Source organism: Capra hircus, chromosome 9 (assembly GCF_001704415.2).
Source record: "Capra hircus breed San Clemente chromosome 9, ASM170441v1, whole genome shotgun sequence".
Lineage (NCBI taxonomy): Eukaryota > Metazoa > Chordata > Mammalia > Artiodactyla > Bovidae > Capra > Capra hircus.
The window spans coordinates 78,284,408-79,437,840 of NC_030816.1; the positions used below are offsets into that span (position 1 = coordinate 78,284,408).

General features: G+C 41.9%; 6 protein-coding genes and 5 pseudogenes across 12 annotated transcripts; 6 read left to right on the top strand and 5 right to left on the bottom strand.

Moving 5' to 3' along the window:
* On the bottom strand, positions 120,614-225,632 carry CNKSR3 (CNKSR family member 3). The gene is made up of 13 exons (XM_018053391.1): positions 225,455-225,632; positions 162,877-163,040; positions 153,695-153,897; positions 153,147-153,234; positions 147,213-147,254; positions 143,678-143,797; positions 141,928-141,987; positions 135,231-135,299; positions 134,826-134,972; positions 128,236-128,360; positions 125,438-125,643; positions 124,877-124,966; positions 120,614-122,163 (listed from the first exon to the last, which is right to left on the bottom strand). Exons 1-13 carry the CDS (start codon positions 225,504-225,506, stop codon positions 121,865-121,867), a joined length of 1,665 nt encoding a protein of 554 aa, XP_017908880.1. The 5' UTR covers positions 225,507-225,632; the 3' UTR covers positions 120,614-121,864.
* Positions 233,564-233,914, top strand: LOC102190880 (annotated as a pseudogene).
* LOC102191140 lies at positions 247,657-277,233 on the bottom strand (annotated as a pseudogene).
* Positions 337,885-338,710, bottom strand: LOC102176328 (annotated as a pseudogene). The gene has a single exon (XR_001296120.2). The product of XR_001296120.2 is annotated as a 40S ribosomal protein S6 pseudogene (transcript).
* On the top strand, positions 364,016-373,578 carry LOC102191430 (annotated as a pseudogene).
* On the top strand, positions 379,100-407,336 carry LOC102191705 (annotated as a pseudogene).
* SCAF8 (SR-related CTD associated factor 8) lies at positions 419,873-638,782 on the top strand. 5 transcript variants are annotated; one of them, XR_001918557.1, is made up of 23 exons: positions 420,205-420,436; positions 461,702-461,785; positions 467,444-467,488; positions 471,103-471,264; positions 472,493-472,646; positions 473,528-473,658; positions 476,498-476,674; positions 478,249-478,328; positions 479,955-480,072; positions 486,928-487,059; positions 487,321-487,433; positions 488,836-489,029; positions 491,118-491,218; positions 493,947-494,060; positions 495,712-495,868; positions 497,729-497,862; positions 499,657-499,801; positions 501,765-501,833; positions 504,914-505,132; positions 506,345-507,803; positions 613,417-613,498; positions 631,873-632,065; positions 635,483-638,782. XR_001918557.1 is itself a non-coding variant. In XM_018053397.1 (21 exons), exons 1-21 carry the CDS (start codon positions 419,873-419,875, stop codon positions 507,787-507,789), a joined length of 4,038 nt encoding a protein of 1,345 aa, XP_017908886.1. In that variant the 3' UTR covers positions 507,790-508,454. The 5 variants fall into 5 exon arrangements, 4 of the variants coding, with proteins under 4 accessions (XP_017908886.1, XP_017908883.1, XP_017908884.1 ...); XM_018053397.1 differs by lacking the exons at positions 613,417-613,498; positions 631,873-632,065; positions 635,483-638,782 and adding an exon at positions 419,873-420,005 and having other exon boundaries at positions 420,306-420,436; positions 506,345-508,454; XM_018053394.1 differs by lacking the exons at positions 613,417-613,498; positions 631,873-632,065; positions 635,483-638,782 and adding an exon at positions 570,948-572,073.
* On the top strand, positions 640,370-886,189 carry TIAM2 (T-cell lymphoma invasion and metastasis 2). 2 transcript variants are annotated; one of them, XM_018053392.1, is made up of 30 exons: positions 640,370-640,533; positions 735,414-735,507; positions 763,346-763,456; positions 764,762-765,907; positions 771,484-771,919; positions 774,987-775,159; positions 776,160-776,384; positions 789,959-790,144; positions 791,184-791,330; positions 800,646-800,717; positions 809,751-809,912; positions 811,336-811,440; positions 811,643-811,721; positions 814,383-814,475; positions 815,038-815,301; positions 836,017-836,120; positions 864,138-864,317; positions 866,822-866,890; positions 867,822-867,947; positions 868,978-869,086; positions 872,934-873,113; positions 875,010-875,128; positions 876,075-876,183; positions 876,777-876,835; positions 877,398-877,503; positions 878,439-878,526; positions 878,885-879,039; positions 880,275-881,891; positions 882,251-882,367; positions 885,809-886,189. In XM_018053392.1, the coding sequence occupies exons 4-28, from the start codon at positions 764,768-764,770 to the stop codon at positions 880,868-880,870; spliced, it is 5,082 nt and encodes a 1,693-aa protein (XP_017908881.1). In that variant the 5' UTR covers positions 640,370-640,533; positions 735,414-735,507; positions 763,346-763,456; positions 764,762-764,767; the 3' UTR covers positions 880,871-881,891; positions 882,251-882,367; positions 885,809-886,189. The 2 variants fall into 2 exon arrangements, with proteins under 2 accessions (XP_017908881.1, XP_017908882.1); XM_018053393.1 differs by lacking the exons at positions 640,370-640,533; positions 735,414-735,507; positions 763,346-763,456; ... (11 more) ...; positions 815,038-815,301; positions 836,017-836,120 and adding an exon at positions 839,861-840,154.
* TFB1M (transcription factor B1, mitochondrial) lies at positions 879,739-941,504 on the bottom strand. Its single transcript, XM_005684933.3, has 7 exons — positions 941,313-941,504; positions 938,012-938,163; positions 922,615-922,723; positions 921,195-921,346; positions 912,976-913,095; positions 884,644-884,771; positions 879,739-881,710 (listed from the first exon to the last, which is right to left on the bottom strand). Exons 1-7 carry the CDS (start codon positions 941,443-941,445, stop codon positions 881,500-881,502), a joined length of 1,005 nt encoding a protein of 334 aa, XP_005684990.2. The 5' UTR covers positions 941,446-941,504; the 3' UTR covers positions 879,739-881,499.
* Positions 897,276-899,991, top strand: CLDN20 (claudin 20). Its single transcript, XM_018053398.1, has one exon. It carries the CDS (start codon positions 897,857-897,859, stop codon positions 898,514-898,516), a length of 660 nt encoding a protein of 219 aa, XP_017908887.1. The 5' UTR covers positions 897,276-897,856; the 3' UTR covers positions 898,517-899,991.
* NOX3 (NADPH oxidase 3) lies at positions 1,008,035-1,073,916 on the bottom strand. Its single transcript, XM_018053535.1, has 13 exons — positions 1,073,869-1,073,916; positions 1,073,140-1,073,235; positions 1,072,913-1,073,023; positions 1,071,816-1,071,900; positions 1,062,718-1,062,863; positions 1,060,053-1,060,234; positions 1,054,607-1,054,730; positions 1,049,079-1,049,171; positions 1,046,485-1,046,738; positions 1,039,719-1,039,881; positions 1,024,877-1,025,023; positions 1,019,697-1,019,821; positions 1,008,035-1,008,161 (listed from the first exon to the last, which is right to left on the bottom strand). Exons 1-13 carry the CDS (start codon positions 1,073,914-1,073,916, stop codon positions 1,008,035-1,008,037), a joined length of 1,701 nt encoding a protein of 566 aa, XP_017909024.1.

Genomic DNA, 1,153,433 nt, shown 5'->3' on the forward strand with positions numbered 1-1,153,433 from the left:
AACTACCCAATCAGAAGAGAAAAGATAGAAAAATGAAAAAAAAAAAAGAAAGCAACATATGAGACCTATGAGATAATATAAAGCATGCCAATCTACACATAATAAGGGTACCAGAAGGAAAAAAATAAAAGAGAAAAGGGGATCAAAAATGTATTTGAGGAAATTACAGCTGAAAACTTCCCAGACCTAAAGAAGGAAACATATCCAGATACAGGGAGAAAAGAAAAGAAAAGTCAGAAAGAGGAAGTAAAAAGGCAATCTCTTTGAAAATCATGTCAAAAAAATAAAATACCTTGAAATAAACCTGATCAAGGAGATGAAAGAGTTATACACTGAGAACTATAAAACATTGATAAAGGAAACTAAAGCCAATTCAAAGAAATGGAAAGATACCCCATGCTCTTGGATTGGAAGTATTAATATTATTAAAAATGACCATACTACCCAAAGCAATCACAGATTCAATGCAATCCCTATAAATAACCCATGACATTTTTCACATAATTAAACAATCCTAAAATTTATATGGAACCACAAAATACACAGAATTGCCAAAGCAATCCTGAAGAAAAAGAACAAGAAACAAGACTCTCCCAGACTTCAGACAATACTATAAAACTACACTAATCAAAGTAGCATGGCAATGACATGAAAGCAGACATATGGGTCAATGAAACAGAACAAAGAGTCTAGAAACAGACCCACAGACCTATGATTGATTCATCTTTGACAAGGGAAGCAAGAATATACAATGGAGAAAAGACAGTCTCTTCTTCAGCAGGGGTTGTTGGGACAGCATAACAGCTGCATGTAAATCAATAAAGTCAGAACACTCCCTCACACCATACACAAGAATGAACTCAAAATGGATTAAAGACTTAAATGTAAGAAACTGTAAAGCTCTTAGAGGAAAAGATAGGCAGTACACACTTTGCCATAAATCACAATGAGATCCTCTTTGATCCACCTCCTAGAGGAATGGAAATAAAAACAAAAATAAACAAATGGGACCTAATTAAACTTAAAAGCTTCTGCAAAGGAAACTATAAACAGGATTAAAAGACAACCCTCAGAATGGGAGGATATAATTGCAAATGAAACAACCGACAAAAGATTAACCTCCGTAATATATAAACAGCTCATACAGTTCAATGTCAGGAAAACAAAAAGCCCAATTACAAAAATGGACAGAAAATCTAAACAGACATTTCTCCAAAGAAGACATACAATAAACACATGAAAAGATGCTCAGCACCACTAATTATTAGAGAAATGCAAATCAAATTACAATGACGTACCACTTCACACAAGTCAAAATTGCCATCATCAAAAAATCTACAAACAATAAATGCTGGAGAGGATATAGATAAAAGGGAACCCTCCTACACTGTTGGTGGGAATGTAAACTGATACAGCCACTAAAACAACTAGGAAAAAATCTACCATATGACCCAGCAACCCCACTACTGGGCACATACTTGGAAAAAAACAGTTCTGAAAGACACATGTACCCCAGTGTTCATTGCAGCACTATGTACAACAGCTAGGACATGGAAGCAATCTAGACGTCCAGAGACAGATGAATGGATAGAGAATATGTAGTACATATTTATAGCGGCATATTACTTAGCCATTTAAAAAAAAACAAATTTGAGTCAGTTCTAGTGAGGTGGATGAACCTAGAGCCTGTTACACAGAATGAAGTAAGCCAGAATTTTAAAACAGATATCATATCTTAATGCATGTATATGGAATCCAGAAAAATGGTATTGATGAATCTATCTGCAGGGAAGGAATGATGATGCACATGTAGGGAATGGACTTGTGGACACAGTTGGGGAGGGAGAGAGTGGGATGAATGGAGAACGTAGCACCAACAAATATGCTATCGTGTGTAAAATGGATAGTTGTTGAGAAGTTGCTATATAACAGGGATCCCAGTCTGGTGCTCTGTGATGACTTAGAAGGATGGAATGGGGGAGGGGAGGGTAGCTCAAGAGGGAAGGGATAGATGTATAATTATGGCTGATTTGTATTGTCATATGGCAGAAATCAACACAACACTGTAAAAATTAAAAAATAAAAAAGATTTAAATACAAGACATGACACGATAAAACTCCTAGAAGAGAACATAGAAGGAACGTTCTCTGTCATAAATTGCAGCAATGTCTTCTCAAGTCAGTCTCCCAAAACAAAAGAAAAAAATTTTAAAAAAACAAATGGGCCTAATCAAACTTAAAAGTTTTTGCACAGCAAAGGAAATCATAAACAAAACAAAAAGACAACCTATGGAATGGGAGAAAATGTTTGCAAATGCTAGAACTGACAAGGGATTAATTTCCAAAATATGCGAACAGCTCATACAGCTCAACATAAAAAAAAAAAAAAAAAAAAGGAAGAAGAACCAACCCAACCAAAAACTGGGCAGAAGACCTATTCATACATAGACATCTCTTCTAAGAAGACATACAAATTGCCAGCAGGCACATGAAAAGACATTTAACATTGCTAATTATTAGAGAAATGCAAATCAAAACTACAATGCTGTATCACCTCACACCAGTCAGAATAACTGTCATCAAAAATTCTACAAATAGAGGATGTGGAGAAAAGGGAACCCTCCTACACTTTTGGTGAGAATGTAAATTGGTGCAGCCACTGTGGAGAATAGTACGGAGATTTCTTAAAAAACTAAAAATAGTTACCATATGATACAGCAATCCCACTCCTGCCTCTATATCCAGAAAAGATGAAAGCTCTAACTTGAAAAGATACATGCACCCTACAGTAGCCAGACAAGAAAGCAAGCTAAGTGCCCACTGACATGTGAGTGAATAAAGAAATTGTGATATGTATACAATGGAATATTATTCAGCAATACAAAAGAATGAAATCATGCCATTTGCAGTAACATATACGAACCTAGAGATTATCATACTAAGTGAAATAAGTCAAACAGAGAATGACAAATATCATATTATTTCAGTTACACATAAAATCTTTTAAAATGATATAAATGAACTTATTTACAAAACAGAAACAGACTCACAGATAGACAGAAAACAAAACTATGATTACCAAAGGGAAAAGAGGAGGGATAATTAAGAGCTTCATATTAATAGATACACACTACAGTATACAAAATGCCAGGCTGGATGAAGAACAAACGAAATGCAGGACTGGATGAAGCACAAGCTGGAATCCAGATTGCCGGGAGAAATTAACAATAACCTCAGATATGCAGATGACACCACCCTTTTGGCAGAAAGTAAAGAAGAACTAAAGAGTCTCTTAATGAAAGTGAAAGAGGAGAGTTAAAATTTTGACTTAAAACTCAACATTCAAAAAATGAAGATGCCAAATGGCATCTGGTCCCATCATTTCATGGCAAATAGATGGGAAAACAATGGAAACAGTGACAGACTTTATTTTGGGGGGCTCCAAAATCACTGCAGATGGTGATTGCAGCCATGAAATCCAAAGACACTTGGTCCTTGGAAGAAAAGTTATGACCAACCTAGACAGCTTATTAAAAAGCAGAGACATTACTTTGCCAACGAAGGTCTGTCTAGTCAAAGCAGTGGTTTTTCCAGTAGTCATGTATGGATGTGAGAGTTGGACTATAAAGAAAGCTGAGTGCCGAAGAATTGATGCTTTGAACTGTGGTGTTGGAGAAGACTTTTGAGAGCCCCTTGGACTGCAAGGAGATCAAACTAGTCAGTCCTAAAGGAAATCAGTCCTGTATATTCATTGGAAGGACTGATGCTGAAGCTGAAACTCCAATCCTTTGGCAACCTGATGCAAAGAACTGACTTACTGGAAAAGACTCTGATGCTGGGAATGATTAAAGGCAGGAGGAGAAGGGGACAACAGAGGATGAGACCATTGGATGGCATCACCAACTCGATGGACATGAGTTTGAGCCAGCTCTGATAGTTGGTTGATGGACAGGGAGGTCTGGCATGCTGAAGTCCATAGGGTGGCAAAGAGTCAGACACGAATGAGAGACTGAACTTATACAAGACAGATAAATAACAAAGTTCTACTGTAGAGAACAGGGCACTATATTCAATACTTTATAATAACCTATAATGGAAAATAATCTGAAAAACTATATAAAATATATATATACATATACATTTGTATTCATGTACATATTATACATATTCCCTTGTGGCTCAGCTGGTAAAGAATCTGCCTGCACTGCAGGAGACCTGGGTTCGATCCCTGGGTTGGGAAGATCCCCTGGAGAAGGGAAAGGCTACCCACTCCAGTATTCTGGCCTAGAGAATTCCATGGACTGTATAGTCCATGGGGTCACAAAGAGTCGGACACAACTAAGCGACTTTCATTTCACTCACATATTATATAAAACTGAATCACTTTGTTGTACACCAGAAACTAACACAATGTCACCTATGCTTCGATAAAAATATTAAAAATTTTATAAAACAAAATAATTATCAAACTAATCAGATAACAAGTTTAGGAAAATTCAAAACATAAAAATACAAATGACAAACATTGGCTACCTAATGCAAAGAGCCAACTCATTGAAAAGACTCTGAGGCTGGGAAAGATTGAGAAGGAGAAGGAAGCAGCAGAGGATGAGATGGTTAGATAGCATCACTGACTTACTGGACATGAATTCAACAAATTCCAGGAGATAGTGGAGGACAGAGGAGCCTGATGTGCTGCAGTCCATGGGGTCGCAGAGTCAGACACGACTTAGTGACTAACCAACCACAGTATTCAGTCTCATTAGTAATGAAGTAAGCTCAAAGTAAAACAACAGCCTAACTCCATGTTTAATCTTCATGACTGGCATACACAAAAAAAATGTTAGAAGCCAAGTTTGGTGGAGGGTGTTGAAAGGAAAACTTGTTGTTGGGATGCCCAATTATTATAGCCTTGCTGGAGGACAATTGTTGATGTTGATGACAATGGTGACATTCACAATGACTGCTGACATTTGCTGAATCTTTACTATCTGCCATCAACTATGGGCTTCCCGGGTGGCATGAGTGGTAAAGAACCCACCTGCCAATGCAGGAGACACAGGAGACTCAGGTTCAATCCTTGGTGTGAGAAGATCCTCTGGAGGAGGGCATGGCAACCCACTCCAGTATTTGTGCTTGAAGAATCCCATGGACAGAGGAACCTGATGGGCTACAGTCCATTGGGTCGCAAGAGTCAGACACGACTGAAGCAACTGAGCACCATACCAAACATAAGAAAGTTTACAATATATTCTTAATGAAACAGTAGGGAAAGTGTGTGCAGTGGAACTTCATTCACTTTTTATTGTAAAAATATAGGTTTATATGATACAACTCACACATCAGTGCCTTGGAGGGAAAAGTCTGAAGAAATCTACAGCAAAATATGTATAGTGGGACTTTCCTGGTAGCCCAGTGGTTATGAATCAATGCCTCAAACATGTGTCTACCCATTGCAGAACCTTGATGCATGCTCTTCAGCAGTCAGGTCAATTCTCACTTAGTCAAGGAAGCTTTCCACTATATTTATTAGAGATCAGTATCTTTTCGTATGTTCTCATAGCCCCTTAACTTTTATTCACAGAAGGTCTCATAATTGTATAGAATTCTTAATTTTGCAATTACTTTGCTAACATCTGACTCCTACTATAGTAACTTACCTGAGGGCAGAAGGCATTCTGTCTTACCTTGTCTATCTGTTTATTGCTCTGTACCCCATCTTTGTATACTGGTTGATTAAATAGACATTTGTTGAGTAAATGAATTTGAAATACAGAAAATAAAAGCTCTGAACTACAGATGAGTTTCCATAAAGAAAACCTATGAATTTCAATTTTTTATTTCATTTAGTGGAATAGTACTGTCATGAATAGCCCATGAGAAACCCCCTTCCCAATCTGCAGAAGGTGGAAATGAGACTGTGTGATGTCAAACCTCCCCGAGTTAGAGAGCAAATGGGCAGAAATAATATGCAAACACTGGTGCAAGGAGGCATAGGTGAGGGGACGTGCCTTTACGGAGGCTACGTGAATGTTCACTTAAGCAGTTCATGCAGTGGCTTTGGAGTTTGGGTACTATATTTCCTGAGGTGGTCGACATATGTGAAATCTAAAATGTCACCAAAATGATTCAGAGTGCGGCAGAAGAATCGTCAGAACAACCTAAGCTTAATCTAGTTTCTCCTCTTCCATACAAAGCACACAGCCATACTTTAGAAGAATTAGGAAGTGGGATGATATTTATGAAGACTCATGGAAATACACTTGCTTATGGTCTGGACAAAAAGAACCAGCTCAGCTAACGATGTTACAGGGTACATGGTATCTCTAAAAATTAGGTAGCACCAAGATTCGATAAAAATACTTATAACGCACACAATAAAATTAGCTTGTGGAAAATAATAATAATGCTGGCAAAAGTGCTTTGGAAGTAATACTTTTTCCATAGTCCCAACTTTTCTGAGAATATTAGTTTAAGGAAGGTGCCTATGAGTGAAAGAGTTAAAGGAAGAAGTGTTAAGTTCTCTGATGTTTTGATAAAGAATTTTTGTATAATTCCCAGGAATTAAAAACATATAAGAGCCTAACAAGATATAACAAATAATATTTATAAATCAAGTTTCCAATTCTTTGCTTTCAACAAAATTGAAGAAAAATCTATTTTAAGTCTATTAATCATTAAAGTAGTTGTGATATTTGGCATATTCTTGGAAGAAGTTCAAAAAGTACTCCATTCCCACCTATTTATTTATATGAAAAATAGTTTTAAGTGCTCACATACATAAAAAACAATAATAGGATTAAAACTGGTTCTGAACTCTAATACTAGAAATAAATAATACTCATGGGTATTGTTACATACCCAACAGTTTGGCCACCTGATGTGAAGAGCCGACTCATTAGAAAAGACCCTGATTCTGGGAAAGATTGAAGGCAGGAGGGGAAGGGGATGACAGAGGATGAGATGGTTAGATGGCATCACTGACTCAATGGACATGAGTTTAAGCAAATTGTGGGAGATGGTAATGGATGGGGAAGCCTGGCGTGCTGCAGTTCATGGAGTTGCACAGAATCGGACACGACTGAGAGACTGAACAACAAAATTAGGAAGAAAATCTCATCTGTGTCATTAAACACTGCATTTTCAATAAAAACATTTACCTCTTGTATTAATCATCATTTGTCAAGATGTGCAACATATTTATAATTTTTGTTAAGTTACAAACCAATAATAATTATAATGGCTCACTCCAAATGAAATCATTTATGGTTTAAAGGATTATGCCACTTCGAAATTTTTTAGTAAATTTCATTTTAAATATATGCAATATATTGTTGAAATGTATTACAGGATTATTAATAAGTTTTAAGCATAAAAATATTTTATAATTGTACAAAAATCCATGGAGTACTGGAATAAAAATATGAGTTCTGGGGGGAAAAAGTGCTATGTAAAATCTAAAACTCCAAAGATTACTTTAAAAAAATAAACATACCAAATTTCTGTTTATATTTAATGTTATATTTAAAGGGAATATAACATTTTTCAGGCTTTCCCGGTGGCAAGAGCCATAGGAGACGTGGGTTTGATTCCGGGTCAGGAAGATCTCCTGGAGGTGGATGTGGCAGCCCACTCCCATATGCCTGCTTGGAAAATCCCATGGACAGAGGAGTCTGGCGGGCAATAGTGCATAGCATTGCAAAGAGTCAGACATGATTGACGTGACTTAGCATGCACATATAACCTTTCTTCACTATCAAGATTCATAATATGCCACAAATTACATCTTTTGCAACTATTTAAATGTATGATAAAAACTCTGGGTGACAACTTAAAATTTGAGGAAGTATGTAGGGTTTCCACATTATTTTATAGATATACAACCAAAAAAAAAAATGTTTTAAAATCACTGCATGCACATAGTTTAGGGCCAAACAGATCTCACTCCACCACTTAAATGTGGAAACTTAAAAAAAAAAATCACCTAATTTCTCTAAATAGTAAGTGCTTCATCCATTAAACAGAAATGACAATAACCAGCTGATAGGATTTTGTTAGAATTAAGTGAAATATCATATGGGAGACACGCAGATGCTCAACAAGAGGTAGCAATTACCTAGAATGGGTGCAATTACCCAGAAATAGCTTTATTATAGAAAACTATTCTTCCTAATGGAGCTAGCACACAACTAAAGGGTTTGAACAAGTTAGATAACAGGTTTCATCAAATAAAATAGCTTTCCCACTTCAAGGTTGAATAAACTCCCTAACCTACTCTCCTAGAGACATTTTTGGTATCTTATTTCAGAGTTTAAGGAAATAGTTTTCTTAGTCATATCTGAGACAATTACCTTCTTTAAAGAACAATTCCTTAACACAATACCACATGCTGCTGCTCCTGCTGCTAAGTCGCTTCAGTCGTGTCCGACTCTGTGCGACCCCTAGACGGCAACCCACCAGGCTCCCCCATCCCTGGGATTCTGCAGGCAAGAACACTGGAGAACACAATGCGTGAAAGTGAAAAGTGAAAGTGAAGTCACTCAGTCATGTCCAACTCAGCAACCCCATGGACTGCAGCCCGCCAGTCTCCTCCGTCCATGAGACTTCCCAGGCAAGAGTTACTGGAGTGGGTTGCCATTGCCTTCTCCCAATACCACATGACACTTAGCAAAAACACTAAGGTCATTACTATTTTTTAAGTCAATGAGATGAAATCAAATAAAATATTTGTATTTCTGATAAGTCCTGTAATTGAAAAGTAGAAATATATTTCATTACAATTCCAAAGATGAGATTGTTCCTAAATTTATTACTGGTTTTCTGGACTGAATGTTTGTGTCCCTGCAAAATTCATATGTTGACATCCAATTCCAAGCATGATAGTATTTGGAGGTGAGGACTTTGGAAGGTAATTAGGTCATGATGCAGTATGAGGGAGCCCTCATAAATGAAATTAGTGCCCTCATAAGAAGGGACCAGACTCACTCTCTCCCCATGTGTAGCTACAAGAAGAATCAGCAGTCTGCAGCCCAGAAGAGAGATCGTACCTGAACCTGACCAGGCTGACATCATGTTCTTGGACTTCCAGCCTCCAGAACTGTGAGAAGTGAATTTCTGTTGATAAGCCCCCTTGTTTACAATATTTTGTTACAGCAGCCCAAGCTAACTAAGATGCTGGTGAAGAATCATTCCTTTTTGTTTTATCCTAATAAACTTCATTCTAGCAATTTATTTTAGAAACTTTTTGGTAAACTAGTTAAGTAGAAATACGTATTCTGGTCCCATATCATTTTAAAACCAGAAAATAAATTAAGACTATCAATACACAACAAATGCACTATTGATAAAGCAGACAGTTGATAATTAGAATTTTTAACTTAAAAAAATTTCACTAAGGCAGTTATAGTTTCCATTGATCCAAAAGTAACTGTCTTAATTGTAATCTTTGGGATGATGTAGTAAAACAAGTACCATGCCTACCCTTTTAAAGAAGACAGATTATTATGATCTCAAGATAGTTTTCCGTTTGAAAGAAACTATGGGCTAGACTTATTCTCTTTCTCATGGAGCCTTAAGTGAAAACAACGTAATGAACAAAAAGTTTAAAAGCCAACAGATTCATTCACAACAGGCTTATCCTTTAAAATTAGTGTTAGTGTTCAACAAGACACTCTCAGAACAGTAAATGGATTTATAGACAATCCAAGAGCATAGGCAAACAATGTGCATTATTCTTAATCCAAAAACTAGAGCTCTTCGGAAGGAGAAAATGCTGGTCATCCTAAAGGCAGAACTCTCAATCACCAAAAAGCATGGAAAATGTGTGACAACGAAGTACACACTTAACCAGCAGCGACGCCAGCCTGTAAGCATCTTCTGTTAAGTGACTGTCCATCACAGCAACACCATGTGAGCAGCAGAGAAAACGCATCTTTGCTCAGATAAAAAAGTGAAGGACATGAAACAATCCACTGGCTTTGCTCCTTAGCAGGACGTCTCTTATTAAGGCAGAGTAGGAGAGAAGGGAGCAAAATTCAAGATACCCCCCTTCACCGCCGCCCCCCGGGAGCATGCATGCAGGGATGTATTGGGTGGGCTCGTCTGTGGTTATTATTTTGTCCGGGAAATTTACAAAAGGGAAAAATTTATTCAAATTATTGTAAACTTTTTCCTTTTAGCTCTATTGTCATTCTGTCCCAATCCATCTCTCTACAAGTTTTAAAAGTCTTATTCTTCTTCTTTTATTTATTTTCTCTTTTTTGTCTTTAACTCTTCCACTTATTTCACCGCATTTCTTTTCTGTGGTCTCTCCACTTTGAGGATAATCCGACAGATGGTTTTAAGACTCGCAGCTTTTTTTAAACAGAAACTATAATTAAAATTACTTTATTTTCAACACCACTGAAATGCTGTGATCCATCGTCTGGGGAGATTGGCAGCCCTCATCTTTTCTTCTCCCTCCTGCCTTCCTACATAAGCTTCCAGCCCTGACAATCACAATTTAGACATAAAAATCCACAAATTCAAGATGGAAAAGCCCTTCTTTCAGCCAATAATGTTAATCTCTATCCCCAAACAATCATTTTTACCATAGTAACAGGCAGGTGGAAAACTGTAAGCGATGACCAACAATCCCTCTTCTACCTCTTGGAGGAACCTGCACCAATTCAGAGGGCTGGTGGCCGCCCCTACATAGCGAGGCGCGAAGCTCCCTTACATCTTTGACCTCAGACATATAGGTCCTTTTGCAGCTTCCAGAACCCGAAAGATTCACAGATTATGATCTGCAACCCAGCATGCCCTAGGGCTCTGGCAAGAGACTGGAGCCCTGCCAATTTCCCTCCCAGTGTAGCCAGCACTGCCCACGTGTGCCCTGCACTCATTGCTCCCAAGAAGCACTTTCCCTTTAGCAGCTAGTGTGGTCAACCAGATGCCCAGAGGCCAGTGGGACTCATACCTAAGGGATCAATTCTATTCCTGGGATTATCTTAAATTCCACGATGCCAGCCCAGATTAACCCCACCAGCCCTCCAGAACTGAGCTAGCACACTGATTTTCGGCTCTTCAAATTATGTATAAAAGCAGGGGCCCTGCAAAATAACTTTCACCCCCCCCTCAACATACACATGCACAAAAACACACATCACAGTAGCAACTTCGTGCACCACTGCAGATAAAGCCTCCAAAGTACCTGCCTCCTCTCCTGCACCAGTGACAGATGGAAGGAACTTCTAGGAGTCAGTCATTCTAGCATTCAGACTAGCTGTGTGCAGAGGGTGGATTTATAAGATTTCTGATGGAAACCCAAAGAACCTCCTCAAAGGTCTGTGTAGCCCCAGTATGCTCCATCAGGTAAGAACAGGGCTTCCAGGCCTATGACAAGGCCACAGGAACCACTGGTAGCCCTTCTCGCAAAGGATCAGTTATTAGGTCCTCTACGGGGTGTCCCAAAGTACATACACCCTGTTTGTCCACAGTGGCTGCTCCTAGTAACAACACCTGATCCCTAAATTCACTTCACTCCAGCCTGTATGGGGCGAGAGTAGGTGCTGTGTGCTAAGATGGGCCAGACAAGAATGACAAATGATCACCCTTCCCTTTCTACAATCAGCAGCTCTAAATTTCTCCACGTGACTTGCAGGCATATTTTCTCTCTCTGGAAGAAGGTACGTGTTTCTGACTGTAGTATCCAGACTGTGTTTACACTGCTCTGAAGCAGCCTGTCACCTTAATTAAGCTTTACCCAACAACCCTCTTTCCACAAAAGTAAGTAAGTATAACTCCTTTGAACCCTCTTTCCACAGAAGTAAGTAAGTATAACTCCATTGAACCCTCTTTCCACAAAAGTAAGTAAGTATAACTCCATGCAGCAGGGCCCTCTTCTATGGAACCATTGCAGGCTAGAAAGAAGCTAGAAAAACTGTTACAAAACCTTCCTGCTGCTTGCACCCATTGCTCTGGAGTTGAACAAAAATTCCTCTTTTGTTTGGCTGATTCTTTCTTGGGAAATACTGCTTTGATGGGACTTAGGATTTTGCAAAATAGTGCATGAGGCCCCATCCAAACATAGAGGTCGTGACCATAAGGAGCTAACCTGCTGTGCATAAACACAGGAAAGGCTGCCTTAACCAAGGGGCTTCCACGGTGGCACTAGTGGTAAGGAACCCACCTGCCAATGCAGGAGGAGGTGGTAAGAGATGCAGGTTCGATCCCTGGGTCAGAAAGATGCCCTGGATGAGGAAATGGCACCTTACTCCAGTATTCTTGCCTGGGAAACCCCATGCACAGAGGATCCTGGTGGGTTCGTGGGGTCATAAAGAGTCGAACACAGCTGAGCACATGAGCACAGGTACAGCCTTTATCAAAAAAAAAAAAAAAAAAAAAGGTGACTTCTCTTAGATACAGTGACACTCGGCAAGATTCTCAAAAATTCTTTGCAGTCTTCACATCAACTCAGTAAAGTAACAATACCTACACTTTCATAAATAAAGAAACTGATATACAGAGCACGTAAACCAGCTACTTCACATGGCTAGTAAGTCATAAAGTCAAAATTTGAATTCAAGTCTTCAGACTCCCAGCTCGGGGTCCTTTGGATATTAGCAGTGCTGCCTCTTCTAATAAACTTTGCCTTTTCAACTTCTCCTTAACAGCATGCTTAACTTTCCTGCAAACAGTAAATCTCATCACATTCTTAGAGAATAAATTGAGTGCCATAATTCTTGTAGACACTCCAGGCCAGGCATACAGTAGGCACCTAATAAATATCTGTTGACTTATTCTGACCCTCCCTCTACTTTAGGACAAGTTAGAGTAAATTTAAACAATTTACCAAATTTGAACAATTCAGAGAAGCTGTATGTGACTCACCACAATTGACATCTTTTACTCAAAGGGCTGACCTTCCCAGGTGGCTCAGTGGTAAAGAATCTGCCTGCCAATGCAGGAGACGTAAGAGACATGGGTTCAATCCTGGGGTTGCGAAGATCCTCTGAAGAAGGAAATGGCAACCCACTCCAGTATTCTTGCCTGGAGAATCCCATGGACAGAGGAGCCTGGCGGGCTACAGTCTATGGGGTTGCAAAGAGTCAGATATGACTGAGCAACTAAGCATGCACTCAAAGAGCTACAGATCAGCTGCCACGGGGTGATTTTGAAGGATCTGATCAGAAGGAATATAGTACCTAGAAAGAGACATCAGAGACTCAAACGCAGTTTGTGTTCGGATTAAGCACCCTTGCCAAGACTTCATTCATAAATAACGTAGGGCTCACTTCCTGGCTGCACTCCTAAATATCTGTATCAGTCTCTCAACAACCTTGATGCAAGTACCTGATTTTTGTGTCTGCTGACAAATTCTTGGTTAATGTCTCCAAAATTTTTAAAGAAGTATTAGAGGTCTTGCCAAGATGTATATCTATTTACTATTTAAGAAGAGCTGTTAAATTATTAAACCCATTCTCGTGTGTGTGTGTGTGTGTGTGTGTGTGTGTGTGTGTGTGTGTGCGCGCGCGCATGCGTGCTCAGTCGCTCAGTCATGTCTCTTTGTGATCCCATGGACTGTTGCCCAACAGGCTCCTCTGTCCATGGGATTTCCGAGGCAAGCATACTGGAGTGGGTGGCCATTTCTTCCTCCAGAGGATTTTCCCTACCAGGACCAGGATTGAACCCGAATCTCCTGTGTCTCCTGCACTGCAGGCAGATTCTTTACCTGCTGAGCCAAAAGCCCCCAAATTGTAACATATGTTGACACAATCCATGTACTGTTGCCTTCAGAACTAGATTAGCTATCTCTGGAATCATAATATATATGCAAAGAGACACCTAGTGGACAAATATATATGTACACTATTGAGCTTGAGACCAGAGACAAACTCAAAGATCATTCTGACTCTCTAATTTAACATGCTTTAGACTTCAATTGAGCAGTTTTTTAAACTACTGGAATCATAAAGCTGGATATCTAAGTTTTACAAAACATTTTATGTTCATTTCTACAGGAAATTTTTGCTCTTTTTTTTGTGTGTGTGTTTTTCTTAAATTAGACTATCATTGACATAAAGTCCTGAGAAATAACACAAAAATGAGAGTAGAATGTAATTGACCAGCCACTTGTATTTCTCTGAACACATGTGTGCTTATTTTTGGTTTCCACCTCTTCACAGACCTTATGTATGAGATTTTCCATTGCCTTTGGGTTGTTTTATTCTTGCTTTTAATTAAGAAAAGCTTTTTTTTTTTTCCAGCCAGTTTCCTGTGGTCTGCCCAGCTTCCTGCGGCCTGCCCGCTCTCTTCATTTCATACTCCCTTCTCACCCACACCTCACCTACACAGTTTTATACCCATCTTCTCACATTCAACTTATACATGCACCTGCCACCCTCCCACTGCCCTAGATAATTTTAACCTCAAAAGTAAAAGTCTTGTCATCACAAGAAAGCAAGGAATTGTTTACCTATTCCTGACACCATTTTACTGAAATTTGGTTATGTCCAATGTTTGGAAATGTTTTATTAATTAAATAGATAAGTCAAATTTAAATCTGTATGAATGCATGGACTCCAACTTGTAGAATTTTAGCTCTGAAAAAGAAACACTTGTTCTTGAGGAAACCAGACAACATTTACAAAGTCCACTCACTCTGAGACAGCAGTACCAGGAAAAGCCAAGTCATGTGGAGTCCCAGGAGAACAAAGTGCCAGGAGAAGCAAGAACACAGATGTGTGGTTGAAAAAGTGGTCTTGGAAGTGGGTCCTCCTGTCCTAACCACCCCAGCTGAAGCCACATGAAACAGATGAACAGCCAAGCCAAGCAAGTTCAGTTCAGCTCAGTCATTCAGTCGTGTCTGACTCTTTGCAACCCCGTAGACGGCAGCATGCCAGGCTTCCCAAGCCAAGCCAAGCCAAGCCCTTCCCAAATTCTGTCATGGGCAAACCAATGAGGTCCTCCATCATTTTCAATAAGCTCTTTCCTCCACAGCATATTTGATAGCAAAATCTTGAACCTTTTCTTGGATATTAGGACTATACTAACGATTCTCAACATTGTGTCAGAGGTGCTCATTTTAAAATAGTAAGAATTACAACAATTAAAAAATAAGAAATTAAGATCGTCTATGTTCAGTAAATATGATTTTACATGTTGTTGTGGAACAACAATGATTTTACACGTGGAAAAGAATCAACACAAATTATTTAAACTAAAAGTGGATGTAGAAGGCTTGCTAGATACCAGCCCAGTACATAAAAACTATTAACTTTCTACATTCCAGCAACAAAAAGCATGAAAATAAAATTTGTAAGAAGATATGCATATAGCAACATCATTAAATCCCAAATCTGTTGGAATGAATCTAACAAAAGACGGGTAATACTTCTATGAGGAAATCTATCAAACACTATTGGAAGAAATTTAAGAACATCTAAAGAAATGGAAGGCTAGGTCACATTCATTAATTAGAGGACTCAATTGCAAAGATGACTACAGTTAGTGCTTTTTCGTTGCTGTTAGTTTTATTATCTTACAGCCATAGGATATTATTTTACCTTTTATTTTAAAATTTTTGTTGTTTTGTCTTTCATTTTAGATCTATAATCTACTTGCAATTGAATTTTGATTCTGGTTAGTTTTATTTTTCAGATTAACAACTAACTGTCTCAGCATCATTTATTGAAAATACTGTCATTTCATTGTCTAATCATAAAGGAGAAACTTGGTAAGTTGGAACCCTAAAATTAAGAATTTACATTTTCCTAAAGACAACATTACGGACAGTAAAAGCAAGAAAATGAATGAGAAAAGATATGTGCAGTATATATAACCTATACAAGGCTATATACCAAAATGCATAAAGAACTCCTATAAATCAGTCAGAAACACAGAAAACCCCAAAAGAAAAATGAAAAAAGTCTTAGGCATTTCACAAAGGAGGATATCAATTAGTAAATATATGTATGAGAAGGTGCTAAGCCTCATTAACAATCAGTGAATGAAAGGCAAACCTGCAAAGAAACATCATTAAACATCCATCAAAATCATGAAATTTTAGAAGACTGACAATAGCAAGTACACTGTAAAGCCAATGAAAACAATCAAACACTGCTGCTGGAAGTGTGAATTAAGACAACCATTTTGGAAAACTGGCAAAATCTGCTAAAGCTAACCAGTACAGCCTATGACCCATCAATTTTATTCTTAAGTATACGTGCATCAGATATGCATGTACACAAAAGTTGAAAACATATATAAGAAGGTTTCTAGCAACTTTATTAATAATAGCAAAATGTTTTAAAAAATCCAAATGTCTACCAACAGGAAACTGGATAAATAAATTGTGGATTGGTCACACATGGAATACTACTTAGCAATAAAAAGGAGGAAACTCATCTCACAGTCTTATAATGGGAGAAAGAAATCAGATATCAAAGAAGATAAATGGCATGATTCTTTTTATTCAAAATAATAAAATTGGCAAAACTAGACCTCAGTGTTTAGCAAAGTACACTTGGGTCACAAAATTATACAGAAATGCAAGGAAGCAAGGATCACAAATGGCAGGAAAATGGTTACCTTTAAAAGAAAGCAGGGATTATTTATTAGAAGGGGCACAAAAGGTGTCCTGGGGTCCCAAGAGTATCCTTTCTTGACTCAAGTAGTGGTTACAAGAATTTTTTCTGTGTGATAAATCAAGCTATTCAAATTAGTTTTGCGCACTCTTCTCTATTAATGTTATATTTAATATGTTTTATTTCAAAATAAATGTAAGAATTAGCAATATGTTATCTAAAAAGGATATGAAATGTTAAATTAAAAGATAGATACCCAGGCAAACATAAACTAAAAGAAAGCTGTGATGACAATTTTAATATCTGAAAATATAAAATTCATGATAAATATATACTTTTATAACAAAAACTAAGACTGGAAAATATAACCAACATAAACAGATAAATACATTGTCTTAAGAAACCACAACTCAGAACTTGAAAGAGAAATATATAACTTAACAATTATATATATGTTATAGGTAACACAAATAAAATGTCATAGTTTAGTAACATTAAACTATATCAATAGCTTAAGCAGACAATAAATAAACAGAAAGGTAGATGATACAAATTAGCAAATTTATATACACAAAACTCTATACTTGAGAAACAAAGGATAAAAGCTCATTTTCAGAATACACAGTATTTGTCAATAATTGATAAAAGTACTATAATACAAAGAAGTCGATAAATTTCACAAAGTCAATTTAACAGACTATGTTCTCTGACTGCAATGCATTAATTATAGAAATTAATAGTGAAAACTTTAGCCCCTAGTGGCTCAGATGGTAAAGAATCTGCCTGCAATGTGGGAGACCCGGGTTCAATCCCTGGGTTGAGAAGATTCCTGGAGTAGGAAACGGCAACCCACTCCAGTATTCTTGCCTGGAGAACTCCCTGGACTGAGGAGCCTGGCAGGCTATAGTCCATGGGGTAGCAAAGAGTCAGACACGACTGAGTGACTAACGCCACTAATAATGAAAACATAGCTTTAAAAAGTCTGTATGTCTGGAAACTAAATCTTGCATTACTTAAAGAAAAAACTGGATAATCAACAAGGACTTGTGTATAGCACAGGGAACTCCACTCAGTATTCTACGATACAATAACTGATATGGGAAAAGAATCTGAAAAAGAATGGATATGTGTATATGTATATAACTAAACCACTTTGCTGTATACCTGAAAGTAACACAACACTGCAAATCAACTATACCCCAATATAAAGATAAAAATTAAACTTTAAAAATATTTAAAAATTTTAATGGATTAAAAAGAAAATGGGAAATAATTAGAATTTATCACCACCAAAAACACTACATATCAAAAGTTTTAGGAAACACAACTAAAGCATTTTTCAAAGGAAAATTTATACCTTAAATTCATTTATCAAACCACAAGAGGAATAAAAACAGATTAAGAGCTTAACAAAGAAACTAGAAAAATAGCAAAATAACAAACCCAAGGAGGAGAGAGCAAAAATAAAGGCAGAAATCAATAAAATAGAAAAATATAGAGAAGATTAATAAAACACAAAGCTAATTCTTTAAACAAAAATTAGTAGAGTAGAAATTCAACAAGACTGATAAGAGGGAAAAATTAGATGCAAATAAAAGCTTCTGAGTTATAGCTCTTAACCTACCAATTATTCAGCCCAAAATTGTTAACATCAAAAAATATCATTCAAATGCAGAAAAATAGTTAAGAAAAAAATCTAATATAGAAATATTACCCAATTATCCATCTTGGAATCTGCTCTCCTGAAAGAAAATAAAATATTCTTTGCCAAAGTCTAACATTTTTCCATACATTGATCAGTGGGAGTAAAAATATAATTGAAAATGAAATAAATTATTCATAAAATCAGAGAAAATTATTTTCCCTATAATTTTTTGAGGCAAAATTGCCTAACATTTAAAAACTAATTATATCATATATAATTCAAAATCAAGCAAATTGGATAATTACCATCTGGTTTCAGATCTGCTGCTTTCTTCCACCTATTAATCTCAGGGCCTTTAAATACAGGCCCCCATTTCTCAAATCCTTCACTAGAAGGATCTTTTATTGACTATTTACTAATTTTTGTCTGACCGGCATCTTTTACTTCAAGAAATTGCCTCTTTCCCTTCGGTGTGGCTCTGTTAATCATATGGCTCCACATTCCCACTCAGGAGCAAGTATATGGCTTAGGTTTGCCATTCATTCCGCAAATAGGTACTGGCTGATCATATGCCAGGCAGTCTAACAGACTGAAGACACAGTATTGAACACAACGGATAAAACCTCCTGCCCTCAAGGGATCTACAAACGTGGGAGCAGACAAACAAGATAAGTAAGTAAAACAAATGGTATATCAGGTGGAGATGAACAGGGAAAAATAAAATAGTACAGAGTATCATAGAAGGTTGTGATTTTTAAATAGATGGGTAGAAATGGACTCACTAAATAGCTGACGTTTGGGTAAAGACTTGAAAGACGTCAAGGAACAGCCAATGGCTACTCAAGGGTGAAGCAGCCCAGGTTTAGGGAACAGTCAATGCAGTGGCCCCAGGTTGGGATTGGGTGTGTGTCTGGCCTGTTGAGGCATAACAAGGAGTCCAACAGTGTAGGCTGAGTAAGGAATGGAAAGAGAGCACAGCAGATGAGGTCAGAGGGGTCATGGGAGGTCACAGCATGCAGGTCTTGGTGGTTTTTTTTTTTTTTTTTTTGCATTAGGAATTATCATTTTTACTTTAAATTTAAAATGAAATTTGAATTGAGACTTATGTAAATTATATAAATTACATAAATCTAGTAGGTGTGAGAGCTGGGTCTGAACTAAGGTCATATATAGTGACAAAGACCAACTGATTCTCCTTTGTTAGCATCACTGATAGAAATTGATCTCTTTTCCATTCTCATTACTTCAAAGTGTAGTTCAGCCCATCATCACCTGGCCTGGACCACTTTAGTTGATTCCCCCTATCTTGATTCCTATGTTTCCATTTCATCTTCAATCCTGCTACAGATAAACCTTTCTAAGATCTGACCATGTTACTTATCAATTAAAAGCCCTTCCAAGGCCTCTCATCAGCACTATGACAGGGTACAAATCTGTCCATGTGGCCCTCTGTGATCTGCATCCCTCATCTCTCTTGAATCATCTTTTAGATCTTGGTGGTCTTTCGAGTGATGGTTGAAGATTCTAGCTTTCCTTGAAATGAAACAGGCAGGTTTTGCAGGGTTTTGATCTGACAAACACATTAGCAGCTCCGGCTCTAACACTGAGAGAGACTGAAGGGAGGGAGAATATAAACTGAGGAACTAGTTAAAAGTTGCCTGAGGTCATCCCAAGAAGATGCGAGAATGTCTTGAGCCCAAGCAGAAGCAGTAGAGGTGGTAAGAAGTAGATGGACCAAAATACTTAACTTTTTTGACACAATGACCCATTCAGAAAGGAGTACTAACTCAGGCTACTGAGGAAATTCTTCCGGGAGTATTAGGATAAGATTTGTCCTTTTATTCCTGGGATTTTAGTCATAACACCACACAAGCCTGGAGTTAACAGTGGCCATCTTGGTTACCTGGTAGAGAGACTAGAAAATGAAACCAAACCAGTGGGGAGCAGAACACAAAGAGGGGAAAACAATCTTCCACTGCCGCAAAATGCTGAATCAGATATGTTCCCAAAGATGCGCACTTGAATCTTGTTGTTTAGTTGCTAAGCTGTGTCTGACTCTTTGCAACCCTATGGGCTGCAGACCGTCAGGCTCCCCTGGCCACGGGCTTTCCCAGGCAGGAATACTGGAGTGGGCCGCATTTCCTTCACCAGGGGATCGTTCCAACCCAGGAATGAAACCTGCGTCTCCAGCACCAGCAGGCAGATTCTTTACCACTGAGCCACCAGGGACATGTCTTATGAAATTTCAGAATTCCTAAGAGATACAGAAAATTCTTAAAGTTTATAGACAAGATTAAAAGGTATTATCTACACAGAAACAAAATAAGAATGACATCAGTTTTCTCATATGCAACATGGGATGTCAAAGATACTGGAGCTTTGCCTTGAAAGTTCGAAACAAAAATAAAGTTTCTCCATAAAATTCAATACCTAGTCAAACACACAATCAATCATGAGGTCAAAATACCTTTTCAGACATGTTTATTCCCCATGTACACTATATAAAAGTATTGCCTGGTAAAATACTCTAATAAAGCGAAAAGGAGAAAACCATGATATTAAGATTCAGGGAAAGCTGAATAATGGGAAAAAATTATGAAAGACAACCTATCAAAACTATTCTTAGTTTCAAATTCCTTGCTTGATATCCCATGAATTGATTTTGCAATCAAACCTCTGTGTTTAGAGTTACATTTAATTTCAAGTAATGGTTTTGTTTAGAAGAAATAATAGATATTATTAATAAAACAAATAGAGCCTATAGACATCTAAACATTCGAGGGCCATTTTTTCCCATTGTCTATTTTATCTGCTGCTGCTGCTAAGTTGCTTCAGTCATGTCCGACTCTGTGCGACCCCACAGACGGCAGCCCACCAGGCTCCCGCATCCCTGGGATTCTCCAGGCAAGAACACTGGAGCGGGTTGCCATTTCCTTCTCCAATGTATGAAAGTGAAAAGTGAAAGTGAAGTCGTGTCCGACTCTTAGCGACCCCATGGACTGCAGCCTACCAGGCTCCTCCGTCCATGGGATTTTCCAGGCAAAAGTACTGGAGTGGGGTGCCATCACCTTCTCTGGTCCATTATATCTATATCATCCCTAATTCCTTGTCAGTGATATTTGCTCTATTTTCCCCAACCTAAAGTCAGCAAGTAAAAAAACATGAAATTAATTTTAAAAGATTAAAATTGCTCACCAAAGGAAAGCATATTAAAATATAAAGAATTAGAGAGGTGACAGAATTAGAAAGTTGTTTCATATATGTGCCAAGTACAAGGATTTCCAGCAAAATTCATCAAAGAAGAAATGACTGGTGCTCACTGTAACTGGTTTTCCTCTCCTCTCTGCCCCCCGAAGAAGACTTCCAGCCCCATGTGGTGAGCAGTGGCCATATGCCTAGTTCTGGCCAATAGTGGAGGTGATGTGCAACACCTCCCGTCTGGAGACGAGTGTGAGTCCTCCACGTGCTCTCTCCTGCTGTCACAGCAAGCCCTGAGGCCACCTGCTGCCATGGTGATGCCACAAGGGGTAGAGCTTCATCAGCTTACATGCCTGAGTGACTGTGTGGAGTAGGGGAGCCCTCCCCTTCTCATGCCAACTAGTATTGAATATATAGTGTAAATAAGAAATTAAAGTTTCTTGTGTAAAGCCACTGAGCCTTCAGAGTTAATCTGCTACCATGGCACAGCCTAGCATGGCCTGATAAGGGTTATTTTGCCTTTCTAACCATTAACAAAAGACTTTTCTAATTTACTTAAGTTAGGTGTAAATTTTTCTCTTGTAAAGTAAACTGACATATACCCAAGGTAGTTAATCCCTTTTTTGAACACGTTAGTAGAAGGTGTTTGATTAGCAAAGACATTGACATTTCTACTGAGGACCATAAACTCAGAGAAAAATGTCTGAAATAAGAACTGTTTTGCTTCCTGAGTAAGCTTATTTCTCTCCTCCCCCTTTTCCTCACTCTCTACAAACAATAAATGCAGAATGTTTTCTGGGAAAATGGTCCATTAATTTGTGCAAGTAACCTCAAAAGATTTCAAAATATTCAGCGAATACCTATCAGTTTTAGAATTAGATTCTGTCCTTAGAAAGCTACATTCATATTTTGAACCAAAATTTAAGAAAGCACAAATATCATTAACAAGTTAAAATAACAGCCCCAATGTTAACCTGCCACCTCAATAATTTGAAGAGGTTGCAGATTCTGTTTCAAAGAATATGTAAGTAATTCCTCAGCTAGCCACTCTCTCTTTGAAATTTAGTCCCTACCCTTGTTCACACTGGTATGCATGCATGCACGCTATGTTGCTTCAGTTGTGCCCAACTCTTTGTGACCATATGGACTGTAACCCTCCAGGTTCCTCTGTCCATGGGATTCTCCAAGCAAGAATACTGGAGTGGATTGCCATGCCCTCCTCCCTCCAGGGTCAAAATGGTATATTTTGCGCAAAAGAATTACAAGTCTTCAAGAAGAAAGAAACATATGTGGTAACTACTCCTTCACTGCCAGAACAGATTTTAACATAGAGTCTATTTTAAAATAAGTCAAGAAATCCTTGGAGTCTAAGTTGTTTTTCCATTAGAAGTCTGAGACTTGGCCCTACATATTTCTGTTCTGGAAAAACTCTATTGACATTCTGAATCACCTGGAAACATAAATTAACATTGAGTAGGTCTTAGAACATAATATTCATAGGCACAGCAAAAAAAAAAAAAGAACAAGAAAAAATACATCTGTGTTCAAAATATATTCACACAAAACTTCGCAATATTCACTGCCCAGTAGGAATACGTCAAAATAATTAGAAAAGCATTCGGTACTTAAAAACTCTGAAGACTACTGGTGGGAAAGTAAAATGACAACAATTGCTGTGGAAAACAATACAGAGGTGCCTTAAGAAATTAAAAATAGGATTACCATACAATTCATCAATTTGACTTCTGAGTATGTAGTCACAAGAATTGAAAGCAGAAGCTCAAAGAAATATTTGTACCTCCATGTTTATAATAGCATTATCCACAATAGCTCAAAATATGGACGCAACCGATAAACAGATGAATGGATAAGCAAAATACACACAGTGGAATATTATTTGGTCTTAAATAGGAAGGAAATTCTGCAAAATGCTACAACATAAATGAGCCCTGAGGACGTTACGTTATGAGAAATAAACCAGTTACAAAAAGACAAACACTGTATGATTCCACTTATATGAAATATTTAGAGTAATCAAAACCATGAGATAGGAAGTATAACGCTTGTTATACTGGTGGGAGGCGCTGGTGGGAGGAGGAAAGGGGAGAGTTATTGTTTAATGGGCAGAAAGTTTCAGCTCGACAAGATGAAAAGGGCTCTGAGAAATGGTGGTAATTTATATGTGGGCATCTAGTTTCTTATAAAATAGATTCTTCACATAATTATCGTTATATGGTATTTGATAGTTATGGTACGTTCCTGACCACTAAAGGGATCAAACAAGATAATTCCATAAATAAACTATTTTGCTAAACAGCTCTCTTACTGAAAAGTAATCACTATCAAGAATCCATTTTCAGGTCCTCAAGAAAATCCAGAGGACCAAATACAACTGGTTATCTATTAATTCTATTAGCTTCTCTCTGCATTAATCCTACCATGGGAATAAATATACCTAGGCTATTACAACTTGGTTCACAAATTAGAATAACAAAGTAGAGTACAGGCTGTTCAAGTCACAGATATCACTAAGAGAAAGAATTAGTTCTGAAAAGTTCTCAATTACATACCAAAAAGCTATGAGGGTCCTTGTTCCAGTTCCGTTGCTTCAGATCTGTACAAGAAAAAGTCAAGAAAGTGGTCATCAGATTTCTGCCAGGACAACTGCATGGGAGGAGGTCAACGTCCTACCACATCAACCCCAAGAAAAGGCAATAAAATAGCAACTTTCTAACCGTAATGACAACAACCATAACTTCGTTTTCTATGTCTGTGAGATTATTTCTGGTTTGTAAGTAAGTTTATTTGTATCATATTTTATATTTTATATTCCACATACAAGTAATATCATATGATATTTGCCTTCCTCTGTCTGACTTCACTTAATATGACAATATGTAGTCCATCACTACAGTAAAAAGTCCTCCATTTTCATATCAAACACAACCAGACATCCTTTTTGCCTCTTCCACAGGCTGCACTGCACTTTGCTCACACTTCGTGGCTTAAATTTCTAGTTTTGTTATTTTAAACTGCAAGGTAATGTGATGTTATGTTTTATCTAAATATTTTCCAAGTACAATGATTTGAAATTATAACAGCTCACCAGAAGCAATGTAAAAGTTGATGAATGTTAGCGGTACTGAATGCCAAGTCACCGGCTTCTGTTCATGTTTGTATTTGGTGCACCTAGCAGTAAGCCAGCCATCTTTCTCCCCACAACAAGACTTCATGTCACTTCCTTCTGCTTTTCAAAGCAGTGAAAACAGCGCTGTTTCACTGCCGTGGTAATCAGCATTTGTACAAGAACTTCTTAGAATTGATATATTAAATCAGTTGTAAAAAAATTTTTTTTTTACTCTTGGACCTCACAATCCTAGTATTGTTTGGTTGAAGGCCAACTCAAGAAAAGTTGGGGTATCAGTGCATGTAACTTGCTCAGAGCCAGGAGGATGGATCTCTAGGCAGACATTCCAGCCGGAAACAGCACAAACCGGTTTTCCCATCAAGAGCACTCATGGGCGTAAAAGCCAGACAAGTTTTATAGTAATACTGAAATTTAAAAAGTAATACCACCCATGTCTAGGTAAATGTGACTGCAGATGCTTATCTGGGTGATATTTGGACTCAGATGTACTGACGAAATCATTTTGAGTTTAGGAAGATCTTAAAGAAATTGGGTGCTATTTTCCACTGGTTAAAACCACTTCACCACCTCCAGAAAGCCTCACACTGAGAGGACAGATTAAGATCCATTTACTCTTCCACCCAGGCACAATTTCTCTGACACTCAATGCTTTGAATATCTCATTTCAAAAGAAAAGAGTAATTTCAAATGCCTGAATAATGAGTGCGATATTTCACCCTTATCCAGTGCTCAGTGTCATAAGGAAGCAGAGACAGAATCCTGAAAATACCCAAAGAAGGAACAAAATTCTCCTTTCAACTTCCACAGAATGCTGCAATGGTAACATCATTTTCTTTCTGAGTTGGCATATCATGCACCCCCTCCAAGAAAAATCTATATCTTAGCCTTAGGAAAAGCATTATTCTTATCCTTCATTTGAATTCATTATGTAGGTCAAATACAGTAAAGAAAGCTGCATTTGAAGACCATGCCTTGAATATATAAATTGCAGCCAGACAGAAAGAGTGGATGAAAAATGTTTCAGCAGTGAAGTCTTTAATAAAATATGTACCATCCATTTTCCCCCCACCAATTCTCAACAGACTCCCATTGTCTTCAAACAACAATAAGAGAAGCTGTCTGCAGTTAATTTAATCATTGTCATTTCCTAAGAAATAAGGACTGATGTCTATTGAAAATTATTCCAATTATGTCTTTGAAAATGAGTTCAAACTGTTCAAATGACTGCTTTCAATACTATATTAACCTCCACCAAATGTTATTAGTTATTCTTACAATCTTCTTAGAGAAAAAAGAAAATGACATTAGTGCCTAACTTTTTTATTCAGTAAAAATTCAAACTGGAGATTTCACAATCATTTTAAAAATTTTGCTCAAATCTGGTCTACTTTAGGATTAATCTAACCCTTTTCGACAACATCCCAAGAAGTAATTTCTCTGATTAAAAACAAAAACATGGCCAAAATCCATTTTATTGTACCAAATAAAATCAATGCTCTGCAATCACTTGAAAATAAGTAGAAGATAAGCAGAGAGAAGGCATTTCACAAAAAGAACGAAACAATAATGAAAATCACAGTGTCCATGTGTGCTGAGTCTCTTCAGTCGTGTCTGACTCTTTGCAACCCTATAGGCTGTAGCCAGTCAGGCTCCTCTGTCCATGGATTCTCCAGGCAAGATTACTAGAGTGGGTTGCCATGCCCTCCTCCAGGGGATCTTCCCGACCCAGGGATCAAACCCACACCTCTTACATCTCCTGCATAGGCAGGCAGGTTCTTTACCACTAGCACCACCTGGGAAGCCTCCCCATGGACTGCAGCCCACCAGGCTCCTCTGTCCATGGGACCGTCCAGGCAAGAGTACCAGAGTGGGTTGCCATTGCCTTCTCCGGAAAATCTTAATAGCCAAAGTCTATTAAGCCCTGATTGTTATTTCATTTTTGTTTATGCTAGGTGCTATACATGCATTCATCACGTAGTTTTCACAACAACTCTGTAAAGCTGATGCTGTTTTTATTCCCATTGTACCGATGAAGACGAATGTCTTGAGATGTGCAGCTCTGGCCTGGCTGGCGTCCACTACTCTGTGGACAGTTGCCACCCCAACGCTCATAGGTGGCTCCCTGTGCTACCCCGAACCCCTAACAAACCCCCTACATGTCTGTTTTTAATCAGTACTTTGATGAGGGCTCTCCATACAGGCACACATTTTCAGTTGACTGTATTTCTCTCTCCAGAACCCAGATACCCTGGAAGAGGGATTGTGTGGGGAGGTGTAGAGAACAGGGAGGATCCAGGTCAGTGACCTCTGCATCCACAACCCAACCTCCTCTCACGAGGCCAAACTTCCCTCATCTCAGCTTTTTCCAGGTAGCCAGGGCTCTCTCTCCCTAAAGCTCCATCACACTCCTTAGAAATGCCCATGAGTACAGATTCATTTGTGTCCACTTCCTGCACCTAGAAAAACTCGCCTTCTCTTCCTCTCCCTGACCAAAGTATGTATTCCATATAAAATGCTGGCTTGCGAATATCAGCCTCAGTGGTTTAGAGTGAAGACAAAGGAACGTTAAAGTAGGAGAGGCTGTAGGCCCCCTCTAGCCCAGCTGCTTTTGGAAGCTTTCTCTCCATCACTCGAGTCTGCCATGTCTAAACCAAAACTGCAGATAAGTTCAGCCCCTCTTTCCCAGGGCTCTTGGACCCCATGCACTGCACCTGGACATGCCTCTGAGTCCTTTCTGAAGCTGCCCAGCTGTTCACCAGATGCTCTCTGCCAGCCAGGAGTGACCCTACTATGACATGCACACGTACATTAGCGGTTGGTTGGTTGCAGCATAACTTTGCCAATTGTGTTGGCCAACTCTCATCCTGACGGGGTTCAAGAGACTGTGTTCCATGAAGGAAGTAAAGTTCATGACTTTCAGACTTTTCTGGGCTTTGATATGCTGTGAACTCTGGGTACACTTGATGAGAAAGAAAAGAAAGGGGAAGAGAGCGATTTGGACAGTGAGTTATTGTAGGTCTTGGACCAGCCAGAAGGCAGCAGGGGGCCAGGCATGAGAGGTCAGGGAAAGAAGCTGCCACAGAAGAGGATCTGAAGACAGACAAACATACAAGACAGAAGTCACTTCTCAGCTTTACCATTCCCTATTCTGCTCCTCCCAGAGGCTGAAATTACACCTTTTACCTGTGTGCACCCTCCCTTAAGTTCCAACATGCATGCTAAGTTGCTTCAGTCGGGTTTGACTCTATATGACACTATGGACTGTAGCCCACCAGGTTCCTCTGTCCATGGGATTCTCCAGGCAAGAATGCTAGAGTAGATGGTCATGCCCTTCTCCAGGGGATCTTCCCAACCCAGGGATTGAACCACGTCTCTTACGTCTCCTGCATTGGCAGGCGGGGTCTTTACCACTAACGCCAAAGTTCCAACACACACCCTAGAAACTCACATGAGCACAAATTCACTCATGTCAACTTCCTGACCTAGGAAGACTCCTCTTCTGTGCCTCTCTCTGAACACAGTGGGTATTCTGCATTAAATGCTGGTTCATGAATGTCAGCATCAGTGGTTTACAGGCAAGAAGGAACATTAAAGTAGGAGAGGCTATCGGGACCTTCCCACCTACACCCTCCCCCACTCACCTCCTGATGGTGGGACGGAGGGTGGATGAACGAGATGCAAATGCCAAATGCAGGTTATACAAGAAGCTTTCCCCTTCTCTTTCCTGTTGGTCTAAAGTCACTACATTTCTAATTGCTTGGCCCTGCTTGCAAGAGTAAGCTCCTGATTCACCACCCCTACCAACAGCATGGACTTCCCCAGTGGCTCAGCCTAAAGAATCCACCTGCAATGGTGGGTGGGGAAGATCCCCTGGAGGAGGGCATGACAACCCACTCCAGCATTCTCGCCTGGAGAATCCCATGGACAGAGAAACCTGGTGGGCTACAGTTCATAGGGTCACACAGAGTCAGATGCGACTGAAATGACTGAGCATGCATGCCCACACCAAGAGCATGGGCTTCCCAGGTGGCGCAGTGGTGAAGAACCCACCTGCCAATGCAGTAGATGAGGATTCCATCCCTGGTCGGGAAGATCCCTGGAGAAAGAAGTGGAAACCCACTCTAGTATTCTGCCTGGGAAATCCCATGGACAGAGGAGCCTGGTGGGCTACAGTCTACAGGGTAGCAAAAGAGTCGGACCACAACCTAGTGACTAAACAACAGCAACAACAACCACGAGCAAATTTTTAAACCTGAAGTTCATGGGCAAGTCCGACATGATGCCTATTATTGCGTGTTCAAAGGAACAAAGTATCTTCAGGACCTTTGTCCACCATGTCCTTGTTCCAAGGTGGCTCTGCCCATAAGCACAGCATCAATTCCACTTTTTATGTTTTTGATAGTAAAACATATATATTCGCATAGTTTTAAATCTAAAATGCAAAAGAAAAACATTAACAAAAGAAAACAAAAATCATCCATGAGCCCAACTCCAGAGATAACCCGCTCTTTACTTGTTGTGTTTTCCTGCTTCATTTTCTTCTATTTATTCGGAAAATTTGGAATGTAACCAGGGATATTCTATACATACAGCTTTGTGTCTACAAAGCCTCAACTCAGAGCTCTGTGCAAATGGGGATTAGAGCTAATATTTGAGCTACTTGACAAGTCACATTTAGATCCTTTAATCACAGCAGAGGCCCTGACATTCCACTAACTTTATCAGGCATGTATGAGATTTTGGACAGCACCCTAATGAGCCGTAATGCTCTGAAGAGCATTCTTTTCTTATCTTGGTTTTTGAGCAGGAGGTCCTAGGGTGCAGAACAATGTAAAAGTCCACATGGACATTTTCAACATTTGAAACCAGCACATAAAGCACAGAAGTGCTTTTGAGAACAAGACCAATAACTTACAAGGTTCAATGATTGGTGCCATATCAACTGTTCATTGTTTAACATTTCTGTGTTCTTTGAGGGGGAAAGCTACATAATGACAGAAAGCAAAGATTGTTTCTCTCAAAATTCACTGAAAAACATCAGATTCAGGATCAACTGGTTCTAGAGAACTATGGAAAATATAGAAAAACTTTCTTAGAAAAAACATTGGGGATATATTAGAAAACATACTATGATGATATTTCACATACACACCACTTTGATTTAACAATTTCTTAAACTGTCCCCAAAATGTCTTTTTAGAATTGGTTTGTAAAGACCATCTTAATAACAAACTAAATTTAGGCCAACAGCTTAACTGTAACTTCCCAAACATTTCATGAGTTATTATAATCAATTATATCATCTCCAATCAAGAGAACATTTTAATTCATTCATACAAGAAACTGACTGCACTCAGTTAATTCAACTGAAAACAAAAAAAAAATGATGCAAGCCCAAAGAAAGCAAAGGAAATGGAGAGCAACCTTTCTGTAAAGAGTGAAGAATATCTCTTCTCCTTTCAATAGAAAATGAGTAATTCCTATTAAGGTTATCAGCATCATCAGGAGGAGAAAAATTTTCCTCATCTTTCTTGTCTTGGCTGTCTTGAGCCTGAACACTCTAAGGACACTTACTAGAAGGTTCTATGGAGGTGTTACAAAAATGGCCACAGCCATATATATTGGCAGCCCTTGGAGTAGGCGGAGAGTTGTTCACTGTTTAGTTTAGAATCGTGTCTGACTCTTTGTGACCCTATGGACTGTAGCTTGCCAGGTCCATGGGATTTCTCAGGCAAGAATACTGGAGCAGGTAGCCATTTCCTTCTCCAGAGGATCTTCCTGACCCAGAGACTGAACCTGCATTTCATGCATTGCAGGGCGGATTCTTTACCACTGAGCCGCCTGGGAGAGAGGAGAGCAAAAAACTCCCACGAGGTTGAGCTGCGACTTACGAGTTCAGAGAGCAGGCATACAGAGAGGGATATACTTGTTTTGTTGTTGCTGGAATATATATGTTGCTTGCACTCTCTTTGTAAAATTAGGTTACCGCCAGCTGTTCAATGTGGTAATAACTTCCAGTAATACTCTGTTTTCCACTGGCCAACTCACCTGGCACAGTCATAGGATGGCTCAGGACCAGAGATCATATCATAGCGTAAATAGGTCTCTCTGCGTCTCTCTGTGTCTGTGACAAGTGAAGGGAAACAGGGTTTCAAATAAACCTGAAGCAAGTTTGGGGAAAATCCTTCCAAATTTTAAAGCTCACGGTCGAATGAAACAGGAGAGAGAAACCCTAAAATTTGACGTTATCAGCAATAAGCTGTGAAGCCCAAAGAAGGTTTTTTGAACAATCAGTAAAAATGAAAACAATTCCAATCAGCTTATGCCAGACAGACTGGATTATCTTTCTATGCTATCTAGAGAAAAATGACTCTAAGATCACTATCGTGTGACGAGGCCACCAAAGAACAGGCACCTAAACATGTAGGGGCAAAGTATTTCAGAGATCTGTCAGGCGGTTAGTTTTTAAATGATCTTAATTTTCTGACTAATGTGCTGTTTCTGGTATTTTGTCAGCTTTTTAAAATGTGAAATTTATTGTCATTTCTAACATGTTTTTTCAATACCGAGTTTCTTAGAACTTTTTTTTTTGTAAGTCTGCATTATATTTGCACCTAGTTTAACTCCAATTTCTCACATTACAGCCTGGTCTCAGTTGAGCAATGGTAATGATAGGGGGGAAGGGGTTGAAGAGGGAGTTGAGGATTATGTCTATGTTTGGGTCGTCCTCTCCTGGGACCACGAAATGGTGGTAGCCAGAGATTTTTGACGTTCTCCAAGGAACATGAGAATCTTGAGCACAAGACTTGGGTCTGTGTGAGCCAGACATCCCTCCAACCTTGAAATATTAGCATTGTATTTTGTTAAGTGTGCCTGCAGCTTTCCTGTTCTCCAAGTTATTGAAGCATTTGTTTAATCTGCAGCATAGAATAACTGCATTCCCATGCTTGCCAAGAGCATTAAATCCAACTGGCTGGTTCTCAATCCATGTCAAATGCTCAGTTACAGTAAACAATATTTATATAATATGTCTAAAGGCCTATCTATTACTCTATATTGCAGAGTTATTTACTCTTAGAGTGCTGAGACTTCAGGAGGTCTGTGATTCCCTGAAATTGTATACAGAATTTAATGTGTGTCTGCATTTACAGCTTTCATCACAGTCTCAAATTGGTCTATGACACATGAAAGCTAATAATCACTAATCTACATTTCAAGTGCCACCAAGGAGGTGATACTAAAAATAAAAATTAAAAAAATAACAATACTTCATACCTTCAAAATGTTTTCAAAAAATTTATACTAGAAAGTTTAAAATCCATTACTAAAGTAAGCTGGGCCAGTAGAAACATGTCATTGGTTTACATGAGAAATTATAAAAGATACCCCAATAAAACAAAGGAAGTTTTCAAATGTACTGTTAATTTCATTCCCCAGTGTATCGTTGCTATGAACTGAATCATGGACCCCTGCCCCCAAATTCAGATGTTGAAGTCTAACCTCCAGTGTGAAGGTTATTTGGAGATGGGCCTTTCAGAGCTCATAAGGATGAAAACCTCATGATGGGATTAGCGCCCTTAGAAAAGAAAGTAAAAGAGAGCAATCACTCTCTTTCTGCCCTGTGAGGACACATCAAGAAGGTGGCCGTCTGCAAGCCAGGAAGAGAGCCTGCACTGGAGCCTAGCCAAGCTGTCACCTTGACATGGAACTTGTGAGCCTTCAGAACTGTGAGGAATACGTGTCTGTCATTTAAGCCACCAGGTCTAGGGTATTTTGCTATAGCAGCTCAAGCTACGACAGTGAGTATGAGGCAAAGCTTACAGAAGAATTGTTCTCTAGTGTTAGTAGAAAGAGAGCTGGGCATCTCAGGAGATGTGATCATGAATCTATAGCTAATTGCTTCCTACCCTTTACATTGAAGGTTAAACTTAGAATCAAATTTGCCACAGTACTCTCATAAAGGTCTAGAACCTTCCCACATACACTTTGTATATTAACTTTACTTCAAGACACCATTTACATTTCATACCAATATTTTCCTTTTGCTCATCCACCAACTTGCCATTTTATTGTAGTTTGCTGTATGAATCTCTTCAAGTTGCCTCAAATGGTTTCAAAAACAAGTCAGATTATAAGCAAGAATATAAATGAGGGCTTCCCTGATGATCCAGTGACTAAGAATCCACCTGGCAATGCAGAGGACACAGGCTAGATCAGGGAAGAATCCTTCCTGGTCAGGGAGGTTTCACATGCTGTGGGGCAACTGAGCCTGTGTGCCACAACTACTGAGCCTGCACACTCTAGGGCCCAAAAGCCACAACTACTGAGCCTGCACACTCTAGGGCCTGTGCTCTGCAACAAGAGAAACCTCCACAATAAGAAGCCCATGTAAGACAATTAGAGAGTAAACCCCTCACTCGCTGCAACTAGAGAAAGCCCTCATGCACCAACAAAGATCCAGCAGAGCCAAAAATAAATCAATAAGATTAAAAATAAAATGAATCAAAAAAAGAATATAATTGAATAAATTAATGACATTTCCATTTTAAAATTAAAAATATAAATATTCATAACTGCTTTGGAAATTATATGCAAACATTTCTTTGAAGAAACTATCTCAACGATGCTCATAATTCCATGAGAATGATTTTCCTCTTCTAAGAGCCTTTAGTTTGAGGCTCATGGACCGTCCAAGGGTCCTGTGAACAGAACTCTGGGATTCTATATACTCAAACGGGGAAAACATACCTTCAGTTTCACTGAATTCTAACTGAAATTTAACAGTTCCTTCAAATATATACACTGACAACAAACCACAGAAGTATTATCCGTGTCTGTGATTTTGTTTCCCATAGAAACCACAGGTGTTCTTGTCTCCAGCTGGGTTATTGCAGCTCTCTCCAAATATCACTTATGCTCCTCACCACCATTCAAATGTCACCAAACTTGCTGCTGGATTGTTATTTAATGCATTAATATAGAAGCACACATATTACTATATCACACATTTTTATTATTATATTTTTACATATCTGGTTTCTTTGTAATCCTTTGCATTTTGTTTTATGCATTTAAAACCATTATTCTGAATAAGGGTCCGTGTGTGAAGTGTGAAAGTCACTCAGTTGTGTCTGACTCTTTGCAACTCCATGGACTGTAGCCTGCCAGGCTCCTCTGTCCATGGAATCTTCCAGGCCAGAATACTGGAGTGAGTAGCCCTTCCCTTCTCCAGGGGATCTTTCCAACCCAGGGATAGAACCCAGGTCTCCCACATTGCAGGAGGATTCTTTACCATCTGAGCCACTGGGGAAGCCCAAAATACTTTACCACTGTGCCACCCAGAATATCCTAGAATATCCATAGGCTTCTTCCAATTGCCAAGAGTGTCCAGGGCATAGAAGAAGTCAAAACTCTGATACACACAAATTGTTTAGGCAGCATTTTACAAAGTGTTTGCAAATATTTTACTGAGAGCTACACTATGCCTAGGAAATAGTGGTTTCTCTTAACTGGAGAACTAAAGCATCTTCTTTTAAATAAAAAGGAATATTAGAAGCTGCACAAGTCTCATAGACACCTTGACATTAAAGGTCACCATCAGCCCTGACCTAATAAAGCCATTTCTTAAGGCTGTACTTTTAACTTCTGAAAAGACATTCAACAACTTTGTGAAACTTTGGGTCAGCATTTCTCTGACAGAAAGAGAAAAAAAACTGACATTTAAAACATCTCTTAAGAACCAGTACTGTGTGAAGACTCATTATACACTTTGCAAATTATATAAGCCCCTCCCTTTAATTTTTTTTTCCTTGTGAGTCAGCCTTCTTTTGAATTTTCATCAGATACTTTGGTACTTTTAGCACAACTAGAGTAGGACAAGAATAAGGAACTAAAACAAAAGGCTGTCGATACGATTACTCAATACACACTTGAAAATTAGTTACTGCTGTGACATTGTATGAGTGTGTTGGCGGGAATAGTATACATGTGGTGACACCACTCCACGAAGGCCATGGCCAAGGGGCTTTGTTCCTACTTTCCAGTTTCTTTGGTGGAAGATCAGGAGAGGGACTAAATACTGACTGGGGATATTTACTCTCACCCCCCGTGGACAGAGGAGCCTGGTGGATTGCTGTCCATGGGATCGCACAGACTTGGACACAACTAAAGCCACTTAGCATGCGTGCATGCACTGGAGAAGGAAATGGCAACCCACTCCAGTGTTCTTGCCTGGAGAACCCCAGGGACAGAGGAGCCTGGTGGGCTGCCATCTATGGGGTCGTACAGAGTCGGACACGACTGAAGCAACTTAACAGCAGCAGCAGCAGCCACTACTCCACGTGGTAACTACAGCGAGAAGCAGAAATTGAGGCAGCATGGTGTGTCCCTGCCAAGGTGGAGTTTATCCTCTCAGTCTCTTTCTCTCTCTTTCAGGCCAACAGGAGGTTATTAGCACTGGGCCACCTGCCCCTATGCCAGCAAAAGTTGTAGCTGGAAATCATAGTTCATAGTTAAATGATAAGGCACCAGCTCTGCTCAGTATACATTACTTTGCATAACTAGTAAGTTTTCAGATGGCTGATTTCTTACCTTTTAAGCAATGGCACTCTTTTTATGTTAGTTATTTTACACAACTGAATATATATTGTGAATGCACTATATACCTCTTATGTACTTAGAAAAGTAGCCTGTAGTTTAATCTTCTATTAATGACTCTGGGTTAACATTAGAAATATCCACTTTCTTTAGTCCTGAGAAAGAAGAATGGAGCTGGAGGAATCAACCTTTCTGACTTCAGATGATACTACAAAGCTACAGTCATCAACACAGTATGGTACTAGACAAAAACAGAAATATAGACCAATGGAACAAGATAGAAAGCCCAGAGATAAACCCATGCACCTATGGGTACCTTATTTTTGACAAAGGAGGCAAGAATATATGATGAGGCAAAAACAGCACTTCAATAAGTGGTGCTGAGGAAACTGGACAGCTACATGTAAACTAATGAAATTATAACACTTCCTTAATGCCATACACTCATTATCGATTAAAGACCTAAATGTAAGACCAGAAACTATAAAACTCTTAGAGGAAAACATAGGCAGAACACTCAATGATATAAACCAAAGCAAGATCCTCTATGACCCAGTTCCTAGAGTAATGGAAATAAAAACAAAAATAAGCAAGTGGGACCTAATTAAACTTAAAAGCTTTTGCACAGCAAAAGAAACTACAGACAAGGTGAAAAAACAACCCTCAGAATGGGAGAAAATAATAGCAAAGAAAACAACTGACAAAGAATTAAATTGCAAAATATACTAGCCATTCATACAACTCAATATCAGAAAAACAAACAACCCAGTCAAAAAGTGGGAAAAAGACCTAAACAAGCATTTCTCCAAAGAAGACATACATATGGCGAACAAACATGAAAAGATGCTCAATGTCGCTCATTATTGGAGAAATGCAAATGAAAACAACAATGAGACACCACCTCACACCAATCACAATGGCCATCATCAAAAAGTCTACAAACAATAAATGCTGGAGAAGGTGTGGAGAAAAGGGAACCCTTTTGCACTGCTGGCGGCAATGTAAATTGATACAGCTACTATAGAAGATAGTATGGAGATTCCTTAAAAAACTAGGAATAAAACCACCATATGACCCAATAATCCCACTACTAGGCATATATCCTGAGGAAGCCAAAATTTAAAAAGACAAATGTACCCCAGTGTTCATTGCAGCACTATTTACAATAGCTAGAACATGGAAGCAGCCTAGACGTCCATCAGCAGAGGAATGGATAAAGACGTTGTGGTACGTATATACAATGGAATGCTGCTCAGCCAATAGTCAGTTCTAAAGAGGTGGATGAACCTAGAGCCTATTATCCAGAGTGCAGTAAGTCAGAAAGAGAAAGATAAATATCATATACTAATGCATGTATATGGAATCTAGAAAGATGGCACTGATTAATTTATTTACAGGGCAGCAATGGAGAAACAGACATGAGGACAGACTTATGAACATGGGCAGAAGGGAGGAAAGGGTGAGGTGTATGGAGAGAGTGATATGGAAACTTACATTACCGTATGTAAAACAGATGGCCAATGGGAATTTGCTGTATGACTCAGGAACTCAAACAGGGGCTCTGTATCAACCTAGAGAGGTGGGATGGGGAAGGAGACGGGAGGGAAGTTCAAGAGGGAGGGGACATATATACACCTATGGCTGATTTGGGTTGATGTTTAACAGAAAATAACAAAATTCTGTTAAACAATATGCGTCAATTAAAAAATAAACTAAAATTTTAAAAAAATCTGCTTTCTTGCATGGGCATAGTACAAGGTGTGAATTAACAATGCCACCTGCCCTGTCAGTAAACAAAGGATGCTACAGCCATCAAGCCATCACATTGCTGCCTCCCCTACAGGGAGCTCTGAGGGAACTCAGCATGGAAACAGGATGCCTGAAGCTGCCCCCAGTGGTGCACCCTGAAGACATATGGGATGAAAAAGCACAGGATACTGGCCCTAGATAGCTGAGGTGCACATCAAAGGAATATTTCAGTGATCCCAGACTCCAGCATCTCCCCATACATAGAAAAGCACTAAATTCATTAACTTGAGATACCTGGTTTTCTTTCATTAACAGTAATCTTTTGATGCCCCGATTACCTAGTCTTTGTTGTAAAAAACTCCTATATATCCTGGCTCCCCCTTTGCCTCTTAGGAGCAGTCCCTCAGAGTGATCTGAGAGTCTTGTCCCTTGGGCTTGAAGTCCTCAGAATGTCCACTGAATCAAACATAATTCTCAATTTTTAGGGGGTTCATTTTTTTTTTCAGTCAACAAAGGGTAATTCCTAGGATGCTGAGGGTCTTTGACCATAATCTGAATTGATGCTTAGATCTCTGAACTCTTACAGCTGCTTTTTATATATTTTTGTCTAATTCTTTGATGTCTAACATTATTTCTCCCTGTTTTCAATAGTACTAATGAAAAATTTCTCCTATGTTCCAATAGATTTGGAAAGCAGATATGCAATAAGAAAAAAATTGAGGGCTTCAGGTCATTTTGAATGGAATAAAAACTATAGTGCACGGGATTTATTTGTTGTTTATGATATCTATTTGAGTATTCACAGTTTCACTGATTTGCTGATTTCTGCTGTATGCTGGACGTATGAGTTTTTGGTATAGATAATTTCCAAATAAATGAGATTCACCTACATTTGGTTTTCAGTGTCAAACATTCAGAAAGGCCACCTTGCGCTCATAGGTATATCTATATACCAGCTCAAAGAAATGCTTATTACAGCTTTTGGATGATGGCAAGCCTCTGTCATTGAGTTAAAAAAAAATCTCCTGCATCTAGTAACTGAAATATTTCCAGACCTTGACTGCACAAACTGTGGGTCCTGCTGTCAGAAATCTCTGAGTCACACACGTATTTTCACAGAGGCAGCAAAACTCCGTTTTCCCACTTCCTCTTTCACCCATGCTTAATTTGTCTCATTTAGTTGTAACCACACCATGTGGTAGAAGGACTGTGGACACACACTGAAATCCTGCTTCTGCTTCCAACTAGCTGTGTGGGACTTTGGGGAAACCATTGTTCTTACCAAGTCTCAATTTCTGCATTTCTTAAGTGATTATAATTTAGGACCTGGGGCATTTGTGAAGACAAAGGGACACAATTCCCATGAATTTGCCCGGTTGGTCTCAGGCACTTAGCTGATGCTTAATAATGGTTTCCTCTCTTTTCCCACGTTCCTTTCTGATTCTATTTGTTGACTCTGCAATATGCAACTATATAGATCGCCTTCAAAACACACGGTTATCATCTGGAGTCAGCGTTGATCGACAGCCCAAGAGCTTTAGCCATTCTGCATAAGTCCCCATAAGGTTTAGAACGCAGCTGTATAGCAGTACTGTCACATTGCCTTAGGAGCATATACAAGTCCATATCCAAGTCTGTCAGCCCTTAGCCCAGGCTTTTCTTGATGAAAGGGTTTGCACTGTATTTATCTTTTCCTTCCCAACTCTCAGCCCATCACCTAGGACTTTGTGTGTGCTAAGTTGCTTCAGACGTGTCCGACTCTTGGCGACCCTGTGAACCACAGCCCACCAGGCTTCTCTGTCGATGGGATTCTCCAGGCAAGAATACTGGAGTGGGTTGCCGTGCCCTCCTCCAAGGGATCTTCCCAACCTAGGAATCAAACTTACATCTCTTACGTCTACCTCCATTGGCAGGCAGGTTCACCACTAACATCGCTGGGAGCAAACACTGAAAAAAATTTTTTTAAAAATGAAGAACCATTTTGATATCTTTAATGAGGTACTTGTTACATCAGGGCTTCCTGGCAGAGTAAGTCATTGGAACAGAAGCCAGAAATCCTGGAAAACAAGAGGCCAGGATGATCAGCTCCAGAGACAGCCACCTACCGATGGCTCTCTGCTGACCTCCTAGTACCACAAATGGCTGTAACATTAACCTGGGAACTCTCCCACCTATCTTCTAATTGGAAAAGGAAAAAAAAAATCCTCATTTGCATTTCTAGACAGAGTCAGTCTGTCTATGCCTAAAATAGTCATTTAAGTCATGAGAAAATTAACGAGAAGGCTGGTACTTCCTGGCTGTCTACTCAGCCCTTTCCATCTCAACACTGATCCAGACAGGTGTCTTTCTTAGGAGAAAAAACCAGTTGCCCCTCAAGAGCCTGGTTCACCACCCTTTCTTCTCATTTTCTTGGGCTCCCTTGTCCTTCACTTACTACACCTGCTCCTTAGTAATTTCTACCATACACTCTTCACCAAGCATTTTTCCATCTCCACAACCATCACCGGGCCCATCTATCTTTATTCTTCTCCCTATATTTCTACCTTCTTCCTCTTTCTGCATCTATCCATCTTACACATACATATTAGAATGAGCTTTCACAAAAATTACATCTCACTAATTTTAAAAGAAATTAATAATAGTTCTCTATCACTAGCTTTTCCTTTCAACCAGTGAAACTACCCTCAACTTCCTTCTTCTCCGGTTCTACCCACTTGGGTATCTGATTCTAAGAAGCTCTCCATGACAGTCAAATTAACCTCATCAGTGCTTGTTTTCTCATTATTTAATAATGCTTCAGTATACATGGTGACTTTTATCTAGAATCCCCTTCCATGCCTTCTCATCCAAACTCATTTCCTTAAATTCCTTAAAAATGTAACATTTTAGAGTTTAAAGAAAAGACCTTGGGTTAGAGCTCAACAGTGCAATGCAATCCCCTTATTTCTTTGCAGTCAAGAAACCAAGACCCAGAGATGATCTGTGACATCCTTCTGCAGAAAGGTCTCAGCATCCACACCCTCACACTACAGCTGCTCTCAGGAAAGCAGGTACATGGCAACGAAGAGGCAGAGCGATGAACACTCAGGAACACCTCCCAGTTCCAATTCTCAGCCCTGACCCTCACAATGAAAACATTTTATGAAGGACAAATCTGAAACTCAGGAAGGGCAAACATTGGGTTGGCCAAAAAGTTCATCTGAGTTTTCCAAAAAATGTTATGGGAAACCCCAAACTAACTTTTTGGCCAACCCAATAACTTATTTGCTCAAAGTCATGGAGAGAGTCAATGCCAGACTCAGTTCTCAGACCTCAGTGTGTTTACCCCCAAATCTCACTTTATTTCTCTCTCTCCTTGCTCCCTCCACCTGTACACACTATATACAACCCACATTTGTGTTTCTTCCCCTCTGTGTATGATCCATCATAGGGGTGGTTCTATTAGTTTACTAAGGATGACACAATAGAATACCACAGACGGGGAGGCTTCAGCTACAAAAGTTTATTTTCTCAGGGTTGTTGAGGCTGAAGTGTAAGATCAAGATGTCACAGTTAGTTTAGGATTGACATTAACATTCCCACTTCAACTTAATTACCTCTTGAATGGCCCTATCTCTAAATACGGTCATATTCTGAGGCTCTAGGGGTTAGGTCTATAACATATGAATTTGGAGAGAACACAATTCTGTTCATAACAGGAGTCTAGAACTGTACCTTCTATTTCTGTTATCCTTAATCTCACTCCCCCACCAAGTAATCTTTTTCACCAAATTATGATAAGAATAACACAAATTAGTATTTAATAAGGTTTAGACTCTTTTGCAGATCTAAATTTATTTATTTATTTTTTTTTTGAAGGTGAGACACAATGAGTAATTTTACTTTAATAGACTTGTCACAGGTATCATAGCAAAGATTTCAGCATTAATTCTTCCTGCCTAGTTTCAAGATTTCACAATACTTTCCCCAATGTTGTTACACTAATTTCTATGTTTTGATATATCATTTTGTGTTTTTCATTTTTTTTTTAATTTTTAATTTTTTTTAAATTTTAAAATCTTTAATTCTTACATGCGTTCCCAAACATGAACCCCCCTCCCGCAGATCTAAATTTAAAGTGAGAAGAACCTAGAAAAGTATTCACCATGTCTTTATTGTTATCTACATCCTTCCTTTTGCTTCAAACACTCATTAAAAACAGTGAGTAATAATTAATGTCTTCTAACAGCATTAAGCCCATCCAATCCCAAAGAAAGGCAATGCCAAAAAATGCTCAAACTACCACACAATTGCACTCATCTCACACGCTAGTAAAGTAAGGCTCGAAATTCTCCAAGCCAGGCTTCAGCAGTACGTGAACCGTGAACTTCCAGATGTTCAAGCTGGTTTTAGAAAAGGCAGAGGAACCAGAGATCAAATTGCCAACATCTGCTGGATCATTGAAAAAGCAAAAGAGTTCCAGAAAAACATCTGTTTCTGCTTTATTGACTATGCCAAAGCCTTTGACTGTGTGGATCACAATAAACTGTGGAAAATTCTGAAAGAGATGGGAATACCAGACCACCTGACCTGCCTCTTGAGAAACCTATATGCAGGTCAGGAAGCAACAGTTAGAACTGGACATGGAACAACAGACTGGTTCCAAATAGGAACAGGAGTACGTCAAGGCTGTATATTGTCACCCTGATTATTTAATTTTTATGCAGAGTACATCATGAGAAACGCTGGGCTGGAAGAAGCAAGATTGCCGGAAGAAATATCAATCACCTCAGATATGCACATGACACCACCCTTATGGCAGAAGGTGAAGAGGAACTAAAAAGCCTCTTGATGAAAGTGAAAGAGGAGAGTGAAAAAGTTGGCTTAAAGCTCAACATTCAGAAAATGAAGATCATGGCATCTGGTCCCATTACTTCATGGGAAATAGATGGGGAAACAGTGAAAACAGTGTCAGACTTTATTTTTTGGGGCTCCAAAATCACTGCAGATGGTGACTGCAGCCATGAAATTAAGAAGCTTACTCCTTGGAAGGAAAGTTATGACCAACCTAGATAGCATATTCAAAAGCAGAGACATTACTTTGCTAACAAAGGTCCATCTAGCCAAGGCTATGGTTTTTCCAGTGGTCATGTATGGATGTGAGAGTTGGACTGTGAAGAAAGCTGAGCACTGAAGAATTGATGCTTTTGGACTATGGTGTTGGAGAAGACTCTTGAGAGTCCCTTGGACTGCAAGGAGATCCAACCAGTCCATTCTGAAGGAGATCAGTCCTGGGATTTCTTTGGAAGGAATGATGCTAAACCTGAAACTCCAGTACTTTGACCACCTCATGCAAAGAGTTGACTCATTGGAAAAGACCCTGATGCTGGGAGAGATTGGGGGCAGGAGGAGAAGGGGACAACAGAGGATGAGATGGCCGGATGGCATCACCAACTCAATGGACGTGAGTCTGACTGAACTTCGGGAGTTGGTGATGGACAGGGAGGCCTGGCGTGCTGCGATTCATGGGGTTGCAAAGAGTCGGACATGACTGAGCGACTGAACTGAACTGAACTGATGCGCTAAGTACTACACTCATAGTACATACACTCATCACATACAGAGTTACTCTTCCCAACTTGCCCCTCTCACATGCACCCACTGACAAATATTACAACCAGCAAATAAAGAGTTGCTCATAAGAATCCTACTGTTGAAAAGAAGAAAGGCACAGAGTTTCTTTGAAAACTGCTACTTAACTGTAAAAAGTTCTCTAGAAGGTTCAGCAATTCTTACGGGGAGAGGGAGAAAAGTAAGACAGTGAACTGAGGAAAGAAATAAGAACAGGATGAGAAGGGGCCAAAATCTATGATGCACATTCTTATATTCCTGTCTAAAATATTTTAACAAGGACTTCAAATTTTTAATTTTACCACTTAATTCATCTTTTTTACCAAACCTATTCAGAAGTCAGCATTCCTTCCCAAAGCAGTTTTTACATACAACAAAGAATAAAGTATACTTCATATTAACTTCAGACCTCCTCAAAAAGACATTAGTGAAAGAACTATAAATATACTAGCCCCTACTGCAATACAATGGAACAGTAATATGCACTTATAATTTCCATAAAGCAGCAATACTTCTGAAGGTTCTAATTTGTTGCTAGTTTTATAAGATAAGAATATTTTTCAACTTAAGATCAGTTACAATATTTGTAACTTAGGAACATGGGGCAGTCCATTAAAAAAGAGTTATAGTCTTCACAGTTCCCATTTCTAAAGAGTAAACAAGAACAATTATTTTAAAAAAAAAAAAAAACAAGGAACTCCTTAACAAGTATGACAAGTCATCTTAGATGAGGAAAGTTCTGCAATGGGACATATGGGGAAGAAGGTTAATGTATGCTAAAACATTACTGTCTCTTCCAAATAATATGATTTCCCCAAAAAAAGAAAACTTAACTTTTATTAAACCTTATGTATCTAGTGCTAGCTCCCTTCCATTTCCCCAAAATGTCTCTCAGATGGAGCTCTTCCCTGAACTCTCTGCGTTAAACTACTCAGGCCTCCAAATACCTCACAAATTTGTATTTATTTTGTATGATTGACATTAACGTCTGCTCTACAGAAACCAGTATGGAGGTCCCTCAGAAAACTGGAAATAGAACTACCATATGAACCAGCAATTCCACTCTGGGTATTTATCCAAAAGAAATGAAAACACTAACTTGAAAAATACCTGTACCCCCATGTTCACTGCAGTGTTATTTACAATAGCCAAGACATGGAAACAACCTTCATGTCTACTGATGGATGAACGGATAAAGAAAACGTGGTCTACATCAGTGTCCAAGGGGAACTGGTTCCAGGACCAGCCAATGGAGGATACCAAAATCCCCAGATGTTCAAGTCTCCTAGTTAACTCTCTGTATATTTGGGGGGGCTCCAAAATCACTGCTGATGGTGACTGCAGCCATGAAATTAAAAGACACTTACTCCTTGGAAGGAAAATTATGACCAACCTAGATAGCATATTCAAAAGCAGAGACATTACTTTGCCAACAAAGGTCCGTCTAGTCAAGGCTATGGTTTTCCCAGTAGTCATGTATGGATGTGAGAGTTGGGCTGTGAAGAAAGCTGAGTGCCAAAGAATTGATGCTTTTTAACTGTGGTGTTGGAGAAGACTCTTGAGAGTCCCTTGAACTGCATGGAGATCCAACCAGTCCATCCTAAAGGAGATCAGTCCTGGGTGTTCATTGGAAGGACTGAAGTTGAAGCTGAAACTCCAGTACTTTGGGTACCTCATGTGAAGAGTTGACTCATTTGAAAATACCCTGACACCGGGAAAGATTGAAAGTGGAAGGAGAAGGGGATGACAGAGGATGAGATGGCTGGATGGCATTACCGACTCAATAGACATAAGTTTGGGTAAACTCTGGGAGTTGGTGATGGACAGGGAGGCCTGGCGGTTCATGGGGTTGCAAAGAGTCGGACACAACTGAGCAACTGAACTGAACTGAACTGAACTGAACTGATACACCTCTCAGGTTCAGGTTGGTTCATGAACCAACCTTGGATCATGTAGTATTCCATGTACTTATGGGAAAAAATCTGCATATAAGTGGACTTGCGCAGTTAAACCCATGTTGTTTAAGGGTCAACTGTGTGTGTGTGTACACTCACACAATGGAATATTACTTGGCCATAAAAAAGAAAATTCTGCCATTTATGACAGCATGGATGGACTTAAAGGGTATTTTGCCAAGTGAAATAAGTTAGAGAAAGAAAAACATTACATGTTCTCACTTACATGTGGAATAGTAAAAGAAACTCTTAAAACAAAAAAACCCACAGATACAGAGAACATATTGGTGGTTGCCAGAGGTGAGGGAAGGAAGGGGAAGGGGGCAGCGAAGGCAGTGCTAGTGGGAAGAGGGGGGAATGGGTGAAGGTAACCAACAGGTACAAACCTCCATTTGTAACAAAGTGGGATGTACTCATGTGATAGAACAGGGAGCAGCAAACGGAAATGAACTATTACCGATACATAAAACAGCAAAAATTAATCCAGGCATCACATACTGTGATGAACAAAAGGAGCCAGATTCCTAATGTCATTCGATGCCATTGACAAGAAGTTCTGGAACAGACAAAAGTAATCTACAGGGAAAGAAATCAGAGCCATGGTTGTCGTTGTCTCTGGGGAGAGGAGAGGATGAGGGATTGATTGTCATGGGGCACAAGGGAAATACTCCTTATCTTGGTAACAGTGTAGGTTACGTGAAAACATGCATCTGTTAAAACTCACAGAACTCTAATCCTTCTGGGCTGCACATTTCACTAGGCGGGGATGATACTTCCATCAAATAACCTAAAGCTCAGGAGATAATTAGACAATATTATTTTGATGAAATGAAAATTAAACCTGAAAACAAATAAAGTAATAAAATGGGGCAAATTCAGGGACTTTCCTGCTGGTCCAGTAGTTAAGACTTTCCTTTTCAATGAAGCGGGTTCAGGTTCAATTCCTGGTCAGGGAGCTAGTAATATCCCACAAGCCTCACAGCCAAGTAAAGTAACCAATACATAAAACAGAAACAAGATAGTAACAAATTCAACAAAGACTTTAAAATGGTCCACATCCAAAAAAAATCCTTAGGGCTTCCCTGGTGGTTCAGTGGTAAAAATCCGCCTGCCAGTGCAAGAGACACAGGTTCAATCCCTGATCCAGAAGGATCCCACATGCCACAACTACTGAGCCTGTGCTCCAGAGTGGGAACCACAACTACTGAGGCCGTGTGCCGCAACTCCTGAAGCCCACAACTACTGAGGCCGTGTGCCGCAACTCCTGAAGCCCGTGTGCTCGATCACCTGTGCTCCACCACAACACGAGGTCACTGCAGTGAGAAGCCTGAACACCGCAACGAGAGAAGTAGCCCCTGCTCACTGCAACAAGAGAAGGTCCGAGCAGCAATGAAGACCCAGCACAGTCAAAAACAAAAATACGTAAAATTTTATTTTTTCATCTTAAGAAAATAAATAAACAAAATTGGGCAAATTCATTTCACTCTTCCACTCAAGGAGTGTAAACTCAAGATTGTGGATGCAATGGAAGCTTCAATTCTGTTTTGATTTCTACTTTTCCATACAACATGCTTCTGAAATCAGTAATTACCTTCCCCTGCCCCATTCTGGCCCATGAACTAAAGCCAGCTTCATCATCCAGAACCTACAGAAACATGGAGACCTGTCCCAACAGAGCTACTAGCTGTGTTAGCAGAACTCTCTGTCTGCAACAAAGTGCCTTCCAGGAAGACTGTCAGGGATAAGGCTGAATGTATGATTTTTGCCTTATACAATGACTTTAGAAACTAACAGAGGATAAGCTAAAAGTCCATAGTAATTTTTCCTATGTGAGTTGGTAAGTAATATACTCTAGATTCAAGTACATAACTGAATTCCAATCATATGATTCTTAGCACTCTGGTTATAATTAAATGTACTTGCCTATAGTTGAAGTATTTTAAAATTCTCCCTAATCCTTTCTCTTCCCTCCCCCTCCCCCCAAAACATGAACTATTTATAAAGCTTTCTGTCTCTTCATTTGGTTTTACTTATCTGGACTCCTAAGCCGTGCATGGTAAATTTCAGACCTATAATTTGTGGCTTCCTGCTTCCAAGACTTCTCCAGAGTCATTCTCATGTGACTGTTTTCCAGTTAAATATTTACACATATACACGGGGTACACAGGCAGTGCATATTTGACATGATTTAACAGCATCTACATCTGTTTCTCATCATAACATGAATGGAAAATGTGCCTGCTAAGCATTTTAAAAATACATTTGTGCAAAACATTGTTTCTAATCTCATCTTGAGACATTTCTTCATAAAGAAAATAGAAATAAGATGGCCTGTTTCTGATTCCTTAATTCCGTTCCTCTGGCTTCAGGGTCCTCTCTTGCTACCAATCATTACTTCCCAAGCTTAATCAAAGTATGCATCATGTCTTTTTTTTTTATCTGTGAGCGAGAAACACAAAATTAAGTTGAGATATGCAGGCAAAAAAGTTAAGAAGCCCCCCAAACAACAACTGGCTTCAGTGCTAACCCCAAGATGAGCAAGACTTCATCTGAATAAAGCCGCTGATTATTCAAACATGTCTGAAGCCTGTTTCATGTTCCCAATACACAACTTCAAGCATGAGTTTTCCAAATTTAAAAAAAAAAAAAAGGCGAGAGAAAATTCTTGGCTTTCAAGAGGTAATCATTCCTAGGTCCCCCAATTTTCAAATCACAACACAAACATGTCTTCTAATTCTTCCCTGCTTTATTTTTAAAAGTCAAACATATTTTAAGTTCATACACTTTTCCAGAAATACAAGGCACAGTTAAATCATGAGAGCATACTCTTTAGAACACTAAGTTAGAATAAATTGATCCTATCTGATTATCATCCTATTGTTTTGGGTTTTAACCCAGAAATATTTCTCACTTTCATTCATGTATTATCATAAGCAATAACAAAGCAAGATAATAAAGAATGAAAACAAAAACTCTAGAGTGCACTATGAATCCTGGAAGCAAACCTCAGTTCATACGTAGTCAAGAAGCGAAAATAAAAAGAATAAATGTTTTCAGAGATTTGGGACTTATATTTCCAAATTGCGCCCAACTAAAGATCTTGACTTTTTTTTTCTTTTCTTTTTCATGATTATCTTTTGGCCATTTAATAGCTCATTTCACTCTGGAAAGAAAGTGATTGAATTAAAAAAAGGAGATTTTTTAAAAAGAGAGAGATGAGACTGAAATGAGTATAATTGACCTCAACAGCCCTGAGGAAAAGCTTTATTTTCAAGAAGCCTGGAACATTCAGCTTAATAAAGCTTTTGGTGCATCTGAGAATTTAAATAATCCTTAATATTCTTAATTCCTGTCACACTGATTTAAAAGTGTAACAGTAGACATACTATTTTTACACATTCTGTTAAGAAATAATATGAAAAGTTGCTCAAACCCAGAAATGACACTATATACTCAGAGAAGCATGTCTTGGGATATATTTCCTCAAACAAACAAATATACATATTTATATATTACATGTTAATAAAATAATACATGTAAAACACATATATGTACATGTTGGCTTTGGTTTGGCATTCCGACACTTTAACTATCTATGCTTTAGAAGAAGGTAAAGAATTACAATATGTGAATAACTAAAACCTACAGACGATCCAGTATTCTTGCCTGGAGAATCCCATGGATAGAGGAACCTGGCAGGCTATAGTCTATGGGGTCGCAAGAGTCAGACACAACTGAGCAACTAAGCACACAGATGATCCAACTTTTTTATCCATGAACTTTCATTACATACTAGATAAATATTTCAGGAAAAAAGATACTGCATACATTTAATTGTTTTTAACTTTTGGAGAATTAAAACATGATGAGGATCAAAATGACCAAAAAAGCCTTTTAAAACCTTCCAGGAAGCAAAAAAGGGAATATTTCCCAATTCTTTTAAAGAAGGCAGCTGAACTCCGATATGAAAAACTAACAGAGACATTATAAGAAAAGAAAATTGTAGACCAGTACCCCTCATGAACACAGATGTAAAAAATTCTCAATGAAATACTGGCAAGTTGAATTCAGTTACATATAGAAAGTATATCATGACTGTTGGAAGTTTATCCCAGGCTTAACAATTGAAAAGCAATCAATATATATCACCATATAAACAGAATAATAGGAGAAAATCTCACGATCATTTCAATAGATGCAGAAAGTGTATATACCAAAAACTCAGGCTCACATTGTGAAAAGATCAGGAACAAGGTGAGGGTAGAAACACTCTCACCACTTCTATTCACCATTGTACTCAAGAAGCTACCCAGTGCAATGGGGCAAGAAAAAATTTTAAACAAATTCTACAGAATAGAAGGGAAAAAGAAAAACTCTTCATTTGCAGATGGCATGAATATTTTGAAAGGAAATCCTATGAAATTAAAACAAACAAAAAGCTCTTAGAACTAACTGAATTATCAAAAGGTGGGATAGGAGGTAAATATAAAGTATAAATTTTGTATCTATGTTCTAACAATAAAAACTGGAAATGGAAATAAATTATAAACTAATGCCATTTATAATAGCATCAAAAAATATAAAATGGGGGAGGAGATTTGTTCAGGATGACAGAGTAGAAGGACGTGCACTCAAAATAGGGATAAATCTAACAAAAGATGTGAAAGACTTAACAATAAAATGCAAAATATATTGTGAGAATTAAAGATCTAAAGAACTGGAAAGATACACCTTATCCAAGAGTCAGAAAAGTCAATATTGTTAAGATGTTAATTCTCTTTGAACTGATCTATCAATTCAGATCATACCCAATCAAAATTCCAGCAGAATTTTTTAACTGATAAACTGACTCTATTATTTTTATTAAATGCAAAGGAGCTGAAAAAGACAAAACAACTTTATAACAATAACAACGAGTTACACAACTAATTCTGGATTCATCATAAACCTAAGGTAATCAAGACAGTATAGTCTGACATGAAGCGTGGCAAATAGATCAATGGAAAAAAGCAGAATGTCCAAAAATAAATCTACAAATATATGGTCAATTGATTTTTGATAAAACTGCATAAGCAGCTCAACAGAAAAAGCATAATCTTTTCAACAAATGGTGATGGAACAATTGAATATCTAGGTGCAAAAACGGAAAAGGCAATGGCACCCCACTCCAGTACTCTTGCCTGGAAAATCCCATGGACAGAGGAGCCTGGAAGGCTGCAGTCCATGGGGTCGCTGAGGGTTGGACACAACTGAGCGACTTCACTTCCACGTTTCACTTTCATGCATTGGAGAAGGAAATGGCAACCCACTCCAGTGTTCTTGCCTGGAGAATCCCAGGGACAGGGGAGCCTGGTGGGCTGCCGTCTATGGGGTCGCACAGAGTCGGACATGACTGAAGTGACTTAGCAGTAGCAGCAGCAGGTGCAAAAAAGAAAAAAAAACATTTTTGATTCGTATCTTTCTCTGTATACAAAATTGACTCAAAGTGAATCATACACCTAAAGGTAAAACCTGAAAGTATAAAATTTGTAGAGGAAAAGATAGGAGCTTTTATTAAAATAACTTCTATTTCATGAAAGACATTTTTAAGGGAAAAAATGACAAACTATATGTGATGAAATGTTCATATTCAGAACATTTAAAGACATCTCAAAACTCAAGAAAACAATCCAATTTAAAAAATGGGCAAAAGATGTGAACAGAAGCCACACAAAAGAAGACAGAGGTCAACTAAGCATTTGAAAAGATGTTCAGTGTTGTTACTCATTAGGGAAATGAAAATCAAAAACACAGTGTTACCCCTACATACCTAATAGAACGGCTAAATTTAAAAATATTGGTCTCACGAGGCCTTGATGTAGAAATGGAGCAAACAGAACTCTCATACATTACTGGTGGGAATAAAAAATGGTCCAATCACTTTGGAAAACCAGTAGTTTCTTAAAAAGTTAAACATATACCAACTACAACCCAGCCATTCTACTCCTGGATACTTATGCAAGAGAAATGAAAGTATATGTATGTTCAAAGATATGTACACAAATGTATATAGCGGCTTTATTTGAAATAGACAAACACTGGAAACAACCTAAATATACATCAATAAGTAAATGGGTAAATAAAATTGTGGTATACCCATTCAATGAAATATTGAAAGTGAAAACTGAAAGTGTTGGTTGCCCAGTTGTGTCTGACTCTTTGCAGCTTCATGGACTGTAGCCCACCAGGCTCCTCTGTCCATAGGAATCTCCGGTCAAGAATACTTGAGTGGGTAGCCATTCCCTTCTCCAGGGGATCTTCCTGACCAGGGTTAAACCCAGGTCTCCTGATTTGCAGGCAGATTCTTTACCACCTGAGCCACCAGGGAAGGTCACAATGGAATATTGAACCATTGTAAAAATAAATAAAACTGAATATCAATACATGGTAATAAGAGCAATGTCTCAAAATAATTATGATGAGCGAAAAATAAGACAAAAAAGATAAAATTCTAGAAAATGCAAAATAATCTATAATATAAAGCAGATCAGTGGTTACCTGAGGATGTGGAAAATAAAGAAGGGCTGGTGAGAGGGATTATATTTCCTTGATTGTGATGATAGTTTCATTGGTGTAGAAGGTTTCATAGGTTTCATTGGTATATGTTAAAACTTATCAAACTGTACACTTTTAATTGTGCCATTTATTAAACATCAATCACACCTCAGTAAAGGGCTTCCCAGGTAGAATAGTGGTAAGAATCTGAAGATCCCCTGGAGAAGGAAATAGCAACCCACTCCAGTATGCTTGCCTGGAGAATCCCATAGACAGAGGGGCTTGGCAGGCTACAGTCCAGAGGGCCTCCAGGAGTCAGACACGACTGAGCAACTGAGCACAACACAGCACACGTACCTCACCAAAGCTGGTTTTTCTCCCTAACATCCGAGTATGAAATTAGTGTCCATGAATTTAAGAAACGAAAAGAAGGCCAGTGTAGCTGGGAACATAATGAATGAGAGGGAATTAAAAGGCAAAATCAGAGGTAAGCGGGGCCAGACCACATGTGTCTTTATAGGCTCAGTCAGTTGTGTGAAATACATTCAAATGGAGGATTATAAACAGAGCAGTAACATGATCTCATTTATATGAAATGCTCCTTGAGCCTTTTCCAAGATATAATATAGTTGGAATCATATAGCATGTAATCTCAGATTAGCTTTTTTCACTTAGTAAAATTCACTTAAGAATCCTCAATGTCTTTTCATGGCTTGATAGCTCATTTCTTTTCAGCATCAAATAATATTCCATTATCTGGATGAACCATAGTTTATGCATCCATTCCCCTGTTAAAGACATCTTAGTTGATTCCAAGTTTTGACAACTGTGAATAAAGTTGCTATAAACACATATTCAGGTTTTTGTATGGATATAAGTTTTCAACTCCTTCGGGTAAAATCCAAGGAGTGCAACTGAAGGATAATATGGTAAGAATATTTTAGTTTAGAAAGAAACTGACAAACTGACTTCCAAAAATGGCTGTACATATTTTGTATTCTCATCAGCAATGTATGAGAATTCCTATTGCTCCACATCCTCACAGGTATTTGGTGTTGGCAGTGTTTTGGGATTTTGACTATTCAGACGGATGTGTAGATGTATCTCCTTGTTTTTATTTGCATTTCCCTAACAAGATAAGATGTTGAGTTTCTTCATACACATTTGTCATCTTTATCTTTGGTAAGGTATATGTTCAGATATTTTGCTAATTTTTTAATCACATTGTTTGTTTTCTACTTGTTGAATTTTAAGAATATCTTTGTATATTTGGGGTAGCAGTACTTTATAAGATATGCCTTTTGCAAATATTTTCCCCGAGTCAATGGCTTGTGTTATTCTCTGACAATGACTATATTTTAATGTAACTCATTTGATACTGATTATGTCTTCAGTCCACTAAATCTAGCTAGGTGTATATAGAAAAATGAATAAGATAAAAATCAAAATATTACCAGAAACACAAAATAACAAAATATGCTAAGATGTACAGTTTTCTAAGAAATAGTTTCTATTCATATATATACTGAAGAAAGATCAGAAATCCAGTGAGACTCTTGGGAAATCAGTGCAATTTGTAAGTCAGACTTTTCAGGTAATTGTAGACATCCCCAGAATCATGGAGCACAAAGTAACAGAAAGATAAAAAGCATGGATACGGAATTATACAATACTGTTTGATATTTTGTTCCCTGCAATCATCCTATTTGGCATTTAAAAATTACAAAAAATTTTCCTAATGTCTTCCTAATTACGATTGTTTTATTTTCTTTGGGAAAATGCAGGAAATCAGTTTAAATAAACATCTTTGTTAATTCTTATTTATGTAGCTGAAATTGTTAAAAAAAAGAAATAAACATTTCTAGTCTTAGATATGGTCAATAATGTCAAAATCTTGCTTATCAAGTCATCTTCCTCACTGTTCACCATATACTTTTATATGTTGGGTATTTTCCATAATAAAAATGTTAATTTTTTTTTAAATAAATGTTTGGGACTTCCCTGGTGACTCAGATGGTAAAGAATCTACCTACAATGCAGGAGACCTGGGTTTGATCCCTGGGTCATGAAGATCCCTGTAGAAAAGAATGACTACCCAGTCCAGTATTCTTGCCTGGAGAATTCCATGGACTGGGAGCCTGGAGGGCTAAAGTCCATGGGGTCACAAAGTCCATACGCTAAAATTTACCAATATGGCTTAGTCAACTGACTAGCTGTGTGGAAAACATCTTTAAAAGCTGTTTCACCAATGTAACTTTCAGGTAAATAAAAATTTGAATGCATAAAATAAAATAACAGAACTATTAAAAGTAGGTATAGGAGAATTTCTTCCCTTCTGGAGATGAGAAAGCTTTTCTAAACAATACATAAAACCCAGATTCCAAAAAGATTAGTGAATGTGATGACATAAAAGTTTTTTCTGCACAGAAAAAAATAACATGCAAAGTCAAAAGACAAATGATCAACTGGGAAAAATATTTCAACACATATGACAATGAGCTCATTCTCTTAATGTAAAAAGACCTCTTACAAATCAGTTATAAAAGACCATTAAACCAATAGAACAATTAAAAAAGAACTCAAAGGCGGTTCATAGAAAACAAACACAAAAGCTTTGCAACAAATGAAAAGACAGTCAACCTCAATCATAAGGAAACAAAAAGCAAAATGGAAATGTTATATGAATGCTGTTACTGGAAAGCAATTCTTAAAATATACGTCATTAAGAGTATTTAAGAGAAAAAAATTTAAGATGTAGCATGATCTATATAGTACACCTCTACCCGTGTTAAATAACTAAATATGTATCTATATGCATATCTATATATACACATATATGCATTATGCTTAAATACATTCCATATGTATTGAAATATATCCATATGTTCTACATGCATAGAATATTCTAGAACATTGTATAAACTGGTGACAGTGGTTGCTTTTATAGTGGAAGCCTGGAAATCCAGCGTGAGTGGTAAATATAACTTTCCATCCTGTGTGCTTTATATAAAGTCTAAATTTCTAAATGGATGTCTGTATTACCTTTTCAATGAAAAATAACTAGTTGATTTTAAAAAGCTAAATTAATACATTCAACAGATATTTCTTTGTGTCAGTCACTGTTCAAATGCTAAGAATATAGGTGATGGAAAAGCAACATAAATCTCTGTCCCCAACTCTAAGATGCTCCCGAGGGGAGAACCATAAAAGTCTCTAATGAATTCTGTTCAGTCGTTATATTTTGACAGCAACTTAACAAATGTTTTCTTTGGATATGTGCCCTTCTCATTGTAAGGGAATATACTGAGTCTTACATACAATAGTAACTATAGAAACGCATTCCATGGAACTGACATAATTGTCATCATCATAATTTGGATAGGCTTTGTCAAGTTAGAAGCAGCAAGAAGAGATACATGATTCATACCTCCATATGTATTTATACCACTTTAGAACTTCATCGTGGAGAAGGAAATGGCAACCCACTCCAGTATTCTTGCCTGGAGAATCCCAGGGACAGAGGAGCCACCTATGGGGTGCCGTCTATGGGGCTGCACAGAGTAGGACACAACTGAAGCGAGGAAAACTTCATTGTCCTTGCAGCAAAACATTTCTAACCTCTATGCCTTTGCTTTACAATTTACCTATTGAGAGTTTAGAAGCCTCTCACTCCCTTATTGCTTATTATTCATTATTTTAAAATTCAAACCTATACTATGTCACGAAGATTCAGGACTAAAAGCATCCCAAAGACTTTTACTGTCATTTATACACATAAAATTTTCACCAGTGGCCTAAGTTTTCATTTCCATTGCATCCCTATGTCTTTTTCTCTAGATATAGAACAACTATGCCAACAAAATGTAAAATTATAACTGTTAAGAATTTGCTTCGCTTATTAAAAATGTATATTTTAGTTAAAGGATGGAGTAAGCTAAAGACCAATATTCTAAAATATAGTGGATGAGCACAAGGCTTGCACAGTGTTTGGTCATAAAGGGATTTCTTGGCCAATAAACTGGAAAAAGCTGCTTATTAAGTTTCCCCACAATTAAAAAATTTCCCCATGTTGGAGATTAACAGCACCTGTTAGCATATTAGTCCCCTAAAAAAATTCTTCAAGGAAGAAGTGTGCTTAACTCTGAGCCTCTGTTTCTTTCTTCCTTCTCTATGCTAATTAATAGATTTCTTGCCATCAGAGAAAATTATCATCTGTGCTCAAAGCAGGACATGTTTCCATTTTTAATCTTTGCTTTCCTCTCAGCAAACTCTAGGGTACTTCCTGGCCCTACTCTGAAAGTCATGTTGTCATATTTCTTATTAGCTCACAGCTAACTTCCAGCTTCTATTGGTAAGAATTACAGCATAACATACCTCTGTCACAAGGAGCTCACTCTTGGTCCCCTAGTAAGAAGAAAGTGAAGACTGAACATGTGTGTGCTTAAAACAACTGAAATTCAATACTACCTACCAGATTATTTCCTTATAAGGATAATCCTCTCTGAGAGAAGACAGCAATAACCAATAACAACAAATGCAATATCCATTTTCTTTAAGCATGAAACAAAAGAGATCCAGTTCAAACCACTTCCTCAAAACAAAATAGGATGGGAAACAACCTTCCTGTTAACAGAATACCAATGGGACTTTAAAATTACAGCCTCTCTTTCAGCTAACACTCTGCCCAAGAAAGTTTTATTGGATTAAATGTTAAAATGAATCCAAGAATTTTCTCTTACAAGTATGTTCAGACATGGATCCAAGCCTTCCAAAGTTCTGTTAGCTCTGGACTTGTATTGTCACGCCTTGCTTTCAAAGCTTCCTGGACCAAAACAGTCTACCAGCTAAAGGTGAACCTTAATAAAAGAATTCTTTGTTTCCATTTTTTTTTTAAAGGTGATGTTGTCACCAAGAAAATCCTGCTACAATTTCCTTAACTCACATGCAGGACAAACATGCGCTTTCCCAGGTGGTGCTAGTGGTAAAGAACCTGCCTCAAGTGCAGGAGACATAAGAGAAGTTGGTTTGATCCTTGGGTCGGGAAGATCCCCTGGAGGAGAAAATGGCAAGCCACTCCACTTGGAGAAGCCCATGGAGGGCTGCAGTCCATAGAGTGGCAAAGAGTCGGGCATGACTGAAGCGACTTAGCAAGCACACAGGATATACACGACTGAAAAATCAGGGACCGTGACATTTTCATACTTTATGAGACAGACATTTGACCTAACATTTGATAACTTTTTATGAGGCAAATTCACCTTCTGGTGAAAGCCTGTGAGTGACAAATATTTATCTGGGAATCTAAGCTTATCAAGAAGCTAAAACTGGTCATTTTGTTTAAGAGTGTGCTTAAGAATTTTTGATTTAAAAAAACACCTTGAAAACTTTGAGGAGATTTCTCTCCTTTGGCAAACAGAACTGGAGACTCAAGTATTTTGTCTCCAGTTCTGCTTGAATTGCCACGTCTTCTCTGCCAGCTGGGTGCCCTCCCCCAGCCCCATCTGTGCAGCTTGCTAAATCGCTGGGGAAACCACCAGGCACAAAGTCAGCGCAAATACCCTCCAAGCCCAAAAGAAGCTGTCACTTAATGAGAGAGCCTGAGGAGAGAAAGGGAGATTGGGTAGGGGCTCTGTTAAAAAAAAAAAAAAAAAAAGCTCATTACAAGGTAAAGAAAAATTATCAGTAAAGATCTGTGTAATCAGGAGGTTTCCCCCAAAACATTACAACATCTCCATGTTCAGCTGATCTTGAAGCAGGTCTGGTGGGGGGTACCCTGGAGGGGATCATGGTTGGAGAGAGTTGAAAGCAATTTCTTCTAATGAAAAAGCCAGCATTAGCTGCTGCCTTGTGGAAATACAGGCTTGTCTCTCATCCAAAGTGCCCAAACCCAGATCGACTTCCTTTTCTGACGGCCTTTGAAGCGTTACTGAAACTCAAGTCATGGGTTGACTCCTCAAATGAGCCAGTTTGTTTAGATGTCTTATCAGTCACAGACTCAACCTTAGTGCCTTGTACAGGCACAGCCTTGACAGAGATGAGTCAAGAGAGAGGAAGGATGAAATGAAGGAAATCTACCATCTTCACACACACAGGACAATACTGCATTATACTGAAAAACATTTTAAATCAGAAAAAAAGCTGAATGAATCTTCAAGAATAAATGCTGCAGTCTTTGTTGCCGGGCAGTTGACATTTAGAGGGTCTGGACTAAGTGTTTATCAGCTTGAAGCTGTGGGACAGATGAGCCAAGCGGTTTGGCAACCAAAATTAGCTCCCAGTCGGAACCGGCTAATTCACACAATGGCATTGTAACTCATAACGACTGAAAGACTTCTTTTCCAAGAATGTGTTCATGTTAACCCAGATTTAACAGTGGAGAGTCTGGGAGTCAGGAAATCTAGGCAGTGAACTGAGCGTTACCTCTAACGAGCTGCTCACACTTGAGAAATCACAAAAGCTCTTTGGACCTCCGTTCCCTATCCATTAAGTGATAAATGGAGAATAAATGGAGTCCATGGTCCCTCTGAGCCAAAATAGGTTTGATGTCTGATTCTGTGCAGTAGGCACTGAGGTCAGGCCTCCAACACAGGTGGGGAGAGGCCTTCTGAAACATCCAGTATAAGCTAAGAATACTTGCTCAGTGGGATGACCCAGGCTAGGACACAGTGAGGAGCAGAAGATAATTAAGCTTGAATTCAAACTTTACCTAGATGATAAATCAGTAGAGACAACTGACTGATCAAAGGCAATAGGATGCTCCAGAGGCAGAAACCTCCTACAAGAAGCAGTAGACCAGATTAGAGCCTCAGTTCAGTTACTCACTAGTAAAATGACCTTGGACAAGTCACTTCACCATTCTGAGCCTCAGTTTCCTCCATGGGTCCATTACTATCTGCCCTGCACACAGACAGCACAAAATCGATCTAGGAAAATGTGCACAAGCACCCTTGGGTGATTGTAAAGACATCATAGCTCAGAGGCTCCACATGAATAGGCCTTTAGGATTTAGAAGGAGGTCTCCTTCGGAAAAAATCAAACGAAAACAAACAAAAGGGTAGAAGAACACTTTTTGAGTAAACAGCTTCCAACTTTCCCACTTATAAAATATGGACACTGAAATGTCAATAGGTGAAACTTCAGTGACTCAGACAGTAAAGAATCTGCCTGCAATGCAGGAGACTCAGGTTTGAGCCTGGGGTTGAGAAGATCCCCTGGAGATGGGAATGTGTCTACCCACTCCAGTACTCTTGCCTGGAGAATTCCATGGACAGAGGAGTCTGGTGGGCTATAGTCCATGGGGTCACAAAGAAGTCAGACAGAACTGAGTGACAATCTCACTTTCACTTCACTTCACTTTCTCTAGCCTCTCCAAGAGAACAGGGAGCAGACTGTTCATTGGAAATGACGGCATGATAAAAAGATTGCTAAGCCCAGGTCTTTGTCATACTTACTCAAAGCCCCAGACCACGCAAAACATTCAAGGAAGCAAAAAAGTCAGAGAATCTCTGCTTTACACCAGGAAGCAGGACACATGCTGAGAGGCAAGGCAATCAATAGAGTTCAGCAGAGGGATTAGTCCAGTATGCCCAGCTAATCCTGAAAAAGAGGCCCAGAAACCTGGGAGTAAGGGTAAAGAAAAAAGAATAGGGCACAGCCAAGATTTCCTGGGGGGGTACTGATTGGGTGAACAGGTTGAAGAAAAGAAGACAGTATTTCTTGCATGAATAACTAGGAAGAGAAGTATTAGACAACAAAGCTACCTTGACCTAGAAAATATTAATACAAGTGTGATTCGACAAAGCAAAATTAACCCCTAAATGAGGGGGGAAGAGAGCTTAATGATTTTTAAAAATTATACCCAACCAAGTTTATTTGTTTTGATCAACTGTCCATGAACTCTCAAAAGAATATAAGAACAGCCAGAGAATATTGAGCATTCAATTCTAAACACATGTAAAAGAAATATGATTTTTAAATGTCAGAGTACAGTTGTATCTCTTTTTTTTCAAATGCACACACATATAAAGAAAAAGGACAAAGTACTGAAATTTTTGCACCAAAATGTTAACTATGTTTAGTTCAATATGGTAGGAAAATGGGAAATATTTATCTTTTCCTCCTTTATTTGCATTTTGACAATCAAGATGCATTATATGTATGCTAAAAAAAAAGTATTTTTAAAAGCAAGCAGTAAATAGCATGATAATTAATAATATAAATTTAGCAGGAGGTTGAATGCAAAGTATTTGCCTAAAGAAATCTTTTTAATACTCTCCTTTTATCTAATTTGGTATTTACAAATCTTTTTTCTCAAGAACTTCTTCTGGTCTTAAATAGAAACCATGAAAGGAGACTATTTAAACACACCTCAAAATCCTGCCTGCCTAACTTTTAATGTCTATTTTGTTCCCCTTTTCAATCTGAATGAGGCTTTGTCCCAAGCCTCCTCAGCTGTGATCTGGAAATGTCTTTAGAAATGAGATATTCCACAGCACTTGGGCAAATCGGTGACAAGCACTCCTGACATTATATTCTTCACCCAAACAAGCATCCTCTGGCCTAAATGGAGTTAGATGACATATACTCCCAGCCCGGGGATGAGAGAAGAGGGCAAGAAGCACAAATCAGCCTTATCTAAAAATAAGAAATCTCGTGGCACCCTTTTCCCTCTTCCCCCAAGGCAGCCATATGTTAAATTCTGGTGCCAGAATCAAAGGTTGGGCTTTGTTGGGGTTGAGCTCCTGACTACACTACTTTCCGCTTGACATTGAGCCAAGTTCTTAACCTCTCTGAACCTGTTTCTTCATCAGCTGAGGGGAAGATAGCACTTTCCAGAGTGATTTGATTGAGAAAATTAGACAATGATTATACTGCCTTTAACACCTTCCCTGGGAGGCAGCAAGTACACGTTAACTCTTAGTGATAACAGTAGAGCCAACTACACGTGACACCCAGCTGGGAATGTGGAAACGTGCAGCCTGCGTGAGAAGCTACAGCTGGAAACAAGGAGCCCTCACGAACCCTATTTTCTGGCTTCACTTGAAAGCTCACCTCAGTGGCGCTCACTGCCCAGGAAGTTCTAAACACTGTAGAGGAGACCTCACTGGCCAGGGGCTTCCATCCATCGGCAAAAGGCCCAGGTCCGTGGTAAGAAACATGAGGCTGTGGGAGCAGACGGCAGTGCTCAGTATCTGAACTCCATCCAGGACTGAGAAGAGAATCTTGCTAACCCACACCCAACATAGATCACAGAGGAGTAAGTGTTCAATGCAAAGTGGAAACGACCCCACGTCTAGGACTCTGCTGCTCCCAGGAACACCAAACTGAAAAGCAAGTCCCTTCCGAAGGAATAGCCAAGCCTTGCTTGCTCTGCTCACTTACTCCGCTAAGTGGTCTGGGGTCTCTCTCCTCTTGATGGCTTCTCAGGACAGGATAGCTGGGGGTCTAATGTTCTTGTCAAGGAAACTGATCTGTATATCACTCTGGAATGCAGATGAGCATCCACAAAATAAATTGTGCTCTAGTGCCTACCTCCAACCCTGCTCGACAATTCCCTCTAAGTCCCTGTTGCCTACGCAAAACGGCTCCAGTTGGTTAATCAAGTTGAAAATTCAAGTCCAGGGAGCTCAGCGGCTTGTGTTTCAGGGTGAAATGCAGCTCGAGCTGGAAAATCCTGGCCAAGTTTCACCAAGAGAGTTCAAGTTCAGAGCTTTCTCTTTGACAGAATGGCTGTAGCTGACTCTAACCAGGAAAAGGTAATAGTTAATTCACATGATATAAGGGAACTTAAAAGGTGATCATGTCTGTTCTCTTGCAATAAAACCCCTGGAAAACATGAGATATCCAAAAGGCTCTTGGTGAATGTTAAATATTCAAACATGGCCTTTTCATCATATTATATGATTAGTATTTACATTCACGAGTGAGAACAATTCTTTGCCTATTTTATCAGGATCATAAGAGAGGCTTGGAGTCATGGTTCAACAAGGAATCAGCAAATAAGGCCTTTGGCATAATTTGCCTTAGGCTTTTAATAGGTAGAAAGAACAAAGTTGTTATAACTGACCTGTACTTCAAGTGAATTAATAAAATGTTCCTGCCACAACCATTAGTTTGTTGAACTTGCAGAAGTTTCAAGAAGTTGATGAGGTAACATGCAGTCATCAGACCAGAAAAACTAGTGCAAACATCCCCCATATGGTTTTATACTCTGAGTTACCCAAACAGAATAATCATAAACAAGTAGCTTTGTAACCGTAAAAAACATGGTTTTCATATTCCCAGTCATTTTCTCAGTTTTTTAAAAGAATTAAAGGTTTCCTCCTTAAAACATGACTTACTATAAGTATAGCCAAGTGTCTTCTGGGTGAGAAGTGACACCTTACACTGAATTATATTCTGTGGGAGTGGATAATATTAAATTGAGACTCCTGGGAAGAATTTTGAGTCAGCTCCATTTCTTTCCTTTTTTTGAGAGGTCTTGTATTTTCCTATTTTAGATATGTTTGGTATCAATATAAAAATTTGTCTATAAATGGTTAAATGTTCTATTCCTATGTAATATTAGAGATTAGTACACCAAACACCTAAGGAAGTATTTCCTTTCTTGAAAGTCAGGGAAAAAAAGAAATTCTAATTTGTTCAATGTGAAAGAATCTAACCAGTCACAGATTTCCACTGAGCATTTTGAAAGAAATTACCTAAAATTAATAACAAGTCTAAAGAAAGTTGATTATTAATAAATTAGGAGGAACAAAAAGATATTTCTAGTTTTGAATAGATTAAATGAACTAGCCAACCTACAGTAATGTTTTCCTGCTATAAGAATGTTGTTCTGCTAGGGATAATTATGGTAATCGGGATTAGGGTAATCTAAACTGGACTGACTGAAAAGAGGAAGTAAGAGATTCTTAAGTTGCAGAAAAACCCAAGAATATACTTAAAATCCTGGCTATTTATGCTGCCATTAAAACAGCTATGCAGATACCAAACTAATTTTATGTATCAAAGGGATCAACAATCATAGGTGAAACAACGAAAATGACCCAACATCGATGACTTGGGAAGTCTCTGTTAGCTATATGCTTAGATTGAAGTCTTGAGTTTTTATGTTTGGACCAAAACAGTATGCCATCGCATCATTTTTCAGTTCAGAATATTTGAACTTTTCTTTCGCTGTACAGCTTGAGGAAGTAAACAGCCTCTCAAATGGACACTCATGTTCCATATCTAGTAGATGACCACAGTAGTGTGATATTCTGGAATCCCCAACTAGACTCAACTCATGAAAGGAGGCTCTTTCACAGATTTCACAATAGCCTAATTTCCATTTTGTTAATGTGTCCCATTGTTCAGTGTCTGTATTCATTCCCATTCAATGATGAAGTGGATCTACTGTTTGAGGCCCAGTGCCACCGGTTAGAGTCAGAGAAATGAGTCAGGCTGGATTTGGTCCCTAGAAGCACTTGCCAGCAATTAGATGAGTTTAATGACTCTTACTCCTTACTGCCTTTAGTTTCCTAGGGCTGTAGTCACAAAAGACCACAAGCTGAGTGGCTTAAAACAATAGAAACTTACTCTCTCGTAAGCCTGGAGACCAGATGTCTGAAATCAAGGTGTCATCAGGACCACGCTCACCATAAAACCCACAGGGGAGAATTCCTCCTCACCTTCCCTGAGGCATCTGGAAGGCTGGCCATTCCTTGGCGACCACTGGCTTGCAGGTACATCACTCGGATCTCTGTCTCCCTCATCACATGGCTTTCTCCCTGGCTACCTCCGGCTTCACAAGGCTTTCTTCTTATAAGGACATCAGTCTTCTTGGATCAGAGCTCCTTTCATTATGACTTTAACTTAATCACATCCACAACTCCTCCTTTCCAAATATGACCACACTCTGAGGTACCGGAGGTTAGAACTTTAGCAGGTTTTTTCCCTTGGGGGAAGAGGCACAGTTTAACTCATAAACTCCCTACTACCTTTCATCCAATCCTCTTTCGCCTGTAAAACTCTTATATACCAACTGAGTCTCTACATGATAAGATAATAAAATCTGAGCCAAGACAGAAGGCCCCTTTGGTTTATAATGTTTTCACCTTCTTCAAAGCATTTCCACTTAATTGTATTTGGTCCACACAACAAAACAAACTGGATAGGTATTTTTTCCTGCCTGATATTCTTATCAGGTTTTATGGATGAGAAAACTGAAGTATAGAGAAGTTAAAGGCCTTGCTTGGTAGTATACAACCTTTATACTACCACAGGCAGAATACTCAGGCCTCCTAACCTCTTCATCTGTGCTGTTCCCACTAATAAACAGGGCCATAGTGATGTAATATCATCACTATGGGTGCACTGACACTCAATAAAGAAACTGGATTTTTCAAATTAAATAGGACATTGTTACAAAAGAGCAACAGGAGGGACCCTTGTGATGGTCAAGGGTTATGTCTCTTGACGAAGGTCACAGACTATCCAAGGATGGTTCTGAAAGTCATGAAGCCCACTGGCTCTCCAGACTCCTTTGGTTCCATTTGGTTGAGAAGTACTCCCTACATAATCCTTTCAGTTCAGTTCAGTTCAGTTCAGTCGCTCAGTTGTGTCCAGCTCTTTGTGACCCCATGAACCGCAGCACACCAGGCCTCCCTGTCCATCACCAACTCCTGGAGTTCACCCAAACCCATGTCCATTGAATCAGTGATGCCATCCAACCATCTCATCCTCTGTCGTCCCCTTCTCCTCCTGCCCCCAATCCCTCCCAGCATCAGGGTCTTTTCCAGTGAGTCAACTCTTCGCATGAGGTGGCCAAGGTACTGGAGTTTCAGCTTCAGCATCAGTCCTTCCAATGAACACCCAGACTGATCTCCTTTAGGATGGACTGGTTGGATCTCCTTGCTGTCCAAGGGACTCTCAAGAGTCTTCTCCAACACCACAGTTCATAAGCATCAATTCTTTGGCCCTCAGCTTTCTTCACAGTCCAACTCTCACATCCATACATGACCACTGGAAAAACCACAGCCTTGCCTAGATGGACCTTTGTTGGCAAAGTAATCCTTTAGGTCAGCCTAATGGCAACCCACTGCAGTATTCTTGCCTGGAGAATCCCGTGGACAGAGGAGCCTGGTGGGTTATGGTCCATAGGGTTGCAAGAGTCAGGCATGACTCAGCAACTAAACACCACCACCAAGAAGTAGCTACATTGACAACCACATACATGCAGTCAGGTCAGGACACAGGGAGTGCTCCCACCAAAAAGAAAAATTCCTTTCCAGTAACTCTTCAACCAAGAAATAGAAAGGAATGTCAGTTAAGGAGATTTCAAAGTAGGAAGTGAATCTGTTCATATTCCCCCTTGGTCTCCCAATTCTTGGCCTCAGTGCACTATCTTATATAAGAAAATATTGAATGCAAATGAAATCAATGCAATGTCATGTACACTGGTAGTTAGGCCACAGGCTCAGAAATGCACAGAGATCTGGGCTTGAATCCTGTCTCTGTACCTGCCTAGCCGAGTGCTTTTGAAGTGAAGTCAAGTGAAGTCGCTCAGTCGTGTCCGACTCTTTGCGGCCCCATGGGCCGTAGCCTACCAGGCTCCTCTGTCCATGGTGCTTTTAGGGTATTGTAACTCTTGAAGCTTCAACTTCACGGACATAACAGCAGTGCTATCAGTATTTCCCAGGACTGTTTTGAAAAGAGATTGCTTTGACAATTGTTCATGTGAAAATAAATGTGTTGATTACAGTGCCTTGTTCAACAATATCTTTGGTTTGTATTCAGTGCTCCACACATGAACATTCAGTAAATGCTACGGACCATCTGTTCCAAAGTCGACCATGTTGCTACTTCTAGTTCAATTTGTATTGCGTACTGACTGGGTTACCTGGTTTTTACAACTAGACAGAAGGTTCACTGTCTGTTTGGTTTAATTCTTTCATCCCTAATCTAAATTTCAGTTTTCACCGAAGAATTGGTCATTTTTTATTCAGAATTTTTTTAAGAGCTCTTCCATACTCTAGCAATTTGGGGATGAATTTAAACTTGTTAACTTTTCACCTTTCAATGCCTTCTATTTCAACTCCCATGTCGGTTTAAGAAACCTGTTTTTTGCTCACATTTGTTCATTTTTTGGCCTCTTTGTCTGCCAGTAATCTCTCACTTGATCATTTCTAACACAAGGACAGGGGACTTGTTCCAGTGCCTATAAGCCAAAATAAATGATTTTGGTTAAGTCTCTGATAAGGGCCTCCTCCACAGTGACCAGTCAGTACTGAGTGGGATGGCCAAGACCCTAAGAAGAAATATTTGCTACTCTACAAAAATATTTTTCTGATCTCTCCCCAGGTATACCAAGATGAAAAAGACAAGTCAATATTCCCTTAAAAACTAGTTACTCTTATGACAGCAGATATAAACTTAATTTAGAACTATCCAACTGACAGTTGAACTTGCTAGAATGTCACCCAATACAGCTTCAGAGGCAGTTATAAATCATCTAGAGAAAATAGCCTTTTTTCATGTGTTTCTAGGAACCAAGTAGGCTAGTCAGCCCCAGAGGGGATCTGGTTCACTACTCTCACTTTAGAGCTGTCACACAATTCTGCACCAGACTTAATCTCAAAGGGGATTCCCCATGAAGATTAAATAATCTAAATCACGTCATTTCAACTGCAAGGAACCACAAAGTTTAGCACACTATAACTAAAAACTACTTAGTGGAAAATTAAGAGTTAAAATTATGTTGATTTTTTTAACTTTTATTTTGTTTTAACATTTATTTTGTTTTCAGATTATTAGGGTAGTCTCAATATGCTTCACTAATGAAAAATTTGAAAAAAAAAATAGAAAAGCTTGAAGACAAATAAAACTATCATCAGCTATAAACCAAACTGGTGGTGGTGGTGTAGTCACTAAGTATGTCTGACTCTTGTGACCCCATGGACTGTAGCCTGCCAGGCTTCTCTGACCATGGGATTCCCCAGGCAAGAATACTGGAGTGGGTTGCCATTTCCTTCTCCAGGCGATCTTCCTGACCCAAGAATCGAACCTGGGTCTAGTACATTGCAGGCAAGTTCTTTACTGACTGAGCTATGAGGGAAGCCCATAAACCAAATTAATTATATGTTAATGTATTAACATATGTACCTCAGTCTTGTTTCTCTGCAGTGTTTTACTTAGCTGAAAGTTGTTTCTTCTTTTTATTAATTTAATCTTAGTATATCACAATATTTCATAAACATCATTATATTGATGGTCTTTTTAATAACACTATCATGTATTTTAACAATCTTGAAAACTAGGCATATAACATTTATTTTTAACCAATAATTCATGAATCATGCTTATTTTGTGAAATTTAGAAAATAGCAAAAAATAAAGAAAAGATAAATTGGTGATTAACTTTGTAAGTGTGACCATAAAGAGTTTTAAAAACTGAAGAAAATATGTTGGCAACTGCCATTTGGTAAAGATCTTTGAGATGGCAGGCACCATGTCACTGCATTTCTGATCCTTACATGACAGCAGAAAAAGCTCATTTTATTATAATCATCACTTTGAAGGTTCAGAGGTCATAGAGCTAGTTAAGTGGTGGATACAGACTTTGAACAGATGTGTCTAATCCCCAAACTGTTTCCTGACTACATCACACTAACCCCCATCATCACCTCCACTTCACAACTCCTTCCACCACCACCTCCATCACCACCACTATCATCTCTACCGTCACATCTATGGATCTTTACCATCACCTTCACCAACACCTCTCTCCATTATCACCACTTTCAACACTATCTCCATCATCAGCTCTATCATGTCCTCCACCATCCCTCCACCACCACCTCCAGCATCTCCACCACCTCCAGTCTCCACCACCACCTCCAGGATGTTCACCACCACCTCCAGGATGTTCACCACCACCTCCAGGATATTCACCACCACCTCCAGGATCTCCACCACCTCCAGTCTCCACCACCACCTCCAGGATCTCCACCACCCCCTCCAGGATGTTCACCACCACCTCCAGGATGTTCACCACCACCTCCAGGATGTTCACCACCACCTCCAGGATCTCCACCACCAACTCCAGTCTCCACCACCTCCAGTCTCCACCACCACCTCCAGTCTCCACCACCACCTCCAGGATCTCCATCACCACCTCCAGGATCTCCACCACCACCTCCAGTCTCCACCACCACCTCCAGTCTCCACCACCACCTCCAGTCTCCACCACCACCTCCAGAATCTCCACCACCACCTCCAGTCTCCACCACCACCTCCAGGATCTCCACCACCACCTCCAGTCTCCACCACCTCCAGTCTCCACCACCACCTCCAAGATCTCCACCACCACCTCCAGTCTCCACCACCACCTCCAGGATCTCCACCACCACCTCCAGTCTCCACCACCACCTCCAGGATCTCCACCACCACCTCCAGGATCTCCACCACCACCTCCAGTCTCCACCACCACCTCCAGGATCTCCATCACCACCTCCAGTCTCCACCACCACCTCCAGTCTCCACCACCACCTCCAGGATCTCCACCACCACCTCCAGTCTCCACCACCACCTCCAGGATCTCCACCACCACCTCCAGTCTCCACCACCACCTCCAGGATCTCCACCACCACCTCCAGTCTCCACCACCACCTCCAGGATCTCCACCACCACCTCCAGTCTCCACCACCACCTCCAGGATCTCCACCACCACCTCCAGGGTCTCCACCACCACCTCCAGTCTCCACCACCACCTCCAGGATCTCCATCACCACCTCCAGTCTCCACCACCACCTCCAGGATCTCCACCACCACCTCCAGTCTCCACCACCACCTCCAGTCTCCACCACCACCTCCAGGATCTCCACCACCACCTCCAGAATCTCCACCACCTCCAGCATCTCCACCACCTCCAGCATCTCCATTTTCAGCACACATTTCCATCATCAGCTCCACCACTAACCATCAGCTCCACCACCACCTCCGCATCACCTTCATCATCACCGCTCTACCACTACCTCGACCATCATCTCTACCAGCAGCTCAGACTCTACGTCACCATCACCTTCACCACCACCACTTCCATCCCCCCTACACCTCCACACAGGCCACCATAATGCTACTCTTAAGGTTCCTTATCATCTCTTTTCTATATACCCTTTCTTCTCTTCCCACCTTCATATGCTCCTCTCCTGCTTCACTGTGACCTTTTCCAACCTAGACTTCCTTATGTGCCTGAGTCATAGAGACAAGGCAAACACTGCCAGACCACACTCATTTTATGAACAATCCCATTCATTCATTGAACAAACACTGACTGAGAGCTTAGTATGGGACAGGCACTGTTCTGAGCACTGAAGAGTCCAGTAATTCTTCCATTTGTAGGATTTTCTTCAATTTCAAAGAGCTTATAGAATTTTCTTCACTCTCACACACCATTTACCCCATTAAACTTGCTTGAGTTCCCAACTCATTCTGCCTGGCCTCCACAGCAGATGGAAAGCAGAAGTGAACTGCTCAAAAAGGATACGCGAGTAAAAAGGAAAGTCTCAGGCAATAGTCATGAAGTAACTTTTTATCACTTATTGCCACAGCAAGCCACCACAGGAAAGAACTTCCTATTTCCATACTGCTTAATGCAACTCGCCTATAAGAGTTCACACATGGACTGTCTTCAGAGAAGACACTTGAGAAATAAAGAGAGGAGAGGGACGTTTGAAAATAAAGAATAAGTATACCAACAACTATACAAACTGAAGTCCTTTTTCTTCTCACTTGCATGATGTGTGCAGAAGGAAACCTATGTTCTTTCTGTTTCTATTTCCAAGTCAAATTTTAATTAGCTGTAGAGGAATCCGAGTCTGTGTATGACTATACGACGCCTAAGAACACACAGGCCCCTACATACTAATAAATTCCACTACTACAGTCAGTAATGCCTTAGTGACTTAAAATCCTGTCTCTTACAATTAAGTTTCTTTCACATATTCACAAGCAAAGAAAACCAAATGTTCCAGACGTCCTGGGTAAAAACCTCTGAACCAACATTACCTAAGTTCCCATTTCATACAGAGATATCTTATCAAGCCTGTCTTTTTATCTAAAAGTAAAATCCCCTCCAGCAGTCTGCATACAAAGGAGGATTCTCTACAAAGAACACACCTTCTCAAAAGAGGCTGGCCCCAGAGTGTTTTCCCAGATGAATTCCTCAGGACACACACACTTGAGGAACTGAGTTTTTCTAAATCAAACCCATGGTCTGCAGTCCCAGCAGTTATCAATACAACATCTACTATAGAAATAGAAGAAAGGAGAGTTCACGGCTCTCTCCTTCAAAACTCTAACAGTGTCTGTAGCACTGGACTTCCCAACAGCAAGTTTATGAAGAGCTGAGCAAACATGATATCCCAAGAGCCACATCTTACTCACAGCTCACTATTTTAAAGAGAGTGCCAGAATATCCATTGCTTCACCATCTTGAGATGCCAAGCAATGACTTTATACATCAGCCAAGGAGTGGTTTTACTTACATGCAATAAAAAGAGAGCAAATCCAAGCACCAGCTCTTTATCCCTGATTTCAGAAAATGCATAATACCCTGAGGTCAAGGTTGAGGATTCCTCCATATGCAGCCACAGTTCGGGCAGCTCCACAAGACGACCATTAGAAGCTGGCCAGAGAATAGAGCTCTTTCAAAAGAAGAGGAAGTGTCATCTCTACTTCCCCAATCTCATTGTTCTTCCTTCTTATTGTTAATAAGCCTTCCTTGATTCCAAAACACACGACACAATTCATGTAAATTAGTTACGTCCCCTCTGTCAGACTCCATTGATCACTAAACACTATTCAGTATGTTCATTTCCAGGACACTCGTGGGAAACAGTACATTGCTTTGCATTCTCATTTTGGAGGCAAAGATGTTTATTTGCAGGCGAGGGTGGGGTGGGGTGGGGTGAGGTCATTTGCAGAGCTGTTCCTGGTGGGTTTAGTTGAAATCCACTTTTTTATCATCAGCCTCTTTTAGGCTCAATGTTATTTTGCATTTCCCTTCTTTCTCACCTCCTAGTGTTCGGATTACTCCTAAATAGATGACACAGAAAAATGTGCAAAAAGTATCTTATGTTAAAAATAAGTCAGCCTGCCTTTCTCCTGCAGCATAATTAATAGATTCTCTAACTTTAAAACTTTTATTTCACATGCTCGAAAAGGAAAATGACAGGGGAAAATTAGGGAGACCGGAACTCACCATCAATAGATGCCTGCCCTCCAACTTCTCTTTTTCAATACCAGCCTCTTGTCTCCTTAAACCTTCTTGAGGAAAGAACATAATGTCACTGTACTTATGGTCCACTTTCAACGAAAAGGAATCAAGTCATTTGAAACAGGCTCATGACCATGCAGTTTCCCAAACTGTGGTCACTAAATCCTTAGCACATATATTGGTTATCTATCGCTGTGTAACGGACGACCCCAGCACTTAGAGGCTGAAAACAAGACACCTATTACGTCTTAGTTTCTGAGTGCCAGGAATCTGGACCCAGCTTAGCTGGAGTCTCCACAAGGTTACAGCCAAGGAGTCAGCAGAGACTGTAATCATCTCAAGGAAAAGAAATGCCTCCAAACTCACCCACGTGATTGTTGGTACAATTCAGTTTCTCAAGGGCAATAGGATTGATGACCTCGATTCAGTGCCAGCTGTTACCCCGTGGGTCTCCCTTCAGTCGGTTCAGGACATGGCTGGCCTCATCAGAGCAAATAAGTGAGAGTGAAGGAGGATGAGAATGAGGAGTCCAGCTCCTCTTAAATCCCCATGTGTCACCTTTCAGACCTGATCACAGGCAATTATGAAGGCTCTCCCTGGAAGGCTTCACAGGGATACTGCCTTCCCCACACCAGACTTGGTGACAGCAGGACCCCACAGCATCCTGAGGGGAGTGGTGGTCAAGGTCCCAGGCTCCCTGTCAGTCCTGCTCTGCGGCATATTTACATTCCAGAGTCATTTTACCTGAGGCCTGGGGGCAGGGTTCTCTTCTGGGGCCTCTGCTAGAGGCCTCCTTATGAAGGGAGGTAGGGAAATCCCCATTACTCAGTTAGGGCCAGTCTATTCCTGGCCCTCCTCCCACATACCTACATGCACCTCAGGGGCCATAAAACTGCCAAGTCTTTTCTTTGGGGATGGCAAACGGATGGGGAAACAATGGAAAGAGTGACAGACTTTATTTTCTTGGGCTCCAAGATCACTGTGGACAGTGACTCCAGCCATGAAATTAAAAGACACTTGCTCCTTGGAAGGAAAGCTATGACAAACCAAGACAGCATATTAAAAAGCAGAGACATTACTTTGCCAACAAAAGTCCATCTAGTCCAGGCTATGGTTTTTCCAGTGGTCATGTATGGATGTGAGAGTTAGACTATAAAGAAAGCTGAACACTGAAGAACTGAAGCTTTTGAACTGTGGTGTTGGAGAAGACTCTTGAGAGTCCCTCGGACTGCAAAGAAATCAAACTAGGTGATCCTAAAGGAAATCAGTCCTGAATATTCATTGGAAGGGCTGATGCTGAAGCTGAAGTTCCAATACTTTGGCCACCTGATGCAAAGAACTGACTCATTGGAAAAGAACCTGATGCTGGGAAAGATTGAAGCAGAGAGGAGAAGGGGACAACAGAGGATGAGATGATTGGATGGCCTCACCGACTCAGTAGACATGCGTTGAACAAACTCCTGGAAATGGTGAAGGACAGGGAAGCCTGGCGTGCTGCAGTCAATGGGGTTGCAAAGAATCGGACACAACTGAGCAAGTGAACCACAGCACATCAGTCCCAACCCTCCACCATGCTCCTTCCTAAACCTTCCTCCAGTTGTAGACTCGCCTGTGCCTTCACAGCGAGTGACATTTCCTTTGTGGCTTGTTACTCCAACCTGTGACAACTCAGCTCTCCCTTGCCCAGCTCAAATGGACCTCCTGACAGAAAGTGACTGTGAGCAAGACAGAAGTCACAATCTTTTGTAAGCTTTTCTCAGAAGTGATATCCTAATACTTTGTCACATTCTGCTTGTTAGAAGCTAAATTCTTGGTCCAATCTACACTCTAGGGGACAGAGCTCTATAAAGCATGCATTCCAGGAGGTGGGGCTCATACAGGTTTATTTAGATATAGTATACAAAAATTGTATCCAAACTGAAGTTGTTCCTGTCCATCCAAATACTAACAAAAGGGAAGACTCACCTAAAGATATAATCCTCGGTATAGTCTTACCAATAAGGGAAAATCTGAGACTTTCATCCAGGCCGTAAATCAACCTGCAGCCCACTCCAGTCATTACCAAGATTACACTGCTCCGACCTGGACACCTAATGATCTCCATCATTCCATCTCCAAGAAACAAAGTACCACATAAGAAAATCCTAAATGACACTATAAAACTAGCCTAGAATCTGGATGGTGGCTGAAGCAATTTCAGTAAAAAAAAAAAAAACAAACAAACTTTTTACCTAACCACAGGCATGAGAAAACCTCAACACAAGCCCAGAGTTGGACCTTTCTGTAAGTTTCTACAGGTTTATATCATCACCTTAATCATCTGTCCCATTAGCATCAGAACTCCCTGACACCTGGCCCTTCTCCTCTTAAGGGTCAATGAATCTGCTCCTTCCAAGGATGACAGGCAGAGTTTTATTGCATGGAGCCCCCACCAACCCCACCAGACACAAAAGCAGGTCACTCCTTCCATCTTCCTTTGTGAACATGAACTACTTAGACCAGGACAAGCAGAGGGTCCGTTTCCTAGTCCACAGCCACTGGGGATGAGGACAGAAGGGTCGTTCTGGGAGAAGTAAATAATTCTAAGACCTAAATTGACTTTGGATCTTCCTAATGTGAAGAGGTGTTGACAACAGCTGACAGAGACCAGTGTCACTGGATTTGCAGTTTAACTGTCAGTATATTAAGGGCAACATTCTCAAAAGCAGAGTGGAAATCCTCTGTAAGCCATGGTTTGTGTCTCTGTGTTTTCAGAAGTTATTTAATTTATAGATTAAACATAGTCTGCATTCCAACACTCTCCCATACCTCTCCATCCAATGTCAATAAAAACTGCATTAAAAGTAAATAAGTTTTGAAGGAACGAAGAAAGAGAATATATAACCAAGTTACTACTTCATTCAAAGCTTTGCCTTAGAGGAATAAATGAGGTTTGAAAACTAGTTCAGTTTCTCGTTTCAGACATCCTTTCATGTCTTTATATTAATTTCATGAGATGATAAAAATTAAATCAAATCTGTGGAGGAGTGACAGGATTACAAGAAGATGCTGTACATTTTGACCAGGGATACAATGAAAGTTCTCCTGGTGGCTTCTTGCTTTAGAAACATCTGTTTCTAGGCAGTTCTGCCTCATCTTTTCCCTGTGCTGAGTTGTCCTCTAGTGCTCTGCATCAGGCAATAGCAGTGCCAAAGTAACAGATGATATAAAAAGTACTTTGTGACATCAGTAGCAGGACCTGTTTCTCATCAGGCTTTAAATGCCATCTTCAAAGACATCCTCAAAGTGCATGTAATTTACAACTGTGGGACCAAGATTGAAGCCACTTAAATCCTCCAAGCATAATCACCTGATTTATAGAAGTGGAATCCTCCTCTAGTCCTTCCAATTCAAGATAGGCTTATCACAGATTTCTTTTTTTTTTCTTTTTTTTGCCCCTTTCCCTCCTTCCCAAGACTCCTATAAATAATAGGCAAAGTAGAAAAAACATATAAGCCCATAATACTACTTCTGCAGAAGCAGAAATGGAGGAAGAGCATTAGAGCTTGAGAGATCTCAACAAATTTCTGGAAGATAGGATGACAGAGGAGGGGAAAGAGATGAAAGAGGGCAGGGGAGTCACAGAACTCCATCAGTGAATAGGACACCATGGTGGAGAAACGGGCCATCTGTGATGCAGAATGCCTGAGAGAATCAAAACTAAAAAAGCCAAGAGAAGGTGGAACATCTAAGTAAGCAAAGAGGATGAAAGTTGGAAGATTTCATTGAAAATCTCTAAGAACCTAGTCTTCTCCCATACCTTACTGCCAAATACCTCTATCGGCCCAGCCTTTACACGTTAAGCACACACAATCCTCCAGGCAGCATTTCACCCTACCCTGAGCAATATCATGAGGGATTCTTCTTTAAAAAAATTTAAAATTATACAGAGAATATAGACAATTATGTGCATATGGGTGCTTCAGAGGGAAAACACCACATTCTGGAATGACAGTGTCACTCAGGACATGCTGAGGCATAACATATCTCCTTTATGGGTAGATAAGAAACAAAGTGAACAAGAAGGGGAAATGATCTTCTGATAGGTATTCTTACAGATATTTATGAAGATGGTATATCCATTAAAAAATAACAGGCTGTTAAGAGAGATAAATAATCTGAAAACAAGAAAGAACCCTTCAGTTCAATTCAGTTCAGTAGCTCAGTCGTGTTCGACTCTTTGCGACCCCATCAATTGCAGCACGCCAGGCCTCCCTATCCATCACCAACTCCCAGAGTTTACCCAAACTCATGTCCATCGAGTCGGTGATGCCATCCAGCCATCTCATCCTCTGTCGTCTCCTTCTTCTCCTGCCCCCAATCCCTCCCAGCATCAGAGTTTTTTCCAATGAGTCAACTCTTCGCATGAGGTAGCCAAAGTATTGGAGTTTCAGCTTTAGCATCAGTCCTTCCAAAGAAATCCCAGGGCTGATCTCCTTTAGAATGGACTGGTTGGATTTCCTTGCAGTCCAAGGGACTCACAAGAGTCTTCTCCAACACCACAATTCAAAAGCATCAATTCTTCAGCACTTAGCTTTCTTCACAGACCAACTCTCACATCCATACATGACTACTGGAAAAACCATAGCCTTGACTAGATGGACCTTTGTTGGCAAAGTGTCTCTGCTTTTGAATATGCTATCTAGGTTGGTCATAACTTTCCTTCCAAGGAGTAAGCGTCTTTTAATTTCATGGCTGCAATCACCATCTGCAGTGATTTTGGAGCACAAAAAAATAAAGTCTGACACTGTTTCCACTCTTTCCCCATCTATTTCCCATGAAGTGATGGGACCAGATGCCATGATCTTAGTTTTCTAAATGTTGAGTTTTAAGCCAACTTTTTCCCTCTCCTCTTTCACTTTCATCAAGAGGCTTTTTAGTTCCTCTTCACTTTCTGCCATAAGGGTGGTGTTATCTGCATATCTGAGGTGATTGATATTTCTCCCAGCAATCTATTATAAATATGACTGCAAAATAAAGATTTTAATGAAAGGCTTGGATGATAATTCAAGTAAATCTTTCAAGAAATGTTACTCAATGACTTCATCAAAGAAATAGCATGAAAGATTTCCCTTAAGTGAAGTTCAAGAGTATTTGGATTAAAAAGCCTCATTGAGGGCCCAGGAGAAAGAGTTTCAACTCACAGTCAAATTCCCAAGCATCAAAGAAAAGAGAGAAAATCTTAAAATCTCCCAAATAGAAAAAAACAAGTCACTTCCACAGAAACTAGAAACAGAAGGGTTCCAGACTTCTCTGGAAGTAGAACTGAGGGTTAGAAGGCAAATGAGTAAAAACTCTGAAGTTCTGCAGGATCTTAATTTTACACTATTTTCATTCATTCATACAATCAGCAAACATCTTGGTGCACCATTCCAAGGGTTACAGCAGGGATTGAACGATAGGAGAACCCTGCCCTCAGGAGCCTTCCAATCAGGAAGGTTCTCTACGCAAAATAAGCCACATCCAGCCTGGATGGAAGGGGAGTTTGGGGGAGAATGGAGACATGTATATGTATGGCTGACTCCATTTGCTGCCCACCCAAAATGATCACAACATTGTTAATTGGCTATACTCCAACACAAAATAAAAAGTTAAAGTTAAAAAAATAAGCCACATCTAATGTGTTAGGTAGTAACAAGTGCTAAAAAGGAAAAAGAAAAAGCAGGTTAAGAAATTTTTAAAAAGGAAAAAAAAAGCAGAGACATTACTTTACCGACAAAGATCCATCTAGTCAAAGCTATAGTTCTTTCAGTAGTCATGTATGGATGTGAGAGTTGGACCATAAAGAAAGCTGAGGACTGAAGAATTGATGCTTTTGAACTGTGGTGTTGGAGAAGACTCTTGAGAGTCCCTTGGACTGCAAGGAGATCCAACCAGTCCATTCTGAAGGAGATCAGTCCCGGGTGTCCATTGGACGGACTGATGTTGAGGCTGAAACTCCAATACTTTGGCCACCTGATGCGAAAGCCAACTCATTGGAGAAGACCCTGATGATGGAAAGATTGAAGGGAGGAGGAGAAGGGGACGACAGAGGATGAGCTGGCTGGATGGCATCACTGACTCAATGAACATGAGTTTGAGCAAGCTCTGGGAGTTGGTGATGGACAGGGAAGCCTGGCGTGCTGCAGTCCATGGGATAGCAAAGAGTCGGACATGACTGAGTGACTGAACTAAACTGAAGAAATACATAGAATACAGGGAGAGAATCAGGCTAAAAATTAGATGAGGTGTCCAGGGAAAGACTCACAAAGAAGATGACCTCTGGGTAAAGATCTGAAAGAAGTGGAGAAAACCAGGAGACATCTGAGGAAAGAGAATGACTGGAAGAGGGAAGGACAGATGCAGAAGTCCAGAGACCCTGAAGCCTGCGTGATGATGGGCGAGAGGAACAGCAAGGAGGTGAGTTTGACCACAGTAGGGGAAAGTGAAGGAAGGCCATACAGAATTATGGTTTGGTCGCATGGAGTCACAGTGAGAACTTGGCTTCTGACTCTGACCACCTAAACCAGCAATCAGCAAGCTTTGTCTGTAAAGAGTTAAACAGTAAGTATTTAAGTAATAAATGGTCACAGATCACTATTCACCTCTGCTGCAGCCTAAAGACAGCCATAGACCATATATCAATGAATGAACAAGACCGTGCTACAATAAAACTTTATTTATGGTCACCAGAATTTGGATTGCATATCATTTTCATGTGTTACAAAATATTCTTCTTTTGATTTGTTTTTCATTCATTTAAGAATGTCAAACACTATCCTAACTTCTGAGCTGTACAAAAGCCAGACAGCAGCTATGTTTGGCCCATGGGCAGAAGCTTGTTGATCCTGAACTTAGCTATCAATTAAGCATGAAGGCAGAATGTGCCTATTTTCAGACCCAGAAAAGGTGACTCAGAAAGATGACCTCCCGCAATCCTTTCCTAGGAAGTTCTTTGGTGAGGTAGCCTGGCAAATGGGGGAAGTAAACCAGACAATGAAGAGGTAGAATCCAGGAAAGAGAAGACCAAGCTTAGCAATGGAGTGAAAAGAAGTGATGAAGTGGCTGATGTCGACAGCAGTGCAGCAGACTGAGGCATGGGCAAAACGTCTTCAAAAGCAAACTTTCTGGGAGAAAAAAATGGAATCACAGATTGTGGTGCTATCTTTAAAAATATGGAGTAAGCTAAATTGAAAATACAAATTGAAAAAGTAATTAGAATACATCAAAAATAAAAACAGTGAAAGAACTAAATATTGATTACTCTATATAATTTGGCTGTAAAGTAAGCAATACTTATATAGTTATGACAATGCAATACTCACAACAGGTTTCCAACACTGAGAATAAAGGTATGGAGAAAACATAAAATTAGGAAAGACAGTAAAGTAAGCCTTGATAATATAAAAGTTAAAACATACTAGGCTATACAAAACAACAGCCACTAACTGTTGAAATATAATTTCAGTTAACTAAGATGAAATGAAATTTAAAACTCCAGTTCCTCAGTCACACTAGCTGCATTTCAAGTGCTCAAGATGACTTGCCAGTTGCTATCACGCTGGACAGCACAGGTATGGAACATCTCCCCTAATGCAGAAAGATCTACTGGAGAATTTGGGAAGTGGCAGGAGAGCTTTGAGGTGCTAACTATGTAAGGAGTCACGAGATGCTACATAGGCATCTTTACAAAGTGTAAGCATATTGTTTAAAAAGGTCACCCAAGCTACAGCAGAAACTAACACAATATTATAAAACAATAAAAAAAAGGGGGGGGAGTGGGTGAACCTAGAGCCTATTATACAGAGTAAAGGAAGTCACAAAGAGAAAACCAAATATTGTATATTAATGCATATATATGGAATCTAGAAACATGGTACTGATGAATCTGTTTGCAGGCAGCAGTGGAGATGCAGACACAGAGAATGGACTTATGGACGAGTGTGGGGGAGGAAGAAGAGGGTAAGATGAATGGAAAGGGTATCGTGGAAGCTTATACACTACCATATGTAAAACAGATAGCCAGTGGAAATTTGCTATATGACTCAGGGAACTCAAACTGGCCTCTGTAACAACCTACAGGGGTAGGAAAGAGTAGGAGGTGGGAGGGAGGCTCAAGAGGGAGGGGACACATATACACCTACTGCTAATTCATGTTGATGTGTAGCAGAAAGCAAACCAATATTGTAAAACAATTAGCCTTTAATTAAAAATAAATATATTTTTTAAATGCATCTAAAACACACACCAAAAAAAGGAACGGGGGGATGTCACCCAAGTAACCAACACTAAAGCACTAAAAATGGAGATTGTATTGTCATGGGATGAGGAAGGTGTTCTCGAGTGAGCCAAACCCTCACCTCTTGTCCTCTGAGGTCTAAAGGTAACATCTGAAATTGACAGCAACAACAACAAAAAGACCATGAACACGGTGTAAAGAAATCACAAGAAGGATTAAAAACAGAAGAGCTAAGTGGGAAGCCTGTTATCAGGTTGGAGTGGAGAGGGCTGAAACAGAGGGCAAGTGCTTGTCCCTTAGCTCCCCTTGACTGATCACTCAGCCAGACCTAGCTACCATCCTTCAAGGTTCAGCCCACGAGTCATTTCCTCAGGGAAGCATTCCTCATCCTTCAGACTGAGCTATTCCCTCTTCATTGCTCTCACAGCATTTTGTACAAAATCTCGAATTATGTTTTATAATGTTTATAAGCACCCATGACATGTGTCTTCTCAAGTTCTGGTCCTTAGAAAGGTCCCCATTCTAGTTTAACGCTCACCCTTTCAAAATTCTCAATAATCCTCAGACAAGGGTTCCCCTGCTCTCACTTTGAACTAGGACCTGAAAACTATGCAGCTGCCCTGTTTGGAAGTTTTCTTCCTAACTGGACTGTCAGCTCTTTGAAAGCAGGATGGATTATTGTTTTTTAAATTTGTATCCCCATAAACTAGCATAAGGCCCTCAGTAAATCACCATTCTCGTAACTGATATTTATGCATATTTTACTTGTGAGGGCTATAATTCTAAACTCTAAGATCCAAGAACATAATCTATCTTTCAGGAAAGCTATGATTTGTAATATGCCAGGGGTCACCCTAACACCATCCATAAAACATCTTTGACTCTTTCTTGGGTGGTTGAAATGCCATAATTACAGTTTTATTTCTGTCTTTTTAAAACGTTTCCTTCTCTTCACTGTCAATCCCTCTGGGAGGGCAGCCTTTAAGCTCCACTAGTGAACCTGAACCAATATGAATTTGTTAGATCCTTTCAGTTCAGACAGAAACAATCCTATTCCAAAAGCAGGCAAATCATTTCAAGATCACATTTTGAACACAACCCTCAGCTGTGTTACTGATTTAGGACCATGTTGGTAAAACATATATACAAATAACTCAACTTTCTGAACCTCAGCCACTGCATATCAGTGAAGTGAAAATGTCAGTGTGATACATGAAAATACATCATTATTCAAGATTCAAAACAAAAAAAATACATCCATCCAAAACATATGACATCATCTCTAATTTCTGTCTGACCTGAAATATTTTTTCAACCTTTTCCACTAATCAATATAATAACCCTTAATTTATTTATTATTTATTACTACTATATACTATTCAAGGCACTTCCCTAGTGGCTCGGACGGTAAAGCATCTGCCTGCAATGTGGGAGACTTGGGTTTGATCCCTGGGTCGGGAAGATCCCCTGGAGAAGGAAATGGCAACCCACTCCAGTACTCTTGCCTGGAAAATTCCATGGACAGAGGAGCCTTGTAGGCTCCAGTCCATGGGGTCACAAAGAGTCGGACACGACTGAGCAACTTCACTCACTCACTCATATACTATTCAAGATTGAAGACAGAAGGAGAAGGGGGCAGCAGAGGATAACATGGTTAGATAGCATCTCTGACTCAACGGAGATGTATTTGAGAAAACTCCAGGAGATGGTGGAGGACAGGGGAGCCTGGTGTGCGGCAGTCCATGGGGTCGCAAAGAGTAAGGCACAACTTAGAGAATGAACCACAGCAGTGAACAGTGTCTGACTCTTTGTGACCCTAGCCCACGAGGCTCCTCTGTCCATGGAATTCTCCAGGCAGGAATACTGGAGTGTGCTGCCGTTTCCTTCTCCAAGGGATCGTCCCAACCCGGGGATGGAACCCAAGTCTGCAGTGTCTCCCGCATTGCTACGTGGATTCTTTACCACTGGGCCACCTGGGAAGCCCAGTTTATGAGCAGATATTCATAGAGATGAATAGTATATTTTTACCTGAGTCTAGAAACCATGTATTTTTGGCATGTCTTTAATGTACATTAAAGTATCATTACTTTCAAATGTATCCTATATATCTCCTTTGTTTAGAAGCTTATAAAGAATAAGTTACCATTTCAAAAAATCACAATAGCACTGGAAGGCCTGATTATGGAATCAGTCTTTTGTACACTTGTATTAGTAGCTATCAGGTTACACTGATTGACATACGTATGAGGATACAATGAGTTAGGTATTCTTCAAAAGCCAAATATCCTTTCAAATATCAACAATACTCAGTTGAATATCTTACTTAAATAAAAACTCACTCCTTATAAATCGGAGTAAAGTTCTGACTATTTCATTTGTTTTCCTAATGTGATCATGTCTGAGCATTCATATATTAAAATATAAATTATTTTATTATAAACTACTTTTATTTCCTCCTTATATCTCACCAAGGACATTAAGAGTTAACAGAGAGCTTATTGTGTGCCATACGTATTTTAAGAGCTGTACATATGACTCACTTGTGATTCTCACAATAACCCCTTGAGATGGGTATTCTTACCCCCATCTCATAGAGGGAAACCTAAGGCACAGAGAGGTCAGGTAACTTGCCCAAGGTCCCATGGCAGACACTGGATTTGAACCCAGGCAAGCTGGCTCTAGGCCTCCTGCCATTAGTCAAATTACTGTACTGCATTGTATTGTTTGCTTAAGTTTAAAGGTAAATAAGGATTTCCTGGTGGCTCAGATGGTAAAGAATCTGCCTACAATGCAGGTGACCTGGGTTTGATCCCTAGGTCGGGAAGATCCCCTGGAGAAGGGAATGGCAACCCACTCCAGTATTCTTGCCCGGAGAATTCCATGCACAGAGGAGCCTGGCGGGCTACAGTCCATGGAGTCACAAAGAGTCGAACACAACTGAGCGACTAACACACACAGGATTTTATTTTTAAGCTTATAAGTAAGCTGTATCATTTATGAATCTCATTACAAGCTAGTAAAGAGGACATTTCCACATATCTTATCAAGAAAAGAAAAGCATTGAGCTGGGTAAGGAGGAGAATCAGTGGCACAGTTAATTGAAGCTGATGAGAAAGAAAAGTAACAAATAAAAGCGGAAGGACAGCTGTAACTGGGCACAGCTCACCTGCCAAGCCAAGGGGTGCGGGATAAGTTGTACAGAAGGATCCTAGCCTCCCTGAATAAAAAGCATCCTGAATATAATGTAATTTCTTAATATTCTATTATTTTTCTCTGCAGTAATCTTCTCCTTGTTAAAATAAGGAAGATTTTGAAAGGCATGGATTTTTTTAACTATAAACCCCTATGTACAATGCCTGGTATCTGATGATCAAGTAATGTTGGTTGAATTACTTATGTTTTCCAGTATTAATGACTGAATGTAAAAGCTCGGTGCTTGGCCTCTCTCTCTCTTTCTCTCCCTTCCAATCTGCAGTCTCTTGCTTAATAGGAAAATCAACAGCTCCAACCTGATTTCTTTGGAGTCTTCCTCCTAACCAGCAAAGATCCCCATATCAGACTCACCTAATGGGTTGTTTTATCAGCTTTCAGAAACCCCTATGCTTTTATAAATTAAAAGTTTAAAATAAGCATTCCCTGTTTCAGTGAATGAATTGGTAAATGGGGCAATTTTAGCCTTTTAGCAAGCTGCTGACAAATCCCATGGAGTCTGCAATGCTGTTGGTTGAGAACCTTATAAACCATCTTTGAATCAAGCAGTAATCAATAAGAAGACCATGCCCAGGTGAGGCACAACATCTCAGCCACACTTACCTTACTCAGTTGTGAGGACAGGACAAAGCCAACATTCTGTAGGTGAGGCCAGGGCCCACCCAACGAACACGGTAGCTGGTTAGAAGAAGCAGGCCTTTGACAAGTGAGGTCGTATCTCTCAGCCACAAATGCTTCTCCCTAAGGACTCTGTCTAACACTTCTGAGCACTCTTGACCCATCTCCTACATGTCCAGCCATGATTGTGGCTCAGAGACTCAGCACCAATGGATCTTCCATGCATGAGTACCATCCATCAGCAGACAGTCTGGAGCCTGCAAGGATGGATGGTGGTGGAGGCAGGGTAAGAGACGCTCACAAAGTAGATGATCAAAGAACTGGACATACAAGCAATGGGGCAGGTGCTGGAAATATTTTTAAACATATCTATGGCAAGATTTCTAGTATACATTGTTTGTTGAATTTTCAAGATGTTACTAGCAACTAGGGACAGTATAGAATGAAGACAGAAGTGTTGAAGAACAAAGTTTCGTCTAGACGTAGGACTTCCTGATAGTTTCTCCAAAACCCACAAGTCCAAAAATTCATGATACAGTAAATTGAAGTACTTCTATGATAATAATTCACTATGCACTATAAATTCCTAGAAGCCAAGGCCAGTCTCTTCTTCAATGACATATCTCAAAATGCTCAGCACGTAGCAGACACTCCATAAATATTTGTTGAAAAAATGAAGGAAAGAGGGATGAAGGAAAGAAACAATGTAAGTGGATGCATCAGTTTCCCATTGCTCTTTTTAAATTTTTTTCATCTGTTCAATTTTTAAAGTCTTCATTGAATTTATTACACTATTGCTTCTGTTTTATGTTTTGGTTTTTTTGACCCTGAGGAATGTTGCAGCCCCATGGACTGTAGCCCACCAGGCTCCTCTGCCCATGGAATTTTCCAGGCAAGAATACAGGAGTGGTTTGCCATTTCCTACTGCAGGGGATCTTCCAGACTCAGGGATTGAACCTGTGTCTCTTGCATCTCCTGCATTGGCCGGAGGATTCTTTACCACTAACACCACCAACATTTCATGCAAAGATGGGCTTGATAAAGGACAGAAATGGTATGGACCTAACAGAAGCAGAAGATATTAAGAAGAGGTGGCAAGAATACATGGAAGAACTGTACAAAAAAGATATTCATGACCCAGATAATCATGATGATGTGATCACTAATCTAGAGCCAGACATCTTGGAATGTGAAGTCAAGTGGGCCTTAGAAAGCATCACTACAAACAAAGCTAGTGGAGGTGATGGAATTCCAGTTGAGTTGTTTCAAATCCTGAAAGATGATGCTGTGAAAGTGCTGCACTCAATATGCCAGCAAATTTGGAAAACTCAGCAGTTGCCACAGGACTGGAAAAGGTCAGTTTTCATTCCAATCCCAAAGAAAGGCAATGCCAAAGAATGCTCAAACTACCGTACAATTGCACTCATCTCACATGCTAGTAAAGTAATGCTCAAAATTCTCCAAGCCAGGCTTCAGCAATACGTGAACCGTGAACTTCCTGATGTTCAAGCTGGTTTTAGAAAAGGCAGAGGAACCAGAGATCAAATTGCCAACATCTGCTGGATCATCGAAAAAGTAAGAGAGTTCCAGAAAAACATCTATTTCTGCTTTATTGACTGTGCCAAAGCCTTTGACTGCGTGGATCACAAGAAACTGTGGAAAATTCTTCAAGAGATGGGAATACCAGACCACCTAACCTGTCTCTTGAGAAATCTGCATGCAGGTCAGGAAGCAACAGTTAGAACTGGACATGGAACAATAGACTGGTTCCAAATAGGAAAAGGAGTACGTCAAGGCTGTATATTGTCACCCTGCTTCTTTAACTTATATGCAGAGTACATCATGAGAAACGCTGGACTGGGAGAAGCACAAGCTGGAATCAAGATTGCTGGGAGAAACATCAATCACCTCAGCTATGCAGATGACACCATCCTATGGCAGAAAGTGAAGAGGAGCTAAAAAGCCTCTTGATGAAAGTGAAAGAGGAGAGTGAAAAAGTTGGCTTAAAGCTCAACATTCAGAAAACGAAGATCATGGCATCCGGTCCCATCACTTCATGGGAAATAGATGGGGAAACAGTAAAAACAGTGTCAGACTTCATTTTTGGGGGCTCCAAAATCACTGCAGATGGTGACTGCAGCCATGAAATTAAAAGACACTTACTCCTGGGAAGAAAAGTTATGACCAACCTAGATAGCATATTCAAAAGCAGAGACATTACTTTGCCAACAAAGGTCCATCTAGCCAAGGCTATGGTTTTTCCAGTGGTCATGTATGGATGTGAGAGTTGGACTGTGAAGAAGGCTGAGCACCAAAGAATTGATGCTTTTGAACTGTGGTGTTGGAGAAGACTCTTGAGAGTCCCTTGGACTGCAAGGAGATCCAACCAGTCCATTCTGAAGATCAGCCCTGGGATTTCTTTGGAAGGAATGATGCTAAAGCTGAAACTCCAGTACTTTGGCCACCTCATGTGAAGAGCTGACTCATTGGAAAAGACTCTGATGCTGGGAGGGATTGGGGGCAGGAGGAGAAGGGGACGACAGAGGATGAGATGGCTGGACGGCATCACGGACTCGATAGACGTGAGTCTGAGTGAACTCCAGGAGATGGTGATGGACAGGGAGGCCTGGTGTGCTGCGATTCATGGGGTCTCAAAGAGTCAGACATGACTGAGCGACTGAACTAAACTGAACACCACCTGGGAAGCCCCTTTTAAAGTCTTTATTGAATTTATTGCAATACTACTGATTTATGTTCTGGTTTTTTGGCCCCAAGACATGTGGGATCTTACTTCCCTAACCTTCCCTAATCGACCCCACACCCCCTGCATTAGAAAGTGAAGTCTTAACCACTGGACCACCAGGGAAGTCCCTCCCATTGCTTTTGTAACAAATCACCAGAAACTCAGGGACTTAAAGCATCACAGCCCTGTTACTGCCCTACAGCTGTGAAGGACAGAAGTTCCGGACAGTCTGTCAGGGCTGGACTCCTTCTGGAGGCTCTAAGGAGAGCCACTTCTTTGTTTTTTACACCTCTAAAGGCTGCCTTCACTTTTGGCCCACTGCTCCCATATCACTCCAACCTCCGCTTCTGTTGCCAAATCACCTCTTGCTCTGACCTTTCAACCTCCCTCTTGTAAGGACCCTGTGATTGCACCAGGCCCACTTGGATTATCCAAAATAATCTTGAATAGTAGCGGTGAAAGTGGACACCCTTGTCTTGTTCCTGACTTTAGGGGAAATGCTTTCAATTTTTCACCATTGAGGATAATGTTTGCTGTGGGTTTGTCATATATAGCTTTTATTATGTTGAGGTATGTTCCTTCTATTCCTGCTTTCTGGAGAGTTTTTATCATAAATGGATGTTGAATTTTGTCAAAGGCCTTCTCTGCATCTATTGAGATAATCATATGGTTTTTATTTTTCAATTTGTTACTGTGGTGTATTACATTGATTGATTTGCGGATATTGAAGAATCCTTGCATCCCTGGGATAAAGCCCGCTTGGTCATGGTGTATGATCTTTTTAATGTGTTGTTGGATTCTGATTGCTAGAATTTTGTTGAGGATTTTTGCATCTATGTTCATCAGTGATATTGGCCTGTAGTTTTCTTTTTTTGTGACATCTTTGTCAGGTTTTGGTATTAGGGTGATGGTGGCCTCATAGAATGAGTTTGGAAGTTTACCTTCCTCTGCAATTTTCTGGAAGAGTTTGAGGAGGATAGGTGTTAGCTCTTCTCGAAATTTTTGGTAGAATTCAGCTGTGAAGCCGTCTGGACAGCAATCAGAGCAGAAAAAGAAATAAAAGGAATCCAAATTGGAAAAGAAGAAGTAAAACTCTCACTGTTTGCAGATGACATGATCCTCTACATGGAAAACCCTAAAGACTCCACCAGAAAATTACTAGAGCTAATCAATGAATATAGTAAAGTTGCAGGATATAAAATCAACACACAGAAATCCCTTGCATTCCTATACACAAATAATGAGAAAGTAGAAAAAGAAATTAAGGAAACAATTCCATTCACCATTGCAACAAAAAGAATAAAACACTTAGGAATATATCTACCTGAAGAAACTAAAGACCTATATATAGAAAACTATAAAACACTGATGAAAGAAATCAAAGAGGACACTAATAGATGGAGAAATATACCATGTTCATGGATCGGAAGAATCAATATAGTGAAAATGAGTATACTACCCAAAGCAATTTACAAATTCAATGCAATCCCTATCAAGCTACCAGCCATATTTTTCACAGAACTAGAACAAATAATTTCAAGATTTGTATGGAAATACAAAAAACCTCGACTAGCCAAAGCAATCTTGAGAAAGAAGAATGGAACTGGAGGAATCAACTTGCCTGACTTCAGGCTCTACTACAAAGCCACAGTCATCAAGACAGTATGGTACTGGCACAAAGACAGACATATAGATCAATGGAACAAAATAGAAAGCCCAGAGATAAATCCACACACATATGGACACCTTATCTTTGACAAAGGAGGCAAGAATATACAATGGAGTAAAGACAATCTCTTTAACAAGTGGTGCTGGGAAAACTGGTCAACCACTTGTAAAAGAATGAAACTAGATCACTTTCTAACACCGCACACAAAAATAAACTCAAAATGGATTAAAGATCTAAATGTAAGATCAGAAACTATAAAACTCCTAGAGGAGAACATAGGCAAAACACTCTCCAACATAAATCATAGCAGGATCCTCTATGATCCACCTCCCAGAATTCTGGAAATTAAAGCAAAAATAAACAAATGGGATCTAATTAAAATTAAAAGCTTCTGCACAACAAAGGAAAATATAAGCAAGGTGAAAAGACAGCCTTCTGAATGGGAGAAAATAATAGCAAATGAAGCAACTGATAAACAACTAATCTCAAAAATATACAAGCAACTTATGCAGCTCAATTCCAGAAAAATAAACGACCCAATCAAAAAATGGGCCAAAGAACTAAATAGACATTTCTCCAAAGAAGACATACGGATGGCTAACAAACACATGAAAAGATGCTCAACCTCACTCATTATTAGAGAAATGCAAATCAAAACCACAATGAGGTACCACTTCACACCAGTCAGAATGGCTGCGATCCAAATATCTGCAAGCAATAAATGCTGGAGAGGGTGTGGAGAAAAGGGAACCCTCCTACACTGTTGGTGGGAATGCAAACTAGTACAGCCACTATGGAGAACAGTGTGGAGATTCCTTAAAAAATTGCAAATAGAACTACCTTATGACCCAGCAATCCCACTGCTGGGCATACACACCGAGGAAACCAGAATTGAAAGAGACACGTGTACCCCAATGTTCATCGCAGCACTGTTTATAAAAGCCAGGACATGGAAACAACCTAGATGTCCATCAGCAGATGAATGGATAAGAAAGCTGTGGTACATATACACAATGGAGTATTACTCAGCCGTTAAAAAGAATTCATTTGAATCAGTTCTGATGAGATGGATGAAACTGGAGAGGGAAGTAAGCCAGAAAGAAAAACACCAATACAGTATACTAACACATATATATGGAATTTAGGAAGATGGCAATGACGACCCTGTATGCAAGACAGGAAAAAAGACACAGATGTGTATAACGGAATTTTGGACTCAGAGGGAGAGGGAGAGGGTGGGATGATTTGGGAGAATGGCATTCTAACATGTATACTATCATGTAAGAATTGAATCGCCAGTCCATGTCTGACGCAGGATACAGCATGCTTGGGGCTGCTGCATGGGGATGACCCAGAGAGATGTTATGGGGAGGGAGGTGGGAGGGGGGTTCATGTTTGGGAATGCGTGTAAGAATTAAAGATTTTAAAATTTAAAAATTAAATAAATAAATAAAAATAAAAATTTTAAAAAAATAATAATAATCTTGCCATCTCAAGATCCTTAACTTAATGATGTCTGCAATGTCCCTTTGCCAGGTGAAATAACATATTCATAGACTGCTTCCCAGGTATGCTAGTGGTAAAGAACCCGCCTGCTAATGCAGGAGACATAAAATGATATGTTCACTGATCCCTGGGTCAGGGAGATCTCCTCCCTGGAGCAGGGAATGGCAACCCACTCCAGTAGTCTTGCCTGGAGAATCCCACGAACCTCTAGAGAAGCCTGGAGGGCTACAGTTCATAGTGTCTCAAAGAGTTGGAGCAACTTAGCACACACAAGGATTAGAACATGGACATCACTGGGTGGCTCAGACAGTAAAGAATCCGCAGTTTCAACTCCTGAGTCAGAAAGGAAATGGCGACTGACTCCAGTATTTTCCAGCCTGGGAAATCCCATGGACAGAGGAGCCTGGCAGGCCACACTCCATGGGGTTGCAGAGTCGGATACCACTTAGCGACTAAACAACAACGACAACAAGCCAAAGTGAGAGAGACATTAGATTTTGTTTTCCAGATCCCTATCTATCTTCAGAAGTAAAACACCAAATTTCTCATTTTAACCTGCTTCCAACTCTGCCAACCACCTCATTCCACGTGCAACTCTCGTCCTCGGCAGACCTGTGATACCTTTCCAACCAACCCTCTCACCTCCAATGGGTCTCACCAAGTCATCCTCCCTGATTCGAGTAACCCCTTAAAGACACACATCTGTCCCTCCCCAGAAGTTGCATATAACACCAAAGAAATATTTGCTGAAATAGTTGTTGAACATAACTGGTGATAATACATACTGATTTGAAAAAAAAAAAATTCTTTGTAACCAGATCCTATCATCAAGAATCTGCCACTTCTTTATTATTTTGATTATTTTAATTGGATTTCACATGTTTTGTTCTGTAAGGAAGCCTGTTACTGGTCTATTAGTTCGTATGTAATTCACATGAGTGGATACTGCATATTTATAACATTAGATTTCCACAATCCAGATGAATCACAGGAGTCTGTGATCAACTCCTCAGGCAGGTCTGATCACTGCCACCATGTGGCAAATGCTGTCATTGAGTCAGCAAGCCAGACACTGTAGCCTCTCCTTCTTCCCATTAAGCCTTTGAAGCATAAGGAAGGCTTTGAAATATGTCTGACTTTCATTGGTCCAATGATGAGATGAGACTTAAAACATCAATTTGTGGGATTTTTATATCACAGCAGGAAAAAAGAAGTAAAAATTCTTGTGAGTGTCACCATAGAAATCAGTTTTTTCCTTCTATTTTCCACATTCAACCTTGCAAAACACAGTAATACCTTGTTTTCTTGATATTAAAGGGAATATGACAAACTAGAAGCTTATTTTCAAGATAACTCAAGATAATTCAACACAAATTTTGTGTCTTCAAGAATTATTTTGACAATTTAACCATCTATAATGTTCTAATTTCACTGTCATAGAAGTTAGAATAACATGATGTGTCTGTTTCCCTTGGTGCAGCCATGAAAAGCCAGTCACTGCCTTGAGGGCTGGCTCCTGCTATTATTGTTCAGTTGCCCAGTCGCATCCGACTCTTTGTGATCTCATGGACTTCAGCATGTCAGGCTCCTCTCCCAGAGTTTGCTTCACCATCTCCCAGAATTTGCTCAAATTCATGTCCAGTGAGTCAGTGATGCCATCCATCTCATCCTCTGTCACCCCCTTATCCTGCCCTCAATCTTTCCCAGCATCAGGATCTTTTCCAGTGAGTCAGCTCTTTGAATCAAGTGGCCAAAATATTGCAGGTTCAGCTTCAGCAACAGTCCTTCTGATGAATATTCAGGGTCGATTTCCCTTAGGATTGACTGGTTGGATTTCCTTGCAGTCCAAAGGACTCTCAAGAGTCTTCTCCAGCACCACAGATCAAAAGTGTCAGCGCTTTGGGGCTCAGCCTTTTTTATGACCCAACTCTCACATCCATACATGACTACTGGAAAAACCGTAGCTTTGACTATATGGATTTTGTTGGCAGAGTGATGTCTCTGCTTTTTAATATACTGTCTAGGTTTGTTGTAGCTTTCCTTCCAAGAGGTAAGTATCTTTTAATTTCATACCTGTAACATTGTAAATTCACCAACATCCAGGATCAGGCCCATCCTTATGACAAAGAAACTCCACTTTGTGCTTGCCTTGGGGTTTTCCTGGACACAAGGATGCTGACTCACCTTAACCAGTTCAGTTCAGTTCAGTCGCTCAGTCATGTCCGACTCTTTGCGACCTCATGAATCGCAGCACGCCAGGCCTCCCTGTCTATCACCAACTCCCGGAGTTCACTCAGACTCACGTCCATCGAGTCTGTGATGCATGTAGCCATCTCATCCTCTGTTGCCCCCTTCTCCTCCTGCCCCCAAACCCTCCCAGCTTCAGAGTCTTTTCCAATGAGTCAACTCTTCGCATGAGGTGGCCAAAGTACTGGAGTTTCAGCTTTAGCATCTTAACCAAGTCACACACAAAAATGTGAAATCAGATTTATGCACTTGTTTGAGAAAAGAAATGCAACACATGACTTTAACCTAATTTTTCTTTTCTGTACCTGTAACAGGGGTTGGGGTTCAGGGTAGGAGGAAAGAAGAGGGGGACACATAGATGCCCCTATTAATTCAACTTTCAAATTATGTCATTGCATATTTGTCAATTTCTTCTTATATATCCAGTAAATGTTGTATAATATGTTTCAGGTTCATGTACTTGAGCTGACATAGGCTTTTGAGTATTAAGTCTTCCTTGTAGACTGTATCTTTCATCTAAAATGACATTCTGTCTTACCCAATGCTTTTGCCTTGAAATTTATCTTATCTGAAATTAGTATCATCATTTCCCATTTTGGGGGTCTTTCTGTTTTCTAATCTTTGCCCACCTTTTTTTTCTTTTCCTGCACCTCTAAGTAATTTCATTTTTGGTGTTCTTTGTTGTTCATAGGATATTGCCTGATACTTTGTAGAAACATACTTTAAGACTTTATGTCTGCTTCTATTTCTCAAAACTGCTGTATGTACTCTTCTGTCAGCTTGTTTTATGCTTTATGCTCCTTTGTGTTTCATTAATGGTCCAGAGCCCAGGGCTAGAGCATGTGACTAGGCCTAAGCCAATCAGAGACTTCTTGCGATCTGAGCAGGTCCAATCAGCCAGCTTCCAGCATTTGCATAGGAGTTCTTGGAAAGAGAATCTCTTTCATGCTGAACTTAAGTTTGTCAAGGTGTGAGATTACAGTCACTATGGCCACCTTGCTGGAACGAGAACGGACCCAACACAATAGAAAAATAGTTAAAAGGTAGAAAGAAATAAGTGCCAGAGGTTTTGTTCAAACACTCAAATTCAGTTATACTTGAGGAAAACTCTACCTCTAGGTTCTTCCTTCAACAGAATTTTCCTGCAAAGACAGAAATGTTTCATGATTTACAGTGTCCAGGATGGCAGCCACTAAGCTCACTGTGACTGTCCCACACCAGGAACTGAGATCCTACAGACCGCAAGACCAAAAGTAACAAAGAAAAAGAAGCATCTTGACTACATTCACAGAATTAGTGGCAATGTCAAACTAGTGGCCAGGTGTCCTAGAGTCTATTATTGCAGTCTGAATATGTGAGCTGGGAGAGAAGGTGAAAGTTAGTCACTCAGTGGTGTCCGACTCTTTGTGACCCCATGGACTACATGTAGCCCGCCAGGCTCCTCTGTCCACGGATTCTCCAGGAAAGAATACTGGAGTGGGTGGCCATTCCCTTCTCCAGGGGATCATCACAACTCAGGGATTGAACTCTGGTCTCCTGCACTGCAGATTCTTTACCCATCTGAGTCACCAAGAACTTTGCAAGCTGAGATATGCAGTCATTAATTAACAAGGCAGCACTGAGGAACTAAAAATTAAGATTCTGTATTTGATCTGTGGACTTCTGACTTTTCTCTTCTGTTTCTTCCTTGGTTGTGGCCATTGGCATCAATCTAAACAACAGTCTTTGGAGGGAAATTATCTCTAATTATGACAAATATAAACAAATTGGTCTTATTATGTTTTCACCTATAAAGCTGATGTGCCAACTGTTTTTTAAGATATGGTTAGGAATCCTGTTTAGAAAACTTTAAACGATTCTGATTCCTACTTCAGATCAAATATTTCTTCTGACATTAAAAATTACAGAATGGAAAATATGATTCTTGAAAAGAAGAGTTCTGGAATAGCCCCTCTAAGCTACTTAGAAGTATCTGATGCAAAGAACTGCTAATACGTGCATACAGATGGGCCTAGTATCAGAATCACAACATGGTTCATTTTCCTTTTTGCACAGGCACTGTTCATTATTTTTTGTCTTTGCCTTTCTCTTGTTTGGGTCTATTTAGAGATTTTTTTTTAATATTTATAATAATATTGTGGTATATTTAGATTATAATTCTTGGTAAAATGCCATCTCTCAATTATGTTTGAAACACAGCTATTAATTCAGGGAATTTCAGGAAATTTCTGAAGCCCAAAATATTCACTTACAACTTCTCAATCATTATGCTGTTACTGCCTTCCCTCCCTTTCTCTCTCTGCTCTGTCGTGTCTGACTCTCTGTGACCCTTTGGATTGCAGTCCACCAGGCCCCTCTGTCCATGGGATTCTCCAGGCAAGAATACTGGAGTGGGTTGCCACGCCCTCCTCCAGAGGATTTTCCCTACCCAGGGATTGAACTGGTGTCTTCTGTGTCTCCTGCACTGTAGGCAGATTCTTTACCACAATATGTTCTGAACACGTTCTTCACAGCCAGGAAATCTAGGTAGCCACAAACACTGAAACAAGATAAAACATAGCTGTCTTTTTTTTTTTTTAACGTGGCATTTCTGATTTAAATTTCTGCAGACCCAAGTAAAGCGGAGGAGATTTTCACATGTTGATTATAACTGGGGGAAAAAATTGAACGTCAGAGCCAAACCAGTTAGATATAGGGCTCACGCTATGACAGCCAGAGAGCAGAGAAGCATGAGAAACCCCAGAGACTGGATATTGAAAAGACTATTCTCCCCTACAAGTTGGGCAAAAAAAACCACCCAGGGCTTAACATCATTCAACTCTCAAGTCAGCGATTTTCTACAATGAAAACTTCCATAGAAAAGTTTCACTGTTTATAATCAGCATCCTAGCTGTGGGGCAGATCTAACCTTGTTTTCCTACAGAGCCGACTGTGGCTCTAAGCTCTGCTGGAGACAGAGGTGGCAGCTCACTCCAGTATTCTTGCCTGGAGAATCCCATGGACAGAGGAGCCCAGCGGGCTGTAATCCATAGGCTGCAAAGAGTTGGACATTGCTGAAGTGACTTAGCACGCAAGCACACTAAGCTCTGCATTTCAAGGAGAAAAGAATTCCAGGGCATCTTCCTGTAGGCTCACTGTTCTCAGCCTTGCATGACCCCCCGGGCTGTGCTGCTCTGATATCCTTCCAGACAGCAAGCAGGGACAGAGAAGGAACCAAACGCGTGACTAAGCTCACAAAACACACCCCAAGCACCACTGAGCCAAAGACAGAATTCCAGTTCCCATCAAAGGCTGCGCAAGCCCCCCGGATCTGAGCAGCCAACACCAGACGGCCCTCCTGCAGGGTGGTCCAAGCATCTCTCTCTCTGAAATCTGCACGTTTCGCTCCTGACGGGAATTTACAGAAAAACCGTCACAGGCACTGGGAGAAAGAAAACAAAGCCAGAAAATACTGGCTCTGTTTGAAAAACTGAGTCCAAACTAAGATTATAACTATAAGGCTGTGACTGGCAGCAAAGTGCATCTAAGAGTAAGTTAACATGAAGTTGAAGGTGGAATTCAGGGTCACATCTGTAACAGACACCTCAGTTTTTAAAATTATAAGCATGGGAAAAAATGCTCCTGGGATCATTTGCGACCCAGAGAAAGAAGCTTGAGGAGAAACGGGCCTATGGCCATACAGCCCTGAATGCGCTGGATCACGTCTGACCCCAGAAGTTAAGCAGGGTAGGCCCTGGTTAGTATTTGGATGGAAGGAGAAATGGTGTCAGAGATTAATTTATCAGCAGTGACAGCATTTTGTAAATAAACTTAAAATTTTATATTAAGATGATAACATGTGCTTGGGTGCTAAGTCGCTTCTGTTGTGTCCACTCTTTGTGACCCTGTAGACTGTAGCCCGCCAGACACCTGGGGGGTGTCCATGGGGATTCTCCAGGCAAGAATACTGGAGTGGGTTGCCATGTCCTCATCCAGGGGATCTTCCCGATCCAGGGGATCGAACCTGTGTCTCCTGCACTACGGGTGGATTCTTTACCACTGAGGCACCGGGGAAGCCCCAAGGTGATAATATAGGTGGTTTTATTGTATTAATATGATTTTTCTTATCAAAAAGTAAGAAATAAAACACTTCCAGATAAAGCAATCTTATATATACATGAAAGTATATAATGCAACAATTCCAATATGCCTAAACTTCTGTTACTATGTTTTAATTAGATGACACCAGACGTGCAATGCTGCTGCTGCTGCTGCTAAGTGGCTTCAGTCGTGTCCAACTCTGTGCGACCCAATAGATGGCAGACCACCAAGCTCCCCTGTCCCTGGGATTCTCCAAGCAAGAACACTGGAGTGGGTTGCGATTTCCTTCTCCAATGCATGAAAATGAAAAGTGAAAGTGAAGTCGTCCCATCGTGTCCAACTCTTCTCGACCCCATAGACTGCAGCCCATCAGGCCCCTCCATCCGTGGGATTTTCCAGGCAAGAGTACTGGAGTGGGGTGCCATCGCCTTCTCCAAGAGTGCAAATGGCAGGTACCGAAGTGTATTAACTATGGGCAACTGCATAAACTTCACTGCTAGGCTTTCAGTCCCCTAATCACTACATAACTAGCAGGCACACACCAAGACCAGTGATCTGACTTCTACCACAGTCTATCAGTGAGGGTCACTGTGCATCTGTTATTCAGGTCACACAGAACCAGCAAAGTGTGTACCAAAATGGACAGTGAAATGTGCAAACGTTAAAGTGCAGCAAAGAAATAAGAAGGAATAAGGCTGGAAGTCAATTTCCAAGCAAATGCAGAGTTAAAGAAGAAAGAGTCAATCATAGGAAGATGGATGTGGCCTTGGTTCCTGAGACTCCAGACATGCAGCAAGAAGATTAAGGAAGATGAACTTAGTCACGTAAGGACACAGTTGAGACACAAAACAGGGAAGCAAAGTGATGTAGGCAGAAAACACTGGCAATTGAAAGAACTCTGAGAGCTATTCCTCATTAAAACACAAAGGATAAAATGTTGAGAGCTGATTCAAATTTTAAAAGGAGTATAACAATTCTTTAAGACAGAGAAAAGATCCAAAGAAGGTAAGATGTACAAACTATCCTTGACATAACTTTTACAAAGAAATAGAATATTTTCATTCTCAATCTTTCTAACACTTGAAATTACTGGGTACTAAATATACATACATACATATATATATATATATATATGTATACATACATCCTTTTTACAATTTTTTTCATTTCCCTATAGTCCCAGGGAAGCCACAGGACTTCCCTGGTGGCCCAGACGATAAAGAATCTGTCTACAGTGCAGGAGACCCAGGTTCAATCCCTGGGTTGGGAAGATCCCCTGGAGAAGGGAATGGCAACCCACTCCAGTATCCTTGCCTGGAGAATCCCATGCACAGAGGAACCTGGCGGGCTACAGTCCACGAGGTCCCAAAGAGTCGGACATGATTGAGCAACCGAACGACAACAACAATATATTCATAACTGACAGAAAGGGAGCATTTGATGTTCGGACAAGCAAATTTAAGAGTTCACAGAAGAATTATATCTTTGCCCCTTGATTATTAAGATCACTTTGCAAGGAGTCGGTCTGCAAGATCATACCTATGGTCCTGCACAAAGCAAGAACTGTCTACCCTATTTTAAATGGGAAAGTAAATTGCTCTTTTTGCCCAAGGCATTTATACATATGCTCTTGATGAGAATTCGAAAGAAATATCACCTCCTGCCTACCTTGCGTTGCCACATGTTCTCCCCAAAAAGAAAAAAATGAATGGTCAGCATCATCATCCTTCCTCCAGATCAACAAACACACTGTTAGAGTGAAAACTCAATGCCCTTTTTCAGGGATCATCATCCTCCTGTTCAGTTGCTCAGTCGTGTCCAACTCCTTGCGACCCCATGAACTGCAGCATGCCAGGCCTCCCTGTCCATCAACAACTCCCAGAGTTCACCCAAACTCATGTCCATTAAGTCGGTGATGCCATCCAGCCATTTCATCCTCTGTCATCCCCTTCTCCTCCTGTCCCCAATCCCTCCCAGCATCAGAGTCTTTTCCAGTGAGTCAACTCTTTGCATGAGGTGGACAAAGTATTGGAGTTTCAGCTCCAGCATTAGTCCTTCCAAAGAATATCCAGGACTGATCTCCTTTAGAATGGACTGGTTGGATCTCCTTGCAGTCCAAGGGACTCTGAAGAGTCTTCTCCAACACCACAGTTCAAAAGCATCAATTCCTCTGTGCTCAGCTTTCTTCACAGTCCAACTCTCACATCCATACAAGACCACAGGAAAAACCATAGCCTTGACTAGATGGACCTTTGTCAGCAAAGTAATGTCTCTGATTTTCAATATGCTATCTAGGTTGGTCATAACTTTCCTTCCAAGGAGTAAGCATCTTTTAATTTCATGGCTGCAGTCACCATCTGCAGTGATTTTGGAGCCCCAAAAAATAAAGTCTGATACTGTTTCCACTGTTTCCCCATCTATTTCCCATGAAGTGATGGGACCAGATGCCATGATCTTAGTTTTCTAAATGTTGAGTTTTAAGCCAACTTTTCCACTCTCCTCTTTCACTCTCTTGAAGAAGCTCTTTAGGTCTTCTTCACTTTCTACTATAAGGGTGGTGTCATCTGCATATCTGAGGTTACTGATATTTCTCCCAGCAATCTTGATTCTAGCTTGAGCTTCATCCAATCTGGCATTTCGTATAATGTACTCTGCATATAAGTTAAATAAGCAGGATGACAATAGGCAGCCTTGACACACTCCTTTCCCAATTTGGAACCAGTGTCCAGTTCTTTTTTTTTTTTCAGTTTATTCTTTTTTTAATATAAATTTATTTAATTGGAGGCTAATTACTTTACAATATTGTATTGGTTTTGCCATACATCAACATGAATCTGCCACAGGTGTACACGTGTTCCCCATCCTGAGCCCCCCTCCCACCGCCCTCCCCATACCATCCCTCTGGGTCATCCCAGTGCACCAGCCCCGAGCATCCTGTATCATGCATCAAACCTGGACTGGCATTTCATTTCACACATGATATATTATACATGTTCAATGCCATTCTCCCAAATCATGCCACCCTCACCCTCTCCCAAAGAGTCCATAAGACTGTTCTCTACATCTGTGTCTCTTTTGCTGTCTCACATACAGGGTTATCATTACCATCTTTCTAAATTCCATATATATGCACTAGCATACTGTATTGGTGTTTTTCTTTCTGGCTTACTTCACTCTGTATAATAGGCTCCAGTTTCATCCACCTCATTAGAACTGATTCAAATGTATTCTTTTTAATGGCTGAGTAATACTCCATTGTGTATATGTACCACAGCTTTCTTATCCATTCGTCTGCTGATGGACATCTAGGTTGCTTCCACGTCCTGTCTATTATAAACAGTGCTGTGATGAACATTGGGGTACACGTGTCTCTTTCAATTCTGGTTTCCTCGGTGTGTATGCCCAGCAGTGGGATTGCTGGGTCATATGGCAGTTCTATTTCCAGTTTTTTAAGGAATCTCCACACTGTTCTCCATAGTGGCTGTGCTAGTTTGCATTCCCACCAACAGTGTAAGAGGGTTCCCTTTTCTCCACACCCTCTCCAGCATTTACTGCTTATAGACTGAATAGCAGCCATTCTGACTGGCATGAAATGGTACCTCATTGTGGATTTGATTTGCATTTTTCTGATAATGAGTGATGTTGAACATCTTTTCATGTGTTTGTTAGCCATCTGTATGTCTTCTTTGGAGAAATGTCTCTTTAGTTCTTTGGCCCATTTTTTGATTGGGTCGTTTATTTTTCTGGAATTGAGCTGCAGAAGTTGCTTGTATATTTTTGAGATTAGTTCTTTGTCAGTTGTTTCATTTGCTATTATTTTCTCCCATTCTAAATGTTGTCTTTTGACCTTGCTTTTAGTTTCCTTTGTTGTGCAGAACTTTTAATTTTAATTAGGTCCCATTTGTTTATTTTTGCTTTTATTTACAATATTCTGGGAGGTGGGTCATAGAGGATCCTTCTGTGGTTTATGTCGGAGAGTGTTTTGCCTATGTTCTCCTCTAGGAGTTTTATAGTTTCTGGTCTTATGTTTAGATCTTTAATCCATTTTGAGTTTATTTTTGTGTATGGTGTTAGAAAGTGTTCTAGTTTCATTCTTTTACAAGTGGTTGACCAGTTTTCCCAGCACCACTTGTTAAAGAGATTGTCTTTTCTCCACTGTATATTCTTGCCTCCTTTGTCAAAGATAAGGTGTCCATAGGTGCGTGGATTTATCTCTGGGCTTTCTATTTTGTTCCATTGATCTATATTTCTGTCTTTGTGCCAGTACCATACTGTTTGGATGACTGTGGCTTTGTAGTAGAGCCTGAAGTCGGGCGGGTTGATTCCTCTGATTCCATTCTTCTTTCTCAAGATTGCTTTGGCTATTCAAGATTTTTTGTACTTCCATACAAGTTGTGGAATTATTTGTTCTAGCTCTGTGAAAAACACCATTAGTAGCTTGATAGGGATTGCACTGAATCTATAGATTGCTTTGAGTAGTATACTCATTTTCACTATATTGATTCTTCCAATCCATGAACACGGTATACTTCTCAACTACTGATTTCTTTCACCGTGGTGTTTTATAGTTTTCTATATATAGGTCTTTAGTTTCTTTAGGTAGATATATCCCTAAGTATTTTATTCTTTTCATTGCAATGGTGAATGGAATTGTTTCCTTAATTTCTCTATTTTCTCATTATTAGTTTATAGGAATGCAAGGGATTTCTATGTATTGGTTTTATATCCTGCTACTTTACTATATTCATTTATTAGCTCTAGTAATTTTCTGGTGGAGTCTTTAGGGTTTTCTAGGTAGAGGATCATGTCATCTGCAAACAGTGAGAGTTTTACTTCTTATTTTCCAATTTGGATTCCTTTTCTTTTTCTGCTCCAATTGCTGTGGCCAAAACTTCCAAAACTATCTTGAATAGTAGTGGTGAGAGTGGGCACCCTTGTCTTGTTCCTGACTTTAGGGGAAATGCTTTCAATTTTTCACCATTGAGGATAATGTTCACTGTGGGTTTGTCATATATAGCTTTTATTATGTTGAGGTATGTTCCTTCTATTCCTGCTTTCTGGAGGGTTTTTATCATAAATGGATGTTGAATTTTGTCAAAGGCTTTCTCTGCATCTATTGAGATAATCATATGGCTTTTATTTTTCAATTTGTTAATGTGGTGTATTACATTGATTGATTTGCGGATATTGAAGAATCCTTGCATCGCTGGGATAAAGCCCACTTGGTCATGATGTATGAGCTTTTTAATGTGTTGTTGAATTCTGATTGCTAGAATTTTGTTGAGGATTTTTGCATCAATGTTCATCAGTGATATTGGCCTGTAGTTTTCTTTTTTTGTGGCATCTTTGTCAGGTTTTGGTATTACGGTGATAGTGGCCTCATAGAATGAGTTTGGAAGTTTACCTTCCTCTGCAATTTTCTGGAAGAATTTGAGTAGGATAGGTGTGAGCTCTTCTCTAGATTTTTGGTAGAATTCAGCTGTGAAGCCGTCTGGACCTGGGCTTTTGTTTGCTGGAAGGTTTCTGATTACAGTTTCAATATCTGTGCTTGTGATGGGTCTGTTAAGATTTTCTATTTCTTCCTGGTTCAGTTTTGGAAAGTTGTACTTTTCTAAGAATTTGTCCATTTCTTCCACGTTGTCCATTTTATTGGCATATAATTGCTGCAGTAGTCTCTTATGATCCTTTGTATTTCTGTGTTGTCTGTTGTGATCTCTACATTTTCATTTCTAATTTTATTGATTTGATATTTCTTCCTTTGTTTCTTGATGAGTCTGGCTAATGGTTTGTAAACTTTATTTATCCTCTCAAAGAACCATCTTTTGGCTTTGTTGATTTTTGCTATTGTCTCTTTTGTTTCTTTTGCATTTATTTCTGCTCTAATTTTTTGAGAATTTTTTCCTTCTACTAATCCTGGGGTTCTTCATTTCTTCCTTTTCTAGTTGCTTTAGGTGTAGAGTTGCTGCTGCTGCTGCTGCTGCTGCTGCTAAGTCGCTTCAGTCGTGTAGGTTATTTATTTGACTTTTTTCTTGTTTCTTGAGGTATGCCTGTATTGCTATGAACCTTCCCCTTAACACTGCTTTTACAGTGTCCCACAGGTTTGGGGTTGTTGTGTTTTCATTTTCATTCATTTCTATGCATATTTTTATTTCTTTTTTGATTTTTTCTGTGATTTGTTGCTTATTCAGCATCATGTTGTTCAGCCTCCATATGTTGGAATTTTTAATAGTTTTTCTCCTGTAATTGAGATCTAATCTTACTGCATTGTGGTCAGAAAAGATGCTTGGAATGATTTCATTTTTTTTGAATTTACCAAGGCTCGATTTATGGCCCAGGATGTGATCTATCCTGGAGAATGTTCCGTGTGTGCTTGAGAAAAAGGTGAAATTCATTGTTTTGGGGTGAAATGTCCTATAGATATCAATTAGGTCTAACTGGTCTATTGTATCATTTCCATGTCCAGTTCTAACTGTTGCTTCTTGGCCTGCAACACAGGTTTCTCAGGAGGCAGGTCAAGTGATCTGGTACTCCCATCTCTTTAAGAATTTTCCACAGTCTGTTGTGATCCACACAGTCAAAGGCTTTGGCATAGTAAATAATGCAGAAGTAGATGTTTTTCTGGAACTTTCTTGCTTTTTCAATGATCCAACGGATGTTGGCAATTTGATCTCAGGTTCCTCTGCCTTTTCTAAATCTTGCTTTAACATCTGGAAGTTCTCAGTTCATGTACTGCTGAAGCCTGGCTTGGAGAATTTTGAGCATTACTTTACTAGCAGGTGAGATGAGTGCAACTGTGTGGTAGTTTGAGCACTCTTTGCAATTGCCTTTCTTTGGAATCGGAATGACAACTGACCTTTTCCAGTCCTGTGGTTCTTGTTTGTGGGGACAGGTAAGGGAGGCATTTTATTTGGTTAAAAATGCTACACATATACATGTGCAAACTCTAGGTAACTAATGATGTAAATGCAAACACAATCCATGCTGCAATTTAAAAGCTAGACTATCACAATATCCTTGAAGCTACCTGTGTGTTCTTACTTGATCCTCTCTCCTTTCTTTCCTTCAGGCTTCTGCAAAAGAGGGTGTGTGTTTGCATTTGCTAAGAGCTGAGTGATGACTTGGGGCCACCTTTGCCTCCTCAGTGTCCTACGGGGTGAGAGTCTGTGTTATACAGACAAGGCTTAGGCTCCACATGTCAGGACTGATGTAAGAATTTGCCCTCAGGAACACTTCCCTGTCCATTCTCCTCACTCTGAGCTCATGCATCCTTACAAATATTCCAGAGCCTTATAAAATATCTTCACAGTGATGAACGCAAGATTTATTTGTCGTGTAGCAAGAGGGTTCTTCGTAGTAGCTAGGAGCCCAAACTGTTACGAGTGGAAGTCTGTGGTTTCATAATTCTAGCCTCTGGTCTTGCAATGGCATCTCCCTTCCTGGCTATATTCTAAGGAAGGATTACAACAAATCCTATTTCAAATGCTACTACCCCTTAAGAGCGTTATTATCTATGACAGTTTCGAATAGTTGGTAGTAGTTACCAGAAATTCTGTCTTGAGGGAGTTTGGATTGTTTTTTCCAAGCCCCTCAGGAATGCATGTTCAATTTCTACTGTGAGTAGGCATGCAGTGAGTGACAGCCCACCAAGAATTTAGCCCTGACAGCCTCAGTTCCGACCTCTGCATTTTTCAGATGAATGTATGTTGGTTGGTATTTCACTCTTCAAGGATAGTTTTTGATTACCTAAATCTACCTTCAGAGCCCAAGTTACTAATGAGATTGTAAGAATTTAAAAACCAAATGTCTTCTCTCCCTGTGCTGTGCTTAGTTGCTGCTCTGTCATGTCCAACTCTTTGTGACCCCGTGGACTGTAGCATGCCAGGTTCCTCTGTCCATGGGGATTCTCCAGGCAAGAATACTGGAGTGAGTTGCTGTGCCCTCCTCTAGAGGATCCCAACTCAGGGATCGAACCTAGGTTTTCCACATTGCAGGTGGATTCTTTACCATCTGAGCCACCAGGGAAGCCCAAGAATACTGAAGTGTACTAAGGTGGGTAGGCTATCCCTTCTCTGGGGGATCTTACCAACCCAGGAATTGAAGCGGGGTCTCCTGCATTGCAGATGGAGTCTTTACTAGCTGAGCTACCAGGGAAGTCCCTTCTCTCCCTACCCCATTTCTTATCTCATCCTTCACTCATTCAAGCCCTGCTGTATCTCATGCACTGCTTACAAAGCAGGCTTCTCAAACTCAAGAGCCTTGCATTCCCTTGATTTTTAAAATCCTAGTAAAAATTATGCAGTGAAGAAACACTTTTTATCTGAACTTGTGCCTCATCTCAGGTTCTATTCTCATTTTTCTTAATGACTAACTCTAATTCCTAGCTAATAATCATCACTTGGTATCTGTTATCCATTGCTGTAGAACAAATCCCCTAAAATCTAACAGTTTGGAAAAGCCATAAACATTTATTTTCTCATCCCGATTATATTAGTCAGAAGTCTGGGGATGAGCAGTTGAGGGACTCCAGATCTCATGTGGGGTTACCGTCACAGTGTCAGCTGGGGCTGCGGTCATCTGAAGACTTGGCTGGCCAGAGGATCCACCTCCTAACTAGCCCACTCGTATGGCTGGTGAGTCAGTGCTGAGAGCTGCTGGGAACCTGGGTTTCTCAGCACGTGGTCCTCTCTGTAACAGGACTGCTTGAGTATCCTGGCAGCTGGCTTCCCCCAGGTTGAGTGGTCCAAGAGAGAAGGTGGAAGCCTCCGCATCTCCAGTGACCTACCTCAAAAACCACATGCTGTCCTTTCCACTATATCACTATTGCTATCACACATCCTCTCTTTTCAGGGTGGGAGGAAATTACACATGAGGTTCAACACTTGGTGATGGAGATCACTGGAGGTCTCCCTTAGGCTGCCTACCAAGCCTGGCAAATATGTTTCCTATGAAAGGGATTTAAAACCAAAGACCCACAAAACCTGAAGCTTGCTAATTTGTAAACGACTCCAGTATGCTGTGTAAAGAGCAGAAAGAAAGCTGTTACATTTTCTGTGCAAAAGATGATGACTTTACATTTTTGCAAAAAACCTCATAGCTTTGGGGCTTATCTTATCACCTACATCTTTCTGAGATTCCAGAAATGAAATTACATTTAATGACTAAGGACTGAGGAGCAGCCAAGTTGACAGAAACAATAGGATCATGGCAAAAAAGTTGTTATTGGAAGGTTCCAAAGTATGTCTCTTGAGAGTTTTGGTGGGTTAGTTATTTTTCCACAGAATAATAAGTTCCATTCAATGGGGGAAAAAAATAGTCTTGCCCTTCTACTTCTGACAGTACCGTAATTGTGGAATCATGGCTGACTCCATTTCTTTGTCTCGTTTCGCTTTCAGGAATTCTTGATAGGCTAGCACCTGCAGGGCTTTTGGAATTTCCTTGCCATCTTCTAAGAAGGTGGGATGTCCTAAACCTAATTATAAAACAATGTTAGCCTTGTCACTGCTTGATTAGCAAGCCAGAAATCTGCCAAAGTTCAACAAAGCAGTGGTTATAAAATATTTACATAAAACTTCAATTGCCAAACCCATAAAGAAGCAGTGGATCTTTCCACAAGGCACATCAACATTACTAATATCTTCTGAGCCCCTCCTCCTCCTCCTGAAAAATCAAATTCAAGAGATGTGTATGAAGCTACCACCAGAATGTGCCAGACAATTTTCTAGAATTCCAGGAGATAATAAGAAAGTTAAGACTTGCCTGCCCTTCAGGAGCCAACACATCACAGCTCAGTGTGGGAAATTCCTTTGACCTCGTGATGTGTTTTCAGATGTCCCCTCCCTTATAAACTTGTAAGAAGACATAAAATCTGGTGATGTGGGAATTCAAGGACCCCTCTGCCTTACTCTTGTATTCTATGCACCATCCCCCAACCATGCCCCTCACTTTTCCTGGGAATAGCACATCTGCAGAGGGCTGGCTCTAGGAATATTTTTCCCTCCAAATTTCAGATGTTTGGAATCTAATTTTGTTTAAATCTTCCCCAAATCTGCTCAACATCTATTGTGAGCCTGTCTGGGCATTACTTTCAGATTTTAGACTTTTCATCTTGCCAGTGTTGTGGTTTTATGATATAACAGCATCCAGAAGCAAGTCTCAGCCCCTGGTGATTTATACAGGAAGGTAAGTCCAGGGCTCCCCCATAGTCCTGTCTGCAAGGAACACTGTCCAAGTGACAGAGAATAACAACCTTCCAGGGAAAGGAGAGTATGAGTGGCAGGAACAATGTCTTTCCAAATAGACTCTTTAGGTGGCTCAGTGGTAAAGAATCTGCCTGCCAATGCAGGAGACGCAGGAGACACAGGTTCGATCCCTGGGTTGGGAAGACCCTTTGGAGGATGAAAAGTCAAATAAACTCTTCTGGGTACATACATCCCAGGAACTTTCTTCTTTTCTTGAGGAAGGAAAACAATCCTACCCCATCCAAACTAAAGACTCACTCAAATGCTTAATCTTGTTTATTTGCATCTACTTCCTTCCATTTATCTAGCTCTCAGAATTCTTTGAAAAGAAAAATACACAATGCAAAAGCAGCTAAGTTTATGGAACAGAGCTCTGTGTCTTTTCCATCTTGCAATATCTAAATTTCTTAAAAACAACATCTTCCTTCTTTGAAATATAATTGACATATACCCTTATATTAGTTTCAGGTGTATAACGTGAATCAGTATTTGTATGTATTTTGAAATCATCACCACAGTAAGTGTAGTTAACACTCATCACCAACATAAATACAATACTTTTTTTCTCGAGAACTTTTTTGGGGGCTCCAGAATTTCCTTGGTGGCTCAGATGGTAAAGTATCTGCCCGCAACGCGGGAGACCAGGGTTCACTCACTGGTTCAGGAAGATTCCCTGGAGAAGAAAATGGCGACCCACTCCTGTATTCTTGCTTAGAAAATCCCATGGATGGAGAAGCCTAGTAGGCTACAGTCCATGAGGTCACAAAGAGTCTAACATGACAGAGTGACTTCACTCTCTCTCTCAAGAACTTTTAAGATCTACATTCTTAGCAACTTTTAAATATGCAGTATAAGATTACTAACTATAGCTGTCATTAATCCCAAGACTTATTTATTTTATAACTGGAAACTTGTGCCTTTTGATTCCCTTCACCCATTTTGCTCACCCCCAACTCTCCACTTCTGGGAACCACTGAATCTGTTCTCTACATTTATCATCTTGAGTTGTTTTTTGTTTTTTGATTTGTGTTTTTTTAAGATTCTACATATAAGTGAGATCATATGGTATTTGCCAAATATACCTTGCTGCATTGCAGACTAGCAATCCCCAAACCTTCCATTTAAAACTAATTTTAAAGTACTTATCGTCACAGTTGTTAAGTCACTCAGTCATGTCCACTCTTTGTGGCCCCATGGACTGCAGCAAGCCAGGCTTCCCTGTCCATCACCATCTCCTGGAGCTTGCTCAAACTCATGTCCATCAAGTCGATGATGCCATCCAACCATCTCATCTTTAGACGCTTCCATCTTGCCTTTAATCTTTCCCAGTACCAGGGTCACAAAGATTCATATGAAATTATCAGCATCCCGCCCTCCTGTGTCCCTCCTCCCTAACAAAGAGCACATGTTTCAGACATCATCCTTCCACCTGTTTGTCCCCAGGATCAAACATGGTAACAACCATCCCCCAAAGCCCAAAGGCAAGTTTCCCCTGGGGAGTGCTTCCCTTTTGAAATTGGACTAAGTCACTAAAACCTAAAATTTTAAAGGGGAAAAAAAAGTCTCCTAACAAATATGGCAATTATCAAAACATGGAGAGTAAGGTACTTCTTGAATGATTAAAAATGTGTTTAGCCCTGTAGAACTGCCCTGTGAGTGTGTCGGATGCTTTCTGCCTGTTCCTTCAATTCTACCCTGCGCTCCTTTGAAACTCCCACCAATGCCAAGTGCCAAGGAAGCTGCTCTCCACAGACCACTCCATCACTAGGGCTCTTCAGCCCTCTGGCTTCAGTTTGGGTCCTGCCAATCAGGGGGAACTGACAGGAGAGAAAGGTCAGGATTCATATTCTTCTCTCTCTCTCTCTCTCTCTCTCTCTCTCCATCCACCTCCTCTGCACTGGCAGAGATCTTCTACCAAAGGTCATGACTCCTGGTGGGTATCCCCTACTCCAGCTGCCACATTCTCCCTGGGTTCTGGGGACCTCCCCCTCCCCTAACCCTCCATCCTCTTGCTGAGTCTGGGATGCTTCACCACCCCTTCTGGAATCTCTGCATCTATTGGCATTTCTGTAAATAACCCGTTCGTGAAACTCTCACCCATGACCCTTTCAAGGGTGCCATCTGTTTCCTGCATTGACCATGACCAGCACTGGGCATCAGTGACTTTTTTAGCCTTCGTATCAATACATCAAGCGGTCCACTCTCTTCCAAAGGAGAGTAAGTTAGAAAAGAGTAAGTCAACCACAGGGTGCACAACTTTACATAACTCATGGAATAACGAAGGCATTGCTGCAAAGAAAATTAAAGAAAGCTGTCTCACTGTGTACATTATTAATCAAGGCAGTAGGAAAGGAATGTTAAGAAAAGTAGGAATGTTTGCCATGTTCCGGGTCTGTGATAACCATGGATTGTTGCCTGTTGAAGGCACGTGAGTAATTCACAACAGACTTGAACATGCACATGCAACAATTCTTCCATTTTTAATGAAACATAAGAACCTGGCAAGCAGTGGAAATTAGAAACATATGTATTCAATTACTTTATTAAGCCTTATTTAATGAGAAATATTTTCTATAATCAAATGTACATTCTTTTTTTAACATTGGGTGGGGGGTTCAGGAGAGAATGGATAAACGTATATGTATGGCTGAGTCCCTTTGCTGTTCACCAGAAACTACCATAACATTGTCAACTGGCTACATCCCAATAATAAAAAATTTAAACTTTGGGAAACAATAAAATAATAAAATTAAATGAAAAAGAAGAAATAATAGCTCATGAATAAAACTGGTCAGAGACATAATAGTTGAATTTTTACCGGATATTTGACCCCTTTTGTCCCCCAAATAGATTTAAATTAGCTTTTTAAAATAACCAACTCATTTCCTGGATGTAAGGAAGAGTAAGGGATTCTCAGAATTGAAAAGCAGCTGCTATTCTCTTTCAAAGAAAAACACACATACTCAGAAACACAGGATTGAATTAAGCATCATTTAGCCTTTGATTCTTTGTACATCATCATTACCATCATTGGTACATGCTTGTCCTTTTACTCTTAAATTTTTACTTTAAAAATAATAAAATGAATACCTACAGACCCACTATCCTAACCAAGTACTAGAATATGACTGATGAGTCACAAAATCCAACCCAGCTGGGCTTCTGGAGTCCCCTGTCCAGGGCCAGTCAGGGCAGGGCGTCTCCTTCATCATTGACCATGGTCAACCTGGCCAACCTCCTGCATATCCAGCTATTCTTTCCCTTTGTGGACTCAGGTGAAAGGCTACGCTGCATGGCATGGGTGCTGGCATTTTGAGCAGTCACTAAAGAGAAGTAGGTGACACAACAAAAAAGTACACGGACTTCCCACAGGCTGTCCTGACCCAGAAGATAAATCCTCCCTTCAGCCTCCCACTTTGGAGATTCCAGATGAGCCTCACTGAGTGGAACACAGTTGCCTGGAGACCCGCCCTGTGTCGTCTGGGGTAATCTGAGAAGTGACTGCGGGTATCTCTTTGTGTTTTAGTCTGCTCAGGATGCCTTAACAAAGTCCCACAGACTGGGCAACTTACGCAGCAGGAATTTATTGTCTCACAGTTCTGGAGCCCAGGAGTCTGAGATCAGGGTGTCAGTAGGGTTGTTTTCTTACTGAGGTCTCACCCCTTGGCTTGTAGACGGCCGCCTTCTCCCTATGTCTTCACATGGTCCTTTCTCTGTGCACATACATGTCTGTGTCCAAATTCCCTCATAAGGACACAACACTGATGGACTCAAGTAGGGTCCATCCTACTTGGACCCTAACTGAGTAAGACCTCATTATTTCTTTGAAGATCTGACCCCCAAATCTAGTTCTGTTCTAAGATACTGGGGTTAGGACTTCAATACATGAATTTGTGAGGGGAGACACAATTCAGCCCATAACACTGTGTTGCTTCACATCTTCTGCCTCCCTTCCTTTTCTTCTCACTCCAGTTGCCCTGAGCTTTAACTTGCAAATAAAACATCAATACTTTCATCCTTGACTCCAGAGAGAGCTGTTAATACAAGAATGCATTACGTACATCTGCCTATGGGTTCCTTCATTTCCTATGCTCTTGCCATCCCACAAGAGATAATCAACAGCCTGAACTGAGTATTTTCATCCCCTCTCCTTTCTCTCTTCACTTATATGTTATGTCTAAATAATATTTTCTTTGGGGTTGCCTGTCTTAGAATATGGTAAGGAGTGTTAGACACTATATGCTGCATTCTGGTACTTTTTCCACTCAACATTACACTGATACAATTCATCTCTTTGATGTGAACGGCTATCATTCATTCATTTTCACTGGCTGCAGACTGTTCCATTTTAAGAATAAGCCACAGTATAAACGTTTTTTGCCGATGGACATCAGCTCGTGGTTCTGTAAACAAAGGCAGGTGGCCAAGCAACCACAAACAGGCCTTTTAGAGACCACGTGCTGAGGACCCTCAGGAAAAGCAGCAGAAGGAATGCGGGTCCTGCTGTCAGTTTCATGGAGAGCAGCACACGGAGGCCTGACAGAGCCCACCCTCGGTCTCAGGAAAAGAGTCCTTAGACCTGTGGGCTTTCAAGCTTCATCTTTAAGGAAGCAGCAGGCCCTCCCCTGGCGTGATCCGGGTGCAGGATTGCAGCTGAGCTGCAGAGTTGCTCCCTTACCATCAGGGGTCAGGAAACAACCCACCCTTCATTCCCCTGGTAGACCCAGGTAAGTAGGTTCAAAGCCTTGCACATGATCAGATTTTACTGCCCTAAATGACAGGTCATAGTTAGCTTCTATGGAGCTCTGCAGGAGCCCACCTCCTTTCCTGGGATAAGAGCTTATAAGGAATCAGTCTTTGACCTGTTAGTATTTATGTCTCCTGCGTGCACGTTTAGTCACTCAGTCATGTCTCTTTTGCAATCCAACTTCATGGACTGTAGGCTCTCTGTCCATGAGATTCTCCAGATAAGAACACTGGAGTGGGTTGCCAATCCCTCCTCCAGGGATATTCCCAACCCAGGGATCAAACTCAAGTCTCTGGAGTTTCCTGCATTGGCAAGTGGATTCTTAACCACTGAGCCACCTGGGAAGTCCATTTATATCTCAGGTAGTTACTATTTTGTTCTCCAGCATATATTCCCAGGAGTGAAACTGCTAGATCAGACAGTATGAACATTCACTGCTAATTCAACCTCATACCAGCAATGATCCTCTGAGTACATCCACAGATCCCCCTAGTATTTCTCAGTTACTTAATTTCTGATAATCAGTTAGATATGGAAGACTATCTCCCTGTGGTTTTGATTTAGACTTCCCTGATGACTAATGAATAGCTTTTCATGTGCATATGGATGATTTGTGGGGTTTTGTATAAAATGATTTTTGCTCATTTTTATAAAGCTGACACTCCAGTACTTTGGCCACCTCATGCGAAGAGTTGACTCATTGGAAAAGACTCTGATGCTGGGAGGGATTAGGGGCAGGAGGAGAAGGGGACGACAGAGGATGAGATAGCTGGATGGCATCAATGACTCGATGGACGTGAGTTTGAGTGAACTCCGGGAGATGGTGATGGACAGGGAGGCCTGGCATGCTGCAATTGATGGGGTCGCAAAGAGTCGGACATGACTGAGTGACTGAACTGAACTGAACCAATTTGTAAGGATATTTATATACTCTAGACTAATCTTTAAGATTTGCTATTATCCCTCAATTTTTTATTTATTTTTGGCCAAGTTCTGTGGCATGTGGAATCTTAGTCCCTTAACCAGGGATCAAATCTGTAGCCCCTGCTTTGGAAGCACAGAGTCTTAACCACTGGACCTCCAGGGAAATCTCAGTGTTGTCTTCTATAGTTGGCCTTTTTATTATCTTATATAAGAAATCCTTCCCTATCTCAATGTCATAAAAATATATAAACCTAAAAATGATGTGTGGACCAAAGAATAAATAATAACAGAAATTTTAAATTAATTGGAATTCAATGATAATGAAAACATTACACACTAAATCTTGCAAAATGTAGCAAAAGTAATGCTTCAAAGGAAATTTATAGCCTTGAGTGTTAACATTAGACAAGAAAAATCATATATTAATGAATTAAGTATCCAACTTAGGAAACATGGCAGAGAGCATTGGTTCTCACCAATATCCCTTTCTGAACCTCCCTTGTAGTAAGGTGGCCACGACTGTCATTTCTAGGCCAACACAGTTAACTACTCAGTTTCACTTTCTCATGTCTCATTCCCCAGTCTACCAGATGGATGATGCCAGGGAAAGCTTGAAGCCCCAAGTTGGAAAAACCAGAGACAGAAGTGTGGCCTGAGTCCCTGAGCCACTGGTTGGAGCGGGGCCATGGTAGAGTGTTTTCCATCCTGGAACACCCACCGTGGACTTTGCATGTGAGAAAATGTAAACTCTTCGTGTCTTAAGTCAGTGAGATATTGGGGGTATTATGGTATGAATCTAAAACAAGAAATTAAAAAAAAAAAACAAACAGCAAAACCCAAAGGAAATGGAAGGAGAAAATAAAAAAGCAAATAGCAATGAAATGGAAAATAAAGAATCAGCAGACTCAGCAGAGGGACAACTGTTCTTTCCTGAGCCTTAGAAAAGCCATCAGGTAATTGATTGCCCAACCCTGGCCTTGGACCCCTTGTCAACATGTTTCCATCTCTCCACATTATTCAAAAGAACACACTGAGAGCCGACATATATGAAACATATATGTCTGACATATATGAATGGACCAGAGTACTTGTTTCTTGTTCTTCCAACTGGCAAATAAATGTGTTACGTTTTCTCAATGTGGGAAGAAAGTTGAGGTGGATTGAGCAGACAGAACAAATCCAAGGAACAGGGGTGGCCAGGGTTTGAACTGCATCAAGAAAACACAAAGGAAAAATAGCAGAAAAAGAGGCCAAAAGTAGAGAGTGAAGGTGAGAAAAAGAGCAAGAAGAAGAAAGGCAAGCCGAGCAGGAAGCAGGGTTTCCAGGGACACTCAGGGTAAGGGCTCCCCAGGCAAGGAGAAGAGACACAGAGTAGGTTGTCATTTGAATGCACAAAGTATTTGCCACTGCCAAGAAGAGGATCCAATCCCACTTCCCATGTAATAACCATAGTCCACATTTTCAGCTAATTTAACAAGAGCACTTTTGATCAAAGTGAAGAAAAGAAAAGTGAAAGTGAAAGTCTCTCAGTTGTGTCTGACTCTTTGCGACCCCGTGGATAGTTCACGGAATTCTCCAGGCCAGAATCTTCCCAATTCAAAGTACATAGCTGTATTCATTGGCACAAGCAGCCCTCCAGTGGCCTAGGAATCAGCACCATCACTAATTTTGATCTGGGAAGGAGTTTATTTAATCATCTGATACTTCTTCCTTTGTAACTTTATTGTTGATCTTTGAGCTACATCCTAGTGGAATGTCCCCTGCTACTTGTCATCCACTTGGAGAGTCAGATTGCGGAGGGGAGCAGATTTTCTGCTTGCCTTCATACCTCAACAGAGTAGATTTCCACAGGCTCAGGTGAGTCCCGTGTAGCCTCAAGCAGAGGACATCATTTTAAAGCTAGGCTTTCAGGTCTGAAGACGGTATGGACAGCATTTGCTGGTTGTCTCTAAAACACAGCAACAATATTCTCAGGAATTCTATCACTGAATCTCTTAGTATGAACTTCTGGACAGAATTTCACTGTCTCATCAACAGCTTTAATACTTACTACACTTGATTTTCTCAGGTCAAACTACTCTCCTTTGACCAAACCTCACACAACTGAAATTGTCCTCCATCTTGCCTGAATTTCTAAGAAGGTCCTTTTGTCCCAACTCTCCACTACTAATTTTCCTATGGTTAATTTGAAACTGCCTATACGATTCTTAAATGAGTCCTCTATAGACTTCTGCAAGGGCTTACATTCTCAGCAGTTACTGTAATCCTGTAAGCAAAGGAGCTATTGTTGACAGCCTAGGTTTATTCTTCCTATAAATATGGTGACGTTCTGACACCTGGTATAATGTTTTCCTTTGGAATGAGAGCTTATGTCATGAAATTCTATATGTAGTAGTATGCAAAAAAAATCTTAATATAAAATTTTTTCTCTCCTAAAACCTTAATATTTTTTTAAATTTTTTCCCAACTGTACAGTCATTAATTTTACCATCTAGTTACTTCAATAATATTGACTCTACCTATCATGTGAGTTAAAGAGACCCTGCTTTAGAAAGGTTCATAATCCAAGCTAGAGAGCCAAACATTTAACAGGAAGAGTCAATGCTACAGAAAAACAGCAGAGACCAGTGAATTCTGTCCAGAGCAAGTTCAAGGAAGGCTTCATAGCAATGACCTTGGGAGTCACCTTGGGGGCTGGACCTAGAAGGACGAGTCCATCCTCAGGATGAAAACCCAGAAGTAAGTGCTAAGTCAGGGGTTTCAGGAATAGCATTAACTAAAATTAACTAGCTGTTAACTAACACACAAACAAAAGCTTACACCCTGATCAAAGACTTCCCCGGTGGCTCAGATGGTAAAGCATCTGCCTACAAAGTGGGAGACCTGGGTTCGATCCCTGGGTTGGCTTCCTGGAGAAGGAAATGGCAATCCACTCCAATATTCTTGCCTGGAAAATCCCATGGACGGAGGAACCTGGTAGGCTACAGTCCATGTGGTCGCAAAGAGTTGGACACGACTGAGTAACATTTACTTACTTACTTAGTTACTTACTTACTTAAAGAGTATCATTCAATTAACATCCATGAATGCCCTCTGGGTTCAATAGTGGGGTCAATGACATTCCTTCCTTGAAGAGAAATCTGAAAAAAAGCAATAGCACTTTCAAGTAAAATACAGTATTCTAAACAAGATTGGCTTAAATATTTTTCCATTTATTAAACTGTCACAAGAGCTAAAAAGAGAAGTAACTATTGAAAGGTCTGGGTTAATTTCTTTTCTTCTCCAAAAATCAGGTTCCAGGGTTTTTGTTCTGTTTTGTGTGCTTTTTTCTTTGTGTGTTAATTGCTCATCTGAGCTAAATACCCATGGCCAACCCTTGCTATCCTTGGCATTGCCATGAGCATTATAATATAAAAATGTCAGTTTAGTCATTCACCCATAATAGTCTCCCTTCTTCCTAGGAATTAGATTATTTCCTAGGAAATAAACAGATGAGTAAAGTCAAATTTGAGGGTCATCTTTGGATGTTCAGGGTAATGGGGATGAGAGATCCACAGAGGCAGACAGTTATTACAAAATGTAACTGTAACACAGGACACAGAACAGAATTGAGTTTTGCTAGAAAGTAAGCATGGTAGGCTGCAGTCCATGGGGTTGCTAAGAGTCGGACGCGACTGAGCGACTTCACTTTCACTTTTCACTTTCATGCACTGGAGAAGGAAATGGCAACACAGTCCAGTGTTCTTGCCTGGAGAATCCCAGGGATGGGGGAGCCTGGTGGGCTGCCATCTCTGGGGTCGCACAGAGTCGGACAGGACTGAAGCAACTTAGCAGCAAAAAGAAGAAACAAACATGATCTCTGATCTTGGGGCATCTGTAATCTACTAGATCGAATCAAACTGACTGCTGGCTCTGTAGGTTTTTATTCTAACATGGCCAAATATTCACGATTCATATGATTCTGCTTAACAGATGAGTGAGACAAACACAAGGACAGGCAGGAATGGAGCTGTTATGTCTGTATTAGCTGAACATCTCTTGATCTGTGTGCTCACTGATACATTCCATGTGTCCAGATGGTTGAAAGACAAAATGCAAAAAAAAAAAAAAAAAGAAAAGAAAGTCAAGCCTAACAACCATTTTCTAGTTCCCCTTGACCCTCTCAAGGAATCTCCTTCCCTATGTCTCCCTGGACCTATCAGTGCATTAGTTGGGAGTAGCACGTGAGAACAATCCTTTTCACCTCCTACAGAGGCAACACAATCTCTTAGTTTCATATGTATGAAGGAGTCCTTTTTCATGAGACTTTCCAACACAGAAACCATCCCACATGATTCCCTTTTTTTTCTAATTATATGAAACACAGAAATAAATTTAGGGTGCCACTTCAAACCAGGGATGGGAGGCAAAAGTCATTCAGTCAACTAGGAGATGGGGAAACGCTCAGATTTCCTTTATTTTATACATTATTCTGTTGAAGAAAGTTGGCGGGGTGCGGTTAAAGAGAAAATATGCTGATAAATCAAGCCAATATTAAAATAATACTCTATTATTTAGAGTGCATCCAATCATAAACTTTTATCACTTTTTAGTTTTGACTCATCCAAAACTTCTGAATAATTGAGATCTGTAACAGTAAAAGCCACATTTCCAGGCTGTAGACTATACAGCAGCCTTCTAATAGTGTGGCCACAGTATAATTTTGCTGGTTATGGACAAAAGCCTATTGACCAGCTCTGAATGCCTTATTTACTAGAGGTTAGGATAGAGCAAGGAGCTTCCCAGGTGGTTCAGTGGTAAAGATTCCACCTACCAATGCAGGAGACAGGTTCAATCCCTGGGTCTGGAAGATCCTCTGGAGAAGGAAAAGGCATCCCACTCCAGAATTCTTGAATGGAAAATTCCATGGACAGAGGAGCCTGGTGGGCTACAGTCCATAGTGTCGAAAAGAGTCAGACATAACTGAGGATGCATGCAAGATGGAGCAAACACTGCTACTTGTGTTCCAACAAGAGTTGACATCTCCTAAGTGCTGGGTGCTGGAGGATCCTACAGGCCTTGCAAACACTATCTCATTTAATTCCCGTAAGCCTATGAATGAGATTCTATTTTTATCCCCACTTCACAGATAACTGAGGAGCAGAGAGATAAGCAACTTGTTTCATGTCGCAGAGCTTGTAAATGCTACAGTGAGACAGCTGGATTATCTAACTTCAAAAGCTGAACCCTCAACTGCTTCTAACTACTAGATGCCAGCTTCCAAAGGTCAGCGACTTCTAAATTAACACTTATCCCTGAAATTCCTCCATTCTTACCCTGGCATTACCTCAGCTGGAAGGACACAGAAGTGTAGATGAGTAAGAAAACAGAACCCCACACTCACAAAATTAAAATGGACAATTTCTCACTTCAGACAAAATATTACTTTCTATTAAAAGTTCATTTTTAAAGTCCTTCCTGTTTTCTTAAGATAAATCAAAATGTTCACACAGAGATATGTCGAAATGTTGAAGGATCACCCTCAAATCCAGTCTTCGTCATCCAAAAAATAAAGTTAAATGGAAAATCCCTTTCAGTGGGTCTAGACAATGAAGGAACAAGGGAAAAACACGATTTTTTTTCCTCTGATGTTTTCTCTCCTTTTAATCATTCCTTTGCAAACATCTGAGGATTTACAATGCTCCTGGCAAGAGGAGAGAAAATGATGAGACTATCAATATCCCTGGATTCGAGGGGGTGATGGAGCCCTTCTTCTTTTTAAAACACCTTTGAGGTTGATTTCTTAATTTTCTCCTACAGTTTCAGTTTCACAACTTTTCAGAGAAATAAGAAGCTTGGGAAAGGAGAGCATGTATAATATTCAGCTGCAAGCATGACATGAAGACCTCAGGTTGGGAATTGCCTTTCTCTGCACAGTGACTCCAGGGCCGTCGGATCCAGGAAAGAGTGAGGATTAACATCCTCTTCTTCAGCTGTTTCCTCACATGTTTTAACCCCTGTGGGCTGTTGGAAACTGGCATCCCATGAACAGTAAATGTTTGACCTAGAAGATGTGCTTCATAAACACTGCCATAGCATTTTACCACACACTGAGGAATGACCAGGTTACATCCAGAATCTAGACCTTAAAAGCCCAACCCCAGGTGTATTTCTAAGTAAGGGGAGCCCCACGAAATACTGTCTATGATAGCCTGTTGACAGAGTGACATTATTTTGTTGCTTATAGACAACACTTACCACTTCTCTTTCCAAAATCAATGGGTCATAGGACACTGTTTCAGGACTTTTGTAGTAGGAAAAAATTCTCTTAGAAGAAACAAGAAAAAATTCTCTCTCTCTTTCTCTGTCTCTGTCTCTCTCTCTCTCACACATACACACACACACACACACACACACACACACACACACACACACATAAAGGGTTTGGGACAGGCCTCAAGTTCTTAAAACTAGAGAAATACATGACCCTCCAGTAAATTCAAATTTGATGTAATCACTTTTTCCTTTACTTCTGTTTGCCAAACCTCAGTCACACAGCAAAACACTTCTAGCAACAATTCTGGCCAAAAATTAATAAAATCCCTAAGTCAAAACTTAGCATTTGAGACATTTCCAGAGAATTATAATTTTTACAGTAAGATTAATAATTTTTTTTCTAATCTCAAATTCTATAGTTTATAAAATCTACTTTATGAGTCCCTTTGTGAAATAAGTCTCTAAGTTGAGTCTGACTCTTGCAACCCCACAGACTGTAGCCCGCCAGAGTCCTCTGTTGATGGGATTCTCCAGGCAAGAAGCCTGGAGTGGCTTGCCATTTCCTTCTCCAGGGGATCTTCACCCAGGAATCGAACCCAAGTCTCCTGCATTGCAGGCAGATTCTTTACCAACTGAGCTATGAGGGAAGCCCTATGAGTCCCTTTAGGTATCAGTAAACTTGCATTAAGGTCCTCCTGGGCTTGATTCATCACGCAAGGTCTTCCACATATGTGAAAAAACATCAGAAACCAGCTTTGTATGATCTTTACCGTCCGAGCCATCAGGGAAGCCCTGCTTTGCGTACTCTTTAAGCCAGTTTTTCATCAGCAGATTTTTAAATACTCACCTTCCGGGTGATTAGCACGAACATATCTTTTTAAATAACACAAGCAGGAGGGCCTTGGGTCCTGCAGGATACCAGCCGGCATCACTGTGCAGAAACTTAAGTGCCGCAAAGCAGAAGCTGAAGGAGTTGGACTTCCCTGAACTGGGAGGTCAGGGATCACAACCTCCAAGAGCTGCGTGTGTTGCGAAGGTGTCGCCGCAGCTGCGAGAGAACTACAGGCTCCAAGCCGCGGGGAGGGACGGGGCGCGAGCTTTGCAGGGCACCTGCGCAATCCTCGGGCGCCTGACGCGTTTTGCGTGCTTTTTGCGTGCTTCTGCTGCCGGCTTCGTGCCCGCGCGAGTCGCGGGAACAGTGCGATGTCCTCACGGCCTCGACCCTCTGCCCTGCCCAGCGTGCTCCTCACGCTGCGCGTGGCATAAGCACCTCCAGGCCGCCGTGGCATTCCTGGAGCAGGGCCACGTGTGCGTGGGCCGCCACGTGGCCACCGACCCTTGTCACGCGCAGCCTGGGGGGACTTCACCTCCCCTGGGCTGTCTCGTGTGACACTTGCTGGAGTATAATGACGACCTCGATCCCGAAGCTTAGAGGGTCTTCCCTCTCCAGGCCTACATGTTATGGAGAAGCCAAGCTCCGAAGCCTAAGATTCTGTGACGGCGCTCTCCCCGAAAAATGAGGTATCTGCCAGTGGTCGGGTCTGAAGAACTTGGCTCCTCAACTATAGATCACACACAGAGCCAAAGGGTATGCCCCTTTCCCACGAAATTTTCTTAGCCTTTGGCGATTGGCAATTAAATGACTGCCTTAAGAGACAATGGGAAGCGGTTTTGTACTGCACTGGGGAATTGTTAACATTCTTACAGCAGAAACACTGAAGTGTGAAAGTGAGGACTTTGGAGGTGGTGGCGGGGAGGGCATAAGCAGCCCCCTAGTTTTCATTTCCTTGTAGCAGGACAGTTTGGTTTAATTTACTTAACTCGACTTCTTGCTCTTGTTCATGATTAAGCTGTGTACAGACGCTGGAGTTTGGTCTCAAGTTTTCATAGACTGGGTGAGATTTTAGTGTTCAGAGTTCTTTCTTTTGTTTAAAGGAATGCTCTCCTAATGCTAGTAAATGGCCTAACTGCCTTTTTAGTGGAAAACACACACACACAAGCAGGGGAACTACAAAGGAGAATGAAATCAAATGTCAGTGAAAGTGAAAGTTGCTCAGTCCTGTCCAACTCTTTGGAACCCCATGGACTATACAGTCCATGGAATTCTCCAGGCCAGAATACTGGAGTGAATAGCCTTTCTGTTCTCCAGGGGATCTTCCCAACCCAAGGATCGAACCCATGTCTCTTGCATTGCAGGGAGATTCTTTACCATCAGGGAAGCCCTCAGATGTCATTGGCCAAACCCATACCAAGAGGAGGTTTTTCCTTTTCAAGGTGCCCACCTTCGGTATAACCTCCAAGGAAGAATTGGGCAGAAGTCTCATCCCACAGCAAATCATGCAGCGATTCTATTCATAAGGGTGGAAGCAAAATGTGATCAACGTCTGGTGGCTCAGACAGTAAAGAATCTGCCTGCAATGCAAGAGACCTGGGTTCAATCCCTGGTCGGGAAGCTCCCCTGTAGAAGGAATTGGCTACCCACTCCAATATTCTTGCCCAGAGAATTCCATGGACAGAGGAGTTTGGCGGGCTACAGTCCATGGGGTCACAGAGTCAGACACAACTGAGTGACTTAACACTGTCTGCAAGTACTAACCACATATTCAACAGGTGGAAACAGCCTCATTAGGCCTGCATGGCCATTCCATTTATGCCTGTGGTGGCAAAAAAGCAATATGCTCAAGTGTCAGAGATTTACTTATAACAGCTCTTTAGTGAAGTCGCTCAGTCGTGTCCGACTCTTTGCGACCACATGGACTGTAGCCTACCAGGCTCCTCTGTCCATGGGATTTTCCAGGCAATAGTCCTGGAGTGGATTGCCATTTCCTTCTCCAGGGGATCTTCCCAACCCAGGGATTGAACCCAGGTCTCCGCATTGTAGACAGACGCTTTACCATCTGAGCCACCAGGGAAGTCTTTACCAGCTCTTTAGGGGGATGAAAAAAGGTAAGTATAAATACCTCTAAGAGTTCTCCGAAATAAACTGAAACGTGGGAATACTGATGGTCTGCAGGCCAGGAGGCAACTGCTTTACTTTCAGGGAGGAAAAACAAAATGATAATAACCCCCACAAAACAGATACTTTCAGTTTGGCAGAGAGAGACGTAGAGATAGAAAGTCCCCATAGGACTTCAGGGAACAGTCTGGGAAACACCAGTCTAGTATAGCTACTTGAGTTGGTCACTGAAAATTCACTTGAGGATGATCATTTGATCATAAAGGGCATTCAGTCCACAGCAAAGGCGCTGACCTCCAGCTAAGACCTCCACAGCCATTGAACTCATAACTCAGGAGATCTAAAGCTCCCCTAAAGCTGAGGAGTGAGAGGAAGAGTTGTCCCCTGCCCCTACTGTCTGCGCTTAAGGCCAGCCAAGCCAACACAAAGGCAGGGCCTAGCGCTCCCCCTTTTCCATAGTCCTCCTAGTCACCCGTTCCCTGATTACCAGACCACCCCACCCCCACTCTGCCCTTACACTGTATTGTCAAGCACCCAGTGAATCACACCTTCCAAGCCTCTTCTATTTCCCTCCATTTGCCAAACCCCGTAACCCCCATGAAACAACTATATCTTCACTGCAGTTCCTTTGGGGGTTGGTTGACACCAAAACAGCCTGACTGAATTCATTCACACAAATATGCAAGTGGTTGCCGGTTCCCTGAAGCTCACCAACTCCCTCAATCGCACAGAGGCATTTTAAAAGGAAGGTGTTTCTAACTCCAAGGAATCTCTGATTTCAGGCAGTTCAGCAAAGTAGACAATTCAAGACAAATACCAGCTTTGTCCAGGGGTACAGCTCAGAAAAGTCCCCAAATGTAAACTTCACACATGCCCCTCAATGACCCCATTTCTAATCCATAAAATTCTAAAATTGCTTCAGAGGGTTTATTTTTTTCTTTTTTAACAATAATGCCCACGGTGGCAACAGCCATGGTGGTCACTGGTAAACCTGAAAACATCTTGAACACTTTGTCATTAGCTTCCTGTAGGACACAAAACAGAAATATACCAATTACATGTGACTAAGAGTAAGAAAAATATACAACTATATTTAAAACACTTAAATTAACAAGATAGTACTTTTCCATTCTAACAAAGTATCATACATTCAGTTTAAACATGAGTTAATACACAGACACACTTTTCCAAAATACCATATGCTAGTTGAAAATGAGTGACCGTGAGATTTTTCCAAGAGGTTTCTAATTAGCAAAATGTGTACAGTTTTGAAGAACTGTCCATTCTTTTCTGGAAGATAGTCACTGACCAGGTTAAAATGCAAACTGATGTCTCTCTCATAAACCTAAGTATGCTTGCTTCATTTTTCTGAATGAGACTTTGGCTGTCAGCAAGTCTTATAGCTTCTTTTCCCTTGAAGACAATAATATACATCATCAACAATGACACCCCTTACAAATAACCATAAACTTTGTGTGTAGTAAGCCCTATCTAAATGTTTTCACGTGTTTCTGTATTAACTGACCTACACTGATTGTTATGCAAACGGCGTTAAACAAGTGTAACAGGCCTACATTTATACCTCTGCTTTGAAAGAGCATCAGATGCTGCCCACGTGTTATTTCAAGGTCAAGGCTGCTACATGTACACATGTGGTATATATAGCTTGAAAAATCAAAACAAAACTTTTCTCCACTGGCTTTTTCAGGTGAAGAGGTTGCACCAAAACCCAACTCATCTGTGTGACAGCGGCCACCAATTGTAATCCCACCCTCAAAACGAACAATGGCCCAGTTCTCTGTAATGATCATACCATTCCTGGCCAAGGCTCTGCTTTAGAGAGTGTGTCTCTGTGTTCTAACTCTTAAGGAAGCAAAAGAAAAAAAAATGGGGGGCAGGGGGCAGACTCTCCCCATTTCTCTCCTTTGGCCGCCACAAGTCAGCATCTGATCTAAGATTCTCTGGATTTATTCCCATCCAATGACTTCAAAATTCCAAGAAGTGCAATATACAACTTGGCAAAAAAAAAAAAAAAAAGAAACCCATGAAATTGCAAAAGATCGCTACATAATACTGTGGATGAAAATCAGAACAAGATTGCCAACCGAAAACAAGGCACTTGGTAGCAGGAGTCCAGGAGGCCCCAGGGAGCGTGGGGTTCAGTGAGTCAAGAGTTTCAGGCGAGTCAACCAGCTGACCAACAGGGACGGTTCTGGAGACGAGGACTTGGCGGCTGAGGAGCCGGCTTTCTTTTTGGTCCCTTCTTCCGGGAACGGAATCGTGGCGCTGCTGTGGAGATCCGAACTGATGTAGCACCTGCTGCCTCGGATGTAGTCTGCGCCTCGGACCAGCTGCCTCTCGGTTGCTGGCCTTGAGAAGCGGTACGTGGGCGAGGAGCTTTCTTCGAGGATGGGAGGGATACGCTCGTTACTGAAATACCGGCAGAGGGCATCCTCACCTGTTATCGGATAAAGCCCACAAGCAGTCCATTAAAATACCCATCATCCACACACCCGCTGCTCAGACTTGCCCTGCTCCTGAGACACCTCACCCTGCCTTCCACTCAAGGATGGGCTACCAGGTCCCCCAGGTGGCTGGGCCCACCCCGCAGGGCTTTGAGAAAGCAGAAATGGAAGACATCCACACTTCAGGCTGCTTTTCTGAGAGGTAACACGGGGGCAAGAGAAGAATCAGTAAGCCTGCCCTTTTTAATCAGTGTAGGATTTTCATAATTGCACTTGGGATCAGAAAACAAAGAAAATCTTGTAATGCTATCACTCCTTCCACATCTGTGCTTATTCAATACCTGAACCCTGGAGCACCGGCCCTTGGAACCACAGTTCTTACTCAGGAGCATCCCTCAGGGATATTCAGGAAGGTGGGGTGCCTTTGCTTGTCACCCTGACTGCAGGGCAGGCACTCTCCACTTTTAATGGGTGGGATTCAAAGATTCTACTGCTCTGCAAGGCTTGGGACATTTCTGGAGAAGAAAGAATGATCCTACCCTAAAAGTCAGCCCCCCTGGGATGGGGAGCAGGGTGGGGGAGGTAAGAATCAAACAGAATCGTAAAATTCAGGGCACCCTGGCAGCATGCAGCCTTCTTTTCATCAAAAAGTTCCACTTCTAAAAATGTACGCAGATTGGGACTTCGCTGGTTAAGACTGTGCTCGTCCACTGCAGGGGTCACAGGTTCAATCCCTGGTTAGGGAACTAAGATCCCACATGCTGTGAGCTTCAGCCAAAAAAAAAAAAAGCATAGGAAGGTCTATGTACAAGGTGTTTCTTGAAGCATTATTAACAATTGAGAGGAAAAAAACAGAAATAACCTAAATGTCCAACCATAGCAGACTGAATAAATGGTTCAGATGGTAGAGAATCTGCCTGCAATGCAGGAGACACAAGTTCAATCCCTGGGTCAGGAAGATCCCCTAGAGAGGGAATTGGTAACCCACTCCAGTATTCTTGCCTGGGAAATCCCATGGACAGAGGAGACTGGTGGGCTACAGTCCATGGAGTCATAGAAGAGTTGCACAGGACTTTGCAAATAAACCACCACCATTGCCATAGGACAGATTACTAATGCAACTATTACAAAAAATGCACGTGTTCCTCTTCCATAGTATTTCTGAACATATTTTGCATAGTTTTCCTAAGTGTATAATATGTAAATATAGGAACAATTAGAAGATATACAAAACACGCAGAGTGATTATTTCTAGGCTGGGGAAGCAGACTACAGATAAGTTTTCTCATATTTTCTATTTGTTTTGCTTTTGTAATCAAAGGGGGGAAACGTTACTTTTCAAAAGCGCCCATAGGAGTCTATTCATATGAAATCCGTTAAGTAGGTAAATCAAGAGACAGAGAGTAGATTTTTGGTTGCCAGGAGCTGAAGGAGGTGGGAATGAGGAATGACTGCTTACAGAGTCTTCTTGTTGAGGTAACAGAATATTCTGGAATTAGTACAACTCTATGAATATACTGAAACCCACTGAATTGTACATTTTAACAGGATGAGCTTTATGGTATGTGAGTTGTTTCTCCAAAAAAAAGGTCATGTTTTGTTTTGTTTTCCTGAAGTATCCATTATTTTATGCAGATAACTTTCCTTCTAAAATGATAACACCAGGAAAATGTGGAAGGTGGGACAGAGGTCAGGTATCTTTCCATTTTCCTAACCTCACACTCCCCACCCCTACACCCCGTATCTCAAATATTAAAAGACTACATCTGGGGCTTCAAAGGCTAAAAAAGACTGGCAACAAGGCTGTGGACATTTCAGATCTAAACAAAGGACTGCCCTGCCCCCTGCTGTCTGCTCCACAGATTTTTCACATCAGCTAAGGGTGTCTTAGACCTTAGATGGCATCTTCTCCCTTTTTCCAATTTAGTATCATCCAGGTAATTCAGCTACTTAGGTGACAAACTTTACCAAGTCCTAGGGAAATGTCAGGGGTTGAGCACTTCAGCAGTTGAGGCACCAGAATTTATTTCTTCTTCCTTTTACTGTCTCAGGCCTACCTGCTGTCTATCTTTTCAACAGCTCTTTGTTCCAGCACTGCAAAATCAATGTTAGGATGTCCTGACAATCAAATGTAATCTGGGTCAGCATTTCCGTTAAGAGAAGCGTCATCATCAGTAACTTGAAATAGAGGGTAAATTAAACACAAGTTTCTTTTCCAATAGTAATTATTCTCTAATATAAGGACGGGGAAGAAAAAAAGCTATGCCTGTCCATCAAAAATAAGACAGACTCCAATAATGAAAAGCTAAAAATTGAGGATGGGATTGTTTAATGAATAAGGTATTTCTACTTGTTTAGAAATTGGACCATTGATGTCTACAGCCAGTGTAAAGCACACGAAACTAGTTAGGAGACTTACAAGCACTAACGAGGATTCACCGACTCAATGGCCAGGAGTTTGAGCAAACTCCCGGAGACCGTGAAGGACAGGGAAGCCTGGCATGCTGCCGTTCGTGGGGTTGCACAGAGTCAGACATAACTGAGCGGCTAAACGACAAAGACACAGGTAGAATCTTAGAGGCCTTCAGCAGCCCTGATGTTGTAGATGAGAAGATGACTTTTGTGGTCACTGAGCACACTTAGGAAGAGGCCCGAGATGAAGGCCTGGGCTTTACGTTTGGTGCTTTTCCATTTGCTTAAACTTACTTTTCCTCCCATGACCTCGAGGTCTAGCAAAAGGGTCCACGATGCCCATCCAGCTTGCATCCGCAGGCATCGACAGAGGCCGGGGCTTGCCTTCAGAGGAAGGGGAAGAAAAAGGAGAAGTTGAGAGTTTCTGGACTTCAGAGAACACTTTATTTAGAACTAGACCATCCCACACCCCAATACCACACTCACTGCAGCGTAAGCAAAACCTAGTTTAAAATAAGGAAAAAGTGTTTTAAAGCGGTGGCTTTCCTCAGCACGCCATGAGGACAGAGGTGTGCTGAGCTTGAGTCTGTGGGTTCCTGGAGCAAAGCAACTGCAAGTTGAAATGCAGGCACTGAAAGTTAAAACCGTAACATGATCTCACCCCACTGGGCTTGGATGCCAGGCCGTGTGATGACTCAACCAGCCTTGGCTTTGGAGAGATGAATAAAGGTCTCATACTTAGAATTTCATTGAGGTTTATGTTTTCCTCAGATTACCCTTCAAGCCTGCCAAATTCATCCAGCAGTTCCAAATAAGGAAGGGGGAGGGGAAGAGAACAAACACCCAGCTGCGTACCATAAGATGGCGTTTTCTCTCTCATTTTTGCGGGCAGAATATTGGTTTCCACGGAATAGCCAGGCAGCTGATCAGAATCCGCGATGGTGAATCTCCGTCTCCGGCTTTCCTGGTCCAGGAAGGAATTGGGAGACTCGGAACCCTTAGGACCAGGCTGTGGCTGTTTACATTTACTGAATCCATAAACAGAACCCCCATTCTCTTCCCTGCAGGATGGAAGGCAATAATTAAGTTGCTTACGAAGATCCTCTCAAACAAAAGAATTATAAGAGGCATCCTAATGCCAGCACACGGAAGACAACTTATATTCTCCTTTCCTTCTGGACGAAAGAGCAATACTTTTTCAAGCACAGCTGCTTCTCAAATACATAGAGATCCTATTAAATAAAAGTAAATATCATGATCCTACTAAATAAGGGGAAATGGGACTTTTTCATATATATAGTTTAAAGGATACAAATATACCTTTGAAAAGCTAGCTTTGGTTTCCCTGTACACCTATCCTATAGTAGAACTGAATCTCCTATTTACTACAGACACCACAAGTAAAGATATGACCAAACCTTTTTTCTCACGCCAAGATTAGTATCTTTGCCAAGATCAAGCAAAGAAGACACTTGAAGTATAATGGCAGTTGTTAGATTTGAAAATTATGTCAAAAAATACAAAGGGGCCTTTATAGTGACCGATGGAAACTGTCTATTTTCTGAACTAAGTACAGAAAATCAGCAAAAGTTGGACCACCGCCTGCAACTTAATTCTTTCTGAATGCCAGCTTATACTAAGACTTATAAAATTAACTTTAGTTGAGTCCAAGTTACCAGCTGGTTAACTTTTTGCATTTAGTAAATTCCATTAGGGGATCATTGCAAAATGACTATATAAATACAGAGTCTACTAAGTCCAAATAGTCTAAAGATCAGCCTGGCCTACTGGTATTGCCAAGGAGTCCGCTACCTGTACCTCCCCCGCCCCCCCCCACTGCCACCACGAATCTGTCTCCTTTTATACTCTTAAACCTGGATACAGCTTCCCCATTTGCAACGTTTTCCACACTCACCACTTGTTCTCTGCGACCATCTGCATGTTTCATTCCTAATAAAATATGCTTTTTAACGGTGTCTCTCGGTATGTATGTGTCCCCATATGTCTTCTCCCAAATACATTAAGAGCCCAGTTCCCTTTTGCCTTTACTATGTGCGTACTCTTCTTCTTGCCATGGCTCTTGTGATCCCCCCACTGAGACTCAGGCAAGAATATTCAGGATTAGGGGTGTCGGGGTGATCCTCCCTACAGTTTCTGATAGAATAGCCCACATGCTGGTCATCAGTGAAACCCTCTGCTCCCCACAGGCAGAAGCAACAAACAGCTCCTTACAGTTTTAAACACACTTAAAATCCCACAACCACAGGAACTCTGGTCTGTGGATACGGGGAAGAGTCTTCTCCTCCAACCGGAATGCCCTGATCACTGAGGTCACTGCTGCACCTGCTGTAATAAGTTTTGGGCAAACCAAGACTCAAGGAAGAGGAAAACGATGTTACTTCTTTTTTGTGCCCAGGAAAGAAACACAGTGGATGCAAAGAGTTCAGCTTAAAACAAAAAACAAATTAAAAACTCCAGTATAAAGTGAAACATCACTACAGGTTCAGTCCAAACTTTTATCTTATGAAATATTATAGCATGATTATGTATTTCTCAATTTATTCTTGAACAGTTGACTAAGACACTGGCAGTTCTCTAGGGGCAAGAACTACATCTGTTTTGCATAAGATGGTAAATCAGGCCCAATTCTCAGGAAATATATGTTGAATAAATGAGCCAGATTCTCTAGTTTTACTAGCATATGTAAATATGTCAGATGGTATAAATAAGCCTGTATTTCATACCTCAATCACCCCCTATATAACATCTAGCGTGACCATCCTCACTTCACCATAAACATTTAAAATAGCCATTAAGAAAGCAATGATCTTTAAGAATTCATAACAAATATATACACATAAACATATATGGACGCACAAATACAGCCCATTCACACCTGTTTTCACATTTTTTAACTCCTATGAAGAACACATATCTCTCTCAACAAGATAAAACTAACTTTGATCTCACAGAAATATTTATTATCTTCCTCCCCAGAGATAAGTTTACCATGTAGTTAATGAAACTTCAGCTTCGGGGAACCCCAGAACAGCCCATTCTGTTACCCAGTGAAGAATGAAAATGACATGACCCCAAAGCACATGCTTTAAGGAGCACCCTCCTCCCCATCAAACTGTCTGGCTTCAAGGTCCATAAAACTGGATCTATCCCTACACTTCCCCTTTAAGAATTATACTTCCTTCCCCCAGTTTTTCTGAGATATAATTGACATATAATGTCGTATTCATTTCAGATGTGCAACATAATGATTTATGTATATATTACAAAATGATCACCACAATAAGCTTAGATAACATCCATCAGCCCACACACTGACTAATTCCTTCTTTCTCCTGACGAGAACTTTTAAGATCTAGTCCCTTTGCAACTTTGAAAATACACAACATGGTATCATTAACAACAGTCACCATGCTGTTGACCCCAACAGTCCATTCCCAGGACTCAGCCTGTTAACTGGAAGTCTATACTTTTCTGAACCCTTCACCCATTCCTGACCCCCACACTCAGGTCGATGCTTTCTGATAGTGGATTCGAGCCTCAGCCTCCTCTTGAGATGCTCCTGGTCTTCCCACCACCAGCAGCATCTCCAGGCCCAGGAGACGAGCACACCACGAAAATGGGCACAGACTTACCGGGGCGAGTAGGGAACACTTGGTGGGGGAGGAATGTAAAGGTCCAGGATGGCTGGCTTCTCCTTCTTCAGTGAGGCATCCATCGTGCTGTCTGGGGACTGGGTGGTCGTGGTGGGAGGCGAGGTCTGAAAGGGAGCAAGTGTAAAAGCGTGGAGGTGAACTCAGAGATCGTTCTCCGCAAAACCAACCCCAGCCTCTGGGTAAACAGGGTCCTGGGTCATTTGCACGTTTGCAGCTACTAGCAACATTCAACATATATTCTTCTTTGAGACACTCACAATATCTTTGTTTTTTAATATGGTTGATTTACAATGTTGTCTCACTTTCAGGTGTACAACAAAGTGATTCAGTTATACACATGCATATATATGTAACTGAATATATTTCTTTTCAGATGCTTTTCCACTGCAGGCTATTACAAGATATTGAATATCACTCCCTGTGCTACACAGTAGGTCCTTGTTGGTTATTTTATGTATATTAGTGTATATATGTTTAATCCCAAATTACTAATTTACCCCTCCTGCCCTTCCCCCTTTGGTGACCATAAATTCATTGTCTGCCTGTGAGTTTACGCTCTGTAAGTAAGTTCATTTGTATCATTTTTCAGACTCCAGATTTAAGTGATATCGTATGATATGTGTCTGACTTACTTCACTTCGTATGATAATCCCTAGGTCCATCCATGTTGCTGCAGATGACATTAGTTTATCTTTTCTATGACTAATATTCCACGGTATGTATAAACCATTTACCAAGAGTTTTGAAAGGCTAGATGCATTGTGAGAATCAGAGGCCTGGGAGTCAGGTGACCAGGAGGTTAGAATTCTAGCTCTGAGCAAAGCACCTAAACTCCCAATCCTCAGCTTCCTCCTCTGAAAAGCAGTCATATTGACAGTACCTCTCACGTAGGACTGCGGAGAGGACAGAATGAGTTAGTTCACACTAATCACTGACAGGGCTTCCCTGGTGGCTCAGAGGTTAAAGCGTCTGCCTCCAACGCGGGAGACTCGGGTTCGATCCCTGGGTCGGGAAGATCCCCTGGAGAAGGAAATGGTAACCCACTCCAGTATTCTTGCCTGGAGAATCCCATGGACAGAGAAGCCTGGTAGGCTACAATCCATGGGGTCGCAAAGAGTCGGACACAACTGAGTGACTTCACTTTCTTTCTTTCACTTTCTAATCACTAACAACACTACCACTGACTAGGAGTGTGGCCTCGGAACTCAGACTCTCTGGGTGCAATCCTGGTTATACCTCTGATTCGCTGTGTGTCTCCAGGCAAATCACTCAACTTCTCTGTGCCTTATCTACAGAATGGGAATAAATGGGAACAAGCATAAAACTCCCATGGACAGAGGAGACTGGCAGGCTACAGTCCACAGGGTCACAAAGAGTCGGACATGACTCAGCGACTGAGTGTGCACACACGCGTACACACACACACACATACACACACGGTAGCAACAAAGGGCAGCTGTGTGAATTAAGTGTGGTAATACATGTAACAGGCTTTAGCAAAGGCTCATCACACAATAAGTACACAACCTTATGCTGTTTGAGTATTCACAAGCTAAGTTTTTAAATTTAAAATTCACACGGCTTCATTTTAATCGTGTTATTGGTCTCAGGGGACCTATTTTTTTAAAATCTTGTGAGGCCTTCAATCCTATCTCTCCTATAGTCTAACAGCGACGATCAGCCCTTTCTGGTTGGTAAAAGAACAGTGAGAAGGACATGGCAACCCACTCCAAAATTTTTGCCTGGGAAATCCATGGACAGAGGAGACTGCTGAGCTACAGTCCATGAAGTTGCAAAGAGTCAGACATGACTTAGCAACTAAACAATAACAAAAGGAACAACAGCAAGGAAATCTGAATCAAGGCACGAAGATATCTGGGGAAGGCCAGGGGGAAGCACCATGTGAGGACTGTGCTAGGCCCTGGGGAGACAGGGAGAGACACCGAAGCCCTGTCTGGCCCAGGTGATGATTGCTGGAGACCCTCCTGGAAGTGAGAGTGTGAAATGGAGTCTGGGGCTTGGCAGGATGGGAGTAGCGGTGCTCACAGAGCGACAGCCCCATTTGGGGGAGGACGATGAGGCTCAGGGAAACAGACTCCCCAAGCATATATACGTCAGTGCCTAAGACACAGCCTGTGAGCTCTCTGCACCAAGGAATGGATCCACATCTCAGCCTGACCATCTTGGACAACGTCTGAAGACACGAGGCCCGGGATCCAGGCTCTCTACAAACAGAAGCAGAAGGAAACTGGGGCATTTCCCCAGAGCAGGTATTTCCCTAAACTCCAACACTGATCGTTACTTCTAAACCAATAACCTTCGTTTACCAGGGTGGTGGCCTAAAAACAGAGCAATGAATATCTTTCTAGTAACAACATTAATGATACAGACAAGAACTAGAGATGCTCCCTCCCAGCAGAGGTGGGCACCCAGGCATACAGACCCCTGAAGAACAACACAGGGGGCAAAGCCCAGGATGGGGGCTGAGAAAGTGTACGGAGTACTGGTCTACCAGAGTTCTTGTTCTGAGAAAATCCTGGACTCAGCGCCAGGATACTAAGCTATAAAACGGCCTCTGAATTTTGTTTTTGGCTGCATCAAGTCTTAGCCGAGGCACAAGGGATCTTTGCTGCAGTGTGCGGGCTTCTCTCTAATTGTGTTCACGGACACACAGGCTCCAGAGGGTGTGGGTTCTGTAGTATGTGACACATAGGCTCTTGAGTTGGGAGAAGGAAATGGCAACCCACTCCAGTATTCTTGCCTGGAGAATCCTGTGGACAGAGGAGCCTGGTAGGCTGCCGTCTATGGGGTCGCACAGAGTTGGACACAACTGAAGCGACTTAGCAGCAGAAGCAGCAGGCTCTTGAGTTGGGGGCTTGGTTTTCCCATGGCATGTGGGATCTAAGTTCCCCAACCAGGGATCAAACCTAGGTCCCCTGCATTGGAAGGCAGATTCTCAGCCCCTGGACCACCAGGAAGTCCGCAGCCTCCGCATTTTGATGGCTGTTCTCTAGCTGGGTTGGAAGTGAAGCTACATGTTTCATTCCTCACCTTCATCTCTCCCCCCAAACTGCACAGTGAGTGGAACTTGACAGGAAGGTAGACAAAGGAAAAAGGAAGCATGTCCCTTTTTAAGTGAATTTCCAGAGGTCAAGGAACTAACTCTAGCCGATACTTAGAAATAATGTTTGCTTTCCTTCTTAACACATCCACCTGATTTTTCCTCTGTCATTTCAAACTCTGATGATCAGAGGACCTGCCATCTCTGCCTCCTAGATGGTTCTTTTCTGACTGTATGATTTCTGTCACTGGTATCACCACGCAAGGTGACTGCCACATTTCATATCTGCTTCTCGCTTTCCCTGCCTGCCTAGCCCTAACCCAAAGACTTTTCTAAAGGTCACTATGAATAATTAGAATTGAGATTTAGAAATACTAACTACTTGTCTGCGGTCTCACAGCTAAGATGAGGCAGAGATTGGATTTGAAGGCAAGGAGTTCAGTTCTGGACCCCCATCCTCTGTTTTGTGAGTCCTCTTGATACTTCTTCCAAAAGATCTCTTGAGTTAGTGTTTCACAGAATCGCCCCTATCCCAGCCTCACCCAGAATCCAAGTGGTTCAATGGTAAAGAGCCTCCTGCCAGTGCAGGAGATGAAAGTTCGATTCCTGGGTCAGGAAGAAACCTGGAGAAGGAAATTGCAACACCCTCCAGTATTCTTGCTTGGGAAATCCATGGACAGAGGAGCCTGGTGGGCTACAGTCCATGGGGGTCACAAAAGAGTCAGACATGACTTAGCAACTAAAAATCAAAAACAACAACAGACATGTAACACCTCCCACCTGCTGTTTCAAGTTCAGATAGTGTCATGGGCTAAACTGTGTCCCCTGAACCGCTAGTAGCTCAGAATGTGACTGTACTTGAAGTCTTTAAAGATATGTTTAATTTAAAATAAGGTCACATGAGTGGGCCCTAATCCAGTCTGACTGGTATCCCTGTAAGAAGAAGTGATTAGGACACAGACATACAGAGCAAGCTCCAATACTCTGGCCCCTTAATGTGAAGAGCCAACTCATTGGAAATGATCCTGATACTGGGAAAGACTGAGGGCAGGAGGAGAAGGGGGCAACAGAGGATGAGCTGGTGGGATGGCATCATCAACCCAATGAACATGAGTTTGAGCCAACTCTGGGAGATAGTAAAGGACACGGAAGCCTGGAGTGCTGCAGTCCGTGGGGTCACAAAGAGGCAGGCACAACTTAGCGACTGAACGATAGCAACATACAGAGCAAAGGCCACATGAAGACACGAGGAGAAGAGGGCCACCTGCAAGCCAAGGAAAGAGACGTCACAAGAAGCCAACCTTGCTCTCAGATCGCCAGCCCCCAGACTTCTGAAGGAATACACTTTCATTTCAGTGACCCCGTAGCTGATACTTTGTTATGGCGGCCGTAGCAAACCAACCCAGACATTGGTGTAAAAACCAACTATCAACCTGTTGACATTACCTGTGGGATGAGGTCCGTGCTCCCTAGCCTAGAGCTCTGTACCCACCTGTCCAGCCCAGCCCACTGGTCCAGCTTTCTCTCCCACCCTCTGCCCGAGAGTCTGGATAACTTATTCATGCCAGAGAGCTGTGATGTTCACCCAGAGCCCCTCTGGTTAGCCAGTGAACCCAGCTGCTGCGAGTATCTATTGCTAAAAGCTCACAGTCACCCTCTGCTCCATAGAATTGCCCTCAGCCGACAGCAGACACCCCTGAGTACAGCGGCCAGAGCCTGTGTTGTGTGGTTACACCTGGGTAACAGCCCAAGACTAGACTCTACCTGAGACATCACCTTGCGGGCTTCCCCTCCTTCTTCTGCCTCCCTCCCTCCCTGCCAAGTTTTACGGGAAGTACATGGCCTAAATCATTTCACAAGAACGTCTGCCACACTCTCTGCCTCCAGGAAATCCTATCTGGGCACCACCTGCCCTGATGGCTGTGCATCCTCCCTTGGTGGCTGTGTGAACAGCGTTCATCTTCTCCAAGAGCCTCCCATCTGCCTACGAAATCCCACCGAGTTTTCCAGGCTCCCACCTCCTCGGGAAGAGGCGCTTTCGCTCACCTGTCCATGCCTACTGCCCCTTCCTCAGAACCCAACATTCACCCCCCTGCACCAAGGAGCTGGCAGAGCTGGCTGGCGGGAAGCCCTCCATCAACTGTAGATGGTAAAGTAAGACCTCTTCTGTAAGTAACACATTCTGAGAATTCCAGAAGTATTGACAGAGGGTGCCCTGTATACTGAGTGATGCAAACAACGACAGGGAAGGCTGGCGTGCTGCAGTCCATGGGGTCGCCAAGAGTCGGACACGACTGCGCAACTGAACTGAACCTAAGCAAACAGAAGCTGCTGGAGTGTGACTGATACGTTCCCTTTTTATTTAAGTGGCTTTAATTATGTGCCCCTCCTGGCTCCACTGTCCACATCCTGTTCTTTATTTTTATGGGTCCCCCGCCCCCCTAAGGTACACATGCAGACAGATTTCCAGCCCTCTGTGCATCATGAAACATCCATTGATAGCGTGAGGTACTACCATTTCTTCCATTTGAAGATGGACAGTAAAATCACAGAGAGTTACACATAAGTGGTAATCTCAATCTTATAAAAGAATTTTAAAGTGTGCTGCTTTTCTTTCATGGTTTAGAAATTAAACACAAAGAACCGATGATATAAGGAGAGGGTTGGTGGGGTGCATGTCCACCCCAAGTGTAAGCAGTAAGGAGTGCATTGTCTGTAGAGAATTGAAATAATAAAACTAAAAGCCAGTCTGCTTTTTATTATCATCCAGGACTACTAAATCTAAACAAAGGAGTGACAGTCCCTGCCTGGTGGGTTGGTCTCACAGTCCCTACCCCCGTCTTGATAAACCGCTGTTGAGGACTCTACCCCAGGCGGTCTGTCTCAGATCAGCGTTCAGACTGGATTCCCTTATGGGAGTGTGTGTTTGAAACGAGAGAAGAGAAGGGCCGGAAGGAACCGTCTGCAGAGATGACAGACACTCGCTGCAAGTGGCTACCCAGCACCTGAAATGTGGCCGGTGAGACAGAGGAACTGAAGCTTTCATTTTAACTATTGAAACAGTCACAGGTGGCTAGTGGCTGCCACGTAAGTCAGCGCAAATCCAGCAAGTCTGTTCTCATGGAAGTAGGATTATTGGATGGGCTTCCCAGGTGGCGCAGTGGTAAAGAATCTACCTGCCAACGCAGGAGATGAGAGTTCGGTCCCTCGGTCGGGAAGATCCCCTGGAGGAGAAAATGGCAATCTGCTCCAGCATTCCTGCCTGGGAAATCCAACTGACAGAGAAGACTGGCTGGTTACAGTCTATGGAGTCGCAAAGAGCTGGACACGACTGAGCGACTGAGCACCTGAACATACGGGATTACAGAATAATTATCCGTACACAGATAATCCATACACTCCCGAAACCAATCAAACTGTAAACTTTTTTTTTTTTTTTAGACAACTCAGATATTATGCACTGTTCCTGCACCAATGTCAAAGAAAGGCTTTCAACCAATAACAGTACCTGCACCAGGGGCGGCCTCCACCGTAGGTTTTTCAGGGGGGCAGGAGTGAAGTTGAAGGAACTCGTGGGGCGCTTCTTAAGCAGTAACACAACTCCAGTAGGATTCTCTCTCAACTTTCTCACCAGATTTTTTAGCTGCCATCCCACCTTCAAAGAAAGACAATGTGGAGAGGGGACTTACTCATGAATAATGAAAACTCAAGCCTATTTGAGTTCAAGGAATTCAAATTTCCTTGAATTCATCTAAAGGAAATCAGCTACGAGCAAATAGGCAGATACAAATCTGTTCATTCTAGCACTGCTTAATTGCTGGATATAAACTGCAAATTTTTAAAATGCAAGCAAAATGGTTTAGAAGTTCTAGAAGGGGAAGATGAAGTCTGAAGCTTCAACGAACAAACTCACCACAGTTTGCTGATTAACCTGAATGACTTCATCACCAGCATGAATCTTCTGAGATCTGTCTGCAGGAGACTGTTAGAGACAGAGAGAGACCTGTGTTATTTTTTAAGCCTCTTATTTCTTTCTGCTTCTATTTCATCTCCCTTCTTTCTTCTATACAAAACAAGCAATGGGAATACAATTTTCTCAAAAGCGGTTACACAGTGTGCTTCAGTTTCCTGAAACTGCACAGCCTGTAGAACTTGGCATGTGAATACACGTGTTATCTCCAGTGGTTTGTTACAACAGATAATCTGTCAGTAGGAATAGCCAAGGTTCATCTAACCTACCATGAAGAGTGGGACGCGCTGTCCACATAACAGGCTGATCAAAGCCACTGATTCATCTAAAAAGTACCTTCCCTGTATTCCTGTCAAAATTAATCTTGTAAAAGCTGACCAACTGCTTAACATGTAAAGACGGTCACTGTAACTCTGTCATATAATTGCTTTTTATGTGATTATTAAAACTAAATCTTTCTTTTACTCAAACTTGTTTTACATGTTATCATCACATTGCTAAAATAGAAAGATAGTGAAAACAGAAGATATTTAGAGAAAATTAAAATTTTTTTTTGTCTTCAGGTTGAATTCTAAATGTATGCGTTTTCACAGAATCAAAACAAAGTCCAGACTTTGCATGCTTCAAATAATAGTTTGCTACAAATTTGCAAATATCTGTATAGATATATATATATCCACATATGTGTGTACAGGCAGATAAATAGATGTAATCTATTTGTCAAATATTTTCTCATGGTTCCTTGTTCATTTAATCAAATTGTAACTCAATGTTTAAGGTATTTCATATGATTTTAAAATATGTTTAAAAAATTCTGCCAACAAACTTTACAGATATCATTAGGCATATTTTATGGAGTTTTGAGGAAATTGACATTCAGTGGTAAATAACAGTTATGGACACACAGTAAGTGAAAGATGCAGAATATAACTTTATACTTATTAGGTGGTTTTTAACATGAAAGTAATACCTTAAAAATTTTCCCCTGATAAATTGTAACTATATGTTGAAGTATTATTTCATCTTAAAGGGAACCTGTGCCATAATTTCTTCTCAACTTCTTTTCTCTCATTAATACATTTTACAGACTAAACATTTTGACAAAGAATTTGAAAAGTATTTTAGGATAAGTGTACTATCTAATCCTACCTAGAAGTATAGGTTTATTATCATTATTTAATTGCAAAAACAATAAATTCATGGAATAAAATAAAACAGAATTACACACAAAAAAGATACTTCATATGATCAAAAGAGAAGGAAAGGATGATACTTTGATTTCAAATTCTAATCAACTGTTATCGAAGCCAGAATGTTTTATTTTGTGACTTATATAACTGAATCTTCAAGCAATTTACAACCATCCTTTATAAATAGCACCTTCAAACACAGCGATGGGGGGAGCAACTAAACTCAACACACCCTTGCTGAACTTTCTCACTCAGCTGTTGTGATAGGCTCAACAAGAAATGAGCAAGGAAAAAAAAAAAAGTGAGTGAGTAGCATTAAACTGTAGAAACAGTCTCTTGGATTCACCTAGGCCAACACAAGGCACAGGTAACTTTACCAGCTACTTTTGAAAACATTTAACTTGCCACCATAACTACCAGCTGAGCCTCACCTGCGAGGCCAGCATCGTGGGTACCACAGGGAGACGATCTGTCTCCAATCCCCTGCTCCTGAGGCACTTCTTAAACAAACAAATGCATCAATGCTCCTTTCTTGCCCCTGGTGTCAGATGCTGAAACCATGGTTACAGGTCAACTTTCGCAAGTCTGATCATAATCAGTCCAGTCCCAGTTGCCTGAGGATTCATCTAAGGTAAGCTTCACTTTCTAAAAGATAGCCTTGAAGCCAGAAAGTCCCTGTTTACAGATAAGCAATCTTGAAAAAAAAAAAAATAAGTCCCAGCGTCCTGAACTGACTTCCATTCCTAAAGATCTTCACATATTCATTTCTCCAATGTCCTACCAAGTGATTAAGCGTTGTGCTTGGCAGAACACTGGTAAAGAGAGAGCCTGATACCAAAATTCTTCCAAGGGCAGTCACTCTTGATGATTTTCACCATGTGCTGGACACTGAAAAATGATGCTTGATCTGGCCTGCTGCAGAAGAGTGATGCCCTGGAGGAGAATGCATCTGTTCTTCAGAGGCTCATCTCTTTCCCAGCTCATGTCAGGGGTGGGGAAGAGGAGTAGGGCTAAGATCCCATCAAGACTTCTGTGAAGGTCTTGTGCAACATCAAAAAAAGAAGACAGACAATCACCAGATCCTGTTTGTCTGATCTTGGAATGATCCTCACTTCTCAGGTAACCTCAAAAAAAAAAAAGGACTAAAGGCCTGAGATGACCTGCTGCCATTACATCAACCTGAGTCCAAGACAGAGGAGTGTGGAGACAATTCACATGAGAAAGAAGTTGGTGAATTCTGTCCACTCTAACCCTCCAACACTAGGCTTTTATAAAAACATTCTGACTCTAAAGTCATAGCAACCCTCACTGATAGACAGAAAGCTGTCCTGGAGCTGGCATTTTCTACTGGCATTTCAGTGTAAAATATCCAGCACTAAGTATAAAATATTCAGATCAAGTCCTTGAGAAGTGGGCTCTTACCTAACTCCCCACTGTCATCGACAAGAATTACAGATTATGTACCGTATTCCAGATGATGAACGTAAGGTGACTGCAAGAATGATGGACATTTTCCAGCAGATTACCAGATGGAATAAGACCAGTTCCCCTTCTTTGATCTTGAACAAGAAGGAAACCATTTCTCTCTAGGATGACTTAGGTACCAGGAGCAGGTAAATCCTGAATCTCTCACCCAGTCCTGGAGGCACTAGGAGCAGGTAAATCCTAAATCTCTCACCCAGTCCTAAGAGTCTGGTAGGAATTCTACAGAATGTATCAGTAGACATTTGATTTGATTCAAAGCCAGTTTTCTTTAGCTTACAGTGCGTGGGGGGAAAGCAGGCCAGGGATGAGGTAGACAGTGAAAGGAAGTAACATTTTAGTATTCTATATGTTTATCCAAGACTGAAATTGGTTCAAAGACCTGATTGAGTCTGGAACTGCATAGGTCTGCACTGTTAATGCAATCACCAAATTACTAGATGCAAAACTTCAACTGTTTAAAAGCTAAAATAGGACTTTCCTGGTGGCGCATTGAATAAAAATCTGCCTGCCAATACAAGGGATATGGGTTCGATTCTTGGTCCAGGAAGATTCCACAACTAAGCCCGAGTGCTGTAACTACTGAAGCCGGCATGCCTAGAGCCCCACTCTGCAACGAAGGAAGCCACCAAAATGAGAAGCTGGAGCAGCCAGCGAAGAGCAGCCCTGCTCACCACAACTAGAGAAAGCCCGTGCAAAGCAACAAAGACCCAGTGTGGCCAAAAATAATATAAATAAATGTAAAAACTGAAATGACATTCACCATCCCTCTGAATCTATCTAGCTTCAGAACAATGTACTGAGTGGTACATGAGTATATTCATGTCATGGTTCAGCTAAATACACAAAGTCTCTGACAAGGATAAGGGAGGAACATTTGTTGTGATTTTCTTTTTTTTTTTTTTTCCGCACCGTCCCCAGCCTAAAAGGAGAGGATCCTGTGTCATTTTTGCCTCTCAGGTGCCATGGTATAAAAATTCCCAGTGGTCTGAGTTCTCTCACTGTAACTCAGCAAACAATGCTTAAAGACACTACCAGCTTCCACTCATTTGTCTGCCAGAACCACACATCTTACTTGTAATCCACTGAATGCCTTAGGCAGTGTCACTTTCTTTCTTATTATAAAAATCAAATGTGTCACAAACCCTCATCAAAGATCACACCATTTTATTTTATCAACAGACCTAGCAGCTGAAGCTCAAACTTCGACACATATTTCCACCAGATCAGAAAAGTATTTCCCTGGTGGCTCAGTGGTAAAGAATCCACCTGCCAGTGGAGGAAACCCAGGTTCGATCCCTAGGTCAGGAAGATCCCCTGGAGAAGGAAACGGCAACCCACTCCAATATTCTTGCCTGGAGAATACCATGGACAGAGGAGCCTCAGTTTAGTTCAGTTCAGTCGCTCAGTCATGTCCGACTCTTTCTGTCCCCATGAATCGAAGCACACCAGACCTCCCTGTCCATCACCAACTCCCAGAGTTCACCCAGACTCACGTCCATCGAGTCAGTGATGCCATACAGCCATCTCATCCTCCATCATCGCCCCCTCCTCCTGCCCCCAATCCCTCCCAGCATCAGAGTCTTTTCCAATGAGTCAACTCTTCGCATGAGGTGCCCAAAGTACTGGAGTTTCAGCTTTAGCATCATTCCTTCCAAAGAAATCCCAGGGTTGATTTCCTTCAGAATGGACTAGTTGGATCTCCTTGCAGTCCAAGGGACTCTCAAGAGTCTTCTCCAACACCACAGTTCAAAAGCATCAATTCTTCGGCACTCAGCCTTCTTCACAGTCCAACTCTCACATCCATACGTGACTACTGGAAAAACCATAGCCTTGACTAGATGGACCTTTGTTGGCAAAGTAACATCTCTGCTTTTGAATATGCTGTCTAGGTTGGTCATAACTTTTCTTCCAAGGAGTAAGTGTCTTTTAATTTCATGGCTGCAGTCACCATCTGCAGTGATTCTGGAGTCCAAAAAATAAAGTCTGACACTGTTTCCAGTTTCCCCGTCTATTTCCCATGAAGTGATGGGACCAGATGCCATGATCTTCATTTTCTGAATGTTGAGCTTTAAGCTAACTTTTTCACTCTCCACTTTCACTTTCATCAAGTTCCTCTTCACTTTCTGCCATAAGGGTGGTGTTATCTGCATATCTGAGGTGATTGATATTTCTTCCGGCAATCTTGATTCCAGCTTGTGATTCTTCCAGTCCAGCGTTTCTCATGATGTACTCTGCATAGAAGTTAAAGAAGCAGGGTGACAATATACAGCCTTGATGTACTCCTTTTCCTATTTGGAACCAGTCTGTTGTTCCATGTCCAGTTCTAACTGTTGCTTCCTGGCCTGCATACAGATTTCTCAAGAGGCAGGTCAGGTGGTCTGGTATTCCCATCTCTCTCAGAATTTTCCACAGTTTATTGTGATCCACACAGTCAAAGGCTTTGGCATAGTCAATAAAGCAGAAATAGATGTTTTTCTAGAACTCTCTTGCTTTTTCCATGATCCAGTAGATGTTGGCAATTTGATCTCTGGTTCCTCTGCCTTTTCTAAATCCAGCTTGAACATCAGGAAGTTCACGGTTCACGCACTGCTGAAGCCTGGCTTGGAGAATTTTGAGCATTCCTTTACTAGCATGTGAGATGAGTGCAATTGTACGGTAGTTTGAGCATTCTTTGGCATTGCCTTTCTTTGGGATTGGAATGAAAAACTGACCTTTTCCAGTCCTGTGGCCACTGCTGAGTTTTCCAAATTTGCTGGCATATTGAGTGCAGCACTTTCACAGCATCATCTTTCAGGATTTGAAATAGCTCAATAGGAATTCTATCACCTCCACTAGCTTTGTTCATAGTGATGCTTTCCAAGGCCCACTTGACTTCACATTCCAGGATGTCTGGCTCTAGGTGAGTGATCACACCATTGTGATTATCTGGGTCATGAAGATCTTTTTGTACAGTTCTTCTGTGTATTCTTGCCACCTCTTCTTAATATCTTCTGCTTCTGTTAGGTCCATACCATTTCTGTCCTTTATCGAGCCCATCTTTGCATGAAACATTCCCTTGGTATGAGGGCTACAATCCATGGGGTCGCAAAGAGTCCAACATGACTCAGTGAGTAAAACAACAACAACGAAGATAAGTAGTCATCAAGTTTCTTGTGTCTTGAATTACATCCTCTTGTCTTATTTGATTAAATAGCAATTAATTCCATAGACACATGCTACTTTTACACAGATGCAGAGAATTTTTTCAGACATTTCAAGCTCTGTATCAATGTCATTCAAAAGCTAGCCATATTGTAGGTTGCATAAAGAAAGCATTCAATTAGCTCTACTTTTCACAAATTCAAAATGTTTTAGAGACTAAGGAAAAACCTTTTATGTAGCAGAATTTTCTAAAGGATGATAACAGAGTACAAGTTCCTCACAACAGAAATGGCCCTGCTTTTTCTATTCAAATGATTAAGGGGGAAAAAACCACAAATTTTAGTATCATGCAAATATGAACTACAGCTCTATAAAAAGAAACTTTATCATGCAAAAACCCAAAAATAGTCGCTCTGGTGACACATATAAATTCCACTTTTTTAAAAAAACACTATATTTAACACATATGGTCACCAATTCCAGCTCTTATAAGAGTGATTCTCAACAACAAAGAGATCACTGCTTTTGTGTTTATGGGTTAACACTTCCAAGAGCGCAAAAAAAAAAAAAAAAAAAAAAAACATAGGATGGCTGTGCAAGCTGGGCAAGGTGTGTGAATGAGAGCAATAAAGGACAATTTAAATAATACATTGATGACAGCTGGTGATGAGCAGCACACTAGCAACAGAAATAAACAAAACAGGCACCCACACTCCCTTACAGATAATAGAACAGCATACACATATTTAAATGAAAAGAATAGGGACACTGTCAAATCTGCTTGAAGGTACAATAGCTTTTACATTAAATGGATATGCACTTACATTTTCTGTGGTTCCCGTAATCACGTGCAATCCATCATAGGTTGATTTGATGTACATACCCTAGAGTGAGTCACAAACATATTAACTCATTACTCCAACATTTAGAGACAGAGCTGCAAGTGAGACTTAGACTTAACAAAAGATTAAAGGCAGTCATTTCTGAACACCCCTCATTCTTCAGCCTTCTGAAACACTGTAAAACAAGATCCAAAGAGCGGTGAAGGGGAACTAACCAAATACTAGTGAAAGAAATCAGAAACAAGATCTCTTTGATATTATAATTTGTGTACCAGGCACACAGAATTTTGCTCTATGTCTGAGGACTGAGAAGGAATGTTCTCAGACCTGCTGAATGAATGAGGCAGTTCAAACAAGGCCGGTCCTCTCCCGACCATCTCTCTGTGTAGTGACACAATATATTCACTTAATTTGGTCTCAGTAGTCACTGCACTGATGACTTATTCAAGCCACGAACAACCAAACCAGGATGTAAGAGCAGAGACTGCTCAGGAACACAATATAAGAAATAAATTAGAAACAGGCATTCCTGCATTTTAAGGGAGGCATAAATATTAATGCACTCCATCCTCAAATGCCCAATGGGCAAACTCAGAGGTGAATGCATAGCCTGGAAGAAGTATCTCTGCAGTTTGAGGCACTATGTATTATTTTTAAAAAAATGTTTATTAAACTTTTATAAGATGGGGAAAGAGCAAAAGGTAGAGAGAGCAAAGAGTAGTTGATCACCCTGGTACCAATGCTGTAATAGCACAGAACCTCCTCAGTAGTCATTTTGACCGTGAACTTGCCCTGCTCAGCGATCTACAAGCCTCTGGGGATGAGTATCTCATCCACACTAACACCTTCACGTTTCTGCCCAGCCTCTCTGTTCCTGCTACTTTCACTATCAGAGTAATCAGCTTCTCCCTCTACATGGTATTCCTCTTCAGAAGGCTTTGCTTGGATAACTTCACCATTTGGAACAGCAACTCCATTTCTGCCCACTTTTGCCTGGAGAATCCCAGGGACGGGGGAGCCTGGTGGGCTGCCGTCTATGGGGTCGCACAGAGTTGGACACGACTGAAGCGACAACAGCAGCAGCAGCAGCAGCAGCGGGCACTTCTCCACTTCAATACGTGAATAAGCCCACCTCCAGCAAGTCTTACATGTTTACTTCAGTATAAGCCATCATTTACTTTGAATTGGAGCAGGCTCTATGCACATTTCTCCTTACCAAGAATGCGGACCTAGGTGCTGATCTAGGTATCTGCCTATAGGTACTCTCGGGGCCTGTTATTACAGAGCTCATACATTACGTCTAAAATATTTCTGAACTTTTTTAAAAGCATCATTTCTCTCAACCTGTCTCTTCTCACATAAAGCCTAAGTGCTAACAGAGACTTCACGGCAGATGTGGTTTTCTACCCAGAGACCATCTTTCCTTTGTGGAAATGTGCTCTATCTCCTTGTATTGCTAAGACCTAAAAATAAAACTGTTAAGACAATTCCTCAAGATATGAGTTTACAGTTTTAAAACTGTATTTATTTTTATACTTTGAAGACGCTTTAATATAAAACATATCAACAGTTCAAGACAGCAAATTCTTAACTACATAATGGAAATCAGTCTAATTCTACTATTCAGAATTCTAGTGAAAGCAATATGGAATTATTGTTTTTAAAAAAAACAGCAACTTTAATAAAACGATGATGCTATCCAAAAATAAACAAATGCTGTTAGAAGCCTTACCAAACCTTCCCCAGGTTTAATGTTTGGTAGGTGAACTTCTTCCAGACATGCACACTGGCTCATTACAGGATCCGTGGTAGATCGGATGGTCTTGTCGCAGATGCCATTTAAAACCTTGACCTAGAGTTGGAGAGGCGAATAGAGAAGGTCAATCATTAACTCGGACTGAATTTTTTTTTTTTTTAAATGCACTTCACTGATCATCCTTAGCTCTGGTCAAAACATTGTGATAAAACCACCCAGTGAACACATAGCACGTGGCTTCCATATTTGCAACGTGTAGAAGAGTGCCATTATTCCAGCTTTGCTTTAAAAGTGCAGCTTTTAGATTAACTTATTTACAGCCACTGAAATGCACAGGCTGGGCGGAAACCCCCTTTCAGCAACTAAAGAGAACCATGTATTCCCAGCCATCTCTGTGGTTTTTTAAGAATGGCTCACATTCTCTGCATACCAAATACTGACAACATAAAAAAATAATCATTTTGTCCTGCACCTTTTTTGAAAAATGCATTTCATATTTTCAAATAGTTTTAGGGACTTCCCTGGTGGATCACTGGTTAAGACTCTGCGCTTCCAATGCGGGGGATGTGGGTTCAATCCCTAGTCGGGAACTAAGATCCCACATGTCACTGGAGTGGTACAGCCAAAATATTAAGTAAGTAAATAAATAAAATTAAAGCTGTTTTCATTTTAGAGAAAAAATAACAGAAATTACAGAGTTCCATCTATTTTCTTTTCCATCTCAACAGTTTCTAATACACCTATATTATTATAATGGTTAATAAGATACTATTAACGTGAGGACTTCCCTGGTGGCTCAGACGGTAAAGCGTCTTGCTTACAATGCAGAAGACCTGGGTTCGATCCCTCGGTTGGGAAGATCCCCTGGAGAAGGAAATGGCACCCCACTCCAGTACTCTTGCCTGGAAAATCCCATGGACAGAGGAGCATGGTAGGCTACAGTCCATGGGGTTGCAAAGAGTCAGACACGACTTCACTTTCACTTTCACTTTCACTAACATCTTGCATTAGTATGGTACATTTGTTACAACTGATCAACCAATAGTGACACATTATTGTTAACTAAGTTCCATAGTTTACATTAGAATTCACTCTTTAGGGTGTACAGTTCTACAGGTTTTGATAAGTGCACAATCTCGTGTATTCCCCATCACAGTGTCATACAGAATAGCTTCACTACCCTAAAACTTCCCTCAGTTCCACCCACCTGTCCGTCCCTCCTCCCCCACTATGAACCCCTAGCAATCACTGATCTTTTTATTTTCTCCATAGTTTTGCTTTTTCCAAAGTCTCATATGGTTAGAATCAGACAGTATATAGATTTTGGATTTTCAGATTGGCTTCTTTCACTTGGTCATATGCATTTAAGGGCCCTCCATATCTTTCCATGGCTTGAGAGCTCATTTCTTTTTATTGCTGAATAATATTCCATTGTCTGGATGTACCCCGTAGTTTATCCAGTCACATACTGAAGGACACCTTGGCTACTTCCTAGTTTGGGCAGTTATGATTAAAGTGGCTAGAATATCCCATGCAGCTTTTGGTGAATATAAGTTTCTTTCATTTGGGTAAACACCTAGGCTGATAACTGCTGGTTTGTAGGGTAACAGTATGTTTAGTTTTGTAAGGAAAAAAAAAAAACTGCTACAATGTCTTCCAGTGTGGCTGCACCACTTTGCATTCCCACCAGCAATGAACAAGAGTTCCTCCTGCTCTACATTTGGTTTCATCACGTGGTAGAGTTTAGTTATCCTATTAAATGTGTAGTGGTACCTCATTGTTATTTTAATTTGAAATTCCTTAATGGAATGTGATGCTGAATATCTTTTCATATACTTACCTGCCAACTGTATATCTTTTATCATGAGGTGTTTGTTCAGATCTTTCACCTGCTTTTTAATTAGGTTGTTTGCTTTCTTATTATTGAGTTTTGAAGAGTTCTTTGTGCATTTTGAATATAAGTTCTTTATCTGATGTGCGTTCTGAGAACAACTTCTCCCAGTCTGTGCCTTGTCTTTTCATTGATGGAGCAAAGATATTAATTTTAATGCAGTCTACCTTACCCATTTTTCTCTCCCAGATCACACTTTTTTATTTTTTCACTCCTGAGTTTCTCAGTGGACTCAAACATCCAGATGTGCTCTCTAGCTGGGATTGGCTCCATCCTTCATTATTAAAAAGAGTCAACAAGTTGATCAATCCACAATCCAAGGCATCCTTTTTTTCCTTCTTTCAAGCAGACTATTCTAATCTTCTTATTTGTTTTTACTTATTTATTCATTCATTTATATTTCGGTTGTGCCGGGTCTTTGTTGCTGCATGAGCTGGACCTTTCTCTAGTTGCAGTGAGAGGGGGCTGCTCTCCAGTTGCATTGCGAAGGCTTCTAACTGTAGTGATTTCTCTGTTGCAGAGCACGGGCTCTGGGGTATGCAGGCTTCAGTATCTAGAGCGCATGGGCTCAGTAGTTTGTGTCTGGACTCTAGAGCACAGGCTCAGTAGTGTGGTATGTGGGCTTACTTGCTCCGTGGCATGTGGGATCTTCTCGGATAAGTGATAGATCCCAAGTCCTCTGTGTTGGCAAGCAGATTCTTATCCACTGCACCACCAGGGAAGCCCATGGATCACACTTTTCACGTCATATCTAAAAACTCATCGTCAAACCCAAGGTCAGCAAGATTTTCTCCTGTTATTTCTAGGCATTTTATAGTTTTGCATTTTACCTTTAGGTCTGTGAGCTTTACCGTGACGACTCACATTCTCTGAACACCAAACACTGACCAGATAAAATTACTGTAGAGACATGAGGATCCCTATTAAGTGGTCTCCGTGTAGAAACCATAGTGGCTACATGTGGTTATTTCTCCCAATCCCAGATTAATCTAACCTTTCAAAATTAAACAACCAAAGAAATCAGGATTTTCTAAAGAGTGGTTTTTTTCTTCTGAGGGGGAAGAATCCAAGAAGTGACACTTTTTGCATGCCTCCAGTGTGTTTAACCTCCCTATTTATGGAAAATATATTTATAGCGGTTTCATTGCTAAATTCCTCAACATCAGTAGGAGGAAGGCCTTATCAAAAGAGCACAGGCTGGCTTATGTCAAAAGGAGGAAGTGATGATGAATAGTTACAAAATGCTTTTTAAACAGTCACAGTACATCCCCCTTCCATAATAAGATTTTTGCCAAGATTTTTTTAAATTAAAAAAAAAGTGAAATTTGCACATTAGTTTAACCCTGAGAGCTGAGAGTTAGCTATCTAAATATAATTATACCTTGAAGAAGTGTTGAGGGGAGCAAAGCAGAGACCCCAATATACCCAATATAGTTGGTCTTGTTGTTAAATAACTTGTATTCTTGCCTTTCTACCTAAATTAAGAGATTCACATCCCAAAAGCCAGTATTTCAAAGCATATCCTGAAATACCTAGCCACAACACATATACTTTAATTAACATGATTCCCACTGTTTTGGGAAAAAGAATTTTACAGTAACTTTTAGAAGGTATACTTACTACAGCCAAAACTTTATCCTCCATTTCTGCTACAAGGCAATCCTAAAGGAAGAAAGAATAAAATTAAAGCTGTAAGAGATAAAAAAAACTTTCAGATACAATTGGCTTAGCTGGCTAGCTATTTCCTGGGACCCAAGGAGGTCCCTGACACACACACACCCGACCCTGCAGCCTGCAGTCCTGAACTTCAGGCAACAGAAGACTTCGAAACGAGGGCAGACATTAGATTCCTCCTAAGACTCTACTATCTCCAGATCCAGGATGCTAATCATCCAAGGAACCCATCTGACCAACTATTTAATCAGAAAGCCTATAGAAATCACCTGAACTAAACTCTACCCACTGTCCAGACTGTACAGAGAGTAGGAAGCCAGAAATCAGAGTCCAGGAACGTTGATAATGGTTCTCAAACCTGACCCTAGGCTGAGTTAGCACTGGGCCAACAAGCCGGGAGTCTTTAGCTCCGGGCCTGCCCATAAGAATAGCTTTCAAATAAGGGTTTGAGTAAACTTAGCCACAAAGTTTATTTTAAGCACCACTGAGATTAAATCAGATATTTTAGTCCTTAACGGATGAAAGGGGTTCAACAAAACGCTCATTAACACGCTGCCAAAAAAGTGGTCTTGAAGTATGCTATTGATGACATTAAATAATGGGCCGGAATGCAAAGCATTGTTTACCCAGCTCAAGAACAAAAGACTCAGAACCCTATGAACCCAGTTAGCTGATTATAGGAATCACCATTGTCCCGACTGAAAGCAGCCAAAGTGAAACTGACAATGTGAAACTCTCAGCTAACCTTCTAGAACAGTATCTACAGCAGAAGAGTTCACGCTGCACAGCACTGTGCATGCCGGAGAAGAGGGAGGCCAGCGAGATTCCTGAGAGCCCACCTGGCACCACCGCCTGCCAGTGCGCGAGACGTGAGAGATGGCGGTTCGCTCCCTAGGCCCGGACGATCCCCTGGAGAAGGAAATGGCAAGCCACTCCAGTATTCTTGCCCCATGGACAGAGGAGCCTGGCACGTTACAGTCCATGGCGTTGCAAAGAGTCAGACATGACTGAAGCAGTTCAGCACCCAGCATGCACTAAGTATAATCCCAAACTGGGGCACCCTAAGGAAAATTCAAAGTATTTCATGTACAGGAAGGACAATCATCAACTCTGTTGGAATGATCAAAGATTTTTGCTTCAGTCAAAATGTCATTTTAGGTCATTTTTTTCTGCCACTGGGAATAGGGGTTAAAATGTATGGCATTCTACCCTATGATTTTATAATCAGATTTCAGTGCTTTCTGAAAAAATTTTTAAATTTTCTCTACTAGGTAAAAATGTGGGAAATAATGGTCACTCTACTGCTCCCAAAATTTACACTGACTCTCAGGCAAAGAGCAGCCTGGTGAGAAAATACTTAAAAAAAGAAATTTAGGAGTATATTTTTGCACATGTGAGTCTAATGTAAATTCAAACTCCAGGAGCAACTTCTGTAAAATATGAGTGATGACAGCCCAAAAATGTGCTTTTCATCCTCCATCTTGTACATGAAACTGAACCATTAAATACCATGACGACCCCTCCCCTAATTCAAACCAGCTGAAGGACAGAAATATTAAGTAAATGGCAACTTGAGCAAAACAGAATATTTATAAGGTCTTGTTCCAGAAATAACACTAATGGTTTGTGTCTATGATTTTTCATCTTGTATATGTGTGTGCACAGACGTGTCTTGACTCTCTGCGCCTCTGCTGACTGTAGCCCACCAGGCTCCTCTGTCCCTGGGATTCTCCAGGCAAGAACACTGGAGTGGGTTGCCGTGCCCACCTTGAGGGGATCTTCCCGACCCAGGGATCAAACCCGCAAGTCTTACATCTCCTGCGTTGGCAGGTGGGTTCTTTACCACTAGCACCACCTGGGTAGCCCAGCATTACAAATCCCCAAATAACAGGAGGACTGTCATCCTGGTGAGGCAGAGAGCTCCTCTCCATACACCGGGGCCCAGATGTCAAGGTGCATGTGTGACCTCGTGGTTCCTCACATTTGATTCTTTGATGGATCCAAGGAGCCACTAAGAAAGAAAACGGGCTTCTGTGGTGATGGAGCCAAGTTGGGTGAGGGGTGCTCCTGCCTCCCCGAACCATCCAAGGCAGCGTGTGAAAGGGCACGCTTTTTACCTTCCGCCCTCGTGGACGTGGGTTCCCACACCCATTCCTACCGGGAGGAAGCAGCTGCAGGCCTGACTTCATGCTGTTTGGCATGAAGGCAACGGAATGGAAAAAAGAAGCGTTGGAACCAAGTCAGGCCCTCGGGACTCCGACAGCAGGGCTGAGGTCTGTCATATCCCTTGGTCATGTGGATGAGCCGAGCCCCAGTCAAGGACAGCATCCGCTCCCCTCCCTCCTTATTCTCCCTTCTTACTGACTGAGGTGCCTTGGAAGATGGGTTTAACCTCTCCACACCTGAGCCTCCTCCTCTGCAAAGCCAGGAGGATAACAGCTACCTCAGAGAACTGTTGAGGATTAAATGTGATAACACACGTCAAGCAGGTAGTCCACAGCTGAGACCCAACCAATAAATGGCCCCATAAATGGTCCCCTGGCTCTCTCTTCTCTGGGGATGGTCCTCTCTCCTTCTCTGTTTCCTGGGCTCTCTAGGACTTCCCTGGTGGCTCAGACAGTAAAGCATCTGCCTACAATGTGGGAGACCCAGATTCAATCCCTGGGTTGGGAAGATCTCCTGGAGAAGGAAATGGCAACCCACTCCAGTATTCTTGCCTGGAAAATCCCATGGATGGAGGAGCCTGATGGGCTACAGTCCATGGGGTAGCAGAGAGTCAGACATGATTGAGCAACTTCACTTTCTAGGGCTCATTCCCCCCATTTCATTCTACACTGGGACCCAGCGACTGTCACTGCCATTTTGTCCCTTGCCAGCACAACACGTGTTCACGTCCTCGCAAAGAGGAGAGAATGAAGACAGAGGTCAGAAGGCCTTCTCACCACAGGAGGCTTCCCCTGAAATACAGCGTGGAAACTGGATGGAAGGTCTATCCATGGACTCAGGTGGGGCGGCTGGGGACTCCAGCCCAAGCAGGCTTAAAAGAAGTGTGCAATAGAACTGAATCACTTTGCTACACACGTAAAACTAACATGCATAAATCAACTGCACTTCAATTAAAAAAAGAAAAGAAAAAAATTAATGAATACACACACACAAAAGAAGTGTGCCGTTTCCTTGCAGGGGAAAAAAAACAACAACTCTCTAGCCTTCCAATCAGGAAAGACACACACTGTCATCAGAGGGAAGGATGCAGAGAAAGTTACACGAATGAGGACAGGAAAGGGGCAGCAAGCGGAACAGAGAAACAAGAAAAGGGACAAACAAATGGCTCTCTTCACAGACAGGAACACCGAAATAAAGACTGCAGGAGAACGTGTTCCTTGTCACTAGAAATAATAGAGACCCAGCTTTTACTCCTTCAATTCCCCAGGAAAAAAAAAAAAAAAAGGCAATAAATGGAAAAGGCAGGCTTCTTCCTAAAAAGTCAAAAGATTCTCTGCCAAGAAGTTCTGAGTAAAACTGCACGTCCCCCAGTTGTGAGAGGGTGTGAAATCCCTGGCAAGGTGAGCCTTGCAGCTGCCATGACACCTCCCATGGAAAAAGACAGTCCACACATCCTTTAACTGTGCACGCAAATTTTACCGCTTGCCAAAGCACCTATGTGCTCTAATCTCTACAGAAAACACATGTTCCTCATGAGCTAAACATGCCTTTTCAACCCAAGTTCATAAAATGGCATTCCCATATATATTTTATACATTTCCAGTCTTCATCTGTAGCAATTGTTCAAATTTCAATAAGCTAGAAAATACCAGAAATACTAACATATGTGTTAACTTTGTCTCCTTCTTAAGCCAACAAGTTTAGTTCCAGAAAACTGGTACCAGAAAAGACTTTTACGTTTCCTACTATAGGTTATTATTTCTTAAGTAGGCACTGTGCTTTTCATATATCTTCTTTAATCTTCATAATCTTTTTGAGATAGGTTTACTATGTTTTAAATATTTTATATTTCTCTTCTAGATCCATTCTTACATGAATAAATAAACGTGATCACATACATGCTTTTTTGTAAATGACAAAATGTTTTCTTTTCTTTAGCTTGACTCATACATTCTCTCCCCACTTTTCTCCTTGCCAAAGTAATCTCAACTTTTCTTCCAAATTTCCCACTGTATTTAGATATTTCTTTGTATATAGGTTTTCAGATGTATATGTGTATTACAAATACATTTTAAAACATGTCTTCATATTACACTTTCTTCCTCCTTTTTTCTTATTCCACAATAAATTGTAGAAATTGAAGCAAATCATCTGGTAAGGTAATTGTTAGTATTTCCAATTAACAGATGGGAAAATTGAGGCTCATAAGTTTTGAGTGAATTGTCCAAAGTCCCAGAGCTAATTAATGGTAGAAGTAGAATTTGAACCCGCAGCTGTCTATCTCTGAAGCATATGCTCAATGAGTACCAATGGGAAAACAAAATAAACACAAAAACAATACCTCTTGTGTCCCTTAAGTCTGGGTTAAATTTTTCGTGATAAGAAGTAAATTCTCATCAGCTTATTTGTCAAAAGCATTATCTCATTCATTTCAACACACATTTAGAAAGCACCAATAATCATGGACCAGGCGTCACATGGCCCCAGTAAACAAGGGCAAACGCGATGAGTGGGTACCTTTCTGAACAGGATCTGTACCCCTGGGCATCTTCCACCAGAAATGCCAGAACTTGATGGCTACATAATGAATACAGCATGACTGGTATCAGACTTTTTGTCAAAATTACTTAATACACCATAAAGAAAGATGCTGAGTTTCTCAGCATCTCCGTATTGCTCTGGGCACTTTTCTAAAAACATAGCCTCAAAAGCATATGATGAAGTCACACATGCCTCAAGTTCAAGGGCCGCTCAGAACTGGACCTAAAACAACAGCCAAACTTCACTCTTCATGTTCCAGGAACAGACAGAAAGCATATGGCTTTTCAGAACTGCATCTATTTTATGGCATGGTTAGAACTGAAGAAAGGATGTTCTTTACTCTGCCAAATCAGCAGTGGGAACAAACGTGCACTCTCAGAATACTTGAACCAAGTGGGACATGGAAAAAGAACAAGCTCTTCCTTACATTTTTATGGCTTCAACTCAATTTAAGAATAATTTCACAAGAGTCTGCTACGTGCCAGTTAATATCTTCCTGGCCTTCACTAGGATTTGAAAGTCTGGCCAATGAGTGGTGCATGAAACTGGCATGTCACTTCCAAACCAGAACATCTGTCAGTGTGAAAATCATCCAGGTTCTCTGTCCCTCTGCCTTGGGGAAAAACAACATGAGATTCTGTCAGCCTACATCCTGAAGTGAGGAGAGCTGAAGCAGATCTCCCAGCTGATCCATCTACACGTAGATAATCCAGGAATAAGTTGCTGAGGTTTGAGGGATGTTTGTTACTGCATCATCACTGAGCTCATCCTGACTGGTAAATCCAACTTCCACAGGTCAAAACGAAAAGAAAATTAAGAAGCAGATACAATAACACACTCAGAACAAAGATTATGGTGAAATGTTGTTACTCCAAAATTTCTATTTTAAAAAAATGTAGTGTTCTAACATTTTAGAGAAAGCACAGGATTATTAGGTCAACTATTTTGAAACAGAAGAAGGCAATCTTTGATGTAAAGGCCACTAGTCATTCTTCACAGAAACTATCTGTATAACACATCTAATTTAAAGTCTTTCATCTCTCCCTAGCTCTGATGGGGGGGTGGGGGAGAAGAAGAAGAGAAAGACAGACTGGTACTTCATACCTGAATGTAAATCCTTTGAAGAAAAGGGAAAAGGAAAAAACTTTTAGAAAACAACAGTGATGCACTGACCTTCTGGACTGTAGTGGTCAGGTCCAAGCAAAGCTGAATAATTTTATTCTTCGTCACTGAGAAGTCAGTGATCCCTGTAAATGGAGCCCTAGAAAGCAATAAAAATTCTCTTTAAAAAAATTGTGAAGACGCTGAAGCCACCAGGATCCCACATTGTGTATTAACAAGCACAATATGCAACAAGCCAGTTTAAATTGTTATGTAAGTTTCTTCCTAAGTAACACACAAAATAGGAATCTGAATAGCAAAGAGACAGAGAAGTTCTAGATTAAAACACAACCAAAAATGAGCCAAGGGAATGAACATCCCTTCAAAAGTCAACTAATAGCCTTCATGTAACCAGATAATCAGTAATGTTTAACCTCAGTAAAGCTCAAGTCTTCTCTAAGCTGAGGTTAATCTGTTCCTGCTATTCTCTAGAACCTTCTCTAGAACTTCCAAAGGGACCCTAAAATGGACCACTGACTCCAAACTCCTGAGGCAAAGTACAGACTTCTATGTGTCTCAGACCTCCTTTCATAGGACAGTAAAGCACACCTATCACTTACCTGTCTAGCCAAGCTAACAAGGCCTTGGCAGCACCTATGAGCTCCACTACAGAAGTCAGGAACTCATTGGGGGGCTTGTGGGAGGTGTTCCCATCATAAGCTGGACTTTTCCTCCTGCTGCTTATGTAATTCTGTAAATTATGGGAAGACGCTCGCAGTTTCAAAACCAAGTTCTTCATATTGTCAGTTTCAAGGCCATAATTCTGGAAAACAAAATCAAACGGAAAAATTCAAAACCATCAACAATGTCCAAACTCTCATAACAACTCAAAACCCACTGAGTCACTTGAACAACTCCTATCTCAGCCACAAAACCCTGCGTGATTTACCCACAGTGTTGATCTCACCCACATGAGCCACACCAGCCTTCCCTCCATTCCTTCCATAGCCTACTCTTGCCTCAGGAACTTTATTCTTGATAGTTTTGCTTCCCAAAATGCTTCTCCCACAAATTTTGGCATAGACAGCTTTCTTATCACTTTCATCTTGTGTGTTCAGTTGCTTAGTCATATCCGACTGTTTGTAACCCCATGGACTGACTGTAGCCCACCAGGCTCCTCTATCCATGGGATTCCCAGGCAAGAATACCGGAGTGAATTGTCATTTCCTTCTCCAGGGAATCTTCCAGACCCAGGGATCAAACCTACATCTCCCAAGCATCTCCTGTACTGCTGGCAGATTCTTAACCACTGAGCCACCAGGGAAAGCCATTTACATCCTAATTAGCCCAAATATGCCCTCCTCTTCAAAGCTTCCAGGACCATCTAGAGCAGGTTCTCAACCTGGACCCTACTGACGTTTAAAATCTGATAATTCTCTATTTGGTGGACTAAGGTGGGATTCCTATAGCCGTAGAATGTTTAGCTGGCCTCCACCTGTTAAAATCAGTAGTATCCCTTCCCCAGCTGTGACAAACAAAAATGTCTGCAGACATTGCCGAGTTTCTCCTGAGGTCACTCTCTAGCCCATCACCTCTCCGTCATCTCTGGACCACCTTGCTCACTGTCTTCCTCACTCGGATGCATGGTCCACCAGAGCTCAGCTCTGCATACATTCCTCGGCATTGCACTTCCAGGACAGCAGACGTAAAGCAGTCATTGAGTAGATAAATTTCCATCAAATGGAACTCACGCAGAAACATAGCAGCACTGTCTAAAGAGCAGTTCACCTGAAAGGTCATTTCTGTCCCGTGAGCTTCTAATCTCTGCTCCCTCTGAGCAATGTTCAACCTACGTGGGTGCTTTTAAAAGATTCATTGCCTATGACAATATTGCCCTAGACTACTCCTTTCCCTGCAAGGAGATCAAACCAGTCCACCCTCAAGGAAATCAACCCTGACTATTCATTGGAAGGACTGTCGCTGAAGCTGAAGCTCCAATACTTTGGCCACATGATGCAAAGAGCTGACTCAGTGGAATGTGATGCTGGTAAAGACTGAAGGCAAAAGGAGAAGGGCACAGCAGAGGATGAGATGGTTGGCTAGCCTCACCAACTCAATGGACATGAATCTGAGCAAACTCCTGGAGACAGTGATGGACAGGAAAGCCTGGCATGCTGTAGTCCATGGAGTCACAAAGAGCCAGATAAGACTGAGTGACTGAACAACTCCCTTCCAGATAAAGAACAAATCCCAAGAAACAACATGAAATTTGAGACAACCTTAGAGGGGAGAGATGAATTTCAGTATTCCATGTACATGTCCTAAATTGGTGTTTCATCACTTTTTAACAAAAATAAATAAATAAATAATCTCTGAGGTATATTAAACTATGTCAATAGCATCCCAAAGCAAGAATGTGGTACCATGTAAAATTTGGTCATAATATATGGCCAACACTATTGAACATGTTATGCCAGAAACTGGGCCAAGTGCTTGGCAAACATTATCACAGGCAAACAGCTTATCAGGGTGGAAGCGGTATTATCTATATTCTGCAGGTAAGCAGACTGTGGCACAGGGACGTTAAATAAATTCTCTGAAGTTACACAGCTAATCCGTGGAGGCAGTAGGATCTAACCAAGGCGATCTGCACCAAGGGTACAAGCTTTGGATCCCAAAGCCATATAACCCCCCTTCCATACCCCCTGTCCAAGAAAGGGCAAAGTGATGAGACAGAAAACAGGATGGATACGGAACAAGGAAAAAGAAGAGTGGCCAGTCACCCTGGATCCAGCCCAAACTTAACCCCTCTGACTTCTATCCTGACCCGCTCCATCCCTGTGATGTGTTAGAAGCTTCCTTGACAGGCTTCAGCCACCTGGAACCTCACCCTTCTGGAAGGCCAGCAGACTTTCTTTGGATCTGATTGCTGCTTTTGTCCCGCCTGCATCTAGCCTGTCTTTTAGCCCCTCCTCTGTTACCGCCTTCTCCTCTGTTACAGCCTTCTCCTGTTACAGCCTTCATTTCTTTTTTTTTCCGCTTTTTTATTTTTTAAATTATGAAAGCATGATAACATTTACAGGAGACTTGGAAAACACAGAACAAAGTTACATATGCTGCTAAGTCGCTTCAGTCGTGTCCGACTCTGTGCGACCCCATAGACGGCAGCCCACCAGGCTCCCCTGTCCCTGGGATTCTCCAGGCAAGAACACTGGAGTGGGTTGCCATGTCCTTCTCCAATGCATGAAAGTGAAAAGCGGAAGTGAAGTCGCTCAGTTGTGTCCGACCGTCAGCGACCCCATGGACTGCAGCCTTCCAGGCTCCTCCGTCCATGGGATTTTCCAGGCAAGAGTACTGGAGTGGGGTGCCATTGCCTTCTCCGAAAGTTACATATAGTTCCTCTATATATTATGATTATATTTTAAGTGGTAAAATAAGATGTTTTTAGTTGGAGTTTCAATTTCAAACTCTCAAAAATTATTAGAATTAATATACAGAAAAGTAGAAGGATATAGTAGACCTGAAAAGCACCATGAACCAATTCAACATAATTAAGACTCACACAATTTTCACACAAGAGTAGGATACAAATTCCATTCTAGTTACCATAGACTATACACTAGGAGACAGACACTGGAACATATCCAGGGACATTAAATAAGGTATAAAATTTTCATGGTCTAAAGGTATTGAAATTATAGTCTTTTTCTCTTACAGCCCCCATTTCTAATGTCTCAGGGAGGGGTGAGCAATGTCCCCAAGTCAAGATACATAAAGTATAACTATACCAGGGAGTCTGTGAGAACTTTTTCTTTTGGAAAGATGAACAATGGTAAATAGTAACAATAACAACAAAAGACAATACCCTGAATGAAAACATTTCTAACTTTAAGTAGATTTTACGTGATGTTTACATTTATGTGGCATCTTAACTCTTAGTAAAATTTTTTTAAAAAATTAAATTTAGATAGAGGGAATTCCCTGGTGGTCCAGTAATGAGGACTCCATGCTCCCACTATGGGAGAAAGCAATGGCACCCCACTCCAGTACTCTTGCCTGGAAAATCTGGACGGAGGAGCCTGGAAGGCTGCAGTCCATGGGGTCGCTGACGGTCGGACACAACTGAGCGACTTCACTTTCACTTTTCACTTTCATGCATTGGAGAAGGAAATGGCAACCCACTCCAGTGTTCTTGCTTGGAGAATCCCAGGGACAGGGGAGCCTGGTGGGCTGCCGTCTATGGGGTCGCACAGAGTCGGACATGACTGAAGTGACTTAGCAGCAGCACCAGCTCCCACTATAGGGAGCATGGGCTCAATCCCTGGCCAGGGAACTAAGATAAGATTCTGCATGCCACACAGCGCAGCCAAAAAAAATAAAAGAATTTAGACAGAAAAATTTAAGAACAAATATAAAGACAAGAACTCTTCAGCTGCATTAACTGAAAACTCGTTGCAAGTTTTTACAAAAATCCAAATTTCATAACAAAAATAAGTCTTCTGTATCAATAGGAACATTCCCTCTAAACCTTACATTCATCCATTCTTTTTTTCAACTGTCATTTTTCCAGAAACCAAACCATGGCATTGTCCTTTAACAGAGAAGATGGAAATAAAAAGATGGATTTTCACCATGGCTTTTGAAATTCAGAAAATCAGAGACTCACAATTGAATGGATAAATAGCCACCTGACGCAGCCTGTTTGAAGGACTTGAGACTATGATTAAGAGGAACTGTTCCCTTACTCAGTTAATGACTCAGCCTGCCAACTTACGGCAGAAGTTCTGAACTAAGAGCAGGAAGCCTGGCTTTCTGCGGCCAGTGTCACCATGGATAACTTGGAACTTTTATTACTGTACAGCATTTATTTCTTTAATTCAAAGAGGATTAAATGCACTTTAGTGTTACAGGAAATTTTAAACCTCAATCTTCTATAAAGCAACCACTCTTAACATTAAAATAAAGGAGGTATGTAGCTTGCTAACCGGTTCTTTTCATTTCCACTGAGATGAAATTTTTTTTTCATTTCCCACAAATCATGGGACTAGAAGGATGAACAGATGTAGCTATGACAGATTATAATTCTATTTTTAAGGTACTTTAGAGGTTTTAATAGGCTTTATTAAGGTATACTTTATGATCCATAATATTTACTAATCTTAAATGTACAACACAGTCACTTTTAAGAAATGTATGTTGTCACATAAGCGCCATCCCAATGACAATCATAGAACACTTGCATCACCCCCAAACATCCTTCACACCACTTCACAGTCACTTTCCCTAACCCCTCGTCCCCAACAACTTCTGATATTCTTCCTGTCACTATAGTTCTGCTTTTTTTTACATAGATTATGATTTTAAGAAGCAGCAAAGAAAGGAACAAGGAAATGGCTACCCACTCCAGTGTTCTTGCCTGGAGAATCCCAGGGAAGGCAGAGCCTGGTGGGCTGCAGTCTATGGGGTCGCACAGAGTTGGACACGACTGAAGCGACTTAGCAGTAGCAAAGAAGAAACAAGGGAAGAAAGGAAAATCCCTTTCCCTTCCACTCCATTCCACAATAAGAAAACAAGAAACTGATTATATTAGTTCCAAAGAACTACTGTAGAAACATAACCAGGAAAGGATTATTGACTTAAGTGCCCCACAATGAAAGAGAGTAAATGAATAATTTCCCAGACCAGATTTGATCATTTTCACTAACCTTTCCCTAACGTTTGTCTCCTTCAGAAACTGCTTAATTGAAGATAAGGTATCGAGAAGGTACAAACTAAGAAATGAAATGAATCTCCAAAAATTTAGGCATGTACTAAAAACTTTCCACCAAGATCCCACTTCAGTAGAAGTTAGCCATCAGGGGTCATTACACGGTCTGGCCAGAGAAACAATAGGTGAGACGGGGGGAAAGAGGCAGTCCACTCTTCTGGTGTCATTAATTGCACTCATTTTAGCTAAGGACAAATCTTACACATTTTCTCCACTGCTTTCTTTTCCCATTCATAAGCAAGACCAAAAACGGCCAGCAAAGATTCCTCTTCTTGAGTGATTTCTCCCACAAAAAGGATAATGTTTGGTGGGGGGTGGGCAGTAATTCTCTGGTGGCCCAGTGGTTAAGAATCCTCTTTGCAATGCAGGGGACGTGGGTTCAATCCCTGGTTGGGGAACTAGCCTCCCACATGTCTCAGAGCAATTAATTAAGCCCACTCGCCACAACTAGAGCCCACACACCCCAGTGAAAGATCCCACATGACACGAGAATCCTGCATGCCGCAACCAAGACCCCATGCACCAAATGAATACATATTGAAACTTTAAAAGATTGTTTTAAATTGTTTTGCTGAATGGTAAATGATGAATAATGGGTCATCTCTGGGGTGCCCAAGTGCACAGAAGCCCCCTGGGCAGGTAGACACACCACAGGTATTTCGTTTTAAGCACATATGTAGATGGCATCACTTGATACGTGTATGAATTCCAGCTCTGTTCACTTTCCTCAGCCTACTCCAGCCTTAAAAATACATCTGTCCCTCTCTTGGTCTTCAGGAAACTAGGGTCTCGTTGATCTGGCAGAGAAAATGGGTTTTACAGTTATATTAGAACCTTCTTACTCTCCACCCAACCCTAGAGACGAATGCTGTCCAACAGAACCTTCTGCAATGATGAAAATGTTCTCTGGCTGTACTGTCCAAATATGGTAGCCACTGGCCACAAATACCTACTGAGCACTTGGAATGTAGCTGTGCAACTGAGCAACTGAATTTTACTCTTTCGTTTTAATTCATTTTCACTTAAACGGTCACATGTAGCAGCTCCTGGAAAAAAGCCGTTCTACAGCCTGTCCCAGGCACCCCCTGCCCCAGATGGAGAAAAACTGGATTCTGAACTCAGTTCTGAGAAGTGGGCTTGGTTCTGCCTCAGAAAACAAGTCTCTCTCCTAAGCCACTCAAGCCAGCCAAGGCCAGTGTTCACAAAAGGGAGTTCTCCTTGTTCTGTATCCAGAATCAGAACCAGTGGCCCATCTGCTCGTTCGTTTGGGGATCTTAATAGCGGTTCCTTACTTAGGTTCCTATAAATTCTATCTGCCCTTTTCTTTCCAAAACTTTCCAGTGTTTTTGTTTTTTCCTCCCTCTCTTGCTTCTAATTCTACTCATTTCCTGTCCATCATAAAATCAACATCCACTAAACTGTTTACATAGAAATATCTCTCATAATAATACCAGGGACAATTGCAAATACATATTAACTGTCCCGGGGATGGACTATTCGAGGCAAAGAAGTTATTTAAATATACACTTATTAAATATACACTTGTTTAGACATACAAAGATCTATATGGTGTAAATGGATTAAACATGGTATTAATATAATAAACAGATGTATTATAACAATACTTTAAAAGGAGATTATAGCCAGGCTAAAGATATTTTACTGAATGCTCGAAAACCATCCCCTACTCAAAAAAGGCACATTCATTTAAGACCCTTCCATGACCCTCCTGTCAAATGCATTCACTGGCACTCTGCTACACGAAACATGCCCAGAAAGAGTTTGAGGTCAAAACTTTGTCTACAAAGGAAATTAGAAGGAAATTGTAGGAGATAAAACACAGCTTTAGGTTCTGGCATTTCTCCAGCTTTGTTCACTTTAGTCTAATATTTTAAGAGGTAGAGAAGGGAGGGGAAGCAGAGAGGCAGCTGTTATGCTAATTATCCTGCTTGACGTCCACAACCTGCCTGCAGTCCATCCTGCCTCCTCCCCTTCCATCTTGTGAATTTCAAAGTAATTTACCTGCCCTCCCAGCCCTACTGCAAAGCCAAAGAGATGATCTGAAACAGCAGAAAAAGACCAAAAAGCAATGTTCCCAGAAAGCGCAACACGAGTAAACTCAAACATGTCTTACTGTATGAAACACCTAAGTTTTAATCATAAACAGGACTAGGATATCTTCTGGGCAGCACAAAACACTTACGTGTTAATACACAGCTAAATGCTGGTTCTGCTGCCTTACTCTGCGGAGCAAGGGAGGAAGTCTCCCCAACCCCGAACCCCTGCCCCCATCCCTTTGACCTCTCTTTGCCCAGATACACATGATCCTGTGTGACGGGCAGCTGTGTCTAAAAGCTCGCACCAGGCTCTAGAGAAGCAGACTGGCATGCTGGTAGGGAGAGGGGCACCCTGATCGAGCTGCTCAATGCTGTCCTGGAGCCTTGGCCGCTTCCAGAACCAAGCCAGAAGGCCATGTAGCAGCTGGACCCATCCAGGAAGAAACAGGCTACTTTCCCTGGGGACTGAAGTCAAAGACAATCTCCCTGCTACTCCTGACGCAGCCCCACGCATGAAGCCCCAAAAGTGTGAGGACCACAGGGGGGTCCACCTTGGGGTGGATTGACGGATGCTGGACGGGTCACCGGCTAAAGGAGGGAGGCTGGGGCCCATCTCCTACTGAGGCTCCAAACGGGAAAGTGATCACCCCTGTCCCATATGCCCTCAGCAAAAATCCCCTCACTCTGCTGCTACAGAGTGTAGGCTTTCACATCTAGGGGAGTGTCACTGCACAAATGGGGAAAACAGACACCGCCGTCTCCCTGGAGGTCACAGAGCCAAGAGCGTGCAGCAGAGCCTGGATTAAAATGCAAAACCCTGCCTCCCAGGCCAGCACTCACACCACTTGGCCACAGCGTGTCCCTGGTGGCAGCTCATTCATCAACCACAGTTTCCCCCGTTACTTTTCTAAACAAGTGTAGGGCATCTCAGAGCAGAAGACAAGGCTCTGCCCATTTTAAGAAGAACACGCACAATGCAGCAAGTGTTATGTAATCAACGGGACGCAGACCGCCAATGGCAAGCAATCGGCAGCACATTTTTTCCCACCATTCTCAGTGATGTAATTGTATATGCCCTTGGCTCAGGTTCACAGCAGAGCAGTCTGAATGCTGCCGACTTTGTCCAAAGCAAGACAGTTAAGGAAATGGCATCCTTTGCATGGCACCACAATTGACGTGGATCCCACCCTATGCCAACCAGTTTATAAACACGATGCCCTTGGAGGTGGTGTTAGCCCACACCTAAAAGAGCTATCAATACTCCCCACATCACAAATGCAATGAAGAGTCAGAACCTGGCTGGATTTAACTCACTCAGGTTCAAGCCAGAACTCAGTCAACTGCGAAATGTAGCTAAATTCACATTTTTTTTTCCCCATCCAGCTGCCATTTCATAGGCTGAATATTTCAAGCACCAGCATCAGTTATTAAACTATCAAAAAAACCTGTAAAATATAAAAATGATTTTTATGTAACAAAAACAAACCAAAAAAATCAAAACCCATTTGTCATTTCAATAGAGAAGATGACATGTTCATTCAGGGCCATCTTCATCTTTTTATCCTTTATAAAAGATAGGAAAATAAAATGAATACAGAATTTTTTTCCATAAAAGGAAAGCTTTTTCTGTAAAGGCCAAGAGAGCAAATATTTTCAGCTTTAAGGGGCTACACAGTCCCTGAAACAACTACCCAACTCTGCCACAGTAACATAAAAGTAGTCACAGATAACACTTAAATAAAACTTTATTTACAAAAATAGACAGCAGGCCAAATTGAAGGTGCAGGCTATTGTTTACCAGCTCTTCCTAGAAAATTATTTCTTTTCTTCCCTTCTGATATTATCTTCAGCTCATGCTCTACTTCAGTGGATCATTAAGAAAATGATGACAAGCAAGATAGCAAAACCAAGGAGATTTAAAAGGTGAGATTCTTAAAAAACCATCGTTGCAGTACAGATCACCTTTTCCTGAACTAACCAGTGCACAGAGAAGGTCGACAGCCTCCAGCACAAGTTCCTGGTGTCCAATGCGTGTGACACCCAGCTCCTCAAGATCCTGGTGGGAAATCTGTAGCAGCTGCTCTCCGTTAATCTTCTCTCGTTCAAACTTGTGGACATACTGCTGCAGGCAATCATCTAACCCTACCAAGAAAGCAAAAGAGTCCATTATTGTCATTTTGTTCCCTTACTTCAAAAAATGCCCACATTTAAATCAACCTCAGGAATCACCAAGTATGCTCCGCTATTTGATGCTCCACACAATCAAGTGTGTTCTCATCTTCTTAAACAAGTTTTAAATCTAAATTTTAAATTTAAATCACAACTTAAATTTTCAGATGGATCCCACAGTTTTGACAGTTATCTTTCCATTTCCTTTCAGCTAGAAGAATAAACACTAACCCCTGGTGGTTTGAAATGCTAGTTATCTGTGCTACACATACATTCGTCTGTTGGCTAAGCAGTCTTTCTCTGGAACATCAGCCCTCTCCCAGCCCATGTGATTCCAGTGGACATGCCAATGAAGATGCTCTGCCACAGTGACTGCCACAAGTGATATCTCTGCCCCACTATTTTGAAAGTTTTGAAAGTGGCAAAAACTTTCACCATTTGCCTCCTGATAAGATGTAGAAAGAGAAACAGTCCCTAATAACCATTTGGGACTATTGGATACCTGAAGGAGAAACTAAGACAAAATTAATTTCATGGTAACAAGTTACTATGGTAACTAGTAGTAACTAGTAACTAGTTCCTATGGTAACTAGTCAGAACTAACCCACCCTCCCTGAAGAGACATCTGTCTAACAGAGGGGTTCTGTCACACAGCAGTGAGGTTGTGGCCAACTATATAAACCCACCTCCACTGTGATGGCCTCAAGCCACAGGTGGCCTCCATCACATGTGAGTCAAGCAGGCAGTGGAGGCCACACCAGCCAGCAGGTATGGAGGGTAACCATCCAGGGTACCCAGGGCAGTCTGCAAGGGGGCAGAGTCTATCTGCAGGGCACAACAGTGATAGTCCTAGAGACAAGGAGAGCCTCCTTACAACTCTATTCCCATTTCATAGATGACTAAATCAAGGCTCACAGAAATTCTGTACCTTGTCCACAGTTACATAGCTGGTGCAATGCCAAGAGAACAATTTCGTTGGCCATTTTCTTCAGCCCAATATAGAAGAAAAGGGCACAAATTCAAATCAAGATTTGTTGACTCAAGCCCCGATCCTTTTGCATTCTACCCAAAAAACATGGGACTATAAAAATTCCTCTCCAAGCATGCTCCTAAATAAGGAGTAAGGTCTAATCACAGCTATTAAAACAGAAGCCTGGAAACCTAGGGGTCCTGAGAAGGTACTTCACATTTCATTGACCCCCAAAACTGGGGGAGTATGAATAAAAGACTAATCACTGTGAGTTTTACCCTAAATGACTTAGCCAGTTTTAAGCCAGATTGATTCAATAACTTACACCCTCCCCTCCTTCAGAATGTTCTCTTTCCTTGCCTGCTCTTAAGCTTTAAAAGGAATTTTTGGTCTAATTTGTCATAAATGTTTAGGACAATTATATTAAACATTTAAACCCTGTTACAGCTGAATCAATCTTCCCAAGATACATATGTTGAAGTTCTAATCAGCAATACCTCAGAACATTACTGAACTTGGAGGTAATGTTTTTAAAGAGTTCATTAAGTCAAATGAAAAGTTATGACCAACCTAGATAGCATATTGAAAAGCAGAGACATTACTTTGCCAACAAAGGTCCGTCTAGTCCAGGCTATGGTTTTTCCACTGGTCATGTGTGGATGTGAGAGTTGGACTGTGAAGAAAAGCTGAGCACCGAAGAATTGATGCTTTTGAAGTGTGGTGTTGGAGAAGACTCTCGCGAGTCCCTTGGACTGCAAGGAGATCCAACCAGTCCATTCTAAAGGAGATCAGCCCTGGGTGTTCTTTGGAAGGAATGATGGTAAAGCTGAAGCTCCAATACTTTGGCCACCTCATGCAAAGAGTTGACTCACTGGAAAAGACTCTGATGCTGGGAGGGATTGGGGGCAGGAGAAGGGGATGACCAAGGATGAGATGGCTGGATGGCATCACCAACTCAATGGACATGAGTTTGAGTGAACTCTGGGAGTTGGTGATGGACAGGGAGGCCTGGCGTGCTGCGATTCATGGAGTCACAGAGTCAGACACGACTGAGCGACTAAACTGAACTGAACTGAAGTCAAACGAGGTCATATGGGTGAGCCCACACCCAATATGAAGGAGGAAATAGAAACTGACTCCAGTATTCTTGCCTGGAAAGTCCCATGAACATAGGAGCCTGGTGGGCTACAGTTCATGAGGTCACAAAGAGTCGGACACAACTGAGCGACTAAGCACAAAAACCCAGTATGACTGGTGTTCTTATGAAAAAAGGAGACAAACACACCCAGAAAAGAGCACGTGAAGACATATAGGGGAAGGTCTCTACAAGCCAGGAAGAGAGGCCTCAGAAGAAACCATCTCTGCGAATACTATGATCTCAGACTTCTGGCCTCCAGAATTTGGAGAAATTAAATTCCTGTTGTTTCAGCCACCCAGTCTGCGGGGCTTTGTTATGACAGCTCTAACAAACCAACACAAACCTACTGATACTTTACTTCATGTTCATCCACACGTGATAAACTTTTTCCTAAAATAAACAAGGCCCAATGACCAACAGAATTACAATTCACATTTACCGTGCCAAGCAAGTTCTTTGCTCAAAATATGAGAATAAGACCAGCTCACATTATTTCTCACGTGCAGAATAAACTAGTCCATTACACTTAAAGTGAAGGACCACATGCACCATAGGTGTTCATAAAACTCTATCCTTTAATAATAAGTAGAAATAAAGATGAGGTCGGATTTCCCTTTTAACTGTGAAAAGTTTCACTGAAGAAACAAGATTTCAGAAACAGCTTCAGAGCATTAAGGAAATATTTTGGACACAAAGAAGGCTGATATGGAAGATGTAAAGACGTTTCTGGATAGGACGAGAGAGAAGTGAAGAAAACAGCAGAACATTTGCCTGCAAAAGGTCTAGAATCTCCTTGAGGATTCAGAGGACTATAAATGATTTGACCTCAACTAATCAAAAGATCCTCAAGATGTAGTAGAATTACCAAGTAGAAACACCATGTGGTTACCTGCCCAAATACAGAATCTAGAGCGACTTAAAGACTCCCCACTGTGGAAGCAATCTAAATGCCCATCAAAAGACAAATGGATAAAGATGTGATACACACACACACAATGGAATATTCAGTTCAGTCACTCAGTCGTGCCCAACTCTTTGCGACCCCATGAATCGCAGCACGCCAGGCCTCCCTGTCCATCACCATCTCCCAGAGTTTACTCAGACTCACGTCCATCGAGTCAGTGATGCCATCCTGCCATCTCATCCTCAGTCGTCGCCTTCTCCCCCTGCCCCCAATCCCTACCAGCATCAGAGTCTTTTCCAATGAGTCAGCTCTTCGCATGAGGTGGCCAAAGTACTGGAGTTTAAGCTTTACCATCATTCCTTCCAAAGAACACCCAGGACTGATCTCCTTTAGAATGGACTGGTTGGATCTCCTTGCAGTCCAAAGGACTCTCAAGAGTCTTCTCCAACACCACAGTTCAAAAGCATCAGTTCTTCGGTGCTCAGCTTTTCTTCACAGTACCACTCTCACATCCATACATGACCACTGGAAAAACCATAGCTTTGACTAGACGAACCTTTGTTGGCAAAGTAATGTCTCTGCTTTTCAATATGCTATCTAGGTTGGTCATAACTTTCCTTCCAAGGAGTAAGCGTCTTTTAATTTCATGGCTGCAATCACCATCTGCAGTGATTTTGGAGCCCCAAAAAATAAAGTCTGACACTGTTTCCACTCTTTCCCCTTACTCGGCCATAAAAAAGAATGAAATAATGTCATCTGCAGCAACATACATGAACCTAGAGATACTAAGTGAAGTAAGTCAGAGAAAAGCAAATAAATTATATCACTTTTATGTAGAATTTTTTTAAAAAGGTACGATGAACTTTGAAAGAGACTCATGAAAACAAAGTTACAGTTACCAAAGGGGAAGGGATAAATTAAGAATTTGGGATTAATAGACACAGTACTATAAATAAATAACCAAGAAAGACTTACTGTATAGCACAGGGAACTATATTCAACATCTTATAATAACCTACAATGGAAAAGACTCTGGATAGGAATAGAAATATACGTATATATATGTATAACTGAATCACTTTCCTGCACACTCGAGACTAACACACCATTGTAAATCAACTATACCTCAATAAAAAACTTTAAAAATAAAAAGGCTTTCCCCTCAAGGGACACATATATTGAATATGCTATGTTTTAAATAGTATTGTCTCCAGTTTTATTATTCCAGTACATCATGGCCTATTGTTCAGTTATCCTATTGTTTAGAATACAATTAAACATTCACAAACAGCCAAATCAAACTATTATGCAGTCCCACAAAGCAGGGAAAAATCCCCAATTTAAAATGAACCGGTTTTAGAATTTGTAATACACCTTGCACTTTAACTTATTTGGCAAATGTATCTATTTACCAGTTCTTTGCTTCAAGGAACTTACAGAAAGTCTAGCAGGGCTGAGAGAAAGACATAATGACACAAAATTAGATTAAAGACATTTCATTTATACAAATTAAATTAAACACACAATTCAATGTGAAAAGAACCACGAAGGAAAAGGATAGGGTTCCCACAGAATGGAAGCCACAGGGAGAGACACCCAGACACCCCCTTATCCTTAAACCTGCAAATAATCCTACACTCTCAAAGAAATCCCAAAGGCAAAAAGGAAAAAAAACAAACATCTCATGATTTTTAAAAATACTATTCTCTGATTTATATCAGAAAAGCTGAGAGGGCAGCGGTTAAGAGCCTGAGTCCAATCACAGTCCACTTCCTGCTAACTGGGTACCTGAAGCAAGTTTCCCAGTTGGCTCACTTGTAAAACAGAGATAATAACACTACCTACCACCCAACTTTATCCTTCTGGAATAACTGTTCTTTGTCACCCCGTTTTGTCAAGGTCTGTTGGCCTTAATTTTAAAGCTGGTTGATACAAGTGGTTTAGGTACAACAGTCCGAGTTTCAGCAATAACACCATGTTTGTTTGAAACACAGGGTGTACTGAGTTTTAGCTCAGTTAAAGGACTGAGGAATACTTTTTGCTTTATCAGACAAGCCCTTGACCCACTGGCCTTTCTTAATGAGTCAAAAGAACAACCAGCATCTCTAGAAGGAGAAAAGGAGGTGATTCTGTTGCTGACCACCGTGTTTGGTCTCCCTAACCAATAGAAATTGATAAGAGATCAGACAAGAAATTCAGGAAAGGCTTTATTGGGGCCCCTGTTGCAGCAAGGGGAGCAAAAACAGGTAACACATCCCCTTGCTCCCTCCCCGAGGCAGGCAAGCTGGTTCCTTACATGGAGGGAGGGTAGAGGCGGGTCCAGGGGAGGCTTGGAGGGGAGGCTTAGGCGGTTTGCCCACCACTTTGGTGCTGCTGTGTGCTGGAGGCAAGTGCAATACCCGTTTTGCTCCCAGCTCTTCCGAAGTGGCAGTTGGGAGTTTTTGTCTTTTTGTATCTTATTGTCCATAACTTGCCCCAATTGGGCACGCACATGGTTATTTTTGTCCCTTCTAGTTTCTTTGTATTTTGTTGCTCCAGGAGATGTTTATCCAAGCACTGCAGCAAAGGGTCCCTGGTCCCAGCCTGTCTCAGCCCCAGGGACAGCCTGAGACAAAAGGGCACAGCCAGCCTTTGCACCTGCCGAGGCCCCTGATGGAAGCACAGTTCCTCCCTCTTAACATGAAAGAAGCCAGTTTCCTCCCAAGCCATTCTCTTTCTCCCCTATCAGAATATCCCGGATCCACTTTGAGGAGAGAAACTACAGCCATGACTTCCCTTTTTTGGCTCAAGATCCTCTGTCTTCCCCTACTGATCTGAAAAGGGCGAAAAGCAGAATGAACTGCATGCTGAAGGTAACACAAGCAGAAGCTAACTCTTACAAGGGGCGAACTGAGGCTTTTAATCTAATCATGACCAAATCTCAGAGAAATATAGTATCACATCTCATGTTAATGAATAATCACACATTAAACAGGTATCTGCTTTGTGATTTTTTTAAAAAAAATATTTCTTACCCTTTGGGAAATGTCTATTTCTTATATTGGGGCTTCCCAGGTGGTGCTAGTGGTAAAGAATCCACCTGCCAATGCGGGAGACGAGGGTTCCATCCCCGAGTCAGGAAGACCCCTGGAGGATGGCATGAGATTTCTAGCTTGGAGAAGCCCCATGGACAGAGGAGCCTGATGGGTTACAGTCCATAGGGTCACAAAGAATTGGATACGACTGAAGCAACTCAGCACATTTCTTATATTGAAGGCAAAAGGAGAAGGAGCCAGCAAAGGATGAGGTGGTTAGACAGCATCATTGACTCAATGGACATGAATCCGAGCAAACTCCAGGAGATAGTGGAGGACGGAGGGGCTGGCGTGATGCAGTGCATGTGGTCCCAGAGAGTCAGGAACAACTTAGCAACTGAACAATAAATTTCTTATATTAGGTTTCATAATATGCACGCTAGTCCAGCAGAATGTGTACATTGCTTATAGTTAAGTGTCCATGTATTGTTGATGTGTGCCCTGGGAAAGCACCATCAAAAATCTGAAATACAAGGGCTTTCCAGGAGGGCCAGTGGTGCTTTCACTGCAGGGGGCACAGGCCAGTTCCTGGCTGGGGAACCTAAGACCCCGCATGCTATCCATTGCGATGAAAAAGAAAAAACAAAGTCTGAAAGCCACAGATCTCTACAATGATGCCTCCCAAATTCTTTTAACTAATCTAAAACTCAACACAATTCAAACCTGAACTCCTCATCTTTCTCATCAAGCCTGCTTCTCCCCCACTTTCTTCATTTCGGTCAATGACTCCAAGACGTACAGAGTTGTCCAAGCTAGAAAGTGGGAGCCACCCTCCTCCTCCTCCTCCAGATTCTTCATCCCCAAGACTTCCAGTCTTCAGGCCTTTGAGTTCTCTCCATCTCAATGTTGAGTGCCCCTCCACTAGAGCCCCTCCATCTTATCTTATTGTCACAGCTGCCTGGGTTTCTACACTCATCTAGAAACTGGTTGCCACATGCAGTCCCTTCTTCCCCTTAGTTCAGCCTCCACAATCCCACCTGAGCGAAAATCATCCTCTGCTTAACAGACCCAAATCCGTGAGCTTAGCAGGGCATTGCAAGACTTTCAGGAACTGACCTCTTCCAAACACCTCTACAGTCCCACTTTTCTATAACATTCCTCCTTCTGCTGATGATGGAGAAAACACCCTGAGTTTCTCTGAAAGGAACAAAGGTGTAACTTAGATACTGGCAAATACAACTGATGGGCCAAATCCAGCCCACTGCCCAGTTTGGGAGGTCAAGTTTCATGGGAACACAGCCACACTCTTTTGTTTACATATTGTCTCTGGCTGCTTTCGAGAGACAATAACAGAACTGAGTAGTTGAGACAGAGACCAAATGCCTCCAAGGCCTAAAATATTTACTATCTGGCCCTTGACAGAAAAGGTGCGCCAAGCCTTGGTATAACCAACAGCAGCAGCAAGTAGTTCAGAGGGATGATAAATCTGCCACCTGGAAAAACAGACGAGACTGGGAACGGGGTGACTCTGATTCTTCTCTTTTTGTATTTTTAGAAGAATCACTTGATATAATTACACCGAATTAAAAAGCAGGAAAAAAAAATGTTATCTCCTTTCCTCTCACCCCAAAAAAGTCCTGAACATGTTTTAGGAGACACTTTACAATTTTTTTAATGATTTTATTTTGACTTATTTATCTGGCTGCACCAGATCTTAGCTGTGGCACAGAGAATCTTCAGTCTTCACCGCAGCGTGTGGGCTCTAGCTCCCTGACCTAGAGATCAGGAACCCTTGCATTGGGAGCGTGAAGTATTTACCACTGGACCACCAGGGAAGTCCAGACCTCTTACAATTTCTATCCCCTTTATATACAACAAAATTCACCCCTTTTCAGTTTACAAGTCAATGAATTTGACAAATACATACAGCCATGTAATGACACCTCAGTCATGATGTGAACATTTCTATCACACCAAACAGTTACCTTGGGCCCTTTTGCTGGGTCAGTTCTTTCTCCATGGCCCCTGGTCACGAATGTCTTGCTTTCTAATGAAGGGAACCTGATTTCTCAGCCTGGCTTTGGTCCCTGTCCGCCGTGCACAACACTAGCAAAATCACTTATTTCCAGTTCTTGGGCCCCTCATGCGAACTAACAGACTTCCAGTAAGACTGACACCTCCACATACTTTTTACTCGCTTCTTTGATTTTCTCATTCACCCTACCAGGCCTCTGGTTAAATATAATTTGAAGAAAGAGGACCAGAACTAAACATAATGGCTGAAAAGAACTCTCAGGGGTGGGAGGGAGGTTCAAGTAGGAGGGGATATATGTATACACACGGCTGTTTCACCATGTTGCACAGCAGAAACTAATACAGCATTGTAAACCAGTTATCCAATTAAAAATAAACTAAAAAAATAATAAATTTTTTAAGAGCTCTCTCAGTACTTTTCAGATCTGAAAGTCTACACTTCTCCACTTAGTACTGATACCTGTACTCACAGTTGCAGAGTATAAAGAAGGAAATAAATTGCTCAGAAACCGAAATCCCAAACCTCCTTAGAGCCAAAGACAATCATCAAAATGAATAAATGAGAAAAACTCCATCAGGGTTTCTGCCCTCATTAGAGCTGTGAGTATACGAAGTCATGCCCAAGGCTGCCAGCGCCTTGAAAGCAGAAGCTGCTTGAAATCCAAACACATCCAAAGATGCAGCCACAGGGATACCAGCAGCTCAACTGCGAACCAACAAAGCCTCTTCACTATGTTCATGGGATGGAGCAGCTTATTTTGAGGAGGAGGGACACTCTGCTAACTATCTAGGGTGGGGAGGAGGGAGGCGGGTACCAAGCTGAAAAAAATAGAAATACTCAAGACAAAACAAAAATCTGTGCTTTTCTGTTTACAATAGCTAGAGCATGGAAGCAACCTAGATGTCCATCGGTAGACAAATGGATAAGAAAGTTGTGGTACATATACACAATGGAATATTACTCAGCTATTAAAAAGAACGCATTTGAGTCAGTTCTAATGAGGTGGATGAAGCAGAGCCTTTTTTACAGAGTGAAGTAAGTCAGTAAGAAAAACACCAATACAGTACATTAATGCATATATATGGAATTTAGAAAGATGGTAATGATGACCCTATATGCAAGACAGCAAAAGAGACACAGATGTAAAGAACAGACTTTTGGACTCTGTTGGGACTCTTTTGGACTTCTCTGTGGAAGAAGGCGAGGGTGGGATGGTTTGAGAGAATAGCATTGAAACATGTATATTACCATATGTGAAATAGATGACCAGTCCAAGTTCAATGCATGAAATAGGACACTCAAAGCCAGTGCACTGGGACAACCCAGAGGGATGGGATGGGGAAGGAGGTGGGAGGAGGGGTTCGGGATGGGGGACACATGTACACCCATAGCTGATTCATGTTGATGTACGGCAAAAACCACCACAATACTGTAAAGTAATTAGCCTCCAATTAAAATAAATTAATTTTTTTCAAGTCTGTGCTTTTAAACATTTAGGAAAGGCTGGTCCACACATCATGGAAGAGCTGCAAAAGAATGTAGCTTTGATGTCTTATGGAGAAGCAACCAAAATAAGTACTTTGTTTCTAAAGCAAACTAAATTTTCTTGCTAGTAACCAACCTCTTCTAAGACTTACATCACTCTGAGGACATCAGAAGATGGAACCAAATAGCCAGCCAACTCCTTGGGTTTTACTATATACATGGAGGATTTATGACTAAAACAAAACTTGGAAATAACAAATATATCCATGCCAGGATAATTTAAGAAAGTGAACATAGGAGTTCCAGGATTCAAGTTACCCAGAAAACAGCAGTCAGATGAGCTGCCTTCATTTGAGGTTTATGAACCAGGAAGGAATGCAACTCAACTGAAGATTTTCACCAGGAAACTCTGGCTTCCAAGATGCAGGTCTGGCAACTCCTCCCCTGCCCCCACCCCTACCCAGACGCTGCACAACTTCTGATGCTGTGAAAGGGCAGCCTGCTATGCCCCCAGCATCCTGAGTCCAGCCTCAAAGGGGAGACCAGAGTGGGGATAGGGGAAAGGACAGAAATTACGGTTGTCTGAAACCATAGTTTGGGGAAGATATTTATACTGCTCTAAATCACTGAAAAAGCACTGACATGCGAATCAGAATTAACCAAAGAACTGATGGTCTACAGGGATGATGAAAATTCAGAATATAATAACAGTTCTGATGGCTCACCATTGTATTCCCCTTCCCTTGCCCCCAACCCCCAAAAGTATGATAAACTTGAAAGATAACACCGAGAGCAGGAAAGAAATTCAACAGTGATGTAGATGTCTGCAACTGCGTATGTACGTACACATACAAATAACCATTGTTATTAAACAAAGACAGCAAGGCAAGTTTTCAGATGCTAAAAACAAAAACAAAATTGTGAAGATGAACACAAAGCAAGCCACAATACTCTGGGGTAAAAGAAACGTGAACTTTCCAAGGCTGGTGTTGTAATTCAGTAACCAAACCACTGTATCCAATTCTGGAACCGTGGACCAAGAGGGGAGGGAGGGGGGGCAACACGTGAAAGAGGAGAAAAGAATTTACTGTCCTTTGCCCAGTAAATTATACTCTCCACCACCCCCAGCACAGTTTATTTTTCCAAAACTATAAATTAGATTTGGTCTAAAAACCAAACATTGGCTAAAAACTATTGTCACTGGCATGCTTACCCTGAACCCAGGGAAGAGTTAACCGGTTTCCTGGACACACAGCAAGTTTAAGTTCATGGTATTACAGACGAGCCACTCAAGAGTGTGGACCAGGTGGTGGCCACAGTAGCAACCTGGAAGCTTCACTCATCGCTTGAGTGTCAATACCACCCAGGAGCAAGTTCTACCTTGAGGAGATGAACACACAACACAATCACCTCCAGTTTGCCTGAGTCCATTGAGATTTCCATGGAAAAACTACAGTCTGTCCAACCCTCTGGGCTTCCCAGGTGGTGCAGTGGTAACGTAATCTGCCTGCCAATGCAGGAGACACAGGAGATACGGGTTCGATCCCTGGTTCAGGAAGATCCCCTGGAGGAGGAAATGGCAACTCACTCCAGGATTCTTGCCTGGAGAGTCCCATGGATAGAGGAGCCTGGTGGGCTACAGTCCACACGGCCGCAAAGAATTGGACACGACTGAGCAACTGAGCACATGTACACACACACTCACACACACACCTGAGCCATGTGAAAGGACAGTACTGAAGCCTGTATGAGACTGGAAGACCTAAAGGTTTTGTTACCCTCCAGAGTTCTTGGCCTCCTTCAACAGAAATTGATCAAAGGCCAGGCAAGGCTTTATCGGGCCCCCTGCTGCAGCAGGGGGAGTGAGAACAAGCAGCAGGGTGAGGATAGGGGTGTGTCCAGGCGTCGGCTGGAAGGATGACAGGTGGCTTGACCACCCCTTAGGTGGTGTTGAGGGCAGGGGGCAGGTGCAGTATCTGCTTTTGTTCCTGACCGCTACTTTCACTCTGGGCTCTTCAAAAGGGGCAGTTGGGTTTCTTGGTCTCTTTGTATCTTCTCGTCCATAATTTGGCCCAGTTGCTCAAGCATGTAGTTATTTTTAGTCCCATACAGTTTCTTTGTATTTTGTTGCTGGAGGAGAGGTGTGTCCAGATGCAAACACTGCAGCAAGGGGTCCCAGGTCCCAGCCTGTCTCAGTTTGATGCAAGAAGCTGACAATAACAGCAGCTGATGAAAGGGATGTTTACATACAAGGAGAGTGGAGAAAGCCCCGCACAGCTGCGAAGTTGGTGACAGATGCCTAGGACAATGGAGCAGGTTTGTCAGGCAGCATCAATCTTTTTTAAATTTTTTTAATAACAGCTTTATTGTGAACTATGATGTACAGAACCTACAATTCACCTACAATTCGCCTATATAGAGTGTACAGTTCAATGAGTTCAGGTATATTCTGCAACCATAACCACAACCAAATTTACATTTTCAATCCTACCCCCCCAAAAAAACCCTATGGACCCCTAAAGTAGTCACTTCCCATTTCACCACCCCAACCCCACCAGTAAGCCAAATGAACCTACTTTCTGTCTCTCTGGGTCTGCCTGGCTATTTCACATAGTGGAGTCTAGATATTGCACATAAACTGGGTCATATATGTTTTTTGGTGCCTGACACCTTTCACGTAGACTAACGTTCCCAAGACTCATTAAAACCTTCTCAACACATGCTACTCCCTTGCTCCAAGTCCTGCTGGCTCCTATGGCACCTGGGATAAAATCCGTGGCCAGCGAAGTCCAGACTGGTCTGTGTGGGTCCTGCTTGCCTCTCCAACTTCATGTCCTGCCGCATCTTCCCCAGACCACCATGCTCGACACGGAGGATATCTGGTCCTTTCTACCTCAACACCTGTCCCCGTGATGCTCCTTGAACCTGGAATGCTGATTCCTCCTCATCCCTCATCTCAGCTCAGATATCACATTACAGGGAGACCCCAGGAGGGAAAGGAGCCCCATCACCACTGTTCGTCACTGTATGCCCTGTCTGCTTCCTCCTAGGACTTAGAGAGCCTGTGAGCATCCCTTTGTTCATTAGTCTGCATTTGTCTCTCTCTAAAACATGGGGCCTGGGCATGTCTCTGTTGATGACCCACCTCAGATACTGGCTGGATAAGAGAGAAAAAATAAAAGAAATCCTGGCTGAGGTTGAAGACCCCAACTCCAAAGGGGTGAATGGTGAAGGCTGTAGGACCCCACCTCCCTCCATCTGCCATACTCCTCTGAGGGACCCCGTCTGGCCCTCATCTCCTCATCTTTCTTTCTGGAACCCCCTCAGACCAGAGCTGTGGACATTCCTGATATTCCTGATGGGAAAACCCATACAGAAGGTCCTGGCCCTTGCAGCTGTGGTGTGGCAGAAGAAGACTCTTCTGGGTTCTTTCACACAAAATCCCCACAAGTTTTCCATAATGATGGCTTGAGAAAATGTCCACTCTGGTTTCCTGAAGGATTAAAGCGACACTTTCTCCTCATTCTCCAGGAAAATCCCAATTTTTACTACTCTCTGGTAAAACACGAAATGTCCCACGTCCTGTGCTACTGGGTGGCACTGATCTCATAAGTCGTCAACTTGCAAAGTCACTTTTATGTCGTGCCAAGTGAAGAGCATGCAGGCCTGTGGCTCCAAGTCTTGGGAGCTGGGGGACCTCAAGTAGACCGTGTCACCCATCCCTCAACATGCAAAGGCAGGGGCTGGAAAGCTGGCCCTATTTCTAAAAGCACCGCATTTCTACGATTCTCTAGTCTTTTGTTTTTGTCTTCAGTGCGCGGCTTACAGGATCTTAGCTCCCCAACCTGGGATCAAACCCAAGCCCACAGCAGTGTAAACGCCGAGTTCTAACCACTGAACTGCCTGAGAATCCCCATACAATTCTACAATCTTGGGGCTTTCCTGGTGGCTCAGACAGTGAGGAATCTGCCTGCAGTGCAGGCGACCCACGTTTGATCCCTGGGTCAGGAAGATCCCCTGGAGAAGGTAATGGCAACCCATTCCAGTATTCTTGCCTGGAGAATCCATGGACAGAGGAGCCCATCAGGCTAAACTACATGCAGTCCCATGGATCTTAGGTCACCAGCTTCTTCTTCCCATCCTCAAATTAGTAAAACACCACCATCATCCAACCCCCTGTTAAAAGAAAGGGCAAGGGCTCAAATACCAAAGCTAGTCAGTCAGTTTGATCACTCAGTCATGTCTAACTCTTCGTGACCCCATGGACTGCAGCACACCAGGCCTCCCTGTCCCTCACCAGCTCCTGAAGTTCACCCAAACCCATGTCCATTGAATCGGTGATGCCATCCAACCATCTCATCCTCTGTCGTCCCCTTCTCCTCCTGCCCTCAATCTTTCCCAGCATCAGGGTCTTTTCAAAGGAGTCAGCTCTTCACATCAGGTGGCCAAAGTATTGGAGTTTCAGCTTCAACATCAGTCCTTCCAATGAACATTCAGGACTGATCTCCTTTAGGATGGACTGGTTGGATCTCCTTGCAGTCCAAGGGACTCTGAAGAGTCTTCTCCAACAAAACAGCTCAAAAGCATCAATTCTTCGGCACTCAGCTTTCTTCATAGTCCAACTCTCACATCCATACATGACTACAGCTCCCATCCAAAGGACAGGTAGTTAGCACTATTAATACACAGTAACTAACATGGGGAAAACTTTTTAATACCTTATAAGATCATATGGGCTTCCCTGATAGCTCAGTTGGTAAAGAATCCACCTGCAATCCAGGAGACCCCAGTTCGATTCCTGGGTTGGGAAGATCCCCTGGAGAAGGGAATGGCAACCCACTCCAGTATTCTTGCCTAGAGAATTCCATGGACTGTATGTATAGTCCATGGGGTCGCAAAGAGTCAGATATAACTGAGCAACCTTCACTTTCACAAGATCATAAGGACCAGAATGAAGGCGGAATTGTAAAGTGTATACTCCTTGCTTTTGTATTGTATATAATTTAAGGACTGGCCCTGTGCTGGCTCAGTGAGGACTCATTCAGGACGCAGTATAACCCACCTCCCTGGATCCACTCCCTGCTCATGAAGCCGGGCCAGCGGCGCCCACTCTGTTGATGTCTCATTTCCTAACAACACTCTAATAAGACACAGGTGAGACAAATTGTACTTTTATCCTAAGAAATTTTAAGTCTTTCCTGTTGGGAGCCAGCGTGAGGAACTCTGCCCACGGCAAAGGTCATGAGGAAGGAAGCTTGGCATACGAAAAGGCGTGATCAAGCCTCAGGAAACCCTCTGTTCCCGAGCATCTACCAGAGTACTTTACGGGGAGCTCTCCCCCATAACCATTTCTCTCAGAGAAGGAGTTAACTTGCAGCTCCAGTTAATAAAAATTCCTGGGCGTGATAAGAGTGTTTCAACTTACGGACTCTGGAGGTTCTCTGGCCTGCCTGATCAGGCTCGTCCGGCCACATGTGATTGTTTACAGCCTCCCAACTGTGAGAGGCATGGGATGTTTTAAAACTTTCTAAAAACAGACTCTTTTGAGAAGTTAGAAAATCATTAGTATAGTATTAGCCGGATGATTAGGAATTATATTGGTGAAGGGTTTTTTTCATTTATCCTGCCAATAATTACTGCTGATTCCCTGCCCGGGGTGTGACAAGGATGTCTCAGGTCAAACCTCTCTGCTGACAGACTAGCTTGTGTGACAGCCTCTCAGCCATAAACAGCACAGAGAGTTTGGAGTATTAGCATAGGGCTTTTTTCACTGATGAGTCAATGATTGCCATCAGGTCTCCATATCCTTAGGCACCTGGGAATATATTAATCAATGTATTTGGAATATAGAAAAGGAGATATACTAGTTTTTTGATGTTAGCAATACTAGACTTTTTGAGTTAATGAAGCTTCTCTTTTGTAATAGATCACTGTACTTTGTTATAAATCACTATAAATCACTGTGTCCTTGCTATGCAAAAATGTAACTTTATCACTATAGATCTTAAGGGGAACTTTGGTGAAGGGTTTACATTTGTTGAGCCAATATTTGCTGCTAAATCTCCATATTCCTGCCCTTTTAATGAATATAACTAGCATATAGGAGAAATAAGTATTAACCTTTAAGATTAATCATGTTAAACCTTAGGTTAAGTAAATTCCTTTCTTGATTGTAACTCACTACACCCTCACCCTATAGGAATGCAACTTTATTTGGAGGGTGGCGCCTGATTTAAGAAAAAATCACCTCTGGAAAAATAAGTTTTCTGGTTAACTGACCTGTATCAGAAAGAGCCATAAAATGTCAGCAGACCTCATGGCTAAAAGATAATGAAACTCATAAGACCTTTGTATAATTTTATATGAAGCACCTGATTGTGACAAGGGTCAGGTCTGCTGACCCCCGCGTGACTCTGTATTCATCCCTATGTATAACAAAAAGGTATATAAACAAACCTGAAAAATAAAGAAATCGGATCAGTTTCTGGAAAGACTGATTCCCCCGTGTCGTTTCTTTCTCGCTCCCCGTTTTCCTGGCTGAATTCCCATCTGAAATGTGGGTACTCACCAAGCCTGCTAATTCTGCCTGGGCTTCTGAGATCGGACCGGGGAGGCCTCAGTGCCTCCTCTCCTTTGGGAAAATGGAAAGATGCCTGTGGCCTACGTAGATGGTGATTGGGATTCCATGTAAACCAGTTATTCAGCCTCTTTTCTCCACTAATTCTCCTACTACACTACCTGTTTCTAATCTCCCTCTATATCTGTAATTAAATAAGTTTTTTCCAGGACGCCGACTCCGTCCCCACCTTCGAATTCCCTGGATCCACTGGGGCTGGACCCCGGTACTTTCCTAGCTCTCCCATTTTTTAAAGTGACTCTGGAAACCAGCCTTTTAGGCCAGTGATGACTGTAAGAGGATAGCAATACACCAATAAAAACAACTGCCTTTAAAGAATTAAATATCTGTAGGATTCACCAAACTCTCTCAACACCTATATTTCCCAGATAACTTTTCAAAACCTTGAACTTAAGAAAAGGCAAGCTATCTCTTTCTGAGATCAAATAAAAATAGAGAAGATCAGGCAGTATACTTCAAGTTTTCTGCATGCCATTAGCATCCCAGTAAAAGACAAAGGCAAAGAAAGTAAATACAACAAAAACAAAGAGGAAGGGAGAGAAGGGGAAAATGAGAAGTAGCTGTCAGTGCAGGGCAACACTTAACTGTATATCCTAAGGGCGACAGAGAAAAAAAAAGATATGCACCCCAGTGTTCATAGCAGCACCGTTTACAACAGCCAAGACATAGAAATAACCTAAATGTCCATCAACAGAGGACGGGTAAGGAAATACGGTATACATATACAACGGAATATTACTCAGCCATAAAAAAGAACAAAATAATGCCTTTTGCAGCAGCATGGATGGATGTAGAGACTGTCATACTAAGTGAAGTAAATCAGAGAGAGCAACACAAATATCATATGATATCGCTTACATGTGGACTCTAAAAAGTGATACAGAGCACCGGGTGGAGCCCCCTGTGCTCTACAGCACTTGCCATTAGCCATTTATTCTACATGTGATAACGTGTCTGTTCAGCGCTACTCTCCCCTTCCCCTGCTGTGTCCAAAGTCCGCTGTCTATGTCTGTTGTCTCTATTCCAGCCCCTGCAAGAAGGTTCTCAGCACCGCTTTTCTAGATTCCATCGTGACAATCTAGAGCAGTGGGATGGGGTGAGGGGGTGGGGAGAAGGTTCAAGAGAAGGGGACATACATATACTTATGGCTAATTCACACTGTTGTACAGCAAAAGCCAACACAATATGGTAAAGCAATTATTCTCCAATTAAAAATACTTTTTTTAAAAAGTGATACAAATGAACTGATTTACAAAACAGAAATAGACTCATGGACATAAAAATCAAATTTACGGTTACTAAGGGGGAGAGGTGGGTGGGGAGGGATAAATTAGTTCAGGATTAACGGATACACACAACTATGTATTAAACAGATAAACAGCAAGGACCTACTGTATAGCATAAGGAACTATATTCAGTATCTTTCAATAACCAATAATGGAAAGGAATTTGAAAAAGAACAGAAATATATTGACATATGTATAACCGAATCACTTCTCTGCACACCTGAAACTAATGTAACACTGTAAATTGACTATACTCCAATTTAAAAAACCAGCCAAGTAAACCACAGGGACGGGGAGAGGGGGGAGCCTGTGTATGTTACGCTTTCTAAGCAGAGAATGGCTTAGTTCACTGGGCTCCTGTGTGGACTTGCATCTACCATGGAATCAAAAACAAAGAGAAGCACCTGCCCTCCAGAAGCATGTGCAAGCACGAGCAAAGATGGTGCAAAACCTAGGGAATGGCACAAAAGTGCAGGGCTCTACCGCAGCCTGGGATCCAGGCTCTGCTCTCGGGGCAAGACTGGAGAACTCCCAGGAAGAAACCCTAGTGGGGGGAGAAGAGGAAGAGGGAGAAAGATGTGCTGAGCTGTTGCCTTGCACTTGTATTTTCTTACACCACCAAGAAAATGTAGGGGTGCTGCTCCATGAACAAGAGTTAACTGCAAAGAGAACAAGCAGGACAGGGAGGCAAGCAGGCAGGCTCAGTAAGTTCCCTCCATGCAAACGAGCTCCACTGCAAGAGCACATTCGTAAGCCCAACAGAGTTAGCCAAGGAATCCATCTTAACACAATCATGTCTATACAGTACCGCACTGTAACAGGTTTATAATAATTTTCACCTAAATAATACATAAAGAAAAACCAACCAGAAAAAAATAAAGAAGACATTTCTAATCTTACAGACCAGCACAACAGCTGGCATATAGGGGCTGGCATCGAGTGAACAGGCAAGAAGAGTTACTGCCTGGAGGAGAGACAGGAGGCGGGAGATGGTAGCACGAAGGATCATCAGCGACGGAGAACAAGCTGCATTTCACTCATGCCTGACACTGATGGCACAGCTTCTGGTTCCTCGCTGGATTCAGTTCTATCTACCCCTTGAAAACACGATCAGGTGATGACTGGGTAGCCCTGTACTCTATCCAGTCATCGTCGTCATTGTTGTAGTGTACAATAAAGTACACAAAAGCACAACCACCTGCAGAGGGTGTACACATGACAGTGATTGCCAGACACGTGACCTAACTTACATGATTGAACTTGCAAACGCACGTTCTCATCTTTGACAGTTTGCAACTTGAAGGTGCATATATAGGGGTCTTGGGCTTTCCTGGTGGCTCAGACGGTAAAGACTCCACCTGCAATGTGGGAGACCTAGATTCGATCCCTGGGTTGGGAAGATCTCCTGGAGGAAGGCATGGCAACCCACTCCAGTATTCAATATTCTTGCCTGGAGAATCCCCATGGACAAACGTACCTGGCAGGCTACAGTCCATGGGGTCGCAAAGAGTCAAACACAGCTGGGAAATTAAGTGCACACACACACACACATACACACACACTTAGGGGACGTACTATACTGGAAAGTAAAGAGAGAGCTGAGGCTTTGAGAAAGAGGAACTGTGGATTCGATGGCTTCTCTGTTTCCACTGAGGGCCCCAAAAAGCCTTGACAATCATCATGGAGACCAGACCTTAAAGACAACAATGGCTACTGAAATCTTTTTCAGGGGACCCTCCTGCCTCATCCTCCCCACATCCCACCACACCACCACCACCCGCTGCCCGGAAGCTCACAGTATTTGACTCCAATCACCTCTATCCTTTCATCAGCCTGTTTCTTATTTTAGAAAAGCATGGTACTACCAACAAAACACGGGCTTCCCTGGTGGCTTAGACGGTAAAGAATCTGCCTGCAATACAAGAGACTCAGGTTTGATGCCTGGGTTGGGAAGATACCCTGGAGAAGGGAATGGCACCCCACTCCAGTATTCCTGCCTGGAGAATTTCATGAACAGAGGCACTTCGTGGGCTGAGATCACAAAGAGTGATCTAACACACATACGCACCAACAAAACACAAGCTTTCTGCTCGTAAGTCCTGAAACAGTGACATTTCCCTCAGAACAATGAGTTCATTCTATCTGAGCCAACTTCGATCTATTCATTTAGCATCAACTATTCACTGCCTGGGGCTTCCCTGGTGGCTCAGATGGTAAAGAATCTCCCTGAAATGAGGGAGACCTGGGTTCAATCCCTGGGTTGGGAAGATCCCCTGGAGGAGGGCATAGCAACCCACTCCAGTATTCTTGCTTGGAGAATCCCCATGGACAGAGGAGCCTGGAGGGCCACATTTCATGGGGTTGCAAAGAGTTGGGCACAGTTGAGCGACTAAGCACAGCATAGCACATTCACTAGCACCCATGTGTGGAGGGTTTGCAAATGCCTGCAGCGTGCAACGGTTTCAGGGGTGGGGGTAGTCTCATGAAATATATGGTCAACAGGTGGTCCTGATGAGGGCCAGCAACTGGAGACACCACCTTCTTCCACAGTCGTCATGACAACTGTTCAGTCACCCAAGCAAAAACCACGGGTCAGATTCCTAAGAGGGAACCGCTTCAGATGATTTCGTAAAAGGCTTATGCCTGATGGGAAAAATCACACCTCCAGATTATCTTTCTATTGAAAACATATTTAATTTGAAATTGATTTTTATAATTGTTTATTATTTATTCACTTATACTATATAGCATACCATGTGTGTATATCTATAGCTACACATGTAGATACATACACATAAGTGACACTATATATACAGATATACACACATACACATACATATGTGTGCCTGCTCAGTCACTTCAGCCGTGTGTGACTCTCTACGAGTCTGTATGTATATGTATACTTCTGTCATTTTCTACTTTTTTTGCAATATAGATATATACACAGTATATCTGGCAGTATAGATTTATCCAGAAGACCAGAACAGTGGTCTGTCTCAGAACAGTGGCCTAAGTCTCAGAATTTGGTTCCTAGAAGAGCACAGGAAACGCTAAGGGTCTGCACTACACCGGATGTTCTATAGTCTTCTGCCAGATCTTTACCCAGCTGAATTTCTCGGGTCCTTCTGGTCTCAACTTGATGTCACCTCTCAGAGAGGTCCTCCCTGACCACCTAATCTTTAAAAGTCCAGAGACATGTCCCAGTCACTTCTGTCTTACCATCTTATTTTCTTCTGAAGACATCACTCTGAAAGTGCCTGCTTTACTAGCAAATGGCCTCCTGTCAGGCTCCTCTCTCTAAACCATCTAAAGCCTAAGAGTTGGAGTCCTTATCTGTCTTATCACCTGCATGACTCCACCTCCGAGAACATTTTTGCTCCTACAAGGCACTCAGTAACTGTCAAATGAATGAAGAATGCATGGATCCACATGCTCCAAACAAAACATGAGGAAAGAACGGAGAGACAAAACACAGCAGGCATAGAGTCAGACAACCTGGCTTATAATCCAGCTTGACTCTGCTCTGCGGCCAGGGCCAATCATTTACCTTTTAGACTTCAGTTTCCTTAGCTTTGAACTAATACAACAAGAAGTATTGAGCTTGAGAGTACTTTGTAAATCATGAATTATTCTATCATTGTTATGAAAGACATCTTGAGTGAATATCTGTAGTGGCACCAATGAAAAGGTTCATGAGAATACATCTGTAAATGAGTTAATCTAGCAAAAGAGAACTTTTCTCATCTTCTGAATTAATCATATTGTAATTAAAAAATTTTAAGTGTAAATTTCAGTGATATTTAGTCTGTTCAAAAGGCTGTGTGGCCACCATCTAATCTGAGAACATTTCCATCACCCAGAAAGGAAATCCCATACACACTGACAACCACTCTCCAGCCCCCCACCCAGATCCTGCAGTCACTAATCTATACCCCACCTCTATGGATGTGCCTCTTCTGGACAGTTCTTATAAACAGAACCCTACAAGATGTAGCCTTCTGTGTCTGGTTTATTTCACATAGCACGTTTCCAAGGTTCATGCATGTTGCAGCATGCATCAATTCTTCATCCCTTTTTATGGTTGAATAATAACCCACAGTATGGATATACTATATATTATCTTTAATTGATTCAGCAGCTGATGGACAAATGGTTGTTTCTCCTTTTTGGCCATAATGAATAATGCTGTCGTGGGCAGTCATGCACAGGTGTCTACCTGAGCATATGCTTTCAAATCTCTTGAGTATATACCTAGGAGTGGAATTACTGAGTCATACCATGACTCTATATTTTAACTTTTTGAGAAACTGCCAAAATATGTCCCAAAGGAATTGCACCATTTTTCATTCTTACTCTGAATTTATGAGGGTTTTGGTTTCTCCATATCTTCACCAACACTTACTATTATCCATCTTGTTTTAGAGTCATACTGGTCAGTGGGATGTAATATTTTATTGTGTTATCAGACTTTAACATCCAAATTATTAATGGGTCCTCCAAAATAGAATACAAATGCCAGATAGCAGGAAAAAGACTAGATGATACCAAGGCAATGTTCCCTAACTTCAGTCATTCAAGAACCACCTTAATGATTTTGTCAACCCTGGATGCCATTTCTACTATTACATACTTCATTTTTTAAAAGTCAGTTCACTTTTCACTTCATTTTTTAAAAAGTCTGTAAATCACTACTATAAATTAGTATCACTTGCCACAAGCAGAAAGTATCAGAAACATTATAATGAAAACAAAAAGCAAAGTTAGCTAGCTATTAATCTCCGAGGGCTTGCTTCTTCATGTTAAAAGAGAACTTGCAAGGAATGGGTGTTGAAGAAAGGCTAGCTTACAAAGACAGTTCCCTTGACCTGTCAAACTCTAAAATCATCTCTAAGACCATCATGGGCTCCTCACTTTGAAAAAGTCTACTGCAACTTTTCAGGATATACCTTTCCTGAAAGAGGTCAGGAAATGAGTCCCATCACGACGATTAGATTGGAAGGGTGTTAAAGGACTGCTCCCTAACAGCTGTCATATTTCGGTAGCCTGTTACACTTGGTTGAGGGGTGTCCCTTCTCTGTGTTAACAAACTTCGTTCAAATTTCCAATAAGTTGGCCCATACTCCAGCTGCAAGCACCTGGCCCTCCAAGCTCCAACAAAAACAACTTTCCAAGCAAATAGACGTAATGCGAATTAGAACTAAAGAGCATCTGCCCCTGGGCAGACAAGTCCAGACAGCGCGACCAGTAATGTGACAAAGTGCCTGGAAGAGCCTGACTGACGGCGCTGGCCCCGACTGCAATGAAAACACAACGCCTGATTGTGCTCAGGTACACTCAACCTCCCTCTCCAGGCCCGACACGTGCACTATTTATGCACAAGTGAGATAAAAACAGTCAGTGACAGCATATTCAGGCACCTCCAGGTTTGAAACCTAATTATCGTCCGTCATCATCCAAGCTTCCCAGAACACTAAATTGCATCTTACTTTAAGAGGAAAAGAAGGAGCAGTCCATCTGAAGGTTTCCTTTGCCTCTTTGGGTACTCCAATCCACCCCTCAGATCTCAGTTCAAACATCTCTTCCAGTGGGAATATTTTCTTGGCCCTCAATACTGAATCCCCTTAGCACGCATCTCCCAGCACCTTCGCTTGCCCCTCATGGCACATCTCGCTTTATCATTTAGTATTTGCATGCTGGTGTCTGTCTCCCCAGCAGGACGAGCTCCAGGAGGACAGGAAGCAGGTTGGTTTTGTCCATCATTATTCCCACAACAGTTCAGCCAGTTCTTGGCACAAAGGAGGTGTTCAAGGATTATTTGTTCAATGAATGAGTTCAAACAATGTCAAAATTTTGTTATATAATATAAGGCTTGCCTATGTTTACAAATAGAAGGGGGAAAAGTAGAAGCAGTGATAGATTTTATTTTCTTCGGCTCCCAAATCACTGCAGACAGTGAATGCGGCCATGAAATTAAGACACTTGCTCCTTGGAAGGAAAGTTAGGACAAACTTTGACAGTGTATTAAAAACCAGAAACATCACTCTGCTGACAAAGGCACATAAAGTGAAAGTTGTGGTTTTTCCATTAGTCATGTATGGATATAAGCGTTGGACTATAAAGAAAGCTGAGCACCAAAGAATTGATACTTTTGAACTGTGGTGCTGGTGAAGACTCTTGAGAATCCCTTGGACTGCAAGGAGATCCAACCAGTCAATCCTAAAGGAAATAAGTCCTGAACATTCATTAGAAAGACTGATGATGAAGCTGAAGTTCCAATACTTTGGCCAACTGATGCGGAGAGTTGACTTACTGGAAAAGACACTGATGCTGGGAAAGACTAAAGGCAAAAGGATAAGAGGGTGGCAGAGGATGAGATGGTTAGATGGCATCACTGACTCAATGGACATGAGTTTGAGCAAACTCTAGGAGATCCCGACTGACAGGGAAGCCTGGTGGGCTGTAGTCCATGGGGTTGCAAAGAGTTGGACACAACTTAGTGACTGAAAAACAACAATGTTTGCAATGACCATCAAAACTATGTTTCAAAAAGACCAAAGGGCACAGGACAGATGTTCTTCAACTTCCTAGCATTTCCTGCTACTGGACTGCAATCGAGTTCTTTCCATGCAATAGAAGCCTCTCTTTCTTTCACATAACTTCCAAACAACGAAATTAGGACTGGAGTCTATCAGTGAGCCTTTCTGGGGACCTGTTGGTCAGTGGTGGAGGAGCTGGCAACCAGGGAGGGAAAAAAAGGCACAAAAACTAAAATTTACAGAATGTTTACAATGCGTCACATACTCTTTCTTTAATCTAAAAAAAAAATAATTCTTTTTATCACACGAGACAACTGAGACTACTGAGACTTGTAAAATGTAGCAACTTGCTCAGTCACACAGCTAATCAAAGGTCAAAAAGAAGCAAGCGTGTGGTTCTCTGTGAGCTGAAGAAGTTACGTGAGTGCCAGATAGGTGATGCAAGCTGTGAGCGTGCTCAGTCGCTCAGTTGTATCTGACTCTTTGAGACCCCATGGACTGTAGCACACTGGACTCTTCTGTCCACGGGATTTTCCAGGCAAGAATACTGGAGTGAGTTGCTATTTCCTCCAGGGGATCTTCCCGACCCAAGGACCGAACCCACGTCTTCTGTATCTCCTGCATGGGCAGGCAGATTCTTGACCACTGCACCACCTGGGAAGCCCAACGCAGGTTGGAAAAGGCCTTAAACAACAGACAAAAATGAGCTGAAAGAGGCAGAGGAGGGCATTATAATACAACTGCTTATAAGAGCTAATAGATATGGACCTTTGCCATGTGCCAGGCACAGAACTAAAGTATCCGGCACACATTACTTCACTGGTTCATCATATCAGCTTTATGCACTGGCATTACTATTATTCCCCTTTTGTGGAGTACAACTGTGGCTTCAGCGAAGTGACCTGACCAAGGTGAGACAGTGGGTAAAATGTCTGAGAGCTGAATCCGGTTGTACGAGTTCATGTCAGAGCACTAACCCCTTCCTGAACCTCCTACCATGATACTGAGAGAGAACGGTGTGAACTAGGGCCCAGAGGAGGAAGGAGGAAGTTATGCAGGCAGTGCCTTCAGTGGTGTCTACTATTTGTCAGGACACAGCATGGAGCATAGCGAGCAAAGATGAATCGCATGGATCCTGCTCCGTAGGAGTTTATATGGAAGGAAGACAGTGAAGATAGGCAGGTCTTCAAAGTGTAGGGTCTGGAGCCAAGTTGCCTGGGTTCAAACACTGACTAAGTTGTGCAAAGTTGAGGCTGAAATAAAGAAAATGGTCTAAGTCCTTAACACATACCTGGCTCACAAGCAGCATAAACCAGTGTGAGCTATTATTACTCTAAGAGCTAATGAAAAGCAAAATTAGATGGAAAAGGTATGGCCACAACAAAGGACTGTGGAAGGACGGAGGTGTTCAGTGGACTCCAAAGGATGCAAGCTGGACAGACTGACCAAAGTAGAAAGCTTCTGAGGAATCCATTCGTGACCCGATGTGAGCCCAGCGCAGAAGAGAAAGACATTAGCTTCGCTATCAATGTCATATGAAGGGGCTTCCCTGGTAGTCCAGTGGCTAAGATTCCATGCTCCCAATGCAGGGGGGCTGGGTTATATCCCTAGGTGGGGGGCCTAGATCCCACATGCTGCAATTTAAAAAGTTCACAAGCTGCAACTAAGACCCAATGGAGCCGAATAAATAAATATTTTTTGAAAAGAAGAAGAAATGTCACATGAAAGGCAAAAAATTAACCAAAGATGACAGCAAGGGTTTGAGCTGGGTTAACTTGTAAGAACTCAAACTCTAAGGAGAAGGGGATGACAGAGGGCAAGATGGTTGGCTGGCATCACCAACTCAATGGACATGAGCTTGAGCAAACTCTGGGAGATTGTGAAAGACAGGGAAGCCTGGCGTGCTACCATCCATGAGGTCACAAAGAGTTGACTATGACTGAGCGACTGAACAAGCAGATTAAAAAAAGAAAATAAATCCCAGCCACAGAAAAGGCAAATGGGAAAGATCTGATATGAGAGAGGAGACGTTTAGAAGATGATGTAATGCATTTTGTTCCACTCCGACTGAGTTGATTGCACCTACAAGGGAGTCAGCAAGTGGGCACAGCCTGTAGGCATCAGGAAGCCACAGTGCAGGGCCCCGAGGAAGGGCTAGCCCAAGGAAACGACCAATGACTAAGCACATACTGTGTTTCTGTGGTGCACGGTCAAATATAAGGCTCGTACTCTTCTGAAGAGTCCACAGATCAATCTTACTATCTCCCTTCCTCTTGCAGGGAGGCTGATATTACAGGGATGAAGAAAACTGCTGAAGGGGACACAGCTGGAGAGTGGTAGAACTGGTCTTGGGACCAGTTCATCCAACTCCAGAACCCATTGTCTTTCCACTGGGAGGCTCAAAGAGAGAAGCCTTCTTCTTGAGCAGAACAAAGTCATGACATACACCTGGCCCTTCGGCACCCTTCCCCTCCCCATCCTAGCCCTCTCCTCCTCTGGGCCAGCCCTCCCGCTCCTGTGACTCAGCAATAGCACTCAAATCATCAAGATCCAGCAGTAACCCTCCCGGGAGAACGGATACATGTATATGTGTACCTTCGCTGACCACCTCAAATTATCACAAGGTTGTAATCAGCAACGTTCAGTCGCTAAGTCGTGTCCGACTCTTTGTGACCCCATGAACTGCAGCACGCCAGGCCTCCCTGTCTTTCACTATCTCCTGGAGTTTTCTATACTTCCATATAAAATAAAAAGTAAAACAAAAAAACCCTCACACTCCATGTAGGTTTCATGAACCACTCCCCATGCAACGTGGACATGATCACCTCCCTCTGACTCCCGTGGCCCTCGCTGTTAACGCCACCCTCCAGGCACGTGCAGACAAGCTTTAATTAGGTGTGCTGACCTGGCCACTATGCACCACCCTGCTAATGGACATGGCCGACTGGCTGCCAAGTCTTATTCAGGGCTCTTCCTTCCCCTAGGCTCCATCTGAGTTGTCTTGTCAAGCTTCTGGAGACACGTCTCCTGTTCAGCCCTGGTCTTTCTAGGGGTACACCACACTGCTGCGTCCCCTCTCAACGTCCAAGCGCTGCAGTTGTTTCTTCTCCACTACTTGCTCTTCCAAACTAGGATTTAAATCTCTAGGAAGAAGGCACTTCCTGTGTTGTTGTGTTGTTCACAGAGCCTTCTGTATGGTAGATGCCCAGAAAGTTATCAGAGATGATGACAACCTTTAGTACAGAAGCGCTTTCAGTGACCTCATCTCACACACCTTCGACCTAAAGGAAGCAATGGGTTCTCTGGACAAACACTATAAGAGGCTTGGGGATTTTTCTTTCCCTTTGCAAACCCAGTGTCAATACAGTGGAAGAGATAATATTATAATCTTTTTTTTTTTTCAGATACAGATTATTTGTTAGGAAAACTTGAAAAGCAAAAAATGAGTCCTCTTTCTTTGACATGTTAAAGCTATGATAAGATCAGGACTTCCCTGGCTGTCCAGTGGTTAAAACTCTGCGTTTTCAAAGCAGGGGGCACAGGTTCAATCCCTGGTCCGGGAACTAAGATTCCACATGCCTTGTGGCATGGCCAAAAAAATAAAAATAAATGAATAAAATAAAATAGATAGGCAACAAGGATTTAGTGTATATCAAAGCTATATTTTTTTTAAGGATATGAGAAAGTCTGTGCAATAAAATCCACTCACTGACCTTCACTCACAGGTCTTCTCAGATGTAGCCCCACCCACAGCCTATTTACTCTCATTTTACAAAGCAAATAAGCTATCTTGTTTCCCAGGCTTCAAGAGGAAGGTTGAATTAATTCAAGAAAGGCACACTTGGGTATGCTGCTGGGAGCACCCACTACCTAAAATCCAAGGACAGTAACTTTGAAAACCTGGCATTCTGGTGTCATTTGTCAGGACAGTCACAAGTGGCCAATACATTGTTGTTGTTCAGTCACTAAGACATGTCTGACTCTTTGCAACCCCATGGACTGTGGTATGCCAGGCCTTTCTGTCCCTCACTATCTCCCAGAGTTTGCCCAAGTTCATGTCCATCAAGTCGGTGATGCCATCCATCTCATCCTCTGTCGTCCCCTTCTCCTCCTGCCTTCAATCTTTCCCAGCAGCAGGGTCTTTTCCAATGAGTCAGTTCTTCACATCAGGTGGCCAAAGTATTAGAGCTTCAGTTCCAGCATCAGTCCTTCCAATGAATATTGAGCCAATCAATTTACCATTACAGAAATCATGTGCCTCAATCATTGTGCAAAACTTTTTTTCCCAAGAAAGGAGAGTTGAATACACTCTGCTTATGAACACAAGAAAGTAAGTAATTTTAGGAAAATTTTCATCCAAAGTTGAAGAAAAAAATAGAAAATATCCAGGTCTTAAAGTGATGAAGTTCTGTTACCAGGAAAAGGTATATATGGGGAACTGTTCAGTCAAGTCCAGTCAACAGGATGATACATCATATTAATGCTCTCAGAAGAACTGCAGAATGTCCTCTTTCTTATCTTGTTTTCTGACTTTCCAGACAATCTAACTGCAAGACACAAATAGCTATGAGGTCAGCTGTCTTGAAACTATTAAACCTATTTTTACATAAAGAATCCATTTCATATTAAAGCATTCAAGGCATTTCAAAGAAAGATAATTCATTAAGATTTCTCAAATCTATCATGGAAGTATAAATAAATGAAATAAATGATCATCGTATTCTGACATCAATCTATGTTTATTTTTATTTATTTATTTGGCTGCCCCAGGGTCTTAGTTGTGGCATGCATGATCTAGTTCCCTCACCAGGGATCAAACCTGGGCCCCTGCATTGGAAGCCGGAAGTCTTAGTCACTGGACCACCAGGGAAGCCCTCAAACCTATTTTTTTATAAAGAATTCATTTCATATCAAAGCATTCAATGCATTTCAAAGAAAGATAATTCATTGAAGTATCAATAAAGAAAGAAAGTGATTACCATACTACTGTGATTATTATATTATTGTGATTAAAGTGATTATCATTATCATATTATGACATCAGGACATCTATTGGAATGTTCAGGCAGCTACTGGGTTGTAAAGGAGGGAAAAAAAAATTCTTGGAGCTTCTCTGTAACGTTTAGTAAAGTTTCAAAACATCTGCTACAGAATGAGATCAATACTGTGGGTGTTAAGTCGCTTCAGTTGTGTCCAACTCTTTGTGACCCCAGGGACTGTAGCCTGCCAGGCTCCTCTGTCCATGGGTTCTCCAGGCAAGAATACTGGAGTGGGTTGCCATTTCCTCCTTCAGAGGATCTTCCCGACTCAGGGATCGAACCCACGTCTCTTAAGTTTCCTGCACTGGCAGGCGAGTTCTTTCCCACTAGCACCACCAATTGATAATTAACCAGGGCAGCAAAGCTGGGCCCCATCCAAAGTAGCTGGGGAGCAGGATCACGGCTTCCTTCCCTTGCCCTCCGTATGTAACAAGGCGCTTCCTTCCTCACCTGTCATCAGCTGGACGTGACATTCACACTGCTCTTCCCAACATCCCGGTCACTCATGTGACCCCACCCCACTCCTAGTCAGCATCTTCAATGGTTCTCCAGCACTCAGAGGATGAAGTCCAAACTCTGTATCATCACTGGTGTTGGCACTGGGGACACAGCCATCCACACAGGAGGAAGGCCCTGCTCTCCTGGGGTCTCCATTCAAACAATGGGGCACAGGCAACAAACGCACCAGCCTATGACAGGTCAGGGTTAAGAGCTGGGAAGAAGGCAGGGAAAGGAAATCAGAACGGTGCTAATCAGAGAAGGCCTCTCACGTGAGGGGAGCAAAGTCCAGAAGGCAACTGCACGACCCTGTGACCTACAAAGGCCGCTGGAAGTAAGCCCCCAGGCTTCCTGACCAGGCCCCTCCCCCGCCTGCTGCCTCCTGCATCCAGCAGCTCAGGCCTCCCAGAGCTGGGGTTCCTTCTCCTAACACACCCTGCTGCTTCATACGTTCACGCCTTCACATTTGCTCTCCTTCTGCCTGCAATGCCTCCCACACTCCTATCTGATCTGGCAAATTCTTCCCAATCTTCTGAGATTCACCTGAAGCTTCCCTTCCTTTATGAGGTCGTCTCTGGACACCAGCCACCCACCACCTCCCACCCCAGTAGAGATCATCACTCCTAACTTCCTGCCATCTGGACGAAGTATTCTGACTCATGCCTCTGACTCCTGAGTAAAAGGGGCTTCCCTGATGGCTCAGATGGTAAAGAATCCACCTGCAACTCAGGAGGCGTGGGTTCAATCCCGGGGTGGGGAAGATCCCCTGGAGAAGGGAATGGCAACCCGCTCCAATATTCTTGCCTGAAGAATCCCACAGACAGAGGAGCCTGGCGGGCTACAGTCCATGGGGTTGCAAGAGTCAGATGCAAACTTAGCAACGAAACTGCCACCACCACCACTTAAAGGGCAAAATGACACTCATCCTTACACTCCCAGCACCCGGCCCTTCGAAAGCAGTACCTTAGGGACTCAGTGAATGAATGAATGAAATGTATGTCCTCCTTTTACACTGTCATCTTTCAAAAGGTCTGCCTGTGAGCAAAGCATAAACCCACCAATACCGTCTTTGTAAAACTGACTTATTTTTTCCCCTGAAAGCTGCATGCTTTAAAAGTCTTTGGGGGGTTTTCCTCCCATAAAATGATTTTGACACCTCGCCATGCATCATGGCACATGAAGCAGTTATAAATCTGCAGTTGGAAAAACAGTCGGTTGTGAAGGAAGCGCCCCTATTTGCCAAGACACTTTACAAGGATTGCTAACGATGCAATGAGAATGTGGTGTTGGACCCAATGAAAGCAGCTAATCCTTTCTTTCATAGCCTGGAATCCCTTCCCAGAAAACCTTCTTTTTCAGGAGGATCAAAACACACTCTTTTTCTGATTTTTTCTCTTTGTACAACTCAACTCTGGACCTGTAACAACTCAGCCTACACCTTCCCCATCCTCATGGTACCCAAGCAGTTGAAGGAGAAGGAAAAAAAAAAAAAAAAAAACAGGAGAGACCAAGACACAAGATACATGGGTCTTGATAAAGAAGACAGATTTTAGGGTAAAAAAACTTCTTCCATCAGTGCAGATTTCTCTACCACTATTTTAGCTTCCACTTTGTTTTCAGGGTTGGGCACATCAGAGTTTTAGAAAGCAGGGCCTCCTGTTTTGGGGTAAGGATGCTGGATCCAAAGCCAGATCGCACGAAGACCAGCCTAAGCCCCACTGCCAGCTGTCCCGCTCAAGCCCAGACTGGAATTCTGAAACTGAAGACCCTTTAAAAATAACAATGGAAAACAACTCAGCGGCACTATCCCAACTCAAGCACAGAAGAAAGAGGGAGGAGAAATCGTTTCCATATTTCACATAAACACAGATCTTCCTGTGGCCGCGAGGAATGCATGAGTCAAACCAGGGCTGACAGTGATCACCACACAAATCGAGCCCCCTGCGGAAGATTCATAGGAAGATGTGCAATTCAGAGCTGTGACGGCTTTGTGCAACAGTCGTGTTCACATATTGCAAAATGGCTTTTTAAATAACCAAGTGTCTTTTTTCTGTGGAATTCTATCATCTTTGGTCTAGAGGAAGCACCTGGAAGAAACAAATGTAAAATCTGTGCCAAAGTCATAATTTGAGATTGTGTGCTTGCAACTTACTGTAACTCTATATGGTAGGCTCCCCCAGCCCCCACATGCCTTCACACTGTGGTTAAAATTAGTTCTTCCCTTGAACAGACCTGGGGTTTACTGCACTGCAGTGGTCAGGCTGGGGGAGGGACAGAGGGAGACAGATGGCGGGATGGCTGCAACTCCAGGAGGGTGATTTTTAAAGAAGCGAACTTTCGTTTTGTTGACTGTAAATCACAGAGAGTTATCCCTGATGAATGAGAACCAAGCACCAGAATGTCCAGGGCCGGGGCCATCTCATTTAAGGACAGGGGAGTATGAAAGACAAAGAAAGAAATCACAAGTTCCATTTCTGGATCTTTCTGTATTCGGTAACATGAGCTGGGCACTCACTCCCAGGGTCTGATTAATCCTCAGAAGAACCCTATGATGTATTATTATCTTTCTTTCTTCTCTCTCTTTTTGTAATTGGAGGAAAGTTGCTTTACAATGTTGTGTTGGTTTCTGCCATACTAGAAATTAGTCACAGTCATAATTATACATATAATCAGTTATAAATATATACATATATCTCCTCTCCCTTTTGAGCCTCCTCCGCTCCCCCATCCCACCCCTCTAGGTCATCACAGAGCAACCAAGATGTCCATCGGCAGGTGAATGGATAGAGAAGAGTGGTACATATATGCAATGGAACGTTGCAGGCATGCATGCTCAGTTGCTGCAGTCGTGTCCAGCTCTTTGGGACCCTATGGACCATAGCCTGCCAGGCTCCTCTGTCCATGGGGTTCTCCAGGCAAGAATGCTGGAGTGGGTTGCCATGCCCTCCTCCAGAGGAATCTTCCCGACCCAGGGATCGAAACTGCATCTCCTGCGGCTCCTGCATTGCAAGCAGATTCTTTACTGCTGAGCCACCACGGAAACCCCACAATGGAATGCTACTCAGCCACAAAAAGGAATGAATCTGAGGCAGTTGTAGTGAGGTGGATGAACCTAGAGCCTCTACTACAGAGGGAAGTAAGTCAGAAAGAGAAAAACAAATATATATTGAATGCATATATAAGGAATCTAGAAAAATGGTACTGATGAACCTAGTGTCAGGGAAGCAATGGAGATGCAGATGAAGAGAATGGACTTATTATCCCCATTAAAAAATATATGTATTTATTTATTTAATTTTTGCTGCATCAGATGTTAGTTGTGGTATGCGGGCTCCTCTCTGGTTGAGGCTCCCAGGCTCAGTAGCTTAGTCATTCCGAGACATGTGGGATCCTAGCTCCCTGACCAGGGATCGAACCTGTGTCCCTGGCAGTGGAAGGTGGATTTTTAACCACTGCACCACCAGGAAGTCCTATTAGCCCCACTGGCAGATGAGGAAGCACGCTCTGAAGGGCTCCATGTGTAAGGTTAGCCCCCCAGGAAGCACTGGAGTGGGAACTCCACACAGGGTTTTCTGTTCCGCCCAACGCTGGCTCTGCCTTCTCCCTCCCTCCCTGCGGTGTGACCTCCCCGGGCAAGCACTGCCCTCAAGTGTGGGAGGATCACAAAAGCAGGATGGATCCAGGCAAACAGAGCTGTCTCCCTGATTGGTCCTTCATGTGATCAAACTGGCTGATGCTTCATTAAGCAAAGGAAGGCAATGGGTGACAAAGAACAACACGCGAGCCTGTCCCTCTCATCCACTGTGACATGACACCACAGAGCTGCAAAGCGCAATTTCACAGCTGACGGAATACCATGCTCCTAACCTCTTTATCTCCCACCAACCCCAATTTCCTTGAAAGCCAGAGTAAAAAGCACTGCACATGTGCCGTTACAGCTAGAAATTAGGATCTCTTTATAAAGCCACCACATGGCCCCACATGGTCAAGAAATGTGAAGGCCACTGCAGTGCTTATTTGATAATAGCTAATTCCAGTAAAAGATAAAGTCCATCTCTCCTCTAGAATGTCCCCTTTAAGGCAGCAACTGGCCACATGAAATATGAGCGACTGGTGCATCAAGAAAACAGATGAGGAAAACCGGCACCCACTGCCATGTGTCCTCTGTAATACATCAGCGTCTTGGACTTTGTGATTTTACACGTGCCCATGTTGTTATTTTTACAAGAGGCCTGATGACCATGTTCTGGTCACTTTCAAAGCACTGAAGAAAAAGAATGACAGCAGGTGGCTGGCAAATTGTCAAGCCGAGAAGGCGTCTTCCCCCTTTGTCTAAACAACATGCACAGAGGTCATAACGACAGCATTCCAACAGCTCCTGGGACAACTGCTGCTGTACTTTGGGGAACAGCCACAAATGCCCACAGTCTGTTTGGGTTTGGCAAGCTTAAATGAACAATTTTAGCAAGAGGTCATCAACTGCTTCCCATGATGTCAGCAGCCCATGAATGTATCACAACAATGACTGGTCCCATTTCCCCTTCCAAAGGTTTCCCTCTCATCATTTCTGGGTCCCAGTTCGCTGGGTTATAATTCAAAGTTCCCTTGTCCCTTGGGTCAACTTCTCTTAAATAAGCTCTGCAAAATTATGAAGCACACTTTGAGGAAAGAGTCAAGTCCCACATTCTCTTGATGAAGTCAGACATCTCAAAGACTGTGTATCAGCCGTCTCTCACTTCAATATGATTCTGGCAAGAAAAGACTAACTGTGTGCTTGAAACCAAGCTGGTGTCACAGTAATAAACTCTCACAGCAAGAGATCAGTTCTCCCGTCAGGCTGACCCAAGATATTTTGCCAGGTGCCAGCCCGTCTGCCATAAAACATCCTGAATCCTGGTTAGGCATCAACACATAAGCCACCACAACCTCCTGTTCCTAAGAGACACCCAGATCTCTATACCACCATTCCCAAATCCCTGACAAAGTTAATTGAGTTTGACTGTATAAAAAAATTACTTCTAAAATGGATTATCTAAATAGAATGACAGACCTTTAAGACAGTATGAAATGTGAAAAAAAAAATATGGATCAGATTCAAACTATGGATCAGATTCAAACTACAAGTAAATCCATTTATATAAATGAAAATAATTATACATGAACCTGTATAAACATGTATGTAAACATCTAGGAAGGATTCTAGAAGGTGCTCACACTCAACTCTGACAAAGGAAAAGCGTTTCGCACAAAGGTGGAAATTAGATATACTTTTTAATTATCTAGTGTGTGAGCTCAGTCGCCCAGTCGAGTCCGACTCTTTGCAAATCCCGGCACTGTAGCCCGCCAGGCTCCTCTGTCCAAGGGATTTCCCAGGCAAGAATACTGGAGTGGGTAGCCATTCCCTTCTCCAGGGGATCTTCCCAACCCGGGGGTGGAACCCAGGTCTCCTGCATTGCAGATGGATCCTTTACCATCTGAGCCACCAGAGAAACCCTAATCATCGAGTTAGCTTGTGTAAATTTTTTTGCAAGGAAACATTTCTGTGTTATTGGATGAATAAAAATAAAAGCTGCAAGCAACAGAAAGACAATGGGGGGAGGGGGGTAAATGGACGAAAACAAGCCACATTCCACAGCACCCACTGTTTAATCAGAGAGGACTTTGCATGAATATTCTCGTGATGACCACGCTGCTCCATGAGGTTGCATTTCTGGCTGCCACGTTAGGAGCAGCTGTTTCCTATCATTCGTTATCTGTTTCCTCCAAAGCCATGAAAACTGAAAGGCAATGGTATCTGGTTCCAGAAGCTGAACATGTAAACCTGCACCCACACCTTCACCCAACGGCATCCTGGAGGAAGGGCAGGAAGGCTCCGGACAGAACCTGCTGCCTTTCTGAGTCCAAAGCCAAGCACTATTCCTGAACCTTCTTCCCTGATGACACCGGAGCCACAGAGCCCCCAGGGACCTGGCAGTCCACACTCGTCACCGCCTCTCCCGGTCACAATCTCCCGGTCACACCAATCGTCCTATTCAAAGACACTTCATGTTCTTTAGCCCAAAAGGAAACTGAGAGTCACTGATGAACTTTCCATATCTCTCTCCATTCTGAAACAGACTGGAGGAAGTGAACAATGTGAGTACCACCTAGAGACATCTGCAGGCAGCCGTGATCCCGCCCCCCAGTTCATCCTCCAGCGCCGCCAATGGACTGCTGTTTAGTTTCCCAAAATCTTCACCTAGAAGACTCCATCCTCAACCTCCATCTGGCCGGCAAACTCCCCTTTATCTTTAAAAACCTTCACTAACAACTGTCCCCTAAACACACACGCGCACACACACACACAATGCATTCTCTGCTCCTCTATACAGCTTCTGGACCTGTAAATACGTCCATCACTGAATGTACTGCCCCATATGGTATAATAATCAGTATTGCCACCTCCCTGCTAGATGGAAAGCTCCTCCCCACTGGACCCCCCATAAGTCCACACTCAGTCTGCATCACAGATGGTTAATCAGGCTCACTGCCCTCGACTGCAATACAGACGGGCAAGTGATGTTCCACACCACTGCTGGTGGGTGGCACCTACAAGGCTATCAGTTTTATAGGATTTGTGGGTAGAGGGCAATTAGGGTAAAGTTTCGGAAATACTATAATCAGAAACATCCAGAACTGGGAATCCGGAGAATTCCCTTTCTAGTCTAGGTCCTGCCATTACATCTTAGCCATGGGACTCTCTGGCCACAGTTTCTTTAGCTTTAAAATGAAATAACTTATTTATTTAAAAGAACATGTATTTGGACTGCATGACCTATGGTTATTGCCAACCCTCAAGATTAGACAGCAGTGGGGGAAAAAAAAAAAAAAACATGAAAATCAGATTGCTAGAACCACGGTAGTATATGTACATGCTGGTGGCTCAGAAGTTAAAGTGTCTGCCTCCAATGCAGGAGACCTGGGTTCGATCCCTGGGTCAGGAAGATCCCCTGGAGAAGGAAATGGTAACCCACTCCAGTATTCTTGCCTGGAGAATCCCATGGATGGAGAAGCCTGGTAGGCTACATACAGTCCATGGGGTCACAAAGAGTCGGACACGACTGAGCGACTTCACTATTAACTAAGTCACTTCAGTTGGGTCCAGCTCTTTGTGATTCTATGGACTGTAGCCCTCCAGCCTCCTCTGTTCATGGGATTTCCCAGGCAAAAATACTGGAGTGGGTTGCCATGCCCTCCTCCAGGGGATCTTCCTGACGCAGGGATCGAACCTGCATCTTCTGTGACTCCAGCACAGCAGGCGGATTCTTTACCGCTGAGCCAGCAGGGAAGCCCACTGGAACCATAACCCTAGGGGAAAAAAATACCCTTTTCTTTATACTCCCAGCTTTCCTGGTGGCTCAGGAGTAAAAAATCCACCTGCCAATGCAGGAGACGCAGGAGATGTGAGTTCAATCCCTGGGTTGGAAAGATACCCTAGAGAAGGAAATGGCAACCCACTCCAGTATTCTTGGACAGAGGAGAAATTCCATGGACAGAAGAGCCTCAAGAGCTACAGTCCGTGGGGTCGAAAAATCAGACATGACTGAGCGACTGAACACACACGTTTTCAAGGGGGAAAGGGCCTGATACAGATTTATCTGGTTTTAAGAGAACTTGTCTCCATTCATCACTGCTGAAACCCTGTTCTGGAAGCAGGTACACATGGAGTAAAATAAAAAACACCCCCTCCACTCAAAGATGCCTTACAGAAAGTACTCTACCCCCTCCACTCAAAGATGCCTTACAGAAAGTACTCTACCCATAGACAGGCAAGGCAGGTCAATGCCAAGCTTTCTCTTTAGCCCCCCTGTGCCTTCCTAAGAAATATCAGGGAAGTGTCTTGCCTCCAGGTCTGCCCCAGGATGGCTCACCTCACTCCAAGTACCTACCTGCAGAGATGCCTCTTTGAGATCCATGGGGACCATTCTTTCTCCCTCTGCATGGGGTAACCCTAAAAATCCTTTGAAAAGTTTGCCACTTTCTGTGGTTCTCAAACTGAGGGAATCAACCCTGGGGACTAAAGAACCCAAATAATCACCATGCTGACAGCTATTCCCACAGTGCTTACAGGAGCACGTCTTACGAAATAACTCCTTGGCTCCCAAGAAGAAACCGGGCTGGTTTCCTTAATTGGGGCTTGGCGAGACGGAGCACCTTCCATGTGGGGCTAATGGACGGTAGTTGATGACACAGACGATTAGTCAGTGGAATACACACTCCAGCAGGGACACACCCAGGGATTACTATCACACCCACCGGTTATCAAATGCCACGGCAGAGCAGGAAATGGAGTAAGTCGTGGACTTTAATTGTGATAAAACAGAAAATACAAACTGAAAGGGCCTATTGCCGGCGACAGCCTTTCTTCTGACTTTTGTGAATGTATCCTACAGATTGCTATTGGAAGCTCTTAAGCCTCCCAACCCACCGTTAATGGAATAACTAGGGAGAAAGATTCAGAAATCGCCCTATCTTAAAGTTTCAGAGGCAGAACTGGCATCTCCCATTTTCGGTGCCCCCTGATATCAACACACTCCCCAAAGGGTGTGTGGGCCAGTCTCTCTTCACCATTCTCCTCTCTGAGTTGCAATTTACCATTTGTTAAATGCTAAGTCGCTTCAGTCGTGTCCGACTCTTTGTGACCCCCTGCACTGCAGCCCGCCAGGCTCCTCTGTCCGTGGAATTCTTCAGTCAAGAACACTGGAGTGGGTTGCCATTTCCTCCTCCAGAGGATCTTCCCAATCCAGGGATTGAACCTGAGTTTCCTCTGGCTCCTGCATTGCAGGCAGATTCTTTATCACTGAGCCACGGGGAAATTCTCTCAGAAATGTGAATAATGTTTTCTCCAGGATATCCCTGTCATGTATGTAACAAAACAAGGGCTAGAGTTTTTTAAAGCACTGACTATATGCATATAGTTTATTTTATCATTTATTGTGGGAAATACTTTACCAGCATTATCTCACTGAATCCTCAACATAAACCCTAAGAGTTTACTAACAGTGTGATCCCAAATTTAAAAATAAGTTAGTTGAAGGACCTCTCAGGCGGTCAGTGTGATCCCAAATTTAAAAATAAGTTAGTTGAAGGACCTCTCAGGTGGTCAGTGTGATCCCAAATTTAAAAATAAGTTAGTTGAAGGACCTCTCAGGCGGTCTTAGCGGTGAAGATTCTGAGCTCCCAACGCAGGGGACGTGGGTTCAATGCTTGGTCTGGGAACTAAGATTCCACATGCCACGTGGTGTGACCATGAAAACTAAAACAAACTAAAAACTTTAAAAAAATAAAAATAAGCTAGTTGATTACACTAGGCAGAGAAACTGGTGCACATCACACATCTAGTAAGTGACTGGTAGAGAGAGGATCCAGACGTAAGCAGCCCTCCCTGGTCTTAACCGCTATGTACTACTGGAGCAGCCACAAGTGTTTTTAGGATGAGAAATGGCCCGAACACAAACACACAAATTTAGACAATCATAACAGACAGAAAAGAGGGAGGCTATGAATGGATACACGAATACATTTTCTCTCCAGGCAAACTCCTTAAAACAGTTATTCCTCTACCACAGGCAATTAACTACAGAGTAAACACATTCCATCGACAGCCATGATTTTTAAACGCTGACTCCAACTTTGCTAGGTTTTACCTTCTCCCCCATCAAGTGCTGACCAAAGAGGTTTATTGCACAGGCAGGCCCTCATTTGAGTAGAAAAAACACCATGCCTGACCACCTCAAGTGCAAATGTTAATCCTGTCATGGGGCTTTGGAATGAAACTGTGTTGTTATTTTTTAAAAGAGAAAAAGAATATTAACTGCATGTAACCAAGAAAAAAAAAAAAAACTCTACATCTCACTGCAACAATGTCACTTTCATTATACTTTTGGATCTATAAAAAGCAAACAAAACCAACAATTATAATAACAAGATCTATGAATGAAGTCTGCTTTTACAAGAAAAATAGCCTAGCAACGTTTTTATAACATTATAGTTATCACCTATCCCTTCTCCATGGGATCTTCCCAGTGGAAGATCAAACCAGGAATCAAACTGAGGTCTCCTGCACTGCAGATTTTTTTACCAACTGAGCTATCAGGGAAGCATAGTTATCAGCAAGGATGATAATTACCTTCATGGTGATGGTTTAGTTGCTAAGTCATGTCCAACTCTTTGCCACCCAATGGAGCCCACCAGGCTCCTCTGTCCATGGGATTTCCCAGGCAAGAATACTGGAGTGGATTGCCATTTCCTTCTCCAGAGGATCTTCCAGACCCAGGGGTTGAACTCACATCTCCTGCACTTCAGGCAGATTCTTTATGGCTGAGCCACCTGGGAAGCCCAATTACCTTCCTTAACCCATAAAACTGTTTTTAGATATTCTGATGACAATTATGTCATTACAAAAGATTGATTTCACTGCATTTACCACTTCCAGGAAGTCTACCACAGCTACTTTTAATAAGACAGTTTTTTCTTAGTTCCTTTGCATTCTCCCTGAATTTCTATGGCTGCGTCTAGGCATTTGTACTTTTCTTTTGTCATTAGTTAGTCATAAGGTCATACTTTTCTCCTTGATTCATTATAACATGATTTTAGAAGCTGGAATTTCTATAGCAGAACTGGAACATTACATACTATCTTAAGGTAACTAGTTTCAAAACAGAAAATAGGAAAAAGGCATCAATATACACGCTACCTTAATAAAATACTTTAATTTTTATTTTATATTGAAGTGTAAGGGATTAACAATGTTTTGTTAGTTTCGGGTATTTAACAAAGTGATTCAGTTATGCATATACAAGTATCTGTTCATTTTCAAATTCTTTTCCCATTTAGGTTATTACAAAATATTGAGCAGAGTTCCAGTGCTATACAGTAGCTAATAAAATACTTTTGCAATATCCATTCTAAGGCTTTTTTTTTTAAAGATGAAGGAGAAACAGGAACACCTTCAGTGATGCAAAAAGAACTGATATTACAGAACTTCCAACTGTTAAAACATACAGAGAACGATGTAAAATTGATTACAGTAAAAGCTATAAAGATCTTCCAAGAGATCCCATACTCAGAAATCACAGGGAAGCAGGCAGGGGGGATAGAAGCAGAAAAACTGGCTGGGATTTTCAAGTGGTAACTATTAAAACTAAAATTTTACCTTGTTAAATTATTTTTAAAACCACATTCCCTGAATGATCACTGTGGACTGTTGAAGATGGAAGCTTTCCCAGAACTGGGTATATGTTTAACCCTGGGAATGATGTGGCCACGTCCACCACCCAGAACAATGCAGAGCAGGAGGAAGGGCAGCCACGCCCTGCAGAGGTGGGTCCCCATTTGTTGTTTTTCATCCTACCATAATCAAGTCCCATTAGTTTTAAGTATAATCTGCGTGTCCTTCCAGAGTTCAGGACCTCAGAAATGAATACCCAGGCAGCCACTTCTGGTAGAGCCAGTGTGATTCATCTGGGCTTGCATCTGAAATGTTCGTAGTATGTACTGTTAAGATTTCAGTGATCAACTGCATCAAACTAAAACTGGAATCAGGAGTAGGGGACAGTATTTCTTACATGCTCCAGCATACTTTTGGGTTGGAGGGATGGGGAGACTTTCAAACCCTTGGATATTTATGACCACTTCTTTTTTTCAAGGTTTTCCTAAAAAGAAAAAAACTTTTTACTTCATATTGGACTATAATCGAAAAACTGTGTAATAGTTTCAGGTGTGTGTGTGCATGCTAAGTCACTTAAGTCGTATCCGACTCTTTCCAACCCCATGGACTGTAGCCAGCCAGGCTCCTCTGTCCATGGGATTCTCCAGGCAAGAATATTGGAGCGGGTTGCCATGCCCTCCTCCAGGGGATCCTCCTGACCCAGGGACTGAACCCACGTCTCTTGCATCTTGTGCACTGGCAGGCAGGTTTTTTACTACTAGTGCCGCCTGGGAAGCCCCAAGTTTCAGGTGCACAGCACAGCAAGTCATCCATACATACACAAGTATCCATTTTCCCCCAAACTCCCCTCCCATCCAGGCAGTCACATTATGACCACTTCTAGAGCGTAAATTCCTACAAATAACTCCGCTATTGCTTTAGCTCACCCACTAGAGTGAAAACTCTGAGTCACATAAAGACTGCATTATACTCAGAGCTAGGACGGATCATTAATCATTAATCAGCCACGGGCAGCAGACTGCAGGTGATAACACACTGAACACCCACAGCTCAAGGTGTGACCTCCAGGCCACACCCCCTTAGCCTCACTTCCTCCAGCTCCCTGGCCCCCTCCTCCTCCTCAGACGCCTTTCCCCGCCAATCCTCACCACCTCCTCCCCTCTCCCATTGCCTAGCAGCCCAACTCCTATCTCGTTTTTTCAATCAAGTCAATGTTTTAATAACTTCTTTTTTTTTAACGAAGAGTTATGTTCCCTTGTGCTATAAAAGTCTGGTCAATTTCACATTTACAGATCAAAGGAAATAAATACCCAGGAAGTCAAGTTAATTTTTGCACAAAGGCTTTAACCGCTATTTCTCCTTGAGATTCAAGGGTTTCCCGTACATTTCGTGTGTGCTCAGTCATGTCCAACTCTTTGCGACCCCACAGACTGCAGCACGCCAGGCTTCCCTGTCCTTCCATCATCTCCCAGAACTGACTCAAACTCATGTCCATTGAGTCAGTGATGCCACCCAACCATCTCATCCTCTGTCATCCCCTTCTCCTGCCTTCAATCTTTCCCAGTATCAGGTCTTTTCCAATGAGTTGGCTCTTCGCATCAGGTGGCCAGAGGATTGGAGCTTCAGCTTCAGCACCAGTCCTTCCAAAGAATATTCAGGATTGATTTTCCTTTAGGATTGACTGGTTTGATCCCCGTGCAATCCAAGGGACTCTCAAGAGTCTTCTCCAACAGCACAGTTTGAAAGCATCAGTTCTCTGGCACTCAGCTTTCTTTATGGTCCAACTCTTATATCCATACTTGACTACTGGAAAAAAACCATAGCTTTGACTAGACAGACCTTTGTTGGCAAAGTAACCTCTCTGCTCTCTAATATGCTGTCTAGGTTTGCCATAGCTATTCTTCAAGGAGCAAGAATCATTTAATTTCATGGCTGCAGTCACCATCTGCAGTGATTTGGACCCCAAGAAAATAAATTCTGTCACAGTTTCCATTGTTTCCCCATCTACTTGACACACTTCTTCCCAAAGGAAAGCCACTCCAAGACATAAAGTCCTCCGTTGAGTTCCACCTGCTAAGAAGCATAAACAGGTCCCTGGGGACGCAGCCCACTCCACAAACATCACTCCTCCAGGCTCATCTCTCTCCACAGCACTTCTGGACAGACCCAGCACAATCAAGTTCTTTCAGTTGCAAGTAAATGCCATGTCTCTCTGGTCACCCAGTTTTCTCCCAAACCTCTCTTTCCCCTCCTTTCTTTCCCCTTCTCCCTCCTCTAGGCCTGGCTACCTTCTGCTCACCCTACAGGTCTGGACTTGGATGTGGCTTCCTCCAAGAGCCCTCCATGCTGTGCCCGTTCAAACACTCGATTACTCCTCTGCACTCCTAGGATGCCCTGGAGCTGAAGTGCCTATGGGCTTGCCTGTAAACTCCACTCAACAGAAGATGCCAAAGACACAGGGACCCCATCACTGCACCTACTAGAGACAGGATAGGTGCTTGATGAATGTTTGATGATTTACATTTAAAGTTGACTGGTTTATCTCTATTTGCACCAGTTTTCCTGCTAACAAATGGCTTCCACCTCTGGGCTGTAATAAACATCATTTATACATGATTTCAGGACTTCCCTGGTGGCTCAGACAGTAAAGCATCTGCCTACAACACGGGAGACTCGGGTTCAATCCCTGGTTCAGGAAGATCTCCTGGAGGAGGAATTGGCAACCCACTCCAGTACTGTTGCTTGAAATATCCCATGGATGGAGGAGCCTGTTTGGCTGCAGTCCATAGGGTCGCAAAGAGTCGGACACGACTGAGTGACTTCACTTTCACTTTCATACATGATTTCACTGCATTCAAAACATTTCATATAAATATTATATGAAGGTGAGTATCAGCAACAAGGGATTCTTCCGAGGTTTGGGGTCCATCCATAATAAACATTTTCTACCTAAGTGGGTAAACTATGGAATAACACAAAACCCACATATATATATATATATATATATATATGGAAAAACATGGAGCAGAGAGGGATTCCCAGGAGGTACAGTGGTAAAGAATGCACCTCCCAGTGCAGGTGATGCAAGAGACACAGGTTCCATCCCCAGGGAGGAGATCCCCTGGAGGAGAAAATGGCTACCCACTCCAGTCTTCTTGTCTGGAAAATTCCATAGACAGAGAAGCCTGGCAGGCTACAGTCCATGGGGCCACAAAAAAGTCGGACACGACTGAACACGCACGCATGAAGCAGAGAGAGAGTTTCTGTGGAATAACTCTTCTCTATAGAAGCCACTGGTCCACAGTCATTCAGTGAATGAATAGCTTTGTTAGTATTAAAAGTTAAGAGACTCCATAATCTACGGTGTTCTGTTACCCAGTTCAGGGAGGGCGAAACACGTCTTAATTCATCACATATCTAGTTACCAAGCAGTCGTCTATTCCAAAAGATTGTTACAGATTTTAAACGATTAAAATGCATTCAGCCCTTAAGTCATACTGAGACTAAAACAGTGCTGCATTCATTCGGGAAGTTGCTTTAACACTACGTGGTCTCTCGGGACATCAGTGTCTCTTCTCCTGTTTGCTCTTGAGTTTATTCAGACTTTTGCATCCATCAACCCACCAAAACTGTCAAGTTCACCAATATCTTCCACACACTAAATACTCTGGTCAATTTTCAGTCTCCCCTTATTGGCCCACCAGCAGTACTGGGCCCAGCTGATCGCTCTTTCCTGTACATCATCCCTCCACACACACACAAATGTCCTTCTATTTACCAGCAGCGACTTGCTGGTTGCTCAACTCCTCCAGACTTGTAAAGGTGGGGATACCCCAGATTTCTTCTCTTCTCTTGTCTCCCTCTGTCCACTCACTGGGTGATAACATCCAGCCTCAGAGATTTTAACACCACATCATATACCCCTGCTGCTGCTGCTAAGTCACTTCAGTCATGTCCGACTCTGTGCGACCCCATAGACCCCACCAGGCTCCTCTGTCCCTGGGATTCTCCAGGCAAGAACACTGGAGTGGGTTGTCATTTCCTTCTCCGACATTCAACGTATACCCCAGGGGCCACCAAATGTCTTTCTAGTCCCAAGCTCCCCCACTAATGCACACACTCATCCAACCACTGGCTTCATTCAGCAAACCAGTAAGCACTGGATACTTCAAATCCAGATACTCCCTTAACCACCTCCTCCCACACTCTCCCACCTCTCCATGGACAGCAACTCTGTCCTTCCAACTCCCCAGACCAAAAGCATCATGGGTATTCTCTCATACCACTGCTCGATTTCTTGGTAAACCCACTGGCCTTTCAGAACACCCAGGACATGGCCACCTCTTGCAGAGGGGCCACAGCTCCCACCGGCTCCCAGCATCATCTCTCAGATGATTACGGCCCCAGTGTCTCTTTTCAGTATTACTATTTGGGGGCCATGCTAGGTCTTTGTTGCTGCACAGGCCTTTCTCTAGTTGCAGAGAGCAGGGGCTACTCTCTGGTTGCAGTGAGAGGGCCCCTCATTGCAGTGGCATCTCTTGTTGCAAAGCACGGGCTCCAGGGTGCACGGCCTTCAGGAGTTGTGGCTCCCGGGCTCTAGAGCAGAGGCTCAATAGTTGTGGTGCCCAGGCTTAGTTTCTCCACGGCATGTGGGATCTTCCCAGACCAGGGATGGAACCCGTGTCTCCTGTAATGGCAGGTGGATTCTTTATCACTGATCCACCAGGGAAGCCCACCTCAGTGTTTCAGCTAGCTCCCTGATCCCCACCGCTTGCTCACTGCTGTCGACTCAACACAGCAACCACTGTAACCTTAAAACGTATGTCTGATATCACTCTTTGGCTCCAAACCCTCCAAAGGCTCCTCAAACGCCAAATTAGAGCCAAAGCATACACAACGATCCCTAAGGCTCTGCACGATGTGGGGCCCCCTCTCCTCTGACCTCATCTCTTGCTGCTTTCCTCCTGGCTCCCTCTGCTGGAGACACCCTGGCCTCCCCGCTCCCTCCACATGCCAGGACCTGGCCTGTCTCAGAGCATCTTCCCTCTGCCAAGAACATTCTTTCACCTATTTAGCCGAGGTGCCCACCAAAAGCTTTCCCCTGGTCATCCCAGCAAACGCTATATCCACGACTTCCCTCTGCATCCACCTATGGGCCTGGCCAGCAGCATGTACCACACCCAGGTGCTACAAGTTTTACTTACTGTCTGTCTGCCCCGTTAGAACATCCGCTCCGGGAAGACAGGAACTACACTCTCTTCTTTTCACTGCTGGACCCTCAGCTCTCAGAATAGCGCCTGTACAGAGTAGGCACTCGATACAAATCTGCTGAATGATTGCCTGGTGACTAGCTACCCTCACCAGGCCTGGTGCAAGTGCCAGCTAACAGGGCACTCGAGTTAACAGATGGAAAAGTTAAATGCATAAGAGTTAGGGTTATATTTCTCTTAACATGGCCTAGTGACACTACTTCATCCAAACTTCATTTCCAGAGCTACACTTAATGTGAAAGACATGTGGCATCATTTCAGAATACCAGGTAGGGCAGTTAGCATTTAAAAGTCACAGCTGAGAAAGGAGTAGATTTTAAAAGAAATGCCAGGCATGCAGAATACCAGGCAAGATGTTGTAAGAGAGATCGCCTATCATTTTATGGTGATGCTAGTCGCTCAGTCATGTTCCACTCTTTGTGATCCCACGGACTATAACCCGCTAGGCTTCTCTGTCCAGAAGGATTCTCCAGGCAAGAATACTGGAGTGGGTTGCCATTCCCTTCTCCGGGAGATCTTCCCAACCCAGGTATCAAACCTGGGTCTCCCACACTGCATGCAGATTCTTTACCGTCTGAGCCACCAGGGAAGCCCCATCGTACTACAGTGGTTCCTGTTAAGTAAGGAATCTATTAGCTTTACCTGAAACTCACAGAAAAGATCATATCTACTTCTGAGGTCTGGTAAAGCCAATGACGAATAAGAAAACAGGTCATGTCACGCCTGTTGAGGACAGACCTGTCATCCCCTTGAGTGCCAGGCCCTGGTCAAGACCTACACACCCTTGGTGCTCTTCCAGCCGCTGTAATGCAAAGGGGCCACTAATCCCAGGGAACCGGCTCCTCAACCCACACAGGAATGGCAGCCAGAAACGCTGATCTCACTAGGCGTTGAACAAGACTGAAGGGATTACTCTAAATGCATTTTTTGCACTGAGCACTGCCTGTGTATCTCCATGACATGCTGTCCTGTAGGGCTCTAATCTTCTCTACTTCACTTCGTGTGCCATGTCTTAGACTGCGCCGTACCGAAATAATTCAGGGTGTCAAATTCATGTGTATTGCATCATTTCACACTCAAGGTGGAGGACCTAAATTTCCACTAACACTCTCCTATTTTAACACATTCCGTGTGCCAATCTGCATGATATTTACACCTCATTAAAACATGAGATGATCAGAGTGCCGCCGTGAGAGAGGGCACTCTGTTTTCCAGAGTGTTTGAATCATGCAAGATGCTGGTCCCGTGCAAAAGATGTCTCCTCTACAAACCAGAACGTCTTCTGAGGTTGGTCCCTGTAAGGTGCGCTCACTCCCAAACCCGCAAAGCAGCTCTTCCCAGAATTCCACAGACTCCAGGGTGGCACTGCCATGCTAAGGCAGGGAGACACAAATGGTCCCCTCCTCTCCACCCCCAAGAGCAACCCTGCCAAGGCTTCAGGACCGCCCGTGGGCCATGCCTCTCTCAGCAGCCCTTCCTCCCACCCCCCTCAAGACCCCTGCTCTTACACAGGCCTCTTCAACTCTCCCCAAGAGGCCAGATCAAATGCCTCCTGGAGCTGGTCTCAGACTCCAACCACTCCTCCGTCCAAAGCCCACCCCCACCCCCCAACATCCCACAATTCTGCCAGCAATACGCCTCCTTTCAAACCCCTGTATTACTTCTCCATTATCCACTGAACTAAGAACAAACTTCCTAAAGGCCAGTGGCTCTCAAACTGTCGTTTATAACTGGTCTTTCTGTTCCTTGCATGAAGCAGAGGAACCGGTACCAAAAAGGAAATCTATATTTTTTTTTCATTTTAAATTTTCAAAACGGAAAAATAGTAGAAATAAACACGTAATGAAAGTTTAACAAAAGATGATCCATAATGCATATGTGTATGTATTTATATAAATACAGCCTGTATACTCACATTTATGTGTGTGTTTATACACACATACATACACTGTTCCTTTACAGATGAACTGTTCCCTTACAAAGCAAGCTGGAACGCTGAAATACCCTGAAATCTTTGTCATGAAGTTTTGTGGATTGCATTTTGGGGTGAGTACTACCCCAGTGTGACCACTGACACTACTGCTTTTCCTGTTTGTCTCCCAACTCAGCACTCCAGGAAGACAGGAAGACCTTGAGTAGACTGGTGCCTTTTCAAACACGACCACAAAAGCCAGCAGAGAAGTTAGGAGCAAATGCCTTATTTCAGGGCATTTGTTTTATTTGATACATAAAATCTTACTGTACAAACAGAAACACTTCCTATCGGGCACCAATACCACAAACCCAGTGGCAAAGTAAACTCAATCAAGAGAAGCCAAATTCCTGTTTTCACACTGAAGAGTAGCAGTCAATGGTCTGCTGAGTTCATCAAGGCATCGGTATTTCTGGCTTAATAATACTTGTAGGGAATTACATATTACAATACTAGGAATAAGAGAACTCGTTAAGTAGCAAAATGAAATTAAAGATAACAGATTTGCTAAATAGTTAATGGACTGCTATATAGCTAAGTGTATCCACATCTTATAAGTCTTCTTCTAAGACAATTAACATCTGACCACAACTGTCCACAGGCTTCCCAGATGGCTCAGTGCTAAAGAATCCACCTGCCAATGGAGGAGACGTGGGTTCAGTCCCTGGGTAGGGAAGATCTTCTGGAGTAGGAAAAGGCAACCCACTTCGGTATTCTTGTGTGGGAAGTTCCATAGACAGAGGAGCCTGGAGGACTATAGTCCATGGGATCACGAAGAGTCAGACACAACTGAGTGACTGAGTATGCACACACAGCTATCTGCAGGAGAATCAACACACTAGCCCATAGCCCATACCAAAAAAAAAAAAAAAAAAAAAACCGTTGACAGATTCCTAAAAACTAGAAAACGACACAAATAAAGCCAGACAGCCAGCTTCATTCGAAAACAAAAAGAACAACAAAACTCAGAAGATTCTGGGAACTGGGTTCGTGGTCAGCAGAGACTGTGTAGCACACATATCTTGGGGTTTGCCACAGTCTCCACCACTCCCTGTTGCTCACTTGCCCCCACATTTCAACCTCTGACATTGCCTCCAGGCCCCTATCAGCATCTAAGTCTGTAGCTCTTGTTGCAAATCTCAGCACCACCTCTGGTCCTCAGGGTTCACCTCTGTAGCAGCTTTTCACTTCTGGATTCTCTTGGCCTTTGTCAACTGCAGGAGGGGGCTCTCAAACTCCACCTGCACTGACTCCAGTCCATGGACTAAAACAAAAGAGCTTTTCACCTTGGACTGCAGCATGTTTGCCAGTGGTTTCTGCCTTTTCTTTCCCTCCCTGCCCTTTACAACTACATGGCTTGTTCAAAGCCAGAGTGCTCAATAAAACAGAAAAACTATCCTCTCTCCCTCAAAGTGCAATGGGGGAGGAGGTGTCACATTCTGCTCCTGCCTGAGTACCAGGCCTGGAAATCCCACACAAAAACCTAAACAGGTGCTGTCTGACCGTAAAACATTCCACTCATTCTGTGTTTACCTGGGGCTGAACACTCACCTGGGTGAGGTATGCAACCAAAGGATCCCCTGAGCCTGGGGTGGTGCAACTGGCTAGGAGCCCAGAGGTGCAAAGGCTTTAACCCTTCCCTGCCCACTCTGTGGAAAGGATGCTTACAGACCTCGTTGCATTGATGCACCTACCAAAATACGTAACAACGGTCCCTACTAGAAAAGTTCTCTTTCCTAATCAACTGTTATGTGCTAGCTGAAAACCAACTGGAGACAAGAATTATGGAGGATGGTCTCACAAACATCATTTATGGTTCCACACAAGTGATACACATCGGTGGTTCTCAAATTTTAGCCAGCACCAGAATCACTGACAGATTGGTTAAAACAGAGCTTCCCACATTCCACACCCAGAATCTCTGAATCTGTGAGTCTCAGATAGGGCCTGAGAATTTACATGTCTAAGCTCTGATGTTGAAAAGGGAAGGCGAATGGATAAGCAACCAGGCCCTACTATATAGCACTGGAAATTATACTCAATATCCTGTGATAAACCTGAATGGAAAAGAATATGAAAAAAATGTATATATACATATACCTGAATCACTCTGCTGTACAGTAGAAATTTGCAAATCAACTATACTTCACTAAATTTTTTTTTAAACTTACACTTAATTAAATTAAAACAGGATCCAGCTTTTATTTATATTTATATTTATATACACTTGTTTAAAACAAAAAGTAGATTGCAGTTTGGAAACACTAAAAAAGAAAAAAAAAAAAAAAGAAAGTTCAAGAGCAGTGGTGACAAGACATTGAGCCACATTATGCTTACTTCTTGCAAATGTCAGGAACCAGGGACAATTGTCACAGATTTACAGGTGCTCATTAAGTAGCCCAACTAAGTGGCCCAGTGGTAAAGACTCTGCCGGCCAAGCAGGAGACCCGGGTTCGATCCCTGGGTTGGGAAAATGCCCTGGAATAGTAAATGGAAACCCATTCCAGTATTCTTGCCTGGGAAATCCCATAGACAGAGAAGCCTGGTGGGCAACAGTCCATGGGGTCCCAAAGAGTCGAACAAGACTGAGCGAGTAAGCACAAGTAAGAATTAGTGTTTCTCCACCTCCAAAAAGAGTCTTTCTTTGCATATCAGCTTTAGATGAGATTCTTAAACCTGGCTGAGGGGTTCAGTTCAGTCATTCAGTCAAGTCTGACTCTTTGTGACCCCATGGACCACAACACTCCAGGCCTCCTTGTCCATCACCATCTCCCGGAGTTTACTCAAACTCATGTCCATTGAGTCGGTGATACTATCTAACCATCTCATCCTCTGTCATCCCCCTCTCCTCCAGCCTTCAATCTTTCCCAGCCTCAGGGTCTTTTCCAATGAGTCAGTTCTTCGCATCAGGTGGCCAAAGTATTGGAGTTGCAGCTTCAACATCAGTCCTTCCAATGAATATTCAGGACTGATTTCCTTTAGGATGGACTGGTTAGATCTCCTTGCAGTCCAAGGGACTCTCAAGAGTCTTCTCCAACACCACAGTTCAAAAGCATCAATTCTTCTGTGCTCAGCTTTCTTTATAGTCCAACTCTCACATCCATACATGACTACTGGAAAAATCATAGCTTTGACTAGACGATCTTTGTTGGCAAAGTAATGTCTCTGCTTTTGAATATGCTATCTAGGTTGGTCATAACTTTCCTTCCAAGGAGTAAGCATCTTTTAATTTCATGGCTGCAGTCACCATGTGCAGTGATTTTGGAGCCCCCCAAAAAAAAGTCTCTCACTGTTTCCACTGTTTCCTCCTCTATTTGCAATGAAATGATGGGACCAGATGCCATGATCTTCATTTTCTGAACGTTGAGTTTTAAGCCAACTTTTTCACTCTCCACTTTCACTTTCATCAAGAGGCTCTTTAGTTCTTCTTCACTCTCTGCCATAAGGGTGGTGTCATCTGCATATCTAAGGTTATTGATATTTCTCCCGGCAATCTTGATTCCAGCTTGTGCTTCTTCCAGCCCAGCGTTTCTCATGATGTACTCTGCATAGAAGTTAAATAAGCAGGGTGACAGTATACAGCCTTGACGTACTCCTTTCCCTATCTGGAACCAGTCTGTTGTTACATGTCCAGGTTGCTTCCTGACCTGCATACAGATTTCTCAAGAGGCAGGTCAGGTGGTCTGGTATTCCCATCTCTTTCAGAATTTTCCACTGTTTGTTGTGATCCACACCGCCAAAGGCTTTGGCATAGTCAATAAAGCAGAAATAGATGTTTTTCTGGAACTCTCTTGCTTTTTCGATGATCCAGCAGATGTTGGCAATTTGGTCTCTGGTTCCTCTGCCTTTTCTAAATCCAGCTTGAACATCTGGAAGTTCACAGTTCACGTACTGTTGAAGTCTGGCTTGGGGAATTTTGAACATTACTTTGCTAGCATGTGAGATGAGTGCAATTGTGCAGTAGATTGAGCAACAGTATGAAAATGCCTAGCATGCTTGTAACCAAATCACTTCATACCATCAACACTTCATGTCTAACTAGCAAGGAGTATTTGTGTTTTTTATTTAATTCTTATTACCAACAATTTTAGCTTCTGGTATAGACAGTCATTTTCATAAACTCTACTCACAGCTGTGTCATCTGCTTACAGTGAGTTTAAGACTCCAGTTGAAATCCATGCTAAGATGGTGCTGACGGTATCAATGATGCTTCGTGAAGTCTGGTCCCACTCTACACAGTGAGCTAGTTTTCCTGTTTCAAAGGTCATATTCCAGGTAGACTTTTGACTTGATTCTCTCCAAGACATGGTAATATAAAACTACTCAGAACACAAAAGTCTGTTCAATTAACATAGGTTAAAGTTAGAAACACATAAACACACACTCACTCACGTACACACACATCCACTCCTAAACCCCAAACTTCTGAATTTCCCGTCTGCTGCAAATCTCTGAAAATAGGAAATAGAATATTTCCTTTCACTAAAAGGTCTTCCTCAGGAAGGCATGATTCATACGGTCATGCTCGCCGCCTTTTCTGACTGATGACACAGAGGGGGTTTCCTCTAAAAGCCTGAGAGATACCCTCCTTAAAGGTGTGGGGCTGACATCAGGTGTGCAAGGCAAAGCTTCTAGGTTATTCTAATGTCAGCCTGTGCTGCTGTGCTAAGTCGCTTCAGTCGGGCCCAACTCATTGCAACGCTACGGACCACAGCCTGCCAGGCTCTTCTGTCCATGGGATTCTCCAGGCAAGAATACTGGAGTGGGTTGCTGTGCCCTTCTCTAGAGGATCTTCCCAACCCAGGGATCAAACCTGAGTCTCCTGCATTACAGGCAGATTCTTTACCATCTAAGCCACCAGGGAAGCCCAAGAATACTGGAGTGGGTAGCCTATCCCTTGTCCAGGAAATCTTCCTGACCCAGGGATCAAACTGGGGTCTCCTGCATTGCAGGTGGATTCTTTACCAGCTGAGCTACTAGGGAAGCCTCAGTATAAACCTACTGACCTTCAGTTCTCTCCCACTCACTCCTTCCCTGTTGATAAGTGATGCACTGTGGTTTGAAAAAAAAAAAAAATGTGTTCAACCCATACCCCAAAGAAGGCTCAGTCGTGTCCGACTCTTTGCGACCCCATGGACTGTAGCCTACCAGGCTCCTCTGTCCATGGGATTTTCCAAGCAATAGTACTGGAGTGGACTGCCATTTCCTTCTCCAGTGTCCAACTCTCACCTGTTGAAAATTTCTCAAAATACCCACTGCTCAATCAAAACTATGGTGACTCAATTTTCTAAAGTAAAATTATGATAGTCTTTTAGTAGAGCAAAATATTTTCCATTAGATCTGTTGACCAGCTCCTTTGACTCAACTATTTTCAAGTTTTCATACAAAAAGCTTTCTGATTTTTATAACCTACTGAATCCTAAGGAACTGTTTTGCTCTAGTAAACACAACTGCCTCTGCCCTCCTGATCCCAGGTTAAAAACTGTTCAGTCATTTGATGTCAAAGAAAACAAACTAGGCTAAGTCCACTTTCACAAAAACCCTATTCATAGATGGATAAACAGCCTCAGAAACTGTAGCTCCCAGCAAAATGTGCCAGAAGAAAACAATGACGTGAACGAAGCATGTGAACGCAGAGAGGAGGGCTGCACCTCCCTTTTAAATGACAAGAGAGTAATCAGGATGCGGGGAGCAGAGGGGAGCTCCTAACCCTGGCAGAGAAAGGAAAAAAAAAAAGAATCTACATCCCAACTTCAAAGATAATTTTTATATTATCCGATGTGATGTTACCAGTGAACCAACAGTACCTAGACCTTGGCTTCTCAGATGCTGGAGTCAGCAATACCTTCACCCAATATAGTAATAATATTATCTCCAGAATATCGCAGTGCCTTCCAGCAGGGCTCCCTAAACTCACTTCTGCCTCGAGAATCCAGATCAGATCATGTCACTCCCCTGCCCTCCACAGTAACTAGAAAATATTGCAAATGCCTAAGACCTGTAAGACCCTCCATGATCTGACCATTGTGTCTCTCTCTCACCCCAACCACATCCAGCACAGCCCCACTGTCTTTGCTCTTCATGACTCCACTGTGCTTCCATTCTTCAAAGGCTCCAAGTTCATTTGCACCTCAGGGCCTTTGCACTGACTGTCCCTTGGCCTACAATGGTGCTCCCCCTAATTTTCCAGTGACTAGTTCCTTCTTGCCTTTCATACCCAAGTATCATCTTCTCAGAGGGAGACACCAACCAAAGAAGCCTACCAATCAGTCATGTTCCTTCACCTCTCTGATCACGACTGGCTATTTTCTTGTTCATCTGCTTTGTTCAGAGAAGGCAATGGCACCCCACTCCAGTACTCTTGCCTGGAAAATCCCCCGGGTGGAGGAGCCTGGTGGGCTGCTCTCCATGGGGTCACACAGAGTCGGGCACGACTGAAGCAACTCAGCAGCAGCAGCAGCAGCAGCATCTGCTTGTTTGGGTGGTGGTTTTGTAACTGTTGCTTGTCATCCCTACTTCTGCCCCATTAAAGCAGGCACCCAGCTGGACCCCTGCACCTAAAACACAGATGGATCTCCAGCGCCTGGACCTGGAGGTGCTAAGTTCCACAATGCCTGGAACTTAGTAGGTCCTCAGCAATCAGCTGCTGAATGAAAAAAATTCTCTTTTTACTCAGCATGGAATTTGACATCAAGGAAAGTGTTCTTCCTGAGCTCTCTCCAAGGCAGCCACGACTAAACCTTTCCATGGTATCACCTTCCCACAGGACATGTGCTCAATTTTCAGTCGCGACCAACTCTTTGCAACCCCTTGGATTGCAGCTCACCAGGCTCATCTGTCCACAGGATTTTCCAGACAAGAATCCTGGAGTGGGCCGCCACTTCCTCCTCCAAGGGATCTTCCCAACCCAGGGATCGAACCCGCACCTCCTGTGCCCCTGCATTGGCACATAGCTTCTTTACCACTAAGCTACCTGGGAAGCCCCCTACAGGACACACAAGGTGCCCAAAGGAAGTGAGAGAAAAGTGCCCAAGGAAATAATGAGGAGAAGGCAGAGAGTGAAGCTAACTTACCACCTACCTATCAACACAGAGGAGGATGGAACTGTCATAAATTATTAGTAAGCGTGAAAGATGACGATCAGTCACAACAGAATAAAATATTTAAGCGATAATAACTCAATTATAGTACATATTAACTTGGAGTTATTATGAATTAATCAATAACGAGTTTGTGAACACATATATGCCATACATTATGCAAAATGCTTTCTTTACGTTACCTCTTTTAATTCTAACAAAAACACTAAGTTAATTAGCAGTCCCATTTCACAGATAAGAAAACTCAGGCAAGTTTAGGGAAGACAAGATACTTACCCAAGTTTTCAAATCAGTTACTGTCAAATACAGAATCTGAATCCAGCTCTATTTTATTCCAAACCATGCATATAATTCACCAGGCCTAGTCTCTCCCATAGCAGTTACAATGAAAAAGCTGTGACGAATCAAAGGCAAGCAGGAAATGAAGCCATAAAAATCACAGGTGCTATTGAAGAAAGTTAAATGTATGGACAGATTGATGGATGTGGTTCCATCAAATAGAAATGTTAACTGTAGCAGACAAAAAGAAAACTATCATATGACACTCAAAATAAAATAAAAAACAGATTAAGAGAATCAAAAAGTGAAATGATTCATTCTATTACAGAGCTGCGTTCGGAAACAATACAACATAGTCAACAAACTACAATAAAAATAAGTAACTGGCAAGAAGAGTCTCAAATGCTAAAAGCTCAGGTCCAAAATACGTAGAGTTCTGCTCAAGCTGTGAAATAAAAAAAGAAAGAAGGAAAGAGAAAGAAAAGGAATGTATCCCAAGAGTAGAAACCTTGAAGGGATCCTCAGGAAATACAAAAGTCCAAAGTTCTTTGAAGTTGCCCCTCCCATCACTTGTTGATGGAGAGAGAACAGAAAGCACCATCTTGACCAGAGGAGGCACAGGGGCTGCCCAAAACAAGAGAACCAGAAGTCTGTGGAGTCTGGCCTTCTGACCTGGGACAACTCATGCCACGTCTGAAGCCTCTCTCCTCATCTATGGTAGAGGGATACCTTCACTGTGCCCCCCTGGGGCTTGCGAAAATATCAGATGAGCACAAATATGGACGAGCTCGGGTAAATAAAACCTGGTTGAAAGCCCAGCTAATGGCTAAACCACGGGTGAAAACCCCAGAAACCTCACGAAATGAGAGCAAAGAGGAAAAAGAGGTAAGAACACGGATGTCCCGGAGCTGGAACACAAGCTAGGAACGGACAAACAGCAAGATGGTGATGACACAGAAGCAGCGAGACAGAACAGAGAAGCGCCCGCAGCTTTCCGCAATGATGTGAACGCAAAAGGGAGGCGTGCAGGTGCGGTGTGAACAATCTCCACCATCACAGAGCTCAGACACCCAGCCTCAATGTGCTTCCAAATTTTGAGACCTGCCCTGAAATGACATTCAGTGTCATTTTCCAGCAACGAAGAAGTCTCCCTTCAAAATCATCTAAGTTTGGTGAACCTGGTGCAGTAGCAGACAGTACGGCCAGTGATTGGCTAAAAGGCCATCTCATCCTCCTGAATCCACCTGAGGATCTTAAGAGCACACTTCAACCATACACACCCACGGCCACCCCCTGACGCCCTTCCTACTGCTTATCTTTAAAAAAAAAAAAAAAAAACTAGGAAAAAAATGTTGTTATGAGAACACTTCACGTCCCAAGAAATATGGAAGAAAGCTCAAGAGAAATGTCTCATTCAGTTTGCGGAGAAGCACCTGATGCTGTTGCTAGGTGGTGCTTATAAACATAAACACACACCCTAAGATTGCTTTTCTGCTTTAATTAGTGGCCAAGTCAAGCACCCTGAAGTTAAGTGTCATCCCTGGGGACCTTAAATGAAACAGATGGAGCCCAAGTCCGTCCGATCAGACCAGCAGGACCTACCAGCGAAGGGAGAAAACCCGTTTGCAGCGGCTGCTAGAACAGAGCTCTCCAGCCGCATTGAGCACACAGATCACCAGGGCCTCTTGTTAAAATGCAGATTCTGAGTCAGCAGGCTTGTAGCTTCTGCATCTCTAACAAGCTCCCGGGTGATGCGGGAGCCACGAGTCTTGGACTAGGCGCCAGACAGGGGTCCACAGTCCAAAGCAAGGGCCAGTCCTAACGCCATGGTCATTGGAAGTCCACTTACTGCAAGAAAACAGTTGAGAAAATACAACTGGAACTTATTTACCCAAAGAGAGTGCAGGATATTGGCGAGAAGCACCTATTATCACATGGCAAACTAAGACTCTTCCCCTGATTAGTGATGTTGGGCATCTTTTCATATACTTGCTGGGCATCTGTGTGTGTCTTGTCACTTTTTATTATTTCTGCATTTTAGTATTTTTAAAAGAAATTTGCCTAAGATGAATTAATAGTCTTTCATATGCTTTTTTCTAATATTTTTAGTTTACTCTTCTTAATTAAGCTTTAGCGACACCTAGAATTTACTTTGCAGATAGGATGCAACACTATTGTTATGAGTATAAAATGTAGAGAATTTAATAAAATATCAACTTAGAAAAAGCCAGAGGAGGAGGGGCCAGGAAACAAGAACCTTCTTAACCAGCTACAAGTCCCACCCCGGGTCCTCTGCGTGCCTGGCAGAGAAATCTCCACAACACCGACTGGTGTCCCTGAATGGTAAGAATCAACCTTTTGACAGACAAGGCCTCTCAGAGAGAACAATTTATGACCTGGAGCTATAGGATAAAAGAGGAGAGGAAGCAATAAAAACAAGGAGTAGTAATATAAGAGCTTACATAAGCTCATACAGGCAGAGCAGATACCAGGATACACACTCAGAGTCTGATTTCACAGCCCCTGCTCTCTAAGTTCCAATACCTGGTATAAGCCGCAGAAGTAATGAAATAATGGAGCAGAGAAAGGCATTTAGAGCATCATCGCCTATCAGCATGGGACCAAACACTCCCTCTCTCTGCTTTAGTTTCTTTGTCTTTACTAGGGGTTAATAATGGTTCATACACCTCTCTGAGTTTTCTGAGGATGAAATGAAAAAGCCTAAATGAAGTATGTGGCCCACTGTCTGATACATAATAAATGCTTCAATGAATGTTTTTCTATTATTATGATTAAGAAAACTCTATGGCTGGAGTCCAGGAGATAGAACTGGCAAGAAATTGGAATAAAGCAGAGTTCTTGACCCATGGCCAAATGGTAGATCTACGGCTGCCAAAAGAAAAGGACCTTCCTTTTTCAGCAACCCTAGAGGCTAAAGGAAGAAGAACCAGCTAACTGGAACCAGGATGACGAAGAGCCTGAGATCCTGACGGCACCACGAAGCCCCCATGAAGTCCTAAATTCCCTATCCCCAGACTTCTTTTACAAGGAAAAAACAAAACTCATTTGGTTAGTCCACCAAAAACTGGGTTTTCTGTTACACAGAGCTGACCTTTTTCTTGCCTGATACAGGTTATAAAAGTTCATTTGCTTTGCAAAATCCTTTACCAAATCATCTGGCAGGCATGGTGCCATGAAACGATGAATTGATATGACTTACAAATAACTTTCCTGACACATACAGAATAGGGAGAATAAGACACACACAGCAGATGAGGCTCCTGCATTAACACATGATAGAGGACTCATGGTGGGGCTTCTGATGGTCTCCTTATCAGTGTGGTAAAGATGCTGCCAGTCCTCTACGGGTGACCCTGGGAAGAACCTCCTGAGAAGACGGAAGGAAACAAAGCCCACCCGTCTGTGGCCAAACACTTCTCAGCTGTGTGCCAATGGTCAGGCTACTTAACTTGCCTGCGCCTCGGTGTTCTCAAGTGCAAAATGGAAATGACAGCTCCTGCCTCAAAGGGTGCTTGCGTATTTAAGTGAGCTAACATATATACAATGCTTAGACCTGCGCTAATACTCACTGAGGATCTACTAATATCATGGTACAGTTCCGCTGGTGGCTCAGAAGGTCAAGAATCTGCCTGCAGTGCGGAAGACCCAGGTTCGATCCCTGGCTTGGGAAGATCCCCTGGACAATGGACTGGTAACCCACGCCAATACTCTCGCCTGGAGAATTCCATGGACAGAGGAGCCTGGGGGACTACAGTCCATGGGTGTGCAAAGAGTCAGACATGACTGAGCGACTAACACTTTCGTTTCGTTTCACTTCACTACTAATATTGCAACACTGGTGGTGGTAGTGCTGCTGCTGCTGCTGCTAAGTCGCCTCAGTCGTGTCCGACTCTGTGCGACCCCACAGAAGGCAGCCCACCAGGCTCCCCAGTCCCCGGGATTCTCAAGGCAAGAACACTGGAGTGGGTTGCCATTTCCTTCTCCAATGCATGAAAGTGAAAAGTGAAAGTGAAGTCGCTCAGTCCTGTCCGACTCTTAGCGACTCCATGGACTGCAGCCCACCAGGCTCCTCCGTCCATGGATTTTCCAGGCAAGAGTACTGGAGTGGGGTGCCATTGCCTTCTCCGGTAGTGCTAGCGATTAACAAATAAAAATAGTAACAATAATAAAAACCAAATGAATTACTTCATTCTGTAGACATCAACCTTTTTCCTAATGTATGCATCTGCCTAATAACATCAGCATGAAAGCAAGCTATAGATTCTGGTTGGATTTAGACAGTTTTAAATCTAAGGCTTTCACCAGTGTTCACCATCACCGCTACCACAATCATAAGATGCCAAGAGTGGTAAAGTCTACACGAAGAGCTGCTTATCAGTAGGATGTATTTATAAAATGGGGGTTGGGTAGAAAGGTTAACAAAGACAGCTAAAAATAGTCCTATAAGCAAACAAGTTCGCATAAGCCAACAGTTCATTAAAAAGTCAATACTTTCACATCATGACTCTTGAGAAATATTCAAGTAATGTGTCACGCAATTTGGGAGAATGTAGCCTCTTGTCTAAGAGTTGGCTACACACTTGCTCTTTTTATCTTTTCTAGATTCTAACACAGAAAGTATCCAGGTCACTATGGGGCTGCACCTAAGGGTCTAAAGGACATAAGCATTTTGTATAAAGTTGCCACATGGTAGCCACAGGTATGTACCCTAATCAGCACCCAATGCTCCAGACATCAAGACACTGAAAACTGAACCACCCATAACTGCTCTTGCGGGCCAATAGGAAACCTTCCCTCAGTGAGAGCGGTCTCCACTAAGTCACAATGTCAAGGCAGGAGGAGCCCAAAAGCAGTTTAATCTGCTCTCTCTTTTAAATGCTAAACAAGCATAACAGATTGTTAACTTATACTTCTCTCCTAATCCCAAGGGGGATCAAAAAAAAAAGGCAAAAATCTTGAGGGTGTGAAGACCTCACTCCAAAATACCCCTGTGTGCCTGTTACCACTTTTCTGGTTGTACATTATCAGGTAGGCTGGCAACTGCTCAGGAAAGCCAAAGAGTGGTAAGTTTAACCCTTTCTTTCACTCTGGCGCAACACTATCCACAGAAATATAATGGGAGCTGCACAAGTCAGCCGCTTGTGTAACTTTACATTTTTCAGGAGCCACCTTTCAGAGGGTAAAAATACACAGGTGAAATTAACTTTAGTAATAAACTTTATTTACCCCCAATGTCAAAATACTATCAACATGTAATAACTATTAAAAAAAACTAGTAATGAGATAGCTTATATGCTGTTTTCACCCTAGAGTGTATTCCACACTTAGAGCACAGGGCAATTCGGACCAGCCATATGTCAAGAGCCCAAGGCCCATGAGTGACTACTAGCTACCATATTAGACAGAGGAGCTCTCCAGATCAAAAACTGATGTCATCAGTTTTCTAGGTTGCTTCTCTGATGGACACACTGGTAAAATAGATCAACCAACTCAGACCAGACAAGTTGCTAGACAAGGGACCTAGTAGTATCTTGGATAGGGGAACACATCCCATTTCAAAATAGCATCTGGGTCTCTACAGATTCTATGTTTTATATCAAGCACGGACATTGTTAGTTACACATTACTCCACATAGAAGTATTTGGTGTTTTCATCTTCGCTTTAAGTAAGAGCCCCCAAAACTTTGGTCCCTGGACAAACCTCTTTTCAGGAGAGAGTGTATCCTGTCCCTTCTCCCAGAATGAATGGTCAGAGATGCCCCCCACTGACACCCCACATCTCCCACACGTCTGGGACACCCCATTGCACATGGTCTGTGTGTATTCGGCAGGCGGGAGAAATGAGATGCAGAAATGACCAGTGTTGGAGATGCTGCAGCCATGGGTGAGACAGTTAGAAAGATGACCTGATCTTACCCGCGTTACCTACCTCTCGGGCTTACGGATGACCAAGGGCAATAACAGAGACAGAGCTCTTAGCCAACTGTAAAGCGCTACACAATTCTAGTTATTATTATTGAGAAAGGACACCATTCCTCACCTGAAAGAGCAGATAGAAGAAAGAAAACAAAATAGTAACTTGACACAGACAGATGCTGAGCTGGGCGGGGGGTGTGGAACCCACGAAAACACGGGTTGTTCTTGGCGGACCCATTCTCTTGAAAGGATTCGTAGAGCCTTGAAGAACCTCTGTCACTTTTGCTTCGAAATCGTGGGAGGTACTTAACAGCAAGAGGGACAGCTCAGAGTCCAAGCCCCCAGCCTCGGTCCAGCACCCGCGGCCTCTTCAACCCACGGCCTGTCCTCGTCCCCAAAGACGGCGTAACTCAGGATAATGGTTCCAAGCAGACTTCTTCACAGGGTTTAGATGTGGCCTAAGACTGCGGCGCCAGCGGGGGGTACTGGCGCCTTTCCGGAGCAAAAGTCACCGAGTCCCGGGGAGTCTGGCTCCAGGCTTCTCGCCGGCGCGAATGCCTCAGTGTTGGCTCCGGTGCTGCCCCGGCTCCTTCTCCAACAAAAACAGAGAGGCTCGCCGGGCCGCCGGAGTCTCCCCGTACCTGTCCAACCGCCTCTTCACGCTGCGAACTGCTCTGGGCAGGCGGCGTTTTTACGAGGTCCGAGGGGAGTCACCCACACAAAGGCGCCTTGTGCTTCTGCGCTCCCGGGTGGGCAGCCGGGCCTCGGGGCACCGCACCCCGGTAGGGCAGGGCGGGCGCCCCGGCCCGACATCCGCGCCCCCAACCCTCATCCTCAGAGGCCACCCGTACTCCCCGGGTTTAAAGATGAGGCTCCCCTCGGCTGGCCACAACCCGCATCCCCGAAAGCGGGCACCAGAACGACAGGCGCAGAGAAGTTTGCAGGCTCACCGCGCTGCGCTCTCAAAGCTTCTCGCCTGCAGAAGGGGCTGAGCGCCACCCCCCCACCCCCGATCCCAGCTCCCCGCCGGCCCGATCCCCCGGGCTGGAGACGCCGGGGGACCCCCAGGCTCGCTTACCTCTAGTCCAGTCCACCACTTGCTTGGGGCTCCACTTGGTCACCGGTTCCATCGTGGAGGGCCGGGCACCCAGCGGGGCTGGAGTCGGCGGTGAAGTCCTGCTGCCCTCCCGGGACGGCGCGCCCCGCGGCCGGTCCCCGAGCCCGAGCGCCCTGTCAAGGCTGCATGGCCGCCGCCGTCAGCGGGGCATCCCAGCGCGGCGCGGCCCGGGCGGCGCGGCCCGCTCCCCGGCGCACGGGACAGCGGCGCGGCTCCTCCTCCGGCTGCCACCGTCCAGCTGCAGCTCCTCCTCCTCGTCCCCCGCGGCCGCCGCCGCCGCCGGGACTCCAGACACAGCTGCCGCTCCTAGGCTACGGGCGCTGCGGGAACGCGGGGCAGGGAGTCCACATTCCCCGGGCCTCAGTTCCGAGCGCGGGACCTTTCGGCCGCCCCTCTGCGCCCCCGGGCCGGGACCGCTGCCTCCGGTTCTCGGGCCGCGCGCTCGGCTCCCAGTCCAGCTCCTCCTCTGGGCGGCTGAGCTCTCCGGGGTCCCCGATCCTCGTGCGCCGGCGTCCCGAGCCTTCCCGCCCGCAGGTCCCAACTCCTGCTCCTCCCGGGAGGGCCGCACCGGGGCGGGGAGGAGCGCAGAGCTCGCGCGCTCGGGTTACAAAGTTCCAGCTCCCGGTGGCGAGCGCGGAATAAAACAGGGGGCGGGGCCGGACACCCGGCGAAACTCGTGGGAGGGGGCGGGGCCGCCCGGGTCGGCCGACTCCGGTTACTTTCGCCCTGGAAACCTGCTTTCGCTCACCCGGAGTGGTCCCAGCCGACTTTCCTTTTCAGGGGGCGCACTGTAGATGCGCGTGCATCCTGGAGAGCCCGTTGGGCTTGGGGGAGGCCAAGGACCTATTTAGTATCAGTTCAGTTTGTCTGGCTGTAAGCAGCAAGACAATGAAAAATAATAAAGTCAAAAACTAAAGTTCAGATCTCCGTGTTTAAGTGCTTTGCGTCAATATTGCTCTGTGATCCAGACCTCCTCCTTTTACATTTCTTAGGGAAAATTGTTTTATTTACATCTTGGAGGACATTGTGGCAATTTAAGCCACTGCTCTTCTGTAAATTTATTGAAGTATGGTTGATCTACCATGTGTTAATTTCTGCTGTGTGGTGCCATGGTAAAGAACGTGCCTACCAATACAGGAGACACAGGAGACTCTGGTTCGATTCCTGGGTGGGGAAGATTCTCTGGAGGAGTAAATGGCAACCCACTCCAGTATTCTTGCCTGAAAAATTCCATGGACAGAGGAGCCTCGCTGGGTACAGTCCATGGGGTTGAAAAGAGTCGGACGTTACTGAGCAGGCACATGTACGCAGTTTCTACTGTACAGCGAAGTGATTCAGTTGTGCATGTGGTACATTCTTTTTCATATTCTTTGCCACTATAGTTAATCCCAGGACGTTGAATATAGTTCCCTGTGCTGTGCAGTAGACTCTCGCTTACCCATTCTATGTATAATAGTTTGCATCTGCTAATCCCAAACTCCCAATCTATCCCTCTTCCACCTCCTCACACCGGGGCCACCACTAGTCTATGTCTGTAACTCACTTCTCTTTTAACGCTGTGGCAATATTTCCACTTCGCAACGAAAATGAATCAGAAAAAACTGGTAGCGTTTAGCGTTCTATATTGCTGTGTTGTAATACTCATCTTTGCGAAGAGAGCTAATGCTCATTTGAATTAGTCATCAATCGTGAAGGGAAAGTTGTTAGCCAGCTCTTTTAAAAAAAAAAAAAAAGGCCTGTGCAGTTTCGGCGACTGACAGGGGGCCCTTTTACTTTCATGGACTCAGTCTGAGGCCAGAGTTAACCCGGAACTGGGAGGAAGTCCTAAATTCGAATGTCTACCTCTCCTCCCTCAAGCCTCACTGCACCGCCGCCCCACCCCAGTCCCTGTGCTCTCCGCCTCCCACTCACAGAGATTCTCTGGCACTTAGTGATTCTTACCTTCCACTGCATTATTCATTTACGTCTTCCCGTTGGAGACTGGTAACTTCGCGGGGCGGGGCGGGGGCGGGCAGAACTTACCTGATACTGCTTAGTGCTTTTCTCTTCTCCCTCTTCCCATCACTTGGCTGGTGGCACCTAGCAGGAGTCAAAGGTGTGGCTGGTGTTTATCCATTCGCTTAATATGTATCTGTGGATACCTCCTGAGTGCCAACCAGCCACTGCATTCATTAACTATCTGTTGAATTGGTGATATGGGTGGCTCAGACCGTAAAGCGTCTGCCTGCAATGCGGGAGACTCGGGTTCGATTCCTGGGTCGGGAAGGTCCCCTGGAGAAGGAAATGGCAATCCACTCCAGCACTCTTGCCTGCAAAATCCCATGGATGGAGGAGCCTGATAGGCTACAGTCCATGGGGTCGCAAAGAGTCAGACACGACTGAGCGACTTCACTTTCACTATTTATAGAGGTCTGCTTGAATGCACATGTTGGAAGGATGGCTGACAGAAGGCCTACGCTTCTGTTGTATGGTATGATGAGCTGGAGTGCCCAAGAAGAATAAATATATTTAGAAAAGTGAAACATCAGACCCACCTTCCATGCAACTTACCTATAGGACAGAGAAGCCATAACAACACCGATATGCAGTCATCAAATATAGCGATTTTTGTTATTGTTGTTTGAGGAAGAGTTACCGAGAGTTACCGGTAGACCAGGAAACTTGGTGAAGGCAATGACAAAATTCCGGATGGAGTAGTTGTCTTTCAAAAAAAAAAAAAATGCCTTTTTAAAATTAATGACATCAATTGTCAACCATCTTTTCTTTATGGCAACAGATAGGGAAGCTCTCAACGTTTGTCACTGAATTCACTGGAAAATGTAATCAATCTTATTCACAGCTTTATTTACAGTAATCACTGAATTTTGTGACTTCTTTTAGTTGTGATTAGCATGACCACACAATTTATCTCCAAGCCAAGATATTCCTGAATCTGAAAGGGGCTTTATCAGTACTTAAGATGGAATAACATGAATTAACTGAGCCATATGGTCCCTGTAATTATGAAGAAAACGTCAAATGATTTTACCATAGCGTTCTACTTGATGTTTTCACAGTGTTTTCAAACTCATTTGCATTTATCACTACCAGAGAGTTAAAAGGTAAAATTCTGAGAGTCAAACAAGAGTTTGCAAAATTTCATCCCACTGAGAGTTAAAATTTCATCCCACTGAGAGTTAAAAGTTAAAATTCTGAGAGTCAAACAAGAGTTTGCAGAATTTCATCTCATACATTATCTGTGTGTTGATGATAAATACATCATCGCTAAAAAGGAAGGCCATGTGAAGATCTCTAACCCGGAAGACCAATTAACTACCTAAATGAATTAGCATTCTGTTTACACTTCAAGTCCTGAAGGCTAATTACTATTTAAATAAGGCCTTCTTTCTTAATTACAGCTGTTAGCATGTGAAAGTTTGAGGGAGGCCTGCCTTCCTATCTGAAATACAGACTTGAAGATGTCCAGTCACTAATGGCAGATAATAAAGGCAGAATCTTAGGTAAATAACTTTGGAAATTAAAGTGGATACAAAATGATCATTTATAAATGTGCCAGTTTTTCTTTTCTGCCTCCTATAATCTTCACCATTCTGTTACACTGCACTTGCGTGCACATTACCAAACAGCAGCCAGGCTAGATTCTTGAAAAGTAGAATTTCTTACTGGCAGCTTGATATTCACCACAATCCCAGACACAGAACAAAAAGCTAAATAAATCCTTTTTTTAACTGAATATATAGAACTGATACTAGAGCTCAGGCTCCCTAGATTTCTCTTTTCAGCACCTTTATTTTTCTGCCGTGGGGTCTCCTTACAAACATAGGTAGTTTATTCAGTCAATGAGATATTTACTCTGTATTAGTAAAGCCCGAAACTAGGCACAGAAACAAATGCCAAGTAGCCTTTGTCAGTCCAGTTCAGTCGCTCAGTCATATCTGACTCTGTGACCCCATGGACTGCAGCACGCCAGGCTTCCCTGTCCATCACCCACTCCCAGACCTTACTCAAACTCATGTCCACTGAGTCAGTAATGCCATCCAACCATCTCATGCTCTGTTGTCCCCTTCTCCTCCTACCTTCAATCTTTCCCAGCATCAGGGTCTTTTCCAATGAGTCAATTCTTCACAGCCTTTGTAGAATAAAGGTATCATGTGATTTTCAGAGGGGGGAGTTTCTTCTCTAATCTGTAATCAGAGGAAAGTACCCTGCTTGACCCAAAGAATTCTAAGGATCAATATGATATGAATATTTTTGAGCCAGTCCATACTTTATTAATTTTTTGAGAACTAGAGATAAAACAATTTGTGTTAGTAGTTATTACCATAATTTAGTTGATAAACACAAGCCAAGAAAAATAAGCAAACCTGTAAGCAAATTAATCTGTAAAGACCCAGGCCCCTCCCCCAATCCAAAGCAATGCTTTCCAGAATGAGAGAAAAAAAGTAATAAAGTGAGCTTCTCCAGTCTACTTTATCTCACAATTTATGATCCTTCTTTTAATTATCATTTTTTCCTATCACATTGGTTTTTTTATTCTTTTCAGAACATTCAAAATTACTTAATATTCTCTGCACATATAATTGTCTCATGTATATCTCTTATGTTATCTTTCATCTTGAAAGATACCAAACCATTCTTCAAAACGCTGCCTGGGATGTATTCTACTTGGTTTGCATTAAGCATTCTTATCTGTGGCATGACCTCACTTCAAAGTCATTGGTTAAGCAAATTATCCAAGCTGTTGATGATCTTGTCTGTCAGTCAATTCCATTTGATCTGAACTTCACACCACAATCATGCAGTTACCCTCCTAAATATTCTGAGTTTCCTATCAGATATTTTAAGTAGGAAAGTCCTCCAACTTTTTTTGTTTTGTCTTTTTAGCTCTCACAAGAGCTGCCCTACTTATCCATATTCTTCTGATCAGTTACATTAACTCCTCCTACAATAGGAAAGTTGATATTTGGCTTTCTTTTACTGAGCCCTATTTGTAACTCAGATCCATTTTGATTGGATAAATGTTCAGAAACCTCATCTTTTGAAATCAGAGTTGCAGAAGTTGGTGACACTTTTCTAACACAAAAGAGAAGTGTTGACACTGTTAAATCCTCTTTTTCAGGACTTAGAGCTGTATTTTGAAAGAATTGTTACATGAGGCCATACGCAGAAAAAAACTTCTTTATGTGCAACTATTAAATTAGCCATTAGGGGAGCTTGCTATAGACCAAGAAGAAACACTCAATCCTACACATTCCCCCACGAAATTTCTGCTACTTTTCCTTCCAGCTCTCAAGCTGCCAGGAGTCCAGAAGGGAACCAAATGCCATTTGTACTAGTTGCTCTTATAGTTTCCATGTAACTTTGTGAGACTCATCATCTCTGAACATGAAAATACAATGCCAAGAGTTTCAGAGCCAATGATTTCTGTTTCAAACATAAGTTCCATTTTGATGATAACAGGCAAAAGCTTAGGGTGAAAAAATACTTTTGTTTGTCATAATAAAACTTAAAAATAAAACTATAATTAAACAAATCAAGTAAAAATCATTTCTTTATATTTTTTAAATTGAGGTACAGTTGATTCACAATGTTTCAGGTATACAGCAAAGTGATTCAACCGTATGCACATATATGTGCATCTATATATTCTTTTCCAGATTCTTTTCCATTTTAGCTTATTATAAGATATTGAATATAATCCCCTGTGCTATACAGTCGGTCCTTATTGTTTTACATACAGTAATGTGTATACTAGTATGTATACTGTATATAGTGTGCATACTATATACTATATATGTATAGTAGACCCATTTCATATATAGTAGTGTGTATCTATTTATCCCTCTCCCCACCCCTCTTTCCCTTTGGATAACCATAGTTCGTTTTCTGTGTCTCTGAGTCTCTTCTGCTTTGTAAATAAGTTAATTTGTGTCATTCTTTTAGATTCCACATATTAGTGATATCACGTGGTATGTTTCTTTCTCTGTCTGATTTATTTCACTTAGTAAGATAATCTCTAGGTCTGTCCATCTTGCTATAAATGGCATTATTTCATTCTTTTTTACGGCTGTGCAATATTTATTGTACATATATACCACATCTTCTTTGTCCATTCATCTGTCAATGGACATTTATGTGGCTTCCTTGTCTTGGCTACCATAAATACTGCTTCTAAGAACATTGGGGTGCATATATCTTTCCTATTAATGTTTTTGTCTTTTCTGGATACATGCCCGGGAATGGGATTGCTGGATCCCACTGGTAACTCTATTTTAATTTTTCAGGGACCCTCCATATTGTTCTCCCTAGCAAACCAAGTAAACTTTTAACATTAGAAATAAAACACAGACTTGAGAATCATAAACACACTACACCAGAATTTCACAAAAATCTCTAAAGTGTTAACAGGGAGGACATAAAAGTAATTGTTTACTTACTATTTTATGTTTTCCTAATTTGACTTTGGCATAACAGAGATATTTTATAATGTCATTGTACATCAAATAGAAATATAAATCCAAGTGCTCAGACTATAATTAAGCAGCTTTGATGAACTTTGAGTTCATTAAAGAAGTTTGCTCTTTCATTACATACACTTGCGCACCAAAGAGGAAAATTTCTTCTAGTTGTAACCTATCAGAATATTTAAATTCTTCAGCCTCTGCTATTCAACACATCCAGATTTTCACTAAACGCACGTTTATGCCTTCCATTCGGGATCCTTTTTGAGGATCTGTAACAGGACCTTATTCCTTAATTTTCCACAACCAGGCCTTGTATTCAGAAATACTGTAGTCATCGGGGATGGAGGAAAGGTAGAAAGAAAAGGAACATATTAGAAAAGCAGGAAGTGTTTCCGTCTACTTCAGCATCAAAAGGGAAAGGATGAAAATTAATACCAATCAGTGTTTTCCTGGAGGGAATCAGATGATTCCATAGGATTTTAAGAGCACTCCCAAAGGTCTAATTGAACAGGAAAACTCACACTTGCTGCCAAAAAGTCAGCAAAATGGTTGTTAAACCCACAACCAGCTCGCAAATGCCAGCAACAATAATTGTTTTACAGTAATCATTTGACAGTACGCATGCAACTCTGGGGGGAAAAAAGAACCTCCCAGATAAAATCTCTTTTTCCATTTGAGTTCCATGTAAGTTTTGCTTTGAGTTACAAAGGAATGGGGTTGTATTTGTTCATTTTTCATTCCCTTCTCCTGGGTTTAGTCCCAGTGAAAGAGCTGTGGGGTGGGAGTGGGGGCTGATTCCAGAAGATTAAGGAACCTCAGTTTAAGGGCCAACAGAAAGCCCTTTGCTGGTCGAGCTTGTGATGCCTGGCTCCTAGAAAATCCTTGGTGCTGGCAGGAAAGAAACAAAGGGAGGACCCGCATAGAAAGGCCTCACCTCTGTCCTGCTTCAAATGTCCACTGTGGACGCCAGCCAGGTGGAGCAAGAGATAAGAACAGGAGAAATACGATGCTGGCCTCATCTGCGAGGACCCAGGCAACATGGTCAGGAGGCCAGGTTTGCCGTCTACATCACTTCTGCTTCCAAGGCCACCTCCTCCCGCTGTGTGCTCATGTCCTGTGGTTAAAATAAACTCATCTCTACTAAGGTGCTGGCCCAGGATGGTCTTATTCTTAGAGAATCCATATCTTGAAGGGAAATTCTTTGAGATCCTAATTGACTTAATCACCCCAGTCCTGAAGCAGTCTATAAGCCACCCTGTCACCTTGAGCAAGCCAGCTTCTCTGGGCTTATGTATTGAAGATTTACGTCTAAAGGAATTTTGGGAATCCTTCTAGCTTCTAAATTCTCTTTTCTCGGACTTCCCTGTGGCCCAGTGGTGAAAATTCCACCTTCCCATGCAGGGAACCCAGCTTTGATCCCTGGTCTGGGAACTAAGATCCCACTTGCCATGGGGCAACTAAACCCATGCACCACAACAGAGATGCTTCCACGCCACAGTGAAGAGCCAACACAGAAGAAGAGGTGAGAGGGACCCCTGGACCGACCAATGCCCGCGTGCCCCTGCATGCCCGGGCGCAGCGTCTGCGTCCCGCCCCCATCACCGCCATGCCCAAGAGAAAGGTTGAAAGTAATGCTACAGGAGATTAAAGTCAAGGTCAAAGACGAACCACAGAGAAGATCTGCAAGGTTATCTGCTAAACCCGTTCCTCCAAAGCCAGAACCCAAGCCTGCAAAGGCCCCTGCAAAGAAGGGAGAGAAGGGACCCAAAGGGAAAAAGAGGAAAGCTGATGCTCACAGGGATGAGAATAACCCTGCAGAAGGGGAGTTGATAAAACAGACCAGGCACAGAAAGCTGAAGGTGCTGGAGATGCCAAGTGGAGTGTGTGCATTTTTGTTAACTGTGTACTTCCGGTGACTGAACAGCTGGAAATACTATTTTTTTATGAAGTTTTATAAAAATGCAGAATTTTTTAAGCTATGTTGTTAGCACAAAGAATACTTCATTGTTGTTTTGGGGGTTGGTGGGGGGGTAAGGATACATGTCACTAATGGAGCATCTCCAAAGCTGGGTTGACATGGAGGGAGAAACATCTTTCCCGTCTAGCTTTGAGAGACTTCTTGATTCCCAGGAAGGAGGGATTCCCTGATGTTGACACACATTAGCCACCTCGGCACAAACGCCTTGTGATATGGAAAAGCTAAAGTTAGCTTTTATGTCCTCTTCTCCCTCTCTACTTCAGCATAGACTTGACTCCCCTAACCCCAGAGACCTGTCAGAACCTGACCTCCCCCTCCCCAAAATTGGTTGCCAGTATGTCAGGCAATTTGGACTTTCCAGTGTCAGCACTGAGACGGCATTCCTCGAAAGAGCAGCGGTTCCTTTTTTTAGACTGTGGCTCCTCGGATGGATACCTCCCCCATTCGCATTCCCGTTTCCTGAAAGGCAGGGTCAGCTTGTGAAAAGCTGTTCAACAACATGCAAAATGTAAACTGTCAGCCCTCACTCTAAACTTTTCCTATTCAGAGCACCGCACAAAGACTTCACTGGGTTTTATAGTGGCTTTCTGATTTTGGTGGTCCATTGAAAAAGGGAGTTTGAAAGTTGTATACTGTTAATGATTGCCCATGTCCTGCCTGAAATACCATGATTGTTTATGAAAAGTATCTTTAATAGAGCTAGATACAGTTTGGCTTGGGGAAAAAAAGGCCCAGTGCAGACAAATTTTTTTTTTAATTTTGTTTAAATCATCAAAATTCTCTTTCCTAATACTGCAATATCAATTAGCTGGGCAGATGAGAGGGAGGGCAGTTTGGCATGAGGAACCTGACGCCCTGTTTCCTGGCTTCTATAAATCTGGACAACTCATCGTGATTGTGTAAGCTGACTTGCTGACACTGAGTTTCAGAATAAGATACGGAGTAGCGATAAGAGGAGAAACGGAGGAGATTCAGTACTCTGTACATTGTTTATAGATTTTAACTCGGAGTGGAGATAGAAAAGTGAAAGACGAGAGAGAAAAAGTTGGCTTAAAACTCAACATTCAGAAAACTAAGATCATGGCATCTGGTCACATCACTTCATGGCAAATAGATGGGGAAAAGTGGAAACAATGAGAGACTATCTTTGGGGCTCCAAAATCACTGGAGATGGTGACTGCAGTCATGAAATTAAAAGAGGCTTGCTCCTTGGAAGAAAAGCTATGACCAGCCTAGACAGCATATTAAAAAGCAGAGACATTATTTTGACAACAAAGGTCCGTCTAGTCAAGGCTATGGTTTTTCCAGTAGTCATGCATGGATGTGAGAGTTGGACTATAAGAGCTGAGCGCCAAAGAATTGATGCTTTTCTGTGGTGGTGGAGAAGACTCTTGAGAGTCCCTTGGATTGCTAGGAGATCCAACCAGTCCATCCTAAAGGAAATCAGTGCTGAATATTCATTGGAAGGACTGATGCTGAAGCTGAAACTCCAATACTTTAGCAACCTGATGCGAAGAACTGACTTGATAGAAAAGACCCTGATGCTGGGAAATATTGAAGGCAGGAGGAGAAAGGGATGACAGAGGAGGAGATGGTTGGATGGCATCACTGACTCAATGGACACGAGTTTGAGTAAGCTCCGGGAATTGGTGATGGACAGGGAAGCCTGGGGTGCTGCAGTCCATGGGGTCACAGAGTCAGATATAACTGAGCAACTGAACTGACTGACTGGAGATATGCCATTTGTCAGGATGAAGTTTGTGAGAAGCTATCAATAATGTAATGATACAAATCATGCTTTTCTTGTTAAACCTAGGGTCTCACTTGTGCCAGTATTAAAATAAAATAAATATTAAATGCACAGAAAAGTACTTACTACTATCAGATGCTCACTCTGGCCTCAACTTGAGGGTCTGGCTCCCCATGAAATAAATGTCACCTGGTGTGAAGGGAGGTACCCCAGTTTCATTTAGGACCCAAACTACTGACTTACTTCTTGCCCATTCACCCTATCTTCTTCCCAGCCCAGGAGGTCCCACAGGCAAACACTGTTTGAATTATGATTTCAATGGGTTGTTGCTTTTTTTTTTTTTTTACAATTCCTATTCTATTTAATTCTGTGGCTCTTGTTTCTTTTTCTTTCTCCCTCTCAGATGAAAACATATCCACACAATAACCTCTAATTAAATTACTGTTTTATAAAATGTAAAAATCCAAAAATCAGTGGTTTGGTTTTTTCAGAAAAAAAGTGACGTACTGGAAGTTTCTAGAACTAGCTCTGACCACATCCCTTCACCAAGTAATGATTCATGAAATCATTCCATCTCTCTGGGGTCAGAATCAAACCCTCTACAAAGTCTCTCCCAGCTCTGGGTCATCATGAATTTAACCATTGCAACACTGTATAACGTTATTTAAAAACAAACCTAAGTACTACATCTGAGGATTGCTTCATCTCATTCAAAGGAACCCTGGATCCAACTATGGCTTTATTCAGCACTTGTTTTTTTTGTTTGTTTGTTTTTCTCCCCTCAAGGAACCATCTGACCTGAGTGAGAAGTCAGGGATTTTTTGGGGGGAGGCGGGGAACTATGCCAAGTCTTGGTTACTCTGCCCGGGTTTTCTCTAGCTGCGGTGCATGGGATTTTCGTTGTGATGGCTTCTCTTGCTGTGGAGCACGGGCTCTAGGCATGCACGCTTCAGCAGTTGTGGCTCATGGGCTCTAGAGCTCAAGCTCAGCAGTTGTGGCACACGGGCTTGGGGCTCCGTGGCATGTGGGATCTCAGTTCCCTGACCAGGATTCCAACTGGTGTCCCCTGCATTACGAGGCAGATTCTTAACTACTGGACCACCTGGGGAGCCCCCCACCCTTAATATTGTTCTTCATTTTGCTCTCAGAGCTTCCCAGGTGACGAAAATAGTAAGGAACCCGCCTGCCAATGCAGGAGAGGTCAGAGGTGCAGTTTCGATTCCTGGATCGGGAAGACCCCCTGCAAGAGGGCACGGCCCCGCACTCCAGAATTCTTGTCTGAAAAATCCCACGGACAGAGGAGCCTGGAGGGCTACAGTCCATAGGGTTGCAAAGAGTTGGACACAACTGAAGTGACTTAGCATGCATGCATATGTAAACTAGTATGTTTTTCTGAAACAACTAGCTTCCATCCTTCTCTACAATTAGAAATGTCTCAGATTTTCAAGACAGTAAACTCCCACCAATACAGGGGGAGAAAAACTGCTTCTTTTGTTCCCCTTCTCCTCAGCACCTATCAGTAGCTTCTTCTATCTGGGGCAAGATCTAGGAGTAGGGATGAAATCTTCACATAAATGATAAGGTCTGAAATTTGATCATCTTTTATTTGTTTTTCTCCTTCTGATGGCACTTGTTTCTGCCATTATTTGTTGTAAAAGTGGGAAGAATTCAAAGAATGGTGCTATTTTCAGTTACTAATTAATCTACTAAGAAACTTAAGAGCATTCTTCCCTTCTGAGAAAAGGAGGCCTTATACAGCTGACAAGGGTCTTTTATCTTTAAAGGTCCAAAGGCTAAATCATTGTCCATCTCCAATAGAGCTGCTGTACTTTTAAAGACTCACTAAAGGCTTCCCATGGAAGACTGCCCAAAGGGGAAGTCCAGTCACAGAGAAAAGTTAAGCTTGATGAATTCCAAATTTATCATTTCAAGTCATTAAGAGATAAGCCCTGGAACGGTCGCCGCACATGGGCCACAAAGGGGTGCCTCTCATCTGTTCCAATCAAATATACAAATATTATAGCCACATAGCCAGAGAATCACCCATGTTTCTCTATGTGTTATTTACATCCTCTGAGCAACCATACACAATCTCTCACCAGGTTTCTAAGCTAAAGTGTTGCTGACCACAATTTTAAATTGTCATCTCATGGTACAGCATTTATGGTTAGACAAGTTTATGTGGGTTCCATGTAGGAGTTATGTTTCCATAGACTTTATTTTTTTAATTAATTTATTTTGGGCTGTACTGGGTCTTTGCAGCCTTTCTCTAGTTGTGGCAATCAGGGGCTACTCTCTTGTTGTAGAGCACAACCTCTTGACATTCAGATTTCAGTAGTTGGGGCGCACAGGTTTAGTTCCTCCGAGGCATGGCATATGTGATCTTCCCAGACCAGGGATCAAACCTGTGTCCCCTGCACTGACAGGCGGATTCTTATCCACCTGTTTAATACAAATATGGAGTAATATAAACACCCTTAAATTCATCAACTAATTCCAGAAATGAAAAAAAAAAAAATCTCGGGTATTTTCATCTGTGGAACCCTAGACAGTGTTGACAGCATAGTAACAAAACAGCCAAAACAGCAAGAAAAAGGTAAAGTTCAGAAAACCTAAATTTTCAATGATTTTTTTTGTCTAAAAATGATAGTAATAAACAATTTTTTAAAACCAACAGCTGCAAAATAAGGCATAACAAGGCATAACAAGGCATTATATACTGACAATGTATATTTTAAATGGCATAATTCATTGTGGAATAGCTCTGTAACATTTAATTTGCTTAATTTGCTTTTCAATGTATCTAAGTAATTATGGTGGTTTTTAAAAAATGTACAAATTCTTAATATTACCCCTTTAAATGGTAGACCCTAATTCCCCCTCCTTGAGTGAGTGACTCTCTTCTAACAGAATAAGGCAGAGGTGACGATGTGTTATTTTAAGACCATGGCACTTTAAGGACATGTGGCTTCTGCTTCTTCCTCTTGGATCAGCCTCACTGGGGGAAGTCAGCCTCCGTTTTGCAATGATTCCCAAGCCCTGCAGAGGGTCCACATGGTCAGGAATTGAGGCGGCCTGCAGTCAAAGACCAGCACCAATTTGCGAGCCCTGGGAGCTTCCTTGGATAGCTTCATGTCCAGTTCACCTTCAGATAACTCCAGCCTTGGTCAACATCTTTATCATGACCTCATGAGAGACCCTGGGCTGAACCATTACCTAAGCTAGTCCTGGATCCTGACTCATGGAAAGAGGGTAAGATAACCTCTAAATTAAGCAGCTAAATTTAGGGTTACGCTCTGTAGCAATAGATAACTAATACAGAATATTTGAACCATTTCTACATAGACTTCTTTCACATATACGGTATGTTACTATCTCAAACATTATTTATTTGCCCGTTGTCAAACCCCTCTCAACAGAATATAAGCTGCATGAAAGCAGAAATTTTCTATTTTGTGCTGTCCATTTACAGTGAAAAACAGTGCATGGCACAGAGTGGGTCCTCAATAGATATTTCTTGAGTGCACAGTTCATTTGATGAATTTGTCATAATCTCTATCCGATGAAGAGTGCAGGATTAAAAAAAAATGTTTTCAACTGCTGTTTCATCAGTAGTAAACTTAACTGTGAGCTTCCCAATTTAGTTTGGGAAGGTGGTGCAGTGGTAAAGAATCCGCTTGCCAATGAAGCAGACGCAGGAGACGTGAGTTCGATCCCTGGGTCAGGAAGATCCCCTGGAGGAGGGCATGGCAACCCACTCCAGCGTTCTTGTCTGGAAAATTACATGGACAGAAGAGCCTTGCGAGGTACAGCCCATGGGGTCTCAAAGAGTCAGACACGACTGAGAAACAGAACACACACACAAACACACTAAATAAATATCAGCAAAGGTGCTAAATGGTAACAATACTTATACTAAATATGGAATAACCTTTCTAATGTTCAGATAATTTTTATTTTATAGGCATAATATCTGTGAAGTTTATCTGTTGACAAAAGGAACAGGCTCAACTGGAGATAAATTCTATAATCTTTCCACATAATGTTAACCAACAAATAAGTATGAGAAGAGAGTTTAATAAAGAAACAAACGAAAACCAAAATAGTAACACACATGCACACCACACCCTAGAATCCAGTGTGGGAGAATGGGCTAAAAGTTCTCTAAGTCATGTGATTAACTCTATTGATAACTTGAAAAGGCTGAGAGGCTGTAACATGAGTGCAATGTGGTAAGTCTTCTCAGAACCAAAATAAATAGTACAGTGTTCATTTTCAACAATTACAAAGCAGCTGCTTTCCTGAGTTTACTACAGACTCAGATAGGTCCATTGGTTTTCTCCATTTCAACAGCTTTCCTATTTGCATCTAAAGACCCATCTAGTCAATCTAATTATTTTCCACTTGTGTCCAGCTAAATCTTTCTCTATTAAATTAACTCTTTATTAAAGTTGTATAATTTCTCTGTGCTCTTCCATGGCACTCATTGTGCCATGTTACTTTTTTTTATACTCGGTAGACATAAAAGAGATGCTTAGTAAATGACTATGCTATATTTTTACTCTTCAGGTCTAAGACAGCTTTAAAAAGTCTGTGCTTTATCTTGTCATTAATTCATGAAGGAGGTGAGTATCTACCACCAGCCCCTACTGCTCCAAGTAATTTATTAAATGAAATAAGATTTTTTTTAATTAAATAATCTTTTCTAAGAGGAAATTAAACCCATTCCCTGAAATGTCACTGTAATAGACGGGATTATCACACTAGTCTTCTGTTAGGCAATTGCAGAAATTGCATATTGATTAATTCAATTTCCTGACTGAATTATGTAACAGAAATGGAAATTATGGAAGCTTGGCAATATCAAAAATACATAAACACCACTCCAGTATTCTTACTTGGTAAATCCCATGGACAGAGGAGCCTGGTGGGCTACTGTCCATAGGGTTGCAAAGAGTCAGACATGACTAAAGCGACTTAGCAAGCAGCAAAATGCAAATATAAGTATCTAGAAATCCTCTTTAAGATAAATAAGTAACATATAGTCATCGGTTTTTAGGTAATCTGGTATTGGCAAAAAGACATGGATTAGCAGTCTGAGGACTGGTATGTCCAAGTACACGAGTGACTGGGCTCTGTCACTAATTAGCTGTGGAATCTCTCTGCCTTAATTGACAAATAGGAATCTATCATAAGAGAACCACCCTAATGATTAAATGCTAAAGGTGCTTCATAAACCATAAAGCACTGCACAAACATCAGTCTCTTGCTCCAGAGCCTACCATGAGACCTGACACAGAGCTGGAATTCAAAATTCACAGAGCTAAATGAGTAACTGATGAGCTGTGTGATCTCAGACAACAAAAATCTCTTCTCTGCTTCCTCCTGCTCCTCCTTTGATATCACTGTCACCCTTGTTCACTGGACTACAGTCATACTGTCCTTTTTCCTGTCTTCCTAAACAGCAACCTGACTGCTGCCTCAGGGCCTTTGCACCTGCTGTTTCCTCTGCCTGGATCACTCTTCCCCAGCTCTTTGCGTGGCCATCCCATTCTCATCAGTCAGGTCTTAAGCCAAATGTCGTTTCTTCAGAAGCTTTCTCTTACCACCCTGACTCATGTTCCTCTCCTGTCATTCACCCAATATATATTCCTGTTTTATTTTCTCTACCTGTTGACTTATTACACTCTCCTTCATAGAATGAAAGACACTCTATTCGAGAGAAAAAAAAAATACATAAACATTTCAGGAGAAAACTTTAATGCCGGGTCTTGTATGAGTTGTTTGAGCTAAAACCAAATTGTCTTACACATCTTGAAATAAACAATCTTAGAAAATAAAGAGAAAGAGAACAAACAGAGAAAAATGGTAGCACACAAGTCAATTAGTTACATAAAAAGTAACTAAATAATGAGATTTCTGCTTTAATAGAAAAATAACAGAATTTCTGCTTTAATAGAAAAATAATTATCTCTATTAATTATTGGTGCCAGAGGAAATAACTAAAATAATTTTATGATCTTGTGTTGGGAAGAAGAGGGGGTGAGCTGAGGGGTGTGTAGGTAACCAGAGTGGTTCCTGGACGGGTCTGGTCAGGAGACAACCACATCTCTCTGTTGGTCAATTAGTTTGGAAATGCAGACACCAATAAACATCATGAGCCAGGTGGAAACAGCTCTCAAATAATCACAATATTAAGGGGAAGGAAAATAATGGTAAAGACAGAATAAGATGATAAAATGCAACATCACAAGTAATCTGATGTATGAACACTACTATCTATACATAGCTCATGGACAGAGGAACCTGGTGGGTTAGTGCCCATGGGGTCGCAAAAAGCTGGACACAACTGAACGGGCACACACACACACACACACACACACACAGCCATAAAATAGATAACTAACAAGGACCCATTGCATAGCACAGAGAACTCTACTCAATACTCTGTAATGACCTATATGGAAAAAGACTCTTTAAAAGAGTGGATGTATGTATATGTATAGCTGATTCACTTTGCTTTACAGTAGAAACTGACACATTGTAAACCAACTATACTCCAATAATATATTTTTTTAAAGTAACCCGAACTTGGCCTCCTCGCTTTCCTCCCCCACCCCATGAGTGCTGTCTTTCTCCCTCATCATCCACATTCCCAGATGGTACCACTCAGCCTCCCGTGTGCCAGGCCCTGTGTTGGCTTGGGCACCCAGCAGTCAACCAAACAAACAAAAATCTCTGTATTCTTGGGGCTTGCTCTTTAATGTGGAGGAAACAAACTAGATATAATACATAGGAAAAAATATGTCTATATAGGATAATTCAATGTTATTTTTTCACATTAAACAAATACCTTTCAATGAAATTTTTAAATGGGGTGCAGGGGAAATCTGTGATATTGACCTACATAATTACCCTTGCCACAGAATTATCCTTCCCAAAGAACTAAGAACTTCAATATCTGTGTCCCAGCCATCCTCATCATGGGGTGAGGGCTGCTCCCCGGGTAGTGTTAGTTCCTTGGCACAGAGCAGGCTCCTTTAGCCAGAGAGAACCTGCCAGCCGAGGGAGGTAGATGCTGGCGGGAGCTCATAGACCCAGCTTGTGCTGGAATGGCAAAGGCCAGAGGAAAAGGTGGGGCAGAGTTTGGTACAGTTTATAATTACATATTGGAGAAGGAAATGGCAATCCACTCCAGTACTCTTGCCTGGAAAATCCCATGGACAGAGAAGCCTAGTAGGCTACAGTTTGCGGGGTCACAAAGAGTCAGACATGACTGAGTGACTTCACTTTATAATTACATATGCTACATTACAGAGTGCATTGCTCATGGGCACATTACCAACTGGGCCCCTGTGGTCTTCCTCTGTATAGGTCTGGGACCTTCCTCTGCTAAGAGGACCTGGCCACATGGAACCTATAGACCCTTCTGGGCCATGCTCCATGGAATCCCAGGATTTCTGTCTGGTAAGGATAAATCATGTCCTTCAAACAAAAAGCAAGATGGAAGTCCTAATCCCCAGCACCACAGAATGTGCCCTCATTCGGAGACTGTATTTACAAAGATGAGTTAAAATGATGTCATTAGATATTTGCATGTTTGTTTTATTTGTTTGGCTGTGCTGTGTGGCATGCAGGATCTTAGTTCCCTTACCAGGGACTGAGCCCATGCCCTTGCAATGGAAGCACCAAGTCTTAGCTACCAGGGAAATACCAAAATGACATCCTTAGACTGGACTCTACACTAATACGACTGGTGCTCTTATTTAAAAAAAAAAAAAAAAAAACACAGGAAATTTGAGTACAGAAGCAAACCCAAGTAGAGCAGAGATGATGCAAAGACACCCAGGGACAAGACGGCCATCTACAAGCCAGGAGGAGGGGCCTCCCAACCCTCAGAAGGAACCAATTTTGCCAACATCTTGACTCAGACTCCCAGCCTCCAGAACTACGAGGCAAAAAGTTTGTGTTGTTTGAGCCACCCAGTACCCAACGTACCCAAATGGTCCTTTGTTATACAGCCTTTTAGTTTAGGAAAATGTGTGAAAGTCACTCAGTTGTGTCCGACTCTTTGCAACCCCATGGGCTATATATTCCATGGAATTCTCCAAGCCAGAATACTGGAGTGGGTAGCCTTTCCCTTCTCCAGGGGATCTTCCCAACCCAGAGATTAAACCCAGGTCTCCCACATTGCAGGCGGATTCTTTACCAGCTGAGCCACAAGGGAAGCCCTTAGGAAAATAATACCGCCCCAATAGACCCAAGTCTGCGGCCAGTGCCTGTGCAAAGCTCTTCCTCGAGTCCATCTTCCCAAGTGTGGAGAGGTTGCCAGCATGCTCCATCAAGTTCTAAGGTGGGCTATGTGCAGGGGGTGGAGATAAAGTTTGGGTATCCACACGCTCACAGCATTAGCCTGTAGATGACAGTGAAACAAAGCCAACCCTCAGAGATTCCCGGAGCAATTAGATTTCAGCTCTTTGTTTTTTTTTTCAAGGGATCTAATCACAAAACTAGATTCAAATAACAATTCTGTTCTCAATATTAATTATTATATATAATTTAAGAGCAATGGACAAGGGCAGAAACCATAATAGAAGCACTTAGGCTAAATAGGATCTGTTGTGGGTTGAAACGTGTCTGCCTAAAAGATACATTGAAGTCCTAACCCCTGGCACCTTGAATGTGACTTTACTTGGGAACTGGGTCTTTGCAGATGTCATCAAGTTAAGATGAGGTCATTAGGGCGGGCTCTAATTCAATATGACTGTTGTCCTTTTAAGGTAAGAAGACACAGAGAGACGGAGACATACACCAGGAAGAAGATCATGTAACAATGGAGCTGGAGGTTGGAGTGACACAGACAGAAGCCAAGGGACTCAAGGGCTGCTGGCAAACGTCAGAAGCTAGAAGAAGCAAGGAAGGATTCTCCCCTGCAGGTTTCAGAGAGAGCATGGCCCTGCCAGCACGTTGATTTCAGACTTCTAGCTTAAGAGTAAAGTAAGGCAATAACTTTCTATTTTAAGCCACTCAACGGTTGTGGTGGTTTAGTCATTAAGTCGTATCTGACTTTTTGCAACCCTATGGACTGTAGCCTGGCAGGCTCCTCTGTCCATGGCATTTCCCAGGCAGGAATGCTGGAGTGGGTTGCCATTTCCTTCTCCAGGGGATCTTCCCAACCCAGGAACTGAACCCAGTCTCCTACATTGCAGGCAGATTCTTTACCCATTGAGCTAGTACTTCGTACTTTTGTTTCAGCAGCCCTGTAAACTAACAGAAGAATCTTTCGTGGGTCATCATTTTACCTAATAGGAAATGGCCAACCAGCAAAATGAAAAAAATTGCCAGAGTTCCCACAACACAAGCAAGACTAGAACCCAGAGAGTTTCTGACTCTTTTTCTAGTCTTGTATGAACTTCTTGCCTCCAATTCAAGCATAAGAATTCATTCATTCACTCACTTCACAAATATTTATTAAGCACCTACCAAGTGACAGCCATTAATATAGACAAGGACATGCACTGGTCCAGAAAAAAAAATTTTTTTCCCATGCCGTGTGTATAAGCGCTCTGGAAAATAGATGATGACTAATACAGATAATCAGTTCAGTTCAGTTCAGTTGCTCAGTAGTGTTCAACTCTTTGCGACCCCATGAATCGCAGCATGCCAGGCCTCCCTGTCCATCACCAGCTCCTGGAGTTCACTCAGACTCACGTCCATCGAGTCAGTGATGCCATCCGGCCATCTCATCCTCGGTCGTCCCCTTCTCCTCCTGCCTCCAATCCCTCCCAGCATCAGAGTCTTTTCCAATGAGTCAACTCTTCACATGAGGTGGCCAAAGTACTGGAGCTTCAGCTTTAGCATCATTCCTTCCAAAGAACACCCAGGGCTGATCTCCTTTAGAATGGACTGGTTGGATCTCCTTGCAGTGCAAGGGACTCTCAAGAGTCTTCTCCAACACCACAGTTCAAAAGCATCAATTCTTCAGTACTCAGCTTTCTTCACAGTCCAACTCTCACATCCATACATGACCACTGGAAAAACCTAGCCTTGACTAGACAGACCTTTGTTGGCAAAGTAATGTCTCTACTTTTGAATATACTATCTAGGTTGGTCGTAACTTTCCTTCCAAGGAGTAAGCGTCTTTTAATTTCATGGCTGCAGTCACCATCTGCAGTGATTCTGGAGCCCCCAAAAATAAAATCTGACACTGTTTCCACTGTTTCCCCATCTATTTCCCATGAAGTGATGGGACCAGATGCCATGATCTTTATTTTCTGAATGTTGAGCTTTAAGCCAACTTTTTCACTCTCCACTTTCACTTTCATCAAGAGACTTTTTAGTTCCTCTTCACTTTCTGCCATAAGGGTGGTGTCATCTGCATATCTGAGGTTATGGATATTTCTCCCAGCAATCTTGATTCCAGCTTGTGCTTCTTCCAGCCCAGCGTTTCTCATGATGTACTCTGCATATAAGTTAAATAAGCAGGGTGAAAATATACAAACTTCAGTTCAGTTCAGTCACTCAGTCGTGTCCAACTCTTTGCGACCCCATGAATCGCAGCACACCAGGCCTCCCTGTCCATCACTAACTCCCAGAGTTCACTCAGACTCACATCCATCGAGTCAGTGATGCCATCCAGCCATCTCATCCTCGGTCGTCCCCTTCTCCTCCTGCCCCCAATCCCTCCCAGCATCAAAGTCTTCTCCAATGAGTCAACTCTTCGCACGAGGTGGCCAAAGTACTGGAGTTTCAGCTTTAGCATCATTCCTTCCAAAGAAATTCCAGGGTTGATCTCCTTCAGAATGGACTGGTTGGATCTCCTTGCAGTCCAAGGGACTCTCAAGAGTCTTCTCCAACACCACAGTTCAAAAGCATCAATGCTTCGGTGCTCAGCCTTCTTCACAGTCCAACTCTCACATCCATACATGACCACTGGAAAAACCATAGCCTTGAGTAGACAGACCTTAGTCGGCAAAGTAATGTCTCTGCTTTTGAATATGCTATCTAGGTTGGTCGTAACTTTTCTTCCAAGGAGTAAGTGTCTTTTAATTTCATGGCTGCAGTCACCATCTGCAGTGATTTTGGAGCCCCCAAAAATAAAGTCTGACACTGTTTCCACTGTTTCCCCATCTATTTCCCATGGAGTGATGGGACCGGATGCCATGATCTTCATTTTCTTAATGTTGAGCTTAAAGCCAACTTTTTCACTCTCCACTTTCACTTTCATCAAGAGACTTTTTAGTTCCTCTTCACTTTCTGCCCTAAGGGTGGTGTCATCTGCATATCTGAGGTGATTGATATTTCTCCCAGCAATCTTGATTCCAGCTTGTGTTTCTTCCAGTCCAGCGTTTCTCATGATGTACTCTGCATAGAAGTTAAATAAGCAGGGTGACAATATACAGCCTTGATGTACTCCTTTTCCTATTTGGAACCAGTCTGTTGTTCCATGTCCAGTTCTAACTGTTGCTTCCTGGCCTGCATACAGATTTCTCAAGAGGCAGGTCAGGTGGTCTGGTATTCCCATCTCTTTCAGAATTTTCCACAGTTTATTGTGACCCACACAGTCAAAGTCTTTGGCATAGTCAATAAAGCAGAAATAGATGTTTTTCTGGAACTCTCTTCTTTTTTTGATGATCCAGCAGATGTTGGCAATTTGATCTCTGGTTCCTCTGCCTTTTCTAAAACCAGCTTGAATATCTGGACGTTCACAGTTCACATATTGCTGAAGCCTGGCTTGGAGAATTTTGAGCATTACTTTACCAGCATGTGAGATGAGTGCAATTACGCGGTAGTTTGAGCATTCTTTGGCGTTGCCTTTCTTTGGGATTGGAATGAAAACTGACCTTTTCCAGTCCTGTGGCCACTGCTGAGTTTTCCAAATTTGCTGGCATATTGAGTGCAGCACTTTCTTTCTTTTTTTTTAACGTCCTAAATTGTTTATTAGGTAAGAACTTTACAAACATCACCTACATTAGCAGTAGCGGCGGAGCTGGAGAGTATTGCGCGTTCTCCACGCTGCACGACGACAGCCACCCACAGTGTGGTGGCACCTGTGGCCCTTGCCCAGGCCGCGGCTCTTTGTGCCCGCAGATGCCAGCCCCCGCTTCTCCCTGCGCTTGTGGGCTGGTTTGGTGATCCACTGGGTGTCAGGGTTTCTTCGGATAGTTTTATGGAATGGATCAATCAGGATAACCTCAAAGAATCTGTACATAGAATCTTCACCAACCCAGTAGGAATTCAGGACCCTCAGGGCCCCACAGTGGCGGCCAGGGTGCTCTTCTGCAACCGACTGCAGGCTTCGAGCAAACTTGAGCTGATTGACACCATGGTGGACAGGCTTGCCGTAGGTGGCACCCTTAGGAACTGGGCGTTTGCAGCCCCCGCGGCACACACGGATCCGGCATATGACATAGCCTTGTTTGGCCTTCTAACCCAGTCTGCGCGCCTTGTCGAGCCGGGTGGGGCACGGGGCGCGGTGCAGCGCCGAGAGCTGGCGGTACTGTCAGCAGCGCACCCGCAGCAGGAAGCGCATCACATCCGACTGCTTCTTCCTCCACAGCTCCTGGATGTACTCATGAGCGCCCTTGTCGGCTCACCCTGATGGCTGCCGCCTGACGGAAAGGAATGAATCTTTTGAGTGCAGCACTTTCACAGCATCATCTTTCAAGATTTGAAATAGCTCAACTGGAATTCCATCACCTTCACTAGCTTTGTTCGTAGTGATGCTTTCTAAGGCCCACTTGACTTCACATTCCAGGAATGCAAAATTAGGAAGTCAAGAAACACCTGGAGTAACAGGCAAATTTGGCCTTGGAATGCGGAATGAAGCAGGGCAAAGGCTAATAGAGTTTTGCCAAGAAAATGCATTGCTCATAGCAAACACCCTCTGCCCACAATACAAGACTCTACACATGGACATCACCAGATGGTCAACACCAAAATCAGATTGATTATATTCTTTGCAGCCAAAGATGGAGAAGCTCTATACAGTCAACAGAACCAAGACCAGGAGCTGACTGTGGCTCAGATCATGAACTCCTTATTGCCAAATTCAGACTCAAATTGAACAAAGTAGGGAAAACCACTAGACCATTCAGGTATGACCTCAATCAAATCTCTTATGATTATACAGTGGAAGTGAGAAATAGATTTAAGGGACTAGATTTAAGGGGCCTGATGAACTATGGACTGAGGTTCCTGACGTTGTGCAGGAGACAGGGATCAAGACCATCCCCATGGAAAAGAAATGCAAAAAAGCAAAATGGCTTTCTGGGGAGGCCTTACAATTAGCTGTGAAAGAAGAGAAGCGAAAAGCAAAGGAGAAAAGGAAAGATATAAGCATCTGAATGCAGAGTTCCAAAGAATAGCAAGAAAGACTTCCTCAGTGATCAATGCAAAGAAATAGAGGAAAACAACAGAATAGGAAAGACTAGAGATCTCTTTAAGAAAATTAGAGATACCAAGGGAATATTTCATGCAAAGATTGGCTCAATAAAGGACAGAAATGGTATGGACCTAACAGAAGTAGAAGATATTAAGAAGAGGTTGCAAGAATACACAGAAGAACTGCACAAAAAAGATCTTCAAGACCAAGATAATCACAACGGTGTGATCACTCAATATGGGTAATAATCATAATAAAAAAATAATTACAAGAAAATGTAGCAAATATATATACAAATTCAGTATTCTGGTAAGGGAAACAAAAATGAAAGAATGAAAGCAAAAAATTAACAATAATAAAATAGTTTCACAAAATGAAAAAATTGAAGAAGGATATTAAGTCCAATATTCTTGCACCCATTTTGCTGAAAATTAAGTTAGACTAAACTGTTATAAATTTACAATGACAAGACCAGCAGTCTTCAACAGGAAGTGATTTTCACCCCCAGAGGACATTTGGTAAAACCTGGAGATACTTGTGATCATCGTGGCCAAGGGGGTGCCATGGCACCCGGCAGGTTGGACCAAGGGAGCTGCTGAACACCTGACAATGCTCAGAACAGCCCCCGGCAACATTGAATTAGTTATCCACTCAAAATGTCAGTGGTGCTCAGGCTGAGAAACTGAACTACACTAAAATAAAGGCTATATTTCTCATTTCATACTTAATAAATCCTTCTGTCTTCCCAATAATTTCATAGCTATTATTTTATACATGTATCTGGACTGGGTGAACTCACAACAGTTGCTACCAAGATTCTGGCAAACTCTAATAAGCAGCACCCTTTATAGGGTGCTGTCTCAACCAAAGCCATCTCTGCTAGGGAACACCATGTATTTCACTTGTATCAGGAATCTGCTTCTCACATAAATCTGTGCATTATTCAGATAGGCATGGTCAGATTTGTTAGGCACCAAGAACTAGCAGATGAAGCTTAGACACTTGTGAAGTGACCATCAAGGAGCCAACCCAAAAACATGGATGTGAAGAATGCAGAAAATAATCATATAGATATTAGGTTAAGTAAGAGTGCATTAATGCAGTACAGGAATGAACATACACGGAGGGACTTCCCTGGTGGTCCAGTGGTTAAGAATCCACCTTGCAATGCAAGGAGGCAAGTTCAACCCCTGGTTAGGGAACTAAGATCCCACATGCTGCGGAGCAACTAAGCTTGGGCACTGCAACTACTGAGCCTGCTCGCCACAACTAGAGAGTTTGTGCATCACAACAAAGATTCTGCATGCTGCAACTAAGACCCAATGCAGCCGAATAAATATATAAATTTATATATTTATATATATATATATATATATATACACCGAATCAAAATCAGAGGAGCGGGAACTTACAAATTTAGCCTAGTTGAGCAGAATAATCAGGAAATTAAAAGTTTACTAAAAATAGATGGCTCCAAATCCCATACAGGAATGACAGGGCAGAATGAAGCACAATCAAGCATAGCACAGGCAAAAGGCAAGTTCAGACTGCTTGCCTGAGAGCTAGAGATTCTGCCTCAGAGTTAAGCAACCCTGGACTGAAGAGCCAGGCCCAGCTTAAGTGTGACCAAGGACAGGAGTGAAACATAAGGTGTATGGTTATGCATGAACAATATTAAGCATAAAGATAAGAAGATGTAGTCAAAACCGATAGAATAATCTAGAATTTTTTAAGCAATTATTTATTTATTTATTTTTGTTTTTGTCTGTGCTGGGTCTTTCTTGCTGGGTAGGCTTTTCTCTAGTTGCAGTGAGTGGGGGCTACTTTCTAGTTGCAGTGTGAGGGCTTCTCTTATTGTGGAGCATGGGATCCAGGGCTCATGGGCTCAGTAGTTGCAGTTCAAGAGCTCCAGAGCACAAATTCAATAGGTGTGACACCCAGGCTTGGCCGCTCTGCAGCACGCCGGATTTTCTTGGACCTGGGATCGAACCCTAGCTTCCCACATTGACAGATAGATTCTTTACCACTGAGCCACCAGGGAAGCCCAATCTAGACTTTTTAACAAGTCTTCAATGAGCTGATCATGTATTGTCTAATGAAACTTCAGAATCACCCAATAAAAGGAAAATTAAATAATGCTTAGTAACTTTCCCAAAATAAGCCTTTGATTCATAAAGTGATGATGATGATGATTAGCAATATGTAAAACAAATGCTTCGATGGGCCAAGAATAAGATATTATTTTTACTTTCTCATTTAATACAGTAGTCTTATGATGTGGATACTATCAGTAACTTCAACTTGCAGGTTAAAAAACTTGGTAAGAAACAGGTCAAGTAATTAGGTCTAAGTTGTGTGGACTTCCTGGTAGCTCAGACGGTTAAGAATCTGCCTGTAATACAGGAGATCAAGGTTTGATCCCTGGGTTAGGAAGATCCCCTGGAGAAGGAGATGATGGCAACCCACTCCAGTATTCTTGCTTGGAAAATCCCATAGACAGAGGAGCCTGGTGAGCTACTGTCCATGGGGTCGCAAAGAGTCGGATGTGGCTGAGCAACTAACACTTTCACTTTCACACTCTGTGTGGGTAATAAATGGCAGACTAAGGTTCTAAATTGAAGGAGATCAAAACAGTCAATCCTAAAGGAAATCAGTCCTGAATATTCATTGCAAGGACTGATGCTGAAGCTGACACTCCAATATTTTGGCCACCTGTTGCAAAGAACTGACTCATTGGAAAAGACCATGATTCTGGGAAAGATTGAAGGCAGGAGGAGAAGGGGATGACAGAGGATAAGATGGTTGGGTGGCATCACTGACTCTATGAACATGAGTTTGGGCAAGCTCTGGGAGCTGGTGAAGGACAGGGAAGCCTGGCGTGCTGCAATCCATGGGGCTGCAAATAGTGGGACATGACTGAGTGACTGGACTGAACTGAACTGAAGGTTCTAAATTAAATCTTTCTGATTCTAAAGGTTTTGTTGTTTTTTCCTTTTGTTATTAGTTACATCTTTTAATTGAGAAACTATTACATGCAACTGGTTAAAAAATGGTGGGAACTTCCCTGGTGGGCCAGTGGTAAAAAGTCTGCTTTCACTGCAGGGGGCACAGATTCAATCCCTGGTCAGGGAACAAAGATCCCCGCCGCACCCCCCATGCCTCATGGCATGGACAAAAAAAAATTTTAATAAAAAATAAATCATGAACCATAAATGGGAGGATTGTGTGTGTGTGTGTGTGTGCGTGCGTGTGCACGCACGTGCACGCACACACACACTCAGTCATGTTCAACTCTTTGAAACCTCATGGACTGTAGCCGGCCAGGATGCTCTGCCCATGGAATTTCCCTAGCAAGAATATTGGAGCATGTCACCATTTCCTACTGCAGGGGATTTTCCTGACCTAGGGACTGAACTTGTGTCTCCGTGGATTCTTCACCACTGTGTCACCTGGGAAGTCCATAAATGGGAGGTAATCATTCTTTTCTACTCTAAGATTCTGTTCCCTAGTCATCACACCAAAAATAAGCACTATTCCTAGCTTTTTATATATTCTTCTAGAAAGTCTATAAAAGTATCTCTTCCTCACTCTTTATTTTTAACACAAAGGGAAGCACACAGTGCTCTGCACCTTATAAAGCAATTTTTCTTAACCATTGTATTATGTTGTTTACTGCCAAGCATTAGGATCTTCTGATAGCATGTAAAAGATGAAATTCACCAAAAAAAAAAAAAAAAAAGGAAATCTCAAATGCAGTCATGGAAAGGTACCCTACAAGCACACCTGTGGATAGCTAACATTTTGGAGGGGTTTTTTACGGAAACTGTACCTATTAGAAATAGCCTCTTAGGTTCTTCTAAGCCTTATCATGGTGGTTGAGTGTAGCTGTTATCAGAGTGTGGTTTGGAGGCTATCATGGTCCCAAGACTCTCCTGGTGTTCCATAAAGTCAAACCATTTTCATAATAAAACAAAGTTATTTGGGCTTTTTGCAGTAGAATTTTCCAGAGGCTACATGATGTGTGATATTGCAACAAATCAAAGCAGAAGCAGAATCAGCTATGAGAAGAACTGTCTTCTTTCTTTAATTTATTTATTTTTAATTGAAGGATAATTGCTTTACAGTATCAACTGCCTTCTATTAAAGCAGATAGTGAAGTCATTTGCCAGAATGTAAAACAATGCCATTCTCACAAATTCTTTTGGTCTGGTATATTTTTTTATTAAAAAATAATGTTGCTTCACTTAACATTATCATCACTACTTTAAATGAATTATAAACAAATATATCACAATTTTCTCAGTTTTAATTTCCATTATGGGTAAACATTGGTGATCTTCCTGACTTCCCTGGTGGTCCAGTGGCTAAAATTCCTTGCTCGCAATGCAGGGAGTCTGGGTTCAATCACTGGTTGGGAAAATAGATTTCATATGCCACAACAAAGACTGAAGATTCTGTGTGCTGCAACTAAGACATAGCATAACCGAATAAATAAATAAAAATATTAATAAACTTATTTTTTAATTAGTAATTCAGTCACAGTCGTGTCCAACTCTTTGCGACCCCCATGAATCGCAGTATGCCAGGCCTCCCTGTCCATCACCAACTCCCGGAGTTCACTCAAACTCACATCCATCAGGTCGGTGATGCCATCCAGCCATCTCATCCTCTGTCGTCCCCTTCTCCTCCTGCCCCCAATCCCTCCCAGCATCAGAGTCTTTTCCAATGAGTCAACTCTTCTCAGGAGGTGGTCAAAGTACTGGAGTTTCAGCTTTAGCATCATTACTTCTGAAGAAATCCCAGGGCTAATCTCCTTCAGAATGGACTGTTTGGATCTCCTTGCAGTCCAAGGGACTCTCAAGAGTCTTTTCCAGCACCACGGTTCAAAAGTATCGATTCTTCGGTGTTCAGCTTTCTTCACAGTCCAACTCTCACATCCATAAACGACCACTGGAAAAACCATAGCCTTGACTAGATGGACCTTTGTTGGCAAAGTAATGTCTCTGCTTTTCAATATGCTGTCTAGGTTGGTCATAACTTTTCTTCCAAGGAGTAAGTGTCTTTTAATTTCATGGCTGCAATCACCATCTGCAGTGATTTTGAAGCCCCCCAATATAAAATCTGACACTATTTCCACTGTTTCCCCATCTATTTCCCATGAACTGATGGGATCAGATGCCATGATCTTCGTTTTCTGAATGTTGAGCTTTAAGCCAACTACTCTCTTCTTTCACTTTCATCAAGAGGCTTTTTAGTTCCTCTTCACTTTCTGCCATAAGGGTGGTGTCATCTGCATATCTGAGGTGATTGATATTTCTCCCGGCAATCTTGATTCCAGCTTGTGATTCATCCAGCCCAGCATTTCTTATGATGTACTCTGCATATAAGTTAAATAAACAGGGTGACACTATACAGCCTTGACATACTCCTTTTCCTATTTGGAACCAGTCTGTTGTTCCATGTCCAGTTCTAACTGTTGCTTCCTGGCCTGCATACAGATTTCTCAAGAGGCAGGTCAGGTGGTCTGGTATTCCCATCTCTTTCAGAATTTTCCACAGTTTATTGTGACCCACACAGTCAAAGGCTTTGGCATAGTCAAGAAAGCAGAAATAGATGTTTTTCTGGAACTCTCTTGCTTTTTCAATGATCCAGCAGATGTTGGCAATTTGATCTTTGGTTCCTCTGCCTTTTCTAAAACCAGCTTGAACATCAGGAAGTTCACGGTTCACATATTGCTGAAGCCTGGCTTGGAGAATTTTGAGCATTACTTTACTAGCATGTGAGATGAGTGCAATTGTGTGGTAGTTTGAGCATTCTTTGGCATTGCCTTTCTTTGGGATTGGAACGAAAACTGCCCTTTTCCAGTCCTGTGGCCACTGCTGAGTTTTCCAAATTTGCTGGCATATTGAGTGCAGCACTTTCACAGCATCATCTTTCAGGATTTAAAATAGCTCAACTGGAATTCCATCAGTTCCACTAGCTTTGTTCATAGTGATGCTTTCTAAGGCCAACTTGACTTCACATTCCAGGATGTCTGGCTCTAGGTGAATCCCATAAAAAACCACATAAAAAGATCCCAAGACTAAAGAGTTTGAGAATCACTGATTTGGTCATTTAGAGACCTGCTAGTACCTTATAAGTAACATAAACCTCTCTCAACTTGTAGAAAAATCATCTGAACATGAAATTCAGAAGGCAAGCATAAAAAGCAAGAGAAAAGTCCATATGAGTAACTATTCCCCAGCTGCGAAGAGTGGGCTGAGAATATTTTGCTATCTAAAAACAACAGATTTTTAAAATCTCATTTAAAAATTAAATGAACTTTTTTTCTTATTTTAGAATTAGAAAAGAGTAGGATTAGCAAGGAAGCAGTTCAGTATTTAATAAGCTATGGCAGAATGTTTTATACATGGAAGAAGGTTTCCTAAGATGACTCATAGATACAACAGGCCAGATGTCAGCACGGTTGAGCATTTTTACGGTTCCTTCAAATTCAGAAGGATAAACAGAATGTGATAACATGATTCAAATGAAAACTGTAGGAAACAATTTCCAAAAATAGGGTAGTCTTTTTTTCATGTTTTCAAAATTGCAGTTAATAATCCTTGCTGAGATGAAAAAGTGGGCTCGCCTTCCAAGGGCCCAGTTTCCCTTTTTGATGGTTCTTCTCTGACTGCACAGAGATGAAATTGAACTGAGGCCAGGACAACAAAAGGGGAGGGGGGAAGACAGGAATTTCCTTCTCAGGTCTCCTCCACCTTCCCTTTTCTTTCCCTGCACCCCACAGCATCTCTTCTAAGCCCCCCACTTCATGAGCCAGGGTTCTGGCTCCACCACCAGCTAGCTACAGGACGGCTCCTCTCTGAGTCTCAAATGAATTGTTTAAAAATAGGTATAATTGAAATTTCTTTGTTTTTTTTGTAAATATCATAATTTTTTTAGTACTTTTTCTCTGGCATAAGATGATGCTCCAGATGCATTTTTTTAATTTATTTATTTATTTTATTTATTATTTTTTTAATTTTTATTTTTACTTTATTTTACTTTACAATACTGTATTGGTTTTGCCATACATTGACATGAATCCACCACAGGTGTACATGCGTTCCCAAACATGAACCCCCCTCTCACCTCCCTCCCCATAACATCTCTCTGGGTCATCCCCGTGCACCAGCCCCAAGCATGCTGTATCCTGCATTGGACATAGACTGGCGATTCGATTCTTACATGATAGTGTACATGTTTCAATGCCATTCTCCCAAATCATCCCACCCTCTCCCTCTCCCTCTGATTCCAAAAGTCTGCTCTACACATCTGTGTCTCTTTTGCTATCTCGCATACAGGGTTATCATTGCCATCTTTCTAAATTCCATATATATGTGTTAGTATACTGTATTGGTGTTTTTCTTTCTGGCTTACTTCACTCTGTATAATCAGCTCCAGTTTCATCCATCTCATCAGAACTGATTTAAATGTATTCTTTTTAACGGCTGAGTAATACTCCATTGTGTATATGTACCACAGCTTTCTTATCCATTCATCTGTTGATGGACATCTAGGTTGTTTCCATGTCCTGGCTATTATAAACAGTGCTGTGATGAACATTGGGGTACATGTGTCTCTTTCAGTTCAGGTGTCCTTGGTGTGTGTGCCCAGCAGTGGGATTGCTGGGTCATAAGGCAATTCTATTTGCAATTTTTTAAGGAATCTCCACACTGTACTCCATAGTGGCTGGACTAGTTTGCATTCCCACCAACGGTGTAGGAGGGTTCCCTTTTCTCCACACCCTCTCCAGCATTTATTGCTTGCAGATTTTTGGATTGCAGACATTCTGACTGGTGTGAAGTGGTAACTCATTGTGGTTTTGATTTGCATTTCTCTAATAATGAGTGATGTTGAGCATCTTTTCATGTGTTTGTTAGCCATCTGTATGTCTTCGTAGGCAAAACACTCTCTGACATAAATCACAGCAGGATCCTCTATGACCCACCTCCCAGAATTCTGGAAATAAAAGCAAAAATAAACAAATGGGATCTAATTAAAATTAAAAGCTTCTGCACAACAAAGGAAAATATAAGCAAGGTGAAAAGACAGCCTTCTGAATGGGAGAAAATAATAGCAAATGAAGCAACTGACAAACAACTAATCTCAAAAATATACAAGCAACTTATGCAGCTCAATTCCAGAAAAATAAACAACCCAATCAAAAAATGGGGCAAATAACTAAATAGACATTTCTCCAAAGAAGACATACGGATGACTAATTGATATTTCTTAAGAGAGTAGACTTTATTTTCTTGGGCTCCAAAATCACTGCAGACAGTGATTGCAGCCATGAAACTAAAGACGCTTGGCTCCTTGGAAGAAAAGCTATGACAAGCCTTCAGTTCAGTTCAGTCACTCAGTCATGACCAACTCTTTGCGACCCCATGGACTGCAGCATACCAGGCTTTCCTGTCCATCACCAACTCCCAGAGCTTGCTCATACAAAAGCAGAGACATCACTTTGCCGACAAAGGTACATCTCCTCAAAGCTATGGTTTTTCCAGGAGTCAAATACGGATGTGAGAGTTAGATCATAGAGAAGGCTGAATGCCAAAGAACTGATGCTTTCAAACTGTGGTGCTGGAGAAGACTGTTGAGAGTCCCTTGGACAGCAAAGAGATCAAACCAGTCAATCCTAAAGGAAATCAATCCTGAATGTTCATTGGAAGGATTGATGCTGAAGCTGAAGCTCCAATACTTTGGCTACATCTTTGGCGAAGAGCTGACTCATTGGAAAAGACCATGATGCTGGGAAAGATTGAGGGCAGGAGGAGAAGAGGGCAACAGAGGATGAGATGATTGGATGGCATCGCTGACTCAATGGACATGAATTTGACCAAACCCTGGGTGAGAGTGGACAGGGAAGCCTGGCCTGCTGCAGTCCACAGGGTCTACTAAACAACAACAGCCAAGACAGGTAGAACTTAAATGTTCTCATGGAGGAAAAAGAAAGATAAATATGTAAAGTGATAAACTTGTTAATTAACCAAATGGGGGAATCCTTTCACAATATTTTGTTGCTGTTTGATCACTAAGTCGTATCTGACTCTGCGACTCCATGGACCATAGCCCACCAGGTTTCTCTGTCCATGGGATTTCCCAGGCAAGAATACTGGAGTGAGCTGACGTTTCCTTCTCCAGGGGCTCTTTCCAACTCGAGGATTCACCCTGCATCTCCTGCACTGGTAGACAGATTCTTTACCACTGAGCCACCTGGGAAGTCCTCACAATATATAAAAGTATATCAAATTATTGAGATGTATGGTTTAAATATCTTACAATTTTATACATCTGTTATACCTCAATAAAGTTGACATTTGTTAAATTATTTTTAAATGGGAACAACAGTTATGCTTATCTGAAAACACTGTCTTTATAATTCCAGACCCAATTGGCATGTTATTACTGCATTGGCCCAAAAAGGTTGTTTGGGTTTTTCCATAACATTCTAGGGGGAAATGGACAAACTTTTTGGCTAACCCACTGTCATTAACCTCCTTATATTCAATCTACTGTAGAATATTCACAGTAGGCATGCAAGGTGGGGGTGTCCGAGATACTCTGTCAGTCCTGATGAGAGCTGGGTGAGAAGTCTGTGGCTTTGGGTCTGGGTGGGGGATGGTGTTGAGCAGAGGGTTAATAAGGTGGTTGTGAGGATTCTGGGGATTCAAGGATTCTGGGAAGCCAGGCTTCAATCTCAGTGGGCCCTCTTATTCCTATATGACTGTCCTTGAACTTCGGCTTCCTTCCCTATTACATCAGACTGTTACTTTCTTACTCACCCTTTTATGATGGATTATCATCTTCTGGCTCACCCACCATAGAGTCCACAGGACTCGTACTCACTCCTTGGTTTCGGGGTCAGGAGGGGTGGTGTAAGGGCCCCCCTAGTAATGGGTAGTGCAGCAGGATGGAGGAGGCTGGGGGAGGGTCCGAGTGTGCAGGCAGGATGTTGGCGCTGGGGAGACAGAAGGGATGCTGTAGAAGGCAAGGGGTCCCAAGTACTCTGTGAGTAAATGCTGTTGGAGTTGGTGCTGATGATGACAAAAAGGAACGGCAGGTTTTACGGAGAACATTCTGGACTGATTACAAATACACCAAAGAAGCAATTAAAAACCTCTGCTTTTTTAATTAAAAAAATTATTATGATAGTAATTTATACAAGATGCTAACCATCGCTGCTTGCTTACCATCTGTCTCTGCGGTGATTGTGTCTCTTGCTGGGCATATGCAAGCTCACCTGTGTTGTTTTCTTTGACAATAGAGCTCAGCTGCATCTGGGTGTTCACAGGTCACCATGCGGTGTGGTCATCGGTTCCCGGTCCTGAGCAAGACAATGAAGGCCATAAAACACCAAATGAGCCTGCAGGGTGGTCACAGAGGCAGCCGTGTGTGTGTGTGTGTGTGTGTGTGTGTGTGTGTGCCCCTTATTCTCTGTGTCTTCCATCTCTCCCTTTTATTGACCTGCTTTAGTTTGAAGAAGAGAAAAGGTTGGCAAGTCCTGAAGACTTGCCCACAATAACTGTGTCTCGGGTAGTGATTTAAGAGTTCTTTTAATGGTAGCAGCAAACTAAAACATTCAGACAAAAGGTCCTTGTGTGAGTTTTCAGCTATAAAAGAATTTGGAGAGACAGTCCTGATTTTATGTTCCTTATTTGTTTTGCAGTTTTTCATGCTATTGAAATAAATGACTAATTGGCACAAAATAAATTTTACCTCTTTTAGGAGGTATATACTTACAATGACCTTACTATTTTTTGTAAATCATCTTCCAGGAAGAAAAAAAAAACAGTGATGAGAAATATTCTCCCCCTAATAATGTATTAAACATGTTAAAAGCCAAGGAGAGATGCAAAAATAAATAAAATCTAGCCCTGATTTCAGAATTTATTACAACATAGTACCAGGGTCAAACAGCCGCGGATTCTGTAATTATGATATCAGGAGACACTGTGGCCTTTTCCCATTTAGCAATGCACTAGGAAGCTGCAGAACAAAAAGCTTATGTTTTCATTAAAGCTTTAGGTTAAAAAAAAAGAAGAGGAGGGCAAACAATGCTTAATTACAATATGTGATCAAAATCTGCTGAACAGATTTAGCAATAATCGTGATAATTTTTTAAGCACTAAATCCTGTATTAAGAAGCTCATCAGTGAAATGAGAGGGTTTTGATTTGTTTTATAGTGTCTATTTGTCAATTTGTTTTTAGTTTTTAAATACTAAATTCCTTCCCCAGCCACACATTCCCTGATGCCATTATCAAGTACGGTGGACTCACTTTACTAACTACAGCATTTAGATCACAGCAAAGATTGCAAGAGACACAGGTTTGATCCCTGGGTCTGGAATGTCCCCTGGAGTAGGAAATGGCAACCTGCTCCAGTATTCTTGCCTAGAGAACCCCGTGGACCGAGGAGCCTGTTGGGCTACAGTCCATGCGGTCGCAAAGAGTCGGGCACACCTGAGACACACACAAGCAAAGCAGAAGCTGAGGTTTTCGTGATCGAGTCAGGTACAAACCTTGAACATAATGTGAGAGTTTATGGGAAAGCAAACCTGAGACTCAGAATGCTTACAGGGGCCAGAGAGATTCAGGCACACTGGCAAGAAGTGATCATGAGCGGAGCTAGGCCTGTACAACCTGTATCCTGGTAGCAGTGAGGATAGGGGTTTGGGAAACTGAGAAATGACTAACTATACCAAACAGCTTTAGTAAAAGTTTCTCCAATTTTTTCCCATTGCAGCTATTCAGGTCTGCACCTCCTGGGATCATACAAGGACCCCAGAGACCAGCATTCATAGCTCTCGAGTATGAAGCCTCTTCTGGCTCTTAACGTGTGACTGGAGAACCAGAAAGGGGGAAAACTACTAGGATCTATTTTGTTATAGAGTAAATTGAATTTATTTAAAATCTTAGAAAAGAAGGAGAGAAAGAAAGCTCCTAGCTACAGTATATGACAAGAAATAGTCCCTTGAAAGTGACTCAGTCGTGTCTGACTCTTTGTGACCCCATGGACTATACAGTCCATGGAATTCTCCAGGCCAGAATACTGGAGTGGGTAGCCTTTCCCTTCTCTAGGGGCTCTTCCCAACCCAGGGATTGAACCCAGGTCTCCTGCATTGCAAGCGGATTCTTTACCAGCTGAGCCACGAGGGAAGCCCAAGGGTACTGAAATGGGTAACCTATCTCTTCTCCAGGGGATCTTCCCAACCCAGGAACTGAACTGAGGTCTCCTGCATTACAGGCGGATTCTTTATCAACTGAGCCATCAGGGAAGCCCCTGTATTCATTATTATTAATTTAACATGTATAAGATACTACCAAAAACATTTTAATTCAGTGTATTCTTTTCTTTAATTAAATGTAAAAATAGGCACAAGGGACTGCACAGACTACGTGAATTTTCATCACACAAAGATTGTTACTAATCAGATCTTTGTCTGCTCTGTAAAGAATTAGTTTTGCTTTATACAGAGAAGCCACACTGAGCCTCTGCTATAGAGACGGCAAACACTGGCATTCCAGTATTAACCGAACAGTGGTAGAAATGCCTCCACTATTTAAACAGAAAGCAGATTGTTGATACTTGGCACCTTCACCAAAAATTAGGACTAGAAAAAGAGACTCACATCCCATACATACATATAATATTTTTTAGGTATGATAGTGACAACCGTAAACAATTAGGTAGACATTGTATGCTTGTAGTAATGTTCTTAACAATAACGACTTTTACTTTAGCTATTTCCAACAATGCACTCTTGAAAAACTGTGTTGATTAAAAACTCAGCCATGATTCTTTTACAAAAAGTTCCTAATGTCAGTCTGCTAAGAATAAGAGTGTGCCACCTTGCAGCTGCCACTCTCTTCTCCCCAGGATTCTCTTCTCTCTTAAGGATGTCATCGAGACATCTCCTGGTTTAAACAGCCAGGTTGAGAGCACCCAAACTAGCAGACCTGGCAATGATTCCATTTGCCTCCATGTTTTGGAAGTGTCTGTAGAGCATCTCAATCTTCTGAGAAAGTTTGCAAAATGTGCCAACTCTAGCTCTCCAACTACAGGGGATCTGTTTAAAAATGTGCATATATTTATTCACTTAGCTGCACCAACTCCTGGTTGTGGCACACAGGATCTTCAATCTTCATCGCAGCACGTAGAATTTCCTTTTTCTTTGTTTTGGCTTGTAGGATCTAGTTCCTTGACCAGGGATCAAACCTGGGCCTCCTGCATTGGGAATGTGGAGTCTTAGCCCCTGGACCACCAGGGAAGTCCCCAACTATACATGATCTTACAACAGCTGCAGAAGTTTTGGGGTGCTTTGTGCTGATTAATGTTCCAAGTTTGATTGTTATTAGCGAGAGTCGGTAAATCTGAGGAAAGAATCGATTGGCTTATGGCCTAGTCTCCTATCTCTATTTTGTTTTCCCATAAGGTATCACATTTCTGAAATGTGAATTCTTTCATATCTTCTGGAACTCTGGAATAAGGGGAACTTTAGATCAAGAAAGGCACAACCTGCTACTATGATCACAACTAACAGAACTAAAAGGATCTACGGAGTCCCAGAGTCAAAGCCCCTGCCCAAGCTATCATCAGGGGCAGGGGAAAACACTCCCGCTGAACACACTTTACAGAAGAGGAAAACAAAGCCCTATTTTGGAATTTATGCTGTGCTCAGTGTATTCATTCTCATTGTTCTTTTCTCTTTTTTTTTGGCCTTACTGTGAGGCTTGTGGGATCTTAATTCCCTGACCAGTGACTGAACCTCAGCCCTCGGCAGTCAAAGTACTGAGTCCTAACCACTGGACCACCAGGGAATTCCCTTCATTGTTTTTAATAGAAGCAAATAGGCCAGGCATAAAATTAAATTTTCTCATGATGGCCAAATTGTGTCCACTTGAAATACATAGGAATTAACGTCCCCATACACAATATTTTGGAGAAATAAATTCAATTCAAAACGACTCTCCTTAATGCCAAAGCCTGGGAACAAAGTTAGGCTAAACTAAAGTGTTTGGCTAAGGTTGTGCATTCTCTTTACATGTTCTCCTCAGGCTTAGGTCTCTTTCTTGGTTTTTAGGGATCTCTTTTTAACTAGGGTGACGCTTCCTCATGGTCTTGAAGCCAGAGACCGCATCTTATTCATCTACAGAGATGACGCTCGTTTTATATGGCGCAAAGCGTTATGCAATCAATTCTTACTAACTTTTTATTAAATAAATTTCTTTAGTCAGTTTTAAAATGAATTTATTTATTTTTAATATGTTTTCTTGAGGGCTTGTCAGTCAAAAATCGTATGTGCTGTTATTATCCCATTTCACAGCTGAGGAAACTGAGGCTCAAAGAGGCTGAATAATAAAAGTAAGGTCCCACAGGAAGAGTTGTGCCTGAATTCACAGTGATGCAGGGTAACTCCAGAGGCTGTGCTCTTAATAACTTTACTGTATGCCTATTTTCTACCGGTTTGCTCTATTAAAAATACATTGAGTTCCTGCCATGTGCCAAACTGTCGCAGATGTTAGAGACAGAGCAGGCCTGGACTGTTACGGAGCTTACCCTCCAGGGTGGAGAGTTCAAAAGAATACGGGAAGAAGGGGGAGGGAGAGAGAGGAGTGGAGCTCCCCAGTCACACAGGAACTCCGTGTTTAAGCACTTACGGAAGTGCCAGACTGTTTTCCAAAGTGGCTGCATCACGTTGCATCCCTTCAACAAACTATGTAGGTTCCAATTTCTTTACATCTTCGCCAGCATTTGTTATTATCTGACTTCCAAAAAATAACCATAATGAACCTCATTTTTAAACTGATATATTTACTTCTGAAACAAAATCACAGATAGTGTCACAAATCACCCAGATTGTGGGGTTGGGGGGAGGCGGGGAGGGAACTTCTCTGGTGGTCCAGTGGCTGAGACTCCACGCTTCCACTATAAGGGGCACAGGTTCAATTCCTAGTCGGGAAACAAAGATCCCACATGCTTCACAGTGCAGCCAAAAAATAGAGAAAAGAAAGGAAGGAAGAAAGAAAGAAATTCTTGAATTCCGGAGCCCTGGTTAAGCCGGTCACCGTTGCAGAGCTTCTCTGTGCTATGCGGGGCTACGCTGCCCAGCACTTGGTGTTCAGGAGGCCCACCATCTTCTGCGGGCAGGTTTCCCAGATGGTCTCTAAAGGATCAATCAGGCTACTTTTCAACACAAGACCCTTTCTCACACAACTTCCTCCCTGCTGAGTCTGTGAAAAACCAAGTAAAACACTGCCTATTATACAGCCAACAGAAAGCCAACTGAGAAGTATGGGTTCGTTTTCTTTCTTTCCTTTGCATTTGTATTTTATAAGGGTCATATCTCATTAGGACAAAAGCAGATCAAGAGTGTATTCGACCTTTACCAGAAAAAGCAAGTCACCTCGGCTTACATCAGACTTGAGGTTGTTTTTAAAGACATAAAAAATGAATTATTTTATACTGGGGGTGTATTTTTTTACACCTACAAGTGTAACTTTTACCTTTTAAAAGACATGTTCCAACTCTTGGGAATATTTTAAAAGCTAGCCTAAGACAGTGTTTAAACAGTGTGTCCGTTTAGCAATTACATTACATATGGTACAAAATGTAATATCTAAAACCTCAGCATAGCAACCTCAGCCCACATATACTCCTGCAAGAAGATGCTGCAATTTGTAATAGGCACAAAAACTTAGTACACATTTGGACTTCCCCATTTCTTTTTGTTATGATTAAAGAACTGCCAAACTCAGTAGAACAACCAACAGTATTTGTACTAAAAGTTGAGAAAGAAGTGAAGTGGGATTAAAACCATGACTTCATGCTCTTTTAACGCTGAAAAAAACATCAATAAAATGTAACTGAAAATTCTTACCCTCAGAATTCTTTAGATAGAAGTTACATAAAATTCTTATTTCCTGGTTTTTCACTTCACGCTTTGATCTTATAACTGTTTTTTCAGTGGGAACTCCCACTGACTCCAATTTAAATAAATACGGTTTGTTATGAGCTCGGCTTCCTTGGCCAGGCACCACTGGGAAGCGTGTGCTCAGTACCTATAGTACAGTCAGTCCTTCCAGAATTTTCTTTTGCTAGTTACATAAAACATCTCACACTCCTTTGCCTACACCATTTATGACTTTCAAAATAATACTATATTCAAATCATACTGAATATAACTTGTATCTTTCATTTGAAGACCTCACCAAACTTAATTTTTTTCTCATACGAATAAAATCTCTCCCTGCCCTTGTTTTCCAAGTGCCATGAATGTATAAACTTTTGTTTGTTGAGAAAGTTAAGGTAAGAAGGTTAAGAATTTTTCATGCAGCATCTATAATGGAAAAGATCCCAAAAAAGAATATATATGTATATATAAAACTGAATCACTTTGCTGTACACTTGAAAGCAATACAACACTATAAACTAACTATACTTCAATGTAAAAACTGGCTAAAAAGAAGAAAAAAAATGACACTGACTTCAGCAGGGCATTGGGGAGCTTTTTGCCTTGACGGAAAAATCTTAACACCTTGCCTTTGGTGGTGATTACATGCATGAATACATTTGTCACAGCTCACTATTTCCTTAAGATTCATGCATTCCACTGCATATAAATTACACCTTAATAAAGTTGATTTTTTAAAAAAGAATGCTTTTGTGCAGGGAAGGACCTTTAAAATTATCTCTAAGCCACTAGTTTTCAAAATGTGGTTCTCAGACAACCTGCAAACCTATCAGAAAGGCAAATCCTCGTGCCTCACCTGGACCTATAGAATCAGAAGCTTGGGAACTGAGCCTACACAACTACTTTTGAACATATCCTCCAGCTGATACATGGTAAAGCTTCAAATCACTGATTTAGGCTAGCCTTTTGTTTTTGTTTTTGTTTTTTTTAACAATTGAGGCATCTAAGCCTAAAATCATTAATGTCAAAATTGGGATTCAATTCCAAATCTCTTGCAGGCTTCAAGGTGTGAAACATAGCAAGGCAAATCTCATCTGCATTTCCCCCTGATAACTGCTTAGTTAGCTCCCTTTGGTTCAGAGTTGTGAGTTCCAAAAAGGCTCGACTCAGCAAAGAGAATTCAGTGGTAATTGCTTTCAAAATCCTGCCCAGCCCTCCTTATTCCCCCTACCTCTACTTACATGATTTGTTGGCTAATAAACAGAACATTGAATCTGGAGGCCTGAGTTCAAACCTGGCTCCATCTCTACCACTAAAAGCTGAACACCTTCAGACAAATCACCTCCTTCTTCTGCTTTCATCTTTGTAAAAATAGGAGCATTGTATTAGATCATATTAGAATTAAAGATTCTCCATACCTCAGAATTTCATGATTCTCTCATCTGGGCTTCCAAATTTTCTCCCCATCATCATGCTTGAAGGGGGAAAAAAATATCTATTTCCTGGTGACCAGAAAATCTAAATCCCCAATGCTTTTATTTCGTACTTACCCTCCATCCTGACAGAATGTGGTCCACTGGAGAAGGGAATGGCAAGCCACTTCAGTATTCTTGCCTTGAGAACCCCATGAACAGTATGAAAAGGCAAAATGATAGGATACTGAAAGAGGAACTCCCCAGGTCATTAGGTGCCCAATATGCTACTGGAGATCAGTGGAAAAATAACTCCAGAAAGAATGAAGGGATGAAGCCAAAGCAAAAACAATGCCCAGTTGTGGATGTGACTGGTGATAGAAGCAAGATCCAATGCTGTAAAGAGCAATGTTGCATAGGAACTTGGAATGTCAGGTCCATGAATCAAGGCAAATTGGAAGTGGTCAAACAAGAGATGGCAAGGGTGAACGTCGACATTCTAGGAATGAGCGAAATAAAATGGACTGGAATGGGTGAATTTAACTCAGATGACCATTATATCTACTACTGTGGGCAGGAATCCCTCAGAAGAAATGGAGTAGCCATCACGGTTAACAAAAGAGTCCTAAATGCAGTACTTGGATGCAGCTTCGAAAACAACAGAATGATCTCTGTTCATCTCCAAGACAAACCATTCAATATCACGGTAATCCGAGTCTATGCCCCAACCAGTAATGCTGAAGAAGCTGAAGTTGAACAGTTTTATGAAGACCTACAAGACCTTTTAGAACTAACACCCAAAAAAGATGTCCTTTTCATTATAGGGGACTGGAATGCAAAAGTAGGAAGTCAAGAAACACCTGGAGTAACAGGCAAATTTGGCCTTGGAATGCGGAATGAAGCAGGGCAAAGGCTATAGAGTTTTGCCAAGAACATGCACTGCTCATAGCAAACACCCTCTGCCCACAATACAAGACTCTACACATGGACATCACCAGATGGTCAACACCAAAATCAGATTGATTATATTCTTTGCAGCCAAAGATGGAGAAGCTCTATACAGTCAACAAAAACAAGACCAGGACCTGACTGTGGCTCAGATCATGAACTCCTTATTACCAAATTCAGACTGAAATTGAAGAAAGTACGGAAAACCGCTAGACCATTCAGGTATGACCTCAATCAAATCACTTATGATTATACAGTGGAAGTGAGAAATAGATTTAAGGGCCTAGATCTGATAGACAGAGTGCCTGATGAACTATGGAATGAGGTTCGTGACATTGTACAGGAGACAGGGATCAAGACCATCCCCATGGAAAAGAAATACAAAAAAGCAAAATGGCTGTCTGGGGAGGCCTTACAAATAGCTGTGAAAAGAAGAGAAGCGAAAAGCAAAGGAGAAAAGGAAAGATATAAGCATCTGAATGCAGAGTTCCAAAGAATAGCAAGAAGAGATAAGAAAGCCTTCTTCAGTGATCAGTGCAAAGAAATAGAGGAAAAGAACAGAATGGGAAAGACTAGAGATGTCTTTAAGAAAATTAGAGATCCCAAGGGAACATTTCACGCGAAGATGGGCTCGATAAAGGACAGAAATGGTATGGACCTAACAGAAGCAGAAGATATTAAGAAGAGGTAGCAAGAATACACGGAAGAGCTGTACAAAAAAGATCTTCACAACCCAGATAATCATGATGATGTGATCATTCATCTAGAGCCAGACATGTTGGAATGCTAAGTCAAGTGGGTCTTAGGAAGCATCACTACGAACAAAGCTAGGGGAGGTGATGGAATTCCAGTTGAGATATTTCAAATCCTGAAAGATGATGCTGTGAAAGTGCTGCACTCAATATGCCAGCAAATTTCAAAAACTAATCAGTGGCCGCAGGACTGGAAAAGGTCAGTTTTCATTCCAATCCCAAAGAAAGGCAATGCCAAAGAATGCTCAAACTACCACACAATTGCACTCATCTCACATGCTAGTAAAGTAATGCTCAAAATTCTCCAAGCCAGGCTTCAGCAATACATGATCCGTGAACTTCCTGATGTTCAAGCTGGATTTAGAAAAGGCAGAGGAACCAGAGATCAAATTGCCAACATCCGCTGGATCATCGAAAAAGCAAGAGAGTTCCAGAAAAATGTCTATTTCTGCTTTCTTGACTATGCCAAAGCCTTTGACTGTGTGGGTCACAATAAACTGTGGAAAATTCTGAAAGAGATGGGAATACCAGACCACCTGACCTGCCTCTTGAGAAATCTGTATGCAGGTCAGGAAGCAACAGTTAGAGCTGGACATGGAACAACAGACTGGTTCCAAATAGGAAAAGGAGTACGTCAAGGCTGTATATTGTCACCCTGATTATTTAACTTCTATGCAGAGTACATCATGAGAAACGCTGGACTGGAAGAAACACAAGCTGGAATCAAGATTGCTGGGAGAAATATCAATAACCTCAGATATGCAGATGACACCACCATTATGGCAGAAAGTAAAGAGGAACTATAAAGCCTCTTGATGAAAGTGAAAGAGGAGAGCAAAAAAGTTGGCTTAAAGCTCAACATTCAGAAAATGAAGATCATGGCATCCAGTCCCATCACTTCATGGCAAACAGATGGGGAAACGGTGGAAACAGTGTCAGACTTTATGTTTTTGGGCTCCAAAATCACTGCAGGTGGTGACTGCAGCCATGAAATTAAAAGACACTTACTACTTGGAAGAAAAGTTATGATCAACCTAGATAGCATCTTCAAAAGCAGAGATATTACTTTCCCGACTAAGGTCTGTCTACTCAAGGCTATGGTTTTTCCTGTGGTCATGTATGGATGTGAGAGTTGGACTGTGAAGAAGGCTGAGCACCGAAGCATTGATGCGTTTGAACTGTGGTGTTGGAGAAGACTCTTGAGAGTCCCTTGGACTGCAAAGAGATCCAACCAGTCCATTCTGAAGGAGATCAACCCTGGGATTTCTTTGGAAGGAATGATGCTAAAGCTGAAACTCCAGTACTTTGGCCAGTTCATGCGAAGAGTTGACTCATTGGAAAAGACTCTGATGCTGGGAGGGATTGGGGGCAGCAGGAGAAAGGGACAACCGAGGATGAGATGGCTGGATGGCATCACTGACTCGATGGACATGAGTCTGAGTAAACTCTGGGAGATGGTGATGGACAGGGAGGCCTGGCGTGCTGCGATTCATGGGGTCGCAAAGAGTCGCACACGACTGAGCGACTGAACTGAACTGAACTGAACTCCATTCTAAGCCTATGTTCTCTAAAATAACAAATATACTGGGGAATTCCCTGGCAGGCCAGTGGTTAGAACTGCATACTCTGATGGCGGGACATGGGTTTGATCTCTGCTCTGGGAATTCCCACAAGCTGTGTGGTGCAGCCAAAAAAATAAAAAAAAACTAATATGCTGTCATTGTTCAAATGTCAAAGTACATTTTGTTGTGATCACTAAAGCAGAATTTAAAGTCTAAATTATAAAATCATCAAGAGAAAACGATTGCCCAAAAGCAATGGCTATTTTAACTTTTCCAAGAGTGGAAATTTAACTTGCATCGAAATTCAGTCGAATATAATATTTGCATCGTTTCCACTGAGAATTTGACTACAGTCCAAAGACCGCAAGAAAATTTTAAAAATACTTAAAGCAAATAGTGTTATAATATAAATTAAAGCATTGGTAATTGGCAAAGTCAACTGCTTTTCAGTTTGCTCATGTGGTGGCATATGTTTACAGACATGATATTCAGTGTATAGATGCTGTTTATTATATGTGTTTAGTTGCTCAGTCATGTTTGACTCTTCGTGACCCTTTGGACTGTAGCCCACCAGGCTGCTTTATCCAAGCAATTTTCCAGGCAAGAATACTGGAGTGGCTTGCTGTTCCCTTCTCCAAGGGATCTTCCCACCCCACGGATCGAACCTGTGCTTCTGTGTCTCTTGCACTGCAGGAGGATTCTTCATCCACTGAGCCACTGAGGAAGCCCGATGCTATTCTATTCCTACAGAAGACAACATGCAACTTCAGTTAAAACTGAAGAGGAATAGTCCAGAAAGTGGAGCCACCTGGCCTGCCAGGAGTCACAGCACCAGTGGAGGGGTCTGGATGGTGCAAGGATTGCAATTACATTGATCTCTGATCAGATATTCAAACCAACATCTGAAATATTGATGTAAGCTTCTTAGACTTAATATCAGGAAGCCTCATTAATAAACCCCATGCAGTGTCTTTCCATCTCTTCTCATGACTCTCTGAATAATAGCCATTTAACAGGAAAAGGTCACTTTCTAAGAAAAGTCAGACAGCTACTTGTGTGAAGATCGTCCTTCTACTGATCAGCAATAGATATGTGTGTGTGTGTGTGTGTGTGTGTGTGTGTGTTAGTCACTCAGTCAAGTCAAACTCTTTGAGACCCCATAAACCATAGCCCTCCAGGCCCCTCTGTCCACGGAATTCTCCAGACAAGTATACTGGAGTGTGTTGCCATTTCCTTCACTAAGGGATCTTCCCAGGGACTGAACCCAGGGATTGAATCCAGGTTATCTGCATTGTGGGCAGATTCTTTACTGTTTGAGCCACCAGGTAAGTCCCAGCAATAGATACTGCTTCCTAACTTAAATGCAAGTCTAAAGCCATAAATATATTCTGGATTTTTAATTTCTGTGTAAGAAAACTTTTTTAAGGATAAGAACCTTAACAGTTAGCTACCAAAATAAAGATGCTGCTAACTTCCAAACTAAATTTGAAAGTACGTGAGAAAAAGGAAGAGAAAGAAAAATAACAGTACTTCAGGAAATTTCACAGGTTATTTCATTAAAACAAGCAACAGCAGTTTATAGAAAAGAAACATTGTGAAATCAGTATCACAAAGGATTAAATTAACTTCTTTTATTAACAGCTACATGAAAATACTTGTATATTTTATTTTTTATATAAAGAAAATAAGACATGCAAAAGAAGTTTAATTCCCCTAATGACTTCAGAGACAGTGGACATTAGGAAAATAAAAGCATAGTATTTTAATGGTGAAATTACCTATTTTTGTTGAGCAAGGAAAACTAGTTACAAAGAAAAATAGCACAAAGTTTAAGTAATTTTTTAGGATAGGAGTATTATAGACATATTCTATGCTTTCAAATTATGTTTTTAAATGGCAAAAAGGAAAAAAGAATGAACTGGGTATTTAGATCCATCAAAAAATATTATAAGTGGATCTTGCACCATATAAATTGTATAGCAAAACATTAAGTATCAATGGCTATTCCTCAGGTTCTTACTGGATGTAACCAAATCCCATAGCTCTTCCCAGGTAGCTCAGCAGTAAAGAATCTGCCTCCAATGCAGGAGACTTGGGTTGGACCCCTGGGTGGGGAATATGTCCTGGAAGAGGAAATGGCAAGCCACTCCAGTATTCTTGCTTGGAAAATTCCATGAACAGAGGAGCCTGGCAGGCTACAGTTCAAAGGGTAGAAAAGAGTCAGACACAATTGAGCGACTGATCAGGCATGACGCACATATGGATGGGATGGAGAAGTAAACGGGCATGGCCACCGTCAGCATCACCAAGGCCATCCTCTCCAAGGTAAGGTCCTGTTTCCAGCTAAGAGTCTTCAGGTTGGACCAGACTCGGGTCGGCTTGGGGGATGAGCAGGGAGCCCCTCCCAAACACGTCCCCGGCCAGCTCTCTTGGGTACTGCTTTCCTGTCAAGTCATGATTGTAATATAACTTCTGTTGTTCTTGGAATCAGCACAGAGAGACTTCACTTTTGGATACAACTGTTGGCTTAAAAAAATACTTCCAGGGAAAAAATATCACTGAACCACAGAGCAGCAAGAACCTTAGCAACCTTAGCAGTTCCTGACCCCCGCCCTTGGCCTCCTCCCCAGCAGCTTTCTAAATGTTATCATTCTCCTCCTGGCCCCGTCCTGCTCCTCCCTCCAGGCCCTCACTCTCAGAGAAGTCCCTCAAGTGGTTCTCCAGGACAATACTGTTCGTAGGGGAAGAAGCCCTTCAGCTTCCTCTGCGCTGTTTCAGCATCTTTCTCCCCATGTGTACAATCTACTGGCTACTTGTCTGCTCTGCTGCCAGGCATTGTGCCAAGCCCTTAGCACTTGAAAGAGATTTAATCCCAAGGGTAATTCTCTGATCTACAAAAAAAAGACTCAGAGAAGTTCAGGAATTCACCAGAGTTTCTTCATTCATGTACCCCTCCTCTAAGTTTAAAAAGAAGCATCCCATTGTTGATAGCCCTGTGTTGCATAATTGCAATTTGCTAGAGATTCCCTGGTGGCTCAGATGGTAAAGCATCTGCCTGCAATGCAGGAGACCTGGGTTCGAGCCCTGGGTTGGGAAGATCTCCTGGAGAAATGGTAACCCACTCTAGTATTCTTGCCTGGAGAATCCCAGGGACAGAGAAGCCTGGTAGGCTACAGTCCATGGAGTTGCAAAGAGTCGGACACAACAGAGCGACTTCAGTTCACTTCTTCAAGAGAGTAGATTAGAAATGTTCTCATCAGAACCCGCACCCCCGCAATAAGTAAATAAGTGAGGTGATGGCTGTGTTAACTCCATGGGGGGGATATCTTTCACCATATATACACCTATCGAATCATCACATTGTACACTTGAAGAACCTTACTTATATTTTTCATTATATACCTCCACAAAGCTAGTGGTCGGGGGGGGGGGGGGAAGTTTTTTAAATAAAATAAAACAGGACTTCCCTGATTAAGAAACTCAGGGGACATGGATTCGATCCCTGCTCCGGGCAGAGTCCGAGGAGCAACTAAGTCCAGGTGCCACAACTCCTGCATGCTGCAAGCGTCCACATGCTACATCTGCTGAAGCCCGCCTGCCTAGAGCCTGTGCTCCGCAACGAAGAAGCCATGGCAACAAGCCCAGACACCAAAACCAGAGAGTAGCCCCTGCTCACTGCAACTAGAGAAAACCTGTGCTCAGCATCAAAGACCCAGATGGCAGAAAATAAATAAAATTATAGGAAAAAAATAAATAAACCAAAGCATCTCTATTACACACACACACACACACACACCTGTGAATGCACACCCATGCCTCCCACCTCCTCTGGGGGCTTTATCAATTATTCCATCCTCCTGTGAGAATAAATTTTAATGTGTCAACTTGACTATGCTGAGGGATGCCCACATAGCTGGGAAAACGTTATTTCTGGGTGTCTGTGTGTGAGGCTGATTCTTCAACAGTACTTGCTGCTGCTAAGTCACTTCAGTCATGTTCGACTCTGTGCAACCCCGTGCGACCCCATAGAGGGCAGCCCACCAGGCTCCCCCGTCCCTGGGATTCTCCAGGCAAGAACACTGGAGTGGCTTGCCATTTCCTTCTCCAATGTGTGAAAGCAAAAAGTGAAAGTGAAGTCTCTCAGTCATGTCCAATTCTTTACGACCCTATGGGCTGCAGCCTACCAGGCTCCTCCATCTATGGGATTTTCCAGGCAAGAGTACTGGAGTGGCTTGCCATTGCCTTCTCGGAACAGTACTTGAATCTGTGCAAAGAGGAAAGACACGCACATCTGCGTGAGGACGGCACCCTCAGCCTCCCAGGGGCCCCTAGAGAACAGAAGCGGAAGGAAGGGTGAATCCGCTCACTGCCACCCTCAGCACATCAGCTCTGCTGGTTCTCCAGCCTTCCGGCTCCAGGCCTTAAACCAGCCAGTGGGCTGGGACAGAACCCCACCTCTGACTTCCCCCGGTCTCCTGATGGCCTTCCATCCCAAAATGTCCTAAATGCCACCACTTGGCAACATCCTGGTGCCCAAAATCTGGGCCTGGTCCAGGCCGGGCACTCAGGCCTCACCCATCATGCCTGCCTCCTGAGGGTTCTCACTGCCGCGTCTCCTGTCCCAATATGGGGAAACACACTGACTGAAACCACCCACCCTGGCCGGGCACCACAGTAACCATTCATGTGAGTTATTTTACGACAGGAGGATCTAGTAAGGAGCATGGAACTAAAAAGCCAGCACCACCCCCAAAGAGTTCAGGAAAGGTCAAAAGGAGACACCACATGTCCTACCACCTCCCAGAACCTCTGGCTGGAATCTATCTTGTCTGAGCAAGGTGTGTGCCACCAGGAAGGACTCTGAGTCAGAGTGATAAGTCAGAAACAGCAACCCGGAAACTAATCCTGTGTATGCATGCTAAGTCGCTTCACTGGTGTCCGACTCTGTGTGACCCTATGGACTGAAGCCTGGCAGGCTCCTCTGTCAGTGGGATTCTCCAGGCAAGAACGCTGGAGTGGGTTGCCATGCCCTCCTCCAGGAGATCTTCCTGACCTAAAGATCGAACCCATGTCTCTGACATCTCCTGCATTGGTAGGCAGGTTCTTTACCACCGGCACCACTTAGGAAACCCAAGAATGCAAGCCACATGGCTGAGCAGTCCCCCTGGGTTCCCTTACCGTGTTACTCTCTGCCCAGGTCTTCCTTCCCAGTGAAGTCCGTTGCTTTGGCAGCACCCGTGTCTCCACGGATAATTCATTTCCGAGTTAGACAAGAGCCCCATCTTGGGCCCTGGAAGGGGTCCCCCTACCTGCAATACCAACAGACTCTTTCCATTAACAGCCAACAAGGGAAAACAATCCATCCTCTATTTCAAACCTGCAGTCATTTCCCACTGAAATTAAAACAAAAGCCAAACACTTTGTTTTGACTAGCCAAGGGTGAGCTGACCCTGCCTGTGTTTTCACCTCCCCTCCTGCAGCCCTGCTCCTGCTTGTCCTTCCTTCTCTTCCACCCACCTCCCCGTCACTCCCAACCCCCTCCCCCGACTCCCTGGCTGCTCACCTGGGTGCCTGGGAGCTGCTCCTCCCCCTCATCCCGGCCTCGGCATCCACAGGGGTCCTGGCCTCTGGACAAAGGGCTCCTCTCCCACATCACCAGCCTTGTAGGCTGTTTATAACCTTCCCCAAATCTGAAAATGTTTTCACATGTTCAGAGCATGTGTCTGTCTCCCCCACTAGAATGGGGCCCCTAAGGACAGGGTTTTGCTGTTCTGCTCCATGTCCCCTCACCCAGCAACAGTATCTGACACAGAAAAGCTAGTCCATAAATATTTATTGGAAAAATCATATTCGATCCATTGCCTTATGCTCTCAGTTTACACACATGCTCTTGTTTCTTTTCCGAAGACATTCTGCCTCCCAATATGCATTCCACAGGTCCCCACTTCTTTCCTGCTTGCATGCTAAGTCACTTCAGTCGTGTCCAAAACTCTTTATGACCCCATGAACTGTAGCCTGCCAGGCTCCTCTGTCCATGGGATTCTCCAGGCAAGAATACTGGAGTGGGCTGCCACTCCCTTCTCCAGGGGATCTTCCCGACCCCGGGATCAATCACACGTCTCTTTATGTCTGCTGCAGTGGTAAGCGGGCTCTCTGCAACTAGCGCCGCCTAAGAAGCCCAGTGCTTTCCTGCATTTCACCCCAAATTGTCTTAAAGGAAGTTCCCTTCCAGCCAGGCCTTAGCTGCTGTGGCTTTACCCCGATCCCATCACTTTGTTAAAACTGCACGAAGGAGAAGAGGGTGTCAGAGGATGAGGTGGCTGGGTGGCATCACCAATGCAATGCACATGAAGTTGGGCAAATTCCGGGAGATGGGGAGGGACAGGGAGGCCTGGTGTGCTGCAGGATCGCAAAGAGTCAGACACGGCTGGACGACTGAACAACAGAACTTCCTGGGGGCAAAATCCAGTGACCTCTCCCAAACTGGCAAGCTGCCAACGACTTTGCAGCTTTTGTCTTTTCATCTTTGTATCCCCGGAGCCCAATTCCCCACCAGGCACAGGAAGAGCACTTAATTGTTGTTGCATGAATTAATAACTAATTAGCTAACTTGACCCGGGTTGTCACAGACCAATTCCTGAAGCTGTCTCTTCCTCGCCTTCCACGACTTTGTCTAGCTTTCTCCCAACTGAACACTTTACGAGCAACATTCTTCTTTCTCAGTCTTTTTTCTGGTTGTCTCCTCCACCATCAATGCATATTCTTCTTACTTGTCTGAAATGGAGTTTTAATCATGGTTCCAGTTTCAAATCCATTCTAATCTCGAGTGTGTTAGCAGCAGCCTCACCCAGTCAATCACACAGATTTGGAGCCTCAGAACATTGCCCTTGGTTCTCTCCAGACTTTGTAAAACATTCGAAGCACAAGAAAGGGAGGGGGAATGAGAAAGGGGAACTGAGAATTATACATCCTACTTTATACCGTACTCTTCTTTCTGCTTTACAAATACCAACAGTGAGTGGACTATTTCACACGTTCCAATGGGGATGTGCAGAAAGAAATGTAATTTCTTTACATTGGTCTTTTTCATAAGTCTGGTTAATAAAAAAATAAATTCAGTTAATGTTCACATCTGTTAAAAGCATAGCTCAGTGCAGTAATTGAAATAGCACGTGTAGGGAATGCCAAGTCTCCCTTTGGAAAAGATACTTAAGATGCCTGCCCGTCTCCCGCTTCTTTCTTGAAGTGTTTCTAGGTGAACAGAAGCAGAGGTATGGGATGGAGGTGTCTCTGAGATTTGGGGAGATGCTGGGATTCCCCGATCCACACAGCATCATCCAGAGTTCCTCCGCATCCCAGGTGTTGGTGGGACCCGTGGTTGGGTCCTCTGGGCCTGGCCAGAACCAGACGTGGCTACCCTCACCTCGTTCTGGGCTCCTGCCGGCCGCCTTCTCTGAACGAGTGCCCTGGGGTCCCAGCCCCACAGCAGGTTGGCCTGTTGCGCCTCAGCACCCCAGGCTGACTTAGCTTCATCCTCACACAAAAAGGAGGCTGAACCCCAAAAAGTACCCACCCTGATGTATTTTTTCAAGGCCATACACCACAGTGGCTGTGGCAATAGCTCCCCAACTTGCCCTCAATGTAACCCACTAATTTTATGGGTCCCCACCCTCTCACAGGGGCTTCCTTGGTGGCTCAGATGGTAAAGAATCCTCCTGCAATGCAGGAGACCTGGGTTTGATCCCTGGGTTGGGAAGATCCCCTGCAGAAGGGAATGGCTACCCACTCCAGTATTCTTGCCTGGAGAGTTCCATGGACAGAGGAGCCTGGCGGGCTACAGTCCATGGGGTTGAAAAGAGCTGGACATGACTGAGCAACTAACATTTCTGCTTTTACCCTCTCAGAGGCTTGGGACTGACATCTGTCTCTCCTCCCTCTCCTTACCCTTCACACAAACACTCTCGGGCTCCCTTCTCCTCCCCATGCTCCCCGGGGCCAGAAAACAGCTGGACTTTCCTCGTACTTTGCCCCCATCCTGTCCTCCTCTTTCTGACTCCATCTACAGTTGAAGAAGGAATCTCTCCTCTACACTGTGGGAGAATTCTGTAAGCTCATTTCTCCAAGCTTAGTTAGTTGTTGGTATGCTAAAAAAAAAAAAAAGGCATTAAAAGAATTTGGAAAATATTTTCTCAAGATAGCCTGGCAAGTCTGATATAAATTAAAGCTGATGAAGCAAACTTAATCTGGCCAGCTAAAGGAATTTTGATTGATCCTAAAGGCAATATGAAGAGCCACTGACTGTTATAAACATGATTATATTTTCTTTCAAAGGTCACTTTGGCTGCAATGTAGAAAGCAGATTAGATGCTAGTGCTTTCCAGATTTTGTACCCATGACACTCATGGAAAATAGTAATACTATAAGGCACAATGAGGGAACAGAAAGAGGTCACTCTGGGCCCTCCCATGAGAGCTGAAGGGATGAACACACCTGGAGTCCATTCATGGTTACACACTGATAAAGCAGGAAGTACAAGTTTGGAAGGTTGAAAGCCAGTTAAAAGACAATTACCATATGATCCAGCAGTCCCATTCCTGGGCATATATTCTGAGAAAACTCAAATTTGCAAAGATACAGGTACCCCTATGTTCATAGCAGCACTATTTGCAATAGCCAAGACATGGAAACAAACTAAATATCCATTGACAGATGAATGGATAAAGAAGATATGGTACATATATACAATGGAATATTACACAGCCATAAAAAAGAATGAAATAATGCCATTTGCAGCAACATGGATAGAGCTAGACATGATCATACTAAATGAAGTAAGTCAAACAGAAAAAGACAAATACCATATAATACCAAATACGTGGGAACCTAAAAAAGTGATGCAATTGAACCTCTTTATAAAATTAAAACAGACTCACAGCCATAGAAAACAAACTTATGGTTACCAAAGGGGAAAGGACAGGAGGGATAAATTAGGAGTTTGGGATTAGCAGATGCAAACAACTGTATATAAGCTAAATAAACAACAAGGTCCCACTGTATGGCATAAAGAGTTACATTCAATATCTTGTAATAAAATATGATGAAAAAGCATCTGAAAAAAATATATATCATATATGTATGAATAAATATATGTGTGTTAGTCGCTCAGTCATGCCCGACTCTTTGCAACCCCATGGACTGCAATCCACCAGGTTCCTGTGTCCATGAGATTTTCCAGGCAAGGATACTGGGGTGGGTTGCCATTTCCTTCTCCAGAGGATCTTTATATTATTGTTGTTATTCAGTAGTTAAGTCATGTCTAATTCTTTGCAACCCCATGAACTGTAGCCTGCCAGGCTCCTCTGTCCATGGGGATTTCCCAGGCAAAAATACGAGAGTGGATTGCCATTTCCTTCTCCAGAGGATCTTCCTGGATCAAGGGTCAAAACTGTGTCTCCTGCGTTGGCAGGTGTCAACCATACGGCTTCCCTCAGTGGTAAAGAATTATACATATATATGGGCTTCCCTGGAGGCTCGGATGGTAAAGAATCTGTCAGCAATGTGGGAAACCTGGGTTTGATCCCGGGTTGGAAAGATCCCCTGGAGGAAGGCATAGCATCCGACCCCAGTATTCCTGCCTGGAGAATCCCCATGGACAGAGGAGTGTGGCGGGCTGCAGTCCATGGGGTCACAAAGAGTCAGACAGGACTGAGCCACTAAGCACAGCACATACGTATATGCTGAATATATATATATACTCGGCGTATATATATGTGCTGTGCTTATACACATATATATGTATATATGCTGAGTCACTATGTTGCACACCTGAAACTAACACATTATAAATCAACTACACTTCAATTTTTTAAAAAAAGGCAATTGGAACAATTCATGCAAGAGATAATCATTTGAGTTTCAGACAGTTTCAAAGTAAAACAAACAAGAAATTCAGTACTCTCATAAGTGGATGCAAGAGTTGGAAGAGAAACTTAGATTTCTAAATGAAATTTAACAGTTCATACACCAAAATGGCTTCTAACAGCATATAATCTTAGGCTATTAGACAGCAATGGACAGGATTAGTGGAGACGATGAGGAAAGAGGGGAAAAAGAGAGAGAAATAATGATAGAAACAGTAGCTGTTTATGGCAGTGATGATATGGGATAAAATGAATGGATCTGAAGGATACTATTAATATTATTAGTACTATTAGTACTAATTAGTACTATTAATACCATTAGTACTATTAATTATTAGATGGAGGGCCTCCCTGGTGGCTCAGAGGTAGAGTTTGCCTGCATTGCAGGAGAGGCAGGTTCAATTCTCGGGTAGGGAAGATCCCCTGGAGGAGAAAATGGCAACCCATTCCAATATTCTTACCTGGAAAATCCCACAGACAGAGAAGCCTGGTGGGTCATAATCCATGGGGGTTGAAAGAGCTAGACACGACTTAGCTACTAAACCACCACCACCAATTAGATTATAAAAAGACATTGTGTCTGATTGAACAGCTAAATAAAAATGGCACCAATTAATGGAGGTCAGGAGTTTCCAAAACAATGGGGAGCATGTTGTTGTTCTCACAAAGTCTTAAGTAAAGAAGGTATTAATTACTATGGAGCAAAGGAGCTGCTGCTAACAAAGACCATAGAGGTCATGTTACCCAACTTGTCCATATTGTAAATAATAAGATTTCTTATTGTTTACTGAGGACCTCCTACTTTTTAGGCAATGGCTTGGTTGCACAACAGGTATCATGGCATTAATTCACAGGAAACTCTATGAGGTAGTTGTTTTTATTTAAGAGGCAGTGGAATCCCTGAGAGATTCCAAGGGTAACTTGCCTGGACGACTCAGAAATTTATTCCCAGAGCCAAGGTTCAGACCTGACCTCTCTGCCACCCAAACCACTCATTGGTCCCCTTATCCTACATGATTTACTTTTAGAAGTTGCAAATCTACATACGTTTTATCACTTCTAAAATGCTCACATTTTCTGCATAAAGTCATAGAGACAGTTCAAAGTGAGCCAGGATAAGACCCAGAGTTCTGCCTGCCCTTCAAGTTTCTGTCCTGGCCCTGTGCCTTTTCCTTCCTGAACAAAAAGGAACGTTGGAAAAATTGAGACAGTTTTGTTTGTGACACATGGAGACTCAACATTTAACCCACAGCCACACAATTATCTCTAGACCCTCCCCACGGCCATCGTGTTACCATGCCAAGGCTCTCTGCAGAGATTCAGGAGTTCTAGGCATCAGCCACCCTCTTTTGTCACAGAATCCTGTTTAGTGGTGTTGAGTGTCAGAGGTAAAGAATGGGGAAAGGTGGGCCACTTCAAATTTTCCCCCAATCCAGTTCACATATAGACAACTGCTTCTTTGAGTCCAGTTCTAGAAGTCCTAGAATCTGACTGGGTAAAGAATCTGCCTGCAGTGCAGGAGACCTGGGTTCCATCCCTGGGTTGGGAAGATCCCCTGGAGAAGGAAATGGCAACCCACTCCAGTATCCTTGCCTGGAAAATCTCATGGACACAGGAACCTGGTGGGCTGCAGTCCATGGGGTCGCAAAGAGTCGGGCACGACTGAGCAACTCACACACACTAGGAAGTCCAGTCTGGGGAAGGAGAGGGTTGGCTGCACCACGTGGCAGGCATGCCAGATCCTAGTTCCCCGACCAGGGAACCAATCTGTGCCTCTGCAGTGGAAGCTCAGAGTCTTAACCACTAGATCACCTGGGAAATCCAGGAAGCCTAGTTTGAAGACTTTGAAAATGATCTGCATTTAATTTGATTTAAACCTGACATCTTTCCCTCTCATGGTGAAAGACACAAGATAATGCTCCCCTTTATAAAGATGCAAGGTGTACTACACATGTGGCCAAATGCCCAAAGTAGAATAATGTCACTTCTCTGTTCAACCTAACCATGCCCTAGCCCAAGGGAATGACTCCTTCTACTCATGATAAAGTCACAGTTTTGCACCTGAGTTAAGCTATGTTCATCTGATATGATTTCACTTTTGAACCATGACATTTCTTAATGCCTTACATTCATGCCAACTTCAGGGGCTTAATGATGTATGTTGTTGGTGTAAACAAATGCCAAGCTTAGCACCAGCACTGTCGAATTCCTTAGATACTTCAGCACAATTAAGAGAACTAAATTGCAAGGTAATTACATAGCCTGGATTAATGCGTAATCTTGGAGGCCAGTAATACCCACCGCAGGCAAGCAGGAAAACTCCGTTTTGTTACTGTGGTGGAGTGAGAAGTCAGAGGGGTCAGAGGTCGCTGATCTGAACAGGCTGCAGTGAGGAGTTGGTGTTTTGGTAACAGGACATCTAACACTCCTGAATTCTTCAGCTGCAGCTGGAACGCCCTGGGAAACCCATTCCATTCAAGGCACAATACAGAAAGGGTTTTTCCAACAGAAGAGAAGAGACAAGCATCCATATAAAACTTAAACTGGCAACTGTTCCTGTAACTCTCACTACTTATTTTCTGGGGAAGAGAAAGGATTTTTTCTATTTGTCTTTCTTTCATATGGACAAAAAAAAAAAAGCTCTACAAATATTTGCTATCCCTGACCAGGTACAAGGATAGCAAATCCGAGTAAAAATTTGGTTATAATGTTCTGATGGAAGTGTTTTCCATTTTGCTACATGTAATGACTCTATAGAGGACAGGTTAAATAAACCACATTCCCCACATTTAAAAGCAGAGTTGAGGGACTTCCCTGGTGGCCCAGTGTCTACAAGGCAGGGGACCCAGTTTCAATCCCTGGTCAGGGAACTAGATCCCATAGGCTGCAACTAAAGATCCTACATGATGCAGCTAAGACCCAGTGCAGCCAAATAAATTAATTAAAAAAAAAAAAGCAGGGTTGATGAGAGGGAGAAAACGATTACCAGCTTGTCAGCTATCCAGAATAACTGTCTGGAAATTTACCTTTTTGTGCCCCATTAGAACTTTTAGGAGCCTGGGGAAGAAAGTGTCCACAGATTGGTAGGTTACGAGTGGACAGGCCCACGGGTGACCTGCAGTGAGTGTGTTCCAGAGGCTGACCAGCTTTCGTGAGCTTGCCCTCTGTGTGGCACTCTGTGTGGTCACCCTGACCACACCTGGCACGGCCAAATGGGGTAATCTTGGAAAGTGCTGCCTCCTTCTGGATGCTTCAGGGGACTGGGTGTGGGGGGCAGGTGTCTCCCTCAATTCACCCAAGCTCCCTGCATCCTCCTGTGCTCAGGGTCTAGCTACAACCCAGGATGAGCAATCATGGAAATGACCCGAGAACTCAGACTTTCAGACGTGGAGAAAAGGCATTTTGAAATCCTGGGACAAGTTTAAAGCCAAACATGTGCTGCGCTCAGCCACTTCAGTCATGTCTGAATCTTTGCGACCCCATGGACTACAGCCTGCCAGGCTCCTCTGTCCATGGGATTTTCCAGGCAAGAACACTGGAGAGGGTTGCCATTTCCTTCTCCTGGGGATCTTCCCAACCCAGGGATCGAACTTGCAGCCCCTGTGGCTCCTGTATTGCAGGCAGAATCTTTAGCACTGAGCCACCATGGAAGGTCAAAAGTCAGACCCAGTTCACATATTCACCACCACAAGCTGCAGGCAAGAACCAAGGAAACATGTCAGGAGACTGGTTTTGTCCTTTTCCAATTTCCTTATTTACCAGCTTCACTGCACTGATGATTATAATTATTTATTCCTTCGTGACTGCTAGGTAGCTCCTGCTTATCTCCCCAAGTTCACCTCTTGCTCTGGGCACACTGCTCTTGTTCAGTCACTAAGTCAACTCTTTGCGACCCCATAGACTGCAGCACGCCAGGCTTCCCTGTCCATCACCATCTCCCAGAGTTTGCTCAAACTCATGTCCATTGAGTCAATGATGCTTTTCCCAGCATCAAGATCTTTTCCAATGAGTCAGTTCTTCATATCAGGTGGCCAAAGGATTGGAACTTCAGCTTCAGCATCGGTCCTTTCAGTCAGGGTTGATTTCCTTGAGGACTGACTAGTTCGATCTCCTCGCAAGGGCATATGGAACTGCTTGCAAATTCCCAAGCACCCTCCTCTTCCCCTTCCTGTCCCCAGGGCATCCTCACTTGTTCAGCTCTGAAATTAGCGGTCACTCTCTGCCACCAAGACAGGGGCACATCACTCGTACGTCTTCCTTCAGTGCTCTGTGCTTCATGGATCAACCACGGTCAATTACACGTCTTTCTGTCGTATGACAAAAAGCTCCATGAATAACAGGGACAGATGAAAAAGATGTCCTTTTCATTATAGGGGACTGGAATGCAAAAGTAGGAAGTCAAGAAACACCTGGAGTAACAGGCAAATTTGGCCTGAGAGTAGGGCAAAGGCTAATAGAGTTTTGCCAAGAACATGCACTGCTCATAGCAAACACTCTCTTCCAACAACACTAGAGAAGACTCTAATCATGGACATCACTAGATGGTCAATAGCAAAATCAGACTGATTATGTTCTTTGTAGCCAAAGATGGAGAAGCTCTATACAGTCAGCAAAACCAAGACCAGGAGCTGACTGTGGCTCAAATCATGAACTCCTTATTGCCAAATTCAAACTTAAATTGAAGAAAGTATGGAAAACCACTAGACCATTCAGGTATGACCTAAATTAAATCCCTTTCTATTATACAGTGGAAGTGAGAAATAGATTCAAGGGATTAGATCTGATACACAGAGTACCTGAAGAACTATGGACAGAGGTTGGTGACATTGTACAGGAGACAGGGATCAAGACCATCCCCAAGAAAAAGAAATGCAAAAAGGCAAAATGGCTGTCTGAGAAGGCCTTACAAATAGCTGTGAAAAAAAGAGAAATGAAAAGCAAAGGAGAAAAGGAAAGATATACCCATTTGAATGCAGAGTTCCAAAGAATAGCAGGGAGAGATAAGATCAGTGCAAAGAAATAAAGGAAAACAATAGAATGAGAAAAACTAGAGATCTCTTCAAGAAAATTAGAGATACCAAGGGAACATTTCATGCAAAGATGAGCACAATAAAGGACAGAAATGGTATGGGCCTAACAGAAGCAGAAGATATTAAGAAGAGTTGGCAAAAATACACAGAAGAACTATACAAAAAAGATCTTCACAACCCAGATAATCACGATGGTATGATCACTCACTTAGAGCCAGACATCCTCGAATGCGAAGTCAAGTGGGCCTTAGGAAGCATCACTATGAACAAAGCTAGGGGAGGTGATGGAATTCCAGTTGAGATATTTCAAATCCTGAAAGATGATGCTGTGAAAGTGCTGCACTCAATATGCCAGCAAAGTTGGAAAACTCAGCAGTGGCCACAGGACTGGAAAAGGTCAGTTTTCATTCCAATCCCAAAGAAAGGCAATGCCAAAGAATGCTCAAACTACCGCACAATTGCACTCATCTCACACGCTAGTAAAGTAATGCTCAAAATTCTCCAAGCCAGACTTCAACAATACGTGAACTGTGAACTTCCAGATGTTCAAGCTGGATTTAGAAAAGGCAGAGGAACCAGATATCAAATTGCCAACAACCCTTGGATCATATAAAAAGCAAGGGAGTTCCTGAAAAACATCTACTTCTGCTTTATTGACTATGTCAAAGCCTTTGAGTATGTGGATCACAACAAAATGTGGAAAATTCTGAAAGAGATGGGAGTACCAGACCACCTGACCTGCCTCTTGAGAAATCTGTATGCAGGTCAAGAAGCAACAGTTAGAACTGGACATGGAACAACAGACTAGTTCCAAATTGGGAAAGGAGAACGTCAGGGCTGAATATTGTCACCCTGCTTATTTAACTTACACGCAGAGTACCAGATGAGAAATGCAGGGCTGGATGAAGCACAAGCTGGAATCAAGATTGCTCGGAGAAATATCAATCACCTCAGATATGCAGATGACACCACCCTTATGGCAGAAAGTGAAGAAGAACTAAAGAGTCTCTTGATGAAAGTGAAAGAGGAGAGTGAAAAAGTTGGCCTAAAATTCAACATTTAGAAAACCAAGATCATGGCATCGGTCCCATCACTTCATGGCAAATAGATGAGGAAACAGTAGAAACAGTGACAGACTTTATTTGGGGGCAGGTGGGGGGGGGGTGGCTCCAAGATCACTGCAGATGGTGACTGCAGCCATGAAATTAAAAGACGTTTATTCCTTGGAAGAAAAACTATGACCAACCTAGACAGCATATTAAAAAGCAGAGACACTACTTTACCAACAAAGGTCCATCTAGTCAAAGCTATGGTTTTTCCGGTAGTCATGTATGGATGCGCTGAGCATGGAAGAATTGATGCTTTTGAACTGTGGTATTGGAGAAGATTTTTAGTCCTGTAGATCGCAAGATCAAACCAGTCAATCCTAAAAGGAAATCAGTCCTGAACATTGAAAGAACAGATGCAGAAGCTGAAACTCCAATTCTTTGGCCATCTGATGCAAAGAACTGACTCATTTGAAAAGTCCTTGATGCTGGGAAAGGTTGAAGGTGGGAAGAGAAGGGGAGGACAGAGGATGAGATGGTTGGATGGCATCACTGACTCAATGGACATGAGTTTGGGTAAGCTCCGGGAGTTGGTGATGGACATGGAAGCCTGGCATGCTGCAGTCTATGGGGTCACAAAGAGTCGGACATGACTGAGCAACTGAACTGAACTGGATTGATACATATATATATATATATATATATATAAAGAGTGTTTGCCTTTGTGCGTGATCAGATGAAGTTCTTCCTTGTGATCTGCAGTTTGCAGATGACATGAGCATGGCCTGTGGGTCAAGACCACCAATGTCCCCTGTGCTGAAAGTGGTGAAAACAAAATTCTCAAGATCTTCTCTGGAAAAGAAGGTATCACTCCCCATTGTTCTAGAGGAGGAAGACATTAAGGAGCGTCTGGTCTCACAAATAGCTACAAGAGTTTCCAACACAGAATCCTCTCCCCTCCTCCTCACCTCTCTATCTCTCTCTGTCTCTTCCCATACCTTATCTCTGCCCTGGATAAAGCAGGCAGCTTTCTCCAAAGATTAAGAGAAACAGGAACAACCACCAGAAACAATGAACTTGCATCCTGCCAACTTCCCAGGGAAAGCCATCTTCTTGTCTTGGTCCTGGTTTGTGTCCCGCATAGAGCCTCTTGCGGCTTGGGTCACGTGCTTCCCTGCATTTACTGCTGAGTTCTCAGTTTTCTAAATAATTCACCCCTCTCCTTCCATTCCCACCCCATCCCTTGCGTTCACTGTTCTCTCAATAGTTAGTATAACTATTGATTGGTCCTCTAATTTCCTTTCCCCTCTCCTTTCTTTATTTCTTCCTTTTTTTTTCTTTTCCTTCTGTTTTTTATCCCAGTGTCTTTTTTACTTTGGGGAAGTTTTCTCAACCTCATTTTTCTTACCTTCTATTTAATTTTTTAGGGATGCCATCTTTGTTTTAATACCCAGGAGTCTCTTTCTTATTCTCTGAATGATACTTTTTTTAAAAGTTCTCTCTGTTTTATAAGAACTTTGTCTCTCATCCTCTCTGAGTATATTAACTGACAGTGATTTGTTTATTTCTTTGCTTGTTTTCATGTTTCCTTCTGCTCTTTTTCCAAGTTGCCTTTATTTTAGATCACTCCTGCATCTTAAAGACTGTCCTCAGATGCCTGGCCATCCCTGGCTTTCTGTTCATATTTGGGCATAAAACACTCAAATGCCTCTGAAAGGTTCTGAACGTTGCTGGGCTTACAAAAAGGGCAATTGCAATAGTTAATTTTATATGTCAACTTGGCTGGGCCATGGGGTGCCCCAATATTTGGTCAGTTATTATTCTGTGTATTTCTTAAAGGTGTCTTGGCATGTGGTTAACATTTAAATGGGTAAAATGAGTAAAGCAGACTGCCCTCCCTCATGTGGGTGGGCATCACTGAATCAGCTGAAGGCCTGCTTAGAACAAAAAGCTGACCTCACTCAGAATAAGGAGATTTCTCCTGCCTGACTACTTTCAAGGGGGTGCATTGTTTTCTTCGAACTTCAAGGAGTCTTCAGCCTCAAACTGAAGCATTACTTCTTTTAAAAGTGTTTCAACCAGTTTCCCAACCATCAGAGTCTAACCGCAGCCCCATCCAGCACCTCTGCGTTCAGGTTGCCGATGCCTCAAATTCCTGAGACTTTCTGGGGTCCTGCCGTGACAGTTGGCTTGTTGCTGACTGGCTGCCTCCTACCACCCCTGGCAGGTACTTAGAGTTCAGCCTTCTCTGGTCTGAGTCATTTACAACTTGTCCATTCGCAGTTCAGTTTCCAAAATCAGTTAGAATCATTTACTGTTACCTCTTTTCGTCTTTCTATTTGGTTTTACACTTTAAATTTTTTTTCTTTACTATTATTTTAGTGGGGTTTTGAAAAAAAGCAGAGATGAAAACATGTATTAATCTTCTATGTTGAAGCAGAATTCACAGGGTTATAATCACATACAGAAGATTGTCCATGCACTGCTAAATGAGTATGGGGTTTCTTTTGGGGGGGATGAAATATTCTCAGATTGATTGTGGTTATGGTTGCACAACTCTGTAAACATACTAAAAACCACTGAATTTTATACTGTAAACAAGTGAATTGTATGGTATTTAAATTATATATCTATAAAGTCATTACAGTTAAAAAAAAAAAAAAGGAAAGACTTCCTGTGTAGCTAAAGTCCTCAATAATGACAAGAAGCAAAGCTGCATACACCACATTCAAACATGGATCATGGACGAGCGAACGGATTAGTGAATCTATAAGAAAAGTTTAATGCAAAACCTTTTCTAAAATCCATTGTAATTCCTAAGGAAAGCACAATAAGGCATCTGTATATTTTGTGACTGTAATACAAGACGAAAACCTGGGTTTGAAAATACGAGCTCAAACAACAAATGAAATCAGGTGATTCAACAATAAATTCAATTCATCGATTTAAAAAATATAAAACTGAGGGTGCTTGAGTGGGTTCACTTTAGCTGCCTGTGTCTTAAACAGCTGTCAAAATAGCATTTGGGGGTGGGTACTTTTTCTGATAAACGTTATTGAATGATATTTTTAGAACTTTCTATATATGCCAGCGGTTAGGTTTGTGAAGGGAAGCATCTTGTAATCTGAGGACATGTCAAAACCAGAAGGCAAGTTTATTTCATATTTCTGCATCAGTTAAATTGTTGCCAGGAAGTAGATGAGCGTCCAGGAAAATTTCAATCAGGTACCAGAAACCTACAGGGATAGCTTTGGGTTTCAGTAACGATTTTGTGGATACAATGAGGGGAAATGGCCCAATAGAAGAATAACATCTGGAGTGGTCTGAATGCATGACTCTAGACCTGGTCAGTTTAAATGTCACCAGAAGGATGATAGTATCATTTTAAAATACGTTTCTATTGAAGTGCCAAATGGGGTTGGACACAATATTATTCTATGTGGCATGGAACATTTGCTCTCCTAACATCCTGGAAAGTGATATTTACTTTTTGGTTTGTGTTTTTATGACTGGCTGATACTATGTTCTTTGTGGGCCAAAACCTCATCTCCCAAGAAACAAAACAGGATCCCCCAAACCCAGCACTAAATAGGCCAGCTGGCCCTGAGTCTAGTGGAAATGAACTGAGAGAGGCTCACAAGACCTGGCTTCCAGCCGGTGGCATATTCACCACAGATGTGAGCTTACCGTGGTCATAAGGTCTCTGACCTTGAGTCTCCTCCTTTGTTAAACATTTGGAACCCAGGGTAAGGTCAAGGAGCCACAGAATAAGGTCTGCACATGTGATCTGTCAAGAACACAGTGTTAGAAGTGTGAGTTATCATTTTAGGTGGACAGGAATATGGCATGTAGGAGAAAAAAGACAGGGCTAGAAACAGTGGGACCTGCCCAATAAAAAAAAATCTCACCTCTAATCCAAACGATTTTAAGGTAAAAGGGATACTTGGACATATTTCTTGGGAAAATTCTTGATGCCTGATTGCTTTTAAATGTCTATTGGCCCTGATTCTCTCACACCACTTCAGACACACACATACAGAGGTTCCCCAAATGCAGGGGCCTCATGTTGTTGTTCAGCTGCCAAGTCTTATCCAACTCATTGCGACCCATGGACTGCAGCACACCAGGCTTCCCTGTCCATCACCAGCTCCTGGAGTCTGCCCAAGTTCATGTCCATTGAATCAGTGATACCATCCAACCATCTCATCCTCTGTCGCCCCCTTCTCCTCCTGCCCTCAATCTTTCCCAGCATCAGGGTCTTTTCCAATGAGTCATCTCTTCGCATCAGGTGGCCAAAGTATTGGAGCTTCAGCTTCAGCATCAGTCCTTCCAATGAGTATTCAAGGTTGATTTCCTTTAAAATTGACTGATTTGATCTCCTTGCTGAGAGAAGGTTCTCAAGATTCTTCTTCAAAAGATGGTAACGATGACCCTATATGCGAGACAGCAAAAGAGATACAGATGTAAAAAACAGTCTTTTGGACTCCATGGGAGAAGGCAAGGGTGGGATGATTTGAGAGAATAGCATTGAAACATATATATTATCATATGTGAAATAGATTACCAGTCCAAGTTCAATGCATGAGACAGGGTGCTCAGGGCTGGTGCACTGGGATGACCCTAAGGGATGGGATAGGGAGGGAGGTGGGAGGGGGGTTCAGAATGGGGAACATATGTACACCCATGGCTGATTCATGTGAATGTACGGCAAAAACCACCACAATATTGTAAAGTAATTAGCCTCCGGTTAAAATAAATTTTTTAAAAAAGAGTCTTTAGCACCACAGTTTGAAGTTTGCCAGATAGTCCACACAAAAACCCTAATCTTTACAGATGTTTTGATGATGGCTGCAACAAGCAAGTCAACTTACAGAAAATGCTGTAGGATGTAATTTTATTTACCCAGTTCTGAACAGCCTGACACTACCCACACTGTATATCCTCTGAGGAACCAAGGGGATTCTTGTTTGCTGAGAGTTTAGGTACCTCAGTCATGTGAGAAAGGGCTGCTTGAGTCAACAGGTGTGGTGGGCAGGATATCAAGGGAGGGGGCTTCCCAAGCCTAGGGCTCATGGCTACTGAGTTTTGGATTAGGCTCAAGGTGACTGATTTTGAAGTCTGCATAAACACAGAAAATGTTTGCTCTATTGATTATAATCATAGTCAACCAAGAACTATATTTAGTTTGTATTTAATAACTAAAACCTAACACATTCAACAGTAGGAGAAATGTTTCATTGATTGAACTGGCCCCTTGATAATATCCATTAGGAAATAGGAGAAATAATGGCATCATTATATTCTGTATTTGGTGCAGGAGTCGTGGATGAGTCAGTCACACTATAGATGGTTCATGGAATACAGGTGATCAAGGGGACCCCCCCAGAGGCCCCTTGATTTAGAGCACCGGTGCCCTCCTGGGAGAATCAGGCAGCCTGAGTGCAATGTTGGTGCAGGGGGGGTGGGAGAGAAGGAGATCAGAAGAAGGAGACAAATCGCACCATAAAATATTAATAATAATATTAGAGATATTAATAATTTTATTGATAAATAATGTCAATAATATTAATAACATATACTGATTTGTTATTAATAACAAGTAGAAGTTGACTTAGTGGCTAAGACTCCACACTCCCAGTGCAGGGAGCCTGGGTTCAATCCCTGGTCAGGGAACGAGATCCCATAGGCTGCAACTGAGACCCAGAGCAGCCAAATAAATAAACCTGTGTGTGTTCTTCAAAGAGTTTAGAAAGGAATTACATTTTTAAAAAATTAAAGATAACAAATGAGCTGTCTGGATACTGACTCTAGTCCTTCACTATTAAAGCTCAGTCTCCCACTGCCTTCTTTGCCGCCTTCCCACGATTGCTACCTTTAACTTGAACAAGACTTCTACAAGATAAAAATGTCAGGAACAGGGACATGGGATTTCTCACCCGCTGTTATTTGGGAGGTTCCCTTAACCCTCTTTGGAATATTATAGGACTGTCTAGAAAAAGACCGTGTGGACTCACATCCCATCTTCCTCATTTCCACTTATTATTCAGATACTCATGAGCAAGTCACTTAACTCACTCAAGCTTCATTTTCTTCATCTATAAACAGGAGTCTGCACATTATAATGCTCATCTTAGAGGGGTGTGTGTGTGTGTGTACATTAAATGACATATAACCCATTAGACAAGTACTCAGTACATGTTAAGAGTTATTATTGTCCTTTTTTTTTTTTTTGAGTTATTATTGTTCTTGCCCTTACTAATGGGCTTTGTATTAAGGGATTATTTTTTCAGGAAAAAAAAATCAGAGTGTTCAGGGAGAGTTATGGTTTTCAAATTTAAAGACAAGTATCTTATTTGAGGGCTTATTAGCCTATTTAGAGCTTCCCCGGTGGCTCAGATGGTAAAGAATCTGCCTGCAATACTGGAAACTCAGTTTCGATCCCTGTGTCAGGAAGATACCCTGGGGGAAGACATAGCAACCCACTCCAGTATTTTTGCATGGAGAATCCCATGGACAGAGGAGTCTGGTGGGCTACAGTCCATGGGGTCGAAAAGAGTTGGACATGACTGAGAGAGACTAATACTTTCACTTTCATCCTATTTAAAAAGGCGGGGAATTCAACATGAGCTTTGTCAAGAGAGCTCTGTATCTCAGACAATCAGCTTTTTGTTCACTGTTAAGTTCAGTAAAAGTACACAAAGTCCTTAGAGACCTGATAATAATTAAGAATTTTCACAGGCTTCTTCCTAAAGCTCCTTTTAATGACTGACTCAATATTTGGGTGGTCTTTCAACTGGCTGCTTTTGTTGTTTTAAATCTTCTCTAGTTCTCAGTCTGGAATAAATGGGGGAAATTTCTAAATCAGAACATTCCTTACACCAGTTGTCCTTCTTTCCTATTCTGATTTCAATAGTGAGATGTTATTAATCTAGACAAACCTTCTAGCAACTGCATACTGTTTCAAAATCTGCTTATTTATATTTTTCCTGGAACTTTCTGCAGCACGCTGCGTTTCGTAGGAAACATCTGTCTTCAGGGCTTTTATCACCAAGAGGCAGTTTAGCACAGGGCATGGCGGACCTGGGTGCAGGCAGATAACTGCCCCGCAGGGACCAGCCCGCACACGTGTCCAGGGGCATCCATAGCCGTACCCTCAAGGCAGCACTGGTGCTCATGGGCTGAGAACACACCAGGGTGTGGTCCAAGGGGAAATGACCCCAGAGACTCCAGAAAAGTGTCTCTTAGTGATAAGAGACCAGCCTGTTGCTAGGAAGGAGTCCTCAGTATTTCCACGATGTGGTAACATTGGGTACTCTTCTTAAAATGAGCTTGGGTCCTTTGAGAGATGTGTGCTTTGGAAAATTCTGACTAATCAGACTATTGACTTTCCACTGAGATTTCTCATTTTGGTGGGACTCCTGTGTAAGAAATATGATTAAAATCTTGTCTTGTTCTGGGCTTTGTTTGCTTAGACCTGACCTTCACATATTGGACTAACAAATGAAATCCACAATTTTTTAAGACCTTTAGTACCTTACAGAGGCCAAGGATTCAAGAGAAAAGGAAGAGTACAAAGACTACTCTTCCTATATTCAGAAGGCTGCTGCTGCTGCTAAGTCACTTCAATCGTGTTCGACTCTGTGTGACCCCATAGACGGCAGCCCACCAGGCTCCCCAGTCCCTGAGATTCTCCAGGCAAGAACACTGGAGTGGGTCGCCATTTCCTTCTCCAGTGCATGAAAGTGAAAAGTGAAAGTGAAGTCGCTCCGTCCCTCATCTCTGACTCTTCGCGACCCCATGGCCTGCAGCCTACCAGGCTCCTCCGTCCATGGGATTTTCCAGGCAAGAGTACTGGAGTGGGGTGCCATCGCCTTCTCTGTATTCAGAAGGCAAACCTTCCCAAATGGAGACCAATACTCATCAGATTTTTTTTTAATGTCTATAGATGTTGTTCGTTTTTAATTGAATTGACTGATTAAAATTTCGCACTGTGATTGCCCTACACCCCTGAGAATCTGGAGCAGTATTTGATAAAATAAAAAAATTAAATGAGCCTCTGCAGTTCTTTTTTTTTTTTTTTTTTTTGGACGCACCACGTGGTACACCGTACCTTAGTCCCCTGACTCGAACCCGCAGTGCCTGCAGCGGAAGCAGAGTCCAAACCAATGAACCTCCAGGGAAGTCCTCGAGCCTCTTCACTTCCAGCAGCGGCCTGTTGGAGCTGGCCCCACCACCGTCTCTTCCCCACGCCACATTCTATGCATCCCATCAGAAGCTTGAAATCAACCTTGGCGGAAGTAGTTCCGCCATGGAAATATGCGTTATGCTGCAAATCAAGGCTTCCTGTTTCTCCAGACAGCTGGCTATTAACATTTAGAGGCCCATCCCTGGTTGTAGGCCTTCTCTGTAAAGCTGATGCCACGGGAAGCATGTCAACTGCAGTGAGGCTGTGGAAACAGCCGAAACAAAGTTGTGTAAGATGTCAAGGATCACTTAGGACGTGGGAATCACCCTCTGCAATATCCGAGCTGCCTACTGAACAACCACCACCAGAGTGAGGGTTGGGTTATTTCTTCCCGTTCTATGTATGTGTGTATAAGGGTTTGTTTTGTTTTGTTTTTAAAAGCCTAAGCCTTGTCTTCTTTTTTTTTTTTTTAATACAGAGAATCTGGCTAGTATTTTATTTTTTTATTTATTTACTTATTTATTTGGCTGCATCAGGTCTTAGCTGTGGCACCTGGGATCTTTCCTTGTTGTGCTCATATTCTCTAGTTGCAGCCCACAGGCTCAGAGCATGCAGGCTTAATTAGTTGTAGCACACGGGCTTAGTTGCTCCATGACATGTGGATCTTAGTTCCCTGAACAAGGATTAAACCCACCTCCCGTGCATTGCAGGGCAGATTCTTAACCAGTGGACCACTGGAGAAGTCCCAATCCTTGTCCTTTTACAATTTTTCTTATTTGATTTCACATCTTGAATTTAGCTCATTTTTCAAGATACTTCAGTATTTTATTTGGCTCGTTATTCTGTGAGGCAACTTGTTAATCAGCCTAAGTTGAAGCATTTGGTACCTATAAAACCCAGTGTAAACAAACAAGATTGCTAATATTCATGCAAATTTGACAGAGTCACTTCTGAATCACTGACACTAATATTGAAGAGGACCGTGCCTTGGTTTGGGTTTTCCTGATGCAAAGATTTGAGGGCAAATAGTTTAAAAGATGACCCAAGGATGCCCCATGGGGTCACAAAGCATCGGACATGATTGAGAGACTGAGCAACAAGGACGCCAGAGTAAGGAAGGCGGAGGGAACGCCGGGAAGAGGGCTTCCTGAGCTCCTCCCCGCTGTGGACGCAGCCCTGCTGGAGACTCGGAGCAGCTCTGGAGAAGGTACTCGCTGTCCCTCTGAAGAAGGGCACCCTGGCGCTTACCCCTGACTCCCTTCCTGGGGCTGGAGGGTTGCCTCTGGGCCGTAACTCTCCGGTACTTCCAGGCTGTGAGGCAACTCCCCACACAGTTTCTGAGAAAGCCTGACGCAGAGAAACAGGGGACTCAGCCTGCAGGTGAAGTGAACCAGAGTCCGCGTGCACAGGAATTCCACTCCCTCCACCCCACCCCCACCACAGCTATAGGCGGAGCTGGCAGAAGGGTTGTGGCACAGCGTACCAGCAGTGTCTGCTGCTGATGGGATTGAAGGAGGCGTTGGTGAATTCAGCAAATCTTAATTAAATAATTAATTAATTCAATAAATCTTAATTTAATAAATTTAATTAAATTATTTATTCATTGATTAGTGATGGTTTTGTCACTCAGCTGTGTCCAACTCTCTGTGACCCCATAGACTGTAGCCTGCCAGACTCCTCTGTCCATGGGATTTCCTAGGCAAGAATACTGGAGTGCGTTGCAGTTTCTTTTTCCAGTCTTTCTTTCCCAACCCAGGGATTGAACCCAAGCCTTCTGCATTGCAGTTGTATTAATTGATTAGATCATCAAATATTTACTCAGCACCTACTATCTCCAGCACAGTTTTAAGGACTACAGATGCAGCAGGAAATAAAATAAGTCCCTTCCCGTGGTAAGCTTAGCAATCGAGTGAAGGAAGACAGACATTTTTTGTAAGTAATAATATAACATTATATCAGTCAGTGATTTGTGCTAGGAAAAACAATTTTTAATTTTAAAAAAGCAAAGGATTCAGAGCTGATGGACTTGGGGTAGGGGCAGGGAGTGTCATTTTAGAAAGAGTGGTCAGGGAGGGCTCTTGAATAAGGGACATTTGAGCCGAATCTTGCATGAGATGAGAGGGGCATGCAAGCACAGTGTGGTGGAAGGTGGCTTTCCAGGCAGAAGGAACAGTCGGCACAGATGCCTGGAGTCAGGACCAAGGCTGGTGTGTTAAAGAACTAGGGACCATTAAGTACAAGATTCAGGGCCAAACAAAAGAAAGATGCTCCCTGCTCATATAGAGCCTAGAGTCTATTGGGGGAAAGTGAAAGTCACTCAGTCCTGTCCAACTCTTTGTGACCCCCATGGACTATACAGTCCGTGGAATTCTCCAGGCCAGAATATTGAAGTGGGTTGTTTCCTTCTCTGGGGGATCTTCCCAACCCAGGGATCGAACCCAGGTCTCCCACATTGCAGGTGAATTTTTTACCAGCTAAGCCATATTGGGGGAGGCTGCCATTAACTTAAGAACAATGACACAGATGAAATCAAATTTATACATTGTGGTCAAGACATAATCAGACTTGTTTTTGAATGATTACTCTGGCTACTGAAAGGAGGTCTGAAGGGAGTCAGAACATGGAGTCCGTCTACCATTTGATACTGTTCATGGTATTTGTGTTTCCTTCTCACTATCAATATTATCTGGACTAACTCTGGGTGTTTAGTGAAATTCATGACAATCTGCTTCATAGTATGCTTTCTAGAAACAGGTTGGTTTGGAAAATTTGAAACCACCTGTATCCTATCGTCCAGCCCTGCACAGAGAAACTAAAAGGAATCTGAGCTTAAACTCAAAGATAGTAATGATTTCCAATGTCATGCCAAAGAGTAACTAAAGATTCAAGATCCAGGATGATATAGTGAAAAGAATGTACTCTTGGATTTAAACCTACCTAGATTTCAATTCCGGGTCTAATTACTATGTAGATTTAAACAAATTGTTGTACCCTCTAAGCCTCATGGGTAAAAGGGAGATAATAATGCCTACTCTGGAACATTATGGGCCTTAAATCAGATCATGTGTATAAAACATCTGATTGACAATAGAGTCTGGAAATGGATTATTATTATTTTATTATTGTTGTATTGATGGAAGCATTGCAATTTGTATACTTTTTTTAATCTAAGCCAAAAAAAAGGTATTAACATAGCACACACAGAATTGAAGTTTAGCAAACAAATAAACTAAAAGGAGCTTGTAAGTAGATCTGACAAACCAGTTTAGTCCAATTAGCCTAAGACACATATTTACTATTCATGGGAAACCGCTGAGGGGTAGTGAGGAAGGGCTAACAGTAGGAAGCAAAAGTCAATAGCATGTTTATGACTTCTGGAAAAGCGCTTCTTTCCAGATCTCTTGTTTGAGGACAGGTCGACTGACAATGAAACCCAGATGTTGAAGCCCCAGACCTAGGCGTAAGATTCTACAAGGTCCAGTCCCCAAAAGGGAAATAAATGCCTTTTGATGATCCAGCAAGAAATTCTTGTTAGCACAGGAACACATGCCTGCCATCTGTTAAGGGAGGCTGTCATCACGTCCCTGCCTCCCACACAGCGAGCAGGGCCATAATCATCTTTTACTGGCCAGCTGAGATCACAGGAGTAAGCATGCCCTCTTAGCCCCAGGACTGGCACCACCCTGCAAGGTAAGGAATTCACAGGGGTGTCTGGATCTCCTTCAGGTTGACCAGTTTGCGGTAGCTACAAGGGACTGCCTCCAACCCAGAGATGGAGGTCAGTCCTGGGCAGAAGCTCCCACAGTAATGAAGGAAGCTGGGTACCACATGCACCTATTTCTCTGTCTCTTGGGCATTGCTCAATCACATTTAGATTAGACCATAAGCAATGACTATAGATCCAAAAGGGACATGAAAACTGTGTTTTTTCAGTTTCAATACTCTGAAAATATTGAGAGCAAAAGTATATGGTTGTTTGATCAGGAACAGCAGCAAAACATTACATTCAGATGTGCTGGCCAGCAGGCTACAGATTCTTTCAGACCCTGGAGTCTTTCAAGAGGCCCCCTACCCTACTCATCATCACTGACCACAACAGCAATGCATACATGTATGGTGTGTGTAGGCACATGTGCTTACACACACTGTGGCTTACAACTCATTCTGACATACAATTCATTATAATCCTTATGTCAACTCATGAGCAAAGTTGTTATTGTCCTCATTTTAGGGTTGGAGTCACTGCGCCTCAGAAAACAATTAATTGGTTTTCCCCCAGGACCCATATGAACTAGATCTTGGGTCAGGCATTTGAACCTTGGGCTTCTAACAACAAGTTTCCTTTTTGTGGCTATACATTCCATAGAGTTGCAGATCCCATATTTCCCATCAACAGCCCCACGGTGGTATTGCAGCTACTTCACTGCCTGGAACATTGGATCTATAATCATTGCTTACGGTCTAGTCTAAGTGTGATTAAGTACAATGCCCAAGAGACAGTGAAGTAGGTGCGTGTGGTACCCAGCTTTCCTTAGGGTGGGGGAGGGGGACATCGTGCATTTTACACGAGACCACATCAGAGAGTAAACCAGAGAATCAGTTCAGACAAGCCAAGCAGTCATCAATCCACAATTCAAGTTTGCCAGATCTAAGAAATTGTGTTCTGAAAGTGGGATCCCAGCCAAACCAGTAATTCTTCAAAAACCAAGGTGATCCGGGGCAACTGGGTTCTGTGAGAGAGGAGGCTTCTTCCTCTTTCAGGAAAGCATCGTGTGGGTTGAGCAAGATTATTTGATAATCTCTTTGAATCTATTAATATATTTGAAGCAAACATCAAAACTGGATTGGACGCTCTGGTCTTCGGCTTTGGTTATGCACTTCTTCGGAGCCGTGATTTTTTAAACATGGAATCTTTTTCAAAGATTTGGAAAGAAGCTTTTACTTCCATTTTGTAAACTCTAAAATCCTCATAACCTGTTTTACTAGTTAATAGGAAGTATGTGATGTGGAAATTCTGTCTTTAAATTTGAGGAATATGTGGGACTTCTTTGGGGGTCCATTGGTTAAGAATTTACCTTGCCATGCAGGAGATTCAGGTTTGATCCCTGGTTGGGGAACTAAGATCCCACATGCCACAGGGCAACTAAGCCTGCACAGTGCAACTAGAGAAGAAACCGGCGTGCCACAATGAAGAGCTCTTGAGCTGCAATGAAGACCCAGCACAGGCAAAAAACAAAAACAAAAAAAGACACAGATTGTTGATTAAAAATAGCAAGACCTAACTACAGTGCTGTCTATGAGAAAAGCACTTTAAATGCTAAAAAAAAAAAAAAAAACCTGCCAATGCAGGGGACACTGGTTTGATTCCTGGTCTGATAAGATCCCACATACCCAGGAGCAACTAAACCCATGTGCCACAGGTGGCTCAGTGGTAAAGAATCTGCCTGCTAATGCAGGAGACATAAGAGACACCGGTGCAATCCCTGGGTCAGGAGGATCCCCTGGAGAAGAAAACGGCAACACTTTCCGGTATTCTTGCCTGGGAAATCTCTTGGACAGAGGAGCCTGGTGGGCTACAGTCCATGGGGTGACAGAGTTGGACATGACTTAGCGACTGAACAACATAAAGGTGGAATTATACAGTATTTGTGACTGGTTTATTTCACTTAGCATAATGTTCTCCAGGTTGATCCTTGCTGTCTCATATGTCAGGATTTCTTCCTTCTTTCCTTTTAGATTTTCTTGCAGTGACTTATAAATCATAGTTCCGGTCTACTGTGGAATTGTTGCTTAGTTGCCAACTCAACACTGTTTCAACTCCCTTGTTTTCTACACTTTTTCTAATGTGAACTCATTGAAAGTTTTCTTGAAGTTCATTAGAAAACTTACTAAGATATATTCATTTGTACTCATGTACACATCATTGGGAGAGCTTTCTTTCTATAAAGAAAGATTTCTATTTATCCTACCAAAATGTCCCATATTTATACAGTAAGTTCAGTGTTTCTAGATTGTATCTATTATAGGTGCTAGACAAATTAATGATGAAACTTTTAACAATCATAGCCTGCAATTTGTCATCTGATATTTATCTGAATGGGATGATTTTAGTATGGGTACATTTGAAGATGAATAGACATTTTCTTTTGCTGCTTACAAAACTCAAAGATTAAGAAAAAATTGAAAGTGTAATGGGATAAAAGAAGCATTATTTGAACTACAGTACTTTTTAAAATGAGGAAGATTTTTCATCAGGATATAAATTCTCTAAAGGCAGGAACCCCATTCATTCAACAGAGATTTCTTGAGAGCCATTTCATGACAGACCCATTTAATTGCTTGGAGTAAAATAATTTAATTCTAAAACCATAACTTTCATTTTTATCTAGTCTAATGGTTTGCCTTTTTTTTTTATGACCTTACACCTCTTTCCTCAAAGGAAAGCTCACATAGAACTCCAATAAATCCAGTAGGTGTAAGTAAAACTGCTTCATTTGAGCAGGTACTATAGGATCCCAGAGCCCCAGATCCTTGTGCCTACTGCCCCCATCCCATGCAGAGGTCTCTAATAAGAGTACCCACAGTCACATCAAGGCTTTATAGTGCACAATTTGAAAACCATTGATCTACTTATCCCCTAGTTTACAGATAAGGAACTGAGAACTAAAGAGACAGAGGCCAAGAGATTCAGCTATCCAAGGCCAAACAGCAGATGAGTAATGAACACACCTGGAAAACACTCTCTGATGACAGAGACTCATGGGATCACAGATGTAGCAGATCCCGGGTCTAAAGGGTTTCCAACTTCAAACCTGGCCAAAAGGAATCTAAGTTATATATAAGAAAGCAAGAATTTTTTTAATTAAAAAAATGAGCTATTTTATATTTTGTATGGCATATCTGGTTACTCACTCTCATTTACAGATTTTTGTCATATTCATCAATTAGAACATCTAATAAAAATGTGTCCAGCAAAGAGGTTTGTAAGAACTGAGTTTTAAAAAAACAAAGCTGGTATTTCATCTTGATATATGACTTATTGGTAGTTAAATGTAACATTTCTGTTTGGTTTCAGGGAAAATATACCAGATTTGTGGATTATAAGGATAGTTGGACATATTTCCTATTTGGAGATGTGTAAAATTTTATCAAAATGTGAAAGTAATTTAAAAAAATTTTTGTATGATATAATTAGAAATTTACTTTAAAATCATTACCATGTGCTGAAACTTGCTCTGCGTAGTAAACTTTTAGTAAAATTTATATTATGCAGGCACGTGAGCTAGAATTGCAATTATATGTAATCGACTTTGCCAATGTAACTGAAATGCGTAGCCTTACTGTATAATTTACAAATCTGTACACAATTAGTTCTGTGTGATCTTTTTGATCTCTTTTTACAATGCTATACTACTCTAAGTTATGTGAAATCCAAGTGCCTATTACTAAGGTCATTTGTAGCTTAGTACATGTCTCTGCCACCCTTTATAAATCCACCTCTTTGCCATTCTGGCTCTTGGTTCGACTGATTACACAATAGCTCTAAGAGAGCCAAACTGGTTCTCTGTTTAGAAGAAATTATGTTCATCATAATTATCTGCACTTTTATGTAATCCTCAACAACCACCACTATCACACAAAGCATTGATTAAATATTTCTCTGTATGTTTCCTAAAGAAAAGCTTTACAAGTGCATATTTACTGCCTTCCAGAAAGTAATACCTTAAATGGAATATATGTTAATAATCTGCCTGAACTTGTCAATACTAGCCAAAACTTTAATGCCTCTAATTTACACTCAGACTACTTGAAATTTTAAACAACAATTCCAGAAAACCAAAAGCTTTTTGGCCATGTGTGTATATCACAGGGAAGGGACTTCCAACTCTCCTGTAAAAGTTGATGTTATAACAATGTAAAAGGATTAAATAATTAGAACTTCAATTTCTTTACCTTAGCCATACCCTGATCAGTGGTTTCAGTTCCTCTTAGTATGGTCATTTTTGCATGGAGCCATCTAGGACTGGCCGGCTTGTTCTTGTTCAGTCACTAGGTCACGTCCTGCTGTTTTTGACCCCATGGACTGTAGCATGCCAGACTTCCCTGTCCTTCACTATCTCCTGAAGTTTGCTCAAACTCATGTCCATTGAGCCAGTGATGCCATCCAACCATCTCATCCTCTGTCGCCCCCTTCTCCTCCTACCCTCAATTTTCCCCAGGATCAGGGGCTTTTCCAATGAGTTGGTTCTTTGGATCAGATGGCCAAAGGATTGGAACTTCAGTTTTAGCATCAGTCTTTCCAATGAATATTCAGGACTAATTTCCATTAGGATTGACTGATTTGATCTCCTTGAAGTCCAAGGGACTCTCAAGAGTCTTCTCCAGCACCACAATTTGAAAGCATCAGTTCTTCAAAACTCAGTCTTCTTTATGGTCCAACTCTCACATCCATACACAACTACTGGAAAAACCATAACTTTAACTAGACAGAACTTTGTTGGCAAAGTGATGTCTCTGCTTTTTAATATGCTGTCATAGCTTTTCTTCCAAGGAGCAAGCGTCTTTTAATTTCATGACTGCAGTCACTGTTCACAGTGATTTTAGAGTGCAAGAAAATAGTCTGTCACTGTTTCCATTTTTTCCACGTCTATTTGCCATGAGGTGATGGGACTGGATGCCATGACCTTAGTTTTTTGAATGTTGAGCTTTAAGCCAGCTTTTTCACTCTTGTCTTTCACCTTCATCAAGAGGCTCTTTAGTCCCTCTTTGCTTTCTGCCATTAGGATGGCCCTGCAATAAACCTTTCCCTGCTTCAAACTCCCATGTTTCAGTGTGTCCTCACTGTATGTCAGGCACATGAACTTGGGTTTGGTAACAATCAGACTGCTTAACCTTGTCTTCTGCAATCAGAAGTCAGGTTAGACTACCCTGCTGCTGTTGCTGCTGCTAAGTCACTTCAGTCGTGTCCGACTCTATGAGACCCCATAGACGGCAGCCCACCAGGCTCCCCCATCCATGGGATTTTCCAGGCAAGAGTACTGGAGTGGGGTGTCAATGCCTGCTTTCTGCTAACCTTCTAGTATCATTAATTTAGGAAACATATTATACAAACTTCAAGTCCTGATTCTCACCTTTTGGAATAATTTATTTTTTAAGCTTACCATTTGAACACATAATAACCGCTAAGATTTCGGAAAGTTTAAAAACTAAATATATTTGAACTAATGATTAGTTTCTAATCATTTCTCCTCCAGTCTTTTCAAACCCCTGCTACTTGGGGTAACATACTTCTTCAAAAATAAAGATGCTGTCCAACAATGTTCAATGGTTTCTCAGTCAAAAAGCATACTGGAAAAATAAACCTTGTACTCTCATTAATAGCAGTTTGGAAGTAACACTTCCTATTCATTATATTACCACCATTTTCCTTTAAAATGTGCAGTTAAATATGTGTTATTTCTCAGTTCCAAGAAAAAATGGAAACTGACATGAAATAAACTAATAGCTAAAAATGAATCCAATATTGTGGGGTCAACAAAGCCTGTGTTATTTTGATCTGATGATAGCACCACTGCACTTAAATTCTATGCATCTGCTTCTATCAAATATGTTCACATATTTACTCTGAGGAAATGAGAAAGCAAAGCTGGCTCAAGCGCAGTTAAAGTAAACAGCATTGCACCTACTCTCGGCGGGAATCGTTTGCACACCTGTCTTTCCTGGAAATGTTTCAACTGGTTGTTTTCTCAGGTTCATGTACAATTTTATTAGGTTTTGGAAACACCTACTCGGGGTCAGCTGTGCCAGCCATTAGAGAGACAGACAGACAGAAAACATTCTATACTAGATTCAGTTTTCTAGAGGCTTGTTCAGTATACATCAGACACAAATATAAAACCTTATAACTGTTACTGAATCCAAGCTCATACTGCTCCCCACATGATCAACACACCAGTAGATCAAGAGACAAGTTGTTGGGGCAAGAAACAGTAGCTTTATTCTGAAAGCTAGCAGACAGAGAAGATGATAAACTAGTGTCCCAAAGAACCATATTCCCTGAGTTAGAATTTAGGCTTCTCATTCATTAAAAGGGTAGGAGGTGTGGACAGTTGCTGCAAGCATCTTGGTGCTGGTATTCTTTGCTCTTGCAGCTGTCCGCATTGGTCTGGTCACAATGTTCGTATAAACCTCCAGCAAGATGGAGTTATTCCCTGTTCTGCAACTTAATCTCTGTATAAATGGGAAAGTGTTATACCTTTGAAAGTCAGAACCTTGAGAATGGGCTTTCCTGGATATTTCAGGCTATAGACCACATTCTTAACCTGTAGGGAAAACAATAGAATATAAAGGTCAGAGTAAAAATAAACAGATTCAATATGGAGTCAGATTTGTTTTTCTATATATATAACTATAAGATAAGACAACACATAGGAATAGAGAGTTGCATGAATGTTAAGGAAGCAGAGAAAAGGAATCCTAAAGTAACTAAGGGAGTATTAAGGAAAAGAATTAGGAAGGGCTTCCTGGAAACAGTGACCACTGAATGTTTAAAGAGGAGGAATGAAGTAGAAGAAAAGACAGTCTGTAAAAAAGAACATAGCAACAAAAAGGACTGAGAGATAAAGAGCTGTTCAAAGTCTCTAAAATCTTCTATGTGGGACACAGGGTACTACAAGATGTTTAATATTGCTAGAATTTGAAGTGTGAGTCAAGCAAGGATTGAGAGATAAAGCTAGCGAGATAAGCAAGACTAAAGTCATACACAGCCTTGCACACCACCTTGTTTGGAAAAGGCTACATGTTAGGAAAAGCTGTTCAATACAATGTAATAAAAACTAATTATCATGGACTCATGAAAGCTTATCCAAGACACAGCCTGTCATTTTAATACCCAGGCAGGATATTAAATATATTTTCATATTGAAAATCTTTGTAACTCTCATCTCTGTGATGTTGCCATCTACTCTTTCATTTCCAAATTCTAGCTACTTAGAGCAGCTGGCATTAGGCAATGGCAACTTTAAGAGTGTAGGGAAAGGAAGTACAAGCTACTTTTTAAAAAATTGTAATTAAAAAATCAATAAAAGAAATAACCAAAAGAGTCCACTTAAATTTTGCTTTCTGAATTGCAAAGATCATGGTAGATTTAGGAAGCTTAATTGAAGGAAAGTCCTATTTGTCCTAACCAATTTTTTCTTCAAATATGGGAGGCTGAATATGTTGCCTTTGTGCAAGGATTTCCTTATATATAGCTGTGATGTTTCTCAGATCAAAGGAATAAGGAAAGATTCACCCTAAGCTCTTACAAGGAGTAATCAATCCCTGTCACCAGTAGCTGACTTGGTCCTTGAAATCTCTGAGTAATCCCTGCCTTCCTTTCCTCACCTCCACTGCCCACTTCTCTCTCCAGCTCCAAGTAAAGCAAGTCCACCAGATGGACTGAGATCTAGCCGCCTTGGTCTGTATGAACATTGCTTTACTCCCCAGCACACAGAAAGGGTGACCTGGGCTCATCAATTTCTACTTTTAGAAAGTCAAAGAGTCTTCTAGGAGGGTGACCAGGAACAGTCCTAGTTTATTTCTCTGCTGTTAACATAGATACCAATCAATAGTGGCTTTTCTAACTCTCAATATTGTCTCTGGATAATAAATTACATGGTTACCCTGCTTCAATCAATTTCTGTAGGCGCTCAGCCTCTGCTTCTGAGCTTCTCTCTCATTTATTCCACACAACAGCTGATAGGATGAAATTCCACGAATTCTTGTGAAACATAATTTGAGCAGTGCCTTTTCTGGAGAAGGAAATGGCAACCCACTCCAGTACTCTTGCCTAGAAAATCCCATGGACGGAGAAGCCTGGTGTCTATGGAGTCACAAAGAGTCAGACACGACTGAGAGACTTCACTTTCACTTTAGATTTATGGTCAAAAGCTTGATCTATAATTCACACATTCCAAGAACCTTCAGATCAATTATAGAATTATGTTTAATAAACATAAATCCTTGCTGCAGTCCACTGAAAAATAAACGGGTAATTTTTTTCAAACATAAGGAAGGCCTACCTCCTATGTTAGGCAGAGATGATCAAGAAAGCCTAAGCAAAGAGTTTAGAGAAAGCAGACCCAAGAGGAGGCCTTTCGAAGCGCCGCTCATAAGGAAATGGCATTTGGTCATGGTGTAGGTCTTCCGATCTGGTGATCACCTGTGAGCTGAGTGGGCAGCTTTTTCAAAATAATGTTTTCCATATACTCTCTGGTCATTTGGAAGAGCTTCGTCAGCAGAGTTTCTGATCCTTTGGCTTCCTCTCCCTAACTTTTTACACAATCTTTTCATAAACTGGTGTTTCATTCGTTTCATTTTTTATAAACAATCTTGTTGAGCTATAATTGACATAGAACAGACTACATGTGCTTAAATCATATGATTTAATTAGTTTTGAGGTATGTTTGCTCCTATCAGGATGATGAACATCCTCATTGCCCCCCCAAAATATCCTCCCACTCCTCAGTAATTCCTCCCACCACCCCTCCCACACCCCAACTTGCATCCCCAGGCATCGCTTAAAAAGTAATAGCAATAAGCCAGACTTCACCATTTTTCCTGTAACTATGGGAGCCTGGGAGCCCTTTCAATTTGGCTTCTTAGGACTGAACTACAAGAATGTTCAAAGTCTCCTTAAGAGACTTTGGCTTAAAAACAAAACAAAAGAAACAAAAAATTTTTTTAAAGTGATTCTTTGCAAACTCTTTTAATTGCTTTATCTAAACCTTCTGACGTTCTAAGGCTTTTTGCTAATCCATGTTCAATTTACACAACAATCTGCTTAGTTGTCTGGCATGCTTCACCTTCAAAAACAAATAAAATACAAGAAAATTCCAAGGAAGCGAAAAACGAAAAACGTATCTGGCCCGTTTAGCAAGCGTCAGGGGGGGAAAAGTATTTGCTTTAGCTTAAAGCCATTAAAAGCATTCTTTCCTATGGAAAAGGGAATGCCAGGAACAGCTAGACACTCAAATGGTCCAAGTTTTTGTTAAAAAGTGAGAGATGGCATTGCTAAAGGAAATACCCACTCAGACAATAGCAATAAGCCAGACTTCGCCATTTTTCCAGTAACTATGGGAGCCTGGGAGCCCTTTCACTTTGGCTTATTAGGACTGAACTACAACTATCTTCAAAGTCTCCTCAAGCTCCAAATTTTAGTGTGTTGTGACCTATTCAGGAATATTTTTGTCCCAAAAGGGCTCAGTTGGCTCAGATTTACCCTGAATGGGAAGAAGTATTCAGTGCTCTCCTACCTGGTTCCCCCTCATAGAGTCTCTGTCTTCTGTTACAGTACAGCTCTTCCAGAATGCTGACTGATTGAAACAGAAAATGAATCTATTAAAATTTTTCAAGTATTAGCTGAAGGGATGGAGAACTATGTTATAGAAGTGATCCCAGGAGAAAACATTCCGCCCAGAGCAACCCGTGACACGGTCTCTTGCAGCAACCACTGAGTCACAGAGAGAACCTCGGGTCCCAAGGTCTCCGTAACTGCGCCACCAGATCCCGGTTCAGTTTCCTAGTCTGGTGTCTCACAGCCTTTTCATGCCACGGCCCTACAGAAAATTGTATTTTTACGGTGCCTGGGGTACAACAAGGATGCTGTAGCCAGAGGTAACATGTCCAGGAGCTTTGACACTTCCAAAGACTGAGGAACTACCTCGGGCTTCCTATGACCTCTTCACAATCTATCGCTTTGCCACAGCATGGTGGTTGAGAAGCTCTGCTCTAGGTAGATGTGTCTGCTTGGTTGAGCATAGGTCATATTCCCTAGGTGCAAAGGAGTCTGGGAAAGTGAGTGTCAACTGTCGTCTTTTACTTCTATAATAGGGGCAGGTTCTCACAAACTGAGGAATTCCTCTAATAGATGCAAGCGGTGAAGGGGTGGACAGGGATGGGACATGTTGCCCAAAACCTATTCGTGTACACATAGCTATGTCAGTGGACTCTGCCTTGACCAATGGTGCCATTTGACAGGGGGCACCCTGCTTGGGCTTAGAGACATGACTTCAAGAGGGTTTAATACCTCATGATCACGAGATCTGGCTGCCTCCCTGGAGCTACTCAAAATAGCAGCCCTGGATTTAGTGAGCCCTTTCCTTCAAGGTTATAATGCCAAGCGGCAGACTATAAAGGAAATGCCCCCATGGACCCAGGTTCTGGAGCCCTTGCTTTAGAGAGTCCTGTTCTGGCCTGTCTCTAGCCACACCCCTTCTGTTCAGACACAGGAGTGCACACACACACACAAGACAAAGACAAACAAAAACATTTGATTTCACCTGAGCACCCTTGAATATGTCCAACACGAAGCCCAGAGAAATTTAACTGGAAGTCTCTGCGGTTCAAAGTTGCCTTTCAAGATTCCATTCATACAAAGCAATGTTCCCAATGTCTGCCAGTCAAGTTCCACATTCATTCCACATGGAATGCACCCTGAGGACATTTGGCCCAGTGACCTCCGCTCATAGGATGATGGGTCACCACCTTCCAACCCTGACTTTCCTTGAAACATCATCTATTTCCTCTACACTGAGATTCTGGCACAGAACACCCCCCTATCACCCATACAAGATCCCACCCCCACACATGCCACGGAAAAGAATGGAGTCCAGTCTTAGTATGGTTCCTCGAAGAATGGCTGCATCACACACCAGGCATCGTGCCATCAGCTCCTTCTCGAAGAACTGCCTGCTACACCCATTCCTCACACTGCACTCTGTCCTGCTTTAAGTACTCTAACTATATTTCTTTCGGCCACACTGCGTGACTTGTGGGATCTTACTTACTTACCTGACCAGAGATTGAACCCGGACCCTCAGCAGTGAGAGCATACAGTCCTAACCACTGGACCACCAGGGAATTCCCACAGTCCTCAAACTTCCAACTTTTCAAATGTATCCTATTTCCACCCTTTGATTTAACACCGAGTGCTGCCCTTCTGGGCTTCCCAGCTGGCACAGTTGGTAAAGAATCCCCTTGCAGCAGATGCAAGAGACACAGGTTTGATCCCTGGATCAGGAGATCCTTGGAGTAGGAAATGGCAATCTACTCCAGTATTCTTGCCTCAGTCCTCAGGGTCACAGCGACTACGCACACACACTATCCTTCTGGATACATCCTTGGCATCTCAATATTTAAAATCAGAGTTCATACCAGCTACTCTTCTCTGACCACCCTCTACAGACCCCCTGATCAATAGCAACCCTCTTCCATCCCTCCCTGGTGGAAGCGTATTTCTCCAGTGTAACCCAGACCAGGAGGCAGGTACCAACCACCAGCCCTCACTCTTCCCTAGGCACAAAACTGATCATTTGTCTAAAACAGGAAAATCGTTCCTGCAAAACTGTAGAGAATCAAAACCCTCTGAGTCACAGCTGTGCTGAACACTTTTCATACCAAACTTTAAAAAATCCCATTAGACACATAGCTTACACAAATTCACCTTTCAAATATAAGCTGTCACAATGAAGTTCACAGAAACAACAGTCCAGGGAAAATGTCATTATCTGCAGCTGAAGGTCTTAATCTGACTGGCGATGAGTGAAATTATCCACAAAGAGTAATTCTCCAGAGAAGGCCTCTAGTGACCTGAGTTAAGCAGCCAAAGAGTCATTTTTTTCCCCCTGGTAGAGAAGCTAAACCTAAAAAGTCCAATTATTGATGATGAAGGGCATGGCTCTTCTGAGCAATACCCAAAGGGATTCAAGGTTTATAGAGTTAAACAAACTGCCCCCCAGGATCATCATTTCTCTGCTTTTCAACTGAAGTCTTCTGAAAGCTGCCAGTCATTCTTATCTAGGAACTCAAATTCTCCTGTAACACAAAGGCCACCTGAAAGCCATGGAGGCTTTGGCCAGATCGATAAAACTGAAGCTCTTTGATGTTATCCAGAGGCGGGCACCTCCTCGCCCTTCCGGCTTTGTTCGCGCCATCAACCCTGCTTGCGGTTTCGCCCCTCCTCTCCTCTTATTGAAACCCCAGCTCTTCTTCAAGGCCCAGCTCAGATTCCACACTATTCGGCAGTGATTTTCTCACAGCTGTGGGTTCTGATAGGGCTCGCCGCCCCTGCCGCTAATTTGGTATCTTTCCTGGATCGTGTTATGTTGCTGACTTTCAATGAAGTCAAATTTCTCCTTCCATTTCATTTCTTTTGAACTCTGGTATCTCTTGGCAGTCAGCTCTCTTTGTTCAGTGATATCAAGATAATTAGTGCTTCATAAACTAATTTTGCTGTATATATCATGTATATGTGGAATTTAAAACATGATACAAATGAGCTTATCTGTGAAACAGAAACAGACTCACAGCCATGGAGAATTGACTTGTGGTTGCCAGGGGGAAGGGGTTGCAGGAGAGGGGTGGATGGGGAGTTTGAGATTAGCAGGTGCAAACCGTTATATGTAGGATAGATAAACTACAAGGTCCTATTATATAGCACAGGGGACTATATTCAATATCTTGTTATATATCCTGATAGAAAAGAATATGAAAAAGAATACGTATATATACAACTGAAGCACTTTGCTGTACACCAGAAACTGACAGTACATTGTAAATCAGCTCTATTTCAGTTTTTAAAAATTCATTTTGATTGATTGGAATAGAGTATTAACAACATATAGGCTGATTTCTAAATATATCAAATTTTTATCAGGATTTTTATAAAGTTTCAGGACAAGGATTTAAGCCGATGAGCTTCAAAGCAGTACAAGAGCCTCAAGTATCAAAGAAAGATTCAAATCTCTACGATCAATAGAGCATATAGACATAAAGCAGAAATGGATACAGGCATTTGAGAAAGATTTTGAGAAATAAGATTTGAAATAAATTGGTTTGTTCAAATCTTACTCTTGCGTTTGGAAGGGCCTCATAATATGTTGGTCAGTTGGAACATCCTCAATCCTGGGTCTGGCTGAACTGGGACAGGAATTAAGCCAAAGCAGTCTGAGCAGGTGTAGACTGTGGTCGACAAGAACCCAGGGTCTGAACACCAAGTTCAAGTTTCAAGATTAATCCAGAGAATGGAAAAGCAGGAGGAGGGAAGAATGTCATGTACTGAATAGTTTAAGGCAACTGTTTCAAAATTATAGCTGTTAACCAGCTGTAAAATTCTGCTGAACCTCTCTATTATGGTGCCTGGCACCATGACTTGGCAATAGAAGTGGAGAATTGATGTAACCGTATAAGACTGGGCAATGATTCTTAAGTGTTAACACTCAAAGAAGTAGAAAACTGTCTTTGCTGGTCCTCACATTCTCCCCATCTGTGAGTATATTCCATCATTCATGTATTTCCTATGCAGCCAGAACTCTCTTTTTCCCTGGTGTATCTCCAGAGTACAGTTTAGTGCCTGGAACGTAGGAGGCCCTCAGTTATAATATGTTTAGCTCCAACCCTAAACTTAGCTGCCTTGTTCACAGTTGTATGTTCAGCACCTGAAACAGTGCCTGACTCGTAGTAGACTTGATAAATATTCCTTGAATGAATGAGAATGAATGAATTGGTGAATGAATGCTTGCCCGTGTGCCAGACCTCCTCTAGGATGGGGAACACATGACTTTTCTCTAGTAGGTTAAAGGAATTCAATAATTGTCATATATCTTATGGATGAGATGGATATATCATTAAATAGAGGTGAATGTGAAATAACCGCTGAGTCATCTAAGACCAAATGCCCCCAGATGATCTAGGTCTAGTGTTATAAACAATTAAAGAAAGACTATGCAGTCATCAGCTCACAGCCGACATTCACAGTCAACAATACTCTTTAATATACTGGACAATCAAATTTTAGTCACAGAAAGGCTGGGCTAGTCGTCATAGCTCACTCTCGCAATATTAATGAGAACCAAACACTTCTCAGTAACAAACAGATGCCATGAGTCAGGTTGATAACCACCCCCCCGCTCCAAGGACCTCCAGATCAACTCTAAAAACACTTACACTTCTCTTCACATCTGTATCACTGGTGAAAATTAACTTCCAACCCAGTTTATCCCTTGACATAGACAACAGCCATTAACCTCACCTTCAGCACACATGTGTGCACATATGCTCATGCACACATTCACACATGTGTGCACGCACACACACCAGTGTGTCCCCTGAAGGCAGTCAAGTAGTGCTTCTCTGAAAAAAACAGCAGCTTAAGGGCTACTGAATTAAGATCTACCAGTTAATTACTTACTTATTAACTCATTCCCTTTTCTTTCTTCATTCATTAAACCATTATTGAGTCCCTTCTCTTGTCAAATATATTTCTAGATAGTGGAGCAGATTCTAAGATAAAATTAAGATATATTCCTTCTCTTCAAGGAGACTGCAATCAATTGGGAGAAAGAGACCATCAAAAACTCACTGTGGAGTGGGATCTGTGATCACACAGAGGACAGGAACCCACTTTTCCTGAGGGCATGCCCTGTGGGAGGCGCTTTTCTGAGGGTATATCATTCATTCTTACAACAAACTAATGAGGCAGGTAATATTGCATTCATTTTCCAAGTTTCAAAAAGGAAACTTTGAAGAGTATTTGTTCATAGTCACACAGACACCAGGATTCAGAACCAGGATAATAGAACCAGGATTCTAATTTAGTTGTATTTAACTCAAAATCTGATACCTGGAGTACTGGGGCTTGGCCTCACTGAGCAGATGAAGCTTTAATCAAACATTGAAAGATGAAAATTCATTCACCAGGAAGGACTTGTGATTTGGCGAGGGGACAGTCCAATGTAGGAACTGCATGTCTGGGGCCTCCAAGGAGAAGGACTAGTTACAGTCCAGCAAATAGACAAAGGATCAGGTAAAAGATTGCACTTCATCTGGGTCACCTCCATACAGGAGGAAGGAACCTTCCTGGTTCCTTATGGAGGTTATTATTCTGGACCAAATATACCATCTCATCCTGCATAACGAATCTGAATTTGCAAGCTCATGAGCATGGCTAGCCCAAGGAATTCTGTTACCCTCCCTTCGCTGTCAGCTTAGATATGTTTATTTTTCATCACTACCTCTAACTCATTAACCTCACTGGGAGGAATTCAAGCTCATCAAAGGAGCATTACCAATATTTACGTCAGTTTTGAAACTTAATTTCTCAGCGTGAAGGAGGAAACAATACTGCTGTGGAATGTTTTCATTTCATGAGCACAGAATTTCTAAAATTGCTTCTCGTTTGGGCTGTGGTTATAGAGATCGCCCTGTTTTTCCAAACAATAAACACTTCCTCGGACTTCTTGAATAAGAAGGTAAATAATAATGAGTCTAACAAATTTCATTGTAATGATCCATATTTTAAAACTCATTGTAGACAGTATGTAAAAGAGGCTGGTCCATCTCCAGCTACTTTCCACTTACAGTTTGGGTGTTGATGGAGCCTGCAATGGCCTGCATCATTCCTGCACTTTTATTCAGCTCTCTCTCTTAATAGACTGTAAGCCCCCTGAGGGCAGGGTCTTCCCCCTGTTACCACCAGCATCTGTCATAATGCCTGATACACAGTAGGATCCTGGAATTTTTTAATATTTATTTACTTGGCAGGACCAGCTCTTAGTTGTGGCATCATCGATCTTTGTTGTGGCATGCAGGATCTTTCAATTGCTGCATACAGAATCTTGAGTTATAGCATGCAAACTCGAGTTGTGCCATGTGGGCTCTCGTTCCCTGACCAAGCATTGAACCTGGGTCCCCTGTTCTGACAGTATGGAGTCAGCCACTGGACCACCAGGGAAGTGAGTCCCAGATCCTGTAATTTTTCTTGTTAAATGATTCAGTAACTTATCCCCAAGCATCTCTTCTACCATTTGCTGGTGTTTGACAAAAAGTTATGTTAGTAACAAATCGGAAGAATCCTATATAGTAATTAATTTAGGTCAACCTCCAAGAGGAAAAAGTCAGTTTTGATTAAGGGAGAATGAAAGAACAAACTGTAAGACATGACTACGCCTGATTTCCATCTCCCTCTGCTTTTTACCGCATCATGAATAACACAGTCCTTTGTCTCTGACCCTGGAGTTTCATGTCTTCTGCCGTTTACCTACAAAACTGTGACAGGCTAACTTACTAACTTGAGGGAGGGATAACACCTCAGACCCATCATAGTTCTTGACGCTAGTTGGGAGCAGAGGCAGAAGGAGATGGCCGATACTCAGTGAAGTGAATGACCATACTGATTTCCTTAGTGGCCTTTGCATTTTATTTTTTTGTAAATTAATTTATTGATTTTAATTGAAGGTTAATTACTTTACAATATTGTGGTGGTTTTTGCCATACATTGACATGAATCAACCATGGGCATACATGTGTCCCACATCCTGAAGCCCCTCCTACTTCCCTCCCCATCCCATCCCTCAGGGTCTTCCCAGTGCACCAGCCCTGAGCACCCTGTCTCATGCATCAAACCTGGACTGGTGATCTATTTCACATATGGTAATATACATGTTTCAACGGTATTCTCTCAAATCATCCTACTCTCGCCTTCTCCCACAGAGTCCAAAAGTCTGTTCTTTACATCTGTGTCTCTTTTGCTGTCTCACATATAGGGTCATCATTACCATCTTTCTAAATTCCATATATATGCGTTAATATACTATATTGGCTCTGTATAATATGGCCTTGGCATTTTAAACAGGGGCTAGCTGAAGAGAGATCATTCTTATTAACCTTAAAAAAAAAAAGTCAAATAATGAAATTGCTATCGGGCTTCCCTGGTGGCTCAGCGGTAAAGAACCTACCTGCCAATGCAGGAGAATGTGGGTTCAATCCCTGAGTCCAAAAGATCCCCTGGAAAAGGAATGGCAACCCACTCCAGTATTGTGCCTGGGAAATCCTGTGGACAGAGGAGTATGGTGGGGTACAGACCATGGAATTGCAAGTGTTGGCACAACTTAGCAACTAAAGAACAACTGTACATTAAGTAGGTAGATGGCAGAAACTCTCCAGTGGCCTCCTCCTTTCTGGAGGAAGAGGGTTGTTTGAGCATCCCTCGGGTGTAGGCATAACCTCATGCAGATTGAATAGACTAGTTGTCATATAAGTCACCTAACCCTGAGCTGGATGTCTCCCCACTGCTCACCTACTCTATCTGGAGAGAATCCACACCCTGCCTCGAAGGTGAGGCCCTTAGCTTCAGTCTTCCTCTTGCAGCTGCCTGGCTCAGAGCCTAGAGGCTGCAGGACAGAAAAACAAAGCCGAGGAAGTCCTGTGCTTTCTGCGTCACCTTTCTGGGTCCCACAGCCGCTGCTAAATGGCAAAATAGTGCTCCTTCCAGCCTCTCTCCCTTCCCTACACGTGTCCCTCCCCGCTTCAGCCAGAGCCGGGCAGGTAGGGCTGCAGAGTGGTGCTCCCTCCCCCAGCCCCTGCCTCCTGCTAAATCCCTCATCTGGGCCACGTTGAATTGCAGTTGTTTTCCCATCTCTGTTTCCTTACCAAGTTGTTAGCTCTTAAGGACTCCATTTTACTTACTTCTTCTCAGTAAAGCTTAGTACAGCATTTCACTTGGGCAAGGCTCTCTGTGACATGGACTGCATCACCACAGATCTGGTCTTTACTGCTTTGAATCTGTGGCCATGCTGCACAGCTTGTGGGATTTTAGTTCCCCGACTGGGGTTCGAACCGTGCTCCCTCCCCCCTGCCCCGCCCCGCTCCTACAACACACACACACACCCAGCAGCGAAAACACAGGAGTCGTAACCACTGGACCACCAGGGAATTCCCAAGCTAGTTTACCATGACAACTACTGAGTTTACAGGAATAAACCTTCCGAGAAAACACTGAAAAGAACATCCGTAATAGCATTTGCAAGAAATGCATTAGCAGACATTCATCAGAGAAAAGAGAGGCTACAGCTGTCCGGAAAAGCCTGAAGAAGTCTGTGAAGGGCTGGAGTAGAAGAAAGTTACTTTGCCTTTTCCCTAAAATGAAGCCAAGAGCCAACTGGCACTTGACAGTGAGACCTCCCAGACGCCTCCTTCCTTTCGGCTGAAGAGGAGCCGTCTAAGAGGCCAGTCTTAAATGTTTGTGTTTATTTTTCTCGAAGATCTAAACTCTGCTTTTTGTCCTCTAGTTTTATCAGCTTTTCTCACTTTTGTCTTGTGTTTCTTTTTGCCAACAGAGGTAATGGTGAGGAAGCGTCCACATGAATCTTGCCTTGACTTCCCAATACCACCTTAATCTGGTATTGCAATAGCTTCCAAATTCCTTTGCTTCATTTTTATTCCGTGCTACTTCTTCCATAGGTAGCGGTTTCTATTACAACCATAAATCAGTCATTTGCTGATGGTCTGGCACCTTTTTCTCCATCATAAAATACCTTACACTAACAAGGTTAACATCATCCACTTGCTATTTTCACTGGGTGTATATATTTTAGCTCTGAATCATAAGACAATAATATAGCCAGCAAAAGACACATTCCCTATAGTGGATGACAAAGAAGATTTTCAATGCAGATTTCATTGGGTTGAGCCAGCCCACTGCAGATACTAATAATCCCCTTTGGTAGACTATTTGAAGCCTATTTCTATGATTTTGAACCTGGAAAAAAATGGTAGAGTTAATCATTTTCTACCATTGAATTTTCCAAAAGAGGACACTGGGACTTGAATGGAAAATTTCCTGCCTGATGCTCGCAGCAAGGAAATGTCAGAGGCGGGGAAGGAAGGCAGATTTCTCCATTAACAAAAAAAAAAAAAAATATATATATATATATATATATATATATTTGGCTGCATTGGGTCTTGTTTGCAGCACATGGAATCTCTAGTTGTAACACACAGGCTTAATTGCCCCACAGCAAGTGGGATCTTAGTTCCCAGACCAGGGATGGAAATTGCGTCCCCTGCATTGGAAGGCAGATTCTTGACCACTGGACCACCAGGGAAGTCCTCTCTCCATTTATAAACAAGTTGTTTCTGAGAAAACCAAATGTTGTTCAGCAAAAATGTGTTATGAATGCTTTGCATTTAACAGGACTTCAGTAAATATTTTACTGAGTACATGTTTCATGATAAACATTTTTTTAAAAATCACTGGTGATAAATCACTAAATGGAGAAGAGAAAAACCTTTTGCAGAAAAATTCCAAGTAATTTATATAGAAATTCTGTCCCCAAAGAGGTGGAGCATAACTTCTTATTGCTTGAGTATGAGCTGCTCAAAAGTGACTTCCCTCCAAAGAGGACAACGGGGAAAGGCAGAGGGGAAACTAACAAATATGACCTCAGCCAGGATATTAAGGTCAACATTGACCACAGTGATAAGTCAGGTTGGTAGCAGGTACCTCGGATTTGATCTCATGAGAAGGATACTTTCCTGTCTGTGCACTTCCTTCCCCAAAAACAACCCCCCATCTAACCATGAGAAAAACATTAGATAAATCCCAATTGAAATCCCTTCTACAAAGCACCACACTAATACTTCTCCAGACTCTCTCAGACTAGGAAAATCTGAGAAACTGTCACAGCCAAGAAGAGTCTAAGAGGCATGACGAATCATCGCCATGTGTTCTTCAGATAGAGTCCTAGGACAGAACAAAGGCATTAGGTAGGGAGCTCCCTGGTGGTCTAGTGGTTTGGATTTGGTGCCTTTGCTGCCAGGGTCTGGGTTCCATCCCCTAGCATCACATCACCACCACCTCAACAGAATTAACATTGTTTGGTCTTGCCTCGGCCCCCTATTATCTCCCTGATCACGAGGAGTTGTCAGATGACATGTTTTTCTAATAGCCCCAGTTTTAGCAAATTTTAGTGTTCTGAGGATGGGCATATGATGAGAAAAAGACTAAAGCCATTTAGCTCCTAGCTTGATGAACAAAGTGGGTAATTGGGCTGAACAATGCTATTTAATACAAACCCCAAAATATCTAAAATAATGAGATCAATGCCTTTATATATTTCATAAGGTAAATAGCTGCAAAAGTCAGTCTTAATTTTTATAAATGACTAAAGCTGTCCCTACTACAAACATGCTTATGTGTGAATATAATAGAGCCTAGTTATTGCAAGAATTCATTCATTCATTCAACAGAGTATTTTTTTTTTAATGTAAAAAGAAAAGCATTGTCTAGGTCTGAGATACTGCAAGAATGCGTTAAGACCTGCCTGGTCTCTGGTCTAAGGAACTCACATTCAAGGGTAGATGAATCCAAACATCTACCTGGTTATCACTCAAGTCAGATTGTGATCAGTAACAAATAAAGATGTGATCAAAATATACTTTGGAAACTCAGATTCTGGAGTAGGTCCTTTTTAAAATCTTGGTAATAATTGAAGATTCTTATCTGGTTTGATTTTTTTATGGAGGAGAACACTTAACATACAACCTACCCTCTTAACCAAGTTTTATGTGTACAACACAATCTTGTTGACCAGAGGTACAATGTTCTTTAGAAGTTGTTCATCTTGCTTAACTGAAAAGTTCTGCCTATTGATTAGTAATTCCCCATTGCCCCCTCTCTCATCAGTCCCTGGTAACCACCATTCCACTGTTTGATTCTATAAATATGACTCTTTTAGTTAACTCATGGAAGTGAAATCATACAGTGTTTATCTTTCTGTGATTGGCCTATTTCATTTAGCAAATGTTCTCAAGATTTATTCATGTTGTCACATATTACAAAATTTTCTTTTTTAAGGCTGAATAAGATTCCATTGTATTTATAACACATTTTCTTTTTTAATATAAATTTATTTATTTTAATTGGAGGCTAATTACTTTACAATATTGTAGTGCTTTTGCCATACATTGACATAAATCTGCCACTGGTATACATGTGTTCCCCATCCAGAACCCCCCTCCCACCTCCCTCCTCATCCTATCCCTCAGGGTCATCCCGGTGCACCAGCCCCAAGCACCCTGTCTCATGCATCGAACCTGGACTGGCAATCCATTTCACATATGATAATATATATGTTTCAATGCCATTCCCCCAAATCATCCCACCCTCACCCTCTCCCACAGAGTCCAAAGGACTGTTCTATATATCTGTGTCTCTTTTGCTGTCTCACATACAGGGTTATCATTATCGTCTTTCTAAATTCCATGGATATGTGTTAGTATGCTGTATTGGTGTTTTTCTTTCTGGCTTACTTCACTCTGTATAATCGGCTCCAGTTTCGTCCACCTCAGAACTGATTCAAATGTATTCTTTTAATGGCTGAGTAATATTCCATTGTGTATATGTACCACAGCTTTCTTATCCATTCATCTGCTGAATGACATCTAGGTTGCTTCCATGTCCTGGCCATAATAAACAGTGCTGCGATGAACATTGGGGTACATGTATAACACATTTTCCTTATCCATTCATCTATCAATGGATGTTTAGGTTGTGTCCACATCTTGGCTATTGTGAATAGTGCTGCAATGAACTTGAGAGCTGTTCGTTTTTAGAAGGACTAGAAGAGCTTTCATCTTTATGAAAGTAGTTCATTGACTAGGAGGATATTAAGAAAATACACCCAGTGGATTGTCATCATCAGCCATCTTTGGCTCTGGATGCTTCAGGTGTAGGTGGTGTGGTATACAGTAGGAGACAGAACTAGAAAGGAAGGTTTAGTCCAGATTGTGGCAATATTTCAATGCTACTATACGGTATCATTCTGTTAATAAATAAATAAATAAAGCCATTGTAACTTTCTAAGTTCAAGTCAACTAGCAAGCCTGTGTCTCAGAAAGAAGACTGCTGTTTGCATGGAGGATGATCAGGGTAGGGACAAGTCTGGAGAAGCATGAGAAGTAAAGACATTCTTTGAGGCCAGTAATTCTCACACTAATGACCTCAAGACCCCTGTACTGTCTTAAAAATTATTGGAGACCCCAAAGAGCTTTCCTTTATGAGAGTTGTATGTATCGAAATACTATTGTGTTATAAATTTAAGAGAATTCTTAAATGCAAGAATACAAGCACTCATTCTGTTAGCCATCATAAACATGATGATATCATAGTTCCTGTAACTTCTGAAAAGCTCCACTTTCTACTCCTCAAAAAAGGAGAGTGAAAGAAGATATTAATATTTTGTAATTGCAATGAAAGTATTTTGATCTCACAGCTCTCATGCAGGGGTTTTGGGGACCCCAGGGATCTTGAGAACCTACTTTGAGAACCCAAGGCACAGAGAGCATGGATGAATAGAGCACAGACAGATAACATTTCAGAGGTGGACTCAGTGGGACTTGGGGACAGGTTGAATTTGTGGTGGGATTGAGTAAGGTGGGTTTGGGAGCAAATGAAGGAGAGAAAAAACCCTAGGACTTTTACTTGGAATACTGCATCGAAGTTGAGTCTCCCCATCCCCTTCACATTTAACAATTAATAGATAAACAACAATAAATAAAATTTTTTAATGCATACATGCTTACATAATACTTTAATTTTTAAAAATCTTTCTCTTGAGATTCTTAAGCAAGCTTGTGACATAGACCCATGAGAGTCTATGAATCTCTTCCTCCTACTGATGACATAGTACCAAGTACAGTAAAGACTAACAAGTAAGATGAATGAATGGGTGTTGACTAAACTAACTGAGTCTATTAAATACTTTTCTTAGTCCTCAGATGAAAAGCATAAAAGTGCAAATGTTCAATCTTAAACAATGACTCACTTTTTAAAAATTTATTGAAGTTATTTTCATAAGGGGACAGCCTTCAACATTGCCAGTCCAAGAACAATAGTAATAAACCAACTTAAAGAAACACCCATCACTTAACTGTGCTTTTCTTTCAGTAGGGCATGTTCATTTAATTAACTTTAATTTAAAGCCCAATTAATGAAGTTTCAACATAGAACAACAGGATAAAAGTCAACTTTTTATTTCCCAAATTACTGAGTCAGTCTCTGATGATTCTGACTGAACCTGAACTCATGTTTTAAAATATAATTTTTTAAATTGAAGTACAGTTGATTTACAATGTGGCATTGGTTTCAAGTATACAGCAAAATGATTTGGTTATACATATATCCATATATGGGCTTCCCTGGTGGCTCAGATGGTGAAGAATCCACCTGCAATGCAGGTTCGATCCCTGGGTTGCGAAGATCCCCAGGAAGAGGCATGGCAACCCACTCCAGTATTCTTGCCTGGAGAACCCCGTGAACAGAGGAACCTGGCGGACTACAGTCCATGGGGTTGAGACGAGTCAGGCACGACTGAGCGACTAACCACAGCACAGCATATGCATGTATATATCTATTTTTTTGTCTATTCTTTTTCCATTACAGTTTATCACAAACATTGAATACAGTTCCCTGTGCTATTACAATAAATTTAAAATAAAATTTTATACCAGAATTTTTATGAAGCCCGTTTTCAGCTAACCCTCCCCATATTCAGTTCCCCACCCCTCTTTTAGCCTATTAGCCTCAATAAGTGTGTTTGGTTTCGTATTTGACTCAATCAGCCACTTTAATCCATTTCTTTCTGTCCTCCAACTGTAGTGTTCCAACAAACCCAGATACACTCCCAGAATCCCGTGCTGTCTTGTGATGTGGTATAGTAATTAACATGTTTTTAAAATTCGGAAAATTTTTTGCTCAGAACATGTAGAGCCATTCTGAGACCTTAGGTCACATACATCTGAGTCCTCCTCCAGCTGTCCATGGACCCTGCCATGGACACGGACCCCCGTGTCCTGGGGGTCTCGTCACCCTGTGACCAGCTTGTTCGAAGCACGCTTCCGTGCCTTTCCTCGTGCTGCTTCCTTCCTCTCGTTGGCTTTTCCCTCCCCCTTATTCCTTTCCTTCAAGGCACAGTTCAATTGCTCCTTCCTCTGGAAAGCCTTTTCCAGTCCTGCTGGCCTGGTCTAATCACTCACTTCCCCACAGTCCTTCTCTGGCAGTTTCACTGTCCTTTACCACATGACTCATTGGGCTGTGGGCTGCTTTTATCCATAACATCCTCTGTATAATCAGCTCTTCCAAACTGTTGTTTGGATGGCATTGGACACCCAGCAAGGATAAGAGGAGATAAACGCAAACCTCATGACTCAGCACATGCGTGGGAGTTTCCCCAAGCCCCTAGTCTGTATTTGATCTCTTTCCTTGTCTATAAGAAAAAGCATTCACTGGGAGTCCCCTGTATGTTATTATAGACATATACATGTATCTTTGACTACAAGGCATGCAGGATTTTAGCTCCCTTCCCCGGGATCCAACCCATGTCCCCGGCAGTGGAAGCACACAGTCCTAACTTCTGGACTGCCAGGGAATTCTCATGTCATTATATGGTAAGAATTCTCGTCATTAAAGGATTAAATTTCCAATTCGCCTTCTCAGAGAGAAGATACGATACTTTTAACTGGAGGGAAAATAGATTAGATGAGATCCAGAACGAGTGGGCTAAACATTGCCCTCCAAATCCTGGTTTGGCATTGCTCTCACCCTCTGTCTAAACTGTCCTGTACTTTGCTCTGTGAATGAACTTATGAGGTCTATTACTGACCCCCAAGAACACAGCTCGTCTGAACTCATCGCGGAGCTTAAGTTACTCCCCTAATCTGAACTGCCGTTTCATCATTCCTTCGCTTCTCCCTTCAAGATCAAGTTCATATGATTTTCCCTCCAAACTTCCTCGATTAGAATCAGAAAATGTTAACAATTCTACTTCTATTGCTCACACTCTTTTTTTTTTTTTCTGGCCACTCAGCACAGCAAGCAGGATCTTAGTTCCCCAGCAGGGATGAAATCTGAACCCTTTGCAGTGGGAGCTGGGAGTCTTAACCACTGGCCTGAAGTCCAAATTACTCACACTCTTTATTATTATTATTATTATTTACTTTTAAATTGAAGGATAACTGCTTTACAGAATTGTGTTGGTTTCTGCCAAACATTAACATGAATAAGCCATAGGTATACATATGTCCCCTCCTTCATGAACCTCCCTCCCCATCCCACTCCTCTAGGTTGTTATAGAGCCCCTATAAATACAGAATTGTATAATTCTGACAGCAAATTCCCATCGGCTATTTTACATGTGGTAATGTATGTTTCCATGCTACTCTCCGAGCTCACACTCTTGACTGACGAATGGGAGACTGAGTCCAATTAGGTGACGTGACTCACCTAATAGTACACAACTGCCTTGGAATCGAAGTCTCTGGATTTATAACCCTCTTCACCATTCCCACCTCAATCATTTCTCACCTTGTTCTTTTCTCAGCAGCTCTATCTGGTAGAGTTTCTTTTTATGTGGGATAAATACGTGCATTTCCCGCAAGCTGGTACAATTCTGGATTGTGGGGGTCAATGTGATGCAAGTTCTATCAGGCTCTATCAGACTCTAAGTATCAAACCTTGGGCAATTTCCTCATCAGTAAAGTAGAACTAAACGTGAGTGGGGCCCAGTATGGTGTCAGGACATTGGAGCAGCCATCCAAAGATCAACACCTACCAGGACCTGCAGTGGAAATGAGGGCCAGTCCCTCATGATGGAGGTCCTGGAGGTGCAGACCATAACCCTGTGGTCCCCTTTTGGTTCTAAACAGTTCCTTAACTCTGAGACCCAGGGTAATGTCTACTAATGCAAAACCCCAGCTTGTTTTCAAGAAGGGAAGTGTTTATGCTGCCTCTGCATAAGTCATCAGGAAAAACAACAGATAACCTTCCAAGGATGTAGTCCAGAACATAAAAATAAAAAACTTTAGCTCTCTGCCAAAGTGACTTTGAAATATTCTTAAAGAGTCCAAAACGCTAAAGCCTGACCTCATGGTCAAGGGTGTCAACCTCCCAACACAGCTCTTTTGGTTCTCTTACCCTGACCAAGGGCCACGCTTCCTTCTTGACCGGATATGACATCCTGTAACCCTCGCCTCTCGGTCCCCGTGTGTGGAATTCAACTTTTTATGATTTTCAAGCAGAGCTAAGCACAAATGGTGCTTACTGAACCCTGTGCTGCAGTATGTCATATGTCTACTTTTTTTAAAAAAGTTAATCCTTTTTATTAAAAAAGTAGAAAAAGAAACTTAAAGTGCTTCATGTTTTATGTGTTCAGGCCGGTTCAGAGAAGGAAGAGACGAAATGACTGTCTCTTTGTTTAAATGCTCCAAATTGTACCATTAAGTGTGTATTTTATTTTGGCATTTAATGAAATAAATTATTTTTTTAAAGGCATTCCTTTTAGTTTTTTAATAAAATGGTGTCAAATGTTGTTTTTAATTCCAGCTATTGGTCACTTCCCTAAAGAGTTACAAAAGCAGTTTAGGAGATGGTGGACAATTTGATCAGGGCTTACCAGGTGGTTCAGTGGTAAAGAATCTGCCTGCTTGTGAAGGAGACACAGGAGACATGGGTTCAATCCCTGGATGGGGAAGATCCCCTGGAGAAGGAAATGACAACCCACTCCAGTATGCTTGCCTGGAGAAATCTCATGGATAGAGGAGCCTGGTAGACTACAGTCCATGGGGTTACAAAGAATCAGACATGACTAGGCGACTAACACAATGAGGGACATTGATATAATTATATATGCCTTTATCCTAGAGGAGGAAATGGCAACATAGTCCAGTATTCTTGCCTAAAGAAACCTTATGGACAGAGGAGCCTGGCCGGTTACAGTCCATGGGGTCACAAAGACTGAGCATGCATATACATGCACTTATGCTGCTGCTGCTGCTGAGCCCCTTCAGTCGTGTCCGACTCTGTGCGACCCCATAGACGGCAGCCCACCAGGCTCCCCCGTGCCTGGGATTCTCCAGGCAAGAACCCTGGAGTGGGTTGCCATTTCCTTCTCCAATGCGTGAAAGTAAAAAGTGAAAGTGAAGTCGCTCTGTTGTGTCCAACCCTCAGCGACCCCATGGACTGCAGCCTTCCAGACTCCTCTGTCCATGGGATTTTCCAGGCAAGAGTCCTGTGGGTGTGCCATTGCCTTCTCTGACATGCACTTATAGTTCACATGTAAATTTATGTAATTCAGTTAAAGGATTTCATAAAAATTTTATAAAACTGATAGTTGATTGAATCCTAAATTTTTAAAAAATTTACAATGATCATAAAAAGCAATTAACTTACTAACCCACTTAGGCAGGTATGACAAAATCCAAAATGTTGTTTAGATTCACAGCAAGAACCAATGCTCCAAAGCAAAGAAATGAGGACCAAATGCAACTCTGATACCTGGCTCACACGGTGGATGTTTCATATACACTTAACAATTGAAGACTTTTCTTTGCCTAAATTTACTTGATCGAAAGTTATGCCCAATTCAAGAATTAAAGTGACTGAAAACTGAATGTTTTTTTAAAAATATTCTTGAGACTTATGAAATTTTTTGGATCCCAGAACACACACTTAACATGTAAGGGTAACTATATCCCTCAGGCAATAGAAGAAAGGGAGTTTGGGCCACACTCTGATGTTCAGCTAGCCATTGCAGACTCCAATGTGATCCCAACTCCAGTTCCTGCCCAGAGGAAAGGATGGACCCTGTCTGGTCCCAAGAGAATCCTTTGTATCTCTAAGAGCACCTTGAGAACAGGGCTAACCACTATACAAAATCAGTTTTGAAATCCACAAAAATGTATCAACTTTTTTTAAGAGAAAATTTTGTTTTTGTTTTTAATTTATTTTAATTAATTTATTTATTTGGTTGCACTAGGCCTTATTGCAGCATGGGGGATCCTTAGTTGTGGCATGTAAACTCTTCATTGTGGCATGTGGGTCTAGTTCCCTGACCCGGGAGTGAACTCTGGCCCCTGGCATTGGGAGCTTGGAGTCTTAGCCACTGGACCACCAGGGAAGTCCCAAAAGTGTATCAACATTTTATAACTGAACTCTTTGAAATCTTAGTTGATAGATGATTAATAAAGTGAAACAAGGAAGAGAAAGAAAATGCTGACATGCTGGTCAATTATTCAAATAGAAACTATTTTTTATTCATAGGGTAAGTTGGAATTTCCCCTTTTTTCAGGAGAATTATTTTATAGCATGATCTTGATCCAAAATAATTGCATATAAATAGGAGTTTAGGATAGAAAAACAAATTATATCCTTACCCACTGTAGATTTAGAGTCATAATGCTAAAAACCAAAGGAAAATCTATTACATAATTTTCCATGAAGAATGCAAGCAAATGACAGAAATTTCATTTATTCCAAGGAAATGCCAACCCACTCCAGTATTCTTGCCTAGGAAATCCCATGAACAGAGGGGTCTGGCAGGCTACAGTCCATGGAGTCACAAGAGACAGACATGACTTAGTGACTAAACCACCACCACCACCACGAGTTCTAAAGATAAAACAAGCCATATTTTAAAATATGTAGTTATAACTTAAACATCTGAAGAGACTGTGTATGCTTGCAGGAGTCAATCCAGGAAAATATATCCTTTTTCCCAGTGAGGTTGCCATTATTTAAGCAATTTAGACAGCTTCTTTTAGAATTACCTCTGCAGACTACAGCATATTCTCCTAAAAGTTTTCAGTGATGATAAATCTTTGCCTTTGGAGGTTGGATTTGACCTTCGAAAACAAGCAACACCTATTTTCAGACAACCCTGAGGAAAACTGAATAACAGGCAATCACAGATGTATGGTAATTTACAAGAACATTCAATGCAGAGGAGAAGTTAAAAGAAAGGTGCTCACTATACTCTTTCCTGGCCCTGCTGTTTTTGCATGCATGTCTTTGCATGTCTCCATGATATTTTTTTCCCAGCTGGATGTTAAAATCTGTTGAGTTTTCTGTATAGCCCTAAAATTCACATCTCAGGACATAAATCAAATTATAGAATATGCTAATACCATGCTCAGCAGAAATCTTTCCATGATACTAGCTTTGAGTTTGACTCCTTGAAACCAATGTGCTAGTCAATTCCATCACCGTAAATCTTTATGGGACCAGGATGTGTGTTAAAGTATGGACCCAGGGTTGAAATCCTTGTTCCAATACTTGATATAAAGGCCAATTGCTTAACCTCTCTGGGCTTCCACTTCAGTCAGTCCAGTTGCTCAGTCATGTCCAACTCTTTGCAACCCCATGGACTACAGTGCTTGGACAGACTTCCCTGTCCATCACCAGCTCCTGGAATTTGCTCAAACTCATGTCCATCGAATCAGTGATGCCATCCAACCATCTTATCCTCTGTTGTCCCCTTCTTCTCCTGCCTTTAATCTTTCCCAGCATCAGGGTCTTTTCACATGAGTCAGTTCTTTGCATCTGGTGGCCAAAGTATTGGAGCTTCAGCTTCAGCATCAGTCCTTCCAATGAATATTCAGGACTGATTTCCTTTAAGATTGACTGGTTTGACCTCCTTGCGGTCCACTTAATCCTCTGTTAAATGGAGTTAATAATTGTACTTCCCCTATGTTTTTCTTCTACCGTGAAAGCCATAGCTTTTCTTGTGAAGATTAAGTGACTTAATATTGCTCAAATGCATACAGCAGCGTCTGCTGCAAAGTCAACACTAAATATTTGTTGTTGTTTAGTAGTTGTGTCCGACTCTTTTGCGACCCCATGGATTGTAGCCTGCCAGGCTCCTCTGTCCATGGGATTTCCCAAGCAAGAATACCAAAGTGGGGTGCCATTTAAATATTAGTTATCATTATTTATGTGATGGCTGTAATAGGCAAAGAATGAGAAGCTAGCCTTCAAAAACAAAACAGAAAAACCAACCCTTTTTTGACTCAAACACTATATACTCTTAGTCCAAGTCAGAGGACCTTAAGAGGATCAGAAGTATATAGGGAATGACAGGCCTCTGAATATACAGGACACAGACAGCTGTTGAGAGGGAGGAATATTAGATGCCATGAAACTAGCTTGCAGTGTAATTTTCAATTCAGTTCAGTTGCTCAGTTGTGACCGACTCTTTGCGACCCCATGGACTGCAGCACACCAGGCTTCACTGTCCATCACCAACTCCCAGAGTTTACTCAACCTCATGTCCATTGAGTTGGTGATGCCATCCAACCATCTCATCCTCTGCCATCCCCTTCTCCTCCTGCTTTCAGTCTTTCCCAGCATCAGGGTCTTTTCAAATGAGTCAGCTCTTTGCTCAGGTGGCCAAAGTATTGGAGTTTCGGCTCAACATCAGTCCTTCCAATCAACATTCAGGACTGATTTCCTTTAGGATGGACTGGTTGGATCTCCTTGCAATCCAAGGGACTCTCAAGAGTCTTCTCCAACACCACAGTTCAAAAACATCAATTCTTTGGAGCTCAAGCTTTCTTTATAGTCCAACTCTCACATCCAGACATGACCACTGGAAAAACCATAACCCTGACTAGACAAGAGAAGACTCTACACATGGACGTCACCAGATGATCAACACAGAAATCAGATTGATTATATTCTTTGCAGCCAAAGATGGAGAAGCTCTATACAGTCAGCAAAAACAAGACTGGGAGCTGACTGTGGCTCAGATCATGAACTCCTTATTGCCAAATTCAGACTTAAATTTAAGAAAGTGGGGAAAACCACTAGACCATTCAGGTATGACCTAAATCAAATCCCTAACAATTATACAGTGGAAGTGAGAAACAGATTTAAGGAACTAGATCTGATAGACAGAGTGCCTGATGAACTATGGATGGAGGTTCATGACATTGTACAGGAGACAGGAATCAAGACCATCCCCAAGGAAAAGAAATGCAAAAAGACAAAAAAGCTGTCTGAGGAGGCCTTACAAATAGCTGTGAAAAGAAGAGAAGCCAAAAGTAAAGGAGAAAAGGAAAGATATACCCATTTGAATGCAGAGTTCCAAATAATAGCAAGGAGAGATAAGAAAGCCTTCCTCAGTGATCAGTGCAAAGAAAGAGGAAAACAATAGAATGGGAAAGACTAGAGATCTCTTTAAGAAAATTAGAGATACCAAGGGAACATTTCATGCAAAGATGGGCTCAATAAAGGACAGAAATTGTATGGACCTAACAGAAGCAGAAGATATTAAGAAGAGGTTGCAAGAATACAGAGAAGAACTGTACAAAAAAGATCTTCACGACCCAGATAATCACAATGGTGTGATCACTCACCTAGAGCCAAATATCCTGGAATGTGAAGTCAAGAGGGCCTTAGGAAGCATCATTACAAACAAAGCTAGTGGAGGTGATGGAATTCCAGTTGAGCTATTTCAAATACTAAAAGATGATGCTGTGAAAGTACTGCACTCAGTATGCCAGCAAATTTGGAAAACTCATCAGTGGCCACAGGACTGGAAAAGGTCAGTTTTCATTCCAATCCCAAAGAAAGGAAATGCCAAGGAATGCTCAAACTACTGCACAAGTGTAATTTTAGTAACCTCTAAAGATATGTCATTACCACCATTATCAGAAAGTGTGGGTCATGGGACTTCCCTGGTGATCCAGTAGCTAAGAATCTGCCTGGCAATGCAGGGAAGTCAGGTTCAATCCCTAGTCAGGGAACTAAGATCCCACATGCTGCCAAGCAACTAAGCCCAATAACTGCAACTCAAGAGTCCATGTTCACAACAGAAAGATCCCCCAAGTTGCAATGAAGATCCTGTGTGCTGCAACTAAGACTGGAAGCAGCCAAATAAACAAATAAAAATAAATGGGTAAACATTTTCATTTTTAAAAAAAGGAAGTATTGGTCATTACACTGTATTTTACTGAATATAAGATGCCACAGATGGAAATAAGCATCTCTGTGTCAGAAATACTAATATGAAAAACTGTGTACCTCAGAATCAGTGAAGAAATAACCGAGGTTCGGAAGAGGATATTCTGCCTGCCAGCTTCACAGATTCTTCCCCATTCTAGGTGGAACCCCAGCCCCGAAAAAGGAAACTTTCTGTGGGTACAGTTGCAAAAGTCAGGACTGAGCTCTGACTTCAGCAGTGGGAAGGGGGAGGCCCTCAAGGGAAGGCTATGTTTTACACGAGGTGAAAAAAATTGCAGAAGAAAGTGGAAATTTTTGAATGAGCATAAATGGTTCCTACTTCCGGTGTTAAAATCTACGCAAGTAGATTCTGAAATTCAGATCTAAATTTCCACCTGTGGAAAGAGTACGTTGTTCCAGTCAGACGTGACACAGCCACCTGAGAGGGAAACTGTTTCAAACTTCTCAAGCTTCTCTTCCAGGTTGCCCTTCGGGTTTCTGGTAGCTCCAGGTTTCACGGCAACCAGGATTACTCTTCCCCGGGCGGGCTGGTCTTCATCTAACAGCACCAGAGCCCAGAGACCCTGTAAGTAGCATTAAATGAATGCAAATATGTCAGGAGCCCCAAAGGCTCAGATTCTGTTTGTAACCAAATCTTTATATTCCGATTCAACAAATATTAATCAAAGCATCTGGACCACATGCAGGGTATTGTTTTAAAGATGGAGCCAGGTGCACAGTATTTGATCCTAAGGGACAAGAAAGTGATTTAAATTTGGCATCCACCTGGAACTTCATTCTGTGCATGAATGAAGGGAACGTGAACAGGGAGGGGAGGTATTGAGGGGAGGGGGGGAGGGAGAGGTTGACATCTGTAAACCGTCCAATTTTCCTAGTGTCTTACCCCTCAAAAGAACTTCACAGAAGTGTAAGGAAGCCTGCCTTCTGGTAATCCTTTGTGAAAGTGTTGGACACTCAGTCCTGTTCTACCCTTTTTGACCCCACGAACTGTAGCCCTCCATGCAAGAATAGTGGAGTGGGTAGCCATTCCCTTCCTTGTAATCCATCACAAATTTGTAAAAAAACTGAAAAAATGGTTCCAAGTTTCTTTGCATCTCATTCTCCACTACCCTCACAAGCCTATGACTGTCTCATTTTAAAATACATACCACATTCCCTATATAAGAATGTGACTTTTGAATCCATTTCCCCAACTGGTTTGGAGGCATTTTGGGCATAAAGTTTAATCTTCTGAGCAAGTCTCTGAGTGAACCTACTGCTATTTTGTAGACAAATGGAGTATCATTCAAGGTTGATTCATTTCTTAGTATGACAACTAGAAGACGATCAGCAGCATAATTTATCATCATTATGGTAGAATGATAATTTATCATCATTATAAAATTAGGGTAGAAAAAAGGTAACTTATTTTATCCATTGAAAAATAGCTTCTTTGTAAACTACATACATACGTACAATGGAATATTATTCAGCCATGAAAAAGAACACTTTTGAATCAGTTCTAATGAAGTGGATGAACCTAGAGCCTATTATTCAGAGTGAAGTAAGTCAGAAAGAGAAAAACAAATATCATATATTAGCACATATATATGGAATCTAGAAAGATGGTACTGACAAAATTATTTTCAGGGCAGCAATAGAGACATAGACATAGAGAACAGACTTATGGACATGGGGGCTGGGGGAAGAAGGAGACGGCGGGATGTATGGAGAAAGTAAGGAAATATATATCACCATATGTAATTAGCCAATGGGAATTTGCTGTAGGACTCAAACCAGAGCTCAGGAACAACCTGGGGGGGAGGCGGGGAGGGAGGTGGAACAGAGGTTCAAGAGGAAGGAGACATATGTATACCTATGGCTGATTCATGTTGATGTTTGGCAGAGACCAACACAATACTGTAAAGAAATTATCCTTCAATTAAAAATAAATAAATTTAAAAACAGAAAAATAGCTTCTTTATAAAACTGTGAATTCTTTGAATTAACAGTTATGTTTCCGTACTTACATAGTTATTAAATAATAGTATTTCTTGTTCAGTTCAGTTCAGTTCAGTTGCTCAGTTGTGTCAGACTCTTTTTGACCCCATGGGCTGCAGCACACCAGGCTTTCCTGTCCATCACCAACTCCCAAAGCTTACTCAGATTCATGTCCATTGAGTCAGTGATGCCACCCAACTATCTCATCCTCTGTCATCTCCTTCTCCTCCTGCCTTCAATCTTTTCCAGCATCAGCGGCTTTTCCAGGGAGTCAATTCTTCACATCAGGTGGCCAAAGTATTGGAGTTTCACCTTCAGCATCAGTCCTTTCAATGAATATTCAGGACTGATCTCCTTTAGGATGGACTGGTTGGATCTCCTTGCAGTACAAGGGACCCTCAAGAGTCTCCTCCAACATTTCAGTTCAAAAGCATCAATTCTTCAGCGCTCAGCCTTCTTCACAGTCCAACTCTCACATCCATACACGACCACTGGAAAAACCACAGCCTGGACTGCTGCTGCTGCTTAGTCGCTTCGGTTGTGTCTGACTCTGTGGGACCCCATAGATGGCAGCCCACTAGGCTCCTCTGTCCCCGGGATTCTCCAGGCAAGAATACTGGAGTGTGTTGCCATTTCCTTCTCTAATGCATACAGGCGTGCTAAGTCACTTCAGTTGTGTCCAACTCTGCGTGTCCGTAGGAACAGCAGCCCACCAGGCTCCTCTGTCCACAGGATTCTCTAGGCAAGATTACTGGAGTGGGTTGCCATCTCCTTCTCCAGTAGCCTTGACTAGATGGACCTTTGTTGACAAAGTAATGTCTCTGCTTTTTAATATGCTGTCTAGGTTGGCCATAGCTTTTCTTGCAAGGAGTAAGCGTCTTTTAATTTCATGGCTGCCGTCACCATCTGCAGTGATTTTGGAGCCCAAGAAAATAAACTCTCTCCCTGTTTCCATTGCTTCCCCATCTATTTGCCATGAAGTGATGGGAACGGATGCCATGATCATCATTTTATGAATGTTGAGTTTTAAACCAGCTTTTTCACTCTCCTCTTTCACTTTCATCAAGAGGCTCTTTAGTTCTTCTTCACTTTCTGTCATAAGGGTGGTGTCATCTGAATACCTGAGGTTATTGATATTTCTCCTGGAAATCTTAATTCCAGCTTGTGCTTCATCCAGCCCGGCATTTTGCATGAGGTACTCTGTATATAAGTTAAATAAAGCAGGGTGACAACATACAGTCTTGCTCTTACCCTATTATAAATAATTTTAAATTGTTTAATGTCTTTCATTTATGAACTAGATCTAATGTTACTTCAGTTAGATCACTGAACATCTGGGACTTGGAGATCTGATATTTATACAGAAATTTTTAGAAAGTAAGATTGGTGTTTATTGCATCAGGAATTGGCAGGCGTCTATCAGGAGACTGTCTCAGATAATCATTACCCAACTCAAATTTTCCTTGATTTTTTTCCCCATCTTATGTATTTTTAAAAGACAACTGTACAAAAAATAGAAATGAATGTACTTGGTTAAATTGTCTCTAGTCTCTTTTTTCTATATAACTAACCCGTCGATGTCATTGTTAAAAGTTTTTGTTTCACGTTTTCCTCATTGGCAAACTGAGTAATAACGTATTCAGAGCCTGCCAGCTCTGATTTTTTTATTATCTCTCAAGTTTACTGACCTCATGGCAAAGAATTTGAAGTCTTCTCTACCACCCCCACACGTCCTGGGGGTGTTTTTCTGGTATTTTTCTGATATGCTGAGTGCTAGGGTTTATGCCATTATGGCTATGTATCTAAAAGATGGAAATGAGAAAGCACATGACATCATGTAAACTATGTAATTTTGACTTTTAAGTTTTCCTTCAGTATAAATCCTGGCCCAGGCTGCCAAGAGGTCTGACAAAGGTCAGCCTGGTTTTACTCTAAGTGGGTGAAACCGGAATTCCTTGGCCTTATAAATTCCTTTGGTCTCCACAAACATCTCCTCTTTTCTAACATCAAGTTCATATTCCATGTTTACTCAAATGTGTTTGGCCCACTAATACCTCTTTTAATGAGAATGCAGTTCTCTGCCAGAAGTCCCATTTGGATCATTTACTTTTCCTTTGTTGATCATATCAAGCATCATTACAAATAATAATACTGTAATCACATAGTTCTTTCCAGGAAATGTCATCTTGCTGATGGCATCTAAGACTGGATATTATTAAAATCTGCTTTGTTTTTTCATCCTGACTGCACTGCACTTTAACACCCTTTGAAGAGAGACGACGTGGAGAGATTTTTCTGGCTTGTGATCAGCGTTTCAGGTTGGTGGTCAGATGAAAGCTCTGTTAGAGTTCTTTCCAAGGATTTGTCGTGCACACTCAGATTTCTTGTTCTATGTTGACTCAACCTTTTTTTACAAAATACCTCTATAAAAACAGGTCACAGAAGCAGTTCAGAATTAAACAGAATTTTTTCATTCTTTTAAAAAATTCTGGAACATGCATAATCCAAATAAGTTTATTATCCCTTAATGACAAATTAAAGCAAAATATGCCAAACTTCATGCAAAAACTTTACAAAAATCTCCATTCTGAAATAAAAGCACTTGCCTCAATCTTATGTTTGAAGAGTCTCCTGAATGAAAGAGTGAAACAGAGCCGGTTTCGATGAACCATACAAAATCTGTCCAAAGCAGTATTTGTTTCCAACAGAACTTTGTGGAGCACCCTTGTAAATCACTTCTCCAAAAAATGGCAAGAAGTGCTTCTTTGGCAGTAGGTAGACAGCAAGAAAAAAAGAGTCTTGGGGGATAAAAAGCACATATGATCTTAATGTCAGGATCTATTTGGCTATAATCACAGAATACTCAATCAAAAATGACAAACAATATAAGAATTTCTGTTTCATTTAACCAGAAGTCTGTTAAAGGATTGCTAGCACTGCTTAACCACATCAGAGCCCTGAGTCGACAACATCTGTTGAGTTCTTTCATTCTTTCATCCAACATGCCTTTCAGTATTCTCTTGGCCTCCTAGGCACCAGATCATGGGCCAAGAAAAGGTGACACCTGGTGCCCTGGACCAGTACCTTGCAGGACTCTGGGGCTGATACAAACAAAAAGCAAGGTAAGTTCTTCACAGTTTCAAAGACAACTCCCTCTTCATCAGGAAAAGGCTCATATAAATGAAACCAAAGTAAAACAGTTTGACATAGTACTCAGACATTCACCTGATTGTCACAGACAATATCCATCTGGGTATGGGTTCTAACAAACTTAAGGTAGAAGGATTTTCCAGAAGATTATTGAGTGGCTCACAAAACTGACTGGAGGTTTGGAGGACTACATTTGGAGAACAGGACAAAACCAAAGGAATCCACAACTGAGGTCAAGTGAAAAGAACTGCTTGGTTGCCAAGCCACCAGAGGACTCCAGGTACAAGACACAACCACTGTCAGATGAATTCTAAGTTGTCTGTTTGGTTGCCTTGTTGGCCCCTTCACAGTAAGAGTTCACATCTACTGTGAGTTTACATTCTGTGAAGTCTGTTCTAAGCAAGTTAACACTATCTCATTTAATTGTCCTGATAACACCTGGAAGAAAATAATTGTCCCATTTTATAGGTGAAAACTAAGATCATGGCATCCAGTTCCATCACATCATGACAATGGAGACAGTGAGAAACTTTATTTTCTTGGGCTCCAAAATTACAGCAGATGGTGACTGTAGCCACGAAATTAAAAGATGGTTGCTTGCCAGGGGCCAGAGTGAGGAACTCCGCCCATGACAAAGGTCATGAGGAAGGAGGCTTGGCATACGCAAAGGTGTGATCAAGCCTCAGGAAACCCCCTGTTCCTGAGCATCTACCCCAAAACCAGAGTCTGTTTTATGATCTCCCCCATAACCGTTTCTCTCGGAGAAGGAGTAAACGTGCAGCTCCAAGGCAATAAAAATTCCTGGGCGTGACAAGAGTGTTTCAGCTTATGGACTCCTCTGAAGGTTATCTAGCCCACCTGTATAAGTTCGTCCAGCCACATGTGATTGTTTACAGCCTCCCAACCTGAGAGGCAGGAGATGTTTTAGACTTACTAAAGGCAAATTCTTTTGGGGAGTTGGAAATTATTAGTATAGTGGGTTGGTTAGGAATTATATTGGTGAAGGGTTTTTCATTTGTTGTGTCAATAATTGCTTCTAATTCCCTGCTCTGGGTGGGACAAGGATGTCTCAGGTCAAACCTCTCTGCTGACAGACTAGCTTGTGCGACAGGATTATCCATACTCCAGCCACTACCCACCCACATGATTGTTTACTACCCGTTAACCATAAACAGCACAGAGAGTTTTAGAGTATTTTGAAAGTCTTAATTAGCATAGGGCTTTTTCTTCTTGTTGAGTCAATGATTGCCACCAGGCCTCCATATCCTTAGGCACCTGGGAATATATTAATCAATGTATTTGGAATATAGAAAAGGAAATATAGTAGTTTTTTGATGTTAGCAATACTAGACTTTTTGAGTTAATGAATTTTCTCTTTTGTTATAGATCACTGTACTTTGTCATGAATCACTGTGTCCTTGCTATGTGAAAATGTAACTTTATCACTATCTTAAGACTAAATAGATCTTAAGGGGAACATTGGTGAAAGGATTTTCATTTGTTGGGCTGATGTTTGCTGCTAAATCTCCATGCTCCCTGCCCTTATAATGAATATAACTAGCATATAGGAGAAATAAGCATTAACCTTTAAGCATATAGGAGAAATAAGTATTAACCTTTAAGATTAATCATGTTAACCTTGGGTTAAATAGATTCCTTTCTTGATTGTAACTCACTACACCCTCACCCTATAGGAATGTAACTTTATTTGGAGGGTGGTGCCTGGTTTAAGAAAAAACACCCTTGGAAAAATAAGTTTTTTGGTTATCAGAAAGAAAGGATCATAAAATGTCTGCGGGTCTCATGGCCAGAAGATGATGTAATATTCCTAAGACCTTTCTTTCACATTTATGTGAAGCACCTGATTTTGATAAAGATCAGGACTGCTGACCCCCGCGTAACTCTGTATTCATCCCTGTATGTAACAAAAGGTATATAAGCAAACCCAAAAATAAAGAAATCGGATCAGTTTCCAGAAAGACTGATTCCCCCATGTTGTTCTTTCTTGCTCCCTGTTTTTCTGGCTGAATTCCCATCTGGAGCATGGATGCTATTTTGCATAATCCAAGTTATTCAGCCCCTTTTCTCCACTAATCTTCCTACTACACTATCCGTTTCTAATCTCTCTATATATCTGTGATTAAATATGTATTTTTCCAAGGACGCCGATGCCGTCCCCACCTTCGAATCACCCTGGATCCACTGGGGCTGGACCCCGGCAGCTCCTTGGAAGAAAAGCTATGACCAACCTAGACAGCATACTAAAAAGCAGAGACATTACCAACAAACATCTGTCTAGTTAAAGCTATGGTTTTTCCAGTAGTCACGTATGGATGTGAGAGTTAGACCATAAAGAAAGCTGAGTGCCGAAGAATTGATGCTTTTGAACTGTGGTGTTGGAGAAGACTCTTGAGAGACTCTTGGACTGCAAGGAGATCAAACCAGTCAATCCAAGGAAATGAGTCCTGAATATTCATTGGAAGGACTGATGACGAAGTTGAAACTCCAATCCTTTGGCCACCTGATGCCAAGAGCTGACTCATTGGAAAAGACCCTGATGCTGGGCAAGATTGAAAGCAGGAGGAGAAGGGGACGACAGAAGATGAGAAGGTTGGGTGGCATCACTGACTCAATGGACATGAGTTTGAGCAAGCTCCTGGAGTTGGTGATATACTGAGAAACCTGGTCTGCTACAGTCCACGGGGTCATGAAGAGTCTGACACGACTGAGTGACTGAGCTGACTGACTGCCAAGTGAAGCTACTGAGACTCACAGAGGCTGGGCACCTTGCCTAAGATCCTCAAACCCAGGCAGGCCAACTACACCACTTCATCTGTCTCTCAAAGTCTAAATAGCAACCTCCAAATTCCTGAGCCAGTGGCCTCTATCCTAACTGCCAGAAGTCAGGAGCACATACATGAACTTTTTGGCTTCCTAAACTTACACATGGCTGACTGTTGATTTTCCAGCATGTGAAGGGAGGTCAAATGCTGACAGGGAAAGTTTTACAAACACCACTCCAAAGACTACAGAGAGAAACATTAAAAGCAAAATAAGTGAAACATCCAAACTTGGGAATAAATATCCTGATTATTCTCAGATTGTAATTTTCTATGTTTAGCTATATTCTGCATGCTTCTTTCTGCCTATGAATACTTCAATATTTTGTTATGTTTATGGAAAAACAAATTGAAGTCATGTATGACACTCTTCCTTTTGGCTCTCTCTTTTTTTTTTTTTTTTTTTTGTGTCTGGTCTGCTTCATTTGTCACTATCAGAACACCTCATTTTTGACTGGACTCAGACTTGGAAGTAGAAGCTCTCAGGGAGGACAGCCTCCATCTCTTGGCGATCTGCTCCTGCCGTGTTTCTTTGGCCTCCTTCATTCTCTTGGCCATAAGTTTAGCATATTCTGCAGCCTCTTCTTTATTTTTCTTAGTACACTGTTTCTTCAGAGCAATACACCAGCGTTTGTGTTGCAGAACTCGTGGAGTCACGAGACACTGAATCTTGGGTGCTTTAGTCCTAGGTTTCTCACCGTCTTTGTTTAGGGGCTTTCGCACAACATATTGGCGGACATCATCTTCTTTAGAGAGACTGAAAAGTTTGTGGATTCTGCTAGCTCTTTTGGAACCCAGGCGACGAGGCACTGTAGTATCAGTGAGTCCAGGAATATCCTTCTCCCCTTTTTTCACGATGACCAAATTGAGAACACTCAGATTGACATCCACAATGCAACCCCGCACAGATTTGCGCTTTCTCTCTCCAGTCCTCCTTGGTCTGTAACAGGAACGCCCCTTACTCAGAAGCAGGTGAACTCGGCCATGGGTCAAGACACCCTGCTTCATGGGGAAACCCTGCTTATCATTCCCGCCACTGATTCGGACCACATAACCCTTCCATTCTTCACCCAGAGCGTCAGCAGCAACTTCTGTGGCCATACGCTTCTGGTAGAAGGTACGAAGTTTTCGTTCATCGTCCACTTCAATGAGCTTCTGGCAGCCAGTGGCCAGGAAAGAGATGTTCAGCTTCATTCTGAAGCGGCCGACAGCCTCCGAGGCGCCACGAAAAAGAGCTTGGCTCTCTTTAAATTATGCCAAGATAATTCTGGTAAAAATAGCTATCTAATTTGACTACTCAAATCAATGGAGATAAAAGTGTCCTTATTCCATCTTACTTCTCAAATATCTGAATGATTTTCAAGAAATCATATATGCAAGCATGAGCTCAGAGATGATCTTATTAAACACAAAAGAAAGAACAATGACCAAAACCAAAGAAGTTTATACGTTTATTCTCCCCTATATGTTTGGCTCTGGAGTGGAAGGAAAGAATGACCATTTTATGGAGGCAAAGTTAAACCAGCCAAGTTGAAGTCATATTTTCTAAGAGACAGAGTTAAATAGCTGTGACCAGAACTTGCTTTTGTCTCTCTGCTTAGTATTTTCCCCTGAATCTATGGACTGTTTCAGTTTATATTCTAATACTAGCACAGAAATGACCCAAACTGTCAGTGTTCACACAGATCAACCCTATTTGTTCCCAAATATAGAGAAAAAGAAATTGTGTTATTCCCAAATTACTGGTTGAATTTTTGTAACCAATATACAACATATAGGATATTGATGTGTTTTGATAGAAGAGATAGGGAACGCAAGAGATATCAAGGGAAATTTTAAACTCTTTAGAAAAACGGAGCCCTATTCCAAATCACAAGGACAGAATTTCAAAAAAAATGTTGTCTTCTTGGACAAAATTATATACATAGGTATCCAAAGTATATGTGTGCTAAGTCACTTCAGTCGTGTTCAGCTCTTTGCAACTCCATTGACTGTAGCCAACCAGGCTCCTCTGTCCATGGGATTCTTCAGGTAAGAATACTGGAGTGGGTTGTTATGTCCTCCTCCAGGGGATCTTCCTGACCCAGGGATCAAACCCAAGTCTCCTGTGGCTCCTGCACTGCTGCTGGATTCTTTACCACTGAGGCACAAGGGAAGCCCCATCCTAAGTATATAAGTACTCAGTATTCTGCTTACAGAAGAAAGTCTGCTTGGCAAAAATCCCAAATGTAAACTTACAAGGACATGTGCCACAGGAGCTGGCTTAGCTAAGTTAGGAACACAATTCAGAAAGAATTCTGCTTCATATTTTCCTTTTCCACATTTTGCAGACAATCTATCCTCAATTTCCTGAAATGTCATTACTCTCCACTTCATTAATAACAGATAAAGAACAAGTTTTGAAATCAGTGACAAATAGTCTTCATTTGATTTTTTTTAAAAAACCATAGTTACCTTTAAAGGTTGTTTTGATTTTAAGCTGAGAGCCAGTGACTTTTCGAGAAGTTTCCTGTTTTCTTTTTAGAAGAAAAACAGCCAGCATGAATGATAAGAATTTGTGGCAAATTCTAAACATAAAGCCTTTTGCATTTAAATATTTCCACAGATTTTAGTTCTCACCACAGGAGTCTTGGCCTTCAAAACTTCAATTCTTTTTATAATTCCACAAATATGAATTTCCCTGAATCTGCTTCTTGAGAGATTTCCAATAGCCAAAATGGGCAATTGACTTTATTGTTTTTCTAATCACATGGACAGTTAGGACAAAGGAATTTCATTCATATCTGACTGTTCCTAATATTTATTTTTCATTTAGAAGGATAGGTATTCTGGAAGGAAGTTTTTAGTGACTGGGAGAGACACAATGTTATTTCTATTTAAACTGACGTTCACTAAGAAAATTCCTACCGAGTTTAACCTGACAAGGATGTATTCTGAAAAGCCATGGTTACCTTCCATGAAGTAAAACTCAAAAGGTCAAAAATGTACTCAGAAAAACTCTAGTTTTTTTAAATAATTATAATCATTCATAAATGTAATCTCTTTGTAATTTAACAGGAAGCACTTTCTGAGGAAATACGTTCCATGAACTTATTCTTCACATAGAAAAATCATTTTTGTTTGTCCTAAAATGACACAGTTGAGCTTTTCAAACAGCCCCTAAATCTTTCTAATATTTGAAAACTTATTTCAAGTAATTTATTCACAAGGCAATACATTTTACCCTCTCTTAGGAAGATTGATGAATTAAATGATTTTTATCTTCTCTCCCTATTTTCTGTATTTTTATACATTCCTATAAACCAATGGGCTGCTCTGGTGTCTCAGTGGTAAAGAATCCATGTGCCAATAAGGATGACGCGGGTTCAATCCCTGGGTTGGGAAGATCCCCTGGAGGAGGAAATGCCAACCTACTCCAGTATTCTTGCCTGGAGAATTCCATGGACAGAGGAGCCTAGTGGGCTACAGTCCATGGGATTGCAAAAGAGTCAGACATGACTTAGCAACTAAAAAAATACCAAATAAATCCATCCATACTTTGTTTTAAGCCTAAAAACTAGTAATATGAAGTCTGTAGACCTGTTATCTGATCTGATTGATCCTTGATTTCTTTCTTTCTTTTTTTTTTTTTCAATTTGACTGTGCCACTTGGAATCTTATTTCCCTGACCAGGGATCAAACCCACAGCTACTGCATTTGAAGCGCAGAGTCCAGGGAAGTCCCCATCCTTGATTTCTTAATCAGTGAAATGAAAAGATTGGCTAGAGCCATTTCCTTCTCCAGGGGATCTTCCCAACTCAGGGATCGAACCCAGGTCTCCTGCATTCCAGGCAGAAGCTTTAACCTCTAAGCCACCAGGGAAGCCCTCTAAAGTAACTTACAATGGTTAAACTAAAGTTTCAGTGAAAGCTCAAACTTATTCACAATGAGATCTACTTCAGTCCTACATTGACTTGAAAAACCAACCAACCAACAAACAAAAAAACCGCACAATGTTAAGAGCTATAAGTTGAGTCTATTCAGTGTCTTACGGAGGACTACAGCCCAGGAGACAGCCTCTCAGAGAGCTTGGAGAAACTGTTCCAAAGAGGTAAGTGTAAGGGTCAGCATATGTGTGATTTTGGAGAAGCGGGTACATGCAATCAAGCACACATCTAACAGGTTCCTGCCAGTCACAAGTGACAGATACCTTTGTTCTTGCTGTTCAGTCACTCAGTCGTGTCGAGTCTGTGCAGCCCCATGGACTGCAGCACACCAGGCCTCTCTGTCTTTCCTGCGTATGGGAAGATGCAAGAAACCAGGTTCATGAACCATGTCTCATGAAAATATGTAACTTTTTGAAGGCCTGTTCTGCCGGTTTTCCCAGAGTACAGAGTGCCTCATTCCTGATCTCTGTCCTGCATTCCTTTCAGGGTGTGTTGAAGGTCAGCGACTGCCCTACCTAATGACTTAATTCTTGTAGAACTAGGTGGCAGCAGTGACCTTCTTTAGCTAACACACTGGCACAAAAACAGCAAACCCCAATCAAGGTCACTTGGGTAGACACAAATCCAAAATGTTTTACTTAATTGAATTATCCATTTTTACTTCAAATTCATTAATTTTGTTCAGTGAAACTTAGCAAAATGATAGAGAACGTTAACAATTTTTCTTCTGTCTTTGGCCCTGAAATCTGTATATTGACATTTACTATCTTTCCATGGTGGTATCCTTTCAATGCCCCCATTTAGTCAAAGCTGAAAGTTGCTGAAACTTTCTGATGATCTGGCTTACAAAATGACCTCTTTCATATGGAAAACATCCTAAATACATGAATTAGAATTACTTTATCCAATATGTTAAACACTGAGTCTTTTGCAAGAAATATTTATTTTGAGAAGTGCAGTTAAGTTCAACCTCAAATGATGCAAATTACATTTTTCCCACCATAATATTAAGATATTTTTAAGGATATAATGGAAAACAATGTTTATATGGTTTGCAATCTACTAGGTAGTGCTTTCAATATTTCATAACCTTCAAGGGCACACTGATCTAGTTCTTACTAGATTCAAGATTTTTCCTTCTAAAAGACATTGTTGGTTCTATAAACATCACTTATATGATAACTAAATTCATGACAATGGGCATATCAACAGCAAAGTAATCATCTGATACGGCAGCAAATTTAAGTTAAGATCTCACAAATTATACCAAAATAAATTTCATGTGGATCAAAGAATTAAATGTAACTGAAGAGAGAAAAAATCTTAAAACACAGCAAAGGTCTTTTAAAATATGACTCAAATATAGAAACCAGTGAAGAGCTGCTAATTTTGGCTACATGAAAGTAATATTAATCTGGAAAATAATTGCAATTCTTGTCACTGACAAAGAGCTCATTTTCCTAATATATAAAGATATCCCAGAATCAATAAGAAAAAAACAAAACAATAGAAAAATAGGTTAAAAACGTTCCCAGATAGATCACAGAAAGAAAAATATAAATAGCTTTTCAGCATAGGGAAAGGTAGGCTATCTCACTTGAAATAAAGGAAATGCTAATTCAGCTTTTGCTGTTGTTCACTCGCTAAGCCATGTCCAACTCCTCTCAACCCCAAGGTCTGCAGCACACCAGGCTCCCCTGTCCTTCACTATCTCCCAGAGTCTGCTCAAACTCATGTCCATTGAGTTGGTGATGCTATCCAACCATCCCATTTTCTGTCGCCCCCTTCTCCTACTGCCCTCAATCTTTCCCAACATCAAAGTCTTTTCCAAGGAGTCAGCTCTTTGCATGAGGTGGCCAAAGTATTGGAGCTTCAGCTTCACCATCAGTCCTTCCAATGGATATTCAGGGTTGATTCCCTTTAGGATTGACTTTTTTGATCTCCTGTCTGTTGGGAGCCAGCGTGAGGAACTCCGCCCATGGCAAATGTCATGAGGAAGGAAGTTTGGCATACGCAAAGGCGTGATCAAGCCTCAGGAAACCCCTTGTTCCAGAGCGTCTACCCCCAAAACCAGAGTACTTTACGGGGAGCTCTCCCCCATAACCATTTCTCACAGAGAAGGAGTTAACTTGCAGCTCCAGTTAATACAAATTCCTGAGCGTGACAAGAGTGTTTCAACTTAAGAACTCTGAAGGTTCTCTGGCCTGCCTGATCAGGTTCATCAGGCCACATGTGATTGTTTACAGCCTCCCAACCTTGAGAGGCACGAGATGTTTTAAAACTTTCTAAATACAGACTCTTTTGAGAAGATTAGAAGATCATTAGTATACTATTTGTGGGTTGATTAGGAATTATATTGGTGAAGGGTGTTTTCATTTGTCCTGCCAGTAATCACTGCTAACTCCCTGCCCTGGGTGTGACAAGGATGTCTCAGGTCAAACCTCTCTGCTGACAGACTAGCTTGTGTGACAACCTCTCAATCATAAACAGCACAAAGAGTTTGAAGTATTAGCGTAGGGCTTTTTTCATTGATGAGTCAATGATTGCCATCAGGCCTCCATATCCTTAGGCACCTGGGAATATATTAATCAATGTATTTGGAATATAGAAAAGGAAATATCGTAGTTTTTTGATGTTAGCAATACTAGACTTTTTGAGTTAATGAATTTTCTCTTTTGTTATAGATCACTGTACTTTGTTATAAATCACTATAAATCACTATGCTATGTAACAATGTAACTTTATCACTATCTTAAGACAAAATAGATCTTAAGGGGAACATTGGTGAACGGTTTACATTTGTTGAGCCAATATTTGCTGCTAAATCTCCATATTCCTGCCCTTATAATGAATATAACTAGCATATAAGAGAAATAAGTATTAACCTTTAAGATCAATCATGTTAAACCTTAGGTTAAGTAAATTCCTTTCTTGATTGTAACTCACTACACTCTCACCCTATAGGAATGCAACTTTATTTGGAGGGTGGCGCCTGATTTAAGAAAAAATCACCCCTGGAAAAATAAGTTTTCTGGTTAATTGACTGGTATCAGAATGGACCATAAAATGTCAGCAGACCTCATGGCCAGGAGATGATGAAACTCATAAGACCTTTGTATAATTTTATATGAAGCACCTGATTGTGACAAGAGTCAGGTCTGCTGACCCCCGCGTGACTCTGTGTTCATCCCTATGTATAACAAAAAGGTTTATAAACAAACCTGAAAAATAAAGAAATCGGATCAGTTTCTGGAAAGACTGATTCCCCCATGTCTTTTCTTTCTTGCTCCCCGCTTTCCTGGCTGCATTCCCATCTGAAATGTGGGTACTCACCAAGCCTGCTAATTCTGCCTGGGCTTCTGAGATCGGACCAGGGAGGCCTCAGTGCCTCCTCTCCTTCAGGAGAATGGAAAGACGCCTGTGGCCTACGTAGGTGGGATTAGTATTCCACGTAAACCAGTTATTCAGTCTCTTTTCTCCATTAATTCTCCTACTACACTATCTGTTTCTAATCTCCCTCTATATCTATAATTAAATAAGTTTTTTCCAGGACGCCAATTCCGTCCCCACCTTCTAATTACCCTGGATCCACCGGGGCTGGACCCCGGCACCTGTCCAGGGGACTCTCAAGGTCTTCTCCAGCACCACAGTTCGAAAACATCAATTCTCTGGCAGTCAACCTTCTTTATGGTCCAAATCTCACATCCATACATGACTACTGGAAAAACCATAGCTTTGACTATATGGACCTTTCTTGTGAAAGTATGTCTGCTTTTTAATATGCTGCCTAGGTTTGTTATAGTTTTCCTTCCAAAGAATAAGCATCTTCCAATTTCATGCTTGCAGAAATCATCTGCAGTGATTTTGGACCCCAAGAAAACAAAATCTGTCACTATTTCTCCATTTTCTCCCCTTCTATTGGCCATGAAGTGATAGGACTGGATGCTATGATATTAGTGTTTTTTGTTTTTGTTTTTTAGTAAAAAAGGATTTTATTTTATTTATTTATTTATTTATTTATTTATTGGAGGCTAATTACTTTACAATATTGTTTTGGTTTTGCCATACATTGACATGAATCTGCCACGGGTGCACATGTGTTCCCCATCCTGAATCCCCCTCCATGTTGAGTTTCAAGCCAGCTTTTTCACTCTCCTCTTTCACCTTCACCAAGAGGCTCTCTAGTTCCTCTTCATTTTCTGCCATAAAAGTGATGTCATCTCATGATCCTCTACATAGAAAACCCTAAAGACACCACCAGAAAATTACTAGAGCTTATCAATGAATACAGTAAAGTTGCAGGATATAAAATTAATACACAGAAATCTCTTGCATCCCTATACACTAACAATGAGAAAACAGAGAAATTAAGGAAACAATTCCATTCACCATTACAGTGAAAAGAATAAAATACTTAGGAATAAATCTACCTAAAGAAACAACGAGTCAGACACTACTGAGCAAATTCACTCATTCACTCACTCAAAGAAACAAAAGACTCATATATAAAAAACTATAAAACACTGGTGAAAGAAATCAAAGATGACACAAATAGATGGAGAAATATACCATGTTCATGGATTGGAAGAATCAATACAGTGAAAATGAGTATACTACTCAAAGCAATCTATAGATTCAATACAATCCCTATCAAGCTACCAAAGGTATTTTTCACAGAACTAGAATAAATAAATTCACAATATGTATGGAAATACAAAAAACCTTGAATAGCCAAAGCAATCTTGAGAAAGAAGAATGGAACTGGAGGAATCAACCCACCTGACTTCAGACTATACTACAAAGCTACAGTCATCAAGAGAGTATGGTACTAGTTCAAAGACAGAAATATAGATCAATGGAACAAAATAGAAAGCCCAGAGATAAATCCATGCACCTATGGACACCTTATCTTTGACAAAGGAGGCAAAAATATACAATGGAGAAAAGGCAATCTCTTTAACAAGTGGTGCTTGGGGAAACTGGTCAACCACCTGTAAAAGAATGAAACTAGAACACTTTCTAACACCATACACAAAAATAAACTCTAAATGGATTAAAGCTCTAAATGGATTAAAGCTCTAAATGTAAGACCAGAAACTATAAAACTCCTAGAGGAAAACATAGGCAAAACACTCTCTGACATAAATCACAGCAGGATCCTCTATGACCCACCTTCCAGAGTAATGGAAATAAAAGCAAAAATAAATAAGTGGGACCTAATTAAACTTAAAAGCTTTTGCACAACATGGGAAACTAAAAGCAAGGTGAAAAGACAGCCTTCAGAATGGGAGGAAATAAGAGCAAATGAAGCAACTGACAAAGAATTAATCTCAAAAATATATAAGCAGCTCATGCAGCTCAATACCAGAAAAATAGAAGACCCAATCAAAAAATGGGCCAAAGAACTAAACAGACATTTGTCCAAAGAAGACATACAGATGGCTAACAAACAGGAGAAAAGATGCTCAATATTATCAGAGCAAAGCAGATCAAAACCACAATGAGGTACCATCTCATGCTGGTCAGAAAGACTGCTATCAAAAATTCTACAAACAATAAATTCTGGAGAGGGTGTGGAGAAAAGGGAATACTCTCACACTGTTGGTGGGAGTGCAAACTAGTACAACCACTATGGAGATCAGTGTGAAGATTCCTTTAAAAACTGGAAATAGAACTGCCATAAGACCCAGCAATACCACTGCTGGGCATACACCAAGGAAACCAGTATTGAAAGAGATGCATGTACCCCAATTTTCATTGTAGCACTGTTTACAATAGCCAGGACGTGGAAAGCAACCTAGATGTCCATCAGCAGACGAATGGATAAGAAATGCTATGCTATGCTAAGTCACTTCAGTCATGTCCGACTCTGTGTGACCCCATAGACGGCAGCCCATCAGGTTCCCCCATCCCTGGGACTCTCCAGGGAAGAACACTGGAGTGGGTTGCCATTTCCTTCTCCAGTGCATGAAAGTGAAAAGTGAAAGTGAATTCGCTCAGTCGTGTCTGACCCTCAGCGACCCCATGGACTGCAGCCTACCAGGCTCCTCCATCCATGGGATTTTCCAGGCAAGAGTACTGGAGTGGGGTGCCATTGCCTTCTCCAATAGCTATGGTACATATACATAATGGAATATTACTCAGCTGTTAAAAAGAATCAGCTCTAACAAGGTGGATGAAACTGGAGCCTATTATACAGAGCGAAATAAGTCAGAAAGAAAAACACCAATACAGTATATTAACACATATATATGGAATTTAGAAAAATGGTAACGATGACCTTATATGTGAGATAGCAAAAGAGACACAAAGAACAGACTTTCAGACTCTGTGGGATGATTTGAGAGAATAGCCTTGAAACATGTATATTACCATATGTGAAATAGATCGCCAGTCCAAGTTCGATGCATGAAACAGGGTACTCAAAGCCAGTGCACTGGGACCACCCTGAGGGATGGGATGGGGAGGCAGGTGGGAGGGGGTTCAGGATGGGGGGCACATGTACACCCGTGGCTGATTCATGTCAATGTTGGCAAAAATCACTACAATGTTGTAAAGAAATTAGCCTCCAATTAAAATAAATTAATTTTTTTCAAGTGATGTCATCTGCATAAATAAGGGTGTCAATATTTCTCCCAGCCAACTTGATCCCAGCCTGTGATTCATTCAGCACAGCATTTCTCATGATGTACTCTGCATATAAGTTAAATAAGCAGAGTGAAAATATACAACCCTGTTGTACTCCTTTCCTAATTTTTACCTGTCAATTGTTCCATGTCCTATTTGACTTATTGCCTCTTGACCCAAATACAAGTTTCTCGGGAGGCATGTAAGGTGATCTGGTACTCCCATATCTTTAAGAATTTTCCACAGTTTGTTGTGATCCACACAGTCAAAGGCTTTAGTGTAGTCAATGAAGCAGAAGTAGATGTTTTTCTGGAATTCCCTTGCTCTCTCCATGAGCCAATGAATCTCTGGTTCCTTTGCCTCTTCAAAACTCAGTTTGTACATCTGAAAGTTCTCAGTTCATGTACTGCTGAAGTTTAGCTTGAAGGATTTTGAGCATTATCTTGCTAGCATGTGAAATGAAAGCAGTTGTACAGTAGTTTGAACATTGTTTAGCATTGCCCTTCTTTGGGATTGAATTTGAAAAAAAAACTGACTTTTTTTCCAGTCCTGCGGTCACTGCTGAGTTTTCCAAATTTGCTGACATATTGAGTGTAGCTATTTAAGCATCATTTTTAGGGTTTTAAGTAGCTCAGCTGGAATTCCATCACCTCTACTAGTTTTGTTTATAGTAATGCTTCCTAAGGCCCACTTGACTTCACATCCCAGGATGTCTGGCTCTAAGTGAGCGATTATACCATTGTGGTAATCTCAGTCATTAAGACCTTTCCTACATAGCTCTGTATATTCTTGTGACCTCTTCTTAATATCTTCTGCTTCTATTAGGTCTTTCCCTTTCTGTCCTTTATTGTGCCCATGCTTGCTTGAAATGTTCCCTTGATATCTCAGTTTTTCTGGAAAGATCTCTAGTTTTTCCCATTCTATTGTTTTCCTCTATTTCTTTTTTTTTATGAGTATCATTGATTTCTTTAATGCATGTCAATAATGATGAAGAACCATTTTACTTTTCCCTGTTTAGACTTCCAACCTTTCATTTTTTTAATTTTTTTTTTTTTGAAGTAAGCCAGAAGGAAAAACACCTCTATTTCTTTACATTGTTCATTTAAGAAAGCTTTCTAATCTCTCCTTGCTATTCTCTGGAACTCTGCATTCAGTTGGGTATATTGTTCCCTTTCTCCTTTGTCTTTCACTTCTCTTCTTCTCTCAGCGATTTGTAAAGCCTCCTCAGACAACCACTTTGCCTTCTTGCTATTCCATTTCTTGGAGGGGGTTTTTGCCCACAGTAGTAAATAAAATGGTCATCAGAATTAAATTCTCCCATTCCCATCCATTTTTAGTTCAGTGATTCTTAAGATATGGATATTCATTCTTGCTGTCTTCTCTTTGACCATGTCCAGTTTACCTTGATTCATGGACCTAACATTCCAGGTTCCTTTGCAACATTGTCCGTTACAGAAATGGACTTTACTTTCACACCAGACACATTCATAACTGAGCGTCATGTCTGTTTTGGCCCAGGTGCTTCTTTCTTTCTGGAAAGTGAAAGTGTTAATCGCTCAGTCGAGCCTGACTCTTTGTAACCCTATGGACTATAGCCCGCCAGGCTCCTCTGCCATGTAATTCTCCAGACAGGAATACTGGAGTGGGGTACCATTCCCTTCTCCAGGGGATCTTCCCAACACAGGGATCGAACCCATGTCTCCTGCATTGCAGGTGGATTCTTTACTGTCTGGAGTTATTCGTTATTACCTTCCACCCTTCCCCAGTAGCATCAGAGAAGGCAATGGCAACCCACTCCAGTACTCTTGCCTGGAAAATCCCATGGACAGGGGAGGCCTGGTGGACTGCAGTCCATGGGGTCGCGGAGTCAGACATGACTGAGCGACTTCCCTTTCACTTTTCACTTTCATGCATTGGAGAAGGAAATGGCAACCCACTCCAGTGTTCTTGCCTGGAGAATCCCAGGGAAAGAGAAGCCTGGTGGGCTGCCATCTATGGGGTCACACAGAGTCGGACACGACTGAAGTGACTTAGCAGCAGCAGCTTCCCCAGTAGCATATTGGAAACTTTCTGACCTGGGGGAGTTCATCTGGTATCAAGTCTTTTTGCCTTCTCATATTCTTCACAGGGTTCTCCCAGAAAGAACACTGGAGTGGGTTGCCAATTCCTGCTCCAATGGATCGAGTTGTGTCAGAACTTTTCACTATGACCTGTCCATCTTGGGTGACGTGCCTGCCATGGCTCATAGCTTCATTGCATGACTCAAAATGAGTTATGCAAGCTCCTTCACCACAACAAGGCTCTGATCCATGAAGGGCAATTCTAATTTTAGTGAGATATTTTTTCCAATCTTGTCAGATTTGTCAAGATGAAAATTTTAATGATTTGGTGTGTTAGTGCATACTTGGACAATAGTGACTTAGTTGTACTTGATGTTTCCATGGAAGGAATTTAGTAGTGACTACTAATATTTAAAATATGCATACTCTTTAACCTAGCCAGTTAGACACACACACTCTACATATATATCACACCTCTGTAAAATGATATATTTTAGGCTATTTATTAATTACAGAAAGATATTAAGGCAGGCATGCCATAAAAGTCAATCAAGGGTTGGTTGATTTTAGGGAATTTCTTGGCTGTCCAGTGGTTAGCACTCTGCACTCTCACTGCTGAGGGCTTGGATTCAATCCCAGGGGACTAAAGTCCCTCAAGCATGTGGGATCTTAGTTTACTGACCAGGGATTGAACTCATGCCCCCTGCAGTGGAATGGTCAAGTCTTAACCACTAGATCACCAGGGAAGTCCTGAGAGTTGGCTGATTCAAAAAATTTGACACTCCCTGTGTTAGAATGGAATGCTTAAAGAGTTATTTAGAGGAAAGATGAGGAAGCTCCTTATATTCTGATGTGAAGCAAAAAATCAAGATGTATTTTCAGATTAAAAAAAGCAAAGTGCAGAATATCTTTTGGGTGAAAATGAAGGTGGGGGAACCGTACATGTAATTATTTGAATATGCAGTTTATCATTGGAAGGACATCCAAGAAAATGCTAATATATTCCTCTGAAGAGGGGAACTGCGTGGGTGGGGAACAACGTAAGGTGAAACTTTCCCAAAGTTGGAGACCAGCTGAGTACTTATTGCTTGTATAGTAGTGAAACCACACAACTCAAATGGGACTTGAATCCATGACCCAGGACTCCAACCCTGCCAGAACCCAGGTTGGGACTTGAACTGTCTTCTAATTGAGATCACACACCTGGTGTCAGGATGTAATGAAGCTTGGGTTCTTTATGTCTCATCATAGAAAGAATTCAGTCAGAGATTGAAATAGATAGATTAAAAAAATGATAGATAAAAAGTAGATTTGTTTAGAGGGAAACACTCTCCACAGACTGACTGTGTGCCATCTCAGAACATAAGAGGCCTCAAAATATGGCATGGTTAGTTTTTATGGGCTGAGTAATTTCATAGGCTAATGAAATTAACCTTCCACATATGAAAGTGAAAATGAAAGTTGCTCGTCATGTCCAAATCTTTGTGACCCCATGGACTATACAGTCCATGGAATTCTCCAGGCCAGAATATTGGAGTGGATAGCCTTTCCCTTCTCCAGATTTTCCCAACCCAGGGATCGAACCCAGGTCTCCCACATTGCAGGCAGATTCTTTACCAACTGAGCTATCAGGGAAGCCATGTATGTATCTATGTGGGTTACAACAACTACTAATACTTAAAATAGTGGGAATTGGTGATTTCTTTTCTTCTTTCTTTCCTTTTCTTCCTTCTTTCCTTTTTTTCCTGGCCTACTTCTGCTGCTTTCTCCTCCTGCTCTTATTCTCCCTTCTCATCCTCCATCTCCTTTTTCTCTTTCCTTCCCCCAAATGGGGCTTTTCCCATTCATATTTCATGACCATGGGCTTTTCAAGCACTTTATGAGAGGCAAGTACATCCCAGCCTCCAGTGATCTTGCCAGCACTTTCCAGGGAATAGAATGAGGTCTTTATTTTTCCTATGTTTTGAGTACATACTTATCCAATGGTCATGAGATCATTCTTATGTACCTAAAACATTGGATATGGCCAACTGCTATACATACACACACACACACACACACACACACACATACACACATATACACATATATATATGTGGGCTTCCCAGGTGGCTCAGGGGTAAAGAATCCAACTGCCAATGCAAGAGATATCAGTTTGATCCCTGAGCTGGGAAGGTCCCCTGGAGGAGGAAATGTCAATCCACTCCAGTGTCCTTGCCTGGAAAATCCCATGGACAGAGGAGCTTGGCAGGCTACAGTCTCTGGAATCACACAACTGAGTGACTGAGCATGCACACACATACAAATACACAGTAAAAACAAATTCATTAAACAGCAAGTATTAGAAAGTGTCCATATTTAATAACATCAAAATTATATCCACAGCAAACAAAAGTACAAGAGAAGTTTCTGTCTCTCCCACCCTTGTTCTCTCCCTCTCTCCTTCAGATAAGCTATTGTGAATGAGAAATGTAATTAAAATATGTGTATTTTGTATATGGAAGAGAAAGCAACACAGTTAAAACTTCACCACTGGCTCTGATTCAGCAGGTTAGAGGAACCAAACTTCTGGGTTATAGTCACTTTTCTCACCATAATATTTCTTCCATCTTCCCACATCAATTCTGAGTTGAAAATTCCTAATAACTGTCCAAGTCTCCAACAGACACACACACATGCACAGCTTGCTTCCTACTCTGGAAGTCTTTCTGTGCCCTTGGCTGGAAAAAAGGCAGCAATCAAAGCGTTTCCTTGAATAGTGGAAGCCGAGATAAATCTACTTATTCTGAGAAACAATAGAATTTCCACTGGGACCAAACTCCACAGAGCTGATTAGCATTTCTTTCATGCTAATGAAAGTATTTGGCTTAGATGTCAGGTCAGGGGTTAGTAGAGGTGAGTCCATTAGCCATTATATCAAATAAGAACATTCACATTCAGCTTCCCTGGTGGCTCAGATGGTGAAGAATCCATCTGCAATGTGGGAGACTCAGGTTCGATCCCTGGATTGGGAAGATCCCCTGTAGGAGGGCATGGCAACCCACTCCAGTATTCTTGCCTGGAGAATCCCCATGGACAGAGGAGCCTCACAGGCTACATGCAGTCCACGGGGCCACAAAGAGTCAGGCATGACTGAGTGACTAAGCACACACACAATTCACATTCAACTAACTTGTGTTTAATTTCTTCAAATGCCCTTTCTCATTCTTAATGATCAGTATTATCTTATCTTGGGCCATATTTTTTGTTTAGTTCTTTCATTTTTCCAGTTTGACACTAAGAGGCTTAGTCTAGGACAATCAACAAACCAGACCACCCACCAACAGCCAACTGGTAATATTTTGTTGTATTTTATGTTGTGTGCTTTAATCCATCTTTAGGAGAATTTATATTCTGTTAATGAAAAGACTGAAGTTTCTTGCTGTCTTTTCTATTCAACATGTAATCTAAGTGGACTGGAATAGGAATCTAAGAAAATACCAGAAGATGTAATCTGTTCTTGGGAGTGGAGGGAGAGGAGGTTAGATAACTTTGTTTATGCATCCTGTACCAGGTAATTAAAGCTTTTATCTTCTTCCCCATGAAAACGGTACTTCAAACAGAACCAAGTGCAGTTTATCTGGGTTTGCTGTACTTGTGGGTTCTGTGAGTTTCAGAATTATATCACATTTCCTGCATTTATATTTTTTCATCTTGAGTGTCTGCTCATTATTGTTCCCCTGGCCATCTAACCACAAGTACTCAACCTTAATATCAAACCTCTGATGCCAGCAGTTACCAGTGCTTCATTTTATCCATCTTCATTACATTTATTTCCCATCCCCTTCTACCCTGGATTCATCTCTTGCTCAGGTCTCACATTCCTGACTTCAAAACCTGACCTCCTTATCTTCTGCTGACTTGCTTCACCTTTTTAGCCAACCTCCAAATTCCTGTCTGGGTTTATAGACCTGTGCTTTCCTTTGATCTTTTGAACTCTACACATTTCCTTCATTTTTGGCATCCATCGTTACCGCCTGTGAAATTCATCCTTGGGCAATCAGGGAATCGGGAAAACCCATCTCAGGAACTTGTTTTGAAAGGAGCAGTCTATACTCACCTTTACACTGAAGTCTGTGTTCACTGAGACCCAGTATAAACATCATGTTCATTATTGTATCTCCAGCATCCTATACAATGTTGCACCTATTAGATTCTCAACCAAAAATTTATCCACTGAATGAATTTCAGACATAACAACAAAAGCTCTTTCTGCCATTTGCTCACAGAGTTAAGCCTATGATTCTAATTTGTTAAGATTCAGGTTACTGTCCCTGACATTTATTTTTCTGTTTTGTGAACATTGGGTGGCACAAAATCAAACACAGTGGATTCCATGGATTCAACTAGACCTCATTAAATGAAATTCCATCAAGAAAACTGTCTGATGGAAATCATGACACTCCTCTGAGGCTGCAATAAACTTCTAAGATTCTCAAACCAACAGCAAGTAAGAAAATAAGAAAAGGCTCAGAATATTGGCTTAAAGATAATCAAAAATATTTAAAATAAGATTCATAATTTATCTGGGATGCTGTGAGAAGGCCTATTATTTTCTTTCCCTAAAGGCTCTATTTTCTTAAACCAGCTTTCATAAGTTTCTAAACTATGGCACCAAACATTCCTTGTCTGAGACAAGGATGTATAAGAAAATATATTGCTATGGAAAGAATTTTTATGATCCTTTCAGGAATGACTTGTCAAAGCAGCATCAGTTCAGTACAGTTTGGTCTCTCAGTCATGTCCGTCATTTGCGACCCCATGAATCACAGCACGCCAGGCCTCCCTGTCCATCACCAACTCCCCAAGTTTACTCAAACTCATGTCCATCAAGTCGGTGATGCCATCCAGCCATCTCATCCTGGGTCATCCCCTTCTCCTCCTGCCCACAATCCCTCCCAGCATCAGAGTCTTTTCCAATGAGTCAACTCTTCTCATGAGGTGGCCAAAGCTTTAGCATCATTCCCTCCAAAGAAATCCCAGGGTTGATCTCCTTCAGAATGGACTAGTTGGATCTCCTTGCAGTCCAAGGGACTCTCAAGAGTCTTCTCCAACACCACAGTTCAAAAGCATCAATTCTTTGGTGCTCAGCTTTCTTCACAGTCCAACTCTCACATCCATACATGACCACAGGAAAAACTATAGCCTTGACCTTTGTTGGCAAAGTAATGTCTCTGCTTTTGTATATACTATCTAGGTTGGTCATAACTTTCCTTCCAAGGAGTAAGTGTCTTTTAATTTCATGGCTGCAATCACCATCTGCAGCAATTTTGGAGCCCAAAAAATAAATTCTGACACTGTTTCCACCGTTTCCCCATCTATTTCCCATGAAGTGATGGGACCAGATGCCACAATCTTAGTTTCCTGAATGTTGAGCTTTAGGCCAACTTTTTCATTCTCCTCTTTCACTTTCATCAAGAGGCTCTTTAGTTCTTCTTCACTTTCTGCCATAAGGGTGGTGTTGTCTGCAAATCTGAGGTTATTGATATTTCTCCCGGCAATCTTGACTCCAGCTTGTGCTTCTTCCAGCCCAGCGTTTCTCATGATGTACTCTGCATAGAAGTTAAAAAAGCAGGGTGGCAATATACAGCCTTGACATACTCCTTTTCCCATCTGGAACCAGTCTGTTGTTCCATGTCCAGTTCTAACTGTTGCTTCCTGACCTGCATATAGGTTTCTCAAGAGGCTGGTCAGGTGGTCTGGTATTCCCATCTCCTTCAGAATTTTCCACAGTTTATTGTGATCCACACAGTCAAATGCTTTGGCATAATCAATAAAGTAGAAATAGACGTTTGAACTCTCTTGCTTTTTCAATAATCCAGTGGATGCTGGCAATTTGATCTCTGGTTCCCCTGCCTTTCCTAAAACTGGCTTGAACATCAGGAAGTTCACAATTCACGTATTGCTGAAGCCTGGCTTAGAGAGTTTTGAGCATTACTTTACTAGCGTGTGAGATGAGTGCAATTGTGCAGTAGTTTGAGCATTCTTTGGTATTGCCTTTCTTTGGGATTGGAATGAAAACTGACCTTTTCCAGTCCTGTGGCCACTGATGAGTTTTCCAAATTTGCTGGCATATTAAGTGCAGCACTTTCACAGTATCAACTTTTAGGATTTGAAATAGCTCAACTGGAATTCCATCACCTCCACTAGCTTTGTTCATAGTGATGCTTTCTAAGGCCCACTTTACTTCCCATTCCAGGATGTCTGGCTCTAGGTGAGTGATCACCATCGTGATTATCTTGGTTGTGAAGATCTTTTTTGTACAGTTCTTCTGTGTATTCTTGCCACCTCTTCTTAATATCTTCTGCTTCTGTTAGGTCCATACCATTTCTGTCCTTTATCGAGCCCATCTTTGCATAAAATGTTCCCTGGATATCTCTAATTTTCTTGAAGAGATCTCTAGTCTTTCCCATTCTGTTGTTTTCCTCTATTTCTTTGCACTGATCGCTGAGGAAGGCTTTCTTATCTCTCCTTGCTATTCTTTGGAACTCTGCATTCAGATGCTTATATCTTTCCTTTTCTCCTTTACTTTTGGCTTCTCTTCTTTTCACAGCTATTTGTAAGACCTCCCCAGACAGCCATTTTGCTTTTTTGTATTTCTTTTTCTTGGAGATGGTCTTGATCCTTGTCTCCTGTACAATGTCATGAAGAACCTCCGTCCATAGTTCATCAGGCACTCTGTGTATCATATCTAGTCCCTTAAATTTATTTCTCACTTCCACTGTATAATCATAAGGGATTTGATTTAGGTCATACCTGAATGGTCTAGTGGTTTTCCCCACTTTCTTCAATTTAAGTCTGAATTTGGCAATAAGGAGCTCATGATCTGAGCCACAGTCAGCTCCCAGTCTTGTTTTTGCTGACTATATAGAGCTTCTCCATCTTTGGCTGCAAAGAATATAATCAATCTGATTTCAGTGTTGACCATCTGGCAATGTCCATATGTAGAGTCTCCTCTTGTGTTGTTGGAAGAGAATGTTTGCTATGACCAGTGCGTTCTCTTGGCAAAACTCTATTAGTCTTTGCCCTGCTTCATTCCGTACTCCAAGGCCAAATTTGCCTGTTACTCCAGGTGTTTCTTGACTTTCTGGTTCTACAAAATTTACAGAGAAAAATATGTGGAAAAGTTTAAAATTGATATGTAAAATATATATACAGTTAAGTGCACATATCTCATACAGGTTGATGAATTTTTAATTTGTATACACCCATGTGACTACATCAACCACAGAAAATTCTAGGGCATTCCCGCGACTGCAAAAGACTCCCTCGGGCCCTTTCTCTGAAGCGTCTGTGTGCTCACTTGTGCCTGACTCTTAGCAACCCCATGTACTATAGCCCACCAGATTCCTCTGTCCATGGAATTCTCCAGGCAAGAATACTGGAGAGGGTGGCTATTTCCTTCTCCAAGGGATCTTCCTGACCCAGGGATCGAACCCATGTCTCTTGCATTGCAGGCAGATTCTTTAGCACTGGTGCCTCCTGGGAAGCCCTGTTCTCTGAGGAATGTTTCTCAAGACATTGAGTTTCTCAAGACATTCATTCATTCTACTGAATGAACTTTGGGCGATTTTCAACTTTCTTCTCTACACCGTTCTGTTGCTAGGGTTTTCTGTATTAGTATTACCTATATAATCAGAAAAATAACAACATCATTTTCCTTGTTGGCTTTGGAGCAGCAGAACTACTAAGGAACCAATCTCAAGGAAAGAGACTTGAGGCAGCCCGGTTCCTGATACCGGCATTTACCTATCTTTCATTATTTAACTATTATTTTTGTGCTTTTTTTATATGTTTTTATTTTAATTTTTTGCAATCTGAAACGTTACGCTTCATTTACAGTTATTACAAATCACTGGCTTTAGTCCCTCTGTTGTATGATGCATCCTTATAACCTTATACTCTGTAGTTTGTACCTTCCACCCCTCAACTCCTTTATCGTCCCCACTGATAACTATAGTCTGTTTTCTATATCTGTGAGTCTGCTCCTTCTTTCAGTATTCACTAATTTGTTTTATTTTTAGATTATACGTATATGTGACATCAGCTTTCCAGGTGGCACTAATGGTAAAGAGTCCACTTGTCAGTGCAGGAGACGCAAGATTTGTGGATTCAATCCCTGGGTCAGGAAGACTCCCTGGAGTAGGAAATGGCACCCCACTCCAGAATTCTTGCTTGGAAAATCCCATGGACAGAGGAGCCTGCTGGGCTACAGTCCACAGGGTCACAAAGAATCAAATATGACCAAGCAACAGAGCACAAGATCACAGAAATAAGTGATATCATACAGTATTTCTTTGCATACTTCTTGCATTCCTTTTCTGATCTCTCCTTAAAACTTAGCAAAGCTTTCTTTTTATTCTAACAATCTAATCTGTTCAACTGTTCAGGGCCATAGTGCCCTGGTTTCTGAGCCTCACAGGAAGAACAACACACTCCTGGACCCTGTGTGATGCTACAGACTGAATATTTGTGTTTTCCAAAATTCATGTGTTAAATTCTAGCTCCCGATGTGATGGTTAGGGTTAGGTATTTGGAAGGGGGAGCTTTGGAAGGTTGATTAGGTCCTGTGGGCAGAGCCCCCATGAGGGGGGTTAGTACCCTTTTACAGAGAACCCCAAAAATTGTCTTGCCCTTTGCACCATGTGACAGGACAGCCCTTACCAGACATCAAATCTACTGGACACTTGACCTTGGACTTCCCAGCCTCCAAAACTGTAAAAAATAAATTCATGTTCTTTATAAGCTACCCAGTTTGCTATTTCATTATAACAGCCTGAACACACCAAGAAAGTGACCATTTGAAATCAAGGTAGAATGAGCCCAATCAAGAAAGAGACAGAGTCAGAGAAAAACGATCAAATTATAAGATCAATTACTGTGTGTGTGTTAACAGCTCAGTCATGTCTGACTCTTTGTGACCCCATGGACTGTAGCCCACCAGGTTCCAGGGTTCATGGGATTCTCCAGGCAAGAATACTGAAGTGTGTAGCCATGCCCTTCCAGGGGATCTTCCCAACCCAGGGATCAAACTCTGGTCTCCTGCATTGCAGGTGGATTCTTTACCATCTGAGCCACCAGGGAAGCCAGATTTATTACTGACAAAAGCATATTGAAGGAGACAGCCTGGACCCATAATCACAATCAACTTCCTGGTGCCTATGGCCATGAGTTCAGCTTATACTCCCACAAGCCCACCCTCTGCAGAGCCAGCACCATCTTAAGGAAGGGCTCCATCAGAAGAGAGATAATGCCAACAGCTTCAGGACCCACGGCTCTGACAGAGACAGGGAACCAAGGCACTGAGGACTCAGAGTTCTCTTCCAGTCTCATCAAGCAGATAAGTCATCAAGTGCAGGTGGATGACGGAAGAGCAGGTTCCTTCTAAGAAACTAGAGGAGAAGTTCTCCTTTATGGAAACAAAGATTTGGCCATATGGTCCCCTCAGCTCTCTGAATAAGTGATTGACTGAATGATCCTTAAGGATGCCATCAGTTGAGATTCTGTGATTCCCAAGGAGAGAAACGTAGTCTTCCTTTTCTATCTTTCACCACATACATGCTCAGCCACTCAGTTGTGTCTGACTCTTTGCAACTCTGTGGACTGGAACCGTCCCCCTCCCCCCTCGCCCCTCCCCCCCCGCCCCCCCCCCCCCGCCCCCGTCTCCTATGTCCATGGGATTCTCCAGACAAGAATGCTGGAGTGGGTTGCCATTTCCTCATCCAGGGGAACTTCCCAATCCAGGGATCTAACCAGCGTCTCCTGCATTGGCAGGCAGATTCTTTACCGGCAAGCCACTGAGGGAGCCATCTTTCACTACAGGCTTTCTAGAGCAAGTTTTTCTGTTTACTTGGCTGTGTTGGGCCTTAGTTGCAGCCTGTGGGATTTCCGTTGTGTCATGCAGTGTCTTTTCCTGCAGTGCAGACTCTAGTTGTGACGTGGGGGCTCCAGAGCACATGGCTTCAGTAGCTGGGGTGTGCGGGCTTATTTGTTCCATGGTACATGGCATCTTCATTTCCTGACCAGGGATCAAACCCACAACCCCTGCATTGCAAGGTGGATTCTTGACTACTGGACCACAGGGAAGTTCCTTAAGCAAGTGTAGAAACAAGTAAACAAGCAGTTTCAGGGAGTTAAAAAGAAACATTCAAGAACTTGTGGAGTCTTGTATTCGGAGCACATCTTCAGTCATGCACATGGTTGAAAGCCATCTGCATCTGAGAATACCTGCATTATTGAAAAGACAAAACAGAGAGCAACTGGTTTACCATGGACTGACCCCCTCTGTGTCTGAACTTCCAAACTCACCTTAATCTCATCGTCACAGCCTGAAATGACGAGTCCCTGGAGTGTCTCTGTCAAGTGCAGTTGGCAGTAGATTAAATGCTGAGGCTGAAAATCCCACCAAGCCTGTTTTTGTAACCCAGGAAACACATTCAAACAATGCTGGACCCATTTCCGGAAAGGATTTTCTCAACTTTCCAGCTACTCTGCTAGCTTAAAATTGGAACCAGCCTTCATCTGGAGAGTGTGAGGACCCTGAAAAGGAAACAATTCTTTTCTTCAAGTAAAAAACTACAGGGTAGGGTGGGAAAGGGAAAAGGTCACAAGATAATGACTTGCTTCCCCTTCAAAGATTTCTCAAAAAGACTCCAAAGTCGAAGTGTTAGTTGCTCAGTTGTGTCTGACTCTTTTCGACCCCAAGAACAGTAGACCACCAGGCTCCTCTGTCCATGAGGTTTCCCAGGCAAGAATACTGGAGTGGGTTGCCATTTCCTTTTCCACGGAATCTTCCCCACCCAGGGATCGAACCCAGGTCTCTTGCATTGCAGACTGATTCTTTACCACCTGAGCCACCAGGGAAGCCTCCCCCAAAACACTCCATGCATTTACTTATTTTGTAAGTTCACTTCATTTCACTGAAGTATAGCATGCCTGTAAGAAATTTCATAAGCCATGAGAGGTTGTTACATGTTTTAAAATGAACACCTGTGTGTAACCAGCCCCAGATCAAGATCTAGAGCATCATCATTACTGCCAAAACTTCCCATGCCCTCTCCTGTCCATTACCATCCCCAAAAGGACCGCTACTCTGGCTTCTAACGCCATACAGTAATTTTGCCTAATTCTGAGCTTTGTGTAGTGGAATCAGACAGTATGTACTCTGCATTGCTCTATGTTACATTTGAGAGATTCAGTCATGTAGTTACCTGGAGTAATAATGGTAGTTCCTTCATCCTCATTGCTGTAGTTATAAATAAATAATATATACTTTATTATTACAGCTTATTTATTTATTCTACTGCTGCTGGACATTTGGATGGCTCCAGTTTGGAGCTATTCTGAATAGTGCTACTCTGTGGATTCTAGCATATGTCTCTTGATGAGTATTGGTACACATTTCTGTTGGATTTATTCCAAGGAGTCAGACATAGATTTCTCAGAAAGACTCCATACCTGTTTCTATACTTATTTAATAAGTTAACTTTATTTCACTGAAGTATAGCATACATGAAGGAAAGTTCACAAGCCTTGAGAGTTTGTTGCATGTTTTAGAATGAATGCTCACTAAGCTTGTGGCAGCTTGTTACAGCAACAATTGGAAGCTCATGTAATAACCTTTTCATGTATTTACTTGTGTGAGTGAAAGTCTCACAGTCGTGTCCAGCTCTTTGCAATCCCATGGACTGTAGGCCACCAGGTTCCTCTGTCTTTAGAATTCTCCAGGCAAGAATACTAGAGTGGGTAGCCATTTCCTTCTCCTGGGGATCTTCCCAACCCAGGGATCGAAACTGGGTCTCCCGTATTGCAGGCAGATTCTTTTGTGCCACTAGGGAAGCCCCATATGTATACCTTTTTTGGCCATGTGGATACGCTTTTTTATGAAATGGCTATCTGGTTAAGTCCTTTGTCTATTTTTAAAAATTTTTTGTTTTGATTTGTGGGAGTTCCTTATATATTCTGCATTCAAGACCTTTGTAAACTACAATATTTATCATGCTTTCTCTCACTTCATGGCTTATGTCTTTTATTTGTTGCTAGATTTTGGTGAAACAAAGTTTCCAATTTTAATCATGTCCAACGTATCTATCCTTTTCTTTTTGGTTACTGCTTTGGGGGAATTTTCAAGAACACTTTGCCTTTAAGCTCCTGATGACATTTTTCAAGTTGTCTTCGATTAGCGTTATCATTTTGACCTGTCTGGAGTTGATATTTGGATATCACATAAAGAACGGGTCCAAATCTACTTTTTTCCATTTAGATAACCAAATGATCCAGCATCATTTACTAAAAATTCCTTCTTTTCCTCACTGTATTACAGTGACACCTTTGTCATATATCAGGTGTGTGTGTAGATCTATTTCTGAACTTATTTTCCCATTCTATTGTTCTATTTACTCATCTTTGCACCTGTTCAGAAAAGATTTAACAAAGCAGGCCTGAGGATGCTATTCTTTGAGAGGCCAGCATATAAGGCTGGTTGTTGGCTGGAGTGTGGGAACTTAGATTTGGGGAGAGTTCCTATCACTCCCAGAACTAAGGAGTGCCTCACTGTGTCAAAAATGTTTATATGAACAATATGTTTTTTGTTATCTCTGTTTGTTTGTTAGGCTGTATCTGATCCTGCATGTGGCTCACAGGATCTTTCGCTGTGGTTCACGGGCCTCTCTCTAGCTGTGAAGCATGAGCTCAGTAGCTCCAGCACACAGGCTTAGTTGCCCCACTGTATGTGGGATCTTAGTTCCCTGATCAGGAATCGAACCCCCATGCCCTGCATTGGAAGGTAGGTTGTAAGCCACTGGACCATCAGGGAAGTCTTCAAACAATATGGCTTATGCTGAACCGTTCTAGGTGTTTGGAACTTGGGTGTACACTTGGAAGAATATGCATACATGACAAGCCCCCAATAAAACCCTGGGCAGTGGACCTTTGAAGGCTTCTGTGCAAGACAACATCTCACACGTGTTGTCATCCTTTGCTGGGGGACTTAAACGTGACTCCATTGAGAGAAGACTTCTGGAAGCTTGCCCCGACTTCCTCTAGACTTCATCTCATGTGCCTTTTCCCACATCTGATTTTGTTTATATCCTTTCACTGTAATAAACCATACCCATGGGTCCGACTCTCTGCTGAGTCGTGTGTACGTCCCCTATAAATCTTCAAACCTCAGGATGGTCTTGGGGACCCTTGATGCAGTGCTAACAACTACAGCTTTACAGTCATGATATCTAGTAACGTAAGTTTGTCAAATTTGTTCTTCCCTATGGTCTTGGCTATTTTTCACCCTTTGAATTTTTATATAAATTTAAAGATCAACTCAAAGTCCACAAAATTAAATGCGCGGTGATTTCTTTTATTGGGATTTTATTTGACCTACAGGTCTACTAGGGAGAATTGATATTTCTGCCATATTGAGCCATTTATGTGATACAGTTACATCTTCTTTCATTTCCTCCAATTTTCTAAACAGCGTTTTGTATTTACATTTTTTACATTTTTTTTAAGTAAAAAGGTTTTGTGCATCATTTATCAGATTTGTTATTATGAATTTGGTGGTCTTGATGCTAATAAATCATATTTTTAATGTCTATACTCTTTTTTGCTTGTATTATAGAATACATTGTATTATTATACATTGTATTTATAGAAATACAATGATTTTTATACATCGACTTTATATCCAGCAGCTTAAATAAATTCATGCATTAATTCTAATAGTTTAACCATAGAGCCTTTATCTGCTGTGTAAATAATCACGCCCCGCATGGATAACAGGAGTTGTGTTTCTTCCTTTCCGATCATTGTTATGGACTGAATTATGTCCTTCCAAAACTCACATGCTGAGGAGGCCACTGAGAAGAACAGAGGGGGTCTGCTGGAAGCCGTGTGGCAGAACTGGGATGTTCCGGACGGAGGGCCTTTCACCCAAGCTGGACCCCGAGGAGATGAAATGAAAGATGCGCAAGGATGTGATCTCCTCCAGATGCAAATTCCTCACCTGTGTGGCCCTGCTGCAAGTCACTCCTGTTATTGGACAGCGTGTGAAGAGTGGGCATCACGGGTAAATGCATGATGCGAAGAGCCTGGCTACAGTCTCTGCTCCTATCTGTGAATGAATGGGCCCAGAAGGAGGTAAGAGACCCTTTGAACGGATATAAAACTTATATTTGTTAAGAACAAGTTTGGCTCTGGTAATTGAACTTTACAACTAAAAGATAAAACAATTTGGGAAGCGTCAAGAGTCATTTTATGGTCACGGTACTCCATCATGGCTGTGATATTCAGCCTCTGTGAAAGTTGGTGCAATCATACATGATGTCAAACTCCATTTTCTAGCAAGTATTAATCATAACGGAATGATATCTGCAATGGCACTGTCTTGTGAGTCACTTCTGTGTGCTTTTTCACTTCTGTCTGGAGTATATTTGTTGAAGAGTTCCTTTCCATTAGTTATGTTTTATGGCAGCCTGTGCACAACCATGTCATTTAAGCACAAAATCATTTGTCTATATTTTTAATAAATGTACCAACTAAGAAAAATAGGGCTTTTGTTTTTCTTAACCCACTTTTTGCTGCAAACCAACCATCACTGGTGAGACTACTATAATCTTGTGATTATTACAAACTGCAGTAAATTGAGTTTGTCTTGTTTTGGACTGGAAAAAAATTTTTTTTATAAGCTGAAATCCTAACCACAAATACCTCAGAATGTGACTATATTTGGAGACAGGGCCTTTCAAGAAATAATTAAGTTAAAATGAGTAGTGCTGGAGAAGATTCTTGATAGTCCCTTGGACAGCAAGGAGATCAACCAGCCAATCCAAATGAAATCAACTCTGAATATTCATTGGAAGGACTGATGCTAGAAGCTGAAGCTCCAATACTTTGGCCACCTGATGCGAAGAGCCAACTCATTGGAAAAGACCCTGATGCTGGGAAAGATTGAGGGCAGGAGGAGAAGCGGGTGACAGAGGATGAGATGGTTGAATGGCATCACTGACCCAAGGGACATGAGTTTGAACAAACTCAGGAAGACAGTGAAGGACAGAGAAGCCTGGCATGTTGCAGTCCATAGGGTGACAAAGAGTTGGACACAAGTTAGCTATTGAACAACAACAAAAGGGTGGACCCTTATTCTGAATGACTACTTATTAGAAGAGCTTAGAATACATGTAGAGAGGAAAAATTATGTGAAGACAGGGAGAAGATGGATGTCTACAAGCCAACTCTGCCAACACCTTGATCTTAGACTTCTAACCTCCATAAAAGCCACCCATGGAAAGCAAATAAGCACATTGCGCTGTAATACAATAGTTTTAAGTGAATGTATTGGGTTGTGAAATCATCACCACAATCTAGTTTTAGAACATTTCCATCACCCTAACAAGTTCCCTGGTGCCTGTTTACAGTCAAACCCCACTCCCACACCCAGTCTCAGGTAACCGCTAATTGTCAAACCTATAGATTCTCCTCTTCTGAACATTTTATATAAGTGGAATCATACAATACATAGCCTTTGGCCTCTTACCTTTTTAACTTAGCATAACGTTTTTTGATATAATGTTCCTCAGTGCTATATGTGTTGTTTTCTAGTCACTAAGTCGTGTCCGGCTCTTTGTCACCCCATGGACTGTAGCCCGCCAGGCGCCTCTGTCCATGGGATTTCCCAGATAAGAATACTGAAGTGGATTGCCATTTCCTTCTCCAGAGGATCTTCCCGAGCCAGGGATCAAACCCAAGTTTCCTGCATTGGCAGTCGAAATTTTTTACCACTGAGTCATCAAGGAAGTCCCCCTATACCAGGTAACAGTAGTTTATTCCTTTTTATTACTGAATTGCTTTTCATTGTATGGATATATTAAATTTCCAGCAGGCACATGGAAAGATGCTTCACATCACTAATCATAAAAGAAATTAAAATCAAATGAGTTATCACTTCACATTTGTCAGAATGACTATCATCAAAAAGACCACAAATAACAAATGTTAGAGAGGATGTGGAGAAAAGGAACCCTTATATACTGTTGGCAAGAATGTAAATTGGTATAGTCACTGCGGAAAACAGTATGGTGATTCCTCAAAAAACTAAAAGTAGAATTACCATCAGTTCAGTTCAGTTCATTTCAGTTGCTCAGTCATGTCCGACTTTCTGCGACCCCATGAATCGCAGCATGCCAGACCTCCCTGTCCATCACCAACTCCCGGAGTTCACCCAAACTCACGTCCATTGAGTCAGTGATGCCATCCAGCCATCTCATCCTCGGTCGTCCCCTTCTCCTCCTGCCCTCAATCCCTCCCAGCATCAGAGTCTTTTCCAATGAGTCAACTCTTTGCATGAGGTGGCCAAAGTATTGGAGTTTCAGCTTTACCATCAGTCCTTCCAAAGAACACCCAGGACTGATCTCCTTCAGAATGGACTGGTTGGATCTCCTTGCAATCCAAGGGACTCTCAAGAGTCTTCTCCAACACCATAGTTCAAAAGCATCAATTCTTTGACATTCAGCTTTCTTCACAGTCCAACTCTCACATCCATAAACGACCACTGGAAAAACCATAGCCTTGACTAGGCGGACCTTAGTCGGCAAAGTAATGTCTCTCCTTTTCAATATGCTATCTGGGTTGGTCATAACTTTCCCTCCAAGGAGTAAGCGTCTTTTAATTTCATGGCTGCAATCACCATCTGCAGTGATTTTGGAGCCCCCCAAAATAAAGTCTGACACTGTTTCCACTGTTTCCCCATCTATTTCCCATGAAGTGAATTACCATATGATCCAGCAATTCCACTCCAGGTTATATATCCAGAGAAAATGGAACCATGAATTCTAAAAGATACATGCACCCCAGTGTGTATGGCAGCACTATTTACAATAGCCAAGAAATGGAAGCCACCTAAGTGTCCACCAGCAGGTGAATGGATAAAGATTTGATATATAGATATAGATGTACTGGAATACTATTCAGCCCTAAGAAAGAATGAAATTTTGCCATTTGCAACATGGATGGACTTGGAGGGTGTTAAGTGTAATCAGATGGAGAAAGACAAACACTATGTGATATCAGTTATATGTGGAATCTTAAAAAAAAATCTAATGAATATAACAAAAAAGAAACAGACTCAGAGATACAGAGAACAAACCAATGGTTATCAGCAGGGCAAGAGAAGGGTGAGGGACAACACAGGGATGGGGATTCAGAGGCACAAACACTATGCATAAAATAAACAAGCCACAAGGATATATTATATACAGCACAGGGATCATAGCCAATATTGTATGATAACTGTAAATGAAATATAACTGTAAAAACTATGACTCAGTATTATTATATACCTGAAACCCTTATATAATATTGTACATCAGCTAATACCTCAACTGAAAAAACACTGTATTACCATTCAGTGTAAGTGCACATTTGCTTACAGTGGGTGACTTTATACCTCTATAATACTGTAAGAAGAATAATACAATAATACTGAAGAAGGCTGAGCGCCGAAGAATTGGTGCTTTTGAACTGTGGTGTTGGAGAAGACTCTTGAGAGTCCCTTGGACTGCAAGGAGATCCAACCAGTCCATTCTGAAGGAGATCAGTCCTGGGATTTCTTTGGAAGGAATGATGCTAAAACTGAAGCTCCAGTACTTTGGCCACCTCATGCAAAGAGTTGACTCATTGGAAAAGACTTTGATGCTGGGAAGGATTGGGGGCAGGAGAAGAAGGGGACGACCGAGGATGAGATGGCTGGATGGCATCACAGACTCGATGGACATGGGTCTGAGTGAACTCCGGGAGATGGTGATGGACAGGGAGGCCTGGCGTGCTGCGATTCATGGGGTCGCAAAGAGTCGGACACGACTGAGCGACTGAACTGAACTGAATACTGTAAGAAAAATAACCAACACAGGATTAGAGGTAGGGACATACAGTTAAAATAAGGTAGATGACGGGTAATGGTGTTTCATTATGCTATTCCTTCTACTTTTAAGTATGTTTGAAATTTTTATAAGTTAAAGCATTAATAAAGGTAATGGAGATTAAACTAAAATTTCTTTATAAAGACATACTTTATTAAATATTTAATATAGCTCAATTGTTATACCTATATTTACTTTTCAAGCCATTCCATTAAATGTGGGAATATTTAAGAGAAACTTGGCCAAGGAGATGCAAATGACCGACGTGTTAGCCAGATCTGTATTTATATGTTGCATCCAATATCCTTAACTGACTTCATAGAACTCAAAAATCATGTCAAGAAACCATGAAGCTTAAAGAGACTTAGAGAAGTCATCATATGGCCTCTGCTTCTTAGAAAGTTTCACACAATAACGTTATCTTTTTAAGTATTCAGAGATGCACATAGAAGAGCTATTCAAAATCCCTTTGGTATTTTATTAATTGTTGTTATTGTTGTTTAGTCACTAAATCACATCAGACTCTTTGTGACCCCATGGACTGTAGCCCACCAGGCTCCTCTGTCCATGGAATTCTCCAGGCAAGAATACTGAAGTGGGTTGCCCTTTCCTCCTCTAGGGGATCTTCCCAACCCAGGGATTGAACCTGTGTCTCCTGCATTGGCAGGCGGATTCTTTACCACTGAGCCACCAAGGAAGCATTTTATTAAAATAGGTCAACACAATCCAGCTGCGTTAACAAATACCTTGCTTTAATCTACTGACAGCCAAGTCAACAGAACTAAGTTGTGCACCCATTATATGTCTGGCTTTCAATAAAGAGAAGAGGCTCGTATAGGAAAATTACTGAGAAATTAAACACATGTATTATTAGAGAGTTTTTTAGAGACTTTTTTCTGAAGGTATTATGATACTGGATTGGCTCATGGGGCGAATGTACCTGAACCAGTGGTTGATAAGTGGAGAAAGGGATTTATTTTATTTATCTGAAGGGTTTGTCCTGGAATAATTGGCAGTAAGATAGCACCATCTGTTGGAAAGATGCAATGTCAATCATCAGTTAAGCATTTTTGATACATGAAAAAAATGTTTGTCTTTCCAAAGTGCTTGATAAAGAACTATATTAGGATTAGAAGCCACAAGTTCAGTGGAACAAGAAATAAATTGCGTTTATATATCACATCCCCCGTGGAAACAGTCTACTTGTGTAAGCTGGGCTATTAAACATACACAAAATATAAATACATATTAATTTTATACATAAATAATTATATATAATTCATGTATTGTTTATATATAATATACAAAGTCTTCATTAATTGTTGTAGCCTTGTAGATCTCTCTGAAAGTTACCACCTTTACTTCCTCCCACTTCTTTAAACTCTTAAACAATTCCACTTGTCACACAGAATCTGTTCCCCTGACTTCTCAGAAATTTCTGATTTAGATAATTCCTACAAACCATGACCAGATTTGAAGGGACTTAATATTATTTTGCACAGTATATTAAAACCCCCTTTCCAAAACAAACAAATTAAAACATAAATAGACACTTCCATTGCAATACCAGTTGTTAGGAAAGAAGATATATTTATTTTGTATTTTGAACAAACTTCCTGGGCTATTACAATGCATCAACATCTAAACACCAGAGTGCCTGATCTCCCCACTTGAGTTCTGTAAGTAAAAGAAGGAAAGAAAATGCATTATCACTAGTCACAATGATCTAGAAGTCCATCTTTTAGATCCAAATTCTCTCCTCAATCTTTCAAGGTCCCTGAAAACTCAGTGCTTCTAAACTCACTTTCTATGATAAAGATAGATAAATCTTGGGTAGTTCCAACCAGAAAGTTCTCCAGTCATTTTCTGAGTGATATTAACTATTATGCAAAAAAACCCTAGTAGCTTCTGTCCTTTAAATTCATGATTCCTAAGCTTATAATTAGTTTTTATAGGAAATGTTGTAGATGAGTCAAAGTACATTTACTACAAAAAGTTCAGGCATCTTTCATATTGTAGAAACACTGTATGAAATCTTACAGAGACTATTTATAGTTTCTGGATCCAATTTGCTAACCATTCTCTAACTGCTTGCAGTTGTGAGCTTTCAGATGCTTGTAGATTCCTCTGCGCACTTATCCACTTGATCCAGCTTAGGAAAAACCAGCTTGAAAGAGTCAAGGAAGAGTTGTCACGGGGTGTAATTTAGCATGATCTAAAACTGGAGAGCTGGGGTGGGGGTGTCTTGTGATAATAGGAAAGACACAAAAATGAATGTAGAGTAACCAACTCTTGCAAGAAAATCCTAACTCTAATCAGCGATGCCAACGATCTAGAGCATAGAGCGTTCTCCCTTTGCTTGACAGATATTCCTACTCGGTAAGAACTGAGCCTTAATCTGACCTGAGAATCCAGTTCTACAAGTGCTAAAGAACTGGTGTGTCCAAAGTGGACAGACAAGGTGGTTTTTAATGGGGGAGGAAGAAAGTATCAGATTGCTTGTTGCTAGTTTTAATTTCTATTTTGCAAATGATTTTCAGTATATGCAATAGGTAGTGTATGTGTTTAGTTGCTCAGTTGTGTCTGATTCTTTGCCCACCAGGGTCCTCTGTCCATGGAATTCTCCAGGCAAGAATACTGGAGTGGGTTGCCATTCCCCTCTCCCAGAGCTCTTCCCAAGCCAGGGATCAAACCCCGGTCTCTGCATTGCAGGCAGATTCTTTGCCATCTGAGTAACCACGGAATAATTAAGTATATATTGCCATTTCTTACTCCAGGGGATCTTCCTGACTCAGGGATTGAACCCATGTCTCTTGAGTCTCCTGCATTGACAGGCAGATTCTTTCCAACTGCACCGCCTGGAAAGCCTATAGGGATGTGAAAGTAAGTCATATGTTTTACCAATAGAAGTAAGAAATCAAAGAAGTTTGGAGTCTGCTATTTTAAGGTGCCATAACCAATAAATTGAAATATTTATAGAAGAAAAATCTAGTTGCCATCACTACTCTAGAATCTCCCTAATATACTACCGCATGTTCTACACACAAAACAAACAAACAAACAAACAAAATATGGCTTACTACTTTACTTCCTGATTTATAAAGAGCTTCCTTTCCGCTAAGCTCATGACCAACATGTAACAGTTATGTTAAAATTCCGTTTTTCTCCCAACCTTGAACCACACTTCTCATTTAGTTCCTATAGCTATGAACAAGCATCTTGGAATAGTTCATTTTTGAGATAGTTGTATCCTCAACATCACTAGGAAAACAGATGTGATTTACCAGGGTCGCATCTGTTTATCTGTGGAGTGTGATAGCCATTGGCGCTATTTACCAGTATTTCCAGTTCTCTGCTTCTGGGCACAGGGCAGGACTGGACTTTCTGTTCTTGGCAAGGGTGGAGCCACACCACTGATCTGGCCAGTGGACTATGAGCAATGTCACTTTTCTAGAGCACTTGACTTTCAGTGTGAGATTTCCTGCGTTCTCTCTTTACCCTTCCCCCGCCTGCCCCCACTGTCACAGTGACCTTCTCCATCAGCGTGAATATTTAAAGGACCACTGGAAGCGAAGTCCCTCCGCCAACCTACTAGAACATGAAACATGGGTGAGAAAGAAACCTTTGCTGTTTTCAGCCACTGAGATTCAGGGGTTGATTGTTACCAGAGCATGAGCTGGTCTGCCCCCATGACAGCCTCAGAGATACCTGAAATTCCACTCAAAACCCAACAAGCCATAACTCAAAGTTTTGGTTAATAAGCTATTATATATTACAAGAGATCTAGTCTTAATGTAAAAACTACAGGAGGTTCTTTATCAATAAATCCCCAAAGAGACAAGTGGGTCCTACCTCTTCCTGTGGTTTGAAGGGAATGTCTCCCTTTCAAATTGCAAACGGGAGTCTTTGGTAGCAGGTGCCAGGTTGGTCAGCTCAGAGAGCAGAAAAGCAGGAAACTGTCCTGTTTGACCCCAACTTGGAATTTTCAACCTTGAGACCTCATGTCTCAAGGCGAGAGCAGATAAAATTTGCAGAATTTGCAGAACTGGTTTTTCTTCCTCATTTTTCCTTGATGATTAAAAGAGAATTAATCTGATAAAATCAATTCCTCCCCCCAAAGCCCATCTCTATTTCACAGGGGATTAATGTCTAAACACACTCTTGGAAGTCCCTTGGACGGCAAGGAGATCAAATCAGTCAATCCTGAAGGAAATCAGTCCTGAATAATTGAAAGGACTGATGCTGAAGCTGAAGCTCCAGTATTTTGGCCACCTGATGCAAAGAGCTGACTCACTGGAAAAGACCCTGATGCTGGGAAAGATTAAAGGCAGGAGGAAAAGGGGCTGACAGAGGATGAGACGGTTAGATGGCATCACTGACTCAATGGGCATGAGTTTGAGCAAACTCCAGGAGATAGTGAAGGACAGGGAAGTCTGTTGTGCTGCAGTCCATGGGGTTGCAAAGAGTTGGACATGACTGAGTAAGTGAACAACAGATATTGTCATATGGACTTTTCTGGTGGCTCAGCAGTAAAGAATCCACCTGCCAATGCAGGGACATGAGTTTGGTCTCTGGGTCAGGAAGTTCTCCTGGAGAAGGAAATGGCAACCCACTCCAGTACTCTTGCCTGGAGAATTCCATGGACAGAGGAGCCTGGTGGGTTGCAAAGCCACAAGGTTGCAAAGAGTCAGACATGGCTTAGAGACTAAACAACAATGCATATTCTCACAGTCTTTTATTTTCATCCTAGGTCACTATGTTTTTTTTTCACCCCAGGAGAAGAGGAAAGAAGAGATCTGTGCTAGGCTTTTCCCCAGAGTCTCACTTAGACATAGGAGGTAGAACGGCACGGTGGGTGAGGACTGAGCTCAGCGCCTACATGTTCGGGTCATAGCTCTGTCACTAAACAGCTGTGTGGGCTCAGAAGCTCACATGTGTCCGACTCTTTGCGACCCCATAGACTACACCCCGCCAGGCCCTTCTGTCCATGGGATTCTCCAGGCAAGGACACTGGAGTGGGTTGCCATTTCCTTCTCCAGGAGATCTTCCCAACCCAGAGATCAAACCCACGTCACTTATGCCTCCAGCATTGGCAGGTGTATTTTTCACTACAAGCACCACCTGGGAAGCCCAACCAGCTATATGACTGCTGAAGTTTCTCAACCTCTATCAGACCATCAAAAGCCACTCTTAAAAATATCTTTGCCTCGCTTTGAGACCTGTCAGTTTCTAAAGAGACTTTATATCTGAAAACAAACAGTTGAGCTACATTATTGAAAGGATCATTTGTTTGTGGATATTTACTTTGTATCAACACAGATTTACCATCTTCTCTTAACATTTTAAGTGAAACTGTTTCTGACACTGCTCTATGGTTGCTAATGCTGTATTTCTCCTTTCTAACTCTTCTCATTTCTGTCTACAGGGCCAGACACTCTGGTTTATCCCCTAAGCAGGAGAGGTCAGGTCAAGGCAAAATGGAAAGCTTCAAGCTCTCGGCTCCCACCATCTCCCTCTTCTTCTGGGCGCCTTCCTCTGTGCTCTGCTGTGCTTAGTCACTTCAGTTTGTCTGACTCTTTGAGACCCCATGGACTGAAGCCCACCAGGCTCCTCCGTCCATGGAATTCTCCAGGGAAGAATACTGGACTGGGTTGCCATGCCCTCCTCCAGGGAATCTTCCCATCCCAGGGATCGAACCCAGGTCTCCCACATTGCAGATGGATTCTTTATTGTCTGAGCCACTGGGGAAGCCAAAGAATACTGGAGTGGGTAGCCTGCCCCTTCTCCAGGGGATCTTCCTGACCCAGGAATCAAACTGGGGTCTCCCAGTTTGATTCATTGCACACTGATCCTTTATCAGCTGAGCTACTAGGGAAGCCTTCCTTTGCTTTTTTTCAGGTGCGTACAGTCATCTGGAGTTTTTCCTGTCTGTCCGTTGTCCTTACACCTTGGGATGTGACTTTCTGTATTTACCCACCTGCCAGTCAGTTGACCTGACAGAATCATGTGTGTTAACGAAGCCTCTCCTGCCTCCAGGGTGGCATTCTGCCCCCATCTGCCTCACTAACAAGAAAAGCAATTCTGTGGTTCAGGTTTGGGAGCGGATGGAAGGGCAGAACAGTATTTGGAAAAAGGAGAATTTGAATCACATTCTTCAAATCACTGTGTTCACAGCCCATAAACAGGGGACACTGGCTAAGCCAGTTTGAGACATGAGCTGGAAGCCTGGGCCAGACCCAGGAAACAGGCAGGCGTCAAGCTCTGTACCAGTCACTCCTGGAAACAGAAAGAATAACCCCAGCGACTCCGAGAAAGCAAAGGAAAATAGTGTTTCTTGTTTCTTTCTGTAAGGGATGGAAAATGTATCTTCAGTATCTGCCTGCCAAAGGAAACTTCTGGAGTTTACGCTGCTGGCCTTGAGCAGCAAAATGTCAAAGGAGTGAAGGGGATGTGCTTGTTTGAATTTTAAATAATCACCGCGGGCTGGTTAAGAATTCCTGGTTTTGTGATGTGGTGTCCTGTTATCATTTGTTTTGCTTTCAACGACGTGGAAAACGTGCCATTTTCAGGGAGGAGGGTCTGGATAATAGGGAGGTTCATGGAAAAGAAATCAAAACAAGATTGGAAACTCCCCGAATGTTCAAGCATCTCAGAGCACATGAGTGCAGACGCAGCAGCAGCTGAGGAATCAAGGCAGCCTTTCCCATGAATCATGTATTTCTTTGTGATCACAACAGCGCTTCCTGTCCGAGTCAACAGTGCATTCAGGGTGGAGTTCACAAGAAAATCTGTCTTAGTCACGAAATATCAATTTTCAACTCTTTAATACAGCCAGGCAACATCCCTGGAAGAATATTGTGTCCAGAGCTTGCCAAAAAGGTTTTTGAAGAAGTCTTGAATCTTATGTCCAGTACAGAAGGAGTTACAAAGTTATTAATAATTCAAGGCATGTCCCCTGCCCGGAAAGAGCTGTTGGAGGCCTTCTGGGAAGGGTGGCCCTACTGAGAACTGCGACGGGAGGATGAAGCTGAGAACCACAGCGGAAGGCATTGGACCTGACGCGGTTTCAATAGCCCCCATTGAACCATCAGTCTCTCCGGAGCCAGACCCGCTGAGCGCATCCACTCTGCCTGCTGGTCCTCTGCTTTGCTTTCTCAGCAGACAAGGGCAGGATAGTTCAGCTGTCACTACAAAGGGCCGGTCTCACAAGCATTTGCCTGCCTGGATGACAAAGCAGAAGCTGGAGGACTCCCTGCCCAAAACACTGCCCCCTCACCTATTACAGCATCTGAGATGCTATAGAGAGTTCTTCCGGTAGACAGTGTGATGAAACAGAAAGAGCTTGGACTCCAATTTCAAGCAGACTTGAGCTCAAGCCTCAGCGCTCCTGCACACTGTAGACGTTTAGCAGCCACTTCTGTGAACCCTTGTTTCCACATCTGTTACCTGAGAATAATGTATGCGAGAACGGTGAGACAAGAGAGACTTAAAATATGCTATTTCCCTTCCTATCTTTTCTGAAGCTAGTAGGGTAAACACGCCAGAGCTGAGTGACATCCTAAGCTCTTATGCTGTGGCAAATTGGAAGTTCCTATAGGGAAATTAATTACTACCTTCAGCTGTTATCCACATATTGGTACTCTAACCACTCAAGGATGTAATACCTTTGGCAAAGAGTTCTCTCTTGTGGCTTTTTCCCCCTTATTGTCATAATCTTCTCACTTCATTAGACCATCCTAGAGACCAAAGACTATCTCTTCTTCATTTTTGTATTCCTGACACATGGCATAGAAGGTGTTCAATATGTGTCTGTTGGATGAATGGATACATGTATGGAAAGGATTTCTAGGGAAAAGAGTCAAAGGGAGGCAGTATTAGTTAAAGGAGAAAGGAACCCAAGACTCAGAAGAGGAAGGTAAGAAAGTCCCCAAATAAAACCTTTTTTTTTTTTCCTTGCCTAATCTAAACTTTTATCCAGAATAAGAACTGTTGCTGCTCACCATGTAAAACAGCCAGGACATGGAAGCAACCTAGATGTCCATTGCCAGATGAATGGATAAGGAAGTTGTGGTGCATATACACAGGGGAATGTTACTCAGCTCTAAGAAGGAAGGCATTTGAGTCTGTTCTAATGAGGTGGAGGAACCTAGAGCCTGTTATCCAGAGCAAAGTAGGCAGAAAGAAAAAGACAAATACTGTATATTAACACATATATATGGAATTTAGAAAGATGGTACTGACGATCCTACATGCAGGGCAGTGAAGGAGACACCGGCATAAAGAACAGACTTGGACTCTGGGAGAAGGAAAGGGTGGGATGATTTGAGAGAATAGCATTGTAACATATATATTACCATATGTAAAATAGATAGCCAGTGCGAGTTCGATGTATGACGCAGGGCACCCAAAGCTGGTGCTCTGTGACAACCTGAAGGGATGGGGGCGCGGGGTTCAGGATGGAGAGACACATGTATGCCTATGTCAGATTCATGTTGATGTATGGCAAAACCATCACACTACTGTAAAGTAGTTATCCTCCAATTAAAAATGTTTAAAAATTGCTGCTGCTGCTTTAGAGAGTAGCTACATCACTCCTCCAACTCCCCTCCCCCTACCAACCCCAACAAACCCCTGCAGGGTCACAGGTGCTGCTAAGGGTGATGATGATACTGTGGAACTGGGCTAGGAAACCACCTTTTCTTAAAATGACTTTGGCAATTTTTGCAACTATTTTGCTGCTGATTTTAGGAAGGCTTTTAAGCCACACCTGCTTTCTAAGCCACACCTGCTTTCAATATCTTGACTACACTGAGTACAGAACAGGTAGGACTTATTATAATACAAATCCAGGCTCCCTGGGGATGGGATGAGTGTCCAGGCTCCTGGGATGAGTGCCTGAAGGGGGCGTGCAGCCTATCTCTCAGCCTTCATGAGCTTTCCCACTACCCCAATGCATCAGTGCAGGCTGACCTGTGCCCCGTGTTGAGTGCCAAAGCCTCGTTTTATTTCTGATGGTACCTGTCGCAGTCAGACATTACATCCCAAAACAAAATTTAAAACAAAGCTTCCCACCCATCATCAGAATGATCTTTATCTCCACCTGAGTCACAGATCAATGTGGTCGTATTTTAAACATGGCTACCTCATGGACATGCCCTGCATGCAGGAACTGGAACTCCGACTGCCCTCTCTGACCACCACTTCACTTTAAAACTCAAGTGCTGGGAGGCAGGATGGAATAGACTATGCGATGGAATCAGTACCCCTAAAGTCCGGGGACTTGAAAGCCCCAGAAGTTTATTTCTTACTCACGACATACTCTGATGCCAGTTGCATGGCTCTCTCTCAAGGGGTGAATCAAGACCATATATATTCTATGGGACTTCCCATGTGGTCCAGTGGTTAAGAATCCATCTGCCAAATCAGGGGCCGCAGGTTCAGTCCCTGGTCCGGGAAGATTCCACATGCCGAGGGGCAACTAAGTCCAGCACCACAACTACTGAAGCCCAGGTGCCTACAGCCTGTGAGCCTAGCTCCCGCTTGCTGCAACTAGAGAAAGCCTGAACAACAAACACCCAGTGCAGCCAAAAGTAAATACATAAATATTTTAAGAAGAACATGTATATTCTCTACAAATTAGCGGTTTCAAGCAATCTCTTATTGATGCTTTTACAAACAATCCTGCGTTTTCCAGAAGGGGAAGGGGGCAATAGGGAGGAAGAAGAGAATGGAAGCCAGATATCTCTGGGTAATTTTTATAAGTGGCCTTTACTAAAAGTCTATGAAAAAAAAAATCCCATAAAAATGACCAGTCTCAACGATGGAGTTAGGTTTGCTAACTAGGAAGAAGGCAGATGAACAATGGGTGAGTGAATATATTTGTGATTCAGTGTTTAAAGTCTTCATGGGAAGTTCGTCTAGCGATGACACTAGGCAGCAGTTTGGACCTAGCAATGCAGTGAACGAAAAATTCAGCGCACCTTCCATCCTCAAGCTTCAGTGAAGAGTGAGCAAGACTTCATGGAGGTCCACGCCCTACCTCGTGTGGCTCAGCGGCCGTTAGCAATAAAGGGTTTTATTTATAATGAGAAAGAGTTGAAATATGGAAGGAAATGATAGAATGACAGGATTTCCTGTAAAGTGTATGCACAAAGCAATAATACACACGGTGCCTTTACAAACAGCTCCAGTAAGTTTTACATAAACGCCTGACATGACCTTCCGTGTGTCTGAGTTACTTCAGTTACAGTAACATCAGAGACAGAGGCCAAAGCATTTACTCTAAATTTAAATTTACCATAGATTCAAATGATGTCCTAATAATGGGAATCAGTATATGAAAATCAATGCATACTTCATGTTTAGACATACACAGCGGGGAAAGAATACCAATGCCCTGATCTCCTTTTCTTTTAAAATGTTACACTCAAGGAGCACCAGCAGACTGGTGCTCAGCAAACTGTGGACTTCATTAAGCAATTAAGAAATGCAAGTTGACAAATCAGCATTCCTAAATCGTCTGGGAATGACTTCACTGAGGTTTCCCAAATAATTAACAAGTCCAACACTTTTTCCTTAAGAGCCAAGAACTTTGCAGTATTAAAGAATCATTTCATTAGTTGATTTTAAGATTCTCGGACGTCTCATTTATAAACATTTGTCTGTACAACTTTTTTGGTTCAGCTGCTAAGTCATGTCCGACTCTTTTTTCACGTGTAAAGCATTTTACGTTTAAATTATTTAACTTTTAGAAATAAAGGGGAGACAATCTCATTCCAGTTTCTTCCTTTATATTACTTTAGTCAACTGATCGCTACCAAAGAAAGCAATTTCCTAAAACATTTTATTCTACTTCCAGATGACTTTCCAGTACTTTATCTGGAATAGATATCTTGATGTTGCCTCAGCACCCACATAGGAGTGACTGGAAGGCAAGACACTGATGAAAGGGGACAGGTGAGAGTAAGGAGAAGGGTAAGCCTTAGGGTCTTGGTGTATCAGAATAACATGAATCGCTATTCAAAATGCATGTCCGGGGCTCACTCTCCGAGGTTCTAGTTCACTACAAAGAGCGTGATGGGCACACATTTCTTTGCCACCCGGACTGTCCGAGCACTTGTGCCGCGTCTGGGGGTCACCTCCCTCCGGTGTGCAGAAGTAGCCAGCATTGCGCATGCCTCCGCCAACGTCACTCCTGGCCCCGCCTCTTTCCTCCCCACGTTTTCTATGCACCTACATTTTCTTATTTATTTTCAGTTGATCTTGATAAATGATGTGCATCTTTATAAGGAGACTTGAATTCCTTTCATTATGTGGATAATTTTAAAGTAAGTGAATAAATAATAATGCTGCCGGGCACGCTTTTCCCTAGGCAGAGTTTCTATTCGGTATTACAATTCTGTCTTTTCCATGACCATTTGGCTCACTACAGAATTCCACCCTTGTGGTTGCCTCCTCACACCCTCAACCCTGTTCCCCGCAGAGCACCGCAGAGCACCTCAGACTCTTCATTTATACTCAGAATAAACTTAAATCGGCATACCACCCCTCCCACGGGTATTTGCTTTTTCTCCAATTGCAAACTAAGATGTACTACCCCGAATGGATTTTAGATATTAAGGCAATGGGAGAAAATAGAGAAAACCAAAAGGTGTCTTCTCAAGATTGCAAAATAATTTCACCCACACAGGATTATTTTTGCTTGTGACTTTTTAAAAAGATCCTTCTGAGGTGGACCCTTTGTAAAGTATTTGTTGAATTTGTTACAATGTTGCTTCAGTTGATATTCTAGCTTTTGGGCCCAAAGGCATATGGGATTTTAGTTCCCCAACCAGGGATTAAACTCTCAACCCCTGCACTGGAAGGTGAAGTCTTAGCCACTGGACCACCAGGAAAGTCCCACTTGTGATAGTTTAAAGAAAAATGCATTGTCAGGTGGGTTCTGTACCACTCAAGCCATATACCCACTGTGTAATTCCAGCTGGACACCTCGGGAACATAATGACAATATCTGAGGACCTACAGGGCAGGCGTCCAGTCCTAGCCCTCTCCAATGACTAATCACTTCGTGGCGTTTTATCACTGCCCACCCAATCACCATACGCATTAATCCAAGGCCATCCTTGTGACTGCACATCCACTCACAACAACTGGACTTCCTGTGATAGCCAGAACCACCCGATTCATAGCGCTAGGATATCTCCGTCTAGATGGTATGAGGTGACAAGCACAGACGTGAATCCCCCCTTTTGTAGAATGGCTCCACCATTCTTGTGATGAGTCATCTGTCCTCCACTTATTCCTGCCAAAGAGATTGCTAAGAGATTATTTTACCACAGAATGATAGAAACTACAGGGACTGTTGTGTTGGAGAAGACTCTTGAGAGTCCCTTGGATTGCAAGGCGATCCAACCAGACCATCCTAAAGGAGATCAGTCCTGAGTGTTCATTGGAAGGACTCATGTTGAAGCTGAAACTCCAATACTTTGGCCACCTGATGCTGACTCATTTGAAAAGACCCTGATACTGGGAGGGATTAGGGGCAGGAAGAGAAGGGGATCACAGAGGATGAGATGGTTGGATGGCATCACTGACTCAATGGACATGAGTTTGGGTGAACTCCCAGAGATGGTGATGGACAGGGAGGCCTGGCGTGCTGCGGTCCATGGGGTCGCAAAGAGTTGGACATGACTGAGCAACTAAACTGAACAGGGATTGTATTTATTCTTGTAATAAAAATGCTGACAGTTGTTGAGATTTTTACTTCCTATCAGGCAATTTTCTCATCTCTGTGATGTAGGTACAATTGTTCACATTTTAAGCCTGGGAAACTAAGTCACAGGAAAGTTAAATAACCTGCTCCTCAGGGCAAAAAATTTAGGAAGTGACAAATCCTGTGTTTTAACCCTGGCTCTGACTCCAGAGCCTTTGCTCCAAATGACTAAATTATGTAGATTTCAGTATAAAACAACACATGAACGCAAAATGGTAAATCCGTAAAACAGGCTACAGTCATTAAAATTTAATTCTGGTACATCTCTTCACAGGGAAAATAACTGAACATCACTGATGAATTTGAATATGCTCAGTACTTACACTCTCACCTTTCTTCCTTCTAATTGCACATTGTCCTAATGGTATTCTGAACCTTTACACATTCAATTGCAAAGAACATTTCCAAGGCTTTTTCGCTAGAGGTCACTCTCCTGTGGAGTAGGGTTGTCTTATTCAGTGTATCCAGCAGGTGTCACCAGAGTCCCACAGATCCTGAGGTTGCTTTTTTCCACCAACTACACTGATACTAAAGCATCTCACTTCTGTCCAGAGAGGTTATGCTGTTTATGCTTTCAATAAAGTTTGAAATAGAACACAGTACTTGGTTGCCAAGATGTCTGTCTGTGTTAGTTGTTCAGTCCTGTCCGACTCTGAAATCCCACAGACTGTAGCCCACCAGGTTCCTCTGTCCATTTGATTCTCCAGGAAAGAAGACTGGAGTGGGTTGCCATTTCCTTCTCCAGGGGATCTTCCTAACCCAGGGATAGAACCCAGGTCTCTTGCATTGCAGGCAGATTCTTTACCATCTGAGCAATAGTCTACCCAAAACTCAAACACAACTCATTTATCTTCTGGCAACACAAAACAAAATAGGATATCTTGTTTGCAATCACAAGGTAATGGAGGGAAAGATAAGAAGGTTAATGGGTAGGAATGACAGCTCAGACTGGGTTCAAGGTTGTTTTCTCAATAGTTTTCACCAAAAACCACACTATACCTCAGACCACAGACACAAATGAGCGCTTCCAACATTTTCATTGTTCTCTCAACAGGATGCTCCCAAGTGTCAGCTTGGGCTGCTGTAACCAAACACCATAGGCTTAACAACAGAATTTATTTCTCAGGGTTCTGGATACCAGGAAATTCAAGATCAAGTTGCCAGCCAATTCAGTTCCTGGTAAGGACTCGTCCTGGCTTGTACACAGCCGCCTTCTTGATGCATTCTCACCCAGGAGAGAGAGGAAGCAAGCCCTCTGAAAGCTCTTCTTATTAGGGCACCAATCCTGTCCTGAGGGTCCTGCCCTCATCTTTGTTGTTCAGTCGCCCAGTCATGTCTGACTCTTTGCGACCCCATGGACTGCAGCACGCCAGGCTTCCCTATCCATCACCATCTCCCAGAGTTTACTCAAACTCACATCCATCGAGTCGGTGATGCCATCTAACCATCTCATCCTCTGTCGTCCCCTTCTCTTCCTGCCTTCAATCTTTCCCAGCATCAGGGTCTTTTCCAATGAGTCGGCTCTTCACATCAGGTGGCCAAAGGACTGGAACTTCAGCTTCAGCATCAGTCCTTGCAATGAATATTCAGGGTTGAATTCCTTTAGGATTGACTGGTTTGATCTTGCTGTGCAAGGGACTCTCAGTAGCCTTAGATATGTCATTAAACTTTGTCCTGATTTGTTTGATCATTCATAAATGGAAGTTACAGTATATTCATCCTATTAGGTTATTGGAAGAATAAAATGATATAAAATATGAAAAAATAATAATGCCTGGCATAAAGCAGCCCTCAATAAATGTTAAGTTGTATTAGCTCACCTATTAGGTTAATTGGCCTTCACCATATATTATTAATAGAATCACCTGGGGAGCTTTCAAAAAAATACTGATGCCCAGACTCCACCCAAGACATATTTTTTTAAAAAGATTTTAAATGTAGCAGCTCAGGTATTGATATGCTTTGGCCTTTCCAAGTAAGCAGCATGCCCTAGGTTTGGGAATCATTGCATTATATTGCTACCATTGACAACAGAAACTACTCATCTTTGCATCTCCATCACTTGGGTTAACATTGCACATATGAAAGAAATCAATAATGTTTGTTGAACTGAACTAATATGAGAAGATCCAGAAGGACATCATGTCAAAATATATCCTCAAGGCACCTCCCAAGACCTAGAAATGGTTTTAGATGTCACTATTTCCCAAGGCCACACCTATATACCCAGGAGTGGAAGGTTTACCAGAGTACATTTAAGGACATTCAGGGAATAACGAAGGGAGGGAAACACTGATCAGGTGCAAAGTTTTCCATACCCAAAATTTCACACCAAACCCAGAATTCACACTGATGGAACGCTAACAATTGTAAGGCTAAGTTAAACCCTCATTTGGAGGGCTTCAGCATAGTAAAGATACTGTCCAGTCTCCAGAACTATTCACTAGTCGTTTCCTGATTCTTCCAGCAGGATTGGCTGTACTCCGAACAAGCAAAATGTACTACACCTGGGTGCAGCATGGCTGATAAAACTTACTAGCTCAACAGAAAAATGCTGAACTATCGAAGATTAAGGAAAGATAAAGGACATGGATTTTAGGAGCTGAAAACAAAATAATCTGGAGTTTTCCCTCAAGAATTTAGATGCTGTTAAGTCTATTGAGGGAATCACAGGAGAATTTTTATACTACTTCACAAAGGGTAGATGCTGGGAATCATGCAAACTGGAAAGATAAAGGCTCAGATTGCTGAAATCAGGAGCTATTATGAGGTCCTCTTCTTCCTTGTGTGTCTGCTTTGCAATGGTTATTGTAACCACAAAGGAGACAGCATTTTGAATCACTTTGTTGTTTTTGAGTGTTCTTTCACCTGACTATCCCCAATTCAATAGAGCCCAGTTTTAGTATTACAGAATTTTGCTAAAGATTTTCTTGGAGTCTATCAAAAAGCATTTATTAAGTACCTATATGCTCGAAGCACTGTACTAGATACTTCAGAGATTGGATTACATACATGATACAAGCTCTCAAGTGTTTCATAATATCAATAATTCAACTACAAAATGGTTCAACTAACGACTCAGAGCTTGAACAGACTGTGATAATACATTTAGCACTTTGTGCTTACATGGCAATTTCTTTGCCTTTACGCTGAGGGAATTTCAGAGTGTCTCAAACCAAGTACCACTTATTATAAGCCTGAAAACATATCTCAGTGGGAACACCAAAGACCATACACTTTTTTTCCCCTCACCTGAAAGCTCTATTAACAGCTGGCCATGGATATGCCAACCGAGTGAGTAAATCAGATGACTACACATGAACTGAGTGAAAGATTATTCCTAATAAACTGATGGAGAGCTATCGCATTATCGTCTGCAGTGAAATAAACATCCAAGCTCTTTCACTCCTAACTCTGAGGCCTGTACCACCTTCTTGCCCCACTGCAAACCTCTTCATTATCTTTATATGATCACCAGCCAGAGGCAGAAATCCAGACTTCCCTTCTAGAAAGTGAAAAGTATCAAGTGAAACTCTGGATGCTGTCACTGTTTGGCATCTTTTTGTTTTCCTCCTAAGTCTCTAAATGTAAGAGGCTGGAATCTGGGGACCTCAGATGGCACGATTTCTGTTTTGTCATTACGGGGAAGAATTTCAGAGTAAGGAAGAGGGAACGAACAATACAATTACTTGGCAATGAATCATTTTATTGAAATCTGAATCACGCTCATTGGGCGTTGCTGTCCTAACTTCCTTCAGTAATTTAAAGCGTGCAGGAAGCGCACGTCTACTATCTTCTAGCAACCTGTGGGTTCTTTGCTCTGCCTCAGGTTTAAATTGTAACTTAAATCATGGCTAATCAGCTCACCAATCTGGGGATGTGGGTGTACTCAAACTTGGTCGGGTCGATCCTTCCTGTGGCCATGACCTAGACTTTAATATAGACCATATATTCTCCTTTTAATCATCTGAGAGCACATCAAGGGGGCTCAGATCCACCTCCTCATTGTTGGAATCCCTTACATATTTGTTTCTGCCTTCTCCCACTTCTAACCTAAATCGTATCTGCCTCTCCTTTTTCCTCTGATTTTCTTATGAGCTATGAATCAATTGTAATTTACAAATGAAACTTTAAATACATTTGCATCTACTTGTGACTACATATAATAATCAAGTCACAGAAGATAGAAAAAAAAAAAAGCACGTTTAGGCAAAACCAATACAATATTGTAAAGTAATTAACCTGCAATTAAAATAAATATATTTATTTTAAAAAATAAAAAATAAAAGTTCACTCTTAAAAAAAAAAAAGCACGTTTATTTACAAGAGTAATTTTTAAACATACACAGGGACTTTCCTGGCAGTCCAATGGTTAAGACTCTGCACTGCTGGTTCACAAGGCACAGGTTAGATCCTAGTAGGGGAATTAAGATGCCACAATCCACACTGCTCCATCTAAAAAAATAAGTAAATTTTAAAAATTTAAATACATATATATACACACAAACACACACGCAGTAGGGGGGAAAAGAATCTGTCTTTTCAATAAATGATGCTGGGTCAGTTAGGCAACTAACAATAAAAGTTTTCCATACCTCACACCATTTACAAAAATTAATTCCAGGTGGATTATAGATCTAACTATGGAATAGAAAGCAATAAAGTTACTAGAAGATAGCAGAGGAAAAGATTCATTACCTTGGGATAGAAAAATCTTTCTTAAACAGGATACAGAAAACACTTTCAACTGAAAAAAGTGATAGAAAAATTATACTTCATTAACTTTCTGCTTCTCTCTCGTTAAAACTTTTTAAGGAGCTTTTTAAAAGATTTTTTTTCATGTGGATCATTTTTTAAAGTCTTTATTGACTTTGTTACAATATTGCTTCTGATTTATGTTTGGGTTTTTTGGTCACGAGGTATGTAGGATCTTAGCTCCTTCACCTTGAACCCACGCCCCCTGAATCGGAAGCACAGTCTTCCCTGGACCAACAGGCAAGGCCCAACAGAATTCTGTATTTGTGATGCAAAATACACCAGCTGCATAATAGAAATGAAAATAATCTCTTTGGCCTCAATGCTCTGAAAGCTCACAGCGCTGCGTTAGCATGTTGGCTTTCGCATTCGTTTTGCTGGGCGCTGCAACGACCCCTTTAAGTCTGAAGACGCACACTTTCACTCTGGGAAGCTCTCCTTCTCTCATCCCTGTTGTTTCTCTCTCTCATTTAGGTCCATTTTGAATGTCCTGTACAAGTTGTGGACCGCACAAGCTGCACAATGACAGACAACTCGCCTGTTGTTGGACCTGCTGCAATGGTTCTCTCACGCGTACCTCATTTTTTCCATATGGTTTTACTCAACTGCCTGAGATTTCTCTTCAGCTTCCCCCACCCCCCACCACCCAAGCCCACCCTCAGGTATTCCATAGCAATTTTGTTAAGAAAATCTTTCTTCTTATCTGATTTTCCCTTTTTTAGGGTATCTTTCCCTTGTGTTACAAACCTAGAATTTTAAAGAGATTAGTCATTAGAGAAAAATAAAATCATGTTCTCTTATGTTTCCTGTGTCATTGGTTTCGTCTCAGATCAATTTTCCTGCTTGCTATCTTGTTCTTCCTCGTTCATTTCCATGATCTTCAGTCATCGTATTTAAGACTGGAGAATCGGAAAAGCTGATGGGATGTTCTGAATCTATGGCTGAGTCTGTCAACTGGCAGGTGTTGCTTTAAGAAGATGGACAGGAAGGAAGCCCACGTTCCAGAATGCCAAAGGTGCCCTGATTTTGCCCAGACATTTCTTCTCCTCCAGATTGTGTCCACTGTATTTAATGTCTCCAGAAAAAAAAAAAAAAAGAAGAAGACCCTCCATTATTTCTCACGTTACTTTCGCTGCTTTTAGCATCCCCTACCGTGCATGGTGGGGTTTCCCTGGTGGCTCAGTTGGTAAAGAGTCTGCCTGCAATGCAGGATATCCAGGTTTGATTCCTGGGTTGGGAAAATCCCCTGGAGAAAGGAATGGCAACCCACTCCAGTATTTTTGCCTGGAGAATCCCATGGACAGAGGAGCCTGGTGGGCTACAGTCCATGTGGTCACAAAGAGTCAGACACAACTAAGTGACTAACACACACACACACTGTGCCTGGTGTCTGCAAATTTTGAGCATTTGCAACATTCAGCATGGCCAGCAGGCCCTCTTTTGACAGCAATGTACATTGTTTCTAGGCGATGGGCCACCTATTCTATATTATCAGCTGTTGTTTCACCTGTTTTCCATCTTACCTAATAGGTTAAAATCCTTGTCATCTTTCCTCTCCTTTGCTGTGATGATTTTACACATTTTTTTCATTATTACAAGTTTTCACTGGGATGTAAGAAAGAAAAGTTAAAAGGCATGAGCTCAGCTCCTCTACTTGAAACCAGAAATCTTAAAATTAATTTGACTATTAAAAGGAAATTTATATCCCAAACTAGACTACATTATTTGCACATAATTAAGGTAACATGTTGGAACTTCCTAATTTATAACCCATCATGTAATGAGCACAAACAAATAGAATCTAAGCTTTTTCTGATTTTAGAGAAGATGTAGAGAAGAACACCAGGAAATGAAAGTAGTGCCTGAAGAAGAGGAATCCACAAAGACACTGGGGAACTGCTCAGAAAATCAGGGCTGGAAAGACAGGCAAACTGTCAAACAGCTCTCCTTAGGTGTGGCCTCACTGGTTTTCAATCCTATAATGACACCACACCCAGGAAAAATATTTTTATATGATTTTGGAAGTTTCTTTTTTTAATATGGAAAATATTATAGAGGTTCTTGGTTACAAGGCTACTTATGGATCACCATTGGTTTCTAATTTCCATTCGTTCACAATCTATTTATTGATGACCTCTTACTGTTGGACAAGTGCAACTAACTGCTCTAGATACCAAAAAGAGCAAGGCCATTATAAACCAAAAAACAAACAAATTCCCCCCTCACATTCTAGACCTACAACAGTTTTACAGTCTTATGGTAAAATGGAGAGATTAAAATAAACACATTTACCTCAAGACACGCCATGAGACCATGGAAGAGGAAGCTCCGAAGTTTATCTTGAGATAAGGAAATAATTGTGGGCAACCCAGGTGGCTCCAAAGAAGGCAATGGCACCCCACTCCAGTGCTCTTGCCTGGAAAATCCCCCAGACGGAGGAGCCTGGTGGGCTGCAGTCCATGGGGTTGCTAAGAGTCAGACACGACTGAGCGACTTCACTTTCACTTTCCACTTTCATGCATTGGAGAAGGAAGTGGCAACCCACTCCAGTGTTCTTGCCTGGAGAATCCCAGGGACGGGGGAGCCTGGTGCACTGCCGTCTATGGGGTCGCACAGAGTCGGACACGACTGAAGCGACTTAGCAGCAGCAGCATCAGGTGGCTCAGTAGTAAAGAATCCACCTGCTTATGCTGAAACTGCAAGAGACACGGATTCAATCCCTGGGTTGGAAAGATCCCTTTAGAGAAGGAAATGGCAACCCACTCCAGTATTCTTCCCTGGAAAATTCCATGGACAGAGAAGCCTGGCGGGCGAGAGTCCATGTGGCTGCGAAGTTGGACACGACTGGGTGACTGAGCACACACATGCACACACGAGGAAATAATTGTAGAGGCCATAATATTCCAGCCTAGACTCGGAAGAGCAGGAATCTGCAACGTGTGAGCTGGGACGGGCATACCAAACAGCGCTGGAGAAACACGATGTGTTGGTGAGCATGTTACGCTTGCAGACTTATAAGCGGTTTGCTGTTTCTGGAGCATGCAGTGTAACGAGAATAATTCTATTTGGCACTACATATAGCAAATGCAAATTAGTGGGATATGGACCGTTGCTATCACAAAAGTGTTTATAAAGTAGGTTGTTATCAAGTGTATAAAAATACTTTGCAAATAGTACAGAAACCCTGGCATTTCCTCCTAAGCCAAACTCATATTTCAGCTTCTTTAAAATCTCCTTAGGTTATCTCTTAGTTTCCTCTATTAATAGCAAATCATCTGGCACAAAAACAGAAATACAGACCAATGGAACAAGATAGAAAGTCTGAAGATACATCCACTCACCTATGGACACCTTATCTTTGACAAAGGAGACAAAAATATACAATGGAGAAAAGACAGTCTCTTCAACAAGCTGTGCTGGGTCAACTGGTCAACTATGTGTAAAAGAATGAAATTCGAAACTTCCTAACACCATACACAAAAATAAACTCAAAATGGATTAAAGACCTAAACGTAAGACCAGAAACTATTAAACTCTTAGAGGAAAACATAGCAGGACACTCTCTGACATAAATCACAGCAAGATCTTCTATAGCCCACCTACTAGAATAAAGGAAATAAAAACAAAAATAAACAAATGGGATCTAATTAAACTTAAAAACTTCACACAACGAAGGAAATCATAAGCAAGGTGAAAAGACAATCCTCAGAATGGGAGAAAATAATAGCAAATCAAACAACTGACAAAGAATTAATCTCCAAAATATACAAGGAGCTCATGTAGCTCAATACCAGAAAAACAACCAATCAAAAAGTGGACAGAAGGCCTAAACAGACATTTCTGCAAAGAAGACATAATAAACACATGAAAAGATGCTTAAAATTGCTCATTACTAGAGAAATGCAAAGGAAAACTACAGTGAGGTATCATCTCACACCAGTGGAATGGGCATCATTAAAAAAATCTACAAACATCAAGTATGGAGAAAAGGGTCCCATCTTACACTCTGGGTGGGAATGCAAGATACATGTACCCCAATGTTCATCGCAGCACTATTTATGATAGCTAGGACACGGAAGCAAGCTAGATGCCCATCAGCAGATGAATGGATAAAGAAATGGTGGTACATATGCACAATGGAATATTACTCAGCTATAAAAAGGAACGCACTTGAGTCTCTTCTAATGAGGTGGATGAGCCCAGAATCTATCATACAGAGTGAAGTAAATCAGAAAGAGAAAGACAAATATCGTATATTAACACATATGCATAGAATCTAAAAGGATAGTACTGATGACCCTATGTGTAGGGCAGCAAAAAAGATAGAGACATAAAGAATAGACTTTTGGACACAGTGGGAGAAGGAGAGGGTGGGATGACTTGAGCGAACAGCATTGAAACATAGACATTACCATATGTGAAATAGATAGCCAGTGGGAGTTAGACGTATGACTCAGGGAGCCCAAAGCTGATGCTCTGTTACAATCTGGAAGGATGGGGTGGGGTGGGAGGTGGGAGGGGGGTTCAGGAGGGAGGCGTCACATGTATGTCTGTGGCCAATTCATGTTTACATACGGCAAAGACCATCACAATATTGTAAAATAATTATCCTCCAGTTAATATAAATAAATAAAGGTTTTTTTTAAATAGCAAATCATATTGGTCAGGTTTTCTTCTCTCCTAGAAATGCAGTTTTCTCCTTCTCTTAAGAAATTCATTGAAGCTAAAACTAACTTCTTATACACCCATCCTTTATCACACAGTCAGGGATGTGCACCCATAAAACTTTGTAAACAGCTATTTACTGTGTCATTTTCATCAGATCAAAGGCACATAGAGTAGTTGAACACTTAATTCTATTTCAAGCTGGCAAATAGGAGTTATATGTACCTTTCACATCTTACGAAAGCGGAGGCAACTTCTATTTTCTCGTTTTATACAGGGAACACATGAATTATGAGGATCAACAAATTCACAAAAAGACACCCGATAGTAAAGACTTTCAAAATAAAATGAAGTACTGGTACAACTCAAACTGAAGAAGACGCTTAAACCAAGGTTCCAGTCACTAAACTTTTTCTTTAAATATCAAAACTGATAATGTATTTTAAGATGTTTGACTCCAGTTTCAAAGGCCTCACTTTTCCATTTCACATTTCTGGCTTACTCAAGTACTCATGGAGGATTTTTTTTTTAATTTATTCTTGAATTTGTTCTAACATCGTGTTTAAATATAGAATCTCTGGTGAGTAAGCATTTCACCACAGTTTACTCCTAAATAAGCCCATATGCCCTTTTTCATTTTTAACACTGAATCTGTATATATTTCGATTCTTTTCTTATCTAAATAAAAAGGAATGGTTTAAGCTAGAAAGTGTTCTTCACAATACTTCTATTAGTGACCAATGTTGCAAATCACGTTAAAAATTTTTTTTTGTTTTGTATTGGGGTACAGCTGATTAACAAACAATGTTATGACAGTTTCAGGTGAATAGCAAAGGGACTCAGCCATACAAAGACAGGTATTCATTCTCCCCCAAACTCCCCTCCCATCCAGGCTGCCATGTAATATTGAGCAGAGTTCCATATGCTGTACAGTAGGTCTTTGTTGGTTATCCATTTTAAATGTAGCAGTGTGTACATGTCCATCCCAAACTTCCTAACTATCCCTTCCCCCCTTCCCACCCCCACCCGTTTCCCAACTATATGTTCGTTCTCTAAATCCATGAGTCTCTTCCTACCTTGTAAGTAAGTCCAGAAAATCACAATTTAAAAAAACATTTGCCTTGGCAAAATTTTTACCAGATGATGCATTCAAATAACAAGAACTGGTAAATCATCTATTATCAGCATAATGCTCAGCACGGAAGAGTAAAAAGAATGAACATAAATATAATCCCTATGCATTAAGAGCGGGCTTCCTGGGTAATTCAGCTGATAAAGAATTCGCCCGCAATGCTGGAGACCTGGGTTCGACTCCTGGGTCAGGAAGTTCCCCTGGAGAAGGGATAGGCTACCCACTCCAGTGGGTATTCTTGGGCTTCCCTGGTGGCTCAGACGGTAAAGAATCAGCCTGCAATGTGAGAGACCTGGGTTTGATCCCTGGATTGGGAAAATCCCCTGGAGGAGGGCATGGCAACCCACTCCAGTATTCTTGCCTGGAGAATTCCATGGACAGAGGAGCCTGGCGGGCTGCAGCCCATGGGGTTGCTAAGAGTGAGACCCGACTGAGGAACTAAGCATGCACGTACATCTTCCCGAGGAGACAGACAGGTCACAATAAAAGGCTATCAATAATTCCATGACAAAGGAAAGCGTGATATGTAGGTTTCCTAAACTTTCCAGTCAAAGTATCTCCCAGAGGAAATTTCCAGACTCCTCCTCTGGAGAGCTTATTGATTAGGTCTCGGAAAGAGTCAAGGCGTCTGCATTTATAAGAGCCAGATATTGATGATTATTAGGATAAAAGCAAAAGCAAAGCAAGCTGCTATGCCCACAGAGTATTTCATGAAGACAGTAAGCACCCCACAGAAGCTAACAGGATGGAGAAGCTTTAACTAGGTTTGAGAGGTGGGACAGGTTGTGTATGTGTGTTTGCACGCATGTGTATTTTAAGAAGTGTGCTAAATAACATGGTTGGCTGGGGCAAGAGAGCTCATTTATTTTAGAAGTAACAATAATTAAAACAGGATTTTATTCAGGCCTAGAAAATTTTTACTTTGAGTCAATAGATAATGCAAGGGTATTTGAGCAGAGGAATGACGTGATGAAATCAGCTTTTTAGCGATATTAATGCAACAGGGGCATTTAGGATAGGTTCCTGGTGACAGCCAGGAGACCTAGCCATTCATTTCCGTAGAAAGTATACATCAAACAACCAAATGATGTGAAATGCCCTGGGCTTAGGGGGGAGAGTGCACAGCTGTAGGCCCCAACGGCCAGAACTACAGCACCAATTCTGTGAATTCTCTACGTTTAATCTTTTTTTGTTACTAAAATTTCCTCTTGTCGCCTAACCATCCTAACGGCTTTCACTTCTGTATTTATGCTAATTTGCCTAGCTATTTGGAGTGGCTGCATTTGCAATTAAAATGTTTTATGTGGTTGTTAGAAAACTAGTCTGGAAGTGAGATGAAAAACAATGTTGTCCTATCCAAAATACACTTCAAAGACTCTGAGGAAAAAAATAATTAAATCCCTATTGATAGGTAGCCAGATCTTAAAATACAGAGAATAGGTAAGGAAACTGGTTTAATGCTAATGCACTTATCAGAGCAAAGAGGAATCAATCAGTATTTATAATCATGACTACTGAAAAAGATTTAAGTTTATAAGCCTGGTGAATCTCCTGGTGATTGGAGACTTGGTCTCTGGGATGGAGCTTAGTAAACATCAGGTATCTCACGTAGAACTTTTGAACTCAGTAAGAAGAGGCACCATCAGATACCAAAGTATTATTTGTGTAATGAGTTACTGTATCACACATGCCAACCTGTAAGAAATAGCAAATTTCTTCATTTTCTTTCAGTCAACTTAAATCTCGTCCTGAAAATCCCATCCCCACCCCATTAAATGATGGGAAATTTAATCTGAATTATCTTGCCTGGTCAGACTCAGAAGGTATTTATTTTCATTGGAGTATAATTGCTTTATGATGTTGGATTAGTTTCTTCTGTACAGTGAAAAGAATCAGCTGTACGTGTACCCATATGCCCTCCCTCCTGGACCTCCCTCTCACCTCACCCCTCCATCCCGCCCACCTGGGTCATCACGGAGCACAGGATTGAGCCCCCTGTGCTATTGAGCAGGTTCCCACTAGGTATCAGTTTTAGACACGGTAGTTTATTTATGTCAAACCTAATCTCCCAATTTATCCCACCCTATCCTTCCTTCTCTGTCCACAGCTCCATACTTTATGTCCACCTATCTATTCATGCCCTGCAACTAGATTCATCTGCACCATTTTTCTAGATTTCCACACACATGCATTAATATGTGATGTACGTTTGTGCTCACTCAGTTGTGTCCAGCTCTTTGCAACCCCATGAACTATATACCCCGCCAGGCTCCTCTATCCAGGGGATTATCCAGGGCAAGAATATTGGAGTGGGTTGTCATTTCTTCCTCCAAGGGATCTTCCTGACCCGGGGATCGAACCCGCGTGTCCCGCATCTCTTGCGTTGGCAGGCAGATTCTTTACCACTGAGCCATCTGGGAGGCCTAAGCTGTGGTACATATGCGCAATAGAATATTTCTCAACCATAAAAAGGAACAAAATTGGGTCATTTGTACAGATGGACCTAGAATTTGTCATACAGACTGAAGTCAGAAAGAAAACAAAGATGGTATATTAACACTTGTATGTCAGAAGGTATTAAAATCATGTATATATAAATGCAACAGAGGTCGCAAATTGGTACCCACTGGCTTGGATTTAGTTCACTGGTGTGTTCTGTTGGCCTTTGAAGCATATATAAATAAATAAATAACATTTGTAGATACTAAAATGTTTCTAAGTATCAATAGTTGCAACAATTAATACAGGAAGTACTCATGTAAAATTTGTGTTTGGGGCTTCTCTTACAGAATCATAAGATCTGGCAATATTTACAAACAGTTTTTAGCCACAACTGCCCAGAGGTGGAAAAACCCTATCTCTCTTACAAAGGGTATTTTTTTTTTTGTAATCGCCACAAATCCAGCCTTCTTCATTAGCTCACCCACAGTGCCTCAGTCATTTTATTTTACCTCCTGACTCTTATAGGCATTAGATTTTTTGCCACTGTGGCCTAGTGGGATTTGGGGGAGAAATGTGACCTGTGTTCCTTGACTATGTAAGCCAACTACACACATGTTTAAGGTGCTCTGAAAACAGGACCCTAATACATGAGAATTGTTTTTGAAATCTTTATGTTGTTAAACCACTGAGGCCAGCATGAGAAATGCCAGAATTGTATTGGGTCTTCCAATGTCTATTCTCCAGTTTAGAATTTTTTTTAATTAAATAGAGAAGGGACATATCAATGGTTTTTCAGCACTAGGACAGTAAAAAATCATGACAAGGACCCTAAGTTGGGGTTCAGGAAATTTTCTTGCCCCAAGATTCTCAGCTATGTTGAATCAGAAATTATAGCCTATATAGTTGAAATCACTTGGAGTCCTTTGCCAGAGATCACAAGTAAAATTAGTCCTGTGCCATGAACTCCCATATTCAGTGGTACGGGTATAAGAATACCCAAGGGTTGGTGGGGAGAAGCTCTTAATTTTGTTCTTCATTAATTGGGGTCAACATGAAATATATATGAAACACCCAAAGCTATGCCTGATCCCTTTGATCTTAGTCTGTAGTCATATCTTTCCTCATATATTAGTAAGATTTAAAGTTGCCTTTTGCTTCATGCCCAGACAAAGCAGACTTCAGGCCACAATAATGAGTGGTAAGAACTGAAACAAGCTAAAATATGCAAAAATAGAAAACAAATTCACTATAAAACAAAACACATGTTAAAGATTGCTCTCAAAATGAGATTAGCTAATATTAATAGTAATTTTTTATTACTTTTGTTTATTTTATTATTAAATGTATCTGAATTAATTTAGGATTGTATTAAAACAAGAAGAAAAGAAGGAAAGAGGGAGGAAGAGAAGACTGAACAACTTATCCTGAAACTGCTTGCCAAAAAATGAAAGGGATTCAAAAGATTTTTGTTTCATGATTGATGTTGACCATTATAGAAGTATTGATTAAGGATGGCTTTTGAAAAAAAAAAAAGGGTCAATAATGGTCAGAGAAGGCGGGAGGACTAGGGGATGAAGAGGATGAGATGGTTGGATGGCATCACTGACATGATGGACATGAGTTTGAGTAAGCTCTGAAGTTGGTGGCGGACAGGGAAGCCTGGTGTTCTGTAGTTCATGGGGTCACAAAGAGTCGGACACGACTGAGCAACTGAACTGAGCTGAACTGAATGGTCAGAGACCTAAAAAAAGTACTATGGATACATTTAAAAGAGCAAGTAACCTTCATCAGTAAGTTTTAAGTATCTTTGGAAAATTTATAAAATGTTCTATCTTAAACCATGAAGAGCCCCTATGGTATAGGCCAATCTCCCAGTTCCAGAAATGATGGCAAACTCACTCAGCTCTAAAGGCAAATGGAGCATTAAGGTTAATGGTATAACCAAGAAGCAATTTCTAATGTCTTAAGAGATATGTAGCAATAATTGGTTGGAGAAGGAAATGGCAACCCGCTCCAGTATTCTTGCCTAGAGAATCCTGGGGACGGAGGAGCCTGGTGGGCTGCTGTCCATAGGGTTGCACAGAGTTGGACACGACTGAAGTGACTTAGCATGCATGCATGCATTGGAGAAGGAAATGGCAACCCGCTCCAGTATTCTTGCCTAGAGAATCCTGGGGACGGAGGAGCCTGGTGGGCTGCTGTCCATGGAGTCGCACAGAGTCAGACACGACTGAAGTGACTTAGCAGCAGCAATAGCAGCAGCAATAATTGGTAAAATTACAGGGGAAGATTGATAAATTGATAAATGTAGCTGAGATTTTAACAGATCTCAGAAATTTAATAATAAAGCATAAGAAAAGTAAGTGAAGACACAGATTCTTTAACATGATTAATAATTTCACATAAATAGTTATATAACCAACCAGCAAATAAAACTTCTTTTGGAGCACACAGGAAACTTGGACCAAGTTCTGCAGAACTATCTTCAGCAGATCTTTACCTACATCTCACTGACAGGCAGGTGTCTGATGGCCACTCCTCAGCTGTGCAAAGCTTATAAGCAGGCACTGGGATTTGCCAGCCTCTATTTGATGCAGTGGTGAGGAATCCACCTGCCAGTGCAGGAGATGCAAGAGATGAAGGTTTGATCCCTGGGTTGAGAAGATCCCCAGGAGCAGGAAATGACCACACACTCCACTATTCTGGAAAATTCCATGGACCGAGGAGGCTGCCGGGCTAGAGACCATGGGGTAGCAGAGTCAGACATGACTTAGCATACATGTGTGCACACACACATACACACATTGGAAAGGCAGGTGGGAATGGAAATGTATCAGCCAAACTTCAACGTCTGTCACACCTTAGTTATGTCTCGGTCCTACCCTGACTTGAATGATCAAGAGTAACTGGATCTAAAAACTCACGTCCTAAGTGTTCACATGCAGAATTTCGAAGGCATTGCCTGCTAGCATCCAATCCATCTGATAGAAATTTTATATACGTCTCTTTCAAACTCCTTAGTAGTCGTCCTACTTTTTACTCTCTGGAAGCTTTTGGGATCTTTATATTTACTTATTTTCTAGCATTCTGAAATTGTGTGTGAATGTGTCTAGAAGTGAGCCTTTTAAAAATTCATCCTACTCAGTAATGAACCCTTTTAATCTGATGACTTGAATGCCTTTCCAATCCTAGAAGCTTTCTTCTATTATTTCTTTGACACATATTATCCATTTTCTCTTCCTGCCACTTTAATTAGTAGCATATGTTGGCTCTCCCAGATTGTCTTTCTGTCCTCTCTTTTTAATTCTTCATTCATTTGGCTGCATTAGGTCTTAGCTGCACACACGGGATCCTTCCTTGCAGCACAGTGGCTTTCCAGCTGTGGCGCTCTGGTTCCAAAGCACACCGGCTTTAGTAGTTGCGGCTCGTGGGCTCAGTTGCTCCACAGCATGTAGGACCGTAGTTGCCTGACCAGGGATCAGACCTGCGTCCCTTGCAAAGTGGATTCTTAACCACTGGATCACCAGGGAAGTCCCTCTCTTCTTTTTCTTGTTTCATAATTTTGGACTTTCTCTCATTTTTAAAAACTTCTGTATCTATGGCCTTTCTACTCAAAGTGTGTTCATGGCCCAGCAGGGTCGGCTTCACCTGGGAGCTTGTTAGAAATGTAGAGCTTCGGGTCTCACCTCAAAACTACCGAATTAGACTCTGCTAATAAGATCCCCGGGTGATTCTTATGCATGTTAGTCCTTGAGAGGTACATGGGATAATTTTCAACTTTTATCTTCTAGTTCTATTGAAATATTTTTATTGTCACATTCCTATTATTAGTTAATAGTAGCCCTTTCCTATAGTGTTTCTTTTTCAAAGCCTTCAGTTTTGCTTTATCTATATAATATTTTCTGAGACTAATTATTTTATTTCAAGCCCTTTTTTGTTTCTTGAATTATCTGTTTCCTCTGGGATTAATTTTTTCTTGTGTATCTTGATCTAGCTCATTCATGTTTTTTTCCCCCTGATAAATCTGTTGATCTTTGTTAGTTCCTTTATTGTTATTGTCGTTTACAATGTCAGTAAGTCGTATCCGACTCTTTGCGACCTCATGGACGGTAGCCCACCAGGCTTCTCTGTCCATGGGATTTTCCAGGCAAGAATACTGGAGCGGGTTGCCATTTATCCTCCAGAGTATCTTCCTGACCCAGGGATCAAACCTGCGTCTCCTGCATTGGCAGGTAGATTCTTGACCACTGAGCCACCAGGGAAGCCCTAGTTCCCTTATATTTAAGGATAAAAGAGGTGATGGATTATTTCATCTCACGGTGTGAGTTTCTCCTTCTACTGCCTCCTGTTAAGCCTCTTTCCCTAAATGGGAAGCTGTTATATGTTGGGGAGACATTTAGTGTGTATGCTGTACTTCTTTAGGGAGTCCAACCCAGTGCTCATAGTGGAAAACATAGCCTTCAAACAGTTTAATTTCCTTAGGTATCAGGATTTTTTTTTTCTTTTGGTGATGCAGCCTCCCCACTCTGCTTCCCTATTCTCTGATTCACAGATTCTAACTGGTCTCCTAACTACACAGCTACCCCACCTGAGGGGCTTCCCTGGTGGCTCAGCAGTAAAGAATCCCCCTTACAATGCAGGAGCTGCAGTTTCGATTCCTGGGTTGGGAAGATCCCCTGGAGGAGGGCATGGCAACCCACTCCAGTATTCTTGCCTGGAGAATCCCACAGACAGAGGAGCCTGGGGCTACAGTCCATAGGGTCACAAAGAGTCGGAATCGACTGAAACAACTGAAACAACTCAGCTCACACCCCAAAACTGAACTGCAGTTTGAGCTTCAGCTCCCCCATTACATTAAGACGCTTCCGTCTCCTTTGGCCTTCCAGATTTGTTTGAAATTTCTTATCTGCTGATAAATCCCCTCACCATTTCCCCTCTTACAGTGTTTACATGACTTTTTACAATTTCATAGCGAAATATCAGTGGAGTCTCTGAAGGAACACGAGGCGATTGCTTGTGCTCAGTCCATTATCTTGAGGCAGAGGTCTTGAGAGCACTTTGTGGTACTGTGCAGTATTGCAGTCATAAAAGGGAGGGCTTTGGCTGTAGGCTTCAAGCCATGGTACCCACCATGGAGTTGTACTTAAAGATGATTTCTGAAAAGAGTACTACAGCATTTAGAAGGAATGTCAAGCATCCCACGATGCTTTTGTAGACAAGATGATGTGACGTGGGTGGATCTGTATTCAGTGAAGTAGTCAGAAAAGGCTGAAACAAGGGCTGAGAGAGGGCTTTAAAGCTAAAGAGCAGACTGCTTAGTAATCAGACTTTTTTATATCATTATTGACATAATGACATTGAGAATGCACTGATTACATCCTTAGATAAAGTAAATGTAGAAGGCTAATAGATTTGACAGAATGACAGTCAGAAAGGTAGTAGGTTGAAATGATGGGCTTAATCCAGGAGAAAAAAGTTTAATATAGACAAATGTAAAGGCTGGAACTTGGCCCAGGAAACCAACCGCACAGGAGTACAGATTAAGAGCAACAAATGCAGTGTGATACAGAGGCTATAAATAGCAAATGGGATTTTAAGTCCGAATGGAAGTATAATAGAGGCCTTCATAGGTCTGGTCTTCTCTGAGGCAGGCCATCCTTAATTGTAGTACTGTGTTGGGAGCCACTGTCGAGGAGGAAAACCACCCTCTGGAGCTGATCTGAGGACAAGGGTTTGGCTGGCGAGATGATCATATGAAGAACGAGTAAAAGAAGTGAGGAAAAGTATAGCTGTTTATGTCGAGTAAAAAGTGTGGCCGTTTTTTTTTTTTTTTTTTTTAAAAAAACATTCTTTGAAGGATTATATTGTGGGAGAGGAATAAAATCTATGTAGTGTGACTTTGGGTACAAGCCTGAGACAAATGGGTGAAAGTTTTTATGGCAGCATATTTGGGCTCAGTTTGAGATAGAATTTATAGCAAACAGAGCTGAAATCAACTGGACAATGAATCGGACTTCTCTGTCACTGGCACCGTGTGATCCTTGTCAAAAATCCACGTAGAGGCCAAGCATTGGTGTATGCTTATTCTTTTCAACTCTGAGATTTTACGAAGAATGAAAGGAAATACAGGAGGAGGAGGAGGAGGAAAGGAAATACAGGTTTGATGCTTTATTGAGTTAGAAATGAAAAAAAGTCAGCTTAACTATATCTGGACAATGAATCAGTACTTTACAAATTACGGCCTTGTTTTCAGAGAGGCCTAGGATTTCTCAGATCCCTTGGAAGGCAAGAAGGAATATAAAATGGTGATTAATCAGATTGGCTATTCTGGTATACCAAAAATGAAAAAGGCTTGGGCTTCCAATGGAGCAGTTATCTTAACTGTTCTCCAAAATTTCCCCACTTTATGTGAATTAAATTTTTTTTTTATTATTTCATTTTTCTTTGTCTGTGTCCCACAGCATGTGGGACCCTAGTTCCCTAAGCAGAGATCAAAGCCATGCCCCTCACATTGGAAGCATGGAGTCTTAACCACTGGACTGCTAGGGAAATCCCCACCTTCTGTCAATTTTAATTACTCGCTCCAGGCATGTATTTAACATCATAAATTACCAAGAATTATATGAGTATTACAAAGGTCAAGTTCCTTTTATGATTGATGTTGAAGTTTAATAAGAGAATCTTTAACCATTGTTATATTCTTGGTTATATGATAACTTCTAGGGATAGAAAAATGTTCAGGTTTGTAAGAGTATTAATAACTAAGTTCTTTAATTCATTCAAATAATTAATGACCTCTTCACAGATTTATAGTGTGAAGGATAATCTCTAAAAAGCTAGTTTTACAGTACATTTTACAAAATAATTCTAATGGGCTAGTTTAAAAGACTCAAGAAAGGTCACGGTCCCTCGCCTCCTTCTGTCCTTACTTCTCTCCTCATCTGGCAGGAACTGCACGGTCACTGTTACCATATTCGCAAACACTTCATCCTCTGTTTTCTTGTCCTTCTGTTGCCTTGTGATTCCTTCTTGGTTAAATCACAACCCTGAATAAGTCCACCTCTTGCCTCCTCTGAGCCTCTACCCACGTGGTTGAATGTGGCTGAGAACTGAGCACAATTCTTACTGTGAATTCAGTCACTAGTTTAGTCAAGGCTATGGTTTTTTCAGTGTATGGATGTGAGAGTTGGACTGTGAAGAAGGCTGAGCACCGAAGAATTAATGCTTTTGAACTGTGGTGTTGGAGAAGACTCTTGAGAGTCCCTTAGACTGCAAGGAGATCCAACCAGTCCATTCTGAAGGAGATCAGCCCTGGCATTTCTTTGGAAGGAATGATGTTAAAGCTGAAACTCCAGTACTTTGGCCACCTCATGCAAAGAGCTGACTCATTGGAAAAGACTTTGATGCTGGGAGAGATTGGGGGCAGGAGGAGAAGGGGACGACCGAGGATGAGACGGCTGGATGGCATCACTGACTCGATGGACATTAATCTGAGTGAACTCCGGGAGTTGGTGATGGACAGGGAGGCCTGGCGTGCTGCGATTCATGGGGTCACCAAGAGCTGGACATGACTGAGCGACTGACCTGAACTGAATCTTGAATAGGCCCTTCATGCCACCTGCTAGAAATACCACGGTCCCCTTCTCCTCTTTGTATTCATTCATTTTTGGCTGTGCTGGGTCTCTGTTGCTACATGTGGACTTGTCTCTAGTTGCAGAGACCAGGGGCTCCTCTTGAGTTGCGGTGCAAGGGCTGCTGTTTGTGGTGGCTTCTCTTGTTGTGGAGCCCAGACTCTAGAGCTAAGGGCTTCAGTTGTGGTGCACAGTATAAGTTGCTCCTCAGCATGTGGGATCTTCCTGGACCAGGGATCGAACCTGTGTCCCCTGCATTGCAAGGCAGATTCTTAACCACTGGACCACCAGTGAAGTCCTTCCCTTCTCCTCTTAACACTGCCTTCCAGATCCTCATTCTGCACAGCTTTCTATTTCACTAAGAAAACAGGAGACTGTCTACCCCAGCCTACCGCTCCACCTACCCATCAAACCTCATCTCGGCAGGACACTCTGCCTGGTCTCCTGTGACTATGGGTGAGCTGTTTGTGCTCCTAGCTGAGACCAATCCCTGAGGGCCTTTGAACTTGCCACTCCCTCTATCTGGAACATGAACTCCCGTCCTCACTTATTAGAGTCTATACTAAAATATCATCAGGAGGCTTGCCTGGTGGCCCAGTGGCTAAGACTTCACGTTCCCAATGTAGGCGGCCTGGTTCTGACCCCTGGTCAGAGAACTAGACCCCACATGCTGTAATTAAGAGTTCACATACCGCAACTAAAGATCCCGCGTGCGGCAATGAAGAGTGAAGGTCCCATGTCCCATGTAACTAAGACCCTGCATGGCCAAATTAATTAATTAATTAGAAAAATATCAATAAGTCTCTCCTATTTAGAATAGCAGCCTCCATCCCCACCTTCTGGTCTCCTTCTGACTTATTTAGCACTTATCATCAAAAAATATATGTCTATCTTATTTTGATTATTATCTATCTCTACACAGAAGACTAATTTCAAAAGGATGTCAATTCATTTTGAACTTATTTGTAAATTTAATCAGATCCCAATAAAAACATCTATGGATATGTATGAGAGTAGGTAAATGATTTCCAGTTTCATATATAAAAAGAATCAAGAAATAAGACAGTAAATCTTTTCAACAGAAGAGCAATAAGGTGGAACCAACATACCATATAATGATATATAAAAGCCTAAAATATTAGAATAGTATTATGCTGTTCAGTAGCCAAGTCGTGTCCAACTCTTTGCTATCCCATGGACTGTAGCCCGCCAGGCTCTTCTGTCCATGGGATTCTCTGGGCAAGAATACTGAAGTGGGTTGCCAGTCCCTTCTCCAGGGGATCTTCCCAATCCAGGGATCAAACCCAGGTCTCCAGCATTGCAGGCAGATTCTTTACCATCTGAGCCACCAGAGAAGTCCATAGGCACACATACATATGTAATAAATCTGTAGGGGGGAAATAGCAAGGATACAGTCAATACTCATTAACTGAGTGGTTACTCCATGGATGTAGGGTGAGTGTTTGGGATGGAGGTTTCGGGATTTGGAATGGGCATAAACAGAAAGTGCATACCAGAATAAATAGCAGGCCTGAGATGCTATCCTTAGAAAGACCTGCCTGCAAGTTTGACCTTGGCTGGTGTCTGGGATGTTAGATTTCATCTTGAGGGGAGGGATTCCCACCATTGCCTGATAAGAGTGGCTCACTGTGCCTAGACAATATGGTTTATCCCAGACACTTGCTTTCCATCCAGAAGTCTTGAATTTTGGTTTTCAATATATGCCAGGCAGAGGGAGCCTGCATGTCCAGTTCCCAGGGAACACTCTTGGCGCCGAGTCTCTAATGAGCTTCCCTGGCAGGCAACATTTTATGTGTGTTGCCACAACTCATTGTTGGAAGAGTTAATCACATCTGTAAGACTCCCCTGGGAGTGGACTCTTAGAAGCTTGCAACTGGCTTCCTTGTGCCTTTTCCCTTTGCTGATTTTGTTTTGTATCCTTGCTCAATCACTCAGTCATGTCCAATCCTTTGTGACCCCATGGACTGCAGCCTACCAAGCTCCTCTGTCCATGGGAATTCCCAGGCAAGAATACTGGAGCGGATTGCCATTTCCTCCTCCAGAGGATCTTCCTGACCCAGAGATCAAACTCACGTCTGTTGCACCTCCTGCAGTTGCATGTGGGTTCTTTACTCTCACTTTACCACTAGCGTTACCTGGGAAGCCCCTTACACTGTAATAAATCATACTGTGAAAATGACCACATTCTGAGTGTGAGTTCTCCTAGCTAATACCAAAGCTAGGGTTGATTTTAGAAATCTCTTTCAGTGAGGGTTACACAGGTGTTCTTTCAAAAAACTCTTTAATGTATTATAAATATTGTAATGTGAAAGGGTTAGTCGATTAGTCGTGTCTTGACTCTTTGCAACTTCATGGACTGTAGCCCACCAGGCTCCTCTGTCCATGGAATTCTCCAGGCAAGAATACTGGAGTGGGTAGCGATTCCCTTCTCCAGGAGATCTTCCAAACCCAGGGATCACACCCTGGTCCCCTGGGTGTCAGGCAGATTCTTTACCATCTGAGCCCCCAGAGAAGCCATAAGTAATGAATATATTTGCCGATTAATCAAAAGAAAACTAAAAGAAGACATATAGGAGTTACCCAAATAAGGAATAAATGTAATTGTGCAGAAAGCATTTCAGTAAAATGAAATAGCATGGCATTATCTAGAATCAAACCATAGAATATCTCATTCAAGGAGCTGAAATTATAGACAGAGTAATCAGAGGAAATGGTAAAACTGGAGAAGTAACCAGAAGTAGCCGTCGCTGTAACTTCCATGAAATGATCTTCCCAGTTCTCCCCACTCCCATCCTCCCTCCACGTACTGTTCCATCTCCTCCTAATTTTTTATCTATTTTTAATATTGAGGTATGTTTCCTCTCATATGGATCCCCCTTTTTTCCACTGCTATTTCTTGGAAAGACGATAAATTACCTTGGTATCTTTGTTGAAAATGAATGAACTGGACTTCCCTGGTAGCACAGTGAATATGAATCTGCCTGCCAATGCAGGAGACACAGGTTCAATCCCTGATCCGGGGAGATCTCACATGCTGCAGAGCAACTGAGGCCCAGCACCATAACTACTAGCCCGAGCTCTAGAACCCATGAGCCTCAACTACTGAAGCCCATGTGCCCTGGAGCGTGTGCCCCGCAACAAGAGAAGCCACCTCAATGAGAAGCCCTGGTCACCGCAACTAGAAAAAAGCCCACGCAGCAATGAAGACCTGGAACAGCCAAAAATAAATAAATAAATAATTCTAAAAAAAAGAATAAACTGTATATGTGTGGGAATATGTATATATGACATCTATTTCCAAATTTTCTAATCCATTCTAGTGAAATATTGATATATAGATTCATACCACACTACCACATTGCCTTGAAGCTGTAGCTTTATAATAATAATTATTTATTTATTTATTTTGGCCACACCAGATGACTTGTGGGATCTTAGTTCCCCAAGCAGGGATTAAACCTGGCCACAGCAGTGAAAGTTCCAAGGCCTAACCACTCTCAGGGAAATACCCTTCCTCTTTTTTTTAGATCATGTAGTAGCAATCTTTCCAATTTTCCTTAAAATTGTTGTAGTATTCTAAATCCTTTTCATCTCCATATAATATTTGGAATCAGCCTGTCTATTTCTAGGGAAAAAAGACCCTGCTTTTTTTAGAGAAGTGCATTGAACATTTAAAACATTTTGAGAACTGATATCTTAACAATACTGCCTTCACTCCATGAATGTGGTTATCACTCTTGGATTATAATTCAATAATATTTTATTTTGTGTAAACTGTTCTTGCTTTGGTATTGGGAACTCTCTCAGTTGGTTCCTGTTTCTTTGATACCATCATCGTGTGTGCATGTGGGTGTGTATTTGTGTGTCTGTAGTTCTTCCCAGCTTTTCAATAAGGTTTCTCTGCTCTAGTTGATGAGAATTCAGTATCTCCTAGTTCTGTGAATTATTCAGCTTTGAGCACCCAAGTGCTTTGCTTTGCCTGACCTTGCAGTGTTTTCTCTAGACACGTGTTGCTTTGCATTCAGCCAAAACTCAAGGTGATCTTTATGATGAATTTCTGGAGCCCTTTCTGCACATAGCTCTCTCCTCTCGAGTATCCTGCCCTCCAAACTCCAGCCGCCTTTTGAAAATCTGAACTCCGTCTCCTCAACCCAGTAAGACTCTCATGCTGTTGGGGCTCCTCATCCCTGCATTGTGGTTCAGAAAGAGCCACCAGGAAGAAACTAGAGGTATTGTTGGGATAACTATTTTAAAAAGATTTTTAAAATGTATTTATTTGGCTGTGCCGGGTCTTAGATGCGGCAGTTGGGATTTTATCTCTGTTGCAGCATGCAGGACCTAGTTCCCTGACCAAGGATTGAACCCAGGACCCCTGCCTTGGGGGCAGTGTCTTACGCACTGGACCATCAGGGAAGTCCAGGATAATGTTTTTATTATCCTTCTCTATTGCCCAATGTCTGAAAACAAGTGTTGCTTATATTTTGTACATCCTTTAGTTGTTACTATAAAAAGCCAAGTGTGGTCCCAATATTCCATTACAGCAGGAAGCACAACCCTCTACTGTTTGGGTTGCTATTTTACATGGTATATATTTCTGTAACTTATTACAGTTGCTAATATAATCCACATAAGTGCATATAGAAATGCAATTGACTTAAACTATTATTAATTCTATAACTTATCTGGAGATGTTTTTAAAGTTTTCCATTCAGATAGTTATGTTTAAAAAAAAAACTTTTTGTTTTTCTTTTCAGTTCTTAGAATTCTTATGTCTTTATCTTGCTGTGTTGGTTTGGGCTTCTGGGATAATATAGGACAACTGGTAATAAAGGCATCCATTCCTATTCCTGGTTTTAAAAGGAATGATTAATATTAGCTTTAGCTACTGTTTTTAGATCCTGATTAAAATACAAGTTAAGGGTCCCGGCCGAAGTGGCGTGCTGTGAGCCGCATGCCCCCGGCTCTGGGCAAGGAGGAACAGGAGGATAGAGTGGAGGAAGAGGACGAAGACGACAGTGACGAAGAAGAGGATGAAGAGGACGAGGTGGTCAATGAGGAAGTGAATATTGAATTTGAAGCTTATTCTATCTCAGATAACGGTTACGATGGAATTAAGAAGTTACAGCAGCTTTTTCTAAAAGCCCCTGTGGACACTGCAGAACTCACAGATCTCTTGATTCAACAGAACCACATCGGGAGTGTGATCAAGCAAACGGATGTTTCAGAAGACAGCGATGATGATGTGGATGAAGATGAGATTTTTGGTTTCAAGTCTTTTAAATTTAACTGAAAGAAAGGGTACCCCTTGTGCTGAGCAAATTAAGGAGTTGATTCTGCACCTCTGTGAGAAGGATTGTGAGAAGAGCATGGTTGAGGAGCTGGACAGGCTTTCCAACGACACCGCCAGGCCTGTGGGCTTTCTGCTGAGTGAGAGATTCATTAACGTTCCTCCACAGATCGCACTGCCCATGCACCAGCAGCTTCAGAAAGAACGAGCAGAGGCACACAGAACTAACAAGCCGTGTGGGAAGTGTCACTTCTGCCTTCTGATTAGCAGGACGTTTGTGGAAGCAGGAAAAAGCAATTCCAGAAAGAAACGGAGCAACCAAAAGAGAGAGGAGTTAATGTTTGCAAATGCGGAAGAATAATTTTTCTATGAGAAGGCAATCCTGAAGTTCAACTACTCAGTGCAGGAGGAGAGCAACACGTGTCTGGGAGGCCGATGGTCCTTTGATGATGTACCAATGAAGCCCTGCAAACTGTGATGTTAATTCCAGGCGACAAAATGAATGAAATCATGGAAAACTGAAAGAACATCTGTCTAACCCATCTCCCATGGACCGTGGTGGGCTGGCTTCTGCACAGTTGCCAGAAGACTTGGTGGAGGCTTATTGAAAAACTCATGACTTTATTCAGATGGAGGCCCTCTACAAAAAGTAGGGTTCTGTCACCCGTGTCTGTGACACATTTACAAAATACCTTTGCTTTTTTAAAATTTTGGTCAAATTAAGAACGGTTGATTAAGAACTTTTCCAGAATGAAGAAAAACCATGGGGTAGTAATTTAAAGAACTCAATAAAAACTTCTATTTTTAGTTTTTAAATAAAAAAAATAAAATAAAATACAAGTTAAGGAAGTTGTCTTTTATAATTCCTTTGTGGTTTGTTTTGCGGTATGCTGAAAAAAGTGTCCCCTCCCCCCAAGTTATATTTACTTCCTAATTGCTGGACCATGTGAATATCATCTGACACGGCAAGAGTGAAAATTACTTTGTATGGCAAAAGATGTGATTAAGGATCTTGACTGGAATTTATCTTGAATTATCAGGGTTGGCCCTAAAAGCGATCACATGTATCCTTAAAAGAAAGAGGGAGAGGGCAATTTTACAGACAGACACAGGTCCATGTGAAGACACATGCTGAGCTCAGAATGATGTCACCATCAGTGAAAAAACACCATCAATGACAAAAGTTGTGAGGCAAGAACCAACCCTCCTCAAGAACCTGAGTGGAGCCTGACCCTACTGATGCTTAGGTCTTTTATTTACAGCCTTCAGAACTGTGAGAGAATTATTGCTTTAAGCCATGAAATTCAGGGTAATTTGTTATAGGAGCCATTGGAATCTAATACTGTTTTTATTTAATTGTGATATTGAATCACGGGTTTCCTAGGTGGCACTAGTGATATAGAATCTGCCTGCCAGGAGATGTAAAAGACGTGGGTTGGGAAGATTCCCCTGGGGTAGGAAATGGCAACTCACTCCATTATTTTTGCCTGGAGGATCCCATGGACAGAGGAGCCTGGTGGGCTACAGTCCATAGGGTTGCAAAGAACTGGATATGACTGAAGCAACAGCACATTCAACTACCTCAAAGGTATTTTTTTTTTTTCAAATCCACTGAAACAAGCATATAGCTTTTCTCTTTTAATCTCTTAAAATGTGAATTACACTAATGAGATTCTCTGATGTTAAACCAACCCTCCATTCCTACAATAAACCCAACTGGTTCATGATATATCAATATATGCACATGCATGTATGTTTCATTTGTCTTTTCTGCTGATTCTCATTCATGGTCTATAATTTTCAAATGTTGCCCCTAGAGTCTCTAGCTAGAAGAAACATAGCCTTGTTCAGTTCAGTCGCTTAGTTGTGTCGGACTTTGCGACTCCATGGACTGTAGCACCCAGGTTTCCCTGTCCATCACCAACTCCTGAAGCTTGCTCAAACTCATGTCCATCGAGTTAATAACACTCGCTGTAGACCCATCGTTGACTCCTGACCTCTGGAACCGTAAGACAATAAATTTGTGTTGTTAGAGCCTCGACCAAGTTTGCAGTAACTTGTCACAGCAGCAACGGGAAACAATACACTCATTTGCCTTATGAATTCATTTGAAGGATTTCCTTGAGGCCTTAGAGGAAGGACCAGCCTTTCAGAGAGGACTTGTGTTTAATTCTCCTAGTTGTTTCGGGGCACTACTAGCCTGGGAATGCTTTGAACTACATTAAGGGCTTAAGGTAATGTGTTTTGAGCAGCAAGTCCATGTAAAGGCTAGGCTATGTTATACTTTTCACTGTTTTTTCTCTCTTTTTTTTTGGCTGCACCATATGGCACTCAGGATCTTAGTTCCCCAACCAGGGATGGAACCCGTGCCCACTGTATGGAAAGCGTGGAGTCTCAACCACTGGACCACCAGGGAAGTCTCTCCCCTCTCTTTTCGCTGTTAGGAAAAATTTCTCAGAGTCCCTGGGTGGAGAGAGAGATGTGAGTTTACTTCTGATTCACCCTAACCTGAGTTATCCCAGGTGGCTCAGATGGTAAAGCATCTCCCTGCAATGCGGGAGACCCGGGTTCAGTCCCTGGGATGGGATGATCCCGTGGAGAAGGAAATCGCTAACCCACTCCAGCACTCATGCCTGGAAAATTCCATGGATGGAGAAGACTGGTGGGCTACAGTCCATGGGGTCCACAAAGAGTCAGATCGACTGAGCAACTTCACTTTCACTTTCTTTTCACCCTAATTCTGAGTTGTCACTCTCTGTGGGTCCAGCTCAGTGTAGTGAGACCCTCCTAAGACTCCTCAACTTGGGGGCCACCAGGCTTTGATTTCTGTCCCTTCTACCCCAGAAGGCTGTCAAAATCCAAAGTTCAAGTTTGCCCAGAATAGAAAATGCACCCAAGGCAAAAGCAATTTCAAGGTTCTCTCTGGTTCTCACTTTCTTTAAGCCTTGTCCTGTTTTCAATGCTTTCAGAGTTTTTCTTACTTATCTTTCTTTTAACCAGCATTCACTGTGGTTTTTAGTAATGAGGCTGATCTGAATAACCTAGTCCAAAATATTCCTGGACACCTGTTAAAACTTTGTTTCTTCTGAGTCTGTCAATTCCAACATGTACACTTTTGGCTGGTCTGATTTTGCTGTCTTGTATTTCTGTTGGCTCCCACTCCTGATGTTTTGTTTTCCTGTTCATTTGTTTGTTCATTTAATTATAATCTCATTTTAAAAGACTTTATTAAATTTGTTACAATATTGCTTCTATTTCATATTGTTTTTTTTTTTTTTTGGCGACAAGTTATGTGGGATCTTAGCTTCCCAACCAGGGATCAAAGCTGCAATCCCTGCATTGGAAGGCGAAATCTAGGCCACTGGACCATCAGAGAAGTCCCTGTACTATTATCCTCAGTAAACCTTTATTTGTCAGACTTCTTTGAAGGTTACATTGATGTCACTTTCCCCCAGAAAAAAAAGGATTGCCGTTGTGTTTTCAGTTGCCTGGAGGCAGGCCAACACAGTTCCAATTTAAAACAATTCCTTTGCTTGAGGTTTTTCACATTACCCAGGTATTATGAGTTAGACCACAAACATGCAAGAAGTTTGACTTGTGGTTATACATTCTCAGGGGAATTTTTTTCCTCTCTTCACTCAGTTCCTGTTGATACAGATACAGGAATGTCTGTGCTTTCCCCTCTTCCCTATAGCTTTGTACAGTTACCAAAAGCAAAGCTTAGTGACACTAGAGACTGGCAGAGTCCTACCATTACAGTGCTCATTTGTTTCCCAACTACAATGGTGTGAAACTAGAGATTAATTACATAAAGAAAACTGGAAAATTCATAAGTATGTGGAGATTAAACAACATGCTACTGAACAACCAATGGGTCACTATGTTTTACGTCTGAAACATATAATATTGTACATCAACTATTTCACAATATACATGCAAAGAATACCTAAAAAATAAAAAGAAGGAAATCCTGCTATTTGCAACAACATGGATGAACTTGGGGGGACACTATGAAGTGAAATAACCTAGACATAGAAACAAATATTATGCAATCTTACTTATCTGTGGAATTTTAAGTTAAACTCACAGTAACAGAGAGTAGAATGGTTATTACCAAAGGCTGAGGGTTGGGGGAGAGGGGAGATATTGATTAAAGGATACAAACTTTTAGTTACAAAAATGAATAGGTTCTGGAGATAGCATGATGACTGTAGTTAATAACAGTGTAATGTATACTTGAAATTTGCTGAGAGTAAATCTCAGGTGTTTCCATTTCCCCAGAAACGTGGTTACCGTGGGAAGTGATGGATACGTTAATTAGCTTGACTGTGGTACGCATTTCACAATGTACATCTAAACCACCTTGAAACTTTCAGTTCAGTTCAGTTCAGTTCAGTTGCTCAGTCGTGTCCGACTCTTTCCGACGCCATGAATCGCAGCACACCAGGCCTCCCTGTCCATCACCATCTCCTGGAGTTCACTCAGACTCACGTCCATCGAGTCAGTGATGCCATCCAGCCATCTCATCCTCGGTCATCCCCTTCTCCTCCTGCCCCCAATCCCTCCCAGCATCAGAATCTTTTCCAATGAGTCAACTCTTCGCATGAGGTGGCCAAAGTACTGGAGTTTCAGCTTTAGCATCAGTCCTTCCAAAGAAAGCCCAGGGCTGATCTCCTTCAGAATGGACTGGTTGGATCTCCTTGCAGTGCAAGGGACTCTCAAGAGTCTTCTCCAACACCACAGTTCAAAAGCATCAATTCTTCGGCGCTCAGCCTTCTTCACAATCCAACTCTCACATCCATACATGACCACAGGAAAAACCATAGCCTTGACTAGACGGACCTTAGTTGACAAAGTAATGTCTCTGCTTTTGAATATACTATGTAGGTTGGTCATAACTTTTCTTCCAAGGAGTAAGCATCTTTTAATTTCATGGCTGCAGTCACCATCTGCAGTAATTTTGGAGCCCCCAAAAATAAAGTCTGACACTGTTTCCACTGTTTCCCCATCTATTTCCCATGAAGTGATGGGACTGGATGCCATGATCTTCGTTTTCTGAATGTTGAGCTTTAAGCCAACTTTTTCGCTCTCCTCTTTCACTTTCATCAAGAGGCTTTTTAGCTCCTCTTCACTTTCTGCCATAAGGGTGGTGTCATCTGCATTTAAATATATATAATTTTGTCAATCATGTCTCAAGCTGGGGTGCAGGAGAGACCTTATTTCCACATACAGCCACACTCTGAAGTACTGGGGGTTAGGTCTTCACATATGGATTTTGGGGAAACATAATGTAGTGTATACCACCACCCAAAATTGATTTTTTAAAACTGCCTTGAAGGGCTTCCCCTGTGGCTCTGCCTGCCAATGCAGGAGACATGGGTTCAATCTTTGATCCTTGAAGATCCTACATGCTTGCTGAACAACTAAGTCCATGTGCTACAACTACTGAGTCTGTGCTCGCCTGGGAACCTCAACTACTGAACATCCACGCTGCAGCTACTGACGCCTGCTCACCTGGAGCCCATGCTCTGCAGCAAGAGAAGCTGCCACAGTGAGAAGCTCACAGACTGCAACCAGAGGAGCCCCACCGCTTGCGGCTGCAGAAAAGCCCGAGCGGCAGTGAAGAGTCAGCACAGCCAAGAGAAACTGAAAACATTTTAAGTGTCTTGAAACTTTTGGATTTATATTACAATCTATACAAATTAATATATAAGGAATAAAGTCAAATCTTCAGAAAGCCATGGTTTTGCTTATTATAGGCTTTGAATTTAGCCAAAAGATATTAGCATAAAAACAAGAGGTTTATCAGAGAGATGTTTGCAGTGTTTATTCAATACGGTGTAGGCAAAAGGAAAACTGACGCTGGGGTATAAGTCAGGGGGAAGGATATAAAAGTTCTAGTCACTAAAATTTTCTCTTTTACAACTTAATAATTCAAAGCAACTGTCAGATTATTAGTTTTCTAGGTACCTTGGTGTAGAAGACTTTGCCCTGAATAGCTGACATGAGAATTCTAGTCACTTGAATGAGATAAATGATACAGCAAATTTATACACTTGCATTCTGGGGGGCATATGTCAGTGTCTTGTGTTTGGTTGTTGTTGGTTTGTCCATGAGGCTCTGATCTAATCTGGATGAATTAAATTGGGTTACTAATCCATCAACATATGAGGAATACAATGGTCACAAGATACTGTCACCATGTGAAGCATTATTTGGACAGCCACTTGTCATAATGCCTTCAATTTATAACAGCTATTTGTACTAGGAAGTTAAACTGAGTCTAGGAATGTAAGGACATGCCTTCTGGGTGATATAACCTCTTTCATTACACTCTGAGTCTTCTCTCATTCTATTGCAACAAAATAATTTGGTCTCCTTTTCACTGATCTGAAATGAATGAAAATTCCTATAGTCAGAAAATTCCTGTCATTTCACAATAGCTGCATAAATTAAGGCATGCAAAACAGCTTCTTCTCACCAGCAAGTTGAAGTAGTGTCCATTTGGAAAGTCTGGGGAAACACTGAAGGTTGTGTATGTGGCTTGGGCAAATATATTGGGTCAGGAATGTGTGTAAAAAGTAAGAAAAGATTCATCGTGAACGAGGAAAAGACATGGATCTGTTGGTTTACTCACTGAGGAGCAAATGTTATGCTTAAATCAATATTCAAACTACAAAGCCTGAAAATCTAGAGGTTTTTTTTTTAATCGTTGACCATTATTACTGACAATCTGTGATGCTTTACCTTTAGCTGTTTGAAGAACCACTTCTTTAACGGACAATAAAACATACCTGCCAAAATCAAAGTTTCTAAAAGTGAAACTGGTAGAAGTAAAATAGTTACTGTGTATTTCCTTTAACATGTTGTGATTCTTTCAGGAAATATACTTGGTTTCAGTATCGAGTTTGGTGAGTTATTTTGGGTCCATTTAAAATAATAAGATTGGGAATTCCCGGTGGTCCAGTGGTTAGGACTTCATGCTTTCACTGTGTGGGTCTGGGTTCAATCCCTGGTTGGGAATTCGATTCCACAAAATGCATGGCACGGCCAAAAAGAATAAAATAAAAATAAAATGTATGTGTGTGTTAGTCTCTCAGTCATTTCTGGCTCTTTGTGACCCCATGGACTGTAGCCCACCAGGGTCCTCTGTCCACGGGATTTCCATTTCCTTCTCCAGAGGATCGTCCAAACCCAGGGATCGAACCCAGCTCTCCTGCATTGCAGACAGATTCTTTACTGTCTGAGCCACCAAGGAAGCCCAAAAGATACAAATTACTGAATTACTGAAACCGGGCAAAAATATTTTTTAAAAAACCTTTGCAAACTCAGCACCCTAATATAACTATTTTTGTATCATTTTCAATCTTTGCATATATATTCTTAAAACTAAAATATATTAGCGATTTGATTCACACTCCTTTGTATTTAATAACATATGTATTTAACATATGCATTTACCCTTTCCTATATTTCTAATCTTTTCCTAACCATTAAAATATTTTAAAAATTGTAATTAAATATCAATAACCTCAGATATGCAGATGACACCACCCTAATAGCAGAAAGTGAAGAGGAACTAAAGAGCCTCTTGATGAAAGTGAAAGAGGAGAGTGAAAAAGCTGGCTTAAAGCTCAACATTCAGAAAACTAAGATCATGGTATCTGGTCCCATCACTTCATGGGAAATAGATGGGGAAACAGCGGCAGACTTTATTTTGGGGGGCTCCAAAATCACTGCAGATGGTGGCTGCAGCCATGAAATTAAAAGACGCTTACTCCTTGGAACCTAGGAGTCCTTGACCAACCTAGATAGCATATTCAAAAGCAGAGATATTACTTTGCCGACAAAGGTCCGTCTAGTCAAGGCTATGTGAGAGTTGGACTGTGAAGAAAGCTGAGCGCCATAGAATTTATGCTTTTGAACTGTGGTGTTGGAGAAGACTCTCGAGAGTCTCTTGGACTGCAAGGAGATCCAACCAGTCTATGCTAAAGGAGGTCAGTCTTGGGTGTTCATTGCAAGGACTGATGCTGAAGCTGAAGCTCCAATACTGTGGCCACCTCATGCGAAGAGTTGACTCATTGGAAAAGACCCTGATGCTGGGAGGGATTGGGGGCAGGAAGAGAAGGGGATGACAGAGGATGAGATGGTTGGATGGCATCACTGACTCAATGGACATGAGTTTGGGTGAACTCCAGGAGTTGGTGATGGACAGGGAGGCCTGGCGTGCTGCGATTCATGGGGTCGCAAAGAGTTGGACGTGACTGAGCGACTGAACTGAGCTGAACACAGTATTTACCATTTTAACTATTTTTAAGTGTATGGTCCTGTAAAACTAAATATAAATACTTCATACTCTTGTGCAACCATCATCACCATTCATTTACAGAACTTTATCATCTTCCCAAAATGAATTCTATGCCCATCAAACACTAACTCCCCATCTCTCCTCCCCCGGCAACCACCATTCTATTTTCTGCCTTCATGAATGTGACTATTCTAGGTACCCCATGTAAATGGGATCATACAATATTTTTTAAGTGAAATAAGCCAGAGGCAAATACTGTATGATTGCAACTTATACGGGGTACCGAGAATAGTCTTCAAGTTTCATTCGTGTTGTAGTATACATCAATATTCCTTCCATGTTAAGGCTTAGTGATATTATATTGTATGCATAGACCCTAGTCTGCTTTGTTTGTATAAATGCATATACTTACATAAATGTATCTGTCAGTAATGGCTTTCCTGGTGGCTCAGTGGTAAAGAATCCACCTGCCAATGCAGGAGACTTGGGTTTGATCCCTGGGTTGGGAAGATCCCCTGGAGATGGAAATGCCAACACGCTCCAGTATTCTTGCCTGACAAATCCCATGAAGAGAGGAGACTGGTGGGCTATAGTCATGGTGTTGCAAAAGAGTCAGACACGACTTAGCAACTAAACAATATCTGTCAATGGACACTTGGGCGCTGCCACCTTTTTCAGTTCTTTTTGGATGAATACCAGAAGTGGAATAGCTGGAACATAGGCCAATTCTATTAAAATTTTGAGGAACCATCCTATTGTTTCTCATAATCTAATCATTTTATTGGCTGTATAATATTCCATTTTGTTTCTATGCCCTAATACTAGACCACTCCAGAAGTGTTTCCTGAGGAATCTCAAGTTTTCATTTTCTCTGTTGGATGGAAATTAGTTCTGGCTTAGACAATGCTTCAGATTTTTTTTGCCCCAGTTTAAAAATAACTCATATACATATATTATTACCGAAACAGAGCAGGACCCTATGGTTCTTGCCCCCACCCCCCAGCCCCCAGTGTCCTCTGCTTGTCTTTTGTCTGTGGAAACTTTAGTCAAAGAATATGTTTGATCAGAGAAATGAGAACATGCAAAACAAAACCAAAAAATAGAATAACTGTCAAAGACCAAATAATAATAACATAGTCATTTTTCAGTCGCTCAGTCATGTCCAACTCTTTGCAACTCCATGGACTGCAGCACGCCAGGCCTCCCTGTCCATCACCAACTCCCAGAGTTTACTCAGACTCACGTCCCTTGAGTTGGTGATGCCATCCAACCATCTCATCCTCTGTTGTCCCCTTCTCCTCCCACCTTCAATCTTTCCCAGCATCAGGGTCTTTTAGCATAGTCAAAGACCTTTAGTTCCTTCTCAAGGGTTATCAATAATATTCTGAGCCATATCCAGTGAGCTCTCTTAAAAGCGATCCCTGTCCCCACCCTGCAAGGGTGAAGAAGTTAACTACATGATGATCAGACTGTACCTGAGACATAAGCTGCCACAGTTCCAAGAACTGGCCTCAAAGACGTGGAAACAAACTGACCCTGGAACTGAAGAATTAACTGTACAATCAAGACGAGGCTGTTCAGACCATCAGTGATCAATGTGAAGATGACTGTCAGAGCTGACTGTGCTGTTTCTGCATGTAGCCCACCCCAACCCCGGCTAGAAAAGCTCTTGCGCAATTGATTGCCAGTGGAGAGAGCTGGCCTTTGAACAAATGTCTGCCCTCCCTACTGGTTCGGTATCTGAAATAAAGCGAATTTCTTTCTACCAGCCTGGCCTGCTTATTGGCTTTTAAGTGGCAGGCAGCTGTCCCCCACCTTCTGGTAACATCACCTCTGATAGCTGATAACTGTTTTTGCTTACTGCCACCTCAAAATGACTCCCCTTCTCAAGGACATGCCCCATTGATGGGAGTAAATCTTGTCTAGCTTGATTTCTGCTTTCCCATGTGGGGGCCGCTAGCATATATTTAAACTTGAGTCAATTAGAGTGAAATAAAATTAAAAACTCATTTTCTCAGTTGTGCCTGACATATTTCAAGTGGGTAACAGTCACAAGGAGCTTGTGCTACAGAATTGGGCATCACAGATACAGAACATTTCCACAATCTCAGAAAGCTCTATGGTGAGCGCTGCTCCAGACTCTTTTTGACTCTGACCACTTCGTTACAGCTGAATTAGAGCCTATGAGTTACTTCCCCAAATGATTAAATCCTAGGAGAAAGGCCAATGATAAACACATTCAGAAGAGAGCACCACACACTCTGGAATGTGAGTTTCAAAATTCACCATTGGGAATATCTCTTCCAGTGGCTGGACTACCCCTGCCGGCTGTTTCCCACCTCAAGTCTTCATAATATGAATTCTTGGTCTTAAATTTGTTACTGATGGTCACCTAATCCAGGCTGGGTCAATCCAGTTCCATACTTTCCCCCTAAGATAATTTGGAACTGGGAGAGATTGTCAGCCAGGTGGTCCTGTAGCTGTTTAGAACTATAAATTTAGGAGAAACAGTCTTATCTCACTATGTAAAACTGAGCTGGATATAGCAATGGAAAGAAAGCTCAAGCAGGTAGGTGGAGATTAAATCGCTTCGGGCTTTCTAAATTCTGGGTTCAGGTTCCTTCCTTAGGCCCATCAGCATCCATAACTTTGCATTACAGGAGAAAAGTCTGCATCCTAACAGTAAATTCTTTAATGATTAAGCTAGCTCCAATTAGCTTATTATCTGGGACTCAAGAGTCCTAATGTACATGCATACATAAACCACACACATAGGCATCGACATACAACACAGAGGTGTGCGTAGTTGTACACAAACTTTGCATTAAGTCATCACACCGGGCTCCCAGACTACTTTTCCTTTTCCTACTTTTAACCTCCTTTCTACTAAAAATGTGCTTAGGTTGTCCTCTGCTTTCTTAATTCTTTTTCTTCCCTTGATCAAAATATGCCTTCTGCAATTCTAGCTATGGAAGCTTTAGGAAATCATGTCCTGTACTACTGTTAACAATGGATTTAAATCTTTTTTTTTTTTAATGTAATTTTTCAGCTTGTATAGTACCTTAATCTCTCAGGCCTAAGTAATTCAGTCAACATTCATCAATCGATAATCAACTGAATTGATAATCCCACATAGGCCAGAGCAGCAAATGGTGAGTGTTAGGATCCCGCAGGACCAGAACTGAGTGGGTACCTCCCCAAATCCCAGCATGCTACTGCAGATTAACTGATGGAGGAAAGAGGATGAGGAGTCAGCTGGGAAAGAACAGAGCAACAAAACCCCAGAGGGCAAAGGCACACCCTGAGTCCTCCATAGGAAAGCACTCAGTGTGGTCAGGGAACAAAGGAGACCAGAGTGGCCGGAGTAAAGAGGGCAGGGGGAAAAGTAGTGTGAGCTGATAGGTGGGGCCTTTAGGCCAAGGTAACCGGATAAGATAAAACCTGAAGTGCAATGGGAAAGTCTTAAAAAATATTTGAAAAAGGAAGTGAACTGATCTGATTTGTGCCTTAAAAAAGAATTACCCGTTCTGGCTAGTCTGGAGAAGGAGGGGTAGGGACCAGTTTAGGAGGCTACTGCAATTGTTGCCAAGAGATCACAACGGCTTAGCCTATGAGGATGGGAGGCAAAAAGGTCTGAGATTTTTCAAGATGGAATATAAGCTCTTCCGGTTTTCCATTTTACCTTCTAAGTAGCCAGCGGCCATATTAAAGTTGTCAATGGAGAAGACTCATAAAAACTACTAGGCCCTACCACGTCAAGAAGGGTCTGTTTTCCTGTTTCACAGGGCTCTGGGCTCAGCTCTTACCTTGGTTCCAATAATCCTATAGAGAAAAATCCCGCAGTCATCTATCTCCCTTTCCTTTGAGGGGCAGCAACTGCTGAAAAACGACTCCCAGCAAAACGACAGTGGTGTTTGGGGTTCACTGATAACACACCTAACTTTCCACTTAAATGCTCACTTTTAATTTGGTATCGGTTATCTCACATTGCATCAAGTGACAGAGGAGGCATTTTGCTAGCAGCATCTCCTACTTCATCTAGAAAAACTGTATTCACCATCTGATTCTCTGCAACCTCGGGCAAAATTCCTTTAGAATAATCAATCGTTTATAGAGGACGGGTGCCCTTTCGCCTATGCAGATCTCGTGCATTCTGGGCACCGCTTCCCGCCGCGCAGACAAATGAACTCATTGTCTGCACCACGCCAGTCCCCCCCGGATTTTATGCAGCGTGCATTTCCTGCACCGAGAAGCTGGCTGCAGGCGTGCTTCCCTCGTTCCCCTGCCCCCGCCCGAATCTCAAGCTTTTGTTTCTAAAGGTTTTCTCCCGACGCTATTAAAAATGCTTGGGCACATCGTTCCCAAATAAGTGACCAACTAGGAAGTTTTCTGGCTGTTAACCTCGAGGCCAACGTCCAGTAAAGTTTTGAAAAAAATCAACTAAACCTCGTGTAAAGAGGCCAGTCCCTATGGAAACAACGGAAACGCGGATATTATAGCTTAAACTTGCCGGGAGGGGGGTGGGGGCGGGATTTGGGTTTTTCTTAAGATCAACGCTTTGCAGTGGCCCCCTCCCCCCGCAGGGCGCTCCAAGGGGCTGCAGCCCGGATTCCCGCAGCGGCGAGGAGGTGGTGTGTGGAGGGGACCGGGCGGGGGTTGGGGTGGGTAGAGCTGAGCCCGGCCTCCCGGCGGCGACGCTCTGGCCCGCCCGCGCGCGCGCACGCTCGATGGTTCCGCGCGACGGCCCGGACCCGCGCGGTCCCGACGCCAGGGGGCGCGCTGGCCGGCGCCGCGGATCCCCGAGCTGCGCGGCCCGACTCGCGTCCGCCATATTGGATGCCGCAGCCGCCGCTGCCAGCGCTTCCTCCTCCGTCTTCGCGGCGCGCCGCTGGTTCCTGCGGGCCCCGAGCGGCGGGGAGGCGAAACAGGAGCCCGCCGGAGGAAAGAGGAAGGAGGGGGTGGAGAGAAGTCGGGGACCGGGGCTGGAGGGTGGAAGCCCGAGACCGAGCGGGGCGGAGAAGAGAAGGCGCCGCGGCCCGGCCCCTCCCCCCCCGCCCGCCGCCGCCGGCCCGCCCCGGCAGCGCCTCTGTTCCCCTGCCCGGCGCTCCGCCCGCCCTAGCGGCCATGCCGGGGCCTCGCCGCCCCTAAGGAAGAGCCCTTCCCCTCCAGTGCCTGCCTCGCCTTTCCCCTCGGCCCGGGGGCTCGCAGCGGCCCGGCCCCCCACCCCCCGTCCCCGCCGCCGTCGGCGCGCCCGCCCCCTCACACCCCCCACCCTCCTCGCGGCGCCGCCGCCCCCGTCTCGCTCTCCCCACCCAGTGCAGTGGCCGCCGCCTCTTCCGCCGCCGGGCTCCGGGCCTCCGCACCGACAACATGGAGGCTGTGAAAACCTTCAATAGCGAGGTTGGTATTGCAGTCTTCGCCTCTCCTCCCCCCGACCCGCTCCTGCCCACGCTCCCCACCCCGACCTCCGACCCCCGACCCGGGACAAGGCCCGCCGCGGGAGGGCTGGGCACGGGCCCGCAGGGCTTTCTCCTGGGTGGGGCGAGCGGCGGCCTGGCCGTGCCCGTGGGGGAGGGGTGTTGCTCCGTCCCGGCGCCCCTCCCCCGATCCCGGGGTGGTGGTGGGGGCGGGGGAGGTTCCGGTGTCTCCAGCACCTACTCCCGAGTGGCTGCGGGGGTGGAGGGGAGGCCACCGGTTGGGCCCTCCCCCGGAGGCTCCCGACAGGTCTCTCTGCGGGTCAGTTCCGCCGAGGCCTGGCCCGCCCACCTCTTTTCCTGGGCCTGCGGGATTTTTAACTTGGAGGCCAGGCATCCCCGCTTCAGGCCTTCCCCCGGTCCTTAATGAGGCAGGCATTGATAGGGGTGGTAGGGTTTGGAAGTGCTGGAAAAGCACCTCCTGGGATGATCATCTGTGGTCACATTGCAAGCAGTGTTTGTTTATAACCGAGATATCGTTGGCTAGGTAACCTGCCAACCGGGGACTTAAGCTTAAGGGGGATGGTTGGTCGGGAAGCGAGGTTATTCTGCAAATTTTTCCTGTCCTTACCTCCCCCCCCCCCCACCCTCCTCACCGCCAACTCTTCTCACCATCACGACATAAAGCAGGAGAGCTGTGTGTGCCGAGAGGAAAGATGCGGGAGAGGCATTTCCCATGGGCTCCTTCACGTGTCATACATAAGGCTAGATTTTAAATAAGCAGCTGTCCGGTGTTCACTATTTGATTGAGTTTACTAGTCTGAAGGGAGACACGTTTCGATAAAAATAGTCATGTCCGACTCTGATCCCATGGGCTGCCAGGCTCCTCTATCCAGTCAAGATTACTGGAATAGATAGTTATTTCCTTTTCCAGGGATCTTCCTCACCCGGGGATCAAACCCGGGTCTCCTGCATTGCAGGCAGCTTCTTTACTGTCTAGCCGCCAGGGAAGCCCTAAAATATTTTAAAACCTTTTAGACACTCTAATGTGAATAGACTTAATTATATTAAACATGTAACAAATAGATGTCTACACAGCTTATCCATACTTGTATGCCTTAGATACAAATATTTTAATAGGATGTTAATTAGATTTGCATCAATTTTAAGAACTTTTCATGTGGAGGCACTAATACTCTGTTCAATATAGTCTAATAGTGATAGCCTAAACAGCTTTTCTTTTCTTCTTCCCTGCTCCCTCCCTCCCTTCTATCCATCCTTCCTTCCTTCTTTGGAGAATTAGCATTTGAGAAACTTAGAAGAGGCTAAAAGTTAGATCTAACAATCATGTGAATTAGACTTTCCGTATTAAAACAGATAGCCGTGACAGTTATTTGAAAGAAAGCCTTTTTTTGGAAAGGATTTTCATTTGAATACAAGGTTTTCTTTACTGCTTTTTGATACAGATTTGAGTGTAAACTTCACAATCTTTTCCATTTTATTTATGAATTTATAGCTGATAATTTGTGTCAGATTATAAAATCTGCTTTCACTCCTTGTCCTTAAAATCTGAAATAGAAAATAAGGATACTATATGTTCCAATTTATTGTTGATAATTTCACAGCTCTGCAGGGGAGGGGGAAAAAGTGTGTAGCTTTTTTGTTTGCTACATGTAGTGTTACAGCGCTAAGTAGTGGTCTTCATTTAAATTATATATAAAAAAGGTTTCTCCTATTTCCTTCCAATTATTTGATTTACCCTAGACCTTTTTGATGGGTGTCTCCTGTTTATTTTAGGGGTTCCTAATATGTACCCTGCATTCCCAGCCCTCCCTGCCATGTGATAGATACGAACAAGTGGTTAGTACACTGGTTGATCACAATGGAGCAAGGAGGAGTAGAAATGTTACAGTTGGTTTTTTAAATTTCACTATTGACATTAAGGATAAGGAGCCTAATATTTACTTGGCTAGCTTGATGTTTCAGCTCTTTTCTCATCTAATCTTCACAAGAACTCTAGGTTTGTAGTGGTATTCCCACTGTAGTTTATGTAACACTGTCTCCTTTCCCTGTATTTTTTTTCCCCTTATATATTTTCAAAGAACTTAAACCATCTTTTACTCCCTTGTTTACTAGTATTATGCTTACACTTCTGGAAATGGGGTTGGTGCACAGGATAGTTATAGAATTGAGGAAGAGAAATACATTTTGAACAAGATTGAGAAGAATGTACTTTTTAAGGGGGTTTAAACTCAAAACATAATTTTTTTTCCTGATTTTTGAAAAAAAGTTTCTGTGAATATCTGTGCTTGCTAGTATAGTAAAAATTTGTTGAAAGTTAAGTATATAGTGGGAAATAGTTCAATAATATTTTTCCATTAAATCATATGAAGTGCAAAAATAAAAAAGGAATCTGAGTTACAGGATTAGGAGTCAAGGATGTTTTAGAATGTTTCCTTAAAATTAATTTGGCTTTTAAAGGCATTTATCCTTGGGCTGAGCCCAACAAAACTTTCTCTGGCAAATTTAAAGTTATCTTTGAAGCACTGAATTGTCAAATGCCGCGTACTTTATAAGGCAACACAATTTAGCTGTAAGCATAATGTTCAAAATATGAAATGCTTAGCTTTTATGACTTGCTTAAAAAACAAGCGAACATTGGCTTAAAAACAGAAATGTGCCAGGGATTTTTAAAGTTAAGAACATAGGTCTTTACTCTGAAAACTGTGGATAAGGTTCGGTCTGAAAATCTGACCTTCTGCATAAGGCTAGGAAGCAGCCACGATTGGCGTGTCCTCCTGCCTGCCAGCCTTCCCTCCCTTTTTGTCAGAGGGGCTTTATGGCCGCCTCACTGCACTTTCACATTCACTGTCGGAGGATCTTTGTGTGTGGTAAATTCCTCTTAGCTATCATCAGGTAAATGAGATTGAGGCTCAGGAATTGATATTTAAGTGCCCTCTGTGCTGGTTTTGTGGGAAAACTTTAATTTCCAGTTAAGCATCATCCTGATGAAAGTTTAATCCCATGACCACTAATGTCAGTTCTGAAATGATGAAAGAATATTGTCCAGATTGATATATAGGATTCCCTAAGGGTCAGTGCTTGACCCGAGCAGTTAATTCCAGAAGAGTTATTACAAGGTATTGTAGTTGCTGCTGCTCAGAGATGGTGGCATTTACTTGTTATGATCATTTAGAGCCCTCACCTCGGTTGGAAGGGTCTCCTGTTCTCTGTTTAAATCTGTATATTCACGTTAGGACCACAATTGATTACCAGAATGCAGCAATTTTACGTGAGTTGCATATCTGTACTCAGCCCTTAAGAATGCTTCTATATGGAGGTCATTATGGTAGGTTTTTTTTTTTTTTTTTTAAGAAGGAAAATACAAATGCAGTTCATAACCCTTTTCTTAGAAAATTATAACTTAATTGGCAAGGGCACTTTAGTAATATAGGAACTCAATATGTGGAAAATATAAGAATTCTTATATTAAGAATGTAAGAATCTGTTACGCTTGTGCCTGTAAAATTATTGCAGATTTATTTTTGGCTTTACCTCGGTTCTTAAATTCTTTACTCAGCTGTAGGATATCTGAATTCTTAGTGTCTTTTGTTCTTAGGATCCTTTAGTTAGTCGGATAGCTCACCCTTTAAATTGTTGCAGAATGTAGACTTCTCCAGAGTCACTTTCACACCCAGTGTATTTTCCTCTTCTCTGCCTTTTTTGCACCAGTAGTGAAATCCCTTCTTTGTTTTATTCCATTTCCAAGTTTGTTATCGAGGGTATTCATTTGCCTTTCTAGAGGACTGATAATCTTTGCACCAATATCTAGTAGTAGGCATGGGATGGTAGAGGACAGTGGGAAAGGTAGTGGGAATAATAAAAGCATGTGAAATTTGATTTTATATTTTCCCCTTGCAGTTCAGGAAGCTATAGAAGAGTGCCTTTTTCTTTGATTTTCGTGTATCAGGGAATGTCTCTGTCTCTTGTGTTTTAACTTTCCAGGGGGAGTTTTGGTTAATTGTAACAATCAGGAGATTTTTTTGGTTTCTACTTTGTGAAAATCTCTTAAAGATGTAGCAGTCCTAGTGTTAGAAAGAAAGGAAGACTTCACTGCCCTCTCCCTGCCCCAGGGTTTAGGTTAGGGATTCTCAGCCTGGGTTTTGTTCATGTTTTCGGCTGGATAATTGTTTGCTGTGAGGAGCTGCCTTGTGCATTGCAGGATGTTTAGCAGCAGCCCTGGTCTCTACCCACTAGATTCCCTTGTTGTGACAACCAGAAATGTCTCCAGATATTACCAGATGTCCCTTGGGGGCCAAAATCGACCATGGTTGAGAATCACTGATTTAGATCCCCTGTTAAACTGTCTTGAAACGTGTTTTTCCTTCTAATGATGACTGCGGTTTTAAGTAATTAGAAGTAATCTTCCCCACCAGATTATAAATTCCATGAGGACAATGACCACATAACTTCATTGCTTCATATCCTTGGTACATAGCATAATGCCTTGGTATTTGCCTAAATAAAGATTTCTCAAATGCATGGATTGATGATATAGTAGGTAGCTGAATGACTTGGACCAAGGCAATTAACATTTTTGAACATTTGGTTTTCTCCGGTGTAAAATAAATGATTTGAGATTTTTAGGTTTCCTATTAGTTGCAAGATTTACTAAATATGAAATTAATACTTTGGAGGACTTAGTAGGTATAAGCATTGTTTTGAGGGTCATTTTATGGAATTGTAGGTTTATAGTATAGATGGAAAATTTTAAATAAAAACTCTGCTTATGATTCTTCTTACTAAGGGGAGAGCAGGGAGGGGACTATTTCATTGTAAGTTCCAGTTAGGCTGAATCAGTCCTGAGTTTTATATTGTAATTATGCCATTTTCAAGCCCTTTATGCTTTGTTTTTTCATTTTAAAACAACATATGTTAAAAGTTTTTTTAATGAATAAAGTTAGAGTACAAGCATAACTGAGGTTGATAATGATTTGGGGGACTGTATGATTTAAGAGTGTTTTAGTCCTTTTCAGGATTAAGTATAAAATTTTTTGGCAACATTGAAATTCATGAGATATATAGTTCAGTCATTTTTATTTTAGGCTAGCATCGAGTTTGTTACAGTAATTTTGATTGGCATTTAGGGGACATTAGTATTCCCCAGTCTTCTAAATAGTCATATTTTATGATCAGTTGCTCCTCTTTTTTTAGAAGTATAGTTGGCATGGAATTAGTGCTGATACTGCTGCTTGTACATGAAATTTTAGATATTTCTTTCTAGGGCCAGTTTTCCTGTTACTGGACAACTGCTAACTCGTAATGGTATGAGAGAATGTAATCAACCTTGACCTTGAACACTGGCTGGGCTCCTGAACTCTTCAGTGAGCTCATGTTATCTGGTTTTGTTTTCTCAACATCTTTCTCTACTCCTTTCTCTCAGGATTGTGCCTCTCTACTCCTGCTTGTACAGACTGCTTTCCAGCAGCATGGACACAAGAAGCATAGTAAGATGATTATAACCCACATAAGGCAGGCCCTTTGGAAAATAATTAGGTTTAAATTGGTAGTGAAATGATGTCTTGATTGTATGGGAAGTGCTTGGGAAGCAGAATGAAGTTGTCACTTAGAATATATTGGTAAGCTTAAAGCAAACATGTAGGGAGTGAGTTGAATTTCTTCACAAAAAATAGGTGAAGTGAAAAAAAAGTTGTACTTGCTAGTGAGCATCAATCATATCTAAACTCTTGTGCATTTACTTGCATTCTGCTCCATGTAATTTTTTGTAAAAGAAATATTACTTATGTGAGATGGGTAAACTGCTAATTTCTGAATTTGATGGTTGGAAATGAAATACATCTTATATTTTGAGGAAGTTCTTCAAACTATAAGATGGTAACAGATCACTGGCAGATACTCTGTAGTATTGCAGACACAAGACTAAGTCAAATTTTGGATTTTCTAATTATAGAGGAGCAGATTTTGTTAGAGATACTATTATAAGACATAAATGCCCGTGAGAAATGTTACTTACCATGGCTTCTGATTCCTTGTCTGAATTAGTTCTCTTAAGGTTGGTGGTAAACACGATGCGTTTGGTCTCTCTGATTTTGATTTTATGCATTTATTTCATCTTTCTATTTCTGCTGTACCAGTTTCTGATTTTAAACTCAAGGAAGAGTATGTAAATATGCTATCTACTGTAGGTCAGGAGATACATTAGGAACTTTGACATTGCTGTATTTAGTCAGAATGGGGAATAGAGATGATTTGTTCTTGTTTTTAAAAAGAGTTTATGGCTTTTAATTCAATGTATGTTAAATTCATTAACATAATTCTGCAGTTTAGTATAATTTGTAGAGGCTGACTTGAAAGACCTAGGATTTGATTCATTTTTTTATTCATTTAACCAGTACTTAATACTTATTGTTTACCAGGCACTTTTCTATCTGCTAGGGTACAGTTGTAAACAAGACAGGCAAAAAGCGCACGTCTTGGACCTTATGCACTTGTAATCCTTTCCCCTTCACTTCATCAGCTTTGAGCGCAGTGCCCTTGCTGCAGAGCTAGTGCGGCTGCGCAGGCGTTACTGACTCCGGGCTTGCTGCTTTGCTAGGGCCTGGGTGGCTGCAGCGCTTCTCTCTAAGCTCAGTTCTGCCTGGTCCACTCTCAACATTCACTTTTACAGAGTCCAGGTTGCTTGTCTACTATTCAAAATAATGATTGAGGGAGTAGACTTCTTAAACATGAATGTGATCTGACCTTTTGCAACAGTGGGGAAGTAAGATAAGCGACAGTGTGACAGTGTTTCATTTTGTACTAATTTGCCTATCCTGTTAGATCTCCACTTGGTATTTTGGAATCATAACTGTTTTTAGAAAATATTGCTTTAGGGATATTTTCTTTTGTCATGATGTATTAATTAGTCTCTGTGCAAATATTAAATTTAAGTGGTGATCAAACCCTTATGAGTTTGGAAGGATTGATTATTTTTATTTCTAAAACAAACTTTTCCTTGATTTAATTAAGTACATGAAAAAAATTTGGTGTCTTTCTCTTTTATGAACACTGTTTTCTGAATTTGATTTGATTCCTTGGGGCTCATTTGAGTAGCTTGTGAGTGCAGGGTGACAGTTTGGATTATGTATTTTATGATTTTGCAAACTTGGGAAATGATACAATGGTCTTTTTATTTTGGGTCACAGTATCTAAAAGATTGACCAGTACCCTTGAAACTAATACAAGTTTTATGTCAACTGTATCTTATTTTTTTTTAAAGGTTGATGCCTTGGTTAATTACTTTCTTTAGTAATGTCTTGATACTGTAAAGTTTTATGGTTTAAAAAAGATAGAGGTATTTGAATTTATTGAAATGGTAAAAAAAAAAAATGTTGGATAAGTTAAAATTTTTCCAAACCGAAACACATAGCAAATGCCTAGTTTCTAAAACAGCTGCTTGCTGTGATGAAAAAAAAATGTCTGGCTTGGGTAATTTTAAAGTACTTTTTATTCACCAAACATTTTTAAAAGTGAACCACTTTATAATATATGGTGTTTTATATGTGCTTGTTTTCCCCAGCCATTATTATGTTTCAGTGGATCTTAGGATAAACTTGTGAGAAAGGTAGGATAGTTGCTGTCCTCATTTCCCAAACAGGGAATCTGAGGCCTGCCAGTGTGACTTTATCAAGGAAGTGCTGCTTGTGTTAGAGCTGAGACTGGAAGGACTGGGTCTCACTCAGCTCCTGGTTGAGATGTAAAGGACAGCCAGCTGTGTACAGGGGAGCCATCACTCAATTTTTCACAATTCTTTTTGCTGGTATGATGTCCAAATATAAATTAACAGTTCTTCCCCGCTTTTTAAACTTTATTTGTACAACTTCAGATTTACAGAAGAGTTGCAAGAATGATAAAGAATTTTTATATACACTTGGTCCTGATTTCACCAGCTAGTACATGTAATCATATTTGCTTTCTTATTCTCTTTGCAGTGCACATAAATGACTTGTAAATCTTGTTTCTGAACGTTTGGAGAGTAAATTGCAATTAATGCCTTTTATTTCTAAATATTAACTGTTTTCTGAAAACAGTCACAGTACAGGTATCAAAATCAGGAAGCTGATGCAGTTGTCTGCAGACCTCCTTCAGATTTCACTAATTGTATTAGTTAAGTCTTGAGTAGAAAGGAAATCTAAATCACATCACAGTTGTCTCTCTGGTGTCCTTTAATCTGGAGCAGTTAGTTATTACTTTGTCTTTTACGACCTTTGATGATTGATGAGAATAGAATAGGCCAGTTATTTTTAGAATTCCCTCAATATGGAATTGTCTTCTGATGCTTCGTGATTAGTTTCAGGTTAGGCATTTTTGGCAGGAGTAATCCAAAAAATACTGTGTCCTCAAGAAGCACACGATGTGTATCCCATTAATAAGGATGTTAACTTTTTTCTGCAAGGTTTTTCTGTTGTGAAATGTCTTTTTTCCTTTTGTAACAAATACTTCTTTAAAAAATGGATTTATTTATTTTTGGCCATGCTGCACAGCTTGCAGGATCTTATTTCCCTGACCAGGGATTGAACCTGTGCTCCCTGCAGTGGAAATGTGGAGTCCTAATCACTGAACTGTTAGAGAATTACCTGCAACAAATATCTTAATGGGAAGTCATTTTTGAAACTATACAAATAGCTTGTTACTCATCAAACTTTCACCCTTTATTTTTTTAAGCATCCAGTTCTTGCGTGAAACGGTACTCAGATGGTCATTTTCTGAGTCTATTAATAGTTTTATTATCGGCCTCCCACGACAGCTTTTCCTTCTCCCCATTTATGTATATATATGCATGTATGTATACATGTATGTATGCATATGCATGTATATATGAATTCAAAGATTATTTTTTATTCATTGGGGCCTTTTGGTGTCAGAGCTCCTTCAGGCTGGCTCCTGCGTCTGCAACATGTGCTCATCAGGTTTTGGGTGTTCACTTCCTTGTGTAATAAAATATTCCCACCCCAACTCTAGAACCAGCCATTTCTCTGAGGAACCTTAGTTTCTTTTGGTGGTTATTGAGCTAGAAATTGTGTATTTATCTGGACATGCTTTTATATATACATTATATCAATATACAAGCAAATTATTTTTGTCCATCTGCCTCTTTAAAGTGCCATGAATTCATCCTGTCTCCAGTAACAGTCCAACACTGTTCACTGGTTCATTCTAGTTTTCCTCCTTTGCAAATTTGTAATTCCTTTCTCTGTAGTGAGAAAACACTAGTTTCCGTTGTCCACAATATATCTATGTATTTGATCAATCCTAAAATACACAGAAAGTAGTTTCAGAGTTGCTAACCCATGCATCTCAAAACAAGCCTATTGAGTAGAATTGAGTATTTGTTTGTTCCTCTTTTTTAGCCCGAGGGTATAGAGTCAAAATGGTGTGTTCAAAGTTGCTTGGTTAGTTTTTTCCCTCCTAATGTAGTCTTGCTATTCCTTTGAAATATAATTTAGCTTCTTTTTTTTCTTTTTCTGTTTGTATTCCATTTTGTTTTTTTTCTCCATCCATTTTTATGTTTTAGTATGTAAAATATTAAATGTAAATCAACTATAATCCTTCTTTACTTACTAGCTTTGGCATTATAACCATTTATGCTCTGGTTAAAAAAAAAACAGCCATTTCCTTGGTATTCTTCAAATCAAATAAGCTAAAATTTAGAGATTTAGACAGTGGAGGTCTTAAGTAAAAGATGTTTCTAGTAACACAGATTTTCAGTTCATAGGTGAAAGTAAGTTAAAGCTTTCATTCTTTCTCTCTCTTTTTTTTTTTTTTTAATTTTTGGCTGTACTGCCGGACATGCAGAATCTTAGCTCCCTAACCAGGGTTTGAACCCTTGCTCCCTGCAGTGGAAGCATAGAATCTTAGTCACTGGACTGTCAGGAAAGTCCCAACTTTGGTTTTCTTTTGAATGAAATCTCAATTCACAGGGTCAGTAGACTTTCTGTAGAGGGTCAGATGGTAAATATTAGGTTTAATGGGCTACTTAAGGTCTCTTTTTCATAATCTTGGTTTTTTCACAATTCTTTTAAAATGTTAACCAGTCTTGGCCTGAGGGCCTACAGAAATGGGCCATGGGCCATACTTTTTATGACCCTGCTTTAATCTGAAACCTGAGAACTTGGTTAATAGTATGCTATTTGCAAATCAGAATTATAATTGAGTTTTATAAGCCTTATTTTAACATCAAAAACAGAAACAAAATACTTTTAAAAGCTGCCTTAGTGAAAATATTTATTCAACATGGTTTATTGAATATCTGCCACCATGTACACATGTGCAGACACTTACTCTAGGCTTTAGAGATGTAAGTGTACAAAACAGACCCAAAAAAAAAAGCCTCCGCCCTCGTGGAATTTGTACTAAGTTTTTATGTGTGGGTGTGTACTGGAAATGCATGTTTCTTATTTTTCTGCACGTAGTGACATTGAGCAACTAAATTTTTTTTCATATTAACTGCAGAGTGAGCGTTCTTTCTTGAAAACGTGACAAAAAAATGCAGCCAGGGGGGCAAACTTTGAAAAGCTTCGTTTGTTTCTTCTGATCTCCCATTTATGCTACTTTCATTTTGTAGCTACACTGACTCATTAAAGGTAGAGAAGAGAAACCTCATTAACTGGGCACAGACCACAGGCCTGATTTAGCGATAAGGACACATGTATTCTCCTTGGCTCAGTGGTAGAGAATCTGTCTGCCAGTGCAGGAGATGCAGGTTCAGTCCCTGGGTCAGGAAGATCCCCTGGAGGAAGAAATGGCAACCCACTCCAGTGTTCTTGCCTGGGAAATGCTATGGACAGAGGAGCCTCGTGGACTACAGTCCTTGGGACTGCAGAGTTGGACGTGACTGAGCATTCATGCAAACATGTGCGATGGACTCTTAAGGAGACACTGTTTAAAAGTATTACCCACAGTTGAGGGACTCTATGAAAGTAGTGGGCTTGTGTAGTTTTCTTGAAATAGGGAGGAAGTTTCCTGATAATGCTAGTGTGCATTTACCTAATAAAAGCTTAAAAACTATATGCAGGTTATTTATCTTGTGCCTGGCTAAATGTCAACCCCTTTGAATAAAAATCACCAAAGTGAGTTTTTCTCCATATTGCATGTTAGTTGCTGAAATGACTTCTTTCTCTGAGTAGTTTTTCTATAAGCATTTAACAAGCCATCAAGTGCCCTCCACTTTTGAAATGCTTTATTGAGGTTTGTGTGTTAGTCACTCAGTCATGTCCAACTCTTTGCAACGACATGCATTGGGGCCCTGCCAGGCTCCTCGGTCTGTGGGATTTTCCAGGCAAGAATACTGGAGTGGGTTGCCATTTCCTTCTCCAGGGGATCTTTCAGACTTCAGGATCTAATCTGGGTCTCCCACACTGCAGGCAGGCTCTTTACTCTCTGAGCCACTAGGGAAGATTATTGAGCTGTGGTAGTGACTGCTTTTGTAAGGATCCTTAGCATATTTGGCCTTTTTTTTTAATATGCCAAGAAAAGTGATTTATATTTATATTTTTATAACAGTTCCTCTTATTGAGCAGGGGTTTCCCAATTCATGTTCTTGTTCTTGTTCTCTCAGAGCACTCAGAACCTCTCATAGAGATCTATCTCTGCTTTGGTAGTTCAGATAGTTCAGTCGCTGAGTCGTGTCCGACTCCTTGTGACCCCATGGACTGCAGCACGCCAGGCCTGTCTGTCTATCACCAACTCCTGGAGTTTACTCATACTCATGCCCATCTCATCCTCTGTCGTCCCCTTCTCTCGCCTTCAGTCTTTCCCAGCATCAGGGTCTTTTCAAGTGAGTCAGCTCTTTGCATCAGGTGGACAAAGTATTGGAACTTCAGCTTCAGTGTCAGTCCTTTCAATGAACAATCAGGACTGATCTCCTTTAGGATGGACTCGTTGGATCTCCTTGCAGTCCAAGGGACTCTCAAGAGTCTTCTCCAACACCACAGTTCAGAAGCATCAATTCTTCGGCACTTAGCTTTCTCTATAGTCCATCTCTCACATCCATACATGACTGCTGGAAAAACCATAGCCTTGGCTAGATGGACCTTTGTTGGTAAAGTAATGTCTCTGCTATTGAATATGCTATCTAGGTTGGTCATAACTTTCCTTCCTAGGAGTAAGCGTCTTTTAATTTCATGGCTGCAGTCACCATCTGCAGTGATTTTGGAGCCCCCCAAAATAGTCTGCCACTGTTTCCACTGTTTCTCCATCTATTTCCCATGAAGTGATGGGAACGGATTCCGTGATCTTTGTTTCAGCCAACTTTTTCACTCTTCTCTTTCACATTCATCAAGAGGCTCTTTAGTTCTTCTTCACTTTCTGCCATAAGGGTGGTGTCATCTGCATATCTGAGGTTATTGTTATTTCTCCTGGCAATCTTGATTCCAGCTTGTGCTTCATCCAGCCCAGCATTTCTTGTGATGTACTCTACATGTAAGTTAAATAAGCATGATGACAATATACAGCCTTGACGTAGTCCTTTTCCCATTTGGAACCAGTCTGTTGTTCCATGTCCAGTTCTAACTGTTGCTTCCTGACCTGCATACAGATTTCTCAAGAGGCAGGTCAGGTGGTCTGGTATTCACATCTCTTTCAGAATTTCCACAGTTTATTGTGATCCACACAGCCAAAGGCTTTGGCATAGTCAATAAAGCAGAAATAGATGTTTTTCTGGAACTCTTGCTTTTTCCATGATCCAGCGGATGTTGGCAATTTCATCTCTGGTTCCTCTGCCTTTTCTAAAATCAGCTTGAACATCAGGGAGTTCATGGTTCACGTATTGCTGAAGCCTGGCTTAGAGAGTTTTGAGCATTACTTTACGAGCATGTGAGATGAGTGCAATTGTACGGTAGTTTGAACATTCTTTGACATTGCCTTTCTTTGGGATTGGAATGAAAACTGCCCTTTTCTAGTCCTGTGGCCACTGATGAGTTTTCGAAATTTGCTGGCATATTGAGTGCAGCACTTTCACAGCATCATCTTTCAGGATTTGAAATAGCTCAGCTGGAATTCCATCACCTCCACTAGTTTTGTTCATAGTGATGCTTCCTAAGGCCCACTTGACTTCACATTCCAGGATGTCTGGCTCTAGGTGAGTGATCATGCCATCGTGATTATCTGGGTCATGAAGATCTTTTTTGTACAGTTCTTCTGTGTATTCTTGCCACCTCTTCTTAATATCTTCTGCTTCTGCTTCTGTTAGGTCCATACCATTTCTGTCCTTTAATGATGCCATCTTTGCATGAGATGGTCCCTTGGTATCTCTGATTTTCTTGAAGATATCTCCAGTCTTTCCCATTCTATTGTTTTCTTCTGTTTCTTTGCACTGATCAGTGAGGAATACTTCAGTATTCCTGCCTTGAGAACCCCATGAACAGTACGAAAAGGCTGTGGTAGTGATTACAAGAAAAAGGGTTGTGACCAACTCAGCTGAAGAGGATTAATATCCTAAAGAGTTGCCCTAGAGGAGGCTATCACTACCACAATTTTGTTGCTAGTACAAAATTTCCCAATCAGTACTTCCGTTGATTTGATCCTTTGCAAAATCAAAGGATTAGCTATCTCAGACCTCTTAGAGCTGTTAAGCAGGAAGTAATTCCAAATAATTCTGTGAGTGCTTACTTTGTTTTGCTAGACTGGAGGAGAAAGGGGCGACAGAGTATGAGATGGTTGGATGGCATCATCGATTGAATGGCCATGAGTTTGAGTAAACTCCAGGAGATCATGAAGGACAGGGAATCGTGGCATGCTGCAGTCCATGGGGTTGCAGAGAGTTGGACATGACTGAGCGACAGAACAACAGGATTATTGGACTATTTTTTCATTCTATTTTAATTATAATGCAGTTTTCAAATGGCTAGAATACAGTAATAACCCATGAAGGTTCTAATGTAACAGCAGCTAGTGGTTGGAAGGAATACTAGAAAGTAGTTGCTGGTCCTTTGAGCTTTGTTATTTATGCATATTTGCCATCTATCAGGCACTGGAGAGTGGTTACCAGGTTAATTACATCTTTTTTCTCAGCTCATATTTTAAAAGGGTTGGGGTTGTGAATGGATTATCACAAAGAATAAAGATAATATGATATGAATCCTATGATACAAAGAGTAGTGGTGTAGACATTTGTAGTATGTGTTTACTATTCTCTGTATATAATCTTGTACAGAGTATGAGACATGTATAAGGCAAAGGCAGAAGATCTTTTTCAGGGAAATGGATAAGGATCTTCAGATGAAGGGTCTTTGTATATACGATGCCCAAGATTTCCTTTTTAATCAAGAGAATGGAGACTCTAAAGTGTTTTAAGGAAGAGTGTGGTGCCAGGGCTTTGAGTTACAGGGTAGATAAGATGATGTGGTCCAGTTACAATTATGGTGAATCAGGAGGAGCAAATCATTTGAGGAGGAAGGTAGTTTGGCAGGATGGGTCAGATGAGGGGGCCTTTTCTACCTAGAATAAAAGAGTTGGTGGGGGGAGAATTGAAATCACCCATATATCTCAACCACCCAAAGACCACTGGTTTGTTAAATACAATAGTAGTTCCATGCATCTGGACAATTTGATGTCATCAGGATGGAGATGGATATAGGTCAAGTACTTAAAGAATAGGCTAGAGATGGAGATTAGGGGGAGATAATGAAGACAAAAAGGCTTAAGGCAAAAAGTTGGAGAATCTTTTAGTCAGTTTTTGTTTGCTTTTTAGGCTTGACCTTTTATATCATCTTGTGTTTGTGAATATAAGGACATCTTAGAGCAACTCTGCTTGGAATTTGCTTGATTTTAAATTCTGTTTATCCAAGCATCTGGTTCTTATATATAATTAAAAGTTAAGTAGTGAATTGTATGAATTAGAAGTAAAGATTTAAATTCTGTTCAGTGAAATTTTATTAGACTTCCTTAACATTGAGCCTGCTTATATCATCGAGTATTTCATTAGCTCCTCTTGGTTATGTAGTTTTTAAATTTTAACCCTGTCTGCAATAACCAATTTATTGTGAGCATGGAATTGTGAATTTAAATGCTATATTATTAGAAATAGAACCTAGTAAACTGAAGTTATTTTTCTATATGTATGTGTGTGTGTATACATTTTGTTTTCTCCCATGGAGAATCATTTCTGTTCTCTTTGGTTTTTAAAAATTAATTATATTTATTTTTGGCTGTGCTGGGTCTTCGTTGCTATGCACAGGCTTTCTCTAGTTGAAGCGAGTGGAGGCTACTACTCTTCCTTTCACTGCACAGGCTTCTCATTGTGGTGACTTCTCCTTTTGTGGAGTGTGGGCTCTAGGACACGTGAGCTTCAGTATTTGCAGTGTGGGCTCTTTCCGGGCTCGGTAATTGTGTTGCGTGGATTTGGTTGCTCGACAACATGTGGAATCTTCCTGGGTCAGGGATAGGACCCACATCCCTTGCACTGGTAGGTCTTATCAGCTGCACCACTGGAAAAGTCCTGTTGTCTTTGATTTTAGAATGATGTAGCTAGAGACCCTTGGCTTCCCAGGTGGCAAAGTGGTAAAGAATTTGCCTGCCAATGCAGGAGACAGGTTCGATCCCTGGATCGGGAAGATCCCCTGGAGGAGGAAATGACAATCCCCTCCAGTATTCTTGTCTGGAAAATTCCATGGATCGAGAAGCTTGGTGGGATACAGTCCACGGGGCTGCAGAGAGTCAGGCGGGACTGAACCCACTCATGTTACACATTTGTAGTTATCAGTTCTATGATTGGGTTCCTGGTTTACTTCCTTGTTAGTGCTTCAACTTGATTTCCAGAAATTACAAGTTTTAGACCGGAAACACTTGTGATAGTTTATCATTTAATAGATGGGTGAAGAATCAAGACCCAAAGATGATGAAATTTGTTGAGTCACAGCTTATGAAAGGCATATAGTTAGCAACCAAATTAGAAGTTTCTGCTCTCTGTCTTGGTTCATTGTTTTCACTTTTTTAGTATAACTGTTTGAGTGAGATTTTTCTGTATGTTGTAGGTGGAGGCGGAATGGGAATTGGTGATTTGTAGTAAATTATTATCACATTATGCTGAACTTGGATCAGAATGAGGAACAAACTCCTGGGCTGCTGCTTTCCTGCTCATAGAACAAGATGCCATAGGAAACCTGCATTCCTTGGCAAAGACGTATTATACAACAACACACAGGACGCCCTCTGCAGAAAAGTGAAGGAAAAAAAAACCCTTTGAGTAACATACCTTGTACCTTTCTTGTAGGAGAAGGATACAGTTACTCTATAAGCCTGTATTGGTAGCATGTTTATAATTTTAATAATGGTGACTACTCTGTAACTTCTTTCTTTAATTTTTCACAGACTACTGTTTAGAAAACTCCTAGTACAGGTATTTTAAAGCACGACAATGCTACAAAATTAATAATAGCTGTTTTCAAAGTAGAGTCAGACAGGACTGAAGCAACTCAGCCTAGCAAGAAAACTGCCTTGTTTTTTTTTTTTTTTTTTTAAGAAACTCATCTGGGAACATTTAGTGTCATTGTGGATGTCTTTGCGGCCCTGGAAAGTATTTTAATATTGTAATATTTTGATAGTGGATAAAAGTTTTGGAAAATATGAGCTATAAAGAGCTAGATTATATTCAACATATTTTCCAAGTTGGAGAAATACTTGAACAAAACTTTTGAATGTCAGACGCTAACAAAATACAGACCATGATGTATTTTGGACCAGTGTTGTTATTGGTCTTCTTTTATAAGGATTTCAGTGTTGTACTAAATCCAGCAAGACTTTTAAGAGAATCAATTTTTAAGTAGTTAATAGTATAATTTTGCACCAGATTGTATTTGAAGTATGTATGTCACATATATACATGTATACATTTACCTTTATACACACACACATATACATACATAGATGCCTATAGAAAATTCTGATAAGTAGCCTGTCAGCCTTTAGCAGTGTTTATTTCTTAGGAGAGAAGTAGGTGGATAGTGTGCAGTGAATGAGAGTTTTCAATGTTTGGAAATTTTCACATTCCACATTTATTGCCATGTTAGTTTTGTAATATTGCCTTCAAACCCAAAATATCATGTGTCTTAGCTTTGGTGAGAAAGATGGAGTTGGTCTGTGATAATGTTAATTGAATTAAATCTTTTAGAGAAACTGAGCTTCCTTGTTAAGCGTTGGAAGAGTTAAAACTTAGCTGTTATTTGATCAGTAGACATATAAGCTTCATAATGTGTTGTCTTCAAATCTTCTTGGTTATCAGTTAGGTTGATATTGTTGCGTGGTTGTCTCCACAGTTGTCTACCGTCAACTCCGTGACTCAGTTGTGTATATGTAGTTGGTTGCTACCTGGTGGACTTTGCTTTATTTTGGAAACTGAAGGTTGGGTTAGCCAGAATAATTGGGTTTGAGACATGCTTTTGAAGCTTAATACCAGTTTGAATTTAGTTAGGTCAGTTACCATAAGTTTATATATCTATAAAGTGACAAAATGAGAATAATAAATACTAATCTTACTGGGCCATTCTGAAACTAAAAGTGATACAGTGCATATGATCGTGCCTAAGAGTTGACAGCATGCCATAGAAGTGAAAAGTAATTATCCTCCTCTTTATTACGCTCCTGCCTGTCTCTGTCTCTCTTTTTTAGTCTTTGTATTTGTTGCTCATATTTCTGAAATGATTTTACTCTAAGGCCTAGTATGCTTTTGATCTACTTATTCTTTCCTGATATTTAGTTTTCACTATTTATTCTTCATCGCTTCAACTCTTAGCTCTTTAGGAAAGGCTGTGTTTTTTGCTTTTCTCTGAATTCTTATGGAATTCAGTCCCATATCTTCTGAGTACTCTGTGTACATAAAATGATATTTTTATCCCCCAATCTAAACTTGTCTTTCTTCTAAAACTTACTTTTAGATCTCCTCTTTATGTTAGTAGTAAAATGTGTTCCTGACACTCAGACCTGAAAACTTGGATTTTTCATAGATGCCTCTCTTTGATTTGTATCTTTTCAGTTGTGAAATTCTATGACTTATTTTTAAAAATACATTTTCTATCCTTCCCTTCCTTTTTATTCTTAGTACGAATACTTCAGTCCGGGTTCTCATCACTCTCTGCTTGGTTTAATTGGTTTTTAATGTATTATTCTTTGTTCTCTTCAGTTCATACAGTAGAAGTACATTTTTTTAGATTACTAAATTAATCTTATCAAACAACTTTCAATCACCTTGTATGCTGAGAAACCTTCCAGGTTCCTTTGCTTTCAAGTGTGCAGATTTTGTTTTCTTAATATGTATGTTTTACTGAAGTCTAGTTGATTTAGTGTTTCAGGTGCACAGCAAGGTGATTCAGTTATTCAAATACACATACATTATTTTTAAAATTATTTTCCATCATAGGTTATTACAAGATATTGACTATATTTCCCTGTTTTACACAGTAAACCTTTGTTGCTTGTTGCATATCTGTTTTCTAATTTAAAAATCTAGCATTCTACTCAGTCAAATAAGTAGAAGCAAAATGTCATAATTTTTTTAGTTAGGCAAAAATTCATGTTTTCTAAAATACATATATTACACGTATTTATATGCCCGTATCGGAGAAGGCGATGGCACCCCACTCCAGTACTCTTGCCTGGAAAATCCCACGGACAGAGGAGCCTGGTAGGCTGCAGTCCATGGGGTCGCGAAGAGTCGGACACAACTGAGTGACTTCACTTTCACTTTTCGCTTTCACGCGTTGGAGGAGGAAATGGCAACCCACTGCAGTGTTCTTGCCTGGAGAATCCCAGGGACGGGGGAGCCTGGTGGGCTGCCGTCTATGGGGTCGCACAGAGTTGGACATGACTGAAGCACCTTAGCAGCAGCAGCATATATCCGTATACAAAAGCTTTTCTACTACACTTGATAAAGGCTTGAGAAAGAACATCAAAAAAGAAGGAGTTGGAAAAAATTGGAAAACTTAATGAAATGGGAACACTGAGTATGAAATAGAAAAAGTGAAACAAAATAGATAAAAGTAAAAGATCATCATACAGTCTAGTTGTTTTTAAACATGGCTGCGCATCGGAAACGTCTGGAGCTCTGGAGAAAGCAATACCCGGGCATTTGTATTTTTCAACACATTTCAAGATAATTCTGGTGTGCATCTGGATTTTAAAAAGTGATTACAGGTTTTTCTAGTAAATCATATTTTTTGTGATAATAGAGTTCTATAATTTTTCTATTGACCAGTCATGATAGAATAGTTTTAAGTAATAGTTACATAATCACAATAGTAAAAGATTTATCAGTTTTAAAAGTTTATCAGTTTTCACAATCAAGAGCCAGACAAAAAAGAAAAGATAATTACAATTACAAGCCATAATGGGAACATGATTAACAGTGTAAAATAATTACATACAGTTTTGGGGGGGGGGTCAAGCAGAGTGATGTGATAAGTGGAAGAGCTTGTGCTGTGTTTAGATGCTCAATGATGTCTTACTCTCTGCGACTCCACGGACTGTAGCCCGCCAGGCTCCTCCTCCAGGCAAAAATACTGGGGTGGGTTGCCATGCCTTCCTCCAGGGGATCTTCCCAACCCAGGGATCAAACCTAGGTCTCCCACATTGCAGTCAGATTCTTTCTACCGTTTGAGCCACCAGGGAAGCCCGTGGAAAATGCATACGTGCATATTTTTCATCCACCCAGCCAGTCTACATCTTCTGGTTGGTGCATTTAATCCATTTACCTGTAATTATCTATTTGTTGCTGTTGTTGTTCAGTCACTCAGTCATGTTCTTCTCTTTGCGACCCCATGGACTGCAGCATGCCAGCCTTCCCTGTTCTTTACCATCTCCCAGAACTTGCTAAAACTCATATGCTTTGAGTTGGTGATGCCATCCAACCATCTCGTCCTGTCGTCCCCTTCTCCTCCTACCTTTACTCTTTCCTGGCGTCAGGATCTTTTCCAGTGAATTGGCTCTTAGCATCAGGTGGCCAGAGTATTGGAGCTTCGGCCTCAGCCTCAACATCCATTCTTTCAATGAATATTCAGGACTGATTTCATTTAGGATTGACTGGTTTGATCTCCTTTCAGTCCAGTGAACTCTCAAGAGTCTTCTCCAACACCACAGTTCAAAAGCATCAATCTCAACTTTAGGGTCCAACTCTCACATCCATACATAGTTACGGGAAAAACCACAGGTTTGACTAGATGGATTTTGTCTGCAAAGTAATGTCTCTGCTTTTTAATACGCTGTCTAGGTTGGCCATAGCTTTTCTTTCAAGAAGCAAGCGTCTTTCATTTCGTGGCTGAAGTCACCATCTGTAATGATGTTGGAGCCCAAGAAAATAAAAGTCTGTCACTGTTTCCTTTTTTTCCCATCTCTTTGTCATGAAGTGATGGGACCGATGCCATGATCTTAGTGTTTTGAATGTTGTGTTTTGAGCCAGCTTTTTCACTTTCACCATAATTAAGAGGCTTTTTAGTTCCTCTTGGCTTTCTGCCAGAAGGGTGGTGCCGTCTGCATATCTGAGATTATTGATATTTCTCCCAGCAATCTTGATTCCAGCTTGTGCTTCATCCAGCATAAGGATGCTGGATGAATCTTCATCCCAGCTTCTGCATATAAGTTAAATAAGCAGGGTGACAATATACAATCTTGATGTATTCCTTTCCCAGTTTTGAACTGTATTATTAATATATATCCTATTTTCTTAATTGTTTTGGGTTTGTTTAGGTAGGTCTTTTCCTTCTCTTGGTTTTCTACCTAGAGAAGTTCCTTTAGCTTTGTTGTAAAGCTGGTTTGGTGGTGCTGAATTCTCTTAAATTTTCCTTGTCTGGAAAGCTTTTGATTTTTCCATCAAATCTGAAGGAAAGTTGATGGGTAGAGTATTCTTGGTTTTAGGTTATTTCCTTCCATCACTTTAAGTATTTTATGTCATTCCCTTCTGGCTTGTAGAGTTTCTGTTGAGAAATCAGCTGATAGCCTGAGTGAAGTTTCCTTGTGAAACCATTTACCAGGGATTGGGACTTGAACCCACGAGCTGGAACTCGAACCCAGCCCAAACCCAGTTTGGGACTCAAACCCACGTGGCTGGGACTTGAACCCAGCCAAAACCCACAGTACTTGGTTTCAGGACCTAATGAAGCTCAGGTTCTTAATGTCTCACCACAGAAACAATTAAGTGAGAGAGAAAGTGAAAGGTGAGAACTGGATTTTTTCAGATTAAGAGAGAAGCACACTCCACAGACAGTGTGGGCCATCTCAGAGGGTGGCCACAAAATGTGGCGTGGTTAGTTTTTATAGGGTGAGTAATTTCATACTAATGAGTGGGAGGATTATTCCAACTGTTTTTGGGAAGGGGCAGAGATTTCCAGGATTTGGGCCACTGCCCACTCCTTGGTCTTTTAACAGCGCCTTGGAACTGTCATGGTACCTCTGGGTGTGTCGTTTCACTTGCTGAATTGAGGATCAAGGTCTGGTTTTGTCTGCCATCTTCAGCTAAGTCACGTCTGACTCTTTGTGATCCCATGGACTGCAACGCCCCGTGCTTCCCTGTCCTTCACTATCTCCCAGAGCTTGCTCAAACTCATGTCCACTGAGTCAGTGATGCCATCCAGCCATCTCATCCTCTGTTGCCCCCTTCTCCTCCTGCCTTCAGTCTTTCCCAGCATCAGGGTCTTTTCCAGTGAGGCAGTTCTTTGCATCAGGAGGCTGAAGGCTTGGAGCTTCAGTCTGCCGCCTTGGGCCCATTTGATGCTAACAATCAGTTTCTGTTGTGTCCTTGGACTGTGTCATTCTTTGAAAAGTTGTGCTCTGCCCCTTTCCCTTTTGTTACACTTGTACGTTATGTGTCATTTTCCCCTTGTTGCTTTTAATATTTTATCTCTGTCTTTAATTTTTGTCAGTTTGATTACTGTGTATCTTGGTGTGTTCCTCTTTTGGTTTATCCTTCTCTGGAGACTCTGCTTCCTGGATTTGGTTCACTATTTCCTTTCCCATATTAGGAAAGTTTTCAGCTGTTAGTTTTTCAAATGTTTTCTCAGGTCCTTTCTCTCTTCTCTTTCTGCTGCTGCCGCCAAGTCGCTTCAGTCATGTCCGACTCTGTGCGACCCCATAGATGACAGCCCACCACGCTCCCCTGTCCCTGGGATTCTCCAGGCAAGAACACTGGAGTGGGGTGCCATTTCCTTCTCCAGTGCATCAAAGTGAAAAGTGAAAGTGAAGTTGCTCAGTCATGTCCAACTCTTAGCGACCCCATGGACTGTAGCCCACCAGGCTCCTCCGTCCATGGGATTTTCCAGGCAAGAGTACTGGAGTGGGGTGCCATTGCCTTCTCTTTCTGGGACCCCTATAATGCAAATATTGGTGTGTTTAATGTTGTCCCAGATGTCTCTTAGGCTGTCTTCATTTCTTTTCACTCTTTTTTTCTGTATTCTGTTCTGTGGCAATGATTTCTACCATTCTGTCCTCCAGGTCATTTATCTGTTCTTCTGCCTCAGTTATTCTGCTATTGATTCCTTCTAGTGTATTATTTGTCTTTATTATTCATCTCTATTTGGTTCTTTAATTCTCATAGGTCTTTGGTGAACATTTCTTGCATCTTCTCAATCTTTGCCTCCATTCTTTTTCTGAGACCCGGAATTTGCTTCACTATCATTATCCTGAATTCTTTTTCTGGAAGTTTGCCTGTCTCCATTTCATTTCGTTGTTTTTCCTGGGGTTTTATCTTGTTCCTTCATCTGGAACATAACTTTCTGCTTTTTCATCATGATTAACTTTCTGTAATACAGTTTTTGTTTTAGCCTCTGTGAGGCTGTGCAGATTCTTCTGTCTGCCTTCTGATGGATGAGGCTAAGAAGCTTGTGTAAGCTTGTTGACAGGAGGGACTGGCAATGGGAAAAACTATTTTTTGCTCTGGTGGGCAGGGCCTTGCTCAGTAAAACTTAAATCCAGTTATCTGCTGATGGGTTGGGCTGCACTCCCTCCCTAGTAGTTGTTTGGCCCAAGGTGACCCAGACTGTGTGGCAGCCGCTGCTGACCCATGCCTCCACAGGAGGCCCTCCAGCACGGCAGGTAGTTTTGGTTCAGTCTCCTGTGGGTACACTGCTCCTTTCCTCTGGGTCTTGGTGCCGGCACAGTTTTGTTTGTGGCCTTCAAGATTGGAGTTTCTTTCCTCCAGTCCTCTGCAAATCCTATAATCAAGTCCCGCTGGCCTTCAAGGTCAGATTCCCTGGGGATTCCCAGTCCCTTTTTTGAACCCCCAGGCCTGGGAGACTGGGATTCAGAAGCTTCAGAACAATGCCGGAACTTCTGTATTATTGTTCTCCAGTTGGTGGGGGGCACACCCAGCAGGTATGGGGTCTGATTTTATCGTGGTGTGCTCCTCCTACCATCTCACTGCTGTTTCTTCTTTGTCTTTGGACCTGGGGTATCTTTGGTGGTTTCCCATGTCGTCCTGTTGATGGTCGTTCAACAGCTGATTGGAATTCTGGTGCTCGGAGGAGATGAGCGCACGTCCTTCTACTCCGCCATCTCGAATCAGAACTTGTACAGATTTTTAACTGTGGATTCAAGGTGTCCACTGAAAAGAGCACAATTTGAGAGTTGTGAGTTAAGTTTATTTGGGGCAAAATGATTGATTGCAGCCAGGGAGGCAGTGCATCAGATAGCTCTGAGAGACTGCTCCAAAGAGGCAGTGGGAGGAAGGTCAATACATGAGGTGTTGGTGAAGGTGGAGTTCAGTACCTTAAGCACTCATTTTACAAAAGGTTTTCTGCTAGTTCCAGAGGATCCGATGTTACCGTGAAGGGGTTTAGTGCTTTTCTAGGTATGAGGGGCCGAAAGGATTGAGATTATAATGTTCCTAGAAACCACAGACACAGTCATCACTCTGCCCTGAACTCCCTCGGGCTGTTGAAGGTCAGCAGCTGCAGCAGCACAGGGTTCAGTCTCTGCAGAGGCAGACGGCAAGTACCCTTGCTTAGTTGTTGGCAGTGTAATTGGTAAGTGCCGATTTGTAGCTGACAAAGGCTTTTTATAAGACCCTTATAAATAAGTTATTTACATGTAAATATACTTATCATATTGGAGAAGACAATGGCACCCCACTCCAGTACTCTTGCCTGGAAAATCCCATGGACGGACGAGCCCGGTGGGCTACAGCCCATGGGGTCCCACAGAGTCGGACAGGACTGAGCGACTTCACTTTCACTTTTCACTTTCATGCATTGGAGAAGGAAATGGCAACCCACTCCAGTGTTCTTGCCTAGAGAATCCCAGGGACAGAGGAGCCTGGTGGGCTGCCGTCTGTGGGGTCTCAGAGTTGGACACGACTGAAGCGACTTAGTAGCAGCAGCAGCAGCATACTTACCAGTTCAGTTCAGTCGCTCAGTCGTGTCCGACTCTTGCGACCCCATGAATCGCAGCACGCCAGGCCTCCCTGTCCATCACCAACTCCTGGAGTTCACTCAGACTCACGTCCATATTTGCTAATGCTGTGAAATGGGAAGATTTACTATATGCAAAGCTATGCAGTATATATTCCCATCCTTGTGTCTTATTTTTGGCACTTAGTGATCCTCCAGTAGGAAAGCACGCAGTCTGTTTAGATTTTAATGCATTCCCATTAGAAAATAGCCACTTCTTTAGTCCTTTGTGAACATTACTGCTTGTCAGGAGAGGTTTGTTGATGAATATGCTGTGCATACTCATCCGACCATGCAGAAGCAGAATCAGCTGCCACAGGCACGCGCTCTTTCCAGTCGGTCCATTTCACTTCCATTTTCTTTATCAAACCTTTTGTTGTTTCTGACTACATTTCATTTGTCTGAATGCCCTTCCCAGTAGCATTTTTTATTTTGGCACTGAATTATATTCCCGGTGTTCTTGTTTTCATGAGGCAAAGTCTTAAGGTTCTCATAGTTCCCCCAGTTTCTAAATACTATTTCGGTAAGTTACTCTTTTTAAAAATGCCTGTGGGAACATGAGAGGGGAGAAGACAAAGGTGCTCAGGCACTAATTGTTGACCTTACACAACTTTTTAATATACACATTTCAAATTAGTGTATCCAAAAAATTACCTGTGAGTGAGACACAACTGAGCAGCTGAACATCACCACCACATTTCAGAGACCTTTGAAGTCATTAGTGAATCATCAGAGTTGACAGTGGTAAATCTCAGATACCGAGAATCTGTTTGTTGTTGTTCAGTCACTCAGTCGTGTCCGACTCTTTGTGGCCCCATGGATTGTAGCACGCCAGGCTTCCCTGTCTTTTCACTGTCTTCTGGAGTCTGCTCAAACTCATGCCCATTGAGTCGATGATGCCATCCAACCATCTCATCCTCTGTCGCCCCCTTCTCCTCCTGCCCTTAATCTTTCCCAGCATCAGGGTCTTTTCCATTGAGTCAGCTCTTGGCACAAGGTCGCCAGAGTATTGGAGTTTCAGCTTCAGCATCAGTCCTTCCAGTGAATATTCAGGACTGATTTCCTTCAGGATTGACTGGTTTGATCTCCCTGCTGTCCAGCTGTCCAAGGGACCCTTCTAGAGTCTTCTCCAGCCACCAGTTTGAAACCACAAGTTCTTCAGTTCAGTGTACAGCCTTTTTTATTGTCCAGCTTATTCATCCATACATGAATACTGGAAAAACCATAGCTTTGACTAGACGGACATTTGTAGGTGAAGTAATGTCTCTACTTTTTAATATGCTGTCTAGGTTTGTCGTAGCTTTTCTTCCAAGGAGGAAGCGTCTTTTAATTTCATGGCTGCAGTCACCATCTACAGTTATTTTGGAGCCCAAGGAAATAAAGTCTGTTACTGTTTCCATTGTTTCTTCATCTACTTGCCAAGAAGTGATGGGACCGGATGCTATAATCTTAGTTTTTTAAATGTTGAGTTTTAAGCCAGCTTTTTCACTCTTCTCTTTCACCTTCATCAAGAAGCTCTTTAATTCCTCTTTGCTTTCTGCCATAAGGATGGTGCTGTATAATACGACAGCAATTTTGTGTCTATTACCCTCCCTTTCCACTTTAGTAGATTGTTACATAGTTGGGGTGAAGGTCTTCATGTTACCTTTTATCCCCTGAAGAGCTTAATGTATTGTGCATATCTACAGTAGCTTATCAGTGGATATTGATTTAAGTAACTGATTAGCTTTGACCTATTAATTGGTTCAGTTTGGCTTCGTATTTCTCAGTTCTTTGTTTTAGTTGGTTTTACCTGGAAAATAAAACTTAGTGATCTGAGAAAGGTTATTTTGTGAGTGCTTATGATTAACTCTCAAAGTAAATTTGGAAATAAGTATACAAGGGTGATTATGATACATCAGTCATAAATTATGTTGGAGATTGTTTCAGAGACATTCTGCTTCTTTGAAATAATTCTTTATTTCCATGGATACTGGCATAGGGTTGTAGATACAGGGTTGCAAAGATTATTAAAAGTAAAGTTTGGGGGCATGGCAAGTTAAGAAATGTACACCATCAGTCTGGCCTTGGCATTCTGCTCCTTTGAGCAAAATAGATCTATTGCATTCAGGTGCATTTAGATATGAAGAAGCTTGGTAAATTTATTTTTCTAGCTGGAATTTGTTTACATGATTATCTTTAGAACCTAGTAAGCTAATTTATCATTTAAATCAGTTTGTATTTGATGTGTGCAAGGAACTATTTCAGACATTGCAGAGGATATAAAAAAAGACTGATGTTGGTAACTGTTTACTGAGAATTTGTAGTATGTAATGTCATTGTTTTCTGAAGTGGATGGATGAATGGAGATATTGGGAAGTGGACCAAACAGGAAACAGATTATGGGCAAAACAATTTTCTATTGTGATTAAGCTGCCATGAAGAGAGTAAGCAGGGTGTATAGCAGTTACAGGAGGAGAAGGATCTGTGTCACATACATACATACATACACTGGTGGCAGGGTATGGTTTTATTTTATTTATTTTTTAAGGTATGATTTTAGATATGAAAATTTCTCCCATCCCCATTCTTCTGATTACAACTAAGAAAAACAACTGTGAATTTTATTCTTGTGTCTTTTGCATCTTTAGATCCTTGCTAATCTTTTAAAAAGGAAACAAAACAAAGATTGCCCTTTAAGCCTATCTTTTGGCAAGCTGAATTATCCAGAGGGAAGTTAATCATGTTTTATTTTCTGTATAATTAATTTTAGTATTACTTTCTACCTACAAGTGTGAGCTAGAGCAGTGCTTCTCAAAATATTTTTTTACTGCAGCCCAGTGTAAGAGATATAGTTTGTATCATGAGCCTGTAGTTACATATGTAAATATATAACAGGGGAAAAAATCTCATCAGGGATTAGTCATTGTGCTTTATTATTTTCCATTTTGTTCTGTTTTGTTTGAATTGGACTAGAATTACCTTGAGAAGCTTTTCATTTAGTAGGTTAAATTATAATTTGAAGCAAAGTAAAAGATGAAGAAAGATTTATTCTGTGGTGGAAGGAATGGTGTGAAATGGAAAAAGAAATGTGTGATCAGACTTTAATTTAAAAAATTGTCTTTCCCTAGTAAATGATATTCAGTTTTTAGACATTTTTCTGAACATTTTTCCTGGTCTTGTTTTTGTACTTCTTTTATTTATGAAGTTGCAATTATAGAAAGTCACTAGTAAAATTTTATAGCTCTTGGATACAGTGATATGCTATCATTTTCCTCAAGATATTGTGTTTTTCAGTTCTGGCATTTTCATTTGGTTCTTTTTTGTAGTTTCTCATTCTGTGCTGAAAATATTGCATTTATTGGAAGAGTTTTCTCCTTTACCTTATTTATAATGATTATAACTTCTTTAAAGTTCTTAGTGATAATTGCAACAGAAGCATTATCTTGTTGTTAGCATCTGTTAGTTATTTTTTTCTCTTGATGAGTGTGGACAGATTTTCTGGGAGAGCGGGTGAGTGAGTGAGTGAGAGCGAGAGTGAGACAGAGAGAGAGTGTGTGTTTTGCTGTGTCAAATAAATTTGGCTAATAGACTAGATATTTTCAATATTGTGGTACTTTATTCTCTGAAAAATGTTGATTTTTATTTAGCAGACATTTAGTTCGGTTTGATTCAGGACGCAAGTTCTGTCTTGCCTTTTTCAGTTCAGTTCAGTTCAGTCCCTCAGTCATGTCCGACTCTTTGCGACCCCATGGATTGCAGCACACCAGGCCTCCCTGTCCATCACCAACTCCCAGAGTTCACTTAAACTCATGTCCATTGAGTCTGTGATCCCATCCAACCATCTCATCCTGTCGTCCCCTTCTCTCACCTTCAATCTTTCCCAGCATCAGGGTCTTTTCAGATGAGTCAGCTCTTTGCATCAGGTGGCCAAAGTATTGGAGTTTCAGCTTTAACATGAGTCCTTCCAATGAGCATTCAGGACTGATTTCCTTTAGGATGGACTGGTTGGATCTCCTTGCAGTCCCAAAGAACTCGGAAGAGTCTTCTCCAACACCACAGTTCAGAAGCATCAATTCTTCTGTGCTCAGCTTTCTTTATAGTCCAGCTCTCACATCCATACATGACTACTGGAAAATCCATAGCCTTGACTAGACGGACCTTTTTTTGGCAAAGTAATGTCTCTGCTTTTTATATGCTGTCTAGGTTGGTCATAACTTTCCTTCTCAAGGAGTAAGTGTCTTTTAATTTCATGGTTGAAATCACCATCTGCAGTGATTTTGGAGCCCCCCCAAATAAAGTCAGCCATTGTTTTCCCCATCTATTTGCCATGAAATGATGGGACCGGATGCCATCATCTTAGTTTTCTGAATGTTGAGCTTTAAGCAAACTTCTTCACTTTCCTGTTCCACTTTCTCCCCTTTCACTTTCATCAAGAGGTTCTTTAGTTCTTCTTCACTTTTTGCCATAAGGCTGATGTCATCTGCATATCTGAGGTTATTGATATTTCTCCCGGCAATCTTGATTCCAGCTTGTGCTTCATCCAGCCCAGCATTTCTCATGATGTACTCTGCATATAAGTTAAATAAGCAGGGTGACAACATACAGCCTTGACGTATTCCTTTCCTGATTTGGAACCAGTCTGTTGCCCTGTCCAGTTCTAACTGTTGCTTCCTGACTTGCATACAGGTTTCTCAAGAGGCAGGTCAGGTGGTCTGGTATTCCCATCTCTTTCAGAATTTTCTACAGTTTATTGTGATCCACACAATCAAAGGCTTTGGCATAGCCAATAAAGCAGAAATAGATGTTTTTCTGGAACTCTCTTGCTTTTTCAGTGATCTAATGTCAGTTCAGTTTTCACAGCATTTCTTTTGCTGTTTGGATGTGCTCAGCATTTGTGCCACTCAGTTGTCTAGGTCCTGGGTAATGGTTTACATAGGTATTAGTTCTCTGCATTTCGGATGAGTCCAGGACTTCAGTTGGCACACATATTCAGGGGCTCCCCTTCTCTAGTTCTCTCTGGGATTCCCGTCTCTCTCCAGATCCCAGTGTATCCTTTTCCCTCTTTGGCCAGAAAGTTAGCCTTCAGAGAGAAGTGGCAAGAAAAATAAAATGGTGTTTTTTGGGTAGTAGGGGCCTTTTTTCCTATCTGGAGATGGCTTTTCTCTTGGGTTTTTGGTGCTGAAGTGGCGAAACAGTGGCTGACCTTTAACCCCTAGCAGGGCCTGGGAAGATCAGGGGGAGCAGGAGTTTTTCTTCCCTCACCCCAGCCTCCCCCTAGTAGCAGGGAAGATTCCTTTTACCTCGTCTTGTGGGTGGCTGAAGGGGGTTTTCCCTAGTGCCTTTGATTGTAGTATGGGCTTCCCTGGTGGCTCAGAGGGTAAAGCGTCTGCCTGCAATGCGGGAGACCTGGGTTTGATCCCTGGATTGGGAAGATCCTGTGGAGAAGCAATGGCAGTCCACTCCAGTACTTTTGCCTGGAACATCCCATGGATGGAGGAGCCTGGTAGGCTACAGTCCGTGGGGTCGCAAAGAGTCGGACATGACTGAGCGACTTCACTTTTTGATTGAAGTATTGGCTGCACCATTTGATAACGCCAGCTCTGGGATCAAAGCCAGACAACAGAGGAACAGTAAACACTGAAATTTACTTCAGCATCGACAGGCAGCTCCCTGCTCGCTGTAACTGGTCACTATTCAGGTTAACTCCAGTCGGTCTGGTGTTCCCTTTTTCAGAGTTCTCAAGTAGCTAGTTACTTTTTTATATTAGTCTGTAGGGTTTACTTGTGACAGTGGGGGAGAGACGCCACAGTTGCTTCCTCCGCTTTGACTAACTCCTGTGCACTTTTTTTAACCTTAAATTTTTTATTTTGTATTGGAGTATAGCCAATTGACAGTATTGTGATAGTTTCAGGTGAACAGTGGAGGACTCAGCCATACATATACATGTACCCATGCTCCCCCAAACTCCCCTCCCATCCAGGCTGCCACAGAACATTGAGCACAGTTCCGTGCACTATACGGTAGGTCCTTGTTGGTTATCCATTTTAAACATAGGAGTGTATATATATGTTCAGTGGGCTTCCCTGGTGGCTCAGTGGTAAAGAATCCACTTGCAATGCAAGAGACCTGGGTTCGATCCCTGGGTCAGGAAGATCCCCTGGAGGAGGAAATGGCAACCCACTCTAGTATTCTTGCCTGGGAAATCCCATGGACAGAGAGGAGTCTGGAGGAGCCTACAGTTCTTGGGGTCGCAAGAGAGTCAGAGGCGGCTTAGCAACTAAGTAACATGTCCATTATAAACTCCCTAACCATCCCTTCCTCACACCCCCTCACTGCAAACCATAAGTTCCTTCTCTAAGTCTGTGAGTCTTTTTCTGTTTGTAAGTTCATTTGTATCATTTCTTTTTAGATTCCACATAAAAGGGATGTCATAGGTTATTTCTCCATCTCTTTTTTTAAGAGTATTTTTTAACCCCATTTGTTCCAGGCACTGGGAAAGGTTGTATAAATTTGAATGTTGAATGAAAGGACCATGCAAATAAGTTCTTGTAGCCTGTATTTAGTTTTTTAAAGGATAACCTTTTGGGGGAGAGTTGATAGTTTTTCTTTGTTACTAATGCAGTGTTAAGTGTTCCTTTTTGACAATATTCAGAACTGTAATATTAACCTTAGATGTCTGTCATGCTAGAGAAATAGGATATTCTGCTTAATAATAAGCTAATTATGTATGTGAAACTGCTTGTAGCTGATAGTTAAAGATAATTATTATGAAGGATGTAAACATTTGTGTTTGTTACAGTACTGTTGTTGGCACCTTGATATGTATATGTGTGTGTATATATATATATATGTGTATATATATATATAAATCAAATTCTCTCCCCCCCACCCCCCCGCTGGCCACCGTTTTTTAAACTAGAGGATTTCTCCTTCTCTCTCCAAAAGCGTGGTATATAGATTTGATCTTATTGGACAGATTTTTGCATAATTCAGATTTAAAATTTTTTAAATAGATGTTTCCTTTTTAAAATATCTTATAATTTAAAAGGATTCTGGTTTTGATATTCTAAGATGTACAATACTCTTCACCATATCACATTGTTACCTTCATTGTTTACTTAACTATACTCTACAAGGTGTGTCTGTGTGTGTGTTATAATATTGTCCATCTCCAGAAGCAGCCCATCAGTTCGTGAGAAGGGACTATATACTTGCTCTATTGGACCCATAGTGCCAGGCATTAATTGAGTATCTTTGGCATGAGTAATGAATTGTTGGATCATGGGTGATTTGCATATTTTGCCATCTACATGCTTTTGTTGCATTTTTCAGGTTTTCCATACTAAAATATTTTTATAACCAGAAAAAAAGTTATAAGACTTTTTTTTTTTAAGATTATTTTTTATGTTCTCTCACTGGTTTTTAGATGTCACATTTCAGGTTTTGTGCTTTGGTGTTTACAATTATTTAGTGCCCTTTTTTCTATTTTTTTTGTCCCCTTAAGATGCATTTGCAACTTTGTTCTGAAGTTGTCATAGCGTGTTAATGTTAGTCACTCAGTCTTGTCCGACTCTTTGCAACCCCATGGACTGTAGCCCAACAGTCTTCTCTTGTCTATGGACTTATCCAGCCAGGAATACTGGGGTGGGTAACCATTCCCTTCTCCAGGGGACCTTCTGTACTCTGGGATCAAAGCTGGGTCTCCTATACCGCAGGAGGATTCTTTATCATTTGAACCACCAGGGAAGTTTTAACAGTATTCAGTATAAAATTGGGAGTGCTGCCTTGGTTAAAAGCCTGATGTGATGGTCCTCACAGAATCTCTGTGATATGTCTTTTACTTAGCCTTTGCTCTTGAAAACATTCTGATTGCTCAAGAATATTGCTACTCCAGTAGAAATTAACCCAAGTTTTGGCGAGTTTTGTTTTACTTTTTACAGAGATATGCTTCCAGAACCTCAGGAAAAAGTCAGTGTTGTTCACATTATTCTTTCAGAATATGATTTTCTTAATGTTGAATCTGCTGTTAGTCACATGTTGTTACGTCCTGTGTGTCTGATTTCATGTGTCACTTTGTTACATGCTTCTAGTATCAAACATTTTTATGTTGTGTTCCAAACCAAAATTAATATGGAAGATTGTGCCATATAAAGAAAGGATACCTCATGTATTAGGGAGTAAGAAATTTTGGATATAGAGAATATATAATTTTTGATTTGTTGAGGCAGAATTTGTAATGAAGTGTATTGGTTTTCAAGTATTAAAGTTGGTGAATATTATGCTCTTTAAAATGACTATCAGTGAAACTAGACTGTTACTCAACTTTTTATTCCTATATGCAGAATGCCAAGTTTCTATTTTTTTAAGTTATTTAGGAAAAGGCAGAGAAGTTTTTTATTTTGAAGCTATAGTTTCTACTATGAATTATAAAAGTGATTTTTTTTTGCAAAAATATTTATGTAAAGTAAAAAGTCTGTGCAGTTAAGTTAGAAAAATAAAGATAAATCATTCACAGCTTTCTTCTGCTTTCTTCATTTTCTGTTGCTGTGTAACACATGGCCACAAATTTAGCTTGAGGCTTAAAGCACCATGTGTTTATTTCACAATTTCCATGGATCAGAACCAGGTTAGCTGGATCCTCTGCTTATGGTCTCAGCAGGTGAGGTCAATGCGTCAGCAAGGTTGTGCTCTCATTTAAGATTTGTGATCTCCTCTCCCCTGGTTCATTCATATTGTTCGCTGAATATGGTTTCTTACCGTTGTAAACGGATTGAGGCCTCATTTTATTTGCTGGGTGGGGGTAGGGGAATCTCTCTGAGTTCCTGGCAGGCACCCTTGGGTCCTGGGTGTCATGTAGCCTTCTCATGTGTGTATTCACATGGCCGTAACAGGGGGCTAGTTCTCTGCTATCTGTTGTGTGCGTGTGCTAAGTTGCTTCAGTTGTGCCGGACTCCATGAGACTCTGTAGCCTGTCAGGCTCCTCTGTCCATGGGATTCTCCAGGCAAGAATACTGGAGTGGGTTGCCATGCCCTCCTCCAGGGGATCTGCCTGACCCAGGGATTGAACGTGTGTCCCTTATGTCTCCCGGACCGGCAGGTGGGTTCCTTACCTCCAGTGCCGCCTAGGACGCCCAGGAGGCTCCTCTTTGGAGGACAGTAGCTCTGCTGGATGAGGCTTCACTCTCAAGGCCATGTGCATGTGTGCTTGCGCGCTCGCTGAGCCGTGTCTGACTCTCTGCGACCCCGTGGACCGTACCCCACTAGGCTCCTCTGTCCACGGGATTCCCAGGGAAGGAGACGGGAGTGAGTTGCTGTTTCCTTCTCCAGGAGTTCTTCCCAACCCAGGGATCGAACCTGCATCTCCTGCACTGGCAGGCGAATTCTGTACCACTGCATTGCCTGGGAAGCCCACACCTCCATCAGGGCTGTTTCCAAATACAGTTGACTTTAACAACATAGGTTTGAACTGTGAGGGTTCACTTACATGTGGAAATTTTTCAGTAGTAAATAGTACAGTACTACGCACCCTGTGCTTGGTTGAACCCATAGATGTAGGACCTTAGGTAGGAAGGACTGACTGTAAGCTGTGTGTGGATGTTTGACCATGTGGAGGGTCATCATCCGTAACTCTTGCATTGTTCAGTGGTCACTACACAGTCACATTAGGGGTTGGGACTTCAACATACGAGTTTTGGGAGACAGATACACTGTGGAAGGCCAGGATTGGCAAGTGGAATTAGAACAGGATTGTATTAAAATATAATTGTTATATTTTTCAGAATAATGTATGCATGTAATTTTTTTTTAAGTACGAAAGAGATTTTATTGGAATCTCTTCCTTCTCACCCTATGCTGGATCTCCAAACAACTTCAGTTCTTCTGATAACGTTCATATCACTAAACAATAATTTTGTATGTGTTTCTTTAATGTTCAGTTTTAGACATTATTTATTGGCCTTTTGCAACAGTGGATGAGGTGTTAGCTGATTGTGCTGCTCGTGCTCTCTGAGTACCTTGATTTTGACGGATGAGACTCTGGATTTTTGCAGGGCAAGCTATTTCCTTCTTTGGCTGTATCTTGTGTGTATTGTGGCTTGTGGTTTTCCCATCAGTCCTCTTATCACATTTCCATTTTCTGGAAGTAGATGACATCTTAACCTTTTCCCCTTCCCATTTTACTTTTTATATAGTTTTAAACACGTGTAGGAAATTATTCCTTTTTTGCCCTGCCAGTAAGGGGAAGAAAAGGAAAAAGTGGTCACCATGCTATCTTGGATCGAAAGTACCAAAATTGCGTCGGTTCCAGGAACTTTTGTGATTTCTGATTTCTAAGGCCATTTGAAGGATCCTGACTAGTACCCTCAAGGCCTAACAGACTGTTGTTTGGAAGAATGAATTGGGTTGATTAATATCTTAGGTTCACACTTAAGTTTAGTTCCTATTAGACCTAGAATCAGCAGTCTTGAAGCATAAGAGTAACCTGTAAATGAGGAAGATTTCACTGTAATTTGCTGGTTCTCTTGTATTTTTTATGTCATAAGTTTTTTGTTGCACTCTTTTCAGGGTCATAGTAGAATTCATTTACAATTGCTTAAATTGGAAAGGCGCTAAACTTTTTGTAGTGAAGCGTTTGCTTGAAATAGCAAGCACTAAGTACAACTTTTTGTTGAATTTTGGGTAGTGAGCATTACTCAGTACATAGATGAGGGAGTGCCTGAATACACTTTGCAGGACATGAGATTGTTGTGTTTATTCAAAGGTAAACAAGCGAACGAAATTGTGTTTGTAAGATTAAGAAATAAAATTGCCCCAAATTGGTGTTGACTTGCTTTTGTAAAAAAGTTACATTGGAAAACACCCTGCCCATTCATATACAAATTGTTGGGGACACTTTCTGACATGTAGGGCTAAGAGAAAGTGTTTGGGTTTGGTTGTAGACCACCGCAATAAAGCGAATATCACAATAAAGCGAGTCACATGAATTTTTTGCTTTCCCAGTGCAGATAAAAGTTACATTTACACTATACTGTAGTCTAGTAAGTGTGCAGTAGCATTCAGTCTAAAGTGTGGACACACCTTAATTTTAAAACTTCATTGCCTGAAAATGCTAACCATCATCTTGTAATCTTTTTGCTGGTAGAGGGTCTTGGCTCGGTGCTCATGGCTTCAGACTGATCAGGGTGGTGGTTGCTGAAGGTTGGGGTGGCTGTGGCAGTTTCCTAAAATAAGAAAACAGTGAAGTTTGGTGCATAGATCGATTCTTCCTTTTACAAACAATTTCTCTGTAGCATGCAATACTGTTTGGTAGCATTTTTCCATAGTAGAAATTCTTTCAAAATCAGACTTAGTCTTCTCAAATCCTGTCTTATCAACTACATTTATGTAATATTCTGTTTGTTGTCATTTCAACAATCTTCACAGCATCTTCACCAGGATAGAATTCTGTTTGAGAAATTCTGTCCTCTTTTTGCTCATCCAAAAGGGGCAGCTCCTCATCCATTAAAATTTATCATGAGGTGCAGCAGTGTAGTCACATCTTCGTGCCTCACTTCTAATGCTAGCTCTCTTGCCATTTCCACCACATCTGCAGTTAGCTTCCTCCATGAAGTCTCGAACCCCTCAAAGTCAAATGCCATGAGGGTTGAAATCAGCTTCTTTCAGACCCCTCTTAACATTGCTGTGTTGACCCCTCCTATGAATCATGAGTGTTCTCAGTGGCACCAAGAACAGTGAATCCTTCCCAGTAGCTGTTCAGTTTACTTTGCCTAGAACCACTAGAGGAATCACTATCTGTTGCAGCTATAACCTTACTAAATATGTTTCTTATTAAGACTTGAAAGTTGAAATGAATCCTTGGTCGAAAGTTGAAATGAATCCTTGATCTGTGAGCTACAGGATGGATGTTGCCTTAGCAGTCATGCAAACACTAATCTCCATCAGAGCTCTGGCATGATCAGGTGTGTTGACAGCAGTAATGTCTTGAAAGGATTTTTTTCCTGAGCAGTAGATCTCAACAATGGATTTAAAATATTTTCAGTCAGCCATGTTGTAAATAGATGTCCTGTCATCCAAGTTTGTTGTTCCAGTGAGAGAGCCCGGGCATAGCAGATTGAGCGTGATCCTTCAAGGCGGTAGACTTTTCACATGGTAGATGAGTACTGGCTTCTGCTAGTCATGGGCTGCATTGGCCCCTTACAAGAGTGTCAGCCTGTCTTTTGAAACTTTGAAGGCAGGCATTGATTTCTCCTTGTCAGCTGTGAAAGTCTACTGACTTCTTCCAGCTTAAGGCTGTTTTGTTCACGATGAAAATCTATTGTGTGTGGAGGTGCCTGCATTAATTACTGGCGCTAGATCCTCTGCATAAGTTGCAGCATCTTCCGCATCAGCATTCGGTGTGTCGCTTGCACTTCTGTGTTGCCGAGATGACTTCTTTCATTAAATCTCATGAATCAGCTCTGCCAGTTTCGCACTTCTGCAGCCTCCTCACCTCCCAGCCTTCAGAGAATTGAGCGGAGTAGAAACTTGCTCTGGCTTTGGCTTTCCAGAACGTGGCAGCTGGTTTACTCTTCTCTCCAGACACTAAGACTTTCTCTGTATCCGCAGTAAGGCCTCTTTGCTGGCTCATCATTTTTGTGTTCATTGGAGTCGCACTTAATGTCCTTCAAGAACTTTTCCTTTGCATTTACAGCTTAACTGGTGCAGGAGGCTTATCAGCATGCCTTCTTCACTAACTAACCCAGAGCTGCCGCAACCTTCAGTGTGTCTGCAAAACACAGTGAAGTGAAAGATGCCTGTTGTGTGATAGCAGCTGTGTAGCCTTCAAAGCCTAAAATGCATGCTGTGCTGAACCCTGGCCTAATCAGTAGTGGACAACTTTAAAAGTCTTTGTTAGAAATAAGCTTTTTGGTGGGGTAGCCAGCCAGCAGCTAAGAAACTGTTTAGGTTAAAGATTCCTCAGGCCTTGATTAAAGTCATTAGAAACTGATTTGATTTGAAGTTATTTTCAGATCTAAAAATACTCATTTCATATGGTGCTTACAAGTGATAAAGTAGAAAATTTAAATGTTACTGATTCTTCAGTGTACCTGAAGGGAGTTGGAAAAACAAAAGAATGCCTGAATTGGACTGAAAACCCAGGCTGCTGTTTAATATCTTTCCTGTGAATCAATAAGTCTTAAGTAGCCAAAGGAAGGGCAATACTGGGATGTTGTTAAATTTGAGTAAAGGCATTCTGTGAAGAATTAGATGACATGATCTATGCCTCTTCTCTGGTGATTAGATTTTAAGAAGTGAGATTTTAGACAGTCTTGTTGGATAGTTAGTTGAAAGCATATGTATTAAGTGAACCTTTGAAAAGTACTTTCTAATTGCTTAGTATTTCTCTAAGTAGTACTTTAAGTTTCTGCATTAGGTACATTTTTTAAAAGAGCGTCTCTGATAAGAGCTGACTTTTGACACTGTTGAAATGTTTTGTAAGTCTAAATTACATTTCCCCTACCTCATTCTTCCCACCACCACCCCCACCAGTGCCTCCCTCCCCCCCAAAAAGAAGAAAGAAGCTTTTGATCTGCTAGAATATGGACTAGTGCTTGATCAAAACTTTAGGGTGATTGAAACCACACAAAATGAAGTGAATTGTCAGCTCTGGGAAGACATTGAGGCGAATTCATTGTCCTAGTAATATAAATTAGTATGGAATGTCCCTTCAGGAACCTGAGTGAGTAAGTGTTTGATGCACACTTGAATATTGTTCATTTAAATGGAAAATGCCTACCAAAGAGAATTTTAATAATGTCTAACCCTGTTGAGTGATTTACGTGTGTTTTAAAGCTTTATATGCAGTGTTTCTGTGAAATGAATATTACTTCTGTTTTGTAAATGAGAAAACTAAGGTTCAGAGGTTTGGCAGCTTGTAACAGAGTTGGAATTCAAATTCAGGTGTTTCTGTGCAAAGCTTGTACAATCCTATGCCTTATATGTATTTGTCCACTTATATTTATTAACAAATTCTTCTTCTCTATCAGACACTGAGGATAAAGAGTGGATAAAGGGAAACAAAGATGCAAGCAAAAAAGGCAGAGTTTCTGTTCTTAGAGCTTTTTTTCTAGTAGAGTAGTAGTAGCAGGAGTAGTGTGTTAGTTGCTCAGTCATGTCTTGACTCTTTGCGACCCCATGGATTGCAAACTGCCGGGCTCCTGACTGTCCATGGAATTCTCCAGGCAAGCATACTGGAGTGGGTTGCCATTTCCTTCTCCAGGGGATCTTCCCAACCCAGGGATTCAATAAACCCAGGTCTCCTGCATTGCAGGTGGATTCTTTACCCCTTAGGAGAGGGCAGGTCTGGATCTCAGATGGGCTGCAGTCTGTACCTGCCAACAACTTCTGGAAATTGAACTTTGCTTTACAAAGCTTGCTGTAGATACTGCAGAATGGGTTCATGTTATTTTGCTCCTGGCGAGTTGACTTGCATGCAGTTAGATTTTCTAAAACAGACAAGTAGAAATTGAGGCCACGAGCATATTAAAATTTGGTGTGAGTTTAACAGAGGAGGTTTCTTAAAGGATCTGATGAGATTGTGACCCTGGTTAGGGTTACATCAACAAGTGGACACTTCTGTGGGAACTTAAAGGGAAAGATGTTTATATTTCTACCAGGGTTCATTTCAGCTTGGACAGTTCTTGGGGTACAGTTCACCTCTTACTGCTTAAACTGCTTTAAAGGAACTTATATCCTTTGTCTCATGATTGTCGGTCTTTGTCATCCTTTGAAACAGTACTTTTAAAAATCAGATATTCGTTAAATAATCATACAAGTGTCACATTACTGTGATGAATGTTTCAAAGGTGAATGACAGTACAGTGAGGGTATAAAGGAGACAGTTCTGATGGGGCACATGGAGGGAAGGCTTTCCTCATTAGGAAAACTAGTGGGGAGAGCCTGGTTCTATACCAAATAGAGAAAGGCTCTGTGGTATAGGGAACTGAAAAAAGACCATTGTGCCTAGTGCAGAGAGCTGGGGAAGGGCACATGGCAGGAGATGAGACAGAAATTAGACCAGGCACGGACGTTGTTTTCGTAGATTTTTGTTTCTGTAGTGAGTGGGAAATCGTTGAACTTTTTAAGGTGGTAGAGGAAATGGGTGGGTATCAGTCACCTGATCAGATCAGTTTTTGAGAAGATAGGCATGCCATCTCCATGTGAGAGCCAAAGGCAATTTGGACTTGGGTCATGGTGGTGGTTGGAGGAAGAAGAGACAAATATGGGGAAAACTGGGTAAAAATCAGTAGAAGTCAATGATAAATAGGTTATAAGGGGTGCTGGAGCAAATACATCAGAGGACTACCTCGTTGGTTAACCAGCTAAAGCTGTTTTGAGTTGCTTTCGTAGTCTGTTCCGGGTTTTTTTTTTTTTTTTTTGCCTGCACTGGGTCTTTATGGTGAGGGCTTTTCTCTTGCTTGGCGAGGGGGGCTGCTCTAGTTGCAGTGTGCAGGCTGCTCATTGCTGTGGCTTCTCTTGTTGGGGAGCACAAGGGCTTCTGCAGCCTGGGCTCATGGGCTCCATCGTCGTGGGTCCTGGGCTTCTAGAACTCAGGCTCAGTGGCTGTGGCGGACGGATTTAGTTGCTGGGCGGCATGTCAGATCTTCCAGACCAGGGATTGAACCTGAGTCTCCTGCTTTGGCAGGCAGATTCTCTACCACTGAGCCACCAGGGAAGCCCTGTTCAAGTTGTTTATTCAGGATCATGATGGCCAAAGCTTGGTCTCTCGACTTCTTGGTAATTGTGGTTAAATTCCTAGCATTACCTAGGACCCACTTTTCATCCGGATTTCTTTAAGCTTAGTTGTCTTCTGCTTAATTCCCCTACCTTGTCTTTAATTGTTTTCTCTCTAAGCAGTATTATCCTTTGTTTATATGAGAAACTTGAAAACAAATTTTGGGGGGAACGGTGGGATTGTTGCTAAACGTTAGGTCCCGACTTCTGAAAGCAGTTATATGGAGACATCCTTCACATACCACACAGTTAACCAATTGAAAGTGTGTAATTCAGTGGTTTTTGGTATGGTGGTGCAGTCTTCACCTCAGTCCATTTTAGAATATTTTCATCACCTGAAAAAGAAATGGTGTACTTGTAATTATCACTCCTCATTTCTCCCCAACTGGCCCAGCTGTGGACAGTCCCCAGTAGATTTCTTTTTCTGGACATTTCATATAAATGCGTTTCTATAACGTGCTCTTTTAAATGTGACTTGCGTGTTTTCGAGGTTCATCTGTGCTGTAGCATGCATCAGTACCTCATTCCATTTTCATGGTTAATATTTCATTAATTCGGTAGAACACATTTTGTTTATTCATTCCTCATCTGATGGACATTTAGCTGGTTTCCAATTTTAATGAATTTTTTATGAGTAATGCTGCCGTGACTGTGTATAACTTTTTATGGTAACATATATTTTCACGTCTGTTGGGTATATACCTGGGAGTGGAATTGTTGGCTCATACTGCATATTATTATGTTTAATTTTTTGAAGAACTGTCAAACTGTTTTCCAAAGCTGCTATACCATTTTGCAATCCATTAGGGATATGTCAGGGTTCCAATTTCTCTACATTCTTGCTAACACTTGTCTGTCTTCTTTGATTATAAGCAAGTAAGTGTAAAGTGATAATCTCATAGTGGTTTTGATTTGTATTTGCTTGATGGCTAATGATGCTGAACTTGACTTTTAAAAGAAAAGCAGAACTTTAATTTCACTGAGGATGTAAAAATAGAAATGTTTCGTAATTTCATGTAATTGCATAGAGACCATTAGTTTTACTGTGTTTAAAATTTGTTCTTTTTCATCAGTTGTATTCCCTGAATGACTACAAGCCACCCATTTCTAAAGCGAAAATGACCCAAATTACTAAGGCAGCCATCAAAGCTATAAAGGTGAGTAACACTTTTTACTCTTCTGTTTTCAAAAGGAAATACTCCACTAATATTTTGGAGGAGGGATAATTTTTACAGATTATATATTTTCTTCATCTTTACAAAGTTAGTACATGTTCCAAAATTTGAAAAACACAAAAATTAAAATCTGTCACCTACAAACCCTCCCAACTAGAGATAAACACTTAATATTTTCATAAATATTCTTACATAAACTTTGAAGCAGTCAGTTTCTCTTTTTATAGGTAAGAATTTGGATACAGGCATATTGTGGAGAATGTGTTTAACACTTTTTTGTCACACTGACTTTATAGAATCTTGAAATACTAGTTAAGAAAAGTTTTCTAAGTAAAAATTAATGTGTTGGTTTTTTTATCTTATTGATTATACTATAGATTTGAAAATAGAACTTTATGGAAAATAATTGGATTACATTGTACACAGGACATTTAAACTCTGGGAAGAGGCCACAGGTACTTAGCTGTTACTCTGACACAGTGGTTTTGAACCTGTGTTGACATATGGATACTGCTACTGCTTTGTCACTTCAGTCATGTCCGACTGTGCAGCCCCATAGACGGCAGCCCACCAGGCTCTACCGTCCCTGGGATTCTCCGAGCAAGAACACTGGAGTGGGTTGCCATTTACTTCTCCAGTGCATGAAAGTGAAAAGTGAAAATGAAGTTGCTCAGTCGTGTCTTAGCGACCCCATGGACCGCAGCCTACCAGGCTTCTCCATCCATGGGATTTTCCAGGCAAGAGTACTGGAGTCGGTTGGCTTGTCTTCTCCATGACTTATGGATACTTCTGAAAAGCTCAGAAGATTGGACTGTCCAGAGAAATACACACATGTACAAAATTTTGCCTCAGAAGGTTGAACTGTTTCTAGAGAAATAGACATATGTACAAAATTGTCAATAAAATTTCTTGGCTTTGGGGACCTTCTGAAGCTCAGCCATAGACCCTTCTCCAAAATGTCCTTATCCCCAAAGCTAAGACTCCCTATTCTAGTCCAGTTGTTAAAATTGAGTATGAGTGAGTGGTTATTTTTAATTAAGTAGATCTGCTGTAGGTTCTCAGTGATATGTTTTTCTGCTCGGAGTAAGAACATCAGCCATAACCAGAGGCACCATTATTTAAATAAGTTATCTTTGTTTTTTGTTTTTGTTTGTGTTTTTGGCCTCATTGAGGAGCCTTTGGAATTTTAGTTCCTCAACCAGGGATCCAGCCCTGGGCTCCCAGCAGTGAAAGCGCTAAGTCCTACCCACTGAACTGCCAGGGAATTCCCTGGATAAGTTATCTTTGAATAATAGCATTATCTGTTAGATTTAACAGATGATTCTTCATAGAGAGTCTCTATTAGGAGAAAATTTAGATAGTTGATTTTGCAGCATTCTAACGGCCAAATACCTGAATGGTCTAGTGGTTTTCCCTACTTTATTCAATTTAAGTCTGAGTTTGGCAATAAGGAGCTCATGATCTGAGCCACAGTCAGCTCCCAGTCTTGTTTTTGCTGACTGTATAGAGCTTCTCCATCTTTGGCTGCAAAGAATATAATCAATCTGATTTCGGTGTTGACTATCTGGTGATGTCCATGTGTAGAGTCTTCTCTTGTGTTGTTGGAAGAGGGTGTTTGCTATGACCAGTGCCTTCTCTTGGCAAAACTCTGTTAGCCTTTGCCCTGGTTCATTCCGTATTCCAAGGCCAAGTTTTCCTCTTACTCCAGGTGTTTCTTGACTTTCTACTTTCAAATCCCTTATGATTATACAGTGGAAGTGAGAAATAGATTTAAGGGACTAGATCTGATAGATAGAGTGTCTGATGAACTGTGGACTGAGGTTCGTGACATTGTACAGGAGACAGGGATCAAGACCATCCCCGTGGAAAAGAAATGCAAAAAGCAAAATGGCTGCCTGGGGAGGCCTTACAAATAGCTGTGAAAAGAAGAGAAGCGAAAAGGAAAGGAGAAAAGGAAAGATATAAGCATCTGAATGCAGAGTTCCGAAGAATAGCAAGAAAGCCTTCCTCAGCGATCAGTGCAAAGAGATAGAGGAAAAGAACAGAATGGGAAAGACTAGAGATCTCTTCAAGAAAATTAGAGATACCAAGGGAACATTTCATGCAAAGATGGGCTCGATAAAGGACAGAAATGGTCTGGACCTAACAGAAGCAGAAGATATTAAGAAGAGGTTGCAAGAATACACAGAAAAACTGTACACAAAAGATCTTCACAACCAAGATAATCATGATGGTGTGATCACTCATCTAGAGCCAGACATCCTGGAATGTGAAGTCAAGTGGGCTCTAGAAAGCATCACTACGAACAAAGCTAGTGGAGGTGATGGAATTCCAGCTGAGCTATTTCAGATCCTAAAAGATGATGCTGTGAAAGTGCTGCAGTCAGTATGCCAGCAAATTTGGAAAACTCAGCAGTGGCCACAGGACTGGAAAAGGTCTGTTTTCATTCCAATCCCAAAGAAAGGCAATGCAAAAGAATGCTCAAACTACCACACAATTGCACTCATCTCACACGCTAGTAAAGTAATGCTCAAAATTCTCCAAGCCAGGCTTCAGCAGTACGTGAACTGTAAACTTCCAGATGTTCAAGCTGGTTTTAGAAAAGGGAACCAGAGATCAAATTGCCAACATCCGCTGGATCATGGAAAGAGCAAGCAAGTTCCAGAAAAACATCTATTTCTGCTTTCTTGACTATGCCAAAGCCTTTGACTCTGTGGATCACAATAAACTGTGGACAATTCTGAAAGAGATGGAAATACTAGACCACCTGACCACCTGAAGAAAGCTGAGTGCCGAAGAATTGATGCTTTTCAACTGTGGTGTTGGAGAAGACTCTTGAGAGTCCCTTGGACTGCAAGGAGGTCCTGCTAGTCCATTCTAAAGGAGATCAGCCCTGGGATTTCTTTGGAAGGAATGATGCTAAAGCTGAAACTCCAGTACTTTGGCCACCTCATGTGAAGAGTTGACTCTTTGGAAAAGACTGATGCTGGAAGGGATTGTGGGCAGGAGGAGAAGGGGATGACAGAGGATGAGATGGCTGGATGGCATCACTAACTCGATGGATGTGAGTTTGAGTAAACTCCGGGAGATGGTGATGGACAGGGAGGCCTGGCATGCTGCGATTCGTGGGGTCGCAAAGAGTCGGACACGACTGAGCGACTGATCTGATCTGAACGGCCAAATCTTAGTTTTCATACTTGTAATCAATGTCTAAATAGCATTAGAGTTCAAATCTCTGTATTTATATGTAGAATATGAAAGATAAGGACATGAGCAATGAACACATTTAACCTAGAGAATTTTCTTCAAAGAAGTGATTTTTCAGTGACTCTGATGAGTAATAGCTTCTTGTGCTTTCTTTTTGTTCTCCATCATTGTGGTCTGATTTCTGTGATCGTGATCCTGAGATTGTGCAGCATACATATTATCATTTTTGTTCTGTGGAATAGTTGATGCATTTTAATAAAAGCTTTTGTTGGACAGAATACTTTTTAATTGAAGACCTTTAAGGAATAGGTATTAACATTGTTTACATTTTTCAGATGTTGGAATGGTCTAAGAAAATTAATTTGCAACAGAATAAAAATAGCTAGATTTAAATTTTTCTCTCAGTCAAGAGAGAAAACATAGTTTACAGTTGAAACATGGTTTACTGTACTATTTTGATTTACTGGTACTTAGTTTTTTAATTTTGAAAAAATAAAAGTATGTTGCAAAATACAGTGAGCAATACAAAGCCGCTTAGAATTTCCAGGTATTAGCATCTTGCCCAGTACATTTGGTTAGTTCTCTACATGTACACACAGACACACATACACATTTTGTCAGGTTTTTTTGACTGAGTCATTTGAGAACTCATTTCAGAATTCATTTAGAATAGCACATAATCCCTAAATACTAGAATTTTAATGTCCTAAAGCAAAGAGATTTCATAGATCAGCAAAACACATCCCATGCAAGAAATTTTACTTTGATGCAACATTATTATCTAATATAATCTACACTTTGATTTATCACTTGTCTGAATGCTAACTTTAGTAGCTAATCCCTGCATTTGTTCATTTTCGGGATCCAGTCAAGGTCCTATCATATATTTGTCCTCTTACCCAGCCTTTTGCTTTGTTTCTGTTTTGTTTTTCATTGACATTTTTGAAGAGTTTAGATCAGCTGTTTTGCAGTACTGTGTTACTTTAAACTGCATTTGATGCATATATATATTGATATTTGAACTGCTTTTTCAGTTAAATGATACTGTGTTTCATATTAAGATAAGTCGTCGGCTTTTTGTCAGTGTTAAGAGATGATTATTGTGATGGGTGTTTGTTACCATTGCGCACTGTCAACGAAACCTCTGCTAACCTGTTATGGAAAAAGACCTATGTGAATTGAAAATCTTTGAATTAACATTTAGTAAGCTAACATTTAGTTTTAGTCTGAATTACAGATCATACATAAAGTAACTTAGAAGTAAGAAGCTCTGGCAAGATGTTTTCTAGAAGAATTATTATTTAATAAAAACCACTCAGTGTGTAAATGGTATTTTATATATTGATTTAAAATATTTAGTTATTTATAAAGTACCTGATAACTTTTAAGTAGTTCTTTTGGTGAGTTTTTTTTTTTTTTCTTAAATAACTTAAACTGTTGAGTAGACTATTACTTTGCAGTAAGGAAACTTTATTGTAGATTTTGATTTGGTGAATATGATTAATGAAGGTTTCCTATATTTTTTACTTTATAAATGTTGGATTTCATGCTGCAGTTGAATGGTCTTGTGTCCCAGTGTCCCTTAAAAGAATAAATTATGGGATCACAAATATAAAACAAAGCACAATTGAGGCTAGTTTTTTAAACAGAAATATGTTGATTATGCAGTTGCCATTGAGCTATTAGGTACAAATTCCAGATAGTTTTTGTTTAACCTATCATTTTTATTTTATTCATTTTTAAGTTTATTCATAGTGTTGTTTTATAAAACTTAAATGTAAAGGGTTTTCTCATAATTGATAAAAGCTCATTTCTGATTTTTAATCCATGTGCTCCCTTCTCTTCTGCCGAATTCATTTTGGCTGATCCATTCGAACATCGTACATCTCTATATTTTGTTATATATACATGCTAGTTTCATTTTCTAGGAGAAGCAGAAGATAATGAAGTTGAAAACAACTCCCTTGCATACATTTGTTCAGTTATTTGCTTTTTTTATGGCAACCCACTCCAGTATTCTTGCCTGGAGGATCCCAGGGACGGGGGAGCCTGCTGGGCTGCCTCTATGGGGTCGCATAGAGTCAGATATGACTGACTCTACTTAGCAGCAACAGCAGTACTAACTTAATTTAGCCAATAAAATGTTACTGTTGGAGATCTTTACTTTTCCTTCCAGGAAGGAAGAATGTACATCTACCAGTGGCCTACCACCATATTTGGCATGTAACACACTGGATATATTGACCATATACCTACTTCAGCAACCTTTACTGACTTTAGCTAGTGCTCATGTTTATGTTTGTTTATGTTGCATTTATCTCGGAATTCATGATTAAAATTCATTGCATTGTTGATAAACCTTTGAAGCTTTGTTAAACTGTATATTTAGCAAGAAAGTTCTAATCAAACATTTAAAACCTTTTTTCCTTTTAGTTCTATAAACATGTGGTACAGAGTGTTGAGAAATTCATTCAGAAAGTAAGTATATAGTTTTCCCTGTATATGCTAAACGTTCTGTAACTGTAGACTAACACCCCGTGCTATTCTCTTTTCAAATACCCAATTTTAAATTGTTTTGATGACTGTTTAAAAGTGATTCCATTTGTTTTAATTTCTAATTAAGAAATAAAATGAAACTGCCTTTCAAATCTAAAAATGAAAGCTTTCAGGTAGATGTGTTTGTTAATTTGCATTTCCATAGTGAGCATCTGTTCCGTGAAGAAAATATTTCAGTATGATTTTTTAAATGAAATTTTAGATTCATTTCTTTTTATATAGCCTTTAAAGAAATCCTCCTTATTCATTTCAAGCTTAATGCCTAGAGAGCAGTCCTCCTTGTAGATAAGATGTAGTAAAAATGCTAGCCACTTTTTTTCTGCTGGTTCATTTTGTCTCATCCATTAGGGCAGTTATGCATCTCTACATTTTCTTATTAGACCTAAAGTTCCATTTTCCAGGGTAAGCAGAGGGAGACGAAGTTGAAAACAGCTGTTTTTGCATACATTTAGTAATTTTTTTGGTAACCAGAGCCCAAGGTGACTAGGTTATATTTCTTTGCTCCTTTGTGATCAGTGCCTTATCTGTGCTGCTCTTTTTGGGCAGGAGTACCATAAGACTTAGAATTTGTAAAATGATACTGTAGGAATCTGTCATTGAATTGAGGTTTGGTATTCTGCCCTTTGTTCACTTGCCTAGATGTGAGCAGAACCAGTTTGAGAATCAGAGGTAAATAATCAAAGGTAAATCAAAGGACATAAATTGCAGTATGTTTCTTGAGTGAAAATAGTTGACTGGAGGGGAGGGTGCGTGGATTAAAATAGTATTACTGCATCTCCAAACTATCTGGATAATCTTGAATAAGTCAGTTAACTTTTATTTGATTCAGCTTTTTTCCCCTCTTAACATCTTGTTTTCTCAAAACTTAAAGTATTGGTAAAACATATTTTGAGATGAACAGCTAGTAAATTGAAGCTTAAGGTATGGGTTAAAATAACAGGTATGCTGTATGTTTAAGGTAAATCTAACTGTAAGATAGAAATGGTGGTGGTTAGAAAATTTCATTGTTATAAAACTTCAAAAAGGTTCAAATGTCTAAACAGTGTGTCTTGAACTTTCTTTTGTGCGTAAGAAACTTGCACAAATTACCTAGGGATCTTGTTGAAATGCAGGTTCTGATTTCCTGAAGGTGGGTCATTTAGACTCTGGTAAAACCAAAGCAGATCAGGCTCTGGTTAAGTTTCTCCTGAGAGTTGTTCAGTCTCTCATTGGTATCTAACTCTTTGCGACCCTATGTGACTGCAGCACGCCAGGCTTCTCTGAGAGTAGACCTTGTTAAGCTGTGAAGGCTCTGGCTCTCTTGGAAAGGTTCCTTTTCCTCTCCTTCTGTTGGAAGCACGCAGTATTCACTTTCAGAATTTGTTTGGTATCAGATATAACTGTATCCTGAGACAGCCCTCTTTTCTTACACGCTACTGTCAGCATCATTTAGTACTTTGTAAGTACAGCCACAGTTAATGCAAAGTATAAAAAAAAGATTGCTCATGATATTGGAGGCTTAGGAATTCTTGTGTTTTTGCTACTGATAGAACTTGAAGAAACAGTTGAAAGACATTTCAGATTTTTTTTAGTCTTAATTCTTCTCTCAAGTTTCTAGTTGGTAATGTAACCAAGTTTACCAAATACTGTTATTTTAAAGCTTTTCTACAACATTTAAATCATACATAACTTTTTTTTTTTTTTTTGCCATTTTATGTGGCAGGCACATAAAAATACCTAGTGTGATCAGTGAAGTAAATTCCATACTGTAACATCATAATATGGTGTTTCTAAAGGTTATTGTGAAAGAAGTGTTCATCTTTATAGCTTAATACTAAAACCCCTAACACTTTTGAAGCTTTGGAATCTTCACAGTAGGGAAGAAAGGCCCATTTGTTGTGGTGTGTACTCATGATTCTTATGTACTGTGAGTTTATAATCAAGAATTTTTGTTATAAATCAAAGAAGAAGGTGTATTTATTTTTAACTCACTACACTAATTGCTTTTATTATTCACCACTCAGTATTTAAAAACTCTTACCAGCATCTTAGCAATTTTATTTAGCCTTACTCTCAAGATAATCATTTCTATAAAATAATACATTAAATATGAGACTATTTTGTCTATTTTTCCAGCATTGAGGAATAGATGACTTTTAACAAAGAAATGTCTTGGCTTTTCATTAAATTTAAACAACTTTTTTAATGGATGTATTATTTGCCTGGCTAGGTAGATAATTATTTGCATGTACGGTAGTCAAAGGAAAATAAGTCAGATATATGAACTGAGGAACAAATATGCTAGATTGGGGTGGGGGACATCAGTGAAAACTATTTCAGACTTCTAAAACAATAACTTTCAACAGAGCAGACAGTGTTGAAACCTAAAACTTTAGGTTGGTTAAACCTAAAACTTTAATGTCCACACATCAGCATTACTGCCCTTTTATTAAATATTTCAAGTACTAAACAGCCAGAACTTTGCAATACTTATAAATTGGTGCTGTCAGTCTCTTCATTTTCTTAATAATGACCTTAAGAAGAAGGGGTTTGAAGGAACAAATGATGGATCATCTAGTCTTTTTGCAGAATGAAGTCACTCATTGTCTTGACTGAAAATACTGTTTAGAAACATGTATCTGTGTGTTGGAGGTGGATTGAAGACCCTTTACTCACTGGTCCTTGGGTCTGAGACATTTTCCAAGAAGGCAGTTTTGATTTAGTGCTCTATAGGATTTCTGTGAAATGGCTCTGGTGAAATGCTTACCTAATTACACTCAAAATTTGAACCTGCTTCTAGCAGCCATAATTTCATTTTAATTAGTATGTATTTGGGAGGCAGGTTTTCTCATGCTTCTGGATATGGGAAAATTGAGGCAGTAAATTGAGAACCCTTGCTGGTGAAGGGTTCTTCATTGTGCTTAGGAAGGTCCCAGAAGACTCATATTCTTCAGATTAGAAGAAGGATAAGAAACACTGATCAGCGAAGCAGCTAAAACATGTTTTCATAGGACGGATTTTTAGAATCATAATGGTAGTGTCTTACCTTTCATATAGACTTGCATTTGAGAAAAGTTTTAAAACTTCAGGCTCACTGTGTTTAGAATGTTGTAATTTGCTGTTTGATTCCTTCTTTCGTTAGTATAGAGATCCCTTTGCTGTGTGTTTTTTGGATGAAGTCTAAGGCTTGTTGGCAGTACTTTTTTACCAGAGCTTTTCTTTCTTGAATTCACTGCTTGAATTAAAAAATCATTAAACTATATATATATATATATTTTTTATTTTAACCACACCTTTTGTTTTTTGTTGTTCAAGCCAGTTACACAGGGCTATTTTGAAACTTAGGTGATTGGCAGTTGAACTAAACATGTAGAGTAACCAAAGTAGATTCTTTCAAATGCCATTCCAGAGACATGGTGTGGAATGGTCAACCTCTGCATGTTCATCACCTCAGCGTGAGCAGTGTGTTTGTGTTTTTATAGATTTCTGGTGACATTTGTCTGTTGAGAATTTAACCTTCTCATTTGCTTCCTTTCCCACTCTTCTTTTTTCATCAGTGTAAACCAGAATATAAGGTACCTGGACTTTATGTTATTGACTCTATTGTACGACAATCTCGACATCAGTTTGGTCAAGAAAAGGATGTGTTTGCACCCAGATTTAGTAATAACATCATTAGCACTTTCCAGAATTTATACCGTTGCCCTGGAGATGACAAGGTATGCTGCCTTTTTTTTAAGTTGGGGTAGTCATTACCTTTTTGGTCTTAATAAGACTTTACATTATCGTAATTTATCATTTTATATTATCCTTTATTTGTTATCCTTTGCACTGTCCATGTTTCTTTTTGTTATTAGACGTTTCTTAAACAGAATGAAAGATATAGTTGATTTTGCTACTTTTTAATTTATTAAAGCCATTGGTGTTAAAGAAACTGGCTCTAATAAGCATTTGTAATTATCCTAAAATCTTATTTATTTGTATGTACAACCAATTCATAATTTTGGTCATTTGACATGAGCTGATATTTACCTATTTAGTTGTCTGTGGAAAATGAATTTACCAAGTAATTAGTAGACAATAACTGCATATCAGAATTCCTTTGTTATGGAAGTGTTTTCTTAGTGCTGGAAACCGGGATAGTAGAAGGTTACATTTCTTGGATGCTGACTTCGAAATTTAGTGTCCTTATTCTGACAGACTTGATTGCAGTGTTGATTTTGTAGGAAAAGTAAGAACAGGTGAAGACTTACTCTAAAGAAGAGGAACCAGACTTAAAAGCTTACCACAAATCTTTTACCTCCTCTCAAGTACAACAAGATTAGGTAGTTTTTATTTTTCATAACTGTTATGCAGTCTAGAATCAGGAAAAAGTCTTGTTATACTGGATAGATATGGAGAGAATGTATTATTGTGTCATTAGTTGTAAACTGTTCTTGGATCTGCCTCTAGAGTCAGAGTTTTTTTTCTTCTAACTAATCTTGGTACGTTGATGATTCTTTGCAGGCAGAAAGAATGCTTCCAGTTTTAATGTGATCCATCGTAATTGAGTCTTAAATACCTTAGAACTCCACCTAAAATAACTCATTTGAGATTTTATATAGACATTTTTGATGTAATTTAGACACTTTAATTTAGGAATTTCACTAGTTTGGACTTGGATTTATGTCCATTACAATGAATAAGTCAGTCTTGAATTTGTAGACTTCATAATAATATTTGTCATTTATAATAAAGATTAGTATATAGGGATTTTTTGATAATCACAGTCGGAAAGATTATACTGATACTGTAATCTCAGTGCCTGAACTCCATTAAGTGTGTCCATTAAGTGTCCAAGAAGTATTTTAATCCATCCTTCCTGTCTGTGGCCTGAGGAGCCTCTATGATATGACTGTTCTAAAGTTTTGAAAGCAAAAAAATAATCATTTTTCTTTTTTCCTCTAGAGTAAAATAGTGAGAGTGTTAAACTTATGGCAGAAGAATAATGTATTTAAGAGTGAGATTATTCAGCCTCTTCTGGATATGGCAGCAGGGATTCCGCCTCCAGTTGTCACACCTGTTCTGGCCAGTACTACTGCTGCTATGAGCAATACTCCAGGTATGTTGCTTTGAGAGAGACTTTCTGAGTGTTCTACTCATGCATTTCAGGTGATTATTCATATATGAAATAATAATTTGACAGTGCAGGAGAATTTGTTTCGCTTTAGGTGAATGAAAGGAAGTCTTAATTTGAAGGAACAATAAAATCAGAAATTATATGTGTTTCATTCTTTTCAAAAAAATTAAAAAGCTAAGCTTTTAATGTTCCTAGAAACATACATAATCAGCTTGGGAAGTTGGTATGTCAGTTAAATTTTTCCTGATTTAGACTGTAATCTTTTAAACTTGCATATATATCAACTTGTTATTCATAGTGAGCTAAGTGTACTTAATATATAAAGAGAACCCTGTAAAAATTTATTTAATGGATCCAAGAATGAGTAATAATCTCAAAATCATGGAGGTTTTTTTGAGGTATTTAAATGAGATTTGAATTTTTTTTTTTAACCATAGTCTAAGAATTACATTTGTTATCATTTTGATAATATGTTTATTTTGGGGTATGTACATATACATTTTGGAACAATAATAATTTTATGTATACTTTTATAATACTTTTGTCATCAGAGATTGAATATTTATATCATTGAATTTTCTTCTTTAGTAAGGTATTTAATGATTTCTGAGTATTGTAGGCTCCTTTAAAATGGTAGCTTAGTTAATTGAGAATAAGTATGAAAAGCTCTTTTTGGTCATTTTTGTTGTTGCCATTTTGTTTTGTTTAATGAACCTAATTATGTAATGGTTTTAAAGATGAAGACAGTAAAATTATGTAAATTTGTACATATTTTATAAAAGTGACAGAACAAATCTAATTTTCCACATCTTATTTATTTACTTACATATTTATTGGGGATGGGTTTGATGTCTTCCTAAAAGGAACTCCTGTGACACCTGTTACTCCAGCCAATGTGGTCCAAGGTTTACCTGATCCATGGGTGTCTCAGATAACAAATACAGATACACTTGCAGCAGTAGCTCAGATCTTACAGAGTCCTCAAGGCCAACAGGTGAGCAGCCTTTTTTGTTACGTCAACATGATTTAGAACTCATTGTTTTCCTAATGAATGCATTGTTTCATTATGTACCACCTAAAGAGTGTTTTTTTTTAATGTTTTTGTAAATGACCACACTACATACAATACTTTGTAACTTGCTTTTTTGAATTTAATAATGTATTATGTCTGTTTTTATCATTGAAGATTATTTTACAAATAATTCATTCTACACCAAAATAATTGATTTAGCACATAGTTTTGCCAAGCATTGTTAGGTGCTATTGTTAATCCAGTAATGAGACTGGGAAGCCTTCTGCCTTGGGGAAGATATCTTTCTGTCTTAGGGGAGACAGACAATAAAGAAGTACAAAACATTATTTAGATAGATATATATGACTTAAAGGGACTTCCCAGGTGGTGCTAGCAGTAAGGAACCTGCCTGCCTGCAATGCAGGAGATGTAATGAGATGTGGGTTCAATCCCTGGGTTGGGAAGATCCCCTGGAATAGGAAATGCAGCCCACTCCAGTGTTCTTGCCTGGAGAATCACATGGACAGAGGAACCTGGCAGGCTACAGTCCATAGGGTTGTGCAGAGTTGGACACTACTGAAGCAACTTAGCACATATGACTTAAAACAGGGCAGATCTTTAGAGTGACTAGGTTTGGAAGAAGGGGTCAGAGTTAGGGTAGCCAAGAGAAAGCATCTTTGACAAAGTGACATTTGAAGAACCTGTTAGGGCAGATACGAGATTGTCTTTCCTTAGCATCTGTGTGGTTTTTGTTTGTTTTTAAGCTTATCCTTTAAAACCAGATTAATTGTGATCTATACAGTAAAACTCCCCGAGCTGTCCTTCCCACATGTTCACACGTTTCAGCCTCCTGTCTTTGTTTAAATGCCAGCTCAGTAAGGCCTTCAGACAGCTATTTAAAACCGGAAATGCTGCCTTTCATCTGCTCTGCTCCCTTTCTTTGTCACCTGCCTTCTTTTCTTCCTTAGCACCTAATATCTCGTGTAACTTCCTCATTTGCTTCATTCACTGTCTCTTTCCATTGTAATGTATACTGTATAAGGACAAGGAGTTTCTGTTTTGCTCACTGCTGTATTTTCCGTGTCTAGGTTATAGCAGGTATTCAGTATATTTTGTGAAACGAATGGCTGATGTATAGAGGCATAACAATGTTGGGGTATTGAGAAGATATCTTAGAATTGAGTTTTCTAGAAGATAAGATAGTCTATGTATGTTACGAGTCATGACATTGAAGTGGTAAACCTAAGTGTGGGACCTGGGCTGAGAAGTGAGGGATCCATGTACTAAGCAGTGAGGAGTTGCCAGAGATTTTTATGTTGAAGTCACATGATCTGAGGAGTAGTTGAATGGATGGGAAAAAAGAGAATCTAGAGATAAGGAGTATATTTGTTGATAACAGTGATAATAGAAAGACAGTAATATGTGAAAAATAGTACAGTTGTGGACTCTTTAAAATGACAACCTTTTAAAAAATGGAACCAGTTCATTTATTTAGCCTTAGATTGGATCACGTTTCTACATTTTTGGGACAGTTGTGAAATCAAATTGAGTATTAGATTAAATTGTAGAATTTACTAGCTTTCTGTGATTATGATATTTTGAAAAGAACCCATAAAAGCAAATCTAATTTTTTAAAAGGTATCTATTGAAAAGTACTTTTGGCAGGAGAGTCGGTATTCCAGAAGAATAGTGCAGAGTCAAGGAGACACAGTAATCTGAGATGTGAAGTCAGAGTAGAGAAGTAGTAGAACGCTGCAGCCTTTGAACCTGGGTGACGGAAAGGCTAACACTGCTGTGGGGCGTGGTGGGGGGGAGACGCAGGTGTCAGAAGGAGCGTTTAGAAGGTGTGAAGACGTTTCCTTCCTTCCTTCTTTCCTCCCTGTAATACTCCCTTCTTTTAGTCATCCATCCTGTCTGGTTTGGAGCTTCTTTAGTGCAGAAGTTCAGCTATCATATATTTTCGTACTTTGTTTCCTGTCACATTAGTAGTTTGCAGTAAATGTTTATTGATAGGTGAAGATTGGTTTGTTTTCCAATGTTCCTTTTTGGGGATAGGCATGGAATTGTTTTACTTACTGTCATCATGCATATTTTTATCTTCTCTCACTGTAAATTTAACTTTACTTAAAGAATACAAAATTCTATTCCAAACTGATAATTTTCGGATTTAACTTCGGTTTACATCTAAAGTAGAAAAGTAATTACTTCTGGGATATATGTAGGGCTTACTTAACTGAAATATCTTTAGGATTTCATTATTATTTCTATTTTTTAAGAGAGAAGGTGAATACAGGGGGGACAGGGGTTGCTTGCAACTCTTGATGACACTGTTCATCTTTAATTTCCTTAGTTTCAGACTGCTTCAAGGGAAAGATTCCTTATTTTCTTTCCTCCTTTCAGGAATGTGTTGTCAGATGGTAAATTTAAATGATAGCAAAAGCAGTTGTTGTAGGTGCTTGCCCTTCTACATCGATTGAGCTCGTTGAAGAAGGGAATGAAAAGCTTAGTGAGAGAAGCTAGTCTGCTTGTGATGAGTTTTTATTTTGTTGTTTGTCATGGTATGGTCATTTTATTTTGTTTAAAGTTCCTTGACTTTCCAGAAGTAAAGACAAACCTATTTAGAACTGTTACATATGACACACACATGCAAATCTTATTTTAAAAATGAATTTTTTTTTTGAGTCAATATGTATTTTTTCTTGGTCTCTAGACTGTAGAATGATAAATTTTATTGACTAAAAGTTTAGATGAGCATTCTTATGGGTAAAACCCAACACCTGTTTGTAACAATTTTCTTTTCTCTCCCCGCACGCCCCTGCAGCTTCAGCAGTTAATACAGACTTTACAGATACAGCAGCAGAAGCCTCAGCCCTCCATCCTGCAAGCCCTGGATGCTGGTCTTGTTGTCCAGCTGCAGGCTCTTACAGCACAGCTTACAGCAGCAGCTGCAGCAGCCAACACCCTCAATCCCCTAGAACAGGGGGTGTCTTTTAACAAGGTAGAAATTAGGATAACAGATCTGTTCTGTATGAAGAACTGAATTTTCTGTACTATCATGTAGATTGCAATTATGTAAGTTGCATTTTACTGTAGAACTGTTTTATGTTTTAACATCCATTGTAGTCTATAAGGGTTTTCCTGGTGGCTTAGACGGTAAAGAACCCACCTGAAATGTGAGAGCCCTAGGTTCCATCCCTGGGGGTTGAGAAAATCCCCTGGAGAAGGAAATAGCAACCCTCTCCAGTATTCTTACCTGGAGAATCCCCATGGGCAGAGGAGCCTGGCAGGGTCCAGTCCATGGGGTTTTAAGAGTCAGTCAGACACGACTGAGCAACTAAACACAGCACTGTGTAAGGGGCTTCCCAGATGGCGGTAGTGCTAAAGAACCTGCCTGCCAATGCAGGTGACATACAAGATGCGGGTTCATTCCCTGAATTGGGAAGATCCCTGGAGGAGGGCATGGCAACCACTCTCAACCATTCTTGCCTGGAGAATCCCATGGATAGAGGAGCCTGGTGGGCTACAGTCCATAGGGTTGCAAAGAATCAGACATGACTTCAACAACTTAGCACACGCAGATGTACTGTTATTGAGTAAATATTACTTAATAACTTAACAGTTACTGAGTAAATATTACTGTTTATTAAATACATTTTACAAAAGATTGAGATTTCTGAAAGAAATTTTAAGTAATTTTATAAATCCACTTGAAGCCAGTAAAATTGTATATTCACTATTGAGACAAATGATTTTTGAGCTCATTTTTATGGAGTTACAAATAAATTAATTATAGTGTCTAGCCTGTAATTTTAACCTGCTAAAATTGTAAAGTATGTGAAAGTTCGAAGGAAGGCGTCCTTACTAGTTGTTACAATACTGTAATATGATAAATTGAGATATAACTATATTTTCAAAGTTGAAAATCTTGGATGTTTAACTTGTGTGACATCCTCAGTATTCTTGGTGATTATCAGAATATTATCCCTTGGAAATGTTACCTATATTCTTTTTATTTCTGCTGTTATTTTCATAGAAATATAAATATTGATTTATTAGATTATATTACTTAGGTTTGTTTAGCCTACAACTTTCAAAAAGCCTTTAAATTGAGCATTTAAAAGACGGTGGAGCATTCTGAGAGAACTGTACTAGTAATAGATCTGTTGATTATAGTTCTATAGATGATAGTTCTAGATTTTTTTTTTTAAATAAAACTTTTTTACTCTTGACAAGCCACTCAAATATTTAAATCCTAATCTTCTCTTCTATAAAGTATTGGTAATTATCCTATGTGTCATGATTGTTCTGCTTCATAAGACAATGTCTGTCAGAATTCTTTGAAGAGAAGTAAAGGTCACGCAAAATGTTTTTTATAGTATAACAATAAACAATAAAATTACATGAAATAAACAGTATGTAACAATTATATGAAAGAAATAATTACATTTTAAATGATAGAGAGAAATTAATGGAATGTCATTGATCTTCAGAATAGCATTTGTAACTTGTATTTGTGTAAAGTGCTTTTAAATTTGTCTCTTTCTCTCCCTCTTTTTTTTTCCCTCCACTTAGAAGTTGATGGATAGGTTTGATTTTGGGGAAGATTCTGAGCATAGTGAAGAACCCAAAAAGGAAATTCCAGCTTCTCAACTGTAAGAGTTGTTATGTTTTTCTTCATAAACCATCAATTTTTTCTGTTATCTTTATGAACATGGCCATCTGAACTACTCAGTATACTTTGAGCATTGTTTCCGGCTCTTGGGCTCTCACATAAGAAGACGGAGGAGTTGCTGCTTGTTGCCTCCCTGTATTGTTTTGACTCTATGAACTTTGCAGATAGTTGGGATATATAAAAATTCTTTACTGGAAAATTGATAGGTGTTGATGAATTTGGTTGTAACATTTGCTGTTGATATATTAAGCTTTAGGTTATTTAGCTCAGTTGAAATGGTAGGAGAAAGAAGTTTGCTTATAGTGTCCATGGCTGCTTCTGGGAAGTATATAGTAAATTCTGGGAATGTATCAGATTAGTTAGAAGTAAGGAACAGGGTTGTAGGGATTTTGTTTGTTAAAGAAATAGATTGTGAGTTTTTATTTAAATCAGTGATTCCCCTTCTTCCTTACCCCAAACAATTGTGCAGAGCCTTGGATTCTGTGAGGGTTCAGGAGAGGACCAGTGGGAAAGAGGATGTTGGAGAGGAAGGTGGAAGGTGGGAGAATAGGAAAGGGATGATGAGTGGGGAAAGCCTCTGGATGTCTTATTTCAGCAGTTACTAGTTTTCTATATTGTGATAATATATTAAAATATATAATATGTAAAAATGCATTTATATGCTTATGATAAAGAGATTCTACTTGAAAAATTAAGAACTAGTGTTTTAGACTACAAAGCATTTGAGATCATGTAGATCAGTGTCCTGAGCAGTGTAAGAATCTCCTGTAACAGTCCTGATAGGTTTTTTATCTGTTGTTTTAATGCCTCCTATGACATAGAGTTAAGTAGTTGTTAATATGGTTTAATCTTTTGTTACTGAATCCTATGGGATTTGCTTTCTACACACTGATCCATTTTGCTTTCTGAAGCAAGGAAGCAAATTTGCTCCATAATTGATTGAGACATAGCCATTCAGTATTTGAAGATAGGTATCATTCTTCCCCTTAGGTTTATTTGCTCCAGATGAAGTATACTTTTTTCCAACTGTTTCAAGACTTCTCACCATCCTGATTGCCCCTTTGGGGATGCCCTCTTTTTTGTTCATGTCTTACCTTGTGGCACCCAGAATTCCAGGTGTATTCATTCCAGGTGTGAATTTCCCAGAATACAGTTAAATTATTATTTCCTCTTATCTAAACATTCTTTCTGTTAACATGCCTAATAATGTGAAAGTAGATTATTTTTTTTAAGTGTATGATCAGTTTTGATTGTAGATTGTTCATATACTGATTGATGGAACATTTTTCCCATTGTGTCACGGTTTATAAGTGTTTCATTAAGATTTTCTTAAAATGCTCTAATGTAAAAAACTACTACTTTATACACAGTAATAGCAGAGTATGTCTAACATATAATCCATCTGTTGAAACTATTGAAGTATATTTCTTATTTCAACATATTAATGTTCTGAGTTACTCTATTTTCTGTGTTAATATTAAAAGTAAACACTGTAATAGAGTATATTCCATTTGTTGACATTTTGGGGGTGTTTTTGAATATTCTTTTACTTTCATATTATCTTTATTGGATTTTAAAATATATTTACACTTGGTTTTCCTTGTAGTTCTCATGTTTCGGAATCTGTGAACAATTCCATCTTTCATCAGATAGCAGAACAACTGCAGCAGCAAAATCTTGAACATCTCAGACAGCAGCTCCTGGAACAGCAACAGCCTCAAAAGGTTTATAACCCCATCTTGTGGTCTTTATTGTTACGGCTGTCTACAGTCTGTCACTTGGTGATTTTTCTTGAGCTGGTTGTTACTCAGAAGATGAGTCTTTTCAGGACCTTTACAGTTTTTGTTTGTTCTGTTTTTTTTTTTTATAATTTCGAAATGTGTTCTGGCAGCTGATGTATCTGTTGAGAAATTATAAAAATTATTTTCAGTATCCTGGAAGGAATTAGAGGACAGAAGACATGGTGTTTCAGTATTACAGTGTGAAACTTTTCTTTCCTCTCAGTTCCCTGTTAAGCATGGTGATTTTGCTATTGTTGATGACGATGATGACAAAGTAGGTTGCTATCTTTAATTAGACTTTCGGTAGGTGGCTAGAGCTTCATTAGCCATGATTACAGCTAATGCTTTTCAGGTAGTTTTTTTTTTTTTTTTCAGTTCAGTTTTATCTTTCATTTGATCCTTTTCTTTAAAAAGGTATAGTTTCTTTGACCACATCTTTTATATGCTGAGATATAGGTATTTTGAGTCTCATTTACACTGTAGGAAATTGAAGCTTAGTGAAATGAAGCATCCACTGTTAAAGTGCACTGCCAGTATGAAATACCTTCCATCTTAAGACTCACCATTATTTTATATATACTCAAGAATTTTTAAATAAAAGTATATGTAGGCTTCCCAGGTTGCACAGTGGTAAAGAGTCCACCTGCCAATGCAGGAGACACAAGAAATGGAGGTTCAATCTCTGAGTCAGAAAGATTCATTGCTCCGGAATTCTTGCCTGGAAAATTCCATGGACAGAGAATCCTGGCAAGCTACAGTCCATGGGGTTGCAAAGAGTCGAACAGAACTGAGCAAATGGACACACACACACACAAATTACATTCTGTGTAGTTTTAAGAATCTTCTAAATTTCAGGCATGATGAAATGTAAAGTTGTACCTTAGAATGGATACAATATGTCAAATTATTGTGAAGCTAAGGTTAAATCCATTGCAAAGCCTGATTTTGCTCTGTTTGAGAAATAGTTATGGATGTAAAACTGTTTACATTATGAGTTTCTGAGAATCTCACACTTCTTCTAATCAAATCTTTTGGTGCTAATGAATTTAATACAATACCACAAATGTTAAAGTATGAGCGTTGTTAGACGGATGATACATGCAGAGAAGAACAGAGAAGCATTTTGCCTCAAGTGAGCTCTTCTCTAGTAGAGTATGTATATCTGTATGATTACAAGGCAGAATACTGGATTTTGTAATAGAGGTATAAGTGAAGGACTATGGGAATATGGAAGAGGGAAGATTACTTTAGTTTCGATAGCAAACCTTAGACACTGTCAGGGTCTGACATTGTCCTTTCAGTGCAAATGGTAATGGATTTTGTTGATATTTGTATGTTGGGACTTGTACCTGGAATCATGAGAATGAAATTCCATACTTTGTTTTGAAGAAATAATTCTGATAGAAGTAGGTGCATTATTTTTATGTCAGGAAAATAAAATTTATCTGCTTGAGAATTTAGGAACTTGAGGACAAAGAGTAAAAAACATTTGAATATTATTTTAAAACACAAGTTGTGATTCAAGAAAAGGAAACAGATTGTTAGTGATACAAGAAACTTCAGAGCTGTTACCGAGCCAAGAGGTGGTAGTAATGGAAGTTTATCTAAGCAGATTTACTCACCTGTAAATGTGACACTTTTGAATTTCCTTAGTTCTAACTTCATTTCAGAAGTTTTAGCAGAAACAATAAAATAAAAGTTTAACAGAAAAAGAAAAAAAAAATTCTGGTCTTAGTTAATTGCTTTATATATCATCTCCACAATTTTAGAAGGTATAGTAATAGAATCTCTTTGAAAGGAGTAAATGTCCTTAAAAGCTTCCTTGTTCAAAAATGGCAGTGAAGAAAAAAAGCAACTTTTCTTAGGCATAAGATGAATAGTGTTTAAAACCTATCACAAATTTAAAATTGATGAGTAAGCATCAACAGAGTAACAGTTAACCTCAATCAGTTGTGTGATTGGCTCTACCAAACCAGTTACGTTTTTAAGATGCGGTGTTTTTATTTAAATATGTTTTTACTTAAGATGGGGTGGGATATGCAGGAAAACTAAGTGTTTGTATTCGCCGCTAAACTCAGTGTGGCGACCTAACGTCATCACAGTCTTGGAGTGAAGAGGATACTGGGGTTGCTAGTGCCGCTCTGTTTCTCGCAGCCCTGACCACACTTGTAAGGGCTTGAGGCCTTTTGTCTAATGATGGAAAGCTGGTGGAAAACGGGAGAACTTTCTGAAAATGGTTGAATCATGAGGAACTAACAATCGTGTCATAAAAGGAATGATTTCTCTTGCCTTGAGTAAGTTGGAGTTGTGCTTTTGATAACTGTTTTATCAGGTATCCAAGAGTCAGATAACTCAGAATGAAATGCTCATGATGAAAGTGATGACTGATAAAAGAACTTTAACCAAAGTGTTAGAAATAAAAAGATTAGAAAATATTCAGCCAATTAATAAGAAAGAGCTATCAGTGGGATATCAGTAAGATGTAACTTACTTTGCTCCAGTAGTTTTTTATTGTTGTTATTTGGTCGTTAAGTCGTCCAACACTTTGCGACCCCATGGTCTGTAGCACACCAGGCTTCCCTATCCTTCACTGTCTCCCGGAGTTTGCTCAGATTCATGTCGGTTGAGTCAGTGATATTATCTAACCATCTTATCCTGTGTCGCTTGCTTCTCCTCTTGCCCTCAGTCTTTCCCAGCATCAGGGTCTTTTCCAGTGAGTTGACTCTTTGCATCAGGTGGCCATAATATTGGAGCTTTAGCTTCAGCATCAATCCTTCCAGTTAATATTCAGGGTTGATTTCCTTGAGGATTGACTATCCAAGGGACTTTCAAGAGTCTTCTCCAGCACCACAGTTTGAAAGCATCCATTCTTCGGCTCTCTGCTTTCTTTATGGTCCAGCTGTCACATCCATGCATGACTACTGGAAAAAGCACAGCTTTAACTACGCGGACCTTTGCCAGCCAAGTGATGTGTCTGTCCTTTAATACGCTACCTAGGTTTGTCATAGTGTTTCCTCCAGGGAGCAAGTGTCTTAATTTTGTGGCTACAGTCACCATCTGCACTGATTTTGGAGCCCTGGAAAATAAAAATCTGTCACTGTTTCTACTTTTTCTCCCATCTATTTGCCATAGTGATGGGACCAGATACTATGATCTTAGTTTTTTGAATTGAATTTTAATCCAGCTTTTTCACTCTGTTCTTTCACCCTCATCAAGAACCTCTTTAGCTCCTCTTCACTTTCTGTCATAAGTGTGGTATCATCTGCATATCTGAGGTTATTGATATTTCTCCCAGAAATCTTGATTCCAGCTTGTGCTTCATCCAGCATTTTGCATGATGTACTCTGCATATAAGTTAAATAAGCAGGGTGACAATATACCGCCTTGATGTACTCCTTTTTCAATTCTGAAGAAGTTCGGTGTTCCATGTCTGGTTCTAAGTTGTTGCTTTTTGACCTGCATACAGGTTTCCCAGGAGACAGATAAGGTGGTCTAGTAGTCCCATCTCTCTAAGAATTTTCCACAGTTTCTTGTGATCTACATAGTCAAAAGCTTTAGCATAGTCAGTGAGGAAGAAGTAAATGTTTGTTTGTTTGCTTTTTCTATGATCCAATTCTTATTTATACCTGCTTGAAATATAATGCAGTACTCTTGGTGATGCAGTAAAACTGAAGGAAGGTTTATTTCACAGTTGAATCCCGCTTCTCAACAATTCCTTACTTTTTAAATTATTATTTTAGGGTTTTTTTCACAGTTGGGAATAATTGATGAGTAATAGTGGAATAATTCTTTAGGATGATGAAATAGCAAAATGTTTCAATATATAGGAGAAAAACACCTCTAAGGTCCCATGACATAGCTTAGACCTTAGATGTAGTTAAGGGTCCAGTTGACCTAATGCTAATTGTAAGATCATAAAATAAATGGTGGTTGAATTTTATTGTAATTTTAAAATACAGTTTTATTTTTTGGCTGTCCTGGGGCTTCCTTGCTGCTTGGACTTTTCTCTAGTTGGGATGAGCTAGCTTCTCATTGCAGCGGCTTCCCTTGTTGTGGAGCAGAGACTCTAGCACGTGAGCTTCAGTAGTTGCAGCACGTGGGCTCAGAAGTTGCGACTCCCCGGGCTCTAGAAGACAGGCTAAATAGCTGTGGCGCACGGGCTTAGTTGCTTTGTGGCGTGTGGAATCTTCTAGATCAGGGATCTAACCTGTGTCTCCTGCATTGGCAGGTGGATTCTTACCACTGAGCCACCTGGGAAGCCCTTGTAGTTGAATTTTAAAAGTAAATTTTCTCTTTGTCTTCATAAGATTTCAAAGGAAAAATAGAGTCATGAGCCTTTTCAAATAGGTAAAACTGCCCACAAAGAACCTCCGAATCTAACATTGGTTGCAGTGGATTCTGCTGGTTATATCAAGCAGACTATTACACAGATAATCAGAGGTGAAAGACAGGTGGGGTGGATGGTAGATGGGATGCTCCAGGTGGGTGGTGAGCTAAGAAATACATGATGTGAAGGGTGTAGCTGTACCGAATTAAGGCCAAACAGCAAGGCTCGGGGTAAAATGGAATATTATCTTGCTGTGTTGTTAAGAATTTTATTTTTGTTGTACCACTTTGAAGGCTGGGACTATGCTTAAAGCACACTTTGATTTGTTCCCAAAAGTATACTAATTTACCAACTTTTGGTCAATTGTGTGGAATAAAGCAGGCATTTAATTAACAAGTTTTTTAGCTTTAATTTATTTCTAAACCTTGAAAATGTTACTTGTCTTTGGGGAGCCTGTTCTTTCATAAATTAATACATTGGAATGGTTCTTTTATGCTTTTTTTGACTCAGTTTTTCCACTGCTTACTTTTCTTTCAGTTTAAATGTTAGAATAAGAGTAATAAAAAATTTTTTTATTGAGATATAATTGACATAACATTGTATGAGTTTAAGGTGTACAACATACTGATTTGATATGATTATATATTGAGATATGATTACCTCTATTGTTAGCTAACACCTCTCATGTCAAATAATTACTTCTTTTTTGTGGTGAGAACAATTAAGATTTAGTCTCTTAGCAACTTTGAAATTTATAGTATTCTCTATAATCACTGTACTGTATTCCTTTTACACACAGAGACAAATTCATAGCGAGAGTGGCTTTGTTCTTAGTAATAGGTCTGTAGGAAGGAAACAGAAATTTGAGTTACCCTTTTCTGTTAATTATTACGGTATTCAGTAGTTCTAGTTCTTGTGTACTACCAGGGACTCTTTTTATTCATCTGGAGCACCTGTGAGATCATGTTTTAGAATGTTTAATTAGGGAGTCGTTTTTTTCATAATAATCAATTTCTCAGTTTTAGTTAACATCATCAGTCAGTTCAGTTCAGTCGCTCAGTTGTGTCCGACTCTTTGCAGCCCCATGAATTGCAGCTCACCAGGCCTCCCTGTCCATCACCAACTCCTGGAATTCACTCAAACTCATGTCCATCGAGGCGGTGATGCCATCCAGCCATCTCATCCTCTGTCGTCCCCTTTTCCTCCTGCCTCCAATCCCTCCTAGCATCAGAGTCTTTTCCAGTGAGTCAACTCTTCGCATGAGGTGGCCAAACTATTGGAGTTTCAGCTTTAACATCAGTCCTTCCAAAGAACACCCAGGACTGGTCTCCTTTAGGATAGACTGGTTGGATCTCCTTGCAGTCCAGGGGACTCTCAAGAGTCTTCTCCAACACCATAGTTCAAAAGCATCAATTCTTCAGCACTCAGCTTTCTTCACAGTCCAACTCTCACATCCATACGTGACTACTGGAAAAACCATAGCCTTGATTAGATGGACCTTTGTTGCCAAAGTAAATGTCTCTGCTTTTTAATATGCTGTCTAGGTTGGTCATAGCTTTCCTTCCAAGGAGTAAGCGTCTTTTAATTTCATGGCTGCAGCCACCATCTGCAGTGATTTTGGAGCCCCCAAAAATAAAGTCTGGCACTGTTTCTACTGTTTCCCCATCTATTTCCCATGAAGTGATGGGACCAGATGCCATGATCTTAGTTTTCTGAATGTTGAGCTTTAAGCCAACCTTTTCACTCTCCTCTTTCACTTTCATCAAGGGGCTCTTTAGCTCTTCTTCACTTTCTGCCATATATAATTTATTTTATGATCATAGTATTATGCAGTTGCTAAGCAAGTTCACACTGATTAGCAGCATATAAGCAGAGTCCCTGTATCCAGTTGCTGTAATTGTAGTCGCAGGTTTGGGGGGAGATTCAAATTTGTTTTTTTCCTATAGTTAGGCTTCATTGCCTAACTTTTGTTTAGTCTTTCTGAAATGTTTTACATATCTGAGTACCTCCTAATACTGTTTTGTGAATTCATAGAGGTGGAGGTTGAAAAAGATCCAAGTTCTAAACTGATTTTACTGGATCAGTGATTTTGATATTCAGGTTTGAGCTTTGCTTTTGCTTGTGTATATATAGTGGGTGACAGTTCTTTATATATCATTCATGATACGGTCCCTTTATTCGTGATAGTTTTATCTTTCCCACAATGAAAAATTTTGTTTGGAGACTTTCTTAATCTTATCAGTCTCTTCTAGTGTTACCATATCCCCCTTTATGGAGGTATTCTGTGCTTTCAAGTAAACTTGGATTTATAAAACAGTGCCATTTTAGATTGATCATTAAAGATGTAACAGAATTCTTTTGGTATTGGGTTTCTTTTTAAAAATTTGATTGTGATGTTTGCATGTAAATTTTCATTTATAATATTATTCATTATTTCCCAATGCTTGTGTGTTTGTGTACATTCTCAACAGGCAACTCCTCAGGATAGTCAAGAAGGAACATTTGGGTCAGAACATTCTGCATCACCGTCACAAGGAAGCAGTCAGCAGCATTTCCTTGAACCTGAAGCAAATTTGGATGATTCCATAGATATTCAGCAACAGGTAAAAAGTAAATGTTTTCCTGGGTGATAAAGTTCTAAAATTGATTTCAGAAAAAAGTCTTAAAATATGGTAATATTGTTTATTTTATGTAAAATAATATAAACGTAAATGTTTTTTCCTCCACGTTAAGCTGTGCATTGTAACCATTTTACTAGTAGGCATTAATGTTACTATGGTGAATATTTTGGAATGCAGAAATAGTCAGTAAACACTGAATCTCAACCAGGCCTTTTGTTTGCTTGTGTTCCTTTGACTTTCAAGGACATGGACATAGATGAAGCGCAAGATGCAGTGGAAGAGGAGATCTTTGAACAGGAAGCAAAGAAAGTGGCTGTTCGTTCAAGATCAAGAACACACTCCCGATCTCGTTCAAGGTTCTGTAGTACGATTTAAAAATAGCTGTGTGCAGACTTTTAAAATGTTGGCTTTTTATTTATTTTTTTTGCATCCTTTGTTTCTTTGCATCAAGGTAAAAGAAAATGTTTCTCTCAATATGTTTGAGAGAAAAGGAAATGTTACTCTCAGTATGTTTGAGAATAACATCTTGTCTCATGAGAAAGTAACTCAGAACTTCAAAAACAGAAAATATTTGTTTTGTTTTTAGTTGGACATGTCTGTGGCATTTTATTTGAATTATTTACATGAGTCACAGCAATATCGTGAGACTTGGATTTGGGGTTATATATGGTTTCAGTTAATAATATTATGATGATAGTCAGCTTAGGACACAATTGTCCCTGAACAACAGTTAAATCACCTAATAGAGGAATAGTATTAGAAATGCCATTGTGTTTTTTTGCATTCTGTTTCATCTCATAATACCAAAAATGATTATGAAAATCAGACTATAAAAATTGTTTGTATTAACAGTAAGCATATCGGACTCTCAAAAACATATCCTAGAAATGGTTTTCTCTGTGGGCTTAGCCATGTTAAGGCTCATTAATGTACATGCTCAATCAAGTTTGAGTTAAAGTACATTATTCTTAACCTGGTCAATTTTCTTGTTTTTGTTTTGAACTGTCTTAAATATATGTTGTCTTTGCTATAAACTGTCTTAAAACTTAATCTGTAACATTTTTATGCTGTGTTTTCGGCACACGAATGCCCCAGGAAGTCTGAACAGTAAATGCTGGAAGAGGGACAGTATCTTTGATGGTTTTTTCAGTCATTTCTTGGGTGTTTTAAGAATTTCCTTGCATTTACTTGGAAGTTTCAGGAATTTATTTTCAAGAATTTCCTTGTAAGTGAGAGCTTGTCAGTTCATCTTTCTCTAAACTGACTTCTCTCCAGGAAATTACAGTGCTAGTCCTGAAAACGTCTTTGTCTTAGCAAAGTCTTTGTCTTTTCAACACATGAGTATTTTGAATAGAGTTCAGTGGCATATGATTAATAGGAAAAATAACACAGTATTTTAGTATCACATTATATTGTAAAGTCAAGGTGAAAACCTATAAACAGAATTGTTTAGTGGTCTGCTGTTGAAAACACCGTTTCCTAATTTTAAGAATGCACATGTTTGTCACCTAAAGAATCTGTTTTCTTTCATCCCTGTTCTTGACTCTTGTTTGTAAATTAGACACTATGAGAAAGTGAGACCCTAACTAGACTCTCTTTCTCTTCTTCCTTGTATCACCCAGACTCAATAAGAATCATTGCAGACAAATATGTGTCTAATGTAGACCTAAGCAGTATAGCAGTATAGAGATTTAAGTGCGTGTTTGATACTTTAACATTGTCATTAGTAAAATAAGGGTGTTTTGTTGTTGTTGTTAGATCACCAAGAAAACGAAGGTCTAGGTCACGATCTGGTTCTCGAAAGCGTAAGCACAGAAAGCGATCACGCTCCCGCTCTAGAGAAAGAAAAAGGAAATCATCACGTTCATACTCGAGTGAAAGGAGAGCTAGAGAAAGGGAGAAAGAGCGACAGAAGAAGGGATTACCTCCAATCAGGTCTAAAACATTGAGTGGTAAGTGATGTACTTTATAAGCTTTGGTTTCAGTAACGTTGAGAAAATAGTTACCGGTATTAATACACAATCTCTCAACCTGATTTTTCAGACTGAGAAGTTGAAAACTGGTTTGGTTTTTATAATGTGATAGAGGAGAAAGATAAGTAATAGGTTTCTATTCAAATACTAATGTCATTGAGAGTTGATTTTTTTTTTGGATACTAGTTAAAAAATATGACTTGACTAATGATTTACATAGTAGAATAGGCCTTGTATCTCTAATATTTCACTGACACCGTGATTTCCATGTGTAGTATCCTAACCAGTTTTGAACACCAGTTGTATAGGAATAATTATTATGGGAAGCATGCCAATTTAAAGCTAATTATAAACTTGATCAGTACGGAAAGAGAGAGTTCTGTTGTGAAAACTTTCCCTCCTTTATAGTTAATCTATAATGTGTGATTAGACCAAATTTGGTAGCAGTAGGGGTTTGTTTGGGGAGAAACCTCCAGGAGAATTGACTTGACAGGCATGTGAAGTATAGGAAAATAAGTCGTACTTAATGTGGGATTCTTCATAAACGGTTCTTAGTACCCACTATGACTTTAAGGGTGAACGAACAGGTTGCAGATGGGTGAAGTACATAAAATGGAGCAAATTATCATTCTTTGCCAAGAGCTGAACACTGATCAGGTTATCTAATTTCTGAAGATCTCCAAATAAATTCTTTCTGCCGTGGAGATAGATGGATAGCTGGTACAGCTTATATTGCTGAAGCACCCTGGAAACCCAGGCATGTAATTAAAGGTGGCAGCATCTTCTTACTATATTTTAGCAATCTGAACCAGCCTTGGCTGTCTTTCCAGAATCTTACCTGATTATGAGAACCAGTAGTAAATGATTAATAATTTTGGTGCTCCTAACCCTGATTCAGACACGGGGGTTGGGATCAGGAGCTGAGGAATGAGATAACTGTAGAAGCTAGCCAGCAAAGGTAGGAAACAGATTTGCTCTGAGGGCCTCCAGAAGGAGGGCCACTTGCTGACTGATTTTAGACTACCAGAGATATAGAAGACTACCTTTCTGCATTTTAAGGTACTAATTTTGTGGTGTTTTGTTACAGTGCAAAAGAAAACTAATGCATTGCCCTTTGAGACTTTGGTTGAATGGACAGGTGAACTGAATGAGACCCAGAACAAACAGCAGGGAGAGAACAGTCTCCAGGGATCTATTAACTGAATGATTCCCGAAGCTCTCATAGGTCTGGAAGACATTCACGTTCTGACCAGCCAGAGTAGAGAGGCCTGATTGAAATCCACATTTGGTAGATATCTTGCAATGGTCATATTTTAATGTAGGGCTGAATTAGCTGTAGAGTAAAACAGTAACCCAAAAGCTGGAGACTTTTTTTTAAAATAACATTGACATGAATCCAAATATAATAAAACTCTGCAAATATATCAGCTGTAAGTATTTTTAAAGTAAGTGTTTTCAGGGAAAGGAGCTGTTTCTGAAGGCATAAACAGTGCAGCCAAAAATAGGCCAGATGTGTCTCTGGTGCTTCCGGCTTTTAGTATCCCTGGGGCTTTCATGGTAACAAGTTGAGTTCTGAATCAGCCTTTTCCCTTTTTTTTAATCTAATTATTCTTTTCTTAAGGGTAAGATACTGTTTTCAGATTTAACTGTTCATTCCATCACAGAAAGATACTTAAAAGGTTCCCAAATAGGATTGCAGTGAACAGTGATTTTGAAACTTTGTTGCACATTAGAATCACCTACAGAATTTTTAAACTACCCCAGTTCCCAATTTTCTGTACCACATATCTTGGATTATCTTTTAGTGCATCTCAGATATCCACCAGTGTGTGCTGTCAAGCTTGAGAACATGTGATAATAATGCAAGATGTTGTCTTGGCATAGATGTGAGTGGGTACCTGGCATTTTAGTTGATTTTAAACATAACAAATAAAAATATCAGTTAATAAGTATTTAAAATATACTATCTTAAATTTTAATTTATTACTGTTACTAGTGCTTTTCCTTAGCTACTTGAAGAAGGTAACTTACCTGTGATTTAGGTCGTTGTCTCTTGTGTCTTGGCAGTATGCAGTACTACTCTGTGGGTTGGTCAGGTGGACAAGAAGGCAACACAGCAAGATTTAACCAACCTGTTTGAAGAGTTTGGACAGATTGAGTCCATTAATGTAAGTATCAATTCTTAAATATAATAGTGTAAGGTTTGGAAAAAATACAGGGAGTTTTCAGTCACTTTGTATCTGCCCTTAATCACATTTTTGTGAGGATTATTTGACTCTGATCATTTTTGTGTTTATTCTCCTGATATCTTCTTAATTAATTTTTCTTTTTTTAATGGAATTCTTACAAAATATTTTTAGGGGGCTTACTGCAGTATGGCAGTACTTGATTGCTAAAAACATCAAATGAGTTAGCAGGAACCATATGTATGCTGTTGCTGTTAAGTCGCTTCAGTCATGTCTGACTCTGCGACCCCATAGACGGCAGCCCACCAGGCTCTGCCATCCCTCGGATTCTCCAGGCAAGAACACTGGAGTGAGGTGCCATTGCCTTCTCCAATGCATGAAAGTGAAAAGTGAAAGTGAAGTCACTCAGTCATGTCTGACTCTAGCGTCCCCATGGACTGCAGCCTTCCAGGCTCCTCCATCCATGGGATTTTCCAAGCAAGAGTACTAGAGTGGGGTACCACTGCCTTCTCTGAACCATATGTATGATCTGGTTTAATTCTATTTTTCCCCTTTTTTAATGAAAATGGAGAAACTGAGTTAGACTTCACCTGAGCATGTTGGTGATGGTGGAGACACAGCTGGACGGGAGGTCCCAGTCTTCTGCCAGCCTCCTTCCTCCCCTTCCCCACCTCGTCCTCTCAGAGCAAACCCCAAGGCAAGAAAACCTGTACTGCCTGAGCACAATTCCCTCACGCCTCAGTGTGATTCTTTCCCTGCACCCAGTCCCCGTGGAATATTTTCTTCTTCCTGAGGGGCCAGTGTTTCTCCTTGGAGCTAAAACTAAGCCATGAAATGTTTTGTAGTCATTTGTTTGAGGAGACTTTAACCCTGATTTTATTCACTGTTACTATCCTTTAATGTCTTTTGGACATGTTTCATCATTATTTACCAGGATATTGACTGGTTTTTCCTTTCTAGTCTTAGAGTCCTTATAGTCTCAACATTCTTTATATGGCCAAATTTGACTTTTTGGTATTAGTGACAGCAGTGTTTATTTAAATTGAATTTGACCATTTTGTATTTTACTTTCAATGGAGTGTGACCTCATTGGAGCCTCACAGGAAGCTGGTTAATAAGTAATTGATATAGTGTTACTTTACCAGGGAGGAACCTAAATGATTTGACTGAGTTACATGGATAGTAAATAACTGATTAATTAATAAATAATAGATAATTGGTTGAGTGTTTCAACTTAGGTGTTTCAGATTCCTCTTTTTATACCATAAAAGTGTTGAAGGCTTTTCTTTTTGTCTTTTTAAATTTCACCTGTCAGAATTTAAGTAATCTTTCAGAGTTTGTAATCATGTAACCTCTGAAATTTTTTTCTGATTTTGCACTATATTTAAACTAATGGTTCTCAGCTCTAGCTGCATATCAGACATGGGCTGACATTTGAAAAAACATGGATGCCCATGATCATTATCTTTAGATTCTTATCAAAGTGCTGTAATTACACAGGTGAATTTGATGCAAAACCAGGAATCACTGCTCTGAACAGATCCTGAATCCCAAGTAGCGTCTTGTATTTCACACTGCGTATGCCATGTCTAGTCTTTCTTGTACAACAGTCATTTGGACATCAGTGTGTCTCCCTCTTCTTCTGTCTTACCTTATAATAGTGTATTATTTACAAGTAATAGGCATTAAGTTATTTTGTGAAGTGAAGTGTACTAAATGGCTAGTGATAAAATCCAGGATTTGAAAAACTGATGGAAGACTTAATAAACCTTTCAGTTAGTTTGGGGGGAATTTGAAGACTGAGAAGAGTCCATTCGATTTAGAATTTAGTAGGTCATTAGCTTGAAGAAAATATTTTTGGTGGTTTGGGGAGGTTTTGGATCTACATTGCGAAAGATGAATTATGTAAGGGGTTAGATAAGCTTCTCTTTTGAGAAGTTTGGAATTAAGAGTTGATAGCTTGAGATATTAGCAAGACTGGGGGAAAGATTATTTTCACAGCTAAAGCTTACTACTAAAAAAGTGGTAGAAGACCTTGTAAGTTCTTCATGAAGTGAAATACTCCATGTATTTTTCTGAATTAATACATTAAAGATAATTTTATGATTTGGTAGTTTATAGAGTAGTCAAATGCTACAAAAATTGAGATCCTTATGCTGAGGCTATCTTCCTATTCATACTAAAACCTTTGTCTGGAAGTAATTGGGCAAAGTTAAGTTTTATAAAATTGAGAAGCTTTCATTTTATTATTTGTTGTAGATTTTGGACTTTATATTAAGGATAAAATATTTCAGCCAAACAAAAATCCTTCTCACAATACCCACATAACATTTGGAAAATTATAAATACTACTGTAAATAAATTACATGCTTCAAATATGTTGGCCATCCAGTACTACGTTCTGTCTATCTGGTGGTATTATATACATGCCTTGCATTATATTAATAGTTCATCATTGTGTAGTGAAACGGATTGACATGTGATATTTAAGATTTCATGTATATCAGGCTTAGAATGAGTCCCAGCTAACTTCTGAACTTTTTCTTTAAGTAATTGTATATGAATTGTACCAATAAACAGCCAGAGGAAGAAAGGGGGAAAATGATTCAGTATTATCAGTAATCAATGTCCTGTTCTATTCAAACCATAAAATGCCAGAAATGACTTGCCCTCCTTATACCATTTCTAAAGAAAAAAATTTTTTTAACAGATGATTCCTCCCAGAGGCTGCGCTTATGTCTGCATGGTTCATCGACAAGATGCATTTCGAGCTCTTCAGAAACTTAGTTCCGGGTCATATAAAATTGGATCCAAGGTCATTAAGGTGAGATTGGGGGATGCATGCTCTTGTTTTATTGGATCGTTAGAATCTTGTTTCCTGTATTGAATCCTTTTTTAGCGTTATGGGTAAACCTTGACAGAAATTTATTATTTCAGTATTATTAAAGTATAGAATTAGCTTGAGGTTAAACAATAACCAAACAAAACCTTATTCAAGCAGTTCTTTGAAATCGTACCCGCACAGTACTCTTTAGTCAACCAGGACCCCATTTTATGAGCAGAACATTATCAAGCTTGTCTTTCATTCATTTCTTCCCAGTGCCTCCTAATCCTAACCCATAATTATACTGTTGATGTCTCCTTTTTAATATCTTGTAATTCACATTTTATTTCTGCTATTTTGAAGATAATTTATTTTATCAATTTCTGTAACTGAATTAATAAATTTAAAATTACTTTCAAAGGAGTTAATAACACCCATGCTTTGTCCTTTTACGGCAGAGAGTTTCTTTATGTAAGCTGAAGTGTCAGTGGTCTCATGGAGTACCAAGATTTTGTTTAGCTAATTATCTAAGTATCTAATTGCTTAATTATAAGATTTTATCTAAATAATTATATCTAATTAAGTTGAGGTTTTTATGGTGAAAAGTAGATTTGGATTATATTGAGGAATGTATTGTTTTAAGATCATACTAAGAAGTGGCAGAAAGTGAAGAGGAACTAAAAAGCCTCTTGATGAAAGTGGAAAAGGAGAGTGAAAAAGTTGGCTTAAAGCTCAACATTCAGAAAACGAAGATCATGGCGTCTGGTCCCGTCACTTCATGGGAAATAGATGGGGAAACAGTGTCAGACTTTATTTCTTGGGGCTCCAAAATCACTGCACATGGTGACTGCAGCCATGAAATTAAAAGACCCTTCCTCCTTGGAAGGAAAGTTATGACCAACCTAGATAGCATATTAAAAAGCAGAGATACTACTTTGCCAACAAAGGTCCGTCTAGCCAAGGCTATGGTTTTTCCAGTAGTTATGTATGGATGTGAGAGTTGGACTGTGAAAAAGGCTGAGCGCCGAAGAATTGATGCTTTTGAACTATGGTGTTGGAGAAGACTCTTGAGAGTCCCTTGGACTGCAAGGAGATCCAACCAGTCCATTCTGAAGGAGATCAGTCCTGGGTGTTCATTGTAAGGACTGATGCTGAAGCTGAAACTCCAGTACTTTGGCCACCTCATACGAAGAGTTGACTCATTGGCAAAGATTCTGATGCTGGGAGGGATTGGGGGCAGGAGGAGAAGGGGATGACAGAGGATGAGATGGCTGGATGGCATCACCGACTCGATGGACATGAGTTTGAGTAAATTCCAGGAGTTGGTGATGGACAGGGAGGCCTGGTGTGCTGCGGTTCATGGGGTCGCAAAGAGTCAGACACGACTGAGCAACTGAAGTAAAGTAGTGGAAATAAACCCCATATTACAGACACCATCGCTGTCTAATGCAGGTTTCATTTTACAAACAAAATCAGGAAATACATGGGAAAAAATTCCTTGATTATTATTATTCCAGCAGTGATTTTTGTCCAGCTGATTTTTGAAACTAATTTTATTTGTATTTACATCATTAGTTTATAATTTTGTATGTTTTAGCTTTTTAAATTTTTAAATAGTATAAATGAACCCTTATTTTTCCTTCTCTTATAGATTGCTTGGGCTTTAAACAAAGGTGTGAAAACAGAATACAAACAATTCTGGGATGTGGATCTTGGAGTTACGTATATACCGTGGGAAAAAGTTAAAGTGGATGACTTGGAAGGTTTTGCAGAAGGAGGCATGATTGATCAGGAAACTGTAAATACTGGTAAGAACCCTACAGGGAGTTTTACTGTTTAAAAAGTATGCTGAAAGGGTTGTAACTGCTAAACATTTTGCATGATGGGGTGAATTGTGTTTCCTGGATTTTTTCCCCCTTGCACACAAGAGTGGAAAAAAATGAACCATTACCCTGTTCAATATATATGCTTACTGGGATCTATTCATAAGTGTCAGAGTGTAGTGTTCTACAACTCTGAAGGTAGCATTTCTTATATATGCCTTTTTCTAAAGTTTCAGTCTTTGAGAGAATTGTCAATATGGAGGGATCTTTAGATTATTTTATTTACTTGAGTTTAAATGAGAACTGGGGATTTAGGATGGTGTTTCTCTAAAAAAAAACTTCCTAGATTATAATATTTTGATTAGTATCTGTGTTGAGAATGGCGGGAATAGAACCTTGGTTTAGAGAGCTGTAGTTGAGATTCATGGAGCTCTAGAAAACTTTTAACCAAGTGATAATCTGACCTGTTCTTTTAAAAATCTGTCTGTTTTTAAAAATTCACAGGATAATGGATACTTGGGAAAGAATTGGAATATGACAGACCTCATTTCTTGGCATCTTAGCTCCTTTACTAAAGTTAGCTTAATTTTCAGAGTGGTTTTGTTCTCTGGCCAGTGCACATGTTTTCAAACACTTTTTTTCAGTTGTTGTATTTTTGCCATTTCCTTCTCTCTCTGACTTGGATGGCTGTTCTTCGAGAACATTTACTCATTCAAAGCATATTTCAGTTCCTGCTGTGTGCCAGGCATAATTTTAGGAACTGTGACTATAGCAGTGAGATAGACATAAACCCTTCCTCTCAGAGTGCACACTGAAGTACAGGGATGGACAGCGGGCCTTGGGCCAAGTCTTACTGCTGCCTGTTCTGTAAAGGAAGTTTTATTGGAACATAGCCATGGTCAGTTGTGTTTACCTATTGTATATGACTTTAAAATTCGACAACAGTTGAGTCATTGTAATGGAGAACACAGGCCCACGCTGTCTAGAATACTTACAGTAAGAAGCGTTTGCCAACCCATGTTCTAGTGGGGGAAAAACGGATAATAAACAAAGTAAACAAACTTAATAGTATTTCACTGTTGGTAAGGCCTAAGAAAAAACAGAGCAAGGGGATAGGCAGCATGATTGTGGTGCTTCTGCAGTTTTAAGTGGTTGAAGAGGGTCTAGTGGAGCAAGTGATTTTCAGAGGGCTGAGATGTGCAGCTTTCTGGGATATAGTGGTTCGTACAGAGAGAATGCAAAGTCTATTAAATGGTCACGAGCAGAATGGCTTGAGTATAGTGAGAAGTGAGTAGTAGGAGATGAAGTCAGAGAGGCAGAGTGGAAAGGTCATGTGCAGTCTTACTAGTCACTTTGATAACTTTGATGGGTGTACTCTAGGGGGGAAGAAGAACCTTTAGAGGACCCGTTGGACCTTCTTTGTTCTGCTTTTGAATTTTTCAGTATTTTCAGGGAGATTTTTCTATATTGGGTTAATGCTTTCCTTGTTGGGCTCCCCTTGTACCTTGTGACAAAATATAGAATAAAGTTGGCTCCTCTTATATCAGGCAGCCTTGGAGATAAGTCTCTTATGTCCCTTTTATGTGTTTTCTCTAGACTGAATATTTTAGCATCTTTGGTTTGCGCCTCATTTCATGTTGTTTTGAACTCCTTAGTATCCTAATCAGATTTATCTCAGCAGAACCAAATAGAGTTTGTCCACAACACCTAGAGTTGTGGACACTTCTGGAAAATGAGCCGTGGTACAGGAAGGACCATTCGGACCTGGAGTAGATGTATTCATAGTAATAGAAAATGAAAAATTGCATCCACTCAGAGGAAGTCAATTTCAAATATTTTGTTTAGAATGGGAAACGGTGAAAAGCTCAGAACCTGTTAAAGAGACGGTCCAGACAACTCAGAGCCCACCTCCAGCTGAAAAGGAGACAGTGGTCACAACCCAGGCAGAGGTTTTCCCTCCACCTGTTGCTATGTTACAGGTTAGTGCTGGGTGTTTTTTTTTTTTAAACTGTTCAATGTGTTGTTTTACATTTCTGTTTTTACTCATTTTTATTTTATAAAACTTGGGGAGAAATTGTGCAAAATAGATTAACATTAAATATAAGTATTTTGAAAATTTTCATTTAGGTAAGATGTAATTCATATTTAAATGTTTATTTACTGAACAAATTTATTGAATGCCTGCTCTGTGACATTCACTGTTCTAGTCACCTGGGATGGGGAGACCTCAGGGAAAGAGAACACGCATAAATCCCTGCCCTTCTGGAGCAGTTGTTCTCATTATGAGAGACAGAAACTAGGAAATTAGTGAGTTTATAAGATACTGTGCAAGGGAGAAGGAAGTATACAACTGTGACGTCAGGAGTGCCTCAGTAGGAGTTGACAGTTTAAACCAGGGTAGACTTTATTGAGAATGACATTTGAGCACCACTTAAAGTTGCTGAGGCAGTTAATCATGTGGCTGTCTCAAGAAAGCTTTGGAGGCAGAGGGAACAACCAGTGCAAAGGCCACAGCTGGGGACATTATGGGTGTGTTCCAGGAAAAACAAATGAGCAAGAACAGTGAGTGAGAGGCAGCTTAGTGAAAGTGAGACTTCTTGGAGGACTTTGGTTTCACTCTCAGATGGGGGACCCCTTATTTTGAAGAAAGAAGTGGCTTCATCTGGCTTTAAAGGATTGCACTGGCAACTGCTTTGAGAATAGAATAGTAGGCACTGATAAAAGCAGAGACAAGTTAAAAGACAACTGCAGCAATTCAGACAAGATGATGGTGGCTTGGACGAGACTGATGGCAGTGAAGTCAACAAGCAGCTGACAGGTACTAGGTGTATTGTCATGGAATGACCAGTGTACATGATTGGATTTGAGTTGTGAGAAAGAACAGAGGCAAGGTTTTTGGTCTGAGAAATTGGAAAGATGGAGTTACCATTACCTGAGAATGTGAGACTGGAAGTGTGGTTTTGGGAAGGACAGAGGGAGTTCAGTTTTGTGCATGTGAAAGTTTGAACTCTTTCTGGACAACAAAATTGAGGTGTTGAATAGACCGTTGATATAATGTGAACTTCAGAAGAAAGGTGAGCTTCCCTGATGGCTCAGCTGGTAAAGGATCCACCTGCAATGCAGGAGACCTGGGTTTGATCCCTGGGTTGGGATGATCCCCTGGAGAAGGGAATGGCTACCCACTCCAGTATTCTGGCCTGGAGAATTCCATGGACTGTATAGTCCATGGGGTCGCAAAGGGTCAGACATGACTGAGAGACTCACTTTTCTTCAGGAGAGAAATACAGCCAGCCATGCCAAAATGCAGATAAATATTTGGGAATTCTTGTACCTACTATGAGTAAAAGAATTTATGGTTAGGAGTAGAAAGCAAGTTAATGAGAAATGCAGCTATTTTAAAGCTGGTAGTGAGTGACGTGCTTCCTAATGGTGATTAGATTGCATAACATAGTTAGGTGTTACAAACTTAGTGGGAGATGGCAGTTTAAAATTGAGCATGATATTCACTGTTGAAGGAGATGCCCATATTTTTGCATCACCTGAATATAAGATAGATTTCACAATCTCCACATACACTCTGTTGAAAAATACTGTCTTCTGCTTCAAGTAGGTTCACTTGTAAGAATACAGAAAGGAAAAAAATAAAGCAACTTAATACGATAATGTTCGTTACCTTCCTGTGAAACAGAAATCATTTACCTTTGGTCGTCCTAAGATGTAATCGTTGCAGAAGGATAACATGGTGCATGGACTTTTCTATTTTCTACCCCAAGATTCCAGTAGCTCCAGCAGTGCCTGCGGTTAATTTAGTACCACCAGCATTTCCCGTGTCAATGCCAGTTCCTCCTCCCGGCTTCAGTCCACTCCCTCCGCCTCCTTTTCTCCGAGCAAGTTTCAACCCTTCACAACCACCGCCTGGTAAGAATTCATCTTGTATTTGAACTCTGTTGAGAATTCTGTCATTTAAATTGTTCTCTTTCGAAGTTTAAATGCTGTAAGAGCAGTGAGTCTCAAACCAGAGCTTACATCCGAATCACCTGTAGGGTGTGTTGAAGCACAGATTGCTGGGCCCAGCCACCTTCTGAATCAGTGGAACTGAAATGGGGCAGGACAGTTGCATTTCTAGCAAGTTCCCAGCTGATGCTTGTTGTTCACAGACCACACTTTTAAGAAGCATTGGACAGAGAAAAGAAATGAATCTTTTAAAATCATTGAAATACTTAAAAATAATTTTAACATTTATGTTGAAGTTTTTTATATAGAAGTCTACAGTTATCACCCATTTATCAGAAAGTATGCATCAAATATATATAGATTGAAAAAAGTGAAAGTGTTAGTTGCTCAGTCGTGGCAACTGCGACCCCGTGGATTCTAGCCTGCCAGGCTCCTCAGTCCATGGAATTCTCCAGGCAAGTATACTGGAGTGGGTTGCCATTCCCTTCTCCAGGGGATCTTCACTACCCAGATATTGAACCTAGGTCTCCTGCATTGCAGGCAGATTCTTTACCATCTGAGCCACTCTGGATCTAATAATATGTAGATTAGCCATCCTAAAAATTATTAGATTTCCAGTTTGACATTAGAAATCAAAGTCTATCTTAAAGTGCTAATTGAATTTATAGTAATTCTTTTGACCTAATTAATTATTGGTAAACATAAAGGCCCTTAAATCATTGTTTCCATGTAAAAAACTATGGTTTACTTAACCTATATCAATTAAATGTAATTAATTGCTTATATGTAAGAGATATAGAGAGCTTAGAGCTTTTTATTATTAGATCATGGGAGGTTTAGAAGAATAAGGGATCAAATGATACATGTTGTTTTTCAAAATTTTTTTTTAACTTTATGAATTATTTGTGTTTTATGAAAAGAATGACTGAATTGATTTCTGTAATTTAAACCCTTAGCCATTGTTGAATACGGTTCCTAAAAACTGGAAACAAAACCAAAAGTTAAACTCATTGTCTGTTGTAATTTGTCATGTAATGTAAAATTTTTAAATTATAGTTTAATGTATAATTTGAAGTTGATGAAGATTTTAGTAAGAACTGTAACTTTTTGTATTTTAAATGTTAGAGAATTACTCATAAAATATCTTCTGTATTTGTCATTGAAAATTAAACTTTTCTCAGAAGATTTCTTTTCTCAGAAGAAATACATGGTATTTCAAAAACCATACACACGTTTGCATTCGTTTGTTGAAAATCATGTTTTTCCCCCATTATTTTTAGCCACTTTTTCTAATGGAATTTAATGGTAGCTCTATATTTTAAAAATACAGAGAAGCAGGTTTATAGTTGGATCATGTGATACTTAAAATCATGAAACTGCCAATAGTAAATCTATTTACTTATTTGTATTAAGGTTTGTTTCAGTGTTCAAAACAAACTATAGTAAGACAAAATTAATGCAAATATTGTGGTCTGGTGGATAAACAGAATATATATATATATATCAGAAATAGAGTAGCATATTTTACAAGTGACATTATTGCATATAATATTACCAGCAGCTTGAATACAATGCTTAACTCCCCATGCAGTCTTCAAACTAACATGGAAACAGGCTGCCTGGCTTGAATTAATGTTTGATTTTACAGTATCATAGAGCGTGCCACAGGATTTAGACGAATGAGTAAACAAATAGTATGTGTTTATGACAGGGATCTCTGTGCTTTTATTTTTTAGCCTACTAAGTGTCAAATAAGGTTATATATATATAAATAATTATTTAAATGGAAAATATATTCATAAATATGAGGTTGTAGTAATGATTATATAATGAATGTAGAATTTCATTTATAGCTGTTTAAATCTTTGATTTAAAAGAAAGTAACTTTCTTGTTATTTTATTGTTGGTCTTTTCTTTCCCCACGCAGGTTTCATGCCTCCTCCAGTTCCACCCCCTGTTGTACCACCACCTACTATCCCACCAGTAGTACCAACATGTGAGTTTCTACATTAAAAATTATGTGTTGATTCTCATTCCTGTGAATTATTATTAATTTTTTTATTCTGAAAGTTGTCAGTTGCATTTTTTTGGTATTTTGGGTTAAATGATTTCTGACAAATCAGCAGTATTGTATGACAGTCCATATTCAGATTTGCTCTTTTGGATCAAAATTTTTTTATAATTGTTTATTTTAATCAAAAGTTCTCATATCTTTGTTTTGTTTTGTTTTGTTTTATGTATAAAATGTCTTAATCTGGAGCAGCTACACCCACATTCCCTTTTTAAAAAATCCTTCATGTCTTTGACTTGTTGCAAAGTAAGTTCCTTTCTGTGTGCTTGTGTGTTAGGTTGCTTTAGTCGTGTCCAACTCTGTTCAGCCCTGTGAACGGTAGCCCACCAGGCTCCTCTGTCCAAGGGGTTCTCCAGGCAACAGCACTGGAGCGGGTGCCCTGCCCTGTTCCCGGGCCCTTCCTGACCCAGGGGTTGAGCCCCACCTCTTATATCTCCACACTGGCAGGCAGATTGTTTACCGCCAGCCGCACCTCGGAATCCCTCACTTCACTATATAGGATCCCAAATGATGGGTTTGGGTTTTTTGCTTCTTTGTGGCATCAAATTTGTTTTTTTTGTCTTCTTGAACCTCCTGCAGATAGAAAGTTTTTAGCACCATAGGCTTGTTTAGAACATGCTTCAGCTTTTTTGGTAAGAAAACCTAGCAAGGGGGTTCTGTGGACTTGCTATTACTTCACATCAAGAGCCATGCACGCAGGGCCTTCTTATTCACTTTTAATGATATCAGAATGGGTCAGCGCGTTCAGATGGTGGGACCTGGTCATTAACAGTCCCTTCCACATTGTCGTCTGATGCTTTCATCCTTTATTATTATTGCCAGCATCTACCTTTTACTAGTTGCAAAGTGATCTTCCAAATTTTATGATCCCTTCCACATTTCTTAGCAAGAATTTGTTCTGTAAATTATATTTCATTACCTTGAAGGACAGGAGACCCAGGGTAGATGCTAAATTCTTTACTACAAGTGCCATCTTTCAGAGTAATGAATTCTATTATCCGTGATACCCAGTGGCTGAAGGTAGGGGGGAATTTCTCTTATTTCTTCTCTACTCCCTTCCCTCTACATTTTCCCCCTTCGTTTTTAGTAATGTGTATGGATTAATGGATTTATGCTTTCAAATAGTTAAATTCACTTTTCTTTTTGAAGTTCAATTTGTTCATCTTTGTACAGTGAGACCTTTCATGTTACTGCTCTATCCTTTTGGGATGACTGTTATCAGTTTTTGAGAGCTTCTTAGCTTTTTGCCATAATATTGGACCAAAGGACTTTATTGTAAAGAGAATATATATGATACAGAGCCTACCTTTTGATTTTGTAACTCATTTTTCTTATATTTTTAAACTCCTTTTTTTCCTGGTGCTGTTAGACAACATGAGGATCCTTTTTATGTTACTGTTGGTTAATTAGGAAGAACTGTTCATTTTTTTCTGAAAATTAGAAAAATGTTCAGAAGCCATTTCTGAATTCACTGTTTACAGTATCCTACTTACTTAAGAGCCTGTCTCCCAATTTTACTTTTCCTTATTTTAATTATTTTGGAAAATCTGGGATCAATTAAAGGAAAAAATAGAAATACCATTGTATGCCAGATATTCACTTGATTGTTCACACTGTCTCATTTAGTTCTCACAGTTCCCATATGGGATCTCAGGTCATTTTATTCCTGTTTTACAGCTTTGTTCTGTGTTAACAGTTTGTCTAGGTAGTCTGGAGTTAAATGTGAGGATAAAACACTTTTTAGAATCCCAGAGTACATGACTAGATAGTGTTGTGACATAAATTTGACTAGAATTTCTAATTGTTCAATTGTGGTTTTAATATTCCTCTAGCTTAATTTTTAACATACGTGACATAGACAGGGCATGTCTACCCATTCTTTAAAACAAAATCTTTGCACCTTTTTATTTGTAGTTCTAATCTGATGAGTTTCTAACCTCATTTGACAAAACGTAGTGAATGTAAAAGATCCTGGTACTTAGAGTTTCTAGAGAATTGGGCAGGTTTTCACTCTCATTTGTTGGTCTTTGTGTTTACACCAATCATTTCTGTACATTTAGATAGTCGTGTACTGGCATCCTTGAAAAGTTACTCGGTTTTGTTTTCATTGATTCACTTTTGGCTGTGCTGGGTCTTCTTCATTACTGAATGAGCTTTTCTCTAATTGTGGCAATACTCTCTGGTTACGGTAGGTGGACTTCTCGTTGCAGCGGCATCTCTTGTTGCAGAGCACAGGCTCAAATAGCTGTGGTGCACAGACTCAGTTGCTCCATGGCATGTGGGGTCTTCCTGGATCAGGGATTGAACCAGCATCTTCTGCGTTGGCGGGTGGATTCTTTACCATTGAGCCATGAGGGAAGCCCCATCTTTGAAAAATTATGATTTTAAGTGTGGGTCCTTATTTTACTATACTTGTCTCTACTAAATATTTCTAAAAATTGTTTCACCCTATTTTTTTAAAAGAGGTTTCTAAGTATAATTTAGCCTCTTCATGATGTCTCATTTATCATTTTGAGTATCAGTTGCTATATTTATAATGTGCTGGGTAATACAGTTCAGTTCAGTCACTTAGTCATGTCCAACTCTTTGCAATCCCATGGGCTGCAGTGCGCCAGGTTTCCCTGTCCATCGCCAGCTCCCACAGATTCCTCAAACTCATGTCCATAGAGTTGGTGATGCCATCCAACCATCTCATCCTCTGTTGTCCCCTTCTCCTGCCTTCAATCTTTCCCGGCATCAGGGTCGTTTCCAATGATACAGAGATGCCATTAAATGAAACACTCAGGCTCCCAGAGGTTAGTTTTCATCATAAATGAAATAAAGGGACCAGAAGAGAATTCACATATGACATGTCAACTGAGCAGTCTCACCAGATAATTGGGAGAAGAGGCAAGGAGGTGATTTAAAACTTCAAGACCAGTGTTGGTCATGCTTAATATTTTAACTTGGCACATTAATTGATTAGCTAATTAAATCTGAACTGTATATTCTCCTTCTTTAAACAGCTTTAGTGCAGCCGCCATTATCTATGACTCCAGAAACTGTGAAAGATGTTGGATTTGGTAGCCTTGTTTTACCAGGTGGTTCTATTGCCAGCAGTCTTGCTACTGCCACTCTGCCAGCTGGAAATGTTTTTAATCCTCCAACGAAACAAGCAGAGCCTGAAGAAAAAGTACCTCATCTTATTGATCACCAGATTTCTTCTGCAGAAAATACCAGATCAGGTAAAAAAAAAAAAAAGTAAGAAGAAATTCCCAGAAAGACATAGTTAAATCATAAGTACTACTTCTCTGTATTGGTGTTTAATTCTGAGGTGTCATGCATATGTAACCAGTGCATGGATATTGCAGCTTTTAAAAAAAGAAAAGATCACTGTCTCCTAAAATTTATATTAAAAACAAATTTGGCATTCTATTCAGGATAGTATATATTTTGACACCTTTTCTTTAAGACTTCTCCCTTTTTTTGGCCTATTGGGACTTTTTTAATGTGTTGTTATTAGAATAAGATTGCACAAAATATGTATACCAACAGAAAGATTAAAATAAACCAATATAAGGTAGAGCTTCTACCAGATATTCAGCTAGGTCTAGAAGATAAGTGTGTTGTTTGAAAGCGGCAAGTTTTTTTTTTGTTTTTTTTTTTTTTTTTAATTGACACTACTGTTAGAAACGCTTTTGTTAAATAAAGGTGGAGGATCGGTATAAAACCTGACATTTTAGTTTAACTTAAAAAGAATTCATGTAAAGATTTTAGGTAAGAGCTCCACTTTGTTTTCATATTTAAATTTTACTATGTGTGATATTTATAATTTTAGCTTTAATTTTTATTTAATAGCTGGTATACCTTGGTTCTTGGGGAGATACAAGTAGCTGACTACTGGAAATTATAGCATTAATAATTATAAATAAAGTAAGTCCTCTGTATACGAATGAGTTCTGTTCTGAGAGCACATTCATAAGTCCAACAAAAGTTAGCCTAGGTACCCAACCAATACCATTGGCTATATAGTACTGTACTGTAATAGGTTTATAATACTTTGCACACAAATAATACATAAAAAATAAACACTGAAAATGTTTTTAATCTTACAGTACAGTACCGTGAAAAGTACAGTAGTGCAGCTGGCCTACAGGGGCTGGCTTGAGTGAGCAGGCAAGAAGTGTTACTGCCTAGAGGAGGGAGAAGAGATGGGGGAGAGTGGGCTAGCGCTGCCCTCTGTATGCAGCACTGGGCGGTGAAGTACACAGAGGGGGCACATGCAGGTGACCGTGCTAGACGCGTGAATGAGCTCAGTGACTGGGCACGTGAACACACGTTGACAGCTTTGGAAGTTCACAGCTTGAAGGTTCGTATGTAGGGCACTGAACTGCATGGTGTGTTTCTTTTTCACACCAGGGTGATTGATTATGTTGTTTTTTTCCTTTCCATTTTAGTGATTCCAAATGATATTTCAAGTGGCCCTGCTATTTTAGGACAGCCGCCAAATGTGACAAGCAATTCTGGAATTCTGGGAGTCCAAAGACCAAACGTATCCAGTAATAATGAAATTCTTGGAGTCCGGCCATCTAACGTTTCCAGTAGTTCTGGGATGATTGGACCCCAGCCACCAAATATTCTAAATAACTCTGGAATTTTGGGATTACAGCCACCAAATGTGTCAAATAGTTCTGGACTTCTGGGAGTGCTCCCCCCAAATATGCCTAATAATTCCGGACTTCTCGGAGTACAGCCACCTGGTGTCCCAAGTACTTCTGGGCTTTTGGGAACACAGCCACCAGCTGGGCCTCAAAACTTACCCCCTTTAAATCTTCCTAATCAAAGGATGCCTGCAATGCCAATGTTAGACATTCGTCCAGGACTGATACCACAGACACCTGGACCACGATTCCCGTTAATACAGCCTGGAATTCCACCCCAGCGGGGACTCCCTCCCCCAGCAGTACTTGATTCAGCTCTGCATCCACCACCCCGTGGTCCTTTTCCTCCAGGAGATATTTTTAGTCCTCCTGAAAGACCTTTTCTAGTTCCTGGAAGACAAAATGTAGACAATGTTCCTAACCCAGAAAAAAGGATACCACTTGGGAATGATAACATTCAGCAGGAAGGTGACAGAGATTACCGGTTTCCTCCCATTGAACCCAGGGAAGCCATCAGACCTCCCCCGGTGGATGTTAGGGATGTGGTTGGACGACCTGTTGATCCACGAGAAGGTCCTGGAAGGCCTCCGTTAGACGCTAGAGATCATTTTGGAAGACCTCCCGTAGATATCAGGGAGAATCTCGTGAGGCCAGGCATAGATCATCTTGGCCGAAGAGACCACTTTGGCTTTAATCCAGAGAAGCCCTGGGGGCACAGAGATTTTGATGAGCGAGAGCATCGAGTTCTACCTGTCTATGGCGGTCCGAAAGGCTTACATGAGGAAAGAGGTAGATTTCGGTCTGGAAACTACCGGTTTGATCCTCGAAGTGGTCCTTGGAACAGAGGATTCGGACAAGAAGTTCACAGAGATTTTGATGACCGCAGAAGACCCTGGGAGAGGCAGAGGGACAGGGATGACAGAGATTTTGATTTCTGCAGAGAAATGAATGGGAATCGTCTTGGACGAGATAGAATTCAAAACACCTGGATCCCCCCTCCTCATGCTCGGGTTTTTGAGATTTTTGAAGGGGCCACTCCTCAACGAAAAGGTGATAACGTGCCTCAGGTTAATGGTGAAAATACTGAGAGACATGCCCAGCCACCGCCTTTACCAGCGCAGAGTGATCCTGAACTGTATGAAAAACTGGCATCCTCAAGTGAAATAAACAAGAAGAGTGACACAGTTGCTGATATAGAGAGTGAACCAGTGGTAGAAAGCACAGAAACTGAGGGGACATAATCATCACTCAGTAGGTAAAAGATACATTTTGTAAAGTTGTCATCTCTCTGTAATAGATTAATGGCTGACTGGACCATAGTTGTTCACTTTTGTCTGCCAGAATTAAGTTAATCTGATGTTCATGTTCACCTTTCTCTTAAAATAATTGTACAACTGACTTGTATAGACATTGTTCTTAATATGAACATGGTAGGTAAACATTTTTTTATTTTTCTGATAAAATATAAATGTTGCCCCCTGATTCTTTTAACTTCAAGGAAACGAATAACAGCTTGTCAGAGACTTCCTATGGAAGAAAGAATTTTTTTTAGATACTACCATTAGGTTGGATATGGTAATAGATATATTTCAGAATAGCAAGTGATGGTATATCTTATCCATATCTTTAGGCTGCTGCAGAATTTTAAGGTAATAGACAAAGCTGTGATATTTTATGCAAAGACTGGCTCTAAATATTTGAGGAGCACAATACAGAGATTTTAAAAAGTGATTTTGTAAAATCTACACTCTGGTCTCTGTTTCTCCAAAGTAAGTGTTTGTGATTTGTTCCTCATACTGCAGTGAGTTCAAAAGAAAAAAAGAAAACAACATCAATATTAAAGTACATTTCAATGTTGGGTGAACTTTGTTTTTAGATGCCAATAAAACTTCTTTGTTTGATAACAGTGTTCTAGGAATTGTATTTTTTTAACCTACAAATTCTTAAAACCATGGATCATTGGCAGCATGTGCTTAGTTGTTGCAGAAGTTTTCTATTACTCTTAGTAACAAAAAGAACCATGTGTGGAAAAAGCATGTACTTTGATCTGAAAAATCATGCAGTCTCATTAGTATATGTGTAATACCTGTGCATATTTATTGTGTAAGTCATATGTAGATTTTTCTGTTTCTCTGTATGTCTGTTTCATGCACATACAGAGAAAAATAGAAAGTTGATAGTTCAGATAATAAAATATTCTTTAAAGCTAGGTAGAAAACTAGAGAAACTTGGCTAATTGACATTGCTCAAAGTTACAGCTCCTAGCCTCTGTGATGGTAAAATAAGAAATATTGTAAAGAGGTACACTGACAGTATGGCAGTTCTTTTTTAGTACAGTTAAGCATGAAGTCAGATTTAGCGTGGAGCCAAATTTCACGTAAATGCTTGCATTGCTTTCTTTCACATTATATTTGCTATTCTGCATAGATAGTGCTTGTACTTACTGATACTTACTAGTCAGTTGCCTAAAGTGAATTCCTTAATTGCACAAAATGTAGAGTTGTGGGTGTTGATGGATTTAAAAACATTAATTTGTATTCCAGAACCAGTGTGTCCATCATGGGTTTTGTAGGCTCTGGGTGACACTGTTGCAGATTAGCCTCCAAGGTAAACCCGAGTAGCAGAAAAGTTGGGGATTAGTTTCCTGTTATATTTATTATTATTTGCTTTTGCATTTCATTTATTTGCTGATTGTTTCTCCTTTGGGTTTTACATATATACACACATATATAAAACCATTGGTTTTTTTTGTTTGTTTGTTTCTAATGAAGGCTTTCCTTTGGTCCCGTGAATAGTCATTTGTTTCCTCTTCCGATAATTCATCATTGGTTCTATCTAAAATTCTTCAGTTATGCTTGTCAAGGTTCCCCCAGAAATGATAGCCATACACCAGCCATTTAAAATTGGGTGGTTTTGCTTACCTCTTGTGATCTAGAGATCTTTAAGGTTCCTTGCCAGAAATATTCTTTTCTGCTTACATGTTCTGAAATAGAAATAGTATGTTATTTATTTTGTTTTTGTTTTTCTTTTGAAAAGTAGATGAGAATGGAAATCTGATGTTTATTTCTAAGGTCATTGAATTCAGTCCAGTAATTTGAGTTGGTTGCATATCATTTCCTTGGGGTAATGGGGAAAACTGTGACACTGGTACAAAGTTTTAATGTTCTGGAAAGATTTGTCTTGCCCTTAAGGAAATTATACTAACTGGAATTTCTTTCAAACTATTCAGTACTTTAGTTGCATTTTTCATTATTAAAATTGACATTCAGTTGTATTAAGTAGCCACAAAAAAAGTGAGACTTTGCAGTGAATTTTGATCTCAAGCTTTTTATCACCCTTGGGCTTTCATGTGCAAACTTGAAAACAAAATGTGTATAAGTATTGCCCTGGCTTGAGATTCTGATGGTGGAAGTTTGCTGATCAGCTGTCAGTACTCTATCCTCGAGACCCATCTTCAAAGTGTGCGACACTCTTAAAACAGCTGAAAAACATTTATGTGTAGTTATGCTCACTTTATCTTTTATTGTTGTGTAATGTTTGAGTGAAAGGATATTATTCATCCTGATACCAAATTTCCAAAACTGATACTTTGATTATTTTTTTTTTTTAGATGATGGAGAAAAAAGTTAATTGTCTTACTTTGCTAAGTTTGCCTTAAGACCTATCCCATTTCTGACCTTTTTGGTCACAGTACTGCTGTCACTAGAATGCTAGCAATTCGCAATGTGCAAGGAGTAACCTAAATATTCCAGTAGAATAGTTTGAACTGCTGCAGGCAGTAATTACGTCAGACATGAGATCACAGTTTTTATTTGTGATAGAGAATGATACGGCTTCCTGTGGTGTTAGTAGATTGCAACATTAATGGATATTCATCTTTAAATTTTTTTTTTTGTCTTTAAACATTTCATTGAACATTGGCTTCTGTTAGCATGAATGCATATATTGCACTGTGATCATCTCTATTGTAGATAGAAACTACTTTTAAAGCAGGGTAGTCTTTATAGCATATCATCAGTGAAATGTTACTTTAATTTTATTTCATTGTACAGGGTGGACAGAATACTAGGAAAGCATTGTAAGATGGAATAGTATAAAATTGCTTGCTTAAAATTCTGGAAATCACTTCCTATAATATTTAATTAATACAGTTATTATTTAAGCTATACGTTCTTACCAGGACAGTTTCCTTTGTTCTGATAATTTAGTTGCTTCCACAGATTTGTTGGCCATTTTTCACTCAAACAAAATACAGCTTTATGGAGTGACACATTTGGGATTGTTTTGGGAATGGGGCAGTTTTGTTACATTTAAAAAGAATAAGTTGCCTCTTTTAGTTTGAAAAAGTGTTTTTTAAATAAACGTTAGTTCATCAGATCTAAGGTGCCATTAATTGTAAGACGTACCATTCAAAAATTTAAAAATGCTTCCAGTATGACATGTCAGTGATTATAAGATGCATTCATAATTCAGGAATGTCAAAATGTAAAACGGGTCTTAGAATCAAAGAAATATGGTATTTCTTTGGTATGTGTGTATATATATATATGGAATATATACGTGTGTGTATATATATATTCCATATATATATATATTCCCTTATTAATGATTTAGGAAAATTTTTGATTTTTTGTCATTGTATATATTTTAGATGGGCACAACATTTAGTGAAAAAAATTAACATTCAATTAAAAATAACTGTTATACCTTATGTGCCTTCATCATTATTATTGGGTGCTATGTTAATAAAATGTTTTAAGGGCTTTTAATTCTTTCAAAGAAAAGCATTAACATATTACTCTTTAAATGTAGGAGAGGAGAGCAAGTGTATGTTCATTTTTAAGATAGGCAAATAAATTAAAATTATGTAAGCAATCTTAAATACTACAGTGTGGCGGAGAATTATAAATGTTTCCTTAATTGATGATGCTGTGGTTTTATAGGAAACATTTTAAACCATAAGTAGGCTCTAAATAATTTTTAAAAAGTCAGGTTACTCCATTTTTTAATGGGAGATTTAAAAATAAGATACCTTGATGCAAACTTTCTGAAACTAGAATTTAAAATTAATGGCCCAGATTGTTTTCTTTGGGGGCATACTTTAAAGAGAGGGCATGGGTATTGAAAGCTATTTGAAATGCACTTTCTCTGAGGTTCTTAGCCAGGAAATGTGTGACAAATTCACCTGTGGAGCTCTTTGAAAATATGGGGTTGAGGGGTGGTCACTGCAGACTTATTAATGCAGAATCTCCTGGGGAGATAGATATTTATACACATACACAAAGACACACACACACACCTTCCATGTATTACCACTTTAGATATGTTAAAATCTGTAAACATTTAATGTACCATACACTTGAGATTTTTAAGGTTGTTTTTTTTTAAATAGTGATACAGAGTTTTTACTATTTCAATCAAGTATATACTTAATTGTGGTAATTGGTATTGGCGGATGAATAAAAAAGTCCATCATCACAGATGTTTTACATTCGAGTTAATCTAAAAATGAATTATTATAGCAAGAAAGGGATGGAAGGAAGTACATAGGAGACGGTTTCATAAAAGTATTTTTGACTCAACTGAAACCTTGTTATAGGATACCTCTAGATACCATGTAATTAAATGCTTTGATTATAGAAAGTGCCCCTTTGGAACAAAACTACAAGTCTTACCAGGGACTAGGAGAAAGGTTTCTAGTAGGACTACTTAGATGTGGGTTGCACATCAGAAGCTAATGTGATCAGTGCTTTGTTTCCGCATGAGCTTTGCTCATTTTTCTTCCCTCTGCTTCGTTCTCTTTTTCACCAGGAGGCTCCTTGCCTCATATGGACACTTAGAATCACTCTGCCTTGTTCTGGTCAAAATGCAGAACAAATATTCCAAGTAATTTATAAAAAATACATGTAGGGTGTCAAAGAGGGTAAAATGGTGCTAATGGGCTAACTTTATTTTTTTTTAGGGGGGGCTAACTTTAGATTGTATGAGAACCATTAGATGCTTCAGGCAGTAGGATGACCTACTGTCTGAGAAGCCGAGAACCCAGTAGGTGGTAGAGTGCGCACTTGGAACTTGTGACCTTGGGCCCTTAGTTTAGTGAGAATAGAGGAGTTCGTTTCATGAGCATATTGAACTTACACAGCAGTGGCAGCATGTAGAACTTGGTTGGCCTGTGATATCTGTCCTTGCTATCACTCTTTCGTCTTACTTTTTCTGCCTTTGTCAGAATTCTCATCCTTCTCATAGCACCTCCCATCCTCCTTTTTAACCCATCATTCCAAGCAGAGACCATCAGTTTGGATTTGTCTGTTGAAAGCAGTTTGCTGCTCCTTTGCTTAGTGATTTCTAAGGTCGTTTCCAGCATTTAAATACCTTGAGTCATTAAGTTTTGTCTTATGTAAAAGACCAGCTGAGGAAGCAGGTTGGAAACAGAGAAAGGCTAATAATATTGGAACACTTTTGAAGAGAACACAGTTCTTACTACCTTTGGGTTTTTGTAACTGGCTTTAACGTTTCTAGATGTCTGTCTTTGGCCAAGTGATTGCATCTCTCTCAGCATCATTTCTTAACAGCTAGCCTGCAGGCTGTCTTGGTTTTGTTTTTTTTTTCAGTTGATAGTATTAGCTAATATTTAATAGACATACACCATGTGAGAAGAACCGGGGTGATTTTATTAGCGTCATAATGTAATCCTCAGTGACAGTCCTATGAGGTATTTGTTATTTTAATATATCTTACAAAAGAGAGGCACAGATTTAATATCCTAAGATCTCACAGCTCGCAAATGTTTCAGCAGAGATTCAAACCCAAGTCTGTCGGATTAAAAACTTAACCACTTAATAAAGTGCCAGACACATGCGGCAGAGGCTCACCAACTATTAGTTCCTCTTCTCTTTAGAAAAGGCAAATAAATTTGGTGCAGAAGAATGTAGACTTGAACAGCCCTACCAGGCTTATCCTTCAATAGGGAAAGGCTGCAGGGAAACACTCAGCTGCTGTTTTCATTGTTCAAGTGTCTGTGGCGCTTTCTTCTCTTCCAGTGGCTGAATGTCCACTTCAGCTTCGTTTGCTTAGATTCTGCTTTCAGGATTTGTTTTTTTCCTGAAGTGGCACCACAGCATAATATTGTTAACTTTTAAGTAACTTGCTACTCCAGAGGCAGGTTTGTATTGCACTGATATTTAAGATTTCTTTTTGAAAGCACCTTTTCCCACAAATTAAATAAAACTTCAGAACTCTTTTATTCTTGAAAATGTTTTAATACATGTAAAGCAGAACCAGTGATAGGTTGCAAATTTATATTTTAGGTTGTGGCTTTGGCAGCTGCTTTCTGAACTGTGCCAGTTATACACTGTGTATTTAGCCAAAACTTAGTACTCAGTTTTCTTGTGTATAAAACTCCTATATTAGGAATATTTTGTGACTTGAAATAAATGAACTAGGTAAAGTTAGCATTACACATACATAGTAAGCATTCAGTGTTAGTCTTTTATTCACTTGAATTCACGTAGTCTAGAGGTTAGCTGTTGTCTTTGGTAGCAGTGGATAATTTGCAGTTATTTTACTTTCTTAGAATATATAACCTGATTCTAGGTTTTCTTCAAGTCACTAAATCATTTAGATTCTTTTGAGGTTTAACCCACAGCATGTCATGGTGCTGGTCTTTGGTGACTTTTCCAAAGTCTTGGCACATAGGATTCTAAACATTGTGGCCATATTACTGCCTGATGCACACATCAGGGGAACGTGCTTACCATATCTGTGAATTAGTCTTCTGTTTCTACTAATCTTGCCAAAGTTAATTACCATTTTGCTTATGTTATTATTTGAAATAAAAAGTTCTTGCTTTTGAACAATTGATTTTTAGTGACATGAGTCTTGTGTTTATTCCTGAAGTCGGGTCAGTTTGCACATTAGTAAGGATATTAGTAAAATCAGAAGACTTGTACTAAAAAATAAAATAATCTTTGAAAGTATGAAAGATAACTTATGTAAGAATTGTTCTTTCCTTCTCTGGTGATTGAAACTGCTTTGAGTTTTTTAGATAGGCGAGGATAGCATTTACCATCTTATAAAACCCTGAGATAATCGCATCACATAGCACTGTGGTCATACCCACAGTAAAGATTTAGAGATTTCTAAGTAGTGAAGGAGAAGGGGACGACAGAGGATGAGATGGCTGGATGGCATCGCTGACTCGATGGACGTGAGTCTGAGTGAACTCTGGGAGTTGGTGATGGACAGGGAGGCCTGGCATGCTGTGATTCATGAGGTCGCAAAGAGTCGGACACGACTGAGCGACTGAACTGAACTGAAGTAGTGAAGCTATTGGGGCTTCATTTAGGAAAGTGTTTTTTTTGTAGAATGTATTTAACAATATATGAATTAAAGCCTTTTTTATTTTTTTAAAATCATATTACTTTATGCATTGTTAGCCAAATAGTCTGTTGACCATATGTTAAAACTCCTCATTACAGGGAGAAGGGTTTGAGAGTGGAGAGAGAAAAATTTTAGCCTCTGTGTCATGGACATTCTGAATCATTTATCTTCAGAAACATACCATTCTGTAGGAGCCATTTCCCTTCTTTACAAATAAGCAAACTGAAGTCCACAGTCACACAGCTTTTGATTTGTACAGGTATTTGAACTCAGGGTTTTGCTGACCAGGCAAAGCTGTGCTTTACTTTAAAAGATACTCTTGGACGTGTGCTGAGTCACTTTAGTTGTGTCCAACTCTTCACGATGCTATGGACTGTAGCCCCCCAGGCTCCTCTGTCCATGAGATTCTCCAGGCAAGAATACTGGAGTGGGTTGCCATGCCCTCCTCCGGAGGACCTTACCGACCCAGGGATCAAACCAACATTACGTCAGCTGCATTGCAGGTGGATTCTTTAGCACTAGCGCCACAGATTTTAATTTTAACACATGGTCTGTATAATTCCATAGAGCTGCTGTAACAACATACCAAAAGTGAGTGACTTAGAACAACAGAAATGAAATCTCTTAACAGTTCTAGAGGCTAAAATCTGAAATCGAGCTGTTGGCAGCGCCGTGCTCTCTCTGAACACTCTAGAGGAGAGCCTCTCTTGTCTCTTCCAAATTGCGGAAGTTCTCAGCAGTCCTCGTTATTCTCGGCTTGCAGACGCATCACTTCAGTCTCTGCCTCTGTCATCAAGTTGCTGTCTTCGATCACGTGTCTTCATATCACCTTGCTGTTATGTCTGTCTGTAAATTTTCTTCTTAAATTAGATCCTGGTTATATTGGATTAGGGGCCCACCCTACTGCAGCATGACCTCTTCTTAACTAATGATATTTATAATGACTCTGTTTCCAAATGAGGTCCCATTCTGAGGTACTGGAAGTTGGAACTTATACATTTTTGGAGGACGCATTTCGTTAACAGCCTATGACTGAATTCTGTAACTATTTAAGATCTAAGTAAATAGATGTTGGTGGCTCAGACGGTAAAGTATCTTCCTGCAACACAGGAAACCCAGGTTCGACCCCTGGGTTGGGAAGATCCCCTGGAGAAGGGAATGCTACCCACTCCAGTTTTCTTGCCTGGAGAATTCCATAGACAGAGGAGCCTGGCAGGCTACAGTCCTTGAGGTCCCAAAGAGTTGGGAAATGACTGAGCGACTGACACATCCACTTTCAAATAGACATTGAATACTTTAAAACATACTTACGGAAAATAGTCATATTTTAGAGTGATGGAACACATCTTTATAGAATTTCATTGTTAATATGATAGACACATTGTTAAATATGATAGCCTAGCTTTTTAGGTGAATTTGTAATACCCATAATTTTGTGTTTTTTAGTCATATTTGAACTAACAAATCAAAGAAAATCCAATAATATTAACATTATATAGCAAAGCATCTCCTGCAATTTTTTCTTACACTTAAAATGATTCATGGCTGACTTTTAAATATGAAGTTTTTTTAGACTTTATTAAATATAGCTCACTGAAAATATGCAGTGTGTTTCATTTCCACTGTTTCTTTTTTATAGTATGTTAGCATTTTTTGTTTTGTCCAGATTTTCTGTTAAGTGATAATGACTATCATTTTGCTATTTCAGTGGCTTGTTAGAAATAGCTTTCTCATTTACCAAATAAGTTAACAATTTGATATTTTCATTTAGTAGTATAACCTTAATATATTTCTCTTTTTTTTTTCATACAGTTATTCAGCAAAATCTTTGAAAAACAGCTTTGTAGCTGACTGAATCCAAGTTGTCTGAATATATAGGTCTTTACTAAATAGGTCTTTTAACAGTGTTCCCTGTGACTTGTGGAAACTTGAATGGGCAATTCTCCTGATTTTCATTTGAAGAGCCCCAAAGCACTTAGAACAAACACTGCCTGGCTTGTAGAGTACATTGGTGTTGGCTGTTGCTATAATTGTTCAAAATGGCTGAAACTTTGTGCATGTTAAGTTGCTTCAGTCATGTCCGACTCTGCAGCCCTATGGACTGTAGCCTGCCAGGCTCCTCTGTCCGTGGGATTCTTCATTACAAGAATACTGGTGTGGGTTGCCATTTCCTCCTCCAGGGGATCCGCTCAACCCAGGGAATCGAATCTGTCTCTTACCTCTCCTGCTTTGGAAAGCAGGATCTTTACCACTAGCGCCACCTGAGAAGCCCAGTAGAGACTCTGGGGGCATGCAAATCAGTGGTGTATATTAATTGCAGATAATTAAGGGATAATTTATGCAGATTTTATATTACAACCCCATATCAGGGAGGGAATGGATGAAGTTACAAGTTCTTGTAGTTTTAACACTCCAGAGTTTTCCTGCCTCTAAAGCTTACTTAGTTATTCGAGCTGTATTTGTGTTTCTGGGCCAGTCTTGAAACACAGTCTGATTCGCTAGGCCAGTGGCAAGCCTGCTGGCCCACCTGACTTACCAGTCAGGAAGGGATGGCAGTGATCTAAGAACAGTTAGAAAGCTTCCTTTCTTTGGTTGTTCGGTTGCTAAGTTCATGTGTGGCTCTGTGACCCCACAGACTGCAGCACACTAGGCTTCTCCGCCCTTCCCTATCTCCCAGAGTTTGCCCAAATTCATGTCCATTGAGTAGGTGATGCTGTCTAACCATCTCATCCTCTGCTGCCCTCTTCTTTTGCCTTGAATCTTTCCCAGCATCAAAGTCTGTTCCAGTGAGTCAACTCTTTGCATCAGGTGGCCAAAGTACTGGAGCTTCATTTTCAGCATCTTTTGTTGATTGTCTAAATATGGGAAGGAATGCAGAGACCAGTGAGAAACAAATAGGCTAGAGGAGCTTGGGGTAAGGTCCTGTTTGCCCATCAATACACACAACAGTATCTTCGAGCTATTCAGCAGATACTGAAACCCCTTCCAGGTGGGAGAAGTTAACAATGGTATGCTACCCACAAGCATGTAGAGCCCAGGCCAGTTGGACCTATGTCCAGATAATAACAATTCAGTGGTTAAAAAGTGTTCCTGATTTTCTTACTCAATGAAGTAGAAACTCAAGTTTTAAGAGTAGATATTTTTTCATGAGACTTGAAAAAGGCTGGTTAAGGTGAAAAAAAGATTTTACACTTTTCCCATGAATGTATTCATACTAAAAAAAGTGTTGAGAATTCCTTGGCTGTCCAGTGGTTAAGACTGTGCTTTCAGTGCTGAGGGCAAGGGTTCGATCCCTGGTTGGACAACTAAGATCCCACAAGCCACACCATTCAGCCATTCGACCAAAAAAAAAAAAAGTTGTTAATTGCAGAAATAAACGAGTTAACTTTTTAAAAATTGTGTCTGACTCAATCCATTATACAGGGAAACCACATTTAGAAAAATGATTTGAAAACATTTCTGTTAGACCTCTGTATAATATTGAGAATTTGAAAAACATGTTTAGAGTTATTTTATCCCAAATGAAGTCTGTCAAATAAAATTTGAGATCTCAGATTATCTATTTGAGAGAAAGAGGTGAGGTTATTTTGTGCATTCATAGCAACCAGTTTAGGAAGACATAGTAGGGATCTTGGTTTCATTGGAAATCATGAAATGCCACCATAGCCATAGTTACCTGTACTTCCAAATGTAAAGCAGTAATTTAATTTCTCATCAGAGCTTTAAAAAAAAAAATAGCTAGACTCTTAAGAGGATAATGTAAAATTTAATTGTTACCTTGATATAGAAAGCTTAACTTGGAATGCAGCAACCCCTTCATCTGTGTTACAGCCGTACTCTTTCTTTGCCACACGCTACACACATACAGATCTAGGGCTCAAAGAGGTGTAAGGACAAAGTGTAATGGTCACCAGGTTCACAGGTCAAAGCCTTGTAATTTGAGCTGTGTGTTAAATGCTCTTCAGAACATGACATTTATACTCTGAGTAAATAGAATCAGTAGTGTACGTTTTAATTAATGGTAGATGAAGAGTGATCTCTAAACTAGTATCAATGTTCAAAGGGCCAGAGAAGGGCTTCCTTCACACCAGTATTTTTCATTTAACTGATAGTAAAAGTAGGGTATGTGGGAATGTTTATGGATGAAGCAAGAATTCTGATTGATGGGGGATTCGGCTGAGAAGCTATGGGAATAAAGGCACTGACTAGCCTTTGGATCTCATGAACCTCCAGGTGTGATTATTCTAACTCTCCAAGGACTGTAGAGTAGGGTATGGCCTGGACTGTTTCTAAAGCACTAAATATCAGATGGAAATGATTTTAAGAGTCTATGGTGGTGGTTTAGTCGCCAAGTCCTGTCTGACTCTTGTGATCCCGTGGACTGTAGCCTGTCAGCCTCGTCTTGTCTATGGGATTCTCCAGACAAGAATACTGGAGTGGGTTGCCATTTACTTCTCCAATTAAGAGTATGCTGCTGCTACTGCTAAGTCACTTCAGTCGTGTCCGACCCTCTGTGACCCCACAGACGGCAGCCCACCAGGCTCCCCCATCCCTGGGATTCTCCAGGCAAGAACACTGGAGTGGGTTGCCATTGCCTTCTCCAATGCATGAAAGTGAAAAGTGAAAGTGAAGTCGCTCAGTTGTGTCCCACCCTCCATGACCCCATGGAGTGCAGCCTACCAGGCTCCTCCGTCCATTGGATTTTCCAGGCAAGAGTGCTGGAGTGGGGTGCCATTGGAAGTAGTATAACCAGGTCTTGAAAACAGTCATGACATCTCAGTCGAGAGAGTTGAATAAGGCTGACATTTTGTGATGAGTTATTAAACCCTTTCAAGCTGTGAGTTTCTAAATTTCTCCAAAGGAATACTTTGCTACTTTTCCCTTTGTTCCTAAAAGTTTAGATAGCTCTGTATTCCTTTTTGTAGCTCTAGTGGTTGGTGGTCTGGTGGAAAAAGAAAGTGAGTTATTGACTTCTTACTCCTTGTTGGGATTGTTGTCAGATACCTACTTTGGCACCTTAAACAAAGCACCTCTTCTGGCTGGACGTGGTGGAGCCAAGTTGATTTTTAACAGTAATTTTTTTTTCCATTGCTGAATGAATAGTCTTACTTTGCCTTTGTTTCTGTCTTGACTGTTTACAGTTTTAACATTTGGAAATGGTTTCTAATAATCTAATACAGCTTACAGTCTTACACACATGAATATATGCACATGCATATGTGTATGTATCAGACACCTTCTCAAAGAACCTTTTTTAGCAAGCCTCCTTGTAGATTTTCTTTTCTTTCAGGAATCAAACAACTTAAAACCAGTCTCTTTCTTTTTCTGCTTTGAGTCTCACATCTGCTTATCAAACTTATAGTTCCTAGGAATTAGATCTTTAAAGCTGGATACATCCTCATCAGCTTTAACCCAGTCTTGAAAAAAAAAAAAGACTCCTTTAATTGCCCCAAGAAGAGGAAATTAATACATGTGTGTGCGTGTGTGTGTGTGTGCGCATGCGTGCTTAGTCGCTCAGTCATGTCCAACCCTTTGGGATCCGGTGGACTGTAGCCCACCAGGCTCCTCTGTCCATAGGATTTTACTCAATACTACATGTATTCTCAGAGAACAAGAGTGAACAAGAGAACTGCCTTTAATTTTTAAAGCAGTAATATTTCTGATAGCTGGCTTAAGAAGAAAAAGCAGTAACTTTAAATGATTTTTGAGTTAATGATTCATCTTCTGGTTTATTATAACTAAATCAGTTCAGTTCAGTCACTCAGTTGTGTCTGACTCTGCGACCCCATGAACTGCAGCATGCCAGGCCTCACTGTCCATCACCAACTCCCAAGAGTTCACTGAAACTCAAGTCCATCGAGTTGGTGATGCCATCCAGCCATCTCATCCTCTGTCCCCTTCTCCTCCTGCCCCCATCCCTCCTGGCATCAGAGTCTTTTCCAGTGAGTCAGCTCTTCGACAAGGTGGCCAAAGTATTGGAGTTTCCACTTTAGCATCAGTCCTTCCAAAGAACACCCAGGACTGATCTCCTTTAGAATGGACTGGTTGGATCTCCTTGCAGTCCAAGGGACTATCTGAGTGAGTGAGTGAGTGAAGTCACTCAGTCGTGTCCAACTCTTTGTGGACACGACTAAAATTATCAGCACTGTCCACTGCTCTCTGTACCATCAGTACTATGGTTCACTTTGTGGGTTTTCTCCAGCTTCTTTGGACTCGCTGGTTCCAAATAATGCCAAAAGTTAATTGAGACCAAACGACTTCAGAGAGAAGACAGAGGAGTGAGAGGAATACAGCAGTGGGCATGCATGTGCCCTTTCTTGGCCTTCTGACTTGTTTGATATTCACTGTTCTGCCAGAAAGAAACCTTTTATTTTTCTTTTTTGTGCATTTTTTGAAGGCTGTTCTATGGCTGTTCTTTAGGATGTTGTAACTTGTGAACCACCATTCTGAACTCCTTTTTGTCAACCTGATAAATTCAAAGTAAAATACATGATTTCATTGAGCCATTGGTGCATAGCATGGATTGATAGGAATAAGGACAGTATGTTTGACTCATCATGTGTTCAGAGTTAGCATTTGAAACCCAAGCAGTAGACCTCTTGGGGTGATGATAAACATGCAAAAACCTCAGACATGTATGTGGTTTTAGAATCTAGCCCAGGAAAGAGAACTTTACAGGTGCTCCTGCACACAGACTGATGTACACCCTTTGCGTGCTGAGTCACTTCAGTTGTCTGTAACTCTGCGACCATTGGGACTGCAGCCCGCCAGGCTCCGCTGTCCATGGGATTCTCCAGGCAAGAATACTGAAGTGGGTTGCCATGCCCTCCTCCAGGGGATCTTCCCGACCCAGGGGTTGAAGACGCATCTCTTGTGTCTCCTGCGTTGGCAGGCGGCTTCTTTACCACCACCACACCCTGGGGCCCTCTTTAACATTACAGCTTATCCTAGTAGATGAGAATTGGTAGTGTTTTCAGTCGTTCTTTCCACACCCTTCTGCTGTAAGCATTTTACAATCTGGAATTCACTTCTGTTAATTTTGATTGATTGCTGAAGATTTAGCAGCCTTCTTGCTTCTTGCTTTCTTGTATTCTTCTGATCTTAAAGCTTTCATTGTTAATTAAAAATCTGTGAGGCCCGCAGGAGCAGGACTTGACGTATTTTAGGGTGCCTTTTTCCTATAACTTGCACAATAGAAAGAACTCTGAGTCTGGGGAAAGTTAGCGTTGTAATCCTCATCAGTGACAGAACTTGTTACCCTGTATTGGTGCTCTGATCTAATCTAGAGCAAGGTTAAAAAGTATGGAAGGTGTACCAGCATTTTCTTTCTTTCCTCAAAAGACACATATTTTACAGGTACGACTATGACAGATACCGTTAATCTATCCAGGGAGTCTTTCCTGCTAAGCCATGAGTTTTCCAGTTCTCTCTCGGCAGCCACTACTAGTCATGGTTATTAGCATTAGAACTGAAACCACTTTGCTGTGGCACTGAAATATTTTAACTTTGAAAACTATGTGCCTAACTGGAATAGTTACCCCAGGGTCCTCTCAGTTTACCGTGTGCAATTTTTAGTTCTTAAGGTGACATTGCATGATGTTACTTTCTGTTGATTAACACTGTTCAGATATTACTCTGTTTGGTGCCTCATTTGAGATACAGTCACATCTTATATCATTTAGTCAATTAGCTGTTCTGTTCCTTTTAAGTAGGTTACAACAAAAATAATACTTAGATAAGATTATTGACTCTTGAGTCTTAAAGTGTATAGTGAAGTTTTATCTGCTTAATGTTCCTCCTGAAATAATTATTGATACAGTAGCTTGCAGCGATAAATAGATGATAAGGGTTGTTGTTTCATCAATAGCTGAGTTGTGAGCCAGGTATTGAAACCCTTAGATTTGTTAAATATAATTGAATTATTTATATCTAGGCTGTTTTGTTTTTTAACTGTACTTAAATTGCCTTTCTCAATTCTTAACACCTCTCAGCATGTTTCCAGATGATGTGCACTTTTCATTTGTATTTGGAGAAATAAAAACATAATCTGACAGCTCTAGAGATAACCCTGATTGCTGTATGAACATGTTTGCCTCCAGTAAGTTTTTTTGCTCACTTGGCTGTAGGCTTATGTACCATTTGTAGTGAGGTTTTGGGTGAAGTGCATGGGCTTTTCCATATGTTAACGCCCATTATCAGAGCTCATCATACAGAGACCTCAGATGTGCAGAAAGTGAAAGTGTTGGTCACTCAGTCGTATCCAGCTCTTTGCAATCCCATGGGCTGTAGCCCGCCAGGCTTCTCTGTCCAGGCAAGAGCACTGAAGTGGGTTGCCATGCTGGGCTCCCTGATCTGTTTACCTTTCCCTGGCCCCCTATCTGATGTCTGCCATAAACACCATGTGTTTTAGCAATTTGATGTAATCTACAGTTCCTCGAGAGTGCTTTACAGCTTGTCTTGCTGTTCCTTCTGCCTGAGTAGGAATGCTCATCTTCTCCACTTTGCAGACTCCTTTTGATCTCCAAGTCTCTGTACAAGTGCCACAGCTTCAGCCTTTTCTGCTTCCCCTGGGAAAGTAGCCCTTCTCTTCCGTAAGAGCTGAGATCAGATCTTATTTATCCTCCTAGTGAATTGCCGCCTCATAATACACATTCAGTAAAAACTTTGTTGAAAGAATAAGTGAATGTTGAAGTTAGAGTCAAAAAAAAAAAATCATCACTGAAATCTATAGTGAAATCAGTTCTCAGCTATACAAAGCCTTAGACCTGCTACTGCAGTAACACTCTTGGAAGCTTGATAGAAACTCAGAATCCCTACTGACCAGCAGGTTCCCTCCCAGACCTGCATACTCATCACTTCCTCAGGTGATCTGTAGTAATTGTAAAATTTAAGAAATAGGATTCTAGGTCATTTTTTCCCCAACAAATGTGAGATTTCCTATGTTCAAATGGAATATATATATATACATATACATACACATATATGTATGTGTATGTGTGTGCACGCTCAATCATGTCCGACTCTTTGGGACACCATGGGCTGTATCCCACCAGGCTCCTTTGTCCATGGAATTCTCCAGGCAAGAATACTGGAATGAATTGCCATTCCCTTCTCCAGGGGATCTTCCTGACCCAGGGTTCCCAGGTCTCCTTCATTGGAGGCAGATTCTTTACCATCTGAGCCACCAGGAAAGGCTATATATATATAAATCTTGGGATGAGGGTGGGCCTATGGATCTATGGATTTGGATCAATTCCTGGATTCCTTTCGGCCCTTTCTGATTGGGGAGGGGTAGGTCCCAAAGTTTATCTTGGCCTCACTTTACCTTGTAGATACTGGCAATGTGCCCCATAAGGAATGGATGTAATAAACTATGAAAGGCTTAAAAAAGAAAAGTCATTGGTAAATGAGATGAAAAGATTGAAAACTATCAAGGCTTTATTATTTAAACATTACTATAAGCAGTGTGACTCTGTTCTAAGATAAACATACAAAGGTGAATGGTGTTAAATAACACAGTTTTTGTGTAATAGGATTTCAGTTGTATTAAATTTTTTATAGCATGATTTCCAAAAGTTTGGGGAAATCTGATAGTTTTGAATAATGGTTCTAAAAAGAAACACCATGAAGTCTCAAAGTTAGATGTCTTGACCAGACATCTAAATTTCCGAGTTTCTTTGCCAGATTCTTTGAAACTGTTTTCAAAACTTTACATGCTGAAATTTAAATTTGATTCTATTCAGAGCCCTCATCTGTGGATTTGAAGGAGGCTCTCTAAAATTTTTAGAAGTCAAGTGTAGATTTCTTTGGAAGTTCATTTTCCCTCATTGTCCTCCTCCTTCATTATAAATAAGCCCAGTCTGTCTCACTTGTTTAAAGTTTCCGGAATATTAGTGGTGTGGCCCCCTTTTATGGCATGTTGCCTCTCGTTCAACATCTGCACTGTCCAGCAAGGGAGTGCTTAGTCATATGTGGCTATTTAAATTACTAAAAATTTTTAAATTCTGGCCAGTCACACCACCTACACTTAAAAATGTCCAGTAACCACATGTGGTTGTGGCTCCCAATTGGACAGCCAGAAAGTTCTGTTTTGTAGCACTATTCTAAAAAAATGGTGATTGCTGATCATAGTGGACCCAAAAAGTTGGCTCTTTACCTGAGCAGTTTTTTTATTCAAAATATTCTTCTCTCTACTGTATTATTTAAAAAAAAAAAAGAATAACACCTATTACCTTTGGTTATTTTCCATTAAAGAGTTATATGCTTGAACAATTTTAAGGTTTTATTTCCTTGGAGTTTTAAAAGAATATTTTTAGACATCTTTCAAATGCTATTTCTGATAACAGACAACAATGTGGCATTAAATTAAATATATTCAGTATTCGTTTAGAGTTTTCATACTGCAACTAGGGCTTTCCAGGTGGTGCTAGTGGTAGAGAATCTGTCTGCCAGTGTAGGAGGTGCCACAGACGTGAGTTCGATTCCTGGGTCTGGAATAGCCTCTGGAGAAGGAAATGGCAACCCACTCTAGTATTCTTGTCTGGGGACTCCCGTGGACTGAGGAGCCTGGCAGGCTGCAGTCCATGGCGTCGCAAAGATTTGGACACAACTGAGCATGCACACATGTCCCCTTTACTTTATTATTATGGCGGACACATCAACAGATATGCTGTGATTTTGAATAAACCAGCCAAAATAACAAGGGCTAAAAAGCTTCTCACTGACTGCTTCTGGCAAATTTACAGTGAATAGAAGTAGTCAGTTATACAAACATTCCAGATTGATCTGCTAAGAATCAACCCATCAATCATCCCAGAAATTTCCACGAGTGCTTATAAGGCTCTTCCCTTTTTTAAAAAAGTTCTGGAGCCCCCAAAATGATATTTGCTGACTTGTTTCTACAAAAACAAATTGGATTTATAGATATGTAAATAAATGCCGAGTTCATGTTCATAGTATGAAATCGATTATTACTGTCATTGCCCCATTCTGTCTAATGTATAATTCCTGATATGAAGCCATATTCTCTAGAATATGGAGAGATAGCAACTGTAAGTAGTAAATGTAGTTGTAGGACTTATTCTGAGAGATTGGAAATCAGATAAGAATTGAAGAGAAAGTAAATAATCCCCTGTTGTTTAGTCGATAAGTCATGTCTGACTTCTCTGTGACCCCATGGACTGTAGCCCGCCAGGCTTCTCTGTCCAGGGGATTTTCCAGGCAAAAATACTGAAATGGGTTTGCCGTTTCCTTCTCCAGGGGATCTTCCCCAACCCAGGGATGGAACCCTTGTCTCCTGCATTGGCAGGCAGATTCTTTACTGTCTGAGCCACCAGCGAAGCCCCTTAATGCTTTTGAAAACAGCTTGAATGAAGATCATTGGCTGTATTTTTAAAACATGGCAAAATTTAGAAGGTTATGACTTTTACCCATGATAGCGGACAGAGGTGGCAGTTTTTAAAAAAAAATACATGTATAGCTGACCCTTGAACAAAAAAAAAGGGGTTTCCATACAGTCAAAGGTTTGTGTGTAACCTGTAATAGGCTCCCCATGTTTGCAGTTCCACATTGGTGGATTCAACCAACCTCAGATCACATAGTACTGTAGTTATCTATTATTGCAAGAAATCTGTGTATAAATAGACCCGCGCCGTTCAAGGGTCAACTCTAGTTGCTTCCATATAAAAAATTTGTATATAATTCTCATAGTGTTTATACTTTCTACATCTCCACAGAAGTGCAGTAAACTAGAGTTCAAAGAGAATCAAGAAGGGCAAGTTATTTCATCTCTCAATCTAAGTTCTTTTATGTAAAGCAGCCAATTAGTTGAATGCCAATTGAATCTGCTGCGGGTGTTTGCTTTGAGGTCTTAAAACGTAATGCTTGGTACTAATACAGGCTACAATATGGTTGAATCTAAAAAATACCCCATGAGTGCTCAATTGCTCAGTTGTGTCTGACTCTCTGTGACCCCACGGACTGTAGCCCACCGGGCTCCTCTCCATGGGATTTTCCCAGGGAAGAATACTGGAGTGGGTTGCCATTTCCTCCTCCAGGGGATCTTCCCAGCCCAGGGATATTACTGTGTCTCTTGCGTTTCCTGCATTGGCAGGCGATTCTTTACCACCGAGCCAGCTGGGAAACCCCTTGGAAAATACTATGCTTAAGTAAAAGAAGTCAGATGCAAAAGACCACACAGTGTATTATTTATTCATGTGAAGTGGCCAGAGCAGGCTAATCAGTAGAAACAGAAAGTGAATTAGTAGTTGCTGGTGGCTGAGGGGGAACGGAGGGCGACTACAGGTGGGTTCCAGTTTATTTTTGGAATGATGAAAATGTTCTAAAATTAGATAATGGTGATGGTTGCACAACTTTGTAAATATGCTTCAGAGTACTGAATTGCCCACTTAAAAGGGTGAGTTTTATAGTCTGTGAATTATACCTCAGTAAGAAAACAAAAATCTGAAATGCATGTAAAGCATTATTAGCAGGACCTGAAACAGTAAACTCTCTAAAGAGTACCTGCTACTGTTACTAGGAACCATTTGTGAATTTGAAGAAAATGCAGGAAATCTAGCAGGTATAACACTTAGCATTTTATTTTACTCCTGAAACATTTATAGGTGACTTAACCATTCAATGGTGTATTTTAATTTTTTTGGTCAGCAGTAATAGTATGTATAATGTGAAGGAGGTTTTTGCTAACACTAGATTCCAAATTCAGATGTTGTAACAACAGGAAAAAATTCCACATTTTAGTCAGTATTATTATTTCAACAGTATTCTTAGTATAAAAATAAATGTCATTAAAATGGTAAAATTTAATATTCTGTGTATTTTACCACAATTTAAAAGATGATAAATAAATACCAAGCCTAATAATGATTTTTTATCCATAGTCTCCACTTGCCATGTTTATAGACCTATTCTTTTTATTAATTCAAAAAAAGATAATCATAGAGATAAAAATCTTTAATGATGACAGATGGTATGTATCCTCAGTTTTGAAACTGTAAAACCAAAATCATTAACAGCTAACATCTCATGATCATGTGTGCCAGGTACTGAATAGGGTACACAGGAAGTAAACTCCTTACCTTAAATTCATCTCAAAATGTTAGTATGATTAAAAAAAATAGAGTCAGTGCTTTTGGTTTTGGGTGGGGTGAGGAGGGCGCGCATAATGCCTTAACTTCTCATATTAGTTGTAGTATCAGCGTCAGTAACTTTTACAAGTAGAAAACTCTGACTTTCAGAGGAGAGGTATAAAACTTCATGTAATGCCAGAAATGGGGAAAAATCATTTTTGTTTTACAACTCACCTAAGAGGGAACTGAGGACAAAGACAGTTGACTGAGTGAAGCTGTAGTGCCTACAAATAGTGCTTGAAATAGTTACTCCGATATTTGTGTGATGATTTGCAGGTATGCCTTCAGGTATAATTTTATCATAAATAAAAACATGAAGTTGTGGTAGCTATTATCCTTTCGATTATATGACTAGTATTTTGTTTGAGTGGAAGTTGAGCAAGTTGGGATGGAGATAGTGAGAAATTCTTTCCGGGTTACTGCATTGAAGGGACTTGGAAAGTTATTAGGGGACGGAAGGGTGTGGAACTCTCCAGAGCAGCTGTAGTAGGTGCTTCACTATTTGGTGAAGGTGTTTGACGTGCTGCAGCTTCAGAAAAGGGAAGCGGTGGAGGCTGAAGTCACGGTAGTCAACTGTTCAGAGGTTGATAAGATGTAGGATCCCCCCATGAGTCAGGTGACTTATGGTTGGGTTGCTTAAGTGAGACTAGGTTACATAGAATCGTTAGCTTTAGGAGCTGAGAGGTTCATATTTCATCACTTAGGTTGTGGGGAACCACTTAGCATAGGTTCTCAAACTGAAAAATGTTTTGATGAAGTGTTTCAGGAGAGGTTGATTTCGGTAGTTGCGTAGCGAAGGTGAATGGTAGTGGACAGACCTGAAAGAGTCACTCTGCAGCGCCTCGTCTGGGTGGTGGTCACTTCTTTGTGACACAGAAGTCTGGTCCCAGCAGAATTTTAAGTGGGTTGTCACCTTTCTTTTTTTCATTTTTTCCTTTCATGACAATTTGCTATTATTCATTACATTGGTAATTAAAAAATTTACTTTTGTTAAGTGAATGTTTTGAACAGAGCTTTCTTTGTCAAATTTTCATTGGACAAGGCTAATAAAATGGTAGGGAATTCATACATTTGGACAGGGCTCACTGCTCAATGGAGTCACAGTAAAGAAGGGACCACATGTCACTTTTTAAGGTCAGTGTTTCTCAAAATGTGGACCAAGGGTAACCTGAATTAGAATACCACAAGGCTTATTCAAAATGCAAACTAGCTCCTCCCAAGACCTAGAGGAGCTAAAAGCTTTGGGAACAGGTAGAGGGAACCTGCCTTTTTAACCAGCAATCCAGGTATACTAAAGGCATAACGAAATTTTGAGAACCACAGATTAAAGAATTGTTACTTTTTATGGAATTATTCTAGCAGGTAGTCATCTTAGATTTCATTTCCTTCAGATCAGTTTCTGTCTTACTTGAACACTTCTCAGTAGACCAGGTTATGTGTGGCATGTTACTCTCAGCTGGAAGCTAAAGGAACATTAAATAATCTAATCTGGGGGACACAGTTTTGCAGTTTTTCCTAGAGTATAAGTAAGTTTTTGTTGCGTAGTAAAGCTAACAGTTCCCCCTTGGAAGGAGTGACTGCTAGCGACGTAAGCAGCCTGTCTGGTGTTGCTGGTGTCTGGTTTGTCAAAGCTCGTTAAATCAAATTTCCTGTTCTATAATAATGTCAGTGTTACCAGTGTTTGGAGTTGAATGATTCCTATTCTACCTGTTAGACTGTTTATTTCAAAAGTGAAAAAGCAAAAGTGTTAGTGTCTTAGTTGGGTCCAACTCTTTGTGATCCCATGGACTGTAGCCCACCAGGGTCCTCTGTCCATGAGATTCTCCTGGCAAAAATACTAGAGTGGGTACTATTCCCTTCTCCAGGGTATCTTCCCTACCCAGAGATCGAACCCATTCTCTGTAATTATTAGGTTCCAACTTAGAGTGTGTTATAGTAACCACTGAATATGTATTCTTCAGTTCAGTTGCTCAGTTGTGTCCAACTCTTTGCGACCCCATGAATCGCAGCACGCCAGGCCTCTCTGTCCATCACCAAGTCCTGGAGTTCACCCAAACTCATGTGCATCGAGTCGGTGATGCCATCCAGCCATCTCATCCTCTGTCGTCCCCTTCTCCTCCTGCCCCCAATCCCTCCCAGCATCAGAGTCTTTTCCAATGAGTCAACTCTTCGCATGAGGTGGCCAAAGTATTGGAGTTTCAGCTTTAGCATTAGTCCTTCCAATGAACATCCAAGACTGGTCTCCTTTAGGATGGACTGGTTGGATCTCCTTGCAGTCCAAGGGACTCTCAAGAGTCTTCTCCAGCACCATAGTTCAAAAGCATCAATTCTTTGGCACTAAGCTTTCTTCACAGTCCAACTCTCACATCCATACGTGACCACTGGAAAAACCATAGCCTTGACTAGACAGACCTTTGTTGGCAAAGTAATATCTCTGCTTTTTAATATACTGTCTAGGTTGGTCATAACTTTCCTTCCAAGGAGTAAGTGTCTTTTAATTTCATGGCTGCAATCACCATCTGCAGTGATTTTGGAGCCCCCAAAAATAAAGTCTGACACTGTTTCCACTGTTTCCCCATCTATTTCCCATGAAGTGATGGGACCAGATGCCATGATCTTCGTTTTCTGAATGTTGAGCTTTAAGCCAAGTTTTTCAGTCTCCTCTTTCACTTTCATCAAGAGGCTTTTTAGTTCCTCTTCACTTTCTGCCATCAGGGTGGTGTCATCTGCATATCTGAGGTTATTGATATTTCTCCCGATAACCTTGATTCCAGCTTGTGCTTCCTCCAGCCCAGCATTTCTCATGATGTACTTTGCAGAGAAGTTAAATAAGCAGGGTGACAGTATACAGCCTTGACATACTCCTTGTCCTATTTGGAACCAGTCTGTTGTTCCATGTCCAGTTCTAATTGTTGCTTCCTGACCTGCATATAGGTTTCTCAAGAGGCAGGTCAGGTAGTCTGGTATTCCTCTCTCTTTCAGAATTTTCCACAGTTTATTGTGAGCCACACAGTCAAAGGCTCTGGCATAGTCAATATGTATTCTTAAATTCTAGTAATTTAAATTGCCAGAGTTGGGAAGAAAAAAAAAGGTTAAAGCAGGAATTCCAAAACATTGCCTCAGAAGTTACAGGAGTAACTGAAATTAGCTTGCTGTTTGCTGGTAAAAATGTCAACAGTTGACCTTTTTTATTGCACCTGGCTCCTCTTTACCCTTATTGAGCTCTGTTTACTATAAGTATGAATAAATCTAAACTATTATCATGTTATTACTTACTTGACTGGAAAGCAAATTAAACGCTACTTAAGAAATACTACTAAGATAAATGGATTTCTTTATGTTCATTTTTAGGTGGGTTTAGGTTTGGAACCAGAAATGTTTGATTGTTCCCCATGAATGTAACACATAGCATGTTATTTTCCATTTTAGTTTCTGATAACATTGAAACTAAAATATCTCGTTCTAATGTGTCCTAGCTGATAGTCATCCTTATACTGGAACCTCTTATTTATAGTGTGAGAAGGAAGGAAGCAATTTATTTACTTATATTCTAATTAACCTGCGAAGTCTGAGAGCAGTGTTTTAAGAATATAGGTATATCTTCTTAAATATAGCAATCACATGCTTTGCATTTCGGGTGGATCAGTTGTCATCTGAGATGCAAGCGTGCATCCTGTCTTGTTTCCTGAGGGAAGCATCTTCACAAGGCAGATTTGTCCCGGACTGCCCCCGCCCTCACCCACACACACACCTTTCTTCTCTGTGTCTCCTATAATAATTTTTAATTTGGATTGTTTTCTGCTAGCCTAAAAATATGTTCTTAAAAGTAGGAAAAGGGGTTTTGTAGTTAAGTGTTTTGGAAGTCTGTCATAATGCCCATTCATTTCATTATACCCCAAACTTTATAGTAGAGACTTACAGTGTTGTAGTTTGCAGCTTAGTTGTGTATTTAAATGAAGAGTAGGAAGCTAACCAGGTCCATGAAGGTGAGTGTGAGAGCCTCCGCATTAAAGGGCTAATCAGTCAGTTTCCCTCGAGAAGGGAATGGCAACCCAGTCCAGTAGTCTTGCCTGCAGAGTCCCATGGACAGAGAAGCCTGGCAGGCTACACCCCATGGGATCGCAAATTGTTGAACACAACTGAGCAACTGACACAGACAGTCAGTCTCAACCAGAAGGAAGGCTTTTGAAATTCCAGTCAGTTGTCAAAAAAAAAAGTGCTCAAGACACAGCGTTGCTGCTGCTAAGTCGCTTCAGTCGTGTCCGACTCTGTGCGACCCCATAGACGGCAGCCCGCCAGGCTCCCCCGTCCCTGGAATTCTCCAGGCAAGAACACTGGAGTGGGTTGCATGTCCTTCTCCAATGCATGAAAGTGAAAAGAGAAAGTGAAGTCACCTAGTCGTGTCCGACTCTTAGCAACCCCATGGACTGCAGCCTACACAGGGTTACTATACAGTAAAAAATATATATATATATATATATCATCTCTATAGCAAAAATTAATTTTCAGTTTTTCCAAAGATCTTTTGACTTTTAAATCTGCTGTGAGGTTACGTTGTACTATTAGTTATTAAGATAGAGGAACTATTCCCTGCTCAGAAATGAAGATGTCTCCATTTCAATTTGGTACTTAAGCAAGAGAGCTCCTAGCTGAATATAAAATATTTTAAACTCTTTAAAAGATAAATCTTCATTTCTTCAGGACTGTCTGGTCATTTGACTGTTTATATGGTGCTGGTATACCCCTTTGGGTCATACCATCGTTTCTAATTTAAAGTTTGTTTTTTTTTTTAATTTGAGAGGACTTACTTTGGAGAGTTATTAACATTCCTCTCATTTTGTAAGCTTCAGCAGAATTTTGTCATTGCCAGATGAACTGATGTTGAATTTTGACTCTAATAAATACTCATGAGGAGCAGATTTTTTAATCATTCGGTGATAAGCTTTGCCAGAAGATGAAGAATGTTACTGCTTTAGTCTCCAGAGATGATAAATCTAAAGTGGGCAAGTGAATTGACTGTCAAAATCAGAGCCACAAAAACACCTGCACTGTAAACTTACTCTCATGCTGACAGAATTGACTGTTTTTTAAGGTCAGTAAGGAGTCAGTGACAGGTTTGCTTTGGCTTTCATTGCGCGCATGATTTTCATACAGCTTCTAAGGGGCATGCACACACATAGACACTTTGAGAATTTACTGTTAAATAGATAGTTAGCCTCAGGTGATGTTGTAAAATCAGTGAAGTTTGCGTTTTCCTAGCTTTCTTTTTTTTGCTTTCCTCTATCGATTTTTAAATTAATCTAACCCTGAACCTTTCAAGAATTAAAAAAAAAAAAAAGTTACTCTTCACGCCTCCCCCCCCCCAGTGAATTGTCAGTGTCGCAAGCACATCTTTATACAGAGCAAGTCTCCCTTGACTAAGATGAATGACTAATGAATGATCAGCAGCTCACAAGTTCAAACTGCAGTTGCTGGTGATCAACAGACCTGCTTCATTCTCTATCCGTGCACAGACAAGGGAACATAAAGTATCCTGTAGCCACAAGTCTACCCAAGTTTTGTTTTCTTCCTCCTGGTTGCTTTCTCCGTTTAATCTCTACCTATCGTGTGTGTGCGCTCAGTCGTGTCTGACTCTTTGCGACCCCATGGACGGTAGCCCACCAGGCTCCTCTATCCATGGGATTTTCCAGGCAAGAATACTGGAGTGGGTTGCATTTCCTCCTCACAGGGATCTTGCTGACCCAGGGATCAAACCTGCGTTTCCTGTATCTGCTGCATTGAAGGCAGATTCTCTACGTGTTGAGCCATCAGGGAAGCTCAAACCTCTACCTGTACTAGTTAGTAAATTAAAAATTTATATTGTGAAATTTCATACTAGGTAACATCGTTGCTTTTGTTGTTGCTTGGTTTTTTTTTTTTTTCTTCCTACAATATTTTCAAAAAGCAAAGGAGGAAATGATCTCTCAGTTATGGCATCTTGGAGGCTTCAAATTTGACCTACATTTAAAAGCAGTGTTTGGTGTTTCTGAATTGTGGTCGTTTTCAAAACCATTTTTACTGCCTTCTTAGTCCCCGTAGAGAATTCTGTCCCAGGGGTAGAATTTGTCACGGAATTTATCGCAAGGAATTATACAAATTCTTCATGCTGTGTTATTGTGTTGTTTACGGTTCTGAAGTGTTTGCAGCAAAAGCTTCCTCAGGGTGAGGAGTATGGAGCACTGCTCACAACTAATTCTTGGAGTGTTAACATTTGGAGCAAAGTGTTGAATAAAGCAAACAAACAAGAAAAACTTGTGAGGATAACTGTGGAAATAGGAAATATTTTATAAACCATTATAACCAGGTGGCTCAGAGGTTAAAGCGTCTGCCTGCAATGCGGGAGACCTGGGTTGGATCCCTGAGTCAGGAAGATCCCCTGGAGAAGGAAATGGCAACCCATTCCAGTACTCTTGCCTGGACAATCCCATGGACGGAGGAGCCTGGTGGGCTACAGTCCACGGGGTCGCAAAGAGTCGGACATAACACTCCCACACTCAGTAACTCTCATGTAAAGGTTTATTTCCTTTTAGGAATACTGGTACATTACCCAATTGGGTTATTGGATTTTTTTGGTTTTGGTTTTGTTTTTTAATTTGACATTAGTTTACATAGATGAATGAATTTATCAGAATATTCATTTGACAAAAAAGTTATGTATTCTATGTCGTTTATTTTTTTTATTGTTGTGAAGATCTCTCACACTCCTGTTTTCATTCCACTCCTCACAGAACTGTGGTTGGGCTTTTGTCATTCAAAATAGTGTTTATTTAATTATTTTTTTCCTGTTTTTTTGAATACTGCATCTTTATCATGAAAAATTCAACAAGTACTAAAGCATGTGAAATGGAAAATACAAAATTAGTCAGCTAGCCAGTTGTACGTATCTTTCCAGACACTTCAGGGCAGGAAAGCATATCATTCTCTTTAACACATCCATAATACTCCAGTTTAGCTACCTGTAATTTAATTAACCAGTCTTCTGAGGAACGCTGCAGCCATCTCCTGTTTTCCTGTTAGTCTCAGCAGAGTTTTAAATGACCTTTCAGTCGTTTACTGAGGAATATTTCAGTTGTTTCCCGTTTCTCTCTTTTACACACGGTTTTGGTAGAGTTTTAACTGACTGTATTGCTTTTGGGGACATACTATTTTAGAGTACTGTCAAGACTGGAGTATTTACATAGAATTTTGTGACGTAGTGTTTACGATTTTGAAAACCATGAATTCTTTCAGTGAATTAGAGCTACCTTTTAGGACACTGCTTTCTGTAGTGTCGTTTGCTATCCTGAGATGAGTTAGCATTGTCCTGTAGGCTGAGAGTGGAGACTCTGACAGACTCACGATGGGTTTTCACTTCCCGCTTCGTCTTTCTCTACTAAAAATGACGTGTCTGTTCAGTCTAATTTCAGGCGTCCATTCAGTATTTGATTCCAGGGCATAGTTTCTGGGTACGATTGGTTGAATAGGAGGAGGATTACATGGTAGGAATTGCTTGAACAACTGTGTATATGGACAGATGTTGGTCCACAAGCATAATTTCCCCACTCTAATCCCCCCAAAAAGAGAGGCTGCAGAAGCAGCCTTTTCAAGTGGCTGCAGGTACTGCTGTATGTGGTGGGGGTGTGGAGTTCTACAAAAGTCTTAGATAGCTTTTGAGGGTAAACTTCATAGTTAAAGACCAAATTATTTAAAATATGTCTTTATAATTGTAACTAGCAATGCTGTTTTCCTACTAACTGCTAGTTCCTTAAAGCAAGAATAGTGCCGTGAGTGTGTTAGTCCCTCAGTTGTGTCAGACTGTAACCCCATGGACTATAGCCCACCAAGCCCCTCTGCCCATGGAATTCTCCAGGAAAGAATACTGGAGTGGGTTGTTGTTCCTTTCTCCAGTGGATCTTCCCGACCCAGGGATCAAACCAGGGTCTCCTGCATTGCAGGCAGAGTCTTGACCATCTGAGCCACCAGGAAGCCCAAATAGCGCCATATTCACCTTGTTATTCTTGATTGTGCCTTACATGGGGTACAACAAATACTGCTGATCAGTTAATAGGTTCGGTTCAGTTCAGTTCAGTCGCTCAGTCGTGTCCGACTCTTTGCGACCCCATAAATCGCAGCACGCCAGGCCTCCCTGTCCATCATCACCATCTCCCGGAGTTCACTCAGACTCACGTCTATCGAGTCGGTGATGCCATCCAGCCATCTCATCCTCTGTCGTCCCCTTTTCCTCCTGCCCCCAATCCCTCCCAGCTTCAGAGTCTTTTCCAATGAGTTAGCTCTTTGCATGAGGTGGCCAAAGTACTGGAGTTTCAGCCTTAGCATCATTCCTTCCAAAGAACACCCAGGGCTGATCTTTAGAATGGACTGGTTGGAGAGTCCCTTGCAATCCAAGGGACTCTCAAGAGTCTTCTCCAACACCACAAGTAGAAATAATGAAAAGGAAGTATAGTATAGAAATATTTAAATCTTAGTTTTCCAAGTTAAATAGAAATGTCTTCATTTTTCCTAACCCATTCATTACTCTTATTTAAGCAATAAATAACATTTCCTGAAAAACAACTCTCCATTTAATCTGTGTATATGTTTTGTGTAAAACCCAACTTACTCACCAGCCCTCAACTGTTTTTATTATGCTTGGTTAAAAAAGAAAGAATATGAGCAAGATTAGAGAAATTGTATTTCCCTGTCATTGGAATAAAATTTGGTTTGCAAATTCATCACTGAAAAGTACCATTTTGAATTTTTTCCTGCTTCATTTCCTGCATTGGAAATTTATGGAAATGAAGTTTCAAGGAAATTGTGTCAGCCTACAAGAATTAAAAGTATTCATATTGGTTTTTTTAAAGTCGTACTTTTCTCCGAAGTTGTGTACAGTATTTCCATCATAATTGCATGTGTGTGCCTGTTACATAACAAAGCATATTAAGGCTGCCTTTAAGGAAATGGCAACCCACTCCAGTGTTCTTGCCTGGAGAATCCCAGAGACAGGGGAGCCTGGTGGGCTGCCATCTCTGGGGTCGCACAGAGTCGGACACGACTGCAGCGACTTAGCAGCTAAGGTCAAGTACAATTGACCCTTGAACAACATGGAGCTTAGGGATGCCTACCCTCCCCATGTGTAACTTTCAGTTGCTTCTAGTTGGCCGAGGCTCCGTATCTAAGATTCAGTCAACCTTAGATTGTGCAGTTCTATAGTATTTACTGTTGAAAAGAATGTGTGCAGATTCCATGTATTAACTGAACCTGTCCAGTTCAAACCCTTATTGTTCAAGGATCAACTGTATTATTTGACATTTTTTTCACATGTACTAAAATTTTATCATTGGAAGTTTTTATAAACTTAATAAGCCTGATCTATAACTAATTTTATTTCTGATAATCCTTGAGGCTTAAAAGAAAAAAAAAGCTTTAAGTTTTATTTCGGAAACAACAAAGCAAAATAGTCATGGGAATGTGAGCCACATAATATTTGACAGCTGAAAGTTTCAATTTCTTATCCTATAATTGGTGCCTTTGATAACTTTTGGGTTTATTAGCGGGATTTCTAAGAAGTTTTTTTTTTTTTTAAGAGCTTTGATATCATGACACTTAGTTGTATTGCTATCACCAGCAGGGTTAATTTTTTAATGAAAATACTGTTTAGTTCTTTCCATTCTGTGATATTGTATATGTGGTCTGTTTTAATTGGAATGCTTAATACTAATAGAGGAGGAGATTTCTTTTTTAATTAAAAATTTAAAAGGTTCCCAAAGGATAAGTATTCTTAATTGTGCCTCTGAAAATTTACGCAGAAAATTGCCTTTCAAGATTCCGCGTTCACACCAGTAGAGGCCGCTGTGCACCCATGAAAGGAGACCCAGGGCTCCGTTCTGGTGATGAGCTGGTTGTCTTAGAAGTAGGATTTATCAGTTGGCATTTCTGGGAACCTAAGCACATTCCTCCTTTCCCTTTAAAGTCACTTGCCTGTTATCTACGAGATGGTCCCTCGTCTTCCCCATAAAGGGAGCATATCCTTATAGTGTTAGTGGAGTCCTGACACACCTTCCTATCAGATGCTTAGGTACAGCGTCCACTAAAGCACTGGAAAGTATGATTTCACAAAATCATGAAACCTCTGAGTTTAAAGGAACTTTAGTATTCATCAGATGCAGCATCTATTTTAACATTGAATTTGCTAGTTGAAGATAGTCTCAAAAAACAATTATTTTCGGCTACAGTCATCTGCTAGTTAGTAGTATGGAATTTTACTTATTAAAACTGCTTGTACCTTTACACCATTATGATGTTCTTATTACATAGTGTTTCATTCCCTGTAAATAATATAAACAGACTGTTTCATAGGGGAATATTATTCTTAATGTTACCTCCACAGATGTGTCTGCTCATTGTAACAGAGGAGAATTAAAGAATTAAAAAAAAAACAAACAGTTATCAGACAGAGAACACCTTTAACCTGTATACTGATCCAAGTCACTGTGAAGGTGGTCATAGCAGGTGGTACGGAGTCTTGTGAAAGGAGCAAGTGGGTGGGAATCAAGGATCACTTTGTAGACCCGTGTGACGAGGCCTCAGTTTATAGGATGTGAGAATATTGCTCTAGATGCTTTCACAGGTTCCTTTAGCACTAACATTCTAGTTGTTTGTGGTCAGTGTCTATTGCAGAGCATCCTGGAGGGTGATCACCTTTCCTGACTCTGCCACTTGCCAGTTCTTAGGTTATCGTGTAGTTACCTTCGCTGCCCCTCAGCTTCCTCATCTGTAAAGTGGGCTTCTTTTGACAGCACTTGTAGTATGTAGTTATTAGGTTAATCAGTGTAAAGTACTTAGAATAGTAAGGACCTCGAGCATAGTAAATCCTAAAGCGCTGTTTTTCTTCCGAGAACCCATGCTGTAATATGATAACTGAATTCTTGGACCTTACTCTGTTCTTAACTGCTCCCTGAGAATCAAAATAAGAATTTATTCTGTTTTCTCTAATTGAAAGTGACAGTCACTCCGTCATGTCCAACACTTTGGGACCCTATGTACTAAACAGCCCATGGAATTCTCCAGGCAAGAATACTGGAGTGAGTAGCCTTTCCCTTCTCCAGGGGATCTTCCCAACCCAGGTTGACCTGCATTGTAGGCAGATTCTTTACCAGCTGAGCCACAAGGGAAACCCAAGTATACAGGAGTGGGTAGCCTGTCCCTTCTCCAGGGGATCTTCCCAACTCAGGTCAACCTGCATTGTAGGCAGATTCTTTACCAGCTGAGCCACAAGGGAGACCCAAGTATACAGGAGTGGGTAGCCTATCCCTTCTCCAGTGGATCTTCCTGACCCAGGGTCAGGGTCGAACCAGGGTCTCCTGCATTGTAGGTAGATTCTTTACCAACTGAGCTTTAACCCTCAATTAATGGCATCTATATCAAGGAACTACCCATCTATATAATTTTAAATGATTTAAGCTTTCTCCTTTTTTTTTTTTCCTTTGAAGTTGTTCTCATTAATTCAATGATTTTCCTTCTTTTGATCCAGTATTTTGCTCTGGAATTTTTCTTGTGGTGTATGTAGTCACATTTCAGTTGCTGTTTTAATGATTCAGAGCTTCACTTTTTAAATATTTAAATGTCCTTATTTCCTGAAAATCATAAGACATAAGTTTCCTTTAAACAGAATTTCTCTGTAATATTCAAATGTTTACAGAATGTTTTTGTCAAAATCCATTATGTTGTTTATGAAGCATTTGTATTCAGTCAATTTATTAAAAATTGTAGAACTGTGATCTGACCATTCCTCTGTTCAGATAAATCTCTCTATTAACTTTATAATAAAAATATATACCCACATATCAGTTCTGAGTGAGGAAACCAGTGCCTGGCACATAAATAAATAGATTTTTACAGGTATAGATTTTTGATCTTAAAAGGTGAGACCGGTAAATCTGGCACTACTGTAGGGGAGGAGCGGAAGGAATTCCCTCGGGTGGATAGAAGGTCATAACTAGACTTTCTCCATTGACCCAAGAACCATCTATGTTTCTGAGCTTCCCAGGTGGCTTAGTGGTAAAGAATTCTCCTGTCAGTGCAGGAGACGCAGGAGACACAGATTCAGTCCCTAAATCGGAAAGATCCCCTGGAGAAGGAAATGGCAACCCACTCCAGTATTCCTGCCTGGAGAATTCCATGGACGGAGGAGCTAGAGGGCTACAGTCCACGGGGTTGCAATGACTTGGACACCACTGAGTATGCACACACACACAAATCAGCCGCTGGAGAAGGAGGCAGCCTTCTCTCCTTACGTTTCTCCCAGTGATATTGGCATCTGTTATGTGTGATGAACCCAGCATGTTGAATTAATTTAATGGTAGGAGACAGAGGGAACTTTTACCTGAAGATAATATGCTCTGTTTTGTTCAGTCAGTTACAAGCCTTTTCTTTTTTTAAGTAAAAGTAATCATTCTTTTTTTTTTAACATTTTCATGCATGAGTTTATCCATAAGACTATTATAGATAAAATTTCAGTTTCCTAATTTCTGTTAGTATTCCACAATGACATGGTGTCAAGGTTTGTTTCGTCAACTATTCTTTTGTGGAAACTCAAGAAATAGCCAAGAATACTATTTAGGGCACCTTTCTTCATTATTTTTTTTTTTTCCTCACCATGCTCTTTTCCTTCTATCCAGACCTTCTATTCATGTAAAAGTTCAGCTCAGGAATTTTAAATTGGGGCATCAGGATGATGCACAGGTGAAGAACATAACTCTGGAGCCAACTTCTCCTTTTCCCCAGGTTATGTGACACTGAGCAGGTTACTCAGTTGCTCCCCTTCCTCATCTGTGTCAGAGGGTTTATGATGGCACTTCACAGGGCACGTGGCGTTTAGAGTGGGACTGGTACCTGGTGCCTCCATGCAGCTCTTACTTTCATTGTTATCCAGCTCCTAGAGAAAGGATTTTTTTCTTTTTCTTTTTTTGAGAAAAACATTTTAAGACTGCAGACATTAGGAGTACCGGGCCCTCTTCACTCATATTCATTCGTAAGAGAAAGTTCCCTATAAAATATATGGAAATGAAATGGGGCAGGGGTATGTTTAAGTCTCCCTCGCTTTGTCACAGGGTTTTGCTTTCAGACCATATATTTTTACAAGACGTGTGTGTGATAACGTGCTGGATATGAGATAAGGCCAGTAAAAGCTCTAGCCTCTGCCATTTTGTCTTATTTATTCAAAAGTGGATAGCATGATTGTTCATAAAGATGTAGGAAAGAAGGGAGGTAAAAGGCAGTCGTTCAAGAAATAACTCAGCACCCAGAGCTCAGTGGGCCTAGCGGTAAGAATACTCCTTGAGAGTATTACTCTCGAAGTTCATGCACTTATTTTTACTCTGCCTGCAAAGGCAGAGGTGGAGACCCGTGTCTGCAGAGGGAAGGGAGGGTGCTGTGTGCAGAGGGAAGCCACATGGCCTTCAGAGAACTGGCTCTAGGGAGACAGGTGATGGGGAAGGAAATGATGAGCCAGAGCGTCACCTGCACCCGCAGGGAACCTGGAGTCTGAAGCTGACTGCAGGTGACACGCCGCTCAGCTGCAGTGAAAGGTTCTGACAGGCTCCACGGGAACCTGGCATTCCTTTAGTGCAGTGGAGCTTGTCTTGCAGGCTGTGACGATGCAGCGTGTGGAGGTACAAATTCCGTTTGAGATTCTTAAAACAAACGGACCTTGGGACCTAGCAATTTCACGGGTCATAGATCAGAGAAAATTAGAGACCATCTAGTCTGTGAATGAGCATTTGGGTATGTGAAATTGAAGAGAACAGGAGGGAGTTGGGAAAGCATGTTTAACCTGCTTTGTGTCCTGATGCAAAAGTCTTCAAATACTCTCGACTGAGGGAATGTCTATAGAATCTGATGATGTGCCAAGGATCGGGGTGGGCTTGGGATGACAGCCGTGTCTCTGCCGTGGTTTCTCATCCACAAAGGAGAGTGCAGGTACCAGGTGTTTAGAATGAGCATCCAATGACATCCCAGTCAGAATTCCTTGGAAGCTTGGGGAAACTTAGAAAAACTTTTGTACATGAACGATGCTGTTTGTTGCGCTGCTAGAAACCATCTTCTCAGGTCTCTGGGAATTGAAGATAAAGGCTCCCCTTAGTTGAATTAAGAGAAAAGAGGCAGTAGAAATAGAGTTGCCAGGTTTTGCAAATAAAAATACAGGAAGCTCTATTGAAATTTGAATTTCAGGTAAACAGTGAATGATTTTTTTTTTAATATAGGTGCGGTATGTCTAAAATTCAAACTTAACTGGGCATCCTGTTTTTTTTGTTGCATCCCTAATTAATTAGGTATGTAGAATCACAGCAGAGCCAAGACCCTGGCTGCAAGCTTGGTGTCCTGGTATGTGTGGGGATTTCACTGGTGGTCTTGGTCTCCTTGGATTTTTCAAGATTGCTAGAAATAATGTCTTACTTCCTTTCTTCTTCCTCCCTCCTCCTCGTCCCCAGATGGGGAGTGTTGGGATGAGCACCTTGATCTCATTATTAAGCCATGTGTGCTTGTGAGTGTTACAATAGAACGTGCTGTGTGCTAAGTCACTTCAGTTGTGTCCGCCTGTTTGTGACCCCATGGACTGTAGCCCTCCAGGCTCCTCTGTCCATGAGATTCCCCAGGCAAGAATACTGGAGTGGGTTGCCCTGCCCTCCTCCAGGGCATCTTCCACACCCAGGGATCAAACCCACATCTCTTATATCTCCTGTATTGGCAGGCAGGTTATTTATCACTAATAGTAATAATTTTCCTATAGTGAAAACCTGCTATTCTAGACCTTTTACATAAACGATTTATTCTGTGAGAATATTATTTCACTTCGCAGACCAAACAAGCAATTCAGCCCAAGTTACGCAGCTAATTTGGGCAGAAGTTGGGTTCTAAACCCAGCGGCGTGTGACGATAAATCCTGCATCCTTCACATCCTGTCTGTGTCCTTTGGGTCAGAATGATTCATAGCCAGATCTGGGCCAGAAAATCGCCAAGAGCTCTTTCTGGTTTCCTCTGCTGTCTGTCGTGTGAGTTCCTCTTCAGAACTGCGTCCTGTGTGCTCAGAGTCCACGCTCTGTCATCTGTGTTTCCACGTTTAGACTTGGTTCACTCCGTCTGCCTAAAATAGCGTTTTATCTTGCTAATTAAAAGAGCACACTTTGATCCCCGCAGGGAATGTTTGGGTTCTGTCCTCACATGTGTAGAGACCAGCATGAGATAATGAATTCATGGCAGGTATCGTATGTGACAACCTGGAGAGAGGCATACAGGGGCCTGCAGTGTCCTGGGGGGTCTGTGGTCAGCATTTTATCGATTTTTTCACTCTACACAGCTGCTAAATGAGTTCCATCCAGTTAAAGAATGGAAATCCACTGTTGAAAAATATTTTATCAATCAAATTCCGTTTTAAGTTATTTTTATTTTCTTTCAGCTCTCACACACAGCCCCCCTTCTCCGTCTGATTTCACTTCTGCCATGTTCTGGGCGACAGAGATTTTAGAAGCACGACAGTTGGTCGACTATGAAATGTAGTCTATTTGTATCCATTATCGTTGATTTAAGTGTGACAAACTAATGTTCTATTCATTTACGTGATCAGTACCTGCCCAGTGAGTTGTTCTAATCTAGCAAAGTTTCCATTTTTCTAGTGAATAAAGATTACGTTTTGACCTAAGTGAATGTGCAGGAGATTTTAGTTACAGGAATAAAACTCACTTGCAGCCTGACCAGCTTCCACCTTGTGGGCCCACTTTTCCCTGAATAGCTTGAATCTTACGTGTGTGCTGTGTCCTGTACAGACTTGTCTTTGTCATCATTCGCAATTTTTAACCCACTTTTGACCGCTGAGTGTGACGTTTGGGTAATTGCTTTCATAATTGCTTTTGGGTTTTTTTATAAGCCTGTTAACCACATCTTTTATATATTTTAAGTTGAAGGCATTTGCATTCAAATTTTTTAAAATAAGAAATGGAGTGAATAAACATTGATAAAAAGGATCCAGTTTTGTTAAGTATATTTCAGTAACACTTTAGGCTAAGGGACATGGAAAATACTCAAATTCACTGAATTCATACAGTACTCCAGTAGAAACTCAAAATATAACCATCAATAGCTGTAAATTGGAATTCATTTTAGTTTTGAAATCTAGTTAAAACATTTAAGTTAGGATATATGTTCGATATCACTTTTGCAGAACTCTTTTTTTAAAAATGGAGAGAAGGAAAGAGTGGCTTGATTACTTTGCCAGGCAAAAGGGAAACACACAATAGGCTAGCAGAACCTATTTATATGTGGATTCTTAAGTAGAATTATGTGAAGTAACGATCATTCTTGTGACAGAAATGATGAGGAGAGAGATTTTGCAAAATATTGACAGTGGAACAAGGTAGGAATCCCACCACACGAGTATGTTGGTAATTGTTGGTCACAGTGTTTGTCACAGTCGGAGGTGTTTGCCCGTAATCACTTTGCTGGGTCATGTCTGTCTACTGATTATTTGTTAGATAATTTCCACTGATTACTGTGTTATCAATCTGGGAAGTTATGGAGCCAGGTTTTTTGAGTTTGGTGTTATTGATACCCTTGAGCTGATTTTATTTAATCATATGATACTACTGGTATGCAGCTTTTTATCTCTGGTACTTAGCAAAATGCCAGGCCATGCCTAGCTCTCGGTAAATATTTGCTGAGTTGAAATTAAGTTGCCTGGCTGGGGTGTTCATGTTTATTATTTTTAACAGGGAAATAGAAAATATCCTTTATTTGTTTCACTTTACATCTTCCCCTTATTGTTAAGGAATATCAAAACAGAAAATTTGAGGTTCTAAAATATTTTAGTGAACAACCAAGACAGGTAACATTTTTCAAAATATTACAAATAACAAAATTATTTGTATTTTTAAAATAAAATATTATTTTTCTCAAAAAGCATTTAAATGTACTCACCTCTTCGTATGTGTTGTTGCTTGGTTGCTAAGTCAAGTCCAATTCTTTTGCGACCCCATGGATTGTAGGGGTTCCCACTAGGCTTCTATGTCTATGGGATTTTCTGGGCAAGAATACTGGAGTGGGTTGCCATTTCCTCCTCCAGGGGATCTTCCAGACCCAGGAATCGAACCCAGGTCTCCTGCATTGACAGGTGGATTCTTTACCACTGAGCCACCAGGGAAGCCCACTGAACATATATATACACTGCTATGTTTAAATGGATAACCAACAAGGACCTACCGTATAGTGCACGGAACTCTGCTCAATGTTCTGTGGCAGCCTGGATGGGAGGGGAGTTTGGGGGAGCGTGGGTACATGCATATGTATGGCTGAGTCCCTCCGCTGTTCGCCTGAAACTATCACAATACTGTCAATTGGCTATACTCCAATACAAAATAAAAAGTTTAAGTTAAAAAAGTGCACAGGAGTTAGTCAAAACGGAGTAAGCAACTGTGGCGTCTCTCCCCCACTGTCACAAGTAAACCCTACGGACTAATATAAAAAAGTAGCTACATGAGAACTCTGAAAAAGGGAACACCAGACCGACTGGAGTTAACCTGAATAGTGATCAGTTGGAGAAGGCACTGGCTCCCCACTCCAGTACTCTTGCCTGGAAAATCCCATGGACGGAGGAGCCTGGTGGGCTGCAGTCCACGGAGTCGCAGAGTGGGACACAACTGAGTGACTTCACTTTCACTTTTCACTTTCATGCATTGGAGAAGGAAATGGCAACCCACTCCAGTGTTCTTGCCTGGAGAATCCCAGGGATGGGGGAGCCTGGTGGGCTGCCGTCTACGGGGTCGCGCAGAGTCGGACACGACTGAAGCGACTTAGCAGCAGCAGCAGCAGCAGCAGTGATCAGTTATAGCGGGGCAGGGAGCTGCGTGTGGATGTTAAAGTAAATTTCACAGTGTTTAGTGTTCCTCTGTTGTCTCTGGACTTTGATCCTCTGGAGGAGAAAATGGCAGATGGATTCTTACCACTGAGCCAGTAGGGAAGCCCCTCTTCATATATATATATACACACGTTTGTTTTCATCAGTGTCTTTTGCATTGCTTACCCATTTTTTTTTCTGGTTTCCCAAAACACATACGTTAAATTGCTCTAGGTAGTTTTATACAGTATAATAAATATTATGCTCAGAAGGCAAAACTTCTGTCATTAAAAGTTTGCTCTTGTATATAAACTATATCTCAGATTTTAAAAACTTGCTCTTTAAAGCAAGAATCATAGAATAGCATTAGCTTCATATTTGAACATTCCTTCAAGTGGAATTTTTGGACCCTGTAATGGTTAACATCTCTATTCTGTGACTGGGCCCCTAAGTCACACCCTGTGACCAGTGACATAACAGTAAAACTTTATGACTAACAATTAACTTCGTTCATCCAAATATTAGCTAAAAGTCATCTCACAGACTTGCCCACTGTATTCCACTTGTTTCGCTGTATGTTTTAAATAGGAGAAATCCCATTTTTAAAAAATGTAAAGAAATGAGTAAAAAAATAAGTAAAAATTTGAGGCATAACGAGTTTTTGCTAGATTTTTTTTTTTCCTCCTAAGAGTTATGCCTGTAAAACAAAAGTGAAAGTGAAGTCGCTCAGTCGTGTCCGACTCTTTGTGACCCCATAGACTGTAGCCTACCAGGCTCCTCCATCCATGGAATTTTCCAGGCAAGAATACTGAAGTGGGTTGCCATTTCCTTCTCCAAGAGATCTTCCCAACCCAGGGATTGAACCCCGGTCTCTAGCATTGTAAAACAAAGTGACTGACTAAAAGAATAGGTCCACTGAGTATAAACAGAAAAGCATTTTAGAAAATGTGTTTCTGCTCAGAAGTTTTACGTAGTAACTAATAATGTTGAGTCCAGTTCTCCTGACGTGACTGTTAATCTTCCTAATAATTTAACTTCAATGAGGGGATTGTAGAGGGAAGTTTTAGGCTGAAAGGTTCTGGCCTAGGTATCTTACCTGATTACTGAGAAAAGTATAAGGTTCTGTGGGGAAAATGTTGTAACTGAATTCTCTAAAAAATATTCTATACTTGCAGTCAAATGCAAATTGTCTCTTCTTACGCCATCTTGTAGCAGTTGCCTTAGAATCTGCCAGTCTTCCCACCTTGTAACAGTTTTGCTCTGATAGTATCCTTGTCACGTTTCACTTTGCGTCAAAATTGCTCTAGCCCAAGATCCATAGTTGGGATTCGTTTGGCCAAGCAGAGATTCTCTGCCCCCTTACTTAGTGTGACTGTATGCCTGGTTTGCCCCAGAGAACCTCAGTTCGTGCCTGCTGTCCCAGTGTATTACTGGTGCTACTTTCACTTCCGCGGACAATAAATTCTAAATTCATCATGCTTCTAACTGTGATCTTGAGTGAATACAATGCATTCATCACAAGTCACACAGCAGCACGTGAATTCTGAAAGATTTGCAAAGGGGAGTGGGACATGTCAGAATTTGGCCCTTTAATCTTCCATGTCTGAAATGGAAGGAATAGCCACTTTGAGATGTGTTTAAGGAGGATTGATGCTAGATGGCTGAGGCCCCCAATTGGCTTCTAATCTTGAGTTAACTGTTGCTGTCGCCAAACGCTTGAGTCCCTGCTGTGTGCCCAGTACCACAGGGAGTATTGGGAATATGACAGAGACCTGGCTTATCCTCAAGGAACTGCCAGGAATTGCCCTCTTAGGTCCTTTCCAGCTCATGTAAACAGGTCACTACAGAACTCCACTTTCCCTTTGTAAACCACAGACGTAGGCTGTATGTGTGTAGTCTGCAGACTTTGTGATATTCCAGCCTCGTGGCCTCAGCGTGCTCTTTTATTGGCTCAGACATGCAGTGTGGAGCTTCTGTGTGAAGAAACCGCTGTAGGAACTCAGGATCCCTGGGTCAGTTCTGCACCTGCAGTGCCTGAACTTGGGGTACTAATATAGCAGTTCCTTCAGAGAGATGGTCAGAACGTCCCTGGTGAGAAACCCTGAGAATGAAACCAACTGATGATTTTACTTCCAGAACCATTTAAATCGAGTTCAGTTCAATTCAGTTCAGTTCAGTTGCTCATGCAGGTCTGACTCTTTATGACCCCCATGAACTGCAGCGCTCCAGGCCTCTGTGTCCAACTTCCGGAGTCCACCCAAACCCATGTCCATCGAGTTGATGATGCCATCCAACCATCTCATCCTCTGTCGTCCCCTTCTCCTCCTGCCCTCAATCTTTCCCAGCATCAGGGTCTTTTCCAGTGAGTCAGCTGTTTGCATCAGGTGGCCAAAGTATTGGAGTTTCAGCCTCAACATCAGTCCTTCCAATGAACACCCAGGACTGATCTCCTTTAGGATGGACTGGTTGGATTTCCTTGCAGTCCAAGGGACTCCCAAGAGTCTTCTCCAACACCACAGTTCAAAAGCATCAATTCTTCGGCGCTCAGCTTTCTTTATAGTCCAACTCTCACATCCATACATGACCACTGGAAAAACCATAGCCTTGACTAGACGGACCTTTGTTGGCAAAGTAATGTCTCTGCTTTTTAATATGCTGTCTAGCTTGGTCATAACTTTCCTTCCAAGGATTAAGCGTCTTTTAATTTCATGGCTGCAGTCGCCATCTACAGTGATTTTGGAGCCCAGAAAAATAAAGTCAGCCACTGTTTCCACTGTTTCCCCATCTATCTGCCATGAAGTGATGGGACCAGATGCCATGATCTTCGTTTTCTGAATGTTGAGCTTTAAGCCAACTTTTTCACTCTCCTCTTTCACTTTCATCAAGAGACTTTTGAGTTCCTCTTCACTTTCTGACATAAGGGTGGTGTCATCTGCATATCTGAGGTTATGGATATTTCTCCCAGCAATCTTGATTCCAGCTTATGCTTCTTCCAGCCCAGCATTTCTCATGATGTTCTCTGCATATAAGTTAAATAAGCAGGGTGACAATATACAGCCTTGACAGACTCCTTTTCCTATTTGGAACCAGTCCATGTCCAGTTCCAGCTGTTGCTTCCTGACCTGCATACAGGTTTCTCAAGAGGCAGGTCAGGTGGTCTGGTATTCCCATCTCTTTCAGATTTTTCCACAGTTTATCGTGATCCACACAGTCAAAAGGCTTTGGCATAGTCAATAAAGCAGAAATAGATGTTTTTCTGGAACTCTCTTTTTTTTGATGATCCATCAGATGTTGGCAATTTGATCTCTGGTTCCTCTGCCTTTTCTTAAATCGAGTACTTCTAAAAAAATCCTGAATAAGTCTCTTATGCAGTACCTTCCACTGTTCCTAAACCCAACCACTGAAAACCAGGAAGTGAGGCATAGGGGCCCCTGAGTGGCCCAGGCTCTTGTGACGAGGTCTGTTTTGGAGGATTACGTAGACCTCGAAGGGCTAGGCTGGCACGTGTGGTTTGGGCAGGCAGTCAAGGTGGGTGTGGTCAGCCAAGTCTTCGTTTAGGGGGTATCAGGCCTCCTGCAAGTTGGGTGTGTGTTTGTAGGCAGATTGAAGGGAAGGGCCCGCAGGTCCAGACCAGCTGTGGTCTGCTTTGAGTGCAGACAGCTTGCCTATGAAGTCCTTGTGTGGCGTCAGGGAGTAAATTCAGGTTCATATCTCATTCATGGCTATAAGAACCTCCATCCTCTGGTTCTCTGGTCCACAGTGATTACAGAGGTGAGGCTGACAGGTGTCCTGGTAGATGAGGAAATTCCGCCCTAGTCCAGCAATGAGACCAGCCTCTGGTGTAGAGCTGACAGCAGCAGGCAGTGGCAGCTGGTAGCTCTACATCGTGAGATAAGGCAGAAAACACCGAGTGAAGAGCAAAAACCAGCCAAAGGTCATGCCCTGTATCCAAATATGCCACTGCAGACTGAGTCGAACTTATGTTCCATGTGCAGTTATAGTTCTGGAAAAATACCTTGTGTGAAATATCTCATTTCTCAACACTGTAGATAACAGATTTAGTGTTTATTGTAGGCAAGTCATCTGTTTTCCCTCTAAGTTCTTATGTCTGAACACAACCATAAATTCACATTTAATCTGAAGTCTGGGGTTGGGGGGTATTGTTTTTGGTTGTTATTTCATTTTTTTCTGGTTGATTTTCAAGGGACCAGCTCTCGTTGTTTTGTTTTTTTCTTTTCTTAGGCATATGAGGGGTGCAGCTATGGCCTTGAATTTTTCTTGCGTATGTAGAACACTGCTGCTGCTGCTAAGTCGCTTCAGTTGTGTCCGACTCTGTGCGACCCCAGAGACGGCAGCCCACCAGGCTCCTCTGTCCCTGGGATTCTCCAGGCAAGAATTCTGGAGTGGGTTGCCATTTCCTTCTCCAATGCATGAAAGTGAAAAGTGAAAGTGAAGTCGCTCAGTCGTGCCCAACTCTTAGCGACCCCATGGACTGCAGCCTACCAGGCTCCTCCGTCCATGGGATTTTCCAGGCACAAGTACTGGAGTGGGTTGCCATTGCCTTCTCTATAGAACACTGAGGATCATTCTTTTTCCTCTCATCCCCAAATGGCTTTCTGAATGTACGCTGCTTTGTTGTTTTCATTTAAAAACACATTGAAGTTCTTCCAGTGTAATGAAGAAAGTTTTCATTGTTGAATAAAAACAGTAGCAAGCCTGCTTTTACTTGAAACTAAGTGCAAAGGTTTCCCTGTGTAAAACTTGCAGGATATGTCATTTTAAAAGCAAGGCAGATTTTGAGTATTGATCTGATTTGAAGCCAGTATCTCGCATAAGCAGCGCTGAGACGACGGGGAAGACACGTGGCTTCTCCAAGCCCAGTTCCCATGTGTGGAACAGTTGTGCTGGTGATGGTGCCTTCCTCGGGGAGCCCTTTGGAAATTGTAGGACATAATATATGCCAAGTCTTAGCACAGTGCCTGGCATGTTCTTGAGTGCTCATGACTTAGTCTTGTATTTATATGTTTCTTTCGAAGGCTCCTATAAGCTTTGTTGTGGTTCGGTTGCTAAGCCCGTGACTGACTCTTGGACCGCCCTGTCGACTGCAGCACGCCAGGCTTCTCTGTCCTCCACTATCTCCCAGAGTTTGCTCAAATTCAAATATAGACTTTAAAAATCCCTTTAAATAGCAGGCAGTGTGTGCCTGCAGGAATCCACCGCTGTTGCCAAGTCACGAGCTGACTCTGACTTGAGGAAGGACAGGAAGTAGAGCATCACTGTGATGCCTTTGGACGTGGGGATCTGGGCCACAGGGAAAGCCGTGAGATATTCGGGAGAGTTCAGTGGATGACAGGGAAAATGTACATTTGATTACCTGCTCAAGGAAGAACTTGGTTTTTCCTCTGAAGGATAAAAAACGCTGAAGCAAACGAGTTTTCCCTAGAAAAATAACTCCTGACCTTCAGCAATTCTGTCTGGAAGCAATCGTTACCCACCCCCAACCCGACTCCCGCCTCCGCCATACACACACTTAGGTCTTACATAGCTCTCTAACAGTTATTTGGGTGGATATTTCATTTTTCATTTTATGGCAGCCTTAGAGTGTGTATGCGTACGTTGTATGTATTTCTGTCTGAGGCGCCAACAGAAGGCATCTTGTATTTATTGGATTTGATGGTTCTTCAAGAATCTAAATGGGAAATGGGTGTGGGTTGCATGCTGACTTGTTTCCAAAGTCCACATAGCTCTGGTCCCCCGAGCAGGCTCTTAGGGATCAGCACCGCCCACCCTTAGTGGGGAGAGCCCTGGGCAGAAAGCAGTATTAAAGACACGTTTTTGGAAAGCCCTGAACATTCCTTATATTCCCCAAGGAAATTCTATTCAGAATGGCCACTCTTCATTACACTTAGTTGAAAATATTCATCGCCTGTCATCGTAAGTGCTCAATTAGGTTGAATATTTATGTGCATTAAAACTTAGCCTTGACTCTATTTATCCGGTGTAAAAAGGGAGCATTGAGTAAACATCCCTCGCTTCCACTTGACTGTGGAAAGGAAACACTGGTAGCACTGTGCACGTTAGTGTTTGGGGGTGGGAAAGTCTGTCTCTCCTGCTCACGTGGTGTTGCACTTCCCTTGTGGAGTGCAAACACGGGGCCGGGAGGAGCAGGAAGCAGGGTCCCCCTGGGGGTAGGAACCCAGGGCAGGTGATGTGGGTGGAGCCGGGAGAGTATCCGGGGAGGACCGCCGCTGGAAGGCGGTCCCCCTCACAGGAAAGGCGGGAACCGTGGGGTGAGGACTGACCGGAAGTGGATACAGGTGTCCATCAGGAGGTCATTGGGAGCCCGCAGGACAGTAAGCCTTGAGGGCAGGGCTGGAAGAGTCAGTGGAATACAGGCTGTGGATGTGTTCAGCGTCAGCCAAGAGACTTAGATGTGGCAGTGTCGGCTTTCTGTTCTAGCGGGAAGGAGCCATTCCGCGAAAGGTTGGTGGTGAACTGACAGAATTGTCATTACTCCGCCTGCTTGTCAAGTGGTAGTACTTTTTAGCCGTATGCCTCTAGTTTGGGGAAAGGAGTTAGTGTATAATTCTAATTAGTAGTTTCCTGCCGGGCAGAGGTGGGAAGGTGGTCTGGTAACGGGGATAGAGGGGAAAGAGCATCGGAAGGTCAGGGTTTGAATCCTGGCTCTGACAACCTGCCTCATGCTGCATCCGCACCCAAGACTGTTCTCGTCCACGGGGCCGCCTTTACACCTGCCTTGGAAAAGCATGAGGCTCACAGGAGGCCTTGTGCTGGAGACCACCGGCCTCCGCTCTGCTGGTGTTCCATCAGTGATGTCGCCTGTGGTGAGACCATCATCACCCAGGTTCTTCCATGTGGCCAGCATGTCAGCATTAACCCTGTGCTTTGTCTGATTGGTGTCACAAGGACAGAGCGAGTGTCTGTGGCCGTAGAGCTTAGGGAGGCTTCCGTCATGGCCACCTGAAGCAGGCAGAGAGCATCCTCAGTGTTAAGGAGTTCGTCTGACACCATTCACTCAGCACATAGACACTGAGTAGCCACCTCACACTGCAGCGTTTCAGCAGACACGTGTGCTCCTGTAATGGTAAAAAGGCACATCCGAACTTGGAGTTCAGAAACAGTGAAGGAGACCTCACATCTGTTCTGTGCTGCTGTGGGTGGTGTTAGCAACTTCACCTGCAGCAAAACTGACCAAAATGGTTAACGGTTTTTAGCTGCCTGTGTATATCTGGGCTCCTACAGTACCAGTGTCACACTGAGAGCTGCAGGCATGTGACTGTCCCGAAGACCACCTGGCCAGTGACCTACCAAATCTGCCCTCCCCACCTCTCCCTGAAGCCACCGTGCTGTACACGGTGGCCTGGATCAGCATGTAAGAGATACTGTTCACTTCCTGCTTTTTCTTTCCAAGAGGCTAATAACACACGCCGTGCTTCCCATTTCCTCCGTCTTTCACTGCTGGTACTTGTGCTAATTGTAGTCGTAGGCTCTTGTGGATACACACATTCTCTTTATCTTCCTCTCTGTGTTCTCTTTCCCATCCAAGGAAAGCAAAGAACATCCTGCTCAGACTTCTAGGCATTCCCCCAAATAATTATTGAGACCTCATGCATGGCAATATACTGGCTTTAAAGTTGATACGAGGTTGAGTAAGACCTTAGTCCCATATCTGCAAAACGGATAGCCCCATAGAGCTGATGATTTCTAGCCCCAAAAGCTCTAGGGCAAGGTAGAAAGCCAGTGCCAGAGTGTGAGACTTTTTTCCCTCATATTTTCAGTTTTCAAATGAAAAAATAAAACGGCATTAGTATAAACTTTCAGATGTTCTATGTTATTGTAGGAAAAGGAAAAGTTGTTAACTGTAAAGAATGAGTACGTGTTAGTCATCAGTTTGGCTTTAGGCTTTGTTTACTTATTTATTCGCCCAACAGATAACTGGGCGGCCAGGCCCTGTCGTCCTTTTAGAAGCTCTGAGTGTAATAGTGACAGGAGGCAGGAAAGGACAGAAACCAAATATGTACCCTGTGCGTCTCATGCGACTTCACGGGATCCAGGTCTGATGGCTAAGAGGGGTTTATCTGAAAGGGGTCGTAAGGACCGTTCACCTCAGGAGTTTTGATGAGGATAGGGGCTGCGATTTTACACACAGATGGGTGGCTGGGAACAAGGAAACCAGCCTCTGAAAACCATGTGAGCCGCTTTAGGAGGGTGAATGTTTGTAAAGTCTGATTCCAAGTTTGCCACGGGCAGAACACAAGGGAAATTGTGTAATTCTGAAAAAGGGAATGATGTAAATATAATGTGATGTGGTTTTAAGTGTTTTTATGACTTTATCCAATAGGTTAGGAAAGATTAAAGGCAGGTTACCTATTATAGTCTCAGTTAAGCTTTTTTAGAAATGCAGATGAAACGTTTTACAAGACATTCTGCTTATTAACCTTTTAGATATGAAAGATTTATAAAAGGCAAAAACTACAGTGATGCTTCGTATAACCAAATCCCAGAAAAATCTTGGCTCTGGTTCTAAAAATCTTGAAATAAAAATGTTTTCTGGAACATTAATTGGAAGACAGCTTGCTATCACCAAATTGTTAGTCTGCGGTAGAAACTCAAAACCGCGAACAGATGCCCCCCACAGATTTTTAAAATATGGAATTATTTCAGCCAGCTGCCAAGCCATTGATCTATATAGCTTTTTTAAGCTATGAAATATGCGTCTAAATCTCCATAACTGTTCAACTGAGAAAAAGGCTTCCTCTTTATACTGTAAACATCTGATTCCCAAACGGCCTCGCCTTCACTAGAATTAAGCTGTTGAAATTAACTCAGAAGTTTATCTAAAAATAACTTAGATTAAATTCAAGTTTTAAAAACTAGAACTTAGGTTCTAGTCCTTGACTCTGTCAGTAACTGTGTATGTCCCCTTGTATAGATTTCTCAGCACATCTACAAAATTTCCAGATTCCTCTAAGTCCTTGTTTCTGGTTTGTGTACTTGTGATCAGTATAATGCGCCTATAATCAATATATGTTGTGGACTGCTGCTGCTGCTAAGTCGCTTCAGTCATGTCCGACTCTGTGTGACCCCAGAGACGGCAGCCCACCAGGCTCCCCCGTCCCTGGGATTCTCCAGGCAAGAACACTGGAGTGGGTTGCCACGTCCTTCTCCAATGCATGAAAGTGAAAAGTAAAAGGGAAGTCACTCAGTTGTGTCCGACTCTTAGCGACTCCATGGACTGCAGCCTACCGGGCTCCTGTGTCCATGGGATTTTCCAGGCAAGAGTACTGGAGTGGGGTAACTCCCACGAATTTGCAATAGTTAGTTAGTGAAGTTACTAGGGTGTGGGAGCTCAGGTCCACTCTCTACCCATCTGGGTTAGTCCTCCTTGCTCCCATGTAGACATTGAAAAGGGTGGGGGAAGTAAACAGAAGGCTTTCGCGAGTTAGACTCCACTTCTCGACACACTTGCCAGTGAGCTCAGAGTGGGAGCTCCAAGGAAGCCAGCAACAGAGCCTCGCTGGACCAGGGGTGGTGGAGAGCGAAGCCCCAGCCTCTGCAGCAGGAGAATGTGGTTCAGGCTGAGATATGTGATCACCCTGGGCGGAGTCTTCCTGCCCCACACAAATCTCACTGCGTCTGAAGTTTTAAATTCAGTTCTGGTTTCCACGCATTGAGGGACACACTTTGAATGTGTCCCTTGCAGAATGACCCAGATTCGAGGGGCAGGGTTTATGTCAGATGAGAGTTAATGGGCTTTTCCTGGAGAACATTTCGTTGGTTGTATGGCCACTGGCTTATGCGAAGCACAGTTTGAGGGTTGACTACCTCTTGGCACAAACCTGGGCTTCCTGCCCTTGGAGATGTCCAAGAAGAAGCAGAAACGTCAGGAGATAGGCCCAGCCACTGGGGAGGCTGCTGGACACAGGCCACTTTCAGAGACTTTACACAATTTGGGGGTCCAAGTGGATGTCCGTCTGATGACATGTAAGACCCTCATAGGCTTGAGAGTCTGTGCTTCTGGTTTTTTCATACTTTGCTGTAGTTGTGGTCACCCGTAGTTGTGTGTGCCCATTTCGAATTGTTGCTGTCAGACCTGTGCTGTTTGAGATTGTCTCCTCCTTGTTAGGAGTATGGCTCAAAGCTGAAAAGTCTGGGTTGTCTTGTATAAAAAGGACATTAGTTTCAACCTGGTGCATTTCACGAGACCTCTTGTTATCCTTCAGTGCAGTGGAACTCGACTGAAAGTCAGAGGGAGGCGCAGTGACCCTGCAGGGCCTCATTATCTGTGCTTCTCAGCGCCAGAGAGCGGAGCAGTGCTTACAGCGTAAAGGGAGCTGTGGTTCTCCCTTGATTCTTAAGCAAGTTGTTAAGAAGAAATGTGTTCATATATTTTGAATTTTTTTTAAAAAAATGATTTATTGTAAATGTAAAAGGAAGACCTTCCTTAGAACTTTGGGTGCAAGCCAGAAGCCCAGTGTCATTAACTCTGATGGCTAGGTTCCTAGTTCTGGACTCTGCTATGTGTCCCTGTCCTTTTGAACAGGGGAGGGATTCCAAAGCCATGGGAGCCTTGTCTCCAGCATGTTCCCAGGTGGAGACAGCAATCTGCCAGTTGCTCCGATGCAGAGTGTTGGTCCCCTTAGCGACCTTCTTCCTAGTTACACATTCTTCCCGACCCAAAATGGACATGACCTTCAAAAATGAGGGAGTTGTTTTCCTGGTCACAGATGCATTTTTAAAATTTTTATTTTCAGTACATTAAATTTACTCATAAAAACATTCTAAAACTGTACAAGTTTTCCTTTTTAACAAAGTGTAATAAAACATAAAAACCCAAAGTGTAAGAAGACGTAAACCAGCAGGGCATAAAACTATCACCTTGCTAGTTTTACACACTGATAACAGATGTACTTTCTTAACGCAGTCTGTCATCAGGGTTAACTGTTGACTTCCCCCAAATACGCTGTAGATGCTCAGTTCAGTTCAGTTGCTCAGTCGTGTCCGACTCTTTGCGACTCCATGAATCGCAGTTCGCCAGGCCTCCCTGTCCATCACCAACTCCCGGAGTTCCTTAAACAGGGGAGGCGCTGTCTCCATAACGTGGGGTGCTGGGTTCAGATGCTGTAGGTTTGCCCCAAAGGCTCTTGCTTTTCTGCACTAAGTGGCTGCAGAGTGCTTTGCTCTGGGAATGTCAGGTGATCACGTCTCTGTCTTCCTCCCCTGCTGCTGCCACACACCCTCTCTCTCACTTTTCCACACTCCACATCCTCTCTAAAACACACATTCCTCTCTGTCCTGATTTAGAGATGGCCAGAGGAGCATCCTGTATGAAACAATGCCCATCCCTAGGCCCCGCGACGCCTTTTCTTCTTATCCCGTTTGCTTTAACAGCACGCGTCTGTTCACTTGTCCCTTCAGTTCTTCTTGGGGACTTCCCTGGTGGTCCAGTGGCTAAAACTCCCCGCTCCCAGTGCAGGGGGCCTAGGTCCGATCCCTGGTCCGGGAACTGGATCCTACATGCTGCAACTAAAGATCCAGAGTGCAGCAGTTAAGATCTGGTGCAGCCAAATATGTGTTTCTTTTTTTTTTTTAATCTCCCTCTGGATATGCAGGGAGTGCTTTATTCACCGCCTCATCTCCAGTTCCTAGAGCATCCAAGGCACGTGGGACGCTCGCAGTAATTCTCTGAGGGAGACAAAGGAGAGAACTTTTAAGGGGATTATTCTCACCATCCTGACAGACATGCAGCGATAGGGAGCCCACCTTGCTGTGGGCCTGAAACAACCCGTTATGTCAGCTCAGCGTCTCTGAGGTCCCCACCCTCGCTTCCCTCCCTGGTAGGATGCTAGATAAGACACAGGATGCCCAGTGAAACTGAATTTGGGGTATACACGAGATTTTAGTGTAAATACATCCTGTGAAATATTGGGGATGTGCGTATACTGAACACTACTTCTTGTGTATTTTCATTTGCTCCATTTAACAACCCTACCCCCTCATTCCCTGATATGTATTGATTTGCTGTAAGTCAGGCTGTTTCCGTATTCTTTACAGTTTTCCTAAAAGGAATCGTCTCTAGTGTCAGTTTGCCTCTGGTGATGGAGCACCGATGATGGAGCCGTGGTTCATTCAGAACCCTTCTTTGACTGAAATATGCATGAAGAGTGATACTCATGTATGCAACCCACTCCCACCAACTTCTCCTCTCCGCCCCCCACTTTAAAAATCTTACTGAATATAAATGATAAGGACTGTTAGTAGGCATAACTTTGAGTCCTTTCTGATTTATTGTTTAAAACAAGTAACTTGCAGATTTGGACTTAATTATTGTAACTCCAGCTAAGAAATGACGTAGATACCTCTCTTAGTTGACTACAGATTTACTGTGAGGTTAAGGATGAGTGGGCTAGAATTTCATGTTAAAAAAGAAGATTGAGGAGTTTATTTTCTTTGAAAGGAAAAAAAAAATCTTGGACTCAAAGAGGACCCTTCTGAAGAGTGAGAGATGGCTCAGTAAAAGCCCATCTAAGTGCTAGGATGGATGTCCTTGATACTGAGTCGACAGCTTCCTTTTTACATGTAACAAGACAAAATAGGACTCCGTCAAACCCCACTGGCAGGGCCATTGAAGTAGCTGAATGAAAAGCTTTTTGAAAACACAGAGGGCCACATAAATGAGAAACAATAATATCTTTTCTCAGTTTATAGTTTCCACCAAATGTTCACTTGTTACTTCGCTGTAAAAATTGCCTGAGTAATTTAAGAAACAGCAGAGATTTATCAGCGGCCCGAGGCACAGTTGAAATAAACCAAAAACAAAGAATATGCCTTAGTGCCCATTGGGATAGTTTTAAAATGTAATTTAAAGTAGTTTTTCAGAATGTAATCGAGTATTGATGTGAATTTAAAAAAAAAATAAGAAAAACCTCTAATATACTACCACAAACTATCAAAATGTCGCTCAGCTTCATTTCTTCTTCTAAAGAGATAAGTGGACAGACATATTTATTTGGGTCCTTTAAGTATCTATCATTAGCACTGTTTTTGTAATTCATTTATCTTTGGCTGTGCTGGGTCTCCATTGCTACATGGGGCTTTCTCTAGTTGCAGCAAGCAGGGGTTACTCTTTGTTGCGGTGACTTCTGTTGTTGCAGAGCACAGACTAGGGCTCACCAGCGTCAGTAGTTGCGATGAATGGGCTCGGTTGCTCCGAGGCATGTGGGGTCTTCCCAGATGCGGAATCAAACCCGTGCCTCCTGCCCTGGCAAGCGGATTCTTCACCACTGAGCCACCAGGGAAGCCCCTATCGTTAGCAATGTTGAGATCCCTGAAGCGTGGTTACTTCGAGTATAAGGCAAATGGAATTGGCATTGTGAACGCCCGTTGTGTTACCTGGGACGTCCTGGTTTTACGTCCTTGTCCCGTGTCGTGACCCTGTTCTGATGTGTTGGTGTAAGTCTAGCTACTTAGAGTGACATCCTGTTAAGCATCCTCGGAGACATTCCAAGGAGTGAATTACAGAAATTAAAAAAAAAAAAAAATCGAAATTTGTCCTAGTTCCAGAAAGAAGGAAAGCCAGTAATTTTGACAAAATTTTTGGCAAGCAAATCTTCTCCAAATGATTGGCTCACATGTGCTTCACTGGCATCACAAACCCAACCGTGGGTCATCAGTGCAGAGAAAGGCTTTATCAGGCTGGGATCATCTGACAGCCCGGCAGAAGTTCCTGGCACTTGACCTGAACTTAAAGCATTAGCTACCACACAGTCCCTTGTTGGGTTGAAATGCAGTTCTCTGTGGAGGAAACATCCCAGGGAAGAGACTGGGCTCATTAAGGGTGGGCTCCACCTCACCGTAGCAACACGAGCTGAGGAGCTGACGGTCTCTAGGAGCTGATCGTTAGGTCCATGGCAGCTGCTGGAGGTCAAGAGAAGGACCACGGTCCAGCCCCCACCTCACACCTGACATATGCCTGCGTGCTCAGCGTATCTGACGTTTGTGACCCCATGGACTGTAGCCCTTGAGGCTCCTCTGTCCGTGGGATCTCCCAGGCAAAGCGGGTTGCCCTTTCCTTCTCCAGGGGATCCTCCCAACCTAGGGATCGAACCTGTGTCTCTTGTGTCTCCTGCGTTGGCAGGTGGGTTCTTTACCACCAAGCCACCTGGGAAGCCCGGGCCCTGGGTGCAGGTGACACAGACCCGCATTTCCTCCCCTCCTTACTGCCATGGGAAGGGTTTCCAAACCCAGCTTGGCTCCCTTGCCAGGGTTTATGAAGGCTTGCCAAGTTCAAGCAGTCATTGAAGGAAAAGAATAACTAATTCGGGCAAGGTTGTTCCAAAGAGGCAGGAATATTTTCTCAGAAATTGCCAGAGAGGATGCAGGTGTTTAGATGTGTGTGTTTTGTGGCTAGTTGTTTGAAAATAAGTAGTAATTTCTTTTGAAGATGTAACGAGACAACTGAATTGCAGTCTCATGAAATTGGCCGTCTCAAAACGGACATCATTTTCTTGTTGTGTAATACTTTCTTATAAATAGTCGATAGTCAGGACTCTGCTCAGATTGTCCTGGGACCTGTTAGAGTTTGGTTTTTAGTTCTTCTGTCTCCCAGCCGAGCCACTTAGGCGAAGAACACTGAGCCCTATCCTAACTTTCAATCAGGTTTACTCTGCTTTGTATCCATCATTGTCAATAGGGCTGGCTAAGTGCCGTTGTTCCTCGGGGGCCACAAGAGTTCATTTACTTTCATAGTTCCTTTACCCATCATATACAAATGATAAAAGTACCTACAACTTGGAAGTTTTCAGTGACCGCTTTCTCAGTGTATGTGTGATTGGGGGAAAGGAGGGTGATGCTTAAAGAGAAAGAGGTGATTTAGGGTCAGCTTGTGTAAACCCTGATATTTGTATTATGACTAACACTGGATGGAAGAGGTTATTTCATCTTGAATTATTATTTGTAGTGCAGATCAAGCTTTCCTTCAACACCCATTATAATTGCAGGGAGGGATCCGTTCCCAGGGCAACATTTCAGTTTCCCAAAATGTGATGCTTGATGTTGACAAGAATCTGGCTCTTCAGAGGTCTTAAGAAATCTCGGAGGGCCTTAGACATCAATCAGGAAGATGGCCCCTGAGTTGATAGGAAGTGGGGTTCACTGTAGGGAGTTTCTTTCCAGGGAGTTCTCATGTGGATCCAGAAGAGGTGGTATCTGGAGCACCCCTCATTTAGCTTGACTCATTGGTAGTGCTTAAAATCATTTCAGCACAAGGCTTTCCACACAAAAGCTGTATACGTTAGGTCTGTGTCTTTGCAGACTCTGTCTCTGGGGCAGAGGTCTGCAGGGTCCCCCTCGGGGATGGGGAAAACCTGAGTTCTCTTCAGTTTTCTACTGGTACTGGTTCCCACTAGTCCATCTCACTCGACGGACTCTCATGGAGATGAGTTACAGGCTAAACATGTCTGGTTTTGGCTGTTCCAGGCCGACTTATAGCCTGTTATAATCTGTTGTTTTGCTAAGACACAGGTGTGAGCAGCCTTGACCGCAAGGCAGGTGGGTGGCCATGTGCCTCAGGTGGTGAGTAGGCTCTGGGGACTGCAGTCACTGTTTCCCCGTTCAGCGTTTATCTACTTGTCACTATATATCTGCCTTAGGGGTAAATTATATACGATCATGAGACTTGTAATTTGGGGGCTTTGCCGAAATGGGCCATCACCAATGTCTGAGGTCTTCTGTGAAAAGGCCCAGGACTCTGGACAACTGGATGGAGTGTAGATGCCATGGGTCCCATATTGTGAGACGTGTCCTGAGAGTGTCCATGTCACACCCCCTGATGAGCACACGAGGGGTCTCTGGTGGGGTACACGTCAGCTCTCAAGCACTGCAGGTCAAGGGATGTCCTTATCCCAGATCCTGGACTCCTGAGTATGATTATGGAAAGCCGTGCAGCTTTCAAAAACAATCACCTCCCTTCTGGTGTGCTTTCAGATCTGCCCAGGCCAACACAAACGCTCCTGAGACCATGCTGTGTTTGTAGACAAAGAATGTTTAATAGTGGCTCATTATCTTGGGTCATGTTTGAAAATCTCTGTGAGCTTGTTAAAATAAGACACTGTGCCTTCCTGAAAACTGCTATTCTGTTACAAACAAACCAAAAAAACCGATATGCAGTTCAAGTGTCGTGTTTCTCCCTAGCCTCAGAATCATGACTTGAGACACTGAGGGGACCCCAGGCCCAGGTTGGTGTGGGTTGGGTGTGGACTAGCTGGTGGGGGTCTCAGTGGGTCCTCTCTGCTCTGGGGGTTGAAGTGTAATGTCACCCGCGTGGTTGCCTTTCCTGACTCCTCTGTGGCTGTGGAGCCCCGCTTCCTGTCTTAATCATTTTAAGAGCTCGTGAGAGAGATTGAAATGAAAACAGACGGATGTAACTGAGATAACCTATCAAAATAGGCATGAAAGCAGCTTCTAGTTGTTGTTTAGTTGCTAAGTTGTGTCCGACTCTTTGTGACCCCAAGGACTGTAGCCCACCAAGCACCTCTGTCCATGGGATTCTCCAGGCAAGAATACTGGAGTGGGTAGCTATTTCCTTCTCCAGGAGGATTTCCCAACCCAGGGATCAAACCCTTATCTCCTGCATTGGCAGGTGAATTCTTCACTGCTGAGCCACCAGGGAAGCCCCAGTTTCTAGTTGCGTGCGTGCATGCTAAGTCGCTTCAGTCATGTCTGACTCGTTGCGACCCTGTGGACTGCAGCCCACCAGGTTCTTCTGTCCATGGGATTCTCCAGGCAAGAATACTGGAGTGGGTTGCCATGCCCTCCTACAGGCGAGTTTCTAGTTATGCCCCTCCAAATGCACATGAGGAGTAAAAGTCTTTTCTTCTTTCTTTAATTTTATTTCACTTTTCCTGGTGATGCTTTGAAACAGCCAATTCCTGATTTTAAATGTTGATTCTGGGTAAGGAGATAAAGCATATAGAAAGTGAAGTGAAGTCACTCAGTCATGTCTGACTGTGCAACCCCATGGACTGTAGCCTACCAGGCTCCTCCATCCGTGGGATTTTCCAGGCAAGAGTGCTGGAGTGGGTAGCCATTGCCTTCTCCAGATAAAGCATATGCATGCATGCAAAGTAAAGACCTCAAGGAGGGCAGCTGAGCCCACTCAGAGGGTCAGCCTGTGTAGGAGGCCAGGTGGGGTCCCGGGCGTGCTTTTTTCAGCTGCCTCTCCCCTTCAGCCTTGGGGCTGGGAGTTGGGTGTTCCTGTCCTGAGAATCTCCATGGCCACCTTTCCTGGGTTCGTATGTTCTGGCATCCAAGGAAAGTGAGGGGCTCATCATGTTGTTGACTAAGTCACATCAGTTCGCTTCCACTAATCCAGTTTGCAAATTAAAACAAAGAAGAAAAGCATCTGCTCAACTGGGTGGCCATCTAGTCTGTCCAATTGTCAGACAGCTGAGGGCACCAGATTGAATTTACCTCAAGCAAACTGGATATGTGAAACTTGAAAATTTCTAAAATGGATGATTGTTCACTTTTCAGAAGTTCCTTTGCCCTATAAAAGATGAACAGGAGGATTTCTTTGAACAGCAGCTTCTTCCAGTACTCTAAAAATAAGATATAATTAAGGTCCCGTCTTTCTGGAGCATACGTTATACATAAAGCTGGCATATTGGGTAAAAAATGTTGAAAGTCTTTTAAAATTAACTTTTTCAATTAGTAAAATTTTTTATCTGATGGGTTCAATTTTACTAGTAGATATATACATGTCAATAGTTTTGCTCTGGACTGGGGGAAGGGAAGAATACATCCTACTTGTTTGACGATGAAAAAGTTAACAATGAGGGCGGTTGCATCATGTGACCTGCCGCTCATTAATCTCACAGTATCTCTTCTTGGGGGAAAAAATGTCAAAACCTTTTAACCTTTAAGCCAGCAGGAGCGACGTGTTGAGCAAGCTGTTGTGTAAAATTCATAAGCGTTTAGCGTCAGCCCCCAGCCTAGGGGCTTCCAAGCAGTTGAGCTGATTCCACTGGCAACGGAATGAATGTCATAGGACGGTTTTATATAAGTTGTCTAGAATGATTAAAGGTTTAGCTGGTAGACATTATGCTTCCAGGATGACTGTGTGGACTTCTTTCCCTTATGTTCATGCAGCCCTTCATTCAGTGTTGAACGTCCATTGAGAAGCCCCGAGCCGAGGAGTCGAGATTTAACAGCAGCAAAGACAGGCCTTGGCCCCGCTCACCCGGAGCCCACACACCCTGCAGTGCACGAGTACCTTTGATGGCCGTCTCTTTTCCTCTTTCTCCTTCCTCTGCTTGTTGTCTTTCCTACCCACTGTCCCAAAGCTCAGGGGGTCAAAGCACAGACTTGTCACATGTGAGTTGTTAACAGAATTTGTTTTTCTTTTTCTTGTAGCTCAGCAAGGGCATCAGCTTTGACTTGAAATGTATAGAAGTCTTGATTCCTTGTTGCTTTTAATTAATTTTTACTGGAGTATAGTAGCTTTACAGTGTTGTATTCGTTTCTGCCGGACAGCTAAGTGAAGTAGTATACGTGCCGATTCCTTGTTGGCTTGTGGTGATTCTCTGGGTAGGAGTGGCCCACGGAAAGAGAAAGGTGTGGTGGGGAGAACATGGGGAGGTGGAGGGAAAAGGAGGCTAATTAACAGCTTGGCTGATGGGAGCAGGTGGAGAAGGGAAGGGTCCTGACTTTGTCGTGGCCACTGCTGCCTCCACGAGCAAGGCGAAAGGGAGCAGGCCTCTTTCATTCACTTTTTCATTCAATCACAGAGGTGCTCGTGGTGCAGACAAGGAGGGAGAAGACGATGATTAGACCAAGGCTCTGCCAGGGTTGTGGACCTGAGGGCCTCGGCCGATGGAGAACCTTCCAGGGAGGCAGCCGTCAGGTAGAGTGTTTGCGATGGCTGCCTAAGCACCGTCAGGTGGAGAAGAGTGAAGAGCATGCCACACAGAGGGGATGGCAGACGGCAGCCTGGTTCCCAGCGCCTGAGCATCGGTGAACATCTCTGCTCTCTACTTGTGTCCCCACGGTTCCCTGAGAACGTGGCTGGCAGAGGGGAGGCTCCCTGCCCTTCCTGCCTCCTCTGCGATGGACACTTCCAATGCAGTCCCACATGCCCTCCCCACGGTTAGCCTGGCTGGTGGGCAGGAATCTCCATTTTACAGTTGAAACTCTCAGTAGCTAAGGAACTTGCCCAAGGATTGCATATTCAGTGGAGAGCAGCTTCAGAGCTTCCAGGCCAAGTGTCAGGTTCCAAAGGGCACACTTTAAACCAGAATTCTGAGCCGCCTTGCCATAAATGAGCTCCCTAGAGGGTTCTGCCAGACCCTGGGCCCAGGGACCCTGTGCCTCCCACCCGCCAGCTCCCAGGAAGTTGGATTTCAGCACTGTTTACAACAGCTCAGTCCATCTGTGATGGTGCAGAAGTCTCTGTTATATTTGGATCATTCAAAAGTCTGTGTTATATTTGAGTCATCCATGCCAAGTGGCCCAGTTTTTCAGGATTTAGAATCTGAGAGACTTGATTTAAATGAATGACAGACATTGTGGGGTACACAGGGTATGGAAGGACAGGAAATCTGAGCATTGTCTGGATTCCCAGCCTTTGTGTGCCCATGGGCCAGTGTGAAACCCCTGCACTTCAGATTTCTAATGTTCAAGAATTTTGTGCCCTGCCTTTCCCAGGGTCTGTTTTAGTGCTAATATATGATCCTTCTTTCCATCACATTGGAATTAAGAAGCTTCTTTGGGGAATCCAAAAAATTTGTATGCATGGAACATGTGTGGGCATGACACATGAAGCAAAACGTGATCTCAGTTTAAGAGAGGAGCCCTGCATATCCCCCGTCGTAGGAATGAACTTCTCTAGTAGGAAGTCATTTTATTTATCTTTTATTTTAATTATTCTTATGCTTGGTTCTCGGGAAGCCCCGACTTCATACTGTTCTAACCGAGTAGAACGTGTGCAGCTCCACACATTTTTAGTAGGGTTTTAACTACAGAACAATAAAACATTTAGCAAATTATGTTAGAACATGTCTGCACACACTGCTCCTTTTAGATCTGTGCCAGCCATCCTGCTCCCATATGGGCTGACCAAGTGGATCAGCTGGACGAGGCAGATGGGGGCCTGGCATCCCTGAATAACTCTGGCACCTTCCCTTCGGCGTGGCAGGGCAGGCTAGCTGAGGCCTGGATCTGAGAGTCTTTTCAAAGGGCCTGGTTTTCTTGGTATTGCTCCATCGCCTCCTTATTTAGCCCACTGGTGGTTAAGCCATGAGCATCAGTGCCAGGACAGCACTTCCTGGGTAGGTTTTCTGTCCCCTGGTTTCACAATCACGTGCCTCCTCCTCTTGGGGAGAACAGCAGACAGGACGGTGGATTCCAGTGCGCCAGCTTGGCTGATCACTGAGCTGCTCTGATGAGAGCTTTACTGGGGGAAGAAATGAAGGTCTCAGAGCCTCTGTTATAGATGCTGTTTCTCAACTGTAGTTTATGGAGAAGTGACTTGTTGCTGTTAATAGGTCATTTGGAATCCTGTGTGCTAAGTCACTTCAGTCGTGTCCAACTCTTGTAATCCTATAGGCTGCAGCCCGCCAGGCTCCTCTGTCCATGAGATTCTCTAGGCAAGAACACTGGATTGGGTTGCCATTTCCTTCTCCAGGGGATCTTCCCAACCCGGGGATCCAACTGGCATCTCTTAAAGTCTCCTTCATTGGCAGGTGGGTTCTTCACCACTAGCAGCACAGATCACATTTACTTAAGGAGGGAAAAATGGGAAATAGAACAGAAGCCTCGACACTGAAGTTGACCTAATTCCTGTTTCTCTGTGCCGTTGGCCCACCTGTGGTCATTCCTGCTTGTCCTTCCCACCCCCCACCACCCCCCCCGCCGCCCCCGACCATCATTCTGCGGCCCTGCATTCATGGAAGCTTGGCCCCTAGTTCCAGAGACGCTTTTCCATGAGTAAGAAAGGGCGTGGCTGCTTTGGGAGCCCTGGGCCTCCCTGCAGGGCTGGTCCCTTGGCAGCCTCATGACCCACGGGCCCTGGTACGGGGTGGCCATTCACTGTGTGGAGCTCAGGTATGTGGGGGATGCAGCCTATATGAGGTATGAGTGGAAAGGCAGGTAATTGGGAGGGGAGTGGAAAGGCAGGTAATTGGGAGTGGAAAGGCAGGTAATTGGGGGCAACATCCACGTAACTTGAAAGTCAGTCTTGGCCACCGTGTAGCTGTGTCGTCTTTGCGAGGTTATTTCACCTCCTTGAACCTCATTTGCTAGTATGTATCATGGCATTAATGAGCTTGCCAAACTGTTTGCACAGATTGAGACCTGGACTTGGACTCACATATCCAAGACCTGGACTCACATAGGCAAGACCTCATTTGCCTCTGTGAGTGACCTGGAACCCATGGACCCCCAGTGAGTTCCTGCTGGGTGAGGGTGGCCTCCCAGTCAGCTCACCTTCATTGTGCCCGGTTTATAAAAGACTGCATTTCAAAATTAAGGACAGTTGCAGCAAATACATCATTTATGGCAGCTTGAGCTACAGAAGCTCAGATGGTAAAGAATCTGCCTGCAGTGTAGGAGACCCTGGTTCGATCCCTGGGTTGGGAAGATCCCCTGGAGGAGGAAATGGCAACCCACTCCAGTTCTCTTGCCTGGAGAATCCCATGGACAGAGGACCCTGGCGGGCTACGTCCGTGGAGTCACAAAGAGTTGGACACGACTGAGTGGCTAACACTACTAGGACTTTACAGTGACTTTCCAGGTATAACTTACACCTCCAGGTACTGCTGTCTGTCAGTTTACTAAAAAAATAAAAATAAAAAATATTTGCACCATATTCTCATTGAAAACTATGGTGCTTAGCCTCCTACTCTATGAAATTATAGCCAAGTGTTAAGGGCGATCATGCAGCCCACTGATAACTGTAAAGAGTGATCCCCGAACGAGCAAGAATGCACTTCACAGAAACTCTCTATTTAAGGAGTTTGGAGTAAGCCCTCCTGCCCACAGTGTCTCTTGGTGGTTGGTCTCTGGAGTGGCCGTTGTCTGTCGATGTGACTAGGTTTTAGATGCAGGAGCTCGTTTTGGATTCAACACATAAAGATGGGGCTGCATCGCATGTGTAGACACTTCTGCCCAGTGGTCCAGCGGGCACCGCAGCGGTGTGGCCGGGAAATGAGCGGGAACTGGGGAACACAGATGCCAAGGCTCTGAGTTCTGGCTCTGCTGTTTGCTGGCTGCTTTGTAAACACTAGGCAACGTACTTCTCCCAACCAGCTGCTTTGTGGAGGCGCTTAGATCTAGTTTGTAGGGTGTTGTTTATGAGACAGTCTATGAAGCGTAATTGTAGGAGCAGAAGAGATGAATAATAGTAAGTAGTGCATCCATCGATATCAGCATTACCAGCCAGAGGCGGCACGGGGAGGAGAAAGGGCTGGTCCTCCTTCTACCCATCGACTTGGTGACTCACATACCCGTGTTAAGCCAGGCAGGTCCCTAGCCCTCAAACCGTAGCCACCTCTTGTGTCCGCAGGGCTCCCCACCATGTGGAGCGGCTTTGAAAGCTACAGCGCTCTCCAGACGTGAGCTCCGTGGCCATCGTCTGGTCTCTGTACTCTTCGTTGATGTTTCCCTTTTCATCTCCACCTTCACCAGCGGATGGATCGGGTTACAGGCTCTTGCAGTGATTCTATCAGACGCTTAGGATCTATGCTAACATATCCCAGAAATCCATGGTCATGAAAATACTTGCCAGAACACTATAATAAATTTCACTCACTGTTTGTTTACTTCAAGTTCGTTTGTTAAGACAGAAATATTTATTTATCTTACTTGGCAACAAAGAAACCCAGAAATTTAGTCTGTGTAGATGTATGTGTGTGTGTTAGTAGGTCATTCTCATGGGTCCACGCTGGACGATGTGAAGAATTTTGTGTCTTTTCCCCTTTTGCTCCCCATTGTGGGCCTCTGTGCCTTTTATTCTCCAAATGCTGATTTGCTGCAGACAACAACCCTATGTGTTACAATCCGGCAAATCTTACCCAGATTTAAGAACATGGCTCTGTCCCTTTAGAATTTATAGCTTATTTTCATTGTCATTTTTCTTTCTTGAGTAGCTTTTAAGTCAATGTTTGAAGGATAAACTCATTAGCAAAATACTTGGAATAATCCAATAGATGATATCTCGATGCCAGTTTTGTGTGAATCATTCACACATTTCACAAAGTTGTATCTCCCCTTATGCCAAAGCCACAGTAGAAAGATGAAAAAAAAAATTATTGAGCTATTTTTTTGTCATGCATATAATGCCATGATACCTTAATATATTTATATACATATATATGTATAATGTAATAATGACATACTATAATAGTATAAAATGATAAAAACAGTTGTTTAAGCATCATCTAAGTTTTATCAGCCACAGAGACACAAAGATCAAATCAAAATCGCTAAATACAGTTTTTCAATTACTGAAGCTTTTCATTTAGTTACTAATAGTCCTAAATTTCCAAATATTGAACTTAATTTCTGGTTGAACCTAGGACAGCTGTGAAACTTTCCACACAGTAAACTTTCCAGCCCCAATTCACTATTGTTTTAACAAGGCGTGGTAAGGTGATTTGCATGGTGGTTAAACGCATCAGTTTTAGGGTCAGACTTTCTGTGTCGGGGTCCCATGTCTGCTCACTAGTGTGGATATCTTTGCAAACTTATTTGGCATATTTACTTAACTAGTCCAACTAGTTGGATTTTAGGTTAGGTACTATGCTTCTGAGCTTCCCTGGTGGTTCAGTGTAAAGAACCTGCCTGCCAATGTAGGAGACACAGGAGAAAATCCCTGGGTTGGAAAGATCCCAGTCCAGTATTGTATTCTTTTTTTTCTTTTTAATATTTATTTATTTAGCTGCTTCAAGTCTTAGAGATGGCACTTAGGCTTAATTGCCCTGCAGCATGTGGAACCTTCCTAGAACAGGGATTGAAACTGCATTCCCCACATTGCAAGGATTCCCCACCACTGGGCTACCAGGGGAGTCCCTCTCCAATATTCTTGCTGGGAAATCCCATGGACAGAGGAGCCTGGCAGGTTACAGTCCATGGGGCCACCGAGAGTCAGACAAGACTGAGCAGCTGCAACAATAACAACTGTGCTCTTACAGAATGCATCCATGTTGTTATATTTATTAATGTATTTTTCAGCTTTTGCATAGCTGTTTCTTAATTTAAGAAAACCAATAGGTACACACACACACACACAAAGATACTTCTTAGATTTTAAGACAGTAAAAGATGTGGAAATGTGTATTTCCAGAATTTTACACCCCTCACATCACCATTTAGGAAGATTTTAATTGACTGCAGATGTTAACATATATGTTGAAAAATTCCCTGGTAGTTCATTGGGTTCTCATCAGCAATCTAAACCAAGATGGTAGGTACCCCAGGCATAGATATTTTGAAGCCTACCCATTGCCCACAGACTGAAATGGTTCTACCTGGTTCTGCTGTTTAAGGACCTGTGAGGGCAAGACTACATGGACCCACTAAAAGTTAGGTGGTGGCTTTCTTCTTAGACTTCATCCACTGAAGTCCTCTTAGTCTACGTGTGATGAAACTAAGGCCCGGCAAGTTCAGGCGACATTGTTGGTTACTGGCAGAATCACGTCTGGAGCTTGGGCATACTGACCTCCGAGACAGGGGTCTCTCCTAAACCATTCCCCCACGCGGAGAGAGCTGAACACCCTGGTTCTTCCTGCTCCACTGGAGAAAGACATGGCATTTTAGAGCACAGAAATTCATCAAACATTGAAACATTTGCTGTTTTATTCACTCCATCTCTTCTTTAGGAATTATCTTGGAAAAAAAATAGAAAAAGTTATTCCATTGACCAGTGATGACCAGTTATTGTTCCTTTTGTCAACAGGCAAGATGATGAATGAAGTCCTGGCAGCTTCCAGTGTCCCAGGCCTTGTAGACATAAATGAGACGTGCTTCAAAGTTCCAATGTGCACCACATCGGATCTTGTTTAAGGAAGCGTTAAAAGGAACCCACCGTTACCTATTGAAGGCTCTGTGCTCTCAGACATTGTTTCTGATTGAATCCAGAGGTTGCAAGCATGCCTCCCTGTATTACCTGTTGGAGCAGGTTTAATTTTATAAATTTTAAACACAAACTCTATGAGTTTCTAGTCCATAATTGTTCTTTTTGAGGATCCACTCAGATGAACAGTATTGCATCTGTAAGAAATATGCACTTCCACAGGACCAGAATTTTTTTTGTTTTTTTGGAATATAAATGGCAACAAACTCCAGCTGTAGCATCATCCTGAACCAGTGATGAGAAGGACAGATTGCAAGGAAACTGTTCAGGGAGAAAATGTCATGTTGTGTTGGAACTACAGATTACTGGAACCATAGCTGTAGTAAACTAAGGCTTTTTTGCTTAAACACAACGTGCAAAAACTGTGGTTCTTGACTGGTGGCTTTCATCCATCGTTATTAGTCATCTCCTTGGACACACAAACGTTGAACATCTTCAATTTTTATTAAAAAGGAAAAGGGATGCAGCTTTGAGAAAATCCAGGTTCAATGTAGTCTTCCGGGTATCTCAGCCCAACTTTTGTGTCCTGATCTTACGAACAGCAGGTACCTGTTGGTAGGGGAGAAGCCTAGGGAGAGAGGAAGGAAGGGCGTCATCCCATTGTATCGTAAACATACTTTATAAGTACGTTTTTTAATCACTTCTTATTCAGGCAGAGATTATAAAAGTTTGTTGCAAATATTCAGACCAGGTTCTGGGTTTTGGAAATTATCAGAGTTCACAATACCTGCAAGGGGTGGGGGGTTGAAAAAAACCCACAAACTTGAAATATGAACACTCTTTACACTTAAAAGAATATTTTTATCATTCTTTTATTTGTTTTGGCTCTGTCACAAATTAAAGTGCTTGGAATGCTGTATCTGTGGTCTCTTGACATTTAATCAATGAGAACCTAACACTTTCACAGTATGCTGTCACTTTGGACATTCATAATAAAAATTGAAACGGATTTTGGTTGGTAGTCGTTTATTTTGCTTTGTAGCTTAGCGCATCTTTCATGGTTCGTCTCTGCCTATCGTCCAAGCGCTTTGTGTGGCCGTATACCTTGACATAGATATACACATAGTTAAGGCCTTTCAGTCTTCATCAAATCACTGTTGTTTTCTGTATGTTAACAATCACTCTCTCTTTGTTGAAAGGCTGGGATATTTTTGAATGCTAAGGGCTTTTAGATTATGCTTTCTACAATACAGAGTAAAAATAATTCTCGAGGACTCTTAGCTTTCTGCAGTTTCTGATTATACCACATTTTCTATTAAATGCATTATAATATATTTTGATATTTTCTGTTAAATAAGTAGGTAACTGGAGAAGGCTGTGGGCAATCCAGCTATGGGCTTTTCAGTCACATCTTTTTGGTTTGGCTCTGCCCCATGTGTTGTGTGCTAGAGTATATTTTTATGTATTCCATAATATTATAGTAAGAAATTAAGAAACTCCAATGAAACCCAAACACGTGAGCCTGTGTAGAAGACTTAGACCTTGCTTGGCACTTTTACGGCATTTGATATGGAAATAAGAAGAAAAGATCCCTTTCCTTTTTTTCTTTTGTAACTAAACTTGCAATTGGCAGATACGCCATTCATCTATCTCCCGCCTACTATCATTCCCCCCAAAAGGAACAGCATGGATTGGGAGATAAACGTGGACATTCTAGTGCATAATTGAGCGAATGATGTTGGAACTCTTCAATTAGGGGAAGGGAAACCTAACAGGAGGTTCTGGGTTCTTTTCAGTGGGTAGGTGGCAGGAGAAAGTGGAATAGTGAACCAACTTAAAAATAGGATCATTCCTTTAGACTGAGTTTTGTACAGTGTTCACATTTAGCTGGAGGTGATTTCTGTGATCAGACTTCCATCCAGGACCCAGCTGTTGGAAGAGTCATCTTTTCTAAAGTCCCAAGGCACCGTAATAAGGTCAGAGGTTGATGCTTTTGTTCCATAGATGAATTCCTTTTCCGAAGCCTCTACTACCCTCTCCTCTCTCTTCTGAGCATCTGGACCTGCATCTCTCTTTGTGAATCAGCGTGAATATTTACCAGTCCACACTGCATCCCTACCTTCAGTCAGCGGCAAAGGGAAGCTTTCAAAAGTCACTATTCTCTAGGGACCGAAGACATTTTGAGCTGATTTTAAAGACACTATTAGGTGACTTTGACAAACTGAAGCTATTCTGTATTTACACAGAAAGAATCCTTGATGTGGGTTGTTTTATCAGTAGATGGTGGCTTGTCATATGAATTCTAATACTGAGATCTCATTCAAATGAGACGGGTGGTCTTAAGCAATGTCTTTGTGGTTAATAAATTCTTCAGAAAGAGGGAAAAAAAACCTAAGCGTCTGTTTCAGAATGGTTCCCTGCATAGGAATTACACATAGATGATTATTTATTTTCAAACCAATTTGTGTTTTAAATGATTGAAGAACACAAGTAGTTAAGAAAGCAGTTGAGTTTGATGCTTTAGAAGAAAGCCTCTTTCTGGTCATTTTCAGTGATTTTTCCTAAATCTGCTATTTCTGCATCCATTTGTTAAAATTGGGGAATATTCCACCCTATTGTGGATGGCATCAAACCACATCATTTTCACGGCTGGAGTTTCTCTCGGGGGACTGCTTCTCTATGACCAGGAGAGGACCCTGGTGCAGTCCTGGGCATATTTATTGTTTCATAGATTCTCACTGCACCTTCTAGTGTCTAGAAATGTTATGTCTACTTCTTTTATTTCTTCTGAGGTATACATCTCTTTCAAACATTTTTAAAAATACTATAGCAAATTAGTCTACCCGTGGGCTATCAGGAAGTAAAATGAGGGACTTCCCTAAAGGTCCAGTGATTAGGACTCTGAGCTTTCACTTCAAGGGCTCAGGTTCAATCCCTGGTTAGAGAACTAGACCCTCCAAACTGCACAGTGCACTCAAAGAAAAGAAAAGGAAGTTCATTTTCACATTCTGGTGTTACTTCAAAAACAAATTATATATTTTTTAATCCAAACATATACAAATCAAATATAAACAGTTTAGGAAAGAAACTTGTAAACTAGAAAATATATATACATTTAATTATCTAAACTCTTCATATACAGGCCTAAGTATAATAGTATATTTTCTAAAAAGATAATATGAATACAAATTTTTAAATCCACTGTACGATCCACAATCCAGAAGTAAATGTGGCTGAGTCTAACAGCTTGTGTGGCTGGGAAAGAAACTGATCCGCCTTTTAGAATTTTGTTTGGATAATCATGGGTGGGAAGATTATTACTGAGTAGAAGCAATTGCCATTCCAAAGATTTTTTTTAAAATTGTGTGAAGACTGAGCCAAATTCTTATTTTATATCATCTTAAAGGATCCTTCCTAAAGAGTTGCATTAATATTTAAATTCCCCCACAAAACATCAAGCAAATGAAAAACCACAGCAAACAAGACAGTCCGTGGTGGGCACCTCCCTCCTTCCCACCACATCATTCCTGTCCTTCCATCACAGACAGGAAAAAGAAACAGGCTAAGAAGGAAGAGGAAGTCATTTTTACCAGAATATGTCTCTGTTAGCAAGTTTTGCGGTGCCTGTGTAGGCGTAAGCATGTGTACACACTTCACGGGCCTGGAGGCCAGTGCAGAGAGAACTAGATTCACGTAGACCACAGAGAAGCTAAACTTGCCAAGAGGAGGCCTGGCCGGGCAAGTTCAGGAGGCCCTGGGCAATGAGGAGACAAGCTAAGGTCCTGCCACGAGAGCTGGTGGGGAAATGTCTCCCCGGAAAGTGACCAGCAGCTCCAGAGATGGAGGCCCTCACTTGTGTGCTTCGGCCAGACTGCAGCTGAAGCCCTACCTCCTGTACACTGTCTGACTCCAACTAAGTTGGCTTTTTACTAGAATGTTATATGTGTGTGCGTGCTTAGTTGCTCAGTCATGCTCAACTCTTTTGCAACCCATGAACGGTAGCCCCCCACGTTCTTTTGTCCCAGGGATTTCCCAGGCAAGAATACTGGAGCGGGTTGCTATTCCCTTCTCCAGGGGATCTTCCTGACCCAGAGATCGAACCTGCATCTCCTGCATTGGCAGGCAGATAGATTCGTTACCACTGAGCCACCTGGGAAGCCCAGAATGTTATACACTTGTCTCCAAATACAAATACTCCTTTGTGATCCAATGTGTATTTATTCAGTGCTCACAGAACCGGTTAGTGATCAGAGGTGAAGAGATGAATGAAAATGACGCTTCTGTCCATCACTCAGATCTGCCAGTTAGCCAGGCAGGCAGCTGTGCATTGTCTATTAAACAGAAGCTGAATGAAAAAGAGGCCCATGTGGGTGGGTTTTAGCCAAGAGTTTCCCTAAAAATGATCACTTTTTTTTGTCAGCTCAACTTTGCACTGAAGAAGAAAGAAAACAGTTCTTACAATTTATCTTTTGCTGTTTTCTAGCCAGTGATAAGCTTATTGTTTATTTGGCTTTGAGAATTTTGGGTTTATATTTGCATATAACAGTGAGCCATGCCTAGTCAGAAATATAGTGTTTCTAAGGGCTTACCTGATTTCTGTGGCCTGGCAGCAAAGTTTGAGGTTTTGGTTTGAGATTGAGATTTCACAAATAGGTTCTCCAGCCGGAGACGCCTCACAACAGATCCTAAACACGATCATTCTTTTTCAAAATCCCTAAACTTTAGCAAAGAAAAGTGCCACCATCCACGGATGCGGTCATTAAATCTGACCCATGAAGTGGCAAGTTTCAGCTGTCAGTAGACGGAGTGAAAAACTACTCTCAGTGACTTTGGCTTTACAAAGTGACAGAACTGACTATACAAAATGACCTTGAGAAACTATAAATAGAACACAAGAAGCTATTTCTACATGCAAATTCAGAGTTTCTTGAGAGATCTCTCTTATTTCCAAAATATATATATTTAATGAAAGGAGGACAGACTATAATGAGAGGGTTAGGAATACGTGGAGTTATTCTTCACCCACATCTTCCCTGGAGGGGGTTTGATTTCCCTGGGCCATCTGAGCGGTACACAAACAACACGCCTGGCTTTCCTGGGTCCTTGTCACAGTCAACAGACACATGGAAGTAAGTTGACTCAAAGTTCTCAGTCTAGTGAGAGCATGCTTACGAAGATGTTATTAAATACAAAAGAGGAAAACAAAACCAATAGAAAATCAGTGAATTGTGGATGCCATCCATCATTAGCTCACGTCCTTTTCCGAGGCGGAAAAGTGAAAGTGTTAGTCACTCAGTCATTTCCGACTCTATGCGACCCCAGGGACTATAGCCCCCCAGACGCTCTCTGCCGACCCCTCCTCTATTTGCAGTCCGACTAAAATTCCTCAGGATGCTTAACTGGGCCATCAAAATTTTCAAACTGAGGTTCTGCAAGATGATATCACAATAAGCTCTCATTTCCTAGCATAGTAGGGGTATTGACGCTTTTCCAATGAACCTCCTGTTTTTAAGGAATTTGAATGTATTTCTTAAATGTGCTGTGCTTAGCTGCTCAGTCATGTCCAACTCTTTGTGACCCCACAGACTATAGCCTGCCAGGCCTCTCTGTCCTTGGGGATTCTCCATCCAAGAATACTGGAGTGGGTTGCCATGCCCTCCTCCAGGGGATCTTACTGACCCAGGGATGGAACTCAGGTCTCCTTCACACAAATGCCCTACTGGCTATAACCCTCATGGCCAGCAGAGGGCTCACCTTACCAGTGCTGCCAGCCACAGAGCCGGGTATACAGCCTCTAACATAAACAGAAAATACCAAGCAGTCACTCTCCTAAAAGCAAAAAGGAACCCCCCTTTAAAAGAAGAGTTTTACTTGGTGCATTTTTGTTCAGCCCTTACACATGGAATCAGTAAACACCAGCATCCCATAGGAGTTAGCTGTGCTTGCATTAAGAAAGCGTCTCCTCACATCGAATCTCTTCCTTTGCCTGCAGAGAAGATTGTGTGTGTCCTTATTTTGTGTCTCCTCATCTACCTTCAGTTCAGTCTTCAGTTTGCTCTGTCTTAGTCGTTGCTTGATTTTCACATAGCTTATTTGGCACCTGTACTGGCAGCCGAAGGTGCCCCCAGGTGCTAACACGGCGGTTCCCAAACATGTCTGCACTTTACAATCACCTGGGGAGCTTAAAAAAATTAGCTGAGCATTCCCGAACCATTCCCGAGGTCTGATTTGTAGGGTGTGCCCTGGGCACTGGGAGTTTTAAGAAAGCTCCCCAGGGGTTCCTACTGTGCATACACGTTTGGGAACTGCTGGGCTACAGGGAAGGAAGGAAAGGATTGGTGAGCCGGAGCCTGAATCCGAGCCCTGACTCCTGTCTGTTGTGCGAGTTGGGGTAAGTTACCTAACCTCGCCCAGCCCTGACTTCCTTGTCTGCAGAGTGGAGATAATCATGCTGGTGATTTTCTCATCTGTGTAGTGAAAATATCACGTACGTTACACAATCAGTGACAACGCGTGTGATGTGTTTGGCACAGGAAATAGTAGCTGGCGTCATCTCTCCCATGGGTAAAATAACGTTTAGTCCATTTTCAAAGACAGTGACACGCCCTGTGGATGATTAAGTGAGGTTGGCTTAATGAAAGTGAAATTAGGTAGGGTGACAGGCTCGCTGCCCTCACACTTGCCTTTTTTTTTTTTAACCCCCCACCCCCAAATGAATTGTTCATCTGTTGCTAGCTTGTTGGAAAGAATGATACAACGTTATACTCAGAGATAAGGCCGTTGTGTTCGTCTGTTTTCCCAGGATAGGGTGAGTCTCCCTAGAGTTTTGTGACTAGGATCTGCGCAGCAGATCAATCGGAGAAAAACTGGGAAGTGAATGTTTTTGGAAAGGCCAGCTGGACTCCCTGGGTTGGGTGGGCACATTCACTGATTAGAGCCGGCCCCGATGTGGTGGGACGTAAGGGGGTGGGTCTGTCATTATGTGCCCACACCGTGCCTGTCAGCTCCTTGGTCCTCAGCGAGTTAGATTCTAACCCCTGATTGTAATTTTTAATCTAAGAACTCTCTCTTCCACTCCTTCAGTATTTATTCACTTCTTTTTTGTTTGGCCTTCATCTCAAGAAAACAAAAATTCACAAAGAAAAGATCATGTGAATGTATGGCAAAAACCACTACAATATTGTAAAGTAATTAGCCTCCAATTAAAGCAAATAAATTAATTTACACAAAAAAGAAAAGAACCACAAACACAATGCCTATTGAGGTGAACTGGTTCCTGCACGCAGACCCCAGGGGCTGGGATGGGGGTAGGGAGAGAAAGTCTGTCTTATTTTGCCAGGTGGCCCTTGGGAGGTGGTCTTTGTGGAGGGAAGGGGAGATGAGTGGTGTGCATTCCCCCGAGATAAAAATCAGAGGAAGATAGAATGTCAGAGCCCAAAGGAGCCTGAACAACCATCTGAACCCCAGGGGTCCCTAACTGGGAGCAGTCTGAAAGTATACGCGGCATCATAGGCAGATAGAAATGTGTCTTTGATGGGGGCCATGGCTTTTCAGCAGATTTGCAAAGAGCTCGGTAACCCTCCAGTGTGAACCAATTTTACTAATAGGGGAACGGAAACAAAGGAAGCTGTTCAAAGCTCCCAGGCTGTCACAGTGGGCACAGAACGCAGGTGGCCACGCTTCTCCCCCAGCTCTGCTCCCTGGTTTCACAGCAGGTTTTAAGCATCATCGGGCGGGTGTGCATGTGAGGGGGGGAATGTTTTAGCCACAGGTTCTGCTTGTTCCCCATTTAGTACAGCCCGAGCCAGTGCCAACGTGATACACAATGAGGTTCCCACTTTCTTGTAACCAGGGACGTTGTGTCCCAAAGGTAGGAAGAAGTCAGGGCTGTTGGAGCTGCTGAAAACCCCTATTGTTTTAACCTGCAGGAAAGATTCGGTCTGGCTCAGAGTTTTAGCAGGAATCAGGCCTAAAGGAATTCAGCCCGCAAATTGGGGGAAGTAGGTGTCTTAGTCTGTCCGGCTCCTATGGATAAAATACCATCAACTAGGGGATTCTAAACAACAGAAATGTATTTCTAACTGTTCAGGAGGCTGGGGAGTCCAAGATCAAGGTGGTGGCAGGTTTGATGTCTGATCAGGGTCATCTTCTCGCTGAGCCCTCATGTGGGAAAAGGGAGAAGGCAGCTCTCTGGGGTTTCTTGTTCATTTGTAAGGGCCCCAGGCTCACAACCCCATCACCTCCCAAAGGGCCTCCATCACAATGGGGGTTAGGTTTGATTGCTTAAATGCCAGTATCATTTTAATAGACATAAAGGTGAATTTTTTTAAAAATTATTTTTAACTGGAAGATGTGTGTTAGTCACTCAGTCATGTCCAGCTCTTTGCAACCCCATGGACTGTAGTCCATCTGGCTCTCCTGTCCATGGAATTCCCCAGGCAAGAATACTGGAGGGGGTTGCCATTCCCTTCTCCAGGGGATTTTTCTGACCCAGGGATCAAACCTGCGTCTTCTTTATTGCAGGCAGGTTCTTTACCACCTGAGCTACCAGGGAAGCCCCAGTTGGAAGATCATTGCTTTATAGTATTATGTTGGTTTCTGCCATACATCAGCGTGGCTCAACCATAGGTATACATATGTCTCCTCCCTCTAAAACCTCCCTCCTGCCTCCCACCCCATCCCACCCCTCCAGGTTGTCACAGAGCACCGGGTTTGAGCTCCCTGCGTCATACAGCAAATTCCCACCAGCTATTAATATATTAACATATAATTGATGTAATATAAAAGTATATATAATAATATCTGTTTTGCATATGGTAATGTATATGTTTCAGTGCTACTCTCTCAATTCGTCCCACCCTCTCCTTCCCCCACTCATATGTTAATGCATTTATATGATATCTAGAAAGATGGCACTGATGAGCCTGTCTGCAGGGGGTTAGGTCTTTAATTTATGAATTTGGGGGGGATCCAAACATGTGGTCAATCACAATAGGCAAAGGCCTACAAGAAGAGGGTGTTTTGTGTTTTCTTTTTCTTTCTTTCGTGTAGTTTCACTTTCACGAGGGCTCCTAAGTCACATAGGTTTGGCAGGATGGAGCAGTCTGACAACTCTGTGGGGTTCTGTTAGACCAGATACCAGCAGGACCACCCGATTATAGTAAGACTGTGGTTAGAGAAAAAATGTGAGTACACAATCAGTGCTCCCTTCTTGTGGTTGGAGCTGTAGGTGGGAGGATTTCATGGGATCCAGAGAGTGCCTTGTGGGAAAGGCTTTGAGGGGACCCTGTGCCCCCAGGGGAGAGTACAGCCTGCTGCTGCTGCTGCTAAGTTGCTTCAGTCATGTCCGACTCTGTGCGACCCCACAGACAGCAGCCCACCAGGCTCCTCTGTCCCTGGGATTCTCCAGGCAAGAACACTGGAGTGGGTTGCCATTTCCTTCTCCAATGCATGAAAGTGAAAAGTGAAAGTGAAGTCGCTTAGTTGTGTCCGACTCTTAACAACCCCATGGACTGCGGCCCACCAGGCTCCTCCGTCCATGAGGTTTTCCAGGAGTACAGCCTAGTGGTCAGCCGTGCAGGCTCCAAAGTCGATTTTGCGCAGGTTGTGAATCCCAGCTCTAACATGCACTTGTGTTTAACCTCATCTTCCTGTGGGCCTTCGCCTCCCGCCTGTCAGATGGGGACAACTGTGCCTCCTGAACAGGACTATTTAGAGGACAAAATGGGAAAATGATTGAAAGTGGATTCTGGGTCTGACAAATCCCATCTGTTCTGTTGAATGTATTCTGCATTGTAAGATTATATTGTCACTTTCAAATTATCTTGAAAATGAATACTTCTAACTATACTAGGAAGGAATCAGGTCTGATCATTCAAGTTCTAAGTTGATGATGAAAATAGGAGAGTCTTGAATGACCGCCTCCTGTCTACCTCTTATATCAGCTGCTGTGTCATATGATTGACCTCAAGCTTCTTTTTCTTTCTTTTTAATATATTTATTTATTTGGCTACACTGGTTCTTAGAGGCGGCATGTGGGATCTAGTTCCCCAATCAGGGATCAAATCCAAGGCCCCTGCATTGGGAGCATGGAGTCTTAGCCGCTGGACCACTAGGGAGGTCCCTCAAACTTTTCCTGATTTGTTTTTTATTTTCTCAAGTCAGGAAAGAATACATGCTCGATATAAATGATTCTAGCCAGCGCAGTTTATAGAGACAAAGATGACTAGTCCATAGTTTTCTAAAACAGCTACTCATAAACTTTCTAGGGAGACTGGTCTGGCCCAGCCCTCCTTGTGGAAAAGCCTAGAAAATATCCTTGATGTGCATGGTTTTTACACTTGCCTCCTGGCCTAGCCGCCTATCATGGTTTCCTTGTGACATGTGTTTGAGGAGTTTTGCACTCCAGGAAATAGTATATCGACAGGATTACTTCCTGCTTTAGTACGTGTCCTAGCCGCTCCAGCTGTGTTGAGCACAGGAAGTGGACTTTGATGGGAAAGGAAGACCCGTGCCCCGGTCGGGATGTGGAAGGAAGGAGCAGGGAGATGCAGAAAGCTCTGGGGCACAGAGAGTCCTCATGGAGGCAGAGAAATTGGTGTTAGGTCACTGGAGACAGTAGGAGCCGACTGGGAGTGTGGTGATGAGGACCGAGGCCAGGCTGCCCCCAGAGAGGGCTGGGCTGCTCCTAGCATGACCTGAGCCTTGTGCAGATACAGAAGGGAGCCCCACTGCCTTGAAGATACACAGCACTGTGAGAGGAAACAGAGCTGGATTTCAGTCCTTGCTCACCCTGGCACAGGTGCTCTTGTGCAGTGTGCAACATGAGCAACTGTGCTCAGCAGCCCCAGGAGAGATGAAGAGTTCAATCATTTCTGCCCCCCACTGCCCTGAGCCAGGAAGAACAAGGGTAACCCTGAGGATCAGGATCCTGTTCGCTTAGGCCGAGGTTGTGGAGGGGATGTGGGAGGGTGGAGAAGGTGCTGGAAAGACGGAGAGGTTGTGGATCTTCCTGTCCAGAATCCGGAGAGCATCCCCTTCAAGCTTCTCCAGGGCTCTGTGGACATTCACAGCCTCTGTCCCCACCTTCCCAGCTGCCCTCGCACATTCTTCGTGCGTCCAGGCCCTCCTCCCCTCCTCATTCGAAATCGCCTCACTCCCTGCGCCCTGGGATCTTGACCTTGGCTGTGAACGGCCACAGAGTGACCTTTCACGGGTGAGGGTGGGAGAGGCTTGTCTAGAGCCCAGCAGAGGGGAACACCAGTCTCAGCTTCCTGGTGCCCAGCCTCGTGCTGGGGGCCCTCTGGGATGTGACGAGTAAATGAAGACAAGGAGCAGAGTTTGGGTCCCCACCCCACCCAGAGCAGCCTTCTCAGCATCTTGTTTGGGGTACACCAGCTGTCAGCTTCCCGGGCTGCCTCTGTCTTTGATGCCTGCCTCCTCTTTTGTCTGTGTCATCTCCCGTCTCTTATGAGGACACTAGTCTTTAGATTTAAAGCCCACCCAGATAATCCAGGATGATCCTATCTAGAAACCCTTAGCTTCCCTACAGCTGCAAAAACCCTTTCTGAAAATAAGGTCCCATTCAAGGGTTTCAGAGGTTAGGACGTGGATGTGTCTTTGGGGAGCTACCATTCAACCCACAGCAGCCATGATCCCAAGCCTGCCTTTGGTCCTAATGTATTTCTTGCAATTTCCTTAGGTCGGCCACTGCCTTGACCCCTGCACTGGGTAGAATATGAAATATTCTAGAATATCACTTGAACAGTGCTAGGACACATTGACTGTGGAATAGGATTCCATAGAAGGGGAGGGTCTAAGCTCAGGCCCAAGAAGTTGGTTTAAGGAAAACCTTAAATCTGTTGTTTTCCACACTGGTTCCTAATCCAGACAACCTCTGTCTCTTACCTGAGTTACTACAGTACCTTCCTAACAGGCTTCCTGCCTCCAGATTCACCTCCTTCAATTTCCCTCCACACCACCATCAGTAGTGATCCTTCCAAAATGTATGTCTGACTGTGCAAACCCACACACATCACACACGAAGACAACCCGCGTGCCCGTTCCCATTGCTCTTAAGAATAAAGCCCAGATCCCTGACCTGCCCTGCACTGGCCTCCTTCTGTCCCCCGACCCCAACCCTGAGCTTAAGCTGCACTGATGTTCCCCGGCCTGCGAAGGTGCTGTACCCCGGGCACCATGTTGAGGCTTGGAGGCTCATATTTTTATTTTGAAGGCTCTCAGCTTGTATCCTATCAAACATGAAAATACACCCACGTGCCACATTGAATATTTTAGAGTGCAAAAAAAAATATTTTAAAGGTTTTCATATTTCAAGTAATTTTGGAATGATTGGATTCTGAGTGACTCCTTCGAGTGCATCGAATTTCTCAGTCGTCTTCCAGCTGCTTGGGGAGTCTGATCAAGTGAGAGCATCTAAACCTGCACGTCGTTTTCCAGATACAGTTGAAGATTTATGACTGCTAGGCCCTAAGGCAGTTGACAGAGTGCTTTGTTTCATTTGCATTTTATTAAACAGAAACGTCAACTGTGCAGTTTTCCTCGCATATTTGAGGGGACAGTATATTTTTTCAGGCCTCAGCCCTTTCTCTAACCCTGGCCTGGCCAACTTCTGCTCCGTCTTCAGATCTCGCCTTAAATGTTACTCCCCCACAGGGAGCCTTCCTGACCCTCCTTCTGGGTCAGTTCCCCTGTCCCATCATCTCGTAGCATGGAGTCACTTTCCTGCAGAGCACACCTCAGACTTTAATTTCAGGACTATCTGTGTGATCTGCTCTTCAGAGTGTCTTTCTAGCGCCAGACAGACGGTGAGTGCCATAGGTCAAAGGTCATGGCTGGCCTGTCCCCATCCCACCTGGCACCTACCTCGAATGGTGGCGACTCAAAAAAATTGTTAGCAGTCTGCTCCTTACGTGCCCAAATTGTCTGACCACACTCTGAGCATTCCTCTTGCCCTTTTGTTACATTAGAAGAGAATCTGACGTTATTCATTACCCTCTGGAGTGACTTAAAATTCATTACCCTCTGGGGTGACTGTGTGTGTGCGCTCAGTCGCTCAGTCGACTCTGTGACCCCATGGACTGTGGCCCTCCAGGCTCCTCTGTCCATGGGATTCTCCAGGCAAGAATACTGGAGCAGGTTGCCATGCTCTCCTCCAGGGGATCTTCCTGCATGTCTTAACAAGGGATCAAATCCACACTGGCAAGCAGGTTCTTCACCCCTAGCGCCACCTGGGAAGCCCCTAAGGGCACACAGCTTGAAAGTTCAAACCAGGGAGATGTGTGATCTAGAGATTTATTCAGTCTCAACTGTCTGAACATGGACACTTTGGCAGAGATAGCACACGTCCCTGGCCATGGCAGATTTGTCACCATCAGCCTGTACCCCAAGCTCAGGGCTGGCTATCTTACAGAATTCTCCTTCATCCCCATCAGTCGTCTCCTGTGAGCAGTCCCAAGAGGCAGGGCATGGAAGGGACGTGCCCTCTACATAGTGACTTGTGAGGCATGAGCTGTGTGCTGTCTGGGGAGGACTTAGCTCTGGACCTGGAGCACAGTGAGCCTGTAGACCTTTGCGGCTGTCGGTGCCCTTGGGCAGTCCATACTGAGCGCGCGTGAATGTCGGTTTAGTCAGGGAGTGCCTGATACTTAGTCCCAAACGCACTGACATCACTTGGTACCTTGGCCTCTGTGTGGCCCAAATACATGCCAAGAGCCTTGGAAAGCCAGTAGAACTTTCCATTTGTAATCTGGAATCTAACCCTGTAAGACATGGTTCAATCATCAGCCAAACTGACTGCTCATTTTGACTGTTTCTAGAAAAAAGCCAGGCTCTGTAAGTGATATTATGTAACCATGTCATCTCACTGAACGTTGAGAGTTCCACTGAGAGCATCTTCCTGGGGTCCTTCTGGGCCCAGCATGCTGGTCCTCCCCTTATACCAACTGCTTCCATATGTTCTCTGCCTCTCACTTATCAAGTTCCTACCAAGAGCTCCACTTGCCGTGTAAGAGAATAAAACACTGAAAGAAGCAAATGATTGCTTGTTTTTTAGTCAGGGTTTATAAGTTTAGATAGTCAAACTTATATAGCCTGGTGATGGAAAGTTCTTTTTTATTTTTTAGTATTAAAAAGGCTCTACATTATGGTGGGGCTATGTAAATAGTCTCTAAAACTACAGCCCGATTAATCTTACAAGTGTTAGTTACAGATCAAGCAGTGGAAACTGTATAAATGGAAACACAAACAAACAAAAATCTCCCCGCATGTTCCCCTGGAGAGAGTGATCTTGTTTTGGAGATGTTGGGAAGAGCAGCAGAGAGCTTCTGAAGGCAGGATGAGGTCAGTGATTGAATGTTGTTGCGCAGTCCCTCAGTTGCATCCAACTCTTTGCGACCCCATGGACTGCAGCACACCAGGCCTCCCTGTCCATCACCAACTCCTGGAGTTTACTCAAACTCATGTCCATTGAGTCGGTGATGCCATCCAACCCATCTCATCCTCTGTTGTCCCTTTCTCCTCCTGCCTTCAATCTTTCCCAGCATCAGGGTCTTTATCAATGAGTCAGTTCTTCCCATCAGGTGGCCAAAGTATACGAGTTTCAGCACCAGTCCTTCCAGTGAATATTCAGTGATTGGACAGAGGAAAAAAGAAGCATTGTGCTGCAGAGGAGAGTGATTATCCTGAAGGCAGAGGACAGGGTAGAGGTGGGGTTAGGGACGGGCTGGCCTCTAAGCTGAGCTTTGGCTTGCAGGTAGGGGTGGAATGGGATTGTGAGGTAAGGAAACCCAACAGTAAAGACAGTGAGTAGCTCTTGGGTGGAGGGTGGAGTCTGTGCACAGATGTGTTTAATGAGAGCCGATGGTCTGAACCTGGAGGGTTGGGAACGCTGCACCAGGCAACCCCACATCTGCTATCTTTGCCTGTAGGGCACATTTTGTTCATCTTAAGGTTCCAACAAATGTATTCCCTTGTTTAATAAGTCACATCTGATATAGACCAGGCGCTGTCTAGACAATGTCCAGAACAAAGTGCCTGATTTCATAGCTCTTTTAATCTAGTAAAAGGAGATGGGCGACATTAATATAACATCTTGGGTGGTTACACAGAGATGAATTGGGGTAAGGAGGGCAGAATAGAAAGTGGGGGGCATGGCCAACACTTTATGTGTAGTGGTCAAAAGGACGTAGGAAGCAAGCTATGGTTGACTAGCTGAAAAAAATTAATGAGAAAATTGGTTAAGTCAGATATTTGACACAATTGAGTCAGTTTCCATGGCTTACGGGTTTCTTTTCCCATTGCCGCAAGAATATCTTAACTACATCACTGAGAGTTCAGCTTTGGAAGAAGGGGAATAGTTATGGCTTATGTGCATTTCTGGGAAGTCTGTTGCTGTCCTGGGTGTTTGTCTGTAAGTTGTAAGAGTTCTAGCTTTGGAGTCACCCAGACCCCCTGGAGGAGGACATGGCAACCCACTCCAGTATTCTTGCCTGGAGAATCCCATGGACAGAGGAGCCTAGAGGGCCACAGTCCATAGGGTCACAAAGAGTCGGACATGACTGAAGGGACGAATGCAGACATGGTCTCAATTCCATCTCTGCCACTGACTAGCTCTGCGACCAGGGACATGTGATTTAACTTTCATGAGCCTGTTTCTCTAACATGGAGATAAACAAGATCCATACATACAAAGCACTCAGCTATGATAAAAGCCATTTCCAATAAATGTTGGTCAGTAACCACAGCAGCAGCTGTCCAGTGAGGGTAGTGCCCAAAGCAGGGGTCGCCCTGGATGTGTTTGTGTCCAGCAGTTACTTATATCCCCGTGGTTGATCTCTGGCCCCTTTCCTTGAGCAGCCGGGGGTCCTGATGAGGACAAAATATAAGCCTGACCTTTGTATTCCAACAATGCTCTTGACACACAGTCAAAGCTAAATAGATATTTGATGGAGAAGTGAATTATTGACTATAATTTAACCAAGCTGCTGCTGCTGCTAAGTCACTTCAGTCATGTCCGACTCTGTGCGACCCTATGGACAGCAGTCCTCTAGGCCCCTCTGTCCACAGGATTCTCTAGGCAAGGATGCTGGAGTGGGTTACCATTTCCTTCTCCAAGAAAGGACCACACTGGAAAAAGTTATCTAGTAGGGAAAAATGTCTTATCAAAATCTCAGTAAATGAATTTCTTTTTTATCAACTCTGTTTCCCTAAATTTTTCATCATTGCTTCCAAATGGTTTTTCATCATTGCTTTCAAATGATTTTTTATCATTGCTTTCAAATGAGTAGCATTTTTGAATGTTACTCTCTTAATGTAGTGAGAGTAACGTTAAAAAGAAATAAGAATTAAGGATAACCAATTTTTTGCTGGGAAGGATTGAAAGCCGGGAGGAGAAGGGGATGACAGAGGATGAGATGGTCAGATGGCATCACCGACTCAGTGGATGAGTTTGAGTAAGCTCTGGGAGTTGGTGATGGACAGGGAGGCCTGGTGTGCTGCAGTCCATGGGGCTGCAAAGAGTCGGACACAACTGAGTGACTGAACTGAACTGAGCTCTGGATTTTACTGGTAAGAAAAAGAGCTGACATTTCATCTAAGCATTCTGGTGGCTGGTTCACAAGCAGGCACTGTTTCTCCCACTGCATGTCAGAGTCTTGTCACAGCCCTGGTAACACATGGCTGAGAGTTGTATCCAACTCTTTGAGACCCTATGGACTTGCACTGTAGCTTGCCAGGCTCCTCTGTCCATGGGATTCTCCAGGCAAGGATACCGTGGGTTGCCATTCCCTTCACCCAGGGGATCTTTCTGACCCAGGGATCGAACCTGGGTCAGACCCTGCAATGCAGGAGACCTGCAGATTCTTTATAGTCTGCGCTATCTTAAGGGGAGAGTGAAAACCTTGCTTTTAGTCAACATCAAAAAAATTTTTTTTCTAATTTTTTTTTGATTTCACGTTTTCATCCACTCATCCCAGTGCATAGAGAAATGTTTAGGAAGTAGCAGGTGGGCAGACCGAGGAGGATGGATATAAGCGGCCCTCGCTCAGAATCTTGGAGCGGTCGGGGCTGGTCGTGTGAGCCGCAGCCAGGCTGGGTGGCGTTTTCTTTTCACAGTCACTGGACTGTCATGCATTGGCCTCCTGTCAACTTTGATTTAGGAAGTTCCACCATCTTTAGAGAATCAGCATGTTACATTCCAGTAACAGAATGTAGATAAAGACGCATAGCGATTCAGTGTTAGTATTTTATGAAGCCAAAGCGCTGGAGAGGTCACCAAAGCAAAATCCACCCTCCTCCATCCTCGTCCATATCATCCCCAGTGTTCCGGGGACACTGAGTAAGGCACACTCATCAGATTCATGAGGACCTTGACTCAGCGAGACCCTTCAGAAGACCTCAATAAAAATCCAGATGACCTCTACTAGCTTATGAAATGTTCACCCGGAATGAAATTCTGCAGCATAAATGCCAGGTGGTTGATCACATTGAAACCATTCCCCACCCTCTCCTCCATGCCCCGAAGGAAAGGACGGGCAAGTGGCCAGCCAGAGGGGACTGTGGGACCCCTTGGGGTGGCTGACCCTGATAGAGATCAGCCTCCTGCAATCATAGGCTCAGGATGGAGGTCCCCAGGGTCGGGGTCTTCCAGTGAAAGAATGCATCCACCTCCCCTCCCACCCCTCACACATACCCAGCTAGTGACACACACAAGGAACAGCTCTTGTTTGTGGAGTAACTTCTGTGTGCCAGGCTCCACCCCAAGCCCTTGAGATACGTTTTCTCCCTTAATTCGCACAGCTCATCTAGCAAATATTCTCTCTTGTGTGTGACAGCATTTAGAAAGATAAGGTAACTCACCCGTGTTTGCCTCCCTACCTATCTACCTGCTCCCCCCACCCACCAGGATCGCCCAGACAGACCGAGAAAAATAAGCGGAGGTGTCATTTCCCTGCTCAAAGCCCCAGTAGACCAGGAGCCGGGTGGAGGGGAGCAGGACTTTCATGCACTCGGGCGAGTTCCCAGCCAGGATTAACCTACTTCCTCTCCTGAGATTCTTCAGCCATATATTTCAGCAACCTGGTAAAGAAAGAAGAATGTGCTATTGGTTTAAAAAAAAAAGAAAGTTCAAGCCCCATGAATCATAGGAAGCTCTTTATCATTCTGGGGCCTCCTATTTCAGGATTGCTGGTAACTCATCTCTTGAAGCAGCCTTGAGCAGACAGAAACGTAGCCCAGGAATTCCACCTTCAGCTTTAGACACAGCAGTTCTTGAGGGCATTGCTCAGGGAGGTGGGAACAGGAAGCAAAGGTCTCCAGTGGGATGTCTGATCTCCTTCCTCTGGCAGGAAGGCTACCGGGGGAATGTTTCACTAACACCAAGTGAGCTGAAAAGTGGAGAGTTAAATGAGTTACTGGGGGGAGGAGGGAAGGGGCAGGACAAAATTCAAGTACCCAACAGGTGGATTATTCACCCTTTGTGTGTGTGTGTGTGTGAGTGTGTGTTAGTTGCCCAGTCGTGTCCGACTCTTTGTGACTCCATGGAGTGTAGCCCGCCGGGGTCCTCTGTTCATGGAATTCTCCAGGCTCTTGCACTGCAGTGGATTGTCATTTCCTCTTCCAGGGGATTATCCGGATCCAGGAATCGATCCCTGGTCTCCTGTATTGGCAGGTAGATTCTTCACCGTCTGAACCATCAGGGAACTCCGTTCAACCTTTAACAAATACTTATCAAGGCCCTGGGATACAGTCGTGAACAAACACGCACGCTTCTCGCATAGGACGTAGGTTCTGATGCATGAGCGATGTGCGTGGTCTGCACATTCTAAGACAGAAAGCCACGAACAAGTGGCTAAGATCATTTCAGTTTTACAAGTGCAATGTTGAAAGTCAGAGTCGAGGGAGAGAGTTTAGGGGGCAGGGTGAGAGGGAGGATAAAGTACTGACAATCACTTCAGCTGCCCTTCGAGGAAAAGATGGAAGAGGGCCCAGCATGTTGGCTGGGAGACCAGCCCCAAGGCTCTCCCTGAGGTCAGGGAGACTGCAGGAAGATGAGAAAAGGAGAAATGAGAGAAGGGGGTAGTCTGTATTTTTAGAGACAGCCTCAGTAGTACTTCTTAGTGGGCGGGGGATGAGAGTGTGTGGTGGGGGTAGGGGGGCAGACGTCTATCTGTCTGCATAGACATGGTGCCATTTTTCTAGATGGGAAAAGCAGCCATCTAAGCAAAGGGGCCCTGGGGTGGCCGTATGGGGTCTTGGAGAGCCAGGGAGATGAAAAGCTGGGGAGCACTGAGGGGCCACTGGTCAGGGGTGTTGTGCATGAAAAGCAGGGGTGGGAGTTCGTGGGAGGGTTATTCAAATATGGTAAGTTAGATAAGGCCATCAGCATAGTGCTGGGAGCATCGTGATGACTCGGGAGCTGTTATTTCACTAGGAACAGGCTGGGTCCCTTGTAGAAGCCAGGAGAGGACAGGGGTGAGGCGGCAGGGTTGTGTGTACCAAGGGTTGATATTAGGGCTCAGCAGTGCTTGTCTTCTTAACCAGAAATTGAGGGTAATTCTATTTACTGGTTTCACAGGAGCTGAGCTGCAATCATGGAAAGCTAATGTTTTAAAAAACAGAACTTGAGGTTTCCTGAGGGATGCTTTTAAATTCAGTCCATTTTAACACATGCTCATGTGTCGGCTCAGATGGTAAAGGGTCTGCCTGCAGTGCAGGAGACCTGGGTTCGATCCCCGGGTTGGGAAGATCTCCTGGAGGAGGAAATGGCAACCCACTCCAGTATTCTTGCCTGAAAAAATCCCATGGCCGGAGGAGCCTGGCAGGCTACAGTCCCTGGGGTCGCAAAGAGTCGGACACGACTGAGCACCTTCACTTTCACATGTCCACACACACTCTCACCCCTTCTCATGAGACCACGCACATCTCCACGAGGTTCACTAACCATCCTAATGAAAACGGCTCAAAGCGGCCGTGACCTCGCAGAAGCAAGAGCCAGAGCCGCCAGCTTTAAGGTGTGTGTCCCTGATTTTAAAAGCTGCCCGCTTATCACCTTCCTGTCTCAGTTTTCCCTCGAGGACCAGTCAAGGCCTGAAAAGATGTCACAGTGGGGAAATTGGGAAATGCGATGCGTGGCTTCTGTTGTCGCTTAGGGGGAACGTCCCAGACCTTCCTGGGTCCCAGGAGGCAGGTGGGAAAGTGCACAGCCTGCCCCCAGTCCCAGCCCATCCTTCACCAGGCAGGAAGCCCAGTCTGCCCCTGGGCCCTGCTCCCCAGGACCCCTGGAGCCGGGGTAGGGTAGAGGCATTGGTGCCTGCTCTGTAGAGAGGGATACTAGGGGAGTCAGGGTGCCCACATGGGCCCCATCTGGTGCTGCCGGAAGGTTCTGAGCATCTTCCTTGTACACCTGGTCCCCAAGTGAAGACTGCCACTTGGAGGCACTTTGCAAGGCCAGCCGGGCGGCTTAAAAAGAGGTTTCACAAAACCCAACCGGCGAGGAGGGCCTTTTCCAGATGTTCTTAGGATAGGACGTCATGTTCTTTCCCATCCAGTTAATGGCAAAGGGGAAAAAGTAAATCCGCATCCCCCGGGGGCCAAGGACACGGCAGTGATCATCACAGGCATTGAAACAGGTTGTTTTATCACAGAACTCCTGGGTTACCATAGAAACGTGCCGACTCTGTACCATATTCTGGCATGTAGCTTTGATTAATTACACAAATCATGGTTTGTACTGTGTCAAACCACCTGACTCTCCGACTGCCCCTGCCCTTGGTCTTGAAATAAAATCGAGGTTCTACTTGAGTGTTCCGTGCTTGTCCTAGGGCTCACGGTGCCCTGACTGCCCCTGTCTGCACTGCTGAGCTGTGGCCCTGAGCCCCCCAGTGAGGGGGTCTGTCCTTTGGGGACAAGGAGGCCAGGCTGCTTACAGATTTGTGTCTATACTGTCCCCTGGACCTCCCTGACTCAGGGATCTTGTTTTCTCCCTCAGGCTTTCTCCAGCAATGATGTTTCCCCCACGTGCTCCGTTTACTCTGTTGGAAATGGAGATCATTACCTCCAGATCTTTTCCTTCTCGTTTTCCTGAGACTGTTCAGATCTTATGGACGTTCTTGCCAGCTTCCCAGCTTTGTTTACTTTTGGAATATATATGGGCAGAGGAGGAGACCAAAAACAGAAAAATAAACAAAAATAAATAGGAAACCGATGAGTAAGTTCCCAGGAGTATTTCATTGGCGGCTACATTTACAGAAGAGTATGCATGACCTCTGTTCTGATGCCAGGTTGGGAGGTGGAGGGAGTGAAAGGAGCTCCAGAGATTGCAGACAGAGTCTGTTCCTTCTCCATCTCCAGCATCATGTCAGGAAGTTCCCTGCAGCTTCAGGAGGAGATACAGCACAATGCCCTTGTCAATCAATAGGTTTAGTTGAACCATGAAAATCAGGCAAGTGACTTAACTGACTCTTCCACTGAACTGACTGTCCAAGAATCTTATGTATACTGCCTTAAAGAAAGTCAGTCATTATTGTTTGAATTCAGCAGATCATGCCCCAAATGATTAAAAAAACCTAGGAAAAATACTTTTTTTCTTAGCTAAAATAGGAAAGGCGCAATAACCAGGAATGCAAGAAGCATCCTGGTGAGTTTTTAAATGGTATCCTGCCCTTCACCTGAGGGTCTTATAAACGTGGATAACAGGGGTGCTCCGCACCCATGCCTTTCCTGTGCACTGCGCCCTGTGCCAAGGGCCCTCCTGCTGCCCCCTGCTTCATTCCCTTCGCACCTCCCGGGGTGGATTCTTCCATCAGCCTCATTTTGCAGACGGCTTGGTGTTGCTGTCCAGTCACCAAGTCCTGTCCGACTCTTTGTGATCCTGTGAACTGCAGCACTCGCAGACCCTTCACTGTCTCCCGGAGTTTACTCAAACTCAGGTCCGTTGAGTCAGTGATGCCATCCAACCATCCCATCCTCCGTCGCCCCCTTCTCCTTTTGCCCACAATCTTTCCCAGCATCAGGGTCTTTTCTAATGATTCTGCTCTTCACATCAGAAGGCCAAAGTATTGGAGCTTCAGTTTCAGCATCAATCCTTCCAATTCAGGGTTGATTTCCTTTAGGACTGACTGGTTTGATCTCCTTGCTGTCCAGGGGACTCTCAAGAGTCTTCTCCAGTACCACACAGATGGCTTTAGAAACTTCCCCCAGACTCACACAGCTGCTGAGTAGCCAAGTCAGTCTCTGTACCCTGGTCTCTCTGACTCAGCAGACGCACCCAAATCCACACCCAGCACCCCTCTCTCTGGAGAAAGCTTTCCTTTCCGCAAGATAAGGAATAATATCTAAAACCAACAACTAAAACCAGAACTCTGGAACCATGTTTATCTTTCTGATTGCTAGTGTATTTTATATTTAGGGCATGCATTTAGTAAGGCACGGTGTTTATTTTTCTGCCAGAGGTTATATGGTCTTTTAGGAGATAGAATTACCTATAATAAGATATTTGCTTCCATAATTTAGCTGACATATCTTCTGGATTAATTTTATTAGCTCCTGAAGCTGAAACTGCCACCAATTCATACAAAGGCAAAGTTTTCAACATCTTTATCAAGGCGACCTCAAGAGGGCGCTCCTAGCAAGCCTTTGATTTATTGTTTTCCCAGGCCTGAAGCTTAATTTTTAAAACATATCTTCAGAGAATGGATTGCAATCCTGTATAAATAGAGAGAAAATTCATGAAAGAGACTCAAAAAACACAAAACTTAAGTTCAGGAGTTAGAATTTCTAGGTTGGTGGCAATGAAGATCCAGAGATTAAATTTTATAAAAATTGTATCAAGAGAAATTAAAAACTTCCACAATCTTTCAGAATGTAGAATCATAGCACTAGAAGGGATCTAAGAAAACAGAGAATTGTCTTTCCCTGTTGATAAAGACTTGGAGGTGATGGGATGGTGGGGGCAGAATTCTCAACCCTCATCAGCAACGGATAATGTAGTTTCATGTACTGATATGATATCCTGAGTCAGAGGGCATCAGGGCATTTTAAAATTATGTATTTTCTTATTTATTTGTTTCTGCTGGGTCTTAGTTGTAGCATGCGGGATCTACTTCCCTGACTAGGAATCGAACCAGAGCCCCCTGGATTGGGAGTGTAGAATCTTAGCCACTGTACCACAGGGGAAGTCCCATCAGGGCATTTGGTTTTATTCTCTATAAAGTTGTATTAGCACTTCCAAAGGAAATATAGTGAGGCATAGTTAAAAGACAAAGTAAATGAGAATGGAAATCTAAAAAAAAAAAATTCAATTATTCCAGAAAAAAAAAAAATAAAGGAGGAGTAGTGGAATTAAAAAAAAAAAAAAAACACCCAGATGGGACCAACAGGAAATAAATCAGAGTAGCAGACTTTAATCCTGTCACGTCAGTTATCAGTAGTAAATGTGACTGGTCTAAATGCTCTAATTTAAAGGCAGAGCTTATTAAAATGGAGAAAAGAAAGACCCAAGGATGTGCTGCCTTTAGAAATATAAGTAGATCAAAAGTGAAAAGATGGCGTTAGTATGTCTTACAAGCAGTATGCTTTAGAAATCTGGAGCGGCCATATTAATATAAGATAGAATAGATTTAAGGATGATGGATATTGCCTGAGATAAACGGGTGGATTCTCCAGGAACACATAACGATCATACATCTGTAAACGTCTAGTAATAGAGCTTAAGATATATGAAACAAATATTGACAGAATTTAAGGCAGTAGTAGACATATCTGCAATTACAGCCTTAGCATCTCTCTCAGTAATTGGTAGAAGAATTCAACAAAAAAGCATTTCCATTCATCTAGATTGGCCATCCACCAGGGACTGAGCTGGTGTCAGCTGATGGGTGCTCTGCTCACGATAGGTTTTTATTTAATTTTCTCAGCTAATGAAGAAGCAGCTGTTTCTGCACCCTCTGCTGCCCAGAGGACGTCTCGAGATGGATTGTAATTGCTGTGAGTGTGAACCTGAGGTCTTTACCTTGGCAAGTGGGCTCCCGAGGATTTCCTCATCACTCGTACGCTGGAGAGCAACCCTGTAGTCTAGACAGGATGTGTTTCTCGTGAACAGAGTAAATTACTTCTGCCCAAATAAGGCGAGGCCCCTTTTCTCTAAGGAGCATTTTGTAACTGCTCCAATACCAGGCTATCAGGGAAGCGGGCACCATCAAGGGTCCTCGTGTTCCATGTTTGATTATGCTGATGAGTTTGGCATTGGAGTTTTACCTCGACAGCTAAGTGACACTTAAAGGCTCATTCATTATCTTTCAGCCACTTCAAGCCCAGACTGTGTTGTGCTGGGAGCTGCTTAATAGGATTATTGCAAGACAAGGAGCAGTCTTGCTCTCAGGGCTCCAGGCCGATCCCTGTCTCACCCTATCACTTACCAATTTTCAGCCTAGCCGTCTCCTAAGAAGAGAAAATTTCAATTTCCTGCAGTGATCGGAACTAACAGTTTTCCCAGCCTGCAGAAAAAAAAAAAAAGGATTGAAAACTGTGGATATGCAGTCAGGATAATACAGAGGAGTTATTTAGGTTAAAGCATCTTGTGTTCCTGGATCACTTAAGATATGTGTAGTTTTAAGTACTAGATTCCCTGGACTGGTCTGAAAGTAATTCTTATTTCGAATTTAAGTTTCTTGAGTTCAACTTAAGTTTTATTTCCTTATTTTCTAAATTAAGGGGAGTTAGCTTCCTGATCAGAGAAGGCAATGGCAACCCACTCTAGTACTCTTGCCTGGAAAATCCCATGGTTGGAGGAGCCTGGTAGGCTGCGTTCTATGGGGTCGCTAAGAGTTGGACACGACTGAGTGACTTCACTTTCATTTTCCACTTTCATGCATTGGAGGAGGAAATGGCAACCCACTCCAGTGTTCTTGCCTGGAGAATCTCAGGGACAAGGTAGCCTGCTGGGCTGCTGTCTATGGGGTCGTACAGAGTCGGACACGACTGAAGCGACTTAGCAGCAGCAGCAGCAGCAGCTTCCTGATGGCTTAGACAGTAAAGAATCTGCTTGCCAATACAGGAGACCAGGGGTCGATTTCTGGGTCAGGAAGATCCCCTGGAGAAGGGCAGAGCAACCCACTCCAGTATTCTTGCCTGGAGAATCCCCATGGACAGAAGAGCCTGGTGAGCTACAGTTCATAGGGTCAGAAAGAGTCGGAGACGACTGAGCAACTAACACACAGAGAATAGATCGGTCATCCAACTCTATGGTGGCAATAAGTGCGTTCAACCTTAAGTTGAACTAAGAAGCCAAATGAAAGTACACGTGTGTGGTGGTAGGCAGAAAATATCCTAGATCAAAATTGTGTCAGAAAAATGGTTCAGATGAACCTGTTTACAGGGCGAGAATAGAGACTCAGACATAGAGAGTGAATATGTAGACACTGAGTGGGAAGGGGAGGGTGGGACGAACTGGGAGAGAGGCATTGACCTGTGTCCATTATTACCATGTGTAAAAGTGGGCAGCTGCTGTATAGGGCATGGACCTCAGCTCAGTGCTCTGGGATGACCTAGAGGGGCGGGAGGGGGTGGAGGTGGAAGGGAGGACCAAGAGGAAGGGGATATGGGTGTATACATAGAGCTGATTCCCTTCGTTGTACGGCGGAAGCCAACGCAACACTGTAAAGCAGTTAGAGTCCAATAAATAAAAAATAACTTTGTTGGGCAAAGGAAAGTAGCCCTGAAATGTGTTCAATGAATAGGGAACTGGTTTCCAGTGGGTTTTCATCTATAGACCAATAACACACGTTATGTACAGTCTCACCCAGAGCAGGAAAAAAAGTCAGAAAGACATTAGGGATTAATCCATGGAAAAGAGATAAGACTGAGTATTCAGCCTAGTCTATGAATCATTCAATCCCTTAGCCCTGAGACGCTTGGGTTCCCAAGTCAGTTCTTTTATTTTTAGAATCAAGATTGTGGTGACTGCAATATGCGTTTCTTTTGTACAGTACGTTTTCCATGCATTGTGCCTTCTATCTGGTTTCCTCTGATGGCTTAGTAACTCTACCTGATGCCAAAGAAAGCCTTTTGAGTGCTCCTTCAGTCCTGGTTGGTCCCGGTGGTGGGTCCCCAAATAGAAAATGGCATTTTTTTTTCCATTTTGTCTTTAGTGAAAGAAACCGAACATGAGAGAAAGGCTTTTCACTCCAGTCTCTTAAAAGGCTCTACCATTTCCCCCTAACTTTTATTGTCGTTTAGATAAAGGGGGTAGGATGGGGTGGTTAATGGTATTGTTTCAGAAATATTCTGACAAATCATCTAAACTAGTTACTTTTCTTCTACTGGTTTAATTGCATCTTCCAAAGAGGAGCAAGACATTTGGAGTCCATTTATTTTTATGTAATAGATGTAGGAAAGGGGAAAAAGGTGACAAACTCCTTGTGCTTTTTCCTTTGAGCATTTTAATGGAAAAAGAGCACAGGACTAGAGTCAAGTAGGTCACCAGTTGTTAATATAATCCAGTGCCCTTGGGCATGCAATTCCCTTCTGAGTCTGTCTCCTTGTCTCTAGATGGGAGGGTGTGGGATGTACACGGGAGAGGCTGATACAGTGAGAGGCCTCATGGATGGTCAGACAAGCCTGATTTACAAGTTTTCATTATAATCTGTCCACTTAGTTATCCCTTCTCCTTGCTGATTTTTCTTTGCCCTAATTTCAGGCCATTATCAGAGAAGGCAATGGCACCCCACTCCAGTACTCTTGCCTGGAAAATCCCATGGACGGAGGAGCCTGGTGGGCTGCAGTCCATGGGGTCACTAAGAGTCAGAAATGACTGAGCGACTTCACTTTCACTTTTCACTTTCATGCATTGGAGAAGGAAATGGCAACCCACTGCAGTGTTCTTGCCTGGAAAATCCCAGGGACCGGGGAGCCTGGTGGACTGCAGTCTATGGGGTTGCACAGAGTCGGACACAACTGAGGCCACTTAGCAGCAGCAGCAGCAGCAGCAGGCCGTTATTCCTACTATGCTACGTCCTACTTTGCTTTCCTTTATTTACTTGGCAGATCAGCTATTGTGTTTTTCACTATTTATCACGTAACCAAGCTTCATTTGACTTTATCATCATTTAAAAAATTGAAGTATAGATAGTTGATTTGCAATACTATATAAGTTTCAGGCCCAAAACATAGTGATTCACAATTTTTAAGGGTTATATTCCGTTTATAGTTACTATAAAACATTGCCTGTATTCCCTATGCTGTATCATACATCCTTGTAGCTTATTCATTTTATACATAGTAGTTTGTACCTCCTAACCCCCTGTCCGTATCTGTCCCCTCCCTTCCCTCTCGCTACTAGTAACCACTGGCTTGTTCTTTATGTCTGTGAGTCTATTTTGTTATATTCATTAGCTTGTTTTACTTCTCAGATTCTGCATATAAGGGGTATTATTTCTTATTTGTCTGTCTCTGTCTTAATTTGCTTCATACAGTGTGCTCCAAATCCATCCATGTTGTTGCAAATGGTAAAGTGTCATCCTTTTTTGTGACTGAGTAATATCCCATTGTGTGTGTGTGTGTGTGTGTGTGTGTGTGTGTGTGTGTGTGTGTGTGTGTGTACACCGCAGCTTCTTTATTGAGTCATCTGTTGATGGACACTTAGGTTTCTTCTGTATCTTGGCCACTGTAAATAATGCTGCTATGAACATTGAGGGGTGCATATATCTTTTAAGTTAACGTCTTAGTGTCACCAAGCTTTAAATGTGAAATTTTTGTCTCCAAAACTATCTTTAAATATTTCACAGTAGCCTTCCGATCACCTTCCTGTTTAAAGGGATGAATTCTTAGGACTTCCCTGGCCATCCAGTAACTGGGACTCCATGCTTCCACGACAGGGGTCTGGGTTCAATCCCTGGTATAGGAACCAAGATTCTGCAAGCCACATAGAGCAGCTCCCCCTCCCCCACCGGCAAAAGGATATATTCTCCACATTTATTCTGCAGTTTTCTAATCTTAACATTCTGTGGGTTTGCATTTGGTACTGAGAACCCAGGATTTGGTCTCTGGTTAGGGCTTCCCTGGTGACTCAGACGGTAAAGCATGTGCCTGCAATGTGGGAGACTCAGGTTCGATCCCTGGGTTGGGAAGATCCCCTGGAGAAGGAAATGGCAACCCACTCCAGTATTCTTGCCTGGAAGATCCCATGGACAGAGGAGCCTGGTAGGCTACAGTTCATGGGATCACAGAGTCAGACATGACTGAGCAGTCAACTTCACTATACTTTCCTTTGGGAACTTGACCAGCTAATGACTTAAGGACATTTCTTACCCCCTCCTTTTCCTGGTGGCCCTGGGTACCTCTGACTTCATCCTGGTTTAGCGGGACTTCTGCCTCCAGCATCAAACTAACACTCACTGGATTCCAAAGCTCCTTTTTTTTTCTTCTCGCTCCAGCTGAAGATCTCTTTTCAAAGGATGTTAACACCTGATTTGTTGTAAGACATTCTGGAAAGCAGTCTTATCCGACACTGCTCTTACACTCTAGTGTTTGAGGGTTGGTGACCTGATTCTTCTTTTGAGGCCCTGTCTCATTGATGTAATTCTAAAACAATTTTAAACCCACAGATTAAGAACATGTGTTTCTTCATGTCACATGTTAAGAGAGACTTTAATTCATTCTGAAATCTATATTGAAGACTGTCTTAAAGCAAAATTGCAACTTTACAGCTATATTAACTACAAATTACATGGAGTCTGAGTATAGTGATCCAGAGACTCAAAGCCAACTAGAATTCTTCTTTGACAAAGGCCTCAAAGCTTTTCATTGTTGTACAGGAGGGTAGGTGGAGTGGGCCATGTGATAAGGTGGAAAGATATGTTTTCCTTCTCTGGTCTCAGTCTCAGGATGTCTGGAATGTTCTTCAAAGGTGGATCTGTCAGCATGACCTTTGCTGGCTCCTTCTTGAATCCCTTTATATTTTATCTACTATCTCTCGGGACACAAGTTTCATATTTTTATTATCTACAGTAGCACAGTACTTCCTCTTTTTGTCCTAAAATTACCTCTTTCAAGCTTTAAGGAGTGCCCTCTGCCTTTAGGATTGGGAAGCAATGATTCCGTCTGCATTTTCTCCCTTCAGTTCCACCCGATCCTGGAGGCTTTGATGGTATCTGCTGAGCCTTTGTTGTCAAGACAGAGAAAGCTAATTTGGGTTCAGAAAACAGAACAGTTTCAAAGGAGCCTACCTCCAGAAGCCAAACCATTTTTGAGCCAGGGTGCAGTGGTCCTCACTGTTGAAATGCAGGAGCACATTGTGGTGACCGTCGGCAAAGGGTTAAGCATCACAGACAGTCTTCGTAGAAGCAGAAAACAGGACCGATCCAAAACATATAATGTATACTCCAAAATAAGCCAGGCTCGCCCCTCTTAATGGGATCACTGCAGACATGCCAAATGCTACAGCTAGTCAATTGTATACATATGGTAAAACTTTTCATACCATTCAGCGTTTGCCGCAATATGATTTTAATTACGTACAGATTGGGTAGCTGGAAGAAAGCACTGGAACTGAATAAAGTTAAACACAAGCCCTTTTATAAATGGCCCCGGTTTAGGTTAGAACGTATGCAAACGGCCGCCGGGACGGTAGGAGGAGTGTGTGGTCTGGGACAGTCTTGGGGACAGGACGTGACTCTTCTTCAAGCTGGGGACCCGGTTCATCTGCAAGGAGAGAATTTACAGAATGGTGATTATATTCCTTTTGAAGCAGGGACTTAACACTAATGCTTGTGCCTTGTTACTCACATTCTTCCTGCCCCGGGACAGGGTTTGTCTCTGCAAAAAGAAATTGCTGTCTGGGCAAACATCACCTTCAACTTGAAAGACTCTGGGGTTGGATACGGCAGAGATCAGTAGTTTTGAAACTTTTTTTTCCTTTTTTCCTAATGGTACTTTCATGGGCTGTGTTCTTTGTTTCTCTGAAGTCAATTTGACATAGCAAATTCAAAAGGGGTGCTGTTTACCTCATTCAGGAAAAGAAACAGGGGGCAAATTTTGCTCGAGCCAGGCCTTGGCTGTGCAGAGGAGAAAACCACGGGGTTTGGAATGTGCTTTCCTCAAACTTGAACAGCCTAGCTTTGGTTTTCCTCAGAACTTACCAGAAGAGCTTGGACTTACTGAATATCTTTTGGGTAAGCCGCTCTGAATCCCAGCTTCTCTTTTCTGAAATGAAGATACACCCTGTGCACCCCCCGCCTCACCCCACCCTGCGAAACCAACTTACTGAGGTTTCAGGACCCAAATCCCGGCCCCTCGCAGACCCTGTCCACAGGGCTGCTGGCCGTCCCTGAGGAGAGCAGATGGAGTCAGTGTAACAGGGCTAAAAACGACCCCTGACTTTCTGGGAGCCTCTGGGGTGATATCAGACCATTCCAAGAATGGGCAAACCCGTATTCTGTGTCTTTGCTGGTGAGATGGGAGTACCAGGAATCGAACCTGTTACAAGACTGGGGGCCCCCTTCAAGGGCCCACGAGTGGGCTTTTGTCTAACACTAGGAAATGGATTGTCTGAGGAGACACATGTGCTGACAGAGCAAAAGGCTTTATTGGGAAGGGGCACTGGGCGGAGAGAAGCGGGGTAAGGGAACCCCGGAGAACTGCTCTGCCACGCGGCTCGCTGTCTCAGGTTTTATGATGACGGGGTTAGTTTTCAGGTTGTCTCTGGCCAGTCATCTGCTTGATCTGTTTGGTCTTCGGGTCCTTCCTGGTGGTGCAGACCTTGTTCAGCCAAGATGGATTCCAGCGCAAAGGATGCTGGGACGTTGGTAGGACAATACTATGGGCTGACATCTCCCCCCGCTCTTGGCTCCTCCTGAATTCTCCTGGTTAGTTTTCAGTGGCAACACCTTGTTCCTTATCGGGACGTCCTGTTGTGAGACAACTCGTGCGTGGGGGTATCATTGTGCCTGGCCAAGGCAAGCGGTTTTGGTCAGTGATTCCCTAACAAACCTATTATAGGAGCAGGGTGAGGCCTGGATCAGGCATGGAAAGGTCTTCTCCTATAATATCCATGAAGAAGGAGGCAGAATGAAGGGAACCCCCAGGTCATGGGGAGAGGGGGATGGACTTCGGGATCCCTATTATTCGAGAGGAAACCACACCTCCCAGCACTGCTTTCGGCCTTGCGAGCAGCAGCGATTTCCATGTGCCCCCAGCCCCTGGGCTGATCAGAATGGTAGCCACGGCAGCCATGGGAAAAGGTTGTGTCACGCTTCAGCCCCTTCCTTTGTATCTGTGAATATTTGTGTACAGACACTAATCTGTAGACATACACACTCAAGTTCTAGTTTTCTACTCTTTGGGCTTTGGTTCAGTAACTTTTCTTGGGAAAGTCACTGATTTTAGCCTAGAGGGAGTTGTGAGCTAATTAATTAATTAGCTAATTAAAGTTCTTTGGTAATAACTATCTGCGAATTGAAATGTCTCACTCTGGGGAGAAAAGGCAGGACTACCAGTGAATGAGACTTGACCTCTAGACTGTGAATTTCTTGAGGGCACCTTTCACATCTTACCCTCTTCTGTGGGATAAATGAAGACCAAGTGAATGACTCTAAAATTGATTAATTTCACTTCGTTGAAATGGACTTTGTTAATGGACCGTTTAATAATGCGTTCAGATATACAGAAGCGACATCTGTAGTATCAGTACGGTCATATAAGTTAGTTTCTCCACGTTTAGGAAGAAAGGGGAGAGGGAAGAAGGAAGGTCATTTGTACTTAATTTCAAATACTGAGTCCTCATTTCTTCTTTGATGTTTACTTCAGTGGCCTTAAAATATTGGATCCCCAGATAAAGTTTACTGCATCTGGAAGTCGCTTCCATTCTTAGTTACCAAAATCAGAGGAAGCATAAATACTAGGGTTAGCTGCAGGGGATCTTTACTGCGCTCGGCAGCCCAAAGAATCAACCTTGTTGCTAGAGGGATGCAGTCCTTTCCCCGTTGCTACCCCACTCCATCCCCTGTTGAGACCAGAGCCCTTGGTGGCCTTAGATGAGCTCAACCACAAAGAAACCACCCCCCGCCCCCCACACTAGGAAGTGGACGAGCTCATAGGAGTGAGACAGGGGCTTGGGCAACACAGAGCGGATGACCTCTTTAGGTGGGGTCTGGCTCAGGCCCTTCATTCTGGGGGCTGATATTCTCTGGTGGACCCTTTGCCACTCTGCATTTAGTTCCTGATCTATTTGTGTGCCCAGTGGTAGAGGAGGAGCTAGGAAAGCCACAACTCCTTGAAATATAGGGGCTGCCATCAATGTAGTAGGAAGCACAGACATTTAAATGATGATTGCAGCTTATTCAATGTAATACTTTGCTAGAGTTGAGTTATAAACTAAGAAGAGACAGCCCTAAGAAAAACCCTAACAGTTATGCCTAGGAGTATCAGGGAAGGCTTTATGGAGGGCATGTTGGGCAGGGTCTTGAAGGATGAATAGGGGTTCACTTGGTAAAGACTCAGTGAGGGCATTCCAAGCTCTGCAGCTAAAGATATGCAGGTATCAAAAACGTGGCGCATTTCTAAACAAAAAGTTCACCGTGGTCAAAATACAGGAAAAATGGGTGAGTGGGAATTCACTGGATATGAGACTGTTGCACCAGATTGGGATCAAATTGCCATCACAATGGTTGATTATAATTATATATATGTCTGTGTCTCCTGCCCAAGTGTCTGCGCTTGGAGATCAGGGATTAGGTTTTACTGACTTTCTTCAGACAAGGTTGGGTACTTCTGTGCTGATATGACTGTAGATTTACTGACTTTCTTCAGTCTTCCTGAATCTGACAGTGTTTTTAAAAGGGCCCCATGAATTTTCATTGAATGGATATTGGATGATATTGGAAGTTATTTTAGCCTAAGCTGAGGAGCTGGTCATATATCACAGTAATTTGTTTAGACTCTACCTCTTGGGGATATAGAGCCATTAAACAAGAATGATCTAAATCTATCTGTGTTTGACGAAGTAATTCTGACTATAATGTGACAGACTCATTGAGAGAGACTGGATGTTGGAAGGCCAGTTATAAAACTGCTGTAATGATCTGGAGGAAATATTAGAAGGTTTGGGAGGGTGGAAACTTGAGAGATATTTATAAGGTAGCATCGACAGCTAACCCCAATTTTTGGTGACCAGTGGAAAGGGAGGGGGGAAAATTGAAGATCGCTGTTGACTTAAGACAAACTAAATCTGACTTTCAAGTGGATTTAGACTCAAACGTGAAAAGGAAAAGAATATCCTAATACTTGGGCACTAAATGTAATTAGCTTATTGATATCGGTTTAGAATAATGAAATTAAGAGTTGACTAACCAATAAGATTTACATAGACACTGGAGAGAAGGAACTAATTTATATAGCATATGTAATATACATATTGGTTTTGTAACACACATAAGATGCAAATACACAAGTGAAGAGTGTGTTCTGATGTCATAAATATAATCAGGGCTGCCATGTGTGGTCTCACAGGTTGTGTACTGCACAAATCAAGGAAGCAGCACCAATAATAGCAGTAGGTCACCCTGCAAAGCTACTGTCATGTCCGTCTTGGCCTTCAACTCAACAGATTCAGAGACTGTTTTTAGCCGCAAACGAAGAAGTTTAAGATGGAAATTTGATAGACTTGCAAGGTTGAATCATCTGATGGAGGCCCTTCTAGAGCTGGGTCATTAGTTAGATGTGTGTTAAGTGAGAGAAGTTTTTCTCCTTGTAAAGGACTTAAGCTATGTTCTTATCTTGCCTTCTGACAGCAGTGGGAAAATCCAGCTGTTCATATGTGGTGATGTTTTAAAGCCTCCTCGTTTGTGATATGTCCCACTCCATGGTGCTCAGTGTTTCTGAATCTTGTTCATAATGAATGATGCAGCGTGACACGTGGATTCAGCCTTTAGAAGGGATAAACTCATGGAAGCAGATGAAGAAAGTACAGTCCTTTATATTCTTTCACAACAATCCAATGTTGCTTTAAAATTGGTGTGGATTTTGCTGACATGCTTCAGGGGAAATAGCTTCCAACGGTGACAGACCAGACTGTAGGTTAGGCTTGTCTCCGCTGTGACCTGGCTTGCCATGGCTGGGGTTTCTAAACCATCACAGCGGTTCTCAGCGGCCAAGACTCAGTTTGAGGGAAGTGGGAGGCTCTGTAGAACATGTCAAAGAAGAGCATCCTCTTACAGGACAGACCGCCTAGGGCTTCCGGAAAGCAGCCCAGACGACCGTGTCGTACACAATCTCCAGATGCTCGGGCCCTTGGGACCCAGTTGTCAAACTGAGTTCTAGACCGGGGCCTGCGCAAGCGCAGGTAGGGTGTACAGCGGTGCCTGCTTCCCCACACTTATTCATCTAATGGAAACATGTCAGGCTGCCTCCTCCAGGGCCCAGCATTTATTTTAAAGAATGTTAGAAAGGAAGCAGATCGCTTCCCATCTTCTTCCCTCTTTGGGCGTGTTTATTGTGATTGGAAATCATTCTCGGCCACGTGGTTGTGGCTTTCACCCCACTCTTTGTGCTCCTAGGTGAAACAGCCCTCTGTGCAAATAAACAGAAAAGGGAGAGGGATTTTATTCAGCGACAGAAAAAGGAGTGAAGTGAGAGCCTGGAGAAGTGGGAGGGGAGGTCCGCAGGCTCGTGTCCTCTGCAGTGAGCGTTTTCCTCGCTCGCGGAGCCAGGCCGGCGGGCAAGGTAGAGGCCCTTGGCAAGGAGCCCAGCCCCAGGTGTTCGGCAGGAAACCGGACTGCCGACCCAAGGTGGTTGTTTGCTAGAATTTACTTGGGGCTTATCTTGACTATTCCTGTTGGGGGTGGGGGTGATTTGGAGCTGCTCTCAACTTGATTAAAACCTGAAAGCAAGAAATAAAGCTGAAGAATTTGTGCAGTTTTTGGATCACGTAAATTTTAAAATTTTGTTCCAAAGCTCATAAAACCTCCAGCTGTTGGCACAACTGATGAGACTTATTTGCCATCACAATCATTTTGAACACATTCCTTTTTTATATATATCTTTTAAAACATTGTATTTGTTTATTTTTGGCAGCACTGGGTCCCTGTTGCTGCGTGCAGGGTTTCTCTGGTGGCAGTGAATGGGGACTGCTCCCTAGTTGCGGTGAGTAGGCTTCTCCCTGCAGGAGCTTCTTGTGTTGCTGAGCTCAAGCTCCAGGGTGCACGGGCTTCAGGAGCCGTAGCTCTCGGACTTAGCTGCCCCTTGGCATGTGGAATCTTCCCAGACCAGGGATTGAACGCATGTCCCCTGCATTGGCAGGCAGATTCTTAACCACTGGACCACCAGGAAGTCCCTGGACACATTCTTAGAAAGAGGCACAAAGAACCTAAGACCACTCAGTGACTGACACAGCACACACTGCACCAGAGCCCCTCAAAACTCGGCCTTTTGTGTCTGAGGGACTATAGGCTTAAATTTTCATTCTTCTTGTCCTACTAGACCTGGAAAAGACTGTTTATTGTTAGTTAGTTCCCTATTTCAAGCCAATGCACGCTTCATGAAAATCACTTTAAAAAGAAAAAGAAAGACTTCCACAGATACAGAAAGCCAGCACAAGACAAGTGGATGGTTTAATGAATTACTGAAGTCAAAAACTTGACTCCTGCCCCCTGCAGTCCCATCTCAGACCCTCTTCTCCCCCAGGAAACCTCTCTTCTGAATTTCTGTGGTGACTGCTTTCCTGTGTCTAACTTTATTTTTTTAATTAAATGCTCTTTCTTTGTTGCTTTTGGTGCCCAACGCTATATGAAGCTCCTCAACCCAACAAGTCAGCCCCTTCATCACTCTTAGTTAAGGCAGCCATGGGCTGGGAGGAGGCAACATTCAGTAAGCCATCTTCTACCCAACCTTCTTTCTGGAACCATTCTCTATAGGCCCCTTCATAGTTCTGAGCCCCTTTGTATCCAGGGTTCCAGGTCAACTGCATGGCCTGTAAGCCCCGCCTGCCCATCCTACAGAAGAAAATGAGATTCTTGTCTTCCGGCTTTGGCTTCTCAGAGGAGTACAAAGCCTTGAACACAGCTGGCTCCATCTGCTGGGCACTTTCCAACCCTGCCCACCTCCACCGAGAGTGCTCTATGCGCTCCGAAGGCCACATGTTGGCCTAGACTGGCTCCCACGTCTCCCCTGCTGGTACCTCCAGCCATGGTGCGCACTGAAAATGTGAGTTTCAGGAACATGGCCCTGGCCTGCCCCCTGGGAGCAGGCTGTGTGTTTAACTTTTTAAAATTATTTTATATAAAATTATTATATAAAATATTATGTATTATATAAAATTTTATATTAAAATTATTTATATAAATAAGTTGGTTTTTTTGCTGCTCTGGGTCTTCTTGCTGCACACGAGCTTTCTCTAGTTGGAGCAAGAAGGGGCTACTCTCTAGCTGCAGTGTTTGGGCTTCTCACTGTGGTGGCTTCTCTTATTTAGGAGCACAAGCTCTAGAGTGCAGGCTTCAGTAAGTTGTGGCACATGGGCTTAGTTGCTCCATGGTATGTGGGATATTCCCATACTAGGGATTTAACCCATGTATCCTGCATTGGCAGGCAGATTCTTAACCCCTGGACCACCAGGGAAGTCCCTGTGTTTAACTTTTAATAGTTGTATCACTCAATTGTGCATCTCTAGATTCAAAAATTTGATCTTGCCTGTTTCAGTTCAGTTCAGTTGCTCAGTTGTGTCCGACTCTTTGCAACCCCATGGACTGCAACATGCCAGGCTTCCCTGTCCATCAACAACTGCCAGAGCCTACTCAAACTCATGTCCATCGCGACAGTGATACCATCCAACCATCTCATCCTCCATCGGCCCCTTCTCCTCCTGCCTTCATCTTTCCCATCATCAGAGTCTTTTCCAGTGAGTCAGTCAGCTCTTTGCTTCTGGTGGCCAAAATATTGGAGCTTCAGCTTCAGCATCAGTCCTTTCAATGAATATTCAGGACTGATTTCCTTTAGGATAGATGGTTTGGATCTCCTTGCAGTCCAAGGGACTCTCAAGAGTCTTCTACAACACCACAGTTCAAAAACATCAGTTCTTTGGCACTCAGCTTTCTTTATGGTCCAACTCTCACATCCATATATGACTACTGGGAAAACCATACCTTTGATTAGATGGACCTTTTTTGGTAATGTCTCTGCTTTTTAATATGCTATCTAGGTTGGTCATAGCTTTTCTTCCAAGGAGCAAGAGTCTTTTAATTTCATGACTGCAGTCACCATCTGCAGTGATTTTGGAGCCCCCCTAAATAAAGTCTGACACTGTTCCATTGTTTCCCCATTTATTTGCCATTAAGTGATGGGACTGGATGCCATGATCTTAGTTTTCTGAATGTTGAGTTTTAAGCCAACTTTTTCACTCTCCTCTTTCACTCTCTTGAAGAGGCTCTTTAGGTCTTCTTCACTTTCTGCCATAAGGATGGTATCATCTGCATATCTGAGGTTATTGATATTTCTCCCGGCAATCTTGATTCCAGCTTGTGCTTCACCCAGCCTGGCATTTCTCATGATGTACTCTGCATATAAGTTAAATAAGCAGGGTAACAATATACAGCCTTGACGTACTCCTTTCCTGATTTGGAACCAGTTTGTTGTCCCATGTCCAACAGTTCTAACTGTTGCTTCCTGACCTGCATACAGATTTCTCAGGAGGCAGGTCAGGTAGTCTGGTATTCCCATCCCTTTCAGAATTTTCCACAGTTGTTGTGATCCACACAGTCAAAGGCTTTGGTGTAGTCAATAAAGCAGAAATAGATGTTTTTCTTGAAGTCTTTGGCTTTTTTGATGATCCAGTTGATGTTGGCAATTTGACCTCTGGTTCCTTTGCCTTTTCTAAATCCAAAAATTTGATCTTGCCTGTTTAGAAATATTTAAAGTACCTTTTAATTTTTTAAAAACTGCAGATGCTTCCTTTAACTCCTTATAATTTATCTATTGAACGACCTTTAAGTAGGACTTTAAAGTATTTAAGCCAAATTCTACTAGCAACACATTCAATTACCTTGTGTAAGCTATGATTTTGAGATTTGTGTGTTTTTTTTTCAAACACAGTGGTAATACCTAATTTTAATTGAAATGTGGTAAAACCTAAAAACAGACATAATTTAAAATGCTAAGAAGCCAGAAAGTTGCATTTGAATCTATACTAGCGGTTGAAAGGTTGAGGTTATCTGGCTAATGTACAAGGGGAGCTTTTCGTTCTCTCATACCATTGATCTTGTGATGTGTGCTTATATACAGGATTCCAGGTGGTGCTAGTGGTAAAGAACCCACCTGCCAATGCAGGAGACATAAGAAAAGCAGGTTTGATCCCTGGGTCAGGAAGATCCCCTGGAGGACAGCATGGCAACCCACTCCAGTATTTTTGCCTGAAGAATCACATGGACAGAGGAGCCTGGTGGGCTACAGTCCAGAGGGTCGCAAAGAGTCGGACACAACTGAAGTGACTTAGCATGCATGCATGTGCTTATATAATCATTACATCACACAGCGAAAGTGAAAGTCACTCGGTTGTGTCCCACTCTTTGCGACCCCATGGACTGTCCATGGAATTCTCCAGGCCAGAATACTGGAGTGGGTAGCCTTTCCCTACTCCAGGGGATCTTCCCAACCCAGGGATCGAACCCAGGTCTCCCGCATTGCAGGCAGATTCTTTACCAGCTGAGCCACCAGGGAAGCCCTACGTCACATATGATTATCTCTATTCTAGGCAAAGAATAGAAAAACGGCTATGGCTGTGTAAGAAAAGCCCCGAACCAAAATCACGAGCAAGCTTGGAAGTTAAAGTGCGAGGGCTCTGGTGTGACGGGATCTGCCTTTCTGTTCTCGTTCTGCCACCATGGAATGCTGGCACGGCAACAGTTCTGCACCTGATTCTCACAGCCCATCCACACTTTTGTTATGAAAAATGAGTATTTATTAAACTCTCTACCTTATTATTAATCTTGATTCTGGAATCTTGTTTCTGGAAAATGTTAGTTAAATCTGAGTCTTTGGTGTAAAAAATAAAAAGGTGTGGAAAAAACACGTACTCTCGGGGTTCATCAAATATAATTTCATTTACTTGTGGGTACTAATATTTTGCATTTTTACCTGATAATAGTTTATTAGCTTTGGTAATAATAACTAAAATGGCAAATACTTGCAGACTAACTTTTAGTTCATGAGATGCTCTTTCTCATGAACTATCTGTCTTTTTATAGAATAAAACCATCCCACACAAAGTATCTCTTCTGCTTTCATCGTCTGCTAGTGTTCTCTCCTCAGCCGGTAGTGAAGAGAAACTTGTTAAAGTCATAGGTGTTGAGTGAAAAAACATAAATTATAAACATCTAGTCATTATCTTTCTATACATTTCTGGAGCTGTTTATTTTGTATAGTAGCCAATTCTTAAAATCATCACATAAGTCTGTACCATGAAAAATATGAGTTAAATAATGGATAATTAATCTTGACATAATCTCATGGTATTGCTTCTTAAAAAATATATATATGTAAAAACCATATGGCACCAGGATGACACTGAGAATTTAACTGCCGTCCTGAGCTGTCTTACTGCATCGTCACTTAAACCCACATGAGAGAGCTTTACAGTATGAGTCACTCAGGTTCCTCTACAGGAAGATCATTTTTCTCTTGCCTTGAGTCTGTACTCAGATACCATGTGGCCATCTGGTGGATTGCCACAAATCCTGGACCTGTAAGCACAGTATCTACGATACAGCTGAAGGAAACTGTATTAAAAGGAAAGAAAATCGAGTCACTGTTTTATCCTGATCAGAAAGGTCACAGTAACCTGTCGTCCCAAAGGAGGCACTATTCTTGAGAAGATTACAGTGGGATGGTGGGGGTTAAGAGACCTCCCAGCAGTTCCCACAGTTCTAGCAATTCAGGCTAGGTTTGGGTTCCATTTCCTTGAGGTTTAATCCCCTCTTCTGCCTCTGTTGGTGTTATTGGGCCTTTTGTGTCTCCATGGGTGCCATCTTCTTTTCCAGACTATGCAAGAGGGGGACCCCACTCTGTTTTCCTCTCTAGTCCTGGAAAATTCACACCACCCCTTCTCAAGCTCTTCCTAGCTCTGAGCATTAGCTGTGCACATCCCATCCTTAAGAGATGTGTCTTTCATGAGGAACCAAAATTGTCCCCAGCGAACTCTGGCACTAAGCGAAAATTAATCTGCGGGCAGACACTCCCTCTTGTTCACACTTACCATTCTGTATAGCCTTCTAATAGAGCACTTGTCACTTTGCTCTAGAACTTGAGAGCTTTCACATTTCCTCTCACCATCACCTGCAAAAGAAAATGTATTTTCCATTGCAAACCAGCACACAAAGATGTGTGTCTATGTATATGATTGATACAGAGATAGAGACATATATCCATGCAAGTTGCCTTACCTTGACTGCACGCTCTCTGATATCTTCCATTCTGTGCTATTCTCTTCTATGCTGTTTGTTTTTGTCTGTGCTGGGTCTTTGTTGCTGTATGTGGGCTTTCTCTGGTTGTAACGAGTGGGCGCTACTCTTCATTGCGGTGTTCGGGCTTCTCTTGTTAGCACAGACTCGAGAGTGTGGGCTCTGCAGGTGTGGTGTACAGACTTCGTTGCTCCTCTGCACGTGGGATCTTCCCAGACCAGGGATCGAATCTGGGTCCCCTGCATTGGCCGGCTGATTCTTAACCACTGGACCCCCAGGGAAGCCCCTATCTATTTATTCTGAGTGCTGATCAAGACCCATTAAACTGGTTTCATGATTCTGTCTGTTTGGGTCACACGTTGCTGTTGGAACCACATAGTTCTGGTTAATGTGCCTGACACCCCCGGCCCCATCCCTGCCAGATTCCGACCTCCCTGTGGGCAGAAGGCGAAGCTTGTCCCTTTCTCCTTTGCATACTGAGCATCCACCTTGGTGCCTGGCAGGTAGCAGATGCTCAGGTTAATATTAGTTGCACCAAAGAGCTCAGCCTCATTTGTAAAATCTGTGAAATGGAGAGGTGCCCAGGCATACCTGGGGGGCAGTTGTGAGAACAGAATGAGAGCATATATTTAAAGCGCGGAACACAGGGCCTAGTACCAACAGACGCTCAGTTAACACTTGCTTCTCTCTGACTTTCTAGAACTGGCTCTCTCTTTAACGGACTATCGGAACTGTGCTGCACTTTAAGTATAATGAGATGTTTGAATTCCTTTAGCCTAAGGCCTTCAGCCACTTGGGCATGCTGAGATTTTCCAAGATGCCATGAAGCCAGGGACAGATAGCCTTCAGGGAGCACAGTTTCTTTTGGGGTTTAGCACAGGCCAGGCCTTGGCTGGAAATAGGGAACAGTCACAGGGGTGAGTTGGTTTTGCCATCCCCTGTGCGTGCGTACTCAGTCGCTTCAGTCATGTCCAACTCTTTGCGACCCTATGGACTGTAGCCCCCCCCCCCCCCCAAGGCTCCTCTGTCCATTGAATTCTCCAGGCAAGAATACTGGAGTGGGTTGCACTGCCCTCCTTCAGGGGATTTTCCCAACCCAGGGATCAAACCCGTATCTCTTATGTCTCCTGCATTGGCAGGTGGGTCCTTTAACACTAATGCCACCTGGGAATCCCTTGCTATATCCTAGTGGGACTCATTTCTTCATAAAGAGTGGGACGAGCTCATTATTAGAGCTTTGTGGCAAAAATGAAAATGACTTCCACATTTAAAAAGACTATGCGTTTAAAATCAACGTGAAATTTAGAGTATTTTGTAACTCAGAGGTCTTCATAAGAACTATTGTATTAGAAAGACTATGCCTAAATAATGTCTGATGTAGCCGAAAGAGCTCTGATAGAAGAACTTCTGGTTTGATCCGCAGTAACTGGCCACTCGATTGTGAGTGGGGCAGCCTCTCTGGATCTTATTTCTTCATCTATGAAAGGAGACCCTGCTCCATTCCCAAAATCCTCTGATTACAAATATGGGCTTTCAAATCCATTTTACATTCACTGGGTCATATTAATCAACAGGGAGATAACATTTCCCTTTTCTCAGCTGCAGAGTCTGAATCAGACACAGTGCCTGCAACCTTTTCTCTCAATAATTGTTGCTTGCCACTCTCAGAAATGCCGAATGCTGCTTAGCTGACCTGATCACCAAAATGAAGTCAGATCATCTGATTTCTTCAGAGATAGAACTTCAAAAATCAGGCTTTTGTATGCATCACTACAGTAATAGTTTGTTCTAAATTGTACGTTACTTGGCCCATGAGATGTAACCTCTTCATTTAATGTGTTGTGAATTGATCATTCACGCATGAGTAATGTAATGAGCCACTTGCTGTTTTCTTCTAGGACAGAATGACTCGGAAGATAATGGAGCTTCGAAGTCTAGCAGGATATGAAGTCTTTCCTCTTCTGGTTTAAATTTAAGAAGGTCAGTAGTGAGTTTCTTTTGCTACCAGCTGGTACTTGCCCATCTTCCCCAGTTCTTAACAAGCAGGCTTCCCTGAAGGTAGCAGGGCGGTTAGGAACGCCTTTGCTGCATTGGTATGGAAGTCAGGATTTTTTCAGATATCTAGAAGTAAAATGCTCAGTGTGGAGAAGTTAGTGTGGCAGCGAAGTCCTGTGCCACCAGCTCCCTAATACAGAGCTTCTCTTTTGTTTCTTCGCAATACTACCCTCCCAGGTACTCCCCACCAAGGCTCTGATGCAAACGAAAATCAGATAATAAGTGACTCAGCTTGAAAGGTTAAGCTCCTCACCAGAAATGTCAAAAAGGACTCCATTACCTTTGTTGTTTTCAAAATGAACAGAGTCAGCTTCCACAGGGCACCAGGGTGGTGGCACGTTAGTTCTTATGTAAAGAAAAAAAAGGAGCTGGTGTCAGAAGCGGTCTTTTTCTGACTCATTTGCTCTCCATTTTTTGCTCCTGTTTGGCTGATTATGTTAACCTTCTGCTCAGTCTCCATGCCCTATCTAATTTTGCCACTTTCCACCTAAAATTAAATGCATGTCGAACCCTGTCACTGCTCTGAGCAGCCCTCTGTCTGATTAAACTCAGCCCCCCTGCCTGGCTTCCAAGGTTCTGTGGCCTGATATCCACCCCCATCCTCATCTCGCGATGCCCCTTGCTCACTCCTAGACCTGGTGGGTCTGTGTCTTTGCTCTTGGCTGTTCTCTGTCTGACATTATCTCCAGCCTCCTCCTCCCCTGACTGCATTGCAAGACAGGGATCAGCCCTTCTGGGCAGCCTTTCCGGGACCCCCACCCCCACCTCCATAGTGGGCGGCAGGCCTCTCCATGATCCCGTGGTCCCTGCACACACATCTCCATACCTACACTCACCACTTCATGTCCATTTAACAGTTTTACTTTTAAGTCATTTTTGCTGAAAATTCAGGGACTCTCCAGCGAGATCAGATTTCTGAAAGATGTACAAAAACATAGAAAGAGAAGGATGAATAACCAAGGGTGAACGTGAGAAGAGATTTAGGACAGCAGAAGCCTTAAATGAGCTTTGACTTGCAAAGATGCAAAAGCTGGTATTAATAGAAAAGACTTTTAAAACTATTTCTAGCCAAAATAAGAGAGAATAGCGAATAACAAGTGTCAGGCTGGAGAAACTGAGCATGAGCAGGCCACTATTTTTGTAGATATCACAGGGGGCATTTTAATGAGCAAAAGGGGCTGGACCCCTCCAGCCCTGAGAGGTTGATTCTATAAAACAGGTCAGTGATTCTATAAAAACAGATGTTGAAATTCTGCATGAGGTCCACACACATCCCAGGACGTGAGCTAGTAAGATAATTCTAGAGTTGGAAAGACAGCCTGCTGAAGAGTTATCAATAATTATTGCTTTCACCTAAAATGCTTAAAGCAGCTTTTAGAGTTAGTGAATTTATTCCCAGGACATGGTTTACACTCTGGGATGATCTGATTCATCAAGTGTGCACCATCGTTAGTGATAACGCTCTGCACTCAAACAGCCCCTTTCACCTGTGGATCCCAAAGACTTTTGTAAGCATTATTTAGTTCTCACACGTAACTCTGAATTCACCTGCACACTTGTGAAGTGGTTGTAAACAGTGTTACGACCTGGACAAAGCCAGATCACTGTGATGGCATCTCCCGGGTGTCCAGTTGTTGCTGGTGGCTGAGATACCTGAATGAACTCCAACCTCCTCCCACCATTGATGTCAGATGTTCTGACATTCAACTATCAAATAAGGTACAAAATTTGCAGGAAATTTCTTGACTTCTAATCAGCATTTGAGTTTGAGATAGGTATATCCCGTCTGGCTTTGTCTTGTGTTCTGTCCCCTTACACAAACTCACACACAAAGGCAGAGCTGTCTGGAAGGTTCTGGGACAAGACTGACCACTTTACTGTTGACTTACCATCTGCCCTGCCCCCCACCCCATGGCCCACCCGCTCCAGATCCAGTTAACACTTAACACCATTTAACTAGTTACAGGGAATTCCTCTGGGGTTGGAGATGAAGGGAAAAGCTTACCTCCCACCCCCTGTGGTTCTGACTGTGACACATTTTAATAGTTAAAAGCTAAAGAAAACCTGATGCCTTCATTTCCTCTCCATCTGTCCCTTCTTAACCCCCTACAGTCTAGCTTGCATCCTCTCCCCTCTTCTGAAGTCACTTTTTAAAAAGTCTTCAATGACCTCCTCGTGGAGTTCCACAAGGCATTTCTGGGGGTCGTTCCACTTGACCTCCCTGGTAATGCTACCCACCCTGCCCTCCTCCGAAGTCTCTTTTCTCTTGACCTCTGTGGCCCTGAGATCCCCACTTTCCTTTCCTCTCTCTGGCCGTTTCTCTTTCCTATTTGGAGGAAATCCATCATTCCTGTGGTCCCTGAGCATCTCTGAACCTCCTGTAGAATAACCCTTATCTCCCATGGGATAGAGATAGGGCTACCCCCTCCCAGACTGGAAAACCCAGAGACCACATTCTTTCCTCTTTTCCTCTGGTTTTCTATATCCAGTGGCTCCCAGAGGTCCTACTTTTCCTCTGAAGTAGCTCTTAGCACTCACTGCCTTCTTGGTTGGGCCTCAGCACCCAGAGCCTGGTCGCCCAGACTCTTTTAATCGTGTGCACTAACAAGATATGTTTGTACAATTCCCTCTTCCAGTTTTTGATGGTTTCCGTTTTACGTGCTGGACTGGGTGGCTTAAGGAGTAGAATTTTATCTTCTCACAGTTCTGGAGGCCAGAAGTCCAAGATGAAGGTGCCATCAGGGTTGGTTTCTGATGAGACTCTTCTGTCTTGTAGATGGCCACTTCCCTGTGTCCTCACATGGCCTCTTTGTGTTTGCAGAGAGAGACAGAGAGAAACAAAGAAAGACAGAAAGAGAGGAGAGACAGAGAGAGCAGAGAGAGAGAGGAAGGCCTGGTATCTCTTCTTCTCTTCTTCTTTCTTCTATCAAAATCAGGGTGAACACTTATGACCCTATTTAATCTTTATTACCTCCTTAAGGCCCCATATCCAACTGCAAGTCACATTGGAGCTTAGAACCTCGACATACAAATTTGGGGGTGATGCACAAGTCAGTCTGTAGTAGATATATTTTCTATTCAACTGGTATGTTTATTTAAAATATATAAAATATACTCCAAAAAAAGATGAGAATTTAAAAAGCAAGTACAAATATGAACTCTGCTGTTTTCTCCCCATATCCCAGGGCATCACCTCAGTGTGCCTGGGGTACACTCCGCCTGTTCAAAACCGCAGACCTGGGCAATGTCTGCAGTGTCCTGCCGGCTCAGTCCACGCCAGGCTTTCACATCCGCTTCCCCTCCAGCTCAGCCTCCGTATCAGCCTTTGTGAAACACTGGTTCCTTCTTCCCCCACTCCCTGTGAGAACAGTGGTACCCTGGGTTGCCCAGGAGAGGCCAGGCCACTGCCAGCATGAACCTCAGGGTCCTCCCCGTCCCAACACGACGTCTGCTTCAAGCCGTTCCTCTCACCGCCTCCCTTGGAACGCGCTTCCTCCTCCTCTGCAGGTCGGGGCCTCCAGCTCACATCCTCACCACACTCCCCGTTCACTCCCACCTGTTGTCTCTCCCTCCCTGGAGCTCCCTCCCATCCTCTGGTTCAGGGGCCCCTGCGGCTCAGCACTGTTACTTCCGCATGCACTGGCGCCATCTTTCCTCCTCGAATGGGTTACCGCCATCTTTCCTCCTCGAATGGATTACAGGCGCCAAGAGCTCTTGGAGGCTTCTTCTTGCAGGCTGCTTCTTCGTTTTACGTCCTCCGCTGAGCACAGCCTCTGAGCCTGTCCTCTGTCGCTGCAGTGCTTCTCTGTCCTCCTTCCAGGGGTGGTGGTTGGGCAGAGACCACCGTGCAGGCCTTGGAAGCAGCGACGCCATCTGACTTACTGATCACGGGTGTGTTTGTGGCCCAGATGTGTTTGGGGCAGACAGCTTAACACGATCGAGTTCCTAAACCTACTCCAGCTCAGCTTCTTGCCAATCGTATTTCCCAGAACTTAGTAATATAGTCTCCTAAAAATTTAATAGAAGAAAAGTTGGCTGCTTATTGAAAAGCAGACTCTTGACTGTCGACTCAGATTACCTTAAATTAATGTTGACGAATGCAAGATTTATTAAGAAAGCATCCCTCTGTTTAGTGCCCAGTGGGGTTCAGGACGTGCGTGTAAATCATTCAGATAACAATTTTCCTGGGTTGAGCACTTGGCATTCGCCCACCACAAGTCACCTATAAATAGTGCACCTATTCACAGATGGCAGAGCTGGGATGCTGGCAGTGAACACTCAGGAAAAGAATGGCTTTGAACTCTGGAAAGGCAGCAAGCCTGGAGCTGTTTCCAGATCTCGAATCCCCGTTTAAAACTCACCAGCTCATGCTAACCTGAGAATTTCAAACCAGTGCACTAAAGTGAAGATACCATCTCACTTCCTGAAGTTTATCTTTATGGCCCTGTGGCTGCGGTCCAGTTTCCAGATACGTGTTCGGGGGCCATGCCATTACTGGGATGAACGGCCTTGGAGACCTGTTAGCTGAAACTCACTCTTCTCTGTGCCGTGAATATGTGCTGGCTGCAAATTGATTTCCTGATCCCCTTGTGGGTCCGATTGCCCTGCAAATTGAATTGTTTAAGGTGTAAACTATGTGTTTTTTTCCCCTCATCCTCAAACTGAACTTGGCAGACTCAGTGTGTGTCATAATTGTGTTCAGAGTCCACAAGTCATTGCATAGTATGTGTTTCAACTATGAGGTTATTCAGGGTCCTGAACCAGGATTATCTCTCCAGCCTCTTTGAGTGATAGTTGGTTGCCAAGGATACTAACTGGCGCTGTGGGTGACACCCACTTAATCTGCAGAGACCATGCAGGTAACCTTCAGGCCACGTTGCTCAGATTAAAGTGTGGTTGTGGCTCTCCTCTAACGGTTCATTGTTGGCTTTTCCTCTTGGTTTCTTTTTACTTTTGCATAAGAGCTACCTGTGTCTATGATGTGGAAAGCAAAGGTCTGAGTTGGAGAGAGACGGACCTGGGAGAGGCTAGTGCTGGCCACAGGAATGCCTGCTTCATGAATATTTCTTTGAGATTTTTGAGCCTTTTCTTTTCACAAAAGACCCACAGAGAGGGATTTCCCTGATGATCCAGTTGTTAGGACTCTGCTTTTCCATGGTTGAGGGCTCCAGGTTCAGTCCTAGGTTTGGGGAACTAAGATCCTGCATACTGTGCGGTGAGGCCAAAAAACATTTTTTTCTTTCAAATAAAAATTAGGAAATAAAAAGAGAGACCTTCAGAGAAAGAAGGAGGGCACGGGAGGGGAGAGAGGAAGTGAAAGATCAAGAAAAGAAGAAAGAAAAAGCATGAAAGGAAAAGGAAGAAGGGAGAAAGAAAGCAGTCTCCCTGTGGGTCCCGTGTGGTTTCGTGACCCCGCCTCTCTGAGCAGAGTTTAACTTGGGACACAGCCTCCGCTCACAGCCTCCCTCCACTGTGGCTGCTGGCAGGGGCCGCGGGGACATCACAGATGGCACCGGGGAAGGATGTGAGGGCCGGCCTTCTCCCTTCCCCGGGCCCTGGGCTGAGGCCTGTGTGGGGAATACCCACGTGGGTTGCCAAGTCAAGCATTTTCATGGCCTGAGTCACACAGACAAGAGTTTTACTCTGTGAACACAGACCAGGCGAATGAAGAACCAAACGCCGGTCCCAGAAGGCAGGGCAGTGATCATTAAGTGCCATTCTGTGCGCTCAGGGTAACTGTCCACACCGTTCTTTGCTGGTTCTGTTCTGGACAAGGGCAACGCGCGCTTCCAAGGCCTTGTCAAGCATCAGGCCCCATCACTGTTTTCTTTCAACCCGGCTTTGAAGCCGGACGGTGCAAACCAGGATGGAGTTTGGAAAGTCTGTGTTCATTGCTGGGGCTTAATTAAAATACACTGAGCCTTGCAAAAGCTTGTGGTTTGGAGTAATGGAAACTTTAGGGAATCAGAAACAGAGAGTGATCCCTGGAAGAAAGGTCTGATTTTCTCCTGAAGCCTTGGGTTTCTTGCCATCCATTTCCTCCCAGACTTGTAGTTGACGCCTTCTTAAACATATGAATTATTTTTCTTTCTTTTTTTTTTTAAACATGTGAATAGTTTTTTAAAAATTTATTTTTAAATTGGAGTATAATTGCTTTACTTGTGTGCGTGCTAAGTCACTTTAGTCATGTCTGACTCTTTGTGACCCTGTGGACCGTAGCCCAGCGGGCTCGTCTGTCCATGGGATTCTCCAGGCAAGAATACTGGAGTGGTCGCCATGCCCTCCTTCAGGGATCTTCCCAGCCCAGGGATGGAAGCTGAGTTTCTTATGTCTCCTGCATTGCGGGTGGGGTTTTCACCACTAACACCACCTGGGAAGCCCCATAATTGCTTTACAATATTGTGCTTGTTTCTGCTGTTCAACAGTGTGAATCAGCCATATGATACATTATATCCCCTTCCTCTCGATGAATTATTTTTCTAGTAAGAGACTAACCAATTGTATTATCACAAGTAATCACTTATGTAGAAGAATTATCCAAATATTCATACTATTTCATATTCCCCTTCTGTTGGATTGATTTATAAATACATATTTATCACATACCTGTTATGTGCAGAGCAAGTGAGAGGTGCAAGGGGTACAATTGTGAGCACCGCTGGACCAGCCTGGCCTCTTTCCTCGTGGAGCTCCTTACAGCTTTCGGTGTCTTTTTATGTTAAGAGCGTGGCATTTAGCTTGGTCTTGAGAAGTGAACCTGACATTCACAAAGTGTCAGTTAGTTAAGAAAAAGAAATGACTTTGAATACAGACCTTGTCACCAACATACAGTTGTATATAACTGAATATATATCTCTAATAGTGATGACGTAGCAGTATTCTTCAAAGCACAATTTACACGTTTCTCCCACATATCAAACTTCATTTCAGCAGCTCTGTAAATCCGTCAGAGGGGGGATTTCCTTGGCTGTTGCTGAGAGGCGGGTCTTGACTGACCTCAGGCTCTGGAGAACAGTGCTTCTCAAAGTGATGCACTTTTTTGCATCGAAGTCACATGGATGTGTTTGTTAAAATTCAGATTCTTTATCCTCACTCCAGATCCACAGAATTAGACTCTCAGGAGTTCAGGATCAGAAAGATGCATTTTTTTTCTAATTTTAATTTTTTTTTAACACCAAAAACATTTTGCACTGGGGTATAGCTAATTAACAATGTTATAGTTTCAAGTGAACAGCGAAGGGACTCAGCCATACATATACGTGTATCCATTCTCCCCCAAACTCCTGCTGCCATCCAGTTGGCACATAACATTGAGCAGACAGAGTTCCATGTGCTGTACAATAGGTCTTTGTTGGTTATCCATTTTAAATATAGCAGTGTGTACATGCCCTTCCCAAACTCCCTATCTAGCCCTTCCCCCTGGCAACCGTTAAGTTCATTCTCAAAGTCTGTGAGTTTTAGAAAGATCCATTTCTAACAGGCACTCCCCCAGTCATTTTTGCGCAAAGTAAAATTTTAAGAACATTATTTTTCTAGCATTCTTGTCAAAATCAACGTAAAAACAATCAGTGGATTGGTCAAACCAAAGAAACTTGATCCAATATTTGGGGGTGGGGAGCTGATAATCAGGCAGGTCTGTGATAAGTTTATTTAGCATCATATAGCACCTCCCCCCAAAGGAATAAATAATAAAATGATGCTCCTTACATTTAGCTGGCTGTGCCTATGACCTTAGTCAAGTCATTTGATTTCTTACTTTCCTCGTCTGCAAAATGAGAAGCTGGTCTTCATGATCTTTAAGCACATTTTTTTCCTTCTTTTTTATTAATATCAACAAACTAAGTAGATACCTGAAGCTGACACTCCAATACTTTGGCCACCTGATGTAAAGAAATGACTCACTGGAAAAGACTCTGATGCTGGGAAAGATTGCAGGCAGGAGGAAAAGGGGACGACAGAGGATGAGATGGTTGGATGGCATCACTGACTCAATGGACATGAGTTTGAGCAAGCTCTGGGAGTTGGTGATGGACAAGAAGGCCTGGTGTGCTGCAGTCCGTGGGGTCACAAAGAGTCGGACATGACTGAGTGACTGAGCAACAACAACAAAATAGGTACCTGCAGTGGGGCCAGTACTTCTGCCCTTTCCTGTCCATGCAACCCTCCCATGTGTGATGCAAATACTGGTCACCAGGAGATTAAAGGCAGAGACAACAAGATTAGCATAGCAGAAACAGGTTAACTAAATTATACATTCAGACTCCAATTTTAATTGTTTTCTCTTGTCTTCCTTCTTCTACTGAATAATATTCTTTTTTCTGCTGTTATATAGTGATTGAGTTCATCATCTTTAAGTCGTTCATCCACTTATGTAACACTTAAGGAGCATCCAGTATATTCCAGGACAAGGCTGTATGTTGAGCACGTGGACGTGAACAGTCTGACCTCATATAGTTTTCCCTCTACTAAAATCAGTACATTTGAACCCAAATAGTTCACTGATACCTTTTCAATTGTAAGTTCCTTCTCCTGAAAGGATAATGTAGAAAAATGTTAAAAACATAATGGCCAAAAAACAAAAAAAGACAAGGGTTTTTTTCTCTTTTTTTTTGAGCTATATCTGATTGCTTACTTTTGAAACCTAAATTTTTGAAAGACAAACCCTATACAATCATATATTACTCTTGTCCACTTGAGTAAATAAACAAAACCTATAGTTGTATCACTGTATGTGCTGTCCCATCCTCTATAATGACGTTCCCTGGGAAGAAGGGAAGACAGGTGGGTTCTTTAAGGTTTTTGAATCTTTAGTGACAGAGATGCTTATGCTCATTTTATGTTAATAACACCTCCTATATAACAGATGCTGATTTGCTTTCTATTTTTGTTAACTTTCAGAGAATGGCAATAAATCTTTAGAGGATGATAGATGAAGAACCTTCCTTTAAAAAGAATATTTCAAACTAATTTCCCCCTAACTATATTGGAAGGCTTTTAATGATAAAATTCATGAAAGGGTCACTGAAGTGAAGTGAAAGTCGCTCAGTCGTGTCCGACCCTTTGCAGCCCAACGGACTGCAGCGTGCCAGGCTCCTCTGTCCATGCAGTGCTACATGGACATGGGGAGTGGGTCATTGGATTTCAGAAATTCTCCTCACTCCGTAGGTATGATTTAAATGTTTAAATTAAGAGTTGGTCGCTCAGTCGTGTCTGACTCTTCACAACCCCGTGGACTGTAGCCCACCAGGCTCCTCCATCCATGGGATTTTCCAGGCAAGAGTACTGGAGTGGGTAGCCCTCTCCTTCTCCAGAGGATCTTCCGAGCCCAGGGATCAGACCTGTGTCACCTGCCTTACAGGCAGATTCTTTACCCTCTGAGCCACTAGTGAAGCCCTTCAACTAAGAGGGTACCTGGATTTATGAGCTTCTACCTGCATCTTGGATTTAAGGGGAAAAGGGTATTTGCATTTATTTTTGTGATCTATTTTATATTCAGGAGAGGACTCTGTCATGAGGTTGCTTTCCTCAACTATTTGAAGAGATTTCAAAAGAATGTATCTTATTCAAGTAGAGTTGATTGACAGTATTGCATTACGAACAGATTTTTAATTAAGGTTCATAGGTGAGTCACCATAAAAATGATGCAAATTTTCTCCCCCACTCCTGCCCCTGGAGAAGCCACTGAAGGACGCTTCCCTTGTCTCGTGTGAAGAGGCCACGAGTGTGGTAAGGCTCTCTCCCCTGACCTTGGGTCTGAGAGGGGCCTTCTCCGCCGTTCCTCCTCCTCAGTTTGGAAAGATCCTTCTTGACTTCCTCATCTCTGAGACGCTCACCCGTCTTTATTGGTTTTTTCAAGCAGTCAGGGTCTATTAAGCAAGCAGCCTGCAGCCCACCCTCGAGACGTGAGAGCAGATGAAGCCCAGTAGGACTGGACTCATCTGGGTTTTTTAATGTATAGTTTTATTTATTACTTTCTTTTATTTTTGGTTGTCCGGGGCCTTTGTTGCCGTGTGGGCTTTTTCTGTAGTTGCAGCGTGAGGGCTTCTCACTGCGGCGACTTCCCTTGCTGGGGAGCGCGGGCTCCAGGGCACACAGGCTTCAGTGGGCTGAGGGGTTGCAGCTCACGGGCTCTAGAGCACAGCCTCATCACACAGTTGTGCTGCACGCGGCTTGGTTGCCCCACCACATGTGGGGCCTTCCCGGATCAGGGATTAAACCTGTGTCTCCTGCGCTGGCAGGCGCATCCTTTACCACTCAGCCACCAGAGAAGCGCTCTGCTCTCATCTGTCCTGAGCACTAAATGAAAACGACCGAAAGAATTGTTTTGACTTCTTTGTTTGCATCAAATCGCACCCCAAGACCTTGCGGGGAGAGTTTGAGGTGTGCTAAACTGCACATCCTAAAGGAGATCAGTCCTGGGTGTTCATTGGAAGGACTGATGTTGAAGCTGAAACTCCAGTACTTTGGCCACCTGATGCAAAGAGCTGACTCATTGGAAAAGACCCTGATGCTGGGAAAGATTGAGGGCCGGAGGAGAAGGGGATGACAGAGGATGAGATGGTTGGATGGCATCACCGACCCAATGGACATGAGTTTGAGTGGACTCTGGGAGTTGGTGATGGACAGGGAGGCCTGGCATGCTGCGGTTCATGGGGTCGCAAGGAGTCGGACACAACTGAGCGACTGAACTGAACTGAACTGAACTGAAACCGCACATGTGACTGTGAGACGGAGGGGCAAGTCTCCTGTAGCATTTTCCCCAGAAGGTCGGCAGAAACCTGAATTCATGGCAGCTTCAGGAGATAAGCTATTGTGTCTCGGAGGAAGAAACAGCACAGCTTTCAGCCTCTCTGGGCCTTGAGATGCTGGGTGGGCTGCACCCAGGCCCACAGTGCTCCTGGCGCCCAGTATCACACCTGCTTCCTGCCTCTGATCTCAGGCCTTTCAGAAAGCTTTCTTTAAAATGGAAATCCTGAGTGGTCTTTTCTGATGCTTTCTTCCTTTGTGGTAAAGAGCTAATTTCATGTACTTGAGGAAGCTTTTCCCAAAGGGACTAAAAGTGGGCTGCTGGAGAAAGGATCAAAGCACATGTGTGGGAGTCAGGTGAGCATTTAGGTGCTGGAAGACTGTGAACACTTCACGCTCCACAGAGAAGGTTGGGGGCCCCAGCTCCCACCCCTGTGCAGGGCACCTCTCAAAACCTGGGGTGGGCCAGCTTCTTTCTACATTGAAAATCACCTCCTGGTCTCCTCTGTAGCACAGTGGATAGTATAGCGCAGGGGACACAATTCGACCTCTGGTCTGGGAAGATCCCCCCTGCCCAGGCCACAGAGCAGCTAAGCCCGTGCACCCCAACTCCTGAGCCTGGACACCCGAGAACCCATGCTCCGCAACAAGCATGGCTGCAGGTGCCGGGACCCTTCTAGCACCCCACTGCCCCGGGACTGCGGCCCCACCGCAGCGGCACCCAGCTCTACCACGTCTCCTTGCCAGGGAGTCAGGGTGGTGTGCCGACAGCCTTGTGTCTGGAAGCCGTCAGTCACTTGATTGTGACAAGTTCTTTTCTTTTTAAAGTTTTCTGTGTTTATTTATACTGAAGTACCATTGATTCACAATGTTGTGTTAGTTTCAGGAGTCCAGCACCATGATTCAGCTATACATTTATATGTGTATGTACCTGTAGTTTCTCTATTCTTTTCCATTATAGTTTATTGTTAGTTGCTCAGTCTTGCCTGATTCTTTGTGACCCCATGGACCGTAGCCCACCAGGCTCCTCTGTCCATGAACTTCTCCAGGCAAGAATACTGGACTGGGTTGCCATGCCCTCCTCCAGGGTATCTTCCCAACCCAGGGATCAAACCCAGGTTTCCTGCACTGCAGGCAGATTCTTTACTATCTGAACCATCAGGGAAGCCCATGATAGTTTATTACAAGATAGAAAATATAATCCCCTTTGTTAGACAATAAATCCTTGTGGTGTATCTATTTTATGTGCATTTATTAATCCCTACATGTAGTCTAACCCTCCTCTCCTTCCTCTTCCGTAACCATCAGTTTCTTTTCTCTATCTGTGAGTCTCTTTCTGGGTTGTAAATAAGTTTATTTGTGTCATTAAAAAAAAAGTTTTTATTTATGTATTTGGCTACATCTGGTCTTAGTCGCTGCATGTGGGATCTTTGTTGCGGCATGTGGAATCTAGCTCCCTGACCAGGGACCAAATCCTGGCCCCCCCTGCATTGAGAGCTCAGAGTCGTAGCCACTGGACCCCTAGGGAAGTCCCTGTATCATTTTTTTAGATTTCACAATTAAGTGATTTGATATGATAATTGTCTTTCTCTCTCTGACGTACTGCACCTAGTAACCTAGTGTGATTCATTCTAGGTTCATTCATGTTGCTGCAAATGGCATTATTTCATTCTTTTTTTTTAATAGCTGAGTAGTATTCTACCGTGTGTATATATCACAGCTTCTTTATCCATTCCTCAGTTGATGGACACTTAGGTTATTTCCATGGAGTGTAACAAGTTCTTATATTAAAAATATTCAGCTAACCTAGAAATTGTGGAAAATTCTTAAAGAGATGGGAATACCAGACCACCTTACCTTCCTCCTGAGAAATCTGTATGCAGGTCAAGAAGCAACAATTAGAACTGCACATGGAACAACAGACTGGTCCCAAATTGGGAAAGGAGTACATCAAGGCTGCATATTGTCACCCTGCTTATTTAACTTATATGCAGAGTGCATCATGAGAAATGCTAGGCTGGATGAAGCATAAGCTGGAATCAAGATTGTCAGGAGAAATATCAATAACCTCAGATATGCAGGTGACACTACCTTTATGGCAGAAAGTGAAGAGGAACTAAAGAGCCTCTTGATGAAAGTAAAAGAGGAGAGTGAAAAACTTGGCTTAAAACTCAGCATTCAGAAAACTAAGATCATGGCATCTGGTCCAATCACTTCATAGGAAATAGATGGGGAAACAATGGAAACAGTGAGAGAGTTTATTTTCTTGGGCTCCAAAATCAGTGCAGATGGTGACTGCAGCCATGATGTTAAAAGACGCTTGCTCCTTGGAAGAAAAGCTATGACAAACCTAGACAGCATATCAAAATACAGAGACATTACTTTACCAACAAAGGTCCATCTAGTTAAAGCTATGGTTTTCCAGTAGTCATGTATGGATGTGGGAGTTAGACCATGAAGAAAGCTGAGCACCAAAGAATTGATGCTTTTGAACTGTGGTGTTGGAAAAGACTCTTGAGAGTCCCTTGGACTGCAAGGAGATCCTAAAGGAAATCAATCCTGAATATTCATTGGCAGGACTGATGCTGAAGCTAAAACTCCAATACTTTGGGCACCTGATGGGAAGAACCAACTCATTGGAAAAGACCCTGATGCAGGGAAAGATTGAAGGCGGGAGGAGAAGGGGATGACACAGGATGAGATGGTTGGATGGCATCACTGATGTGATGGACATGAGTTTGAGTAAACTCTGGGAATTGGTGATGGACAGGGAAGCCTGGCATGTTACAGTCCATGGAGTCACAAAGAGTCAGACATGACTGAGCGACTAAACTGACTGACCTAATTAAAGCAAGCAAAGTCTGGAGTTGAGCTCAACTAGGTAGAGTGATTTGAGTGATCAACTTGAGCAGACCTTGCCTGAAGGCAAATATTACCTAGTCGAATTATTAGACCTAAAAAGCAATTCCAATCTTAATAAAGTTTATATCCCATTTAACACAAAGATGAAATGTACTAGGAGTGATAGCTCTAAATTTCAACGTCAGGAGTCTATTTGAGAAATGTTTGTTTTAATGATATTTTTTATTACAATTGCATAAATACAGAAAAATGCACTGAACATATGTTACAGTTTTGTGGGTTTACTCAAATAAACACACCTGTGTAACCACAGTCCTCTTTAAGAAACAGAACATAACCATAATATTTCCCTCCCTGCTGCCCTCCCCCAACCCCCCACCCTCACCCCTGACATAGTCACCACAAGTAACTGCTAGCCAGCCAATGCAGGAGACACAGGTTCAATCCCTGGGTCAGGAAGATCCCTTCGAGGAGGCAATGGCAACCCACTCTAGCATTCTTGCCTGGAGAATCTGGTGGACTACAGTTCACGGGGTCACACAGATTCGGACATGACTGAGTGGCTAAGCCATACACACACATTTCTGAACTTTGTATAAATGGAACCACATAGTACCTAATAATTTATTTCTGGTGTGTTTCACACAACGGTATGCTTGTAAGATTCTGGTAGGAATTGATTCCCTTACTGTGCTGTATAGTAATAATTATAGTAATTCAATGATATGAATATGCTATTCTTGATGTAGCCTTTCTACTGTGGAGGGACATTGAGTTGTTTCTCCTTTGGGCTATTTCAGATAATAATTCTAGAAACATTTTTATACCAGTGGTGTGCACTTTTAAGTGCATGTCCATTGAGTGTATACACTGGGGAAGGATTGTTGGGTCATGGCATCTATTCAGTTTTTGTGGTTACTGTCAAAAAGTTTTTCCAAAGTGACTGTATGAATTTACACCCCCACGGGCAATTTATGAGAGTCATACATATCCTTGCCAACATGATGTTGTCGTCTTTTTTGTTTTAGCCATTTGGAGGGTACATGGTGGAGTCTGTTTTGTGGTCTTATATATTATTTATTATTATAAAATATTTATATTTATTATTATATAATATTAATAATATTATTATTTATTATTATTATTTCCCTGACTGATTTCCCTGATATGACTGAGGTGTAGCATCTTTTCTAAATGTTTATTAGCTTTTGGAACATCTTCTTTCATATAGTAACACTTCAATCTTTTGCCTATTTTTAAATTGCAATGAGGGTTTTTTTTGAATTGATTCCTCAGAGTTTATCTGGGTGCCAGACCTTTATGGGGTCCATAATCACAGATACCTTCTTTCTGACTGTTTTGGCAGTCAAAATATTGATTGGGAAACACCTCAAAGGGAAAAGGAATTCAAACGCTGGGCTCCTCTCTCCAGAATCCCCTTTTCTCAGGGATTTTGGTTTAAGACTTCAGTGTCTGGGCAGCTCTTTGATGACTCCCAAGCATATGAGTGTGTGCGCATAAAGTTTCATCTGGATTTCCTGCTAGCTTGTTTTTTTCTTTTGGCATCAGAAGGGTTGGTCTAGTCTAAGCCATTCCTTTATATTCCAAAGCCTAAGTCAAGGATGAGACTGTTGATTTGGGGGCAGTTCCGAGGGAAACTGTAGAATGAGAAGCATGTCTGGTGTCCTGGGGACCAGCCCCAAGCACTGGGCAGAGACAGCCTTTCCTGGGCTGGGATGAAGGGAGGATGGGTGGTGCTGGGTGGGGTTCTGCCCTCTGACCCTTGGGCCTTGTCCCTGGAGACAGGGATAAGAGCTTGGGGATCTCAAAGTGTGTCCCTCCGGTTCAGCCCACAGAAACTTTTGGAAGCCCCCTGCCAGTGAGTGGAACAGTGAACCGAAAATAAATAAATGCAGGCCAGTGCTAGACTGACAGTCAGAGGGCAGCTCTTCAGTCCCATGTGCCCCAGAGGTTCCAAGCGCGGTGGGGAACGAAGGGGGAACCTTCCCAAACCTGTCTGTTCCTCTTTGTATCTGTAAGGCTTAGAGCCAGGCTGAAAACAGCCCTGCAGACAGGAGGAGGCCTCCCAGTTGAGAGGAGGACACAGCCTGTGGAGTCCTAACTATGAAGGCCCAGGCTGGAACCCGGGATGGCAGCACCTGCAACAAAGACCAAGTCCACACCTAGGTCCCAGCAAGAGGGACCTGCGGAAGACTGGGCCAGTGTGCCTCACCCGGGTGGGCTCTGACCTGCTTCTCACCTGGCCCGACCCACGCCCAGCCTCCTCCAGAGAGAAGAAGAAAAGGGATCAGAACGTGCAAAACTCTGAAACAGACAAAATATGGGAAGGTTTTTTAAACTGGAAGGGACTACATTTCTTGGGAGGGGTGAGATTTCCTTTTCCATGACTGTTCTGGATTGAATCACGTCTCCTCAAAAGATATGTTGAAGGGCTGGTACCTACGAATATGCCCTTATTGGAAAGAGAGTCTTTGCAGAGGTAGTCAAGCTGAGATGAGGTCACTGGAGGCGGCCCTAATCCAATATGCTTCCCTGGTGGCTCAGGTTAAAGCGTCTGCCTGCAATATGGGAGACCCGGGTTTGATCCCTGGGTCAGGAAGATCCCCTGGAGAAGGAAATGGCAATCCACTCCAGTATTCTTGCCTGGAGAATCCCATGGACGGAGAAGCCTAGTAGGTTACAGTCCACGGGGTCACAAAGAGTCAGACACGACTGAGCGACTTCACCTTACCTTAATCCAGTATGACTGATGTCTGTTTAAGAAGAGGAGAAGAGGGGGAGTTCTCTGTGGTCCAGGGGTTTGGACTCTGGGTTTCCACTGCAGAGGACACAAGTTCCATCCCTGCATGCTGTGCTCAGTCACTCAGTTGTATCTGCCTCTCTGCAGCCCCATGGACTGTAGCCTGCCAGGCTCCTTTGTCCATGAAATTTTCCAGGCAAGAACACTGGAGTAGGTTGCCATTTCCTACTTCAGGGGATCTTCCTGACCCAGGAATTGAACACGTGTCTCCTGCATTAGAAGGTGGACTCTTTACCACTCACTGAGCCACCTGGGAAGCCTGAATACGGTGGGGCCAAAAAAAAAAAATACAGGGACCCAATAAGAGACGCCACATGACGACAGAGGCAGAGATGGGAGAGATGTATCTGCAAGCCAAGCAACTCTGAGGATTTCTGGAAACACCAGAAGCTACCAGTGTGAAAGAGATTCTCCCCTTGAGCCTTCACAGAGGCCCGGCCCTGTGGACACTCATTTCAGGCTTCTGGCCTCTAGAACTATGGGACGATAAGTTTCTATTGTTTAAAGCCACCCAGTGTGTGGACATTTTCCCAGGGCAGCCCTCGGGAATGAATACAACCGCAAACTCGAAATGGGGGCTGGTAAACCAAGTTGAGTCCAGTTATGGAAACGGAAAGACATTATATTTCTGTACATGTCTTCACATTTTATATGTAAGTCAGGAATTGAGCTCATATTATATTCCTTTCAAGATTACCTTTCATGTTCCCTTTACATCTGGGCGGCTCACATCTGCTTCTCTCCATGTGGGAATTCCCTGAGTTCATATTGCATCAATTGCCTTCTGTGAAAGTGAAAGTCACTCAGTCATGGGCGTCTCTTTGCGACCCCATGGACTACACAGTCCATGGAATTCTCCAGGCCAGAATACTGGAGTGGGTAGCCTTTGCCTTCTCCAGGGGATCTTCCCAGCCCAGGGATCAAACCCAGGTCTCCCGCATTGCAGGCAGATTCTTTACCAGCTGAGCCACCAGGGAGGCCCATGCTCAGTACGTCAGTACAGGAGGCAACTGCCAGAAAACTTTTGCTTTCCTGGTTCTTGTTTCATTAAGCTAGCCTGAACTGGCTTGAGTCAGAATTCACAGCAACTGAGGAAACAGATACAGTTTACTACCAAGTGTACTTTGCAGTTAAAAACAGCTCAGGTCTAGGTCTCACCAGGAAAGGAATTAGTGACAGCTACGGTGTTTGCTCATATAACTGTGTACCATCAGGGTGGACCTGTTGGGGGCATTGAAGAGCTCCAGGGAGGTCTCCTCAGTCAGATTGCCTCCTTGCTTCTACGAGTGTCTGAGATCCATCGGGTAGCATCATTCCTCTGCTTCTCGAAGGCATCGTTAGGTTTACAATTAAAGTACAAATATCTCCCGAGAAAGTTCACAGCTTAAGTTCTTAGCACAGACGACCGTTGTTAATTGTGTGATTTTTGTCCTGGGATTGGGAAGAGATGAGGATGGAATGAGGAAGGCCATGGCCCGCTTCCAGTGTGCCCAAGGACAAGGTCACTGTAATCATCAAGAGCCAATATTCAGTGAGCATTCATGCCATGGTTGGTGGTTCAGTAGCTAAGTCGTGTCCGACTCCTGTGACCCCACGGACTGTGGCCTGCCAGACTCCTCTGTCTATGGGATTCTCCAGGCAAGATACTGGAGTGGGCTGCCATTTCCTTCTCCAGGGGATCTTCTCAACCCAGGAATCGAACCCGGGTCTCCTGCACTGCAGGCAGATTTTTTACCGACTGAGCTATGAGGGAAGCCTCAACCATGTCATAATAATGACAATTAGAAAGCACGAACTACATTTTCAAAGCAGAAAGGAGTTCATGAATGACTCGTAGACTTACAGCTTGTTCTTTGGCTTGCTTTCGCAGGAGCTGGTAGACAGATAAGCCAACAGCAGGTCTCCACCACTGCCTGTCAGTCACTGCTGTGTTCACCGTGCCCTCGGGATGGTGCTGGGGAGACACACAAGTCCCTCTAGTACTTCCTCAGGACGGCGTGTTTCTCATTACCTCATCACAGTGAAAAGAAGATGGATTTCTCAACCACTTCCTCCTGCAGGAGGTAAATCTGGCATGTCCTTGGGTTTCTGCGCGAGCTGGTAGCCATGAGAACACTGCTGGTTAACAAGAGTTGTCAGGACTGGGTGCCTTTCTCAGTTAAATTCCAGGTCCATGTAGGACTCTGCACAAATTGATGCTATCCGGAAATGGTACTTGAAGCAAGAAATTGTCCAAACCAGGTGACAGATTAAGTCTCTCTATTTCAAACCATCCAAAATTGCTTTATAGGGACCTCCCTAGTGGTCCTGTGGCTAAGACTCCACGCTCCCAATGCAGGGGACTCGGGTTCGATCCCTGGTCAGGGAACTAGATCCCACATGCCACAGCTAAGACCCAGCATAGCCAAATAAGTAAAAAATAAATATTTTTGAAAACTTGCTCTATAAATTCTCTCATGGGCCTGGGGGCTGGGAGTGTATATTCAGATGATAAAGACATCTGTGAGGCAGGAGGAAAAACCCAGTCAGCTCCTGCACCAGCTTCTGCTGCTTCTCCTGTTCCAGAGGCTGCTTGTTCAAAACAAGCTGTCTGTTTTTATTAGGGAATTCCACAAGAGAAAGTGTGTTTGCCGAGACTCTCATTCCAATGACGTGAAATAATAATAGAATATACAGAGTTGCCGTCCCTTCTTGGGAGAGGGGGAAGGAAGGTGGGAGTGAGCAAGGTGTTCCAGAAGCATGCAGAGTAGACAACAACAAAGGTTTTTTTCTTTCTTTCTTTCTTCTCCTTTAAAAAAAAAGGTAAAATAGGAATGTTTTTAAAACTTTTAACGCAATAGCAGGGAAAAGACTTCATTAATCCTGTAACTTTGGGGAATCATTGCCGATGGTGGTGGTAGTTTTAAAATCTAGAAGAGAACACTGCAATGCCAAAATGATTAAAAAAAAAATTCTTTTTTATGGAGCTGTTTTCTTTACAGTATAAAGATACAGACCTAACTTGTTATAGAAAGGTTATACATCGTCCTATCAAAAACTGTATCTGATTTAAAAGCCTGGCGTGTGGATTTTAAAGCTTATGGCTTATTTAACCTTTCTAATAAGAAAGTTTGGGTGAGAAACCAAACAGTTGCCATGAAGTCAGGGTATTCTTGTCCAAATTAAATAATGAAGATTTACTAATTTATGTATCTGTTAATTTAATAAGTATTTATGTAATGTGCTAGACAAAAGGCAGATTTTTTTCTGCATGACATAATTTCCTCATTCTGTTACTAAAGCTTGTAAATTTCTTTTAAAAAATGCATTGGAATGAAGCTGTTTGAAAGAATCAAATTGTCTATATGTATTGACATGCCCATATGTTTATTTCATATATATGTAAGTATGCAGTGTATAGGATCCATTTGATAAACATTTACTATAGTTGTTATAGGATACCCTAAGACTTTCTTTTTCTTCCTTTTGAGATATATTGGACCAAGGAGAAGTTGGCAAACATGTAAATCTGAGCTCAAGGTCAGATTTTAGCTCATTTAATGCCCTAGCTTTGAAACTGAAACCCACAAATTATATATCATCGTCAAATAGGAACTTTTAGTAACATAACAGTTAATGTGATTTATTCTCACTACTCACAGGCATGGGCTTCCCAGGCTCAAGTGGTAAAGAACCCACCTGTCAGTGCAGGAGACCTGGGTTTGATCCCTGAGTCAGGAAGATCCCCTGGAGAAGGGAAAGGCAACCCACTCCAGTATTCTTGCCTGGGAAATGTCATGGACAGAGGAGTCTGGCATGCTACAGTCCATGGGGTTGCAAAAGTGTCGGATATGACGTAGTGAGTAAACGACAAACACCCCCACCACACCTGTATACCGAAATGGATTTCACAGCTCCACTTACGAGGAGAAAGCTGCTGGTTCTAACATAACGGTGGAAATCCATTCTCTACGTAGTTTAAGGTCAAGACTCACTTCCCATGTGAAGATCTTGTCCATAATACCAGATGGCTCCATCCCAACAACCCTCAACTTCAGACGTGGCTTAAATTGTCTTAGCCCGTGAATGGAAGTTGACCTGTTTTTCCTCCCTTCCAACTCACTTAGAACTGTGACATCCAAACTCCAAACCCCAAATACTTTCAATAATAATTATAATAAGCAGCACTTATATAACAGAAAGTTACGAAGACTGTGCTGTTGAGGGGCAAATGGAAATGACCCAACATAGTGAACAGGGCTGGGAGGAAGTACAAGGAATTCAGGAAGAGTCCAACTAGAGATCCTGCGACGAAGTCCAAGAACAAGTTTAATGGGACGAGGGAATTGAAAACATGGAACTTAGGGCCATAAAGGGGAACTTGAGAGAAAAGGCGTGCTCTTGTTTTATACGTCTTGCGTTTCACGGAAAGTTCATGGGTTCAGCAAACACATTTCCTCCGCTGAGGGCTCCGGTGAAAATAAAGGCTGGAGACACAGCCAGCTGTCACACAAGAGTCGACTGGACCTCTTTAAGGTATATAAGCATTAAAATTGATATTTTATGTTGATTCAGAAAATACTTTTACATTTTCAGATATGCTTATCAGATTTCCTAAGTTATGGAAAATGAAACAAACTTACAATAACATGAGTTTTATCAGCATAGAACAATCAGGGAATTCCCTGGTGGTCCAGTGGTTACAGTTCCATCCTTCCACTGAAGATGGCATGGGTTTGATCCCTGGTAAGGGAACTAAGATCCCACATGCTGCACCACTGGGCCAAGAGAACAAAACAACAACATCAACAAAAACAGTCAATATCACAGGCATTTTTTTTTTTTTCCCAAAGGTGTGTCTTTTGAGGGTGAAGTCCAAGATTTAAAGTCTTTCACTGGTCTTGGAGGTTGTCCACATGTAAGTTACACAGAAGCCAGACCAGGACGTTGGTAACTTGGGCTGATCCGCTCAAAGCTCACTCACAAATGTAGGAGTAGTGTGCTTTCCAGGGAGCACCGAGGATCTCTGTCTCCTCTTTGGAGATGGGGGGAGACGCTTTCCATCTCAGGGCTAGAGCAGAGACAGCGTCAGCCCTAGCCAAGACAGATTCTCTGCAGGATTAAATGTGTTTTTTTAGACCTGGAATCTTGAGCAACCTTCTAAATAAGCATAGACCTTTTATAATGGGGTAGTAATCTTACCTTTTGTTTTTTAACAAAGTAATCTTACCATTTTTTTTCTTTCAAGAATAAATTAGTTCTAATAAATTAGACCAGTGAAAGACTTTTATAGTTACTTGTCAGTGGGAAGGAAAAAACGGGTCAGATGAATGCAAGAGAAAGAAAAGTCCTTCACCGTGTGAGCGGGTGTGCAGCCCCACCCCACTACACATCAGACATACATGCAACTGGTTTGCAGGCAGGGCAGGGTGGATCCAGATTATCAGAGTATACACAGCTTTGGGGAATTGTAATCAGGCCTAATGCCTTCTTTCTTTCAGGAGCTGGAAAAGTGCTGTGAAGTGGCTCGTGCAAGCTCCTGGAATGGCTGAAAGAAACTATTTGCATTGGGCCAGTGATCTTCAGAAAGCAAAGCTGCAGCATCCCTTGAAAAGGCTACCCGACCCCCCCCCCGCCCCCCTCTCCCCGCCCAAACCCGACCCCCACCCCGGGAAATCTCGACTTTTCCAAAGTTAGCCTGACCTGCTGGCAACACTGCCTGCAGTGCCGGGAGACGCTGGGCTGGCGTGAGTGTGGTCTTTGTTTACTGGATCCTGGGGCGCTGGGAGGGAGGTGCATGGAGCCTGTTAATTCGGGGCATGAAGTAATAGAAAAGCTCTTAGAGGAAGTAACCATCACTCGAATCCTCCTTCTCGCCCACAAAGAGGCCGTAAAAGTGAATTTGAGCTCCGTGGAGATAGGTATGAAATGTAGCCATTCTTGAGTGGTATTACCATTGTGTGTGTGTCTAATGTCATTTCTGTAACCAGCGGGGCCCAGGCTGAGGCGGAGAGTTTACTTGGCAAAAAAGACTCTCTTCCCTTAGGTTCTGGGAAAGAGAGAAAAGAGAACAAAAAAAAACCCCACAACTTCCAAAACACAGAGAAAAGTTCCAAACAACTAGAAAGGTGTTTTAAGAAAACTCTGACATAGGACAGGGGAAGGATGACTTGCTTGTTAGAGCCTTCGACTCAATGTCCTGCTACCAGAAAGTCCAACAAAAGATTCTGGCAACAAATTTCAATTCTGCGAACATTGCTAGACACCCTTTAGGTGCCAGAAAATATACAAAATTACTGGGGGTAAAAAGATGAATTGGGTTGATCCCTTCAAGAAAATTAGGTTTGAGTAATTTAAGTATGAAAAAAAAAGTCTGTAAAAGAATATGACAGAACAGTTTTCTTTTTCCTAGGGAGTGGGGTTATAGCTAATATTATTTTTAACTTTCTAGTAAATACTTGGATGCTATAACTGAAGCATCTTGGTGGTGATGATGTGAGTGGACAGTGAGAACACTGGGGCTTGCCTTTTTTTTAAAAACCAGGCTGTTCTGGTCTTTGCGGGGATTCAGTTTGAATATATCTTCGGGAATAGGTAGATTTGCTTTACCTACTCCCAAAGATATATTCAAACTGAATCCCCGCAAAGATTTGCTTTAATTGGGCCTTTGGTATTTCTAAAGGGAAGTGATCTTGCTTATCAAAGATGATAACTTCCTGATGGTCTCCCAGGCCCCTGGCTCTTTCCCCTCAGCTTTCTTTGCTGATTGCACTCTATCTCACGAGAGTCCTGTCTCTCTGCAGTCTTTCCCTCTGCGCAGTCAGCAGAGTCTCAGCCAGGCCCTGGGTTAGACCTTCTTTCTCCCAGCCAGTTAGTTCTCTGTCTTCGTCTCCAGGTCCAAACTGTTCTGAACACTAGTCTCATATATTCTCCACATGCCCTTCCCAGATAGAGCCTCCAGTTTCTTCTCCACCCCCTGCCCCACCCTCCACCCTCCAGCTACACTGGTGCTTAAAACCTTCAGAAGGTTCTCATTGTTCTAAGGATAAAATCCAAAATTCTTAACATGCCTACAAGAGCATGCGTGACTGGCTCTTCTGTGGCCTCCTCTCTGGTTCTTCTGTCCTTTCTCCCTCCCTTTCCGACGGGCTCAGCTCTGTCCCACCTCAGGGCTTCAAATTAACTGCTCCCTTCACCTGCATTGATGGAGCCAACTTCAGTCATCCCTTAGAGCTGGATTAACTCGTTATTCTATGCTCTGCCTCTTAGCAGAGACACAAAAAGCAGTATTTGTAGAATGATTTATTTGCTATGCATCTCCCTCACATTGTAACGATGACATTGATTATATACCCATGACCTGCTACAGGGCCAAGTGCTGAGTAAATTCTCCATAAATGGATTAAAAGTCTCCATAAATGGATTAATAACTGAGCAAGTTTTAGTCCTGGAGGGTAAAATTTCTCTCCCTAACGACTCGAATGCTCACCTTTACTACAGACAGAGCTTCATCTCTGCAGATTGATTATTTTTTTTACTGAATGGAGTGGGACTAAGATTGAGGCCTCTCTCACTAGGCACTGATAGCATTGCAGCCTGGATTCTGCTGGGGGTCCTGTTGGGGGGTTTGGGCTCAGGAGAGAGATGCTCTGGATGGTTTCACATCTTTGGGATCATTAGTTGGTTTCAGCTCTTTTATTTTCCCCTTCTACAATTGCCTTTCTGTTGCCCCAAGATGTCTGTTCAGTTTTGGTGACCCTCTCAATGTGGTCACAGCTGTGGTGTGAGAAGCTGGGCCAGGAAGCTGGCCTCCCCCTTGTAAAGCTGTAGGAGAAGATGCTGAGCCAACTTGCAGCGGAGGGAGTGGGAGTCAGGAACAAAACGGCAGGCAGAGGGGAGAAAGGGCAGTAAGGTGAGATTCGGAGAGAGAACAGTGGCCGCCGGAACGTGCAGGCATGTTTGGGGAAGGGAAACCAGACACTGCCTGGACTTTGCTGAGGTTACATAGTGTGCCTGTCACTGTCAGCTCCAAATTCACCCTTTTTGCCTTCTTTGTAAAAAGGGGTCTGGGCCTTTTGCGTAGCTTCCTTTGCCAGCTGGTTTGTGGTTTAGCATTATCAGTACAGGGCGTCGGGGAGATCTTGTGAGAGGGCACAACTCTGCCTGCTGGTTGCTGTGACCTCTCTCGACTGGTTCCTGCAATACCAGGGTTCTGCAGTGCCAGGTGGCATCCAGTGACCACCGGCTCCTTCTGGCACCTCTTTTGGGTAGTTTTTGCAGGGAAGTGCTTTTCCATAAGACACTTCCTTTTGAACAGTTTCCCCACACCCAAGGGGGTCGATATTCAGTAAGTTTTAGGGGGTGGATTTCCAGCAAGTTCCACTGGCATGAGACCACAGTGATTTTCTTGCACTTGGTGAGCCAGAGCCACCTTCTCCCCAACAGGGTCTGGTCTCAGGCTGGGATAGAGGAAGGCTCTATCACAGTCCCATGGGTTGTGGCTGCCTAAGAAAATATTTATATGTGCTGTCCCTATTCTCTTCTGAGTTCTCTTTACTTCTAACTAGTCAACCCTTCATTGCTCCAAATCCTGTCATGTAGTTAATAATTTGCTTTTCCTATTATTTATTGTCTGCATGGGACCTTTCGTTGTGGCATGCGAATGCTTCGTTTGGCATGTGGGATCTAGTTCCCTGACGGGGGATCGAACCTGGGCCCCCTGCATTGAGAACACCGAGTCTTAGCCACTGGGCCACCATGGAAGTCCCATTAATTCTTTATATTAAACTTTTACTGCTTAATTACTGTGTGGTTTCTCTTTCCTGATTAGACCCAGACTGGAACACATAGGTTGGGGCTCAGACTCTGATTATCCTGGGAAGGTGTCTTTTGAAGGGGGGTTGGGTGGGGGGAGTTGGAGACATTTGGGTTACATGTACTTTCCCAAGTCTGCAATAATCAGAAAAAAAATTTTTTGGGGAAGAAGTGTGAAAAAATACAACATAAGAAGCCGGGGTGAAAAGCATGTAAAGATCCCAGGGTGGTAGCTCTGCGCTAAAGTGATGCTTGAGTTGGGACCTGGAGAGTGAGTGGCGTGGGAGACGTTTCCCCAGGCAGAGTCACGTGAGCAGGACCAGGGCGGGTCTATGCAGGGAAGACCTGTGGCAGCTGAAAATGGAGAGCCAGGTGTGTCTGAGAGCAGCACATCCTTGGGACCTCATTTAAAAGTTGTAGCTGTGTGTGGGAAGGTTGCTTCCACGCGTCTTTTAGCCTGGTGCCAGCTGGCAGAAGCTTCCTTGAAGATCTCGGACCCTCTCCAGCTTTCTGAAGTTTACCTGAGGAAGGGCCCTGGCTGGTGTCCCCTGAAATTCATGTCTGGGTTTGTGCACAAGGCCACACTTCTTGTCTGCCTGCTCCCAGCTAACGACTGGTAGAGACAGGGGTGCTAAGGCAGGTGGGTGCCAAGGAGAACTGGTCCCCCTGGGATGGGTCTCTTTGGACATAGGACTCGCCCACAATCTTCCGGAGGCCGCCAGGAGGTCAGGCCGGTTGCTTAACTGGGGTCAGACTCGCAGGACGCCTGCCTCTCCAGGACCCCTTCACATTTCATCCCACCGCCATCTCCCCTAAGAAGATCCTTCCGTATCTACCCTGCCTTGGTGCCTGCTTTTTGAGGGACCCACACTATCACACGGACTCTATCTTCCCCCTTCCTTCTCTCTCCGGGAGAGCCTTTGTTGAAGGCAGAGACACCGATCATGGCAACGCAGCCTTCATTCCTGGTTCTCCCGAGCGTCCTACCCCCTCTTCATCACCCAGGCCCTCTGGATTCCTCAGGTTTCTCCATAAACTCTACAGCTTTCGCCTGGAAGGTCTGAATTCTCCTGAACCCCCCTCCCCTCCTGTCTCCTCCCTCTCGCTCTTTTGGGAAGCAGTCTCTCCTGTCTGCACGGGGCTTCAGATACCGCCTGCTCCTGCCCTCAGCGGTACCCACGTTATTACCTTCCCTCTCTTGGCTCTATGGGGAAGGAACTGGATCTTAACGCTTCGCATCCTCGATGGCAGGCAGAGCACCGAGTTCACAGGAAGGCTCTTACTCAAAGCTCGCGGAGTTCTCGCTGTTGATAGTTGGGGACGTCCTAGAAGGCGATCGCGGGGTACGGGGGCGGGAGTGGGTGAGGGAGGGTCGGGGGGCTGGTTTGTGGGCGCGGCTGCGGATGCGCGCCGGCCTGGGGTGGAGGTGGGGGCTTTTGGTGGTGGGGGGAGTGGAGGATGGGAGATGGTGGGGGGTGGGCTGGGCTGGGCGGCGGGGGCGGGGAGGAGGCGGGCCCAGCGGCCCCGGAGGAAGGTGCGGCTCCTCTCGCCGCCAAAGGCGCTGCGCGCGGGGCGAGGGGCAGTCGTGGCCGCCGGAGGCTGAGCGCCCGCGCGTGGACGAAGTGACCCCGGCAACTTCTCCAACTCGGCCGGCGCCGCCCCGCGCGCACCCGGGACTCCGGGGGAACGGCCGTGTCGCCGATCGGGGGCCCGGGCGCGTGTCGGGCTCTCCACCCAGGTAAAGGGGGCGATGGGGAGGGGTGGGGTGGGGGCGAGTCCAGACCACCCCGGCCCGGGGCTCGGGGCGGGCGGCCCCCCGCCTCGGCTTTGTTCCCCGCGCCCTCCTGCGCCTGCCCCGGGCAGGGAGCCCAGGGTGGCGGCTGCGGTCGCCCAGCCGGCGGTGCCCCGAGCACCGGGAGCGGCGCCCTGGCGCGCCCCGGACCCCGCGCAGGCTGGCGGCGCGGAGGAAACGCTTTCCCGACCCGCGCGGTAGGGCGTCGGGGCCTCTGGGGTGAGGCGGCCCAGCGCCCGGAAGGTCCTGGGAGAGCGGCCCCCCGCGCCCGCGGCTCGGATCTCCGAACTCAGGGTCCCCCGAGCCCGGGCGCCGCCGGGCGGAAGGGCTGGAGTCCCGCCGCCGCGCCCCCGCCCGGCTCCGCTCCGAGGGGCCCAGGTGCCAAGTTTCTGGGAAAACCGACACGTCGTGTCGCAAACGGATCATATTTACCAAAAACAGTTTGGAAAGAAAAGAGGCCATTCTTCCAACAATTGACGGCCGGGCAGCCGCCGCAAAGGTGAGGGGGGAACGATTGCACCGAGGTCGTTTCTCTTTAAGACACGGTGAAACTTAATATGTTGAGCTTCCCTGTGCTTCTTAACTTTTCAAAATAGCAAAGTGGGGTAACTTTGCTTAACTGGGGGAGGGGAGTCGGCTTGGTCCTGAAGATCATTCCCTTCGCGCTGCCTCTGCGGAGGCCCCGGGAGAGGCTGCCTGGTGACAGTTGTAATCTTCGCAGCCTTGGGTCGCGATAAGACCTTTACTCACCACGTGGCCAAGGTCTTGGGGTTCTCTTCTCATGCTTATTCATCCGTTCTACCTCCCCTTCCTCAAAGGCCGCTGACAAAATTGTCTTAACCGACAGCACCTGGTTATCTCCAATCCTGTAGATAGAGTTAAGCTGGAGAGTGGCTAATAAGTCCTAAAGTTTTCCTAGTCTTACAGGTGCAGACCATATGCTATAAATATTTCAGCTCTAGGCTCTCAATAAATTTCAATTTCTGGTCTTATCCTTTGAGCATAGCCAATAGATCTTGTGTACATACACACTTACAAAACACTGTCTGGTGTTCTTTGAGGCTTTTTATGTTCTGAAAATGTAGTATTAAGATTGGTGCAGTTCTAAAAGCAGACTTCTTTTCCATTGACTTTTACCTGTTCAGTTTATAGGATGAAACTTCTTGCTTTGGAATCAGAGTCCCTAATTACCTTGTGATTGGTGAACGTTAAAAACAGGGCAAGGTATAATCGAAGAGTTTATTATGTACAGTGGCAAAAGGAGCCCCTAATGGTGTCAGAATCCATTTCAGCACCTTAGTTTGCCTATGTATAAGATGCTTCATCATCTGGCCCCTGCCTGCCTTTGCAGCTTCCTGTCCTGACTCTCCCCCAAGTCTCTCCCTAGCCCCTTACACACACACACATCTCTCCCTCTCTCTTCCCTTACACCCACACACAGACTCATCAGACGCCTTCCAAGTCTCTCCCTACCCCCTTACACACACACACACACACACACACACACACACACACACATCTCTCCCTCCCTCTCCCCTTACACCCACACACAGACTCATCAGACGCCTTCCAAGTTGTCATTTCCAGACCACTGTCTGGAATGAATGAGCATTCTGTTTATACTGCTCTCACTCCATTCATCCATCTGTTGATTACCCACACGTCCGTCATGTGTCAGTCACATCCCTTCTCCAGCAGGCTCTCCTCCCTCCTTACTGCTGGGCGGTTAAGCTCTTTCTTCTCTAGTAGTCAGTGTCTCTATTAGAACAGTTTGTTTTTTGTGACGCCTCTGGCCATGCGTGTGTGCAGGCACGTTAGTCGCTCAGTTGTGTCTGACTCTTTGCAGCCTCATTAACTGTAGCCTCCCAGGCTCCTCTGTCCATGGAATTCTCCAGGCAACAATACTGGAGTGGGTTGCCATTTCCTACTCTAGGGGTCTTCCTGACCCAGGGATCGAACCCAGGTCTCTTGCATTGTAGGCAGATTCTTTACCGTCTGAGCCACCAGGGAAGCGACCTTGTAAAATTGTGTGAGTTGTTCACTGTACAAAGTCATCCTGTCCAACGGGCAAGTGGAGGCTGAAATCCAATTTGCACTCTACTTCCCAAGCCCCTGGTGCCTGCCTCTCCACTGGAAGGAACCACTTTCTCTAATTTACCTGAAGGTCCAGGGTGGGCTAGCTTTGGCCCTGCTTCACCCTCTCTCTGCTACTAGACTCAGCATCCACCACGGAGACTGACCGGCCAGGAGCTCAGTTAAGTCTCCTTAAATGAGAGAAAAGAACGCATCTCTACAGACATCTAGGAAGTGGGAGTTTGGGGGCAGATTTCTCATATAAGTCAGGATATAGGAATGGGCTTTAGTTTGCTCTTATGTCTGGCTGTTCAAGTGATTCTTAGATGTCTTCTCCTTGACTACAGGGGAGAATCTGGGGGAATGAATTCACAGGTGGGCATCAAAGATGTGTGCCAACATGTGGTGGGCCTCCTCAGCTGACTGCCTTTCAAGGCACTAAGTATCCATCTAATCATGATGTGCTGAGAGAGAGTACAGGACTCTTAAAAGTAAGGCCATAAAGAGCTTGGCTCACACGAACATGTGTTATAGTACATTGGATGAAGTGCCATGCTGTACATAAGCGTTAAAGTCATCTTAAAGTGACATATCACAGAATTGAAAGAAGGAAGAAAAAAGGCTTTGAATCAGATTTATTTAAATTCTCCAAATGAGATCAGCATTTAGGGTTGCAATTTACATGTGAAAAAATGGAGTTTGTATGTGGGGCAGTTTGCAAACTCAGTTGGCTGTAAGATTCTTAAAAATGCTCCAGATTTGTATGTTGTTAAAAACTTCTAACCATTTGTAGGCAATCTGGAGATATTTTTCAAGCTAAAGTCAATACGTGGATCATCTCACCAACATTCATAAAATTGTATAAAATCATATACCATTATGTATCAAAAGAACTTGATAATCATATAGAATCCTGGAATCTCTAGAATTCATTGCATAGAACTTTAAAGATAATGTGAAAAAAAAAATAAAGATAATATGGACCAGTTTCCCCATTTTATAGGTAAGGAAAGTTAGTACTAGGAACCTGTCCCAGGTCATAGAGCTCAGCTAGGGGCACAGCCAAGACAGGAGCTTAGATTTTCTGGCTCTTAGTTCATTGCTTTATTGATTCAAGTGCTCTTTGTATTTGAGCTTCTATATCTTCCAGTATTGGCTTCAGTTGGGAAATCTTAAAGGCATAGACTAATTATAATATCTCAGGGAAAGGGAGGATTCCCATCCCCAAACACAATGCCTTGTTGAAGTAGTCAGGTGATAAATGTTTGCTGGATGATGAATGGACAAGCTAGTTGAAAGCTTTCTTATTTAAAGTAATTATTTGATATAGCACAGACTGAAGTCCTTTGGAATCCATTATAGTGGAATTTGGCCCACGTGTTTGTGTTTCTTAAGTTCAGTAACAGTGTTGGATAAACTTGATGGAGGAGATGGGTAGGAATTGCTTTCTATAAAAGAAGCCAGAACTCCTGACCCAAGAGGTATCAGCAGAAAAAGTAAGGGTTTGGAATCAGTAGATCTGTCCACCAACTAGCCTTCTTTCTGATAACCTTGAACATCACCAACCTCAGTTTCTTTCCGAACCTCCTGAGTCTCAGAGTTGGTAGCAGGGACAAGTGAGCTCACACATATGAAAGCACTTTGCAAGCTTTAGAACACTGAGGAGTAAGAAGAGTTAGAATCGATGGCAGGAAGTGCTTCCCAGGCACTGTGCTGAGCTCTCTCTGTCCATCACCCAGTTTATTCCCCCGAGTAGAACAGCAAGGCTTTTGTGGAATGAGGAGGAAACAAAGCCTGAGCAGCTATCCTACTACTCGTCACATGGGGTAAGTATTTGGTGACCCCTGAAATGCTTCCCAGGTGGCGGTAGTGGTAAAGCCTGCCCGTGTGGGAGATATAAGAGATGTGAGTTCAGTCCCTGAGTTGGGAAGATCCCCTGGAGGAGGGCATGGCAACCCCACCCAGTATTCTTGCCCAGAGACCCATGGAAAGAGGAGCCTGGTGGGCTACAGTCACTGGGGTTGCAGAGAGTCAGAAACGACTAAGAGACTTAGCACTGATGCACACAGTAATGATTACTTTGGGTTTGGGATTCCCTGGTGGCTCAGACAGTCAAGAATCTGCCTGCAATGCAGAAGACCTGGGTTCAATCCCTGGGTCAGGAAGATCCCCTGGAGAAGGGAATGGTGACCCACCCCCGTATTCTTGCCTGGAAAATTCCCTGGACAGAGGAGCCTGGCAGGCTAGAGTTCGTGGGGGTCGCAAAGAGCTGAACATGACTGAGCAACTAATACAAGCACAAAATGTATTGAGTATTTTTAGTCTCTGAAGGTCAATAAGAGAACTGCACATAGGAAAGAAAGGCAAATGATGTAAAAACAAGTGTGGCGAGTGGATTTAAGAAAACCAGACCGGCAGAAAAATGATCAGTCGTAATTGGGCGTATGGTCACAGGCAGTGTGAATAAGGTGGTGGAAACACACAAGGGCACAGGGTCCTGAGATTTGAAGGGGGTGGGATGGACTTGGCAGGTGAGAGTGCAGGGGGCAGTGCATTCGGCCAAGAACCATCGCAGACCTCGCATCACAGCCTCAGCAGTGCAGGAGGAGAAGGTTGGGGGCCTGTGGGGGACCCCTCACCCAGGTTCACACAGGAAGTCACGCCGCTGAGACTTGAGCCTGGCTGTCCCACTGTGTGCTCCTTCCTCTTGCCCACCCTCTCTCAACTAACTGTTCACGTGCCTGTAATTGTAAAGGAATCGAGGATTTTTAATAAAAACTGTAGAATCTGAAAGCTTTTATGAGTTCGGAATTTTAAGAAAGAACAAAAAGTACCCTATCTGAAGCCCTCCCAACAGACTGAGGCCAGGAGACGCAGGCTGGTGCCCGAGAAGGTTCCTTGCCAGGAGCGACTAATGTATTTCCTATCTTGGACTTGGTCTGGTCTGGGATCCAGCCCACTCCTCTCCCAGCGTCCTGTCCAGCTGGAAATGGGTCTGCTTTGTTTCCAGTTGGGAGGTTTGCAGATTGAGGAACAGAATCTGGGCTGCAGCTTTCCTTGTGTTGTCAGTGGTGTTGGGTTACAAGGTTTCTTTTAAACCCACTGGTTACATTCTGAGCGGTTGTCTCTTGGACATGGTTCTTCAAGAGTTCCCACTACTAAGTGACTTTTTGCATTGGGAATAGGGTGAGAAACTAGAATTTGGGATTTTGGCATCCATAGTTTGGGAAATGGCATAGTAAATAAGCTTGGAAAGCTTCTCAAACTGGTAAAAGTTAAGGATTTCTAAAATCCTTTAAAGGGTCTTTATAGGGATGAATTTTTGTGCAACATTTTGTTGTTTTTAAATTCAGAATAGCTTTTTGTCTTGTGAAAAGTGTTCTCTGTGTTAGGATTTTCATCTACAAGGAAGGTGACAGCAGTGCTTTATTCATAGAAGATTATTTGGAGAGTTGAGAAATTAATCAAGTAATTAACATAGGGTGCTTAGAACCCTGCCTGCCAGGATGCGAGTTCAGGAAGCATTAGTCCTTCCTTCCCTGTGGATGGGATTGGCTTTATCAAATGATGTAAAACAAGGATGGTGAGCATGGAGCTGTGAGTTGGGCTGCAAAGTGGAGTTCACGGTCCACTCGTTTTCCATTGGTCCTCTCTCTGTCCTTCCCTCGGATGGTTCTTCCCTGTTTGGCCAACTCTTCTCATCATTCATTGAGACTCAGCAGAGCCTTTTCTCGGAGCATGACGTACTCTGTCTTGTGCTTCCAGGCACTTTGTCTGTATGTGGTCTGCATCAGTTGAGGCGTTCATTGTGGGATATTTAGTTGTGGGTGACTTCTCCATCACATGGGGAGGGTTGACTTTCTTTTTGTACTTCTTCCAGGGCCAACGTGGTGCCTTTAAAGGCTGTTCTTAAATGGTGGTTGATAGAATGCATTAAGTGTCCATTAAAATTTTTCTCCTATTTCTTCATGTTTGAGATTGTTCCATGATTATGAAGTTAAATGATCCTTTGCCAAATATTTGACTCTTTAAGTGGACTTTATCAATAATAAAGTGCTAAAAAATAGTAGTTTTCTCCATCTTAAGTGTGGAATAGTAACAACATCATTATACTGTGTATTAATCTAGACTCTGGTCTGGAGTACACTTTTTACTCATTTTGCAGGTTGGCCTTGGATTCTTCAAGGAGAAAATAAAATTGTTCTCTAATGATTGCCAGTGTCTTCTATCAGCTGAGGTGTCAAACTCCTCTCATGAACTTTCCTCTTCAGGAGAAAGTGCTAGGATGATGGTTGATAGAATAATAGTCATATTTACCCTTACCACTATGGATAACCATGAGACTGGTTTAAAATGGATTTTACTGTGCTCTCAGAAGAGAGCGTTTATACATATAAACAGAAACCAAGGAGGACCATATCTGGAATACGCTGAAATGAATTAAATTATCAAGTGTGTTGGTGGCATTTGAACTTGTGGGATCAGTACCTACCATATGAAGGCATGAAACCTTGGTGAATGTTAGCCAAACTGGAAACTGAAATATTTACTCATTAAACGGGTCCATTTTGAACTTTCCCTCTGGAAGATCCTAATCATTCTATGGAACTAGAGTCATCGGTTATAATTCTCCCTTCATGACTGTCTGTTGAACTTCTCATTGGGAAGTGCGCTGCATGTCATGTGGGGAAATAACTTCATTGTACATAAGATGTGGAAGATGAGAAATACCACAGAATGGATGCATTCATTATATATACTTCCAACCCCTGAGAGCAGCTCACTTAAAAAGAAAAAGTGTCTTCTGTATCAGAATTCTGTTCTTGTAGCTAGAGAGCACCGGTCTCCTCCAGGCCCCAGGCTCGCCTCACATGTCATCCTTCTGAGGCTCTCCCTGGTCTCTTCCTAACACCTCCTCTTTTCTTGAAATGTTACCACTCCGTCCTCACCATTTTTGGAATTCATCTTCCAAATGGCTGTGTTGCCAAACAGTGGTTGTATGCGTATCTCCTTAATCCCTTTTCAGTTGGAGTCCTTGTTAATAATGTAAAAGCGATCAATCAATAAGGTTTACTTTTTGAATTGTTCTGGAATGATTTTTATCAATGCCTTCACTTTTTTCCATTTTGATAAGCAACAAGGAATTAACTGTTTGAAAGATACTTGTATGTGTTTGTTTAAATGATTCTTGGTATTGTCCAGTCAGAGGTAATAATCATGCTATATTAAAAAAAAAAAAAACTGGAGTTCTGGGCTTTGGATAGATTTAAGAGCTCTGCCTTTTGGGTAGTTTTGCCAAAAATAGCTGTGTGATCTTGAACAAAACAGGACATTCTCTCTGGGTTTCTGTTTCCTAATTTGCAACTTTGGTGGCCAGAGAAGTCACATTGGACTAAATGATTTTTTCAGATCCTTTCAAGCTACAAAACTCAATGATTCTGTGCCGTAATAGGATATAAAAAAGCAGAAAAAAAATGTGTAAAAATTTTAAAATAGTACTTATATTATGCTGTTATGTTCACTAGCATTTGAGCCTTTCTAGATGACAGGTAACCATTACCCAGCAAGAGTAAGAAAGGCAGGATCTGTGAACCTGTTGGGTCTTGGTACATCCAGAATGTGTAATTAGACATGGCTAGGAGGTAATTACCTGTGATCTTGGGGGCTGTGGATAATATGGATTTCAAAGCTTCTGGAATTGAGTGGAGGGGAATTCAGGGCTGAACTTGAATGAATGAATGTAAGATAAACAGAGATCAGTGCTGTAAGGGAGGCATTGAAGAAAAAGGTATGGAGAGCAGGGCAGGCATAGAATGTATGTAAACAAAATTGCCGTGTAGCATATATGAAGCACAGAATACCCATGTAGAATATAAGCAGAGTAGCCATGTAGAATATACGTGAACAAAGCATCCATATAGAGTGTATGTAGCACAGAGTGGCCGCACACCATATACATAAACAGAATAGGCGTGTAGAATCGATGCAGAACAAAGTAGCCAGTTAGAACATATGTGGAACGAAATAGCAGCATAGAATAGAAATAAACAGAGTAGCCGTGTAGAACAGGTACCGCACGAAGTCCCCAGGTAGAATATGCATAGAAGGTATATACGTTGGGTCAAGGTAAAGCTGTATGAGAATGTTGATAAATGGTGGCACTGCTGAGTCTTAGCAGGACAGACTGTGACGAGAAGCCAGAAGAGACTTTGGAGAGAACAGTCAAGTCTTGTTACCGCCTCTTCCAGATGGAGAGAGACAGTGATAGGAGTTCTCAAGCTTGAATTTGTATAAATACCCGTTTGGGAGTGCAGGTTCCTGAAAGTCACTCTGAGATGATGTTTCTGGAGACCGGAGGTTCAGTTTTTGCAGCACATCGAGCTGTGGCTGGTGGCTCTTTGATTCTCCCTTGACAAACTCTGCCCTTCAGGGGAGACTTGTACCCTTAGGACAGTTGACTTGGAAAGGGAGCGTGGAGAGCTGAACCCAGGTCTTCTTTGCCTACATCTTTCTGCTGCAGGATTCTCTCTTTTTTTTTTTTTTGTATGGAGAATTTTATTTCATTTTATTTTATTTTAAATCTTTAATTCTTACATGCATTCCCAAACATGAACCCCCCTCCCACCTCCCTCCCCATAACATCTCTCTGGGTCATCCCCATGCACCAGCTCCAAGCATGCTGTATCCTGCATCAGACATAGACTGGCAATTCAATTCTTACATGATAGTATACATGTTAGAATGTCATTCTCCCAAATCATCCCACCCTCTCCCTCTCCCTCTGAGTCCAAAAGTCCATTATACACATCTGTGTCTCTTTCCCTGTCTTGCATACAGGGTCGTCATTGCCATCTTCCTAAATTCCATATATATGTGTTAGTATACTGTATTGGTGTTTTTCTTTCTGGCTTACTTCACTCTGTATAATCGGCTCCAGTTTCATCCATCTCATCAGAACTGATTCAAATGAATTCTTTTTAACGGCTGAGTAATACTCCATTGTGTATATGTACCACAGCTTTCTTATCCATTCATCTGCTGATGGACATCTAGGTTGTTTCCATGTCCTAGCTATTATAAACAGTGCTGCGATGAACATTGGGGTACATGTGTCTCTTTCAATTCTGGTTTCCTCGGTGTGTATGCCCAGCAGTGGGATTGCTGGGTCATAAGGTAGTTCTATTTGCAATTTTTTAAGGAATCTCCACACTGTTCTCCATAGTGGCTGTACTAGTTTGCATTCCCACCAACAGTGTAGGAGGGTTCCCTTTTCTCCACACCCTCTCCAGCATTTATTGCTTGCAGATTTTTGGATCGCAGCCATTCTGACTGGTGTGAAGTGGTACCTCATTGTGGTTTTGATTTGCATTTCTCTAATAATGAGTGATGTTGAGCATCTTTTCATGTGTTTGTTAGCCATCCGTATGTCTTCTTTGGAGAAATGTCTATTTAGTTCTTTGGCCCATTTTTTGATTGGGTCGTTTATTTTTCTGGAATTGAGCTGCAGAAGTTGCTTGTATATTTTTGAGATTAGTTGTTTGTCAGTTGCTTCATTTGCTATTATTTTCTCCCATTCAGAAGGCTGTCTTTTCACCTTGCTTATATTTTCCTTTGTTGTGCAGAAGCTTTTAATTTTAATTAGATCCCATTTGTTTATTTTTGCTTTTATTTCCAGAATTCTGGGAGGTGGATCATAGAGGATCCTGCTGTGATTTATGTCTGAGAGTGTTTTGCCTATGTTCTCCTCTAGGAGTTTTATAGTTTCTGGTCTTACATTTAGATCTTTAATCCATTTTGAGTTTATTTTTGTGTGGGGTGTTAGAAAGTGATCTAGTTTCATTCTTTTACAAGTGGTTGACCAGTTTTCCCAGCACCACTTGTTAAAGAGATTGTCTTTACTCCATTGTATATTCTTGCCTCCTTTGTCAAAGATAAGGTGTCCATATGTGTGTGGATTTATCTCTGGGCTTTCTATTTTGTTCCATTGACCTATATGTCTGTCTTTGTGCCAGTACCATACTGTCTTGATGACTGTGGCTTTGTAGTAGAGCCTGAAGTCAGGCAAGTTGATTCCTCCAGTTCCATTCTTCTTTCTCAAGATTGCTTTGCCTATTCGAGGTTTTTTGTATTTCCATACAAATCTTGAAATTATTTGTTCTAGTTCTGTGAAAAATGTTGCTGGTAGCTTGATAGGGATTGCATTGAATTTGTAAATTGCTTTGGGCAGTATGCTCATTTTCACTATATTGATTCTTCCAATCCATGAACATGGTATATTTCTCCATCTATTAGTGTCCTCTTTGATTTCTTTCACCAGTGTTTTATAGTTTTCTATATATAGGTCTTTAGTTTCTTTAGGTAGATATATTCCTAAGTATTTTATTCTTTTCGTTGCAATGGTGAATGGAATTGTTTCCTTAATTTCTTTTTCTACTTTCTCATTATTCGTGTATAGGAATGCAAGGGATTTCTGTGTGTTGATTTTATATCCTGCAACTTTACTATATTCATTGATTAGCTCTAGTAATTTTCTGGTGGAGTCTTTAGGGTTTTCCATGTAGAGGATCATGTCATCTGCAAACAGTGAGAGTTTTACTTCTTCTTTTCCAATTTGGATTCCTTTTATTTCTTTTTCTGCTCTAATTGCTGTGGCCAAAACTTCCAGAACTATGTTGAATAGTAGTGGTGAAAGTGGACACCCTTGTCTTGTTCCTGACTTTAGCGGAAATGCTTTCAATTTTTCACCATTGAGGATAATGTTTGCTGTGGGTTTGTCATAGATAGCTTTTATTATGTTGAGGTATGTTCCTTCTATTCCTGCTTTCTGGAGAGTTTTTATCATAAATGGATGTTGAATTTTGTCAAAGGCCTTCTCTGCATCTATTGAGATAATCATATGGTTTTTATTTTTCAGTTTGTTAATGTGGTGAATTACATTGATTGATTTGCGGATATTGAAGAATCCTTGCATCCCTGGGATAAAGCCCACTTGGTCATGGTGTATGATCTTTTTAATGTGTTGTTGGATTCTGATTGCTAGAATTTTGTTGAGGATTTTTGCATCTATGTTCATCAGTGATATTGGCCTGTAGTTTTCTTTTTTTGTGACATCTTTGTCAGGTTTTGGTATTAGGGTGATGGTGGCCTCATAGCATGAGTTTGGAAGTTTACCTTCCTCTGCAATTTTCTGGAAGAGTTTGAGGAGGATAGGTGTTAGCTCCTCTCGAAATTTTTGGCAGAATTCAGCTGTGAAGCCATCTGGACCTGGGCTTTTGTTTGCTGGAAGATTTCTGATTACCGTTTCAATTTCCGTGCTTGTGATGGGTCTGTTAAGATTTTCTATTTCTTCCTGGTTCAGTTTTGGAAAATTGTACTTTTCTAAGAATTTGTCCATTTCTTCCACGTTGTCCATTTTATTGGCATACAATTGCTGATAGTAGTCTCTTATGATCCTTTGTATTTCTGTGTTGTCTGTTGTGATCTCTCCATTTTCATTTCTAATTTTATTGATTTGATTTTTCTCTCTTTGCTTCTTGATGAGTCTGGCTAATGGTTTGTCTATTTTATTTATCCTTTCAAAGAACCAGCTTTTGGCTTTGTTGATTTTTGCTATGGTCTCTTTTGTTTCTTTTGCATTTATTTCTGCCCTAATTTTTAAGATTTCTTTCCTTCTACTAACTCTGGGGTTCTCCAACTCTTCCTTTTCTAGTTGCTTTAGTTGTAGAGTTAGGTTATTTATTTGACTTTTTTCTTGTTTTTTGCTGCAGGATTCTCATATGACATGACTTGTATAAGGCTCTGCGTACCTAAGCATGTTGGTTAATTTTTGCCAAGGTTGGGCAACAGATTTGGAGATTACCCACAGAGAAATGCAGTACAGTTTTACGTATTTCAGATTGCTGCACGACATGTGGTTTGCCGGGCATTGTGGTGGCTCATTGGTAAAGGACCTGCCTGCCAGCGTAGGAGTTGCAGGTTCGATCCCTGTGTCAGGAAGATGATCCCCTGGAGGAGGAAATGGCAACCTACTCCAGTATTCTTGCCTGAAAAATCCCATGTAAAGGAGGAGCCTGGCGTCCATAGGGTTGCAAAAGAGTTGGACATGACGTTATTAAACAAAGGAAACAAATTTTTAGAAAGGAACTCAAGGGCTCTAAAGAAAAAATATATTAATTATAAGCATATTGATAGTGTGTTAATTATAAGACATTAATAATGAAAGGTAGTAGGGAAAATTTCAGTCTACTAGACCAATCTAAATATTTTGTAATAACTATGAACAAGGAAGCATTTTTGCCTTTTCAGTAAGCCATTTTCTAAGAAATACTAATAGGCAGTGTTTTGCTTAGTTCCATTTCAGTTTTCTATGTAATTGGAATTTTTAGATGACCTGTCTTTAGAAATTTCAAGATGTCACTAAATCCAACTGTAATAAGTTCTACCTTGGCCGTTAGTCTATGTGAGGAAATTGAGTCCAGAAGGATGTCAGCATTACCGGAGTTTTGGTGTGTGTTGAGAGGAGAATGTCATTGCAATATGGCATTTTCTGAAAAGCTATCTGTCACAGAAGCTAAATTTTGATGGCTTGATAAATCTCGTTAGAAAATTCACTAAAACTTGAATGATATATACCGAGCTGGCAGCCAGCACTTGAATTTTCAGCAAATCAGTTAATGAGTAGTTCTGCAAATAGATGGGCACATTCATGTTTTATTGTCAACATTAAATAACAACCTGTACAATTTTCCTGTTATCTCAAGAAAAACCTTTAAACATTTATGTGCAAAGTCGCTTTAGTCATGTCTGACTTTTTGCGACCCCTTGGACTGTAGCCCACCAGGCTCCTCTGTCCATGGGATTCTTCAGGCAAGAATACTGGAGTGGGTTGCCATTTCCTTCTCCATGAAACATTTATAGAGTGCATTACAATTTCTTGAATAATTTCAAAATGTAAAAGTACATTTATATTTGTGTGGAATAGAAGAGATGACAAAATTTAAAAGAATATGTAAATGGTAGTGATACAGACATGAGGATTATAGTTACATATGTGTATTTAGAATGTTGGTCCCATATCACAAATCGTGCTGTATTCCTTTAATAGTTGTTATATATCAGTAAGCATTCTAGAACAGAATAACCTTTAGAAGTCTAATCCAACCCATGTTTCAGAAGAGAAACTTGATGTTTTGGAAAAGTTAAATGACCTGCTTTAATTCCCCATCATAAGAAGTGAATGGCAAGCAGAGCAAGGTCCACCTCCCAGATTCTTTAGACATTTTTCTCTGTGCTTAAAAATTAGAAGGACCTACTAGGAAGATGGCATCAAAAAGCCAGGAAATGTTTTAGATTTTCCACGAGAAAGGAAACTAAACCTCTGAATTTTTGGAATTAGTAAAGGCAATAACAACTTCTTAGCTTGTGTATTCTGTTGCAGTTGTTCAGCCGCTAATCTGTGTCCCACTCTTTGCAACCTCATGGGCTGCAGCACGCCAGGCTTCCCTGTCCTGCACTATTTCCCTCAGTTTGCTCAAATTCTTGTCCATTGAGGCAGTGATGCTATCTAACCATCTCATCCTCTGTTGCCCTCTTCTCCTTTTGCCTTCAGTCTTTGCAGGGTTTTCTTCAAAGAGTTGCTGCTTCACATCAGGTGGCCAGAGTACTGGAGCTTCAGTTTCAGCACCAGTCCTTCCAGTGAACATTCAGGGTTGATTTTCCTTTAGCATTGACTGGTTTGATTTCCTTACAGTCCAAGAAACTCCCAAGAGTCTTCTCCAGTACCACGGTTTGAAAGCATCAATTCATTGGTGCCCAGGCTTTTTTATGGTCCAGCTCACATCCATACATGACCACTGGAAGAACCATAGGTTTGACCATATGGACCTTTGCTGGCAAAATGATATCTCTGCTTTTTATTACACTGTCTAGGTTTGTCATAGCTTTCCTCCCAAGGAACAAGCGTCTTTTAATCTCATGGTTGCAGTCACCATCCATGGTGATTTTGGAGCCCAAGAAAAGAAAATCTGTCACTGCTTCTATTTTTTCCCCATTTATTTGCCATTATATGATGGAACTGAATGCCATATTAGTTTTTGAATGTTGCGTTTTAAGCCAGCATTTTCTTTCTCCTCTTTCACCCTCCTCATGAGACTCTTCAGTTCCTCTTCACTGATTGCATTGGAGTGGTATCATCTGCATATCTGAGGTTGTTGATATTTCTCCTGACAATATAGAGCCTACTCGAAGGAATGTACAACTTTACATTGTACATGGAGAGGACAGCCTACAACTCAACCTTATTTTGTGGGTTACAGCAGATTGTGTCATCTGCACAAAGATAAATGGGCCTTTTCCTAATGAAGTGTGAGTGGGAGATTTGAGGGTAGTACTATATACATTATTTGAGTTGAAAGGAATCTTAGCTTACTCCTTTATTTTCTGTCAGAGGGAAACATAGCTTTGTCCTGACACTGTTATAAATAGTGAAGTGAATCTTGCTCAGTCACGTCTGACTCTTTGCAACCTCATGGACTATGAAATTTTCCAGGCTAGAATACTGGAGTGGGTAGCTGTTCCCTTCTAGGGGATCTTCCCAAGCCAGGGATCAAACCCGGGTCTCCCGCATTGTGTGTGGATTCTTTACCAGCTGAGCCCCCAGGGAAGCCCATTTTATGAATGACTGTGATGTTTTTGTTAATAATTGTTTTAAAATGAAATAACATCTTTCTAGTCTATCAACTTGTATTATAAGCAAAATAATTATAAAGCACATGTCCATGAAGTTCAAAATGCTTTTTGGTTTTGATTATAGCCAAACTAATGGAAGAGGTTAGTAATGTGTCTATAAAGATGGTAGTTTGGGGCCTGTGACTGATTTTCTGTTGGAAGACAGTGGGCCATGCTCCCAGACACACCCTCAATTGCAAGGGCAGCCTTGCGATGACAGCATCCAAGAAAAGACAATGTGAAAGTGAAACTCGCTCAGTCGTGTCCGACTCTTTGCGACCCTATGAGTTATACAGTCCATGGAATTCTCCCGGCCAAAATACTGGAGTGGGTAGTCTTTCCCTTCTCCAGGGGATCTTCCCAACCCAAGGATCGAACCCCGGTCTCCCGCATTGCAGGTGGATTCTTTACCAGCTGAGCCACAAGGGAAGCCCAAGAAAAGAAAACTTACTGTTTCTTTTTTAATAAATGTATCTCCCGGTGTAAGCACTGTCCGTTTCTGGTCAGTTTAATCATTTATTTCTGCCTCTGCTGGGTCTTCGTTGCTGCAGGCTGGTTTTCTCTAGCTGCGGTGTGCAGGCTTCTTGCGGGGTGCCTTCTCTCGTTGCACAGCATGGACTCTGAGTGCGGGCTTCGGTTAGTTGTAGCGCATGGGCTTAGTTGCCCGGTGACATGTGGAAACTTCTAGAGCATGGATTGAACCTGTGTCCCGTATATTGGCGGGCATCAGATTCTTCACCTCTGGACCACTAGGGAAGTCCAAAACTTACCGTTTGGTCAAATAGAAAGCATGCTTAAATTGTTCTGAAGTCTGATTTCCAAATCTGTGTCTTTACTGAATTTGTATGTAAGCTTTGGCGAGTATAGCCAGATTTATGTGAAGAGGTAGGACCTTGGGTGAAGTGGGAGTAGGGAGATGCTGCTAAGAGATGAAGAAGGCTCTACATATTACAGCATCATTATTGCAGGCGTGTGTGTGTGTTAGTCACTCATGTCTACTCTTTGCGACCCCATGGACTGTAGCCCGCCAGGCTTCTCTGTCTATGGGATTCTCCAAGCAAGAATACTGGAGTGGATTGCCATTCCCTTCTCCAGAGGATCTTCCTGACTCAGAGATCAAACTCCGGTTTCCTGCTTTGCAGGCAGATTCTTTACCATTTGAACTACAGGGGAGTCCTTCATTATTGCAAGGTGTCCTGTTAATCCAAATAAATGAACAGAGGATGTAGCAATGTCTATGTTCTTTTTTTAGCCAATCACACTATTCATATTATTCAAGAAATTAGCCAAAAAGCCCCTTCTCCCTCATGGACCACCCCTGTCCCCACCCTGCAAGCCTCCCCGCATTAGTGTATCCTTACTTTTCATGATGAAGGTTCATCTAGTGAGTGCTTAGTAGGGACTAGTTGAAAAGATTTTATGTTCTAAAGGAAAACCAAGTAGCGGGTTCAATAGGTTGATTCTCACAGTGTCTCAGTTTTTGATGTTGAAGCTTCATGTAGTTTCTTATTTGGGATCCTTGAAAATTGTTAAAATAGCATTAAATTGTGGAGAAGGCAATGGCACCCCACTCCAGTACTCTTGCCTGGAAAATCCCATGGATGGAGGAGCCTGGAAGGCTGAAGTCCATGGGGTCGCTAGGAGTCGGACACAACTGAGCAACTTCACTTTCCCTTTTCACTTTCATGCATTGGAGAAGGAAATGGCAACCCACTCCAGTGTTCTTGCCTGGAGAATCCCAGGGACGGGGGAGGCTGGTGGGCTGCCATCTCTGGGGTCGCACAGAGTCGGACACGACTGAAGCGACTTAGCAGCAGCAGCAGCATTAAATTGAGATGTGGCTTATAGTTGACAGCTAGCTAGCATGGCGCCTCTTCCCTGGTTTGTCGAAGGTCAGCGAGTTCACCCGTGGAGATGGCTGACCTGTGCCATGAACCATACAGAGAACGAGTTGAAATCAATTATCAAAGGCTGGGGACTCTGCACTGGGAGCTCATCTTAATCACTGGACCGTCAGGGAAGTCCTATGTGCAATAGTCTTATTCCTGCTTCTTTGGAGGTATCTAAACCAGGTTTTCCTGGAAAGAGCTGTCTCATAGTTTAATAATCTTCCTATGTTTGTTCACTTTGTCTCTTTAGCCCTCTTTTCAGTGGATATTGGTTACTGACAGCCCAGGGTACCATGATCCTGGTTTGCTGGAAATAAGTTTCTTGGCACTGCTCCATCCTTTTAAGGTTTAATTTCTGAAATACTGGTAAATTCTGCCTTCTTGAATTACTCGTTGAAAGCATTGAAACTTTTATTTGACTCTGGATGTGTGTCGTCTTATAGTGAGAAAGAGAATGTATAGACGGCACTAGCAGTGAGTAAATACTCTCTCATAGCATCCTGACTTTTTCAATGGGTGGCTCTCCAGTTAGATTCAGCGTTTCTGGGGCAGTGGCTGAATGTTTATTGCAGTAAGGATGTTGGACTAGAATAAGAAGAGGAAGAGAATAATGGAAAAATACTGGGACTGCTCCAGGGTTCTCAAACTTTCGGGCATCAATGTAACGTGGAGGACTTGTTAAAACACAGATTGCTCAGTACCCCCTCGTGGTTGCTGGTTCAGTAGATCTGGGATCAGCCGGAGGATTTTCATTTCTAAGACGTTCTCAGGGGATGATGCTTCTGTTGATCCTGGACCACATTTGGAGAACAGCTGCCTTGGAGGTTCAGTGCATGGGGATGTAGCTCTGTGGATACCAGTCTGCTTCTCAGGAGCTCTGTTTTCCTATATCTGAGAAATGGTACAGTATTTGTGGCTTTCAAATATTTGAAACCAAAGGAGTCTTTTGTTCCAAACTACATATTGTATGAAATTCCAAAATGCAAAAGAGAGAAACTGGAATTATGTTACTGACAGCAGCGGTAGAGAATAAAAGGATTTGTGTATTTTGTGTATCTTTGGAGTGGAGAGGAGGGACAGCCCTGGGCTCTCTCTGAAGAACCTAAAACAGTGATAAATCCAATGGAAAAGATGATTTCAAAGGCTTCTGGCATTTGTCATTTTCCCTTTGATTCTGCATGCTCTTGAAACTGGAGACTATTACCTAAAAAGTTGAACAAATCTGATCCAGAGACTAAACTGTAAGGTTTTGCCTGTAAGAGACTATGTTTAGTCTATATAAATAGGAATTGAGTCTGTATAAATAGGAATTTATATTGGCACTCAATTCTCATGGATATATATATATAAACGAACAGTTCATTTCAGGCAAGAAATGGGGAAATTCTAATCAGAAAGGAAATGGGTGGAGGGTCAGGGGACATGTCTTCCTGCCTTTGGTTTCAGCAGGTGTGTGTAATTGAGTTGAAAGGCTGTTCTGGTAAGCCTGGTGGTCAAGCCTAAAATTGGATTTCCTAACTTTTACTGGAATCTTTCCTGGAAAATAGATAAAAAGGAGAATAGCAGTACCAACTTTTTAATAAAAGAATGAAACATCTCAGACATCACAAATGTCCAGAGAAAATGTCTGCCTATTGCTCTTGGTTTGTTTTGTCAGCCACTTTATGGAAGCCCTGAAACCAGCCTTAAGTGAAATTATTAATTAGTCTAAACTTGACTTTGGTACTCAATGAGTCCCTGTTCTGGGTTTCTTCAAACCTTTATTTTCTTTCTTCTTTGGTTCATCCTCCTTATAAGAAAAGGTCTAAATATTAATAAAAAGAAGCAAAATGTCCATAAGTATGGAACAATATCCATAGTTTATTAATTGAGAAATCCAGGTGCAGACACTGTAGAAGTGCTCAGCCTTCTGAAAGAAAGTGTTTTTCAGACAATGAATCACAGTTAGTGACCTCCGTTTAGTGGTTGATTTATTTTTAATTCTAGTGATAGACTTAAAAAGATTCCAATACCTTTCTTTTTTTTTCTTTACTGAGACCCATATTCAGACACACATGAGATGGAATGACATAGCATAACATGGAATAGAAAGTATCTGAATATATTACATGTAGTAAGGATATCATTTCTTGAAACTTTTGAGTTTAATACAGACCTGTGTATACATACACACTTTAGATGTATGTAGGATATGTATGCAGTATCATATGATATAGATAGGTAGAAAGATAAGAATATATATGTTATATGTTATATATATTGACATTTGACGTTGAAGTCGCTGAGTCATGTCCGACTCTGCGACCCCATGGACTGTAGCCTACCAGGCTCTTCCGTCCATGGAATTTTCCAGGCAAGAGTATATCATATTAGTTAAGGCTTCCCTGGTGGCTCAGAGGTTACAGCGTCTGCCCACAATGTGGGAGACCTGGGTTCAATCCCTGGGTCGGGAAGATCCCCTGGAGAAGGAAATGGCAACCCACTCCAGTATTCTTGCCTGGAGAATCCCATGGATGGAGGAGCTTGGTGGGCTACAGTCCACAGGGTCACAGAGAGTTGGACATGACTGAGCGACTTCACAAACTTCTTCAGAAAGACAAAATCAATAGGAGATGTATATATGCAGAAAGAGTTTGTAGGAAGGAAATGGCTCATGTGATTATGGAGGCCAGCAAATCCAAAATCTCAATGTGGGCAGACAGCCTGGAGACTCTGGAGGGGTGATGGTTCAAAGTCTGAAGGCAGTCTCCTGGAGAATTCCCTCTTCCTCTGACTGGTCTTTCTGTTCTCGTCAAGTCCTCAACTGATTGGATGAGGCCCACCCATATTATGGCAAGCAGTTTGTTTTATTCATGGTTCACTGATTTAAATGTTAGTCTCATTCCCAAACACCTTCCAGGTTGGCAAAATTAACCATCACGTAGTAAGGCAAAATGTCTTACTTATCAAAGTTATACACACATCTATGTGTGTGTGTGTATGGATATCTATAAACACAGTCACACACACCCCAGACAGGTGTGCGTGTGTGTGCACACACAAGTATATCGATTCTAGGGATCTCTCTCTTCCTGTCTCTTGATATTCCTAGAAAGGTTGGTAGATAAATTAGGTAGTTAGATACAGATGGATGAATGGCTAGGTAGCTAGATACCCCTAGAATATCTCTGAAGCAGAGGTTCTGAGTCTGGGGAGGAGTCTTTTTCATCACCTGGGGAGTTTTTCTATAATGAGTATGTTTGTACTGCTACCTCTTCCTGCTTCTCCTTTAAGAATAAATTCTAAAAATGGTAGAGGGGAGGGAAGATGGGAAACAGCAAACTGTTTTTGAAAAAGTTTGGACTGAAGCAAAGAAAAGACTGGTGCTCTGAAAGTGGATTTCTAGGCGTCAGTAATCAGCTGGGAGGTGATGAGCTCTTGGGGGCTCTGGGCTGAGGTCCCTGAGATCTCAGGAGCTTGTATAGGCAGCCAGGGTACCTGACGCTCCTGCTGATGTTTGCTTTGCTCTTCACCATTTAGAAACAAGTGCCGCTTTACCGACCCTCCACACTTGACCAACACATTAGTGTTCCCACTAAGTGACTGAAAATACAGTTGACCCTTGAGGAGCATGGGTTTGAACTGCACAGGTCCATTTTTCTGCAGATTGTTTTTCAGTCAGCGTGTACTGCGGTACTACACTCTGCACGGTTGGTTGACTCTCTGGATGTGGAACCACAGGCGGAGGGCTGACTGTAAAGTTACACAGGAAGTTTGACTGTGTTGGGTTTGGTACCCTTCACCCTCGCACTGTTCAAGGCTTAACTGTGTATGTGATGGTAATGCCTAAGGTTTCTGTAAGCCTGTGCTTGCTTCTGGGTGACCCACGACTCCCCTTAAAATTTTACTATTGTGTCACTGTAACAAATCTTGTGAAATGCTAGAGACACACCCTTTGAACCACACACAGGTGATTGGCTTTGTTCTAGATGGAGTTTCCCTAAAGATGGGGTCTGTGGGATCTGGGAGATATGGTTATATACATAAATCGACAGGTTTTTCATTTTCTTAAGTCTGGGAAGAAGGTTAAAAAATTAATTTGGGAGCAGTTCTTTCCGGGTCGGGTTTCCGTTGGGACAGCACTTCATGACACCCTTAGATACTGCACGAACCACTCGATCTGTAAGACACGGCTGTCGATAAGGGATGAGAGTGTCCTTGTGCAACTGACATTTGTTAGAAAACCTTTTGGACAGGTGATCGTTTAGTCTGTGCTCTCTCCTGTGATCATGGATAAAACTGATGCATTCTGAGTGTCAACTTGAAATTCAGAGGCACCAAATAGAGATTGTATGACTTTTCAGATGTTCTTATAGTAAAATGACTGGGTATGAAATATTTATTTTGAAAAATGTAGATGGTCGTCAGTCACTCCCAGGACTGGACAGAAATGGCCTATCTTCAGAGCAAACTTCCTTGGGTCACTTGATCTATCTTTCTCCTCAAAGGTGTGTCTGACAGTGGTTTGCCGAGTGTATTGATGAGTATATTATTTAAACATGCGCTATGCATAAGATTCGTTCCTTTGGGATCACCCTCAGTTTTTAGTACCTTATCTGGCTCTCAGAAATCCATTTAATTACAAGCTATTTTGATATTTGGCCAAGTCACTAAAACCAGTGAACTCTCCTTGGGGAGACAGTAAATTTTTGATGGGCATACCAGTAAAAATGGAATTCTTCTGCAAACAGGCACTTCTTCAAGATTAGTCTCATAAATTCGTGGAGAAACTGGCAGGCTTGTGATATTTTCAGAGACGTTCTGGTGGGTACCAAATGGTGCATAGCTACTGTGTGCTTGGGAAATGTTAACAAGAGGCTCAGCTTTTCTGAGTGTGTGTTTTGGCTTTTTAAGATAGCTTCTATGCAGGAAGAACCTTCTTTTAAAACCAAATGTAGACTCTGGACTTTCTCCAAGAGGGATATTGTAAATATATCAAAGCTGATACTGTACTGAATTTCTTTATACAAAGAAAAAAAAGGAGTGGTTAATAAATAATATATAGTGCTTGGATAAAGCCTGCAAATTCAAAGAGATCATCTTTTCTTCTGGGCAGTTTATTGCAAACATGTTATGTTTAAGTCCTGTTTCTTCCTCCCCACATCTCCCCCACCCCAATTTTATCCTGTTCAGTTTACACTGTACAGATTTTCACCTGGCGCCTCACTTCTTACCATGTTCTTTACTGTGAGAGTTCACTGATGAAGAGGAAGTCCACAGAACAGGAAGAAAAGGATAATTCTGTTTTGATCTTCCCCCGCTTTGAGGTTTACACTGAATATAGACCTAAAACACACACAGATTTTTTCTGCCCTGATGTTAGGTGAGTATGAAGTGATGTGAAGTGAAAGTCTCTCAGTCATGTCCGACTATTTGCGACCCCACAGACTGTAGCCTGCCAGGTTCCTCTGTCCATGGAATTCTCCAGGCGACAATACTGGAGTGGGTAGCTGTTCCCTTTTTCCAGGGGATCTTCCCAACCCAGGGATCTAACTCAGGTCTCCTGGCTTGCAGGAGGATTCTTTACCATCTGAGTCACCAGGGAAGCCCATGTTAGGTTAGTGGGGGATGTTAAAAACAAAAGCATACGCATCAACCAAAGCCTTCTAAGTCGTGATTCTATAATATGATATACACAATGATATTTCACAGAATTCACCACAGGTCAGTTTGCAAAGCTGTCATAGAAATATATACAACCCCCACCTCCCAAACTTTAAAGAGCTTCCCTGGTGGCTCAGATAGCGGAGAATCGGCATGCAATGCAGGAGACCCAGGTTTGATCCCTGGATCGGGAAGATCCCCTGGAAAAGGGCATGGCAGCCCATTCCAATATTCTTGCCCGGAGAATCTCGTGGACAGAGGAGCCTGTTGGGCTACAGTCCATGGGGTTGCAGAGTTGGATGCGACTGAGCAACTGACACACACACCCCCTACCTTAAAATCTCACACCACAACACTGGAGTCCCTGATCTACTCAAATGTTAAAATAACAGGAGAGACCTTTGAATGAGTTCTGATTCAGGTAGATGGTGAGGGGTGAGGTAAGCTCCCTGCCCAGCTTCTCCCACCAGGTGAGTGTGGACAGCCCTCTAGGGCTTCTGAGTTGCACTCAGCCTTGGTGCGCTCCCCGTTTCGTGCTGGTGGCCCCAGGCTTTCTCTGTGCATAAGATGCCTCTCCCATTCCCCTAGTGCAGCTGGGGTTTGCAGGTCAGCAGATGGTTAAGATGGTTTTGAAATGGCTAGGTGGCTGGCATTCTAGAGAGGCTCTGAGGAGCTTCAGTTCTGTTTCTGTGCAGAAAAAATTCGGCAAGAGGCAAAATGAGAGGTAAAAAGTGACTTATAGCATAGGACACTTGTGAGGCTTATTAGTGGACATGCGTGAGAGTGCTGCTCTCTGACAACTTAGGCTACAGTTTTATCTTTTGAATACAAATTAAACATCCATCCAGGAGACATAAGAGATTTGGGTCCGATCCCTGGTTGGGAAGATCCCCTGGAGGAGGGCATGGCAACCCACTCCAGTATTCTTGCCTGGAGAATCCTGTGGACAGAGGGGCCTGGTGGCCTATGGTCCACAGGGTTGCAAGAGTTGGACACTACTGAAGTGACTTAGCGCACACGCAGGCATGGCAGAATCATAGATATTTTGAAACTACCATCGATCAGAAAGGACAGTGTCTTTGGATTAGTTTTTCCTTAATATATAAAGTTTATTGACGTATAGTTGACTTATGGGCTTCCCTAGTAGCTCAACTGGTATAGAATCCACCTGCAAGTCAGGAGACCCTGGTTCGATCCCTGGAGTCGGAAAGTTCCCCTGGCGAAGGAAGAGGCAACCCACTCTGGGATTCTTGCCTGGAGAATCCTCATGAACAGAGGAGCCAGGCGAGCTGCAGTCCATGGGTTGGTACAGAGTTGGACGTGACTGAGCGACTCAACACAGCATAGTTGACTTAGAGTGTTTCAGGGGCACAGCAAGGTGATTCAGTTGAAAAAAAAAAAAGGTTTTCTAATCAAAGGAAAAGTGAGGAGGGGCAAAGAGGCCACCATCTTCTGCGTTCTTGAACAGACATCATGCTTCCATCATCCATTCCTCCTCCTCCATGTGGGGCTGTGGAGTTTGTGTCCCTACATGGTCAAGCTGGGATTGTCATAGTGCAATAAAAATGAGCCAAAGGGGGGTAACATATGCTAAAAATGGTAAGTCATCTCGGGTTTTAGTATAATGTCACCTTTCCTTATATTTTTGCGTTCAGTGTGTGCAGAGAAGTGTGTCCTAGAAACCATTCATTCACTGAGCTCACTGGGCAGGTGTGGGTTTCATGGTGTCATTGTTTTCTTGTTGGGGGGCACATCTCATACTTCTGTTGCATGATTTTGTGATTAAGAAAACCTGCTTTCTTGAGTGAGCATTAATTCACAGGGGTCTCCCATGCTTTTTACTTAGGATCCCCTAGTGGGATTAGCTATTTAATCACCTACTTTGTTCCTTTGCTCTGCACTGGCGAAGGTGTGTGTGTGCCATAGGTAAGCCACAAAGCAGGTCCTAAAAAAAAACCTCTACAAATTCCCCATTGCCACAGTTTTCTCTCTTTTGCTTTAGAATGTGTGCCCGAGAGAGCTCTGTTCTGCACATGGCATGCCGTGAGAGGTGGGAGGAGCTAAGGGAAGAGAAGAAAGCCCTGGTTGCTAACATTTCCTGCATCTCTTGTGTTGAGCACTGTGCTCGGGCTTTTAAAAATTCATGCTCCCCACGACTATGTGGAAAGGCTACTGGAAATCCATACTGTAGAGGTGAAGAAGGCATAGAGCTGGGAGTGGGTCCCAGTCTGCCTGGCTTCATACCTTTCCTCCTGGTTTGTTCTTAGGAAGGGGGCAGGGTGAGCGCACATGTGCGTTTTACAAGCCATATGGAATTCTGAAGCGCCGCTCGGCTCTGACAGCTGTTTACATTATCTGGGACACCGCATCCAACATTAGCATGTATGATTGATTGTTGACAGTTCCCATCAGAAGAGGCTGGAGTCCTGGTGGCTGGAGCAGTGCTCACAGCATCTTTCCAAAGGGCTATAAGTGTAATTGAAACTTGGATTCTAGTCATTTTCGCTGGGCTGGAAAACACTGAAGATACTGTTAGGCAGACCTTTTTTTTTTTTTTTTTTTTTTTAGCAACTTAGGTGGAGCAGATCATTATTCTGTTCGCTTTGACACAAAGAATGTGGGGATCTTTTTTCATGTGCCAGAGCTCGGGAAATCCATTTTCACTAATCTCATGCTATTCATATTCCATTTGTATTGACTTTTTTGCCCTTGAAAATTTGTTTCATCATCTCTTATCTCATTTCCTAAATGTATTAATATGTTTCATCTCTCCTCAGTATTTGTACTCTCTGAGGTCACTGAGCTTATCTCTCTGTTTTTTAAAAATCTTTCCTCAATTATTCAGGACAAAATTTAACTCATAAGCATCAACTGAAGGTTTATTAAGTAGTCATTTTCATTGTTTTTCAAATGGCTAGTTTAAACGTGAATTATTGGGCCAATACTTTCTGAGTTTTGTCTCTTCAAGTTTCATTTAGTAAGTTTTATTTAGTTCACTCTAGTGAAATTTTTTTTATACTATAGTATAATAGAACTCTGCTCTCTTGCTGAGTTTGATTGCCAGCCGTTTATGAATATCAGATTCACGAAAGTCTATCATGAGACAGATGTGATTGTAAAACGATTCTGTGGTGTTAGGATAAATGTAGGATGCTCTTGACATGGTGGATAGTTTTCCTGTTCTGTCTTTGAAGTAAAAGTCGCTCAGTCATGTCCAACTCTTTGTGACCCCATGGACTGTAGCCTGCCAGGCTCCACTGTCCATGGAATTCTCCAGGCAAGAATCCTGGAGTGGGTAGCCATTCCCTTCTCCAGGCGATCTTCCCAACCCAGGGATTGAACCTAGGTCTCCCACTTTGCAGGCAGATTCTTTAGTGTTTGAACCACCAGAGAAGGCCTCTTCTGTCTTTAGTTTTGGGCATTTTGGAGTGTACACATACATCTTATTATAGCTTCTGTCAGTTTATATTATGTTTCATTTACTTAGTTTCCTTTCCTAATTATTTCCTCTTTAAAGCTGAGAGAGAGAGACATTTCCTTGGCAGTGCCAGGGCAGTAGAGGGAATTCCAGTAAGCATCTGTTGACTGTTTCTGTCCCTTCTCCACAAATTCTTCTCCTATCTGAAAAAGATCTCCCTCGAGGCTACCAGACTTTGCTCCTGTTGAGTTTGGAGTATAAGGGGTTGTCAGCAGAAAGGCTGGACAGTAGATTGGAACAGAGCTTAGAAGATCGTGAGAGTGTGGTAAGGTTGAGTTCAACTTAGTGAGCAGCTGGAGAGGTGTTGGCAGGGTCGGGGACCCCTGCTGGAACTGGGGTCCTGATGATCTGAGGAGAGTCTGTACCCACTGAATAAGAGAACAGAGAACTACCCAAACTGGGCACCTGCCTGGACATGGGGGCGAAGTGTCAGAGAGTAAACTATGATGTCCAGGTCTAGGTACCTGTGATGAAGATGGTGCTGCTAAGAGCATGGGGAGATGGGATGGGGGGAAAGTTGGGAGCAAGTCAAGGAGAGTTTGGAGATGGTCTTCCTGATTTTTGAAACTTTTGAGTTTTGAGGTGTCAGTAGGCACTATGTCCCTGAACAGTTAGAAATATCCTCTGAAGAGTTAGAAATCTGGAGCTCCAGAGAGACGTCTTGGTTGGGTTTGTCAATCTGGATTCAGCTTCTAGAAATAATGGCTAAACCCTGTGCAAGAATGAGGTTGTCAGGCAAGCACATGTGAAAAGAGAGGAGAAAATGACGGGGATGCAGCCTTGTTTGGGGTTTAATTTTTGGAGGGAAAAAGACTAGGAGACAGAGGTAGCTCAGAAACGCCGTCAGAGAGGGGAGTTAATTTCCCAAATGCCATGGGGCAGGATAGGTGGTGAGGGAGAGTTTCTCAACTTTATGTATAGTAGATCGCCAGACTGGCACACAGTTTTGAAGTGACACTATCTCTTGCTGGCAGACATGCTGGGGAAAGGCAGTGTTCCAGCGTGGCAAGTGGGAAAGGCCACTATGGAAAGAGTCTGGCAGAGTCTCTTAAAAAGTAGAATGCACACAGCCTTTGACCCAGCAATGCTTCCCCCAGGACTCCATCCCATAGAAGTAAAAGCAGCTGTATGTAATTTGTTTGTACAAGAATATTTATTACAGCATTGTTTGTAGTGGCAAAGAGCTGGAAACTAAGTGGGTGCTTTCAACAAGGGGTAGTTGGATAAAATGTGGCGCTTCCATGCCTTGGGTTTCTGTACTACTCAGAAGGATTCCCACGAGAAAAGAAGAGGCCAAGCACCATGTATAATAGGATCCTGGTTGTGTCAGTTATAAAATGCTTTAAAAAATCCTGTATATATGTCAACGCTGCTTGGGAAGAGAGAAGTTGATACTATGGGTGGTGGTGGTGATGTTCAGTTGCTCACTTGTGCCCAGCTCTTTGCAACCCCATGGACTACAGGGCGCCAGGCTTCCCTGTCCTTCACTCTCTCTAACAGTTTGCTCATGTCGTGTCCATTGAGTCGCTGGTGCCATCCAACCATCTCATCCTCTGTTGCCCCCTTGTCCTCCTGCCCTAATCTTTCCCAGCATCAGGGTCTTTTCCAGTGAGTCAGTTCTTTGCATCAAGTGGCCAGAGTATTGGAGCTTCAGCATCAGTCCTTCCAATGAATGTTCAGGACTGATTTCCATTAGGATTGACTGGTTTGATTTCTTTGCTGTCCAAGAGATTCCCAAGAGTCTTCTCCAGCACAGTTCAAAAGCATCAGTTCTTTGGTGCTCAGCCATCTTTATGGTCCAACTCTCACATCCATACAGGACTACTGGAAAAAGCATAGCTTTGACTAGACGGACCCTTGTTGGCAAAGTAATGTCTCTGCTTTTTAATATGCTGTCTAGGTTTGTCATACCTTTTCTTCCAAGGAGCAAGTGTCTTTTAATTTCATGGCTGCAGTTGTCATCCGCAGTGATTTTGGAGCCCAAGAAGATTAAGCCTGTCACTGTTTCCATTTTTTTCCTTGTCACTTTGCCATAAAGTGATGGGACCGGAATCCATGCCACCTGGAGGTGGGTGGGAAGAAAATAAAGAACAGGACTGCTTACAGAATATCTAGGATGAAACATCATGAAACATCACTTGTGTGTGTGTGTAGACAGATAGGGGAAGGATGGTCACCAGAATGTTATAGGTGAGTATCTCAGGGTGTGGAATTTTTATTTATTTATTTATTTTTTACTTTTTTTCCCTATAATTTCTTCATGTTAGCTGCAACTCAATGAATAAAAGCCATTGAATTTAGAGTTTGGAACTCGCTGGAAACTTTTCTGAGAATAACTGGGAGTGGAAGCCCCATTTCTTGCTGTGAAAAGTAGTGACAAAGTAGGGATAGTATGAGTGTGATTTTTTTAAAAAGAAATTTTGAAGGGGAAAAAAATCTTTGGTGGCAAAAAAGAAAAATGGCAGCTTGAGAGAGTGTCAGCACTGAGAGAGGCTAGTCCAGTGCAGGGGAAATCCAGGCGAGTTTGGAAGCAGGTGCAATGGAAATGGAGGGGCCAAACTGAAGATGCCCTTGGGTGCAGACAGCGGTTCATCTGGGCCAGGAACACAGGCGGGTGGCTGGGGGGCAGTGAGGATGAGGCTTCTGGGGCTGACTGGCAGGCAGGACCAGGTGAAGTGAGAGCTTTGGAGGAAGGAAGTTGAGGGAAAGGGTTTTTAAAATACAGGAGATGGGGTTATTGGCTGAGCATCAGAAGCTTTTAGGGTGGTTTTAGATATTTTGATAGATGCAGAAGTTTGAAACAGCCTCTGTAGGAGATGCTAGAAAATTCATAACATGTCAAGAAAAAGAGTGGAAAGCTACCGGGGGTCTGTAGTAAAGTTAGAGAACTGGATCCCCAGGTAGTGCCCTCCCCGACCTCCAATGCAGCCTTAAGGCAGTCTGCAGGGGCTCCGGCGAGTCCCAGGAGCAGGGGGTAAATGTGTTTTAAAAAGCAGAGACATCACTTTGCTGACAAAAGTCCATATAGTCAAAGCTATGATTTTTCCCGTTGTCGTGTATGGATGTGAGTTGGACCATAAAAAAGGCTAAGCACCGAAGAATGGATGCTTTCGAATTGTGATGCTGGAGAAGACTCTATTGAGTCCCTGGGACTGCAAGGAGGTCAAACCAGTCAATATGAAAGGAAATCAACCCTGACTATTCATCGGATGCTGAAGCTCCAATACTTTGGCCACCTGATGGGAAGAGCCAACTCATTGGAAAAGACCTTGATGCTGGGATAGATTGAGGGCAAGAGGAGAAGGGGGTGGCAGAGGATGAGATGGTTGGGTGGCATCACTGACTCATTGGGATGCGTTTGAACAAACTCTGGGAGACAGTAGAGGACAGAGGAGCCTGGCATGCTACAGTCTATGAGGTCGCGAAGAGTCGTACGCAAGTTAGCAATTGAACAGCAAAACAACAAGGAAAATTAAGGGGCAAAGGACTTCCAGTTTGTAATGACATCATCATGGGAATGACTGGGAATGAATGGTGTCCAAGTGATAGAGAAGAGCTGGTCAGCAGGGCCCCTTAGTAAGGGGCTGAAGGGGAGAGACCTTGTAAGGAGGGTTGGGGAGGGGAATCCCGAGAGTCTGAGGTCTTGGGTGTGGGGTAGTAGCTTCAGTGTTTGGTACAAGACTTGACGTCATGCCCTCTGTTCTAGAACATCACCATCTTCTTTCACTCCTGGGAAGATAGAGTTCAAACCCTGCCTGACTGTTTAAGCCCTGTCTTTAGGATTTCTCCTGAAGTCCTTGCTTTGACATCATTGGTCTAGTCACCGCCTTCCAAAAACAAACAAAACCCCAAACCCACTTCTGGGTGATTTGCTTCTAGACGTTTGTGACTTCTTGCATGTGGCTGTTGAGCCCTGGTTATGTGGCCAGTGCAGCTAAGCTATGCTGTTAAGTGCAAAATCCACACCCACCGAGTTTTGAGACCTTTGCACAAACAAACCCAAATACAAGCTCATTAATCATTTTTATGTTGTTTTCATGTTACCATGACAATAATGTGGGTATATTGGATTCCAATACATTATTTAAACTAATCTCATCTGTATCTTGCTTTACCAAAGTAGTCACTGGAAGAACTGTCAGTCACTGGAAGAGTTCAGTTCAGTTCAGTCGCTCAGTCGTGTCTGACTCTTTGTGATCCCATGAATCGCAGCACGCCAGGCCTCCCTGTCCATCACGAACTCTCGGAGTTCACTCAGACTCATGTCCATCAAGTCCGTGATGCCATCCAGCCATCTCATCCTCTGTCGTCCCCTTCTCATCCTGCCCCCAATCCCTCCAAGCATCAGAGTCTTTTCCAGTGAGTCAACTCTTCACATGAGGTGGCCAAAGTGCTGGAGTTTCAGCTTTAGCATCATTCCTTCCAAAGAAATCCCAGGGCTGATCTCCTTCAGAATGGACTGGTTGGATCTCCTTGCAGTCCAAGGGACTCTCAAGAGTCTTCTCCAACACCACAGTTCAAAAGCATCAATTCTTCGGCGCTCAGCCTTCTTCACAGTCCAACTCTCACATCCATACATGACCACAGGAAAAACCATAGCCTTGACTAGATGGACCTTAGTCGGCAAAGTAATGTCTCTGCTTTTGAATATACTATCTAGGTTGGTCATAACTTTTCTTCCAAGGAGGAAGGGTCTTTTAATTTCATGGCTGCAGTCACCATCTGCAGTGATTTTGGAGCCCCCCAAAATAAAGTCTGACACTGTTTCCCCATCTATTTCCCATGAAGTGATGGGACCGGATGCCATGATCTTCGTTTTCTGAATGTTGAGCTTTAAGCCAAGTTTTTCACTCTCCTCTTTCACTTTCATCAAGAGGCTTTTTAGCTCCTCTTCACTTTCTGCCATAAGGGTGGTGTCATCTGCATATCTGAGGTGATTGATATTTCTCCCGGCAGTCTTGATTCCAGCTTGTGTTTCTTCCAGTCCAGGGTTTCTTATGATGTACTCTGCATATAAGTTAAATAAGCAGGGTGACAGTATGCAGCCTTGACGTACTCCTTTTTCTATTTGGAACCAGTCTGTTGTTCCATGTCCAGTTCTAACCATTGCTTCCTGACCTGCATACAGATTTCTCAAGAGGCAGGTCAGGTGGTCTGGTATTCCCATCTCTTTCAGAATTTTCCACAGTTTCTTGTGATCCACACAGTCAAAGGCTTTGGCATAGTCAATAAAGCAGAAATAGATGTTTTTCTGAAACTCTCTTGCTTTTTCCATGATCCAGTAACTGGAAGAGTTACTTACACATATCAGTTCAGTTCAGTCAGTCAGTCGTGTCCAACTCTTTGTGACCCCATGGGCTGCAGCACGCCAGGCTTCCCTGTCCAGCACCAACTCCCGGAGCCTGTTTGAACTCATGTCCATTGAGTCGGTGATGCCATCCAACCATCTCATCCTCTGTCATCTCCTTCTCCTCCTGCCTTTAATCTTTCCTAGCATCAGGGTCTTTTCAAATGAGTCAGTTCTTCGCATCAAGTGGCCAAAGTATTGGAGTTTCAGCCTCAGCATCAGTCCTTCCAATGAACATTCAGGACTGATTTCCTTTAGGATGAACTGGTTGGATCTCCTTGCAGTCCCAGGGACTCTCAAGAGTCTTCTCCAACACCGCAGTTCAAAAGCATCAGTTCTTCGATGCTTAGCTTTCTTTATAGTCCAACTCTCATATCCATACATGACTGCTGGGAAAACCACAGCCTTGACTAGACCATTGTTTGCAAAGTAATATGCTCTGCTTTTTAATATGTTGTCTAGGTTGGTCATAACTTTTCTTCCAAGGAGCAACTGTCTTTTAATTTCATGGCTGCAGTCAACATTTGCAGTGATTTTGGAGCCCCCCAAAAATAAAGTCTGAAACTGTTTCCATTGTTTCCCCATCTTGCCATAAAGTAATGAGACCAGATGCCATGATCTATCATAGTTTTCTGAATGTTGAGTTTTAAGCCAAGTTTTTCACTCTCCTCTTTCACTTTCATCAAGAGGCTCTGTAGTTCTTCTTCACTTTCTGCCATAAGGGTGGTGTCTTTTGCCTATCTGAGGTTATTGATGTTTTTCCTGGCAGTCTTGATTCTAGCTTGTGCTTCATCCAGTCCAGCATTTCTCATGATGTACTCTGCATAGCTGACATCTACATAGCTGACTTACATGCATAGATGACATTTTATTTCCATGAGTCACCCAGCTCTAGACATGGGTGGGTGGGGTTACCCTGAAAAGTGAATATGAATGTGAAGTCGCTCAGTCATGTCCGACTCTTTGTGACCCCATGGACTGTAGCCTACCAGCTGCTCCATCCATGGGATTTTCCAGGCAAGAATACTGGAGTGGGTTGCCATTTCCTTCTCCAGGAGATCTTCCTTGACCCAGGGGTTAAACCTGGGTCTCCTGTATTGTGGGCAGACGCTTTACCATCTGAGCCACCGGGGAAGTCCTAGGGTTACCCTAGGTTGAGGGTTTCCTCGTTGTCATCCACTTCTCCATATCTTCATGTCTCAAGGGCAACTTCAGCCTCCTTTCTCATCTGTGACACTTAATGTCTTACCTCTTATCACTTATTTATAGCTTAGGTTGGGAATGTCCCAGGTTTCCAGTTTTGTATCTTTATTTGAAATCTGCTTGCAAGCATCTCTTATCTCGTTTCCTAGAAGATAAGATTGATATTGCCTTCACTGGGCAGTAATCCCCTTGCAAGCAGGACTGATGAAATAAGCATGGTTTTAAAATATGAGTAGTTTTTTCTTGCTTCTGGCTATGTTTCCATTTTTGGGCTCTGTCCCTGTAAGGAGCTCAAAGTTTTGTTGAATGAGTAAATAGATAACACATCTGCATTTCCACCAGTCTTAACAAAATACGCTTGTTAAATCCAAATGAGTCAGCCCTCTGTTTTCCATTTCTTAGGCATCACTGACTTTCAGATAGACCTGTGATTGAATCTAGAATGGTCATTCTTGCTCTCTGACCATCACAAGTTGTTGAATTCTCTGTGGCTTTGCATCCTTTGTACTTGAGGCACTGATACTTAGCTCATAGAGTGGCTTTGAGAAAAGTCCAAACGCTGTGCTGTGTAAATGCTTAGTGGTGCCCAGTCCCTGTTATGGGAAAGCTTGTTTGGAATGTTGACATTGTGAGTGAAAGCTGCTGGTGAATTCACATGGACTTTCTCCTCTTGAGCTGGTACAACTTATCTGTGGTGCCATGCACCATCTCTTGGCTGTGTTCTGATGGTGTTTTTGTTTGACTGCTTTGTGATAATTCTGACTGGTGGCAATGGTTGAGGATCCCTCTGTCTCTTCCAGAAACACATGTTGCTGCTACTGTTAAGTCGCTTCAGTCGTGTCCGACTCTGTCCGACCCCATAGATGACAGCCCACCAGGCTCTCCTGTCCCTGGAATTCTCCAGGCATGTTAATAGCATCCAAACTAGTAGATGGCTGAGTAAAGACCTGCTGACTGAGTAATGAATGGATTGCTTTAAGGGAGAATGTGTGTCCAGGTGATTTTATTTTATTTTTAAAGAAAAACTAAGTCCTTATAAATGATTTGTTGAATGAATGAAAGTGAAAAGTCAAGTCGCTCAGTCATGTCCAACTCTTTGTGACCCCATGGACTGTAGCCTACCAGGCTTCTCTGTCCATGGGATTTTCCAGACAAGAGTACCGGAGTGTGGGTTGCCATTTCCTTCTCCAGGGATCTTCCCGACCCAGGGATCGAACATGGTTCTCCCACATTGCAAGCAGATGCTTTATCCTCTGAGCCACCAGGGAAGACTGAATGAATGAGAAAATGAGAAAACAAGTGATTTAAATAAAATTGAAAATTAAGTAAGCAAATGTAAATGGAAAATGATGAAATGAAAGTCCTTCCTGGGGAGAAGGTTAAAAATGATGGAGGTGGACTGCCTTGGATATGCCATGGGGCTCCAGAGGTACTTTTTCTCCCCAAATGTGGCTTTCTCTGATATTTGGAAAGAACACTAGACTGATAGTTGGTTGGCCTGACTTCTTGCCTTGAGCTTCCTGGCCAGCTGTGGAATCTTGGGGAGGTGACTTAACCTTTCTGAGCCCCTGCTTCCTCGATTGCAGAGCAGGGCAGGCAATTTGGAAAAGTCAGCAAAGTGGACGGTCAGACATGGCTGGGAGTCAGCCTGGGTCCTCCTTACTGGCCGTGCCGCCTCCCAGCTGAGCAGCCTGGCCCCAGTCCCTCAACTCCTTCTTCACTTTGGGACTGAAAGAGTGTGTCCTGTTCCTGCCTGAAGAAGCCCATGGAAGTCCACTGCAGATCACTGGTTGATGGGTAAGTTGTTGACTTGAGGACAATGAGATCCATGTATATGTCTCACAACATTATTAGCTGGCTCTGGGGGTTCAGATGGTAAAGAATCTGCCTGCAGCATAGGAGACCTGGGTTTGATCACTGGGTTGGGTAGATCTCCTGGAGAAGGGAATGTCAACTGACTCCACTATTCTTACCTGGAGAATTCCATGGACAGAGGAACCTGGTGGGCTGTAAGTCCAAGGGGTCACAAAGAGTTGGACATGACTGAGCGACTAACGCTTTTCTTTCTAGTCCAATATAAAATAAAATGTTTCAAAAAAAAAAAAAAGGCAAAGAAAGCAGGAGAAACATAGGTATTAAGAAAGAAAAAGAAAGTGAAGTTGCTCAGTCATGTCCGACTCTTTGTGACCCCGTGGACTGTAGTCTCTCAGGCTTCTCTGTCCATGGGATTTTCCAAGCGAGGGTACTGGAGTGGAGTGCCATTGCCTTCTCCAGGGGATCTTTCCAACCCAGGGATTGAACCCGGGTCTTCTGCTTTGCAGGCAGAAGCTTTACCATCTGAGCCACCAAGGAAGCCCATAGGTATTAACCTATGCTTTTTATTTTCTAGTTATGTTTATCATCGAAGAATATATTTAAACAATTTCTTCCAAAAAAAAAAAGACTGAACAGAGCTGGGCATGCCGTATGATGCATGTGCGTGGCCAGTTCTTGAAGAGCTCACTGACCTTGTCTCTGGAATCTTTAATGCTGAGGAGAGACAGAAACAACCAGGAAGCCTGAGCTGAGTTAGTGCGGCTCTCCCTCGCAGGGAAAACCGCCTGGGGCTGTCTTGCAGAAGCAATACGATGTCTTTTGTTGTCAAATTCCGTGAGTTATGAGAAGTTAAAGCTTACTCTGATGGTAGAGTATGGTTGCTGCTTAAGTATAAGCTCCCCTCAGTGACCTTGGAACTGAGCTGGTTTTTTCAGGCCTTACTGGGCTTAGTTGTGTCATGTTCTGGGTTTGGTTTTGGCTCTGCAGCTGTGGATATGTATAAAGTGAATTCATTTCCATATCCATCTTAGGTTTCTTCATTTCTGGCTTCTGTTTTGAAGGAGTGGTTTTGCAAACAAAGGGATTGAGAGAGAAAAAGGAATCCAGTTTTTGCTCCTCGCCCCCCCCCACCCCCAGCATATAAATTTATTTTGAGATCTGCATTCTTTTCCCCTTTGTTCAAGATGTCTGAATTTGACTTGGATTTACTTGCAGCTACTGCAGGAAATGGACTTTGGAGGAAAATCTGAGCCTGGGGGTGGATCTCAGCTAGAGATGCTGTCTGTACCTGGCACCCTTTAAGACAAATCTTAGCCTGGAATGAGGTCCGAGGTGCCACACTCTGCCAAGATGCAGAGTGTTGAGGGGTCAGTGTGAGGGACCTTTATGATTTAGAGTGAAAGAATTCTTAGGAAAATTTGCAGTTGAGTGAGAATTATCTTTCCATCATAAGCCTGTGTTCTTTTCAGCTACTTCCATCCGAGACTGCCTGGTCGGTGCGTGGGCTCATGTGCGGGTGGAAATGGTGCCATGTCTGTGTGTCCTCTGCTGCTCTTGCAGAGTGATGTGTTGGGCGACCTCCCAGCTTGAAAGCAACTAGAAGTGAATGGTCATAAGCAGCCAAGCAAAGATGAAGAGATATTCGAAGTCAATAAAGGCAGGTGATGGAGAGGGAAATGACAGCTCACTCCAGTATTCCTGCCTGGAGAATCCCACGGACAGAGGAGCCTGGTGGGCTACAGTCCACGGGGTCGCAAAGAGTCAGACACGACTGAGTGACTAGCACACAGCAGAAAGGCAGGTGTTACCCATCAGTCTTTGGAGGCCTTCTTTTGTGGGGAAAGTTCTTGTTTTGCTATATACTTGGCAGTAGTGAGATTCGGCCAGCCTTCCTGGAGGCAGAGCTCCTTGTGAACGTGAATAGTTTTGTGCTTTTGTTCATCACACCTAAAAGTCCTAAGTGAAGCCTGAGACTGTCCTGCTCCATAAACCACTTCCTGAGATGCAGACTGTCGGATTGTGTGGTAATTTCTCTGGTTCTCACTTATCTTCATCTGAGAAGTGAAAGGATAGGAGAAAGTATTTCCAGGACTCTTCATCATCAGCACCATCCTCATCTTGTTGATTTGTAGGAGTCTGCGATGCCATCATCTCAGTCCTGCCAGGAGGACATGAGCTTGGAGAGGGTGAGGAATTCAGCAGTGGGGCTGGGGTTTGACCCAGGCTAATTCCAGAGCACGTGTTCTTTGTACCACGCCAAGCTTTTGTTTCCTCGGTAGCTCAGCTGGTAAAGAATCCGCCTGCAATGCAGGACACCCTAGTTTGATTCCTGGGTTGGAAAGTTCCCCTGGAGAAGGGATAGGATACCCACTCCAGTATTTTGGGGCTTCCCTGGTGGCTCAGACGGTAAAGAATCTGCCTGCAATGTGGGAGATCTGGGTTCGATCCCTGGGTTGGGAAGCTCCCCTGGTGGAGGGCATGGCAACCCACTCCAGTATTCTTGCCTGGAGAATCCCATGGTCAGAGAAGCCTGTTGGCCTACAGTCCATGGGATTGCAAAGAGTCGGATGTGACTGAATTGATTTAGCATGTACATGGGCTTTTGTGACCTTCAACTACGTGGTTCTGGGGAGATAACTTATTACTGTTTTCCTTTACTATGAGGTAAGTGAAGAATGAAAAGTGAATTCTCTGTTTTCTGAGAATTGATAGACATCTAGAATAACTGCCTTTCTCACTGTTAGATTTAGGTACCAATATCTGAACCAGAGAAGATAAGAGCTCACAGACATAAAACAACATGATATAATTTTTAATCTCAGATTTTTCAGACCACAAGTTTCTTGGAAGAGACTGTACATTTTTTTTTTTGAGAGTATCATAAAAGCTGGGTTTAGAATTGTCTTTAGGTGGCAGATGGACATGTTATGTTTGATCACTTTAATATTTTTGCTTTATAGGAAAAGAATCCTATCCCTAAATTGCTGTTATATTTAGGTCTTCAGGGGTGGGATCTTACGAATTTGCTATTATAGTAGACCGAAATCTATATATAGGGGCATTCAAATTAAATGTGGTGTAAATCCATGCCTTTAAAAAAAGAAAGCAATTACTATGTTGGAAAGCCAAGCTATAAAAAGTAAGTGAAATCATAGGAGAGCCAAGACAGGATTTCATTTTACCAAGCCAGTGGCCCTGACTTTCTTTTCCCTCTGAGTCCTGCGGGAACAGAGTGGAGAATACAAATGTTTTGGAATTAGGATCTTAGACCTTTATAGGTGGTCGAACTTTGGAGGGCTTCCTTGTTGGCCCTCACCCTGCCGATTAAGATGGATCTGGCAGGATGAAGGGCTCGGATACTCAGCTTGTACTTTGTTAAATGTCATTTTAGTTATCGAGCATCCCATAGAAACTGTTTTTTCTTTAAAAAGGCTATTTTTTATTTAATGTGTCTCAAACACATTGTAACACTTTTTTGTCAAATTAAAATTAATTTCCTGGACACTGTACATGTCTTTAGCCACTGGAGCTAGGTTCGTACCAGCGCATTTTACCGACATTTAATAATCTATTTTCAGTGTAAGTACACAGATGCACATGGCCCCTTGCTCTTGCCTGCTGCCACCCCCACCCCCAAAGGAAAAAAGGGAGGGAAAAGAAAGACTTGGGGCGCCTTCTGGAAAGTACTTGGGCCTTTCGCTGTTGGGTGGTTTGGAAGGCAGCCTCTTTGGCAGTTGTGAGAACGAAGGACACTGAGCATTAACTGGCCTGTACGTTCTCAGTGATCCCGTCTCAGAATATAACCGGCTGCTTTTATAGGACTTTGCTCCACAGAGGCGCCTCGCAGCCCTGTTAGAGCTCTGATAACAATAGGTTGGATTTCCACCTGGGAACATGAAATAGCTCATATCCAGCATTTTGCTTTGTCCTCTGATGGTGTTCCATGGCCTTGGCTGGGTACTGGATAAACAAGAGCCTCTAACGAGGGGAATACTTAAGACCGGGGGATGCCGTTACATCACAAAAGTCTTTCCCTTGGGGACATGTTCCACATTTCAGATAATAAAAACCTTTATTTATTCCAAATGCAGATGATCTGGGCATCCTTTCTGACCTGCTTTCCCCAGGCTCTTCCCAAGGTTCCCACTAAGGGCCATCATCCTTTTGTGATGGAAATTGATTATTTCTCACCATTCTCTGCCCCCACCCACCCCCCTTGCCCGCCCTCACCCCCCCCTGCCCTCCCCCCGCCCCCACCACTTCCTCTCTGGAGTAGAATATGACTTTTCCTTGCAGAATTCACTGTGGTTAACGGTCACACTTGGAAGGGAACAGACGAGTGCTGAGAGAGTACTGGAAGTGTTTTTGTAACAAAGAGGCTGCCTGCTGGAGGCAGAGGCGTCCAGGAAGGGCTGGTAGGCTTCACAGGACTGACTCAGCTGTGACTCAGATGGCAGCCTGTGTGGCCCCTTGGCCCTGGTGCCAGTCTCTGCCAGTGGAGAGGCAGTATCTTGGCTGCTCCCGTGAGAACCTAAAGGTTAAAATGGACAACTGTGATGCTGGCTTGGTTTAAGTGTGGACTCATCTCTACACTTGGACTTTCCTGGTGGCTTAGACGGTAAGAGCGTCTGCCTGCAATGCGGGAGACCCGGGTTTGATCCCTGGGTTGGGAAGATCCCCCTGGAAAAGGCAATGGCAACCCACTCCAGTACTCTTGCTTGCAAAATCCCATGGACAGAGGAGCTTGGTGTAGGCTACAGTCCATTGGATCCCAAAGCGTTGGACATGACTGAGCGACTTCACTTTTTCACTTTCTAATAAGCTTACATGCACCTTTGGTGCCATTTGTATTTTGGGAAAGACCAGTGTGCTGCTGGGTTTCCACAAGTGAAACTGTTTAATTCAGTAGAGAGCTGGGAAGAAGACAATTTGGTTGTTCAAACACTGGTTGTTTTAGCGCCCATCTTTTCTCTGTTGCCTTGAAATGCCACCTCATGTTTCTGAGTCTCCATACAAGTTTGTATCTATTTCTGGACTTTGAATGTTTCTGTTTGGTAGCAAGCTATTAAGATTATGGTAAATTTATATCAATGCAATATTGTGCTGTCTGATAGGGCCAATATTCTCATGTTGTTTTTTTTTTTTCTCAAAATATTTTTCTGGGCTATTCTTTACAAAATTAGTCATCCAGATGAACTTTAGGATGAACTTTTAAAAATCTATTTGTGATTGCCCTGCATATATCGTAATTTCAGAGTTTGAGCTCTTGTGATTTGAATCTTCCTACCAAGACTGTCAGAATTTTTCAGGTCTTCTGTGTGCCCTTTAGTAAAAATTTAATAGGTTTTTATTATAGATATTCTCACTAATTTCCAATTATTTAGTAGTTTTTGCTGGTGATGGAAAAAGGATTTTTTCCCTCACTTTTTTTTTTTAAACACCTAATGACTTTATTATTAGGTATTATTGTTTTAAATGAATGAAAGTGAAAGTGAAAGTCATTCAGTCATGTCTGACTCTTTGTGACCCCATGGACTATATAGTTCATGGAATTCTCCAGGCGAGAATACTGGAGTGAGTAGCCTTTCCTTTCTCCAGGGGATGTTTCCAAGCCAGGGATTGAACACAGGTCTCCTGCAATGCAGGTGGATTCTTTACCAGCTGAGCCACAGTAATTTCTAAATCTCTTCAACTTTAAATTCCAAGAAGGTAAATAGCAAGACACAGAAACTCCTTGGGGCCTCGGTTAATGACAAGGCCCTGGAGTTTGGGACCCTCTTTGCCTTTTAAGTGGTTATTACTCACATGTAGAAGCCTACTCATTTTGTCTGTTCACCTTATGGTCCTCTTATTGAACTTGCTTAATAATTGCAGCACATTTTCATCTGACTATCTTTGATTTTCTAGACTAGCATATCATCCATTAAAGTAGGAATAATAATCATTCCTCATTTCCCTGGTGGCTCAGGCAATAAAGAGTCTGCCTCCAATGCAGAAGACCTGGGTTTGATCCCTGGGTTGGGAAGATCCCCTGGAGAAGGAAATAGCAACCTGCTTCAGTATTCTTGCCTGGAAAAATCACATGGATGGAAGAACTTGGTGGGCTACAGTCCATGGGGTCTCAGAGTCGAACACGACTGAGCAACTCATTTCTCAGTGGTTGCTTTAGGGTTCAGGAAAGGAATTGGTAGCTTTTCTTTTTCTATACTCAGAAACTGGATGTAGTATAAAGGTTTGCTGCTCTTTGAGAGTTTCATCCTTATTGCCCATTAGAAGCAAATGGGGTCAAAGTGATTTTTGTATTAATTTATAATAACTTTCTAAAGTTAGAGCTTGAGAAAAGGAGAGCAATGGGCTGGTAGCTGGAGAGGGATGATGAAAGATTGGGGATGGGATATGAGGCCAGTTCTGATCCAGAGGGAGAAGCTGATAAAATTGTTTCTAAGGAGCCTTTGGGAGACTGGTTATAATAAGCAAGTAGAGAGATGGTCCAGACATAAGACCCACCCCTCACCAGATCATCATCCTCTCCCCCAGTTCCCACTCCTCACCCTCCACCCACCCTGTCTATCCCAAACTCTTTCTGGCCCTCGAACTTCTTTGAATGTCATTTCACATAGAGGAGGAAATCCACAACATCTACTTTATTCCTCAGTTGCTCACAGCCAACTTGAGATGAATCTTACAGTGTTTTTCTTAGACAGCAAGAAAGAACACAAGGGTGTGAAAGTTAAAAACTGAACCTTCTTCTGTAGGTAAGAACTTGATTTTTCAAGTCTTGTGGTGACTGCTCAGATTTTGTTACTCTGACCCCTGAAGGTTCAGGTGGAGCAGGAGTGCTAAGGCTCTGACCCTGGCCAGTGTGAGAAGGATTTAGGTGATGATCTCTGCTTTTGTCCTGCCTGCAAGCCACAGGTCTCCGGGTACTATCTGTCTGTCTGCTGCTCAGAGGCTGTCGGTGGAGGCGCTGGGCGCCACTGGGAAAGCTTGCCATGATTTCATCTGATTCAGCACGTGCTTGTGGAAAAATCTGTTAGCTAACTTGCCCTCACTTCTGTGGAATAATGCTCATTTGTAAGTCTTGGAAGAAAGCTATGTTTCTATAAGGGGGGAACGTTAGATTTTGGATTCCACTATTCACAATGAGTGTTTTTGTTCAGTGTGGCCTTGAGTTTCGGGCTCAACCAGGGAGAGTCCAAACTTCCAAATAGTGAGATCAATCCTCTCATTTCAGTTTTTGGATCAAGATCTGTGCTGTCTCTTGTTAAAAGACCTGGGAAATAAGTCATCTCTGGCCTGATCATGATGTGCAGTAGACTGCCATAGGATTTAAAATCTGAGAATGCTTTCGTGGTTTTGGTAAAGTGAGTTCCCATGAGGGTTTTGTCCTCCCCGATAGTTGTGATTTCTTTCTCATATGTGGCTAAGAGTTTTATTTATTTAGCTACTTCTAAGGTCCTGTTTTTTTTTTTTTTAATTGAAAGATAATTGCTTTACAATGTTGTGTTGGTTTCTGCCTGGACAACGTGAATAAGCCATAGGTATACAAATGTCCCCTCCCTCTTAAACTTTCCCTCCTACCCCCTACCCAAGAGTTTTCAGGAAATGTCAAACAATTGTATTCACAGGATACCTTCTTCTTACATATTTAACCCTTTGGCTGCTGCTGCTGCTAAGTTGTGTCTGACTCTGTGCGACCCCATAGACAGCAGCCCACCAGGCTCCCCCGTCCCTGGGATTCTCCAGGCAAGAACACTGGAGTGGGTTGCCATTTCCTTCTCCAATGCATGACAGTGAAAAGGGAAAGTGAAGTCGCTCAGTCGTGCCCGACTCTTAGCGACCCCATGGACTGCAGCCTACCAGGCTCCCCCATCCATGGGATTTTCCAGGCAAGAGTACTGGAGTCGGGTGCCATTGGCAGTGTGCTGGAAATTCTAGTGTGAAAATGCACATTCATAAATGCTTCCTGTTGTTAACTAAGTTAGCTGATTAAAGGTGGTACCTGATTGTTCTGTTGATTTCTTTGTTTTTACGTCTGCATGTGTTAGGTATATGTTAGAATTAGTCAAGGCAAATCCAACTGCATCTTTGTAAATAATCTAATCATGGCTGCTGATATGTTGAATCATTTTTTCTTACAATTTATCTCCAATTTTTAATTTGTTGTCTCAAGTTACAAAAGAGTTTGTTTTTGAAAATAAAGAGATGGTTCATCTGGATATGATTGTGACTCTCTAGTCTTTTAAAAGTAAGAAACTGCATAGCATATGTTTAAATAAAAAGAACTAAATGTTTCAGATTTCTGTGTCATAGACTTAAAAATTAAAACACAATATTATTAATTTGAATTGTCTCATTCACTTTTCTTTTGGTGGAGTTGAGAGAAGGAAAGTTCCTAGGAGTAAATATCAATACATATTTATTAATAATGTTAGTGATCTATGAAAATTTATTTTAATTCCTATTTTAAAAGTATATGGGGGAGATCAGGGGTTATATTAATTCAGATAGAAAATTCACTGCTCTTGTAAATCCTGGAGACGACAGAGTCTCTCAGTTCAGTTCAGTCGCTCAGTCGTGTCTGACTCTTTGCGATCCCATGAATCGCAGCACGCCAGGCCTCCCTGTCCATCACCAACTCCCGGAGTTCACTCAGACTCACGTCCATTGAGTCCGTGATGCCATCCAGCCATCTCATCCTCTGTCGTCCCCTTCTCCTCCTGCCCCCAATCCCCCCCAGCATCAGAATCTTTTCCAATGAGTCAACTCTTCGCATGAGGTGGCCAAAGTACTGGACTTTCAGCTTTAGCATCATTCCTTCCAAAGAAATCCCAGGGCTGATCTCCTTCAGAATGGACTGGTTGGATCTCCTTGCAGTCCAAGGGACTCTCAAGAGTCTTCTCCAACACCACAGTTCAAAAGCATCAAATCTTCGGTGCTCAGCCTTCTTCACAGTCCCAACGCTCACATCCATACATGACTACTGGAAAAACCATAGCCTTGACTAGATGGACCTTAGTCGGCAAAGTAATGTCTCTGCTTTTGAATATGCTATCTAGGTTGGTCATAACTTTCCTTCCAAGGAGTAAGCGTCTTTTAATTTCATGGCTGCAGTCACCATCTGCAGTGATTTTGGAGCCCCCAAAAATAAAGTCTGACACTGTTTCCACTGTTTCCCCGTCTATTTCCCATGAAGTGATGGGACCAGATGCCATGATCTTCCATTTTCTGAATGTTGAGCTTTAAGCCAACTTTTTCACTCTCCTCTTTCACTTTCATCAAGAGGCTTTTTAGCTCCTCTTCACTTTCTGCCATAAGAGTGGTGTCATCTGCATTTCTGAGGTTATGGATATTTCTCCCAGCAATCTTGATTCCAGCTTGTGTTTCTTCCAGTCCAGCATTTCTCATGATGTACTCTGCATAGAATTTAAATAAGCAGGGTGACAATATACAGCCTTGACGTACTCCTTTTTCTATTTGGAACCAGTCTGTTGTTCCATGTCCAGTTCTAACTGTTGCTTCCTGACCTGCATACAGATTTCTCAAGAGGCAGGTCAGGTGGTCTGGTATTCCCATCTCTCTCAGAATTTTCCACAGTTTATTGTGATCCACACCGTCAAAGGCTTTGGCATAGTCAATAAAGCAGAAATAGATGTTTTTCTGGAACTCTCTTGCTTTTTCCAAGATCCAGCCGATGTTGGCAATTTGATCTCTGGTTCCTCTGCCTTTTCTAAAACCAGCTTGAACATCTGGAAGTTCACGGTTCACATATTGCTGAAGCCTGGCTTGGAGAATTTTGAGCATTACTTCACTAGCATGTGAGATGAGTGCAATTGTGCAGTAGTTTGAGCATTCGTTGGCATTGCCTTTCTTTGGGATTGGAATGAAAACTGACCTTTTCCAGTCCTGTGGCCCCTGCTGAGTTTTCCAAATTTGCTGGCATATTGAGTGCAGCACTTTCACAGCATCATCTTTCAGGATTTGAAATAGCTCAACTGGAATGCCATCACCTCCACTAGCTTTGTTTGTAGTGATGCTTTCTAGGGCCCACTTGACTTCACATTCCAGGATGTGTGGCTCTAGATGAGTGATCACACCATCGTGATTATCTTGGTTGTGAAGATCTTTTTTGTACAGTTCGTCTGTGTATTCTTGCCACCTCTTCTTAATATCTTCTGCTTCTGTTAGGTCCAGACCATTTCTGTCCTTTATCGAGCCCATCTTTGCACGAAATGTTCCCTTGGTATCTCTAATTTTCTTGAAGAGATCTCTAGTCTTTCCCATTGTGTTCTTTTCCTCTGTTTCTTTGCATTGATCACTGAAGAAGGCTTTTTTATCTCTTCTTGCTATTCTTTGGAACTCTGCATTCAGATGCTTATATCTTTCCTTTTCTCCTTTGCTTTTCGCTTCTCTTCTTTTCACAGTTATTTGTAAGGCTTCCCCAGACAGCCATTTTGCTTTTTTGCATTTGTTTTCCATGGGGATGGTCTTGATCCCTATCTCCTGTACAATGTCACAAACCTCATTCCATAGTTCATCAGGCACTCTATCTATCAGAGTGTATTTTATAGAATATGAAATATATTTTATAGCCATAGAAGATCCATGGGGTGGGGGGAAATGTGTGATTCAGTGAAGTTATGCTAATTGAGAAAGGAAGTTATGTTCAGGTAGAACAGTCTAACCCTTTTTGCCAAAATGTTTCCCAGTTCCGTGTGTTTTCTCCTTGTAAGCATGTGTCTTAAACCTGTGTGAACCTGCTTTTCTGTGGACAGGAATTAAAGCTTGGAAAGATTACACTGTGGTCCTTTCTCTTTCTTCACCACCCACTCACCATGTGGTCCATCAAACGGACCACTCAGTGGGTTGCCATCAGAAAAACACAGATGCTGACAGTAATCTATGTCATGAGTGGCGTTAGTCATTAAATCTTTGTTTACACACAAATGACATAAAATGGAGTATTGAGGCATTAGCCAAAATAATTTAGGGAGAATTCTTTGAGCATGAGAATTTTTTTCCTTCATCTCTGCATTTCTTTATCTCTTTGGGATGCAGGAGATTTTAATCTTTGTTATATATGGACTAAAGTAATTTTTGACATGTAAGAGAATCATTTCCCCTAAAATTTTCTGTCTTTGCATTTAAGAAAGCTATGTGTTATGTGGTTTGAAGTTCCAGGACTGTAGTTTATTTGCCTTTCCTCTTTGGGATGGTCATGTTAGTTGTCTTGCAGGTGTGGCTGTTACATTGTATCTTAAACACATTTTGTCAAGCCAGTTTTGATTTTACCTTGTTCCCAGGCCTTTTAGTTCCCTTACTGGGAATAGGCTAGTACAACTGGGTCCCATTTTGAGAACACGTGTATTCACTGCCACACTGGTGGCCTCAGGCCCTCTGGCACTGCCTAAGCCCTACTTGAATGCAGCCCCAGGAAACCAAATATTGTGTTGTTGGCACTGTACCACTTCTGTGATCTTTCAGGAATTGTGGCTAAGTTTTCTAATACTACTAATTCCCCCAGGGCAACTGGCTTCTCTCTTCCAGGCAACAGTTATAAGATAAAAAGATAAAATGTAGCCTTATGTTTCTGAGCAACCTTATCTGTGGCCTCTAGTATCTGTGGCTTAAAATACCCATTTTATTGTGCGAGACTCCCTAATCACGTAATTTCCGCAGCCCCTTGGTTCTGAAATCCAAACTAGAAGCCCAGCAAGTGCTTCAAGTTTAAAGATAACAAGTTAAAGGGAAGAAAGCCTTAGCTTCTTATTCAAAACTGTGCCAGATATGAATTATACTCAGAACAAGAAATTTTTTGCAGAAGGTTGTTCCCATGTATCTTTCTCAGAGCAGCTCTGTCTACTTCTTTGAATACTCTTGTCTCTTTTCTGCTCCTTTTTTGTTTTTTATTTATTTTATTTTTGAGCGTGCTGGGTGTTCATTGCATGCAGGTTTCTCTCTAGTTGCAGTGAGCGGGGGCTGCTCTCCAGGAGGGCTTCTCATTGCGGTGGCCCCTCTTGTTGAGAGCATGGGCAAGGTTTCAACAGTTGCGGCTCCCGGGCTCTAGAGCACCGGCTCGATAGTTGTGGCACACAGGCTTAGATGCTCTGTGGCATGTTGGGTCTTCCCAGATCAGGGATTGAACCCGTGTCTCCTGCATTGGCAGGAGGATTCTTTACCACTAAACCACCAGGGAAGCCAACTCTTTTCTTCTCCTTGAAGCGTCTTCTGCCATTGGCTTCAGGGTCAGACCCTTTCTCCTGGCTGTCTTCTGTTTTTGCTCTTCATTTCTTTCCTGCTGCCTTCAGTTTCTCCTTCCAATTCTCACTGTCAGATTGATGTTCTCTGTAGGAACACTGGATCCTCTTCAGTGAATAATCGTGTTTCTGCCAAACTTCACCCACCATTTATGCATGTCATTACTGCCCGGTTAATACACCTCTAGTTAGACTTCTCTTCTGGGTTCAGTGATTTTAGTTTCCACCTGGATATCATTATTTGAATGTTTGCTACACTGCTACGCTTCCCTGGTGGCTCAGACAGTAAAAAATCTGCCTGCAGTGTGGGAGACCTGCATTCGATCCCTGGGTCAGGAACATCCCTTGGAGAAGGGAATGGCAACCCACTCCAGTGTTCTTGTCTGGAGAATTCCACGAATAGAGGCTATAGTCGATGGGGTCGCAAAGAGTCAGACACGACTGAGCAACTAATACAGTCACTTTCCACTTCCTTTTACACTCCTACAACTCAGTGTGTAAAGAAAAAAAAAGCCTTTTTTCTTTTAGAGTTCTTTCTTTTCGTGGAGCTTCTGCCTCAGAGTGTAATGGAGTCTGAGAGTCCCATGTTTGAATTCTGGCTAAGTTAGTAACCAATATTTCCTCCCTTATCATATTGGCTAGCACCTCCAAGAAGATAATGTTGCCTTGTTCCTGTTCTTGGGTAGAAAGCATTTAGTTTTCACCATTAAGTGTGATGTTATCTGTAAATGTTTTTGTATATGCTCTTCATAATGAAGACTTCTAAAAAATAAATTTAAAAACATTTTTATTAGCTAATTATGAATCAATATTTTAAATATTTAGAGAATCTCCACTGACAATAACAAAGCCAAAATCCGCTGTAAGGAAATTTAAGGAAGTTTAAAATTGTACTTCAGGGAAACTGGCAGGGGTCAAAGAAACTGTCACCGATGAAGGAAGAAAAAAGATAAAATATGGTTTGGAAGAAATGAGCCTATAATAGTAGGTGCTAATTCTTCATTTGCTGAATGGGTGTGCAAAGGATGCAAATTTAATTTGGCTAACATTTTATTCTTGGCATCAAATCTTTCTGCTCATGATTTAAATAAATCAGGAGAGAGAATAATTTTGGAATGTTGCAAATACTGTGTTATTCCTCTGTGCATGTATAAAGAGCATCACTGGAATTGTAATATCTGAGAAATTTGGAGTTTAGCTCCCTTTTTTCATTATTAGGAAAATTAAACCGGATTTAGACCCAAAAGAGGCCTCTGGAACAGCCTGAACGTTCTCCTCATCAGAATCACATGTTAAAACGTGAATCTTGTTAATACAAATGACCGTTCAGTGGACCATGGTTAATTCTGGGACAAGGTCATATACACAGACCTTGCTTGATTGGTGTAGGTGACCTTTGGAAGGCTATGATAGTAACAAGAATGTACTTTGTAAAAATAAGAACATTTTTGTAGTTAGAATTGTAATTTTCCTAGAACTTGGAGCTTATGTTCAGTGTTAAATTGTTGATTATTATTATTATTTGTTTTTGTAGATTTATCTGGGCAGGTGAAGGAAAGAATAACTGTCTACAGAGTGTGCATTAGTTAGGTCTTTTAGGTGGAAAGTTAAGGGAGATGATTAATTAGAATTTTAAAGATGCTCTAGAGTATACTACGTACTCAGCAAACTTTTGTTAACACAATGCTGAATGAAAAAAGAGTGTTGGCGGGTGGGGAGGGAAAGACTTGTGTTGAAATATATAATTCTGTCCTTCCCCCCCACCCCCACCAAAAATGAGTTGGTCCTTGTTAGCTCTAAAATTCTTTTGAGTTCTGAGATAAATTATTAGTTGTTCAGGGCTTTATTCCAAGAGTTTTGCTTTCAACCTTAAGCAAGACTTCGCTATAACTCCATTCCTTCTTCACCTAATTGTTATCTATAATTTTTCTCCATTCACTGTTTATTGTAAATATTGCTCACTTTTCTCATGTCTAAAACGGGGGCAATAAGACACATACCTCAAATATCGTGAGCCTTAAATGATGAGCTTGGCACTATATGTGGCATATATTGGGTCCTAAGTAAACAGAATATTAACCATCTTTGCTTTCCCCTTAGTCAAATAACTGCAATTATCTTTTTCCAGTGATTAAAACTATCATTTCTCTGGGTCTCTATTGTCCTAAAAAATATTTAAGCCCGTTCTTGTTACCCACAGCTAAATACTCTTTTCCCCTGATGTGGTAGGTCGGCCTGGAGGAATAGTTTTCTCTGTGTTCTTCAGGATTTGTTTCCGAGTCCTTACTTCTGTATCCATTACGGTTCTGCATTTTTATCTGAAGCTGTAGTTGGCTGGGTCTTTGTTGTCTATCCTGTTTTCTGTGATACCTAGCCGGCCCAAAGGAATTCTTTGTTTTTCCATTTTTACTTTTAGGAACAAAAGAGGCAGTCTTTTTCTCCAGCCATAAGAGAAAAGAGAAGCTTGGTTTGGAGAGTGTTCTCTCTTGCTGAATTACTAAGGAAAGGGCACATGGAAAACTTTTTCTTCAAATGTAAAGGGCACACATCGTACTGGGGAGCTTGGTGCATTTTCCTAAAGTGAGCATGCCCGTGTAATAGGGATCCTAGCAAGTTTCAGAGAAGTCTCAAGCTGCTCTGAGCTGCATTAAGCCTTCTTGCCCTCCTCATCCTTCTGACTACCCACCTGTTGTGAGAAGCATTTCAGCCCCCTGATGCCCTCTGACCCGCCGTCTGCCAGCTGGTTCTGTGTGGACCGGGTTTTGCCTGCCCTGCCCTCTCTCCTTTGTCCCTAAGATGAGAAGTTTGGCGTTTAAGAGACAGGCTCTTTGTTCTTATTGCCGCCTGCCTTTGGGTAGATGGCAGAAAGAGGGAGAGAACGCTGCGTTTCCACTTTGCCTTAAACAGTCTTCCCTTGTGGCCAGCTGGAGATGGGATGAACAGGCAGGGACAGTGCTGAGTGAAACTCTGGCTGACTGCCTGCTTCCTTTGCTTTCTTCTCTGTTCAGTACAGCCTTGAAGATGAGTCACATGGCAGTGGGAAAGTCAGAAGCTAGTGTAGAAAAAAAAAAACCACGTGATTTTTATGAGTAAGACTAAAAAGCCTAAACTTAGACGTTAGAAATGTAGAGTAAATGGAAGTGTTATGAATGGTGGGAGGAGGGTTATATGGTCTCTAAGTGCAGAGGTCAGAAGGAAATGGACTAAGGGATATAGGTTATATTATGAGGAACTTCCTGAGAGGGGCTCTGAGATATTGGAATGAGGAGTCACTGAGATTTTTTTTAGCACTCTCCTGGATGGATGGGGCTGTGTGTCTATATCACGCGCCAGCAAAGGCTGGAGTTGACTTTCTGATCTTCATTCTTTCATTTTTAGCTGGTTTCCTAAATATGATTACAGATACCAGTACTTTTTTTTTTAAAACTGCCATTCATTTAATGAGAAGAAATGGATTATTCAGGCATTCTGATATGGATTGCAGATCTTTCAAAAGTGATATGCTAAATATTTTCAGACTAAGGTATGAGTTTACATCCTAGCTTCCCTACTTAGCAGTTGCAGGACTTCAAAAAGAGGATTGTTGAGAATACTTAGATATTATTTATGAAGGACTTTATAAATTGCATATTTGCTGTATGCTACAGTGGGCTCTTAGACTTCCGGGAGAATTTCCATGTGAGTGTTGACCTCACATCTTCTGTGCCTTCTCTTTGATTTCCAGACCTCCTTGTCACTAGTGTCGCTTGGGGCACTGGAGGAGAAGGATCTTATTTATATTCTCCTGTTTGTTCTCGTTTTCAGAGCTCCCCCCTCCCGCCCTTCCTGAAGGTAGTGAAGGTGGGGAGGTACGGGGAGGTTTTGCATTATTGGAAAGTAAAGTCGGTTTTGAGAAAGTATAGGTTTAGAGAAGAAGGAGAGGGGGAAAACAAAGCTGGGAAACATAAACAGGCCGCCAGGATTGGGTAGGTGTGGGGTGCCTCAATAAAATCTATTTCAAATTTATATGTGTACATCATGTTCCGTGACTACTTAAAAATGTACCAGTGGTTCTTCCATCCATTCCTCTGTGTGAGCTGCGTTTTTCACAGCAGCAGAGCTTAGGGAAAGGCAGTTGCAAGTAGCTTCCTGGAAGGTGTTAAAGATAAAAATTTGGTCTGTTTTTCTCTAAATGTAAGTAATGAGAAGAAATGTAAGCCTTTTTGATTTGACTCGTTACTTTTGTTAAATTAAGTTTGTATGTTGCATTTAGGGAAAGACCATGGATTCTCCACCTGCCATGCTGGAGGGTAGTGGGTCAGGCTGAGCGCTGTGCTACTTCTGCACCAAACACCACCCTGACCCCCTTACAAATGGTGAGCAAGGCCCCCAGGCTCTCTGTGTCAGCCTAGCCAGGGCCCTGCCTTAGGCCCGGCCAGCTGCACGCTCGTCTCTGCCGCCAGGGCATTGACTCAGGAGCTGGATGGCCAGCTGCGGCTCCTGTGATCCCGACTCACTTGCTGCTGTGAGTTGGGGATGGCGGCGTGTGGTGGCGGGTGCCCACCTCGGTCCGCCTTCAGGAGGCCTGACCCTGGTGATGCCGGGCCTTCTTCAGTGGTTTGTCCCCGGGCCGCCTAGGTTGTGATCTTGGTCTCAACGCCAGAACAGGCTGCTCTGCCTTGGCTAGATGATCAGATCTGTTTTCAGTGACCTTATCACATTTTGTGTCCTAAAGTGTGGCCTATCGGAAGTCAGTTTTGTTTTCGTTGTTGGTGTAGACAACATAAATGTTTTCTCTCTGTTCTGGAGGCTGAAATTCTAAGATCAAGGAGCTGGCGGGGCCGGCTTCAACTGAGGCTTTCCCTGGTTTTCTCCATCCTCACGTGGTCCTCCCGCTGTATCGGCGCAGCCTGGTGTGTGTCTGTGTACCCTGATCTCTCTTTTCTTCTTTTTTTCCTTTGAATCAACTTTTATTAAATTCAGTTCTTTGTTTGCAACATTCACACAACATAAGTTAACTATTCAGTTCCGCAAGATAAAGAGTATTTCAAAGTCAGAAATGTAAATTTGCACACTGAAAGAAATATAAGCCTTGTATTTTGATAATTTTTAAAAGGGCAACTATTATTGTTGTTGTTCAGTTGCCAAGTCCTGTCCCACTATTTGCGATCCCATGGACTCCAGGACACCAGACTTCGCTGTCCTTCACCATCTCCCAGAGTTTGCTCAAACTCATGTTCATTGAATCAGTGATACCATCCAACCATCTCATCGTCTATCGTCCCCCTCTCCTTCCTTCAATCTTTCCCAGCATCAGGATCTCTTCTGATGAGCTGGCTTCTTGCATTAGGTGGCCAAAGTATTGCAGTTCAGCATCAGTCCTTCCAATGAATATTCAGGACTGCTTTCCTTTAGGATGGACTCGTTTGATCCCCTTGCAGTCCCAGGGACTCTCAAGAGTCTTCTCCAACACCATGATTCAAAAGTTTCCAGTTCTTTGGTGCTCAGCCTTCTTTATGGTCCAATTCTCACATCCGTTCATGACTACTGGAAAAACCATAGCCCTGACTATTCAGACCTTTGTTGGCAAAGTGATGTCCCTGCTTTTTAATACACTACACTTGTTATAGTTTTTCTTCCAAGGAGCAGGGGTCTGATAATTTCATTACTGCAGTCACCATCCTCAGTGGTTTGGGAGCCCAGGAAAATAAAGTCTGTCACTGTTTCTATTGCTTTCCCATCTATTTGCCATGAAGTGATGGGACCAGATGCTGTGATCTTCATTTTTTGAATGTTGAGTTTTAAGCCAGCTTTTTCACTCTCCTCTTTCACTTTCATCAAGAGGCTCTTTAGTTCCTCTTCACTTCCTGCCATTAGTGTGGTACTATCTGCATATCTGAGGTTGTTGATATTTCTCCTGGCAATCTTGATTCTGGCCTGTGCGTCATCCAGCTGGCATTTCACATGATCTACTCTGCGTATAAGTTAAATACACAGAATGATAGTGTACAGTCTTGACATACTCCTTTTCCAGTTTGGAACCAGTCTGGTTCCATGCCTGGTTCTAACTGTTGTTTCCTGACCTGCATCCGGGTTTCTCAAGAGGCAGGTCAGGTGGTCTGTTCCCATCTCTTAAAGAATTTTCCACAGTTTCCTTCATACAGTCAAAGGCTATTGGGTAGTCAATGAAGCAGAAGTAGATGTTTTTCTGGAATAATTCTCTTTCTTTTTCTATGATTGTTTTTCCATTGCTGTGTAGCAAATGGCTAGTTATTTTCACAGTTTCTGTGAGTCTGGCATCATAGCCCAGGGTCTCTGGGAGGCTTTTGCTCAAGTCTGTTGGCCAGAGATGCTGCCATCTCAGAGTTCAACTGGGAGAGGATCCATTTCCAAGTTTACTTCATGGTTGATGGCAATTAGAATCATACTTTAAATGATGTAGGAAATCTGTCTCTATTTAGAGATCGTGATATGAAGTGGAGACTTCTTTTGTGTCAATCTGCAGTTTGATATTGGAACTTGCTCAAAGATGGCTGTACTTTAAAAGAAAACACACACACAATTTTATTGAGGTATACTTTGTTGTTGTTGAGTCGCTAAGTTGTGGACTTTTGCAAACCTGTGGACTATAGACTGCCATGCTCGTATTTCCAAGAAATTTTCCAGGCCAGGTAAGAATACTGGAGTGAGTTGCCATTTCCTTCTCCAAGGAGTCTTCCTGACCCAGGGATCGACCCCCCATCTCCTGCTTGGCAAGTGGATTCTTTACCACAGAACCTCTAGGGTTTGAAATGTATGGGTATACTTAAAAAAAATATGATTTTAATTCTGATCTTACTGAAGCCAATGAAAAGAAAAAACTGCTCCCAGCTACTTACTCTCATGTAATTACAGCCTTTATTATACCATAGCATTCTTTACCTGAATAGAATGTCTTGATTCCTAAGTATTTTATTTTTGTCATGTTAAGTTTTGAAAAAATTGACTTATTTTGATAGGTAGAATTTAGAGCATGGATTTTCAAACTGTGCTTTTCTGGAAAGAAGGTGGCACTCATATAGGACCAGGCTGTGTCTCCCTCCTTTCCTTACGTGCTCATTGCACAAGCTTCAGTTTCACATACTGTCATAGTACACATTTACAGCTTCCACTTACAAAGATATATATTTATAGGGTTATATAATCTACTACATATATAATATACATAATTTCTTATAATATGTAAAACTTTAATTTTGTATAGATTACATATAATCCTCTGTTACATATTACATATATGTAGTAGAAGTACAGTTAGTTGCTCCTTCATGTCCAACTCTTTGTGACCCCATGAACTGGAGCCTGCCAGGCTCCTCTGTCCATGGAGGACAAGCATACTGGAGTGGGTTGCTAGTCCCTTCTCCAGGGCATCTTCTCAACCCAGGGACTGAACTTTGGTCTCCTGCAATGCTGGCAGATTCTTTATGGTTTGAACCACTGCTGCTGCTGCTGCTGCTGCTGCTAAGTCACTTCAGTCGTGTCCGTCAGATCCTGTGCGACCCCATAGACAACAGCCCACCAGACTCTGCCGTCCCTGGGATTCTCCAGGCAAGAACACTGGAGTGGGTTGCCATTTCCTTCTCCAATGCAAGAAAGTGAAAAGTGAAAGTGAAGTCACTCAGTTGTGTCCGACTCTTAGCGACCCCATGGACTGCAGCCTACCAGGCTCCTGCATCCATGGGAGTTTCCAGACAAGAGTACTGGAGTGGGGTGCCATTGCCTTCTCCATTGAACCACTGGGGAAACCTCACTTTACATATATTATTTTCTAAAATTATCTGGAAAAGAAATGCAAGAAAGCAAAATGTCTGTCTGGGGAGGCCTTACAAATAGCTGTGAAAAGAAGAGAAGTGAAAAGCAAAGGAGAAAAGGAAAGATATAAGTAAGTTAATGCAGAGTTCCAAAGAATAGCAAGGAGAAATAAAAAAGCCTCCCTCGGTGATCAATGCAAAGAAATAGAGGAAAACAACAGAATGGGAAAGACTAGAGATCTCTTCAAGAAAATCAGAGATACCAAGGGAACATTTCGTGCAAAGATGGGCTCGATAAAGGACAGAAATGGTATGGACCTAACAGAAGCAGAAGATATTAAGAAGAGGTGGCAAAAATACACGAAGAACTGTACAAAAAAGATCTTCATGACCCAGATAATCATGATGGTGTGATCACTCACCTAGAGCCAGACATCCTGGAATGTGAAGTCAAGTGGGCCTTAGAAAGTATCACTACGAACAAAGCTAGTGGAGGTAATGGAATTCCAGCTGAGCTATTTCAAATCTTGAAAGATGATGCTGTGAAAGTGCTGCACTCAATATGCCAGCAAATTTGGAAAACTCCGCAGGGGCCACAGGACTGGAAAAGGTCAGTTTTCATTCCAGTCCCAAAGAAAGACAATGCCAAAGAATGCTCAAACTACCGCACAGATGCATTCATCTCACATGCTAGTAAAGTAATGCTCAAAATTCTCCAAGCCAGGCTTCAGCAATATGTGAACCGTGAACTTCCAGATGTTCAAGCTGATTTTAGAAGAGGCAGAGGAACCAGAGATCAAATTGCCAACATCCACTGGATCTTGGAAAAAGCAAGAGAGTTCCAGAAAAACATCTATTTCTGCTTTATTGACTATGCCAAAGCTTTTGACTGTGTGGATCACAATAAACTGTGGGAAATTCTGAGAGAGATGGGAATACCAGATCACCTGACCTGCCTCTTGAGAAACCTATATGCAGGTCAGGAAGCAACAGTTAGAACTGGACATGGAACAACAGACTGGTTCCAAATAGAAAAAGGAGTACTTCAAGGCTGTATATTGTCACCCTGTTTATTTAACTTCTATGCAGAGTACATCATGAGAAACGCTGAGCTGGAAGAAGCACAAGCTGGAATCAAGATTGCCGGGAGAAATATCAATAACCTCAGATACACAGATGACACCACCCTTATGGCAGAAAGTGAAGAGGAGTTAAAAAGCCTCTTGATGAAAGTGAAAGAGGAGAGTGAAAAAGTTGGCTTAAAGCTCAACATTCAGAAAACAAAGATCATGGCATCTGGTCCCATCACTTCATGGGAAATAGATGGAGAAACAGTGGAAACAGTGTCAGACTTTATTTTTGGGGGCTCCAAAATCACTGCAGATGGTGACTGCAGCCATGAAATTAAAAGATGCTTACTCCTTGGAAGGAAAGTTATGACCAACCTAGATAGCATATTCAAAAGCAGAGACATTACTTTGCCAGCAAAGGTCCATCTAGTCAAGGCTATGGTTTTTCCTGTGGTCATGTATGAATGTGAGAGTTGGACTGTGAAGAAGGCTGAGCACCGAAGATTTGATGCTTTTGAACTGTGGTATTAGAGAAGACTCTTGAGAGTCCCTTGAACTGCAAGGAGATCCAACCCGTCCATTCTAAAGGAGATCAGTCCTGGGTGTTCTTTGGAAGGAATGATGCTAGAGCTGAAACTCTAGTACTTTGGCCACCTCATGCGAAGAGTTGACTCATTGGAAAAGACTCTGATGCTGGGAGGGATTGGGGGCAGGAGGAAAAGGAGACAACAGAGGATGAGATGGCTGGATGGCATCACCGACTCAATGGACATGAGTTTGAGTGAACTCCGGGAGTTGGTGATGGACAGGGAGGCCTGGCGTGCTGCAATTCATGGGGTCGTAAAGAGTCAGACACGACTGAGTGACTGAATTGAACTGAACAATTATCTAAATAAAGTATATAATCTATTATCTAGTTCTCCTATATATGATGTGTGATGTATAATATGTGATATAAAGTCTATTATGTATAATCGTCTACTACAGATAATATATGTATAATATTCCTATCTGAAATATAAGCTGATAGGAAGCAGATGTCATCAATCACTCTCATACCCTGTAGCACCCAGAACTGTAAGTTTTTTTTCTCGGCAAATACTTAGAAGGTTGATTGCAGCTGATTTGGGTATGAACACTGTTTCTCAGCTGTAAGCAATTGGGAAATTGGATTCAGGTTCTTCTGGGCTTAGTGATGCCCAAAGGCAGCCAGGCCACCATGCACCCCGGGTCACCCCATCAACGATTCAGGGGTACTGCTCACATTTGCTTCTCCTGACCCCCCTGACCCACGCAGAAGGATTAGAGAGCATGAAGTGGGCATAAGGTGACCAGAAGGTTCTTGTCTGTTTTGTCACCTCCTGGGCTGGTCCTGGAGGTGAGGACCTCCTGCCGGGCTGCGTGCGGCGGCCTGCTCTTCACTAAATGTGCTCTGTCCGTGGACTGTGATGAGACTGGAACAGAGCACCGTTACTGGTATTTCTGTAGGTTGTGTAGTTACTATCCCTTGATGAAAAAGCCTTGATTTTGATGCCTGAGCTGTCTTGCTTTATTAAAATTTCCCTTTTGTTTTCTGGAAAACCCTTCATGATGCTGCTTCTGAGTGGGTCTAATGGTCATTTCTTGGCTTTTTGTCTGTGAGCCCAGGTGGAGGCTGTGCATGGAGCTTAGGAGAGTGCAATTCATTAGAGAAAGGCTTGGGAAGAATGAGATGAAGAGTTGTAGACAGCTATAGTAGGTGATGTCTTAGTTTGGGCTGTGACCAAAATGCCATAACTGGGTGACCTAAACATTTATTTCATAAAGCTCCAAAGGCCTGAAAGTTGAAGATCAAAGCACCAGCAGATTCCAAGTCTGGTGAGAGCCTGCTTCCCGGTCCATGGACAGCTGTCTCCTCCCTGTCCTCATGTAAGGGTGAGAGTTCTCTGGACCTTTATAAGTGTACTAATTCCATTTGTAAGGGCTCCATCCTCATCACCTATTCACATGTCAAAGGCCTGGCTTTCTGATACCATCATCTTGGGGTTAGGATTTCAACATATGAGTTGGGGGGCCCTCAAACATTCATTCATAAATTTGCCCTCGTCCCTTCCCCAAAGTCATGTCCTTCTTGTCTGCATCATATACTCATTCATCCCAACAGTTCCTGAAGTTTTCATTCTTTCCAGCATCAGCTTTAAAGTCTAAGTCCAAAATCTCATCTAAACAGCATGTAAATCAGATATGAGTGAGACTCATGTGCCATTCTATGCAGAGGCAAATTCCTCTTCAGCTGTGAGTCTGTGAAACCGAATGAATTATGTGCTTTTCAGACATAATGGTGGCACAGGCAAAGGGTAGACATCCCTGTTTTAAAGGAGGAATAGGAAAGAAGAAAAGGGTAACAAGTCCATGTCGTCATGTCATAACATTTCAACCTTAAGGCTGGGGAGCAATCCTCTTTGATGCTCTGCCTCCCAGGTCTGGCTTGGCACATTGGCTCTGCAGTGGCTGTCTGTTGGGGCCCTTCTCTTGTGATTCTCTGCCCCCGAGGTGGCTCTCTGCTGGGGCCCTCAGGCTCTCCTGGGCTGAGATGGCTGCCCCGTGGCTCCAGCCAGCCCTGTCCCTTGATACATAGGTGGAGGCATATATAGTGTGCAAGAGCGCTCAGTCATGTCTGACTCTTTGTGACCCCATGGACTGAAGCCCATCAGGGTCCTCTGTCCATGGGATTTCCCAGGCCAGAATACTGGAGTGGGTTGCCATTTCCTCTTCCAGGGGATCTTTCCCACACAGGGATTGAACTCATGCCTTTTGTATCTCCTGCATTGGCAGGTGAATTCTTTACCATTGCATCACCTAGGAAGCCCCCATAGGTGGAGGAGACCATGTTTTCCTCTCCCACCCTGGGCCCCTGCCCTAAGGACCTGCACTCATCACAGGTCCTGGTGATCTCTGGATTGTCTTTGAGATTGTGCTTCCACTGTCTTGATAGGGTCAATACTAGAATCTAATTATCAAAGGGTGACTTGACCTTCCCTCAGTGTTCTCACTTTTTGCACTATAGATAGACTGAGAGGCTTTGTTTGTGCCCTCCAAGAATCGGTTTCCCCCAGTCCTGTGGAAGTTCTGTAATCAAATCCTGCTGTCCTTCAGAGTCATATTCCCTTGGGATTCCTAGTCCTTTTGCCAAATTCTTAGGATCGGAAGTCTGATGTGGGGCCTAGAATGTTTGCAACAGTGTGAGAACTCCTTTGGTATTCTTGTTCCTCAGTTTGTGGGTTGCCCACCTGGCGGGTATGGGATTTGATTTTAATGTGATCTTGCCCTTCCTGCCACCTCACTGTGGCTTCTGCTTTGTCCTTGGATGTGGGGTATCTTTTTCTTGGTGGGTTCCAGCATCCTCCTGTTGATGGTTTTTCAGCAGCTAATTGCGATTTTGGTGTTCTTGCAGGAGGAGATGAGTGTATGTCCTTCCCTGATGGTCCAGGGGCTAAGATTCTGCCAGTACAGAAAGCCCAGGTTTTGATCACTGGTTAGGAAACTAGATCTCATATGCTGCAATGAGAATTCACATGGCACAACCAAAAAAGGATTCTACATGCTGCAACTAAGTCAAATAAATGAATAATAAATAAAAGAAAATACATTGGTAGGAGGAGAATTTTCCAAATCTCCGAAGTCCTTCTTCCTTTTCTTGCTTAACGATTCCATGGTAAACATGGAAGTCTTTTACCTCTTGTATTTTAATGTAAACCGTCAGGAGCAGTCAAGACGTACCTTCAATCATTTACTTAGAAATCACTCCAGCTAAGAGTCCAATTTTGTTGCTCCCAAATTCAACCACAAAACACTGAAACAGGAGCACAGTTTATCCAAGTTGTTCGTCATTTTATGATAAGGATTGTCTTTTCCTCCTCTCTGTCTGAGACCACATCAGAATGCCTTGTACTGTTCATATTTCTACCAGCATTCTGTTTGTGATAACTTAAGTAGTCTCTGGGAAGATGGAATCTTTCTGTCTTGGTCTTGAGGAGTGGCAGCAGGAGGGTGGGGGAGGGAGGCAAGAATGCTGAAGTGGTTTGCCATTCCCTCCTCCAGGAAAGATTGAAGACAAAAGGAAAAGAGGGTGGCAGAGGATGAGATGGTTAGATAGCATCACCACTCAGTGGACATGGATTTGAGCCAATTCCAGGAGAGTGTGCAGGACAGAAACCTGCTGAGCTGCAGTCCATGGGGTCACAAAGAGTGAAACACGACCTAGTGACTGAGCAACAACTGTACGGAGGACTCAAGGATGGGCAAATGGCCATTAAACACATAAAGAGATGCTCAGCGTCACGGGTTACTAGGGAAATGCAAATCAGAACCACAGTGAGATACCTCTTCACACCCATCAGGATAATATTACCAAAAAGAATCCCCCCGAACCAAAAACAGAAAGCCACAAAAGCGTAAGTGTTGGCGAAGATGTGGAGAATTTTGTATCTTTGTACACTGTTGCTGGACTTCCCTGGTGGCTCAGATGGTAAAGCATCTGTCTGAAATGTGGGAGACCTGGGTTCGATCCCTGGTTTGGAAAGATTCCCTGGAGAAGGCAATGGCAACCCACTCTGGTACTCTTGCCTGGAAAATCCCATGGATGGAGGAGCTTGGGGCAGACTACTGTCCGTGGGGTTGCAGAGTTGGGCACGACTGAGCGACTTCACTTTCTTTCACTTTCACACTGTTGCTGGGCTCGTAAAACGATGCAGTTGCTATAGAGCAGCATTACTGTGGAGTAGAGTTAGTATATAATCCAGCGAATCCATTTTTCAGTATATACTCAAAAGACTTGAAAGCAGGGCTTCAGACAAGTATTTGTGTGCCCACATTCATAGCAGTGTTATTCACAACAGCTGAAAGGTAGAAGCACCAACTGTCCACGGGCAGATAAATGAATTAACAACATGTGGTGTATACAGACAATGAAGTTTTATTCCACCTTAAAGAAGAAGAAATTTCTGCCGTTTGCTACAAGATGAGTGCACCTTGAAGACGTTATGCTCAGTGAATTGAGCCAGTCACAAGGCGGATACTGTTTAATTTCACACACTTGCATGTCTGTGCTGTGTGCATGCTAAGTTGCCCAGTCGTGTTCAACTTTTTGCAACCCCATGGACTGTAGCCAGCTGAGCTCCTCTGTCCACGGCATTCTCCAGGCAAGAATACTGGCTGTTGGATTCTTTACCACTGCGCCACCTGGGAAGCCCCATGAGGTACCTTGAGTTGTCAGATTCAGAAAGTCAGAAAGTATTGGGTTGGCCCAAAAAGTTCGTAAGGTGAAGTGAGTTCTGCTGTGTATGATTTACCACCATTTAAAAAATTCATGGGAAAAAAAAGCCATGTCCCCTTGTACACTGTTTACCACGGGGAGTTAAACTGACATATACCGAGTTTTCAATTGAAGAATGTTCTGGTCAGTTCTATGAGAACGTTGAGATCACCAGAATTTTGTTTTCATCTGCTTTAGCAATAATCAAGTCTGCCTCTTTTCTCTCCCGCCTCCCTGTCTAAGAAATAAGGCTGTGCTTGAGGTCTTGCCTGGGCCGTGTCTGGAAGGGGAAGTCCGACAGCCGTAGCGGAGTCCTGAGTAGTGTGCTGCTAAATGGCAACCCACTGCAGTGTTCTTGCCTGGAGAATCCCAGGGACGGGGGAGCCTGGTGGGCTGCCGTCTATTGTCTATGGGGTCGCACAGAGTTGGACACGACTGAAGTGACTTAGCAGCTGACATTTGCAGAAGCTGTTGGGTAACGAGGTGAACACTGAAGAGGGGAGGGGTTGTCGGTCTGGGAGAATCCAGGTTTTGTTGGATGTCAGGCTTATACAATTTGGGGTTCTCCTTAAAAAAGAAGATGAAAAGATCTTTCTTCCAAAACTTGTACAAGAGTACTTGTAAACGTGTTGGGGCCCGCCCCAGGGTTTTAGAAGGAGCCCTGAAGCTTAAGCATCGTTAATTTAATGTAACATGTCTTTGTTGAGGAATAGAGTAGGGAGTGTCCAGAGCGAACCGCTCACCGCCTCTGACCTTTGTCTTCGGAAGCAAAAAGATTTGGCCAGACGTGTCATATCCAGAAGCCGGACAAGTAATTAGAAAGCCCCTAGGGATGGAAAATGGTTTATTCCATTTAAACTCATTCTGGTCCACATTTACTTTAACCATCTTCCCAGATGACCGTTTCTACTGTAATTTAGCATGACAAAGTGACCTTTGACCAAAATCAATTAACTTTTAATTTCTCGCCTAGACTGTTGCCTGATAAAATTTTAGAAGCACTTTCTGAGGAATTGGATAAAATTTCCATGATAATTATGACCTTGAGGTAGTCTTGTGTCAAAAAAGATGCATACTCTTCTTTGGCTAATTACTTTCTCATCTTTCCGCCCACTCTGATTAGTCTTCATATCTGTTTCGGACTTAGATAAATACTTCATCAATCAGAGATTAGAAGAATCTCATTACCTCTGGGAATTCCTCAGTGCCACTCAGGCCTTTAATGAAGCTGTTAGGAGCCTTTGTCATTGAAAGCAGGGCTTAAGTGACCAGATGGACTTCTTGGAAGCAACTTGTACAAATGTCAGGCAAGAAGAGATTTAATGAGGCTTAACACGTGCAGCGGAAGGGAGAGTGGGTCCTGAGTTTCTTGTTGAGTTGTATCACCTTCAGTAATAGCCTAATTTCTTCTTTTTGTAGGAGAAATGGAACTTTCAGAAGTAAAACGATATGAGTTTATTCCATATCAAGAAAGTGAAAATAAAGCAAAAAATCGCAGCATGCTTCACACTTCCTTTTGTGGCAGGACGCATTATCCTGAGGGAGCACAGACCTTGTACTGCCAGGGCGAGGGCAGCCGCCAGTCAGGCTTCTCAGCTTGGCCAGATCCCTGATTTTCTGATGTAGATTTCAGGGTCCAGATTGCTCATTGTCCAAATGCCAGTTGGGCACTGGGATGGATTTGCCAGATTCATTTTCACTTCTTAGACAAAGCTGGAATTTGAATCTGAAATTAAAGGTGAAAAACAAGGTCTCTAAATCAATCAAACCCCATTATCATTTGAGTGGGGCTTTTATTACTGTTTCCTGCCTTTTGGATAATAGAAAACGGTTCGTAAAAAAAAAATTGTCCCTCCCTTTCCCCAGAGACTTCGGGGAAACTTTATAAAACTTCATGTTAGTGGTGAATCGAAGGCTGCTTTGCTTTATTTTGGTCTCTGGAAAGATGAAAGGAGGAGGAGCTCCGAATCTGTTGAGAATAGCCGTCCTTTCCGTGGGTTTGAATGTAGCCAGATTATTTTTGGCTTTATCCTGGTATTCCAAAGAAAAGGGTGTGGTTGAAAAAAATGATATTGAGAATTTATAAAACAGAGGAATTTTGTATTGTTCTGAGGTTTTTTTTTTTTTTTCGGTTGTGCCTTGTGGTTTAGGGGAATCTTAGCTCCCTGACCAAAGATTAAACCCGGGCTCTTGGCAATGAAAGCACCGAGTCCTAACCACTGGACCACCAGGGAATTAATTCCCTATTCTGAGTTTTAGTGTGATCAGTGAAAAAAGGAAGAATTTTTTAAAAGAATGCCAGCTAAAATATAGTTTGCATGTTCATTGCACAGCTTCGGTCATGACTGTTTCCATACGCGTCCCTAAAATGTATAGGCTTCATTACTACCAAATAGTTGGTTTGTAGGCATTCTCTCATCTAAATGGTGCTGAAAACTCAGCTCCTTTGTGCACTGGTGCCTAATCAAATAGTGGAGTTTTTGAGCAAAGTAGAAAAGGATAGCTTCATTACTTTGCCAAGCAAAGGGGGCCACAGTGGGCTGTCCCCTCAAAACCACGTTGTCCTTCCTTGGAGAAGACAGCAAGAAGTTTTATGGTAATTGTTCAAAGAGAGGGTGATCAGCTGGTGGACATTCTTCTGCTGGGTTGGTGATGAGGTAAAGTCAGTCAGCATCGTCAACCTTCAGGTCCAACTGGTCTGGGGTCTCCATGCTTGTGGGCAGCACACCATCATTAAGTTAATCGTTAACGTGTCCCACCTGGAGGGGGTTTCAGCATTTGCAAAACAGCTCAAAGATAAAGGCTGTTCTTGACTGTTTGACCCCTCTTCTCACATTCCCTCCCTTCCCTAATTAACTGTTTGAATCTGCCCATTGGAATCCAGGAAAGGTCATGGAGGCTGAGTGAAGGCTGTTCCCTATGATCAAAGAAATGAGGGACACTGGAAGGCTTTGTGCCCAGGAGCCCCAGAGGCCCCCTGCATGGTATCATAAATTGTTGTAACCCTTCGGTGAAAGTAAGAACAATAAGGTTGGTTTTAAAATTAACTTCCTCACACTCTTGCCTTCTTCATCTGAGACAGATCCATATTGCCTGTGTGATGTTAGTTCCAATTAGGGCAGTTTGGAAACTTTATTTTTAGTGTGAGAGGAAAAAAAAAGTGGCTTGCTTTGAAATAAATTAACAAATAGACCCAGTTGAAACAGTTTTGTATGGGAAATTCGTTCCCTCACCCTGGCAGATTGGCCAGAAGCCAGCATTTACAGCTTTATTCTGTTTCTTTCCTTTTTTTCCCCTAACTTTTTATCTACAGCGTTTGTTCATTGAGAGAGAGGAAAACCTTTTCCTGTGGTTCCCCCACCCGTCCTGTTGCAGGCAGTTGCCCGGCCCCCATGCCCTCCAGGGCTTGGTCCACTTGGCACTTGGGCCTCTCAGCTCTTTTATTAGCAATTACCTCCTTAGCAGGGTTGAATGCAGGCAGGATCCCACTGGTCATCCTATGTTAGTGGGGAACTTAAGGATGTGGGACTTCCCTGGTGGCTCAGACGGTAAAGAATCTGTCTGCAGTGCAAGAGACCCGGCTTCCATCCCTGAACTGGGAAAATCCCCTGGAGGAGGGCATGGCAACCCACTCCAGTATTCTTGCGTGGAGAATCCCATGGTCACAGGAGCCTGGTGGGCTACAGTCCATGGGATCACAAAGAGTCGGACATGACTAAGACTTAACGATGTCTCTGACGTTTTTAGCTCACTCATCCCGTAGTTACATTAAACACTCGTGACTGTATTAGGGTTCTTCCCCTGCATGATTTTATTTCCACCTCATAACATTATGGAGGAAGCATTGTCATCTACACGATCAGATGAGGAAGGCGTGACTCTGGCAGGAGAGAGACCTACCCAGAGTCACGTGGACAAGAAGGGGCGGAAAGTGGGTTTAACACCAGGTTCTGCTGACTGCTCTCCCTACACCCTCTGCTGTCTTCATAGAGCTGGAGGGGCTTTTAGAGACCTTCTTGTCCAGGGGTCTCAGCACTGGCAGCACAAGAGAGCCACCTGGAGAATTTAAAATAAAGACACCATTGGGCTCGTCCCTGGCTGGCTAGATGGAGTCTCTGGAGGTGGATCTCAAAGTGGGCGGGGCAGGGATGGGAGTGGCTCCCGGGGTGATTGTGCTATGCAGGTATCGCTGCTCTAGTCCAGCTCCCTCAGCCTTCAAAGGAGCCTGAAGCCCAGCAATTTCTCCTTGCTCTAGTCTGCAAGGAGGGAGGGCTCTTTGCCCTGTCTGTAGTCTAGAACTGCAAGGGAGACGGGCCTGGAGAATGAGAGTGCGAGGAATTGGCTCACACATTGTTCTCCAGGGTTTCTGCTCTTCTCAGAGCTTCCGCTGGGAATCCCGTGCCTCTCTGGGATGGGGGGTGGATGTGTGGACTCTGACTCTGCAGGACAGTCCCCTCTTCTGTGTGGCAGTATCCCCTCCCCCCCCAACTCTAAGCAGCCCTGCCTCCATTGCCACTGGCATTTGGATTTGTTACTATGGCTTATTCTTGTTGGAAACGCAACGTGAGCTAGCGATGGCTCTCAGACTTGTAGGGGGTCTGTGAGATGCATCTCGAGAGAGATTTTCTGGTCAGACTTGTGAAGACGTGGGGTGAGCAGGGGAGATGGGGAGATGGTGGGGATGCTGAGCTCCCGATGGGTCTGGGGTCGGGATACCCAGGTTCTCTCCTTTGTCGGCCATCCGCCTCCTCCCTGTGCTGTTCGTCCTGCTCAGGGTTCCTTGTCCCAGGTTCGCCCAGGAGGCAGCAGGCAGTGGCTGTCCAGCCCCCAAAGGTCTCTCTGCGCCCCCTCCAGCCTGAGCTGAGTGAGGACGAGAAGTCCCAGCCACCTCACCTCATCCTGCTCCTCCTGTTCTGTCTTTTCAGCCTGGCCCCTGAGGCCCAGTGATTGAAAACACACGGGATAAAGGGAGTGGACGGTGAAGGAAAGCACTTTGCCTTGTGAGGCAGAGAGGACAGGGGTGTCAGCATACAGACGCTCTTGGCGCCTTCTCGTTCAGGCAGCGAGGGAAACAGAAGCGACCGACAGATGAACACTGTTAAGTACAAACCCAGTGCTACCAGATGAGTCACACAGAACTGGACGGGAGACATGGGCATTAGGCGGGCTAAGCTGGGAGACATTGGCATTAGGCGGGCTAAGCCGGGAGACATGGGCATTAGGCGGGCTAAGCAGGGAGACGTGGGCATTAGGTGGGCTAAGCTGGCATGCTTGAAACATTCTCACTGGGGGGACTTCCCTGGTGGTCCAGTGATTAAGAATCCACCTTGCAGAGCAGAGGATGCAGGTTCGATCCCTGGTCGGGGAACTAAGATCCCACGTGTAGAGAAGCAACTAAGCCTGGTGCTGCCATGAAAGAGGCCATGCTCTGCAACTGAGGTCCCAAGTCCCCCAACTGAGACCCGACACAGCCAAAAAAAAAAAAAAAAAAAAAAAAAATTCTGATTTTTGTGGTTTGCTGCTGTCCGTTGTGATGAGAGAGATTGTTGGAGCAGATCACACACAGAGACAAAAAGAGCAAATGAATGAACAAGGCTGCGAGGAAAAAGTGGGACCCAGACCGGAGGAGGAGAAGTAGGAGAAGGGAGGATGTGAGCACAGATGAGTTTGGGATAAGGGAGTCAGAAAACAGCAGCGAGAGGCAGGCTCAGAGGTGGGAACCAGAGCCACAAGGGAGCCTGGAAGGCCCGCACGTCTCTGGGAAGGTAGCGAGAGGGCTGTGGGAGACTTTGGCTGTATTGCTCCAGAGTATTTTTACAAGGTGATATAAATGGTGCAACAAACAAACGTGGGGCGTGCTTGAACAGAAAGCGCTCTTGAAATGCTCCACCCGCTCATTGAGAGAGCCCCCCGCGCCTTGTTTGAGCTCCAGACACACCTGTGAACTCCAAACGGGAGTTTATCACTTTTTATCACCTTGACCTCGGAGACCCTGGCCTTGGAGGCCAGGGGTGCTTTTCTGCCTGGGGAACCCAGAGAGAGGTTTCCAGGGTGGAGTCTGGGAAGGCAGTGTGTTTTCAGGTAGTCATTTCGTACCTAGGTTTTGTCGAACTCTTAGAAAAGAAATCAAAAAGATAATGGGAAATGGCCTTGTTTAGTCTCTGTGTTTTCCTGATTTACACCTGCTTTAGTTGCCAAGCTTGCTCATTAGCGACGAGTCATTAGTGCTGTAATTACTGTTAGATTTGTCTGTAGCTGGAAAGTTCGTCTGACTTGACTTGCAGCTGAGTCTTGGCATGTCTGTTGTGTTGGCAGCAGCTAACCTTGTTCTGAGTGTACGTTTTAACCGCCTGTTCTAACCTTCAGTTTTATAATTGGTGCAGTGATCAGAATAGTTCTCATTTGAAGCAATAACTGTCCTTAAAAAACAACACGAATTTAAAAAATCTGGTATAAACGTATGTTTGGAAAGGAAATTTGGAAGATTGATTTCCGGACAAACAAGATACTTTCATTTCAATTTTTTTCTTAAATTGCCAAAAAGTCTGGTTTGTCAGAAAATTATGTGGTAGCTGTAGGAAAATATTTGTTTTAAATATATATCATGATAAGAGAAATGGCACTGTGATGAGTGTTTGATTTAGGTAAAAGCTAAGTCGTTTTTTTGAACTGTGGTGTTGGAGAAGACTCTTGAGAGTCCCTCGGACTGCAAGGAGATCCAACCAGTCAATCTTAAAGGAAATCAGTCCTGAATATTCATTGGAAGGACTGATGCTGAAGCTGAAACTCCAGTACTTTGGCCACCTGATTCAAAGAACCGACTCAATTGGAAAAGACCCTGTTGCTGGGAAAGATTGAAGGCTGGAGGAGAAGGGGGCGGCAGAGGATGAGATGGTTGGATGGCATCACCAGTGTGATGGACGTGAGTTTGAGCAAGCTCTGGGAGTTGGTGATGGACAGGGAAGCCTGGTGTGCTGCAGTCCATGGGGTCGCATAGAGTTGGACACGACTGAGTGACTGAACTAAAGCTGCTTTTGGTAGTTTTAGTAATTTTACACTTTCTCAACATACTGCTTCCTTCTCTGTAACTGAAGCAAATGGTCTCCAGTAGAGAATAAGAAAACTGGGGATTTTGGATTCAAAGATACAGTCTGGATAGAAGACCCCAGCGAGGGTACAGATATACAACCAGGAGGGAGAGCTGTCTAGAGGCTCAGTGCCCCCCGGAGGAGACCCCATCGGGACCCCTCTACTGGGCCTGGTGATGGAGCACATGTTATGTGCTGGCTTGCTATTTTTCATCTTTTTACCAATTCAAGTTAAGTTTCATTCTCCACGTTTATTTTACTTAGGGAAGGAAAGCATCTCAGGAACTTGCCCAAGGGCAGAAATGCACTATTAGTAACCAGTAAGCTAGGAAGGAGACCCGAGTCCACCTGGTTCCAAAGCACAAGTTCTTTCTACTAAAGCATTGTTTCCTGGATGTCTCCTGGCAAGATGTTCTTGGCCTAGAATGCCCTCTTTTCAGTGATGGGTCTTTTCTATCAGATGTTTTCTGAAATCTTACCTCTTTCAAAGACTTTAGCAAAGCAATTGAAAACGAGGTGGCAGTTTCCCCCCTACTGTTCTATTTAAAGGTGTAGTTCTCGCATCTTATTTAGCAGTTGCTGTGGAAAGTGGATTTACTTTTTTAACTTGTTACCTGTGGGTCACGTGGGAGGAAGGAGAGATAGGTGGGAAGAGGCGTGTGGGGGAAGATTAGTGCTCCTGTACATGAAAAACTAAGGTGTTCACAGATGCAGGATGTGGTTTAAACCCCTCGGTCTATTGTAGTGACTTTACTTGTACCATTAAAGATAATACTGGTGACTGATTTTTGCTGCAAGACAACATTTCACATTAACATGCCATTTGCAATGATACACAAGCTACTCGATCTATCGATTAGTCATAGATAGAACTTTTACATGTTCTGTCTCCTGACTCCGCTTAACAAATATTAAATTTTTGAAGGATTATGGAATTGACTGTGTGATATGCAACATGGGAATATCTCTATTCTCCATGATCTGCCTAGCCACAAATTCTATGACAAAAGTCGATCTCAGGAAAATAGTCTGTAAGTTCCGTTAAATGAAGGACTATGTTTGTTGGCTCTTATAAATTTAGTATCTGTCAGTGTAGAGTTGAGACTATCTTGATATTATTACTTCAAATTTATTTCAATCTTCTGTACCTTTTATGGTATAATGAAAATGGGTTGTTACCATGACTTGGGCATCCGAAGTACTGAAACTTTTAGAAAGTTCAGTTGATAAGAATACAATATATTTATCAAGATAACTACTCTGAAGCTTACATACAAAGAGGGAGAGAGAACACAAACATGGTAAAATGATGATACTTGGAGAAACTGGGTATCTGGATGAGGGGTGTGTGGGAGTTCTTTAACTATCTTACAACTTGTTGTTTTTTTTTTTTTGGCCGTGCTGTGTGGCATGCAGGATCTTAGTTCTCCAATCAAGGATCAAACTCTTAATATGCATATCTGAGAAAAATAATTGTGTAAGGAGACAGAAAATTTTGGGTTGATAATGAAGGAACCCATTAGAGAGAAAATGCTAGAGCATTGAGCTTGTATGGCCGTAAAAGCCAATCAAAATGAACTGTGTGCTTCCAGTGTCTATATTTCACCAACTGTTGAGTCAGACAGTCCTTTGGATTTTTCCTGTGTGCCCTGCCTAGTTCTGATGGAGCTCTGTGTTACTGCTTTCCTGGGTCCGGGGACTTCAGAGACTTTGTTCATACCTGCCTTTCCCTATACCTCAGTCCTGCCCTTTCCTGAAAATTTTCATGACTCTTCAGGTTCTTTGCACTTTAATGACAATGTCAAGATGCCATCCCCTCACCTCTTGATCTGCTTTCGTTTTCTTTCAATAAACTTTTTGTTATAGGATGGTTTTAGATTTACAGAATTATTGCAAAGATGGTATAGAGAGTTCCTGTATACCCAACACCCATTTTCAACACCTTTCACTATTATGGTGTATTTTTTTAAATAACTAATGGAACTATTGATACATTACTAACACCACTCCCCCTACTCAGAATTTCTGTTTTTCCCTAATGTCCTTTTTCTGTTTTAGGATCCCGCACAGGATACCACTGTACATTTTGGTCATCACGTCTCATTAGCCTCCTCTTAGCTGTGAGTTTTTCTGACTTGACTCGTTTTCAATGGCCTTGACAGTTTTGAGGAGTACTAGTCAGATGTTTTATAAAATGTTTTTTAATTTTCTGATTAGATTGGGTTCATGTGTTTTGGGGAAGAAGATTACAGAGATAAGAGGTCATAATTATCACATGCTATTGTACATACTATCAATATGACTTTTCACTGTTCATTAACCTTGACCTTCTGGCTTGAAGTGGTATTTGGCAGGTTTCTCCACTGGAAAGTTATTCCTTTTTGCTCTCTCTTTTCAAACTATACTGTTTGGAAGAAAGTCATTTTACATAGCCTTGCCTTAAAGTGTGGGAGTTATGCTCCACTTCTTTGGGGTCAAAGGATCTACATAAATTCTTTTAATTCTGCATGGGAGAGTTTCTGTTTTCTTACATTTACTTATTCATTCAGTCATTTATATCAGTATGGATTCATGTATATTTATTTCATGCTTTAGGTTATAATCCAATACTACTTTATTTTGTTGCTTAAATTGTTCCAGATGTGGCCGTTGGAAATGCTTTTAGTGGGTTTTTATATCCCTATGACACACCCTCATCATGGTGAATTTTCCTTGTACCAGATCTAGAATCACCAACTCCCAGAGCTTGCTCAAACTCATGTCCATCGAGTCTGTGATGCCATCCAACCGTCTCATCCTCTGTTGTCCCCTTCTCTTCCTGCCCTCAATCTTTCCCAACATCAGGGTCTTTTGCAATGAGTCAGTTCTTCGCATCAGGTGGCCAAAGTCTTGAAATTTCAGCTTCAGCATCAGTCCTTCCAATGAATATTGAGGACTGAGTTCCTTTAGGATTGGCTGGTTGATCACCTTGTAGTCCACAGGACTTTTCTAGAGTCTTCTCCAACATCACAGTTCAAAAGCATCAATTCTTCAGTGCTCAGCTTTCTTTGTGGTCCAACTCTCACATCTATACATGACTACTGGAAAAACTATCACTTAGAAAATAATTAAATATATTCTAATTAATAAATAATCATGTAGAAAAAAATCACCTAGGCACTATACAGATCACTGAAATAAAAGTCTAGGTCATTGACATTGATAAAAGTGACAGCAGTTGATACTGTTACTGAAAACATACTATATGCAAGCACTAAGCTAATCACCTTATGTATACTATTTCATTAAGTCCTCAAACAATTCATTGTCCTAGTTTTATTTTACCAATGTGCACAACCACTCCAGTAGTTTTGCCCAGAGAATGGCTAACCACTCCAGAGTTTTTGCCTGGAGAGAATCCATGGACAGATGATTCTGGATGGTTACAGTCCATGGAGTTGCAAATAGTTGGACACAACTGAGCGATTTTTGTTTCCAAGTCTAGACTCTCTTTGCTCGCCCCCAAATGGGCCAGTGAATCTGAGAGACAATGTGCTGAGTCAAGGAAGAGACGTTATTCGGGGAGTTGGCTGACTGAGAAGATGATGGCAGGCTAACACCTCAAAACAACCATCTTCTCAAGGTCTGGATGCCAGGTTCTTTTATAGATCAGAGATAGGGGGCAGGGGAGGTGAGGAAGCAAAGGCCATTAATCTTGCAAGGCTCCTAGAATGGCAAGCCTCAGGCAGAGGGTGTGTTAATTTCTTCCTGCCATCTACAGTGGACAGGGTTCTGAACAAAGGCAGTGTAGTTTAACAGTCAGGCAGAGGGGCGGGATTCTCTGAGGCTGGCCCTTCTGTATGATTATAATAGCAAAAGCAATGAAAAGCAAGTCAAACAGTTCCAACATGGAGTCAGAACTGGCTTCTTCTCTGCAACACTTTTACTCACTCACACACTCACATGCAAACTGGAGAGGAAGAAGATATTTTAGGCAGCCATGCTCTGAAATTAACATTGATAAAGTACTATAATTAAACAAGAGACATTTTCCCTCTAATACTTGTTTTCTGTTCCAAGATCCAGTTCATGACTGTGCCTTCCATTCAGTTGTCATGTCTCTTAGTGTTCCCCAGTCTATGACTATTTCTTGGTTTTCCCTTGTTTTTTTTTTATGACCTTGACATTTTTGGTGAGTAATGATCAAGAATCTCATGGAACCTCCCTCTCTTTGTGTTGGCCTGATTTTTTTTCATGTTAGACTGAGGTCATGGATTTTGGGCAGAGTAGCATAAAGGTGATGATGTTCCCTTTTCTTTGCATCATTTTAGGGACACATGGTGTCAATGTGATTTATACTTTGATCACTTGTTTAAAGTCATGTCAGCCAGCTTTCTCCATAGTGTAATAATTATCTTTTCCTTTCTGTATTCTGTTAGAAGCAAGTAATCATGTCCAGCTCCTGTCAAGGGGAGGGGATTTAGCTCCACCTTCTGGAGGGAGGAGTATCAATTAATTTGTGATCATATCTGAAAATTAGCACAGTGTTTAATAAATTTGGGGTGATGTACTTTGAGGCATTGAAAATCCCTATTTCTCTATAGCTTCAGTAACTGCCCACTGCTTTTAGTATTTATCTACCCTGAGCCGTATGAATGTGCAGTTTTATTGATGATTTTTCATATTCCTCATTCTTGTAGTTCCTTCTCTGTTTGGTTATTCAGTTACTATGTCAGTATGGACTCATAGTCATTTACTTTATTCTTTAGGTTGTAACTGAATACTATCATTATTGTTCACATTGTTCCAGATACGGTGACTGAGAACTCTCTCAGCGTGCCTCCTGTTCCCTTTTGGTGTTCTGGCACTATAGGATATGCCAGGCTCATCTGCAGTGTTCCCTCCTCCAGCTCAGAATTAGCCTTTAGTTGAGAATGGCATTTAGAAACCAAGACCTGGGTACTGAGTGTGCTCGTTGCTAGGGAATGTCACTACTTTTCTTGGGCACTCTCAATGAACAGAGCTAGGAAATAATTGTTTATATACCAATCCATATAGATATCTATATTTCTTTCTCCATCTTAAACATGAGTTCATACTGATATCACAGAATCTACACACGTCTATATTTGTTTTTATAGCTATTTGCCCGTTTATGTACATCTATAATCCAGAAATACAAGGTTCGTTTTATTCTTTTCCCTTTCCTTCTTCCTAGTTTCTTTTTTTTAGTGAAAATCCTGGCTTCTGTTCTTCACAGTTTATTTATGAATCTGTCCAGTCCTAGTTTATGGATAGTTGCAGAATTGCCAACTGGTTCTCCTGAGAGCAACAGATTTACCAGTTACAATACAGTGTTTAGTGTTTATGTACTTAAAAAAAAATCTCGCCATTAGCTTATAGTGTCAGGTGGAATACTAGGCTCCAAAGTTACTTAGGTCAGCTCCTTTCCCCTACCCACTGCAGCGAGGTGGTGTCACCCACTGACTGCTTTCCTAGAGTCTTCAAGTCATCCTGAGATCCACTGATATGCTGGTCGATTTTTTGAAAATATTGCATAAGAGTTTATTTCACTCTTTGTGGTGTAGTTGTGTGTATGTATTTGAAAGTCACTCAGTTGAGTTATGTCCAACTCTGTGACGCCATGGACTATAGCCTGCCAGGCTCCTCTGTCCATGGACTTCTCCAGGTCAGAATTCTGGTGTGGGTTGCCATTCCCTTCTCCAGGGGATCTTTTCAACCCAGGGACTGAACCTGGGTCTCCTGCATTGGAGGCAGATTCTTTACCATCTGAACCACCAGGGAAGCCTGGTGCAGTTGTATGCATTCTGACAAATGCATGGGATCATGTGTCCACCACCCTAGTGTCATAATGAACGGTTCCATCATCCTGAAACTTTGTGTGGTCCCCTACTCCTTCCAGAATTCTCCTTCCAGAATTTTGTGTTTTTTTGAGTGTCATATAAACGGGGCTATAAAATACACAGCTCTTTTCTTGGAGAGGGTCTGGCTTCTTTAACCACTGTTGAATTTTCCAAATTTGCTGGCATATTGAATGCAGCACTTAAACAGCATCATCTTTTAGGATTTGCAATAGCTTAGCTGGAATTCCGTCACTTCCACTCACTTTGTTTGTAGTTAGTAATGCTTCTGAAAGCCCACTTGACTTCACACTCCAAGATGTTCAGGTCTAGGCAAGTGACAACACTATTGTGATTGTCTGGGTCATTAAGACTTTTTTGTATAGTTCTGTGTATTCTTGCCACTTAATCTCTTCTGCTTCTGTTAGGTCCTTATCATTTCTATCCTTTATTGTGCTCATCCTTGCATGAAATATTCCCTTGATATCTCCAGTTTTGTTGAAGAGATCTCTAGTCTTTTCTATTGCTTTCCTCTACTTTGCATTGTTCATTTAAGAAGGTCTGCTTACCTCTGCTCGATACTCTCTGAAACTCTGCTTTCGATTGGGTATATCTTGCCTTTTCTCCTTTGCCTTTCACTTCTCTGTTTTCCTCAGCTATTTGTAAAGCCTCCTCAGACAACCACGTTGTGTTCTTTTGTTTCTTTTTCTTTGGGATGGCTTTGGTCACCATATAAAGGGGGTTATATGGCAGATGTGTGTTTAGCTTTATAAGAAACTGTGAAACTGTTTCAAACTGGCCATCACTTTGCATCCTTACCGCTCCATATCCTCACCAGCTTTTGTGTTATCAGTTAGTTTTACTTTTTGAAAATTTTAGCCACTTTCCTAGTATACAGTAATATCTCCTGGTGGCTTTAATTTGCATTTCCTGAATGACTAATAGTGAGCCTCTCTTCATGTTCTTATTTGCCATCTATGTATCTTCTTTGGTGAGTTGTCTGTTAAAGTCTTTTTCTCATTTAAAAAAAACTGGGTTGTTTGTTTTAGTGTTTGGTTTTGACAACTTTTAGTACATATTTTGGAGACAAGTACTTTCTTGGATATGTGATCTGCAAATATTTTCTTCCACTCTGAAATTTGTAACTATTTTTTTTTCTTAAGAAAATAACTGGTTCAGATTTAGTGGCAAGGCAGCATAATTTAATAAAGGTTAATGATTCAAGACTTAGAAATGTAGTAACAGGCTCTCTGCATCAAATTTAAGTGATACTTTGAATACTTATTTTTTCTGCAGTCAACTAAAAAGCATTGTTTTAGCAGTTGATCATATTGTGGTTGACCTGTTTTCTGTCTGCTTATACCACAGTTTTAATGTGATCCCAAGGATGGAGGGAGTGTGTGGGTGTGTGTGTGCATATGTGTGTGAAGGGGAACAATCGTATGTACATTTCTTGAAATATATCTTGATCTGAATGATAGTTACATGAGTGTATACATATGTAAAATTTGTGGAGAGGTGCACTTAAGATTTGTGCCCTTTGTTGCATGCATGTTATAACTGAATAAAAAATAAACAGTGTAGATGTGGATATGATGTGGAGAGGTCTTGGGTAAAGGGATAAGTGAAAGACAAAATCATGTAGAAACGGTGGATAAATACAAACAGCAAAAATATTTATCTGGAATACCGCACAACTGTCCTTGGAAGATAGATGCTTAGAAGGAAAATAATAGACTGGCCTCATGCATAAAGGCTAGATATCCTACAGGTTGGAAAATGGATTGTTTTCTTTGATACTGTGAATAAGTAGCTTAGTGTCCTGGTTGTAGGATTTTAATAATGATCTACAAATTTGCCTGTACATTTTAAAAAATACTTTTGTGTTGTGCCATTTTGGTAATTCCTAAGAGTTCCTTAGCCAGTGTGGGAATATTGATGACGTTGGTGAGTGTTAGTATCACATAACGTGAGATACAATACCGTACTTTTAAGAACTAAACCTGAAACTTGTCTGGCTTTTACAGCCTTAAGACATGAAAATCACATAATTCAGAGAAAAGCGTATCGTCTCATGAACACTGCTAAAACATTAAACCCAAAGTTTATGTATCTGGCTTGCCTGTGCTCTAATTGTGAATTGTGACTATATTTTGGGCTGGGATTTGAAGAGCTGACCTCCTCAGAACTTTCCATTTGGCCCGGAACCAAATGTAGTATAAGAGCTGGCAGACACCACAGAGAAGCTCTGGTTCTGGAATTTTATTACTGAGTCGGGAGACTTTATTTCTTTGTTTCTCAATGGGGGCAAACTGCTTTTGAGTAACTCCAGGTGGAGGCTTGACAGGGTTCGAACATTAAAGCTGAGTTCCATAATTATACTTCATGGCCAGTGTAATTAATAACTTGTGTGCGAGCATATTGAAAGTAAACAAAACATTCTTCTTTTCGGTTCCTTATTTCTCCCAAGTCTAGTTTCTATCATGGTGAAGATAAACATCTCATCTTCTTTCCCTTCTCCATCTTACACCCCTTACTTCTTCGCCTCTAACTCCTTTTCCTCCAACCCTCCCCTCTCCAGAGCCTAGTTCAGTTCATTTCAGGCACTCAGTCGTGTCTGACTCTTTGAGACCCCAGGGACCACAGCACTCCAGGCCTCCTTGCCCATCACCAACTCCCTGAGCCTACTCAAACTCATGTCCATTGCGTCGGTGATGCCATCCAACCATCTCATCCTCTGTCATCCCCTTCTCCTCCTGCCTTCGGACTGGCAAAATTAATTTTGTTCATAGACACACAAACCATTTCTTTCTAATTCTTCTTATATTGCAACAATGCAAATTCTGCTACTACACATAACCCTGTGCAAATAATTGTCTATTTCCTTTCTCTTGCACTTTTGTGACCTTCTTATTTTCAAGGTAGAATAACCTCTTTTTTTTTTTTTATAATACAAAAGCAGAACTTCCCTTACACGCATTCAAGTGCAAATTTATATTTGAAGTCAAATAATGATCTAGTGCGAAGGAGGAACAGCTTCTTTCTTGGCATGGTGACTCTGGCTTGAAATCTGGACAGGAGCAGGCGCTAAGCGGATTTGGCAGCTGGTCAGGCTGCTAATTTGTGTTTATAACCTGGCCCCCTAAGGCCAACCCTGTATGGGTGATGTGGAGGCAAGTTACTGGATGTGTGTCTGACAGTCCTGCTGCTGTCCTTTAGAAGGGGGAACATTGGAAACCCCAGCTGCTCTCTGAAGGGGTTCCAGAGTATTGAGCTATCTCGTGCCATCCATCGTGGGTTCTGGGCTCTTCCCCCTTGGGCCCTTGGGAGGAGGTTGCCTCCCTGCAACTCCACCCCCGCCATCACTTTCAGCCTCACCGTGAAGATGCCACTGTTTCTAGTTCTGAGCTTCTCTGTCAGACTCCTGTTTACATCATATTTTGTTGGTATTTGTTGTTCATTGGTCACATCACATCAAACATGAGACTGTGAAGGCCTCGAGCATGGGCAGAAATCAAAGCTTTGCGGTGCACCTAGGCCCTGCCAGAGCCTGGAGGTTTTCCTCCCTGCGACGCCGCCGTGTGCACCTGTGCGGACTTACTGAGGGGACCCACCAGGGATGCTCTGGGTGGACGGGCTTCAATATTTGATGGGACTGCTGCATATTTCTGGTGTGTCTTTCCTGTTTGGCCCTGGGTTTCCTTTAGATTTTATCCTTTGTAGTAGACTTTGATTTCAGAAATGGGAAGCAAGCCCAGATTATAACAATAGACTCAGAAAAAAATATTTGGTGAAATTCTTCTTTGCATACCTTCCTGAGGCCTAATGGTTACGCTGAAGTATAACATTTTTTTGGTTAGTTCTTTACCAGTATTTCCATTTATGATCTTTCCACCCTGCTGGAGCTGCAGAGTTCTCAGAAAAGGACCCACACTGTGTCTTGGGATGCAGCTGCCACACCATACGACTCCAGTTAGCCAGGCCAGTGGAAAATCCAGCTGGACTGTGGGAACTCACTCGAGGGTCTAGACCTGGCACAGAGGTTAGTTTCTGCCTTGTTCATGGGCAGCAGTGTGACATCTTGATGTTGAAGTTCACATTGTCACTTGTCCTTAGAGACCTCTGGCTATCCCACAGTGGGGACGTTAAAGCTCCCAGGCTCTTGCCTGGGGTGGATACCCTGTTGTCCAGTGTTGACCTTGGTAACTCACCCTCCTTCCCTGTTCCACCCTCCCTACTCCGTCTGATTCCTTCCTTCCGAGTGACCTCCATGATGACCCAGCTTTACCCAGGTCCTTCTCTTAGGCTCTGTTTCAGAAACACCAAACTAAGATAGTAGCAAGACTTGTTAGTCCCTGCCTTCCTTTGAGTTTAGAGTGAAGTACAAGAGCAATACCTTGATTAGTCATACATTGATTAATCATGTAAGTAAAAATATACTATCTCAACTGTAGAACGTTCTTTGAGGGACAAAGTAATTTGTCGCAAGGTGGGCCTGACCTAGCCTTGAGGATCAGGAAAGGCAGTAATTAGGCTGGGTGTGGAGTTGGGAATAGGAAAGATTCCCCCACTTCAAGGAAAGGAGTGGGGTGTGCAAAGGCCCTGAGGTAGGAGGCAGTGTGGCTGTAGTGTAAGGAGTGAGGACAGTGAGGCTGACGAGGGGGTGAGGGTCACTCTTATAAGACTTTGCAAATCCTAATGGGGATCTTGGTTTTCATCCAAGAGCAGGGGGAAGACTCCAAAGGGGTTTTAAAGGTAGATTCAGGGAAGCCAGTGGGGAGGCTGTTGCATTAGCCTAGGAGAGAGTGTTGGTGTTGTGGACTGAATGGCAGCAGAGGAGATGGAGGGAGGTGGAAGGAAAATACTGAGGAGGCAAAATACTGGGGAGGAGCCATCAGCAGGCCTTGGAGGGGAGCAGTGGGTGAAGGAGTATTGAGCTCTGATTGCCTGCTGGAAGTGGCAGGTAGACTTTCTGGAGCTTGGAAGATAGGTCTGTGTTGGGTGCTTAATATACACTGACCATCTAATCATCTCAGCTCTGAGGTAGGAGATCTCAGTCCTGATTAAGAAAGTGGGGGAGGCAAGATGTGAATCCAGGACTGCCCTTCCTTGGAGAGCACTGTTCTCTTCTTCTGACTTTGCAGTTGCAAGCTACTCTATTTTGGTTCCATTTTCCCCTTTAGGAAATTTTATGAGTGAGAAGAATCTGCTTAGTATCTTACCATCCTTTATAGCCACTTTATAGCTATTGGTAAACATTATAGCCTGATTTTCTATTGTTTGATTCAGGTTCAACCAGAGAAGAACTAGAGCTCCATTCAGTTCAGTTCAGTTGCTCAGTCGTGTCTAACTCTTTGAGACCCCCATGGACTGTAGCACCCCAGGCTTCCCTGTCCATCACCAACTCCTGGAAGCTACTCAAACTCATGTCCATGGAGTCGGTGATGCCATCCAACCATCTCATCCTCTGTCATCCCCTTCTCTTCCTGCCTTCAATCTTTCCCAGCATCAGGGTCTTTTCCAGTGAGTTAGCTCTTCGCATCAGGTTGCCAAAGGACTGGAGTTGCAGCTTCAGCATCAGTCCTTCCAGTGAATATTCAGGTCTGATTTCCTTTAGCATTGACTGGTTGGATCTCCTTGCAGTCCAAGGGACTCTCAAGAGTTTTCTCCAACACCACAGTTCAAAAGCATCAGTTCTTCAGTAGTCAGCTTTCTTGATAGTCCAACTCTCACATCCATACATGACTACTGGAAAAACCATAGCTTTGACTAGACGGACGTTTGTTGGCAAAGTAATGTCTCTGCTTTTGAATATGCTATCTATCTAGGTTGGTCATAACTTTTCTTCCAAGAAGTAAGCGTCTTTTAATTTCATGGCTGCAGTCACCATCTGCAGTGATTTTGGAGCCCAAGAAAATAAAGTCTCTCACTGTTTCCATTTTTCCCCCATATATTTGCCATGAAATGATGAGACTGGATGTCATCATCCTAGTTTTCTGAATATTGAATTTTAAGCCAACTTTTTCACTCTCCTTTTTTACTTTCATCAAGAGGCTCTTTAGTTCCTCTTCACTTCCTGCCATTAGGGTGGTGTCATCTGCATATCTGAGGTTATTGATATTTCTTCTGGCAATCTTGATTCCAGCTTGAGCTTCATCCAGCCCAGCGTTTCTCATGATATACTCTGCATATAAATTAAATAAGCAGGGTGACAGTATACAGCCTTTGTACTCCTTTCCCAATTTGGAACCAGTCTGTTGTTCCATGTCTAGTTCTAACTGTTGCTTCTTGACCTGAATACAGATTTCTCAGGAGGCAGGTCAGATGGTCTGTTATACCCATCTCTTTCAGAATTTTCCACAGTTGATTGTGATCCACACAGTCAAAGGCTTTGGCATAGTCAATAAAGCAGAAGTAGATGCTCCATTCACTGGAAGATAATAATGGCACAGTTTGGGGAAAATGGTTATCAAAGATTCTGTAAATTAGCATATATTTGCTTATAATCTTTGTAACCACCTGTGCCTGTTTGAAGTTTAGACACAAGAAAATAAATGTACATAACAAAGAATTACATTGTAAAAGCATAGAAAGAGATTGGCCTGTGTAGTTGTACACAGTAACTTTAGTATAGAAGAGACACCCTGTTTTACATTAATCTTGTGTATAACAGCTAAAATATATTAGAAAAATAAAACAAGTGCAGATGATTTGCTTTGTTATCACTTCCTACTATGATTTAAGTAAAGAAAATGGAAACAACAGAGACACTGAAGAAACTGTCTTGTTTTTTAACTGCCCTGTGAGTTTCACCACCAATGTGTTGTCTGGAGTTTGCTGTTTGGATGGTTCTTTCTTAAGTTGAAATTTGGCTTACTGTAGTTCTTTAAAAAAAAAAAAGCCTATACCATGTAGTCAGTATTCATTGAAACGTGTTTCTGGTAAGCATATTCTTCCTGACTTGAAGGCAGTGCCTCGGGAATTTCTTTAAGATGACTTAAACAGGGAAATGATAAATAACAAAGGGCAAAAGGTCTTAAAAACACTAGGGCAAATTGATTGTCTTTCTCTTTTAAAGGGAAATTTATGTTGGGATGATGATGTCCTGAGGTGGGGGTGGAGACTCAGTTCCCAAGAAAGCACCTTTATTTATGTGTCTCCACTGTGAGCTTTGTGGTTCAGCTTGGCCTTTGAAACATATAAGAAATATTTTCTGAATGTGAGTTTATGTGCTATAGAAATGAATTGGGATGCCCTGGCCTTTCAGACAACTTTGGGGCATATTTGCATGGAATCTTCAAAAAGGTGGGGAGACCCTTGAGTCAGGAATAACTGGATTTATGGATGATAGGAAGAAAGTGGAAGCAGCATTTCAGAATGGATTTATACCTTAGGAGAGCTATCTGCTGGAACTTGACTGTTTATTAGTTTGTTTATTCAGCAAATACTCTGTGTTCATGTCACTTTTTTTTTAAGTAAGTCAGAATCCATGATTCTTTATTCATTTTAAAATTTATTTACTTTTGGCTGTGCTGGGTCTTCCTTGCTGGCTTTCTCTAGTTGTGGTGAGTGGGGGCTGCTTTTCATTGTGGGGCTTGGGCTTCTGGTGGCTTCCCTTGTTGCAGAGCACAGACTCTTGGCACATGTTGCAGCGCGTGGGCTCAGTAGATGTGGTGGACGGGCTTAGTTGCCCTGCGGCATGTGGGATCTTCCCAGACGCGGGATCGAACCCATGACCCTTGCATTGGCAGGAGGATTCTTATCCACTGGCCCCCCAGGGAACCCCTCATGTAGTGTTTACCATGCTCTGTGTTAGGTGATGCTGTGGTAAGAACAGACAGCTCAGAGTTTGTGCCCTAGTAGAACAGATAGGCATATGAGCAAAGAATTTGTGGAGTGTGATAGGTGCTTAAACAGAGATTTGTACAATAGGCAGTGATGCATCTGAAAGGAAAGATGTATTAGCCCTTGGCAGTGATGTTAGGGAAGACATCTCAGTAAGAACCACATAGGCTGATTTTGAGAATGAGAAATGTGCTGAACAGTCACAGGAGAGGGGAACACTCTGGTTGCAGGAAAGGCGCTTTAGGCATGGAGAATATAGGATGTCATGGGCCCTGAGGAGTCTGCATTGGTGACTGGCAGGACAGAAGCTGGAAGCAGCAGTTGAGTTTTGTGTGCCCATAGAAGTTTGGGGTTTTAAATTGTAATGGATGAAGCATCACAGAATCTGATTTGTACTTTAGAGTTTTCTTCTGACTAAAGGAGAAGAGATTTGTGGATGCAGGGGGCCTGAAGTGTTCATGTGGGAAATAGAAGGGTCATCTGGGGTATGTATGAATGCAGAATATCAGAGAGGAAACACACATGGAAGAGACACCGAGGAAGCAAAGGGTTTACTGACACCTGCGCGTGCAAACTGAGGGCCTGGCAAGACTAGGGTAGCTGATGGGTTGCATCTGGTGAGACTGGCCTGCTGGAAGGGCTGTTATCTCGGCTTGGGCATCTAGAACCAGGTAACTTGGGTGCAGTGCAGGGCTGGAGTAATGAATTACTTTTGTTTGGGTCATCCTGAGTTTGAAACAGCACATCCAGTAGGTCCCTCAGTGTGTCTCCATTTAAGCTGGAGAAGGAGACTAGGTGTTGATCCGTGAGAGTGGAAGCCATGATGTCATCAGAAAGAATATCAGAGGTGACGAGATGAAGACTCAGCCTGGGACTGAGGAACATCCAGGGAGGTGGGTGGAGGTGGAAGAGCTCAAGAAAGAGGCAGAGAATTGAAATTGAGCAGGAGAGTCAAAGAATACAGCAGAGGATGGAGGGTCCCGAAGTTGTCAACAGTGTTTCTCACAGATTCCATGGTAAGTGAACAAAATCCATATTCCCTATTAGGAAATAAACCTGTTTGATACCACTCATAAGGTGATATTTGTTAGGCCTAAAATGTGTCACTAAAGTTTAAAAATTAAAGGATTTAGAAAGACCTTTGCATTATTATCCGTTTTTAGTTCTACATGGTCCTTTTCCTATTTCCGATTGGCTCCTTTATAGAAGGGCCTGAAACTATAGCCAGGCCCCATTGTATAACTGTGATAGTATACAAATGTTTCCATTCCAGTTTGGCTTCTGTAGGCCCTCTGTGTACTTAAGCTGGATTCCCAAGAGCAAGAGGGTGAGGCTCAAGGTCACACCCAGCATGGCACCCGAGGAAAAATTAGAATTGAAGGGTCGCTGGTCTCTGCCTGGTAGTGAGCAGCCCTACCTCCCGATGATTAAAAGTCCATCATAATTTCCATCTCAAAGGTAACCTTTTCCCACCTGCAGTCAACACCCTTGGCAGAATTCTGAACCTCCCCGCAGGGCATGCGTGGGAGTGCTTCCCAGCAAATACTCATCAGCACCTTTCATCTCCAGAGATGAAAGATTTTCAGACACCAGTAATCCCTGCCAAGTCCTTTGGGGCTGGTAGGTAGAAAACGCAAAGTGATTTTGGACAGAGGAAGAGACTTATGGGTGTTTTTCCCAAAGCAACTTGCTAGTTGATCCACCTAGAACCAAAATACTAATTTGGCTGTCTGAAAGAAGGCCCACTGCAGGTGCCATCCTGTATTGAGGAAGCCATCAAGATACCAGGTCCTATGCAGATCTTATTCCTTCATGTCCCATCAGCAACTGATATTATTATTGACACTGATGTGGATAGAAGGGTTCTAAGTGGAAGACAATGCCTAAAGATAAACTTAGCTGTGAGCTCCTCTCTATAACAGTTAATTTACTTATACAGTTAGTCTTTTGTAAAATAGTTAATGTACCATGACTGTATAACATCTGGAAAAGGTTTAAGCATATCTGACTCAGCAGACATGAGTTTGAGCAAACTCCAGGAGATGGTGAAGAACAGGGAAGCCTGGCTGCAGTCTATGGGACTGCAAAGAGTTGGACACGACTTAGCGACTGAACAAAAAAAAAAAATCTTAAAAGTTGAGTCTGTAGATATGTTTAATATTTTTTTCAAAGTATTACCAATACATCTTTTTAGAATTTTTACATTTTTATTGAAATATAGTCGATTTACAATGTTGTGTTTCAGATGTACATAAATGATTCAGTTATACATATATATATACACATATCTATTTTTAAAATTCTTTCCCATTATAGGTTATTACCAGATATTGAGTGTAGTTCCCCTGTGCTACACAATAGGCTCTTGGTATGATACACCTTTTCTTGTATGTTAAGTGCTTCTGAAGGGACTAAGGAGTTGGTAATAGGAAGCCCGGCATACTGCAGTCCATGGGGTGGCAAAGAGTTTGAACACGACTGAGTGACTGAACTGAAGGGACTAAGATTGTTACTTCTTAAACTGTGATTGATGTACTTTTCTGTCTTGAGGACTGATCCCAGGGCTGGTTAAAATGTTACTAGACTCTTAGAGGATTGTCCGTAGAGCTGGAGATGGATCCCCAGTGTCCGTCTCATGAGCAGGGCCTTGGGGAGTTGGAGGATGGAGTGGGCATCGGGTAAGATGACAGAGATGCTTTGGATCTCAGCAGTCTAGACAGGGATGCTAGAACAGCTGCAGTTCTGGATGCGGACGGCAGGCTGCCAGCATGATATGGAGCAGAACACACAGGATCGGGGATGTGATTCCAGCTCCTCCCAGATTGCTCTCTGCTCCTACTGTGGGGAGGGAAGGAGTGGAAGGTTAGTAAGGTAAGACTGAGTTGATAAAGAACCTTCTGGCTCATTCATACAGAAGATTTTCAAGAGCAAGCTTAGTGCATTAGAAATATTTTTTAATGATGTCAAGGCCTGTTACAGCGAAAAGATGAGTGGTAAGCTAAATAGAATATTGGCTTTTTTGTGTCACTACATTAGAACTAAAAAATAAATCCAGCAATCAGCTATTGAAGAAAACCCTCATCTTTGTCTTTTTATTTTTGTTTCCTTGAAAGTTGAGACTATAATGACTCTACCTCTTTCCTTTCCTAGTGTCAGTTGGAGTCCCTAGGGTTTCACGTGCAGTGAGAACAAGACTTGATAAAGGAATTTAGCATAAAATGCTGGTGGAGGAGAAAATACAGAGATTAGTGGGGCCAGGACAGGCAGGACACCTGCGGCATTGGAAGTGAGGTGGAGAGCACGGCTGGGCGGCAGCCAGCGGTTCAGGTTCCAGCCAGCAGGAGGTATGTTTTAAAAAATTTATTCTGGACTGTGCCAGGCCTGTGTTGCTTTGTGTGGGCTCTCTCTAGTTGCGGTGAGCACTCTCTAGTTGCGGTGCTCAGCTTTCTCTTTGTGGTGGCTTTTCCTGGTGTGGAGCCCAGGCTCCAAAGCTTGGGCTCAGTAGTCGTGACACAAGGGCTTACTCGCCCTGAGGCACGTGGGATCTTCCTGGACCAGGAATTGAACCCGTGTCCCTTGCGTTGGCAGGCAGATTCTTAGCCACTGGACCACCAAGGAAGTCTTGGAAGGAGTTATTCATAGGAGCTGGGTTGAGGTCTGAGGCCTGGGCAGTGAAGTTCCTGTGGGTGGTCTAAGAGGTAGAAGGGGAATGGAACATTCATTATGGGCCCTGAAACTTTGATTCAAATTATATTCCTAGACTGTGTCCCTGTAAATGTGTTTCACATGGTGAAAACCCGTAAATGTGTATGTCATCATCCTCTGCCCAACCCTCCCCACGTATAGCCCTCTTCTGATTGACATTTTGGTTGTTCATCCACATGAAAAGAACAGGTAATAAAATACCTGTGGGAAATAATGTTGCTGATTCCATGCTGAAGTAATTAAAATTAAATGTCTGCAGTACCTCCAGTCTAATGAAATGCTGTGATTATGGTTGTTTAGGGATGTACAGATAGTTTAGAGCCGGTAACTGTAATTTGATGCTAATTGGACTCTGATTTGGTCCTGGGAGAGAAGGTGGAGCTTGATTGCTGGATGGTTGGCCATAAGAAGGGCAAAATTAGGAGAATAGCGTAGCTACGTCCTCAGTCACACCCACCTGCTGAGAATTTGCAATTCATATCCTTTCCCCAAATTCTTTTTATCTTGCATACTCAGAATTCACATTTAATAAATTTGCCAAAATTTATGCTCATTTCTCAACAATCCCCATAGTTTCTTGTACATTGGGCCCGAAGGACCACAAGGTGATTATTCTACAAACTCCAAATGTGTGCTGAGCCTCTTTCGTGGTGATAGGTAATTATTTCCAAACAAGAGATGCCCTGTAGGGCTCAGTCTTGCGCTAAACTCAGACACAGACCTACAATTACCTGCCTGTTCAGAGGCTGCCTTGCTGGTCTGGGGTTGGAGAAGGCCTCTGTGCCCTAATTATTTACTCTTGAGTTTAGAATATTGCGAAAATAGTTTCAGAATATTACCGTTGATACTGAAACACCATAATCACCAAGTCAAATTGTGCCAGTTTCTTAATTGACATTTTCCTTTTGATTTTTAATTTACCCACGTACTCAGTTCCTGGAGAGACACTTCTTTTTAAATGTTTTACAGTATTTGTTAGTAACGGACATTGAGGCCTGGCCTTGGTATTCCTGAGTCATCTCGTTAGCCATGTGCTTGGTAAAAATAATTCAAAGTTTTTTTTTATTCACGCTGCTCCCTTGGACAAGTCTACATTTCTTTCTGTATCCTAGAAACTGGGACAAGAAGAACTAACATCTAGTATTTAACATTTATTGACTTGGACTAAGCCCTGCGTCAGGTAATTGAAAGATAAATGTTCTTCTTTTGCTTTTGCAACAGTCCCGGGAGGTGGGCGTCATCACCTCCATCTTGCATGGAGGGGAATCACGTGTGGAGAGGTCAATAAATGACCCCAAGTCGGGGGTTACGGAGGGGTTTGTTCCTGACTCCTCACCACATGCTCCAGCCTTCTTGTGAATGAACGCTCTTGTATTTGACAAGCACTTTAGGATTTCTCTGTGAGCCTTCATCCTCATGTGCTTCAGTTACTGCTCGTTCCGTACTGGTGGATGGTGCTGGGCTAGCGCCGGTGGGTTGCTGGCTTGTGACCAGCTGCTGTCTCATGACTAAAGGGCAGGTGGCAGCCTGGACTTGGAGGAGCTCCCTGCTCGCCTGCTTCTCTGTCCACCTTCACTCTGTGCTATGCTTCATCACACTAGATGCTTCTCTGTGTCTTGTGTCTCCGGCCTCTTGGTCTCTGTCCTTCATCTGTGCTGCCCTTCTTATGACAGCGCAGGGCCTCCCTGGTTCCACGTCCAAGTCAGACAGTCCTTCAAGTCCGGGTACCTAGGAAAGGCTGTCTTGCTCTATGCAGCCTGGCATCATGTCCTTCTCATCCGAGCTGCTCCCCAGTGGTGTCCGACGATGCTCTGGGGGGTGTCACCCCTGGGTGGTCTGGGTGTCACCACCTGCTCTCATCTGGGGATGCAGGGTCTGCTGTTACCGTTGTAGACAGATGCTCTGCAACCTCCAAACATTTTTTAAAAGGTCTGTAGTTTGTTCTGTTGTAGAGGTTAATGTTTTTGATTTTTTAATTTTGGTTTTGTTCTGTTTTAGGTGCACGTGTTTGCTTCTCCTTTTAACCTGGGCTCCAACTCTACCCTCTCTCTAGTTTGGCCTGCTGATCTGAGTGGCGTTGCTGCTAAGAATGCCTGTTTTGGATAGATTTAATGGATTTTGGTTTTCTTCGGTGATTTTTCTTTTACTTTTTAAACCAAGGGAAGTTTCTGGCATTCTTCACAGTGTCGTCTTGCTTCCATCCCAGGTGGGCAGGTAATCCTGTCTCTTTATGTGATGTACAGGGGTCTTTGCTGTCTTTTCTCCCGTACTAACTCTAGGCCCTTGGATGGGTGGTGCTGAGTCTGATTCATCTTTGGTTCATTCATGGCACCCTGAATCACACTTTGCGGCTATTGGGACTTGACTGTTACTGAAGCTGAATGAGTTCTTTGTCAGCTACAGTCGGTCCAGCCACAGTCATCCAGATGGCCTCCGCTCCACACTGTGTTAAGTTCCTTTTGTGCGAGGTGATTGCCTGACTGCCTCAGTTTCTGCAGACACCTAGGGTTGTGTCATAAATGAGGTGTGAGCCCACCCTGATGCTGAATGTAATTTGTGATGCACAGACGCCGTGGTTTTAGAAGTGATTACGGCTTCCCTGATAGCTCAGTTGGTAAAGAATCCGCCTGCAATGTGGGAGACCTGGGTTCGATCCCTGGGTTGGGAAGATCCCCTCGAGAAGGGAAAGACTATCCTCTCCAGTATTCTGGCCTGGAGAATTCCATGCACAGTCCATGAGGTCACAAAGAGTTGGACACGACTGAGCAACTTTTTCACTTTCAGGGCCTGTTACCTTGCAGTTATCTCTTGAAGAAAGTCACTCTCCACGTGACCATCAGTCAACTGGATGAGGGTCATCTCTTTGTCTAGAAGCCAAAATCCAGTGGTGGCTCTAAGACACCAATGCTAAGTCAATTTCTGTTGCCTTAGCAACGAGTGGGCTGGGATGCTTGGTAGTGTCTTCTCATGAGCCACTCCTGTGGGCTTCCATAGCATCTGCCCCTCTGGACCATAATCGTCTCCACACTGAGTGGTGGCTGATGGCCTGTTTGTTCACAGGCTGGTGAGACTATCTGTAGGCTTTTGCTCACCACCGTACTCCCTACACTTAGCGTGGTACCTTGAACACAAGTGCTGTTCATCAGATACTTCCTGCATTGAATTAACTTAATAAAGGTCCTGCACGTAGGCATTCAAGGTATAATGTGCCAACTTTTGCATCCTTGAATTTTGTCCCTGGAGACATGAACTTTGTGGGAGTCCCAGGGAACACTTATTCTAACCAGGGGCCAGACTGGCTGACAGGGCCACCACCCTGGGGAACACAGTGACCCCAGAGGGATATGCCTGTCCTTCTAGCTGCTTTTTGGTTTTGTTTGTTTGTTTTTGGTGTTTCACATGAGCTGTTTTATAAATAACAAGGGACTTGCGGTGACTTGGTTCATGGTAAGCGTAAACGCTGTGCTCCGTGGGTACAGAAGTCTGCCATTTGAGGAAGGCTGACTGAAACTTCCTGTTTTCATTGTAATCGGCCATCCCTTTGTCAGGAGGATGGGTTCTCTAACAAGCTATAGCCTCCCGGGCGGCGGTGCCTGCTTCTTTTGTTAAGGGCGGCATTGGATTGCATGGGTTCTCTGTGTGGGAACAGTGTGAGAAACTGGTGAAAGCGGTCACTTAGTGAAGGCCTCCAGCACACCCCTCCTCCCGCCGTGGAGTGGGAGTCACAAAGGGGTCTGTTCATTATGGCTCTGACGTCTCTGTGGGCCCAAGAGACACAGGTCAGAAATAATTCCCCTGTGGACGAAGATGCTGGTGGGCCTGGCCAGGTACGGACCTGGGTCACACGACTTGTTCACTGAGACAGCAGTTCCCATCATTCCAGGACCCTTTCTGCCTCCTGGAAAACCTCCCACGTGCTGTATTGTTTTAGCACAAACACCAGGCAGAGACTGATTCAATAAGCTGCCTCGCTGATAGATAGCAAGGCTAAAGGAAACCCAGAAACTTGCAGATGGGCTTGTAGTCAGAGAGATGGTGGTTACAAAGGGGATTTAATTTGAAGAAGGCATGACTTTTGGAGAGAAAATTTTCAGCGGGGGACTTCCGTAGTGGTTTAGTGGTTACGAATCCACCTGCCAATGCAGGGGCCACAGGATTGATCAGTAGCTGGAAAGATCCCACATGCTGTGGAGCAACGAAGCCCGTGTGCCACAGTTGTTGAGCCCACGCTCCACAACAAGAGAAGCTGCCGCAGTGCAACAAGAGAGTAGGCCCCAGTCGCTGCAACTAGAGAAAGATCTCATGCAGCAATGAAGACCCAACGCAGCCAAACATAAATGAATAAAATTATATATGTAATAAATATAAATATGCATGCTGCTGCTAAGTCGCTTCAGTCTTGTCCGACTCTGTGTGACCCCATAGACGGCAGCCCACCAGGCTCCTCTGTTCCTGGGATTCTCCAGGCAAGAATACTGGAGTGGGTTGCTATTTCCTTCTCCAAACATAAATATATAAAGGAAATTTCTCAGCAGGAAATGCACTCTTCTTACCGAGCTGGGCAGCAGGCAGCCTATTTTCAGGGCATGGTGAAGTAGTCATTTATCTCTCTCTTCCCCAGCGCTTTCTCCTTGACCTGGTTGGCCCAGCAGTGAAAGTTTTATAAACACTGGGCCCTGTGCACTTAGGCCAGGGCTGACCGCAGGCTTCTAGATTGATGAATGCTGTAGCCATTCTTTAGATGTGGGCTCCTCCCTTTTTTTTTTAAAACTGATATAGCTGAAGGTTCCTGGTGGGCTGCAATCCATGGGGTCTCTAAGCGTCAGACATGACTGAGTGACTTCACTTTCACTTTTTACTTTCATGCATTGGAGAAGGAAATGGCAACTCACTCCAGTGTTCTCGCCTGGAGAATCCCAGGGATGGGAGAGTCTGGTGGGCTGCCGTCTATGGGGTCGTACAGAGTTGGATACAACTGGAGTGACTTAGCAGCAGCAGCTGAAGGTTCAACTACATTCAGCTTCTAGGGAAGGCATGGGGCCAGCTTTTCATCATAAAACTCAAGAGAGAAAAGTGTAAGGCATATTCATTTAAATTAAAATGATGTCATGGTGGCAAGCAGGCAGCTCAGGGGCTCTAGGATGGTGGGATTTCATGCTGAAAGAGCGTGAGTGGATCTGCTGATGGACAGTTCTGTCCATACAGGCTGCCCGCGTGTGGTCATCGGTAATAAGCATACTATGTGTAACTAATCATATAGAAGCACTAGAGTTTTATGGTAGGTGTGATCTACCCAGCAGTGCCTAGAATCGCACAGACTGCACACACAGCACCTCTCAGACCTTTCTGGAGTTGCAGGAGATTGCGCTACCTGTCCCATTGTTGACTCATCTGAAAACATGGCACTCACAGGAAGCTGAATCCAGTCTATGCTGTTGAGAGCTTATCCACTTATCGAAGTGGTTGAGGTCCACCCACAGTTCAACGTGAACTGTTTGTGTGGCCCCGGAATTAGTACAGAAAGGGAAAAAGGTCAGGCGGGGGACCCTGGGATCGAAGGAAGAGCGCTTTGGTGACCACTGGTTTGTCACTGTGACAGAACCAGTGTCATCCGTTCTGGGACCAGAACTGAGGCAGTTGTTTGGTGATCTGAGCTCTCATCCAAGTTCCTTCCCATGCTCTGAGTGACAGGTCTGATTTATCCTTTCTAGGGCTCTCTTTCTTCATCTGCAAAGTGAACAGAGTTTAAACTGATGTACTCTAAACTTAAGTATCCTATAATCCTGCCTTAAGTCATTTCAATCCAAAATGGTTAGTAATTATATTCATCAGGATATTCAGAGAAACAACCAACAGGCTTCATTTACTGTGTGTGTGTTTAGTCGCTCAGTCGTGTCCGATTCTTTGCGACCCCATGGACTATAGCCCACCAGGCTTCTCTGTCCATGGGATTTTTCAGGCAAGAATACTGAAGCAGGTTGCCATTTCCTGCTCTGAGGGATCTTCCTGACACAGGGATTGAATCTGTGTCTCTTGAGGAGTGAAAAATCTGATCAAGAGATTTGAAGTTCTGTACTTGTGTTCCTCAGTCTGTCCGGATGTTACCAGATCACAGACCCTGGGCTCGGGGTTTTGACTCTGGGAGAAGGGCTGCTTTATTTGGAGCACTTTAATCTCTCTGGTTGTCTTCTTGTGACTGGTGCAGGCCTGTAGGATTTGGTTTCAGCATGTCCTTCTATAAGTGATGAGTATTGTTACTACTGTGACAATGTTAACGATTCTCATGCTGACACCACCAGTGGATGCTAGAATTTGCAGCGTGATTTTCGAGCCTGCTGCTGCTCTGATGAAACACCCCATCTCTCTCTCATATATATATATATATCAGTTCATTTCAGTCGCTCAGTCATGTCCAACTCTTTGAAACCCCATAGACTGTCCATCACCAACTCCTGGAGCTTGCTTAAACTCACGTCCATAGAGTCGGTGATGCCATCCAACCATCTCATCCTCTGTCATCTGCTTCTCCTCCTGCCTTCAGTCTTTCCCAGCATCAGGGTCTTTTCCAATGGGTCAGTTCTTCGCATCAGGTGGCCAAAGTTTTGGAGTTTCAGCTTCAACATCAGTCCTTCCAATGAACACTCAGGACTGATCTCCTTTAGGATGGACTGGTTGGATCTCCTTGCAGTCCAAGGGACTCTCAAGGATCTTCTCCAACACCACAGTTCAAAAGCATCAATTCTTTGGCACTCAGCTTTCTTTATTGTCCAACTCTCACATCCATAAGTGTGTGTGTATATATATATATATACATACACATACATACATACACACACACACACCTTTCTATCAATTTTAAGGAATTGTTTTACCTGATTGGGAGAGTTGGCAAGTCTGAAATGCACAGGGCAGGCCAACTGTCTGGAATTTTAGGCAAAAATTGATGTTGCAGCCATGAGTCCAAAATTCAGCATGACGGGAGCCTGGAAACCCAGGCAGGGTTTTCATGTTGCAGTTTGGAGGCAAAATTCCTTCTTCAGGAAACCCCCGTCTTTGCTTTAATACATTCAACTGATTGGCTGAGGCCCTCCCACCTTATGGAGGATAATCTGCTTTACTCAAAGTCTGTTGATTTCTGTGTTGATTCCACTTAAAAAATGACCTTTACAGCAACATCTAGACTGATATTTGAACACACATCTGGGTACCATAGCCTAGTTGAGCTGACCCATACTGTTAACTATTATGGTAGTCAAGCTCTAAACTTTTTATTTGTAATCTAAGTCATGGTGATGGACTGGAAAAGAACGCTAGTCTGAAATTAAATCATGTTGTCTTAGTATAATGTGTCAATTCTTGCATTGAACCATTCGTTGGGTGTTATTAAGCACCCGTGTGTAAGGCACTGTGCTTTAGAGCAGGAAAACAAAAGACAAGCCCTTTACTTTCAAAGCAGTCAGCATCTACTCCGGAGGACAGACAAATGAAAAAAGAAATGATTACAATGTGATTGTCTATATTAGAGCAGTGAGGTGAAGTGGGGGGTGGTCTTGGCAGGAGAAGGGTAGATCAGGGAAGGCTCCGTGGAAGAGGAGACACTTAAGCTCGATCTTGAGGGATAATTCGGAGTTCTCCAGGGAGACATTCCCAGCAGGACACAATGTATACAAAGGTGTAGGCAATAAAAGATCATCACCCTCATGAAATGGCAAAGTATTCAGAATGTTTGGAGACTTCTGTCACATAGGAGGTGCTTGAGACTCAATATCTGTTGTTATCATCGAAAAAATTAAGGTGTGGCAGGTGTTATATTTTATAGTTTCCTGGTTAGGAAATAACCATCAGTATCAGGCCATCAGTAAGGTATGATGATTCTTGGCCTTTAAGAATTGTCAGTATAATGTATTTAGATGGAGTCTATCAAAACTTGCTTAATTTTCCATTCTATCTAAAAATATTTTCTTGTCCATACTGGATTACAAAGAGAATTAGAAGTTTATGTCTCTTTAGGATTTATCTTATAAGGTAGGGATTCTAGACCAAGTCTATCTTTCATTTAGGTTTCTAAGATTTTTCTCTGAACCAATGATGTCACCTTGAGCAAATCAGTCTACTTCTTCAAGCTTTAAATTCTTCTCTTTAGAGAAGGGAGTTGGGCTATTTTTTAAAAGTCCACCATAGGCTATTCTATGATCTCTAAAAAGAAATCGTTATCTCCACTGTGTGTGGTTATACAGGCATATTTCTGCAGCATAAATCATTGATAACCACACCTTTCTCAATAGTTACTGGTTACAATGAAAGTATCACCACTTTGAGTATTACACATTTTTCAACCACTTTATTAAGTATTTTCTCTGTGCGTATGTAGAATAACCCTGCAAAGCAGATATCATTTCTATTTTATGGTTGAAGAAAACAGAGGCTCAGACAACTTTAATAATGTCACTCAGGTGGTCATGGGGAAGCTAGGGGTTGAACTCTGACCCTTTGGCACCAAAGTCTGCATTCTTTATCAAGGATTGTGAACTGTGAGCTGTGGTATACAGTTGTTACCATAAGATAGTGTCTTGTGTATATAGCAGGGGTGAAATAATGTTTTGTAAAAAGACAAGTCTCCACCTGAAACTTACACAATGTTGTAAATCAACTATAGGTCATTAAAAAAAAAAAGTCTCATTCTCTGAAAGCCATCTGTGTAACATTTTAAATGGTGGAAGAAAAGAGAGGTACTTTTTGGTATGTTGACCAACAGGGCCATGAGTTCTAATGTCATCGTGCAGCATATCAAACATGGGAAGAAAATACTATTTCCATTATAGGAGAAGAGCCGGAAGCCGCCTGCTGAATAAGGAACAAAACGCTGATCCTTTGACTCCATGCCCTTGCATGCAGCTTCTGCCCACAGTCCATGATAGTTCCTCTCGACACCTGCTTCTTCTTGGGGTCTTGGCTGGTCCTTCTGTCTGGGGGATCATTTCACTAACTTTGAAACAGCATTTAGGTCTCAACTTAGTTGCCATCTTGAAGGGCCATTTCTTGGCCTTCCATTTTACGTTAGACACTTGTCCCTCACAAGCTCATCATCCTGTTTCATGTCTCTGTTACCCTAGGATATTTTTCCTTGTTTAGTTACCTGTTTGTTTGACTGCTTCCTCCCATCTGAATAAAGCTCAGTGAGAGCAGAGACTTTCACTCTTCTTTATTGCTCTAGCCTCAGCATGTGGAGTAGCGGCCTGCATCCATCCAACCATCTCCCCTCACTTCTCTTCCTCTCTCCTTCCTTCCCCACTTTTTCCCTCTGTCCATATATCTGTCTATAAAATGGTTTGGCTTTATAGTTATAGGATGAACTTCTCCAATTAGAATGTGGGAAGACCCTCACATTTCCTTTATAGTTAACCACTTAATAGCTGGGGCTTCCCTGGTGGCTCAGTGGTAAAGAATCAAGAATCTGCCTGAAATGCAGGAGACATGGGTTTGATCCCTGGGTTGGAAAGATTCCCTGGAGGAGGGCATAGCAACGCACTCCAGTATTGCTTGGAGAATCTCATGGACAGAGAAGCCTGGCGGGCTACAGGTCATAGGGTCACAGAGAGCTGCACGCAACTGAAGCAACGGAGCACACACACACTTAATACTTGTTTTTTTCTCAGATGCTCCCTTTTTGTATTAAGCCCAAGATAGGGCAGAATGCTGAGAAACTGAGCTTTAGTTACAAAACTCTGATTTTTGAAAACTTGTTTCTCAACACCTATTTTGTTTTGCTTTGTTTATCTTGCCAGGGTTCTGTGCCTGAATTACAAAGACAGCTCTTCAGCCAGTTCATTCCAGATGAATGAATGATTATGTGAAGTGTGGTCTACACTTCCTCTGGGGGTAAGTTCAAGGCCCTTGTACGTCTCAAGAGTGATAAGGTCTGGAGTGTTTATGTGCCTGTTTCCCATGTCGCTCTATTAACTGCTCTTTGTGTGCAGACCTGAGCGGGGAAAGGTGGTGTGGATTCCTTTAGTGCCTGGTGGCCAAGGTTTTTGGAGGCAGCGGGCACCAAATCCGAGTGGCTTTTTACAAATGCCCCTTAATTTGATGTGCTGGCTGATCCTGTCTCTGTGGAAAAGCATATGTGCATCTTTGCTGGGAGTTCAGGTAGAGAAGGTGAAGTCAGGGAAGTCTGAACTCCAAACCAACTAGGACCTCCTGCTGAAGAACAGATTGAGCGTGCTAAGTAGCCTCAGTCATGTCCGACTCTTTGCAATACTATAGGCTGTAGCCCACCAGACTCCTCTGTCCATGGGATTCTCCAGGCAAGAATACTGAGTGGGTTGCCATGCCTTCCCAACCGAGGGATCAAACCCGTGTCTGTTACCTCTCCTGCACTGGCAGGCGGGTTCTTTACCACTAGTCTACCCTGAGAGCAGACTAGAGAGTATCATTTCTCGTGGCGGTTGTAAGATCGGGACAGCTCAGGGGGCTTGGGCACTAGGAAGGCACCGAGGAGAGGGCAGGTCTCACCCCCGGTGTTGAGGCTGTTTTCGTTCTGACTGGTGCATCTTACTAGTTGATGTATTGGTTGTTGCAGGGTAAATGTTACAGCGAGAAATCTGAGCAGTTCCCAAAGCACTTTTTGGAATGATTGCAGTTGGTTCCTTGGAAAGGTGTGCAGTGTCTGCAGTTCACGCTTGTTTTGCTAAAACACACACACAGGTAAAGCTCCCCATGCTGAAGTCTGTCTCATCTCTCCTGGGCCCCTTTGTGCCTTGTGGGTCTCAACTCAGGGTGCTGCCTCCAGAGACTGTCCCCGAGCACCCAATATGTGGTGGCCAGCCAGCCACCTTCTAAACTATTACTTTTTTATTTACTTTTATATTTATTGAAATGTTTTTTAAATTGAAGGGGGCTTCCCAGGTGGCTCAGTGGTAAAGAATCCACCTGCCAAAGCAGGAGACACGGGTTCGATCTGTGGGTCAGGATGTGTATGAACATACTTAATCACCATCACTCCATGAGAAAAATGTTTTTCTTATTCCCATCTTACAGAAGAAACTGACCCAGGAAAGGTCAAAGGCAGGATTCAAAAACTCAGGCAGTGTCACTCCCCCAAAATTTAAACTTTAGGCTTTTCAAACAGGTGTCTTTCAGTCCTGGCATTTGAACTTCGTGGAAACATAAGTGAAACACCTCTCCGAGGCTAAGTGCATAGTCCTTCTGAATATTCTAATGTAGATGACACAAAGGCTAGTCAATACAAAGGTTACCAGCTGCTATTAAAATGTGTACCTTTAATGTGTGCTATATTTGTAAATAAACCCAGAAATGTTAGAAAACTTCCTGCTTGCAGGGAACATAGTGTAGAATGTGATAATTCTGCAAAGGAACATTTCACATTTTTAAAACAATAAGAAGCAAACTGAATCTTCAAAATCTGCTCCAGAGCACAAATTTCTCACCACGTGACACTGACTGTGCCTCTGGTGTCCGAGGCAACTTGGTCGTGCAGACGGAGGCCCCTCGAGACCTAGGATTTAGCCTTCCCAAGTCAGGGAGTCGGGACTGCTGCTTATGTGCAGTTGTCCTCTTTGTGGTTTATCATTTACATCCAAGGTTGAAAAGTTGGGGGGCTTCTGGCTGGTTCTGGGCTGTGGGTAAGCTCTGGTTGGCCTGCAAAATATGTCCCTGACAGTATTTTCAGGTTATGTAAGTTAGTTGCCTACCTGTAAAAAGTGGAAAAATTTACAGGAAAGCAACATTTTCAGTGTTTCTTGAAAAGGAGTTTCGGCTGGCCCAGCCCCAGGCTTCTGCATTCCCATGGCAGTGCTGAGCTGGCCTTTCGGGGTGGCTTGTCATGGGCCAGATGGCCACGGTCCCCACCGCTGTGCACAGTCTCGAGGCACTGAGTGTCAACTGCCATTTTTCCTTGACTTAAGTAGTTTTATTTCTAGTAGAATTGGGAGAAAAGTGAAAAAAAGTTGCGATCTACCTCTGTATCCGTAATGGAAAAATAGAAGATGTTTCTGGAGAGCTCCTTTTTTTTTGGCCACGCCTTGCAACACATGGGATCTTAGTTCCCCAATCAGAGATCGAACCCGTGCCCTCTGAGTTGGAAGTGAAGTCTTAACCATTGGATGGCCAGGGAAGTTCCTAGAGCTTCTTATTTTAAGGAAAACAGAACGCAGCATTTGTGTGTGTGTGCTGAAGGCTACTTGTACACATTTCATTTGCTGACAAATGGTTTCTGTCTCTTAAGAATGTAGCACCCAGACCTGCTTCATTCATAGGGTTCAGACAGCTCTGTTATGAGACTGATCCCTCCTCTGGACAGTAAAAATTTCCTTCTGCATTCAGACACCATTCCTTTGCTTCATTTTAGGTCCTTTCTTTCAGCAGCAAATTCTCCCTCACCTTCCTTGAGCTCGGTTCTTGGGCCTCCTGGCTCGGCGGACTGGGAACAGTCTATGCATGCGTGGGAACTCGGGAAGTAGGTTCCATCCTGCCTTCGCCACTGGAGCCCCAACGTTTCCCAGACTTCGTGGCACCAGAGAGGGCCTGTGGCCTCTTTTGCTCTGAGTGGGGTGACACAGACTGAAGCCTTTAGGACTCTCTTCCATGTGCATTTGATTTTTAGTGAAAAACATAAGCTGGTGTTGCCCATCTGTTCTGTTTTACAAGGTGGCTCTGGCTTCATCGTGAAGACGGTCTAAAAGGAGGGAGAGGGCCGGGAAGAACCGTGAACCCTGACTGCTGCTGTTTGTAGGGTGCTTGGGTAGAAGGGGGGTGTAGAATGTGTGTGTGGATAATGATGGAAGGCTGAACTTAATTAGTGGAAGTTTTAGGATGACTCATCTGAAGTCCGGGGAAGGCGTTCTCATCTATCAATTGGTGACTTACCAGTGGAATGTGCTCCCTAATAGAGCTGGGAACTTCCCATCCCTCCGTGTATTTAGGGAGAAGGGAGGGGTCCATCTATCAGGATACTGGAGATGGTTCTCAAATTGGATGAGGGACCAGGCTTGATAAATGGATGACCCACAGGGTCTCTTCAAAAACTCAGATTCAATTATTCTGAGTTAAACTGATTAGGAACCTTTCAGCTAAAACAGTTTCACTTTAGTCCACAAAAAGAAAATATTGTAAGTGGAGTGAGAGACAGAATTTAACACTTCTTAATTACATTGAGTTCTGGGCAGATTACTTGTATTTTCTTAACTTCCAACATAACCCTTCAAAAATGTTGCAAACAGATGTGTCTAGTGGTTAGTATTTATAAGACAGGATTTTACAAGCATAGTTCCTATTAGTAAATGATTTTTTCCTACTAAAATTTTTTATTTTAATAATACCTTATCTGAAACTCATTTTGTAGTTTTATTTCCATTGGTAGCATGATTTTTAATACACATTTTGTCATTTATATAAAATATTACCTGTTACTTGGTATAAAGTGTTCTCTATTTAGTTTCAAAATTTAGAATTTGGGGGAATTCCCTGGCAGTCCAATGGTTAGGACTCTATGCTGTCACTGCCGAGGGTCTGGGTTCAATTCCTGGTTAGAGAACTAAGGTCCAGCAAGCTGAGCACTGCAACCAAAAGAGAAAAAAAAAAAGATTTAACTCCCCAAATTTAGAATTTTATACATTGTCAATAATTGTTAAACGTCAAAGTGTATTTAATTTGGATATGGGGACTTAGAGAAAAAAGGTTCTTTAAAGGAAAGCTTTTTTAAAGAATTTGCTCTAAATCTTAATTTTTATGTCACTTAATATTTGCTCGTTCTTAAAGTAATTAACTGCTCATTGGTTAAATTTTTAGGGCTTAATTTTTATGAAATGTAAGGTACTACTTGGACTTCATAAATATTTACACTGTAAAATCTTTCATTTTCATGATAACTATCTCCATTAATTTTTTTTTTGCACATTTGATGCCTTCAAAACACTTAGAAAAAGATTGTATTATGAAATTTAGATGTGCTGTGGTTTGAAAGCAACCACATACCATGTTAATATTGCATCGTGAATTATCTTAACATTGACTGTAGATTTTGTAGGCACCTCCAGTTTGCTTTTGAAAAACTTGAAAGTCATTTTTGCTCTCTATTTTGTCCTCATTTGGTAAATACTAAGTTTTTCATTGATTTACAGGAACACTGTTTTCTTCTTAATCCACATTTGTGAAGTTGTGGTTTTAAAGCAACACTTTACCATGCTAGCACTGCATTTTGAATTGTCTTAGAGTTGACTGTTGATTTGAAAGGTGCATGGCTGTGGGCTGTTCACGCATCTCTGTGAGGCTAAGGCAGCCTGGAATGTGCAATGCTTCAGGAGAACAGCTGGACGATTTCAAGTAGGCTCCCTCTGGGAGATGTGCTTGGTGGGCATTGATAATGTGTGAATGGCTTATTTTAAATGGGTTTTAGAGTCTTCTGACACAAATACATAGACTGCACTGGATGCTGTTTTTTAAAAAAAGTTTTTATTTTTATTTTGTCTGTTTGTTTATTTACTGGCTGTACTGTACAGCTTGCAGGATCTTAGTTCCCTGACCTGGGCTTGAACCCTGGGCCCTCAGCAGTGAAAGCGTGGAGTCCTAACCACTGGACTGCTGGGGAATTTCCAAATGCTCTTTTCTTTGCGTGTTCACCACCACTGCCATCATCAACATCACTCCACTCACTCACTCATTCATTCACTGACTCAATGGATATTTATTGATTATTGGGTATTCACCATGTGCCAGGTACTTTTTAAAGTGCTAGACATAACAGTAGACACTTAACAAGATCTCTGCTCTGCATTCTTGGGACGGTCTTGTGTTACACAATCTGCATGTGTAATTTCACTTAATCCTGACGACAGCCCTGTGAGGTAGGTAGTATTATCTCCCTTTCACAGATTGAGAAGCTGAAAACTGATGAGTCAAGTCACACCACAGGGTCTAAGGTCAAGGAAGAGGGACCCTAATGTCTGGGGCCTGAGCTGTTTCGCTGGCCCCTGGGAGCAGTGACTAGGTGGCAAAGGAATTCCATGTGTCATTTGTGTGGGTTTCCAGTGTCACACGTGGGAGGTAAAACTTTCAAACTGTGGGAGTTTGGATATGAAGGCCAGCCACGAGTCTCTGGGCTAATTCAGTTGCATTTGGTTTTAGAAACAGACTTGTTAAGATTTTTGCCTTTGGATGAAATGGGGAGGAAGGCCACCTCAGGTAATATTTGTTTGGAGTTTAGGGTTTTCACATGAATATTTTGCATGTTTCCTTTTCTTCTGGTGTGGCTTTCATCTAGGACATTTTTGCAAAGGCATCGCTCAATCCCGTATCTTTTCAGCCCGTGTTATTTGAAATCCTGCTTTTCCATCACGATGCGGCAGCAGACTAAAAGCTTCTTTAGCACGTTATGTATTGTGGAGCTTTTCCTCATCTGTGTTATTTCCTCAAAGGAGGATGTTTATATTTGTGAGAGATTATTCTGTCTTTTTGGAGAAGGCAATGGCATCCCACTCCAGTACTATTTCCTGGAAAATCCCATGGACAGAGGAGCCTGGTGGGCTGCAGTCCATGCAGTCGCTGAGGGTCGGACACAACTGAGCGACTTTACTTTCACTTTTCACTTTCATGCATTAGAGAAGGAAATGGTGACCCACTCCAGTGTTCTAGCCTGGAGAATCCCAGGGACGGGGGAGCCTGGTGGGCTGCCGTCTATGGGGTTGCACAGAGTCGGACACGACTGAAGCAACTTAGCAGCAGGAGCATTCTATCTTTTGGGATCCTGTTTGGGTAAAAGTAATTTATGTTTTTAGTCTTTATTATTACTACTATACGTGTGTGTGTGTGTATACACGTGTGTGCATAGTCATGTCTGACTCTTTGGGACACTAAGGACTGTAGCCCACCAGGCTCCTCTGTCCATCGAACTTTCCAGTCAAGAATACTGGAGTGGGTTGCCACAAGCCCGCATCTCTTAAGGCTCCTGCATTGGCAGGCAGATTCTTTATCAATTGCACCTCCTGGGAAGGCAGTGTGTGTGTGTGTGTGTGTGTGTATGTTTTTTTTTTTTTTTAACCAGATGAAGCCCTTAGAATTGACTATAGATTATTAATACAAAATGATGCTTGATAGAATATTCTTTCTGTATCATTGTGTGTTTGATGTCAGAAGTGAAGAATATGGTAGGAATTGAGTGTCTTGATTTTTAAGCGGAGAGGTTATTTCTGAGTTCATATTCCTTTTTTTTTTGTTCCTGACTTTCTTTTTTTGTTATTATTATTATTTTAATTTATTGGGAGTGTAGATACAATGTAGTGTTAACTGCTGTCACAGAACAAAGTGAATCAGTCATGTGTATTCATGTATCCCCTCTCTCCTGGATTGCCCCTGTCCCAATAGACTCCTTTTAAAATTGTATTCTTAATGTCAGTTTTTCTGTAACTGCTTTAGATTAACTACTTATATCTTTTTATATTTTTATTCTAGATAGACATTATTATCCACCCCATTTTATGGTGAGGGTAATGGGATTTCAGTTCAGTTCAGTCACTGAGGAGTGTCCGACTCTTTGTGACCCCATGAACCGCAGCACGCCAGACCATCACCAACTCCCGGAGTCCACCCAAACTCAGGTCCATTGAGTCAGTGATGCCATCCAACCATCTCATCCTCTGTTGTCCCCTTCTTCTCCTGCCTTCGATCTTTCCTAGCATCAGGGTCTTTAGAAGGCTTCTAAGTCACTAGGAGATGAATTTCTAACTCATGTCCCCTGTGAAATCTGAGATATTTCCACTACATTTTATGTTTATTAAACATTTCTTATTAACTGAAAGTTTATTCCCTTTTACCAATCTCTCCTATTTCTCCTTCCTCCATCCTGGCAACCATTTTTCTACTTTGTGAGTGTATTTGTGTCACTTCCTTCTAACCTTTTATTAAGAATATCTGTGAAAATACAGAAAAGTTCAAAGAATTATATAGTGAATAGTAGACCTAGACAGCATATTAAAAAGCAGAAACATAGAGACATTACTTTGCCGACAAAGGTCCATCTAGTCAATTTTCCAGTAGTTATGTATGGATGTGAGAGTTGCACCATAAAGAAAGCTGAGCACTGAAAAATTGATGCTTTTGAGCTGTGGTGTTAGAGAAGACTCTTGAGAGTCCCGTGGACTGCAAGGAGATCCAACCAGTCCATCCTAAAGGAGATCAGTCCTGAACATTCATTGGAATATTCATTCTCCTCATGCGGAGAGCTGACTCACTGGAAAAGATCCTGATGCTGGGAAGGATTGAAGGCAGGAGGAGAAGGGGACAACAGAGGATGAGATGGTTGGATGGTATCACCAATTCGATGGATGTGAGCTTGAGCAAGCTCTGGGAGTTGGCAATGAACAGGGAGGCCTGGCGTGCTATAGTCCATGGGATCGCAAAAAGTCGGACACGACTGAGCGACTGAACTGAATAGACCCATAACTTGAATTCTACTCTGTAATGGTTAAAATTTTGCTATATTTGCTTTTACGTGTGTCATTTTGCGTTGTGTGTTTGAGGACAGAATATTTCTTTAGTAATTTACATAATGCTCAGATCTTTGCCAAGGAATTCAGTTTTAATGACTATTAATGCATATATCCTGTTATATTATAATAGTATGTCAGAATGAAGCATTAGAAAGATAAAGTTTAGGTTTTATGATGTGGAAATAATGCTGGGTCTTGTAATTTCAGGATGAAGTACTAAACTGAGAGTATTTTGCTGTAGTTGGATGAAGTCTAAAGAACTTGAAAAATCTAACATAGTTTGAAACCCCAAGTGACTCTATAAATTCATAGAACTAAAGTTACTTGGGTGACCTCAGTGATAAAAAATGGAATCAGACAATGCAAACCCATTGGAAGTGTCTGAGGAATGTTGGAGATAAGTCAGTCTTTTGGACAGTTCTGACTTAGAGTGATCTATGTGTATACGGTATATCAGAAGGTCAGAACTGTCTTAAGAATAATAGGGATACAAAAATACTTCCTTGCAATTAATTGTTCTTCTGATATGTTTTCCACCCTCAGAAACATATTCGTTCTGATATAATTTCCTTTCTCTCCTTTGTATCAAGGAGTAGCTGTTCTGTCTCAGGCTTGTTTGGAAGAAGCATGCTTGTTTTCTGTTGGCTGATACTTTATTTTTTGGGTAACAGAAATGATGGCACTGGATCTAAAGGAATAGGAGCTCAGTGACTTAGACTGCATCCTCTCTTCTTTTGTATTTACCTAGACTTTTTTTTTTTTAAAACAGACACAGGTCAAATGAACATTTTGGGAATTCCCATGTTTTCTGTTATATGACTTGGCTTCCGTGGCAACCTTCTGACTTCAGTCCCAGGGCTTGTGGTTACTTGGGTGGCAGGTCTTGGCTCTGCAGTGGTGTGGCCTTAAGCAAGTCACTTGAAGCCTCGTTTCTGATGAGGGGCTTGGAGACGGGAATTTTTTATTCTTCTTTCTCCACCGGCACTAAAAATTCCTCGGTTCTGTGTTCACTAATACAGATTTTTGTGGAGGATAGATGGCTTTTTATTACTACTGGGCTAATGATGTTTTGTGATGGCTCTTATGTGTCAACTAAGGTTAGAAAGTGTATCTTCAAACGTAGATGAACTACTTGGAAACTGTGTGGAAACAAAATTCAGTTTGCGTGTGTGTGAGTGTGTACCTGAGTGTGTTGATGTATTTATGTGTACATAAATGCTCATTTTTTAATGCAGGATAAGGAATTAAAAGCTTGTGTGTCTAAAGCAGCATCTTGTCTTTAGTATCACTTAAAAATCTTGTCTGTTGCATGTATGGATCCACTCATTTTTTTTATACAGGTCTTTAAAAAAATTTTTTTGCTTTTTAAAAAATATTTATTTGGCTGTACTGGGTCTTAGTTGTGGCACGCGGGGTATTTAATCTTTAGTTGTGACATGTACGATCTTATATGCAACTTGTAGGATCTGGTTCCCCAATCGGATTGAACTGGGGCCCCCTATTTGGGATGGTAGAGTCTTAGCCACTGGGTCACCGGTGAAGTCCTTTATTCACATTTTTTTATGAGAAGTGCTTTCTGAAAAAAAACTGTTGTCATGTGTTTGTCTAGAATAACTGGGAAACCTCTGCTTAAACTGTTTTCTTCTATGGACTATAATTTCAAAAACTGAAACTTAAAATGGAAAATCTTACTGCAGAGATGGAATCTTATTCTCTCATTCAGCACCCCCTCCCCAGTACCTCACCTTATCTTTTGGGGAGTCTTGAAATGAGGGGTCTTTTTTCAAAAGTTACAGCAAGACTTCAAAACCTGTGAACCTCTGGTGTATCACTTTTTTTTTAAGGGCAGTTATATGCTTTTTTTTTTTTGGAGAAAATAGCCACCTTTTGGAATAACAGGGACTTCTAGTGTAAGGCTCTGTAGTTTTCAGCTTTCTGGAAAACAAAGTAACTCCAGCAAGGCACAGAGAGTGCACACCCTCTATTTTGCAAATCACAAAATGATTCTGAACGGCTGCTCTTGAGGCAGGGTTTTTATGGCCGACATTCCAGCTGTGGTTTTGGAGACAGAATGTTTACTACCGCTCAAACACCAGGATGGTAGGTGTGTATTCTTCCTGCCAAGGGGCTTAAAAAAGCAGCTGAGGCACCCTTCGAGTGAGTAAACCTTTATTCAGCAAACTGGGGAGCCGCGTTCCTATGGAACTTCGGTGGTAATTCTGGAATGCGGAGCCCACAGCAGCGCAGTCATGGGCGAGTCCGGCGGCTCCAGGCCTGATGGCAGGCTGTTCTGGCTAATCGCTGCCGGCAGCCCATGGAAAACCACTTTCTGGTTAAGCCTGCATCATACTCTTCCCCCAATGGAAAAAATTGAACATGATGAGGGTGTGTAGCTAGCAGACAAAAATACATCCAGCATTGCACAGGATCTGTTTTTAGCTCTTAACGGCCGAGCATTTGAAGTGTTAGCACGTTGTTTCTTGCCTTACCATGGGCAGAAAGAAGAGGGAGTCTGTGGATGTATAGAGAGACCCTAATTAAAAGAGCCTGAGAAGCACTGGTTACATCCAGAGTTCTGGCAAAGGTAAGGCTATAAATGTTCATTTCCCCGCTTTTGCAGTTGAGGCTTCATTTTATGCAGTGAGAGATCAGCGTTTCTCGAAATATTCCTTTTTATTTCATTGGGTGCTGACTTTTGTTTCACAAGATTTTGTGCTTGAGCGGCCCACGTTGGTGGGCACAAGGGAATAGTCCCTTTCAAGCTGGAGTGTGAGGATGCTTTCACTTACCTATTGGTGATTGATGGCAGTTTCCTCATCCTATTTTACTACTGAACTCTCCCCAAGTGGATGGGTATATGCTGTAGGGATTTCTTTTTTCTGCTACGTCAAGGAAGTTCCATTTCTCAGTCTGATCATTTTAAAGCATTAATGGCCATGACCTTATCTTTACCAGTTGCTTCTCTGAGGGCCCGGAAAGAAATGAAAATGTGCAGAGAGATTGTATTTTACAGTTTCCTGGTTATTACATAATTTTATCAGGCCTTACTTTGGAGCTGAGTAAGCTCTTTCATTAAAGAATTTCTTTTCGAACTTGTAATGGGATGTTCACTCTTTATTCATGTTTATCCTTAACTTTTCCTCAAACTTTCCGAAAAAGAAATAGAATCCCTTGTAATCTGTGTGTGTGTGTTGGGAGGGGAACCTTATTGTAAGTAGAAGACTGATTCATGTCATAATCCCTCCGAGGTGGCTCATTCATTGGGCATTTGTCTGAGCCCTGAATTTATCAGCAGCGCTAGAGGGATGGATTCGGCTGAGTACTTCTCTCAGTTTTACGTTAATTTGGGCAAGCGTGTAATTCTCAGAAAATTGGTAGGTGGAGAGACAGAAATAGGAAGCTTTATTGAAGTCACTGTAAACTTGGAAGGTTATTTATAGAATTTCTGAAAAGTCAGTGTGCTGCAGAACAGCTACTGGAGTTTTCCCTAACACGTTTTCAGCGTTTCACCATGGCCCTCCGTCCGTCACACTCAGGAATTCTAAAGTTTTATACTTTCAGTAGAGTGAGGCTATGAGTTATTTCAGGGCAGGTGATGTGTGGGCCTCTTCAGTGGGTGTCTTCCTTTATAGAGAAGTGTTTTGGGGCTGGAGGAATGTGAGTGTTGCCCAAGTAGGTTAAAATTAATAGGGATGTTGGTAGAAACGTAATAATAAAGGTTTTATTTATTACGCTTCCTTTGCATGTAGAAAGTGAAGCTTTGACAAGAGCAGGGAAGGAAGAAGCCCCAGCTGCCTTCTTGTGTAGTCACATTAACACTTGTCAGCCCCTTGATTTTCACCAGAGCTTGTAGACAGAAGCTGAAGTCTATTGAAGAGCCTTCTGACTCTAATCCATACCGACGTGGTGTTTTGAAGGCAAGCAGATAACACCTTCCTTTGGGTACTTTTAGTGCAGAGGGAGTGACTCGCAAAGCCTTCTTCTTACCCCAGGCCTGGTCTGGGAGGCTTGGAAGTGCAAGATAAGGGCTGGGCTCCTTGCCAAGAGATTATCTTTCCGAAGTGGTCCTTCACTTAACCACTAAGTAGAATAGATGATGCTGTCTTGGTGGTCCAAGATTGTGTTTGAGAAGAGCCATGTTGCCCTTTCCCAGAAATCTGAAGTTGGTGCAGGGTCCCTACAGCCTCTTCCTACAACAGCTATTGAATGGATGTGGAAACAATAGAGAGAAACTCACGTTCCTTAATTATCTGGTGGGGCACTTTTCTGTGTCTGTCTGGGTGCCTCCAGGTTTAGCCCACTTTGTAAGATTAATTTACGTAGGGAAAATAAATCTGACCTGAGATTCCTTAGCTCAACTGTGAGATTAAAGAAAAGGCATTTTCTTTTGATGGAACATTCGGAACATTTTTGGACACATTAAATTGGAAAAACAATTTCTATTAAGCCCTTGACAATTTACTTATCGGTTGCTCTGGGTCCTTGTTGCTGTGTGCAGGCGTAATCTCGTTGCGGCAAGCGGGGACTGCTCTTCACTCTGGTGCGTGGGCTTCTCATTTTGGTGACTTCTTTTGTTGCAGAGCACAGGCTCAGTAGCTGTGGTGCACGGGCTTAGGTGCTCGTGCCATGTAAAATCTTCCTGGTGAGTGAGTGAGTGAAGTCGTTCAGTCGTGTCCGACTCTTTGCAACCCCATGGACTGCAGCCTACCATGCTCCTCTGTCCACGGCATTTTCCAGGCAGGCGTACTGGAGTGGGGTGCCATTGCCTTCTCCAGAGGATCTTCCCGACCAGGGATCAAATCCATGCCCCCTCCATTGGCAAGTGGATTCTTATTCTCTGTACTACCTGAGATGTCCTGGTTGTGTTTTTTAGTTTCTAGTGGTAATTTGTGTTTGTCCTTTGAAATCGTGTACCTTAAATAAAGGCCAAGGTAAAAATGACTTTACTAGAAAGACATAAAAAAAAAAGGATTAAGATATGGAATCAGAGAAATAGCAATAATATAAGAGGCAGGGAAAATAAATAAAGTAGATAAACCTGAATTTTTGACTCTTGAAAGGTACTAAACATTGTACTTACAGTAGTTTGGATTTTAGTGATGGTGTGTTGAGTGTCTTTTGATTATTCAGTTCCATGTTAGATGGACTCCCAAATGCTAGGAGGTGTTAATGTCAGTGTCTCAAGGACTATATCTCAGACTCTATTGTTAGCTATTTATAGTCTGTGGTATTGTGGAACTGAAAAGGACCTTAGGCAGTTTTTCAAGTGGGAAAGCTGAAAACCTACAAAACTGAAGCGGCTTGTCCAGAATTACTGAGATGGTTAGTTGCTGAGCTGAGATGCAATACCAGTTGTCGTGTTGATCTTTCTCTATACTACCTGCTTATTTAATTGGGAAGACTTTGGCTCATCCTAGTGGTGCGGTGGTAAAGAATCCACCTGCCAAGGCAGGAGATGCAAGAGGCAGTGATTCAATCCCTGGGTTGGGAAAATCCCCTGGAGGAGGAAATGGCAATCCGCTCCAGTATTCTTGCCTGAAAAATCCCATGGACAGAGGAACCTGGTGGCCTACAGTCCATGAAGTCACAAGGGTGAGACGTGACTGAGCATGCAGCAGGCACACATTCATAGCTCGTCTTGATGTCGTTATAAATTGATAGAGACATGTATACTTACACATATGTACACATACACGTATCCATCTGTTTTCCCCCTTCACTTCCTTCCTCTCTCTCTCTCTGACTTCCATACCTATTTACTTACCTACTTACCAAACCAGACAAGCTTAAAGCTATAGTCAGAGACAAGACAAAGACTTGTTTTTCTTGGATCCTAATAAAGTTCAGAGCCATACACTCAGTCAGTGGTCCTCATTCCCATTAGCTATTGCCAGAGAGTTTTTGGTGCACATGTGTTAACCTGTGTGATAAGGCAGCTTTGGCTAGACTTCACCTGTCAGTCTGTTCCTGTTTTGGCCTTAGATTAAGATGTTTTTTTTTCCATGATCCCATTCTGGTATGAGACTGCCGTTTTCCTTAGTTCTGGGCCTGACAAGAGAGGCCCTGGAAGGGAAGAGAAGACAGCAGACGGACTCTCGCTTTGGTGCCAAGGTAATGTAAGGCCGTTTCGGAAAAATAAACTTTACGTGTGAAGTGATAGACTAGGTTATCATTTCATTCTAGGAAAGGGATGTGGTAAGTGCTACAGATAGTGTCAGGAAGAAGTCGGTCCAGGGCGTTCCCAAACCTTAAAGATAGGTTTGGAAATCCTGGGTATCTTTAGGACAACACTGGAAAGTGATAATGGTCCCCATCCTGTTTTTGTACTTGACCGTGACACATCTCTCATTGCAGAATTGTTAGAGTAGGATTGCTGAGATGTAAAGAGCTCAAGAGATATGTGGAGTGTAGGAGAAGGAAATGGCAACCCACTCCAGTGTTCTTGCCTGGAGAATCCCGGGGATGGGGGAGCCTGGTAGGCTTCCGTCTATGGGGTTGCACAGAGTCGAACACGACTGAAGTGACTTAGCAACAGCAGCAGCAGCAGCAGCAGGGGCTGGGAAGGACAAAAGCTAAAACTCCATATCATTCGAGCCACAGAAGAGAAACTGAGTGGATAGACTCGTTTTCAAGTCATCTGTGGCCATTTGTGGAAGGTGGAGTGACAAGTGAAAAGAGGCATTGTTCACAGACAGTCATAAGCCAGGAAAATCCATGATATCAAGAGGTCATAGCAAGTAAAGAACTCCATGGAAGCAGACACACGTTCACAGAACGCACACACACTGTCACATATGTGTATCTGCATATATATTCTGTTGACTGTTAATAGGATGGTCACAAATGGATCAAAAGTTAAGTACAAAACAGGAAACCTCCAAACTCAGAAGTAACTGCAGCCTGGCGAAAACCTTCATGATAAATCATCAGAGTTCCTTACTAGAGTTGATGCCTTTTTGTCCTGGTGCCTTATCTCACGTGTGTGTTATCAGCGGTTCTCGATGCTTTCCTGAAGTCTCTCTAATAGTGGAGGGTCATGGCTCCGGGGTCTGTTCCCCTTCTGGTGCCTGAGCAGCCCTGGGAGGAAGACTCCTTCCCCTTTGGCTGATGAAGGACCATGCAGGTCTCCCCTCTCTCCTGCCACAGCTGATTCTCTGCAGTCACCCCCATTCACGTGCTGGGATTTCTCCTGAAGACAAGCAGACACACACCCACTCACCTACCCACCTACCCATGCTCTTTTGGATTCCTAGCAACCACGGGATTCTCTGCTCTTCATGGTAGAACTCCTGGCCAAGTTGTCTCTATTCACCATCTTCAGTTTCATGGACCTCATCTTCAGACTCACGTTAACCCAGCTTTCTCCACCTGGACCTGCTCAGGTCAGGTTCCCTGAGAGCCTCCATGTTGCTAACTTCAGAAGGACTCTGTTCTCAGTCCTTTTTCCATGAACCATCAAATGCTCACAGTCTCCTCCCTAAAAAGCCTTTTTTCAATGGGGCTTTGTGGGCAACATATTTTCTTGGTTTCCTTTTTCTTTTTTTAAGTTTTATTGGTGAACAATTGCTTTACAGTATTGTGCTGGTTTCTGCCACGTATCAACATGAATCAGCCACTGGCATGCGTATGTCCCCTCCCTCTGGAACCTCCCTCCCATCGCCCACCCCACCCCACCCCTCTAGGTTGTCCCAGAGCCCTGGTTTGAGTTCCCTGAGTGGTGCAGCAAATTCCCACTGGCTGTCTGTCTTACACACAGTAATGTGTGTGTTTCCATGATTCTCTCTCAATTCGTCCCACCTTCTCCTTGGTTTCCTTTTAATTGGATTCACTGACTGCTCCCCCTGTTGCTCCTGATTTCTTGGCCTTTTGGTCCTGGGCCTCTTTGGTGTCTTCTCTTCCCTTGGTTTACTTATTCCCTCGGGAAGTTCATCCACTGTGTTTATCAGGCATCCTCATGTGCATGAGAGCAGGTTTGCACCCAGGCCCATCTCTTCCTAGAACTCTGGTCTCCTAAAGCCCAGTGCCCACTCAGCATTGGCACTTGAACATCCAGTGGGCATCTCCCACCCGAGACATGCAGAACCCACCTCTTTGTCTCCCTTCCAAGGGAGGGAGGGACTGTCTTCCCCATTCTCCTGGGAGCTTAGACTGAAGATCAGATCGTGGTGTCGTTTTTGACCATACTGCTCACTCCCATCCACCTGGGCCTCCCATTGGCTCTCATTTCACCTGTCTCTAGACTCCCCACCGGAGTCTGACCCTCATCACCTCTCACCAGCAAGACCCTCCCTGCCCTACAGGCTCCGGCTTCCCCCTTGCTGCCCGCAGTCCAGATCAGCCTCTTGAAATATACCCCATGAGGAGGCACGTCTATTCACAGCCCTCTATTAGAGACTTTCCATCTCAATGTGGAAGCCAGAGTCCTTACAGTGTCCCTTAGGGCTGGACCCTGTGGCTCCTTGGCCCCTATCTGACCCCTCCTGCTCCAGCCATGCTGGCCTGCTGCGTGTCCTCCACTCTGGGCATTTGCACCTGTCTTCTGTTTTCGCAAAATCACTGCAGATGGTGACTGCAGCCATGAAATTAAAAGATGCTTGCTCCTTGGAAGGAAAGTTATGACCAACTTAGACAGCATATTGAAAAGCAGAGACATTACTTTACCAACAAAGGTCCATCTAGTCAAGGCTATGGTTTTTCCAGTAGTCATGTATGGATGTGAGAGTTGGACTATAAAGAAAGCTGACTGCTGAAGAATTGATGCTTTTGAACTGTGGTGTTGGAGAAGACTCTTGAGAGTCCCTGGGACTGCAAGGAGATCCAACCAGTCCATTCTAAAGGAGATCACTCCTGGGTGTTCATTGGAGGGACTGATGTTGAAGCTGAAACTCCAATACTATGGCCACCTCATGCGGAGAGCTGACTCATTGGAAAAGACCCTGATGCTGGGCAAGATTGAGGGTGAGAGGAGAAGGGGACAACAGAGGATGAGATGGTTGGATGGCATCATTGACACAATGGACATGGGTTTGGGTGGACTCCGGGAGCTGATGATGGACAGGGAGGCCTGGCGTGGTGCGGTTCATGGGGTCGCCAAGAGTCGGACACGACTGAGCGACTGAACTGAACTTCTGTTTCCAGAGTTCTTTCTTTCCCCAGAATCTGCACAGTCTCCCCCTCCTACAAGTCCTCGCTTAATGTCACCACCATGAGGTCTTCTCTGCTCCCCTTTCTGAATCTGTAGCTCCCCTCCCCTCACGTTACCTGGTTCCCCCCTCACCCTTTATTTTTTTGCTCTGAAGGAGGAAATGACAACCCACTCCAGTGTTCTTGCCTGGAGAATCCCATGGATAGAGGAACCTGGCAGGCTAGAGTCCATGAGGCCACAAAGAGTTGGATGTGACTGAGTGTCTGAGCACGCACTTACCTTATAATTTATGTATTGGCAGGGTTTATTGTTTAGTCTCCCTACTATAATATAAGCCCCATAAAAGGGATTTTTCTTGGGGGAGGAGGTATATTTATTGCTATATTCCAGGGCGTAGAACAGTTCTAGCACAGACTAGGTGCTCAGGAAACATTGATTACATTATGTAGTGGAAATGTATCCTACTTAAGATACCTGATGATGTGACTAAAGCACCTAAGTATGCTAAATACCGTGGAGCCCCTATATTTTATCTCAGAATGTAAATGTCATATTTTACTTCATGATCTATGTTTCTTTATTATGGCGGCAATGTATAGATTACTTAGCATTGGATGGAGTGGAAACTTCAGGAAGATTCCCCCGTGGCTATTCTGCTCACCGCTCCCCCAACCCCACCACCCAGCCAACACGCATACATTGTCTTGGTTGTCATGCCCCACCCCCACAGCCTTCAGGAGGCATATTCTAAGTTTATAATTGATATTTAGAATAATGACCGCGCAGCTTACACTATCAAGAAAACAAAATTCTCATTTGTGAAGTGTTCTCAGTAGGCGGTAGCATAGAAGTACATTTGAACCTTCCAGCTCCTTAGTTAACATTTCAGTTCTTCATTTCATTCTCATGTCCCGATCCCCAACTGCGGAAGCCTCTGCTGCCTGGAGAAAGGGTACCCATGCATGCATGCTAAGCCACTTCAGTTGTGTCCAACTCTGTGCGACCCCATAGATGGCAGCCCACCAGGCTCCTCTGTCCCTGGGATTCTCCAGGCAAGAATACTGAAATGGGTTGCCATTTCCTTCTCCATAGGGAAAGGTATTTATGAAAGGGACATGAGTCACAACCATTCTTCTTATAAGAGGAGCCTGAAAGTTAAGTTGGACGTTTTAAAAAAAGAGCCGGCACAGCTAAATCAATAATAAGTAAATATTAAAAGATATAGGGTATTTTCAGATTTCAAAAGTACAGGAAAATTTGAAATTATATTGGTAGAAATACATCTATGCGACCCCATGGACTATAGCCCCCCAGGCTCCTCTGTCTATGGAATTCTCCAGGCAAGAATACTAGAGTGGGTCGCCATGCCCTCCTCTAGGGGATCTTCCCTACCCAGGGATTGAACCCAGTTCTCCCGCATTGCAGGCAAATTCTTTACCATCTGAGCCACGAGGGAAGCAACAAAAGTAAAATCCAGAATTTCCTACCTTTGGATTCTTACCTTTGCTCCTTAGGGATCTTGGTCAAAGTATTTAACCCATGGAGGCTAACACTCCCTCTCCTGTAAATCAAGGATGGTATGTCAGCTGTTGGGGCTCTTGTGCCCTGCAGAGCCCTGACACACAGCAGTTCAGGACATATCAAACTCTCCCCCTTCTGTCTGCACGCCCATCTCCTTGAGGTGACAAACATTCTCAATTCCTGTAAATTATAAAAGGCAAGCTATCAGTGCTAATGCTAGTCCTTTTTTCCCTCCCCTGAAAGTTTCTGTAACGTTACTAGCTAAAATCTTACCAGGTTTGTTTTGAATAATACATGTTTTATGGAAAAGTTCAGCAGTGATTGGTTTAATTTAACTTCAGGCCCAAGAACAATTTATATTGTGGCTTTCAGATAAAGACTTAAGAGAAATGAATGCTTCAATCAGGCTGTAAGCCAGATGGGAGTAAAATAGTTACACATTTATGAGGGTGAGAAAAGCCCCCGTTTAAATGAGGGGAAAGCCGTGTGGTTTGAGCCTGTTCATTTTTTTAACTTAAATGGAACAGTAATATAATGAAGAAATACTTTGCCGAGAGTAACCTGCTAGAATCACCAAGGTATATTTTGGTCACAGAACATGAGTGAGGTTCAGGAGCGCGATGCCTGCTCCTGATTTACGGAAGCGCGTGCCGCACAGACAAGTCTCAGAGTCAGAGAGGCTGTGTGTTTACCGCCTGTGGTTCTGATGCCTGCTCTTCTGTTTTCATCTTGGTGTGAATCTTGGGAGATGCCTGCCCATGTCTGAACTCGATGGTTGTAGAATGGCTCGTGTTCCTTACAGTTAAAACAGAGAAGTTGTTTAAAAGTCATGCGAACTACTTTGAATCCCATATTCATAAAAATTCCAAGAGAGGGTTATTGAAAAGTCGTGTTAACCATTTTGAGTCTTGAGCATCTTCGTTTTTGGCTGTCACCAAAGCAGTACTGGGTCTGCAGAGATCAGGCTGCTGGCTAACTTTTGGATGAGACGTGTACACTTGGGAGACAAATGCAGAGTGGAATTCAACATTTGGTACTAAAAAAGAAAAAGAGAAATATCCATGCTACTACTGTGCTAAAAAGAGCATGAATAGAAATGTGTGAGATGCATTTTGATAATTTCTGAAAGAAAAATAAGAAAAAAGGTTTATCTTTAGCTGGATTATTTAGACTATATTATTATAGTCTATATAATATGTAGACTATATTATTATAGTCTATATAATATGTAGACTATATTATTTTAGGCTATATTAGTTCTGTAAATTTTTATGGAAAAGGTGATTTAAAAAAAAACCAAACCAAACTGAAATATTTTCAGTTTCTGTGATGGCTCAGTTGTAGCTGGGCCTCTCAATTCACTGACATTCCAGAAACATACCAGTAATATTTGTGGGACTGTTGGGCTCACCACATCTCTCGGAAACTCAATGCCGTTAACGTTATTGGGAACTTGCTTATTGATTCTACAAATGTTCTCATGTTAATTTTTGCATCCCCTTCCTACACAAGCTAATAAGGCTTCTGGGGAAGGGTTCAGATCATAAGTCGCTGTTATTTCTCTCCAGTGCCCAGTACATGGGGGGCTTGGGGGAATGCATAGGTGTGTCTGCAAAAATTCACGCTGAACTGGTGAGTGGAACTCTTCTTTTACTTCAGTTCCCCAAGTTTCCGTCAACACTAAGAACATTTTCTTATTTTGCTAACTCTGCCTCCCACACGAATCTTTGAGCTATTGCTTGCTGGGGACACCTTCTGAGGTGGTGTCCCAAAGTGTCCCTAGGAGATGGCTCACGTGGGATGCTTCTGGGGACGGGGTGGGGGGGGGCATGAAGGTGAAGGTGGTGGGCAGTGACCAGCAAGATTTCGCCCAGCCCCCTGACTCTCATCCCACCTCCTCCTCTTGCCTCCTCCTCCTCATCTCTCTCAACATTGTCCCTGACACTTGTGCCCAGGCCTTGCCGCCCTGTCGCCTTTCCTGAACAGGCTGGGGGCTTTTTCCTCTCAGTCCACTTGTTGATTCGCTCACTTGCAGATTCAGTAGGTAGCCCTGGAGTGCCCGTGCCCTTTCCTGTTCTTGGATCATCCTCCTCTCTCTTCATCCAGCAGAATCCCACACATCCTTAGACCCAGTTCTTCATCTGACTTTTTTAATGGGGTCATTTTTAACTTTCACAGGAAGGATTTGAATGCCCAGTGGTTTGTCTTAATTTGTAGCCTGGAGAAAGGTGAAGGCCTCCCGTGTGGCACGTCCTTGATGGAGAGTCCTTTTCTCTCTTGATCTTCTTTTCTCAGGCTGAAGTGTTTCCCTTGGGTGATGATTTGTTGGATGCTTCGAGACTCTCTAGACCTGGGTTGCTATTGGATCTTATTAGAATGGATGTGTCGTTCTGATGAAATTACCACTTGGCAGTTTTATGAATCATTGTTTTTGAGCTCTTTGTTTGACCATTACTCAAGGAGATGTAAATTTAATTCACAACCCAGTATATAGGCAAACAGAAGCATGCAAAAAAAGTTAGTGTCATAGGACAATTTTTACCCTTACTGGAATGTAATCCTCTCTCTCTGTGTGTGTTTTTTTTTTTTTTTTTTTTCATATTCCGTGCTCCATTCCCATTCTATTCATTTACAAATACTGGTATCAAATCATTGCATAAATGTCTTGACCCAACAATGGGTCATGAACCCTTGGACAAACACTTCTGTTAGCAATGCTGCAGATGTTAATTTCTTTCTTTTTTTATAAAAACAGGTGTGAGTGCTGAGACACTGCTTGTGATAAGTTGGCTTACTAAGGTGATGAACTGTGCAAAAAGCTGGGCTGTTGTCTCTGTGGAATTTATTGCTTTTCCTCTACTGAATACCAGCCATGCTTGTCTTCTGAGGTCCTAGTCCAGGCATCCCTTGCTGCAGATTGGTTTGTCTTTTCATCTGTTAATATGCATTTGGAAGGAGTCCCGTAGAATTGAAATAGACCCAGTGTGACTCCACAATGGATGCTTAGCTTTCGAGGCCTTAGGAGCAGTCCTCATTCTGCCCACTTTTTAAGGATTATTCTCCCCAAGCACTATTCCTGTGGAGATTAGATGTTCCTTTCGCCTGCGTCTTCATATAGATTAGGGTCAAGTTTTCTTAAGATTAGAAATGAGTTCCTTCAGGTCCTGTTACCCCTGCATTTGGAGTGCAGCTCATGGACCAAAGAAGGCAGAAGCAAGTTTGGGCCATATTGACAGAGTTTAAGTTTAGGTCCTTAGTTTCAGTGCTGTGGTTTTAGATGTTTAGGCATATTTGTTCTTCAGTTTCCATGTTTTTATTGAGACAGGCAATAAAATTTTAAGGCAGGGTTTCTCAACCTCAACAGCAATGATGTATCAGTTCAGTTCAGTCGCTCAGTTGTGTCTGACTCTTTGTGACCCCATGAATCGCATCACGCCAGGCCTCCCTGTCCATCACCAACTCCCGGAGTTCACTCAGACTCGCGTCCATCGAGCCCGTGATGCCATCCAGCCATGTCATCCTCTGTCGTCCCCTTCTCCTCCTGCCCCCAATCCCTCCCAGCATCAGAATCTTTTCCAGTGAGTCAACTCTTCACATGAGGTGGCCAAAGTACTAGAGTTTCAGCTTTAGCATCATTCCTTCCAAAGAAATCCCAGGACTGATCTCCTTCAGAACGGACTGGTTGGATCTCCTTGCAGTCCAAGGGACTCTCGAGTCTTCTCCAACACCACAGTTCAAAAGCTTCAATTCTTCAGCGCTCACCTTTCTTCACAGTCCAACTCTCACATCCATACATGACCACTGGAAAAACCATAGCCTTGACTAGACGGACCTTTGTTGGCAAAGTAATGTCTCTGCTTTTCAATATGCTGTCTAAGTTGGTCATAACTTTTCTTCCAAGGAGTAAGTGTCTTTTAATTTCATGGCTGCGATCACCATCTGCAGTGATTTTGGAGCCCCCCAAAATAGTCTGACACTGTTTCCACTGTTTCCCCATCTATTTCCCATGAAGTGATGGGACCAGATGCCATGATCTTCATTTTCTGAATGTTGAGCTTTAAGCCAACCTTTTCACTCTCTACTTTCACTTGAGCCAACTAATTCTTTATTATGGAAATTGTCCTGTAAATTGTAAGATGTTTAGTAGCATCTCTGAACACTGCCCGCTAGACGCCAGTGCCCCAGCGTGACAACCAAAGATGTGTTTCAAGATTGCCAAATGTCCCCTGGGGACCAAAGTCACAGTGGTTGAGATCAGCTGGGTAAACATGATGCCAATTGTTCAGTGAGCACTTAGGTTATTTTCTTACATTTTCTAATATGTAATACAGGTACATGACTTGTGTCATTGCCTTTTTTGACATTTGACACATCTGACAAATTAGTTTTATGTGCTGTAACTATTGGGGAATTGATCAAAATCAGATAAATACTGACTGGAAGTTGAAAAATTCCAAGTTTTTGTATGCATGTGTATATATTTATACATATATCTATATAATGTATTAATAGTTAACAAAATGTTTGAAACAGCAGGCTGTTATAATATTGATATTATAATGTACCAAGTTAAATTTATAACTAAAAATTAATAATAGTACTGTATATTAGTGTTTGCTTTTCACAGTTTTTTTGGGTGGTTTCACATGTATTTCTACATTCGATTCTCGACTCACGGCGTAGGTAGGACAGCTATTTTTATCCTTAAGTTGCAGATGGGGAGAATGAAATGCAGAAACCACAAGTAATTCACCCTGAAACTCACATGCTGTTTAAGAACTTGGAGCAGGGCTTAAACTCAAGTTCTGCGACACAAACCAGTCTGGGATTCTGAGGCTTGTCTCCTTAATGATTGAAGTTCCCCCTGCTGCCACAGCCTCCCACCCCTAAATAAAGGGAACTAAGTAGATATTGTTAGGGTTAATGGTGCGTCCTTATCTTTTATTTTTCCAGCTCTTATCAGTATCTGAAATGTTTGCCTTGTCCAGTGATGGGGTTCCTCTTTCATTATAAAAATCTTTCTGAAACTATGTGGGAAGCCTTGTTGATATCTCATGGTTGGGAGAACTTGAGCTCCCCTTAACCGCCTCGCCCAGCCATAAATCTGGCTTTTGTGCAGAGTCCCCACGCCTCTGTTCTGCTTGCTACATCAGTCAGCCCCCAGCCCTCCTCACAGCACCATCTGGTCCGCTGGGGTCGCCCTTGACTTCCCTGTGGTCGCTCCATCTGGGCAGTCGGTGCTGGCGGAGACAAAGCAGCGCTGGAGGGCTTCAGTTCCCTTTGCTCTAAACTCTATACTGTGTGAAAGTGGAGACACTGGCATTTTTGATGCATCAGTTTGAGACCAAGCTCAAGGCAAGTGAAGAAAAGGTAAAGCTTGAATTTCCTCCTAAAAGATGATTTACTGTGAGATTCAGTAGGTCACAGGGTTGCTGGATTTCTGATGACATACTTGTGAAATTCCTCCACATCGCTGGGCATTTCTGGGGTGGTAATGGATTGCGATTTTAAAAAGTTAGTTTAAATTAGGTGTTTGGGGTTAATATATATGCACTATTATATATAAAATAGATAATCAACAAGGTACTGAATAGCAGAGGGAATTATACTCAATATTTTGTAATAACCTGTAAGGGAAAAGAATCTGAAAAAGAATATATGTGTATCATGTGTATACACATGCATGTATGTATTCATGTATATATACATGAATTGTATATATATGAATCATATGTGAATCGTGTATATGTATATATGAATCACATGTACTTTGCTGTATACCTGAAACTCACACAACATTGTAAATCAATTATATTTCAAGTAAAAAAAAAGAAATGAAAAAGTTCCATTCTTATTTGTGATTTTAGCTTAAAAAGCTACATAGTACATTCATAAGGTTGGGGATTGGAAGGGAATGCAGGCCACAAAATACAAAGGCTTTTTTTTCAGGTTCAGGAGATTGTGATCAATTTTTTTAAATCCCAATATTTTATGATAATGATAAAAAAAATTGTGGAAATAAATGTATACACAGCATAGGATATTTGTGAAGTACACAGAGCCTTAGCACCATTTTTCATTTATTCCTAAGTAACTTCACTTACAGTTTCTCCTTAGCACCATTTTTCATTTCTTCCTAAGTAACTCCACTTACAGTTTCTCCTGGCCGGCTGTGGGCCTTGTGGTACGTTAGTATACCTGATATGTATTTCTGCAGATTACGTACCCAATGTGCATGTTTTTATCTACAGGGGGCTTTTAACTATTTCTTTTCCTTTTAAAAAAATTTCACAGGAAATCTATCATTTGGATATTGTCCGCCTGCTTTCTATCAATAAAATTTTTTTTTAATTTAAATACTATAAAATGCTTTTAGTAAAGGATTTCAGAAACTCAGGGTTGGAGAGAATCTGACCTATTTATTCTATTGCCTTCAGACAAAAGTCCCAGCTGAAATTTGACAGATAAATACTGTTCAATTTGCCAAACTCCTCAGGGACAGTTCTAAAGTTTTCCTCAGAGATTACCGTTCCCTGTCAATAAATTCCTTGTAAATGTTAGATAAATTCTTCTTGCCACAGTTGAGGGCTGTTGTCTTTCTGCAGGAGTGATTGGCCGGGGCTGTTGAACAGCTGGTCAGCATCACCCACGTGTCACAATGCACGTCATATCTGCCTTTGGGCTTTTCTCTAGGCAGGACTGTGTTCATTCTTGAGACATGGCCTCATGGGTTTATACATCAGTCTTTCAGCCAGTTCCTGTTAGGATGATTCCTGCTTATAGTCTGTGCCCAAATCAGCCTTCTAACATGTGAAGCTTTCATTCAACAGGTATCAATTAAATGCTTTTGTGAGCTCAAGATGCAGACCTGAGCAGATTGAACCTTGGAAAGGACAGGGTCTGGGGCTGTGTGTTTTGAAATAGGACATGAAATTTTAAATTAAGATATTTAACTTTAGAAGGAGTCAGACAAGGTGAGGTTACAATCTGCCGCAGGGGCATAAGCTTCCAAGCCCAAGCCATTTTGCACCTTTGAACCCCTCCTCCCCAAAGCCCACCATCTCTGTGTGTCCTCGAGTGGCCGACACAGTGGGCCCCTCTCCCAGTGGCAGCTTTGTGCCCATGGGTTGAGGGGCTTGAGTGGCGCTGTGTGTGCGCATCTTCGGGCATGTGACCCTCTGATCCAAAAGGCCTGACAAAGAGTCGCTGGGAGACTTTCACCTGTGGGTCATCACCAGACCTTGGTCTTGAGGAAAGTAAGCAAGCACAAAGGCTCACTCCCTTCAGCTTGTGGTGGGGGTGGCAGCTGGGAGCTTCTCTGGCCACTTTTAGCTTCTATTAAAATGTAGCTGAGAAAAGACAACTTAGGTGTTCAACTTTCAAAAGGTAGGGTGCTGCTGTTCCGGCTCCCATGTCACATGTGTCATGGGTAACTCACTCAGTGGCTCTTCTGCCTTTTAGATGTTCGGGAGAGCTGCCTATGGAAAGATGTGATCAATAGTGGGCTGGGTACCACTTAAGACCTCATTGGTTAGAGATGCTGGCTTCAGTCATGAGCGGTTAGATTTCCTGCTGATGCCTAAGTGGGAAATCTTTTTGACTTTTTTTTTTTTTTTAATTTAAATTGTGTGTGTGTGTATCATCCTAGATAGGCTTGTGTCTTTGGCTTTATTGGGGATACTTATGTCTTGTACCAGTACTTTGGGAATTTTAAAAGTCACCATCAAACCATCCAAAGAAGCTATACAAGTGGCTAACAAGCCATGAAAAGATGTTCAACATCACTAATCATCAGGGAAGTGTAAATCAAAGCCACAGTAAGATATCATCTCATACTATAGGATGGCCACTATATTAAAAAAAAAAAAAGCCAAATTGGAAATCACAAGTGTTCATGAGGATGCAGAGAAAAATTAGAACCTATACTCTACTGGAGAAGGCAATGGCAACCCACTCCAGTACTCTTGCCTGGAAAATCCCATGGACGGAGAAGCCTGGTAGGCTGCAGTCCATGGGGTCGCTAAGAGTCGGGCACAACTAAGCGACTTCACTTCTTTCACTTTTCACTTTCATGCATTGCAGAAGGAAATGGCAGCCCACTCCAGTGTTCTTGCCTGGAGAATCCCAGGGACAGAGGAGCCTAGTGGGCTGCCGTCTATGGGGTCACACAGAGACGGACACAACTGAAGCGACTTAGCAGCAGCAGCATACTCTACTGACGGGAGTATAAAATGGTGCGACTGCTATGGGAAACAGTATGGTGGGTCCTCAAAGACATGAACAATGGAAGAATCATACGATCAAGCAATTCCACCTCTGAGTATACACCCCAAAGAATTGCAGGCAGGGTCTCAAAGAGATACATATACACCTGTGTTCATAGCATCATTATTCACAATAGACAAGAGGTGGAAAGCACTTTCTAAGTGTCTGTTTACAGATAAATGGATAAACAGAATGTGAGTAATGGAATATTATGCAGCCTTAAAAAGGTAGGAAATTTTGCCACATGCTACAACACAGAGGAGCCTTGAAGACATTATGCTAAAAGAAAGAAGCCAGTGACAAATGTCAAACCCTGTATGATTGCACTTGCATGGTGTACCTAGAGCAGTCAAATTCGTTAGAGAGGCAGAAAAGAGAATGGTTGTTACCAGCGGCTAGGGAGATGGAGGCAAGAGTGAGGTGAGGAGTTTAATGCAGGAGGTTTAGTTTTGTAAGATGAAAAGAGTTCGGGAGACAAATTGCATAACACTTCACACTACTGTCTGACCACTTGAAAATGGTTCAGATGGTAAATGTTATGTGCATTGTACTGCAATTACAAATATAGTTTTTTTTTTTTTTTTTTTTTTTTAAAGAGGGAAAAGGTCACTATTGAGCCCCCACTGCTTTGCTCTGTCTGCAGAGAAAATAAAGGCTTTGTGTCCGGGCTGTGAACACAGCCAGATGGCAGCACCCCCATCTTCCCCTCAAAGGTGGGCTTCCGGCCTCTGGCCTCTTGCAGCAAGGCCCACGCATGTGCTGGAGAAAACCTTTTTCATCTCATCTCTGGGGCCGGCATCTCTGACACACGTTATTTTAGCCAAGGGCTATTTCTCTGTGATTCTACATTTTGGGTTTTGTTTTTGCTGCTTCATCAGCTGGGGAACAGTGACCTGTTGTTGCCGTGCCGGGACGCTGCTCCTGTGATCTTGCCAGGGCGGCGGGTCTGGGAGTTGTTTTCCGAGTGGTGGTGACAGACGAGCTGTGAGCTGTGACTCGGCAGCACGCTCACCTGCTCTCCCCCGAAACAAAGGCATGCGTTTTGCCTGAGGACAGAGTGAAAGGCCTTTCGCAAGGTCGGCGGGGGCGGTCCTGGCTTCCTTCACATCTTCCAAACAACCCCGATGAATCACGCAGCTCACAGACATGCCGTTTATTATTTTCACAGCGATTCTGGACACCCATTGTTTCTCCACGTAATTTACATTAAGCCTTCCTTTTGACTTTTGTGGGGACCGGGTGTAAAATGCTTGACAGAGTTTTCTCCTGTTTCTGTTTTTTTCAGGATCATTTCATGGACCCACTGCCCGGACTTACTAACCACGCTGCCTTGCGCCTGGGACCCTGTCAAGTCGACTGACCAATAATCTCCCTCAGTGCACAAACTAGACTGCAGGTGAGTCCGACCTGTGGGAGCTGTGGTTCGTGTCCAGTGCCATGGCTGTATTCGCAAAGGTTTAATTATTTGTTCTCGTGTTTTAAACTGAGTTTGATCATTGTTTCCAAAGAAATATCAGCCCTTTTGACTTTTGTGGCTGTACATTCTTACATATAAAAACCAACTTCATATATTAGAAGTAGGTAACCCACTCCAGTATTCTTGCCTGGAGAATCCCATGGACAGAGGAGGCTGGCAGGCTATAGTCCATGGGGTCGCAAGGGTCAGACACAACTGAGTGACTAAACCTAACCTCATATATTAGAAACGTAACTGGAAGCATCGTTTCTGACTTGCCTCAAACAGTGCTACATTGGTTAGAATAAAAAAAACAACAAAAACTGAGGGGGTGGGGTGGTTTGGATCTTCCCCTGGAATTTGGCTTAACTAATAGACTCGTTAAACAAATTGGAGTTTTAAAGGAAATTGAAAGAATCTTAAGTTTTGTTTTTGTTTTTTTTTTGGATGCTCACATTCTTTTTAATTAAAAATTTTTTAAAAATTTCTTTCTAGGATGCTCACATTCTGACAAGTCAGCTTCAGACTTTTCTCTTTTATCAGGTTCTAAAGTGAGGACCCTTAAAGTCTTTGGAAAAGCACGAGAGATTAGTTTCATTAAAATGTTTTTTTGTCCCAAAGGAGAGCTTTTATTTTCCTCCCCCTGTTTTTCATCTCAGCCTAGTTTTTGAGAACTTTCAGTCTTTATCCTTAAGTGTGCTATTTTGTGTGATATATGAAAGCTCCAACATAGCGTGGTACCCGGAGTCATACTACAAACGTGGTAATTTTTCCACAGTAACCACTTATATGGGGGTGCAATATGAGCTCTTTCATTTGTTTATGTATAAAGGAAAGGTGTCTCTGTGGTCACTGAAAAGTCAGTGTATTTCAGTGACAGAGTAAAGGGATTTTCTCATTTTGCTCTTTAATATCATTGATTCAAAACCTCCCAACACCCAGCCTGTAGGAGGTCTCTGTCTTAAGCTGACTGCTATGCCTGTTCAGTTCCTGAGTTAACATCAGACAACAGATAATGTGCTTAAACTCACTCGCACAGGAGTGTGCAGTGCTGTCTACTTGGCTGATGACCTGCAATGCAGAAGGAGAACCAATTCACGCTTGTCCCCACGTCTCTGAGTTGTGTCAGGCCCAGAAAGAGGTTGCTTGGCTCCTCTGCCACCTGAACATAGCTTGCAGAAAGTTCTGTCTAGTGGAATGTAGTTTAGGTCCTGATTCTTACTGACACTGCTGTTCTTAATTCAGGTGACGATGGGAAACTCCGAGAGTCAGTACACCCTACAAGGACCTAAAAATCATAGCAATACTATTACTGGTGCTAAACAAAAGCCTTGCTCCCTGAAAATCCGTGGCCTTCATGCCAAGGATGACAAGTCATTGCACGGATGGGGTCATGGCAGCAGCGGAGCAGGGTACAAGTCCAGGTCGTTGGCCCGAAGCTGCCTTTCTCACTTTAAGAGCAATCAGCCTTACGCATCCCGACCAGGCGGCCCCACGTGCAAAGCCTCCAAAGGCAGTGCCTATGCCAAGCATAGGACAGGTGCCGCAGGGTCAGATTTCCAGGGCACCGATGCCGCTTTCTCACCCGAGAATGGCTTCCACTATGTCGGACGCCCGCCCGAGGAGAACCACTCGGCCTCGAGGGACTGCCGCAACGGGCACCTTCTCAACTGCTACAGCGGGAACGAAAGCATCGCGTCCACCCCGCCGGGTGAGGACCGCAAGAGCCCCCGGGTGCTCATCAAGACGCTGGGCAAGCTGGACGGCTGCCTGCGGGTAGAGTTCCACAGCGGCGCCGCGCCCCCGGGGGCCTCCTCCTCCGGCGGCCCGGTGCAGCTGCTGCGCTACTCGGCCGGTTCCCCGCCCAGCCCGCGCGCCTCCCCGGCCGCCGCCGCGCGCCCCCGCTCCAGCAAGGGCAGCTCGCTCAGCTCCGAGTCCTCCTGGTACGACTCGCCCTGGGGCCCGGCCGGCGAGGTCAGCGAGGCCGAGGGCTCCTTCGCCGCGCCCGACACGCCCGAGCCCGGCCTCCACGCTGGCTTCCCGACCAGGGATGCTCCAAAGCCTTTCAGCCAAAGCGCCTCCCTCTCATCCCTCCGGGACCCCTACCCCAACGCCTCCCTGGGGAGCCTGGCCCCCGCGGCCCTGCGGCTTTCCGATGACTACATGGGCACCCGCGCCAGCCTCAGTGCCCGCGTGTCCTTCGCCTCAGACATGGACGTGCCGGCCCGCGTGGAGCGCGGGGAGCCCGGGCAGTTCGCGTCCTTCACCCTCCCTTGCCGCAAGTCCAGGGCCCTGGGCGAGGAGTCCTCCAAGAAGGACACCCTGAAAGCCAGGATGCGCCGCATCAGCGACTGGACGGGAAGCCTCTCGAGAAAGAAGAGGCGACTCCAGGTGAGTCAGGCTGGAGTGCCGGGAGAGATGCTCTTCGATTGGTTTTCTATCTGCAAAACGGGAAGGCTAGCAGAAGGTACTGCAGAGAGCATCCTGAGACTTAGATAGCTGCTGAGAGTGGTTAGCCTAAGGCTTGGCACTTCTTGTTTTGGGGTGTATGTGTGTGTATCTGTGTGTGGGGGGGAGTGTGTGTGTGGGTGTGTTTTCCTTTTGCGTCAAACGTGCATTTTCACTCTGAACCCTCCGCTTCCGTCATTCCCATTCTGTCCAATCTTGCACCTCCTGGATTCTGTAGTAAAATCCACAGGCCACATCTAAAACCTAGCCAAACTGTTCTTAGAAAGAACAGCTTTAGGGAGGCTCCCCAGTGACCTGGTTATCTGAGCGCTCAGCTAAAACTCATTCTCAAAGCCTAGAACGAAAGGGAGGGAGAGAGGCTGTTGTCGTTTTGGGGTGAGTAGCCTTCCTGAGCTTGATATTACTTTAGGGAAATTAAAATTCCTATTGTTCATTTAGTACATTGGGAAAAAAAATGTGTATAATCTCACCACCTCCTCATGGGGACAGCTAACAGTGTTGAAAACATCTTGACCTGAGCACATGGAATTGCAAAAATATGATGTTGATAAAACAAGAATCATGATGGTGACAGTAATACTTGTAATGGGCATATAAAGTTTGAATGGGGGAAACAAAATGACTTCAGTGCCAGCAAGGAAAGTAATAGTTTGCCCTCTTCGGTAATGAGAGGCAGTTGCTAGGTTTTTTAATTGTTCTTTGGTTTGTTTTTGGTTTTTTGCTTTTAATTATTTATAGAAGGGAGAAAGTATATTTTATATATATATATTTTTTTTAACTCGCCTGAAGTCATATTGTTGAAGGAAATTTGAGTGACTTTAGGAATTTGTTGAAGGAAATTTAAGTGACTTTAGGAATTTGTCTCTAGTAGAGTTGCATTTTGACCATCTGAGATAGATACAGAATTATAAAATTTTACAGAGTTTTAGGGGTAGAAAACAATACAGCTTCGCTGAGCAGATTGTTTCAGATCTATAAAATTTACCGTTAGTTACTTCCTTCCTAGGCACAAAGTCCAAGCCCCCTGCCCCAGTATTTTACTTTGTCCCTTTCTTCTTCCTTTCAGGAGGAGACTGAGAATAGATGATCAGTGTCCTGTTTCAGAACTCTTCATATCCCTGAATGCAATAATCTGCTTCCTCCTGACTCATTACTTGTTCAGGTCAAACCATTAAGTAGTAAAGATTTCTTTGACCTTTCTCTCAGCTGTCAAGTAAGCTTGACAACTGACAGCAATCGAACGTAAAGGGAAAGATAGCTCCTACTTTCTGGGGACCTGTAGTCCCACACAGACAACTTTCTCTTCTTCTTGTTGCATATGTTGTGTTGTCGACTTGTGTTCAGCACTCATCTCCCGGGACCCCTGAGCCTGTTCCTCCACATCTCTTATTTGCATAAAGGATGGTTCTGTTCTGTGTGTGTGGCCTCGCTTATACCAGGTCAGTTCCCATTCAGTTCTAAAGCAGACCCTTTGCCACTGTGGACTGACCACATTCCATCCTATGCAGACCCTTGCTGTCAGCCAACCCTGGGAAGTGAACCTCCTTCAAGTCTGGGTCATCCAAGACTTAACTGGATGATTTGTAAGTCCATGGAGTTAAGAACAGAATGGTTACAAAATCAAAGGACTTCCTGAATCTGAAAGGACTTCCCCTCATTTGGGCTTCCCAGGTAGCACTAGTGGTAAAGAATCCGCCTGCCAGTGTAGGAGATGCAGGTTTGATTCCTGGGTCAGGAAGATCCCCTGGAGGAGGAATGGCAACCCACTCCAGTATCCACAGACAGAGGAGCCTGCTGGGCTACAGCCCACAGGGTTGCAAAGAATCGATTTAGCATGCACACGTACCCTCTCATTTTAAAACGAAGAAACTAATGTTAAAGGAGTTTGACGATTTATGGCTAGTTAGTGGAGAAGCGGGGGCCAAAGCCGTTTCTGCTAAAGCTCAGATGTGCGTCTTTTCCACTTGGCTGCATGGCCAAGGTACTCTTGGTAACCGCTAGTAATTTCGTGAGGGTTATTGAACATTAAGATAACAAATTATCTTGGATTTTTAAAAAGTGGCAGCTTTTTGCATTCTGCTTGTGTCAGATTTTGATAATTTATACAGGTGAACAAAATGTTGGTAGGTGTGCCACTTCCACTGGCCTTGGCTTTGTTTTTCTTCTTCCTCTCTTTAAATTTTCTGGTTGGGTTTTGTTTTTGGCCATATGGTGTAGCTGTGGGGATCTCAGTTCCCCGACCAGGGATTGAGCCTGGGCCACTGGGGAACTCCTGCCTTTGTTTTTCTTTTATAACTGAAGGTGAAGACAAAGTTTGGGTCTTTAAAAATGCAGTCAGGGTATAGGAGCAGCAAAGTTTGTGACAGTGTACCATAGTTAAGGTACCAAATGCTTATTCTCTTTCACAGACTTCTCTATGCCAGTACAGCTAAGACTCAGAAGGTCTTCTCATGATGGGTAAACATATTTGTTTTGACTTATAAAAAAAAGTGATGTGAAAAGAGTGATCCTTTCTTTAGAGGGTTTTCAACCACTCTGGGGAGTTACAGCTTGAAAGCAAATTCATCAGTGAAGATACTTAATAGCCAAAAAAGGATATCCAAGCATAGTGGGTGGGGGGATGGGTGTGCAGGAGGGGACTGTGTGTTTGAAGCTGGTGAACGATTTGAGGTGATGTAGCTGTTCTGAGACGGGTCCTTGGTAAACTTTCCATCCTGTAAATCAGGTGGGCCAGGTTATACCGAGGCAACAAAAAGCCCTCAGTTCTCCGAGGTTGAGCACAAATGAGCCTATGTCTTTCTCCAGCTGTGACTCTGGTCTGCATTGATCCCCTCTGGGCCCCCAGGTCCATGGAGCAGTTTCCCTCCGGGACACCCCAAGCCTCCAGGACAGAGGGAGCAGAAAGCTATTGATGGTTTCTGAAGCGCCCACTCAGAAGCCACGCCTTTCACATCTGTTCGTGTTTATTGGTCAAAGCGGGTCGCGGGACCACTTTCAAGGGAGGGGCGTTGGGAGCAGGGAATGGTCTTGCCAGGGACCCTAGGGGTGAACCCTGATCACGGCTGCAGAGTTCCTTAAAGAGAAACTCTTTAAGGACACAGAGACCCCGGCTTTCTGACCCTCTTCATTTTAGACTCTCACTGCCCCGTGAGGGTCCCGCAGTCCCAGGGAATTTCTGCAGAGGACCAATGGCCATTACTATGAAAACAAAGACAGGGGCATGTGAAGAATGACACGGTGAATTGGGTGCTTTTTCCCATAAAGTGAGGAATGGTGATAAGAGTTTTCTTTTAGCTCCCAAGGAATTTAGTGACGTCTCTTGAGTTCCTCTTCACTCTGCTGCAATACTATAGTGTCATCAAGTTATGCCACCTGTCACTTATGATTATCTGATGCAGATAGAAATGGAAATTAGACTTCTTTATGTACATGACTAACATAGCACCTTAGTGTCACACACACCGCACAGTGATCAGGAAATCCAGCCGAGACTATTCAGAGGCCTGCCTTTCTCCTGTATTCCTTCCTTCCTTCCTGTTAACCTGAAAATGAGTCACTAGCTATTAGGATTCTAGATAGAAAGCTTTACACATTTGTCACAGACCAGGGAAGTTCATATCTGTGTGTATGAGTCAGTTATAAATACTAAAATATGTGATCTTTTCTCCATTTTTCAAGGAGGAAAATTTGTCTTTTGCTCTGGTTGAACATTTAAAAGTTAGCATTATGACTTAAGTCTACCTCTTATGAGAACCAATGTCAGGAGGGGTGACAAGTTACACTTCGTTTTGACACTTCATGCTTTTCTCTGGCAGGCTTTCTGCTGGGTTTGAAACACCCCATCACAACTCTTGCTGGCTATCAGAAGCAATCCCAGTGTCCTGGGGCTATGAGTCAGAGTCCTATTCATAGCTGAAAAAATGTCAATATGAGATAAATGAGAAATATTCCTTCATCTCCTAGGAACGTTTGAAGAGCAACACAGTGACAGTTGGGGGGGTGGGGGGAACAACCCTTAAACTATTTTGAAAGTTTCCTGTCCAAGTGACTCACCATAGCTGGCTTATTTGCTCTGATCTTGCATAAGCATCAGGGTATAAATAAATCTGACTGTGAGATATCGTATAAACACAGTGGAAGATAATATTTTCATTAGTAATAGCTATGTTTGGGGCTCAGTTGTTTGTAGCCCTTGGGTATTTAGAAGCACTTGTCTAATTGATGATTTTCCTAAAAAAGATAGCAGGTAATTGCCACTTGATTTCCGGATGAAATTTCAGGAAAGAAAACCCCTCCAAACAGGGGAATATTCACTGTAAGGTCTTTAGTCAATGGTCCTTGACCCCCTTTTCCCTCCTTTTTATTTTAATGGAGGAGGAAATCTAATTGAAAATTCACTAGCCTCTGAGTTAGAGTGTGTTAAGAGTCTCTGCAGAATTACCTTAACCTAAGCTGTAAATTTGAAATGTCAGAGTCTTTTAAGTCATAAATCAAGCTTCCTTTCTTTATTTTTAAAAAGATTTATTTGTTTATTTTTGGCTACATCAGGTCTTAGTTGCTGCACTCAGGATCTTGGTTACATGCAGGACCTTTCATGGTGGGCTCCTCTTCAGCTGAGGCACGTGGAATCTCTAGCTGTGGCCCGTGGGCTTAGTTGCCTCTTGACATGTGGGCTTCCTGGGTGGTGCTAGTGGTAAAGAACCCACCTGCCAATTCAGGACACATAAGAAAAGCAGATTTGATCCCTGGGTCAGGAAGATCCCCTGGAGGAGGGCATGGCAACCCACTCCAGTATTCTTGCCTGGGGAATCCCATGGACAGAGGAGCCTGGCGGACTATGGTCCATAGGGTCACAAAGAGTTGGACATGACTGAGGTAACTTAGCATGCACGTATGGGATCTTAGTTCCCTGGCCAGGGATTGAACCTGCATCCCTTGCACTGGAAGGGAGATTCTTAACCATTGGACCACCAGGGAAGTCCTCCTAAGCTCACTCTCATTTTTTGATGCCAAGTGTAAGTTAGATTTAGGATGTGTGCATGTTAAGTTACTTCAGTTGTGACCAACTCTTTGCCACCCTGTGGACTGTAGCCCACCGAGCTCCTCTAAGGGATTCTCCAGGTGAGAATATTGGAGTGGGTTGCCATTTCCTCCTCCAAGGGATCTTCCCAACCCAGGAATCAAGCCTGTGTTTCTTATGTTTCCTGGCAGGCGGGTTCTTTACCACTAGGGCCACCTGGATTTAGCCCTAGATTTAGGATGCTCAGGGATGGTTGGTTTACACTTTTTAAGCATTGACTCCCCTCCCTGTACACTGGTTCGGGCAGTACTGTCTCTATGATTCTTTCTGGTTTGCAGACTTGGTGCATTAAAAAAAAAGACTCTTGCTTTACAGCATTTCTATTAGCAAGCCACACTATTACATGCATGCTGTGTTGGGGAAGAGGTGCTTTGGCTATAGGTAACTTCTGATGGGTGGTCATCTTCGTTGCTCACAGGAGCCGAGGTCCAAGGAGGGCAGTGACTACTTTGACAGCCGTTCGGATGGGCTGAACGTGGACACGCAGGGGCCCTCCCAGGGGTCTGTGTCCCTGTGGTCAGGGGGCTCCACTCAGATCCTGTCCCATAGAAGCGAATCTGCTCATGCGATCGGCAGCGACCCCCTTCAGCAGAACATTTACGAGAATTTCATGCGAGAGCTGGAAATGAGCAGGACCAACACGGAGAACCTTGAGACGTCCACGGAAACGGCCGAGTCCAGCAGCGAGTCGCTCAGCTCTTTGGAGCAATTGGACCTGCTCTTTGAGAAGGAGCAAGGGGTGGTGCGCAAAGCCGGGTGGCTCTTCTTCAAACCCCTCGTCACTCTGCAGAAGGAAAGGAAGCTGGAACTGGTGGCCCGGAGGAAATGGAAGCAGTATTGGGTGACACTTAAAGGTACGTGGTCTTCACCACCCAGGGGGTCCCAGGAGTTCTTTCCTCTGCTCTCATCATTCCTAGAAAATGTCAGCAAGTCCAGGCTGGACTGGAGTTCATGTGCAGGTATCTGATCTAGAACCTTCCAGCCTGCTTTCCTAAAATATCTTCTCAAACCTGTATAATATGTTCATTTAACAGTCGTATGCATCCTTCATTCTATTCAGTGATGATTGAAGGTAACAACTATTGCTTATTATTTTATAGGGGTTTCTGTACTACTCTTTTAATACTTGTCCTGCATTTGGGGGATGGGAGGGGAGCCCCGGATAAGTAACCAGGTGTAGTTGAGTTATTTGGAACGTTGAGCATGGATTGTGCACATGTTCAGAACCCCAGAGAGGCAGTCCTCCCCAGCTTGTACAGTGAAGAATTTCATCCGCATCATTTGGTTTGTGTCACTCCACGTTGATGAGCTAAGAGGAAATAGGAGAAAGCCTTTGTTTTGTGAGGATGATAAAAGTTTTTCACAAGCCTTACCATTTAAAAATTATGATTGCCTCTCACATTGTGGATGGATAGATTATTTGAAGTGATCTGAGGCTCTGAGTCAGGATTGTGTTGATTTATACAGATGCGAATGCTGAGCAACCCCATAGCCCCAGGCATTTCTGCACAGCTGTCCTGAGACTCTTTGTCAGAGGAACCTGGTGTGGTTCCTCATTAGCAGCTGGTACCCTTCCTTGTCACAGGAGAAGGCAGAAATGAGGGGCATGCTACACAGAGTGCTGGTGAAAGGCCCAGAGCTATCTGCAGTGCTCCCCATATTTAGAAATTGTGAGCTTTGGGGAGCTGGCATCAATTCATTACCCAGCACCCTCTGGGAAAGGGACACAGAGAAGCCATCTCATCACTAGGTAACAACTTCCCCCAGCAAACTGGAGGTTTTGTGCAAGCCGAGACTCGGCATCCCTCACAGGTGCAGCCCTCTTTTCCAGTTCTTGATCGGATCCTCGTGATACCTTGTGGCTGAGGAAGGCAAAGGGCAACCCCCTGGGGGAGGCGGGGTCTTCTGCGGAAGGACGGAAGAGATTTGGAAAGCTGGAATAATGGATTGGATCCAGCAAGATAACATTTTTAAGGGATAAGTTGATGCTTTTAAGGTTTAATGATCAAAGAACTACCCAAGTGCGTGAGAGGGTGATGTGGCTCTAGAGCGTGTCAGACAGTTTTCTTCAACGTGAAGTTTGTTTACTAAAATGGATGCTTTGAAACGCTGAAAGCAGGACACTTTCCTTACCTGCCTTGTGGCTTTGAAACCCCTGGCGCAGACCCATGGTGGTGGTGGTGGGGGGGGAGGGGTGTGTGTCTGTGTGTCCATATCCTGCTTTGAGAAGCACAGCCATTGGTGACACCGAGGGGCTGTAGAGCTGTGCTGTATGGAAGATGGCAACGATTTAGCAACATTTAACCTGGAGGACTGAGAACTGGGGTGACAGTGAGTATAGCAGTCTACGGGAAGAGACACTGAGTTTATTCTGGTTTATCAGAGGTTGGGACAGGACTGAGAGGTAGAAGACAAGCTGATGGTGAATTAGTGTAAAAAATACACAAAGGGAAAAACCAAAAACCTTTCCAGAGTTTGTGCTCCCGGAGATGTTCGTAGTGTCAGGTGGTTGGAGGCCCCTGGGGGAGGTGCGGGCAGGTGTCACTTAAGGTTGAAAGAGGACATCCCTAGAACACTGTCTCCCATCCTGGCAGCTGCCCGGGGAGCCTCTGGCTGCTGGCTTCCGGGGCACGGGTGGTCCTGACTTGTCTCTGACCATTGTAAGAGCCACGGGCCTGCCTGGACCCTTGCTTGTTAAGCATTTGAAGCCCCGTGGATAAAGGATGCTCTCTAGGTGACAGTGTTATAAAGCACACATCCCTTTGTTTCCTTTGCAGCCCAGGCTTGGCATGAGGACTTCCCCCCCCCCCCCACCCCCCCAGTATAGCCTATCCCATGTGGTTTTCTATGCCTCTGGGAATTCAGTGTGTTGAGTTCAGCTTTCTTGGCTTAGAATCCAAGCTGTAATATTTGAGCTTAACTGTTTGGTTTAATTGTAGTTAAAAGCGTGTATATATATATATGTATGTATATATATATATACACGCACACTCACACACATACATTTAGGCAGAGTTTTAAAATTATCTTTGAAGTATCTATGTAAATAAAGTTGAAGCAGTGCTTTTAAGAGAGCAGCTATCAGCCAACCGTCTGGTTGCCCACCTACATTGAATGTATAGGTATGCTAAGGGCACACATGTTTTTTAGGGTTTGGAGGATGTAATAAAACTTTAACAAGGGTGATTCTGCTTTCCAGCTGTCTTTTCCAGTGAGTGGATTTACTTGTGGTTCGCAGGGGACTTCCTGGGCAGAATGTTGGCAGGGGGGATAAACTGTCCCTCAGAACGCACAATAGGTGGGGTGCTAGGGCTGGCAGCATCTTGGTATCTGCCCGAAATGACTTTTACTTCCTCTAGATAGAATGATTCAAGCCCCGGCCACTGAGAGCTCAGTGTTAAGGGAACTATTGGAAAGAATTTGGACTGGGGTGGAGCTGGCACCGCTACCCTGGTCCTCAGGTGCCCGGGTCATGGGATGTTCTATGTGCAGCAATAGCATTAATCAGACATTTCTTGATGGAAAGATGGGAGGGTTATTTGTAAGTACATCAGTGGCTGGAACAAGGCACTGGCTCAGGCCTGCCAGGCCATAAAGGTCATGCCCCTTGCCCTTGTTCTAAGAGGCTCTCTGCATTTGGATGTGTGTTGATTGTGGGAGGAGAGATTGCTCAGTGCCCCGCTCAGAGTACTCAAGGGATCAGAGAGTACCAGGGAGGGAGAAAGCGCTGCCTCAGGGATGCCGTTCCTGGGGGCAGAGCTGGGGTCGTGCCCTTTTTTTCCTCCTGATTTCTATGCTGTGCTGGGTTTCATTGTAACCTTGTGTGACCATGTTTCCCTTTTCTCCCTTCTTCTCGTTCCTTTCCTACATGGATCCTCAGGACCTGTGACAGGGGCCGTACTGTGCTCTTCTCTTTCACAGGATGCACGCTGCTGTTTTACGAGACCTACGGGAGGAATTCCATGGATCAGAGCAGTGCCCCCCGCTGTGCCCTGTTTGCAGAAGACAGCATCGTGCAGTCTGTCCCGGAACATCCCAAGAAGGAACATGTTTTCTGCCTCAGCAACTCCTTCGGGGATGTCCACCTGTTCCAGGTACTGCTGAGCTTTCTAAATGGAGGGTGGAGGCGAGATCTTATGTCTCGTTAGGACGAGAAGGATCCGAATTAAGAGGCATGACTTAGCGATAAAATCGAGTAAAAGCCATTAAACTTTGGATTAAAGTTTAAGCACGAGAACTGGCCTCTGCTGACTGCCAGGCACCATGGGGCTGTCACCATTCAGCTGTTCACCCAGCAAGCATTTCTTGGGTGCCTGTGTGCCTGCACATGTGCTAAGTCGATTCAGTCGTGTCTGCCTCTTTGAGACCCCATGGGCTGTATCCCGCCAGGCTCCTCTGTCCATGGGATTCTCCAGACAAGAATACTGGAGTGGGTTGCCGTGCCCTCCTCCAGGGGATCTTCCTGACCTAGGGATCAAACCCGTGTCTCTTACGTCTCCTTCATTGGCAGGCAGGTTCTTTACCACTAGTGCCATCTGGGAAGCCCCGTATTTCCAGTATTCCACTCAAATTCTCAGTATTTACAGACAACTATTTGAATATTATTGTGTCCTCCCGGAGATGTTCTTTTATTGTAATTTTTCATAATTGAGTCCATACCATGGATGTAATTTCATATCCAGGTTTCAAAATGTATAGCATTTTGCTCCTAATATTTCCTCATCTTATTAAAATTATGAAGGTAGCCTGCTCTTTCAGAGAGCGACGAGATGTACACTGCGTGAATATACCCTGTTTTTTCTTTTTTTGTATTTTTGTTACTCTCTTGCTGCATGAACAGCTTGATTCTGGTTTGTCTTCCCGTCGTATCTGGGGCCATGTGACACCCTTGATGCTCTCCCAGGCCCTCTGGAGTCACAGAAGCCTGCAGATCTGTGTTCAGTGTGTTTTTTAAACTTAAAGAGTTTTTATGAAGTGGAGGTATTTGGGGGTTTTACATATCCAAGCCCAGGCTGCCACGTGGGAGAACACTTTTGTGGAGAAACAGTTCCAAATCTCTTCCCCCTCCCTACCCCCCGCCCTCTCTGTGTTTAGGCCACCAGCCAGACAGACCTGGAGAACTGGGTCACCGCCATCCACTCGGCCTGCGCATCCCTCTTTGCAAAGAAACACGGCAAAGAGGACACAGTCCGGCTGCTGAAGAACCAGACCAGAAACCTCCTCCAGAAGATTGACATGGACAGCAAGATGAAGAAGATGGCGGAGTTACAGCTGTCCGTGGTGAGCGACCCAAAGAACAGGAAGGCCATAGAGAACCAGGTACAGATTATCTATGAGTGTCTCCTCCCGTTACTCACCTCCCTTGCAGCAAACTCAGATGGGGGAGCTGGTTCTTACACGTATGGCGGAAATAGTTTCTGTGGTCTCTTGGTTCAAGTACTTAAATGGGTGCACTTTTGTCATATGGGAAATAAGATCTGCTTTGGTGGCTGTATACGGATAGTGGAACATTTTCTGACCAAATCTTGTTTCCTCGTATTGAGGAGCTCCTATTTGCCTAGCTGATTCTGTGAATATTGTCACTTTTGGAACAAAATTTGTATATTAAAACTACTGGATTCTAATATGTATTAGGTATGATTCTAATACAGAGAATGGCTTCAAAAACAGTAGTTTGGTTGTTGTTCAGTTGCTATGTCGTATCTGATTTTTTGTGACCTCACAACCTGCAACACATAAGCTTTCTTGTCCATCACTGTCTCCCGGAGTTTGCTCAAACTCATGTCCATTGAATGTGTTGGTGATGCTATCCAACCATCTCATCCTCTGTCACCCCCTTTTCCTCCTGCCCTCAATTTTTCCCAGCATCAGGGTCTTTTCCAGTGAGTCGGCTCTTTGCATCAGGTGGCCAAAGTCAGTATCAGTCCTTCCGATGAATATTCAGGGTTGATTTCCTTTAGGATCGACTGGTTTGATGTCCTTGCTGTCCAAGGGACTCTCAAGGGTCTTCTCCAATACCACAGTGTGAAAGCACTGGTTCTTTGGCGCTCAGCCTTCAGTGGTTTTGTATAACATAGCTATTCCTGTATCTGTGGGTTTGGGGGAAAAATACTATTTTTTGGCTTGTTTTTTCTAACAGATGAGGTGCTAAAGAAAATGCTTTCTTTGGCCTGTTTCCACATTCATCTAGTAATTAAGCAGCTACTTTCTATGCTGCTTGCATTTTACAGGGTGGGAAGCAGCTTAGTGTTAGTCTTCTTTTCCTCAGACAACCTGAACACTTAGACAAGTGTCAGTGAAATTTCTAACACCCATCTCTTCAGTCAGGTTCGCTGGGAAACAGACTGAGATAGAGATTTGCATGTGAGGAGTTTTATTAGGAATGCTCTCAGGAGTAAGGGAGTGAAGTGAAGTCGCTCAGTCGTGTCCGACTCTTTGCGACCCCGTGAACTGTGGCCTACCATCCTCCTCTGTCCATGGGATTCCCCAGGCAAGAATACTGGAGTGGGTTGCCATTTCCTTCTCCAGTGGATCTTCCCGACCCAGGGATCGAACAATGGTTCTCCCGCATTGCAGGTAGACGCTTTACCCTCTGAGCCATCAGGGAATTAAGGAGAGACTCTGGTTCTGAATTGTGCGGAGCTGGTTCCACAGGGGGCTTAGCAGCTGGGATGGCAATGCAGAGTTGCTTGCTTCTAGTGGGGCATGCCACGGCAACTGATCAAGGTAGCTGCCTTCAGAGGGGGTGGATTCCCAAAGAGAGACCTATTGTGAGCCATGGGCAGCCGAGGGGAAGAATGCCTTTATCTTCAGAGGGGAATCAGGTGGTGCACAGCAGTATCCACTACAGTCCCCTTCAAAACCAGTGTCCGATGACTTGGGAACTTGAAGAGGGATAGGCTGAAGATGGGTTGGCGTGTGCCTGAATCTTTCGTCCTTTTCACTTTGTAAATTATTACAGAGAGACTAGGTTCTTTAAAAAAAAATTCCATGGCAACACAACAATTTAGATTCCCCATAGAAATAATTTTGTCTGCAGCATTTGACTTAAATCACAAATAGTCTTCTATTTGTGTCTGAATATTAACCTTGCTTAGAATTTTTTTTTCTGTCTGCATATACATGAATAACTTAGAATGTGTGGTAAGAAATTCCTGGCTGTAAATAAGAAACGGATGAAAGGCTTGCATTCAAACGATATATTTGTGACACACTAAGAATTTGGAATCTATCAATTGGCAATAGTAAAATAACCAAGTAATTCCTATCTCCTGCCCCCTCATCAGGTGTTTCTAAATGATGGTGCCGTTGAATGGATTTCCTGGTGATACCTGGATCTGTCTTTGCTTCTCTTTTTCTGACATCTTGTGTTGTCTTTCTCCCTACCCAATTCTTTCTTCTCACTATTTGTCCATCTTTAGGTATTGACATACCTAATAGATGCCTATAGCTTCAACAAATAAAAATAATTTTAAAATACAGATCCCGTTTCTAAGAAATGTATCATTTAGTTAGAAAGCAGGCCTCATAAGCATGAAACTAATGAATATTCTAGAATGATGTAAATTAGGGCATAGTCATCACATGCTGCGAGGGATCAGCGGTTGAGCTTGTGCTGTGGTTTTGAGGAGGTGGAGGAAACTTCCTGGAAGAATAGGGCCTTAAAAAATTGGCAAGAGATGTGTAAGTATGAAAGAAAGCTAAACCCTATTGGGAAGAGAGTGTGGCACACGGTAGGACAGTTTGGTGGTATAGTTGACCCTTGAGTAACACAAGGGTTATGGGCTCTGACCCTCTGGCAGTCAAAAATTCACGTATAACTTATAGTTTGCCCTCTGTTTTCAACTAACCACAGTCATATAGTACTGTAGTATTTACTTGAAATCTATGTATAAGTGGACCCGTGCAGTTCAAATCCTTATTGTTCAAGGGTCACATGTAGGAGTAACAGAGTGGTGGCTTGGGTCTCCTGAGCACACGGGAGCGGAGATGTGGGCTGGAAAGGGATGAAGAGATGGAGGTTTGGTGGGGCAGGGACTGGTGTAGCTTTTTCAGGGTCTGTGAGATAACACTGGGATGTAAGCCTCTAGACCTAAGGGAGGAACATGGGTTTTTACATTGTGATGAAAGCATGATGAATGCATCCTCTTTGGAAGATTAATCTGGCAGTGGCTTGGATAGGAGTCAGAATGACCCTGCTCTGCATGTGCAGCTACGAAGGTCTGGACCAGAGTAACAAGACAGAAGTGTAACAATTTATATGGAAGATGTTCCTCCAAATGCATCATTTTCGATAATTTTATAGAATATTACAAATAGTTTCCTATGCATCTGAATTGAAATGTTCCTCAAACAGAAGATTTATTTATAGTGTGGCATGTGGGATCTTAGTTCCCCAGTCATGGATTGAACCTGTGCCCCTTGCAGAGGAAAGTCTTAACCCTTGGATGGTCAAGGAAGTTCCAAAATATGCTCTTTATTTAATGAGTGACAGCTAGCAAACTACAAACTAGAACATATTGAACTGAAAAGGAAGTTGAAGCTGCCAAGGAGAACGGTGGGAGTAGAAGGTTTTGGGGGTTTTGACAAGGCTGCATCTGCGGGGGACAGACACATCTCTGCCCTTGGCCGCCTCCTCCACAGAGCCTGGCCTGGCGCATGTCTGGGAAGAGTCTGGCCCTGGGGCAGGCCCTGACCTCCCAGCTTTCTGTCTGGGGCAGGCAGGGATGTGATGCTGTGTCCCAATTCACACGACAAGCGAAAAAGCCTGAGAAGGAGGAGAAAGGTTTTCTTCACACCATGTCTCCCTCGTGGTCCTGAATTTCCAGGATCCAAAAGCCACGATAGTCTGTCTGTCATCAGAGATGCAGCTCGTGGGCTCAAGTGCCCCAGTTAAACTCTCATGCTGATTGTAGTGGGAGAAGTTATGGTTTTAACTGGCTCGCTAACATTTAAAGCCATACTTTAGTCTCCTGGACACCCAACTTAGAGTTTTCAGGTCCTTATGTGTTGTCAAATGTTTAGGTCCAGGGAGAGGAAAGGGAAATTGGGCAACATTGAGCTGGTCCTGGCGTTTTTTTTTTTGTTTTTTGGCCTCTTGTTTTCTTTCTCTGTTTGTGGCCACAAGAAGTCCAAGCAAACATTTTTTTTTAAATTTAAATTTTCATTAACTTTTAAATTTTTCATTAATTAAAACTAAATTTTCATTAATTTTTTTCATTGTTGGTAAATGCTTCATTTATGATGTCAAATAAATGCTTCATTTATGATGTTTTTTTCTTGGGAGAGGGGAATTACTTTCATATGCCCCCCTACACAGATCCAAGGGTCTCTGGTGGTTGGATGGCCCGGAGAGGAACTCTTTTAAAGAATTATGGTAATTATAACTTGTGACCCATGTGCATTCTTTGGCGGAATCATTGCATGAGTATTTAAAACACTGTGCTAATACTACTGATTTTTCATTTTGGTTTTCCCTTCTCCCACCCCCCTCCCCCTTGCTCTCACCCCTTCCCCCACACCCTTCCCTTGATCCCTTCCCCTGCACACAGTCACCTTCTCATATTATGCTGCTGGATTTCTGGTAAGAAACAATTGGGTTGATCTTTAGGCATTCCACCTGAAAATATTCTCCTTAGCAGACCCACAGTTTTTAAGGTTGTAATTTATTCATGTTTTCCCAGAGGGCTTTGCAGCAGGTAACGTGAGCTACATTTGCTGTGCCCACTGTTCTTAACTCACTTGCTAGATGGTTGTAAAAAAAACTATTTTTCTCTATACTTGCAGGCACAGAGTATGAAGCATTAATCAGGGGGAAGCAGGCACGTGCTTAGGATTACTTTTATGAGATGGTTTTGGACTAGAGAATGTTTTATGACATATAAAGGCAAAAGTATTTACAAATCCAGTCAATAAGAACACGATCTCCTAAATATCCCAGAAGTATATAGTTTTCTCTAAAATGCCTTTTAAGAACTTCTTTAAAAGAGCAGTGGTTTATCCAGTTACCATTGAAAACTCTCAACCTCACTCTATTTTATTTTACATACAAGGAAATAATTTATTTACGTAGCACTTTTCCCCGGAGATCCAAAGAACCCCAGATCTAGTCAACTTGTCACCTAATGAGAGCTGGACTGAGAATGTACGTCACATCATGTGAGATAAAGTCTCTGGAACAGGTTTTCTTTGAAGAGCTTTGGTTGGAGGAGCTCCTTGTCAATTCCCTTTTCAGATAAAGTCACTATTGCAGTAATAACAGCCGAGTTTCAAGCCATCATGTGGGGACATGCTTGGCTTAGAAGAGACCATCATGTGCTCTTGTCTGCAGGCCTTTTGGTGACTCTTTGGGGCGGGATGACGCCACTTGCATTTGGGCACGTCCAGTTGGGAGCAGACCGTCCACAAGGCAGTTCCTTTTGAAGTTCTGAGGGAGGAGGAGCTGTAAATTAGGTCCAGTTAGTACTTGATTTTCCTTTCCATTTATTATTTTAAACAAGTGAATAAAACCTCCCCACCCTTAGGTGATCTTGGCCTCCTCCCGGATGGCTCCCTCTCCCAATCCTGACTCTATCTGGGCCTTTCTCACCTCCTGGGGTCAGTTAGGAGCAGGGAGGTGATAACCCTGGAAGGAGCAAACTGTCAGCTGGTGGGTTTGGGACTGCACTGGGTTTTGTGAACCATGGGCTTTGTTTTCAATACTTCCTTAGTTTTTTTTTATTTAAAAATATTGATTTATTTATGGCTGGGCTGGGTCTTTATTGCTATGCAGGCTTTGCTCTGGTTGCAGAGCAGGGCCCACTCTCTAGTTGTGGTGCGAGGCCTTCTCATTGTGGTGCCTTCTCTTGTTGCAGAGCACGTGGGCTCAGTAGTTGCTGCTCACGGGCTCTAGAGCACAGGCTCAGTAGTTGTGGCACACGGGCTTAGTTGCTCTGCAACGTGTGGTATCTTCCCGGACCAGGGATCAAACCTATGTCTCCTGCATCGGCAGGGAGACTTTTCACCACTAAGCCACTAGGCAAGCCCTTGCGTAAAGTTTTAAAATCAAAAAAGAGGATGGATTGAGCTCAGACCACTGGAAACGGCAGTGAAGGGAACAAAAGGAACAAAACCTTGAGGAAAATATGATCTAGGGGGTGTAGCGTGGAAGCAGTATGGGGAACAAAGCATTGGAGTGTGTTTGTGAAGGGGGTCTGAGGGAGACAAGGCCAGATTACCAGGGGCTAGGCAACACAAGGCATCCTGCAGCAGGCCGGAGGGGTGGCACGTAGAAGAAGCGCTGAGGACGGAAAGTTAACATCCAGTTAGTTCAGACTCTGGGCCAGGTGAGCGTGCAAACTGGGATTTTGAAGAAGACGCTGTCTTTGCCCTCAGGGTGCTCCTAGTCAAGCAGGGTGATAGACAGCTAAGCACATAATTTTGACATAATAGAATGAATTCAGAGCAGATGATATTCCAGAGTGTTGTGAAAGACACATACGGAGTTCAGCCTCCTATGTAGTCAGGGAGGACTTCCTGGAGGAGCGATGCCTGAATTGCCTCTCAAAGAATGAGGAGTTAATCAGGAGAGGAATAGCAAAGGGAATTCCAGGCCAGGGGTTGGTGTGAGCCAAGGCAGAGTGCTCTGAAATGATGCGGTCATCCTGGCAGTTTGAATTTTCAGCACATGTTGGGTAGGTGGTGAGAGATGAGGTGTAGCAGAACTGTCTTCTCTCTTCTCTCTAAGGCTGCAGAGGCTGCTGGTTTTGCCCTTCCTCAGGTGCTTGGGCCACACAAGGCCAGAGTGGTTTGCATCTAACGAGAATCTGACCATCAGATTCCTAGGATTAAAAATTGCGCAGTAGTTCCCTGTTGCTTACAAAATAAAGTCCCTGATGGCATCTCTCCTCCTTGACCTTTAGCTGCAACATCGAGCTTCCTGTGGGTTTTACTTCTTTCTTTGGATTTTCCCTCAGGCAGAGAGGACCCATGTGGACCACATGGCTACTTGCAGACTGCCCCGTCCCCTCCCCTATCATTGGACTCATCCCTGCTTGACTCTGATGAAGGGTTTAGCTCCTCCAAGGAGCTGCCCTTGACCGCCCTCCCCACCTCTCCATCAGGGACCCTACTATGCTCCGATAATTTTCAGGGTCGCTCTTTGTCTCACACACTGTTCTGTAATTATCCCTTTGAGTATAAGGTCGCTCCTAGAATAAAATAAGAGATCCTAAGGGATGAGTAACTGCCCCTCCCCCACCATCTGTTTCCTTGGTACTTGGTTCCGGGTAGATCGTGGACACCCCTGTGTCTCCTTTCCTCTTCCCTGGGCTGGTCCCCACCCCAGCCCCTCACCAGCTCCTGGCTCCTTTGCTTCGGGCTTCGCTCTTTCATTCACCAGTGAGCATCTCCTTTCATGTCTCACTCTTCATCCTCATGGTTTCCAAGGCTACCGCTCAGGACTCCTCAGGCCGGGATCCTGTGTGAGTCTGCAGTCACTCCACATGGTCAAGGTGTCTGTATCACCCATCTGATGGTGAGTGTGTACAGGGTGTCTGTATCACCCATCTGATGGCGAGTGTGTCCAGGATGTCTGTATCACCCATCTGATGGCGAGTGTGTACAGGGTGTCTGTATCACCCATCTGATGGGTGAGTGTGTAGACGCTGGGACAGATGAAGTTTCAAACGGTCCAGTGTCATCACATGGTGTCAAGTGTCCGAGCTTGAACACAGATCTGCACTTCTAATGGGATCCAGACTCGCAAAAAGATTTGTGAATCTGATTGCGCTTTGCTGGCTAAGGAGCCAGCTGATGCACAGTTTTGTGGCAAGTAGAAATTAATCTTTAATTTGCTTGTTTTCTTAACTTGAATGTTTCAGCTGGATATGATGGGAAATATATTTATTATGAATGCATTTGGCAAGTGAATTTGATGGCATGTGAATATCTGAAAGGGAAAAATAAAACATAACCAACGTTCTAAACCAGTAGCTGGTTGCTGTACCTACCAGTTAACTCCAGTGTTTTCTGTGTTACTAGCTGGGTTCTTCTGTGGAGGTCGGTTTAGTGCTTGGAAAATATTGTATGGGAGTTTTTCAACTCACTGCCAAAAAAGGAAAAATGAATTATCTTTTAGGACCAACTTAGAAAGGGACAAATGACCGAATACTGTGATCAGATGGCTAAACGGTAGAAAATATTTTTCTAGGAGTGTCGGGTGTGGCAGGAATGTACTTGTCATCTTTTTAATGCATCACTTATTCATCTGTTATTTTTAGCATTAGCCTTCATCTCCTTTCCCTCCCACTTTCTAGAGTGGACCGTAGCCTTTCTGAGCTCATTAAATAAACATAGATACATTAGCCATAAAGAGGAAATTTTTGCATTGTGTTTGTGTCAGTGCTTAATAATGGGAGTTTTCCTCAATTTTTTATTAATAATTTTTCTTTTAAAAATGAAAGATAAAACTTCCTTTGCATTCATATTAATTTTGTGTTTTGTGCTAAGAAATGAAAGCTTAAGCTACATAGCAGTTGAGTTTTAATTTTCATGTCCAGATGAAATTTAAAAAAATGTCTAGGTGCAATAGAATGTAGAAAGAAGGGGGAAACTGTCTTGGTTTAAGGAAACTGATTTGGGGCATTTTCATTTTTGATCATATTAGGGAAAAAATCTCTAGAAATTCCCTGATAAATGTAAGATTGGGTAATATTAGTGTTTTCATAATGATGAAACTTTCTGAGGTAGCATGTATGATAGATACAAAACTGTCTTCTGTTTCTTTCATTTAAAAAGAATGTATCTTTATCTCATTGTTTGAGGGATAAAGGGATAAAGAACATGTTTTCCTTTTAGTTAATGTTACTTTAAATTTGGACCAAACTTGAATATCAAGGCTGGTAGGAAATTGAGAGGCAAGATGTTCGCCCAAATGAGAGAGCAGATAGTCTTACGGCTTCTCTGTAGAACACCTGGGGATTTGTGGGGAGAAACATAGTTGATGATTAGATGAAAATTTAAATGAAAGTTGCACAGTAATTACTAGACAGTGTACAACACCAGCCTTATGAGCAAGAAGACCTGGGCTCAGGGGCTGTGTTCTAAGTGCTCTATGGAAGCCTGTTCCCACGTGTTGTTCCCATTAGGATCAGCTTTGGGCCTTGGCCAGCCTGGAAGGGCAGCTTATTGTGTGACCCTGGTCAAGTCACCTCCTTCCTGAGCCTCAGTGTCCTCTGCTGAGGAATGCCTGTGTCCACTGGCATTCCCAGTATTACAAGATCTATATTAGCTCATGGGTCTGGTGTTTGCACTTCTCTCTTCTCTCCAATTAACCCAAGCACTTGAATCCATGTCCTCACCAGACTTTTACCTGCATATTCTCCCATGTCGTTCTCTACAACTGCAGTGAGCCTATGGAAAGAAAAATCACTGTTACTTATCCAGGCTCAGATCCTCATTTAACCTCTCTGATTCTGTCCATAAAGAACCACGACCTTTAAAACAAGATAAATATTGTCCTTACTCATGCACTAGATGTGTGACTAATGATGGCTTACTCTGCCACAGAGCACTTTGGGAATGAAGGTGGTGTTAGTCAGGGTTTTCCAGAGAAACAGGACCAATACGATGTGCAAAAAATACTTTCATAAAGAGAGTCATTATAAGGAATTGGCTCCTGTGAGTACAGAGATGGGCAGGTCCCAAGATCGGCGGTGAGTCAGCCAGCTACAGACCTAGGAGAGTGGACAGGGTGGTTCGCATCTGAAGCCTGGCAGGCCTGAGACCCAGGATGAGCCAGTGTTTCAGTTCTAGTCATCAAAAGCCAGGAAAGGAGCTGGCACCCCAGTTTGGAGGCCCATCACAGAAAAGGGATTCTGCCTTGCTTGGGGAGGGTCAGACCTTTTGTTCTAGCCAGGCCTTCAACTGATTGGACGAGGCCCACCCACATGAGGGAGGGCAGTCTGCTTTACTCAGTCTATCCACTTAAGTGTTAAACTCATCCCTGAACTCTCTCAGAGAAAAACTAAGATTAGTGCTTGACCACACATCTGGGCACCTTGTGGCCCAGTCAAGTTGATGCATAGAATTAACCATTACTACTAAGTTTAGGTTTAAAATGCTCTCTATAACATGCAGTGTTGATTGAGATACTAGTTCTCTTGAAACATAGTCACATATATTAACGAAATTCTTGATGTTTGTAGAATCTGCTTTGGGCTCTTGGAGTCTCCCAGCCCCTTCTTTCTTTCAACAAACCTAAGCAGCAGAATCCATATTCCTCCTGTGAACTTACCTGCATTTTGTCCCAGGGTTTTGAGCAGAGAAGTCTGGGTGTGCTAAAGATTACAAAATGTTTCTGACAGAATTTGGAGATTCCCTGTGTATTGTTTAGGACAGAGCTGCCTTTTCTTTCCAGTGATGCTTTGATGTGTGGTTATTTAAATACATTCAGTGATGCCTTTTAAAAAAAGCTTTGTAAACTGCAGAAGTCAGTGATAATATGAGATTGTCATCTTCCCTGATCTATAGTGTTTGACCTGGACCTGGGTTTTATTTTATTTGCTATTTTGTCTTTTTGTTCCTCTGTGGATGCTATGGGCTTCTGTATTGTCTGGTACCCAATAACTCACTGGTTTCTTTTCCTTTTGTATCTCCACTCTCTCCAGAACCCCTAAAAAGTATCTCATTAGCTGTTTCACATGGAGTTATAAATGAGAGATAGGCTTGAATACATTACCCAACCTAGAAATATCTGCATGTTATTAAAAGACAAAAGAATGTGTCTACAATTGCAGATTTTCAGGTATTAGCTTGTAAAGATATTTGTGAGACAGAACTGGGAGTGTAGTTTTTGCTTGGGTATTATAGTTTTCAGTCGGTGTAGTTTGTGGTTACATAATAGCCATCCATTACTGCTGGAATCTAGAATTCTCTAATATGGTAAGACTACAGAGAGATTTCCTGTTCAATGTGATCTGCCATGTTAGTCTGAAACAGTGGTCCTCACTCAGGCTGGGTACCAGAATTGCTAGAGATGCTTTTAAATTAAATGTCTGCTTTTCTGGGCCTCATACCTAATGAGTAGGCTCATCAAGTAAAAACCTGGGCATTTTTGGTTTTAAAAGCCATCAGGTCATACTGGTATTGATTCAAGGCTGATGTCAGTGGGCTATTACATCACTAGCAAGGTCATACAGTGTCGTCAGTGAAGTTAGATTAGAGATTGAGATTTTCCAGTGCACTCTGGGAGATTCTGTTGTTTTGCTGACAAACAAGGATAAATCAACAAATTACTTGTTTAGATCTTGTAGCCATAATATTTTTTTCCTGTAGAAAGGTGTGCAGTGATCTTCCTAAGAAATGGATACAGAGAACTTCAGTTCAGTTCAGTCGCTCAGTTGTGTCCAACTCTTTGCGACCCCGTGAATTGCAGCACACCAGGCCTCCCTGTCCATCACCAACTCCCGGAGTTCACGCAGACTCATGTCCATCGAGTCCGTGATGCCATCCAGCCATCTCATCCTCTGTCGTCCCCTTTTCCTCCTGCCCCCAACCCCTCCCAGTGTCAGAGTCTTTTCCAATGAGTCAACTCTTCGCATGAGGTGGCCAAAGTATTGGAGTTTCAGCTTTAGCATCATTCCTTCCAAAGAACACCCAGGACTGATCTCCTTTAGAATGGACTGGTTGGATATCCTTGCAGTCCAAGGGACTCTCCAATACCACAGTTCAAAAGCATCAATTCTCCGGTGCTCAGCTTTCTTCACAGGCCAACTCTCACATCCATACATGACCACAGGAAAAACCATAGCCTTGACTAGATGGACCTTTGTTGGCAAAGTAATGTCTCTGCTTTTGAATATGTTGTCTAGGTTGGTCGTAACTTTCCTTGCAAGGAGTAAGCGTCTTTTAGACGGACCCTAAAGAGCACCCAGAATTTGTTCTGCCTTTTCTCTGGAGATGGAGGCAAACAGAGTGTTCATTTTCAAAGATCTTTCAAAATACCATTTATTCAGGATCAGGGATTGACCTGGAAAGTGTACTGTGAAAGGTTAGGATCTGTTTGGGTACAGAGCTTGGCAAAACTGGAAATGCAGTTGCTGCAAATAAAATGACACAGCTCTCATAGGAAATCGTTGTTAAGACTCCACTACAGACCTTCCCTTGAATTTTGAGATTCCTCTGAACACTCTTTGAAGCCCAACTTCTTATTCTGTTCTGAATCTCTGTGTTGGCAACTTCCTAGAGCCTTTCTTTGCCTATTCATTTATGTTTAAGTGAAGGTAATGCTTACATATAACATACTTTGACATCCTTGGAAGAAGGGAGAGTGGCCCCCCAGAGTTTGCATTTCTTTATCAATTTATGAATTCAGTTTTGAAGAATACATAGAAAGTTTTATATTGTAAATAATTATATGTGTCTTTAAACATTTTTTAAAATTTAGTTTTGGCTGTGCTGAGTCGTCACTGATGCATGGGTTTGTTTGTTTGTTTTTCCCTCTCTAGTTGTGGAGAGCAAGGGCAACTCTCTAGTTGGGATACATGAGCTTCTCATTGTGGTGACTTCTCTTGTTGCAGAGCACAGATTCCAGGGTGTGCGGGCTTTAGTAGTCATTCCCAGGCTCAATAGTTGTGGCACATGGGTTTTTGCTGCTCCAAGGCATATGGGATCTTTCTGGATCAGGGACTGAACCTGTGTCTCCTGAACTGGCAGGCAAATTCTTTACCACTGAGCCACCAGGGAAGCCCTGTGTGTTAGTCACTCAGTCATGTCTGACTCTTTGCAACCCCATGGACTGTAGCCCACCAGGCTCCTCTGTCCATGGAGATTTTCCAGGCAAGAATACTGGAGTGGGTTCCCATTCCCTCCTCCAGGAGATCTTCATGACCCAGGGGTTGAACCCAAGTCTCCCGCGTTGCAGGCAGTCTCTTTACCAACTGAGCCACTGGGGAAGACCTTGGCCCAGTTATATGCCACTATATATCTCTATATACTGCAACTTGTTTATCCATTCCTCTGTTGATGGACATTTAAGTTGCTTCTATGTCTTGGCTATTGTGAACAGTGCTGCACTGAATATTAGGGTGCATATATCTTTTGGAACTGTGCTTTCCTTGGGAAGAAAATACAAAAAAAGAGATGATGTATGCATATATATGGGTGATTCACTTTGCTGTACAGCAGAAACTAACACAACATGAAGCAACTACGGAGTGAAGTGTTAATCACTCACTTGTGTCTGACTCTTTGCGACCCTATGGACTGTAGCTCGCCAGACTCCTCTGTCCATGGGATTCTCCAGACAAGAATACTGGAGTGGGTTGCCACTTCCTCCTCCAGGGAAGCCCTGTAAGTGTCTTAATAAAGACGTATAAATGGTGATTCTTCCCCAGTATACTTAAAGTAGGAGTAAAAGCTCTGTTTGTCCTTATGCCTGAAGTTCATCTGCTCTTTCTTGTTTCACGAGTCATTCTGAGAATGTGCAGAAATGTGCAATCACTGCCTCCATTCATCCCGCATCTCTTTGTGTGCAATTCAGTTAATCTGGTTTAAGATCAGAGACTGTGAATGTAAACGTAGCAAAGTAAAGTAACTGACTTACAGTTGGGCATCCTGCCTTAAGCCAGCATGGTTTTCAGCGCTGGAGTTCTCCAAAGGTCATGCCATGGCACCATATTGGGACCACTGGTTTGGTTTTGTCTTTGGCTATCCTGATGTAGAACAGTGCTGCCTGGCCCCATTGGTTTTGGAGGGAGGGCTTGAGATGGGACAAGCAGGGAAGGCTCATTTGAGCCATGCAACACCATCTAAATGATTTTTTCCTTAAAGTTTGTGAAAGGAGTCACATTTTCAGTTAGACCTGTGAAAACGCCTCATTTTTATTTAAATTAATCCTATTCTTGCTTAAACAGATCCAGCAATGGGAGCAGAACCTAGAGAAGTTTCACATGGATCTGTTCAGGATGCGCTGCTATCTGGCCAGCCTGCAGGGCGGGGAGTTGCCGAACCCCAAGAGCCTCCTTGCTGCCGCCAGCCGCCCCTCCAAGCTGGCCCTGGGCCGGCTGGGCATCTTGTCAGTTTCCTCTTTCCACGCTCTGGTAAGTTTCCAAGGAAAGGCGGTTCAGCAGCATGCAGGGAGCACTGCGGAAGCTCACCTTTTTCCAGCTGGTTGACACTCGGCTCTGCTGTGACTTAACCCAGTAACTGACCAGGGCCACCCAGGGACCCTGTGCTGGGGGAGGGAGGGTTGGCGTCCTGCTGTTGAGTGTCAGCTTCTCTGCTGCTCGTTCTTGGAATCCAGCTTCCCAGGTGGTGCGATGGGAAGAATCTGCCTGTAAAACAGGAGACACAGGAAATGCAGGTTCAATCCCTGGGTCGGGAAGATCCCCTGGAGAAGGAAATGGCAACCCACTCCAGTATTCTTGCCTGGGAAATCCCATGGACAGAGGACCCAGGGCTAAAGTCCATGGGGTCACAAAGCGTCAGACACGACTGAGCATGCAAGCAAGTACCCAGCTACTAAGTATTCCCATCTGCATCTGCCCTTCTGTCTGTTCCACCTCGTATAGTCAGGAAGGTGGAATCCCTGAGGAATAGGGACAGTGGTGTGAAGAATCGAAGGGCTGATTGAAAGTGCTTAGATCTTCTGCCGAGAGTTCCACTGGGTTTTGTGAGATCATTTCTGCATGGGTGGCTTCCGTGGATAGCATTGGCTCAGTCTGGGGTCTGAAGGTGGTTCTGCCAACCCTGCTGCCCACCCTGGAGAGATGTGACTGTGGAAGCTAGACTTACGTTATCTAGATAAGAGATCTCTGGTGAATGTGCCTCTGTTATGTCAGACTTGGAGTAACTCTGGGGACTGATCAGAACACCTGGCTGCTCAGATGGTAGAAAAGCCGCCTGGAGTGAGGGAGACCTGGGTTGGATCTCTGGGTCGGGAAGATCCCCTGGAGGAGGAAATGGCAACCCACTCCAGTATTCTTGCCTGGATAATTCCATGGCCAGAGGAACCTGGCAGGCTACAGTCCATGGGGTCGCAAAGAGCAGCTGAGCAACTAACATTTATAGCAAGCAGGGCTTATTCCTATTAGGACATAACGCACTTTTATGGTGTTTCTAAACTGTGTTTAAAATCAGGTATGTTCTAGAGATGACTCTGCCCTTCGGAAAAGAACTCTCTCACTGACTCAGAGGGGAAGACACAAGAAGGGGTTGTTTTCTTCATTAAAAGGCCTGGACACACTTGCAAGAAAAGGGAAGGAGAAAAGACCATCTATAACTCAGGTGAGTTGCTCAGCATGGGAGGGACAGTAGACCAAGCGGGAAATCCCTGATATGCTGTGAATCATAAATGTTCACCAGCCTTCAGAATGAGATCAAAGTTGCTTCAAAGGATGCAGTCTCAGCACTAATTTTTTCCCCAAAAGAAAACACTCAAGTTGCTCACTCTTTTTTTTGGCACTCCCAAAGAGGCATTCACACCTTACATCTGCAGCACATGAGAACGCAAAGGTAAGACTCATCAGGAAAGCATCTGCACTCGTCATTGCCTTTGGGAGTAATTGTCATAGATTTTCTGTTATAACCAACATGTAAAGTTAATAATAGAATAACAGCAGCTGAATTCTGTTGATAGTGCCAGACCCTTTGCTAATTTCATCTGTATGACACGAAGTAGGCGTTGTGTCATCACTTATTACAGATGAGAAGCCAGAGACAGGGAGAGGTGAAGTCACTTCCTTTCCTTGTTCCTGAGGCAGCTGAGAGTCAAGGCTGAGGCTTGGTCTACCTGGATCCTACAACACTGGACCATTGTTGCTACCTATTATCCTAGAAAGAGGATGAGTGGCTATTTAAACATGCCAAGTAAAAATAGCCTGAGCACGTATTGTTGAAAGGTGGCCCATGGATAGTGAATTGTTCTTGGAATGTTTTGATTACTCATGTCGGAAATATTTCCTAATGCTGCTAATACAGTATGTGATGATGATTTTTTATGTTGCTGAGTGGTATGTTTTAGGATTATTATTTTTTGTAAGACTATTGGAAAGATAAATGATCACAAAATGAGCTGGTCATTTAAGTGAATGGGGAAAATGGGATGAAGTCCAAGGAAGTTCTTGTTTTTATTTCTGACAGATAGCTGTTATTCTGAATATGCTGGCAGAGAAGGTCACATTTTGTGAACTTTATTTTCTAATTTTATATGGATATACACATTTAACTTATGAAACAGGTGAATAGCAGGGAGAGAATCAGCTTCTATGACCTACCTATAACCCTAAAGCAATAAAGGTGGAAGTAGTAGGAAGTGGATTGGTTGATTGAAAGATAGCAAAAATACATGCAACCCTTTACTTGGCCACTGTTTTTGTATGCTCACAATCAGCAACGATATCATGTTGAAAATTTGTGATTCTATTTGTACTTCAATTGTGAAATTAATCATTTGTTGGTTATAAATGAAAACATTTCTTCATTATAGATTATGGTTAACTATACACCATTGGCTAATGCTGGGCTCATCTTTTTGAATTCAGCTTTTATGAAGTTTAAATAATGTATTTGAGGCAAATTCTCATTTTAATCAAGATAGCCAATTCTATATAATTAAATGACAACAATAAATATCTTGGTAATTTGCTTATAAAATGTTGACATTTAGCTAATATGATATAAGCTTAATATGGTCTTTACCCCATCATATATGGTAAACGTCCTTAATGTAAAATTTTATGAGAAGCAAAAGCCTTTGTGTGAACATTTTTGTTTTAAAAAGATATGAAGCTAATTGTAGTGTTGGTATTTATATAACTCCAGGATGTCTGGCTGTAGGTGAGTGATCATACCATCGTGGTTATTTGGGTCAGTAAGACTTTTTGTACAGGTTTTCTGTGTAATTCTTGCCATCTCTGCTTAATATCTGTTTCTATTAGGTCCATACGATTTCTGACCTTTATTGTGCCCATCTTTGCATGAAATGTTCCCTTGGCATCTATAATTTTCTTGAAGAAATATCTAGTCTTTCCCATTCTGTTGTTTTCCTCTATTTCTTTGCATTGTTCCCTTAACCTTTTAAAACAATTTATTGTAATTGGAGGATAATTACTATATTGTGATGGCTTTTGCCATACATTGATATGAATCAGCCATGGGTGCAAATGTGTCCCCTGCCTTGAATCTGCTCCCACCTGCCTCCGCACCTCATCCCTCTGGGTTGTCCCAGAGCACAGGCTTTGAGTGCCCTGCTTCATGCACTGAGCTTGCACTGGTCATCTGTTTTATATATGGTAATGTACATGTTCCAGTGTTAGTCTCTCAAATCTTTCTTACCTCTCCTTGCTGTTCTTTGGAACTCTGCATTCAGATGGATATATCTTTCCTTTTCTCTTTTGCTTTTCACTTCTCTTCTTTTCAAAGCTATTTGTAAGGCCTCCTCAGACAATCATTATATGATTTTGCATTTCTTCTTCTTGGGGATGGTTTTGATCACTGCCTCCTGTGCAGTGTTAGGAAATGTACAATGTAAAGTCAAGTGGGCCTCAGGAAGCATTACTACAAACAAAGCTAGTGGAGGTAATGGAATTACAGCTGAGTTATTTCAAATCCTAAAAGATGATGCTGTTAAGAGCTGCGCTCAATATGCCAGCAAATTTGGAAATTCAGCAATGGCCACAGGACTGGAAAAGAACAGTTTTCATTCCAATTCCAAAGAAGGACAGTGCCAAAGAATGTTCAAACTACCACACAATTGCATTATTTCACACGCTAGAAAGGTCATGCTTAAAATTCTCCAAGCCAGGCTTCAATAGTACACAAACCGAGAACTTCCAGACATAAAAACTGGATTTAGAAAAGGCAGAGGAACCAGAGATCAAATTGCCAACATCTGTGGGATCATAGGAAAAGCAAGGGAGTTTCAGGAGAACATCTACTTCTGTTTCATTGACTGCGCTAAAGCCTTTGACTATGTGGATCACAACAGACTCTGGAAAACTCTTTAAAGAGATGGGAATACCAGACCACCTTACTTGCCTCTTGAGAAACCTGTATGTAGGTCAAGAAGCAACAGTTAGAACTGGACATGGAACAATGAACTGGTTCCAAATTGGGAAAGGAGTATGTTAAGACTGTATATTGTCACCCTGCTTATTTAACTTAAACGCAGAGTACATTATGCGAAATGCAAAACTGGATGAAGCACAGCTGGAAACAAGATTGCTGGGAGAAATATCAATAACCTGAGACATCCCCGTGACACCATCCTTACGGCAGAAAGTAAAGAGGAACTAAGGAGCCTCTTGAAGGTGAAAGAGGAGAGTGAAAAAACTGGCTTAAAACTCAACAATCAAATACTTAAATCATGGCAACTGGCCCCATCACTGCATGGCAAATAGATGAGGAACCAGTGGAAACAACGACGGACTTTATTTTCTTGGGCTCCAAAATCACTGCAGATGGTGACTGCAGCCATGAAATTAAAAGACACTTGCTCCTTGGAAGAAAAGCTCTGACAAAGCTACACAACATATTAAAAAGCTGACAACAGTTTGTATAGTCAAAGCTATGGTTTTTCTACTAGTCATATATGGATGTGAAAGTGGGACAATAAAGGAGGCCAAGCGCTGAAGAATTGATGTTTTTGAACTGTGGTTTTGGAGAAGACTCTTGAGAGTCCCTTGGACTGCAAGGAGATCAAACCAGTCAATCCTAAAGGAAACCAATCCTGCATAATCATTGGGAGTACTGATGCTGAAGCTGAAGTTTCAATACTTGGCCACCTGATGCAAAGAGCTGACTCATTGGAAAAGACCCTGATGCTGGGAAAGATTGAGGGCAGGAGGAGAAGGGGACAACAGAGGATGAGACGGTTGGATGACATCACTGACTCAATGGACATGAGTTTGAGCAAGCTCTGGGAGTTGGCAGATAGTGATGGACAAGAGCCTGGCGTGCTGCAGTTTATTGCAAAGAGTTGGGCATGAACTGAGCGACTGAACAATGAATTTATATAACACTCTGAATGCAGTGAATATTGTGTGTGCTAATTTGCTTCAGTTGTGTCCTACTATTTGCAACCCTATGGACTGTAGCCTGTTAGGCACCTCTGTCTATAGGACTCTCCAGGTAAGAATACTAGAGTGGGTTGCCATGCCCTTCTCCAGGGAATCTTTCTGACCCAGGGGTCAAAGTGAGCCTCGTATGTCTCCTGCCTTGGCAGACATGTTCTTTCCCACTAGTACTGCCTGGGCTGAGGGTTGATGTACTAGGTACCAGTTCAGTTCAGTTCAGTCGCTCAGTCGTGTCCAACTGTTTGCAACCCCATGAATCGAAGCATGCCAGGCCTCCCTGTCCATTACCAACTCCCGGAGTTCACTCAAACTCACATCCATCGAGTCCATGATGCCATCCAGCCATCTCATCCTCTGTTGTCCCCTTCTCCTCCTGCCCCCAATCCCTCCCAGCATCAGAGTCTTTTCCAATGAGTCAACTCTTCGCATGAGGTGCCCAAAGTACTGGAGTTTCAGCCTTAGGATCACTCCTTCCAATGAACACCCAGGACTGATCTCCTTTAGAATGGACTAGTTGGATCTCCTTGCAGTCCAAGGGACTCTCAAGAGTCTTCTCCAACACCACAGTTCAAAAGCATCAATTCTTTGGTGCTCAGCCTTCTTCACAGTCCAACTCTCACATCCATACATGACCACTGGAAAAACCATAGCCTTGACTAGACGGACCTTTGTTGGCAAAGTAAGTGAAGTGAAGTGAATTCGCTAAATCGTGTCTGACTCTTTGCGACCCCATGGACTGTAGCCCACCAGGCTCCTTCTTCCATGGGATTCTCCAGGCAAGAGTACTGGAGTGGGTTGCCATTTCCTTCTCCAGGGGATCTTCCCGACCCAGGGATCAAACCCGGGTCTCCTGCATTCCAGGCAGACGCTTTAACCTCTGAGCCACCAGGGAAAAGTAATGTCTCTGCTTTTCAATATGCTATCTAGGTTGGTCATAACTTTTCTTCCAAGAAGTAAGCGTCTTTCAATTTCATGGCTACAGTCACCATCTGCAGTGATTTTGGAGCCCCCCAAAATTAAGTCTGACACTGTTTCCACTGTTTCCCCATCTATTTCCTATGAAGTAATGGGACCAGATGCCATGATCTTCGTTTTCTGAAAGTTGAGCTTTAAGCCAACTTTTTCACTCTCCTCTTTCACTTTCATCAAGAGGCTTTTTAGTTCCTCTTCACTTTCTGCCATAAGGGTGGTGTCATCTGCATATCTGAGGTGATTGAGATTTCTCCGGGCAATCTTGATTCCAGCTTGTGCTTCTTCCAGCCCAGCGTTTCTCATGATGTACTCTGCATAGAAGTTAAATAAGCAGGGTGACAATATACAGCCTTGACGTACTCCTTTTCCTATTTGGAACCAGTCTGTTGTTCCATGTCCAGTTCTAACTGTTGCTTCCTGACCTGCATATAGGTTTCTCAAGAGGCAGTCTGGTGGTCTGGTATTCCCAGCTCTTTCAGAATTTTCCACAGTTTATTGTGATCTACACAGTCAAAGGCTTTGGCATAGTCAAGAAGGCAGAAATAGATGTTTTTCTGGAACTTTCTTCCTTTTACCATGATCCAGCGGATGTTGGCAATTTGATCTCTAGTTCCTCTGCCTTTTCTAAAACCAGCTTGAACATCTGGAAGTTCACTGTTCACGTATTGCTGAAGCCTGGCTTGGAGAATTTTGAGCATTACTTAACTAGCGTGTGAGATGAGTGCAATTGTGCAGTAGTTTGAGCATTCTTTGGCATTGCCTTTCTTTGGGATTGGAATGAAAACTGACCTTTTCCAGTCCTGTGGCCACTGCTGAGCTTTCCGAATTTGCTGGCATAATGAGTGTAGCACTTTCACAGAATCATGTTTCAGGATTTGAAATAGCTCAACTATAATTCCATCACCTCCACTAGCTTTGTTCGTAGTGATGCTTTCTAAGGCCCACCTGACTTCACATTCCAGGATGTCTGGCTCTAGGTGAGTGATCACACCATCATGATTATCTTGGTTGTGAAGATTTTTTTTGTACAGTTCTTCTGTGTATTCTTGCCGCCTCTTCTTAATATCTTCTGCTTCTGTTAGGTCCATACCATTTCTGTCCTTTATCGAGCCCATCTTTGCATGAAATGTTCCCTTGGTATCTCTAATTTTCTTGAAGAGCCTTCTAGTCTTTCCCATTCTGTTGTTTTCCTCTCTTTCTTTGCATTGATCTCTGAGGAGGGCTTTCTTATCTCTCCTTGCTAGTCTTTGGAACTCTGCATTCAGATGCTTACATCTTTCCTTTTCTCCTTTGCTTTTCACTTGTCTTCTTTTCACAGTTGTTTGTAAGGCCTCCCCAGACAGCCATTTTGCTTTTTTGCATTTGTTTTCCATGGGGATGGTCTTGATCCCAGTCTCCTGTACCATGTCACGAACCTCATTCCATAGTTCATCAGGCACTCTATGTATCATATCTAGTCCCTTAAATCTATTTCTCACTTCCACTGTATAATCATAAGGGATTTGATTTAGGTCATACCTGAATGGTCTAGTGTTTTTCCCTACTTTCTTTTTTTTCTTTAATTTTTATTTTTACTTTATTTTACTTTACAATACTGTATTGGTTTTGCCATACATGAATCCACCATGGGTGTACATGAGTTCCCAATTCTGACCCCCCCTCCCACCCCATGTCATCTCTCTGGATCATCCTTGTGCACCAGCCCCAAGCATCCTGTATCCTGTATCGAACATAGACTGGTGATTCATTTCTTAAATCATAGTATACATGTTTCAATGCCATTCTCCCACATCATCCCACCCTCTCCCTCTCCCTCAGAGCCCAAAAGTCTGTTTTATACATCTGTGTCTCTTTTGCTGTCTCGCATACAGGGTTATTGTGACCATCTTTCTAAATTCCATATATATGTGTTAGTATACTGTATTGGTGTTTTTCTTTCTGGCTTACTTCACTCTGTATAATCAGCTCCAGTTTCATCCATCTCATCAGAACTGATTCAAATGTATTCTTTTTAATGGCTGAGTAATACTCCATTGTGTATATGTACCACAGCTTTCTTATCCATTCATCTGCTGATGGGCATCTAGGTTGTTTCCATGTCCTGGCTATTATAAACAGTGCTGCAGTGAACATTGGGGTACACGTGTCTCTTTCAATTCTGGTTTCCTCGGTGTGTATGCCCAGAAGTGGGATTGCTGGGTCATAAGGCAGTTCTATTTCCAGTTTTTTAAGGAATCTCCACACTGTTCTCCATAGTGGCTGTACTAGTTTGCATTCCCACCAACAGTGTAAGAGGGTTCCCTTTTCTCCACACCCTCTCCAGCATTTATTGCTTGTAGACTTTTGGATCACAGCCATTCTGACTGGTGTGAAATGGTACCTCACTGTGGTCTTGATTTGCATTTCTCTGATCATGAGTGATGTTGAGCATCTTTTCATGTGTTTGTTAGCCATCTGTATGTCCTCTTTGGAGAAATGTCTATTTAGTTCTTTGGCCCATTTTTTTTCATTGGATCGTTTATTTTTCTGGAATTGAGCTGCATAAGTTGCTTGTATATTTTTGAGATTAGTTGTTTGTCAGTTGCTTCATATGCTATTATTTTCTCCCATGGACAAGGTGGAAGAAATGGACAAATTCTTAGAAAAGTACAACTTTCCAAAACTGAACCAGGAAGAAATAGAAAATCTGAACAGACCCATCACAAGCACGGAAATTGAAACCTACTTTCTTCAATTTAAGTCTGAATTTGATAATAAGGAGTTCATGATCTGAGCCACAGTCAGCTCCCAGTCTTGTTTTTGCTGACTGTATAGAGCTGCTCCATCTTTGGCTGCAAAGAATATAATCAATCTAATTTCGGTGTTGACCATCTGGTGATGTCCATTGTAGAGTCTTCTCTTGTGTTGTGAGAAGAGGTTGTTTGCTATGACCAGTGCATTTTCTTGGCAAAACTCTATTAGTCTTTGCCCTGCTTCATTCCGTATTCCAAGGCCAAATTTGCCTGTTACCCCATGTGTTTCTTGACGTCCTACTTTTGCATTCCAGTCCCCTATAATGAAAAGGACATCTTTTTTGGGTGTTAGTTCTAAAAGGTCTTGTAGGTTTTCATAGAACCATTCAACTTCAGCTTCTTCAATGTTACTGGTTGGGACATAGGTTTGGATTACTGTGATGTTGAATGGTTTGTCTTGGAAATGAACTGAGATCATTCTGTCATTTTTGAGATTGCATCCAAGTACTGCATTTTGGACTCTTTTGTTGACCATGATGGCTACTCCATTTCTTCTAAGGGATTCCTGCCCACAGTAGTAGATATAATGGTCATCTGAGTTTAATTCACCTATTCCAGTCCATTTTATTTCGCTGATTTCCAGAATGTTGACGTTCACTCTTGCCATCTCTTGTTTGACCACTTCCAATTTGCCTTGGTTCATTGACCTAACATTCCAGGTTACTGTGCAATATTGCTCTTTATAGCATCGGACTTTGCTTCTATCACCAGTCACATCCACAGTTGGGTATTGTTTTTGCTTTGGTTCCATCCCTTCATTCTTTCTGGAGTTATTTCTCCACTGATCTCCAGTAGTATATTGGGTTGGGCACCTACCGACCTGGGGAGTTCTTCTTTCAGTATCCTATCATTTTGCCTTTTCATACTGTTCATGGGGTTCTCAAGGCAAGAATACTGAAGTGGTTTGCCATTCCCTTCTCCAGTGGACCACGTTCTGCCAGACCTCTCCACCATGACCCGCTTGCCTAGGGTGGCCCCACACGGCATATCTTAGTTTCATTGAGTTAGACAAGGCTGTGGTCCATGTGATCAGATTGACTAGTTTTCTGTGATTATGGTTTCAGTGTGTCTGCCCTCTGATGCCCTTTCACAACACCTACCATCTTGCTTGGGTTTCTCTTACCTTGGACGTGGGGTATCTCTTCATGGCTTCTCCAGCAAAGCGCAGCCACTGTTCCTTACATTGGATGAGGGGTATCTCCTCACCGCCACCCCTCCTGACCTTGAATGTGGAGTAGCTCCACATTCTACTAGTACTAGGCATATAAATGTTTAAATGGCCTATTCTTTAATGTTTAGTATTCTACTATAAAATCTAGAAGATAAAAATTGGAAAAAGAAATTATTCCCAGTTCCTCTTCCCAGACACAACTACTTTTAATGTTTAGCTTTATATCTTCCTAATATTTTTTTCTATGCACATTTAAAAAATAGTGATAAACTTGATTTTGGTGGCTTTGCCAACTCTGATTTCTGCATCTTCAGAAATGTGTACTTCTTGCTAAAAGCAACATCAAGAAGATCTAGGATGACCTGAGCAATATATATCCTAGAAAAGTAAGATATGTAGCCATATGGGAAGGAAAAAAAAGCAACTTCAAGTTAAAACTTTAGATGTAGTAGAGTCGTAAATAGTACACATTGTGATAGGAAGAGCTTGTCAAATGTTATAGAACTTAAATTTTTAAATACTGAGAAAGTAACTGCCAAGCGAATATTGTAGAGACACTTCATTAGTCTTTTTTTCTCCTGCTGTCTATCAGATATTCGATTCCAGTGGCAGCCATGGATTTTCTGGAACTCAGCTACCTCAAAGCTCCAATAACTCCAGTGAGGTAAGTGTGGTTGTAGATGGCAGCTGTCTTATTTTCCTGGGATGACAGAAATGCCAAGTTAAGTGGGGGCATGCTTAATCTTTACCTGAACCTATTGCAAATAATCTTTACCTGAATCTGTTGAAAATAAATTTGGAACTCAAATGTTGCTGAGTAGGTAAAAGGTGTTTTCAGAATGCCAGTTATCTTTGAAGGTATCTTAAACTCATTATAACTCCATCTTCAAAGTGATATCAATCAGGTCAGTCACTCAGTCATGTCAACTCTTTCAACCCCATGGACTGCAACATGCCAGGTTTCCCTGTCCGTCACCATCTCCTGGAACCTACTCAAACGCATGTCCATTGAGTCGGTGATGGCCATCCAACCATCTCATCTTCTGTCATCCCCTTCTCCTCCCGCCTTCAGTCTTTCCCAGCATCAGGGTCTTTTCAGATAAGTCAGTTCTTTGCATCAGGTGGCCAAACTATTGGTGTTTCAGCTTCAGCATTAGTCCTTCGAATGAATATAGCTAGACTGAAGTCAAAATAGTGACTTTCATTTATTTATCCCTATTTCTTGGGTAGTACTTACTGTCATTAGAGAGTTTAGTGGATCCAAACTTGCGTTTTACTCTCAGATTGTCAGGGGTCTTCACATACAGTGCTTCACGCTGTCAATCAGCAGCCTTTGGTGCCTTCAGTAGAGCTGAGCACAGAGGCTCCATCTAGTCCCCAGGACAGTTTCTGACTAAGCAAAGCCTCAGAACCATTGCTGGAAGGAATTCTGGGGTGGGTAAAGGTGGTCTGAGTGAGCTCATGCTTCTTCTTTGTGTCTTTTTCAAATCCACACCTTCCAATTAAAGCTGTCTTTTGTATTACTGTTTCTCTTATCTTCTTCCTCACTAAATCATTGTATCTTGGGGTTTTATGTCCAATAACCCTCTAAACTCTTTGTTGAGGTTCCAACCTGATTTTAAGGGCTTAGACACAATTTAATGTGCTTTTTACAAAAGTAGGCAATATTACATAACAAATTAATTGGGGTAATTCAGTGAATTGGCGATAGTTTGAAAGATCTGAGGAATGGCAGAGTGTTTAGACCCTGTGATGGGTCTGGAGGGAAGTAAATGAGGAAATTTCTGGTGATCTTAAAATATACGCCATAGACAGCCACCTTTTCTGCCTCCATGGGAAGTGGACCCAACTGTGGGTAGTGAGCAGGGGCTCAGTTCCATGGTTATTGTTGAACCACCCCTCATAGTTAAGCCCTGCCCAAGGTGTCCTGAGATGGGGTAGAGAACCTCTGCTCAGAACCCTGCCCTCACCTCCCATACTCACAGCACAGGGGCTGCCAGAGGGCAGGTCAAGTGAGCTAGGCTGGCTATTCCAGGAGGCCAGGTCACAGGCACTGCTCCTGGCTGGTCTCCTTTTGCTGTGTGTGTGCTAAGTCGGGTCAGTCATGTCTGACTTTTTGTGACCCTATGGACTGGAGCCCGCCAGGCTCCTCTGTCCATGGGATTCTCCAGGCAAGAATACTGGAGTGGGTTGCCATGCCATGCCCTCTTCCGGGGGATCGTCCTGACCCAGGGATCGAACCTGCAATCTCTTATGTCTCCTGCATTGGCAGATGGGTTCTTTTCCACTAGCGCCACCTGATTTGACTGAGTGGAACTCTGAGGAAGCCACATCCAAACCTTCCTCTTTATAGATCATACCATCAAAATGGTAGAGTTTTCATAGTAAATGATTTCCAGTCTCTGCCCTATTATTTCTGTATACACTCAGAGCTTTTTTTTTTTTTCCAAAATCCGGATCAAATTACACAGTCTACGACAGATTTTACTTGATTAAAAAAATGGTTTGCAAGAAGTTGGACCCAACTTAGCGATTAAACAGCAACAGCAGAAAATTATATCATTGTTATTTATTTGCTTCTTATTATCTTTTACTGTTAGTCATCCCACCAAGTATACATGTCATATCTCCCAGGCAAGTTTATAACTAGGACCCTTGATTATGTGTTGGGCTTTCCTGGTGGCTCAGCTGGTAAAGAATCCCCCTGCAATGCGGGAGACCTGGGTTCGATCCCTCAGTTGGGAAGATCCCCTGGAGAAGGGAAAGGCTACCCACTCTAGTATTCTTGGGCATTCCTGGTGGCTCAGCTGGTAAAGAATCCACCTGCAATGCAGGAGACCTGGGTTCGATTCCTGAGTTGGGAAGATCCCCTGGAGAAGGGGAAGGCTACCCACTCCAGTATTCCGGCCTGGAGAATTGCAAAGAGTTGGACACAACTGAGCTGCTTTCACTTTCACTTTTGATTATGTGTATATTCCTAACCCATGACTCACTGCTAAGGATATAGTATTGCTTAATAAATTTGCGTATTATTTGTCTGTATTAGATGTAGCCCTTTAATGGTTGAGAAGAACTGTTTGATCCGCAGTAAAAGCCACATGGTTTTAAGGTCATATCTCTTTCAGCATTGTGATAATTTAAATTTCCTACTTTGAGAGTTTAGAAATTGTATTATCAAAACACTTTCTATTAACAGAACTTACATTGAACACTGAAAATAAATTTTGCTAGTCATTAATGATCAGAATTAAGCTTATTGCTTATTTAAATTGGGTTCAAATGACCAAATCATCTTCTTGTGATTTAATTAACAAGCCCCATTGGTGCTATAACCAGTGAGAGGAAAGTATTATTGCATTTGCTATTATTTTTTTTAAAGCATATATATTTAAACGTTTATCCCTATTTGTTTTAACTAAACATTGCTTCTGGATAGCAACAGTGAAGAAATTCCTTTGGCATGGAGGGCTATTTTAATGGCATGTCCATCATTTCTGTCCTGTAGTACTCAGATAACTAGGTTTAAATTGAGTAGCAGAGAGAATGAAGGGTATTTGATTTTTTTTTATGTCTCTGGGACTTAAGATTCTGCCTGTAGCTGGTTGAATAATTAATATTTCATTCCACTCATTTTTTTTGTTTTTCTGCTAATCTTTCTTGGAGAATATTTATAACTTGCACAAACCATCTATTTGTAAATGGTGTGTTATGTCCATAAGCGTAACACAGAAAGGCAGTCATTCCTGAGTGCTGGGAGGGAGGAGGGGTCACGGGTATTTAAAAATATTCCATTCTAATCGGTGCATCGTGTAACAGTCCAACAGTGAGTCACCCTAATTTGAAATCTGTTAATGTTGGAATCCAGCCAGTCTTATTTGAGTGGTTTTTTTAAAGGACACTTTGGCCCGCCAAAAAAGTGAAAGCTTTTCATAGGGTACTTCTTGGTGAGTAATAATACGTCTCAGTCAGAGTTTGAAGGGATGTGTTTGTTATGGAGATAGTGACAACAAATCCCCCGCTGAGGCTCTGGAAGGGAGCTACCCCAGAAGCATCATTGCAGATACTCTGGCGCCCTGGGCCTTGGCTCTTGCTCCTGGAAAATTGGCTTGGGGTGTCCCAACTTTCTGTGGCAGCGAGTGAATGAAGTATTGTCACACTAGTCCTTAGTTCCAAACTGGGGGTAAAAAAAATGCTAACTTTTTTTTTAATGGAAACTATGAATGAAACCACTTACTCTTGACCATCACTCTGGTCTGTTTAAATAGAACATTTAGTCTGGAACCCTACACAACAGTCGGACGCGCACAGATGGATGGTACATAGATAGGTCTTTGTTTCCCTTTCATATCAACTGATTTTGGGCATCCACCCAAGAAGGAAATGAACACCTCCTCCTCTGTGACATTTTGCTGCTGTTAAGACAGCCAAGAGCACGGACGCCTTTTGTGTTCTTCCCTCATCTCACTTGCTAATAGACCTTCCTTTTATCAGCAACTGTGGTGTGGGCCCGTTTTGTGACGGCTGGATTGTGATTTTGCCACTCACTTCCCTTCAGAGATCCAAGTAGTAATTACGAGCCATTTGATCCAAAAGCATCTGCTGTGAGAGCCCACGGAGTTTCAATTTTCTCTCCTTGAGGCACACTGAGCAGAAGTAATTTGACATGTGCTTTCAAGGCCATTAATGTGATGGTAATAAGAAATGCTTCTGTAGAAGCTGCCCTACCTGGAGGGCGGAAGTGATTTGCACACCTTAACGGAAGTGGCCGTGGCTGCAGTTCAATGATGTTACCATTTGGTGGATGGCCACTCAGCACCAGGACACATGGTGGTCTGGGCACCAGTAGTCACCACGGTTCCCTTGGGTTTTGGAGCAAGGGCTGATTCTCATGTGGTTTTTTACAGTGGCCACTGTTGAATTACGGCGGTCAAGCCTTTGTTCAGTCGTGTCTGACTCTTTGCAACCCCATGGACTGCAGCCTAGCCTGCCAGGCCTCTGTCACTCACCATCTCCCAAAGTTTGCCCAAGTTCATGTCCATTGCATCAGTGATGCTATCCAGCCGTCTCATCCTCTATCGCCCCCTTCTCCTCCTGCCTTCAATATTTCACAGCATCAGGGACTTCTCCAGTGAGTCAGTTCTTCTGATAAGGTGCTCCAAAGTATTAGAGCTTCGGCTTCAGCATCAGTCCTTCCAATGAGTGTTCAGAGTTGATTTCCCTTAAGATTGACTGGTTTGATCTCCTTGCTGTCCAAGGGACTTTCAGGAGTCTTCTCCAGCACCACAGTTCGAAGGCATCAATTCTTTGGTGCTCCATCTTCTTTACCATCCAACTCTCACAACCATACATGACCACTGGGAAGTCCATAGCCTTGACCCTTTTCAGCAGAATAATGTCTCTGCTTATCAGCACACTGTCGAAGTTTATCATAGCTTTCATGTCTAGAAGCAGTCTTCTGATTTTAGGGCTGCAGTCACCATCCACGGTGATTTGACTTGACTTGATTTACTGGTCAAGCCTGCTGCTGCTACTGCTAAGTCACTTCAGTCGTGTCCGACTCTGTGACCCCGTAAACAGCAGCCTACCAGGCTCCCCCGTCCGTATGGTGTAATTCCATAACCCACACCGAACTTCAAAAGCGATCTTTTACATTGCTGATGGCCCTTTATAGTTTATGTAGTCCCTTCAAATGCCCTTTCTCATGCCAGTCTCCTGTTTCTCTCTGGGACTGGTGTGCTTCAGCCCCTTGTAAAGGTGAAGAAATTAAAGCCCAGAGACATGAGCTAACCAGCCCTGACAGGGCTGGGATTTGACCAAGATTGTCTGTTTATTGTATTTTTGCTGGTTTGATTTTCTCCTCCAAGAACTGGAAACCTTGAACCGGCCGACTGGAAGCTAATTTTGTAGGGAGGGAGGGATGGAGTGGGTGAAGGGGTATGTGATAGTCTTGAACAGGGGTAGCCAGCCAATGACTTCTGGGTGGAGGTTTAAAAGATTAACGTAGCATCTTTAAGGATAGGCAGAGAAAAGGGTTTTCCAGATACGTCAACTTGCTGGATTTATTTTCATGATTCTCTATTCCTTTTATGAAAAAGAAGATGAGAGAATATCTTATCTGACTCACTGAAAATGAAGCATGTGATTTCAGTGTGGATAACACTGACCCTTAAAAGGATCAATCCAGTGTGTTTTTTTTTTTTTTCCCCCCAAGTGGGCAAATCTTCCAACAGCCTAGGAGATGTATAAGCAGCAGTTAGTCTTTTCTTTCTCTAGTTCTAATCAATGAATCACTTATACATGCTTGATACTCCTTTTGAATAGCCATATTTCACCTTTTTTTAATTGCTTAAACTTCTAGGCTGTGTGTGTGTTATGCATAGGAAAAAAATTACACGTAAATTTTCACTCTAGGATCTCTTGAGAGAATCTGAACCTTCCCTAGCCTTGCTGTTGATAGACCTCTTCTCGATCATTCAGTTGACCTTAGGTCAGCAGTGTAGACTCAGGAAATGTTTCCTCAGAGCACAACTAGGCACAAAACCTTGTTTAATTGAATACAATATGAATGTTTCTTTTGTCCTTCATCGCATCTTCTCATTTGCCTGCATAGTTATCTCTAGCTTAGAACTTCTCTATAGTAATCCTCTTTTAGTTTTTCTTCTTGAAACTTTAGGGAGGATTAAGTACTTAACACTGTGGAAATAGATTCTGCATAAGATAATGAAAATGGGCAGCTCTTAGCCTACAAGCCCATTCGTGACTGAATTTCTCATTGCATCCAGTTCAACACCCATAGATTAGGTGAGTTCTGGGTGCAGGGACACACTGTGTGAGGGGCGGAAGGACACACACTGTGTGAGGGGCGGAAGGACACACACTGTGTGAGGGGCGGAAGGACACACACTGTGTGAGGGGCGGAAGGACACACACTGTGTGAGGGGCGGAAGGACACACACTGTGTGAGGGGCGGAAGGACACACACTGTGTGAGGGGCGGAAGGGCACACACTGTGTGAGGGGCGGAAGGGCACACACTGTGTGAGGGGCGGAAGGGCACACACTGTGTGAGGGGCGGAAGGGCACACACTGTGTGGGGGGCGGAAGGATATACACTGAAGGGCTGAAGGATATAAGCTGTGAAAGGCTGAAGGATATAAGCTGTGAAAGGCTGAAGGATATAAGCTGTGAAAGGCTGAAGATATATTGCGTGAAGGGCGGAAGGAGACTGAGAATGAGAAAGACAGCGCCTCTGCTGTCATTCATTCATCTCAGCACCTGGGGGACCTGAGAACAGCCGTGCAATGACTATCAAGCGGGCTGGGTTTCACTGCAGGGACATCTGAGTGTAGACACATCTAACTGAGTGGAGTTGGGGTTGGGGGTTGGAGGGGGCAGGGGAGACTTCCGAAGAAAGTGGGTAGCACTTGAAACAAGGTTGAAAGGTATGTGTGAATTCAGTACAGGAGCTCTGGGGAGGGTAAAGCAGGAGAAAGCAGCAGAGGTGACGGGGTCTGGAGGCAGGAGAGTGCTCGTGTGGGGAGTCGGGGGAGCTGGAACATGGCGTGCCTAGTGGAGTAACCCAAAGGAGTCAGATAGCTGGCCCGTGTCCCTTTTGCGAGAGGTGACTAACTGCCAGGCTGATGTTTCTAGAGTGGTGGTGGGAGCCCAGGCTCACACTGGGTTCCAGGGTGCAAATTCCCCACAGTACGACAGTCGCAGCTCGCTGTGGGAGCTGGGGGCAAGTTTCTAGAATTTTCTGAGCCCCCATCTTTTCACTGTTAGAGTCAGGACAGCGCCTGCCTCAGGGGGCTGTGAGTGGTGAGTGAACTGGCAAGGAGTCGTGAGGTCTCTCTGGGATAAGGGGAGGGTAGTTGTGGATTTGTGTTCCCCGTGTCCCTCCCCGGGCTTGTCCATCCTCCGTCAGGTTTCCCGGCTCGGCTCTGCTCTGAAAGTACAGCCCTGAATTGCTTTACAGCAGCAGTCAGGATGGTCTGACGTCCCCTCGTCCTGGCTCTTTGTGGTTTCTTACTCCACAGTGACCTCTGCCGGGGTTTTGGTTTGATTCTGAGCAAGGCTTGAGAGGCGGGGCCTGTGCCTTTAAGCCGGTACCTGGTTGTTGCTGATGCCCCTGGCTGAAATTGCTGCTCAGGTGGACAGACGTGCCTGAGGCTTGACCTGAGAAGAAAATGGGACCCACGTGACATGGGACCCTGCAGGGGACACTGGGGTCCTTGCTCCTTGCCTGAGTCCTTGGCTCCGGTCATCTGCTTCTCTCTCGCTCGCTCGCTTTTTCTTTGGCAAGTGTGGTTCATGCACATTGTGGGCTGTGACCATCTTTCCAGGAAAAGGTACAGGAGATGACAGAGCCAGAAATGTCACTTCAAAGATGAGGACCACATTTAAAAAGACAACACAGGAAAATCGATTCTTCCCTTTGCCTAAACCTGTTTTTTTTTTTTTTTAAATGCTGTACATATTCTTCTATTTTAATCCTATTGGTATAGGGGAATCTTGGAGAAGGGCATGGCAACCCACTTCAGTAATCTTACCTGGAGAATCCCATGGACAGAGGAGCCAGGTGGGCTGTAGTCCATGGCGTTGTGAAGAGTCGGACATGACTGAAGCGACTTAGCACATAGGGGAATCGTGTGTGTGTATGCATGTTTTTAAAATGCATGAAATTCAAAGTAAAAAACCTGTCAGTGACAACTCTCACATAAGATGGGTGGGGTATACGTGATACATTGATGATGAATCTGTATGTAACATTTTCTGGTGTGTGAGGTGTTTTCATATATATGATCTCTTTTATTCACAAAATTTGTGTTATTGATTGGTAAACTTAAGCAATTGTGTTGTATTAATAACATCCCTGTTTACAAAATAGGAGGTGAGGTTGAACACAGGAAATCTCCTGCCCTACTGCTTAAGTGGTGTGACTTGACCTCAGTCTTCTGATTTCAAATCCTTAAGTCTTGTCTTTACCACCAGACTAATATGAGAGCCTAACCAGAAGGGAACATTACTGAGTTGCTTAATATTTAATGTTAACTATTTTTATTTATAAATCATAGAAGAACATATTAGCATGAGGTCATGGAGTTACTGTGAGGGTGAAGTTTAGGAAACAAAGCTTCCTTGGGAAAAGCTTCTGAAACATGGTATGTTTGTGAATGATTTCTGAACGAGTGTCTAGCTGAAGATGGAAAAGCACTTAGTCCAGGATTGCTGGTAATTTTTAAAAACAAGTAGAAAGAAGAGAAACATGCTTGGATTAAGTGCAGTTCATGGTTAGTATGCAGGCAGGCATCAGAGGCCATGGCCGAGAATGTATCTGAAATTCACTGGGATCATGGCTTAGACATAGACTTCATGGAGTTCCTGGTCATCTGGACAATTCTAGAGCAGTAAGAGTGGATACTGAGCAGCCCTTCTTTGATTGCATTGTGCTAACTTGGGCTAAGAGGCAAAGTGGCTAGAACACGGGAGGAGGAGTTGATTGACTCCAATCAGCCTCCCAAGGACATCAGCTGCATGTTGGTTAAACAAACAAGGAAACTTCAGGCTTGTCTGCCCCAGAGGGTCATGAGAAGCCCTAGATGTGAGGAGTGCAAAAGTGCTAACTCTACGGGGCATTTTCCCATGGCTTCCCTCATTTGCTTGTCAAGCCCACTCTTTCTTTTGTGACCCCAAAACAGGTGGATGACCTGCTACACTTATACGGGTCAGCAGTGGATGGTGGTCCCCGAGACAGCACGTGGGAGAGCCAAGTTGATGTTCACTTTCAGGATCATCAAGCTGTGACTGTGATGATCAAGCCGGAAACCAGAGTAGAAGATATTCTGACTCTGGCCTGCAAGGTAGTGGATTTTGCTGTAGAAATATACTTCTGAATGGGAATAATCATTAATATTGCCCTCCTTTGCCTGCTTAATTTGTGTGGTGTTTTAAGACCTCACTTTCTACAGGAAGGAATAATATGTTATGTTAATTAACATATTCATTATAGTATTCTCTTTCTCCATGGTTTAGAGGAATAAGTTGAGTCACAGCCCAGTGCCTTCATGAAGAACTTGAGCTGTTTTACTGAAATTCTGTATATATACCTTTATATCTGGGATAATTATGAAGTCTCTTTTGTTATTTAAGGTACTTATAGATGGTATTCTGTGAGAAAGTGGCATAAACTTTGCAGTGGTTTGATTTGATGCTAGTTTTATCAAGTTTCTCTGGATTAAATGAGTCACTCAATACCATTTACAGTTGCTTCATGGAGATTGTTATGAGATGGTGTTTTATTCATTTTTCAAACTGGGTCTTATTTCTGAAAAGAAAGTTTATGATATATTTACAAGAGAGCCCTCTGAGATCCATGAAACCGACTCAGCAGCATCAGATAATATGCTTTCAGACCACCAGATGGCGCAGTAGAGCTGAAATATTTTTACGTTTTCAGAGAAAATGCAAACATACGAAATGGTTAAAAAAATGTCGAGTTTGGTAGCTCTTTACCACAAATGCTTATTAGATAATCTTTCATTTTAGTCCTCCTTTTTCACTTTGACTAAACGCCTTAGGATTCCAGATATTTTTATATGCAGCTTATACTGTTAATAGATTTAATTTTCTTTTGCTCCATTATGTCAGGTGATTATTCAGGCAGTCAACAATATTATTCGATAACAATAATATCAAGTTGGTAAATATTCTGATAGAGGAGGTCAGACGTAGTGGGTGAATTAGATCCAGTTAGAACATAGGCTTGAGATAATTTCTCATTGTTGAAAATGTGTCTGAGACAGAATGTGTGGGTGTATGTGTATATATATATGTGTGTATGTGTGTATTTATATATATGTTTTCCTTGTGAAAAATGGTTGGAACAGAAAATTCGTAATTCTGAAGTCTGCAGAGTATGAGATGGTTGACATTTCACAAATTACTTTAGTAACAGGAAACAATTTAAATTTAGGTACTACCTGTCTATTAAAAGAGAGCAGTTCTGATGCTGAGGAATATTCTGTTATCATATATCAACCACCATAACTGCTTCAAAATACATCTCTTGCTTTTAGTGATAAGTGGTATCATTTAGAGAAAACCTTCTTGAAAATAATTTCCCTTTTTTCTTTTTTGCGCACTGAAACTTCAGCTCTTGTATGTACTTAAACTCAGCATATTATGGAAGATATTTTTAAAAGAAATTTCCACTTTTATTTTTAGTGAACAATGGTGCATTTAGAAAGAACATTTAACATCTGAATAGCTGTCTTTTTTCCCTAGATGAGGCAATTGGAACCCAGCCATTATGGCCTACAACTTCGGAAGTTAGTGGACGAGAACGTTGAGTACTGTATTCCTGCACCGTACGAATATATGCAGGAGCAGGTGAGTGTTCTTCGGCTTTGGTAAGGGACCAATCCATGGGCCAAGGAAACCCATCCATGGCCCCTTAATTAAAAAAAAAAATAGTGTCATTCGGGGGAGAAAATTCTGTTTAAATTGGTGTCTGGTTTGGAAACAATCAAAATAAATTTCCAAGATACTATTACTTTAGATCCTCTGATTCTGTGGGTCTTCCCTTTTGTAGGTTTATGATGAGATAGAAGTCTTTCCACTAAGCGTGTATGATGTGCAGCTGACAAAGACCGGGGGTGTGTCTGACTTCGGTAAGGAGGAGGAACGTATTCATCAGAGAACCATCTGGTCCATTCTTGCCTGGTTTGCCCCAATGTCTTTGGACCTAATCTTCTTTTCTTCCCATTTTCAGAAACTATGACAAGAGATTCTGAGCTTCCTTTCTCTTCCCTCATTCCTATTAATTTATATTAGCAGACTAAAAAGATATGTATTATTATTGGGGGGAAATGCCAAAACACCTAAGAGGAATGAATGTAAAAACTGAAGGGAAATTTGAAGTTATGGTGATAATAACAACACAATGAATTTATTGTGTGCTGGGCACAGTTCTTAGCTGATTAACGTATGATTCATGTAACAGTTCTTTCGTCTCCGGGTCTTTGCTCTTAGCACTTCACCTGCCTGAACTGCCCCCCTCGTTTCCCCTCCCTTATTCCCTTCTTTCTAAGTGTATAAATCCAACTTGTCCTTCAAGGACTGACTAAAAGTCTCACTTCCTTGAAGAAACCTTACCCATTGCTTTACCTTCAGTTTAATAATTAAGGGTCAGTATTATCCAAATCACTTCATAATATTCAGTTCTTGCATTTCTGTTTATCTGTGTTTAAACTTGGCTCTTTATAAACTGTGCTCATATCTTAAAGTTCCTTCCCGTCTCTTGCTTCGTCTTATTCCAGAGAAACCTGATGATTAGATGGTGGTGCTTGTGGTTTAGTCCCAAAGTCATATCTGACTCTTGTGATCCCATGGACTTGTAGCCTGCCAGTTAATGATCAGTAGATATCTCCATAGAAAGACTATTTCTTGTTAGATATATTGATATGATTATTTCCCTTAAAATGATACAGCCTGATCGTAATATGTTAAAAATTTCCTTTTTATGATTTGTTGGGGTTTTTTGGTAAAGTGATGTTCCTTGTTTCTGGCACCAGATGTTATGTTGGTTTTCCTCTCAAGGCCTCTGAGCATTTTGTCTGTTTCTGTTGGTCTCGCTCTGCTCGCCAAGGTCTCCTTTGCTCAATCTTCTTTGCATTTGAATGACTGATGGGAGATATGAAAAAATACCCTTTGGTGACCATGCTCTCCCAGGCTCTGCGTGAGGCACAGAAGAAATAAGGGACATGCCTTTCTTCCTACTGTCAGAGACGTCCCAAGATTATGGGACCAAGACATGAAAATGTGTATTCCCACCATGGAATCACAGATGAGGGCACTTTTGGAGGATGGAGGGAGGCACATTCAGAGAAGGGCCATCTCACCTGGGTGTGAAATAGGTAGTCCTATTTAGGGCAAGCAGTATCCATTCAAGTATTTTTCCACCTGCTCAAAATGCCTAGCCCCATACAGAGTTGTTTCTTAACAAATATTATATTGAAGTGAACTTAATTTATTTTAATAAGACTTTTTAATCTCAATTAAAAAAAATTAAATTGTGGCAAAATGCACATAATATAGGGCTTCCCTGGTGGCTCACGTGATAAACAATCTGCCTGCAATGTGGGAGACCCAGGTTTGATCCCTAGGTTGGGAAGATCCCCAGGGGAAAGGGAATGGCTGGGTACTCATTCACTTCATGGCAAATGAGGAAACAATGGAAACTGTGACAGACTTCGTTTTGGGGAGCTCCAGAATCACTGCAGATGGGGGCTGCAGACATGAAATTAAAAGACGCTTGCTCCTTGGAAGAAAAGGTATGACAAACCTATACAGCATATTAAAAAGCAGAGACATCACTTCATTGACAAAGGTCCATCTAGTCAAAGCTATGGTTTTTCCAGTAGTCATGTATAGATGTGAGAGTTGGACCCTAAAGAAGGCTGAGCACCGAAGAATTGATGCTTTCTATCCATGGTGCTGGAGAAGACTGTTGAGAGTTCTTTGGATTGCAAGGAGATCAAACCAGTCAATCCTAAAGGAAGTCAGTCCTGAATATTCATTGAAAGTACTGATGCTGAAGCTCCAATACTTTGGCCACTTGATGCAGAGAGTCTACTCATTGCAGAAGACCCTGATGCTGGGAAAGATTGAAGGCAGGAGGAGAAGGAATGACAGAGGATGAGATGGTTGGATGGCATCACTGAGTTTGAGCAAACTCTGGCAGATGGTGAAGGACAGGGAAGCCTGGCATGCTGGAGTCCATGGAGCTGCAGAGTTGGACATGACTTAGTGACTGAAAAACACCACCACATATCATAATTTCCCTTCATAGCAATTGTTAAGACAGGTTAAAATGACAACTCAGTGCCATTAAATACATTCATACTGTTGTGCAACCATTAACACCACCTAGTTCCAGAAATGTCTTTATCTTGCAAAACCGGTACTCTTGTAAAACAGTAACTTCCCATTCTCTTCTCTTTCACAGCCTCTGGCAACCAGCCTTTTATTTTCTGTCTCTTTAAATCTGACTGCTCTAGTACCTCATAGAAGTGGAATCATGTAGTCCTTTGTCTATGGGGCTGACTTTTTCATGTAGCGTAATGTCCTAAACCTTTAGATCTGATAGACTCTCCCCCTTTTCTTCCCCTCCTAGATATCTGTGCTTTCAAAACAGCTGTCATTTAGACTTTCTACACACCCTAATTATGTATAATGTCGGAAATACGTAGATGGTCAAGTACTTCCACTAAGATGGAAATACTTAGTGTCAGGAACTTAGACTTGTTTTCTTCTTTCATTTCTCTTCCTAGGGTTTGCAGTGACTGCGCAGGTGGATGAACACCAGCATCTCAGCCGCATCTTTATAAGTGATGTCCTCCCTGAAGGCCTGGCGTATGGGGAAGGTCCGTGTGGCAGGCGATATCTCTCTTCTCTCTTAATTCTGTGCAGTGCAGTCTGGCTAGTGAAATTTGCTCATGATCTTGTCAGAAAACAGTTTCTCCTAGAATTTTAAAGAAAGTAATTTTGAATGCAAAGGTGTATGCATGCACACACACACACGTATATGGGTATATAGTGAGAGACTGTGCGTGTATGGTTTTGAGAGACAATATATATACACAGAGTACCTGTGCATATGTTCAGGTAGATGGAGAAAGAGACGGTGAGAGCCAGCCAGGCAGACAGACACACCAAAGGTTATTTCCAACATGTTGAACATCACTTAGAGGACTAATTAATTTGAGTGACTCTTAAACTATTTCTTCTAATGCTACTCTTGAGAGAGCTGAAATTTGTTATCAGTGGAATCTGATTACTACAGGGTTTGGTGCTATCTTTGAAGGTAGCAACAGAAGAGCCCTTGAGAACACTAAGCGGGTTGAATTTGCAATCGTCTTTCATCTTAAAATATTCCTCTCGGTCATCTCTCTCTCTTCTTCTTCTTGTCCCCTTCCTCCTTCTCAGGGCTGAGAAAGGGCAATGAAATCATGACCTTAAATGGGGAAGCTGTGTCTGATCTTGACCTCAAGCAGATGGAGGCTCTGTTTTCTGAGAAAAGTGTCGGGCTCACTCTGATTGCCAGACCACCGGACACAAAAGCGACTCTGTGTTCTTCCTGGTCAGACAGTGACCTGTTCTCCAGGGACCAGAAGGGTCTGCTGCCCCCTCCTAACCAGTCCCAACTCCTGGAGGAATTCCTGGATCACTTTAAAAAGGATGCGGCAAATGGTAAGGTTCTGTTATTTCTACCTTTCTTCGCTGCTGGTATCACCAGATAATATTTTTAGGCTGTGTTTGCTTGCAAACTGAGATTATTTAGCTCTGTTCAAAGAATATTTTCTCATTTCTTAGGGGAAGAACACAGATGCCAAGCAAACTGATTTGATACAGAATTCCATGCGTTTTAGTAATTATAACACTTTTAGTGAAAATAGAAAATAATTGTTTTTGCACAAAGTAATATTCCTTAAAATTACAGTCTTAAAAAATCACCCATGATATTTAGTGTTATAATTACTTGGTTATTCAGGGAGGCAAAAGCATTTTGCAGTCATTTATTGGGTTTTAAGAACAGTTGATGCAATTCAGATCTTTACCTGTTTGGTTGAATACTACTTTTTCAATAAATGGCAAATTTTTCACGCGGGTCATGAATTTTAAAATTTTATAAAGGAAGGCCTGAAAATGAAAAATTGTATGCCAGTTTATTTTTTTAAAGGTGAGATTTCCATTTGAGGCAGTCATTTGAAGGTTTGACTTCCTGGGCCTATTATTGGTGCACATTTCGTATTTTTCAGTTCAGTTCAGTTCAGTCACTCAGTCGTGTCCGACTTTTTGTGACCCTATGAATCGCAGCACGCCAGGCCTCCCTGTCCATCACCAACTCCTGGAGTTCACTCAGACTCACGTCTATCGAGTCAGTGATGCCATCCAGCCATCTCATCCTCTGTCATCCCTTTCTCCTCCTGCCCCCAATCCCTCCCAGCATCAGAGTCTTTTCGTATTTTTACAGTCTGGTAAATGAGAGACTCCAGCTCACACTGAAAACCCGTGGTCCCTTCTGTACCTGGGAGGGAGCCGGCCAAGCCCCCACAGGCAACTGAGCATGACAAGCACATGGAGTCATTTTTATTCTTAATTACAATCATAACAGATTTCTAATGGAAATCTCTGCATGATCACCAAAAATGAATAAAAGAGCACAGAAGTTGTTAAGATCAATTTAATTATAAAGCAGGTTTATTAGGTCATTTTGGTATTAAAACATCAGATGGTAAGATTTGTGATTCAATAAGGTATATACTGCTTTTTCCTCCTCTCTAGAGATTTCCCTCCAATTTAAAATGCCATTACATTGACTATTGGCATATAAAAGTCAGTGTTATAAAACCAAAAATATGACGGAACTAATTAATTACCTGGTTATATCAGGGATGCGATTCTAGTCACCCTGGGCTGCTTTACAGGCCTGAGTGTTCCACACAAGACATTGTGTGTCCATTCATTGGATTCATTATTCTTGAGGGATACATTCACTGCCTGTTATATCTCTATGTATTTTATCATAATAAGAAATCACTGCAGAGTCTATAATACTTTTGGTACTTGCAGGAATGAATTTCTACAGAAAGCAGCAAAAGAGGTCAAATTTGACTCCTTTTTCTCCCCTCCCCTAGCAGTTGAAAATCAAGCAGGTCAGTTAATCTTGTTTTTTTTCCCTTTTTTTTTTTTCTTTTGGTGCAAGGATACAGCATAAGAAGAGGGCTTGGATATGTTAGGTGATCGTTAAGTACCTGTCCTAGGGACCCATTCTTACAGGCTGCAGCTTTATAACTGAGGACACCCATGTCTGTGTGCAGGTGCCTTAGCTCAGACTGTTGTTCAGTTGCTCAGTCATGTGCAACTCTTTGCAGCCCCATGGACTTCAGCACGCCAGGCTTCCCTGTCCTTCACCATCTCCCAGAGTTTACTCAGACTCATGTCCATTGAGTCGGTGATGCCATCCAACCGTCTCATCCTCTGTGACCCTCTGCTTCTCCTGCCCTCATCTTTCCTAGCATCAGGGTCTTTTCCAATGAGTCGGCTTTTCACATCAGGTACCAAAGTACTGAAGCTTCTGCATCAGCATCAGTCCTTCCAATGGGTGTTCAGATATGGCAGTGCTTTTCCACTCTGGTCTTGCCACAGGTGCCCCCGCTGTAGTGTATATCTCTTCTTATCCTTCCTTGGATGGCTTATCACCACCCCGGTTTCCTGGTGAGACTGTGCTCTGTGGGGCTGAGACGGCTTCTCCCCAGGGATCGCTGTCTGTCCCCTCCGCTGGTCCACAGTAATGTGCTTGTGTTGGAAACAAAACAGCCACGAGGGACTGCGTTCCCAAAGGCTTGGCAAATGTGGAATTTATTTACTCACCCCCCCCCCATCAATTTCTGATTGTTTTATTTGAATTATAGTGGATTTACAATACTGTGTTGGTCTCAGGAGTACAGCAAAGTGACTCAGTTATATACATATATACCTTCTTTTTTATGTTCTTTTCCTTTATGGTTTATCACAGGATGCTGAGTATAGCTCTCTGAGCTATTTGTTGATTATCCATCCTATGTATGGTAGTTGGGGCATCTGCTAATCCCAAATTCCCAATCCATCCCTCCTCCACCGCCCTTCCCCCTTGGTTTACTGTCTTTTTTGAAGTAGCTGTGCAGCCTGTGAAGGAAGTTAAATGTCTGTGAGTGAATGTCTCCAAGGGAAGCCTGTCTGTTTTGAAGGTTGGGGGAGAAGAAATTAAGCGAGGGGAGGGAGGAAAAAGAGGGAACCTTTTAGCTGAGCCTGACATGAGAAGTGTTTGTGGAAGTGTAAGGTGGGGGTGGTATGGTGATCGGAGTTGGGGTGATGATGGGGGTGGAGTGGGGGTGATGGGGATGGGGGTGGGGGTGGGCTAAGTGGCCAGGTGACAGATACTCAGGCTTCGTATCCCACCCTATCTGGGCTTGAGTTTGGGCCTGCCCTTTACCGGTTGTGTGACCTTGGGGGCAGCTCTCAGCCAGGGAGGGGTGGACGTCGGTGGATGACACCCTAGCCTCCCTGTCCCCTGCTGAGACGGTTCTGGGGTGTACCCCACAATTCTTCCAGATACAAGGGCAGTCTGTTTCCCATCTCACATCTTTCACACGCTTTCTGCCCTCTCGCTGGCCGCTGTCTCTCGCTTGGGCTTCCTGGGATCACCTTCTAGATAAACTTCTGTACCCACAACTTGGCTTGGGCTCTGTGTCTGGGGGAGCTCAAATGAGGACTCCGAACCTGGGTTCCTCATCTGGAGCATGAGGCTTATCTCAGCCCAGGGGGCTGCCGTGAGCTTGAGCCAGTCTGAGTCTCTGCACCTCCAGCCTGGCTCCTTGGGGGCAGGAAGCCTGAACATGGGGGTCTCCCATCCCCTTCCCCCCGTGAGCTTGCTGTCTCGTTACAGGTTACCTTGACTTGCCTTGGTGATGAATTAGGAAACAGTAGTCCCACTTTTTATGCTTAAGTTTTTTAATTACACACATAAAGTAATTTAAATGATTTGAAAAGCAATTTTTCATACAACTTTGAGTGTTACTGAAGAGTGCACATTTCAGAGTCTGCCTTTCCCTAAATTTCACTTGCTTCCAGCATTGCCAGAGGCAGCCTGGCACTCAAAGGAAACTGTTTTGTTTCCCCAAGAAACCAGTCTTTAGCTTGTTAATAAAAACCACACAGGGGTTCTCTGGAAGGGAAGACCTGCCTTTGTTTTTGTTAATGGAAACTGAAAGAACATCAGAAAGTGGAGGAAGAAGACTCCCTAAGCAACTGTTCTGGGTATATTTTAACTGTCTGGGCTGAATATTCACTGAACCTTTCTGCATACTTAAAATACGGGAGGCCCTGGAGTAAGCAACATGAGTTCAGAACTTCCTGTCTACTTGTGGTGGGATTCAGGTATCCAGAATCTATGTACTAAATTTAGCTTTAGTCTCTTGATTGGGTTTAAGCTGGGGGAAAAAATAAAAAACCTTCTTTACATATATATATAGGCTTCCCAAATGGCACTAGTGGTAAAGAACCTGCCTGGCAATGCAGGACACATACAAAACATGGGTTTGATCCCTGGGCTGGGAATATTTCCTTGGAGGAGGGCATGGCAACCCAGTCCAGTATTCTTGCCTGGAGAATCCCATGGACAGAAGAGCCTGGTGGGCTACGGTCCATAGGGTTGCAAAGGTCGGACACGACTGAAGTGACTTAGCATGCATATATACATGAGACTGTCCCATGGAACTTGGGAAATAGTAGAGTTTCTGTTCAGGTTTCATGCTTTTCTAGAAAAGAAGCATCCTGGTGGCCTTCTTGAGACTCATGATGTGTATAGTGTTTAGGGAAGTGGTTCTCAGACTTCACAGTGTTTAAGACTCACTTGAAGGCCTTGTGGAAATTCAAATTCCTGGGTCCTGTGGCCAGAGAGCCCCCTTCAGGCAGTCTGGGGTAATGCCAGCTTCATCATGGACCAGGGCTTGCTTACACTGCCAAGGCCAGTGCCCTGAAGGAGGTGGTCTGCTCCCCAGCAGTATGAGCCCCTCCTTTCCTGAACCTTTCTGTGCCCAGGTCTTGAGGATTAAATGAAATAAATGTATATAAAGTTCCCAACAAATGACTGCACTTGTACCTGTGTATTGGTATTCTCTCATTCAGGGATCCCATGCCCCCAGCCCCGAGCCGGTCCTCAGCGCACTCAGGAGGCAGCAGACTGGCTTGTTAGTTCCCGTTATTGGGTCTCAGCCCACCCATGGGAGACAGTCCCCAATCAGCGGATTGATACACTGAGAACTAGAGAACTTCCATCAGTCACTGGCTTTGCTGTGATATTCTCATGATGCTGTGAAGAGTGGAACGGGCAGGGATACCCCGAGAAGTGTTGGGTGCTCAGTACTAAGTTCCTTTGTATCCTTAGGGTTGAATGACTGTTTGATTCCTGCCTGTAAGGGTTTGAATTTTTGTTCTAGTTATCCACAGTAGAGGGAGAGAGAGAGAGAGAAGAAATGTCTAGAGGCTGTGTTTGACTTGAGCAGTAATATCATCTGGAAAGACTTCTTATACAGAGAATTAGTTTTACCGCTGGAATTCCCCAGATAAGTCACTGTTATTTTTGAGCCAACAAGGCCACCATTGAAGTCATCAGACGTGCCAGCCGTGTTGATACTGGCTTCCTGTTATTGCTGTTTTTGATTTATATTGAAAAGTCCCTTTTCCAGTGTATGCCATCTTTTGAAACATTTCAATAGCTTTTAAGAGTGTCTCATTGGGCAAAGACTTCCTGAATAAAGTCTTTATGTAAACATTGAACTTGATGTGGCATTCGTGTAGACTCCCTCTATAAACAGCTATTCATTTGGCCTCTTTAGGGTTGGGGTATATTTAACAGGAAACAAAATAGAAAGACCTATGTTCCTGCTTCCATGTAGATAATGTCAACCCAGCCAATGCTTCTTACAGGATGATGAAGGTAATTGCAGCCTGAGGCTCTTTTTTTAATTCCCCACCCCACTTTGAATCAGTCCCTTTTTAAATTGCTATATAAGTAGTGTAGACTGTCAAGCTACCAGAAGCCACTTAGATGCAAATTTGCTCTTTGGAATGAATTGCCCCTGGGAATGTATGTATCCGTTATACAGCTTTCTACCAAGGGAAGAATTATAGAGCCAGCTCTGATGTGGCAGACCCACTTATTTCCTGTTTATGAGAGTGAGGACATTTCGGCTTCCATAGACTGGTTTAGGATGACTAATAACGTTGAGCTCAGAAAATGCCCTGTTTATGTGTGAAAATACTATTACCAAGTCTGTCTGGCTAACACCCCAGATCCCCAGATGTCAAAACATACTCAAGTTTCTAAAGATGGTGAGTGCGTGTAAAAAATTTTTTTTTAAATCTGAGTGGGAAGTACTGATTTTACCAGGACACAGAGAACTTTGGTCTCCGAGTTCATAGTTTGTTCCAATGGTGCTGAAGACAGTTTTCAGTTTCAATAGCAGGAGTGAGCAATGTAGGTTTCTGATAGCAGTAACTAGGGTCCTTGGGTGCTAATCTCCTTGTAAAACCTAGTGTTGTTGGGGAATTTGTTTTCCTTTTCCCGTATTCATTCATTCATTTATTCACTTGTTTACTTAACAAATAAACAATTACGTGAAACATTGCAGGTTTATAACAATGAGTCACACATTATTTTCTACCCTCAAGGAGCTTATAGTTGAGTAGGAAAAGTAAAACACTTGTAGATAATAGTTCACGTTAAAAAAAAAAAAAAGGCTTTTCAATGAAGAGACTTAGAGGTCCAGTTCAGAGGGAGAATTCCAAACACTGATCTTCTGTTAATTTTGAGCAAAGGAGTCCAAAGAGAGAGGTGTGAGGACTGGAGGAAGGTGAGTGTTTGGTCTGAGTGCCAAACTCAGATGGGCCAGATGGGCATTTTGTGGGCTGGGAGGTATGTGGTGGGAGCTGGGAGGGCATTCCATAGAGTTTGTGGCCTGGGACACAGGCCCAGAGCAGAGGCCACGGGCTCTGTGCGAACAGGAAATGACATTGTAAAGTCTATTGGGATCAGATTGTATAGAATCCCGAATTCCTGGAATTTATCAAATATATCATAGCAAGTAAGTGGAGAAAGGAGCAAGTATTGGCCTTACTTTTCCCTGCCTTACAGAAAATACAGAGCATTTGTCTGGTCACTTACAGAGCACCAAAGTGTGGCTTGAAATCCTTCCAGAGTAGATACTCTTCAGCTCAGTTCAGTCGCTCAGTCGTGTCCGACTCTTTGCGACCCCGTGAATCACAGCATGCCAGGCCTCCCTGTCCATCACCAACTCCCAGAGTTCACTCAGACTCAGTGTCCATCGAGTCATCCATCCAGCCATCCCATCCTCTGTCATCCCCTTCTCCTCCTGCCCCCAATCCCTCCCAGCATCAGAGTCTTTTCCAGTGAGTCAACTCTTCGCACGAGGTGCCCAAAGTACTGGAGTTTCAGCTTTAGCATCATTCCTTCCAAAGAAATCCCAGGGCTGATCTCCTTCAGAATGGACTGGTTGGATCTCCTTGCAGTCCAAGGGACTTGCAAGAGTCTTCTCCAACACCACAGTTCAAAAGCATCAATTCTTTGTCACTCAGCTTTCTTCACAGTCTAACTCTGACATCCATACATGACCACTGGAAAAACCATAGCCTTGACTAGACGGACCTTAGTCGGCAAAGTAATGTCTCTGCTTTTGAATATGCTATCCAGGTTGCTCATAACTTTTCTTCCAAGGAGTAAGCGTCTTTTAATTTCATGGCTGCAGTGATTTTGGAGCCCCCCAAAATAAAGTCTGACACTGTTTCCACTGTTTCCCGTCTATTTCCCATGAAGTGATGGGGCCAGATGCCATGATCTTTGTTTTCTGAATGTTGAGTTTTAAGCCAACTTTTTCACTCTCCACTTTCACTTTCATCAGGAGGCTTTTTAGTTCCTCTTCCCTTTCTGCCATAAGGGTGGTGTCATCTGCATATCTGAGGTTATTGATATTTCTCCCAGCAATCTTGATTCCAGCTTGTGTTTCTTCCAGTCCAGCGTTTCTCATGATGTACTCTGCATAGAAGTTAAAATAAGCAGGGTGACAATACACAGGCTTGATGTACTCCTTTTCCTATTTGGAACCAGTCTGTTGCTCCATGCCCAGTTCTAGCTGCTGCTTCCTGACCTGCACACAGATTTCTCAGGAGGCAGATACTTTTACCTTCCCCATATTGGTTTTATTGTTTCACTCTTAGAGCTTCATTCCTTTGGCTCACGCAGTATTGTTTTTAATGATCAGAAGTCCCTTGTAAAATAAAGACTCAAATAAATGTTTTGGGGGGAAAGAAAGAACAAGTGAATTACTGTTGGTGCCTATAAGAACAAAGTACTCCTCAGGACTGTAAAGCCATGTCCACTAATGGTGTGGTCCTCGCAGATCCCCTTTAGAGGCTTGACTAGCCTGGCATCAGGACAGCTGGGGGTGAGGAGGTGCCTGTAGCCGTTAGGATGAGACAGTGTTGGAGCTGAGGGAGAAGCTGGTAAATTAAATTTGCCAGCATTTTGAGTAGAACCAGTCCTGTTTTCTCTCTCCTAACATGACATGCAAATTCATTTGTCAGGTTAAAATCTACAGAATTTCTCTAAAGAACAGGATTTCTGTTAGATACATCACTTTTAAAATAGCCATTTGAGACATTGGAATGACTGGATCAAATGCAGTCACCTGGGCATGTAGAGTGAGCCAGATCTCTGTGAGGTAGTAGTTCTGTGAAGCTGTTAGCTATTATCGGAAAGAGGAAACATATAGCTGGTTACACACGAGGGGAAAAAAGGTCTGACCCTGTGGATGTTACAAGTACTGATTGCCAAATGATGTTTGTCTGCATTTCCAGTTTTGTTCCCCTTCTTTGCGAATGAATTATGTTCCTGACTTAATTCTTCCCTATGAAGGAATGGGACTCAGGAAGAACCAAGTACGGACATCTCGTTTTCAGCTCTCACTTCTAGAGACAGCTCTGTCGTGGCTATATATCTTTAGCTTTTCAGATCTTTAATATATATATGGGCATGCTACGAAATTCCAGCAGGATAAAAAGTTAAACTGAGATAGCTAAGTCCCTCTAAGCTGTATAGAAATGGTAGTTAAGAGCAAGTATCCAGACAACCTGGGCTCAGGCCTTTACTCCAGGCTTACCCATTTATTAACTGTATGGATTTGGTTGTGCAAGTCACTTCCGCTGTCTATGCTGAGTTTTTAACAATGGTGAAATAGACTAGTCTATGGGCTTGATGAACTAATAGCTGGAAACGGCGAGACCGTGCCTGGCCGTGTCATGTTGACTGTGCCTACATAGTCACAGCCATGTAGCTGTTAGTTAAACAAGCAAAAGAGAAATTTCTCCCACTCTGTCGTTGGGCACCCAGTTTCTCTCCCAAAGAATCACTGTCCCTTATGTCTTTCTCATCCTGGCCTGGAGACTCTTAAATGTTGGGGGACATGGTGGGGTGTTTTTCTTCTTGGTTTTTGCTGCATTATCTTCATACTTGTTGGGATAGACAGAATAATAGGCCCCCTTGGGTGGCTCCCACGGTAAAGCATCTGCCCGCAATGCGGGAGACCCGGGTTCGATTCCTGGGTCGGGAAAGTCCCCTGAGAAAGAAATGGCAATCCACTCCAGCACTCTTGCCTGGAAAATCCCATGGACAGAGGAGCCTGATAGGCTACAGTCCATGGGGTCACAAAGAGTCGGACATGACTGAGCGACTTCACTTCACTTTAAAATGTCTACCTCCAGATCCTGGGAATATGGCAAAAGGAGTTTACCTGGCAAAAGGGACTTCAGAGGTGTGATTCAATTAAGGGTCTGGAGATGGGGGGATTATCCTGGATTCTCTGGATGGGTCTGAAGTCATCACAGGGTCTTTGTAACCGAGCAGGTGGAGAGTCAGAAGTAGAGATATGAGGACATCAGCAGAGGTTGAAGTGATGCGAGCTTGTGAGCCAATGCAATGCTTGTGAGGAATGCAGGAGGCTTCTGGAAGCTGGAAAAGGCCTGGAAACAGATTCTCCCCTTACACCTCCCAGTGTAATACAGCCCTGCTGTGGCCAAGTTTAGTTTCCTGACCTTCAGAACACTAAGATGATGCATTGTGTTTATGTGCCAAGCATTATGTTAAATGGCAGAGAGACAAAAATAAAGAACCACAGTCCCCATGGGGTGGGCAGCTCCAGCCCTCATGCTTGGCCTTGGGCATTATTCTAACTCCTCATCTTCTAATGCCTCTAAAAGTGAAGGATTGGATGAGACAGTTTAGCATTTTTTCGTTTTCAAAAATTCAGTTATTTAATATGATTAAAGCACCAAGCTAAACAGTTATAGGAATGTGCATTTATCACACAAGCTTATGAAGCGAAAAAAGCGAAGTAATGGATCAAGCATTCCATTTGGTTTTGCAACAAATCTCATTAAATTATGTCTTTAAATAGAATCAGGTCTTGACTGCTGGAGAGAAGGTGTTTGTTAAGGCTTCGTCATAATAGCAGGCTGTCTCAAATATAAAGATCACCAAGAACCTTAAGAGCACTAATTACCCCTCACATCACCCTATGTAGCAGAGATGTGTTATTAGCGTTTTATTTTCACAGCTGGGTAAGTCAAGGCACAGAGACACATTAAGTTGCTGGTAACTTGGACAAGGTCACAGTCAGTGACCTTGGGAGAGAACTGTTTCTTCTTGTTTTTTCCCTCCATGTAGGGGAACAGGATTTTAACCACTTCCCTCCCCCACCTTTTAAATACTCCTCTATTAACACACATGGAATAAAACCCAATAATAATATATCCTGCAGTAAAGCAAATTTAGATGTAACTGGATTGATAACGGCCCTTGCCTCCTTATCTGGGTTCTTATCCAGGGGCTGGGGCTTGCAATTAGGAATTAACTGCCTTGTGATCATTTGGGCTTGTTCAGTGCAAGGAAAGCTCGATGGTTTAGTAATCATTTTACTAATCTTTGTTCTTACACTTTTCTTCCTTCCTTCCTATTTCTCTCCCTTTCTCTCTCTCTTATAATTCACACTGATTTTCATTCACCGTGTAGCAATGCAAGCGTATATTTTGTGTGACACAGTTCTTTGAAACCTACTTATGGTGGCGTTTTCCTGTAACTTCTCTCCTGTAAAATCTGCACTGACATTTTTACCTTTTAAAAAAGTTAAGTTTAATTCATATACCATAAAAGTCACCTCTGAAAGTGTACAGATCAGTGATTTTTAATATATTGACAAGGCTCTGCAACTGTCACCACTATCTAATTCCAGAACATTTTCATCACCACGATAAAAAAAAAAAGAGGAAAGAAGAGAAACTCTTGTGCCCATCAGCAGTCTCCTCCCCTCTCTGCTCCTCCCAGCCCCCGACAATTGCTTCTCTGCTTTCTGTTTCCATGGACTTGCCTGTTCTGCTGTTTCACAGAAATGGAATCGTACCATATGTAGCCTGTTGTGTCTGCCTTTTGTTTAGCGTGATGTTTTCTAGCTTTATCCATGTTGTTGCATGAAGCAGTACTTCATTCATTCATCTTTTTTATGGCTGAATAATGCTCTTTTTCTACCCTCTTTAATCCCACCATACGGTAGGTGATCTACAGGTTTCCTTTTTCTTACAGCACATCCCCCAGTAGAAACTTGTGAGTAATTTGTTGTTAGGATTCTCCTTCAGGTCTTTAAGTTTGTAAATTATTTATTTGTGGTTGCCCTGGGTCTTTGTTGCTTCACGTGGGCTTTATCTAGTCGCAGCAAGTGGGGGCTACTCGCCAGTTGCTCGGGCTTCTCACTGCAGCGGCTTCTCTTGTTGCAGAGCACAAGCTCTAGGGCGCTCAGGTTTCAGTAGTTGTAGGGTACGTGGGCTTTGTTGCCCCATGGCATGTGGAATCTCCCCAGACTAGAGATCAGACCTGTGTTACCTACCTTGGCAGGTGACTTCTTAACCACTGGACTACTGGGGAAGTCCTCAGGGTCTTGAATAGAATTCCAGCTAAATAGCTTGTCAGGGTTTTGAACTTATATACTTCTTTATCAAAGTTCTTTAAGTATCAGAAATGCTGGTGTCTGCTACATGCCTCTGAATATGACTGGGACATCTGGGTGGTCCTCCCAGCTCTGCAGGGAACAGGTTCTGGTGGAACAAAAACTCTGGCTGAAGATCCTGTTGCTATGGACTTTGTACTTTCCATCAGGGACCTGGATAATGTGCCATGGAAGGGCCCCCATCCCCACCCCCACCCCCAGCCATAGCCTCCTGGAACACCAGAGCGTGGGTGCACTTGCTTTCCTTCCCCCTCCTCCAGGAAGGCCTCCGAAGCCACCCCATTGTAATGTAATGCTCATGGAGATGGCCTGCAGCACATGCCTGCCTTGGAAACACCCGCCACAGTCCTGTTCCTGTAAATGTCCTTTCAGACGCTGAGAATATTTATCACAAGATAAGTGAATCAAATCATGGCAGCCTGCTATTAAGAAACATTTAGTACCAGTATTTACTTCTGTCTTGTTTATCGCCAGAGACCTTGCATTGTCAAGAACGTCACCAATTGGAATGACCTGAGGTCAAGTGCACTTGGAAGATTTGTGAAATTGCATTTTTCTGGATGGCATTTCTGTTATGATAGAATTTCCTTCTCTACAAGCTTAATGATGATATTCAAACTGCTGCCTTGAATTTCCTTGACACAAGAATAATAACAAGAAATGTAGAGTCCCAGATACCTTCTGAAAAGTAGATTATTTTTTATCTTTGTCAAAAGAACATAAAGTGATAGTGATCTGTTTGTTAATGGTGCAGGTTAGGACTTGACTAGCCTTTGAATGTAGTCAACAAATATAGCTATTTTTTTCTCTCACTGAATAGTCCTTCTGTTTTTTATCTAAATGGTTTGGTTTCATTGTCTTTCACTGATCGATGACAATTAATATTTGCCTGAATGACAGTGCATTGCCAATATCATTAATGAAAGATGTCGTAAACCATTGCATTTTTAAGTAAAAGCATGAGCAAAATGTAGGGAAATCTGAGTTAATTAAAAATGATGAATGGTATATAAAGCTTGCAAGCTGAAATAAAAAATTGAGAGACGTTAAGCTTTCTGTGCAAATGAAGTCAGTGCTCAATGTGTGTTGAAAACATTAGTTTAGAATTTTATATGGTGGGTGAAGCTTGGAGAACTGAAAAAATATTGTAATTTTGAGTTTACAAAATGCTGTTTCCTTCTACTGGCAGCCTTCATTTACCAAAATCTTTACCTTTTCTTAAAATGGTAGGTACTCATGGTGTTTTAAATAACAAGATACAGGATAAGATGAAGAAATTGGATACTTTCTAAGATTCTCTTCAGATGTTAAATTCATTGATTCTTTATAAGCTGTTCATTTATGAAATTACAGAGTAGAAATTCTGAGAAACTGAATAAATTGAGTAGATTAAGAATATAAGTTATACAAGCTGTATATCTGACAAGAACGAGCACATTATGGGTGGTGTGTCTGTAGACCAAATTGTGTTACCTGAACTTAACTACAGTTGGGCCTTTTTATTTGTAAGTTCTGCATCCTTGGATTTAATCAACCATGGATGGAAAATACTATTCTGTGCTGTAAAGGACTTGAACATCCTCCAATTTGATTTCCTTGAGGGTCCTAGAACTGGCCCCCCTCTGATACTGAGGGATGAATGTAGAGATAAACCTGTTATATGTCAAGGATGTACAACTTTCATGCCACAGGAGATTCTGTGGTTGAAAACTTGATTAAACCATTTATTATTTACTTGTAACTTCTTTGATATTATTTTTTAGATTTTTCTTTTCATCATCTTCATAGAAGATTATTGTTCTGCAGTTTTCAACTCGAAGGGCTAATGATTAATCAAACGACATTTTTGATCCCAAGATGAAAATCCCAGTTAAATATTCTACATTATTTATCAGAGTGCTGTCCTTTAAATTGCTCTAGTGCATGTATGTCCTCTTTCTTAAGGAGATGAGAAGCTAGCATTCCCTTTGCCCTGGCTGTGGACTGTGTGCTTTTCGGTATAGGTGATGTTCTCTGATGTCACTGACCCTCCCAGAGGTGAAGTTGAAGTCCCAGGCATGGAGAGAGGCAGTTCTCAGCCATCAAGGTGCTGCCCATCAGTGATATTTTGCAAGCTTATGGGTCTGTTTTTGGTTTTCATATGAACTGGAGGAAGGTGCTTTTTACTGCTTGGGGTCATGGTACGGGATGTCCTGCCTGTTCAGATCAGCTCCTCCCTCTGCAGAGACGAGCTCCTGGACGTTCGCATGGTGAGAACCACACGAACCAGGTCCATTTTACAAATGGACACAAAGTATTTCTTCCCCACAGCTATAGGGTACTGTGGGTACTTTGAGTTTTCTAGGAGTGCAACACCTCAGTACTTCAAGGGAAGTTTGACCTTTGTTTTGTTCAGAACTTTGTCAAGAGTTTTTGCCCACTTGGAAAAATCAGGTCCATGGGATTCTCCAGGTGAGAATACTGGAACAGTTTGCCATGCCCTCCAGGGGATCTTCCAGACCTGAGGATAGGACCTCCATCTCTTACATCTCCTGCATTGACAAGTGGGTTCTTTACCACTAGCACCACCCAGGAAGCCCAAGGTCCCAAGTGCCATGGGGCAACTAAACCCCCATACCACAGCTAGAGGAATCTAGTTGGCAGTGCCCTACAGGCATTTAAATCTCTACCAAGACATGCTGCCATTGGTCTTGGGTGAAGTGGAGACATTCCCTGTGAATCTCTGTGGGCAGGCTTCTCACAGCTTCATCACAGCTGCTAGAATGGTTGTGTCCAAGCATTTACATATTGAGACATGTATTTAAACAAAATTATGTTACTTTCCATTAATTTTTTTTCCCCTGTGGTGGATTTCCCCACCCCACTGGGTGGCATGGGGGCTTAGTTGCCCCATGGCATGTGGGACCTTGGGTTTCCCAGGTGTTGCTAGTGGTAAAGAACGCACTTGCCAATGCAGGAGGCAGAAGAGACGCAGGTTCCATCACTGGACCAGGAAGATCCCCTGGAGGAGGACATGGCAAACCACTCTAGTATTCTTGCCTGGAGAGTCCCATGGATAGAGGAGCCTGGCGGGCTGCAGTCCATGGGGTCCCAAAGAGCTGGATGCAACTAAAGTGACTTAGCATGCACACATATATGTGGGATCTTCGTTCCCCAAGCAGGGATCGAACCTGCATTCCCTGCATTGGAAGGAAGATTCTTAACCACTGGACCACCAGGGAATTTCCTTTGTTGTTGTTGTTGTTGTTGGCCTTACTGAGTAGCTTCTGGGATCTTAGGCCCTGACCGGGAATTGAACCCACACCCTTGGGCAGTGGAAGCACACAGTCCTAACCACTGAGCCACCAGGGAATTACTTATGTTACTATTAAGGCATGTATTATTTTTTTGTGAAATTAGATGTGGGGGTAGCCTATGTTAGAGAATTTTATTTCAATATAGTTAAAGTATGTATTATCAAAAGAGGGGCTTTGGAGCTTGAGGATTGAGAATCAGTGTATAGTATGCTTTCAAGCACAAAAAACACAGTTTCGAAATAATTCCCATTCTCATTGCTTATCCTTTCAATCTCCTTCACATCACTCCTCAGCCCACAAACCAAAGCAGAGCTTGTCCTGATGCTATGACTACCATTCTTTCTTTCTTTTTTTTTTTTTTAAGTCTTATTGTATTAAACAGGGGAAAACAAATGTTCTCCTCTCATGTGAGTTTATTTCTGGCCTTGGGATTGATATAATACTGAGTTTTAACTCGATTCCTCTTAGAGTTGCTGTTCCTGAGAATGCAGGTGGCCTGCTCAGACTTTCTGGATCTCTCTTTTCTGGGAACCAGCTGAGGCCTGGGCAGAGCACCTCACCCACCCTCCTACAGCCGGGTGCCGCCGGGTGTCTCTGGGCGCTGCTGACAGCCACCTGGGTGGGTGTCAGAGACTGGGAGGAACTTATTGCCTGGTTGGGTAAGGAGGAGGCAGCCGGCAAGACCAGGCTGGTGGGGAGGCATCAGTCATATGAGCCGACATCCTGGTTGCTGGCTGAGCAGAGTGAAGGTTCCTGGAGGGAGTAAGCAGCAGGAGAGATTGGCAGGGACCACCCCCCACCCCCCACAAGACCCCCAAGCCCTCCTCCTGGCCCCCGGTGCCACCTGTTTCCTGAGAGTCCCCTTGTGCACATCAGAGTCAGTACCCGGAGAGCCTATTGCTCCTTACGGGCCCAGGGGAAATGAATGGCCAAGCCCACACTCCTGCATATGAACTGTTGAACTCGATTTGGAAGTGATGGAAACATAAACTTGGAATTCACGTTACAAGCCAAGTGGGCGAAGTGACCTTAACTTTAACATTTATTCTGATGTTTCTGTTTTCTAAAATAATTTGTGTATTGGCTGTGCTGGGTCTTCATTGCCGCACAGTCTCTTCTCTAGTTGCAGCGAGTGGGGGCTACTCTTTAGTGGTGGTGCACGAGCTTCTCACGGCTGTGTCTTTTCTTGTTGCAGAGCACAGGCTCGAGCGCGTTCAGGCTACAGTAGTTGCAACACGTGGGCTCAGTAGTTGCGGTTCTTGGACTCTAGAAGAGAGGCTCAGTAGTTGTGGCACACAAGCTTAGTTGCTCTACAGCGTGTGGAATCTTCCTGGACCAGGGATCAAACCCCTTTCTCCTGCCCTGGCAGGTGGACTCTTCACCATTGAGCCACCAGGGAAGCCCTAACGTTTCTGATTTTAAGTTGATACCCAGGATGTTACTGAACACAGGTTTTTGCCCTTTATTGTAGTTTGGGGTTGCCAGTTACTTGGCTGACTGTGATACCTGTGGGGTCTGTACTGATGCTCAGAACTGGAAGACACTGTGTTTCCAGGGGTCTCACACCTGAAGTCCCATGTTTCCCTCAGTCCCCCACAGACATGATAGTGCAAGAAAGCAGGGGACAGTCAATGCCCGGTATAGCCTGCCCAGGATGTCATTACTCTCCAAAAATGTATGTTTTTAAGAGGGAGAGATGTCTGAGGCTGGGCTTGTGTGCCACACCTGACATAGTTCCTGGTATGCCATGAGCGTGCAGTGCCCATCTGACCAGGGAATGAATAAATGGAATTCGTGGTCCACATGGAGGAACGGAGCCTAAGACTTCAGACATCTCTGCTCACCGTTGAGCAGAAGCTTATGTCAGCCAGTTAGATGTTTAGTCACTAAGTCATGTCTGACTCTTTGTGACCCCATGGACTGCAGCATGCCAAGCTTCTCTGTCCTTCACTATCTCCTGGAATTTGCGCAAACTCACATCCATTCAGTCAGTCATGCCATGCAATCATCTCATCCTCTCTTGTCCACTTCTCCTCCTGCCTTCAATCTTTCCCAGTATCGGGGTCTTTTCCAGTGGGTCGCCTCCTTCTCATCAGGTGGCCAAAATATTGGAGCTTCAGCATCATTTCTTCCAATGAATAGTTAGGGTCAATTTCCTTTAGGATTGACTGGTTTGATCTCCTTGCTGCCCAAGGGACTCTCAAGAGGTTTCTCCAGCACCAGATGTTAGATATTTTGAATTGCTAGACCTCACCCCAAATTATTAATTTCCACAGGGAATAAGGTGAGAAAAACAAGAGTGTATTTACTGGTTATAAATAAATGTCTTGACTTAAATTTGCAGCTTGGTTATTTTTCATTATTTACAACCACATTGGCTAAGGACTCTTCTGCAGTGCATCTGAACATCTGTTCTGCAGTGGCAGAGCCTGGGGTGGGCAGAAAGCATGTGCTTGGGGTTCTGTGATAGGGATCCAGTGGTCCAACACAGTGTCAAGGGGGCAGGACTGCACGAAGGCTCTCCAAGGTGGGGAGCCCGTTTTTGGCTGGGAGGGAAAGGATATATTTGCTCACTTTAGCAGCTGGTGCTCAGGCCGTGGGCAGAGTGTAAGTGGGGCTATACATAGGCATTTGGCACCCAGGACAGGATGTCAGCGTGGTGCCTGTTTAAAACCGCTTTGTAAATAAGCGTTCGAATTGTACCGGCCTACACTTCTTTTTAGCCAGTTTGCTCTTCTTCCAGAGCCTACTTTGTTCTCATTTCTCCTCTAGTCAGAATACCAAGAGCATGCTGCTTTTTTTTACAAACAGGGATGCAGGTTCAGTTGAAATCTGAGGCTCCTGGATCCAGATCCAAGGTGGAGGATACTGTCAAGCTGGGCTTCCTCGTGCTTTGTTACCTCCGGGACAGAGCTGGTGCATTGCTGAGGGGCTGGAGAAGGAGTCAGTCACCCCAGAGATTCTGTGGATCCAGATACCAGTCACCCTCTTGCAAGTTGGGCAGCAGAACAGCTCCAAGACTTCCTGTCTTGGTAGAGCTGTGTCCTCCTCTTGGATCCCAGGGTCCAGCCTTGGTGGGAACTGGATCCTGTGATGCCTCAGAGAGGATGCCAGCTGCACCCAGGGGCTCCATGCAATTAAGAAGCTCCTCCCTGATTCATAGTAAAGCCTTTTGTCCTGGGATGGGCTGGGTTTGGAGAGGAAGGGCATGAAATATGTTCTGTTAGCAGGTAAGCACTTTGCCTTTGTAAGAGATAAAAGGTGGCTCTGGGAGTTTCCAGCATCTAAGTTCCAAAATTTTGTGACTATGTTGAAGAGATGACTCAGAACTCAAACTTGGCACCCGCTTTTGACATCAGCCGTGTTATTTTCTCCAGCATCCATCTGGTGCCTCGGGGCTCCAAGGCTCCTTGTGGCCATGATGTCTCTTGAGATCTTCAGGGGACTTGAGGTCACCTTCATCTTTGTGTCCCCAGAACTTAGTGCATACCTGACACAGAGTAGGTGCTGTAGAAATCGTCATCATGGATAAATGCATTGATTGTGTATCCTGTATTTAATACAACTCTTTGGAAATATTGGAGCTTTGTATTTTTAAGATAAAGGCAGACATAAAGCAAATTTGACTCTGTTGCCTAGGTAATGTACATTTTTATCTCATGGCGTCTGTGACATTGCTCTTGATTCCCTTGTACTTCTCTGTGTCTTCTCTCTAAAGAAAGAGTTCTCCTCCCCTGTGCACAGTGCCTTGGTGGTTCCAGGGTTCTCTCCTTGGTCCTGTTCTTGTCCCACTCTGCACATTCTCCCCGGGGAGCACCATCCATCCCTGTGGTTTCACGGCCAAGTGCATGATGATGGCTCCAAAGCCACATTCCTGTGCAGACCTTTCTTGCACTACCAGACACCTGGGAGTGTTGCACTGGATGGTCCATGTGCATCTCAGATTCAGCTCTGGCAAAGCCAGTCTTGGGTTGCCCACTCCTGCTCCATCCTGTGCCCATCCATTCTGTCACCTGAGACATGAAAGCCACACTCTGCCTTCATGCCTTCCTTGTCTGCATATCCTTACATGAAATAGGTGTCGAAGAGGAGACCCGTGGAGTTGACCTGCACAGACTCTCTGTGTTCACTTGACTTCTGTGTGTTCAGGCTATTCTGCATTCATTTGGATCCTTCTTCCTCATTCCCTCACTGTTGCTGTGACTTCTGGCCTGTTTTTCTGCCCAAGTCCTGCCTTCCATCAATTCCTCCACCCTTGGGCTACCTTCCCCTCCCCCGCCCCCACTACCCTCTGCTGAAGACTTTGCTGAAGTGTCTGCTTTGCTCTGAACGCTGTTAGGGCCCCAGGGAGAATTAACTTCCTCCCAGAGTGGCCCTACTCAGCCCCGTGTGGCTTCTTCTCACGTCATCTCTGGTAGTTTGCAGTGCTTGTGTTTCTGTCTCCCGCCTCCAGTACCAGAAGCACATCCTGAGAGCAGGGACTGCGTCTCATCATCTTTGTATATCCAGCACCTTGCACAGTGCCTGGAAAAGAGCCTGTTGTCAGAAAGTGCATATTGAATGCATGGATGAAGAGGTGCGTTTGTGCCAAATACAGTAGGAATGTTGCCTGTTTTCTGTTGGTTGGTCTTCCTTACACAGAGGTGCATGTAGCAGCCTCAGTGGTGGAGGACCAGTGGTGCGTCACTGGTCTAGAGTCTGACCTTGCTTCTCATGTGCTCAGCCTGTTGGCGAGTGGACTGTTCTCTGGTGTGGTCTTAGGGCCCTGGAGAGGTGAGTTCGGCATCCCCATCTGTCGTTGCTTCCTGAAATTTGCTTGGGGATGGCTCATGCTTTTGTGATCAGCACTGCGTTATGGGGCTAACTTACTCTACAGCCAACAACAATGAAGTGTGGCTTAGACAAATTGTGGTCCTTTTCTGGGTGGGGTCAGGGTGTTGGAAGAAGTAAAAGGAAGAAGAAATAAGAGCTCTAGAATTCTGTAGACCATTAAGACATTTTCTTTAGGTCTCTTGTTGTGTAGTGATTGGTAATACCAGCCTGGATCATGGACCAGCATTTCTGTCCATGAGTTCCATCAACCTCCTAGGGCTCCCATAGCTTCTAAAGGTCTACTAGAGACCACTGTCCTTGCCCTCCACATGCTGGATGGTTTGCCAGTGTCTGTCCCTGTCTTTTCTGCCTAGATCACCTCAGACAGGTATGAGATTGATGGCTTGTTATAGTTAACTGGAATCAGAAACCATCTGGTTTTGCCTACTTGAGAAAATCTAAATACAAAACTTAGAATGAAAACCTGTGTGTGGTTTTGATAGAAGTTGGTCGTTTCATCTTTCTTGAGTTTAATTTTGAGAACCCCTGGAAAGAACTGTTGAGAATAGTGTGCATGTATAAGTACAGATTGGAAAATCACATACTCTGCTTAACCTTTTATATCATTTCTTAACCTTTCATATTATTTCTTAACCTTAACTCTGGAAGTTAACAAAGTTTGCTGTTCCTCTTGGGACTTTCAGTTTACATTGCAATGGTGGTTGATGCCAGAAACAGAACAATTATGCTTGCAAATGAGCAGGTTGTGGATTGTAATAAGAATCTACAGTGCTACATCCCTCGTTTGCCCAGTTATCCTTTACCATCACTTAGCCAAAAATAAAGGGAAGTGACCAACACTTTATATAAAGTACTTAGTGAAGTTTGCACAACAGTCAAGTTTGACAAAATCAGCCAGGCATTTAAGTTATTGTTTTGATGGTCATTGGCCTTCTTTGACCAAACAGTCAGATGTTGCTGCTTCCATTAGCCAGGGCCCAGGTCTATTTCAGAAGCCCAGCTGTGCGTATGCTAACTACCATATCACTGAGGACCATGATGTCCTGCCTTCTAGGTTTTAATTTTTTCCTTTGCTCTCTATTTCTATCTGAGCCTTTAAGCTAGTTACTACTATACTGTGCAGATGGCCAAACTTGCCTATGTTTTTGTCACTTTTCATGCAGATTTCAGCAATGTCCCTGATGTCACAACTGGCCTGAAAAGGAGTCAGACTGATGGCACACTGGATCAGGTTTCCCACCGGGAGAAGAAGGAGCAGACATTCAGGGTAAGACTCTGTCCCAGATCTTAAAGAAGGACGTAGCAGGCAAGTGTTAATTCCTGCCTGCATCTGAGGTGGGGGAAAAAAAGATGGAGTTATCCTACCTCTAGGTCCAATGGCCAACACACTTTTTTTTAAGAAAATAGTTTCCTTCTTTATTGAAAGTGAAGTCCTAGTAGGAACCCTTGACTCTGGCCCGACCTCCTGTATGACCTCTGACATGCCACTGAAGAGCAGGGCAAGTGTGGCCATTCATACATTAGAGTGGTTTGACAAGCAGAATCTGTGTTCAGGTATTCTGAAGGTCACATTAAATTACTAAAATTTTCCTTTACTACTTTTATTTTGCTGAAGATTATTTTAAGGATGTTGTCTTTTTGTTGTGGTAGAATACACAAAACATACAGTTTCCCGTCGTAGCCGTTTTAAAGTGTGTGGCAGTGGCAGTAAGTGCATTCACTGTGTCGTGTAAGCCATCACCATTTCCAGATCTTTTCCATCCTGCCGGGTAGAAACGCTGTACCTGTTAGACAATAACCACCTATTGATCCCACCCACTGATCCCACGGTAACCCCTATTATACTTTCTCATTTTCCTGTTCTGGTTACCACATAGAAGTGTGGTCGTATATTATTTGTCCTTTTGTTTCTGCCTAATGTTTTTGGGGTTCCTCCATGTGGTAGCCTGTATCAGAACATTACTCCTTTTATGACTGGTTGATATTCCATTGTATGTATATACTACGTTTTGTTTATCCACTCATCTACTGATTGGATCAGCGTTAGGCTGTTGTGAGTAATGCTGCAGTGATACTGCCATACAGATTATCTGTTTCAAAGCTTGTTTTCACTTCTTTTGGGTATGCTGCTTGGAGTAGAATTGCTGGGTCATGTGGTAATTCTCTGTTTGGCTTTCTGCGGAACAGTCCGACTGTTGTGCCCAGACCACTCTGCACCCACTTCCCGTTCCCACCAGCAATGTACGACACCTCCTATTTTTCCACATTCTCACCAACGCTGTCACATTCCTTTCCTGCATTTTTCACTGTTCTTAGTCAGCTCTCTGGAGAAGGCAGTGGCACCCCACTCCAGTACTCTTGCCTGGCAAATCCCATGGACAGAGGAGCCTGGTAGGCTGCAGTCCATCGAGTTGTGAAGAGTCAGACACAACTGACTGACTTCACTTTCACTTTTCACTTTCATGCATTGGAGAAGGAAATGGCAACCCATTCTAGTGTTCTTGCCTGGAGAATTCCAGGGATGGAGGAGCCTGGTGGGCTGCCGTCTATGGGGTCGCACAGAGTCAGACATGACTGAAGCGACTTAGCAGCAGCAGCAGCAGCAGTCAGCTCTCCTTTCAGGAATGGTCTGTCTGACATGATGTCTTTTAGTACCGAGTCCAGTTTTAACTGACTTTGAGATTATTCATGTTTTCTCTCTCTCACGTTCATCTTAAATACAAAGCAAGAATGGAGAAAATATAAACCATCACAGGCATTTGAATAAAATGTACAGCCTGGCCACACCCCGTTGGGTTTAAACTAATGCTGCCAGGAGCTGGTCCCTTCATCATGGCCAGTGGCCCAGCCTGGGGTGGCTGGTGGCCTTGGTTGTGGGGCGAGGGATGGGGTTAGAGCTTGCCAGCTTCAGGGCCGATTCTAGTGGCTGCTGGCACCTGGTCCTTACCTCTCTTCCCTGTTTTGCTTTCTCACCCCCTGAATTCCTCTTCCTACCCCATTCCCTATCCACTTCCTCCAAAATCTCCCTTCTCTTTCTTCCCAATGCCTCATGCAAACCAATTACTCAACTGCTTTCACTGGTCTGGCTATACCCAGGAGGTAGTTTCTTTTACTAAACTGAAGTCATATGGATTTTTAGTCTTTCTGCTCTGTTCCAACTCTGGTTGGTTATTTACTTTTGGGAACCCAATGTTATAGCTCAGATTCGTCGTGTGTGTGTGTGTGTATGACGCAGTGGATCCTAGAGCATCAGATGGATGTGTTTGGGTTCATTGTCTTAAATTTAAAGAAAAATTAATTTATACTTGGCTGTGCTGTGTCACGGTTGCAGCATGTGGGCTTTCTCTAGTTGTGGCGAGTAGGGGCTGCTCTTTATTGTGGTGCGTGGGCTTCTCTGTGCAGTGGCCTCTCGTTGTGGAGCTGGGGCTTGAGGCGCATGGGCTTAGGTAGTTGCGGCACAGAGGCTCAGTTTTTCCATGGCACGTAGAATCTTCCCAGACCAGGGATCGAACCTGTTTCCCCTGCATTGGCAGACAGATTCTCATCCATTGTACCTCTGGGGAAATCTCTCTCACATTTTCTAAACAAGGCAAATGCTAAGGAAACCCTCAGGAAGCTAGGCTGTCTAAGATTGTGTGCCTGGGGGCACTGGCACAGAGTGGCAGCTTGGGGTTGGGGGAGAGTCATTAATGCCGTTAGGGATAATGGTTTCCGCTCTGCTATAATCTGAGTTCCATGTTACAGTTCTTAAGGAAATGGTTTTCCAAGTTTTATGTTAAGATTCAGTCAAATAAATCTGCAGAAAGTTACCATGTTGAGGCTATTTCCATTTCTATTACTGAACAGTACTTATCATAACTAAGCAAAGGTTTATAAAATGAACATTGGGGCATCAGTTAAAATTTAGAAGAGGAGTGAAAGATGCAGTTCAGCTTGAAATTGGAGTCCTCTGAGCTCATTTTTATTGCTAAAATGATTAAAGGATAAAGCAAAGGAATGCCAAGGATTACAGAAGAAGGAAATATTAAAAAAGAATATTAGCATGTTAAGCACTTGCTGTCAAATTCCTCTCAAGTCTAGAGCAGTTATCATCTCATCTTTTTCAAATCTGAAGATATCTACCAATAATAATGGATGTCAGTACATTTTTAAAACATTCTAGCAATTGCATTGCAGCTACTGAGTTTACATAGTCTTTGTTCCTTGGCAGAGAAGAATCTGTGATCATCAGAAGTGATCACTGTGATGGATGGTAGTGAAAAGGAAGTTTTGAACTGAAGAATTAAAAAATAAAATTTCTGTTGCTTTTAGCTACCTAGGAAACAGTGGGTTACATCTGAAAGCAGTGCTTGTCTGTTTCTCAAATGGTGATCTGGGAGTTTGATGACGCGTGTCCAGTGTGTGATGGCCTTGGCAATGTCCCCTGGTGCCCACAGGAAGTGGTCACTCCCCAGAGGGGAGACCTCCTTGTTTCCTGGGCTTCCCACGCTGGCCCATCAGCCCTCTCGGGGGTCATTAACTTCTGTACAGATAAGACCCTGGTTGAACCTGGGCTGTTGGGGGTATTTTACTCACCGTATACTAGATTTGAGAATAAGGAATAATTTCCCTTGAAAATCAAGCACAGCCTGGCTTGATGAAGCACAGCTGTAAGCAGGGCTTTTGACAGCCCCGCAATTTCTGCAAATGGGTTATAATTGATCGCCTTCTTTCTCCTCAAGGGCGCCTATTACTGTCACGGCTCTTTGTCTGCTCCTGCCACCCTCCCCTGTGTGGGGGCCTTCCCCCCCCCCCAGTATTGTTAGCAATTAGCTCACACTATTATAACAGTTTGGAGTTTGAAAGGAATAAACAGTTTCTTTGGGGGTGAAGGGGTTGAAGGAGTTTCTGGTTTGTTCTGGGAACTTGAGGTGTGTAAAGCGGTCCCCACAGAAGGGCTGCTGGTGTGGTTTGCTGCCTCTGAGCTGGCTGGGAAGATGTAGCACTGGTGGTTGGTGGTTCTACCATCTCCCTATGTGTCCTGACCTGGCACCTTTCCAGAGCCGGGGGGCTCAGGGCGTGAGGTAGAAATCCACAGCCGCCCCCATCCCCTTGGCTGCCTTGGAGGAAGAGCTTGGTGACGCCAGGATGCCCTTGTGAATGTGACTTGAAAGAACAGTTTGGGATTTTTTTTTTCCCCTCCGCCTGGGGATGAGAGTGAGAGAGAACGCTTGTCATACTTCCCAACAGCCGACTGTAGATGGAATCGTTGCTCCCAGAGGGAGCAGATTTCTCTGAACTTTTCCTGTCTGTGTACAGCACGTAAGTAAACTGAGGGATCTGATTCTCAGGGATGTGGATTCCGGATCCAGATGCAGGCGTACATGGTGCATGGTTTTCTTTTCTCTGTCTTGAAAGTTGATTTTTACTCTGAAATGTTTCAAGGCTGTTAGGCAGAGAAGATAAGCCTTTCTTTCCAGAAGGATCCTGGCAGTAATCTTCAAGCACTCTTTATAGCTCAGGTTAAGATAATTCTTACATAGTCATTATTTGGTGGCATTATCAATTTGTCCTCTCTCTTTCCAGGGTTGCATAGGTCTCTAAATGGATGTCTGAAATAATAGTCCTGTCTTTTTGAAATATAAAGATATCAGAAAGAACTAGGGAGATTTTGAATATTTGCTCTGTAAAAGATGTTTGAAAAGAGAGAAGGATAATTTGAAGACAGTAAATAATTTTAGGCTTTGTCAAATTTTTTGGAGCATTGTGGATACTTATATTGGGCTTAATGCTGTGAAAGAAAACCCACAAGGGTGAAACCTGTTTTCTACAAGGTAAGCAGCATTTTTACTTTTGTTGTTCATGATTAAATAATTTTTTTCAGCTTTTTAGAAGAATTTTATGTAATCACCTAGGGCAGCTTTGGCAGTGATTATTTCTGCAGTTTGTAGGCGTTGTTTTGGTAGAACAGCGAGCTTTGAGAATCTGGAGACACAGAGCCCTGACAACTGTGTGTTGTACTCTTTGCAATTTAATCGCTTTAGTTTATATTGTGTCCTGTTTCGTTTTTCAAGGTAGAAAAATGGCGATGCACTGATGATTAGGTTTTGGTACCCGGCATGATCTTAACTTGCATTTAATATTTAATGCCTGCTCACCAATTTAGCTTAACCTTTTGAGTTTCTCACATGATTTGCTTTTAAGAGCTTGCATCTCTAAGAAGCTAAAGGAAAAGGATTCGTGGGTCACATGATTTGTTTTCCAGCATTTTAAATTATATGTCTTCTTTACCTTTCTCTGAGTATCCTGTGTTATTTCAGGATCTCCTGGTTGTAAGATGCTTTGGTTAAAAAGTCAAGTGCAAATAGAACTTATTTATAAATAGTTTTTCCACATGGCTGCTATTCAACAGATTAATATAATCGTGATCCTTTTTCAGAAACTAAACACACCAATGTGTAAAGGCATGCCATCTGACCTAATCCCTGAAGGATGAACAGAGAGGTAGCATCTTTGAAGCAAAATGGTCCCTGAGAAATGAATTGGGGTCTGATTAGTGAGACAGTTATCTTTCGCAGAGATTCAGTTCCAGGTAGACAGGCAGTGGTACAATGGAAAGAACTCTTCATTTCATGGTAGGAAACTGGAATCTGTGTCCTGAGCCACCAGGCTTTACCACTGTGTACCTTGGGGCAAGGTACCCAGCCTTTCTAATAAGCCTGTGTGTCTTCATCTCTGTAAGTAAAAATAACAGTAGTCCCAAACCTGTGTTGCAGAAAGGATCATAGATGACTGGAAGCCCAGACATGAGGGATTATTGGGCGAGCAGTCCCCCTCCCCGACTGGTTTGTATATTTACATGTTCTGAATGCTTTTCCATTCTACTCATCTAATGCGAGACGTAGTCACCGGGCTGCCTCCCAAGTCTTCCTGAAGTTAGTGTCTGTGGTCAAAGCCTGCTGAGCTGTCCCATGAGATAAGAAAGAATGGGAAACCAAGGGCCTCGACCCTTGAGTCCTGTTTGCTCTTTGTCACCTGCATGGAGACAGATCTTGCCCATCTTTAGCTTAATTTTCTTAGGTAGTGTTTTGAATTGATCACCTTTTCTAAAGGGTTGTTCAAGTGACTGAATAAAAATGGTGTATGTTAGGTTTGCCTTTATCCTTAGCAGGAGTGAGCTGTGAGTGTGAGATGCTTAGAGGGTCTCGTAGACTGTTCGCTCTTTGCAAGAGAAGTGTAGCTTCAGGGCAGAGGGAAGCGCCGAGAACACAGAGGACTCAGGCCGAGAAGGATCAAAGTTGAGCTGAGTTTCCCATCAGCCCTCAAGCGCATCATTCTGCATTTCTAACACCTGCTTCCTTTCAGCAGGCACTTGGTGGCAAGTTGGTGAACTCGTTTGAAATGACTAGGGTTCATTTTCATTGGCTTCTGCAAGGCTGTTTGATCTCTTTGTAGTTTGTTGGATTTTTTTTGTGGGGGGAGGATTTCCCATTTTCCTAGCTTCAGGATATTAGCTCCCCACTCTTCTTGGTCTGTCCTTGATCATTCAGACTGATATGCCTGGGACATGCCAAGTCTCTGCTGGGAGTGGCTGGAAGGGACATTGCTGACCCCTTTGTGGCCGCGGATCATTCATACCCTCTGTCCCACCGGGTTCGATGCCACCCGCAGTGTCAAAGGAGAGAAGGCAAGGAAGAAAGGTAACCAGATCTCAGTGCCGGGGCGATGCTCGGGCACTGGGCATCGCACAGTGATGATGCCCATGAGCTGGGCAGTGTTGTGCCCAGAGCAGGCTGCTATCTGGCCCAGTCTGGGACAGGAGCGCATGTCCAGTGGGTGAAGAGATCTCACTGGTGGTGGCCTCTCCTTTCCCATCCCTGTGGCCGTGGGCTGGGGTCCTCAAGGGGTTCGTGTCAGGAACACATCCCTGGACAGAGCCCCTTGGCCAGTGGCAGTCACTGCTGGCTCATCTGTGGGCCACCTGGAACCAGAGACTCCTTCCAGCTGGGGGATGCCCAACGAGTGCCCAGCAGCCCAAACGCCCTGCTGGGAACCTGGCTGGGATGGGGGGCCCACCAGATGCTGTGAGCTGGCTGGGGGGTACTTCACGACCCTGGGGCTCTGTGCTCACAAGGGAGGTGAGGCGCCACATGCAGGCAGCAGGTTGTGTGGGGCCCCTGAAGACGTGGGTCTCAGCTCGGGGAGTCCTGGGGCCACCCCTGCTTTCCTGGTTCCATCTGTGAGTGGGGACCCTGAGCCCCAGCGGAGCTGCAGCTGCAGGGCTCCCCCACTCGCTCCCGTTCATGCCCTGGCATTGTTGAGGGCGCTCCTATGGGTGCTCTGGCTCAGTTTCCCTCTGGGCCTCCCTTTGCTCCTCTGCTGTCCCCCAGCTTCCCCTTCCTCCCGCCTCTGTCCCCTGCTTTCTCCCTCCCCTCCAGGCTCTCCCGTTTCATCCTGTTTTTTTTTTTTTTTTTTTTTCTGGAAAGAGAGAAAAGGTGTCATGGTGAGGCATCTGCAGTCACACAAGGAAGAGGAGAGAGGAGGGGGCTGGGGTGGCGGCGGCTGAATCACCCGCGAGCGGGCCTGCCAGGCGGATGTGGCTCTGGATCCACGGGCTGACAGGGTGATGACACACGCGGCCTCACACTGCGGGGTGATGACTCACAGGAGAGCGACTTGAAGACCCCCCAGGGCCCAGCCACCCAGGGTTGACCCTGACAACAGAGGCCGCAGGGACGGGCAGTCTGGTCTTAGGCTGATGACCGACCAGCCACCCTGGATTCTGGTCCGGGCGCCTCCTTCCTTCTCCTCCCCTTTGGAACAGCAGGGCCGTGATTTTGCTCCCGTGTTCTCCACAGTGAGATTGCAGAGGGCTGTGTTGGTCCTTCCGAGGCAGACAGAGTAGCCCGCCGGCCACCCCCACCTCGGGAGTGGACAGGGCCCTCGGCCTGCTCCTCGAGGTCTTTCCCTTGATCCTGGCTCCTGGACTCGTCCAGGAGGGCTGCGACAAGTTCCCTGTGTTCGTGCGGGTTGAGGAGGGGCCGTGCGCTTTTGGATATGGTCGTGGGAGAAGTTGTAGCAATTGTTGCCTCCCTGAAGCTCCCAACCTCGTCCTCCTTGGTGTTTAGCTACTTTTCTCCATCTTTACTTTCTTTCTCGGCCTCCCAGATTGGACAAGGACTTATGAAGACTTGAGTATAGCTTTGCTGTTTGGAGAGAAGGGAGGGAGTCTGACTTTCTCAGGCCAACCCCTAACCTCCATAAACACCGCTGGTAGGCTCTCAGCGGAAGCCTCCTGGACATGGGGTGGTCTCACACTGAAGTCCCTTTGTCCTCGGTCCAGTCATCTCATGCCTGCGTCTGTGCAGCTGAGGGGCTGGTCTGTCCGTCTTGGCAGCCCATCCTGGCTCCGGGTGTCTGTAGTCCCTGACACTCATCCTGGTCTGTCTTTCTGTTCAAACATGTGATCTAAAGCGGTCTTCTACTTGACAGCCTTTTCTTCTTGTGAAGACAGAAAGCTGCTTAAAAGAAAAAGAAATTTTAGAAGAATCCACTTAGACTGAATACTGGGGACTTATGGTCTTGCACACAGTTATTGATGTTATTTAAGGTAATGGTAAGTGAAGATGGGGGGATTGTCAGAGACTTTATTCCCGTATCTGCTCTAGGCTTTCCCTCTCTTACTTTGTTTAGGAAATTATTTAGAGCAGACCATTGGAGAATCTGCTGAAAGCTATAGACACTTAGAAAATTGCATCTTAGAAGAATGCATATCGTACAGATACGTATGTAAAAAGTCACCCATGATTCCAGGGAGCTCCTTGATCTTACGACATTTATCTGTGGATTCTCTGCTTAGGAACTGATGAACTCTGGGTTCGTGATTCAATTTATTGATTTATTTGGGGTTTTCTTGGCTGCTTGGGCTCTCCTCTAGTTACAGCAAGAGGAGGCTACTCTTCATTGTGGGGCGTGGGCTTCTCACTCCAGTGGCTGCTCTTGCTGTGGAGCACCAGCTCTAGGGTGCTCCGGCCTCACTAGTTGCGGCCCATGGCCTTTATTGTCCCACAGCAAGTGGAGTCTTCCCAGACCAGGGATCGAACCTATGTCTCCTGCATGGCAGCTACCAGGAAGCCCTGAGGCATCTAGCTTGTTGACTTAATACGGTGAACTTTACGGAATCAAACATCAAGTACCTGCAATAAGACAAGCACTGTCTCTTAAGTTCAAGTGGCACTTGAACTTTGTTTTTATCTTCAAGCCTGATGGGTGGTGTGGGGTTGGCTCTCAGTGCTCTAGTCTTTCAATGTGTTAAGTGACTGAGGCGCATCAGATGAATGACCACCCCTCCCTGGACGGCACGCATTGCTAGGTTGAGATGAGGAGACCACGTTGATGGTGGTGGGTGGATGCTGCTAGATGCCCACCAGCTGTAACGTTGTGTGCTGGGTGTCGGAGCATTTAAAAAAGTTTTATTTTCTGTAATTAGTGGGGGAAAAAAGTGATGTTGAGGGGGGACAAGCATGTAAATTTTGATTCCAAAGCAGAATTGTGTAACTCATTTTTGTAAAATGAACAGCTGTCTTGAGGGGCTGGGAGGCAGTGGTTTACATGCTGAGTTTGGGGGGGATCGGGTAGCTCAGCCCGGCCACTTCTGCATCAGCAGGGGAGCTGGTCGCAACTGCTGCGTTCTCCTTCCCTTTCTTTTGAAGGAATAACAGCCGCAGTTGTCATCTAATTTTGACTGGCCACTGTTTGGGCACGGGGGATCTTTATCCATCTTATCTTTAATATATCTCAGGAATGGGGGTATCATCACACTGCTTTTTCACCCCTTTACTAAATCTTCTTCACAAAGGTGCTCTCAGCTGTTAGCTCTTGTTGAGAGCTCTGAGCTAGTCCTTTTCTTGTTCTGTGTATGTAGAGATGGTGGTTGGATGAACACTCTGATTGTGCTGGGTCAGGGACAGTGTATTTGAGTCTCAGTGCTTTTTTGTGTCTTTCATCACTCATAGCAGATTTCTCACCATTTGATAAAAGTCCCAGCCCCACGGTGTCACCTCTTTCACTCTAAAGAAAAAAAAAAAAATTCTGAGAAATTGTTTCGAATCATTTGGCAATTTCCCCCATTCTCTCTTCTTCGAGAAGATTTCTTTGCTATGTCCTTGGGGCTGTGCAGCTGAAGGCGTGGAGGTCAGGGGCTGGGGAGGGACTCTGCCCGGGAGCCCTTCACACAAGCATATGTTTGTGTCTTTGGCATCTTCCATCCCAGGTTCCTAACTGCTGCGAACAAAGATAGGATTATTAATTTTGTAAACCAGCCTCCTGCTGTTCTTGATAATAGCATGAGGAACATGGCAGCAGAAAATGTATGTGTCATATAAGATGTTAACGTCAGGGGAAAGGAAATGAAAGATACACAGAAACTCTGTCCTTGACAACTCTTTTGTAAATCTCATGCTTGTTGTTGTTTAGTCTCTAGTTGTGTCTTACTCTTTGTGACCCTGTGGACCTCTGTCCACGAGATTTCCCAGGCAAGTATACTGGAGTGGGTCACCATTTCCTTCTCCAGAGGATCTTCCCGGCCTAGGGATTGAACCTGCTTCTCCTAAACTGGCAGGTGGGTTCTTTAGTACTGAGTCTCCAGGGAAGCCCAAATCTCACATTATTTCAAAATGAAAATATATTAAATGTCCAAAAAATATATTTGTCCCTAATAAAGGAGCCAGGAGAAAACTGGAGGTATGTTTTTACAGGGGCCCTCGGTTCTTTCTGTCCTTTCTCCCTCTCGTTCTTTTGTACATCGCCACCTCCTTCTCCCTCTTCTTATTTGTTCAGCCTCCAGTGCCTCCCTCGGTCCCATGACTCACTTTCCTTCACACCCTCGACTCCTTGGCCGTCACCTAAGTTGTCTAGTGTTTGCAGAAGACAGATGTCAGATGAGGAAACTCTTTGAGCAATTGCTTAGGAAGTCCTGGCCTGGCATTGCACAGGCTGGGGGTTTCAGGCCAGCTGCTTAGAAGCCACCAGTGTTGCACAGCTTGAGGAGTCCTCCTGTCTTCTCCTCTCCAGCTGTTTTGAGCTGGCTTTGGAGACTAGAATCCATTTCCTTCTCAGTTCAGCAACCATAAGATAAAGGACAGTCAGATGAGAAGCCTGCCTGTCCCCCCACATGGCCTGGGGTCTCTGGGCATCAGGGTGGGGCCAGGCATCCTTTGCTCGCCTCTTAGTAGCCTCTCGAGATGTTGAATGTCATGATTTTATAGATGATTTTCCAAGATGGAAAGACTGATGTTCCAGTCATCGCAGGTGAGATTTAAAAAAATTTTTCTATGTCTGAGGCTTAAAAAAAAAAGTTTTGTTATTGAAGGATAGTTGATTTACTGTGCTGTGTGAGTTTCAGGTGTACCACAAAGTGAGTCGTTTATACAGAAATGTATATTTACAGTGAATAGTAGTCACGCCATCTCTGTCTTTTGGTTGTACACGAGTGTCTGTTTGTCTGTACGACCCTTCCCTGTGTCCTCACCTGTTCTCACCCCTGGGAAGCATGGCTTTGGTTACTTTGTATTTACCAGCTTGTATTTTCTAGTTTGATCAGAATTGCTAAACCATTTGTTAACATGGACATCGTCCCAGTTTATGTGTTATTACTTCATTTCTGTTACTTAGGGCTAGATTTTTGAGATGAAAGTGTAGCCGCTCAGTTGTGTCCGACTCTTTGGGACCACATGGACTCTAGTCCACCAGGCTCCTCTGTCCGTGGAATTCTCTAGGCAGTAATACTGAAGTGGATTGCCATGCCCTTCTCCAGGGGATCTTCCTGACCCAGGGATTGAACCTGGATCTCCTACACTGCAGGCAGATAATTCTACCATCTGAGCTACAAGGGATTTTAGGGATAGGTTGGTGCTAAAGTCTCAGATAAATGTTTATGAGGTGGGCACTGTTCCATATGAGATGATTATTTTGAGACCCTGTTAGTAAGCAATCCAGAGTAAAGTAACAGACTGGATGATCACATTGCTAAAATCCAGCAAAAAATTTTAAACTACAAGTAAAAGGCCACACAGGTATGTACCTGTGTGCACTCAAGACAGATGGTTCTATCATTGCTTGTGCCCAATTAAGGTTATCAGGATTTTAACAAACACTTTGATTTTCAGGCAAACGTTAGAACTGAAAATCTAGGCCTTTTTATGCACAAAGGGGATGCAGCAGGTTTCAGACAAATTCTAGCACCTGGACCCTCTCTCCTAAGTCCATACCCGTGTTCATGAGTGAGTGTGGGGTGTCCTGGTTGATGAAACCTCGTGGAGTTGCTGTCATTGGAAGTCAGTGTCAGAAGGCACCGGCCTTCGGGGGGGCAGGGGTATATGGGGAGGGGGACGGGCTGCCCCCTCCTGGAGCTGCAGTGGGGCCACCTCAGTTTGCTGTGCATCTGTGTCAGCTCTGATGGAGACAGCAAGATTGTCAGTGATGAAGTGGAAATGCCCAGAGAAGGTCTTTAGGATTCATAATTTGCACCAAATTCAGGCAAGAAAGTGGTTCCTTCATTCCCCCAAATCAGCTCACGGGCCCGTCTGCCTATCCCGATTGGGGCAGCCACGGCTCGGTTCCTCCTGGAGAAGTGCCCAGGATGATGAAAGGGGAAAACCAGATAAATAACAGTGCCTTTAAATACAAGAGATTTAAAAGCAGAGCAACTCTCTTTGTTCAGTTGCAGGTATGACATTAGAAATCCGGACACAACTTTTTGGTTCTTTGGCCTAATTTACAAACGTGGTTAAGCAGCATAGATGTGTTATTTTTTGTATTGTTTTTGGTTTCGGCTTTTAAAGACTCTGTTTCATAGAGTTATAATGAAATTCCCATAGTTGTTAATGTCAGCGAATTTGAGATCTGTTGCAGAAGAGTTCTTAAGTCCCAGAATTCCGAGTACTAGTATCTGATATTTGCATCTTACTAGTAATTAGTTTGATAATTTGCTGTGTGGTTTTGTACTAGGGGCAGGCCATATGTGAATATTTTTACCTCCAAAAATTATTTCAGTAGATAAAATTCATGTTTTAAAATCTGCCACTGTATGATAACCTTAACATTAAAATCATACAGTATAAAAAGTTTTGGTTTTTAGGAAAAAATCTTTAGCAGTATATCATGAAGGTACAAGTAAGTACAGAGAGAAGACCACTTATATCTAAACAGAAGCCCTCTGCTCTCCCAGGGCTGGTTTGGTGATTTCTTCCTGAATCTTCAGTGCCTTGGTAGCTGAGAGTTCCTACCCTGGGTATATCTGCATAAAGCAGAGGGTCTAGTAATAGTGAGTTATTTTCACCAGTAAAGCCTAGAGAACATTTCTCCAGTAATTTGTAACTTTGCTGATCTGAACATACCTTTTCATGTTGGATTTTTCCATTGCAGCTCACTCCTTGTAGAGTTTATGTAGACCCAAAATAAAACCCATCCTCATACGGTTAAAAGATACAGTTTATTTGTAAATAAACAATAAATGCTATAAATTTCTTCTCCTTTATTTGCTATTTTTCCTGCTGTCTTTCTTTGGTGTTGGGAGAAACACTGCAGGAAAAAATGGTGCCTTTTTAACAGCAGTAAAGGTCTGAACAGTGTCTGTCTTGTGGATTCCTACAAAAATATTTCCTGAGATAAAGTTATCATATGGCAACAATAACGATATTTAATAAAAGGACTAGTTGGGACATTGGCAGGGTAACCTGAATTAAAACCGGTGAAGTGCATGGAACTTCCCTCGTGGTCCAGTGGTTAAGAATGGTGGTCCCTTCTTCGACTGCAGGGGTCACTGGTTCGATCCCTGGTCAGGGAACGAAGATTCCACATGCCACATGGTGTGGCTAAAAAAAAAAAATTTTTTTTTAAAGAGCAGTGAAGGGCAGATTACAAGATGATGGTATTGGTCCTTGCTCTGTGAAGTCCCCTAGGCACCCCCACCGCCCTACAGATAAGAGGGGTCTGTAAGAGTGTGGAAGCCCAAGAAGGTAGACCAGGCCAACCGGTTAGAGCTGGCTGAGATGTAACACTATGGTAGGAAGCTGATCTAAGATGCCTAGGGGATGTCATCAGGGAACTGTAAGAGCAACTGAATTGTAGCTTCCTGACCATCTTAGAACGGCTCCTAGGCCTTGGTCTGCAGCTGGGGAGCAGGTATTGCCCTGGATTTTGTTTTTCTAGGTGAGGCAACCAGGGACCCATGTGGATTCCAACTAGAAATCCACAGAGAGGGCTTGGCTGGGGGACAGTCCAGGCTGGGTAGCTGGGCAAAGCTGTCCGCAGCAGTGAGACACAGCCTGAGCTGTTGAACACCAGTGTGCAGGGTCCCCTTCCAGATTCAACTCTGTCATCCTCAGTCTTCTGTTTATAGTAGAGACTCTGCCTGTCCAGGAAACTAGAGGCTAACAAAGATTTGTCAAAGCTTTAGTCTGTCCAGAATTGGATTACAACTGGTGGTGTTATTGACACATTTTCTCTTTAAATACAGTGACAAAGATAGAAAAAAATCTTAGTACATTCTTGGACTATGTAGCACTTAAAGACCTTTGCTGCAAAAAATGCCCAGTAATATAGTATCAGTGGCCAGGAATAAAGTTAGAGACGCAACTCTTGAATAGAAATGCTGGGTTTGGAAAAATCATCGGTGAACAAAACCAACTAGAATAATAGTGTTCAATGAAAACATTAACCACTAGAGGGAGAGTTACTATAAATATACAAGTTTAGATGAATTTAAGTGATTATCAGAACAAAGTAAGCTGTGAAAGAAAATAAAGGGAAGAGAATTAAGAGGAAGCTAAGACCTGAGATAAATACCTCTGGTTGGGAAAGTGGGCGAGGGTGGTGTTGATGGATAAGTCATAGGCAAGTGTGTGTTTTCCCCAAAAATGAGTTGAAAGATAGGGGTTGAGAGACTTCTTGAGTTAGACTAACATATTTAGAAAGAATGTTAAATGGTAAAATCACAGAAAGAAATGAAATATAGGCTTTAATGCCGCAAGTCACGGGAAAAGCAGACTGAATTCTCCTCCCATCCATCAAAAAGCCACACAGAAGAAAACAAAGTGTTAAAGAGAATCTGAGTCATTTTTCCAAGCCTGGATCTGAGCCAGGTGAGCACACAGGTCTTGTTTTCTTGGCTTTTGACACAGTTGAAAGCATATTATACAAGACAGTTTACATCTTATGGGAATTAGGGTGCTATTTGGAGTCTCTAGAAAATTGTCATGTAGAATTCATTTTAAAAATATACATTTTAGTTTACTCACTGAAAAATTTAGAATAAAGTTTGAGAAGATTTTTTTCAAGTTTGAATTCAGATCTAATTTCAGAAGAGGAATCTTCCTCATTTGGACTCATCTCTCTATATCAGGGATTGGCAGACTTTTCCCAGCAAAGGCCAGGTAGTAAGTAAGTTAGGCTCTGGCAGCCACTGACCTCTGCATCTCAGTGTGGAAGCAGCGATCGACCATAGGCTGATGAAAGATCAAGGCTGAGTGCTAATAAAATTTTATCCTCAGCAGCAGTGAGCAGGGTGGGTTTGGCCTGAAGGTTTGCTGACCCCTGCATCTGTTTGTTTCAGAGTGAGGTCATGGCAGTCTCTTTGCAGTCAAGCCCCTGACATATGACTTTCATTCCAAGAACATGTTCTTAAATCCAACAGAGTTAGTCTAGGCACTCAACTAACACAGTTGGCTATATAGTACTGGACTATAATAAATGGCAACCCACTCCAGTAGTCTTTCCTGGAGAATCCCATGGACAGAGGAACCTGGCAGGCTACAGTTCATAAGATTGCAGAGTCTGACACGACTGAAGTGAAATAGCACACACTCTACTATAATAGGCTTATAATACCTTTCACCCAAATCAGGAATGAAAAAACCAGCACAAAAAGTAAAGCATTTTTAATCTTACAGTACAGTACCTTGAAAAGTTCAGCAATACAGTACAATGGCTGGTCAGCAGGGGCTGGCATCGAGTGAACAGGCAAGAAGAGTTACTGACTGCTGGAGGGAGAGGTGGGAGATGTTAGAGCTGAAGGATCGTCAGCAATAGGAGATGGAGGGCCAGCTGCAATGTCATTCACAGGGGACGCCGATGGCACAGGCTCTGGTTCCTTGCCGGAAATAGATGCATGTTCGCCTCTTTGAACGTCTCAGCTGGGAGGTTCGTACATAGGAGACTTTACCATCTTTGCACTCAGAAGTGAAGGAAAATTTCTGGCCCCAGTGCATCTTCCTTGATGGACAAGTTTAACATATATCAGAAGTAAGCCTTATCTCTCTGGGTGAGAAATGGGAACGAGAGAATGCAGTACTTGGCATATAATCTATTGGATAGGATGAACCTTTTTTTTTTTTTTTTTTTTTTTTTTTGGTAAATTACTGGGTTGGCCAAAAAGTCTGTTTAGGCTTTCCAAAATTTTTTGGCCAACCCAATACATAAGCAATATTGAAACACCCAATATTTTATGTGAAAGAAGTGCCTGGTTGTGTCGAAATGCTGCCCTGGCCCTTGAAGTATCCTTGGCTGAGAAAGCGTGCATCTTTTTCGTTCCTGAATTCAGATCAAACTCCAGTTTTAAATAAGGAAACTGAGCAGAAGGCAGGCAGCTGGCCTGATTCACAAAGGCTCTGGATCGGCAGCTCCCTCCCCAAGGTGGTGACTCTGGCCTGGGAGCCCCATAACCACACGTGGGGCGCTTCCCCACCTCCGGGCAGGGGATTGGACCTGCCTTTCCCGGGGTGTGCCACCTGAGGACAGGCCCTTACTGCTGGGTACGCAAGTGCCATGCAGACACTCTCTGCCTTCTCAAAGGCTGCTCTTCCCTCTGGTCGGCCACTCCCTCTCTCCCTCCGATCTTTGAAGGTGAAGTTCATCTCCTCCTCTGCCCACTTGTTAAAGCGGCTGCCCAGCCTGCTGGCCCTCCATAGCCACCTGGTTTGGTTTTCTCCCAGCTTCCCTGGTGGCTAAGATGGTAAGGAATCTGCCTACCATGATGGAGGTCCAGGTTCGATCCCTGGGATGGGAAGATCCCTTGGAGAAGGGAACGGCTACCCACTCCAGTGTTCTTGCCTGGAGAATCCCATGGACAGAGGAGCCTGGCGGGCTACAGTCCATGAGGGCACAAAAGAGTCAGACACGACTGATCGACCAACACTTTCAACTTTTGGTTTTCTGCAGGGCCCTCCGCCTCTGTCCAGATGCTGTGGGTTCCACTTCTTGTCATCTATCGAGTCCTTGTCACCTCTCTCTGCCCCTCCTCTTGTGTGAAGGTCAAGGTTTTCCTCTCTTGTGTTCAAGCTTCATCTCCAGCACCTAGAGCTGAACGTGGCATGGAGGAGGAGCTCAGTAAAAAGTTAACAAATAAACCATTAGATTTTTCTGGTCCTCCCTTCAGGGAACTCAGAGGAAGTTTCTCCTCCTACCGTTGTAAAAATAACAGAACTTAGAAAGTTAAACTCCTTGTGCCTGTTAGAACTCCATGGAGGCCCGGCCTCTGTGGATCCCTTGCCCTCTGCTAAGTATTTTCACAACCCTAAAATGACCTCATGGAATCCTCTCAGTGACCCTGTGAAGTCACTGATTTACAAGTGCACAAAACTGAATCACGGAGGAGTTAATCAGGGCTGGGGATGGCCGTGCCCATGGTGGTCACCCAGGCCTGTGGGTTTAAGGCTCCAGTCTTGGAAGAAGTAACTGTCTCAGAAAGCATAGCCCAGAGCGTATGCTGAGGCCCTTGGCGGGAGCTTCGCACTCAGGTAGGGCTGAGCTCAGGTGACCCTCTCTGACACCATCATAGCCCCTCATCTTGCTGCCTGTTATAGGATGTGTGCCCAGGAGGTGGCAGGGGTGGCCACGTCAGGACCCCTTACACACGCTCCAAGTGGGTCTCCTCGACAGCATAGGCCCCCACCTCTGGCTCCTGCCACATCTCCCTGAGTGACCTGACTCGGCCGTGGGCCACGGCTGGACTGGCCTTCAGTTCCTGGCACCCTCCCCAGCCCCGAACTTCACTTAGCGTAGGTAACTTTGTTTCCCTTGAGGTCATCCTGGCTTCCACCTTGGCCTTCCTTGACATTGCTCTGACCAGAGAAGGCAGCCCTGTTCTGTTCCCATAGACCCCACACTGTTGGGTACCAATTACTCTTGACTGATTCACTCCCAGATTGTCTTCTCAGCTGAACTCTGGGCACCCGGAGTTCAGGGACTGTGTCAGTCTTTGCATCACCGTGTCCTCCTAGAAATGGAACGCTTTTCAGCCCGTGTCTGCCTTAAATCACTTTTTTAAAGCATCAGGAAAGGATTCCATTAATAAATTTCTTTAAAAAATTAAACCACTTATGGAAAATGAGAAAATATAGATAAGACAGAAATTAAAAAAAGTTGAAATGAGGTGTTAACCACTGAATTTATGACCTGAGTGTGTGGTTAGTCACTCAGTCGTGTCCGACTCTGCGACCCCATGGACTGTAGCCCGCCAGGCTCCTCTATCCATGGGATTCTCCAGGCAAGAGTGCTGGAGTGGGTTGCCATTTCCTTCTCCATTATGACCTATATTTTTCCATTAAAAAAAAATCCACACATGGATGTTTATATATGGTGCTCCGTTGCTCAGTCATGTCCGATTCTGTGCCCCGTGGACTGTGGCCCACAAGGCTCCTCTGTCTGTGGAATTTTCCAGGCAAGAATGCTGGAGTGGGTTGCATTGTAGTAGATACACATAAAAGTTACTTTAAAAAATGCAGACTTACCTTCTTCCCTTTCCAGTAAATCATGTCCTCTTTTGGTCTACAGATGTCAGTCCTTCCCGTCACTGGTAACTGCTGCATAGATTTCATTGTTTTTCTTGCACCATCATTTATTTAGGTTAATTCTTTTACTTTTCAATATAAAACAAGAACACTCATCTGACATATTTACGTTTAATTTTATGTTTTTCCTTTCCATTCTGCCTTTGGAAATAGAACTATCTGGTCTAGAAAATAAAGGTTGTGAGCATTTTCTTATCATTTTGAGAGAAGTATGAAAAAATTGCAGGTCATTTCTCTTGAGTTTTTAATCCAAGGATTGTATCACTGTAAAATGAGTGAGCTGTGCTAAGTCCCTTCAGTCGTGTCTGACTCTTTGGGACCCCATGGACCCTAGCCTGGCAGGCTCCTCTGTCCATGGGATTCTCCAGGCAGGAATACTGGAGTGGGTTGCCATGCCCTCCTCCAGGGGATCTTCCTGATCCAGGGATCGAACCCACGTCACATCTGCTTTGGCAAGCAGGTTCTTTACCATTCATGCCACCTGGGAAGCCCCATAAAGTGAATGATTGTCCCCAAATATAAAAATAATCATCTCACTACACTCTGCCACAGTGCTGAATACAACCCTCTTCCTCCCCTTCCTCTCTCCCCCTCTGCTGAGACCCTCCCTAGGCTAGACTGGACTGGACTGCCCTCTCCCCCAGCCTGTGGGCCCTGCCAGCCGCCTCTGAGCATGGAGCAGAGTGTAGCCCTGGGATCCTGACCTGGCAGAGGTGGGGTGGCACAGGGTGTCTGTGACTGGACCTGCCCGTGGGGGACCCAGCTCATCTGGGGTCCATCGTCTGACTCTGTCCATCAGCATTGCTTCTGGGTTCCCTCTGCTGAGAGCATTTGGGATTAATGTCAGAGCTTTCTGTAAGTTAGAGACTTCAGTGGATTAAAGCATGAATTGAAAAGTCCTCTGTACTATTTTTAGATTTTTTTTTTCCACCGAGGGGAGCATTTCTGATCTAACTGATTTGCTGGGCTGGGACAGTTGACTGCCTAGATGCACTCTGAGAGGATTTACTGATGCGACCACCCGTGCTCCAGTGAACCGGGACTTCTGTATGCGTGCATTGAGCATGCTCCTCTCAGCCACGCCTTTCCAGACCTGGACTGTCCCCGAGGACCACTGGTGATTTACCCAGGGCTGACAGCTTTTTATTTTTTCCAACATTCTTTCCAAGGACTGTAGAAGAACCTCTGATTCTTCTGCTTAGTGTTCTGGTAGGATGAGACTCTCCCTGGAGGAGGGCATGGCAACCCACTCCAGTATTCTTGCCTGGAAAATCCCATGGACAGAGGAGCCTGGTGGGCTACAGTCTATAGAGTCGTAAAGAGTTGGACACAACTGAAGTGACTTAGCAGGCAGGCAGGATGAGACTCTGTGGGTGTGACCCAGACTAGGATTTAGGTCCACGTCAGTCGCCCAGCATAGAGCTGATCTGTACGGCTGGAGGGAGAGGTGGACGTGGGTGGCAGCTGGGGGTCTGCCAAATTGATCACATTGTGTGTGACCAGTTACCCAAGCAGCATGAGGTGTCCTCCCATTTAGGTGCAGGTGTTGACTGTATCTGTTACTGATTTCCCCCTGAAGTTGACGTCCTTGACCTCTGAACCAGGCCTACAAAAGTGAAGCACTCTGCAAGTGTTGTCGTTCACCTTGGAGTACTTCCCTATGAACTATTCCCCAAATTACATAGCACCTTTAGACCTTTTTGCTTTGGCTGGAAGTGCTTTTGGAGTCTAAGTCATAGAAACAGATGCTTTTGACAAATGAGTCTGGGGTACCTGAAGCCTCTAAATGAGGACAGGATTGAAACCTGAGCCCAGAAAGGTGGGGTGGAGCTCAGCTGCTGGCAAGGCACACAGCAGTGAAATTCCATGGAGTAGTCAATCCTAAAGGAAATCAGTCCTGAATATTCGTTAGAAGAACTGATGTGGAAGCTGAAGCTCCAATACTTTGGCCACCTGATGTGAAGAGCCAGCTCATTGGAGAAGACCCTGACGCTGGGAAAGATTGAGGGCAGGAGGAGAAGGGGATGACAGAGGATGAGATGGTTGGATGGCATCACCGACTTGATGGACATGAGTTTGTGCAAACTCCAGGAGATAGTGAAGGAAAAGCAAGCCTGGCGTGCTGCAGTACATGGGGTCATAAAGGGTCATAAAGAGTCAGACACGACTAACTTAGAACAAGATGAAACCACGGCCATTGTCTTGAAATAGTTATGGAAGGCAATGGCAACCCACTCCAGTACTCTTGCCTGGAGAATCCCAGGGATGGGGGAGCCTTGTGGTCTACCATCTATGGGGTCGCATAGAGTCGGACATGACTGAAGCGACTTAGCAGCGGCAGCAGCAATGTGATGTACTTATCCCATCTTAGGTTGCAATACCCACAGGGAAATGGAAAAGCCTCAGATAGTAATGTCTTCAAACAAGAGTAAAGCAGACATCAGAGTGGTTATGCTCCAGGGTTGAGGGGGTGGGGGCAGGAACTGATCTTAATTAATCCAGGCCAGGAGGAGCACTAATGCTTCGGATGAAAAGCATTGAGCTGGATCAAGGTTAAAAAGGGCACCCATCTACGGGGTCGCATAGAGTCGGACATGACTGAAGCAACTTAGCAGCAGTAGCATGGGATTCAAGCTTGTTTGAGAAAGAGGCTTGACCCCTGCCTTCCTCCAAAGAGAATCTAGGGCCAGGGCACTTCATTAACTTGAGCAGTTTTATTGCCACACCCAAGAAATGGGGCTCCTCAAAAACAAACAAACAAAAAAAAAACACATCACAGAGCTAATCCAGGATAGCAAGTGTCCTTATTCACACAGTGAAGACCCAAAACCAAGGATAACTGTTTTAGCTGTCTCCCCTCCCCAACTTTATCAAGGTATAGTTGACAATTAAAAATTATATATATGTAAGGTGTACAACTGGATTTGATATGTGATGATTATCACAGCCAAATTAACACACCCAGCACCTCACATAGCTGCTCTTTTGTTTTTGTTGCGAACACAGAAGAGCGACTTAATTGAGAGGTCCTGACTCATTGGAAAAGACTCTGATGCTGGGAGGGATTGGGGGCAGGGAGGAGGAGAAGGGGACAACAGAGGATGAGATGGCTGGATGGCATCACTGACTCGATGGACGTGAGTCTGAGTGAACTCCGGGAGTTGGTGATGGACAGGGAGGCCTGGCGTGCTGCAATTCATGGGGTTGCAAAGAGTCGGATGCGACTGAGCAACTGAACTGAACTGAACTGACAGGTGTTTCTTATCTATGTATGTGTGTGTGTTAGCACTGTGTCGTGTCCAACTCTTTGTGACCCCATGGACTGTAGCCCACCAGGCTCTTCTGTCCGTGAGATTCTCCAGGTAAGAATATTGGAGTGGGTTGCCACTCCCCTTTCTAATTCCTTATTTATGTTTGCTGTTTAGTGCTCAGCTGTGTCTTGACACTTTGTGACCTCATTGTCTGTCCATGGAAATCTCTAGGCAAGAATACTGGAGTGGGTTGCCATTTCCTTCCCCAGGGGATCTTCCAGACCCAGGGATTGAGCCCTGGTCTCCCACATTGCAGGCAGACTCTTTATCATTTCTTTCAAGCAGGGATCAGCTTACTGAAACCTTAAAAACCTGAAAAGAAATTTTTGGGGGGTCAATATCACTACTTTTTTATACAACGTAGTTTTAGGGGGAACTTTTCATTAAATTTTAAAAGTGAATTCGTAAACAGAAGATCAGTTTCATGCTCTCTTATAAAAGGCAAGGCCCCCAATGAACCCAAGGTTCTTAGCATTGATCGCCGTTGTTCAGTTGCTCAGTCTTGTCTGACTGTTTTGCAACCCCATGGTCTGTAGCCCTCCAGGCTCCTCTGTCCATGGGATTTGCCAGCCAAGAGTACTGAAGTGGAGTGCCATTTGCTACTCCAGGGGCTCCTCCCAATCAAGTCTCCTGCATTGGCAGGCAGATTCTTTACCACTGAGCCACCAGGGAAGGTCTTATTGATCACTGTGAACTGGAGAGTACAAGTGAAGTGAAGTGAAAGTTGCTCAGTCCTGTCCAACTCTTTGTGACCCCATGGACTCTAGAGTCCAGGCCACTGGAGTGGGTAGCCTTTCCCTTCTCCAGGGGATCTTCCCAACCCAGGGATCTAACCCAGGTCTCCCACATTGCAGGCAGCTTCTTTACCAGCTTAGCCACAAGGGAAGTCCAAGAATACTGGAATGGGTAGCCTATCCCTTCTCCAGCAGATCTTCCCAACCCAGGAATCAAATCAGGGTCTCCTGCATTGCAAGTGGATTCTTTACCAACTGAGTTATCAGGGAAGCCCCAGAGAATACTTGAGTGAGTTTCAAAGTCCAGTGTTGTTTTTGTTCTGAACAAGCACACACTGTCCAGCTGCTGAATCCCCATGCACACCCAGCCCTGATGTGTGAACATCTGTCTCTACTTTCAAGGCAGAATTCCTAGGGGTGGAGGGGAGCAGGGACCAGCCTACCAGAAATCACAGTTGTGTGCAGATGTGGGGGAGCAGAGGCAACCTCCAGAGGGCTGTGGCTGCATCCTGGGCACGCCTGGGGTGTGTTCGGGTTCTCCTGAGGCCTGGAGAGCCCTGACTGCATGGTGGGCAGAGGCCACCAGAGGAGCAATTTTTTTCCCCCATGATCTGCCTGATACTCCCGGAGTGGTCAGCACTGTGCAGACAGCTCCAGAGGATGCGGGTCCTGTGCCATCAAGGTCCTGTCCCCGACCCCACACCCTTCAGCTGTCGTCTCTGTGTGTCACATGGTGAAGACCCAATGCCTGTGAGTTCCGTGAGAACCCCTCACCCTCCTGCATACACCAAGTGCTCAACAAATGTGAGTTCCCTTTCCTCCTTGGCCTGACTGGCAGTTGGAGGGGTTACTTGATGGGTGAGGTGTAATGCTTCTTCTCTTTCATCATTAAGGAAATTGAAGAGAGAAATGTTTTGCCCCCCGATGCTTGGAGGACTCAGGGCAGAGCCAGGGCTAGAACTCAGCTCCTCTCCATCTTGTCTGAGCTTCCTACCTCTATCACCACTTGTACGTGTGAAAATACCCCAACTGGAGTAGTCGCTCTTTCTAGAAACTGTGCATCAATTCACCCAGAATCCTACCTTTTAACATTTTGATTTTATAACTGTTGCTAAGAACAGAGGAAGTGAAATATAACCCACCGGGAGACTCTTTCAGATAAAATCTACAAACACAGTTATAGTGATCCTTCCCCTTTTAGTGGCTCAGCCTCCTTTTGATCCCAGAGAATGCCCCCAGCCTGCCCCTTGTCGTTCAGTTGCTGAGTTGTGTCTGACTCTTTATGACCCCAAGGACTGCAGCATGCTAGGCTTCCCTGTCCTTCACCATCTCCCAAAGTTTGCTCAAATTCATGTTCATTGAATCGGTGATGCTATCCAATCATCTCATACTCTGTCGTCCCCTTCTCTTCCTGCCCTCAGTCTTTCCCAGCATCAGAGTCTTTTCCAATGAGTCGGCTCTTCACATCAGGTGGCCAAAGTATTGAAGCTTTAGCATCAATCCTTCCAATGAAGATTCAGGACTGATTTCCTTTAGGATTGGCTGATTTGATCTCCTTGCTGGCCAAGGGACTTTTAAGAGTCTTCTCCATCACCACAGTTTGAAAGCATCGATTCTTTGGCCCTCAGCCTTCTTGATGGTTCAACTCATATCTGTATATGACTTCCCTAGATAATACCTGAGGTGACTTTGTAACATTTTATTGTGGTATCTTCAGAAGTACATTTTCTATGAAATTCTCAGCTAACATTCGCTTTTCCAACTTAGAATTACCAGAAGTATTCTTAAAATGAATTCTGATTTTCTAAGATGGCAAGATACTTTATTTTTAAAATCTCGTTATTTTAACACTGCATTGTTAGGTGTGATTTTCGACATCCCAGCAAGGAAAGCTGCAATCTCACCAGCTGCCATTTCACTTATGGTGCATTTTGTCAGATCTTATTTTATACGGTATATGCGAGCTATTAATGTGGATTCTACAGCCCCCTAAACTGTTATTTTTCAGGGTTGCAGAATTGTATTGTTAGAGCTTGTGGTGCAAATAGCGGTATAGAGATTTCAAATAAGTGAACTTGAGAGTCTCAGTATTATCTTGGGCTGTTTAGCTGTTAGTGGAGCCAGACGCAGAACACCAAGGTCAGAGGTTTGATCTGTTTCCTCTTATCTGTGAGCTCGGTCCACACATGCTTTACGTGGCCATCCTTCAGTGCAGACCCTTGTGGCAGTGTGATCCTCCCAGGAACTGCAAGCAGAAGGCTCACTCTACTAATGGGTAGACCAATAGTTCTCATGCAAGCCACATATCAGCATCACTTGAGGAACTTTTGAAAAATACTCCTACCTGGGGCCCCAAATATTTGGATTCCTTTGGTCCAGCCATGAGTATTTCTTATGTGCTGTGCTGTGCTAAGTCACTTCAGTCGTGTCCAACTCTGTGCGACCCGATGGACTTTATAGCCTGCTAGGCTCCTCAGTGCATGGAATTCTCCAGGCAAGAATACTGGAGTGGGTTGCCATTTCTTTTTGAAAACTGCCTTTTGGCTGCATTGCTCTGTTTGGCTTTTGCTGTGTCATTAGGCTTCTAGGGCATGACTGAACAGTTAGGAGTTTCTTCAATAACCTTGAGATCTGATTGTTTCAAACATGATATGAGACATTTTGAGAGATCAAGTCGCATTCTAATCAATGCCTTAAGACCCACGTCTGTTTTCTTTTTCCTTTAAAATTGATTTTGAATTGGAGGATAATTTCTTTGCAATATTGTGTTGGCGTCTGCCATACAGCAACATGAATCAGCCCTAAGTATACATATGTCTCCACCCTCTTGAATCTCCCTCCCATCCCCCACTCCATCCTACCCTTCTATGTCATCACAGAGTACCGGACTGGGCTGCCTGTGTTATATAGCAACTTCCCTTCAGCTATCTGTTTTATATATGTTAATGTGTGTGTCTCAATGCTCCTCTCTCAGTTCATCCCACCCTCTCCTTCCCCCGCTGTGCCCACAAGTCTGTTCTCTGTATCTGCATCTCTATTCCTGCCCTGCAAACAGGTTTATGAGTACCATTTTGCTTGTCTGTTTTCTTGTTCTTCGAAAGTTTACCCTGAATGTGAACATCTTCTGACAGGTGTTGCCAGCAATATGCTTGTGTTACAGTTAAGGAGAGAAACAAGGGGTACTCTGTATATCCAAGGAGAATCGTTAGTGCTTACACATGCTTGAACTGTTTTAGAAGTAAATTACTTCAGATGTGTCTATGTGTCTAGTTGGAGGCTTAGTATCTGCCACTTGGTTCATTTAACTTTTGCACCAAGATGCGTGTCAAAATACGAGAGAAGTGATTACTTGAAAGAGGCCAGCAGTCTGGGCGTCCTCCTCATAGACATCTGGGGGGGCCTTGCTTTCACCCCCGTCTTGAGTTGGGCTCTGTACGTTACTGGGCTCCGTCTTCCTTGTGCCTTTGGCTTGTTCTCTGGTTCTCCCTTGGAACATACTCCTTCCAGGATCATTTACAATCCACTCTTCACTGACACCTTCCAGACAACCTGTTTCAACGTGGTGCTCTCATTCATTTCACGGATGTCACATTTCTCGTTTGTTCCACACAAGCTTGTGTTGGTTTCCAGTCTGCCGTAGGCTGGGCTTCGGCATTTCTTACCTTGGCAAGTCTTTATCTTCTCGTGCAGGGCGTGGTTCCTATTTCTCTGGAGACAGAGCAGGTCCTCGGTTGGTTCCCACTGGATTTAGTTGAAAGTCTAGCCAAAAGATCAGTGTTATGTGTCAATGTTGATTGTCTTATTTCCATCATATAAAGACACTGTTTTGGGGGGAGGTGGGTGTAGAATAGGGAAGCAGAGAAGAAGGGAGGGCAGGTGTCCTGCTGTTACTTTGAGCCACTTAAGTGGGTCAGATGACAGTTTTTATAACAAATTGGCCACTGAGGTTGACCTGTATGCTTGTGTGAGTTGTTAGCGTTCTTAAATATCTAAGCAAAGAAAATGAATTCAGTGAGAATCTAGAGGTGCTTCTGACTAGTTCACCTTTTTACCTGAGACAGTGATGGAAATCAGGCATGGAGACATCTAGCTGAAGAAAAGAGAGTTTTAGTTGAGCTGTTAAGAATTGATGGATATTGTAAAGTAAAATAAAGTAAAAATAAAAATTAAAAAAAAAAGAATGGATGGATATTGACCATGCGTATTAGGACTAAGCTGCCTTGTTACTCAGTAATAACATCAGTCCCAACAGAGGTGGACTCAACACTGAGCCCTTGGGGGTGATGAGAAAGAAAGGCAGGCTCCTGCCCTTGACTAGTTGCCAGGCTGGCAGGTGGTAAATTGGGCTGGATCTTGTGTGTTGGAGGAATGGAAAGAAAGAGAAGTAAAAAAAGATATTTTGTGTGTAATCTGATGATGCTCCAGGCAGGTGGTGGCATATAGGAAGAGACATATTTGAGACTTTAAACCACTAGCCTCTGGCAGGAATATACAAATGGGTTCTCCCAGAGAAGGTTTTCATGCTGCGCTTAAACCCAAGCAGGAACTTTTATAGAAGGCTGTTGATCCTTGCAGACATTCCAGCTCCTCCTTGTCTTTTAAGCTGTGTGATTCTCTTCCCATGTCCTAGACTGAGAAGCCTTTTTTCCCCCATGTCCTGTGTTCGGCACGAGGCTGCTTCCTGCTGAGAACATGCTCAAGGTTCGCTCCTCCCTGAAGGTTCCCATGGACCTCAGCAGGCTTTGCTGTATCGCTTGCTTCCCACCTGTGCCCTCTGGTGGGCTCTGTACCCCATCGGAGTGGGGACCTTATCTTTCCTACATGACCTGACCCCTACTCCCATTCCTAGCAGAGGCAGCAGCTCACACTTTTAACTCCTCACACTGGGACTTGGCTCAAGGCTACATAACTCCAGGGGGGGATTTGTAGGGAGCACTCCAAGCTCCCTGTGATCCAGCCTCCCTGACAGTGCTCTCCCTTTCCTGGGTCTCCCAGGGCTGTTTAATGTGGGTGAGCTCCGTTTGGTCAACCATTGAGGGGACAGAGTGGACCGTCTGTCTGCATGGTGCTCTCACAGAGCCTTGACCTTGATTGTAGAGCAGCCTCAAGTGTATTGCAGAGGGTTAGCTCTGTGCTTTATTCTCTAGTCTCAACACACTAAAGAAGCGTCTGTCACACAGCTTCTGTGAAAGTGGAAAAGTGTCATGGGTAAGTACTGAACAAGTGTAAGTTTGTATCTTCACGACCGGAACCTTGAGTGGTAGCCAGCAGGGTTTGAGATGACCGAAGCTGGATGCCCCCAATCAATGTCCCATGAGACTCCCAAGAGAGCGCTGGGCAAAGAGAGCCTCCGTGTCCTTGATGGGAGGCTGATAATGATGGAGGACGTTCTGTGCCTCTTGTTCCCTCCCAGAGTGCTGAGCAGATCACCGCGCTGTGTAGGAATTGTAACGACACCCAGACCAACGGCATGGAAGGACCAAGGGAGGGTCAGGACCCTCCTCCGAGGCCACTGGCTCGCCACCTCTCTGATGCAGATCGCCTCCGGAAAGTCATCCAGGAGCTCATGGACACAGAGAAGTCCTATGTGAAGGTAACGGGAGATGCCGCCGTGATTCCCTGCTCCCCTCCTGTGATGGCCAGCTGCATGTTGGCAGGGGCTCCTGGCTGTATCTACCCAGGACCCTGCCACTCACCAGGGAGATGCCTGCTCCTGGAAGTGGCAAATTGCTGCCGGGGAGGGCGAGAGGGTGGAAGAGCTGAGCGGGCTTGCAGAATTTAGACTCCCTGCTCATTCTGTTACCAAGGTAGCTTTCACTATGGAAACAGATGTTCTAGTTTGTCATTTGCAATCTGTGGGAAGGGAGCCTGCTCTGGTTTAGGGAAAGGGGGACGGAGATCACTTTAGGTGATGAGGAACCAGGGAGCAGCGTGTTCACAAGCGGCTGCTGGCATAGGCCCCAGAGGGCAGGCCTCACCGTGCAGGACAGAGCCCCACAGGGGAGGCACGGGGCATCACTTGGGCACCCCCAGCCACCACACAGAGCAGCAGCTGGGCCTTTCACAACCCAGGGAGACCATTTATTTATCTCAGGGGCTCCAGTTAGTAGTTTGGGAAACAGTTTACAAAAAATGCGGGTGTCTGGGAAGACAGAGTTCTTTTGCTTGAAGTATTTGCTGGAAGGATTTTAAACTCGCTTCCTCGGCCACTTGCTGGCAGCACAGAATCCAGGCCTGGCCTGGCCTCCACCTGCCGGCGCGGCCTTGGGCGGCCCCCTCTGAGCCCCTTATGGGGTCTGAGACAGGGGCATTCTTGTCCCAGGACTCAGTGTCTAACACACTGAGTGGCTTTGGCACATGCGCCAGTGTGCACACACATGCTCTCACCTTTCTGCACAGACATATCTGAGCTTCCGCCATTTATTAACATCACTATCATTTTATCTGAACTTTGCCAGAGCCTCACGCAGGGCCTTTGGGAGAACGAATGAGGCAGCCTGGGAGAACTACCCCTGCGCCTTGTGGTCCTGCAGGGGACAAAGGAGAGCGGCAGAGATGGCAGTTTCATGGCCTTTCCCGCCACGTCTCGTCCTGCATCGAATGTGGGGGATGAAGTGCATGTCCGGGGAGTTGACAGTGGCTGTGCCCAGCAGGGCGGGTACTGTGGCCACTTGACGATGTCTGAGGAGCCCCCTCCTGCAGGGCCGAGGGCACAGTTGAGAGCAGACCAAGCCCCTTTTTATTCCCGTTGTTGTTGGTATATTTAACTGCTAGACCACTGGGTCCAGGAGGGTCGCTGCAGCGTGACCCTAGTCTGGGACTGAAATGGATGCTGTGGGCCAAGCGGATAAAAGGGCAGCTCTCCTTTCTTTCTGCGAGAATCCCGCCTGTCGTCTCCTCAGGGCCCCCACGTCATAGCTTAGGGCAGCCGGCCTCAGTGTGTCACTGCTCGTGGGCACAAGTGACCACAGCCCACCACCGCCTCTGATGAAGGAGCCAGCGCCCAGTATCTACTGTGATTCGTACGTGCCCACACACATTGGTTTTTAATTTCTTTTTGTTGCTGACATTGAACACGGATTTGTACTTGTTCTCTAATGTGCACCTCTGCACTTGGCTTGGAGTTTGCAGCGCTCCTGTGTTCCCTGAGAGACGGCCCAAGAACTTCCCACCTCTCTCTGCTCTGAAGCAGCTGCTGTGGGGTTCTTGGAGGCTGGTTAGACCAGGGCCGTTTGATTGTGAAACCCTCAGGGTCACTTGCTCCCAGGACCTGCACCACAAGGTTCTGGAGGCTTCTAACTTTAGCAGGCTCTCCAGAACTGGATTTCTTGATTGTAAGAGGAGTCAGATGTAGTCACCTACTTCTAATACTCTGTGACTCAAAATTCTTCAGAATCAGTGAACAAGAAAAAGAAATCTTTCCCATCACTAAATTATATGCTGGTCTTGGCTTCAAATTATTAAAAACAAAACAAAACTTAGCTAAAGAGTTTTGTAAATACCTCAACTCCCACTATTCTGTGCTGTCAGAGCCCAGGTTTAGTGAAGACTCAAAGATGGCCTAGATGGTAAATGTTATGATGTTCATCTCTGGAAAATTTTTCTTGCGCTTGAGTTTGGGAGTTTGAAATTCTGATATTGCATGAAGCTGAAGAGCTCCCGAGACCTCGTCCTGTCCTCCTCAGCTCAGCTGTCCACGCTGGAGCCGTCGCCCAGCTCCCTGAGGCAGAGGAGGAAGCCGCATTGTCCGGCAGACGTGGCCATGCCTGACAGAAGTTCCTGCCCAAACCTCACTTATCTGCAGGGAAAGGAGTGTCCTGCTGCAGCAGCTGAAAGATCCTGGCTTTGCCAGTAAAACATTCAAATACACAGAGTAGGTGATCGCGCCATAAAGAGAAATGTGAAATGCAAACGCCGATTGTATTGTGCTGTTAACCTCTTTGAATTAGGTGAGCAAGGAACCACCGCCTTCAGGGCCTAGTCTCTCAACCAGACATAAATGTCATCATTCTTAACACCAGTCCGAGATGCGGCCAGAGCGATACTTGGGTGTTTGGGAGACTCACGGGTTAAAGACTGTCATCTTTTGTCTTTCAGGATCTGAGCTGCCTCTTTGACTTATATTTGGAGCCACTTCAGAGTGAGACCTTTCTTACCCAAGATGAGGTAAATAACTTTCTTCACTCAGTCCACCGACCCACAGGTTAGTCTCTGCTTGCCCTTTAGTTCAGGGGTCAACCAACTCCTGGGCTGTGGTACCAGTACTGGTCCATGGCCTGTTAGGAACTGGGCCACACAGCAGGAGGTGAGCAGCAGGTGAGCGAGTGAAGTTTCATCTGTATTGACAGCCACTTCCCATCGCTTGCATTACCGCCTGAGCTCTGCCTCCTAAATGCCCTCAGTGGGGCATTTGATTCTCGTAGACGTGAGAACCCTACTGTGAACTGTGCGTGCGAGAGATTGAGATCCTTCACTCCTTGTGAGAATCATCCTGGAACCATCCCCTCCCTTCCACCCCTGGCTGTGCAAAAATTGTCTCCCATGAAATTAATCCCCCAAAAGGTTGGGGACTGTAGTAGACCTCCTAGATTTTATCTAGTGGTCCCAAAGGAACATAGAGACTTAGGGATCTTCAGAGAGACCTAGGCGTGGCCTCCTGCAGAGCTGTTTATGTGCCTTCTGTCCCCTCAAGCACAGTGGCAGGAGTTAAAAAACGACTGCGCCCTTTCTGTAGTAGAAGGTGTAACCCAAATTACCTTTTAATATGTGACTTTTTAGTGTTAACTCACAGTTATTAATTCTTTCTTACTGATTTCCATTCCCCCCAACCCTACACCCTACCCCTCAGTTTGAATTCTGAAAACTTGACATCCCCTTAAAAACTTATTCTAGAATTACAGGGACCGGAGATGTATATAACCCTCTGTGTATGAACTCTGTCCCTCATGAATATGCTGTCTTCTTTAAAGGATTTACTTCTGTCTCCTTCTTGGTGAATGACTGAATGACTGTGATTCATTTGTGCATCTGGGAGTTCAGAGTGGTGTCTAGATCTTTATCGCTAACACCCTCTTTTCAAATCCTGGTCTTCACTCAGATGGAGTCACTTTTTGGAAGTTTGCCAGAGATGCTTGAATTTCAAAAGGTGTTTCTCGAGACCCTGGAGGATGGGATTTCAGCGTCGTCTGACTTTAACACACTTGAAACCCCCTCGCAGTTCAGAGTAAGTATTTTGGATGTAGGTTTAAAGCAAATATAGGTGGGTACAGTGCAGAGTTCTCCCCTGGAAGAGAAAGCGGTGTCCCTTGACTGTTAGAAAGATAAGTTTGGTGCTGTCATTCCTCTGGCAGATGGCAAAAAAAGGCTCCGCTTCCCCCTCGAGTGAATGCTCTGGGAATCAGGTGTCTGGGCAGCCCGGCTTTTATGGAATCTGCCTGCTGTTGACATGTCTGTGCTCCCTATTCAGCTCTGCCCAAGGCTCTGCAGGGCAATTGCTTCTGAGGCAGGAGCACCTCCTGCATCTGATTCTGCATCTCTGTGGTCGTGTGACCTTGGGAGGAAAGAATAGGTTCTATGGAGCCCTGTCTCCAAGTGGGCATTGGTGACTGGCAAGAGGACTCCCCGGTGACTCAGATGGTGAAGAGTCTGCCTGCGATGCAGGAGACCCAGGTTTGATCCCTGGGTCGGGAAAATCCTCTGGAGGAGGAAATGGCAACCCACTCCAGTATCCTTGCCTGGAAAATTCCGTGGACGGATGAGCCTGAAGGGCTATAGTCCATGGGGTCACAAAGAGTCAGACATGACTGAAGCCACTTCATTTTTTTTTCCATGAGGTCCTTCCAGGGAGGGAAAGGCGGAAGGCAGTAGAAAGGGACTAAGGAAATACACGGCGAGCATCATTCATCCTAAGTAAGGCAGAACTGGCTTTATTAATAAGCCTCTCAGATTATTTATATCCTGCCCTGTCGGATGTATTTTTTTAGATAGAACTTTCTTTCTTGTCCTTGACTGCACATTGTGTCAATAGGCTCTGCTGCCAGAAACTTCTCAGTCAGCCTGAAGATCTGCCAGAGGCATGCCTGGGCTGTCATCCATCAGCCGGACAAGTGGTGCTCCCTGGCTTCAGTCAATACCTTCCTGAAGCACAGTGCCCTGGTGTCTGAAAGACGAATACTCAAAGCGGTCAGATGCCAGGCCAGAGCCAGCAGACATTGAATGAACCACGTCTGATGTAACGTTCCCTCTCTTTCTAGAAACTGCTGTTTTCCCTCGGAGGCTCTTTCCTTTATTATGCGGACCACTTTAAACTGTACAGTGGATTCTGTGCTAATCATATTAAAGTACAGAAGGTTCTAGAGCGAGGTAAGTGGCTCACATTTTATAGCTATACTTTCGAAATTGTTAATTAGAGCAAATTTGTATTCATTAAGGATAAGTGTGATTTTAATGGGGTATGCTCCGTTGTTGGCCTTGAAATGAACAAACATCAGAGGGGGAGGTTCCAAACTCATTTCAGTTTTCTGGTAACAGTGGATGTGTGTGCCTGAGAACAGAGATGTCGCTTGGCTATCACTTTGCTGTTAGATCACATCTGCATTCTTTTTTTTTTTTACCAATTCTTTTTTTCCTTGCTCTAAAAACTTTTAACCAACCATATAAGCCCCTGGAGGGAGTAGAAAGCAATGTATGATGTTTTCTTTCTTGTTAACCTTTTTCTTAAGCCTGAGGATCTACTGCAAAAAACCACCATGAGATAACTACTACCAAACTCACAGGACATGTGTTAACTAAAATGAAAACCTCTTAAGTGAAGCTGGTTTTTATCACAGCCCCTAGCTTGTCACTGAAGTACGTTTTATCTCTCTGCGTTGTTATCCTCTTATTTTATTTGACTGACTTTAACCGAAGACTTTTACATTTTTGAAGTCCAAGTAGACAGGGGTAACAAACCCGTCTCACTCTCCCCCTTCATGTCAACAGCAAACATTACTCTGTGGAGCTGGAGAGATGCCTGAATTTTGGCCCCTGACTTGCAGTGGGTCAGCTTGGGCCAGACAGTCAGTGCACTGATCCTCCTGGGTTTTCAGTGACCAGCCAGCCAGTCAGCTCAGCCTGGGAAGTCTGTCCAGAGATTTGATGGCCGCAGGGACCTTCTTCATGTGTAGGGTATTGGAGGGAGTGTTTGTGTCACAGTCCCCATCACCAAGTCAACAACCCTATGCCCAAGCTATTCCAATAATACCTATTGATGAAAATAATAAACAGACAGTAACAGGAATAGGAGAAAGTTTTATTTGAGCCAAACTGAGTAGGGTCTCAAACAGCCAGACACAAGTGAGCACAAGGACCCTAGCCCAGAAGACAGCTTCTCTGATTACTCTCTCAGGATTTGCTCCCGAGAAGCAGGGCTACCAGCAGTTTTCTGTCTTGTCAGAACAAAGAATACCAAACAAGTCAAGAATACATTCCTTCAGGGTTTCAAGAAAACCAGATCGGCACGTACAGAGCTAGTCAGTATGGCCTTGGCACCTGGGAAGGGAGTTTTATCATGGAAGGAGGACCAGCATTGGTGTCCCAGGTTGGGAGGCATTTAATCTTTATTTTTAACACAGATAATCTTTACTTCTGGTCAGTGTACCTTTTCTTTAATAATTAAAGAAAATGCACAATGTCTGTTTGATAATTCACAAACAGGCTGTTGGCATAAAATTCAAGTTAACTCAGGTATAAGCCAGGATGACTTCCCCAGACCTCAGTGCATAAACATTTCTTTTATTATGCCCTGAACCAGAAATGCTTAAATGTTATTACCAAAAGCTTCTTTCAGTCATCACACAACTCATTAGGCATGGGATTAGAATTCTCAAACTTGTCTCTCTCAGAAGATAGGTTTCTATCTTGTTCTTCGGAATTCTCATTTCTGGTGGCAGAGATGAGAGGACACTTTTAAGCTCAAGGTCATGAGCAGCAGTAATTCAGTCTGCATGGAGACCATCAAACAGATACAGGTCCCCAGAGGTCGCTCCCGTTCTGCGGGGGTCCTATAGTGGAAGGCATTTTATGAAAATATATGTCATCCTAGTTAAGGTCATCTGAACTGTCTCCAGGAAAGGTCACCAGGCTACCTGCATTCTCTCCAGTGTACTTGTAGATCCTGTTTAGGATCTGAACCCACTGAATCTTGAACTCTTAATATAAAATTCCCAGGAGAAAGAAATGATTCCCCCGAGAGGTGAATGCCTCCTTTGGAGTTAAGGTTGCCCTGTGTGCTTACTCTTGGGAAGATTTGCCACCTGTCTGGAAGCCAGTGAATCAGGGCTGTTTTCCGTGACAGTGGCAAGTGTTTGAGAGGCTTTTGTATTGGAACTTTTTTAGTTGTGTCAACAGGTTAATAGCAGCCAACTACATTTCAAGCCCCTTCTCTCTCTCATCAAATGCTTCCTAATGGCATTGCCATGAAGAATCTGGAGTTTGTGCTTCCATGTGTCTATTTCAGAACCAGGGAATGGTCTCTATGGTATCATGAGGGTGTGGAGGGTTCCTCCAGACACTGACAGTGTTCAGTCATGTCCATGGATGCAGTTCTGCCCTTCAGTTTAAATCCAGAACTTCATAGCATCTTAAAATAGGCTCAAGTTGGAAAATGAAGTCTTAGAGTGCTACCCTCTAGATGAAGTCTTAGAGGTTAACAAGACATAGCCCAAATCTATCTTGTCTGGTTCTTTAAACCAGAAACAACTAATTTCCTCTGAGGAATATCTTCTTGGCAATATAATAAACTAAAAGCATACAGATGGTTTGCTCAGTTCCTTGTCACGGAGATGAACGGTCATCTCACCATCCATGCTGTCTCGTAGCCATATTCAAAATGGTACTGCACCTCCTACAAGTTGTATTTTGCCTTTTGTATAAAACCCCAAATAAAGGTTTGTCTTCATTCAAATTGGCTGAATTCCAGCAGCTGGTGGACCAGTGCCAGCATGTGGAATCCAAAGCAGCAGCTGAGGTGTCCACAAGCACTCTGAAAACATTAAATGCACTTGGGCTCATGAGTGTCCTTCATGACACTGCACAGAGAGGGGGTTTTCACTGCCCGGGGCAGGTCTGAATCTGATGGAAGGTTTAGACTGCTCGGAGATGTGGAGGTGGAAGCTATAATGCTTGTCAACTTATTTTTTTTTATTTTTTAAATTTTAAAATCTTTAATTCTTACATGCGTTCCCAAACATGAACCCCCCTCCCACCTCCCTCCCCATAACATCTCTCTGGGGCATCCCCATGCACCAGCCCCAAGCATGCTGTATCCTGCGTCAGACATAGACTGGCGATTTTCTTACATGATAGTATACATGGTAGAATGCCATTCTCCCAAATCATCCCACCCTCTCCCTCTCCCTCTGAGTCCAAAAGTCCGTTATACCCATCTGTGTCTTTTTTCCTGTCTTGCATACAGGGTCGTCATTGCCATCTTCCTAAATTCCATATATATGTGTTAGTATACTGTATTGGTGTTTTTCTTTCTGGCTTACTTCACTCTGTATAATCGGCTCCAGTTTCATCCATCTCATCAGAACTGATTCAAATGAATTCTTTTTTACGGCTGAGTAATACTCCATTGTGTATATGTACCACAGCTTTCTTATCCATTCATCTGCTGATGGACATCTGGGTTCAACTTATTTTTAAAGGAAAAGGAAAAAAAAAGATCTTGCTTTAAAAATAGCCCTTAAGTGTACAAAATAAGTCTGTCCTAGGTCAGTGGAAAAAAAAAATACTGGTTTGTTTTGCTCTATGAATCTTGTGAACGGTATGGTTTAGGTTTGGATAGTACTGTTTTGTGGCTTTATGAATTGTTTGGTATAGACGCTGAAAAAGTGAGTTTCAATCTGTGGGTCTGCAGGTGAACGTGCCTTTAAAGTCAGACTCTGCTGCATTTTGACTCCATGTTCTTCTTTGGTCTGGGGCTGGGGCCCTTCTGGCAGCCGAGTAAGCTCCGTTTGTTCGTGGGATTCGTCACTGAGCGGTGATGCGGAATCCTTGTTGACAGCGAGTGCGTGACCCACTGGTGCAGTTGGTTTTTTCCTGGAAGGATGTCAGTAGGAGGGGTATAGCGGTGGATCATCTTTAATTCCATTAAAACCTAAAGGAAGTGGAATTTATATCATCCTGCTGTGCTCTTCTAAGGGTCTTTTAATCCATCTGCTTGCAGCTAAAACTGATAAAGCCTTTAAGGCTTTTCTGGATGCCCGGAACCCCACCAAGCAGCACTCCTCCACGCTGGAGTCTTACCTCATCAAGCCAGTTCAGAGGGTGCTCAAGTACCCGCTGCTGCTCAAGGAGCTGGTGTCCCTGACGGACCATGAGAGCGAGGAGCACTATCATCTGACGGGTAAGCAGCGGGGCCCAGGGGGACCTGACGGCCGCCACCCCCGGCCTGCGCGCTCCTCTCTTCCTCTTCCTGGTGTCACATTCGGGACATTTCTCAGCATCGTGATTGTTCCCCTTTAGGTACCATTTCGTGTGTGCAAACAGCTAGGTATTATGGCCACCCCTGTAGATGGGCACAGCATTTGGGCAAAAATCATCTCACTGGAATAGCCCCCGGGAGGGACGATTCCACTTTCAAAGAACATAATTTAAGCTCAGGGAGTTGAAATAAATTGCTTCGGGTCACGTGTCTAACAAATAGGGCTACCAGGACCTGTGCCCGGGCCTGTTTCCCCACAACTTTGTGAGGTTCTGTGTTGTTTGCTGATCCGTTCTGCTGTGTGAGGCTCCACCTTGTGGAGAGCTGTGAGCGGAGACTGAACTCCCAAGGACAGATGCAGCTTTACAGCTGACGCCGACGTGTCTTCTTGGTAACCTCAAAAATGTTCTATCAGCCGAAGTTTGTCAAATACACAGGGCCCCTCACTTTGATAGTAGAGTGGAAGGACTGATGCTAAAGCTCCAATCCTTTGGCCACCTGATGAGAAGAGCTGACTCATTGGAAAAGACCCTGATGCTGGGAAAGATTGAAGGCAGGAGGAGAAGGGGGCGACAGAGGATGAGATGGCTGGATGGCATCACCGACTCAACAGACACAAGCTTGATCAAACTGCAGGAGACAGTAAAGGACTAGGAAGCCTAGCGTGCTGCAGTCCATGGGGTTTCAGAGTCTGATACGACTTAGTGACTGAACAGCAATGAGTATCCCTTAAAGAGATGCTGTTTGGAGAGTAAAGGGGATTTGTTCCCCATGTGTCAGAACTAGGAGATCCAGTTAAGCTGCACCTGATAAGCACATGGAGAGGGAAACAAACTTACTAATAAATACTAGTATTACTGAATAGCAAACAGTGCAAAGTGTAAATGAAACGGTTTTTCTGTGACAAGCATATTGTATCATAAGTAATAAGGATAAACTTTTTGGCATGAAAGTTAAAACTTACAAAGGATACAAATTATGACTAGGATTAAATTGCTGCGTGTAATAGTTAATAGTTCACTTTGCACTGAGATGGTCTTTAAAAGGGGTCTGTTAAAAAAAATTGTCTTCTGAAAGTCCCTCTTCTAAAGATGGAATTAAAATCCTGAATCAGAAGAACAAGATATGAAAAATAGTGAGTTTGGAGGTGACTTGAAATTTTGCTTTTTGACCTTGACAAAAATCATTGTCCCTCACATGCCCATGTAGAAAGTTCAAATTAACACCAAACATAAATGCAAACAGTTGCTCTGGAAAGGGGATATTTATGAAGGCTTTTGTAAGTTCTTGTTGAAAGAACTGTCATTGATCACTATTCCAGTTAAGTGGTCCGGAAGGAGGGTAAAATTTAAGAGCAGGTATCCTATGGCTAATTGGCCTTGGGTTTAATTCTGGCTCCTCCTCATGTCTGGCAAAAACCCCCCTTTGCACCTGAATTTTCTCATCTGTAAAATGGGAGCAATAATAGGTCCTATTCTGATTGCATTGCTGTGGGGATTAAATGAGATGCCTCATGTAAATCACCTAGAATATGCCAGGTAGAAAGTGCTCAATAGGTGGGAGCTGTTACTGTTAGTGATGCTTTTTATTTGTACTCTGCCTCATTTCAAGGAGAATTTGAGGTGGAAGATAATTTTGCTGCTCTTCATTATAACTAGATTACCATAGGCTATATAAGCCCTACCTGAATGATGCTACTCTTAGTTAAGAACTGTTCTCAAATTCTGGCTTGAATCTTAAGGTTTTTCATTATTGCTGTAGGGTAGGATTTCAAACAAATCAAAACTGTAAAACAAATTATTACTGTGTATTTTGCAGAAGCACTAAAGGCAATGGAGAAAGTAGCCAGCCACATCAATGAGATGCAGAAGATATATGAAGATTATGGGACCGTGTTTGACCAGCTTGTAGCAGAGCAGAGTGGAACAGAGAAGGAGGTCAGTAGGATTTTCGGATTCCGAGAGGCTGAATGCCTGTGACCATGGGTCTGGAGGTGACCTCCAGACCAGGCCACCCAGTTAGGGCCTTCCTACAGGAGAAATTGCCTAAAATTTTTCTTTTTGATCCTAATGCTTATAATAAGCCACACGATTTAGGTGTAAATATATAAAATTGATTGCATTGGTCTAAAGACGTAACCATCTGTTCTGTTAATAAATACTATACCAAAAGAACTAGTACCTAGCTCGTATCCATCTCTCTTCCTCCTTTTCCTGTAGAGCGTGAGGTCAAGACAAACCCCCGAGGCTAGACTATAAATGGAGAGCTGGGGCTGTAGGAGGGGAGGGGAGGGGAGGGATCAGCATGTGGAAAGAGAACTGAAAGCTTTTCCTTTTTTTCCCTTTTCTAACCTCAAGTATTGGTGGCTACCTCCATACTTATAAAAGCAGTTTAAGTGGAATTTGACAATTTCCCTACTTTTCTTCTCTGGCTGGATTACCAAATTTAGCATCTTGAGCTTTAAAAAGTCTACACATAAGGAGCAATGTAGTTTAAGTAGAGAAAGGCAAGAACAGGAAACAGCTGGAATTTTTTTTTTTTAATTATAGTCAGTTTCAATGTTGGTACCTCTTTTATTAGCAGGCCTCATGTGGTTTCAAAGGCACTTGGGATGAACTTTGACCCTGGGGTGGGAGGAATGTCATCCCACAGGTCACATACAGTGTGTGTGCCTTGGAGCAAAATGCCTTCACCTTTATTTTTCAGTGTGGTGCTTAGCTTATATTTTCAAACCTGCTATTTAAGGCCCTGTGTTCATGGGAACCATAAAAATGGAACATACTTGACTTTTAGCCATGACCATATATGTGTGGTTCCTCTCTCTCCTGAGCGACCCCCGCCCCTGGATTTCCTTGTCTTCTTGATCTCGTTTTTACCATTTAGGTCACAGAACTTTCAATGGGGGAGCTTCTGATGCACTCTACAGTGTCCTGGTTGAATCCATTTCTGTCTCTAGGAAAAGCCAGAAAGGACCTTGAACTCACAGTATTTGGTTAGTATTCCATTCACAAGAATATAAACTTGAGGGGCTGGCAAGAATGAAGAACTTCCTAAACCCACAAACTCCTGATTTCCAGGACTTAGAGTCACTGCACTAAGGGCTTTGACTTAACATGGGCCGCTTCCAGCTCTTTAGAAGCCTTGCCCTGTACACACACGACCTTCTTCTCCCTTCTGCTGCTTGGCTTGGTGGATCTGGCCAAGTGTTACAGGAACAGAGCTCCTGGGTCTATTTTTGAAATCTGTCATCTTAGTTTGCTGCACTCCAAAATGTCTTAATTCCCACCGAGAGCTGGGAGAGGGGGCATAGACTGTGTGTTCTCACTGAGATGAACCCCATGTCCTCAGCTTCTGATATAACAAGAATTCAGAAAACAAAATGCCAGGATCTCGTTCAAACAATAGCTTTTAAATAAGCAAGTACTTGTGCGTGATTCAAATATGAACAGAACGAAGTACTATTTATTCACCCGTGTGTCAGCATTGTGGAAACTTGAAGAGCTTTGTTCTATTAAAATATTCAGCTTCAATTCAATGTTAGGAGAATTTGTATTAAATAATGACATTTCTTTCTCTTCTCTTTAGTTTTTAAGAGAGCTGTCATATTGGTTTATAAAGAAAACTGCAAACTGAAAAAGAAATTGGTAAGACATGAATTAACTTTGGTCAAAGCTAACTTTGTGAACTGTACCTTCCTGTTACTTAACTGGGAAGCCTGCTAAGGACCAAGGCCTGGCCAACTGATGTGGCTTATTCCTGGGGTAACTGAGCAAATCAGATAGTTGGGGTATTTCTTATTCTCCCCATCAAAGATGTTTGTTTGAAAAGATGTAATACCCATTCTGGGGGCCTACCTAGAAAAGCAGCTTTTCTGTCCCTAAAAATGACCCATGTTTGCTCCATACAAGTCAGTCAGACTTTTGGTTTCTTTTTAGAGGTGGTAACATGAGGTCATAGGAGGCTTGCTTGTCATTATTGCTTAGAAGCCTAGGACTTCTGCTCCCCAAATTACAACTCTGCCCTGTCCACATCCCATCGGAGAGCTTCCTCAAAGCTGGGGCTCACCTGACCAATTCCCTTCTGCATTCCGAGCCCCACACAGCGGCAGGTCTGCACCAGGGACAGCACCCAGTTCCTGCCATGCGCACACGTACCCTGGGAGCCAGCTTGCTCTAACCCTGCTCTTGGGGGGCTTTCCCCTTACAGCCCTCAAATTCCCGGCCTGTGCACAGCAATGCTGACTTGGATCCGTTTAAGTTCCGCTGGTTGATTCCCATATCCGCGCTTCAAGTTAGACTGGGAAATACAGCAGGTAATTGTTGCGTGTCGTATAAATGCCAGGAAAAAAAAAAAAACATCTTCAAGGAGTTTTCAAACTATGGAATGAAAAAGTAGGAGGAAGGAACCTGGGGATAACTTCTGGTATTTTACAGGCAAGGAAAATGAGGAAGAGAGATTGTTGTGATGTCTCTTTACAGGCTTTGGAGGAAGTAAATGCTAGAGGATGACTTTTCTTTGCCAAATACTTCTCTTCATTGTTTTCTTATTTTCACTGTTTATGGTTTTCAACATTTTCCTAATATCTAACATTTCTAGTTATTCTAATAATTTTAGGGTAATATCTATCCCTAAAATTTGTTAAAGAAACACAGGTCCACAAATTTTTACAAAATTTGAAATACCAGAAAATTCCTCAAGATTCAGCAGTATTACAAGTGATACAGAAAAAAATTTTCCATGCAAAATGTTCAGAGATCCTTCTAGAATAACCCTGTTCTGGTGACAGTGCCTCTGGTGATGGAAAAGACCACCAGGCTGAGGCCCGCAGTGACAGTCTGGGTCCCTGTTCAGTTTTTGTGGGAAGTACTCGTGTTTCCTGGACCATGATTGAGTGTGGTGCTGGCTGCCTTACCTAAAGTGCCTGAGCCCATCCTATTGTTCCTTCCAAGAAATGAGGTTGAAAAATGGGGTCCACTTACCTCTTTCCCAGAGATAGGGCAAAAGCACCAAGGTGGATGGGAAATGTCAGCAGGAAATGTACAAAAAGTAACTAAACATATTTAACTTTTTGTAACTATTGTGGAAGTCATACACAGAATTGGGCCCCAGAAGAAAATGATGCGAGTCAGGATTGGGAATACTGAACTCTTTTAAAAAAGTTACTAGAGTGTGGGTTTCAAGTTTCACCAGTGTCCTTTATCACAGCATCTTTGGCAGAGTTGCAGCCCCTGGCTTCTTTCTACACAGGGACAGAAAATAATTCCTTATGGGAGCTGATCCACACCAAGTCAGAAATAGAAGGACGCCCAGAGACCATCTTTCAGTTGTGCTGCAGGTATTACTGCCTTCCGAAAATGAGAGCCTGTGGGAATGAGACCGAGTTATGTTCTCTTAAAAATAAACCCATTTTTAGTGCCCTCTTGAATTTTGATGACTTCAGGATCACACCCCCACTCTGCAAACTGGCAACTGCGGCTCTAGTAGAATAATACATTGATTAAATATACAGCCAAAGCTTAGTGCCTGCAGGAAGTTCAAGGACGATCAGTTCTCCTTTTGTAAGTGACAAGAGACCGCGGCATGCAGAGGCTGGGCTACTTGCTGTCAGTCTGCCCTCATGCAGCACGGGAGGGCAGCAGACAAGGGGACGCTGGGTGAGAGCAGAAACCACCAGTGTTTTCTCTCCCCTCCAGTGACAACGAAAGCAAAACCAGCATCGTCAAGGTGATTCGAGCTATTCTGAGGGAAAACTTCAGGCGCCACATAAAGTGTGAACTGCCCCTGGAGAAAACATGTAAGGATCGCCTGGTACCCCTTAAGAACCGCGTTCCTGTCTCAGCCAAATTAGGTGAGAATTCGTCTAGCCTTGGGTGTACTCAGGAGAACATGATGACCTTCTCTGTAAGCACGCATGCTCTTTGTAAATGATCTGCAGTAGCTTTCTAAGCTGTAAACCAGACCCCAACACACAGGACGGAATGAGGTGGTCACTGCCATTCTGTTTAAGAAACCTAAAGCATGCCTCTCCCCAATTTATACAGTATAACCACCCCCAACCCCAAATCCTTGTCTCCACTAGCTGACAGTCTACACTTCCTATCTTCTCTCTTCCACTGAGATGTACCGGAGTCAAGGGACTTGGTTCTGCTCATTGCCACGTTGGCTTTGCCAACAGTGCAAAGCCTCTAGAGAAGGTCAATACTAAGTAAATAAAGGTCAAAAAATCGAATATACCCACTCTTAGTAAACCCACTGTATAGATAAACATTCCAAATCCTGCTGCTCTTAAACTTTGTTTTTTAAAACTTTTAGCTTTCTATATAGCTATTTTGTTAATATCACTGATCTAGTTTTTAGTCTTGCAAAATGTATCTCTTATTTTTGGTAGTTTGACCTCTTCAGATTTACCATATATTTTCTATTTTTTCCTCCACTGGCAAAATAAGCTACAGCCATCAAAAATATACTACTGTCTGCAGAAACACAACTGAACTCCCCCTCTTCCTTTCAACCCAAGAGAAAGGAATTAAACACAAATACACGTGTGTGCAACTCAATATTCTTATTAAATCTCAAAGTTGATGAGAAATCCAACACAGTTCTCATGAGAAAAAGAGCATTTTTCAATCTTTACCTGAGCAGCAATGGAAATAAACAGGTGGGAAGGTGGGCAGAGAAAGAATGTAATCTTAGTTCTGAAACTACAAAGTACTTTAGTAAAAGAAAGGAACCTAGATTTTATTAGCCACTAACTTTTAAATTTATTCATTAGCAAAATAAGAATCCTAGCCCTTATGACACTTCATAACTTACTCTATCTCAGTAATTAAGTTCTGATAACTGATCATCCAAAAATGCCAAATTCCCCAACTTAAAATTTCAACTACACATAAGTAAAAAAGGTCCATATTTGCAGTATCTATATTTTTTTTTTTTTTTGCTCAAGTCCCAGGACAGTTGGTAACTGAAGTGAAATGAAAAAATGTTAATTAAGATGTTAACTCTCATAACCTCCAAAGCCAACATTACCCATTCAGAATCAGTTCCTCCGTCATAAGGGAACGTGTGCTTTTCTCATTGCAGCTTCATCCAGGTCCTTAAAAGTCCTTAAGAATTCCTCCAGCAGCGAGTGGCCGGGGGAGCCAGGCAAGGGCAGCTCCCTGGACTCGGACGAGGGCAGCCTGAGCAGCAGCACCCAGAGCAGCGGCTGCCCCCCTGCCGGGAGCAGGCAGGACACCCAGCAGCACCCCCACTCGGGCCTGGCCGACTTCTCCGACAGTCTCATCAAAGAGAGCGACATTCTGAGCGACGAGGAGGAGGACTACCCCCAGGCTCGGAGGCAGGGCAGCCCCACCAAAGACATTGAGATCCAGTTCCAGAGACTGAGGATCTCTGAGGACCCCGACGCTCACCTGGCTGAAGAGCCGCCCGGCAAGGATGGGCAGCCCAAGCTGGTGCGGGGGCACTTCTGTGCCATCAAACGCAAGGCCAACAGCACCAAGCGGGACAGGGGCACCCTGCTGAAGGCACAGACGCGTCACCAGTCCCTGGACAGTCATCCTGGAAACGCCAACCTTGATCTCAGCTCTGTCCTCGAGCGAGAATTCAGTGTCCAGAGCTTAACGTCGGTTGTCAACGAAGAGTGCTTTTATGAAACAGAGAGCCATGGAAAGTCCTAGCACAGTCCAACCCAGATATGGGTTACATTGCTGGTTTCACTGTTAAACTGGTGGCGAAATGAAAATTGCAGAAACACTATTCATTAGGTTTTGTGCAGGATACATTTTCCCACAAATAGCTGTAAAGACTTAAGTTATTTTAATTTATTGTGGATCAGAAAACTAGCTTAAACTGGTCAGAATTTGTAAATTACTTAGTTTATATCCCTTTTGAGCAGGTATCAAAATGATTTAGAATCCTTAAGACGAATGCATTCTAATTTATGTAGAAAAAAGTGGGGAAGTTGTGATTAATAACTTTTAAAAGGTCATTTTTTCTCCAATACTTTCAACTATTAGGTTTCACTTTATTTAAAGCATATTTAAATTATTCTAATGTGGGTTAGGGGTACAATGTGCAGAGACTTCATTTTTGTAAGGTTGTAATAGATGCTGTTTATACTAAACATGTCACATCTATGCAGTATATATATGTATATTAAAGCTTGTACTGTATCTTACTTGATATTTATTCTCTTTACCAAGCTGTAAAAGGGGAGTAAGTCACAGCCGTGAGCACATATGAGAAGTTCAACACCTGGCAGGCTGGCAGCCCCTGAAGTAGCAGCTACAGTCTGCAGCTCTCCTTGTCATCCTCTTTTTTCTGACTTTTGCCTGAGTTCTTCTCTGAAATTGTAAGCAAAGAGGTGTGGGTCTTCATCACACATTTTTCGGTACACATCGCAGAGGCTCTTAAAATGTGAGACAGTGAGTTGGGTAGGTCGTAGAGTCGGGTCCACATCTGCCGACTCTAACAGTTTTCCTGTGCTTTCTAATCGCTGAGCTTCAGGGAATAACATTCTGAAAGGAAGAGGAAAAAAAATCAGATTTCACTTAAATTCTACAAATGATGCTGCTTCCTTCTCCCCTCCTTTGAAAACGGCATGGTTCCGACAACATTAGGGAGTGGAAGAGGAGCCTCTGCAGTGGCCTGCGGGCCCCAAGCCCGTGGAGGAGGCTCTGCTTACACCACCGGCAACAGGTATGAACCCCCAACTGAGGGCGGAGCTAATCTGACAATGTGAGAAAAATCTTTAAGGGAAATTTATCATATGCTCAGCTGCATTCTCAGAGAAATACAAGTTTGTGCCTCACATTTTAAATATAAAAACTGCATATTATTTCTGGTGCAGTTTTGATTCTCTGTCACTTGAATTTACCAGCCTAAAGTTAGAAAACATGTGAAAACAAAGTTATTTTCCTCTTTAACTGAAGCATCCTTAAAATTGACTCAAGTATAAATTGTAAATTTCATCTAACAATCAGATTATTGTTTTAAAGTGAATAGTGAAACTGACTGAAATATTGCAAAGCTACACCTAGATTCTGTTTTCTTCTCAGAGGTTCAACAGAACTTGTCTCAAAGGGCTTGGAAGACGGCGTGGCAAGAGGAGACCGAGCTCTCTTACAGGCTGATGGTCTTCTCAACCAGGAACGCCAGGTCCCCACATGTTCAGGGTGAGTTGACTGCGTTCAGCTTCATGGCAAGCAGGGGTCTGATCATAATTTCTGTGATCTGAGACTGCTGTGTGGTGTCACAAGACTTGGTCCATCTCTGCACAGGGGGTGGCATGTGTGACGTGAAAGGAGCTCATTACTTAGCTGGGGGTTGTCTTGGAAATGCTAGGGCCAACTCTGGGCTCAGGCCCGTTCCAGGACTGCTACACTTAGGATGTACTTTCTGTGATTTTTTTTTTCCCTCCCTGACCTCCAGCTTGTGTCCGACTTGTGGCAAAGCATCCTGGCGGGGCGGGGCGGGGGGGGGGGGTGCGGGGGGCACTGCGGCGAACCAGAGGGGTGCCTTCACTCTAATGGTACCAGGATAGCCAGCGGCATCACCAACTAGAGAAGTAGTAACTTCCTGGTGAGCATGAACACTGGCCTAACTAGAGCCAGCCAACGGCAGGCTGAGGATTCTACCTGTCCTGTCAGAGCCTCAAGGGTGGGTCTGTGGATTCCAATGGTTTCAGGAGGCAGCTGTCCAGCTGGGCCTGAAGTAATTTCACATGCTAAGGGGACTCTTCACAAAACCAGAATGAGAGAACTGAAATGGAGCTAGCTTTTAGAAAATAGTGCGTGCCAAGTCACTTCAGTCATGTCCGACTCTTTGCAACCCCATGGACTGTAGCCCACGAGGCTCCTCTGTCCATGGGATTCTCTAGGCAAGAATACTAGAGTGGGCTGCCATGCCCTCCTCCAGGGGATCCTTCTGGCCCAGGCTCGAACCTGTGTCTCTTTACATCTTGTGCATTGGCAGGCAGGTTCTTTACCACTAGCGCCACTGGGAAGCCCTGGAAACTAGTATATGCCTCTAAAGCTAAACTGATGTAAAGAACTACAGTTGACTGTATTAGGTGGATATCTTAAAAAAACACATTTGCTTTCCTGCCTTCTTAGACTATGTGGGCCTAGTCACTTGTTTTCCTGTCACTGGCTATCAAGCATCACTGGTGACCTTGAGGCCTCTCAGGCTCACACACAGGAGCTTTCTGTTAATAAAAACAGATACACATGGATCTCACGGATACTCCAGACGTTGTTCTGGCTACTCAGAAGTTATCTTTGCTTCCTAATTTTAAACATGTCCTTAAAATCTTCAAGATATAGCAACCTGATGGAAAGAGGGCATTAAAGAACCCACTTAGACAGTGTGTGATAGGAGATACACACATATTTGGTCTCTATCCTAGGTTCCTGAGACAGAGCTTCTAAAATCTTTGGAATTTCCTGAGTAGGGGGTGACAGGAACATCGTTTGTTATTCATAACAAGCCCCTTTTGATCACACCTGAGTTCTGTGCTAATGAGGTGATTCTTGGTGGCCCCTGGAAAGCATCAGGCTAGGGGACTCAATTATGTGACTGAAGGATGCACCACTCACTGCATGTCTGAGGAAAGAAGAGCTGGAAAACTGAGCTTGATCACCAGCGGCCAAGGCTTTACTCAGTCCAGCTTGGGTAATGAACTTCATAAAACCCCCAAATAATAGGGTTAGGAGAGCTTCAAGGCTGGTGAACACACGAGGTGCTGGGAGGTAAGAAACCTCGAGAGGGCATCCCACCCCCAAACCACGTGCTGGGCCTCTCCTCCAACTCTGGCAGTTCCCGAGTTACAGCCTTTAAAACCAATACATGAAGGTAAGTGTACTATGAGCCATTCTAGAGATTATCGAGGCTGAAGATGGATGAGATCATGGAAACTGCCAATTTATAGCCAGTCAGAAAATACCAGCAACAATCTGAGACTCGCCACTAGTGTCTGAAGTGGGGACAGCCTGGTGGCACTGAGCTGAGGGGCTGCGTTAATACCAGGCAGTGAGTTATCAGACTTGCATTACATTGCACGACACCCAGGTGGTGGTTGGAAAATTAGGGAATTTTCTCGTGTTGGAGAAAACACCACATGTGTAGTGACAGAAGTGTCAAGAGTAACAACAGCTCAGACGGTTTGAGTCCTGAGTGAAATCATGACCTCCCAGTACAGGCTCACTGTAAACTGTGTGATGTCAGTTTTAGTTTGTACTTATGACCAAACAAAACCTCCCAGTGGCATCTGCGGTTAAGACAACGTTTTGCTTTCTCCTCAGTGGCTGTCAAAGTTTGTTCATTGCAGGATCTGAACTAAGAGTAATATTTACAGGCAGTTTGAACAATCATAAAAACATTAGTTCTTAATCTTGGAAGGTGATTGAGGAGTGTGTAAAAAGTGCTACCGAGCAGGAAAAAACATTCTTACCCGAGCCCTCGATGGCAGTATTTCCTTCGGAACTGAAAGGCATTCTGAACCACCTTCTCCACCAGCTTGAAGGGCTGCTCGATCCTGGGCTGGGGCAGTGGGGTGAAGTGCACCACGCCTGAGTCCACCTTCATTGCCAGAAGACACACAGCATTTTACTGCCTGGTGCAGTATATTAAACGGTTTATCCTCGCACAGCGCAGGAGGGTGGATCTCCTCCAGGCATGTAAGATGCACACTCGCCTCTGAGCTGCCGCAGGGACTCCCAGTTGGCTGCATCTGTTCTGTAATGGCAGCCACTAGGCCTGTGCTTAAGTTTAGAATGCGGTTCTTACAATGGCCGTTTAAGATTAATCCAAGTAATCTTTAAAGTCTGTAGGCAGGTAACAGCATAACAATATTTAGCTTTTGAATGAGTGAAAAAATAAGCTGCAGCAGCAGTTCCACGTGTAAGGCTGGACTTCAAAAGCCAGAGACGTGGCAGATGGGCCCCCAAGGGACCACTCAGCCCTAAACTCCCCAGAAAGAACATCAATTAGGACACCACTTCTTTCGGATACAGACACTGATTAATCAGCTGGACTGAATTCATGCTCGTTGTCTGCATGGCCACATAACTTTCTGCTAATAACTTTAAATGTCCCACGAGGCACAGGCAGGAACCAAATGGAATGGAAACCACCAAAAATACTACTGTTTAAGTGTTAAGCTACTACCAGCTGTTGAGATTCTTTATCAGAAAATAAAACTTCTCAGGCATATCCCTATTCTAAAAATGGACTCACAGTGGTTCACAAGGATATATTCAAAACAACGCTAGAAAAATACTGAAAGTAAAGACTAGGAGAGGAAATAGTCAAAGCAGCTACGACACACAAAAGCCTGACAGAGACGTGGTCTAGGAAATGGGAAGTCTACTCGTAATTTACAAAAGCTTCAGTCTCTAAGGGATTATTGCTAAACCTGCTTCTTAGAACATCAGCAATTTATGAAGTATGGGCCATACCACCACTAGTCAAAAGGAATCCTAGGTTTTAAAACTCACAGGGGTTATCACGTTCTCTCGGGAGGACATGCTCCTAAATATCATTGTGGCTACAAAATTATTCCTTCAAATGGGCCTGTAATATATAAGGATGGGGCAACTTCTGTTGTTTGTTTTTAGGTTGGAGGAAAAGTATTCGCACGTGATATCAGGATGTGTGGATGAGAAAGACCCAAGACAACCAACCTGGATGTGCTTTCAGAGGCGCCAGAGATGTTTCTCCTGCTAGGTGGGGTCTGAGCCACCTGGAACCACCCTGCTGACCTCCCTGTGTCCCCCCCTACCCCCATCCCCATCACTGAGGCTGGCAAATGCTGAGAATGTTCTAAGCTGGAGAGTGAAAGCTGGCAATGGAGAGACTTTGCACCTGAAAATGCTCCCTAAAATGTCCATCTTCAGACTGTTTTAGTGTCGATTATATGCCTTGGGTGGAACAGTTATTCTTCCACTGCAGAGTGACTATCTCAATGTTCTTATTAAATTTTAATCGTTTTTTTCAAATTGTGCTGTGTTTCTCCAAGTTCACAAACAAGCACTTCCTTTCCTGTAGGAAACCAAGTGTTTCAGCTAAAAGGCCAGGACTTTCCTTAGAGCTTCTCAAAAACACCACAGAACAGGATCCAGTGCCCAGAGAGGCCTGTGGTCAACACAGAGGAGAGGGGCACGGGAGAGCACATGGGACTGGGGATCGAGTGAACTCAGCTGTTCTAGACCGTTCTCTCGACGTCGCCCACCCCTTTCTACCACCTGCGCTCACTGGCATTCCTGTCCTGACTGCTCATTCTGCCAACCCTCTATGACTCAGCCCCTTGAATCCTTTCAATCCAGTCCTTCCAAATTAGTTCTGAAAGGATTCTTCCAGTCAGCAGCCTGCCAGTCTCCAGAGAAAATAATTTTTTAGTAAACTGAGATAAAATTAAACCCTACCCAACCCTAAACCCACAAAATATTATCAAAACTCTAATGTTCAAAATACTATTACGACCAAAGGGCACAAAAACAGGGATAGATGCATTCTCCTTCCAGGAAGAAACCGCCACTCCTACAACCCTTGGATTTAAAAATGTGGCCTCATCTTTATTTGCCTGATTTTATTCCTTTGAGATATAGCTGGTATTTACAAATACAGGCAGCATCTGTTTTTAGTTTTTAAAAAGTTTAAAACCCAGTATAAACAGAGCAGCTCTCCATATAAACTGTAGCAGTAGACTTCTAAAGTTTGAATATAACTTTGATACCCAGTTAAGTTGGCTAATAGTATGTTTCAGATAAAAGGAAATCTCCACTCACAATCAAATACAGTCACTATTTAGCAGAGGATCACAGAAAACTCAGGCAAAAAAGCTCTTCCAGCAACGTGTCCTGCTTCTCTGGGAGACCTACACCACCCTCTTTTCTATACCTGCCTCCAAACACACTTCTCAGAGTCATGCTGTAGGATGGAGCCCATTTTCTGTAGAACCACAGGAAAGCTATTTGGTAACTATGGTAATAGATTCAAAAATGCTTTTTACTTATAAATGAACGCTTATTTAAAATTATAACCATTAAACTTCCTTGCCTGAGTTTTAAGTCTGTTAAAGGGTTTGATTCCAAAAAAGAAGTCAGCACGTGGGCACTAGAGGTAGCTAAATGCTGCCAGTCCCTTTCCAAACTCAGCCGGCCAGTATACTAAAACGACCTACTGGAATTTCAAATTAGAGCGTTTACGACGTTAGGTGTTTGACTTTCCAACCCACCGTAAGGTCAATGCTGCACAAAGCGGAGGTTCTGCTTCTCAACATGAGCAGGCTGGAGGCGGATGTCCCACTCCCCAGGCCAGCGCGTCTAGGACGTGACTGGTTATGGGCTCAGAGCAGCACTTTGGTCTCATGGGAAATCTAGGGTAAGAAGCTATTACATCTCAGATATTGCCAGCTCAGATCCTGAATCAGCACGGTCCAGGGAACACTGAAGACTGTGCAGCTGTTTCTGACTTTGAGATGATCATCCTAACATGTCAGAGAGCTCAATAACTACCTGGCAGAGAGGTACAGAAACAGTGCTGGCCATTATCTAAGAAAAGGTCTTCAGCAGCTCCCATGGTGTTCAGGACCATTAAAGGATAAGCCACTGGTGAGGAAAAATGCCTAGGAAGTCACAGTTCACTTAGCCAAGATAGGACCACAACTGGGAGAGGACAGAGGGAATGATGCGAACAAAGGATGACCTACAGGGAATAATCAGACTCCAGAAACAACACAAGGATTCGACCTTCAAGGTAGGACTGTCTCAGACAGATTCGTGTAGACGGCATGAAGGGTACAGAGATCCTGAGGTAGGAGAGTCACGTTCGGCGTCAGGTGAAATGAGAGTCGGGGGAGCACGCTGGGGATGCTTGGTTCCTCCCTAACCAGTGCTGGCTCACTCCCTCAGGGTTCCCATGCCCATGCCTCCGTCAGAATGCCCTGGCCCTGCGGCTGTACCTTCCCCCGAGAAGGGTAGTGGTCACAGTCACTACTGCCTGTGATATTACAGTCACGCAGTTTATGCCTGTGATATTATAGTCATGCAGTTTGGCGAATGCCTGAGTGTGTTCCCTCTTTTCCTTCTTCGAATGATTAAAAAAAAAAAAAACAACAGATTTTAAACAGGCACAGTGTTTACTCTGGGACCATAAGCATGTAAGAAAAGTGAGTGAGCTGAGGGCATGAGAGAAATAAATCTAAGAGGCAGCCAAAGTGAGGACAGAGGAGGGAGAGGGTTTTTTACTGTGTATGTCATGTAAACACAAGTATGCATGTAAATTAGGCCTACCAGCAGCAACAAGACATACGAGGGTTTCTTGGTCCCAAGAAAGGGCACAATTTTGGGGAGGCGAACGCTTAATTTTAAACAAATACAAGAGGGACAAGGACGCACAAATACCGGATTAGGATATTCTGTTATCCTTAACTTGGAAGTACCGAATGATCACAGGGAAAACACCTTTCTAAAACCACAACCTTTTCCACAAACCATGACTTCAGTGTTTGTGTAACAACATCCCCTGGAGGCACCTGGGAATGGAGGAGGTTCCTTCTAAGGGCTGGGCTGCGGCCAGGGCCTGACCTCTGGTTTTGTTTCATGGCTCCAGAGAAACTCCAGCACCTCTGAATCAGTCAGCTCCTTGGGGGTGGCTTCAGTCTATACAAAGTGAAGTGAAGTTGCTCGGTCATGTCCGACTCTTTGCGACCCCATGGACTGTAGCCTACAGGGCTCCTCCCTCCATGGAATTCACCAGGCAAGAGTACTGGAGTGGGTTGCCTTTTCCTTCTCCAGGGGATTTTCCCAACTCAGGGATTGAACCCAGGTCTCCTGCATTCCAGGCAGATGCTTTAATCTCTGAGCCACCAGGGAAGCCCCTCAAACTTACCAGTAATTGCTGCTGCTATAGATATCTCCATCACTATACTGAGAAGACGAATAAATGAACGTGGATGCACTAATTCATGAGTCACAACTGTCAAAGAGGCATGCAAGCTGACTCGTCAGCACATTCCCTCCCTAAGAAAACTACCCAAGGTGCGAGCTCTTATGCTGAGAGGGCCTGCAGAGGCACGGGGCAGGAGCAGGCTCCTGCAGATGCTGCCGCCACGGCCGCTGGTGCTCAGCCTGAGGGCCTGGCCACTCATGGGCACAGGGTGCCAGATTCCCCCAGCCCCCGTGCTCTCAGCACCCAGACCCGCTCTCCTTGGTGGAGGTGCCCTCTTAACTGTGTTCACGCTGTCCTGCTCTTCCTGTTTCTGACTTGAAAGACTATCTTTGTAAAGACGAATTCCATAGCTACCGGATCTCTTCCCTTCACATGCTGATTTTACTAGTTTAACTCACGGAGTCTGGGGGGACCTCCTATGTATGTAACCAGAGGTATAACAATAAATAAAGAGAAATGATGGCAACTGACGTAAGCTCTCTAGTTTGGCAACATCACAAAGTCCACGCGAACCTGCCCAGGACGGCAGAACGTGGGCCAGGACTGAAACGCAGGAGACCCAGTGGGCAGAGAGGGAGAAGCACAAGGCAGGCAGGCAAAGGGGGGGAGGAGGAGGGGCGGTGAGCTGAGAGCCAGGCCGGGACGAGGGGCACTCAGGCCACAACCCGAGACGCTACCAGCAAGTGAGGATGTTGTTAAAAAAAAATCCTGGTTCTCAAAATAACATGCAAAGCAAACAACAAACACAGACTTACAGGTTGATCTCCAGGTGTCACTGCAAAATCCAAAGACTGTCTTAATATTCTAAAATAATGTGATAAAAGACACAGAAAGCAAGCCTTCAAGATCCTTTCACATGAAGACATTAAAAGGAGCAACAAAATGTTGGAAAAATAAAGTAGTAAATAACAGAGAAATGGCAGCGTAAGCCACATCAGAAACATGGCTGAATCGCACAGAGCCGCGGAGCTGGGTAGCCTCATTAGACATTCGGGAGCACCCGGTAGCCAGAGAACAGTCATCTTCATTTAAACACAGTCCTCACTGTAATCGACTAGTCTACAAACCACCAATTCTAAAGGATCAAGTGTTCAGAGCAGCTTAAAACATTATTTTAAATAAAATGACCATAAAGGTGGAAGAAAATAAAACACTGATTGTGCTCATAGCTGATACTGTTAATATTCTATGATGGAGTCAAGAAGAGAAACATTCTTTTAGGATTAAGTCAGTCACTTTAAATTTGTGGGACTGGAACAGGTAAACTATCTTAATCTAAACCTAAACCTAAATTATTTTTTAAGGTTGAAGAGAAAATAAACGAGAAAAGACACTTAAAAAAAAAAATTCAGAACCTCAACTTTCCATTGGAATTAAGTGGGCAGTATTTTAAACACACTGAGGGCCCCAGGGCTTCTCCAAAGCGGGATGATCTCCTATGTGGGCAGGAGTGAGACACACAGGTCTGGAGAACCGCCTCCCACAAAGGCTTGGTATCCCTATTTCTTCTCCAACATTCAGTCAAACGACTGATTCTTTAAACAAAAGCTTGTCTGAATGTCCAGAATACTGTCACTGAGAAAAATACACCAAGGGAATCGCATGTCATTTTTTCTTAAAAAACAGATACATGAAAACATTTTAAAGAAAACAATTGGGACTGCTAAGTCACTTGTGGATTTGGCATGAGTGAGAAGCAAATGTTTCTATTTCAGGCTACAGAGGTGTCAGGGTTCATTCGTTTCCAGAGCTTAACCCAGACCACCACAGAAAGGAGCGACTCATTATAATGAGACTTGAAAACACATTCTGTTCTAAATGGACGGGGCAGGGCTGTGTGTACAGAGCTTCAAAAATCACAATATTCCGGGCTTAAATCCCACATTCCTGCTACTTACTCATTTTATGGACCTTACATAACTTCTCAGGAGCTTAGTTTTCTCACCTCTAAAAATGAGATATTTCTTCTCTCTCATAGACTTGGTTTAAGTATTAAATACCAGGACTTTGCTGGTGGTACAGTGGATGGGAGCCTGCCTGCCAATCCAGGGGACATGGGTTTGATCCCTGGTCCGGGAAAATTCCACATGCCGCTGAGCAACTGAGCTTGTGTTCCACAACCACTGAAACTCATGCACGTAAAGCCCGTGTTTCACATCAAGAGAGGCCAACTCAATGAGAAGCCCCCCCACTCACTGAAACTAGAGAAAGCCCACACAGCAACAAAGACCCAGCGCAGCCAAATATAAAAAAAATTAAATACTGTATTGCCTCAGACAGTACTAAAGAGTTGCAAAATTAATAAAATTACACTCTTATTTAAAAATTACACTTTTAATCATGTAAAGGTAATGTATTATTGTTATTTTATATACTAAAAATCAGTTTCTGAACTCATTCAACAAATATCACACCTTGAAAATAAGCCAGGCACCATTCCTGGCACAGCACTGGCAATTAACAAGACAGCAGGAAATCCTTGCCCTTGTGAGGTTTACATTCTAGAGGTCTTAAGCCAGAGTAAGCAGGAGAGGGGCTCAGAGGTGGTAGGTTTCTTGATTTATTTTCAAGTTTTGGAACAAAAGAATTTGTTGACTGGATACTGGGTATTGAAACAAAGGATGCTTTTAAGATCCAGGGATGCGTTTGCTGTTAACAGACACTGGGAAACTGGGGAGAATCGCTGTGGGGAAGATCAGGAGTCCAGTCCTGTTCCTGACAGATCTGAGACGTCTATCAGTGAGTCACGTCGCCAGCTGGATATACAAAACTTGGGTGTTCAATGGGGAAGGGCTGGGAAGAGAGATGTACTAAGATAAACAAAGATAAGGTTTACCTAGAGAAGCCTCTGGACTTAAAAAGATTTCTCTGTACTCGCTACATTGGCAGTGGATAATTATGTCAATGAATTACATTTCACTGAGCTTCCCTGGTGGCTCAGATGGTAAAGCATCCGCCTGCAACGCGGGAGACAGGGGTTCGATCCCTGAGTGGGGAAGATCTCCTTGAGAAGGAAATGGCAACCCACTCTAGTACTCTTGCCTGGAGAATCCCACGGACGGAGGAGCCTGGTAGGCTACAGTCCATGGGGTCACAAAGAGTCGGGCATGACTGAGCGACTTCACTTTCACTTTCTAGCTCCTTTTCCTTGGGCCTCACTGTGCGGCTTGTGGGATCTCAGTTCCCCCACCAGGGATTGAACCGGCCTGGGCCATGTCAGTGAAAGCACCAAATCCTAACCTCTGGACCACCAGGGAAGTCCCTCTGGCTCCTCCTTTACAAAAGAAATTCTGCCTTGTGTTAAAGGTCTATAGTTAATGAAAGTTATTTACATTTCAGAGTTTGCCTTTTAAAAACAGGTGGTTAAGGGACCTCCCTGGTGGTCCAGTGGGTAAGATTCTGTGCTTTCTTTCAATGCAGGGGGTGAGGTTTTGATTGCTGGCAAGGGAACTAAGATCCCAAGACACTGAGGCGTGGCTGGGGGTGGGAGAACAGGCAGTTAACACATTATAGGATAAGTGTACTCATCAAGACAGAAAAAAAATCAAAAAGTTCTTGAAAACACTCAAGTACAGGGACTTCCCTGGTGGTCCAGTGGTTGAGAATCTGCCTGCGAGTCAAGGGGACGCAGGTCTGATCCCTGACCCGGGAAGGTCCCACATGCTGTGGAGCAACTAAGCCCCAGTGCCACGACCACTGAAGCCTGCCTGCCGTAGAGCCCACGTGCTCCACGACAAGAGAAGCCACCGCGGTGAGGGGCCCGAGCGCCACGAAGAAGAGCAGCCCCCACCTGCCACAACTAGAGAAAGCCCAGGCTTAGCAACAAAGACCCACTGCGGCCAAAACTAAATAAATTACTTAAACAAACAAACAAAAAACGCATACATTAAAGCACGCTGAAGCCATTTACCCTCAGGCGGCTGTGTGATGCGGGCACCCGAGCAGGGAGCAGTCCCCGGCCCCTCCCTCCACCGGCCCCCAGTCAGCCTCAGCACAGGTGAGCGTGCACAGCCACCAACCACACACAGAGCGGAACAAGCCGAGACACTGAAGGCATCTGGTGGGCTCCTGATACGGCAGTGACGGCAACGCTGTGAGGGTCAGCGCCTGAGATTCAGCTCTACTCCTTCCAGCACTCACACGAAGAACTGCTTATATATCTCCGTGAAATCAAAGAAGGAAGCTACGTTTATGTATCAGAATTACAACACTATGGCTAAAAAACAAATGCACAGACATTCGACTTCAAAGAGGAGAAAACGATACGTATCTTGCTAAATGCCAGACTTAGAGGAGATTAAATCCAACCAACAAAACACTTAGAAAGATCCAGATAACTGAAACATGCATTTTTGTTAGTCACTGCTTTTTAAAGAAATGAGTAACATCTAACATGGCTATTAGCAGTAGTAAAAATATAAACATCCAACCATACGTAAAATTTTCTTCCGTTCTCATAATGGCTATAAACGCACAGCTTGTAGAATTAAAATTACTGAGATAGAAAACAATGAGAACCCAAAGCAGATGAAGATGAAACGTGTCTGTCTCATTATTCATGGCCTAGCACCTCAGTGTTTCCTTTTGGTTTCATCTAAAATGTTTCATCACATTATTTCGATGTAATTTCTTTACAACATTTTCTAAAATCTATTAAGTTATGCTTTAGAAATCTTTCTCAGTGTAAAGGCTAACAGAAGAAAATTCAGGATACCTACCCCTCACCCTTCCTGAAGAAACACTTGTAGGTTTACTGATCAGATTCTAGTCATCAGCTGGTACTGGATTTTCTTTTTACTTTTATCAAAATATATATATTTAAACCTGTCTTTTGAATGTTTTAGTCTGAAAGCTACCAATTTTGTGAATTTTGATTTAACACAAGTCAGAAGCACCAGAATAAAAAGAAAGTCTTACTTAACTATCATTTGCAAAGCACAGTCTAGTTAAAAATATTTCAGACCACATTCTTTAATTGGGGACATAAAGTAATAAACTATCTCCCAACATAGATAAAAGTTCAAAAATAAATTATAACTATGGACTAAAACATAGAATTAAAAGAAAATTCTGTGAGCGCCCAAATAATTCCTCCTCTGTACATTGTGACACAAGAGCATTTCCAGCTTTCAGGTTTCGACAAATCCTGTTGTAACAACAACTCCCTCCCTTCCCCGCCTCTCTCGTCTTAATGCTCCCACAGCTCAAAAAATGAGATGGAGAACCTGGTATTTATCTTCCAGCACCATCAGCAGTTTTCACCTCGCAGATTTCTGTGTTGCTCGTTGCTATTTGCAAGTTAACTTGGTGGAGTTTTATCATTAATATTCAGAAGCTGTGAATTGAGCCTCATGTATGTGTTGTCTCTTCAACAGACCTTATTGGGGTTCAACTGAAGACGACTGACAAGAGAGTTAAGATACTGAAGGCTACTGACAAAAGGTATGGAAAATGAGAAGCTTCCATAATGCTTGAGGATCTAAATATAGACCTTCAAGTATAACTTGGTTTGAATTATAAGTTGTAAAGCTGTTTTTAAATGCTAGATTTGATATAAATAAATCTTGTCTGGAAAACTGACTTTACATTTTCATGAAATCCAGTTCAGAATTTCTTTGGGAAATAGCTCATGAATTTAACATTTTAGGTTCTGTTCTATATGCAGCAGATTTTGGAAGCACGAGAGTGCTATTTAGAACTAAGTTTTTTACGTGTGACCTCTCTGCTTTTGCCTACTTTCACAGTATTTCACCACCACAACCACTGAAACAAAGTATGCCTTTATTCTCTATGAGATAGAAATTTGAGAGAACAGGCCACGAACTGTACCATGCTTACGGCTGGAGACAGAGAGGAAAAAAAAAAAGATTTCACAGCAATAGCTAAGATGCCAGTATATTTTTATGAAAGGAAAAGAGTGACCTTCATTTTGGAGAATGAATTCTAAGTTTTTTATGCAGAGGAAAGCACTTAAGAGTCCAACATTCACTAGTAAGTGAGCACTGTGCTAACTTAATGCAATGTCATATTGTTTACACTGATTTTGGCCGTCTGTAATTTATCACTGCCAGCACTTGTTAATTAAGATGAACAGGCTGTCTGCAAGTCTGAGTTACACTGTAATTTATAAAATGTATTGGTTAATGGGAAGAAGAGAGTTATAATTGGGAAGCTGAGCACAGACTGCACAGACTGATCAACACATAAAGGTTACTCAACCAAAGTGAAAAAAAAAAAAAAAAAAGAAATGAGATGCTCATAGGGAACGCTAACAGCAGTCTCACTCTGAAAGAATCCCTTAAGCCGAGAGTGGTCTGAGAAGGCAGCAATTGAGTGAGCTGGCTGGAGTCTGAAATGTTAAAACTCAAACCTGAAAACAGCTGTTATGAAACCACAAACATGTGCTTTATTTATTTTTCCTAAAAACCTTAACTTTTATTTTGGTCTCAGATATGAAAAGAAATTTGGAAAACAGAGAAAGAATGAACTGTAGGATGGCAGGCAAAGCCGAGGTACTCTGATGCTACTGACTCTAAGAATTCAAAATCTCAGAGAAATCTCCTGAAATGGTAGAATTTACATTTTAAGATTATGAACAAAAATAGAACAATCGAATTCAGACAGCCCAGGATTTAACCTCTTGGGGAATCAATGTTATTATAACTATACTGAACTATACAACTATATTCACGGTAACACAGGCATGGAGTCTCGTTACTGTAGATATTTCACAAAAGCCAGACATGATGGACCTCGGTGAGTCTCTGAAGCTAAGCCATTTGCTCATCTGCCTTATTACTTCCCTCTGGAGTCTCTCTCTCTCTTGGTGAGAAAGGGAGTGAGGGGCGCTGACCATTAACAGTGGCTTTTGCCCAGATGCAGTGGCACTGTCCCTGCTTCCCATGGGAAGCACACACGAGGGTTTCAGCAGGAATTACTGTGGTAGGTAGAGGCGGACAGGGTGAGGATGCTGAGAGGGGCGGACGCAGGAAGCGGGCACTGCCGATCTACTGCTGAGGCCATCTAGCACCTAAGTGTCCTAATCTGAAACAACGGTGATAGCCGAGATTATAGAGCTATGGATTCCTCCAGCTCTAAGAGCTGATGAAAATGAATGAAATCGGCCGAAGGAAGGGAGAAAAAAAACACCCAAATGCCATTAAATATCAATTGTCATATGACATAAAAATTTTAAAATACTAATAGCAATGTCAGTTAGAGTTTACTGAGTACCTTCCATGGGTTAGATAACTTCACTACCATATTCCCCTCCATGATACAGACACTATAATCCTCCCACTTTCCAGAAGAGTATATGAGGCACAGAGGGGTTCTGGAAAGCCAAGACTTGACCCAGGTATTCTGTTAGATTTGGAGCTCATACTGCCTTGTGTGAAACAAACATGAATCATTATAGAGCCATTCTAATACATCATTCAAAAATTAATTTGGAAACACACAAAGTCAGTATTGCTGTATTTCAGAAACTATTATATTTTCCTCAAAGAAGGCAGTAAATATTGTCAGATTAAAACACAGCAAGGGAGGGAGGGAGCAAAGAAAAGGGTGAATTATTTCTGTTACTTTCTGAAAGACAAAATGATGTGGTTACTTCTGCTTTGTACTTTCAAGATCCTATGTCACTACTTCTGAATCATTTAGAATAACCGGTTTTGCAGCAGACTTCATTTGGGTCAGGGAACAGTTCTGGTCCCCACTAGAAAGGATCTCACATTCTTAGAAGCAAAAGACACTGGCTCAATTGTTTCCGTTTTGAGTAACTTATACCTGAAGGGAGGCAATGGCATGCCTTAGGTAAAGATTTTGCAAATTGGAAATCAGAGATATCATGCTAGTGAGTTTGAGTTCTTTCTACTACTTTCTTCTCCTTTAACAATTCACTTGGGCCATGTGAATGGCAAGGGGAGTGTTTAACAGATTTTTAAAATAATCATTTTTCAAATATTGAAAAATTTTCTAATATATATTTATAAATCAATTTTAACAGATGGGTTGAAACTCTTCTTCCTTATTACCAACAGAGTATTCTAATTAGAAAAAAAGTTTTTAAAACCTGTAATACTGTTAAAATCCTTTATCACCTGTCCTACAGCTGGAATTCAAAGCCTAAATCTCCTAACAAGGTACAGGCCTACCCTAAAGACAGCTTCAGCAGGGTTTAAATTTTAAATAAAACTACTATATATAAAATAACTAACAAGAACCTGCTGTATAGCACAGGGAATGCCGCTCAATACCCTGTAATGACTTACAGGGAGCAGAATCCAAAATAGAGCGGACATACGTGTAACTGATCCACTGTGCTGTACAGCAGAAGCTATAACATGGTATAAATTAATTATACTCCAATAAACACTTTTTAAAATGTTGAATCAAGAAACAAAGTGGACATCTCCTTCCTTGACTCCATGGACCAAGCACCACCCGACCAAAATCACTCAGGAAACAGCAGCCTGGGGGCCTGGAGTGAGCTTCTCTCCTGGGAAGCAGCGACTTCGTCCCCTGCGGAGGCCTCGTCAGGCGTGTTCTCAGTTTTCACTGTTCACGGAAGTCTGCCTGTGCTTTCTTTCAGTCCTGATCTTGTCTTCTTTCCCCCGCCTTTTGTTACTTGGTTTTCTACTGTGCAGAAACAGCTACAGTTCTGACCGAGTGCCGTCAGGGTTTTCTGGGAGGACAAAGGTCGCAGCGACGTCATGGCCTTGGCGGGTGTCCAGCTCCTGGCTTTTGCCCTGGCCTTGTCGGGGGTCTCTGGGGTCCTCGCAGCCACGCTGCTGCCCAACTGGAAGGTGAATATGGATGCGGGCTCCAACATCATCACCGCCATCGAGCGGCTAGAAGGGCTGTGGATGGACTGCACGTGGTACAGCACCGGGATGTTCAGCTGCACCCTGAAGTACTCCGTCCTGGCCCGCCCCAGCCACGAGCAGGCCGCGCGGGCCGCCATGATCCTGGCCTGCATCCTGTCTGCAGTGGGGCTCTGCACTTCCACAGTGGGGATGGAATGCACTCGCTTAGGAGGGGACCCGGAAACCAAGAGGCATGCTTGTTTTGCTGGAGGAGTTTGTTTCCTGTCTGCAGGGACCTCTGGTTTAATACCGACTGTGTGGTACACGAAGGAGATCATAGCAAACTTTCTGGACTTGACGGTTCCACAAAGCAACAAACATGAGCCTGGAGGAGCCGTCTACCTTGGAATCATTTCGGCCGTGCTGCTGGTGGTCTCCGGCATGATCTTCTGCACATCCTGTCTAAAGAAGAAGTCGGGAGCTTTGCTCCACCCATGCAAGCAGCCACCCATCTCCACCACACAGCCAGAGGACAGTTCGGCATACAGCCTGAAGGACTATGTGTAAAAAACTGTGATGCGCATGGAATTTTTAGGTGCCTGCTGTGACTTTTGTCTTTAAATACCAGAATTGTGTTTAACTTTCTCTACAAAGAAGGTGAAATACTTTAAAAATGAAGTTTTTCAAAATGCCAAACTTTGTGTATATCTGTTTTACATTATTTTCCCATTATTGTTGTGTTTTATATCTAAAGGTTTATAAAAGAAAGAGGTTCTGATTATATTAATAAGGCAATTATTTCACAGCCTTTTCTTCTTAAAGAGAAACTGTTGATACATACATCTTACTAACCGGTACTTAATTGGACTTCATAAAAGAACTAAATCGCCAAATATAACAAGCACCTTGTCCTGGTGTTCATTCAGGATATCATCTGCTTTTGCCGTCTCTGCCTGACAACCCCATAGTAATTTACTTCTGTTTTCAATTTCCACTGCATGACTGCACCTTATGCATAGAAGATGTCCACTTGTTTCGGAGGTTGCCCAAATCCCAAGTCCCCATCCACTGTGACCTCCCAGTAGAGGGGAACATTTTTTACATTTTAGGAAATATAATCTCCATACAATATGGCGTTCAAAGATTAGGTGGAAATAAAGGAAATTGGTAAATGCTACCATAGCAAAGCAAAATCAAACTAAACCCAAACTGAAATCTCTAGGACTTTTAAAGCATTATGTACAAGCTAAGTGAAAACAAAAAGAATCTGTTTTAAAATGCTTACGAACTGCCCTCTTCTGGCTGCTAACAAGAGGACTCTCCAGATTAGGTTCATTTACCTCTAGCATTTTTGATTTGCCCCTATCATTTAATATCAAACTGATTAGTATTTGAATGCTAAAGGTTACTTTTAAGTTGTCAGTTTTTCTTCTCAAGTTTGATTCATGTTAAAAATGTTTTTACAAATGAGCTGCTTCAATTAGTTAATGGTTATGAAAATGTTTTAAAGAATAAAGAATGCTTTAAAAGTTAGATTATCTTATATGTAATTCAAATATTTAAAGAAAATAAAAACTGGGTTTTCCAATGTGCAAAAGAAACACTGCACAAGGCTGTTTCTAATAATTTATTCGTTTAAGCTTAGTTATTGTTCATAACATGACGGTAAAGGGGGAAAGGCTACTTCATTATGCATTAATAACTCAGAAAGTGGGACGTTATCTTTTATGTGAATAAATAATTTTGAATTGTGCATATGAAGTACAGACTAAAATATTTTACACGTATTTTATTTGGTAGATCATTCTCTCCTGTATCATCATCAAAGAGCTAAAATAAAGATATGATTTCACATGGGAATTAGGAATGCATTTATGTATACATTCCTTTTGAGTGGTCAAAATATCTTCTAAGCAAATGTCATCTGTATTTTTAGCTATATGACTTGAGAATATAGGATTTCCATCATAGCGTGTAATTTTGCAAAACTTGTTGCATATTTCTGTTTACCTCCAATAATTTTGTTCATTTCATTGTGTTTTATAAATAGGAAGTATCATCTGCAAAAAAGCAATTTTGTTTCTTCCTTGGATTTATATTTATTGCTTATTTTATTCTTGAGTACATACGAAAGCATAACTAATTAAATTGAATTATAATTAAGCATAATTAAAATGGATTATAATTGTAAATACTTTTTTTTCTATTCAACATTTGTTTTATCTGATTTTTAAGGAGGACAACTCTAGTATTTTTCTAATTATAAAACGGACTTTTAATTTACACATTTTTCTTTTCGACTCATCCACTTCCAAAAACCATTTGAGCCAACTTAAAATAAAATTGCTGGCCCAGTAAATACAAAAACCAAAAGATAAAGACAGGCTAAAATCACAAAGAAAAGGAAGACAGGATGCTATTAAATAATCCTGGTTTACAGTTGTTAAAGCAATTAAATATGAACTTTAGTTTTGAACTTTCCAGGTAACCAGGTCAGAGAAGGCCACGTAAGGAATGTGATAGCTTTGTCTAGTGGCAGAAACCAGAGCTGTGGGTGGTACCACACCCCTAGCCCCGCTCCCCCAGCTGTTGTGGGTACTGGATGCTAATGGCTCATGGATCAGGGGCTGCCTCTACTGAAGGCCAGGGCGCCACTGCTTCCAGGAGGTGGAGTCAGACCTACTGACAGTGGTACAGCAAGGTGCTCCCCTGTATCTTCTGTGGACTCATCCACTGACTCAGCTTATTTTACCAGAGGTTGTATATTGTCACCCTGCTTATTTAACTTATATGCAGAGTACATCATGAGAAACGCTGGGCTGGAAGAAGCACAGCGGGAATCAAGATTGCCGGGAGAAATATCAATCACCTCAAATATGCAGATGACACCACCCTTGTGGCAGAAAGTGAAGAGGAACTAAAAAGCCTCTTGATGAAAGTAAAAGAGGAGAGTGAAAAAGTTGGCTTAAAGCTCAACATTCAGAAAACGAACATCATGGCATCTGGTCCCATCACTTCATGGGAAATAGATGGGGAAACAGTGGAAACAGTGTCAGACTGTATTTTGGGGGGCTCCAAAATCACTGCAGATGGTGACTGCAGCCATAAAATTAAAAGACGCTTACTCCTTGGAAGGAAAGTTACGACCAACCTAGATAGCATGTTCAAAAGCAGAGACATTACTTTGCTGACTAAGGTCCATCTAGTCAAGGCTATGGTTTTTCCTGTGGTCATGTATGGATGTGAGAGTTGGACTGTGAAGAAAGCTGAGCGCCAAAGAATTGATGCTTTTGAACTGTGGTGTTGGAGAAGACTCTTGAGGGTCCCTTGGACTGCAAGGAGATCCAACCAGTCCATTCTGAAGGAGATCAACCCTGGGATTTCTTTGGAAGGAATGATGCTAAAGCTGAAGCTCCAGTACTTTGGCCACCTCATGCGAAGAGTTGACTCACTGGAAAAGACTCTGATGCTGGGAGGGACTGGGGGCAGGAAAAGGGGACGACAGAGGATGAGATGGCTGGATGGCATCACTTCTCGTGGACATGAGTCTGTGTGAACTCTGGGAGTTGGTGATGGACAGGGAGGCCTGGCGTGCTGCGATTTATGGGGTCGCAAAGAATCGGACACTACTGAGTGACTGAACTGAACCGAGGCCTCAAGAGCTGGGGGCAAGTGCAGCTGAAAGCCTCTAAAATGCTGTTGTTCTCAAAAGTCACGTGTGGATGACCCAAAGTGCTGACCTTTATGTCAGGGGTGTGGCATCTTTAATTCATCTAAGATTGTACTGACACAATTTTATGCTTTCAATCTGTGTTACTTGCTCCATATACATACTTCTAAATAGACAAAATAGGATATAAATTATGTCTTAAAAGTTATAATCCACATTACTTTATTAGGATATTACAGCTTAGTCCATAAATAATTGTTTATAACAGTAAGCCTCTTGATGAAAGTGAAAGAGGAGAGTAAAAAAGTTAGCTTAAAACTCAACATTCAGAAAACTAAGATCATGGCATCGGGTCCCATCACTTCATGGCAAACAGATGGGGAAACAGTGACAGACTTTATTTTGGGGGGGCTCCAAAATCACTGCAGATGGTGACTGAAGACATGAAATTAAAAGACCCTTGCTCCTTGGAAGAAAGCTATGACCAACCTAGATAGCATATTAAAATGCAGAGGCATTACTTTGCCAACAAAGGTTCGTCTAGTCAAAGCTCAGGCTTTTCCAGTAGTCATGTATGGATGCAAGAGTTGGACTATAAAGACAGCTGAGCGCCAAAGAATTGATGCATTTGAACTGTTGTGTTGAAGAAGACTCTTGAAGAGTGCCTTGGACTTCAAATAGATCAAGCCAGTACATCCTAAAGGAAATCAGTCCTGAACATTCATTGAAAGGCTGATGCTGAAGGTGAAACTCCAAAACTCTGGCCACCTGAAGCGAAGAATTGACTCACTGGAAAAGACTCTGATGCTGGGAAAGATTGAGGGCAGGAGGAGAAGGGGGCGATGGAGGATGAGGTGGTTGGATGGCATCACCGACTCAATGGACATGAGTTTGAGCAAGCTCCAGGAGTTGGTGATGGACAGGGAGGCCTGGCATGCTGTAGCTTATGGGGTCACAAAGAGTCGAACACGACTGAGCAACTGAACTGATAACAGTAAGATCTACCTTTAACTGTCTCCTTGTGTGAGATACTCCCGTTAGGCATTGCATATTGATTATTTCTATTCCTCACCACAACACTTCAAGGGTGGCATTATTACCCTATTTGATGTATTAAAACTCAGCCTATTAACATGACCAAGTTCTCAAAACTAGGAGCACTGGAATTCCAGGAGGACCAGCTGACTTCAAAGTACTTCTAGCTCTTCCACCAGTGTCTCTGACTCATCAATCAGAAGGGCCTGCTGCAATTCTCAGATTGTATCTGAGTGACTTTTCTACCACCTTGGAGTATAGGACAGTGATGTGGAAAGGACGTTAAAGCAGCAGATCAATGAGCACAATTTATACAGAAAAAAGGTGACATAAAATTTTGAGGGAATAGCTAATGGCTCAGGATTTCTCACACTTGAGTATGGCAGTCTCTCAGTATCTGTGGGGCACTGGTTCTAGGACCCCCATGGATTCCAAAATCAAAGGACACTCAAGTAAGTCGCTTATACAGTGTGGCCCAGCATTTGCACAGATCCTACATACATCCTCCCAAATACTCTCAATCATCTCTAGATTACTTATAACACCTAATACAAAGTAAATGGTATGTAAATAGGTGACAATAAGTGGCAAATTCAAGCTTTCCTTTTTGGAATGTTCTGGACTTTTTTTTCTATTTTTAATCTGGGTGTTGACTAAGTCTACCAATGTGGAACCATGGATATGGAGACCGACTACAAAATGCAGTCCAGTTGAAAAACATTACCGTGGAACCCCAGAAATATATGGACTCTCAGGGGTTTTCAGATGCCAGCTTGAGAGACTTAAACTAATCTTATATTCTCATGGAAGCATTTTTCAACTGTGAATCTGTACTGCAAAAGAGATTCTGTCTTCTACTTGGTAAAATGTTATTAACTCAGTGAAAGAAAAATATAAAATTATAAAAAATTCTAACTGCAAATTGTAAGAAAAATTAGAATAGACAAATTAGTCTAATTTTAAGAACCTAAGAGATTGTGTTTTCTGTAAATAGAAAAGAATTTGGGGTTCAAACTTTAGGACTGCGCTAGAGAAGTTAATGAGAAGGAAGAGTCTGGCAAGAGTTGAATAAGCCACATGTAGTTGTAATAGGTTTATAGCAGTGTAAGTTCTGTCATTAAAGCTTGATTTTGATTAAGTTAGTTAAAGACTGATTATTAGAAGGGTTAACTGATCCTCACAGGAAAAATCCTAAGATGTAGGAGTGTACATTTAGGATTGTACACCGTAGGCTGTAAGTAAGCCTTTCTTGTTATATCAAAGGAAATTCTCCAAATCTAATTCTTAGAATTTGATTAAGAACATGTATTGAATCTTAGTAAACTTCTTCTGAGCATCTACAGAGAATTAACGTCCCTCTCTCAACTCTTTCGGGAATCTGCCTGCATCTGTTTTAGCACTGAGCATATTTTGTCTGTGTTGTGCTTGAGACTCTCTCTTCTTGTGTTTAGAAGGATTTAGCCAGCAGGACTGCCATGTACTGTTATTTTTTATCAATTCTGTAAAAACTCTTCCCCTTTCTTATGAAAATGAATTCTTAAAGATTTGCTCGATGTTAACTATCAGTCAAATATTTTCTGGCTTTCCTCAGAGTATTCCTGATTTGCCCTAATATGGTAAAACTACTTCAGAGAAGTAGCAGATTCTTTTACAACTAAAATTTAATCATTTGTTTCCTTTATAATGATACATTCTCTCCCGCTTGATAAGCATTTTCTTAGGTTACAAATATATCACCTACATGTATTATTTATAACACAATAAAAACTAAGCAAAGAAAATTGCTGTGTGCTTAGTTTGCCAAAAAAGCAAACATCCTCAGTGGGAGAAAAAAAAAAATCAAAGACATAGCTAGCTATTTTATAAATAATAATTTCATAAGGCCTTAATCCTGGAGGGAAAGTACTTTTAGTTAACTACATGCGTGTTCAGTCACTCAGTTGTGTCCGACTCTTTGCGACCCCATGGACTGCAGCCTACCAGGTTCCTCTACGGAATTTTCCAGGCAAGAATACTGGAGTGGATTGCCATTTCCTTCTCCAGGGGATCTTCCCGAGTCAGGGGTCGAACCCATGTCCTCTGCATTGGCGGGTGGATTCTTCACCACTAAGTCACCTGGGAAGTGCTTTAGTAAACTACATGTGGATCTTATCCTTTTAAATAAAAGATAAAGTGGATAATAACCACCAAACACCATCAATTACTCTCAATTAGGTAACTAAAAGAAAGAGAAACCTTCCAGTAAAAATACTCTAACACCCACCCTAAGAAACCTCTGGTAAAAAGCCTGAAGATTCTGGATGACAATGATAACCACCAATATAAAAGCCTAAAAGTAAAGATCTTGGTTCCCGATATAACTGGGTCTTATACTACTGAAAGTCTTGTATATACACATATATGCTTTATAAGAAGAGAGAAAGCTCTGTGGTGACTTGGTCTTCATTCCAGTGGCCACCTGTTCTAGGACAAAAAATCCCTGAGAGCACCAATGTGTTAAATCTGATGAGCTAAAAGGTATCTCCAAACATATTCTGTCCAGGATCTAATAGGATCTATTAATTTGGAAGAAGTTATTTACAATGTCTGAAAGCTTGAGATGGTGAAGGAAGGTAATACTGAGTTTGATAAAGAAAAAGATGACAATTAAGTCTGCTATAAAAGTGGAAGACGGACTGAATTCCTAAAGGTCCTGGAAAGCTTGGGTAACTGTGACTGACGTGGCAGAGGAGGTGGAAGGTGGCAGCTAAGGCCCTGGAGATGCCTCAGATCAAGGTTCAATATGTACAAACAGGTCGAATGGTACTGGTCAGGGGTTCCATTCTAAGCCTATAACATACACCTACACCTAAATCTAAAAACAGCACAATTTTTTACAATATCTACTTACATCAGTGACTGTCAAAGAATCTAAAGGAAGCTGTGCAAGACTTTATACTTGAGTTTCAGCAGAAGAAAACTGCTCCTCACTAGCTGTGAACTCATGAAGGGAGATGTCTGACTTCTCATTCTTGTCACCACCACCTCTCTGCCCAGCTTAGGGCTTTTCATGCGGCTGGGGCTCAGTGTACCTTCAATGAAGAAATACGATTTTATAGTACATGTATGTCCTGTAGTAATTCATCCAGCAGTGGTTTTGCTAAACCAGACACTGGCTTATTGATTTGTATTTCTGGCAGAGAAGCTTTGTTTCTGTAATTAGCTTTTATTCTTCTGTGATTAGCATATAAGTCAGAGCCTAGTTTAATATCCAACTATTTTTCCACAGATGACTGATCACAAGTAAAGCTGTCAAAACAAAATTTCTCCAAAAAGTGGGGGAAATCATTATAAATATAAAATATTTGGGTTCTGAAAGTGACATCAGCATCTTGGCAGCACGAATCGTTTCTTTCAGTCCTCTCATTTACAATTCATCCTTCACACCAGACCAACTAGCAGACCTCCTGTGCTGCAGAAAGTAGACAGGATCCTGGAGGGGGCTTTGGGCCCAAAGACGCTGGTGAGCCGACCCTACCCCCAGGGACTTGACGGGGTCAGGGGTGGGGGAAGCAAAACTGGAGATTGAAATCCACGGCGGACACGCGGGGCATAGGGAACTTGTGGAGGTCAGCCAGACAGAGGGAGAACCAGGGACGCCACTGGAGCAGAACAGAGACCAGCCTGGAGGCGAGGAGGAGGAACTCGAGGAGTCAGTCCCCCTCCCTCCCTGGGGCTGAGTTTTCATCAGGACAGTGAGAACTTGCCTCACAGAGGAGATGGACAGAGAAAGGGGCGAGTGGCTGACTGCCCGGCTGTACAGGTTACAACTGGAGGGACTCAATTCTCTCCGGCAGCATCTGGGTTTTTGAGGAGAAACCTCTATGACTGAGGGGAGGGAGAGGAAAGGAAAAGAGGCAGACGAGCGCAACAGAGGGCAGGGAAGGTACTGTTACCTGCTGTCTGCCTTGGACCCCTGGAAGCATCCCCACTTGAGGGTGTCCTCACTGGGCTGTGAACATGCAAAGCCTCCAGCGCTAAGCCCAAACCTCCCTCCACTCTGCCACCTGCTTTTCCTACAGCACTTTTTTATTTTAAAAACACTCCCCTGCACCACTCCCCACCCAGAGTGTAGCCCCAAAACCAGATCAGACAGAGACACCAAAAACCTGAGCTACAGCGCCACTGTCTAGAAAACAAGGGTTTCTATTACGTTTACCAAAGTAAACAAGTAACTATTACTTTAAAAGGAACGGCAGAGGTGCATTCCAGTCAAACACAATGAAAATCAGGGTAATACGGCATCACAAAAAGAAAATGATAGTTCTCCAGTAACTAAACTCAAAGGCACAGGATATTGTAATATAACTTATAAAGAATTCAAAATAGCTGTTATGATGAAATTCAGTGGGCCACAAGTAAACTCAGAGCTTTCCCCTGGTGGCTCAGTGGTAAAGAATCTGCCTGTAATGCAGGAGAACCAGGTTTGATCCCTGGGTTGGGAAGATCCCCTGGAGAAGGAAACGGCAACCGATTCCAGTATTCCTGCCTGGAGAATTCCATGGACAGAGGAGCCTGGCGGGGGGCAGGGGCTGCATCCGATGGGGTTACAACGAGTCAGATAGGACTGAGTGACTGACACTTTCACTTTCAAACTCAGAAAGGCAATTTGATGAACTAAAGAGTAAAATTAACGAACAGAACGAATTCTTTACCAAAGAGACTGAAGTTTTAAAAAAGAACCAAATTCTGGAGCTGAAAAATTCAATGAATGAGATGAAAAATACATTAGCTTAAGAAATAGGGCAGATCAGACTGAAGAAAGAATTAGCAACTTGAAAGATGAGAATTTAGGAATGACTCAGGAGTGAGATAAGATTTTTAAAAAGTGAAGAAACCCTAAGAAAGCTATCAGGTATGAGGAGAAAACCGAATATAAGAATAATTGATCTATGTAGAGGAGAAGAGAGCAGAGGGTATATTTAGAAAAATAATTGCTGACAGCTTCTCAAACCTGGGGAAAGAACTTAGCATACATGTCCAAGAAGCTAAAAGAACATCCTATCACCTCAATACAAAAGACCTTATCCAAGATACATTATACTGAAACTGTCAAAAATCAATGATAGAGAAAGCATCTTAAAGGCATGGGGTGGGGGCATGGGGAGAAGTAACCTACAAAGAAACTCTCTCTGGGCTAACAGCAGATTTCTCAGCAGAAGCGTTACAGGCCAGGAGAGAGTGGAATGACACACTCAAAGTGTTAAAAGATAAAAATCACCAGCCAATTATCTGTCAAAGTTATCCTTCAAATATGAAGAAGAAATAAAGGCTTTCCCAGCAAACAAAAACTGAGAGAGTTCACACCATGAGATCTCCTTGAAAGAAATGGTGAAAGGAATTCTTCAAACTGAAATAAGAATACATTATTTACTGACAATAAAAGAAAAAGTTCACAATACCCTGGAAAAGGTGAAAAATAGAATTAGAAAACTTTAACCCTATTAGAATGGTATGTTAACCACTTAATTATAGCATAAAGGCTTAAGGAAAGCTATTACAATTTCTCAATGAATTCACAGCACCAAAAGAGATAAATTGTGATAAAGACATATAAGTGGAAGAGTAAAAGGGTAGAATCTTTATAGGCAAATAAAGATAAGGTGATATCAACATAAGAAGAACTATTTCATTTCTGAGATGCTTTTTATGTAAGCCATATGTGAAACACAAAGCCAAACTCTGGAGTCATGAAAGACAGGAAAGGGAAGATTGAGGAAACGACTATGGAAACCCACCACATTAGACAGACAGACAGAAACAGAGAGGGAAAAACAAGGGTGATACAAAATAACCAGAAGGCATAGGAAGAGGGCAGTGGTAAATCCTCTGTCAATAATCACTCTAATATAAATGAACCGAATTTCACCAATCAGAAGACACACAATGACTAGATGGATTAAAAGCAAAAACAAAAACCCAACATTGCTCATGAAATACAAATCAAAACCACAATGAGGTATCATCTCACACCAGTCAGAATGGCCATCATCAAAAAGTCTACAAACAATAAATGCGGGAGAGGGTGAGGAGAAAAGGGAATCCTCTCACGCTGCTGGTGGGAATGCAAACTGATAAAGCCACTACAGAGAACAGCATGCAGATTCTTAAACAACTAGGAATAAATAGAACCCAGCAACCCCACTACTGGGCATATACCCCAAGGAAACCAGAACTGAAGAAGATACCCAATGTTAGATGTCCATCAGCAGATGAATGGATAAGGAAGTTGTGGTACACATGCACAATGGAATACTACTCAGCTATGAAGAAGAAGTGCATCTGAGTCAGTTCTAATGAGGTGGATGAACCTAGAGCCTGTTATGCTGAGTGAAGTCAGGAAGAGAAAGACAAATACCGTATATTAACGCATATATAGGGAATCTAGAAAGCTGGTACCGAAAATCCTATGTACGGGGCAGCTAAGGAGACACAGACATAAAGAACAGTATTTTGGACTCAGTAGGAGAAGGGGAGGGTGGGATGATTTGAGAAAAAAGAAACACATTATCACAAGTGAAATAGGTAACCAGTGCGAGTTTGATGTATGAAGCGGGGCACCCAAACCTGGTGCTCCGTGACAACATGGGGGAGAGGGTGGGATGGGGGAGGGAGGGAGGGTTCATGTATAACCACAGCAAATTCACACTGATGCATGGCAAAACCACTGCAGTAAAGGAATTATCTCCAATTAAAAAAAAACCCAATAACTATATGCTACCTACAAGAAGCTCATTTCACCTGTAAAGACACACACAGGCTCAAAGTGTAGGGCTGGAAGTAGAAATCAAAAGAAAAGGGGCGGAGCCATTTGTGTATCAGAAAAAAGAGACTTCAAGCCAAAAACTGGTAAAAAGAGACAAGCAAGGTTGTTACATAATGATAAAAGGGTCAATACATCTTTAAAATACAACAATAGTAAATATATATATATATATATATATATACACCTAACATTGGAATACTTTAATATATTAAGCAAATACTAGGGAAGAAATAGATAAGGCAGTAAGAGTAACAAACTTCAATATGCCACTGTCAGCAACAGATAGATCATCCAGCCAGAAAATCAACAATGAAATGTTGGAATTAAATTGTACTCTAGAGTAAATGGACTTAAGCATATAAAGAACATTCCACACAACAGCAGAGAATACACATTCTTTAAATGCACATGGGACATTTTCTAGTATCATGATAAGATCATAAGGCACAAATCTCAGAAAATTAAAGATGGAAATCACACCTATTATCTTTTCTGACCACAATGGTATTGAAAGTAGAAATCAACAAGAGGAAAGCTGGAAAATCTACAAATATGTGGAAACTAAATAACAGACTTCTGAATAACCAATTGGTCAAAGAAGAAGTCAAAAGAAATAAATCTCAAATAATTAATGAAAATACAACATACTGAAAAACTATGGAATGTAGCAAAAGCAGTTCTGAGATGTTTACAGCAATAAATACATATATTAAGAACTTAAAAAATCTCAAACAACCTAACTTTATACCTCAAGAAATTAGAAAAAGAATAAGGTTAACAGAAGGAAATAAAGATCAGAGTGGAAATAAACGGAGATTAAAAAATGAAAAAAACAAAACCAAAAGCTGGTTCTTTGAAAAATTAAAATTGACAAACCTTTAGCCAGACTAAGAAAAGAGAAGACTCACAATCAGAAATGAAAAAGGAGACATTACAACTGAGACTAAAGAAACACACGGGAACAGAGGAGACAACCATGAACAAATTTTATGCCAACAAATGAGACAACTTAGAGCAAATGGATACGCTCTTAGAAACACACAAACCACCAAGGCTGAATAAGGAAGAAACAGAAAATCTGAACAGACCAATAGCAAACAGAGGTTGAAGCAGTAATCAAAAGCCTCCCAGCACAGAAAACCCCAGGACCAGACGGCTTAACTAAAAAATTCTACCGTTCAAAGAAGAATTAACATCAATCCTTCTCAAACTCTTCCGGAAAAACTGTGGAGGAGGGAATATTTCCAAACTCATTCTATGAAAACAGCAATCACCTGAAAGCAAGGCCAGATAAGGCTACCAAAAGAAAACTGTAGACCGATCTCCCTAATGAATACAGATGAAAAATTCTCACCAAATATTAGCAAACCAAATTTGAGAACACAAAAGAAGGATTATACACCATGACCAAGTGGGACTCATCCCTGGGATGTAAAGACGATTCAACATATGCAAATCAATAAATGCAACACATGACACATCAATTAAATGAAAGAAAATCATGCGCTGATCTCACTAGATGCAGAAAAGGCAAAATACCTCTTCAAGATGAAAACATTTATAGTTAATACCATCATCCGGGTAACACATATAAACCTAGATGTTTGGTCATTCTGTTTAAGGGGAAGAAAAATCAGATTAAGAGTTAACTATCTACTCAAGAAAATTACAGACACCAAGGGAACATTTCATGCAAAGATGGGCTCAATACAGGACAAAAATGGTATGGACCTAACAGAAGCAGAAGATATTAAGAAGAGGTGGCAAGAATACATAGAAGAACTGTACAAAAAAAAGATCTTCATGAGCCAGATAATCACCATGGTGTGATCACTCACCTAGAGCCAAACATCCTGGAATGTGAATTCAAGTGGGTCTTAGGAAGTATCATTACGAACAAAGCTAGGGGAGGTGATGGTATTCCAGCTGAGCTATTTCAAATCCTGAAAGATGATGCTGTGAAAGTGCTGCACTCAATATGCCAGCAAATTTGGAAAGCTCAGCAGTGGCCACAGGACTGGAAAAGGGCAGTCTTCATTCCAATCCCAAAGAAAGGCAATGCCAAAGAGCGCTCAAACTACCACACAATTGCACTCATCTCACACACTAGTAAAGTAATGCTCAAAATTCTCCAAGCCAGGCTTCAACAGTATGTGAACCATGAACTTCCAGATGTTCAAACTGGTTTTAGAAAAGGCAGAAGAACCAGAGACCAAATTGCCAACATCCACTGGATCACCGAAAAAGCAAGAGAGTTCCAGAAAAACATCTATTTCTGCTTTACTGAATAATAATATGCCAAAGCCTTTGACTGTGTGGATCACAACAAACTGTGGAAAATTCTTCAAGAGATGGGAATACCAGACCACCTGACCTGCCTCCTGAGAAATCCGTATGCAGATCAGAAAGCAACAGTTAGAACTGGACATGGAACAACAGACTGGTTCCAAATAGGAAAAGGAGTACACCAAGGCTGTATATTGTCATCCTGCTTATTTAACTTACATGCAGAGTACATGAGAAACGCTGGGCTGGAAGAAGCACAAGCTGGAATCAAGATTGCTGGGCGAAATATCAATAACCTCAGATACGCAGATAATACCACCCTTAAGGCAGAAAACAAAGTCCCTAAAGAGGCTCTTGAAGAAAGTGAAAGAGGAGAGTGAAAAAGTTGGCTTAAAGCTCAACATTCAGAAAACGAAGATCATGGCATCTGGTCCCATCACTTCATGGCAAACAGATGGGGAAACAGTGACTGACTTTATTTTTGGGGGCTCCAAAATCACTGCAGATGGTGACTGCAGCCATGAAATCAAAAGAAGTTTACTCCTTGAAAGAAAAGTTATGACCAACCTAGACAGCATATTAAAAAGCAGAGACATTACTTCGCCAACAAAGGTCCGTCTAGTCAAGGCCATGGTTTTTCCAGGGGTCATGTATGGATGTGAGTATTGGACTATAAAGAAAGCTGAGTGCCAAAGACTTGATGCTTTTGAACTACGGTGTTGGCAAAGACTCTTGAGTCTCTTGCACTGCAAGGAGATCCAACCAGTCCATCCTAAAGGAAATCAGTCCTGAATATTCACTGGAAGGACTGATGTTGAAGCTGAAACTCCAATACGCTGGCCACCTGATGTGAAGAGCTGACTTATTGGAAAAGACCCTGATGTTGGAAAAGATTGAAGGTGGGAGGAGAAGGGGATGACAGAGGATGAGATGGTTGGATGGCATCATTGACTCAATGGACATGAGTTTAACTAAACTCTGGGAATTGGTGATGGACAAGGAGGCCTTGTGTGCTGCAGTCCATGGGGTCGCAAAGAGTTAGATGCGACTGACCGACTGAACTGAACTGATCCACCACTGTGATCTTTATGGTTTTAGGAGAGGGAAGGAAAAAGTTATGGTACAGTCTGCATAGAAGATCAGATTCTAGCAATAATTTTCTATGACACATCGTCACACATCCTAGTCCTAGTATACTATATTGTTCAAAACAAATGATCAGAAACTCACCTCTGGTTTGGGGACAAAAGCCTGACCTGGGATTGTCAAGATGTGCTGAACGTCGCAGAGGTACTGGGCCATGATGGAGAGGCGACTTCGCTGTTTGCTTCCAGTAGTAGCTGTGAGTCTCTGCAGAGGGACAAAGAGGAATTTTGGCAAATAACTCATTCATCATCTACGAACACCAGGTGGATTTTTTTGAGGTAAAATTTAAAAGCATAGGCTATCTAACAGGATATATAGCCAACATGGGGAACATTTTCCTTTGACACTAACTGAGGTACATCTATGAAGTGTGAGTTATACACACAATGCACTTAAAAAAAAAATCAAATTAGAAAATTTCCCTACCACTGGCTATTGGGATTTTCAAAGTAGAAGATACTGTATGAAACAAGTAATCCATAAATACAGATAGGTGAAAACAGCAAGAATAATGAATTCAAGATGCTTTAGTTTTATGAACTACCCCAATGTCTCAATGAACATTTCCAATGGTATGTCCTTTATTTAAATGTAATAAAACCATGAATATTTAGAACTCTTGAATTGGCTGATTTTGAGAACTTTTTTTTTAACAAAAAACTTATTTTCTTTTAAGCACCCAAACATTTTTATTTTAAAATTAGGTATGTGTGAATTAACTCATAAATATATACAATTCAACCAACATCCCCAAAGGATTTTTAAAAAGAACTTTAAATTCCATATAAATGTTATATGAAAAAGTAAAGGGCCAAGAATACCCCAGGGCAATCCTGAAGAATGTCAACGATGCGGGGCAAGGGGCTGCTCTGCGGAGGTGACATGGGGGCATTCGCCTTGCCAGATATCAAAATTAAGGCAGTATCATATTGTCAGAGGCACAAATATACCCATGGAACAAAAACCTCAGAGACCCAAGCACATGTGGACTTTCGAAATGTGACAGATGTGATGTAGCAACTGCTAGTGGGAGAAGGATGGATCATTTGGTGACTTTGGTATAAGCAGGAATCTACAAAGAGGACTGTGTAGGCCCATATCTCATATCAATCAAAAATAAATTCCAAGTGAATTAACAGTAAGTGAAAACTGAAATTTTAAAATTGTATGAGTAAGTATCTATGACTCCCATGGCAGGGAAGACTTTAACAATGCAAAAGCAGCTGTCACAAAAGACTGATACATATTGTTCCACTTAAATTAACAACTTGTTGTATAATGAAAACACTATGAAGATAGGTCACAGACTGAGAGAAGGTATTTGAAACTCTTAGCTGACAAAGGATTAGTGCTCAGAATATAGGAGAAACTCCTATAGATCAATAATCAAAAGATAAACCAATAGAAAATAAGAAGAGAAACATTGTAGCAACCCAAACGAACTATAAACTATGCTCAAGTAGATTACAGATCAGGGATATGCACATTAAAACCAGTTGAGACACAATTTCGTATTTCATGAAATAAAACTTACACAACAGAAAAAGGACTTAACAGGACCTGGTACTGGCGAGTATATGGAGCAATAGGAATTCTCATGTGCTGCTAGTGAGAGGGGATTGGTACAAGCATTTTGGACTATAATCTGGCAATATATAGTAAAGCTAAAATTGAGTAAACTGCTGTAATCCATCAGGTCTACCTTTATGAATATATTCTAGAGACCTGCTTCACAAGTAGATATTTATAAGGATATTCATTGCAACATTATATGTAGTAACCAAAAAACAAAGATCCATCAATAGGTGAATGAGTAATTAAATTGTGGTAATTTTCACAATGGACACTAAATAATATTTACAATGAATAACAAAGGTTACCAACATAAATCCCCAAATAGAGCAAATAATTGACAGGAGATAGGTACAGTGTGACTGCACTCACAGGGAAACTTTTGAAGATTATTTATCCTTTACTCTCTAGGTGCATGTGTACGTATACCTATCTAAATCTGCAGAGCAAGCAAAACATGTTCATGGACTACTGAGTATCAATTTTTAGACAGTTCAATTCACAGGAGGGAAAAAGGGGAGATAGAAGAGGGTTCCAAACATATTTATAATACTTTATTTCTTAAAGATATGAAAAATATGGTATTATGTTAGACAAAGCTGAGTGATGCATAAAATAATTATAGACTTATTTTTCTAAAATGCATCCTATTCCTAGAGCTCCCTAGACCTCTTCTGAATGACAGAGTCAACATTACAGACAGAAATGATTACTGGAATAATCCTGGGCCAGGTGTGCCTGTGGTGTGCCTTACTACTCAACAGTCGGAGATGGAGTGATTCTTCAAGTTATGTTTCACTTAAGAGTGCTATGTATCCACTTCTGCCAGGAGAAAGGAGTATCCTGACCCATGAGTGTTACCCTCCTATCTCTGGGCTTCCCTGGTGGCCAGTGAGGGAGATGAGGGTTCCATTCCTGGGTTGGGAAGATCCGCTGGAGGAGGGCATGACAAGCCACTCCAGTATTCTTCCCTGGGAAATTCCATGGACAGAGGAGCCTGGTGGGCTACAGTCCATGGACACAGACACAGACTCAGTGACTAAACAACAACAATCCCATCTTTGCAACAAATACACATAGGCTTTGGAGATGAAAACATGTCAATCTCATAACATAGAAGAAAGCAATACAAATACCTGTCCCTCATTTATTAAGGAAGAATTCAACCCACAGACCAGAAAGCTCTGCAAAAGACTTCATTAAATGCTAGCCTAAGAGTTCAACATTTGATCCAACCACTCAAACATTTGATGTTTCTTTGATATATTATAGGTAAAGCTGTGAAAATTCAAACTCCATTACAAGATATATCTGAAGAGCAAAAGTTCAGGGAACCAAACCAGGTAATTTTTCAGTAAAAGGAAACCTCTAACCCTCGAGCTTTTAAAAAATTCTGATTGAGTGTAAGAAAAACAAGGGGTCAACGAATTCACAAGAACAGTTTTGGTTTTTTTCTATTCATGTAAAATAATTTTAAGTAGAAAAATTAGACTTATGCTTGAGAAACTGCAGAGCCAAATATCAGGGACAATGAGAACTAGATAACTTATGGAAAGGCCATTCCCTTAACCAGACTTGGTCCCCTGGAGATGGTAGATGAAGAGGTTGATGCTGGACCCAGAAAGAAAAGACCACAGATCTGGAACATCCTGATTTCAGCAGAACACATATGACCTGTGTTCGGGTTCAGCTTTCCCTCCACGACCTTTGGAAGACGTTGAACTACGCCGAGTCTCGGTTTCATCACCTGTAGCATGAGGTTAGATGAGATTCGTTACGCTCTCATTTACTGCTACGCAGTCTGATTCTGCTTTACGAGCTGCAACTTGCAAGTGTCTACAAGCCCCTTAATATGTATGAGCTGAATTCTTACATTTACACCCTGTCGTCTTAGAGAGAGAGGAACAAGACAAACATGCTCGTTTCTGCCCTGTAATTCACAAAGCCAAGCCAAGCAAATATTCTAAGTGCTTTCTGTGGCTAAAATTCAAAATGCAAATATGACAGTGTCAAGAACAAAGAGAGGGAAACTAGGAGAATGCTGCTATATAGTCTTCCACTGAAGCTCTCACTTGCAAAAATGTGAAAATCAGTCAGGGGACCAGTGTTATCTATACTTTTAAAGCATTCCATAAATTATAGACTCAATATAAACTCTTCTCAATATTCAAACTAAAATTTAACTAAAATCAACTTTTTGTTAAAGAAAAATAATTGCACATGGTAAACTGGAAGCAACACTATTATTAATAACAAGTGACACTGAGTCATTGAAAATGTTACTCCACCTCTTCAGCCTCTGTTCCTTTGCTCTTTCCCCGCAAAGAATGAGAGTATTTTTGCATTTCTATTGTGCTACTGAAGAGTAGAAATCCCATAATAATCATATCAGCTGAGGAAAAGAATCCAAGGACAAATCCAAAAGTTGAGAAAAGCAACAAAGGGAACTATTAGCATGGCCTCAATTCAAACCAACAGAAAAGCACTATTAAGAGTCACAAGGAGATGACTAGGACCTCAGGAAAAAGGCAGGCTGCCGTCTACGGGGTCGCACAGAGTCAGACACGACTGAAGTGACTTAGCGGCAGCAGCGGTGGCAGGAAAAAGACGATGTCATCTTAAGAGTTCTAACAAACACAAAAGGGTTCTACATTTTTGTGATGGATTTTATGGCCCAATGCTCTAAAACAGAAATTTTCAACTTTGGTGGTTTTGACATTTTGGGCTAGTTAATGCTGAGTAGTTCTTTGCTATGGGGACTGTCCTGAAGGATGTCTACCAGCTGCCCTGAACTCTATCCACTAGATGCCAGAAGCACCCCCAGCTGTGACAACCAAAAGTGTCCCTTGAGTGGGGGATGGGGCAAAATTGCTGTTGAAAACCAGCACCTCTGGAAGGGAACATGGAGAGAGAGGGATGGATGCAAGAAAAAATTTCTTATAATACATTCATAAATTATTTGAGAGGAAGACACTGGAAGAGTTGAACTAAGGTAGTCATCCAGGGTCTACTCTCAAAGCAATTCTGATATTAAGTTGTACTGCTTTATTTTTTACAGAAACAACCATGAAGCAAAAGCACACAAAACAGGTTTTATAACCTGGACACGACGCAGTAAGGGACTGTGGTCACTGCCAGAGGGAAAGGAGTGAGCCTCGGGACTGCCCAGCTTACAGCTGCAGCTCAGGGACAGCCAAGCAACAGAGGCCACCAGGGAAGACCTGGCGTTCAGGAGACAGAGGCTGACGTCCTGGGAGGCCGCGGCAGCTAGAATCCGGGGGCAGGCTACTGGAGAAGCGCAGGGAAGACCTGGCGTTCAGGAGACAGAGGCTGATGCTCTGGGAGGCCGCGGCAGCTAGAATCCAGCTAGAATCCGGGGGCAGGCTACTGGAGAAGCGGAACACAGAGCTGGAGAGCCAAGAAACAGAGGCCACCAGGGAAGACCTGGCGTTCAGGAGACAGAGGCTGATGCCCTGGGAGGCCGCGGCAGCTAGAATCCAGCTAGAATCCGGGGGCAGGCTATTGGAGAAGCGCAACACAGAGCTGGAGAGGTCTTAGGGAAGGAGGTAGAGACAGGAAGGGAGTGAGTGGAGACACACTCCCTTTCAAGTCTTTGGCAGAGCAAGGATCTGGAAGGGGTGTATGAGGTTAACTCCTCAAGGCTAGGGAGACTGGACAAAGTTACCACTGGAAAGCTGTCGGACAAAATGGAGCTCATATAGGGCTGGAAATAGTCTGCATTCCCAACAGCTAAAGTAGAGAGCCCATGAATTACACAGGACTCAGGGTGGCTTCCTCAGAAACACCATGGCTTATTAGTAGGACTTAGCCCCAGATCAAAGGCTGCTTTGGACCCATCATAACAAAGCTTGAACGGCAAACCTCAAATCAGTTTGCAAGTACTTTATTTACATGCCAGAACAAAACCCACCACTCAACCCTATACAACAAAATCTGACCCTCAACAACATTGGGAAAAACAAAAACAAGCCTCACAATAGCCACTATTGTAACAAAAATTACCAGGCTTGCAAAGCAGAAAAATGGGATCCAGAACAAAGAGGGTGGGAAACATCAACTGGTAAAATAGTACAGAAATGACAGAGGTAATGGAATTAGTAGGCAAAGATCTTAAAATAGCTATTACAAATATTATACATATGCATAAGGATGCCAAGAACAGCATAAACATGAGAGAAAGGGAAGACAGAATAAGACTCAAACGGAACTTTTAGAGATAAAATGGAAAATACAATTATCAACAGATTAGACACTGCAGAAAAGAGTGGTAAATCTGAGGCTGCAAGCCTTATGACCAGCATTGCTACCCTGAGGTTTGTACCCTAGAGTAATCTTGTCTATGTGTACCAGCTGGGATCAACATAAGAATGTTTGTGACTGTTTGCAATAATCAAACACTGAAACTAATGCAGGGTCTCCAAACAGGAAGACAGACAGATAAGCCTGACAGATCAACAGTCAGCGGATAGTAAATAGCTGTATAAATAAGCTACAGCTATGGACAACATGAGCAGATCAGGATAAAAAGAATATACACTGTATGAACCCATTTCTATACAGCTGAAAAATGGACAAAACTGAAATATATTATTATACAGGTAAGAATCTGATAAACTATGTGAAAGTGAAGTCGCTCAGTCGTGTCTGACTCTTTGCAACCCTGTGGACTGTAGCCTACCAGGCTTCTCAGTTCACGGGATTTACCAGGCAAGAGTACTGCAGTGGGGTTGCCATTTCTTTCTCCAGGGGATCTTCCTGACCCAGGGATTGAACCCGGTCTCCCACACTGTAGGCAGACACTTTACCCTCTGAACCTATTATTCCCTGCACAGGTTCAGAGGGAATAATAAATTTCAAACTCATGGTATAGATTATCCTGGTAGTAGGTGGGGAACAGGAGATGCAATCAGAAAGAGGCATACAAGAGGGTGTCAGAGATGTTAGTAATCTAATTATTAACTTAACTTTAATTGGATTTAAAGATTTAATGGGATTAAAGACTTTAGTTGGATTAAAGATTTACTGAGCATGACCATGCCCACCAGAGCAAGACCCAATTTTCCAAACCATAGCTAGTCCCTCCCATTGGGAAGCTTCCACAAGCCTCTTACCCTCATCCATCAGAAGGCAGACAGAATGAAAACCACAATCACAGAAAGCTTACCAAAATGATCACATGGACCACAGCTTTGTGCAACTTAATGAAACTATGAGTCACTCTGTGTAGGGCCACCCAGACGGCCAGGTCATGGTGGAGAGTTCTGACAAAACATGGTCCACTGGAGAAGGAAACTGCAAACCACCTTGGCATTCTCGCCTTGAGAACCCCATAAAGAGTATGAAAAGGCAAAAAGGTATGGCACTGAAAGAAGAACCCCTTAGGTCAGTAGGTGTCCAATATGCTACTAGAGAAGAGCAGAGAAATAACTCCAGAAGGAATGAAGAGGCTGAGCCAAAGGGGAAACGACGCCCAGCTGTGGATATGGCTGGTGGTGAAAGCAATATCTGATGCTACAAACGAGAGTACTGCATAGGAACCTGGAATGCTAGGTCCATGAATCAAAGTAAACCGGATGTGGTCAAACAGGAGATGGCAAGAGGGAACATCAACATTTTAGGAATCCGTGAACTAAAATGGACGTGAATGGGTGAATTTAATTTGGATGACCATTATATCTATCACTGTGGGCAAGAACCCCTTAGAAGAAATGGAGTAGCCCTCACAGTCAACAAAAGAATCTGAAATGCAGTACTTGAATGCAGTCTCAAATATGACAGAATGATCTTTCATTTCCTTCATCAGAAGAATCAGAAATGATCCTTCATTTCCAAGGCAAACAATTCAATATTATAGTAATCAAGTGTATGCCCCAACTACTAATGCCAAAGAAGCTGAAGGGTTCTATGAAGACCTACAAGATCTAGAACACCAAAAAAAGATGTCATTTTTATCACAGGGGACTAGAATGCAAAAGTAGGAAGTCAAGAGATACCTGGAATAACAGGCAAGTTTGGCCCTGGAGTACAAAATGAAGCAGGGCAAAGGCTAACAATTTTGCCAAGAGAACACACTGGTCATAGCAAATACCCTCTTTCAACAACATGAGACGACGCTATACATGGACATCACTAGATGGTCAATACCACAGTGAAGAGGACGACGGAGGATGAGATGGCTGGATGGCATCACCGATTCAATGGACATGAGTTTGAGCAGACTCCAGGAGATTGTGAAGGACAGGGAAGCCTGGTGTACTCCAGTCCATCGGGTTGCAAAGAGTCAGATGCAACTGAATAACAACAATTTGACTTGGGTGGTGGGGATTCGGCTGTTCTTCTGATTAAGCCATACACACATAAAGCAGTGAATGTACATGATACACTCTTTTATATTCATATGTCATAAAAAGGAACTGTCATATGTCATAAAAAAGAACTGTTTATAGCCTGCAGATTCCCTCCTTAAATCTCTTTGCTTCAAAAACTGCTTTCACTGCTCTGCAGGTTTACTTTTTAGAGACAAACTTGGAACACTCCAGTCATGGGAATGCCTAGCAGGCTTATGTGAGCCGAAGTCTATATATTGAATAACGAGACACCCAACCCCCTTACCTTTCTCAACTCCAAACTGATATTCTTTTTCTTTTGTAATTTTTCTTTTCTGGTAATTAGATCTTGTGATAGAACAACCAGAAAAAGTTAAAACTTACCTCTGCCACTTCCTTTTGAAAAGTCAGCGTCATCCGGGTTCTACCATATGTGAATGGTCCATTTCTTTGAGAAACATTTTCAAGCCATTTGATAATCAGTGGGGTTGATACACTAAAAGGCAGATTTCCAATAATATGTACATTTGGAGGATCTGGTTGGCATAAGAAAAAACTTGGTATGATTATTTCAGCAATGTATTATGAATACAATTTTAGTTAAGAGTAAAATTAAACTGGGTATTAATAGCATCAAACAAAAGCATACAAAAATATAATGGCTGAGTATTTTTCAGTCCATTTATTCTTCAGAAGCAATGTTTGCTCACAATCAGCTTTGAATTAAAGGAAAAAAACCCCACCTAATTAGTATTCCGTTAAAGTCCTCAGGTTTTGGCTTAGGAAAGCATGAAAAAAAATTGGTTTGAGGGAAAAAGATCATTTAGCCTTGGACGTGAGGTCAAAGTTCCTGTGGGACACCAGAGAATCTGTCAGATGCCCACAAAGGGGATACAGGCTGGACACGAAGATTGTGTACAATACATATGCGGTAAGTGAAGTCATGGCAGGAGAAACAAGATTTAAGATGTGGGTGGAAAAATAACCACCAGCAAAGTTAGAGAAAGCTCAAAACAAGGTGAAAGGAAGAACAGGTGGGCCTGGTATCAGGGAAAACAGCAGCAGAGAAATCTTCTAGATGAGACTAACAGTTTAACACTGGGGAACGCAGAGAAGGTTTGCGGCAGGCAGTTAGGTCGGTCATCCCTGTTGTCTGTGACTGGCTGGGCAGGGCAGAAAACTGAAGTGGTCACGGAGAAGAGCCGGTTGGAAGGGGGAGCCGGGCAGAGCCAGCCACTCTGAAGAAGCCTGGTGTGGAGCAGCGAGACTCAAGGGCAGCTGTGGAGGCACACCTAAATCGCTCCTCCAGCTGCTCTCAGAGGGTTTATGGGCAAGAAACACTTCTGTGTGTTCCAAGGAGCTGGCACATAGCAGGTACCCAAAAAACTGTCCATGAATGAAGAGTGCCTTGGAAGGTTACTGAATGTAAAAAACAGAGGAAATAAAGTCAAAAGAAAGGTGGCGAGTATGGCTTCGTTCACCAAAACACTATTTTCACCATTTGGAAAACACTTTCTAGTTCATTCCATCTTTATATGGTATCATAAAAATGGCAAGTTTATATGAACAGACCCCAAAATATTTGAAAAATATTAGTATCAGATAAATTTGGATGAAGAGAAAGCAATTTGATTTTTAATTTGGAAGAAAGTAGAACAGCAGAGAAAATTACAATGCACCTTACCTATTTATCTAATTTTAATGTAAGTATATAATAAATATTTATAATGTATGACAAATAATACAAATATTTGTACTAAACAATTACAAAAGAAAATAAGAAAACCAACCCAATGACACTTACCATCCTCCCACTGTCTTTTGAGACTTTCTGGAAAAGCCCTTTCTATCTTAAATGTCAAGACATCTCCATGGACAATTCTCAGTTTTCCAGGTGCTGCATCAGAAAGCATCTAGTTTACAAAAAGGTCAATAAAATGAGCTCATACACTTTAGAGAACAGTGGAATTAATTTTTTTCCCCGCCAAATCTGTGCATCATAAATCAATATGAAAAGTCAGAGACTAAGAATGATCACTAATGAACTAATAGCACGCTGCGTCCACTGCAACAGACATCCGTGGTGTTCGACTTTCAACACATAAGAGTGACTGGGAATGGCGGCAGATAACAGTATAACAATAGCTTATTAACATCACAAATATTGACATAATTTTGACCCTCAGGATGGCTTGTATTTCGGGAAAGATTTAGCAAAAACTGAACTCCTGCGTTTTTAAACTGGAGACTAAGTTGTCTTCCAAGGCAATAGAAATAAAAACAAAAATAAACAAGTGGGATCTAATCAAACTTACAATCTTTTGCACAGCAAAGGAAATCATAAACAAAACAAAAATACAACCTATAGAATGGGAGAAAATATTTCCATACAATGCAACTGACAGGACTTAATCTCCAAAATATACAAACAGCTCACACAACTCAACAATAACAAAAAACCCAATCAAAAATGGGCAGAAGAACTAAATAGACATTTCAACAAAGACAAACAGACGGCCACAGGCACAAGAAAAGATGCTCAATATTGCTAATCATTAGAGAAACACAAAACTACAATGGGTACCACTTCACACTGGTCAGATAGCCATCATTAAGAAGTCCATAAATAACAAACGCTGGAGAGGGTGTGGAGAAAAGGGAACCCTTCTACAGAGTTGGTGGGAATGTAAGTTGGTGCAGTCACTGTGGAAAACAGTACGGAGGTACCTTAGAAAATTAAAAACAGAATTACCAAATGATCCAGCAAACCCACTCCTGGACACATACCCAGACAAAACAGTAATTCAAAAAGATACCTGTATGGTCAGGAAGCAACAGTTAGAATTGCACGTGGAACAACAGACTGGTTCCAAATAGGAAAAGGAGTAGGTCAAGGCCGTATATTGTCACCCTGCTTATTTAACTTATATGCAGAATACATCATGAGAAACGCTGGGCTAGATGAAGCACAAGCTGGAATCAAGATTGACAGGAGAAATATCAATAACCTCAGATATGCAGATAACACTACCCTTATGGCAGAAAGTGAAGAAGAACTAAAGAGCCTCTTGATGAAAGTGAAAGAGGAGAGTGAAAAAGTTGGCTTAAAGCTCAACATTCAGAAAACTAAGATCATGGCATCCAGTCCTATCACTTCATGGCAAACAGATGGGGAAACAGCAGAAAAAATGGCTGACTTTATTTTTCTGGGCTCCAAAATCACTGCAGATGGTCATTGCAGCCAAGAAATTAAAAGACGGTTACTCCTTGGAAGGAAAGTTATGATCAACCTAGACAGCATATTCAAAAACAGAGACATTACTTTGTCAACAAAAGTTTTTCCAGTGATCATGTATGGATGCGAGAGCTGGACTATAAGAAAGCTGAGTGCCGAAGAATTGATGCTTATGAACTGTGGTGTTGGAGAAGACTCTTGAGAGTCCCTTGGATTGCAAGGAGATCCAACCAGTCCATCCTAAAGGAGATCAGTCCTGGGTGTTCATTGGAAGGACTGATGTTGAAGCTGAAACTCCAGTACTTTGGCCACTTGATGCGAAGAGCTGACTCATTTGAAAAGACTCTGATGCTGGGTGGGATTGGGGGCAGGAGGAGAAGGGGAAAACAGAGGATGAGATGGTTGGATGGCATCACTGACTCAATGGATATGGGTTTGGGTGGACTCTGGGAGTTGGTGATGGACAGGGAGGCCTGGCGTGCTGCAGTTCATGGGGTCACAAAGAATCAGACATGTGAGCAACTGAACTGAACTGAACATGTCCCCTAATGTTTTAGTGGCATTATTCACAGTACCAAGATGTGAAACAACCTGATGTCCATCAACAAATGAATGGATAAAAATGTGGTACATATGTACAATGGAATATCGTTGTTGTTCAGTCACTAAGTCTGACTCTTTGTGATCCCACTGACTGCAGTCTGCAGGCTCCTCTGTCCATTGGGTTCTCCAGGCAAGAATACCAGAGTAGGCTGACATTTCTTTCTCTACAATGGAATATTACTCAGCTATTAAAAAAGAAGGAACAATGCCATTTGCAGTAACATGGATGCAACTAGAGAGGCTGCAGTCCATGGGGTCGCTAAGAGACTGACTTTTACTAAGTGACTTCCTTTTACTTTTCACATTCATGCTTTGGAGAAGGAAATGGCAACCCACTCCAGTATTCTTCCTGGAGAATCCCAGGGACAGAGGAGCCTGGTGGGCTGCCGTCTATGGGGTTGCACAGAGTCAGACACACTGAAGTGACGCAGCAGCAGCAGCAGCAGCAGCGAAATACATCAGAAACAGAAAGGCAAGTATCATATGATATCATATATACATGGAATCTAAAAAACAACACAAATGAATTTATCTATGAAACAGAAACAGAATCATGGACAAGTCAGAGAACAGACCGCTGGCTGCCGAGGAGGAGGAGGATCAAGTAGGAGGCTGGGGTTAGCAGATATAAGCTTGTATATATAGGATGAACAAACAAGTTCCTACTATATAGCACTGGAGAAGAAAATGGCAACCCACTCCTGTATTCTTGCCTGGGAAATCCCATGGACAGAGAAGTCTACCAGGTTACAGTTCATGGGGTCACAAAAGAGTCAGATGCGACTTGGTGACCAAACCACCATAAAGCACAGAGACCTATATTCAGTGTTCTATGAAAAACCAGAATGGAAAAGCAGAAATCGAAACAGTAAAAGTCAACTATATGTCAATAAAAATACTGATTAACAAATAGAAACTAAAGACATTATAACGAAATACTGAGAATTAGGAGAAATTATATGAAAGATGAATTTAATTTAACTAAATCTTTATATCTTAAGTCCATACAAAGGATTGATTCTACATAGTACCAAGATCTTTAACTAAATCTGAGAGTAGAGTCAACCCAGCAGAAAAGTTATGTGTCACTGCCAAGCTATACGTGGCCCTCTGAGACACTCCTTTGACCAGAGTGCTCCTGAAGTAATTCTGATCCACAGGCACTTTCAATCTAGTGAATTATCCTGCATGTTTTAACAAAAGCTACTTCCTGGCCAGTTTCTACCTTCCACTCCTTGTTGTCCTTCCTTTCTTTAGTTTTTCTGAGTAAAAAAGAGAAGTACTTCTTTCCTTTATCTTTTTTCCCCTCCTTCTCATCCACCTTAGCATCACACCTTAAGAATTGCTCTCATAGTACTGAAGTGTTGGCACCTAACTAGAAGGAGCCTTACAGGTAAGCCATCTGTAAATGTGCATGTGTTAAGCGCCCCAGATTCAAAACAAAACTTGATTCTTGAAGTCCTTAGTAAAAGAACAACAGCCAGATGCAACGCATGAGCTTCTAAAGTTAATATGCAAGAGAGCAAAATCAATGCAAATAAGCACATCTAAAGAACAGTGCGGGGAAGAGATAGTTAGGGTTTTTGTATCGACATGTACACACTGCAATATTTAAAGTGGATAACCACAAGGTCCCCCGATGAAAGTGAAAGTGGAGAGTGAAAAAGTTGGCTTAAAGCTCAACATTCAGAAAATGAAGATCATGGCATCTGGTCCCATCACTTCATGGGAAATAGATGCGGAAACAGTGTCAAGACTTTACTTTTTTGGGCTCCAAAATCACCGCAGATGGTGACTGCAGCCATGAAATTAAAAGACGCTTACTCCTTGGAAGAAAAGTTATGACCAACTTAGACAGCATATTGAAAAGCAGAGACATTACTTTGCCAACAAAGGTCCGTCTAGTCAAGGCTATGGTTTTTCCAGTGGTCATGTATGGATGTGAGAGTTGGACTGTGAAGAAAGCTGAGCACTGAAGAATTGACGCTTTTGAACTGTGGTGTTGGAGAAGACTCTTGAGAGTCCCTTGGATTGCAAGGAGATCCAACCAGCCCATTCTGGAGATCAGCCCCGGGAGTTCTTCGGAAGGAATGATGCTAAAGCTGAAACTCCAGTAGTTTGGCCACTTCATGGGAAGAGTTGACTCATTGGAAAAGACTCTGATGCTGGGAGGGATTGGGGGCAGGAAGAGAAGGGGATGACCGAGGATGAGATGGCTGGATGGCATCACGGACTTGATGGATGCGAGTCTGAGTGAACTCTGGGCGTTGGTGATGGACAGGGAGGCCTGGCGTGCTGCGATTCATGGGGTTGCAAAGAGTCGGACATGACTGAGCGACTGAACTGACTGACTGTACAGCACAAGGAACTCTGCTCAATGTTACTGGCAGCCTGGATGTGAGGGGAAAGTGGATACATGTATATATGTATGTATGGCTGAGTCCCTTTGCTATCTACCTGAAACTATTACAACATTGTTATTGGCTATTCTACAATATAAAATAAAAAGTTAAAAAAATAGTAGGTTACAAAAGGAAGAAAGGAAGAGGTGACCCTCTTCCCACATTAAATCTCAGTTCAGGGAACTCAGAGAACTTTGGCTCCAATTCAAGGAACTTTTGCCCTTAGCATCCCCCGGATCTTCTTCTCCAGCTCAATTAAAGCTGAATTCTCTATCCTAACTCTCCTCTGACTAATTCAGGCGACTGAGGAAGGATGAAAGCACCATCACAAAGCCACGGAGGAGACACGGACCAAGGCGCCTAGCTGTAGCTCACTCACACCTCTGGGTCAACAATGTGCCTCACACACACTTCTTTATAGTGCTGTGTACTACAATCATGTATATACAGGTTTCTTTCCCCTATAACAACAGAGGCCCCTTAAGGGCACCTATTTCTTATCTACTTTAATATCCCCTGCGGCTGCAATAGTACACAGTAGGTCCTTCATATGTATTTGACAAGTGAATGAATGAGTGAATGATCAAATGGCATTCAGTTTTCTATGAAGCTGGGAAACTCCTCTCCTAGCCTATAATATTTGGGGGCCCCTAAAATTTGAAAGGTTCAGAAACTTGCAAAGATTTATTTCACTGATAAGTCAGTTATACATGTAATGTTGGAGAAACGCGTAGCTGAAATGCATATGCTGATTAGAGGCTAAACATTTTAAGTTATGGGAATCATCTAGTTTGATCTGTTTAGCCACGGCAGTTTAGCAAAAATAATTGTGTACCTCTGATATTAATGTACTTATGGATTATTTTAAGTTTCCATGATTTGCTAAAACTTAATCTGATGAGTTCCAGACAAACTTAGAAAATATAATAACTTAGACATAGTACATAAAAACGGAGATCTCTCTCTATAGGACAGGCTTTTACCATATAAAAATTTTACTTAATGACAGCATTTCCAATGAAGAACATTAAATTTTCTTCTGTAATTATGCTTCACATAATTAAAACAAAACAAATAAGCATACCAAAAACAAAGAGGGAGAATTAAAAGCTTGTTTCACAATGTCAATATATAGAAAGTAATGAAGTAATTAGTAATTAAGGCTAAAATAAAACAATGCAAATTTGGCTCTGTGGCATTAATTTACATGCTCTGATAACTTTAACCATGTTTGAAATATTATTTTCCACCTTTACACACACAGCTACATATCAGGAAACTGGTAAAAATACACATTTATCTTCCTTTCCCAAGTTTAAAGTGCTAGTTTTTTGGATTCCCCTTCTGGCTTATGTGTCAGTCAATGACACACCAAGTCCTCCTGTTCTTTAAGAGGTCTACTTTTTCCAGGCCAGCTCTGCAGCTCGAGCTTTCCCCTTCCCGCTCCCCACTGCAGAACGAATGAATGCTGCTGTTCACAGCTTTATGTGAAGGCCCTGAGCAATTATGGAGGCCAAAAAATAAAAAAGTTGTACAAACAGAAATGACAGTATAATTATGGACAGCAGCCATTTCAACACCTAATGATAATCAGCAATGACACAGAAAGACCTCGCAAGCAACCCCTAACAGAAGAAATGTCTGCATTATCATAACGATATTCGGGGAATGACAAAAGGGCGGAACAGATCGCCATTACAGCCCTTCCGGAACAACACTGCGCCTGTTACCCCTCAGAACTCTGGGAGTGTTGCCTCATACTGACCTCAGAGGCACCACTGACAACCTATGCAGGCACTAATGGCAGCCAGATGAGTATTTTTACAGACACTCCAATTGTTCTACCATTTTCAATCCTGTGTTTTTCCAAAACGAGTCATAAGCAAGCTTTGAGTAAAAAGCATTCATTAAAAAAGGCTGCAAAAGAAGAAAACCAAACTGTGATAAAGGAAGCATACAAAGTATGAGAGAGCTTTACATTGTACCAATCCCAGAGATGTTAGATCCTGAAGCCAACATGCTGAACCATACCACTGTTACTCAGTGTTGGAAGTAATTACAGCCAGTTTCCAAGAGAGAACATGTGCTTTTCTGGTATTAAGTTCTATAAAGGGTACAAGGAAGAAATAGAGAATGTCTTTGATAAAACTAAGAAAACAAATGCAGAAGTGTTCTTCATAGTCACCTAAAAATCTCTCTCCTCTTACAAGTACTTAGTGAATGCTGTCCTGCATGTGTGTGTCACGGGGTTGGGGGGGCGGTGGTGGTGGTGGAGGGGAGGTGGTGGTGGTGGAGGGGAATCTATGGTCTTAACTGGGTAGTTTGCTGGTGATCTAATTTGATGAGGAAGGAATGTGCAATTTCTAGAACCTATGCCCATTTATAAATCCCTTCAGTGCAAAAAACTAACAGCCATTTTATATGTTTTACGCCACCTTCTCATGGTGACTTCCCTGGCGGCTCGGACGGTAAAGCGTCTGCCTACAATGCAGGAGACCCAGGTTCGATCCCTGGGTCGGGTTGATCTCTCCAGGCAATACTCTTGCCTGGAAAATCCCATGGATGGAGGAGTGTGGTAGGCTACTGTCCATGGGCTTGCAAAGAGTCCGACATGACTGAGCGACTTCACTTTCACTTTTTCCTGGTGAGGGGCTCATGACAGCCAACACTGTACAGTGGGCTAAGCAGTAATTACACAGCCCAGTAATATTACCTCCTTTCTAACCTGCCACATACTGACTTTCATACATGGGATTCTCGAGGCAAGAATACTGAAGTGATTTGCCACTCCCTTTACCAGTGGGCCATGTTTTTTTAAGAATTCTCCACCATGACCCGTCTGTTTTAGGAGGCCCTGTATGGCATGGCTTATAGCCACACTGAGTTACACAAGGCTATGATCCATGTGACCATTTTGGTTAGCTTTCTGTGACTGTGGTTTTCATTCTGGAGGTTGTGGGATTGTACTTCTTGCTTCTTCTGTCTGCCCTCTGATGGATGAGGATAAAAGGCTTGTACAAGCTTCCTGAGGGACTGGCTGTGAGGAAAACTGGGTCTTGCTCTGGCAGGCAGGGCCATGCTCGCTCAATCTTTAATTTTCTGCTGATGGGTGGGGCTGTGCACCCTGCCTTTGGAGGCAGTGCAGTTCTAGAGCCTACAGGCTCTATGGTAGGGCTAAAGGTGACCTCCAGAAGGACTTACGCCAATGCGTACCTCCCAGGACGGCTTTTGCCAGTGCTCCTGCTGACCCGGCCTCCACAGGAGACCCTCACTCACTCACAGGCAGGTCCAGCTCAGTCTCTCACGGGGTCAACTGCTTCTTTCTCCTGGGACCCAGTATGCACAAGGTTTTGAATGCACCCTCCAAGAGTCTGTTTTCCCTAGTCCTGTGGAACTTCTATAATCAAATCCCATAGACCTGCAACGTCAGATTCCCTGGGGAGTCCCATTCCGTCTGCCAGATTCCCAAGTTGGGAATCCTGATGTGGGGCCTAGAACATTTGCAACAGTCTAAGAACTTCTTTGGGATTATTGTTCTCCAGTTTGTGGGTTGGAGGTTCATAAAAATGTAAGGAGGTTATAACAAAAACCACCCCCCAAAAAAAGAAATGCAAGACAAAAGTGGTTATATGAGATAGCTTTACAAATAGCTGAGAAGAGAAAGGCAAAGGAGAAAGGGAAAGGTATATTCAACTGAATGCAGAGTTCCAGAGAATAACAAGGAGAGATAAGAAAGCCTTCCTCAGCAATCAATGCAAAGAAATAGAGAAAACAACAGAATGGGAAAGACTAGAGATCTCTTCAAGAGAACTGGAGATACCAAGGAACGTTTCACGAAAAGATGGGCACAATGAAGGACAGAAACAGTATGGGTCTAACAAAAGCAGAAGATATTAAAAACAAGGAGGCAAGAATACACAGGAGAACTATACAATAAAGGTCTTAATGACCCAGATAACCATGATGGTGTGATCACTTACCTAGAGTCAGACATCCTGGAGTGTGAAGTTAAGTAACCCTTAGGAAGCATTACTACAAACAAAGCTAGTGGAAGTGACAGAATTCCAATTGAGCTATTACAAATCCTAAAAGATGATGCTGTTTAAGTGCTGCACTCAATATGCCAGCAAGTTTGGAAAACTGAGAGGTGGTGCTGGAGAAGGAAACGGCAAGCCCACTCCAGTCTTACTGCCTGGAAAATCCCATGGAGAGCCGAGCCTGGTGGGCTACAGTCCACCACGGGGATGCAAAGAGTTGCACATGACTAAGAGACTGAGCACAGCAGTGGCCACAGGACTGGAAAAGGCCAGCTTTCATTCCAATCCCAATAAGGCAATGCCGAAGAGTGCTCAAACTACCACACAACCACACTCATTTCACATGGCAGCAAGGTCATCCTCAAAATCCTTCAAGCCAGACTTCAACAGTACATGAACCGAGATCTTCCAGATGTACAAGCTTGATTTAGAAAAGGCAGAGGTGCCAGAGATCAAATTGCCAACATCCACTGGATCACAGAGAAAGCAAGGGAATTCCAGAAAAATATCTAATTCTGCTTCACTGACTACACTAAAGCCTTTGACTGTGTGGATCACAAACTGTGGAAAGTTCTTAAAGAGATGGGAATACTGACCACCTTACCTGCCTCCTGAGAAATCTGTATGCAGGTCAAGAAGCAACAGTTAGAACTGGACAGGGAATAATGGATTGATTCAAAATTAGGAAAGATGTACATCAAAGCTGTCTATTGTCACCCTGCTTATTTACCTTTTATGCAAAGTATATCATGTGAAATGTCAGGTGGATGAATCACAGGCTGGAATTAAGATTGCCTGGAAAGATACCAATAACCTCAGATATGCAAAACCACCCTTACAGCAGAAAGCAAAGAGGAACTAAAGAGCCTCTTGATGAAAGTGTAAGAGAAGAATGAAAAAGCTGGCTTAAAACTCAACATTCAAAAAACAAAGATCATGGCATCCAGTCCCATCATTTCATGGCGAACAGATGGGGGAAAAAGAGGAAATGGGCAGATTTTATTTCTTGGGCTCCAAAATGACTGCAGCCGTGAAATTAAAAGATGCTTGTTCCTTGGAAGAAAAGCTATGACAAACCTAGAAAGCATATTAAAAAGCAGAGACAACATTTTGCTACAAAGGTCCATATAGTCAAAGCTATGTTATCTTCCAGTTGTCATGTACATATGAGAGAGTTGGACCATAAAGAAGACTGAGCACAGAAGAACTGAATTTTTTTCAAACTACAGTGCTGGAGAAGACTCTTGAGAGTCCTCTGGACAGCAAGGATATCAAACCAGTCAATCCTAAAGGAAATCAAGCCTGAATATTCACTGAAAGACTGATACTGAAGCTCCAATACTTTGGTCATCTGATGCGAAGAGGTGACACTGGAAAAGACCCTGATGCTAGGAAAGACTGGGGGCAGGAGGGGAAGGGGACGACAGAGGATGAGACGGTTGGATGCCATCACTGAGTCACAGACATGAGCTTGGGCAAACTGGGAGATAGTGAAGGACAAGGAAGCCTGGAGTGCTGCAGTTCATGGGGTCGCAAAGAGTTAGACACAACTGAGTGACTAAACAACAAACTATAAGAACAGGTACAGCAGAAACCCACTCAGACTCATCAAGGGATTAGATATTTGATTTAATAAATTTTCTATTCAACCCGGGGTTTTCCTTGGTGGTTCACATGTAAGGAATCTGCCTGCAGTGCAGGAGACCCAGGTTCAATCCCTGTGGGAAGATCCCTTGGAGTAGGTAATGGCAACCCACCCCAGAATTCCTAACTGGAGAACTCCATGAACAGAGGAGCCTGGTGGGCTACAGTCCACTGGTCACTTACAGTCAGACACGACTGAGCAACTAAGACTTTTTCTATTCAACCAATGTAACTCCTTTAATTGTCAACATTTCTTAAAAATAAACTTACAGGTATAAATTTTTCTAAACTATATTGCACAATTCTCTTCCTAAACTAAGAACAATGAACCCAATTTCAGCCTTTTCTTGATGACCTGGCTCACTGTTGACTGTAGAGCAATGGCCTCAATAGCTATGGATCCTTCCCTACTGTGCTTTTGCTTCTTGAGGCTCTTCTGCCACAGTAATAACTGTTACTTCTTGCTGTAGTCAGTGGGTCTGCTTCCAGCATTCTCTGTACTTACTTGCAGTGGACTAGGAGATCACTTTGTCTGTGAATCAGCTTTTGCTAACTGGTTGAGTGCTGTCCATGTTATGATTAGCTGTGGTCATAACTGCATCATGTAAGTTACATGTGTAAGTATGTAGTCATCACAACAGGAAGTCCTATTTAAAATCTGCTAGAAAGAATTTCAAACATTTACTATCTCTGATTAAAAACAGGTCCTGTTGTTAGGATCACTAGATTACTTTATATCTCCCTTTGCAAGAGGATGGGGAAGGGGAAGAATTAGAAGAGCAACCATTTGTTGACTATAGGCAACAGACCAATCTCTTTTCATAAATTTCTATCCCTGTAATAACCACAAAAGAAAACTAACATTCCCATGCTGCAGATGAGAAATCGGAAGCTAAAAAAGGTTCAAAGGCAAGCCCAGGGTCACAAAGCTAGTAAGTGCCATACATGATATCTGAAAACCAATCTATTTGATTCTCAATCCCACAAAGTCTACATTGCCTATCAAGTAGAAATACTCACTGTTTACCTAATAGAATTCCAGAGGCAATACTAACAATACTCAATGCCTTACTATCTCCAAAATTTCATGAAATAAATACCTAAATGGTTAAGAATCCTAGAGCTTCTTACTCTGGTCAAGATGTAATAAAGGAGACAGACCAGTTACACTCTTTCACTTTAAACATGAAATAGCCAAAAAAGCTGAGGCAGTACTCAGATGTTGGACAACAGGCAGTGCAGGAAAACTTGCAGATCCAGGAAGCTCTCACTGGCCCATCGGCAAGAAACATGAAGAAAAGAACACCAAGGCACATCACGATGAAAAGACTCAAAGCCAATGATATAGAAAAAATCGTCAAGTATAAAAAGGGACACATTCAAGTCAGTTCTAATGAGGTAGATGAACCTAGAGCCTATTATACAGAGTGAAGTAAGTCAGAAAGAGAAAAACAAGTATCAGATACTAATGCACATATATGGAATCTAGAAAGACAGTACTGATGAACCTGTTTGCAGGCAGCAAAGGAGACACAGACACAGAGAACACACTTACAGACACAGACGTGGGAAGGAAGGAGAGGGTGAGACGTATGGAGAGAGTAACATGGAAACACACATCACCGTATGTAAAACACACAGCCAATGGGAATTTGCCATATGACTGAGGGAACTCAGACTGGGGCTCTATAACAACCTAGGGAGGTAGGATGGGAAGGGAGGTGCAAGAGATAGGGGACACACGTATACCTATGGCTGATTCATGCTGATGTTTGGCAGAAACCGACATAATAGCAATTATCCTTCAATTACAAATAAAATTATAAAAAAAGAAAAAAATCATAAAAACAGCCCAAGGAAAGAAACAGAAGCAAAGAATGACAGATTTGTCAGAAACAACAGAAGTAATAAAACAGTAGAGCAACATCTTAAGAGCACTGGAGAAAAACCCCAAAACCTGACAGCATGCTTTTAAACACATTTAAACCATAACAATCCTATGAGCAAACTGAGGCACAGTGAGAGTTACCTGCCCAGTCATATAAATAGTAAATGGTAGAGCCAGACATCAAACACAGGTCATTTGACGCTAAGACTCTGTTCTTTATTACAAAAATCACACTACAATGCTTTCACGTATTAAACACATTTTCTTACATTAGTGAATAGTGAAGTTGTTCAGTCGTGTCCGACTCTTTGCAGCCCCATGGACTGTAGCCTGCCAGGCTCCTCTGACCATAGGATTTTCCAGGCAAGGATACTGGAGCGGGTTGCCATTTCCTTCTCCAGGGGGTCTTCCCGACCCAGGGATCGAACCCAGGTCTCCCGCACTGCAGGCAGTCTCTTTACCATCTGAGCCACCAGGGAAGCCTTTCTTACATTACAACATGCTAATAGTGAAAAACCTGTATGTTATCACTATGTTCTTTCCCTAGGCTGCCTCGTGATAATATTTTAAGAACTTGAATTAAGCTACAAATGACATACTTCCAGGTAGCAGACATTTTATAAATTATTACAATTTCTTTAAAAAGTAATTTTATTAGCTTAGATATCACTAAAATGGAATCCTTAAAATAGACCACTCTTTCTGCCTTTACTCAGTTTTATGATTAATTTAGCACCCCTAAAAGAACGTGGTTTTACGTATCGAAACATTCTTTACAAGAAAAAGAAGTCTATTTGATATTTTAGTACCCAACATTTCTTTTTAAGGCAAATTCCTTTCCTGCATATGTGACACTAAAAATTAATTTTACTTCTACAGAAACAGAAGTCAAATATACACTTCCTGCACAGCAAGTTACCTTGAAATCAACCTTCATATTTAGGGAAAAAAAGCACAGAACTTTGATAATTAAGGATACCCAATTATTTGGTTTCACCATTAAGCAACACATTTATTTAATGAGCTAATTAGATATCTACAAAGAGTCAACCTTTCTATCTCCATGTGAAACATTACCAAACACCTGGTATGCGCCAGGCACTCTCAGATGCTGTAGAGATACAGCAGGGAACAAAACAGACAGAAACATCTGCCTTCATGGCACTTACATTCCAGAGGGGTGAAGAAGGGTTAAGCCGCTCAGCGGTTTCTGACTCTTTGCAAGTCTGTAGACTGTAGCCAAACCAGGCTTCTCTGTCCATGGGGTTTTCCAGGCAAGAATTCTGGAGAGGGGAGCCATTCCCTTCTCCAGAGGATCTTTCCTACCCAGGGATCGAACCCTGGTCTCCTGCATTGTCAGGAGGATTCTTTACTGTCTGAGCCACCAGGGAAGACCTCAAAGATGTGCGACTGACAACAAGTAAGAACACACAGTGTGTCAGACGATAATAAAGCTCATGAGACAAATAAAACAAGGCAGAAGTCAGGCGTGCAGGGATACGGGAGGGGCAGTGAAGAGAGTGTGGCTGTCTGTGGGTATGTCTTTAAAACATCTTTCGTTGAGATCAGAGAGGAGGATATGTAAATTAAGCTGGTGATGCGAAATATGATTCACCTGCCTGCCTAATAAGAAAGAATTACACGTAATAGAGGGTGAGATTCAGGGTTAAGACATCCCTTTAAGGGGAAAAGAAGTCAGAAGAGTCTTCTCTATGCCAGCAGACACCCTAGATGAATAAACCTGCAGGGAACTGTGTAACGTTATTCAGTTTCTTTTTATCATCTTATGCTCCCACCAAAAATAACACTTACAACTTCCACCTCCAACTGATACACCATTCTGGAAAGAAACTGGTTCAGAGCAAAAAATCACTATTAAATTCCATATTTAATCAAGGAATATTGCACCATATAATAATCCCCAAATAAAGTTATAAATCTGAAACCAATTCTATCAAGGCTGGGCAAAATTAGGTTGAACTAAATATATAATTTTTTTAAAGCATAAAGGCTGGATATAGCAAAATAATGAGAAGAAAACTCACTGGGTTTCTAAAAATATCCAGAGGCATAAACACAAGCTCTAGATTTTCTCAAATTTTCTCAAACTGTTCTGGCAGAAATTAAACATTTATCCATTAATACACATACAAGTTTTAGAATGTACTAATTTTAAACTGATTTGTCCTCCTATATGAAAATAACAATGTAGCTAATTTTATTATTCTGTTGGACTCACTTAATAAATTGCTACTCTTATGAACCAAAGGCTAAGGGCTCTTTTAAAGTTTCAGAATTACAGAGGAATCAAACAAAGGCCCTTAAGCCATTAGGTGTAAGTGCCCCCCATGAAGAATCCCTTTATAAGATCCCTTATATAATCTGTTCCACTGTATTATACTATTTTAAAAATTTAAGTTTCTCCTCATTTTTAAATCCACCTGCCTCCCTCAATTCTTACCTGTTTTAGTTCTCGTCTAGAGAAGACCAAAACAAACTGATCCTCCCCACAGCTTTGGAGAGGCAGCTATGAATCCCCTCACTCAAGACTTCTCTTTCACTGAAATACAACCAGTTTCTTCAAACACTTCTCACAGGACATCACCTACTGTTTTAAAGATATATTTATCATTTCATTCCGGCTTCCCAGGTGGCTCAGTGGGAAAGAAATTGCCTGTCAATGTAGGAGACTCAGGTTTGATCCCTGGGTCAGGAAGATTTCCTGGAGAAGGAAATGGCAACCCACTCCAGTATTCTTGCCTGGGAAATCCCATGGACAGAGCAGCCTAGTCAGCTATAGTCCATGGGGTTGCAAAAAAGTTGGACATGACTTAGTGACTAAAGAACAACAATGATCATTTTATTCAAACCTCATTTTAAACCTGTGGCACAACTTAATTTCTTCACTTAAAAAATCCTTATACAAATGCCTAAGCTTAACAATTACCTTCTGTCAACGAGGCGTGTATCTTCTCTATCTTGTGCTTGTAGCAATGATTTTCTGAATTTAAAGGAGGTTCTCAGAAGCCATGCCAGTAACTGAGACATTGTTAGCATTTCTTAGTTTTACTTATTTTTGAAGGAATGGGGTACCATGGCATGCACAGCTATTAGTAGCCAAAAAAGTCACACAATTAGCTTGCTTAGCATCAATGCATAAAGCTGGTTTATTAAAGCTGCAGCCAACAATTCATGTGAGGATGGTGGTTACAAATGCAGATTCCTAGACCACTCCTGGACCACTGTAATCAGAATCTCTGGAATGAAGCCTGGTGAATTGCAGTTTGAGGAGCAAACTGTAGAAGTCTTATTTACCCTGAGGTTTAAGAATCATGGCCTGAAGATTTAAACTGGGTTTTTACCTCCTAAGTAAGATACTTTCAGCAACTCACCTGTAATCCAGGAATAAATCGACTATCCTTTTCAACCACCAGAAGTTCAGCAACACCGGCATTGAGAATGGATCTTGTGATTCCCCCAGGCCCAGGGCCCACTTCATATACATAAGCATTTGTCAGATTGCCAGCTTTCCTTATAATTTTATCTAGAGAAACGAAAGTCTGAATCGATTACCTTGGCAAATGTCAACATATGGAATTCAAAATGAAAAATAATCTATACAAGTTCTTATCAGCATTACTCAACCAACTAATCTTTTATACATAGTATTTATCAGATTATTTAACTCGGCCTAAACCAACAGTCTACCATGTAACTGTGGAGTTCTACCAGACCCTTAATAAAAATAGGATTACCATGACAAATTTCCTTAACTTAAATAAACATGACAAGGGTTCAATCTCTGGGTTGGGAAGATCCCCTGGAGAAGGCAATGGCAACCCATGCCAGTATTCTTGCCTGGAGAATCCCATGGACAGTGGAGCCTGGCGGACTACAGTCCACGGGATTGCAGAGAGTCGGACACGACTGAGTGCACCTGCACAAAAGCATGCGCACACATGGTATTTTCCACCTGTTTCTCTGCCACACCAATCAATATAAGAAGTGATGGAAAAACACAAACCACTTCTCTACAGTTGTTGAATATCAATTATGTGAATAAGCAAGGCGAGCTTCACATTCAGAATTTCCAATGTTGCGAGTTAGAAATTCAGAAGCAGAAAGTGCTGGCAGTATTCACTTTTATCTACAGACATCTAGCTGGTGGTTAACGTGGCAATGGTACCAAGTTCCTAGAAACTGAGATTCTTGGTTATTTTCAGGAAAAAGTTAAATTTAGCAGTGAAGGTTTTTTGAGCTTTGCAAACATGTAAGTTGATATGAGAAAATTAACTTTTTAATCAATCTAAGTTAGCAGACCTTAAGAAAGCACGGAAAAGCACATTACTGAGGATTTATTGCAACCAACCTTCTGGAAAAACAAAACAGACTAATCTTATTGCCTGAGATATTAAAATCCAAGCAACTGGGCCTCTTGGGATGGTGGAAATTTAGCCACTGAAAACATACTAGCACTTTACACTGTTCACTGATAGTGTACAGCCTCATTTTTGCTTGTTACTGATAACCTACCTTTGTAGGCTTAGAGGCAAAAGCAATCTCTCAATTACCCAAGAATAGTTTTCTCTTCAATGGGTGCCAGGAGGAAACGAGCATACACTGACCATGTTACAGGTGTTTAACACGCTTTCTCACAGCAAATCCTGACATTAACGAAGAACTGTGCTGTGTGTGCTGTGCTATGTCACTTCAGTAGCACCTGATTCTGCGATCCCATGGACTGCAGCCCACCGGGCTCCTCTGACCCTGGACTTTTCCAGGCAAGAATACTGGAGTGCGTTGCCATTCCCTTCTCCAGGGGATCTTCCCAACCCAGGGATTGAACCCATGTCTCTTATAAAGTCTCCTGATTTGGCAGGCAGGTGCTTTACCAGTAACACCAACTGTGAAGCCCTAACTTAAGAATTACTAGCCCATTTTAACTTCTCTGAACTTTCCAGTTTCTTCATCTATTATTTTGAGTGAGGTTACCTGGAAAACAAATGGACACCAGCTCAGGTATAAGTCCTAAAAGCCAATCCTTTCTCTACTAAAGAGCCTCTCAGAGGGAACAGAGAGGCTGCCTTAAGCACAGGTATTACAGAGTGATTTTAATAGTCTCTCTCTTTTTTTTAAATGGAAAGCTACGACAGTATATAGGACAGTCTTTTCATCTTAAACTTTTCAGAAACATTCAAACACAAATGGATATCAAAGAGCACTGTCAATTCACTATGTCTGGGGTTCCACCTTGCTCTGTTCACACCTGAGCTTCTCATCTCACACAAGTTCCTTATTTGTCTTCATTTTGGTTCCTGTAGAAGAGGGAACAATAGTATCTAGATTCTGGAATTGATTCCTGAAGGTGACTAAAGATTCACATGAGAAACGACATGTGAAGGATTTTTTTTCAATATAAAGATCTCTATTTTCAGTCCTGGGAACGGTGCTTTATATCTAGAATGCAGCTAATGACTACCCGAAATGGCTGGCTCTAGTTACTGTTCTGTCACGTCTGACTCTTTGCCACCCCATGGACTGCAGCAGGCCAGGCTTCCCTATCCATCACCAACTCCCAGAGCCCATTCAAACTCCATTGAGTCGGTGATGCCATCCAACCATCTCACGACCAAAGAATTTTCGAGGTAGATGACCTTTTAATGCTCATGTGGTAGAGCTCTCATCCAATTAAATAAGAAAACTGAAAACAGGTTAAGTTTTTTTTACCGTGTTACCCATCGCTATTGGCCTGCCCACACTGCTCCTTTACCTTCACGAAATAAAACCACCCATCCCTGCTGTTGGACTGTACTTCACAACTTTCAAAATGTGATTTACCGACTTAGTTTCTTAAGAGGGGCCAAACAGAATGAAGTATCAAAACCTCAGAAATTTTACGTACTCCAACTGTGAACTGCCATATTTCTAATAATCTTTTTCTTGCAGTATCATCTTTCAGAAAGACCAGCACGAAGAAACGGTGGTAGAGGTTAAACGACTATATACATTTGCAAAATTTATCCAACTGTGCGCTTCAAACAGGTTAATTTTATTGTGTCTAAATTTTACTTCATAAAACGTGACTTAGGGAGTGGGAAAGCAAACTGACTAAAACGTAAGCTCCTTGGGGACAGACTTGGCCTTGTTCATTCACTCTCATATCCCACTTCAGCTCTAGCACAAAGGGGCTGGTTTCATGAGTGTTTATAGAATGACTATCTGCACCGTCTAGGGTGAGATTCAACAAGTAAACGTTTAAATATCGAACGCCATGAAATGGATACTCTTCCGACCTGTTACCGGTAAAGTCCCTGCAAGTTTAACTGCATAAAAAGCCAAACCAGTCAGCACGTGCATGTATTCCTTATTGGTAACACACCAAGATTCGAATTCCACAAGCGCCTTTCAGGAGACGCGAAGCCTTCCAAAGCTAGTGTTTGCTCGGCATCCACACAGCCTGCCTTCCAAAGCCCACGGCAAATGCCCCTGAACAAACGAGACACTCTACACACCCCCTGGGCGGTGGGGCTCCGGAGTTCTCTCAGGGCAAAGCGGCAGCAGGATCTGACCTACGGCCACCGCACACCTCTGTGTCTGAACCGCGTCGCATGCCCGCAGGGTCAGCGCGAAACCCCCCCGACCCCACTTCCCCAGGGACGCGAGGGAGACGCCGGGGAAACACTGATAAGCCACCTGTCAGCCTCAAGTCCAGAAGAAAATTCTGGGATAGCTGCTTCACGGCTTGCAGTCTAAACAACTTAATGATTTCTCGAATCGTGGGCAACGGCGGGAGACGGAAAGTGCCGAGCGTCCTGGAGGAAGCCATGAACCCCGGCCTGGCAGTACAGGTCTCACGCCGGACTTTCCTCCAAGGATCCTCAAGTGAAGCAGGGGGAGGAGCCTGGGAGAACTATGGCCCACCTCCGAGCTTACCTGATTGGTTAGACATACCCCGCCGGAAGCGAAGGACGCGAACAGGAAATCCAGGCGCACACAAAGCGCATGCTCCCCGTCCTGTTAAGTGCGGTGCAGGCTGGGTACCCGCTCCGTGTTTGCACGTGAGGTGGGCCGTGGCCGGAGCGATAGCGGGGCGGGGAGAGGCGGGGCCTGGGCTGGAGCGAGGAGGGACGGACCCAAGGATTGGTGAATGAAGTTCACCTGGTGGAGGGTTTTTTTTTGCGTTTGACTCCAAAGTGAAAGTCGCTTAGTCGTATCCGACTGTTTGCGACCCCAGGGACTATACAGTCCATGGAATTCTCCGGGCCAGAATACTGGAGTGGGTAGCTGTTCCTTTCTCCAGGGAATCTTCCCAACCCCGGCATCGAACCCAGATCTATCGCGTGGCGGGGGGATTCCTAACCAGCTGAGCCACAGGGAAGCCCCACCTGGCGGATGGGCGGTCCTAAAAGCGCCTCTGTGGAGCGTTGCGGGATAGCAGGTTGATAATGGCAAAACTGTTGATTGCTAACAATTCTCTTATGGTGGATGTTTTTAGAACCTTAGCACAGCAGGTGTGGCATGGCAGGTTTCTAATTTCTCTTAGCCTTATTGTTATTTTTTAAAAATCTGTTAAGTGAACGTAATATTTGCTTTAAAATTGTGGCACTGAGAGAGGTCGTCTGGTGTGTAAATCCAGAACGTAGTTCAAGTGCATGATATTTGGTAAAGCCGCTATCAAAGATGGTCGTTACTGCTATAATTACTTGCAGGTGAATGCGGCCCAGGGGGTTGAACGACATCAGCATATATGCTAGAGAGCCAGAATCGAACCCAACTCCTTTCCTTCAAAATGTAGTCAGTGAGAAAAGCCGCTTTGTTTAGCGCTTTAGGCTTTGGGAAGCGTTTTCATGTATATATCAAATACTTGGTTATACCACCTTTCTAAAGATTTTGTTTCCTCCACCCTAAACAGAAGCTAGTAATATTTATCCTATTTTTGAAAGTCTAGACTGTTGACATAGGTGTTCATTCACAGGTTATATTTATTGTTTTATTTATTCCTCACAACAGTCCTTTGTGGCAAGATTATCATCCTTAGTTTGTTGTTTTAGTCGCTGGGGCATGTCTGATTCTTCTGTGACCCCATGGACTGTAAGCCTCCAGGATCCTCTGTCCATGAGATTCCCCAGGCAAGAATACTGGAATGGGTTGACATTTCCTTCTCCAGAGGATCTTCCTGACCCAGGGATCCAACCTACCTCTCCTGTATTGGCAGGTGTATTCTTTGCCACTGAGCCAACCCATCCTTATCCTTACTGTGAAGAAATAGAGGGAGATGAGGTCATTTGGCTTAGAAGACTTTAATCTGAGTTCTTTCTTTTCTGAGTTCCAATTTTGGCCACACCCCTCAAGTATTAGATTATTTTAAAGTTAATTAATGTATGTTCCTTTTAATTTTTAAAATGCTATTTAATATATAGATTCTGAATCTTGACTATAAACTTGTTTACCATTTTCATATGACTAACTAAAATACAATTTAGTAAATACATGTCTATAGCTATAAAACCGGAACAAATGGTGCGTGATGTTAAATTACTGATCTTAATGCAGACTGGCAGAATTCTTTTATTTAAAGTTCAGCTTACCAAATATTATAGTGTGCCGTGTAATGATTGAATTTTCTCATGAGTTTTCTGGATCCAAACTACCACCAAATCTTCATTCAGAGTTTTTGCCATTGTGGCTTGCCTTTCTCTTAGAGTAACATGGAAGGTATACTTTAAGTCAGCCTGTAGCTGTTTTCATTAGCTTAGAAACAAAGGTCAAATTACTTGACAGTAATGCCAGCATGTTTCATTGAACACACTAAATCCTTTGACTATATGGATCACAACAAACTGGAAAATTCTTCAAGAGATGGGAATACCAGACACCTTACCTGTCTCTTGAGAAACTTGTATGCATGGCAAGAAGCAGCAGTGAGAACCAAACATGGAATGACAGACTGGTTCAAAATTGGGAAAGAAGTATGTCAAGGCTATATATTGTCACTCTGTTAATTTAACTGATGTGCAGAATACATCTTGAGAAATGCTGGGCTGAATGACTCACAATCTGGGATTAAGATTTCTGGGAGAAGCATCAACAACCTCAGATATGCAGATGACACTACTCTGATGGCAGAAAGGGAATAGGAACTAAAGAGCCTCTTGGATGAAGGTGAAAGAGAAAAGTGAAAAAGCTGGCTTAAAACTCAACATTAAAACATCTAAGATCATGGCATCTGGTCCCATCCCTCCATGGCAAATAGATGGGGGAAAAGTGGAAGCAGTGACAGATTTTATTTTCTCAAGTTCCAAAATCACTAGACAGTAACTGCAGCCAGTACATTAAAAGATGTTTGCTCCCTGAAAGAACAGCTATGACAAAGCTGGACAGCATATTAAAAAGTAGAGACATCACTTTGCTGACAAAGGTCAGTATAGTCAAAGCTATGGTTTTTCCAGTAGTCATGTACTGGTGTGAGAATTGTACCATAAAGAAGGCTGCACCATGAAGAATTAATGCTTTTGAATTTGGTGCTGGAGAAGACCCTTGAGAGTCCCTGTACAGCAAAGGGGGAATCAAACCAGTCACCCCTAAAGAAAACCCTGAATATTCACTGAAAGGACTGATGCTGAAGGTGAACCCTGAATATTCTCTGGAAGGACTGATGCTGAAACTGAAGCTCCATTACTTTGGTCACCTGATGTGAAGGCCAACTCATTGGAAGGGACCCTGATGCAGGGAAAATTGAGGGCAAGAGGAGAAAGGGGCAACAGAGGTTGAGATGGTTGGATGGCATGATTGACTCAATGGATATGAACTTGAGCAAGCTCCAGGAAATAGTAAAGGACTGGGAAGCTTGGAGTGCTGCAGTTCATGGGGTCGCAAAGAGTTGGACACCACCTAGCAACTGGACAACGGCAACAATGCTGTCATGAGTATATATATATATTTGTGCAGTTAGAAGGAGAGTATTCAGATGCTTCAGAATATGCTCACATGAACTTTTAAAAGATTAAAACCACATAAAAAATAAAAACGCAAAAGCAAAAGCACAGTTACATGGAGAATTGGTGGGTTCTTAAGAACTTGTCTCACATCTAACTACAAGAATTATTGTCTTATGCCATGCTGTCTTCAGTAATCAGTATTTGATAGTGGATGATCTTTTATTCTCAAAACAGTTACTTCAGTTAATTTTGATTTCAATTCTGTGCTGGAAGTTTACAAAGATATTCAATATATACTGCTGCAGTGCTAGCGAGGGCACAGCTGATTCCTGAACTCCAATCTTCTGACTGCAAGTCTCTCAAGGGAATGGCTACCCACTCCAGTATTCTTGCCTGGAGAATCCCATGGACAGCAGAGCCTAGCAGGCTAAAGTCCATAGGGTTGTGACGAGTTGGATATGACTGAAGTGACTTAGCATGCACGCATACATGTGTTAGATAGTTGAACTGAATTTTTAAAATTCCACCTTAAAAGATTCTTCCAAGTTTTTAAAAGTTATTGAGATCTAATTTTTATCACCATAAATATCTGATCCTCGGTCTTTTAATTTTCAGAAAATTATGCGTAACTCCCTGCAAAGCCTGTGAAATCAGCAGGGGGTGTTTTAGTAGTGTATTTCACATATTAATGCAAACAGTTTTATCCCTTAAAAGAGAAGTATGCAGTTTCATCAGTTTTGAAGCTTTGAAGTATCTGCTTCATCTAGATATAAATTTTAATATGCTAAAATATTATAATTAATACAGAAATTCCTAGCCCCACCTATCAGTGGAGATGAAGAACTGCAAGTGATTTGTACTAAACTAAAATGCAGAATTCTAAACCTCATAAATCCCAGGATGGTTATATAGGAAAGCTACTTATTATTTTAGTATTTATTTTAATGAAAATGCATAGGTGACTTTATTTGGTATAAGTAATTTAGTGTTTATTTATGGATGAAGTGCTAATTCTAAAAGGTTGTCATTTTACAGTTCCCTGAAAGAGACTTGAAAGCCACAAAGAGCAATATCTTCTCTGCCATGTGGGAATTTTCAGAGAAAATTAAATGTGGCTTGGAATTACCAAACTGAACTTTATAAAATGACTATTATGGTATATAAAGTGCCCTTTTCTGATAGTATTTTATAATTCCATGTAATATGACTCAATGCTCTAGAGAAATATTGAGACACATTTTGCTCTATTTATTTTTTTTAGTGACTATTTGATGCCCACTGTTCACAAAGGAATCTAGTGACCTACCTAGAGGGAAGAAGGAAATACATGACAATTCTGAGCAGAGAGACCAAATGCTTATTCTTTGGGGATGGAAGCAAAACGACTCGTGGCAAGCAACACAGGCTAATTGCTTGAGGGAACCATGTACAAGTTACACAATTTAAATATATATATATATTTTACACTATTTATATAATTTATATAATATATATACATTATATTTGATTATATGATAATATATATGATATATAAATATATATTTTACATTATTTTTATATATATTATACTCTCTCTATATATATAATGTTTATCACCATTCCAGGCAGTGTCTGAGAGCCTGCTGACTCCCTAAAGATCTGTGAATTATTGTCAAGTATCCTAATAAAGAGGTGAGAACAGGCAATCTTCACCACTCAGGATGACTCAGAGTAGGGGGTAGGATTTTTTCCTGCAGAATGAAGCAGATCTTTTTACAAATGAAGAAAAAGTCAACACATGCTAAAGGCATTGTAAAAATAATTAGGCTCCACCTGCAATGCAGGAGACACAGAAAACGAGGGTTTGATCCCTATGTTGGAAAGATCCCCTGGAGGAGAGCATGGTGACTCACTCCAATATTCTTGCCTGGAGAATCCCATGGACAGAGGAGCCTGGCGGGCTACAGTCCATAGCGTCTCAAAGAGTTGGACATGACTGAAGTGACTGAGCGCAACACAGATTATATCAGTAGTTTATTAGTTTAAAACTGTACATCCAATTGAAAAACAAAGGTTAAAAATAAATAAAACTGTGTCTATGAATACCTTTGCATCTAAGTCTTTCCCATGCATTTAAAAATCTATGGGGGAACAAATTGCTTTGTGAATGGGGAGACTCTATTCAACAAGTAAATGGATCTCCCTGGGCCTCTTGGTGACAGCCCCCTGTCCCTCCTCAACAAAGGGACTATGAGGTGAACTGGATAGTCAATCAAGCCATGTCTATGCCTTCTTTCTCTGTCCCAGGTCCCCGGCCTTGCCCATCTCTAGCCTAAGCCCCAAAGACCAAAGTGGCTATGCCTGTGGGCACACACCCAACCTTGGATTTGCATTCCTGCCAGTACAGGTTAGTGAGTTGTAACTCATTCACAGCGACAGGCTGCCTGCTCTCTAGTTGAGACGGGCTAGGTGAAGACAGCAGGAAGAAGGATAGGGAGGCCAGTGCAGGGTTTTTGGTGCCCTCTCATTTCCCTTGGGGCCCAGCTGGAGCCCAGTGTCTTCAGACTGCTGTTGGATCTGCCATATTCATCTATCATGCTCCTCTCCCTCCCCTAAATTGTCCAGTTGTGGATTATCTGGGTGAGCCCAATGTGACCCCAAAGGCCTTTAACAGTGGAAGAGGGAACTGAAAGAAAACCAGAGAGAAAGCAGCATGAGAAGGACTTAGTCGAATGTCATTAACTTTGAAGATGGAGGAAGAATGTCAAGAGCTGAGGGGGTAAAACCTTCAAGGTGTGGGGAGCCTCTAGGAGATGGAAGGAATGGGGTCCTTCCCTAGAGGCCCTGGAAAGGAGCAAAATCCTGGTAACATCTTGATTTTAGGCCCACCCATTTCACCTTTCTGAACTACAGAAGAGGAAGACAAATTTATGTTCTGAGCCAACAAAGGTATGGTAAGTTGTTAACAACACAGAGACAGAACACCAATAGTTTCTTTATAACATGAGAATAGTAATAGATAACATAGTGTTACAAAAATTTTTGCAGTATTAAAATATCATATATCATACCTCATAAAGTAAGGCGTGTATTGTGTGTGCTTAGTCACTCAGTCATGTCTGTCTCTTTGTGATCCCATGGACTGTAGCCTGCCTGGCTCCTCTGTCTGTGGGATTCTCCAGGCAAGAATGTTGGACTGGGTAACCATTCCCTTCTCCGAAGGACCTTCCTGACACAGGGATCAAACCCGGGTTTCCTATATTGCAAGTGGATTCTTTACCATCTGAGCCACCAGGGAAGCCTGAGGTAAGGCTATGATAGAATAATAGACCAAAGATAGTGCCCAACCCTACTGGCATTCATAAATGTTAATACTCTTCCTGTCTGAATACACTCATAAGATTTATATCCAGTTGTATGTAATCAACATACATATTGTTAATACTCTTACGGTGTGTGCGTGTGAAGTCACTTCAGTCATGTCTGACTCTTAGTGACCCTATGGACCATAGCCTGCCAGGCTCTTCTGTCCATGGGATTCTTCAAGCAAGAATACTGGAGTAGGTTGCCATTTTCTTCTCCAGGGGATCTTCCTGATCCAGGGATTGAACCCTCGTCTCTTAAGTCTCCTGCATTGGCTGGGGGGTTTGTTACCACTAGTGCTACCTGGGAAGCTCCTTGTAGTACTAAAGTAAAAAAACCATTAGAATGTAGTTCCCTTATTATTGTTGTAACATGTGACAAAGTAAGCTCAGAGGATTGCCTGCCCATTTCTTATTCTGTGGTGCTCATGAAAGATGACTTTCCCTTCTGCAGATTTTTATTGAGCTTGGCTGTTGCATATTGACTTTCTATTCTGTCACTTCATTATTTAGAGACATTGACAGTGTTAACATCAGAGGACTGTCTTAAGGCGGGAATTACAAATGTTACACCTGAAAACAAACGTGTCATTTGATCTTACTGTTACCCAGTTTAAAAAAAGGTATTTCTTTTAGCCTATTCAGTACTCTGTTGTTCTTTTGGGGGAGGTGAAGGCAAAGAAGGGCGAGTGGTTCTACTTAGGCAAAAAGGTTTAGGTAAGAGTTATGTTAAATCAAGTGGTAGTGTAAAACAATATTAAATTATCATTACAGACTGTTATGTTGTGTTTTGAAATGTATACACATAGTATTGTGCTTGAAATCCTATAATTGTAGACTAGCTAAAACCAGTTTGCTCATGAGTCTTAGAAATGAGAGAGACAGTGGGGAGGAAAATGGGAGTGCTGGCTTAGGGCCATAATAACTACAATTGTTTATTTATGTTGTATTGTATTCATTATATTACATCGTGTCATTATGTTAACCATACCATATTTTATCACATGGTATCATATCATACTATAATCTATACATTGTATTTTGAGTCAATAAGCTTTGGTGGTTTCACTCCAGAATCCAATCATGACTATTATTTCTGTTTAAAAAATGCCTCCCCAATTTTAGTGAATTTATAATCTGCTACAGATTTCCAAACTGAACTCTGCTGTTTCTGTCATTCTTCTTCTCTGTGCCTGAATCTGCAACCACTCCATGTTCCTTATACATACTTTTCAAACTTTTTAGGCTTTGAGTCATAGCAAAAATTCGTTTTATACTTTAACCCTATATACACCCCTTCATACACAGATGCTTCTTGGAACCCTTAGTATAACTATGTGTGATCCAATCTGTTTTCTAAATTAGACTATTCTTTTTAAACCATTTTTTTTCTAAAATAGTTCTTGCAATATATTAGTTTCTACTGCTCTGTAATGGATTCTGACCTGCAGGTTTTAGCACACTGTCTTATTTTCTTAATGGTCCCTAAGCCTAAAAAGTGGAACAGGCTCCAGTTTCCCAAGGTCTCTGTCAGTTTCCTTTCATTCCCCTGTGATGACTGCCTCTGTAATTTATGTGACAGTTTTCTTTCTATGTTTTGGAAATGTCAGCAGGTACTCCTAACTTTACTGTGCAATGTAATGATTCATGACATATCAGAAAGATCATTTACTGTTTTCCCACTCTCTTTACATGCATTGGTTTGGGGAATCTCATGGTTCATACCCATTCCTGGCATATTCAGCAGATGATAAAGCATCTTGCTTCTTTTCCCTTGCAGGATTAAGGCCTGATGTATTACATTCAGGCTTCCCAGGTGGCGCTAGTGGTAAAGAACTTGCCTGCCAATGCCAGCTACATATGAAACACGGGCAGGGAAAATCCCTTGGAGGAGAGCATGGTAACCCACTCCAGTATTCTTGCCTGGAAAACTCCATGGACAGAAGAGCCTGACAGACTACAGTCCATGGGGTCACAAAGAGTCAGACACAACTGAGGGGCTTAGCATGCATCCATACATGCATTACATTCATTAGAGGAAACCTTGGTAAGATATGGACGCTTATACAATTTGGGAGGCTCTCTGTAAGAAAAAGAATACAAAATTGGATATGAAAATCATTTGTTGGAATAAGGAAAGAAATTATAAGTCATGACAAATAGCACAAACATCACAACATCTGGAAAAGTAATGTTTATTATTAACTCATCACAAACTCGTTTGATAATTTTCCCCCAGCATTTTGGGGAGCACACTCCTTGGTTGTTTTTTCATATGAGAATATTTTGAGAATATTTTCCACAGAGAGCATAGAAAGATAAATTTAGTATTTCCTCTACTCTGACTGATTAAAATTTGGTTTTTATTTTTGATAGTTTAGAAACATTTCTTTCAGCTTCAAACTCATGATTGGCAATGGCACATAAGTTGTTAGGATTGTTGTCAAAGTTGGAATTCTCTTTTAAGCTTTTTATGTATATGATCTGTATGTTTTTAGGGCACTTCAGGGTTTTTTTGTACAGTGTCTAATTTTAAATACTTCAAATTCATGACACTCATTTACCAATTTGTCGCAGGCATCCTCATTGTATTGATGTATCATGAGTTTATATTACAGTCATTGATGTCAGTTCAGTTCAGTTCAGTTCAGTCGCTCAGTTGTGTCCGACTCTTTGTGACTCCCATGAGGCCTGCAGCATGCCAGGCCTCCCTGTCCATCACCAACCCCCGGAGTTCACTCAGACTCACATCCATCAAGTCGGTGATGCCATCCCGCCATCTCATCCTCTGTCATCCCCTTTTCCTCCTGCCCCAATCCCTCCCAGCATCAGAGTCTTTTCCAAGAAGTCAACTCTTCGCATGAGGTGGCCAAAGTACTGGAGTTTCAGCTTTAGCATCATTCCTTCCAAAGAACACCCAGGACAGTTCTTTAGAATGGACTGGTTGTATCTCCTTGCAGTCCAAGGGACTCTTAAGAGTTTTCTCCAACACCACAGTTCGAAAACATCAATTCTTTGGTGCTCAGCTTTCTTCACAGTCCAACTCTCACATCCATACATGACTACTGGAAAAACCATAGCCTTGACTAGATGGACCTTTGTTGGCAAAGTAATGTCTCTGGTTTTCAATATGCTATCTAGGTTGGTCATAACTTTCCTTCCAAGGAGTAAGCGTCTTAATTTCATGGCTGCAATCACCATCTGCAGTGATTTTGGAGCCCCCCAAAATAAAGTCTGACACTGTTTCCACTGTTTCCCCACCTATTTCCCATGAAGTGATGGGACCAGATGCCATGATCTTGGTTTTCTGAATGTTGAGCTTTAAGCCAGATTTTTCACTCTCCTCTTGCAACTTTCCTCAAGAGGCTTTTTAGTTCCTCTTCACTTTCTGTCATAAGGGTGGTGTCATCTGCATATCTGAGGTTATTGATGTCAGTATGTGGTGTCAAATAATCAAGATATTTAAAATTTTTCCAATGTATTCATATGATTCACTTCTCTTTATTAATTAGGTTATCAAATAGTTCATGAACCTGTTCCTTACTTCTACTCAATGTATTTATTCCTCTTAATAAATTACTGCATTTGATATGAATTTTTTGGTTGCAATTCACTTCTTGATATAAGAATAATTTTATTGACTTATTGCTCCATTTATCACTCTACTGCTTTTCTTTCTTGTCCATTATTTTTTAGTCTAAATTTTCTTTTCGTTCTTTAAATACATAAATTTAAAGATAGCAGAAAGTATATTCCATATTCACACAAACCAGGAATCTATAATTTTACGTTTATTTTACTGAAATGTTCTAAATCATCTTTCCAAAGTTCAACTAAAATGTGTTCCTAGCTCAATTTCCACCTGCGTCAGACCCCCAAAGTGGTCTCTGCCACCAGATGTCACCTGGACAGATACAGTTGTCTTAACTGTTGTTACAATGCCCTACTTTTGCAAATTTCACAAAAACATACAACCATATAAGTATATTTCCAGGGACCCTCCCAGGGTCTTGCAAGAGGCTTAAGTGAAGGCCTGTCACTTTAACTTCCCAAGCTTAATGGTTCATCTGCCCATGTGCAGGAGCGAGGGCCAGGCTGAACCACCTCTGGTGGACATGCTTATTAGAGGACCACGCTTATTCTAACACCAAGGCAGAAAGCTGGCTTGGGTACAGTGTCCACATCGTGGCCTGTATCACCTCAAGATCAGACCCTGAGGCAAAGCTCTGGATGCAGGTAGTTTACCTGGGAGGTGATCCCAGGAGACACAGAGGAGGAAAAGGAAACATGCAACGGGAAATGGAGAAAAGTCACTAAATGTGGTTATAGAGTAGTTTAATGCTAGGGCTGCCAAGCCCCAACCTCCCTGAGGACCCATTGAAAAACTTGGTGAAATCCAACTCAGAGTTTTCCCACCAGAAGCTGAGGAGGCACCCCAGAGCCCTAAGAACGGAGAACAGAAGAGGGGGTAGGGAGGGGAAAGCCCAGCATCATAGCTGCAGGAAAACTCAGGAGGGCATGCGACACAGGCTGGGGCAAGAATGCGTAGCACCTGCCGCCTGATGCGAATTTCTCTTCCCCCTGAGAACTGAGGAACTCAGGTTACTCAGAGTGGTGAGGAATCTTCAGTGTTGTGGACCTTTCTACTTTTGTTACAATGACTCTGAAGGTAGATGGAAGGGAATTCAAAGACAATGAGCAGTTATCTCAGTTTACCAAAGAAAGTTCTCTAATCCAGGCAGTCAAACCTTAGAATCAAAACATTCTGAGCTAGAGATAAGTCTTTTCCCTAAGTCAAAAGAGTATAGTTGGAATTTCTAATGACCTTCGCTCAAATTCATCACCTCCTCAATATAAACAAAAGTGGTGAAATATGTTTTCTATCTGTTCACAAGGAACAATTCATCCACGATAATGAAATTTGCCTTTTTCAAAAGGCTTCTCGGGGAGGTGGAGCTCGGCGGTGGTTCAAGGGTGGCTCCGAGGTACAGAGATCGCCCGCCAATGTGGGAGACACCGGTTTGGTCCCTGGTCAGGGAAGATTCCACGTGCTTGGAGCGAACAAGCCCATGCGCACAGCCACTGAGCCTGTGCTCTAGAGCCCGGGAACTGCAGCTACTGAAGTCCACGCACGCTGGAGCCTGTGCTCCACAACGAGAGGAACCACCGCAGTGAGAAGCCCCTGCATTGCAACTAGGGAGCAGCCCTGGCTCACCACAGCTGGAGAAAGCCTGCCAAGCAATAGAGACCCAGCACAGTCAGAACTAAATAAAATTGTAAGAAAAAGGGCTCCTCTGGTGTAGACTTATTTATTTCAAAGAAGAAAAAATTTCAGTACTTTATTCTCAGATACTGTGGTCACCTCTTAAGACTAGGGTTATAATTTATGGGGGCAAAAAAAAAAAATTTCAAATGGGGCTGGTTTAGTAGGAGGATGAATGCCAGGCTACGTGTGATTGAGGCTGGGTTCTTGTACAAATCTGATCAGCTCTCTGAACCTTGAGAAGGCATTTTCTTTCTCTATGTCTCAGTTTCCCCATCTATATGATTTGTTGTTTAGTTGCTAAGTCGTGTCCAGTGCTTTTGCGACCCTGTGGACTATAGCCCGCCAGGCTCCTCTGTCCATGGGATTTCCCAGGCAAGAATACTGGAGTGGGTTGCCATTGCCTTCTCCAGGGGATCTTCCTGACCCAGGGACTGAACCCCAGCTCCTGCATTGGCGGGCAGGTTCTTTACCACTGAGCCACCAGGGAAGCCATCTGTCTACATGACAGAGGATTGGATTGGTTGACCCTGAAGTTCAATCCCAGTTTTGAGACACTGTCATTGAAAAAATGCAGACTATAGCATGTTATGAGACATCATGGCCTCGATCGAAGAAATTCATCTTTCTGACCTTCAGTTTTCTCATTTGAAGAGCATAGGAGCTGGATTAGTTATCTTTAAGGACACTTCTGCTGTGTATAATCCAGTGAAATAAAAATGGGGGGGGAAAATCTGAAAATGTGCACAGAAGGAAGCCCACCCAGCCTGGCCACTTGGTGGTGATCTTGTTCCACGTTAAGAAAGATTTTCCAGCCTCTTCCGCTTGTGCCAAAGTTTGAGTTAACTAAGCATAGTGAAGATAGATTTTCCAAAGGATACTGAAATAAAATCAGGTCAGCAAAGAAAAAAGAAAAAAACAACCCAGAATTATGGAGGAATGACAATAAACAGCAATGCCAAATAAGGGACATAAAATCTCTATAGTCAAGGCAGTAAAAAACATAGAGGGGGATGTGAGAGTTGTGTTTTGGGTATTATTTAAAGAAATAGAGGGAGCGGAGTACACTGTAAATGTATACAGTTTTTGAAAAACGTGGTTTAAAAGTTAACTCTAACATTTAAAGATTTAACTTGTAAAATAACCCAATACCTTCTAACTGCACCAGAAGATAAGAATCTAAACCTACAAAATCTAAACCAAATAAATGAGCACTTTATTTCTCCTGTCTAAATCTAAAGGAAACACATAAGGGAGTTGTAATCCTGTTCCAATTTTTAATATAAAATAAAAGGAATGAATCGACACGTTTTCAAGCTTTTCCACATTTTATAGGAGAATGTTGTTGTTTTCCACATTTTATAGGAGAATGTTGTTGTTTTCCACATTTTATAGGAGAATGTTGTTGTTGTTTAAGTCATGCCTGACTTTTTTGCAACCCCATGTTGTGGCCCTTCAGGCTCCTCTGTCCGTGGGATTTCCCAGCAAGAACTGGAGTGGGTTGCCATTTCCTTCTCCAGGGGTCTTTCCCACCCAGGAATTAAACCTGCCTGTCCTGCATTTCAGTCAGATTATTTACACTGAGCTGCCTGGGAAGCCCCATCAGGCTACCTAGCTTACCTTAAAAACCTTGGGGTGATTGCTCTGGGAGTTAATGAACTGGACTGGTATCTGCTGGGCTTCAAGTCAAGGTCCATTTCTGTGGAGATAAATGAGCATCGGTAGGAATGCAGGGAAGGATAAAGGCTTTCTGATCACAGCACTGCCCATCTCTATCTCTAGAAAAGGTTTTATTCAGAAGAAGAACAATCTCCCCAGTAAAGCATCAGTGAACATGAAGGGACTTGTGGAAGAGGGCAGCAATGGAGAGATGGAGAAACTTGACTCTTGCCTAAATCCTCCTCCCTCCCAAATAGCGCACATGGTGTCTTGCACTGTAAGCTGAGAGATGTGGAAGGAGGAGGCCCAGCCCTGGCCTGCCATTTTCCACCACTGACCCCTCTGCCTGCCTTCTCCTCTGGTTTTCTCCTTATTCTCCTGGTGAAGTGGACACCAGTTTCTTCTGAAGGCTGAAGCATGGGCCTCGTGACTCTGGTTGCCATGGTGGCTTCTTTTCTCCCCTTTCCTTTGATACATTAGCTATTAACTTACATAATCCTCTCACAGGAGGATGTCCCTATTCAAAAGAAAAAAAAAGTTAAATTGCTAAGTAACCTTTAACAATGAATAGCATTCATTATGCATTTGCTTAATGATACAGAGGCATTGTTTGCTCTATTTCAGGTGATAACAGCAGATCAAAGGCATCGAGACCAGAATGTACTTTCGAAGAGCCAGCTGAGACTGTGTGGAAATAATGCTTAGCATTTATGTCGCACTTTAGACTCTCAAAGGATTCTACAATTATTAATTAATTATCCCACACAATAGCTCTAGGAGGAAGGTCAGTGTCATTAGCTCTATTTTACAGATGAAGAATCAGATAGCAGTTAAGTGATTCTCTCTGCCCCCCCGCCCCAAACATTTAAAGATCTCATGTCAAAGTAGACTCAGGGGTAGAGAGTGCAGGTAGATTATGAAGCGGCTGAAGGCTAACCATACCAGAGCTGCCCCTGGTGGGGGTTTCGCTTCCTTTGATCTCTCTTTTGGAAACCTTCTGAACAGAATTATGTTCTGGGCTCTTGCACTGCTTCCTCATGGTTCCTCCTGTGTCCTTGTCTTTTCTATTGAGTTTGCCAAAAACATCTTACAGATGTAAAATGCATCCATGTTGTTTTCTATGTAATTTCATTTCCCTTTCATTCATTCATTCATGAACCTTAATCGGGTACTTAATGTAGTTGATATGGGCAGGAATAATGGAAATGGACAACAGCTGACTTTTCAAATGATTCCTGCTTTCAGGCACACACACAGTTAGCAGACACTCGTTTCTGTTCATACGGGCCATGGAAACTAAAGATCTTTGATACCTGGTCCTGTCCAAAATCTTTGGGCATGGTGGGAAGGAATCCCCCCAAAAAGGTACATATGTATACATACAAATGATTCACTTTGCTGTACAGTAGAAACTAACACAACATTGTAAAGCAACCATAATAAAGATTTAGAAAAATGAAATGAAATTAAAAAAAAAAAACACCTTTGGGCATGGACTAAATACAGTCAGATATTTTGGATAGGAAACAATTTCAAGGACCTTTGGTGTGGACCAAATGTCTTATGGACGTTTTGCACAGGACCAGAAGTCTTGCAGGGACACACACACACACACACACACACACACTTGTGGACGTTTTGCACAGGACCAAAAGTCCTGCAGGGACACACACACACACACACACACCCCTTGTGGACAGAGGAAGGACTGTACTGAGGAGGAGTGGAGAGCCCTGTCTTCTCCATATCACTCTTGTGTCCTTGTCTTTTCTATTCCAGTAGTAGGGCTCCTGAGGGATCCCAGGGGAGAGGAGATATAAATAAGGTGCCCTGAATATTGGTCATTTCACCTTTTTTGCCTTGAGTGCATGGTGAATGCATGCGTGTTGAACTGTGTCCAACTCTTTGCAACCCCATGGACTGTAGTCCACTGGGCTCCTCTGCCCGTGGGATTTTCCAGGCAAGCATACTGGAGCGGGAAGCCATTCCCTTCTCCAGGGGCTCTTCATGACTCAGGGATTGAACTCGTGTCTTCTGGGTCTCCTGCATTGGCAGGTAGATTCTTCACCACTGAGCCACTTGGGAAGTCCTTTTTGCCTTAGGCTAGGCCTTCTATGGGCTTCCCTGGTGGCTCAGACGGTAAAGGCTAATCTGATAAGCTCATATTTTGCAGTGTTCTAATTATTTGTGTGAATGACTTCCCTTTTTTGTAGGACTACAAGCAGGTTGAAAATAGAGACTAATTCTTGTCACTCGAGTTATTGCAGGAAACAATGCGCTGAGTGCTTAGTGCTTTACAATGCTGCTTTTACTTAAGTCTCACAATGACTTTTGAGGTAGGTATTGCTATTATCCTTTTTTTTTTTAACAGTTGAGGAAAGAGACTAAGAAAATTTAAGTAATCTGCTCAAAGTCACATGTTTCTTTCAGTCATTTTAAAGGAATTTAGTGAACTATGCTTTGTGCTAAGCACAAGAATCCAAACGGTGAGCAAAACAGACATGTCCACTCCCTGTTTTTGACTTTCTGTCCACTGGGGAAGGCAGACGTTAATCAAGTGGTAACTGTATGTGTGGGTGCATGCATGCTAAGTTTCTTCAGTCCTGTCCGACTCTTTGTGACCCCATGGACCATAGGCTGCCAGGCTCCTCTGTCCATGGGATTCTCCAGGCAAGAATACTGGAGTGGGTTGCCATTTCCTACTCCTCTAGGGGATCTTCCTAACCCAGGGATTGAACCTGCATCTCCTGTGTCTCCTGCATTGACAGGCAGATTCTTTACCACTGAGCCACCTGGGAAACCCTCCTGTGATAAAGACCATGAAAGACAGACAAAAGGTTGAATGTAGGAGAAACTAGCAGAGGGTAACTGATCTGATCAGCAGCCAATGTGGAGGTAGGGACAGATAGGGGGAAAGGTCAAGGTCAGGAAGGCACATCTGGAGGCTCTGATGCTTAAGGTGAGTTTTGAAAGGTAAATGGGTGTTAACGAGGCCAAAGTGAACAGCTCACGCAAAGGCCTTCACGTGGGAGGGGTTGAGAACCTCTGAGAATCTGAGTCAGGTCTGCTGAGTAGAAAAGGGGAGGCGTGTCAAGCAGGGAAGTTGACTGGGGAAGGAGGCGGGACCTGACCTTGGATGACCTTGAAGCCTAGGGTAGAATTTGATGAACAACAGATAGTTGAGGAACAATAGATATTCCAAGGTTGTAAGTAAATACCTGATTTTGATGAGATGAAAATGGGGAGAATAAATTGAAGAGGAGTCAGAATATAAAAAGGGAGACTGGAGAAGAGGGGCTTACAGTAACTGGTGCGAGATGATGGTGAGACCAGGGTGACCGTGGTCGAGATGGTGAGGAAACAGGCTAGTTTGTGAGATATTTGGAAAATAACTCCATGGCTCTTAGGATGGTAGGGAAGAGGTGGGGTGGTGAGGGAAAGACTGATTTCCGCGGTCCTGGCTTGGACAAGTGAATGCCTGGAGAGGGATACTGGAGGGGACCAAGGGTTTGGCGGGTAGTTCTTGAGTAAGTGGCAGAGGCAGAATTGGAATCTAATCTGCTTCTCATCAGGCTGTGCTCTTTCCCCACACCAAGCATGCATTTTTGGAGATCCAGCGTTTAACTGCACTTCTTTCTGGCTTGTTCCTCGTGGTCAGCTTCCATTGCCACTGCTGTCACCTTCTAGAAGAACACACTTCACCTTTGTGGTCCAGTTGGTGACGTCAGTGAAAGAAGTGTCTAGTCAGGCAGGAACCCACAGGAGGCCCTTTTTAAAGAGGGGAGACCTGCAACTTCCCAAACCCTGCAGTTCAGCAGTTAGGCAGGAAGGCTCTGTCTCAAAGTGTTAGAATTTGACTCTTGCCTTCATAACTTGCTATCTCTGACACTGAGCAAATTATTTAAGATTTCTAAGCCTCTCTTCCCTCTTTCCTCATGTGTGCAGAGGGAAAAATAATAGTATCTTCTCCATCATAGTGCTGGAGGAATCAGGGCTGCTGCTAACTGACAGGGCATCTTGGCATAAATTAGAGAAAGCTTTCCATTCTCAAGTAAAACATCTTTTTGAAGTTAGTATGTTATATATTTCTCATTAATTACAGTGATGCAAACATAAAATAATTGTGAATAAATAATAGAAATGAAATTATTAAACATAATACATGATTTGAATTTTTAATCACAATAATTAGAAAATTAAATTTAAAAATAAGAGATAGGTAACAAGCCCCAAATTTTAATAACAGTTAATTATGAAATTTCCATAGCAACAAATAAACAAGTGCTATAATGTAATTAGCAGATCATTACGTAGTAATCTCTAATTTATGTCAATTTAGTACTTACTTTGTATATTATTAATGCTAAATTAATATTAGTTACTGCCTAGTTATTTGTATCATAATGAAAGTGCCTGCATATTTAAAATAGGAACTCTGCAATCCCACTTGGTAGGAAAAACATGGCAGAGTACATGAACTACAGTGTATTGCTACTGATAGAAATATTTTTTTTTAGGATGTATTTTGTCAGTTTTTTTTTTCTTCTTTATTTTTAACTGAACGATAACTGCTTTACAGAATTTTGTGGTTTTCTGTCATATACCAACAAGAATCAGTCATAGGTACACCCCTGTCCCCTCCCTCCCAAATCTCCCTTCCCTCTCCCTCCCCATCCCACCATTCTAGATTGTCACAGACCCCCTCTTTGAGTTCCCTGAGTCATACAGCAATTCCCATTGGCTGTCTATTTTATGTGTGGTATTGTAAATTTCCATGTTACTCTCTCCATACGTGATGCTGATGGAGACTTTTTTTTAAATGTTAAGATTCTAATCAGTTCTTCAGTGAGAAAAGCAACTTCTTATTTAGAAATACAGGTTATTTTGAATGTTGTTATATTATCAAGATATTATAATAATCAAACATTTTTATTTCATAGGTCCAATCAGAAAGTGATAATATACCAATCTTATTGAAGAAAGACTTTTTATACTCATCTGCCACAAAACTCATTCATCTCTGAAGTTAACAAAGTTATGATAAAAGTACAAAAAAAAATTTCAGAGTAATAAGATGGCTATGATGTGATAGTCTCCTTGAATGTGCCACTTTTGTGCAGTGAGCAACCGAAACCACACAGGGAATGGTTTGGGGCAGGCTTGCAAGAGATCATTTTAGGAAGTTTTTAGCATTCATGGGAACTATCCTAAATAGAGCAGTCAGTGTTAGTTTTTAATTTTTAGTTATTTAACCTACCCAGTAGTTGAAGTGCTGTGGGATTAAAATCCTCTTGCCCAAGTCTTAGTTCTCTTTATGACTAGGGAGTGAGTGAGTGAAAGTCGCTCAGTCATGTCCGATTCTTTGCGACCCCATGGACTATACAGTTCATGGAATTCTCTAGGCCAGAATAGTGTTTTGGGTAGCCTTTCCCTTCTCCAGGAGCTCTTCCCAACCCAGCGATTGAACCCAGGTCTCCCACATTGCAGGCAGATTCTTTACCAGCTTAGCCACAAGGGAAGCCCAAGAATACTGGAGTGGGTAGCCTATCCCTTCTTCAGGAGATCTTCCTGACTCAGGAATTGAACCAGGGTCTCCTGCATTACAGGCAGATTCTTTACCAACTGAGCTATTCGGGAAGCCCTTTGACTAGTAGTGAATGAATATCATCAGTTTGGATACTGCCGTTTAAAGAGTGATGCTCAACTAAATTTCATAGAAATCTGCTCAGTTGACTCCATCTCTTCCCTGCACCAGCACTGTGTTTCAGCAGTTTAACTGTAGTTATGGCATGTGTGGGCTTTGTTACCAGTTAATCGCTTGGACTCAGATTCACTGCAGAGAAAAATTCACATTGTGGTTTGTTTCAACATTCTGCTTTGGTTCTCCTAATGGCTGGGAAAGGAACCCCAATGCTGACTGCTAGAATATAAATAACCCGTGGCCCTAGTGGGTATTCTATATATACAGGGATAGTCAAGGGAAGGAAGTGGGAATTCTTTAATGCTCAGAGGTAAGTATATTTAAAGAAAACATAAAAATAGAGCCTTGTGATGTGATTTAAAATGATTTAGGAGGAAAAAGGAGCCAAAGGTATGGGAGAGATTTTTAGATAGAGAAGATTTAGCTAAAACGCTTCCGTTATGATCAGGAGACTATGAAAACGTGAAGGAAAGGAAGCAGCAGGAAGTGATGTGGGGAAGGTCAAGGGCACGGGTTTGGGAAGCAGTGCAGCAGATAAAGATGAAAACTGAAAGCTGAAATTTAAGGTTGAAGGCGTGAGAATGAGGTGAAAGCAGAGAAACAGGTTGAAGTCAATCATGATATTTCTACCCACTGAGGTGAGTGGTGTGGATCCGGGCGCTTCTGCAGGATGTTGAAAGAAAGAGAACTAGTTGAAGAGAGACAAAGTTCCTCCATTCTGGTTTTATTTGCTTTATTTTTAAAAAGCTACTTTGTTTTAAAGACAGTGTCAGTATTTTCAAAGGTCTTTGTATTTTTAAAGAAAAATATCATAGCAATTCAAAGCATCGATAGTTATATGGGGTTAATTACAGGCATATTTACAAGAAAGATAGACTTAAGAGAGAAAACAGTAGACCCAAAGTGAAGCAATAGGAAGAATATTTTAAGAAAAGTAAGAGGTGATTGCTGTAACGAGTAACAAAACTGCTAGAGAGAAGCAGAGAGAGAGAGAGAGAGAGACTGGGAAACAATGAGAAGCCTAAACTCTGAGAAGTGAAATCACCAACAATAGGAACATTTTTTATATTGTATATATGGATTTCCATACTTGTGTATCTGTCTATATTGGTAAAATCAAGAATAATTAAGTCAGGTAAGGGCAAACATTTTCCTGCAAAGTAGTAAATATTCTGTCACCTAAAAATATTTTATGCTTTGTGTGCCATAAAGTATCTGTTGTAACTACTCAACTGCCATTGTAGATGAAAAGCAGTCCTGGAAATATGTCAACGGCTAAGGGTGTCTATGTTCCCAATAAAACCTTATTCACAAAAACAGATGCTGGGCTGGATTTGGCCTGTGAGTTATAGTGCGTTGATACCTGATCTAAGGAGTTTAATCCCCCCATTTCCAGATGAGATTTGGAAATGCAGAACATTTTGGGAAGCTACCCCAAGCATCACAACTCAGTAGTAGGGAGTTCAAATGGGACATAAGAAGGGCTCCAAAATCACTGCAGCTGGTGACTGCAGCCATGAAATTAAAAGACGCTTACTCCTTGGAAGAAAAGTTATGACCAACCTAGATAGCATATTGAAAAGCAGAGACATTACTTTGCCAACTAAGGTCCATCTAGTCAAGGCTATGGTTTTTCCAGTGGTCATGTACGGGTGTGATGTTGGACTGTGAAGAAAGCTGAGCGCTGAAGAATTGATGCTTTTGAACTGTGGTGTTGGAGAAGACTCTTGAGAGTCCCTTGGACTGCAAGGAGATCCAACCAGTCCATTCTGAAGGAGATCGGCCCTGGGATTTCTTTGGAAGGAATGATGCTGAAGCTGAAACTCCAGTACTTTGGCCACCTCATGCGAAGAGTTGACTCATTAGAAAAGACTCTGATGCTGGGAGGGATTGGAGGCAGGAGGAGAAGGGGATGACAGAGGATGAGATGGCTGGATGGCATCACTGACTTGATGGACGTGAGTCTGAATGAACTCTGGGAGTTGGTGATGGACAGGGAGGCCTGGTGTGCTGTGAATCTTGGGGTTGCAAAGAGTCGGACACAACTGAGCGACTGAACTGAACTGAACTGAATTTTGAAGAGATCCTAATCTTTTAAAGCAAAACAATACTCAACTGAACTGAAATCAGGGCTCTCAGACATGTTTCAGTACTTTGCTCTGGATGGTTGAAGCTTCTAAGTAGCTCGGGTGTCTTACTCTTGAAGCAAAGTCTTCCCATTTTAATTATTTTGGACAGATCCTCTTTCTAAGATCTATTAATATAGATCTTAATATAGCCACACCTTTAAAAACAGCAGATAATTAGCCTTAAAAGAAGATTAAAGTTGGCCATTTAAAACCAATTTTAGAAACAAGAAGCCCATTCCCTGGTGGCTCAGTGATAATCTGCCTGTCAATGCAGGAGACACTGGTTCAATCCCTGGTCTGGGAAGATCCTACCTGCCTTGAAGCCACTAGGCCCGTGTGCCACAACTATTGAGCCTGTGCTCTAGAGCCCAAGGTCCACGACTACTGCCCGGAGTAGTCACACCCTATAGCCCGTGCTCTGCAACAAGAGAATCCACCACATTGAGAAGCCCTCACGTTGCAACTGGAGAAGGCAATAGCACCCCACTCCAGTGTTCTTGCCTGGAGAATCCCAGGGACAGGGGAGCCTGGTGGGCTGCCATCTATGGGGTAGCACAGAGTCAGACACAACTGAAGCGACTTAGCAGCAGTAGCAGCAGCAGATCGCAACTAGAGAGTAGCCCTCAGTCTTGGCAGCTAGAAAAAAGTCTGTGCAGCAATGAAGACCCAGCACAGTCAAAAGTAAAAATAAAATAAATAAATAAAAATGTTATTAAAAAAAAAAAGAATAAGAATCCCGTTAGATACCCTCTAACTAAGTGCCCTTGTGGCTCAGCTGGTAAAGAATTCGCTGGCAATGCGGGAGACCTGGGTTTGATCCCTGGGTTGCGAAGATTCCTTGTAGAAGGGAACGGCTACCCACTCCAGTATTCTGGCCTGGAGGATTCCATGGACTGTATAGTCCCTGGGGTCGCAAAGAGTCTGACACGACTGAGTGAATTTCACTTTCACTTTCAACCAAGTGCCCTCATGAACTGTTGGGACTCAGAATCCTGCTTAACCCATTCGGGTCTCTGTTTACTCATTCAAGGGTGTCTCCCTCTTCCCAGAAGTCAGCAGGTCCCTGTCTGTGACAGTGCCTGAGTCCAGCAGCATCCCATTTCCCCTCTGTTCTTGGTAACCAAGATAATCAGATGATGAACTGGTCAGAATTGAGGTTCCTTCCTATGAGACTCTGTTCTTCCTTTCTTCTTTCTGAAGATCTTCCCCTAGCTGCCAGCCTAGCAGAAAGTAGAAACCTCATTCCTGGGTTTAGTTTTAGCACTCGAAATCTGACCTTGGTCCTCAGGTCCCTGCTCTGATGAGTGTTCCCCGAGCCCTGGCTTCCTCTAACTTCCCACCACACATGTCTGGTCTGTATCCCTAATTGCTTTCTGCAGCTCTTGTTAAGCTCTGTTCCTCTCCATTGGGATTGGGGATTGCTTTGAATTTTACCTATTTTTCCCAGACTTACCTTCTTGATTTTTGCTGTCTTTATCCTCATCGTTTCTTATTATCCCTCCTGAACAATCCCTGTAGCCCAAATACAGAGCAGTTGCTTGCTGGAAATATTGGGGAGCAAAGATCTGACATAAGGACTCTTCCATTGCCTGACTTAGAGTCTGAGCACTACATTTGACCTTAGGACTGATTGGACATTTGATTCGAATATCAGCCACAAGTTCATTAAGTGCCCTGGTGATTGTGATTCGGTGTGTGTGTGTGTGTGTGTGTTAGTCACAGTCATGTCCTACCATTTTGGACCACATGGGCTGCAGCCCACTAGGCTCCTTTGTCCATAGAATCCTCCAGGCAATAACACTGGAATGGGTAGCCATTCCCTTCTCCAAGGGATCTTCCTGACCCAGGGATAGAACCTAGTTCTCCTGCACTGTGGGCTTCCCTGATAGCTCAGTTGGTAAAGGAGACCCTGGTTCAATTCTTGGGTCGGGATGATCTCCTGGAGAAGGGGTAGGCTACCTATTCCAGCATTCTTGGGCTTCCCTTGTGGCTGGTAAAGAATCTGCCTGCAATGTGGGAGACCTGGGTTCGATCCCTGGGTTGGGAAGATCCCCTGGAGAAAGGAAAGGCTACCCTCTCCAGTATTCTGGCCTGGAGAATTCATGCACCGACTGTGTAGTCCATGGGGTCACAAAGTCAGACATGACTGAGCGACTTTCACTTTCACTCCTGCATTGCAGGCAGATTCTTTACCGTCTGAGCCACCAGGGAAGCTCTTATGTGACCGTTGGCCCCGCTCAACCCTGCCCTTCTAGGCTGAATCTGTATGCTTCATCTGTCAGCTGCAGGTAGCATCTTGCCTCTCGGGGGAGGCGCAACAGCTATTACAAGGAGCAAATAAACTCTAAGAGGACCGAGGAACTCGCACACGTAAGGACATGGCTTTGTGCCCTCATGTTTCCAGGGTGGCTGTAGGCTCCAGTTTGCCTAGGGTCATCCCAGTTTATGCTTGCTGTCCTGTCATCATTATTAACAAGGCCCCAAGCACTGTCATGGTTTGGACAAAATCTTATATAGTCACCCTTCATTTCTCATCTGAAAAATATGGAGAATATTGCCAAGCTTTTCTTTCTTGCAGTGTTGTTAAGAATAACCAAATGAGATTATATTTATGAAGGTATTTCAAAATGATTTAAAGAAAATCCTCTGTGGCAACTTGAGGTGGTGGTATTATTTTTTGTTATCATCTGTTTTGGCTCTAATAGACTTATTAGTTCAATTTCATTTTCTTGGATATGTTTTAGATTGTTCAGGTCATGAAACAAGTTGTCTTCTGATTAGAAAGGTGTTATTACATATACAGTTCCATTAACAGTAAAAAAAAATCTCATTTTTTCAAGTTAACACTTCATTTAAAAATACAATTGATTTTTTACAAAATAGAAACATGCTAGTGCTATAAATTTCCCCCACTATTCATGTTGGACTCTGATTAAAAAAGATATAGAAACAGAACTTTAAGCAAAAGATAAGCAATAAAGCACTCTTTACTGCAATAATACAAATAAGAAAAAAACCTCCACAGAATACCTAATGCTGTATATATTCTGTATGTGTGATATATAAACTCAACTTGAGATATATAAACTTGATAAGTCTGCATTTGCCAGCATCTGGTGGCTCAGATGGTAAAGAATCCACCTGCAATGCAGGAGACCTGGCTTCAATCCCTGGGTTGGGAAGATTCCCTAGGAGGAGGGCATGGCAACCCACTCCTTGTCTGGAGAATCCCCATGGACAGAGGAGCCTGGTGGGCTACAGTCTATGGGGTTGCAAAGAGTCGGACATGACTGAGCAACTCAGCCCAGCACATTAGTACTGAAATAAATACATACTTCTAAGCAAGAAAGGACACAATTTGGGTTGAGTAAGCAATAAAATGGTGAATCAGATCCTAAACACCTGAGAGTTGACTGTCTTTTAAGTATTGACATTACTTCTTTTAGTTAAAACAGGCCAACAACCCACCTGTAATTAAACTCTGGCCTGATTATGCTGTTCTAAGTGTTGCCTCTGGTGCAATAATGTGTTTTCTCAAATGGGATTGTTCTTCTATTGCTGTTGATTCCTAAATAGGGAGAAAATGTGCTTTTTAAATGAAATAATCCTTTCTTTCAGAGTCCAATAGTATCATTTGGCATGTGATCTATTTTGGGGCTTCTGGTGATACCTCCAGGCAATGAAGGAGTTAATGTTCCTCAGATGGACACTGTGGGTTCCTTCAAAGGGAGGAAAGCATTTATGGATTTCACAGGAGGATCCTTGTTTGCTCCATTAGCATCTTTTGTCCTGACCACTCACAGCAATTTTGTTTGAAAGTGGAGAAATGTCATCTGTACTAGAATACCTCTGAAGTTGAAAACTGGTTACCTGTATGTTCTGCTTGACAGGTGGCATTAAATTTTTTTTAAATATGAAACTTCATACAGAAATATAGAATTTTAGCTTCTCAAGAAATGGAATACTTCATGTCAATGAGTTGGCTGCAAGCTGAGTAGTAAGAAGCTGTTCTAATGCTGCCCTCAGTGGATGCCTGGCATATTTGACAACCCCCTCTCCACTTAGACTTCGATTTTTGAAGTCTTAATCTACATCTTCATTTATTAAACAAAGTATAAAGACTTCAGTTGAGTTCAGTTTAGTTGCTCAGTCATGTCCGACTCTTTGCAACCCCATGGACTGCAGCACGCCAGGCCTCCCGGTCCATCGCCAACTCTTGGAGTTTACTCAAACTCATGTCCATTGAGTCGGTGATGCCATCCAACCATCTCATCCTCTGTCGTCCCCTTCTCCTCCCGCCTTCAGTATTTCCCACCATCATGGTCTTTTCCAAGGAGTCAGTTCTTCGCATCAGGTGGCCAAAGTATTGGAGTTTCAGCTTCAGCATCAGCCTTTCCAATGAATATTCAGGACTGATTTCCTTTAGGATGGACTGGTTGGATCTCCTTGCAGTCCAAGGGACCCTCAAAAGTCTTCTCCAACACCACAGTTCAAAAGCATCAATTCTTCAGTGCTCAGCTTTCTTTATAGTCCAACATTCACATCCATACCGGACTACTGGAAAAACCATAGCTTTGACTAGATGGACCTTTGTTGGCAATGTAATGTCTCTGCTTTTTAATATGCTGTCTAGGTTGGTCATAGCTTTTCTTCCAAGGACCGAGTGTCTTTGAATCTCATGGCTGTAGTCAGCATCTGCAGTGATTTTGGAGCCCCCAAAATAAAGTCTGTCACTGTTTCTGCTGTCTCCCCATCTATTTACCATGAAGTGATGGGACCAGATGCCATGATCTTAGTTTTCTGAATGTTGAGCCTCAAGCCAACTTTTTCACTCTCCTCTTTCACTTTCATCAAGAGGCTCTTTAGTTCTTCACTTTCTGCCATAAGGGTTTCATGCAAAACTTTATTCAAGGAACTGAGTCAATATGTATATGGTTCTTTACCCAAAGCTTCTTGTGGAATTCCTGAGATGCTCAGTGGAAGGCATTCCATGGACACATGAGATGGGATGTGTTACCTATTTCTGTCTTTGAAATTCCTAATGCATTTTTGTTGTTTTTCAGTTGCCAAATCATGTCTGACTCTTTGTGACCCCATGGAATGCAGCGTGCCAGGCTTCCCTGTCCCTCATCATCTCCCAGAATTCACCAAAGTTCATGTCCATTGAATTGGCAATGCCATCCAACCATCTAATCCTCCTGCTGTCCTCTTCTTTGCCTTCAATATTTTCATAATGCATATTGGCATATAAAAGGCTCTGAAAAGGCTTTCAGTAGAGAAACTTGTTGAATATTGCTTAACCATTGTTTATTTACTAAAAAAGATATATTTAAAGTAAAAACTAGGCTTCCCTCATGGTTCAGTGGTTAAGAATCTGGGGACACAGGATTCTTGTGCAATGCTGGGGACACAAGTTCGACCCCTGGTCAGGGAAGATCCCATATCCCAAGCAACTAAGTCCTTGGACAACAATAAAGACCCAGCACAGTCAAAAATAATTAAAAATAAATTACTTTCTTTAAAGACAGTAAGAGCTATTACTTCCACAAGGCTGATTCTGGGGAACACACTTTAAAAAAGAGTGATCTGTAGCTTGGCTTGTAAATTGAAGGCTGTTAACATTTACATATTAATAAGTGTAGGGAATAAATTAGAAACTTGGGAAAGTCTCTAGTAAAAATATTCAAAGGGGGAAAAATAACTGAATTAAAGACTATTTGTAACCTGAAATAAGGCTCATAAGATATAAAGGCTCATGCGTTTTTTTCATAAAACACTAATATTGGATGTACTTTTTCCTTCTCTTTTTAAAACTTACCATTTGTATAGAGAATTTTTAAAAATTCAGTCAATGTGGCAAGTAGGAAGAGTAAATAAATGTGAACTATTTTGAGGACTGATCCATTAATACATTCATGTATTTGTTTAGCAAAACCAATTCTTGTAGGTTTTACCTCCTGAATGTCTCCAGAATGCACACACTCTTCTCTAACTCACTGATACCCTTATAGCAGCTACTCCTGTCACCTGGTTCAGGTCAACAGATCTGAAAGGTCTCCTCACTCTAATTCACTGTACACAGGACGAGCTATTAAAAATGTGAATCTGGAAAACTGAATGGCTTATAGTTGTTTTTGAAGATCAAATTTCTTAGGAGGTCTGCAAAGACACACATACGTTGGGTCCAGCTCCCTCCAGCCTCTGGTAATTCAACCCTCTCACTCTTTTTCCATGTCACATTCTCTCAAGCCTTTCAGTTCTTCAATGTGCACTCTCTCTCTTGCCCCAGGGCCTTTGCGCATGTTTTTATTTGCCTATAACTTTCTCCTCTCCCTCTTGTCCTTCCCTCCCAAATTCTGCTGGGTTGGGAAGATCCCCTGAAAGGGAAATGGCAGCTCATGTTTTTGCCTGGGAAATCCCATGGATAGAGGAGCCTGGTGGGCTACAGTCTATGGGGTCACAAAAGAGCTGGACACTACTTAGCGACTAAACAACAACAATGATGTTCATTTACTAAACTCTCGGCTCAAATAGTGCTTCTTTCTTGACCCATCACCTCAGTCCTACGATTATGTGATTCCCCTGTTTCATCCTTTCATGTAGCACCTTCTACAGCTATCAGGTTTTGTAATTCATGCTTTTTATGATTATTTAATCAACATTTGTCACCTTTTGTTTACTAGTTTCCTAGCGCCTGGCAAAATGAGAAACATTCAGTAAATATAAATGAACAGATATGTGACAGAAGATAGAATTTTCATGCTTATTGGCAAAAGAAGTGGTAGAATCTACCTTTTGGAGATTTAAAAATAAGCCAAGATTGTTTATAAGCTGGAACATTAATCCATATATTTTGACATAACCTTTTTTTTTCTTTTCTTTCTGCTGGTGGAGGGGAGGGAGGTAGGATGAAACTAACGCAGCAGCAAAGAAAAACAATTTTTTTTTTTCTGGTGAAATAAGTAATGGTTTTCTGGATGGATAATTCTACACACAGAAAATGATTGATTAAAACTTCCTGCAAGCTTGGGCTATGCAAATAAAGCAGGTGTCTATGTATATGCCAGGCTTGAACGCAGTCTTCAATTATATTTTGGAAAAATTGCTCTGGTTGAGCTTTGAATCATACTTCCACATCTGTTGGTATGTTCTAGTCACTACCCAAACAGGAAGCAAACATGGCCAACTAGGCCAAAAATGACAAAATAATATAAATAAATATAGTTTGGCTTCCCAGTATGGGGTGACTGTTCCAACTTACTTATTTCTGTTTCAATGAAAAAAAAAATGATAGAATGATCATGAAGGCATAAGTATTTCCTAACAAATCCCTTGGCGCCTGGTGTCACCATAAATACGTGTTACGCTAGCGAAAGAATGAGTGAATGAGTGAATTTCACCAGGGAAAGCGATCTGAGGACATTTTCCTACGATCTGTGGCCCTTTTCCCTCAATCCTATGGTGATCTTCTATAACCAAAATTGCTTTTGAGAGTTATCTCCTCACTTACAACCTTCTAATACACCAGGGTTTCTTTGAAAAACATTTTAGGCTGAGTGCCAAAGAACTGATGCTTTCGAACGGTGGTGCTGGAGAAGACTCTTGAGAGTCCCTTGGACTGCAAAGAGATCAAACCAGTCAGTTCTAAAGGAAATCAGTCCTGAATATTCACTGGAAAGACTGAACCTGAAGCTTCAATACTTTGGCCACCTAATTTGAAGAGCTGACTCTTTGGAAAAGACCCTGATGCTGGGAAAGATTGAAGGCAGCAGAAGAAGGGGGCGACAGAAGATGAGACAGTTGGATGGCATCACCGACTCGATGAACATGAGTTTGAGTAAACTCCTGGAGATAGTGAAGGACGGGGCAGCCTGGTGTGCCGCAGTCCCTGGGTAGCAAAGAGTCAAACACGACTGGGCGCCTGAGAGACAGCAAAAGATTGCCCTAAGGAGCTCCTAACAGTTGATGAGAAAGGATCCACTTTGTTGCATGGTATGTTTTACTTTTCAGGTAGGTCAGTGCATCAGTGTTTCTGGTCCATTTCAGCCTAACTGCATTCCATTTGCAGAATCACTTGTTTATGATCATCTTCTGATCTTTTATCCTCGTAGGTCTCATTAAACGTCTCCTCAAATCACTGAAGAGTGATTTCTAGCAACGGATTCAACAGCAAAAATTCATTCCGACTCTTGGACACGCTATTGCCTAGTTCCGCTTTATCTTATACAGCAAAACCACAACAAAAACCCAGTTTGACCATTTAAATAGGAATTGATGAAAAGAGCCAGTGCTTAAGATGGATTCACAGATAGCTGACAGTGTTTTTCAAAATTCATTTTTTTCATTGTAGATAACATTTTCCAAATGACATATTTATTAAGCACCTTTGATGATTACCAAGATTCCTTCCAATTACAAGAACATTCTATTATTCTGTTCTTATATAAATCATCTTCACTTATGATTCTGTGACCCTGATTTGTATGCGAATCTGAACTCAAACTCTGCTCGATTGAAGAGAATAATAATATCCATTTCCAGTAGCACAAGCTTAGAAAATGAGTCATACTACATAAATTAAATAATTGTATTCACTTTAGAAACTAATATTAATATTTTCACATTTTAAAGTTAGGATAGTAACAGTATACCACTAGCTCTCTCAACAACTGGAATTCTTCAGATCTGAAGGAAGCAGATGTGAAAGGAAATCCTTTATTCTCAAAGAAGAAACTTGATAGTATACACGACACCTTCAATAATTAACTCCATTAGTATAAACAACTCTTTAAAGTCCTATTTAACATATTTCCCAATTTAATATTATATATTTTTAAAAGGACAAGTCTATGGGACTTATCTAATGGATTTCTTGGCCATTTAAAATGAAGACAGACTGTACATGTGCGTGTGTGCCAAGTTGCTTCAGTCATGTCCAACTCTGTGTGACCCTAAGGACTGGAGCCCTTCAGGCTCCCCTGTCCATGGGATTCTCCAGGCAAGAAGACTGGATTGGGTTGCCGTGCCTTTCTCTAGGGCATCTTCCCAACTCAGGGATTGAACCCGCATTTCTTACATCTCCTGTGTTAGAATGTGGATTCTTTACCACTAGCACCACCTGGGAATCCCTCAAAGACAGCTTGCTGCTGCTAAGTCACTTCAGTCGTGTCCGACTCTGTGCGACCCCATAGATGGCAGCCCACCAGGCTCCCCTGTCCCTGGGATTCTCCAGGCAAGAACACTGGAGTGGGTTGCCATTTCCTTCTCCAATTATGCCATAATTTTATTTATTTATTTATTTATTTTTATTATTTATTATTTTTTTAATTTTTTTTTTTTACTTTACAATACTGTATTGGTTTTGCCATACATTGACATGAATCCACCATAGGTGTACATGAGTTCCCAACGCTGAACCCCCCTCCCACCACCCTCCCCATTTTTCACTTTTTTTTTTTTTTTTTTTGGCTGCACTGTGTGGCATGTGAGGTTTTAGTTCCAAGACCAGGGATTAAACCTGCACCCCCTGCTTTGGAAGCTCAGAGTCTTAACCGCTGGACTGCCAGGGAAGTCCAAACATGTCATAATTTTAAATACATTTATTTAAAAATGCTATACTTAATATAGCATTGAAAATCTCTGGGCTGACATAAAAAACATATTTGTCTAGTTCTGATTTGCTCTTCTGAAGCCTGGCCATACTTCTTGGCCTTGCTTTTCTCGCTCTCAAGTGAATGATGAAAAATTCCCCAGGTCTTAGGATTACTTCTTGCAATACAAACTCGATTTGTAACTATCCTTTGCAGTTGTATAATTTCAACTTTGAGACTGATACGCATCATTTTAAATTATTGCCTAGTGTCTAGGTTTATTTCTAGGTTTATCACAATATTTGCCTTATAAAGGGTAACCCTTAAAAGAAAAAAAAGCCTTTAAATTTAGTAGTAGGCTTTGTTAGATAGGAAGTAGGTTTTATTATGAAAACAGTTTAAATGAATGGAGTTTTGGGGTCCTCATTCAAAAGGCCACTGAAGTGGCATTAGAATTCTACTTTAAATGTGATCGTGTGTGCACATGCGTCTGTGTTTTCCATTCCCTAGTCTAATGTCGTCAAGCCCTATTTGTTTTTTTTTTTCAAAATTTAAAACCCAACTAATGTCTTACTTTTTCAAAGACATTCTGAGTGAAGCTAAATTGTCTCCATCTACAGTGGTTCTGAAATCTCTCTCATTCAGGTGTCATAAGATGTTATGATTTAACTCTTCTTATCAGGAAGCAACAGTTAGAAATGGATATGGAACAACAGATTGGTTCCAAATAGGAAAAGGAGTACGTCAAGGCTGTATATTGTCACCCTGCTTATTTAACTTATATGCAGAGTACATCATGAGAAACGCTGGACTGGATGAAGTGCAAGCTGGAATCAGGAGTGCTTGGAGAAATATCAATAACCTCAGATATGCAGATGACACACCACCTTTATGGCAGAAAGTGAAGAACTAAAGAGCCTCTTGATGAAAGTGAAAGAGGGGAGTGAAAAAGTTGGCTTAAAGCTCAACATTTAGAAAACTAAGATCATGGCATCTGGTCCCATCACTTCATGGCAAATAGATGGGGAAACAGTGTCAGACTTTATTTTGGGGGGCTCCAAAATCACTGCAGATGCTGACTGCAGCCATGAAATTAAAAGATGCTTGCTCCTTGGAAGAAAAGTTATGACCAACTTAGACACCATATTAAAAAGCAGAGACATTACTTTGCCAACAAAGGTCCATCTAGTCAAGGCTATGGTTTTTCCAGTAGTAATGTATGGATGTGAGATTTGGACTGTAAAGAAAACTGAGTGCCAAAGAATTGATACTTTGAACTGAAGTGTTGAAGAAGACTCTTGAGAGTCTTTTGGACAGAAAGGAGATCCAACCAGTCCATCCTAAAGGAGATCAGTCCTAGGTGTTCTTTGGAAGGACTGATGCTGAAGCTGAAACTTCAATACTTTGGCCACCTGATGCAAAGAGCTGACTCATTTGAAAGACTCTGATGCTGGGAAAGATTGAGGGCAGGAGGAGAAGGGGACGATGGAGGATGAGATGGTTTGATGGCATCACTGACTTGATGAACATGAGTTTGGGTAAACTCTGGGAGTCGGTGATGGACAGGGAGGCCTGGTGTGCTGCGGTTCATGGGGTCGCAAAGAGTCAGACACGACTGAGCAACTGAAGTGAACTGAACTGAACTGATCTCATGATCTATGTTGTTCTCTTTTTCTGGCATCATTAAAATAACCACTAGACTTCTCAAAGTTGATGTTTATGAAAGATAATCATTGCCTCACTCAACTGGCCAGGGTTAAAATGAGCTATTCTAGAAATGCTTTGCAAAGTTAAAAACTTTTACCATTTCCCTTTTCCCCTGCTAATGGGAAATAGGCCTAGTATGACCCTCTGATGAGTAGACTGTGGATCACAGGCATCTTGTCATTTTTGCTGGCAGGACAAAGGAGGAAGAGGAGTTTCCACATTAGGGTGGGACAGACATTCAGGAGCAGAGAATTTTTTTTTGTCATCAGAAGCCATAGACACATAGGAAACTCCTGAAGCTCCATAGGTTCATCCATCCATCCATTCATTTCCTCATTCAGTTCATTCATTCATCCCACAGAGACTTTTGGAATGCCTTCTCTGTGTCAGTGATGGGATAAAAGACTGATTTGTGTGCCCTGGAGCTTTTATTTCAGGTTAACTACTCTTGTTTTCCGATTTGTCTTGCTTCCTCTTTAAAGGGTCTCTCTGTTCTCTCTACCTGTGTTTGCCAGGTTCAAAGTGATTTCAATACATGCTTTTTATTGAGGATGATGTTTGCAAAGGGCTTTTAACATAATTTAGCTGTTGAAAATTTCTTATATAAGAGTCTCTCTTTTGCCAAAATCTTTTGTCTCCTTCCCTCCTTGGTCTCTTCTTTAATATCATTTAATTTCTTATACGACTGTTTGTCATTCCTTTTCTTATCTCCCTATCCTCTTGAATTCATTTTCTTCCTTGGCTAACTAAATAAAAATGCTTGGAAGATTTTTTTTACCCCCATTTAAGAAAAATCTCTTTTATCTCTACATGACATGTTCCCTTTCTGATAGCTCTTTCATTTTAGTGCTTTCTTCTTTTGCCTTTTGTTTGGCATTGCTTTTTATTCCTGTGCTCAGTAAAGTCAGTTTTTTTTACACGTTCTTCCATTTCTTTTCAAGTTGGGCCTGTATCTGCTCTCAGTTTCTCTTTTTTCTTCTCAATAAATCTCTTTTTCTCTGTCTGATGTCTTCCTCTTTTCTCTTCTTATTCCTCCTTCCTCTTTTTCCAAATTTTCCAGTATACCTTCATCTTTTTATTTTCCTTGATTATTTCCTTCTTTCTTTTTTTCAGTTCTTTCTAAGGCAAGAACAATTTGGAAACTTTTGTTTTCTTTTTTCTTACACTATTATCAGGAAAGGGTACACATTTCCAGCCTGCCTCTCCAAGCACAGCAACAACACGGGGGAGATGATGGGTTTGAGAACCTGCTCTCCCCAGTCCTGCAGTCAGAGCATCACAGAGCTAAAGAAGCAACCAGGAACCCACACCTCAGCCTTTATGCAAAAATGCTCTTTCATCTCAAATATTGGAGAAGGAAATGGCAACCCACTCCAGTATTCTTGCCTGGAGAATCCCAGGGACAGGGGAGCCTGGTGGGCTGCCGTCTATTGGGTCGCACAGAGTCGGACACAACTGAAGCGACTTAGCAGCAGCAGCATCTCAAATATAGACAGCTCTTTACTCCTTTCTGAGAAACTACAGTTTAATACCTTTTTCAACTTTCCAAAGTATCTATGGCCTCCTTTTACCCAAGCTGAATGAAGCATGGGGGCCATCTCCATTGGATGAACGGGGCAGCTGAGGCAGAGTGAGGAAGCGTGTGTTTCCTGAGATCTCCCAGTCCTGCAGCAGCTCCCTGGCACCTGGGGATGACCCAGAACATGCTGTGGTCGTAGGCCTTACCCTCTAGATTCCAGGGGGCCTTTCTAGTACTTCTCCCTGCCTCTCCCAGCAAGGCAGGCGATGTTTGTGGCTCTGCTTCGCCTCCTGCCTGTGCTTCTCTTCCTCTGCATCTTCTGAGAAGGAGGCTAATGATCCAGGTAGTTTTCCACCTGTGGATTGGGAGGCATTGCCCTGAGCCTCACTCATCAAATTCCAGTCTGTCATCCTCTCGTCAGAAACACCATAGAATGGATTCCTGACCTTTTGGCTGCAGGGAGGAGATGGGATTCAGAACCACATGTTTTCTAGTCCCTTCTAGAGGGCCATATAATTCGTTCATTTCTGCTCTTTAGTCACTCTGTCGTGTCTGACTGGTAATTCTGTGTTGTGCGTGGAAATACCTGTTGTTGAGATTTTAAAAAATGCACATCCCTCTTACTCTTACTAAAATAGAAAATTCCTTTCATATTTTCTTTCCCTGTGTTCACTTTTCCTTTGTTTCACAAATAATCATCCATAACTACATATGCTTGGATGTAGACTGTCGACAGTTCCCAGCCTTTTCTTCCTTAGGTCCTAACCCCTAATAATGCAGATTTCAAGTTAGAATGAGAAGGCCCCATAGATAGGTTCCAGACTGCTTTCACCTTGGAGACTGGATACAGTAATGTAGAGGTAGCAAGGATCTGTTTTCACCTTTAAAAGGGGGGGTATTTACCAATGATTAATTGTATAGACTATAAAAATGTAATTTTCAGCTCTTAATTGTATCGACTTAGCGTGTTAACACTGGTTGTCTCAAGGGAAAACTACATAGGATTGCCTAATGAAGGGGATTTGGCAGCCCAGTATTTCTGTGGCATGATCCTAACGTGGGAAGGAGTGATGAATGTGGTCCTTTGTTTTCAAAAGCCTCACTGGAACTTAAGCAGTGAGTGGTGGAGGGGGTTTTAGAACTCAGGGGTGTTGATCCCTACTCAGGTCCTTCAGACTGAAAAACAGAGCGTTAATTTGTCTTCTCTTTCAACAAACATTGAATGAGTTCTTACTATAGGTCAGCGAGGTAGAAAATGGGAACACACAAGGACATACGAACATATGCAGCTGAGCAGAAAGACAGCCCTGAAACTCAACAGAAAGTGACTCACAGTGGGTGACACCACAGGGCTCTGTGCTCTGCCATGGTCAGCAGAGGGGCTGGGAGACCCGCAAACCTTACAGTTACTGCTTTTATTGCCTACTTAGTATCTGTGTGTTATACATGTAAAACGTGCCTATTTCAAGTTTATTGATGTCTGTTAACTTAGGGTATTAAATTTCTCTATGATCAGCCCAGTTACTACTTTTAAACCTCTTACCCACAGTCATATATTCCTTAGCTTGATGAGCACTCAGATAATACTTCTTTGATTGGGTGGTTTGTTCTTCTTTGAGCTGACAATCTTGTCATAAATCCCTACTGAATCTCTGTTGAGATCTGTCCACTTTTCCAGCTTGTGATCCTTATTAACTTTAACCGAGATTTGAAAGTTGTGGAACATCCCCTACAAATTTAATTAGCATCTTCTCAGTTCGCTCATGAGTGTAAATAGAACCCCACCCAAGGCCAACACTGCGCCCTGCTCTAGTTTGTGCTCACCAGCTGGCTTTGTAAGGAGGCTCAGCTCACCCTAAAGCTCCCTAGAAAGTTTTTCTGAAGTCAAGGACAGCAAATAAAATTATTGTTAATTACATGTTTAATATCCATTATGGGTACATTAACTTTTAGTCTAATTTATGGCAAGTTAGAGCTGTATTTTTACGTGATCAATGTACTTAATAGCAGGTTAGGGTTCTTTCATAATCACTGTACCTGTTCTATTTTTGTCCATTTTATAAGACCTGGGGCCAAATTTTACTATTTCAAATGACTATAAAATTTTATTGTTGTGTCTTTCCCTTTATGACTTATTGTTGGTCATATCTATGATTTATCGGATTTAAGTCCTTGATCAAGAACACAACCCCTAATTACAAACTTGTTTCCAGGGGACAATACAATCTGCTTTACAATTGTATGTTTTGCGATGAAGCTTTTTTAGGAATTCTTTGTGGTGACAGTTTTGGATTTTTTACACTTGAAACTGCTTTCAGTTAAAATTCTCACCAAGGGCTTCTGTCAATAAAAGGGTTTATGTCAATAAAAAAATGATCATTACATTAAATAAACCAACCTAACTTCATTTTAAGAGAGATTTGTAAATTATTTTTGTTTAAATGCTTTAAGAACAGGGAGTCTAAAACCTTATTTTATGTAGGAAATATTGAAGTGTTTTGATTTACTACAATGACCATTTAAAGGGAAAGGGAACGGAATTATTTTAAAAGGGTCAGAGAGGAAGGAAGTCCAAAGGAAAGAAAGAAGGCTTGCTAAAGGGGGGAAAAATGGAAGGAATGCCTAGACCAGGGAAAGAAAGATTAAGAAAAGGAGGCAGGCAGAGGAGCAGGATGAGGTGAACTAAACGCAAGGCCCTGTTGGTCACTGATCCCGTCTTCCTTGTCTACTTTCGTTGGGAACTAGTGATGAAAGTTTCAAAGGGAACTTTGAACCAGGAATGACCAGGGACGGCTGTGCTCAGACCTTCAGGGACACCTGAGGGTCTGGGTGGAACGACTCAAATCATCCTTCTTTCCAGGTCACCCGTGGCAGCTGGGTGAGACTGAGGTGGGACCAGGTTCTCGATCAGTGAGGTTCTTACCTACTTTTCTCTAGCAAGGAAGCCACCGGAAGGATATTTTTTATAGGCACCAAACCCCTAACACTGTAACTTCTGGAAGGCTGTTGGAATCCAGAGTTAGACAGAGATAGTTTCTACAGAGCCAATCCCCTTCATATAGCCTACTGCAAGTCAAACTGCCCCCTTCCACAGACCCTGACCCCCCAAACATTGAGCAGAAGTCTTCCCAAATTACCCCACAACTGCTCAAGTGAGCATGCTCATTCCTGTGTGAGCTGAGCTCAATCTCAACATAAATAAATACATGCCACTGGTTGTAGAGAATTGCTAATAACTGCCATTGGCATAGCACTAAAATTTTACAAAAATTTTTTAGCTACGTTATCTTATGAATCCCTATAACAACTTTGTAATGGATGCATTATAATTACTATTCCCATTTTACTGATAAATGAATAGGCTCAGATGCTGGGAAAGATTGAGGGCAGGAGGAGAAGGGGATGACGGAGGATGAGATGGTTGGATGGCATCACCAACTCAATGGACATGGGTTTGGGTGGACTCCAGGAGTTGGTGATGGACAGGCAGGCCTGGCATGCTGTGGTTCATGGGGTTGCAAAGAGTTGGACATGACTGAGCGACTGAACTGAACTGAATAGGCTCAGAAGGATTTGGAATTAAAAAAAAAAGAAAAAACAAATAGACAAAAAAACAGGCTTAAAGAGGTTAAATAACTTGCTTCATACCACACAGCCAGGAAGTAGCAGAGAGACAATAAAACCCTCTGGTTCTAATTCTAGCAATGTTCCTATTACACCTTGAGAAATTTCCACATACATTCAAAATAAATATTTGATAATATGTCACAGCAGAGATGGTGCAAATAGTTCTTTGAAGTGAGAAATACAGGAATTTCATTCTTCCAAAGGTTAATATTGAGTTGGCCAAAAAGTTTGCTCGGGTTTTTCTGTTAAATGTTCCATAAGATGGTTGTTCTACTGGAGACCCCTACAACTTTGTTCTTTTTTCATCTCAAACACACATTCTTTCTTTCACTTTTGTCTCATGAGTGGAGTTCCATACCACTGTCTTCCGCCTTACACTGATAGCTCTGACTTTGCCTGGAGAAGGAAATGGCAACCCACTCCAGTGTTCTTGCCTGGAGAATCCCAGGGACAGGGGAGCCTGGTGGGCTGCCGTCTATGGGGTCACACAGAGTCAGACACGACTGAAGTGACTTAGCAGTAGCAGTGTAGAATGAAGAATCATTTATCTGTGATAGCTCTGTACTCCAACTATCCTGAGGATTCACTTGCAGTCTGAGATTGACTTCAGGTCACGAGTAGCTGAGAGCCATGGAGGGGGAAACTGGAGAACCTCCTTCCTAGATCACCAGAGCTACCAGCAGTAACGTTCTACCATGAACGACTCTACAGGAAAGCCAAAATCAGATTAAATTTATATCCTTAGGTATCCCTCTCCTTTCTACTACACACCTATTTCTATTTCTTCCTGCATTTGGTCTTACTACTGTATTTGTGTCATAAATGAATATCATTAGAAAAGTTGGTTTAGCAAATGTTAGCATCAACTACATTGATAATATCATTTATAACTCTGTGATTGAAAAAATGTTTTAGATTTGAGTGACATCAAGTTTTACAACCACTAAGACATATATGTTATAGCCTACCCCGCAGAAAAAGACACCATTAAAATATATTGATAACAATATATTAGCATACATGTTACATATATGTATTATACAAAAATATACTCAATTTATATCCAGAGAAGCTCATTATTCTAACATAAAACACAGGTACTTGGTACTGAGCTCTGACTCTTGTCCTACTGGGATGCAGGAATATCTGGATAGGGACTTCCCTGGTGGTCCAGTGGCTAAGACACTGTGCTTCAGAAGCAGGGGGCCAGGGTTTGATCCCTCATCAGGGAGCTAGATCCCACATGCTGCAACTAAGACCCGGCACAGCAAAAAAAAAAAAAAAAAATCTGGATACTCCTTTTTCACTATGATATGTTTGATACCAAGATTAGAAGAGGAAAGACGAAAAGAAAAAAACATTTTTCTTTTTGATGGTGAGTATTTTGCTACATTGGTCTTTAATTTACTATGTGGGTAGATGTATATATCCTCACTGGAAACTCCAGAACTATCTACCTGCCTCTGAGGATTGACAAAGTTGGATACTATTGTGGCCCAAGAGATAACAGGGGTTGAATGCAGGATCTGTGCAATTGCCCTCGATAGATGGTAGGAAGGAGAACTGAAACTTGTGACTTAAGTTACTCAAGGTTTCTGGGGAAGATTGGCAGTGAGCACAGCACAAAAAATGACTCTTAGAAGCATCGGACCTTGGAAGGGACAGGGGCAGGTTTGGGAAAATGAAAATTCAGTACAGCTAGATGAAACATGCCGAGTCTACCTACATAGTTCAGGAAATCCCAGGTTGCAGGGAGTCAACGTGCATTCAGAAGAGGATCTTCAACTGAGGGCCGCATCCAGTGGAAAGAGAAAGAAAGGTAGGAAAATGCAACTCAGTCAATCAGGGCAGATGAACACCCACCTGAAATTCATTTCTCTCGTCTCTGCTTGTATCCTCCAGCAGGCGTGCTCTTCAAAGGGGACTGGAGACACCTGAGAAGAACAAAAAGCTATTTAATGCCAGAAACAAATGCTTGGTTCTGAGTAACCAGGTCACCTCAAGACTCAGCCCTCAGCCCTCCACTCCCCCATACACTTCCTGTTTGCCCCTATCTGCTCCTTTGCTGAAATACTAATAACTTCAGAGAGAGTGACTTCTGCCTCGCGTGCAGCTCACACCAGGCATGACTCCATGATATTTCCCTTGGATGGCTTCTGCTCATCACAAACTCCACATTGCAAGCTGACTCTGTTCAGTCCTGGCCACACTTCCTCTTCTAGAAATATTTTCCTCTCTTTATGCACAGGATACTGTGCTCCTGGCCACAAAAGCTTATGTCTTCTTTGAGTCATTTTGCTCATTTTCATATCCAGTCAATCTCCAAGTTCTGTCAAGTCTTCCTCAAATAACTTTTTTTTTTCTTTTTTTCTCTCCATTTCTACTGTTGATCCCTGCTGACTTGGATTATACTTCAATCTCTTAACAGTTTTCTCTATGACCTTGCTCACTCCATTTTGCCTGACCTATCGATGCCAGAACATTATTCTTTAAACACTTAAAAAGATCGTGTTGAAAAACTTCCAGATACTTTATTTTGCCAATGGAATAATGACTGCATAAGACCACACAGTTCATTAGGGACACAGTTTATGGCTGGAGCCCAGGATTTTTTAACCTCAGTTCCAATACATTTTTTACTAAAGTATATACACTGAGTCCTAAGAATTCCAGCATAGAATGCATTATCTGTCCTATTTTCTTCCAAACTGCTTTAGTTTCTTTGTACTTTGTTTTAATCTGTAATTTGTCTTAATTCTTTTCGGAAGTAGGAGGGATGTTAAAATTTAAGTAAAGCAAAACAAATATTGGTCAAAATAAAAATCCTGTATTTATACACAGCCAAAACTACATCAAACTGGTGGAACCACCCCTGCTCTTTTTCAGAGACAAGGTATACTGAATTTGGTTTCACAAGTCCGTTCCAGATGATTTCTGACTGGGGATTCTCTTTTCATTGACCCCTGCTTCCAGAGAGAGCGTCTATTCTGAACACTCAAGCTGGAGCTAGCTCTTGGTGCTGAGCTCTGACTCTTGTCCTACTGGGATTCAAGAGTATCTGAATGGTTCAATATCTCAACATTGTGGAAGAATGGAATTCCATCTATCCAGGGAAAGTTGGTTAAAATCCCATCTTAACAAATTTCAAATTGGACTTGGAAACTTCTAACAAAATTATAAATTCTTCACTTGGCCTTAAGAAACCTCCTGCAAAGAGCCTGTAGCAGGGGGATTGGCAAGCAAAAGCAGGGAACTGCAAGGATAGGAGCTCTAGAGCTGGGACCTCACAGACGCTCGGGGAAGATGCTCTCCCTGAATGCTAAAGCCGGCACTGGGCTCAGTCTTCTGAGAGCCAAAGACCTTATATAGCCCATCTTGGGCATAATAGTTATCTTAACTGTTAGTAGACTTATTTCTTACGCCACTCACTTATAACAAATGAGAAACCACTTCAATATACAAAGCCCTTATTTGGCAATTTTCATCTTCAGTGCACTTTCCAAATGTTAACCAATTAATCTGCTTGACAGTGCTCCCCTTAACAGTGGTGCATGTTTTATGTTCATAAGCTCTTTGATATTTCATTTCTGGGTCTTTTTTTCCTGTCTTCTTCCAAGGCCAAAGTAGTGAGGTTCTTTGCTGATGTGGTGCTCGTTCTCTTTTTACAACCTAGATGCCCTCATGGTGGTGGATGATCAGGTGAGGACATGAGATGAGGATGTCGGAAGGAGAGAAAGAGGGAAAGAGCCTCACCCCTATGAATAGCAGGAATGCCACCCAGCGAAAGACCCTGCCTTCAGGGAGCCGCTGCCTCTGATGGCGCCACCAGGATTTCCCTAGCTCCTGAGTGGTTAACAAGTATTTAGTGAGTGCCTACCATGTGCCAGGCCCCTGTTCTAAGGACTAGGCATAGAGCAGCAAACAAGATCTCACTCTTTGCCCTCCCGGAGCCCCAGTATGAGAAACCTCAAGATCTACCGTGCATATCTCCCTCAGGCAGTTTCATAACTTTGTCTTCTTCTTCTATGGCGTTTCTCAGGGAAATGAACTCCTCACATTTATTTTTCATGGAGTAAACACAACTTAATTAATTCTAAAGCTTTCTTTTGCAAGCCTCAATATCTACTCCCAGGAATTAGTGTCTGAATCTGCACCCTTACCCTCTAGATAACTAGTTCTGGAGATTTTAGGGTTATGAACACTGTTAAGAATCTGATGATAACTATGCATCTAATCAACAGAAGGAACATATATGTATCATAAGCATATACAATATATAGATATAAATATAAATGGGTTTCCCTGGTGGCTCCGTGGTAAAGAAGCTGCCCACCAATGCAGGAGACCAGGATTCAATCCTTAGGTCAGGAAGATCCCCTGGAGAAGGAAATGGCAACCAACTCCAGTATTCTTGCCAAGAAAATTCCATGGACAGAGGAGCCTCATGGGCTATAGTCCATGGGGTCACAACGAACTGTATACAACCGAGTGATTGAGCCTGCATGCATATACATACATACATACCCATATGTGTGTACCGTGCTAACGCCCATGCACTCCAGGTTAAAGAGCATGATCTAATCCAGCAATATTACTATTTTAAATATTTCATTTTATTTAGATTTCAGCTGCCACAATTAGATTTTCCGCTTTGGAGAATGCCAGTTATAATCATCACTGATTCTCATAGGCAAGTGTCTTCACTTCTCTGACCTTTTAGAGCATTTAAAAAAAATGAAGTATGGTTGATTTATAGTACTGTATTAGTTTCAGGTATACAACATAGTGATTCAAAATTTTTATAGACTATATTTCATTTATAATTATTATAAAATAGTGGCTATATTCCTGTGCTGTTCAATACATCACTGTAACTTATTTATTTTATTCATAGCATATACCTCTTAATTCCCTACCCCTATCTTGCTTTGATTATTTATTTGAATTATTTTAGCTTTTATTAGGGCAGGACTAAAAATGCACAGAGCACTCTAGCTGTGGATATACTGTTCCTTTTGAGAATATAATATTGGCTTCTGCATCATTTTTAATCTTTTAGTTGAATCTGTACATTGTCTTTAAGGTATAGTCTATAATGATGGCATGCTCCATGTTCTAGACGGTGATTAAAACTGTAGAATCCATCATTTTTTTAGGATAATTGGTCTTACACTCCCCTGAATATGTTCTCTTATACTTGCATATAAAGAATTTCATCTGCCAGTTTTCTGCTCCCATATGCAGTCTTGTGAAAATTTCAGTTTCCCCTGCATAAATGGTATAATATTTCATTATTAAAAAGAACTTAGTGTCATGTGCAAACCTGAGAATTTTATTGTAAACAGTCTCTTGTTAACATCTTAGCATTCATTTGTGAGTTGGTACAATTTAAAAAATATTTTTCCTTTCCCTTTTCTCCTTTTTCTGGAGCCAGTGTCAGTTCTCTTCTAAGATAAAACAGTTAATTAAATTCTGTGTTCGGTCCCAAATAATATATGGCAGAATATCAACAGTGGACTTTTCTGGTTAGCTGGATTATGGATGATTTTAATTGAATTCATTTTGCTTCTCTGTTTTCCACATTTTCTACAAAGAATATATATTGCTTTTGTAATTAGAAATATTAAATAGGCAGTTTTTCATGGAATTGTAACCCGCCCGGGCTTACTGAGCATTTAAATAGAGAACATTTACCGCATGCTTCCTTCAAAATATTAGGCAGGTGTAGTCTCGCTTTCATAAACTGTCTTGCCTTACTCTGTAGACTGTCTCTTTCTTAAACGCACAGGGAATTGTGTCCTCCGGTCTTTACTCGTAAATGCTTGTCACATTAGCAGCCCGCCGGTCCTCCATTAAATTGACCTGTCTACACAAGTTTCAGTGGATCCCAAATTTCACCCTTGAATGTCTTCTAAACTCTTGGGGAGAGCCCATTTATTTCCAGTGATTACTCAAGTTCGGGAAAGAAAATTGTGACAAAATGCATTATTGATTCAGCCACGACATCTAGTGTATTTATTGCTATTTGATTTTGTACTTGTGACTGATCTGCTTCAGAAGTTAATTTAGGAGTGAGACTGTCACTAATGCTTTTCTTTATTAGCTGATTCATTCTTCTATCTCCTTTTCAGACCTGCATGGACTTTTTATATTGTTATCATCAATCAATTGGTCTCATTGATTCTCTTGCTATCTCTCTGGCTCCCCTGTTTCTAACAAGTATTTTAATACTGGGGTTGATTCCCCAGATATGTGCCCTGGTTCTTTTTGAGCTTAAACTTTTTTTTTCTGCTATATATTATGCATATACATTGCGTTTTTTCCTGCTATATATTATGTCACCTATATTTTTCTATTCGGGCACATTTATTTTCCATATGATGCCTTTAAAACAATGTATTTTTATTTTTAAACTTCATTTAGATTGCAGGTTATACAGAAATAAGCTGCAGGTTGGATTTGGCCTGAAGTGAAGTCGCTTAGTTGTGTCTGACTCTTTGTGACCCCGTGGACTGTAGCCCACCAGGCTCCTCAGTCCATGGGATTTACCAGACAAGAATACTGGAGTGGGTTGCCATGGATTTGGCCTAACAGGCTGTAATCTGCCAAAGTCTGATCTAGATATTTAAGTATTATATTTTCTACCCCTAGTGATTCTATCAAATTTCCTTGGTCCATAAATTCCCGCAACTTGTTTTCATTTAAGAGGCCCTAAAATACAAAGCCACATCCTCTCCTGTGTGCCTGCACCATATCCTTCCAAGACAGAGTTTTTGTTTGGCAGCAGGAGGCTATCTGGTTCCTTCTTTGCTAATTACATCATAGCTCTCATTTGCTGTCAACGTATTTCCTTCTGGCATTTGGTCTGATAAGTCTTTATTGTTTATTTGAAACAGTTTTGCATGCTGAATTGATCTTTCACCACTTCTCCAATCCACTAGTTCTTAGATTACACCATCCTTATTTTTCTCAGATATGTTCTCCACTTCCTCCTTGATTGCTTTATTTGAATCTTGGATAATTCAAGTATGTTTTCAGCCATTTCCCTCTCTATTATTCAATTTTAAACTTTCTGAAATTTGAAAAGTATCCTTAACAGTCTGGTGCTATTTTACCTCAGATAGTAGTAGCCCATTATTTATTTTATTTTATTTTTTTCTGTGTGGATTCTGACTTTCCAAAAGATATCCTGGTTCTTGGTGAATCTATAAATCTCTTTCTTATACAATTATTTTATCTATATGTTCTGGCTCTGTAAGTCTGCTCTCTTGAAAATTCATCATAGAATCTACCTTACTTCAGGATATTGGACTGAAGCTGTTTGTTTTGTAACTTAATTTGACTCAGGTGTGATTCAAATTGAGTCCCTATAACTATCATTATTAATTATTTATTGTCCCAAGAAATTGCAGCTTGTTTTACGAAGGTCACTGTAAGTGTTAGAGTAGGTATTTTAGTACATGGATCACGGCCAAAACAATCTATTTTTGAGTCAGTGTCTAATCTACTAATGAAACTAGCTTCTGTCCATTCAGTTAGCATTCCTCATCCTGGAGAAGTTTGGTCAGGGCAAGATGACACTGGAAATTTCTTAGGAATTGGATTCTAACTAAAGGTCAACTTCTTTTCTCATTATTTAGATATTTTTATTTGATGTGGTGAAAATAGCTTTGAAATAAGATTCAAGAGATTGGAATTTTTATTCTAGTTACATGAACTTAACTGAGTGAAACCAGTCTGGACCTAAAGTTTCCTCAACTGAAAAATGAATTTGTTGCAGTTGGCTTCCAAGTCTGTCTCCAGCATTCTGAGGCTCTGTAACAAACTGTATATTAGGCATAATGATGTGCCTAAGTGGGATAAGAACTGGCACATAGAGATACAACTTTTAGGACCATGACACTTTCATGTGAAGTAGAATCTGAAGTTTTAATTGCTTAATTCTTTGATGGAAGATTGTTTTCAGTGATTATGAAAATGACTATGTCTGTCAGGACTATAACTTTGAACTTGGAAACTTGAACTTTGAAAATTGCTCCCTTGACTAGGTATGTGATGAATCTGAGGCACTGAACAGCAGAAAGCAGACTCTTCCCAAAATGAGAAATAATTAATTCTTCCAGGACCCAGAATTAATTACAAAATTTTACTACAGTAATATCAGTTTAAAAAATACAGAATTATTAGTTTCTGAACACTAGTTCTAATTATGGTTTCATGATATTCAGCGTATGCTATTTCAGTTCCAGAGTTCAAACTGGTTTTGACTTCTTATTCCCAGAGTCACACTTCATAAGAGAAGCAACAATCCATCAGAAAAGATCTCTCTTTCCTCTGGGTCCTCAGACCCAGGATTCTGTTTCTTAATATAAAGCAAGGTGTTTATGTAGAAGAAATAAGACTTGAATTAAGAGAGGTTTCATTCGGGTTTTGCATTTGGTATCTCTGTTGGTAGAAATGAGATGATTAAGAAATATGATTTCTAGTTTATTTTAATATTAATGTGCTTAATAACCCCAAATTCTACCTTTAATAAAAATAGAAAATATAGAATGTTTTCTTAATATGTCTTGTACACTGGACACATTTTGCTGGTAACAGGCAGCCTCTGACATATGTGTCATCTCCATGTACACCAGCAGTGCTACTGAAAATGCACAGTGGGTCTTACTTCGGTTGAGACTTTGTCTGTGATGTTGCGTATTGATGTTCATCTTCTGTCGATGGTTTTGCCTCCAGACTCCTGACAGCTTACTTTTGTTCTCTGAGTCCAGCTTTGGTCCCCCTTTTTGGGGTCTACTGTCTATGACCCAGGCCGATACCACATCCAGAGACTGGTGCAGACAAACTGGAGAGTGTTCTGATCTTACAAATTTAACTTTGAACAAAGAAAACATGTTATGACACAGAGGCTTTATCTGAGATGGTGACTGCTAGATGCGAAAGTCAAGTAGAAAGAGGTCGTCTTCTGAATGTAAAATTGCTTGGCTTATGTGCAGGTACAATTGTTGGGTGAATCACTGGGCAAATACCCATTCAAGGCATATATAAGTGATGAGTAGAGGACAGGAAAGAAGCTACTTAAAATAATAAATATGATTTCACCTACAGGAGGGGCCTAGATTAGTCAAATTCTTTAAGACAGAAAGTAAAATGGTGGTTGCAAGGGGGTGGGGAAGGGGAGGAAGTGAAGAACTATTTAATGGGGACAGAGTTTCAGTTTTACAAGATGAAAGGGTTCTGGAGATGAATGATAGTGATGATTGTAGAATAATGTGAATTTACTAATAATCTTGAACTCTACCCTTAAAAGTAGCTAAGATGATACAGTTTTTGTATATCTCACCACAATGAAAAATGTAAATGTTAAAAATCATTGTCTTTAGTTTATTTGGCTTTGGGTAGGTGTTTTCTGCTCTTATAAAAATCCATTCCTATAAAAATCCATTGTATCAACTCTTTTATCTTATGAGCTTGGTGACTTATTCTCCTAGGAAATGGATCTCCTGATAGTTGAAATTATTAGGCAAGGAGAGGTGAGATGGTTACTGGAAGGGTGTCCAGTATATCATAGACATTTCAACTTCAAGGTTAACTTTAGCATTTCCCCAAACCATAGAAAAAAATTAATTACCGAAGGACTTACTAATTCTAGCATATGGAACTTTGTTCTCTTTCTCTAATTTGAAATATTAAAATACCTGGGAAAACTAATAGCAATTTCATATTTCATCAGCTTCATTCAGAATGTTCTCCATCTTAAAATTTCTTATGAGTCATATAAAACCCATTTGCCCAGCTCTTTAAGTTTGATAGCTATTAATCACCAGTATAATGAGCTTATTTAAAACACATTGAACAGAAATCCCAAATCAACCATATTTTCTCAAAATTCAGGTATTTCTGGGCATATCTGCATGACTCAGAGTGTAGAACATGTACCTAGTTATTTCAAGGACCAGAGAAGGAACCTGGAAAATTAGAAGCTCAAGTTGTTTAGTCCAGGATGTTGGCATTTGAGGAAGTAAATACATAACACTCCTTTTCTCTTCCATCTGGTTTGAAACCAAATAATAAAGTGAAATAAGGAGATGGAGGAGAAAACAGCAGTTTTGGGAGTGTTTTGTTGTTTTGTTTTTTGTTGCTGGAGAACATGGCTTAGGAGCAACAATGTGAACTTCCATCCTGAATCTCAGAATCAGACAAACACCCACCCAGTCACAGGGAACGTTGCAGGGTCCCTGTGTAGGCATAAAGCTTTTGTGGCAAGCCTTACATGGGCTTCCCTGGTGGCGCAGAGGTTAAAGCATCTGCCTGCAGTGTGGGAGACCTGGGTTCAATCCCTGGGTCAGGAAGATCCCCTGGAGAAGGAAATAGCAATCCACTCCAGTATTCTTGCCTGGAGAATCCCATGGATGGAGGAGTTTGGTGGGCTACAGTCCATGAGTCGCAAAGAGTTGGACACAACTGAGCGACTTCACTTTCACTTTCACTTAGCACATGGAAGGCATACCACATGTGTTCTGTATCAGCAGAGGTTGTCCATGACTAGTGCCTACTCCCAGGCTTGCCAATCAGATAACACAAGCCTCCTTCTTAGAGAAGAGTGAGTGAGGAAGTAGGCTGTATCCAAACCCACCATTGTCCCTGCAGGGGGAAGATGAAGCTGGGGGAGGAGCCTTCTCTCCTCCAACACTTACCGCTGCAGCACAGGGGGGGTCATCAGTATCTTCAAAGCTGTTTCTGAACTGAGCCCAGCACTTGCCCCACAGACTCTTCTCTGGTCCAGTTTCCAGCGACCAAAATCTAAAAATCGAGCCAAACAAAACAATGTAGGTTATTGAGAACACAGGCCTCAGTAACACTGGCTTTTGCGCTTAGGCAGGAGCTGGTGGCTCCAGTCCACAATGACACCGGCAGTCTGGCCTTTGGGGGCAGCGGCCTTCATGGTAACGTTGGCAGACACATCAGTAGCAGTAGTGACAGCTGGAAATAATAAAAAGTGATAATCATTGTAAAAGCCAGTATTAATAAGCCTATACTGTGTGCCAGGAATTCTGTGCAAGTCACATGCATTGTATCATCCTTTTAAATTCGCTTTTTTATGAAAATTTACATCCTAAAAAGTAGAGAGTCTGAATAAGGATTATGCATAAGCCCATCATCTACATTTTCTATATTTGCATCTGTTTTATTTTGGTGGAAGTAATTTAAGTTACAGATGTCATGACACTACACTCTTCAGTACTTCAGTATGCACCTCCAAAATATAAGGACATTTTCTACATAACTATAACATTATTATCATCCTTGACAATTCCCTAGTATCTAAAACTTGGTGCATATTCAAATTTCCCCAGTTCTTCCCCATAAATATCTTTATAGCTCTTTTGTTTAAATCAGAATTAAATTGTCACATTTACTATGTTTCTTTTTTTTAATTAATTTATTTTTTATTGAAGGATAATTGCTTTACAGAAATTTGCTGTTTTTATTTTTTCAAAAGACTTTATGAGCCCAGTGTCTTCCATATTCTCATATATTAAAAAAATTTAATTACTTAAAAACAGTTTCCAAAATATTTTTGGACTTCTCAGTTGATATAATCATGTGAGCCAATGCCTTGTGATAAATGTTGAATTTGGACAGAAATTTGAAAAAACATGCAGAGACTTTCCTTTGAAACCTGAGGAGGTAAAAGGGATATCTAGAGTTAAAGCACAGAAATAGATAATACCTAATAACAGTGAATGTATATTAACCAATTTCTAAATCCTGTGAATACTTGGATCATTTCATGGTCACCCTTGTATATGTTTCTTTAAATATCTCTTGCTCTAGAAAAATCCTCCCATTCTCCGTTTCATTTTATTTATTTATTTTTACAGTTCAACATTGCTTTTCCTTTTTTTCAGCAATCATGACTCTGGCTTGAAGAGACCAGGTCCATTATCTTTAAAATGTCCCGCCTTCCATATGTGTCTGATTGTTTTCTGTGGTGCCAACTAACCTATTCTCTATGCCCTGTATGGAAAGATCCAATCAGATTTAGGTTAAACATTCTGGCAAGAATACGTCATAGGTGTCGTTGTGTATTTCATTTTAATTACAATAGGTGGTACCTAATTTTTGGTTGGTCCACCGTGAGTGATACTAAAATTTATCACTGGGTTAAGGTGGTAACAATCTGATCTTCCTCTGGAGGCATTTATCATCTGAGCCTCACAACTGTGGTCATTTTACAAATTTGACTGGCCTCTGAATGGCAGAATGGGACCCCAGATTCTGCGCTTAAATCCCTCTTATTCTGCCTCCTATCGGCCATGTCTTTAACTCAGGTCAGAGGCATGATCTTTTACAAGTAATACATTGGCACCACAGTGAGCTGGCACAAGAAGAGAGGAAAATGGCTGAGAACTACTCTGGGTATTCCAGACCCATCTGATGGAAATTTATAAGTGCAAAATCAGAAAAAAAAAATTGTACACTGGAATCAGAAATTTAAAGTTTTTGCTTACATTCTTACTCTTAGGTTATTTTGGCCTGGAAAAACATGGGTAGACAAAACCAAGTGTGCTAATAATAATTACTTTCCTTCCCTTTATGGTATAGATGAAAGAGTGAGTAGGTTATCAGCTACTGTCAGATAAAGGATGCTGGCACAGCCTGCCTCGGGCCATTTGTTAAGTGTTGTTTCCCTATTTGATGGTAAGCCCTCTGAGGTCAGGTTTAGGTGTTTTGTCTTTCAGCAACGATATTTATGTGGAAAGAAGCTGGTCTTTGGAGTCAGACCTAATTCACCTTGAATATGGGCAATTGTCTCGATGTGTTGTGTGACCGCGTGCACATGGTTCCATCTTTGGGTTGAAGTTTCATTGCCAGAAAGATGAGGTAATGATACATGCTTCACAGATTTTGCTATAAAGATCCATTCATTCATTTATTGAACAGATGTTTACTGAGCGTGTTCTATCTGCCAAGCCCAGAACTAGGAAAAGAGGATAGAGTATTGATTATAAGATAAAATCCCTGCTCTTGTGGAAATCTATGGTTGAGATGTGATAACAAGTGAAACATTTAGCATCATCCCATGGTTCTAGCACAGAGTGATGCTCAGAGCTGATTATTTTCTTTGTCTTCCTCTGAGTTGTACTCAATGCCCAGCACTAGCACTGGTCCACACCGTGCAGGGCAAGGGGTGGGCTGGGGGGAGTCAGTCAATTAGGACTTGAATTGACAAGGAAAACATCCAGAGGCTCCTCTATACTGCTGAGAGTGGGACGTGAATTCAAAGGCCTCTACTAGCTCAGTTCTGTAGTCCAAAGTGTAGCTTTGACGTGGAGAAAGTCGTAGAAATAAGGAAATGGAGACTTCCTAATTGAGTGTGTCAGGGAAAGAAGGTAAAATATATATCATCTATGTAAATAAAATGTTAATATAGAGATAAATACACATACTCACAGTCATTCTGGAGAGAGTGGCTAAATTCCTAGAACATTTCCCATTAGACCCTAATAGCTCAGTTGGTCAAGAATCTGCCTACAATGCAGGAGACCCCAGTTCGATTCCTGGGTCAGGAAGATCCGCTGGAGAAGGGATAGGCTACCCACTCCAGTATTCTCGGGCTTCCCTGTGGCTCAGCTGGTAACAAATCCACCTGCAATATGGGAGACCTGGGTTCGATCCCTGGGTTGGGAAGATCCTCTGGAGAAGGGAAAGGCTATCTACTCCAGTGTTCTGGCCTGGAGAATTCCATGGACTGTATAGTCCACAGGGTCGCAAAGAGTCGCATACGACTGAGGGACTTTTACTTCACTTCACTTCCCATCAGAATCTGGATCATTGCAGCAACTCCTTTGAAATCCACACCTTCTCCCTACAATTCTAATTCTCTCTTTAGAAGTGTTTTTCCTGCCCAACTGGACGAGAGTCTCCTTGCAGACAGCATTGCTGTCTTACACATCATTTTGCCCAACTCAGCAGCTGCGGGCATAATTCATGCTCAGGGAGCGCTTAGACCCACGTCATAATACAGGATTAACTATTCCGAGGAGGCCAGGGTCTGGTCAGCATGTCATCTGTTTCAGATGGATATGTGACTTTAACATAAGCCTGCATGGTTCTTTGAGACATTGCATTTTGGCCACCGTTACTATTCCATACCTCCAAGCGTTTTCTGCTAAAGAAGCTGACTGAGCAAACCCATGGAGATATTTTTCATTTCCTTTGATGGAGCATAATGCCTTCGTATATAAACACAATAACACAGTCATCACATATGCACTTACATTATTGTAGCGGCTGTGTACTCAGCAATACTCTCGGCCAGGCAAGGAGCCCAGGCGTTTTATTTTCCATTCTGATCTAAATTATGTTCATAATAAAAGAGTTTTCAATCAAGGTAAATACAATTTCATCCCAGCCTAACATCTACATTCCTGCTCTCTTTCAGTCTCTCTCTCCCCCACTTTTTTTCCCCTTTAATTCTAGGTCACTCACCCTGCCACGTGGGAGATTCTCCTCTTGTGGGGATAACAGCCTGCCTCCTCAATGAACTATAACAACAGCTCTAAATGCATCTCCTGTAATATACCTCTGTGATTTGCAAAAGTGGGAATAAATCAAAGCCAGGAAGAGATGCCACGTTAAGCCAGAAGCTAAATGTTACATCATGTAGCGCGAGGCTAAGGGAAGAGAGAACCTGCTTTTTCCTGGCAGCACAGTATCTTTGTGCTTGTTACCTCCGCCACAGCCCCATTAAAACAATCATTTGGAATCTGCGGGAAATTGTCACCTCTTTCTTTCCTGCCATGGCAGCTGGTACTGGGGGTTGCAGACAAAGCTCATTCCCTTCAAGGTTCTTAACACACATGCGAAAAGGAAAATGAAGCTTAATTTGTTAAAAAAAGAAAAAAAAAAGTGTCAGCTTACCCTCAGGCTCAGCGCAGGCACCAGGGGAAAGAAAAAAAAAAAAAGCAAAGATAAATGCCTCGAGGTGAACTGGCACCAACTCTAATTCTCCACTCACTCGGCTGCTCTTCTGTATGTATCACATTAATCATGCCGGATGGAGAGACATTTCCAAAACTTAAGCAATTTTCGAACCAAGATGCACCATTAAGGAAAAACACAATAGCATGACTTTTTTGGGGGATGCTTTCTTTGTACCAGCAATGAATCTCAAAAATGTGCTGCAGATGTTAGTACAAATAATGAATACCTGGGTGGAGATGGGAGGGAGAGGCGGGAGGAAATTGACAAATGTAAGAAAAGGAGAGGCAACTGCCCTCCCTTTTCTCTTCCTGTGACCTTCCCTAGGTCACAGGAGCTGGGCTGGGGCTTGCCATTCGTTGAGATCTGCCCTGGTTCTTGGACCAAATCAGACAACAGACGGGCTGACTATTGCAGTTTCCCAGAGCCCTGTGACGTCCCTGGGCTCCCACGTGCTTCACTGCTGAGGCCTGAGTGCCGTTTCAGTTCTCACCACCTTGCCATCCTCAAGTGAGTCCAGGCATCTCTGCTTCTGACACCCAGTCCTGCAGCCACTGCTCTGGTTGCTAGGTTTGAAGCTCCTGTTGATGACACTTGTCATCCTCAATCCAATGTGCTCCCCATCTGGGTTTTCCACTACCTTGGTCTACGTTCCTTCCGGAGATGTGTCTATCTCTTGGAAGTCTTAATGTCCACTGTTCCCTGACCCATGGCCCTTCTTTGGGCATGACACTTGTCTTCTTGCCCAGCTGCTCTTGCACGTAGACTGAGCCTGCCTTCTAACCTGCTATCTGCTGTAGTTTTAGAGGTTTGTGCCAGATCTTGTCTCATATCTTCTTTCCATATTGTGTTTTTGCCATACTCTGACCCTTATTTCAAAGTTTAAAGAGAGTAATTGACTAGAAGCAGAATGGAAGGTCCTAGAACTCGATGTGACAGTAGCTATGTGACGGTGGCTAAGACAGAGCATTTGGAGGATTAGCAAAGGACATCCTTGTGAACTGGAGGTGTGTCATCTTAAAAATCCAAATCTCACATGACTGAGCAAGTGATCATGTGTGCTGGGAGATGGCAGTGATGGGAGACACTGAGTGTCTGGGTCTCTTTCATTACAGACCTTTGGACATTTTCTACAGTTGTTGGGATGAAAGCCAAGCTTCCTTGACACAGGTGCAATGATGAATTGAACATGCTTTCCTGGGTTCCAGAAAACCAAGTTTTTTCCAACCCTCACCTTTAATATATGGGACAAGTGTATAAACCCTGAAGAAGGATGAACCTAGGAACCTACTGTCCATCCATTGAGGACGACCCATACATCCCTTGATAACTTGAGGAGTCATCCCTTGCTTAGCAGAGAAAAAAAAAATCTACCAAGAAAGTTTTAATATTATAAAATATGTCAAGTGCATGCAAAATTACAGTTTATGTAATACACATTAAAAATCAAATTTAAGAAATAAATATAACCAAGATTATTGAGATCCTTCATTGTTTTCCTATTATCAGAAATAATTAGTGTTCTGAGTTTGGGTGTGTAATTTAATTTCCGTACATTTACATCTATCTGATTACGTGTGTATATGAGTAAATAATATTGTTTTGTATGTTTTTTAATCTTGTTGAGTAGTTCCACACTATATCTATTCTTCAATAACTTTTTTCCCTCAGTATGATTATGAGACTTATTCATGCTCTAATTCTGGCATCGAAAAACTATGCCCCATAGGACAAATCTAGTTGGTGTTTGTTTTTATACACCCCTTGAGATTATACTCCATTTAAAGTTATCACAAAATAATGGATATATTTCCCCTTTCTGAATAATATATCCTTGTTGCTTGCCTATTTTATACATAGCAGTTTGCATCTTTTAATCCCATAACCCTATCTTGTGATCTTGTATTTTTTTAGGTCAAAGTCCAACATGAATCTCACAGAACTAAAATCAGGGTGTTAGCAAGGCTATGTTCCCTTCTGAAGGCTCTGAGGAGAACCTGTATCCTTGTCTCTCCCAGCTTCTAGGGGAGGCCCACATCCTTTGGCTTGCAGCCCCTTCCTCCTTCAAAGCCATCCATCACATTCCAACTTCCACTTCTTGACTCTGACCTTTCTGTCTCCCTCTTCTACTTTTAAAGTCCCTATGATAAAACGTGGCCTGTCCAGGTAATCTAAGATGATCTTCCCATTTCAAGAGGATCATCTCAAGCCAACCATCATTCCATTCAGAATTTTAATGGCCCTTTGCCAAAACACCTCACAAGTTCCAGGGATTAAGATGTGGACATTTTCAGGGCCTTACCTCACCTACCACAAGTCATCTAGTGAGCTTTTTTCTTTCAGTTATCATATTTTTAAGTCCTGAAATTTGCATTGGGTTCTTTTTGTATCTTTTGTGTCTTTGCTGAGACTATTTATTCTTCCATTTGTTTCAGAGTGATTGCAGTTGCCTGTTGGATCCTTTTGATGATAGCTGCTTTAAAATTCTTGTTAGATAATTCCAACATTTGTGTCATCTCGGTGTTGGCATCTGTTGATTTTCTTTCCTCATTTGAGTTGAGATTTTCCTAGTTCTTCGTATGACAAAAATTTTGGATTGTGTCCTGCACATTTTGAGTATAATGTTATGACACTCTGGTTCTTATTTAGATCTTCTATTTTAGCTGGCAGTTAACAGGTTTAGGTTCAGAACACACAGCCTGGCCCACTTCTGTGGTTTGTGGTTCCAATATCAATTTAGTTTTTAAAGCCTTTGCAATTCTATTCTGGTATGCTTCATGTGTGCAACCTAGAGGCTGATGTGAAACCTGGATAATATTCCTCACCAGAGTTCAAATCTCAAATCATTTGCTGTTGTTTCTGGTTGACCTCTTGGGAATTTGCCCAGGACTTCATACATAGGTTTTTTTTTTAAAAAAAGTGAACAGAACCGTATTAGAGAAAGAACCTGACTTTAATTATTTTTAAGGTTTTTTTTTTTTTTTTTTATAATGCGGACCATTTCTAAAGTCTTTATTGAATTTGTTACAATGTTGCTTCTATTGTTTCTATGTTTTTGAGCCATGAGGCATGTGGCATCTTAGCCCCCTGACCAGGAATCAAACTTGTACTTTCTGCATTGGAAGATGAAGTCTTAACCACTGGTCCACCAGGGAAGTCCCTTGTATATAGATTTACAAATCCTTTTCTCCAGCATTCTTAGTTCTATAATACTCCCCTTCCCGCCCCCTTCCCAGACCCTTCCTCTCAACCTTTCCTAGATATTTGTTTAGGATAGGACAAGAATACATGACAAGTCCCCATCACACAGTCTCAAGGTGAGATAGTAGAGAAGGAGCAACCCCATTCATGATAGTGTGAGAAGGAAGTGGCTGATAGAGTTCTATGATTTTCTTTGTAAAGTTTTCATATATTTTGCTAGGATCATTTGTGGGCACCACATATTGTTAGTTCTATTCCTACACTTCAAACATTTTTTTAAAAATTTGAATTTTGAGGTAAATCGGCTTGAGGTTTGGAGGAAATGGCACAAGACTGTTGTATCAAAAATGTAACAGTGATGGTCCTTTTCTTAGTTGGCAGATAACTTAGTTAAATCAGTAAATTGAGACTGGATCATTACTGAGCTGTTTTCTTTAAGGTCAATCAGGAAGTTTTAAAAGTGTTTGGAATTGATAAAGATTTCTTAAAATAGCTTTTCTTTTGTTCTGTCTGAGGGACAGAATTGACAAAAAACAACTTAGAGATGCAGAATTCTTGTAGTAATTGATAGGGAAAACAATTTGAGAATTGAAGAAAAGAAAAAGAAAAGAGAAAAAAAATTCAGCATAATAATTACTGATGTGTCTGAGAAAACTTTCTATTATTTGGTAATGAGATGACCTATGTAGATGAAATGCATAACTAGGATGCCAACCATCTCTTGGTGAAGGGAAAGACTAGTTAACCTGATGAGCAGTCCTTTGTGCCTATTTGTGGGTCAGATTTGCTATACAGATTGCCTGAAGTTGGACTACCCATAAGCATTAACTTGGAAATTTCTATTGTACATATTCAAGGTCACCAAATCTTGACATTTGCCTTAGTGAACTGTTTTTAGGAAAAGGTAGAAGAAATAAGGTGATGAAACAGTGGTTTGGGATAGGGATTTGAGGGCACTGGTGAGAAAAAGAGAAGAATTAAAGATGACTCTGATACATTCAGTGTTTTTAGAATAGGCATTTTGGTAGACGATGGTGACATTCAGTTCAGTCACTCAGTTGTGTCTGACTCTTTGTGACCCCAAGGACTGTAGCATGCCAGGCTTCCCTGTCCATCACTAACTCCCGGAGCTTACTCAAACTCATGCCCATCGAGTCAGTGATTGCCACCCAACCATCTCATCCTCTGTCATCCCCTTCTTGTCCTGCCTTCAATCTTTCCCAGTATCAGAGTCTTTTCCAATGAGTCATTTCTTTGAATGAGGTGGCCAAAGTATTGGAATTTCAGCTTCAGCATCAGTCCTTCCAATGAATATTCAGGACTGATTTCCTTTAGGATAGACTGGTTGGATCTCCTTGCAGTCCAAGGGACTCTCAAGAGTCTTCTCCAACACCACTGTTCAAAGCATCCATGCTTTGGTGCTCAGCTTTCTTTATAGTCCAACTCTCACATCCATACATGACTAGTGGAAAAACCATAGCTTTGACTAGATGGACCTTTGTTGGCAAAGTAATGTCTCTGCTTTTTAATAGGCTGTCTAGGTTGGTCATAGCTTTTCTTCCAAGGACCAAGTGTCTTTTAATTTCATGGCTGCGGTCAGCATCTACAATGATTTTGGAGCCCCCCAAAATAAAGTCTGTTACTGTTTCCATTGTTTCCCCATCTATTTCCCATGAAGTGATGGGACAGGATGCCATGATCTTAGTTTTCGGAATGTTGAGTTTTAAGCCAACTTTTTTACTCTTTCACTTTCATCAAGAGGTTCTTTAGTTCCTCTTCTCTTTCTGCCATAAGGGTGGTGTCATCTGCATATCTGAGGTTATTGATATTTCTCCCAGCAATCTTGATTCCAGCTTGTGCTTCATCTGGCCAGGCATTTCACATGATGTACTCTGCCTATAAGTTAAACAAACAGGATGACAGTATACAGCCTTAAAGTACTCATTTCCTGATTTGGAACCAGTCTGTTGTTCCATGTCCAATTCTAACTGTTGCTTCTTGACCTGCATACAGATTTCTCAGTACTGAAACAAAAAAAAATGGAGGAACAACAGGTTTATGAGGAGAAAAAGAGTCTGGTTGTGGATATGTAAAATTTGAGGTGCTTATTATATCCCAGTGGTGGAGTAAGCAGTTGTATATATCAGACTGGAATCCAGAGGAGAAATATATGCTGGAGTTTTAGATCTGGAATTCATTGGTTCAAAACCATGGAAATGTGTGCTATCAGATGGTGTTCAAAATCATGGAAATGTTTGCTACCAATCAAGGGTAGAGGGTAGACATGAGAAGACAAGAACTGTGGCCAAGTCCTAGGACACCCTGACATTTTAAAGTTGAACAGAGGAGCCTGAGAAGAAAACTAAGGGTCAGTATGACATCAGAGTCAAAAGAAGGGAGAAGGAGTCAACTGTTTTAGTTGCTGCTAACAATAAAAAGGAGTTGAATTTCACATTTTGGAGATACACACTTTGAAAATAGTTATAGTTGTGGAGATAACAATAAATTAAGAGAGACCATTGTGGGCAATCAACCATGGAGAGTAGATTGATATTGCAAATGGACACACAAACATTCATCAATAGACAAAATAAAGGACAAATATCACCTAATAAATTTTTAAAACCTGTGGACAAGAAAAGGCACCAGAACTTCCCTGGTGGTACTGTGGATTAGAATTCCCCTGCCAATGCAGGGGACAAGAGTTTGATCCCTGGTCCAGGAAGATTTCCACATGCTGCGTGTATCACAAATACCAATGCACCACGCTCAGAGCCTGAGAGCCCGAGAGCCCGAGGGCCCAAGAGTAGCTGCAGCTCCTGAGTCTATGCACTGCTACTAATGAAGCCTGCCTGCTTCCAGCCTGTGCTCTGAAGCAAGAGAAGCCACTGCACACCACAGCCAGAGAGCAGCCCCCACTCGCCACAATTCGAGAAAGCCCACATTCAGCAATGGAGGCCCAGGGCAGTGAAAAATAATCAATAAGCGAACATTTTTTTTTATACACGTCGACAGTTTATTCAGATTCATAAATAGCTCCAAAATCTTAAAAGTAGGAAATAAACATCTGCTCTGATAACCGAACAACTTTAGAGGCCATAAATACACATCCCAGGGTCATCGGCATGAGATTTTTTTCTGGGAAGATGGCTCTATCTGGAAAGTAATATACAAACAAGGTAGGAAATGAATGTGGCTTGACTTAGTTGTGTTGCTGCATTTAACTCACCTGATGGAAGCATATTTATTGTTTAGTGGGTGGCAGAATGGCAGCAAGTTGATCTGTTCTTTTGATTACATTCAGTTCTGTAACCATATAGAAGCTAAGCTAGTAGCCTATGGCTGAATATGTCTTCCTGAGATTTAGATCAGCATTGTTATTATTTTAAGATCTATCTATCTCTCTCTTTCTCCATCTCTTTCTCTGTTAACTTTCTGTCATCTACCTACTCATGTCTACTTTGTGTCACTCTTTTTTTAAAAAAATTTATTTATTTTGATTGAAGGATAATTACTTTACAATACAGTGATGGCTTCTGCTATACATCAACATGAAACGGCCATAGGCATACATGCCACCCTTCCTGAACCGTCCTCCTATCTCCCTCCCCAGCCCTCCAGGTAGTCACAGAGTACCTACCAGCTTTGGGTCCCCTGCAGCATACATCAAACTCCCACTGGCTATCTGTTTTACATATGATAATGTCTGTGTTTCGATACTATTCTCCCAAATCATCCCACCTTCTTCTTCTCCCACCGAGTCCAAAAGTCTGTTCTTTATGTCTCTGTCTCCTTTGTTGCTCTGCATGTAGGATCGTCAGTATGATCTTTCTAGATTCCAGATATATGCATTATACATGATATTTGTCTTTCTCTTGCTGACTTCACTCTGTATAATAGGCTCTAGGTTCATTTACCTCATTAGAACTGACTTAAATGCTTTCCTTTTTAAGGCTGAGTAATATTCCATCATGTATAGTACCACAACTTCTTTATCTATTCATCTGCTGATGAACATATCTAGGTTGCTCCCATGTCCTAGCTATTGTAAATAGTGCTTCATTGAACACTGGGGTACAAGTGTCTTTTTCAATGATGATTTCCTCAGGGTATATGCCCAATAGAAGGATTGCTGGGTCGTATGGTAGTTTTATTCCTAGTTTTTAAAGGAATCTCCATATTGTTCTCCAGAGTGGTTGTATCAGTTTGCATTCCCACCAAGAGTGTAAGAGGGCTCCCTTTTCTCTATACCCTCTCCAGCATTTATTGTTTGTAGACTCTTTGGTGATGGTCATTCTCACTGATGTGAGATGGTACTGAGAGTTAATTCTTAGGTAGGTTGATAAGGAGTCGGGGGCCCTCAAGGAAGAAGGAGTCCAGGGCTCTCAAGGAGGAGAAAGGGACAAACATTTTTTCCCTACATTCCTTCATCTTGGTCACAGAAGACTTCTCTTTAAGCCCAGAGCTAATGATTACACAACAAAACAATGGTCTTGCTCAGTTCAGTTCAGTTCAGTCGCTCAGTCGTGTCCGACTCTTTGCAACCCCATGAATTGCAGCACACCAGGCCTCCCTGTTGATCAGCAACTCCCAGAGTTTATGCAAACTCATGTCCATTGAGTCGGTGATGCCATCCAGCCATCTCATCCTCTGTCGTCCCCTTCTCCTGACCCCAACCCCTCCCAGCATCAGAGTCTTTTTAATGAGTCAACTCCTCGCATGAGGTGGCCAAAGTACTGGAGTTTCAGCTTTAGCATCAGTCCTTTCAAAGAACACCCAGGGCTGATCTCCTTTAGAATGGACTGGTTGAATCCTTGCAGTCCAAGGGACTCTCAAGAGTCTTCTCCAACACCACAGTTCAAAAGCATCAATTCTTCGGCGTTCAGCCTTCTTCACAGTCCAACTCTCACATCCATACATGACCACTGGAAAAACCATAGCCTTAACTAGACGGACCTTTGTTGGCAAAGTAATGTCTCTGTTTTTGAATATACTATCTAGGTTGGTCATAACTTTTCTTCCAAGGAGTAAGCGTCTTTTAATTTTATGGCTGCAGTCACCATCTGCAGTGATTTTGGAGCCCAAAAAAAAAAGTCTGAGACTGTTTCCACTGTTTCCCCATCTATTTCCCATGAAGTGATGGGACCAGATGCCATGATCTTCGTTTTCTGAACATTGAGCTTTAAGCCAACTTTTTCACTCTCCTCTTTCACTTTCATGAAGAGGCTTTTTAGTTCTTCACTTTCTGCCATAAGGGTGGTGTCATCTGCATTTCTGAGGTTATTAACATTTCTCCCACCAATCTTGATTCCAGCTTGTGCTTCATCCAGCCCAGCATTTCTCATGATGTACTCTGCATATAAGTTAAATAAGCAGGGTGACAATATACAGCCTTGATGTACTCCTTTTCCCATTTGGAACCAGTCTGTTGTTCCATGTCCAATTCTAACTGTTGCTTCCTGATCTGCATACAGATTTCTCAGGAGGCAGGTCAGGTGGTCTGATATTCCCATCTTTTTCAGAATTTTCCACAGTTTATTGTGATCCACACAGTCAAAGGCTTTGGCATAGTCAATAAAGCAGAAATAGATGTTTTTCTGGAACTCTCTTGCTTTTTCCATGATCCAGCGGATGTTGGCAATTTGATCTCTGGTTCCTCTGCCTTTTCTAAAACCAGCTTAAACATCAGGGAGTTCACGGTTCACGCATTGCTGAAGCCTCTCTTGCAGGATTTTGAGCATTACTTTATTAGCGTGTGAGATGAGTGCAATTGTGTGGTAGTTTGAGCATTCTTTGGCATTGCCTTTCTTTGGGATTGGAATGAAAACTGCCCTTTTCCAGTCCTGTGGCCACTGCTGAGTTTTCCAAATTTGCTGGCATATTGAGTGCAGCACTTTCACAATGGTCTTGCTCAAGGGTATGTTTTTCCTTAATCTCTGTACTAATGATTATAACATTCAGAAAACGAAGATCATGGCATCTGGTCCCATCACTTCATGGGAAATAGATAAGGCAACAGTGGAAACAGTGTCAGACTTTTTTTTTTGAGGGGGGCTCCGAAATCACTGCAGATGGTGACTGCAGCCATGAAATTAAAAGACGCTTACTCCTTGGAAGAAAAGTTATGACCAACCTAGATAGTATATTCAAAAGCAGAGACATTACTTTGCTGACTAAGGTCCGTCTAGTCAAGGCTATGGTTTTTCCTGTGGTCATGTATGGATGTGAGAGTTGGACTGTGAAGAATGCTGGGTGCCAAAGAATTGATGCTTTTGAACTGTGGTGTTGGAGAAGACTCTTGAGAGTCCCTTGGACTACAAGGAGATCCAACCAGTGCATTCTGAAGGAGATCAGCCCTGGGTGTTGTTTGGAAGGAATGATGCTAAAGCTGAAGCTCCAGTACTTTGGGCACCTCATGTGAAGAGTTGACTCATTGGAAAAGACTCTGATGCTGGGAGGGATTGGGGGCAGGAGGAGAAGGGGACGACTGAGGATGAGATGGCTGGATGGCATCACGGACTCGATGGACTTGAGTCTGAGTGAACTCCGGGAGTTGGTGATGAACAGGGAGGCCTGGTGTGCTGCGGTTCATGGGGTTGCAAAGGGTCGGACACGACTGAGCGACTGAACTGAACTGAACTGAATGATTACATGACGACAACGTATCTTGCTTGAGGAAATGTTTCTCCTTAATAGGAAAGGCACCTTCTGACTAATCTTGTTGTATTAGGATGTATGTTGTGGGAGTGGGTCTGGTAAAAGTATATAAGGCCTTGATAAGACTAGTTGGGGGGCATTCTCCATCCCTCTTTTGATGTCTATGTCAGAAGTTTTCTCTGTCCTTCTTCACTGAAATAACACTTTTCCACATAAAAGCTCTGAGTAATCAAGCCTAGTCCCTGATCTGGAAGCTAAATCTTCTTCGGAGATCATGAATCCGACATCATTCACCCTAAGCTATCAGTACCTCATTGTAATTTTGATTTGCATTTCTCTGATAATGAGCACGGTTAAGCATTTTTTCATGTGTTTATTAGCCAATTGTATGACTTTGGTGAAATGTCTATTTAGGTCTTCTCTCCACTTTTTGGTTGGGTTATCTGTTTTCCTGGTATTGAACTGCATGAGCTGCTTGTATATTGTAGAAATTAATTCTTTGGCAGTTGTTTCATTTGCTATTATTTTCTCTCATTCTGAAGGCTGTCTTTTCATCTTGCTTATAGTTTCCTTCACTGTGCAAAAACTTTTAAGTTTAATTAGGTCCCATTTGCTTGTTTTTGTTTTTATTTCCACTACTCTAGAAGGTGGGTCATAGAGGATCTTGCTGTGATTTATGTCAGAGAGTTTTCTGCCTATGTTTTCCTCTAAGAGTTTTATAGTTTTTGGTCTTACATTTAGGTCTTCAATCCACATTGAGTTTATTTTTGTATATGGTGTTAGGAAGTGTTCTAATTTCATTCTTTCACACATAGTTGACCAGTTTTTCCAGCACAACTTGCTGAAGAGACTCTCTTTTCTCCACTGTATATTTTTGCTTCCTTTGTCAAAGAAAATATGTTCACAGGTGTGTGGATTTATCTTTGGGCTTTCTATCTTGTTCCATTGGTCTATATTTCTATTTCTGTGCCAGTACCATACTGTTTTGATCTTTATAGTAAAATAAAATCTAAAAAAAAAAAAAATAGCACAGAGAGTTCTGAAGCAGAAAGGAGATCAGTGGTGTGACTCAAATTCTACCTTGCTCTACTCCTCTGAGGCTCCATTCTGAGTCATTCTTTTGTTTGAAAATATCTGTTATTTTGCCTTCACTGTTTTTTTTTTTTTTTGGCCTCCACTTTTGCCCAATAACTTCACTAAGCACAAAAATCTCAATTTATAGTTATGTTCCTTCAGCACATTGAAGATATTACTTCATTATCATTTGGTCTCTACTTTTGCTTCTGAGAATGCAGTTGTCAAATTTATTGTTGTGTATTTGTGAGTAATTTAGTATTATCTTTCTGGTTACTTTATGATCTTATGTTTTACGATGATGCTTCTGGATGCTGAATTTTCTTTTCTCTTTCTTCTCTTCTCTTTCTTTCTGTTCTGTTCTTCTTTCTCTCTTCTCCTTTCTTCTTTCTATCTTCTCTTTTCCTTTTCACTTTTTTTTTTGCTTCTTCTTGCTTATATATTCTTCTAGGTAAACTTTAGCATATCTAGTATTTCAAAAAGTTTTAAAGAGAATTTAAATTTTGATAGTAATTTTATTTACTCTATTAATTAATTTAGAACAAATAAATATTTTTGGTATGCTTAATATTCCTATTTAGGAACATGTTATTTTTATCAAATTAAAAATGTCTCTTTGTAAATGTTTGCTAATTATCAAATCACCTTACATAATTCTTGTCAGATAAGTTTATGTTTGCTATATCTTTGTTTCTATTTTAAATAGACAATTTCCTTTTTTAAAAAATCTGTACTTTCTATTTGGTTATTGCTGCATTAAAGAAATCTATTGTTTTTTTTTTTGTATTTTTACTATCAAGATAGGTCAGATTCTACTTGGTATTTAAAGAAATAACCTAAAGCTCAAAACTAAAAACAGATGCAAACAGGAAAGATTTTTTTCAAATGCAGCAAAATCTTTTTTTTCTTTAATTTTTGTATGTTTTGAACAATTTTAGGTTTATAACAAAATTAAAATAAATCTATAGAGACTGAAACCTATTTTTAATGACAAGTATACTTATTAGTAAGTTGACTAGAGAGTACATTTTATTTACAAATAAACAGGAAAACAAAAGTAAGAATTGAATATAATCAAGAGAAAATATTTTAATATATTTATTTTCCTGCTAAAGGTTAGATAAACATATTTGACTACAGAAATGCCTAGTTGTAAAGGCTAATCAAATTTAAATGGGGAAATAAATAGACAAAGATTTGGTGTACTAAAATTAGTAGAATTTGGATGATATTCTCCAAGGAATAATTAATGATACTAATAAATTACAATGCAGAGTTAGCAGAAATAATTTTTGAGACATCAGGATATACCTAACTTTCCCCCTAGAGAATAGTTAAGTATATACCCTAGAAATTACAGAATCAGCATTAATATTTGAGGATTAAGCAAAACAAATGATCAATTTATAATTTAGAAATACTTGGAAGAACTTAAGTGGCTGCCTAACTTTGTAAAAACAAATCAGGTCAGACCAATTAAATTCTGTTCTATGGCAGAATGGCCACCTGCAAAGATAAGAAGGATTTGTAAAACATAATCTGTTTTAATTTCAATAAATGTTTTTGTTTCATTGTATATGACATCTTATTTTTAAGCTAAGCCAGTATAGGGCGATGCGCCATTCTCAATGGTTAGTTATCTTTAATAGGTTCCCAACTGGGTGCTCATATTAACAGGCAGTAACAAAAATTCATCCTGGAGTCCTTTGGATTTAATAACTTGAATTTAAAGAAAGGAGTCTAAACTTGAACACTGAACAAAAGATTTGAGATAAACTGAGCTAAATACTAGTATTAGTATCTGGTGATAGAATTAAAAATAATACTGACATATTAGAAAGAAAAATTCTAAAAAAAGAATTGATACCAGTAGAGAAAACTATACAATCTGAAGAGTATTTTCTGAACATTTTTGGGATAAAACAGTTGCATGGCATGGAAATACTGGCTCAATAAGAGTATAAAAAAAAAATTCCAGTATGTTTGTGGGGTAGAAGTTGAGCTGAGGTGTATCAAGATGATCATAGATCAAAATGTGATAGTAACAAAAAGTACTTATTAAAAGAGAGGAAGAAAGAAATGTGGAAGGAAGGAAAGAAAGAGATGCAAACAGAATTTAGTTGTATTGAAAAGCATATGGCATCCAAGCTCTAAAAAAAATCACTCTTTTATACACTACTAGTCATGCTTAGATTAGAATGTTACATCTCATTTTAGTCAACACATTTTAAAAGGATGTGAAGAATGAAAATGGATTTGAAGAAGAGCAACAAGAATGATTGAAGGGCTAGGGTATATATCCTTGGATGAAAAGTCAAGAGTTCAGTATTGTTTGGACTAGAAAAGGGATAGGTAAAGGATGATTTTATTATCATTTTCAAGTAGAGAAAGGATTTTTGTGAAAGATAACCCCCATTGGTGATTTCTCAGATCTATAGAGGATGAAAAAAAGCACAAAGGAGCTTAAGTTTAAAGCAGAAAAGATCAGGTTTGGATACAAGGCAGATGTCTCTGCCATCAGGGAGATGAAATTTGAAATGACTTCTAAAGGAGGCTATGAGCCAAGCAGCCATGCCGGTTTCCATTTGGACGTATTGTTAAGCATGAAAACAAGCTTGGGAAAGATGACCTACATCAGGGCTCAGCAAACTACTGCCTACAAGTCAAATCTGGCCCACCACCCATTTTCGGACAACCCATGAGCTAAGAATGTCTTACATTTAAAATTGTTGAGAACAAATCAAAAGAAGAATATTTTATGACAAGAAAATTATATGAAATTTGGTTTCAGTGTCCATAAATAAAGTTTTACTGGAACACAGCCACCTCCATTTGTTAAGATACAGGGGCTACTTTGGTGCTTGCAACGGCAGAGTTGAGTAGTTGCAACTGAGATCATACGGTGCACAAAATCTTAAATAATTATTATCTGGCACTTTTTGGGAAAAGTTTCCTGACGCTTGACCTATATGATTGTAGCCACTTACAGAACACCTGGATTTTTTTTCCCTCCAAAGTCTAGAAGCTTTCTCTGTTGTAATAGAAGTGAACGCCCCTGGGGTCAGCGGATGAATATACGCGGCACATTCTTTGAAGTATCTTTGAGAGAGCTTTGGGTCCGCAGAAGAACACGCCAATGTTGCTGCTGCGGTGGAGGTGAGACAAGAAGAGAACGTGTTACACAGGGCAAGGCCAGCCAGCGGCCAAGACAGAAGGGTACAGTTAGTGAGTAGCCGCGGTTGTGACTTCATGTATTTTTCTCCACCACTTTCTTTTTTCCTTAAAATCTTTTCTCCTACTTTTAGCACCGTGTTCTCACAGGTTCCCAGAATCCTGTTAAGCTCTGTATCACAAGATGCTGTGGGATACTGATAGGTGATGTGAAGAAGGTTGAGGTTGGCAGGCGCCATGATGACAGATGAAGGCATTTCGTTATAGAGGTGATATTGGGTGGAATTTTGGTCGTGACCTTGATTAGCATTCTCTTGGATGGGTGATTAGAATGTCACCTCCCTGAAAGCAAGAACCTGGTCTGTCTTACTCATCTCTCTAATCCTGGGTAGACAGCCAGTATTTGTTTGCTGAAGAAATGAATAAATGGCTCTGTTCCCTATTATCTGCATGGTCTTGAGAGCAAGACTATGAACCTCAATCTCAACATGAGTTGTACCAAGATTATAGTGACTACGTGGTATGTTTTATCCAAAGCAAAATGAGATAATGCATTCCAAAAGGTTTAAAAAAATGTTAATTATTACTATTTTTCAACTCTGCCTTTTCCTAGTTAAGATAATTTATACAAAGGTTCTAGCAACTTTTGCTTACTTCTCCTGTTGGAATTACTTTAATTTTCAAAGAAGGCCAAAAGGAAGAGTTGGAAAGGAAAATCACATGACTGAAAATGAGGTCACCTCAAAGTTCTCCTCCCTAATTATGGCATTTCAGAAAACAGTGTTGAAGGGATGTTTTTGCCTATAATGAATGTCCCAGGGCTGCTCCAATTCCTTAAAAACACAACTGCTGGCTCTTCTTATATATAAATAATGAGTTAGCACCAGGATTCAGGTTGTCTCTGAAAAGTGGGAGCGGCCAGTCTCTACAGGGACTTAAAGAAGACGTGATTTCCCTTATCTTGTATTGCACTATTCCTTGTAACTTTTTTCTAATCTCTGGCACCAGCCTAATTAGTGGGTTCGAGTCTGGGTCAAAAGTTCTCATACTTTGCTAGGCGTAAGATTATCTAGACAGATTATTAAAACAGAGTCTCAGGCTTGAATCCAAGGAATGCATTTTTAGCAAGCCTCCCAGGTGCTATTAAAGCACATGGCCCTTTGAGCTATCCTCTGAGAAATACTATCTTAGAAAATTCCTTGAACTTCAGGACCAGCCCTCCACACCACCTTTACCTCCTCATATCGTGTTTGTTGAGAAGCACCTCTATAACCTCATTCTTCTTAGCTTGTGTGTTAACATGATTCTCTGCCATGTATTGATTCCACATTTAATTATGTGTTCCTGAACAGTAATAGCCATGGCAGAAATTGATGGTTCAATTACATTTCAAACTCTAGCTTCAAAGGAACTCATCAAGTGGATTCGTTTGTAAATGACAATATGTTTAAAATGTTTAAGTATTATTTTTAAAGAGATTATTCCTATGGAAAACACTTTTTCAGGAAACATTTCCCACTGGGAAAAATATGAGTTTATGACTTAATGAAGTAATTTAAAGGTGTTTATGGGCTTCTCTAGTGGCTCAGACAGTAAAGACTCTACTTCCAATGCAGGAGACCTGAATTCGATCCCTGGATTGGGATGATCCCTTGGAGAAAGTGAGACTTCCCTGGTGGCTCAGCTAAAGTTCATGGGGTCTCAAAGAGTCAGACACGACTGAGCAACTAACACACATGGAAATATCAGCCAATGGTTGAGAGCTGTTGATTCATCTCTTCATTGCTGGGCATGTTAATTAGCTTCCCAAAGTCCCCCTTTGGGGACTTTGTCCATGGTGACAGTTCTATACCAAACTCCTAAGTGCCTCTGTGAGGGTTAGATCAGACTTAGCACGTAGTGAGCTGTCAAGAATGGTTAGCTGACATTACAACTTACATTATGTCTGCCTACTCTACGAAGCTGACCACAGGATGTGACGTGCACTGTTAACCGAGCAGTGATTACAGTCTTCCTGGATCAGCGCTCTTGCACTAGGATTTTTTTTTTTTAATCTGAAGTGTTCATCTATTTTTTTTCTTAGTTTTTTTTTTTTTTTTTTTTTTTACTTTGTATTGGGGTATAGCTGGCTATAATGTTGTGATAGTTCAGGTGAACAGTGAAGGGGCTCAGCCATACATATACATGTGTCCATTCTCCCCTATCCTCCCCTCCCACCCAGGCTTGTACTAGGTTTTTGGAGTTCTGCACTGCCGAAGTTTGAATGATAGATGGGTCAGGCAAAAGCCTTCCCCTTGAGGAGTCTGATGCCCAGAGGCAACCTTGCATCTATGTTCAAAGACACTGTTACGGGTGGTGATATTTTTCCATTAGTGTAGGTGACACTGAAGAGATTGCCCACTGGTCCATTCCCAACAGGCTAAGATTGCCCTTTCGTTTGCAGCCACGTGTGACTGTTCACAGACCATGAAGATGCTCTTTGATGCTCTGCCTTTAAGACTCCATTTCAAAGGACTCTGATTGCTGGCTGCCAGGTGTACCCCTGGTGTCCCCAGCAGTTCACAGCTACCCTTCCCTTTTTGAAGCTGCGGCTATAACACTGCACAGCTGAGTACACATGTGTCTGTATTTATGTAACTGTCATGGTTATGTAATCTCCAAAAAGTCTCACAAAGGCCCTTCATCGTCTACCTTCCACTAAGGCAGAAAGGCCAGTCCTCCCTTAGCTCTCTGTGCATTATGGTCCCCATACATGGCATTCTTTTGTGTCCCTTGCTTCCCTGCCTCGGCGTTTGTGATTTCAAGTATGGACCTTTCTCATCACGAAGCCTCACTGTGAAGCAAGGAGCCAAGAGGCCTCACAAAGTAGAAAAGGCACTGATGTGGCAGCATTTTTTTTCTTCTTTTATGAGGCAACGGACAAGTGCAACAGAACCCTAATGGGGTTGCTAAAGAAAAAAACATTCTTCTATAAAGTTTAATTACCCACGAATGCTCAGAATGAAAAAAAAAAGATTCTCTGTAAAAGAAGTATAAAAACACAAGGCATTATTCTTCAGTTTACAGCCTGCAAGTTGCAGGGTTTGCACACATGGGAGGCATTGGATTGGGGACAACATTAGCAGCATTGATCAGTCTGGGCATCTGACTTTGATGGGGAAAGGACAAATTTTACACAAGCTGCAGAGATGGTTAACATTAACAGCATTTTTAGCTCTGATAAACAATACAGAAAATTCTCTTCTTCCCCTCTTATTTGCTAAATGACTATTGTGCTCATTTTTTTGTGGGCTTGATGCAGTTTTCAGAACAGTTTGGTGATGCCATGCATGAAAGGCAGCCAGAATGTCACTTCCCGGGAGGTTTCTGGCCAGCGGATATATGGGAGAGCGAGTGTAATCCCACCACCTTGCTGGCTTCCCAGGTTCTCCCATCTTGAGCCCTGCTCTCTTTAAATTGCATGTTTGTTTTTATGTGTTGGCTCTTATGATTGGTAAGTTATAACCCTACAGGGGCAGACCCTAAACCCCATTAAAAAAAATCAAATTACTTTATGTCCTGAGTGCACTCTGCAAATAAAATCGATAAACAGAAGCTTCCTGTGGATTTATGGAGGCTTAGAAAGAAGACAATGAGAACTACAAGCTCACTATCAGACAATGAACTCACTATCAGACTTCTATTTAATCTTTTCTAGAGAATGCTTTTCATTAGAGAAGCCTACAAATAATTCATCTCATAATTACATTTTGCACACCTTCCTTTTTGTAACCTGAGATGATAACTGCATTGGGCATTAAAAAAAAAAAAAAACCGCCTCCCGATTATTGTAGCGGCCTCCTCTGCTACTTTTTGTTGAGGCCTAATTACTTAGGGGTTGATTAGGGGCTACAGGCATCCCTAACGGTGTTTGCACATGGCTGGCACACTTCCCTAGCTCTTCCCACCAGCTCCATCTTCTTCGGTGAGTCAGCACTCTTGTCCCAGATTCCTCATCCTTCTCATGGTCCATTCACTAGCTAAAGCTGGTGACTGGACTTGGCTCTGAGGAGCACAAAGTTGCTGCCTTTGAGAGCATCATGGTTACAAACGTGTGTTGTTGTGTTTGCTCAGTCATGTTCAACTCTTTGCAACCCCATGGACTGTAGCCCACCAGGCTTCTCTGTTCATGGAATTTTCCAGGTAAGAATACTGGAGTGGGTTGCCATTTCTTTCTCCAGGGATCTTCCTGACCCAGGGATCAAACCTGCATTTCTTGGGTCTCCTGCATTGGCAGGCAGATTCTTTACCACTGCGCCACCTGGGAAGCCCCTCATGATTAAAATAGGGGAGAGAAATGAAAGCAGCTGACTTGTAGTATTGGATTCCCATGGCAGAGCTATGTTTCTGCCAATTGGGTTCCCTCCTTCCTCTGACAAAACTTTGAAAACATACACCTCCCACAGAAATACATCACACAGAAATATCCTAATGTTTTTGCTGTATCACCTGATGCAAAGAGCTGACTTATTTGAAAAGACCGTGATGCTGGGAAAGACTGAGGGCAGGAGGAGAAGGGGACGACAGAGGATGAGATGGTTTGATGGCATCACCGATTCAATGGACATAGGTTTGGGTGAACTCCAGGAGTTGGTGATGGACAGGGAGGCCTGGCATGCTGCGGTTCATGGGGTCACAAAGAGTCGGACACTCCCCAGCGACTGAACTGAACTGAATGCTTCAATAGATAATTCCCAAAAAGAACTGAAGAATAACGATACATTTACCTTGTGTTCACCCACCTCCCTAATCCCACCTACCACAAATGGAATAATGCCACCAATTTTCAGTGAATCTTCACTTGATCTTAACAGGAGGACTGGATGTCCTCTGATGGATAGATACTATTTGTGTATGCTAACAATGCCCAGTCATAAGTTTATGGTGGCTTTCTTTTTCTCTTGAAGTTATAATTTGTTTTGTGTGGAATTTCTACCAAAGTCTATTTCTTTGAATATTCTGAGCAATTTAGTCATGTAAGGAATGTTTAGGATATCCTTTTAGACAGACAGACTTGTGTGCTATAATCAGAATGTTAATTTCTTAAAAATATCATTTAAAAACATTTTGTGCATATGTACACATAAATGAGAATTGGAGGGTGTGCACACAAGCAAATGTGGCTCCAGGTGGACACATTTACTCAATTTAGTAGAAAGGTATTTTTACATTTCTGAAAACAATGGGTGGTCTAAAATGCATTCATGTAGCATGGATCAGAAGCTCCCAGTGTCGGCATCTTTCTTCACTTTGGGGTTGTACTGTTCTAACAAATGGTAGTATTCTTCTATTCTTTATTTTTTCTTCCAAAGAAAAGAAACACTTCTACTGAAGCTATGAAAAAATGATCAGATCTTCTAAGTTTTTATCATAATTAATTGCATAAAGTTTTACGCCTACAAGGCATGGTGAAGTTATTAGTAGATAAGTCAAAAGTGGCAAACTATAAATATTATGTGAAAAGTAAGATCAAAGATTGAAGTCTTATGGAATATCATTTTATTCAATTAATTAAAAACAACAGACCTACCAATACAGAAGGTTGAGCACACACATAATATGTGTTTATCAAAAAGTAGCTAGATGTGATAAAGATATATTTATTTTCATTCTGGCTACCTTCTTGGAAACGATTTCCTGATTTTCTGAATATTTGCCTAAAGCTTGGAATCACAATACCATTTACAAATAATGATATGTAGCTCCCATTTTTGTATAAGACATGCATTTCTAAAGATGAATAAGACACAGATATCAATGTGTGTATTTAATTAACATTTATATTTTAATTAAGAGGATAATTTCCATTGTTTGTGAGTTTAGAGTAATTTTCTGTGCTTGTCTAACTTAAGCAACGTACAATAGTTCCATGCATGTCAGTTTGGCCATGTCAATAAAAGACTTACTTTTCACATGTCCACTTACTATTTGTTGATCTTCTTTTAAAATTATACTTGTGCTTTTGTTATACAGCTGATACAATTATGAAAATTAATTGCACATAAAAACAACAGAGTATACTTCCCTATTTTCTACTTTCTGTCTTTGATCTCTTTAAAATTTTTTCTTTCCCTTTCCTTATTTGTATTCATTCTGATGCCCATCAATTTGTTTCTCTATTACTGTTATTTTTGCAATTTTCTGCTTCCTTTATAGCTTGCACTGTTCTCTTTGATCTGCTTCCCTTCAAGCTTTATTTTTGGTGCTGTTTCTCATGTTCTGTAAAAAACATATTTTTGCCCCTCTTTCTTTTATTCTTTTGATTTAACTCCTTCTTCTTAGAACAAGCACAGACTCCTGCTTTAAATGAACAGGTAAACGTTTTTAAAAGAGTAAGCCCTAAGAATACTCTGCTTTGCACTGATGAATAGAAATGGTTGAGAGCCTACTTCAAAGACCCTCAAGAACAAAGAAGCTTTTCTGAGGCCATGAACAAATCCACCAATTCTTTCTGGCCCATCTTTGCCAAAAGATATGAGCTAATGACAGGACAGACCTGTCTTCTATGAGTAACCAATGAAGCTTGGGAACAAACATCTCCTTGACATAATCAGGGGGAAAACATACTGTTTATCTCTTTAATAACCATCTTGAGGAAAATTAATGTGACTTTGTTCTTTGTGCAGAACAATAATTGAATTGTGTGTTTTATTTATAACTTGGCAAAGGCCAGGATATTGAAATACTTCTCAATATTAGATTTTCTTGTTTAAAAATTAGATTCTATTGGCATTCTCTTTCTGTGATGTCTTCATTAAAAGCTTCATTAAACATAAATCTTCTTTTACACAGCAGAAAACAAAATTACTTTAAGGAGGTTATTTAAAAAGTCTTTTGGAAGAGTAGTGCTAAGCCTTCTACTGGTGACTTGTCTTTTCCCAGGAATCTGGCATTCCATGTATAAAAGGATAATTGAGCTTTCCTAACCAGTGAATCCGAAAGGAAATCAACCCTAAATATTCACTGGAGGGACTGATGCTGAATCTGAAGCTTCAATACTTTGGCCGCTTGATGTGAAGAGCCAACTCATTGAAAAAGACCGTGATGCTGGGAAAGACTGAGGGCAGGAGGAGAAGGGGATGACAGGATGAGATGGATGGCATCACCAACTCAATGGATATGAATCTGAACAAACTCTAGGAGACAGTGAAGGACAGAGAAGCCTGGTGGGCTACAGTCCTTGCGGTGGCAAGGAGTTGGACATGATTTAGTGACTGAACAACAGCAACAACAACAGTAACACATGTCTAATGTTAATTACATTGATAGTTGAAGTTGTATAATACGTTGCAGTGTTAGAGAATCTAAGGTTGTTACAGATACACTATTTTTAGAACTGGGACTAGAAAGTATGATATAGAGGCTTGATTCAGTGACATCCAAACCTCGTTTTTTTTTTTTTTTTTAAAACTCTGGAAGAGATGAAGTCTTCCATTGGGAAGAGAGAGTTCCCATAACTCTTGTGCTGGAAAATTCAACTGGGCTTTAAGTACATGTATATACTATACTTTGATTATGGCTTTTGAAAAGGAATGAACACATGCTTCACAAGGCAATGAGAAAAGTGACAGCTGTATGATTTTCCCACTTTCAAACTGTTCTCTACTCCTCACTCCCTGTAGAATCGGACAGACTCAATTCTCAGCACAATGCAATGTGATTTTGGAGGAAGAGTTTGTGCAAATACAGTTCTACCCTCCATCTCTTGGTGCTGTGTTTCTGGTTTACACCTTTCTGAGGGAAGGGAGATAATTAAATGGTTTGTTCTGAAAGGTCTTCTTACTGGGCTGTAAACTTCATATGTAACACAAATAAACAAATACAACATGAAGCATCAATAAGGGACAATCGAAGCTATGGGTTTTCCAGTTGTCATGTGTGGATGTGAGAGTTGGACCGTAAAGTTGGAGTACTGAAGAATTGATGCTTTTGAAGTTTGGTGTTGGAGAAGACTCTTGAGAGTCCCTTGGACAGCAAGGAGATCAAACCAGTCAATCCTAAAGGAAATCAACTCTGAATATTCATTGGAAGGACTGATGCTGAAGCTGAAGCTCCAATACTTTGTCACCTGATACGAAGAACTAATTTATTGGAAAAGACCCTGATGCTGGGAAAGATTGAAAGAGAAGTGGGCAGCGGAGGATGAGATGGTTAGAGAGCATCACCCACTCAATGGACATGAATTTGAGCAAACTCTGGGAGATGGGGAGGACAGAAGAACCTAGTATGCTATAGTCCAAGGAGTCACAGAGAGTCAAACATGATTGAACAACAACAAAAACAGCACAGAAAAGAGCAGTCTTATCTATAAAAGCTTAAAGACAAAGATACGCTTTTGACATGCCCCTGTCAAGAGCCTGCAATGTGGGAACATTAGTCCCACGATAATTAAAAATTGAGTGTAAAACATTTATCAGATGAATAATTTTTTTTCCAAAAGAAGAACATAGCAACCTGATTCATGGCCTCCTGGATCATTCCAGGAACAGTATCTGCAGTCTCAGGGCCTTGGCACATGCTGCCCTTTTGCTTTTTCCCAGCTGCCCACATGGCACACTTGCCAGCTCCTTATCTCCTTCAGGTCTTTCCTCAAAAGTGGAAACTATTCTTTAAACAAAGACAATATTAGGACATGCTGCTTCCAAGACCTGTAGATGATGTGGGTTCAGAACAATGACAGATTTAGACAATATATATACGTAACAACAAAATCTTTGTATCAGTGCTTTGTACTTCACCAAGTGTTTCAACATACTATTCATTTTTAAATTATGAAGATAAAAATGTGAATGTATAGAAGCATGCATGTTTTACACTGGGCCCCAAAAGCTCAAACAGACTCCCTGGTTTCTCACATAGTCAGTATCTTCCAGAATCAGAAAACACAGCCTTCACTCTTGTCTTATGGTCCCAGAGCAAATGCTCTTCCTCTTCTATTCTGAAGCTTATCATATAGTAGTCATACTTAAGTTTTTTTTATTAAAACTCATCTCACACACTAGCAAAATAATGCTCAAAATTCTCCAAGCTAGGCTTCAACAGTATGTGAACCATGAACTTCCAGATGCTTAAGCTGGATTTAGAAAAAACAGAGGAACCAGAGATCAAATTGCCAACATCCGTTGGATCATTAAAAAAGCAAGAGAGTTCCAGAAAAAGATTTACTTGTGCCTCATTGACTATGCCAAAACCTTTCAGTGAGTGGATCACAGCAAACTGTAAAATTCTTAGAGAGATGGGAATACCAGACCACCTTACCTGCCTCCTGAGAAATCTATATTCAGGTCAAGAAGCAACAGTTAGAACTTGACATGGAACAAGAGACTGGTTCCAAATCAGGAAAGGAGTACCTCAAGGCTGTATATTGTCACCCTGCTTGTTTAACTTATATGCAGAGTACATCATATGAAATGTTGGGCTGGACAAAGCACAGGCTGGAATCAAGATTGCTAGGAAAAATATCAGTAATCTCAGATACACAGATGACACCACCTTTATGGCAGAAAGTGAAGAAGAATTCAAGAGTCTCTTGATGAAAGTGAAAGAGGATAATGAAAAAGCTGAGACATTACCTTGCCAACAAAAATCCATCTAGTCAAAGCTATGGTTTTTCCAGTAGTCATGTATGGATGTGAGAGTTGGACTATAAAGAAAGCTGAGCAACAAAGAATGGATGCTTTTAAACTGTGGTGTTGGAGGAGACTCTTGAGAGTCCCTTGGACTGCAAGGAGATCAAACCAGTCCATCCTAAAGGATATCAGTCCTGAATATTCATTGGAAGGACTGATGCTGAAGCTGAAACTCCAATACTTTGGCCACCTGATACAAAGAACTGACTCACTGGAAAAGGACCTGGGAAAAGATGCTGGGAAAGGTTGAAGGCAGAAGGAGAAGAGGACAACAGAGGATGAGATGGTTGAATGGCATCACTGACTCGATGGACATGAGTTTGAGCAAGCTCTGGGAGTTGGTGATGGACAGGGAGGCCTGGCGTGCTGCAGTCTGTGGAGTTGCAGGGAGTCAGACACAACTGAGAGATTGAACTGAACTGAGCTGAACTAATAATTAACAATGATTGCAGCTAACACTGAACTCAAAGCAGTGTTTTAGGCCCTTTAAAATTCACACAGTTAATCCTCACAGAAGCCTAGGAGGTAAACAGTTTTATTATTTGCAGTTTACAGAGAAGGGGATGGTCAGAGCCAAGTTAAATAATCTGTTCAAGGTAAATTGGTATTAATGATGGAGCCAGGATTTACAACCAGGTACTCAGACTCCTAAATTCATGCTTGGTTTTAGAATATTTTTTTCTGCTTTGCAAGATATGCTTTAGGTACAGTTCACAGTTTGGCATAAGTGAATTCTCCAGTTGAGTAATTACAGATCAATTGTGTTTACCCAAGATTTCTTGAAGGCATAGGCAGTTTAAGAAATACCATCTTCTGGACCTAGAGATTATCATACTAGCTGAAGTAAGTCAGAAAGAGAAAGACAAATACCATATGCTAGCATGTGTAGGTAGAACCTAAAATACGACACAAATGAACATATCTATGAAACAGGAACAATTCACAGATGCAGAGAACAGATTTCTGGTTGCCAAAGAGTAGGAAGATGGGGAATGGAAGGTTTGCTAGTTTGGGATTAGCAGATGCAAACTAGTATATGTGTAGTATGAATAAACCACAAGGTCCTACTGTATGGTACAGGGAAATATATTTAGTAGCCTGTGATAATCCGTGGTGGAAAAGATTATGGAACAGAATATATATATATAACTGAGACACTTTGCTATAAGCAGAAATTAACACAACATTGTGCATCAACTATACTCCAATAAAAATTAATTTAGAAAATAAAGATAAATATAATCCCTAAATTCTTTTTCAGCTTCGTTTCTTTTGGCCCACAAATAATCCATCCTAAAAATTTAATGCAAAGACATATTAGAGGCTGGTTTGATAAGTAAATAAATAAAAATTTAAAAGGAATGCCATCTTCAATTGAGTTTAAGTATTAAAAATTTTAGGGCTTCCCTGGTAGCTCTGTGGTAAAGAATCCACCTGCTAATGCAGGATACATGGGTTCGATCCCTGGGTCAGGAAGATCCCCTGGAGAAGGAGATGGCAACCCACTCCAGTATTCTTGCCTGGGAAATCCCATGGACAGAGAGCTACAGTCTACGGGGTTGCAAAAGTTTCAGACCTGACTTAGCGACTAAACAACAACAATGAAAACTTTCAATGCAGTTGACACTTGTCAGATGTTGTAAGATGGTCATGCATAGGTTTGTGGTTCCTGAAATATCCCACGATTACTTTTTCTAAGGTCAATGTTTTACCTCTAAACAAGAGGCCCACTGCTGTGGATTAACTGGTTTGTGCTCGAGAGCTGTTTTCCATTCCCACAGTGATGGAGGCTGTGTCTCTCCTGGAGACTCCCAAGAGGCACAGGAGAGAGAGCTGCTCACCTGGGGTGACTGAAGGCGACCTGCTGGAACTCATGATTCCAGTTGGGTCTTCCATAGAAGGTTTTCTGCCTTAATCCTGTAATCACATCAGCATTTTCATCCCAATGTAAAGCTATGTGAAAAGCCTAAAGTAAAAATTGTGGTATCAGATGGATGTTCAGAGGGAAAAATAAAACTCTAATAAATAAGGATGAAGTAATTATGCTCATTTGCAGATTTAACACACAATTTTTTTTAATGGGAAATTCTTTGTATTCCACCTGAGCACTATTGAAACAAAGTAACTTCTATGTGGTTGACATGAAGAAACGTGAGCCTAGAAAGATTTTTCTTGAGAGGATGCAGGTAATATAGTGAAAAGAGGTAAGGGAAAGCAGACACTAAGCTACTTTTTTCCTGCCAAATTTCTCAAAAACTAATTTCTAGCTCTGCACCTGTTTGCTGCTGCTACTGCTAAGTCACTTCAGTCGTGTCCGACTCTGTGTGACCCCATAGACGGCAGCCCACCAGGCTCCCCTGTCCCTGGGATTCTCCAGGCAAGAACACTGGAGTGGGTTGCCATTTCCTTCTCCAATGCATGAAAGTGAAAAGTGAAAGTAAAGTCGCTCAGTCGTATCCGACTCTTTGTGACCCCATAGACTGTAGCCCACCAGGCTCCCCCGTCCATGGGATTTTCCAGGCAAGAGTACTGGAGTGGGGTGCCATTGCCTTCTCCCTGCCCCTGTTTACTTCACAGTAAACCCTAGGGATCTGAGAAGGGCCCTGACAGATTAAAGTGATAGAAAATGCCTAGAGTGAAGCTGGATTTTACAGTTAGATCTGCCTTTTGGAGTGAAACGATCCGTGTTCAAGTTCAAATGCTAGGAGGATGTTGAGTCTGGCAGGCAGAACAGGTTGCCAGACCTAGTAGAGAGCAAGATTAGAGCTCTGTGGCCAACGGTTTGCCTTTGAATTGCACAAAAGCACCCAGGCATCAGGTAGTTGATAAGTAAGAGCCTGAGGCATAGCCATGCCTAGTGATGAGTTTATAAGTTGCTATCATCTGTTTCAGCCCATGCTGAACTCTGATAGGTAAGAACGGTTCTTGCTTCTTAACTCCTGAGATCTGTGTTTGCTCTGCTCAGGCCCCTCCAAAACTCCTGAGCTCACGAGTTTTACCCTTGGGTACTTCCTTGGTTCAATTCCTCTGACCAGTTCGAGTAGCAGCACTGATGGAGACTTTGGTGGAGTCACAGAAATCCAGGCTGCAGGGAGGTGCCATTAGGCAAGTCTGAGCTCAGGTAGCAGGGCTACTATAAGAATTGAACTTGGGAAGAGGACTTCAGGCAAGAGAGGGAAAACTGGCAAACATCAGGCAGTGCCCGCTTCTTAGGCAGGTTTATCAAGACGGAGAGTAAAGCAGAAAATACCAGACAAGATTTCAAGGCTAAGAACAGAGTGATAGTTGAGGACTGAGACTTGGAAACAAGCAGAAGCCCCGTTATTAGAACTGGAACTCAAGGTAGAGTTGTATCGGCCTCCAGATTAGAATGGAATTTTTGTGTCCCCACAGCCCTTTTGCTGAGGAAACTGGTTCCAGCAGTGGGTGGAAGAAGAAGCCAGGGACAGTCGATTCCCATTTTGACTAAGTGCCAAATCTAATGAACAACTCGGGCCTTATTCTTCTTGGCTTCTCTACCATGTGGCCAAGCACTGCTTCCTGATTCTATTTTCATTACAAAATCCTAGTCCTTCTACTTCTCTCTGGTTCTTGTTCTGATTCAAGAAACAGTAATTGTTATTTTGTTATCCTATTCCCCTGCCTCCATATGGGAAGACTGCCTTCCCAGTCTCTAGCTCAGCTCTCTGAATCTCTTGCAGACCACCACTCCCCAAAGAACTTCCATTTTCACAACCCAATTAGCATCAGCTACATAAGTGAATCAAACTTTCTCTCCCAAACTATCATCTTCCTACCTGAGCAGAGGACTGCATCTTAAACCCCCCAAACATATTTCTGGGTAGAATTCTTCCTGTACCTTCAAATTGGCCATCCCAGCTAAAAATGAATTATTACACTTTCCAAATAATTTGTGATGTCAAGTCACTTCCACCTACAATCGTTAAGTGATTGCCCTAGGCAGGCAGAAGGTTATGAATCTGAGTACAAAGAAGAGAGAAGGTCTCCGCTCTGTGAGGAGCTGGTCATTGGAGGAAGGGACAGACCATGTGCACAGCTGTGCTTAGTCATTTCAGTAGTGTCCGACTCTCTGTGACCCCACGGGGTGTAGCCGCAGGCTCCTCTGTCCAGGGGGATTCTCCAGGTAAGGATATGGGAGTGGGTTGCCATGCCCTTCTCCAGGGGATCTTCCCAACCCAGGGATGGAACCCAGGTCTCCCGCATTGCAGGCGGATTCTTTACCACCTGAGCCCCCAGGGAAGCCCATGTGCACGAATACTCTGATCTGAACCATCCATAGTGAACTGGAGACCTAAGTTACCCTCAAGCAATTTTAACTAAGAGAACTGGGGAAGGCCTTTGTGGGAACTGGGCTTTAAAGGATGATTCCATGCAGCAGGCAGCAGGAGAGACCGACAGGGGGCGCTAGTGATGAAGAATCCACCTGCCAATGCAGGAGACTCAAGAGACCTGGGTTCGATCCCTGACGGGGGAAGATCCCCTGGAGAAGGGAATGGCAACCCACTCCAGTATTCTTGCCTGGAGAATCCCATGGACAGGGGAGCCTGGCAGGCTATAGTCCCTGGGGTCTCAAAGAGTCAGACATGACTGAGGCGCTTAAACATTGCATTGAAGGGAAAGGAAAGAATGTGAGGGGAGATGGAAGCAAGAAAGTCCTCGGGGTGATTGGAGAACACACACTGTTTGGTGGCTCTGGGGCCCGTGGCAAATGACAGGAATTGTATAGAACAAGGAGGTTGCTGTCAGGTCAGGGTCAGGGGGTGCCCGGAGGTATTTGCTAAGTTTGGGTATTGCTCAATAGAAAAAAGAGTTTTTTTTTTCATTTCCGGCCACAATACTCTCCAGCTACCAATCACTGGTGTTCAACATTTGGAATTATATTTGCTCCATATTTCTCTTCCCATGTTCAATTAATCCCCAAACACTGTTGATTTGCCCTTCATAATACCTTTTCCATCTGTCCCTTCTGTTCTTGTCATTCTGCCACTTTGAGGTTGTTGAATTCAGTTTAACAATTGGCTGTTTCTAAAACAGCCTCTTGATTCCTGACTGACAGCATGTACCAATTATTTTGTCCTGAAATTTAAGCATCTCGAGAATTTCCAACATGTCATGGCAAAAATTTAAGAACGTGTCGATTTTAATTTACTATTTTCAGAAGAAAAGTATCTTTTACAGTGTACTTTTGGAAGTGGCAGGGATGGGATGGGGCAGAGCTGTGTTGTCACAGAATCAAACAGAGCCTGCATCTTGCACCTTCAAATGACTGGGATTGCCTAGGTGGACACTCAAAATCAATCCACCGTAAAAGCAGAAGAGCAAGCACCGGACCAGAAAGCAGAAGACAAAGGCTGTATTTGCACTTCACCAAATGGATCACTAGTCAAAAATCCCACTTGAAAGAAAAGTGTTTTTCTGGAAAATATAATTTACACTATTTAATTCATGAAGGTGTTTCGAGTCTAGTTCCCAAGAAATCTCTATTTCAAAGAACCCCAGAGGAATAAATATTTAAGGCTGACTGCAAATAAGACCCTAAAAAAACATTTAGCAACTGAATCTCATGCAAAATCTTATTCACTTTCAGAAACACAGAGTCAAATTACAGTGATATTCTATAGGGCCAAAGTGCGTGCGTGTGTGTGTGTGTGTGTGTGTGTATGTGTGAAAGAGAGAGAGAGAGAAAGACTCAGGAGTGCGCTCATTTGTAAATTTAGTGACTGATGCAAATCTCTGGGTCAAACGTGCTTTCCTTAAATATCTACAGTAACTGTCACAGAAGTGCTGATTAGGACATAAATGTCATAGCCTCGTAATCACTTCATCACTTCATTGTTAGCTTCCGCATTAGAGAAGTTTCATTGTTAATAGTATTGAATGACAACTGCTACATTTTAAATGTTTTCTAACTTCCCTCATAGCTCAGTTGGTAAAGAATCTGCCTGCAATGCAGAAGACCTGGGTTGGGAAGATCCTCTGGAAAAGGAAATGGCAGCCCACTCCAGTATTCTCACCTGGAGAATCTCCCGGACAGAGGAGCCTGGCAGGCTATAGTCCATGGGATCGCAAGAGTTGGACACGACTTAGAGACTAAACCACCACTACAGTAATCACTTCATCGCTTCATTGTTAGCTTCCACATTAGAGAAGTTAGAAAACATTTAAAATGTAGCAGTTGTCAGTCAATACTATTAGCGCTGACACACTACCATAGCGCAATATTTTGATATATAGTACATTAATTTTGGTAAACCTAACTATAATGTGGCGTACCCACTCCAGTGTTCTTGCCTGGAGAATCCCAGGGACAGAGGAGCCTGGTGGGCTGCCGTCTCTGGGGTCGTACAGAGTTGGACACGACTGAAGCGACTTAGCAGCAGCAGCAGCAGCAGCAGGAGCAGCAATACATATTAATGGACAAGATAGATCACCTGTTCTAACGGAAGATCATTTTGATCTTAGGTGTATAAACATGCATGCAAGCAATTTCCAAGAATGCCTTAAGAAAAATAAATCTCTAGATAAATCATATATTCATATTTATTTTCTGTAGGAACAATTATTTTTTGTAGGAAACTCACAAGTTTTACAATGCAAAATGCTGAATGTCAACATCTGTGATTTTTTTCTGTTTGAACAGCTCAAAGCATAGAATTAGAACCAATTGAGAGCTCAGGACAACAGAGCTAATCCACAACGTCTGCTTGACAATACTAAATTTCAAAGGCAATTTCCAATGACGTAATTTTTCTTGAGTTTCCAAACTTGGAATCGTCTCACCTTGATCAAGTTCTTTTCCAATCTCCTTTTCTATTCCTTTTATTGCTATAATGTGAATAGCTCTACTCTGGCTTTATTCTCCTCTTTTCTTTTAAAGAACATAAAAACAATACTTTCAGGCTACCTGATAATCGTAGAGCTCACTACTGAAATTATTCCTCTTTGCTCTATCCCATGACACAAATTAGATAATATTGCCCATTCTGAATCTTGTCAATACCTGGTTTTCATCCCAGCCAGTAAGGAATATATGATAACTCAGAAAGTGAGCTTGCCCTTGCTCACTCATCTTTGTTTCCAGTGAGAGTAAGAGGTCAGCAAACCACTCAAAGGCTCCTGGATCTCTGCAAATCCAATAGAAGTACACCTGTCACGAGAGAGGGCAAGAAAGCAGATTGGTCTATCTTTTCATGATATGCCAATAATCACAGACTACTTAGCCTCCATTAAATTATTTGAGCCCAAATGGGTACTTCTACAAAATAACATGCTTCTCTCTGCCAGTGAACAGTCACACTGTGATTTCTTTAGAGAACACTCACCTTGTGTTTGAAAAGGCCCAGAGTGAATTCAGAGTCAGGAGCCTGTGGGTTGTTGCCAGTTTCTCTGGGTGAGGATCAATTTACCCCATACCTGGATGTGCTGTGTCTGAACGAGGTTAATAATCATAACTAGCTGTGCCTTTCACTGCTTCCTAAAGGGGGATAAACCATTAGACCAATCCTATTCATCTTTACTTATGGTCTAAGTTCTGGATTTGGACCTTCTTCTCCAGAGACCCAAAGACTTGTTCACTAACTGACTTCACCAGTCATGACCTCTAGAGGGTGAAGATAATGGTAACTGCAGAATCAACCTTGCAGACCAGAAGTTTGCTCTCAACCAGACATATTAGTGTCCAAGGAGGCTGGTGCGTGGTGGCGGTGGTTTTGTGTCATCTGCTATAATGAAATGATGTTGAAGAACATTTCTTTCTTTCTTTAACTCTGTGTTTAGCAAAGGGCACGTGACAGGTAGCAGTTTGGGTTTGCTAAAACCAAGGCTCAGCTTTGTACTTTGGGTTTCAGATAATTATATCTAGAAGAAACCATAGGAGATAGGTCTATTAATTCTATTTTTCTCACATTCCTACTCACTACTGCCTACTGCTCTTTGTTGCCTGCCCTCCCCAAAGAGATGCTGCTCAACAAGATAGAGGAGAGGGCCAGCCTGATCTCCACCAGGAAATATCGCCTCCAATAGCCAGTGTTCTTGCCCTGCACCCCCTCCCCCGGCCCGCCCCACCAGCCTGCATCTCACCATCATCACATTATGAAACTTCCAGACGAGATTTAATTAGCAGATCATATTCATGAGGAAAAGAAAAATCACAGAATGTGTTTCAAGGCTAAGCATCTTGCCTATTCTCTCCAGGTTTGTGCAGGAATTTATTAAATTAATAGTCAAGAACAAAAGCTTAGAGCCTCCCGATTTGTTGGACAGTTGCTGCTTGGAAGGGCACTTGGAATCTTAACCTCAGGACAAACAATAGCTCCTAGGTGTGTTCCCCACTCCCAGCCCAAGACGAGCTTCTCCTCAGTTTTGTCTCAGTCCATGGGCCCCTCTGGTGATCGTGTTCATCTACCAATGCCTACTCTATGTCGAGAGTGTTCTTGGCACTGGAAGGAAGAGCAGACAAAAGAGCCAATAACTCCCTGTCCTCATGGAGCCTGCATTTTAGAGCGAGAAAAAAGGATGGTGATAAGTGAATAAGTGAAATATACGCCACACCAGAGGGTGATCGGTCCTACGGAGAAACGAAGACAGGCTGGAATGTCCTGCAGGATTAAGTCAAGGAAAGGGGACATTTGAGCCCGGCCACGGAGAAAGTTGAAGGGTTGGGAGAGGAACGGAGTACAGAGGTCCAGGGCAGGAGCTCTCGGGTGGGCGGGGGTGAGGGTAAAGTGAGGTTGCTGGAGGCAGCAAGAGGTGAGGTCTGAGGGGGAAGACAGGAGGTGCAGACGGGGGGGGGGCTGCAGGGCCATCTTGACTTGCACTCTGAGTGACAGGCAGACACCGCAGGCCGCTCAGCGGGGGGAACGACATCATCTGAGGAAGGACCCTGGGGAAGGACCACTCTGGCGGCATCCTGAGGATGGACTGGGGGGTGTATGGGGGAGAGGGAGCGGAAGGAAGGAAGAATGGGGGCCGGGAAGCTGACTTTATGTCCTATGAGGGTGATACTGCTATCCCCTTTCCACTTTGTGAGGTGTCTCATTTAAATTATTATTTCCAAATCTCAGCCCCCAGCCTTTGACTCACTGGGCTCCCTGTGGAAATGAAAACCCCAACTGAATTTAATGCCATTCTCATCTATGATCCTTCTCCTCCCTGCCCCTGGTAGGTTGTTTTATCTGAGAGCATTAATGGTGGCATTTGGTATAAAACAAACATCATTGACTTATTTTCTACTATTTTCACTTTTCAAGAAACATGCTAAAAATATACTCATCTAGGAAATAAACAAAAGTATTAAAAAAAAAAAGAACTTCTCATTTCAAATCTAGTTCCAATCACCCTTACTTGAAAAACAGTCACATCTCAGCTTCCTCCACTTACTGACCCTTATTCTTTCAAAGAGAAATCATTCCTGTCCTTGCTTTCTTGTGGCTTAGCTGTGTGTCAGTGTTCTGAGGGTTTGCCAAGCCTTTTATACTTTTTTGCTTCCTTGTAATGGCTTTGTGTGTTTTTCCCTCTGTAATTGACTCATCGGTGACACTGGGCGGCTTTGGTGCAGGAGGCAATGGAAGGGCACTGAATGGGCCCAGGAGAAGTGCTTCAGGCAGAAAAAGGGAGAAAACGGACTTTGAACGGAGGCAAAGCGTATTTACTTTGCCTCCCTTTCATCTTTCTAATGTTGAGGGACGCTCGCTGTGAAGGGACAAACGGTCCCACCTCTGCATTTCCTCCCGTAGGAAGGGTCTGGTCAACGCTAGAACAAATGTCCCAAACAATAGGCTGCACGTCTGTGATCTGTGCTTCCCAACCCTCACCCCGCCCCAGTCTCCAAAAATAAAACCACCCTAAAATCGGTTACCTGAATAAAGCATGGCTTTCAGGATTCTGTAGTGAATAACAGAGGCCTAAAATACCTCAGGTAACTTTAAAAGGTTTTGTTGCACAGAAAGTCGTCCTCAGTAAAATGATGAAAGTTCTGAACTTTTGTAGTAATGAAGTTCTTTCTTTTATAGGACTCAGCCCACACATTTCTGCAGACCTAACGGATCCCCAGATGTGATAGGGGACAACTCCAGGACGGTGTCACGGAGTCGGGGAACTCTGTGCGCATGTGGCCTGCCACAGGCCTTTGCTTTCACTTTGTTCCCGGCATGAGCCACCAGACAAACTCCGTCGCAGCCGATCTTGGGGTGCCTGGGTCCCAGCTCCAGCCCACCCCTAGCTTCCCTGCAGCCTGGGCTTCTCTTTAAGAGTGTTTGAACCAGGTCATCTGGACCCAGTGGGAAATGGCCCTGTGCTATTTTTGGATACATAATTCTAGAAAATGTATTAAGGAAAGCTACTTGTCTATTTTACTACCAGAGCTCCAGACTCTTCCATCAGAGGTTCTCATGCCATGGCCTCCTTAGTTACTCACAGACACAGAACACGGCAGAGGACACACCCTCAAATACAACCTTTAGACCCAAATCGATTTCCTGAGGGTGGAATGGGGCTAAAAATTATCTATCTATGACCCAGGGTTCCTCCAAGAAAGGAAATTGCACATGAGGGTGCAGGTTGAAGAAGTAGGGCAACACGGTAACTAAACATTGTGAACCGGGGAGTCCTGCAACCTGTCCTCGTTTCCTGACTCCACTACCTTCAAGCTGTGTAACTGGGAGCAGCGTATGTGATTTGAGCCTAGATGATCGCATACGAAAAACAAACACAAAAACAAACAAAAACACTGAACAATAACTCACAAGATTATTTTGAAGATGAAAGGGCAGGTTTCACGGAAGCATTCAGCTCTAAGACTAATGGATACAGTAAGTGCTCTGCCATGTGAGATGTGAGCTGAGATACTGCCGCCATCTCAGTGGCATCTGGCAGAGCTTACAGAATGAATACCACATGATGGTATTAGAGAGCAAAGGGGTCATCTGCCTTACTTAGGGGTCTGTGTCCCCACCGTCACTCCTGAATTATAAAGATGGTGGTCATCCACAGGAGGTGAAACCAAATTTTATCTCCAGCACCAGCCTCCAAACCTCAGCAGTGCCCATAATCATGCAGTTCTGAAAGAGGAACCCATTCACTAGTGAAAGGTACCTCAAGCTCCATGTGCTCAACACACAGAAAGGTGATTGATAGGGTGCTGGGTTGACCTCCTCCCCCAGGAGGACAGGGGAATTGCACCATGAACTTGCCTCCTCCTGGGCAGCACCCTATGTTCCCCACTGTTGTGGACTGAATGTCTCTCTCCCAAATTCATGTGTTGAAAGCTTAACACCCAATGTGATAATTGTGTGGCCCTTAAGAGATGGCTAGATTTAGATGAGGTCAGGAGGGTGGGCCCCCGTGATGGGATTAGTGCCCTTATACGAGGAGGAAGAGACCTGAGCTCCCTCTCTCTGTCATGTGAGGACATAGTAAGAAGGTGGGTCATCTGCAAGCCAGGAAGAGTCCTCCCAGAACCCCAGCATCCTGGGCTCCGATTTCAGACTTTCAGCAAAATCCCGATCATTCTGGACTTTGATTTCAGGCTCCCAGCCTCTAGACCTACGAGAAATGTTTGTCGTTTTAAGCCACTTAGCCTTGGTATTTTGTTATAATAATCTGAGCTAACATTCCACACTTCATGAAATATTAACAGAACTGGTAGAAGCTCCAACTGAGGAGGGTGATGGAGAGTTTCCTTGGAGGGACTCATGACTGTTTTCCAAAAAGAGAACCATTGTCTCTGAAAAGATAAAGACTGAGACTGATATTTAGAAAACATAATGCCTCCTCAATAAATGGTAACTATTATTGTCCTGGTTTTTTATTTCGTGGTTTCTTTCGCCAAGGTCATCCTGGATGAAGACAATAGCAAACAGAGTTTGAAGCAACTCGTTCTTATCGAGAAGCTTCCCTAATGTGGCTTCCACATCAAGTTTTAAAGAAGTAAAATTATAAGACTGTTTTCCCCATTATCCATTATAAGACTAAGACCAGCCTTTGTTAATCATGTTAGCTCTTGAAAGTGAAAGTGTTAGTTGCTCAGTTGTGTCCAACTCTGTGACCTCATGAACTGTAGCCCACCAGGCTGCTCTGTCCATGGGATTTTCCAGGAAAGAATACTAGAGTGGGTAATCATTTCCTTCTCCAGGGGCTCTTCCTGACCCAGGGATCAGACCCAGGTCTCCCGCACTGCAGGCAGATTCTTTACCATCCGAGCCAACAGGGAAGCCCATAAGAGGTTTTCTGTTATTGTTAACTGTTTCATGTCTATGCTGCTGCTTTGCCTTGTGAATGGGGACTGAACTTCACTGTGCCTCAGTTTGTTCTCATTATAGTTAATAATACTTGTTAGACAACCAGAATGTTCATTAATACTAGAATGATTAAATCAATTGTGAGATAGTCATACTACAGAATTCACTGAAGGCACTAAATAAAATAAAATCAATAAATAGGCATTGACACTTGAAGGAGCTCCAGGCCATGTTAGAATGAAAAACAAAAACATAAATGCGCATCTTTCTCTCTCTCCTTCCTTCCCCAGCCCCACATCCCTATTGTAATACTATACAAAATAAACATATGTGTGTAGGTGTGTGTGTGTACACGAATGTGCAGGGAAGGAATGAAATAAACGGTGCTTGACTGTTTCAGATGAGAACCCTGGAGAGTCAAGTGGTGGTAGTGGTTAGTTTGGGAAGGAAGGTGATGAAAGGGAGATTTTTGGTTTTTTCAAATTGCTAAACCAATTTATTTTTAAGCAGAAATGAGTTTTTTAAAAACCAGCTAAATGAAGATGATGTGTTTCATCTCAGGTTCCCAGAACAGTGTACTTTCCTCTCTTTAAAGCCATACTTACATTCATTTTTTAAAAAGTTCAAGTGTCATTGATTTACAATGTTGTGTTAATTTCTGCTATATAGTGCAAAGTGATTCAGATATATATATATATATACCCCTGGAGAAGGAAATAGCAACCCACTCCAGTATTCCAGTATTCTTGCCTGGAGAATCCCATGGACAGAGGAGCCTAACAGGCTACAGTTCATGGGGTCAACAAAGAACTGGACATGACTGAGCAACTAACACATACACACACATACACATGTATACACACACACGCATGTATACACACACATGTACACACACACACGTATATATTCTTTTTTTGATACTTTTCCATTATGGTTTATCTAAGGATAATGATTGAATATAGTTCTCCATGCTATACAATGGGACCTTGTTTTTTATCCATTCTATATCTAATGGTTTACATCTACTAACCTCTCAAATCCCAGTCCAGTCCAGCTCTCCCCCAGCTTCCTTGGCAACCACTGATCTGTTCTGAAGGGGGAGTTTTTTTTTTTTTTTTTTAAGGGAGATTTTTGAGTATTTTATTTGAATCTTTTACAGGAACCCTGAAGTCATGTATAGCTTGTGTGATTAATAAACCAAGATATTAAAAATATTAATACTGGTCACTTCCGCCACAGGGCAATGGAGAGGGCTTCTGGGGAACTGCACTCTTTTGAGGCCGCCTAGTGAAAGATGAGAAGCACGTGTGTCTCCTGGAGATGCAAGCTGGCTCCGTGCTCCCTGGTTCAATTTATCAGAACACTCAGCGGTTCTCAGAGATGATCAATTCCAGGAGTAGCCAGAGCACCAGGGTGAGGGAAAGTGAAAGTAAATAATTTCTCAAGCTAAACAGATTAAATTAAATGCATTTTTCATTCATTAGAAAAGGGAGCAGGCCCTCCTTTGTTTTATTAATATATTTAAGGAGAGTATGGATTTTTGCCTTTCTTGGCCTCTTTGCCTTGTTCCCAGTGGCCCATGCTGTCTTTTTATTTGAATTATCTGTTTATTATATTAGGTTAAGAACCCAAAGGCCATTTTGCATGGGACACACTATAAATACCCATTATCACGGTTATGTATTATTGAGCTGATGAAGGAAGACAATTTATGAAGAGATTAGATTATCTCAGTTTTTCTAGAATCTATTTTATTATCATGTGAAGATTACATATGCTCTTAAGAAAATGAACCACATCCTTCTGTTGGCCATCCTCTCGTTCTGACTGCACGGCTGTGATACCAGAACCAAATGTGGAGGCCAATGCGTTTATGTCAGCACTTGCCCCCTCCCTCCTGTTTGTACACACCTATTCCATTCATCATTTTGACAGTCTGTACAAGCAAACTATCCTAATTTTTTTCAAGAGCTCTTTTCACAAATTGAGTGTGATGTAGAATTAATCATCCCAGTTGGGCATGAGTTGGGGTGCGTCTACTGCCAAGGGGCATTTTTACCCTCAGCTTCCTCCATATTGTATCACAGAGACTTCCTAGCCGCTTACACCCTCTTCCCTCATTCCCTCATCCTGAAGGAGCACTGCGTTCTCATCTGCCCTCCACTAAGTGAAGTTGGCTCTTACTGTCGGGTTGAAAATATTCCTTTAATATATTACAACTTGTACCCATCTTCTTCACAGCAGAGCATCATTATATTTATTGCTATTTTGCTTCCTTGGGAAGTCTCCTCCTAACCACTTCTCTCTCTTCCTCTGCCTGTTCTCCAGACTATTTTTTAATAAAAAACACAGCTCGAAAGAAATTTGAAAAATGCCAGCTTCAAACAAAAAGTGCTGCTTATGACCAAAGAAGAAGCAGGAGTTCCATTGGCTATTCTCTCGCATTTTACTTAGAAGTGTTCTGGAATAGCGTGTCAGAGGAGAAGGATAAAGAGATGCCGCTTGCAATGGTCACAACTAAAATAGCGTTGGTGCAAATTTTTGACTATAGACTTGCAAAATAAGGCTTGTATGTAAAAAAAGTCTGCTTTTAGGCCAACTGGTGTTTTACACAAAAAGAAGAAAATCCCCACCAATCACGTTTAACTATTTAAGCTTAAAATTTCAGCTTTACATCTCTATGCTGTTTTTTCCCCTTTCCTTGTTGCAAAACAGAACGCTGAAAACTATGGCCCAGATCTATAATTGTGAAGGCGTAGCTAGATAAGAATGCACTGCTTTGCTCCGCTGCACTCAAAAAATTATAGAGATGCTGACAGTTTAGTGGAAGGAGTAGTATTTATATCTCAAAGGCATGTGGGTGGCCCTGATGAATATTAGTTATATAAGCCTAATGATAGCTGTATTCAAACAAACACAGCATTGCTTTAAAACAGAGAAATTTCCTAAACTTTTCTCAAGCATGCAGATTTTGAGGAAGTAGATCTCAAGTGTTATTTTCAGTTTAAACTTTCAATAGCATGAAACCTCACTTCTTTCCTAAAAGAGCTTTGAAATCAAAAGCACAATCTCCTATCCTGATCCAGTAGCTAGCCAGGTGGGGAATTTGGACCAGTCACTTGCTGCTCTAAGTACTGTCAAATACCAAGCTGAGAGGTTGAACCCTTCAGTTGCATTTGGCTTCTTTTCTCTCATATACTACAACCTCTAGGATGATTTTCAGCTGAGGCTTGTCCAATATTACCCTCAACTTTTATAAGTCATGAAACAATTGTGTTTTATTTCCAATTCCATGGTTTCTATTTTTTGGACTAGAGATCAAAGTTCTTGTTTTATGGTTTCGTGATCATTCCTTTGCCTTCCCACTGAAACAGCCTTAAGAAAACCTATAAACAAAACCCGTAAACAGAGCCCATGAATAATAATGGAATGGTGGGAGAGGAGACAGTATTAAGATTTTGTGGGATCCTATAAGGACTTTAAGATTCTGTGGAATCTTAGAAGAATTTTTTCTATTTATGGTAAAATAATTGGAATGCATTATTTTAATTATAAAGTTACTAAACATTTTGTTTAAATAAAAAAAAATTATTCTCAGTAACCTAAAATTTTACAGAGAAGTGAAGAAGCCATTTTTTAATTTTTGGGGGCATGTAGACACTTATTTACTTACTGGTTTATTTAAAATTTATAGTGTGTGTGCATGTATAAATATATATATGTGTATATATTTATATATACATATATACACACATATTTATTTATGAAGATATCCAGAGTTAACACACTCAAGGACTTCAGAATCTCTTAAAGGAAATAAGGTAATTTGTGAACCTTAATACAAAAAAGAAAGATAAATGATATAAAAGGAGAGCACAGGGGTAATGGATGTTGAGAAAAGGGTCTGGCATTATGAGTCTGATATGAGGAGAGGGGTTCAGTTCAGTTCAGTTCAGTTCAGTCGCTCAGTTGTGTCCGACTCTTTGCGACCCCATGAACTGCAGCACGCCAGGCCTCCCTGTCCATCACCAACTCCCGGAGTTCACGCAGACTCACGTCTGTTGAGTCAGTGATGCCATCCAGCCATCTCATCCTCTGTCGCCCCTTCTCCTGCCCCCAATCCCTCCCAGCATCAGGGTCTTTTCCAATGAGTCAACTTTTCTCATGAGGTGGCCAAAGTACTGGAGTTTCAGCTTCAGCATCATTCCTTCCAAAGATATCCCAGGGCTGATCTCCTTCAGAGTGGACTGGTTGGATCTCCTTGCAGTCCAAGGACTCTCAAGAGTCTTCTCCAACACCACAGTTCAAAAGCATCAATGCTTCGGCGCTCAGCCTTCTTCACAGTCCATCTCTCACATCCATACATGACCACAGGAAAAACCATAGCCTTGACTAGATGGACCTTAGTCGGCAAAGTAATGTCTCTGCTTTTGAATATGCTATCTAGGTTGGTCATAACTTTTCTTCCAAGCAGTAAGTGTCTTTTAATTTCATGGCTGCAATCACCATCTGCAGTGATTTTGGAGCCCCCAAAAATAAAGTCTGACACTGTTTCCCCATCTATTTCCCATGAAGTGATGGGACCGGATGCCATGATCTTTGTTTTCTGAATGTTGAGCTTTAAGCCAACTGTTTTCACTCTCCTCTTTCACTTTCATCAAGAGGCTTTTTAGCTCCTCTTCACTTTCTGCCATAAAGGTGATGTCATCTACATATCTGAGGTTATTGGTATTTCTCCCGGCAATCTTGATCCCAGCTTGTGTTTCTTCCAGCCCAGCGTTTCTCATGATGTACTCTGCATAGAAGTTAAATAAGCAGGGTGACAATATACAGCCTTGACATACTTTTCATGTCAGTATGAGTGGGCTTGGCACATAGTTGCTGTTGTTCAGTTGCTCAGTCATGTTCGACTCTTTGTGACTCCATGGACTGCAGCACAACAGGCCTCATTGTCTTTCACTATCTCCCAGAGCTTGCTCAAACTCATGTTCATTGATTTGGTGATGCCATCCAATCATCTTATCCTCTGCAGTCCCCTTCTCCTCTTGCCTTCAGTCTTTCCCAGGATCAGGGTCTTTTCTAATGAGTCAGCTCTGTATCAGGTGGCCAAGGTATTGGAATTTCAGCTTCAGCATCAGTCCTTCCAATCAATATTCTGAGTTGATTCCCTTTAGGATTGACTAGTTTGATATCTTTGCAGCCCAAGGAACTCTCAAAAGTCTTATCCAACACCACAGTTTAAAAGCATCAATTCTTTGGCACCCAGCCTTCTTTATGGTCCAACTCTCACATTATACGTAACTATTGGAAAAACCATAGCTTTGCCTATGGCACATAGTAGATGTTGAATAAATACTCATTGAGTGAATAAGTGAATGAAAGTGAGAAATACAATCCCACCACATTCTGCGTGTGAAGCATAATATGACCGTTAGTGTGATGCGAACAATGAAGCAGTGAGCCTTCTGGATAAATCGGTTTGACTTGGTAGACAGTAAGAGCAAAGCGTTTACAGAGACAGAAATCAACATAAACAATAACAGAGCTTTGCAGTGGGCTTCACATGTGTAAACAGTGTCTGTTTTGCTTGCTTTATGCTCTAGACTGAGTGTTTGTGTCCCCTCCCCCAAATTCAAATGTTGAAACCTACGCCCCCTCCCCATTTGGAAGTGAGGACTTTGGGAGGTGATTAGGTCAGGAGGGTGGAGCCCTCTTGAATGACATTAGTGCCCATCAGTGTCCAAGAAACTCCCTTGCCCACTTCTGCAGTGGGAAGTTAGAGTTAGAAGATAACCTTTCATAAAGGAACTGGGCTTTCATCAGGCAATGTGTTAACTTTGGACTTCCCAGCCTCCAGAACTGTGAGAAATACATTTTTGTTGCTTAAAGCCACCCCACCCATGGCATTTTGTTATAGCAGCTCAAATAGAGCAAGACTCTTAGTTAAACTTAACTGTGGTATAAAGAAAAGAAGATGGGATTTGTTAATAGCTTAAGAAGAACCGGGATTCAAGCTCTCATTCTGTTATTGACTAGCTTTCTGTGCTTCTGCTTTCTCATTGGTAATCTGAAGACACTACTCATCTGAAAGAGGCATTATAATTTTCTCATCTGTAAAATGGAATGAGAGTGTAAGTCCCTTAAAAAGATGATGTGAGATAGTATGTGGAAATGTGTTACTCCTTGCCTTCTAGAAGTAAGAGATTGTTGAATCTAGGCTATTAGTATTAGTAGTCATACTAGTAATCTAGTAACGACAAACCTAGACAGCATATTAAAAAGCAGAGATGTTACATTGTCAACAAAGTTCTGTATAGTCAAAGCTATGTTTTGTTCCAGTAGTTATGTATGGGGCTTCCCTTGTGGCTCAGCTGGTAAAGAATCCGGCTGCAATGTGGGAGACCTGGGTTTGATCCCTGGGTTGGGAAGATCCCTGGAGAAGGTAAAGGCTTCCCACTGCAGTATTCTGGCCTGGAGAATTCCATGGACTATAGGGATCGCAAAAAGTCAGACATGACTGAGTGACTTTCACTTTCACATATGGCTGTGAAATTTGGACCATAAAGAAGGCTGAGTACTAAAGAATTGATGCTTTTGAACTGTGATTTTGGAGAAGACTCTTGAGAGTCCCTTGGACTGCAAGGAGATCAAACCAGTCAATCCTAAGGGAAATCAACTCTAAATATTCATTGGCAGGACTGATGCTGAAGCTGAAGTTCTAATACTTTGGCCACCTGATGAGAAGACTTGACTCACTGGAAAAGACCTTAATGCTGGGAAAGATTGAGGGCAGGAGGAGAAAGGGATGACAAAGGATAAGATGGTTGTGTGGCATCACTGATTCAATGGACATGAGTTTGAGCAAACTCTGGGGGATAGTGAAGGACAGGGAAGCCTGGCATGCTGCAGTCCACGGGGTCACAATAAGTCGGACACAACTGAGTGACTGAAATGAACTAGTAATATTTTTATATGTCTGGCAGATACAGTACACATTTACTATAATCTTATAGCTATTTACAGGCTTCCCTGGCAGCTCAGCTGATAAAGAATTGGCCTACAATGCAGGAGATCCCAGTTTGATTCTTGGGTCAGGAAGATCCACTGGAGAAGGGGTAGGCTATGCCACTCCAGTATTCTTGGGCTTCCCTGGTGTCTCAAACAGTAAAGAATCCACCTACCATGCAGGAGACCTGGATTCAATCCCTGGGTTGGGAAGATCCCCTGAGGAAGGGAACTGCTATACACGCCAGTATTCTTGCCTGTAGAATCCCATGGACAGAGGAGCCTGCTGGGCTACAGTCCATGGGGTCGCAAATAGCTGGACGTGACTGAGTGGCTTTCACTTTCTTTTTTATACACATTTACAATGAAATATTTCTACATCATTTATTTGTCTTATTTGTTATTTAAACTATCTGGTTGAATATATAATCTTATTTCTCTGTTGTGTGGATCAAGAAACAGCTCAGAGAGGTGAACTGATCCACTGATGCTTCTGGTGAGGGTGGAATCAAGCTGAGGTAGATTCTCTGGCCAGGAATTCCACAGTCTTCCTACAATACAGCAGCTGGCAGTCATGTTTACCATGTACTGCCTATGTCAAACCAGAGAGCCAGATGGACCTGAGTTTGAATGCTGGTATTATCTTTCATTAGCAGTGTGTTTTCAGGAAAGTGACTGTAGTCTCTTCAAAGCTTCCGAGTCCTTTGGAAAACAGAGATTATGCTACCTACTTTCTAAGGTTGCTGGGACGATTATAAAAATAGAACGAGAAAGCATTTGTCAAGCGCCTGTCACTTGGAAACTCATGAAATGGGAGCTTATTTTACTCTAACTTCTTAGTTGAGAATTTGCCACCTCTAGATATCTTCCAGTCTGGCTTTGCCCCAGTGCTTCAAAGTGCCAATTCTTTCTTTTTTTAAAATTTTAATTGGAGGCTAATTACTTTACAATATTGTGGTGGTTTTGCCATACATTCACATGAATCAGCCATGGGTGTATGTATGTTCCCCATCCTGACCCTTGCTCCCACCTCCCTCCCCACCCCATCTCTCAGGGTCATCCCAGTGCACCAGCCCTGAACACCCTGTCTCATGTATCAAACCTGGACTGGTGATCTATTTCACATATGATAATATACATCTTTCAGTGCTATTCTCGCAAATCATCCTGCACTCGCCTTCTCCCACAGAGTCCTAAAGTTTGTTCTTTACATCTGTGTCTCTTTTGCTGTCTCGCATATAAGGTCATCATTACCATCTTTCTAAGTTCCATATATATGCGTTAATATACTGTATTGGTGATTTTCTTTCTGACCTACATCACTCTGTATAATAGGCTCCAGTTTCATCCACCTCATTAGAACTGATTCAATTGCATTCTTTTTAATAGCTGAGTAATACTCCATTGTGTATATGTACCACAGCTTTCTTATCCATTCGTCTGCTGATGGACATCTAGGTTGCTTGCATGTCCTGGCTACTATAAACAATGCTGGGATGAACATTGGGGTACATGTATCTCTTTCAGTTCTGGTTTCCTTGGTGTGTATGCCCAGTAGTGGGATTGCTGGGTCATATGGCAGTTCTATTTCCAGTTTTTAAAGGAATCTCCACACTTTTCTCCATAGTGAGAGTGCCATTTCTTAAAGACAGGAAGTGAAGAAAATTTCCATGGCTAAATATGCTTGAGAAGGGTGGGTGAAACAAAACTGAATGATGTTCTTTTCTACAGAACTTATTTAATAGGCGAATAGAAGATGTGACTCGTCTAAAGGGGGATTTATCATAGCATTTCTGGAATCATTTGACTACAGAATTCTCTTCAGTGGACCCCATTATATGAAGACACGGAGACATGCTGACCTAATCAAGCATCTTCCTTGGATGGAAGAGGAAACTACAGTCAAAGTGTCAACCAGAGAAGTGGCAGGATAAGGACCAGAACCAGGTTCATCAGGCGTCCTGGGTCCTCTGGTGTTGATACCATTCAACTTGAGATCTCTTTCTCTTGCTGCTCTAGTGTCTGTTGCTAACCCTAAGAGGGTTCAGATAAGGAATGGAAAAAGGGAGGACGGGAACTATGGAGGAAGCTAGCCTGAGAACATTCAAGAAATGACAAAAGAGAGACTTGGAGTTGGATGACAACAACAAGCAAGCAGACAAATGAATCCCAACTGTGGCATTTTTGCTTCTCAATTAAGACTCTGAGTCTACGAGTTGAAGATATTGAATCATACTCTTAAACCATAGTAACAAGCTCAAGAGTCAAAGCCTGCCTGTTAATATTACTCACTGCAGCCCAGTCACATAGCCATTTGCAGCCTGTCCATATTTTACTGACATGAGCAATTACATGTCCTGTAACGGCAATGAAGCAATAAAATTTATGTCTTGTCATCTTTAACAAGATTAGACATAACCCTTCTCATAAATGTAATACTGAACGGAGATTTTTAAGAACATAAGTATAGTTAAGGATCCTTGAGTTTATCCCTCATAGTTAATTAAAACCCTCCCCAGGAATCAGTAGATGATAGATAGAAGGATGTTGAACTGAACTTTTGAATTCATGGAAGGGTGAGCTGATGATTTTTTTCCATACCTTGTTCAGCTTGCACTGGGTTTGTGCCTCACAGCATTGGTACCAGATAGATTTCAGAAGAGCTGCAAAGGGAGTGACCCCTATTCCCGCAGCAATGCACATGCTTACTGGATAGTGAAATACATCAGTCAGTGCAGCTCCGAACGGCCCATCCACCGCCAGCCTGCAATCACAAAGTGCATGGTTTGACTTTCAGGACACTCTACCCTTAAAAACAAAACCATCCTAAATCAGTGCTTTGAATAGGATGTGTTGGCGTAAGTGCGCGGGGAGGTTAGCTCTGTGCTAGAGAATGCCCTGTTTGAACACACAGAGTGTAGAGACATGGTGGCCAGCCTCACAGCACAGCTCTTTTTACAGTTCTTAGAAGCTTGTTTTGCATCATGAAGACTGATAAAAAGATGCCTTTTCTTTTTCCTTTTCTCTCCCCAGCTGCCATCAGGGGAAAAAGCAGAAGTATCAAGGTGGTTTAGAAGGCTTATCTCTCCTTTCGCTAATGTAATTCCCCCCTGTTTTTATTTATTCCATCCCACTTCTTAGTATGTTTATATAATTTTAGTCTAATAGAAGCTATTCATTTGGAATAAATATAATTTTGGAATAATTTGTCAGTTATGTTGAATTTCTAAAACTCATTATTTTAGATTATGCGAACTTAAAAATCTGTGATAATCAGGCCAGGGGCAGGCAGTCTTTGAGTAGGCAATTTTTTTCTTTGTAAGAATAATGCATACTCATTGCATAAATATAATTGTCTTTGTGTGTGCTTGGTTGCTCAGTTTTGTCCAACTCTTTGCGACCCCATGGACTGTAGCCCACCAGGCTCTTCTGTCCATGGGATTCTCCAGGCAAGAATACTGGACTGGGTAGCCATTCCCTTCTCCTGGGGATCTTCCTGATCCAGGGATCAAATCCACATTTCTTGCACTGCAGACAGATTCTTTACCATCTGAGCAATCGGGGAGCCAGTAATTATCTTTAATAGGGTCCTAAATGGACTGACACCCCCTGGATTCTGCTTCATCTCTCATGACCAGTTCTCCACACTGGTTTTTCTTTTGTTTCTTAGGGAACACAGGACCCTCTTTGGCCATGGGGCCTCTGCCCATGATAATCCAACTAATCACTTGGAAAACTCTGCCCCAAGTTCTCCTCTATTTTCTTAGATAGTTCATGGTTATCCTTCCCTAATATCTCAGTAATCATTTCCCTGGGGAAGTCTCCATGGATTTCTGAGACTAGGTTAAATTCTGTCTTAGATGATTTACAACACCATGTATCTATCCCCTGGTTCTATGGTGACCTACAAGACCTTCTAGAACTAACACCCAAAAAAGATGTCCTTTTCATCATAGGGGAATGGAATGCAAAAGTAGGAAGTCAAGAAACACCTGGAGTAACAGGAAAGTTTGGCCTTGGAGTACAGAATGAAGCAGGGCAAAGGTTATCAGAGTTTTGCCAAGAGAATGAATTGGTCACAGCAAACACCCTCTTCCAACAATACAAGAGATGACTCTACCCACGGACATCACCAGATGGCCAACACTGAAATCATATTGATTATATCCTTTGCAGCCAAAGATGGAGAAGCTCTATACAGTCATCAAAAACAAGATCCGGAGCTGACTGTGGCTCAGATCATGAACTCCTTATTGCCAAATTCAGACTTAAATTGAAGAAAGTAAGGAAAACCACTAGACCATGCAGGTATAATCTAAATCAAATCCCTTACAATTTTACAGTGGAAGTGACAGATAGATTCAAGGGATTAGATCTTATAGACAGAGTGCCTGGAGAACTATGGATGGAGGTTCATGACATGGTATAGGAGACAGGGATCAAGACCATCCCCAAGACAAAGAAATGCAAAAAGGCAAAATGGTTGCCTGAGGAGGCCTTACAAATAGCCGAGAAAAGAAGAGACACTAAAAGAAGGCAAAGGAGAAAAGAAAAGATATATCCATCCGAATTCAGAGTTGTGAAGAATAGCAAGGGGAGATAAAAACAGACTTCCTCAGTGATCAATGCAAAGAAATAGAGGAAAACAATAGAACAGGAAAGACTAGAGATCTCTTCAAGAAAATTAAGATACCAAGGGAACAGTTCATGCAAAGATGGGGCACAATAAAAGACAGAAATGGTCTGGACCTAACAGAAGCAGCAGAGATTAAGGAGAGGTGACAAAAATACACAGAAGAACTACACAAAAAAGGTCTTAATGACCCAGATAACCACAATGGTGTGATCACTCACCTAGTGAGTCAGACATCTTGGAATGTGAAGTCAAGTGGGCCTTAGGAAGCATCATTAGGAGCAAAGCTAGTGGAGGTTATGGAATTCCAACTGAGCTATTTCAAATTCTAAAAGATGATGCTGTGAAAGTGCTGCACTCAATATGCCAGCAAATTTGGAAAACTCAGCAGTGGTCACAGGACTGGGAAAAGGTCAGTTTTCATTCCAATCCCAAAGAGAGGCAATGCCAAAAAATGTTCAAACTACCGCACAGTTGCACTCATCTCACACGCTAGCAAAGTAATGCTCAAAATTCTCCAGGTTAGGCTTCAACAGTATGTGAACCATGAATTTCCAGATGTTCAAGCTGGATTTAGAAAAGGCAGAGGAATCAGAAGTCAAATTGCCAGCATCTGTTGGATCACTGAAAAAGCAAGAGAGTTCCAGAAAATCATCTACTTCTGCTTTATTGACTATGTTAAAGCCTTTGACTGTGTGGATCACAATAAACTGTGGAAAATTCTTTAAGAGATGGGAATACCAGACCTGAGAAATCTGTATTCAGGTCAAGAAGCAACAGTTAGAACTGGACATGGAACAACAGACTGGTTTCAAATCAGGAAAGGAGAATGTCAAGGCTATATACTGTCACTTTGCTGATTTAACATATGCAGAGCACATCATGCGAAATGTTGGGCCAGATGAAGCACAAGTTGGAATCAAGATTGCCAGGAGAAATATCATTAACTCAGATATGAGATGACACCACCCTTATGGCAGAAAGCAAAGAGGAACTAAAGAGCCTTTTGATGAAAGTGAAAGAGGATAGTGAAAAAGCTGGCTTAAAACTCAATATTCAAAAATGAAGATCATGGCATCTGGTCCCATCACTTCACAGCAAATAGATGGGGAAACAATGGAAACAGTGACAGATTTTATTTTCTTGGGCTCCAAAATCACTGCAGATGGTGACTGCAGCCATGAAATTAAAAGACGCTTACTCCTTGGAAGAAAAGCTATGACCAACCTAGACAGCATATTAAAAGCAGAGGCATTACTTTGCCAACAAAGGTCCGTCTAATCAACACTGGTTTTTCCAGTAGTCATGTTTGACAGTCGGATCATAAAGAAAGCTGAGGGCTGAAGAATTGGTGCATTTGAACTGTGGTGTTGGAGAAGATTCTTGAGACTCCCTTGGACTGCAAGGAGATCAAATCAGTCCATCCTGAAGGAAATCAGTCCTGAGTATTCTTTGGAAGGACTGATGCTAAAGCTGAAGCTCCAGTACTTTGCTCACCTGATGCGAATGACTGATGCACTAGAAAACACGCTGACGCTGGGAAAGATTGAAGGCAGGAGGAGAAGTGCATGACAGAGTGTGAGACGGTTGGATGCATCACTGACTCGATGGACATGAATTTGAGCAAATTCCGGGGGTTGTTAATAGACAGGGTAACCTGGTGTGCTGCAGTCCGTGGCCATCGTGAATAGTTGGACATAACTGAGTGACTGAACTGAACTGATCTCTCCTCTGCAGTCCTCATTGTTCCTGTAATTTTATAGCTGTTTTGGGTGCTGTGTGTGTGTGTGTTTGTGTTTGCGGCACCACGCAGCATGTGGGGTCTTTGTTCTCTACGTGTGTGTGCTCAGTCGTGTCTGACTCTGTGACCCCATGGACTGTAGCCCTCCAGGCGCCTCTGTCCATAGGATTTCCTAGGCAAGAATAGTGAAGTGGGTTGCCATTTCCTCCTCCCGGGGATCTTCCGGACTCAGGGATTGAACCCGCGTCTCCTGTGTCTCCTGCATTGGCAGGCAGGTTTGGTGTGTGTGCATGACTTGATTTGCAGCTGTTTGGTCACTAGACTGTAAGTTCTGAGGAGGGAGGGGCCGTATCTGTCTTTGCCCACCACTGCAAGCCAGCACCTTACAAAGGGTGGATTGTTCAATAACAATTTGTTGAATAGATTGTGAATGTTTAAAATATTTCAATCAACAGAATAACCTCAACTATTCCAAAAGCACACATTTACATATGAACAAAGATATGCTAATTAAAAAGCTTCTAAGTTATTCATAACCATTCCCTAAGGAGTGTCTATTGAAGGCACGCGGGGTTGGCCCATTTGGGCTTACTATCTGTTCATGAAAGTTCAATTGGGTTTATTTTAAAAATATTCCATATACCAAACCTACTAATAATTCAAATTAACTCTCCTCAAATTAATATTAATTAATAAGGCTTTTATTACATATTGATGTATGGAAATAGAAGAATAAAAATAAAAGGGCCTTAATCAGAAAGGGTTTGTATCTTAGCCCATGGTAGATTCTTTTATAAATAATTAGATAAAGGGAATTGAGAGAGAGAGAAAAACAGAAACTGCCCACAACTAAAATGTCTTATGGTTATTTTTATACTTCATGGTATTTGGGATTTATTTGACACTGTTGATAAAAGATAACAATTAAACCCAAAGAAGAATTGTGTCATAATTCATAGAAATGCACAATAAACACATTTCTACATAAAACTGAGCATCTAATCTGGAGCAGCAGGAGGGAATATTAGATCCCATCTCCCTGCTGATACAGTGATCCTTCCTTCACATCCCTGTTTGCTGATCACTTTCCCACGTGAAATTGCAGAGCCCCATGTTCCATCAAGGGGCTGATCTAGTTTTTCCTCCTGTCTCACTGGGATCTGCCTTCTGACAACTCATGGGCTTTTACCTTTCTGAGAAACACAAACCAGGTCTTTTCCCTCCCCTGCCTCTCTAGCCTTTAACTAGCTGAATCTAGCCATCACAACACTCTGATGGTTCTTTTTGTGAACCAAAACGCCTCCATTTCTCTCAACGCTGAACTGGCTGCCTTTGCACAAATTCTTGTTTATCAAGTTCACTAAGGTACTTCCTGTCTGATGTAGATCCAGTTTCTGATAACATTATCTTAGAAACAAGTTCCCTCTCCAGCAGTCACATCACACTGTCAGCATTGCCCATCCACCTTCGGTCTTGTGTCTGAACCCAAGACCTTTTTTCATCTACATTGTCCTCTCTTTCTCATCAGCACGTTCATTGTCATCTCTGTGATAGATGACCTTTCTTATTTTGCTAATAACAAGAGTAGCTAACTTTATTTTTTCTACTATGCATTATGCAAAGAGCATCATACTGACTATCGTATTTAATCCTAAACAGAACTTATGTTCTATAATTATCATTTTCATCTTACAGAGGAGGAAACTGAGGCAGGTGTTACATATATCCTCCAAGATCACATGCAAAATTAGGCTTTGAACCCAAGTTGTCAAACGCTGAGGCCCTTGGCTTTGGGTTGTAGATATAAATTGCTGAGAATTCTAGTACCAATGTTGAGAAATTTCTCCCTTTTACCTCAGAAGCCAAAGTCTTTTTTTCATTTATTTATTTTTATTGACGTATAGGTGATTTATATTGTTTCAGGTGTACAGCAAAGTGATTCTGTGATCCATACATGTGTTAGTGTTAGTGACTTAGTCATGTCCAACTCTGCAACCTCGTTGGCTGCAGCCCACCAGGCTCCTCTGTCCATGGGATTCTCCAGGCAAGAATACTGGAGTGGGTTGCCATTTCCTCCTCCAGGGGATCTTGCCGACCCAAGGACTGAACTCTGGTCTCCCTCATTGTAGGCAGATTCTGCACTATCTGAGCCATGTTATCTATTGTTTTTCAGATTCTTTTCCATTATAGGTTATTGCAAGGTACTGACTATAGTTCCTTGTGCTACACAGCAGACCCTTGTTATCTTTTTTATATACAGTAGTGTGTATCTGTTAATGTGAAAATTTTTAAAAAGAGCTCCTGTTCTCTCTTTTTCCTGAGTTTAGAGGAAGAGGTTTCTTCCTCTTCAAAAGGCTTTGCTTCTCCTCTTGGACTCCTTAGTCACTGCTTGTCTCAGAGATTCCTGGGGCTGTATTAAATCCTTTCTGTGCCCAAAGCAGTGAAAAAGTATGGTTTTCTCAAATTTCTTCACAATATTTATCCCAACAATTTTTGTCTGTGTCCCTGTTTTTCTGGAGCCCTAAACATAGACTTTGAGTTCTTATTGGGTAATCCTGTAGCAAGAGTGGGAATCAATTTTAAGCCATTGATTATTAAAAGGAACCAAGGCGTGGTGACTATACTAAACTTCTGTTGCATGCTGAGGCTTTTCTAAATAGGGTGTTGTTTTGGATTGACTTGTCCAACAACAGACTATGACAGCAAAAAGTGCACAGCGCTGCGTTAGGCATCACAAGTGGCTTGTAATTCGCCAAAGTGATGTTTTAGACCCTGGAAAGCAAAATGTTTCCTGTTCTGGATCATGACCTGCCTTTATTGATCATTTGATTTTTAAAGAAATGTGCTTGTTCATACTAAAATTTAAAACATGGTTTCAAATTTACCATCTAGAATTAAGATACTGCAGAAGCTCTCAGCATGTTGATACCCTAAAGGACCTTGCTTTTTATAATATGGTAACTTATACATAAAAAAGAGAAATGGGCTCCCACCTTGGCAGGCTCCAGGGCTCTTTTAGGGGCTGTCCTTCTACTCCAAAGGCCTTACACAGAGCTTCTGTCCAGTCTCCCGCTGCCCGGATGTGGACACTGAAGAAGTCCTCCTGGGGAGCGGAGGTGAGGGTGAAGGGGTGCCACTCCAGTGTGGATATGGATGGGCACTGGATCAACACATACTGCCCTGGTGCCATTTTAAAGTCACGCTTTTTCATGCAAAGTTCTAGCACTCCAGATGGATGGCTTACCACCTAAATCACAGCAAGAGAGTCATTGATTCTTTCACTTAGGTTAAATAATAAGACAATGGCCTTCATCCCATCAAAGCTTTCTCAATTTTTATATCAACTCTTTTGAGGTGTAATTGACATAGACCATTAATTATGAGTTTCCAAGGATCATTGCCACAACTTTTATGTCTGAGTTGGCAACTTCAGCCAGAATGACATTAATCTTCTTCAGGGGCTAGGCCAGAAATTTGTGCAGCTGCATCGAGCCAAAGTGGTGTCTAGCACGTGACTTTTTGTCTCAGTGACCATGTTTTCGGTAGCACAGTTAATTTCAGGCTGGTTAATTTCGAGAGAATATAAGCTAGCATTTCATCCATAGCACTTAATTAGCCTTAAAGTTATTGAAATAGCCACAGAATTAACTTCATGTTGTTTTAAAATGTAGGTCTAGTTTGTTACCATTTTCAATGACGTATATCTTTTCTTTATCCTTTGTGAACTAACCCTGGTATTTCTTCATTCTAAGTATGAAACAATCTTCAAACTCTGAAATGTTTTGTTGGTTTGGTTTGCTGTTGTTCAAACCTTGTCTGATCTCCTACTTAGGCTTTGAGTTTTAGATATAAGAAAGCATGATGCAAGCTATTGCTTTTTAAAGTGCTCTATAACTTGCTACTTATCAGAGACAAAGAATTAATTTTCCTCCTTAGACATACCTCTTTTTTCCAGGCTCCCATGTCTTCTTTTTTGACAGAAGTCATATGGGAGCAAAATCTAGTGTCTGGATCCTCTGACAGTATTTTTCCATTCAGAAGAGAATTTTACAGCATTTTAATCATTAGTTTCTCCTCTCCCTACTGATCTCGTTCTGATTCAGCTGTTAAATGGTCTCCCTAGTAACAGCTTGAGTAGATTTCCAGAAGTTTTATGGTCTGGCTTTTGATACAGCTTGATATTCTTTGGTGCTTAACTTAAAAACAGCAACACAGAAGCAGCTTAAAACAGAAATACGAAGCAATTTCTGTGCATCTGCTTTCATGAAGACAGTTAAAGAGATAGAGTACTCTGTTAATATTGTATTAGCAAAGCTGCATGGGTTTGGTTAGCAGAGAATTTCTTCTAAGACATTGAAACCTCTGAGGGGAGAGTTTGGGGTAAATTTTCAGTCTCCCAGGCATGTGTTCATTTTTTCTTCATTCATTCAATTAGTCAACAACTGTTTTTTGAATGTATATTCTATTCCAGACTTACTCTAGGATGGGGATATAGCATAGAATATGAGGCCCAAAAAAGTCCTCACTCTCAAGTATATCTTAGCTGGGGTAAGAAAGATTTTATTTTATTGAAAATAATAACATATATAAGAAATGTATTTGGAGATGACACATGCTACGAAGAAAGTAAAACAAGACAGTATAGACAGTATGTTGCAGAATGACACAGGAGTTCTACTCTTATTAATCAAAAGCAGAGTTATTATTACACAACTATTATTGCCTGGGCTCTCCTGGTGGCTCAGATGGTAAAGAACCTGCCTGCAATGTAAGAGACACAGGTTCCATCCCTGGGTCGGGAAGGAAATGGAGGAGGAAATGGCAATCCACTCTGGTATTCTTACCTGGAGAATTCTGTGGACAGAGGAGTCTAGCGGGCTATAGTCCATGGTGTCTCAGAGTCAGACATGACTGAGCAACTAACGCTTTCACACTTCCACTTTTACTGCTTGGGCATGTATTTTTGATCTATCTGCTGAGACCTTCCTCCAGCTCAAGGCAAAAATTAGGGAGCAGTGATGAGATATGTCAAGATTGGGAAATACTACCTTCTTGCCTTCATTCACTAGGGCAGGGCCCCTTCCTCTTCATTTTGAACTTCCCCCCAGTGCCCTTTCTCCATCTAAACCTGAGGGCAACTGTTCCCCCATCTTCTGTTCAGCAGTTCCAAATGTGAGTGTGTGTACTTGAAAATATATATACGTTATTTCTGTGTTTGCAACGTCCATGTTTTTACGCGGTGGAGGAAGAGATTATACTCTAAGGCACTGTGATCCATGTAAAGCATACTCAGCCCTCCTGCCTTTTCCCCTAGAGGACACCAAAATAAAGGGAAATACAGATGATTCCAGGGCTGTAGCATAACCTTTATCAGAATTCTGTGTACCGGTCGGGAGCCCTGATCCCTGTCTTCAGTAAAATTAGTCTCACTAAAAGATGCACAGGATACAAGCAATTATTAGAACAGAAGATGAGCCTCTAAATTACAGACGGTTCTGCAATAAAAATGGCAAATTAAAAACTTGGGCCAATAAAAAATTTTCATCTACACTCAGGTTTTTATTCAGACATAAACCTACATGCATACCTTGGTAATGATAACTTCTTGTTGAAATCGCCAGAACCTAATTATTCTTTCACACGCATATAAGACCATGGGGCCTAAAACCCATTTCCAAGCCTGCAGAGAGCGGCAAAGAAAGAGGAAAAGGAAATGAAAATAGAATCCAAATATTTTCAATTTGAACCAATCAATATATAACACGATGGGGTTTAGACATTTTCCTTTAACTTTGGGCCAGTTATCAACAACAAAGATGTCTCCTTGTATTAAATACTATAACATTCAATTATGCCTTGAAGTCTACAAGCTTATTTAAGATTGTATTGGTTTTTATGCTTACTTGATCAATGATGCCTTTATGTAATTAGAAATAATTGAATTTGCAAAGAAATAGAAAGTAGATTGATGTTTATGTTATATATGATAGGGTCATAAATGCTCCCAAACTCAACCAAAGTCAAAGGCTTACAAACTACATTACTGAGTCAACACAGGACATGACAAATTCAATAAAAAACATTTCAAATAGTAATTTTGGGGGCCAAGAATGCATCATAACTTTGCAAGTCTGCCTAAAACAACTCACACTCTCACACACGCATGCACCCATGTACTCACACAGCCACATACACACTGTCACACACATGGGCATAGTCAGTGTTATCTGAAATAAAACAAAGTTAGTTTCTCCGTGTTGTAAATCTAGATTAACAGAATCAGAACAAAAGCCTCAATACTTGTCTGGAGAATTGTGACAGGGAACATTTCCATTCTGTGTTAGCCTTTTCTGAGTATAATCTGCCTTACTGAGCTTCAGTTTACTGGCTACCCTTGTCCCAGGGGTTGGGTTACAACATAAGGTGTCTGCTTCCTTAAAAGGGAAGGAATGGGAACTTAAAATTTTTGAAGATTTGATCTTCAAATTTAATCAAACAACCTTCTGAGGCATATGATATTCTCTTTATTTTGCAGAAGAGGGGACTGCGGCTCAACAAGATGACACAAATTGTCCAGGGTCACAAAGGTGATAAACAAGGTTCACAGTGGAGATATGAACTCAGATGGCCTTGACTACCCAGCCTATGCTCTTCCCATGTAATCATGCTTCTTTCTGTTCAATGAAGAACAGACACTTGCTTCATATTAGAGACTCATTAATTCATTGAATTTTAGGATGATCAAGGTTCTTGGAAATCTAGCCTAGTTCTTCTTTTAAAGAAGAAAAAACAGCATTCCAAGAATTGGTATAAATTGTCAGGGACACGGAGTGAGGTCGCAGAGAGCCAGGAGTAGAACCCAAGCCTTCTCCTAATTCCCCTGTTTCCTCCTTGGAATTCTAAATCCACTGGACCTTACTCTTAGAATCCTATCTTAGTAGCAAGAAAGGCGTCCCTTTCTTCTGAACACAGATATTCACTAAACCTTCACTGACCGACTCATCGTCTTCCTTGTTCATTACTCCCCTGCTTATTATCCTTCTCTGTCTTGTCTGTCTGTTGGTGGGTCACAAGCCCTTCAGCATTATTTTTGCTCTTGTTATCTTCCTTGTTTCTTCGAAGCTCTTTTGTTTATTTCTAGGTCTGTTTGCATGGGGCCTTTTCTCACCGACCTCAACCTTCTGTGCCTTTTCCCTGGGAGCCTCTTGTTTGCCTGATAAAGGCTCCATTTATGGAGGCAACACAAAGCAATTTGACCCACTTATTCTTTTCTGCCTCAGTGGGATTCAGCAATGTGTTCAGAATAGCCGAGAGAATAAAACCTTTTGTCCACCTATGCTGGGGGTGAGGTGGGCATGATGATCAGAGCAAGGGGAAAAGGCAGGAAGGGATAGACATGAAGGATGGGGTTGGACCAAAGCAGTGAGTCCTTAGGTCTCTTATGCTTGAATGAACCAGAAAGTATTTTGAGAATAGGCTTGGGTATTTACAGAAAGGATAGCAAGGATGCAATTCTTTCTGTATGAATGTAGAGAGAGATTTGCAAAAAGCACTCCCATAGTCTCTGTGTATTTTTTACAAATAATCTTCCACACCCATTTTAGAAAGTTTGAGACATCACACACTTCATTTTGTTGGTGTCAAGTCAATCATGGTCTCTGCTTTTTCCATGTTGATAAAATGGAATGGATTATTTTTCTTTGTACGGTCAGTCAGGAAGGTGAATGTAAGCTATTAATCCTCACCTCTATCTCTGTCTAGTATATAAATTGCTCCAGGAGGAGAAAGCCTAGTTTAGTTATACTGTGATATTCTTGGAGCCCCTGGAAATTAGAGATGGAGGAGAAGATGGTCAGAGATGAATATTCAAAGGTATATTTCCCAACAGGGATGACCAGGATAGGCAAGAGCGAGTGAAAACAAGAAGGGACAGCCCAGAGACAGCCCACATGTGACGAGGTGAGTCTTGGAATGGGTCTCAGAAGACCTGGGCTCTGGTCTTGGGATTACCCTCCCTTATTCTATGTCCTTAGGAATATCTCGGGTCCTTTTACGCTCAACTTTTCTGCCTTATAAAATGGGAGAGATGAAGCAAGTTATTATTTGTGTTCCTTCCAAGCTCTCAAATGTTTCAACTTTGCTCAGAGAGGTGAATACAATGTTGGGGGCATATACTTGTGGACAAGAGCAGAGAGCTGGCAAAATGGGGAGTGGGAAAAGGCCAGAGGTTCAAAATGAATACTGAAAGAGCATAGAGGTCAAAGTTCATGGCCAGAGCGTGAGAAGCTCTGGCTCCTTGATGTGATTTTGCTTGGAATGCCCTCTGTGACCATAGGTAAGAAATGAAAACTCCTTGGATCTCAATTTTTCCGTCTAATAAATAAAGGGCCAGGGCTATTTAGTATCTAAGTTTCTTTAATGTTAAGAGACTCTGTGGATTTTTAGCGTTATATTTTCTTCTCTAAAAAATACTGAAAAAGTCACGGTACAGTGAGTATTTTATGGTAGAAATAAAACCATGTTGATTTAAAAGCTGCAGTAATGAAACTTGTTTCTTCTACTTTCACTCCTGGTTTTTCATTCCTACCAGAAAATAAGAACATGCTGGCTTTGATTTTATTTTATGTGTGTGTTTATGAATGGCCTCTTTTTCGAGACAATAGGATTTCCAGGGGGTGGGAACCACGTCCCTGAATCTTGCATCTAACGCAATGCCAAGTATATAACAGCTACTTGGCAAGAGTTTGCTGAATTAAGTCTACCTCAGCTAAAGCTTCTCCCTATACTGTCGACATCATTCCTTAGTAATTAAAAAGTGCCAGACATTATTATTATTATTATTTGTTAAAGCTGCAGTTAAATGAAATAGGCTAAGGAAGACCAGGTATCTTTTGAGATGGATGGCATGAGGAATTCTGGAGTCTTGCAGCATGTGTCTGTGAGTTTGGGAAGAAAGGGAGACAAGTAGGGGAAAAGGGGATTAAATAATAATATAATTGGTTCCTTTGAGTAGTTCAGTTTGTAGAGGTGATGCATGCAGCAGTATCAGCTTTGGGAGGAGTGGGAGCGTAGGTGCACCCCTAAAGGTGAACTGAGAAATATTCTATTGAGAAAAGCACCATGAAAATGCACTGAGTCAAGAGAGGCAGAGAGGACGCCACAGAGGCCTGCGAAGGCAGGCAAGGTGTGGGGCAGTGAGGCGCAGGAACCCTTCCTTGTCCTTGGGATGCCTTTTGGATTCGGTGCCCCTCAGACAACAGAAAGAATATTGTACAGCTCAGCCAAGCGGTAATTGCACAGCCCACACACGCTTCGAATCAGGATCCATTAAAAATAATGGGAAAGAGTGACAACACGAGTTTGGGTGTGCAAGGAGGTATAGCAGGGGAGAGTGAACAGAGAGGTGGGTACGTTCCCCCCTTCTCATGATAATTAATGTCAGCAAATGCTGCTGGGAGCAGGCTCTAGTCTGTATTCATGAGGTGTGGGAGAGTATTGATTTTTTTATGGAGACACTGTAGCTGAACATTTGAGAGAGGCATTCATGTTCCTCATTAATATGCAGGCTGGGTAGTGGCTCCCGATAGTTGAGTTTAAGACAGAGACAATCTATACTGGCCATTAAAAGAACCACAGTCTAATGGGCACATCTATTCCACTTCTTTTGGTTTTAAACATTCCTCCTAGCAGTTTCCATCCTTAAAATCCAGTGCTTAATTTAACAGAGTTGAGGATTTTTGAAAAAGTCAATCATTATATTCCTCATATGCTGATGACTTAATTTCCTGAATCCTCATCATTTATGCACTATTATTCCATTTTAAAATATCTTTTGGCTTCCCAGGTGGCTCAGGGGTGAAGAATCTGCCTGCTAATTCAGGAGATTCAAGGGATGCGGGTTCAATCCCTGGGTGGGGAAGATCCCCTGGAGAAGGGAATAACAACCCACTCCAGTGTTCTTGCCTGGGAAATCCCATAGACAGAGGAGCCTGGTGGCCATAGCCCATGGAGTCGCAAAAGAGTCAGACACGACCGAGCACAACCATGCACTTTTTTGTCCCTTGTGTCCTCCTCGTTTTAATCTGCTGGCTTCACTCACTTTCTTTTATGCATTAGCCAGCTGTCCCAAGGTTTGCACTGTTCTGAGACACATGAGGAGACGGAAGAAAATTGTTATTTCTATTTATCTATGCCATCAACTGGGAGAAGGAAATGGCACCCCACTCCAGTATTCCTCCCTAGAGAATCCCGTGGACAGAGGAGCCTGGTGGGCTGCTGTCCACGGGGTCGCAGAGTGGGACATGACTGAAGCGACTTAGCATGCATGCATGCATTGGAGAAGGAAATGGTGACCCACTCCAGTATTCTTGCCTGGAGATTCCCAGGGACAGAGGAGCCTGGTGGGCTGCCGTCTATGGGGTCACACAGAGTTGGACACGACTAAAGCGACTTAGCAGGAGCAGCAGCAGCAGCAGCATGTCATCAACTGTCACCCTGACAGCATACCCAGGAAATCTTACTTTGGAGATTTTGTGGACACTATTATCTACTCTAATTAAGTCTATTTTGGTCTAATATTGTCATTATTTCAGGAATAGACGCTTAATTAGAAGAGGAAGTAAATGTATGTACTTTCAATTTCTTTCTGTCTCGTAAGTTGTGCAAAGAAAGAAGGCAAGCTTGCAAAGGTGGCCTGATTCTCATTTGGGCGCTGCCTGACATTCGTTGAGAAGGGATGCTCTTAGTCCTCAGGATGGAGTGGGCAGTCGCCCAGGGCATCAGGGAGCCGACTGTGCAGAGAGCAGAGGGTGGCGAGCCCACCGTTTTCTGACTCCTCCAGAGACAGGGCTGTGTGTGCAGGGCTCTGAATCCCACGCTCTCATACATCCATATTTAAACGTAAGTGGAAGAACACGTTTCAAAACGAAAGAGTGCTTTTGGCAGGGGATTTCTCTTGAAATTATCCATAACTCGAGTCCTCCATTAGCACTCTTAATAAAGAGTTGGCTTTGTCTCGTGGTGACATGGGCTGTTCTTTTTTTCAAGCATGTAAAAGCTCTAGCTATTTTAACTGTGGTGACAGCTATTTTTAAAAGCTCCTGGGCTCATTCTTACCGAAGGTTCCTTGCCAGAAAATTGAGGCACGGGGCACTGGGCCTGCCACTCCTCCAGGTGGTCTCTGCAGAAGGTGATGTTGTGCAGCAGGAGACTCTCGGGGGTTTGGCCTCGAACAATCCGCCTGTTATTAAAAAAATAATAATAATAAAGCTCTCAGATTTGAACGTGATTTTGTGCCTTGTGATTGCCACGGATACATAGACTATGATGGACTCTACAATAACACTTTCACTGTCTTACAATCTGGGCTGGGGTGCATTTCCTTGAGCTTCTTTAAAAATAGGAATTTAAGAAGCTTCAAGTAACTTTGAAGAGCCCAGAAAAGAAGTGCCCCTCGGTGGTATCCTGTGTTAAATTGAAAGTGTCTACATTAGAGAATTCATAATGAAGGAAATTGTTTGAACACATCCTTTTGTAGACTGTTGAATCTAATTAGGTTACATCTTGTCCTGATTGCTGATTTGGGCTAATTGGCTAACTGTACTATTTGGGTCTTTTGCAAATTTATTGAACTTCTTCCCTTCCTGGTTTGTTTTTGAGCACCTTCAAGTTGTCAAATGAAGAAGTCACTTGAATAATGGTATGTGTCGCGCCAGGGACCCAGAGCAGGCTTAGTATTTGATGGGGTCCAAATAGGTCAATGTAAAATGTGCCTTTTAAGATGATATTGTTGAATTGGAGAGTGAAAAAAGAAGCTGGCCTTCATGAATCACTGGATCAAGAGTCCTGTGATCCTGCTATATTAGATTTCCTACAGATGCGGTATCAACTGACCCAGGACAATTTGCTTCAGGGCCAATTCCTTCCTTTATCTACTGGTGCACAGGCTGTGACGCATGGGGTACTGAGGTCATACAACCTAGGCGTTGCTCACTTCCTAGGTGTTTATGGGTAAAATACATGGGTTTATTTTTTGAGGAACATGGTCCTTGCAGAGAAAGCTTAGCATCACACTAAGCTTTAAAATTGTGTGCTTAGCATCACATTAGGCTCCTCAGGTCCTGGGTAGCCTGTGGAGTAACATATCCCCTTTTGCCTGGGAGGAGGGCGCAGCAATGCTCTTGGAAGTGGCCTGGAGAACTGCCATCCTGGCCTTTGTCCTAGTCTGTTTTATGGAAGTCATCCAAACTTGATAACATCCCTTTGAGTTAGGATGAGCAAAACTATCTGTGAATCTCCCATGAGCAAACGATGCCCAGACGTTGGAAGAGTGAATAAAATACAGAAGCCAGAAGAAAAGAATCTGTAAATTTTAACACCTTCCTTCTCAGGCCTCAGACAATTCATCTTGTATCCCAAGGGACCTCAGAACATTTCTCAAATGCAGTAAGCATCTTTTTAAAAAATTTTAAACTTTTTATGTCTTCATCTATGCCATCCCATAATAAGAAGATTAGTGGGCTTTAACACATTGCAATAATCCTACTTTACTTGGCATTTTTGTATAGAATTTGCAAATTACTTTTTGCTGTAAACAGTAGCGGCAGAATACTTCAAGCTGAGAAGATTAAATGAGGCCCTTATACCAAAATAAGCCTTTCAACTAAGTTAAAATGACTAAAAAAAAAAAAAAATTTCATCTTGTGAAATGTTATTTGGGTATTAAAAAATATCTCCAGTGAAACACTGCCCATTGAAATCCTCTTGTGCTCCTACAATGCACCACGGAGTGAATGCCGAGGAGGAAGGATCAGGGCGATGCATGCATAATTTTTGTGAAGAGGTCTTCTAGAAGCATGTGAATTGTGAAGAGCTCTCAAGTGAACTCCAGGGGTTAACACTCTGGCATCAGCAGAAGAACTCAGAGAGAAAGGAAGGCCTGATAGCCTTTGGGGTGGAAGGCTTGGGGACTACATACCACCCACCCCATCCCCCAAATACAAACAGTCAGGGTGAAGGATGACACATTCAGGAGAGTCAAGTGCAGCTGTTTTAAAGTTAAAAGAGGCTAGAAAGCCTTTAGCCAAGCAGCAGCATCAACATGCACATTGACTGACTAGGTTTCTAAAGACTAGCCGAGGGATGGGCCAGTTGGTTTAGGGTTAAATATGCTGCCAGGGGCAATTTTTCCTTCTGTGTTTGTGTGTTGGACAAGCTAATGGATGATGGGGAAGCTCTTAACCGGGCAGAGCCAGTGCAAGGCACATAGAAACCCCTTGCAAGAAGGGGAGGCTAAGATTGGGGGTGCATCTAGGATGGGGTGGGAGGTTGGAGGAGGCAGCTGACTTGCTGGGAGGTGCAAACTGAGAAGAACTGCCAGACGGTCCCACACGGCAGCCACAGTCACCACGAGGTGTGTGACCTTTTCGGCCCGCCATCCAGTCTCCGTTGCCGTGTGCTTGCCCTTCCAGACCTGGGCAGAAACAGAGCCCACCTCTGAGACCAGCCCCCTGCACTCAGCAGCTGCTAGGGTGGGAGAATGGGTGCAGGACAGAGTATCCAGCGAGTGTGGGTAACAGAAGAGGAGCTTCTGGCAAACTATGCAGGGCTTTGCAGTATCACCAGTCACATTCTCGCAAGTGTCGAGGAATGTTTTATTCATGTAAGTAGAGACTGATCTCCAGGGCTTGTTACCACTAAAGGGTGGGTTGTCTGAAAGCCAGTGTCTTGCATCTGACTCTGTCATTTACTTGTCCTTGGATTTTGAGTGACTCACTTAACTCTGAGCATCTATTTCCTCCTTATGAAATGGGAAGGCCAGCACCATCTTCATTGGACAGGACTGTTGTTGGGGTCACATTGATTATATGCATATATGAATGTGCTTTTAAATTTTAACATGGGAAAAAACATCAATTTAGGAAATAATTAATATGGGACAAACTAGTTTGTTGTTGTTGTTCAGTCATGTTTGACTCCTTGAGACCCTGTGGACTACAGCACTCCATGCTTTCCTACCCATCACCATCTCCCAGAGTTGCTCTAATGCATGTCCATTGAGTCAGTGACACCATCCAAAATCTCATCCTCTGTCGCCCCCTTCTCCTCCTGCCTTCAATCTTTCCCAGCATCAGGGTCTTCATCAATGCATCGTTTTTTTTTTCATACAAGGTGGCCAAAGTATTGGAGCTTCAGTTTCAGCAGCAGTCCTTCCAATGAATATTCAGGACTGATTTCTTTTAGGATTGACTGATTTGATCTCCTTACAGTCCAAAGGACTCTCAAGAGTCTTCTCCAACACCACAGTTCAAAAGCATCAATTCTTAGCCTTCTTTATGGTCCAACTATCACATCCACACATGACTACTGTAAAAACAATAGCCTTGATTATATGGACCTTTGTTGGGAAAGTAATGTCTCTGCTTTTTAATATGCTATCTAGGTTTGTCATAGCTTTTCTTCCAAGGAGCAAGTGTCTTTTAATTTCATGGTTGCAGTCACCATCTGCAGTGATTTGGGAGCCCAATAAAATAAAGTCTGACACTGTTTCCACTGTTTCCCCATCTATTTGCCATGAAGTGATGGGACCGGATAACATGATCTTAGTTTTTTGAGTGTTCAGTTTTAAGCCAGCCTTTTTACTCTCCTCTTTCACTTTCATCAAGAGGCTCTTTAGTTCTTCTTCACTTTCTGCCATAAGGATGGTGTCATCTGCATATCTGAGGTTATTGATATTTCTCCTGACAATCTTGATTCCAGCTTGTGCTTCATCTAGTCTGGCATTTCGCATGATGTACTCTGCATATAAGTTAAATTAGCATAGTGACAATATATAGCCTTGATGTACTCCTTTCCCAATTTGGAACTGGTCTGTTGTTCCATGTCTGGTTCTAACTGTTGCTTCTTGACCTGCATACAGATTTCTCAGGAAGCAGGTAAGGCGGTCTGGTATTCCCATCTTTTTCAGAATTTTCCACAGTTTATTGTGATCCACACAGTCAAAGGCTTTAGCATTCTCAATGAAGTAGAAGTTGATGTTTTTCTGAAATTCTCTTGATTTTTCTGTGATCCAGCGGATGTTGCTAATTTGATCTTTGATTCCTGTGCCTTTTCTAAATCCAGCTTGCACATTTGAAAGCTCTTGGTTCACATACTGTTGAAGCCTAGCCTGGAGGATTTTGAGCATTATTTTACTAGCGTGTGAAATGAGTGCAATTGTGCAGTAGTTTGAATATTTTTTAGCATTGCCCTTCTTTGGAATTGGAGTGAAAACTGACCTTTTCCAGTCCTGTGGCCACTGCTGAGTTTTCCAAACGTGTTGGCATATCGAGTGCAGCACTTTCATAGCATCATCTTTCAGGATTTGAAATAGCCCAACTGGAATTCCATCACCTCCACTAGCTTTGTTCTTGGTGATGCTTCCTAAGGCCCTCTTGACTTTGCACTCCAGGATATCTGGCTCTAGGTGAGTGATCAACCATCATGATTATTCAGGTCATTAAGATATTTTTTTATAGTTCTATGTATTCTTGCCACCTCGTCTTAATTTCTGCTGCTTCTGTTAGGTCCATACCATTTCTAACCTTCATTGTGCTATCTTTGCATGAAATGTTCCCTTGGTATCTTTAATTTTCTTGAAGAGATCTCCAGTAATTCCCATTCTATTATTTTCCTCTATTTCTTTGCACTGATCACTGAGGAGGGCTTTCTTATCTCTCCTTGCTATTCTTTGGAACTCTGCATTCAGATTATATCATATATTTCCTTTTCTCCTTTGCCTTTTGCTTCTCTTCTTTTCTCAGCTTTTTGTACAGCTACTCAGACAAACATTTTGCCTTTTTGCATTTATTTTTCTTGAGGATGGTTTTGATCACTGCCTCCTGCACAATTTTGGTAACATGTAAAGACTTAAAAACATTATCTTTGAAGGTCCTATATTTCAGATGATGCTACTCTAGCTTCCTGATGAAGGAATTAAGAGTATCAGGTGGGTGTTGAATGCCAGAACAGCATTTTATGGGATATTTGAGCAAAAAGGAATCCTAGATGCCAGATGGGGAAACTGAGGTTCAAAAAATTGAAATGGCTTGCAAGTGGTCACTCTGGTGACTAGTGGCACAGCCTAGATCAGGTTGGTCATCTCACACTCTGTTCCTCCACCACACGGGGTTTCCTAATGGATTATTTTAGTCCAGCAAAAGTAAAATCTGAGTATCAAAAATATATATCCCAAGGATTCCCATATAAATTGGATTGTGGAAATAAATTCTAAATAAAATTTAGATCTATTGTTATCCAGCATTCATTAAAATTCTCATATACCAGTCAAGATTCCCCAACAGAATTGGTTAGAAAAAATGAAGTCCCTAACCATCTATATTGCTTTTTTTTTTTCAGCATAACTAAAAAATACACTATGTTTGGCACAGTGAATTTGCTTCTTCATACGTTCTCTGTGTCCATCTGTCCTCCATGTCATGCTCCTCCATCCAAGAGAATTTCTAAGACTATTCTGAGATTCACAGAGATAAAATCTTACTCACTGAGTGTCATAAGGACTCACCCTGCTCCGTGGATAGCCAGACCAATAAAGAAGATGATGAAAACATGGTGCGTGTACCAGAACAATTCATAGGACACCTGCCGGATGAATTCAGTGGAAGAAGTCATGATCAAGATCAAAGCCAGAGAGATCAATAGGCCAGTAATGCCCGCGATTGTAGTTAGCAACTCAGCGATTGTGTTCTAAAAGAAACAAACACCATCACAGTAATGTTTCAGTTCTATTTTTCCATTTTAGGATCAACATTTGAGAATCCAAACAGGGAGCAATTCAAAATGTACGAGTCAGAAGCACGCTAACCTTGGGAAGGGTCCCCATACACTTCTAAAAGGGGACTTCCTTATCCTTTCCTCTGCCCCCTGAGGGTGGAATTCACTATGCTCAAATTTTGTCCAATGTTATGTTAACTACTTTTTCCCCCATCTGTATAAATCAGCCAGCATGCCAAAGGTGATGATGTTGAATTATAATTAGGACAATATATGAAAATGCATTTTAGGATACAATACTGCAAAAAAAAACCACACCGAGTTTCAAGTTTTTAATTTTTAAAATAAAAATGAGACTCACCATGCTTAATTGCATCTTAACATTAATAAACACTTTTCTGGAGAGGTCCCTCAGGGGCGTCCCTAATAAAGCAGCTGCACACTCTGTTCCCCTGGCAGTTATTCCTTGCTCTCGATTTTTAATTGGAAGGACCATGACTTGCATTTCTTTCATGCCACCTCAAGAGGCTTGGAATACGGCTTTCTAAATCCTAGGTGATCAATAAAGATACAGCTATTCTTATCAGATAGACCTTGCCACAAGGCCAGAATTCTGACCTGTTAGTGTAGAGGAAGGTTAAACAGCTTTTCAGAATATAAATCTTAAAACATTTTGTTTTGTTGGGAGTTTCCCATATTCTGGTCAAGTCATTAGTATTCACATACTGTGTTGTTATCTTCGAGACAACCATGAGCTCCATAAATGCACACTGTATTTTCTGCCAGTAAAATCTCATTGATTTGGGCCACTTTGAGATCTTGAGGTAATTTAAACAGGGACTTCTCTGTTGTTTACTTTTTCCTTTGTAGAGCAAATAAAGGAAAAACAGTGGAAATAAAATTGAAAGGGTTATGTCTAAAACATTTAAAAGACTTTTTTTTTTTCCCAGTGTACTCAGGCATTTTAGAAATCCGTTGATATCACATGGTGTGCTAATTTCAAATCATTCTTCTTTGCTTATTAAAGCAAATCCCCACTTCCCTCTTCTTGTGACATATTTATAGACTGGTTTGAGTTGCAAGGGATCATCTAAAACAATTCCTCTGTGTCTCATTAGAAATGCTCTATAATGTACATGTTGTGTTATGGGTATCCATCTTTCTCTAAATATCCTAGATTAGAAGGTTTCTTGACCTTAATTAGTATTTACATAGTATATTGCCTTTAAAATTTTGAAATAGCCATATGGGGAGTAGCTTAATCATGTTTAATTTGCTTCAAATTACTTTAAAAGTATTTGTAATAAATACAATTTATTGTATAGTCTCTTCAAAATCTTGAGATTTATTCTTGGTTATGTATCACAACGGATTTCCCAGAGCCTTAATGGGGGACAGAGTTAACCGCAGTAGGTGCCCAGATAAATCCTGCAGCTCCAATAAGGACACCAAAGGCATTCCACTCCCATAGGCTTAGGGCCTCTGCAGCTTCTAATTATTGTCAGCTAAGAAAATGTAGCTCTCCTAGATCAGTGGCCTGATTTCCAATATCACTGTAGGATAATTAGAGGACATGACACGGAAGAATTTCCCCAGAAAGAGACTTTGAATATTGCTTCTTCAAGTAACGCTAAATGGGCAAAAGGGTCCCTTAAAGAGATGGCCCAGACAGTATTGGAGGCATTTCCATTTTGGAGAGTATTGTCTTAGGTTCTTCTTGGACAATACAGATTTTTGATCTTGGTCAACATGCAGGATACATTTTCCAATATGATAGGCAGTACATGGCAAAAGTTTAGATCAACCAGGAAAACAGAGGTGGGGGGTGAATTAAAGGAGAGAAATGTCTTTTCAGGAGGATTTCTGTGGCTACACATTGGGTTTTCTTTTTGTTTCTTACATGTACACACAACTGATTAGCATTAATGATGTCACTGGCCATGCAGGTCTCATTATGGAATTTGCTGCTCTGTCCAGCATCAGATTTGGCAAACTAGCCAGTCATTTGTGTGCCAAAAATGACACAGGAAAAGCAATCCAGAAAACAATTTGCAAACTGAGAATAGAGACATCCCTGAATTTAGACGGCACTTCACATGCTTTATGATTCTAATATTGGCAAAAAATATCTAATCATGAGCTACTTTGAAAACTTAAAGGAAGGTTTAATAGGTTATTTCATTCCTTGTTTAGGTGTATTTATTTCTTTATTTTTGCTATAAACTAATTAAGTGGCATCAATTTTTCTTGCTCATAACCTCTCAGCAATGATGATGGTAAAAGAAGAGAACTTCCTTTAAAAGGTGAAACTGATGTTAGCATTTGGCAGAAACTGGCTCTCTAGCTTTTTAAAAATTATTATCAAAAGCTTTTGAAATACAGGATTCCTTATAAAGGGATCAGAAAAGGAAGGATTTAGGGGATGAGTAACGATGTGACATGCAAGAAGAACTCACTGTGTGGAAGGTCCGGATGGGGTTGAGGTAGGTCTCATTTGGGGTGTCACCAAGTTTGGAAAGTGCAGCCACCAGTCCCTCTGCCTCTGGCGACTGGCTCCAGTGGTAGTGTTCCAGGTTAAACAAATGCGCCACGATGTGGATGGCTGCGGGCGGGGTCGACACGGAACAGGCACCATGTTAATTTCTTCCTTTGCGGTTACTTCCCTGGTGCTCAGAAGGCAAGGTGTCTGGCTGCAATGCGGGACACCTGGATTCAATCCCTGGGTTGGGAAGGTCCCCTGGAGAAGGAAATGATAACCCACTCTAGTACTCTTGCCTGGAAAATTCCATGGATGGAGGAGCCTGGTGGGCTACAGTCCATGGGGTTGCAAAGAGTCGGACACGACTGAGTGGCTTCACTCACTCATGGGTAGGGGATGACATGGAACAGGCACCATGTTAATTCTTCCTTTGAGATTACTCAAAAACTCAATTCTATCTGGTCAAGTTTCTCTGTTCTGGTTTTTGTAACCTCCAAGGAAGAGTAATTTGTGCATCTTTCCTAGTGTCTTGAATGAAATGAACTGAATACTTTTGAAGATACTGTATGATTCAGCACATTCATTTTTTTTTTTAATTTGGCTGTGCAACCCGTCACCATATTCATTTTAACTATATTAAGACATAAAGTAAATTTCAATTCACCATGATTTAATTATAAATGTATAATCATTCTGGACATAGTATAGATATTATGATATACAAGCTAATTATATATATATTCCACCTTATACATATATATAAGAAGATACACATAGACACACATCTCTTCTTTCCCAAGAAATCAGAAAGTATTTTTCTAGAATACTATATATCAAACACACTTATATATATGCATATAACATATGATATAGATATGAGAAGAGACAGTGGTGTTTTCTCTTTCAGACATTATATTTTTTATTCTTACTTTATACATTTTAGTGAACATATATATATACACATACACACATACACTTACATGTATTATTCCAAGTGGACCAAAATAAATATTTATGAAACTAAACCTCTTAATATATTCTTAAGAAGAAAATTTAGTTTTATAATTCTGGGAATTGGCGATGTCTAAATTCCAAGTGAAGAGAACAAGCTCAGATCACAGCATCATCTGGCCTAAGGAGTATATGCCCAGTGCTACTTTCTTATCTTCTGAAATCTATGGGGATGCCAGCAGCCCCAACATTCAGACAAGAATATCCTGAGGCTCTTCCTGCCAATGGGAGCCCTGCTGGGTGGCCAGATGATACTCACCATTGAGATCAGATTCAAATGTGAAATGAGAACTCATTACCCAGAGGATAGGTAATTTCCCAGTTGACATCTTTTTTTTTTTTCTCCCCTGCCTCCACAGCGAAAAGTCGCAGAGGTTTCTGCTATTCTAAGTCTCTACAGTTGTGGGTAAATTCTGGGGTCAACCGTGGTTGTACACTGTGAGTTGAGGTGTGGTTGTTGTTTAGTAGCTCAGTCGTGTCCGACTCTTTGTGACCCCATGGACTGTAGCCCACCAGGCTCCTCTTTCCATGGAATTTCCCAGGCAAGAATACTGGAGTGGGTGAGGGGAGTGAGGGGAAAGGAAACAGCAGGAGGTTCTGTGAAGTCGGAGGCATTTGGTTCTAGTAGCAGATATATTTAGAAATGTCATCTCCTATTTGTCGTCTTCTCTCTGGCTCTGAGTTCTGAGCCATTCCCTTTTTTGCCCTGCAAAGCAGTCTTCCTGTTTTAAGACCTGTTTTTGAATTGTTTTAAACAATTCAAAAGTTGTTTTCTCAAGCATTCTTCAGTTCCACAGGCATGGATGATGCCTTGATGACATTTCCCCAGATATTATGGTTCTGATGATCTTTTCCCTGCATTGTTTGATGGATGTTGGCCCCTCAAGACTTGATCATCTTGAAATCTCAACACCTGTCACTGGCTTAGCACCAGCCTGTCTTTAGTAAGGGCTTTCCTGACAGTTCAGTGGTAAAGAACATGCCTGCCAATAGGGGAGACAGAGGAGACTCGGGTTCAGTCCCTGGGTGAGGAAGAGCCCCTGGAGAAGGGCATGGCAACCCACTCCAGTATTCTTACCTGCAGAGTCCCATGGACAGAGGAGCCTGGTGGGCTACAGTCCACGGAGTAACAAAGAGTCAGACACGACTGAAGCAGCTGAGCATGCATGTCCCTAGTGATGATTTGCAGAGTGAGGTTACAGAAGGGAGAAAGGTCCAGGCAGACATCTACGTACAGCATTGTTAGAGAAGCATTTTCTCTGCTAATATGTATTTTTGCATTTTTTTTCTACAGCCTTTAAGTTGGAAATAAATCCAAATATACTTTTGGTTGAAACTTTTACTTAAGAATGCAAAGCACGTGACAGTGTTTCTGCGTCTATGATGTTGACTAACTCCTTATGGATTTAGTGAGGTAAGCACCCAGAGGTAGTGTCTTTCCTTAAATGTTTTTCTTGTCAACATATGCAGCCATGTCGCTGAAGGGGCTGCCTTGTTTGGTCCCAGCATCCATGGAGCTAGAAAAGCTTACCTGGCAGCAGTCTCTTGCACTATGTTGTATATAAAAAGGAAACTATTTTCTTAGTTCAACATAAACATTGTCTAGTATTTTTTAATAGCTGTTTTCTGACAATTATCTTAAAGTTTTGAAGAACAAGTAATCTTTTCCCTAGCTGACATATATTGAATACTTATTATACTCCAAATGCTGTTATAAATTCTTTAGGCATACGATCTCATGTAATCCTCAAATATTCGTCTTATTTCCATTTTACAGATAAGTGTTTAATAAATTAAGAGACCTGTAGTCCATTGATGGAAACAATAGGATAAAACTCTGCCTATGCCAGAGCCTGATCTATTGACCTTTAAGTTATATTGCTTCTTTTCTCTAATCAATAATTGCTATACTTTACTGAAGATGAATTTCTCCTAAGGGCTTAGCTAGACTCTTTGAATAGCTCACTTGGTGTCTCTAATTTAGAGTCAAAGAGCTCCGAAGACTGATGACTGATCATTATCTTTGGAGTCTTCTTTGTAGGTGGGTGTGAATCCTCTGTCTGCATTTTATCCCTCACCCTCACGCCTCTGCTCATGCCTTTCTTCCATTCTCCCTCTGCGGACGAAAGCACACCAGAGAGAGAGGAGTCATTCCCATTTTACAGAAACAGACACTGAGCTTCAGGCCCCAAATAAAGTGATGTATTTACCATTAAATAATCTACATGTGATGGTCAGAAAAGGAACACAGGGCAAAATCTAGGTCTTTTATAGTCTACATTCTATAGCTTCTTTCTCCCATGTAATGAGCTGTTGGTCACAATCTACTTTCTATCAGGTTGATTTCCACATGAACATTTGGCACTGATAAACTCAATTTAAGCACATTTATTGAATGAGCAAAGATATTGAGCTCTTTATCTATTCCTATTGCCAGGTTTCCCATAACAAGTCTGAAGAAATTAATGAGGTAGAGTATGAAAACCCAAGATGCTTTTCACAACGTAGCTCTTTAGGGAATGTATTGAAAGCTATTCTTTCCATTTTTTTTCTAAGTACTTTAAAACTGGCATCTTAAATGTTTCATTTCTCCAGCTATCTCCATGTTGTTTTATTTTCAGGTGGTACAGTGGTTAAGAATCCACCCGCCAATGCAGGAAATGCAAGAGACACAGGTTTGAACCCTGCAGAAGGAAATGGCAACCCATTCCAGTATTCTTGCCTGGAATATGCCATGGACAGAGTAGCCTGGGGGGCTACAGTACATGTGGTTGTAAAGTGTCAGACACGATTGAGCACAGCACAGCAGTGGTGGTGCCTGTGCGCAGGCTCAGTTCCTCAGTCATGACTGACTCTTTGCGACCCCAAGGACTGTAGCCCGCCAGGCTCCTCTGTCCATGGGGTTTTCCAGGCTAGAATTCTGGAGCCAGTTGCAATTTCTCCAGGGGATCTTCCTGACCCAGGGGTTGAACCTGCATCTCCTGCGTCTTCTGCATTGGCAGGTGGATCCTTTACCACTGAGCCACCTGGGGATCCATCTTCTCTTAGATTGTACCCTGATTTTATTGTGATCTTGCCTTGGAACCAAAGGTATTCCAGCTACCAAATCCAGGGTTGCTGGGACTTGATAGACATCAGGGGAGAGATGGATTTTGTTCTTTTTCAGACATTATATTTTCTATTCTTCCATTTATATGTTTTAGTTATTTTTATATGAATAGCTGTGCTATCTATGTTTACAGTGACAGTTGCTTCAAGTATATGATAAAATAGTGACATGCTTTTATTTTTTCTTTCTTAGTCATCAAAATCATGTTACTAGATTTGGGATGAGCACGTGGGAGAAAAACTACTGAAGAGGATATGTCTCAGTCACTTAACTTCTTTTAGTCCCTGTTTTCTCATCTGTAAAAGGGGTGGGTTGAACTAAACCATGATGTCTAGGCTCCCTTCCAGCTGTCTGGCTCCTATGTCTCCATTTGAAGTTAATTGGGAACATTTGTCATCTGAAAGGGAGCTGCAGTCCAATATGAGAGCAAACATGAAATTTACCATTTTAAAACATTTTAAAAATCAACACTGTCTTAAAGGACCTTCTTCAGTCTTACGGCAAATCCAGTGTCACCAGGTACACGGGTTCTTTCCTCATGGTGTCTCAGAGGACCTTCTACCGATCACTTGGCAGATCTCAAGGTACACATTTGCAGAACCCACTCGAGTTCCATGCTAAAAAATGCTATGGCTCAGTCTTTCCACTATTTTTTCTTACCAAAATATTTTTTACAGTTAAAAAAGCTGCAATCTTGGACACACTACAAATGCACATTTAATTGCTGTGTGAACTTTGGAGTTCAAATAAGGAGCTTTTATTGAAGAGTGAACAAAAAAAAAATTCATAAGGCTACAATTAGAGCCAGTTGCCCTGAGAAAGTTCCTTTTTCTCCCTTCTTTCCTTCTTTTTCTTTTTCAGGAGATCAAAGGGAGCGTAATTGAGGGAGAATCTTGGAAGTGTGGTCAGTTCTATGCTATCTCTCTGCCTGCTTGTCAGTGATAACAGTCATTTTGGAGTTAGTCACCTCCTAATTAAGCAGCCTTTAGAAAGAAGGACCCAGGGACAAATTCTGGCTGTGTTTCTTGCAGCCAGAATTTGGCCCCAAACTTTCAAATTTGTGGTCTTATTTCTGCAAGAATATACGTATTCTCTGGCACTCTGTGCATGCCAATCATTTGAAAATCACATTAAATTGTGTGAGGCAAGACAGGGGAGACGCCTACTTGGAACTCTCCATTCCTCAAGCAGAATTAGATCAGTAGCCATCCCTTTGGGATCAGGTCTGAAAGCATTTGGGCCTCTGGGATTGTTCTCTGTGGTGGGGCCTCCAAATCATTTTTTCTCAGCATCCCGATTCTGAGGTCACTTCTCTCAACCTGTCTCTATTGTGTTTCTTGGGGTTTACAAACTAATCAACGCATCAGGAGCTGCCTGTGAGTCATTATCCATGCCTGGAACCTAGCAGATGCCAACTGCGGGGACAGACAGAGCTGCCAGGGTCACAATTCACAGCCCCTTGGAAGGAAGCTCGGGCTTAAAGTACTGCTATTCAATTGGAAGGGTCTTCAAGGTCTACTGTGGGCCAGAGTCCAGAAAGATCTGCATTAACAAGAACAGAGAGGCTGCAAAACTATGATTTTTATACCAGGGAGGTTATGGGGCTCTGAAAATGATTTATTAGTGGTTGAAGAAGGCTCCGGCAGCTCTTATCATAGGCAAGCAAGCAGGAAGGCAGGAAGCCAAAAGAAGAGTTCCTGTCACTGCATTTTCGGTGATGCCCTTGATTATAGATACCATTGTTTGCCTCTTCCCTCCTCCTCCCCAGCCTGCTTTCACCAGGCTCTAATTACCTCCTTTAATGATTTGACCAATTAAAGCCTGCAGTTCAACTTATAGGGGAACGGATGAGAAATTAGAGGCTGGCACGCAAACTTCGACGTGGATGCACTTCTTCCAAGGTTACACACCTCTATTAAGCCGGTCGGCTATTTGAAAAGCAGCATAATGGGCGATGCTAATAAAGCAAGCGCGGGGACATTTTCAGCATTTCCCAAGTGAATACACCAGAAGGACAAAACGTGAAAAGCGAAGGTATATCTATGAAACCAGGGCTTAGCATTTTTCTCCCCGTAAAAGCACAGTTGCCAGCCGCGTTTCTTCATCAATGTGAAATGTAATAATTGCTTTGTCAGGGTTTGGGAGAAGCAGAGCGCTCTGTCTCCACCCTCCTGCCTCTGCCTGGAATGGAAACAACTGCGGGGCTGCTGGTTGCCATGGCGGTGGGAGATGAGGAGCCTCTGCTCTCAAAAGCAGTCAGACCCTGCTGGCACAGCCCCGGGAGACATTTGGGAGCCTGGCAAACAGTGGGGATTCAAGGAGAACAGGGCCAGGAAGAAGACTTGATTCTCTCCAGGGATTTGTGGGGGAAAGCAGGAGAACAGGCATCCTGCTTTGTCTTGTCATAGCAGAATGTGAATTGATTATCGTGGATGACTGGCATCATTTTGAGTCTCTTTGCTGCCCACACACTATCTTTCATCCACCCCAAAATGCTCCCGGTTCCCTGGCAACTCCTGAACGCTTATATCTAGCACCTTGTCCCAAGAAATCCCGTGATTTCTCTCTTTTTTTCCTGCTGGCCAACTGTCCTACTCATCCTCAGGTTTGACCAGATTTGTTGAGGTCGTGTGCTGCGACCAGGAGAGGGAAGAGGCATAAGGCACAGTCTCACATTTTAAGGTGATCAGAATCTGAGAAATTGTATTGTGTGGTAGGAGAGGTGCCTGGGGCCCAGAGGTAAGGAAGCCCAACAGCCCAGATCTGGCAGCTCAGGGGGAAGCTGGCTAAGCACGGAGCCCTGGATATGGTGACAATTTATCCAGTGAAGAAGGAGAGGACAAGCATTTCAGAGAGAGGGAATAGCAAGGGCAAATGCACAGCCTGCTCAGGGACCACCAGTAGCTAGGAAAAAGCAAGCGGGTGTGGTGAGAGATGAGCTGGTGCAGAGTGGGCAGGACTTGGTGATGGGAGCCTGCCCACCAGGCTACACTTGATCTGATTCTCTTTGCAGCGGCAGCAGTAAATGACTTGAAGTCTGTAGATTTCCAAGAGGTCCACTTCTGACAGCTAGTCTGCACATCTCTTAAGAATGGATAGACTGCTTTATTGTTTTTTTTTTTTTTTTTAATTCCATGGGTTAGGACATAAGGAACTTATCTGAGATCACACAACCCATCAGTAGCAGGGGTATAAAATAACTTGGTCATCTGCTTCTAGTCAACTGCTGTCCTTGTGAATTATGCTCCATCCTGAAACCATTACTGACTGTACCAGTTTCAGGAGGTTATACATAGTTCCTATCATGGTATCTCGGGTACAGGAGGCAGATATTCAACATGCATCACTGATATATATATATACTCTTGATATATGATTCTGCATGAAGAAATATACATACTCAAAGGTTTAAGGAGAAAAAATCATTGCATAACACATATTTTCATTTATTCTTTGATTCCTTTTCTGACATGTTTTGAGGCTCTGGGGTTTTTTTGTTCCTTCTCTCTGTTATATCTTTATAACTTTCTCTTAGAGTCCAGTTCTGCCTTAAAGCTATTGCAGAGTGAGCATTCTTCCTGCCATTGTAGTGTGTTTTATCTCCTCTTTAAAAACAGAATTAAAGGTTCTTGGGCTTTAAAGGAAGCCTAGAGTTTCCTTGAATTCCTTCTCTGAAGCACTTTCCAAGATGCAATCTGGATTCCCCTATAACAGCTCCCCCAACAGGGAACTCAGCCCTCTCAGGGGACCCTCATTCTGATTTTAGATAATTTTCAAGGTGTGGCAAAGGCTTCCATTTCTGAGCTTAAATCCGCTTCCCTGAGGCTTCATTCCTTCCTGCATTAACTCATTCATCACAGGTTATTGGCACCTACATAGACTTTGCACCACGGCAGACCTCGGAACACAAAGAGGAATGAGCCCTGCTCTTTGTCCTCCAAACTTTCTCTGTTTTCTCTAGAACGTGCTGTAGATTTACCCTTAATTCTTAACAAATGCAGAAGAACTTTTCCAAACATTTCCTGGGTTGGCTTAATCTGACATTGAAGACAGCCAGTAGGGAGCTCTCCCTACTTGTCTCAGCACACACCCAAAATTGTGCTAATTGGCACTGGGGCACCGTCTGTCATGTCTTGTTGCTTAATTAAATCTACATTTGTTTTGAATGTTCTTTTTATTCTGCTATTTTTTTATGCATGAGAGGATAAAAACAAAAGAGAAAAACATTTTATAGTTAAATTAGTTTGAGGAAAACAGTCCTGAATCATAACTCTTTGTTGTTCAGATAGCCTTTTATTTCAATATCTTTGTTGTCCAACAAAACCACAAGCCAGTTGGTTGTTGCCCCTCTTCATTTCTTCCTGACCAGAGTTTAACCTTGACCTTGGATGCTAATTTCTAGTGCTTTTATCGTGGACTCTCTTGTTTTCTAATTCAAGAAATGGTGATAACAATTTATATGGCTATAAAGCTTCAGATCTTTTCAAGATCTTTTTATATCCACTAGCTCAATGCTGTTCAAAACCTTGTTCACATGATCTTGCTTTTCTTCTTTTTATTGCCCATGATACCACTTGATAGTCATTTTCCCATGACTGAATGGGATTTTGAGTATAGGTTAGTTTTATTTCTGATGTGAATTATATTGAATAACAAAGTGTTTATTTTTCAAGTGGGTCTTTACCACGGTATTATCAACAAGCTTAATTATTCAGAAATGAAAATGAAGTTTCATAAACTTTTCCTTGACAAATTGAAGGCTTGGTAAAGAAGAGAAGGCATGAATGTAAATTAGAAACTTAAAAATCCATTTGTCTAAGGTTTGCATGGTCAGATGGAAGGCAAAGATTCCTTTCACCTAAGGGTGACTCTTTGGCAGGGAAGGAATAAACAAAACTATTAAGTGAACGTGCAGTATTATAAAATTAATCAGACAATTAATAATAAGCACTTACTTGCATTAATGACTATTCCGTAGGCAACCAGTTTGTGGAATTTGAGGTTTTTGTCTAATTGCCTCCTCCATGGTCCTCTGAAGCACTAGAGTAGCAAAAATTAGAAAGTCTTATTCAGGGAAAATCAAAGCAATAACAGCGTCATGAGAGTCAAGAGGGCAAGACTCAGGCTCTGCCTCTAAATTACTAACGGTGGGCCTACCTGAGTCAAAAAATGAGTGGCCATTAATTAGTCAAATAAGCAAAATCAAGTGGCTATTACTAGCTTTGCTGAAATTCCAACTTAATAAAAGTGATTGAGTTAGTAGTTCCTCGGCTAAAAGTCAAAACTCTAGAATAAACCTGCTAAGAATCATGCATTGGCTAATTTAGAAAATGAAGATGATAGCCATCATCCTCAGTGATGTGGTTTAAGTGGTCTATAAATTTTTCCTTATTACACAAAGAAAGGCTCTATATTCATCTACATCTAAATATTCATAAAAGTATGAAGATGATTATATGATAAGTTATTTAGTCTAGAAGGGTTATTGAGGTCTCATTTTTCTGAACAGCGCATTATTCTGTTTGGCAGGAAACACAGGTAAGTACTCAACACAGTGAAATCTACATAATTAGGAAATGCCCCATTGTGTCTGCTAGGGGTTAAAATTTACATACTAAAATCTATGTACACTAATTGTGTTTTCCTGGGCTGAAAACTCAGAGAGACGCTTCTTTAGTGGCATTTGACTCATCTACATATCTATTTCCTTTTAATCAGAAATGGTAATAGTTCAAGCTGTTATAATGCTTCCAGCTTCATGAGTCAGGTCAATCTTATTAGCCTTTCTTTTCCGACGAAGCAGATGCATCAGGGGAAGGTTGAGCAATGAGTCCAATGTCATGTAAGGTGTCAATGGCAAAAGGAAAACACAAATCAAACGTACCAATTTCCGATTTTCAATTTTAGCCATTGTGTCCTCTCTACAAAGAAGCCCATGTCGATCTAAACAGGATTATTGGGAATTTCGTAGTGAAGTACATCTTTGTTTTTAATAGCACTTATATTAATAGATCATAACAACGGAAATTATTTCAAATAGCTTAGTACTTACAGTACTTGTCCCTCTCATGAATGAAATAAGGTTTCGACTGACGGGTAATAGAATTAGCATGCAGTTAAAATTCAGGCCCACTGCTGATGCGCGAGCCCAAGCCAGTGTCGACTGTCCGTATATAAAGACATAAGAAAGAGATACAGTGAAACAGGGAAGCTGGGGGAAATAGAATGCGTTTTGTTTCTTGAAATGATAATTAATGCATAGTACCCAAATCTACTTACACCCAGAATAACTCGCGTATAAAGGAAAGACTCTTCCTCTTCGTACCAATAGAATGTATCAATAAATAGATATAAATTCACTCCCAGCCATGAGAGCTAGAGCAGAATGGAAAAAAGGGCCAATCAATACTGTCTTCAACCTTTCCTTCTTCTCAAAATCATTTGGAGTTCTTGGGGTCTTTTTTTTTAAGTGAAATGAAAAGCTTTTCAATATCAATCAGAATCATTCTATTTACTTATTTCTTATAGGTTAGTTTTGTAACAGCTATCATCATGATAAGAAATTGCTAACTTTATTAAAAAAGGTTTGAAATACATAAGGGTATACTTTAAGGAATTTAATGAAAAGTACAGAACCCTCCTAATCAACATTGCTATAATGGTTTAAGTCAATGATGTCAAGAAGGAGGAAATCTTTAAAAATCAACTCAGAAAATACTTTAGAAAAATTCCAATGTCATAGTCTAATTCAAACACTTCCTTCGATTTACAGAAACATTCATATCTGATGCAAATGAAAACCACTTGACTTTAAAAATAATGATTTGCATGATTCTGCAAGAGTAAATTAAGATTTACCAAGGTGTATCTACTGAATGTTTTCTAACAAGTTTTAGTCTTTTAAGCAGGGCAATACTTCACTTTAATTAGTATTCCTATACAAGTTATCTGAAGAATCAAGGTATGCAATGTATATGTTTAGAGCTGAATATCAAAAATGATACTTACTACTAATACGATGGAGAGACTCTCATTCAAAACCCAGCATCCCATCATGACAGCCTTGCTCGTTTGCGATTAGCAAATTATTTCTTTCATTCAGCTCAGCCTGGATGTTGTGTCCTTAGCAAGGGCTTTTTTGCTATGTTATTTTATCTTTTTGTCTTAGGAAGCACCTACTGGGAGCAGCTCTTGAGGAATTTCTAATTAAAGACTTCTTGCCAAAGGCACATCTCCAAGTTGACATGCCTCATGACCTGGGTGAAAACAAGGCAAGTCTCTGTCTAATGATTCCTTTCTTCAAAGATTTCACAAGAAAAGAAAGCTCGTTTTATTAAATTAGCCTGATGTACTTTATACCCCATTCATTTTCTACATGATTGCAGTCAGGATGATAATAAGTCCTTATGTAAATTTGAAAAATAACCCAACCGCTGAAGGCTGGATACAGCAAAACATTTTAATAGAGTTTTTGCCACTTTGTTCATTTTAGTTTCCTCACTTCCTTTCTTCCTCTTTGGAAAAAGCTTTTTATAGAAAACATAGAATGATGGGTAAATAAATATAAGTCAATCTTTCAGAAGATGATGAAGAAAACCAGAGAAGAATCTTTAAAAAAAAAAAAAAACACAGATGGAGGAACTTTCATAAACTTAAAATGTGGATGGGACTTCCCTGGTGGTCCAGAGGTTAAGACTCCATGCTCCCAACGCAGGGGACCCAGTTTTGATTCCTGGTTCAGGGAACTAGATGCTGCATGCCACAACTAAAATGTGATGCAGCCAAATAAGTAAATATTTTAAAAATCTGTAACTATAAAGAATGAAGGAGACAGTTTTGTGGGATTGCAGAATAAATTGTATTTTTTTCCCCCTAATCCCACTTGGTGTACCCATGAGGTCAGTGAGAATATTCTCTCATACTTTAGTGATCCAAGGAGTGGCTCTGTCTGGGCCTGGTCCATTCTCTGATATTGTGTAAGTTACAGTTATTAAATGGGGCTTCCCAGGAGGTGTGGCAGTAAAGAATCTGCCTGCCAATGCAGGAGATGCGAGAGACAGGGGTTCGATCCCTGGGTTGGGAAGATCCTCTGGAGTAGGAAATGGCAATCCATTCCAGTATTCTTGCCTGGAAAATTCCATGGACAGAGGATCCTGAAGGGCTATAGTGTTTGGGGTTGCAAAGAATCAGACACAACTCAGCGACTGAGCACAGACACATAGTTATTAAATACAGTGACTATGACTGCTCTGCTTTTGAATATGCTGTCTAGGTTGGTCATAACTTTCCTTCCAAGGAGTAAGTGTCTTTTAATTTCATGGCTACAGTCACCATCTGCAGTGATTTTGGAGCCCCAAAACTAAAGTCTGACACGGTTTCCACTGTTTCCCCATCTATTTTCCATGAAGTGATGGGACCAGATGCCATGATCTTGGTTTTCTGAATGTTGAGCTTTAAGCCAACTTTTTCACTCTCCCCTTTCACTTTCATCAAGAGGCTTTTTAGTTCCTCTTCACTTTCTGCCATAAGGGTGGTGTCATCTGCATATCCGAGGTTATTGATATTTCTCCCTGCAATCTTGATTCCAGCTTGTGCTTCTTCCAGTCCAGCATTTCTCATGATGTACTCTGCATATAAGTTAAATAAGCAGGGTGACAGTATACAGCCTTGACGTACTCCTTTTCCCATTTGGAACCAGTCTGTTGTTCCATGTCCAGTTCCAACTGTTGCTTCTTGACCTGCATATAGGTTTCTCAAGAGGCAGGTCAGGTGGTCTGGTTTTCCCATCTCTTTCAGAATTTTCCACAGTTTACTGTGATCCACGTAATCAAAGGCTTTGGCATAGTCAATAAAGCAGAAATAGATGTTTTTCTGGAACTCTTTTGCTTTTTCTATGATCCAGCGAATGTTGGCAATTTGGTTCCTTTGCCTTTTCTAAAACCAGCTTGAACATCTGGAAGTTCACAGTTCACATATTGCTGAAGCCTGTCTTGGAGAATTTTGAGCATTACTTTACTAGTGTGTGAGATGAGTACAATTGTGCGGTAGTTTGAGCATTCTAATATATAAAATACAGGTATTTTGGCAGCATTAACCCGAGGTAAAAGAGCAGTTAGTGAAATATCCTCAGTAGCTTTTTTAACAGTGAGACATATAAAGATGTAAAGTCTTCATATTCATTTCTTTAAGCCAATAATCTTCCATGATGAAATGATTTGTTATTTCTGAAGTGTTTAGGATTTGCATATCTTAGAGGCATTATTCAGTTGGGTTATAAAAATTAATTCAGAAAGACTACCTCCAGAATTTTATACTATCTTCTCTGTTTTAGATTCAGTGAGTGTGAGACAGAGCTGGAGTTTTCTAGCCTTCCGTATTCTCCACACGGTGTTACAAATGAGGGGCATATATTACTGAATAATAATGTGTGGTCACATTTTTGTTGTTGTTAATTGCCTAGACTATTTCTAGTGCTACAATAAAAATAAAATTTAAAGATTTAGGTTTAAAAACAACACAGCATCTTTGCATGTTCCATTCTTATTTCTAAAATGTTTGTTCCTCATCTTGGGCATGCAAAGACACTATGTGTTAAATCTATTATTCATTTATAGCGTAAAAGATGGTTCATAGTTGTGTTATAAAAGTATAAATCATGACAGCTTCTGCATTTTTCTCTACAGATTTTATTTTTGTAGAACTTACCATGTTTAGTTTACTCATATTAAAAAAATGTGACTTTCAAATTACATTCAGTTTATTCAGAGCTCAGCACTATTGTACAGTTGATGGACATGCTTTTTCTTCTCAAATTCTCTATATTCATATATAAGAATAATCTGTTGACACCACTGGTTGGTTTACAATATTGGAATCAGATTTTATAAAACACAAAGTATTGTATCTTATATCACACACACACAAGTTCAACTCAGTCCAGCCTCTGCACTCTCCAGAAGTCCTCAGTTTTGATAAATATCATATTGTGATTTCTCTCTTTATTTTTAATTTATCTGGGGAAATTTGAGGATGCCTATTCAGCCCCCAGTGGCTGCCTTTGTTTTTATTGCAGTGAAGAAATTTGTACAGATCAGGATTTAAATCAAAGCAATCTGAATCATTTCCTAAGAATTCAGGTCAACTGAATGGAGTTGCATCTAAGGAGAGGAAATTGTACAAAATTTACTAAAATGATATGAATGCTCAGCACTCCATCTAGCTTCATCTAATTGTTCTTTGTTGGTAATAAGTTGTGCTCATTTCATTTCTCAGGATTTTCTCAGAAAAAAATGAAGCAAAGTTTCTTCTGTGTGTTTCTAAGGCAGATATAGTCCTTCTAATTAAATGGATACACCCATTGGTTCTTCCAGCTCACCACAAAAGATATGGATTTTTTCCCCTTGTGAAGATGACCAGTAACAGACTTTCTGTCGTGGAGAAAGTAGGAAGGAAGCCAAATAGATATGTTTACAACGGCAGGTTAATTGTGTGTGTATAAAACAGAAACTCCATACTACCCACACTACATTTCTGGACTGGATTTACTCCATTATATTTTTTGTTCTTTTTCGTTTCTTAGTTGAACAGTTGACCCAACAAAAAAACACTTTGATCCTCAAGGGCAAGATTGATCATCCAGTAGCTTTTTCGCTGCTGCATACTAAAATCTAAGTTCCCTGTAGCCATAGCAGAGTTCACAGTGCATAAAAATAGCATTGCCAAATCTTCTAAGCATTAGACATGTTTTTACCCCTTTTCCTAAAAGCAAAAGTGAAAAGAGATGAAAAAAGTAAATTAAAAAGTACAGACACATATAGTATCAGATCTTTATATAGTTATTTTGAGGAGCAGTTGTTGTAAAAATTATGAAACTCTGTTAGATAAATCATATGTTGAATGAATTCATTTTTTAAGGAAAAAGTAGAACAAAAGAAAAGAGTTCAGAAAGGCCATGCATTGAAATAGATCTGATTTTTAAAATAAAATAAAATTAAATATATCACCAACATCTTACCGTTTGCTGAATTAAGTATATTGTATTTTTGTTTTAGGAAAGGTTGTGCTCTCTTAATATTGTATAAAAATTGCTTATTTCACAAACGTAGATTGGCATTAGTCAGTTCAAACCTTTTTTCCCCACTTAGGCATAATTTATTTATCCAAGTTTCCCAATTTCAAATGAACGCTAACTGAGACCACAGCACTGATCACATGATACTTGGCTCAGAGGGTGTTAGAGTTCGGATTCCACTATTTAGAAGCTTACAATGTAGCAGGGAAGTGGCAGGACATGTGTAGCAATAAAACAATCATTTAAAGGTGAGTACATCCTGGAATGGCAGAGACGGTCCACCTGGGGGCCACTGAAGCACAAAGAGGTCTTGCTAAAGGATTTACTGTAGGGAGGATGCTCTCTACATGGGGAATCAAGCTGACTTTTGTCAAAAATTACATGGCATGAAGAAGAAAAGGAGGAAAATAAGTTTGAATTTCTGTGTCTCTCAAAGGGTCAATTGAATGAGCTCCCAAAACATCAAACAGCAAGGAAAATGACTCCCGCTTCCAATCTCCTTCCTGCAGTCACCTCTGATTCGGTCTGCTAAGCCCAGAGGGCTTTTGCTTTGTTTGGCGTCCATTTTCCTGCCTTCATCTTTCTCATTGCTCACGTAAGTCTGCAGCACGTTTCATCTTTACATTTATTGAGTCACCTACAATCTTTTTGAGAGTCATTTAGAAAGCTACTTCTTATAGGGCACCGATGCTGATAGCCTCAGGACCACAGTTCAAAAGTGAGCAGAGAGACTAACTCATCATTTCTCATCCCCAAACTAAGTGGCACATTTCAAAGTCTCCTGTTTTGCCAATTTTAACTTTTTGGTTTAGGAGTCTGGTGAAAGTCAGAATTATCATACTTTTTATATTTTCTATCATGCCCAGCATACACTGAAACATAATAAATATTAAATAACAGACACAGAACTGCATTTACTTCTCTGCTTCTTAAAACATAAGACATTTCTGTACAAATCCGTACACAGATACATTTGCAGGATTTTCGAGCAGCGTTTTCCCTTAAAGTTTAAAACTGAGAGGAAAGTTTTCCTGTCTAGGTCGTGAATTATTTAACTTCTGGGTTTAGGAAAATTTAAAGTTTAAGAAGGCTAGTCTGGAAATCCCTTCTTTGCATATCCAAGCTGTTCATCTCTCAAAAGTCAAAGTGGATGCCAGAATTCCATAGATTTCATTTTTCAAGATGAACATTCATATTTGAACATATTTCAAAGCAGATGGTTTACAGTTCATGTATTTGTTGCTGTTTTCCTGCCACAACAACTAAATATTGAAGACACATATTTGTGATGAGGAGAGCATTTCCAAACCGTCTCTCCCGCTGCTCTTTCACACTGCGTGCTCTAATCCCCTGTGTGCTGCAGGGAAAGGCTCTGAGGAATGAAGCAGTGAATTACATCCATTTGATTTAATAGACAGTGGAGGGGTGCAATAACATAAAACAAGCTTCCTAAAAATAAATACTTTATTTTTTGTAGCAGTCATGAATTTTCTGGTAGCAAATAAGAAAGCAAATGAACACGTATTGAAATATTCTGTTTTCACGATCCATTTAGATGAACTGGAAAGTTTACTTTTAAGCCCTCTACTACCTTATAAGGCAGTTTGCCAAACTGTGGGACTGTTTGATCACAGTTCAAGAAAGAAGAGGAAAATCAAATAAAGGTTTAGTTTTTTTTTTTTTTTTAAGTAAAGCCATCAGATAAGAAAGTATCAGCTGGAGAAAGCATTATACATTTGTACTGAAGGATGCCGATGTCCCTCAACAGGTTCAATGATATCTCTCTTCTAGGATGAAATGATGCGCTGCTCATTTGTCATCTCATTTGCAATTTGCTATTATCCTACTCAACTATCAGTGTTTGCATTATTACAACTCTGAAGAATCATTTTGTTGACAAAGGGTTCAGTTAGGAATTGGGACCAAAATAATACAAGCTTTTGGAAAATGGAAAATAGAAGAAAGAATTGTAAGCACAGAAAAGAGTAGGTTCGCTTGCTACTTTAACAAAATTTCTGTGAATATTCAATAACCACTAAATAAGAAACTGGCAAAAAGGGGCAAACCTGTCCACAGTTATCACCATAACCATCATCCAGCAACACAGGCCGTGCACACACAAGAAGACTTAGGGATACTTGTTTAGTTGATGGTTTGTAGAGCTTCATACTAAGAATCGAAACTGCCGAGATTCATCTGGAGGATAGCCCCACTACCAGGACCCCGCAGCAGCTGCGGTCAGGTCCTGTGGCCTTTCTGGGGGCCAGCCACGCCCACCAGCATGCCACAGGAGCCATGGCTGAGCCCTGCAGCAGGCCCAGGTGCCAGCCTTGCCTAGGCATCATCAAAAATATAAAATGTGATGGAGGGGAAGTAAAAAGATAAGGCTATGGAACTTAATTTTTTTTAAAGTTTGTAAAAATGGCAGTAAACACATACATATCCACAATTACTTAAGAAGTACATAACTAAATTTGGCAATCAAAAACAGAATGGCTGAATGGAGTTTTCCAAAAAGATCAGTCTATATGCTGTCTACAAGAGACTCATTTTAGAAAGAAGAACAGACAGACAGGAAGTGAGGGGATAGAAAGAGGTATTTCATGCAAAAGGTAATGAGAAGAGAGCTGGAGTAGTTATACTCATATTAGACAAAGCAGACTTCGAGACAAAGGCTGTAATAAAAGACAAAGAAGAGCATTACATAATGACAAAGGGGTCAATCTAGCAAGAAGATATAACAGTTGAAATGCATATGCATCCAACAGATGAGTACCAAGAAATATAAAACAAATATTAATGGACTTAAAGGGAAAAAATTGAAAGCAATACAACAACGGTAGGGTACAGTAATATCCCACTTACAACAATGGATAGGTCATCCAGACAGAAAATCAATAAGAAAACATTGGACTTAAATACCACATTAGAGCAGATGAATTTATAATAGATTTATGTAGAACATTCCATCCAAAAGCAGAAGAATATACATTCTTGAATTCATATGGAATGTTCTACAGGATAGATAACACATTCGTTCACAAAACAAGTCTCAGAAAATTCAAGAAGACTGAAATCATATCAAACATCTTTTCTCGTTACAATGGCATGAAACCAGAAATGGATCACAAGAAAAATATAGGAAAAGCCACAAAAATACAGAAACTAGATAATGTGCTACCGAAAAACCACTGGGTCATCAAAGAAGGATTTTACAAATACTTTTGAGACAAATGAAAACAGAAACACAAAATACCAAAAACTATGAGATGCAGCAAAAATGCTTCTAAGAAGGTAGCTAATAGCAGTATCAGCCTACCTCAAGAAACAGGAAATATCCTAAATAAGAAATTTTACTTTGTACCAAGAGGAAGTAGAAAACAAAGAATAAATGAAACCCCAAATTTGTGTAAGGAAGGAAATACGATCAGAGTGAAATAGAGACTGAAAAAGCAATAGGAAAGATCAATGAAACTAACAGCTTGTTCTTTGAAAAGATAAACGAAATTGAAAAACCTTTAGCTAGACTAAGAAAAAAAAGAGAGAAGACTTAAATAAATAAAGTCAGCAATGAAAGAATAGATATTATGGCAGAACCCGCAGAAGTAGAAGGGATCATAAGAGACTATAAGAACAATTATACACCAACAAATTGTATAGCAAATAAAAGAAATGGCTTAGTTCCTAGAGATATACACTCTCCCCAGACTGTATCAAGAAGAAACAGAAAATTTGAATAGGCAGTTACTAGTGAGGAGATTGAAACAGCAATCAAAGATGTCCTAAGGAAGAAAAGCCCAGGGCCAAATAACTTCATTGGCAAATTCTACAAAATAGTTGAAGTTTAATACCTATCCTTATCAAACTCTTCCAAAATGTTGAAGAGGGGAGAAAACTTTCAGACACATTTTACAAAATCAACATTACTCTGATACCAAAACCAGATGAGGATATTATGAAAGAAGAAATTACAGGCCAATACCACTGCAGATGATGACTGCAGCTGTGAAATTAAAAGGTGCTTGCTCCTTGAAAAAAAAAGCTATGACCAGCCTAGACAGCATATTTAAAAGCAGAGATGTTACTTTGCCAACAGAGGTCCGTCTAGTCAAAACTGTGGTTTTTCCAGTAGTCATGTATGGATGTGAGAGTTGGACTATAAAGCTGAATGCTGAAGAATTGATGCTTTTTTGACCTGCGGTATTAGAGAAGACTCTTGAAAGTCTCTTGGATTGCAAGGAGATCAAACCAGTCAATCCTAAAGAAAATCAGTCCTAAATATTCGTTGGAAGGACTGATGTTGAAGCTGAAGTTCCAATACTTTGGCCACCTGATGCAGAGCTGACTCATTAGAAAAGACCCTGATGCTGGGACAGATTGAAGGCAGGAGAAGAAGGGGACGACAGAGGATGAAATGGTTGGATGGCATCACTGACTCGTTGGGCATGAGTTTGAGCAAGCTTTAAGAGTTGGTGATAGACAGGGAAGCCTGGCATGTTGCAGTCCATGGAGTTGCAAAGAGTCGGACATGACTGAGTGACCGAACTGAACTGTTTCTTGATATACATGCAAAAATCTTCAACAAAATATTAGCAAATCAGATCCAACAATACAGTAAGAAAATTATACACTATGAAATCCTGACATTAGTGACAACATGGATAAAAGTTAAAGATATTTGGCTAAGTCAAGTAAGTAAGACAGAGAAAGACAAATACTGTGATTTCATTCATACATGGAATCTAAGAATAAATGAGCAAACAAAATAGGACAAAAACAGATACAGAGAACAGATTCGTGGTTATCAGAGGCGAAGGGTGCATGGGTGGAGGGAGTCAGCTGTGAGGTAACTAAACTGTGGTGGTGATCATTTTGTAGTGCGTACAGATATTTTATCATATTTCACAACCAAAATTCATGTACTCAAAATATTGCTTAACATCCTAATACTCAAGAACTGAGGGGACTCATAGGGATCAATCAGAGCAATATTCTCATTTTATGAAGGAGAAAACAGAAACAAGGAGCTTAAGTGACTAATTTAAAGTAATATTGCAGGTTAGTAGAAAAACAGAACTAGAGTTCAGGTGTTCAAGCCCACTGGTTATTCCATTACATCACTTATTACACTTAGGTTTTTGCATCTTTCCAGTCTATGGTATAGAAAGGTGAAAGAATTAGCAAAAAGCTTCAAAGAGTTCATTGCAAGAGCCTGGATCCTAGACAGTGCAGCCTGGAAATGCTAATGCTGCTGCTGCTAAGTCGCTTCAGTTGTGTCCGACTCTGTGCGACCCCATAGACAGTAGCCCACCAGGCTCCGCCGTCCCTGGGATTCTCCAGGCAAGAACACCAGAGTGGTTGCTATTTCCTTTTCCAGTGCATGAAAGTGAAAAGTGAAAAGTGAAAGTGAAGTCGCTCAGTCCTGTCTGACTCTTCGCGACCCCATGGACTGCAGCCCACTAGGCTCCTCCGTCCATGGAATTTTCCAGGCAAGAGTACTGCAGTGGGGTGCCATCGCCTTCTCTGGCTTAATGGCTCGGTTGTGTCCAGCTCTCTGTGACACGATGGACGGTGATCCAATGGGCTGTGGCCTGCCAGGCTCCCGTGTCCGAGGGATTTCCCAGGGAGTAATATTGGAGTGGGGTGTCACTTCCCACTCCAGGGGATCTTCCCAACCCAGATATCTGGGAAGCCTGGAAGTGCTAATAGGGAAGGTGTATTTACTCTCCAAAAGCCCCGAGAATGGATATTTCCAGAGACCTTCCCAGGTGCCAGGCATTTCATACACTATGATACTTAATCCTGCAGACATATGAAGGTGGTAAAGGCATTCTTTCTGGAAAAGGAGGAGGCAACGAGACTCAGAAAACATCCTAAGATCTCCTAGTTGGTAATCATGGCTGAGCTGCACATGCCCAACCCCAGTCCTGTGATCTACCTTGGATCTATGTTACCTTGGAGACAAATGCACAGATGCATTTCCTAAACCACTGATGAAAACTTCCCCTATGTGCATGGATGCTTCTGTCTGATTGGTGTCCAGAGCTAGATGCATTTTACAATGGTCTGCCTAATTGAGCCAATAAAGAAAAAAAAATTATTCGGAATAATCACAGCCATTAAGCTGTGTTTTGGACACATGGAAGGATGGGGTCAGTCATCTAGTGCTCCTCTGACCCACCTCACTGATAACATAGCTCTTGAGAGAGTGTGAATTTCATGTCAAAGTTTAAGAGTTTATACTTAAAGCCTAAATTTTCCTGGGAAGAGTACAACCAAACAGGACAGTATCCTAAAGTGCTTTGTTACTTGTAGATAATTTAAAAGTAAAAAAAAATTTTTTTCCATTGTGATATTTTTAGCAATACTTTTGGTCATGTAGAAAAAACAAGATAGTTGCTCAGGGACTTCCCTGATGGTCCAGTGGTTAAGACTCTGTGCTTTCACTGCAGGGGGCACAGGTTTGATCCCTGGTCAGGGAACTAAGGTTCCACAGGCCGTGTGGGGTGGCCAAATAAAAATAATTGCTCAGAATCCATGTCAGAGTGCTTTTTGAAAGATGGATCTTCGGTAAGAACAATGACCTCTTCAGAGTATGTTGCAAGGCGGTATACGGGTCCCTTGCCACTTTTGATGTCTGGCTCTCCTCCTTTCTCCATGGCCTCAGTCATCCCAGCTGATTTCACTGTCAACTGAAGTTGCAGGTGCCACAAGGCTACAGCCTCTACTATAACTATTCCATTTTTCAGTTTAAAGTCCCTTCCAGGAGGTAAGACCAATGGATCCAGTATCCTGCTGCTGCTGCTAAGTCACTTCAGTCGTGTCCGACTCTGTGTGACCCCCTAGAGGGCAGCCCACCAGGCTCTCCCATCCCTGGGATTCTCCAGGCAAGAACAGTATCCTGACTGCACATCATTTGATTGATTGATGCTAGTTGTGAATAAATCCATCTTTCCTTTGTACTTTATCCTTTTTATAACCCAACTCCAATTTTCCCTCCTTACCCCATCCTGTGTTAGCAGTACAAACTTTCAGATACCTTCCTGCTATTTCCCCAGGTGGAGCTACCTCAGCCATAGATATTGCATCTGTAATTAATATTTACATAATTTGCAAGTGCTTTTCTTGGTATGATATTATTGTCTTAAGAAAGAGGATTTGTTGTCAAGGTGACCAAGAAGGTGCAAAGTACAATATGGATTTTCTCAAAACTGCTTTGTTACACTCTGACTATTTAGAAGGTTTTGTCAGATGACTGCAAAATACCCGATGGTGGCTTGATAGCTTCTGAATTTTCTGCCTCTTCACATTGCTTAGGTAGGCCCTGACCACCTATCCATTTCCCCTAAAGTTTACTAACACAGTAGTTTTTCCAACCAACCTTGATTCTACCTCCATTAAACTCAATCTCCTCAGCAATCATCTCATACATTCCAGGCTCCAAAGAGTACAAAGGAAAACTGGAGAAAGGAAAAACAGAGGAGATTAGAGGTAAGGCTCAAGGGGTAAGAAGTATTTTGTGCAAAACTAAAGCCACACTGTTCCTGATTATTTTTAGACCACACACATTTTTGAGGATGGGCAAGAAGTAGAGAAATAGAGCTTTTAAAAGGTGCTGAAAGGAAAAAGAATAGATATTGTGATGTAGAGGCACCAGGGCTGTCTTTAAATATTTCATCATTCTCCTCCTGTATATTCTTCCATTTATCCCTTATTTGATAAGTTATCGTGTGCTGTGTCCCAGGAGTGCTGGGTCCTCGGTGCCAAGAGGAATAAGAAGTGAGCTGATTTCAAGGAACCACACTGCAGCAAACCAGCTGTCAGTTCATGTCATTTGATTCTGGCTCTGATTCTTAATCTGCCCCCTCTTCATTCCAGGTCCCTCACTACATGCCTTTACTATATTTTACTTGCATTTTTGCAAGATTTTGCTTCCACCGCAGTGCTGCAACCAAAGTAGCTACTTTTCTAAAGCAGACAGAACAAGTCCTAACTCTGCTTATATGTCTGAAATGACCCCCCCTAAGAGGCTGTTCCCAAGCTCCCCCTCCAGCTTTGCCTCTTTCCATGTCTCAGTATACGCCCATGATCCAGCCACACCTGACTCCACCAGCATATCTGTATGATTTTGTTTGTGCTTTCTGGAATGTTCTTCTTTCTCTTTTCTGTCTGGTGTTAATCAGAAGTCTTCAGAGAAACAGAACCAATAGAATACTCACACACACCCCAGCTATTTATTGATTTTAAGGAATTGTCTTACACAATTATGGGAACTGGCAAGTTTTCAATTGTGCTGTGGGCTGGAAAGTCAGGAGAGGGTTGTAGTCTGGAGTCAGGGGAGCAGACTGAACACCCAGGCAGGGTTTCTTATTTTTTACACAGCAGTCTTGAGGAGAATTTATTCTATTTCGGGAAACCTCAGCCTTTGCTCTCAATGCTTTCAGCTGATTGGACGAAGCCCACCCACATTGTGGAGGGTAATCTGCTTTACTCGAAGTCTACTGATTTAAATGTCGCTGCTGCTGCTAAGTTGCTTCAGTCGTGTCTGACTCTGTGCGACCCCATAGACGGCAGCCCACTAGGCTCCCCCGTCCCTGGGATTCTCCAGGCAAGAATACTGGAGTGGGTTGCCATTTCCTTCTCCAAGGCGTGAAAGGGAAAAGGGAAAGTGAAGTCGCTCAGTTGGGCCCAACTCTTTGCGAGCCCATGGACTGCAGCCTACCAGGCTCCTCTGTCCATGGGATCTTCAGGGCAAGAGTACTGGAGTGGGGTGTCATTGCCTTCTCCGTGATTTAAATGTTAAGTACCTCTTAAAAAATACCTTCATAGCACCATGTAGACTGGAGTTTGACCAGCTTTGTCACAGCTTAGTGAATTTTAACCATTACATAAAATGACACATAAAATTAACCATCACATGCCTCAAACCTTCACCTCTTTGAAATAAGACCTCTGATGGAAGCTTTCTTACCCTGGCATAGTTTAGCCAGGTGTGAAGTGAAGTTACTCAGTCGTGTCTGACTCTTTGCGACCCCACAGACTGCAGCCTGCTAGGCTCCTCTGTCCATGGGATTTTCTAGGCAATAGTACTGGAGTGGATTGCCATTTCCTTCTCCAGGGGATTCTCCCAACCCAGGGCTCGAACTCGGGTCTTCTGCATTGTAGACGGAGACTTTACCGTCTGAGCCACCAGGGAAGTCCAGCCTGGTACTAAAAGGAGTGGTAGATCAAGGATCAGTATTGGCACTAGGGGGCAGCAATCTGTTCATTTTCCCAGCTAAGGAGGAGTGGTTCTCCAAGGAACCACTTTACCTTCTGACCTGAGCCTTAAACAGTGAACTGAAATTCAACAGGAAGAAAGAGATATAAGAGTTTTCTAGGCAAGGGGAGCAGCCAGTTCAAAGACAGAATCACAAAATCACACAGCTGTGAGGGAACAGCAAGCAAGTATCGGGGTGGAGACTAGAGAGCTAGGCCAGACCCAGATCACAGAGGGGCTTTGTTAATTTCCTGGGCCTGCTGTAACCAACTACCACAAGTTGGAAGTTTAAACCACAGAAAGTTGTCCTACGCTGCTGGTGGCTGACACCTTTCTCGCTCCTTAGCTTGGAGCTGCGTGATTCCAGCCTCAGCCTCCACCTTCACTCGGCCTTCTCCTCTCTGTGTCTTTGTCTCCTCCTTTTCTGTCTCCTGTGAGGAAAGCCCATCCTCAGATTTAAAAGGCCCATCCTATCCAGGATAATCTCATCTCAGATGTGTGTGCATGCTCAGTCGCTCAGCCTTGTGTACTCTTTTGTGACTGCATATACTGTAGCTCTCAGGTTCCTCTGTCCATGGCATTTTCCTGACAAGAAAACTGGAGCAGGTTGCTGTTTCCTCCTCCAGGGTATCTTCCCAACCCACCTCTCCTGCATAGGCAGGCGGATTCTTTACTGATGAGTCACCTGGGAAGCCCCAACCTCATCTCAGATACTTCCCTTTATTATACCAGCAAAGACCCTTATTCCAAATGAAGTCACATTCTGACATTCCAGGCGGACCTATCCTTTGGGGAGACACAATTTAATCCACTACAGCCTTGTGGGAAAAGTGATAGATGTGGATCTGAGCCTGCATTCAAGGACCACAGATTCAGGTTCCAGGTGGCTAACCTCAGTGAGCGGGGGCCCCAGGTGCCTGCTGTGACCAACCTCATCTGAGAGGAGCAGCCGCTGCTCAGCTCCTGAAGGAACGTGGGCCAACACTGTCACATCGCTTCAAGTTTTGAAGAAAACTCAGACTTCTAGAATTTTAACTAAAATCTCATTTCAAAATTTGGAAACAAGTTGAAGTGAAAACAAAACCAAGACTGACATCACAGTATGAGCCCAAGAAATGAGTCTGTTACCTGGGGATGGCCCATGGATGCTGGGTTTAGAAGGGTAGCTGTAATAGATGATTAGCCCTATAAAAGTGGGAAACGCAGGGTTCAGAGTGCAGGCCCCAGGTTGCTTCACGAGAAGACAATCTTGGTGTCAGAGTGGAGGATGGATCAGAGGGACTGAGCCTCAAAGCCAGAAGGCACAGTAGGAGGTCACCGCGGTAGGCCAGGAGAGGCTACCAGAAAAGACAATGGCACCCCACTCCAGTACTCTTGCCTGGAAAATTCCATGGATGGAGGAGCCTGGTAGGCTGCAGTCCATGGGGTTGCTAGGAGCTGGACACAACTGACCGACTTCACTTTCACGCATTGGAGAAGGAAATGGCAACCCACTCCAGTATCCTTGCCTGGAGAATCCCAGGGACGGGGGAGCCTGGTGGGCTGCTGTCTATGGGGTCGCACAGAGTTGGACACGACTGAAACAACTTAGCAGCAGCACCAGCAGCAGGAGAGACTACATTCAGTTAACTCAAGGATTGGCAGTCTAAATGCACCACTGGGGCCCTATGAACGCTTACTGAATGATCCAGGAATTAGCTGGCACTTAAAATAACTAGGATGTATGAAATAGTAAAACCCAAGGAGACAAAAATGTTTTCCTATAGAGTTAAAATATCAAAGAACTCTTTTTTCTCTTTTTTAAGAAACAGATCTATCGACAACCATTCTGCTTTCATTTTCAAATGAAAAATATAACTGCATGCACAACTAATTAAATTAATATAGCTTATTATGACAAAAATAATTTTCTTTTAACTTTGTGGACAGCACCATGTTTTATATTAAGCTGCTAATACTCATAACCATATGATTTCAAAATCAGCCAAGCTTGAAAAATTATTGTCTCTGACATTCTCCATGATCAAAGCAACCCCAATTATAATATTATATTAACCAAGCTAAAAAAATAGGATTACAATTTCTAACCTTTCTGAATGGTAATTAGTCATCTAACTATGTATCCACATTTATTTGATATATTTGCATAGTTAATTAATTATGATTTATTTAAAAGTATTCCATTTGTAAAACTTTGCTCTCCTTAGCCTACAAATCAAATTGTCAAGGGATAAATTTAATTTTAAAATATCTTTTAAAAATCATGTTAAGATATGTTTAAGTCATAGGAAAAGAAAGTGCTAAAAACATGTGATTCTTTCTCTTTTGAAAAATTACACTTTTTAGAAGAGATGGGGGCTGATTTTGAGGAAGCTAATAACTTCAATGCAAATGAATTCTCCTTCAGAACAATTGAGTAAATGATGAACTAGAAAATGTAGTGTCCCTAAACAGTGCTGGGTGTACACCCAAAGAGAAAGCTTTCAAATCTATAGCATTTATTAGGCTGTAGTACATCAGTGCATGAGTTAAATTACATGATCTCAAACACTCAGAGAGATGCATCCCCACTGAGTCACTCAAGGTGAATCAAGGTCAAACTATTGCAGAGCATAGATTAAAAGGTTAAAAACCATTTAAAATGAGTACCACAAATTAAAATGGATGTGTACCTACATGAATTTAACCAACCAGGTGAAAAATTCAATTATTCAGTTGTTTATAAATATCAAAATATCTGGATGAAGAAAGCTTCCAGATTTGACCTGGATTTTCTGGACTGTGTGAATGTATCTGTACAAGTTTAATTTCTGGGACTTCTGATCAAGGCTGTGGCATCCACAGAAGCAGAGAACTCCAGGACTGCTTATAATGCACAGAAATTGTCACCAAAACTACTACTAAATATTAACAAAGAAATTTATGATAAAAATAGAAAACTTCAGGTAGCAAAATGAAGTGGCACAGTAAGCAAAGAAGTATGGGTGGGACACAGGTTCCAGTATGGAAACTCACCTCAGGACCTACAGGTCAGGAAAGATGCTCCATGCACACCCAAGAGATGATCCAGGCTCCCTTCCCGAAGGAAGAAGCTGTGACATCACTATTCTGTCAATAAGAACTGAAAGATCTTTGCTTGTAATCCTGGAAGACCAATTCATACCTTACTGTGGGAGGAAACAATTGCCTTGAGAGTGGAACCCTGAATTTGTGCTGAAAGGCAATAAAACATGGAGCCACGAATTAATGTAAAAACGGTTCATAAACAGTGACACTTTTAGGATCTTGGCAGAGATGCTGAAAAATGTTCCATGGAAAGTAGAACTCAAATTTTGGGTTTCCCTTAAGACTGAGAGATAACCTTTCATAGGGAAATTTCTCATACAGTCAAGGTTTTGTACAAAGGAAGACAATCCATAGGCATTAAATTAGATAGTTACCATCTCAATTATTAGGAATAAAGGAGCAATAGCTACATAAAGAGAAATTATTCCAGCTTATTTTTAAAAGTAATTGAACTACATCTGAGGTATTATCTGTAAAGACTAAAAGAACTAAAATATACTTTTAGTGGTAATATTACTGTAAGACTGTTGTGTCCACTGAAGGATAAAGAAAGTGAATATTTATACTTGAGTCATTGAGAACCAAGGGTTTCAATGTGGGAAAAAATGATACAGATATGAGCTCAATGAAGCCAAGTAGAAACTCTATAATTATGGATTTAAACTAGAAATAGTTCAAATATATAAAGTTCAGTATAAAGTCTTGATAGATTTATCTACTTCTTGTCCAGTCACCAAGTCATGTCCAACTCTTTGGGACCCCATGAGCTGCAGCACACCAGGCTTTTCTGTCCTTCACTGTCTCCCAGAATTTGCTCAAACTCAGGTCCATTGGGTCAGTGATGCCACCCAACCATCTCATCCTCTGCTTCCCCGCTCTTCTCTTGCCCTCAGTTTTTCCCAGCATCAGGATCTTTTCCAATGAGTCAGTTCTTCACTATGCTAGTAAAAAAAAGAAAAGAAAAGAAAAGAAAAAGACAAGAACACACACACACCAAAAAACAAAAACAGTTGTGAGGGTGGGAAGGGTCCAAATAGCAATGGGCAATGAACATCTCTTGGTTCAGGTTGTGGTTTCTAAATACCATTCACCAAACAAAGAAGCCACAAATCCGTGGATAAGTACTTAAGTTCTGGAACAGGAAGTTTATAAGAGCCTGGACTACCTTGTCATACCTGAAATCAAGGGAATTATCAGAGACTCTAAGTTACATGTCAAAGTGACTTAAAAGCCGAATTGAGAAAGTTCCCACAGGTCAGAGATGGGACCCTTTGAAGACCAAGAAAGACCACAGCATATCAAATGTATCTAAATGCGTGAGTTCGTGAAGGTATTAAAAGGAAGCACTTCCTTTGTCATCTTTTGAAGCGGTTGGGGCACCAACTCATTTGAAAACTCTTAAATAAAAGAAAAAAGTCAAATATCTTTACATTCTTATCCTTTCTGTTTGAACTGTACCTGGGGTAACCAAATAATTGATGAAGAAAATTTCTCTCTCTAGGAGGATTGGTTTCAAGCTTATGAATACAAAAGGAATAATAATATTAAAACAGCCATTTCAAAATTCAACTTGAGTGAATTTAGGCAATTTTAGGACTTCCCAGGTGGTGCTAGTGGTAAAGACCCGCCTGCAAAAGCAGGAGACATAAGAGACATGGGTTCAGGAAGATCCCCTGGAGAAGGATATGGCAACCCACTCCAGCATCCCTGCCTGGAGAATTCCATGGACAGAGGAGCCTAGTGGGCTAGAGTGTCACAAAGAGTTGGACAAAACTGAAATGACTTAACACATAGCACAGGCAATTTTTATCACTAACTGGTAACATCAAAAAAAAAATTCAACCAGGCATTATGAATCTCTTCATGGTATATAACATTATGAAGTATTTTTGCCAAATAAAGTAATGAATATGATCAGGTTTCTAGGTCTAACTACCAATTTTCAGGAAACAGTGGGTATATAGGAGAGTACTTAAAATAGTAAATAATTGCATGAATTAATAAAAGATAAGTAAAACAACATAATAAAGATAAAACTGAAGCAGTGAACCCAACAACAGTTTAAAAAAAGAAACAGGAATAGTATGAATAACTAAAATTTAAAGTATCACAGAATAGTATGACTGACTAAAATAGATAAACATATGACTTTCAAGAAAAATATAATTGGTGCAATGTACTCAAGGAGAGACAGAAGACTGAGTAGAAAAATAATTATTAAAGAAATGGATTAAAAGTCAAAATCCTACCCTGTCCTTTCCCAGGGCAGTGATAAGACAAATGCCTGAGAAATTTTAGAAGGAAGTGTTATGGAAACTTTACAGATGCTCTCTCTTTTATAAAAGCAATTTTATGCTAGTATAATCTTGATAATCAAACAACAAAATCAACTCAATCTTGCTTTGAAATGACGTAAACATACTAAGTAAAATATTAGAAAATTGACAATATGGGTTATAGAAAAAATTGTTAGGACCAACTATGGTTTATTTAAGGAATTCAAGAATTATTTTAAAAAAGATCAGACATCTCTAAATATTATTCACTGTATTAATAAATTCAGATTAAAGCCGATATAACTGTTCAATGATTAGAGAAAAATTATTCTATAAAAGTCAATATTCCTTTATGATGAAAGCTCTTATTAAGCTACAAACATGAAATAGAGTTCTTAAGCTAAAGGAGGGCATCTAAGAAAAAGTTATAATGATCCTCACACTTACATAACTTAAAAGAATTTTCATTAATGTGCTTTATAAAACAAGGATGCTCATTATAGTCATCCAACCTTGTTCTCATGGAACTAACCAACAAGATAATAAGAGAAATAGGGACATCCCTGGAGGTCCAGTGGTTAAAACTCCAGGCTTCCACAGCAGGGGCATGGGTTTGATATCTGGCCAGGGAACATGCCATTCAGCACTGCCACCCAAAATAATAATAATAATAAATAAACAGATAAATAAATTCTTATTTTAAAAGGTTATAAAGAAATAAACTGCAATTTACAGAATTGTAAAGAAGAAGGCAGACTGCCGATGATGATCTACATGTGTGATCCAAGAGAACCAGCTGACAGAATATTATAGCTATTAATACTAAAAGATTTTAGGAACGTTAGTATATAAAAATTAACACAGAGAATTCATAGATTTTCTATTTCTAAAATATAATCGATTTTAAAATCCTATTCACAGTGGCAATAAAATTTGTGAGGTAGCCAGGAACAAATTTAGCAAAAGATATGTTAGACTGTTATGGAGAAATTTTACTCTGTTGCAGAACATTGAAATAGGATTACAGTAATAAATATATCATTTTCATGAATGAGAAGACTCACAATAATGAAGATACCATTTCCCTACCAAATAAATTTTGAAATTCAATGCAGTTAGAATTAAAATCCCATCACTAAGTTTTTAGAGTTTGTGAAGAAGATTCAAAGCTTAAAATGGAAGAAAAAGAAAAATTGAAAACAAGCGAAGTGAAGTGAAAGTCACTCAGTCGTGTCTGATTCTTTGCGAGTGTAGAGTCCATGGAATTCGAAAACTATCTAAGATAATTCTAAAAACAAAATTAAACAATGGTAATAGGCACAAACAAAGAAAAGAAAACTATTCTATAAGATACCAAGATAATATAAAGCTTAATTTAAAATATGGTGTAATATAAAGCAATATAAAATGATATGCTTTTTGAATAAGAAAAAAATTGCTGAATAGGACAGAATATAAAGTCTAGTGGCAGATTTGTCTTATGTGGGAACTTATGTGAAAGGTGATATTACAACTCAGTGGGCAGAAAATAGACTGTTAATATGTGATAAGGCGATAAATGGCTCTCAGTATGGAAAAAATAGACTCCCTTTCTCACCATATTACATACAAATGAATTCTGTGTGGACTAAATGCCTAAAAGTGAAAACCATAAATGTGAAACTATTAGAAGAAAATACAGGTGGTAGTTTTATCAACTGAGAATAAAAAAAAAGGATGTCTTAACCAAGGAGATTTATACATTTGGCCACATCACAATTAAAGCTCTAATTAATGCAGTAATAAACACAAACCTGTAGTTAAAGGTATGTGAAAACTGAAAAAATTAACATATATTAATAATATATTATATATATATTATTTTATTGTTTATATTTATCATTATACATCATATATTAATTATATATAATATATATTATATCTACTACTGCAGGCAGGAATCCCTTAGAAGAAATGGAGTAGCCATCATGGTCAACAAAAGGGTCGGAAATGCAGTACTTGGATGCAATCTAAAAATGACAGAATGATCTCTGTTCGTTTCCAAGGCAAACCATTCACTATCACAGTAATCCAAGCCTATGCCCCAACCAGTAACGCTGAAGAAGCTGAAGTTGAACGGTTCTATGAAGACCTCCAAGACTTTGTAGAACTAACACCCAAAAAAGATGTCCTTTTCATTATAGGGGACTGGAATGCAAAAGTAGGAAGTCAAGAAACACCCAGAGTAACGGGCAAATTTGGCCTTGGAATACGGAATGAAGCAGGGCAAAGGCTAGTAGAATTTTGCTATGACACACTGGTCATAGCAAACACCCTCTTCCAACAACACAAGAGAAGACTCTACATGTGGACATCACCAGACGGTCAACACCGAAATCGGATTGATTATATTCTTTGCAGCCCAAGATGGAGAAGCTCTATACAGTCATCAAAAACAAGACCGGGAGCTGATTGTGGCTAAGATCATGAGCTCCTTATTGCCAAATTCAGACTTAAATTGAAGAAAGTAGGGAAAACCACTAGACCATTCAGGTATGACCTAAATCAAATCCCTTATGATTTTACAGTGGAAGTGATAAATAGATTTAAGGGACTAGATCGGATAGAGTGCCTGATGAACTATGGACTGAGGTTCATGACATTGTACAGGAGACAGGGATCAAGACCATCCCCATGGAAAAGAAATGCAAAAAAGCAAAATGGCTGTCTGAGGAAGCCTTACAAACAGCTTTGAAAAGAAGAGAAGCGAAAAGCAAAGGAGAAAAGGAAAGATATAAGCATCTGAATGCAGAGTTCCAAAGAATAGCAAGAAGAGATAAGACAACCTTCCTCAGTGATCAATGCAAAGAAATAGAGGCAAACAACAGAATGGGAAAGACTAGAGAGCTCTTCAAGAAAATTAAACACACCAAGGGAACATTTCATGCAAAGATGGGCTTGATAAAGGACAGAAATGGTATGGACCTAACAGAAGCAGAAGATATTAAGAAGAGGTGGCAAGAATACACAGAAGAATTGTACAAAAAAGATCTTCACGACCAAGATAATCACGATGGTGTGATCACTCATCTAGAGCCAGACATCCTGGAATGTGAAGTCAAGTGGGCCTTAGAAAGCATCGCTATGAACAAAGCTAGTGGAGGTGATGGAATTCCAGTTGAGCTATTTCAAACCCTGAAAGATGATGCTGTGAAAGTGCTGTACTCAATATGCCAGCAAATTTGGAAAACTCAGCAGTGGCCACAGGCCTGGAAAAGGTCAGTTTTCATTCCAATCCCAAAGAAAGGCAATGCCAAAGAATGCTCAAACTACCGCACAATTGCACTCATCTCACATGCTAGTAAAGTAATGCTCAAAATTCTCCAAGCCAGGCTTCAGCAATATGTGAACTGTGAACTTCCAGATGTTCAAGCTGGTTTTAGAAAAGGCAAAGGAACCAGAGATCAAATTGCCAACATCCGCTGGATCGTGGAAAAAGCAAGAGAGTTCCAGAAAAACATCTATTTCTGCTTTCTTGACTATGCCAAAACCTTTGACTGTGTGGATCACAACAAACTGTGGAAAATTCTTCTAGAGATGGGAATACCAGACCACCTAACCTGCCTCTTGAGAAACTTAAATGTAGTGGTCAGGAAGCAACAGTTAGAACTGGACGTGGAACAACAGACTGGTTCCAAATGGGAAAAGGAGTACGTCAAGGGTGTATATTGTCACCCTGCTTATTTAACTTATATGCAGAGTACATCATGAGAAATGCTGGACTGGAAGAAACACAAGCTGGAATCAAGATTGCTGGGAGAAATATCAATAACCTCAGATATGCAGGTGACACCATCATTATGGCAGAAAGTGAAGAGGAACTAAAAAGCCTCTTGATGAAAGTGAAAGAGGAGAGTGAAAAAGTTGGCTTAAAGCTCAACATTCAGAAAATGAAGATCATGGCATCTGGTCCCATCACTTCATGGGAAATAGATGGAGAAACAGTGGAAACAGTGTCAGACTTTATTTTTGGGGCTCCAAAATCACTGCAGATGGTGACTGTAGCCATGAAATTTAAAGAAGCTTACTTCTTGGAAGAAAAGTTATGACCAACCTAGATAGCATATTGAAAAGCAGAGACATTACCTTGCCAAACAAAGGTCCGTCTAGTCAAGGCTATGGTTTTTCCAATGGTCATGTATGAATGCGAGAGTTGGACTGTGAAGAAAGCTGAGCACAGAAGAATTGATGCTTTTGAACTGTGGTGTTGGAGAAGACTCTTGCGAGTCCCTTGGACTGCAAGGAGATCCAACTAGTCCATTCTAAAGGAGATCAGGCCTGGGGTTTCTTTGGAAGGAATGATGCTAAAGCTGAAACTCCAGTACTTTGGCCACCTCATGCAAAGAGTTATCTCATTGGAAAAGACCCTGATGCTGGGAGGGATTGGGGGCAGGAGGAAAAGGGGACGACAGGATGAGATGGCTGGATGGCATCACCGACTCAATGGATGTGAGTTTGAGTGAACTCCAGGAGATGGTAATGGACATGGAGGCCTGGCGTGCTGCGATTCATGAGGTCACAAAGAGTCGGACACGACTGAGTGACTGATTTGAACTGAACTGAACTGAATATAGGTATTACATATAATAGTGGCTTCCCTGGTGGCTCAGATTGTAAAGCGTCTGCCTGCAATGCAGGAGACCCGGGTTCAATCCCTGAGTTGGGAAGGTACCCTGGAGAAGGAAATGGCAACCCACTCCAGTACTCTTGCCTAGAAAATCCCATGGACAGGTGAACCTGTAGGTTACAGTCCATGGGGTCTCAAAGAGTTGGACATGACTGAGCAACTTCACTTTCCTTAATGATATATAATTAATATCTGTAATATAAGGAAGATAGGAAATTCTAGAAATCCATAAGAAAGAGACAGAAAACTCTCTAGAAAACTAAACACATGAAATTGGACAGCTATGAGAAGAGGAAATTAAATTGGTTAAAACACCAATAAAAGGAAATCTAGCTTTATTAATAATTGGAGAAATACAAACTGAAGAAATAAAGTACCCTTTCTGGCTCATTTGATTGGCAAAAATTAAAATGCCAGAGTCTATTGAGTTGGCATTAAGGAAAAGGAACTCCTCCAAACTGATAATTGTGAAAACCACCCTGGAAAGCCATTGAGTAGTAGTACGTGGTCATCTAGAATATGTTTACACTATACCTAGCAACTCTGCTAGGTACCTGCCTTAAAGAAACTCTCAGACATGTATCTGAGAAGATATGTACAAGAAGTTTGTTGCAGCTTTTTTTTTTTTTAAAAAAGGATTAAAATATAAACTATCTCATGTCTACAACTAGGAGAATGTATGCTGCTGCTGCTGCTAAGTCGCTTCAGTCGTGTCCGACTCTGTGCGACCCCATAGATGGCAGCCCACCAGGCTCCTCTGTCCCGGGGATTCTCCAGGCAAGAACACTGGAGTGGGTTTTCTGTTTCCTTCTCCAGTGCATCCATGCATGCTAAGACGCTTCAGTTGTGTCCGACTCTATGCGACCCTATGAACAGCAGCCCACCAGGCTCCTCTGTTGACAGGATTCTCCAGGCAAGAACACTGGAATGGGTTGCCAATTCCTCCTCCAAGAGAACATATAAAAGGCATTTAATTCTGAACTATGTTTCCCATTATAATTCTGGGTATTATCTTTATGATTCTTAATCAAATTCATCTCTTGCCCCGTGTTTTGTCATTGACTTGGGGTACAAAATTTTGTGATCTCCCCATCCTCAATGATTTTCTGTGATTGCATTTCTATATGTTTTTATGGATCCTTGACTAGGAAAAAAAATGGACCAGATATTTAAAATAACAAAGCTTGGTTTTGGGGGATGGCCCTCAATAACAAAGGAAGACTCAGGAGAAAGAAGAAATTTATGAGGTGAATGGAAGAGGATGGGACTGAAGAAGGCTTTGGGATGGTGAGTGACTGGGAGTTCATGGGATCTGGAGAATATGAAGGGGGCTGTGAATCAGTTTGAAAACCAGAGGCTGTATCCTTCCAGTACTAAGTTCTAGGTCAAATTTTCTGGCTGAAATTAAAAAAAAAATGATTGAGCAAATATTTTATTAAAAATGTTATCTTCATTAAAAATATTTTTATAAGCATAAACAACCTTTTTAATACAGTCTTGTTGTTGACTTTGGGGCATGGATGGTATGAGACTATCTTCTTCTTTTATGATTATATGTTAATTACATATTCTGATTACATTACACAGCAATTACATATTCCCTTGCTTCAGCCTTTCCAAAGGCAGTGTTTTAGACGATCTTGAAGTAGTCTTTCATAAATTATCACTTAATAAAAGAAAAGAAGCGTAGCCAATTATAATTAAGTGTTCAAGAGCTAACATTTTTTTTTCTTTGTGAAAATAAGTGCTGGGAAATTTGTGCAGCCTAGTGTTCTGAGAGACTAAAAAACCTGATAGCAACTGAAAAACGACATTGTTAAATAAATGAGGTGCAAAATTTGATTTACCTAATATTGTTACAGTCTGGTGGGGAAAATCCACAATATTCTTCATCCTGTCACTTACAAATTAAAAAAGTATCTGTTGTTTACTTAGTCCCTAAAATGCTGTGGCTGTTGGCACAATTGTAGATGCTGGGGGTTGACCCAAGCGGTTCCATGTTGGGGAACATGTGAATACTGCATGCATGAACACACGTGCTAACGTATTTATGTCTACATTTTGAGGACAGGTGTGATTTGTGTGTGTGGGTGCCATGACATGATTATTAATTACAATTACAAAAAGTTACATTTTAAGGTGGCTGGTGATACTCTTCTGCTCACCTCTCTTGAATAATTTACAAACTTTCACTTATGTGCAAATTTAGGACTCTCTATCATGCAGATCATTTAGGAGAAAATTTTAAACTTTTGGTAATTGCTCTACTAAATCATTATTTAGGTTTATGTCATTGCATCCATTCAGTTTTGGGTCACTTAGGAAGGTAGAATAGAAGTGCCATTCAGGTTCAGGTTTAGTTTAAGCAAAATTAATTATCTGTCTAGTGGTTTATCTGGATTGTGTTGGACCTGTTAATTAAATTTCAGCAGTATAGAGTTAGCCAAGTAAATGATGGAGGGATAATTTTGGAAACTGACAATATGATATTCCTGAATATTCTAGTAGAACCCTCAGTAGATTTAGTGTTGTTAGTCTTAAGTTTTCACTTCTGGTTTTTAGCTTTTGTCTATATAGTTACAGAAATGAATTATTTGATTATTCTGTGATGCCAGCCACAGTGCTTTTGTGCAGACTTCCTGGGTGGCTCAGAGGGTAAAGCGTCTGCCTGCAACGTGGGAGACCCAGGTTCAATCCCTAGGTTGAGAAGATCCCCTGGAGAAGGAAATGGCAACCCACTCCAGTATCCTTGCCTGGAAAATCCCATGGACAGAGAAGCCTGGTAGGCTACAGTCCATGGGGTCGCAAAGAATCGGACACGACTGAGCGACTTCACTTGGTTACTTGGTTGAGCAGGTTAGGCATACAGGGTACCGGATTCAACAGGCTGACTTCCTGTGAATCCTGGCTCTGCTCTCCCCAGCTGGCTAACATTGGCTAAAATTCCAACCTTCCTGAGCCTCAGTTTCCACAGCCACACAATGGGATGATCATCACACTCATAAGGTGATTCCAAGGATACATTAAGATAGTATATGTCAATTTCTGGGCACGGTGCAGTGTAAACGCATAAAACATAATGTTACTCAAAGTCCCTGCCATGTAACAGGATTTTCTGCCCACGTCTTTCATGAGATAGCCAGGTGGCTTGTAACTGGTTTTTTGCTTGTTGCCCACTTAAACCTGGCTGCAAATTTGAATCACTTTTGAAGCTTTAAAACAATATCAGTGTCATGTCTATTTCAAAATCCTTTGGATAAGAATTTTGGCGCTTGGCCTGGGTGTCATTTTTTCTTAAATTCTCTTGAAGTGATTCTAAATAGGAGCCAGGGTTGAAAGCCACTGACCAATGAAGTCTTTCTGAAAAGAAAATTCAACTTCTGGCTGAGTGGAGATGCAGGAGAGGGAATAGAGGGATTTATCGCTTTCATTTTACCAAGAAGCACCTAGAAATATAGCCCATGACCCTGCTTCCATTTTCTCACTTGCCATTTCCTTTTGTAGCTGCTGTGGTTAGGTTTCCACCTTCGCCAGGACACACATTACTGTTGGCTTTCTCCTTGCAGGGTCTGCTTACTTATGTGGTTGACAACTTCTTCCTTCCTTGCGTCTTCCTCCTTGTCTTTAATATCAGTCTTGTCAGTTCCCATTCAATTTCTCCTGATTTGTATTTCTAATTTCCTTCATGGACTCTCCTTCCTTTGTTTGTCCCTATCAATACCAGGTGCTGAGAATCCCAAAGGTTTTATTCTTGACCCTTTTCCCTCCTCAAGCTTCATGTTCTTCATCAGCAATCTCAACCATGCCCATGGTTTCACCATAATGGTGATGAACTCCAACCCATTTCTGATCCAGAACTTTGTTCTGAGCTCGAGACGTTGAATTACCAAGTTTGTTGTTGTCTTTGTGACATGTGAAGAATAGTTCCCAGCACATAGGATGGACTTACTTATTTTTAAAATTGAATTAATCTACCAATGAATGGCCTATAAGGTTTGTACCAGACTAAGTGATTGGGATTTCATCCTGGATGCAATGAGAAATCACTGGAAATTTTTAAAGCAGCAAACTGAAATGATGATATACAGTTTTTGGGGAAAGATTCACTCTAGCCATATTTCAAGAGGTGGAAAACAGAGGAGACAGATCATAAAAAAGATGAGATAAGAAGATGGAAAAACTGATATTCATTGAGTTGATACAGTTGCCAGGTAAACAGTGCTGAGCTATATACTTTACATGTATTATCTTATTTGATGCGTATACTAGCCTTGAAACAGGTTTTATTGTCCCGTTTACTTCTCTAATAGGAAAACTGGGGATTAGAGAGGGATTTAATACTTTGCATGGCAGCATTAAGTAAGTTACATTGGAGCATGAATCCAAGAAAAATATTGCATAGCTGGGAACTAAGGTTTTGGAGATGGAAGTGAAAGGGAGAACACATATTCAAATGGGAACAGAATCTGGTGCCATTAACTAAGGGCTGATATGGGAGAGGAGGATGGTCGTTCATCTCTATGTTGCCATCTTGAGCATATCCATTGGTCTCGGTAGACTGACGGACCCAAAGCTTCCATCCCATTAAATTATCTGCTCCTAGACAGATCTCATCATTTCATATAAATTTGCATTTGGCATTTTTGGATTTACTATCCCCTGCTTTCACTTTGATGTGATCAATTCTTTCCTCTATTTATTCAAGTAATAAATATCATGCCTGCACTTCAAGATTGGTATCTCAAGTTTTGCCTCTTTCATGTCACTTAAAAATTAATTTTAGCCCAAACAAAATCTCTATTCCTTAGAGTATATTCAGTTCAGTTCAGTCACTCAGTCGTGTCCGACTCTTTGCGACCCCATGAATCGCAGCACGCCAGGCCTCCCTGTCCATCACCAACTCCCGGAGTTCACTCAGACTCATGTCCATCGAGTCAGTGATGCCATCCAGCCATCTCATCCTCTGTTGTCCCCTTTTCCTCCTTCCCCGAATCCCTCCCAGCATCAGAGTCTTTTCCAATGAGTCAACTCTTCGCATGAGGTGGCCAAAGTACTGGAGTTTCAGCTTTAGCATCATTCCTTCCAAAGAACACCCAGGACTGATCTCCTTTAGAACGGACTGGTTGGATCTCCTTGCAGTCCAAGGGACTCTCCAGAGTCTTCTCCAATACCACAGTTTAAAAGCATTAATTCTTCGGCGCTCAGCTTTAGAGTATATTACCTGCCTCCAAAAATTTAGGCAGTGATCATGGGTGATAGAACCAGATGTTAAAGTGTATGAATTTAGGAGTGAGAGAGACCATTGATTCAAATTAACTGCTGATGACTTTGGCAAATTATTTAACTGTTTTGGGCTGAGCTTTCTTAGCTATAAAACGAGTATTTCAATGGCATGAATATAAAGTACTGTGTGTGTATAAATTACAGTGAACGTTAAATAAAGTAATGCATGTATAGTTCTTGGCCCCTTGACCAACACATAGTAAGCACTTAATAAATACTGGCTAATATTGCCTTTATCATTAAATGCTTATATTTATCTCTATGTTCTCCCAGTGTTCTGTTTTACACTTGCATGCTCTGGCTTCCCAGGAACAATGTAATTATCTCAAGGGCAGAAAAGTGTTCAACACATCTGGCAAATTACTAAATACTCAACAAATGCTGAATGAATGTATGATTGCACAACCTCTTTTGCTCTTCTTTCAGTGTTTAGCATAATATCAGACCATACGAAATACTTAATAAACACTGTTTGAGTATTTTAAAATTACTATTCCAAAACAATGAATAGTATGATCTTAATTAAATAGAAATCCACGTACACTGTAACCAGAGGAATTTTCTCTAAGTTTCATAGTAGCAGAACATTATGCTGATGTCTTTTCTTGGTATCGCTTGTATCTGTGTGAATATCTTCGTCGAGAAATTCACATTTTCTTCATATATGTATCATTGCTGGGACTACAAGGGTGGAGCCTGTTAGTTTATGAAGAGGATACAGCAGAATCCGCTCCTGTCTCCTCTCTCCCTTCCTTCTTTCTTCCCTCCCTCCTGCTCTCCCTCCCTCCCATAACTCTTTTCCTCTCTCCCTCTTTTCTTCCTTTCTTCATTCCTCAAATGGATATCACATGCCTACTGTTTTCAAGGTATGTGCCAGCATTGAAAATCCAAAGAGGAATATGAAGATTCAGAGAGGAAGAAGACGCAGTTATCGTCTCAGGGAGCTTATAATTAGGCAGAGGGGGAGATTGATGGTAAATAGATAGTGCAGACCAATAAGAGGAAAACAGGGTTATGCGGCAAGCCTGAGGATCGCAAACTTAAGGTTCATTACACCATTTTCTGTCGTCTTAGGTGCATCCAAGACACAACTGAGCATATTACGTGAATGTGAAAACACATCATTGTGACCCTTGGTCTAGAAGATATAGTGCAAAATTAGGCTAGAGCATATTTTCATATATTATGTATTTGATTTCATTGACACATAGGACACAATTACTTGAAACACATGTCCACAAAAGTCTGTAAAATCGAGTGAGCTTTCAATAAATAACAAAGGTGAAAGTTTACTGTCATCACCTGAATCACCTCATTACCAATATTTTAGATTTTTGAAGTAAAATAATGCCATCAGTTAATTAAGCCATCCTTTGGTTTTTAATACCAATGTTTCATAGGTAGGACTCCAAAGTATTTCCAGATGTCATTCTTTACTTCATAACTGCATTGATATAAATAGTTCTCTTCACAAGAGGGGTGACTGTGGGGTGGTGACATTAGTCACTCCGACATTAACTTAAAGCATAGCACAAATGGATAAATATAGAGGCAGCAAGACAAAAGTTACAAAATGTATAACATTTCGTTTGTATGTTACAGTTCATGGTCTACCATATTTACTTCGTATTTGATATTTTAATTTGTGACATTAAGCAAATGTCCCCATAAATTCATAAATATGTTTCATAATGTTATTGCTGGGGAATACTCACAATGTATCTGGCTTGTTACAAATGAACAGCTACATATGTCTTGTGTTGTCATCCATGTGACAAGCTACAAACTTGGTATCACTACAGTAGCCATTTATGGGGAATAAAATAATTATGCCTCTGTAGTAAATCACAAGAAGATTTCTCGTTGGAACCATAGGCTATTACTAAGAGTTGCACTTGTTACAGATTTATCAGGTTTGCATTTCTGCTGTGAGTTGGCATTTATATATTTCTAAATTCATTTGCATAAGAAATTGAGAGCAAGTGATGAGTCTAATGGAAGAAGAGCTTTCAAATCCTGTGAAGTTGTTTCTCTTGTGAAGATAGGCTGGTCCTAAATCTTGCCCAAGTCAGGTTCTTAATGAGTTTCCCTTGGACTCCTTCTATGCAAAGGCTCTGGAACAAGATTGCCAGGATCTGAACCTTGACCTATCTCTGGATAGCAATAAGATTAAAAAAAAATATATATATATATGTAAATATATATTTGAGCAGAGAAGTGTTTATTGCAGTGCCAAGCAAGGATAACAGGGGGCTCTTGCTCAAACTCCCTGAATTCCCCAGCAATGTGATCTTGATCAAGTTCTCTTTGACCTTCTCTTTCTTCAGCTGCATACCGGAATAATAAATACTATCCACCTTGTAGCTTTGTGCTGAAAATTAAATGGGGGAAAAATGGCTCTTTACCAGGGCCTGGTACACGATAGGTGCTCCATAAATTTTAATTACTGGCACACCATAGGTGCTCAGTTTATTTTAAATATACATATATTTTAATTTTAAAAATCGAGATATAACTGATACATAACATTAGATTAGTTTTAGGTATACAACCTAATGGTTTATTGTATGTATTTATTGTGGAATGTTTTCCACAATAATTTTAGTAAACATTCATAATCAGACAAGAGTTAGAATTTTTTTCTCATGATAAGAACTTTCCAGACTCACTCCCTTAGCAAGTTTCAAATATACAATGCAATATTGGTAGCTATCATCACCGCGCTATACCCGGCACCCTCAGGACGTCATATAGCTGGGAGTTTGTACCTTTGACCACCTTCACCCATTTTGCCCGATCCTGACCCTTCCTCTGGCAGTCTCTAATCTGTTCTCTGTGTCTAGGAATTCAATTTTTGTAAGGTTCCACATGTAAGTGAGATTATGCAAGGATTTGTCTTTGTCTGCCTGACCTATTTCGCACAGCATAATGTTTCAAGATCCACACCTCATGCTTTCACAAATGGCAGAGTTTTCTTTTTATGGCTGAATATATACGTATACATACTACATTCTCTTTGTCCATTGATCTGTCAGTGGACACTGAGGTTGTTTCCATGTCTTGGCTATTATAAATTAGGTTGCAATTAACATGGAAGTGCAGATACCTCTTTGAGACAATGATCTTTTTTCCTTTCGATAAATACCCAGAAGTTGAATTGTTGGACCACATGGTAGTTCTATTTTCAGTTTTTGGAGGAGTCTCCATAGTATTTTTCATAGTAATGCACCAATTTACATTTCCACTAACAGTGCAACATTATAATCTTTAACAGTGATATAAATACAATGATTAGATTTGACCTCTTGATGCTCATTCTGGTAGTCTTAACCACATCCTTAAGTTTAAAATGAAAATTTATTTGTCTAATAGAGTAATTTGATCATATAGAGGTGAAAGCTCTGATTAGTTTTATAAAGATGTCTCAAGGGATGGCAAGTAATTTCATACACACACAACAGCTTTGATTTTCTGTGATCATGTAGACATGAGCTGGTCTGGTGGAAAGGATATTGTTGTAGAAGACAGTTCTGCATCTTTATGTAGTCTCTTCCTTCAAACAGCTTTGTGATAATCCACTTACCCACTCAGCTATGTCCAGTATAAAATAAGAGTGCTAGACTAGTTTATCTTTCATGGTTCCTTCAGTCTCTGATGTCTTGTGAACTAAGAAATGTGTTAGAAAATCCAGGTAGATTTGCAGTTGCAGAAAGCCCATATTTGTGGAAGTTTTCTTTTCTACGGTGGTGTAATGGTATGTTTGCACTAACTGGTTTTTGTCTGCACATTTGCAGCATTACTTGTTTCAGGGGAGTTAAGAAAATCCTTCATACCAGAAATAGTCAAAATTAGAGCCTACTTAAAACAATTAAATAACAGTTCTGTGTTTTGCCATTGTGTTTATATTTAGGATAAAATAGCTACATAATCTATATAATAATTTGAAACTAATGATGGTTGAATCACCTAATACTCCTTGATACCAATGCAGATTAATTTGAAATTTAACTCCATTTGTTGGAGCCCTAGCATCTCCAGGCACTTGTATTAGATCTCCTCCAGGAAATAATTTAAAAACATTCTGACATCAAATCCTTCTTGACTTTGGGGACGACATCTCAAAGTACAAGAATTTTTCATATTGGATCATAAATCTACTCCATAGGAATTTGATCTCCTTAGATTCTAGCTTTTGGTGTGTGCTTCTAAAAACAATTACACTAATAAAAAAAAATGTCTAAGCAGGGGACGAACTGAAGTAGCAAGTACATTAGACGTCAAAACAGGATTTTTTTCTTGTCAAAGAGGGAGACACCTCTCTGGCATTCACCATTATAAAACACAAGATTAATGCAGTTCTCAATAAGAAGGCTAAGTGCATAAACTAAAGAGCACAGCCATTATCCATCTCAATGGATATGCCTCCCACTTATGAATCCCAAGAATACATAAAAAATACATGATGTTATTAGGTGGTAGAAGCTGGCAATATATTGTCCATAACTTATTTATACAAGGCTGTCCTGAGAAGCAGTGTTTAACTCTGCTGGCTGGGCAGATAGGAGTTGGGACTTGAGCTGCTGTTTACTGAGAGTCAGAGGGGAGCTGACAAGCTCTCCTTGAAAACAGATGAAATGCGAGCCATCTTAACACTTCTGTCCTTATCTTCTGGACCAGTCCTCAGTTTTCTTTTAAGCTTCTACTGATCTCACAAAACAAGGGTCCTCTTACTTTGTGTAAATGTTGCTCTCAGTTGCTTATCTCATTAGTGGATTTATTACACTAATAAATGCCACTTAAATTAGGCTGCAGCCAATCATGGAGTTATTTCTAGGGAGGACCACTATCTCAGCTAATGTGGCTTGTGGCCTGGTTTGTGTTTCCGTGGGACTAGGATGGCTTGGATCTCTCCAGTCAGGGGTCTCTAGAGAGGGAATCTCTTAGCAATAGCTTGTACAGTTATGTAGGGAGGTCCACTGGCCTCAATATGAAGTTTAATAGAAACAAATTTCAGCCATAGGAAGGGAACTCTTGAATCTGGATGTTCAGAGATTCTGGGCCCCTGACAGACAGAAAGCCATGGCTGCTTGTGGGAGGTGAATTCATGCAAGCGTTGGGACAATTCATGGTGACAGCCTCCGTTGTCTGTGTCTACATTCTGAAGACTGTCTCCGTGACGACCTCTCAAGTTTGTCTAGAGGAAAGCACTTTCACCATTTTTTTTCCCCAAAGAGAAGTTGTATTTCTTTCAAAGTAAAGATTTTAATCAAATAGTGAATTGAATTTCTATTTAAGTAATCAAAACAATGAGTGAGTGAGGCCAAAATTGTGTCTATAAAAATTGCTGTGTTTCTCTGGAGAACCAGACTCAGAGCTGACTCTCAGTATTCATCCCTCTTTCGGTAGAGACTCAAAGAGTTCCCCATCAGGACTTTAGAGGCTGTCATTGAACTTGAACCAAGCAAATGCTCTCCCAATATATTTGGTAGAGATGGCACACGTCATTTAAGGTCATCCACTTATAGGGAAGTTAGATCATCTTTTTGCCTGGGATACTACACAATTGATTTCTCAAAGGTCACCAATGAACTCCTTCAAGTGAACTGAATTTAAAATGTAGTTTAACCTTAAAACACATTGCAGTTCAATGGTCTAAATCGGAGATTGACAATTAAAATTCTGAACCCTGCTTTTCTGGTATATTGGTGACAGGAGTGACTTCATGGATGCCCAGTGTTAGCAATGGGCTGAAAACTCTTGCTCCTGGTCATGTGTTCTTTCCTTGTACATGATGTAGGATATATTTATATACATGTAAATAAGTCTGGAGAATTTTAAGGTTATTGGATTTCATAACTTAGGGTAACGTATTCTAATCAGCTAATTAGAATATGGTTTCCCTGCTGAGTTTGGTTGCACTAGGGTAGGCAATCTTAACCAAGAGTATGCAGATGAAGCATCTATTTATGAATCCATGGGTGCAGACCCCATCCAGAGAAATTCTAATTTAGACTTAGGACACTGGAAAGTATCTATATATTTTATTTTTAATTTATTTTATTGAAGTATAGTTGAACTGCAATGTTTTTATTAATTTTTGTTGTACAGCAAAGTAATTCAGCTACATTAATATATATATGTATATCCACATTCTTTCTCATGTTTTTTCTATTCTGGTTTATCACAGGATATTGGATCTAGCTCCCTGTGCTACACAGTAGGATCTTGTCATTTCTTCATCCTATATATAATAGTATCTGTGAATCCAAGACTCCCAAATTATCTCCCTCTACCCAGCAAACACAAGTCTGTTCTCTGTGTCTGTGAGGCTCTTTCTGGTTAGTTCATTCGTATTGTAATTTAGATTCCACATATAAATGATATCATATGGTATCTGTCTTTCTCTTTCTGATTTACTTCAGTTCAGTTCAGTTCAGTTCAGTCACTCAGTCGTGTCCGACTCTTTGCGACCCCATGAATCGCAGCACGCCAGGCCTCCATGTCCATCAACAACTCCTGGAGTTCACTCAAACTTACGTCCATTGAGTCGGTGATGTCATCCAGCCATCTCATCCTCGGTCATCCCCTATTCCTCCTTCTCCCAGTCCCTCCCAGCATCAGAGTCTTTTCCAATGAGTCAACTCTTCACAGGAGGTGGCCAAAGTCCTGGAGTTTCAGCTTTAGCATCATTCCTTCCAAAGAACACCCAGGACTGATCTCCTTCAGAATGGACTGATTGGATCTCCTTGCAGTCCAAGGGACTCTCGAGAGTCTTCTCCAACACCACAGTTCAAAAGCACCAATTCTTCGGCATTCAGCTTTCTTCAGAGTCCAACTCTCACATCCATACATGACCACTGGAAAAACCATAGTCTTGACTTAGTATCATAATATCTAGGTTCATCCATATTGCTGCCATGTCATTCTTTTTTAATTGCATTTAAATGCATTTAATTGCATTTCATTCTTCATTCATGGCATTATTTCATTTCTTTTTAATGACTAAGTAGTATGGAAAGTATATTTTTGACCACATTCATTCCTTGGTGATTAAAAAACAAACAATAGAACCACACACACAGATAAGTACATATGTATATAAACTTATGCATACACTTGAATAGGTATCTTTCACCTAACAATATACTGTGGAAGTCATACAGTGTCAGTACACATTGTCAGCTTATTCTTTTTGATGGTTGCTCTGACTCATTAACCTGAGGCACATTTTAAGTGCTAGTTTCTTTACTTCTTTGTGCCTCAATTTCTTTTTTATAATCAGTAAAGTGAGAGTAAATAGCACCTGCCCTACAATGTTGTGAGGATTAAATGTGTTAATATACATAAAAGCCTTAGAAGTATATCTGGAAGCTAAGAGGCATGATAAAGGAGTTTAATATTATCATCACTATTATTTTTAACCACAATCTGACAGTATTCTTAAGACATATTTAAATGTCTAAAGAAAGTTTGTTGTGTTTTCCCATAATGGCAATTGTGTAAGTATCAGATAACTTTTCCCAAACTTTTGTATGAGGTTCCATTTCGAAGTTAATTTTAAATGGACTAAGAGATGAATTAAGTGGACCATGGGAGGATTACCAGTCCCCTAGGAGGCAGGAGACCTTGATTCTCATTTCAATCTGCTGCTCAAGTGTGCGACTTTGGACAAGTCAGAGAGAAATCTTGGGATTGAAGTTCTTCACGGAGAAAATGAAGGTGTTGGAAGAAGTGATCTCCAAGGTTTCAACAGCTTTAACTGTGACTTGGTGTCGTGGAAACAAAGAGAAGCGTAAAGTTTTCCCCAGACTGTAAGCTCTGAAGGAAGGTAGCTCAGTGCTTTATCCAGAGTGAAAGTCACAATACTTTGAACTTTGTTCAGAGTAGATGTTCAAAAAATTCTGTTGAAAAAAACTGTTTAATAAAGGATAACCAAAATGCAAAATGAATATCAGATACAAAATGAGTCTTCATATCCATTTCGTCTTTCTTAAAAATTTTTTTTGGGGAACTTCTCAGGTGGTGTTGGTGGTAAAGAATCTGCCTGCCAATGCAGGAGACATGAGAGATGAGGGTTTGACCCCTGGGTCGGGATGAGCCCCCTGGAGGCAGGCATGGCAGCCCACTCCAGTATTCTTGCTTGGAGAATTGCAAGGACGAGGTGCCTGGCGGACTCCAGTGCGCAGGTCTCAGAGAGTCAGACATGACTGGAGAGACTGAGAAAGCCGTGCTCCCTGCATATGACAACGGGATCACTTTGCTACACATCTGAAACATTATAAATCAACTACACTTCAATTTTAAAAAATAATTCATACCTACTTATTTTTTTTTAACTGATTATCCGAGTTCCTCTGTAGGAGTCTCTCTAGAAATTTGACTGAAATGCCTATCTTATCTTTCAACAGCAGAAAAAAAAAATTGAATCTATTTCATTTTATTCTTGGCACATCCATGCAGATCTGTTTCTATTACCACATTAAAATAGCCTAAGTGAACCACTGACAGTTGTGAAATGCTCAGTCTGGAATACTTTGTTAAACTAAAGGAATGGAACCTCTCATGAAAAAGTGCCATGCGTACTTAGGGTGTACAGAGAGCGCATCTGAAAACCAGGACTCCTCTTAGGAAAGAGATTTAAATGTAGTAACAAAGGACCCACAGACTGTTAATCAGAGTGATCTTTTTCACATGATGAATGAGGATGAGTTTTTATAAAGCCACACGATTGGGTGCAGTTGCGTTATACTTTCATAACATTAGGATTTGTCATTGATTGGAGAAGAGCCCAAAGATGTTGGAGGGTAAGAAACGGGCCCCTTGAAACCATTAGCTTTACTTTCTTTGATGATTTGCAGTCACTCCTTCTAAAGATTCTGAGGCATGTGTGCTTCTTTGTACTTAGAAGTCTCAGAAATAGAATTAATTTTTTCATACTGTGGTATGGATTTTTAAAATGCCAAGTTTCATTTAATTAAACAATGGAACTAAACCATACTTCTTAATCAGAAATATGGTGGGGGGAAAAGTTTGGAAAGCCAATAAATTATAATAAATAATGGTGAATTTTAATATAAAACTCACGGAAAGATGCAACAGGTCAACCAATCTATGAACCTCTGGAGGGTAACAAGACAGTAAACTTGACATTGCACGGTATTTGACATACTGTGGTATTTGACATACAGTGAATCATTATTTACATTTTATCCAAAAACATTTACCTGAGAAAAGGTCATGACGTTAAATTTGGAGACATTTACAGCAATTGCCAAATGTTTACTATCTGCATGAATGTCATGCTTCCCAGTCAAAAGCAGGTTGATGTGTTAAATGTCAATTATTTCAACTTGTTTGATGGTAGCACAGATTGCCAAGCAACATAAAAGGGGGTTTAATAAATATTATATACACTGCTAACCATTCATCTTGCCTAGCAGGGGCTGGCGTTTTGCATATAGAGGATTTATGACCAGCAACAGCTCAGGACATTAAAACTCAATTATTGCAGCCCTGGATGGCGGCACCGTCATTAGCTTTTGGAAGCTATATCTTGTCTCTTCTGTTTCTGCTGTCGCTTTTGCGAAGGGATCTGGGAGAATGGAATTATTTCAGGAAATAGCCCTTCGATGTTTTCTTTGTGTTTTTCCTGTCCTTTCCCGAATTAGCAGCAAAGGAAGATTACCTAGAGTTATGTTGGTGGGAAATTGAGCTATTCCATTTTTCTCACTGATTACAAGAAACAGTGGTATTCTGCAGCGACTCTAAGAACTTTAAGACTAGAGCACAGAAGTGTTAAAGGGAATGAAGGGCACTGATGGAATACAATGTTGTGACAGAGCCAAGCAAAGAATGAAACGTAAAAGAGTTTACAGGATGGTTTAACAGTACTAAAACTATGTGAGCAAGTGATGAGCTTGTTCATTTTCTTCTAATAGTTATATATATACGTATAGCAGGGGATTTAGTGAGTCAACCCCAAAAATGCCTTGGATCTAGCACCTGAGGTCAAGATTCTAAAACACTGGTCTTAAATCAGTCATAAAATCCTGCTGGTCATAAATCCTCTAAAATGAACACGTGTATGTACCATTTGTATATCTAGTTTGTATTTCTTTTTCATTGGAATCTGAGTTTACGAATAAGCTTGAGTTACTAGCTTAAGCTTGACACCGTCTGATAAGCACCAAATGCCACTGGACTCAAACACAGAACTAGGTGCTGGTATAAGACGTTAGTATAAGCAGGTAGGAAGATGATAAAATCATGCAAGTTGGGTTGTATGTAAGTACCACAAAAAAGTAATAAAGCCAATTCCCTGAGAGTTTAGAAGGAAGTGTTAGGAGCAGTATAAAAGAAGCCTTGACAGACGCATTAGTGTTTGACTCTGAAGGGCAGGAGAATATATTTCTTTGGAAACAAGTGTGTGAAGTCGCTCAGTCATGTCCAACTCTTTGGGACCCCATGGACTGTAGCCCACCAGGCTCCTTCTTCCATGGGATTCTCCAGGCAAGAGTACTGGAGTGGGTTGCCATTTCCTTCTCCAGGGATCTTCCCGACCCAGGAATTGAACCCAGGTCTCCAGCATTCCAGGCAGATGCTTTAACCTCTGAGCCACAGTAGCAAAGGGCATTTCAGGCAGAAAGGACATCAAGGGCTGGTGTGAAAGTGTCTGTGTATCTGAAAGTTAAAATGTTAGTCACTCAGTCATCTCTGACTCTTTGTGATCCCATGGAGTTTGTAGCCCAACAGCCTCCTCTGTCCATGGAATTCTCCAGGCAAGATTACTGGAATGGGTTGCTATTCCCTTCTCCAGGGGAATCTTCCCAACCCAGGGATTGAACCCAGGTCTCCTGCATTGTAGGCATATTCTTTACCTCCTGAGCCACCATGAACGGTAGGTCCAACGATGAATTCTGCCAAAGTCAGAGGATTTGTGAAGGGAATGTGGGACATCAGCCTAGCAAAGCAGGAGAAGCCTGACTCATGAAGAATCCATAAGACCTGGTTAGAGTTTGACTTTTATTCTGGAAGCAAATGGAACCTCTGGGTTTCTTTGAGGTGAGAGCTGACCTGGCGAAGATTAATATAGAAGGGTCAGGAGAATGCAAATGCCTTCATGGGAGGCACAAAAGAAGGTGAGGAGAGGGTTTTGAATCGGGAAGGACAGGGAGTCATACTGGTGTATTTAAGTGCCATGCTGGCAAAGGTAACCGCAGGATGCTTCCTTCCTGGGAGACCTTTAACTTTTCATCAGTCAGAGTCCTGCTGAACTAATGGGTATCTAGGTCCACAGGATGAAGGGATTTCTAGGAATGAGGGTAGAGATACAGTCAAGACTTTCTTCCCTTGAATATATGAGTAATCAGAGGAGAATGCTTATGGTAAGCTTCTTACTTTCCAGATGTAAATGCAGTTCAGCTGAGCTGATTTACAGCTTATGCCAGAAGTGTTGAGTCATCTGCCCAAACAAATAACAAGCAATTCTTTCAAAGTTGAAATGGAGGTTTATTCCAGAATCTGAAGCACATTACTATTACTCTCCAGCACTGAGCCCTAGGCTAGACAAATGGTTTACATCTAAAAGGATCAAAATTCCTTCCCAAAGCTCAGGATCTCACCCCTTTCAAACTACCAGGTCATCTGATATTTCCAAATCCTGTACTTGTTTGTGATAAATATTGGTGTTCTCAGGCTTCCAGGTGGCTCAGGAGGTAAAGAATCTGCCTGCCAATGCAAGAGACACAGGAGACACGGGTTCAATCCCTGGTTCAGGAAGATCAAATCTCCCTGGAGAAGGACATGGCAACTCACTTCAGTATTCTTGCCTAGGAAATCCCATGGACAGAGGATCCTGGTGGGCTATAGTCCACGGGGTCTCAAAGAATTGGACACTACTGAATGACTGAGCATGCCTGACTTGGTGGTCTCTTATAAAATGATGTTATCAGAAGAGGCTAAATCATTCTGTCCTTTTGACTTGTTAGTTCATATTCACATGTTAGATTTTTAACCGTCTAGTAAAGACTTAAGGAGAATATAGGTAAATGATTGGGAAAATGTAAAGGAAGGGCTCTCTAGGGAGAACATGCAGGGCACACTGACCAAAGCAAGGCACAGGGAAGATGGAAATTCAGGAAGAGGCACTTGGATGCTTTCCTTGTGTTTTTTTCCCTTGATAAGTAAATAGATAAGCAAGTTGCTTACTTCATAGTTAGGACTTCCCTGATGGCTCAGAGGGTAGAGCGTCTGTCTACAATGCGGGAGACCTGGGTTTGATCCCTGGGTCTGGAAGATCCGCTGGAGAAGGCAATGGCAATCCACTCCAGCACTATTGCCTGGAAAATCCCATGGACAGAGGAGCCTGGTAGGCTACAGTCCACAGGGTTGTGAAGAGTTGGACACGACTGAGGGATGTTCCTTCACCCTTACTTCACAGTTAAATTTAATGTATGTCCTCTTACCTGACCTTAGCTAGAGACTTAGGGATATTCAATGAGCTTGAAATTTGTTTTCAATACTTGACTGGCTGCATGTGTGAAGAGTAGATTTCTGTTTATTGCCAAGAACATAGACAATAGTTGGAAGCTATAATTTTTTTCTCCCCACCAGAACAATAACAACAAAAGAACAAAAAATACATCTCCTCTGGGCAAAGGAAAAGTTACTTCACAAGGTAGTAAATTACATGAGGGCTGAGTAGCCATTGCGGGTATTCTTATTGGTCTTCTGTGAGAATGGGATTTAGATATTAATTAGGTGGCCAGACTAAGGATGATCTTTAAAATTCCTTCCAACTTTGCAATCTTCTGCCAGAAAAGTGCTGGGGACGATAAAGAGATCATATTAAGCATTTAATCCTGAAAAAGGTGGCTAAAATAACTCACTATGCTTTATATGTCTTAGCTAAGTGATAAATTGGAGAGATGCAATAACTCTTGACTGCCATCTGAAGGGTAAGAAGAAGGGTAGGATTATATATAGTGCCAAGAGGAAGTGTAACAAGAAATAATACTGTGAAATTTACTAAAGGAAACTGGAGGATCTGAATTAGAAACATTTTTTCAAATTAGAGCTTCAAAATCTAATGTGTTTTGGCACCATCTCCCAAGGGCAGCCACAGAAGCCCCTTTGAAGAGCTGTGCACAGCCCTGGTTGGAACGATTTAAGCATCATGCCCTTTAGAAAATAAAAAGCCTTTTCTGGAGGACAGGGAGGGGGAAGGACTGTACAATTTCTTTTCAACACAAAGTATTGTGCGATGTGATGATTTCTCCTTAGGTTTATCCCCCACAGACCATTTCTTCTGTCAACAGGCTGCAGGCAGACCCAGGTTTCCTTGTGTCTGACATATGTGGGCTGCATATTAAGGAACAGTGGTACGGAACACCGGAGACGGTCTGCAAACCTGCTTGCCTGTGGTCATGGAAGCAGCTACCTCTTTGGATAGCTTTCTGCCATCCATCCTTTTGGAAAATGGTTTGGGAAGCCCAGGCGGCTCTGTCTAACTAAAGTCCCTCACCTTTCTCCTGAGCTAGCAGTTCAGACATTTTGCCTGGGGACCATCAGCCTAGCAGAGGTGGGGGGATAGGAAACACACCATTTCCCATCCTGTTTGGGGTTTGTACTGCCTAAACATTCCTGAATATTGTAGTCTATTTACCTTACTGATTTTCTTCCCTCTCTCCTAGGATTGAATTTTCTCGTAAGTCCTTGGGCAAATCTACCCTCCATCCTTACCTTTCTTTTCTCAATCGGAAATGCCACACTTTCTTTTCATTAAAATAAGTCAGTTCAGTTCAGTTCAGTCAATCAGTCACGTGTGACTCTTTGCGACCCCATGGACTGCAGCATGCCAGGCTTCTCTGTCCATCACCAACTCCTGGAGCTTGCTCAAACTCATGGCCATTGAGTCGGTGATGCCATCCAACCATCTCATCCTCTGTTGTCCCCTTCTCCTCCCACCTTCAATCTTTCCCAGTATCAGGGTCTTTTCAAATGAGTCCGTTCTTCACATCTTCAGCTTCAGGATCAGTCCTTCCAATGAATATTCAGGACTGATTTCCCTTTGGATGGACTGATTGGATCTTCTTGCTGTCCAAGGGACTCTCAAGAGTCTTCTCCAACACCACAGTTAAAAAGCATCAATTCTTCGGTGCTCAGCCTTCTTCACAGTCCAACTCTCACATCCATACACGACCACAGGAAAAACCACAGCCTTGACTAGACGTACCTTAGTCGGCAAAGTAACGTCTCTGCTTTTGAATATGCTGTCTAGGTTGGTCATAACTTTTCTTCCAAGGAGTAAGCGTCTTTTAATTTCATGGCTGCAGTCACCATCTGCAGTGATTTTGGATCCCCAAAATAAAGTCTCTCACTGTTTTCACTGTTTTCCCATCTATTTGCCATGAAGTAATGGGACCGGATGCCATGATCTTCGTTTTCTGAATGTTGAGCTTTAAGCCAACTTTTCCACTCTCCTCTTTCACTTTCATCAAGAGGCTTCTTAGTTCCTCTTCACTTTTTGCCATAAGGGTGGTGTCATCTGCATATCTGAGGTGATTGATCGATATTTCTCCCAGCAATTTTGATTCCAGCTTGTACATCATCCAGCCCAGCATTTCTCATGATATATTCCGCATACAAGTTAAATAAGCAGTGTGACAGTATATAGCTTTGACGTACTCCTTTCCCAATTTGGGACCAGTCTGTTATTCCACGTCCAGTTCTAACTGTTGCTTCTTGACCTGCATACAGATTTCTCAGAAGGCAGTCAGGTGGTCTGGTATTACCATCTCTTTAAGAATTTTCCACAGTTTGTTGTAATCAAAGGTTTTGGGATAGTCAATAAAGCAGAAGTAGATGTTTTTCTGGAACTCTCCTGCTTTTTCAATGATCCAACGGATGTTGACAATTTGATCTCTGGTTCCTCTGCCTTTTCTAAAACCAGCTTGAACATCTGGAAGTTCACAGTTCATGTACTGTTGAAGCCTGGCTTAGAGAATTTTGGGCATTACTTTGTTAGCATGTGAGATGAGTGCAATTGTGTGGTAGTATGAACATTTTCTGACATTGCCTTTCTTTGGGATTGGAACAAAAACTGCCCTTTTCCAGTCCTGTGGCCACTGCTGAATTATCCAAATTTGCTGGCATATTGAGTGCAGCACTCTTACAGCATCATCTTTTAGGATTTGAAATAGCTCAACTGGAATTCCATCACTAATGCTAGCTATGTTCATAGTGATGCTCCCTAAGGCCCACTTGACTTTGCATTCCAGAATGTCTGTTTTTAGGTGAGTGATCACACCATCATGGTTATCTGGGTCATAAAGATCTTTTTTGTACAGTTCTTCTGTGTATTCTTGCCACCTCTTCTTAATATCTTCTGCTTCTGTTAGGTCCATACCATTTCTGTCCTTTATTGAGCCCATCTTTGCATGAAATGTTCCCTTGGTATCTCTAATTTTCTTGAAGAGATCTCTAGTCTTTCCCATTCTATTGTTTTCCTCTATTTCTTTGCATTGATCACTGAGGAAGGCTTTCTTATCTCTTCTTGCTATTCTTTGGAACTCTGCATTCAAATGGATATTTCTTTCCGTTTCTCCTTTGCCTTTCATTTCTCTTCTTTTCTCAGCTATTTGTAAGGCCTCCTCAGACAGCCATTTTGACTTTTTGCATTTCTTTTTCTTGAGGATGTTCTTGCCTCCTGTGCAATGCCCCGAACCTCCGCCTGTAGTTCTTCAGGCACTCTGTCTATAAGATCTAATCCCTTGAATCTATTGTCATTTCCACTGTATAGTCGTAAAGGATTTGATTTAGGTCATACCTGAATGGTCAGTACTATATGTAAAACAGATAGCTAGTGCAAATTTGATGTATAACACAGGGAGCTCAGCCTGGTGCTCTGTGACAATCTAGAGGGTTGGGATGGGGTGTGTGGGGGGGTGCTGGAAGGGAAGTTCAAGAGGGAGGGGATATATATATATATATATATATATATATGGTTGAAATTGATGTTGTATAGCAGAAACCCAGAATATTGTAAAGCAATTATTCTCCAATTAAAGATTTAAAATAATAATAATAATAAGGGTGAATTTCCATAAGATGTTTAAACAGTAGAAAAGAGTATTTTCACTTATGTCAGGGGTGATAGGGAAATCTTAGGGTTTCCCTGGTGGTTCAGTGGGTAAAGAATCCGCCTGCAATGCAGGAGACACAGGAGATGCAGGCTTAATCCCTAAGTTGGGAAGATCCCTAGGAGAAGAAAATGGCAACCCTCTCCAGTATTCTTGCCCGGAGAATCTCATGGACAGAGGAGCCTGGTGGGTTGCAATCCACAGGGTTGCAAAGAGTCAGATATGACAAGACTGAGCAACAGAGGCAGAGGAACCCATAACAAGCTACACGCTAGATATAAGTAATTCTTACGGATCTATTAAAATGTTTTTGTTTCCTAAGAATAAATAAATAAATAAAATAACTAGGTACTAACTTGGAATATCTGAGTAATATCAGGAACAAACAACCCCAAGTCTTTGTTAGAGCTGTAGGGTTTTTCTGGCTATATAACCTAGTCATAAAATATTTAACAAAATCACTGAAACACTTTAAATCTCAGTTTCTTCATTTGCACACTGAGGATGATCTATTTTCCTCAGAGACTACTATGGGGATCAAAAGTGATAACATATATATATGTATATCTTGGTGACAATGTTCTATGTTAATGTTCCTGTTAACTAACAGTAAAATGGGCTTCCCTAGTAGCTCAAATGGTAAAGAATCTGACTGCAGTGCAGGAGACCTGGGTTTGATCCCTGGGTCAGTAAGATCCCCTGGAAAAGGGAATGACAACCCACTCCATTATTCTTGCCTGGAAAATTCCATGGACAGACCATGGAGTCACAAAGACACAACTGAGCAACTAAAAAAAAAAAGAAAGAAACAGTAAAATAGAAAAATCTTTCTTCCATCCATTGGGTATACAAAGACCTCTTCTAGTATAGCTATGTGTTCTAACAAGATTTAAGTTCTGAAAGAGGGGAAAAATATTAATTACACATGCTTTAAACCTATAAAAGTCTTCAGATGGCTATGAGCATGCTTTATGGCTAGAGAAACAAGAAAGAAGCTGGGAGATTTGTTCTGTTCCTTAGTAAACTAGAAGAAGAAATCCAGATTCTACACAGCTGGCCACAGAAAGGGAAATGGACAGTACAGGTCCACAGACAGGTGAACAAGAAGAAAAGGAAAAATATAGGGGCTAGTTTTACACGTAAGCATCTCTGGGTTTTCTCTGAGAGAAGTTATTATGGGTTAATTGTATTCAAATTCATATGTTGACACCTTAACCCCTAGCACCTCAGACTGTGACAATTTGGAGACAGAGTCTTTAAATGTTTAAATTGAACTGAGGTCATTAGTGTAGGCTCTAACCTAATATGGCTCATTGGTAAAGAATCCGCCTGCCAATTGTCAATTGCCAATCCGCCTGTCAATGTCTGAGATGTGGATTCACTCCCTGTGTCAGGAAGATCCCCAGGAGAGGGAAATGTCAGCCCACTCCAGTATTCCTCCCTGGAAAATTCCATGGACAGAGGAGCCTGGCGGGCTATAGTCCATGGGGTCACAGAGTCAGATGTGGCTGAAGGGCTGAGCACAGTCTAGTATGACTGGTATTTTTATAACAGGGAACTTGGACACAGACTCACAGAGAAAATCATGTAAAGACATGGGGAGAAGACAGTTATCTACAAGTCAAGGAGAGAGATCTTGGAAGAAATCAACTCTGTTGACGCATTTGGTGTGGGATGTCTAATCTCCTGCGTTGTGAGAAAATAAATTTTTATTGTTTAAGTCTCCCAGTCTGCGGCAACAGCCCTAGCAAAGTAATCCAGAAGTCTTGGAATGTTGTAGCTCCCCATTCCCTGGCTGCACGAACCCCGTTCCACTCTCAGGAGTCAGTCATCACTGAAGGTATGGAATCAGCAGTCTGTCTTCTTCTTGGTCAGCTAAATGCCTGAAGGAAGTGTGCTTCTCATACTTTAGGCTGTAATAATGGGAAAGATTTCTCTTTGAACTAGCACCCTCTGCCCATGTTGTTTAGTCCTACAAGTCTATAAGGACAGCACTGTGCTCTAGGTACATCATGATAGACCGGGAGTTGACTATGTACAGCTTTCTGGCCCAGTCTGGTCCGCTGCCTGTTTTTATAAACAAAGTTTTTGTTGGAACACAGGCACACTAATTTGTTTATGTATTGTCTGTGACTGCTTTTGCTATAATGGTGGGATGGAGTAGTTGTAACAGAGGACAGATAGCCTGCAAAGTTTGGCATATTTGATACTTGATCTTTTAGGAAAAAAAAAAGTGTTGACCACTGCTGTTGACTGAAGAGGCTTCTTGTGCCTAAGTCCCTGGCCATTACAGATGTCTGGGTTTCTGGAGGTAGGAAAAAGGTGTATAAGCCACAGAATTTGCTATATAGTCAAAGATCATTTGTAAGGGAGGGACTGCGTATTTTGCCTCCGGCAACCACTCCTTGGGTGACTTTCTCCAGTAACTTTTGACATGTTCTCTTCATTTCCATGTTCATGATCATTTGCTCATTCAGCTCAAACAATATACAATAAATTAATTTTCAGTAAAAGTTATTGGTTCAACACTTACAAATTAACCTCCTAGGGAGTATCTTATACTTTAACCAGGTACTGTGGGAGATTCAGAGTCAATAGAAAACAGAATTCACAGCTTTGAAGAACTTTTGTACATGATTCAAACTGCTTGGTCAGTAGGCACAGTGATAGTTAACTTATGGGACTGATTGTAAAAACAAATTAAAGAAAGGAATGCAAAACATGTGACTGCAAACCGCACAACAGAAGGCTTAACATTGTTAAAATGGCAATACTTCCCCAGTGGATTTACTGATTGAACACAATTTCTATCAAAATTCTAGCTGCTTTTTTGTGTGTTTGTAGAAACTGATAAGGTGATTCTAAAATCTATGGGATCTCAAAGGGGCCAGAAGAACAAAATATATCTTGAAAAAGAAAAAGTAATAGGGCTCACAAACCGAATTTTGAATCTTACTACAGAGCTACAGTAATCACAGCACTGTGGCACTTGGAAATAAAAATAAACATATAGATCAATAAAATATAATTCAGGGTTAAGAAATAAACCAATACATTTATGGTGAATTGATTTTTGACAAATTTCAAGACAATTCAACAGGGAAAGAGTATTTTCAACAAACAATATCATCAAGAAAATGAAAAGACAACCCACAGAATGGGAGAAAATATTTCAAAATCACATATCTTATAAAATATTTGTATCTAGAATATATTAAGAACTGTTACAACTCAATAATAGAAAAGATAGCCCAATTGATATATGAATACAGTATTAGAATAGACAGTTAACAAATAAGATACAATAAATGGCTAATTATCACAGGAAATGAGGATCAACATAATAGTTAATTGTGAAAATACAAATTAAAATCACCATGAAATATTATTAAGTATCAACTAGTGTGGCTATAAGAAAGAAGATAATCACAAGTATGGGAGGATGTGTAGGATATTGCTGGTGGGAATGTGACACTGTTCAGTTACTTTGGGAAACAGTTTGGTGAGCCCTCAAATGTTTATCATACCATATGGTCCATTATTCCCAGTATATATCTAAGAGATCACAATAAACTGTGGAAAATTCTGAAAGAGATGGGAATACCAGACCGCCTAACCTGCCTCTTGAGAAATCTGCATGCAGGTCAGGAAGCAACAGTTAGAACTGGACATAGAACAATAGACAGGTTTCAAATAGCAAAAGGAGTACGTCAAGGCTGTATATTGTCACCCTGCTTATTTAACTTCTATGCAGAGTACATCATGAGAAATGCTGGACTGGAAGAAACACAAGCTGAATCAAGATTGCCGGGAGAAATATCAATAACCTCAGATATGCAGGTGACACCATCCTTATGGCAGAAAGTGAAGAGGAGCTAAAAAGCCTCTTGATGAAAGTGAAAGAGGAGAGTGAAAAAGTTGGCTTAAAGCTCAACATTCAGAAAACGAAGATCATGGCATCAGGTCCCATCACTTCATGGGAAATAGATGGGGAAACAGTGGAAACAGTGTCAGACTTAATTTTGGGGGGCTCCAAAATCACTGCAGATGGTGACTGCAGCCATGAAATTAAAAGACACTTACTCCTTGGAAGAAAAGTTATGACCAACCTAGATAGCATATTCAAAATCAGAGACATTACTTTGCCAACTAAGGTCCGTCTAGTCAAGGCTATGGTTTTTCCATTGGTCATGTATGGGTGTGAGAGTTGGACTCTGAAGAAGGCTGAGCGCCGAAGAATTAATGCTTTTGAACTGTGGTGCTGGAGAAGATTCTTGAGAGTCCCTTGGACTGCAAGGAGATCCAACCAGTCCATTCTGAAGATCAACCCTGGGATTTCTTTGGAAGGAATGATGCTAAAGCTGAAACTCCAGTACTTTGGCCACCTCATGCAAAAAGTTGACTCATTGGAAAAGACTGTGATGCTGGGAGGGATTGGGGGCAGGAGGAGAAGGGGACGACCGAGGATGAGATGGCTGGATGGCATCACGGACTTGATGGATGTGAGTCTGAGTGAACTCCAGGAGATGGTGATGGACAGGGAGGCCTGGCATGCTGCGATTCATGGGGTTACAAAGAGTCGGACACGACTGAGCGACTGAACTGAACTGATCTAAGAGAAATGAAAATATACATCCACACCAAAACTTGTGAGATGAATGATTATAGAGGCATTATTCATAATGACCAAAAAGTGGAAATAACCCAAATGTCCATCAACTGATAAATGGATAAATAACATGTGATATATTCATAGAGTGGAATATTATTCAGCCATAGAAAGGAATGGTAAATTGATACATACTTCAGTATGTATGAACTTGAAACATTATGCTAAGTGAAAAAAATCATAAAAGATATGATTCCATATATTTATCAAATATCTAAGATGTATACTCAGTTGCTTCAGTTGGCTTTGACTCTTTGTGACCCCATAGACTGTAGCTCACCAAGTTTCTCTGTCCATGGGATTATACAAGTGAGGATACTGGAGTGGGTTGCCATTTCCTTCTCCAGGGGGATCTTACTGACCCAGGGATCAAACCCATGTCTCCTGTGGCTCCTACACTGCAGGTGGGATCTTTATCGCTGAGCCACCTGGAGAGCCCAACAACTCTCCCAGATAAGCAAATCTTTCGATACAGAAAGCAGATCAATGGTTACCAGTGGCTGGGGAAAGGAAGAATGCTGAAAAGACTTTTAATGGGTTTCTTTCTGGACTGATAGAAATGTTCTAAGCAAATTATGAGTGATGGTTGTACAACTCTGAGTACACAAAAACCATTTAAAAAACTCTTTAAATGGGTGATTTGGAGTATGTGAATAATAACTCGATAATTTTGTTAAAATATGAGAAAGGAAGAATCAGACAGTGGTAGGTATTTAATAAATATTGATTGAAAGATTTTTCAAGAAGAAGCAGACTTCAACAGCTGGGTTATGTGTGATAATAAATGTTCCAAAAAATGCTATGTCAATGAGTTGTCATAGGACCATGGGAAATTCCCCTTGTTGGAGGACTTTTTCAAATCAGGGAAGTTTTAATCCACTTGAGATGATATTGTCCTTCTTAAAAAAGAGGATATATTGCATGACATTTAGTCCTTAAGCTCTGCTTTGAGTTGTACAGACGTCTGGGTACAATTTAAAAATAAATGTTGACTCGTTAATAAATATTTCCCCTCAATATTTCTGATACTTCTTTATTGGGGGCCATACACTGTAAAGTGAGATACCATGTATTCTTATTATCAGAATGAAATTTCTCCTGGTAAGAGTTCAATGCTTCCTACCACGTTCTGCTGTGCAGGACATTTTCTACAGCAGTACCAGCATCTTTTCTATTATAGTTTTGTTGTTGATATCAGAAGACAGAAAATAGACTCTTCTGTTTCTGAGGCTTATTTTTGAAAAGAGGCAATTGGTAAATTGTTATTATTAGCCAATGTACCTTAATATTAAATGAAAGGTTAGAGAGAAGCCGTGTGAAGTGTTAAGACCTTGTTAATGATCCTAAAAAGCATTCCCTCCCCAGGAGCACTGACACAGAATTACCAAATAAATAATTGTGATCTTTGCAAACCACTCACTGTATCCCAGAGAGATCCCGCCTCTCTTTTCAGTTCTTTAGTACTAATCTTGTGTTGTTAATAAAGATAACTTTCTGTGAGTTAACAAAAGGTCAGTTATATTACGATCTCCCCAAAGCACAGGCTACAACACTCCAATTCTACTGTTTAGATTGTTAAAGGATTTTATTCTCAGAGAGAAGTTAGCTTCCCTAAGGAATGAGAAAGACAGTTTTAGAAGGATTAGGTCATTTACTGGGCAAGATGCAAATACTTACCTATGTGCTTCACTAACCTACAGCGACCTCATGTGCAGATGCCTAAAAGAGTAACTCAAAGGGAGCTTTCCAATCTTCACTGTCACTGTGGTCACAGTGTAAGAGTTAAACAAATTCAGGAGAGAAATATTTATTTAAACTCTCTGAGAATGATATTGTTATTCTCTTTTGTTACTGAATAATTGAAAAGGTATCAAATAGCAAAGTTTCAATTATTCATCGAGTTATTTCATTTACTAGATAAATGTCCGTAGGCAAATAAATGACACTGGAATTAAAAACTGGCAACATCTCCATAGGTTTGCTTATCGGATCATCGGTGCTTGAATCCTCAAATATAAAAGCTTCAAATTGTCCATCGGAGTTTTAGAGGGAGTTTAGTGTTACATTACTTTCTATTTCTGTCATAACAAATTACCACAAATTGAGCCCTTAAAAATAACACCCACTTATTATCACACAGTTCTAGAGATCAAAATTTCTCAGTATAGATTAGCTGAGCTGAGTCTTCTGCTTAAAGGATCTTAAGGCAGAGATCAACATGATGGCAGAGTCATACTCCTTTCTGAAGGTTCTGGGGGTGAATCCACTTCTAAGCTCATGCCAGTCATTGGCTGAATTCAGTTCCATGTGGTTACAGGACTGAGGTCTCCATTCTCTTGCTGACGGTCAGCAAAGGTCTTTGCCCCCAGCTGGTCTTTTCTCCTAGAGGCTGCCCACATTCCTGCTGTTATGCCCCTCCAACAACAAATAGTCGAGTCCCTCTCATGCTTCAAACCTCCCTGACTTTTCTACTATTGTATCTTTCCTGTCTCTAGCTAGAAAAATAATCTGTCCACTTTCAGGGACTTTAGTGATTAGACTGGTTCACTCAAACAATCCAGAATAATCTCCCCATTTTTCAAGTTTGTAACCTTGACTGTATCTGAAAGGTTTCTTTTGCCATGTATTGCAACTTATTTTTAAAGGTTTGGAGGATTAAGGCATAAATATTTATGGGATTATTATTCTGCCTATCACAGTATTGGATAATAAGACCCAGAATTTCGTCATCCAAAACTTTGGAGGTTTTGGTCCTAAAAGAATAAAATGGACAAAATGATATAGGAACAACTTGTTAGATGCCAACCATGCATGTAGACAGCAGGATCTTATTTCTTTCATTCTAGAGCATTGATTTTCCTGTAGTGTTCTGCTTTGAAGCTTGTCCTTATCCCAAGGCACCTACCCTTCAAATCCTTTCTTTCATTCTAGAATTGCAAGCATGAAGTATGTATTCTGATCATGACAGGGCAACCAAAATAAGATGTACTAGAATTTACACATGGAACTATTTTAGCTTTTTAGCTTTTTTTTTTCAGACCTATAAAATAAACTTGTCTTGATTCTTCTAGATTCCTATCTTCCTTTTCTGTTTGTAAACCATAAACTGTGTAGAAGTACAGCTGGACCATGAAAACAAAATCACTATGTCCTGAAATTCTGCCTCTATCGTATTCATTCTGACTTTGTCATTGTGTCTTACATTGACCGTCTCTGGGAACCAATGCTATATATTTGGTTCTTGATAAGCCTTCTTACTACTCCGTCTTGTGTTCTTCAATCTTCCACTGACATCTTTAAACTTTTATTGCTGTTATATGGAAAGATATTCACGTAAGAGTGTTACCTCAGTGTAAATGTTAAAGCTGCAAGAACTATGAAAAGTCTGAGCCTTTATCCTATTTGCAAGCTAATAAGTTACTGTCAGAGTTTCATGGATGCTTACTGAAGGTACGAGACACCTGGGTCAGAGGCAAAGGATATTATTACTCATGGCACCGCAGGAAGCATGAGCTTCATGTTCACAGTTTTTTTTTTGCACCAGGAAGCCCATTCATGATGTGGAATAGCCCAGGTGGACAATCCAGTGCAGTGGGTTCATCTCATGGCTGAGAAGCTTGGAGTGTTTAAATGAAGCTCAGGGACAAAACTTTTAAAGGAATCAGTCTTTTGAGGGGAACTGCTAATAAACCTGCCCAACACTTGTCCAGAGTCCTGTACCCCAGAGGGAGACCCTGTGTCTTCCAAGACTGTTTGCTAGATGGTTGTCCTTCAAAAGATAGTTCTGAAAAAACTGTCAGTGCCTCTGGTCATAAGACAGCAGAAATGGGAAAGACCCATGGAGAATTGTCTTCTAACAACTGATTCATGTTTAAAAACTGGCCCTTTGCAGATAAATGGCTGTGCCTATCTAATATAAAGCAGACTGGCTTTGCTGAAGTTTAGAAAATGTTAGAGTCATTCATACTAAGGTGGCTCAGACGGTAAAGCGTCTGCCTATAATGTGGGAGACCTGGGTTTGATCCCTGGATCGGGAAGATCCCCTGGAGAAGGAAATGGCAACCCACTCCAGTATTCTTGCCTGGAAAAATCCCATGGACGGAGGAGCTTGGTTGGCTAATGTTCATGGGGTCGCAAAGAGTTGGACACAACTGAGCGACTTCACTTCTTCACTTCATATACATACAAATAGCTGAGAAAAGAAGAGAAGCTAAAAGGCAAAGGAGAAAAGGAAAGATATACCCATCTGAATGCAGAGTTCCAGAGAATAGCAAGGAGAGATAAGAAACCGTTCCTCAGTGATCAATGCAAAGAAATAGAGGAAAACAACAGAATGGGTAAGACCAGAGATCTCTTCAAGAAAATTGGAGATCCAAGGGAACATTTCATGCAAAGATGGGCACAATAAAGAAAATAAATGGTATGGGCCTAACAGAAGCAGAAAGTATTAAGAAGAGGGCAAGAATACACAGAAGAACCATACAAAAAAGATCTTTATGACCCAGATAACCATGATGATGTGATCACTCACCTAAAAACAGACATCCTGGAATGTGAAGTCAAGTGGGCCTTAGGGAGCACCACAACAAACTAAGCTAGTATAGGTGATGGAATTCCAGTTGAGCTATTTCAAATCCTAAAAGATGGTGCTGTGAAAGTGCTGTGCTCAATATCCCAGCAAATCTGGAAAACTCAGCAGTGGCCACAGGACTGGATAAGGATAGTTTTCATTCCAATCCCTAAGAAAGGCAATGCCAAAGAATGTTCAAACTACCGCACAATTGCACTCATCTCACATGCTAACAAAGTAATGCTCAAAATTATCCAAGCCAGGCTTCAACAGTACACGAATCATGAACCTCCAGATGTTCAAGCTGGATTTAGAAAAGACAGAGAAACAAGAGATCAAATTGCCAACATCCACTGGATCATCGAAAAAGTGAGAAAGTTCCAGAAAAATATCTACTTCTGCCTTATTGACTATGCCAAAACCTTTGACTGTGTGGATCACAACAAACTGTTGAAAATTCTTCAAGATATGGGAATACCAGACCACCTGACCTGCCTCCTGAGAAATCTGTATGAAGATTAAGAACAAATAGTTAGAACCAGATGTGGAACAACAGACTGGTTCCAAATTGGAAAAGGAGTATGTCAAGGCTGCATATTATCACCCTGCTTATTTAACTCATATGCAGAATACATCATATGAAATGTTGGGTGGGCTGGATGAAGCACAAGCTGGAGTTGCTGGGAGAAATATCAATAACCTAAGATATGTAATGACATCACCCTTACGGCAGAAAGCGAAGAACTAAAGAGCTTCTTGATAAAAGTGAAAGATGAGAGTGAAAAAGTCAGCTTAAAACTCAACATTCTGAAAATGAAGATCATGGCATCCAGTCCCATCACTTCATGGCAAATAGATGGGGAAACAGTGACAGACTTTATTTTTTTGGGCTCCAAAATCACTGCAGATGGTGACTGCAGCCATGAAATTAAAAGACGCTAGCTCCTTGGAAGAAAAGTTATGACCAACCTAGACAGCATATTATAAAGCAGAGACATTACTTTGCCAACAAAGATCCGTCTATTCAAGGCTATGGTTTTTCCAGTAGTCATGTATGGATGTGAGAGTTGAACTATAAAGAAAGCTGAGCACTGAAGAACTGATGCTTTTGAACTGTGGTGTTGGAGAAGACTTCTGAGAGTCCCTTGGATTGCAAGGCGATCCAACCAGTCCATCCTAAAGGAAGAGTCCTGAATACTCATTGAAAGGACTGATGCTGAGGCTGAAACTCCAATACTTTGGCCACCTGATGTGAAGAACTGACTCATTTGAAAAGACCCTGAGGCTGGGAAAGATTGAGGGCAGGAGGAGAAGGGGATGACAGAAGATGAGATGGCTGGATGACATCACCGACTCGATGGACATGAGTGTGAGTAAACTCTGAGAGTTGGTGATGGACAGGGAGGCCTGGCATGCTTCTTTCCGTGGGGTTGCAAAGAGTCAGACATGACTGAGCGACTAAACTGAACTGATAAATACATTTTATAAATTATTTACTTATTGAAAATCACATGAATATATACATGTGTACAAATAAATACTTTCCAAGAGACTGTTAAAAAACAAGAAACAAGTAATTATTTATTTCTGAAATTTATGAAGAAGAACTAATAAGACAACATACCTATTAAAAGACTAAGTGAGATGCAGCTTAGAGAACTGTGCTCTCACATGTGTAAGAGTTTCTCTGGGAAAGTAAGTACCATTTAGGTCATCATTCCCAAAGTTTGTTTTTCAGATATGAACTCCAGAAGCTGATCCTGGATCAAAGATTTCATGGTCAGATACGTGTAACTTTCTCCAGTAAGAATCCCCATGCAGATTAGCATATTAAAGGTTCTCAGATACCTTGATATGAGAAAGTATTTGTTTTATTTTGTTTAATTCAATATTATTGAGCTTGGTTTGATAATGAACTCATGGTGTGTGTGTGTTTATGTGTGTGTGTGTGTGTATGTATGTGTTTGTCCAAGACAAACCTTCTGCAGAGCATGCTCAAGGTGTTGCCAATTTAAAGTGATTAAGATTTACCAGGTTCTCTTTTCTCATTCAGCATAGGCTATTTAAAATCTGGAAGCATACCTTTGAATTTGATTTATTCTGCACATTGCACATTCAAACACTACATTTTTATTGAGCTTGATTATCTGGAAATGTCATTAACTTATTTTCAGTGTCCTTCTGCTTTCTCTGATCTATTTATAAGGTCAGTCCCTGAAGTCTAATTTTCATATTGATGAGGAAAAGTGCTTAATGCTACAGGATTGATTACAATGAATTTGAAAGCCAAGTAGAGGAAAGCTATTCCCATCAATGAATTTGTTTTTCAAATTTTTACAAAATAGTCTAGGAGTGAAACAGCAAAAGGGTAAACATGAGGGTATCCCAACGCTATTTTCATTATAATTATATGTGAAAAGTAAAACTTACTGATTTTAAAAATTAGAATGCTCTAAATGAAGTGAATCCAAATGAAGTACTAACAGTAGTAAATATTGGGATTTAAGTAGATCCATCAAACCACTTAATAAATCACAATGAAGGTAAACATCCAATATGTCTATTATGGCTGATCCCCTTTGCTGTGCAGCAAAAGCTAGCACAGTATTATAAATCAACTATATTCTGATAGAAATTAATTATAAAAGAGATAAGCACTCAGGTTTGTTCTTTGCACTTCTAAAATATATCTTAAAAACCATTAGTTAGTTATTATAAAGTCCTCTAATTTTAATATAAATATATTTGTACCACTTGAAACTCTTTTGACATAGTTAATCTCAGTTTTAAATAGCTTTGTTTTCCTCTTTTCAATACAAGATAAAACACACACCAGGACATACAATAATAGGAAAAAGACAGCAATATCATTTCATATAGAATTAAGGATGCCTTCTTTTTATTATATTTCCTTCTGCATTTTTAAAGAATAAGCTTTATTGATGAATAATTAAGCAGTAAATTTAATCAATTTTGATGTATAATTTTGACGAATGTTTACTGCTATGTAAATATCACCACAATCAAAATATAAAGCGTTTGTATCCTCCCTAAAGTCCTCCTGTGACCTTTGCATTCTGTCTCTCCTTGGCTCTAGATTCTGGAAACTTCTGATTTTTCAATAACATGATGTTTGTCTTTGTCATACAGCATGTAGTTCTCTATGTCTGACTTCTTTCAGTTGCATTATTCATTTTAGAATCATCATTCAATTCTAGCAGTATTTCTTTTTATGACTGAGTAATAGTGCCCTGCAGAGACATTATTTTACCAGCAAAGGTCTGTCTAGTCAAAGCTTTGGTTTTTCCAGTAGTCATGTATGGATGTGAGAGTTTGACTATAAAGAAAGCTGAGTATTGAAGAATTGATGCTTTTGAACTGTGGAGTTGGAGAAGACTCGTGAGAGTCCCTTGGATTGCAGGGAGATCCAACCAGTCCATCCTAAAGGAAATCAGTCCTGAATATTCATTGAAAGGACTGATGCTAAGGCTGACACTCCAATACTTTGGCCACCTGATGTGAAGAACTGACTCATTTGAAAAGACCCTGATGCTGGGAAAGATTGAAGGCAGGAGGAGAAGGGGATGACAGAGGATGAGATGGTTGGATGACACCACTGACTCGATGGACATGAGTTTGAGTCAACTCCAGGAGTTGGTGATGGACAGGGAGGCCTGGTGTGCTGCAGTCCATGGGGTCGCAAAGAGTCGGACATGACTGAGTGACTGAACTTAAGTTAATAGTGCCCTGTACGGTTATACCACTGGTTCATTCATTCTTTACTTGCGGCGCATTTGGTTTGCTTACAGTTTGGAGCTATTATAAATAAAACTGCTATGAACCTTCAGATACAGTTTTGCATGATATGTATTTTCATTTATCTTAAATGAATATGTAGGAGTGGGATTTCTGGATAGTTTGGTAAAAGAACTTTTAGCATTTGTAAGAAGCTGCCAAACTGTTTTGCATAGTGGCTATATCATTTTATTCATACACTGAAGCAATGTATGAAAGTTCAGTTAATTCACAGCCTCTACAACATTTGGTTGGGTCAGTCTTTTGTATTAGCCAAGATAATGGGCATTAGTAGCATTTGTACTTCTTTAGTGACTGATGAGGTTGATTATCTATTTCTGTGCTTATTTGCCATTTGTATATTTTCTTTCAGAACGTGTTCTGCCCAGTCTTTAATGGACTATCTTCTTTTCAAATTAGGAGTCATTTTGATATTCTGGGTACAAGTCCTTTACCAGTTATACGATTCGAAAATATTTCCTTCAAGTGTGGTTTACCTTCTTTACAGTGTATTTTGTAGTATTTTTTGTAGATTTTTTTTATCACATTGAGCAACTTCTTTTCTTTTCATAGTTCATTGACTGTTTTTGTTATGAGTTCTCTTTCCATGTCTATTGAGATAACCAGATAGTTTTTCTTTTTTAATGTCTTAATATAATAAATTACACTGTTTTTTTTTCAGTTTTTATCTTATACTGGAGTATAGTTGATTAACAATGTAGTGTTAGTTTCAGGTGTACGGCAGAGTGATTCAGTTATCCATATGCATGAATGTATTCTTTTTCAAATTCTTTCTCCACACAGGTCATTACAGAGTATTGAGGGGGATTCCCTGTGCTATACAGTAGGTCCTTGTTCATTTACTTTAAATATAGTAGTGTGTACATTACATTGACTACTTTTATTTAAATTTATTTATTTTTTATGGAAGGATAATTGCTTTACAGACTTTTGTTGTTTTCTGTCAAACCTCAACATGAATCAGCCATGGGTATACATACATCCCCTCCCTTTTGAACTTCCCTCCCATCTCCCTTCCCATCCCACCCCTCTAGGTTGACACAGAGCCCCTGTTTGGATTTCCTGAGCTATATGCAAATTCCCGTTGGCTATATATTTTACATATCGTAATGTAAGTTTCCATGTTTCTCTCTCCATACATCTCACCCTCTTCTCCCCTCTCCCCATGTCCATAAGTCTATTCTCTGTCTGTTTCTCCATTGCTGCCCTGGAAATAAACTCTTTGGTACCCTTTTTCTAGATTACATATATATGTGTTAGAATACGATATTTATCTTTCTCTTTCTGACTTACTTCACTCTGTATAATAGGTTCTAGGTTCATCCACCTCATTAGAACTGACTCAAATCATTCCTTTTTATGGCTTAGTAATATTCCATTGTATATATGTACCACAACTATTTTATCCATTCATCTGTCTGTGGACATCTAAGTTGCTTCCGTGTTCTAGCTATTGTAAATAGTGCTGCAGTGAACAATGAGATACATGTGCCTTTTTCAGCTTTGGTTTCCTAAGGGTATATGCCTAGGAGTGGGATTGCTGGGTCATATGGTGGTTTTATTCCTAGTTTTTTACATTGACTTTTGAATGTCGCATTCCTGAAACAAATCCCACTTGGTCATAGTATGTTGTCTTTTTATATATGGCTGGCTTTGTTTTGCCAATATTTTGTTAAAAATTTTTATATCTATGTTTGTGAAAGATCTTCAACTGTAGTTTTCTTTTTCTTGTAATGCTTTTTGTCTTGTTTTGGAACCATAATATTGTTTCTGTGTAGCTCCATCTCCTCCAATACTCTGTCCTGTAGATTTTAGACAATCTGGCTTAGACAATCAAACTCCAAACCTGATCTCTTCAATTCAGTGAGAACTTCGGCTTCATTTTGTTTTCTTCCTCACTGTTTTTGGTCCTGGACTCTGTCCCCAGCCAGCAAACAAAGAATTTTAAGATTTACTTCATTTTCTCCTTCTCTTAGGAACCACTGACCTATAATGTCAGTTTTCCACTCTTTGGAAACATTCATTTCATATACATTGTCTGGTTTTCTGGTTGTGGATAGTTGTGGATAACAGGCAGCAATTTTCATAGCAGTTAATTGCTCGTGAGTGAAATCTTCATCCTGCTTTCCTTACTCAGTAGATACAGAAGTTGTCCACATAAAATTTCACAGCTATTTTGTATGTGAGTGAATGAAGTTGAGCTTAGAAATAGTCCCCACTGTGGAAGAATGACTTCCATCTTCTCTTCCTAAACTTCATTCTCCAAACCATAATCCTTTCTCATGAAAGAATTTTCTATTGAGTTGAATTTGCATTTTTTAGCTGGAGTTGTTTAGGAAATAGAAAAGTTTCCTGAAATGTTATTAATCTGTTCTTCACTAGGTTGATTTTGGTATCTTCAAGGAATTTCAATGCTATGTTCTTACCAATTTTGAAGGAGACTTTAAAACTGTTTTTCCTGCATGAACAAAGTATGGTTACAAATTTTAAAAAATGCTCACATTCTCCTTTATTGGGGCTGGAGAATACATGGAATACATTGGAAACATGAAAAGGGATAAATTCACTAATTATCAAAATCACCCATATATAAAAACAACTTACTCTCTTCCTTGGCCTTGAAAATGAACCTAGGACACATTTTGTGAAGAAAAAGAAGGGACAATCCAAATAGGAACAGGAACAGGAAAATCACAGCTGGGGAAATCTAGGACAGACAGGATCTGTATCTTCTGTGATAGAGCGTTTGTCATCCTCCGCAGGAGTCGGAAGTTGACGTCATGGGGCCTGTAGGGTGGGGTGGGGAGTTTCCAGTCTTCTTAGGCTGCTGCGTCTCAGTCCTTTGTGCAAACTTCTAGGTGCTTCTTCTCAGGTATGGCAGACAGAAGGCTCAGGATTGAATTCTCTTTTCTTTTCAGCGAGGAGATCTCATTGATGGGAGAATTGTGGATTTCGTCAGTGACAATGCAACCCAACCTGTTGGAAGACAGCATTTTTTTCTAGAAAAATAACCAACCAGCACCATCAGAGTCCTGCCTAGAAGAGTACAAGCAGGCTTTTCAAAGGGGCTTCCACACTGCTTGCACTTTGTAAATCAACATTTGTAGTTTGGCTTGAGGAAAAAGCTACTAGAACAGGCTCACTGGAAGAGCTCTTCTGAAACTCTCCCTTTTCACAGTCATTTCAAGAATGAAGCCTAATGATTTTGGCATCAAGGATATTCAATTATTTTCATATTATACTTCAAGAAAAAAGAGTAAATATGCTAATTTTTCTGTATAAGTGAAAGGCACCCAGTCGTGTCCGACTCTGTAACCCCATGGACTATTCACTCTGGAATTCTCAAGGCCAGAATACTGGAGTGGGTAGCCTTTCCCTTCTCCAGGGGATTTTCCCAACCCAGGGATTGAACCCAGGTCTCCTGCATTGCAGGCAGATTCTTTACTGACTGAGCCACAAGGGATAAACTATCCATATTTTTGCATCTCATAGAGATGTGCTTAGACTGCCCTTTGGCATTATTGGGTAGAGCAGCTACACAGCTTCCTTGCTAAAACCTTCTGTTTTGGCTTTCTCATCTGTCACTGGAGGACCCGAGGGTCCTATGAACTGCTGCCAAGGGGTTGGTTGGTTACACTTCATGGGGCCTCAGATGAAAATGTCAGTCATTAGACATAGAAAACTGACATAGTCAAATGCCTGGTCACTTCAGTTTAGCCAGTAAACACAAGCCATGTGCTCTTCTAGATGACATGCTGTTATTGCTTGAGGCTGGGGACACAAAGATGAATAATATAAAAGTCCTATTCTTATGCGCTCATTCACATGATATTCAGATTAACATCAATACAGTGGATTATGTGCCAAGATCAAGGTCAAGAGAACTGTAGGAGCAACAAGGAGAGGCGTGGTCTCATGGAGTAAGGAGACGCCCAGCTCAAGTCGCTCCAGAATCTTCACACAAGTAATGCTTACATTGTGTGACATAACCACAATGGAGGTAAAGGTCTAAAATTCAGTAGAATGAATCATCTCTCTTTGAAATTCTCCAGCACAGGAAGTGGGATGTTCAGAGAAGGCTTGCAGTCATGGATTTGCCAGAGTAGTACTGTAACTGTTGTTGCTGCTGCTGCTGCTAAATCGCTCCAGTCGTGTCCGACTCTGTGCGACTGCATAGATGGTTGGTTAGTTGCTAAGTCATGTCCAACTCTTTCGTGACCCTAACATACGGTAGCCTGCCAGCTTCCTCTGTCCATGGGTTTTCCCAGGCAAGAACACTGGAGTGGGTTGCCTTTCCTACTCTGGGGGATTTTTCCCAGCCCAGGGATGGAACCTGCGTCTCCTGTGTTGGCAGGCAGATTCTTTACTGCTGAGTCACCTAGGCTACCACTGTAACTGTAAGTAGAGTAAAAGGTTTTAGACAACATCAGTTTCACTGGAAAGTCTCTGAAGGCTACTGGACCACATCTTTGTAAACCAAGACTTTGAAAAGAATTATAACCATATTCTTCTTTTAAAGTTAACAAACTACTACTGTTCATTTGATTGTACTACACATATATTTAAATACTTTTTCTTGACATTTGTACCAATCATTTCATTTCTGAATTTCATTGCAACTGATTATATCAAGATTTTTTGTGAGAACAAACATTTTTCTTCTGATAAAAGTGTCTATAAGGTTTTACCCAGTAATAAATTTTGAGCAGTCACATTTATAAGTGACCCTCCTCAAGGCTTGAGACCTATAGCTATTTTTCATTTTTCTGAGAAAGCGCTTGGAATCCCATGCACTGGGGTTCCATGCCTTCTTACCTCTGCATGGTTGGTGCTCTAGCTAGGGAGTGAGTCTAGATGACTTTCCTAAATCTGAATATTGCTTTGTTTTTCTCTACCTGTTATAATATTCAAGGTGACTCTTTGGAGCAATTGAAGATATCATTTATGTTTGATTTTCAGATATAACACTATTCTATAGAAAACTTTATAAGGTATGTTGAAGTGAAAGTGAAACGAAAGTGTTAGTCATTCAGCCATGTCCGACTCTTTGCGACCACATGAACTGTAGCCCACCAGGCTCCTCTGTCCATCTTCCTGACCCATTGGCAGGCAGACTCTCCACCTTCTGAGCCACCAGGGAAGACCCAATATGCATCTGTAACAATGTCCAAACATCGAAAATGGTGCATGATTTTGGCGTTCCTCCTCTTTCATGTACCTACAAGGTTGATTGGAAACAATTCACCCTACATGTGAATTTTGACATTCCCACAGATGCTCTGCTAACCTGTAGTATTGCATTATGGAAATCAAATGTGCCAGCTAGCAGTCACTTGCATCTTCCCAAAGTTAATGCCTGTAGTAGGAGCTGCTTTGCTGTTAGAGATGGGACCAGACTCCACAAACCAGTGTCTAATCTATCTTGCAGTTAAGTTTATAGCAACAAGATGGTACTGCCTAGCTTGATATGCTAAATGCCTTGCATAGGTGGTGTTACAGTTCTACTCTAAATAAAGCAATCAATCAATATTTCTTCTCTGCTTACATTCCAATCTTCAGAACTGCTTGTTACGCTAGCTAGATGGATTTACTTAGAGCAGTGAAAGACATTCAGCAAGTCCATCCAATTTCTTGATTTATTTGCTATTGATGCATAAAATAAGCTTGTCTGTGAAATAGCCAGGTTGAAATTGCTGTTCTCATGCATTTTCATTGTTATTATTTGGCTAGACTGACTCTTGAGGGTCAAATTAAAACTCATTCATCCAGAGCTACATGAGTGACAATAGATAGCTTCTTAAGTTAAAATAAGTACTAGTACTGTATTTGAATAAAACTGTTGAAGAATCACAGTTAGGATCTGAATTTACCAAATATTCTAAAAGCTAAAAAGAAAGTATTTATATGAACTGTTCGTTTTAGAAATTTGCTTGGAATTTAACATCTAGATTTAAGTGTAAAAGAAATAAGCCATAAATCTAAGAACTCAGCAGCGCATGTAGAATTTTCTAGCACCAATGATAATAATAACCGTGATATGTATATTTTGCATTGCCTTTTAGTTGATAGAAGATTTTCACAGGTATCATGTCTTCTGATATCATATCTCAAGATATTTAAAAATTAACTATTATCAACTTGTTTGTAGACTGGGTAACTTAAAAAGTTTTAGAGACAGACAGCTATTATTTAGGAACACTTTGAGTCCCACCTGCCTTTCCAATTTTTAATAATGCAAAATTCTTTAGAAAAACATCATAGATGTCTTCTTTTTTTTTACAGAATTTTTTTTTTTGGCTGAAAGAAACCATATTTAGTCAAAACTTCTTCCAAAATAGATGTTTCAAGATTTTGACTCCTAGCACTTAAAAAGGATATTTCCTATTGTGTAGAGTTCAGAAACAATTCTAGTTTAAGGCCTTTATTTGGAGAAGGAAATGGCAACCCACTCCAGTATTCTTCCTGGGAGAATTCCATGGACAGAGAAATCTGGAGACTACAATTCATGGGGTCGCAAAAGAGTTGGACAGGAGTGAGTGACTAACACCCACACACAAGGCCTTTATTGTTTGCATGAGTAAATTAAGACTTCCAAAGTTAAGTGACTTGCTCAAGGTCACACATTTAGTTTCAGCTGACATCAGAAACCTCATTTTATTACTCTTAGTCTCCTATTTGTTTTCAAAACAGTAAGTCTCCTTAAATAGTGCCATAGTTTCTAAACAGGATTTTATAGTGCACAGCAAGTCTTAAGAGGTAAAACATGCTATGCTAAATATTCCATGTAAATCATGACTTCCTTTCTCCAATGGTGACTCTTGTTTTCCTTCTCTTCTATTTCTCTCTTCTTCTCTCTATAAACTTTTGCATCACTGAGCAATTTGTTATGCTGGTTGCACTGTTCAGTTTCCTTAAAACAAGGAAAATATTTCAGGAGTCAGCTGAATTAAGCTTTGTATGTATTTTTTCAAAAGTTGGTACAGAACTTTAGATTTTCATAATAACCCTGTTGAATTAGAAGTGATTTTATTATGCACTGCTCTTCCCAAGTTTTCCAGACTTGGGTTCCCCAGGTTTGCCTATGTCCTTCACATATGCCACCTAGTGCTGGCAGAAAGGGAATAATACACTGACTTAAAGAAATTTGGGTCTTCAAAATACTTATATATGCTTTGCATCCACTAGTTTAAGGCATTTTGTTCTTCTAGGTTTAAACAATCTGATCCATAAGAGTTGAAATCTCAACAGCCTCCTCTGTTTTGGTGCTCAAAGTTAAATATGGCATAAGATGAGTACTGTCACTGAAAATAAATTGCAGCATTAGGCAAGGAGGTTTGGTGTCCCTCATTGGGAGCTGAATACAAGATTGCTTTCTTGCCTTCAAGGAAACTGAGTGGATCCCAAGAAGCTTAAACTGACTAGTAAATGGTAGTGCAGGATCTGGTCTTATTTTTCTGTTAGGTATGCATTGGCCAAAAGTAGTTTGTCCAAGATAATAATGATGATTTTTCAATTATATCATGAGTTTTCAATTAAATAATGATTTTTCAACTAAATAGGTCATTTGATTATTTTTAAAAATACCCTTTTCATCTCAATGTGCTGAATAATGCACCTTAGTTATCCACAGGAATCAAATGAACTTCACTTAATGGTGAGGTACATACAATTCTAATACGATGACTGTTACATTAATTTCTTAATTTCTTCACCTAGAAATGTGCCGCTTCTAAGGCCACCAGACAGAAGAGACAGGTGACAAGGATAGCCAATGGGGTCCACACCGCTGACTCCTCTTCGGAAGTTTTTCTTGTCATTTCTTCCTTTTAATCTAAACATTCTTCCTGGACCCTCAAATACTATTTCTTTCCTAGGTCTGAATAATGCTTGACAAGAGTATTTTCTTGTAGGTATTTTTTTATTTTAAGAATTTAAATTTAATTTAAGAATGTGGATACTATTATATTTTATCTAGAAACAATTCTTTTTGTTTAAGAATTTTGATCAGAAACATGAGCTATTCTACACATTCTGTTTCCTTTGGCAATAACATTAAGTCTGGAGTGAAAGAACCTACAGCATGTCTATTTGTCAATGTAACCTACTGAGTAGCACGCTTTAAACTTTTAAGCATGTACATTTTTAAAAGATTTACCTATAAATAGCTAATGGGGAAAATCTTAATGTATGAAAGCTCTGAGTCATCTATCTCACCCACCACCTCTGTCACAAGAGAGGGAATAGAATTTGTCATCAGGGTTCAGCTGGTGGGGCATTTTCTTCCTGAATTTGAAAATGGTTGTATGTGTACTGCAAACATGGTATACATACATTAAACGCTTGCATCTAAGGAACATAATTTGTTTGTTATAGTTTAGAAATAATATTTAAGTAATTAAAGTAATATGAGGATTACCACTGAAAATTTTTGAGAACTCTAGATCCATCATTTTTGGTCCAACCGCTTAACACTGTCTTTCTACAAGTGGACGCTTGGGTCCACTAGACCAGGGTATAAGTCATGCTTCTGTCACCTAATGATCAGATAAAATCTCCCTTCTTTGAGATGAAGATGAAATAAACTTGAACAACCACACATGCCTGTAAAAGTGGGTGAGGGTGGGAGGGCAGAGGGACTTAAATTTTTATGGGCAAGTTTGATCTCTTTTGCCTTGGCTGAGCTATTATTCATTCATTAGCTCACGGCTATTCCCACATCTCTGTCCTGCTGTTGACGCAAAGAGGGAACATGCGTTCTTTCCCATGATTCTCTATCAATTCTAGAGCAATGTTAATACAGATTAAGTGCATAATTTAGGACTTTTACTAGTGGTTTTTGGTTTGCCTTGGTGGAATCCGTCATTTCACTACTATAATAAATAACATAACATTTTTATTAACCAAAGTTATTTTCTTCAGCTTATTTTTACGTAAACTTAAAAATAACTAACTAGTGCATGCGTTAATTTTTTTTAAGCACATGGAAGGGTAGATAGTGAAATAGATTCTCATACCAGACCCCCAATTACCCTCATCAGAAATACTGTTAATGATTTGTGTAGTCTTCTGTGACATTTTTTATACATATATAAGCTTATGTATGTATCTCAATTCATTTTTATAAATAAAATAGTATGTCTTCTTTTTTCATCCTTTTTCTTTCAACCTACCTATGCCATTGAATTTGAAGTAAATTTCCTATGAGTAGCATGTAGTTAAATTGTTTAAAGCAATTCAGTTTGCCAATTTCTGCTTTCCAGTTGGCATATTTGAACCATTTACAATATGTTAACCTTAACTCTAACAATTATTTGTTTTCTGTTTATTTCCAGTTTCTCATTCTTCTGTTTTTTTTTTCCCTCCCTCTTGACTTCCTGTTGGTTACTTGAAAGTGTTTTAAAGATTCCACCTTGATGTAGTTTTAGTATTTTTGAGTAATTCACTTTGCATAGTTTTCTTGGCTGCTCTGGGTATGACAATATACATACTTTATCACTGACTACTGTGTCAGCATTTTGCTGCTTCCAGCTAAGTGTGGAAACTTTACTTCCATTAACCCTTTACCTTCTCCACTTTAAATACTGTCTTAAGTACGAGATGGTGTTATAATTTTAATTTTAGTCACAGCACATATTTTGGAAAACTCATGTGGAGAAGGCACTTACAATATGCTGTGTTGTATTGCTTTTTCTTGCTGTATTTTCCTTCCCTCTTCACGGCATGAAAGCTTTCCTTTTCACTTCATTTCTGTTCTAAGAACTTCCTTTTGCTGTTCTTTAAGGTCAGCCATGGGCCTCTAACAGGTCTTGAAGGCATGGAAGGAATGTCACATGGCATGTCACCTGTCTTGAGTCTCTGGGTGAGACAGTGAAGTCTCCAGCTAATGGAGACAGCGAAGGCTGCCTGGGGGCGAGTGCTTATGGTGGAATCCACTTTGTGGGTGTCCAGCGTCCCACAAGTGGTGTCTCTGAGTGGAAGAGGGGAGTCCCAGGACTATCAAGGAAGGAGAATGTTTCCCCAGGTAACCTGTTTTCAATGGGGCTTTGATCCATCCCTTGTGGATTACCTGGACACCTTCTGTTGTTAGTTTTGGGGGTTGGGAAGTGCCAACCAGATGGCCTTCTGTCGGGCGAGAGATTGTAAGATGCCCAGACATAGTGCTGTTTCTTCCGTCCTTGTTGTTCGGATGCTCAGTCCTGTCTGACTATTTGCAGCCCCACGGACTGTAGCACTCCAGGCTTCCCTGTCCTTCACCATCTCCTGGAGTTTGCTCAAACTCATGTTCTCTGAGTCAATGATGCCATCCAAACATTTCATCCTCTGTTACCCCTTTCTCTTTGGTTGTGGGCTCCTTAAATCAGTTTACCTTCCTCCTTCCTCCTTTGAGAGTTCTCCTTGATTTTCTCCCACACTATTTCCAGTGTTTATTGTAATCCTCCAGAGGGAGAAGTCAGAGATGAGTATATACCAGTTAACTTGTTTGGACAGAAGTCCCTCTTGTTAGCTTTTTAAAGGTAGGATTGGCAGGTTCATAGATATGTTTAAGCCACCACAGACCAAGGGCTTTCTCACTGGCCATGGTTGCCCCAGATAGCCCCTGGACTCTTGACTTCCCTACTCCATCCCTATCTTGCTTCCATTCTCATCCAGGTTTTCCAGTGAATTACAGATTTCCAATTATGCAGAGAACTCTACTCTGTCCTGTACCTCTGCTTTAAGTCCTTTTGTCTATCTCACACCCATCAATGGGCTCAGTTGAACAAACGAGCCTTCTACTCTTTTGAGCAGAGACTCAGGGCAAGGGATAGACCCCGTCACAGTAGGCTTTGTCCTTTGAAGTCACTCACTGTTTTAAATAGCATCTCCAATCACCCCATGCGGTTAACACTTATGTAGATGGAACATTTTTGCTTCACCTTTTGACCAAAGCTTGTGATCTCCTAAAAGGTTGAAATTATGTCTCTAGCACCAAGCAGAGTGCTGAGCACAGAGAGGGTCTGTAATAAATGTGTGTTAAGTGTAGGAAGAAAAGGCAGGCTCTTAGAGTCTTTCTTCCATGGTGCGAATAGGTTCAGCATGATGATAAAAGGTCTGGAGGGACTCTGAAAGGTCAATTAGTCCATCTTTTTGCTTCTGCCCAAGAGCACGTATCAGATAACTAGGTAGCCAGCCTGATTTTAAGTACTTTAAAAGAAAAGACAACTATAGTTTCCTCTTGCAATCCTTGCAGTGTTTAATAACTCTCATTGTCAGCCAGATTTTCTTTCCATCTAGCCTAAGTCTCCCCAGCTGTGTTCTGAAACCCTAGCAGGTAACAGCTGTGAGTGATAATTACAGTACTGCATATTCAGTGAGGCCAAAAATGGGCTCATGGCTGAACCAGAACATTCTCGAGGCCTTTTCTGCCCTGTTTGTGCTGTGTGTGCTGTGCTATGCTAAGTCTCTTCAGTCGTGTCCCATTCTTTGTGACCCCATGGACCACAGCCCACCAGGCTCCTCGGTCCATGGGATTCTCCAGGCAAGAATACTGGAGTGGGTTGCCATTTTCGTCCTCCAGGGGATCTTCTGACCCAGGGATGGAACCACATCTCTTGCATCTCCTGCATTGGCAGGTAAGTTCTTTACCACTAGGGCCACCTGGGAAACCCTTCTGCCATGTTTATTTCCATGTTTACTATGCTGAGTGGCTGAGCAGAGATATGCATAGAAAAAAATGATATAATAAATTTGTTTAGAAAGATTTTTCTATAAAATTACTATCAAAGGATATTATTATTAGTAAGGGATAAAACTAATAAGAAATCAAGGAAATGGGCAGTGTTTTTCATAAAGTGAATTTTAAGGTCATTTTAGTGCTGAACTATACTAACTTTAAATGTATTTATGCTTTTGCTCAGTAGTCTTTGTGTCTTTCTCATATTAATTTCCCAATTATTTCAGAGGAAAGCTCATTATATTCCTATAGCCCCATTCCACTTACTCTTTTCAGTGGTAAAGAATTTGCCTGTTAATGCAGCAGCCGCAGGTTTGATCCCTGGATGGGGAAGAACCCTTGGAGAAGGAAATGCCACTCTACTCCAGCATTATTGCCTGGGAAATCCCAAGGACAGAGGAGCTTGGCAGGCTATGTTCCATAGGATCACAAAGAGTTGGACATGACTTAGAGACTAAACAACACCAACAAATGTCATTTATATTAACTCTGATTAAGCTGCTACTAAGTCGCTTCAGTCATGTCCGACTCTGTGCGACCCCATAGATGGCAGCCCACCAGGCTTCCCCGTCCCTGGGATTCTCCAGGCAAGAACATTGGAGTGGGTTGCCATTTCCTTCTCCAATGCATGAAAGTAAAAAGTGAAAGAGAAGTCGCTCAGTTGTGCCCAACTCTTAGCGACCCCATGGACTGCAGCCTACCAGGCTCCTCCGTCCATGGATTTTCGCTATATACTCAAAATAAAATAAGGACCAACCGCTTGTGAAATCCAGTGACCTCTTGCCCGTGCTCATACTTTTGTGTTTTCTTGACTATTTAATGCCGTTTGGCACCTCTACCCCTTTCCCTAGTCATTCCCGTGTCTTTGGCTTCTGTACAAATGAATTTGACTGTGACCGCTTCTCTTATTAGCCTTTCATGGCTCTTTTTTCTTCCTGTTCCTAAGTATACAATTTTCCTGAAGTTAAGTCCTTGGCTCTTTCTTTCTTTATACTTTCTTCCATAACACATTCCTTAGGCCCTCAATGTGCCCCACCTATTTCACTCCAATACACATAGGGTTCAACCTATTACAATGTCCTACTCGCCCACAGAACATGCGCTTCAATATTCGGGCAAGTCACATTGACCTTAACATCTCTTAAAGAATAAGTCATTTTTTTTCTCCTCAGTATTCAATTTGAAGTGTCATAGCCAAAATCATTTTGTCTAGAGCTATGATGATATAAGGCCCACAAATTATGCTTTGTTATTTGAACAAGGAAGTCAGACCTTGAAAGTGCCAAATTCAAAGGTCTATGAGTCTTCTTTGTACTGTAGATGGATGAATTTGCTGTTTTCTGATACACTCAAATCTACTCCAACTTATATTTCTGATCAGTTGATTAGGAAAATAACTCTTTGACTTCGCTTCCTTCTGGAACCCTGCCTGACTCAGTCAATGACTTCAGGAAGCCCCTCATATTAGAGAAAATTCAAAGGGCCCAGAAGCACATGAACAGATGCTCAATAGCATTATTTATCATGAGAATGCCATAAAACCAAAGGATTAGGATTTTCCTTGTGGTCGAGTGGTTAAGAATCTGCCTGCCAATGCAGGAGACATAGGTTTGATCCCTGGTCCAGAAAGATTCCACATGCTGTGGAGCAAATAAGCCCATGTGCCACAACTATGGAGCCTGCATGCTGTAGCTACTGAAATTCCATGTGTACTAGAGCCCGTGTTCCACAACAAAAGAAGCCACTGTGATTAGCAGTGTGTGCATCACAGCTAGAGAGTAGCCCCAGCTTACCTCAAGTAGAGAAAAGCCTGTGCAAAGCAACAAAGATTCAGCATAGCCAAAAATAAATAAAATTATGTATATATATACATGATTATGTATATATATGTCTATATGTATATATATTTGATCATATATATATATTTATAGCTTAGTCTAGGGTTGTTACTGTGAATCTTAAAGTATCACAGTAACAACCCCAGACTAAGCATCAGTGATTCATGCTTGCAGCAGAAAGGGAGCTTGAACTATAATGCACTAAGAAAATAGTGATTTCTTCCCATAATACAATCATGGTGTTTCAGTGAGTGAACAGTGATTCAGGGGCCTACTAAAGTCACTTTTTGCCTTGACCTAATTTGTGTGGATGGCTTCTTTCCCATTTGGGGGAAATAGGCCTTCTGTCAGCGTGTTTGAAAACATTGTTACTTGAAGTGTAATCTGTGGGCCTGCAGCATCAGCACCACCTGGGACTTGTTAAAAATGCAGAATTTGTCCCGACCCTGGTCCACTGAACAAAAAACTTGCATTTAAATAAAAAACCCTCCAGTGATATGTGGGCACTTTCAATTTTGAAAACATTCTCAGGCCTTAAGTCCATTTTTTCTAAATTTCACTTATTGATACTTCAATCTAGTAACCTTCCTTCCTTACTTACATTTTCTTTCTTTCTGTGTTTTTGAGAGAACCTTACTCAATCACATATGTTTAGTTGAGTTCAGGACTTCTTGGTCACACTGAGTAGAGTTAATAACAGTCAGGTCATGTTTAAATGATCTGAATGCAAACCAGTGAGAAACTGTTTCTAATTCCTGATTGACTAGTTTGGTAAGCCAGCTCTGAGTGTGTTCTCTTTTTCTCTCATTTTCTCTCTCTCTATCACACACACACACATACTGCCAATGGGCACATGAAAGTCCAGTTTTCTGGTCCCAAGTAGAGAGCTAGTTAAACATTACATGTCTGAGACACTCTTATTTGACATAGTAATTTTAGGGGCCTGAATGTCAAGACTAGAGATGGTTCTAATAAAATTCTATTTCTAGATTACCTGGTTTAGGAAAATTGTTTCTCCATACACCACTGTTCTTGCAGTGACATCTTATCCAGCAAGAGATATGTTTGATCAAATACACAACTACAACTCAACTTACTGAAGTGAAACTCAAAGATAAGTCTTGAGATAACCTTGTTTCCACCTTCCTCAGTGGCTCAGTGGTAAAGAATCTGTTTGCCAAGGCAGGAGAGGCAGGTTTGATCCCTGGGTCAGGAAGATCCCCTGGAGGAGGAAAGGACTACCTACTCCAATATTCTTGTCAGGAGAATCCCGTGGACAGAGAAGCATGGTGGGCTACAGTCCATGGGGTCTCAAAAGACTTGGGTATGACTTAGTGAATAAACAACAATAATAAAACAAAGTTGTTTATATAGAAGGAGCAAAATGTCATTGATAATTGACTATTAAGCACATCCTTTTTTGTCTACATCTGTGGGAAGAACATCTTAGGTGAAATTTGAAGCACCAACAGTGCTCAAGACTTGCTCCTGTCCACATCCTAAGGCCCTGAGCTTGTACCTTGAGCTGGAGGCTGAACTAAAGTAAGGTTTCTCCTCCAGGGGATGAGTTAAAAATAATTCACTGTGTTCAGGCCCAGCAGTCTTTAGGGAGAGACATCTGTACTGACTGCAGATTCAAACATCACAGAGGAAGTAACCCTTCCATCATCAGGGATTGACTGGTTTCCTGACTGCACTTCAAGACCTTGGTTAGAAGTCATAGAAGGTTTCTAAAAAATAATCCGGACATTTAATCAGAACCTGGGGATACTGTATGGAAATTCTTTCATTTATTCCTTTGCTCATTTACGTATTTATTCAATAAGTAATTATTAAGGGCCTCTTATCTTTTTGGCATTATTCTACATACTAAGTTTATAGCAGTGATCAAAACAGACAAAGATACCTGTCATCTATGGTGTAATAACTTTCTAGTAGGAAGTCATTGGAGGTGTGACAGGATTTAGCTTATAGCTTAAGAACATCCCTCTGGCTGATCTGTTGAAAATAGATTTATAATGTGTTTATTGAATAGAATGGACTGATGAACTACCACAGACAGCAATGTGAGACTTTCTCCATGAACATCAAGTCTATGAGTATAGATTTCTCAGATTCTATTTGCTTAAGATACTAGGACAACTTACTCATGAAAACCTTTTTGATTTAATACATATGTTAAAGATAAAAGACAAGGAAATTCTTCTCCAGAAAACATTATTTAAATCTTATTTTGGGTGGCAAACTCCTCTTCATGCAGGGTAGCTTCAGGTTGAATATCTGGGATACACTACTATACAATACTATAAAAACTTACAATTATAGTGACTATTGAAGATCTCCCGACACTATCAGGCTTTTATTAAAAATTTTGGTTTTGATCTCTTCATACATTAACTTGCATGAGAAATGGATTTGGGGATTAAAGAAAAAGAAGCTAGCATTTGTTGATAGCATATTATGTGCCAGACACTTTACGTACATCCTTTCATTCAATCCTCATGTCAACAATGTACAGTGCAGTAGATATTATTATTCCCAATTCAAGAATGTGGGCAATGAGCTCACTGCTGCTGCTGCTAAGTCGCTTCAGTCATGTCCGACTGTGTGCAGCCCCATAGATGGCAGCTCACCAGGCTCTGCCGTCCCGGGGATTCTCTAGACAAGAACACTGGAGTGGGTTGCCATTTCCTTCTCCAATACATGAAAGTGAAAAGTGAAAGTGAAGTTGCTCAGCCATGCCCGACTCTTAATGACCCCATGGACTGCAGCCTACCAGGCTCCTCCGTCCATGGGATTTTCCAGGCAAGAGTACTGGAGTGGGGTGCCATCGCCTTCTCCGAATGAGCTCACAGTGGTTAAGAATTTTCCCACTACCCACACCTTGATAGTGGCAGGAGCAGGATTGGGACGCCCGAGCTGTCTTCTGATCAAATTATACTACATCATTGAAGGTTACCACGTCAACAAAGACAACTACTGCATAGTGGGAATACTGCTATTTGATTACTCACCATCATTAAATCATTTCAAACTAATTAAGTGTATAGATTTAGGACTGTTGGAATCTTTAAAATTCTGTGATTCAGGGCATCTAAACAGCCTCTATCTTGAATTGCTTGCTATCCCATATTCCCATCAAGAGACTTGTTGACACAGTTAATATTTGATAGGGCAACATAGCAGTTGGCCATTCGGATGGCCAGTAACAAAAGAAAAGGCCAGGTGTTGACAAAGCTATTGTTGTTGTTGTTCAGCTACTCAGTTGTATCTGACTCTTTGCGACCCCATGGACTGCAGCACACCAGGCTTCCCTGTCCATCACCATCTTTCGGAGCTTGCTCAAACTCATGTCCATTGAGTTGGTGATGCCATCCAACCACCTCATCCTCTGTCGTCCCCATCTCCTCCTGCCTTCAATCTTTCCCAGCATCAGGGTCTTTTCTAATGAGTTGGCTATTTGCATCAGGTGGCCAAAGGATTGGAGCTTCAGCTTCAGCATCAGTTCTTCCAATGAATATTCAGGATTGATTTCCTTTAGGATTGACAAGGCTACAGGAATACTGAAACCCTTGTGCACCATTTGTGGAAATGTAAATGTTGCATCCATTATGGAAAATAGTATGGAGGCTCCTCAGAAAAATTAAAAATAGAAATACCAAATGACCCAGCAATCCCACTTCTGGGTATATATTCAAAACAATTCAAAGCAAGATTTTAGGGAGATATTTGCATTCTCAAGTCCATTGGGGTATTATTCACAATAGCCAAGAGGTAAAAGCAACTCAGATGTCCATTAATAGATAAATGGGTTAAGGAAATATAGTATACACATATACTTAAAATGAAGAGGAGAGTGAAAAAGCTGGCTTAAAACTCAACATTCAAATAACTAAGATCATGGCATCCAGTCCCATCACTTCATGCAAATAGATGAGGAAACAATGGAAACAGTGACAGACTTGACTTTATTTTCTTGGGCTCCAAAATCACTGCAGATGGTGACTGCAGCCAGGAAATTAAAAGATGCTTGCTTCTTGGCAGAAAAGCTATGACCACCCTAGACAGTATATTAAAAAGCAGAGACATTACTTTGCCTACAAAAGTCCATCTAGTCAAAGCTATGGTTTTTTCCAGTAGCCATGTATGGATGTGAGAGTTGGACTATAAAGAAAGCTGAGCACTGAAGAATTGATACTTTTGAATTGTGGTGTTAGAGAAGACTCTTGAGAGTCCCTTGGACTGCATGGAGATCCAACCAGTCCATCCTAAAGGAAATCAGTTCTGAATATTCATTGGAAGAACTGATGCTGAAGCTGAAGCTCCAATACTTTGGCTACCTGATGTAAAGAACTGACTCATTGAAAAAGACCCTGTTGCTGGGCAAGACTGAAGGCAGGAGGAGAAGGGGATGACAGGGGATGAATAGTTGGATGGCATCACCAATTCAATGGACATGAGTTTGAGCAAGCCCCAGGAACTGTGATAGACAGGCCTGGCATGCTGCAGTCCATAGGGTCACAAAGAGTTGGACACGACTGAGTGACTGAACTGAACTGAAGCATATGCATACAATGGAATATTATTCAGTCTTAAAAAAGAAGAAAATCCTGTCATTCTCTACAACATAAATGAATATTGAGGATTTATTCTAAATGAAACAAGCCAGTCACAAAAGGGAAAAGTGCTATGTGATTCCACTCTTCTGAAGAATCTGAACTAGTCAAAATCATAGAAACAGAAAGTTGAAAGGTGGTTACCAAAGATCAGGGGCAGGAAGGAGGGGGGTTAGTATTCAATCAGTAGAGAGTTTCAGTTTTGAAAATTAAAAAAATTCTAGAGTTCTGTTTCACAAAAGTGTGAATCATTTAATACCACTAAACTGTACACTTAAATAGTTAAGGAGGTAAATTTACTGTTATGTATGTGTGTCTTTTTAACCACAATGTAAAGTATCAAGGAAAAACTCATCTACCAAAGTATTTAATCAACAATACAGTTTGAAAATCTAAGACAAGCACTAACAGTGTTTTCCTATCTCAGTTTACCATGACTCTTGGATAAATAACATTTGCTGGTTGTTTCTTTTCACAGATACAAAACATCGATTGTATGGTCTCTGGTTTGAAACACTAATATTTAAGGATATATCTGAACTTACTCTTTTTATTGTAACATGATTTTCTTGTGGAATTGATGGCATCTTAATTTGCAGAATAAAAAGAAATTAGGTACTTACCATTAAAAAAGAAATGGTCATTCATTCTTCCATATTCTCTAAGATCTACCCTTGAATCCAGTTAAGTCACTGAAATGCTACATGCCTGGCACATATTAGTGTTCAACTTTCTGCAGTAGTTATTTGATAAATTTCCAATACATAAACGTGTTTCTCACCTTTTTCCAGGGTCAAGCTAAGAAATGACTTTACGACAGGTACTTCTCCATCATTTATAAAATTATTATTGCATATAATGTTCATTATATAATAATTATGTACCTCATAAAACAAGCCTCAAAAAAAAAAAACCCTCTGATTTTTCCTAAATGGTATATAGTTGTCTACTCTTTGCAATATTATTCTTCATTTAGTATAAAATGGGAATGCTAACATTTATTCTGTTTTCTTTTTTACTTAACTTTCTATAAGTTCAGAGTATATGTTATATACAATTTAGGAATGATTTGGCCAGATTTCTGATATAATTAACACTGCTGCTGTTGCTGCTAAGTCGCTTCAGTCATGTCCGACTCTGTCCGACCCTATAGACGGCAGCTCACCAGACTCCGCCATCCCTGGAATTCTCCAGACAAGAACACTGGAGTGGGTTGCCATTTCCTTCTCCAATGCATGAGAGTGAAAAGTGAAAGTGAAGTCACTCAGTCATGTCTGACTCTTAGAGACCCCATGGTCTGCAGCCTACCAGGCTCCTCCGTCCATGGGATTTTCCAGGCAAGAGTACTGGAGTGGGGTGCCATTGCCTTCATCACTATTGGCCATTATATTTTTACTTTGTATTTTATCGTGAATGAACTTGAACCTTGTTACATGTTTAACCAAATAAAATTTCTGGACTTGTAGACCTTATTCACAAGGTCGAGCAAGCCTCTAAAACTGTCACTGGGAGGCTTTCACTCATGTGAGGTTGCCCACTGAAGCATTTCTCAAATGTGTAAAAACTGTCCTTAAATGCAGAAGGAATGAATGAGAACTCCTGAAGGGATTTGGGAGTGTATCTCTAATAGGGCACAACAGGCACGATATTCCTTTGCAGCTTCATGCTTTATCTCGTTCATAACAGGTCTGCATTTTTAAAGATGAAAGGATAATTTTAAAATCACTTACTAGTCAAAGTCCTTAACTTTTCTTCCTCACATCTTTGAATAAAATTAATACTCAAGGTGAATGTACTGTCTTTTATCCTGTGACTTTGAAACCCCTTGAATTCCTAAAACCGCGTATGATACAAGAGATAAATTTAGAGCTGAAAGTAAACTTCCATATAACCTTTCTCAATCTTTCCTTTCCCATGGAACAAAAGTTAGGTACAGGAAAGTTTAACCAAGATGACCCAGGACAGAATTTGTTTCTGGAGTCCTGTCTGTTTTGTTACTCATCTCATTCTTTGGTCCTGTCTCCTAATGAATCGCCTAAGGAGGTTGGAGCAGATGATTCCCAGGTTTCTTTTCAGTTCCGTTATTTCATTTCTGTGTTTCTGAAACCAGGACCGTGTTGGACTTCAGTAATAAAAAAGTAAAGTTTAAAAAATAATGGATGACAATGAATGCTCTGAAGATGTCCAAAATTTTATACTGTGAACACTTGGTCCAACTGTGTATATTTCACAAGATGTTAATGTTCCTGTGTACACACTGTACGCAAGGCTGTGTGAAAATTCACATCTTCATTTCAACATTCTGTCATTTCTATTTCCACCTCAGAATGTATGTGTCATAGCAAAAGACACTGATAGAGTATATGATTTCTATATACCAGGTCCTGGAAATATATCCAGGTCTCTACTATCCTTCAGGCAGTGCTATCAGATAGAGCTTCATGTGTTGATGAGAATGCTCAGTATGGCTCTGTGCAATGTTGCAAGCCCTTAGCTTCGAGTGGCTATTGAAGAACTGAATTTTGAGTTTTATTTAACTTTAGTTAATTAAAATTTAAGTTACACATATGGCTACTGATGACTGAACTGCCCAATCTCAGAATCTTATCATAAAAGAAAAACACAGAAGCCCAAGGAATGAGGGGATCAACTTTCAAACCAGAGATGCAACTATGTAGGTAAGTGAGGATCTTTTATTGCAGGGCTTTCAGAAATATAATCACTGTTAACCACATGAAAACTATCTCTCATGAGAGGAAAACTTTTTATCTTTTTCTTAAAGAAAAGACAATTAAATGATTGTTGTAAAATCAACTTCCCTGAAAAGAGAGAGAGAGGAAAAAAAAAAAAAAAAAAAAAATCAAGTGAACACTACTGCCATCTTGTGGATTCTGGATGCTGGGACAGTTCAGATTCTGAGAACATGCGCTCTCTGAGGAGTTGAGTTATGCGATTGAGGCAGTGTTCACAAGAAACTTGAAGTTGCATCTTTTGAATGGGTTAGAGGTGAATTCTAGTCACTGGGCATCAAAGAATACCCGCATGACACAAATCAATTTTAGAAAAACTATCTTTTAGCCTTGAAAGACTGATAGAGTTTGGGTAACTATCTAAATTCAGTAACTGGGTCTTAAAAAAAAAATGTTGACTCTTATTTTGCTTCATTTCTACAATAAGCCATTTAAAAAATTACCCAGTGTCCTCCTTTACTTCTTCAAATATCCAGGAAAAGGAGATACAATCACGTAGTTAGTTTTCAGGATTGTTGAATCAAAATAAAAATATATCTGTGTACGTTTCTGTTTTAAATTTCTAAAAATGTGTCTGATTGTCATCCATGCTCTATTTACTTACCCAAACACACACACGTGCACACGTAACCTTGCAGTGATTCATTTTCCTTTCTCTCATTCCATATTCTTTGCATTAAAAGAATTTTAGGAAACTTTAAGGCAGGAATTCTCTCCTTGGTAACATGGTGCTGGTCAAATATTGCTTATAATTTGCATTTATTAACTGATTTATTTCCTGGGTCTCCTTTTACTAAGGCTCTCACAGATCTTCCCTTGGTACAAATGAGAATTATGGGTA

Excerpts from the sequence above, each read along its gene's own strand:
- CNKSR3 (XM_018053391.1), bottom strand. The coding sequence starts at position 225,506 with ATGGAACCGGTGACCAAGTGGAGCCCCAAGCAAGTGGTGGACTGGACT. Across the intron at positions 134,973-135,230 it reads AGGTTAATCAGCAAACTGTG|GTGGGATGGCAGCTAAAAAA; the intron begins GTGAGTTTGTTC and ends CTTTCTTTGAAG. Across the intron at positions 125,644-128,235 it reads AGTGTTCCCTACTCGCCCCG|GGAAGAGAATGGGGGTTCTG; the intron begins GTAAGTCTGTGC and ends TCCATCCTGCAG.
- SCAF8 (XM_018053397.1), top strand. The coding sequence starts at position 419,873 with ATGCCGCAGCCGCCGCTGCCAGCGCTTCCTCCTCCGTCTTCGCGGCGC. Across the intron at positions 489,030-491,117 it reads CAGGTCTAAAACATTGAGTG|TATGCAGTACTACTCTGTGG; the intron begins GTAAGTGATGTA and ends GTGTCTTGGCAG. Across the intron at positions 501,834-504,913 it reads CCCACCAGTAGTACCAACAT|CTTTAGTGCAGCCGCCATTA; the intron begins GTGAGTTTCTAC and ends TTCTTTAAACAG.
- TIAM2 (XM_018053392.1), top strand. The coding sequence starts at position 764,768 with ATGGGAAACTCCGAGAGTCAGTACACCCTACAAGGACCTAAAAATCAT. Across the intron at positions 809,913-811,335 it reads TTCTGACTCTGGCCTGCAAG|ATGAGGCAATTGGAACCCAG; the intron begins GTAGTGGATTTT and ends TTTTTTCCCTAG. Across the intron at positions 875,129-876,074 it reads AGAGTGGAACAGAGAAGGAG|GTCACAGAACTTTCAATGGG; the intron begins GTCAGTAGGATT and ends TTTACCATTTAG.
- CLDN20 (XM_018053398.1), top strand. The coding sequence starts at position 897,857 with ATGGCCTTGGCGGGTGTCCAGCTCCTGGCTTTTGCCCTGGCCTTGTCG.
- TFB1M (XM_005684933.3), bottom strand. The coding sequence starts at position 941,445 with ATGGCTTCCTCCAGGACGCTCGGCACTTTCCGTCTCCCGCCGTTGCCC. Across the intron at positions 938,164-941,312 it reads TCTGGACTTGAGGCTGACAG|ATAAAATTATAAGGAAAGCT; the intron begins GTGGCTTATCAG and ends TCGTTTCTCTAG. Across the intron at positions 921,347-922,614 it reads CAAAAGACAGTGGGAGGATG|ATCCTCCAAATGTACATATT; the intron begins GTAAGTGTCATT and ends TATGCCAACCAG.
- NOX3 (XM_018053535.1), bottom strand. The coding sequence starts at position 1,073,916 with ATGATGGGATGCTGGGTTTTGAATGAGAGTCTCTCCATCGTATTAGTA. Across the intron at positions 1,073,024-1,073,139 it reads ATACGCGAGTTATTCTGGGT|TCGACACTGGCTTGGGCTCG; the intron begins GTAAGTAGATTT and ends ATATACGGACAG. Across the intron at positions 1,025,024-1,039,718 it reads CCCAGTGCAAGCTGAACAAG|GTGTACTTCTATTGGATTTG; the intron begins GTATGGAAAAAA and ends CTCTCGTGACAG.